Below are 1153433 nucleotides of genomic sequence, written 5' to 3' on the forward strand. Positions count from 1 at the left end.
AGACAGCATCCTCTTTTCAGACACCACCGTGAGAGAGTCCAGTTCCATCCCCACAACATCACTGGCCTTATGAATGAGTTTGTTGATTCTGTTGGAGTCTGCTACCTTCAGCCTGCTACCCCAGCACACAACAGCAAACATGATAGCACTGGTCACCACAGACTCGTAGAACATCCTCAACATCGTCCGGCAGATGTTAAAGGACCTCAGTCTCCTCAGGAAATAGAGACGGCTCTGACCCTTCTTGTAGACAGCCTCAGTGTTCTTTGACCAGTCCAGTTTATTGTCAATTCGTATCCCCTGGTATTTGTAATCCTCCACCGTGTCCACACTGACCCCTGGATGGAAACAGGGGTCACCGGTACCTTAGCTCTCCTCAGGTCTACCACCAGCTCCTTAGTCTTTTTGACATTAAGCTGCAGATAATTCTGCTCACACCATGTGACAAACTTTCCTACCGTAGCCCTGTACTCAGCCTCATCTCCCTTGCTGATGCCTCCAACTATGGCAGAGTCATCAGAAAACTTCTGAAGATGACAAGACTCTGTGCAGTAGCTGAAGTCCGAGGTGCAAATGGTGAAGAGAAAGGGAGACAAGACAGTCCCCTGTGGAGCCCCAGTGCTGCTGATCACTCTGTCGGACACACAGTGTTGCAAGCACACGTACTGTGGTCTGCCAGTCAGGTAATCAAGAATCCATGACACCAGGGAAGCATCCACCTGCATCGCTGTCAGCTTCTCCCCCAGCAGAGCAGGGCGGGTGGTGTTGAACGCACTGGAGAAGTCAAAAAACATGACCCTCACAGTGCTCGCTGGCTTGTCCAGGTGGGCATAGACACGGTTCTTAATATGAAGTTAATGCGAACTGCACCATTGAATGGCTGCAGGTCATGGCAGGGGGTGCAGAACTTTTTGAGAACAAACATTACCCAGCAAAATCCAGATTCTCAAATCCAGTCAGTACTTCAAAGCCAGCGTGTATCTTCCAAAGAGGATTTGCACCGAGGCCGGAGTAGGAAACATGGTTCAGTAACAGTGCCCTATTGATGTATGCATCGAAGTCATAGAGATACAGCACAGATAGAGTCATAGAACACTATAGCACAGAAACAGGCCCGTCAGCACATCTGGTGAATGCTGTATCATTAATCTGACTAGTCACAGCATCCTGCACCCGGACTATAGCTCTCCATACCCCTCCCATCCAAATTTCTCTTAAATGGTGAAATCAAACCCACATTCACCACTTGCACTGCCAGCACATTCCACACTCTCACCACCCTCTGAGTGAAGAAGTTCCTTCTCTTGCTTCCCTTAAACACTTTACCTTTCACCTGTAGCCCATAACCTCCAGTTCTAGTCTCACCCAACCTCAGTGGAAAAACCCTGCATGTATTTACCCTCTCTATACCACTCATAATTTTGTATACCTCTATCAAATCTCCCCTCAATCTTCTACATTCTTGCGAATAAAGTTCTAACCTATTCAACCTTTCCCTATAACTCAGGTCCTCAAGTCCCGGCAACCTTGCAAATTTTCTCTGCACTCTTTCAATCTTATAAGACCATAAGACCATAAGACAAAGGAGCAGAAGTCGACTATTCGGCCCATCGAGTCTGCTCCGCCATTTTATCATGAGCTGATCCATTCTCCCATTTAGTCCCACTCCCCCGCCTTCTCACCATAACCTTTGATGCCCTGGCTACTCAGATACCTATCAATCTCTGCCTTAAATACACCCAATGACTTGGCCTCCACTGCTGCCCGTGGCAACAAATTCCACAGATTCACCACCCTCTGGCTAAAAAAATTTCTTTGCATTTCTGTTCTGAATGGGTGCCCTTCAATCCTTAAGTCATGCCCTCTCGTACTAGACTCCCCCATCATGGGAAACAACTTTGCCACATCCACTCTATCCATGCCTTTCAACATTTGAAATGTTTCTATGAGGTCTCCCCTCATTCTTCTAAACTCCAAGGAGTACAGTCCAAGAGCGGACAAACGTTCCTCATATGTTAACCCTCTCATTCCCAGAATCATTCTGGTGAATCTTCTCTGTACCCTCTCCAACGTCAGCAGATCCTTCCCTAAATAAGGAGACCAAAACTGTCCACAGTACTCCAAGTGAGGTCTCACCAGCACCTTATAGAGCCTCAACATCACATTCCTGCTCCTAGACTCTATTCCTCTAGAAATGAATGCCAACATTGCATTCGCCTTCTTCACCACCGACTCATCTTATTTACATCTTTCCTGTAGGTAACAGCAATAGGTTGTTTCGCTCACTGAGTTCACATCAACGATCAAACACGCCATACTTACACTAGTCCTACCTGTCGTGTCCTTGAACAGTCACCAGAGAGACACTGAAGCTAGTGGATATAGAAGCCTTTATTCACAAAAAAGGAGCAGCAGACATCATATTTGAGACACTCTTGGAAGAAGAGGCTCCCTAAATTCAAAGTACATCACATTTTTATACCGTTAAGATCAATGATAACCCAATACACTTTCGATGGTTACAGTGACATTGTTTACCTCAATACTTTGGGTTGACAATGCTTCATTTAATTTGCATAAAACTTTCAAACATCTAAATCTTCACACCAACACTCCAAACACCCTGGATTGAATGTTAATCACCATTGTCTCTCTTGCTGCATTCATGTATATGCAGACATCTCAAGTGAACGGGTGTTTTCTGGTTTGCGACCAACCCCAATCTGCAGCTCCAGGAAGACCACCGTTCAGTGCTGCATTTTAAATTCAATCTACAATCCATGTTCAGGATTGAAGACTGGCTGCTGTAGAAATTAATATTTGCTTTATACCATATCTCCAGAATACGCCCTAATACCCAACTCATTTTATTTCTTCCACATTCCTATGAACAGTTCATAGAAGAACAGTGGCAAATTAACCTACCAATCTATATATCTTTGTATGTGAAAGGAAACTGGACCACCCAGAAATCTCACATGTAGTCCCAGGTTGATTGTGCAAACTCTAAATGGACAGCCCAGGAAGTCAAGATTTAACTGGAGAAGTCTGTGAAATCTAATAAATCATTCCTTGCTAGGTACAACTAGGAGAATTACTCCAAGAATATTCTGCCCTAGAAATCTGGAGGCATCTTTGTCACAGATTCAAATCTCTGTAGTCTCTTGTGCCTCCAAACCTCGATGTATGGTGGAGCTTTAAATACCTGAGAACTAACCTATCAATTGACCTGTCCCGGGCATAGCACAGAGATGCAATCACAGTGAAGATTTATAGTTTTATTCTGGCATCTTCCTCCTTCCTTCTCAGTGCTGAAGAAGGGTCACAGCCTGAAACATTGACTATCTATTCATTTCTATAGATGCCGCCTGATCTACTGTGTTCCTCTAGCATTTTGTGCGTTACAATGAAGACATGCCGGTGTCTTAACTTTCTCAAGAGATTAAGGACATTTGGCATGCAACCAGTCTAATAAATTTCTACAAATGTACCATTGAATGTATCCTGACTGGTTGTATGATGGCTTGGTACCACAATTCGAATGCACAAGAATGTTAGAAGCTGCAGAGGGTCGCGGTCTTAGCCCAATACATCATGGGCACATCCCTGCCCTCTTCACCACAATGAGTAGTATCTCCTTGAGGCACAGCCTCAAGAAGGCAAAATCTATCAGCAAAGTTCCCCACCATCCAGGCTATGCCATTTTCTCACTACTACCATTGAGTAGGAGGTGCAGAAGCCTGAAATCCCACACCATCAGGTTGAAGAAGTTTCTTTAGCCAGAGCATGGTGAATCTGTGTAATTCTTTGCCACAGACAGTTGTGCAGGACAAGTATTTGGGTATACTTAAGGCGAAGGTTGATAGGTTCTTGAATAATGATCAGGGCGGCAGCAGGATCATGTAGGGGTTAGTACAACACTTTACAATATTAGCGACCCCGGTTCAATTCCCACAGCTGCCTGTAAAGGAGGTTGTTTGTTCTCCCCATGACCTTGTGGGTTTCCTCTGAGTGCTCTGGTTTCCTCCCACAGTCCAATTGGTCATTGTACATTGTCCCGTGATTAGTCTAGGCTTAAATCAGGAGCTGCTGGGTGGCGTGGCGCAAAGGGCTAGAAGGGTCTACTCCATGCTGTATAACAATTAATACATTAATTAACTAATTAGGGCATCAAATGTTACAGGGAGAAGGCAGGAGAATGGGACTGAGAGGGAAAATAAATTCGACATGATGGAACAGACTCAAAGGGCCAAATGGCCTAACTCTGCTCCTAAATCTTGTGGTCTGTAGAAATATATCGGTACCCTGAATTCTTTATGAATTTGTAACTTCTGTAAAATGTAATTAATGTAACGAAATGGGGTCTATGAAATCCTAAGATGCTTTGCTGGGTGAGCAATTTCCAAGTGTGTTTGTGTTATATGGGAACAAACTATTTTCTTTGATGAAAGGTAATTTGTCTTATGGCCAGCGGGGATGTTTCGATAACAGGGGGAAACAGAACAGAACTTCTAAAGATCAAAAAATGTGAGAATGAGATAAGAATGAAGCTAACAGAGGTATGTAATGATATGGAATGAAGCAACCTAATCACTGTTCTTTGCAAAAAAAAGTATAAAAGTACTTTGGTTGAAACAGAAGATGGGAACTATATTTCCAAATGAAACTTGGATGGAAGTACATCTCCTCTTGCAGGTAAAATAATAAATGCATTCATAATGTGATCCATTCTGAATTTGTTGTAGTTTGTCTCTTTATATTAGAAGACCTCACTGAATGGTACATGACGGGTCAAAGAACAGTAACTTCCCTTCGACCATTCTGTACAGAAACACCATGACCGCTTTGATCATTTTACATTAGAGTGGATATTTTGTTCCTTTTTCTGTACCAAGTGCATTCTTTCTTGCATAATTTATATTTTTCTTAATAGTGAGTGTCTCTCATGCTCTCTGCATGTGATGCTGCAGCAAGAAAACTTTACATTGCACCTATGCATGCAATAAACTGTCTTTGGTTTACATGTCTAAAATGTGATATTCTCTCCCCAGTGTGTAATATGATCGCAATTATTTTTGGGCTGACAGGTAGCACTTCTGAAATTCAACTGGGATCCTTTGGTCATGATTCAAACATGTATACCCGCCAGTTACGCTTGGGATGATGTCATCCCCAATGCAGTTCCATTTCCGGATTATTGCAGGAGAATTTATACCATGTTGGCCCAGGAGGGACTGTTGTGTGTTTAATATTTCAGTAATATTTGAGTAATATATATTGGCTGATAAAGCATTTTTGCTGGTGGTCAGCGGTCGCTTCCCAAGAAAGGACTGAGTTCGAGCTGTCACTTTCCTCGACACTAACAGAGGATGTTTTTGAAATTCTGAGACGTGTTTATTGGTGTGGACTGTAGCTTATATGGTCTCCTTCATTTTTTTGTGTTTTCTTTCTTGTTGCCATTTTCTGGGTGAGTGATATGTCAGTTTTTAGGGAGGGGTTGGGGACTTGGGGTCTGATGTTCTTGTTGGTGTTTTTCCCTGTGGGCAATCTGTTAGTTTAGTTTCTTTTTCTTTTTTGTGTGGTCTGGGGGTGTGGGGTGGGGGGGGGGGGTTGATGTCTTCCAGTGCCTTCCACGGTTTTTCTGAATTTCACCGCTATCAGGAGATGAATCTCCGAGTTAGATTCTGCATACATAGTTTGGTAATAAAATGAACCTTTGAACCTTTTTCTAGCTTTTAAATAAATAATTATGGGTTATCGATCGGTAAAAATTAGTGAATTGCACACACCATCATGCTGCTACATGATACGTGCACACCTCACAAGTAAACTTAACGTTTGACCCCATTCCAGACCACCGTGTCTTCATTTGAAGTAGTTTAATGTTTCTAGGTTACAAAACATAACATTGGCAGCGAGAAATTTTAAGGAGGAACCCAAGATCCTCATAGAGGGATCAGAAGTGGAGAGAGTGAGCAGCTTCAAGTTCCTGGGTGTCAAGGTCTCTGAGGATCTAACCTGGTCCCAACATATCGATGCAGTTATAAATAAGGCAAGACAGCGGCTATACTTTGCTAGGAGTTTGAAGCAATTTGGCATGTCAACAAATACACTCAAAAACTTCTATAGTTGCACCGTGGAGAGCATTCTGACAGGTTGCATCACTGTCTGGTATGGAGGGGCTACTGCACAGGACCGAAAGAAGCTGCAGAAGGTTGTAAATCTAGTCAGCTCCATCTTGGGTACTAGCCTACAAAGTACCCAGGACATCTTTAGGGAGCGGTGTCTCAGAAAGGCAGCGTCCATTATTAAGGACCTCCAGCACCCAGGGCATGCCTTTTCTCACTGTTACCATCAGGTAGGAGATACAGAAGCCTGAAGCTACACACTCAGCGATTCAGGAACAGCTTCTTCCCCTCTGCCATCCGATTCCTAAATGGACTTTGAAGCTTTGGACACTACCTCACTTTTTTTAATATACAGTATTTCTGCTTTTGCACATTTTTAAATAATCTATTCAATATACATAATTGATTTACTTGTTTATTTATTATGTTTTATTTTATTTTTTTCTCTCTCTCTGCTAGATTAAGTATTGCATTGAACTGCTGCTGCCAAGTTAACAAATTTCACGTCACGTGCCCGTGATAATAAACCTGATTCTGATTCTGCGATGGTAACCAGCCTGTTAAAGAGCAGCAAGACACCCAAACTAAAAAAAACACAGCGAGATAAATGTGCATCCAGCACGAGTTGAAAAAGAACATGGATAGATGAACTCAGAGTGAGCATTGGGCACTTTTGGGAGCTGAAACAGCACTAGGGGTGTCCACAAAACCAGCATTGCAGAAGTGAACCTGGTGCCCTTTATTTCCTATTTTTGCAATATTATGAAGTTTTTTTTCACCCTTGCATGACCAAACGATGGTCCACCAGAACAACAAGCTGGAATGAACAGACAGTACAGCATGCCCAGCCTCCTCACCCTTGGCGGTGCTGTATTGGTTTCGTGTCAATGGTGATTAGCTGGCACTGAATGCAAGACAACCAAGGAACGCATTTGGTGAGTGAAAAGGAATAGAAATTGATTGCCTTCTGCTGGTCAATTGGGGGTACAGTGCAATGTCTTCATAAAGAGCAGAGTGCTGATGGTGAAATAAATCAGACAATTTTTTTAGACATTTAAAGTAATAAGCTCAGTGTTATTTCCCTTATGTATTGCACATGGCAGAGTGAATCCTTGATAGAGAAAAAAGCACACGTCAAAGTGGTCCACATGCCATTAACAAAAGATATAAATAAATGGGCTTGAGAGTAAACCCACAATAGATTAAATCAGGAAAAATGACAGAAAGGATTGCTTACCAAAGACAAAGGCCCTGAGGTAAAACAGATGACAATATGGATATTTAAGTTGCAACTCTAAGAAGATTGAGCCTGAGAAGCATCTTAACTTGATCCACATGAAATTAGACAGGAAAAAGGGATTTGCTGACTCTGGAGATAGTCTGGCTGGCATGATCTAGCAAGGACTTGTCAAACTAATTACTGATTATTCAGAAGAGCAAGTTTACTGAAAAGAATGAAGTCTGTACTATTTACATTAAACTGCATGAAGGTAAGATGCATTTTCATTTCCAATGGTCTTTGAGAATAAGGAACCTATTCAAGAAATTACATACCAACAACATTATTTATGTAACAGTTTAAATGAGAAAAAAAGAGATTCTAAGCCACTTGAACGAAATAATGAGATGGAAGTAAATTTAATTGTAGGTGAAAGGCAACTTCAGCAGGCATGGATTAGCAATATACCCAAAACTAACAGGGACAAGCAACAGCAAATTCAATTTAGTTTTATCGTCCAATCTTTTAAATACAAAGGCCAACAAAAACTAGAAAAAGAATAAATAGAATAAGATATTTTTAAAAATTGAAAAGCACTTGGTGTGATTAAATCCCCTGGTACTGTCCTAAACCAAATGTGTTAAATTATGCCCGGCACGGCCAGATTCAACTGAAAGTAATGAGATGAAACTCTACCTTCATCTTTATGTGTTAGTGAGGAAGACTGAAACTACGAAAGAAACATGTTCATGGAATCTTTAAGCAACCATTTCAACCATTAGGTAAATCAATGGAGCCTCAGTACACTATCATCACAAAGGCAACACCTCCCTTTGCACTGCTTACACATTAATAAACACAGGAAATTCTACGGATGCTGGAAATCCAAAGCAACAAGCACACAAAATGCTGGAGGAACTCAGCAGAACAGGCAGCTTCTAAGGGAATGAATAAACAATTGATGCTTCGGACCCGAAAAAGAGTCATAGCCTGAAGCATCGACTGTTTATTCTTTTCCATAGTTGCTGCCTGACCTGCTGAGTTCCTCCAGCATTTAGTGTGTGTTACACATAAATGGCTTTCTTGCATGATAAGCTATTAAACCCCCATCAAATTGTAGAGTTCAAAAATTGATTTTTAAAACCTGTGTATTGCACTTCCATTTTATCATTTTATTCAAGTGGGTTGCAAATTTCAGCAACAATCCAATCAAAAGTCTGGCATGAGCTACAAAAGCACATCAGAAACCTAAGTGCTAAGAATCCAAATGATCTGAACAAAGCCAGATTGAAGGTAGGTGTACAATAATTCACTGGCTAAAGTGGACTTCCCAGTGGAGCAAAAGTGCCTACAACAATCAAGAAGGAAAGTGCAAATCTTGGATCTGTTCCAAGATTTCCAAGATGGTTCCAAAAACTTCGATAGATGTTTAACAGAGAGTAAATAGACAAGCTACATCACAGTATGGTATGGAAACACCAATGCCCTCGGACAGAAAATCCTACAAAAAGTGATGAATATGGCCCAAATAATCACTGATAAAGCCCTCCCAACCACTGAGCACATATACTTGAGATGCTATCGCAAGAAAGCAGCATCCATCATCAGAAACCTCCCACCACCCAGGACCTGCTCTCTTCTTACTGCTACCATCAGGAAGAAGGTACAAGAGCCTCAGGACTCACACCCCCAGTTTCAGGAACAGTTATTACCCCTCAACCATCAGGCTCTTGAACCAAAGGGGATAACTTCTCCCAACTTCATTTGCTCCGTCATTTAAATGTTCCCACAACTAATGAGCTCACTTTCTGTCATAAGGAGATGGCTAGGAACAGATCCAAGTGCAAGACACAGACACTGAAGTACTAGGGACAGGACTAGGATACAGATTGAGGGCAAGAACATGGACACGAAAACCGGGAACCCGGAACAGGACTGGACAAGAGAGCTAGGAGCCTGGGCTTGGACTCCGAGCCAGAGACTGGACAAGGACCCAGTACCTGGGTCTTGCCTCTGGCTTGGACCCCAGAACTAGGCAAGGACAAGGCTGGAGTTTTCAGGCTTGAGGCTAGAGACTAGAGGCGAGGCTTGGCAGGAGGCAGGCGGCTGGAGTCTTCAGGCTTGAGGCTAGAGGCTAGAGGAGGCGAGGCTTGGCAGGAGGCTAGAGGCTAGAGACTTGAGGCGAGGATTGGCAGGAGGCTAGAGGCTAGAATTTTCAGGCTTGAGGCTCAAAGCTAGAGACGAGGCGAGGCTTGGCAGGAGGCAGGAGGCTGGAGTCTTCAGGCTTGAGGCTAGAGAATTGAGGTGAGGCTTGGCAGGAGGCAGGAGGCAGGAGTCTGGAGTCTTCAGGCTTTAGGCTAGAGGCTAGAGACTTGAGACGAGGCTTGGCAGGAGGCAGGAGGCTGGAGTCTTCAGGCTAGAGGCTAGAGACTTGAAGCAAGGCTTGGCAGGAGGCTAGAGTCTTCAGGCTAGAGGCTAGAGGCTTGGCAGGAGGTTGGAGGCTGGAGTCTTCAGGCTAGAGGCTAGAGGCTAGAGACTTGGCTGGAGGCTGGAGGCTTCGCTTGGGCAGGGCGTGGTACTCCTGGGCAAGGCACGGTACTCCTGGGCAGGGCGCGGATCACCAGCTGACGGAGGCATGGGACAGGAAGGGACAGAACCAACTGCAGGTAACGGCAAGACGGCCTGGCTTACCCGACGGAGGCAAGGGACCGGAAGGGACAGAACCAACCATAGGTTATGGCAAGGCGGCCTGGCTTACCCAACGGAGGAAAGGGTTAGGAAGGGACAGAACCAACCGTAGGATAATGCCAAAACCAGGCAAGGCTTCAGGCAAGGCTAGAGTTACCGGCAAGACAAGGCAAGGCTTCAGGCGAGGAAACAGAAGGCAGAGGAAGGGATACAAGGAGTAAGGACAAGAACAATCCAGCAGCCATGCCCTGGTCTCTGAAGGTATTTATGCAGCCAGCCCCAACGAGCATCAGCTGCCTCAATTAGAGCTCAACAAGAACAGAAACGGGGCAGACAGGAAAACTTGGAGCAAGGGTCGATGGATCGGACCGTGAACCGGAATACTGACTTCACGGACCAGACCATGACACCTTCAAGGACTCTTCATCTCATGTTCTTGATATTTATTGTTTCTTTATTTATTATTGTTTCTTTTTTCGTATTTGCTGTTTATTGTTTACTGCACTCTGGTTGAACGCCCTGGTTGGGCAGGCTTTCATTGATTCTGTTATAGTTATTATGTTATAGATTTGTTGAGTATGCCCACAAGAAAATGAAACTCAGGGTTGTATATAGTTGCTTTAAAAATAAGCTTTGAACTTTGTCTTTGCAGACAATGATGAGCCGCCTTCACTTGCCACTGATGTAGTCAGTAAAATGCACTAATTTGCTTATGACAGCTTAAACATGCTGGGCAAAGTCATTCAGATCGCACATAATGGCATTGTACTTTCCCTTGTGATCACTGCTTGTCTAAGAAACATCACCAACCAAGATGAGCATAGCTGATGAGTTTCTAAATAACAAATGACTTAGCGAGGAGACTGAGGCATAACGCATATGATTTGGATCAAACTACCCACAAAACCACAAAATGAAAACTTTGGTAGTTGATTAATCCACACCTTCTGTCAAAACACTTGAATATAGTGCAGGTGCGGAGAGAAAGTCACTGAAGCAGGTCAAGGGTTCACTGACTTTAATGAGAACTGTTGCAGAATTTAAAGGAAAAGGAAAACAATAAATGCTAGGCCAACAGGGTTGTTAACTAAACACTTGAACTGAAAGTTAATTGCCAACAGAGCAGCTGAAAACAATAACTAAATACTAAGTGAATACAGCTCCTTGACAGAGTCTATAGAAATGGTAGTCTCTTTTCCTGGACAAGGATGAGGGTAAGCAGGAAGCATAAATGTTGCTGTGCTTTTGGTCAAGTCTCGACAAGGCTAGAATGAAAAGAAGGGAGTTAAATGCCACCATAATGAAACATTAATGAGCTGGAACATGCATACTCACGACGCAATTGCCAGACCTGTTCTACAGCTCACCTACGTGGGTGTATAGACCCCACAAGAGAGTCAGTGGTTGTTGCTCCTTCAGCTTAGCTAGATGTCAAATCTAACTACAACTTAGTCCCAGAATTTCACAGTCATTGCTGAACTATCTCTAGCTCACATTTATCCACAAGTGCCAACTTGCATTCCAAACCTGCCTGAACTTCATTGATGAGGCCCTAGGTTGCATTCATAAATGATACTGTATGGTTGAGATGGTACTATGGGGAGGGGGTGAGGGATCCAATTGGGGAAAAGAGTTCCTGACACCAACTGGATTTTAAAGCAATGTCAAAATGAGTGTATGTAGAATGTATTACCTAATTCATTTCAGATATTTGAATGTAACATAAACAGAGTCAATATAAGTAAGCCTTTCTATAACACAGTGAAAAGGTTAACTCATAAATTGCTCTCAATACAATAGGATCTTATTGAAGCCATGGAGTGCTACCTTGTGAGTGTGTAGCATTCTCAATTCTTTGATGAACACACACAATTAATTGCTAAACAGATTTTCTGCATTATTAATTCTACTCACCTGTATGAGCAGAAGGAGGAAGTAAATATTTAGACTTACTGAGGGAATGTAGCAAAAATATCAAACAAATCATATTGTTGCTTAAAGGAATTGATGTAAGTGGCAGAGAGAGGTTTCTCTCCCTCCCCCTTCCCTCTTCTTTCCCCACTTTAGCTCCCCTCTTACCTCTTCTCTCCTCAGCTACTTATCACCTCCCCCTGGTGCCCCCTCTTTTTCATTTTCTCCCATGGCGTACACTCCTCTCCTACACTCCTCTCTCCTCTCCTATCAGATTCTTCTTCTTCAACTCTTCACCTTTTTCACCTGTCACCTCCCAGCTCTTCTCTTCATCACTCCCCCTCCCCCATCTTCACCGATCACATTCTAGCTTTACCCCTTCCCCTCCTCAACCTGGCTTCTTCGCTCTTCCTTTTTAGTGCTGATGAAGGGTCTTGGCCCAAAATATTGAGGTTTATTCCTTTTCATAGATGATGCCTGACTTGCTGAATTCTTCCAGCATTTTGTATGTGTTTCTCACTGTTTTATTTTTCCCCTTTCTGTGGAACTTGCTCCAGAATCACGCCATTCTCTAGGTTCATTTAGTTCTCTATAATCTGATGCTGATTCTCCAGTTTGACCCCTGATCCATCTCCTGACTCTTTTCCCCTCCAGTCACACTATTTCATCATCTTCTGACCCCACATGGTCATGTTATTTTGCTGTCAGAAGCACCAACAACATTTCCCAAAAGAAGATTTAAAAATTCAGTTTGTGTTACCATGAGTCCCAATAGTGCATTATTCAGCATGAGAAGATCTGCTAATAATGAATTAGAAGTGTTGCGTAGGCTGCAATAGAGGAATTAGTCACTGCCCAACAACACCAAAAGACCATAAGATATAGGAGCGGAATTAACGCCACTTGGCCCATTGAGACAGATCTATTTCCTTCTCAGCCTCAATCTCCTGCCTTCTCCCCATATCTCTTCATGCCCTGACCAATCAAGAATCTTTCAACCTCTGCATTAAATATGTTGTACATAGAGATTTGGCCTCCATAGCTGCATGTGGCAATGAATTCCACAGATTCACCACTCTCTGGCTAAAGAAATTCCTCCTCATCTCTGTACTAAATGAACATCCTTCTATTCTGAGACTGGTCTGCTGGACTTAGACCCTCTCGCCACAGGAACCATCCTCTCCACATCTACCCTATCTAGGCATTTTAATATTCGATAGGTTTCAATGGGATACTCCCCTCATTCGTTTGAATTCCAGTGAGTAGAGGCCCAGAACTATCAAACGTTCCTCATATGATATGCCTTTTAATCCCAGAATCATTTTCGTGAACCTCCTTTGAACACTCTCCAATATCAGCACATCTTTTCTTCTATAAGGGGCCCAAAACTGCTCACAATACTCCAAGTGAGGCTTCACCGGTGCCTTATAAAACTTCAGCATTACACCCTTCCTCTTGAAGCGAATGTTAACATTGCATTTGCCTTACTCACCACAGACTCAACCTGCACGTACTGTGTGGATCTACAGCCATAGCCAAAGATGGAAAGCTATACCAGTGGCTCCACTACCAGATCCAGAACAGTTTCCACATCCTTGGGCACGTCTATGTTGCTTACAACTTGGATCCAACAGCCAGCTTTGAATGCACAACAGAAGAACTGCACAAATCTAACAGGCAACCAAACAATCCTCCATCAAAAGGTATGAGTTTGCTGTCCACAATGTTTGGAAACTCAGGAGTAAACTTGACTGGCATTTGCGAAGAAGTATTAAATAGTCACTGTGTACTGGGGCAAGGGTGTGTGCAGAATGCACATGGGTAGTCAAAGAAATCTGGGGGCTGGCGGCATCTGGGAATCCCTGGGGAGGGAGCACGCTGAGCAGTGGAGGGGAGGTGTGAGGGGAGTTAAGTGGTGAAAGGTTATGGGTGTACAGCTGTGCAGTAAGTAGACAGGTTGTGGACTGGCATGTCCATTAGGTAGGGGTGTAGGTAAGGGAATTCTGAATGCAATTTGTCTAACGGAGATCATTGTTCACAGAATGCAATCATTTGTCAAGGACGAGGGATGATGGTATGGTGTGATTCACACACAGGGGTGGAGGTAGTTTTCAAGGATTTCAGTCATTAGTTACGCATGGGAGTCAGTGGTTGACGGGTGTTTGAGGTATTGGGTCAGGTTCTCAGATCTGAGTGTGGGGATTTGTGGTAGATGTGTGAGTTAAGTTTCAGTGTGTAAACCATTTGTTTTGGGGAGATACATTTCACCCCAGTGGTAATAGGGACAAACAGTTAATTTAAAAGGGATAAAAGAGGTTGATGCAAGTCAATGTTTCAGCATTGGCCTAGTGCCAGTTAAGAGATGCTACTTTTAGATCATACTGAGGCAGGTTTCTCTTTTCATTCTCTCAAGCAGTGCTTTAAGTCAAGGGTGTCGGTCTCCATTCCAGTTCTGTGAATGATTAGATCAAAGTGTAGTTTAAGGTGATTGAAGGAATGGGAGGGCTGGCAGTATAGGAGGTGGGTCACTGTTTCTGTAGTTTATGCCGGTCTTCTATATGCTCCTGACAAAGTGATCTAGGGATCACTCTGCCATCCTAGATTCCTCTACCGTATTTTGAATGATCCCGGACCAGAGATTACTGTAAGTTTGTGACACATTTCTAAGGAGGCCTCAAGAACATTGTCTGTCCTCCTGAAAATTGCTTCATGTGAACAAGCCTGAAATAACCCATTTCAGAGGTCTGGTGTCATGTGGCCTGTTCATAAGCTGATCCCTGATGCTGGGTATGTTGACCTGGGGGAGTACACCAATGATAGCTGTCAGTAAGTTTGGTGGCTGTTGTAGGCCTCCCCAGTAGTGCCTTTCCAGGTGCTCAAATGCACAAGACTATAGGAAGGCAGAGTTCACTACTCTCCTGAGAACACTCAGCTTTATGCTGGGTTTGAAGCTTTAATTTCCAAACATTCATTATCTTTAATTGCAAATGCTGTTGGCTTTGGTAAAGTTAAGATTTAAAGTCTCCCTTCACTTAGAGGTGGCATCTGAGATATAAAAATGCTTCACATTTTCCAAGTTTCTGTCCTGGATATTTTCTATTGAGATTCGTGTTGTGAGGTGGGAACAGATTGATAAAGGATATATGTTTTACAAATTTTTAATATACAGCTCTTTCTCTGATACCCTGTAGTCAACCAATGGTGTATCCTTGCTCAATGCCTTTCTAAGTCTCCCTTAGTTCATTAATGTACCTCAGTTGGAATGTCGCCCATCTATTAGATGAATGGTGAACTGTTCAAACTGTTACCTACATTCCAGAACCAAGGACTCCAATTTCAATCATCGAGCTTCGGTCAGCAGACAATGTGTATCCACATATTCATTTGAAGGCTGAGATCCAAATCGTTGTTGACTCATTCACTGAAGTGTATCAGCGAACGAGCCTTACACTATGAGGTCTGTGAAAGCTCATTTCTGCTTGAGCAGCCTGCAAATTTTGAGGGTTATGGATACATGATTGAAGATTAGTGAAGTAGCATCCTGACATGCTTTGCATATTGTTGAACACTGTTAGTTTTTACAATGATTCATGGAGCAATTTGCCTAAAATTTAGTATCAGCTTATTGAATGATCATACAGCTGCTTGTAACCTGTTTAAAAACACATTTACAGGATCCAAGCAGGTTCATTGTCAGCAACCCAACTCAAATCAAACAGCTATCAGAAGAGTATATGTTGGAGGAACTCAGTAGATCAGGCAGCATCTATGGATGTTCCTCCAGCATCTTGTGTGAGTTGCACTGGTTCTTCAGCATCTACAGACCATCTCGTGTTTAAGATGAGTATAGGCGCTCCCTTCCATGATTTCCTCTGGACTGCATTGAATCTTCAGTCAAGGTCTTCACTCAAAGTGGTTCTCTACCATCCGGAAAAAAAAATTTGTATCAGTACACATATGAATTACCTGTTTACTGCATTCAGACCCAAGACCGCTGAACATCTTAAAATTCACTTGCTTTCCACTCCATCTGCTTTAACACCCCCTTTCTCTGCATTCCAACCCACTTTGTAAAAGTTCTTAAAACTTTTTTGTAAGCAAAATCTCAGGAGTACCTGATTCAACCCCTCTGATCTTTCTTAATGCTAGTTTTTCTTTAAAATTGTCTATTTCTTACCAGGCCCAATTTTCAGGCTTTTTATTTATTCCTTCCCAGATGGTTTCTGGTGGATTTATTTACTTTATCCACGATGCTCATTTTCTCTGCAGCAAGGACTGAACTTCACCCTTTGGTTTTGCTGTGGAGGTACAAGAGACGGCATCACTCCTGAAGCAGAGTTTCAACCTGCAACATCAAAATTTTCTTTCCCAACAAATGTTGCTTGCCCCATCATCATCATCATCATGTGCTATGTCTGAATGACGTGGGCAATCATGGTCTCATGATCATGATTGTTCTTGGCAATTTTTTCTGTAAAAGTGGTTTGCCATTGCCTTCTTCTGGGCAGTGTCTTTACAAGATGGGGGTGGCACCAGCCATCATCAATACTTTTCAGAGATTGTCTGCCTGGCATCTGTAGTCACATAACCAGGACTGGAGATGTGCATCATCTGCTCATACAATCATCCATTGCCTGCTCCCTTACATGAGCCTGATTGGTTGGGGGGGGGGGGGGGGATGGCTAAGCAGATGCTACACCTTGCCCAAGGGCGACCACCAGGCTCGTAGAGGGTAGGAGTGCCTTACACCCCCTTTAGTAGTGGCATATCTCTACCCCGCTATCCAAAGTCCCTCCAGCAGATTGTTGCTTTAGATTTTATGTTATCTTGAAAATAATAGAATACTTCTTTCAGACTTTCTCAAAAATATCCTCATCATGTCTTTAGACATAAAGTGAAACCTGTCCACATGTTATTAATTGTTCCTTTGCTTTCCATGTTGAAACTGTTTTGTAACCTAAATTCACATTCTTACAACTGATTGTGTATTTTAATACACTACTTCCTAAGTGGAACATTATTATGATTGAATTAGGCATTCAACTCCTGAGATCCAATACCAACCTAATTTTCCCAATCTACATGTATGTCCAAATCTCCCATGACTATCATAACTTTGCCATTTTGACGTCTTTTCTATTTCCTGTAGTAATCTGTAGTCCACATCCCAGCTACTGTTTGAAGGCCTGTATATAACTGCCATCAGGGTTCTTTTACCCTTGCAGTTTCTTAACTCAACTCACAAGGATTCAACATCTTCTGATTCAATGTCACATCTTTCTAATGATTTGATGCCATTCTTTACCAGCAGAGCTACGCCAACCCCTCTGCCTACCTTCCTATCCCTCCGAAACAATGTGTAACCTTGGACAAACAGCTCCCAACTACAAGCATTCGTCAGCCACGATTCAATGATGGCCACAATATCATACCTGACAAACTGTAGCAGTGCAACAAGATCATCTACCTTATTTCTTATACTCCATGTATTGAGATATAACACTTTGACTCTGGTATTTTCTACCCTTTTTGATTCTTCATCCGATACTCGCGCTGCTGGCTGCAATTTTGACTTACCAGCTGCCTGCTCTTCCTGACAAACTGTCTGCATGCTATCTTTGCTTTTTTAACATTCATCCTATTCTGAGTCCCTTCACTCCTATTCCCACTCAACCTGCCAAATTAGTTTAAACTCTCCCCTACAGCTCTAACAAATCTCCCCACTAGAATATTGGTCCCCCTCGGGTTCAGGTGCAACCTGTCACTTTTGTACAGGTCATAACCCCCCACCGCCCCCCCAGAAGATCCCAATAATCCACAAACCTGAAGCCCTGCCCCCTGCCCCAGCTTCTCAGCCACACATTTATCTGCCAAGTCATCCTGTTTCTACCCTCACTGGCTCGTGGCACAGGTAGCAACCCTGGAGGACCTGCTTTTCAGCTTTATGCCTAGCTCTCTAAATTATCTATTCAGGACCGCTTTGCCTTTCCTTCTTATGTCATTGGTACCAATATGTACCAAGACATCTGGCAGATCTCCATCCCTCTCCAAAATGCTGTGGACACGACCTAAGACATCCCTGACCCTAGCAGCTGGGAAGCAACATACCATCTGAGTGTCCCGTTCACGTCCACATCATCTGCTGTCTGTTCCTCTGACTACTGAGTCCCCTATCACTACTGCTCCCCTCATCTCCCATTTCTCTGCTACACCACAGACCCATGCTCAGTGCCGGTAACCTGGTCTCTGTAGCATTCCCCTGGGAGGTCATCCCCCACAACAGTATCCAGAACAGTATATTAATTATTGAGAGGAATGGCCACTAACTGCCTATTCACCATCCCATTTCTTCTCCTGACAGGATATACACAAATAACCTCAAGTTCTTCTTCTCCTTCTTACTTCCTCTTCAGCTTTGTGAGCGCTGAAGTTTCTAATATGATCAACATAAGAAATGTAGACTGTTTGATATACAGAGTGGGTCTGTGGGACATTAAGACCATAAGATATAGGAGTTGTATTAGGCCATTTGTCCCATTGAGTCTGCTCTGTCATTTCATCATGACTAATCTAATTTTCCTCTCAGCCGCAGTCTTCTGCCTTTATGCATCCCTTCATGCCTTGACCAATTAAGAATCTATAAAGCTCTGGCTTAAATATACATACAGACTTGGCCTCCACAGCTGCCTGTGGCAAAGCATTCCAGAGATTCACCAACCTCTGGCTAAAGAAATTCTTCCTCATCTCCACCCTAGACACCCCTCTATTCTGAGGCTGTGTCCTCTGGTCTTAGACTCTCCCAGCAGAAGAAACATCCTCTCCACATCCACTCTATCAAGGTCTTTCACCATTCATGGGTTTCAATGAGGTCACCACTCATTCTTCTGAATTCTCGTGGATACAGGCCCAGAACCATCAAATGTCCTTCATATCACAAGCCATTTAATCCTGAAATCATTTTTGTGAACCTCCTTTGAACCCTCTCTAGTTTCAGTACATCTTTTCTACGATAAGGAGCCCAAAACTTCTCACAATACTCCAAGTGAAGCTTCACCAGTGCTTTATAATGTTTCAATATTACATCCTTGTTTTTATATTCTAGTCCTCTTGAAATGAATGCTAACAATGCATTTGCCTTCCTCACCACAGACTCAACCTGCAAATTAACCTTTAGGAAATCCTGCACAAGGACTCCCAAGTCCCTTTGCAATTCAGTTTTTTTTTAATGTAACACTCAGTGCTATCACCTCACGTTCGTCTAGGGGAAACCATTGTCTGCCCGCCAAACTGTGTCTCATGTTTGCATAGATGCTGTGTAATGCACCCCAGTACAAACCCCACAACGTAAAGCATCAGACAGTACACAATGTACGATTAAATGATTACACTTTATAAATCTTACTGTGACTATGGGGTTTGTAGGAAAACAAATACAAAAGAAAAAGGCACCACACTTATCAGAGTTAATCAGTTTGTGCACAGTTGTTGGAGCTCAAGAAACAGAGGTCTTCTCTCCAACATTCGATCTCCTCCGAATTCCTCGACCCTCGGACTGGGATCAGCCACGGTGGTCTACCAGATTGCTTCCCGCACGTCCTTCCTCTTCACTTCTCCTCGCCGAATTCCCACGCACTCACTCAGGTTCCCACACATACAGATAGAATAACATGACTTCCATTGGTTAGTTCCCCGTTATTTATAACTATAACCCAAACATTTCAGCTACAAAGAACATTACCGCATCAGTTAACATTACAAAGAAGCCATTTCATAATAACACTACCAAGAAGCCATTTTATTATTAGCAGTTAACAGTTAACATTACAGTCAATGTTACTGAGAAACCTACATTTGTATTTTCTCTCCATTTAGGAAATAATCAACCCTTTTATTTCTTCTACAAAAGTGCATGAACATACACTTCCTGACACTGTATTGCAAATGCCATTTCTTTGCCCATTCTCCTAATCTGAACACCACTAGTCACTGGCAGCCAGTCAGAAAGGGCTCCCTTTATTACAACTCTTTGCTTCCTTACCAATCAGCCACTGCTTTATCCCTGCTAGAATCTTTCCTGTAATACCATGGGCTCGTAACATCTTAGGCACCTTGTTCTGAAAATCCAAGTATACAACATCAACTGATTCTCCTTTGTCTATTCTGCTTGTTACTTCTTCAAAGAATTACAACAGACTTGTCAGGAAAGATTTTCCATTGAGGAAACTATGTTGACTCCAGCCTACTTTATTATGTGCCTCCAAGTACCCTGAGACCACATCCTCAATAATTGACTCCAATATCTTCCCAACCACTGAGGTCGGATTAACTGGCCTATGGTTTCCTTTCTTCTGCTTCTCTTCCTTTTGGAAGAGTGGAGTGACATTTGCAATATTCCAGTCTTCCAAAACCAATCCAGAATCTATGATTCTTGAAAGATCATTACTAATACCTCCATGATTCTCAATATTCCTGGATTTCAGTGCTTTAAAAGGGATAGAGAGGGCGGAAAAAGGGGAGGAGGGGTGGCATTACTGGTCAGGGATACTATTACAGCTACAGAAAGGGTGGGTAATGTAGCAGGATCCTCTTTTGAGTCAATATGGGTGGAAGTCAGGAACAGGAAGGGAGCAGTTACTCTACTGGGGGTATTCTATAGGCCCCGCGGTAGCAGCAGAGATACAGAGGAGTAGATTGGGAGGCAGATTTTGGAAAGATGCAAAAAGAACAGGGTTGTTATCATGGGTGACTTTAACTTCCCTAATATTGATTGGCACCTGATTAGTTCCAAGGGTTTAGATGGGGCGGAGTTTGTTAAGTGTGTCCAGGATGGATTCCTGTCACAGTATGTGGACAGGCCGACCAGGGGGAATGCCATACTAGATCTAGTACTAGGTAATGAACCGGGTCAGGTCACAGATCTCTCAGTGGGTGAGCATCTGGGGGACAGTGACCACCGCTCCCTGGCCTTTATAATTATCATGGAAAAGGATAGAATCAAAGAGGACAGGAAAATTTTTAATTGGGGAAAGGCAAATTATGAGGCTATAAGGCTAGAACTTGCGGGTGTGAATTGGGATGATGTTTTTCGCAGGGAAATGTACCATGGACATGTGGTCGATGTTTAGAGATCTCTTGCGGGATGTAAGGGATAAATTTGTCCCGGTGAGGAAGATAAAGAATGGCAGGGTGAAGGAACCATGGGTGACAAGTGAGGTGGAAAATCTAGTCAGGTGGAAGAAAGCAGCATAAATGATGTTTAGGAAGCAAGGATCAGATGGGTCTATTGAGGAATATAGGGAAGCAAGAAAGGAGCTTAAGAAGGGGCTGAGAAGAGCAAGAAGAGGGCATGAGAAGGCCTTGGCGAGTAGGGTAAAGGAAAACCCCAAGGCATTCTTCAATTATGTGAAGAAAAAAAGGATGACAGGAGTGAAGGTAGGACCGATTAAAGATAAAGGTGGGAAGATGTGCCTGGAGGCTGTGGAAGTGAGCGAGGTCCTCAATGAATACTTCTCTTTGGTATTCACCAATGAGAGGGAACTTGATGACGGTGAGGACAATATGAGTGAGGTTGATGTTCTGGAGCATGTTGATATTAAGGGAGAGGAGGTGTTGGAGTTGTTAAAATACATTAGGACAGATAAGTCCCCGGGGCCTGACGGAATATTCCCCAGGCTGCTCCTCGAGGCGAGAGAAGAGATTGCTGAGCCTCTGGCTAGGATCTTTATGTCCTCGTTGTCCACGGGAATGGTACCGGAGGATTGGAGGGAGGCGAATGTTCTTCCCTTGTTCAAAAAAGGTAGTAGGGATAGTCTGGGTAATTATAGACCCGTGAACCTTACGTCTGTGGTGGGAAAGCTGTTGGAAAAGATTCTTAGAGATAGGATCTATAGGCATTTAGAGAATCATGGTCAGATCAGGGACAGTCAGCATGGCTTTGTGAAGGGCAGATCGTGTCTAACAAGCCTGATAGAGTTCTTTGAGGAGGTGACTAGGCATATAGATGAGGGTAGTGCAGTGGATGTGATCGATATGGATTTTAGTAAGGCATTTGACAAGGTTCCACATGGTAGGCTTATTCAGAAAGTTAGAAGGCATGGGATCCAGGGAAGTTTGGCCAGGTGGATTCAGAATTGGCTTGCCTGCAGAAGGCAGAGGGTGGTGGTGGAGGGAGTACATTCAGATTGGAGGATTGTGACTAGTGGTGTCCCACAAGGATCTGTTCTGGGACCTCTACTTTTCGTGATTTTTATTAACAACCCGGATGTGGGGGTAGAAGGGTGGGTTGGCAAGTTTGCAGACAACACAAAGGTTGGTGGTGTTGTAGATAGTGTAGAGGATTGTCAAAGATTGCAGAGAGACATTGATAGGATGCAGAAGTGGGCTGAGAAGTGGCAGATAGAGTTCAACCCGGAGAAGTGTGAGGCGGTACACTTTGGAAGGACAAATTCCAAGGCAGAGTACAAAGTAAATGGCAGGATACTTGGTAATGTGGAGGAGCAGAGGGATCTCGGGGTACATGTCCACAGATCCCTGAAAGTTGCCTCACAGGTGGATAGGGTAGTTAAGAAAGCTTATGGGGTGTTAGCTTTCATAAGTTGAGGGATAGAGTTTAAGAGTCGCGATGTAATGATGCAGCTCTATAAAACTCTGGTTAGGCCACACTTGGAGTACTGTGTCCATTTCTGGTCACCTCACTATAGGAAGGATGTGGAAGCATTGGAAAGGGTACAGAGGAGATTTACCAGGATGCTGCCTGGTTTAGAAAGTATGCATTATGATCAGAGATTAAGGGAGCTAGGGCTTTACTCTTTGGAGAGAAGGAGGATGAGAGGAGACATGATAGAGGTGTACATAATAATAAGAGGAATAGATAGAGTGGATAGCCAGCGCCTCTTCCCCAGGGCACCACTGCTCAATACAAGAGGGCATGGCTTTAAGGTAAGGGATGGGAAGTTCAAGGGGGATATTAGAGGAAGGTTTTTTACTCAGAGAGTGGTTGGTGCGTGGAATGCACTGCCTGAGTCAGTGGTGGAGGCAGATACACTAGTGAAGTTTAAGAGACAACTAGACAGGTATATGGAGGAATCTAAGGTGGGGGCTTATATGGGAGGCAGGGTTTGAGGGTCGGCACAACATTGTGGGCCGAAGGGCCTGTACTGTGCTGTATTATTCTATGTTCTATGTTCTATGATCTCTTCAGCCACCTCTTTCAGAACTCTGGGGCATACACCATCTGGTTCAGGTGACTTATTTACCTTCAGACCTTACAGTTTCCCACGAATCTTCTCTCTAGTTATGGTAACTTCACATACTTGATGCCCCCCGACACCTGGAACATCTACCAAATGGCTAGTCTCTTCCACAGTGAAGAGTGATACAAATTACTTATTCAGTTTATCCACTATTTCATTGTCCCCCATTACTACCTCTCCAGCATTACTTGCCAGTGATCCGATATCCACTCTCAACTCTCTTTTACACTTCATGTATCTGAAGAAACTTTTGGTATCCTCATTTATATGATTGGCTTGCTTACTTTTGCATTCTATCTTTACCTTCTTACTGACATTTTTAATTGCTGTCTATTGGTTTTTAAAAGCTTCCCTATCCTCTAACTTCCGATTAATCTTTGTTCTATTATGTGCCCTCTCTTTGGATTTTACATTAACTTTGACTTCTCTCGTTAGTCATGGTTGTGCCATCTTACCTTTAGAACACTGCTTCCTGTTTGTGATGTATATATCTTGTGCCTTCTGATTTGCTTCCAGAAATTCCAGCTATTGCTGCTCTGCCATCATCCCTGTCAGCGTTCTTTTCCAATCAATTCCAGCCAATTCCTCTCTCGTGCCTCTGTAACTCTCTTTGCTCCACTGTAATACTGATACATCTGCCTTCAGCTTCTCCTTCTCAAATTTCAGGGCGAATTCAATCATATTATGATCATTTTCCCCTAAGGCTTCTTTTACCTTAAGCTCTCTGGTTCATTGCTGATCCTCTCGTGAGCTGCTCTAAAAGGCCTTCTCACAGGTACTCCAGAAATTCCCCCTCCCGTTATCCAGCACCAACCTGACTTTCCCAGTCCACCTGCATATTGAAGTCCTCCATGACTATTGTAATATTGCCCTTTTGACATGCATTTTCTATTTCCTGTTGTAATTTGTAGGCAATATCCTTACTAATGTTTGGAACTCTGTATACAACTCCCATCAGGATCTTTTTACCCTTGCAGTTGCTTAGCTCTATCCACAATGATTCAACACCTTTAAACCTATGTCACCTCTTTCTAATGATTCGGTTTCATTTTTTATCAACAGAGCAATGCTGCCTTCATCATCTTCCTGCCTATCCTTCCGATACAATGTGTATTCTTGGACATTGAGCTCCCAGCTATAATCTTTCAACCATGATTCAGTGATGCCAACGTCATCATATCTTCCAATCTGCAAACATGCTGCAAGTTCATCTACCTTATTCCATATACTGCATGCATTCACATACAACACCTTCAGTCCTGGATTCACCCTTTTTGATTTTGTCACACCATGCTCAACCTTTTGATTCCTAACTTTGTCTGAGGTTTTACCAACATCTGCCTCCACAACCTCTCCACTAACTGTTCTGGCACCCTGTTTCCCAACCCCTACAACTCTAGTTTAAACCACACCATGCACCATTAACAAACCTTCCTGATAGGATGTTAGTCCCCCTCCAGCTCAGGTGCAAACTGTCCCATCTGCACAGGTCCCACCTTCCCTGGAAGAGAGACCAATGATCCAATAATCCTATGCTCTCTCTCCTACACCAAGTCCTTAGCCACGTATTAAACTATATAATCTTTCTCGTTCTAGCCTCACGAGAACGTGGCGCATGTAGCAATCCTGATATCACAGCTCTGGAAGTCCTGCCCTTTATCTTGGCTCCTAACTCCCTAACCTCCCAATGCAGAACCTCATCACTCGTCTTACCTATGTCATTGCTACCTACATAGACCACGACTTCTGGCTTTCACCCTCCCATTTAAGAATGCTGAAGAGTCAGTCTGAGGTATCCCAGACCCTGGCACCCAAGGGGCAACATACCATCCAGGAATCTCATTCTTGCCCACAGAACCTCCTGTCCGTTCCCCTAACTAACGAATCCCCTATCACCACAGCGTGCCTCTTCTTCCCTTTTCCTGTCTGAGTCACAGAGGCAGACTTAGTGCCAGAGACCCGAACACTGTGACTTTCCTCTGTTAGGTCATTTCCCACTCCTCCCACCGAAATATCCAAAGTGATATACCTGTTGTTGAGGGGGATGGCCACTGGGGTACTCTGCACTGGCTCTTTAAACCCTTTTCCCTACCTGACTGTCACCCAGTTTCCTGGGTCCTGCACCTTGGATGCAACTTCCTATCTATCACCCCTTCAGCCTTCCGAATGATCCAGAGTTCATCCAGTTCCAGCTCCGACTCCTTGACACGGATTGTCATAAGCTGCAGCTGGATGCACTTCTCGCAGTTGTAGTTGTCAAGGATACTGGAGGTCTCCCTGACTTCCCACATCCCACAAGAGGAGCATTGCACTCTCCTGCATGTCATCTCTGCCTAGTTGAGCAGATTTAAAGAACAGAAGGAAAAAAACTTCATCTTTGCTTTCTCTGAGTGTAGCCTCTCTTCGCAGAAGCCTCGAAGAGCTAAAGCCTTGAGATCCCCACTCTACGTCCACTCAGACAATGGCCACTACGCTTGCTCCTTGTCTTCCTTTAATTTGCTCTTACTAATTAATCCCAAGTGCTGACTGGTGGCTGGTCAAAACTCCATTACACTGCTGTGAACTGCTCCTGCCTTTTACCCTCGGGCAGTGGACCTGATTGAAGTCCCTCCTCTCCAAACTTCCAAAGTCCGGATTGGCTGCTGGTCAGAGCTCTATTAACATTGTTAATGGTCTCCTTCTACCATTTTCATACGGCCTCTGCATATTGCCAAATCATGGACTCAGGACTCTCAACACCATCCCGAATGCTCCTCCATTATTTTATGCAATCATGGGCCTGAAGTTCCAAGGATTCAGTGGAAATAAGCATTTATACAAGGATGTTTTGATTACATTTTTCCTTGTCCACCTAGTAAGCCTGAAGCACCAGTCTGAGGAACAGCTACTTCCTCTCAACCATTCAGTTCTTGAACCAACCAGCACAACCCTACTCACTGGAGTACATTAACAGCATGACTGCTTTGGTTACTTTGAACCTAGATGGACCTCGTCTTTTTGAGTCTATTTCTGCTCTTTGTTGTAAAGATTGTGTATAATTTATGCTTGATTTATATCTTTCTTGTGAATACTGGCTTTATGATGCTATGAACCTGCAATGCCAATTGTACCTCTCCATACTGATATTTGTGCATCTGATTCAGAATCAGAATTAGGTTTGAGTTCACTGGCAGATGTCATGAAATTTGTTAACTTTGCAGCAGCAGTGCAATGCAATTCATAATAATAGAGAAAAACTGTGAATTACAGTAAGTATGCATATATTAAATAGTTAATTTAAATAAACAGTGCAAACAATTGAAATAATAAAGTAGTGAGGTAGTGTTGATGGGTTCAATGTCCATTCAGAAATTGGATGGAAGAGAGTAAGAAGCTGTTTTTGAATCATTGAGCGTGTGCCTTCAGGCTTCTGTACCTCCTTCCTGATGATAGCAATGAGAAGAGGGCATATTCTGGGTGATGGGGATCCTTAATGATGGACATCACCTTTTTGAGGCACTGCTCTTTGAAGATTAGATTATGAAGACACGCAGTCCTCTTTTATTGTCATTTAGTAATGCATGCATTAAGAAATGATACAATATTTCCTCCGGCGTGATATCACAAAACACAGGACAGACCAAGATCGAAAAAAACTAACAAAACCACATCATTATAACATATAGTTACAACAGTGCAACAATACCATAACTTGATGAAGAAGTCCATGAGCACAGTAAAAGTTCAAAGTATCTCAAATGTCCCACATCTCACGCAGACGGGAGAAGGAAGAAAAACTCTCCCCGCCATACCCGACCACGGTATCTGAGTCATCCGAAAACTTCGAGCTCTGATCAGCTCTCCGACTCCGAGTACTGAGCGCCATCTCTATCTGAATAATTCAGCCTCCATCTCGGTCACCAACAGCAGGCAAAGCTGGGGATTTTGAGGCCTACCCTCCGAAAGACTCCGGATCACGTAGTAACGACAGCAGCGAACGAGCGTTTCAGAAATTTTTCCAGATGTTCCTCTGTGCTTTCACATCCATCTCCGTCAAATCAGAATTGTTCACGGCCCCTATTTAACGGATACGATATCATTTTCCACCGGAGGGCTGAGCACGCGCAGCGCACTGCTTCTCTCTCCTCCCCCTACTGTCCTGGATAATACGGATGCTGGTGCCCATGATGGAGCTGACACAGTTTACAACTCTCTGCAGCTTACTTCGATCCTGTGCAGTAGCCACCCCCTTCCCCCCCACCAATACCAAATGGTGTTACAACCGGCTAGCGTGCTCTCCATAGTACATATGACATTGAAAATCAAAGTTGAATTTGAATTCAATCTGTTCCTGTGACAGGACGCACAAACGAATGTCTGTTTTGGATGGCTAGTGTCTGGATTGCAAATAATGCAGCCTGCCCAATATTGGCAAGCGTAAGTAGAGCCCCAGTACTTGGCAGGTTGGTCTGGAAGAAGAGACTGACACCTGGTTCTTATCCTTCTACTCAATTTGAAGTATTCAGCAGAGTTATCACTGGTAGAAAATTTCCAGTACCTTGCTATTTCTATTACAGGAAGTTCAAGTCTCAGAAGCACGTGTATGCAGGTATTGCTCCTGTCCAGTACATCATGAATTTCATGCCAGGTCCTGGGTTTTGTGGACACACTGTCTGTGGACTTCAGTTCAGAAGGCTATTTGCTGGCATTTATTGTTTAAATGATTTGTTTCTTTTTCTCCCTACACATTGGGTGTTTGACAGTCTTTCTTTAATGGGTTCTTTTGGGTTTCTATGTGGCTATCTATTAAGAGATGAATCTCAAAGTTATACAATGTATATATACTTTGATAATTAATGTACTTCGAACTTTGAGCTTTTGATATTCAAATGCCCTTTTCATCAACCGTTCATTAGGTACCTTTCAAAAGATGTCCAATCTGCTCCATAGCAACAAAATTTTTAATGCTGAAATTAAAGCAAGCTATTTAAGATGTATATATTTGTCAATAAGATAGTTATCTGTACAATTCAGTAGCTTTGAATCTTTCAATGCCCTAAACTCAGTCGCGAGTACCTGGACTTTCACTGGTGGACAATTTAATGCTTCCAATCACATCAATAGATTCTGAGCAAATCAGCATGGATCACAGACCTCACAATCAGAACGAACAGAGCATGTGACCTTTCCACTGTTCATTCACTCTCAGTCTGTGCCTTCCTGTCATGAGGTTATATATTTTGATTTATTATGTTAAAAGACTAATGAAACCTGCAGAAGATTGAAGGCACAGAGAAAATTTGTAGTTAAATTATTTACAACTGTTCCTTTGCCATTATGAACCATTTATATGGGTGCAGCTGCGGCTTTCTTTCTTGACGGAAAAGAACAGTGAACTTATTTTGTTTTCTTAGCAAAGCCTTGACAATTTGATTAACAGTGACTCTTTCAACCATTTTGGGATTCGTGATATTGTCTTGATATAATAGTCAAGGCTTTAAATAACTGATGGAATTTTTCGAATTTATGGGTTTTTTTATGAAGGTAATTTTTTTTCAAGCTGTTGAAGTCAAGAAATTGCACATCATTCTGAAATAGAAATATGTTTCTTTATTGTATCTTCAAGTACTGGAAATACTTAACAAAGTTGTGGGAGTACTCCATCACACAGGCAGCTGCAATACAGGAAGGCAATTCACTACCACCTATATAAGTGTAAATAAAGAGAGAAAATTTATGATGACCAATTCATGATACCTCCAAGAGGACCACAAACCAGAGAGGAGAAGATGGTGGCGCGACGCAGCGCACAGCGGTCACTCCAGTGATGAATAGCTGTTATCTGTCAAGTAGGGTGCCGTGCACAATTCTGATTTGATGGAGACAGACGTGAGAGCACGGAGGAACATCTGGTGAAACTTCTGAAATGCCTGTTTCGCTGCCACTGCTACTGTGTGATCTGAAATCTCTGGAAGGGAAGGCCCTGAGTCCCCGGCTTTGCTTGTCACTCGGCGTCCGGGGCAGAGTCGAAGCACTCGGCAGAGATGGTGCTCGGTGCTCAGTGTCAGAGGACTGGTCGGAGGCTCGAAGTTTTCAGACGGACTCAGAGTCAGCTGTGGTCGGGTGCTTCCAGGATGCTGCATCGGCAAGTTTGCGGTGCTGGAGGCTCATGGCAGGAAGAGTTTCTCCTTTCTACCTTCTACGTGAGATGTTGGGGCTATCGGGACTTTGAGACTTTTTTTTACTATGCTCATGGTCTGCTCTTTATCAAATTATGGTATTGCTTTGCACTGTTTTAACTATATGTTATAATTATGTGGTTTTTGTCAGTTTTAGTCTTGGTCTGTCCTGTATTTCTGTGATATCATACTGGAAGAACATTGTATCATTTCTTAATGCATGCATTTCTAAATGACAATAAACGAGGACTGAGTGTCCTCATAATCTATAAAACTTGTTGTGGGGTTTCAAACCTGTGTGTCTCAATGACCTGGAGAGCTATGTTGGCTGGAGTCAGGGCCTTGTGCTTTGGTGCTTGGTAGGGTCACCCATGCCAAATAGGTCAAAGGGTAAAGGCCAGAGTAAGATTGGTTCACCGGTCCTGCAGGTTCGGGGATTCAGCTCAACATTAGCAACCCTGACTGATCAAAAAACAGATCAAAAAACAATTATTACGGAAACAGCAATGAAGAAACCTTCTGTACATTTGGACCTTCGTTTCTGCCTTAAGTGCCAGCAGCATAACGGGCAGTAAGTAAATAAGTTACTGATGATGATCTGAGTTTGTTAGGTCACACTTGGAGTACAGTACTGTGCAAAAGTCTTAGGCACACACACACACATATATATATATATCTAGGATGCCTTACTGTCACTGTCTGCGGAAACTTGCTGAGTATCAATTAATTACCCTGTTTTTTAATTTACATCAGTGACTCTCAATTAGAGGTTCTTAGATTCACAGAATCAGGGTTGTAAAACAAAGAAACAGACACTTTGACCCATCAATTCCATGCCAACCTTTTCATACATATACACTAATTCCACTTACTTGCATTAGGGCTGTATTCTTTTAAGACTTGCCTATTTAAGAGTCTGCTTTGAATGCTATTTAAACATGGTAATTGTACTTTAATCCATCATCTCATGAATTCCAAATATCAACCACTCTCTGGGAAAAGGTCTTACTTGTCAGAATCAGGGTCAGGTTTAATATCATTGACATGTGTCATGAAATTTGTTATATTTGCAACACCAGTACAATGCAAAATGCAGTACATGAGAATAGAAAAAAGTGAATTACAGTAAATAGTTAAATTAGATAAGTAGTGCAAAAATAGAAATAAGCAAGTTGTGAGGTAGTGTTCATGAGTTCAATGTCTGTTCAGAAATCTGATGGCAGATGGGAAGAAGCTGTTCCTGAATCACTGTGCGTGTGCCTTCAGGCTTCTGTACCTCCTTCCTGATGGTAGCAATGAGAACAAGGCATGACATGGGTGATGGGGGTCCTTAATGATGGATGTCGCTTTTTTGAGGCATCACTCCTTGAAGACGTCCTGGATACTACTTCCTTAAACTTTCTACCTCTCACCTTAAAACTAAATCCTATGGTATTTGACATTTCCAGACTCTGATAATCCAGTCCATCAATGCTTCTCAAATTTTTATATATTTCTACCAAGTTGACTGTTAGCCTCCCATGTAAGTTTGCCCAATCTCCCCTTATGATAAATACTCTCTAATCCAGACAGCATCCTGATGAAACTTTTTGCACCCTCTCCAAAGTCTCCACATCTTTCCTACGTTATGGTGACAAAAAAACCACACAATGGTCTCCCATGATTGTCTGACCAGCTCCAAATGTTCTATATATGAAGCTATGATGAATTCAACTTTACTATTATAGGCTTCATGATGTGAAGAGTGGCTTTAAGCTATCGTGGGCCAAGCTGCAGTGTTAACATCCTTCATGGTAAAGCTCAGTTGTTTCAGAGACACCACTGGTCATGTAAAATCAAAACAGACAATCTTTAGGGCATACACTTGTATCCTCATATGGCCTCTGCTCATATGTAATATGAGCTTATGTTTAAGCATTTTGGAAGCTTTCTAAAATACAAATCATTAGAGGAAAATCCCCAAACTACATAAATCTGTTTCCTAACTCAGCTCCATTTAACATTGAAATTACTATTTTTTTTTTGAAAGAGGTTCCAAAATAACTGGTATTTCACTCCTCCAAAGTTCCATTTTTAACAGAACAAACGGGGGAGGACCCACTTACTTCGTATCATGAATTGTTTGATTTCTGGTTGCTATTATTGCTTCTTGTCTCGATACACAAAGCTATTAAATAAAAAGTTTCTGCATCTGTTCAAAGAGCAAGTACTGTAACACCTCCTATGAAATGTGCCATAATTGGAAGAACGATGAATCTCAAAGGGCCTATAATCTGAAGGAACATCCATTATAGCCAGAATTGTACTAAAACACTTCAGAGAATGATTCAAAAAAGGAAATTTCTAGAAATACTCAGATCATGTAGTATCCATGGAAAGAGAAACTGATTTAATGTTTTCGGTTCAAGGCCCTTCGTCATATCCTATCGTTGAGGATGGTGTCAGAGTCGTCCATCACTTTTCCCTGCCACCATATATGATCAAATTCACCCTGAAATTTGAGGAGGGGAAGCTAAAATCAGAAGTATCAGTATTACAGTGAAGTAAAGGGAGTTACAGAGGCATGAGAGAGGAGTTGGCCAGAATTGATGAGAAAAGAACACTGACAGGGATGATGGCAGAGCAAAAATGGCTGGAATTTCTGGAAACAATTTGTAGGCACAGGATATATACATCCCAAAGTGGAGAAGTATTCTAAAAGCTAGATGACACAACAAGAGAAGTCAAAGTCAACATAAAAGCCAGAGAGAGGGCACATCATAAAGCAAAGACTAGTGGGAAGTTAGAGGATTGTGAAGCTTTTAAAAACCAACAGACGGCAACTAAAAATGACATTAAGAAGGTAAAGAGAAGGAATACAAAAGTAAGCTCGCCAATAATATTAATGAGAATGCCAAAAGTTTCTTCAGATGCATAAGGTGTAAAAGAGAGGCAAGAGTGGATACCGGACTGCTGGAAAACAATGCTGGAGAAGTAGTAATGGGGGACAATGAAATGGCAGATGAACTGAATAAGTATGTTGCATCGGTCTTCACTAGGGAAGGCACTAGCAGTATGGTGGAAGTTCCAGGTGTCAGGGGTCATGGAGTGTGTGAAAGTACCATAACGAGAGAGAAGGTGCTTGGGAAACTGAATGGTCTGAAGGCAGATAAGTCACCTGGACCAGAAGGTGTACACCCCATAGTTGGGTCCAATTCTTTTCACTTTATATGTCAATGATTTGGATGATGGAATTGATGGCTTTGTTGCAAGGTTTGCAGAGGATATGAAGATAGGTGGAGGGGCAGGTCACTTTGACGAAGCAGAGAGGCTACAGGAGGACTTAGACAGATTAGGAGAATGGACAAAGAAATGATAGATGGAATACAGTGTCAGGAAATGTATGGTCATGCACTTTGGCAGAAGGAATGTAAGGGTTTGCTATTTTCTACATGGGGAGAAAATGCAAAAAAACTGAGACACAAAGGGACTTGGGAGTCCTTGTGCAGGATTTCCTAAAGGTTAATTTGCAGGTTGAGTCTGTGGTGAGGAAGGCAAATGCAATGTTACCCTTCATTTCAAGAAGTCTAGAATATAAAAGCAAGGATGTAATGATGAAACTTTATACAGTGCTGGTGAGGCCCCACTTGGAATATTGTGAGCAGGTTTGGGCCCCTTATCTTAGACAGGATGTGCTGAAACTGGACAGCATCCAACGGAGGTTCACAAAAGTGATTCCTGGATTGAATGACTTGCCATATGAAGAGTATTTGATAGCTCTGGTCCTAGAATTCATAAGAATGAGAGGTGTCCTCATTGAAACCTATGGAATGGTGAAAGGCCTTGATAGATAGAGTTGATGTAGAGAGGATGTTCCTGTGGTGGGAGAGTATATTACTAGAGGATACAGTCTCAGGATAGAAGGGCGTCCTTTTAGAAAGGAGATGAGGAGGAACTTCTTTAGTCAGAGAGTGGTGAATCTGTGGAATTCTTTGCTGCACACAGCTGTGGATGCCAAGTCTTTAAGCATATTTAAGGCAGAGGTTGATAGATTCTTTATTGGTCAGGGCATGAAGGGATACAGGGAGAAGGCAGGAGTTTGGGCTGGGAGGAAAATTGGATCAGCCATGATGAAATGGGAGAGTAGACTTGATGGGCCAAATGGCCTAATCCTACTCTTTTATCTTATGGTCTAATGGTCTTATACATCTCATTGCAAAGGATTCAGTTTCCAGAAGTGAGATTTCTACACCAGTTATATAGTTTATTCCCTACAATCACTTCCTGATTTGGACACCATCCACTCATCCTTCACCACATTCCCCACTTTATCCCATAGCTGACCACGACTCTACAGCACATTTTGTCCAGTAGTGAGGAGAGGTGAGCATTTAATTTAACTATTTCATATAAAAATGTAAATTACGCTAAGTATATGCATTATTATTTTGTATTATTATGTATAGCATTTTACCGCTGCTGCAAAGACAGCAAATTTCATGACATATACATCCCACATATGTCACAAAATTTGCCGTCTTTGTGGCAGCAGTAGAGTGCTATTTATAATAATAGAAAATAATAATACATGTATTTACAGTAATTCACATTTTCATATTAGTTAAATTTAAAAAATAGTGCAAAAATAAAACTTAAAAAAGTAGTGAGGTAGTGTTCATGGGTTCAATGTCCATTTAGAAATCGAATGTCAGAGGGGAAGAAGCTGTTCCTGAATCATTGAGTGTGTGCCTTTAAGCTTCTGTACCTCCTTCCTGAAGGTAACAATGGGAAGAAGACATGTCCTGCGCGGTGGAGGTTCTGAATGATGGGTGCCACCTTTTTGAGGCATTGCTCCTTGAAGACTTCCTGGATACTATGGAGGCTAGTGCCCACGATGGTGCTGACTATGTTTACAACTCTCTGCAGCTTCTTTCGATCCTGTGCAGTAGACCCTCCATACCAGATGGTGATGCAGCCAGTTAGAATGCTTTCCATAATACGCCTGTAGAAATTTGTGAGCATCTTTGGTGACATGCCAGATTTCCTGAAAGTCCAAATGAAATACAGCTGCTGTCATGCCTTGTTTGTAGCTGCACTCAGGATAGATCCTGAGAGATATCGACAACCTGGAACTTGAAATTGCTCACTCTTCCCACTTCTGTGAGGACTGGTGTGTGTTCCCTCTTCTTACTCTTTCTGAAGTCCACAACCAGTTCTCAACTGATGTTGAGTGCAATGTTATTGCTGGGACGCTAAACAAGCTCCTGTCTTGCTCCTGTACGCCCTCTCATCACCATCTGAAATTCTGCCAACGATAGTTGCATCATCAGCAAATTTATAGATGGCATTTGAGCTGTGCCCAGCCACACAGTCATGGGTGTAGAGATAGTAGAGCAGTGGGCTAAGCACACATCTCTGAGGTGCGCTAACTTTGATTATGACAGTGTTGATAGTTGAAAGTCCTGAGCCTTTTTATCTATTATTCTGTCATCGAAGAAGACACCCTTAATTATTTATTCACTGATTATCCATTTGACTCCTGGAGGACAACTTTTCATTTTGCTTGACAGGTTGATTACAATGTTTTGGTAATACCTATATTGTGGGTAAATTTTAACCTTGGATCTTGTCCTTATGATTCCCTGTTTTGCCCTCATTATGCACATATCTAAATGGTAGCAGTCACTAACTTCAAATGCCAATATTTTGAACAAACACAGATGTTGTGGCTGTTTAAAGAGAGTTTACAGCAATGAAACATATTGGTAAGTTAATGCATAACGAGCTCCTGATTGCAACCACGTTTGTTGAGAAGGTCTATAGGTTCCAGGATTCCTACCGAAAAAGCCATTCTGCAGCAACATTCTCAGAGTGGGTGCCATAGAAACGGTGCTATTTATAAGCTTATTGTAGAATGAATTGCAAAGCATCTGGAACATAAAGATCACTGCACATTTGCAAGCCCTCCCAATTTGCCATCACTTTCTTGATCATTGATTTTTGCAGTCAACCAAAACCCTGCTTACCATCTTCATTGTTTACAAAAGCAAACAGCAAATCCTTATCCTTAAAAGCTGTAAAAGCATTCTTCAGTTCAGGATCATCACGGCTTGATTTCTTGTATGCTGCCTTTATCCTACAATCCACAAAAATTTCCTCTATATACAATACTGTGCAAAAGTCCTCAGCAACTATATACAGAATAGCTAGGGTGCCCAAGACTTTTTTTACAGTACTGTATTTGTCAATGTGGAGCAGGGAGAGAGTCTGATAATCTGGCAGGAGCAGAGGATATTGGAAATGGCTAGGGTGGAGCACTGCAGCTGGGGTGTAGGACAGGTTCAAGAGAAGGAAAGGTGGGGAAGGGGTGGTGTGGGTGCAGACACACCCAGCTCTGAGACACCTATCAAGATCATTTGATTCCAATCAACTGTTTTATTGATCATTACAGAATCTCTCTCTGGTGCTTCCCACTCCCTTCCCTCTCCCTTCACCTTTTCCCAACCATGATTCCCCTCTCTCTGCCCCCTTCCCACTCTCAGTCTACAATAGAGACACATATCAGTATCAGGTTTATCATCACTGACATGTGTCATGAAATTTGCTTTTTTGGGGCAGCAGTACAGTGCAATCCATAAAATTATTACAGTATTGTGCAAAAGTCTTAGGCACCCAAGCTATATAAATATGTGCCTAGGATTTTTGCACAGTACTGTACTCTGCATCTCTAAATTTCTATTTCAATACTGTTCTCTGACTTCTGCCTCTGTCACATTAGCTTTCACTAATTCTTTACAATAAGGAGTTTCCTACTCTGAGCATCTGTGTGTGTGGACCTAACAGGATAAATGGGATTAATGTACTTAGACAAAAAGTCAGCATGAATGTGAGAGGCAGAAAGGTTCATTTCTCTCATGTACCACTCTAGGACCCTGTGACTTTTCACCTATCCTCTTCATCAAGAGGGGATTATCTCCCTGTTGTTGCCAAGGAGCTAATGATGCCCATATTTGGTTATAGATTATAATGAACTAGAACTTTCAGTCAAAATAATGGCGAATCGTGACAACAGTTTCCATTATTTATGAGGAAAAATTGAAGCAAGTTCTACCACTTGGAGGCTGCACAATTTTATACTAACATCCCAAAGCCGATAACTAAATCAGGTCATTCTAGCATTATGAGAAAGGACATCTCATAACTGAATGCATTCAATGTGGAGTCGGTGGGGATGTATCAAAGTTATGAATTAAACTCAACTCTGAGAGCTTAATCATGTCCATGTCAGTCTGAGTATCACTTTAACAATGTGTAGCTAACTTTAGAAACTGAATAGGCAAGAAATTCACAATTGCACATGAATATTCTTATTCAGAATCAGGTTTAATATCACCAGTATATGTCGTGAATTTTGTTGACTTTGCAGCAGCAGCATGATGCTATATATGATGATAAAGAGAAAAAACTGTGGATTACAGCAAGTATATATACATACATATATATAATACATATAATAGTTAAATTAAATAAGTAGTGCAAAAATAGAAGTAAAAAAGGTAATGAGCTAGTGTTCGTGGCTTCAATATCCATTCAGAAATCAGATGGCAAAGGGGAAGAAGATGTTTCTGAATCATTGAGTGTGTGCCTTCAGGCTTCTGTACCTCCTTCCTGATGGTAACAATGAGAAGAGAGCATGTTCTGGGTGATGGGGATCCTTAAAGACGGACAGCGTCTTTTTGAGGCACTGCTCCTTGACGACATCCTGGATACTACGGAGGCTAGTGTCCATGATGGAGCTGACTAGGTTTTCAGCTCCCTGCAGCTTAATTTGAATCTGTGCAGTAGCCCCCCTCCAAAACCAGAGAGTGATGCATCTATTACTAAAACATTTTAGCTGTGATTTTCTTAATTTCTCTTTCTGTCTCTTTTTCTCTCCCTCTCTCTCTCTTAATTCAACCCACCTGCGTATACATTCTGAATCTGCGTTTAATTTGTGTGTGTCTGCTCACTTCCCAGTCTGATAAAGGACGTGGGCATTTGAGCAGATCTCAGATGCCAAACTTCTTTCAATGTCAAATCACCAACTCAAACCTTCAGCAACATGCCACACAAAATATTTAACTACCTACTGTATGCATGCAACAGGTACAGGTGACCATACAACCCAAAAAAAGGTAATTGTAGCCCCTCAAGCCTATTCTGGCTCAGAAAGCAATCCCATTCCCCACTGATTTTCCTTGTAATTTATTCTCCTGATGATTCAAGCAACCCCACATCCCCACCTACATCCTAGGGACAATTTACAGTGGCCAACTAACCTAGCAACTGGCATGTCTTTGTGATGTGGGAGGAAGACAGGACATGACAAGAGAAGACAGGTTTGAACCTGTTCACTACCAGTTACACCATTGTTACAGCCATAGATTTCTAAGTGATGCAAGTAAGAAATATCATAAGTCTGCTGGTCACAGCCCACCATACGTATTCAACCCCAGCAAACCTCCCAGGCTCACATTCCACTGTTGCAGATGGAGAACTATCCACACTATTTATCCGCACCCCAATGTCAGCAATGGATCCTTAATGGGTGAGTTGGCCTTGAGTGGTCCCATCACCTAGTAACGCTGCCAGGCTTTGGCAGGGAAAAGTCAGAGGCTGAAACTTATCTGTCTGCTTTAACACATTTTAGTGTTCTGCGCATTTAGATATATCTAAGAGAATAACATTTATGTAAATAATTTAAAAATAGAAATGAAAAACATTAATTTCATTAACACATGTTATACCCCTACAGATCATTAAAAATTGGAAACCAAAGTGAAGTAATTTGGGGTAATTATTTTCTACAGGCCATAGATTCCAGTAAGGTTGGTATAATAATTCATCCATGTATTGTTGGGGCCTCTGCTACTGCACTCAGAATTCAGTGATAAACATGTGCTGTCTGTCACCCATCTCGACTCAGACTTACAATGGGATTGAGTCTAGTGCAGACTTTATTTTGAAAGGCTGGAATATTGCCACATCCTCCAGAACTACAAGAAACAGCCAAGAATATTCATTCCATAAATGTAAAACACAAGGGCAATGATTTTTATTGGATTGGATCTGATGAATCATAAAGCGAGAACCCTCTCACACATGCAGGTTTCTATAGCAGTGTTATCCCTCCATAGCTCATTAATTCAATTTACCCATACCTGAGAACTGCCCTTCACTCCGTCCACCATGAGCTTTAGCTACAGCAGCAGCCATCAACAATAAAATATCCAGTAATCAGTAAGCTTTCCAGTTCATTCTCAAGATGCAGCCCAGCCACACTTTTCTGCCTCTGATTGCTGGCATGAATGTAATGTGCAATTGACAGTTCTACACAATGGATTGAAAACAGAGAATGCCAGACATACTCAGCAGGTCAGGCAGCATCTCTAGGGACTTAACCCAAGTTAATGTTTCATGGTTGAAAAGCCTTCGTCAGGCTACTATATGGATTTTTAGTACAGTTTCAGAGATCTTAAACCTGTTTTGACCTCATGGCAAACCCAAATAAATACCACACAGAGTTACCAGAAATACCAATAGTATAACGTATAAGTTGGAGTGAATAATGGGGAATTAAGTTATGAAAATCCAAGAGGTGAGAAGTAAGTAAATGATACTTTCATGACCAATTACTTTTTTTTTAATTTACTAAGTATCAGTTTTACTGACCTGATGAGAGCTAAAATACCAAGCCAGGAGAGATGGAGGCAAAGGAAGCTTTCAGGGTCTTGATTCAAACTCAGTAATTTGTGCACCCAGACTCCAGATTATAGTGTTGCACAAAGATAGACTGCATCATGAATTGTGTGCTGTGGCAGGGTAGGGTGCATTGATTAAATAAACCAAACTGGATCCCCCATGAAATTGAAACTATCCAACAAAGACCGAAAGAAGCCATCAATCTTTTTTTTTCTAACTTGATAGGACAAATGCTGAGAATGCTGGATCCTCTCATGTAGAAATCTGGCTTTGGGAAGAATAATTTGAGAATAAGGGATTGCCCTTTCAGCAGAAAGATGAGGCAGAATTCCTTCTCATAGATGATTCTGTTTCTGTGGAATTCTCTATCCCAGAGAGTAGAAGAGGCAGACATAGAGAGAATTTTGACAAAAAAAATTTAAGGGCTATGAGAAATAGGGATGAAATTGAAGTATTCTCTTATAAATATCCAGAACTGAAAAATCAGATCGAAACTCCATGTGATATAGGAAATAGCAGCTTTTTCAGTCTACATCAGAATGGGATGTTTCATTCAACAGGTACTGAATAAAATTTCCACTGCTTCATATGTTGGGAAATGATGTAACTGTAAGCTCTCCTTATGATGTGCCATCAATAACTCCAAAAGACTGTAAGTAGAGTAAATACTGAAAGGGTTTTATTCGCAGTAAAATGTGATCTCCAGCATGTTAAGTGCCTGCCCCTGGACTGAGAGGAGGAGCCAAGGCCCAATCGCCTTTATTCAGGGGTCTGTGGGAGGAGCCACAGGGGCAGTCAACAGAGGGGCGTGTCCAGACAGGTAACCCAGTTACAACATATATGTATGGTTTACCACACCTTATGTGGCGGTGATCACTATCATTAACCCCAGTGTCTGCATTTCTTCCAGAACCAGCTATAGTTTTGTTTATTTCTCTAGCACCAACCTACCAGAACTACCATCATTCTGCTGCTGGCTTCCAGACAGCTCTCTCAATAAAATGTTCTACTTATGTATTTACTCAGATTGAGGAGGGAGATTGAAAATCTGGCTGAGTGGTGCCATAATAACAATGTCTTACTCAATGTCAACAAGACAAAGGAGCTGATTCTTGACTTCAGGAGGAGGAAACCAAAGGTCCATGAGCCAGTCCTCATCGGAGGATCAGAGGTGGAGAGGGTCAGCAACTTTAAGTTCCTTGATGTTGATATTTCAGAGGACCTGGCCTGGGTCCAGCACATAAGTGCAATAACGAAGAAAGCACGGCAGCATCTCTACTTCCTTAGGAGTTTGCAAAGATTTGGCATGCCATCTCAAATTTCTATAGATGTGTGGCGGAGACTGTATTGACTAGCTCATCACAGCCTGGTATGGAAACACCAATGGCCTTGAATGGAAAATTCTACAAAAAGTGGTGGATACAGCCCAGTCCATCACAGGTAAAGCCCTCCCCACCATTGAGCACATCTACATGAAATGCTGTCGCTGGAAATCAGCATCTATCATCAGAGACCCCAACGTCCAGCACACGCTCTCTTCTCGCTGCTGCCATCAGGAAGGCGGAACAGGAGCCTCAGGACTCACACCACCAGATCCAGAAACAATTGTTACCCCTCAACCATCAGACTCTTGAACCAAAGGAGATAACTTCACAAAACTTCACTTGCCTCATCACTGAACTATTCCCACAACCTATACACTCACTTTCATGGACTCTTCATCTCATGTTCTTGATATTTATTGCTTATTCTTTTTCCTATCTATATTTGTGTCTTTTGCACTCTGGTTTGATACCCCATTTGGTGAGCTCTTCCACTGATTCCATTATGGTTATTATTCTATTATGGATTTATGGAATATGCCCACAAGCAAATGAGTCGTGTATGGTGACATACAGTACACGTACTTTGACTTTGAGGAGACTTACTTTCAGAGGAGTAGAAGATGTTTGTGTGTGAATTATTTGAACATGGGTTGGCTTTGCTTACCAGCAACCACATAATCACTTATAATTATCATTGGACGTTGCCCCTGCACTTGAGGGTCACCATTACAAATAATCAAATTATCTTTCTTGCTTACATTTCAAACCTTCTCACTGGTTTGTACTCCAGAGCTATTTTTTTCATCCTGATTTGAGTTTTCATTAACCTGCTACAGGCGTAATTACCTGGATTTAGATGCTCCTCTTGGTCAGAGCATCCTTGTTTAATCTAAAACAATCAATGGTTGATCTGAGATGGCTCATTTCCTCCGAAGCTTTGAAGTTTTAGATGGCTTCCTTCCACTCTCATCGCCTTCCTCAGAGGACCTTCTGCATTCCTCCATTTCCTAAAGCACAGAAATGGTTTTGAAGGATGTTGGGAAATTCGACAGTGCACCTCCTCTCTGGTATCACCAGCTTGCCTCCTGACCTGTTCCAGAAAGGCATAATCACAGAAGGACAGGTCACGTCTCCAAAATGAACAAGAATAACTGATCTGGAAGTCATAGGTGGGATATCCCGTGGGTTCAACGGGTCACACATGTAATTTTCCAAACTCATGTCATAGAATAGAATGGGAGCCAGCAAGGTTTGATTTTTAGAAGCTGCAACTGTGAGAGGAAATGCTGCACAATCCCCAGGTAGCCGTCTAGGATCAGGATGTTCTGTGTTGATCAGAATGTGCAGGGTATGCCAAGGGAATACCCTGGTGAGGAACACATTTGCCAGGGTGGCCTTCCTTGGTCAGGGCATGAGTATGGAAGTTGGGATGTTACGTTGCAGTTGTAGGATATGGTGGTGGGGCTCCATTTGTTCAGTTTTGGTTACCCCGCTACAGGAAAATGTTACGAAAAGTGCAGAAGTGATTAATGAGGGTGTTGCTGGGATTGAATAAGGGAGAGAAGGTGAACAAGCTGAGAATTTTTTCATTAGGGTATCTCAGGAGTTTGAGTGTCTCAGAAGCTGATGACCTCCTGGGATTTTCAAGCGCAACAGTCTCTAGAGCTTACAGTGGGCATGCAGTTCCGCGGGCAAAAACGCCTCGTTAAGGAAAAAGGCCGGAGGAGAACGGCCAGACTCGTTCAAGCTGTCGCAAAAGCAGCAGCAACTCAAATAACCATGCTTTACAACAGTGGTGAGGAAGAGCATCTCTGACCGCACCACCCGTCCAGCCTTGAAGAAGCAGAAGATCACTTGTGGTTCCACTCCTGTGCTTAATAAAGTGGCCAGTGAACGTAGGGCGATCTTATTGAAAACATAGAAGATTTGGAGGGGAGAATCCAGCGCAGCAGGATTAAAACTGAAGTATTTAAGAACTTCTGGTGAGGTTAGTGAATTACTGGAATTCTGTACCCTGGAGAGTTATAGAGGCTAAATCAATGGGAAATATTTAGGATGAAAGAGATACAAAGATCCAAGGAATTGAGAGCTATGGAGGCCCGGCACAGAAGAGAAAATGGGGTCAGGAGCAGATCAGCCCTGATCATATCACATGGCAAAGCAGAGTTTCAGGCCATGGGGCCAACTCCTGTTTTTATTTTCACACGTTCTTGTGATGTGCCTGATTTCAGGACGAGCACTGGCAACATGAATAAAATGGGTCAATGTAACTGTCAGTCAGTCTCGCTTGGCAGTTCAGACCAGGAATGAAACCACTTTCTCCTGAGAGTAGTCACAATCACTTGTTAGTCACCTTTGGGAGAGTTACAGGAGGTTGTTTCTGCAACGTTCATCCTGAATACCTTGTTCTAATGCAGGTTTGATCATGCGCAGGTCAGACCCAGTCGAAGAGGAACAACAGGTTTGCCGCATTCCAGGGATATGCAGTGCCATCCTGTTAAAGCACATGAAAACGCTTATTGATCTCTGAGGCAAAAGTTGAAATCCAAAGTAAAAAATTTCTTTCCCGGAAATGGCAAAAGCATAATATAAATGAATGGAGTCTGTTTTACATCCATTGAAGGCAGGTGGGCAATGCAGGCCGAGCCGGCATCTAATTGCCCACCCCTAGCTGCCCTTGAGGAGCAGGTGGTGAGCTGCCTTTTGAACTACTGTTGTCTTTGACGTGCTAGTATGTGAAATATACTGTTCTTTTACACCTTCCCTTCCAACCATCAAGGGCAGGTATCCAGAAAGTATTTTCGAGTTAGGCAGCAATTTACTTCATTTTAAATTTTATTAGGAGATACAGCTCTGTAACAGGCCCTTCCGACCCTATGAGCCCATGCTGCTCGCTTACACACGTGTGACCAATTAACCTGCAGACCCGTACGTCTTTGAAATGTGGGAGGAAACCAGAGAACCCGGGGGAAACCCACACAGTCATGGGGAGAACGTACAGGCAGCGGCAGAATTGAACCCAGGTCACCGGCTCTGTAACAGCGAAACGCGAACTGCTGCACTACCATGTCACCTACTCCTCTCAATCTAGAGTACTGCATTCAGTAGCAAAAGAAAATCTGCAGATGCTGGAAATCCAAGAAACACATGCAAAATGCAGGAGGAACTCAGCAGGCCAGGCAGCATCAATGGAAAAGAGTACAGTCGACGTTTCAGGCCGAGACCCTTCATCAGGACTGGAGGAAAAAAAGATGAGGAGTCAGAGTTAAAAAAGATGAGGGGGAGAGGAGGATGTTACGTGTGTTACTGCATTCAGTGCTCATGACGTGGTCTTTTCTACGTGGAAGAAAATTGTGGCCTGTGGCCTGCAACCATTGGCCCTGGTCGCAGCTGACTCTGTGGTTATGGCCTGCTGCGATTGGGCCCCTGGACCAGCTTCACTTCCCTCAATGATGAACTGGCTCCGCATCTGTGGACTCACTCACGGCAATTCTGCACCGAATGCTCTGTGTGTTATTAATTTACTTTGTTATTTATTATTTGCTCAATTTGTTCTTTTTTCACACATTGGTGTTTGACTGTCTTAGTTGTGAGGGTTTTTTTTTAAATAGGTTCTATTGCATTTTTTTGTTTTGTGGCTGCCTGCAAGAAGACAAATCTCAATGGTTGTATACGGTATACATTGATAATAAATGTCCTTTGAACTTTGAAGAAAACAACATCAGATTGTGTGATCACTTTGTGGAATACCAGCACTCAGTACACAGGGGTGACCCTGTGCTTCCAGTTGCCTGCCACATTAATTCACCATTTCTTACTGATCTTTTTCTTTATACTTTCCTAATCTGATAATGTGGTGGCCCAAAATACACTTGAAGAGGAGGATTTAATCTTCTTCTGGATGTATTTCAACTTATAGACTCAATATCAAATTTAAAATTTCTGGGAATTCACTTTTCATAGTTCATTACGACATAGAAAAAGGTCATTCAACCCATCTATGTTAGCTCTCAGAGCAATCCTATTTCTCCATTTATTTCCCTGTAACCTATTCTCTGTCGCGTGTCTATTAATGGCCTCCCCGCCCCCCCCCCGTCCAATTCTCCCACCTACACTAGGAGGTTACAATTCACAATAGCCACATCAGAGGGAATACATGAAAACTCCACACAGACAGCACCGAAAGTCAGAATTGAACCTGGGTCTCTTGGACTGAGAGACGAGAATATGATTTGCTGTGCCATTGTGTCACATTCTTTGTTTGTCTCAATACCGACTAGTTCCACTGCAAGTTACGTACTTGCTTGTCTCGCCCCACTAACCTGTCTGACTTGCTGCCATTTCTAACAGCTCTAACCTGAATTCTTTTTCCCCTCCCTCTCTCCTTCCCTTTATTATTCTATCAGCTGGATGACTTCCTCAACATCTTATCACCATGTCGGACTTGGCTACATTTTGTATTTTCCATCCCTCCACAACCTTCTCTGCAACTTACAACTAAATTATTTACTCTCCACTCCAGTTCTGGTCATTGACCAGAATTGTTAATTCTGTTTTTTGTTTCTAAAGATGCTGGCCAAACTTGCTGGGTATTGTCACCCTTTTCTGTTTTATTGAGATTTGCAGAATCTGTATTTTTTTAATTTTCACATGCATGTTCTAGTGTTTAGTTGCTCATCAGAATCACAGCAGAAACCTTTGGAAGATGTGGGCCATGTTTTTGCTATGTTTTAAAATATGAATCCCTCCCACACAGATATTTATAACATAACTGAGTATTTGTCCAAGCAACACACTCAAAATGCTGCCTGGCCTGCTGAGTTCCTCCAGCATTTTGTGAATGTTGTTTGGATTTCCAACATCTGAAGATTTCTCTTGTTTGTGAGTGGGTATTTATCCAATTCCATTATGCAAACTGCACTCCCTTCTATTGAATCTATCCATATGTCCTGCTGCCTCGGGGAAGTACCCAGAAGAATGAAGCACCCCTCTTGCACCAGTTCTCTCTTCTTCCTTAGCAAAAGATACAAAAGCTTCAGAGAATATGCCACCAGGATAACGGACAGCTTCTATCGCACTGTTATCAGTATTGTAATGAGAGCAAAGTCACCAGAGAGAGACAGAAGCTAGCGGCTACAGAAGTGAACAAAATGAGGCACTCTCTGGAGGAGGAGACCTGTTCAACCCAGTATTACATGGCATTTTACATGCTGAAGATCAAAGGAGAATTCTATAGTTACAATGTATCTACAATGCTTCTTTTGAATTATATATAACTTTCACACCTCCTTCTTTGCACCCACATGCCAGACTCCCAAAATGAACGTTAATGAGCATTGCCTGGTTTTCAGTTAACTGGTGTCCGCAGCTTGAGGAAACTATTGGCCAGGGCTGCATTTTGAATTTAATCTACAATCCACTTTCAGGTCTAAAGATTGGTTGCTCAAGTTAATATTTTGCTGAATATGCTGACTCCAGAATAATGCCCTAACAATCAGACTCTTGTATGGATATCTCATACTGCAGAAAATAAATTATTGTTCTCCTTGTAGCATTTGCACTTTTTATTTGTCTACTTGCACCACACTTTCTCTGTAACTACAATTTTATATTTTGCATTCTGTTTTCTTTTTTACTACCTCAGTGTAATTATGTATGGCATGATGCCGCACGAAACAACAGCTTTTCACGGTATCTCGGTACATATGACAATAATAAACCAATAACAATTTTTTTTCTTCCTTTCAACATAAATGACCCATTGCCTTCAATGTCGCCGGAGTGTCACCCCCTCAGATCTGCTACAACACAGCAGAAGATTGATGTGACTAGGGCTCTGATTGAGGGCTGGGTGCAGGTTAGGTCAGAAAGGCAACAAGCCCAGACCTGAGACAAGATGCTAAGCCCTCATATCAGGGGGCTTGGCTGTGAGGGAAGGTCAGAAAGTCTTCATCCATGAAAGAAAATGTATGTGTTAGAAAATGTAATAGTATCAACTCGGTACAATAGGATTGCAGGAAGTTTGTATAAATTGGTAATTTGAACATTGTTTTCCAACATCAGGAAGGAATTCTTCATGCAGTAAATGTGCACAATAGGTCATGCAACAAGAATGTATTTCCAAATTATTTTGAAATCTGGTGGAACTTTGGTCTAAATCCAAAATAGTGTTGGATCATGGATGGTACTTGCAACTTTCTCTGAAGCCTGTTTATTTCCCACTACAGAGAGAAACACATGATGAAGGATGTGGTACCCTTAAGGTTTATACAGTACTGTGCAAAAGTCTTCAGCACTTACATATAACAAGAGTGCCTAAGACTTTTGTGCAGTACTGTAGTCATTTTATATATTGTACTATATTGCTGCTGAGGTTGCAAAACAAAAACAATTTTCATGACATACGAGAGTGATGATAAACCTGATTCTGATATGGGTCTCTGTTGTGGACTGAAAGCAGGAAGGGGGCAGGGAGAGGGGAATCATGGTTGGGAAAAGGGAAAAGGAGAGGGGAAGGAGATGGAAGCACCAGAGAGACATTCTCACTCCTTCTCTGTCACCTCCCCCACACTCCTCCCGCTGTGCTCCACCCTCACCATTCCCAACATCCTTTGCTCCCACTCCATTTTGACAAATACAGTACTGTGCAAAAGCCTCAGGTACCCCAGCTATGTGCAAGACTTTTGCACAGTACTGTGTATAGATGTTGCAACACTGCAATAATAGGAAAGAGTATCAAGGTTATCGTTACAGAATTGAATAAGTTTGGTGCATCAAAAATTTGAATTTCATTAAAAATCTCAATATATTGGCGATAAAGTTGCAATGTAAGAAGTTCTATTCATTTTGGACAGCATTAAAACCTGTGAATAATCGATACAAGTATAAACCACAAAGTACAAACAATACCTGGTTTATTCTGGGCACTGAGCCAAAAAGTCAGGAAACTATCTGACTGTAAAGTAGGATAATAAAGAATGTAACAGAACAGATAAGACAGCAAGATACAAACTGAGAAAAAGAACAGTGGCCAAAGACGAAGTATTGTGCAGCTCACTGGAGAGAATTATACAATTTACAAGATGATTTAATCAGTTAATGTGTTGCCTTTTCACTCAAAATAAACAGAACCTGTTGACAATACAGCCAACATGATGCATTTAGAATGCAGACAAAGGATTTCAATCACAGCTGCTTCTGCTTAGGGCTGGAGCAGAGACGTAGGTGAATCTTGGTCATGGAGAGGGAAACTTTGTATTGAACAGTACAGAAACAAACCATTCTGCCTCTTGTAGCAGTGCCAACTGCTAAAAGGATCAATCTAATTAATCCCTTTCTGCTTTCTTCATAATGTACTTTTCTCCCCTTACATATTTGCTTTTGAAAATTATAATTATATATTTTTCCACACATTTATATTATGAATTGCATTCCAAATCATATGAATTCACTATTTAAAAGAATCTTCATTCTGCTCCTTTAGTAATAACTATATATCTATACCATTGTCACTCTTCCTCATGGAATTATTTCACCCTACTGCAGATCAAGTTTCCTCAAAATTCAACACATCTCAATTAAACTTACCCTTACGTTCATTGTTGTGAAGAGAATAATTAGTAACATAACTGATTGCATTCATCCCTGGTATCATTCAATTAACAATCCTGTAAAGAGATGTAAGGAGGTTTTGTCTCTTATGTTACTGTGTAGGCTAATTAAAATGGCTTCTTTGTTATGTTATACTTGGGAATGCTTCTCTGTTATGTAAAACACTGAGAAAGTTTTTGCGCTAGCAGTTTGTTTTGGTTTAGAGTGTGATAAGTATATGTTACGAACCAATTGGGATAGTTGTTATGGTTTTGGTGTATTTGAAGATACTGTATGCGCGGGGTTTTGGGGCAGAAGGTGGGAGAGAGAGACAGAGGATGGACCAGGTGCTGTGAGTCCGCTAACGGGGTCAGACCCCAAGGAGGGCGTTCGGCGAGGAGACAGAGACGGACTCGTGTGGAGCATCTGGTCGACCACCATTGTTGGTCCCAGGCAGTCGGTCGAGGTGGTCCGAGGGGTCGCAGGGTGAAGAAGAAGGGTCCTGAGCTCCAACTGTTTGTGCACGAAGAGATTGAACTTTGATAAGTGTGGAGCCTTTTATTTTCCTTTTATATTTTATTCTCTATTAATTATATAGTTCCAGTAATATCTATAAACTGTAAATCATTTAATTGTATCTGGTGTATTGTGTGTTATTTGGGCGGGGTGGGGTACATCACACAGCATCCACACAAACTAATTACCCAGTTTGGCGGGGCTGAGAGCTGTTTCCCTAGATGACAGCGAGCCGAGCGACCCTGAGGCTGGCTGGGGGTGGGGGGGGGGTGCTACAGGGAAATCCCTGCAGTGTAGATCTGGTTTCCTGGTTCAATGCAGTAGTGCAATCAGTCAAGTCGAGTATGATGTTCTTCGAAGCCGTTGTGCCTTGCTGAGTCCTTAGGTGGTTGTAAAGACCAAACCAGCATCCGCATAACTGGAATGTTACTGTGGATTCCTTTAATGGAGAATGCCTGCACATGACTTTGTTTAGCATGGAGAGGCTGTATGCATGGGCAACCTTGACAATTTGCCATCAAGATCCAGTGGCGTGGAGAGCAAGACAACTGGGGTCCTTTCACTGCTGCAACCTTCCTTCGTCTTCACTGCCATTGTGATGCTTCATCATCTTCCACGAGCTCTACTGTTGAGGTCTTGTTTGGATCACTCTTTATCTTGAACCTCCCACTTCACTTTACTGCCATGGGTGACCCAACCAAGAGCTAAGTGCCAGAAGGATAATCTCCAGACAGCATTGCTTTCAGGATCTCAGGAACACATAAACCTGTCCATCACGACAAGGTGACAATCCTTGGAGAACGACTCGATGTATCTAGGAACTAACCAGAGAGCTAGTCATCCTAGTCTGGTATGGTGTAATTAATTAGCAATCTTGATGTGCATGACCCTTTAGGAAGAGGTTCTACAGTATGGTGGATTTTTTCATTAATAATCAGTTGGTTTTGTACCTATATAATGGAAGCCACAATGGTGAGAGGTAAGAATTGGGTAAAGTAGACAGTGGAACATTACTTACAGGCTCCACCATCATCGTTATCGTATGCTGTGTCGTATGATATGGGTGATCATGGTCTTTCCATGACCATGATTTTTACCGCTGTACCATTGAGAGCATACTCACCAACTGCATCTCAGTGTGGTATGGCAATTGTCCCGTATCGGACTGCAAAGTGCTCCAGTGTGTGGTGAAAACTGCCCAGTGGATTATCGGCACCCAATTGCCCGCCATTGAGAACATCTACCATAAACGCTGCCTGGGCAGGGTGAAAAGCATTATCAGGGATGCATCTCACCCTAACCACGGACTTTTTACTCTCCTCCCATCCGGTAGGCACTACAGGAGCCTCCGCTCCCGCACCAGCAGGCACAGGAAGAGCTTCTTCCTGAGGCTGTGACCTTGCTGAACTTCACATCACAGCGCTAAGCAGTATTTCATCCATATTGTACTGTCTCAGTACTTTTATATTTGTGTGTTGTAGCACTTTTTTATTTGCAGTTATTTTGTAAATAACACTATTCTTTGCATTTCTGCTCAGATGCTAGATGCATTTCATTGGCTTTGTATCTGTACTTGGCACAATGACAATAAAGTTGAATCTAATCTAATCTAATCTAATGATTGTTCTTGGTAAATATTTCTATAGAAGTGGTTTGCCATCGCCTTCTTCCGGACAGTGTCTTTACAAGACAGGTGATCCCAGCCATTTTCAATACCCTTCAGAGATTGTCTGCCTGGTGTCAGTGGTCACATAACCAGACTTGTGATATGTACCAGCTGCTCATATGACCATCCACCACCTGCTCCCATGTTTCACGTGACCCTGATCGGGGGCTAAGCAGGTGCTCTACCCTGCCTATGGGAGACCTGCAGGCTAGCAGAGGGAAGGCGTGCCTTACACCTAATTTTGTAGAGACGTATCTCCACCCCACCACCCTAGAGGATCAATAATGACAATAGCAGACATCTAAGGAGCAAATGAATCAACCAGAATTGTTTATTCCTGCCCAGGACAAAACTAAAACAAGAAGAGTTTCACTGAAATGTAGATGGCAATATTAGATTAGAGGTTGTGGTAACAGTTTAGAATTCAGCAAATGAGGGCTATGGGACTAAGGTGGGGAAAATAAAGTATTAGAGTAACTTTGGAGGAAATAAAAACTGATTGTAAAAGCTTAAACAGATGCCTGAAAAATAAAAGATGAAGGAAGGCAAATATAAGTCCTTCACAATTAGAACAAAAAGTTCGTGTACTCTCAGAGAGCTGTGAGAGCGTGGAATGAGCTGCCACTGCCAGTGGTGCATGCAAACTTGATTTCAATGTTGAAGTGAAGTTTGGATAGGGACATGGACAGTGGGGCTATAAGGGGCTATGGTCCCGATTCAGGTCGATGGGGGTAGGCAGTTTAAATGGTTTCAGCATGGACTAGATGGGCTAAAGGGCTGGTTTCTGTGCTGTACTTCTCTATGACTCTAAAATTAAATGATATGGGTTTAGGGATAGTGCACTAACATGGATAGTGAACTAGGCAATTAATTTATGTTGAGGAGTAAGGAGACAGCAGACCAATTGAACAGATGCATTGTTTCTAACTTCATGGAGGACACAAATAATCTCCAAGAAATGATTGGGGACTAAGGTCTAGTGGGATGGATAAAATGAAGACAATCAGTATTTGTTGGGAAATGGTGTGAAGGCAACTGATGGAATTGAAGGCCGAATAATCCCTAGGATCCAATAGTCTTCATGCCAGAGTACTTAAGCAAGAAACCCAAGAAATAGTATACGTATATTTGCTACTTTCCAATGTTCTTTAGACTTCAGATCAGTTCCCATGGATTGGATGATAGCAAATGTCACATTACTACTTAATAAAAAGAAGGGATGCAGCGAAGCGGGAATTGTAGGCCAGCTAGAACGAGGTTCAGGGCAATCACATTCATAACCTGATCTGCACAAGCCTTGATCCTACCTCAACCGTGGAGCCTCTTCTTGCACTCCATGAGCCCGTCTCTGATTGTGTCTTTGTTTTGTACAGTACATTCTTTTTTGCTTACCCTTCACTGTTTTATATAATTTATGTACGTTTGTACAATTTACATTCTGTCTGTCGTCTGTACCTGTGTGACTGTGACACTGTTGCAAGCAAGCTTTCCAATGCACCTGTACGTTACCATACTTGTTTGTGTGCATGCCTATAAAGTCAAATTGAGTAGTGAAGAAAATACTAGAGTCCATTATTAAAGAAGTAATATCAGAGCATCTGGAAAGTTGAAGGGACTGGTCTAAGTCAGCACGGATTTACACATTTACTGGAGAATTAAAGCAGTAGAACAGATAAGGAGAAATAAGTGTTTCTGATGCATTTGGACTCTCAGGAGGCTTTTTACAAGATTCCACATGAAAAATTCATGTTCAAAATTCAGTGACATGGATTGGCAGTAGTGATCTAATATGGATAGAGAACTAGGTAATGGATATGAAACAAGATTAGGAATAACACAACCTTTTTGAAGATTGTGGGCAGCAATGATTAGGATTTCATGAGGTTAGTGCTTGGAACCCACCTATTCAGAACATACACTCAGTGGCCACTTTATTAGGTACAGCTGTACATCTGCTCATTAATACAAATATCTAATCAGCCAATCATTTGGCAGCAACTTAATGCATTAAAACATGCAGACATGGTCAAGAGGGTCAGACCAAACATCAAAATGGGGAAGAACTGTGATCTGAGTAACTTTGACCATGGAATGATTGTTGGTGCCAGACAGGGTGGTTTGAGTATCTTAGAAAATTCTGATCTCCTGGGATTTTCCCACAGAACAGTCTCTCGAGTTTATAAAGAATGGTACGAAAAGCAAAAGAAAAATCCATTGAGCGGTATTTTTGTGGGAGAAAACACCTTATTAATGAGAGAGGTCAGAGGAGAATGGTTAGACTGGTTCAAGGTGACAGGAAGGCGACATAAATTCAAGTAACCACAGGCTACAACAGTGCTGTGCAGAAGAGCATCTCACATTGAGCCTTGAAGTGGATGAGCTGCAACATCAGAGGACCACGACCATACATTCTGTAGCCACTTTATTCGGGGTGGGGGGCAATTTAATACAAATGACAGTAAGTGGGATTGGAATGAGAACGTGTGGAGGGTGAAGAGGGACCCCAGTGTGATTCAAACAGGTTGCATGATGAACTATAATGAGGAGAAGTGTGAGGATATCCACTTTGCTGGCAAAACGGTGATAGGATAAGGAGCGAGGGATATGTCGTTAGACCTGGATGTCTGTGGACCAGTTAACACAAGTAAGCATACAGGTATATCAGGCTAGGCAGTTAAGAAGGCAACGGGTATTTTGGTCTTTGTAGTGAGAGAATTGGGTACAAAGGCAGGGATGCCTTGATGCAATTTTACCTGGGTTTTTATGAGATCACACCTTGAGGAATATGTTTAGTTTTGGTCTCTTCCTTCATGGAAGGATGTTTTTGTAAATGGAGGAAGCTCAGTGTGTGTTCATCAGACTGAATCCTGGGAAGGCAGAACTGAGAAGAAAAGAGTTAGATGACTGAGCTTATATTCACTGGAGTTCAGAGGAAAGACAGAGGACATCTTAAAACTTTAAAAATCCAGATGGGTTTGAACAAATTAATCGCAAGGAAAATGTTCCCAGTGATAGGGAAGTCTAAATTTAGGGGTGCCAGCCTCAAGGATATAAAGTACGTAGGTTAATTCAGGGCTTAAATGAGGAGAAATATCTAAAATCAACACACCCAGAATTGGAAGCAATGAAGAAATTGTAGGATAGCTGATGAAGTTTTAGAGAGAGAGAGCAAAAGAGATCAACAAGAGTAACTCCCAGGGTGAAGGATCTGGGTTACATGGATAGACTGTAGAAACTATGGTTTTCTCCTTGAAACAGAACTGAGAGGGAATCTGAAGGAGATATTTAATGAAGATTCCATAGAGTGTAGGTACAAGGAAATCATTCCATTAGCACAAGGTTCAAGAACCAGATTATAAAGAGGGAAAGGATAAGAGAAGACTTTTTTTTTCAACACAGCCAGTGAAGAAAATTTAGAATGCGCTGCCAGAGAAAATAATGGAAGCAGATATAATCACGCTTTTCACTAGAGTACTGGATAAGCCTTTGAAAGGTAAAAATAAGATTCTGTAGTACAGACAACTCTGAGGAATAGGAGTCTACTTGGATTGCTCCTGCACAGAGCCAGCACAGATTACAGATCATAAACACAAGAAGTTCTGCAGATGTTGGAAATTCAAAGCAAAACACAAAAAATGCTCGAGGAACTCAGCAGGTCAGGCAGCATGCACAGAAATGAACAAACAGTCAACATTTCGCACCGAGACCCTTCTTCAGGACAGATGTGACAACTGGCCTCCTTCTGCATGGTAACCTCTCTTTTCTCTTTCTTCTATACAGCTGGAACATTTTTAAAATTGAATACATAGTTCATAAACCATTACAGGCCTTGTCAGTAAATACATTTATTCCAATTATATCTCCATCATATTTTTACCAACAACAAATGTGATGATAATGTTTGACCAGGGTTTCAGTAGTTACAGGGAAGGAAGGATTTGATTTGCCAATCATGCATAAGGTTGGTAGATTGACACATCATATTCCACAAGGTAATGTAGCTCTATATAACCCTACACTTTTCAAGACAGCCAGAGACTTTTTCCCAGGAACAACTAATACGAGGGTGCATGATTTTATGGTGATTGGAGGAAAGTATAAAGGGGATGTCAGAGGTAATTTTTTTTACATAGGGAGTTGTGTGCATGCCGAAGGTGCTGCTAGAGGTGGTGGCAGAAGCAGATACATTAGGGACATAAGAAACTCTTAGATGAGCACATGGATGGTACAAAACTGGAGTGCTATGTGGGAGGGAAGGGTTAGAATGATCATAGAGTAGGTTAAAATGTCTACAGTATGCTGCAATGTTCCATGTTTTATTCAGATTCTGTTTAGATCCATCAAGGTTGCAAAGCTCAAACCTTGTCTTTGGGATTTAGCCACAAAGGTTATTAAGAATACTGTATACATTGGTTTTATTTTTAACCTATTTCAGCTGGTTTTCTTGGGTCTTGCAAAACCCAGTGGGCAAGTGGATATTAAAGGGCTGAACCTGCAAGTGTTCTACAGTACCATCAGTTAGACAGAACAGTGAGAGTGTTTTCCCCAGCTCTATCCTTAATCTTGTCCTGAACAATTCCCTACTTCCCTATTACTTTATTATTCCAACCATGATCTTCCTGCCCAGCTCAAACTTCTATTCCAGTTGCACTTTCTGTCAACCACCCACACCCTTCCTCCAAACTCTGATCTATTACAGCATTTCTTCAACTGCAGCTGCTGCATCAATCACCCACCATCCCATCTCTCCCCATCACCATCCCCCCAGTTACTGTTTCTCTGTTATAGATCACACTGTAGGATTTCCATTTGGCTGCAAACCCAGCAATCTGGATGATCTTTGAGAAACAAATTGTCTACAGAATGTATGGGAAACTCTGGATTTTGCCCCAATCTATTCCTGAAACACGTATTCTTCCTCTCAGTATCCCAACTGAGGACAATAAATACCATGGGCAGAGAGGACAAACTTTTACAGGGGGAAGATAAAGATCGAACACATCTTCCCTGCTATGTTCCCTCTAAGCTGTGCGCGTGTGCACGTGCACACACGTTTTTCAACCAGCGCACAAAGGAAATTAATGTGCGCACAAAAGGTTAATTACCTAAAATAATGTTGTGATTAATAATTATACTTATTGAAAATAATCTTTTAGCTAAACGTTTCTGTTAACTAGTTAGTTGGTTTTTCAAATACCGCAATGTATGTCACTAATTTACCTCACCTCACCTTTCCTGTTCCAGTTTGTATAGCTGCATCACGGCGGCAGCCATCTTTGGCGGACAGTGTTCATATCGTAAAGATAACAAAGATCTGTTTCAAATCCTGTAGAGAGCTTACTAAGTTTTTATTGAAAAATATCAGCCAAATGACCCTGTGGCTAAATACTGTCACAACAAAGTAGCTTTACAGGTTTTAAGTGAACTGGCTGCACTGGCTGCGCTGGGCAAGATCCTGCAAAACAGTGGCCTGATACCAATTGATTCACTTCATTTAGCGCGAGGCAAAATTAACAAGATAAGAAAGTAGTATCTGGGAGACAATGTTTTGTGGAGTGACAAAGTTAAACTTTTGCTAAGCCAACAACGTGAAGAAAACACCACAGTAGATACAAGTTCGCTGTTGATTTTTATAAATATTCTTTGTGTTCATTTAGAAGAAAGGTTTTCTGAAGATGAGGTACAAGAATGGTCAGCTTTTGATCAAGTCAAGTCAAGTTTGTTGTCATTTCGACCATAAGCTGCTGGTACAGTACACAGTAAAAACGAAACAACATTCCTCCAGGACCATGGTGATACATGAAACAACACAAAACTACACTAGACTATGTGAGACAGCACAAGGCTACACTAGACTACGTAAAACAACATAAAAACTGCACTAGACTACAGACCTGCACAGCACTACATAAAGTGCACAAAACAGTGCAGGGCAGTTCAATAATTAATAAACAAGACAATAGGCACAGTAGATTACAATATAATAATAAATGATGTCGCTGTCAGTCTGAACTCTGAGTATTGAGGAGTCAGATGGCTTGGGAGAAGAAACTGTTGTACAGTCTGGTCGTGATTTCTCCACAATTGCAGATTGTGACTTCACATTTGGCGATGAACAAGTTAATACCTCATGTCTAAAATATCATGATTTTCTAGCTGAAAATACTATAATAGTTAGACAGTTTAATGATTTCAAATTTTCTGTGCAAGAAAAAAGTAAATCCAAACTGATTTCAAACTTTGCTCAAACGGTGGCATTTCTAATTCAAAATGAACAGTTTTGTGACCTTGCACAGTTGATGGACATTGGGGGAACCTTTCTTGCATCTAGTGCGGACTGTGAGCAATGTTTTAGCCTAATGAATCAACTCAAAAACAAGTTGAGAAACCATTTAGGTGAATGTCATTTGGATATGTTAATGAGAATCAAAAACTATCAATTGGATGGAAGTTCTATTAGTCTAGATACAGTTTACAAAGAATGGGTAAATGCCAAAGACAGGAGAGAGAAAAGATAACTGAGTGGTCATTAAATATGTATGTTATCTTGTTGTTATTCTGTGCAGTTTTATGTCAAATATTTTTGCGCACACTGACTACTAAACATTAAAAGTTAAAACTAAGAATTGAGGAATGGAGGTAAAATTAAAACGTACTTCAGAGTCAAAAATGCATTTTTACTCATCTATTTTGTCATAGAAACTGCCTCCATTTCAATGACCAACCTGAGCGTCACACATGTTCGAGATGTTGAGACCATCTGCTGAGATTCACCTCACCTCTCAGAGTGACTGCACGCTTGATGAACTCCTGATTAACGAGCAGTGGGACACAGACATGCCAGCCTGCTCATTTCCTCCTTAGCTTCTAAGACATTTGCTAACAGGTCATGCACAAGTCTAGGTAATTAGCTTTATATCCTTCTTAAAAAGTCATCACTGGTCCGTGGTCAGGGTTTGGTGTTGGATCACCAGTAGGGAACATCTTTCTTGCAGGCATTTTGTAATTTAATTTTAAAACAAAACATACATCATCTCCTTCTTCCACAGCAAATCAATGTATTTCATTTAAAGGAAAACATCCAGGCAATTACAGTCATAGAGTCAGGCATCACACAAACAAAACCTTTGGGCCACAGAGGCTGCAATGACCGCTAAGCTCTCGATCAAGCTAAGTGAAAATTTTTTAAAACTGCAGCTGTTAGAAATCTAAAGTAAAATCAGAAAAATCTGGATATTCACTGTAAGTCATGTTCTATCAGTTTAGAAAAGGGCTGATGAAGGGCCTTTGACCTCAAGCATTACCTCCATTTGTCTCCCCACTGATGCAGTCTGACCTCAAAATCACCAGTTTAATATCACCAGCATATGTCATGAAATGTGTTGTCTTTGTGGTAGCAGCACAATGCAACACATAATAATAGAAAAAATCTGTGAATTACAGTATATATATATATATAAAAAATACTTAAATTAAATAATTAGTGCAAAAGTAAGAAGTAGTGAGGTAGTGTTCATGGGTTCAATGTCCACTCAGAAATCAGATGGCAGAGGGGAAGAAGCTGTTCCTGAATCATTGACTCTGTGCCTTCAGGCATCTGAACCTAAGTCCTGGTGGTAGCAATGAGAAGGGGCATATCCTGAGTGATGGGGGTCCTTAATCATGGATGCTGCCTTTTTGAGGCATCATTCCTTAAAAATATGCTGGATACTATGGAGGCTGGTTCCCATGCTGGAGGTGACCAAGGAGAGTAGTGGGCTAAGCACACATCCCTGAGGTGAATTGTCAGCAAGGTGGAGATGTTATTTCCGATTGCCACAAATTGTGATCTTCCTGCTGAGTATTCCCATTATTTTCAGTTCCCATTTACACTAATCACATTAAATTATTCATATTTTCATTTACCGTCTTTTTTTTCTGATTGGCCTAAATCTGTATCAGAAGAATGAGATATGATCGTACTCCGTGTTTGCGACCTCCATTCTCAAGCATTGAACCTTTGCAGCCATGTTGATGATCACATCCAAAAGGCTTGTTACCAGTGGGTTTTACCCTTGGACCTGCAAGCCCCTATTGGCTTTCTCTCAACACTTTTACATCCTTTCCACATACACACTCTCCACCTGCTTCTAACGCCTCATGAATAATGCCCTCTAACACTTTCAACAGCTCTTTCCATCAGACAAAAATCAATGGCAGCATGGTCACGATAGCAGCCACACTTTAATTTTTGATGTCCTCATTTCCTTTGCCTCCCCTATACAGGTTCCCTTGGAGAAAAGGCAACGTCAGAACACAAAAGCAAGGTAGTTCGAATACCTGCCAATCCCATTTTCCTTTTGTGCAGCCCAGTTCTGACAATATTCCTCTACCAATTTCAGGCAGCAACAAGTAAAAGTTACTCTGCTTCGGTAACAATAACTACCTTCAAACACCCACGTCCTGTTCACTCAGGTTGGTGTGACGCTGTTACAGCTCGGGGCATCCAAGTTCGGAGTTCATTTCCGGCGTCCTCTGTAAAGAGTCTCTGTACATCCTCCCTGTAAGTCAGCTGGTCATTGCAAATTGTCCCGTGATTAGTTTAGGGTTAAATCGGGGTTGCCAGGTTGTTGAGGCGATGTGGCTCAACTCTGCGCTGTATCGCTAAATTAAAATAAATTAATTTGCATTCTTCATTCTTCTGACCCTTGATTATGCCTCCGTTCTGGGCTCAATTTTGTGGCCACTATTTTTCTGACCATTCACGTGTTCAGCTAACACCAGTTAGAGTCATTTCTGGCTGACAAAGCCTCCTGAAACATCTCATCCTTATTATGTGGTGGATGTTCTAAGATGTGGCTTTCTTTGCAAAAGGTTGTCGTGTAAATGTTATTGGATGGCAGCTGGAATCCGGTAAGTAGACCTGTGCGGTGAGATGCTGGAGGAGAAGTCACAAGGGATCAGCACATCAGATTGTGTTGTTCAGTCCCTGTGGGTAATGAAGCACAGCAATTTCCGCTATTGGTTTGGGTTCTGTGTCCATCGCCATGGAACAATGATACACAAGGTCTTTGGAGAGATGATCACGCCCTGGCATCATGCCACAGGAAATACTAAGCAGAACATTGTTGCTTCCCAGGAGAACGTGATTAAAGATTGAGTATATTTACAGAGATTGAGTATATTACAGAGAAGATTTACTAGAATGTTACCTGGGTTTCATCACCTAGGTTACAGAGGAAGGTTGAACAAGTTGGGTCTTTATTCTTTGGAACGTAGAAGGTTGAGGGGGGACTTGATAGAGGTATTTAAAATTTTGAGGGGGATAGATAGAGTTGACGTGGATAGGCTTTTTCCATTGGGGGGGAGATTCAAACAAGAGGACATGAGTTGAGAGTTAAAGGGCAAAAGTTTAAGGGTAACATGAGGGGGAACTTCTTTACTCAGAGAGTGGTAGCTGTGTGGAACGAGCTTCCAGCAGAAGTGGTTGAGGTAGGTTTGATGTTGTTGTTTAAAGTTAAATTGGACAGCTATATGGACAGGAAAGGAATGGAGGGTTATGGGCTGAGTGCGGGTCGGTGGGACTAGGTGAGAGTAAGAGTTTGGCATGGACTAGAAGGGCCAAGATGGCCTGTTTCAGTGCTGTAATTGTTATATGCTTATATACAATTCTATACCAGTTTTACACAGATCCTTCAATAATTGAAATGATAAATACAAAAATTCTGTAGAAAGTGGCCGATTCAGTTTGCAAGTTTTATTCCCAAGATAGCAAGCAGCAAATCGTTTGTTTTAGATACAGGAATGGTAAAGTCTTAAAAGATAAAGTTGATTGGTGAAGAATAATACCCTGAAGTTGAGATTAGATTGCTTCTCCCCCCCCCCTCCCCCCCCCCATCATCTCCCTCCATCAGTTAAAGCAGGCATAATCTCAGTCACTTTACCCGGTATACCAATTGACAATCCAGTGTGCAATTTTTATAAGCAAAAGTCAATCTCAGCGATTTTCCCAAAATGATAAAAATGCCCATCGACTGATGGATGGTGGATTTTGTACAGTACTTAAGCGTACAAATCACAGAATAGCTTTAGTGAATCCAGTATTTGCTTTAGCAGTTCAGAAGAGTAAAGTAGATTTACTCTGCTTCCACAATCTATTGCAAACATGTTATATCCCATTAGTAACCACCTGAAGGTAGATTTTTTAAAAATGGGTTTTACTGGGTTTCTTTGTTCTGTGACTGCCTGTGAGGAAATGGATCCCAAGGTTGTATAATGTATATGCATTGAGTATATACTCAGCCTTGCAGGGGGTGGTTAGGGGAGCAGAGAAGATTATTAGGGTCTCCCTACCTTCTGTCCAAGACTTCTTTCAGAATCGATGCCTCCAGAAGGCACGGTACATCATTAAAGACCCTTCACACCCTCTCCATGAACTATTTGTTCTTCTGCCATCAGGCAAACGTTACAGGAGCATCAAAACTAAAACCACAAGGCTACGAAACAGCTTCCTCCCACAGGCAGTCAGACTGCTGAATAGCTGCTCTACCTGACTCTGCTTTGGACACTTTTAACTTGCACTGGACAATTATAACTTGATTTTAGCGGACATGTGGCTGTTGTGTTTTACTATTTATTGTTATGTTTATTATTTATTGTTATGTTTATTATTTAGTGTTACGTTTGTTATGTTATAATTGCACTGCTCCTTGGAAACGCTCTCTCATTCTGCCCTGCAGAGCTGATGTACGGTTAGAATGACAGTACAGTTTTTTGAATCTTGAATATATCTTGACAATAAATGCATCTTGAACTTCATACTTTGAACTTTGAACTCTTGACAGGCAGTTAGCTGGGCCTAACATGTTAGAAATAAACGTTTTTTTAGTATTGATTGGAATAAATGTGGGCTTCAGAAAATACTTCGACAAAATTAAAATAATCCACTGTTAAATTAAGATAGCAACATAATCAATATATCTTTTACCAAGATACCTCAGAAAAATGTGATGTAAGTTATTCTGTTGCTGTAGTCAAATCAATATTCTGACAAGGTGATGTAGCAAGGTGGTGAAATATATGGTGATAACAAAGGTACAAGAGGAAGGAACAAACTACATGGACATGAGTGCACTTGTAAGTGCAGAACAGTGCAAAAGTCTTGGACGTATATGTATATAGCTAGGGTGCAGTCAGAGGTGTGCAAAATGGAAGAGATGCATGGATGGTGGATGAAGGAAAGCCCCTTTCTTTGAAGAAGGAGGACATCTCACCCCATCCTCCTACCACCCCACCAGGGAAAGGGTTCCTCTTGTCCTTACCTACCACCCCACCAGTCTACATGTCCAGCACGTAATTCTCCGTAACCCCTGCCATCTCCAACGGGATCCCACCACCAAACAACTCTTTCCCTCCCCACCGTTTCTGCTTCCACAGGGATTGCTCCCTACGTGACCCCCTTGTCCATTCACCCTTCCCCACTGATCTCCCTCCAGACATTTATCCTTGCAAGTGGAACAAGCTGCCCCTACACCTCCTCCCTCGCTACCGTTCAGGGCCCCATACAGTCCTTCCAGGTGAGGCAACACTGCACCTGTGAGTCTGTAGGTGTCATCTACTATATCTGGTGCTCCTGGTGTGGCCTTCTTTTTACCTGTGAGACCCGACATAGATTGGAAGACCTCTTCACCGAGCACCTACGCTCTGTCCACCAGAAAAAGCGGGATCTTCCAGTAGCCAGCCATTTTAATTCCATGTTCCATTCCCATTCCAGCATGTCCGTGCATGGCCTCCTTTATCATTGCTGTGAGGCCACACTCAGGTTGGAGGAGCTACACCTTATATTCTGTCTGAGTAGCTTCAAACCTAATGGCATGAACATCGATTTCTCGAACTTCCGGTAATGCCACCCCACCCTTCACCATTCCCCATTCCCTTTTCCCTCTCTCACCTTATATCCCTACCTGCCCAGACCCTCCTTCTGGTGCTCCTCCCCCTTTCTGTCCTTTATAATCAGATTCCCCCTTCTCCAGCCCTGTATATCTATCACCAATCAACTTCCCAGCTCTTTACTTCACCCTTCCCCCTTCCCACTTTCATGTATCATTTTGTGTTTCTTCCTCCCCTCCCCTTTTAAGTCTCAACCCAAAATATCGACTATGCTCTTCCTAGATGCTGCCTGACCTGCTGAGTTCCTCCAACATTTTGTGTGTGTGGCTTGAATTTCCAGCATCTGCAGATTTTCTCTTGTTCAAGAGAGTAGAGATAACCCAGGAAATTATAGACAAGTGTGTCTTACTTCAGTGGTGGGCAAGTTGTTGGAGAAGATCATGAGAGGCAGGATTTATGAGCATTTGGACAGACATGATCTGATTAGAGATAGTGAGCATGGCTTTGTCAAGGGCAGATCATGCCTTATGAGCCTGATTGAATTATTTGAGGATGTAACAAAACATATTGATGAAGGTGGAGAAGTGGATATAGTGTATATGGATTTCAGTAAGGCAGTTGATAAGGTTACCCATGTGAGGCTCATTCATAAAGTAAGGAGGCATGGGATACAAGGAGACTTTGCTTTGTGAATCCAGAATTGGTTTGCCCACAGAAGGCAAAAGGCAGTTGTAGATGGTTCATATTCTGCATGGACACATGCTGACCAGTGGTGTTCCGTAGGGATCAGCTCTGGGACCCCCTTCTCTTTGCGATTTTTTTAAATGACTTGGATGAAGAAGTAGAAGGGTGGGTTAATAAGTTTTCTGATGACACAAAGGTTGGGGGTGTTGTGGATAGTCTGGAAGGTTGTCAGAGGTTACATCGGGATATCAATAGGATGCAGAACTGGGCTGAGAAATGGCAGATGGAGTTCAACCCAGATAAGTGTGAAGTGGTTCATTTTGGTAGGTCAAATTTGAAGACAGAATATATTATTAAAGGTCAGACTCTTGGCCATATGAAGGATCAGAAAGATCTTGGGGTCCGTGTCCACGGGACACTCAAAGCTGCTGCGCAGGTTGACAGTGTTGCTAAGAAGGCATATGGTGTGTTGGCCTTCATCAACCGTGGGAATACGTTCAAGAGCCGTGAGGTAACGTTACAGCTATATAAGACCTAGACCCCACTCAGAGTACTGTGTTCAGTTCTGCTCACCTCACTACAGGAAGGATTTGGATACAATGGAAAGAGTGCAGAGGAGATTTACAAGGACGTTGCCTCGATTGGAGAACGTGCCTTATGAGGAAAGGTTGAGTGAACTTGGCCTTTTCTCTTTGGAGCGTTGGAGGATGAGATGTGACCTGATAGATGTGTATAAGATACTGAGAGGTAATGACTGTGTAGATAGCCAGAGGCTTTTTTCCCAGGAATGAAATGGCTAACACGAGTGGGCATAGTTTTAAGGTGTTTGGATATAGGTATAGAGGGGATGTCAGGGGTAAGATTTTCACACAGAGAGTGGTGGGTGTGTGGAATGCACTGCTGGCAACAGTGGTGGAGGCAGACACAATAGGATCTTTTAAGAGACTCTTAGATAGATACATAGAGCTTAGAAAAATAGAGGGCTATGCTGTAGGATAATTCTGGGCAGTTTCTAGAATAGTTTACATGGTCGGCACAACAATGTTGGCTGAAGGGCCTGTAATGTGCTATAGATTTCTATGTCCTATTAGACCCATAACAGAATCAGGTTTATAATCAATCACATATGTCACGTTTTCTTTGTGCGACAGTAGCACAGTGCAATACATAAAATTACTACAGTACTGTGCAAAAGTCTTCAGCACCTTAGCTATACATTTGTGCCTAAGATATTTGCCAAGCACTGTACCGTCAGAGTTGAAAAAAATGGTAAAAGACAAAATTGAAATTTCTTACCAAAATGCACAAAGCATTTGCAAAGACATAAATACAGATAGATGAGTATACAGTAATCTGGTGGCGATGATAGACACGATGATGAGGGGACTGAAGCTGGAAGGGAAATATTTCCAGCTACTTAACAGTTTAGAAGGACAGCCAAAACAGAAAAGGTTAAAATAGGATGAGATTAGATGAGATTAGATTAGATTCAACTTTATTGTCATTGTGCCGAGTACAGATACAAAGCCAATAAAATGCAATTAGCATCTGACCAGAAGTGCAAAAGAATAGTATTATTTACAAAATAACTGCGACTAAAAAGTAAGTGCTACAGCATGCAAATATAAAAGTACTGAGACCGTCCAATATGGGTGCAATACTGCTTAGCGCTGTGATGTGAGGTTCAGCAGGGTCACAGCCTCAGGGAAAAAGCTCTTCCTGTGCCTGCTGGTGCGGGAGCGGAGGCTCCTGTAGCACCTACCGGATGGGAGGAGAGTAAAAAGTCCGTGGTTAGGGTGAGATGCATCCTTGATAATGCTTTTCACCCTGCCCAGGCAGCGTTTATAGTAGATGTTTTCAATTGTGGGCAATTGGGTGCCGATAATTCACTGGGCAGTTTTCAACACACGCTGGAGTGCTTTGCGGTCCGATATGGGACAATTACCAGTTGGTGAGTATGCACTCAGTGGTACAGCGGTAAATGTCAGTCAGTATCCTAGGACAGAGGTGAGCTTTCTTGGTGCTCCGCAGAAAATAAAGGCGCTTTTTGATCAGGATGGAGGAGTTCAGAGACCAGGTGAGATTCTTGGAAATGTGGACACCAAGGAATTTGAAGCTTGATACACGCTCCACTACAGTTCCGTTGATGTAGATGGGGACATGAGTGTGGCTTCTAGCATGCCTGAAGTCCACAATAATCTCCTTGGTCTTCTGGGTGTTAAGGGCCCGGTTGTTGTTGGCACACCACGTGGCCAAGTGCTGGACCTCATCCCTGCAGGCCGTCTCGTCATCCCCTCTGGTCAGGCCAACCACCGCGGTGTCATCTGAGAACTTGATTATGGAGTTAGAACCATGTACAGAAACGCAGTCATAGGTGAAAAGGGAGTATAGAAGAGGGCTGAGCACACAGCCTTGAGGCACGCCAGTGTTCAGGGTGAGAATGGAGGAGGAGAGGTTGTCTAACTTAACTGATTGGGGTCTGTTAGTCAGAAAGTCCAAGGTCCAATTGAAGAGGGATGAGCTGATACCAAGCTGGCGAAGTTTGGCGATCAGCTTAGAGGGGATCACAGTACTGAATGCTGAACTAAAGTCAATGAACAGCATTCTAACATAAGAGTTGGGGCTGTCCAGGTGGGTCAGGGCAGAATGAAGTGCCGTGGAGATGGCGTTGTCTGTTGACCTGTTTGTACCATAGGCAAATTGATGGTGATCCAGGGTAGTGGGCAGACAGGATTTCAGATGTGATAGAACCAGTCTCTCAAAGCACTTTGCAATGATGGGGGTGAGTGCAACTGGACGGAAGTCATTCAGGCCCACGGCAGTGGAATGCTTCGGCACTGGTACGATGGTGGCGATCTTGAAGCTTGTGCCAGGGACAGATTGAAAATGGCCGTGAGACCCTGGCCAACTGCACTGCACAGACTCTGAGCACACAGCCGGGTATTCCATCTGGACCAGCTGCCTTCTGTATATTCACCTTGCTCAGGGTGGCGCAAATATTAGAGGTGGAAAGTGAGAGAGACAGTTTACCAGGTGGGAGATCTGCTTTGAGGGTGACCTCCTTGTTCCCTTGGTCAAAGTGAGCGTAGAAGTAATTGAGCTCATCAGGGAGGGAAGCAGAGCTGGAAGGGGGCACAGTACTAGGTGGTTTGAAGTCTGTAATGACCTGTACGCCATGCCACATGCACCGGGGGTCCGAGGAGTTGAAATGCTCCTCGATTCTCTGTTTGTATGTGTGTTTAGCCTGAGAGATTCCCCTCCTTATGTTGGCCCTGGCTGAGCTGTAAGCCTCCCGGTCTCCAGACCTGAAGGCTGAATCTCTGGCTTTGAGCAGGAGGCGAACCTCTCTGTTCATCCAGGGTTTCTGATTGGGGAAAACTTTTATTTGTTTTTGTGATGTCACTCGACCTACACACTCCTCCTCCCCCTCCCACTTTCAAATCTCTTACTATCTCTTCTTTCAGTTAGTCCTGACGAAGGGTCTCAGCCTGAAACATCGACTGTACCTCTTCTTATAGATGCTGCCTGGCCTGCTGCGTTCACCAGCAATTTTTATGTGTGTTGCTTGATATTCTAGCATCTGCAGATTTCCTCGTGTTTGCCTATCTACACACTTGTTGATGTTCTCAAGGACAGAGTTGGTATACAAGTCAATGTTAATCTGAGAGTCTGTGGTGGTATGGGCACGAACGTGCTCCAGTCTGTGTGCAGGAATTGGTGCTGAAGAACAGAGTCAGCACCCTCCAGCCAGATCTTAATGGTCTTCACTGTGGGTTTCACACGTTTAATGACCAGGCTATACTTGGGAAAAGCAGAAACAATGAAAGATGGTCGGACTGTCCCAGGTGGGGGAGGGTAGTGGCTTTGTAAGCATCAGCCACATTTGTGTAGACATGATCTAAGGTTTTATTTCCTCTTGTGGTGCATGATACATTTTGGTAAAATCTTGGAAGCACAGTACGTAGGTTGCAATGATTAAAGTCCCCAGGGACAATAAAGGCTCCGTCTGGATGCAATGTCTGCAGCTTGCTAATAGCAGTTCTGAGGTCTTTCATGGCTACTTTAGCTTTAGCATCCGGTGGCACATAAACTGCAACAGCAATGATGCATGTAGATCAGTGTAGCTGTGAGGAATTATCTAGCAGTAAGATATTCAGAAGATCAAGAACCACAGCCAATTTAGATGGAGTTAACAAATAGCGGGGAAACAAAGTCACTGGGGAGAGTAATGCATAGATGCACTATAGGGTCGAGAAAACAATGGTGACTACAAGAATCACAGAATCTTTTAACTTTCAAATAGTTTGGAAAAATGAAACTTGCAGTGGTAACCTTAAGGATACATTAAAAGGGAATATTCTGGAAAGTTTGTAAGTGTACTTCAAAATTCAAAGTAAGTGCATTATCTAAGCACATATATGTCACCATATACAGCCCTGAGATTCATTTTCTTGTAGGTATATTCAATAAATCCATAAATGAATAATAACTATAATAGAAACAGTGAAAGGTTGCACCAACTTCAGCATTCAACCACTGTGCAAAAGACAACAAACTGTACAGATAAAAAAATCTTTAAAAATAATAATAAAGTGATAAATATCAGGAAAATGAGATGAAGAGTTCTTGAAAGTGAGTCTATAGGTTGTGGGAACATTTCAATGATGAGGCAAGTGAAATTATCCCCTTTGGTTCAAGAGCCTGATGGTTGAGGGGTAGTAACTGTTTCTGAATCTGGTGGTGAGAGTCCTGAGGCTCCTGTACCTTCTTCCTGATGGTAGTAGTGAGAAGAGAGCATGACCTGGGTGGTGGGGGTCCTTGATGATGGATGCTGCTTTCCTGTGGCCAAGCTTCATGTAGATGTGCTCAATGGTTGGGAGGGCTTTACCTATGATAGACTGGGCCATATCCACTACTTTTTGTAGGATTTCCCAGTCAAGAGCATTGGTGTTTCCGTACCAGTCTGTGATGTGGCCAATCAATATACTCCCCACTACACATCTTTAGAAGTTTGTCAAAGTTTTAGATGTCACACCAAACCTTTGCAAACTCCTCAGGAAGTATAGGCGCGGAATGAGCGCTTTTAGATATGGATCTACTGCATGTAATCAACAGAACATAGAGAAATTAATGATTGTGTCATTTTGAGGTTGACAAGTTGCAACTAATGAGAAACCACAGGGATTGAATCTTGGAGAACTATTTACAAACTACATTAATGAGGAACTGAATGTATCACCACTAGAATTGTTGATAATTCAAAGAAGGGGAAACAAATTGCAAGGAGAACACAAAGAATCTAAGAAGAGTTATAGATCGGTTACAATCTATAACTAAGGATAGAGTAAGCAACAAAGTTCCCTCTATTATTTTTTACAGTTGTACGGGACAACCATTGCTCAAAGCAGGAAATTTTACACCGTCTGAAAACAGCACAGTACAGTTTTTTTCTGTAATATACATATTATCAGTATTCAGACTGAAAATTGAAAAATTACATAGTTTTGATTTTATTTATTAATTGAAGGGTATAATGAGATACAGTACAACAAGGAAAAGCTTTTCATGTTTCGTAAACTTTTTCATGTTGCTTTTAATTCCAGCTGTGCAGCAACAAGGCCGTGTGTGGGAGCATTTTAGTTACTCTACCCATACAGCTTAGTAGAAACACTGTTAAGGATGTTAAGGAATTGCAAAATCATCCACTTTGGGAGTAAGGACAGAGAGTAACAGAAAATTGTGGTTCAGCGATGTCCGGATATGCTCATATGTACAGTAAAACACTGAAAATTATTAGGCATGAATGTTTAAAAAAAAGGAAGTCTTATCACAACTCATCTGTTGCATGCAGGTTTGTCTACACTGTGCACAGTATATGCCATCTCATTTGAGATGTACTTGCACTGGATTAATTTCAGAGGAGATTCACAGTGTTGATTCCAGACACAAAGTGAAATAATTGAACAACTTGGACACGATTCATTGGAATGCAGAAGAATTAGAGGAGATAGAATGAAAACATATAAGGTATTGAGGGATATTGACAAAGTAATTGCAAAGACAATGTTTACATATTAGTGAATCCAAAACAAAGCATCATCCATATAGGATATGAATAACAAGGAATTTATTTTCATTCAAAGGGAGCACACTAGATCGTCCTGGACCTGTCATATAAATATTATTGTGAAGAAAGCATGACAGTGCCTCAACTTCCTCAGGAGTCTGTGCAGGGTTGGCATCTCATCAAAAACCTTGGCAAACTTCTATAGATGTATGGTCGAAATTGTGCAGACTGGCTGCATTATGGCCTGGTATGGGAACACCAATGCCTTTGAGCAGAAAATCCTACAAAGAGTAATGGGTTTGTCTCAGTACTTCATGGGTAACACTCTCCCAAACATTGAGTACATCTACATGAAACGTTGCTGTAGAAAAACAGCATCCATTACCAAAGATCCTCACCACACAGGCCATGCTCTTTTCTTACTACTGCCATCAGGTAGAAGGGATAGGAGCCTCAGGACTTGCACCAACAGGTTCAAGAACAATTACTACCCCTTAACCATCAGGCTCTTGAATAAAAGCGGATAGCTACACTCATTTAAGGACTAATTTAAGGAGTCTGTTATATTGCTATTTCATGCTCGTTATTTATTGCTATTTGCTTATATCTGCATTAGAACAGTTAGCTTACTATTAAAAGTTACTGATGTTTCATAATTCATAATGGAACACGTGGCCTCCTGCTCCCATTTCTTGTCTTCTTGTGTATATTCCCTGTTCATAACTTCTTTTATTTGCTAGTCTCCAACTTCCTCAACATAACAGTTAAATTAAGATATATTGTCGGAAATATAAAGTTGTGCACAATTACTAAATGATCCAATGACATATAAGAAATATAACTTGTCCAGTCAGGACAAAAGGGCTCCCTTATAAATATTACAATTTAAACATGAAATTGAATTAACTCAGCTGAAAGAAAGATAATTCTGTCACAAGTGTTTGCAGTTTTCCACACACCAGTATGTTTTCTTTAAAATTTTCATAGCTATGAATTATACAGATCCACCTCATTTTGCAAAATAGATTATATGCATCAAAATATTTTCTGTTGCAATCAGTTTGCCTGCAGGCTAGAACTCAATTACATATTTGTCCTTTCTCACACCACAGCTACTTATGTATATGAAGGTATTAAATCTTATAGAGGCTGGAGAATTATTTGAAAAGACATATTGTGCTTCTTCATAGAACTATTGACCGCACCAGTTTCACATATGATAATGCAACAATTGTTGCATGGCTTGGCCATTTTCAATGCATGATGTCTATCTAAAAATGAAAAGCAGGTTATTAAAATGTGTGTTGCATTCAGCTGTAGTGGAATTTAAAGGCTTAAAAAAAGGCAGACAATTTCCTAATCAGCGATATTGCATTCTTTTTTGACAAATACAACTTGAAATGCAAATCATTTTTTTCACTTTTGATGTTGTTCATTCTTGGGCATATATTCAAATCAAACAAAATGAAGTAGAAGTATACCACCAGAATTAACAAGATCATGTATTTTCACAACTGTCCTGTTGCCCTAATAAAACTTGTATCATAAATTCATTACATGAAGTGTTAATAGAGCCACATACTTACTTACTGCCCATCTCACTACTGGTGTTTAAGGCAGCAATGAAGGTCCTCCATTTCTGGGGCTGTTCAGGGCTTCCTTCATCATTTGAGTAGCTCTCTCAATTTTCACTACTGTCAGTCATGCAAGTCCTGGGTGGAGACTGAGGAATACTGCCACGCACAGATGTGGAAGGATTCATCTTTGCTGGTTCCGTAACAATTTGGTTTTTCTAGTCAGGGTTGTTAGCCCTGAGCTGAACCCCCAAACCTGGAGACCAATGGACCACTCTTAGTCTGGCCTCTACCCTTTGACCTGATTGGCATGGGTGAGCCTACCAAGAGCCAAAACATAAAGCACTGCCTCCACCCAACATAGCTTTCCAGGTTATTGAAGCATGCAAGCCTCCAAACCAAGACAAGTTTGTGGTCCTCTTGGAAGATTAGAGACACACACTTAACTAGAAAATGTAAATAAATTGAACACTACAAGGGGCATGTTTTAAGTGTAAATCACATGGAATATCATGGAAATATTAGCTATGAACTAATAACATAAAATATTGGGGAAACTAAGACTCTACAACTATTCCACACTTACTGAAGAGTATAGAGTTGATTTATTCCTTATCCCACCCCCACCTGTCCATCACTCACACATTCACTCCACTGATTCCCTCAACGCCACCTTCCCTTTATTCCATGCTCTACTGTCCCTTCCTATTAGATTCAATTTTCTTCAGCCCTTCTATTGCTTTCATCTATTTCCTCCCAGCTTCTTGCATCATCCCCATTCTCTCCTTCCCTCATTTGCCTTCACCTGGATCCACCTATCATCCAGCAGCTCTTGCTCCATGTTCCACCCACCACTTTTTTTTAAATACTGGCTATCTCCTCATTTTTTTTCCACTGCCAATGAAGATTCCTGACCTGAAACATCGACAGTGTGTTGACTCCATAGACAATGTTCGCCCCATTGTGTTCTTCCAGCTTTTCCTGTGTCGCTTACGTAAATGTTTGCCAAACACTGAACTCCGTCTTAAGGAAAAATAAACTGCACCCAAAGTCAGTTATGAAAGGAATGAAATCAGTTGTGAAATAAACTTTCAACTCTGACCAGCTTTCCTATGTTGTCTTCTCTAGAACACAGGAGACCTGCAGGCGTTGTTGCAACAGCAGAAATATGAACTTCAGACATGGGATCTTACTAAATGGCAGAACAAGGTTGATGAGCCCCAAGCCTGTTCTTTCTTCACGTTCTTACCTTCCTGAAAGCTATTTCAGTCATTTATTTTAAAGGCACATAACAGTCACTCTATTCTTATCAAGAATTTACTTCAAGTGGGCATTGTCTGTTTATTCAGATCAGTTGTTCTATTCTCACTCTGGCCTCTTACCTCTTCTCACCAGTCTATCACCTCTTTCTGGTGCCTCTCCTCCTTCCCTTTTTCCTATGGTCCATTCTCCTCTCCCATCAGATTCCTTCCTCTCCAGCCCTTTACCTTTCTTACCCACATGGCTTCACCTATCAGCTTCTAGCTATCCTACTTCCCTTCCTCCCACCTTTTTATTCAGGTGTCTTCCTCCTTTCCAGTCCTGAAGAAGGGTCTCAGTCTGAAACACTGATTGTTTATTCATCTCCACAGATGCTGCCTGACCTGCTGAGTTTCTTCAGCATTTTGTGTGTGTGTGTGTGTGTGTGTGTGTGTGTGTTGCTCCGGATTTCCAGCATCTGCAGAATTTCTCTTGTTTATGATAATCCAAGGTCAGGATTTTAATTGAAATATATTTATAATATTACTGTTGTGATGACAAAATAAAAAAGTAAATTCCTCATTCCTGATACATACATTGAGAATATTTGGGAAGTTAGTTCAGTAGATCTGCACTAAACATTCCTGTGTAAACATAGTTCATTATATTCATCCACCATGCCCTCCTGTGTATTATAAAGTCATAAAGTAGCACAGAAACAGGCCGTTCGTTCCATCTCCTCCATACTGGCCATGGCGTCCATGAAGCTAGTGGCATTTACTCGCATTTGACATATCCTTTTAAACCCTTCCTATCCCAATGGCTAGTACTGTAAATGTTGTTATCGTATCTGTCTCAGCCATTTTCTCTGGCTGCTCACTCCCTATAGACATCACTCTCTGCATGAAGAAGCTGCCCTTCAGATCCTGTTGAAAATCTTTCAATTCTCTCCCTTAACCGGAAAAAAAACGGTTTCCCTTCTCTAGTTAAAAAGATGGTGTGTTCACCCTATCTCTACTCCTGATCAGTGGAGGGTGGAGGCATTCCGATAACCTTTACGTGCGGAAAATTATTCTGAAAGACTTTAATCGCAGTCATTATTTGCAGAATAGAGCCAGGTCAGCTGGTCTCACAGAAGTACAGTGGAACCAAGTCACCTCCCGCCACAGGGAGCAAGAAAGCCTGGTTTGGACACTTGATAAAATAGCGAATGATGGAAGTGGCCAGTAGGTCAAGCAACATTGGCGGCGAGAGAAACAGAGTTAATCGATGACATTTCTTGGGAATCACGAACTCTGAGCGTTTCCAGCATCCGCAGTATTTTTCTTTTGCTTTTCGGTTGCACCGTTAATGTTTCCGTACACCTGCAATACTGCAGAATAAACGAGTTCAGAATTTGCAGCAGAACTTGAAGAATTAAATAGTCTTTGCTTTATTAGAACTGCAATTAATGGCAGCCAAGGTAGTCTTGAATACTTCTGTTTACTGCATCTGCAAACCAGGGCAAACAGGGGTCTTCAGTGCAATAATAACCGAGGACCACGTTGAGAGAGGGCGGCGACATTGAATGGCGAATGCTTCGCCAGGTACTATACTTACCACTTCGGTCCATTAAAACGTCAAAAATGCTCAAATTGTACCCGGTGCCTGGTTTATCTACAATGGTCTAGCCATTTCCCGAGGTCGCATTCTGACCTGATGTAAACCGTGCTCTGTGTCTTCCTATACAGTACATCGGTATCTTTACCAAGCCCGAAACTTTTACATGAACTGCCGGCAGAGAGCTTAGAGACAATTCCCACTCCCACACGTCCACTTCTGGTCAGGAAACTAGCCCCGTCTTCCAGGATACACCAAAGGGGACTTTAAAGTAAAACCAACGAGCAGCGAACGCTTTTCTGTAAGCGACAAGAATTTTAGTGCCAATGTCTTCGGCGAAAGGCGTGAACAGAGGACAAGCACTTTTTTTCGGGCTTTCTTGTGTAAAATAATTCCCTCTCACTCCATAACTATTCAACAAAATGTGTCTCTTATGTTAAAACAGTTTAATCATGCCCTGTATTGACGGGAGAAGGTGGTTTATAGTATGTGTTTATGGTTAACACGTTGGTTATTCATGCCAGTCGCCAGAGAGGGAAATCCTTTATCTTGGAATGCTCTTGACTTCCAAAAGCATGAAGTAAGTGGCGCCGCAGCCTTTTGCTGTTTGAAGTAACTCTGTTTGGTTGCTGCTAAACTCGGGGCAGGTGCCGCTTTAAGAGCCGGGGACGGGCATCCGAATACAGTATCACCTGGCTCTGCGTCTCCGCAGCACCTAGACTCGCCACCGCCCCCACCCCCACCATCCTCCAGCGGCTCACCTGATCGATCGCGCACAGTGAGCGCCGCCGAAGGCAGGGGGAGCTGAAATTCAAACCGAGCAGCGCTGGGTATGCGGCGTGCTGGGATTCGCAGCCGGCTGCTTCGGACATCCAGAGTCCATTGACACCTGCCATCCTCAACAGCCTCGCTCCTTTCCATTCACTGGGACACACACCCGCTATCTGTTGTTTTTTATATATACTTAGTGAGAACAGTCGCCAGTTCGGCCATGCATTTGCCTCCTAAAGAACCACAGAAGAAGAGCTTGCGGGATTTAGCAATTGAGATCGGCATGAGAGTTTTCCTCTTTGGAGTTTTTGTGTAAGTGTAACTCTGTTAACCGGATTAGCTATTATTTCCAGACTCGGTGTGTCAACTCCGGGGAGTGTACCTGTGCTTTTTGTTCACCCTCCAGTCATAACATCATATTCTTTTTCTTCAGTTTGCATTTCTTGCTCCATCTCTTCCGCATTTTGTGACTGTCACTATTTCCACTGGCATTCTGCTCCCCCTCCCCCATCACCCTTCGTAATTTGTAATTCTCCCGGTTCCTTAACAAACACGGACCGTCCTTTGAACTCAATCTCACCCATCCTGACTTTCACCTTAAAACCTGTCTGCTTGCGGCTCTACGAATGGGAGTGAGGTAGGAGCCAGTTTCTGTAACTCTGAATCCTCGCTCCCGCCAGCTGTAAACTAGCAGCCCGACTGTTTAGCAACTGCATTGTGTAAAACGTGCAGGAGGGACGTCTGGTGTCTCTAATCTGCATGCCTTATAAATGCTGTCGATGGAAAGAGTCATCTTTCTTTAACGTAGAAAGTAAATAGTGTTTTTATTTGAATTGTGTCTCTTTCTGACAAGAGCGCGCATTATTTAAGTGGTAACTGTTTACACCCGTTTATTCTGACTTCCGTCGTTTACCCTGTAATTTGCGCGGGTCCCCGGCAGCTTTGCAGCGACCTTCACTTGTGCGTTTCTGAAGTAAATTGTCACCGTTTTGTCGTGGGCATTGAGTAAGTTGCATTGTGCAGGATTTCTAATGTCAATAATAATGCTTACCCTCGTGTGCTTACTGTGCTCCGGTGACAGCTCCGTAGGAGTGATGTAATTTATTGTCTATCAGCGGCAAGGTATGATGTGCAGCAGAACCCATCTGTTGATCAGCAGCCAAGTTTCAGTCAAAGTAAATACTTATTTAATAAAGATAATTAGTATCATTATTCAATCAAATTACCTCTATTGTAAAACATGTTACATTTCACATTTTTTTCCTATCCAATTTGTAGATTTAGACTAATTTCACACTCCTGAAAAGAGAATTGTTTGACTCAAATTATTTTTACTCCAGGTCTTTTGTTTTACAGCAGTTTATTCATCCAGTTTTTGTTATGTCTAATTCCCTCATCAGGTGTAAAGTGGAACACAGTTAGTTCTGCTGCAGTTTACACATGCTGGAGGTTGCTCTCAACATTCCACAGCACAGGAAAATAAAATTCATCCTGTCCCCATTACAGAAGAAATTCTGTAGAAGGAGAGAAAATGTAATCTAATGTCAGTGGAGCCTCCTGTTGGGGATTTCCTGTCACTGGTGATGGCTGTTCCAGATAATGAAACATTTAAAGTATATTAAGTATTCCATATTACAGTATTTCACATTACATTTAAATACCTCACCATACCATTGTCTCTTTATGACCCTCAGCACTTCACCCTTCCCCTTTCAAATAAAATCTGAATGCTTCAGAGTACAGCACATCTCAAGGGTTTGAGAGTTTCAAGTTACGACCCTACTCCTTCCCATTACATTTAAGTGCTTTACACATTGCACCATCAAGAGTGTGATTCTTGAATGTACCATGCCACCATTTCATTTAATGGGTTTTGGTGCATCACAACACTGTTTCATCAACTACATTTAATAACTTCAGAATCATAGTTCCACCTTTATTTTGCATCCAGGCTTGCTGGTCGACATACAAAAAGAGCTTACATGTGTTGCATTGCATTTACCATTTGGGTCCTGACTGTCCACTGCACGGTGCGCAACATTCTTATTTTGGCAATGCTTGTCAGACTGGCAGTGCTGAGCAGACCAGTAACGCTGAAAAAAATTGGCCGTGTCAGAGAATTGGAATGACTTTGTCCAACAGTAGTCAATAATCATGTCTGCTTGGGTGATTCTTTTGCAAATATGCACATATATTTCTGAAATCTGGACAACCCTTCCAAGTGTAAGACATAGAAATAATAATGACTTTGTTTGAAATATACGTTTTTAAAATTTCTGTAGATGAATATGACAGCAACTCTTGTCAGTTTGCTCTGTAGGATTCTACTTACCTAAAGATTCTGCTTCTGTCACATACTCCTCAACAAATTCTTACATTTTTGTACTTTATATGTGGAATTTATATGTCTTAATACCCATGTGGCCTCAATATTCAAGAGGTAGAATGTGCCTTTTTTACATGTTGACAAAGAGTCATTATATCATTTCATTGAGTTTATTGCATTGTTAAAATTATTACACTTCTGGCACAACAGGCTGTGAGTACTATAAATAAATGTTCAATGTCTCTGTGCAGCAGTTTTATCTGATTACATGAGGTGAACCATTACTCACATATAATTTTACCCCTGGCTGATAGAACTCAGATTTTCAATTCTGGATAATGCTTTTGCAAACTATAAATGCAACGAGAAACCTAATAACTTTGTGTGATGCCAGAATAAACAAAAAGAGTGTGTAATTTTTTGTGATGGTGAAATACTCTGCTATCGCCACCCTTGGGATTGAAGGCTGAGTATGATTTGGTTAACATTCTTGCTTCCATGTGAACAAACAGTGGAAACGCTAAACATGTCGATGCAGTTACAAAGAAGGCACAACAGCAGTTATATTTCATTAGGAGTTTTGGGAGATTTGGCATGTCACTGAAGACACCAGCAAATTTCTACGGATGCACTGTGAAGAGCATGGTAACTGGTTGGATCACCATCTGGTGTGAAGGGGGCGCTGCACAGGATCGAAGTAAGCTGCAGAAAGTTGTAAACTCAGTCAGCACCTGCGTTCCCAGCATCCAGGCCACCTTCAAGAAGCGATGCCATAAAGAGCCAGCGTCCATCATTAAGGACCCTCAAGACCCCGGGCATGCCCTCTTCTCATCACTACCATCAGGGAGGAGGTACAGAATCCTGAGGGCACACACTCAGCGATTCAGGAACAGCTTCTTCCCCTCTGCCATCTGATTTCTGAATAGACATTGAACCCATGAACACTGCCTCACTACTTTTTTTTCTCTTTTTGGACTACTTATTTAACTTTAAAAAATATATTGTAATTTACAGTATTTTATTATTATGTATTTCAATGTACTGCTGCTTCATGATAGCAAATTTCGTGATATTAAACCTGATTCTGCTTCTGATTCTGACTCTGAAGTTATTGGAGAGTCTCCTCTCTCGGGCAGGTATGAAAGATCCCATGACTCTGTAGAAGAGTAAGGCATCTTTTATGGCTGATACCTGTTCTTCAGTTTGTTTCTGTTAAAGATATTGTCTGCTCATTAACTCATTACCATCTTTCTGTTCTGTTTTGAAATTGGGTATCTATATAATAAATGACTTCACTTAAAAGATGCTTCACTGTCATTTATGTGCCTCCCAAGATTGAAAAAGATGTTTTATTAATGGAAGTTTTGCTTTGAAAGGAGGCTCTCCAGGTACGCAGGACTGGTCAGCAACTGTCAGCAGGCTGGATGGAGAGTGAGGTGTCTCCCAGTGGAGATTGGTTATAGGGGATTCATAGCCTGTTCCTTAGTTAGAGCCTTCAGCATTTTGGGCATCGAGGGAGAGAGGAAGAGGACAGCCATCCACAGTACCACCGATGCGGCAGAGAGCGCCTCAAGATGGCTGTGGCTCAAAAGAGGGGAGCCATGGAGTCATAAGTAGCTAGCCATCTGGACACAAGCTGGGGTCTGATCAGCCCCGGCTGGGTCACCTGGAGGAGGTTGTATGATGTTGAAAGACCCGAAATACCCGATGATTCCAGGAACACCACTGAAGATGTGTCCAGAAGCATCAGTAGATGTATGTACACAGGTGGAGAGGAGGTGGTTGAAGAAGCAACTAAGAAAAATGTAAAAATGTTTGCACTTCGTTTGATGTTAATTACTAATTTATACTTACTTTCATGATCTTTCCTCAAAAATTTTCTCAAAGGACATCAGTGTATTCAGAGAGGTAGAAAATTGAACTTAAGTAAAGCACTTTGCTTTCCTCAACTAATATTACCAGAAAAAAAGTGTTTAAGATTCTTATGCAATAACAAAATTACAACTGTTTCTTATTTCTGTTGTTCCTTGACCAACCTAAAGAAGTTAGTATAATGCAACATAATATAATGTGGGGTCCACACAAAAATGGCAACTCATTAGCATAAGATGGTAAAGAAGGCCTATGAAATGCTTAGCTTTGTGCCTGGAACTGATTACCAAGGGTAGTGGTGGTAGCGGGCACTTTGGTGGCATTTAAGGTACTTTTAGAAAGAATAGAAAAGAATAGAACTTTATTGTCATTGTCTTGAGTAATGAGATTGTGATATTTCAGTCCATGCAAAACAGATATTTACAATGAATGCGGTATGGCTTAATTAAATGAAAAATTCCTATATTTACATGCAACAAGTGACTTTGATAGTCCATAATATGCAAAGGCCATTGGCAAGCTGAGGTGTAGCATTATTCAGCTGCACAATAGCCGTTGGGAAGAATCTGTTTTTCAGCCTCACTGTCTTGGCAAAGGTGTACCAAGTGACAGGAGATTGACAGCAGTGTCTGGGATGGGATGGACATGCGAATATGAAGGGAATGGAGGGATATGGATGATTAAACAGAAGGACACTTAGTACAAATTAGTACCAAGATCAGCACAACATCATGGACTGAATGACCTCCCCAGAGTTCTATTGTTCTACGTAAAAGCAATATGCTTTGGATAATGGAAAACTGAAGTAAAAACAGGAAATGTTGGAAATGTGCAAGCAATTTCTGTGGAGAGAGAAATCAAGCTAAAGGGCTAATTTTGCCCCTTACTGCAGTGATTTCAATTGGAACAGCCAACATACATCCACTCGTCATCATCACTACGTGCTGTGTCGTATGACGTGGACGATCATGGTCTTCCATCTGTCTTTAATCTGAGAAGTTCTAATAAGCTCTTCAAAACTTTTGCCTGTCCATCCCTTGATGTATCTCATACGCTGTCAACAGCAATTTCTCCTTTCATCAGTTTTTCTCCCGTCACTACAAGACGTTCAAGCTTCTCTTTGCTTAGTGCATGTCCCAGAAATTCTAGCCATTATTTTCTGATTGATGATATCAGCTCTCTTCTTATTGCCCGCTTTTCACAACACTTCCTCATTTGTTATTGTCCCTCCATGATATTTTCATCATTCTTCTCAAAAGCCACATTTCTGCAGATTCAAGTCTTCCCTCATTTTGCTTTGATATTGTCCAACATTCACTTCTATATGTTAGTGTGGAAAGAACACAGCACTGGAACACTCTGAGTTTCATACCCATAGAAATTATGTTGTCTTTAGTATCTTGTTCAAATGCTTGGACATGCATTTAGCAATCCCAATCCTGCTATTGCAACCATTGAGAGTGCAGTAAATCCCAGAAATATCCATATGCATTGTGAAAAACACAGAAGACATGCACTTACAGATTCAGAAGATAGAATCTGTTTATTTATTCGTTCACTGAACCCCAGTGGCAGCGCTTAAACTTGCTGGGAATCTTAGCATAGCATTAGAGAAATCATCGTTCAGATCCTCAACAGATTGGATCTGACACAGATACATGGTCTCGTTGATTTTAATGGAATTATAGGGCAAAAGGGAAAGTTAGTGACATTACTTTGCCTTAACATTTAAATTATTTGCAGTTAATGTTAATTATTAATGAGTTTTTAAGTACTTTAATTCTAATAGTTTTAATTCTCTGAATGTTAGATTCATTTGAGTGGCATTAAAATCAATTACAGCTTTTGCAGCCAGCCAAGTCCAGCCTTAGCTTTGCCTTCTGCTAGGGGTGTTTCAAGGCAGGTCCACCTTATTCTTAGACTGAGATCCTGCCACTGGTGATAGCATGCTGCTGAACCTTGGGATGCTAAGGTAGATCTTGCATGACAGGGCAAGTGCTGGATATGATCGTGGGTGAGGCAACAAGACCAAAACAATCCAGGCTAAGATGAGAAGTTGTTGACCTAAACCTTTAATTTTCTCTCTTTCCTGACCTGTAGAGTACTTCTAGTGTTCTTAAAAATACTTATTTTTTGATTAAGCTGGCAATAGTAATCCGATAATATGTAAAATTTAACTGATCTGAAGTTAGATATATTTGCCACAATATATTCAATTTGGTCAGTATTTAACGGAACAATAAGTTATTTCTGTTAAACTAACAACATTAGAATAAGATCTTACAACTTAAGTGCTCCTTTCTTCACATGATCTGGTTGGCTTCTGCATAATCCATGTTTGATTTGTCCAAATCTTTTCTTAAAAATCCCGGCTTTTGTGTAGTGGGTTCAATGATTGAGACATCACAAAATGAGAAAATTGCACAAGGTGTTCAAAGTTCAAAGTACATTTATATCAATGTATGCTATATACAGTACAGCCTTGAGATTTGTCTTCTCACAGGCAGCTAGTAAATAAAGGCACACAATAGAACCTGTCTTAAGAGGAGCCCCACAAAACAAAGACCACCAAACTCCCAATGAATTAAAAAAAGAACAAATCACGCAAACAACAAAAAGTAAACAAATAACATATTAAACCGCGGAGTCCCTGAAAGCGAGTCCACAGCCACTGAGCCGCTGAGGCGAGTGAAGCCAGTCCAGGAGCCCAATGGTTGCAGACCTCATCCATTGATTCAGTTCAACGCCGAAGCATCTCGATCAAATCGCACAAGTAGTAAAAAAAAAGAGTAAACAGAAACACATGGAACGTGAACTGCAGAGTCCCCAGCCGTGAGGACTGAGGTGAGTGAAGCACCTCCAGTAGCCCATTGGCTGCTTCTGAACCTTGCAGGGTGGGATCCAAGATTCTTGCACCTACCGCCAGCAGCAGCTGAACGCCTGTTTGGTTTCCACTCTTGTCCTCAATGATTTTAACCTTTCTCGACGCTTTAATCAGTGTGGAGTAATGGAGCCAACCACGGGATCGTGTTCCATCATTAGGAGCTATGGCTGCCTTTGCACTCTCTGCTCTCACCCTCACTGAATCCCCCAGGAAACTGCAAATGCGCCAGATTGTTTAGTTGGCTCAAAAATACATCCTTAAAGTTGAAGTTACAGGCCAGATTGGACTCGTAAGCCGCTTGAGAGCCCATAAGTAGATCAACAGAACGAAGACCATCATCCTCGACCTCAAGGGATAGCCATGACAACGACAGGCTGCAATTGGTTGCAGTTCAGAAGAAGTATATTTAGAAGAAGAAGCGTATTCAGTAGTTCTGTGAGCTTTTGGTCACTGGCTCTATCTTCCCAGACACAAGGTTTAAAATAAAATGCAAAGTTTAGCCTAGTTTACCGGGAAACATACCTTAATGCATTCAAATAGACATTTAAAATATTTATATTGTACTTGGTAATATTATTGTGCGAAGTGACAGACTCAATAACCACATCACTGAAGTGATGATAGAATAACCACATTACTTAAACCTGACTGGTTATGTGGCACTTTGAAAGAGCTTTCTGCTGTGCTTCAATCACAATGTTCTCAATAATGGACTGTCACTTATTGGACCATCTGTGCAATAAAAGGTGTTTATCTTTTTCAGGATGCCACAGAGAAATGCATTGTTTTGGCACTAAATATGACCAAATATATTATCACATCAACAGGGAGAGGAAAGTTATTGGGAGAAGCTAGAATTCAGAAATGTGAGATTTCATATTTTTGCTGGAAATATGAGGAGTTGTTAATGTCACTGTCCAAAGCTGCAGTCTATTTTTTCCATCTTTATATATGATAGTACATACAAAGTATGACAGTATGTAAGTTAGCAGAGTTCACATTTAAAAGTTATTTATTATTTATTTATTTGTTTGTTTATTTATTGAAATGCAGCACAGAATTGGCCCTCCCGGCCCTATGAGCCGCACTGCCAGCAATTCCCGATTTAACCCAAGCCTAATCACGGGACAATTTACAATGACCAAATAACCTGCTAACCAGTATGTCTTTGGACTGTGGGAGGAAACCAGAGCACCCGGAGGAAACCCACGTGGTCATGGAAAGAACATACGAACTTCTTACAGGAAACAGCAGGAATTGGACCCAGGTTGCTAGTACTGTAAAGTGTCGTGCTAACCACTACACTATCGTAGCACCCCAATTCTAATAGTCATAGTCATACTTTATTGATCCCGAGGGAAATTGTTTTTCATTACAGTTGCTCCATAAATAATTGAATAGTAATAAAACCATAAATAATTAAATAGTAATATGTAAATTATGCCAGGAAATAAGTCCAGGACCAGCCTATCGGCTCAGGGTGTCTGACCCTCCAAGGGAGAAGTTGTAAAGTTTGATGGCCACAGGCAGGAATGACTTCCTATGACGCTCTGTGTTGCATCTCGGTGGAATGAGTGTCTGGCTGAATGTACTCCTGTGCCCACCCAGTACATTATGTAGTGGATGGGAGACATTGACCATGATGGCATGCAACTTGGACAGTATCCTCTTTTTAGATACCACCGTCAGAGAAATAAATGAAATATATAATCATAAAATGTAGAATTATGATTAAAATAAGGCACTGCAGTAAGTGTTTGATGTGGAATTTTAATTTCAGATTAACAGGCCAGTTGAAATAAGTGACTGAGGAATATTGTAAAGAATGTGAAGAAATGCTGTTGACGATGCAGAGAGAGTGCACCCCTGCTGACAGCGGGTGCCAAATAGACAACTATGTGAAGTGGTTTCATCCGCAATTGAGCTCAAGGTTATTCGTGATGTGGAAATAACAACCATAGTGCAGAGTTTTGCTATCCCATGCATGTAACATACTCTCTTATAATTCTGTGGTCATAGAATTCTCTACATTTTAAAGTGCCTATTTTAAAATTCGGCTGCCACATCAAGGTATTCTTTTTAATACTAGTCAAAGCTGGGTGGAGTGGTGAAGATAAGTCTCTACCAAAGGAAGTGTAAGGCGCTCCTTCCCTCTGCTAGCCTGCAGACCCCCCTGGGCAAGGTGTAACACCTACTTAGCCCCCCGACCAGGGCCACGTGAAGCCATAGGAGCAGGTAGTGAATGGTCAAATGAGCAGCTGGTGCATATCACAGCTCCTGGTTATGCAAGCATTGACGCCAGGCAGGGAATCTCTGAAATGTATTGATAATGGCTGGGGTCACCCGTCTTGTAAAGACACTGCCCGGAAGAAGGCAATGGAAAAACCACTTCTGCAGACAAATTTGCCAAGAACAATCATGGTCCTTGCCCGTGATCGCCCACGACTTACAACAGAGCACATAGTGGTGAACACTAGTCAAAGCACTCTCAAATGAAGTAAAATATCAACAATTTGGATAAAACTGAGTAAAAATTATTTGAAAAACTTGCAGCGTACTTTAAGGTTCAGAATAAATGCTTCTCTTTTAAATGTGCATTGATATCGCAGTATCGTAGCGGAGTATTTTAAGAAATTAGTGTATTTTCTTTCACTGGAAAATGAATTAGCAACTTAAAATATTAAATCTAAAACAATTACGGTGTAAATTGAGTGGATTGCTGTAGTGAAACACTACTGTCAAAAATTTCTTTAATATAGAGTTAAGAATTGCTGTAATGCCAAACACAACTGGCAAATAATAGAGGGCTTAGTTTCAAGGTGACAGGGGGGGAAGTTTAAAGAGGATTTGCAAGGAAAGCGTTTTTCATAGAGAGTGGTAGGTTCCTGAAACATGGTAGCTGCCAGTATGATAGCAATGTTTAGACCATATAGATGAACAGGCAAGAGAAGAGGGTATGGATCATGTGCAGGTAGATGGGATTAGTTGAGATTGGCATCATGTTTGGCACTGACACAATGGGTCAAAGGGCTTGTTTCTGTGTTGTACCGTTCCATGTTCTATGTTCCATGATCTTACAATGAGTGAGTTCCTTAAGATTGTCATATCCAGAGGAGTAGGTGGGGATATGCTCCCAATGGCATGCGTCTCAAGTAGCCTTTAACAACCAAATCCAGCTCCTAGCCTTTGCATGTGGCTTAGCTACTAAGCCCAGCAGAACTGTTTCTACTGACAGGAGAAAGGGCAGAGGTGGATTACTGGCCCCTTAAAACCAAGTCGCTTGGGGGAGATGGGGCTCATCTGTGGCTGGCAGCTTATCTAGGAGAAGGAAAACCCTGATCTCAAACCTCTGCTGCCTTGCGGCTATACCCCCGCTCTGAGGAAAAATCCAGAGCTGGAGTGTCTAAGGCAGTCCTACATTGAACTGAACACTGACTGGCAACTCCTGCAATGGTGGCACCAAACTGAAGGTTTCTGCCTTTTCCATTGGATTCATCAGCTGCATGAAGAGGGGGAGCCTGCTGCATGGGCAACAGCTTGATCTCCATATCGTTCTGCCCTGGCTTGTGTATCTGACTTGTAGACAGCTAGGACACAATATCCTAGGACTTGTAGACAGCTAGGACACAATGTGGTTGACCCCAAACAACAGAATGGCTCAATACAATGCATGGCATCACGTAGATTGTATACTGTAACCCTGGCATCGTTATGTATCTGTTGAGCTCACTGTTGATTCATCAAAGTGAAATCCTTGAGGCAGCAAATGTGTCATTGATATCAGGGCCCTGTGGATGTTGAAAACTAAGAGTAAAGAAAGTATCTGAGCTGATGATGAAGCCTCAGTCTGAAAGTGAATTGGAACCAAAATAGACTCGCAAAGATAAAAACAGGGAAAGAAAGTGTTTAGATTAGAAAAGAAAAAATTATGAATAGTGGACAGAAAACAAGGGATTAGGATAACCAGATTATTTTCTGGTTGTCAGGCTGTAACCAGTGCAATGCATCAGGGATTATTTTTGGGGCCTTCAGTTTCACAATCGATATTAATGACTTAGAAGTAGGAAATGAGTGTGGAGTTTCTAAGGATATGTCAGAAGTTATCCTGTCGTGACAAAAAGCATACAAGATGAACACAGACAGGTGAAGTGAATTGGCAAGCAGATGGCTGATAGAGTATAATGAAGGAGACGTCAAGTTATCTATCCCGAGAAGAAGAATAGCAGAGTAGGGTATTACTTAAATGCTAGTGTACAGAGAGATTTGCAGGCCCTCATATATGACAAAGAAATAAGAGCCAGCAGATGGAAACAATAATTAATTAAGAAAGCAATTGCAATATTGGCCCCTGTTATGAGAGGGATGGAGTACAAGGAGCAATGAAGTCTACATGGCTTTGGTGCAGCCACGTTTGGAGAAATGCATACAGTTTTCATGATTTAACGAAAAATATATTTGCTTGGAGACAACACACCCAATATTGACTAGATTGATTCCTTGGATTAGGAATGATTGAGTAAAATTCAACAAAAATCCTTAAAAATTATCGTCTATCTATTTCATTTTTGAATGAAATAGATAGACTACCCCCCCGCCCCTCCTCCAGTGATGGCTCGGCAGAAGACAAGCTCGATTGTGGTCAAATTCAGATTTCTGTGTCTTGGATGGACTTTGTTATTGCACGGCTGTATATTACTGATTCCTTTATCTGCTTGCGATCTTGTATGTGCTACGTTTTCTCTGTGCTGTGTGACTGTTGGTGTCGTGTTTTGCACCATGACCCCAGAGCAACACTGTCTCATTTGGCTGTGTTCATGAGCATTCATGTATGGTTGAATGACAATTAAACTTGAATTGATTGAAGCAATGCGTGCAGCTCTTTAGAGCAGAGAACTACAAAGACAGAGGATCTTCTGAAATAAGAAATTCTTACTCATATCTATCATAACTCCTTGTCCTAGGGCCAAGCCTGTCTCGAACCAAACTCCCCACTGAGAGAAACATCCTCACAGCACCTGCCTTGTCATGTCTCCTCACAAATGTGTATGTTTCAATGAGATTACCTCTTCTTCTCCTCTGGAATGGTGAAAAGTGGAGAGGATGTTTCCGATGCTGGATGAGCCTTGGACCAGAGGACACAGCTCCCAAATAGAAGGACATCCATTTAGGACGGAGATATGGAGGAATTTCTCTAACCAGTGGGCGGTGAATCTGTGCAATTCATTGCCACAGACAGCTATGGAGGGCAGGTCTGTGGGTACATTTGAGGTGGAGGCTGATAGGTTCTTGAGTAGTCAAGGTGTGAAAAGTTACAGGGAAAAGGCGGGAGAATGGGTTGAGAGGGAAATGAATCAGCCATGATAAAGTTACAGAGCAGACTCAATGGGCCAAATAGCATAATTCTGCACCTATTTCTTCTGGTCTCACGGAGATGTGATGTGTTTGAAAATTACAAGCTTCTGAGACGGCTTCATGGGGTAAATGCTGCAGGGAGTCTAGAACTGGAGAGAGAGCATGGCTTTAAGTTGTGGAGTTCAATACTTAAGACTGAGATAAGAAAAAATTTCCTCTCTCTGAGGTTTTCAAATCTTTGAAATTCTCTACCCCAGGTGACAATGGTTGCTGTTGTTAAACATAAAGGAAGCTGACTTGCATTTTGGAATCTGTCAGAATTTTTAGGGAATCAGGGGTTATGGATTTTGGACAAATAAATGGAATTAAGGCAAATGGGCAAACACCAATTACATAACAGACTGGATTGAAGGTGCCATATTTGTGCTCATTCTCCTATTTTTATCTTTTCCTGAAAAGGAAACAAACAGAAGACAAAGATTGTGTAATCTAATTGTGTTTTGTTAGTCTTGGGGACTAATGAGTGAATGGCAGGGAGACTGCAAAATGTGCAACCATTCTTGACACGTGAAAAATTGGACGAGCATTTCTGTCCATCACGATCAACAAAGGCTGAATGGAATTTATACAAAATAGGGATTGCTGGATGGAAAAGGTCCAACTCGTTAGCCTTTTACCGCCTTGGTAAATGCAAGAAACATCTCGTTAGCCTTTTGTCAGTGTAATGGTGTCAGTGGAAGTGCTGATTAAGCAGAGTAATCAAATTCTATCCATCGGCGACTGAGGTAGAAATTACACGAGAGAAAAGTGCACAGATCTGAAAATCATGTTTTCTCAATGCCTTCTTTCTCCCAAGCACATTCAATTTACCGTGTCACCACTCAAATTACTTAATCTGGATTACAAATTTATTTTCTCTTAAGAATTACTTTGCACTATTGAATGTCAAAAAAGCTTAGCATCCAAAAAATTATTGCCTTCTGTCACTAACAGGAATGTGGATGGCAAAAAAATTAATGGCAAGGCAGACAAAAGTTTGTTTTTAAACCTAGAGAAACGATTTGCTGCATTCTGAAGCAAAACTGAATTGCTTCAGCGTTACCCTTCTTCAGCCTCTTTGGTTGAAGGTCGAGTTAGGATCATAAATCTCAACATAACAGATTGGTCACGATGTAAGTCACCAACCCCAAATAAAAAAAGTAAGATTCATTTCTATTAATGGTTAGAATCCAACAGTTTTATGTCACATTGTTAATCTTAATCAGCAGACTATTGGCAAATTCTGTGATCTTTGGCAAGGCTAATATCTAACCACCCTGCAGCTTGTGAAGAATTGGAAATCAGGGCATCTATTTTCAGTGCAGATTGTTCGATATTTAGAAGCTAATTATGGGGAGTGCTATTTACTTCTCTATTATTCTTCCAGGACTTCCTGGTCAAGTACAGTACTGTGCAAAGGTGTTAGGCACACACATATATATAGGTAGTACTGTAGTAATTTTATGTATTGCACTGTACTGCAGCAAAAATACACATTTCATGATATAGGTGAGTGATTATAAATCTGATTCTGATATGGGTCTATATTGTGGTCTGAGAGTGGAAAGGGGACAGGGAGAGGAAAATCATGGTTAAGAAAAGGGGATGGGAGAGGGGAGGGAGCAGGAAGCACCTTCTGTAATGATCAAAAAAACAATTGTTTGGAATTAAATGACCTTGCCTGACGTCTTGGGGCTGGGCGTATCTGCAACTGCACTAGCCCCCACCCCTGGCACTCTTTCTCTGCCACCTGTCCCCCACCTCTCCTGCAGCACTCCACCCTCTCCATTTCCAACATTCTTCGCTCCTGCCAGATTAATAAACTCACTCTCCATTACTCTCACTATCACTGTGCAAAAGTTTTAGGCACCCTTGCTATATATATGTGCCAAGACATTAACAGAGTACTGTATTTCTGTGCTACATTTAAGATACTTGCTGGGGTAGGGAGAAGATGACCAACGAGGGACTGAGCACAGACAGTGCCTTGGCGTGTAAATTGGAATTTTCTTTTCTGCTTTTCGGCTTTCTCTTGCTGCAGCTGCTCCTTCCACAGATGAATGAACAAACTTCCAGTTATTTTGCCATTTGGATGGCCTGTCGACTGCTTCAGAGGTAAAAAAAAAAGGGGTCATTATTGCAGGGGAATTATGTGTGGGTCATGCTGTAAACAACCTTTTCTTTTCTCCAGAATTTAAGTTTTTTAAAATCAATTCTCCTTGTGATGATAGTTCTGATGTGAGAAGAATCTCGGAGTAATCAGGAATATTTCTAAGTAAAAAGAAACTTTATCCATTCAGGGTTTGCTTCATTAGGCAGCTGTAACTACTGGGATATACAATCTTCATAATAAGATTATGTACAGTTTTGATATTTCTTAAAGGAGATATTTTAACCTATCCTGCAAAGTATGTCATTAAGCAACACACACAAAACGCTGGAGGAACCCAGCTGGCCAGGCAGCATCAATGGAAAAGAGTACAGTCAATGTTTCGGGCAGATTCTGGCCTGAAGTGTTGACTGTACTCTTTTTCATAGATGCTGCCTGGCCTGATGAGTTCCTCCAGCATTTGGTGTGTGTTTCTTGGACTTCCAGCATCTGCAGATCTTCTCTTGTTTGAGTCTGTCATCATAGTAGTTTCAGTGTATTTATTGCTGAATTGAAAAAAAAAGAGTCTTGCACATACCCCTTAAACTTTATCCCTCTCATCTTCAATGCATGTCCTCTACTACTTGATGTTGCTATTTTGGGATAACGATTCTGACTGTCTACCCTATCTATGCCTCTCATAACTCTATAAATTCCTATTAGATCTTCATTCAAACTCTGATGCTCCACAAGAAGTAATCCATGTTTGTCAAAACTCCCTTTATAGCTCATACCCTCTAACCCAAGCAGCATCCTGGTATATCTCTTCTGATCCCTTTCTAAAGCTTTCATAATCTTCCTGTAATGGTGTTCTGTGTTCATGTAGATTTACTTATGGGTTGTTGTCAAGCATACAGGTAGTCACATCCATTTAAATTAGTTTTAATAATTTTAACTAACATTTCAGGCGTGAGTATGCATTGTTTATATGTGCTCTGGGCTTACTGAATCTTAGTCAATTTGAAGAGAGACTACCATGCTGTTACCCAATTTAACTTGGCATTGAATTGACGGGCAACCTTACAACCCAGGAAGTATGAAATCTACAGCAGCTCATACTGCTCTGTTGGAGGACTTGACTGATCTTGCACTGGGACAGCCAACGGGAAGGGTGGAAGATGCCATTGCTGGTTTAGACTATTGCCCGCAGTGGAAAATGTGATTTCCATGGGGATATTCAGGCATGTTCCAGCATTTGTTCATTATGCGCCGTGTTTGTATGATATGGCTGATCATGGTCTTTCCAGGACCCATGATTGTTCTTGGCAAATTTTTCTACAGAAGTGGTTTGCCGCTGCCTTCTTCTGGGCAGTGTCTTTACAAGACAGGTGACCCCAGCCATTATCAATATTCTTCAGAGATTGTCTGCCTGGCGTCAGTGGTTGCATAACCAGGACTTGTGATGTGCACCAGCGGCTCATACGACCATCCACCACCTGCTCCCATGGCTTCACATGACTCTGTTCAGGGGGGGCTAAGCAGGTGCGTCACCTTGCCCAAGGGTGACCTGCCGGCTAGTGGGGGGAAGGAGGGCCCTTCCACCTTTAGTAGAGACGTTTCTCTGCCCCACCACACAGTTCCAGCTTTAGAGTGCTGAGAGGACCAGAGGATCTGCCACGACCACTTGAAAGGTAAATTAGAATTAGGAAAAATATAGGTAATTAATGGTAGCTTGCATGACATATGTAAACACATATCTTAGATGAAGCACATGAAGAGATTCTGAAAATGTTGGAAATCCAGAGTAACACACACAAAATGCTAGAGGATCTCAACAGGTCAAAACCCACCTTTATGAAGGGTCTCGGCACAAAACATCGTCTCCTTATTCCTCTCTATAGATGCTGACTGACCTGCTGAATTCCTCCAGCACTTTGAGAAGGGTTAATGAGATAATCAGTTGATGTGTATCAGATTCTCAAAAGAGCAATTGAAATAAAAACTGCATAATAGATGTTAACAAAATTGAAGCCCTATAGCATTGGAGTGTAGTGGTAGCATTGTTAAGAAACCGGATATAAAAAAGCAAGGATAATGATGTATGACTGTTCTTCAACTGGTTAATGTACAGTGCCATCTCTTGAGGAGGGTGTTAAAACCACTGTTGCTTTTCATTTATATTAATGGCCTAGACCAGGGAATTACATGGCATAATGTCATATTTTGCAAATGATGGGTAAGACAGCGCTGAGCTTGGCAACAGGTCACAAAAACAGGGACAGGCTGGTGAAATGAGATCAAAATTAACAGAGGAAAATATGAAATGACATGTATTGGTAGGAAGAACGAAACCCTCCAACTGTAAAGGAACACAGGACCAGGGAGTCTTAATGAAGAAAGGTTACAGTTTCAAAAGAAAATAAAGGATAGCTGCAGCTCTCCCTGCTACCAAATCCAAGGGGGGGTGGGGGGTCCCTGAAATGTGCCACCTGGGGTCTGAACACTACCCAGAGTTGCTGCCTCATTTAGGGAATGGAGGAGTGGCATGGTAACGTAGTGGTTAGCGCATCGCTTTACAGAACCGGCGACGTGAGATCAATTCCCACTGCTCCCTGTAAGGAGTTTGTATGTTCTTGCCGTGACCGCGTGGGTTTCCTCCCACATATCAGAGATCTACCAGTTGGTTGGTTAATTGGTCGTTGTAAATTGTCCCGTGATTAGACTAGGGTTAAATCGGGGGTCGCTCTGCATTGCAGCTCAAAGGTCCAATTCCACCCTGTGTTTCAAAAATAAAATATGAGCATAAAGATCAGCCCTCAGCATCTGCACCAAGCGTGTGGAGTGGGTGAATCCCAGGGAGATCCGGCACTATGTGGCCTAATACAGGTAATTGCTTTCCAAAGGGAGCTGGACGAATACTTGAAAGGATGGAAATGGACAAACTCACATTGAAGCATAACTAACTAGCAAAGGTCTAGTGGACTAAATTGCTTCCTGTACTGTACCATTCTATGATCTGAAGGCCCAGAATAACAGGGATATAATGATCACATAATTTGTGTTGTTCCCTCGTTCATTATGTGCTGTGTTATATGACGTGGGCGAACATGGTTCTTTCATGAGCATGATTGTCCTTGGCAAATTTTTCTACAGAAGTGCTTTGCCATTGCCTTCTGGGCAGTGTCTTTGCGAGATGGATGACCCCAGCCATTATCAATACTCTTCAGAGACTGTCTGCCTGGTGTCAGTGGTTGCATAACCAGGACCTTGCCCAAGGGTGTCCTGCAGGCTAGTGGAGGGAAGGAGCACCTTCCACCTTCCTTGGTAGAGATGTATTTCTACCCTGACACGCAGAATTTATGTCGATTGTAGGATAAATATGGACCTTCACCGCTTCTTTAGGGATAGAATAATTGGATCTTCTCTGTCAGATGAAACCTTGCTATTGCAAATAGATTACCTACTAAGTTGCTAGGCTGGGCTTGAGAACATGGCCTGATTTAGCTTCGAGAATTGTACCATTGTACCAAGACTCTGACCTTTCTTTAGTTCAGGGGTTCCCAACCTGGGGTCCATGGCATAAAAAAGTTTGGGGATCCTTGCTTTAATTGCTTGGCATACAGCAGTTTCAATAACTAATTGAGTGACTTTCTTTTTAGTGGTGTCTGGAATCTTGACTGATGCTGTTTCAATGCGGAAAGTAGAGTCTAAAATGCCCATTAAATCTGATGTAATTCTGTGTTTTGCCTAAATAACTGTTTTCAATGTTTGTGTTCTGGACTGCTAGTGTCTATCACTCATGTCACGTTCACTCCGTTAAAGAGAACGTTGTCAATCAATTGAGATGAACAGAACACCCATATGAATATGGTTACCTGGAATGCTAATGATAAGTCAAATGCAGTATCTGAATTTCAAGGAATGCACTGGCAGCTGTCATCCTTGCAGTAAATAATTCTATGTGCCAACATATCAAATTATTTTATGCAATTCCCAATCAAAAGGAATTTCTGCTGTTTTGTAGTCAAACAGTCACTGTCATTTACATGTTGTACTGAACAAAGGAGTTGCTTCTGTTTTAAATGTCACCTATTTGAAGTTATGTAAAGGTCAAGATTGAAGTTGCTGTTTTTGTAACAGTTGAGACTGATGAAGCGACATTATTGAAGGAGAAGGGTGAACAATTGCTTTAACCAGAGCAGCAGGAGGAACTGGAGCTGACGGGTCCCAGTATTCTCCCTTCCCCTCCTGATTGCAGTCCCGTTCCCCAGCCCTGTGTTCTCTCTCCTCCTCCAAATCATAAGGATCACTCTGCCTCAACTTGTGAGCCTCTGCCTGAGAATCGGCCACACATGCAGCTTCTGCTAAATTCTGCCATTCCCCCCCACCCCATCCAGCCATTTTTATACCAAGTTGATTGTGCCTTCCCTTATTCTCCTGACCCACTGCATGCATGCCATAAAGCATCTTTATAAACCTCGCGTTAGACTGCATCTGGAGTACTGCATACAGTTCTGGTTCTGCAACACCTCCCACAATGTAGGAAAGATGTTCAGACTTTGGAGTTGGTGCAGAAGAAGTTTACCAGGATTAGAGGACATTATCTTGAAGGAGTAACTGGCCAAATTTGTTTTCTCTAGAGCAGCGGAGGTCCAGGCGAGATCTGATAGAGGTTTATGAAATGATGAGAGGCAAAAATAGATTAGACAGGCAGCATCTTTTTTCTCAGGGTCAATATATGTAAAATCAGAGGGCATGCTTTTGAGCTGGGAGGGTGTAATTTCAAAGGAGATGTGAGACGCAGGTTTTTTACATGGATGCTCGGAATGTGCTGGTAGAGGTAGATACATTAGAGATCTTTAAGAGATGCTTAGATAGGCACATGAGGATAATAGGAGAATGTGGACATTGTGTAGGCAGAAGGGATTAGATTAATTGGTCATTTGATTCCTAATTTATTTGGTTCAGCATAGTATTGTGGGCTGCAGGTGCAGTTACTGTTCTATGTTCTATGTGGATGTGAAGACGATGTTTCCTTTGGTTTGAGATTCTAAGACCAGAGGGCACAGCCTCAGAATAGAAGGAAGTCCATTTAGAATGGAGATGAGGAGGAATTTCTTTAGCCAGAGAGTGGTGAATCTGTGAAATTCGTTGTCACAGGCGGCTGTGCAGGCCAAGTCATTGGGTAACTTAAGGCAGAGGTTGATGGATTCTTGATTAGTTAGGGCATGAAGGGATACGGGGAGAAGGCAGGAGATTGGGACTGAGAGGGAAATGGATCAGCCATGATGAAATGGTGGAGCAGACTCGATGGGTCAAATGGCCTAATTTTGCTCCTATATCTTCTGGTCTTCTGGTCTTCTGGTCTTAACATCCTCCATACTCTGTGAGTACTTGAATTATACATTCAAAGCATGGACCTGTTTTAGCACGGGTCTTGGCCGTGATCTGTAGCTGCTTTATTGACATATCTCCTCTTCAGTTTGCTCAAGGACACAGTTGCCCAGCCTGTGCCATGAAGACCTGTGAAAATATTAGAAACCCCTCCTGAGCAACTCACACAAAATGGTGGAGGACCTCAGCAAGTCAGACAGCATCTATGATGGGGAATAAACAGTCAGAATTTTAGGCCGAGATCCTTCATCAGTCTTTGTCTGGTCTTTGTGTTTTCAATCTGTAATATTCAATACTTACTGAATGATTTGTGCTAGCCACATAATTCCAGTCACTCCAAATAGTAGAGTAGTGGTTATCATAACACTTTGCTGTTCCAGCAACCCTGGTTCAGTTCCTGTTGCTGCCTGTAAGAAGTTTATACGATCTCCTTGTGACAATGTGGGTTTCCTCCAACAGTCCAAAGACATTGCGATTGGGAGGTTAATTGGTCATTGCCCAATGTCCCGTGTTTAGGCTAGGGTTAAAGCAGGGTTTGCAGGATGGAGTGGCTTGAAGGGCCAAAAGGCCCTATTCCGCACTGTATCTCAATAAAATAAATAAATAGACAATAGACAATAGGTGCAGCAGTAGGCCATTCAGCCCTTCAAGCCAGCACCACCATTCACTGTGATCATGGCTGATCATCCACAATCAGTACCCTTTTCCTGCCTTCTCCCCATATCCCTTCACTCCAATATCTTTAAGAGCTCTATCTAACTCTTTTTTGAAAGAATCCGGAGAATTGGCCTCTACTGCCTTCTGAGGCAGAGCATTCCACAGAACCACAACCCTCTGTGTGAATAAGTTTTTCCTCAACTCCATTCTAAATTGTTTACCCCTTATTCTTAAACTGTGGCCTCTGGTTCTGGACTCACCCATCAGCAGGAACATGTTTCCTGCCTGCAGCGTGTCCAATCTCTTAATAATCTTATATGTTTCAATCAGATCCCCTCTGATCCTTCTAAATTCCAGTGTATACAACCCCAGTCGCTCCAATCTTTCAACATATGACAGTCCCGCCATCCCGGGAATTAACCTCGTGAACCTACACTGCACTCACTCAATAGCTAGAATGTCCTTCTTCAAATTTGGAGACCAAAACTGTACACAATATTCCAGGTGTGGTCTCACCAGGGTCCTGTACAACTGCAGAAGGACCTCTTTGCTCCTATACTCAATTCCCCTTGTTATGTAGGCCAGCATGCCATTAGCTTTCTTCACTGCCTGCTGTACCTGCATGCTTACTTTCAGTGACTAATGAACAAGGACACCTAGATCTCGTTGTACTTCCCCTTTTCCTAACTTGACTCCATTTAGAAATAAATAAAATAAACCCTATCAACACACATCAAAGTTGCTGGTGAACGCAGCAGGCCAGGCAGCATCTGTAGGAAGAGGTGCAGTCGACGTTTCAGGCCGACACCTTTCGTCAGGACTAACTGAAGGAAGAGTGAGTAAGGGATTTGAAAGTTGGAGGGGGGGGGGGAGATCCAAAATGATAGGAGAAGACAGGAGGGGGAGGGATAGAGCCAAGAGCTGGACAGGTGATAGGCAAAAGGGGATACGAGAGGATCATGGGACAGGAGGTCCGGGAAGAAAGACAAGGAGGGGGGGTTACCCAGAGGATGGGCAAGAGGTATATTCAGAGGGACAGAGGGAGAAAAAGGAGAGTGAGAGAAAGAATGTGTGCATAAAAATAAGTAACAGATGGGGTACGAGGGGGAGGTGGGGCCTTAGCGGAAGTTAGAGAAGTCGATGTTCATGCCATCAGGTTGGAGGCTACCCAGACGGAATATAAGGTGTTGTTCCTCCATCCTGAGTGTGGCTTCATCTTTACAGTAGAGGAGGCCGTGGATAGACATGTCAGAATGGGAATGGGATGTGGAATTAAAATGTGTGGCCACTGGGAGATCCTGCTTTCTCTGGCGGACAGAGCGTAGGTGTTCAGCAAAGCGGTCTCCCAGTCTGCGTCGGGTCTCGCCAATATATAAAAGGCCACATCGGGAGCACCGGATGCAGTATATCACCCCAGTCGACTCACAGGTGAAGTGTTGCCTCACCTGGAAGGACTGTTTGGGGCCCTGAGTGGTGGTAAGGGAGGAAGTGTAAGGGCATGTGTAGCACTTGTTCTGCTTACACAGATAAGTGCCAGGAGGGAGATCAGTGGGGAGGGATGGGGGGGACGAATGGACAAGGGAGTTGCGTAGGGAGTGATCCCTGCGGAATGCGGGGGGGGGGAGGGAAAGATGTGCTTAGTGGTGGGACCCCTTTGGAGGTGGCGGAAGTTACAGAGAATAATATGTTGGACCCGGAGGCTGGTGGGGTGGTAGGTGAGGACCAGGGGAACCCTATTCCTAGTGGGGTGGCGGGAGGATGGAGTGAGAGCAGATGTACGTGAAATGGGGGAGATGCGTTTAAGAGCAGAGTTGATAGTGGAGGAAGGGAAGCCCCTTTCTTTAAAAAAGGAAGACATCTCCCTCGTCCTAGAATGAAAAACCTCATCCTGAGAGCACCATTCAGGGCCCCAAACAGTCCTTCCAGGTGAGGCAACACTTCACCTGTGAGTCGACTGGGGTGATATACTGCGTCCAGTGCTCCCGATGTGGCCTTTTATATATTGGCGAGACCCGACGCAGACTGGGAGACCGCTTTGCTGAACAGCTACGCTCTGTCCGCCAGAGAAAGCAGGATCTCCCAGTGGCCACACATTTTAATTCCACATCCCATTCCCATTCTGACATGCCTATCCACGGCCTCCTCTACTGTAAAGATGAAGCCACACTCAGGTTGGAGGAACAACACCTTATATTCTGTCTGGGTAGCCTCCAACCTGATGGCATGAACATCGACTTCTCTAACTTCCGCTAAGGCCACACCTCCCCCTCGTACCCCATCCGTTATTTATTTTTATGCACACATTCTTTCTCTCACTCCCCTTTTTCTCCCTCTGTCCCTCTGAATATACCTCTTGCCCATCCTCTGGGTCCCCCCCCCCCCACCGTCTTTCATCCCGGACCTCCTGTCCCATGATCCTCTCGTATCCCCTTTTGCCTATCACCTGTCCAGCTCTTGGCTCTATCCCTCCCCCTCCTGTCTTCTCCTATCATTTTGGATCTCTCCCTCCCCCTCCAACTTTCAAATCCCTTACTCACTCTTCCTTCAGTTAGTCCTGACGAAGGGTCTCGGCCTGAAACGTCGACTGCACCTCTTCCTAGAGATGCTGCCTGGCCTGCTGCATTCACCAGCGACTTTGATGTGTGTTGCTTGAATTTCCAGCATCTGCAGAATTTCTGTTGTTTGAAAATAAACCCTATATTAGTTATTCTGGGTGATAAGTTTCAAAAGAGTTCAGGACTTACTGACAGAGATTACTGATTCTTTTCCATCCTTCAATTTATCCCTCTCCTGGGTACCACTCCTTTCTAAGTGTTCTGGGTCCTAGCAGGCGAATGCTCCTGCTCTTGCTGCCTTGCTTTGAACAGGTTCATGTAGAGCTTTGCTTTGGATTGTTCCCTGCTGCTGATGCCAGCCTCTGCTGCTGATGATGCCAGCCTGTGATGCTGATGCCAGCCTCTGCTGCTGCAGCCTTCACTTCTACCTCGACACCACAACCAAAAGCTTCCAGTCTTAACAAGCCACTTACCCGGATTCTTAAGACACTCCCCGTCTCCTCCATCCCCAGTTTTTGAATATAGTTGACAAAAGTCACGACTGTAAGCAAGGCAGTCTGTGAACCATTAGATTATTCAAATACATTTGCCGTTCAGCTTTAATCTGACTGCCTGATAGCTTTTCAAATTTGGTAATTGCTAAAGTAATACATTTTGCAGACTGCTTACATTTTCTGTTTTCATGATTTGAGTTTGATTAGCACTAACTATAATTTAATTCAACTTAGCTCATTTAAAAGAGAAGTTAATACATTAAAATAATTGACGTGCAATATATTCAGACAATGGAAACCTCATTTGAAACCAAAAATGTTGGAAGTACTCATCGGGCCAAACAGCATCTGCGGGGGGGTGAATCGCAGAAGCTATTCACCTGTCGTCAGAACCAGAAAATTTTAGGCATACAGTACTGTGAAAAAGTCTTTGGCACATATATATAGTAGGGTGCCTAAGGCTTTTGCACAGTACTGTAGTAATTTAATGTTTTGCACTGTACTGGTGCCGAAAAGCAAAACAAATTTCACAAACATATGTGGGTGATGATAAACCTGATTCTGATATTGTGGGCTAAGAGTGGGTGGGGAGGGGACAGGAAGAGGAGAATTATGGTTGGGAAAAGGGAATGACTTTAATTTAACCTTGTGAACCTACACTGCACTCCACTAGAGGGGAGAGGGGAGGCAGCAAGAAGCACCAGAGAGACATTCTGTAATGATCTATAAACCAGTTGTTTAAAATCAAATGACCTTGCCTGGTGTCTCAGTGCTGGGTGTGTCTACACTCATGCCACCCCTGCGTCCCTGGCACTCCTTCTCTGCCACCTGTCCCTCAACTGTCCCAACTGTCTTTGGAACGGTGCAAGTCATGATAACTCACTCAGTGAATGAAGTTGGGCAAGAAAGAGAAACAAAAAAAGAATCAGAAGATGGGTGAAGAGGAGGCAGAAACATTACCCATTCTGTGATATGGTCAAGAAGCAAGAGGGTGGAATGAAGCTGATTTGCAAACGAATCAAAAGTGACACAAGAAAAAACCTTTTTAACAGTGATGGATAAGTTCAGGAATGCACTGCTAGTGGCTTTAATGGAAGCAGATTGAAATATAGCTTTCAAAAAGGGAACCAGATAAATATCCAAAAAGGAAGAATTTGCAAAACCTTGGGGATAAAGCAGAAGAATCTGACTCGAAGGAATGCATTACACTGAGCCGGCAGGAAATTGACAGGCAAATGGCTTTCCTCTGTACTGCGGTAATATACACAAGAAATAAAGACATATATATCATGGATTCATCCTTTCACACCTGTTTTAAGCCACTGGGTTTCCCAGAGTTTTGTATTCTTCTCCTTCTTCTCCCCTCCTCCTCCTCCTCCTTCCCCCCCTTTTAATGGTGTCTGACAGTCCAACTTGCATTGCCGCCACCAACTGGACTGGAGCGTGGTAGAGAATTGTGAAAAACCCCTTACTACTTCTCTTTTCAAATGAAAGGTAAATTACCCCCGCCCCCAAAAGCCCCATAGATTGTAGGTAATGAAAAACTGTGAATTAAATTAAAGTCACTCCCATAATTTTACAAAGGGTCTTGTAATCGCATTGTCTGTGATTTAAAATAGAATAATAGTTATATTAAAAGCAGATAACCTTCATTTAGAAGACTTTAAATGACCAACCCACTTCCTTCAAGTTGTTCAGTTCTCTGTCCCTCATTGAGTTAAAACTGGAAGAGAGGGATTGCAACATTTGTTCCTGTTCCTGTTCCTGTTCAACATTTTTTTTTTGTAATTTAGCCAATGTTTTCTTTTTGTTCTGTTGACACACAGCATCCAGCAATTACAACATGATTACATCAAAGGTCAAAGCAAGGATGTTCAGTCAGTCTACAAATAGGCCATTTCCATCTTGACTGATGAATGTAGGGAACTCAGGATGGAGCAAGGTTGCTGATAACTCGTCACACATCTTCATCAAATCTCAAAGATGCACATAAAGCTCAACATAAAGTAATGCATTTCAATTTATATTTTGTAGCACCGAACACAGAGAGCTCAGTATTGTGCTTGATTGCACCAACTTTTCATGTCATCTACTTTAATGTAGGGAAATCACAGATCACATGGTGCTTTAATGATGCGTCCACTACAAATGTACTTCAGTGGTGAATGAATGTCTACAATCCAAATTACGTTCCCTCTGATACACCTCTGTCTCCCAAGAGCTGAGCAAGATTGTTGTCTTTATACTGGTCTTCCAATGAAATGGGATTCGGAATAAAGCAACACGGCAGACTTTAACACCGTAAATCAGCGAGTTGCTTTGTCGCTCACCCTCTTGCTGAGTGACGCCTCTCTGCCCTGTTATTAGGGAGGGAGAGAGTGCCTCTAGTATGTCAATTTGACTAGTTTTTATTGTTCTGCAGATCATGGTCTTCAGTGGGGGCTTTGCTATTGCTAGCTTGGTGGATGGTGGGTGCAGACACTTTTTGCTGAAGTGAGTGAGGGGGAGTATTGATACTTGCAGCTACTTGTGCGAGGGAGGGAGGAGTTGGGTGGCTTTGGGGTTCCAATGTTTTTTACTGTCACTCATTCTTTGGTGCACTCTTCCGTTTATGTGGATGTCTACGAAGAACAAGAATTTCAGGCGGTATATTGTGTACATCCTCTGATATTAGACGGAACTATTGAAATGATACTTCAACATCAGGAGAATATTGCAGGGTGATGCCCAGGAGGACATCAATATTCTTCTGGAAAGACTTTTTGAGAACATATACAGAATTTTTTAATGCAATTGATAATATATATTTCTAATCTCACCAGTAATAACTTGCCTTCCCATTGGAAACAGTATTTTCCCTGCAGATCCGAAGTTGGGCATTGACACCATATTTTCAAGGAATTGTACGCTATGTATTACTGAAAGCGTTCAATACCATGATCCACAATGGGCTGAGGCCCTTGTGCACTTAGTGCACTATATATATATATAGATATATATATATATATATATATATATATATATATATAGTTTTATTTATTTATCTATCTATCTATCATATCATATCATATCATATCACTCACTGAGCACTCTGCAGTGATGTTGGCCAATGAGCCACAGATGACAAATTCAAGCCAATATGAACTAAAGTTACTGTTATGATGTTGTAGCCGAACTAGTGCTTCAGAAACAGTGTGATTGTTGAACTCAGGAGTAGGTCTTAATCAAAGTGCTCCAGCCTAAGCTGTTGCCTGGGACTTGGGAAGTGAATTCATGCTGTCAGAGTCATGCATCTGTTTTCTATCTGCATTGTATTCAGTGTTGTGTGTTTATTACGTGTATTATGGTAACTAGTCATGTGAGTGGGGGTGTGGTGAACAGGAAGGGAATAAGTTAAGTATTTGTGCTTTGTTCTGGCCAGTTTGGAGCTGGGGACTGACGGATGTCATATCTTTTGTTGACCGCTTAGCTTGTGCTTAAGTACTCTTAGTTGTATTACTTCAGGACTGTTTGCTGTGCTAGTTGCTAATAAAGGATCAAAGGCATTTCTTCAACCATGGAGCATCATTACTGGAGTGATTGGAAGGCACGACAGACAGGGATAACAACCCGTGGGGGTCACCAGCTGCAGCAATTGGCTTATCAGAATTGCCCGCTACACATGCAATAGTAGAAAAAAGGAATTTCACTCAAAAAAAGGATTTATTGAGTGGTTTAGATTTCAAAGTTCAAAGTACATTTATTATCAAAGTATGTATATGTAACCTGTCACCAGGGCTCATGTACCAACTTGGCTCATTAGCTAACTTTGTTAACAGCCACGTGACTCAGCAATACAGAAACAATATATGTTTAGGGTTGGTATGACTTGGGGTTCAACCAAACAGGAAAATTGGGATGTTCTGATTAAGAAACATTGATTTTCACAAATGCTGTGTAAATACTGCTCATGCACAATTATTAGTTGTCAAGAAATGACAGATCGTACCGCCGGCATAAAATTACAAAGAAAGTATATTTACTGACTTTCAACTTTATCAAACAATTAACAGGACAAGGAAAGAAACTTAACAGGGTCCATTACAGTTAAGCCAGTCCAATATGCAGATAAACATTGGAGCTCATTTCTGAAGTGGCCGGGTGTATCACTGTACTCACGCACTGAGCCCACGTTCTGCGTGAAGGATACCGACCACAGTCTGGATTTCCCTCAAATGAACTGGCGAACTTAGGAGTATTGGCACATCCTCCTTGGAACCATTCCTCTGGACAAAGCCCTTCTTCTAATGGGGTCTCTCCTTCGGGCAGCATTCTGCGGTACCTCCCCTTGTGCGCCTTCAGCAGCTCCCACCAAAAGACCCCAAACCCGCCTACTGTTCTCCAGAAATCTGATTCCACCCAGCTTTCCCAAATCTTCCACTGGGCAGAAAGTTACATTTAGCTGACACGCCATTCCCGAGTTGGACAACATGACTCCTTATCTTTAGCCGAAGCCAAAACACTATTACTAATAGGACATTCTGCTTTTGTAGAAAACTGCTAAAATAAAAATACTTCACAGCGTAGCAGTAGAAATCTTAAACAGGGCATTACATCTACAGTACTAAATGCAACCTTCAGATTCATCTCCTTACCGGCAGGCACAGAACAAAGAAACCAAGTAGAATCCATTAAAAAAGAAGACCGTCAAACAACCAGCGTGCAGAAAAAAAAAACAAATTGTGCAAACAATAAAAGTACGCAGGTAACATTAGAACTGAAGTTCACAACGAATCCTCCCCATTCTGTAGTATTTTTGCCACAGAGAGTAAATTTGAACCTATATTTAACTTTCCAACAGAGCTGAACATGTAAGTACAGAGAATAATGATTATACATGCAGAATCAATACATATAAAATAATGATACTGTTCGTTTGGTTTCAATATAATGAATGGCATTTCTACAGTCAGTGAAAAGGAACTGATAACTTGCTCTCACACTCATAACCTGAGCCAGCTGGAGGAACGATCATCTTGTTAGATTTAAATTGTGGGATGAATCATGAAACATTGTGGCTGAATTGTGGACGTGACAGATGAAATTGCACAGAAGTAATATTTATTTGTTGTTATCTAGAGAAGTTACTAGACATGCATCTTAAAATATACAAAAAAATTCTTGTTTAAAACAAACTACTAATTGATGCCAAAGGAGCGTTTACCAAGTGAGTGGCTTTTTTTTGAAGTTCCCCCACTTCGCACCCTCTGAAGGGGGTTGATGAGCTTGGTTGACATGGTCTGCCTCAGAAATAGGTGAGGGCTCAGATCTTGGTTACACACAATTACGAGTGGCAAAAGGGGAAGCCAGAGGCCCAGGGAGTAAGAACTCCCATTGCAGAATTCACAACTTCATCAGTATCACAATTTAGGTAGGACTTTGTGCTTTGGTAAATATTCTCATTTGTTCCTTGAGCAGGAAGGAACTTGACTTTGAAGAATGCTATTCCTTCAAAGTAAACCACTCGATACTGCATCGGCAATTTTTTTTAATATTAAGGAAACTGAAAGAGGCAACCTGGGAAAATTCAGTAGAGTGGCACACTTTTAGGAGCTAGGAGACTGACTTGATGTCCAAATTGCAAATTGAGACTGGTAAAATATTGATGCCTTGAGTACTTTGAAAGATTTTATTGTGCTCTTCCTAGTGAAAGACCCCAGAACTCATAGTGCAAAGAGGGTAATGCCAACTGTTATGTACAGCACATCTGACACTTCCATCAATTCCATCAGATTGCATACATTTCTATAACCAATAGGTGTGTGTGACTGCACCTTTTGCATTTTGTTGAGCTACTTCTGAAAGTCCAAATGCATTAATTTCCTCCCCCCTCCACACTCCAACCAGCAGAGGTTTCCTCAAAAGACTCCAATAAATTTGTCAGATATGATTTTGCCTCATTAAAACATACTGACTGCCTGATTGGACTACTGATTTCCAAATGTGCAGCTATTACTTTTTTAGTAATGGAATTTCCCTTGCACAGTGTATTTTGATGAGGAGCTTTTTCACAAGAACAAAAGAAAGAGGAGCCATCGGCCACAGCCCTTCAAACGTAACCTGGCATTCAATATGATTATAAATTATCTGCTCCAGGCCTCAACTTATCTCTGGTTTCATATTGTCTTCTCCACATTTCCTTTCTCTTCTCTTTAAATGATCTAGCCTTCTCAACTTTGTTGGCTGGAGAATTCCATAGGTTGATAGTTTAGCCTGTGCTTTATCACAGGCACTCCCTCTAGTCTCTCCATTCACCCTCTCTGAAAATTAAACACACTTATTTCCTTGCTTATCCAATTTAGATGAAGGGTCCTTGATTTGAATCATGAACTCCAGTTCTTTCCCTATTTGTGTTATTTGATTTGCTGAGTGTTTCCAGCATTTTCAGCTTTTGGTTTGAATTTCCAGCTTTTTCAGTTTTTATTTGGATTTCTAGCATTTTCAGTTTTTTACTTCAAATTCTAATTTTTATCAGTTAGTTTCTGAGAATAAGAGAGGACACTGATCTCCTCTTGGGAGCATTAGTGTATTTATGAACTATTGTCTAATTCTTGTTGACTTTGTGTGTGCTTTTGGTAATCATGGATGGTCTTCTGGGGACATATTTAAACTCGCTGCCCCCATCTTCCCCACTTCACTTCCCCCTCCCCCCCGAAATAACTAGAGCAAAGGAGGATGAGAGGCGATTTTATAGAGGTGTACAAGATGATAAGAGTGGATAGCCAGAGACTTTTTCCAAAGACGGAAATGGCTAATACCAAGGGGCATAATTTTAAGGCAAATGGAGGAAAGTATAGAGAAAATGTCAGAGTTAAGTTTTATTTTAATCAGAAAATGGTGAATGCATGGAATGCACTGCCAGAGGTGGTGGCGGAATGCACTGCCAGAGGTGGTAGATTAAGGACACTTAAGAAACTTTTAGATAGGCAGATGGATGATAGAAAAATGGAGGGCTATGTAGGAGGGAAGGGTTAGATTGATCTTAGAGTAGGTTAAAAGACCAGCACAACATAGTGGGCTGAAGGGCCTCTTCTGTACTGTAGTGTTCTATATGTTCAATGTTCTATCATAGTAGAAAGGATCCAACATTCTGAATTTGATCTATTTATCTCTGCTACGTAAACTTTATATTAACAGATACATCTCGGACCATTAAATATACAGATAGAAACAAGAAATTAAACGGCTTCTATAAAGTTTTTAAATAGTATGGTTTTTGATTGATCCAGACAGCAACAAGTGGAATATTTAAGCACCAATGTAGTCAGTTTGAACAACTACACTCGGGATGCCGAACTAATAATATTTCATGAAAAATTTTCCCATTCTTTCTTCCACTTTATTGACCCATTAAAGGACCTGCAATATATAAAACATGTTGATGATCAGAATCTGAAACACATTATTGCCAGTATGTGAAATATACCAGGATTGATTGTGGTTTGGTGCCGAGCATAAAACACAGGACAATAGCATAGTAGACAAAACCATAACATATCATCACAGTCTGGTATGGGGGGGGAGGGGGGCCACTGTCAGGATTGGAAAAATCTACAGGAAGTTGTAAACTCAGTCAGCACCATCACGGTCACGAGCCTCCCCAGCATCCAGGACATGTTCAAGAGGTGATGCCTCAAAAAGGCGGCATCCATCATTAAGGACCCCCATCACCCAGGACTGAGATACAGAAGCCTTAAGGCACACACTCAGTGATTCAGGAACAGCTTCCTCCCCTCTGCCATCGGAATTCTGAATGAACAATGAACCCATGAACTCTACCTCACTAATTTGTTTCTCTCTTTTTGCTGTACTTATTTAATTTAACTTTATATATGATAATACAAACTGTAAATTATGGTATATATATACCATAATTTACAGTTTATATTATTATATATTGCAATGTACTGCTGCCACATAACAACAAATTTCACAACATATACCATTGATATTAAGCCTGATTGTGATTCTGAACACTATAGCAACCAGCAATTTACAGGACAATAGTGCAAACAGCCATGAGCAATCAGCAATTGGCAGAAAGGTCACATGCACAAACATTAATTATCAAACTTAAACAAATTTGAACATATGAGCAGACCTATGCTTTGAAAGCATAATTGCAATTTGAAAAAATCAGCAGGGATGTTATCATTCAGATTTGATTAATGACGTATTTATTCTACAGATATTGGAGGCAATTCACAACCATAAAGCTCAAGTATGCAAGAATGAGAAATGATGTGTTAAAATACCAAAAAAATGAATCATTTGGCATTGATTTAAAAGGCATATATTGACACTGTAAAAGTGCCGTCAGGCCAGTCAAAGTTTTACTCACAAACATTTGAAGATTAGTGTCTAATTTTGGAAAGTTACTTTATAAACTAATAAAACTAGCAATGCAACAGCCTGACATGGTCATATCGATGCGTCAAATGGCCCAATTCTGCTCCTATATCTTATGGCCTTATGGTCTAATATTCACAGAATCATTCCACTGAGGCAAGCAGCCTCTCATCTCCATCATAATCTCAGGGAATATTCAGTCCAGTGGTATGACAGGCCCACCAGAGGTGTCAGCACAGTGGGAACCAATAGGAGGGAGTAGCCATTTAGATCCTCAACAATGATGCCAGATTGATGAGGTCCGATGGCATCAACTCAACAAAAGGCAGGGAAATCTGTCCTCCCTCAGCTGGAGAATCAGTGTTCTTCCACATAGAACAACACTTGGAATAAGCACAGTAGGTAGCTAGAGTACTAGATATACTCCAGGTTAAGGGCTGTATTGTCTGGTACCAAGGGTGGTAACACCACCACTGACTGTGTTCACTGTCTTCTAAAGGACATAACTGCTTAACTGGGTCTGCAATAGCTAGTGAGTGATCGAAAATGAGGGATAAACTGATTTGATGTGATCCACACCATCTGCCTTTGGCCCCAGTGCATCTGTCCTGACATTACTGGTCAAACTGTGGAGATGGATCCCATGCTCATATCCATGATTACCTTCAGAGTGTTCTGCTCCGGTACAGTCATGTTTACCTGGATGGACTCAGAATACAATTGGCAGCTCCAAACTAGACTGATCCTCTGGACCACAGCACAGGTGTACACCAGAACAAACTGCAATCTGATGGCTCAGCCAAGCCCTCACTGTACTGTTACATTTATGCAGAGGAGCTGTGAGGAATCCAGGAAGGAATACTGGGACAAGAATCAGGTGCCAACTTGGCATTGCTGTGATATAGACCATAGAGTAATATAGGACCGAAAACACAATTTGGTCCACATCCCTCTAAATCCCTTGTATCCACATCATTATTGTGCTGCCTCAACTATTTTGAATTGAATTAATTTTATTACTTACATCCTTCATATAGATGAGGAGTAAAAATCTTTGCGTAATGTCGCCGTCTAAATGTGCAATGTGCAATTTATAGTAATATATAATAAATAGTATGTACAACAGGACAGTCAATATAACATAAAAATACAATTGTATCAGTGTGAGTTAATCAGTCTGATGGCCTGATGGAAGAAGCTGTCCCGGAGCCTGTTGGTCCTGGCTTTTATGCTGCGGTACCACTTCCCGGATGGTAGAAGCTGGAATAGTTTGTGGTTGGGGTGACTTGGGTTCCCACCTCTTTATGCTCATTCCATGTAGTTTGAGTTCAAAATTCAAAGTAAATTTATTAACAAAATACATATATGTCACTATATACAACCCTGAGATTCATTTTTTTACAGACATTTACAGTAAATACAAGAAACACAATAGAATCAACGAAAGACCACACCTAACAGGATAGACGACAACCAATCTGCGAATACAAAAGAAAGAGGAAAAGAGAAATAATAATAATAACAATAATAATAAATAAACAATAAATATTGAGAATATGATATGAAGAGTCCATGTAAATGAGTCCATTGGTTGTGCGAACATTTCAGGGATGAGGTGAGTAAAGTTGAATGAAGTTATCGCATCTGGGTCAAGAGCCTGATGTCTGAGGGGTAACAACTGTTCCTGATCCTGGTGGTGTGAGTCCTGAGGCTTCTGTACCTTTTCCTGATGGCAGCAGCAAAAAAAGAGCCTGGCCTGGATGGTGAGGGTCTTGATGTTTGATGCTGCTTTCCTCCGACAGCGCTCTGTGTAAATGTTAGGAGGACTTTTCCCATGATGGACTGGGTCATATCCACTACTTTTTGGTGGTTTTTCTGAACAAGGGCATTGGTGTTTCCTCACCAGGCCATAACAACTCATTCAATATAGTCTTCACCACACAGCTATTGATATTTGTCAAAATTTTAGATGACATGCTGCATCTTCACGAACTTCTAGGAATGTAGAGGTGCTGCCATGCTCCTTCATGATGGCACGTATGTGCTGGACCCTGGACAGATACTCTGAAAAGATAATACAGAGGAATTTTAAATTGCCGACACTCTCCACCTCTGATCCCCCAGTGAGGATCTCTGGTTTCCTCCTCCTGAAGTCAACAAGCATCTCTTTGATCTTGTTGGTATCGAGCGAGAGGTTGTTGCTGCGAAATCACTCAGCCAGATTTTCAACCTTCACCACATCTGCTGATTCATCACCACTGTTGATTCAGCCAATGTCAGAGCTGTCACTGGCAAGCTTAGATATGGTATTGGAGCAGTCCTTAGCCTCACAGTCATAATTATGAAGTAGAGCAGGGGGCTAAGCACACAGCCTTGTGGTGCCCATCTGCTGAGGGAGGTTGTGTAGGAGATGTTGTTGCCGATCTGAACTGACTGGGTCTACCAGTGAGGGAATTGAGGGTCCAATTGTACAAGGAGGTATTTAGCCCAAGGACTTGAAGCTTATTGATTAATTTTGAGGGGACAATAGTACTGAATGCTCAGTTGTAGTCAATGCAGAGCATCCTGATGTATGCATCTTTGCTGTCCAAATGTTCCAGGATTGAATGAAGAGCTAATTAAATGGCATCTGCTGTTGGATGGTAGGCAAATTTGAGTAGATCCTAGTCACTTCTCAGGCAGCAGTTGATATGTTTCATAACCAACCTCTCAAAACACTGCAATTCAGAGGATGTAATTGCTATTGAACAATAGTCATTGAGGCAAGCTACCGCGTTCTTCTTAGCCACCGTTATAGTTGAAGCCCACTTGAAGCAGGTGGATACCTCAGGCTGCATGTTTTGCATGAAGAAGTTGTCCCTTGGGTCACACTTAAATCTTCCACCACAAACCGATTCTTTGCAGTTGTTGATTATGCAATTCTGGGCAAAAGAACTATAAGTATTCACCCTATCTATGCCCCTCATGATTTTATATAATTTATACAGCCCTGAGTCTCCAGGATTTCAAGGAATAAAGTCCTAGTCTGTGCAACCCCTACATACAACTCGAGTCACTGAGTCTTGGCAACACTATCATAAATCTTCTTTGTACTCTTTCTAGCTCAATATTGTCTTCCCTACAAAAGGGTGACCCTAACAGCAATACTCCAAACACAGTCTCACCCGTATTTTGTACAAATGCAACATCATTCTCAACTCCTTTACTCAGTGCCTGACTGAAGGCCAACATGCCAAATTCCTTCTTCCCCAGTCTGTCTACCTGTAACACTACTTACAATGAGCTATTTATGTGTAATCCTGGGTCCCTCTGAACCACAACGCTCCCTAGGCCCAACCATTCACTGTATAAGTCTACCTTGATTTGACGTCCCAGGTCATATTAAGCAGCAAATGCTACGTGCAATAGACATGGCTAAAGGCTGATTTATACTTGTGCATCAAATGGACGCCGTAACCTACGCAAGTGGCCTATGCACGTTGTGAGCACTTATGCTTGTGCGTTGGTGTGTCTGCATTGCCCTGCAATTCGGGCACGTCGCCCATGCGCACACACCTGCCCGCGCAAGGCTTCATGGTCATGGTAGTCTTTCTCAAGATAAACAAGTTTAAAGCGAGCGTCTTTTTTCGTAAAAACGAAATGTATCCTCCATAATTTCGGAGGTCTGTAAAGCTTTATGGAAAGCATTGCAGCCAGAGTTCCTTCCCTGCCCTTCAGTCGCCCAATGGGAAGCTATTGCAGCGTAGGATGAAATGCGATGCTACCAGGCGGACCAATTACAGTTGTTGCGGTCTCTGTTGCTGCGACACGTAGTTACATTTTGGGAGAGGTGCATGTCAGGCTACGGGGTAGGGATCCGCGTAGGCTCTACGTAGGGTTCGCGGTGACGCCGTACCTACTGCATCGAGTTGACGTACAGGTATAAATCAGCCTTAAGGGATTTGACAACCAATAGACAAGATGAAAGCTGTCATATGTAGTAATGAATATTGGTGGATAATTAAACAACACTGGCAGTGGAGAGGTCTGTGAACATCCTTCATTCTCAACAGAGATGCAACACACACAAAATGCTGGAAGAACTTAGCAGGCCAGGTAGCAGCTATGGAAAAAGTACAGTCGACATTTCGGGCTGAAACCCTTCGGAAGGACTGAAGAGAAAAAGCTGAGGAGTAGAGTTAAAAGGGTGATTGGGGGGGGGGGGGAGAGAAACACCACTGTCATGATGAGGCCACACAGGTTGGGGGAACAACACCTTATATTCCATTTGGGTAGCCTCCAACCTGATGGCATGAACATTGATTTCTCAAACTTCCAGTAAGGCCCTCCACCCTCACTTCACCATTTCCCATTCCCTTTTCCCTCTCTCACCTTATCTCCTTGCCCACCCATCGCCTCCTTCTGGTGCTCCTCCCTCCTTTTACTTCCTTCCATGGCCTTCTGGCTCTCACCAATCAACCTCCCAGCTCTTTACTTCATCCCTCCCCCTCCAGGATTCACCTATCACCTTGTGTTTCTCTCTCCCCTCCCCCTACCTTTTAAATCTACTCCTCAGCTTTTTTTCTCCAGTCCTGTCAAAGGGTCTCGCCTGAAACATCAACTGTACTTTTTTCATAGATGCTGCCTGTCCTGCTGAGTTCTTCCAGCATTTTGTGTGTGTTGCGAGGAGTGGCGCTCCACACAGACTTCCAATCTGTGCCTTGTAAGGCATGAAAATGCCCGACGCAGTCCTCTCATGGTCTGAGTCGATGTTCCCTCCCCTGCACTGACTATTATGCTTAGGTAGAAGTAATAAGTAGATGTTCCATCCCAGCTTCTGCCTGAGATCAACTGCACAACACAATTCAATCATCAGTCAATTCAATTCACTCCATGTGATATTAAGAAACAGCTAAGAGCAATGGATACATCACAGGATATGAAATCAGACATCATCCTCAATTAGTAATGAAGAGCTGTATCTCAGAATTGGCCAAATTCAAGTCAAGTTATTACATTGCTTGCATCTACCTTACACTTTAACTTTCCAGTTGTGATCTGGCCACAAAAAACAAATCCAATCCAGTTAGTTGCCATCCTTACCACTAGTCCCTCTAAACTGCACAGGTGCACTGCTGCACAGTGACTGAAATGCTCCCACACACATAGCCTTTGTTACCATGCAACTGGAATTTTCTTTTACATAATGTTAATATAATTTTGAAATGATGCTAATATAGTTTCAAAATCTATGTTAACATAATTGTAAAATACCTTGTAATTACTTATAATCATTAACACATATTTTATAAATAATAAACATGCCACAACCTTTACTTTGAAAAATTTTAGAGCTTCAACGTATTTACATTGTCGTCATTTCACTGTTACAAATTGTAACAATAAATGCAGAATGGAAGCCAGTAGCTCATTGTTAATAATCCGCCAGCCCACTGAATGCTGACACCATCTACAAAGAAAATATTAAAGTGTCGTGCAGTTTTCAGGCTGTGTAAAAATGTCCTGCTTAGGGCAATGGTTGGTCTGTGAAACAGTTATAAAAAATACAGGGAACTTTGATCCGCACAGTCTATTCCCAATCGTCAGCAAACAGAAGGCTCACTTGCAATACTGTGAAATGACACTTATTCACTATCCTGCTTGCTGACATCCAATTTGGATTTTTCTGGGACCATATCTCCAACATTATTGCAGCCTTGTTCCAAACACAGATCAAAGAGCTGAATCACTTAGGATGTGCTCTTTCCTCACTGCCGTCGTTAGGGAGAAGGCACTGGAGCCTCAGGACTCCCACCATCAGGTTCAGCAACAGTTATCACCCCTCAGCCTTCAGACTCTTGAGCCAAAGGGGATAACTTCACTCAACTTCACTTGCTCCATCATTGATAGGATCCCACAACTTATGGACTCACTTTAAAGGACTGTTCATTTCATTCTCAGAATTTATTGCTTATTTATTTATTACCATTATTTCTTTCTTTTTGTATCTGCACAGTTGTCTTTTGCACATTGGTCGTATGCCCAAGTCAGTGCGGTCTTTCATTGATTCTGTTATGGCTATTATTCTATTATGGATTTATTAAGTATGCCTGCAAGAAAATGAATCTCAGGGTTGTATATGGTGACATACACGTACTTTGATGATAAATTTATTTTGAACAACGTGATGGAATGTTGTCTACCTTGCCTATTTGCATTAAATGTGCAATCCTTCCAACAGTGGGTACACTACACTACGTACTGTCTACAAAGTTTACTCTAGTCACTTGCCCAGGCAGCATCTCCTATATCCATGGTTTCCATCCCCACCATGAAAGACAATGACTTCAAGCACAACCTATAGGTTTCCCTTCAAGCCATGAAAAGCTGCTTTCTGTCTACCATCATCGTATTTCCAAAGTCTCTCGGTGTTATTGAGGGAGCCATTTCACTGGAAGTACTGCAGTGGCCGAGAACAATCACAGTCAAAGAAAGAGCATGAACACCCACGTCATATGACGTGGCGCATCACGAACAAACAAACTGCAGGGGTTCAGAACAATTATCGATCACCAGTTTCTTATCGGCATTTAGGAGTGCGAAGTAAATGCTGGTCTTCTCAATGTTGTCCAGATCCCCAAATAAATGTATAAATATAAAGAAAGCCAGGGGGTAGCTCATTATTCAAGTGAATACTAACTTTATTAAAGATAATGTCTTTTTCAGGAAGAAATGTTTGGCAAATATTTTAATTTCTAAATTAAGAACATATAAATCTACCTCTTATATTACATAGCCTAAGGGTGAATGATTGATTGCTTTACACACTGAGAAATAAATTAAGATTCACTCTGCTGAGAAAGTGCTAATTTATTTATGCAAAGGGTCTGATATTGCTATAGAAGCTACAGAACTCTGGGACGGCTAAATTGTTCAATACTGGGAGTAAATCAAAAAATTCCAAATGCTGGAATTCTGAATTAAAAATAGAAGATGTTGGAAGCATTCAGCAGCTCAGAGTGTATCTATGAAAGGAGAAATGGTTATTGTTCCAGGTCTGGAACCCTTCATCAGAACTGACACTTGAATTACAAGAAGACTGATCTATAAAATTAACCGTCTGTCTATTCTCTCAGGTGTTGTCTAACCTACTGGCTGCTTCCAGCAATTTTCCTACTTTATATTATACTTACACACTGGGGAGGAGCTGACTGGTGGCGTAGTGGCATCTGTACTTGAATTCGATGTGAGTGCTCCCAGGTTCAAATCCAGCCAACCCCTTGCACTCGTTCCATCCATGCTGTGTTGAGTGTCGAGCTAGCAACTCAGCCTCATTAAAAAAAAACAGACAACATGCTTAAGAAATGACAAGGTTGTCAACCAATGTGCACAAGGCGCGGAGAGGATCAATAGCACTGGGGAGGGTGGAAAAATGGCCTATGTTATGGTAGTCCATAACACAAAGCCATGACATTTGTGCATGCATTAAGAAATATAAGTTGAAATTAAGTATTTTTTTAGAGATTAAAAGTGTGGTAACAGACACTTCTGCCCCAAAGAGCCCACACTGCCCAATTACACACATGACCAATTAACTTACCAACCCTAACCATATGTCTTTGGGAATGTGGGAGGAAACTGGAGCCACCGGAGGAAACCCATGTAGTCATGGGAGAACGTATAAACTCTTTGCAGACAACGGCGGAATTAAACTTGGGTTGCTGGTGTTGTTATAGCATTATACTGACTGCTACGCTACTGTACCACCCCTTGTCTTTATTTATTTACATCTTCCGAATGAGTATCATAGTGGTTAGCACAACACTCTACAGTACCAATTCCTGCCGCTGTTGGAAGGAGTTTGTACATTCTCCCCGTGATTCCTCCGGGAGCTCTGGTTTCCTCCCACAGTCCAAAGACAGATCAGTTGGTAGGTTAGTTGGTCATTGTAAACTGTCCTGTGATTATGCTAGGATTAAAATTGGGGGATTCCTGGGCAGTGGGGCTCGAAGGGACAAAAGGGCCTATTTCACACTGTATGTCAATAATAAATAAATTTGATAAGAGTGAATTTTTATTCCATATCCTTGACTTTTAGGTAGTGATTTGTGAATTCTGGAAGGGCAAATTTCCATTATCTGAACTGTCATACATGGTGGGCGGGGGTGGGGGGGGAGTCACCTATATTAATAAGTTGTCAGTGTACTGAAATTTAATTCACTGCCTGTGATGGAGAGCACTTGGTAAATGCACTCTTCACATGCGCACACAGACATTGTCTTGTCACTCTGCTGTCGTTGCGCTGAGTGTATGCACTTTATTGTCTTCCCCGATATATTCTCATCATGGGTCCTAAACCGAGCTGATGGGCTCAGATTGGCTTTATGGTGTCTTTATCAGCATACATAACAGAACATTCCTTTTCTTTAGTAATGGAGATGTTGTTTGTATACTGTATTTAAGGTAGATACTTCCATTTATTTTGTAATATGATTGTAACTTCATTGTGGGGTGCCACAAATTCTAATTCATGTGTAGTCCTAAGTTAACTTTGTTAGTAATAACAGGTGGTATGTCCTAGTGCCTAAAAAAAGGAGCTCTCTGCCCTCAGTCAAGGAGAGAGATTGGAGCTGCCAGTTCACACTGGACTATAATAAATACAGAGCTATTGTTCTGTTTTCCAGCAGATTGCTTTTTGTAAATATTAGCACTTTTCTTTTCACTATTTTTGCTAATTTCTGGAAGTTTGATTTTTGATACACCTAATAAGCACCCTTACACTAAAGTGCTGAGCTGCTCCAGCCCTTTCTTCTTTGTTCATAACCCATATTTTTAATGCAGCCCAAATCTCTGAAGCAGAACATCGCATAAGAAGCTGCATTGGAATGGTTTTGCTTTTATCAGTTCAATATTATACACGATAATTTGCTGGAAGCGTAAGCTAATAATGGTATGGCAAAGGCAACAGGACAAGAAAGCTTAATGAAATACAAAACCAATAATCCATCACTTTAATCAATGAGATTAAAGAAAGCAGAGAACCAGTTAAGAAGAAAAAAACAAATTTATAGCAAGCAAGCATCCTGTTACCTTAAAAGGAATATACATGCCACAAAGGAACAGGAGATTTGCTGAATGTGGAGAGATTCAGAGAGGGTTTTGGAAAGTTGGGGTACAGGCCAAATCAATGTGGCAGGATCCAGGCCCCAGAGTGTATGGAAGTGACTGAACCCAATGACTAGACAACAATTTAAGCAATTTAGATTGAAAATGTCAGGGTGTTGGGTCCCGAAGCGAGGGACGGGTCAATTCAGTTTGCTGCAAAGTTTACCTGGCTCTGCACTGAACTAGGGGTCAGCGGACAGACTGTCTTTGTGGACTTCAGTTCAGAACATCATGCAAGCAATAAACTCAAGCAAATATTGTTTGCGTGATTTGTTTTTTTTTCTTTCTGCACATTGGGTGTAGATGGTCTTTTTTTTAATGGGTTCTTTTGGGTTTCTTTGTTTTGTGGCTGCCTGTCAGGAGATGAATCTCAAGGTTGTATAATGCATACATACTTTGATAATAAATGTACTTTGAACTTCGAAATTATATAGAATAGACCTGTATTCTCACATATATAGAATGAGAGGAGGTCTCATTAATATTTATAAAATACTCAAAGGTCAGAACAGCATGCTTGCCAGATGGATACCAAAACCAGGAGTCACAGTGTCGGACAGCTAAGTCGTTTACTTCAAGTGGAAACAATGAACCTTTAGAATTCTGTACCTCGTGGACTATGGAGACTCATTTACCAAGTTCACTCAATGGAGATATCAATACATTTCTGGATATTTGCCGAATCGAGAATATGGAAATGGTGCAGCAAAATGACATTGTGTTAGAAGATCAGTTGTGACTTTAATGGATGGCAGATTGATTTTTGCTCCTATTTTCTAACATCCAGAAGATAAAAAGAAGAATAAAAAGACTGCAATACAAGAAGTGAAATGAGATATGAAAAGACTTTAGAGAAATCTAAAATCTATTAAAAATGGAATAAACAATTAAAATTTAAAACAGATTAATTTTTAATGAATCAAATCAAAACATTGAAAGAGGTTTAAATAATTAAAACTTTAAACAGCACAAATGATTAAAATATGTAACATATCACAGTCTTCCCTTTCTTCTCCATAATCTTTTAATCTTCATTCATTAGTCTTGCACCAGGTCTAATCTGTATGTTCACAGTGACCTCTTTCTGTGTCTTAAATTTCTATAATTTCAATTCCTACTGTAAATGCGGGACTGGGAATGGCAATGTGGCTGTACTAATTTGTCCTGGAGCCAAGCAGTGAGGTTCTGAGCAATGTAATAGAGTGTCAAGGATAAGGAAAAGCAGACATTATTCACAAAACTCCTGTGGAAGCATTTCATCACAAAACACCTCTGTATGATCTTGAGATCCTAGTGCAGGGTGTCGATCTACAACAATAATTTCAATTCCACCCTCTCCCCCCAATTGATGCTTCTCGACCTGTTAATTTTCTCAAACAATTTGTTAGTTGCTCCAGATTGCAGCATCTGCAGTCTCTTGTGTCTCCTCAGTGTGATCCCACTCAGCTGCTCAAAATTCACCCTGACAAATGCCAGCAGTTCTGCACAGAACTGTCAGCAAAACATGAGCCTCTGCTCAAGATGTACAAACAGATGTGTGAAGGAGACTAAGGATGCCATCTGTACAAAGCATAAATTGACAGGGTATAAATCAATCAGCATTTTCAATGTTTTGCAACAAATAGAGAAGCACTCCTCCTTGTCCTGAACTTTCTGTCCAAATTTGTGCAATATGTTAAGATTATGTTGTTTTTCTTATGAAATTATTTTTCCCAACATGATTCCAAGAAGACCGTGAGACATAGAGCAGAATTAGGCCATTGGGCACATCGAGACTGTTCCATCATTCCATCATGGATAATTTATTATCCCCCCACAACCCCATTCTATAGTTTTTTCCCTGTAACCCTTTCTTTGTCCTCTCCCTGTAATCATTGACGTCTTTACTAATCAAGAACCTATCAATCTCCACCTGAAGCATGCAGTACCCAATTCCAGTAAGATGGCTCGGCCACAGCAGCCTGTCTGGGTCCAACCAAGGGTGTAAATGTTCATTCTTTATGTCTGTTTTACGATTGTAAGATACTGCTGGATATTAAACACATCAGGTACTGCAGATCTACCCCCTGGCAAGCTGCTCGGAAGGAGGAGCTGGACTTGTTACACACCGTATGCAGCCTGCCTCAGCAGCAAGGATAAGGGAGCCTGCTTCATTGCCATCCTCTAAATCACTCTGGGCATTCATTCCATCCACCACTGGAACACATTGGCACCCCAGAGCTTAACCTTCAATAGGAACAAGGACAGCAACCTCATGGTAATGCCACCACCTGGTGGGTCTTCTTCAAACCATGTGTCATCCTGACTTGGAAACTTATCATGCATCCTTCATCACTGAATGACCAGGAACTCCCAACCCAACAGTTTGCTAGGGGTGTCTTCAGGGGCAAAACTGCTGAAGTTCCGGAAGCTGACTCACCACCTTCTGGAGGGTAATTCAGAATGGACAATAATCATAATCAGAACCAGGTTTAATATCACTCGCATAGGCCAGTGATGTTGTGGGGATAGAACTGGACTCTCTGACGGTGGTGTCTGAAAAGAGGATGCTGTCTAAGTTGAATGCCATCTTGGACAATGTCTCCCATCCACTACATAATGTACTGGGTGGGCACAGGAGTACATTCAGCCAGAGACTCATTCCACCAAGATGCAACACAGAGCGTCATAGGAAGTCATTCCTGCCTGTGGCCATCAAACTTTACAACTCCTCCTTTGGAGGGTCAGACACCCTGAGCCAATAGGCTGGTCCTGGACTTATTTCCTGGCATAATTTACATATTACTATTTAACTATTTATGGTTTTATTACTATTTAATTAATTATGGTGCAACCGTAACAAAAACCAATTTCCCCCGGGATCAATAAAGTATGACTATGACTGTGATATGTCATGAAATTTGTTGTTTTCTAGCAGCAGTACATTGCAATAATAAAAATTGTGAATTGTAATAAGAAGTAGATTTATAAAATTAAATTAAACAAGTATTGTGAAAAGAGAGGAAAAAGTAGCAAGGAAGTGCTTATGGGTTCATTGTTCATTCAGAAATCCGATGGCAGAGGGGAAGAAGCTGTTCCTGAAATGTTGAATGTGTGTCTTCAGGCTCCCGTACCTCCTCCTTGATGGTAGTGATCAGAAGCGGGCATGTCCTGGATGATGAGGCTTCTTACTGATGGATGCCACCTTTTTGAGGCAAGCCCTTACCAGCAATACCTAGACAACAAAAAAATTATTTTAACAAAATCACTCTTATTTGTGCTTCTGCTAAATTAAAAATACTTAATTTGAATGAATAGATAATTCCACTTTTGTCATTAAACTGTGAAAAAAGCAAAACTGATTTGCTAATCCATTTCCTGTGCAGTTTAAAACATAAAAGCCCACAGAACCATCAGATGGGCCATGGTGTGTATAATGTCGGATGTGAAAAGTTCAAAGTAAATATTATTATCAGAGTACATACATGTCACCACATACAACCCTGAGATTCATTGCCCTGTGGGAACACTGTTAGTTAATCCTGTTAGTTGTTCCAACCAGGAATTTTTCATCATTCTTCTTCTGAAGGGAACAACAGTAAAATTAACATCACTTGCAGGGAGCAACAAGCAAAACCAGCAAGGAGAGAATTTATTTTTATTTAACGATACAGTGCAGAGTAGGCCTTTCCAGCTCTTCGTACCCCACCACCCAGATTACACCTAACCTAATCACTGGACCATTCACAATGACCAAATAACCTACCCGGTACGTCTTCGGACTATGCGAGGAAAGCGGAAAACCCGGGGAAAACCACACATTCCACGGGGAGGATGTACAGAAACTACTTGCAGAAGAGTGCTGGAATTGAATTTTGAACTCTGGAACTCTCCGGAGTGGTGCGCTAACCACTATGCTACTGTGGCAAATGTACACAGCTAATGACTGAAGGCGTAAAATAACTCAGAAAGCCAACTATAAAATACGGAAGAACTTGGTAAAATGAAACTGCACGCTGATCTAAACAGGTGCAAAATAGGAGGCTTTCACAAGGCAGAACCAGCAGATACGCTGCATAAAATAAAAGTTTTGCCAGTTTGTCGTGCACTACGCAGAGGGAACTTGGAATGGGTTAACATGACAACATAATAAACTATTCAAAGAAATGTAAACATTGTAACAATGTTCAAAATAGTGAGTTTCAGAATACAGCAAATTACATTATCATATTGTCAAAGTGAGGTTTACTTGTCTCTGTATTGAACTGAAGCTGTGGCCTGTAATTATCAGGATTCTGAATCAGGTACAGTGATGCCTGGCTATGGACTCACTTTCGTGAATTTCAGTTCTGAATGCAATTTGTTTACTTTTATTGTTTGCATGATTTGTTTTATTTTCCTGCACAGTTGGATATTTAACAGTCTCTTTTTGTTTTAATGGCTTCTACTGGGTTTCTTTGTTTTGTGGCTGCCTGCAAGGAGACGAATCTCACGGTTGTTTACAGAATGCATTACATGATAAAAAAAATGTACTTTGAACTTTGAAATAGTGTACAAAAGTTTAAAATAATTAACAATTACAGGTAATTTGTTTGGTGAGAATGTGTTTCGTAGGAGGCCCTCAACCATCAGGCTCTTGAACCAAAGGGAATAACTTACCCCCCCCCATCATTGAAATGTTCCCTTAACCTATGAACTTACTTTTAAGGACTCTTCATATCATGCTCTCAATATTTATTGTTTGTTTATTTATTATTATTTCTTTATTTTTGTATTTGCACAGTTTGTTGTCTTTTGTGCTCTAGTTGAATGCCCAGGTTGGTGCAGTCTTTCATTAATTCTGTTTTGGCTATTATTCGATAGACTTATTGAGTATGCCTGCAAGATTATGAATCTCATGGTTGTTATGGTGACATATATGTACTTTGTTAATAAATTTACTTTGAACTTTGACATTACATTTATTGCAAAATAGTTTTGGAAAGTCAGCAGTCATTTTTCTACTACCTGTTGATTTTTACTACCATTGACGTCAATGATGGGAGTTGTAAAATAAGTTGCTGAACTACCATAACTTGTTTTACTTAATCACACAAAGTCAAAATCTACTCAATGACATGCTGCTTTAGTTGCTGCCCCTGAATCATAGACACAAATTGTCAAAATTGGTTCTGTCATTGCTGGGAAGACCAGCACCCATCATTAATCTTCAGGAGCTGCGCAGAGAGGCATGAATCATGTCAGCTGTTGACTGTGTAAAGCAATCTCCAGAAATACATTTTTCACTGTAATGTTGATGAATGATCTACAGTTGGGACATGGCTGGACAATACTAACAAAGGGGAAAAGAAGTCAATACTAGAAATGGAAAAAAAAAATAAAATTCATTTGTCTAACCTATAATTTGAGGATTAAAAGTAGACAATGTTGACAGAAGGTCTGAAAGTAGGTTGAAGTGAACACACGTTATTGTCAACAACACAAATACAAGAAATTCTGCAGATGCTGGAAATCCAGAGCAGCACACACACAAAATCCTGGAGAAACTCAGCAGGTCAGGCAGCATCTATGGAGAGGAATAAACAGTCAACATTTCAGTCTGAGACCCTTCAACAGGACTGAAGCATTGACTGTTCATTCCGCTCCACAGATGCCTCCTGACCTCTGAGTTCTGCCAGCATTTTGTGTATGTTATTGTCATTATTTTCTTGCTCAGTATATCACAATATACATTGTTTCAGTGTGAGTGTATATGTATTCAATGTATATGTACATTTGTAAATGTGAAAGGGCAAGGCAGTTTAACCTTAACTCCACTGGTAATATCAGCCTGTGGCGTGAGAATTAACCTGAATACTAGTTAATATAATGGTCAAAACTGAATTTTATCAGTTTACATGTCACCCAGGAGGAACGAAGCTGAACTGAATATGCCTAGACTGTTTCGGTGATTTGTGGTTTGGTGTTTTAATTTCTGTGTTTTTAGCTCTTTTTTTTGTCATTTGCACGATTTTTGTTTGCATGTTGGGGGTCTGATATTTTTCTTTGAAAGGGTTCTATGGTTTTTCTTTCTCTGTTTCATGGTTGTCTGTGGGAAGAGGAATTTCAGGGTTCTAAACTGCGTACATACTTTGATAATAAATGTACTTTGAACCCCAGACAGAGGAATAGACTTCTCATCTAACCTTAGAGAAGAAAAGTAGTCGAGAGAAAAATTGATCAAACTAGTTTGTATTGAAGTAGCAACTCTCATACTCAGACAGTGTCCCAAAACATTTTCCAGCCACTGAGAACAGATTCAATTAAACATGAATTTCCCTTTGTGTCAGCCATGATCTGATTTCATATAAGTTCATTTTAGTGTTTATTCCATGTTAAAACAATGGAAACAAAGTAACTAAAGAAGTATTCACACTTTCACTAGATGAAATGGTTCATTTCCTTTGGGCACGCAGTTTTCTCTCTTCAAATTTGGTCTGAAGAAAAGGTGAATGCATCAGCATTAATTCAGTATAATGGATCTCTGATATAAAATAAGCCACGTTTGTCTTAATATATCATTTTGTTAAAATATTCAAAATCAAAAAGACATCAAATCTCTAATGACTGGTTGAAATTAAGTGCAAACAAACTGTCCATTTGTTATTTCACATAAGTACTCAGCTATAAATTACGTTGTAAAGGAAACAAGGTTGATGTTTACAGGATCTTTTTACAACCACAGGCATAAGTGACTGATGTCAAATTAAACTCAGGTTTTAACTACATGTGTTGGAAATAGTTGCCAATTTTCTTTTAAACACAGATGCCAGGGAAATAGGACGTGATTCATTGAAATGAAAACACCAGGGGACGATTGATTTGTGACTACAAGCAGATTCAAACTGTTTAAGAAAAAGCGAATTAAATGCATGGAAATCATTGTAATTGTATGAGCTGAGACGATTGTATTGGGAATATGGGCAAAATGTGCAGGGTGTGACGCTGAATATTTATTTACTGGAAATATTTCTAGAGGATAAAAATTAAGTGTAATCAAATTACAGAGTGGAGAAAATAACAGGCCAAATCAAAATAAAAAAAGCACACTCCATATTGCTGAAGGAACTTGTTCACTTTCCCAACTTTTTTTTATGTCATGGACTAATACCATTAAGCAAGGGGTCCCTGGACCCCAGATTACTAACCCCTGACCTAGATGAAACAGATGATAAATACTGTGTTCAGAATCAGAATCAGGTTTAATATCATAAGCATATATCATGAAATTTGTTAACGTTGCAGCAGCAGTACGATGTAATACCTGATAATAGAGAGAAAAAAAAAGACTGTTACCTCCTTCCTGATGGTAACATTTAGAAGTGAGCATGTCCTGGGTGGTGGGGATGCTTAATGATGGATGCCGCCTTTCTGAGGCATTGTTCTTTGAAGATGTCCTGGATACAACAGAGGTTACCACTTATTTTACTGGTCCAGTGATTCGGAGACTGAGTTCAAATCCCATGATAAGCTGAGAAAATGAGAAAAGAAAAATGAATCAGGAAATCTACTAGATTGTTAGATAGGCTAACTGGTTGACCATCATCCCTGGGAACACAAAATGCTGGAGGAACTCAGCAGGCCAGGCAGCATCTACGGAAAAGAGTATAGATGACGTTTTAGGCCAAGACCCTTCATCAGGACCTGATGATTATCAGGTCATAGGTGGTGCCTGGTCTGTTGAGTTCCTTCAGTATATTGTGTATGATTTTCAGCATCTGCAGATTTTCTCATCATCTTCCCTGGGAAGGTCACTTGCTGCCCTGGTTGGGCTGTTACAAATTGTCCAAAATAATTCATTAAAATCCATTACCTGTACAAGCACGGCATTAAGGTGACATCTTTATTTAGTGAAATTATGGCCAATACAGATACTAAGTTTTTTTTTCAGAATTAGATTGATGTTTTTGTATATTTATGTTAGTTTGTTCTTTTGCTCGGTTTCTCTAATTTTGTCTTCAATGTAGTTTGTATTGGATTTGACAATCAGGAAGAGCAAAATCACCAGCATATGTTATAGGAAGCATCTGAAAATCAAAGCCACTGTTTTCAGCATGGACTCATCTAATCTTGCGCTATTGATGCACAGTTGTAGGGAACTATGAATAGAAACCTAAATGCACAGCAGGACCATTAATATGCACCCTATTAAAATCACAAAACAGTGGTTTTGGTATCTGAACATAATGTCAGAAATAATAGCAGGTATGGGCACCTCAATGGCCTGTTCAGCCATTCAGTAAGATCGTGGCTGTTCTTTCACCTCAGTGACACTTCCCTGCATCTACCACATATCCATCAATTACCTTAGTTTTAAAAAATCTATTTCTCTCTGTCTTCAATATACTCAATGATTGAGTACCCACAGCTCTCTTTGATAAAGCATCTCCAAGCATCATTACCCTCTTGACATAGAAATGTCTTCTTATCTCTGTTCTGAGTATTGAGTCCCTTATTTCAAGACAATATCTCCTGATTCTAGATACCACCACCAGAAGAAGCATTTACCCAGCCACTACAGAGTGGTGTAAAAGCACTGTAAGACTTTTATACATTTTTTTTCACAAGATGACCTCTAATTCTTTAGACCTGGAAGAGTATCGGTCTAGACTTCATCATCTTTATTCATACGACAAACCTACCATCTCTGAAATCAATCTTCTGAACCTTTGTTGTACTGTCTTAATGCAAGTATAAACTTCCTTAAGTAGGGGAGCCAGACCTGTACACAATATTTCATACTGTGATTTCACTAGGCTCCCACTTAATTGGGGCAAGACTTCTATTATATTCAAATCCACCCATTTGTAATGGCGACCTCATTGAATATACACGTTAACATCAGAATCAGAATCAGGTTTAATATCACTGGTTTTACATGTCGTGAAATTTGTTAATTTAGTGGCAGCAGTATAATGCAATACATGAAAATATAGAAAAAAAGTAAATCATTTACAGTAAGTATATATATGTATATCAAATAGTCAAATTATAAATAGTGCAAAAACAGAAATAATTTTAAAAAGTGAGGTAGTGTTCATGGGTTCAATGTTCATTTAGGAATTGGATGGCAGAGGGAAAGAAGTTGTTCCTGAATCACTGAGTGTGTGTCTTTAGGATTCTGTACCTCCTTCCTTATGCTACCAATGAGAAGAGGGTGTATCGTGGGTCATGGGGTTCTTGATAATGGATACCGCCTTTCTGGGGCACTGCTCCTTGAAGATGTCTTGGATGCTATAGAGGTCAGTACCCAAGATGGAGCCGACTGATTTTACAATCTTCTGCAGCTTCTTTCGATCCTGTGTAGTCGCCTCCCCATAACAGACAGTGATGCGGTCTGTCAGAATGCACTCCACGATGCATCTGCAGAAGTTTTTGAGTGTTTTAGGTAATAAACCAAATCTTCTCAAACTCCTAATGAAATACAGCCACTATCTTGCCTTTTTTATAGCTGCATTGATATGTTGGGAGCACGTTAGATCCTCAGTGACCTTGACACCCAGGAACTTGAAATTGCTCACTCTCTCCAGGTCTGATCTCTCTATCAGGACTGGTGTGTGTTCCCTCTTCCTCCCCTTTCTGAAGTCCACAATCAGCTGTTTCATCTCACTGAGTGCAAGGTTGTCACTGTGGCACCACTCAACTAACTGGTATTTCTTGCTCCTCTATGCCCTCTTGATTCCATCTGAGATTCTGGTTGTATCATCAGCAAATTTATAGATGGTATTTGAGCTATACTTAGCCACATTGTCATGCGTGTAGAGAGAATAGAGCAGTGGGCTAAGCACACATCTCTGAGTTGCGTCTGTGCTTATCGTCAGCGAGGAGGAGATAGAAACATAGAAAACCTACAGCACAGTACAGGCCTTTCAGCCCACAAAGTTGTGCCGAACATGTCCTTACCTCAGAAATTACCTAGGGTTGCCCATAGCCCTCTATTTTTCTAAGCTCCATGTACCTGTCCAGGAGTCTCTTTAAAAACCCTATAGTATCCACCTCCACAGTCATCGCTGACAGCCCATTCCATGCACTCACCACTCTCTGCATAAAAAACTTACCCCTGACATCTCCTCTGTATCTTCTTCCAAGCACCTTAAAACTGTGTCCTCTCATGCTAGCCATTTCAGATCTGGGGAGAAAGACCTCTGACTATCCACATGATCAATGTCTCTCATCATCTTATACACCTCTATCAGGTCACCCCTTATCTTCTGTTGCTCCAGGGAGAAAAGTCCGAGTTCACTCAGCCTATTTTCATAAGGCATGCTCCCCAATCCAGGCAGCATCCTTGTAAATCTGCTCTGCACCTTTTCTATGGTTTCCACATCCTTCCTATAGTGAGGTGACCAGAACTAAGCACAGTACTCCAAGTGGAGTCTGAGCAGGGTCCTATATAGCTGCAACGTTACCCCTCGGCTCCTAAGCTCAATCCTACGATTGATGGCTAATGCACCGTATGCCTTCTTAACCACAGAGTCAAACTGATATTATTACCAATCCGCGCAAGCTGTCATCTTCCAGTTAGGAAGGCGAGGATCCAGTTGCAGAGGGAGGTGCAGAGGCTCAGGTTCTGTAGCTTATTGATCAGAGTTGTGGGAATGATGGCGTTAAACGCTGAGCTACAGTCAACAAACAGCATCCTGACATTCATGTCTGTATTGTCCAGGTGATCTATGGCCATATGAAGAGCCACCAAGGTCTATGTGTCTACCATAGACTTATTGTGCTGATAGGCAAATTGCAGTGGGTCCAGGTCCTTGCTGAGGCAGGAATTAATTCTAGCCATGACCAACCTCTCAAAGCATTTCCTCACTTTAGATGTGAGTACTTTTGGACAATAGTCATTAGGGTGGCTCACACTAATTTTTTTGGGCACAAGTATAATTGTTGCCCTTCTGAAGCAGGCGGGAACTCCATTCCGTGTCAGTGAGAGGCTGAAAATGTCCTTGAATACACCCGCCATTTGGTTGGCACAAGTTTTCAGAACCTTACCAAGTACTCCATTGGGGCCTGCCACCCTGCGAGGGTTCACCACCCCCCCCCCCAAAAGACATTCAGTGATTTGTCTACAAGGACACTGAAGTTCCTCTGAAGGCCAATACCTTTCAGTCTCTCACAATTTAGAAGATAATCTTCCCTATCAAAGGGCGCTGAGATTTAATACATTGTCCTCAAATCCCATACATCAATAATCCATAGAGCTCAGGGAGCACAATCCAGAATCAGAGCCACTGACATAAAGATAAACATTAAGGAAACACAGACCACATATAAGGTACTATAGTATAGCCAAATGCCCACTTTGATCAAAGGCTGTAGCTCAGATTCTCATCACAACAGCGCTCCTGAGAGGCTGAGGATGCTGCAGTTCCTGGCCTTGGCTGCCAACAGGAACAACTATGCTGCTTTGAACTGCTGCTGGAATGCATATTAATAATCCTGGTGCATCTAGCATCTGACATAACTTGATCCAGTCAGAATTTTGGAACCATTTCAATGTTCTCCCAACGGAAGAGCCGAGCAACTTTGGAAACATCCTAGTGCCTCCTGGTATCTTGTGCTTTGCTTCAGTAATACAACATCTGACATACATCTTCTGAGACATTATTTGTTTGGCCAAGGGATTCATGTATTAATTATCTGCTGAGATTTGAACAACCATTTTTTATCTTAGGCAATTGTCTTCTGAGAGTGACCTGCTTCCACTCCAGTTCTGTGGATGCTAATGAGGCCAATATGGGGCATATTGACTCAGCCGTAAGTGAAGCACAAGCTGCTTGATTGGCAGCTGAGTGGGTAGCTTGAGAAATGTTTCTCTGCTTAGACCATTTACGTTCTATGTGCCAATGGCATATGGAGTTTAGGACACCAATACCATTCCAACGAATGTCCTGACGAAGGGTCTCGGCCCAAAACGTCAACAGTACCTCTTCCTAGAGATGCTGCCTGACCTGCTGCATTCACCAGCAACTTTGATGTATGTAGCTTGAAATTCCAGCATCTGCAGATTTCCTCGTATTACCATTCCAAGTCTTCGTTTCCCACTTTGATTGGTTAAACATTGAATCATAGTGGATTTAATTTGGCTTTTTTGACCCTGATCAACAGAAAAAGACTCTGTATCAAAGTGAAAACACATCTCTACAAAGTGATCTAAATTAATTACAAGTATGAAGCACAAAATAATTGATTGCAAAAGTATTCACCTCCTTCAAGTCAGTATTTAGTAGATGCACCTTTGGCAGCAATTATAGCCTTGAGTCTGTGTGGATGGGTCTATCAGCTTTGCACATCTGGACACTGCAATTTTTCCCCATTCTTCTTTACAAAACCACTGAAGCTCTGGCAGATTGCATGGGGATCATGAATGAACATCCCTTTTCAAGTCCAGCCACAAATTCTCAATTGGATGGAGGTCTAGACTCTGACTTGGCCACTCCAGGACATTAATTTTGTTGATTTTAAGCCATTCCTGTGTAGCTTTGGCTTTATGTTTCGGGTCATTGCCCTGCTAGAAGAAATCTTCTCCTGAGTTACAGTTCTCTTGCAGACTGTATCAGGTTTTCCCCAGGATTACCCTGTATTTTGCTGCATTCATTTTACCCTCTACCTCCAAAAGCCTTCCAGGGCCTGCTGCACTGAAGCATCTCCTCAATATGATGCACCCATCACCATGCTTCACGGTAGGGAAGGTGCGTTTTTGATGATATGCAGTGTTTGGCTTATGCCAAGCATTGTGTTTAGTCTGATGGGCAAAAAGCTCAATTTTGGGTTCATTAGACCATAGAACTTCCTTACAGGTGACTTCAGAGTCCCCCACGTGCAGTGGTGTGGTGTTAACCGGAGCACACCAGAGCGCGTCCGGCACATCTGTAAGAATAAAGCCGTAATAAGCAAGCTAATTAATGAGGTGCCGGCCAGGGTGATTTGAGTATCTCAGAAACTGCTGATCTCCTGGGATTTTTACGCACAACAGACTCTGAAGTTTACAAAGAATAGTGCCAAAAACAGAAAAACATCCAGTGAGTGGCTATTCTATGAGCAAAAACATCTTGTTAAATCCACTTGCTGGATTTTTTTGTTTTTGGCACCATTCTTTGTAAACTCCAAGGTCTGTAGTGCATAAAAATCCCAGGAGATCATCAGTTTCTGAGATACTCAAATCACCCTGGGCGGCACCTAATTAATTAGCTTGCTTATTTCGGCTTTTATCTTAAAGATGCACCGGACGCGCTCCGGTGCGCTCGGGCTAGCACTGCACCACTGCCCACATGCCTTCTGGCAAACACTAGCTGAGATTTCATGTGAGATTTTTGCAACAAACACTTTCTCTCTGCCACTCTCCCATAAAGCTGTGACTGGTGAAGCACCTGGACAACAGTCTCTCCCATCTCAGCCACTGAAGCTTGTAACTCCTCTGGAGTTGTCACAGGTCTTTTGGTGGCCTCCCTCACCGGTCCCCTCTTGCACAGTCACTCAGTTTTTGAGGGCAACCTGCTCTAGGCAGATCTACAACTGTGCCATATTCTTTCCACTTCTTGATGATTGACTTAACTATACATCAGTGACTTGGAAATTTTCTTGTTTCCATTGCCTGACTTGTACTTTTCAATAACCTTTCACAGAGTTGCTTGGAGTGTTCTTTTTGTCTTCATGATGTAGTTTTTGCCAGACAACTGACTCACCAGCAGTTGGACCTTCCAGATACCTGTAGATTTTTACTACAATCAGTTGAAACACCTTGACTGCACACAGGTCTCCAAAAACAAATCTCCATTTAACTAATTATGTGACTTCTAAAACCAATTGGCCGCAACAATGATGATTTGATGTGTCATATTAAAGGAAGGTGAATACTTATACAATCTATTATTTTGTATTTTATATTTCTATAACAACCTGGAAAAGGTTTCACTGCTAATGTAATGGTTTCTCTGTAGCGCAGTGTTTGGGTTACGAGTAGAGATAACAGGGGCTTTGGAATGTGCAGCGTCCAATGAGAGGAGATATTTTTCTTTCTTGTGGGCCCAAGTGAAGGTTTCGCAGGCTTTTGTTCAGCAGAAGATGGAGAGAGAAGATACCAGAACAGAGAGGTCGTAGACTGCAGGATGGAGTGGACTTGGAATGAGGTTAGGTGTCAATGCCCAGGGGGAGGGGTGGGGGAGAATCAATGGAGAATGAACCAACGGGAAAACAGTGAGCTTCAACGTTGCGCATTAGACTGTTTCATGAGAATGGGCCCTTTTCTTTTTTTTTTCTTTACTAACCCTATAGTCAAATTAAGAATTATAAAGCTTAATCGTTTAATTGCATATAGTATACCGTCTGTTATCATGGTACTGATTTGTAAAAGGGGAACACATCACGCGGCATCCACCCAAAAAAGATTTCTTAAGTTTGGCCGGGCTGGAGGCTGCCTTCCCCTAAACTAAGTCGCTAGCCGAACCTGGGGTTACATTCGTAATTAACTTAGGGCGCTTTGTAGAGATCTGTTTTCACTTTGACACGGAAGAGCCTTTTTCTGTTGATCGGTGTCAAAAAAGTCAAATTAATCCATTGTGATTCAATGTTATAAAACAATAAAATGTGAAAACTTCCAACTATAGGCACTGTATATTGAATGTGTTGGACACAGGGTCGTTTATTGACAGCAAAGATGAGGATCTGGGGTGAAGATGGACTGAAGTCAATGGAACTAGATTTGGCCATAGAGTACAATGAAGGTGATGCTGTAGAGCTCAGCTAGGTAACTGATCAAAGATGTATGTTTTTCCCAATTTGTCTGAATGACTTGATGCTATTGTGGGTGGAGTGGCCAGGAGCTAACTACCAGTTCATTCATCAGAAATAGCCGTAAAGATTAGCTTTATTTGTCACGTGCATTGAAGCATCGAAACATATAGTGAAATGTGTTGTCTATGTCAATGGCCAACACAGTTCAAGCACGTGCTGGGGCCGCCTACAAGTGTCAACGTGCCTTTGGCATCAATATAGCATGCCCACAATTTACTAACCCTAACTTGCATGTGTTTGGAATTCCAGGAGAAAACTAGAGAATCCAGGGGAAACACATGTGGTCTCTGGTGGAACATACAGCACTGTACAAAGGCATAGATATATATTTACTGCATAGGTAGGATGCCTAAAAATTTTTGCACAGTACTGTAATTGCACTGTACTGCTGCTGTGAAAAAAAAACAAATTTCATAATACATGTGAGTGATTGTAAACCTGGTTCTGATATGGGTTTCTCTTGTGGATTGAGAGTGAGAAGGGGGCAGGGAGAGAGGATCATGGTTGGGAAAATCGGAAAGGCAAGGGGAGGGAGTGGAAAGCACCACAGAGGCATTCTGTAATGATCAATAAACCAATTGTATGGAATCAAATGTCCTTGTCTGGTGTCTCAGGGCTGGGTGTGTCTGCATCCACCCCACTCCACCTCTCCACCCCCCCCCCCAGCACATCTCTGCCACCTGTCCCACACCTCTCCCATCCTCGCCATTCTCAACATGCTCTGGCCTTGTGAAATTTACAAACCTGCTCTCCACTCTACGTTGACTGTGTAAATATCTTAGACACCCTAACTATATACACGCAGCTAAGGCTTTTGCACAGTACTGTACAAGCTCCTTATAGTCTGCGACAGCAGTAAATCTGGGTCACTGGTGCGATAAAGTGTTACGCTAACTTCTACGCTGCCATGCCGTATACTGTATATGGGAAGTGACAATTTTTCAAAGAAGGAGCTCTTGGAGATGAAACGGTAAATTACTTTGACAAAGGTCAAAGTTGTAAGCCTTTGCAAAAGTGAGTGATCAGTGAAGCATTGAGAGGGGAAGAGCCAGTGTCGGGAGGTAATACACTTTGCAATATAGGAAATGGAATCTGCGGAGCTGGAGGTCTGGCTACTGATGATTAGGAAGGACCCAAAGGCTGAGTGTAATTATAGAATGATGGATTTTGGAGAAATAGCCCTCTGTGGAAACACATATCTAGTTTTTGGTCAGGTTTTCAGTGCCAGCGGTCTGCAGACTGAACACAGATAAGGGATTTCTCATCTTCATTAGAAGTCCTGCTGCAGAATTGTTGGTGATCTTTAATTCAGCTGCAATGAAATGAGCCTCTGCCTCTCTTCTTCCCTGTCCTTTAGTTATTCATTGAAGTACGGTGCGAAATTGGCCCTTCCAGCCCTTCTAGCCGCACCAACCGCAACCCCGAGCCTAAGCACGGTACAATTTACAATCAGCACTGAACCTACTCACCAGTACACCTTTGGACTGTGAGAGGAAACCTACGGGGTCACTACAGGTGTGTGGTGGAGAGTATATTGACTGGCTGCATCAAGGCCTGGTATGGAACCACCAATGGTCTTGAATGGGGAATCTTCCAAGAAGTAGTGGATACGACCCAGTACATCATGGGTAAAACCCTCCCCACCAGTGAGCACACCGGCATAATATGCTGTTGTAGAAAAGCAGCATCCATCATCAGGGACCCTCACCACCCAGGACTTGCTCTCTTCTCTCTGCTGCCATCAGGAAGAAAGTGCTGGAATCAAATCACCAGGTTCACGAGCAGTTATTACCCCTTGACTATTGGTAGCAACTGATTTTCTATCTAGTTCTGCTTTCCAAAATCAACTGATAATCCCATGGACTTCCTTATTAATTCACCACTACCACAACACACATAACCACCTGGCATATCTATGCTTGTGACAAAATCTGAAAGCACTCTATGCATTAGCAAGACAAATATTAATCAGTGCATTAGCACCATATCTTGAGGCAATTTTTCCCCATCTACTGAGTGATATTTTCTGTAATGACTTCCTTTGATAGCTTTTGATAGTAGAGATAAATCTGAATGCTGCAATCCTGTTCATATCTGTCAGCCTTGGGTAATAATTTTGGAAGTAATATAACTTAAAATAAAAGCCTTGTTTGGCTTTCATCTTGTTTACTCTGTTGTCACAATCATCCTCTATAAGCGCCTAAGAAAATCTCTGTAGGAAATAGTGGGATCACAGCTAATGATCTGTTAGTGGAATCCAAGGACCTTTTCTGTTCTGAAACGTAACACCCAGTGATTACCTTTTTGGATTTAAAAAAACAGTTTAAATAGTGGAGGATGAGAGGTTGCTTCATGTTCCTTTTAGATCGGGGGTTCCTATCCTTTTTTATGCCAAGGACCCCTATCACAAACTGAGTGGTCTGTGGAGCCCAGGTTGGGAACCCCTTGTTTTAGACTGACTACTCATTTCAAACACAATAGGAAAGATTGGTATGTCATGAACTGGAGGATAGAAGAATGAGAGGGGATGTCTCAGAAACATACAAAATTCTAATAGTAATTCGTTGCTGGTTCTGGAAGGATGTACCTGTTGGCTGGAGAGGCCAAAAGCAGAGCTCACGGCCTCAGCATATAGGTTATGCCATTTGGAGCAGGAGGCATTTCTTCACCAAGAAATGGCGGATCTGTGGAATTTTCTATTCAAATACATTCAAGGAGGTCAATACTTTTCTTAGTGCTAGAGTGATTAAGGGATGTGGGGAGAAGGCTGGAATAGTTTCTGGATGTGGATGAACAACCATGATTGTGTTGAATGATGAAGCAAACTCAAAGGGCTGGATGGCCTGCTTCTGTGGAAATTTTCTAGATTTTTATCTATTTAGAGGAGAGTTGTTTAATTTAATTAATTAATTTACTTATTACTTACTTACTTCGAGATAAAGCAAGGAATCGGGCCTTCTAGCCCTCTGAGTAGTGTTGTCTGAGCAACCCCAGTCTAACCCTAGCCTAATTACAGGTCAATTTATAATAACCTACTTACTGGTACATCTCTGAGTTGTGGCGGGGAAGCTGGAATGTCCAGAGGAAACCTACACATTCCCCGTGGAGGATGTACAGACTCCGCACACAGGACACCAGGATTGAACTCTGAACTCCGGACTGCCCCAAGCTGTAATACAATGCTGAAAGAGATAGAGGCTGCATAAGAAAATAGGCTGGTAGGTTATTCTAAGCAACTTGGGGAACTTGCCACAGTTCTTCTGCAGACTTTGGCTGTCTCACTGAATATCCTAACTGGCTGCATCACTATCTGCTATGGGGATGGGGGTGTGGCTACTGCACAGCTGCTGGGAGTTGTAAACTTAGTCAGCTCCATCATGGGCAGTGGCCTCTGTACTATCCAGAACATCTTCAAAGAGCGGTGCCTCGAAAAGGCAGCATCCATCTTTAAGGACCCACCACCACCACCCCCCATCACCCAGGTCATGCCTTGTTCTCATTGCTACCATCAAGAAGCGGGTACAGAAGCCTGAAGATTTGGAACAGTTTCTTCCCCTCTGCCTTCCAATTTCTGAATGGACATTGAACCCATGAACACTACCTCACTACTTTTTCATTTTTATTTTTGCACTACCTAATTAATCTAACTATTTAATGTATATATACTTACAGTAATTCACCATCCTTTTCTATTATTATGTATTGCTTTCTACTGTTGCCCGCAAAGGTAACAAATTTCAGGGCATATGCCGATGATATTAAACCTGATTATGATTCTGAGGTAATCCTGATGATGTTTAGATCAGGGTCTTTGGAGGCTATACTATCTGAAACCATATCAAAAATCTAGGGAGCAGAGTGCTGCTATAGCTTCACTTGAATGAAACAATATCTGAAATCAACTGCAGTGTCATATCACCACTGGTGTCAACGTACTGGAAGAAAGAAACACAATGCAATGATCTATTCTGAGGTTTCATCCTTCTATGCCAGGAACTCCTTGGGTAAAGATGTCACTCCATAGGTAATGTATGAGTTGAACCCTTTGCACATATTGATGGTCAGGTACTGCTGACAATTTTACTGAACTTTCAGGTATATTGGACATGGGAGAGGTTAATCTCTGAGCATAGCTTTGATCCTTTTAACCATATCTGCTTGCAAAGTGGGGCTCAGATTTTGTTTATCATACGCAGTTGGATTTAGAGTGTTATTTTAACTCCACACAGCCGTACCATTTTGTCAGCAAAATGTCCTATTCACACTTCTGTTTTCCCAAGGACACCTTTATTCTATTCCATCCAGTTTCTTCTTGGTTTGATTCATCGGAGCATTCAGGTTTGTTCTGGAATAGAGCAGGTGGCGGCTACTCGAACAAAGTAACAGCGCTCGGAGATTAAGCACAGGAAGGGTTAATCCCGAGCCTTCTGAGGCAATCCAATAATAAGGTTTCACAGTCAAAGAAAGTATTCGATCCTTTATTGAAAAACTAGCAAAACAAACTATCTTGAATCAATAAAAACTAATAAAACTAAAACAGCGATACAATGAAATAAAGTAGTAGTATAATAAGCATGTTGGTTGTCCGTCCTTTCTGAAGATGATGTAACCTGTGCGGGAGAAGGTTTATAGTGAAAAAGCCATTGCACTGGAGCACTCTCTTGGCTTCAAAAGTCTTGGTCTAGTGGTACGAAAAATCGTCACGACCGGGAACTTCCTTGGCTGCAGTGGATAACCACAACACCTTCTGTGCCTTGTCTTTCCCTTGACCCTCCACGAAGCGTTGCAGCACCTCCTCCTTGGCTGTTGGATCTGGTAGTTGATCCCATCTGGGGCTTAGAGGGAAATGGACTGAACACAGGAAATTGGGACTAACTGGGTCAGCATGGACTCATTGGGCCAAAGGGTCTGCATACATGCTGTGTTGCTCTATGACTCTGGTCAACAGTACAGGCTGCATAATTGGCAACGATGGGGACACAACTTTCTCTCTGAATACCAGAAAAAAATTGTGCCAAGTCGTCTTCAGCTGCATTCGCAAATGATGCTCAAAGTTGATGAATTGCATCTGGCAATATTAGTTTTCAGAATTCAGACTTGCCACGGATAACTTCTTGGTTTCAGTCGTGTCAGCAATTGCTGTAAGGGGTCCTTTGAGCTTTCAGTTGTGCGGTTGAAAATCTACTTATACAATTGTGAAATGCAGAGGTGAGGCTGAAGCATTTCCTTGTGGCCTGAACTGAATGTGCTTGTCTTTCCCGTGTGTACTTGTTCAATCTTTCTAAAGGCAGAATGAATAAACACAGTGATTGAAGACTTCACACAAATCACCAGCTGCCTGATTTCATAGAGGAGCAAGCTCAGAAAGCAGCCATTATTTTCAGGCCCATTTAATTTGGCAGTACAACATCATCTTGTAATGATATCAAATAAAGGATGTTGCATAACAGTTTACAGCTTCTAGCTGCTCTTGTCCTGTGTCAGAATTTCTGTCTTTACTGTTCACAGCCAGATAAGAATAAAGGACTTCTCAACACAATAGGTGTTACATGCCTTTCAATTATCTAGACAGGGTGATTAATTCTGCATCATTTAGTCTAAGGAAAAAAGATTCTTAGACCTCTCCGCAAGAAAGCTAATCAAACTAATCCAGCTGAATTATGGATGATGTTCTTTTAATGCTCTGCTTTCATTTATCATCACAATCCCTCACTCACAACTTAGTCAGGGTGAATACAATTGGTTTTTGAATATGTCTATGACGTATAATCTATTTTCATGTGGCTGCATCGCCTTCTGAATTGAATTGAATTTATTTAAATTTTACATCTGTCCCACAACGTGAGGGAGTAAAGATCTTTGCGCTATGACTCCATCACGATGTACAGACATGTGGATTTATAAGACTAATGGCTTATAGAAAGAAGCTGTCCCGTAGCCTGTTGGTCCTGGCTTTAATGCTGTGGTACCATTTGCCAGACGGAAGAGGCTGAAACGGTTTATGGTTAGGGTGACTAGTATCCCCAATGATCTTCCAGGCCTTCTCTATGCACCTGGTATGGGTGCTGGGGAGGGCTACAGCACAGGATCGAAATAAGCCGCAAAGAGTCACTAACCTCCGTAATATCCAGAACATCTTCAAGGAGCAATGCCTCAAAAAGGTGGCATACATCACTAAGGACCCCCTCACCCTGGACATGCCCTCTTCTCATTGCCACCATGAGGAAGGAGGTACAGAAGCCTGAAGGTACACAATTAATGGTTCTGGAACAGCTTCTTCCCCTTTGCCATCCAATTTCTGGATGGACATTAAACTCATGAACACTATCTCACTACTATTATTTGGCACTGCTTGCTTAATTTAACTATTATATGTATCGTAATTCACATTTTCTCTATTATTATTGTACTGCATTGTATCGCTGCCACAAAGACATCACAGCATATTCCAGTGATATTAAACCTGATTCTGATATTTCTTTCATTTCATCGACTGAAATTTATTTGACCTCGTCATCATATCTGCCCCTAATTCTTCACCCTGGGGAAATATTATTCCTCCCTGAGGAAATATTATTGCTTCAGTGTGCACAGTCTGTACCATACACTGCAATTACTTATCAAGTGTTATTTATCAGCATTTCTCAAACCCAAAACCTCTTATCAACAAGGAAACAAAGGCAGGAAGGAAATGGAACATCAGTGAGCCTAGAATGTTAGAATATTGGTACTGGAACAGTGAGCAATTGCTGGAGGAACTCAGAAGACCGAGCAGCATCTGTGAGAGGAAAGGAATTGTTGACATTTTGGGTTGAAACACTGCAAGTCCTTTGTGCAGTGTTGGTAATTCCTTTGTGCAGTGTTGATAATTCCTTTGTGCAGTGTTCATAATTCCTTTGTGCAGTGTCGATAATTCCTTTGTGCAGTGTCGATAATTTCTTTCTTCCAACAGATGCTAGTTGACCTGATTAGTTCCTCCAGTGCATTATTTGTTTCTTCAGTTTCCAGCGTCTATAATCTCTTGTGTCTACACTGATATTTGTATTGTCTTATTATTGTCACCTGTAGCGAGAACAGCTTTTGTTTATGTGCCATTTAGACAGCTCATTCCATTCATAAACCTATCAAGGTAGTAAAAAGGAAAAGAGAATGCAGAATATAGTAAACACAAGGGGTTCTGCAGATGAGGGATATCTTGAGCAACACACATAAGATGCTGGAGGAACTCAGCACATCAGGCACCATCTACGGAACGGAATAAACAGTTGAGACCCTTCGTCAGGGCAGAATGTACATAGTATAACCATTATGGAGAAAGTACAGTGTAGGTAGACCAATATAGTGCAGCAGTCACAACGAGGTAAATTGGGAGTTCACCAAATGGTAAGAGCTTCAAATTTCAAAGTAAATTTATTATCAAAATACATATATGTCACCATATACAATCCTGTGATTCATTTTTTTATGAGCATACTCAATAAATCTTTAGAGTAATAATCATAATTGAATCAATGAAAGACCATCCAACTTGGGTATACAAATGCACAAGATAACAAACTATGCAAATAGAAGAAGAAAGAAATTATAATAATTAATAAATAAGCAATAAATATCGAGAACATGAGATGAAGAGTTCTTGAAAGTGAGTCCATTGGTTGTGGGGAACATTTCAATGATAGGGTGAGTGAAGTTGAGTGAAGTTATCCTCTTTGGTTCAAGAGCCTGATGATTCCTGAACCTGATGTCGTGAATCCTGCGGTTCCTCTATCTTTTTTCTGATGGCAGCAGTGAGAAGAGAGCACGTCTTGGGTGGTGGGGGTCCATGATGTTGGATGCTGCTTTCCTACAACAATGTTTCATGTAGATATGCTCAATGGTTATGAACGCTTTATCGTAATGGACTGGGCGACATCTATTACTTTTTGTAAGATTTTCCATTCAAGGGCATAGGTGTTTCCATACCAAAGTGTGATGCAACCAATCAAAATACTCTCACACACATCTAAAGAAGTTTGTCAAAACTTTAGATGTCATGCCAAATCTCCACAAACCCCGAAGGAAACAGAGGCGCTGCCATCCTTTCTTCATAATGCACTATGTGCTGGGCCCAGGACAGGTCCTCCAAAATAATACCACCGAGGAATTTAAGGTTGCTGACCCTCTCCACCTCCGATCCTCCAATAAGAACTGACTTGTAGGCCTTTGGTTTCCTTCTCCTGAAGTCAATGATCAGCTTCTTGGTCTTGCTGACAGTGAGTATGAGGTTGTTGTTGTGGCACCACTCAGCCAGATTTTCAATCTCCCTCCTACATGCTGATTCATCGCCACTTTTGATTCATACAATGACAGTAGTGTTGGCAGTAAACTTAAATATGGCATTGGAGCTTGGTCTTGCTGACATTGAGTAAGAGGTTGTTGTTGTGGCACCACTCCGCCAGATTTTCGGTCTTCCTCCTACATGCTCATTCGGCCATTGACAGTGGTGTTGTCCTGCTGCAATTACATTGCTTCCTCAGCTCTACCTACCCCTCCACCTATCTTTGTATCATCTGCAAACTTTGCCACAAAGCCATCAATTCCATTATCTAAATCACTGGCGAACAATGTGAAAAGTAGCGGTCCCAATACCAACACCTAAGGAACGCCACTAGTCACTGGCAGCCAACCAGAAAAGGCCCCTTTTATTCCCACTCACTGGCTCCTGCCTGTCAGCCATTCCTCTATCCATGCCAGTATCTTTCCTGTAACACCATAGGATTTTATCTTGTTAAGCAGCCTCATGTGAGGCACCTTATCAAATGCCTTCTGAAAATCCAAGTAAATGACATCCACTACCTCTCCTTTGTCCACCCTGCTTGTTACTTCCTCGAAAAACTCTAACAGATTTGTCAGGCAAGGTTTCCCTTCATAGAAACCATGCTGACTTTGACCTATTTTATCATAAGTCTCCAAGTACCTCGAAACCTCATCCTTAATAATAGACTCCACGACTTTCCCAGTCACTGAGGGTAGGCGATTTCAGCACTTGCTGTACCTAATGAAGTGGTCACTCCATGTATATCTGTGGTGTAGTGCTTCTGTAGGTCACCCACGTCAAGTTTCAATGCATTGTGCATTCAGTGATGCTCTTCTGCACACCACCGTTGTAACGTGTGGTTATTTACGTTATTGTCATCTTTCTGCCAGCTTGAACCAGTCCGGCCATTTTCCTCTGACCCCTTTCATTAAGAGGTCATTTTTGCCCACAGAAATGCCTCTCACTGGAATTTTTTTTTTTGTTTCTCACACCACTCTGTAAACTCTAGAGAATGCTGTGCATAAAAATCTGAGGAGATCAGCAATTTCAAACCATACTAACTGGCACCAACGATCATTCCACAGCCAACGTCATTTAGATCACAATTCTTCTCCGTTCTGATGTTTGGTCTGAGCAACAGCTGAACCTCTACCAAGTCTGCATGCCTTTATGGACTGAGTTGCTGTTGCATGGTTAGATACATGCATTAGTGAGCAGGTGTACCTAATAAAGTGGCCACTGAGAGTATGTTCTTGCTATCAGCATTTGCAGGAAAATGTTCAGTTTTCTTCCTGATACTTGGTGAAGTTTGAGAAAAGAAAGAGCAAAGTCTGATGAGGAATGTGCCTCAGTATAGAATTCAATCATAAGGTTTATCTATGAGATGATGGAAATATAGAACTGGGATGTTTAAAGCTTTAACAAAATTTAAAATTTAAAAAAAAATCTGTTTAGATCAGTTATCTGGCACTGATAAAGAATAGCATAATTAGAAAATATGAATAATAAGCTGTTAGACAAAGAGTTACTCCAGGAGGGGCAGCACCTCTGGTGAATGGGTTTGTCGTGTCCACTTTGGGGCAGCTAACCCACCTTTGGTTGGGCCCCACCTGTTATGTGTGTGTGTATATATATATATATATAGATCAAGCATTGTTATTTAAAATAATTTATTACAAGTTATATATATATAAATATGTGAATTGCCTACATCATCACCCTACCACATGATACACGTGTGCCTTGCCGAAAGTAAAACTCGGTTGGACTAACATTTTAGGCTCCTGTGTCTTCCTTTGATTTGGTTGAATGTTTTGAAGTTACAAAACATAACACCACTGGACAGTCAGCTCTCAGCTGTGGCTCCTAGCTGCTGTTTGCATGTGACAGCATCCACACCCTATACACATCTTCGACAGGTGGGCGAAACCAGGTGAGGGTAGCTGTCAGACTCATACGCCAGGACGTGCCTGTCCTGGCATGTGACTGGCAGATGAGATCTACAGTGAAATCCAATGGGCACAAAGGCATTTGTGCAATGCTCCATGGAGAGCAAAGGGCATGACGAGGCACAGAAGATGCCAACGTCGTTCAATGCAACCAAGGAATACCCCAATTTGTGACACTTGTTTGTACCACTTGATCCAGATTTTTGAGGTCGAGAGAGTGGAACTGCCCTAGTGTGACAGCTTTTTCACTTTAAAAACTCTCCTGCTCAGGTTTCCTATCATTGTTGACATGACAGACAACCCCAACTCTGTGTACCGAGAAGTATTAGTTATTTCCTGAGTGACAACTGGTGAAATGTTACATGTCTGTGGCACTCTACATGCTGCCAAGCAACCTGCAGCCAAACATATTCACAGACGCAGTCAGGGTTTGTGACTGTCACAGTTTTCCACTCCAGACTATTGAAAGATATCACTCCGAAAACTAAAACAAAATCCAGGACTATCCATACTACTCAATCTGAGACACAATCACAGTGACAGTTTCAGCTGCCAATGTCAAAGGAATTGCAGTTCTCCTCATTTTTTAGAAAGTTCTCCATTAAGACTCCAATTAACATTTACGCATTAATATGTAGTTTTTGTGCACTATGTAAGGAAATTCCATTGCAATACAATCACATCTACCATGTTCTGAAATTCATTTGTATGTGGAATTACCCAGATTCAGAACTGGCCACTTATAAGTCTGCTTTTGTGTGATTTAAAGAGCATCAGCCTTACCTAGTTGATCTGGTGCATGGTTCTATTTAATACTCTTCAAAATTTTTATTTTCTTTTTGTTCCTATCCTACTCACTTCAGTTACCATTTAAAGCCAGACACCTCTGGTCTCCTACCCCTATCACATCTCTATAGTCCTCTCAAATCAGCCATCTGCATCCTTGACCACCTTTGCTCCAGTAGTCATTCATTCATTATGTGCCATGTCACATGACATTGGCGATCATTGTCCTTCCATGACCATGATTGTCCTTGGCAATTTTTTTCTGCAGAAGTTGTTTCCCAATGCCGTCTTCTGGGCAGTGTATCTACAAGACAGGTGACCTGAGCCATTATCAATACTCTTTGGAGATTGTCTTCCTGGCATCAGTGGTTGCAATACCAGGACATGATAGGCACCAGCTGCTCATACAACCATCCACCATCTGTTCCCATGGCTTCATGTGACATTGATCGGTTGGGGGGGGGGGGGTAAACAGGTGCTACACCTTGCCCAAGGGTAACCCACAGGCTAGCGGAGGGAAAAAGCACCTCGCCCTTCCTTTGGCAGAGACATATCTCCACGTCGCCCCAATGCAATCTTACCAAATGTCCCCTGACCCCAATTACACAGATCCTACCCTCAAACCTCTAATACGTCCTTGAAGTAAGATCCAAGAGATCCCTTAACTCAGCCTCAGGACAATACTCAACTGAAGTACCTCTCCAGTCTGCAACCATTACTAAATATCCATTTCCTTTAACTAGCTCTGGAATGAATGAGAGGTTTTTATATGAGTGTCTTTGCTCAAGACTCCTGGCCTCATACACCATAGAGAGTGTAACACAGTAAATGAATTAGCCTTCAAAGCACTATTTAATGCACTGAACACTTTCTACGTCTGACTACCTGAAGATTCACCTTATAACAATGTATCCTCATCTATGATACCTAGTTATTATAAATTAAATGGTCACTACACCTTTTATTGACAAGACATGATTCTCTAAAATCCCATACGATCTCTTGCAGTGTTATTATTGCTATTGAACTAAAACACCTATGATAAATACAGCACGTATATTAACATTGCCAGCATACACACGTTCAGAGATTTATGTATTTGAATTCCGTTAAAAATACACAATTCCTTGTTATTCCATTTCCACAACTTTTTACGTTAGAAATATATATGTTAAGTCACATTTGACCCTGTCTGATCTTTTAGTTTAACTGTACAGATTTTCTTCCAGTCCTTGTCATTTAGGAAACCTTTCTTTTAAGATTGCAGCAAATTTCAAGTTCATATTCTTTAAATTATGCTGGCTGGTAGTTTAGTGACATCCGCACTGGACTTTGAGGCGAGTGGTCCCAAGTTCAAATCCAGCTGGCTCCTTGTATGTTTTCCACCCGTGCTGGGTTGAACATCGAGCTAGCAACTCGGCCTCATAAAAAAAAGCAAAAACGCTAAAGAAACAGCAAGGTTGCTGCCTGACGCACCACAAGGCGCAGAAAAGAACAACAATAATTCTTTATGCTGCCATTCAAAGTATGTACCTCTGACTGCCAAGAACAGAGGAGGAGACGACACTATGCAGGACACATCACTTCTCATTCTGTTTATCAGCAATTGACCATTGATCTTTCTCTCATGACAGTCAGCTATCTTTCTGTGCATGCTGGTGCACATTCTATATTATGTTCTTAAAGGATGAATCTCCCTTTATCTTCCTTTAAAAAAGCTTCACATGGGACTTACTGTATGTTTTCAGAAAAACCCCATGCAGACAGTTTGTTCAAGTTTAAAACAGGCATTGTCAATTGGCAGCTGATTAAGGAAACCACTTTGAATTTCAATGAAGCCAAAACAGGATGGCCGAAGGTGTGCAGAGGCCAGCAGTTGAGCCATGACTGAATGGCCAAGCAGACATGATGGTGTAATTCAGCGTCTCCATTTTTTGGTCTTCTGCCAGCATCTGCTTCAAAAATCATGGAGAACTTGATTGGAGAGGGGCTTGGTAAAGAGTGTGTATGTTTTCCCTGTGGAAGGCGTGGGTTTCCTCCAGATGCTCTGGTTTCCTCCCATAGTCCAAAGATATCCAAAGGTGATGGTAGGTTAATTGGTCATTGTAACCTGTCCTGTGATTAAGGCAAGGATTAATTTGGGGGATTGCTGGATGGCTCGGCCAGAAGGGCCTATTCTGCTCTGAATATCAATAAGAAAATAAACGATAATGAAAGAATTACAGGAAGTAGGCTTGAGAATGGGGTTCAGAAACTGAAATAAAATCAGCCATGATTGAATGGCAGAGCAGTCTCTATGGGCTGAATGCCCTAATTCTGCTCTGCTCCTATAACTAGGATCTTCTGATCAGATTTCCCTGGACTCTCACACAGTCACCTTGATCGCCACTGTCCACTCGACTGCTTCGTGATATTGGGCTCCATAAGTGTGAATTCCCACCAGAGTTTTTTTTCAGGAGTTACACTGAGCAATGTGTCCTCTGTACCTGGTGCAGGTTCAGTGAGTCCGTGCTTTTCAATACAGGAGGATGGCAGGCTACAGCTAATAATTGTTTTGAATGAAATTGATTTAAATTTGTTAATCTAAATGTTTTTAGTTTATTTTTTTAATTTAGTGATGGAGCACAGTCCCTTCCTGCCTAATAAATCTGTGCCATCAGTTATGCCCATGTGACCAATTAGCCTATTAACCTGTTCTTCTTTGGGATGGGGGAGGAAACTGGAGCACCCAGAGGAAATCCACACGACGATAAGGAGAACTTGCAACTTCCTTATAGACAGCAGCACTTATTTCAGAATGTTCTGTAGACGTGATGATGGTGGTGTAGTGGTGGTGGTGTATGAGTTGGGGGTATTGGTATTTCAAATATGTATTGATAGGTTTAGTTTTTTGAAGAACTGCTTTTGGAGGTCTGTAAATGAAACATTCGTGTCGTTTGACATCTTTGACAGCCTGTTCTCCCCGGGGGTTTGGTTTTTCCAGCCGGTGAAATGCCTTTGTGACATTTACAATCTGTCTTCACAGGGGCTTACTGATCAGGTTGGAGCCAGTTCCTTTGACGAGGGTCTCAACAGGAGATCTACTCAATGTGAGAACAGATTTAGTGGGTAGACAAGCGATTTCTTTTGTATATCTACTCTTCAAAGTTCAAAGTACATTTATTATCAAAGTATTTATGCAGTATACAACCCTGAAATTCATCTTCCTGCAGACAGCCATGAAAGCAAAGAAACACCATGGAACTCGTTCAAAGAAAACATCAAACACCCAACCAGCAAAAAAAAGGACAAACTGTGCAAATTGCAACAAAAACAAGCAAATAAGACATGGAACACACACAAAATGCTGGTGGAACGCAGCAGGCCAGGCAGCATCTATAGGAAGAGGAACAGTCGGCGTTTTGGGTCGAGACCCTTCAAGACCCTTGCAAAAGGGATACAAGGCTGGAGAAGGGGGAGTATCATGGGATGGAAGGCCTTGGAAGAAAGAAAGGGGGAGGGGAGCACCAGAGGAAGATGGAGAACAGGCAAGGAGTTATTGTGAGAGGGAAAGAGAGAAGAAAAAACAACAAATTAGGGATGGGGTAAGAAGGGGAGGAGGGGCATTAACGGAAGTTAGAGAAATCAATAACGCAAACACAAGGAAATCTGCAGATGCTAGAAATTCAAGCAACACACAAAAAATGCTAGTGAACGCAGCAGGCTAGACAGTATCCATAGGAAGAAGCACGGTCAACGTTTTGGGCTGAGACCCTTTGTTGGACTAACTGAAAGAAGAGATAGTAAGAGATTTGAAAGTGGGAGATCCGAAATGATAGGAGAAGACAGGAAGGGGAGGGATAGAGCTAAGAGCTGGAAAGTTGATTGGCAAAAGGGATACAAGGCTGGAGAAGGGAGAGGATCATGGGACGGGAGGTTGAGGGAGAAAGAAAGGGGGAGGGGAGCCCAGAGGAAGATGGAGAGCAGGCAAGGAGTTATTGTGAGATGGACAGAGAGAGAAAAAAGAGGGGGGGGGGGGGGGGGGGAGATAAATAAATAAATAAATAAATAAATAAATAAATAAATAAATAAATAAATAAATAAAGGATGGGGTAAGAACGGGAGCAGGGATGTTAACGGAAGTTAGAAAAATCAATGTTCCTGCCATCAGGTTGGAGGTTACCCAGACGGAATATAAGGTGTTGTTCCTCCAACCTGAGTGTGGCTTCATCTCGACAGTAGAGGAGGCCGTGGATTAACATATCAGAATGGGAATGGGACATGGAATTAAGATGTGTGGCCACTGGCAGACCCGAAACGTCGAAAGTACTTCTTCCTATAGATGCTGCCTGGCCTGCTGCATTCCACCAGCATTTTGAGTGTGTTGCTTGAATTTCCAGCATCTGCAGATTTTCTGGTATTAGCGTTTTTAAAGAAGACATGGAATATTAAACATCAAACTGCAGAGTCATTGAAACAGTCCAGAAATGTTCAGTTCAGTTCAGTTCATCTCAGCGCTGTATCATTCATCGACTGCAGGCTGCAGAGCGAGTCTGTCCTGATCAAAACTTGAAAAATAGCAATAAAAAAGGTGTAATCAGAAACCAGAAACCAGAAACATTTATAACATGAACTGCAGAGTCCTCCAGAAATGTGTCCAATCCACACCATCTCCCATCCATCAGAGATATTTATCCCCTGAGATTAGTACAATATAATTTTTACATCAATTTTATATTACACCTCAAAAAATAAATAGATTAAATCCAAACTTGTCTGATCAATGTTTTCGGTATAATCAAGAAATTGGTACTTTCTTACATTCTACTTGGTCTTGGTTCAAAATTCAACCTTTTTGGATAAATTTAAGAGTTTTATTGGAACAAAACTTCCACATAACCCAATATTATTTTTATTAGGTGACATTGAAGGGATAAAACCGAAACTTAAATTGAATAAATATCAGAAAGAATTTATAAAAATTACATTGGCAGTAGCCAAAAAGGCTGTTGCAGTTACTTGGAAATCAGATTCGTATTTAAGTATGGATCGTTGGAATAATGAAATCTTTAGCTGTATTCCACTTGAAAAAATTACTTATCATTTAAGGAATAAATATGATACATTTTTGAGTACTTGGCGCCCTTATTTACAAAAGATAGGATTGTATATATAGATGCTCCGATGATAAAGATGTTGGTCCTCTGGGGAAAGAATCAAATACATATATTAAATTTATTTCGAATCCCATGGAGCATGTGGAGACCTTCTAACATCCAGGCAGTCTTTCTTTCTTTCTTTCTTTTTGTTCTGTCTTTTTTTTTCTCTTTTTTAGGTCGGGGTATGTTACGGGGGGGAAGGGTTAAGGGGAGGGGGGAAGGTAGATATCATTCTATGTAATTAAATTTGAAAATTGAATTTAAAAAAAACTTTTAAAAAGAGATATTTATCAGGAGCGTTGAATACACATGGTCTTTAGCATTCTCAATGATCCCTCTCGTCCATCCAACAATCTCTTTGGCTCCCTACCATCAGGCAGGAGGTACTGTAGCATTAGGACAAGAATTGTTAGAATGGGAAATAGCCTCTTCCCCTTAGGATGCAAGACTTCTGAACTCCCTATCACTATCTAGGTCTCATCATGTATGAACTGCGAGTAGCATATCGTATTTGCACCTTATTGTTTGTTAATTTATTTGTTGCAATATAGTTCTTCATGTGTTATGTGTGTAATGTCCTGGTTCATATTTTTACTGATATGCTGTGTGTATTTCATTTTGGCAGTTCTGTGAGAACAACTTGTTTTCAGCTTGCTCTAATTTCAACTTATGTTTGGGTTATTGTTGAAGATAGGAGATGAGGAGAAATGTGTGGCATTCAGTTAGGATGGTCAAATTTAGAAACATAGAAACATAGAAAACCTACAGCACAATACAGGCCCTTCAGCCCACGAAGTTGTGCCGAACATGTCCTACCTTAGAAATTACTAGGCTTACCTATAGCCCTCTATTTTTCTAAGCTCCATGTACCTATCCAAAAGTCTCCTAAAAGACCCTTTCATATCCGCCTCCACCATTGTTGCCGGCAGCCCATTCCATGCACTCACCACACTCTGAGTAAAAAACTTACCCCTGGCATCTCCTCTGTACCTACTCCCTAGCACCTTAAACCTGTGTCCTCTTGTGGCAACCATTTCAGCCCTGGGAAAAAGCCTCCGACTATCCACACGATCAATGCCTCTCATCATCTTATACACCTCTATCAGGTCACCTCTTATCCTCCGTCACTCCAAGGAGAAGAGGCCGAGTTCACTCAACCTATTCTCATAAAGCATGCTCCCCGATCCAGGCAACATCCTTGTAAATCTCCTCTGCACCCTTTCTATGGCTTCAATGTCCTTCCTGTAGTGAGGTGACCAGAACTGAGCACAGTACTCCAAGTGGGGTCTGACCAGGGTCCTATATAGCTGCAACATTACCTCTCGGCTTCTAATTTCAATTCCACGATTGATGAAGGCCAATACACCATACGCCTTCTTAACCACAGAGTCAATCTCCGCAGCTGCTTTGAGAGTCCTATGGACTCGGACCCCAAGATCCCTCTGATCCTCCACACTGCCAAGAGTCTTACCATTAATACTATATTCTGCCATCATGTTTGACCTACCAAAATGAACCACTTCATACTTATCTGGGTTGAACTCCATCTGCCACTTCTCAGCCCAGTTTTTCATCCTATCAATGTCCCTCTGTAACCTCTGACAGCCCACCACACTATCCACAACACCTCCAACCTTTGTGTCATCAGCAAACTTACTAACCCATCCCTCCACTTCCTCATCTACGTCATTTATAAAAATCACAAAGAGTAAGGGTCCCAGAACAGATCCCTGAGGCACACCACTGGTGACTGACCTCCATGCAGAATATGACCCGTCTATAACCACTCTTTGCCTTTTGTGGACAAGCCAGTTCTGGATCCACAAAGCAATATCCCCTTGGATCCCATGCCTCCTTACTTTCTCAATAAGCCTTGCATGGGATACCTTATCAAATGCTTTGCTGAAATCCATATGCACTACATCTACTGCTCTTCCTTCATCAATGTGTTTAGTCACATCCTCAAAAAATTCAATCAGGTTCGTAAGGCATGACCCGCCCTTGCCAAAGCCATGCTGACTATTCCTAATCATATTATGCCTCTCCAAATATTCATAAATCCTGCCTCTCAGGATCTTCTCCATCAGCTTACCAACTACTGAGGTAAGACTCACTGGTCTATAATTTCCTGGGCTATCTCTACTCCCTTTCTTGGATAAAGGAACAACATCCGCAACCCTCTAATCTTCCGGAACCTCTCCCGTCCCCATTGATGATGCAAAGATCATCGCCAGAGGCTCAGCAGTCTCCTCCCTTGCCTCCCACAGTAGCCTGGGGTACATCTCATCCAGTCTCAGTGACTTATCCAACTTGATGCTTTCCAAAAGCTCCAGCACATCCTCTTTCTTAATATCTACATGCTGAAGCTTTTCAGTCTGCTGCAAGTCATCACTACAATCACCAAGTTCCTCTTCCATAGTGAATACTGAAGTAAAGTATTTATTAAGTACCTCTGCTATTTCCTCCGGTTCCATACATACTTTCCCACTGTCACACTTGATAGGTCCTATTCTTTCACGTCTTACCCTCTTGCTCTTCACATACTTGTAGAATGCCTTGGGGTTTTCCTTAATCCTGCCTGCCAAGGCCTTCTCATGGCCCCTTCTGGCTCTCCTAATTTCCTTCTTAAGCTCCTTCCTATTAGCCTTATAATCTTCTAGATCTCTAACATTACCTAGCTCTCTGAACCTTTTGTAAGCTTTTCTTTTTTTCTTGACTAGATTTATTACAGCCTTTGTACACCACAGCTCCTGAACCCTACCATAACTTCCCTGTCTCATTGGAACATACCTATGCAGAACTCCACCCAAATATCCCCTGAACATTTGCCACATTTCTTCCGTACTTTTCCCTGAGAATATCTGTTTCCAATTTAAGCTTCCAATTTCCTGCCTGATAGCCTCATAATTCCCCTTACTCCAATTAAACACTTTTCTTACTTGTCTGTTCCCAGCTCTCTCCAATGATATTGTAAAGGAGATAGAATTATGATCACTATCTCCAAAATGGTGACACTGGCAATTATTGCGCTTGCCCAGATTTCCTGGAGAATGGCGAACTGCCTTTTTGAATTGCAGTAGTTCTATCTGGTCAAAATACTTCACAATATTGTTGGTTAGAGAGTTCCTTTGATGTTGTCGGCGGATGGGGCCAGAGCAAGGTTTAATTGATGCAGACTGTAGATTCAGTTCTTTTATGATGTGTTCTATTTCTAGTTCTAGTTCTGGTTGCTCCTTTTTTGTTACTACTCTTAGGGTGATTTTTGAATCAGAGTGGCCCGCAGATAAGGGTAGTGAACACTAAGCTAAACTGTACTGAAATATGCCTTTTGTGGTTGATATTCTGTGTTTTTTTTGTTGCCATTTGCATGATTTTTCTTGCACGTGGGGGCGGGTGGTTTGTTACTTGTTGCTTTTCTTTGAACAGGTTGTTTCCGTGGCTCTTCTTTGTTTTGTTGCTGTCTGTGGTGAAGAAGAACTTCAGGGTTGTATGCTACATACATACTTTGATAATAAGTGTATTTTGAACTTTGAACTTTGAGGATTTAATGATGATGATGGAATAGTTTTATAATTTCACGTTAGGGTAGCACCTGAAACCTTTGTCCTATGTGGAAGAAAATCAAAATATTGAGTACAGGAGATGGGATGCTATGTTGAAGATGTTGGTGAAGCCTAATTTGGAGTATTGTGTGTAGTTTTTGTCACCTGCCTACAAGAAATATAGAAATAAGGTTGAAAGAGTACAGAGAAAATTTACGATGATCAGGCTTTTTCCACTGAGGTTGAGGTTGAGTGAGAGTTGAAGCAGGGGTCATTGGTTAAGGGTGAAAGGTGAAGTGAAGGGAAACTTCTCCACTCAGAGGTTGGTGAGAGTGTGGAAGAAGCTGCCAGTGGAAGTGGTGGATGCAAGTTTGATTTCAACAGTTAAGAGAAATTTGGATAGGTACATGGATGGGATGCGTATGCAGGCCTATAGTCTGGGTGCAAATTGATGGGACTAGGCAGCTTTATAGTTTTGCATGGATTATATAGGCTGAATGGCCTGTTTCTGTGCTGTAGTGTTCTATGACTATGACTCTAAACATAGGTTTGGTGGATGGTGTCCGACTGGCCTGCTTTTGTCTTTGGCACAGGCTGAACTAAAAGTGATGGAGCGTCTGTGTATTTCAGGAACTGAATGGGTCACCAATAAAATGGTTGGATACTAAGTATGGATGGCCAGCTGTTGCACAAAATTAACTGGATATTGTAAATTGACTTTTTTATATATAACAGATGGGTAACTGGCACAGCCAGTTAGATATTATCAAAGACTTCCACAGCATAAAATAATTCTTATTTTATTCTTTCACATTTCCATCAGAATGTCCCCACTCCCCTCCCCCCCCATATCCCAGCACCCTGATTCACCTGCCACCCACCGATATTGAAGTAACATAGAGTAGACAATTAACATACTAACCACCACATTTTTGGCATGTGAGAGGAAACTGGAGCACCCTGGGGAGATACCCATTTCATGACAGGGAGCATGTGCCAGCACCGCAAAGAGCGTACCGGACGTCAGGACCAAAGCCAGGTCTCAGGAGTTGTGAGGCAGCAGCACACACTAACTTCCACACCGCCATGTCACATTGTGAGATAAATATTGTACCACAGAAACATTGAAAAGTTCACCTTTCCAATGGACTCTTCATTTCATGTTCTTGATATTTAATGCTTATTTATTAATATTATTTCTTTTTTTCTTTTGTATTCGCACAATTTGTTGTCTTTTGCATATTGGTCGTTTGTCTGTCCTGTTAGATGCGGTTTTTCATCGATTCTATTATGTTTCTTGGATTTACTGTGCATGCCCACAAGAAAATGAATCTCAGGGTTGTATATGGTGAGATATGTGTACTTTGATAATAAATTTGAGGTGTCTGGATGTAGATACATCTCTACCAAAGGAGGTGTAAGGCGCTCCTTCCATCTGCTAGCCTGCAGACAAGGTGTAGTACCTGCTTAGTCCTGATCAGGGTCATGTGAAGCCATGGGAGCAGCTGACGCATATCACAAGTCCTGATTACATGACCACTGATGCCAGGCAGACAATCTCTGAAGAGTATTGATAATGTCTGAGGTCACCAGCCTTGTAAAGACACCACCCAGAAGAAAAACCACTTCTGCAGGAAAATTTGCCAAGAACAATCATGGTCAAAAGATCGTGATCCCCATGTCATACAACACACGAGTCCTGATGAAGGGTCTCAGCCCAGAACATCAACTGTTTTCTCATTTCCATAGATGCTGCCAGGCCTGCTGAGTTCTGCCAGCATTCTGTGTGTGTTGTTTGGATTCCTTGATTAACCTGTGCATCTCTAATCTCAAATAATAGATCCTGAGTTTCCCCAGCATGTGCTATTCTTCATTCATTTTTCAAATTATATGATGACTGCTCGAACAAATAATAGTCTTTTATTTTTTGAGCAACTACAGTTAATTACACATATTTTAGAAAGTGTCACAGCAAAAGTGGCCTTAAACCCAAACATTGGATGACATCCAATTTACTTGATGTGTTATTTTACTTGTAATCTGTAATCATTCATACATTGTCTGTGAACTTGCTAGTTAACACCCACTTAATATTATTTCAACTGGTACCATTGAGGTCCAATACATGCAAATACAGAAATAGTTTAAATATGTATTAATATTGTCAGTGAGTTACACTATCCCCACATGTTACATTGAGCACTTCCTCTTTGCATTACCATGGCAATGGTGTTCAGGCCTTCACGATATAATGAGTAATTTTGTAAGCAGATCATTACAAACATTTTCTGTCCTTTAATGTAGCTGTTTCCCACTAGAGAAACACAGCGCGATTTCAAAACAATTTGAAAATGTCTTAAATAATGAATACTAGCAAGCTGTAATGGAACCAGCAAACAAGCTGAATTGACCATACAATTATGAACGTGAAACGTTCTGCCCTCTACATTGATCATGATAACTAGTCTCTGCATCAAAATTTCCTACCAACAGTTCTAATAAATACGACAACAAATATATCAAAAGAAATAGGCAAAAAAGGGCATCAAGCTTAAATAAAGCACAAAATTTATCACCTTATCCTTCTTCAGTGTGGAAATTAAAGTTTAAAATGATCAAGCAATCATTAATAAAAATTAAGTGCAGAAATGCAGAAGCATATCAATTCTTAATATTATGTGTACATTGTGTACCTGCTGCTATGTGTCCATGCTGCTTTTCATTGCAACTGTGCATGTACTTGTGCATAGGACAATAGATGTGACTTTCCGCTTTGATGATATTATCAGAGAGCTAAAATGTAAAAGTTACGATGTCTTATTAAGATTCAAAAAAAGCTCAATAAAAAGTTATTTTAAAAAGTTAGAGCCTGTCCGCTACACTGCTGGTGTTTAGGGCAGCAATGCAGGGCCTCCATCTCTGTCCGTCCATACCATTGCATACAGGTACTCAAAGATACAAAGTACATTTATTATCAAAGAATGTATAAATTATACAACCTAGAGACTTGTCTGTTTACAGGCAGCTACAATGCAAGAAACCGGAAAGAACTCAATTAAAAAAAAGACCAACCCTCAATGCACAGAGAAAGAGAGGGAAAAAAACACAAATCATGCAAACAATAGAAGCAAGCAACAGCATTCCGAACCAAATTGAGTCCTTAGATCCGAATCCCTGGAGCAGTCCAAAGTAGATCCAAACCCTCAGTGTTAGTTCATTATATTACCGAGACAATATGATGAACTGATATAGAAGGATCCTTCATTCCTGTTTCTGTAACAATCTTGTTTTGCTGGTCAGGGTTGTTAGAACCCCCTGAACCTGGAGGGCCGGTGGACCACTCTTAGTCTGGCCTCTGCTCTTTGACCTGTTTGGCGTCGGTGACCCTGCCAAGAGCCAAAGCATAAAGCCTTGAATACAGTCAACATAGATCTCCAGGTCATTGAGTCTCACAAGCTTCCAAACCCTATTACAAGATTGTGGTCCTCTTGGAGGATTTTAAAAAGTAGCAAAGATCAATGTCACAACTTTCCGAATCAAAAACTTCGGCTGCAATAAACAGCCTCCTCCCCCCCAAGTTTGCTCCCATCACAACTACAATATTCTTGCACCTCTTGAACTTAGACACTTACAGCCAAATTTAGATGCCCTGTCATAATCAAAACATAACATTGCCATTTTATGCTGCCTTTTTGGGGCATGGACCTTGGTGCCTCTGTGGAGCACAATCCCCATGACCAATAATCAATATAGTGCAAATTGGTAAATAAACCAGTTTATTATTAGCACATATAAGCAAGGTACAGTGAAAAACATTGCTTTGTAAGCAGCTCATTGCATCACATCAGTACAGTATAGTTAAAAGAAACAACAGAACGCAAAATAAAGTGTCACAGTTGGAAAGAGAGTGCAGTGCAAGGCCACGGTAGGGTAGACTGTGAGGTCAAGAATCAAGCTTATCATACAAAGGGAGCATGCAATGGTCTTCTACCGTGGTAGGTGTCTATTAAAACAAGAAACTTCAATATTCCACCCTAGTATGGCAGTTTGGTTGCTACACTTATTAAATAATAATTTTTATTTTTGTCAAAAATGTAACACACTAGTTCAGGGGTTCACAACCGTTTTTATGCCATGGACCCCCACCATTAATTGAGGGGTCTGTGAACCCAGGTAGGGAACCCCTGCACTAGTTATTCAATGTGCTTTCATGTCATTTTGACAGAGAACAAGTTATGAAATTGGCTACTCATCTATATTTTTATGTTAGAAACTAAACATATAATTTATGACACATATTTGTATCATTAGACAAGTGAAAACCAAATGTAATTAATATGTATTTAACAAGAAGTTAATTTTTTTGTCTGGTTTCTAATAAATTGGTTTTGTTTCTGTCAATTTTGTTGATATTGGTTTTTGTTATCACTGTATATTTAAGAACAAACAGAGATTGACCAGATAAGTCAGGCCAATTTGCAATTGAGTATAATAAATAGGGTGATAGGTAGCGCAGTGATTAGCACAAAGCTTTACAGTACAAACAACCCAGGTTCAATTCCCATCGTTGCCTGTAAGGAATTTGTATGTCCTCCCCGTGACCACATGGATTTCCTCCGGGTACTCCGGTTTCCACCCACAGTCTGAAGACCTACTTGTTGGTAGGCTAATTGCTCATTGTAAATTGTCCCTTGATTAGGCTAGGTTAAAAATCAGGGGTTGCTCGAAGAGGCAATAGAGCCAGTTCTGCACTGCATCACAATAAATTAATCTGTCATAAAAATGTTTAAGAGGACTGAGTGATACAAAATCTACTAACATCCCTTCGACCTGGCATAAACCAGCTTTAGATAATTTTCAAGCAGAGTTCACCACATCATGAACTCATACAACACAGGCTGTTTGGTCCACCACCATTGCGTCATCCATCAAGAATCCATTTACACTAATCCCTTCTCACTGTTTACAGAGGCATAAATGGTTAATTGCCTGCCAATCTTCACCACCACAACTCATGGAATAAAATTGGAGCACCAGAGCAAAGCCCATGCAGTCACTGGGGAAAATGTGCAAACACCAGGTCTAAGATTGGAATCAAACCCTGAACTCTGTCACCTTGAGACAGCAGAATTAACCACGATATTGCTGTGCTGCTATCTGCATTTTCTAATTAAGCTGACTCCTTTCAACTCTGTTGCCTGAATTCATCCCTTTGGAAGTTGTAATTTTATTTTCCAAGGGACATCTTTGGCTTATATTTTGAGCTGTTCTCACTGTCAAATAGATTCCAGCAGCTCTGTACTTACTCTTGTGTCACTTAGGGGAAAGGCATTTTGTTTTCTATCCACTTGACAGGTACGCTATATATCAGTACTTTGGCGATTTAGAGTTTTCAGTACATAGGCATCCTTCATCATAGTTATTATCCTATTACGTACTCACTGGAGCCTGAAAACTCACACTGTGAAAATTCTTCACATTGTGTCTGTTTATTACCTTGACAGTGCTGTAATTGATACCAGTCATTACGTTTCTCTGCTGGTTGGCTGAAATTTGACTTTGTGTTAAATAATAGAAATCACTGATTTAGTATTAAAAGCAGAAAGAAAATAAGTTATGTTGTAAATCTGACATCACCAGAAATTGAAATAAGACTAAGAACTGTGAGATACTGGTTATCTGATCCATTGGCAGAATATCCCTAGAAGTGGTTTGATTCAGTTTGGTAACCCTTGTCCACTGCCACTATATTAAAAACCTCTCTGGATAAGTGACAGAAGGTGGAGAGACAGCTACCTCTATAACAGGGATGATATTAGAAAAGAGGAATGGTGGCTTTTCAAGGTTCTTGTCAGAGTCCATGATCTACAGCCACACTCAAACTGTAGTTCTTTAGAGCGGTGGGTTCCAGCTCTGAGAATTCGCCGAGCAGCCATTTTTCAATACTTGCAGAAGCAGTCTGAAGGCATGTGCCTTCGAGGTGTGGCCCTGTGGCCCTGTGAGCTCGATTCCTTGTCAGTGTCACCATCTGAATCATCATGGGAGTTTGGAAAATCGAGACAGCGGGAGTAACTCTGAAAGGCCTCTGCACTCCAGCTGTCATTCCTCTATCTCTCCCTCTCTCTCTCTCTCTCTCTCTCTCTCTCTCTCTCGCTCTCTTTCTCTTGATAGTGTAAAGGAGAGCTTGCTAACGATTCTTGAGTTGGGGAACTGAAAAAATAAAAAGCAACGGTGCAGTTGTAACATCAAAACAACGAGCAGTTGGTCTTTCCTCTCGTGGTGGCAGGTGTAATACCTCTCTCTCCCTTGTTAGCGAGGGAGAGGGAGAGATCCTGGAGAATGTCAAACTGCTGGGTGAACAGTGGTTTTTGATGGACCCTAGATCATGGTCTCTTTGGGGGCTTTGCTATTGCTTGCATGGTGGGCGATGAGGAGGATAGTGCCTTTTGCTGGAATAAGTTGGGGGAGGGCAGTGGTGCGGTGCTAGCTGGAGCGCACGGGAGCACATCTGGCACATCTTTAAGGAAAAAGCTGAAATAAACAAGCTAACTAATTAGGTGCTGCCCAGGGTGATTTGAGCATCTCAGAAACTGCTGATCTCCTGGGATTTTTACGCACAACAGTCTCTGGAGTTTACAAAGAATGGTGCCAAAAACAGAAAAAACATCCAGCGAGTGGATTTAACAAGATGTTTTTGCTCATAGAACAATCACTCGCTGGATGTTTTTCTGTTTTTGGCACTATTCTTTGTAAACTCCAGAGTCTGTTGTACGTAAAAATCCCAGGAGATCAGCAGTTTCTGAGATGCTCAAATCACCCTGGGTGGCACCTAATTAATTAGTTTGTTTATTTTGGCTTTTTTCTTAAAGACTTGCCAGACACACTCCGGTGCGATCCGGCTAGCACTGCACCCCTGGGGAGGGGGAGGGCTGATGCTTCCTTGCTGTGTGCGCACAGGAGAGGGATGGGGGCTTTGGGGCTCTAACATTTGTCCTTTCATTCATTCTTTGGGGTTTTTGTTCTGTTTCATGGATGTCTGTGGAGAAAGAGTAAGAATTTCAGGTTGTATACTGTATACATTCTCTGATATTGAATGGAACCATTGGACCATTGAATGTAAGTTGTGTGTAGGATAGACAGGCATTTATACTTTTTAAATAAGTTGTGCTAGATTGGTGAGTAGCTATATTTATCCTGGGTCTTACCTTATGAAAATAATGGAAAATAAGCTTCTGATTTTGCACTGATTTTGATATATTAAAACATGAATTTGTTTAAAAACCTTTCAGTTGAGCATTAAAGCATTGGCTCTAATGTTTGAACAGGTGTCACAAGGCACAGAAGTAATTATTCACATAACCAACCCACAGATAGGCCTTCACTACAACTGACCATCAAGGGCTTGTCTCAGGAGGCATGCGATATTCATGCAGCCTTCTTGTTATCTGAATCAGGTGTGAAACCATGGTTACTCAAGCTATTCACTGGTTGCATCTCATTCTGCAAGGTCAAATGTTGCTTAAAGACACTCAACATTCTTTGAAGGAGGTGAGCATTTTGACTGCAGGGAGGATTGTGAGGTCACTTTTCCACTGAGAACCAGGTGCAACCACTGGAAAAGAGAATTAAATATTTTTAACCCTCTCTCCCATTTTCACCCTCTGTCTCTCTCCTCCCTGCCTCCTGTCTGCGTCGACATGTCAGTCCATGGCCTCTTCTACTGCCGTGATGAGGCCACACTCAGGGTGGAGGAGCAACATCTTATGTTCCATCTGGATAACCTCTAACCTGATGACATGAACACTGATTTTTTGAATTTCTGATAATTGCCCCCCACCCACCATTCCCCATTTCCCTTTCCCTCTCTCACCTTATCTCCTTACCTGCCCATCATCTTCCTCTGGTGCTCCTCCCCCTTCCTTTTCTTCCATGGCCTTCTGTCCTCTCCTATCAGATTCCCTCTTCTCCAGCCCTTTATCTCTTTCACCAATCAACTTCCCAGCTCCTTCCTTCACTCCTCCCCGTCTCCCGGTTTCACCTATCACCTACCACCTTCTACTTCTTCCTCCCCCTGCCTCGCCTTCTTACTCTAACTCCTCATTTCTTTCTTCCAGTCCTGATGAAGGGTCTCAGCCCGAAACATCGACAGTTTACTCTTTCCCGTAGGTATTGCCTGGCCTGCTGGTTTCTTCAGCATTCTGAGTGTGTTGCTTCCATTCCTGGTATGCCACTCCACCCATTAGGGTCAAAAAGCCCTCCAGACAACAACTCCATCTTGACCCAAAATATGGACTCTCCATTTCTCTCCACAGATGTTGCCAGGTCTGTTGAGGTCCTCCAGTGTTTTTTTTTGTTTAGATTCTAGAAACTGTAGTGTCTTATGTCCCAATATCAATCTAGCTCCAAGAAGTCATCTACAACTTGAAAAGAGTTTTCAGTAACTTTACTAGTTTTGTCATGGAAAAATTTGGTGCTGTCAAACTTCCTTCTCACCTTTCCATCACTTCCTGCCTCATTGCCCACAAACTCACCACTTGCTGCTAAGTTAACACATTTCACATCACATGCCGGTGATAGTAAGAAAACCTGTTCCTGATTCTGACACCTTTTCCAAAGACCCCCATACTGATCATTAGTACAATCATTAATTCTCAATACACAAGACACTGCACATAAACTGAAAATCTCTTACTAGCTCTTCCTTCAGTTAGTCCTGACGAAGGGTCTCGGCCCGAAACATCGACTGTACCTCTTCCTAGAGATGCTGTCTGGCCTTCTGCGTTCACCAGCAACTTTGATGTGTGTTGCTTGAATTTCCATCATCTGCAGAATTCCTTGTGTTTACGCACATAAACTATCCCTACTTATCTTGTTGTTTACAAGCTGCATGGTGACCTGTCTTCACTCTTTTTTCTCTTTAATATTGAATGCTATTTCTCCCCTTTTCAAGCAGAGAAATTATTCTATCTTCTTATCGAAATTGTACCAATCTTCTTGAGAATTCTATACGGGAAAGTTCAGCACAAATGTTGGGAGTATTAATATTTAATTGGGTAGAGTAGGTGAAGGATTTTCATATATTGGAGTGTGCTGGGGTCACTGCAGTGTGTTTTATTGCCACGAGGGCCAGATTGCACAGTATCTCAATGTTTGATGCCCATAGTTCAGTGTATCCCACAGCTGATGGATATGTGCCAGGAAATGTCAGGCACATGGGACACAGAAAGCTTGCATTCAATATTGATTCAAGTTTCAACTTACGTCAAGGCTTCACACAGAGTATTCTGCTCAAACTCCATCAATAGAACAAAGGCACCCCTTCGGTTTGCCAGTTGTTATGAATTCTAGTGCACTTAACTTCATCACAATTGTCCTTCAGAAAATCCTTTACTAAGTTTTGTTCATTTCCATGGATGTTGTTTGATCTGCTGAGCTCCTCCAGCATTTTGTGTGTGTTGTTTTGTATCACTGTCCTGGTTCAGAAAGAATGATGTTAAACTCACAGAGTCCTGACTATTATGGGTGGAGGGGTGGAGATACGTTTCCAGCAAAGAAGGTGTAAGGTGCACATTCGCTCCACTAGCCTGCAGGTCACCCTTGGGCAAGGTGTAGCACCTGCTTAGACCCCCACCCATGATCAGGGTCGCATGAAGCCAATGGAAATAAGTGGTGGATGGCTGTATCACAATTGGCACATATCACAACTTCTGGTTATGTAACCACTGACGCCAGGCAGGCGATCTCTAAAGAGTATTGATAATGGCTGGGGTCACTTGTCTTGTAAAGACACTGCCCAGAAGAAGGCAATGGCAAACCACTTCCGCAGAAAAATTTGCCAAGAATAATCATGGTCATGGAAAGACCATGATTGCCCACGTCATACGACACAGCACATAACGAATGAACTGACTACTGGAACATTCACCTTGACTGAAAGTCTTTCACCTCATCTTGACTAATTTAAATAAAATAGATTCAGATAGATTCAATAGTTATAAATTTGTGTCATAGTGAAAGGGTAACCTTGTCTAAAGAAGCTTTGAAGAACATAAGGTAAATATGCATGTGACTTTGGGACAGATTGATAGCATAGCGGTTCGCACAAGGCTTTACAGTACCAGCGACCCAGGTTCAATTCCCACCACTGCCTGTAAGGAGTTTGTATGTTCTCCCTGTGACTGCATGGGTTTCCCCCAGGTTCTCTGATTTCCTCCCACAGATCAAGGACCCACCAGTTGACAGGTGAGTTGGTCATTGTAAATTGTCCTGTGATTAGGCTCAGATTAAATCAGGGGATTGCAGGGTGGTGCAGCTCAAAAGGCGGTAAGGGCCTGTTTTGCACTGTACCTCGATAAATTTGCAGTGGTTGTCTTTATTTTTTAAGATTATTTATACATGTCAAGGCAGGTAAGCTGGAAAATTGGCTTGCAGTGATTTGCAAAAGAGAAGAGTGGCTAAAGGAGATAGTTAAGCACATCACTTACTACATTCCACACCATGGAAGAGGGTTTAACTTTCCTGTTTCTTTAGTTCAATGACAGCATAATTTTAGCTTACTCTCTCATTTCTGTTTGAACATTATGGAACATACCATAAATAAGGAACAAATTTAGATTAGATTAGATTCAACTTTATTGTCATTGTGCCGAGGACAGATACAAAGCCAATGAAATGCATTTAGCATCTGACCAGAAATGCAAAGAATACTGTTATTTACAAAATAACTGCGAATAAAAAAGTGCTACAGCACACAAATATAAAAGTACTGAGAAAGTACAATACAGATGCAATACTGCTTAGCACTGTGATGTGAGGTTCAGCAGTGTCATAGCCTCAGGGAAAAAGCTCTTCCTGTGCCTGCTGGGGCGGAAGTGGAGGCTCCTGTAGCACCTACCGGATGGGAGGAGAGTAAAAAGTCCATGGTTAGGGTGAGATGCATCCTTGATAATGCTTTTCGCCCTGCCTAGGCAGCATTTGTGGTAGATGTTCTCAATGGTGGGCAACTGGGTGCTGATAATCTACTGGGCAGTTTTCACCACATGCTGGAGTGCTTTGCAGTCTGATACGGGACAATTGCCATACCACACTGAGATGCAGTTGGTGAGTATGCTCTCAATGGTACAGCGGTAAAAGTCCGTCAGTATCCTGGGACAGAGGTGAGCTTTCTTGATGCTCCACAGGAAATAAAGGCTCTGTTGCGCCTTTTTGATCAGTATGGAGGAGCTCAGGGACCAGGTGAGATCCTCAGAAATGTGGACACCAAGGAATTTGAAGCTTGATACACGCTCCACTACAATTCCGTTGATGAGGCATAATTTACATATTACTATTTATAATTATTTATAGGTTTATCACTATTTAATTATTTAAGGTGCAACTGTAACGAAAACCAATTTCCCTCGAGATCAATAAAGTATGACTAGGATTATGTAGATGGGGACGTGAGTGTGACTCCTGGCATGCCTGAAGTCCACAATGATCTCCTTGGTTTTCTGGGTGTTAAGGGCCAGGTTGTTGTCGGCACACCATGTGGCCAGGTGCTGGACCTCGTCCCTGTAGGCCGTCTCGTCATTCCCTCTGATCAGACCAACCACCGTGGTGTCGTCTGTGAACTTGATTATGGAGTTAGAACCATGTACATTATAGGACATCTAATGCTTATTATGTTCCAATATTATATCTAATCCTATTGGATTACCTTTGCAACTGAGTCTTGGTAGGTTTCAGCTCTTGGGTGTTATCCCTAATTTACATTACTGTGATAAATGCAAAGCAGTGCTCACACATTGATTAGCTAATAATCTATTCCATATATTTCAATTTGTTCATAGCTACTCACTTTCCTGTTTTCTTTTCTGTTGCTGTTCGTTCATCAATATTTCTTTAGAAAAAGTGATTATTTTAATTAATGCTTGTGGCTATGAAGAATGAATTAACTTCAATAAACAATATGCTGGCCGGTTGTGTAGTGGTATCCACACCAGACTTCAAGGCAAGTGGTCTCGGGTTCGAATCTGGCCGGCTCCTTGAAGGCTTTCCATCCATGCTGGGTTGAGTGTCGAGCTAGCAACTCAGCCTCATAAAACACAGACAAGAATGCTAAAGAAACGGCAAAGTTGTTGCCCGATGCGTCACAAGGCACGAAAAGGAACAACAACAACAACAAATAAACAGTAAGAGAGATATTGCAGGAAAGAGTCACTGGTCCAATTGTTAAATTGGACCTCCACACAGATTTTCCTTGAGATTTAGCTCCGGTTAACCAAAAACATGGAAATCCCAGTTTTCTGGGACCAGGATAAACAACTGTGTGTGTGTGTGTGTGTGTGTGTGTGTGTGTGTGTGTGTGTGTGTGTGTGTGTGTGTGTGTCCTTAAACAAGCTGAGGAATTACTAAGGAGTGGAACAGAGTCTTGACTGGGAGGCTAAAGTTAGAATATGAACATGTAATTTAGGAACAGGAGTGAGTTACTCAGCACCTCAGATTTGCTTGGCCATTCAGTAAGATCATGGCTGATCTGATTCGAACCTCAACTCCACATCTATGTACAGAATACTGTTTCAGTTAGTGTAACACTTTGCAGTGATTGCAATCAGAGTCCATTTCCCACCGCTGTCTGTAAGGAATTTGTACGCTCTCCCAGTGAGCGTGTGGGTCTCTTCCAGGTGCTCTGGTTTCCCCCCATATGACCCAGGGTTTGGAAATTGTGGGCACGCCAGAAGCATGGCAACACGTGCACATCCACGGATGGCGTTGGTTGTTGAAGCAAACAACACATTTCACTGCATGTTTTGATGTTTCGATGCACATATGACAAACAAATAAACTAATCTCATAAGGTTAATCTAAATCACCTTTGGTATTCTTCTCCCTCACTTTGATTATCAAGCATCTACCTAACTTTTCATTAAAACGTCCAAGGACCTAGCTTCGCCATTCTTTCAGGTAGAGATTTCCAAACATTCATGAACCTTGGAGGGATAAATACTCATAAATTTGTCATATGAAGGAGATTTTTTTGCTTTAAACAATGAATTTTGTTCTATGTTTTCTCCACAAGAGGAAGTACATCCATCTTGTTAAGACCCTTTAGTATCTCATTCATTTCTATCACATCCTCTCTGTCTCTTCTGAATTCCAGTACATACAAGCTTAAACTGTTCCTCCTTTCCTCACATAAACATCGATCGCTTGAACGTCCTGTAATTGCCCCCTCTCCTTCATCATTCCCATTTCCCTCTCTCACTTTATCTCCTTACCTGCACATTACCTCCCTCTGGTGCTCCTCCCCCTTCCCTTTCTTCCATGGACTTCTGTCCTCTCCTGTCAGATTCCCCCTTCTCCAGCCGTTTATCTCTTGCACCAATCAACTTCCCAGCTCTTTACTTCACTGCTCCCCTCTCCCAGTTTCACCTATCACCCATCACTTTGTACTTTTCCTCCCCTCCCCCCACCTTATGCTGATTTCTCGCTTTTTTTTCCAGTCCCGGTGAAGGGTCTTGGCCCGCGGCCTCGACTGGTTCCTCTTTTCCACACATGCTGCCTGGTCTGCTGAGTTCCTTCAGCATTTTGTGGGCGTTGCTTTGGATTTCCAGCATCTGTAGATTTTCTGGTGCTTGTCCCTCTAGTTGTAATTTCCCATGCCCTTGGGAACAGAGTGTGACTACCTACCCTATATATTCCTATCATTCCCCTTAACTCCCGAAACACTTACAGACCAACTCTCAGCTTTCTGCACTCCAGTGAGAACAACCCCAGTCTATCCAATCTCACCTTGTAACAAAAGCCCTCCTTCCCAAGCAGAATCCCAGAGAATCTCTTGTGCCTTTGTTCGAGTGCTGCTCTACACTCTCTCCACTGCAGCTTTATTTAATTTCCTGTAAAATGCACAGCATAACATTTTCTCACTTTATGCTCCGTATATGATGTCAGATCTGATATATAAACTGTAAAAGGCAGATTGAATTGATTTAGAGACAATGCAACATTAAAAATAGAATGAAGCCTTGCTGTTATAAATATCAATTTCAGAGAAGATATAAAGGCTGTTTAGCACTGATTAAGAAATCATACCTGGAATAAATTCCAACTCTTTCTTATGAACGTAGTGGTAACCTTTCATTTAAGTGTGCCAACATTTCATCTGTTTCAATATTGGCTAAAGAGTATTGTAGTAACGCTGGGCAGCTAACAAGCAATTTCCTTTTTAATTGAATTGCTACTGGAAAGTGATCCTTGATTTAGCTCATGATTATCATATGTGCCCAGAGCCTCACTACAACCGTTTCAGCAAAATATGGCCTGCTGTTTGCTTCTCTTTTGCTTACAATGTTTAAAGTGACAGAAGCTAATTATCGAAGGTAATTTGGTGCAAATACATTAGAATTTATTGTGAAAATAACAGTGAAGGTGACACCACTCTTTATGTGCGAATTAAAAACTATCTTCAGGTGAAATCAGAGATGCGGTTAAACTCGGAAATCTGGATTGCTAAATATCTGCCACACTTTTTGTGAATACGTGGCTCCTCCATAGAGAGAGTTAAGTGCACCAAGCTCCTGGGAGTTCACTTCATGGATGACCTCACCTGGTCCCTTAATATCACCTCCCTGAACGACAAGGCACAGCAGTGGCCCCACTTCCTAAGTAGATCGAGGCAAGCGAGGCTCCCCCATCCCCATCTTAACTGAATTTTATAGGAACACCATCAAGAGCATCCTGACAAGCTGTATCTTCATCTGGTAATGGAGAAGCCGAGCATCAGACCAGAAGGCCTGAAAAGGAACAGTGAGAATGGCTGAGAGGATCATAGGGGTCTCCCTACCGTCCATCGGAGACATTTATCAGGAGCGCTGCGTATGCAAGGCCCTTAGTATTATTAAGGATCCCACCCATCCATCCAGCATCCTCTTTGATTTTCTACCATCAGACAGGAGACTACGATGCATAAAAACAGGAACGGTCAAGATGGGAAACAGTTTCTTCCCTCAGGCCACTAGGCTTCTGAACTCCCTGCCGCATTGCATTCAAAATGTCACTGGGTAATCTGTTCTGTACTTTACAATATTTAATTTATGCACTTTACTTTGTTTCTTTATGCATAATTCATCTGTAGATTTTATCCTTACTTTCCTAAGTTATTGTGTGTTACGTGTGCATTATGTATACTACTGTGCTTATCAGCCAGGTCTGGAGAAACGTTGTCTTGTTTGATGGTGTACATGTGTATAGTTAAATGACAATAAAATTGACTTGACTTGGGGAACTTGAGTGATGTTTGTTCACCAGTATCATTGATATAAACACCAAACATCAGAGAAAATAGTTTTATGTTCTGGTTTATCATTTGCATGAGCAATTTAATCACAGTCAAATAACAATAAAACTGAAAATTAATCTGTATAAGAATGGAATCTCATTCCTTCAGAGTTTAAATCAAATACACAAAGATGTTACTTTTGATTTCCAGTTCTTTCTTCACTAATCATCCAATCTACTATCTCTTAATTTTGCTCTCTGATTTGACATTGAACTCATTCCTAATATTCCGTTTGATTCACCTGTGGTACTCCTCATTAACCATGTTAGGTTATGATAAGGTGTGCCTTGCGAACACAATCCCATATCCTGTCAAGGGCGAGAGAGATTCAGAAACTAATTAAAAATAATTTTCCAGCTGTGAATTATCATGGAACTTAAACTCGCACAGGAAAACGTAATGAACATCAGGGATGGTCTGTTTACCAACTACAGAAAATTCTGGCCCAATGAAAGAATTGACAATTCTTTATAATATGTATAATATGCCTTCTGTGTCTGTGGACAGTGAAACCAACAATTATCAGCATTATTGTTTGTAATGAAAGTTTCATAATTATTTAATGCAGAGGAACTTTAAATAAAGAGAACAGTAACAGAATTCCAGTAAATGCTGGAAACACTCAGTGAGTCAGTCAGCATCTGTAGATAAGAAAACAGAGTTAATGGTTCATTCATTCATTATGTGCCATGGCGTATGATGTGGGTAATCACGGTCTTTCCATAATTATGTTTGGTCTTGGCAAATTTTTCTACTGAAGTTGTGTGCCTTTGCTTTCTTCTACAAGATGGCTGACTCCAGACATTATCAATACTCTTCAGAGATGGTCTACCTGGTGACAGTGGTCAGCTAACCAGGACTTGAGATATGCATCAGCTGCTCATACGGCCATCCACCACCTGCTCCCATGGCTTCATGTGACCCTGATTGTGGGGCTAAGCAGGTGCTACACCTTGCCCAAGGGTGACCTGCAGGCTAGCGGAGAGAAGGCGTGCCTTACTCCTCCTTTGGTGGAGATGTATCGCGACCCTGCCACCCAAGAGTTAATGGTATTAACTCTTTGCTTTACCACAGGTGAGGCCTGATCTGCTGAGTGTTTCCAATATTTTCTGCTTTAATTTGATTTCCTGCATCTGCATTTTTTCTTTGGTCTTCAGTAACAAAATCAGTTTTGATATAAAAATTTTAAAAGAAAAGTAACAGTCTGAAATAAAAAAAATATAGAACTGGAGGAAAACTGTCAATTTCAAATACAGTACTGTGTAAAAGTCTTAGGCATATATATACGTAAGACTTTTGCACAGTACTGCAGTAATTTTAAGTATTGCACTGGACTGCTGCCACACAAAAGAAAACAAATTTCATTGTATATGTGAGTGATGATAAACCTGATTTTAATATGGGTCTCTATTGTGGACTGAGAGTAGGAAGGGACAGGGAGAGGGGGATCATGGTTGGGAAAAGGAGAAGGGAGAGGGGATGGAACAGGAAGCACCAGAGAGACATCCTGTAATGATCAATAGACCAATTGTTTGAAATCAAATGATCTTACCTAGTGTCTCAGGGCCGGGTGTGTCCGAACCCACACCACCTCCCCCGAGACTCCTTCTCTGCCACCTGTCCCACACCCCTCTCCTGCCGCTCCACTCTCACCATTTCCAACATCCTTTGCTCCTGCCAGATTTACAAACTCACTGTCTGTTCCACGTTGACAAATACAGTACTGTGCAAAAGTCTTCGGCACCCTAGCTATATGTGCCTAAGACTTTTGCACAGTCCTGTAGATGAAAAGCAAGGTAACCCATGTAACTTGGGAAGAAATATTCAGGAAAGCTATGATCATACAGAAGAAGAAAAGCTTTTGTATATATGAATTGTGGATGTTACTATGAAGACCCTCATTATTTCCTGTCCATAATTGTCCTTGAGCAGTTGGTGGTGAACTGCCTTCATCAACTGTTGTGATCATTCTGGTGAATTGGCCGAGAGGTGTGCACCATGACTTTTTATTTGAAGCTCTTTTCTGAATGCGGTCAGGTCATGTTGCATGCTGGAGAGGGCTGCTTCACTTTCCGAAGGCTTGCTAATGGAACTGAACATTGCCTATTTAACCATGCATGTCCACTCTCACTCAAATGGCACCTCAAAATTAGCTGCTCCCACCTCGCCTCTATAATTCAGTTCTCCCGTTCGTGTTTAGATCAAAGCTCTGACAAAGTCTGAAGAAGATTGGTTCCAGCCAAATTAAGTGTGAACACACAGTGCAGCGAAAGCTGGAGTTCCTTAAATAAATAAAGTGATGTAGTAAAGCGATTTTACAAATAAAAAAAGAATGAGCTGCTGGGATGGTGAAACGCTCTGTGGACTTGTTTGGATCCCTTCCCAGAGACACTTACTTATTTAGAGATACAGCACAGTAACAGGCTCTTCTGGCCCAATGAGCCCGTACTATCCAATTACACCCACATGACCAATTAACCCACTAACCTGTACACCTTTGGACTGTGGGAGGAAACCAGAGCACCCAGAGGAAACCCACCAGGTCACGGGGAGAACAGATAGTGGCAGATTTGAACCTGGGTCGCTGGCACTGTAATAGCATTTTGCTAACCACTACGCAACCAAGCCCTCCACCAGTGAGGTGGTGGCTCATATCCCATTTCTGGCACAATTTGCACAATTTGAGATGAGTATTCTCTTTCTGATCTGTATAATTATACAGTATATAATGCTCTCTAGTGGACCTGTGGGTTCTTATGTTTTATAACAGGAGGTCCTAAGGCATACAAGAAGGCAGTTGATGATAGAAATTTGAGTTAAAGACTTGATTTGTTGGACAATATCTTGTAACATGAGGAAACAAATTGAATTGAAGCAGCAGAGATGTGGTTTTTGAGGAGGATACAAAGAATATCATGGACGAAACGAATATCTAATGAGGATGTCATGAACAGAGCAAACACAAAAAGAGAAATAATGTATGGGATCATGAAAAGGCAACGTGACTTCATTGGACATGTGATTAGGAAAGAGGAGTAAGAATGCGCGGTAATTATACTTTATATTTTATTGTCGCCAAACAATTGATACTAGGATGTACAATCATCATAGCGATATTTGATTCTGTGCTTCCCACTCCCTGGATTACAAATCGATAGTAAATATTAAAAATTTAAATTATAAATCATAAATAGAAAATAGAAAAATGGAAAGTAAGGTAGTGCAAAAAAACCGAGATGCAGGTCCGGATATTTGGAAGGTACGACCCAGATCCGGGTACGGGAAAAAGTGAAGGGAAGAAAGCAAGAGGAAGACAAAGACAAATGATGATAGAGACAGCAGCCATAGAACTGGAAATGAATACCAATGAATTGATCCACTTGACCCGAAACAGGAGTGTGTGGGCCATGGCAGTCAAAGCTCAAACTGGGCATGGCACCTAATGATGATATAATGCTCTCTAGTGGACCTGTGGGTTCTTATGTTTTATAACAGGATGTTGTAAAGCGTACAAGGCTGTTGATGATAGAAATTCGAGTTAAAGATTTTTTATAGTTGCATTTGTATAGTGATTCAATACACTTTTATAGAGGAATGCAAAGGTAGCAATAAACAGGTATAAAAGAAATTGGAAAAATATTGGAGGATAGACAATTAGTACTGGAAGCTGTTGAATTTGGAGTGAAAAAGAACAAGACAATGTCAGCATACAAACTAAATGGCAGAGAGAGGATGACAAGGATGGAGCAATCAAATCCAAGTTTTCATATACCATTAGAGCCTGAGAGGTCTCAAATACCCTTTGATAACCAAGTCCAGCACCTGGCCTTCATGTGCAGCTTGGCTACAAAGCTCGATGGAACCACTTCCACTGACACAAGAAGGGGCAAAGGCAAATTACTGGCACCTTAAAACCAATTGCTTTGGGCATATGGGGCTCGTCAGCTGTTGATGCCAGCTCATCGAGGAGAAGGACAACTGATCTCAAACTCCGATGCTTTAGTCATAGTCATACTTTATTGATCCCAGGGGAAATTGGTTTTCATTACAGTTGCACCATAAATAATAAATAGTAATAGAACCATAAATAGTTAAATAGTAGTATGTAAATTATGCCAGTAAATTATGAAATAAGTCCAGGACCAGCCTATCGGCTCAGGGTGTCTGACCCTCCAAGGGAGGAGTTGTAAAGTTTGATGGCCACAGGCAGGAATGACTTCCTATGACGCTCAGTGTTGCATCTCGGTGGAATGAGTCTCTGGCTGAATGTACTCCTGTGCCCAACCAGTACATTATGTAGTGGATGGGAGACATTGTCCAAGATGGCATGCAACTTAGACAGCATCCTCTTTTCAGACACCACCGTCAGAGAGTCCAGTTCCATCCCCACAACATCATTGGCCTTATGAATGAGTTTGTTGATTCTGTTGGTGTCTGCTACCCTCAGCCTGCTGCCCCAGCACACAACAGCAAACATGATAGCACTGACCACCACAGACTCGTAGAACATCCTCAGCATCGTCCGGCAGATGTTAAAGGACCTCAGTCTCCTCAGGAAATAGAGACGGCTCTGACCCTTCTTGTAGACAGCCTCAGTGTTCTTTGACCAGTCCAGTTTATTGTCAATTCGTATCCCCAGGTATTTGTAATCCTCCACCATGTCCACACTGACCCCCTAGATGGAAACAGGGGTCACCGGTACCTTAGCTCTCCTCAGGTCTACCACCAGCTCCTTAGTCTTTTTCACATTAAGCTGCAGATAATTCTGCTCACACCATGTGACAAAGTTTCCTACCGTAGTCCTGTACTCAGCCTCATCTCCCTTGCTGATGCATCCAACTATGGCAGAGTCATCCGAAAACTTCTGAAGATGACAAGAGTCTATGCAGTAGTTGAAGTCCGAGGTGTAAATGGTGAAGAGAAAGGGAGACAAGACAGTCCCCTGTGGAGCCCCAGTGCTGCTGATCACTCTGTCGGACACACAGTGTTGCAAGCACACGTACTGTGGTCTGCTAGTCAGGTAATCAAGAATCCATGACACCAGGGAAGCATCCACCTGAATCGCTGTCAGCTTCTCCCCCAGCAGAGCAGGGCGGATAGAAACATAGAAACATAGAAAATAGGTGCAGGAGTAGGCCATTCGGCCCTTCGAGCCTGCACCACCATTTATTATGATCATGGCTGATCATCCAACTCAGAACCCTGCACCAACCTTCCCTCCATACCCCCTGATCCCCGTAGCCACAAGAGCCATATCTAAATCCCTCTTAAATATAGCCAATGAACTGGCCTCAACTGTTTCCTGTGGCAGAGAATTCCACAGATTCACCACTCTCTGTGTGAAGAAGTTTTTCCTAATCTCAGTCCTAAAAGGCTTCCCCTTTATCCTCAAACTGTGACCCCTCGTTCTGGACTTCCCCAACATTGGGAACGATCTTCCTGCATCTAGCCTGTCCAATCCCTTTAGGATTTTATACGTTTCAATCAGATCCCCCCTCAATCTTCTAAATTCCAACGAGTACAAGCCTAGTTCATCCAGTCTTTCTTCATATGAAAGTCCTGCCATCCCAGGAATCAATCTGGTGAACCTTCTTTGTACTCCCTCTATGGCAAGGATGTCTTTCCTCAGATTAGGGGACCAAAACTGCACACAATACTCCAGGTGTGGTCTCACCAAGGCCTTGTACAACTGCAGTAGTACCTCCCTGCTCCTGTACTCGAATCCTCTCGCTATAAATGCCAGCATACCATTCACCTTTTTCACCGCCTGCTGTACCTGCATGCCCATTTCAATGACTGGTGTATAATGACACCCAGGTCTCGTTGCACCTCCCCTTTTCCTAATCGGCCACCATTCAGATAATAATCTGTTTTCCTATTTTTGCCACCAAAGTGGATAACTTCACATTTATCCACATTAAGTTGCATCTGCCATGAATTTGCCCACTCACCCAACCTATCCAAGTCACCCTGCATCCTCTTAGCATCCTCCTCACAGTTAACACTGCCGCCCAGCTTCATGTCATCCGTAAACTTGGAGATGCTGCATTTAATTCCCCCATCCAAGTCATTAATATATATTGTAAACAACTGGGGTCCCAGTACTGAGCCTTGCGGTACCCCACTAGTCACTGCCTGCCATTCTGAAAAGGTCCCGTTTATTCCCACTCTTTGCTTCCTGTCTACTAACCAATTCTCTATCCACATCAATACCTTACCCCCAATACCATGTGCTTTAAGTTTGCACACTAATCTCCTGTGTGGGACCTTGTCAAAAGCCTTTTGAAAATCCAAATATACCACATCCACTGGTTCTCCCCTATCCACTCTACTAGTTACATCCTCAAAAAATTCTATGAGATTCGTCAGACATGATTTTCCTTTCACAAATCCATGTTGACTTTGTCGGATGATTTCACCGCTTTCCAAATGTGCTGTTATCACATCTTTGATAACTGACTCCAGCAGTTTCCCCACCACCGACGTTAGGCTAACCGGTCTATAATTCCCCGGTTTCTCTCTCCCTCCTTTTTTAAAAAGTGGGGTTACATTAGCCACCCTCCAATCCTCAGGAACTAGTCCAGGATCTAACGAGTTTTGAAAAATTATCACTAATGCATCCACTATTTCTTGGGTTACTTCCTTAAGCACTCTGGGATGCAGACCATCTGGCCCTGGGGTTTTATCTGCCTTTAATCCCTTCAATTTACCTAACACCACTTCCCTACTAACATGTATTTCGCTCAGTTCCTCCATCTCACTGGACCCTCTGTCCCCTACTATTTCTGGAAGATTATTTATGTCCTCCTTAGTGAAGACAGAACCAAAGTAATTATTCAATTGGTCTGCCATGTCCTTGCTCCCCATAATCAATTCACCTGTTTCTGTCTGTAGGGGACCTACATTTGTCTTTACCAGTCTTTTCCTTTTTACATATCTATAAAAGCTTTTACAGTCAGTTTTTATGTTCCCTGCCAGTTTTCTCTCATAATCTTTTTTCCCCTTCCTAATTAAGCCCTTTGTCCTCCTCTGCTGAACTCTGAATTTCTCCCAGTCCTCAGGTGAGCCACTTTCTCTGGCTAATTCGTATGCTCCTTCTTTGGAATTGATACTATCCCTAATTTCCCTTGTCAGCCACGGGTGCACTACCTTCCTTGATTTATTCTTTTGCCAAACTGGGATGAACAATTGTTGTAGTTCATCCATGCAATCTTTAAATGCTTGCCATTGCATATCCACCGTCAATCCTTTAAGTGTCATTTGCCAGTCTATCTTAGCTAATTCACGACTCATACCTTCAAAGTTACCCCTCTTTAAGTTCAGAACCTTTGTTTCTGAATTAACTATGTCACTCTCCATCTTAATGAAGAATTCCACCATATTATGGTCACTCTTACCCAAGGGGCCTCTCACGACAAGATTGCTAATTAACCCTTCCTCATTGCTCAAAACCCAGTCTAGAATAGCCTGCTCTCTAGTTGGTTCCTCGACATGTTGGTTCAAAAAACCATCCCGCATACATTCCAAGAAATCCTCTTCCTCTGCACCTTTACCAATTTGGTTCACCCAATCTACATGTAGATTGAAGTCACCCATTATAACTGCTGTTCCTTTATTGCACACATTTCTAATTTCCTGGTTAATACCATCTCTGACCTCACTACTACTGTTAGGTGGCCTGTACACAACTCCCACCAGCGTTTTCTGCCCCTTAGTGTTATGCAGCTCTACCCATATCGATTCCACATCTTCCCAGCTTATGTCCTTCCTTTCTATTGCGTTAATCTCATCTTTAACCAGCAATGCCACCCCACCTCCTTTTCTTTCATGTTTACCCCTCCTGAATATTGAATATCCCTGAACGTTGAGCTCCCATCCTTGGTCACCCTGAAACCATGTCTCTGTGATCCCAACTATATCATAATCATTAATAACAATCTGCACTTTCAATTCATCCACCTTGTCACGAATGCTCCTTGCATTGACACACAAAACCTTCAGGCGCTCTTTTACAACTCTCTTAGCCCTTATACAATTATGTTGAAAAGTGGCCCTTTTTGATGCTTGCCCTGGATTTGTCGGCCTGCCACTTTTACTTTTCTCCTTACTACTTTTTGCTTCTTCCCTAACTTTACACCCCTCTGTCTCTCTGCACTGGTTCCCATCCCCCTGTTGTGAACTAACCTCCTCTCGCCTAGCCTCTTTAATTTGATTCCCACTCCCCAACCATTCTAGTTTAAAGTCACCTCAGTAGCCCTCGCTAATCTCCCTGCCAGGATATTGGTCCCCCTAGGATTCAAGTGTAACCCGTCCTTTTTGTACAGGTCGCGCCTGCGCTAAAAGAGGTCCCAATGATCCAAAAACTTGAATCCCTGCCTCCTGCTCCAATCCCTCAGCCACGCATTTATCCTCCACCTCATCGCATTCCTACTCTCACTGTCGTGTGGCACAGGCAGTAATCCCGAGATTACTACCTTTGCGGTCCTTTTTCTCAACTCTCTTCCTAGCTCCCTATATTCTCCTTTCAGGACCTCTTCCCTTTTTCTACCTATGTCATTGGTACCTACATGTACCACGACCTCTGGCTCCTCACCCTCCCACTTCAGGATATCTTGAACGCGATCAGAAATATCCCAGACCCTGGCACCAGGGAGGCAAACTACCATCCGGGTCTCTGGACTGCGTCCACAGAATTGCCTATCTGACCCCCTTACTATCGAGTCCCCTATCACAACTGCCCTCCTCTTCCTTTCCCTACCCTTCTGAGCTACAGGGCCAGACTCTGTGCCAGAAGCACGGCCACTGTCGCTTCCCCCGGGTAAGCTGTCCCCCCCAACAGTACTCAAACAGGGGTACCTATTGTTAAGGGGCACAGCCACCGGGGTACTCTCTATTAGCTGACTCTTCCCCTTCCCCCTCCTAACCGTGACCCACTTGTCTGCGTCCCGTGGCCCCGGTGTGACCACCTGCCTGTAACTCCTCTCTATCAACTCCTCACTCTCCCTGACCAGACGATGGTGTTGAATGCACTGGAGAAGTCAAAAAACATGACCCTCACAGTGCTCGCTGGCTTGTCCAGGTGAACATAGACACGGTTCAGCAGGTAGACGATGGCATCCTCAACTCTTAGTTGGGGCTGGTAGGCGAACTGGAGGGGATCTAAGTGTGGCTTGACCATAGGCTGGAGCAGCTCTGCGGCTTTGGGGCTATACCCACTTATGGGGAACACTTTGGGAGTAAACTCCAAGGGAAACATCCAGAAATGGAGTCCCTAAGGCAGCCCTATGTTGAGTTCAATGCTGACTGGCATCTCTTGCAACACTGCTGGTGCCAAACTGTATCGGTCTCTGCCATTCCTTTGGACCTGCGAGGAGAGGGGGAGCCTGCTACATGGCCAACAGCTTACTCTCCATATCATACTGCCCTGGCTTGCGTATCACATAGACTGCTGGGCCACAACATCCATGGACGACCTCGTCCGACAGAGGGCCTCTCTCTAGGGCCCAGAAGTGAGGTAGTGTAGTTCATCCCTCTGACAGGATTTTGTGGCAGTGGTGAGTCTTCTGTCAGAACTGTCATGAATTTCAATGTTCTTTAAGTGCCTCTGAGAGACAAGGAAAATGTGTTAACATTCAAGCAAACTGTTTAAAAATACTGTATTAAAAGTACAAAGGCACTTGGAAATAACAAAAATCATGAAGACTAGAGCAAAATAATTTAATTTCTCCTGCTGTCTCTAAGGAGTCTGTACGTTCTCCCTGTGACTGTGTGGGTCTCCTCTGGGCATACCAGTTTCCTCCCACACTCCAAAGATGCACGGGTAAATTGGTCACATGAGTGTAATTGGGCAGTGTGGATGTGGGCTAAAAGGGCCTGTTACCGTGCTGTATCTCTAAATGAATGAAATAAATAAATAACTTTAAGAAGTGCTTACCGTCCCCTTTGCCTTACCATAGGGATAAAATCCCAGCAAGCTCAGACCGTCCATTGGCAGCACTGACATCTCAGGTCCAGCATAGGGTCTGAGGTTCATGATCTGATAAGTGCTTGCAAGGCATGTTGACAGATGCAACCCAGCAACCGACCACCACCACACTCCCATCTTAGTGTGCTGCCCTGCCAGATCCGTCACCAAGACTTGCACTCTCAGGTGTTCATACTAATCCAGGAAAAAGCATGATTTTTCCTTGACCTCAGTGGAGATGTGACCTTTTCCGTTTATGAGGAAGCTCTCTTTCTTATGTGCCACTTGGAGATATCAAGAAGTGCTTAAGACAGCACTGAAGTAATGGCTCGTTGGGTTATGAAGCAATATGGTTGTCTTTGTTCATAAGAACCTGCATTTCGGATACACATTGCCAGCTAAATCACTTGAGAAAGAACTCTGCAGACAGGAAGAAAATTGAACCAAACCCTTTCAGTGAGGAAATAACTTGAGAGGCAGAAAGAGAAGAAGAAAACACACACGCAGAAGGCAACCATATCAGCTGCCTCATGCAGTTTTAGAATTCAGTGTAGTTTATCCCAATCCTACTGAGAGCTGATGATAAACTTACAGTTATCTACACTGAACATTCTGCATTGTTCTCGTAATCCTGAAGAGATATCTGTACAGGCGTGATTTACATGGCTGCATATACAAGTACATACACGTAAAATGCAAGTTTCTATATGCTCCAGATATTTACAACCGAAGGAGTAGGAAGTGGGAATAAACAGTCCTATTTTCACACAGAGACATTGGTGATTATTAGTTGTGATTTTAGATATTACTATAACAGATTTATCAGTCTTTTTGTTTTTTTCTTTCTTCTCTGCTACCCTCTCCGATATCTCAACCTAACCCAATCTGAAAATCCTCTTACTTGGGTATATAAGAGGCAATATTCATGCCCTGTGTTAAAAATGCACAATATAATTGCAGTGTAATATCTTCAAGCCATAAATTGCTCACATAAGGATCAGAATAATCACGGTAATGTTATTGCCATTACAGCAGCTAAGCTTGACCGATACAAGGCACACTGACATTATTTGACCCATGCAGATTACTGATACCCAAATTATAATGTTCTTCAGGATCGCATAGTACTGTAATTGTATGGATCATTGGGTTTATGCAGCACCTTGAAAGATAATGGAAGACAAAAAGTCTAGGAATGATAAAACAATAACCTCCATTAATATATTGCATGGAATTCTATACTATATATTAATGCAAGTTATTGTTAAAACAGGGTGGCAGGGTGGAGATACCAAACGAGGAGTAAAGCACTCCTTCCCTCCGCTAGTCTGCAGGTCACCCTTGGGCAAGGTGTAGCACCTGTTTACCCTCTCAATCAGGGTCACGTGAAGCCATGGGAGCAGGTGGTGGATGGTCATATGAGCAGCTGGCGCATATCACAAGTCCTGATTATGTGGCCACTGACACCAGGCAGACAATCTCTGAAGAGTATTGATAATGGCTGTGGTCACCCATCTTGTGAAGACACTGTCCAGAAGAAGGCAATGGCAAACCACTTCTCTAGAAAAAATTGCCAAGAACAATCATGGTCATGGAAAGACCATGGTTGCCCACATCACACACAAAATGATGATGATGATCATCATCATCATCATATCAATGGGTAACTATATCTTCATGGTTTTATAATTTAATGATATCTTTTGCTTCATTCTGCACAAAGGAGAAAATTGACCTATATTTTTCTAATCTGAGATAACAATTATTCAAAATCTCTCAAGATGAATATAATATATGCCATGGAAGAAGAGAACTGTCAGATTAAAGACATCATGAATAAAATCATGGAAAGACCACGATCACTCATGTCAAACAACACAGAACGAATGATAGAATTTACAGTGCAAAAATGGCTAGAATGTAAACTTGTGATGTGGGATAAAGCCTGATTTATACTTGTGCGTACGGGCTACACCGTAGCCTACGCTGTAGGTCTGATTTATACTTCTGCATAGCCCTACGCCATAGCGAGCATGCGTTGTTGTGTCTGCGTTGCTCTGCAATTCACCGCCAAAACGCTAGTTGGCGGTGGGGTTTCTATGCCACTGTGTTGGGTTTCTTCGTGAGAGACATAGACGAGGAAATGCATGTCAAATATTTTCAGATGTCAGCAGGTAGATTTGACAATTTGGTTCATCGTCTCCAACCATTTATTTCGCATCAGTGTACAGACATGGCAGAGAAAAGCAACCAGAAATGCGTAGGGGGAAATGCGATGCTGCCAAGCGGACCAATCACAGTTTTTGCGGTCTGTGTCGCCGTGACGCGTGAGTTACTTTTTTGGGGAGGTGCACGTCACCCTACGGCGTAGAGTATGCAGTACCTATGGCGTACATTTGACGCAGAAGTATAAATTGGTCTTAAATCTGTACCCATCTACTTTGATACCAAGCTGCTTTCTTAGTAATTACCATGATAGAAGCTACAGCCAACTGACCATGCATGTCTCAATAGTGAAGGCAGTTTAATGAACTACTGTTACCATTCAGGGTGGACCACAATGCTTAAAACCACCTTGCACCTCTTAAGTGAAAGATCCATTTCAAGTTGGAGCAGATTGTAGAGCCTGGTGTAGATACTTTGTGACATAAAGAAAGAATGTAACAGTGGTCAAATGTAGAAGAGGATACTCAAGGTGCTCCACAAGTGCCTGGGGCTTTGAGGAAGAGATGTGCCCTATAAACACCAGACCTGGAAGATCTCAGATAGGCTGTGGGAGTATGTAACAGTTGTATTGTGGGTCATATCAAGCTCAGTAGCCTAAATATGGTGGACAATAAATTCAATGACGTCCAGCATTATGAATGCAAATATCTTTAAATTCCATATCGCTCACTATTTATGCCATGGAGGTATCACCAATGTCTAGAAACTCAACTACTCTCAACATATTAATAATGTGGCTACAGAAATAGGCCAGCTGTGGTTTACTTTGATGAATCCTCTCAATCCCTGACTGCTAAAGCATTTCTTCTATCTTCAAGCCATAAACTGGGAGCATGAGAGATTTGCCAGGGTGGTGTACAGCTCCAACAACACTCAAAAAACTCATCGCCACCCAGGACAAAGCAATTTGCTTGCTTGGCACCTTATCCATCATGCCGAGTACTAATTCCCACTCCAAACATTATTTGACATTTTTGCTCCATCTGCTGAGGCAACACTTCACCTGTGAATCTTTTAGGGTCGTCTATTGTGTCCAGTGCTCCCAAAGTGGCCTCATCTACATTGGTGAGACGGGTCATAAATTGGAGAACCGCTTTGTCGAGCACTTCTGCTCCATTCGCCAAAAATGGAAGTTCCCTGTGGCCAACCATTTTAATTACTACCCTCATTCCCATTCTGACATGTTAGTCCATGTCTTCCTCTTCTGCTACAATGAGACTACCCTCAGAGTGGAGGAGCAGCACCTCATATTCTCCAACCTGATGGCACGAACATCGATCTCTCCTTCTGGTCATTTTATTTCCTTCTTTTTGTTTTTCCTTTTCCTCTCCCCCTTCCCGCTCTGGCCTCTTACCTCTTCTACTCACCTGCATACCATCTTCCCCAACTGCCCCTCCTTCTTCTCTTTCTCCCATAGTCCACTCTCCTCTCCCATCAGATCCCTTCTTCTCCAGTCCCCTACCTTTCCCAACCATTTGGTTTCACCTATCATGTTCTAACTTGTGCTCCTTCCCCTCCATACACCTTTATAATCTGGCATCTTTCCCCTTCCTTTCCATCCTGAAGAAGAGTGTTAGCCCAAAACATTCACTGTTTATTCATTTTCATAGACCTGCTGAGGTCCTCCAGTATTTTGTGCATGTTGCTCCGGACAATCTGCACAATCTCTTGTGTCTATAATTCCTACTACCACTTGTGTAAGATGGCTGAGCAAATACCATCTACAAAAGGCACTGCTTTCCTCATCCGGGATATTCCAACAGTGTCAGGAAATGTAGAGGAAGCTTGGCCCAAAAGCACAACATTGGAGACAATTTAGCAGTAGGCAATAACTTTAATAATAGACTGCAAAATAACAAAATTGCAGGGCCACAAAACAAGGGACAATAGAAACTAAACACAACAGGCAACAAGGTAAACTTTAGGCAGACAGACTGAAAGCTGGGAGCAACTGGTTGAGGCCAATGAATCAACAAGGACTTTGGATGAGAACGGGGGTTAAATAGGCTGCAGGTGATGAGTCTGGAATGAGCGGCAGCTGAGCCCTATTTAGATGGGTGGAGACTGGTCCAGTAGTGCGAACAAGTATTACAGACAGGGGTCTTCCTGGTTGCAGTGCAAGGCCATGACTCGTCCTGCCCTTCTCTCTCCATGGACCGTTGCAGAGCCACCTTCCTGGCCATTGGATCTCACTGTAGATCTCATCTGTCTAGTTCGCTGGAGCTGACTTTGTATGCTAGGACAAGCATGTCCCTATCTCACCAGGGTACACTCACCTGGTTTAGCCTGCCTGTCAGGTGTGGCTGCTATCACGGGCAAACAACTACACGGAGCCACAGGTGGGAGCTGAATGTCCTGGTGGGGGTCAAAAGTGAATGAGCTGCCCCATGATGGCAACCACAAGCCCCTTCGCTCCCTGGACACACTATACTCTTTGACAAGTAACTGATAAAACATTAAGTTTAGTGATCCTCTCAATGGCTTTGGAGGTTGCTCCATTCATTACTCAGCACCTCCTGTGTTATAGTGGACTGTGGCTGGTGGCAGAACGACTCTGGAGTTTGTGTGAACATGGTCAAGAAATGGCAAAGGGATATTTCATCTGTTCATTGGCAACAATCATATGTGATTAAAATTGTTCAATGTTATTTACAAATAATATTGGGCATCACTGTAGTACAGTATAACAGCATAACACTGTTACATTGCCAACGAACCAAGTTCAATTCTGCTGCTTTCTGTAAGGAGTTTGTACATTCTCCCAATGACCGGGTGGACATTCCAAAGACAATCAGCTATTAAGATAATTAGTCACATGGGTGTTTTTGGGCAAAGTGGACTTTCTAGCTGGAAGGGTCTATTGCCATGATCTATCTCTAACTAAGTTAACAGATGGATAAATACAGTATTGTTCAAAAGTCCTAGGCACATACTGTATATAGCCAGGGTGCCTAAGACCATCGCACTACATGGAGTGGAGAGTGAGTTTGTAAATCTGGTCGGAATAAAGGATGTTGGGAATGGCAAGAGTGGAGCACCACAGGAGGGGTGTGGGACAGATGGCAGAGAAGAGGTGCAGACACATCCAGCCCTGGGACACCAGGCAAGGACATTTGAGTGCAAACATTGGTTTATTGATCAATACAGGATGTCTCTCTGGTGCTTTCCTTCCCCCCCCCCCTTCCCTCTTCCCACTCAGTCCACAATAGAGACCCATATCAGGATCAGGCTTATCTTCACTCTCATCTGTCATGAAATAGTTTTTTTGTGGCAACACTACAGTGCAATACATAAAATTGCTACAGTACTGTGCAAAAGTCTTAGGCACCTTAGGTGTGTGTGTGTGTGTGTTAGGTGTGTGTGTGTGTGTGTGTGTGTGTGTGTGTGTGCGCGTGCGCGCGTGTCTAAGACTTTTGCATAGTACCTTAGATAGATGGATAGATAAGTGGAAGCTGGAGTTCTATTTTTAACTGAGTAGGAAAGTATAATGAGAGACTTTTCACTTTAGTTTGGCTTACTTCTGCGAGTTTGCAAATTACTTTGCAATTTTTCCTGCAACATTAACTCCAGCCATAGACATGGGTCTTGTAATCAGCAGAAAATTGAACACCATTACTATTATTCTGCTCTGACTAAACAGTGGAATGATTTCTTTGCCCTTTCTCCTGTTTTTGATTAAGATTTATGAACTCTGTCTTATGTAAGTTCATTAACAATAAACTGGTAATGATATTTGACTAGGTGGGGGATGAGCAATCAGCAATATTACATCTGTAGTTCACAAGATATCTTGTCTAATGTTTGGTTCTATTCATTTCAAACATTTTTAAAGTTTGTTATCAATATCTTTCCTACCCACCTGGCTTCACCTATCACCTTCGAGCTAGGCAGCATGGTAGCGTAGTGGTTAGCACAACGCTTTACAGTACCAGTGACACAGGTTCAATTCCTGTAGCTGCCTAAAGGAATTCATTCGTTCTCCCTGTTCCTATGTGGGTTTCCTCCAGGTGCTCCAGTTTCCGCCCACAGTCCAGAGACTTACTGGTTAGTAGGTTATTGTAAATTGTCCCATGATTAGGCTGGGATTAAATCGGGGGATTGCTGGGTGGCGTGGCTCGAAGGGCCGGAAGGCTCTATTTCATCTGGTATCTAAATAAATAAATAAATAGAATCTTCCTTCCCCTCTGCCCAACTTCTTATTCTAATGTTTTCCCCCTTCCTTTCCAGTCCCGAAACATCAACTGTTTATTCATTTCCATAGCTGCTGCCTGACCTGCTGAGTTCCTTCAGCATTTTGTGTGTGTTGCTCTGGATTTTCAGCATCTGCAGAATCTCTTGTGTCTATTATTATCAATAAATATGTTTCTGGCAATCAATTCTCAGAATGTCATTAAGTCTCAAAGCCGAGAAACATAGAGCTTTGTGCATGTGGATTCATTCTTCTGGAATTTAGTTTAATTGAAAAATAGATATGTTAAACACAGAATCGCGTTCAGTCGCTTCCCTAATTTTATCAAATGTCTTAAGAGCATACAGTTTGCTGACTAACTAACTTGAGATATTCACAACATTGTGAGAATTAAAGTGCATGAAAGGCAGAGAAATATATGCTGATCAAAATAGGTTCTTTAAATTACACCCTAGAAATCAGTTTAGAGGGTAGCATACTCTCAAAACAGAAGTTTATTTTACAGGAGCATTTGTTTAAGGGAGGACTGTTTAGAAAGGTTTTGCAATTAGTTAACAATGAATGCTAGAGCCAGCTGTGTCACAGCAACAATACTTGAACGAGATCCTCATTCATTTTAACAGAAACATATAAGGCTGAAAGTACACAGCAGGTCGAGCAGCATCAAAGGGACAAAAATAGAGTCAATGTTTCAGGTCAAGGATGCTTCAAATGAGCTGCAAAAAAAGTGAGAAAAAATGTCTTGTAAGTTGTAGGAAAGGATGGAGTGGAGAGAACAGAGAGAATATTTGTGATATGGTGCAAATTAAAACAATTGATTTTAAAATAAAAACCACAGTTAAAAAAAGTAATAAAAGAAACAGTTTTAAAATGTCCAGCTTAAGTATATTACATTCTGTGATCACAATATAATCTCCACTACACCAGAGAAGTTGAACACAGATTGGGTGTTTGCTTTGTTAAACACCTCTATTAAATCCATTCTGGTAGTCCTAAGCTTCCAGTCATCTGTCACTTTAATTCTAGTCCCATTTCTGACTCTGACCTCTTTGTCATCAGCCTAAGCAATTGCTCCAGTGATGTCAAACATGAGCTTGAGGAACAGCACTTAAAGTTCAAAGTAAATTTATTATCGAGGTACACACAGTATATGTCACCATATACAACTGTGAGATTCACTTTCTTGCAGGCATTCACAGTAAATACAAGAACAACAATAGAATCAAAGAAAGACTGCCCCTAACAGAATGGGCAAATAATCAATGCACAAAAGAACTGTGCCAATACAAAGAAAAGATTATGATGATGATAATAATAACCAAACAAACAATGCAACCAAAAACAAATGGAATCACACCTTGACACACCTATATATGAACAATTTGAAATTACATGCACCTTCATCAGTAAAGCAATTTATTCAAGTAGCAGAGCTGTTTTCTAAAGATATAAACATGAACTTTGGACTAGGTAAGTGCAGAACATTAAACATGATGAAAGGTGCAATAGAGCTAGCAGAATATAAAACAGAGCAGCATCATACAATACAACTGATGGATGAACATGAAACATATAAATATCTGGGATATCAACAAGAAAACAGATCATAGTGCGATAGAAGGAAAACTTTAAACAGAATTTACTTCAAGGCTTAAGAAAATCTGCCAAACAGAGCTCAATGGTAAAAATATAACAAAGGCAATAAACACTTTGGCTATACCCAAACTAATGTATTCTTTTGGCATAATATCTTGGTCTGAAACTGGCCTGGAAAATTTACAAAGAAAAATAAGAACTGAAATGTCAAATTTTAGAAAACACTATGTACCCTCAAACACACTTAGATTAACTGACGTTACCTCAGACAGGAGGAAGAGGAATTACAGACATAAAATATACATACAACGATCAGATAAAACTTCTAGGACATATTTTCATCAACAAAAACAGGATTCAGCACTCCACATGAGCATATGCTATTCTGATAAGAAAGACACACCACTAAACTTAAGTGAAAGAACAACACAAAAAAAAAGATGAAATAATCACTGTAGAAGGAAAAGTTAACCAGTGGAAGAGCATGAACCTCCCACAATCTGAGCAGACTTGATGTCAGCAAGGAAACGTTGAGTTCTTGGCTCAGAGTTGGAGACCTCTTCCCAGAGACAGAAGAATTCCTTGTGGTAATACAGCACCGGGTGGTTAACACAAAAATGATCAAAAATATATAATAAAAGCAACAAATTCAAGATGATAAATGCAGAAAGTGCCATAGGAAACCAGAAACAATCCAACACATTACAGGATCCTGCAGCAGTTTAACTCAATCTGATTACTTACACAGGCACAATGAACTGGCAAATATCATTCACCAAGATCTTCCTTTAAAATACAAATTTATAAAAGACACTATACCTTAGCATAAATACAAGCCTGATCCAGCTTTAGAGTCAGAGTCCTGCAAATTATATTACAACCAATCCATTATTACAGATAGGACAATCTATAATAACTGTCCAAATATAACGTTACAGGATAAATAAGCAAGACCAACTTACTTAATAGATTTACAGGTAGCCATTCCAAACACACATAACTTACACTTACAGAAATCAATAAGTGAAAAACACCAGAAATATGCTGAGTTAAAAGAGGAAATTGAAAGACAATGGAACATGAAAAGGTATTGTCTCGATAGTAATATATACAACTGGTACATTCCCAAAGGCACTGCACAATAGCATTAAACATTAAGGTCTACGCAGCAATACTTAGTAAATCTCCAGAAAGCCACAATACTAAACAACACTTGGACAGTCCACAAGTTCTTAGTGATTAAGAAATGAGTGTGCTTGCCTATGCCCATACCTCAGATTTTACCAGCCTGAGCTGAGAAAAAAATAAAAATAATAAATAAATAAGCAATAAACATCAAGAACATGAGATGGCGTCCTTGAAAGTGAGATCATAGGTTGTCGGACAGTTCAGTGATGGGTCAAGTGAAGTTGAATGAAGTTGTTCTAGAACCTGATGACTGAGGGGTACCAACTGTTCCTGAACATGGTGGTTTATGTCCTGAGGCTCCCGAACCAACATTCTTGATGGCAGCAGCAAGAAGAGAGCATGGCCTTGATGGTGGGGACCTCGATGATGGTTACTGCTTTTCTGCGGAAGAGCTCCACGCTAAGTGTGCTCAATGCTGGGGAGGAGTTTACCTGTAATGGACTGGGCTGTATCCAGTACATTTTGTAGGATTTTATGTTCAAGGACATTGGTCTTTCCATACCAGGCCATGATGCAACCAGTCAATATACTCTCTATCACACATCTATGGAAGTTTGTCAAAGTTTTGGATGTCATGCTGAATCTTCACAAACTCCTAAGAAAATGGAAATGATAACAATGAAGAATTTAAAGTTCATCCTTCATCTGGGAGCACTGCAGCCATTCAAACTTAATACTTCTTACCGTCTGTCTCACAGGTGTGTCCATATCTTTTTATTTCAATTTATTGTATTTTTCTTTCTTGTCCCCAATTGTTGGTTTTAAAAGTGGTTGTTACCTTTATAATTTTGGCCTGACTCTTAACACAAGCATTCCTTTTGTTCTCTTCACTCCTTCCTATCTCTACAATTTTAAACTTGCTTCTTTTCTCACCTTTCGTGGTCTGATGAAGGCTCATTGACCTGGACAAATGCTACCTGAGCTGCTAAGTGCTTCCAGCTTTTCCATTTATATCTGGATTTCCAGCACCTGTGTATTATCATCCAATTCATTTTTGAATAGAATAGAACATTATTGTCATTGCTCAAGACAAAGGGATTGAAATGCTACTCCAGTCCATGCAAAGTAAATATTTACAATTCATGCAATATGGCTAATTTTTTAAAAATCCCATATTTACATGCAACAAGTGACTTTGATAGTCCATACCAATCAAAGGCCATTGACAAGCCGGGGTGTAGCATTATTCAGCTGCACAACAGCCCTAAGAAAGAAACTGTTTTTCAGTCTTACTGCCTTGGCCAAGATGTTTTTGTATCTCCTACCAGATGGCAGAAGATTGCAAAGTGTCTGGGATTAGGTGGGTCTGTAATGATGTTCTGAGTGTGCCATAGGCACTGAACTTTGTAGGTTGTCTCCAGGTCTGGTCGTTGTCTCCCAATAATATGCAGAGCCATCCCTTGTTAAGTTTTGCAATGTTTAGTGCAGATTCTAAAAGTGATCTGACAAATATATTTTCACAAGGGCCTGTAAAAGTCTTGGAGCAGAATTAGCATGGACAAATTAGTTACCCAGAAATATTTTTGTTTGGAAGATGATGGCAAAATGACTATAGTTTTCAATATAGTCAGGGCAATGAAGGGAATATAAGTGTCAGTGTGTGAGTGTGAGTGTGAATGAGCATGAGCAATATAGAATTCTATCAGCTCTGTTTCTCAAACTCACATACACACACACACACACACACACACACACACACACACACACACACACACACACACACACACACACACACACAATCTTTCTAAACCATTTCCGAAGCTGTGCTACAGTTGAATTCACTCTCAATATTACAACCACCATGTCACCAACGTTCAAAACCTCCAAGCAATACAACATTGGTTCATAATTTGCAGTGTTTATTGTGTAACTCAGTTTCCACAGTTTGAGATGGGGGTTCCCAATTGTTTTTATACAGTGGACCCTTAGTATTATCTGAGGAGTCTGTGGACCCAAGGTTGGGAACCTCTGGTGTAAGAAAATAAAGAGGCACATGAATGCTCCCCTCCCTCTTCACCTGACAATTTCAGCCATTAATTTTTCTGCTCCTATTTATGTCTCTCCTTGTTATTCACTTACCCTCCCTCTTTTTGCCAGCTCCATCAAACTTTAAACCTCTTTTGCCCTTCAGCAAATCATGGTTCTTCCTTTTCTGTCCTTTCAAAATCCCCCCCCCTTTTGCATTTTAAAATGTATTTATCTTTTGCCCCCATTATCACAAAATGGATCCCTAATTCATCACTAATCACTAATGAGGCCAGACTGCGCAGGTGCATGACAGTTGAGCGCGAACAGTTTAAAAAGAGGAAGAAAGTCGCAGATTTTTTCTCTTCGGATCAAGAAGACAGCAGTAAGAGGCTAAGGATTTCCAGCGAGAAGACATTTTATTTCTTGGAGTAGGAGAGAGGTCAGACTGCACAGGCGCGTGACGTCAGCCAGTTGAGCGCGAACAGTTTAAAAAGAAAACTACCATATCCAGCAGGCAGCGTCGGAGCGGGCCGCAGAGTGAGAGGGTGCAGAGTGAAAGGGCTTTGGCTCAACGGGCGTCGGCGGAGACAGGAAGAGGCTTCCTGCGACCGTTGAGTCTCATAGTAACGGAGTAAGTTACAGTTTTTTGGTATTTAGTACAAACAGTAGCATTACAGGTATGCATCTAGGATTAGTGTTGTGCTTGGAGTGCCAGATGTGGGGACCCTGGGAGACTCCCAGCCTCCCCAAGGATTACATCTGCACCAGGTGCACTGAGATGATGCTCCTGAAGGAGCGTGTTAAGGAGCTAGAGATGGAAATTGATGACCTTTGGCTAATTAGGGAAAGTAAGGAGGTGATAGATACCACCTATAGAGAGGTAGTGGATAGCACCCCTGTGACAGTCTCCCTCAGAAACTGATATATTGTTTTGGATACTGTTGAAGAGGCAGACCTGACAGAGGAGGACCACAGTGAACAAGACTCTGGCATTCTGCCCAGTGCCGAAATCAAGAGAGCAAGAAGAAATGCAGTAGTTATAGGGATTCCATCGTAAGGGAGACGGACAAGAGCTTTTGCGAGCCGGACAAGGATATCCGGTTGGTGTGTTGCCTCCCTGGTGCCCAGGTACGGGATGTCTCAGATCGAGTCCAGAGTATTCTGAGGAGAGAGGACGAGCAGCCGGAAGTCTTGGTACATGTTGGTACCAATGACATAGACAGAAAAAGAGAGGAGGTCCTGAAGAAAGATTACTGGGAGCTAGGAAGAAAACTGAAAAGCCGGACCTCCAGAGTAATAACATCAGGATTGCTGCCCGAGCTGCGCGCTAATGATGGTAAGAATAGCAGAATTAAGCAGATGAATGTGTGGCTAAGTAACTGGTGCAGGGGGCAGGGCTTCAAATTCTTGAATCATTGGGATCTATTTTGGGGAAGGTATGACTTATACAAAAAAGATGGATTACACCTGAACTCAAAAGGTACTAATATCCTGGCGGGTTTGTTTAATATAGCTGTTAGGGAGGGTTTAAACTAAGTTGGCAAGGAGAAGGAAACCAAGGTGTTAGGGTCAAGGAAGAGGAAAATAGAAATAAGTCAAAAATATTGTGCAGCAAAGATGGCAAGAAGGACAGGCCGGTGAATATACAGGATAATTTGCTGCAAAATAGAATTATAGCAAAATCGGCAACAGATACTGATCTAAATGTACTGTACTTAAATGCACACAGCATTAGAAACAAAGTGGATGACCTTGCAGCACAGCTGCAGGTTAAAAGATATGACATTGTGGCCATCACCGAGTCATGGCTAAATGATGGATGTGATTGGGAGCTGAATATCCAAGGATACACAGTGTATAGGAAAGATAGGAAGGTAGGTAAAGGGGGTGGCGTGGCCCTGATGGTAAGTAACGATAGCAAATCAATAGAAAGAAGGGACATAGGATCAGAAGACATAGAATCCTTATGGGTAGAATTAAGAAATGGCAGGGGTAAAAAGACATTAATAGCAGTTATATACAGGCCTCCAAACAGCAGCTGGGATGTGGACTACAAGTTGCAGCTGGAAATAGAAAAAGCATGTCAGAAGGAAAATGTCAAGATAATTATGGGGGTTTTTAATATGACAGTGGATTGGGAAAGTCAGGAAGGTAATGGATCTCAGGAGAGGGAGTTTGTAGAATGCCTACAGGATGGCTTTTTGGAGCAGCTTGTCCAGAAACCCACTAGGGGACCGGCTGTTTTGGATTGGGTGCTGTGTAACGAACCTGAGGCGATTAGGGAGCTGGCAGTAAAGGAACCCCTTGGAAGTAGTGATCATAATATGATTGAGTTCAGTTTCAAATTTGAAAAGGAGAAGCTGGTATCAGGTGTATTGATATTTCAGTGGAACAGGGGAAATTACAGTGGTATGACAGAGGAACTGGCCCTAGTCGATTGGAAAAGTAAACTAAATGGAGGGACGGCAGAACAGAATTGGATGAAATTCCTACAAGAAATAAGGAAAATGCAGGAAAAATATATTCCAAGAAAAAAGAAAATCACGAATGGAAAAATGGCACAAATGTGGACAATGAGAGAGGTTAAGGCAAAAATAAAAGCAAAAGAAACGGCGTACAAGGAAGCAAAATTTAGTGGGAAAAATGAGGACTGGAAGACTTTTAAAAACTTGCAGAAGGAAACTAAGAAAGTCATTAGGAAAGAAAAGATGAATTATGAAAGGAAGTTGGCGATTAACATAAAAAAGGATACTAAGAGTTTTTTTAAATATATGAAGAGTAAAAGAGTGACAAGGGTAGATACGGGACCGATTGAAAATGATGCTGGAGAAATTATAATGGATAACAAAGAGATGGCAGAAGAACTGAATGAGTATTTTGCATCAGTCTTGACAGTGGAAGACATGAGCAATATACCTGATAGCCAGAGGTATCAGGGAATAGAATTAGGTATAGTCAAGATTACTAGAAAGAAAGTGCTTGGGAAGCTAAGTGGACTAAGAATAGATAAGTCTCCGGGTCCGGATGAGGTGCACCGAAGGGTTCTGAAGGAGTTGGCTTTGGAGATTGTGGAAGCATTGGGAATGATCTTCCAGGAATCAATAGACTCTGGCATGGTTCCAGAGGACTGGAAGGTGGCAAATGTAGTTCTGCTATTTAAGAAAGGAAGGAGGCAGCAAAAAGAAAATTACAGACCTATTAGTCTGACATCGGTAGTTGGAAAGATATTGGAGTCAATCCTCAAGGACGAGGTTATGAAATACCTCGAGATGCATGACAAGATAGGCCAAAGCCAGCATGGTTTCATGAAGAGAAGATCCTGCCTCACCAACCTATTGGAATTTTTTGAGGTAGTCTCGAATAAGATTGACAAGGGAGAGGCTGTGGATGTTGTGTATTTGGATTTTCAAAAGGCCTTCGATAAGGTGCCGCATATGAGGCTGCTTAATAAGATAAGAGCCCATGGAATTATAGGAAAGATAGTGAAATGGGTGGAGCATTGGCTGATAGGCAGAAAGCAAAGGGTGGGAATAAAAGGATCCTATTCTGATTGGTTGCCAGTTACTAGTGGTGTTCTGCAGGGGTCGGTGTTGGGGCCGCTTCTTTTTACGATGTATATCAATGATTTGGATTATGGATTAAATGGTTTTGTGGCTAAGTTTGCGGATGACACCAAGATAGGTGGAGGAGCAGGAAATGTTGAAGAAACGGAAAGGTTGCAGAGAGACTTAGTCAGTTTAGGAGAGTGGGCAAAGAAATGGCAGATGAGATACAACGTTGACAAATGTACGGTTGTACATTTTGGAAGAAGAAATAATCGGGCAGATTATTATTTAGATGGGGAGAAAATTCAAAAATCGGAAGTGCAAAGGGACTTGGGGGTCCTCGTGCAGGATACCCTAAAGGTTAACCACCAAGTTGGATCGGCGGTAAGGAAAACGAATGCTATGTTGGCATTCATTTCAAGAGGAGTAGTGTATAAGAGTAAGGAGGTGTTGATGAGGCTCTATGGGGCATTAGTGAGACCTCATTTGGAATACTGTGTGCAGTTTTGGGCCCCCTATCTTAGAAAGGATGTACTGATGTTGGAGAGAGTTCAGAGAAGACTTACGAGGATGATTCCTGGAATGCAGGGGCTAACATATGAGGAGTGTTTGTCGGCTCTTGGATTGTATTCATTAGAGTATAGAAGGATGAGAGGGGATCTCATAGAAACATTTCGAATGTTGGAAGGGTTGGACAGAGTAGATGTGGAAAGGTTGTTTCCCTTGGTGGGTGAGTCCAGGACAAGAGGCCATAGTCTTAGAATTAGAGGGTACCCAGTTGAAACAGAGATGAGGAGAAATTTTTTTAGCCAGGGGGTCGTGGATTTGTGGAATTCGTTGCCACATATGGCTGTGGAGGCCCGATCAGTGAGGGTGTTTAAGGAGGAGATTGACAGGTATCTAATTAGTCAAGGTATCAAGGGATATGGGAAAAAAGCTGGAAATTGGAACTAGATGGGTGAATAGTTTAGCTCATGGGGGAGTTGCGGAGCAGACTCCATGGGCTGAATGGCCTACGTCTGCTCCTTTGTCTTGTGATCTTGTGCAATGCTGCTGCTGCTGCTGCTTGACCTGTTGGTTATAGCTCTTTTGCTACTTGTCCAGAAGATTCCCGCCCACCACAGCTGAATCCACCCCCTTTTTCGTAGGTCTTGATGTACATGTGACAAATAAAGCTAATCCACTTTTCACTTATAATCCACTGACAAATAAAGCTAATCCACTTTTCTCTTTTGAATATTTCTATATCTGTTCATTCACTTAAGTAGGGCACTTTACGAATGCAAGATATTCTGAAGCACTGCACAGCAAACCAAGAAAATTGGGAAATCCATTAACAATTACTGATATACAAAATGTGCTCACATCAGGCTCCCATAAAAGCATTATGATAGCGACCAGGTAATCTTTTTGAATTAATTAATTTAATTTGTTTAGCGATAAGGCATAGAATAGGCCCTTCTGGCTCTTCAAGCTGCACCACCCAGCAACCCCCGATTTAACCTTAGCCAAATCGAAGTATTGAGAATAAGAGCTGGAATGTTATGATGAGGTTGTATAAGGCACTGGTGAGGCCGAATCTGGAGTATTGTGTTCAGTTTTGGTCACCAAATTACAGGAAGGATATAAATAAGGTTGAAAGAGTGCAGAGAAGGTTTACAAGGATGTTGCCGGGACTTGAGAAACTCAGTTACAGAGAAAGGTTGAATAGGTTAGGACTTTATTCCCTGGAGCGTAGAAGAATGAGGGGAGATTTGATAGAGGTATATAAAATTATGATGGGTACAGATAGAGTGAATGCAAGCAGGCTTTTTCCACGGAGGCAAGGGGAGAAAAAAACCAGAGGACATGGGTTAAGGGTGAGGGGGGAAAAGTTTAAAGGGAACATTAGGGGGGGCTTCTTCACACAGAGAGTGGTGGGAGTATGGAATGAGTTGCCAGATGAGGTGGTAAATGCAGGTTCTTTATTAACATTTAGGAATAAATTGGACAGATACATGGATGGGAGGTGTATGGAGGGATATGGTCCGTGTGCAGGTCAGTGGGACTAGGCAGAAAATGGTTCAGCACAGCCAAGAAGGGCCAAAAGGCCTGTTTCTGTGCTGTAGTTTCTATGGTTCTATGGTTCTAAATCATGGAGCAATTTACAATGACCAGTTAACCTACCAGCAGTATGTCTTTGGGTCCCCCAGAGAAAACACATGCATTCCATGAGGACGACATACAATCTCCTAACAAGAGACGCCAGGATTGAATTTCAAACTCTGACGCCCCGAGCTGTAATATTGTCACGCTACCGTTACACTACTGTGGCAATCTTTTGAGGTGTTGGTCGAAGTTCAAAGTCGGAGTACATATATGTCACCATATACATCATTGAGATTCTTTTTTTGCGGTCATACTTAGCAAATCTATAGAATAGTAACTGTAAATTGTAAACATCAGGAACTGTAAACAAACTGTGCAAATGCAGATATAAATAAATAGCAATAAATAATAGTCATAGTCATAGTATACTTTATTGATCCCAATGGGAAATTGGTTTTCATTACAGTTGCACCATAAATAATAAATAGTCATAGAACCATAAATAGTTAAATAGTAGTATGTAAATTATGCCAGTAAATTATGAAATAAGTCCAGGACCAGCCTATCGGCACAGGGTGTCTGACCCTCCAAGGGAGGAGTTGTAAAGTTTGATGGCCACAGGCAGGAATGACTTCCTATGACACTCTGTGCTACATCTTGGAGGAATGAGTCTCTGGCTGAATGTACTCCTGTGCCCACCCAGTACATTATGTAGTGGATGGGAGACATTGACCAAGATGGCATGCAACTTAGACAGCATCCTCTTTTCAGACACCACCGTGAGAGAGTCCAGTTCCATCCCCACAACATCACTGGCCTTAGGAATAAGTTTGTTGATTCTGTTGGTGTCTGCTACCCTCAGCCTGCTGCCCCAGCACACAACAGCAAACATGATAGCACTGACCACCACAGACACATAGAACATCCTCAGCATCATCCGGCAGATGTTAAAGGACCTCAGTCTCCTCAGGAAGTAGAGACGGCTCTGACCCTTCTTGTAGACAGCCTCAGTGTTCTTTGACCAGTCCAGTTTATTGTTAATTCGTATCCCCAAGTACTTGTAATCCTCCACCATGTCCACACTGACCCCCTGGATGGAAACAGGTGTCACCGGTACCTTAGCTCTCCTTAGGTCTACCAACAGCTCCTTAGTCTTTTTCACATTAAGCTGCAGATAATTCTGCTCACACCATGTGACAAAGTTTCCTACAGTAGCATGAGATAACAATATAGCAGACTCCTTAAATGAGTTTATCTATTCTTTCAACACACACAAAATGCTGGTGAACGCAGCAGGTTATAGGAAGAGGTACAGTCAACATTTTGGGCCGAGACCCTTTGTCGGAATCTCAGCCCGAAATGTCGACTGTAGTCCTGACAAAGGGTCTCGGCCCGAAACGTCGACTGTAATGTTCCTATAGATGCTGCCTGACCTGCTGCGTTCCACCAGCATCTTGTGTGTGTTGCTTGAATTTCCAGCTTTTGCAGGTTTCCTCGTGTTTGTGTTATCTATTCCTTTTTGTTCAAGAGCCTAATGGTTGAGCGGTAGTAATTGTTCATGATCCTGGTGGTGCGAGTCCTGGGGCTCTTATACCTTCTACCTGATGGCAGCAGCGAGAAAAGAGCATGGCCTCAGTGGTGGATGCTGTTTTTCTATGGCAACGTTTCATGTAGATGTGCTCAATGGTTGGGAGTGTTTTATGCATGATGTACAGGGCCGAGTTCACTGTCCTTTGTAGCATTTTACACTCAAAGGCGTTGGTGTTCCCAGAAGAAGAAGGAAGAAAAGCCAGTCAGCACACTTTCTACCACACATCTATAGAAGTTTGCCGAGGTTCTCAATTACATTGCAAACCTCCGCAGACTCCAGAGGAAATAGAGGTGCTGTCACGCTTTCTTTGCAATAATATTTTTATGTTGGGTCCAGGACAGGACCTTTGAGATAGTGACACCCAGGAATTTAAATTTACTGACCCTCTCCACCTCTGATCCTCCGATGATTACCGGCTCATGGACCCCGGGTTTCCCTTTTCTGAATTCTACAATCAACTCCTTGGTCTTATTGATGTCGAGTGAGAGGTTAAGAGGAAGATGTTAGCTAAATGCCAAGGAAATCATGCTATTTGATCTGTTATATTTCACTTGGGATGGAAGATTCAGTCTTGCTTTAACCTCTCAGTTGGAAGATGACATCTGTGATAGTGTAGTGCTGTCTGAGTGCTGCACTATACTTGTTTGAGTGTCTGGAATGGCAGGCAAGCCACAATCTTCTGACTGAAAAAAATAAGTTTGTTAACAACCCAAGGTTAGCTGACACGAACCAGATATCAGCCTCAGGTCCAAACACGCATTATAACCTTGCCCCCAGAAGTTATTTTTACAGATAGAGCTAAGGATTGAATGGCTTGTCATATGAAGAGCGTTTGATGGCTTTGGTCCTGTGTTCTCTAGAATTCAGAAGAATGAGGGGTGACCTATTGAATGGCGAAAGGCCTTGATAGAGTGAATGTGGGGAGCATGTTTTCTATGGTAGGAGAGTCCAAGATCAGAGGACACAGCCTCAGAATAGGGGGATGTCCTTTTAGAATGGAGATGTGGTGGAATTTGTTTAGCCAGAGAGTGGTGAATCTGTGGAATTCTTTGCCACAGGCAGCTGTGGGGGCCAAGTCTTTACGCAGATTTAAGGCGGAGGTTAATAGATTCTTGATTGGTCAGTGCATGAGGGGACACAGGGAGAAAGCAGGAGATTGAGACTGAAAGGAATACTAGATCAGCCATGGTGGAATGATGGAGCAGACTCAAAGAGCCAAATGGCCTAATTCTGCTCCTATATCTTATGGTCTTGTGGTGTAAAGATTCCTACCTCAACCTGTCCTATTGAAAAGGAAGCAGCCAAATCATAAAACAGAAACAAAAGCCACTTGATCATTAATGGTCCACCTTGATCTATTGAGCTTTCCTTTGGGGCACCACACCGAGTGTCTTATTCAAACTGAGTCCTGACGAAGGGCCTTGGCCCAAAATATTGACTGTGTATTGATATCCATTGATGCTGCCTGACCTGCTGTGTCCCTCTGGATTTCCAGCATCTGCACAATGGCTTGTGTTTACATATTCAAACTTCTTGCTGGTTTTTAATATTATTGAGATGCTCTATGCTGAAGGGGATCTTGGAAAAATGAAATGCAGAACCCTGCTTAAAAACCAAACTTAACACAGGCAGTCCATCCTGACTTTAGATGCACTTTGTTCCTTCGTACTCACCTTAGGTGAAATAAGATCTTAAATCTTCATGTAATAGAATGGTACTTCAGCTTTCAATTCCTGCTGATAAAACCTTCCAGATATAACCTCTTCTTCATTTTTTTTCTCCACAGTTTCACGGAATTTCTGGATCCTTTCCAACGAGTTATTCAGCCTGAAGAGATTTGGCTGTACAAGAATCCCATTGTGCAGTCAGATCACATTCCTACTCGGATAATGTTTGTAAGTATAACACTTGATTTTTAACAACAGACTATTGGAGTACTACCAAATTACAGTGATTCACGCATGATTGTTCTACAAGGTGTCAAAATAGTTTGGCCCCTATTAATAGCATAATAAATTACTTTCTTTTTCTGCTGTGAAAATATTTTTTTATTGAAATCTGCAGTATTACCAATCAATATGCTTGACAGCAGAAGAGCCAAAACCATACGCAATAAAAAGTTTGACACAGGCCTCGGAGACTGCAGAAGTAATTTCCAACTTTGTACCCTGGCATCCAGCATATCATATTCCACAGGGTGCGAGATTCAATTCTGCAATCAATAACTTAACCAGTTGGATGATCGTTTCTGTGATATTTTCCCAATGATCATTAAATTTTCTTGACGAACAGGAGGACAAAATCAAGAAGTGACCCAGAATAAATGACAACGATATGTTACTATCAACCTTTCATTAACAGAGAGATCCTCAAATTTCTTTAGGTGTGACTGACTTCAGAACGATTTGTTAGCCTGCTGGCAGACCTGAAATATTTTGCAGCCAGCAAATCTTTGAAATGCAGTCACTGTTGTGATACGGTAAAACAAGGCAATTTGTACATAGCAAGCTCCCACAGACATCACTCTAAAAATCATGGGATAGATTATGTTATTTTTTGAGGTAATACCTTCACCAGAGGGTCCCAAACATTTTTTATGCCATGGACCCTAACTATTAACTGAAAGGTCTTTGGAGACCAGTTTGGGAACCCCTGAACTACACTATTATTGGTGAGAAATTCTGCTGTTCTTGAAAATTGTGAGACTACATTTTTAAAGTCCAGTCCAGACGACAATGAGACCTTGGTTTGGCATTGCACCCAAAATAGAAGTGCACCATTTTCTTAGTTTCCTGCTGATATAACAGCCTAGATGTTCGTGCTCAGGGGTATGAGGTGAATGCAAGGGTACTACCAACTGAGTAATGGCTGACATACAAAAATTGCCAATGATCCATTTGTCTGATAAAAGACTTTTTGAGCTGCGTGGTCCTGCATTTTTACAAATTTTTGCCCTTTAAACTAAACTGATTGTTTACCTATTATGCCTTTGTTATGGAAAAAAGCAGCAGTCAACCAGGCAAAATCTTTGATAATTCTGATGTTCTGATATTAAGAAGCAATGGATTTACTTCTCATAAATGCTACTTTAAAAAAGCTGTGTAATAACAAAAAACATTTCAAGCAATCAAAATATAACTTCTTACTCTTTTTTCAATACTTATAAATTATTATTTAAACGAATTTTGCCCAGAAATTTAATTATTATCTATAAGGTTTTGAAGCGATTAAAGTAAAATAGATCTTTCTCCTGCCATCCAGTCGATATTCCAGATTTAGAGTCATAGAGAAGTACAGGACAGAATTAGGTCCTTCAACCCGTATAACCATATAACCATATTAACAATTAAAGCACAGAAATAGGCCATCTCGGTCCTTCTAGTCCATGCCGAAGGCTTACTCTCACCTAGTCCCATCTACCTGCACTCAACCCATAACCCTCCATTCCTTTCCTGTCCATATACCTATCCAATTTAACTTTAAATGACAATGTTGAACCTGCCTCTACCACTTCTACTGGAAGCTCGTTCCACAGAGCTACCACTCTCTGAGTAAAGAAGTTCCCCCTCATGTTACCCCTAAACTTTTGCCCTTTAACTCTCAACTCATGTCCTCTTGTTTGAATCTCCCCCACTCTCAATGGAAAAAGCCTATCCATGTCAACACTATCTATCCCCCTCATAATTTTAAATACGTCTATCAAGTCCCCCCTCAACCTTCTGCACTCCAAAGAATAAAGACCTAACTTGTTCAACCTTTCTCTGTAACTTAGGTGCTTAAACCCAGGTATCATTCTAGTAAATCTCCTCTGTACTCTCTCTATTTTGTTGACATCTTTCCTATAATTCGGTGATCAGAACTGTACACAATACTCCAAATTTGGCCTCACCAATGCCTTGTACAATTTTAACATTACATCCCAACTCCTATACTCAATGCTCTGATTTATAAAGGCCAGCATACCAAAAGCTTTCTTCACCACCCTATCCACATGAGATTCCACCTTCAGGGAACTATGCACCATTATTCCTAGATCCCTCTGTTCTACTGCATTCCTCAATGCCCTACCATTTACCATGTATGTCCTATTTTGATTAGTCCTACTAAAATGTAGCACCTCACAGTGAGGTAGCACTGCTACACAGGACATGCCAAAATCATGGGTGACTTTAACTTCCCTAATATTGATTGGCACCTGATTAGTTCCAATGGTTTAGACGGGGCCCAGTTTGTTAAGTGTGTCCAGGACGAATTCCTGTCACAGTATGTTGACAAGCCGACTGGGGAATGCCATACTAGATCTAGTATTAGGTAACGAACCAGGTCAGGTCCTGATGAAGGGTCTCGGCCTGAAACGTCGACTGCACCTCTTCCTACAGATGCTGCTTGGCCTGCTGCGTTCACCAGCAACTTTGATGTGTGTTGCAGGTCAGGTCACAGATCTCTCAGTGGGTGAGCATCTGGGGGACAGTGACCACCGCTCCCTGGCCTTTAGCATTATCATGGAAAAGGATAGAATCAGAGAGGACAGGAAAATTATTAATTGGGGAAGGGCAAATTATGATCTATAAGGCTAGAAATTGCGGGTGTGAATTGGGACGATGTTTTTACAGGGAAATGTACTAAGGACATGTGATTGATGTTTAGGGATCTCTTGCAGGATATTAGGGATAAATTTGTCCCAGTGAGGAAGACAAAGAATGGTAGGGTGAAGGAACCATGGGTGACAAGTGAGGTGGAAAATCTAGTCAGGTTGAAGAAGGCAGCAAGGATCAGATGGGTCTATTGAGGAATATAGGGTAGCAAGAAAGGAGCTTAAGGAGGTGCTGAGGAGAGCAAGAAAGGAGGCATGAGAAGACCTTGGCGAGTAGGGTAAAGGAAAACCCCAAGGCATTCTTCAATTATGTGAAGAAAAAAAGGATGACTGGAGTGAAGGTAGGACCGATTGGCGATAAAGGTGAGAAGATGTGCCTGGAGGCTGTGGAAGTGAGCGAGGTCCTCAATGAATACTTCTCTTCGGTATTCACCAATGAGAGGGAACTTGATGACGGTGAGGACAATATGAGTGAGGTTGATGTTCTGGAGCATGTTGATATTAAGGGAGAGGAGGTGTTGGAGTTGTTAAAATACGCTAGGACGGATAAGTCCACGGGGCCTGATGGAATATTCCCCAGGCTGCTCCACGAGGCGAGGGAAGAGATTGCTGAGCCTCTGGCCAGGATCTTTATGTCCTCGTTGTCCACGGAAATGGTACTGGAGGATTGGAGGGAGGCGAATGTTGTCCCCTTGTTCAAAAAAGGTATTAGGGATAGTCCGGGAAATTATAGACCAGTGAGCCTTACGTCTGTGGTGGGAAAGCTGTTGAAAAAATTCTTAGAGATAGAATCTATGGGCATTTAGAGAATTATGGTCTGATCAGGGACAGTCAGCGTAGCTTTGTGAGGGGCAGATCGTGTCTAACAAACCTGATAGAGTTCTTTGAGGAGGTGACTAGGCATATAGATGAGGGTAGTGCAGTGGATGTGATCGATATGGATTTTAGTAAGGCATTTGACAAGGTTCCACACGGTAGGCTTATTCAGAAAGTCAGAAGGCATGGGATCCAGGGAAGTTTGGCCAGTTGGATTCAGAATTGGCTTGCCTGCAGAAAGCAGAGGGTCGTGGTGGAGAGAGTACATTCGGATTGGAGGGTTGTGACTACTGGTGACCCACAAGGATCTGTTCTGGGATTTCTACTTTTCGTGATTTTTATTAATGACCTGGATGTGGGGGTAGAAGGGTGGATTGGCAAGTCTGCAGATGACACAAAGGTTGGTGGTGTTGTGGATAGTGTAGAGGATTGTCGAAGATTGCAGAGAGACATTGATGGATTGCCAAAGTGGGCTGAGAAGTGGCAGATGGAGTTCAACCTGGAGAAGTGTGAGGTGGTACTCTTTGGAAGGACAAACTCCAAGGCAGTGTACAAAGTAAATGGCAGGATTCTTGGTAGTGTGGAGGAGCAGAGGGATCTGGGGGTACATATCCACAGATCCCTGAAGGTTGTCTCACAGGTAGATAGGGTAGTTAAGAAAGCTTATGGGGTGTTAGCTTTCATAAGTCGAGGGATAGAGTTGAAGAGTCGCGATGTAATGATGCAACTCTATAAAACTCTGGTTAGGCCACACTTGGCGTACTGTGCCCAGTTCTGGTTACCTCACTATAGGAAGGATGGGAAAGCATTGGAAAGGGTACAGAGATTTACCAGGATGCTGCCCAAAGTATGCATTATGATCAGAAATTAAGGGAGCTAGGGCTTTAGCCTTTGGAGAGAAGGAGGATGAGAGGAGACATGATAGAGGTGTACAAGATATTAAAAGGAATAGATAGAGTGGACAGCCAGCGCCTCTTCTCCAGGGCACCACTGCTCAATACAAGAGGACATGGCTTTAAGGTCAAGGGTGGGAAGTTCAAGGGGGATATTGGAGGAAGGCTTTTTACTCAGAGAGTGGTGCACTGCCTGAGTCAATGGTGGAGGCAGATACACCAGTGAAATTTAAGAGGCTACTAGACAGGTATATGGAGGAATTTAAGGTGGGGGGTTATATGGGATGCAGGGTTTAAGGGTCAGCACAACATTGTGGGCCAAAGGGCCTGTACTGTGCTGTACTACTCTCTGTTCTATGTTCTTAAAACCATTTAAACTGCCTACACCTATTGACCTGCACCATGACCACAGCCTTCCATATCCCCACTATCCATGTACCTATCCAGACCTCGTAAATGTTGAAATCAAGCTCACATGAACCACTTGTTCTGGCAGCTCATTCTACACTCTCACGACCCTCTGAGTGAAGAAGTTACCCCTCATGTTTCTACCAGCCTACCTTATGAAAACCCAGACCCCAATTTTAGACTAGTTTCCCAATCTTTAGTCTTCTAGAATAACACATTTTCTGTCATTTGATTTAACTGTTAACGCTTAATTTTCTTTTGTTACCCTGCTGCCTGTCTTCTGGTCATATTGAAGTTGTAGCTTTCGCTTTGACTCTGGTTTTACAGTTGTTTTGGACCTTGGGCTCACATTCAGAGGGATCTGTATTGAGATTAAATAAACTTGATTCATGTTGTCACTGTTAACAGTTTTCAAAATTAAGACAAAGTAATTACTTTTGTCTGAATGAATTGAGCAAGGGTGAAAGATACTGGGCCATTTGATTCTTTCAAGAATGTGGTTTATTAAGAATACAATTAAATTCTAACTTCCACTGCAAATTGTGTAATCATCACTCTCCCAGTTCTGTCAGATTGCATGGCTTCGTTCTTCTGCAAATTATCTGTAGCAGATGGAAAGAAAATCTTAATTTCCCACCCACTAAGTTCAAACAATCAAGAAGAAAATGGACAATGTGTGCAGGATTGAAACCGATTAATTACCTTTTGAGCTCCCCCTTGTACAACAGTCATGCAAGGTCAGATTGCTGTCCATGCTTGCAGTTTTAGGGCACCAGAACACTGATCTTGTAATTGTGTCACTGTGTATAAATGAGTATTAAATCCATCAGCAGAGGTTAAGGTAGATAATAGAATTCATGGCAACAAGACTTCTAAATACAGATCTCCTTCCTTCAGACATTTCTTCCGTCCAACAAAACTTACTCATTCTCCTTGAGTCACAGCTGCAAGTTCTGCCACAATGCATTGTTTACAAGCAAAATCATCTTGTTAATAGGAGACAGAGGAAACAGTTGAGGACAGCTTTCATGATTGGAAAGCTCTGACCAGTGGGATACAACAGGGTGGAGAGCTGAGATCTATTTTGTATGTTATAATATATATATATTTGTCTGTTTTATACCGTGCTGTATGACATGGGTGATCATGTCACACTTCTGGGCAGTGTCTTTACAAAATGAGTGACCCAGGCATGATCAAAACTCTTCAGAGATTGACTGCCTGGCGCCAGTGATCGCATAATCAAGACTTGTGATATGCACCAGCTGCTCATATGACTATCCACCACCTGCTCCCATGGCTTTATGTGACCCTGATCTGGTGGGGGGATGGGGGTGAGGCTAAGAACGTGCTACACCTTGCCCAAGGGTGGCCTGCAGGCTAGCAGATGGAGGGGTTGCCTTACACCTCCTTAGGTAGAGATATATCTCTAATATATATATATAAATTCAAAGGATTCAAAGGTTCATTTATTATCAAAGTGTACAACTTTGAAATTCTTCTTCTCTAGAGAGCCACAAGACCAAAAAAAAGACAACACTAACATCCCCCCCACACACACACATACATACACACACACACACACACACACACACACACACACACACACACACACACACACACGAGAAAGATAGAAAGATTCATAGTCCAAAGCACAGGAAACAACCTCCAGGCGCAGCCCACAGGCCCCACAGCCTCTCCTCTCCAGGAGCAGAGCGATCGCACCAGTGATCAAAAGACAGGCAGCAGGCACTTAGCTCTGCATTCGCCTCGGTGTTTCAATCTCTCTTGTTGCTTTAATTGGCAAACAATGGAAGCTTTAATCAGTAAAATGGAGTCAAACATCGGCTCACACTCCCTGCAGTCTCATCACCACAAGGTTCACGCTCGCTGCCTCCCAGAATCCTCAGCAAAGAGCAGGATCACACACACTATCTCCAAACTGCAAATCACAGGCCCCAACAGTTCCAGAAACACATTCAAGATGAAAAAAACAGATGTAAAAGACATAAAAGAAGTGAAATAAGTAGTTTTTGTGGTTTATCCAGAAGATGTCAACGTGGGAGCGTTGTACGCAGGTGCCATTTTGACTGGATGTGATATGTGATATGATTGAAATGTGAGTGTAGAAGTGGTAGTTAGTAAATTTGCAGATGCAGATGTTGTTGTTGATGATGAGGTACTTGTAGGTCACGGAATGATGTTGATCAGTTGGATAGTTTGATGTTTGAGAAGTGATGCACTTTAGAAGCCCTAACGGGGATAACACATACATGGTGAATGATAAAACCCAAGGGAGCATTGATGAACAATGGGAACTTGGTGTACAAGTCCAATGATCCTCGAATGTGGCAGCATACTGATAGATGGGGTAGTGAAGAAGGCATATGGGAAACTTGCCTTCATTAGCCAGGGCATAGAGTATAAGAGCAGCAAACACAAGGAAGTCTGCAGATGCTGGAATTTCAAGCAACACACATAAAAGTTGCTGGTGAACGCAGCAGGCCAGGCAGCATCTCTAGGAAGAAGTACAGTCGACGTTTTGGGCCGAGACCCTTCGTCAGGACTAACTGAAAGAAGACGAAGTTAGAGGAAAGAGGACCTTCAGTTAGATCTGACGAAGGGTCTTGGCCCAAAACGTCGACTGTACCTCTTCCTAGAGATGCTGCCTGGCCTGCTGCGTTCACCAGCAACTTTTATGTGTGTTGAGTATAAGAGCCAGCTGGTTTTGGTACAACTTTATATAATGTTGGTAAGCTCTGGTTGCCTCACTATAGGAATGGTGTGATTGCACCGAGGAAGATGCAGAGAAAATTTACCAGAATGTTGCCTGGGAAGGAATATTTCTCTTATAAGTTCAAGTGGTGTTCTCTCCCACACCACCTCTTCCCCTAGGTGGCTGTAACTATGGCATGAGGTCCTGGTCCATACAACAAACAAAGCCATTCTGCTCCCTATTGTTGGTGTTGCCAATGAAGCAATGAATCAATGACAATAATTTATATTATCAATGTACAACAATGCCTTGCGATACCAAGGAAGGAGAGACTGGATGGTCTATATTTGTTTTCCTTGGAGCAGAGGAGGTGAGAGGAGACCTGACAGAGGTATGCAAAATTATGAGAGACAGAGATAGGACAGGTAGGAGGAAACTTTTTCTCCAAGGCTGAATTGTCGAAGACAAGAAGGCACACTGTAGGTTTAAGATGAGACGTTTAGACTGTACAGCTCCCTCTGTAGGGATTGCTGAGTAGTGCAGCTTGATTAACCTATTAACCTGCCCACCAGTACGTCTTTGGACTGTGGGAGGAAACTGGAGCACCTGGGGAAAACCCAAGCATTCCATGAGGAATATGTACAGACTCCCTACAGATGACGTTGGAACTGAACTCTGAACTCCGACACCTGAGCTGTAATAGCGTCACACTAAAGTGCCCCACTACCGTGGTGCCCAGGTATAGGTTATGGTCCTCATTGCTGCTTTAAGGTAGTACACACTTTTTGTTTTAAAGGAGAAAATCCATATGCTTAGAAACTATATTCGATTACTGACAATGTTTGTCAATATCATGGCATATGGTTACAATTAGAATTAGATTTGGGTGCAAGCCAATATGTTGTACTTATTATCAAGAGAACCACTTGCTCTCAACAGCGCGTGCATCAGCACGTTTTGGACACGAGTCCCTGAGCGAAGCATTGTAGAAGTACAGGAGAGCTCGGAGTTGGTAAAATGGTACAACTAACCTTTCAGCCTGCCCGTGAACTCAGTGGTGAGTCCAGGGTCCCTTAATCAAACCCTAACCCAAGGAGGACAGAGGAGGCTTTAAGTGCTGCAGTCTGTCGCAACACACAAGGCACTGGAGGAATTCTGTAGATCAGGCATTATCATCATCATCATCATGTGCTCTGTCGTATGATGTCGGTGATCATGTTTGTTCTCGGCAATTTTTTCTACAGAAGTGGTTTCTTCTGGGCAGTGTCTTTACAAGACAGGTGACCCCAGCCATTATCAGTACTCTTCAGAGATTGTCTGCCTGATGTCAGTGGTTGCATACCCTGGACTTGTGATATGGAACAGCTGCTCAAACGACCATCACCGCCTGCTCCCATGGCTTCACATGACCCTGATCTGGAGCGGTGGGGGGAGGGGGGAGGCCAAGCAGGTGTTACACCTTGCTTAAGGTGACTTCCAGGCTGGCGGAGGGAAGGAACGGCTTACATCTCCTTTGATAGAGACGTATCTCCACTCCACTACCTGGCAGGCAACATGTCTGAAGGGAAATTGCACAGCTGTTGTTTCAGGTCATGACCCTTCACCTGGACTGCATTGACCTTTTAGTTTGACCCTGCCTGACCTGTTGAGTTCCTCCAGTGTGTTGTGTGTTGAACCATATATATTTTCAGCCTTATGCCAACCACAGTTGGGACATCTAGTGCAGACCCTTTCATTAAATGTTGCACCAACCTTCACTAAAGATAAAGATGATGGTAAATTATTATCTTTTTAATTAATATTAACATTTTCATTTGATTTCTATGACCAAAAATGTATTTTAAAACTTTCTTGTGGACAAGAGCTTTGATAGTAAAGTTGTCAGAAGGGCAACATGGAGGGCCAGGGGTGGTGCCTTAAGTTTCTGTCGCCCATGGTCCAATCGCTTCTCACCAACTGCCCCACCTAATGGAGTGACCACTGTGGTAAGGCCAGCAGGACACTGGGAGCTGCATGACTGTAACAGGTAAGTGAGACCCCAAACGTTAAGCAGGGTGAGGTGGTCTATGGTGGGGTGGTGGAGAGAACAAATGCAAGGCATGGGCCAACTTCAGTGACACTGATGCCAACATTAACTGAATTATTCCTGTAAAACTAACCCATTAGCAATGAACATGGTTAAGCTTTCAATATTTAATGTCATTGAAGTTAAATCAGAAAGAAGACTGTAGTGAGTACTGTTTACAATTAAATATTGACATTAGAAAACCTGCTTCCAAGTTGCCTGATTCCCTCCTGAAGTTTTGCACTAATGTTATCTCACCAGAAACACAAAAATATTTGAAAGTACACTCAATTCTGGTTCATCAGTAATTGTGTTGCAAACAATGAAAGAAAGTTCAAAAGTTCGAAGTTCAAAATTCAAAGTAAATTTATTATCAAAATACATATATATCACAATATACAACCCTGAGATTCAATTTCTTGTGGGCATACTCAATAAATATATAGAATAATAAACGTAACAGAATCAATGAAAGACTGCCCAATTTGGGCATTCAATCAGAGTGCAGGAGACAACAAACTGTGCAAATACGAAAAGACTTATTTTTTGGAAGGAAAGGATGGAAAGGGTGATAGGGTAAAAGAACCATGGTGCACAAAGGATTTTGAAACCCTAGCTAAGAAGAAAAGCTTACAAATGGCTCAAGAAACTAGGTACTGATAGAAATTACAAGGTTGCCAGGAAGGAGTTTAAGAATGAAATTAGGAGAGCTAGAAGGGGCCATGAGAAGATCCTGAGAGGCAGAATTTATGAGCATTTGGAGAGATATAATCTGATTAGGGATAGTCAGCATGGCTTTGTCAAGGGCAGGTTGTGGCTTATGAACCTTATTGAATTCTTTGAGGATGTAACAAAACACAGAGATGAAGGTAGGGAAGTAGATGTAGTGTGTAAGGCATTTGATAAGGTTCCCCCATGCAATGCTCATTCAGAAAGTAAGGAGGAATGGGATCCAAGGAGACCTTGCTTTATGGTTCCAATTGGCTTGTCCACAGAAGGCAAAGGGTGGATGTAGATGGTTAGTATTCTGCATGGAGATCTGTTCTGGAACCCCTCCTCTTTGTGATTTTTATAAAAACCTGGATGAAGAAATAGAAGAGTGGGTTAGTTTGCTGATGACACAAAGGTTGGGGGGTATTGTGGATAGACTGGGGAGTTGTCAGAGGTTACAGCAGGACATCAATAGGATGCCGAACTGGGCTGAGAAGTGGCAGATGCAGTTCAACCCAGATAAGTGTGAAGTGGTTCATTTCGGTAACTCAAATTTGAAGACAGAATATAATATTAATGGTAAGACTCTTGGCAGTGTGGAAGATCTGAGAAATCTTGGGGTACGTGTTGATAGGACACTCAAAGCTGCTGCGCAGGTTGACAGTGTTGTTAAGAAGGCATATGGTGTTGGTATTCATCAACCGTGGGATTTTCAAGAGCCGTGAGGTAATGTTACAGCCATATAAGACCTTGGTCAGACCCCCACTTGGAGTACTGTGTTCAGTTCTGGTCACCTCACTACAGGAAAGATGTGGATACTACAGAAAGAGTGCAGGAGAGATTTAAAAGGATGTTGCTTGGATTGGAGAGCATGTCTTATGAGAATAGGTTGAGTGAACGTGGCCTTTTCTCCTTGGTGTGATGGAAGATAAGAGGTGACCTGATAGAGGTGTATAAGATGATGAGAGGCATTGATCTTGTAGTCAGAGGCTTTTTCCTAGGGCTGAAATGGCTAACACAAGTGGGCATAGTTTTAAAGTGCTTGGAAGTAGGTACAGAGGGGATGTCAGGGGTAAGTTTTTCACACAGAGAGTGGTGGTTGTGGGAATGCACTGCTAGTGATGCTGGTGGTGGTGGATACAATAGGGTCTTTTAAGAGCCTCTTAGATAGGTACATGGAGCTTAGAAAAATAGAGGGCTATGCGGTGGAGAAATTCAAGGCAGTGTCTAGAGTAGGTTACATGGCTGGCACAACATTGTGGACCGAAGGGCCTGTAATGTGCTGTAGATTTTTATGTTCTATGTTTTATGTTCTAATAATAATAAATAAATAAGCAATAGATATCAAGAACATGAGATGAAGAGTTCTTGAAAGTAAGTCCATAGGTTGTTTCAATGATGGGACAAGTGAAGTTGAATGAAGTTATCTCCCTTGGTTCAAAAGCCTGATGCTTGAAGGGTAATAATTGTTCCTGAACCTGGTGTTGTGAGACCTGACACCTGCTGTACCTTCTTTCCGATGGTAGCAATGAGAAGAAAGCATGTCCTGGGTGTTGGGGGTCCTTGATGATGGATGCCGCTTTCCTGAGACAGTGTTTCATGTAGATGTGCTCAGTGGTTGGGAGGGCTTTACCTGTGATATACTGGGCTGTATCCACTTTTTTTTTGTAGGACTTTTTATTCAAGAGTATTGGTGTTTCCACAGCAGGCAGTGGTGCAGCTAATCAATATACTCTCCAGTGCAAATCTATAGAAGTTTGTCAAAGTGGCCAGGCAACATTTGGGAAAAGAGTACAGTCGACATTTTGGACCAAGACAGAGAGGAATTGCAGCCTGACCTTTACAGATAGTTGCCTAAGCATGTTGCATTTCTCGAGAATCAATATTAAAATCGAGAACTTAATCTCAGTTTCTGTCAGTATCGGCTGAATCTATTGTAAGGTCATCTAAGACCACTAACCTATATGTTAACTATTGCCTCTCTAGCTGCTTGGCATGCTGGATCTTTCCAGCTTTCTCTTTCTTTCCAGATTTTCAGAAACTGCATTTCCTTCTATATCCATGTTATATTTTTGTCGTTCCAAATCGCCGCAAACTCCTAAAGAAGTAGAGGCGCTGCCGTGCTTTCTTCTTAATCGTACTTAATGTGCTGGGCCCAGGGCAGGTCCTCTGAAGTAATAACGCTGAGGAATTTGAAGTAGCTGACCCTCTCCACTTCTGATATTCCGATGAGTACTAGCTCATGGACCTCTGGTTTTCTTCTCCTGCGAGTCTATAATCAGTTCCTTTGTCTTGCTGATATTATTGTTATGGCACCACTCAGCCAGATTTTCAATCTCCCTGCAACACACACCAAATGCCGGAGGAATTCAGCAGGTCAGGCAGCATCTAGGAAAAGAGTAAGAAATATAATCCGTGTTATATTTTTCTTTGTTTTCTATCTCTACTGTTCTCATTTATCACCTCTATTAACACTTCCTCCGTACTGAACAGCTGCAATTAACGAGCCTTCACCTCCCCCTCTCAACAACACATTTGCATCATTCTCTATCACTTGGTTGCCACGCTTTTTCTTCATTCCCTTCTTTCTGAAACTGAAAATGTACTCATTTTCTAACTTGGGCACGTTGGTCATTAATCGGAGATGTTAACATTATTTCTTTCTCCACAGAGGCTGTTTCTCGTGCTGAGTATCTACAAAATTTTGATGGTACATGGAAGGCCTTTTGCATGTCCCATCATTTTTATGTTTTCCTTTCGGATCTCCAATATCTGTAGTTTTGTTTTATGCTTTTGTATTAGTCATGAGTGGTTGGACATACCGATGACAACATTGTAACCGTTGACCACAAAGACTAAATCTTTTTAAAATTTTATTCCCTGAGTACAGCTGGGTGATTTGATATTTGTATGCAGTGATGCACAGAGCAGATCAATCCAAAGGGCTGTCAACATGTTCCAATTTGAAATTCTGGTTCCCTTGATTGTTAAGCCCAGTTGTGGAGATTTAAAAATAACCGAGCAGGCATGGATTCTGCATAACACGGAATGTAATTTCAAAACATTGTTGTCCCACTACTCTGTCACACAGGAGCACAAGATTCGACTGGTGTAGCCTTTAGTTTTCTTCTTCATCGGAACTGAATGCTACTTTCATTCCAACAGCTAGAATTGTCAATTTGTCTTCCACTGTGTAGGTATGAATCTATTTATTTTGTGCATTCAATACCCGAATAGTACAACCACTTGAAAATAATCTAATTACTCCTTGAAAATCTTAACCTGCAGATAATAGAGAGGATCAAAGAATTTCAAGCTATTAGGATGTCTATTATTTAATATTTCAAATAGGAACAGGCATCAGCCACTTAACCTCTCAAACCTGCCTCCATTCATTCGTTCATTACGAGCCGTGTCATATGACATCATCATTTTGTGCCATGATACTTGACATGGACGATCGAGGTCACATGACCATGATTGCTCTTGGCAATTTTTTCTACAGAAGTGATTTGCCATTTCCTTCTTCTGGGCTGTGTCTTTACAAGACGGGTGACCCCAGCCATTATCAATACTCTTCAGAGATTGTCTGCCTGATGTCAGTGGTTGAGTAACCAGGACTTTTGATATGCCACAGCTGCTCAAATGACCATCCACCATCGACTCCCATGGCTTCACATAACCCTGATCGGGGGGCTAGGCAAGTGCTACTCTTTGCCCAAGGGTGACCTGCAGACTAGCAGAGGGAAAGAGTGCCTTCCACTTCCTTTGGTAGAGACGTATTTCCAACCTGCCACCCAAAGCCAGCCCTACCATTGAAAATAACTATGGCTGATCTGTAATCTACCTTGACCTACCTGACTTTTCCGAAGACAAAATTAACAATTGACTTAATATCAGGTTATTTTTCTTTCATTTATAGGATGTGGACTTCGTTAATAAGGGTAGCAATTATTTCCTGACCCTAATTGCACCAGAAAATGTGATAGTAACTGGCCTTCTTGAACAGCGAAGTGCAGCCCTCCAGTGCAATCATGCAGTCTCGTGCTCTCTATCCCGGTGGCAGGCACGCATTCAGCATGACTCCATGTCCTTCACCACTTTAATACCCGCACATCCACACATTCCACAGGAACTCTACACAATTGTGCAAGAAGTCCACAATACCACGCCTACTCTGCCACGTTTAGTTGTCATTAACCATCATAGGTGAAGGTCACCTGCACCATGTAGATGGTGCTCCAGACTGGAGAGACGCCACCACTGGTCGATGACTGGAAGACAGAGTGCAGAGCACGATGGAAGCTGAGGCAGGCGTGCCGATGTGGGGCTCATCTGAGACCTGATAAAGATCAGTCCTGATGAATAGTCTCGGCCTGAAACATCGACTGTTTACTCTTTTTCACAGATGCTGCCTGGCCTGCTGAGTTCCTCCAGCATTTTGCATGTGTTGCTTATCTGAGATCGCTGGGTATGACGTCATTGAATCTGAGCACTATCTCATTCTATCAGTACAGATCTCTCTACCCACAAGACCTGCACCAACAGTCAACCACTCCCAACTAAAGGAGCAGATCACATCGATGCCACAGCCAGGAGCAGCAAGAACGTAGGACACATCATTAAGGTGCGCTTAGACAGACAGATACCAAGAGACAAGAACTTATTCATTCTAGTTAGTCTACACCAATGTGTTCATCATAATGCAACGCACCCTATCTATCAAACACGATCAGAATCAGAATCAGGTTCAATATCACCAGCGTATGTCATGAAATTTGTTAACTTTGGTGACAGCAGTACAATGCAATACATAATAATAGAGAAAAATCTGTGAATTTCAGGAAGTATATATATATAAATAGTTAAATTAAATAATTAGTGCAAAAAAAGTAGAAATAAAAAGGTAGTGAGCTTGTGTTATTGGATTCAATTTCCATTCATAGATTGGATGGCAGAGGGGAAGAAGCTGTTCCTGAATCATTGAATGTGCGCCTTCAGGCTTCTGTACCTCCTTCTTGATGGTAGCAATGAGAAGAGGACACTTCCTGGGTGATGGGGGTTCCTAGTGATGGATGACGCCTTTGTGAGGCACCTGAACCCACACATGGATGCAATCCAAGATAAATGCATTTAACACAGACTCCATCACTGCACACGTACTCAGATGCCACTCCAATGCAAACATCCTCATGGACCATTAGTTCAGGGTATTTGTATCAGAGCAGACTTTCAGAGCCTAAGACCCCCCATGTTGGGAGAATGCTCACCATAATGTGCAGTCAACATTAGTAATCCGGAGCCACACTCAATCTTGCATAGTCATTGGTTATTTTACGAATCATTGAAAAATTGCTTGTTGCAAACATATCCTGTCGTGGAAGCTGGTCCTGAGTAACTTCCAACTTGAGCTCGACACCCCCCCACCCCCCTGACCCAACAAATACTCTTATTACACCTTTAAATATTCACAGACGCCAATGTTTGCAAAGCAAAAAATCTGGACTGCAATGCAGTACAGACGTTCTCCTTACGGTCATGAAGCATTCTCCCCCTCACCATTGCTGCAGGACCACCTTCCTTCTAAGCTTTCGACAAAGTGGCAGCCCTGCATTGCAGAGGAATCACCCACAGAGTAGCAAGAGATTGTGGCTGAGGAGGCCCGCAGTGTTGCTGCATAGAGCTGCTCAGAGATTGGCATGGACAGGGAAGGGAGTGGACTGGACGGGCATTGTTTCATGAGGGGCTACATTTGGCATCAGGCTGCATCAGGCAGGAAGGGAAGGGAAGTGATTCCCTTACTCAGTAGTCCTGTTTTGAAAGGGTTAGTTAAATCTCACAAGAGGCTGGCATTTGGAGGAGGCTCTTGAGATGGCACTCTAAAATCTTGGAGGCTCCTGGGCACGTCAGACCAGCTCCGCAGAAGTGAATGACAACAAAGAGAAATCTATGCCCACTTTCTCCAGGGAGCTGGTGCAGCATCTTCTACCTTGGCAATGATCCACTCTTCTGTGCCAGTCAATGGCAGTGCCAAGGAAGCTCACAACTGAGGGGGCAGATCTCTGTCTCCAATGAGACATGGAAACGGTTCTGCTGACAAACCAGCAACAGAATGACTCTCAGTGACAACAGGCTGCCGCTCAGCCGCTCTGCGGGACACTAACTCACATTGCAGAGTTATGTTTGTCAGCTTGGCAGGGTCCTGGAGAGTACGATGACAGATGCACATGCGGGAGTCTGACTGGTACCACAGGACTGCATTTGGCAGTGTGGGAAAAGCTTGTTCTCTGGCTGTCAGAATCTCTCCTGTTGTCAATGGATCTCAGGCATTTTCTGCACTAGTGCCTCAAACCTTGTTTCCTAGACTGTAGACTCGCCAGTTGGTACCTCACAGTGAGGACACAAGCTCAAGTTTCTGCAACTCAAGAGTTGCACCAGCATTCCAACAGCAAAGATGCGGTCGTGAGGGGAGTGACAGAGTTTAGTGAAAGAGTTTTCAAAACTAGAAGGCAAAAAGAAATCAACAACATTGAGAGGGAGTAATGGAGAGTGCATTTTGTCTCTCAGTTTCTGTAAGTTTCCTTTGCCTCTAAGTACTTTCTTCCATTGGAAGTTCTTGTTGATTCATTTGTGTTCATACTGAGTGAAGCCATTAATTTTAACTATCTGTAGACTCTGCACATGTTTCACATCATCCATTCCCTCAAACCTCAAACCTCAAAGTTCAAAGTAAATTTATTATCAAAGTACTGTACATACATATCACCATATACAAGATTCATTTTCTCACAGTAAATACAAATAACACAATAGAATCAATGAAAGACTGCAGCCAAAAAATGGACAAGCAACCCATAGTCAAAAGACAACAAGCTGTGGAAAAACTAAAGAAAGAAAAAGCAAAATGTTAATAATAATAATAAATAAGCAATATATATTGAGAATACGAGATGAAGAAATGATGAGTTGTTGTGGCATCACTCAGCCAGATTTTCAATTTGATTCGTCGCCACCTTTCATTCAGCAGCCTAACAACTTAAAACTAAGGTGTTAGCCTTGACTTACTGCATACATTTGAAGTGAAATGATGACCGTTTACAGTACTGTGCAAAAGTCTTAGGTACATACATATATATATAGCTAGGGTGCTGAGTACTGAGGTACAGTACTGTTGTTATTTTACATATTGCACCGTACTGCTGCCGCAAAATAAAAACAGACTTCGTGACATATGTGAGTGATCCTACACCTGATTCTTATATGGGCCTCCACTGTGGACTGAGAGTGGGAAGGGGGCAGGGAGAGGGGAATCATGGTTGGGAAAAAGGGAAGGGAGAGTGGAGGGAGCGGGAAGCACCAGAGAGACATTATGTAATGATCAATAAGCCAATGTCTGGAATCAAATGGCCTTGCCTGGTGTCTCAGTACTGTATAACTGCTAGGTAGGTATTCTATTTAGGCACGAGAAGATTGATAAGAGTTCTTCTGATGTCACTGAGTAGCTCCATTCCTTTATGTAGCTCAGAAAACTAAATACATGTTAGCATACAACTGCAAGTGGACCAGTTGATGAGCATTTATGAGGTTTGTAAATGGGAACGGCTGTTTACCACAAGGATATTCAGTCTCTGAGGTTAATTCAAGATGCAGTGATTGTTAGGCTGGAAATGTGAAGGCAGACAGTGAAGAATAAGACTCATATTATTTCCAAGATTTCATGGTGTGATAATTAGGTCTTTGTTTCTGAGTAAGCCCTTGTGGCAATGTCTGGCTGAAATTGAGAAATGGTTGCAAGCTTTGGTTGCTGTTTATGCTGGAAGAATTCTGCTTCCATTTTAAACCAAGTTTAACTTTCTGGAAATCATTACTAATTGTACTGTGGTTGCATTGTACACATAATTAGTTATCACATTAACTGAAGGCTATTCCTGTGATACAATAGTGGCTTAAATGGCCTAAAGGGTTATGAGAATGCAAGTGCAGGAAGGGGCAGACATTATGAGATTTATGAGGAGATGTAGATCACGCAGATCCATAGCTCAAGGAGAAAGGTATTGTACTTGGAAGGAGGTATGGTGTGGAGGATGTGGACAGATTGGCTCCCTATCCTTATCTTCTCCTTACTTATAGTTATCCCAGTAGTTTTACCACCATTGTTGATCTTGTTTCTTGCCAGTAGCCCTTCACCAGTGTGATCTTGAGGGCTATGTTCCAACAATGGGATGTCCAGTAGAGCAGCAAAAAGAACGACAGCCTGATAGTTGAACACAGTGAAGCATCAGGAAAGCAATGCGGAGCGCGGTCACAGGAAAGCGACATCCATCATCAAGGACCCCAGCCAGGTCAGCCACTCTTCGTGCTGCTGCCATCAGGAAGAAAGTACAAGAGCTCAGGATCCACACCAGCAGGTTCAGGAACTGTTATCATCCCTCAGCCCCCTGGCTCCGAAACCAGAGGGGATAATTTCACTCAACTTCCCTCAACCCATCACTGAACTGTTCCCACAACCGATGTGCTCACTTTCAAGAACTCTTCTTCTCATGCTCTTGATATTTATTGCTTATTTATTTATTATTACTTTTTTTCCTTTCATACTTGCACAGTTTGTTTTATTTAGCACGTTAGTTGTTTGTCCGTTCTGTTGGATGCAGTCTTTCATTGATTCTGTTGCATTTCTTGGAACTACTGAGTATGCCCACAAATAAATGAATCTCAGGGTTGTATATGGTGACAAAAGCATACTTTGATAATAAATTTACTTTGAACTTTGAATTTTTGAACATGGTCAAGTTAGGGGAGTTGTCCTTTTGAGGTATGAAGCTCCAGTTGGCGGTGGTATTCTGTTAGTAAATATTTACCATGGCCATCTGCATCTCCCGATTTCCAGTCATTTTAATTCCCCTTCCCGTTCCCACACCAACATGTCTTTCCTTGGCTTCCTCCACTGCCAGGATGAGGATAAGTGCAAACTAAGGGAAGAGAACCTTATTTTCCACCTCGACAACCTACAACTCAACGACAGGAGCATTGAGTTCTCTGACGTCTGGTAAATTCCTCACCTCTGACTGTCCATTTCCTTTCTCCTCCTGATCTACCCATTTCCTCCTACACTCGCCCAGCCCTCTTCACCCTGTTCCTTTCCACTCCATCTGCACATCAACTACACCATCCCTCCACTGATAACCCTGCCCCCTTGACCACCCCACTGCCCTGATTTGGTTCCATGTTCCATCTTTCTCTCCATTCAGATTCCACCCCCTCATTGCCTCTACATATCACCATCCTGCTTCTGTTCCCCCTTCCACCAACAGCCTTTCAGCCCTTCCCACCTGGATCCACCTATAACTTGCCAGCTGTAGTTCTATCCTTTCCCTCCTCTTTTTGCACTGGCAATACCCCCTCTGTCTTTCAGTTCAGAGGAAGGGTCTCAGCCTAAAATATCAACCTTTCATTTCCCTCCATAGGAGCTGCTTGACCAGTTGACTCCATCCTGCACCTTGAGTATTGCTTGATAGCTTCAAATGGTAATGCCTCAAAAAGGCGGCATCCATCATTAAGGACCCCCATCACCCCTCTTCTCAATGCTACCATCATGTAGGAGGTACAGGAGCCTGAAGACACACACTCAATGTTTCAGGAACAGCTTCTTCCGCCTTTGTCATCAGATTTCTGAATGGACAATGAACCTATGAACACTTCCTCAGCATTATTTTTCCTCTCTGTTTGAATTGAATTGAATTGACTTTATTTCTTACATCCTTCACATACGTGAGGAGTAAAAATCTTTATGTTACGTCTCCATCTAAATGTGCAATGTGCAATCAGAGTAATTTATAATAATTTACAATAAATAGAACAGTCAATGTAATATAGAGTACACTCAGATCAGAGTGAGTGCATCAGTCTGATGGCCTGGTGGAAGAAGCTGTCCTGGAGCCTGCTGGTCCTGGCTTTTATGCTGCGGTACCACTTTCCGGATGGTAGCAGCTGGAATAGATTGTGGTTGGGATGGCTTGGGTCCCCACTGATCCTACAGGCCCTTTTTACACACCTGTCCTTGTAAACGTCCTGAATCGTGGAAAGTTTACAACTACAGATGTGCTGGGCTGTCCGCACCATTCTCTGCAGAGTCCTGCAATTAAGGGAGGTACAGTTTCCACACCAGGCAGGGATGCAGCCAGTGAAGATGCTCTCATTTGTGCCCCTGTAGAAACTTGGGGTCCCATACCAAACTTCCTCAACCATCTGAGGTGAAAGAGGTGCTGTTGTGCCTTTTTCACCACACAGCTGGTGTGTACAGACCATGTGAGGTCCTCAGTGATGTGGATTCTGAGGAACTTGAAAATGTTTACCCTCTCAACCACAGATCCATTGATGTCAATAGGGGTTAGCCCGTCTCCATTCCTCCTGTAATCCACAACCATCTCCTTTGTTTTTGTGATATTAAGGGAGATGTTGTTTACTTGACACCACTGTGCCAGAGAAATGACTTCTTCCCTGTAGGCCATCTCATTATTGTTTGAGATAAGGCCAATCAATGTAGTGTCGTCGGCAAATTTAATAAACAGATTGGAGCTGTGGGTGGCGATACAGTCATGTGTATACAGGGAGTAAAGGAGGGGACTTAGTACACAGCCCTGAGGGGCTCCTGTATTGAGAGTCAGGGGTTGGAGATGAGGGAGCCCACTCTTACAACCTGCTGGCGATCTGACAGGAAGTCCAGGATCCAGCTGCACCAGGCAGGGTCAAGGCCGAGGTGTCTGAGCTTCTTGTCGAGCCTGGATGGAACTATGGTGTTGAATGCTGAACTTAGTCCAAGAACAGCACTCTCACATAAGCATCCTTCTTCTACAGATGTGTAAGGACGGAATGTAGAGCAGTGGCTTTTGTGTCATCTGTCGATCAGTTGTGTCAGTAGGGGAATTGTAGGGGATCCATTTTGGGTGGTAGCAAGTTGCAGGTGTAATCCTTGACCAGCCTCTCAAAGCATTTGCTTATTATTGAGGTGAGTGCAACAGGACGCCAGTCGTTTAGGCATGTTACCTTGGTCTGTTCTGGCACAGGGACAATGGTGGATAATTTGAAGCAGGAGGGCGCTCTGCACCGGGAGAGAGAGAGAGAGAGAGAGAGAGAGAGAGATTAAAAATGTCAGTAAACACACCTGACAGTTATGCTGTGCACATCCTGAATACCCGTCCTGGGATGCTGTCCTGTCCCGCAGCCTTGCGACTGTCCAGTCGTTGGAAATATCTGTGTACCTCAGCCTCAGAGATGACCAGATTGCAGGTTGTAGCAGTGGCTTTCCTCGGAGGCTCAGAGTTAGCAACATCGAACTGAGCATAAAAGCGACTGAGCTCATCTGGGAGAGAGGCCGCGATGTTGGCAGCACCACGTTTGGCTTTGACGTCTGCGATGGTATGCAGCCCTCGCTACAAGTCACGTGTGCTATTCATCGTGAATCCTGACTCAGTCTTCTCCCTATATTGTTGTTTCGCAGCCTTGATAGCTTGGCGCAGATCATAGCTGCTTTTCTTGAGCTCTAGCTGATCGCCAGTGATGTAAGCTCAATGGCGTGCAGTAAGTGCTGCTCGCACGGAAGTATTGATCCAGGATTTCTTGCACGGAAGACCCTGACCGACTTCTGGGGGACAACATCGTCGATGCCCTTCCGGATGAAGCACGTGACTCCATCCGTGAACTCAGAGACTTCCTCATCATGAAAAACACTCCAGTCGACGTCACCGAAGCAATCCTGCAGCATGGAGGCCAATTGGTCGGACCAACAGTGGACGGTTTTAATTATGGCTGCCTCTTGTTTCAGCTTCTGCCTGTACGTTGGCAAAAGCAGGATCAAAGAGTGATCTGATTTTCCAAAAGCTGGGCGAAGGAGATCTTTGTAAGTGTTGTGGAAGGGAGTGTAGCAATGGTCAAGTGCGTTATCTCCACAAGTGTTCAACTGGATGTGGCGGAATGTGCACCGCTGTGATGTTAACAGCCGTGAACTCCCTAGGCAGCCAGTAGGGTCTGCACAGCAGCACCAGGTATGCCAGGTCTGGCACTACTTATTTAATTTAATTTTCTCCTTTGTTATACAGTACTGTGCAAAAGTCTTAGGAACATATAAATCACTAGAGTGCCTAACACTTTTGCACAGTACTGGCCTAATTTTATGTATTGCACTGTATTGCTGCCACAAAAATGAACAAAAGTCATGACATAAGTGAGTGATGATAAACCTGATTCTGATATGGGTCTCTATTGTGGACTGAGAGTGGAAAGGGGGCAGGAGGAGGGGAATCATGGTTGGGAAAAGGGGAAGGGAGAGGGGAAAGAGTGGGAAACAGCAGAGAGACCTTCTGAAATGATCAATAAACCAATTGTTTGGAATGAAATGATCTTGTCTGGTGTCTCAAGGCTGGGTGTGTCTGCACCCATGCCAACCCTGAACGCTGGCATTCCACCCTCGCCATCCCTAACATCCTTTGTTTCTGCCAGATTTCCAAATTCACTCTCCACTCCACATTGACAAATACAGTTCCATGCAGAAGTCTTAGGCAGCCCAGCTATATCTTTGTCCCTTGGACAGTTGCACAGAACTGTATTTATCTCTTAATGTAATTTATAGTTTTTGTTATTATGTATTGCTGCAAAATAACAAATTTCAGGACATGTGCCAATGATGTTAAATCTGATTCTGATTCTGACTATGGCTCATCTGGTGTGTTCAGAGTGATCAACCAATGGCTCCTAGAAGATGAGAGGTATCTGTAACTAACAATAAGTGCTTGCAAGCATGGCAATGACCATTATAAAGATCTGATTCTGATGCCATCAAGTGCATGTTGAGAGAATGTAATCACTCCCTATGAATGAATTTTACTAATTGAGAAACAGGGACAGTCTATGAGTGACTGCATTTGGAAGGATTGCTTATTTGAATGCATACATTCAAATATCTGTGGCTGGTCTGTCTGTCCTGTCCGCTGAAGGAAAAGAACAAATAAATCAAGACTAATTTCATGAGTAGAGAGCAGTGAAGATATCCTCAATGCAAGTGTGAGCAGCAAATTGTGATGGATGGTATTGACAGCGGGGGTGTCCGTGACTTCAACTGTGAGAGGAGAGCAGGCAGGTGTATGAGCTGGTGGCAAAGGCTTTGGAGATCACAGTTTATCAGTGAAGACAGCTGGCTGGACATTGTCCCAGAAGAGTGGACATGGTCTGACTGGACATTGTCCCAGAGGAGTGGACATGGTCTGGCTGGACATTGTTCCAGAGGAGTGGACATGGTCTGACTGGACATTGTCCCAGAGCAGTGGACATGGTCTGACTGGACATTGTCGAGAGGAATGGATATAGTCTGACTGGACATTGTCCTAGAGCAGTGGACATGGTCTGATTGGACATTGTCCCAGAGGGGTGGACATGGTCTGACTGGACATTGTTCCAGAGGAATGGACATAGTCTGACTGGACATTGTTTCAGAGGAGTGGACATCGTCTGACTGGACATTGTCCCAGAGGGGTGGACATGGTCTGACTGGACATTGTCCCAGAGGAGTGGACATAGTCTGACTGGACATTGGTCCAGAGGAGTGGACATGGTCTGACTGGACATTGTTCAAGAGGAGTGGACATCATCTGACTGGACATTGATCCAGAGAAGTGGACATAGTCTGACTGCACATTGGTCCAGAGGAGTGGACATGGTCTGACTGGACATTGTCCCAGAGGAGTGGACATGGTCTGACTGGACATTGTCCCAGAGGAGTGGACATGGACTGACTGGACATTGTCCCAGAGGGGTGGACATAGTCTGACTAGACATTGTCGCAGAGGAGTGGACATAGTCTGACTGGACATTGTTCCAGAGGAGGGTATAGCTGTCTAAAAACTGGATGGATGAGAGACCTGAACCCTCACATTCCACCTACAATGTGGTCTATAAGACAATAAGATACAGGAGCAGAATTAGGCTATACGGCCCTCCAAGTCTGCTCTGCCATTCAATCATTGCTGATTCATCATCCCTCTCAATGTCATTCTGCTGCCTTCTCGCCATAACTTTTGACACCGTTACTAACCTTTACCTGTCAACCTCCATTTTAAGTATACCCAATGACTTGGCCTCCACAGCCATCTAAGGTAATGAATTCTACAGATTCACTTCCCTTTGGCTAAATAATTTCCTCCTCTTCTAAAGGAACATCCTTCTCTTCTGAGGCTGTCACCTCTGGGAATAGACAACCCCACCGCAAGAAACATCTTCTCTACGTCCACTCTATCTATGCCTTTCAAAATTTGATAAGTTACAGTGAGATTTCCCCTCATTCTTCTAAACTCCAGCGAGTACTGGTCCAGAGAGCTGTCTTATGCAGTCCCATTCTTGAAGAGGCAGTTTTGGTTGTAATGAGGAGACTGATGTAGAAGGAAGTCTCAGCTTCAGTGTGCACAGCAGCTGTGCACAGATGGCTGCCCACTGACTGTTTAACTAACTAACATTGTGTTTGAGCCTTGTATTTGAGTAATCGCTGGTTCTTCCATACATAAATATCAACCGTCATTTTTTTTTTCTGACCAATCTTGTAGCCATTGAGGTTTTGGCATTAAAGCACCATTGACATCATTTTGGCCCAAAACTTTTTTAAAAAAGGAGGGAGAGAGAAACCAGGGAATTATAGACCGGTTAGCCTAACGTCGGTGGTGGGGAAACTGCTGGAGTCAGTTATCAAGGATGTGATAACAGCACATTTGGAAAGCGGTGAAATGATCGGACAAAGTCAGCATGGATTTGTGAAAGGAAAATCATGTCTGACAAATCTCATAGAATTTTTTGAGGATGTAACTAGTAGAGTGGATAGGGGAGAACCAGTGGATGTGGTATATTTGGATTTTCAAAAGGCTTTTGACAAGGTCCCACACAGGAGATTAGTGTGCAAACTTAAAGCACACGGTATTGGGGGTAAGGTATTGGTGTGGGTGGAGAGTTGGTTAGCAGACAGGAAGCAAAGAGTGGGAATAAACGGGACCTTTTCAGAATGGCAGGCGGTGACTAGTGGGGTACCGCAAGGCTCAGTGCTGGGACCCCAGTTGTTTACAATATATATTAGTGACTTAGACCAGGGAATTAAATGCAGCATCTCCAAGTTTGCGGATGACACGAAGCTGGGTGGCAGTGTTAGCTGTGAGGAGGATGCTAAGAGGATGCAGGGTGACTTGGATAGGTTGGGTGAGTGGGCAAATTCATGGCAGATGCAATTTAATGTGGATAAATGTGAAGTTATCCACTTTGGTGGCAAAAGTAGGAAAACAGATTATTATCTGAATGGTGGCTGATTAGGAAAAGGGGAGGTGCAACGAGACCTGGGTGTCATTATACACCAGTCATTGAAAGTGGGCATGCAGGTACAGCAGGCGGTGAAAAAGGCGAATGGTATGCTGGCATTTATAGCGAGAGGATTCGAGTACAGGAGCAGGGAGGTACTACTGCAGTTGTACAAGGCCTTGGTGAGACCACACCTGGAGTATTGTGTGCAGTTTTGGTCCCCTAATCTGAGGAAGGACATCCTTGCCATAGAGGGAGTACAAAGAAGGTTCACCAGATTGATTCCTGGGATGGCAGGACTTTCATATGAAGAAAGACTGGATGAACTGGGCTTGTACTCGTTGGAATTTAGAAGATTGAGGGGGGATCTGATTGAAACGTATAAGATCCTAAAGGGATTGGACAGGCTAGATGCAGGAAGATTGTTCCCGATGTTGGGGAAGTCCAGAACGAGGGGTCACAGTTTGAGGATAAAGGGGAAGCCTTTTAGGACCGAGATTAGGAAAAACTTCTTCACACAGAGAGTGGTGAATCTGTGGAATTCTCTGCCACAGGAAACAGTTGAGGCCAGTTCATTGGCTCTATTTAAGAGGGAGTTAGATATGGTCCTTGTGGCTACGGGGGTCAGGGGGTATGGAGGGAAGGCTGGGGCGGGGTTCTGAGTTGGATGACCAGCCATGATCATAATAAATGGCGGTGCAGGCTCGAAGGGCCGAATGGCCTACTCCTGCACCTATTTTCTATGTTTCTATGTTTCTACTCTTTTCCTAGATGCTGCCTAGCCTGCTGAGTTCCCCCAGCATTTTATGTGTGTTGCTCAGATTTCCAGCATCTGAAGATTTTCTCTTGTTTGTGATTGACATCATTTGGCAGTGTTTGATGACACAACTGGGAAAGTAGAAGGAACAAGAAACTAACCCCCCCCCACCCCAAAACAAGCATACATACCATTAAGACATTTAGAAATACGGGCAAGCGACACACCAGGTTTATGTAATTTTCCACCACACAATGTTGTTATTATTGGTGTTTTACTAATATATTTCCAGTTTGATGCCTTCCTTATCCTTTGCAGTCTTTGATGTTTGTAAAAAAGTTGTGAACACTCTGAGACAAAAGAAACCTCCACCGCCACTGGGAAGAAAAGCCGTTTGTTATCACACTCTGGTCCACTGCTCCCTTTATTCCTTCCTATTTCATAGCGCGATTCTTTACAAACAAACCCTTCAGCCCATCAAGTCACACTGGACATTAACTGCCCATTTTACACTATTAGCTGAGGTTGTGCCCCTCTATTGGTCGAGGTCAACCCTGAATATTGCATCCTGGCTATCTACATTCTTGGTGCAGTGCCTTCTGTCGCTGACTAGACCAATCTGAGTGTGGCAGTCTCTGTTGCAAAGGTTGCAACTATAACTGGTCACGGCTCCGCTGGAGATGCAGCGTTCCGTTCTATGGGCCCATTTGTCTTCTGCCACTTTCAGGAACCTCTCCTTGCCTGATTTAAGGAGTTGTTTAAGGGTGCTTCTCAGTCAGCTTCAAGTTCCTCCCAGGACTCAATGTTGATGCCCAGTGTCTTCATGTCCCACCCGCGGACATCCCTGTAGTGCAGTTGTGAGTGGCCAGTGGTTTACTTGCCTGAAGCCGACACCGTAGAGAATATCTTTTGGGATGCAATCATCCTGCATGGGGCAGACATGGCCTGGCAAGCACAGTCTACACTGCCTGAGTTGGGTGTACACCCTAGGGAGACCAACACGAGAGAGAACTTCTGTAGTGGGTACTCATTCTCTCCAGGAGATGCCCAAGGTGTGACGAAGGCACCTTAAATGGAAGGTGTAGAGCCTTCTCTCCTGCTTAGCATATGTTGTCCAGGTTTCACTGCTGTCCAGCAGTGTGCTGGTAACACAAGCATTGTACATTGTTTTGACTGAGAGTTTGGAGTTCTCCCAGACTCGTCCAATGAGGCAGGCAAGAGTTGTTGCAGCCGTCCCGATGTGCTTGTCGATCTCTGCGTCCAAGGAGAGGCTGTCACTGGTGATGAATCCCAGGTATGTGAACTGTTTGTAGTTATCAATGGTATTGATTGGTGGTGCCTCCACATTCTGTCCCAAAATGTTTGCATTGTTCAGGCTGATAGTTCGGTCAAATTCCTTGCGGGCCTGGGAGAAACATTGCATCAAGCTCTGGAGGTGCTGTGGAGCGTGGGTTGAGGCTGCTGCATTATCAGCAAACAGCACGTCTCTGATCATAACTTTGTGCACTTTGGCTTTGACTTTTAGATAGGTGAGGTTAAAAAGCCTGCCGTCTGATCTAGTGGGAGGTGGATCCCCTCTGTTGCAGTGCTAAATGTGTGCTTCAGGAGGAGGGCAAAGAAGATCCCGAAGAGCACTGGGGTGAGAGCACAGCCTTGCTTAACGCCGCTGCTTATGTCAAAGGGTTCCAAAGGACTACCGTTGTACTGCACAATCCCTTCATGTTATTGTGGAATATTATTGCTCTGTATTCTTGGCAGGCAGCCCACTTTAAAGAGGCTCTGATAGAGCCTACCTCAGCTGACCAAGTCAAATGCCTTGCTGAGATCAATAAACGCAACGTAGAGGGGCCCCTTTTGTTTCCTGCACTCCTCCTGGAGATCATCATGTCCACAGTTGACCTTCCAGCACAGAGGCCACTCGGTAACTCTGGGTAGACACGTTCAGCCAACTTCTGCAGGTGGGCAAAGGAGACTCAAGCAAAGACTTTGCCAATAAATCTCAAGAGGAAGATGCCCCTGAAGTAGTTACAACAGCTTCTCCCATCTTTGTTTTAGTAGAGGGCAATGATCTTGACGTCCCTCATGTCCTGCGGTACAGTTCCTTCCTGCCAGCACTGACAGAGGACTTCATGCAGTCGGCACAGTAGGGTAGTCATGAAGTGCTTGATCAGGTCTGGGAGAATCCTATCATTGCCTGGTGCCTTCCCTGAGGCCAAGCTGCCAATGGTCTTGCTAAGCTCCTCTAAGGTTGGTTCTGCATTCAGTTCTTCCATTGTCAGCAGGCACTCTGGGCTAAGGTGGTGACAGTGTTCACTCTGGCGTACAAGTCAGAGCAATGTTCTACCCATCTCTCCATCTGTTTGCCCTTGTCTATGATTACTTTCCCTTTGATGGATTTGAGGGGATCAATCTTGCTCTGAGAGAGGCCAGGGGCTTTCTTGATTTACACTATGCAGTACTGTGCAGAAGGCTTAGTTACATATACAGTGCCTATATAAAGTAGTCACCCCCCCCCCCCCCACTTTGGAAATTTTCATGTTTTATTGTTTTACAACATTGGCCTGAATTTAACTGTGGATTAAACAGTAAATTTAATTTGGCTTTTTTTTTGACACTGATAAACAGAAAAAGACTCTTGTGTGTCAAAGTGAAAGCAGATCTCTACAAAGTGATCGAAGTTCATTACAAATATAAAACACAAATAATGGATTGCATAAGTATTCACCCCCATTAATATGACACACCAAGTCATCACTGGTCCAGCTAATTGGTTTTAGAAGTCACATAATTAGCTAAATGGAGATCACCTGTGTGCAGTCAAAGTGTTTCAATTGATTGTAGCAAAAATACACATGTATCTGGAAGGTGAAAGTACTGGTGAGTCAGTATTCAGACAAAAACTGCACCATGAAGGCAAAAGAACACTCCAAGCAACTCCACAAAAAGGTTATTGAAAAGCACAAGTCAAGAGATAGATACAAGAAAATTTTCAAGTCACTGAATATCTCTTGGAGTACAGTTAAGTTAATTATCAAGAAATGGAAAGAGTATTCCGCAGCTGTAAATCTGCCTGGAACGAATCGTCCTCAAAAACTGAGTGATCGTGCAAGAAGAGGACTCGTGAGGGAGGCCACCAAGAGACCTATGGCAACTCTGGAGGAGTTACAAGCTTCAGTGGCTGAGATGGGAGAGACCGCACATAGGACAACTGTGGCCCGGGTGATTCACCAGTAGCAGCTTTATGAAAGAGTGGCAAAGAGAAAGCCACTGTTATTTAAAATAAAACTCACATGAAATCTCAGCTAGAGTTTGCCAGAAGGCATGTGGGAGACTCTGAAGTCAGCTGGAGAAAGGTTCTGATGAAACCAAATGAGCTTTTTGGCTATCAGACTAAACACTATGTTTGGCATAAGCCAAATACAGGAAATCCTGGAGGGAAAGCCTGATGCAGTCTGCAAGGGAACTGCCACTTGGGAGAAGATTTCTTTTCCAGTAAGACAATGAGCCCAAGAATAAAGTCAAAGCTACACAGGAATGGCTTAAAAACAACAAAGTTAATGTCCTGGAGTGGTCAGGTCAGAGTCCAGACCTCAATTCAATTGAGAATTTGTGTCTGGACTTAAAAATGGCTGTTCACTCAGGTTCCCCATGCAATCTGACAGAGCTTGAGCAGTTTTGTAAAGAAGAATGGGGAAAAATTCCAGTGTCCAGATGTACAAAGCTGACAGAGATCCATCCACATAGACTCAAGGCTGTAATTGCTGTCAAAGGTGCATCTACTAAATGCTGATTTGAAGGGGGTGAGTAATTATGCAATCAATTATTTTGTGTTTAACAATTGTAGTTAATTTAAATCACTTTGTAGAGATCTGTTTTCACTTTGACACAAAGAGTCTTTTTCAATTGATCAGTGTAAAAAAAAAACCAAATGAAATCCATTGTGATTCAATGTTGTACAACAATAAAAAATGAAAATTTCCAAGGGGGTGGGGGGGAATACTTTTTATAGGCACTGTATACAGGTAGTGTGCCTAAGACTTCAGCACAGCACTGTAGTAATTTTATGTATTGCACCGTGCTGCAAAAAGAAACAAATTTCATGGTAACACACACACAATCCTGGAGGAACTCAGCAGGTCAGATAGCATCTATGGAAATGAACAGTAAACATTTCAGGCTGAGACCTTTCTTCAGGTCCTCCAGTATTTTGTGTGTGTTGAGTTAGATTTCCAGCATCTGCAAAATTTATTGTGTTTAAAATTTCATCACATGTGAGTGACGATAAACCAGTCTGATATGGGACTCTATTGTGGACTGAGAGAAGGAAGGGGACAGGGAGAGAGGAAATCACAGTTGGGGAGAAGGGGAAGGAAGGACCAGAGAGACATTCTGTAATGATCAATTAACCAATTGTCTGGGATCAGATGTCCTTGCCTAGAGTCTTGGGGTTGGGTGTGTCTGCACCCACTTCAACCGCTTACCCCTGTCACCTATCCCACACCCCTCCCGTGGTGCTCCACCCTCACCATTCCCAACATCTTTTGCTCCCACCAACTTTACAAACTCACTCTCCTCTCCACATTGACAAATGCAATACTGTGTAAATGTCTTGGGTGCCTAAGATTTTACAGTACAGTGCAAAATCTACACTAATTCCATGTTATATTTCCCCCACATTACCATCAGTTTATTGTAGATTCTACCACTCATTGGCCCACTGGAACAACTTGCCACGGCCAGTTAACCTCACTACCCTCAAACCTTTGGGATATCAGAGGAAACCTGCGTAGTTACAGGGGGAATGCCCTAACTCTATACAAACAGCACCCAAGGTCAGGATTGAACCCCATTCTCTGGAGCTCTGAGGTATCAGCTCTATCAACAACCCTGCTTTTTTTGGTAAGCCCATTACCAGGTGTCCAATGAGAAATTGAAAAGGATATGTGTCCCCAATCACTTGGGTGAGGAAATACCAGCCTGGAGATTAAAAAGGAAAAACTAAGTCAATGTTTTAAATTTATCATATAACAGTGGGTTTGGGGTAATTGGGACACATCAGGACCAGTACATTTTGACCCAATTAAGTGGCTGTCCCAATTAGCTGGTTTCATGGAAGTAGTTAAAAAGCTATTAAAAAAAGGCAAATTACCATTTAACTAAATAAATTATGTATGTAAATAAAATACAAAAGAAATTGGAACACCGCCAATGTCACTACAGTACTATAAAACTATGTATTAGTTCCTAATGGTTATCATCCACTGTATACTGTCGTGTCCTTTTGATTTACTGTAAATGAAAAAATCAACACACACACCTAGTGCAGATAATGGACTGCCTTCATACAATGCTATCGATGATTGCATCCTCCAAATGATCATTGTTATTGTAACATTTAAGATGATTGTTGATACCTTGAAATTCATCATAGTGCCTAACTTGTTGAAGAAGTGAAATCATTTCATTTTCACGCCCGGCTGTTCCTGGGATCTCCAAGCCAGAATGCTTGAAACTGCGATGAGCAAAACAGTTCTGAGTTGTCTTACTGCTTATTTTCTGCCAACTGTCAGTGACAAAAATCACTACTTTTTGAACACAAACACAGACAAGTGCCATTATTTTAAAAACTGTTTGCTCTAAGCATGGTGGACTGTCTAACAGCCACACAAGGGCACGTGGCCGATGCTAGTTAGAAACTGTTTGGCAACAGTCTCCTGTCCCAATTAAGCGGCATAGTGTCCCAAATAAATGAAGGAAATCCCAACTATTGATTAAGTTTTTGTTCTTTAAAAATTGTCCCCAATTGGCAGCTGCCCTGACTAACCGATGGTCCAATTAACTGGAATGCACTGCATTTTAAACTTCATAAGATACATTTATAAAGTTTCATGTTACATTCCCAACTTTGAAAGGAAGGAGCCCCACCCACAGCATTCTTTCCAAATATTAACTTCATTAGTTCTGTCTGTCACACATACATCATCCTATCGAATCCTACAATGAAATGCATTGTTTGTGTCAAAGACCGATACTGTCCGAAGATGTGCTGGGGGCTGCTGACTAGAGCTGTCATGCTTCCAGCACCAACAAACATAACTGCCCACGACTTATTATCCCATACATCTTTAGAATGTGGGAGGAAACCGGAGGAAACCAGAGGAAACTGATACGGCCACAGAGAGAACATGCAAACTCGTCACAGACAGTGGTGGGAATTGAGCTCCAATCGCTGGCACTGCACTGTAAAGTGTTAAGCTAATTGCTCCACCATATTACCACCCAATGTTAATGGCTGTTCGCGGCTCTGAGGCTGTTATGGCATAGGACCTCAGCATTACATCATCAAAGGTCTCACTATAGCTCGATAAAGATCTGCCAGCAGGATCAGTCCTTTGTATCTGGCCAAGTTAAGTAGCGGCATTGGCTATGGGCAGTGAGCAGAATTCAACATAATTCACCCCATTACTTTCTTACATCTAAGCTCCTGACATTCGGCTGTTCCAAATGATATCGTATGTGTTAACTAGGATGCCGTGCACAATCCTGATTTGATGGAGACAGCCATGAGAAGCATGGAGGAACATCCGGAGAAACTTATGAAATGCCCGCTTTGCTGCCGCTGCTACTGTGTGATCAAGAATCTCCGGAGGGGAAGGCCCCAAATCCTCGGCTTTGCCTATTGCCTGTTGCCAGGGCCAGGGTCGAAGCGCTTGGCAGAAATGGTGCTCGCTGTCAGAGAGCTGGTCGGAGGCTGGAAGTTTTCGGACGGACTCGGAGTTGGATTGTGGTCGGGGTGCTTCCAGGATGCGGTGCTGGAAGCTTCCTTCAACTGTCTGCGTGAGATGATGGGACTTTCGAGAGACTTTGAGACTTTTTACCGTGCCCATGGTCTGTTCTTCTATCAAATTACGGTATTGCTTTGCACTGTTGTAACTATATGTTATAATTATGTGGTTTTTGTCAGTTTTTTTAGTCTTGGTTTGTCTTGCGTTTCTGTGATATCATTCTGGAGGAACAAATTGTATCATTTCTTAATGCATGCATTACTAAATGACAATAAAAGAGGACTGCGTGTCCTCATAATCTAATAATCTAAAAATCAATGTTATTTGACCCAGTTATTATCATCCGTGCAGGAACCATGATGCGTGGTTTGTGGGTGCCTTTAATTGCAAGGAAAGAGCGAATATTATTTTGTTGATCCATGAACTGCATAAAAGTTTGATCGCATTAAATCAGGAGTGTAGAACATTAAGTGTGCACTGTTGAATCAGACAAATTTATACACAACAACATCAATATTGAGACAACAGTCAGAACCTGATTTTGATGCCCCACTGCAACAGTAGTATGCATAACTGCTAAAAGATCAAGTATCAGATGCCTGGTCTTATGCCGGAATTCCAGAGATGACAAAGAGGAGAACCGCTCGTGAACTGACCAACATTGTAGCAACAAGGAAGTTGCCTAGCTTGGAACATCCCAAACTCTCCGAATGATAGCAGTCGAGATATTTTATACTTTTCCCTGTTGAAGTCAACAACCTCATTCCAAATACACTCCTTACTCTGCAGCATCTTTGTTGACAAGGCACTTTAGCTTCTGAAACCTATTCTTTATCAAATCATCAAAATACAAGGGGCAGGAGGCCAACTGTGATTTTTTTTTTATTGTGTGGGAGGGAATTGGAAAGTTTCTAGTTTAGATGAAATCCAATAAAACTTTTACATGTGTACCTTGTGTTTTAAATAAATATAATTTTCAGATTCTGATCTGAATAACCTAATATTCACTTTACAGCCAGAGAATTAGCTTGAGGTGAATTATTTCCAGGGAACCAATGGAAGGCATTGCCAGGGTTAATTTAGAAGGAGTAGAGAGTGATCTGAAGATGATTTTTGGCCAGGTCACCCATTTTCCAAATCTTTTTGATGCTGAGATACATCCCGGGATGTGCTAGGACACATCAGCAGTGATGTAAACTGTGGTCATCAGGTGTTTTGGGCCTTTCAACATTAGGCACCCTTGCCCAGGGAACCCAGCCAGTGTTGATCAGGCCCCAGCTTGTGTCCCAACAGCACTGGACCAGGGGTTACACCTCTTGATCCATAGCCATCTGGAGACTCGCTGGCACAAAATATTCTGCAGATGCTGGGGTCAAAGCAACACTCACAACAAGCTGGAGGAACTCAGCAGGTTGGGCAGCATCCATGGAAATGATCAGTCAATGTTTCGGGCCGAAACCCTTCATCAGGACCTTGAGACTCGCTCAGCAGCTTCTGTGACAGTCCTGCTGGCTCTTTGCAACCTCCATTATGCCAAGGAGAGAGCAGGTTTGGCAGAGTGGACAGCCAGCAAAACCTTAATAGGCTCACACTGAGCCCTCCACCCCTGTCTCTGCCACTGCTCAACCAGCTCCTGGTATTTAGCTTTCTTGTGCTCAAATGCCTTCTCAATCTGATCATCCCAAAGCACTGTCAGTTCTACCATCACTACCTGCTTCGAGGTTTCTGATGGAATGGCCATGTGAGGCCTCAGTGATGATGATATGATAATTTTAAGTTTGTAAGGTACTGATTCCAGAACTGTACCAAGATCTGCCTAATCAACATTGTTTTGGAGAGTCATATTGTTGATTCTATCTGTGCAGACAGACTGAAAATTCAGGGTGTTTCCCAAATCTGGCCCTGAGGCAGCTTTCTTCCACAGCGTTCAGACCTGTGATTAGTGAATTGACTTCAAGACCCCAACAATGTGTAAACTTCTGTTGCAAACATGTTGTAGACAAAGTAGAATCTACAGATTTACACATATGAATTTTTATGTGGGAGAGGCAGCAACAGAGATTTTACACAATTTAGAAAGGGGGAGATCACAGACAGAGATTTTAGGGTTCTAATTCTTTTCTTAGTTATTGGAGTTAGTTATTGCAATCAGTTTTGCTATTTACTTCTGTACCCTACCTCAGGATCTCTGGACAATCTAGACGTGCTCACCAAAAGGAGGAGCTGAATATATGGTCAGTGGCCACTTTCTTGGGAGTGTACCGAATAAAGTTGCCACAGAAGTGAAACTCAATGTGCTCTCCTGCTGCTGCAGCCCATCCACTTTAAGATATGACATGTTGTGCTCTTCTGCCACCACTGTTGTAATGTGTGGTTGTTTGAATTACTGTCGCCTTCTTGTCAGCTTGAACCAGTCTGGCCATTCTCCTCTGACCTCTCTCATTAAATAGGCATTTTCACCCAGAGAACTGCTGCTCATTGGATGTTTTTGCACCATTCTCTATCGTGGGGGTTCCCACTCTCAGTTATTGGTAGGGATCCATGGCATTAAAAAAAAAGGTTGGGAATCCTTGCTCTAGAGACTGTTGTGTGTGAAAATCCCAGGAGGTAAGCAGTTTCTGATATATTCAAACCACCCCATCTCTCATCAGCAATCATTTCACAGTCAAAGTCACTTTAAAAAGTCATTTCTGTGCCAATATGATGTTTGGTCTGAGCAACAACTGAACCATGTCTGCATGTTTTTATGTATTGAGTTTCTGCTACATGATTGGCTGATAAGATATATGTATTAATGTGCAGGTGTACCTAATAAAGTGGCCACTGAGTGCAAGTAATAATGAGTTTTACCCTTCTGGTTTCACGTTGAGTGATGATCAGCATACATTCAACCTTTCATCACAGAATCGCAGTGTGAAAACACACTTGTCTCTTGTAGCCACTAGCTAGATCCGACTTAATTTGTCTGCAGTAGCTTGATTGCTGCTCGCCTTTCAGGTGGAGGATTAGCTACTCCGTATGATCAGGAGAGCTTTTATCTGTCTGGTAATGATCTGCTGATGACACCTGCAGAGTACCGGTGAAAACGTAGAATTGTGCAATTAAGTGCAATCTCCCGGGAAACTCTCTGGAGCTTTTACACCAATGTTACAAATATTTATTCATGATAACCTTGTACTTGTGATCTTTGGGCAACAAAATATGGCATCAAAGAGCAGTTCTATATCATAAATCAGGACTGCAAATTTTAATATAGGCTGTAGAGCTTTTGAGTAGTGGTTTTTGATTTTGTTTTCCATTCCTATCAATTAACCAATGTGTCCAGCACCCACTGGTATATGATAAATAGGGAACGTCTGTGTAAAAATATGCAAACATAACTATTAACAGTTTATTAACTTGTATGTCTCCAAAACAAAGAAGCAGACAGGAAAATCATTGCAGACACTAGTCACCCTTCAAACTGCCCTTTTCCAAAACCTCCTTCTGGAAAGGGCTATAGAGCTAGTAAAACAAAACCTTCATGCCACCTTAAAAGTTTCTGCTCCCAGGCAGTTAATCTGATCAACAATTCTAGTTACCCCCACCCCACACCCTCTCTAACTATTACCCCTGTCACTGAACTGTAAGCACTGTAAACCACATTTTATAATGCTGTTTATATTGTAAATACATGCTGGTATTTAAGTATTTATGCACCATTTATCCTTACTTAAACCTCTAACTTGATTTTTATATAATTCTTTATCTTCGTTGAATGTTTTTGTTGCATGTCATGCCATAACCAACACACTGCAGCAAATTCCTAAAACATACAAATGTATTTGTCAACGTGGAGTGGAGAGGGAGTTTGTAAATCTGGCGGGAGCAAAGAGCGATAGGAATGGTGAGGGTGGAGCACCGTGGGAGGGGTGTTGGACAGGTGGCAGAGAAGGGTTGCTGGGGCGGGCAGGGGTGTGGCACGGGTTTGGACACACCCAGTCCTGAGACACCAGGCAAGGTCATTCGAGTCCAAACAATTGGTTTATTGATCATTACTGAATGTCTCTCTAGTACTTCCCGTTCCTTCCTCTCTCCCTTCCCCTTTTCCCAACCATGATTCCCCTCTCCCTGCCCCCTTCCCACTCTCAGTCCGCAATAGAGACCCACATGAGAATCAGGTTTATCATGAAATGCTTTTTTTTGCTGCAGCAGTACAGTGCAATGCATAAAATTACTCCATACCGTGCAAACGTCGTGGGCACTCTAGCTATATATATGTGCCTAAGAATTTTGCACTGTACTGTAAGTGATGAATAAAGTTGATCCTTGAATAGTCATTTCTACAAGACATTGCATAGCAGAATTGCACCACAGCTACATCGCCAAAATCTGCAATAACCTAATCTGTCACCTAGTATTATTCTCCTCAGATTAGATAGCAATCAGTTCATATCAAACTGGACTACCAAACTCTTTCAGTGCAACAATACAACAATGAGTTGAATCTCATGTTCCAGTTTGGGGCTAACAGTATTTTTTGGAAGTGGTTTATAATCAAGTGTCATGAAGAAGTAAGAGATGTGACACTATTTTACGTGTAGCCCAGTGCTTAATGCACTGGGACACCTGGATTTGGACTGAGGAGGGGTGAACAATGATTGGCAGATGGAGCCAGGTTGGGGGCGTGGAATTGAGATTTTTGGTAGAGTCAGAGAATACAAGTTGAGAATAGGAGAAATTCTATTTGATGCACAAACACGTAAAAGATTGATTTAGTAGTTGTGTAGGTAATTCATGACCTACAGCTGATTTATGGAGACAGATGCCTCATCTATTGCAACTGCAGAGGGTTTCTTTTATTTATGTATTTCAGAGTTTGTGTTAACTCTCCATTAAATGGCAACCATCTTTACAATATGGCGTGTAATGACCGATAGTTAACTTTTTGTCCCAACAACTTAACATTACTCTGGAAAGTAAACACTTCCACCAATTAAAAATGGATATTTCCACTTTTCTCCCCATATCCTGGAGCACTGGAATTGTACAGTATTACAGGCCATTCAGCCCACCACATCCATTCTATACTCATTAATTATTGACATCCACCACCCAGGCCATGCTCTCTTCTTGCTACCTCCATCAGAAAGAAGGTACAAGAGCCTCAGGACCCACACCACCAGGTTCAGGGACAGTTACCACTCCTCGGTCATTAGACTCTTGAACTAAAGGAGATAGCTTCACTCACCCAATCACTGAACTGTTCCCACAACCTATGGACTCCCTTTCAAGGACTCTTCATCTCATGTTTTCCATATTTGTATATTTATTGCTTATTTATTATTATTGTTATTTTCTCTTTATTTTTGCAATTGCACAGTTTGTTGTTTTATTTTTGTGCATTTGTTGTTTGTCCTGTTGAGTGTGGCCTTTCATTGATTCTGTTGTCTTTCTTGTACTTACTGTGAGTACCACTAGAAAATTAACTCCAGGATTGTATATGGGGGGTGGTATAAAAGCACTTTGATAATAAATTGACTTTGAACTTTGAACCTCAAATTTTGAACATACTCCTATTTGCCCACAATAGGGCCATATTTTTCTGACTTTAATTACTTGCAAATCAGTACTTAGAAACTACTGGAAATACACGGCAAGTGAGTTGTGTCTCTGGATTGATAATCAGGTTTAGCATTTCAGACTGATGACCTTTGTAGCATCTGCAGTTTTGTTTTTGTTTTTTGCACTCAGATTTGTCATTTCTACCTTGCACTGCTATTCTTGTGTGATGCTTTAACCTACATCTGTGAACCACTAAAATCTGGCTCTCAGGCAAAACGAGGTGAGAATGTAGATAGTGATGAGAATGCAGAAAGGTTTTGAGGAGATGGAGACAAGACTGTGGGTAACAATGTGGCAGATGGAACTTGTTCATCATTATGTGTCATGTCACATGATATGGGTGATCATGGTTTTTCCATGACCGTGATTGTTCTTGGCAAACTTTTTGACAGAAGGGGTTTGCTATTGCCTTTCTCTGGGCAGTGTCTTTACAAGGCAGGTGACCCCAGCCATCATCAATACTCTTCAGAGATTGTCTGCCTGGTGTCAGGATCACATAACAAAGACTTGTGATATGCACCAGCTGCTCATATGACCATCCACCACCTGATCCCATGACTTCACGTGACCCTGATCAGGGGCATAAGCAGGTGCTACACCTTGTCTAAGGGTGACCCGAGGCTAGCAGAGGGAAGGAATGCCTTAAACCTCCTTTGGTAGAGGTGTACTCCTTTTTGGGTGACAGGGTGGAGATACAATTTGAGAATATGTGAGGTTATCCACTCGGTAGGGAAAAGATTGGGAAATGCAGGTATTTAAAAGGACTTTAGTGTCCTTGCACACAAGTTACTAAAAGCAAACATGCAAATGCAGAGGCAGTTAGGAAGGCAAACAGTATTTTGTCTTTTACTGCAAGAGAATCTGAGAACAAGAACAAAGATGTCTCACTAATTATAAAGGGCTTAGGAGAGACCACGCCTGCACGAAGGTGTACAGATTTAATATTCTTATCATTTGCAAGATCTTGGCATCAGCGCTAAGGCCCACATTTATATCACATTTCTGAGAAGGTGGTGGTGGTGAAGTGCCCTCTTGAACTGCTATTGGCCTTCTGCACTCCCATTGTGTTCTTTACTAGTGAGTCTCAGGAGTTGGCCTCAGCAATGATGAACTGGCAGTATATTTCCAAGTCAAGATGCTGTGTGACAGCGAACTTACAGTCGGTGTTCCCATTGCCTGCTTGAAGAAGTGTTGAGCAATATTGTAGCAACAAGTCAGGTGTCACAGGAAATCCCACCTCTGGACTGCTCTTACTGCTATGGTTTGTATGTGGTTGTCCCAGTTGAGTCTATGTTGATTGACCTCCAAGATGTTGATAGTAAGGGATTCAGCAACAGTAATGCCATTGAATGTCAAGTGTAGGTGGTTAGACTGTCCCTTGTTGGAGATGGAATTTGCCTGGCACATTGGTAGCATGACTTTTATTGCCACTTATCAGCTTATGCCTACATGTTCCACAGATCTTGTTGTATGCAGGCATGGGATTTTCATCTGCTAAGGAAATTGAACACTGAGCAGCCATCAGCAAAGATTAGATTTCTGACCTTTTGATGAAGAGGAGGTCATTGAGGAATCAGTTGAAGAGAATTGGCCCATGAATATTGTGCTGCCCAGGAGCAGGATGTCCAACAACCACAGCCACTTTGCTTTGTGTGGGGTATGACATCAATTACTGAAGCATTCTCCCTTTGTTGTAAGTTTCATCAGTGCACCTTGACACCATACAATGTTGTCTTGAATGCCCAGCTCTGGAATTCACCTCTCTGATCCAAGATTTTGATGAGGTCTGGAGCCAGTTGGTCACAGTGAAACCAGAGGTGGGTATTGGTGAGCTAGAGCCATAGGATAGCATTATCAACAAGAGCTTTTTGTCACTCTGCTGATGATTGAGAGTAGACTGATTCAATTGCTTTTTGTGGAAAGAATATTTCTGGACAACTTTCCACATCATAGAATAACAGACAGTGCTGTAACTCTACCAGAACAGCTAAACTCTAAGCCTAATTAGTTCTCCGGCACAGGTCTTCAGAACCAGAGTTGGTTCTTGACACAAGAGACTGCAGATGCAAGAACCTGGAGCAAAGCACAAAATGCTGGAGGAGCTCAGCGGGTGTGGCAGCATCTAAAGATAAAAATTAGATTAGCTTTATTTGTCACCGGTATTTTGAATCAATGAAACATACACAGAAATGCTTCATTTTTGTCAATGACTAACACTGGGAAGCCTGTGAACGTGGCCATGCCTATATGACTTCAGAATCGGAGAGTTGGAGCACCTGGAGGAGACCCACTCAGCCACGGGGAAAGAATACAAATTCCTTACAGAGACTGGCAGGAGTTGAACCTCAATCCCTGGATCTGCAAAGTGTTACACTAACACTTTGTAACACCCTCTGTGCCAATCCAACTTGATTCACTTCACATGATACCAAGAATTGAATACAAGTGTTAGATAGAATAAAGGGAGAAGACCAGATAATAACCTAACTCTCAAAACGCTGTGGAACTCAGTGCACCAAGCAGCATGTATGAAGGTAAGGGACAGTCAACATTTCAATTCAATATTCTTGTCGCAATCTAGATGAAGGGCTTTGCCCAAAATGTCAACTGTCCACTTTCTTCCATTGATGCTTTCTCCAGTGTTTTGAGAGCGAGTTGTTACCTGCTCCCATACCATCTCCTGTACCCAGTGCTCACAGACATTTTTGGTATCACATGGAGTGAATCAAATTGACTTGAGTTTATCTTCAATGATGATGAAGGGTCTCAGGAGGAAGCTGAGGTGATTCATCCCTTTGACACTTCTGGTTGAACATGATTGTGACTGTTTCAGCTTCCCCTTTAGTACTGACATGCTGGGCCCCTTCATCATTAAGGATGAGAATGTTCTCACAGCCGCCGCCTCCCACTGAGAACCAGTACTCACAACTAGATGTGGAAGAACTCAGAGCTTTGATCTGATCAGTTCATGTTGATAACACCAGGCAACAAAGATTTTGCTTCCTGAATACTTTTGGATGTATCTTATGGGTTTTTGGGCTGCTGATCATGAAAATCACCATGAAATTTTCCTATCTTACACCATTTTTTTAGATCGCTTATATTTGTTATTTCAATTCATAATTCAGTTCAGAATAACTGATGCCAAGATTAAGGAAGACATTTTTGATAGTTCACAAATCAATCAGGTCATCAATGACAGGCAATTCAAAAAACTTCTAGTGGGACCAGAGAAAATTGCATGAAGGATTGGTTAATTGGCAGGAGGCGAAGAGGGAGAATAAAGGAAACCTTTTCTAGTTGGCTGCCAGTGACTAGTGGACCGTTTTTATTTTAGCTTTATATGTCAATGATTTGGGTGATGAAATTGATGTCTTTATGGACAAATTTGCAGATAATACAGAGATAGGTGGATGGGCAGGTAATTTTAAGGAAGCAGGATGCAGAAGGACTTAGACAGATTAGGAAAATGGGCAAAGAAGTGGCAGATAGAATAGTGTTGGGGAGTGCATGGTCATGCACTTTGGTAGAAGGAAAAAAAACATAACTTAGTTTCTAAATGGGCAGAAAATTCAAAACTCCGAAGTGCAAAGGGACTTGGGTGTTCATGTGCATGATTCCCTAAAGGTTAACTTACTGATTGGATAGAAGGCAAATACAATGTTAACATTCATTTCGAGAGGACTAGAATATAAAAGCAAAGATGTAATGTTCAGACTTTATAAAGTACAGGTGGGGCCTCACTATGGAGGATTGTGAGCAGTTTTGTGCCCCTTATCTAAGAAAGGATGTGCTGACATTGGAGAGGGTTCAGAGGAGGTTCACAAAAATGATTCTGGGAATGAAAGGGTTATCATATGAGGAGTGTTGGATGGCTCTCGACCTGTATTTACTAGAATATAGAAGAATGATTGGGGGACCTTTTGAATATTGAAAGGCCTAGATAGAGTGGATGTGGAGAAGATGTTTCCTATAGTGGGGGAGACTAGGACCAGAAAGCACAGCCTCAGAGTAGAGGGCCATCAATTTAGAATGGAGATGAGGAATTTCTTTAGCGAGAGGGTGGTGAATCGGTAGAAGTCATTGGGTGTATTTAAGACAGAAGTTGAATAGTCGGGGTGTGAAAGATAATGGGGAGAAGGCAGGAGAGTGGGGTTGAGAGGGAAAATGGATCAGACATGATGAAAAGGCAGAGCAGACTCGATGGCCTAATTCTGTTCCAATCTCTTATGGTCTTGTGGTTTAAGTCAGACTGCATCTATGGGGGAAAAATGGACAGTCAACACTTTGGATCAAGGCTCTTGATTTTGGTGAAACATAGGATGTCCATTCTACCATCTACCATCTCGTGTATGTGCAGTGAAGATTCTGGAATGGCAGATCTGTCATAGAAGGAGACATTGAATAAGCCATGCTTCTGTTCTAAGTAGTCTGGAATAGATCAACTTGTTTAAATACAAAAATTCTTTGAGGGCTTCATGGGGAACTTAAGGGGAGGATGCTTCCCTCTTAAAAAATTTAGACTCTGAGGCTGTTGTCTCAATGTAAGGGTAAGGTCATTTAAGACCAGAATAAAGATAAAATTGTTCACTCACTGAGTGGCAAGTTTTTGAAATTCTCCACCAAAAAAAGGGCTCTGGAAGGTCAGTCACTAATCATGGTAAAAATAGAAATCAATAGTTGTCTGCGTGTCAGTGATTGAGGGATAGTGTTTGAAAATGGTGCTTGAGGCTGAAGATCAGGAGAAATGACAGGGAAGTCAGAAGGGCCAGATGGCCTACTCCTGTTCTTACTACTTCAGCTCTGATTCCTGGCTGTGGATTTGTCACATCTTTATTTCATGACTCTATAGTTAATGCTCCTTGTAAACAAGGTGTTAGAGCACCACAGGGATCTGTGCAAGTTCAATTAGGTTGCACAACCTGGAAGAATAACTAATGGAAGCCTTTAAACGAATTCTGTAGCTCCTGCATCACAGCACGTGTGACAGTCTTTCATATCTTAGGCCTGGATCATCAGTAACAGCCATTTGATAGAAGGCAATAATCTTTTAGCACACTTCGAATATCTACAGACAAACAATTTTAATGTTACATTTCGATGTTTACACCAGAGGTGACAGAAAGTAATTTTCTAATACTTCCTCATTTTCATGAACCAGGTAACAAGTCAGCATATTTTCAATCATATGTACCTGATGAATACAACTTCACAGAGAAGCTTTTATCTTATATTTTTGCATTCCATTCATTTTTATCATGGGTTGTTACAAGCTTGGATGTGATTCAAATACACACATAACAAAATCGCGTCTTTCATTAGAGCTGCATGTCTTAAACATCACACTGCACCAAAATGGCCATTCAAGCCAGTGGTGATTCCAAATTAGTCCTGCTATTCGTTCAGATTAATTGACTCATTTACTTATCACATCATCATCATTATGTGCTGTGTCATCTCGGGTGGTGGGGTGGAAATTCGTCTCTACCAAAGGAGGTGTAAGGCACTCCTTCCCTCCATTAGCCTGCAGGTCCCCCTTGGGCAAGGTGGAGCACCTGCTTAGCCCCGCGATCAGGGTCACGTGAAATCACGGGAGCAGGTGGTGGATGGTCGTATGAGCAGCTGGTGCATATCATAAGTCCTGGTTATGCGGCCACTGACACCAGTCATTAGCTGAAAAGTATTGATCTTGGCTAGGGTCACCTGTCTTGTTAAGACACTGCCCAGAAGAAGGCAATGGCAAGCCACTTCCGTAGAAAAGTTTTGCCAAGAACAATCATGATCAAAGACCATGATCGCCTACGTCATTTATCACATATACATCAACATATTTCTTCTCAGTCCAGCAGTTACTTCCCTGATAAGAAACGTAATCTGCTTTCATTTTGTACATTGTGACTGCGGCCAATTGAGTTGATTGGGGCTGGCAGTTCAGCCACTTGTACTAAGGAGGGAGGAGAAGATGGCGGCGCGACGCAGCGCTTGTAGCCTCTCCAGTGAAATGATATCGTATTGTTAAATAGGGGCAGTGCACAATTCTGATTTGATGGAGACAGCCGTGAGAGCACGGAGGAACATCTGGAGTAACTTCCGAAATGCCCGGTTCGCTGCTACTGTACGATCAAGAATCTCCGGAGGGAGGGCCCCAAATCCTCGGCTTTGCCTGCTGCTGGCAGCTGGAGCTGGGGTCGAAGTGTTCGGCAGAGATGGTGCTCGGTGTCGGAGGGCTAGTCGGAGCTTGAAGTTTTTGGACGACGCAGAGTCGGACTGTGGTCGGGTATGGCAGGGAGAGTTTTCTTCCTTCTCCCGTCTGTGTGAGATGTGGGACTTCTGAGAGACTGAACCTTTTACCATGCTAATGGCCTGTTCTTCATCATGTTATGGTATTGCTTGCACTGTTGTAACTATGTGTTATAATTATGTGGTTTTTGTCAGTTATTCAGTCTTGGTCTGTCCTGTGTTTCTGTGATATCACACCGGAGGAATATTGTATCATTTCTTAATGCATGCATTACTAAATGACAATAAAGGAGGACTGCGTGTCCTCATAATCTTAAAAAAAACAAAAAAAAAATCTAAACACACAGATGCTGGATTTAGGCAGTCCTTTTGCAAACCTGGGATGAGCCAAGCACCAGTAGCACAAACATATTCATCATTCAGTTCCTCAGTTAGTTCAACAGCAGAGCCCCATCATGCTGAGGAATTCACTTCTGCCATCCAGATGGAGAGCAGAACAGAATCCCTATTCATCAACGAGCAGCCTCAGAACATGCTGTTTATCATTAGCAACACATGCAAAATGCTGAAGGAACTCAGCAGGTCAGGCAGCATCCATGGAAATGAATAAACAGTCGATGACTTGGGACAGGACGCTTCTTCAAAATTGCGAGATAGAAACTTCGCTGTGAATTTGTGTTCATCAGATACCGTCTGGCCCGTTGAGTTCCTCCAGCATTTTGTGTGTGTTGCTTTGGATTTCCAGCATCTGCAGAACCTCTCATATTTTTGCCATTTGTGATTGAAAGCTCATTAAATCCTTCTCCAGCATCTTTTCAGGTCCCACCTTCCAGATCATAACAATGTATTGCATCAAATAAGAAGCAACAAGTGACTCATTGCAACACCAGCTGCACCAACACACCACAAAACAGCATCTTAGCTGAGGCCTGAGCTTCATTACAAGGTGTTTGACTTGTAGCAAGATATAGAGAATAGAGATATAGGGAATAGCCATTGCATAATATAAAGGTGATTCCACTTGGATTTGGAGAAGAGTGGGTCTATGCTTTTGCCATTTCCTGGATGGCAAGAGAATACACATGAATTTCAGCCATGAACACGCAACACAAGGGGACAAATTCAAATCTTTCTAGCACCACCTCCCGTTGATTGCACCTGTGGTGTCACTTAAGCATTTCGAGATGTCGACTTGTTATCTCAACAGCTGCTTCGACAATGTTCCAGTGCCGTGCCATAGCCCGAGAGAATAGTATTGCAGTCAACTAAGTTAATTAAGAATGTGAATTGTGCTGCAACAAGGAGAAGCTGAGGCAAATGTTTCGGGGTATTCAAGCAGAATTATTTGAGCACTAGGGAGAATGGATAAGAAGGTTATACGTACTGTGTAAAAGTCTGAGCCACATCTATATAGCTGGGGTGTCTAAGACTTTTGTATAGTGTTGTAGTAATTTTACGTATTGCACTGTAAGCTGCTGCTACAAAAAAAAATCATGACATATGTGAGTGATGATAAACCTGATTCAGATATGGTTCACTATGGTGGACAGAGTGGGGGGGGGGGGGGGGAGGCAGGAAGAGGAGAATCCTGGTTAGGAGAAGGGGGAGAGGAAGGGAGCTGGAAGCATCAGAGACACATTCTGTAATGATCAGTAAACCAATTGTTTGCAATCAAATGACTTTGCCAGGTGTCTCTGGGCTAGGTGTGTCTGCACCTGTGCCAACCCCCACCCTGGCGCTCCTTCTCTGCTACCTGTCCGACACCCCTTCCAAGGCATTCCACCCTTGCCATTCCCAACATCCTTTGTTCCCGCCAGATTTACACACCTGCTCTCTACTTCACAATGACAAATGCAGGATTGTGCAAAAGGTCTTAAGCACCCCAGCTAGCTAGACTTTTGCACAGTTCTATACAGAAGGGGCAAATGATGAAGCAGGTTCGCCATAACCACTAACCTGGTGCAGACTACTAAAGCCAATTGTTTATCTCTGTAGGTACCTATTTTTCCCTAAAGGAACTTCACTATACCTATATCTTGAGGGAGTCTCGATGTGCTCATGTCCAAGGTCACCACAAAAAAAGTAAAAATTAACAACAAGTATTCACCTGAGTTGTTCAACTTTTCTGGTGCCTTTGCAACCAATGGTCAGGATACTCCAAACTCCAGGTTACACTTGTAGATACAGAGAAAATTTAATGTACTCCAAAAATAACTTGTTTAGCACTGAAATGAAGCTAGTAAAGCCACTGCCTTGCAGCATCAGACCTACGGTCAATCTGACATTGGGCATACTTTGTGTTGAATTTCTGAATCAGAAGCAGATTTAATATCACTGGCATATGTCATGAAATTTGTTAACTCTAGGGCAGCAGCACATGACAAATATAGAAAAAGTAAATTACAGTAAATGTGTATTAAATAGTTAAATTAAGTAGTGCAAAAACAGAAATAAAAAAGTAGTGAGTGAGTGTTCATGCATTCACTGTCCATTCAGAAATCGGATGGCAGTGGGGAAGAAGCTGTTCCTGAATCATTGAGTGTGTGCCTTCAGGCTCCTGTACCTCCTTCCTGATGGCAGCAATGAGAAGAGGGCATGTCCTGGGTGATGAGAGTCCTTAATGATGGACGCCACCGTTTTGAGGCACTGCTCCTTGAAAGTGTCTTGGACACTACGGTGGGTGGTACCCATGATGGAACCAACTAATTTTAAACTCTCTGCAGATTACTTTGATCCTGTGCAGTAGCCCCTCCCCGCCCCCATACTAGATGGTGATGCAGCCAGTCAGAATGCTGTCCACATCTGTAGAAATTCGCGAGTGCTTTGGGTGCCATACCCAATCTCCTCAATTATCACATGATTCCTGCGATTGAGTGGGTTTTCCCCCAGTGGCTCCATTTCCTCCCAACATCCCAAAGGTTGGTAGGTTAATTATCCACCTGAAATTGCCCCTGACAGACAGGGAATTAGTAGAATCTGGGAGGAACTGATAACAATGTGGGCGCAATTAAAAATGGTATTAATGTGGGATTAGTGTAAGTGGGTGTTTGATTGTCAGTTCAGACCCGATGGGCTAAAAAGTTTATCTTTGTGCTGTATCTCAGTATGACTCCATAAGTATGAATAAACTAGTTAATCTCACCTTTGTTCATCTGTGCATCAGCTTCCTTGAGAGCATTAATGATTAATAAATAAAAACACGCACATAGTTTCTCTTGATGCAGAGTACTGATTATTTGTAATTTTGGCCATGGTTCACTACACTACTACAGACTAGGAGGCATATTGGAAGCTTTAAATGCCTAGAATGCACACTGCAATCAATATTTCTAAAAGCCGTCTGGATGTAATCAATTTTTCCTTCTCCCTCCACAATTTCATGAAGCCAATTTAAAAATTAACAATTTGCTGAAGTCCCACTCAAAGAGATTAGGTAAAAACAGATAAAGAAAAGGTTGTTTCAATTATGAACATAGGTCATCAGTGAGTGGTTTTCCTTTTATCAAAAAAAAAACAACAAGGCTACTTGGATTCCGAATATCCAGGGGCTTGTCAGGCCAAATAGCTTAGGGCAGAATTGAGACCACACTGAACTGAATAATCTCAGTTGGTACAGTTAGCCAACAACATTACACTAGGTGAAATGATGGAATCAGCCAAACTTATTACTTCAAATCACGATCAAGTGATCTATGTTGAATGTGTGTATACAGTACTGTGCAAAAGTCTTAGGCACATATACTGTATATTGCTAGGGTGTCTAAGAGTTTTGCACGGTACTGCATTTGTCAACATGGAGTGAAGAGCGAGTTTATAAGTCTGGCAGGAGGAAAGGATGTTTGGAGTGGAGAGCGCGGAGCACCGCTGGAGCAGTGTGAGACAGTTGGCAGAGAAGGTGTGCCAGGGCGGGGAACAGTGCAGGTGCAGACACACCCAGCCCTGAGACACCAGGCAAGGTTATCTGATTCCGAAGAATTGGTTTATTGGCCATTACAGAATGTCTCTCTGGTGCTTCCTGCTCCCTCCCCTCTCCCTTCCTCTTTTCCCAACCATGATTCCCCTCTCCCTGCCCCCTTCCCACTCTCAGTCCACAATAGAGACCCGTATTAGAATTGAGTTTATCATCATTCACCTATATTATGAAATTAGGTTTTTGGGGGCAGCAGTACAGTGCAATACATAAAATTACTATAGTACTGTGTAAAATTTAGGCACCCTTGCTATAAGTACTGTATGTGCCTAAAACTTTTGCACAGTACTGTAGATGAACATTAGGTCTCAATAGGTACATTTAATGTCAGAGAAATGTATACAATTTACATCCTGAAATTCTTTTTCTTTGCAAACATCCATGAAAACAGAGGAGTGCCCCAAAGAATGAACGACAGTTAAACATTAGAACACCAAAGTCCCCTCAGCTCCCCCTCCCCCACACAAGCAGCATCAAGGCAACAACTTCCCTACCCCCCACCCCCACCAGCAAAAAAGCATCAGTGCCCTCCACCGAGCACTCAAGTGTGCAGCAAAGCATCAATAAAGACACAGACTTGCAGTACCCCAAGGACTACTCATTCACCCGGTAATTCGACATACCACAGGCTCTTTCTCTCCCTTATAAGGGAAAAAGAGGTGTTCCCGTTTCACAGTGAGAGGAGAGACATCAGCGAGTTGTTTGTTAGAAGGCTGTTGTGTTGCATTTTCCGAGCTCTGCACCCAGAGAGTCGCAGCTCTCTGGACACGCGGCCCATGGCAGCTAACCCACTGCTCCCAATGTTTTGTGTTCTCCCGCCATGCCTCAGTCAGGGCCACTGGCCTAGAATCAGCCCATCTCCAGAGCACAAAAATCCGGCATCCTGAAGGCACGCTAGTCTTCCAGGCCCCGTCTTTGGGATTTCAAAAAGCGGCCAGTCGTGAGGCCCTGAGAGCAGGTCCCATTCCCCCAAAGAACCAAAGTCAGAGTGTAACTCCAGGTCAGGGTCTAGATGTTGTGAAAGCAATGTTTGAGACCCATCTATAACAGGCACCATAGAGTCAAATATTATCAATCGATTGTACCTTGCTTCCAAAAGCTCCCTGTTCTGCTTGTATATTGTGGGTGCCGATTATTAAATCAGCATGATTGAATCAAAACCAGAATCAGGTTTATTATCTCTAACTTACAGGATGTCATGAAATTTGTTGTTTTATGTCAGCAGTACGGAGCAATATATTAAACATTACTATATGAAATATAAAAATGTAATGCAGAAGGAGAGCAAAATAGTAAGGTAGTGTTCATAGTCACAGTCATAGTCATACTTTATTGATCCCGGGGGAAATTGGTTTTCTTTACAGTTGCACCATAAATAATTAAATAGTAATAAAACCATAAATAGTTAAATAGTAATACGTAAATTATGCCAGGAAATGTCCAGGACCAGCCTATTGGCTCAGGGTGTCCGACCCTCCAAGGAAGGAGTTGTAAAGTTTGATGGCCACAGGCAGGAATGACTTCCTATGACGCTCTGTGTTGCATCTTGGTGGAATGAGTCTCTGGCTGAATGTACTCCTGTGCCCAACCAGTACATTATGTAGCAGATGGGAGACATTGTTCAAGATGGCACGCAACTTGGACAGCATCCTCTTTTCAGACCCCACCGTCAAAGAGTCCAATTCCATCCCCACTACATCACTGGCCTTACGAATGAGTCTGTTGATTCTGTTGGTGTCTGCTACCCTCAGCCTGCTGCCCCAGCACACAACAGCAAACATGATAGCACTGGCCACCACAGACTTATAGAACATACTCAGCATCGTCCGGCAAATGTTAAAGGACCTCAGTCTCCTCAGGAAATAGAGACGGCTCTGACCCTTCTTGTAGACAGCCTCAGTGTTCTTTGACCAGTCCAGTTTATTGTCAATTTGTATCCCCAGGTATTTGTAATCCTCCACCATGTCCACACTGACCCCCTGGATGGAAACAGGGGTCACCAGTACCTTAGCTCTCCTCAGGTCTACCAGCAGCTCCTTAGTCTTTTCACATTAAGCTGCAGATAATTCTGCTCACACCATGTGACAAAGTTTCCTACCATAGCCCTGTACTCGGCCTCATCTCCCTTGCTGATGCATCCAAATATGGCAGAGTCATCAGAAAACTTCTGAAGATGACAAGACTCTGTGCAGTAGTTGAAGTCCGAGGTGTAAATGGTGAAGAGAAAGGGAGACAAGACAGTCCCCTGTGGAGCCCCAGTGCTGCTGATTACTCTGTCTGACGCACACTGTTGCAAGCACACATACTGTGGTCTGCCAGTCAGGTAATCAAGAATCCATGACACCAGGAAAGCATCCACCTGCATTGCTGTCAGCTTCTCCCCCAGCGGAGCAGGGTGGATGGTGTTGAACGCACTGGAGAAGTCAAATAACATGACCCTCACAGTGCTCGCTGGCTTGTCCAGGTGGGCATAGACACGGTTCAGCGCGTAGACGATGACATCCTCAACTCCTAGTCGGGCTGGTAGGCGAACTGGAGGGGATCTAAGTGTGGCCTGACCATAGGACGGAGCAGCTCTAGAACAAGTCTCTCCAGGGTCTTCATGATGTGGGAGGTCAATGCTACCGGTCTGTAGTCATTGATTCATGGCTTCATGAATTGTTCAGAAATCTGATGGCAGAGGATGTTGTGTTCTTTATATTCATACGTACCGTGGGTTACTAATAAAGAACCATCTTTTGGAAGAAATAGAACTTTTATTTAACAACAACCACAACATTTTTACAATACCATGTTTCTCGATCTTTTTATCATTCCTGCGCATGCTCAGATCTCTCTCCAATCACGTTCTTACACATTATATCACCACATCTTCCTTTCCTTAAAAAGAAAAACAATTAGCAATATTGACCAGAGCAAATGCATAATTTAACATGTCTCTATCAGTCTCTCTGGGGGTCTATGAACATGAGTAGACCTTCTAAGTGGTTCACACAGTTCTTGTGTTTCGTTGTTACTTCCATGTTTTGTCTGATCTACATCAGTTAATTGAAACTCTGAAGTTGGCTCTTTCTTGAGGTCTTTGTGATTTCTTCTTAACACTGCTCCTTCTGTTTGGACCATGTATGATCTGGGTTGTACTTCAAGTACTGTAGATTTCTGTGTCCATGTGTTCATTTTGTCTTGTATCCTTACTTCATCTCCTTGGTGCAGTTCAGGTAATGGATGAGAACATCTGTCAAAGTATGTTTTCTGCTTTGCTTTGTGTTCATCTTTCTATCTTTTCACTTGTTCACCTCCCTCTGTTCTCAAAAGGCTCTCATCTATTGGCAGATTGGATCTCAAACGGCGTCCCATCAAGAGCTGAGCAGGTGAAAATCCACATTCAAGTGAAGTACTGCGATAGGCTGACAAAGCTTTATAAAAATCACCTCCACTATCTTTTGCTTTGTGCATCTGTTTCTTGATCATTCCTACTGACTTTTCAACTAATCCATTGGACTGAGGGAAAAATGGACTAGGTGTTATATGAACAAAGCCCCATTCATGAGCAAAATGTCACATGCATTCACCATTGAATTGTGGACCACTGTCTATGAAAACTTCATCAGGTACATTATTTCTGGAAAAAACTGATTTCATGCATGCAATTACAGACCACACACTTCAGGATACAATGAGTAGTAATCTGTTATTGGCTATATTTAAGAGGGAGTTAGATATGGCCCTTGTGGCTACGGGGATCAGGGGGTATGGAGGGAAGGCTGGGGCGGGGTTCTGAGTTGGATGATCAGCCATGATCATAATAAATGGTGGTGCAGGCTCAAAGGGCCGAATGGCCTACTCCTGCACCTATTTTCTATGTTTTCTATGTTATTAATAGATAATCAGTTTCTCGATCCTTCTATCATTCCTGTGCATGTTCAGAACTCTCTCCAAACACGTTCTTACATGTCATATCACCACAGAGAGGAAGAAGCTGTTCTTAAAAATGCACAAACTCAAGTGTGTACCAAATTGAACCCAAGCACCGTAGATATAATTGATGTAATTATAAATTTTATTCAAAATAATTGGATTATCTTTAATACATTGAATTCTCCTTTCTGAGCTACTCTGTTCTTCAGAAGTTTCTATCTTTTGATATAACATGCTGTTCCATTATCAGAACCAGCCCATGTTCTCAATTAGCTGGTCTATACATTCTCCTTTGCTGCAGAGGCCTGTAATTTAAATTTATTTTTAATATTACTGATATTTGCATAAAAAACATTTGAAGAGTCTATCTATTAGCTGAAATTGAAGTTCCTTTTTCTTTGTGTCCCTCTCCTTCACTCCAGAACGGCCAGGTGTTTCATTAGTGTTAACTACCCTTGAGAATCCAATGCAGTCTATTGTATTCTGAGTCCAAACTTAATTAGCTTCAAAGATTGTTAATAGCAGCTTCAAAATTGCCAACCAACTGCATAATAGTTGTCAGTTAAAGAGGCTGCACCATAGTTGATGGTTTTACATTTTTCTCCTTGGCTTTTTTTAATGAGTCCCTAAAAATGGACTTAGAGCTAAGGTGATAATGGAAAATGAGGATGTTCCATTATGGTTTTGAATATTTTATTTGACTTTACTCTATATAAATTAATAATCTATTTAGGTAATCATCCTGGAGAGAAATAAAACCACAGATTTGCTTTAACACTCTAAGGCAAGGGTTCCCAACCTGGGGTCTACGGACCTCTTGCTTAATGGTATTGGTCCATGGCATTAAAAAGGTTGGGGTCCCCTACTTCAGAGAGATATACAGGTCAAATGTAGACGAATGAGACTAGACCAGTTAGGGAACTTGGTCAGCATGAGTAAGTTGGGTCTTAGTAACACTAAGACCCTGGAAATGCCTTTTCCAGTGGTAGACTGCAAGGAGATCTCCTACCACATTCATATTTTGTCTTCTTTTATGAAGGTGCTTAAGTTTCTGGTGCTTCTGAGGTTCACTGGCACATCCTTCTGTTCTCAATTGAGGAAGATGTGTCTTCGATGTTGTGCCTGAAATTCCCTTCTGCCAGCACAAAATACTACACGTGGAGAAATACAAGATATCATATTCTCTGTTTTTGCAAGCAGATCACCCTTGGGCAGGTGTAGCACCTGCTTAGACCCCCCCCACCACCCACCCCCGAGCCCCGATCAGGGTCTCATGAAACCATGGGAGCAGGTGATTAGGCAGAATCAACACACGCACACACACACCCACCCCGCGGAGAAATTCAGCAGTTCCTCCATAGTATTCCTGACCTGCTTCAGTTCCTCCAGCGTTTTATACATATTACTCCAGATCTCTAGCATCCATAGTCTCTCCTTCATCTCCATTGTAATTGACAGAACAACAGACTTTCCTCTGTGTTTCAACTAAAACTTTATTTCCATTTAAAAATTTCTGAGCATCTCTTCAGCTCGTGCAGTTTAGTTTTACGATCTTTTGCTGCAATGCTTCCGGTTTTGCAAATTGATTCTTTTTCCTTCTGAAAAGCCCAAGCCTTCTGATTTCAAACTGAAGAGACTCTGCAGATGCTGGCAATCCAGAGAGCCACGCACAAAATGCTGATGGAACTCAGCAGGTCAGGCAGCATCTATGGAGATGAATAAAGAGTCGATGTCTCAACCTGAGACACTTTGACAGGACTGGAAAAGGAGGAGGAAGAAGGAGGTGTGGGGGGGGGGTGGAAAGCAGCACAAGCTGAGAGGTGATATGTAGGTGAGGACAAGGTAAAAGGGGAGACATAATGGGAAATGAGAAAGAAGAGAAGAGTGGTGAAAAATTACCAGAAGCTGGAGAAATCGATGTTCATGCTACCAAGTTGGATGCTACCCAAATGGAATATGAGGTGTTGCTCCTCAAACTTGAGAGTGGCCTCATCATGGCAGTAGAGGAGGCATGGACCAACATATTGGAATGGGAATGGGGAGTGGAATTAAAATGATTGGCCACCGGCACATCCTCCCTGTTGCAGATGGATCAAAGGTGCTTGATTTCATTTGATGCCTTTGCAATTACTCATTAAGGTACCTAAAGCGATGTGACCTGGTTGTTTGCTGATAGTTTAACATCACTTCAACCCTTTTTCTCCTCCATTCGCCCTTGTCTTATTACTTTCAAAAAAGTTATTAGGTGCAGCAATTTCAGTCCTGCACGCTGAAACTCAGTAAATGTCGAAATCCTAAACCTCGTGTCAAAACAGATATAATCGTGATTGTGAAACTTCATCTAGTAGTGGATCCATCTCCATTGTTCAAAGACGTGATTAAATCACTTGTTTCTTTACCAGAGCTTAACTTCAATAGAAACAGTTTTTGGCTTTGTCGCACAAGTCAAGGGTCTTATTTTACTATTATTGTTTATCCTATTATATTATTCTGCTTACTTTGATTTATTTGTAAATATCTTCTAAGATGTAAGAAAGCTTTATAGCATTTACTTTTTAATTGCAACAGCCTAAAATAATGCTTGTGATCTTAATGACAGATTGATTTTCAATAAATTCTCAAAAGTTGTTGAAACATATCCAGAGCCCGTATGACATTCACATTAAGCAAAATTACAGATGTGATTACATGTCCAGTATTTAAAAGGACAGTAATTTTGTCTATACTATTCAGCATGTTATAAACGAAACTAGATTATAGATCACTTATGAAGCTAATTTATCTCTTTTTGAAGGCTTTGCATTGGCCAATTTGATCACCGCTGATCTTGCAAAGCTGCCCTGTTATAGTTGAGATTTTATTTTTCTATTTCATATATGTTTGAAACAGCTTGGGTGAAACGAAAATTTCTTCCCTGAGTCAATTTTCAAAATGCGCTCCTAATCTACTTTCTAATAACCCGTTTGCTGATATTCAGCTTTGATTTGACCAGAATTATTCAGCTGCTGCTTGCAGCGCAGCCATTATGTAAACAGCATCCAAGAGAGGAGTTAGAGACTTGAGGTGGGAGTGCCGGCCCTTGATATCAAGTCAAGATTGAAAGAGCATAGAATCAAAGACCCCTGGTCAATTAACACGCACAAAGTGCTGGAGGCCAGACAGCATATATGGAAAAGAGTACAGTCGACAAAGTCTGCAGACTTTCTCCTGTTTGCCTCTGGCCAATTAGCTGGAATCACGTAGACACTTTATTAAGTACACCTGCTTGTTAATGCAAATATCTACTCAGCCAATCATGTGGCAGCAACTCAGTGAATGAAAGCATGCAGACATGGTCAGGAGCTTCCGTCGCTGTTCGCACCAAACATCAGGATGGGGAAGAAGTATGATCTGAGTGACTTTGACCGTTGAACGATTGTTGGTGTCAGATGGAGTGATGTGAGTATCTCAGATTTCCTGGGATTTTCATGCACAACTGTCTCTGGAGTTTACAGAGAATGGTGCAAAAAACAAAACAAAGATGTCCAGTGAGTGACATTTTGTGGGTGAAAATGCCTTGTTTATGAGAGAGGTCAGAGAAGAATGACCAGACTTGTTCAAACTGACAGATTGAAATGGTTTTGTTTAATTAAGATTACACAAGAGTAATTCCATATGAATCTCCTGAAATAATGAGGCAGTCCCTGTCCCTTTCTAGCTACAGTAACATTTCGGACAGATAGCCTTCACCTACACCTCCTATCTTGTACTCCTTCCTGTCCTCATCCTTCTTATTCTGGCTTCTTCCCCCTTCCTTTCCAGTTGTGATGAGGAGTCTCGACTAGAAAATATGAGTAGCCAAGGTATGATGTGGGCTTGACATGATACCAATTTTCTTATTGCAATTATGATTTCTGTATCAATGATTTTCACGTGTTCAAAGGACATTTATCATCAAAGAATGTATAATATATACAACCTTGAGTTTGTCTTCTTGCAGGGAGCCACAAAACAAAGAAACTCAATAGAATCTATTTTTTTAAAACCCACGCAACAAAGGCCCTTAAACACCCAATGTGTGAAAAAAGAACAAACATGCAAACAACAATATGTAAACAAATAACACACCGAACATTAACTGCAGAGTCCCTGAGAGTGAGTTCACAGCCACAGAGCCAGTTCAGCACTGAGTTGAGTGAAGATGGTCCAGGAGCCCAATGGCTGCAGGCCTCAGCCACGGAGCCAGTTCAGCACTGAGTTGAGTGAAGATGGTCCAGGAGCCCAATGGCTGCAGGCCTCAGCCACGGAGCCAGTTTAGCACTGAGTTGAGTGAAGATGGTCCAGGAACCCAACACTGCAGGCCTCAGCCACGGAGCCAGTTCGGCACTGAGGCAAGTGCTAATGGTTTCAGGGCACAGATGCAGACTCAGTTCAGCAGATATCAAATTCAATGAAGTAATTTAAGCATAGCACTGGGTTTTCACCTAGCTGACCAAGAAAAGTTTGAGAATGTGGTTACTGAATGTTCCAGTGTCCTGCCTTACCATTGCTCTCTAAAGTAATGTTGCATATTAACAGGTGGAACTGCCCAAGATTTTACTTAAAGTTGGGTATTCAATCTTTCCTATTAATGGAGCCATGATTTCAGCTCTACCTATATATATTTTCCACATCTGGTAAGATATACATAGAACTGCATAGTGGTTGAAGAATTAATGGTAATGCCTGAAAAAGGAGCATCCATCGCCACACACACAAAATGCTGGAGGAACTCAGCAGGCCAGGTAGCATCTATGGAAATGAATAAATAGTTGATGTTTTGGGCTGAGACCCTTCTTCAGGACTTGAAAGGAAGGGGGAAGATTCCAGAGTAAAAAGGTAGGGGGAGGAGAAGGAGATGGGTGAAGTCAGATGGGTGGGAAAGGTAAAAGGCTTGAGAAGTAGGAATCTGATAGGGCAGAAGAATGGACCACAAGAGAAAGGGAAGGAGGAGATGCACCAGGGAGAAGTGGTAGGCGGGTGAGGAGAGGTAATAGGCCAGAGTGGGGAATAGAGCAAGGGGGGAGGGAATTTTTTTACTGGAAGGAGAAATCGATACTCATGCCCTTAAGTACCCCTTGCACCCAGTACATGCTCTCTTCTCACTGCTATTATCAAGGTGGAGGTATAGGAGTCTGAAGACATGCATTCAATGTTTCAAGAACAACTTTCTCCCATCCACTATTAGATTTCTAAATGGACAACCAGCCCATGAGCACTGCCTCAGTATTGTTTTCTCTCTCAATACTACATGTATTTATATTTTTTATTGTTATGTATTGCATTGTACTGCTGGCGCAAAACAACAAGTTTCACAACATATGCCGGTGATATTAAACCTGATTCTGATCATGAGAGCAAGGATGTGTGTGTGTGTGGGGGGGGGGGGGTTTATTCCTTTTGTGGGGACACGTTGAACACAAACACATTGCATACAGACACCCGTTCCTAGTGCACTTGATAATCACAGAGAAGGTTTGTGTCTCTGCTGCTCCCACACGTTCCTCGTTCCTGTTGCCCACCAGGGAAGTATGTGTAAATAAGGTCAAGGAAATTAAGATTAAGACTGGGCAAGGCATTGAATAATAGTTTTTACAAATACTCCATCTTTATATTCACGGCCTGAGGACAGGCTGTCATGTAAAAGGATTATGTTGACATATTATTTGTGTAGGACTTTAGGGAGCTACATGCATTTGCTGCAATCCATGCCTGATATCTGTTAATAAACTCTGAGTGGCAGAAGCTGAGTCATGAACATACCTTTTCTTTCTGCAATACTGCATCTGAGATTGAATTTTCCCTTGTCTCGCTTCTCTGTCTGACCTCAGTTATAATATACATGTATTCATGCCGCCAGGTCGGAGGCTCAACGTGACGACTGCTCTGTCTTTCCTGGATGACATGAATGTTTCAACCAAGTCCTCAATGCATTAAATATTATTTTTTCAATCAACTAATAAATAAATTAAATTAATAATATCCGGCATTTTAAATTTCAACATGTCTTCACTCACATAATCCCAAACATTTATATTACAGGCTCAACTCATTATTTTTAACTTTGACTACATTAAACAGAGTTATTCAGCAATAGTGAAATTGATATTCTATCACAACACAGAACTTCTTCAGTCAATGCACAATTCAAAGTACATTTATTATTAATGTATGTATACATTATACACCCTTGAGATTTGTCTCTTTACAGGCAGCCACAAAACAAGAAAACCAAAATAACCTATTTTTTTAAAAAACGACAAACACCCAATGTGCAGAGAGAGAGAGGGAGAGAGAAAACTAATCGTGCAAGCAATCAAAGTAAGCAGATAGTGAGTCCTTGGGCATGAGTCCGGAGCAGGCCCACAGCCTCGTCCTCAGTGCTGCGGAGAACAGAGTGAACGTCAAGGAACCTTGAGCAGAACAAGCCGGACTCTCGTGACACCCAGCACCTGGAATTGTGATCCAGCTGACCTAGCATTTAGATTGTCCAAGCACTGGATCGCTCCTCGCTCCGGGACCCAGTCTCTGTTGCCCTGGACCTGGATCCCACCGCCACCTTCCGGCCCGTATATGACCCTGCCGAATAGACCCAGTGCTTAGACCGATCAAACCTTGCCCATCAGGAAGGAGATGGCTGCGTTGTTAGGGATCTGGGCAAACAAAGGAGATGGCCATAATCATCAAGGCTCGAGGAATATACCTTCACAGTCATTCAGTGTAGCAAAGCTTCAGTGTACTCCAGTCCACCTAATAGGGTGTATCTTCATAATGCATAACAGAGATATGTGCATATATTGCACACATTGAATCAACTGATCTTTCAACTTGAGGAAAAGACTAGATCAACAGATGAAAGTACTACTTTAAGAGAAGATACAGTGCTGTGCAACAATTTTAGAATAGGGTGCCTAAGATTTTTGCACAGTTCTGTATTTGTCAACATGGTGCGGAGAGCGAATTTGTAAATCTGGTGGGAGCAGAGGATGTTTGGGAATGGTGAGGGTGGAGCACCACAGGAGGGGTGTGGGACAGGGGCAGAGAAAGTGTGCCAGTGGGGGGTGGGGGGGGGGGCTGATGCAAACACACTCAGCCCTAAGACACCAGGCAAGGTCATTTGATTCCAAACAATTGGTGTATTGATCATTACAGAATGTCTCTGGTGCTCCCACTGCTCCCTCCCCTCTCCCTTCTGCCTTTCCCAACAGTGGTTTCCTCTCTCCCTGTTCCCTTCCCACTCTCCGTCCACAAGACACCCATATCAGAATCACATTTATCATCACTCATGTATGTTATAAGATCTGTTTTTTATTTTGACCTTTTGCACAGTAGTGTACAGATGCCCCCATTACACTGTGTGGTACACTTACACTGACAGATTTACAGGATAGTTCGCCTGGTCCTGCTGATGCTGGATATCCAAAGCACAAACAGAAAATGGCATTCATCAAATCTGATGGCATCAGTGAGGAATAAAAAAAGAGTCAACATTTCAACCCAATCACTGTTGATATGAAAATTTGAAGCTTGTTGGCCTTATGTTTTCATAGTAATTATCGGAGAAGTTTATCAGAAATTGGATTTGGACCCTTGCAGCTCTTCTCTCAACTGGTGACATGGTGACCTGCCACTGACAGGTTTAGGTGATATCTGATGTTTGATGGGGATAAGGGATTGGTATATCATGCATACTTTCTGACATTATTGGATATTGGGAATGTGATTTTCAAAAAGCTTAACCCCCATTTACTCCTCAATCCTAATCACTCAGCTTCACTCTCATCACTACTTTATCCAATGCTGAGAACCTTCAGCTATGCGTTTGCACCTATGACAAGCACGAGGAATTCTGCAGATGCTGGAAATCCAAAACAACACACACAAGATGCTGGAGGAACTCAGCAGGTCAGGCATTATTAATAAAAAGAGTAAACCGTCGATGTTTCTGGTTGAGACCCTTCATCAGGACTGGAAAGGAAGAGGAGATGTCAGTATAAGAAAGTGGGGGGAGGGGAGGAAGAAGTACAAGGTGGTAGGTGATAGGTGAAATCGGGAGAGGGTGAAGTACCTATGGCTTTACAGGTAGTGAGCTAAGATCATTTACTGTATTTAGACTGGGCAGCTGCTTTACAGACAAGAGAAAATTTGCAGATGCTAGAAATCAAAGTAATACACACAAAGTGCTGGAGGACCTCAGCAGGCCAGGCAGCGTCTATAGAAAAGAATAAACAGTCGTGTTTTGGTGTGTGAACTTTCACCAGGACTGTTTTACAGCAAGCACAGATGGGATGAGCTGAAGGTTTCATAATTTTTTAAATGATTTTTTGATTATTCTATTGCAATACTCCAGATATTCCCCCCTCGTTTAAGGATAACCAGAACACTGGATACCTTGTCCCATCTCAAGGTGCATCTCATTCATTCATTGCTCCTTTGCTTCAAGAGCCTCCGTTTTTAAAAAAAAAAGAGATCATCCCATGTCCCTCCATACTGCTGTACATTGACATTGGTACTCCCCTAACGTAAACCTCTTTAGCGCACCCCCCCCCGCCCTACCCACCACTTTAAATGTGCCACCACCGGCAGCTGTCTTCACTCTTCACTTTGAAACCCACTTTTCCTAACAATCCTTCTGTCACACAGCATAGAGTCTTAGAAAAACATGGCACAGAATCTGGTCCTTTACATCAACTGGTCCATGCCATCAAGATGTCCATCCAAGCTGATCCCATCATCCCATTTGCTTGAATTTGCCCCGGACTTTCTAAATTTTCCTATCCATGTACCTGTCCATATTAACAGACAGAAAGATGAGCACGTACACTAAAAACAGAATACTGAAGTGCTACATTTATTCTATCCTGACTTACGGAAGTGAATGCTGGACCATTTCTCCAGCAATGGAAAAGAGACTAGAAGCAGCTGAATTCTGGGTCTACAGGAGAATGTTAAAAATATCATGGACCACACACACACACATCAAATGAAGAAGTTCTCAGAAGATCCCAAGCAGTTCGATCACTCATACCAGCAATAAGAGAAAGACAACTCAGATTCCTAGGACACATCATGCAGAAAGATGAACTGGAAAAACTCATACTCTCTGGAAAGATTGAGGAGAGCAAACCTAGAGGAAGACCTCGGCTTATGTACATCAAAAGCATAGCCAGGTGGCTACACATCGAGGAAATGGAAATCATCCAAAACACGAAGGACAGATCTATATGGGAAAGCATGGTCACCAACGTCCGCATCGGATATGGTACCTAGACAGACAGACAGTACCTGTCCAACTGTCTCTTCAGAGTTGTATTGTACCTGCATCAACGACTTCCTCTGGCAACTCATTCCACCTACGTACCATTGTGTGTGTGAAAAAAAAGAAAGAAAGTTGTCCCTCAACTTCCAATTAAATTTTTCCCCTCTAGTAGAGTACTTGATACTGACTCATCCCATATTAGTTTAGCTGACTCATCAACATTCTTATGAAAAACATTAGGATCTTCTTCATGTTAAGGATGCTGTGCAGATGGAAGCTTGTGCTGTTTGTTTGGGGCTAGTGGGGCAGTGCAGTTAAAAGCATTAAAAAGTTTGTGTGGTGCAATGCATGCCAGCTTTAGTGAAGGACAGAAGTTTTCCCAGTGCTCAAGGATGAATGTTTAAACCACTGTCCACCAGACCTTCCCTCAGAACCTCCAACATCCCCATATGTCTGAAGATCTAAAGATTAGCTTTATTTGTCATGAGTGCATCAAAATACAGTGAAATGTGCTGCTTGCGTCAAATTAAATCAAATCAGCGAGGGTCGTGCTGGCCAGCTTGCTAGTGTTGCAACACTTCTGGCGCCAATATAGACCATAAGACCATAAGACAAAGCATCAGAAGTAGGCCATTCGGCCCATTGAGTCTGCTCCGCCATTTTATCATGAGCGGATCCATTTTATCCTATTTAGTCCCACTGCCCCGCCTTCTCACCATAACCTTTGATGCCCTGGCTACTCAGATACCTATCAATCTCTGCCTTAAATACACCCAATGACTTGGCCTCCACTGCTGCCCGTGGCAACAAATTCCATAGATTCACCACCCTCTGACTAAAAAAATTTTTTCACATTTCTGTTCTGAAAGGGCGCCCTTCAATCCTGAAGTCATGCCCTCTCGTACTAGACTCCCCCATCATGGGAAACAACTTTGCCACATCCACTCTGTCCATGCCTTTTAACATTCGAAATGTTTCTATGAGGTCTCCCCTCATTCTTCTAAACTCCAAGGAATACAGTCCAAGAGCGGACAAACGTTCCTCATATGTTAACCCTCTCATTCCCGGAATCATTCTAGTGAATCTTCTCTGTACCCTCTCCAACGTCAGCACATCCTTTCTTAAATAAGGAGACCAAAACTGTCCACAGTACTCCAAGTGAGGTCTCACCAGCGCCTTATAGAGCCTCAACATCACATCCCTGCTCCTATACTCTATTCCTCTAGAAATGAATGCCAACATTGCATTCGCCTTCTTCACTACTGACTCAACCTGTAGGTTAACTTTAAGGGAATCCTGTACGAGGACTCCCAAGTCCCGTTGCATCTCAGAACTTTGAATTCTTTCCCCATTTAAATAATAGTCTGCCCGTTTATTTTTTCTGCCAAAGTGCATAACCATACACTTTCCGACATTGTACTTCATTTGCCACTTCTCTGCCCATTCTTCCAATCTATCCAAGTCTCTGTGCAGACTCTCCGTTTCCTCAGCACTACGGGCCCCTCCACCTATCTTCGTATCGTCAGTAAACTTAGCCACAAAGCCATCTATTCCATAATCCAAATCGTTGATGTACAATGTAAAAAGAAGCGGCCCCAACACTGATCCCTGTGGAACACCACTGGTAACCGGCAGCCAACCAGAGTAGGATCCCTTTATTCCCACTCTCTGTTTCCTGCCAATCAGCCCACGCTCTATCCACGTATGTAACTTTCCTGTAATTCCATGGGCTCTTATCTTGTTAAGTAACCTCATGTGTGGCACCTTGTCAAAGGCCTTCTGGAAATCCAAATATACAACATCCACTGCATCTCCCTTGTCTAGCCTACTGGTAATTTCCTCAAAAAATTGTAATAGGTTTGTCAGGCAGGATTTTCCTTTAAGGAATCCATGCTGAGTTCTGCCTATCTTGTCATATGCCTCCAGGTACTCTGTAACCTCATTCTTGACAATCGACTCCAACAATTTCCCAACCACCGACGTCAAGCTAACAGGTCTATAATTTCCTTTTTGCTTCCTTGCCCCCTTCTTAAATAGCGGAGTGATATTTGCAATCTTCCAGTCTTCCGGAATCATGCCAGAATCTATCGACTTTTGAAAGATCATCGCTAATGCCTCTGCAATCTCCACAGCTACTTCCTTCAGAACACGAGGGTGAATTCCATCTGGTCCAGGAGATTTATCAACCTTTAGCCTATTCAGCTTCCTGAGTACTTTCTCTGTCGTAATTGTGACTGCACACACTTCTCTTCCCTGCCACCCTTGAGTGTCCGGTATCCTGCTGTCTTCCTCAGTGAAGACTGATGCAAAATACTTGTTCAGTTCCTCTGCCATCTCCTCATCTCCCATTACAATTTCTCCAGTATCATTTTCTATCGGTCCTATATCTACTCTCACCTGTCTTTTACTCTTTATGTACTTGAAAAAGCTTTTAGTGTCCTCTTTGATATTATTTGCTAGTTTCCTTTCATAGTTCATCTTTTCTCTCTTAATGACCTTCTTGGTTTCCTTTTGTAAGGTTTTAAAAACTTCCCAATCCTCTGTCGTCCCACTAATTTTTGCTTCCATGTATGCCCTCTCCTTTGCTTTAACTTTGGCTTTGACTTCTCTTGTCAACCACGGTTGCAACCTTTTTCCACTCGAAAATTTCTTCTTTTTTGTCTTGCACATTCCTCATTTCTCGCATAAACTCCAGCCACTGCTGCTCTGCTGTCTTTCCCGCCAGTGTCTCTTTCCAGTCAACTTTGGCCAGTTCCTCTCTCATGCCACTGTAATTTCCTTATAGCATGCCGACAACTCACTATCCCTCACCATCTATAAAATAAAGGCAACCGTTAGTCTTGCGAGACCCTGGATCTACGCCTGGAAAGTCTTCACTCTCCAGGGCGCAGGCCTGGGCAAGGTTGTATGGAAGACCAGCAGTTGCCCATGCTGCAAGTCTCCCCTCTCCACAACACCGATGTTGTCCAAGGGAAGGGCATTAGGACCCATACAGCTTGGCACCAGTGTCGCTGCAAAGCAATGTGTGATTAAGTGCCTTACTCAAGGACACAACATGTTACCTTGTCTGGGGCTCGAACTCACGACCTTCAGGTCGCTAGTGCAATGCCTTAACCACTTGGCCTCGTGCCCACACGTACCCTCACCATTAGTATCATCATTATGTGCTGTCTGGTATGATGAAGGTGATCATAATTGTTCTTGGTAAATTTTTCTGCAGAAGTTGTCTGCCATTGCCATCTTCTGGGCACTGTCTTTACAAGATGGTTGACCCCAGCCTTTATAAATACTCTTCAGAGATTGCCTTGACGTCAGTGGTCACATACCCAGGACTTGTGAGATGTACTAGCTGCTCATACGACCATCCACCACCCACTCCCATGGCTTCACGTGACCTTGATTGGGGGGCTAAGCAGATGCTACACCTTGCCCACGGGTGACCTGCCGGCTAGTGGGGGGAAGGAGCAACTTACAACACATTTGCTTGAGATGTATCTTTACCCCACCACCCAAAAAGCCTAACCATTCATCTTTGGAGTGTGGAAGGAAAGCACAGCACCCAGAAGAAGCCTACACACTTATGGCGTGAACGTACAAACTCTTTACAGACAGCTGCAGGAATTGAATCCCGATCACTACTTACTGCCGCATAAACAATTCTCAAACCGCTACTCTACTGTGCTGCTTCTTGCTAGGCAGACACCCAGTAATGATATAGGAAGGATAATGAGGCTTTGGAGAGAGCTTAGAAGAGGCTTACCAGGATCCTGTCTGGTTTAGAGGGCATGCGCTATCATGAGAGGCTGGATAAACTTGGGTTGTTTTCTCTATAGAGTGCCGGAGGCCGAAGGGAGATCAGAAAGAGGTTTACAGGATTATGAGAGGCATAGACAGAGTGGACAGAAAGCATCTGTTTCCCAGGGTTGAAATATTTAATACCAGAGGGTGTGCATTGAAGATGAGAGGGGGTAGGTTCAAAGGGGACATGAGGGGTAAGTTTTTTGCTCAGACAGTGATGGATGCCTGGTAGGGTGGTAGATGCAAATACATTAGAGGCTTTGAAGAGATGTTTGAATAGGTACATGAATGATTGGAAGATGCAGAGTTATGAACATGGTGTGAGTAGGAGGGGCATTACTGTTTGGGTGTTTTTGATTTGCTTTTTAGCTGGTTCAGCACAATATCCTGGGCCAATGGCCTGCTTCTGTGCTGTACTGTTCTATGTTTTATTAAAATCAGACTGTTCTTTAGAAATTAAACTGGAATAGCAATGTAAATGCTGGGAGTGGAAGTTACACCCCATTATAGCAGAGGTGGCAGAGCCATTTGAAGAGAAAGTCTCTGCTGGCATATTCTTACAAATCAATATACTGCTCAGAACAAATATTTGAAGTAGCATCATCAGTACAATTCACGGCCTCCTTAGAGTCCATGTTAAACTGACTGAAAACCTGCAGCATAATGATCAAAGGAAATTGGTAGCAATGTGTGGCCACGCTGCAGTGCTCTTGGCTGTCAAGCTGTTCCAGGCATTCAATCATCACACCACAGAAAGCAGCAAATGTGAGGGCAAAACCCACAGGACTCCAGATAGAGCGTTGTCAGATGTGATGATTTGATGTCTCCGATGTAGGATCAATATCAAAATAAATCATCTTAAAATTGATCTTATTCTACGGCTGGTATAAATAAATGTGCATTTTTTTTGTACACTTATCTGCCTTTGGTAATGGGATTACAACCTTTTTGTATCTCTTTGATTTCATGTTTTTATGTGTATTAATCTGTTATATAATATACATATTATGTATTGTGTTCCTGCCTGACAGAGTAACAAATCTGTCCTTTCTCTGTATTGAAACCCGGTGTCATGCAGAATCTCACCTATTTTCATCTGTAATGTATGACACTGTTATAAAGAACAAGTCTCCTGCCCCAGCCCTGATGACCATAGATTTCAGTTTTACCAGGGCCTTGGTGCTGTACTTGATCAAACAGTGTAAGTACGGTAAATTTGTACTTTTTTTTTGTACATTTGTCTGTGTTTGGTAAAGAGAATACAGCCTTGCTGTATCTCTCTGGCTTCATGTTCTATTGTTCATTTGTATATGTATTAATCTGTCATTTTATATAATATACATATTAACAAGGGGAGCTGAGTACAGGAGCAAAGAGATCCTTCTGCAGTTGTACAGGGCCCTGGTGAGACCACACCTGGAGTGTTGTGTACAGTTCTGCTCTCCAAATTTGAGGAAGGACATTCTTACTATTGAGGGAGTGCAGCAGAAGTTCACAAGGTTAATTCCTGGGATGGCGGGACTGTCATATGTTGAAAGATTGGAGCGACTGGGCTTGTATATACTGGAATTTAGAAGGATGAGAGGGTATCTGATTGAAACATAAAAGGTCATTAAGGGATTGGACACGCTAGATGCAGGAAACATGTTCCCGATGTTGGGGGAGTCCAGAACCAGAGGCCACAATTTAAGAATAAGGGGTAGGCCATTTAGAATGGAGTTGAGGGAAAACTTTTTCACCCAGAGAGTTGTGGGTCTGTGGAATGCTCTGCCTCAGAAGGCAGTGGAGGCCAATTCTCTGGATGCTTTCAAGAAAGAGTTAGATAGAGCTCTTAATGATAGCGGAGTCAAGGGATATGGGGAGAAGGCAGGAACAGGGTACTGATTGTGGATGATCAGCCATGATCACAGTGAATGGCGGTGCTGGCTTGAAGGGCCGAATGGCCTACTCCTGCACATATTGTATACATAACTTCACTCATCCCATCACTGAAATGTTCCCACAACCTATGGACTCACTTTCAAGGACTCTTCATCTCATGTTCTTGATGTTTATTGCTTATTTATTTAGTATTTTTATTATTATTATTTCTCTCTTTGTACTTGCACAGTTTTCTTACCTTTTGCACATTGATTGGCCGTCTGTCCTGTTGCATGCAGTCTTTCATTGATCCTATTATGTTTGTTATATTTATTGTGAATGCCCACAAGAAAATTAATCTCAGGGTTGTATATGGTGACAAATGTCCGAGGTGAATGACATATGTGAGTGATGATAAACCTGATTCTGATATGGATATTTATAGTGGACTGAGAGTGGGATGGGGACAAGGAGAGGGGAATCATGGTTAGGAAAAGGGAAAGGGAGAGAGGAGGGGGTGGGAAACACCAGAGAGGCATTCTGTAATGATCAATAAACAAATTGTTTGGAATTAAATGACCTTGCCTGGTGTTTCAGGGCAGGGGGGTGTCTGCACCCAGCCCACCTCCACCCCTCTGACACTCCTTCTCTGCCACCTGTGTCACTCCCCTCCCGTGGCACTCCAACATCACCATCCTTTGCTCTTGTCAGATTCACAAACTCGCTCTCCATCCCACATTGACAAATACAGTACAGTGCATAAAAGTCTTGGGCACCCTGGCTAAATATACATGTGCTGAAGACTTTTGCACAGTACTGTATATACTTCGATAATAAATTTACTTTGAGCTTTGATTTTTTTGTAGCAGGCAAAATACTCCTCAGCACTGGTAAGAATTAAGAATCCACAGAATAAAGAATGTTTTTCGGAGCAAGACAATAAAATCTTAATCCAACAGTTCCTCGTGAATCATATGTAATTAACTCTAAGTGTAAACCACAGCAACAGATGTTCCAACATCAACAATCTTTTTTTGAGGTGTATGTATATGATAACCATAAGAATCAATCAGCATTAACAGAAAGGTACTGAAGAAAAACTATACTATCTGTGGCACATGAAGGATTGAAAAATTCATGCGTCTATCCCATTAAATTCAAATTTAATGACATTAGCTGCTGCATTTCACTGCATCTAAATGCCACTGCTTCAAACCAGTTTAGTAACTTGAGTTTGCTGTATTCAGTATTAATCCTGAGTGTGGACTCTTGGTTGTACCTCTGCTTATTGTGTTTCATTGTCTTCATAGGCCATTTCATTCCTCACACCTCTGGCCGTGATCTTTGTGGTCAAAATAATTCAACGGACAGATAAAACAGAGATTAAAGAGGCCTGTTTAGGTAAGATATTCACTTAATGTATGTAGTTAAATTATGTTTTAATTTCTCTTCTGTTCTTGTAGTTTGAATCGATCCTATAACACCTGTATTTTTTGACACTCAGCTGTCTCTCTGGCCCTTGCTCTGAATGGAATCTTCACCAACACAATTAAGCTAATAGTGGGAAGGTGAGTTGCGATTATTTAGTACGTATGTCATTTTAATATCAGTTCTGTGAATTCTATCAAACTGTTTGGCACTGGCTCGGGGAAAATTAATGACCCAGCTTGCTGTGCAAAGCGAGAACAAAATTATCCTTGCGGTGAGGAAGAAATGGAAAAGCATTCACTTGTCCATGTTCAGGCTTTGGGTGTCTGGCAAAGGAATTAAAATGATGTGTACGAAGCAGTAATTCTTAGAAAACTGAGAACAGCCCATCATTATGCAAGAATAATTCATGTTCAGTCAGATTTTATTCAATTTTGTTTAATTTCTCCGTTGAATGGAGATTGAACTCTACTTCTCTCACCCAGTCACTGAACTGTACCGCACAACATATGGACTTACTTTCAAGAAGTCTTCATGTCTAATACCAGAGGGCATGCATTGAAGGTGAGAGGGGGTAGGTACAAGAGGGAAGTGAGGGGTAAGTTTTTTTACTCAGAGAGTGGTGGATGCCTGGGATGCGCTGCCTGCAATGGTGGTAGAGATAAATACACTAGAGGCTTTTGAGAGATAGGCACATGGATGTAAGGAAGATGGAGGGATATGGTCCTAGTGTGGGTAGGAGGGGTTAGTGTTTGTATGTTTTTGATTTTCTCTTTAGCTGGTTCAGCATAACATTGTGAGCTGATTAGCCTGTTCCTGTGCTGTACTCTTCTATGTTCTATATTCATCTCAAGTTCCCAGTATTTATTGCTTGCTTACTTATTATTATTATTATTATATTTTTCTCTGCTCAGGTTTATAAAACCTGAGGTACATGCATAGCCAAGCTGACTCATTTCTCAATTGCTAGGAACTTCCAGACTATTCCTGTGGTGTTTAGTATTGTGGCTTTCTGAGGATTTACATAAATGAGCCTAGTTGTTTAACACTATTGTGTTGTGACTTTGGGAGGATGCCAGTTGTAGATATTACTCTTGGGGAAAAGTATACCCTGTTTACGTTCCATTCCCTGTTTACTTTCAATTTCCTCATTTAATTCGGCATATTGATTTCTGTATGTTATGTGTGTTTGGAATGACTATATCTATTAAGTAAGTTGTTCTTGCTTGCTTATCCTGTAATATTAGATCTGGGCAGTTATTATGGATCATCCTATCTGTAATAATAATTATTATTAATATGATTAGTAATTGTTATAATTAATAGTAATAAATATTATATAAATTTATTTTCTTTTTGTGTTTGCACATATTGCTGTTCTTTTAGTTGTTTGCCCTATTGCGTGCGGTCTTTCGTTGATTTTATTCAGTTTCTTGTATTTATCGTGAATGCCCACAAGAAAATAAATCTCAGGGTTGTACATGGTGACATCAATGTACTTTTATAATAAACTTACTTTGAAGATACCCTGGTTTATAATTAACTGTTTCTAATGTATTAGTTCCTGATCAGAGGTATGATGTAGCTACATATTACCTAGAAACAAATACTGGCATTCTGCTTTGGGGAAACATACATTACCAACAACACACATCACAAATAGCATGTGGTTATAATTTCAGAAAAATATACATTAACAAAGAGAAAAATATATATAGCCCAAGTCTTTGAATGGCATGACAGTAGATTTATGGGATCTTGTCCTGGTCCAGCTTGTTCTTCTACCAAGTGAACACGAGAGCGCAGCACAGAGCGAACATTGGAGAGCCGCACAGAGCAAACACTAGGGGGCAGCACTGATGGGAGGACCCAGCCCCTACCCTTTGGCGATTCTCGCGCGCCCTGCAGAAGCTCTCCTACACTGCCTCAGTATCTCCTCTCCTGGGTGGCTGTAACAGGTGACCACGATGCCTTGGCTTAGTCCTCACCACAACCGAAACAACACAGCTCCCGTCCAGATCTCCAGAAGGAAGACTTTACAGTAATAACCAGCACACACAAAATGCTCGGGGCATCAATGGAGGGGAATAAACAGTTAACGTTTCAGGCTAAAACCCTTCATTCAAAGAAACAAAGACTGTTCCATGTCGCCGACAAACACTCAGTTGTAGCCGTGGCCCATGCATATGCCAATGGCTACCCCTTTGGTTTGGAGAAAGTGAGAAGAGCTGAGAGAGAAACTGGTGATAATGTGAACCAGTTTTGCTAGACTGAAGAGGGTGGTGGTGGAGGGGAACTGGTTAGGTCTGTTGTCCGCGAGAAAGTGAAGAACTTTAATGCCTTTCTGATGGGGGAAGGAAGTGTAGAACAACTGAGGGACGGCGGAGTTACTGCAACAACCAGTGACTCACATAATTTTTTCACCGCCATCATTTTCTCTTCTCTCATGAAGTACTAGTCAACATCAGGTCTACACCGATTAAGAAAAAGGTTAGTTACCAAAGAACATTTCATTATACAGGACTTCATATGGGAGGGGGGAGGAATACCATGTACGGTGAATGTTAGGTAAAGTAGTCAAAAGCTGGTCAATCCCCTCCCAGTGAAAATGCAGTAAATCGAAGGAAAATCACACTTATTTTCCTAAAATCAAACATACAAGTCATTCATCCATTGCTATGTTAGCTAGATGCAAGAGCACGAGAGATCACTGGTGCTTTCCCCCCATTCTAAGTGGCTTAGTTACATCACAGACTGCTTCTCATTAACCTGGTCTGTTAAATGTTGCCGGTTTTCATTAAACTATGCTTGAACAATAATCTCCAAATATATTTCCTATCTTTCCTTTTACTGAACAAAACTGTTGAATTCAATAAAACCCTTCACTGTATCAAAGATTCATTAAGTGCTACCTCAAGCACTTGATATGAGACAGATGGGGGCTGTTGGTGTGATTAAGTCCATTACTTTGCATTAAAGAAATTTCTGCGAAAGCCAGGTACGTCCTCCCCATGGACGTGTGGGTTTTCTCCAGATGCTCCGGTTTCCTCCCACAGTCCAAAGACGTACCGGTTGATAGGTTAATTGGTCGTGGTAAATTGTTCCGTTAGGCTGGGGTTTAATCATGGGCTGCTGGGGCGGCGCGCTGGGAAGACTGGAAGGACGTATTCTGCTCTGTATCTCTAAATAAATAAAGTGTTCAACAAGAAGTGAATACCATCAAGGTTGAGTAACCCTTTGATGACACCAAAATGCTTAATTATTACAGCTCATTGTTTACAGTTTAAAGAGGATGACACATAGTGTTATGAACTGCTGAATTACTGTGGGCCGCTAACATCTACTCCCGAGGTAATCAAGTGTAACCCTCTCACCAGGGCTTGAATGCAAACTTGGCTCGCTAGCTAACCCTGCCAACAGCCTCATGACTCAGCGGTGAGAGAGCCACCCTTCATAAACAATACAATTCTACAGTCGGTATGATTTGGGGTTCAACCAAACGTGAAAGTTGAGATATTCAGATTAAGGAACACTGCTTATACACAATTGTCAGTCACCACGAAATGACAGATCGTTTCTAGTATAAAATTACAAAGTATAATTACCAGTTTTCAACTTTATCAAACGGTTAACAAGAAAAGAAAGATAAAAGAGCCCATTACTGTTAAACCAGGCCAATGTGCACATAAATATTGGAGCTGATTTCTGTAGTTGTCAGGTGTATTACCATACTCACGCACTGAACCCACATCCTGTATGGAAGATACCAGCAGTCACACTTTGAACTTCCCTCGAAGACCATCTGAAACGAACTGGCTAACTCAGGAGAATTGACGCTTCCTCCTTTGAACCATTCATCTCCACAAAGCACTTCTTACAACAGGGTCTCTCCTTCAAGTGCCATTCGGTAGGCATCTTCCCTTGTGCTCTGCTCCACAGCTCCCTCCAAAAGACCCCAAACCAGTCTACTGTCCTTCAGAAGTCTGATCCCACCCAGCCCTCTTTAATCTTCCATTGGGCAGAAAGTTACAACATGGACCAAGACAAGCTTGATTGTCTGAGACAGCATTCCTAAGTCAGACAAAGTGGCTCCTCACCTTTAGCCGAAGCCAAAACACCCCTACTAGTTGGACACACTGCTTTTTCAGAAAACTGCTAAAATAAAAAAAATTTCAAAGCATAGCAATAGAAATCTTAACCAGGATATTACACAAGAACAAAATGCAAACGGGTAATTACCCACGCCCCCCCTTCACCATTCCCCATCTGTGTTTCCCTCTCACACCTTCTCTTCTTACCTACCCATCCCCTCCTTCTGGTGCTCCTCCCCCTTCCCTTTCTTCCATGGAATTCTATCCTCGCCTATCAGACTCACGCTTCTCCAGGCCATCTCTTTTCCACCAATCAACTTCCCAGATTTTTACTTCACCTTCTCCACCTCTCCCAGTTTCACCTCAGAGCTGCCACCTTGTGCATCTTCCTCACCTCCTCCCGCCTCACTCTGATCCCTCCCCCTTCCTTTCCCGTCCTGAAGAAGGGTCTCAGCCCAAAACATTGACTGTTTACTCTTTTCCATAGATGCTGCCTGACCTGATGAGTTTCTCTAGCATTTTGTGTGTGTTTCTTCTGTCAGAGTAAGTCTTTGAATACTTTAATCAGTAGTTTAGACATCAATGCACGTGAAGGTGGTGATAAAGTGATCTTCTTGTGTGACTAATGGCTGAAGGAATAGCTCCTTCTGCTCTGTATCGCATTTCTGAATGGACATTAAACCCATGAACACTAACTCAGGACTTCCTTTTCTCTTTTTGCTCTACTTGTTTAATTTAACTTCTTTAATATATGTATATTTCTTAACTATGGATGGCAGGGTGGAGATTTGTCTCTCCCAAAGAAGGTGCGAGGCATTCCTTCCCTCCGTTAGCCTGCAGGTCACCCTGGACAAGGTCTAGCGTCTGAAACCATGGGAGCAGGTGGTGGATGGTCATATGAGCAGCTGGTGCATATCACAATTCCTGGTTATGTGACCACTGACGCCAGGCAGACAATCTCTGAAGGGTATTGATAATGGCTGGAGTCACCTGTCTTGTAAAGACACTGCCCAGAAGAAGGCAATGTCAAACCTCCTCTGTAGAAAAATTTGCCAGGAACAATCATGGTAATAAGACCGTGATAATCCACATCGTAAAGACATGGCACGATGATGATACTTACTGTAGTGTTTCGTATTTTATGATTAGGTATTGCATTGTACTACTGCCGCATAACAACAGATTTCACAACATATGCCAGTGGTATTAAACCTGGGTCTGATTCTGATTCTGACCATGGAGCTGTAGGCTGTGGTTCCATGTTGGTACCCTTGCCCCTGATTCAGAAGATTGTGGGTCCAAGCCCCAGAGCAAGAATTTCAGAACATAATCCAGCTGAAACTTCAGAGCAGAAATAAGGTCTCACTGAATTATGAATGAGTTGTTAAACCAAGAAACTCTCTGCCCTCTGCAAAAGATGGCAAGAGCTCATTTTGAAGAACAGCAGGAAATTCTCCCAGTAACATGGCACTGTGACATAATCCTTCATTATATTACCAAAGGAAATGGGTAAGACAGGCTGTCAGGATCATTAAAAGTTGTCGAGTGCAAAATTACTGCTGATATAACAGCAAGCATCACACTTCAAAAACCGTACTTGCTAGAAATGTACAGGATATTGATGAACACACAGTTGAGAGAACGCTGGGAAGTTCTGCTGTAACACAATAATTACATTCCTAGGAAACCTTGTAGGTTTCTTAGCCCTCCTGTTGCAGAACATGTTCCTATTGCTTTCAATGTTCCTATTTGCACCCCCCCCCCACTTGTATTTCTCCCCTGGACCTCCTGTCCCATGATCCTCTCGTATCCCCTTTGCCAATCACCTGTCCAGCTCTTGGCTCCATCCCTCCCCCTCCTGTCTTCTCCTATCATTTTGGATCTCCTCCTCCCCCTCCAACTTTCAAATCTCTTACTAGCTCTTCCTTCAGTTAGTCCTGACGAAGGGTCTCGGCCTGAAACGTCGACTGCACCTCTTCCTAGAGATGCTGCCTGGCCTGCTGCGTTCACCAGCAACTTTGATGTGTGTTGCTTGTATATTCAACACTGTCATTTTTTTGACTGTAGTGGAATTGAGGGTTATGCAGGAATGAGGAGTTGAGATCAAGATCATGATTCTTTCTGAAGGTGTTTGATCTATTGCTAGTTGGCTTTCTTTTCTCCCCTATACCCCATTGACCATAAAATGATCCGGGAAGTGGTGAAAGTCACCACATGACTGCATGTCTCCCTTTCATTACCTACATTCATGTTGGATTCTTTTCAGCATCAATATCAAGGACCCCTCCACCACCCAGGACATGTTCTCTTCTTGTTTCTGCCATCAGGAAAAAGGTACAGGACCCTCAGGACCCACAGCACCAGGTTCAGGGACAGTTATCACCCCACAACATCAGACCCTTGAATCAGTGGGGATAGTTTCACTCAACTTCACTTGCCCCGTCGCTGAACTGTTCCCATGTCCTACAGATTCACTTTCAAGGACTCTTCATTTCATGGTCTCAATATTTAATTTTTTTTTGTCTTTTGTATTTGCTCAGCTGGTTGTCTTTTGTACATTGTTGGGGACAGTCTAACGCTGATTCTATTGTGTTTTCTGTATTTACTGTGAACGTCTCTCACACGCTGGTTGATGCTCAGGTTGGTGCGGTCTTTCATTGGTTCTATTATAGTTATTATGCTATGGATTTTTTGAGTGTGCCCGCAAGTAAATGCTCAGGGCTGTATGTGCTGACGTAGATGTAATCTGATAGTAAATTTACTTTGAAGTTTGAACTTTGACATCTCTCTAACTTTACATCAAGTCTCCAAATAAAGAGGGGCTGAGTTTAAAAGCTCGACCAAGAACTGATGGGATATGTTGTCAATTCTGGACAATGGACCCTAAAGGCAGAAGCTGCACTGATCAGATTGGGAAAAAGACTCTTGCTACCAGGCCATGTCTTAGAGTGGTATTTTGTAAATATATCTGCCAGTATTATGTCCCTTCATTATTGAGTAACAGATCTAGCCTTCCTCCTCTGTATTGAACCCCAGAGTCATACAGAATCTAACCTATCCTCATCAGTAATGAATAACACTGTTGTACAGAGGAAGTCCTCTGCCCCAGCCCTTGATGAATATAGACTTCAGTTTTTCCAGGGCTCTGATGCCGCACTGGGTCAAATGCTGCCTTGATGTCAAGAGCTGTCACCCTCATCTGTGTGCTGAGAATTTAATAAGTTGCACAAAAGAAATAGATTTTATTGCCTTGAGAAGTGGAAGAGCCGCAGGAGTAATGAGCAATATTTCATTCTCATTTCAGTGACATCACATGCAAGTCACACAGTAATCCATTTCAGTTTGGCTTTCATTACCACATTATCTGGCTGTAGCAGGTGAAGATGGTGCCAAATTCCTTTTCAAGTCCTTAAGCCTTAAGAATTATTTGGGTAAATAATATCACTGTTGGAGAAGTAAGGAAAAGGACATCCAGCCTTTAATAATTTCATTCACCAAATGAACACAGAACAAATATAAAAATATATGAATGAGATAGAAAATTGGAAGTGGAGTTAATTAGTAATTAACGATAGTTATCTATGATCAGATGTAAGATTGCAGTCAAAGGAAATTAATTTCCATACATTGCACTTCATTCAGGAGAGGATGACCCAGAATGTTGAAAGTGGTGACTATTCAGCTCTCCTTTAGCAGGTAGCCTTACTTTCAGTTAGTTGGCATACTTGTTGACTGGTTAGCTGGTTATCAGGAAGGAAAGCAGCTAAGGAGCCAGTGGGAGGAGTGTAGGAGATGCGTAGTGTTTGGCTGAGTCAGATCGCAGCATATATAAACAGGTCATCCCTTCAGGTCAATGGAACATCTGGCCCATGTGCAGTGCTGGAGGCCCTAGTTCAACATGGAAACAAAGTTCAAAGTAAATTTATTATCAAAGTACATAAACATCACCATATACTACCCTGAGATTCATTTTTTGCAGGCATTCACAGTTATTGGAAGGTATTCTAAGGGACCCGACATATGAGCATTTGGATAGACAGGGATTGATTAGGCATAGTCAGCATGGCTTCATGCATATATGAAGCTCCACATTGACAAATACAGTATTGTACAAACATCATAGACACCCTAGCTATGTATATGTATGGGCATAAGACTTTTGCACTGTGCTGTACATCAAAACACACAGTGAAATGCCTTGTTTGCATCAGCGACCAACACAGTCCAAAGATTGTGCTGGGGACACCCCACAAGTATCACCACATTTTTGCTGCCAACACTGCATGCCCGTTAGGACACTTAGGGAATTGGGCGATCAGGCAGGGAAGTGAACTTGAGACTCAGGATCATTTGTGGAATGGTGGAGCAAGCGCAGTCAGGCACATGTTACCAACTCCTGTTTCTAACATTCTTAATCGGCCAATGAACATCACGAACGTTAAGGTATTGAGTGGTAGTCTGCAGAAGGCTGGGTAGTTCCCAGATGCTAACTGATGATCTTGGGCATTTCCAGTAACCTCATGTTTTTTTGTTTGTGACATAATAAAACTTAAATTTAGCATCATGTAATGAAGTACTGTCAATGGTCTGTGGTTGTAATCAGGATTTATACATCTTTGTGTAAATCTAATAAATCCCTAATTGTTTCAGAATGCAGTAAACGTTTCAGTAACAATGCCCTGGCTTGGTGCTTACTTGGTGGCACAATGCCCAGAAGACGTTGCAATTGCTTTGAGTTTACAGCACCATCAGCTGCAGTATGAAGAATTCTTCTGATTGTTTTCCTATACAAGTATAACTTTTTTGTTTGAATTGATTATTCTGTCTGCATACAAAACCAAAAATAAAAATTAGTGTTTAAAAGCTGATACAAGATATATGAGACATTTATCACTAACATTCATAGCCAGGCAAAGCATTAGGTTTTTGAAGACCATAAAGCATAAAATAGAAGCAGAATTAGGCCACTTGGCCCATCGAGTCTGCTCCATCATGGCTGATCCTTTTTTTCCCCTCCTCAGTCCCAACCCCCAGCCTTCTCCACGTAATCTTTGATGCCATGGCCAATCAAGAACCTATCAATCTCTGCCTTAAAAGCACCCAACGATCTGGCCTCCACAGCTGCCTGTGGTAACAAACTCCACAAATTCACCACCCTCTGGCTAAGGAAATTTCTCCGCATCACTACTTTAAATGGGTGCCCCTCTATCTTGAGGCTATGCCCTCTTGTCCTGGACTCCCCCATCATGGGAAACATCCTTTCCATATCTACTCTGTCTAGGTCTTTCAACACTTGAAATGTTTCAATGAGATCCCCCTCATCCTTCTAAATCCCAATGATTACGGCACCAGAGCCATCAAACATTCCTGATATGATAACTCTTTCATTACCGGAATTATCCTTGTGAACCTCCTCTGAACGCTCTCCAATACCAGCACATCTTTTCTTAGATGAGGAGCCCAAAACTGTTCACAATACTCAAGGTGAGGCCTCTCCAGTGCCTTATAAAGCCTCAGCCTCACATCCCTGCTCTTGTATTGTAGACCTCTTGAAATGAGTGCTAACATGGCATTTGCCTTCCTCACCACCAACTCAACCTGCAAGTTAACCTTTATGGTGTACTACCCAAGGACTCTAAAATCCCTTTATATCTCAGATTTTTGGATTTTCTCCCCCATTTAGAAAATAGTCTGCACATTTATTTCTTCTACCAAAGTGCGTAATCATGCATTTTCCAACATTATATTTCATTTGCCACTTTCTTGCCCATTCTTCTAATCTGTCTAAATCCTTCTGCAACCTACCTGTTTGCTCAACACTACCTGCCCCTCCACCAATCTTCGTATTGTCTGCAGACTTGGCAACAAAGCCATGTATTCCATCATCTAAATCATTTATATACAGTATAAAAATAAGCAGTCCCAACACCGATCCCTGTGGAACACTACTCACTAGTCACTGGCAGCCAACCGGAAAGGGATCCTTTTATTTCCACTCACTGCCTCCTACCAATCAACCAATTCTCTAACCATGCCAGTAACATTCCTGTAATACTATGGGCTCTTAACTTGGTAAGCAGCCTCATGTGTGGCACCTTGAATTGAATATAAGGAGTATGAGTGCATTTATATAGCCCCCGCCAGGAGCACAGAAGTTTCCAAATGTTTTGCAACCAAAGAGCTACTTTTGAAATGGGTACTTTGTCATTCCTCTCTCTGCCTGATTCCACATAAGGGTAATGTGATAACTAGCAATTCATATGTCTCAATAATGTTAGTTTGGAGATAAATATTGCCAGGTCTACAGCTTTTTATGAAGTGATGCTTTGGATTTCTTGTATTTTGGAGATGCACTGGTTAGCACAACGTTTTACAGTTCAGGCATCCCAGGTTCAATTCCCGCTGCTGCCTGTAAGGAGTGTGAACGTTCTCCCCATGACCACGTGAGTTTTCTCCAGGTACACCGATTTCCTCCCACGGTTCAAAGGCATTCCAGTTGATAAGTTAATTGGTCCGTGATTAGGCTAGGTTCAAATTGGAGGATTACTGGGCAGTGTGTCTTGAAGGGCCAGAAGGGCCTTCTCTGTGCTGCATTTCGATAAATAAGTTCATTGAGGTCAGGGTGGGGACAGAGTGAGTGTCAGTTTAGTATCTGACACTGTGGTACTCCACCCTTTTCCTCTTAGACAGACCCTCCTGGTCAAGGATAACTAGGGTAGTGGAAGGTATCGATGGATAAGTTCTTTTAACGTGAGTGACCGTCACAAACAAGCCACCATTTGGTCCTACCGGTCCAAAGCTAAGAAGAATTATTAGACTCCATGCTCTGGTCCACTGACTTAGCGCACACACATTAGTGGATGCTGTAAGACTGATACTACTAATAATCTTACCCAAAGGGTAGGGCCTGAACCACCAACAGCTGTAAAAGTGCCCGACCTTAGGATTTATAAATGATGCAGGCCATGACTTCTTCCTGTGTGATGATCTCCCTTCACTTGAGTTGAGAGGTAACAACAAGCAAAGCTCGAGGTGCCCGATTGCTTCTCTTTTTAGGGATGTGTTGCTGTTGGGTTAAACTGATTCTCTGCACATCCACTCACTTAAGCTGCACACTGGACCACCACACTTGGGGAAAAGTAGAGGGTAGATCCTGCGCCATCTTGAGTTTGCGTCTCCTAGGATCAGGCAAAGAGGGTTTCTTTTAATGATGGATATAGGCCAGGACTGTCTTTATGGCCTTTGAGAGTGTGTGGGGAAAGCAACCAGCTTGAACTGCTATGTTGGTGCTGGAGTGTGTGGTAACCCTTGCAGGCTGCCCCCAGCACACCCTTGGATGTGTTTGTTGTTAATGCGAACAATGCATTTCAGTGTATGTTTCAATGTTTACGTGGCAATTAAACAAATCTTGAATCTTGAATGAGTTAAGATTATAGCTGACACTACAACCTAGAATATAAAAGCAAAGGTACAATGCTGAGGCTTTATAAGGCATTGGTCAGACCACAGTTGGAATATTGTGAGCAGTTTTGGGCCCCTTATCTAAGAAAAGATATATTGGCATTGGAGAAGGTCCAGAGGAGACTCACGAGATTTATTCCAGGAATGAAAGGGTTAACAATGAGGACTTTTGATGGCTCTGGACATGTACTCTTTGGAGTTTAGAAGATTGGGGTGGGGGGTGGATCTCATTGAAATCTACCAAACATTGAAAGGACTAGATAGAGTAGATATTTCCAAGAGTGGGGGAGTCTAGGACCAGACGGCACAGCCTCAGAATAGAGAGACATCCATTTAGAACAGAGATGAGAAAAATTTTATTTAGCCAGAGAATAGTGAATTTGTGGAATTCATTGCCACAGACAGCTGTACAGGCCAAGTCATTGGCTGTTTTTAAAGCAGAGGTTCTTAATTAATCAGGGGGTCAAAGGTTACAGGGAGAAGCTAGGAGAATGGGATCAAGAGGGATAATAAATCAGCCATGATGGAATGGCAGAGCAACCTCGATGTACTAAATGTCCTAATTCTGCTCCTACATCTAATGGTCCTACAAACACTAATGCTGCCTCTTTTTAAGTACAGGTCCACAATCCCTTATCCGAAATTCTGAAAATCAAAAAGCACCGAAAACCGAAGTTTTTTCATGGAGTGTGGAGCGTGTTGTAATAAGGCTTGTTTGGCGCGCCAACAGTTGACGTCACTCGATTCAAGTTAATTGCTGGCCTTGAACAACATGCATTTAACAGTGAGCAACAGATTATTGCATTTTACTCAGTTAAAGAGAGATTGCTTAGACATAAACCTATGTTAATGAGACCGATGACACTTGAAGAAGTCTTTAAAAACGCCGTCTGTCATGGTGTTGCTTCATAACTTGAGAATCCTGTTCCTGGCCCATCAGGTACCCGTAGAGTATTTAACTTTGTTTGCCAGACGTAATGCGACTTAACTTGAGGTACCTGTACGTATTTAGCTTAGTTTGAACCTGTATATGTCCTACCTAGAGTATTTACGTTCTACATTTATTCCAATAATACATTTACCACGTGTTTGATTCAGTTCGTTTGAAGCTGTATATTTTTATGTTTTATTGTATGTTTTTGTTGGAAATAAAATGTATTAGCATATTTATGGTCTATAATTATCCCACTATTCCATTTATCAGTATATTACTCTATAAATAAACTGTAGTAGTATTTGTAAAAAAGCGCGGATTGGAAAAACCTTGAAGTTCTTTCTCCAGCACTTGTTGTTTGAGTATGTACAGACCTTTTTTTTCTTCTCATTATCCCCTAAACAATACAGTATAACAACGATTTACATAGTATTTACATTGTATTAGATGATTTAAAGTATACGGGAGGATGTGCGTAGGTCCGGAGCTCCCCCGGGTCCTAAAGTCCACCGGCACTGAAGCAGGTTAATTATCAATATAATTATCAACTTTCTGAAATCGGAAAAATTCTGAATTCTGAAATGTAACTGGCCGCAAGGATTTCAGATAAGGGATTGTGGACCTGTAATGAGTTGAATGCTTTGTACTCATGCTTGACCCACCAAGGATCCAGTGATATACGTCTTCTGGTGACTGACTAGTTTCCCCCCAACCCAACCTACCCAACTTCACAACTGTACCTTTTTTTTAAGATTCACCACCAGGATCTGGGTATCACCTACAAAGCCATGGCTTACTGTCTGTCCTCAATTGGCCTTCAAAGGGCAAGTTGCCCTCTTGAACTGCTACAGTGCTTCTGGAGAAAGTCAGAAAACACAGAGAAGGCTTGACCCAAGAGCAGAGCAGCAGAGACGATTTAGCAGTGACCAATAACCATTAATAATAAACTGCAAAATAATAAGCCACAAGGGGCCACAAAATGAAAGAGCACAGATACTGAACACAACAAGACAACAAGGTGCCCGAAGGCCAGGAGCAACCAGCTGAGGCTGGCTGGTTCAATGAGAGAACAAGGGCTGTGGATGAGAGTTGGGACACCTCGCCCAAGGGTGACCTGCAGGCTTGCTGAGGAAAGGAGTGCCTTCCACCTCCTTTGGTAGATACATATCTCCACCCTGCCACCGATATTGGATGTATCTAACTTCTTGAGAGTTGTTGGCACTGTACTCAACCAGGTAAATAGAGAATATTCCATTATGATCCTTATAAGAGGTGAGTCACTTGCCACAGAATGCCCAGAATCTTTTAGCTGTGTGGCAAACGTATTTGACTTTATAATCAATGTATTGATGGAGGGTACTTAGGGATTGTAATACCTATGCATCAAGTGTAGGTGAATAGATTCTACTTTATTGTAGCCATTGTAGACCATCCATTAATACTGCTGTCAAAAGCTGGCTTGTATCATATCCACTGTTGCACTAAACCTGCCACTAACGTGACCCTACATCCTCTACATTGTGAACTGTGTCATGCCGTAGCCCTCCAACAGGAAGAGTTAAAGTGAGTGATGGGGTCAGTGAGTGGGTGGCTGTGCTGTCAGATACGGAGGACTGATTGTTATCCCAAAACTATAGCTTCTTGACTGGCAGCTCCAGAGGATAAAGATTGTTCTGTTTTTAACTTTTGTCTGCGTGTTACATCACTCAGAAATTTTGCATCTCTTAAGAGACAGCAATTGAGGAATGATTGCAGAATAGATAGAAGCAGTTAAGCGTAGACGTATGTGATCACAAACCAGCTCAGGCATTCTGACTGAAGCATCACCAGTCTCAGTTGCCTGGCCAGAGTTTGTTCTGGAGATTGATAGGGCATCCTCCTCATAATGAACTAATGTGCAGATCTCTGTGCTTCCTCCCCCACAGACGTGCTACTCCCTTCCATCACATGCTATCTTCTCCTGCAGGAGGATTGTGCTTTGCTAATTGGCATTGCAGTCTCCAGCTCCTACAGCCAGAAACTGTCAGCATCTATGAAATAATTGATAATAATACCAGGCAGCCAAGAGCATGTATCTTAGAAGTGAGAACTTAAGGTGCCGTTGAGCATTATAGGGCCTGAGGCAACTGAGGTGAATGCTGCCATGTCTTGGTGCTTTTGAAGGAAGAGGGAGTAGTGCATTTGCTTAAGATCTTGCAGGTAAAGTATGAGACTAGGTGACATGATAACACCTTCAGTGTTCAGTTGTTGCTGTTCATCTATAATAGAGTAGATACCTTTATTCAGAAACTCTCTGCTGTTTCTAAACTATTTACGCAGCATACTTTCCAGCATAGTGCACAGTCTCTGCGCAATCACAGAAGGCAAGAAAAGTTTCCATTACCAATGTGAATTGGCACCAACAAGGAAAGTTGTCACTTGAAAAATTTTTCACAGGGCCTTGAATTCCGGGCTTTGAACTCCGGACTAACATGGGTCTTTGAGCCCTGGACTTGCTGACCTGGGATGGGGTGTTACTGGCCCTTGAGCTTTCTACCTGCGTGGAACCCTGATCCCAGGACTTAGAGTGTGGAACAGTACAGTACAGGATCAGGACATTCAGCACACGGCGTTGTGCTGAACCAACTAAAAAGCAAATCAAAACACCCAAACACAAATCCCTCCTACCTGCACCATGTCCCTCCATATTCCTTACATCCATGTGTCTGTCCAAGCATCTCTCAAAAGCCTCTAATGTATTTGCCTCTACCACCATACCAAGCAGCATATTTCAGGCATCCACAAATCTTTAACCCTCACATCCCCCTTGAACCTACCCATCTCTCACCTCTCACCTCTATCAGATCTCCCCTCAGCCTCCACCACTCCAGAGAAAACAACCCAAGTTTATCCACCCTCTGGTGAGAGCACGTGCTCTCTAAACCCGGCAGTATCCTGGGAAATCACTTCTCCACCCTCTCCAAAGCCTGAACATCCTCCCTATCACGGGGAGGTCAGGACTATACACAATACTCCATGTGTGGCCTAACCAGAGTTCTATAAAATTGCAACATAACCTCCTGACATTTGAGCTCAGTGCCTCGCCTAATAAAAGCAAGCATTTCATAAGCCTTCTTAACCACCTTATCTGTCTCCTAACTCCCCACACTGCCCCAAAATTATCCCTGCTAACCTAAAAGACAACCTTGATGGGCATAACAGCTCAGCATCATCTTGACCATTTCTCCTTGACCATCAAAATTCTTAAGGTGGAAGGATGCACAGGGACTATAGGAGCCTAAGAAAGCAGTGATACTCACTGAAATCACCTCTGAATCACTCATATGGTCGCTAACCTGCAAAATGATGAAGATATCCTCACTATAGTGGTTCCAAAGCTGGAAAGTTACTTTGACCCCCTTGCAACAGGATCTGGAGCAGCTGGATAAATGGGCTGAAAAACAACATGGAATTTAGAAGAGAATACAATAGAACTTTATTGTCATTGCTCAAGACAATGAGACTGTGGTGCTACTCTAGTCTGTGCAAAGCAGATATTTACAATGAATGCGGTAAAATTGAATTTTTTTTAAATCCCATCTTTACATGCAACAAGTGACTTCAATAGTCCATAATACTCAAAGGCCATTGACAAGCCGGGGTATAGCATTATTCAGCTGCACAACAGCCTTCGGTAAGAAGCTGTTTTTCAGTCTTACTGTTTTGGCTAAGATGTTTCTGTATCTCCTAACAGATGGCAGGAGATTGAACAGACAATGTCTGGGATGGGATAGATTTTTAATTATGTTATGAGTGTGTCGTAGGCATTGAGAATTGTAGATTGTCTTCTGCTCCAGTAGTTGAGTCTCAGCTATGTGCTGAGCTATCCTCATCCCCCATTGGAGTATTTTGTGATCTGTCTTTCTGTCTTATTGCAGACAAGTGAGACATGTTGCTCATTGGGAAGACACAGCAGGGTAGCATTTACAGGGTAGGGTACTGAGGGGTGCAGTTGAACAAAAGGATCTGGGAATATAGATCCATAATTCCTTAAAGTTAGATAGAGTCATAAAGGGAGTTTTTGGCCTTCATAAATCAAAGTATTGAGCACAGGAAATGGACTGTTATGTTGAAGTTATACGTACAAGATGTTGGCAAGGCTCAATTTGGAGTATTGGGTGCAGTTCTGGTTACCTACCTACAGGAAAGATGTCAAAAAGGTTGAAAGAGTGCAGGTAAAATTTAAAGAATGTTGCTGAGACTTGAGGACCTGAGTTATATGCAAAGGCTGAAGAGGTTAGGACTTTATTTCCTAGAGCATCAGGAAGTGAGGTTAGATTCGATAGAAGTATGCAAAATTATGAAGAGTATAGCGAAGGTAAATGCAAGTAGGTTTTTCCACTGAAAGTTGGTGAGACTAGAACTGGAGGTCACAGGTTAAGGGTGGAATATTTAAGGGGAACCTAATGGAGAACATCTTCACTCAGAGGGTGGTGTGAATGTGGATCGAGCTGCCAACAGAAGAGGCGGATGCAGGCTTAATTTCAACGGTTAAGAGAAATTTGTATTAGTATATAGGTGGGAGGGCTGGGAAGAGCGATGGTCCGAGCATGGGGCAATGGGAGTAGGCAGAATAACAGTTCAGCATGGAACTCACAACAAAGTTGCTGGTGAACGCAGCAGGCCAGGCAGCATCTCTAGGAAGAGGTACAGTCAACATTTCAGGTCGAGACCTTTCGTCAGGGCTAACTCAAAAGGACCTGGTTCCATACTGTTGTACCCTATGACTCTATGATTATATGCAAATGCTTAAGATACCACCCACATCCAGAAGGTGAGAGGAACAGTGGGTGACCAGGCTGAAAGTCCTATCAAAGTACAGCATTTCAGAAGAATATTTTTCCAATTAAGAGACAGAGACTCGTGTATCTTGAAAGATGAAAGCATTTCATCTAAGTTATGAGACAGAGGTGCTTCACATTTCAAGATGCTTGCTGGACTGCAACTATATTGAAGATAATAGACAAAAATACTTGAGAATTCTATTCCTTTCCACCACATCAAAAGACAATACCCAAATTAGTGCAGTTACCTTTTACTTAAGTGCTCTATGCTATCCCACTCATTATCTGATCTTCCCTGTGGTCTCCTACACTGCTCAAGGACAGCTACCAGAAACTTAATGATCAGCTCCTCCTCTTTTCTGCCTGGACACTTTGCAGCCTCCCAGCCTCCATATAAAAATCAATAATTTCCCATAGCATGCTTTTTTGGTCTGTCTCAGATCTGGCCACTTCTGCCATTCATCTGTAATTTCATCTCAGCTTTTTCTCCTTTTTCCAGCACTATCTGATCTCTCAAGTATCTCCACTGATCTCCTTTAAGTTTAAGCTCTCAACAATAGCTCTGTCCTGTATTCCACAACTTTTACATGTCCCATTGTTTGCTCTTTCTCTCTTCAACCACTCACTGCCATGAACAACAGGATCATCTCACCAACCTGGCTTTATGCTTTTATCTACCCAACCTTTCTCCACACTTCCTGCAACTTCAAACCAACTTGATTTCTCACTTTCCCAGTTCCAATGAAAGTCTTCAGTCTGAAATGTTAACACTGTTTCTCTTGCTGCCTGACCTCTCAGTGTTTCCAGTATCATCTATTTTGTTCCAGATTGCCAGCTTCTGCAATCTTTTAATTTTGACTGATCAAATTCATGGAGGAGGGCAGGTCAATGATCACATCCTCTGCAGCTATGGTGACCTCCTCATTGCAGCCAATGTAGAGGTTGGACAACATTTTGAGGGGGAATGGTTCTGAAGAATTTCCATCAACACATTGTGAAACATCAATTATCCAAGTGTGCTCTTGTACAGTCAGAGGTTGCATACTCTTGTCTGACAGTATGTTTGAATATATACTTAAGTAAGCAAGTCATGACTATGTGATAAAATGATGTCATCATGTCATCATCTCTGAAGATCTATCCTGGGCCTAACATGATGCAATCATGAAGAAGACACATCACACCTATATTTCCGCACTCAATATTTCAGGGACAGCTTCTTCCGCTCTGCCATCAGATTTCAGCATGGACAATGAACACTCCCTCACTATTTTTGTTCTCTTTTTGTACTACTTAATTTATTTTTTATGATATATATACTGTATGTATGCCTCATTGTAATTTGTAGTATTTTTATGTGCTGCTGCAAAACAACACATTTCATGACTTATGTCAGTGATATTAATTCTGATTCTAAGCGCTGGCTGTTCAGCTGAGCAACAAACAGCCGGCTGAGGAACTCAGCAGGTCAAGCAGCAGCCATGGCGGCAGGGAGGAATTACTGAGGGTTCGGGTTGAAACTCTGCATCAGGATAAGCTGCTCAGCTGATACAATAACCACACCTTGGTCTCAAATCTCCTTGTGTCTTCTAGAAAATTATTTAAAATCGATCCCGTCAGCACTCCCAAACAAATTAATGAACATTTGTCAGAACTAAAGCAGGTTGCCATCGTCTGAAGAACATTGCTTGCACATGAGAGGAAAAAAAACAGCTATTTGTTTGTGTGTTACAGTGAACTTTTGTGTTCCACTGACAACACAATTTATGTTTACTGACCTTGTGCATCAATGTAATCCCTTTGATATAGCAGCTAGATCCTGGGTTCATTGAGGAGTGAGGCCCAGTCATAACCTTTTGTTGCATGAACTGCCACCACATTCACACAAGGACCTTGTTCCTTAGTTATAGAATGGCTTCAACTAAAGAGAACGTAAGAGGCACTGCAGCAGCAGTACAGTGCAATACTTAAAATTACTACAGTACTCTACAAAATTCCTAGGCACCCTGACTATACAAATATGTGCATAAACCTTTTTCACAATACTTAGTCAAGACATCATTTGAGTTTCATTGGTCATTGGGAGGGAACTAGCTTTGTGGGACTTTCTATAGTTGGTCAACAGAACATGCGAGGTGACCACATTCTGGGACAGAAACATCTCTGGCATTGCTGAAGCTGATTCTCGTCTTCTGCTGCTTGGGAGATTCAATGAAGCTCTGTAGATGTTTAATATGAAATAGATATTAGACAGTGGCCAAGAGAAAGTAAAACATTTCTCTTGGCGCAAAATATGTTACTAGTGACTTGAAAATTGTGAACATTATTTATATTTATCTTCATCAGCACAACATCAATATGAGGAATTAATGACCCAAGTCATCTCTGCTGTTTATGTACCCCTACTGAACAGTTAGTTTAAGGGCTATTTATGGGAGGCATTTTCAAATGTTTGCACTTTTTTTTGAATGCTCAACACATGGTGCAATTTTTCCAAAGCAACATTCCCAACCTAATTCATACAATTAAACACCACTCTAATTTTGCTCCCTAACACATAATTTAAAACCTATGGACACTTATGCATTCTTGGGTTATTACTGAATACAAGTAGGTTTACAGAGTCAATACCAATGATCATTAAAATCTGAGTAATCAATTTTCTCTTTGGTTTTCTGACTCTGTGAACAACTTCCCATCACATTAAGAGTCTGATGATGAAAGTCTATAATCTTCTATTAGTTTAGCATACCTGAGTGCAGATGAGTCACATGAATCCTTAATCCTGAAGGTACATCTGTAGTATATTAGAGTGCTAACTGCGCCAGTTCAATTATGCATCAAATGTAGGATCGTCAGGAAAATGACATTTTGTCTCATCTTGTGTTTTAATTTTAATATTTTTGAGAAACCAAGAACCTTTATAAATGTGTCAACATAGTTTATTTATGTGTTTATTGAGATACGGCTATCTTCAGGCCACACCACGCAGCAATCACCAGATCTAACTCTGATCATGGGGCAATTTACAATGACCAATTAACCTACCAACAGGGAGATCGGAGGAAATCGGAGCACCCAGAGGAAACCCATATGGGTTTCCAAGCTCCTTACAGGCAGTGCCGGGAATTGAACCCTGGGTCACCAGTACTGTGCTAACCACTACACTACTGCGCTACCCTATTAATGAGACAGACAGCCTCACACACATACATTATAGACTATAGATTAATTTCTACTGAATATGTTAAAAATCTTCTATTCACATTTCCATTTTGCTTTATAATAAAAGGCACTTATGTAAAGTTATCACCGTTTAATAGCACTCTGAGTACAGCCATTTTAGTGCTGTTGCTGAAGAGGCAACTTCATTTCCTTGTGACACATTTACTTAAGCAGTTACCATTATACGTGCACTTAACAAATTTAAAATGCAAATGTGAAATGGTGGACAGAACAGCAGACTTTCAACGAGGGATTAATTAACACTGCACACCATCGTCATCTTTTTCACTTGCTTCAGATGAAGCCATTGCTATTGCCTGCAGTTGGTCAGTTACCTCTGAAGCAGAAGGCTATTGTCCTACCACATATAATTGAGCACAAGAGTCCAGGCTGACACTCCTGCACACCTCGTAAACTATAACTTCTGTTGTAAGTGAAAGATGGTCAAGGTGCTTCAGGTGAGCAACGTGATGCCACAGTTCAAATTTAGCTTCTCTGGACTCTACTCCAGAGACTAAACTGGGTGGAACGTTCATTTTCTTTTCTTCGTGTGCCCATCTATAAATTTCATTTCTTAAGGCATTCATGACTCTAGCATCATAAATTTGAACAGATAGAATGTGAGGTACTGAGGCACAAGTTAAATCACAATATTGTACATCAGCATTTGTTGAAGAGAGGCATTATTATGCTTTGATCTCAGACGATATATTCTGCAAGACAGAAGGGAGAATCTTCAATTAATCTGCATTTCTTTCTTGATGATCTTTTTCATTAGTGTGGGGAATTCCAATCACATTCAGCAGAACATCACTTCAAAGTTTTTATTTTTAGGGTAAATTGTTAAGACTATTGCAAGGTAATTACCAACCCATCATGGCGTTTGCCTTAAGGGTAGTTTTGCTTTCCAATTCATGAAACTGCTTTCAAATCTCATGATACTTTTTTTTGATTTACAGACCTCGTCCTGATTTCTTTAACCGCTGTTTTCCTGACGGGGTGATGAACCCTGAAATGCACTGCACAGGTGACCCGGATGTAGTTTCAGAAGGCAGGAAGAGCTTCCCTAGCAGCCATTCCTCCTGTAAGTCTGAAATTATTTGCTCTATTTTAGCTTTACTTTCTTCCATTTTACAACTCACTGGCACAGGTCCTCTCTTTGCCTGTTCGCTTCGTCAGCTGGCTGACGGGGCTAGCTAGAATTTCTTTTCCCACAATTTATGTGTCTGTGTAACTTTGAATAACCAGTTATGTTTCCCTTGACAAAGATTTAAGTGCAAAAGGAAAATTTTGCATTAGATTAGTTATAGTATCTTTTGAAGCAACCTTTAATACTGAAGCAAAACTCCATAAAACCATAAGAAATTGGAAATGATTTATTATTGTCAGATGTACCAAGATACAGTGAAAATCTTGCTCTGCATACTGTTCATACAGATCAAATATATGGTACATTGAGGTAGGGTAAGGTAAAACAATAATAATGCAGAATAATGTATAAAAGCTACCAAAAAAATGTGGTGCAGGTAAACGACAAAGTGCAAGATCATAATGAGGTAGATATAGGAGCAGAATTGGGCCTTTTGGGCCTCTTCTCAAACCTCAGGCCTCCTTGTAAATCTGTAATGCACCTTTCTCCAGCTTGATAAGATCTTTCCCAAATTAAGGTGACCAGAACTGTACACAATACGACAAGTGCAGCCTCACCTACAACTTGTATAACTACAACATAATGCCCTTTCTCCTAAACTGGATGCCCTAACTGATAAGGCCAACATATAATGAGTACCTGGAATGAACTGCCAGGGAAGAGATTAAACAGGTCGAATTGCAACATTTAAGACTCAATTGGATCGGTTCATGGGGGTGGGGGGAAGATTTGGACAAATATGGACCAAATAAGGTCAGCTGGGACTAACAAAGGGAGTGCATGGGCCAGCTGGATGAAAAAGGTTGTTTCTGTATTATATTACTCTATGACTCCATGGCTAGCATTTTCCTCTCCTCTTCCTGCATGGGTTTAAAGGTTTAACGACAGAAAAAATGTCAGTAGACTTATTCTATGTGTCATCTGCAGAAAACAAACCATTGTAGGAAATCAGTGGATCAGGCAACATCTGTGGATGCAGAGGGATGGTCAATATTTCAGAGCAGTAAACCTGCATGAGGACCAAAGGTGTAGAGGTGAGATCGCCAGAGGAAAGAGGGAGGGGGATGCAGGGACTGGCAGGTGATTGATGGACCAGGTAAGGAAGATGATTCTGGGCAGATGAAGCCAGGGGTGAAGTTGGAAGACAGTGGTGATAAGAGAGAAAATAAAACATGTCAACTCTGCAGAAGGAAACCTAGACAATTTCTACTGTCTTGGTCTCACCTAGAGCTTTACGTTTGCCCAGTTTCAGAAACTGGACTACTTACTTCACCTTAGACTGTTTATTAAATTTTACTTCCACATTGCAAAGAATTACCTATTGCTGTGACCCCGTAGAAGCAACTTCCTCTTGTGTTACTTCGTCACAAAGTGGCCATTTTGAAATAGAGCAACATCAGTTCATTTGAAATATTTCCAATGTAGTTTAATTGATAATTAAAAAAAATTAAAGTGCAGGTGCTGAAAATCTGTCTTTATTTACTCGGTACTTATGGAAAAACAAACATCAATGAGCGATATAATACTTGTGTAGAAGCCATGCAGCTGTTTTCTAACTGTATTGTATTCTGTGTTGTGCATTTTTTATCTGTGTTATAATAACTAGTCACATGAGTGGGGATGTGGTAAAAACAAAGGGAATAAGTCACATATTTGTGCTTTATTCTGGGCAGTTTGAAGCTGGGGACTGATGGATGTCATACCTTTTGTTGACCACTTAATTTTGCAATTAACACTTAATTACACAACAGCAAGATGGTAAGTTTTGCTAGTTGCTAGTAAAGGATCGAATACAGTTCTTTGGCTTTTGGAACAACATTACTGGAGTGATTGGAGAGCACGTCATACAAGGGTAATGACCTGTGGGGTCGCCAGCAGCGGCATTGGTTTGTTAGAATTGCCACTACAATTTGTACAGTTTGTTATGTGTTTAACATCAAATGAAATTATTTTTTTAAAGTACAACATGAATAACTGATGTAACAGATGTAAGATGGAAAATGTAAGAGTATAAAACAAAAATTGCTGGTATAACAAGGTAAGGCTTTCAATGTCAGTCAACATTGTATGATATTGTACAAATCATTGTATTCACTGTACAATATTGTTCTGTATTTCAATCTACAATCAGCATTGGCTATGCTGTCTTATTTTGTTCATTGAACTGAGAACAGAAGCTGAGTAAGTTATCTGAAGTTACTCAGTTAAAACTCAATTAAAAACAGGCAATACTAGAAACAGTCACCAGGCCAGGAAGTATCCGTGGAAAGAGAAACAGAATTAACTTTTCTGGTTCAAGATCTTATGTCAGTTCCCAGCACTTCTTGTTTTCATTTAAGATTACCAATATCGGCAGGTTGTTTTTAACTTTTTGTTTGTCAATAGAGTTTACTTACCTTTGTTCATATTCTAAAATTGCACTCATAATCAGATGAGTGCATAAGAAAGCTTTTAAGAAATGAGCAAAAGTTAAATGAGACTGTGTAATTTCATCTCTAAGAAAAACCACGATGTAGTCTTTGTCAGGCTTTGCAATTTCTTGCTTGAATTAATGTTGAAATGCTAAATTAGCACTCAAGTTAACGTTTCAGTTGAGCAAGTTGAAGTTGTTCTGTCTACAGTTACATGATACAGCTTAATTTAAAAAATTGGTAGTATGTAAATAGATGGTTTTGTGAAATTATACATAAAAAGTGACAGTGTGGTAAGAAAATAGATTATTTCTGCCCTCTGCTGACTCAATTCCACATCAACGTTTAATAACATGTCATAATAAATTACAATGAACACACATCTTTGAGTACAGTATTCAATCATTTGAACAGCAGCGGGCTGTGACAAGGCTGATAGATGGAATACAACCACTTGATGTAATTACAGCTGACTTAGGCCTTATTATTTTTAGTCTAATATTTATAGAGCTCATATCTAGATTTATAATTCCTAAAAATATTTTGTGTTGAGAAAAACAGACCTACCTTTAACCAGGCCTGTCAGAGCTCCTACTCAACATATCTAAAGGAAGCAACCTCATATCTCCTGAGAGTTAAGGGTGCATTCCCAGGAGTTAAGTGAGGCAAATTATACCCTCAATAATGGCATGATATTCTCAGTATTATTTATTTACCACTTTTTTGTATTTGCACAGTTTGTCTACTTTTACACATTGACTGTCTTTGTGTGTAGTTTTCCATTGATTCTATTGTATTTCTTTGTTCTACTGTAAATGTATGGAAGACATTGAATCTCAAAGTAGGATATGGTATCATACATATACTTTCATAATAAATTTATTTTGACCTTTGAACTTACAGTACTGTGCAAAAATCTTCGGCGCACATATATAGCTAGAGTGCCTAAGACTTTTGCATGATACTGTAACTAATACATGTTTTTTTTTACAAAAAAAAGAACATCACCCAACAAAAAAGATTGCACTCAGTGGTCACCATATAAGCGGACTGAAAAGCTTGAGCATGTAGATATTAAAAAAGAGGATGTGCAGAAGCTTTTGGAAAGCATCAAGTTGGATAAGTCTCCGGGACCAGATGAGATATGCCCCAGACTACTGTGTGAGGTGAGGGAAGAGATTGCTGAGCCTCTGGGGATGACCTTTGCAGCACCTATGGGGATGGGAGAGATTCCAGAGGATTGGAAGGTTGTGGATGTTGTACCATTATTCAAAAAAAGGAGTAGAGATAGCCCAGGAAATTATAAACAGTGAGTCTTACCTCAGTGGTTGGTAGGTTGATGGAGAAGATCCTGAGAGGCAGGATTTATGAACATTTGGAGAGGCATAATATGATTAGGAATAGTCAGCATGGCTTTGTCAAAGGCAGGTTGTGCCTTATGAGCCTGATTGAATTTTTTGAGTATGTGACTAAATACATTGATGATGGTAGAGCAGTAGATGTAGTGTATATGGATTTCAGCAAGGCACTTGACAAGGTACCCATGCAAGACTTATTGAGAAAGTAAGGAGGCATGGGATTCAAAGGGACATTGCTTTGTGGATCCAGAACTGGCTTGCCCACAGAAGGCAAAGAGTGGTTGTAGACGGGTCATATTCTGCATGGAGGTTGGTGACCAGTGGTGTGCCTCAGGGATCTGTTCTGGGACCCCTACTCTTCATGATTTTTATAAATGACCTGGATGAAGAAGTGGAGGGATGGATTAGTAAATTTGCTGATGACACAAAGGTTGGAGGTGTTGTGGATAGTGTGGAGGGCTGTCAGAGGTTACAGCGGGACATTGATAGGATGCAAAACTGGGCTGAGAAGTGGCAGATGGAGTTTAACCCAGATAAGTGTGAGGTGGTTCGTTTTGGTAGGTCAAATATGATGGCAGAATATAGTATTAATGGTAAGACTCTTGGCAGTGTGGAGGATCAGAGGACTCTTGGCATCCGAGTCCATAGGACACTCAAGGCTGCTCTGTAGGTTGACTTTGTGGTTAAAAAAGCATATGGTGTATTGGCCTTCATCAATCGTGGGACTGAGTTTAGGAGCCGAGAGGTAATTTTTTTTTATATTATGAGAACACTCAGTCCTCTTTTATTGTCATTTAGAAATGCATATATGCATTAAGAAATGATACAATGTTCCTCCGGAGTGATACCACAGAAAAACAGGACAAACCAAAGATTAACACTGACAGAACCATATAATTATAACATATAGTTACAGCAGTGCAAAGCAATACCATAATTTGATAAAGAACTGACCATGGGCACAATAAAAGAAGTCTCAAGTCCCGATCGACTCCTGAGTCCCCGATAGCAGGCAGCAAAAGGGAGAAGCTCCCTGCCATAAACCTCCAGGCACCAACAACTGCCAATACATTGGAAGCACCCGACAACAGCCGACACTGAGTCCGTCCGTCCGAAAACTTCAAGCCTCCAACCAGCCCCTCCGATACAGCCTTTCGAGTGCCATCCTCTGACAAGCGCCTTCGACCTCTCACCGGCCGCCAAAACAAGCAAAGCCGAGGATTTGGGGCCTTCTGCTCCGGAAATTCTGGTTACCACCAGTTGCAGCAGCAGCGAAGCGGGTATTTCAGAAGTTTCTCCAGATGTTCCTCCATACTCTCAGGTCTGTCTCCATCAAATCAGAATTGTGCATGGTACCCTACTTGACAGATTACAGATATCATTCACCGAAGGGGCCGCTCGCGCTGCGTTGCATCGCCATCTTCTCCTCCTCCTGCTATATAGGACCCTGGTCAGACCCCACTTGGGGTACTGTCCTCAGTTCTGGTCGCCTCACTATGGGAAGGATGTGGAAACCATAGAAAGGGTGCAGAGGAGATTTACAAGGATGTTGCCTGGATTGGGGAGCATGCCTTACGTGAAAAGGTTGAGTGAACTCGGCCTTTTTTCCTTGGAGCGACAGAGGATGAGAGGTGACCTGATAGAGGTGTATAAGATGATGAGAGGCATTGATCGTGTGGATAGTCGGAGGCTTTTTCCCAGGGCTGAAATGGCTAGCACAAGAGGGCTCAGTTTTAAGGTGCTTGGAAGCAGATACAGAGGAGATGTCAGGGGTAAGTTTTTTACACAGAGAGTGGTGAGTGCATGGAATGGGCTGCCGGCGAAGGTGGTGGAGGTGGATTACGTTAGGGTCTTTTAAGAGGCTCCTGGACAGGTATATGGAGCTCAGTAAAATAAAGGGCTATGGGTAACCCTGAGTAATCTCTCAGGTAAGGACGTGTTTGGCACAGCTTTGTAGGCTGCAGGGCCTGTATTGTGCTGTAGGCTTTCTATGTTTCTATGTTATGCACACCTGCACACCACCTCATTGTTGCAAATACAGTACTGTACTGTACAAAAGACTTGGGCTGCTTGGCTATATATTTGTGTCTAAGCCTTTTGCAGGGTACTGTATATATACAGACATGCTAACTGATAGAGGACCCTGAATATGAACCTCTGTCCCCACTGCCTTTGCTGTGCCAGGTGCCGGGCTAGCAGATTGGCCTGAGAGTATTGTCTTCACTGTCTTGTATAACTTATGTGTTCTGTGTGTTGTTGTATGAACCCATCTGTTGGTATTGATTTACTTTCGCCAAAGGTACCAAGGTACTGTGAAAAGCTTGTCTTACATACTGTTCATACAGATCAAATCATGACAGTCATAGAGTCTATCCTCATGTACGGATGCGAGATGTGGACACTCACCAAGACTGTGCGAAAGTCTCCAGATGGTTGCTATACACGAATGCTCTGGATGGCTCTTGATGTGAGTTGGCAACAGCACATGACGAACGTCGAGCTCTATGACAACCTACTGATGCTCACCACTAAAATCGAGGCAAGAAGACTGCAACTAGTGGGGCACTGTCTACGCCACCCCGAGCTACCTGCCAGCCTAGTCATCATATGGGAGCCCAAGCACGGGAGGATGAACCCTGGGCACCCTCCATAACTATGGTCAACACGCTCCTAGAAGACAGCGGCGCAGCTAATGTAGATCATAAGGCCATCAGACAAAGGAGCAGAAGTCGGCCATTCGGCCCATCGAGTCTGCTCCGCCATTTTATCATGAGCTGATCCAATATCCCATTTAGTCCCACTCCCCCGCCTTCTCACCATAACCTTTGATGCCCTGGCTACTCAGATACCTATCAATCTCTGCCTTAAATACACCCAATGACTTGGCCTCCACTGCTGCCCGTGGCAACAAATTCCACAGATTCCCCACCCTCTGGCTAAAGAAGGTGAACTGAACACACTGATGAGGGAGAGGGAGAAGTGGAGAGTCTGTCATCGTGCCCGATGCTGGCCCCCTAGGCCTGAGTCGATGTTGCAGTAGTAGTAGTAAATCATGACAGTGCATTGAGATAGAATAGGGTTAAACAGCAATGCAGAATAAAGTGTAAAAAAAACTACAGAGAAAGTGCAGTATGGGTCAACAATAAAGAGCAAGATCATAACAAGATAGATTGTGAGGTCAGGAGTCCATCTTATTATAGAAGAGATCTATTCAAGAGTCTGATAACAGCAGGACAGAGCTTTCATTTCTACAATTTCAGAAACTGGGTTTTCACTGTCCTTGAGCTGCTGATACTGCTCTGATCTTACTAGTGCTCACTGTACTTGTGCGTGTGACAATAAACACAATTTGTCCCGGTAATGAGAGGGCCGGGGTGAATGGAGAAGTCACAATGCACTGAAACCTGTCTGCCATTGTGAGCACAGGACGTTCTGAGTATTGGCAGCACCCACTCCATGTGCTGGCAGATCGCCCCGCTCCTTTAGTCGCTCTGATCATTTCCTGCTGGATGTCGGAAACAGAATCAGAATCAGGTCTAGTGTCGCCAGCATATGCCGTGAAATTTGTTAACTTTATGGCAGCAGTACATGATAAATATGGAAAATGTAAATAAGTGAATTACGGGAAGTATATATAAATATGGAAAACGTAAATAAAGGAATTACAGTAAGTATATATATGTATATTAAATGGTTAAATTAAGAATAGTCATGCAAAAACAGAAATTATAAAAAAGTGAGGTAGTGTTCATGGGTTCAATGTCCTTTTAGGAATCGGATGGCAGAAAGAAAGAAGATCTTCCTGAATCATTGAGTGTGTGGCCTTCAGGCTTCTGTACCTCTTCCTGATGGTAAAATTGAAGAGAAGAGGGCATGTCTTAGGTGATGGGAGTCCTAAATAATAGACGCCACCTTTCTGAGGCATCGCTCCCTGAAAATGTTTTGAATACTATGGAGGCTAGTGCCCATGATGTAACTAACTAATCTTATGACTTTCTGTAGCCTCCTTCGATCCTGTACAGTAGCAGCACCCCCTTGCGCCCGCCCCATACCAGATGGTGATGCAGCCTGTCAGATGGTAGTTGCCCTCTCCCCCAGTCTTTTGGATTGGTTGCATAGACATAGAGTCGTCATAGAGCAACACAGCATAGATACACAGCATTCAACCCAACAACGCCATGCAAGCTATCGAGCCACTCATTGACCCCACTCTTCCACATTTGGACCAAAACCTTCTAAGCCCTTCTCTCCATAGACATGTGCAAAGGTTTACTACATGACGCCCTCCTCGGCCACTTCAATCGGCAATTCATTCCACTATCAGTACCGTGCAAAAGTCTTAGGCATGGCACATAATGATGATCATACTATCTGCACAATTTGCCTTCTTTTGCACATTGGTTGCTTGACAGTTTTTGTTTATGTATAATCTTTCAAAAATGTAATTGTATTTATTTATTTTCCTGTAAATACCTGCAAGAAAATAAAGCACAAGGTAGTAGATGGTGACATATACCTACTTTGATTATAAATTTACTCTGACTTTGACCTCAGCCAGCATGGCGCAAAATCTCACTGAACTTGATACCTAGAAGTATTTTCAGATCCCCAGAACCTCCATGCTGGTGACCTTGAATTTTCTTTTCAGTTGCCTAACTCTTTGGGGAGGCTGCACTTGGAGACTGTGTACAGTTTCGGTCACCGTGTTGTAGCAAAAATATGCATAAACCGGAAAGGTTACAGAAAAGATTTAAGGGGGTATCGCTGGAACTGGAGGGGCTGAGTTATAGGGAGGGGTTAGCCAGACTAGGTCTTTATTCCTTGGAACATACGAGAACGAGGGCAGATCTTGTAGAAATAAATAAAATCATGACGGATGTAGATAGGCTAGGTGAGGGAAGTCCAAAACTAGGGGACATAGATTTTGGGAGAAAGGGGAAATATTTTAAAGAGCCCTAAGCTTGCAGAGGATGGTGAGTACAGTACGGAGCAAAAGTGTTCGGCGTATATATAGCTAAGGAGCCTAAGATTTTTACACAGTATTGCATTTGTCAACGTGGAGTGGAGACCGTGTTTGTAAATCTGACAGAAGCAAAGGATGTTGTGAATGGCGAGGGTGGAGCACCATGGGCGGGGTGCAGGAGGGGTAGCAGAGAAGGAGTGCCGGGGCGGTGTTGGCACAGGTGCAGACACGCCCAGCCCTAAGACACCAGCCAAGGTAATTTGATTCCAAACAATTGGCTTATTGATCATTACAGAATGTCTCTCTGGTGCTTCCTGCTCCCTCCCCTCTCCCCTTTCCCTTTTCCCAACCATGATTCCCCTTTCCCTGCCCCCTTCCCACTCTCAGTCCACAATGGAAACCCATATCAGAATCAGGTTTATCATCACACACATATCATGAAATTTGTTTTTTGTAGCAGCAGTACAGTGCAATACATAAAACTACTACAGTACTGTGCAAAAGTCTTGGGCACCCTAACTAGATATATGTGCCTAAGACTTTTGCACGGTACTGTATACAACATTATGAGGGGTATAGATAGGGTAAATGCAGCAGGCTTTTTTTCCACTGAGATTGCGTGAAACTAGAACCAGAGGCCATAGCTTAAGGGGGAAATGTGTAAGGGGAACCCGATGGGGACCTTCTTCACTCAGAGGGTGGTGTGAGTGTGGATCGAACTCCCAGTGGAAGAGGTGGATACTGGTTTGATTTCAACAGTTAAGAGAAGTTTGGATAAGTACATGGATAGGAGGGGTATGTAGGGCTATGGTCCAGGTGTGGGTCAGTGACAGTAGGCAGATTAACAGTTCTGCACAGACTCGATGGGCTGAAGGGCTCTTTTCTGTGCTGTAGTCGTCTATGACTCTTTGTCCTAGTTGTTGGAAACTAGGTGCCCTAGTTGTTGGGAATTTTCTACTTTAAGCAATGATATCCAAACTCCCTCAGATTGTTTCTCATTATCTATCAGGGTTGCTTTGTGATTTACAGTTAAACAAACTGTTCAGTTAAAAACTGATTCTTCACACTGACAATGGGTGCCCTAGTTCCTACCTTGGCACTTGGATATAAACACGCACTAAGGCTGTCTGTCTATAAAATCAACATTCCTATCCTGCCTTTCTTTATGCGGGGGTCTGTAGATGTAAGTTGTCTGATGCTAAAGGTAAACGTCCAGATATGTTAATTACACCAGCACTCAGGTTGTAGTGTGGATCTGAATGATTTCAATTTGCATCCTCTGCTCAAACTGTTGGAAACACTTTAAAGCTCACTCTGCCTCAGATATAGACATCTTCAAACATCAGCATTGAGCATTCGGAGCCATATTTCATTTTCCAGGAGTTATTATTTGATCCATGCTTGGGATATTATTACTGCAGAATTTAATCCAAGACTACAGCATGGTATCATAGTGGTTAGCACAACGCTTTATGTACCAGCAACCCAGGTTCATCTCCCTCCTGTTGTATGGTGTTCAGATAGCTCTTCTATTGTACAGTAACAGACCTCAACAAATTCAGAGTAGGTCAAATTATATGTGTTTTTTTATTATTTGTAAGGGAAAGTCTACCTCCATACGTTAATCATTTGGAAAGTAGATTCAATCTTGTAGCTCAAAACAAACCACTCTTTTACATTTACAGAGACCAGTAATTAGGTTGTTCTATCCGATAATTGCATTCCTCTGTTATCTGGATCCATGCATCTGTTCCTTCATCAGTCCATTTGTCGTTTGAGACTTCTTCCCCTTCAAGGCTGGGTCCTGTTTTTCTCTGTTGTCAAAACACTACCTGCCATAAACATACATCCTGATATAAAACACACACAGACTTTTTGTAAGCCTCCCATCCAAACAAACCAACAAGCCAGCAAAGCACTTTGGGATCACCATTTTGTCACATTATATTTTACAGAACTTATAAGTTCATAGAGTCTACAGGGTTACAGATATATTTCCACATGCCACTGCTGAAAAGGAATTCATACATTCTCCCCGTGACTGCCTGGGTTTCCTCTGGGTGCTCCTGTTTCCTCCCACAGTCCAAAGACATTCTGGTTGGTAGGTTAATTGGTCATTGTAAAATTGTACTCCCCAGCATTCAGAACAACTTCAAGGAATGATCCCTTCAAAGGGTGGCATCCATCATTAAAAACCCCCATCACCCAGGACATGCCCTCTTCTCATTGGTACCATCGGGGAAGAGGTACAGGGGCCTTAAGGCACACGTTCAACGATTCAAGAACATCTTCTTTCCCTCTATCATCGAATTTCCGAATGGACACTGAACCCATGAACACTACCTCACTACTTCTTTGTTCTACTTACTTAATTTAACTATATATATATATATATATATATATATATATATATATATATACTGTAATTTATAGTTTTAATTTTTAGGTATTACAATGTACTGCTGCCGCATAACAAATTTCTCATCTGCCAATGTTAGTAAACCTGATTCTGATTCTGATTACACATTGGAATAAGTTTTGCTAACTATCCTCATTTTCAGTTTCCTACTCTTTCAATGTCCTCTGATAAGCTCAGTGGCTTATCTGCAGTCAGCTACATTCCTCTGCCATCCATCACTAGCTGGACCTCGTCACCATTCTTTTTGGCACATGTCTCATCCCTGCACTGCCAAAGGATGTTATTAAGTTCACATTCCTTCATCTGGAACAATATATTACTATTTTTCCAAGCATTTTGGAATAAAAAGAGAAAGTGTTACATTTGAGAAGAGAGAATAGAATGCCCATTTCAGGTTGATGACCTTTCATCAGGATTGATCTGATCTTGCAGTAGATTCAATTCTGCCAGTGAGGAAACCGAGGCTCCAGTATGACTGAAGAGAGTGCAAAACTGGAACCCTGGTAAGTTTAAAGCAGGAGTCCCCAACCTGGTCCACGGACCCCTTGCTTAATAGTATTGTTCTATGGCATTAAAAAAGGTTGGGAAACCCTGGCTTAATGGAACTGTAGGGACGGAGCCTCAATAAGTTTTGCAAGGAGTGTAGAAACCAAGGCTCTAAATGTGTTTAAAGGGAGAGCTGGAATGGGGTTCTACTGAGCTTAAAGGAAGGGTGCGAATGAAGCCCCAGTGAGCTTAAAAGGAGCATAGAAACTGGGCCCAATGTATGTAAGGGATGTGCCCCAAACAGCTCCTGGACCATCCAGATTTCCAAGCAATGGGATACCAGACTTTTGGAATTTTACTGTAATTCTTAGAAGTGGGCTAGGAAGAAGTAGAGACCATTCGGACTCTCAAACTGGTTATAGCATTCTATTAGATCATGGCACTATAGGACGTATGGAGCAGTCCTTCATCCTACATTACTGTCTGGAGCTGAATCATGGACCAACTACAGTCATCATCATTATGCGCTGTGTTGTATGATGTGGACGATCATGGTCTTTGACCATGACTGTTTTTGGCAAATTTTTCTACATCTTCTGGACAGTGTCTTCACAAAACTGGTGACCACAGCCATTATCAATCCTCTTCAGAGATTGCCCTACCTGTTGACAGTGGTCACATAACCAGGACTTGGGATATGCACCAGCTGCTCATACGACCATCCACCACCTGCTCCCATGGCTTCACATGACCCTGATCGGGGAACTAAGTGGATGCTAGAACTTTCCCAAGGGTGACCTGCAGGCTAGTGGAGGGAAGGAGTGGCTTACACATCCTTTGGTAGAGACATATCTCTACCCCACCACCCAACCACCTACACTTGATAGCCCTGGAACAATACCTCCAAAGAACCTAAAGCAATATTTTGAGGATCAGCTGGAGGGACAGACGCACTAACACCAGCTTAGTGGAGGAGGCCAACATGAACAGCATCTCCATCACTATGATAAAGTAACACCAACTCTGATGGATGGGTCATATCATCAGGATGCCTAAATCGCATCTCCCCAAACAGATCCACCTAGAAGCATAAAGGTGAATGAGAAGTGGTCAGCGATGGCTCCCAACAGAGACAGTCAGCAGCCATATCGGCGCATTTGGCCCCCGGATTGGCGAATTCGCCGTATGTCCCTGGATCAGCAGTTCAGTGTTGAGCCCCAGATCGGCGTATTTGGCATTAAGACCTGGTTCAACGATCACTCTTTACAGAAGGACTGAGTCCGTGCGGCTGCTGTCCTCATATGCAGATGAAAAGATGTTTTCCATACTCTGAGATTTATGTGATTATTGGTCTGTACTTTATATTGGTTTCCTTCAGTTTCTAGGTTTTATTTCTGGTAAGTGATTGGCAAGTGGGTGATCTGTTTTTTTTTTGTGTATGTGGGGGGTGTTGGAAGTTTGGCGCTACTGTCGCTGTACTTTTCTACGAGAAAAGAAATTAACAAATTTCATGCCACGTGCCAGTGTTAATAAACCTGAATCTGATTCTGATTCTAAGTGAGGTGGTTGGAAACTGTTATGTGTAGGGAGTCATTGATTGTTATTGTGGCTGGGTTTTTTTGCTTCGAGCAAGGGGGGGGGCAGATTTTGGGGTCAATGAGATTTGTTTCTTTTCTTTTTCATGCCAGATGGGGAGGGTCTCAGCCCGATACGTCGACTGAACTCTTTTCCATAGATGCTGCCTGTCCTGCTGATCTCCTGCAGCATTTTGTGTGTGCTGCTCGGATTTCCAGCATCTGCAGACTTTCTCTTGTTTGCTGGGGAGAGTTGACATCTTTTATTTCATCAACACTCATAGTCTTTCTGTATTTCATGACTATCTGGAGTAGACAAATATCAGAGTTGCATGCATACTTTGACAATAACATGAAAAATGAAAATGAAATGAAAAATTAAACGAAATGAGATCTGTTACTCCCAGTTGAAGGAATTTCAGCAAGTCCCTGGTGGGCAAAGGAAATGCTTCAAAGGTAACAATAAAATCAGCCTGAAGAAGTTTACTATTACATCTAAAAACTGGGATGTCATTGCACTCACTAGATACACCTGGAGGAAATCTATACAAGTGGGAGCTGTGCTACACGAAAGCGATCTCCACTAAGCTACAGGGAACAAGCAACACCTGCGAAAGGGGAGACTGAACAAGTGAAAGACACAACCATTAACCTCAGCCAACACTTCTGTCCACACTCCACCAGAATATGTGGATCCTGGTTCACAGCCACCCATGGGCCCACCAATAGACAACTCCTTAGGAGAACGCCTTATTCAACTCAAGTGCTACATATAATAGAGAACTATTGCAAGATGTATAACCAACTTTCGTGGTTAGTTTCATGCCTGAGGCTTGGAAAAAAAATATTGTTAATTTATAGTGTTGGACTCTTTTCAGTCTTTGGATTGAATGTAGACAGCCTGTTAAGGATGCTGGCACATTGCACTTCTAACATCAGCTTGCATTATTCAAATTCTATCTAAAAGAAATCTATCTTTGCTTATGTGAAGAAGAAAATGTATACTGTCTAATCCTATTAGTTCCTAGACATTTGCTTGAGAAATTGATTTAGTGATCAATCTAAATTTAATCTTTAAATAAAATATCAAATCCTATTGCAGTTTTAAAATTTTCATATTAGTGGACAATTTGAATTAGATGGCTTTATGTCACATTAAATTAAGTGGATTAAATCACTTAATAAGCATAATCTTTATATTTTCTTCCATAGCTTTAACATGAACAAAATACACTGATTTCAGATCTTAGCATCTTGTTTTCAATAGTTTCATTTATAATTTTTGAATAAGTTGAATGAGGCATTAGGCCTAAAGATTTGCTATTCATTTTTTCAGCAAGATGCATTAAGAATAATTACTTATTCTGGATTGAAACCCGATGGTGACCTTTTCCAGAGGGAACCGTCTCAAAGAGGGAATTTGACCAGGTATACAAACATACCGATTAGGAGCAGCACCTTATATTCCACCGGGGTAGCCTTCCACCTGATGGCATGAATATCGATTTCTCCTTGAAGTAAAAAAAATTCCCTCCCCCTTCCCTCTTCTTCTATTTCCCACTCTGACCATTTACTTCTTCTCACCTCCCTATCCCCTCCCCCTGGATCCTCTCCTTCTCTTTCTCCTATGGTCCACTCTCCTCTACCATCAGATTCCTTCTCTCCAGCCTGGCTTCACCTATCACCTTTGAACTATCCTCCTTTCCCTCCCCCACCCTCTCATTCTGGCTGTCTTCCCCTTCCCCTTCAGTCCCGAAGATGGGTCTCAGCCTGAAACATCAACTGTTTATTCACTTCCACAGATGCTGCCTGACCTGCTGAGTTCCTGCAGCGTTTTGTGTGTGATACAAATTAGGAGAAAGCATAAGAAGGTTAACACCCTGGAATGCATTAGATTATAGTTAATCTGATTGTAAATGCATTCTCTCCTAACCCCAGTAACCTTTCGCCCTGCTGATCAAGTGTCTAAAGCCTCTGTTTTAATGACATTCAAATACACTGCCTCCAGCACTCTTTGAGTTTCTAAGATTCAGGACCCACTGAGACAGTATTTTTATATACATGATCTCTTTCTCAAATGGGTAACTCATTAGTTTTAACCGTGACGTTTGATCACGATATGTCTTTGCACTGAGACATATTCTAACTCATGCACAGACTGAACCCATTCTCCTTGGGAAATTAGGTCGCCTTGTTATGAGTAACACCTGTCACTGGGGGTAAGAGGGTGGACTATCCTGGATCAGGGTCTAGTTTAGGGGTGGGAAACCATCCAGGGCGGTCTCCTTTGTTTAATTACTTGTGCCGCTCAGCCCTTCCCACCCCACACCAGAACTGAATGCCATCACCATCCACTCCCAGTCTCCTGAACTTGATCCCCTAACTGCCCTCAATTCCAATCTCGCAATCCAGGATCAAATCCGATGTAAGAATATATAAGTCCCAAAAAGTTATTTTTTTTCTCGCCACTTTTAACTTGTGTTAATTTCTATTAAAATTAAATAGAATATTCCATCTATGTGATTATTAATAAATAGACACTTACACAGCTGACATGCTTTAAAGTTTATTTTCAATATTATTGTTTGGTCCAGTTTCTGTTGTTATTTGATCTCCGCAAAATTTTTAGGGCTGTTAATAATGATGAAAGAAGAACAACTCATCAAGGGTTGGCAGGATATTTAAAGGTTAAAACTCCTTTAGTTACAAATCTGTTTAAGAACAATTACATGGTACCCCATCGCTTGAATTCTTATTAAATAACTAGACTTAAAGAAATAGTTAATATCTTAAAGATGAAAGAAGATAATGTAAACGTTGCAGCTGCACGTTCAGGTTCTGGATTATTTATCTGTTTAGAGAACTATTTTTATTTATTTAGCGATGCAGCACCGTAACGGGCTCTTTACTCCCATGTGACTAATTATCTTGCAACTTTGGAATGTGGATGGAAACCTATCACCTGGAGGAATCCCAGAAGGTCACGGGAAGAACTTACAAAGTCCTGACGTGCAGCAGAGGAATTGAACTTGAATTGCTGGCGCTATAAAAGCACTACGTTACCGTGCCACTTAAATTTTCTTGCAAATTTTATCAAATGGCACTTCAAGTAATAAATGTACCTTCAGTTCCTGATAAAGCACAGGGAAAAGTTAATGTCTAATCGCAGCTTCAGTTGAGCTTTTCGATTATGTGATCTGTGTAATTTTGCTTGAACTCGCACAATGTGCTTTAGAGTTCAGCATCTATTAACAAGAGAAAATCTGCAGATGCTGGAAATCCAAGCAACACACACAAAATGCTGGAAGAACTCAGCAGGTCAGGCAGCGTCTACGGACAAGAGTACAGTCAACGTTTCGGGCCGAAACCCTCCAGCAGGAAGGTTTTTGTTGATTTTCGTATTAAATCCCAGTGGTTGTACAAAATGTGGTACAGAAATTAGACGAAGAATTGAGATTGCAAGATCAACGTTCTGGAGCCTGAGTGACGTGCTGTGTGGCAAGAGGTTGGACTTTGGGCTGCGGTGTAGAATTTGGAAATGCTACGTCTGGAGCAGTCTGTTATATGGAGTCGAATCGTGGACCTTATGCAAGGAAGCACAACGGTGACTGGAGGCATTTGAAATGTGGTGTTTAAGGAGAATGCAGAAAATTAGATGGGTGATGAAGGTCAGTAATATGGAAGTGTTGAAGAGAGCAAGGGGAGAAAAGGAGTTGCTGAAGAATGTGCAGAAAAGGAAGCTGGAATATGCCGGGCACTTGTTAAGAGGTGGTGGACTGCAGAGATTGTTATTGGAAGGGATGATAGAAGGAAAGAGGGAAAGAGGAAAGCAATGAACCACTTGGTACAATAATGTTAGGCAATGGACTGGGTTGAGTTATGCTGAGGCCAGAAAAAGGGTGCAAGATCAAAGAAGATGGAGGTGCATAGCCAAACCCCGGATTCGGGACAGCACCCACTGACTGACTGTATAAAATATTGTGTTTGTGCTTAACTGAAATGATATTTAGAACTTATTTACATCAGCGCCTGACCGACTTTGAATAAAGGGGAAGAAAGCCTTGCCTTTATGTACCACATCTAATGGCCCATAGCATTTTACAACCAATCGGGTTCTTCTGAAGCACAGTATGGTAACTTGAGAAATTCTGCAGCCTATTTGCATAGAACAAACTTCACAAACGATGACATGTAAGAACCAGCTAATCTAAGATTTATAGTATTTCTGAACATCCGGCAAAGGTTATTGGTGATGAGGTGATAGGAAATTGCACATTTCTGTTTTGATGGTGGTTGGCAAACAGCTTTAAGGTGCATTGCTACCACCTTCTGAACTGGAGTGTGGGCCAGGATATCTAAATCCTATGTATATTTATATAAAATTCTATTTAAAAAAAAGACCTGTATCTTTAAGGAACTGCACTATATACTTAAAGCAATAATCCTGTGATCCTTCCTACAAAATATTGTTAAGGTTAAAATGTATTTTATTCCATGATAACTTTAAAATCAGACATCCTCTCTCTTGATTATATCTTGATCACCCCACCAGTACATGCTCAAGTATTTCTTGTTGATTATGATACTCACTCCTCCTATTATTGTGTTTCTTTGTTAAAAACAATGTACCTTTTATCCCTGTGTACCCAAAACTCAATCTCAATATTATCACCTCCTCCTCTTGTACTTTCCTGCATTTCTCAACCATCCCACTTCTTTCTGGGTATTGTAAAGATGTCTTCCTCTTCTCTCTTCATCCCGTTGTTCTCAACACATTTTTTGATTTCAATTTCAATGCTTTTCATTTCTCCTTTACTATAATTTATTTTCTGCATTCCTCAACCATGCCACTACTTTCTGGCTCATTTCTCTACTTTTTTTGTTGTTCCTGTTGGTACTCCCAGCTTGAGGACAAAGATCATTCCAAGATATATCTACGCTATTTTAGGAGTGTGCCGTGATTCAAATCTCTAAATTGTAATTCGATGTCTGCAGGAAAACAGTTGCTGAGGAACAACAAGCAGAAAGTGGAGGAAATGCACCACAGATGCCAGGCATTTGAAGACATGCAAATAAAAACCAATTCAGAATGGGAAGATGAAAGAGATGCATGTCCCATGAAGGCCTAAAACTTGTCATTGAAAGGCATCGGGTTAATGTTCAAAGTAAATTTATTATCAAAGTATTTATATGTTGCCATATACAACCTAAGATTCATTTTCTTGTGGGCATACTCAATAAACCTATAGCACAACAACCATAACAGAATCAATGAAAGACTGGCCAACTTAGGCATTCAACCAGGGTGTAGCAGTCAACAAACTGTGCAAATACAAAAAGAAACATTAATAATAAATAAATAAGCTATAAGAATCAGGATAAAGAGTCCTTGAAAGTGAGTCCATTGGTTGCGGGAACATTTCAATGATGAGGCAAATGAAGTTGAAATAAGTTATTTCCTTCAGTCTGACAGCCTGATTGTTGAGGAGAGGCAGCTGTTACTGAACCCGATGGTGTCAATCCTGAGGCTCCTGTACCACCTTCCTGATGACAACTGTGAGAAGAGAGCATGGCCTGCATGGGAGGGTTCCTGATGATGGATGGTGCTTTCTTGCGACAGCATTTCATACAGATGCCCTCAATGGCGGGGAGGGCTTTACCCATGATGGACTGGGCCATATCCACTACTTTTTGTAGGATTTTCCATTCAAGAGCATTGGTGTTTCCACACCAGGCTGTGATGCAGCTAGTTAATATACCATCCAACACACATCTACAGAAGTTTGTCGAAGTTTTAGATGTCACGCCATGTAGAATAACTTGCAGATAGATAATGCAAAAAGAAAATACATGGAAAACATGCAGAAATGGTTCAGTGGTTCCATTCAATATCAGGGAATATATGCAGTACACAACCTGAAACTCTTACTCTTCGCAGACACCCGCAAAACAGAAGAAAACCACGAAGAGTAAATGAGAGTAAAATATTAGAACCCCAAAGCCCCTCTCCCCTCTGCCACGCACAGGCTTCAGTAAAGCATCAACCACTTTCCCCACTTATTCCAGCAGAAAGCGTCAGCCCTCCAAGCACCCACTATGCAAGCAGTGGCAAAGTCCCCAAAGAGAACATGATCTGGAGTCGACCAAAAAACTACAGTCCATAACCCAGCACTTCGACATGACACAGGCTCTCTCTCTCTCTCCCTGACGAGGGAGAGAGAGGTATCACGCCTAAAGCGAGAGGCAGAACAACAGCTGGATGTTTTGATGTTACAGTGCGCAGCTTCGCTTTAATTCAAGTTCCACAACTTGAGAATTGGCAGCAAACTCTCCCTGACCACAGAGAGAATGAGAGAAAGAGAGAGATCACTCGAGTGCAGAGGTCCCTGACAGTCTCAAAGTTCTCCCATGACGGCTCTGTTGGCGACACTGGCAGGGAATCAGGTTGTCTGAAGGCGGTGTGGGAACTCACAATGAAGAACCGCAGTCTGAATGCCGCTGTAGATCATGGACACCAGTAGAACCTCAGCCACCTCGAAAAGGAAAGAAAAGATGTTAAAGAGAGGAATTTAAGCTCTTCCGTGGATTAACTTGAAGAAGTCACCCTTTGGCGCCATCTTAGCTCCTCCCGTGTGAATGTAGGACAAATCCGAACTGAATGAAATAAAGTAAATACAAGATCTAGTTAAAAATGTTTGCAAAGACAGAGCAGATCAGTCAGCATCCTAAAAATAATTGAAGTGAAGGCGCTTCCATTCATTTATCCAGCTCCATTTTCTTCAGGCAGTCAATTCCCCAGCCCCTTCTACAACACATTCTCCGGCAATAGCAGTTAATGCTGCACTCTTCAGTCTTTTTCCCTTTGGGTGCTATTTATGGCTTGCCTTCTGGGTCCCTAATTCCACTTGAGAAGGCAGAAATGAGCAACTTTCATGAGGCACTGTAGTCTTTGTTGCGAAGATAGTACCAGAGTGTTGATGGATAGAGTGGGTGTTTGGGTACAATAAAAGTTTTCTATACCTGAATAGGCTCTCAAGTGCTTCTTTTGATATAGTGCATTATGGATGGTGAACAGGAACTTTATGTTCATATCTTACTGACATTGAGCCTGCAGCATTAGACGGTACAGCAGTCAGAAACCAAGCATAAAATTAAAGCAAATTATTAGAAACACCTAGCTGATCAGGCAGTATTGTACAAAGTCAGTGTAGTTGAATATAAAATGTGGGTAAATAATGGAGTACTAAGACAGGTTATGCTTTATAATGAAAATGGCAGCGCAATATTTCATCAATGTTATGATACTGTAACAATGAATACAATAGAATGAAACTTGTATGTTTGAGTAGAACTATTCAGCAATCCCTTGAAATGGATGCAAAGTAGTTTTATTATTTATTGATTTATTGAAAGACACAGGAGCTTCCAGCCCAATGAGCCACACCCATCCAGTAACACATCTATTTAATCCTAGCCTAAACACAGGACAATTTACAATGACCAATTAACCAGCTAGCTGGTATGTCTTTGCTCTGTGGGAGGAAACCAGAGCACCCAAATGAAACCCATGCACCCACAGGGAGAAGGGAGAATGTACAAACTCCTCACTATCAGTGCTGGAACTGAACTCCACACTCTGATGTCCCGAGCCGCAATAGCATCTCGCTAACTGCCACACTGCCGCAGAGCCTCAAATTATTTATATTTCTCATTATATCTATCTGTCTGTCTATCATTTACCGCATTATTTCTCTCTCAATTTGTCTGAGCGTTTCTAGAACCATAGAACACTACAGCACAGAAAGCAGGTCATTCGGCCCTTCTAGTCTGTGCTGAAACTTTATTCCGCTCGTCCCATTGACCAGCACTCAGTCTAGTGATGCTGCCTCTATGCATAGAATCATAGAAATTTGCAAAAGCGGATGAGGCCATTCATCCAGGCATATACATGCTAGCCCTCCGAAAAAGATGCATTTTGTCCTGCAGCCCGATATCTTCATCTGAATTTGATAAGACCTTCACCCCCATCTCGTCCAATAACCACCTAAATTTACTTATTTTATCATCTTTGACCACATTTTCTAAAGAACTATTTCAGATCTCAATAGCGGCCAGAATAGGGAAAAAATAAATTATCCTCCTCACCTCTCCTCTGCACCTCCAGCCAATAATTCTAAACCTACGGTCTCATCTTATTAACCCATTCAGCAAGGGAAAATAGTCTTCATCTGTTTGCCGTCAACACCCTGAGGCCCTGTGTAAATTAGTGTACAGTTTAAAGCTGTGATAATAGAGGTTGATGAGATCATCTGTTCTGCCAATGAACGGCAAAGAAGGCACTGTTTGAAGAAGGTGAGGAGTGTTAAGAAGGTTGAAGTTGATTGGCACCAATGAAGTAATTCATAATAATAAATTTTAGCTGAAGCTCAATTTAAGTAAATTCAGGTTGAAATGTACCCAGCTGAAAAGTAATACATTCATTGCTTTTGGTTTTTGTGAGTCATTCATAGCAAAATCAAACACAAGGTTAATTGGGGGGTGGGGGCGTTGGTTCCTGGGATGGGAGAGGGCACAGGTGTGGGCCCTCGCCATGATTTCCTAAAATAATGTTTCAGGTGCCCTTGCAAAAGCCAGGGCATTTACTCGCCTCCCCTTCAACACGAAAGGCACTGGAGGAACTCAGAGAGTCTGTCAGAATCTTCCGAGGAAATGAACTCTACGAATTTTAGGTTGAGTCCCTTCATCTGTACTGAACTTGCCTTTGCTCAGTTATTTCCTCTCTGTTTTAATTGCTGTTGGACCAGCAACATAATGCTTCATCCCAGAGACATCCAGGTTCATTGATGAGATAGCAGTCTGTTGGGGTCATCTATTCCATCCGGTGCTCCCGGTGTGGCCTCATCTACATTGGTGAAACCCGACGCAGACTGAGGGACCGCTTCGTCGAGCACCTCCGCTCCGTCCGCCACAACAGACAGGATCTCCCGGTAGCCACCCACTTCAACTCTGCTTCCCATTCCCATTCAGATATGTCCATACATGCCTCCTCTACTGCCATGATGAGACTAAACTCAGGTTGGAGGAGCAGCACCTCATGTACCATCTAGGTAGTCTCCAGCCCCTTGGTATGAACATAGAATTCTCCAACTTCTGGTAATTCCCTCCCTCTCCCTTCCCCTATCCCTATTTCACTCTGCCCCCTCCCCTAGCTGCCTATCACCTCCCTCATGTTTCCGCCTGCTTCTACTACCCATTGTGTTTTCCCCCATTCCTTCTTCACCTTTCCTGCCCTTCCCCTCCCCCACCCCTTTATCTTTCCCCTTACTGGACCTGGACCTACCAGCCTTCTCCTTCCCACCCTCCCCCCCACCTTCTTAATAGGGCCCCTGCCCCCTCCCTCTTCAGTCCTGACAAAGGGTTCCGGCTTGAAACGTTGACTGATCGTTTCCACGGATTCTGAGTTCCTCCAGTGTGTTGTGAGTGTTGATGAGATAGCAGTGTGCTTGAGACCAGGCAACCAGTGTTGCAGTGTTGGGGTAGTGAGGAAGGAGTCTCACTGTGGGTACTGGTTTTGGAGGTGTATGGGTAAACCCGAGCACTGGGAAAGAACCTGGAATTCCACAGATCCGCTGGAAATTGCGGCACTGTGTTGCGGTCAGAAAGAATCCAGCAACTCCAGATGAAGTATTGCACTCCAAGGTCATTGAAAGTAAAAGTAACTGGCAGACTCCCTGATCCATAAATTCAGTGTCATCCAAATCACCTGAAGGTCCTTATCCCCATCTTACCAGTTGGATGTTGAGTAAACGTGGGGCTTCCTCTGCAAGACTGAAATGGAAATAATCAGAATAAGCAAAACCAACATTATTTTCCAGAATCGAAAAGAGATACATTGCATAACATTTGAGATATTAAACTGGTAATCTATAGTACTGGGCAATGACATAGAGGAGTAACTTCAGGAATTTAAATTCAGTGAATTGAATAAATCTTGGGAATTGGAAAGATGGTGTCAATAATAATAATTGTTGTAATAGCCTATATAGTGTGTATTTAATATTTGATTAATATTTGAGTAATCTTGTATATATACTGGGTGATTAAGCATTTTTGTTCATTTAAATAATTCATTACAGGTTATACATAAAAATACATGAATTCCATGCATCATCCCACTACCACATGATACATGCACGCTTTGCTTAAAGTAAACCCAAAGTTAGATTCACATTTCAGAGGCCTGTGTCCTCACAGAACATAGAACAGTACAGCACAGGAACAAGCTCTTCAACCCACAATGCTGTGCCGAACCAGCTAAACAGTAAATCAACCCCCCCCCCCAAAAAAAACTGATCCCTCCTACCTACACAATGTCCATATCCCTCTGTCTTCCTCACATTCAGGTGCCAATATAAACATCTCTTAAAAGCCTCCAATGTATTTGCCTCTACCACCATACCAGGCATCCACAACTCTGAATAAAAAAGTTATCCCTCACATCCTCTTTGAACCTACCCCCTCTCACCCTCAATGCATACTCTCTGGTATTAGACATTTCTACCCTGGGAAACAGATACTCTCTGTCTACTCTGTCTATCCCTCTCATAATCTTATAAACCTCTATCAGATCTTCCCTCAGCCTCCTCCACTCGAAAGAAAACAACTCAAGTTTAACCAGCCTCTCATGATAGCACATACCATATAAACCAGTAACATCCTGGTAAACCTCTTCGCCACCCTCTCCAAAGCCTCGAGATCATTCCTATAGTGGGGTAACCAGAGCTAGTTCCTTTGAATTAGTTTAATGTGTTGTAGTTACAAAACATAACAAACAGCCACTCATTTTTATGAAAATTAGGAATGGACAATAAATTTTTTGTACTCTCAGCTGCAATAGTTTATTCACGCAGAAGCTGGCTGGGTTGGAAAGAGGAAGCAATAAGATGCAATGAATTAGGGATTACAGAAAGAACAGGGGCCAGACATGTCGAAGGGTCACAGGATGGGGTCTGGTATTGGAACATGGTCAAGAAGAGGTTATTGGACAGTAACGGGTCATTTTGGGGACAGCAGATTGTGACCGGCAGAGTGGCGAGAGTGTGAGGTGTGTACTCCTGTTGTTCAGAAAGATGGATATTACTTATCAATGTTTGGTAATGATACAAATCTAAGGGGGATACTGATTGTTGAAGCTGGTGCAGAGAGGCAGTGAAGGGGCATAAGCCAGCACAGAGATTTAGGAAGAAGATGGAACACAATGGAAACAACTGTAAAATAATCCACTGTAGTAGTTAGAATGAAATATCACAATCCATTTTCTACAATAAAGGAGTCTATTAAATATTGACATTCAAGTTGATCTGTGAGTCATTATATGGTCCACAGAAGGTTATCATGCTGGTGTAGCAAGTAGTAAGAAGACATACTGTATATTAACTTTCATAACAAGTGGAAGGAAGTCTTACATTCAAATAATACTGAATCAATCAGGTTTGGGGCATATATCATGAAATTTGTTAACTTTGCAGCAGTAGTACAATGCAATACATGATAAATATAGAAAAAAGTAAATGAATTACGGTAAGTATGTAGATGTATAATAAAAAACTAAATTAAAAATAGTTGTGAAAAACAGAAATAATTTTTAAAGAAGTGAGATAGTGTTCATGGGTTCAATATCCATTTAGAAGCCGGACAGCTGAAGGGAAGAAGCTGTTTCCGGATCGCTGAGATGGTGCCTTCAGGTTTCTGTACCATCTCCCTGATGGTAGCAAAGAGAAGAGGACATGTCCTGGGTGATGGGCGTCCTTAATAATGGAAGCCTCCTTTCTGAGGAACCACTCTTTGAAGATGTCTTGGATACTATGGAGGCTAATACTCCTCCTTTCAGTCCTGTGCAGTACCCCTCTGGCCCATACCAGACAGTGATGCAGCCTGTCAGAATGCTCTCCACAGTACATCTGTAGAAGTTTTTGAGCGGTTTAGGTGACAAACCAAATCTCGTTAACTTCTAATGAAATAGAGCCGCTGTTCTACATTCTTTGTAGCTGCATTGATATGTTGGGTCCAGGTTAGATCCTCAGAGATCTTGACACCCAGGAACTTGTAATTGTTCACTCTCCCCATTTCTGATCCTTCTGTGAGGATTGGTCTTACCCATTCGGAAGTCCACAATCAGCTCTTTAACAGCTGAATACATACATGCATAGTTTGGTCTCCTTGGAGGGAGGAAGGAGAATGTACAACAAAAACTCACTACCTTGATTTAGAGAATCAATAGAGATCAGTCCTTTGAGGAGACACTTGGAGAGAAAGGCATGATACCTTTTAGGCTTTAGAAGAATAGGAGGAATTTTCACAAAACAGACAGGGAGTAACGATGTCACACTTTCTCTATGTTTAGTGAAATTTTCTCTGTTCTACCCCACCTGCCTAGAAAATATGGAAGCTCATTTCCTCGAGGGAAGAGCTGGCCTTTTGAAATGTGAAGAGGGGTAATAGCTTCATTTAGAAAGGTTGTGAGTGGCTGGATTTCTCAGAGTCAATGGAAGCTTGGTTGTTGAGTATCTATAATACTGGAATTGATAGACTTTTGGGTGTTAAGGAAATACAGGATATGCGACAGAAATGAGAAGGAGATGTGGATGCTTCGGCCATGATCCCACTGAATTGCGGAGCAGGAAATAAGCTGTTCCTGCTCGTGTGTTCATTGTGATAGATTAAAAGCTGGTGGCAATTATTCCAAGTTTTAATTTTACCTGCAGGTGTTTGCAATTGAAAACCTTTTGAGTAATATTAATGGCAAGATATCCATTGAAGGAACAATTTAATCAAAAATCAAACAACAGCTTTCATATACCAGATATGTTCTATTTGTAGTCTAGTCTTGCTGAATATATCATGTGCTAGGGTGCAGTATTCAATATTGCTAAAGGCTGAATGATTTATATTTCAACTTAATTTTATTGAATCATGCTGTGTAGTAATTGGATCTCAAATTAGTTTTAGCATGCAAAAACCTGAAAGAAATATAAATGAAGAGAAAATTATCCATGGATCAAGAATTTTAAACAATCAGATTAAAAAGTAATTTTGTTTACTGGAAAATTTTGCTTGTGTTGCACAGATTTAATCTGAGTTTATCCCGACTCAGCTGTGCTTAGTGATAATGAGATTATTGGAAGTGAGAGGCATTTATCCTAATTGGGTTAACAGCTTACTTTTAATAATTGAAGCAAATTTAGTACAAGGGAATTGAACAATTGCATAACACTAAGTCAGTCATTTCAATTCCACCTGGAATATACTTGCTTACTTACTCCCGTTACCCTGTTGGGGTTTAGGGCTACAGTGAAGGTGCTCCATCTCTGGCAGTGTTCAAGGCTTTCTTCGTTGTGTCAGTAGCTTTCTTTTGGTTTTCACTACTGTCAGTCACGCAAGTCCCGGGTGGAGACTCAGGAATACTGTCACACTCAGATGTAGAAGGATTGTTCTCTGCTGTTTCAATAACAATTTTTTTTACCAGTTAGGGTTGTTAGCCCTGAGCTGAACCCCGAACCTGGAGGACTGGTGGACCACTCTTAGTCTGTCCTCTACCCTTTGACCTGTTTGACATGAGTGACCCTACCAAAAGTCAAAGCATAAAGCCCTGACTCCAGCCAACGTAGCTCTCTGGGTCACTGAGGCATGCAAGTCTCCAAACCCTACAACAAGGGTTTAGGGTCCTCTTTGGGGATCTGGAGTATACTATATGGTTTTTTGACCTTTGAATGGTTTAGGCGATGACAAGGAGTGCATTGGTTGAATTAATACCAATTGGAAATGAAAGCCTGAACCCCCAAATTCAAAGCCAGTCAACAACAGTATTTAATGGAGATATGATGGCAACCATTCAGAAATAGCATTTTGTATTTTAATCCAGAGGACACGCAACCTAATCCAAACACAAAAAAGTTATATGGCATCTTCTACAGCATGGATTTCATTGCTTATGATGAGGTGATCTACATTATATACAAAATAGAAGATGAATTCTTAAATCAAGGATGTGTAAGGTTGGCATTGTGTAAGGTGTCAACATATCACTGTATCTTTGCATGTTACTGACAGAGTGGTACTTATTGTAATTTTTATATATTTATGTATTGCAGTGTACTGCTGTCACATCATAACAAATTTCACAGCATATACCAGTGATACCAAACCTGATTCTATTCTGATCCTGACCATTAAAAGAGAATTTGTCACTACATTTGGATATGGCCCAAGTGCCGAGCAAGAAACACTGAAGTTTACAGACTTTAATGTGAACAGAGTTAGAGGGAAAAGAAAACAATAAATGCTAGGCCAAACAGGGCCATTAACTCAAAATCTCAAAGGGAAAATGAAGCCAACAGTGCGCCTGAAAGGAATAACTAAATATAAAACGACTACCACTAATCTTCAGAGTCAGTTGACTCGACAGTCCAATTTCTGAGGCAAAACTGAATGCAAGCAGGCAGTGAGACGTTGCTGTGCTCAAGTCTCGACAAGCACGATGACAAAACGAGTGGAGATAAATATTATCGCAATGAAATAATAATTAGCTGACACGTGCATATTCATAAGCATAATTGCTGTATCTGCTGTGCTGCCGAATTCATAGTTGTGACAAGGCCCCCCTCCCTAGGCACAGCCCCTGAGGTGCCACAGACCTGTGTCCACTGGAAGTCTCATTTGAGTGACCTGTCCAAGATGTCCTTCGCTGGGATCGAAGTACATTCTTCTGGACCATACCCTTCCCAATCCACAAGGTACTGGATCCTACCATGTACCGGATGAGGTGCCAGGAGATATAACCTCTTTACAGATGCCCAGTTTGAGTTCCATCAAGGCCACCCTGCTCCTGACCTCATCACCTCCATGGTCCAAACATGACCAAAGTGCAAAATACCAGAGGTGAGGTGAGAGGGATAGCCCTTGACATCAAGGCATCATTTGACCAAATATGGCATCGAGGTGCCCTAGCTAAAATGGAGTCAATGGGAATTAAGGGGAAACCCTCCGCTGGTTGGAATCATACCTGACACAAAGGAAGATGGTTGTGGTGGTTGGAGGTCAATCATCTCATCCTCAGGACATCACTGCAGGAGTTCCTGAGGGAAGAGTCCTAGGACCAACCACTTTCAGCTGCTTCAACAATGACCTCCCTTCCATCATAAGGTCAGAAGTAGGGATGTTCGCAGATGGCTGCACAATGTTCTGCACCAGTCATGACTCCTCAGATAGTGAAGCAGTTCATACCCAAATGTAGCAGGACCTGCACAATATCCAGGCTTGGGCTGACAAGTGGCAAGTAACATTTGAGCCACACAAGTGCCAGGCAATAACCATCTCCAACAAGAGAGGTAACCATCATCCCTTGACATTCGGTAGCATCACCATCACTGAATCCCCTACTATCAATATCCTGGGGGTTACCATTAACAGGAAACTGAACTGGTCTAGCCATATAAACACCATGGCTATGAGAGCAGGTCAAAGGTTAGGAACTCACCACCTGACTCCCCCAAGCCTGTCCACCATCTCCAAGGCTCAGACCAGGAGTGTAATGGAATACTCGCCACTCAACTGGATGAGTGCAGCTCCACCAACGCTCAAGAAGCTTGACACCATCCAGTACAAGGCAGCCCACTTGATTGGTACCCCTTCCACAAGCATCCAATCCCTCCACCATCGATGAACAGTTGCAGCAGTGTGTACTGTAGCGGTGTGCTACGCACAGCGCTAGAATAACCACACGGAGTCGGTGAGTTGGAGTTGCGATGAAAGAGATTTATTCAAACTTTGCAGCCTGCTTTAAAGCCTTCCCGTTCCCGCCCTCCCTGGGCGGGATTGCTGTGGGGAATGCATATTCCCAGACCCTTTCCGCGCACAGGATTTTCCCCCTGCTGGTGAAGATGGCCTGGCGCCCTTTTTGGGGCCGGCCCTCTGCCTGCGCGCACTGTTGTGAGCCGGTTTGTGTGTGCTAGAAAGTGGGTCGCCACGTAACCCCCCCCCCCCCCCAAGAACCGGCGATACCTCCCCCAGTGTCCACTGTCTGGATCGGCCTCTGTTTGGGAGGTCTGCCCCTGCGCCGCGGTGCCTGAGCCTGGACCGGCTGCGCCAAGTCCACATGGGCCGGTTTGAGTCGGTCCACCGTGAAAACCTCCTCTCTCCCGCCAATGTCCAGCACGAACGTGGACCCGTTGTTCCTGATCACCTTAAACAGCCCCTCGTAGGGCCGCTGTAGCGGTGCCCGGTGTCCGCCCCGTCGTACAAAAAGAAACTTACAGTTCTGCAGGTCTTTGGGTACGCAGGTCCGGCTCTGTCCGTGCTGTGAAGTGGGGATGGGGGCCAGGTTACCGAGCCTCTCACGTAGTCTGTCCAGGACTGCTGCGGGTTCTTCCTCTTTTGGGGCTGGTATGAACTCTCCTGGGACTACCAGGGGTGCGCTGTACACCAACTCGGCCGACGAGGTGTGCAGATCCTCTTTGGGCGCAGTGCGGATTCCAAGCAGGACCCAAGGAAGCTCGTCCACCCAGTTAGACCCCTCCAGGCGGGCCATGAGAGCCAACTTCAGGTGACGGTGGAAATGCTCCACTAGTCCGTTCGACTGTGGGTGGTAGGCAGTTGTGTAGTGTAGCTGTGTTCCTAAAAGGTTGGCCATAGCCGACCACAGGCTGGAGGTGAACTGGGTGCCCCTGTCGGAGGTAATGTGGGCCGGTACCCCGAAGCGGGCTACCCAGGTTGTGATCAGTGCTCGGGCGCAGGATTCGGAAGTGGTGTCGGTGAGCGGGACTGCCTCTGGCCATCTGGTAAACTGGTCTACGATAGTTAGGAGGTACCACGCTCCTTGTGACACCGGCAGGGGCCCCACGATATCCACATGAATGTGGCCGAGCCTCCGGCGGGTGGGTTCGAACCGCTGCGGCGGAGCCTTGGTGTGCCGCTGCACCTTGGCTGTTTGGCACTGCATGCACATTTTGGCCCATTCACTGACCTGTTTACAAAGCCCATGCCACACGAACCTGTTGGAGACCAGCCGGACGGTTGTCCTGATGGAGGGGTGCGCTAAGTTGTGAATGGACTCGAAAACCCGCCGGCGCCAGGCTGCTGGGACGACGGGGCGGGGTTGGCTGGTAGCTACGTCACATAGTAGGGTCCTCTCACCTGGGCCTACGGGGAGGTCTTGGAGCTGCAAACCGGAGACTGCAGTCCTGTAACTGGGGATCTTAGCGTCTGCCTGCTGTGCCTCTGCCAGCGCTGCATAGTCCACCCCCTGGGACAGGGCCTGTATGGTTGGTCTGGAAAGTGCGTCCGCCATGACGTTATCCTTTCCTGAGACATGCTGGATGTCCGTCGTGTACTCGGAGACGTAGGACAGATGTCGCTGCTGTCGGGACGACCAGGGGTCGGAAACCTTCATGAACACAAAGGTAAGCGGTTTGTGGCATGTGAACGCGGTGAAGGGCCTACCTTCTAAGTAGTACCTGAAATGCCGGATTGCCAGGTATAGTGCCAATAGCTCCCGGTCGAAAGCACTGTATTTGAGTTCAGGTGGTCATAGGTGTTTGCTGAAGAACGCCAGGGGTTGCCAGCAACCCTCGATGAGTTGTTCCAGCACTCCACCGACTGCTGTGTTGGATGCGTCCACCGTGAGGGCAGTAGGAACATCCGTTCTGGGGTGCACTAGCATCGCGGCGTTTGCCAAGGCTTCTTTCGTTTTAACGAAAGCGGTTGCAGCCTCTTCGACCCAGGTAATGTCCTTGCCCTTACCCGACATTAGAGTGAAGAGGGGGCACATGGTTTGGGCTGCTGAGGGGAGGAAACGGTGGTAGAAATTCACCATACCCACGAATTCTTGCAGGCCTTTGATTGTGTTGGGTCGGGGGAAGTTGCAGACCGCTTCTACCTTGGCGGGCAGCGGGGTTGCCCCGTCTTTAGTAATCCTGTGGCCCAGGAAGTCGATGGTATCGAGTACGAACTGGCATTTGGCTGGGTTGATTGTAAGGCCGAATTTGCTCAGGCAGGAGTAGAGCTGGCGGAGGTGGGACAGATGCTCCTGCCGACTACTGCTGGCTATGAGGATGTCGTCCAAATAGGTGAATGCAAAGTCCAGGTCGCGTCCCACCGCGTCCATTAGCCGCTGGAAAGTCTGTGCGGCATTCTTTAGACCAAACAGCATTCAGAGGAATTCGAAAAGTCCGAACGGGGTGATAAGTGCTGTTTTGGGGATGTCGTCCGGATGTACCGGGATTTGATGGTATCCCCGGACGAGGTCTACCTTGGAAAAGATCCTTGCGCTGTGTAGGTTTGCTGTGAAGTCTTGAATGTGCAGCACAGGGTAGCGGTCTGGCGTTGTAGCTTCGTTCAGTCTGCGGTAGTCACCGCATGGTCTCCAGCCCCCCGTTGCCTTGGGCACCATGTGAAAGGGGGAGGCCCATGGGCTGTCGGACCGTCGTATGATCCTCAATTCCTCCATCTTCTTGAACTCCTCCTTCGCCAGTCGGAGCTTGTCCGGGGGAAGCCTTCGAGCATGGGCATGGAGGGGTGGTCCCTGGGTCGGGATGTGGTGCTGTACTCCGTGTCTGGGCATGGCTGCCTTGAACTGCGGTGTCAGTACTGATGGGAAATCCGCCAGGACCCTGGTGAATTCATTGTTGGACAGCCTGATGGAGTCCAGGTGTGGGGCTGGCAACTTAGCTTCACCCAGGGAGAACGTTTGAAAAGTCTTGGCGTGGACTAGTCGCTTTCCTTGCAGGTCGACCAGCAGGCTGTAGGCTTGCAGAAAATCCGCCCCCTTTTTTTTTTAACAAAATTCTTTATTACAAATGTCGGTGCTATACAATATTTACAAACCCAGTGACTAACACATTTACTACACTACAAACAGACAATACATGTTAAACCAATATATTGCCATCCTCATCAATGATGGCATTTACACCCCGCGGAGCCCAACGGTCCCGGAACATCTCTACGGTCGCCGTGGACTGTGCGTATTCCTTTTCAATATTCACCCGGGCACGAACATACCCCCTAAACATAGCCAGGCAGTCCGCCCGGGGAGAACCTCCTGCCACCCTTTTCCAGGAGCCACGGATGGCAATTTTCGCCAGTCCCAAGAGCAAGTTGACAAGGACATCCTCATCCCTCTGTGCCCCCCTCCTTACTGGATGACCATATATGAATAGGGTGGGACTGAAATGCAACCAGAAGGCGAGAAGCAGCCCACGCAAATACGCGAAAAGGGGCTGCAGCCTCACACACTCCACGTACATATGGTACACGGTCTCCTCCAGCCCGCAGAAGTGACACGCGGCTGGGAGATCCGTGTACAAACTAAAGAACTTATTGCAGGGCACCGCTTTATGCAGCACCCTCCAGCCGAGATCCCCAAGGTGCATGGGAAGGACTCCCTTGTAGAGGGACTTCCATTGGGGACCCCCCTCACCTCCAGGTGGAAAGACCGACCGCCATGGCGTGTCAGGACGGTGGACGAATGCTAGGAAGTGGAGGGTGTGGAGCAGCAGCCCATAAAGGTACCTCCTGCCTGCATCCCTGAATGGGATTGTGGGTGTCGATGAAAGACGGCTCAAGTTGTGTGGATTCGTCTCTCGGGTAAGGCTGCGGGGCCTGGGCCCGACGAGCAGCTCAGCCCGAGTCGTTCCACACACCTGAGCCGCACTGACATCTGTTGCGACAGGGCAAGGGTCGGCCAGGACCCCGCCCTCTGCCAGAGGAGGGGATTCCCGGCCTGAGAAAATCTGCCCCCAGGAGTGGTTGGGCCACGGCGGACAGTGTGAAGTCCCACGTGAACCGGCTGGAGCTGAACTGTAGCCGCACCGTGCGGGTGCCGTAGGTTCGTATTGTGCTGCCATTTGCGGCCCTCAGGGTGAGTCCCAGTTCTCTGTTGCGGGTGTCGTAACTCGTTGGAGGTAAAACGCTGATCTCCGCTCCGGTGTTGATCAAAAATTGGCGTCCCGACTGCTTGTCCCAGACGTACAGGAGGCTGTCCTGATGGCCAGCCACCATAACGATCGGCGGCAGCTGGGCCTTGGCGTTTCCCGGGTAGTTGCAGGGTGGTCTACAGCGGCGGGCCTCTGTGCCCCACCGCTGGTGGTAGAAGCACCATTGTTCGTTGGGCTCTGCTGCCGGGCCTGGTCTGGTCTGCCGTTGGGCACACGGCTTGGTGATCTGCGTGACGGATGCCCCTCTCTCCTTCTTAGCATTCCACAACACATCTGCTCGGGCTGCCACCTCCCGGGGGTTGCTGAAATCTGTGTCGGACAGCAGCAGGCGTATGTCCTCGGGCAGTTGCTCTAGGAACGCCTGCTCAAACATGAGGCAGGGTTTGTGTCCTTCAGCCAGGGCCAGCATCTCGTTCATTAATGCTGACGGCGGCCTGTCTCCCAAACCATCCAGGTGCATTAAGCGGCGTGCTCGTTCACGCCGTGAGAGTCCAAAAATCCTTATGAGCAGGGCTTTGAATGCTGTGTATTTGCTGTTCTCTGGGGGCGACTGTATAAACTCCTCAACTTGTGCAGCTGTCTCCTGGTCGAGGGAGCTCAGCATGTAGTAGTAGCGAGTGGACTCCGAGGTTATCTGCCGAATGTGGAATTGTGCTTCTGCCTGTTCCAACCACAGACGGGATCTCAGCGGCCAAAAGCTTGGCAGTTGTAACAAAACTGCGTGAACAGATGTGGCATTGGTCATCTCTGGCCCAAATATTGTTTGGGCCGTCGGGGTCACCAAATGTAGCAGTGTGCTACACACAGCGTTAGAATAACCACACGGAGTCGGTGAGTTGGAGTTGCGATAAAAAGATTTATTCAAACTTCGCGGCCTGCTTTAAAGCCTTCCTGTTCCCGCCCTCCCTGGGCGGGACTGCTGTGGGGAATGCATATTCCCAAGCCCTTTCCGCACGCGGCATTCTCCCCCTGCTGGTGAAGATGGCCTGGCACCCTTTTTGGGGCCGGCCCTCTGCCTGCGCGCGCTGTTGTGAGCCGGTTCGTGTGTGCTAGAAAGTGGGTCGCCACAGTACTATCTACAAGATGCACTGCAACAACACACCAAAGTTCCTGAGGCAGCACCTTCCAGACCCTCGACCACTGCCATCTAGAAGGACAAGAATTGAATTGACTTTATTACTTACATCCTTCATATACATGAGGAGTGAAAATCTTTACGTTACATCTCTGTCTAAATGTGCAATTATAGTAATTTATAACAAATATTATGTACAACAGGGTAGTCAATATAACATAGAAATGTAGTTGCACTAGGTGGAAGAAACTGTCCCGGAGTCTGTTGGTCCTGGCTTTTATGCTGTGGTACCATTTCCCAAATGGTAACAGCTGGAACAGTTTGTGATTGGGGTGACTCAGGTTTCCAATGATCCATTGGGCCCTTATTACACACCTGGCTTTGTAAATGTCCTGAATAGTGGGATGTTCACATCTACAGATGTGCTGGGCTGTCCGCACCACTCTCTGCAGAGTCCTGCAATTAAGGGAGGTACAGTTCCCATACCAGGCAGTGATGCAGCCAGTCAGGATGCTTTCAATTGTGCCCCTAAAGAAAGTTTTTAGAATTTGGCAGTTCATACCAAACTTCTTCAACTGTATGAGGTGAAAGAGGCTCTGTTGTGCCTTTTTCACCACACAGCCGGTATGTACAGACCATGTGAGATCCTCACTGATGTTTATGCCAAGGAACTTAAAGCTGTTCACCCTCTCAAACCCAGACCCATTAATGTCAATAGGGGTTAGCCTGTCTCTATTCCTCCTGTAATCCACAACCAGCTGCTTTGTTTTTGTGACATTGAGGGAGAGGTTGTTTTCTAGACACCACTGTGTCAGGGCGATGAACAGCAGATACCTGGGAACACTACGACTTGGAAATCCCCCTCCAAGTCACTCACCATCCTGACTCGGAACTGTCGCCGTTCCTTCGTTGTCGCTGAGACAAAATTATGGAATTCCCTCCCCAACAGCACTGTGGGTGTACCTCCACCTCAGGGACTGCAGCGGTTCAAGAAGGCAGCTCATCACCACCTTCTCAAGGGCAACCAGGGATGGGCAATAAATGCTGGCTTAGCTGGCAACACCCACATCCTGTGAATGAATAAATAAAGGTGCCGCGCTGTACCGACCAGGGACCATATACCCAGCGGGGAGGAGGAGGGCCAGGGGAAAGGTAGTGGCAGGCTTGAGCTGGGAAACATGGAAAACTGTGTGGACCTTCATTGAAGCTGCTAGACAATCTATACAGGACCTTGTCTTTTTTATTAACATTTTTATGAGTTTCTACAATACAACAAAAAAAACCACCAGCAAAAAAGAGATTACTGTAATACAGTGCAAAATAAACATGTCTAATATACAATTCATAACAATAAAGAACAAGCACCCAAAATAAAATCATATAAAGTTAGTATCCTCCCCACCCTCCCACCACGCAACTCCAAGCCAACCGTTTCAATGTAAAGAAAAGTTAAACAGAGCTTTGTCACCACAGAGCGGTATACAGGACCTTTTCCACTATAAACTGTCCCATGTAGCATGATACCAATTTGCGGCTATCGATTTTCAGGGGAGGATCCCTTGATGCCAACCAGACCTCCTCTCCAGGCTTGAATGGCCTTACCTGTCGGCGGAGCTGATCAGCCTGCTGGGCATATCGTTCTGGGCGCGCAGTGGAGAAGCCCTGGCTCGCCTCCGGGCGCGCTTGTAGCGCTGGATCAGCTGTTCAACAGCAGGAGCTCCTACATCAACCTCCTGATTAAGGGAGAGCGGGGGCTGCAACCTCTTTTGGCATTCAAAGGGAGACATACCCGTGGAGGACAACTAGAGGTTATTGTGGGCGATCTCTACCCAAACCAATTGGGAGCCCAGGACGTGGGATTGGATGGAAAGGTGGATCTGGCTGGTGCTCAGAGGTCAACCGTACAGTGCCTTGACATTGATCTTTTCTCTTAATTCCTGAGTCGGAACTCCCCATCTTTGAGTGAGAGAGATGTCCAAGAGATTCCCAGCTGCAGTCGATAAACGCCTTATATCATGGGTCTGAGACCTCCACGACAAGGAAGCTGCAAGCATTACGCTATTAGGGGAAGCTGACCGAAGAGAGAACTGACCTGTCAGGATTCCCCTCCCTGCTGACAGGTATCCTCTCGTACTGGACGCTTGGGACATGCCGCACGGAAGTGTCCTGGATCATCACAATTGAAGCAGGAGCCTGTTCTCCTGCGCCGCTCTCGTTTCTCCTGAGACAAGTGCATGCTCCCTACTTGCAAAGGCTCCTCCGTGGAGTGGGTGCTGGATGGTGAGGGAGGGAGAGAGGGCGAGGAAAGACGGTGATCAGACAGTGCATAGGAAGCTTCCTTCCCTGCGCCATTCAGTTACTCGGTCGTCAACTCAATAGCCAAATTATTCAGGTCATCCAGACTATCCTGCTCGCTGTGGACAGCAATCTCATGCCGGACCCTTGCGGTCAGTCCATGCTGGAAGGCAGCGATGAGAGATCTCTCATTCCATCCCATTTCTACTGCAAGCAGGCAGAATTTGACTGCATAGGCTCTCACCGTTCCTCTGCTTTGGTGCAGGTCCAGGAGTCAGTGGGCAGCCTCCTGACTACATACTGGAAGGTCAAAAACCCTCCTTAATTCCGCCACGAAATGTCGGAATGACTGGGCTGCAGGGTGTCCTTGCTCCCATAAGGCGTTGAACGGACTGAGTTGAAGTCCATCTAGGGGATTGACCATTTACACCAGTTTTTGCGCATCATCACCAAAATGACCAGGCTGGGCTTGGAATGTTAGCTCACATACCCGTTCCTCCACATGAGACCAATAGACATAGGGGCAGAATTAGGCCATCTAGCCCATCGAGTCTGCTCTGCCGTTCAGTCGTGGCGGATCCTTTTTTTTCTATTTTCTCAATTCCAGTTCCCGGCCTTCTCCTCGTAAACTTTGATGCCATGTCTGTCACAACCACGGATTCGGCCTCACGGCAGATACAGCAATTGCGCTCGTAAATATGCATGTGTCAGCTAATTATTATTTCATTGTGATAGTATTTAACTCCATTCATTCCATCGTAGTACTTATCGAGACTTGGACACAGCTACGCTTCGTTATCTGCATTCCGCTTCGCCTGAGAAATTGGAATGTCAAGTCAACTGACTCTGAAGACTAGCGGTATTCGTTTTATTCTTAGTTGTTCTTTTCAGCTGCAGTGTAGGCTTCGCTCACCATTTGAGAGTTTTAGCTAACAGTCCTGTTTGGCCTAGAGCTTATTGTGTTCTTTTCCCTTTAACACTGTTCGCATTAAAGTCTGTGAAATAACGACCTGTTTCAGTGTTTCTCACTCCACACTTGGGCCATGTCCTAAACTGGTGACAATGTCCAATCGAGAAGCTATCCATCTCTGCCTTAAGTACACCCAACAACCTGGTCTCCACAGCTGTATGTGGTAACAAATTCCACAAATTCACCACCCTTTGGCTAAAGAAATTTCTCTGCATCTGTTTTGAAAGGGCGCCCCTCTATCCTGAGGCTGTGCCCTCTTGTCCTAGACTCTCCCACCATGAGAAACATCCTTTCCATATGTACTCTGTCTAGGCCTTTCAACATTCAAAAGGTTTCAATGAGATCCCCGCTCATCTTTCTGAATTCCAACAGGTACAGACCCAGAGCCGTCAAATGTTCCTGGTGTGATAACCCTTTCATTCCTGGAATCATGCTTGTGAACCTCCTCTGGACCCTCTCCAATGCCAGGAACATCTGATGGCTCTGGGTCTGTACCTGCTGGAATTCAGAAGGATGAGCGGGGATCTCATTGAAACCTTCCGAATTTTCTTAGGTGAGGGGCCCAAAACTGTTCACAATACTCAAGGTGAGGCCTCACCAGTGCCTTATAAAGCCTCAGCACCACATCCTTACTCTTGTATTCGAGACCTCTTGAAATGAATGCTAACATGACACTTTCTTTCCTCACCACCAACTCTACCTGCAAGTTAACCTTTAGGGTGTTCTGCACGAGGATTCCCAAGTCCCTACGCATCTCAGATTTTTTGATTTTCTCCCCATTTAGAAAATAGTCCACACATTTATTTCTACTACCAAACTGGGCTTGTCGGCACGAGATTATCTGCCTCATTGCTTCTGTAACTTCACTCAGAACAGATTCCATTGTCTGTAGCTTGTCTCCCACCTGACCAATGAATCTCAGGGCCAAGGTCAGCTGCTCTCTCTCTGCTGGGTCCACCTTTGTGTGGTCGAGACTTGCTGTCACTATGTTCGGATATAGCCCAAGTGCAGAGCAAGAGACATTGAAGAGAGTCAATAGTTCACAGATAGTTTGCGAACAGAGTTTAGAGGGAAAAGAAATCAATAAACACAAGGCCAAACAGGGCCATCAGCTAAAACTTGCAAATGGAAAATGAAGCCAAAACTGCGGCTGAAAGGAATAACTAAATATAAAATGAATACCACTAGTCTTCAGGGTCAGTTGACTTGACAGTCCAATTTCTCAGCCCCACTCCTCGGTCTTTTCCCATAACCTTTGTTGTCAGGCCAATCAATACCTATCAAGCTCTACCTTAAATACAACCAGGGACCTGGCCTCCACAGCTGCCCGTGGTAACAAATTCCACAAACTCACCACCCCCTGGCTTAAGAAATTTCTCCGCGTCTCTGTATTAAATGGATGCCCCTGTATACTGAGGCTGTGCCTTCTTGTCCTAGACTCCCTCACCATGGAAAACATCCTTTCCACATCTACTCTGCGTAGGCCTTTCAACATTCAGAAAGTTTCAATGAAATCCCCCCTCGTCCTTCTAAATTCCAGCAAATACAGATCTTCAGCTGTCAAATGTTCCTAATATGATAATCTTTTCATTCCCAGAACCATCCCTGTGAACCTCCTCTGAACCCTCTCCAATGCCAACACATTTTCTCTCACTTGAGGAACACAAAACTATTCACAATACTCAAGGTGAGGCCTCACTAGTGACTTACAAAGCCTTACCAGCACCTTATAAAGCCTTACATCACATTTCTGCTCTTGTATTCTAGACCTCTTGAAATGAATGCTAACATGGCATTTGCCTTCCTCACCACTGACTCTACCTGCAAGTGATCTGCAAAAGGACACCCAAGCCCCTTTGCATCTCAGGTTTTGGGATTTTCTCCCCATTCAGAAAATAGTTTGCACATTTAGGTTTAAGGAAACCATGCTGACTTTGTCCTATCTTGTCCTGTATCACCAAGTACTCCATAACCTCATCCTTAACAATTGACTCCAACATCTTCCCAAACACAGAGGCCAGGCTAACTGGTTTATAATTTCCTTTCTGCTGCCTTCCTCCTTTCTTAAAGAGTGGAGTGACATTTGCAATTTTCCAGTCCTCTGGCACCGTGCCAAAGTTCAATGATTTTTGAAAGCTCATTTCTAATGCCGCTAGAATCTCTACCACTACCTCTTTCAGAACCCTAGGGTGCTGTTCATCTGGTCCGGGTGATTTCATTAGGTCTTTCAGCTTTTTGAACACCTTCTCCCTTGTAATAATAACTACACTCACTTCTCTTCTCTCACACCCTTCAACATCTGGCACACTGCTAGTGTCTTCCACAGTGAAGACTGATGCAAAATATTCATTTAGTTCATCTGCCATCTCCTTGGCCCCCGTTATTATTACACCAGCTTTATTTTCTAGCTTGCTTTCAAATTTCATCTTTTTCCTCCTGATGATTCTTTTAGTTGCTTTCTGTAGGGTTTTAAAAGGTTCCCAATCCTCTGTCTTCCCGCTAATTTGTGCATTGTTGTATGCCCTCTCTTTTGCTTTTACATTAGCTTTGACTTCCCTTGTCAGCCACAGTTGTACTATTTTGCCTTCCAATTTACTTTGGCCAACTCCTCCCTCATACCACTGTAATTTCCTTTACTCCACTGAAATACTGCTATGTCATGCTTTACTTTCTCCCTATCAACTGATAATCCAAGGGTTGTGGGAACATTTTAATGATGGGGCAAGTGAAGTTCAGTGAAGTTATCCCCTTTGGTCAAGAGCCTGATGGTTGAGGGGTATAACTGTTCCTGAAACTGGTGGTGAGAGTTCTGAGGCTGTTGTACCTTCTTACTGATGGCAGAAATGAGAAGAGAACATGTCCTGGGGGGTGGAAGTCCCTGATAATGGATGCTGCTTTCCTTTAGCTGTGATTTATGTAGATGTGCTGAACAGTGGGGAGGGTTTCACCCGTAATGGACTGGGCAAGATCCACTACTTCTTGTAGGATTTTCCATTCATCCCTTTCAAGCTCTTTAGAGTCACAAACTGTAAATACAAAAAGGTAGAAAAAAAACAGCAGCCAATTTGCAAACAGGAGTTTCCACAATCCGCAAAGTGACGTTGAATAGAAAATCTGCCTTTAACACTCTACTAGTGTGTTGCATGATCTCAGAAATGAGAGAGCAGATGAACCCTCACTTTAACATAAGATCCAAAACATGACACCATCGATAGTTCTGCATTCCTTTGATACTGCTGCTAAGTATTGGCTTTGAATTTTTGTTGAAGTCTCTGAACTAAGACCTGAACATAGAACCTATTGACTCTGAGTCAATAGTCCTGCCAAGTGGGTCTCCTGAGCAGTTTTACAACTGAATACCGGCCAGTCCACTGATTGAACTGAAGTCCCGTTGAAGGGTTGCGACCCAAAGCATCAACCGATTATCAATTTCCATGGATGCTGCCAAACCTGCTGAGTTCCACCAGCATTTTGTGTGTGTTGCTCTGGATTTCCAGTTTCTGCAGTCATTCTCGTGTCAGTGGTTGAACTAAAGTATGGACTTCCCAGTTGAAGGTCACACATTTTGTGCTGTAGCAATCTGCCCAAATGTTTAATCCCTGTACATTTATATGTTTATTTGTTTGGGCATCCGGTCCTTATCTCCAGCTAACTGTGATCCCCAGGTGATCAGCAAAACCACATATACACTGTAAATAGAACGGAAAGTACTTATAATCTGGATGTTTACTTAGAGACACTTTGACATATAATTCCTGCTGTGTAAATGCAATTATGATCAGAATTTATCAGCAGAACACACATTGTATTGTCTATGCAACTAAATTTACCACATACTGGACATTAATCAGGATCTTTACATTTATAGGCAGACAATTTCTCCCTGAGTTTAAGGCAGGCAATTTCTCCCTGAGTTTAAGGCAGAAATATTTCCACTGTTTGCTGTAACAAATGATTCTGGAAAGTTACGGTAATGAAACAAGCCAAAGATTTAAAAGGCAAGACGAGGCAGGATAGCTTAGATAGACAAACATTTATCAACATGTTGAGTTGTTATTTACAAATTAAAAATGAGCTGTTGTCAGAAATTATAGGAATTACTCATCAGAAGGTAATAATCCACTGTAAGAATGGAAACATTCATCAATAATCTGTTATCTGTTCTTCCATTAAGTGCTAATAGGCCAGCTTGGCTTTTAATTGGTTTTCCAGTTAAGCTTCATATCAGGATTAGAAAAAGATAAAGCAGCAGATAGGGTGGGCATGGGGGGGTGGGGGGGAAGAATATTCCCATTGTAAAACATGTCTGTATCTTTCAGTTATAGCTCTGCCACTTGCTAGGTCTAAATGAGCTGTAGAGGAATCTGTCTGAAGTCACACATAGTCCAGACAGGGTAAGGATGGCAGATTATCTTCCCTAAGGAACAAATGGATTGATTCGGAACAATCCCATAATCTCTTTCCATTCCGGAGTCCAGAAAGTCGTATCTCTTCCAGCACTGAAACAATATTCTGGTCACCTTATCATCATCATCATCATCATCATTATGAACCATGTATTATGACGTGAAAGATCATCGTCTCATGATCATGATTGATCCTGGTAATTTTTTCTTCAGAAGTGGTTTGCCATTGCCTTCTTCTGGGCAATGTCGTAACAAAACAGGTGATCCCACCCATTATCCGTACTTTTAAGAGATTGTCTACCTGTCGTCAGTGATTGTGTAAACCAGGACTTGTGATATGCACTAGCTGGTCATACAACCATCTACCACCCGTTTCCGTGGCTTCATGAGATCCTGATCACGGGGCTAAGCAGGTGCTACACCTTGCCCAAGGGTGACCTGCAGGCTAGGGGGAGGGAACAAGCACCTTACACCTCATTTTGTAGAGATGTATCTCCACCCCACCACCCAAAAATGGCTACTACCATTGATAATAGTTCATCAGAGATTGAGATTTTAATTTGTGTAGTTGGTAGAACAGTAATCTTTCATGTAGCTTTACTTTGTATTGGTTCATTACCACTTACTCTATTGATCGGTTGCAGATGGTCAAAGCTGCTGGTAGGGGTGATCTCTGCAACCAGAGGATGTCCCATGAAGTAGGCGGTATTCTTCTGCCTCTAGAGAGGTGGGCTACTTAATAACTGGATACTACATTGATGGCTCAGGAGCAGATGGTTAGGCTAGAGAGTGGTCTCCGGTGATCAAAGGATGGTGATGAATAGGAGGCATGTTCCTGGGTCCCATGGAGACCCTCCAGATTTACAGCCAGTTACTGCTGACAGGAGGGTGCCCAGGAAGATTCATTTTAACTAGAACACTAACTGAGTGCGATCACTGTATGCTCATGTCCAGATTGCCTGCTCTTGTAAGTGGAAGGAAAAGATGAAGCTTTCTTTCATTGAGTAGGACAATAGTGTGATCTCTTCCTTCTTCTTTGGCAGTCCTTTGGAGTCAAGGATGGTTTGTTTCTCCTCCATGAGTGAGTGTAGGTATTGATGTTACTTTATTTAATTAGAGTTTCAGCTTGGAACAGGCCCTATCTAACACCAGCCTAATCACAGGACAATTTACAAATCCAATTAGTCTATTTACTGGCATGTCTTTGGACTGTGAGAGGAAACTAGAACACCCAGAGAAAGCCCATGCGTTCACGGGGGAACGTACAAACTCCTTACAGACAGCGCCAGCATTGAACTCCTGACTTCAACAACCCAAGCTGTAATAATATCGTGTTAACTGATACACTACCATGGCATCCCATGGGTACTGAGGCCAGCGGCAGGCTCTTCCACAGATAGGGCATAATATGGTTGACCATTTGGGCAGGTATTTAATTTATAAGGTAGTCTGTTCCTCCCACCCCACACCCCCGACCCAACCATTCACACACGGCTTCAGTGATGCATAGACTTGAGGTTCTCAATACTATCTCAAATGTCCCTTCCATTTGAGGGGCAATGAGCCAGAGCTTGGAATCCAAGCCCAGTCAGTTCGGATTGGCAACAACATCTCCACAATCACCATCAGCACAGCTGCACCACAAGGCTGAGTGCTCAGCCCTCTGCTCTACTTGCTTTATACTCACGACTTTGAGCCTAGGCACAGCTCCGATGCCATATTTAAGTTTGCTGATGATGCTACTGTTGTTGGCCAAGTCAAAGGTGGTGATGAATCAGCATATAGGAGGGAGATTGAAAGTCTGCCTGAATGGTGTCACAACAACAACCTCACTCCCAATGTCTGCAAAAGCAAGGCGCTGATTATTGATTACAGGAGCGGGGGAACGAGAAGGCCATGGGCTGGTTCTCAACAGTGGATCACAGGTGGACAGGGGGAGCAACTTGAAATTCCTCAGTGATATCATTTCAGAGGATCTGTCCTGTGAACAGCAAGTGCCATTACAAAAAAGGCACGGCAGAGCCTTTATTTTCTTCCAAGTTATTTTGGTTCTGCTGGCTGCTTTGCCGAGAAGTGTAGACAGAATCTTAGGAGATGGGATCGTTTATTTGATGTGCTGAGCCATGTTCAGAATTATCTGTAGTTTTTCTTTAGTAGTCATGGGCAGAGCAGTAGTATTTGTATTTGGACAGGATGCTCTCTATGGTGTATTCATAAAAATGAGTGAGCATCAAAGAGGTTAAGCAAAGTTTCCTTAACCTCAATAAAGTGGAGGTACTGGTGAATTTCCTTTTCCATGGCCTCTATGTCTTTGGACCAGGACAGTCCATGGTAATGTTCACTCCAAAGAACTTGAAGTGCTCAATTTTCTCAACCTCAGCACCATTGACGTAATAGGAGCATGTGCACCAACCCCTTTCAGAAGTCCATTGATACATTGGTGTCATAACAACAACTTTTCCCTGAATGTTTTGCTGGCATTGAGGGAAAGGTAGTTGTCATGACACTGATGTTTCTAGACTGTCTATCTCCTTCCTGTACTTCAACTCATTAAAATTCAGTCCACTGCAGTGGGCTTCTCAACAAACACTTGGATGGACTCTGAGCAGAAGCTGATCATACAATTGTGAATGTATAGGAAGTAGAGTGGGGAGCTGAGGCATCAGTGTTGAGAATAATTGTGGTACAGGTGTTGCTGGCTATCCTTACTGACTGCAGTCTGTTGGTCAGGATCCAGTTGCAAAGGGAGGCAGTGACTCCCAGGTCTAGGAGTTTGGAGATGAGTTTGCTTGGAATTATGGATGTAACCAATAAGCAATAGTCTAACATAGGGTGTCTTTACTGTCCAGATGGAATTATGGAGATGTGGAGATGTAGAGATTTGGAATTATGGAGATTTCCAGTTTGGTCGCCGGCCGCTCGACCATGGTTTTCGGTTGGGCACCGAACGCTCAGAGAGATTCGGCTGGGGGTGAGCACCCAGCGCTCGGCCGGCGGCTGTGGTTGAGTGGTCGGCGACTTGGGCTACCTTCCCCACCGGACTTAGTCTGGTGAGGAGGGTGTGGGGACACCCAGCAGGACTAAAAAAAACAAGACCTGACAAAGGGCAGATGGACTCCTTGTGAGCCAACGATCATCTTCCGTGGAAGAGATTAAAGCTTCACCACGTATCTACAAATCGTACGCTATGCACCTAGTTAGAAGAGATATAATGAACTTGGGTGCTGCACCGTGTGCCTGGACCTGCCCAAGACCTCCGCCTAAGGAAGGGCCGAGCTCGAAGAAGCAGCCGCGGCTGGAGGCCAACACGGCCTCGGGCTCGAGTTTGGCGGGGTTGGCGACAGGCGGTGCCAAGGCGGCCAGCGAGAACAAACTGGAGGAGAGGCTGTACTCGGTGCTGTCGCAACATCGAAGAAGATGGAGGTGCATAGCTGCCAACCCTGGATTCAGGACGGCACCCACTGACTGACTGACTGACTGAATCAATAAGCAATAGTCTAACATAGGTACCTTTACTGTCCAGATGGAATTATGGAGATGTGGAATTTGGTGGCACCCGTTAGTCTCGCGTGACCATGGATCTGTGCCTGGAAAGTCTTGCTTCATTCTGTGTTAGAGCAGCGTCTGTTGTGGCTGTAGAGGCCCACACAGGAGTGACAGTCTTGGCTGCAGTGACTGCACTTGAAGGCACTGTCCTCCAGTGTTGTTTTGATGCTGTTTTTCCAACAAGTGCGCTTTTCTTCAACAGCAAGCCTCAGCTTCTCTTCTCCTCTTTTTAGACCTCTGCGTAGTTCCAGCCTCCAGTGAGAGCGATCGCTTGCGACATCCTCCCATCTCTCGACGTTCATTTTCAGTGACTTCATGTCTCTCTTGCAAACGTCTTTGAAACGAAGGTGAGGCCGCCCTTGTGCTCTCTTGCCGGAAGCCAGTGCCCCGTACAGCAGGTCTTTCAGGATCCTCCCGTCTGACATGCGGTGTACATGGCCCAGTCAGCGGAGACGGCGTTGTTGGAGCAGGGTGAAAAGGCTGGGTATCTGGGCACGGGCCAGGACCTCATTGTTGGTGACTTGGTCAGTCCACGTGATGTCCAGGATGCGTCTCAGGCTGCGAAGGTGGAGGACGTTGAGACGCTGCTCTTGTCTGTAGTAGAGGCTCCAGGTCTCGCTGCCGTAAAGCAGTGTGCTGAGGACACAGGCCCTGTAGACTGCACCCTTGGTGTGCGTCGTCAGCTTTCTGTTCTCCCAGACTCTCTTTTGTCAGCCTGACGAATGTTGAGGCTGCTTGTCTGATCCATCTTTTGGTCTAGGGAGAGGCTGTCCGTGACAGTGGAGCTAAGGTATGTAAACACATGAACTTCTCCAGCTCGTAGTTGTTGATGGTAATGGCAGGGGGGTGCGCAACGCCTTGGCCCAATCCGTTGGTTTTCTTCAAGCTGATGGTCAAGCTGAAGTCCTGGCAGTCTCCTGAGAAGCTGTTCATGAGGCGTTGCAGTTGCTCTTCAGGGTGTGTTGCCAGTGCCGCATTGTCTGCAAACAACATGTCCCTGATGAGTACTTCACGAACCTTGGTTTTTGCCCTCAGCCAGGACAGACTGAACAGCCTCCCGTCCGATCTGGTGTGGAGGTAGACACCATCAGTTGACGTTCCAAAGGCGTGCTTCAGCATGACCGTGAAGAAGATGCCAAACAGGGTGGGGGCAAGCACACAGCCCTGCTTCACACCGCTGTGGATGTTGAAGGCCTCCGAAGAAGAGCCGTCGAACTGAACGAAGCCCTTTATGTCTATGGAATTATGAAGGTGTAATCAATAAGCAATAGTCTAACATAGGTGTCTTTTCTGTCCAGATGCTCCAGAAATGAGTGCAAATTGTGAGTGCCAAGAAAAATTCTACCAAACGGTCAGAGGTCAAATTTGCCGATGGACTCTGGGACACCTGAAAACATCTTCAGTGTATCAGGTTGAGGTGATTCTCAACTGGACTGCACGACTTTAATTTTCAGACTTGTGCAAAGGAATTCTGTAGACAAAATCTATTTTTTTTAATTCTGGGCTGATTTAATTAACTAAGTTTAAACTTGTCAGCTACTGTGGTAGGATTTGATCTCAATATTCTTTATTATTAGTCCCAGTAACATAGCCAGAATATTGCCATTCCCCATAAGAAATAGCCACTATATTTGTTTAAATCAAACATTGCTATCAGAGCTATCAGCTGTTCTGTAGGCACTTAAGGCCAATGAGATTGGAATACTGATGTAGTTACAAGATCCAGTTGTGGAACAGGATACTCCGAGCTAGTGTTCATGTTGGTAAGTCATCATCTCTGTAAAGCAACAGCTGGAACCACTAGATAAGGCAAAAGGTATGAGGCCCATAAACATACCTGCTAATGTGCTGAAGACACGTGTTCTCTGCTGTCTGGTCAAGCTGTTACAGTGCAGCAACAAAACTGGCTTCCCCCCAGTAATGTGGAAAACTGCCTAGGTGTGTGTGTGTGTGTGTGTGTGTGTGTGTGTGTGTGGGGTGGGGGGAATGATTGTGGAAGAGACAAATATGAAATGCTATCAGGTGGCACTTACAACCTGCTGACTGATATGGCTTGGTTTCTACCCAAAACTCTGAACTGCAACTCTCAGCATAAACACAGATAAGATAGGTCAATCCCTAAATTGAGGTGAGAGTGACTTTCTTTGGCATCAAGACACTCAACCTGTCTGGAGGATTGTCAGAGGTTACAGCGGAACATCAATAGGATACAGAACTGGGCTGAGAAGTGGCAGATGGACTTCAACCTAGATAGTGTGAAGTGGTTCATTTTGGTAGGTCAAATTTAAAGACAGAATATAATATTAATGGTAAGACTCTTGACAGTGTGGAAGATCTGAGAGATCTTAGGGTACGTGTTGATAGGACACTCAAAGCTGCTGCGCAGGTTGACAGTGTTGTTAAGAAGGCGTATGGTGTGTTGGCCTTCATCAACCATGGAATTGAGTCCTGACGAAGGGTCTTAGCCCGAAACGTTGACTGTTCGTTTCCACGGATGCTGCCCAACCTGCTGAGTTCCTCCAGCATTCTGTGCGTGTTGCAAACTCCTGGAATTGTGTGCTTTGAATTCAAAAAATTCCAATGTAAAGGTTTCCATTATTTACCAACCAGGGTTATTTGAACAGGCTTCTGTTGTGGGTTACTGCTCAACTGCCTTCTGGCATCTCTACAAATTATTTCCGTCTCGCCGTGCTCTCGGTTATCATGCGGCTCAATTTCACAAGACCTCTGTCTGGTTACAATTGCTTGCAGCTTCATCTTGTTTTAGACCACAGAGGGAAAAAGTTAGATAAGAGGCAAGTCAGTAACCTTCTTGTGGAGATGAATATCAGCACTGCATAATCACAATTCCACTGCAGAAAGCAATTTCATTATCAGAGATTAATTTCTTCAAACAAATGGGGAAAGGAAAGTTCATTTATTTTTCTATTCAAGGCACTGCGATTAATAAGCTTTAAGGAAATAACAGCTGAATTATTTACCACTTACTTCATGTTGCAACGTCAGCAGCCGGGTCAGTTTTATTGAGCTGCCATCCTCCCCAGGATGTGATTTGTGTTCAATAGCACCTCAGTGTTTACCTGAGCGTCTGTGTAAAATTATACTGCCCGTGGAAGGTATTAAGGCTTTCTTCTATTAATGTATCAGCTCAGGATCATTTAAGATTAAAACATGCCTTCCCAATCAACAAACAAAATGCCGGAGGAACTCAGCAGGTCAGGCAGCACCTATGGAAATGAATAAACAGTCGACGTTTCAGGCCAAGACCCTCCCTCAGAACCGAAAAGTTTCAGATGGTTCTCCTCTGGGTGCTCTCACAGTCCAGAGACGTACCGGTTAGCGGGTTAATTGATCATTGCAAATTGTCCTGTGGTTAGGCTAGGGTTGAACAAGTGGGTTGCTGGGCAGCACGGCTCATTGGGCTGGAAGGGCCCGTTCTGCAGTGTGTCTCAAAAATAAATAAAGAAATATTTTAAAAATAATATCAGAGAATGTATACATGATACAACCTGAAATTCTTACTCTTCATAAACATCCACAAAACAAGAAACTCTAAAGAATGAATGATAGTAATATCAGAGCCCCCAAAGCCTCTCCTCCCCCTCCCGTGCACCAGCACCAGCAGAAGCATCAGTTAAGTACCAGGAGGGAGATCAGTGGTGAGAGACGAATGGACAAGGGAATCATTGAGGGAGCAATCATTGTGGAAAGAAGAGAGGCAGGGGGTAAAGATATGTTTAGAGGTAGGGTCCCTTTGGAGACGGCAGAGGACGATCTGTTGGATGTGGAGATTCATGGCGTGGTAGGTTAGGGCAAGAGGAGGTCTACGATGACTCTTTCCCTATGACTCCCATAATAATGTACTTTCATGTCATTAGGTAAGTAATTAGAGTTGTCAGCTCTGCTTGGATTCAACATATTAGATTAGATTATGAGAACACTCAGTCCTATTTTTATTGTCATTTAGAAATGCATATATGTATTAAGAAATGATACAATGTTTCTCTGGAATGATTTCACAGAAAACAGGACAAACCAAAGACTAACACTGACAGAACCACATAATTATAACATACAGTTACAGCAGTGCAAAGCAATACCATAATTTGATGAAGAACAGACCACGGGCACGATAAAAAATGTCTCAAAGTCCCCAAGTCGATCGACTCCCGTGTCCCCGATAGCAAGCGGCAAAAGGGAGAAACTCCCTGCCATAAACCTCCAGGCACCGTCAACTTACCGATGCCTTGGAAGCAGCTGACCACAGCCGACACTGAGTCCATCCGTCCGAAAACTTCAAGTTTCCGACCAGCCTCTCCGATACCGTCTGCCAAGCGCCTTCGACCTCGCCCCGGCCGCTGAAACACGCAAAGCCGAGGATTTCGGGGCCTTCAGCTCCAGAGATTCCGGTTACCACACAGTAGCAGCGGCAGCAAAGAAGGCATTTCAGAAGTTTTCCAGATGTTCCTCCGTACTCTCACATCTGTCTCCATCAAATCAGAATTGTGCACGGTCCCCTACATGACAGATAACAGATATCTTCTCCTGCCATCTTCTCCTCCCTCCCGGGAGGATTTACCATATCACCAGAAACACCGACAAACCTTAATAGATGCAGACTGGAGAACATCCTAACTTGTTGCATTATGGCCTGGTATGGATACATCAATGGCCAGGAATTGAAAAGTTTACAGAAAGTGGTGGATACAGCCCAGTCCATCATAGGCAGTGTCCTCCACACCATTGAGAACATTTACATGGAGTGCAGCCACAAGAAAGCAGCATCCATCATCAAGGTCCCGCAACATAAAGGACGTGCTGTCCTGTGGTGAGGACTTGGCTCTCATGCTGTAGGGTCACTTGTTGCAGCTGCCCAGGAGAGGAGATGCCAAGGTGGTGTGGGAGAGAGCAGAAGTGGGTGTCCATGCTGGGTTGGGGCTGGCCCCTCTCATTGGCTGCCCCCCCCCCCCCAGTGCTTGCTCGGTGCTGCCCTCCAGTGTTCACTCAGTGGAAGAATAAGCTGGACCAGGGCAACATCCCATGCACCATCATTTATAGGCCATGCCATTCATGGACTCGAGCTACATTATTTTTTGTGACATTATATTTTTCTGCTGACATAACCATGTGTGCTGGATGCTGTGTGCTCTGTGCTGTTGGTAATGTGTTTTGCACCTTGGCCCCTGTTTTGCTTGGCTATGTTCCTGCATGGTTGAATGATGATTAAGCTCGAACTTGATCACAGCCCATCTAAGAAGAATGAGATTCTAGAACAGGTTCTAGATTTATCACTATCAGAGTTGAAATTAACAGGGTATTTACTGACCACACCGCACCAGCCAATCAGTGAGAGTTGGAGAAGCACTCAGACTCATTTGTTCAGTGGGTAAAGTGCTTCATTTCAAAGAACAGATGCCTAGATACATTTACACATTTCTGATGCATTCAGAATCCTGTCTAAGCTTATCCCAATTACCTGCATTTGACCCATATCCCTCTAGACCAGAGGGATCCAACCTAGGGTCCATGAGCTCTCGGTTAAAGGGAAAGCTCCATGGCATAAATCCCAGCGTTTCCCAATCTGGGGTCCACAGACCCTAAGTTTAATGGTATTGATCCATGGTATGAAAAAGGTTGGGAATCCCGGCTCCAAGCCTTTCCTATCCATGTTCCTGTCCCTGTCCCAGTCCCTTTTAAAAGTCGTTAATGTCCATATCTCAACCATTTTCTCTGGCAGCTCATTCCATACACCATGGTGCTCCATCATGGGCACTAACCTCCCCAGAATCGAGGGCAAATTCAAAAGGTGACACCTCAAAAGGGTGGATCCATCATTAAGGACCCTCACCACCCAGGACATGCCCTCTTCTCATGACCACCAACAGGGAGGATGTTGACACACATTCAACATTTCAGGATCACCACCTTCCCCTCCGCCATTAGATTTCTGAGTGGTCCATGAACATTACCACACTACTTTTCCTCTCCTTTGCCCTACTTATTTTTTAATATATATATTTTACTTCTTACTGTAGTTTATAGAATATTTTATGACTTGTACAGTATTGATGCCACAAAGTAACACACTTCTTGACATATGTCAGTGATAATAAACCTGATTTTGTTTTTATTGCTGCCTTTTGCCTCAACGCCAAGTCAGGGGAAAACAAAGAAAGCACAACATCTTCGCTTTAAGGAATCACTAGCACCCCCTTTGCGGGCACTGAAGCTTACCACATTTGCTCATCGATGGCAGGCATTGCCTGAGTCACGACTGTCCCTCCTGAGCTGCGTGCTGGGTCAGCACGGTTGAAATGAGTTCTCTGTGCCAAGCACAAGAGCTTCCCTGGGGTTGAGGGATTAACAGAGAGCAGTCATGCAGCAGAGGGGGAGGAGTGAAATAGAGTCGGGGAGGGGGGGTGGGGGGAAGAAGCCATAACTGGCGCAGAGATGAGTGAACAGGCTACCAAGGTATGGAACAACCTGATGGACACCCGTGCCATGACTGGGCAATTGCCATAGCGATAATCAGAGCAACAAATTGCAGAATATATTCCCTAACCAAATGTGTCTGTCCATAAAAATGTTAACACATGGAAATTATGTTGGTTTTGGCTAATCGAGGAGGTGATTCTTGGAGATTAGGCCAATACTTAGGGTAGGAGATAGCTGATTTTATTTGTGGAACCTGAGCACATTTGTAGTTACAGAGAAAGGTTGAACAAGTTGGGTCTTTATTCTTTGGAGCGTAGAAGGTTGAGGGGGGATTTGATAGAGGTATTTGAAATTATGAGGGGGGGATAGATAGAGTTGACATGGATAGGCTTTTTCCATTGAGAGTGGGGGAGATTCAAACAAGAGGACATGAGTTGAGAGTTAAAGGGCAAAAGTTTAGGGGTAACATGAGGGGGATCTTCTTTACTCAGAGAGTGGTAGCTGTGTGGAACGAGCTTCCAGCAGAAGTGGTTGAGAGTTGTTGTTGTCATTTAAAGTTAAATTGGACAGCTATATGGACAGGAAAGGACTGGAGGGTTATGGGCTGAGTGCAGGTCAGTGGGACTAGGCGAGAGTAAGAGTATGGCACGGAATAGAAGGGCTGAGATGGCCTGTTTCCGTGTTGTAATTGTTACATGGTTATATGGTTAAATTAATAAAGAGATTCCATGGTAACCCTTTAGATCACATTAGGTTCCACAGTTGCTGTGACTGCAAAATATAAAGATCATAAGTCAAACTGTGCACAAATTCCTTTTTTCAAATACACAGAGATAAAAATATACAAATGTGTATTGTCTCTAATCCATTGTCTAGGCCAGAGTCAGCTTTAAAAAGTTGAAGATATCAAAAATGCAGTAGTAACAGAGTAACTTCTCTAGATAGTGGCAGTGTGGTGGCGTAGTGGTTAGCGTAATGCTATAAGAGCGCCTGCAACCTGGTTTCAATTCCACCACTCTCTGTAAGCAGTTTTTTATATTCCCCCCCCCATGAGCAATTGAATTTTCATCCGGGAACTTCAGTTTCTTCCAACATTGAAAAGACATACAGGTTAGTAGGTTAATTGGGTACTTACTTACTGCCTGTTACACTGCTGGCGTTTGGGCAGTAATGAATGTCCTTCATCTCTAGCAGTGTTCAGGGCTTCCTTCATTGTGTCAGTAGCTTCCTCTCAGTTTTTACTACTGCCAGTCACACAAATCCCAAGTGGAGACTTAAGAATACCATTGCACTCAGATATAGAAGCATTCTTCATTGCTGTTTCCGTAACTATTTTGTTTTACCAGTCAGGGTTGTTAGCCCGGAGCTGAACCCCCAAACCTGGAGGACCGGTGGACCACTCTTAGTCTGTCCTCTACCCTTTGACCTGTTTGACATGGGTGACCCTACCAAGAGCCAAAGCTTAAAGCCCTGACTCCAGCCAACATCGCTCTCCTGATCATTGAGGCACGCAAGCCTCCAAACCCTACGACAAGGTTGTGGTCCACTTGGAGGAGATTAGTTGGTTACATGGGTGTAAATGGGCGGTGTAGGCTTATTGGGTCAGAAGGGCTTGTTACTGTACTATATCTCTCAATTTAAAAAATAGATAAATGCAATGATTGGAGATTAGTTATATAAAAAATTATTACAGTAATGCGGTCACTAAACTTGATTGACAGTAGATTATCCAATCACCCTCACTCTGGCTGGTTGTAAACTTGTCATTATTTGTACTTTTATAGCAAACTGTGCTTCTTCCTTCCATTGTCTAGACATTTTTTGCCACAGATTGAAACCCTGCATGATATTAACTCATAGTACCTGTAACCTTCAAATAAATGCAGGAAATTTCCATTTATTCCATCAGTAGCTTAATAAATAAAACACCTTCATTGTCAAAATGCATCCTGTGAGACGATTACTTGAGCATATTTGTATAACAATGCCATAACCTCTATTTTAATTTAAAGTAGTTATAACATTGGTATAGAAATATAACTCAGAGAAACATTATATTGTCTACTAGTCTTTTATTCACCAATGTCATCACCAATGATTTCTGGAGCCACAGACCATGTATACAATACTTGTACAGTACTAAACAAAAGTCTTATACAGTATATAGCTACCATGGCTACGACTTTTGCACTGTAGTGTATTTGTTAATGTGGAGCAGAGAGCGAGTTTGTAAATCTGATGGGAGCAAAGGAGGCTGGCAATGGTGAGGGTGGTGCGCCATGGGAGGGGAGTGGGTAGGTGACAGAGAAGGAATGCCGGGGGCAGGGGACGACACGGGTGTAGTCACTTCCAACCCTGAGACACCAGGCAAGGTCATTTGATTCCAAACATTTGGTTTATTGATCATGACAGAATGTCTTTCTGGTGCTTCCCGCTCCTTCCCCTCGCCCTTCTCCTTTTCCCAACCGTGATTTCCCTCTCCCTGCCCCCAACCCACTCTCAGTCTGCATTAGAGACCCACTTCAGAATCAGGTTTATCATCACTCACATATTTCATGAAATTTCTTTTTTTTGCAGCAACACAGTGAAATACATAAATTTACTACAGTACAGTGCAAAAGTCTTAGGCGCTGTAGTTATATAAACATGCCTAAGACTTTTGCATGGCACTATATTCCATAATGAAATCAATAGTGAAATTATATTTCTGAGATGCAGTGTGTTGCATGAATTCCCTCTACACAGAAATAAGAAAAAATAAAGTGTCTGATTATGATTCAATCCGTGGTGTCATTATGATCTTTTACCTTTTGCACTGATAAAATTTATTCTTACACCAAAAATACATTTGCAATGAGGACTTCACAGACTGCATTGTCAAGATCTGTTTTATGATTTACGTAAGTGCAAAAGTGACTGAGAATTTGCACTGAGAAAGTTTTCCCTGCACCAAAAAAACAATCACAATGCAGACTTCCTTATCAATAAGCAATGTCCTGTGCATAGGTAAGCACATTTTTCTAATCAGGTCTCAATTTGCTTCTGGAATTTAATATTGTGTTTGTTTTTCTATTCTATGAAGCTTCTTGATCATAAAACATGTCTCCCATCACTTCCCTGTATGAGATCACTGGCCAGCTGAATAGTTCAGGTTTCCCTTTATCCCAGGCCAAAACTGTAAGGTATTGATTCTAATATGCAAGTAATTTTACAAAAGCTAAATCAAAGAATGTTTCCAAATCATTCTAATTATTCAGAATGTTGCTTCTAGAAGTACTATTCTTGAAATTCTTTTGGGTGGTGGGTTGGAGATACATCGCTACCAAAGGAGGTGCAAGGCACAACTTAGTCTATAGCTACCTGCAATTTAGAGACATTATAGTTTATCAACCTATAATTCAAAGATTATCAAACCAATAACTTGGTAGTGGGTAGTGGCTCCATATGTCACTACTACAAGGTGGGACGACCCTGCCTTACACGAGTCCTGGGCTCAGCTAACTCCGGCTGACAGTACCCGGTATGGGCCCCTATAAAGGGTTACGGATCCCACTGCCTTGTGGGTATCTTCGGGAGAAGAGAAGGTTAAGGAGTTAACCCTACACAAATCCGGAGTGGAGCCCCTAAGGTGTTTGGATGACCTATCACGTCACCTCCCGGCAGCTCCTGCAGCCAAGCTGATGCCAAATATACTGCTTCGCATTCCTTTGGACCACATCCGCGAGGCCGAGAGGGGGATCTTGATGACTGGGCAGCCCAGGGTCTCCATATTCATCGCCCATGTCTGCGCCCCCCGAGAAGCGCATCAATTGTCTACTTAGACAGATGGAGCCATTATGTTATTATTATAATTCAAAGACTAATTTACTTAATTATATTAGTCTCATTTCTGAAGGGGTTTAGCTGTCAATAATTACTATTTTGAGTCCAAACCAAGGTGGAGATACTTCCAGCTAACAAGACAGATTAAACACAGTTGCTTTATTTTAAATGGAACACAGTTATTTTGAGGAATAATTTGACGAAGCATTTTCAACCACAGGTACAATTCTTGAGAGAGCCATACCCATGAGTTGTGGACAAACATGTCGTTTGTTGGAAATAAACCCGTAATATGTAGGAGCAGAATTAGGCCATTTGGCCCAATGAGTCTGCTCCGCTATTTAATCATGGCTGATCCAATTCCCACTCAGCCCCAATGTCTTGCCTCCACATACATCCCCCCCCCCCACAGTAACCCAGCTCTGGAAAGAGATTTTTCTTGGGTTGAGACTTACGAATAGACTCCTTGTCTTAAGCTCTGTAACTTCTTCACAACTTTAATATTTATATCTTTTTTGTAAATCATCTGCATGTGATGTTTTCATGACTCCAATTATCAGGTCAGGTGGCGGGATTAATTTATTGTCTCAACTGAGTCAACAATAGGCTTCCTGTACCTGGACAGTATTATTTCTCAAGAGGATGGCTAAATAATACCGGTTAAAAATTGACAATAAACATCTTGAACCTTGAATAAGTTCTTCTGCTGTGCTAAAAAGCTGAGTTTAGCAAAAAGCCTCCTGACCTGAAGCAACACACAGCAGGCCAGGCAGCATCTATGGAAAAGAGTGCAGTCAACGTTTTGGGCTGAATCCCTTTGGCAGAACCTGGAGAGTGAATATCCATCACAATAAAAAATAAGAAGAGGTGCTTCAAGCTTGCTTTGTTATTCAGTAACATCATTGGCTGAATGTTTATTTTGTTAATAAGGAGAAGGTTCCAAACATCCAAAGCCTTCTTTGAAGAAATGAGAAATGCTTTCTCATCTCATTTCAAAATCTTGAGGATCCCAGTTCCAATATCTCTAGCCAAGGGAAATAGATTCCCAGGAGTGGGATGGAAGGTTGTCAAAGCCCTTGCAAATCTCAGTACCAGCATGCAGATTTGCCTGAGTACAGTGTAAAGAACACTGCAGGTCATCCACAAGTTGAGGCAAAGTTCTATTCTGTGACCTGCTTGCAACCTGGACAGTTTTCAAGTCAGAAATGGGGCCACAAATCGAGTTCCAAATTGGAAGAAGATGTTTGTAACCTCACAGCAGCCAATCCCAAATGCTCATTCCTATGTACAGTATAGACTGTACATATTTGTATATTGGAGAGGATCTCCTGCTACAGAGCAGCCCAAAGGTGGGTGGTGCAGAACAGGGAGGGGGACTACTTCTGATAAGATAGTGGCATACCAAGACTCAGTGGCTTCCACCGGGGACAACCAAAGGTGTTACTGTCTTTATGATAGCAAGACCCTGCTGGATATTAAGTACATGAAGTACTACAGGTCTACCCTATCAACAATTTGTTCATTGGAGGAGAAGCTGAAGGAACTGGACTTGGTGCCGATCATGCTGCTGCCTGCATCAGAGAGATGTCAGAATGGATGCGCGAAGGCAGTGTGCAGTCTAACACCAAGTGATTGCTTTACCCACTTTCCTTGTGATTGCAAGAGCCTGCTGGGCATTGTTAATGTGGAATGTTGCAAAGCCAATTCACTGATTTGTTGGTGGATGGTGGGGTATAGCTCTGTGGCCTCAGTCATGGCGAGGACTGGGAGGAGGCGTCAGAACTGGTGTACTCCACCGGAGTGCTGGAGGTGGTGTGGTGCGGCATACGTGTTGGAGTTGGTGCTGACTCCCAGTGCTTGATCAACTGAAGACAAAATGTATTGTGTTCGACTGCAAACTGCTGCAATATTCATGGACTCTGGAACTTGGACTACCTTTTTTGTGTGATTGTATTTTACTGCTGTCTCATATGTGCTATGTGTTCCTTGTGCTGTATGACTATTAGTACTCTGGTTTGCACCTTGGCCCCAGAGTAACACTGTTTCATTTGGCTGAATTCACGGGTATTCATGTATGGCTGAATTCATGGGTATTCATTTATGGCTGAATTCATGGGTATTCATGTATGGCTGAATTCATGGGTATTCATGTATGGCTGAATAACAATTCAACTTGAACTTGAACTTGAGTTGTAGCAAATGGTGAAACTGATCTGACTTACCCTGCAGAGCTGGAGTAAGCACAATAACAGTTAACACAGAAATCCATGTAATTGCTGTGCATGGGTCCTGGTTCCTCCAAGGATACTCTGTTTTGCAACCTTCTTTAGGGCTACCTCCAGATCACCAGTGGTGCTGTGAAACCTTCAGCAATTTATGAGCTGCAAAAAGTCTGAAAATGTTCCGCTTTAGTTTATGAGCTGTTTGAGTTTTTGGTGGAATACAGAGACACAATTACTACCTAGTAATCTGTCTGGCCCTAAAAATGTTGTACATGAAAGTTTTAATTCACTTTAATGAATATTTTAAAACATGAGCTTTTAATTAATAAAAGCTTAGTAATTTTATAAAATGTATATTTCAGCTTCTACCTTAATATTTTATGTGTTTTCTATATTTATTTCTGACACTGTAAAATGTTATTCAAAAGTTGTAGTTTTTCATCTTGAAATTTTTTTAGTGGGATTGCTTGTTCAGCCATCTTGCATCACTTTGCGGGACACTAGGGACCACAGTAATCAGAACAGGGGATTTTCACACCTTAGTCATCGTCAGCTCTGGGATAACTTTCTACAAAGACAGTAGCAAGTACCATTGCCTCCCTAGTGACCACATAAACCAGTCAATGAAAACAGGAGCCTCAGGACTCACACCACCAGGTTCAGGAACGGTTATTTCCCCTCAACCATCAGGCTCTTGAACCAAAAGGGGTAACTTCACTCAACTTCATTTGCCCCATCATTGAAATGTTCCCATAACTAATGGACTCACTTTCAAGGACTCCTCATTTCATGTTCTTCTTATTTATTTATTATTATTCCTTTATTTTTGTATTCACACAAATTGTTGTCTTTTGCACACAGTTTGAATGCTCAATTTGAACGCTCAATTTGGTGTGGTCTTTCATTGATCCTGGTGTAGTCATTATTCTATAGACGTATTGAGTATGCCTGCAAGGAAATGAATCTCAGGGTTGTATATGGTGACATCTAATAGGTTCAACAGGTACATTTAATGTCAGAGAAATGTATACAATATACATCCTGAAATGCTTTTTCTTCGTGAAATTCTTTTTCTTCGCAAACATCCACAAAGCAGAGGAGTTCACTAAAGAATGAATGACAGTTAAACGTTGGAACCCCAAAGCCCCCCCCAGCTCCGCTTCCCAAGCACAAGCATCAGCAAAGCAACAACCACCCCCTATCCCCACCAGCAAAAAGCATCAGCATCCGCCACTGAGCACTCAAGCGTGCAGCAAAGCATCAATAAAGACACAGACTTGCCGTACCCAAAAGGCTACTTGTTCACCCAGTAATTTGACATACCACAGGCTCTCTCTCTCTCTCCCTAATAAGGGAAAAAGAGGTGTCCCCGGTTCACAGTGAGAGAGGAGACATAACAAACAACTCGTTCATTTACGATGTTAAAAGTCTGTTGCATGCTTTTTCCGAGCTCTGTGCCCAGAGAGTCGGCCCCGAAAAATCACAGTTCTCTGGACACACAACCCCCGGCAGCTAACCCGCTGCTCCTGAAGTTCCGTGTTCTTCCACAACGCCTCAGTCAGGGGCACCGGCCTAGAATCAGCCCGTCTCCAGAGCCACGAAAAGCTAGCAGCCTGATGGCGCACTAGTCTTCCAGGCCACGTCCATGGGATATCAAAAAGCGGCCAGTCATGAGGCCCTGAGAGCAGGTCCCATTCCTACAAAGAACTGAAATCAGAGTGTAACTCCAGGTCAGGGTCTTCAAAAGAACCTTGGAAAGGGAAAAAGGGGATATCAAAGATAGAAGTAGAGCTGTTTCCGAAGATACAAGCATATGTGTACTTTGATAATAAATTTACTTTGAACTTTGATAGTAAAATACCCAGTGTACTTGATCAGTAAATCAATTAGCTGTTCCACTTTGAACTTCACTTAACTTTAATATAGAACAAAAAGCAGAACACAGAACAGAACAACATAGGAACAGGAACATTTGGCCCACAATGTTGTGCTGAACTAACTGAACAAGTAATTCAGCATTAACTAAGCTCATCCGTTCTCCCTCCATATGTCCATATCCCTCCATTCTCTCTACTTTCATGAGCCTATCGAAGAGCCTCTTAAATGCCCCCATCTTATTTGCATTCACCACCACCCCTGACAGCACATTCTAGGCACTCACCACTTTGTGTAAAAAAAACTCCCTGCACATGCTCTTCGAACTTTGCCCCTCTCACCTTAAATGATTGCCCTCTAGCATCAGCTATTTTGAACCTGGTAAAATCATACCAACTGTCCACACTATCCATGTCTCTCATAATCTTACAAACTTCTGCCAGGTCTCCCCTGAGCTTCCACCATTCCAGAGAAAACAACACAAGCTTGTCCAAACTCTGCTGATAATACATGCCCTATATTCCAGACAAAATCTTGGTAACTCTCTTCTGAACCACCTCCAAAGCCTCGACATCCTTCCTATAATAGAGCTGCTTTCTCCAATAAATCATTATCATCATCTGCCGTTATGTATGACGTGGGCAATCATGGTGTCATGACCATGATTATTCTTGGCAAACTTTTCTACAGAAGTGGTTTGCCGTTGCCATCTTCTGGGCAGTGTCTTTATAAGACGGGTGACCCCAGCCATTATCGATACTCTTCTGAGACTGTCTGCCTGGTGTCAGTGGTCACATAACCAGGACTTGTGATATGCACCAGCTGCTCATACGACCATCCACAACCTGCTCCCATGGCTTCACATGACCCCAATCGGGGGCTAAGCAGGTGCTACGCCTTGTCCAAGGGTGACCTGCAGACTAACAGAGGCATGGAGCACTTTCTACTTCCTTTGGTAGAGACATATCTCTACTCTGCCACCCTAACTAAATTTCATTAAGTTGAAATACACAATGGCTATTACATCTTCCATTCAAACTGGGATAGGCATTCATGATAATCCCTCATTCCTGCTAAAATTAATAGGGTACCGAACCAATAATCTAGAGAAAATAATTTCAAACTGTATTAAATAATTTTAGGAATTTCAGGGTTACCATCAGAAATTAATATGCATGTTGTTAGTACAATTGATTTCCTAATGCTTCAGAGAAGAGAACTTATTTGGTGTTGCCTACAAGTAAGCTACTCACCCAGTTCCTTAAGTGCCACAGAGTGTAACTGGGAGTGCATTTCTTATGGTCTTGTAAGCATTGCACATTATCAAGACAAAAACCTAAAAATCAATGCAGTTATTGCCTTCCTCCCACCCCTCCTCAAGATCAGTGAAACATTGTAACAAGTTATCACTTCCACCATCTTATGAAAGCAAAAACATTCTAGATTATTATACACTGAAGTCACATTCTTAAGTGAAATCACGTCAAGTTTGTTGTCATTTAATTATATACATGTATACTGTCAAACGAGACAATGTTTCTCCAAACCAGAGTGTAAAGCACAGTACTACGTGTAGCACACATATAACACGCAATAACTTAGGAAAGTAAGGATAATATCTACAGATGAATTACACATCAATAACAAAGTTAAGTGCATAAATTAAATATTGTAAGGTACAGAACAGATTAACCGGTGACACTTCGAATGCAATGTGTCAGTTAGTTCAGAAGCCTAATGGCTTCAGAGTCTCCTGCCTGATGATAGAAAGCCAAGTATACAAAAGAAATAAAGTCAAGGTTATCCTATGCTCACTGAAATTTAGATGAAACAGATAACCATTGAGACAAACAAGATTCACAGAAGGACTTGTGAACCAGATCCCAAGAAGTTTGCTTCCTCCAGTTCCAGTCCAAAAGAAGGGTCTTGGTCCAAAACATTGACTGTTTATTAATTTCCATAGATGCTGCATGACCTGCTGAGTTCCCCCAACGTTTTGTGTGTGTGTGTGTGTGTGTGTGTGTGTGTGTGTTGCTTTCTCCAGATAAAGTGGCTGGAATAGAGGAGGGAGTTTACCTCTATCCAGACAAGTGTAAATGACTGGAATTTTCTATTCCTGAACCCAAGTTTGAAATAAGTAGATTTTTGCTCATGAAGTTGATCAAGAGAAACATGATTTTTGAATGGTGAAGTGAGCTTGTAACGTCCTTTAATCTACTCCTATTTCTCTCAGGTTCCAGATGCGCCTCAAGTTCTGTCGAGTTTCATTTATTCATTTAGAGGTAGAGCACAGTAACAGGTCTTTCTGGCCACGCCGCCCAATTATACCCATGTGACCAATTAATCTACTGAACTGGAAAGTGGGAGGATATCCCAGCATGTGGTCACAGGGAGAAGGTACAAACTGCGGGAATTGAGCGTGGGTCACTGGTGCTGGAATAGTGCTACCACCTCCATGTTGCACTGGTCTATCATTCCAACCTCATTTGTGCCATTGGACTGTGGGGCTTCTGTGAGAAGACCTGTTCTTACTTACTACCTGTTACCCTGCTGGTGTTTAGAGCAACATTGAAGGTCCTCCATTGCTGGTGGTGTTCAAGGCTTCCTTCATCATTGTCAGTAGCTTTGTTTTAGTTTCCACTTCTGCCAGTCATGCAAGTCCCTGGGGGAGACTCAGAAAAACTCAATGTAGAAGGATTCTTCATTGCTGTTTTTGTAGCAGTTTTGTTGTACCAGTCAGGGTCGCTAGCCTGAGATGAAGCCGTGAACCAGGAGGACTAGCGGACCACTCTTAGTCTGTCTTCTACCCTTTGACCTGTTTGGCATGGGTGACCTGACCAAAGCATAAAGCCCTGACTCCAGCCAACATCGCTGTCTGGGTCATTGAGGCACGCAAGCCTCCAAACCGTGATAAAGTTGTGATCCTCTTGGAGGGAGAAGACTGATACAGCCACCATTAATTTCATCAACAAGTAACAGCATCCAAAAATGGAAGCCTAGATGTCTACAAAGGAGAATCGTGTTCATGCGGTTATTTTTAGTTTCGCTCTATTCCTGACTGACTAAGATAAAAAAAAACGGAGTGATTAAGAAAAAAAAGATGTCTCTCATGTTGGCAGTTGTTACTTGTATGGTGCCGCAGGGATCCACATTGGGCAACATCTATTCACAATTTATATTCACAATGGCTTGGATAAGAAGACAGGTTGCAGCTTCTCCGGGAGTAATAAAGAAAGCATAAGAAAGAAATTGTATGACACCTTTTTGCTAGTTTGAATTTCCTTCTAAATGTGTGAATTAATAACAATGTGTGAGATTGTTATTTACTGCCATGGGCCTTCAGTTCCCAAAAATGGTCCCTTCTGTCCTTAGCGTGCTGAATAATCGGTGCTTTCAAAGTTTCATCAGATGCGTTTGAATATAAATGTGCTTGTTAAAAAACCAGATGGAGAAAATTGGAAACTGAAATGTGAAAGCAATCACAATTTTCAGAATGATTGTGCTTCACTGTAATCATACTGTTTAAGAAAAATGAAAAAGTTGCCAAATGTAAATTATAAAGTATCTTTAGGAATATTGCTGAAGCTGCTACTGATACGAGAAAAACTGGTTTGAAATTCAGAATGTTATCACCATGGCCAAGTCTCACATCATTAAATTAGTATTCATAAGACCCAAATGTAATGAGGCAACCAGAGGTTGTACTGGAAATTCTATTCCAGAATGTAATAACCCTTTCAATTTTCACAATGAGAAGCTCACTGGACAATAAAGCAAATCCTATCTGAAAGCTTTCTCAAGTAAACAGAAATTTTTATCACATTTTGTACTGTACAAGAACGCAAACTAATGAAATCAGTCTTTGCTTGTGTGTGCCTGTTTAACAACAGATTTTTGGTGAGCAGAAGTACTTCATGAATGATAAGCAAATGATAGTAGAGCTACTAGGACTTGATGTTTCAATCCCTATGGTAAGTCGGCACTCTCGATGTTGGCAGTGGGTTTGGAGTGGTGACAAGGAGGGAGGGTAGGTACGTCATCGGGGTCATCAGGTGGGCACCCTCCTTCTTTGACGTTTCGTTGATAAGCCCACGACAGCTCAATGGTGCTACCTGGCATCCCAGATACACCCCCCTCAGTTCCATACCCTCCTGTCTTCATCTTGCAGCCCAGTTGTTGTCTTTCCTTTTAATCCAAATCCAATTGCTGCTTTCTTCTGCTGCATTTGACAAGGACTTGATTGCTTGTTGGAGGGAGTGATCCCTCACCCCCATCTTCTTCAATAGACTGGTCATAGATGTAGCAACGAATCCCCTGCATCCCACCTCTACAGGGAAAATCTTGGTCTCCCAGCCATTCTGGGCAGCTTCAGTTGCCAGTAGTTACTTAGAGCCAGGGTATACTGCACACTTATTACCTGCAGAACATCACTTCATGAGCATGACTTCACACTGCAGTGTCCTGCATCTGTCATGGGAAAGGGGGGGGGTCTCTGTCAGAGTGCTATTGAGCTCATTAGAAATAAAATATATATACATATATAATAAAAATTATACTGCAGCTCATACTTTTGTTGCAACTACAGTATTAGGATGATTTTCACCATCCACAATTCTCAAAGAAATCCCATTAAAGTAGATTACTTTCTACCCCTTCAGCTCAACTTCTCTGACTATGCACTGCCAGATTACTGCCGACTGCTTCAGGCTTCAGGATAGTGTTTTGGGGCAGATGATCGATATTCAATATGAAATAGCTTTCTGTTGTGACCTTTACTAATTGCCAGAGAGTTACACATGGCCAAGTGGTTAAGATGTTCGTCTAGTGATTTGAAGGTCGCTAGTTCGAGCCTTGGCTGAGGCAGTGTGTGTGTCCTTGAGCAAGGAACTTAACCACACATTGCTCTGTGACGACACCGGTGCCAAGCTGTATGGGTCCTAGTGCCCTTCCCTTGGACAACATCGGTGGCGTGGAGAGGGGAGACCTGCAGCATGGGCAACTACCGGTCTTCCATACAACCTTGCCCGGGCTTGCGCCCTGGAAACCTTCCAGGGTGCAAATCCATGGTCTCATGAGACTAACGGATGCCTATATAAAAATATCACAACTTTCTCCTGCCTATATAGAGAAGCTCATCACCTATTTTTCTGTCCCAGTTCTCTATAAAGATGTGGTAGCTGGGTTTGTGTGGGGGCTTAGCATTACTTCAAAGTAAATTTCAGAATCAGTTTAATTTCATTGACTTATTTCATGAAAATTTGTTAACTTTGCGGCAGCAATAGAATGCAATACATAAAAATAGACAAAGAGGCTGTGAGTTACAATGAAGTGTATAGTTTTTAAGTAGGTAAATAAGTAGTGCAAATAAAGGAAATAGAAGTAGTGAGGTAGAGATCATGGGTTCAAAGTCCATTCAGAAATTGGATGGCAGAGGGGAAAAAGCTGTTCCTAAATCGTTAAGGCACACACTTAATGATTTATTATCAAAGTACATTTTTGACACCGTATATGACACTGAGATTCATTTTTCTTGCAGGCATACTCAATAAATGCGTAATAGAATTATAACCATAACAGGATCAATAGAAGACCACACCAACATGGGTGATTAACCAGTGTGCAAAAGATAACAAACTGTGTAAATGCAAAAAGAAGAATAATAATAATAAATAAATAAGCAATAAATATTGAGAACATGAGATGAAGAGCCCTTGAAAGTGAGTCCATAGTCGTGGGAACAGTTCAGTGATAGGACAAGTGAAGTTGAGTGAAGTTATCCCCTTTGGTTCAAGAGTCTTGCTGGTGGAGGGATAATAACTGTACCTGAACCTGGTGGTGAGAGTCCTGAGGCTCCTGTACCTCCTTCCTGATGGCAGCAGTGAGAAGAAAGTATGGCCTGAGTGGTGGGGATCTCTGATGATGGATGCTGCTACCCTGCAACAACGCTTCTTGTAGGTTAGAATTAGAGTTAGAATTTATTTAAATCTTACATCCATCCTACAATGTGAGGGAGTGAAAATCTTTCTGTTATGACTCCGACACAATGTACAAACATGTGAATTTAAAAGTCTAATAGCCTGCAGACAGAAGTTGTCCTGTTGTTCCTGGCATTAATGCTGTGGTATGGTTTGCAGACGGAAGCAACTGAAACAGTTTATGGTTGGGGTGACTGGTGTCCCTGATGATCTTCCAGGACTTCTTTCTGCACCTGCTGCTATAAATGTCCTCAATGGAGGGAAGATCACATCCGCAGATGCACTGGGCTGTCCATACCACTCTCTGCGGTGCCCAGTAATCAAGGTTGGGTGCAGTTCCCATACCAGGCGGTGATACAGGCAGTCAGTATGTGCTCAGTGGTGCCCCTGTAGAAGGTCTTGAGCATTTGACAGTTCTTGCCAAACTTCTTCAGTCACCTGAAGTGGAAGAGACACTGTTGTGCTTTTTTTTTTGCCACAAAGCTGGTGTGTACAGTCCTGGTGAGATCATTGGTGATGTGTATACCAAGGAACTTGAAAGTATTCAATGTGCTCAGTGGTGTGGAGGGCTTTACCTGCTGATGACCATTTGCAATTTCAGTTGCTGCCCTTGTGTAATGCATCTTTGGTGCTAAACTGATCATCTTAGAGGGGCTACTGAAAAGTTAAAATTGAAGGAATGGATGAGGATGATCTTGAAGAAACAGCCATATTTTAATGAAAAGAGAACCTGCATTTATGTGGGATCTCAGCATATCACCAGGTCAAACTGAACTGCAGTCAGGCAAAAACCGCTAGATTTCAGGGAGAGTCACTGTGTGCAAGTGCAAACCACACACTGGATTTGCAGAAATTCATGTTCTTTTTCATAAATCCGGATTTACAAGAAGACACCATTGCCACCGTTCCTCTTCCCAGAAATGAACTGGATTTCCGGCTATAGGATTTTCAGAATGTGTGTTACGTTACTATCTTCACCATGTATTTTAGTGCCCAGCTCTCCATGAATTAACTCAATCTGAATGAGGAACTGGAGATCAAAATCCACTTAAAGAGTCACTTCACCATGAGGGACAAAGGACAGGAAGAGGGAAATAAAAAATGTAGTGTATCTTTTCCAGGAAAACAAGCAGTGAACCTCTGCATCGACTGCTTTAACCTTTTTATGTACAGTTGGAGGTTATTACAACAACGAGGTATGGAAAAATTGAAATTTCTTGTGCTTTTGACAGAACAGGTTAGCCCATTTTATATGGTATAGAGTACACTACAGATCGCCTCACTTCCGCTCCCCCACTTACTAATGTGAGCTCACTCTTTCAAAGCATTTAGTAAATAGCCATGAAAAATAATTAGCTCGGTAGTTAAATTGCTAAGAGAACATGAGTGCAGGATGAGGCTTTGATGGTTCTTCAATCCCGGATATTATGTCCTTCTACTGGATATATGAATAACCTTGTAAATTGTGGATTATTGTTATCAACCTTCCAGACAGGAGATTGGTGGGTGTGTATCCATTATAAACACCGATTAGTTTTCCTCACCATTGACCTATATCTAGTTTCTCTCCTGACGAAGGGTTCCAGCCGGAAACGTTGACTGATTGTTTCCACGGATGCTGCCCAACCTGCTGAGTTCTTCCAGCGTGTGTGAGTCTAGGTTCTCCCCGCTAAGTCTCACAAAACACAATACCAACAGAGTGGATCTTTATCGAGCACCTTTATTTTTTCTACTCCAGCCCTTTATTTCTTTCACCAGTTTACTTCCCAGCTCTTTACTTCATCCCTCTCCCTCTCCAGGTTTCACTAATACCTACCACCTTCCTCCCCTCCCCACACCTTCTTATTCTGACTTCTCATCTTTTATTTCCTGTCCCAATGAAGGCTCTCAGCCCGATGTGTCAATTGTTCATAGACGCTGCCTGGACTTTTTGTGTATTGCCTTTATTCACCTCCACTCCCACCAGGGACGGAAGGGGACTTCCAACACACCGTTTACAAAGCATTCCTTTTCTACATAAAAGTGAGACAGGGTTACTACTTCCAGCAAGTCTTTCCAAAACATTTGTGGTGCTTTGCCATCTGGAGTTCACTCGTCTCTGCTAGTTCCTTATTTACACAATGTTTGGTACATTGTGTACTTGCAGTCGTGTATTCCTTTAGTAAGTGCATTTCTTGTAGTCACGTACATATACTGCAACATATTGGCTTAGTGCTCTGGGAGTCATCTACAACTCCATTTTGTCACATCAAATGGTTGCAAAAAATACCCAGTTCAATACATATTTCTACACCTCAATAAAGGTTAAAATTGGACAGGAATTAATATTGCTAGCCAATCATAACCTGACTATTTTCTGCTGGGGTGTTTGCTCTAGGTGTTTTGAGGGTGATGTAGTAATATCCAACTGTCCCTGAAAAGAAGTGTTTTATAATGCATTGTCATTTAACTCCTGTGTTCAGTACAGTTGAGTGCTTACTAAAATTAGCTTTTTGTCAGTTTGGTTCTGAATTAAACAATCCTGAATTTTAACGATTGAATTTATTTTCCAGGAACAGAATGTTCAAAGCTACAACACAGTTATTAATGACTTAAAACAGATTCACCCTGTTACTTAGACAATCATCAGAAAAACATAACGCCTACCGGTGTCCAAGTTTTAAATGAATGAGTCACCTTTACCTATTTTCATTTAAAATTGGCAGCAAACCATTCAACAAATAGACTTCTCCAAAAATTGATCTGACCAATGCAATATGCAGAAATTAGTCTACTGACCCTGGCAAAGTAACATGCATTTCATGTGGTGTGGTATTATTTCAAATAGTGGCTCGAGGGAAACAAGTCCAATTCCACAGAATTGGAAAGCGTTAAAGGAAGAGCGTTATGTTTCATAACTCCAAAACAAAACTAATTGACAGAAAGCACAGAGCTGGGAGATGTGGGTCTTAGTTGAGGTTCTACATTTGTGAGGTGCACACTTATAACGTGGTAGCGTCATGACCTATACCATTTGGGTACTTTTACATATAACCCGTAATGAATTCTGTAAGCAATAAAGAATGCCTGCAGTCAATGAATGACACAGCGCTAAAATGAACTGAACTGAATATTCCCGGACTGTGTCAATGACTTTGTGGCTTGACATTTTATATTCTGCATTTTTCGCTCACTTTTTGCTGTTTGCGCATTTTGTTCTTACTTTTGCGCGTCGGGTGGTTGACATTTTTATTTGGTGTTTCTTGATGTTTCTTTGTTTCTTGGCTGTCTGTGGGAAAAAGAACCTCAGAGTTGTATACTGCATATATACTTTGACAATAAGTGTACTTTGAATCGTTGATATATTTACAATATTATTCAAATATTACTAAAATATTAAATACGCAACACTCTTCCCTGCTTACCTATAGACTCCAACACATTATAGAATGCATCTCAACAAATATTAGATTATGAAGACACACAGTCCTCTTTAATTGTCATTTAATAATGCATGCATTAAGAAATGATACAATATTTCGTCCGGTGTGATATCACAAAACACAGGACAGACCAAGACTGAAAAAACTAACAAAACCACATAATTATAACATATAGTTACAACAGTGCAACAATACCATAACTTGATGAAGAAGTCCATGAACACAGTAAAAAGTTCAAAGTCTCTCAAATGTCCCACATCTCACGCAGACGGGAGAAGGAAGAAAACCTCTCCCTGCCATGCCCGACCACAATCCGACTCTGAGCCATCTAAAAACTTCGAGCCTCTGATCAGCTCTCCGACACCGAGTACTGAGCGCCATCTCTGTCCAAACGATTCGACCTCAATTTTGGTCGCCAACAGCAGGCAAAGCCGGGGATTTTGAGGCCTTCCCTCCAGAAGATTCCCGACCGCGCAGTAACAACAGCAGCGAACTGGCGTTTCAGAAATTTCTCCAGATGTTCCTCTGTGCTTTCACGTCTGTCTCCATCAAATCAGAATTGCCACGGCTCCTATTTAACGGATACGATATCATTTTTCACCGGAGGGCTGCGCATATACATATGAATATAAATTTTTACTAGTAAACTTAAAAAAGTGTAATAAATTTTGTAGTAATTTGTATAGTGAATTTTATAGCACAGCATATTTTAAATTGTCCCATACAGGTCTAAAGATTTTATTGCTGCGGGAGATGGCTTACCCTTGTGGGATAACGTATTTCCTGATGGGTGGAGGGGGGTGTCGGATTTGTGTCTGTGAAACACTCTCAGGTTTTAGGGCCCCCTCTGTAGTAGTAGTAGGAGTTGACTGTGGGACTGCAGGAAGTAGCTCTGACAGCTCTGGACTGCTTTCTTCTCCAACAATTGACTCTGCTCTCGTCAGCTGCTCTTGGCATCTTCTGGACGTGTTGGCATCACAAACAGTGCATGACAAGCTGCTCAATCTGCTGATCTAACCCGGGCCAGCAGACAGAGCTCCAAGCCAGCGCTTTCATTTTTATCATGCCTAGATGATCAGTGTGCAGCTTCTCCAACACTTTAACTATCAGTTTAGATGGTTAAAAACTTCTAAATCCCTACATAAGTCAACCCCCGTCAAGGGCAAGTTCATCCCAGCACAGGTAAAACTGGGGGTACTGGGAGTTCTGCTGCACATTTCAGCCATTTTGGGTTACCATGTGGTGTTTCTTCTAGTTTCCCTTCTCTGCTGTAATAAGGAGACTTTCGATTTTCATTAGGGAGAATATGTCAAGAAGAGAGTCCTCTTTTGTAAATTTTTCTGGTATTTTCTTTTTCAAGGATAAATGAGACAATCTATCAGAATTTCTATGATTAGTTGTCCTCTTGCATTCGATCTTGTAATTGTGTCCTCCAAAAAACAGAGCCCATCTCTGCATTTGTGTTGCTGCTGTCAGTGGAGCACCCTGCTGTGGATTGAAAATGGACACCAGTGGTTGATGATCAGTAATGAGGATAAACTCTCTCCCATACAAGTACTAGTTGAAATGTTTTACACCTCAAACCAGAGTCAAGGCCTCTCAGTCAATCTGTGTGTAGTTTTTCTCTGCAATGATAAGGAAGCATGATGCAAAGTTTATGGGGCGTTCACTTCCATCACTCATAACATGTGACATGACAGCGCCTTTACCATAAGGTGGGGCCAAGTGGTTGGCAAAAGAATTAGATGGAGAGGAGAATCTTAAAAATATTACAGAAGGGTGTCAGTAGAGAGCAGACATCCCACCCTGCAAAAAGTCATTTCAGGGAGGTAGCACCATCAATTTGCGGGAGACTTCCGGGAGAGGTGGGATGTCTGCAATACAGTAGCTCCTTAGCAGCTGGCCAGCTAGTTTAAATAACATTAGCTACACTAATGAACGAATGACACCTGTTAAACTCACCTCAACATGTCTATTACAGTCTTAACCCACCATGGGCAATGGAAAAGTCACTGTTGCAAACAGTGCAGCGAGCAACACTGTCATTATTTTGACCCCTATTAGGCAGGGGTACACTTTAATGTAGTCTGGGGTGACATACGTTTTATACTTTTTTTGGAACACTCTGCCATGGCACGCGCGCTCTCTCTCTCTCTCTCTCTCATGGTCGCTCACACGCTCTCAAGCGCTCTCGCTTGCTTTCTCGCTCGCTCTCGTTCTCTTGCTCGCTTGCATTCTCTCGCACTCTCTTGCGCGCGCTCTCTCTCGTGGTTGCTCTCGCGCTCTTCTCTTGCTTTCTCTTGCTCGCTCTCAAAAAAACTGATTTCCGTGATATTGTACATAATTTGCAGGCATCAGGGAGCCACTCATAATATGCGGGAGAGGTGGGATGTCTGAGAGAGGCAGGGATTGATTTCCAAAGATTAAGCCCACAGCCACTTAAAGCTTGGCCAACATTGGTGGATCCGTTCAGTTCAGCAATCATCAAGAAAGTAGAAATAGTTTGAGGGTTACAGGCCAGGAAGAGATTAGAGGAGTAAGATCACTGAAGAATTTTAAAACAGAAGTGAGAGTTGTAAACAGAAGAGAGAGGAAGTCTGAGTCAGCCACAAGCACAAGATAAAGGATGAAGGGTGAACAGATCCAAGTCAAGGCAACAGCAGCAGAAGTTTGGGGATAAAACTAAACAGCAGCAGAAACTTGGGGATAAAACTGAACATAGATGCTGGAAATCGAAGCGAAAGTCAGAAAATCCCAGAAACACTCAGCAGGTCAGGCATCATCTGTGGAAAGGGATACGGTTAATATTTCAGATCAGAGATGTTTCATCTGAGTTTCTTGGGGAGACTGACCAGGAGCATGTTGGAAATCTGAAGTTTAACAAAAGCATGAAAACGATCTAGGCTTAGCAGCAAAAAAAATATAGTGAGGGAACGAAGGCATCAATAGTGGATAAACCCTCTTATAGTGTTCACACCATAGAGAAACATGAATTAACAAATAATGCAGTGTTTAAAAAAGAGCAGTGCAGTAATTATAGGAAACTAATCCTTATGTCGATAGGTTAATCAAGTTGGAAAAGGTAACTATGAAACGAAGTTGATAGAGTACATTTGGGATAGGTTACTACAGCAATATGTTGTGAAGTCAACACAGCCAGGTTTTCTTGAACCTGATAATGACTAATGTTGGCAGTTTAATAAATGAACTCCAGTTAATAGATCCCTGAGGAAGTAGTGATTGTTGCCTGATCGACTCCTGTTTTCAGTCTGAGAGGGAAAACCTTGGTTCAGAATCCACTGTTTAACTTAAACTAAGGAAACCATAATGAATGAGGATGGATCTGGCTAAAGCAGACTGAGCTATGGCTAACAGGAGAAATAGTGATATGTGCTTATGAAGATAATCCAAGGCATTCATTAGTAAGGAGTCAAGACTGTAAGAGAGGGATAAGCAACCAAGCCTAGCCCAAAGAATTAAGAAGGTAAAGGTTAAAGATAAAGATTTAAAGATTAGGTTTATTTGTCACAAGTACAGCAAAATATCAAAAGACACAGTGAAATGCGTCATCTTGCGTCAGTGACCAACACAGTCCGATTGTATTGGGGGCAGCCCACAAATAATACCACACTTCCGACAGTGTTATAGCATGCCCACAAATTACTAACCAGAAAAACAAGAGATTCTGCAGATGCTGGAAATCCAGAGCAACACACACAAAATGCTGCAGGAATTCAGCAGGTCAGGCAGCACCTATGGAGATGAATGAACAGTTGACGTTTCGGGCCAAATCCCTTCATCAGGACTTTAAAGGAAAGGGAAAGATGCCGGAATAAGAAGGTGAGGGAGGGAAAGGAGTACAAGCTAAAAGGTGATAGGTGAGGAGGTGGGTAGGGGAGGGGGAATGAAGTAAGAAGCTGAGACATGATAACCGGAAAACGAAAGGGCTGGAGAAGAAAGAATCTGATATGAGCAAAGAGGGGGCTATGGGAGAAAGGGAAGGGAGAGGGGCACCAGGGGAAAATGATGGGCGGGTGAGGAGAAGAGTTAAGATGGGGGCCTGAGTGGGGAAATGAAGAACAGGAGAGGGGGAAACTACTGGAAGTTGGAGAAGTCAATGTTCATGCCATCAGGTTGGAGGCTACCCAGACAGAATATAAGGTGTTACTCTTCCAACCTGAGAGTGGCCTCATCATGGCAGAAAAGACCATGGACATGGGCATTCAAACAGTACGAATAAGACAACAAACTGTGCAAATACAAAAAGAAAGTAATAATAGTAATAAATAAATAAGCAATAATGATCAAGAACATGATGTGAACATAAGAAATAGGAGCAGGAGCAGGAGTCGGCCATCTGGCTCGTTGAGTCTGCTCCGCCATTCAATAAGAACATGCCTGATCTGGTCATGGACTCATCTCCACCTTCCTGCCTTTTCCCCATAACCCTTAATTCCCCTCCTATGCAAAAATCATTCCAACCTTGTCTTAAATATACTTACTGAGATAGCCTCCACTGCTTCATTGGGCAGAGAATTCCACAGATTCACCACTTTCTGGGAAAAGCAGTTCCTCCTCATCTCCGTCCTAAATCTACTCCCCCAAATCTTGAAGCTATGTCCCGTAGTTCTAGTCTCAACTACCAATGGAAACAACTTACCTGCCTCTATCTATCTATCCCTTTCATAACTTTATATGTTTTTTATATGTTTCTATAAGATCTCCTCTCATCCTTCTGAATTCCAGCGAGTACAGTCCCAGGCAACTCAATCTCTCCTCATAGTCTAACCCCCCTCCCCCCCCCCGCAGCTCTGGAATCAACCCGGTGAACCTCCTCTGCACCACCTCCAAAGTCAGTATATCCTTCTTCAAGTAAGGAGACCAGAACTGCACACAGTACTCCAGATGCGGCCTCACCAGTACCTTGTACAGTTGCAGCGTAACCTCCCTGCTCCAATCCCTCTAGCAATGAAGGCCAACATTTCAACATTCTTGGTAACCTGCTGCACCTGCAAACCAAACTTTTTGTGATTCATACACAAGCACTCCCAAGACCCTCTGCACAGCAGCATTCTGCAATTTTTTACCATTTAAATAATAATTAAAAAATAAGAGTCTTTGAAAGTGAGTCCATAGGTTGTGGGAACATTTCAATATTGGCACAAGTGAAGTTGAGTAAAGTTATCCCCTTGGGTTCAAGAGCCTGATGGTGGTGGTGTGAGTCATGAGACTGTGAATCAGTGAATTGAATTGAACTGCGATCAGTGATCACTGGTGCTGTAGAGCGATTGTGCTAACCACAACGCTACCATGATGACCATGGTATAAAATGAAAGAGAAAAATTTGTAAAGAGGCAAAATTTCTGTGGTAACCTGAGGTAAATTCAGAAACCAGCATAAGAAGATGGAACAATAAAAGGTGGAAAATAAATTTTGAGGACTAATTAGGGAGGAATTGAAATATGAACAATGAATTTCTTGAGGCGTATAAAAGAGAAGAATGAAGTGCAAGTGAACATCGGCCCTCTGGAGAATGAATTTGGGAAATTCATTATGGGGAAATGGTAGAAGAACTAAATAGATATTTTGCATCAGTTTTTGCTATAGAAGACAGTATGAATAATGTCTGGTAGGAATTAAATACCAGCTCTAATTTGCTGCTTAGTCCCTTGGCCCTGATGGCTTGCAAGTTAGGGTCTGAAAAGCACTGCTATTGACAGGGTTGTTGCATTAATTATAATCTTCCAAAAATCCTTAGGCTTGGAAGAAATGATAGAGGATTGGAAAACTGCCCATGTGACACCCTTATTCAAAAGGAGAAATAGGCAAAAAGTGAACCACTGCAGGCTGATTAGCGTAGGATGTGTTGTTGGGAAACTATTAGAATCAGTTAAGGAGGTAAAAGGAGCATATTTGGAAAATTGCAACCTGAACAGGTCAAGTCGGTGTGTCATTGTGATGTAAACATCTTGTCTGATAAACGTATCAGAGTTTTTTTGAGGAAGTCTCAAGCAGAGTGGATGGAGGTGAACCAGATGCTTTATTGTGATCGGACTTCTAGAAGGGGGTCACCAAAGGGCCTTACAAAAGGTTACGTCACATGATGAGGGACCATGGAGCTGCAGCTGACATATTGACATGGTCAGAGTCCAACAGGCAGGAAGCAGTAAGTGGGGGAAAGGGGGTGATTTTTAGGTTGGCAACCTGTTACTAGTGCAACACCACAGAAAAAACGTTTCTCGAAAAACGTGGTGCCCTTTTAAGAGTGGAATCACAAAGAATTTCTCCTCTCGGAGGACAGTGTGTATTTGGAACTCCCTGTCATAGAGAACTGCAGGGACAGAGTCCTTGGACACACTTAAGGCTGAAGTATTCTAGTTGGGATGGAAATCGAGGAAAATGCAGGAAAGATGGACTTGAAGATTGTCAAGCAGTGCAGGTATTGAAGGTTAAGTGGCTCCAGGAGTTGAATGACCTCCTCCTGTTCCTTATGAATATGGGTTTCAGTAGCAGATGAGCTGAGGTAAGGAGGACTGAGACAATGTTAGGGAAGCAAAAATAAACTGTGCTGATCCGTGATCTGAAGCTGAGCACACTGAAGCTCCCAGTCACATTCAGTTAATTATGGGGAACAGAATGAAGTTAGTGAAGGGAGCCAAAAACAATGGTCTTCTGGTGATACCTCTGCTGTGACCCAAGGATCTGCGCTCAGTCCCTTCCTATTTCTGTTATATCCTGTTATATGTTGGCAAAATCATTGAGTCCACTTGGTCAAAGTTCAAAGTGAATTTATTATCAAAGTAGTTCGGTGTCGGTGTAAGTAAAGTTATCCATGTTGGTTCAGAAGCCTCGTGGTTGAAGGGTAATAACTGCTCCTGAACTTGGCGGTAAGGCTCCTGTACCTTCTTCGCAATGGCAGCAATGGGAAGGGAGCATGACATGGATGGTGGGAGTCCATGATGATAGACGCTGCTTTCTCGTGCCAGTGCTCTTTGTAGGTGTACTCAGTGGTGGAGAAGGTGTTTCCTGTAATGGACTGGGCTGTATCCATTACTTTCCAGTCTTCGGCTGTGGCGTTTCCATATGAGGCCATGATGCAACCAGTCAGGATATGCTCCACTGTGCATTTTTAGAAATTTGTCAGTTTTTAGATGACATGCCAAATCTGTGGAAACTTCTAAGAAAGTAGAGGCGTTGCCGTGCCTTTTTTGTAATAGCACTTACATACTTTAACCAATTTCCCTTGGGATCAATAATGTATGACTATGACTATACTGATCCTCCGAAATGATAATGCCATGCAATTTACTGTTTTTTCCACCTCCGATCCCCTAATGAGGATTGGCTCATGGTCCTCCAATTTCCTCCTCCTGTAGTCAATAATCTGCTCTTTGGTTTTGCTGATGTTGAGGGAGATGTTGCTGTGGCACCATTCAAGCAGATTTTCAATCTCATTCCTACATGTTCACCCCTAGACCTACCCCACCTCCACCTCACCCATCACACCTATGGAGTCAGAGAACTTATCCATCATCCACTACTGATAAACCAAAATTCCTATCAGCCAAATAATGGAAAATAAAATTCTGTGTCAAAAACTCTGCTGCCTGCATTTCTCTTTGTTATTTGAAGCTAACCTAGCCTGCTTGTGAACTTGGTGTCATATTATACCCACCCGAACCTCATCTACTGCCATGAATTCTGCAACATCTGCCACTTCATGGGTTGATGTGTGAGACAGCAGATGCTGAACTCCTTTGATTTTGTTCCCACTTCCTTCCTCTGTCCCCTTCCTGCCAATATTCCTTAAGTAGTCTTTCACTGCAGCCCTTCCTAACTCCTGACTTCCTCACTCCCCTCCCAATTGTGTAACCACCCCCTCCTACCAACTTCACCCCTTGAACCATAGAAATTCCAAGCTCTAATAGATCTAACCCCATGCCTCTGACCTACCACATCCGGACTCGCCATTCCTACCCCAACTGCCTTCTTTCCTCTAATCACTGCACAGCATAAACCCCACAATGGTGTAGGCAGCATGGAAAAGGCTTTTGTGTAAGGCCTTATCTAGTGGAAATTGTTTTGAACTACCTTGACATTTGAAACTCAATGCCAAAGAACCTCATACAGAAGTGTTACCTTATCTCCTTCCTGGAGTGCAAGAATTTCTGGCCGTTTATATTTAGATTGAATTAATTCATTAGTTCTGATGTTGAGATGAAATTGTTCAATTAAAGCCCTATTAAGTTAGTAATTGCTGCAATTTCTTGAGAAACTGAATTAAGAAATCATCATCAGCAATAAACCAAGTTTCTGCTGTACAGAGTTGCATATGACTGAGAATTTCTTGAGTAGCCATACCGTTGGCACACTGTTGCCACTAACATCATTGTTAGTGGCAACAGTGATTTTCACAACCATGGGGAAAGTATTTGTAAATGCAAAATTGCTTCTCCCATCAACGGGGCATTATTTTCCAAGATCATGTTGATTGTGTCTATATAACAATGAAAGACCCTGAACACTGAAATTTCTTCTTTCAAATAGATAATCCCTCAAGCTTTGAATTATTTATTTTCCTCTATAGTCTCTCTATCATTGCTGGGTTACTGCTGTCTAAGCATGAGTTCTGCCAGCAATAGTCATTATGACTGTGTGGAAAGATCGAAGTCTGTTTTGTATGCAAGTGTTGTCTAACCATTCTTCAATTTATTCCTAATTGCACTTGTTTACAATGCATGTATTTTGGTGCAGAATCATTACTGGGTTTAATTTCGTCTAAGCTGCCTTTTAGTTTTTGATTTAATTGGTAATTTTCTTCTTGTGCCCAAATGGTTCATAATCTTCGGTTAGGAGTTGAATAGAATGATAGTATTGAAGCCAGATCTCGCTGCTGAGCATCAAATGACATATAATACCCATCAGTAGCAAGTAGATTCTGTTTAAATTTTGTTGTTGCAAATACTCTCAGTAAACCAGGAAATATTACTTTTGAACACTGCAATGCTTTGAATTAATCCAGCCATTGGCAGTATCAGCCAATTCTTGTTTATTTATCATCTATTGAGATACAGCGCAGAATAGGCTCTTCCAGCCCTTCAAGACGCGCTGCCAAGTGACCTCCAATTTAACCCTAGCCTAATCAATAGTTTGCAATGACCAATCAACCTACTAACCAGTACGTCTTTGGACTGTAGGAGAAAACCAGAGCATGCGGAGGAAACCCACGCATTCCACGGGGAGAGCATACAAACACCTTACAGTGGACATCGGAATTGAACTCTGAGCTGTAATAGTGTCATGCTGACTGCATCACTACTGTGGCACTTAGAGTTTATGAAAACTTAACACTGGGTCTCCCATGGACATTCGGTGTGCTAAAAAAGTTTAGAGGCGTTTCCCATCCATCCACACTCCAGGCCAGTAGTGATGGAACTTCTCTCCAGCCGCGACCAGTGGCCGGTCACCTGAAGCCCAACAGCGATCCTTGGTGCTAGGGTATCACTGCATTTAGACGGGATTCTGACTTAGAGGCTTTCGATCATAATCTCGCAAATGGTAGCTTTGCACCATTGGCTCCTCAGCCAAGCATGTATCCCAAATGTTCGAACCTGTGGTTCCTCTCATACTGAGCAGGATTACTGTTGTAACAACAGATTATCAGCAGGGTTAAACTAACCTGTTGCACAATGGTCTAATAATTATGGTCTATTAGAAGAAGAATTAGGCCATTTGCTCATTGGGTCTGCTCCACCATTTTATCATGGTTGATCCATTTCCCCCTCAGCCCCAAGCTCCTGCCTTCTCACCGTATCCCTCATGCCCTGAATAATCAAGAATCTATCAACCTCTGCCTTAAATATACCCAATGACTTGGCCACCGCTGCTGCCTGTGGCAATGAGTTCCACAGATTCTCTCCTCTCTGGCTAAAGAAATTTCTCCTCATCCCCATTCTAAGTGAACATCCCTCTATTCTGAAGCTATGTCCTTTGGTCTTAGACTCACCCACCATAGGAAACATCCTCTCCACATCCTCTCTATCAAGGCCTTTCAATATTTGATAGGTTTTGATGAGATCCCTCCTCATTCTTCTGAATTCTGAATCCCGGAATTGTTTTCATGAGCCTCCTTTGAACCATCTCTAACCTCAGCACATCCGTTCTTAGGTAAGGGGCCCCAATGTTCCAAGTAAGGCCTCACTGGTGCTTTATAAATTCTCAATATTACGTACTTGCTTTTATATTCTAGCTGAAGAAAGTAAATTGGTTAGTTGATTGTCAGATGCAGAGTACAGTGAGATACAGGTACTGGTGTAATGAAAAAGCAGCTTGCCTCCACATCACGGGCACATAGATTCAGGCAAACACAGAATCTAAGTTATGCATAAGTTATACAAGACCACGAAAAAGATAGATAGATATACTTTATTGATCCCGAGGGAAATTGGGTTTCGTTACAGCCGCACCAACCAAGAATAGAGCATAAATATAGCAATACAAAAACCCCAAACAATCAAACAACAAAATGCAAACTATGCCAGATGGAAAATAAGTCCAGGACCAGTCTATTGGCTCAGGATGTCTGACCCTCCACGGGAGGAGCTGCATGTTCGATGGCCACAGGCAGGAATGACCTCCCGTGCCGCCCAGTTTTGTATCTCGGTGGAATGTGGCCGAAGTCCCACAGTAAAAAGTTCAATATCCGGTCTACAAACACGTTCCTCGATCGTAATGTGACCCGGATGACCCAAAAAAACTGTAAAATGAGTAAAAACACGATTTATTTTAAGGCCACACACACAAAATGCTGGAGGAACTCAGCAAGTCAGGCAGCATCTGTGGAAAAGAGTAAACAGTCAACATTTTGGGCCACACCCGAGGACTGTAAAGGGAAGGGAGAAGTCAGAATAACAAGGTTGGTGGGGGGCGTGGAAGAAGTACAAGGTGACCTGTGATAGGTGAAACTGGGAGAGGGGGAGAAGTGAAATAAAGAGCTGGGAAGTTGATTGGTGAAAGAGATAAGGGGCTGGAGAAGGAGGAAAATGATAGGAGGGGGTAGAAGACCATGGAAGCCAGGGAAGTAGTGGGGTGGGGGAGCACCAGAGGGAGATGGTGAGCAGGTAAGAAGAGGAGGTGTGAGAAGGAAAGAAGAATGGGGAATGGCCGTCCACAGCAGAGATCACAGAGGGGAAGCGGTGAGACAGGGTTTCACTGAACTCCCATCAAAGGGACGATTTAAACTTCTTCAGGGTAGGCGTTCCTGAAAGAGATTCCACTGTGGAGCAGCAAGTCACAAGCAGAAGCAAATCTGCAGATGCTGGAGATCCTAAGTTTATTGTAGTGCGAGAGACGGTCCATCAGTTTTCCACTGATGATGTAGAATTGGGGCTATGCAAGTCAGTTCAAGAACCTGATTGTTGTCGGAGAGCAGCTGTTCCTGAACTTGGTGGTGTGAGACTTCAGGCTTCTGTACCTCCTGCGAGAAGGGGCATGATCTGGACGGTAGTCTTCCTTGGTGATAGATGCTGCCTTCCTGAGACAATGCCTCGTGTAGATGTCTTATGTTTTATTTTCAATTATGGGTGAGGTATGGGGAAGGCAAAAACCTTACCTATACCTCCTCCCCAACTGAAAAATACTGTAATATTGAGCAAGTGTTTGTGGATGCATTATTATGAGGTCAGCTTGTGAACAGAGTGTGTGATGAATGGTTTATGCTGAAAATGTGAACCTATCTTTCCTCTTTCCAAGTGTGAATTAAACCTGTCTGTAGATCCAGCATCCTCTAATATTAAAAAGTTCAGAGATGACTATACTGTGTTACAGGTTCTGCAAATTTGTCTGTGAGAGTTGCTGATGTTATCCCACAGAACCGACTGCAACTTTGACATCTCTGCACAGCCACAAAATGTGAAAGTGCTCTGCTTTCCTGTGCTGGGCAGGAGATGTTTCTCAGAGAATGGAATTTAGTGTGGGAGCAGGGAATTGCAGTGTTACCCTAGACCCTTAGTTTATGGAATTTGGCTGCAGGTCCTCCAGTTTGACACTGACAAAGCTAAACTGTTCAGTCGAATGGTGAATGCCTAAATTCTATACATTGCATGAGTGACAACAAGCTCTCCTTTTTTTTTGGAACCCTTGTAAACATTTATGCGGCAGTGTTATAATGGATTAGTCCTGCTGTTAAGAGATAATCTGCTGCACATTTTTCCTTGAAATTCAGGATCTGGAACTGGCCATTCATCAAATGTTCTTCCTTGGATTTTTATATATGTTTTTAGATTCAACTTTATTGTCATTGTTACCGAGTACAGATACAAAGCCAATGAAATGCAGTTAGTATCTAACCAGAAATGCAAAGAATAGTGTTATTTACAAAATAACTGTGAATAAAAAGTAAGTGCTACAGCACACAGATATATCAGTACTGAGACAGTACAATATGGGTGCAATACTGCTTTGCGTTGTGATGTGAGGTTCAGCAGGGTCACAGCCTCAGGGAAGAAGCTCTTCCTGTGCCTGCTGGTGCGGGAGCGGAGGCTCCCGTAAACGCCTACCAGATGGGGGAGAGTAAAAAGTCCATGGTTAGGGTGAGATGCATCCTTGATAATGCTTTTCGCCCTGCCCAAGCAGCGTTTATGATAGATGTTCTCAATGGTGGGCAATTGAGTGCCGATAATCCGTTGGGCACTTTTCACCATACGCTGGAGCGCTTTGCGGTCCGATACGGGACAATTGTCATACCACACTGAGATGCAGTTCGTGAATATGCTCTCAATGGTACAGCAGTAAAAGTCCGTCAGTATCCTGGGACAGAGGTGAGCTTTCTTGATGCTCCACAGGAAATAAAGGCGCTGTTGCGCCTTTTTGATCAGGATGGAGGAGTTCAGGGACCAGGTGAGATCCTCGGAAATGTGGACACCAAGGAATTTGAAGATGATACATGCTCCACTACAGCTCCGTTGATGTAAATGGGGACGTGAGTGTGGTTCCTAGCACGCCTGAAGTCCACAATGATCTCCTTGGTCTTCTGGGTGTTAAGGGCCAGGTTGTTACACAGAGTTTACACAGAAATACTCCGTTATCAGAACACATCAGAATGTCTTTTTACTTGCAACAATAAAGGAAGGGGATAACAGGTTCCTTTATTTATGGTTTGAATTACCTTACCCTCAGCCAAAATGTTTAAGGAGCTTGCTTGGCCATTCAGTAAGATCTTGGGAGATCTACTCCAATGCCATTTTCCTGACCTATCTCCTATCCTTTAATTCCTGCAATATCCAGTAATCTATTAAACTCTGCTTTGAATGCAACCAAATACTGAGCCTGTACATCACTCTGAGCTCCAGAGATCTTCCACTCTTTGAGAGAATAAATTCCTCCTGACTCCAGTCCAAAGAGCCAACCTGTTATTTTCAGTGTATGATCCCTGGTTCTTCACTGTTTCAACCGAGGAAACATTTTCCCCTTTAGTAAAGATTATTCTATGTTGCAGTCTTTTCCACACAAGTTGTTGACTTCCCATTTTTCCATGTTGTATTCCATCTATAATGTTGCTACCCACTTAACCAAAGATTTAAAGATTCAAAGTACATTTATATTCCAAGTATCTCCACAGACAGCCATGAAACAAAGAAAACCAAATAAAATCATGGAACCCATTCAAAGAAAAGCATCAACCCCCACCCCTCCCATGTGCAAAAAAAACAAATTGCACAAACAGCAACAAAAAATACAATGAGTGAAAAACACAGAAAATATGACACAAAATCAAAAGAGTTTAGGCATATTCAGTTCATCTCAGTGTCCGTTATCTACAGGCCGCCTCGATTCAAAGTCACCCAAAATAGCAACAATTATAAGATACACGTGGACTAAGATGTTAACTGTCCTGTGCTATCACCAGTGGGATCATCAGTTGATCTGCCACCTGTCTTCAGGAGTTTCAGCCCGCTTATGATCAAGACTCCCTCAAGGTGGTGGGCCAGCAGTGCTAAAGCATCACCTCCCACTGGTGAGCTTAAAAACTTGGCATCTGCCTCTATCAGAGTTGTTGGTCACTTCCATCCAACAGATAGTCTGCTCTTCAGGTGTCTATGCAACTACTGAAGGGTTTGCAAGATATGTATACACTGTCTGACTATCTGCCCCTCTGGACATACTTGGTCCACACCCACGCTGATCCTTTCTCTGCTGCCTCAGCTGCAGCCCTGCTGGTTGACTTGATCTCCCTTCTAGTGAAGCCAAGGTCACGCAGCCACTTCTGGAAAGTGAACGCAATAAACCCATGGCAGCCTACTTCGAATGGATAGCATTAGACCTTCCACCCTCTGTCTCTGCACCAAAAAAAAGAGTGATCATAATGTGAACTACAGGGTCCATTCCACTAACCATGTTGATTGAACCTTGCTCAAGACCCAGGAATCTGTCACCATCTTCGGACAGCATTGAGAGCGAGAGATCACTTGAATGCAGGAACCTTCCTTTGGGAGCAGCGAGCCAAGGGGGAGAGAGAGATTTTTGCACGCAGACACCTTCCTCCAGTAGCCGTGAGTGAGAAGCTTGTAAATGGCACTGAACACCCACTTGCCCTCCATTCACGCCTCGATGATTTCAATCTTCCGCGACGCAAGATCGGCAAGAAATAGAGCTGATTATAGGCTGCTTGGCCTCGAGACCACACATTTCACTGAAAGCCTCACAGAATCTCTCTCAGGGACAACAAAGCTCCAGATCACACAATCAGCCCAAAACCACACCATCAAAATGTAGATCACAGGCTCCAATAGGAGCAGAACCACACTGTAAAGAAAAAGAAGATGTGAAAGAAGTAGCTGTGTGAACTGTCTGGAGGACGATGCCCTTACTCGCTAATGCCATCTTGCATATCCTCTCGCAACAAAAGATAAACTGTTGGAAGAAACCAATGGGTTAGGCAGCACCTATGGAGGCAAAGGTATGGTTGGCATTCTGGGTTGTAATCCTTCATCAATTAACCTTCCTGGTACGCCGTTGGACTGTGAAAGGAAACTGGAGCACTCAGGGAAAACCCACACGTTCCACAGGGAGGACATATCCTCCTTACAGGAGGGCGCCTGAATTGAATTCCAAATTCCAGAACTCCCCAAGCCGCAATAGTGTCGTGCTAACCGCTACACTACCATGGTGCCCGGTAAAAGATGTGGTTAAACTGGAAAGAATGCAGAGGGGATTTATGAGGATGTTGCCAGGAGTAGAAAGCCTGAGTTACAGGCAGGAGTTGGCCAGGCCAAGTCTATAGGCTTGGAGACCAGCATTTCACTACACTGACGACATGTTATGATCATGTGTTCAATCAGACAACATTACTAAAGAATTTTTGAAATGCAGTATATATGAATCAGAATCAGAATCAGGTTTATTATCACCAGCATGTGTCATGAAATTTGTTAACTTAGCAGCAGCAGTTCAATGCAATAAATAATCCAGAAGAAAAATAAATAAATGTAAATAAATAAGTAAATCAATTACAGTGTATGTATATTGAATAGATTAAAGTCATGCAAAAACAGAAATAATATACATTAATAAAGTGAGGTTGTGTTCATAGGTTCAAAGTCCTTTTAGGAATCGGATGGCAGAGGGGAAGAACTATTCCTGAATCGCTGAGTGTGTGCCTTCAGGCTTCTGTACCTCCTTCCTGATGGTAACAGTGAGAAAAGGGCGTGCCCTGGGTGCTGGAGGTCCTTAATAAGGGACATTGCCTTTCTGAGACACTGCTCCCTGAAGATGTCCTGGGTACTTTATAGGCTAGTACCCAAGATGGAGCCGACTAAATTTAAGACCCTCTGTTGCTTCTTTCAGACCTGTGCAGTACCTCCCCCTCCATACCAGGCAGTGATGCAGCCTGTCGGAATGCTCTCCACGGTATATCTATAGAAATTTTTAGGTGTTTTTGTTGACATACCAAATCTCTTCAAACTCCTAATGAAGTATAATTGCTGTCTTGCCTTCCTTATAGCCGCATCGATGTTTTAGGACCCAGTTAGATCCTCAGAGATCTTGACACCGAGGAACTTGAAACTGCTCACTATTTCCACTTCTGATCCCTCTATGAGGATCGGTATGTGTTCCTGCGTCTTACCCTTCCTGAAGTCCACAATCAGCTCTTTTGGTTTATTGATGTTGAGTACGAGGTTGTTGCTGTGACACCACTCTGCTAGTTGGTATATCACACTCCTGTATGCCCTCTTATCTCCATCTGAGATTCTACCAACAATGGTTATATCATCAGCAAATTTATAGATGGTATTTAATCTATGCCTAGCCACAGAGTCATGGGTGCATAGAGAGTAGAGCAGTGGGCTAAGCACACACCCCTGAGGTGCACCAGTGTTGATAGCGAGGAGGAGATATTATCACCAAACCGCACAGACTGCGGTCTTCTGGTTAGGAAGTCGAGGATCCAATTGCAGAGTGAGGTACAGAGGCCCAGGTTTTGTAATTTATCAATCAGGATTGTGGGAAAGTTGGTGTTAAATGCTGAGCTATAGTCAATGAACAGCATCCTGACATAGGTGTTTGTATTGCCCTGGTGGTCTAACGCTGTGTGAAGTGTCGTTGAGACTGCGTCTGCCATTGACCTATTGTGGAGATAGGCAAATTGAATAAGGCGGAAATGCAAAATGATCCAATAGGTTTTGTCAAGTTCACAATTACTTGAGTTAATCACTCATGTTCATCACTTTCTGTCTTGCACAATGAACTTTTTGTTTATTCTCTTGAAGACCCCCTTCATGATAACAGTGGCACTTGAAATTCACTTTGTAACTTTAAATTCACCAAGATCATGAGGTTAATATAATAAGGTTTTTTTTTGTTTGATCTCCTATCTAGAGACGAGTGAGATTTAAATAAAGGTATCCCTTGAGATTTGAGATCGTTGTTTCAGGAGTCATTATAGGAACTATGGTTTCTATGTTACAGGTAGATAGAGTCGTAAAGAGAGCTTTTGGTACATTGGCCTTTATAGATCAAAGTATTGAGTATAAGAGTTGGAATGTTATGGTGAGGTTATATAAGGCGTTGGTGAGGCCAAATTCGGAGTATTGTGTGCAGTATTGGTCACCAAATTACAGGAAGGATATTAATAAGGTTGAAGAGTGCAAAGAAGGTTTACAAGGATGTTGCCGGGACTTGGGAAACTGAGTTACAGAGGAAGGTTGAATAGGTTAGGACTTTATTCCCTGGAGCGTAGAAGAATGAGGGGAGATTTGATAGAGGTATATAAAATTATGATGGGTATAGATAGAGTGAATGCAAGCAGGCTTTTTCCACTGAGGCAAGGGGAGAAAAAAAAACAGAGGACATGGGTTAAGGATGAAGGGGGAAAAGTTTAAAGGGAACATTAGGGGAGGCTTCTTCACACAGGGAGTGGTGGGAGTGTGGAATGAGCTGCCAGATGAAGTGGTAAATGTGGGCTCACTTTTAAAATTTAAGGAAAACTTGGACAGGCACATGGATGAGAGGTGTATGGAGGGATATGGTCCAGGTGCAGGTCAGTGGGACTAGGCAGAAAAATGGTTCGGCACAGCCAAGAAGGGCTAAAAGGGCTGTTTCTGTGCTGTAATGTTTCTATGGTTTCTATGGAACATTTAAGAAAGAATTGTCCTATAAAGAACACCTCATCAGTATGGCTGGTGAAAGACAGTGCAGAGGGCTTCATATTCTTTTGTGATCAGAAGATTAAAACCTGTTTCAGTGCAGTGCCATATTAGTCTACACAGACAATTAAAGCCTCTATTAAAACAACACAGAAGTGTTTAATACAAGTGTATTAAAATTTCTTTTGGGATTATCATGCTGCATTGATTTTGGGATCAAATGTAAATCCCTGCACATAAGGAATTTTAATTAAATTGAAATCTGTTCGTGTAACTAAATTTAAAGTCACTTTTCACATGATAATGAGATGATTACCCACATAGTGAAAATTGTGGTTCACTTAAGCCCGTGTTGTCTCCAAAACCGCAAAATGGAGTTTCTAAGTTAAAGTGCTTGTAAATGCAGGCAAGTCACTGAGTACGCGTTTTAGATAATTGGGCTACTGTATTCTTGCCCAAAGACACGATTAATGCAAAATAAATTACTGAAATGTTATTCTATTCTCCATCATCTCACTGCTGACGGACCTTGTGTGACCTTAGTTACTTTTTAAGTGACACTGCAGCCATTAAGAAGTTCAGTTGGTGGGCTAAAGGCCTGAGCCATCAACCTACAACTGAAATCACAGCAGAAACTTTAGGGGTGTTTGCTGGTGAGGTTCTGGGGGATTGGGAGGTGGTAGAGGGTCTGAGTCAGAAATCCATTCTGTAAAATAACCAGGGCATGCGGGAAAAAGCCAAGCTGTGAATAGGGTCGAAGTATGGAAAACTACGTTAGAAGATGAAATTTAAAGACACTCTATATAAATGTAGGCACAGGGAGGAACTTTACCTCACCTATACAAATGCACAGTCTGTCCACACAAAGGCAGATAAATTATTGGCACAATGTGTTGTAAATGAGTAGAAGATAGAACACAGCCAAACATGTTATGCCAGCCTTTATTCCAAATTCAGTCAAACGCTTCCCTTTTGCGCAGACCTCCATTTTTCTTTCATCCATTCACCTAAGGGTCTCTCAAATGTCCTTAATGTATCTGCTTCTACTACCAGTCCTGGCAATGCATTGTGAGCACTACATAGGGAATGATCTGATAGTTATTACAGATGCTTGGTTGTAGGATAAACATGGATTTCTTTAAGGATATATCTGGTAGTGTAGATAAGGGGAAACAGTGGTGTATTTAGATTTGAGCTTTCAGAAAGCTTTTAATAAGGTCCCAAACAGGTGACTCATCAAAAGTTAAGAGTATGTGGAATTGGAAGAATTATGCATTAGGCGTGGGGTAGAGGATGTCTCTACCAAAGAAAGTGTAAGGCGCTCTTTCCCTCTGCTAACCTGCAGGTCACCCTTGGGAACAGTGAAGCACCTGTTTAGCCCCCTGATCAGGGTCATGTGAAGCCATGGGAGCAGGTGGTGGATGGTCGTGTGAGCAACAGGTGTATATCAGAAGCCCCGGTTATGCAACCAGCGATGCCAAGTAGACAATCTCTGAAGAGTATTGCTAATGGCTGGGGCCAGCCATGTTGTAAAGATACTGCCCAGAAGAAGGCGATGGCAAACCACATTTGTAGAAAAGTTTGCCGAGAACAATCACGGTCATGGAGGGACCAGGATCAACCACGTCAGATGAACAATATTACAGCCCCACCAGAGTGACTCTCCCCATCTTGTAGCTAAATTCTACTCGCATGGCCTCACTAAACGATTCTCCAAGGATATCTTCTCTCAGCAGTGCTGTTAACTTCTTCCTGATCAAAAAAGCATCAACCTCTTTTCACATACCAGTATAACTATCACACCTGAAGCATCTGGAACATTAAGCTGTCAGTCCTACCCTATTCTCAACCACGTTTCTGCTATTGGCTATAACATCCCAGTCCCCAGAACCAAACCATGCTCGAAGTTTGTCTGTCCTTCCTGACATGTCTCATGCATCAAAATAAATGCTGGATATTGATCTTATCAATATTTATAAACATATAACAATTACAGCATGGAAACAGGCCATCTCAGCCCTTCTAGTCCGTGCCAAACACTTACTCCCACCTAGTCCCACCGACCTGCACTCAGCCCATAACCCTCCATTCCTTTCCTGTCCATATAGCTGTCTAATTTAACTTTAAACGACAACATCGAATCTGCAGCAACCATTTCTGCTGGAAGCTCATTCCACACAGCTACCACTCTCTGAGTAAAGAAGATCCCCCTCATGTTACCCCTAAACTTTTGCCCTTTAACTCTCAACTCATGTCCTCTTGTTTGAATCTCCCCCACTCTCAATGGAAAAAGCCTATCCACGTCAACTCTAGCTATCCCCCCTCATAATTTTAAATACCTCTATCAAGTCCCCCCTCAACCTTCTACATTCCAAAGAATAAAGACCCAACTTGTTCAACCTTTCTCTGTAACTTAGGTGATGAAACCCAAGTATCATCCTAGTAAATCTTCTCTGTACTCTCCCTATTTTGTTGACATCTTTCCTATAATTTGGTGACCAAAACTGTACACAATACTCCAAAATTGGCCTTACCAATGCCTTGTACAATTTCAACATTACATCTCAACTCCTGTACTCAATGCTCTGATTTATAAAGGCCAGCATACCAAAAGCTTTCTTCACCACCCTATCCACATGAGATTCCACCTTCAGGGAACTGTGCACCATTATTCCTAGATCCCTCTGTTCTACTGCATTCTTCAATGCCCTACCATTTACCATGTATGTCCTATTTTGATTAGTCCTACCAAAATGTAGCACCCCACATTTATCAGCATTAAACTCCATCTACCATCTTTCAGCCCAGTCTTCTAACTGGCCTAAATCTCTCTGCAAGCTTTGAAAACCTACTTCATTATCCACAACTCAACCTATCTTAGTATCATCTGCAAACTTACTCATCCAATCTGCCACCCCATCCTCCAGATCATTAATGTATTTGACAAACAACATTGGACCCAGTACGGATACCTGAGGCACAACACTAGTCACCGGCCTCCAATCTGACAAACAGTTATCCACTACCACTCTCTGGTGTCTCCCATCCAGCCACTGCTGAATCCATTTTACTACTTCAATATTAGTACATAATGATTGAATCTTCCTAACCAACCTTCCATGTGGGACCTTGTCAAAGGCCTTACTGAAGTCCATATAGACAACATCCACCGCGTTACCCTCGTCAATTTTCCTAGTAACCTCTTCAAAAAATTCAATAAAATTTGTCAAACATGACCTTCCACGCACAAATCCATGTTGACTGTTCCTAACTAGACCCTGTCTATCCAGATAATTATATATACCATCTCTAAGAATACTTTCCATCAATTTACCCACCACTGACGTCAAACTCAATTTGTAGGTTTACTCTTAGAACCCTTTTTAAACAATGGACCAACATGAACAATATGCCAACCCTCCAGCACCATCCCTGTTTCTAATAACATTTGAAATATTTCTGTCAGAGCCTGATGATAATTCCATTGAATATAAGACCATAAGACATAGAGTATTAGACACAAGATATAGGAGCAGAATTAGGCCATTTAGCCCTTCGAGTCTGCTCTGCCATTCAATCATGACTGATTCTTTTTTTTCCTCTTCCTTAGCTCCACACCCTGGTCTAGTCCTCGTAACTTTTGATGCTGTGGCCAGTCAAAAACCTATCAAGTTCTGCTTTAAGTACATGCAATAACGGTCTCCACAGCTGCCTGTGGTAACAAATTCCACAAATTCACCACCCTCTGGTTAAAGAAATTTCTTTGCATCTCAGTTTTAAAAGGACACCCCTCTATCCTAAGGCTAAACACAAAATATTCTGCAGATGCTAGGGTCAAAGCAACACACACAAAATGCTGGAGGAACTCAGCAGGTCGGGCAGCATCTGTGGAAACGAACAGTCAATGTTTCGGGCCGAGACCCTTCGTCAGGACTGAAGAGGGAAGGGGCAGAGGCCCTATAAAGAAGGTGGGGGGAGGGTGGGAAGGAGAAGGCTGGTAGGTTCCAGGTGAAAAACCAGTAAGGGGAAAGATCAAGGGGTGGGGGAAGGGAGGCAGGGAGGTGATAGGCAGGAAAGGTGAAGAAGGAATAGGGGAAAACACAATGGGTAGTAGGAGGAGGCGGAACGATGAGGGAGGTGATAGGCAACTGGAGGAGGGGACAGAGTGAAACTGGGATGGGGGAAGGGAGGGGGGGGGGAAATTACTGGAAGTTGGAGAATTCAATGTTCATGTCAAAGGCATATCCTAAGGCTGTGCCCTCTTGTCCTAGACTCTCCCACCATGGGAAACATCCTTTCCACATCCAATCTGTCTTGGATCTTCCAACGATTTGAAAGGATTCAATGAGCACCCCTCCCCCCCCGCCCCACCATCCTTCTAAATTCCAGCGAGTACAGGCCTAGAGCCATCAAATGTTCCTCAAGTGATAAACTTTCATTCCTTGAATCATCCTTGTGAACCTCCTCTGAACCCTCTCCAATGCCAGTACATCTTTTAGATGAGGAGCCCAAAACTATTCACAATACTCAAGGTGAGGCTTCACCAGTGCTCTTGTATTCTAGACCTCTTGAAATGAACACTAACATTGCATTTGCCTTCCTCACCACCAACTCAACCTTCAAGTTAACCTTTAGGATGTTCTGCACAAGGACTCCCAAGTCCCTTTGTATCTCAGATGTTTGGATTTTCTCCCCATTTAGAAAATAGTCCACACATTTATTTCTTCTGCCAAAGTGCATGACCAGCAATTTTCTAACATTGTATTTCATTTGCCACTTTCTTGACAATTCCCCTAATCTGTCTAAGTCCTTCTGCAGCCTTCCTGTTTCCTCAACACTACCTGCCCCTCCACCAATCTTCATATCTTCAAACTTGGCAACAAAGCCATCTATTCCATCATCTAAATCATTGATATGCAGCATTAAAAGAAGTGGTCCCTACATTGTCCCCTGCAGAACACCACTCATCACAGGCAGCCAACTAGGAAAGGACCTTCTTATTCCCACTCGCTGCCTCCTACCAATCAGTCAATGCTCTAACTATGCCAGTAACTTTCCTGTAATGCCATGGGCTCTTAATTTAGTAAGCAGCCTCATGTTTGGCACCTTGTCAAAGGCCTTCTGAAAATCCAAATATACAACATACATTGCATCCCCTTTATCTATCCTACGTGTATCTCCCCAAAGAATTCCAACAGGTTCATCAGGCAAGATTTTCCCTTAAGGAAACTATGCTGACTTTGTCCAATCTTGTTCTGTGTCACCAAGTACTCCATAACCTCATTTTTAACGATTGACTCCAACATCTTCCCAACTACTGAGGCCAGACTAACTGGTCTATAATTTCCTTTCTGCTGCCTCCCTCCTTTCTTAAAGAGTGGAGTGCCATTTGAAATTCTCGAGTCCTCTGGAACCATGCCAGAGTCAAATGATTTTTGAAAGATCATTACTAATACCTCTACAATCTCTACTGCTACCTCTTTCAGAACCCTAGGGTGCAGTTTATCTGATCCGGTGAATTATATACCTTAAGGCCTTTCAGCTTTTTGAGCACCTTCTCCCTTGTAATAGTAACTGCACTCAGTTCTCCTCCCTCACATCCTTCAACACCTGGCGCATTGCTAGTGTCTTCCATAATCATTTAGTTGCAGAATACTCATTTAGTTCATCTGCCAGCTCCTTGACCCCATTATTATTTTTCTGACCTCATTTTCTAGTGATTCTATATCCGCTCTCATCTCTCTTTTATTTTTTATTTACTTGAAAAAGCTTTTTCTATCTACCTTGATATTGTTTGCTAGCTTGCTTTCATATTTCATCTTTTCCTTCCTAATGACTCTTTTAGTTGCTCTCTGTAAGGTTTTAAAAGCTTTCCAATCCTCTGACTCCGCACTAATTTTTGAATTGTTGTATGCCCTCTCTTCTGTCTTTACATTAGCTTTAAGTTCCCTTGTCAGCCACAGTTGTACTATTATGCCATTTGATTATTTCTTTGTTTTTGGAATATATCTATCCTGCTGCACCTTCCTCATTTTTCCTAGAAACGCACACCATTGCTGCTCTGTTGGCATCCATGCCAGCATTTCCTTCCAATTTACTTTGGCTAATTCCTCTTTCATACCACCGTAATTTCCTTTACTCCACTGAAATACTGCTATGTCAGACTTTACTTTCTCCCTACCAAATTTCAAGTTGAACTCAATCATATTGTGATCACTGCCTCCTCAGTGATCCTTTACCTTAAACACCCTAATCACCTCTGGTTCATTACATACAGTTGAAGTTGGAAGTTTAAATACACCTTAGCCAAATACATTTAAACTCAGTTTTTCACAATTCCTGACATTTAGTACAAGAAAACATACCCTGTCTTAGGTCAGTTAGGATCACTACTTTATTTTAAGAATGCGAAATGTCAGAATAATAGTAGAGAGAATGATTTATTTCAGCTTTTATTTCTTTCATCACTTTCCCAGTGGGTCAGAAGTTTACATACACTTTGTTAGTATTTGGTAGCATTGCCTTTAAATTGTTTAACTTGGGTCAAACGTTTTGGGCAGCCTTCCACAAGCTTCTTACAATAAGTTGCTGGAATTTTGTTCCATTCCTCCAGACAGAACTGGTGTAACTGAGTCAGATTTGTAGGCCTCCTTGCTCGCACATGCTTTTTCAGTTCTGCCCACAGATTTTGGAGGCCTGTATATATCTGCCATCAAAGTCCTTTTATCCTTGCAGTTTCTTAATTCAACCCACAAGGGTTCCAATTCTATGTCGCTTCTTTCTAATGATTGGATGCCATTCTTTACCAGAAAAGCCACACCAACTCGTCTCCCTTCCTGCCTATCCCTCCGATACAATGTGCAACCTTGGATATTCAGCTCCCAACTGCAACCATCCTTCAGAAAGAATTCAGTGATGGCCACAACATCATACCCGATAAGCTGTAAAAGTGCAACAAGATCACCTACCTTATTTCTTACACTCCATGCACTGAAATATAACGCTTTGAGTGCTGCATTTGCTACCCTTTTTGATTCTGCATCTCTAATGCACAGTTACTCATCTTGCTGGTTTCAATTTTGTCCTATCACCTGCCTGCCCTGCCTGACAGTCTGACTACATGCTATCTTTGTTCTTTAAAATCTGTCCTATCCTGTGTCTCTTCACTATCTCCCCGCCAAATTACTTTAAACCCTCTTCAAGAACGCTTACAAACCTCCCACAAGAAAATTGGTTCCCCTCAGGTTCAGGTGCCACCCGTCCCTTTTGAACAGGTCATACCTCCACCAGAAGAGATCCCAATGATCCAAGAACCTGAAGCCCTGCCCCCTGCACCAGCTTCTCAGCCACACATTTATCTGCCAAATCATCCTGTTTCTACCCTCACTGGTGCATGGCTCAGGCAACAATCCAGGAATTACTAACCCTGAGGTCCTGCCTCGCTCTCTAAATTCTCTCTTCAGGACCTAATTGCTTTTCCTTCCTTTATCACTGGTACTAATATGTACCAAGACATCTGGCTGCTCTCCCTCCCCCTCCAAAACACTGTGGACATGATCTGAGACGTCCCTGACTCTGGCATCTTATATCAAGTATAAGTGGTTGGATCTTACTTGTTAGTGATGGTTGTCCAGCTTGCCACAAATTTTACTCTCCACTTATCAGCCTTTGCCCATTAACAGCATAATGTAGATAAATGTCTGGCATGAGCTGATAGTCTGGTTCACTGGCTTATTGGCGGGACTGACAATGGGGTAACTACTTGGCGTTGGTTGTAGCACTGACTAGGCCTCATCCCGCATTATCGCCTGTTACAGGTGTCCAGGAGAGGAGACGCTGGAGGTGGCGTGGTGTGGCATCAGTGCTGCCATCCAGTGTTCACTTAGTGGAGTACAAGCTGGATTGCGTTTGAATGCAGACTGTTGCGGGCTTGTTCTTGCTGACAACATCAATGGATTCAGGGACTTGGGCTATGTTATATTTCTCTGTGTGACTGTGTGCTTCATACTGTCTTATAAGTGCTGCATGTGGCTTGTGCCGTGTGTGACTGTTGGTACTTTGTTTTGTCCCTGGCCCTAGAGGAACACTGCTTTGTTCAGCTGTATTCATGGGTATACTGAATGACAATTAAACTTGAACTTGATAATAAAATCTGTGCCAGGAAAATTCAGGCAATGACGAGTGAGGGTGAACCATCCGTCAATAACACTCTGCAGCATTACCGCTGCTGCTCCCTTAACTTCAAGGCCTGATTTCAACAAAACATAAACAACTTTCTTGATAAGGCCGCTTCACTTGTTGAGTAGTTGAAAAAGGAACTGTGCACTCCTCAGTCAATCCCCACTTCTGACCGAACTTTGAAAGGAAGGTCATCTAGGAAGCAGCTGGGGCACAGGACACCACACTGAGGAACCCCTGTGGTAATGTCCTGGGGCTGGGATGTTTGACCTCTGACATTCATAACTATCTTCATAATGCAAGGTACAATTCCAGGCACTGGAGTGGTTGTCCCCTGATGGCCAGTAACTTCAGATATACCAGGGCTCTTTGATGTCACACTCAGTCAAGATAATACCTCTTATCTCCCCACTGGGATCCCCTGTAGATGTGTAGTGGAGCATATATTGACTTGCTGCATCACAGCCTTGTATGGAAACACCAATGCCCTTGAACAGAAAATTCTACAAAAACTAGTGGATACAGCCAAGTCCATCAAGAGTAAAATCCTCCCCACCATTGAGTACATCTCCACAAAACACTGTCATAGGAAAGCACCACCCACAACATGTTCTTGTCTGGCTGCAGCAGAAGGTACCTCAGACTCACACTACCAGGTTCAGGAACAGTTATTATCCCTCATTCATTAGCTCTTGAAGCAAAGGGATAATTTCACTCAATTTCACCTGCCCCATCATTGAAATGTTCCCACAACCTATGGACTCACTTTCAAGGACTCTGCATCTCATGTTCTTGATATTTATAACTTATATATTTATTCCTGTATTATTATTTCATTCCTTTTGTATTTTTTAAAGATGTAATGTTGAAACTTTGTAAACCACTGATGAGGCCTCACTTGGAGTATTGTGAGCAAGTTTGGGCCCCTTATCTTAGAAAAAAATGTGCTGAAACTGTAGAGGATTCAAAGGAGGTGCACAAAAATGATTCCAGGATTGAATGTCATGTCATATGAAGAGCATTTGATGGCCCTGTGCCTGTATTCACTAGAATTCAGAAGAATGAGGGGTGACCTTATTGAAATCTATTGAATGGCTTTGATAGAGCGGATGTAGAGAGGATGTTTCCTGTGGTGGAAGAGCCTAAGACCAGAGGACACAGCCTCAAAGTAGAGGGGCATCCTTTTAGAATGAAGATGAGAAGGAATTTCTTTAGTCAGAGAGTGGTGAACTGTGGAATTCATTGCCACAGGCAGCTGTGGAGGCTATCTTTATGTACAGTATATCTAAGGCAGAGGTTGATAAATTCTTGATTGTTCAGGGCATGAAGGGATATTGGGAGAAGGCAGGAGATTGGGGCTGAGAGGAAAATTAGATCAGCCATAATGAAATAGCGGAGCAGACTCGATGGGTAAAATGGCCTAATTCTGCTTCTTTATGTAACATCTGTGTAACACTGGTCTTATCATGTTTGACTATCGTTGCACTCTTTTGAGAAAATCAAATTACACTAGGTGCTAATAGACCATCAGAAGGTTCTAGGTATCGGAAGGAGGCAGTGAATAGAAATCACACACTTCTGGAGATAGGGTTTAGTTTATAAGAAAAATACAATATGTACAAACTTTTTACATGAACAAGAACAATTCAAAATTCAAGCATTCTGTTTAGGTTCCAAATCTTAGATATCAACAAAAGCTAAATCCCTGTTTAGTTAGAATCAGTGATATTCATTAGAATAACCTTTGTTACTCCAATTTCTCTAAATAATTATATCTAGTGTTATTCCCTATTTGAAAGTTTACAGAGTAAACTTTCCTTTTTACTTATCCATAGTTAGAAAACCAAATATAATTCCTATTCTCAAGTATTATAGTTAACTTCAGTTTCAGTTCCAGGCAGTATATCTACAAGTTTAAATTCAAATTCAAAAATTATATATATACAGTTTAATAACCTTTCATGACAGTTCTCCAAAATCACAACTCTCAAACAAAGTAAATTTCATTCAGTAACTTATCAAAGTCTTTCAAAAATAATCAGTTCTTGCAGAAAATTAAATTCAGATTCTTCGAATAGTTGATCATCCACGGATAGTCAGTTCACAAACTTGTACAAATCTTGACGAAGTGCCTTGGTATGATTTTAGAGAAATAATTCCCAACTATACGGTAGGGATTTTGGACATTGGTCTCTGCCGATATTGTCTCGTTATGGCTGCTGCATGTTATAGCTGTAGCTTCAATAAATCTTTTACCGCTATTGTCTCTCCTCCAGGGGTTTTACCTTGAGTTTTTCAAGTTAGTAGAGTACAGATACAGTACTCACTACTAATTCCACTCTTAACAGTTCATGTCTTCAGCTTCTAATCGCTGTTGAGTTTCTCTCCTTGGCCGTCCTGTGTCCAGGCTGCCCTGCCCTCGCATAGCATTTTTTTCCAAATTCTTTTTTTAAAACGGTAAAACTTGTTTTCATCCCTCCGCAGACAGAACTTTCTAACATTATAACTTTAGGTTTAATTAACCTGGGTTACATATATCTTATGGTCTTATGGTGTTTACAATCAGGAGTCTCAGGGCTGTATATGGTGACATACATGTTCTTTGATAATAAATTTACTTTCAACTTTGAATTCAGCTCTTTCCTTCATATTAGAGTGCAGTTGAAAATGACTTCCATTGCTTTGCTGATGATTGACAAAACACTGACTGGAGAGTAATTAAATAAATTGGATTTGTCCTGGCTTTTGTGCACAGGGCATACCAGGGCAAATTATGTAGAGTACACATACAAATGCATATTGACTAATGCAATGCCTTTAGCAAAATACTTATTCATGTAAGGAAAGGACTCACCTTGTGAGCCACACAATTTCTTTTCTCCTTGCATATAGTCAACCTTAGAGTGATCTTTATACCTCCATTATTGGATGCCATTCTTCGGTTACCAACAAAAAATAGATTTTTAGAAATTAATTCATTTCTGAGTAATTGTAATAAATGTGATGTTCTGGTGTTTTCCGTATTCTTTGCTGATTTTCTAAATACCGTGAAACACTCAGGACTATATTTAAAAAAACAGAGGGAATGTTGCCAGGGTCTGCTCTTCTAATTGGATTTTTAAATCCTTTTCATCACCTCAAAGAAAGACAGGACTGTTATCTTTGGTTTACTACCTAAACGGACTGAATTTGTGTGGCCGCCCTCCTCGTATGCAGATAGAAAGGTGCCCTCGATATTCTGAGATTTATGTGATTATTGGATTGTACTTTATGTTGGTCTCCAGTTATTCGGTGTTTTCTTTCTTGTGGCTGATTGGTGGGTGAGCTGTTAATATTTTGTGTGTGAGAGGGCTGTTGGTGGTTTTGATGCTATTGTTGCTGTTTTTTCTGCGAGGGTGGGGTGGGGGGGTTTGAGGTTTGTGAGTTTTGTTTCTTTTTTTTCATGCTGGGGGGGAAAGTTGATGTTGTTCTTTCAAACCCCACATGGTCTTTCTGTAATTCATGGCTACCTGGAGAAGATGAATATCAGAGTTGTATTGTACACACATACCTTGACAATAAGATGAACCTTTGAACCTTTTAATATTCACAATAGAATATGCAGTCATTATCTTGCTGTTTTCAGCATCTTCCTGTGCATACATTGGCAGTCATATTTCCTACATTGCAACACTCACTGCAGTTTAGAAGCACTTCATTACAAAAGAGTTCACTGAGAGGACATGATATCATGAAGGAAACTGCAAGCCTTCCACTGACCTAATATCTTAAATGTTGTTCAACTGCTATCTCTACCTAGATAACCGTATAATTTAACAATAGCTGTTGCATATCTCTTGCCTTCAATCTGAAATTTATGGATGACATAAACTGTAAATGTTAAAGACTCTTCAGCACTTACATCATGCAAATGTTACCGTATATCAAGCCTGATTGGATAATGTTGTAATCTGTGAGGAAATATTTCGTCAGCAGCCAGGCACTAATTTGAGGAAAGTTTGCATCAGTGTAAGAAATACAAAGCACTAGGCTGAGGTGTCTTGATAAACCATGATTTTGCCATTGTATAACTGTACCTAATTCTTGGCAATATTTGCCTCCAGTAACACAAAGTGTCCCCTTTATCTCCTTCTGTCAGACCTGCTCCCACAGACACCTCCCAGCCTGCGCGTGCAGGCACCTTATTCTTCTGAGGTTTTATAGGGGTTGACAAACAGCTTTAAGGTGCATTGCCAACACCTTCTGATCTAGAGTGTGGGACAGGGTAAATAAATTCTATATATTTACAAGTTTAAAGTACATTTATTATCAAAGTATATAAACTTCATACAGACTTGAGATTCATCTTCTTACAGGCAGCCAGGAAACAAAGAAACCTAACAGAACACATTAAAAACAAATTAAGACCATCAAACACCCAGTATGCAGAGAGATAAAAAACATATTGTGCAAACAATAAAACTAAGTAAACAGAGTTCAGAATTGAAGTACAAATTTGTATTTGTATAAAATTCTATTTAAAAAGGCCTATATTCTTAAAGACCTCCCCCTTCCCTCTTCTTCTATTCCCCACTCAGGCCCTTTACCTCTTTCACTTGCGAATCACCTCCCCCTAGATCTCCTCCTCCTTCCCTTTCTCCTATGGCCCACTCTCCTCTCCTATCAGATTCCTTCTTCAGCCCTTTACCTTTGCCCATATATAATGCAATAATCATGTGATACTTTCTGCAAAATATGAGAACATAGAACATAGACACATGTAAAACCTACAGCACAATACAGGCCCTTCGACCCACAATGCTTTGCTGAACATGTACCTACTTTAGAAATTACCTTGGGTTACCCATAGCCCTCTATTTTTTAAGCTGTATGTACCTATCCAGGAGTCTTTCAAAAGACCCTATTGTATCCACCTCCACCACTGTTGCTGGCAGATCATTCCACGCACTCACCACTCTGCGTAAAAAGCTTACCCCTGACATCTCCTCTGTACCTAATTCCAAGCACCTTAAAACTGTGCCCTCTCATGTTAGCCATTTCAGCCCTGGGAAAAAGCCTCTGACTATCCACACGATCAACGCCTCTCATCATCTTAAGCACCTCTAGCAGGTCACCTCTTATCTTCCGTCACTCCAAGGAGAAAAGGCCAAGTTGGCTCAACCTATTCTCATAAGGCATGCTCCCTAGTTCAGGCAACATCCTTGTAAATCTTCTCTGCATCCTTTCTATGGTTTCCACATCCTTCCTATAGTGAGGTGACCAAAACTGAGCACAGTACTCCAAATGGGGTCCGGCCAGGGTCCTATATAGCTGTAACATTACCTCCCGGCTCCTAAACTCAAACCCATGATTGATGAAGCCCAATGCACCGTATGCCTTCTTAACCACACAATCAACCTGCACAGCAGCTTTGAGTGTCCTATGGACTCGGACCCCAAGATCCCTCTAATCCTCCACACTGCCAAGAGTCTTACCATTAATGCTATATTCTGCCATCATATTTGACCTACCAAAATAAACCACCTCACACATATCTGGGTTGAACTCCATCTGCCACTTCTCAGCCCAGTTTTGCATCCTATCAATGTCCTACTGTATCCTCTGATAGCCCTCCACACTATCCACAATACCCCAACCTTTGTCTCATCAGCAAATTTACTAACCCATCCCACCACTTCCTCATCCAGGACATCTATAAAAATGACGAAGAGTAGGGGTCACAGAACAGATCCCTGAGGCACACCACTGGTGACCGACCTCCATGCAGAATATGGCCTGTCTACAACCATTCTTTACCTTCTGTAGGTAAGCCAGTTCTGGATCCACAAAGCAATTTCCCCTTGGATCCCATGCTTCCTTACTTTCTCAATAAACCTCGCATGGGGTACCTTATCAAATGCCTTGCTGAAATCCATATGACTACACCTACTGCTCTACCTTCATCAAGATGTTTAGTCACATCCTCAAAAAATTCAATCAGGCTCGTAAGGGTTCTCCTTCCCACCCTCCCCCCCCCCCCCCACCTTCCTTATAGGGCCTCTGCGCCCTCCCTCTTCAGTCCTTACGAAGGGTTCCGGCCCGAAACGTTGACTGATCGTTTCCACGGATGCTGCCCGACCTGCTGAGTTCCTCCAGCGTGTTGTGAGTGTTGCTAAGGCACAACCTGCCTTTGACAAAGTCATGCTCACTATTCCTAATCATATTATGCCTCTCCAAATGTTCATAAATCCTGCCTCTCAAGATCTTCTCAATCAACTTACCATCCACTGAAGTAAGACTCACTGGTCTATAATTTCCTGGGCTATCTCTACTCCCTTTCTTAAATAAGAGAACAACATCTGCAACCCTCCAGTCCTCCAGAACCTCTCCCATCCCCATTGATGATGCAAAGATCATTGCCAGAGACTCAGCAATCTCCTTCCTCACCTCCCACAGTAGCTTGGGGTATATCTCATCCGGTCCAGGAGACTTATTCAATTTAATGCTTTCCAAAAGCTCCAGCACATCCTCTTTCTTAATGTCTGTATGCTAAAGCTTTTCAAGCTGCTGTAGGTCATCCCTACAATCGCCAAGATCCTTTTCCGTAGTGAATACTGAAGCAAAGTATTCATTAAGTACCTCTGCTATCTCCTTCGGTTCCATACGTACTTTTCCACTGTCACACTTGATTGGCCCTATTCTCTCATGTCTTATCCTCTTGCTCTTCACATACTTGTAGAATGCCTTGGAGTTTTCTTTAATCCTGCTCGCCAAAGCCTTCTCATGGCCCCTTCTGGCTCTCCTAATTTCATTCTTAAACTCCCTCCTGCTAGCCTTATAATCCTCTAGATCTCTATCATTACTAGTTTGTTGAACCTTTCGTAAACTTTTCTTCTTGACTAGATTTTCAACAGCCTTTGTACACTACGATTCCTGTACCCTACCATCCTTTCTCTGTCTCATTGGAACATACCTGTGCAGAACACCGCTCAAATATCCCCTGAACATTTATCACACTGGTGCCGTACATTTCCCTGAGAACTTCTGTTTCCAATTTATTTCCCCTTACTCCAATTAAACGCTTTCATAACTTGTCTGTTCCTATCCCTCTCCAATGCTATGGTAAAGGAGATATAATTGTGATCACTATCTCCAAAATGCTCTCCCACTGAGAGACCTGACACCTGACCAGGATCATTTCCCAACACCAGATCAAGTACAGCCATGAGGAAATCTGCAGTTGCTGGAAATTCAAGCAACACACACAAAATGCTGGTGGAATGCATCAGGCCAGGCAGCACCTATAGGAAGAAGGACTGTCGACGTTTTGGGCCGAGACCCTGCGTCAGGACTAACTGAAAGAAGAGGTAGTAAGAGATTTGAAAGTGGGAGGCGGAGGGGGAGATCTGAAATGATAGGAGAAGACAGGAGAGAGAGGGATGCAGCTAAGAGCTGGAAAGTTGATTGGCAAAAGGGATACAAGGCTGGAGAGGGGAGAGGATCATGGGACGGGAGGCCTAGGGAGAAAGAAAGGGGGAGGGGAGCCCCAGAGCAGGCAAGGAGTGAGAGGGACAGAGAGAGAAAAATGAGAGAGAGAGAAAAAAAAGATAGATCGGTAGATAAATAAATGAATGAATGAATGAATAAGGGATGGGGTAAGAAGGGGAGGAGGGGCATTAATGGAAGTTAGAGAAATCCATGTTCATGCCTTCAGGTTGGAGGCTACCCAGACGGAATAATTTCCCAGTCTGCGTCGGGTCTCACCAATATATAGAAGGCCGCAACGGGAGCACCGGATGCAGTATATCACACCAAGTACAGCCTCTCCTCTTGTAGGCTTATCTACACATTGTGTCAGGACACCTTCCTGAACACACCTAACAAACTCCACCCCATCTAAACCCCTTGCTCGAGGGAGATGCCAATCAATATTTGGGAAATTAAAATCTCCCACAACGACAACCCTGGTGTTACTATACCTTTCCAAAATCTGTCTCGCTATCTGCTCCTCAATGTCCTTGTTGCTATTGGGTGGTCTATAAAAACACCCAATAGAGTTATTGACCCCTTCAATTAATAATAAATTGTATTTTATTCTGTGGTAACTTCAAAATCAACCATCTCCTCTCTTGATTATACCTTGAACACCTCACCAGTACATGCTCAACCATTTCTTGTTGATTATAATACTCACACCTCTCATTATCACATTTCTTCGTTAAACACTATTTAACCCTGTGTGCCCAAAACTCAATCTCAATATTATCACCCCAACTATCCCATTTCTTTCTGGATATTACAAAGGAGCCTTCCTGTTCTCTCTTCATCCCACTGTTTTCAACACATTTATAAATTTCACTTTTAATGATGTTTTTTTCATTTCTCCTTCACGGTAATTTATTTGAATGCCCACGTCTGCTTGTCTCGTTGCCTCCTTTACATGCAGGCACCTCCCAGTCTCCACCCGCTCATTCCAGACTCATCACCTGCAGCCTATTCCTCCCCAATTCTCATTCACTCATCAAACCAGCCAGCCTCAACTAGTTGTTCCTAGCTTTCATGCTCCCAGCCTAAGTTTAATTCTGATTCCCATTCCCGTTCTGACATGCCAGTCCAGGGCCTCCTCTTGTGCCATAGATGAGAAAACCTTATATTCTTTCTGGGTAGCCTCAAACCTGATGGCATGAATATCGATTTCTCCTTCCTGTAAAATTTTTCCCTCCTCCTCCTCTCTTCTTCTATTCCCCACTCAGGCCCTTTACCTCTTTCACCTGTCTATCAATTCCCCTGGGTCGCCTCCTCCTTCTCTTTCTCCTGTGGTCCACTCTCCTCTCTCCTCTCCTATCAGATTCCTTCTTCAGTCCTTTACCTTTCCCACCCACCTATCACCTTCAAGCCAGCCTCCTTCCTCCCCCCCCCCCACCCCACCGTTTTACTCTGGAGTCTTCCCAAATAATTTTCAGTCCTGAAGAATGGACTCGGCCCGAAATGTCAACTGTTTATTCACTTCCATAGTGCTGCCTGACCTGCTGAGTTCCTCCAGCACTTTATGTGTGTTGTGTTGCTTTGCATTTCCAGCATCTGCAGAATCTCTCGTGTTTAGAGTTTACTTTATTGCCTGCTGTGTTTAGTTTCTGTTTTCTCTTGTTTTATGGCCCCCTCATGGTTACTGCTAGATCGTCTCCACTGCTCTGCTTTTGGGTCAAGTGTCCTCTACATTTCTTGACATCTTCTCCCCAATCTTTATCACTTCAGCACACTTGTGACTGAAAAGTTTTAGCATCTTTAATGTTCTTTGATTTAGAATCAAACCGAGTGAGACATAGAAATGTGGTGAATTTTGGATTTTGTCAGAATCCTGCTGCCCTTTATGATTTACATGAAGTCTTTGATGAGAATTCTCATCTCAAAAGATACATTAAAAGTTACTCAAGATTGTCTGAAGTAACTTTTCTTTTGCTTTCAACAGCTGAGGGCTGGAAAGAAAATGCTTTGTGACATATATCATCCAGTCTCCTGTAAGCAGAAGTCCGTAACATGAAAGGGCCCTGTTGTCCTTTAAAATTCAGCATCTCATTGTATTAAATTATAAAAGGAACTATTCAGCAGTGAAATAACTTCACACTCAGCAGGAGAATGGAACTGATTGAATTGCTCTACAAAGAGTCAGCAGGCGTTTGTTAGGCAGAATGGCCACTTTCTGAGCAGTAATGATTCTTTGATTTTATGAGGGACAAACCAAAGGCAAGGTTTTAAATGTTTAATGTAATGGTTTGCCACATAACTTTCTAGTAAAATTAGTAATTAAGGATGTCCCAGTTATCTAGGATGATTTGTATCTCAGTGCTGCTTCAACGTTTCTCTGCTGCGTAAGAGGCTGAGGGGAGACCCGCAGTTTATAAGGTTACTAAGTTCAAAAGGATGCAAGTGAAAAGTACTGGCAATAGAATATGTGTAATATATCAGGTCCTGAAGCCTATAATTTGATGCATTATCACAATGTAATGTAGGGAAGAAGTGTAATCATAAAGCTCGATTTATAGATTATGAGAGTCAAAAAGAGGTTAGCAATCAAAATCTTTTCCCCAGGTTTGAAATGTTAAATACAAGAGTCATCATAATTTTGTGCTGTGTCATATGACGCGGGCGATCGTGGTCTTCCATCTGCCATGACCATGATTGTTCTTGGTAAATTTTTCTACAGAAGTGGTTTGCCATCGCCTTCATCTGGGCAGTGCCTTTACAAGATGTTATCGATACTCTTCAGAGTTTGCCTGCCTGGCCTCAGTGGTCACGTAACCTGGACTTGTGATATGGACCGGCTGCTTGTACAACCATCCACCACCTGCTCCCATGGCTTCACGTGACCCTGACCTGGGGGCTATGCAGGCGCTACACCTTGCCCAAGGGTGACATGTAGGCTAACGGAGGGAAGGAGCACCTTACACCTCCTTTGGTAGAGACGTACCTCCACCCCCATTACCCCTAAATACAAGGGTACTTGTGTTTAAGGTGAGACGGGGAAATTTTAAAGATGTGTGGGCCAGGTTTTTTGCACCGAGAGTGCCTGGAATAGGATGACAGGAGGAATGGTGGAAGCAGGGATGATAGTGTCATTTAAGAAGCTGCTAGATAGACTCGGGGACCTGCAGGTAATAGAGGGATATGGATCATGTACAAACTGAAAAGATTTGATTTAATTCAGCATTGGGTTTGCCACAGATGTTGTGAGCCAAATGACCTGTATCTGTGACGTACTTTTCCCTGTTCCATGGCAGCATTCCTAAAGTGTGAGTAATTTTCACATTAGTAACAAAATTATTCACAACAATGAGCTAAAACTCCAGGACATGTTCCTTTCTTAAAGCTAGACAATAATTGGGCATGAAAAATTATTGCAAGTTTATGATGTAATCCCTATTGATATGTCATTTTCCCCAAGAATCTGCACACCATCTAGTTTGCCCTTTAATTATAGAATCATAAAGTCATAGAAAAGTACAGCACAGAAACAGGCCCTTTGGCCCTTCTAGTCTGTGCCGAACCATTTAAACTGCCGACTCTCATCGACCTGCACCTGGACCATAGCCTTCCATAACCATCCCATCCACGTACCTTTCCAAATTTCTCTTAAACATGGTCATCAAGCTTGCATGCTCCACTTGCATTTGCAGCTCTCACGACCCTCAGAGTGAAGTTTACCCTCATATTCCCCTTAAGCTTTCCACCTTTCACCCTTAACCCATGACCTCTAGTTGTAGTCCCAACAACCTCAGTGGAAAAAGCCTGCTTACATTTGTTCTATCTCTACCCCTCATAATTTTGTATGTCTCTATCAAATTTCCCCTTGATTTTCCACATTCCAAGGAATAAAGTCCTAGCCTATTCAATCTTTCCTTATAACTCAGGCCCTCCATTGCTGACAACATCCTTGTAAAATTTCTCTGTACTCTTTCAACCTTATTTACATCTCTCGTAGGTAGGTGACCAAAACTACACAATACTCCAAATTAGGCCTCACCAGCATCTTATACAACTTCAATTTAACGTCCCATCCCTTATACTCAATACATTGATTTATGAAGGCCAATGTGCCAGGAGCTTTCTTTATGACCCTATCTACCTGTGATGCCACTTTCAATGAATTATGGACCTGTATTCCCAGATCCCTTTGTTCTACCATACTCATCAGTGCCCTACCGTTCACTGTGTAAGATCTATCCTGAAGTGCAAAATCTCACACTTGTCTGCATTAAATTCTATCTGCCTTTTTTCAGCCCATATTTTCCATCTGGTCTTGATCCCACAGTAAGTTCTGATAGCCTTCCTTACTGTCTACTACACTCCCAATCTTGGTGTCATCTGCAAGTTTGCTGAACAAATTAACACATTATCATCCAGATCATTGATGACAAACAACAACGGACCCAACTCCAATCCCTGTAGCACTCCACTAGTCACAAGCCTTCAGTCAGAGAGGGAACCATCTACTACCACTCTCTGACTTCTCCCACAAAGCCAATGACTAATCCAATTTACTACCTCATCTTGAATGCTGAGCAACTGAACCTTTTTGACCAACCTCCCATGCAGAATATTGTCAAACGCCTTGCTAAATCCATGTAAACAACATCCCCTGCTTTGCCTTCATCAATGTTCCTGGTAACTTGGTTGTTTGTTTGTATGTAGATTTTTACTGATTCCATTGTATTTCTTTGTTCTACTGTGACTAACACAAGTAGATGAAGTTCAGGGTAGTATATGATAATACTTATTGATAATAAATTTACTTTAAACTTTACTTAATCATGAATTTTAGTCTCAACTTAATAAGTGTATTGTATTTGAAGGATTCATAATCAATTCACTTCTCACTTATAACTTTGAAATTAATTATGTTAGATGCAAAACAAAAAGCAAGTTCTGGCCTCAGTCTTAATTATCTAATTCCATCAACTGGAAGGAATTGGGAGCAAATTGTGTAATTAATTGACTGACTTTCCAGCACTTTAATGAAAATGGTTCCCAATAAAAGTCGATACTTTTTAAAATGTGAAGTGTCAGGCATATAACATACAGTTATCTTCTATGAGGATTTGATTCATTGACAGGGAATCTGCAAAAAATATACTAAAAGTGAAAGATGAATTATTTTGTCATATGCACAGGTGCACAACGGCATGTTGCAGAAATGCACATAGGCACAGGTGTAATGAAAAACTGACTTGCAACTGGCACATGGCATCATATATGCAACATTCACAAGGAAAGCATAAATTAACAGAAACTACACCATTTTTACAAAGAAGAACACAGCTAGAGCAAAATGAGCAACATTTTGGTGCGAGTGATCAAACTAGTCATAGCAGGGCCGACAAGAGTTGGTTTAAGAACTAAACGTTTGAAAGGAGGTAGCCATTCTTGAACCTGGTGGTGTTGGGCTTCAGGCTTCTGTACCTCTGGCCCAAAGGTAACTGTCAGAAGATTGCATGGTCCCAGTGGTGAGGATCTTTGATGGCAGAAGCTCACAAAATAGTACTGTGTAAGTTGCCAGCAATTAGCAAATTAATTACTCTTGTGTCAAGATGAGGCCACTCTCAGGGTGGAGGAGCCACACCTTCTATTCCATCTGGGTAGCCACCAACCTGATGGCATGAATATCGATTTCTCCTTTCCCTATTCCCCAGTCTGACCTTTTACCTCTTCTCACCTGCTTATTATTTCCCCCTGTTCCCCCCTTCTTCCCTTTCTCCTATTGTCTACTCTCCTCTCATATCAGATTTCTTCCTCTCCATCCCTTAACCTTTCCACCTTTGTATTCTAGTACATTCCCCCTTCCTTCTCAGTCCAGAAGGAGGCGCGAAACATAGACTATCTATTCACTTCCATTGATGCTGCCTAACCTGCTGAGTTCCTCCAGCACTTTTTGTGTGCTGCTTTTAGTTACTTTTCTGTTTCTTTCGCAATTAACATGCAATTTTATAACCTATTTTTGAGATCAAAAGTAAAATTCCATTGACCTATATTCATTGCTTGAACAAGGGTTAACATGTAAGTGAAGGGGATGACACTGTTACAAAAATATCTTAATGCTAATCTTCAATATTAATTGAAAATTTTAATTAGGGTTCCCCAGAAAATAATTTTAGCAACATGCACCAGTCAGAGAAAGAGAGAGAGAGAAACAGGAGATTGCAGGTGCTGGCAAATGCAGCAATCAGATGGTAAGAGGCACAGACAGAGAGGACAGCCAGAGCCCTTTTCACAGGATGCCAATGGCTAATACTTTTAAGATCTTAAGAATGGAGGAAAATACAGGGGGTCTCAGAGGTACAGTACTGTGCAAAAGTCTTAGGCAAATATATATAGCTAAGGTGCCTAAGACTTTTGCACAGTATTGCAGTAATTTTATGTATTGAACTGTACTGCTGCCACAAAAAAATAAATTTCATGACATATGTGAGTAATGACAAGCCTGATTCTGATAGGGGTCTCTGTTGTGCACTGAGAATGGATCAGGCCAGGGAGAGGGGAATCGTGGTTGGAAAAAGGGGAAAGGAGAGGGGAGGGAGCGGGAAGCACCAGAGAGACATTCTGTAATGATCAATAAACCAATTGTTTGGAATCAGATGAACTTGCTTGGTGTCTCAGGGCTGGGTGTGTCTGCACCTAAGCCATCCCATGCCCCTGGCACTCCTTGGATGAAAGAAAACTGGAGGGCTACAAGGGCTGGAAGGGTTAGAGTTCTCTCGAAGTAGGGGAAAAGGTCAGTACACATTTTGATCTATGTTGTGCTGTTCAATCTCCTATGTTCATCTGTGAGGCAGGGGAATGGGGAGGATAGGAATGTTGACAATTCAGGTTAAAACCCTGCATCAAAAGTTCAAAGTTCAAAATTTAAAATAAAATTGATTAGAGTACACATACAACACTGTGGGCATACTCAGCAAATCTATAGAATAGTAACTACAAACAAGATCAATGAAAGAACAAGAGCACAGAAGACAACAAACTGTACAAATGCAAATATAAATACATAGCAATCAATAATGAGAGCATGAAATAACAAGATAAAGAGTCCTTAAAGTGAGATCATTGGTTGTGGGAACAGAGGAAGAGAAGATGGCGGCGCGACGCAGCGCGCAGCGACTACTCCGGTGATGAATATCTGTTATCTGTCAAGTAGGGTGCCGTGCACAATTCTGATTTGATGGAGGCAGATGTGAGAGCACGGAAGTACATCTGGTGAAACTTCTGAAATGCCTGTTTCGCTGCCACTGCTACTGCGTGATCCGAAATCTCCAGAGGGAACGGCCCCGAATCCTCGGCTTTGCTTGTTGCTTGGTGGCCGGGGCGGGATCGAAGCGCTCGGCAGAGATGGTGCTCGGTGTCAGAGGGCTGGTCGGAGGCTCAAAATTTTCCGACGGACTCTGAGTCGGCTGCGGTCCGGTGCTTCCAGGATGCTGCATCGGCAAGTTTGCGGCGGTGGAAGCTCATGGTAGGGAGGGTTTCTCCCTTCTACCGTCTGCGTGAGATGTTAGGGCTATCGGGACTTTGAGACTTTTTTTTTACTGTGCCCATGGTCTGCTCTTATCAAATTATGGTATTGCTTTGCACTGTTGTAACTATATGTTATAATTATGTGGTTTTTGTCAGTTTTAGTCTTGGTCCGTCTTGTGTTTCTGTGGTATCATACTGGAAGAACATTATATCATTTTTTAATGCATGCATTTCTAAATGACAATAAACGAGGACTGAGTGTCCTCATAATCTAATTTAATCTAGTCTCAATAGATGAGTGTAGTTATCCTCTTTTGTTCAAGAGCTTGATGGTTGAGGGGTAGCAACTATTCCTGAACCTGGTGGTGTGAGTCCTGAGACTCTTGAATTTGAATTTATTTAAATCCTACATCCATCCCACAACATGAGGGAGTAAAAATCTTTGCGTTATAACTCTGTCACAATATACAGACATGTGAACTTATAAGTCTGATGGCTTGTAAAAAGAAGTTGTCCTGTAGCTCGTTGGTCCTGACTTTAATGTACCTTCTACCTGATGGCAGCAATGAAGTAAGAGTGTGACCTGGGTGGTGAGGATCTTTGATGATGGATGCTGCTTTTCTACAACAACATTTCATGTAGATGTGCTCAATAGTTGGGAGGACTTTATCCGTGATGTACTGGGCAAATCCACTACCTTTTGTAGGATTTTCCGTTCAAAGGTATTGCTGTTCCCGTACCAGGCCATAATGCAGCCAGTCAATACACTTTCCACCACACATTTATAGAAGTTTCTCAAAGTTTTTGACGTAATGAAGTAGAGGCGCTGTCCTGCTTTCTTTGCAATTACATTTATATGATGGGTCCAGGACAGGAGATAGTAACACCTCAGAATTTAAAGTTACTGACCCTCTCCACCTCTGATCCTCTAGTGAGGACTGGTTCTTGGGCCTCAGGTTTCCCTCTGCTGAAGTCTACAATCAGTTCCTTGCTGACATTGAGTGAAAGGTTGTTGTTCTTACATCACTCAGCCAAATCTTCAATCTCCCTCCTGTATGTCAGGACTCCTGAAAGAGAAACATTGGATGAACAAAGGTCCTTTCCTTCCAAAGATATCCTACGCAATCCCCAGAAGTTTATGTGTATCCTTGGAAATGTCCGTGTTGTTCATTATCCAAATGTTCTCACTGAGAAGGATATACAGCAGAGGAAAGAAAAAGTTCAAGAACTTGAATTATTCAAAGCTGTTGTCTCGGTGAGGAACAGTTCTTAGGAAGTACATAATATTGATCAATGATGTTAATAATAGTTCGTGAGTATTTAATTAAGGGCGATTCAGTTCTTTTCAGTTAATCTGCATGATCTATACTGTATGTAACATCAATGACTCTGATTATATGTTCATCTCATTCAAGATCCAGTGAGTATTCTCAATAAACACCTTTAGTGTTAACCATGTAGGCAAGTAAACTGAAAATACTTATAACAGGTGAACTGTGTGTACCAAATCCTTCATTTTAATTACTCTTATAGTGTGGGCCAATTATTTCTTTTATGCCACGTGGACAAAAGACCAGTCACTTCTTTAAGGTAAGTGGGGTAATTATGAAAATTGGGACCACAAAACTCTAAAATAATGACAAAAAAAACAAATTAAATGAATCATCAACTGTACTGATGAAAAAGTTGCAAGAAAAATTAAATAGGGGAAACCATTTTTAAAAATGTATTTATTGTGTTACAGTACAGAATAGGCCCTTCCAGCCCTTCGAGCCATGCTGGCCAGTAAACCCTCGATTTAACCCTAGCGTAATCTCCGGACAAATTACAGTGACCAATGACCGTTCCAACCAGTAGGTCTTTGGACTGTGGGAGGAAACCCACGCGGTCATGGGGAGAACATACAAACAGGCAGCAGTGGGAATTGAACCCGGGTCACCGGTACTGTAAAGCATTGTGCTAATCACTACACTACAGTGCCGCCCATTCTTGGCTTGGCTCTTATTTCTTTTCCTTGAAAGTGCAAAAGTGAAAGTTAGTGCTGTGATACACAAGTATTGATCTGCCACATTCCTTGTGATGACACCTACAGTAGGTGCTAGCCTCTGTAATGTTAATGCTAAGGTACGTAAAGCTACTGACCCTCTCCACCGCCAGTCATCAGAGCACTGGTTTATGGACCCCCAATTTCTCCCTCCTGTAGTCAAAATTCAGATCTTTGACTTTGCTGATGTTGAGTGAAAGTTTGTTGTTGTGGCACCACTCAGCCAGATTTTCAATCTCGCTCTATATAGGACAGATCAGTCAGCCGGCTGATACCTTACTCCAATGAAGCGTGTAGGCCACTCAATTATTGGCATGGCTCTTGTCCCATTTGGCGCACTGGTGTCATATCACAGTTCGTTGGCCTGGCAAATCTGGTGGGGTGGTGAGGATGGAGCCGAGTTTAACTGCAGTAGCCCAATAGAACAAAAGAGAAGGCAGTTTCTGGACGTTGCGATGGAGAGCCCTTGGTAAATGCACTCCTTACTCAGGCCATTCACTCTGTCACAACCTTTGCCTTGTCATTCTGCTGTCATTGTGCTGAGTGTACACACTTCAATGTCTTCCCCCCAGTATATTAACCTACTGTTTTCCCTCAGCATTGCTACATGCATTCAGAGGTGGATACCACAGTTTAATTTTATTTTTTATTTGTACTCAACTGTAAGTGTACGATTATGTCGAGCGTTCTGCCGAGTCCTAAACCGAGCTGATGCATTTGAGTTGGCTTTATGGTGCCTTTCCTGCCATACAGGGCAGAATATTTGATTTCTTTAGTAATGGGGATGTGTAAATGTGTATATGTTGTCTATTTGGTAATATGATTGTAACTACATTGTGGGTGCATCATATTGTAATTTATGCGTAGTCTTAATTTAACTTTGTTGGTAATTAAAGATGGTATGTCCTGGTGCCAAATAAAAAGGAGTTCATTACTCGCAGTAAGAGAGAAGGATAGGCTCTGCCAGGAGTTTACACTGGACAAGAATAAGTACAGGCGATTGTGGTTTCTTCTTGATATCATTTTGTAAATATTGGCATTTTTCTTTTCACTAATTTTCACAAATTTTTGTAAGTTTGGTTTTTGACGAACCCAATCAACACCCTTGCACTGAAGTACCAAGGGACTCTAGCTATTTTTTCTTTGGTCATAACCCACATATCTAACGGACTTTGACGGAAACTGAGGAACTACCATGCCAGGCTAGAATTAAAAATGATCTGACTGATAAATTTTGGCCCAATTCAGGTTCAACTGAATCATTAATCAAATCTTGGCAGGTATACACATCCTGATCGTAGCTAGGGGCTGGTTAAATAAATTGCATTTATCCACAATATATTTCCTCCTGAAGCTGCATGACAAATATAAAATAACTTATTTGATCCAGTGATTGAGAAAAAAATTTCATTTCCATGAGTATTTTGCATTGCACACAGTTCTTGCTAAGGAATGACAACATATCTGTAGAATTACTTTCACTAATAGTTATATTTACTCTATCATGCTTTTTGTTCAACAATTAGTACAGATTTTTGGAGGAGGCAGGACAACGGGTTTGACAGGAAAAATACATCAGCCATGATTAAATGGTGAAGCAGAATGTCCCAATTCTGATCCTACATCTTATGGTCTTATGGTTTTTCCAAATAATCACATAGCTTTGAAAGCTTGGGAGAAGTTAACAAAACAATTCAAGTGCCAAATCTACTCAATGAGAAATTAGTTTTATTTGAAATTAGAATGAGAACAAAAGGACAGATCTTTAAAGCGTTATCAGTGACTGTCACTCAAATAGCATGACCCCTGACCCTACTGGATGAATGACTAACGGAAGCTTCAATAAGAGTTGTTTATTTATTTGGAGATACAGCACGGAATAGGCCCTTCTAGTCCAGTGAGCTGCACCACCCAGCTGCCCACCAAAATAACCCAAGCCTAATCCCAGGACAGCAAATTAACCGACCAGCCAATATGTCTTTGGACTGTGGGAGGAATCCAGAGTACTTGAAGGCAGCCCAAATGGTCAAAAGTAGAACTTACAAGCATCTTACAGACAACGCATCTGACACTTCCCGGGTGTAATAACGTCTCGCTAACCACAACACTACCGTGGTGCCTCAATTGTATAATTATACAGCTCATCATTAACAGGGAGTGATAATCTAATTTGAAGAATACCTCTCACAATGCTCTGAACACATCATCAGCGATGTCAACTGGGGTGATCAGGTGTTTTGGGTCTTCAACATCAGACACCACCACCCAGGCGGCCCAGCCGTGGTTCACCAAGCCACGACCTGTGTTCAGGTAGCACATGCTGCACATCCCCATGGACTTGCTGTCTTCATGCAGAGCCATCTTGAGGCTTTCTCTGCTGCCTCAGTGATAGCTCCCTACCAGCGACACCCTATGCACTGAGGGCGCAGAGGAGCCCTGGCAGCCCACTTCAACAGGCATGCACTTGGCCTTCCATCCCTGCCTCCGACAGTCTCTGACCAGTTCATCATATCTGGCAAGCTGCCTCCCATGGGTCTCCAGCACAAGCTCCCCCCACAGGGCTGTCAGCTCCTGCGGGCTGAAGTACTTTGTTGCCTCTGAGACCAGGAGCAGATCTGGTCTCAAGGTGGTCTTGACAATGTGCTGTGAATACCATGGCCATATTTGTTCTTTTTTTTAATCAGAAAAGTAATGAGATGGTTTTGTTCCTTTCCCTCAATAACATGATCGAGAAAATGCATGTGTACCATTGTTGTTACTGTTGATTGTATGTGATGTTATTCTGTTAGGCGGAATAAAAATAGAAAATTTGTTGGTCAGTCACCCCATACGTAATTCTTTTGACCATTTTCAAGCTACGCAGTGGACTCATGACTTTGTGAAATGTTGAGTGTTCCTTTGCTGCAGTCTGTGAATATGTATTTTATGTAGTGACTTATTTAGAAAGTACCTTGTATCTGGAAACCATTCTGGCATAAACATGAAAGAGATTAAAATAAAATTTTACAGATAGCAACACTAAACGTGAATTAATTAAGTTACTCCTGTGGTAATGGGCGCCCTATTCTATGGTGAGTACCTCACCACAATTCACTTCAACATGTAGTGCTTGCCCAATGACAGGAAACCTGTGTGGGAGAGGTTTTAAAGTGGAAAAGCTGTTGCACTGGGGCAGTTTCACTCTCTAGGCCTCTGATGCCCAGGTCCAGTGGTACGAACAAGCATCACAAACTGGGGTCTTCCCTAGTTACAGTGGATGACCATGACTTCTTCTGTGCCTCGTCATGCCCTTCGCTCTCCACAGAACGTTTCACAACCACCCTCCTGGATCTCACTGTTGATCTCATCCGCCCAGTCCGCCAGAGGTGAACTCACACACCAGGACAGGCATGGCCCTATCTCCCCAGGGTATGAGGCCATTGGCACCTCACCTGGTTTAGCCTGCCTGACAAAGTGGTGTATGAGGTTGTGGCCACTGTCACATGCAGATGGCTACTTAGAGCCACAAGTGAGAGCTGAACGTCCAGTGTGGTCTAAAGGTGAGTGAACTGCCCCAGAGTGGACACGTCCCTTCACTAGAGGCATTATCCCTCCCTGTATACCCCATAGATTTCAACATGTACTGCCTTTAGAAAAACAACCAAGAAAAATTACCAGCAGTGCAACGTATGTATTTTCAAGTGAAAGCAAGACCATATCTGTCCACGTTAGTTTTCCAGAAATCATCAATGCTCTGGACAAGTACAGCCTGAACACAAGTTGAAAAAGTGCTACTGATTATCCCACTAAAACATAGCATTTTTTTTCTGGAGCACACACATGCAATTTAATACAAAGAGAAATCTAGTTGTTTATACAGAGCACAATATTCCTGCTCTATTATTTTTATTTAGAGATACACTGTGGAATAGGCCCTTCAATCCCTTCAAGCAGTTGCAGATAATCTCCCAATTTAACCCTAACCTAATTACAGAACAATTTACAATGACCAAATAATCTACCAGGTTTTTCTGTGGACTGTGGGATGAAACCGGATGATCCGAAGAAAACCCATGTCTTCCACGGGGAGGACATACAAACTCATTACAGAGGATGCTGGGACTGAACTCTGACCTCCAATGCCCCAAGCTGTAATGGCATCATGTGCCATGCATAGCTTGCATCTGATTTTTGCGTCACATGAACGCTGTGTGTGTTTTCAAGCGCAGACTAAGGAGCTGGTTGTGGACTACAGGAAGAATGGAGACAGGCTAGCCCCTATTGACATCAATGGATCTGGGGTTGAGAGAGTGAATAGCTTTAAGTTCCTCAGCATAAGCATCACCAAGGATCTCACATGGTCTGTCAGTACTGGCTGTGTGTTGAAAAAGGCACAACAGCACTCTTTCACCTCAGACAGTTGAAAAAGTTTGCTGTGGGCCCCTAGATCCTAAGAACTTTCTAAAGGGGCACAGTTCAGTGGGTGATAGTTGATGGAAAAGATCCTGAGAGGCAGGATTTATGAACATTTGGAGAGGCATAATATGATTAGGAATAGTCAAAATGATTTTGTCACAGGCAGGTCATGCCTTACAAGCCTGATTGAATATTTTGAGGATGTGACTAAACACATTGATGAAGGCAGAGCAGTAGATGTAGTGTATATGGATTTCAGCAAGGCATTTGATAAGGTACCCCATGCAAGGCTTATTGAGAAATTAAGGAGGCATGGGATCCAGGGGAACCTTGCTTTGTGGATCCAGAATTGGTTTGCCCACAGAAGGCAAAGAGTGGTTATAGATAGGTCATATTCTGCATGGAGGTTGGTGACCAATGGTGTGCCTCAGGGATCTGTTCTGGGACCCCTTCTCTTTGTGATTTTTATAAATGACCTGGATGAGGAAGTGGAAGGATGAGTTAATAAGTCTGCTGATGACACCAAGGTTGGTGGTGTTGTGGATAGTGTGGAGGGCTGTCAGAGGTTACAGCAGGACATTGATAGGATGAAAATCTGGGCTGAGAAGTGGCAGATGGAGTTCAACCCAGATAAGTGTGAATTGGTTCATTTTGGTAGGTCAAATATGATGGCAGAATATAGTATTAATGGTAAGACTCTTGACAGTATTGAGGATCAGAGGGATCTTGGGGTCCGAGTCCATAGGACGCTCAAAGCAAAGCAGTTGACTCTGTGGTTAAGAAGGCATACGGTGTATTGGCCTTCATCAATTGTGGAATTGAATTTAGGAGCCGAGAGGTAATGTTGCAGCTATATAGGACCCTGGTCAGGCCCCACTTGGAGTACTGTGCTCATTTCTGGTCGCCTCACTACAGGAAGGACGTGGAAGCCATAGCAAGGGTGCAGAGGAGATTTACAAGAATGTTGCCTGGATTGGGGATTGATAGCCTTATGAAAACAGGTTGAGTGAACTCGGTCTTTTCTCCTTGGAGCGATGGAGGTTGCGAGGTGACCCGATAGAGGTGTATAAGATGATGAGAGGCATTGATCATGTGGATAGTGAGAGGCTTTTTCTCAGGGCTAAAATGGCAAGACGGCACAGGTTTCAGGTGCTGGGGAGTAGGTACAGAGGAGATGTCAGGGATAAGTTTTTTATGCAGAGAGTGGTGAATGTGTAAAATGGACTACCTGCGACGGTGGTGGAGGCAGATACGATAGGATCTTTTAAGAGGCTCCTGTATAGGTACATGGAGCTTAGAAAAATAGAGGACGATTGGTAATCCTCGTAATTTCTAAGGTAGGGACATGTTTGGCACAGCATTGTGGGCCAAGGGGCCTGTATTCTGCTGTAGGTTTTCTATGTTTCTAAATGAGAGCATCCTGGCTGGGTGCATCATTGCCTGGTATAAGAATTGTACTTCCCTGAATTGCAGGGCTCTGCAGAGAGTGGTACAGACAGCCCAGTGCATCTGTAGGTGTGAACTTCTCACTATTCAGGACATTTACAAAGACAGGTGTGTAAAAAGGGCCCGAAGGATCATTGGGGACCTAAGTCACCCTAACCACAAACTGATCCAGTTGCTACCATCCGGGAAACAGTACTGCAGCATAAAAACCAGGACCAGCAGGCTCCGGGACAGCTTCTTCCACCAGACCATCAGACTGATGAACTCACGTTGACACAACTGTATTTCTATGTTATATTAACTGTCCTGTTGTATATACTATTTATTATAAATTACTATAAACTGCACATTGCACATTTAGATGGAGACGTAAGGTAAAGATTTTTACTCCTCATGTATATGAAGGATGTCAGTAATAAAGTCAATTCAATTCAATTCAGTACAGGAGAGGACTATTCTCTCCAGCTTCTTCAAGTACCATTCCCCTGTTGGTTTCATGCCCTTATTCATACTGCCAGAATGTTATTCTCCTTCTCAGGAGGCGTTACAATGCCATTTATGCTGCAGCCAGTCAATCGAGAACCTTCTCCAGCAGTGTGCATTTATACAAGGAGCACTGCCACAAGAAAGCAGCATCTTATCTACAAGGAACCCCACCATCCAGGCCATGCTCACTTCTCTCTTCAGCATTCAGGAAGGAGGTTCAGGAACCTTTGGACTGAAGATGCTGTGTTTAAACACACAAAGCATTTGGAATAAGGTGGATGAACTTGTGGCGCAGTTAGAGATCGGTCGGAATGACGTTGTGGGCATCACTGAGTCATGGCTGAAAGAAGGCCATATTTGGGATCTTAACATCAAAGGATATACTTTGTATCGAAAGGACAGGCAGGAAGGCTTAGGCGGTGGTGTGGTCCTGTTGGTAAGAGATGGAATTACATCTTTAGAAAGAGGTGACATAGGGTCAGAGAATGTAGAATCTTTGTAGGTGGAGTTAAGAAACTGCAAGAGTAAAAAACATCATTATGGGAATCATATACAAATAGTAGCCAAGATGTGGGATTGAGATTGCAAAGGGAGCTGGAAAAGCCATGTAATAACAATAATGTCACAATTGCAATGGGGGTCTTCAATATTCAAGGGGATTAGGAAAATCAGGTTGGTGTCAGATCGCAAGAGCGAATTTGTTGAATGCCTACGAGATGGCTTTTCAAAGCAATTTATGCTTGAGCCTGCTCGAGGAAATGCTATCCTAGATTGGATGTTGTGTAATAACCCAGATTTTCTTCATCAGCTTAACGTAAAAGAACCCTTAGGAGGCAGTGATCATAATATAATTAAATTCATACTGCAACTTGAGAGGGAAAAGCCCAAGTTACATGTATCAGTATCCAATGGATTAAAGCTAATTACAGAGGCACGAGAGAGGAGCTTGTCCAGGTGGATTGGAGGAGGATATTGGCAGGAATGATGGCAGAACAGAGGTGGCAGAAGTTTCTGGGAATAGTTCACAAGATGCAGGATAGATATGTCCCACAGAAGAAGTTGTTCTCAATTGATGGGTAGGCAACCATAGCTGTCAAAGTAAGTTAAGGACTGCATAAAAGCCAAGGAAAGGGCACATAAGGTAGCAAAAGTGAGTGAGATATTGGATGATTGGAAAGTTTTTAAAATCCAACAAAAGGCAACTAAAAAAGCTACAGGAAGGGAAAGGATGAAATATGAGGGCAAGTGAGCCGATAATATAAAGCAGGATACTAAAAGTTTTTTCAGTTATATGAAGGTTAAAAGGGAGGTGAGAGCTGATATTGGACCACTGGAAAATGATGCTGGTGAGGTAGTAATGGGGGACAAAGAAATGGCAGATGAACTTAATAAATTACTTTGCTTCTGTCTTTACTGTGGAAGCCACTAGCTGTATGCTAGAGGTCCATGAGTGTCAGGGAGCAGGAGTGAGTGCCATTGTTATTACAAAGGGAAAAAGTGCTAGGTAAACTGAAAGGTCACCTGGACAAGACGGACTACATCCCAGAGACCTGAAAGAGGTTGCAGAAGAGATAACGGATGCATTGGTCATGATCTTTAAAGAATCACTTGATTCTGGCTTGGTCCCAGAGGACTGGAAAATTGCAAATGTCAACCCACTCTTTAAGAAGGGAAGAAGACAAGTGAGAGAAAATTATAGGACAGTTAGCCTAACCTCATTGGTTGGGAAAGTGTTGGAGTCTTTTATTAAGGATGAGGTTTCGGGGTAATTGGAGACTAATTATAAAATAAGTGAAAGTCAGCATGGTTTCTGTAAAGGGAAATCTTGCCTGACAAGTCTGTTAGAATTCTTCAAGGAAGTAACTAGCAGAGTGGCAAAGGAGAGGCAGTAGATGTCATTTACTTAGGTTTTCACAAGACATTTGATAAGGTGTCTCACATGAGGCTGCTTAACAAGATAAAATCATACGGTGTTACAGGAAAGATATTGGCATGGATAGCGGAATGGCTGACAGGCAGGAGGCAGCAAGTGGGAATAAAGGGGGCCTTTGCTGGTTGGCTGCCAGTGACTAGTGGTGTTCTTCAGGGTCAGTATTAGGACTGCTACTTTTCACGTTGTTTGTCAATGATTTAGATAGTGGAATTGTTGACTCTGTGGCAAAGTTTGCGGATGATATGAAGATAAGTGGAGGGGTAGGTAGTACTGAGGAAGCCAATGCAATTGCAGAAGGACTTAGACAAACTTCAAGAATGGACAAAAAAGTGACAGATTGAATACAGTGTTGGGAAATGTATGATAATGCATTTTGGTAAAAGGAACAATAGTGCAGACGATTATCTAAATTGAGAGAAAATTCAAACATCAGAGGTGCAAAGGGAGTTAGGAGTCCTCATGCAAGGTTCCCAGAAGGTTAATTTACAGGTTGAGTCTCTGGTAAAGAAGGCAAATGCAATGTTGGCATTTATTTCAAGAGCAATAGAATATAAAAACAAGGAGATAATGCTGAGGCTTTAGAAGACACTAATCAGACCGCACGTGAAGTTTTGTTAACAGTTTTGGACCCCTTATCTCAGAAAGGATGTATTGTCATTGGAGAGAGTCCAGAGAATGTTCATGAGGATGATTCCGGGAATGAAGAGGTTAAGATATGAGGAGCGTCTGGCAGCTTTGGGCCTGTACTCACTGGACTTTAGAAGGATGCATGGGAATCTCATTGAATTCTACAGAATGTTGAAAGGACTAGATAAGGTGGATGTGGAGAGGATGTTTCCTCTGGTGGAGTATCCAGAACTGGAGGACACAGCCTCAAAATTGAGGGACGACCTTTTAGAACAGGAGGAATTTTTTTAAACCAAAGAGTCGTGAATCTGTGGAATGCTCTGCCACAGACTGCAGTGGAGGCCAAGTCCATGGGTATATTTAAAGCGGAAGTTGATAGATTCCTGATTGTTCAGGACATCAAGTGTTATGATGAGAGGGCAGGTGTACGAGGTTGAATGGGATCTGGGATCAGCCATGATGAAATGGGGGAGTAGACTCAATGGGCTGAATGGCCTAATTCTGCTCCTGTGTCTTTTGCTCCCACATTGCCAGCTTCAAGAACACTTAATACCCTTCAACCATCATGCTCCTGAAGCAGCATGGATAATTTCACTCAGCTCAACTCTGAACTGATTCCACAACCCAACGAACACAAACAAAATGCTGAAGGAACTCAGCAGGCCAGGCAGTGTCCATGCGAAAGAGTTAACAGTCAATGTGCTTTCAAGGACTTAACAACTCATGTTCTCAGTATTAATTAATTAATTAATTAATTATTTTTGTTATTGTTTGTGTGTGGTTTTTCATCGATTCTACTGTATTTCTATGTTCTACAGTGAATGCCTGCAAGAAAATAAATGTTCGTGTAATATAGGTACTTTGATAATAACATTACTTTGAACTTCAAACAATATAAGCTATATACTTGCAGCACGAACCAACAAGTTCAGTATTGACAGCCAATAGCCCGCTTGTCTGGAACTGTGGAATCTAGCTTGAAAACAGAGACAAGCATTGAAAAGTGAATTAGGATCATATGATTATTTTCCTTAAGTAGTCACTTCTAAAGGTCCTAGAGCAATAGATTGTAATCCTGAAACCTTACCAAGGCATGTTCTGGATGGCAAGGGTCTTTAAAGATGGATGTCACCCTCCTGAGGCACTGGCTCTTGAAGATCTCCTTGCTGGACAAGAGGATTGTGACTGAATACTTCGAGTAGGTGATGCTGCCTTTCTCTTGTTAATGTGAGGTTCACGAAGATTAGTGGCCAATATTGTGCATCTACTGATCTACCAGTTTCTTTAAGGCAGGGGCCCTACCATTGACCGAGGTGTCCGTGGATTCCAGGGTGGGAATTCCTGGTTTACGGGAACTTTTCATTAAGCACTGCCAGAAATGTACGTGCTGCTGTTTTCTGTCTTGAGAGAATCACTGTATGGGAGAGGGGGCTGAAGTAATTGGATCATAGAACACCGAGCTTTCTCATCTCCTGCTGAGCAGACATCTTTAGCTGATATCATTGTAATGGATTCCACAGTGGAGATCCAAAATATTTTAAAGGAATAGATAGCCTTCCTTGGTTTGCTTCATCTTCAGAAACGTCAAATTCAGTAACGCAAACACAGACAAATTCCATCTTGCCTCAATCAATTGGATTCCAAAGTGCTTAAGGGTGACTAGTTACCTACAGTCTTCAATATCTCCATCTCTTGCTGTGTTAAAGCTGATTGTTTATGCCATTTGCTCCATAAAGCACTGCCTTTGTGTCACAGAGTTCAGCCAATGTGAAGGAATTGTGCAAAGTCCTGCAACTTGTTGGCCCTCTGGTCTGGTAATAGGCTGTTCTAGAGTAATGCTCTAACTGTAAAGTTCTGTGGTTAGCAGTATGAGTGCTGAGTCTGCTGAGATTTAGCTCAGAGAATAATTATCTCAAACTTCTTGACAACACTGAGATAGATTAGGGGTCAAATGTCTTGTGTGAAAGTGTAAATCAAACCACTTCTCTGTAATGATCCTCCAGTGTGACACCTTATTGAAGCCTTCTGAAAGTTTATTTCTCTCCAAAGGAAACTGTGGCTTCTGTGCTCCCATTTATTCCCATTCATTTTCTTTCCAATTACCATTCTCAGTCCTATCAATATATTAGTCTCAGTCCTCTTGTGATCAACCTCCTGTCCGGGACTTTATTGAAAGATTATCTTCTCTAGCTCACTTCTCTCTGAGATTACTTCTCCATATATACCTATTATATTTTATTTAACACTGGAAATGTACTTTTGTATGTCATCTATCAAACAGATCTAAATTTCGGAAGCAGAGGTTAGAATTCTGGCAACATAACATGTGGGTTAACCTATAAAGTTGTCCAGAAATCACTTAACTATAGACTTATGCAATTAATAGTATGAACGCTGGTACATGATTAATGATATTCAAGCAGATAAATTATTTCTTTTTTTCTGGTAATAGACTCAACTTTTGGAATCGCACATTAGAAATATATGAACTCATGGTGAGTTTGGGTCAAAGTGTTTCAGACCAAGGAATGAAAATGACACCAGGGACCATCGTACCAAATGATGGACACGAAATGATGGGCAAGAGAGGCACGAAACTGAGAAAAGATTATCAGAGATCAGAAAATCAATGTGCTGTTTGCTTCATTAATAGGACAGCACAGTAGTGCAGTTGTTAGCACAATGCTTTGCAGTACAGGCGACCTGGGTTCAATTCCCACCACTGGAATTTGTAAGGAGTTTGTACGTTCTCACTGTAAGCACATAGGTTTCCTCCAGGTGCTCCCATTTCTTCACACAGTCCAAAGACTGTAGGAGGTTAATTGGTCATTGTAAATTGTCCCGTGATTAGGCTAGGGTTAACTTGGGGATTGCTGGGCAGTGTGGCTGAAAGGGGCAAAAGGGCCTTTCCATGTTGTATAGTTATAAAACAAAGCAAAAAGAGAAAGGTCATTTCCTGTTCCTCAGGTGTCCAAGTGACGTGTCCACAGATTATCTGCACAAACGATAATAATAAACGTTATTGATCATTCCGAGAATTCAAGAACTGAGCTGACAATTCTGTTTGGATCTGCTCTGGGTGGTTTTGCCATAAGGCATAATGCATTGGAAGTAATTCCATCTGACATATGTGATGAATCATCATCATCATCAGGTGCTGTGTCTTATGAAATCATCATTATATGCCTTGTTCTATGACATCATCAATATGAGCTATGTCGTATGATGTGCGCAACCATGATTGTTGGCAAATTTTTCTACAGAAGTGGCTTGCCGTTGTCTTCTTCTGAGCACCGTCTTTACAAGATGGGTGACCGCAGACATTATCAATACTCTTCAGAGATTGTCTACCTGGTGTCAGTGAGGACCTGTGATATACACCAGCTGATCATTCGACCGTCCACTACCTACTTCCATGACTTCATGTGACCCTGATCGGGGAGCTACACCTTTCCCAAAATGACCTACAGTTTAGCGGAGGGAAGAAGCTCCTTACACCTCCTTTGGTGGAGATATATCTCCACCCCGCCACCCCACCATGTGATGAAACCTGATTAATATTTGACCTCCAAGCAAGCTGCTGGAAACTGGTGACAAAGTTTCAAAGTAACTCTCACCTTTTGGCTGAAATAGATATTTTCTTAAATGAAAGGAGTCTGTCAGTGAGGAGATTCCAGAGACTCAAGGTGGTAGATCACATGCACCTTTCCCACACAGTGACCTCACACTCTGAACACATGGTCACATATACCCCATTGGCTGCTCCACTCCCTTCTCACTGCCGATGTCATTGCTGAGGCAGAGTGGCCCAGGAGGGGTGACTGGACACAGGCATTGGTCAACAGAGCTGCAGCCACAGACCCAGCACGATGGAAGTCCTGTTTACTGCTTCCAGTGCCAGTTACGACAGGGGATACGTAGAAACTATTGAAATAAGTGAACAAAACATAATAATTGCATTAAAAATAAATTTAACTGAAGTAACTTAATCAAACGCTGTAAAATTTTTAAAAATACAAACCATTTTAATTCACTTAATTAAGTCTTTTCCCTTCCTTTCCAGACCTGATGAAGGGTCTTGGCCCAAAATGTTGACTCTTTATTCCTTTCCGTATATGCTGCCTGACCTGCTGAGTTCCTCCATCATTTTGTGTGTGTTACTTTGGTCTTCTGGCAAATGTAGAATCTCTTGTGTTTAAACCATTTCAATGCAGGGTTACTGGTGAATGTGTGCTTAATGGTTAGTGCACACTCAGTCGGCCAAAGAGTTTGTCTCCGTGACAATATGGTAGTTGTATGTATGTATGTAAGTACATATGTACCTATGTATGTATGTATCTATTTATTGAGATACAGTGCAGAATAGGCCCTTCTGGCCCATGGAGCTACCCCTCCCAGCAATCCCCATATACTCCTAGTCTAATGACAAGACGATTAACAATGACTAATTAACCTAGAAACCTGTACGTCTTTGGACTGTGGGAGGAAACCAGAGTACCCGTAGGAAATCCACGCAGTCATGGGGAGAACGTACAAACTCCTTACAGGGAGTGCAGGAATTGAACCTGTGTCGCTGCTACTGTAAAGTATTGTGCTAACCACTATACTCCTGTGCCACCCGTGTCCACTGACTTGCTCAGTGGACTGTGAATTCACTTATGCTGCCTATGTTTACTGTAATACTGTGGAGCCTAGTATAAGAAACATATCCATTCCTCTAGCCCAGTACGTTATGGAATGATACTGGACCTAGCAACTGAAGAAGCAACTGTTCAGATGTGTCTACACCTGACTTCTGGCTCGTTTTCATTTCGCCAAGTCTGGAGTACGAAGTGTAGAGTTTGAGGTCCTGTCATTAGTGAGTCCTGGGGTCGATACTGAAGATCAAAGTCCAAAAATCAATTGGAAGTTTTGAAGTTGAGGCCTGATGGCCAAAGTTCTGGATTTGTGAGTCTGTGAGTCCTATGGAAAGTCAGAAGCCCAATGTCTGTGAGTCCACGAGTCTACTGGAGGACAAAGACTCAGAGCTGGACTGAACTGAGGTTGGGGGACTGTCTGCGTGTATGCGTGAGAGTGGGTCAGTGGGAGGGGGGAAAGGGGCTTGTTTTGCAGTGCACTATTGTTGTTCTTGTTGCTTTTGTTGTCTCAACAGGCAAGGCTGGTTTCTTTCCATAGCTGGTGTGAGAAGCTGAGGAACCAAACTGACTTGATATTATTATTTCTATTTGATTCATCTTTAATTTGAAAAATTCTTTTCCCCTTTTTTCCTATGTCTGAACCACATTACTTTCTTTATGTTTCGATTCACTTCAAGGGGTCTTTTATCTCATTTTATCCAGTGGCTTTATAATAAATAGTTACACTACATTCAATTATTTTCTGTCCTTGTAGGCTTCTCTTCACTCTTTGTCTACATGACAATGGACACGAGTAATTATATGTAAAGGACTTCAACATGCATCATACTTATCTTTTGGCATTTGGTTCTGATGAAATTTGTAAACCTTGTTGTTTCTGCTGATAAATCCATTGATGGCACAATTTCTAGTCAGTTATATTTTATTCAACAGGGTTTTATCTGCCCAGGCTTGTCTTTCTTTTGCGTCTTTTTGTTTTATATCTGCAACAGGCATTAAGTATGAATTATTCAACAGGTTTATAAGTGGAAACAAAAAAAATGATGTCTTTTTTTGTTATCTTGTAAACTATACAATATATCTATGGATAAATGGATGTAAATCATGATGAAAACTCTTTAAGTTTCAGTTTTTTAGATGCTTTTAACTAATAACAAAAAGCCAGGTATACAAGGCCTGCCAATTACCACATCAGTCAATGAAATTTGTGAGCTTTTATTTTGCCTAATTCCAAAAATATAAAGCTTTAGGATCCAATTGCAGAAGACTAAAGTCTCATTAATTATTTACGTGGGTACAGTTTTGCAGAAGCATGTTAGGCATTTCCTACAAAGTGGAAGATAATTTTATCCGAGATGTGCAGAAGGTTGCATCCAAGTATTCCATTTGCAAACTCCTCCAACCTTCAAGCAATATTCTGACAACCCCGAGAGGTCTTTAGTGGAGAATGAGAAAGTGCTGTCTTTAAACGTTGTAACACCTTGAAGGGAATCATTTTCTAACTCCCACGCAACACTTTGATGGCCCATGTCCTTGACTAGCAACCAGAGAATTTACCATACAGTTAAAACATCTGGTGGATTCATCTGCTGACTTCCTAAATAAGCACTCAGCAGACGAGTTGGCTCCTTTCTATCACGCTGTAGGAAGCTGATGAACCAAACCGGTTTATTGGGCACAGCAGTAATGACTCAAAAGATGATATAATTGTTTCAATTTAGTACATATTTAATTTTAAAACTTCTTTCTCCCTTGCATTTTCCCATATCTTCTTAGCGGCTTCATAATAATTAGCTTCCTTTCTCTCCTCGAAGGCTTCTTTCTACACCACGGGTTCTCAACCTTCTTTATGCCATGGAGCCTTACCATTAACCAAGGGGTCCGTGGACCCAAGGTTAGGAACCCCTGCTATTCTCTGTCTACATTATAATGGTGACACAGTAGTGCAGCGGCTATCACACTGCAACACCAGAGGTTAGGGTTCAAATCCCACCAGTGTCTGAAAGGAGTTTTTACATTCTCCCCATGACCAAGTGGGTTTCTTCCCACATTCCAAAAAGGTATGAGTTAGGGTTAGTGAGGTGTGAGCATACTGTGCTCAGGCCAGATGTGTGGAGACACTTGTGGGCTGCCCCCAGCACATCCTCCAACTGTGTTGGCTGTGGTGCAAAGCACTGTAGGTTCTGATGTTACGGTGTACATGTGAGAAATAAAGATAATCTTCCTTCTAAATAGACACGATAATATCACAAGGGTAAAACATAGTTCACATTGAAACCTTGTCTCCTTAGTGTGAAGCCCAGAACTGCCCCCAAGTAGTTAATATACCAGCTCTATATATGCCTTAATAATAACAACTACCTAAGTACCAGGCATGACTAATGAGCGAAAAAAAGCCAGACAAGCATGTGGGTAGAGATGATGAGGCTGTGGATTTAAATCTGTCGGTATGTGAACTTTTAACTTTAAATGTTTATAATCAAACTTACAGTGACAGTTTCATTTGCGACTTATAATGTCATTTGCTTAGACTGAAATCCAGGAGTAATTTGCACCCCACTGTTTACATTAAAAAAAATCCTGCTCTCTGGTTTCAATGGGAGAATCACAGGCCCAGTTTTTCATCCCTCAATTATTGCCAGAATTTGGATGCTGAAAGTGGTAGCTATGCAGAATTGGCCTTCAGTAAAATATGTGGGTTGTAGAGTTGAGATGTCCCTGGTGAGATGATGTGAGCCACCTTCTTGAAACACCACAGTCTGTGTCGTGAAGGCACTTCCAGTTGTTTAGTGGAGTGTTTCACATTCCAGTTAACCTAAACAGGGACCAATTCAAAAGCAGCTGTAGTTGGCAAACCATGTCTAATTTGGTCACTCTGTGAAGGTTATGTTGATCTTGGTTATGGATAGATGAAAACCAGACTACAACTGGGAAAGCTGCTGGTAGCAGGCAGCTCAGGGGGAGACCGGTGATGACTTTCCACTTGACCGATGGTAGGAGAACCCTCAGTACTTAACATGGTGGGATTTTTTTTAGATTAGATTATGAGGACATGCAGTCCTCTTTTATTGTCATTTAGTAATGCATGCATTAAGAAATGATACAATGCTCCTCCAGAATGATATCACAGAAACACAAGACAAACCAAGACTGAAGAACTGACAAAAACCACATAATTATAACATATAGTTACAACAGTGCAAAGTAATACTGTAACTTAATGAAGAACAGACCATGGGCACAGTATAAAAAAAGTCTCAAAGTCTCTCGAAAGTCCCATCATCTCACGGAGACGGTAGAAGGAAGAAAAACTCTCCCTGCCATGAGCTTCCAGCACTGCAAACTTGCCGATGCAGCACTCTGGAAGCACCCGACCACAGCCGACTCTTGAGTCCGTCTGAAAACTTCGAGCCTCCGACCAGCCCTCCGACACCAAGCACCGAGCACCATCTCTGCCGAGCGCTTCAACCCCGGCCCTGGCAACAGGCAATAGGCAAAGCCGAGGATTTGGGGCCTTCCCCTCCGGAGATTCTCGATTGCACAGTAGCAGCGGCAGCGAAGCGGGCATTTCAGAAGTTTCTCCAGATGTTCCTCCGTGCGTCTCACATCTGTCTCCATCAAATCAGGATTGTGCACGGTACCTACTTACAAATACGATATTATTTCAGAGCGGCTGCGCGTGCTGCGTCACGCCGCCATCTTCTCCTCCCCTCCTTTCTTAGAGATTACAACATCTTGGAGGTTCCTTTAACACATTCTCTGCTTCCTAGATGCAGGTGATGAAGTTGTTAGTTGGTAATTAATGCTCCGCCTTGACACATTTTAGAACTTTAGCAGGATTACCATCTGCTCCTGAGGCATTGTTTTCAATTAGCTAGTGGCCCTTTCAATTTGTTGTTGATCACAAGTGGCAAGAAAATGCCCCATTACTTCTATAGAATATCAGCTAGCTCTAAATCAGGGGTTGCAGCTTTCTCCGCAAGACTGAAATGGAAATAATCACAATAAGCAAAGCCAACATTATTTTCCAGAAGTGAAAAGTGATACAGTGCATGACAAACAAGAGAAAGTCTGCAGATGCTGGAAATCCAAGCAGCACACACAAAATGCTGGAGGTACCCAGCAAACCAGGCAGTCTCTATGGAAAAGAGTAAACAGTCGACGTTTCAGGCCAAGACCCTCATCAGGACTGGAGGGGAAAAAAAAGATGAGAAATCAGAGTTAGAAGGTGGGGTTGGGGGAGAAAGAAACACAAGGTGATAAGTGAAGGGAGGAAACATGAAGTAAAGAGCTGGGAAGTTGATTGTTGACAGAGATAAGGACAGAGAAGGGGGAATCTGATAGGAGGGGACAGAAGTCCATGAGTAAAAGAAAAGGGGGAGGAGCATCAGAGGGAGGTGATGGGCAGGTAAGGAGATAAGTTGAGAGGGGGAAATGGGAATGGGAAATGGTGAATGGTGAAGTGGGGGGCATTACTGGAAGTTCGAGAAATCTATGTTCATGCCATCAGGTTAGAGGCTATGCAGATGGAATATAAGGTGTTGCTCCTCCAACCTAAGTGTGGCCTCATCAAGACAGTAGAAGAGGCCGTGGACTGACATATCGGAATGGGAATAGGAAGTGGAATTAAAATGGGTGGCCATTGGGAGATCCCACTTCTGGTGGATGGAGCGTAGGTGCTCGGTGAAGCAGTCTCCCAATCTATATCGGGTCTCACCAATATACAGCAGGCCACACCGGGAGAACCAGATACAGTAGAAGAATAATCCTAGGGAACTGGAAAGATGGCATCAATAAAAATAATGGTTGTAATAGCCTAAGGGAAGGAAATCAGCTAACCTTACCCTGTCTGGCACGTATGTGATTCCAGAGTCTGGACCCCTCCACAGATCCTTTGGTGAATGGTAGGGGTCCATGGCTAAAAAGGATTGGGGACAGCTGCTCTATGTGAAGACTTAATCTTTATTAACACTCAAGTTACTTAAGTATATAGTATGTGTATCATTAACTTCTAGTAACTCCACAGTTGACCTACTGTTCTAACATATCACTTCTTATATTAATCACGGATCAACTTTATTCGCCATACACATTTACACGTATTAGGAAATTGCTCTGGTGTTGTCATGACCTGCAACAAAAAAAATGACAGCATTCAATAATTATTATAATTATAAATTACAATACTCATGGCATGGACTTAGATACTACACATAAGAGTTGATCTGGCCAGATTTACTGCAGTAGGTTTACAGTCTTCTCTGAGTTCTGAACCAAAGACCCTCCTTTTTGTGAGGAAATTTCTCAGGTTGTACTCCCAGTGCCTCAGCTGCCCTTCTTTAATTTCTTCAAACCTCCCGAAGGCTTTCTTTGTGCTTATGCCAGTTCAGGACTCTGAAGTCAATAGTTTCAAGATGTCACTCGTTCAAGAACTGGCTGAACAAAACACATCTTTTCCTATCAAACTTAGTTTTAAGGATGTTTGTACTTTTCTCATCATGTAGAACTCTTCACAGGATGGCTGTCCCCAAACACCTTTATCTTGTTTGTATTGTTGCTCATGGCCAAATAACATAGTTAAAAAGCTGTCTCACCTATATTCTGGACGGGGGTCAATCAGGCAGTACAGTAGCGTAGCGGTTAGTGCAAATATTTTACAGTGCCACTGAACACTGTTCAGGGTTCGATTCCCACTGAGGTCTGGAAGGAGCTTGCATGATCTCCTCTGGACCAAGAGGGTTTCCTCCAGGAGATGTCGCTTCCCCCCACAGTCCAAAGCCGTACGGTTAGAGGTACAGTAATGAGTTTTGTGGGCGTTGCTATGTGGGTGCGGGAAGCATGATGACACTGGCGGGTTGCCTAAATGTATGGTTGTTGATGCAAACAATACATTTTGCTGTATGTTACAATGTACATGTGACAAATAAAGCTAATCTTCCCTTCATTCTTGCATGACTTGCCTTCACTGTACTTCTTGTTCTGTGGCTCCCAGCATGTTCCTTTCTCTGTCTTTCTAGCTAGCAGCCTATCCTCACAAAACTTGTCAGCTTGACTATCTTGTCTCCATCTACTGTGGGATTACTGTGGGATGAAATCAAGGGTACTCACATCCAGAATAAATTCACAGTTAAGAAGACCTTTCAATTGTTCCCTCTGGAGGCCACTATCTCTCTATCTCTATCTTTGACAGGCTCACTAAACTCCTTGTCTTTTATTGTGTTAATAGGGAAATAAATTACCAGGAATGTTCTCAAAATTTTCTTGGAAAAATACAAAATTCTTACTGTCACCTGGAAATCCCTGGGCCATGACTGCTCAAAATGAAGGAGGAATATTCAGGGTGGTATTGAAAGCCTTCATTATGCATGTTGGAATCAGGCCTGTACAAACAGGCATCACCCAGTATCCACCTAGCTAACAGGAGACACCTGCCACTCATTTCCAACTCCTCACCTGCAGCCTATTTAAACCCAGCTCTCATCCACAATCCTTGTTTATGTATACAAATCAGCCAGCCTCAACAGGTGCACAGCATATGCCATCTCATTGGCTCTTCATTCAACCCTGAAACATCAAAGATGCATATGTCAAGATGCTACAGCTCAGTATTCAATACCATCATCCCCTCAAAATAATCACTAAGCTTCAAGACTTTGGGCTTGATAGAATCATGTGCAATTGGATACTCAATTTCCTCACTTGTTATCCTTAGTCATTTCAGATTGGAAATAACATTGCCTCCATGGTCTCCATCAGCACAGGTGCACAACAGGGCTGCGTGCTTAGCCTTCTGCTCGACTCACTTTACATTTATGACCAGGTAGCTGAGCACAGCTCCAATGCCATGTTCAAGTTTGCTGATGACACCACTGTCACAGGCTGAATCAAAGGTTGTGACAAATCAGCATACAGGAGGAAGATTGAAAATCTGGCTGAGTGGTGCCACAACAACTCAATATCAGCAAGACTACTGAGGTGATTATTGACTTCAGGAGGAGGAAACCAGAGGCCCATCAACTAGTACTTACTGAAGGAGGTGGAGAGGATTAGCTACTTTAAATTCCTTAGTATTATTATTTCAAAGAACTGGTCCTGGGCCTAGCATGTAAGTGCGATTACGAAGAAAGTACAGCAGTACCTCTACTCCCTTAGGAGTTTGCAATGATTTGGCATGACATCTAAAACTCTGACAAACTTCTATAGCTGTGCAGTGGAGAGTATATTGACTGGCTGCTTCACAGCCTGGTATGGAAACACCGATGCTCTTGAATGGAAAATCGTACTAAAAGTTGAGGATACGGCCCAGTCCATCATGGGTAAAGCCTTCCCACCATTGAGCACATCTACAGGTAATGTTGCCAGCATCCATCATCAGTGACCCCCACCACCCAGGACATGCTCTCTTCTCGCTGCTGCCATCAGGAAGAAGGTGCAGGAGCCTCAGCACTCACACCACCAGGTTCAGGATCAGTTATTACCCCTCAACCATCAAGCCCTTGAACCAAAGGGGATAAATTCACATAACTTCACTTCATCATTGAAATGTTTCCACAACCTTTCAAGGACTCTTCATCCCATGTTCTCAATAATTATTGCTTCATTTGTTCTTACTTTTTCATTCTCTTTGTATTTGCATCATTTGTTGCCTTTTGCACAATGGTTGACCACCTAAGTTGGTATGGTCTTTCATTGATACTATTATGGTTACAGTTCTAGTCTGGACTTACTGAGTATGCCCGCAAGAAAATGAATCTCAGGGTTGCATAGGGTAATATACGGTATATGCACCTTGATAATAAATTTACTATGAACTTTGACATTTCCTGGACGGTTGGGAGCACACAGAAGATCAGAGTTAATAGCAGAAGGAACACAAAATACCTGCCCCATCAAGCACCTCCAACCCCACCTACGGCAACTCCTTCACTACTTTGTTCTCTTTTGTACTACTTTATATTTGTTGTTGTAACTTATCATAATTTATTAAATATCCTACACTGTACTGCTACCATAAAACCATAAATTTCACAATATACAGTAGATTGAATTGAATTATTTCTTACATCCTTCACATACATGAGTAAAAATCTTTTTGTTACATCTCCATCTAAATGTGCCATGTGCAATCATAGTAATTTATAATAATTTATAATAAATAAAACAGTCAATGTAACATAGAAATACACTCAAATCAGCGTGAGTTCATTAGTCTGATGGCCTGGTGGAAGAAGCTGTCCAGGAGCCTGTTGGTCCTGGCTTTCATGCTGCGGTACCACTTCTCAGATGGTAGCAGCTAGAATAGATTGTGGTTAGGATGGCTTGGATCCCCAATGATCCTTTGGGCCCTTTTTACACACCTGTCTTTGTAAATGTCCTGAATTATGGGATGTTCACAACTACCAATGTGCTGGGCTGTCCGCACCACTCTCTACAGAGTCCTGCGATTGAGGGAAGTACAGTTCCCGTACCAGGCAGTGATGCAGCCAGTCAGGATGCTCTCAATTGTGCCCCTATAGAAAGTTCTTAGGATTTGGGGGCCCACACCAAACTTCCTCAACCATCTGATGTGAAAGAGATACTGTTGTGCCTTTTTCACCACACAGCTAGTGTGTACAGACCACGTGAGGTCCTCGGTAACGTGGATGCCAAGGAACTTAAAGCTGTTTACCCTCTCAACCCCAGATCCAATGATGTCAATAGGGGCTAGCCTGTCTCTTCCTCCTGTAATCCACAACCAGTTCCTTTGCTTTTGCAACATTGAGGGAGAGGTTGTTTTCTTGACACCACTGTGTCAGAGAGATGGCTTCTTCCCTGTAGGCCACCTCATTATTGTTTGAGATAAGGCCAATCAATGTAGTGTCGTCGACAAATTTAATTAGCAGATTGGAGCTGTGGGTGGCGACACAGTCATGGGTATATAGAGAGTAAAGGAGTGGACTTAGTACACAGCCCTGAGGGGCTCCTGTATTGAGACTCAGAGGGTGGAGGTGAGGGAGCCCACTCTTACCACCTGCCAGCAATCTGACAGGAAGTCCAGGATCCAGCTGCACAAGACAGGGTCAAGTCCAAGGTCTCTGAACTTCTTGTCGAGCCTGGATGGAACTATGGTGTTGAATACTGAACTGTAGTCGAAGAACAGCATTCTCACATAAGCATTCTTCTCCAGATGTGCAAGGACGGTATGTAGAGCAGTGGCTATTGCATCATCTGTCGATCGGTTGTATTAGTAGGCAAATTGTAGGGGGTCCAGTTTGGGTGGTAGCAAGCTGCGGAGGTAATTCTTGACCAGCCTCTCAAAGCATTTGCTAATTATTGAGGTGAGTGCGACAGGACACCAGTCGTTCAACATGTTACCTTGGTCTTTTTTGGTACAGAGGCAATGGTAGATAATTTGAAACAGAAAGGCACTCTACACTGGGAGAGGGAAAAATTAAAAGTGTCTGTAAACACACCAGCCAGTTGTGCTGTGCACGTCTTGAGTACTCGCCCTGCAGATGCTGTCCAGTCCTGATAATAAACCTGATTCTGATCCGTCCTGGTGAATCATGAGGCATTAATTTCATTCATCACCATTAGGAAATACTGAGATTAAAAAGATGCAGTTGATGGTCACAATTGTCAATGCAAACCACAGTACCAAAACTAGCAAGAGATTACCTGTGGCATTTTGAGTTATTGCGAAAGCAGAGATCAGAGAGAAACAAGAGATTAACCCACAAAAGAATCTCAAAGTCTTCGAAGGCATCAGGTCAAATCAGGTGAGTTTCTATTTGAAGTGGAATTACTGCTGTGTAGTTCAAATCCTACTGCCTGTGCCCTGATCCATTCACTCAGTGCCCCATGACCTGGCTGATGGATAAGCAAAGCTTTGATTTGAAATTCTCTTCCTTTTGTGCAAATCCCTTCGTAATCTTGTCCCTTTTCATTCCTTAGCCCTCTGAGATACACACACTTCTCCCATTCCATCCTCCTGAGAACACCAAATTGTAATTGTCAAAATCTTAAGCTTTGCAATTTCTTCTCCTGTCTCCCCATCCATCTTTTCTTAGTTAAAGTGCTCCTGTAAACCTCTGTCTCTGGAATTCTCTAACCTGCAGGATTATGGTGGCTAGATCACTGGAGGTATTTAAAGCGGGGGTAGATCAGAGAACAGAGGGCTACAGAAAAGTGGCAAAAAGAGGGCAGATCAGCCATGGTCATATTGAATGGCAAGTAGGTCCAAGTGTCCTCCACCTGTTCCTACCTTCTTATGTTCCTGTACCTAATCTTTGGCCACAGCCTTTTTTTCCTTGCATGCCTCAGCAACAGCTGTGTTTAATGAAGCACATTGGGAAGTTTAATAATGTTCACTGGGTTTAAGGTGCTCGCTACTGCCTGTGACGCCACTGCCGTTTAGGGCATCATGAAGGTCCTCCATGTCTGGTGGTGTTCAGGACTTCCTTCATCATGTCAGTAGCTCAGTTTTCACTACCGTCAGTCATGCAAGTTCTGGATGAAGCTTCAGGAAAGCTGTCACACACAGATGTATAAGGATTCTCCATTGCTGTCTCCGTAACAATTTTGTTTTACCGGTCAGGGTTGTTAGCCCTGAGCTGAACCCCTAAGCCTGCAGACCACTGTTAGTCTGGCTTCTACCCTTTGACCTGTTTGGCATGGGTGACCCTACCACAAGCCCTGACTCCAACCAACAGAGCTCTCCAGGTCATTGAGGCACACAAGCCTCCAAACCCAGCAGCAAGGTTGTGGTGCTCTTGGAGGGTTTAAGGTGCTACTTGAATACAATTCCTGATGTTTGTTGTTAGTTTCTTAAGAATTTCATTCAATCAGACATTCAAAATAAAACCTTCTTTGCATTTCTGCCTCTCTCTTATGCAGCAATTTAATTAAAAGTAAAACCTTTGAATAAATCAGTGAGGTAACTTGCTGTGAAAGGAAACTGAAATTGTGTCACCATGAGGAAGTCAGCTGTGAGCGGGCAATTAGGAGATCAGAACAGCTGTTGGTATCACAATGTTGTACATTGTAGGACATCTATACTCGAGCTATTATATGCTGTGTGTTTTTTCACCCTTTGTACTTGGATTTATTATGTAATGAAGATCAGAAACATTTGAGTTAACTCGGGTTGAGTTGCAAGATGTTTATAGCATGACTTGCCTTGAACAAATCAGAACAGCTTTACGCATTATTGGAACTGCAGCGGGTTGCCGTCATAGATTTCATCTTCTTCTGGTGTCTTCCCCACGTCCCTTTCAGTCCTGACGAAGGGTCTCACCCAAAATGTTGACTATTTACTCATTTTCATAGATGCTGCCTGACCTGCTGAGTTCCTCCAGCAGTTTGTGTGTGTTGTTTTGTTCTTATTTATGCAAAAACCGTAAACATTTGCTACCAGTATTGACAAAGAACACAGTAGAGGTTGAGCACCCTATCTGAAGTGCTTGGGGCCAGAAGTGTTTTGGATATTAGATTTGTTTTGGGTTTTGGAATGTATAATGAGATAGCTGGGTATTTTCATCATCATTTCTGACTTTGAATTTATGTGCTACCAGTAAGCTGTTTTTATCTTACAATTGTTTATTGCACGTATGTACTTAACAGTAAAAATTATTACATACCTTTAAAGTAATGAAAATATAATGTGTGCAGGGTAACAGAGGCAGAGCAGCATTGGGAGAATACCTGAATCAGCTGTTGAATAACAGCAAACAACAACAGGCTTTCAGTCTCCACCTAAGATGCCATGTTTTGATTAAAAGGGTGCAGTACACTGTATTTGTGTTTTACTTTTTTATGCTTTATATGAGTTATAAAAGCAATCAGCATTGTAGACTTGTTCTAGTGTTGTATTTTCATCAGCAACGCTTTAAAATTTAATGGCATAATGTAAGGTACAAAAACAATCAGCATCGTAGACTTGTTCTGGTGCTAGTTTTTGTGATCAACAGATACTTTAAAATTTTAAAGTTTTGCCTTTTCTTAAATTTCTGCAACCAGCTTGTGAATATTCACAATTATCTTCAATTTTCAGCTTGTTGTGATAGACCGTTGCTCGTTTCATGATTAGCATACTGTAAAATGGCTCTTATACCTTCTACCTAATGGCAGCAGCAAAAAAAGAGTACGGCTCTTCATGTTGATGTTCTCAATGGTTGGGGGAGGGGTGGGAATTAGTTGTGATGTACGAGACCAAATCCATTACCTTTTGTAGAATTTTCCATTCAAAGGCACTGGTGTTCCCATACCAGGCCATAGTGCAGCGAGTCAATACACTTCCCAGCACACATCTATGGAAGTTTGTCAAGGTTTCTGATGACATGCCGACTCTCCACAGACTCCTGAAAAGTAGAAGTAATACCTTGCTTTCTTTGCAATTACATTTATATGATGGGTCCAGGACAGGTCCTCTGAAATAGTGATTCCCAGGAATTTAAAGTTACTGAACCTCTCCACCTCATGTGGTAAACTGGATCAACAAATTTGCAGATGACATCAGGACTGGGGAGTAGTGGACAGTGAGGAGGACTATCAAAGCTTGCAAGGTGATCTGGACCAGCTGGGAAAATGGGCTGAACAATGGTAAATGGAATTTGATGCAGACAAATGTGACATGCTGCACGTTGGGAGGACAAACAGAGGTAAAACTTATCATTGAACGGTTGTGCCCTGAGGTGTGCGGTAGAACAAAGGACCCTGGGAATACAGGTCCATATTTCCTGGAAAGTGGCAGCACAGGTAGATGGGGTGGGAGAGAGAGTTTTTGGCACGTTGGCCTTCATAAATCAGGACACTGAGCGCAGGAGTTGAGGTGTTATGTTGAAGGTGTGTAACTTGTGGTAAGTCAAATTGAGAGTATTGTGTGCACTTTGGACCACCTGCCTTCAGGAAAGTTATCAATAAAATTAAAAGAGTGCTGGGAAAACTGACAACGATATTGCCAGGACTGAGCTAGAAGGAAAGCTTGAATAAGTTAGGACTTTATTCCCTGGAACAGTGGTCCCCAACCACCGGGCCGCAAAGCATGTGCTACCGGGCCGCGAGGAAACGATATGATTTGGCAATATGAAACGATATGAGTCAGCTGCACCTTTCCTCATTCCCTGTCACGCCCACTGTTGAACTTGAACACCCCTCTTCCACCCCCCCCCCAGAGGGGAAGATGCATACTGAATATGTAAATGTATTTAACATGTAATGGCTTGGAATATAATGTATATAGAGAGTAACTCTGGCAGAAATAGTCATTTATATAAAATGTGATATTATAAAGACTCACTTAAAATAGGACACCTGATCTGTGAAACAGCATTGTAACCAAGGTTACAGATTAAACATCTAGCATATAAGATAAAGTATTTTAATAATACAAGGCACAATTTGTTAGCACAGGCTTGGTGGAATATTATGGATATATAACGGTAATGTCATGGATAAGGTGAGGAATTACAATCCTGTAAATTGAGCACTTATCGTTGGCAAGATGCTGAAATCAACAATCAAGCAAGAAATAACTAATTATTTAGGAAAGTTGAATATAATCAGACCCAATCAATGTGGTTTTATGAAAAATAAATCCTGTCTGAAAAGAACTCTCCAATTCATTGTGAATATGACAGGGAGGGCTGATAAAGGGGAATCTGAAGAAGTAGTGCATTTAGATTTCCGAAAGGCACTTGACAAGGTGCCTCATAAAATGCTGGTGCATAAGTTAAGAGCCCAAGGTAATGGAGGAAATATGCTGCAATGAAAAGTGGCTGATGGAAGGAGGGCATCAAATTAGAAAAAATGGCTCCTTTTCAGGCTGGAGGGATGCAAATAGTAGAGTACCTCAGGGATTATTTCTTGGTCCTCACTTGTTTGCTATTAACATCAGGAGAGGGGCATATGGAAAGGCATGTTATGATGACAAGATCAAGTTCAAGTTGAATTGTCATTCAACCCTACATGAATATCCATGAATATCCAAACCAAACAGTGTTACTCCAGGGCCAAGGCAGAAAATGAGGTATCAACAGTCATACACAGCACAAGTCACATATAGCACATATAAGGTAGCAGTACAACACAGTCACACTAAAAAACAAAGTCCAGGTCCCTGAGTCCATGAACATTGCAGCAGTCTGCAGCCGAATGCAATACACTTGTCTTCTGCTGACCGATCTCTAGGGGGCAGCACCGACTCCAACTTGGATGCCATGCCACACCGCCTCTGATGAAGTGCACCAACTCTGACGCCTCTCTCCTGGTCAGCTGTAATCATGCGACACCGCGCTTGAGGTGTAGTTCTCAGTACAACCAAGGCCACGCAACTTCCCACTGCATCCACCAATAAATCAGTGAGTCGGACTGGCAGCATTCTACATTTACAAAGTTCAACAGGGTCCTGCGACTACAAGAAAAGCAACTAAGATGATCACTCACTGTTAGACTGCCTTCGTGCACCAACTCCTCTGACGCAGGCAGCAGCACGTTCTGAACCAAGTCCAGTTCCTTCAGTTTCAATGAGCAACTCATTGATAGGGCAGACCTGCAGTAATTTAAACAAAACAAAAACAATGGCAAAACAAACCCCTTTCCTCCCTCCCACCTACCTACCTACCCACTCACACACGCTAATAGGCTTCAACCCTAGGACAGGCCACAGCTGGGCCTTCAGCTTCCACTCCCTGACTTGGACTCGCAGACTTCAGGCCTTTGACTTTCAGCCAACCCAACCCAGGAACTTCGACCATCAAACCCCAACTTCTGGACTTGACTACGGCCTTCAACCTACCGGCTTTGACCTGCAATATTAATCCCAGGACTCGCCAACCACAGAACTCTGAACTCACATTGACCTCTGACCCCAGGACTTGATGACCCGGGTGGTTGTCCCTAGGCCAGACTCACAGACTTCCAGACACGCAAACTCATGGGTTTTGACCATTGGGCCTCCGACTTCCAGACATGCTGATTCATGGGTTTCGACCATTGGGTCTTGACTTCCAGACACGCTGACTCATGGGTTTCAACCGTTTCGACCTTCCAGACACGCTGACTCATGGGTTTCGACCATTTCGACCTTCCAGACACGCTGACTCATGGGTTTCGACCATTTCGACCTTCCAGACACACTGACTCATGGGTTTCGACCATTTCGACCTTCCAGACATACTAACTCAGGTGTTTCGACCACTGAGCTTCAATTTCTGGACTCACTGATTTTTGTCTTCAATCTTCAGGCTTCGACTTTCACTACTGACCCCAGGATTTGCCAATCACAAGACTCTGAATTCTGTGCCTTGAATTCTGAACTCACACATCTCCAGCTCAGGGACTCACTGATTAGGGGTTCACAAGCCCTCATGTCTGTTGTCCATGCAGAACTCCAATCCCAGACCTAGAGGGATTCTCCAACCTGGCAGGGTGGTGGGGGGGTTCACTAGACCCACCAACCTCACCCAATGTCTGTCCATCGGGATCACTGCCCTTTTACCGCCTAACATTCTGACCCTGACTCTTCATTTACTGCCCCTGATCTCTAACTCCCCTCATCCCTGTCCCTATACCCTAACATGTCCATTAACTCCCTGTGCTGCCCCCGAAATCATCCCTATGAACCTAAAAAAAAACAAACACAATCTGCATGGACATCCCATCTCTGTGCCATCTAAAGTTCAAAGTAAAATTTATCATCAGAGTACATACATGCCACCACATACAACCCTAAGATTCTTTTTCCTGCGGGCATACTTGGCAAATGTATAGAACAGTAACTGTAAACAGGATCAATGAATAATAAGCTGTGCAAATGCAAGTGTAAATAAATAGCAACAAATAACAAGAGCATAAAATTACAAGATAAGGAGTCCTTAATGTGAGACCATTGGTTGCGGGAACACCAGAAATAAAATGTGTGAAATTATCCTTTTTTGTTCAAGAGCCTGATGGTTGAGGGGTGGTAACTGTTCTTGAACCTGGTGGTACAAGTCCTGAGGTACTTGTACCTTCTACCAGATAGAAGCAAGGAGATTAGTGTGCAGATTTAAGGCACACGGTATTGGGGGTATGGTATTGATGTGGATAGAGAATTGGTTGGCAGACAGGAAGCAAAGAGTGGGAATAAACGGGACCTTTTCAGAATGGCAGGCAGTGACTAGTGGGGTAGCACAAGGCTCAGTGCTGGGACCCCAGTTGTTTACAATATATATTAATTACTTAGACGAGGGAATTAAATGCAGCATCTCCAAGTTTGCGGATGACACGAAGCTGGGCGGCAGTGTTAGCTGTAAGGAGGATGCTAAGAGGATGCAGGGTGACTTGGGTAGGTTAGGTGAGTGGGCAAATTCATGGCAGGTGAAATTTAATGTGGATAAATGTGAGGTTACCCACTTTGGTGGCAAGAACAGGAAAACAGATTATTATCTGAATGGTGGCCGATTAGGAAAAGGAGAGGTGCAATGAGACCTGGGTGTCATTGTACACCAGTCATTGAAAGTGGGCATGCGGGTACAGCAGGCGGTGAAAAAGGCAAATGGTATGCTGGCATTCATAGCAAGAGGATTCGAGTACAGGAGCAGGGAGGTACTACTACAGTTGTACAAGGCCTTGATGAGACCGCACCTGGAGTATTGTGTGCAGTTTTGGTCCCCTAATCTGAGGAAAGACATTCTTGCCATAGAGGGAGTACAAAGAAGGTTCACCAGATTGATTCCTGGGATGGCAGGACTTTCATAAAATGAAAGACTGGATTGATTGGGCTTATACTGTCTGGAATTTAGAAGATTGAGGGGGGATCTGATTGAAATGTATAAAATTCTAAAGGGATTGGACAGGCTAGATGCAGGAGATTGTTTCCGATGTTGGGGAAGTCCAGAGCGAGTGGTCACAGTTTGAGGATAAAGGGAAAGCATTTTAGGACCGAGATGAGGAAAAACTTCTTCACACAGAGAGTGGTAAATCTGTGGAATTCTCTGCCACAGGAAACAGTTGGGGCCTGTTCATCGGCTATATTTAAGAGGAAGTTAGATATGGCCCTTGTGGCTAAAGGGATCAGGGGTATGGAGAGAAGGCAGGTACAGAGTTCTGAGTTGGATGATCAGCCATGATCATACTGAATGGCGGTGCAGGCTCGAAGGGCCGAATGGCCTACTCCAGCACCTATTTTCTATGTTTCTATGAAGCAGCAAGAAAAGAGCATGGCCTGAGTTGTGAGAATCTTTGATGATGGATGCTGCTTTCCTACGGCAACGTTTCATGTAGATGTGCTCAATGGTTGGGAGGGCTTTATCCATGATGTATTGGGCCAAATCCACTATATTTTGAAGGATTTGCTGTTCAAAGGCATTGGTGTTCCCATACCAGGTTGTAATACAGTCAGTCTGTACATCTTCCATCAGAAGATCGAGCAATCAAGTAGCACAAAACAGGTGACCAGCCATGATTATATTGAATAGTGGGACAGACTTGAGGAGCCAGATTGCTGACCTCCCGTTCCCACTTTCCTACATCATTAACACTTTAAAAGGAAATAATTGTAAATACAAAGATGCTAAACAGCAACGTACAATATGAAGGTTAAAATATCCTGCTGTGTTATTTTATCTGGACCGTACGTATAGTATAGTGTTGTACAAAATTTGAGTTTAGTATATTAAGGCTGAATAACCTTGAAGTGTTTTTACTTTGCTTATGAATTACAAAGATGAAATGGAACTAAAGATCAATAATTTATATTGGTAAAGATAGATCCTGTGAATTTGCATGCCACATTGATACAGCACCTCATTAAACTTCTGGAATGGACACAGGAGTAAGCTGAGCAACGATATTAAACCCATGACTATCCTACTAACTACTTGCCTTTCCATTTCTCCATGTTCCTCAGATAAAGAGGAGCTTACAACTAGTAGATGGTGTTCCTGTACCTCATAATTTAACACTATTCATAAAACTCCCTTAAATCTACAGTCTGTGCGATTCTTCTCTTTTTACCAACTCCAGTCTCAAATGTCCCTCAAACAATGGCCAATGATCCTCAAAAAGTTGTAGCGCCGACTTGGCCTCATGCCGCGGTATTGCCTATTGTAGCTGCCCAGGAGAGGTGACGCCGGAGGCGATGTGGCACGGTATCCATGCTGGACTGAGGGCTGACCCCTCCTTCTGGCGCTGCCTGCCAGTGTTCATTAGATGCAAAACAAGCTGGATTGCTTTCATCTGCGGGCTTGCTCTTGTCGACAATATCTATGGATGTGGACCATATTTTTTTTGAGTGACTATATATTTTTGTGTGACAGTAAGCTGTCTTATGTGTCTTTGTGCTGTACACGACTGTTGGTACTGTGCTGTTTTGTTTGGCTGCATTTACGTATGGGTTAGGACCATATTATCTATATAATGAGAAATTGTAGAGATCTGAGTATCTTCATATGTGATTTGCAAAAGCCGAGTCTGCAGGTACCACAAGTAATTTGGAAAGCTGTGAGAAATGAAAGAATTGAATGCACTTGTAATCAAGGTTATGCTTCAGGTACTTACGGTCAGAACAGATCTGAAGTACATTAATGCTTATTTAAGGAAGGATGTAAGTGCATTTGAAACTGTGCAGAGAACACTAATACCTGGAATGTGTGGGTTTTTCTTCTCAGGAAAAGTTTGAATCGGCTCAGCTTGTTTGTGCTTGAGTTTAGAAGAGCGAGAGGGGCCTTGATTGAAACGTACAAGATCAGGGTGGATGTGAAGATGATGTTCCACTTCTAGCCAGCATGATAACGTCGCAGTTAGCGCAACGCTTTACGGTGCCGCAACCACCAATCAGGGTTCAATTCCTGCCACTGGCTAGAAAAGAGTTTGTACCTTCTCCCTGTGGCCACATGGGTTTCCTCTGGGTGTTCTGGTTCCTTCCCACATTACAAACATGTACGGGTTAAGGTTAGGGTTAGTAAATGGTAGGCAGGCTATGTTGGTGTCAGAAGCATGGCAACACTTGTGGTCTGCTCCCTGCAAATCCTCTGGCTGTGTCTGTCATTGACGCATATTTTACTGTATGTTTCAATGTACATATGACAAATAAAAAGTTAATCTTTAGCTAATCTAATCTAGGGCCCTGGGTCCAATCAAAGGTGTATTTGTTCGTCCTGTGCATCTTATTTATGATCACAAGTCACTGCTGGATACTAAGGATATCAAGTACTGCAGGACTATCTCATCAGGGAGTTGCTCAAAAGCAATGGAGCAGGACTTATACTGTACTGTTGTGCCGAGAAGGTGCGCAGTGCAAGTGATTGTCTTGGACGTTATTAATTGGGATCACAAGGCCCTGTTGGAGAGGATACCAACGGCAAGGGAGCTACGTTGCCACAGCTGTGGTGAGTACTTGGCCCGCACCACAGGGTTTCCAGTTGCAGCCCCACACAGAGAGGAGACACCGAGGCAGTATGGCAGAGCCTCTGTGGGGACTGCTGGAATCCATACTGAGTTGGGGGTAGACGCTTCCAGTCGGTGCTGCTCTCCAGTGTTCGCTCAGTGGAAGAACAAGCTGGACGAGGACAACTGACCATAAACTTACAGTTCTGCCACTGAAGGACTTGGGCTACATTTTTTTCCTTTGTGATTGCTTTTCTGAAATTGTTCCCATAAATTTTATATGCTGTGTGCTATTGGTAATGTGTTTTGCACCTTGGCCCCATAGGAGCACAGTTTTATTTGGCTATATTCATGTGTGGCTGAATGATAATTAAACTTGAACTCTGGTTAAAAACTTGAGGTGAAATTATTTTCTTCAGAGGATCATAGGCATCTGAAATTCTCTTCCTCAAAGGGCAGCAGAGCAGATTTATTGAATATCTTTAAGAGCAAAGGAGTAGAAGGTTAGTGCAGAATTACAGAAATGAGACCACTCAGCCCTTCAAACCTGTTCCGCAAGATGATCCAATTGTGACTTCTCATTGTCACACATCTTCCGCACTCCACAGCCCAAATTCCAGTGCTCCTGGCTGGATTACCCTCTGCAACAATGAGGCCAAATCTCTGTTACTACACCCATCCCTGTACAACAACTTTCTCCCCACTGAATCCTTTAGCCTGCGTTGTCTGCAGCCCATCCACCACTGCCCCACAGAAGTCTTCGGCCCATCCAGTTCCCAGATGCCCATCTGCCACCCCACTGAACTTCTGGCAGCACACGTTCTAACACAGAAATAGCCGGCAGCTGGTAACTTGCAACTGTGGTCTCCTTAAGGATCTGCATGCTATTTAAATCTCCTTAAGACAATGTATTAAACTGCAGAATTATTCAATATGGGTAATTGAATAATGACTCACAACATTGAGTCATCCAGGCAGAAATTGGTTGAAGTGTGGGTAAAGAATTTAACTAAACATTTAGGGCAAGCTGTTGGCACTTGATTTTTTTTCCCTCCCAGTGAAGCCCAGTCAAAGAAAGAAATTGTTTCCATGGCAACCATCCCAGTAGCAAAGGCCATTGGGTGAACATGGGAGAGAGTGTGACTCACCACCAAGTTTGTTTAAGTTTGTTAAAGTCAGCAGCACAGTCTTGAAGGGTTTGACTCATCGTCTTCTATCAGACAAAATTAAAATCTGAAAATATAACTCATTGATGACCATCATTTCTTAGCCTCAGCTGCTCATGGTGTCATCAAGTGATAATGGCCTAACCATCTTGAAAGGGGTCCCTAATACAATTGAAAGGCCACTTTCAACAGCCACAATGTTTATTGGCAAGCTAATCCAACCTACTTTCAAGCACCTGTGAATGCTTTCTTAAATTGGTTTTAATGGTGGCCTGTTTCACACTCATATCCCCAACAGATCCAATTTCCAACCTATATCCAATTAATATTTTGTCCAAGTGTAGTGAAAATCTCGCATCTGATCTGCAGGTCCAAAATTCAAATGAAATTTATTATCAAAGTACATACTGTATACGTAACCATATACCACTTTGAGATTCATCTTCTTGCAGGCATTTATAGGAGAAACAATAGAATTTACAAAAATATATATACATAAACAGTCAAAAACTGTCAAACAACTAATATGCAAAAGACAAACTGTGCAAATGAAAAATATTAGTTGCAAGGAGTCCTTGAAAGTGAGTCTGTGGACTGTAGAATCAGTTCAGTATGGTGGTGAATGAAGTTATCCATGCTGGCTTAGGAGCATTATGATTGTAGGGTAATAAAGTTCCTGAACTTGATGGTGTGGGACTCCAGGCTTTTGTACCTCCTGCCTGGTGGTAATAGCGAGAAGAGGGTCTCCGATAATGGATGCCACTTTTTAGTGGCAGTACTCCATGTAAGTGTATTCAGTGATGGGGGAAGAGCTTTGCCTGTGATGGTCTGGGCTGTAGCCTTTTCCATGGCTGGGTATCTTTATGCAGAAGCCTGAAGGAAAGATAAAACCTTTCAGTGTCTAGGGACATACGCAGCTGGAAATAACCATAGAAAATACTTGGCATTCGTAGAATATCAATTATCCAGAAGAAACCAACCAGCAAGAAAGTGTTTAGAACTTATGATCCATTTAATATTGGTGATAAAGTGATGAAGGGGATATCACTTTGATTAGAGGTCATTAGTGGGGTATTGAGCTACAAAGTGACTTTGCTGGCATCAAATCAGCACTCTCCTAGATTCATGGCATGAATTGCCTACTTTAAGTAAGCAATCAGTTTCCATAAAGAACCATTTTCACCCCGAGTGTTTTGTCCGTCAGGTACAGTGCCTGTAAAAAGTATTCATTCCCTCCTCCCTTGGAAGTTTTCATGTTTTATTGTTTTACAACATTGAATGGGTGGATTTACTTTGTTTTTTTACACACTGATCAACAGACACTTTCATGTCAAAGTGAAAGAAAATTTATACAAATTGGTCTAAATTTATTACAATTATTAAACACACATAATTCTCAATGAGATGAGGTGTGTACTCTGACTTGGCCACTCCAGGACATTAACTTTGTTGTTTTAAAGACATTCCTGTGTAGCTTGGGATCGTTGTCTTGCTGGAAAACAAATCTCCTAAGTTGCTATTCTCTTGCAGACTGCATCGGGTTTTCCTCCAGGATTTCCCTGTATTTTGCTGCATTCATTTTACCCTCTACCTTCACAAGCCTTCCAGGGCCTGCTGCAGTGAAACATCCCCACAGCATGATGTAGCCACCACCATGCTTCAGGGTGGGAATGGTGTGTTTTTGATGATGTGCGGTTTGGCTTACGCCAAAGGTATCACTTAGTCTGATGGCCAAAAAGCTCCATTTTAGTTTCATCAGATAATAAAATCTTCTTCCAGCTGACTTCAGAGTCTCCCACAGTCTTCTTCTGGCAAACTCTAGCTGAGATTTCATGTTTTCTTTCAATAGTGGCTTTCTCTTTGCCACTCTCCCGTTAAGCTGCGACTGTTGAAGCACCCAAGTAACAATTGTTGTACGCACAGTCTCTCCCATCTCAGCCACCGAAGCTTGTAACTCCCTGAGAGTTGTCATAGGTCTCTTGGTGGCCTCCCTCAGTAGTCCCCTTCTTGCATGGTCTCTCAGTTTCTGAGGAGGGCCTGCTCCAGGCAGATTTACAGCTGTACAATATTCTTTACATTTATTGATGATTGACTTAACGGTATTCCAAGAGGTATTCCGCAACTTGGAAATTTTTTTTATATCTATCTCCTGACTTGTGCTTTTCAATAACCTTCTCTTGGAGTTGCTTGGTGTGTTTTTTTGTCTTCATGGTGTAGCTTTTGCCAGGATATTGACCCACCAGCAGTTGGGCCTTCTTCTTCTTCTGAATTGTAGTGGCGGTTGGCAGTCCAACTTAAAGGTGCATTATCACCACCAACTGGACTGGAGTGTGGTGTAGAGAATTGGGAAATAAAACCCCTACTAGTTCTTTACCAATTGAAAACTAAATTACCCCAAAAGCCCTATAAATAATGTAAAACAATATTGTGAATTAAATTAAAGTCACTTCCATAACTTAGTAAAGTTTTTAAATGAAAACTCTCAACCTCCAAAGTTAGTACTGCAGCCTGTACTTGCTTTCATTCGACCTTGTATGCTTCACATTGTAACAGAATGTGTTCAGCTGTTTCATAATGATGCCAACGCTTACACATCCCACAGTGTTTTCCAACAGGATACAGGAATAATTAAGCATAGTATGCCCAATTCTAAGTTGAGTCAATACAATTCCTCACCTTTTTCGCTTACCCCCTTCTCCCATCAATCCAACAGATCTGTGTAGTCTGTAAAAGTGTCTTCCCTTATGCCCATTATCTCACAAATCTTGCCATAATTCCCTAATTCTTAGCCTGGCCAACTCCCTAGTTTCTTACCTGCTCAGTGGAAGGTCTATATCCACAGATGAACTTTTAACAGCTTTTTCGGCCAAACAATCAACCCACTCATTCTTCTCAACACCTCCATGCGCAGGGACTGATAAGAAGAAGACATGTAGATTGTGAAATAAAGTTTGAAGAGCTCCCAGCAGTAAATCACACCTGCTGCTAGAATGACCTGTTTTAAGACCAGTCAAAACTGGAAAAGAATCTGAACAATTAAAGCGATGCATAGTTTGAACTTCTCCCTCTTGGTAAAGGGGAAGTTTGATTCCTTCTGCTCAGAATTCCAGCAGTTGTCACACTTGGAGTTACAGACGATCATAGCCCCATCATCAGCATCCTCAAAGCGGGGTTGAAGTGCAGAGCAGTGTTTTCTGAGTTGTTTCTAAGGCCCAATGAGAATCTGTTGGCATCATCTGAAATCTTTCCTTTAATCCAGAGTGTCTCCGACCTATATTCCTGCATTGTGGATTTCAAGCTGCTTTTGATATGGGAAAGAAAGCATTATTATATAACTATTTCTTTTATTAATAGAAACTAGAACATAATAAACAAAACCTCAACTAATGCCCACATAAGCAGAGGGCTTTGGACCAGCAGTTGGACCTTCCAGATACAGGCGTATTTTTACTACAACCAATTGAAACACCTTGACTGCACACAGGTCTCTAAAAACAGATCTCCATTTAACTAATTATGTGACTTTTAAAACCAGTTGACTGCACCAGCAATGATTTGGTGTGTCATATTAAAGGGGGTGAATATTTATGCAATAAATTATTTTGTGTTTTATATTTGTAATTAACTTAGATCACTTTGTAGAGATCTGTTTTCACTTTGACATGTAAGAGTCGTTTACTGTCAATCAGTGTCAAAAAAAGCCAAATTAAATCCACTGAGATTCAATGTTGTAAAATAATAAAACATGAAAACTTCCAAGGCAGGTGAATACTTTTTTATAGGCACTGTAGGTGTGAGAGCTGCAGGTACCACTTTGTGTAAACACTCTCCAATCAAACAACAGCTGCTCACAATTCTGTTTCTTACCATTTGTAATTTCCTATGTTTTGTTCATTCATTGTCACAAACTGTTAATTTATTGTTCTCTTTATAAATGTGAAATAGTGTTAATTTTTCACTAATTCCATTCTAAATGCTGCGGAGGCAGAGAGAAGACCGGAATATCAATAACCACAACATTGCTGCATTATCACTTCTATTTAACAGGATACTTGCTTACAGGGTTGACTGCTCCAAAATGGAAAACCAGGAGTGCACTTCTCTTGATGAAATATTGCTTTCAGCACATCTGATTACAAGTCTGTGAGAGCACAATTTAACAGCTTCCACTCCACTGTGTTTTTACCGGACTGTTCTCTGCTTCCAGTTGACTTTATAGATCTGTCTACATTATGAACTATAGATTAATGGCCAGTGACAGCTGCCTGTATTTCACAGTTTTAGGAATGTTGAAACAAGTTTTGATATTGAAGACTGCACCCAAATAATACGAGTTCCAATTTTCATATTATTCAAAAAAATATTGCATGTGTGGACATGTTCTGTTTTTCATCAAGTCTTCTCGTTCACGTTCAATCTCTCTTTTGAGAGTCGGAAATGATAGGAAACCCTTAGTAATTTAAAAGAGACAGAAACTCAGTTTTTGAAGTATGTGGAATTTGACTAAATGATGTCTTTATGCTCAAGATTCACATCCTACTACACACTCTTGCCACATAGACTTAAGTAATTATTTAGATTGAGAAGATTTTCCCTGAAGTTCTCCAATATTTTTAATTAAATTTTTCTCCTTCAAATGTGTAACTGAGATTTCTCACACTCCACAATCAACCATTTAATGTTTGTTCTTGATTAAAGAGAACACTGCCAAACAGGCAGCTTGCCCATACATTCTAGCCCTGTCATCCACTGCAAAGTTTGACACTCTCCTAAATCACTGCTGAGTAAGCCAGCATGGTGAGTGACAATTAGCTTTATCTGTCACGGTTCGAGTCAGGCTCACTGGTTTATTGGCGAGGCTGATGGCCGGGGAGCTGCATGGCCTCAGTAACGACGAGGACTAGACCTCCTTCCACAGGCTTGCCTGATGCAGCTGTCAAGCAGAGGGCTGTGGTGTGGTGTCCATCCTAATCTGGGACTGGTCCTCCCCATCGGTACTACTCTCCAGTATCCGCTTGGTGGAGCTGGATTAAGCTGGATTTCATGCTTGCGTGCATTCGTCCGAAGACTGCTGAGAACTGCTTGTTCTTGCTGACAATGTCCATGCACCATCAATTTACAGGATATGCCAGTTGGGGACTTGGGCTGTATAAACAGGCGGGAGGATGGGAGAGCGGCGCGCCCTGCCTGCGCAGCCCTCTGGTGAAAATGATATCATTTCCGTTAAATAGGGGCTGTGGACAATTCTGGTTTGATGGAGACAGACGTGAAAGCACAGAGGAACATCTGGAGAAATTTCTGAAACGCCAGTTCGCTGCTGTTGTTACTGCGCGATCAGGAACCTTCTGGAGGGAAGGCCCCAAAATCCCCGGCTTTGCCTGCTGCTGACGACCGAGATTGAGGTCGAATCATTTGGATAGAGATGGCGCTCGGTACTCGGTGTCGGAGGGCTGATCGGAGCTCGAAGTTTTCGGACGACTCAGAGTCGGACTGTGGTCGGGCATGGCAGGGAGGGTTTTCTTCCTTCTCCCGTCTGCGTGAAAAGTGGGACATTTGAGAGACTTTGAACTTTTTACTGTGCTCATGGACTGTTCTTCATCAAGTTATGGTATTTGTTGCACTGTTGTAACTATATGTTATAATTATGTGGTTTTGTTAGTTTTTTCAGTCTTGGTCTGTCCTGTGTTTTGTGATATCACACTGGAGGAAATATTGTATCATTTCTTAATGCATGCATTACTAAATGACAATAAAAGAGGACTGTGTGTCTTCATAATCTAATCTAATATGTTTTTTGTGTGACTGTATGTTTACTACTATCTTATATGTGCCTCATGCTGTGTATGACTGTGTTTTGCACCTTGGTCCTGGAGTAACACTGTTTCGAGTGGCTGTATTCATGTATGGTTGAATGACAATTAAACTTGTACACACATGCATTGAAACGGTGAAATATACAGTGAAATGCGCCTTTTGTGTCAATGACGGACACAGTCCAAGGATATGCTAGGCAAGACAGCAAGTGTCACTATGATTCCAGCACTAACATAGTATCCCCGGAACTTTGTAGCCCTAACCCATGCACCCTTGGACTGTGGGAGGAAACTGGAACACCCGAAGGAGCCCGAGCAGTCACAGGGAGAACATGCAAACTCCACATAGACAGCAGTAGAAATTGAACCTGGTTCGCTGGTGCTGTAAAGTGCTACCCTAACCACGATGCTACTGTGCCTGTCTAAGTCCAAGAGGCAAGGCATGGTATCAGTTCATCATTTCTCACCTCCTTTTACTTTTCCGTTCAGTACAATAACACCACACGTGTGAGTCTATAGGACAGTGAGCTCATTGAAGATATAAACAAATATACAACTGTCTCTTTGGAAAATACAGACATAAGAAATTTGTCCATCTATGTTCTGATATTTACTAAATTTGGTAAAAATGCACACTGAGCCGAACTGAAATATGCCTTTTGATTTTGTACGTCATATTTGGTGTTTTTGCTCATTTTTTTGTTGCCAGTTGTGTGATTTTTTTGCACATGGGGGAGGAGTGGGGATTCGTGGTTTTCCCTTGAGCGGGTTGCTTCCACGGTTCTTTGTTTCGTGGCTGTCTATGGGGAAGATGAAGCTCAGAGTTGTATATTGCGTATGTACCTCGATGATAAACATACTTTGAGTCTTTGAAAATGTGGACGCCAGTCTAAAAATGGACAGCCCAGGGCAGATGTTCCCCTCTAGCTGTGCCTCAACGGCACCCCAAGTTAAATCCTAAGGATGCCTGGCACAATTGAGGTCTATTGGTGTGGTCTGCCCAGATAAGGCAGAGTGATTGTGCCCTGTGGGCAGTGCAGTAAAAACCACGTCACAAATCTTATCACGGTTTTAACCCGGCCAAATTATACATAAGACAGAGAGGCAGAATTCAATCATTTGGCCCATCAAGTCTTCTCCACCATCATGGCTGATATGATGAAGATGTTGGTTTAAAGATGGCAAGCATGTAAGCTTGAATCTAGGAACCATTAAAGCTACTCGCTTCAGGCAACCAAGAACCATATTAATACATAAACCGTCACAATGAATTCATTTATTCAGACCACAATGCCAGTTTAATTCTGAGATGCATAAATTGTGCACAGTCCTGAATTCAACAGCAGCCTTCAGGATCGAGGCTGAACAAGGTCAACGTAAGAACCTTCTTTCCACGTACAGTAGGTCTCTGCAGTTGGTTATAATGCGTATTTGAATTAATGGCTTAATTGATCCTCCCTGCTTTGGTCCCACGGCTCTCGTTATCCTAGCTGAGATATATTGCCTAGAAAGAAATTCAATTGCAAAATGCTGTTTCTTTGAGTGTTACACAATTAAAATTTGACAATCCGGAATGAAGTGCGATCAAGCCATTGCTGCAGAAATTTCACCCTTGCATGACTGTCATGAGCCACCCTTGCGTGACTGTCATGATATCAGCATCAGTCGTGCATAGGATGACGGTGGAGAAGATTCGATGGGCCAAATGGCCCAATTCTGCTCCTATGTCTTATGTCATTTCCTGTGCAGCAGTTCTTTTGGGGTATTGCAGAAGAACTTGAATGAAGTTGTCCTGGGGAATAGTCATCACTAGACAATCCTGGGTCGACCACATTTATGTAACCCAGTGCTAGACTGGGACCCTTGGAAGGTAAGTCCCTCAGTTACTTTGCTTTATAGCCTGACCTGTGTCCTCTTGTTCTCTCTCCCCTACCCCACGAATAGTCCCAAACTAACCCAATGAAGACCAATTAGAAAAAGTAATTTTCTTTTCCCTTGGCAATAACTATCAACATTGCAGAATTTATTTATTCATTCATTTGGCTTTCAGACTGTCCAAAATACAAATATAAATAGCTGATCAATCCTATCTGTCAATGTACATATCAGCAATGTAACAGTGATAGATTGGTGGTAACCTAATAGACGGTAATGATTTATTGTGCATATGTTGTTATGGATTTTAGTTTCCTTAGATAATGACTCATTCTCCATAAGCTTTTAAAATAATATTGTCTACAAGCTTTTAGTGGTGTCTACAGTTGGGCCCATAAACCTCCACACCCCTCCACATTTTACAGTGTTGTGGTCCAGGAGGAATAGGACTGTGCTTCCTGTCCAATGAGGAAACCTTTGGCCTCCAGCTTTACATTTTGAAATTTAATTTTCCCAATTAATGTGTTCAGTAGGCCTTTTATTTCATACCACCTCATCCGGGGACAATAGATACCAAGAACGTTGGAATTCCTTGGTGTTCAGAGATGCAGAACGGCAGAAGGCAGACAAGAGTGGCAGGAAGTCCTAGCAACCAACAGTGACAGTTTGCAGACAGCTCATAAAGCTGCTAGATACTCTAGTGGATATAATTCTTCTTCTGAACTGTGATCGCTGCAGTCTGTAGCCTGTAGTTTCTCTTTTAACAACGTACTTTTGAACCGACACGAACTGGCGCTTTTGCGATCTCCTAGGGGACTCACAAGAGTGCAGGTATGGCCAGGGCTGCCATCACTCGGGGTGGACACTGCCTCGAGGCCTGGTAACAGAAGACGAACCCTTGGTCGGCTCAATTACTCTGCACTGATGAAAGCATCGAGCAAGATTAAAATCATCGAGAGTGAGAGCAGAAAACAAACAGGTGTTCAGTGCCGTCTGCCTGCGTTTGACTGGTCTCCCTCTCTTCTCATGACTACTGTCAGGCGGCAGATGCAGGAGTCTTGGGCCCATACCGCCAGGTTCGGAAACAGTCATTATCCTGCAAATACCGGACTCCTGGACAAGTTTCACTCGCCTCAGCATTGAACGGGCTCTGCAGCTGTGGACTCGCTTTTGGGCACTCTGCAGCTCATGTTCCATGTGTTTTTGTTCAAGGTTTTTTCCTCTCTTGCAAATTGGATATGTGGCGGTCTTGTGTGTGTGTGTGTTTTTAGTGAATTCTATTGTGTTTCTTTGATTTATGGCTGCCTGTAAGAAGTTAAGTCAAAAGATTGTATATGGTATATATAGTTTGATAATGAATTTGAACTTTGACAATACTTTTCATGGATTAACCCTTTACATCTGTGGACAAGCATGACTGTCAAAAATACTGCAATATAAACACCCAACATCATTAGAGAGTCTTATGGCTTTATTGTTGATATCTAAAAACCTTGTGGCAAACTGGCATTAGCACAACTAATCTGAGAGGCCTCAGCTTAGAAATGAAGTTGGACTACACTTGATTCATCGGCATTGTATTGCCTCAATTCCATTCTTTCTTTGTGTCATAACATAGAATTGATGCAACACGGAAATCTCGTCTCCACCTGCTCTTATCGAGCAATCCTATTGGATCTATTCCTCTGTCCCTCGCCATGGCCCAGCAAATGCTTATTCAGGCCCCTTTGGAGGGCAGTGATTCACTCTGTTTCCATCACCCTTATGCAATATTTATGCAGTGTGTGCTTCTGATTACCAGTGAGTGCTCAATCCAAACCACATTCTGAGTTAAATAAAAGCATTTATTAATATTAATTAGGGCAGCACAGTTAGTGTAATGCTATTACAGCACCAACAACCTTGATTCATTTCCGCCGCTGATCTCCCCATCACCGTGTGGGTTGCTTCCGGGTGTTCTGATTTTTTTCCACATTCCAAAGATGTACAGATTAATAGATTAATTGGTCACCCAGGTAGCGCTGGCTCATTGTGCTAGAAGGGCCTGTTACTGTGCTGGATCCCTAAATAAATAAAAATTTGGAAAATACCCTCTGTATCAAGGGTTCCCAACTTTTTTATGCCACGCATGCTTACCATTAATTGACAGGTCCATGGACCCCAAATTGGGAAACCCTGCTTTATATATTTTGCAAAAAAGAACCTTTATATCTCTTGTAAATTGTGATTCCATTAGTCCACTAATGGAATGAGTTGCCCTGCACTTGCCCTGTTTAAACCAGTCATAACTTTGTATTTCTCTATCAATCTCTTCTCTCGCTTCTATTCCCCATGGGTCACAACCCGAGCTTCTTCATTCTAATACTCTCACTGAAGTTCTTTATACTTTCAAAGAGACGTAGTGTAAATAACCCAGTGCTGCTGCTTAATCTGCCCATTCATCTTCACTAACACCCTGTTCCCAGATTCTGTGAGGCATTTTACAAGTACATACGGGAAGCTTTGTTTCTTCACACTGACCGGCAGTGTTATTACTAATCTCTGTATCGTCACCTCGAGGTGGTACCCTAGATCAAGAATACTACGTGATTAACATTCATATTTGCACTGGGAAAGCAGATATTGATTTGAAGCAAACGCAATTTCTTAATTCACACTGATAGGCCCATAGTAATTTACTTTAGCTTTGTAATTAAAGTAATGCTGGTCCAAGAAGCTTCCCAGGGATCTATCACAGGCAGAAGTGGCACGAAACAGCTTGTGATCGACACGATCTAATGTCCATATTGTCCCATCTCCATATCTACCTGTTGTGGCCACGCAGGAGATCAGAACCAATGGACTCACTTTCAAGGACTCTTCGTCCCTTGTTTTCAATGCTTATTGCTTATTTATTTACTATTATTAAAGTTAAAAGTACACTTATGATCAAAGTACAGATATGTCACCATATACAGCCCCGAGATTCATACTCAATGAATCTGTAACAAAATAATAACCAAAATAGAATCGATGAAAGACCGTACCAATTTGGGTGTTCAACCACTGTGCAAAAGGCTGTGCAAACACAAAAAGAAAAATAATAGTAATAAATAAATAAGCAATAAATATCAAGAACATGAGATGAAACGTGCTTGAAAGTGAGTCCATAGGTTGTGGGAGCATCTCATTGATGGGGCAAGTGAAGAAGTTGTCCTCTTTGGTTCAAGAGTCTGATGGTGGAGGGGTAGTAACTGTTCCTGAACCTGGTGGTGTCAGTCCTGAGACTCCTGTACCTCCCTTCTGATGGCAACATCGAGAAGAGAGCATGTGCTGGGTGGTGGGGGTCCCTGATGATGGATTCAAGTACATTTATAATCAAAGAACGTATAAATTATACAACCTTGATATTTGCTTGCTCATAGCCACAAAGCAAGAAACCTGAAAGAACCCAATTAGAGAAAAAAAAGAATAAAAACTAAAATAAAAGACCAACTCTTGATGTGCAAGAGTAAGAAAAAAATACAAGTCATGCAAACAATGGCATTCTGAAACAAAATTGAGTCCTCAGATCTAAACCCTGTAGCAGACAGGAGTAGGCCCAAAGCCTCACTCATCGGTTCATCATATTAGCGGGCATGGAGCACAGCAGTGGGGGCAATAGTCATAGGTTCAGCACCATGGAGATGACCATCGTGGAGAACAAGCAAAATCGGCTCTTGGCCCAACCAACCCCTTGTCTTTTCAGTCTATCTGGACCAGTGTTTAAATTGACCCAACAATGGAACAGCGAAAGTCTCCGCGCCCTGGAGAGGGGAGTGAAGATCGCAGAGAGTGAGCAAAATCAACTCTTGCCTCCGATCTGGGCTGGCATTAAAATTGTCTATACAGCGTATCATAAACTCACACTCGAACTCGGCTACAGCGAACGCCTTCGGGTATTGACCACGCCACCCACTGACTCGTTCCGGGCCCCGATTCCATCGCCCAGCACAAAACTGTTCTCAAGTTCTTCAGATCAGCTCGGTGCCCAGAGCGATCCTGGATGTAAAGATGCTGCTTTCCTGCAACAATACTCCATGTGGATGTACTCAGTGGTAGGGAGGGCGTTACCCATGATGGGCCAGGCTGTATCCATTATATTTTGTAGGATTTTCTGTTCAAGGGCATTGGTGTTTCCATCGTTATTTTTTTTCTTTATGTTTTTTACACAATTTGTTGTCTTTTGCACATTGGTTCTTTGTCCATCTTGTTTGGTGCCGTCTTTCATCGATTCTCGCATGCCCATGAGAAAATGAATCTCAGGGTTGTATATGGTGACATATATGTACTTTGAACATTTGACCTTCAAAGCAGCTCAGCAGAGCGTAGCCAGTCACAAGTTGCAGCTAGGCCTTGGCTGGTGGATCCCGAGGACCAGCTCCTGGCCGCAGGTAAAGGCCTTCCACCAGCCTGCTGCAGCCAGAGCAGATTTGAGGTACTCAGTATTCAAAAGCATTTAAAGATAGCTCAAAGGGATTTCATTCAAAGAAGTAAAATCTTTAAGAAGTTTTGGAAAAATATTAGACTGTGTTAAGAATGTCTTAAAATGCCATGAACTAATTAAAACACAAACTAAAATAAACCATTTATTTTTATTTTATTTAGAGATACAGCACAGAATAGGCCCTTCGAGCCGCACTGCCCAGCAGTCCCCCGATTTAACCCTAGCTTAATAGCACATAGAAAACCTACAGTACAATACAGGCCCTTCGGCCCACAAAGCTGTGCCAAACATGTCCCTACCTTAGAACTACCTAGGCTTTACCCATAGCCCTCTATTTTTCTAAGCTTCATGTAGCCATCCAGGAGTCTCTTAAAAGACTCTATCGTATCCAATTCCACCACTGTTGCCGGCAGCCCATTCCATGCACTCACCACTCTCTGCATAAAAAACCTACCCCTGACATCTCCTCTGTACCTACTTCCAAGCACCTTAAAACTATGCCCTCTCATGCTAGCCATTTCAGCCCGGTGGAAAAGCCTCTGACTATCCACATGATCAATGCCTCTCATCATCTTATACACCTCTAACAGATCACTTCTCATCCTCTGTCGCTCCAAGGAGAAAAGGCCGAGTTCACTCAACCAATTCTCATAAGGCATGCTCCCCAATCCAGGCAACATCCTTGTAAGTCTCCTCTGCACCCTTTCTATGGTTTCCACATCCTCCCTGTAGTGAGGCGACCAGAACTGAGCACCTGAGCAACTGAGTCCAATATAGCTGCAACATTACCTCTCAGCTCTTAAACTCAATCCCACGATTGATGAAGGCCAATGCACCATATGCCTTCTTAACCACAGAGTCAACCTGCGCAGCAGCTTTGAGTGTCCTATGGACTCAGGCCCCATGATCCCTCTGACCCTCCACACTGCCAAAAGTCTTACCATTAATGCTATATTTTGCCATCATATTTGACCTACCAAAATGAAACACCTCACATTTATCTTGGTTGAACTCCACCTGCCACTTCTCAGCCCAGTGTTGCATCCTATCAATGTCCTACTGTAACCTCTGACAGCCCTCCACACTATCCACAACACCACCAACCTTTGTGTCATCAGCAAACTTACTAACCCATCCCTCCACTTCCTCATCCAGGTCATTTATAAAAATCACAAAGAGCAGGGGTCCCAGAACAGATCCCTGAGGCACACCACTGGTCACCAGCCTCCATGCAGAATATGACCCATCTACAACCACTCTTTACCTTCTGTGGGCAAGCCAGTTCTAGATCCACAAAGCAATGTCCCCTTGGATTCCATGCCTCCTTACTTTCTCAATAATGCCTTGCATGGGGTACCTTATCAAATGCCTTGCTGAAATCCATACACACACATCTACTGCTCTACCTTCATCAATGTGTTTTATCACATCCTCAAAAAATTCAATCAGGCTCATAAGGCACGACCTGCCTTTGACAAAGCCATGCTGACTATTCCTAATCATATTATGCCTCTCCAAATGTTCATAAATCCTGCCTCTCAGGATCTTCTCCATCAACTTACCAAATACTGAAGTAAGACTCACTGACCTATAATTTCCTGGGCTATCCCTACTCCCTTTCTTGAATAAGGGAACAACATCCACAACCCTCCAATCCTCTGGTACCTCTCCTGTCCCCATTGATGATGCAAAGTTCATTGCCAGAGGCTCAGCAATCTCCTCTCTCACTTCCCACAGTAGCCTAGGTTACATCCCGTCCAGTCCCGGTGACTTATCCAACTTGATGCTTTCCAAAAGCTCCAGCACAAACTCTGCCATAAAATCTACATACTCAAGCTTTTCAGTCTGCTGCAAGTCATTCCTACAATTGCCAAGATCCTTTTCTGTAGTGAATATTGAAGCAAAGTATTCATTAAGTACCTCTGCTATTTCCTCCGGTTCCATACACACTTTTCCACTGTCACACTTGATTGGTCCTATTCTCTCATATCTTATCCTCTTGCTCTTCACATACTTGTAGAATGCCTTGGTGTTTTCCTTAATCCTGTCTACCAAGGCCTTCTCATGGCCCCTTCTGGCTCCCCTAATTTCCTTTTTAAGCTCCTTCCTGCTAGCCTTATAATCTTCTAGATTCCTATCATTACCTAGTTTTTTGAACCTCTCGTAAGCTCTCCTTTTCTTCTTGACTAGATTTACAAACATACAACAGCCTTTGTACACCATGGTTCCTGTACTCTACCATCCTTTCCATGTCTGATTGGAACGTACCTACTCAGAACACCACGCAAATATCCCCTGAACATTTACCACATTTCTTCTGTATGTTTCCCTAAGAATATCTGTTTCCAATTTATGCTTCCAAGTTCCTGCCAGATAGCTTTGTATTCCCCCTTACTCCAATTAAACATTTCCCTAACTTGTCTGTTCTTATCTCTCTCCAATGTTATGGTAAAGGAGATAGAATTGTGATCACTATCTCCAAAATGTTCTCCCACTGAGAGACCTGACACCTGACCAGATTCATTTCCCAGTACCAGATAAGTATAGCCTCTCCTCTTGTTGGCTTATCTACATATTATGTCAAGAAACCTTCCTGAACACACCTAATAAATTCTACCCCATCTAAACCCCTCATTCTAGTAAGATGCCAATCAATATTTGGGAAATTAAAATCTCCCACCACAACAACCCTGTTATTATTACTCCTTTCCAGTATCTGTCTCCCTATCTGCTCCTCTATGTCCTTGCTACTATTGGGTGATCTATTAAAAAAAACACCCAGTAGAGTTATTGACCCCTTCCTGTTCCTAACTTCTACCCACAGAGACTCCGTGGATAACCCCTCCATGACTTCCTCCTTTTCTGCAGCCGTGACACTATCTCTGATTAGCAGTGCCATGCCCCCACCTCTTTTGCCTCCCTCCCTGTCCTTTCTGAAACATCTAAAGCCTGGCACTGGAAGTAGCCATTCCTGACCCTGCACCATCCAAGTCTCAGGACAATTTACAATGACTAATTAACCTACTAACCTCAAACAGGAGAAAACCTGCGGATGCTGGAGATCTGAGCAACCCACACAAAATGCTGGAGGAACTCAGCAGGTCAGGCAGCATCTATGGAAAAAATACAGTTGACATTCCAGGCCTTCGAAACCTACTAATTTTTAGGTCTATGGACTGTGGGAGGAAACTGAGCACCTGGAAAAATTCCATGCATCCCACAGGGAGGATATATAAACTCCTTAAGGAGGATGCTGGGATTGAACTCTGAACTCCAATGCCCCGAACTGTAATAGCGTCACACTAACTGCTATGCTCCAGTGGTGCCCTCTTCTCATTATCTGTTGTTGCTTTCTTAATCAGTGTGTCAATTTATTATTGCCACATGTGCCCAAGATACAGTGAAAAGGCTTTGTTTTGTGTGCTGTCCAGGGAGATCACTGCTATTTTTACGTAATTGTTAATTACTCCTTTCAAACACAAAGTGCCACGTTGTGTCACCAGCCACAGCTTTTGTTGAGGTGAGGGCCTGAATGTGAAGTTCATCCAAACCCCTCAGCTCAGGGCATGTATGCTTCATACCCCAATGATCAGGTAAAGGAAGACTTTATTTTATGTCTACACTAAATAAATCCTGAATAAGATTTTAAAACAAAAGTTCTGGAAAGTAGGATGCTGATTTTCCATTATTTCATTCTTCCATCTGCATCCTTTGATTTCCACTGCTGTTCTTAACTGTTCTAAATAAAAACTAAATTTGCTAATGATTAATGTTTTATGCAGTTTACATCACAACATCCCGACAAAAGGAATCTAAGAGCAAAAATATTGGACTGCAGGATATTTAAAATAAAAAAACTAAAAATGCTGGAGATGCTGAACAGGTCAAACAGCAGCTGTGGAGGGAGAAACAAAGCTTCCACCCTCTCCCTTTCTCTTTCAGCATTCTATAGGGGCAGTTAACTGCTTAACTCCCCAGATCTTCATTCTCCTTCCCCATGTAGCCACAGGAATGCAACGCCAGACCTTCCTACAGTCTGAGAACCCAAAGAGTCCTTCAGGTGAAGCAGTACTGTAGTCCATGGAACATAAAATGTAGGTTCAAGAGCAGGTGCTACCCCTTAACCACTGGCCTCTTAAATGAAAGGGTATAATTACATTCAACTTCACTTGCCCCATCATTGAAATGTTCCCACAACCAATTATCTCACTTTCAAGGACTCTTCATCTCATTATCTCATGTTCTTGTTATCTATTGCTATTTATTTATATTTGCATTTGCATAGTTTGTTGTCTTGTGCATTCTGGTTGATCTTTCATTGATCCTGCTAAAGTTACTATTCTATAGATTTTCTGAGTATGCCCACAAGAAAATGAAGCTCAGAGTTGTATGTGGTGACATGTATGTACTTTGATAATAAAATTTATTTTGAACTTTGAATGTCTGTGCTAACCATTACATATACTAATCCAATCTAATGGCACCTGTCTACAGATGATCTGTAACCTTCCTTTCCTTTCCTGTTTATGTAGCTGGTTAAATCCCCCTTTCTTATACTTCTGCTGTTCAGTGAATTGAATTTGGTGCTTATAAATTACTCTTCTCTACACTTGAAAACTCAAGTGGAGGTTGGATTAGATCATTCTGCAGAAGTGACCTTCATCTTCAGTTGATTCTGACTTTAATTCTCCATCTCACTCCCACTCTGACCCCTCTGCAATGCTCCAGTGGAGCCCAATGTTAGCTTGATAAACTGCACCCATCTAAGCCTGGTGCAGCCCTTGCAGTTCAGATGAGAACACTTTCAGATAATGTCAATCCCCTTTGTAGCAGAAATGACTGGTCCTGATACAGGGTAATCCACCTATAATATTGGCTCAGCTTTTCTCCCTCAATAGACCTGATCCGCTGAGTATTTCTAACATAATCATTTTATTTTAGTTTTTCCAGCGACCACTGTTTTCTGTGTAATACACGGTCCCAGCATTCTTTGTGCTGTTTCTCTCCTCTGTCCTCAGTCGACTGTCTCTATTATATACTCTTACAGACAGATCAGACAATGTTTTACATGCTTTAACCTCCAATCCCCACCCCAACCCTCTAAGGTGGCACCAACAGCCCTTGTATCATCTGGGTTCTCTTGGCCTTTAATTATCAGATATCCCCTCTGTTGTCTTCACTCCTATCCCTCTCCTGCAACTTAAAACACGTTTGGTTTTGTTCCTTTCCCATTTTCCAGTTCTGCTGAAATATCACCAACCGAAAATATTAATTTTGTCTGCTCTCTCTCCTCTCTCCTCGCTCTCTCTCTCCTCTCTCTCTCTCTCCTCCCTCCTCCCTCCTCTCTTCTCTCTCATTCCTCTCTCTCTTTATCCCTCTGGAAAATAGATGCTGCCTAAACTGCTTTGCATTTCCAGAATTTTCCATCCTTTTTACTGAAAAATGTAATACATTTCCATTTGGCCAATTCTAAGTTCCTGACTTTGAGGTAAACTATATTGCTATTCATAATGACACAAATATTGCAAGATTAAGGTCCTTTTCCTGTTTTATGAGATGCTTCAGTACTGGTCTTCTAGGTTATCCGCCGCTGGCTTTGGTCATTAGAGTGTTTGGAGAGCAGTTGCTGTATACAGTATTTCTACTTTGGTGAATTTCTAGGGCTGAATTTCCCCAAAAATTGAATACAAAATATTCCTACTTACAATTTGTGTAAAATTACATTGATGTAAATAAACAGTCAAGACCAACTCGTCCTGTTTTGATGAACCTGCATTGTAAAGTGCTGGGGTATGCCATCAAGAAACAGATTGAATTGGCTCATTCTCCACCTTGTTTCTTGAGCTGGAAGAAGAAGCCAAAATGAATTGAAGAGATCAAAGTGGTCCCTCCATCAGCTTGTGGTTTCTAATATATTGTGTAGACAGCCTGAGAGAGAGCAAACAAATTCTGAAGTTAAAGCCTTTGTACCTGATCCCATTTGGACTGGGAACGGTTTTCAAAAGCTGTGTTTCCACTGATGATTGTGAATACATATGGAGATTTGGATGGAGTGTTAATATAGTGCAAGGCCAAGTTCAAAGGCATGATTAGCTCAATATTGAATTCCCGATCTTTATTATTTCCATCAAATGATGATGAGCAATTTCAAGTTCGTGGGTGCCAACTTGCTGAGGATATATCCTGGGCCCAAAATATCGATGCAGCTACGAAGAAGGCACAGCAGCAGCTCTATTTCATTAGGAGTTTGAAGAGATTCGACATGTCACCAAAGACACTCGAAAATTTCTACAGATTTGTTGTGGAGAGCATTCTAACTGGCTGTCTCCCTGTCTGGTATTGGAGTGGGGGAATACAGCACAGAATCAAAATAAGCTGCAGAGAGTTGGATACTGAGTCAGCCCCATCATGGGCACTGGCCTCCGTAGTATCCAGGACACCTTCAAGGAGCCATGCCTCAAGAAGGCAGTGTCTATCATTAAGGACCCCCCAGCACCCAGGATGTGTCTTGCCCTCATTGTTACAATTAGGAAGGAGGTACAGAAGCTTGAAGGCACACACTCGCGTATTCAGGAACAGCTTCTTCCCCTCTGCCATCTGTTTTCTGAATAGACGTTGAACTCATGAACACTACCTCACTACTTTTTTTATTTTTATTTTTGCACTACTTATAACCATATAACAATTACAGCACGGAAACAGGCCATCTCGTCCCTTCTAGTCCATGCTGAATGCTTACCCTCACCTAGTCCCACCCACCTGCACTCGGCCCATAACCCTCCATTCCGTTCCTGTCGATATATCTATCCAATTTAACTTTAAATGACAACATCGAACCTGCCTCAACCACTTCTGCTGGAAGCTCGTTCCACACAGCTACCACTCTCTGAGTAAAGAAGTTCCCCCTCATGTTATCCCTAAACTTTTGCTCTTTAACCCTCAACCCATGTCCTCTTGTTTGAATCTCCCCTACTCTCAATGGAAAAAGTCTATCCACGTCAACTCTATCCCCCTCATAATTTTAAATACCTCTATCAAGTCCCCCCTCAACCTTCTACACTCCAAAGAATAAAGACCCAACTTGTTCAACCTTTCTCTGTAACTTAGGTGATGAAACCCAGGTAACATTCTAGTAAATCTTCTCTGTACTCTCTCTGTTGACATCTTTCCTATAATTCGGTGACCAGAACTGTACACAATACTCCAAATTCGGCCTTGTACAATTTCAACGTCACATCCCAACTCCTGTATTCAATGCTCTGATTAATAAAGGCCAGCATACCAAAAGCTTTCTTCACCACCCTATCCACATGAGATTCCACCTTCAGGGAACTATGCACCATTATTCCTAGATCCCTCTGTTCTACAGCATTCTTTAATGCTCTACCATTTACCATAAACGTCCTATTTTGATTAGTCCTACCAAAATGTAGCACCTCACATTTATCAGCATTAAAGTCCATCTGCCATCTTTCAGCCCACTCTTCTAACTGGCCTAAATCTCTCTGCAAGCTTTGAAAACCTCCTTCATTATCCACAACTCCACCTATCTTAGTATCATCTGCGTACTTACTCATCCAATTTACCACCCCATCATCCAGATCATTAATGTATATGACAAATAACACTGGACCCAGTACAGATCCCTGAGGCACACCACTAGTCACTGGCCTCCAGTCTGACAAACAGTTATCCACCATCACTCTCTGGCGTCTCCCATCCTGCCACTGCTGAATCCATTTTACTACTTCAATATTAATACATAACGATTGAACCTTCCTAACTAACCTTCCACATGGAACCTTGTCAAAGGCTTTACTGAAGTTCATATAGACAATATCCACCACTTTACCCTCGTCAACTTTCCTAATAACCTCTTCAAAAAATTCAATAAGATTTGTCAAACATGACTTTCCACGCACAAATCCATGTTGACTGTTCCTAATCAGACCCTGTCTATCCAGATAATTATATTACTATCTCTAAGAATACTTTCCATCAATTTACCCACCACTGACGTCAAACTCATAGGCTGATAATTGCTAGGTTTACTCTTAGAACCCTTTTTAAACAATGGAACAACATGAGCAATATGCCAATCCTCCGGCACCATCCCCATTTCTAATGACATTTGAAATATTTCTGTCAGAGCCCCTGTTATTTCCGCACTAACTTCCCTCAAGGTCCCAGGGAATACCCTGTCAGGACCTGGGGACTTATCCACTTTTATATTCCTTAAAAGCACCAGTACTTGCTCTTCTTTAATCATCTTATAAATAAATATTACTTATTTAATATTTATACTTACTGAAATTCACGGTTTGTTTTTTTTCTATTATTATGTATTGCATTGTACTGCTGCCACAAAGACAACAAATTTCACAATATACACTGGAGATATTAAACCTGATTCTAATTCTGAAAGCAGATAAAATATTTGACCAAAGTGGTGGAATTAGATTTCCAGAAAGAGTTGCATGAGTTGTCTGGGTAAGGCAACCTCTGGCAAGCTTAGCCTCATATTAACTGGTTGCTCCAGTGGCAAAGGTTATTTTTATGTTGGTTATACAGTGTGAAAATTTATTGCATGTCCTTAATCGCATTCAACAATGGTGATGAGCTGTCATCTTTCCCACGGCCATTTCTGCTGTGGAAGTATTCCCTGGGTGCTGTAGGATTTTGGGCTTTGGAAGCTTCAGGCCCAATGACAATGATGAAATAGTGAGAGAGAGTGTTCAGCTTACAGGGAATTTGTCAGTGCTGACAACCTCATGTCTCAGCTATCATCCTTCTTGGCGCTAGAGGTCGTATGCTTGGGATGCACTTAGCTATGCTGGAATGCTATGATTTGTTGTACTTCTTCTTCTTCTTGGGCCCTTAGCTCCCAGTGGAACGTAGGCCATGGATGACCCCCTGTCTCTATGGTCCGAAGGCGATGATTACGTTGGAGTTCATCAATGTTTCTGTAATCCACTGTATGGGGGATTGGCTTATCCAGCTTCACCAGAGCCCTGTTGGCTGGCCTTAGCCGTTTCCACCTCTCACAGCGGGGACATTAGGTAGGACATTGAGAGGCTGCTTTATTGTACACGATTCCTGAAGTGGTAAAGCAGGAATGAGTGCTTCATTATCTGAGATTTTGCAAACTGGATCGAGAATTGTTCAGCTTTCCTCACCTGGCTTTATCTGAGAGAATATATTCTACATGCCAGCGGACTAACCCGGGGCAATATTACATATCTGAAACAGCTGTGCCTCCAAAAATGTATTCAAATCTCAAAGTAGCTTGGGAAGATCTCCACAAAGCGGATATAATGAGGCAGGATGGTTTATTTCCATCTGGCATTGAGAACAGGCTTCAGCTAGGAAATCGTCAGCAAAATAGATTCTACAGATGCTGGTAATCCAAAGTAACACACACAAAATACTGGAGGAACTCAGCAGGTCAGGCAGTATCCATGGAAACAAACAGTCAACAATTCTGGCCCAGCCCCTTCATCCGGACTGGAAAAGAAAGGGAAAGATGACAGACTAAAAAGGCAGGGGAAGGACAAGGAGGACAGGCTAGAAGGTGATAGGTGAAGCCAGGTGGGTGGAGAAGAAGGAATCTGATAGGAGAAGAGAGTGGACCACTGGGGAAAGGGAAGGAGGATGGAAACCGGGGGGCTGATAGGCAGGTGAGGAGTTAAATTAAAAAAGTAGTACAAAAAGTAATGAGGTAGTGTTCATGGGTTCAATATCCATTCAGAAATTTGATGGCAGAGGGGAAGAAGCTGTTTCTGAATCATCGAGTGTGTGTCTTCAGGCTCCTGTACCTCCTTTCTGATGGTAGCAATGAGAAAAGGGCATGACCTGGGTGATGGAGGTCCTTGAAGATAGATGCTGCCTTTTTGAGGCATCGCTCCTTGAAGATGTCTTGGATGCTATGGAGGCTGGTGCCCGTGATGGAACTGACTGAGTTCCTCCAGCGTTTTGTATGTGTTGCCTTGGATTTCCAGCGTCTGCAGATTTTCTCGTGTTTCTGTCACAACTCTCTGCAGCTTTCGATCCTGTGCAATAGACCCCACCCCACCTCCACCATACCAGACAGTGATACAGCCATTTGAGAAGCTCTCCACAGAACATCTGTAGAAATTTGTGAGTGTCTTGATCTCCTCAAACTCCTAATAAAATATACCCACTGTCATAGCTTCTTTGTATCTGCATCGATATGTTAGAAAACTTGACTGCCGGTTTGCCTCACTCTGGCCACACTTTTCCCAGGTAGCGTGTGCAGTAGCATTGACACAGAGAATTTATTTTTACCGAAGCTTGCTCCCCCATCACAACCTTGTCCGAGACTTAATAATGCAGGAGATCCCACCACAAAGTGGTGTTTCCTTTTGAATTGCACTTTCCTGCTCCAAAGCAGAACTTGCAATGATTGAAGTAAGGTTTTCCTTGTTCTAGTTGCTTTTTCAGGTCTGGGATTCACCACCTTCTACTTAGCTGGGAAGTTGCACTGCTTCACAGATATCGGCCAAGGAAAGAGCTGGAGACTGTGTGCTGCCATCCTTCCTCTGTACTGCGCAGTGATGATCGCCTTATCACGGACCTGTGATTACAAGCATCATTGGCAAGGTGAGCTATGCTACCTTTTAATCTACTGCTGTTATGTTGCTTCATCTTCTCTGGTCTCAGGGACAACAGCATATTAGATTAGTGACTTTACTGCACTGCTCTGTTCCGTGTCTTGTAAACATTGTGTTTTTGAAATGCAGTGATTTAGTATAAAATGAATTGTATATCCTTTCAAGCCCCCATATACACATTCATCTTCTCCTTTCCCGAACCAAACTTGGTTTGGCAAATTAGTTGGTGAAAACACGCACAGTCAATATTATTTCTTCCTCATTATTCACATGAGAAATTGAACTTGCTTTAAAAGAGACCAGTTCTGACCCTTCCAGAGGAAAGTCCATTGATCACCCATGGCTGAGCAGCAAAGCACACAGTCTGACAATTCCATTACAAGAGGGGATCAGTTTGTTTAGTTCTGCTTTGTGCTAGTGAAGGATCGATGAGAATTTGCAGTGGTTTGCAGCAATGGCTAAAAAACAGGAATAACACAAAGTCTATGAATTCTCAAGAGGACTGGTTACTATAGAATTTATTAGCGGTTTGACCATCTGAACAAGAATAGCCACAAGTTCCCTGACTGGTCCATCCAGAAATCTTCCCGATTAAAAGTACATTTATTATCCAAGAAAATATAAAGTATACGACATAGAAACATAGAAAATCTACAGCACAATACAGGCCCTTCGGCCCATAATGCTGTGCCGAACATGTCCTTACCTTAGAAATTACCCAGGGTTACCCATAGCCCTCTATTTTTCTGAGCTCCATGTATCTGTCCAGGAGTCTCTTAAAAGACACTATCATATCCGATTCCACCACCATCACCGGCAGCCCATTCCACGCACTCACCACTCTCTGTATAAAAAACTTACCGCTGACATCTCCTCTGTATCTACTTCCAAGCACCTTAAAACTGAGCCGTCTCGTGCTAGCCACCTCAGCCCTGGAAAAAAGCCTCTGACTATCCACATGATCAATGTCTCTCATTATCTTATACACCTCTATCAGGTCACCTCTCATCCTCCGCCACTCCAAGGAGAAAAGGCTGCGTTCACTCAAACTATTCTCATAAGGCATGCTCCCCAATCCAGGCAACATACTTCTAAATCTCCTCTGCACTCTTTCTATAATTTCCACGTCCTTCCTGTAGTGAGGTGACCAGAACTGAGCACAGTACTCCAAGTGGGCTCTGACCAGGGTCCTATATAGCTGTAACATTACCTCTCGGCTCTTAAACTCAATCCCACGGCTGATGAAGGCCAGTTCACCGTATGCCTTCTTAACCACAGAGTCAACCTGCACAACAGCTTTGAGTGTCCTGTGGACTCGGACCCCAAGATCCCTCTGATCCTCCACACTGCCAAAAGTCTTACCATTAATACAATATTCTGCCATCATATTTGACCTACCAAAATGAACCACCTCACACTTACCTGGGTTAAGCTCAATCTGCCACTTCTCAGCCCAGTTTTGCATCCTACCGATGTCCTGCTGTAACCTCTGACAGCCCTCCACACTATCCACAACACCCCCCAATATTTGTGTCATCAGCAGCTTTACTAACCCATCCCTCCACTTCCTCATCCAGGTCATTTATAAAAATCACAAAGAGAAGGGGTCCCAGAACAGAACTCTGAGGCACACCACTGGTCACTGACCTCCATGCAGAACATGACCTATCTACAACCACTCTTTGTCTTCTGTGGGCAAGCCAGTTCTGGATCCACAAAGCAATGTCCCTTTGGATCCCATGCTTCCTTACTTTCTCAATAAGCCTTGCTTGGGGTACCTAATCAAATGCCTTGCTGAAATCCTTATACACTACATCTACTGCTGTACCTTCATCACCGTGTTTAGTCATATCCTCAAAAAATTCAATCAGGCTCGTAAGGCACGACCTGCCTTTGACAAAGCCATGACGACTATTCCTAATCATATTATGCCTCTCCAAATGTTCATAAATCCTGCCTCTCAGGATCTTCTTCATCAACTTACCAACGACTGAAGTAACACACTTTGATCTATAATGTTCTCGGCTATCTCTACTCCCTTCCTTGAGTAAGGAAACACCATCCGCAACTCTCCAATCCTCCGGAACCTCTCCCATCCCCATTGATGATGCAAAGATAATTGCCAGAGGCTCAGCAATCTCCTCCCTCGCCTCCCACAGTATCCTGGGGTACATCTCATCAGGTCTCGGAGACTTATCCAACTTGATGCTTTCCAAAAGCTCCAGCACATCCTCTTTCTTAATATCTACATGCTGAAGCTTTTCAATCTGCTGTAAGTCATCCCTACAATCACCAAGATCCTTTTCCATAGTAAATACTGAAGCAAATTATTCATTAAGTATCCCTGCCATCTCCTCTGGTTCCATTCACACTTTTCCACTGTCACACTTGATCAGTCCTTGAGATTCTTGAGATTCATCTGCTTACAGCCAGCCACAAAGCAAGAAACCCAAAAGAACCCAATTGAAAAAAAAGTCCAACCCCGAAGTGAAGGGGAAAAAAATACAAATCATGCAAACAATAAAAGCAAGCAGCAGCATTCCAAACCAAGTTGAGTGCATAGACCTGGAGGAGGTCCAGAGATTCACTCTCATTTCTCACCTTACTGAACACCAGTAAACGGTCACTCAACTTCAATAGTGCGATCTTAGATCAATTCCTTAGGTATTGTCCTGACATTGGCGAGGATGTGTTGTGGATAAAACTGGAATATCTGGAAGAATTATAGAGATGCATAGTGTTAGAATTAAGCCTCTAGTGTTGCAGCCTGATCTGTGTTGATAGAGGGTGGCAGGAGTAGTGATACATCTCTACCGAAGGAGATGTAAGACACTCCTTCCCCCACTAGCCTGCAGGTCACCCTTAGACAAGATGTAACACCTGCTTAGCCAACCCCCGCCCCCCCGATCAAAGTCACATGAAGCCATGGGAGCAGGTGGTGGATGGTCATTTGAGCAACTGGTGCATATCCCAGGTCCTGGTTACGTGACCACTGACGCCAGGCAGACGATCTCTGAAGAGTATTGATAATGGCTGGGGGTCATCCGTCTTGTAAAGACACTGCCCAGAAGAAGGCAATAGCAAACCACTATAGAAAAATTTGTTAAGAACAATCATGGTCATGGAAAGACTATGATCGCCTACATTATACGACATGACACATAACGAGTGAACAATGTGTTCATAGATTCCATGGAATTTCCAAGCTGAGTGATCATTTAAAACTAATAAGTTTAGGAAGTACTTGTCCTGGAGGATCATAGTTTCATTTGGGGGTATACACATGTACAGTTGAGTACAATGGAATATCAATAAACTTGAACTTGAGGTACAGTGAAACCCTCTGGTTGCAGATCATGTCATTCGAACAATGCATTGAGATATCAAGAAATCCTAGACTATTGCACTGGTTTGTCTGAGTAATGCATGGACTCTTCATCTCATCTTCTCGATACTTATTGCTTATTTAATTATTATTATTATTTCTTCATTTGGTATTTGCACAGTTTGTTGTCTTTTGCACTCTGGTTGAAAGTCCTAGCTGGATTGCATTTCATTGATTCTGTTAAAATGGTTAATATTCTATAGATTTATTGAGTTTGCCCACAGGAAAATGAACCTCAGGTTGGTATACGGGTTTGGAGGCTTGCGTGCCTCAATGACCCAGAGAACTATGTAGGCTGGAGTCAGGGCTTTATGCTTTGGATCTTGGTATGGTCTCAAAAGCTCAAAAGGACTAAGAGACTAAGAATTTCTACTGGTCCTCCAGGTTCGGGGGTTCAGCTCAGAGCTAACAACCCTGACTGGTCAAACAAAGCTACTACAGAAACTGCAATGAAGAATCCTTCGACATCTGAGTGGGAAGTATGCCGAATCTCCACCTAGAACTGGCATGACTGACAGTAGTGAAAACTGCACTACTGACACAATAGAGGGAGCTCTGAACACCACCAGAGATGGAGGACATTCATTGCTGCCCTAAACGCCAGTAGGTTGAGAGAGCAGAGGGTAGTTATTCACTCCATCATATTGAGATAGTATTTTTCAAAAGCAACACGAAACTAATCAGCTTGCGATATCCATCCTCAACAGCTTTTATGTAGAACTGCAATGGTCTTTAATTCAACAGTTCTCTGTAAATTCATAAATCTGTTGATATTGTCACATATAAACATACAGTGGCATGCAAAAGTTTGGGCAGCCCTGGTCAAAATTTCTGTTACTGTGAATAGCTAAGCAAGTAAAAAATCAACTGATTTCCAAAAGGCATAAAGTTAAAGATGACACATTTCTTTAATATTTTAAGCAAGAAAACTTTTTTTTATTTCCATCTTTTACAGTTTCAAAATAACAAAAAAGGGAAAGGGCCCAAAGCAAAAGTTTGGGCACCCTGCATGGTCAGTACTTAGTAACTCCCCCTTTGGCAAGTATCACAGCTCGTAAACACATTTTGTAGCCAGCTAAGAGTCTTTCAATTCTTGTTTGGGGGATTTTCATCCATTCTTCCTTGCAAAAGGCTTCTAGTTCTGTGAGATTCTTGGGTCATCTTGCATGCACTGCTCTTTTGAAGTCTATCCACAGATTCTCGATGATGTTTAGGTTGGGGGACTGTGAGGGCCATGGCAAAACTTCCGGCTTGTGCTTCTTGTGGATTTTGAGGTGTGTTTAGGTTCATTATCCTGTTGTAGAAGCCATCCTCTTTTCATCTTCGGCTTTTTTACAGACGGTGTGAAGTTTACTTCCAGAATTTGCTGGTATTTAATTGAATTAATTCTTCCCTCTACCAGTAAATGTCCACTGTGCCACTGGCTGCAACACAAGCCCAAAGCATGATCGATCCACCCCCATGCTTAACAGTTGGAGAGGGGTTCTTTTCATGAAACTCTGCACCCTTTTTCCTCCAAACATACCTTTGCTCATTGCGGCCAAAAAGTTCTATTCAAAAGGTTCAAAGGAACATCTAAACAAGCCTGATGCATTTTGGAAACAAGTCCTGTGGACTGATGAAGTTAAAATAGAACTTTTTGGCCGCAATGAATTCAATTAAATACCAGCAAATTCTGGAAGCAAACATCACACCGTATGTAAAAAAGCTGAAGATGAAAAGAGGATGGCTTCTTCAACAGGATAATGAACCAAAACACACCTCAAAATCCACAATGGACTACCTCAAGAGGCACAAGCTGAAGGTTTTGCCATGGCCTTCACAATCCCCTGACCTAAACATCATCGAGCATGCCAGACGACCCAAGGATCTCACAGAACTAGAAGCTTTTTGCAAGGAAGAATGAGTGAAAATCCCCTAAACAAGAATTGAAGGACTCTTAGCTGGCTGCAAAAAGCATTTACAAGCTGTGATACTTGCCAAAAGGGGTGTTACTAAGTACTGACCATGCAGGGTGCCCAAACTTTTGTTTCGGGCCCTTTTCATTTTTTGTTATTTTGAAACTGTAAAAGATGGATATAAAGAAGTTTAATTGCTTAAAATATTAAAGAAATGTGTCATTTTTAACTTTACATCTTTTGGAAATCAGTTCATCTTTTACTCGCTTAGCTATTCACAGTAACAGAAATTTTGACCAGGTGAGCCCAAACTTCTGCATGCCACTGTATATGTAGCTGCATCACCATCTAGTACGGAAATTGTAAGGCTTCCGACCACAAGTCTCTACAAAGGATTTTGAGGACTTCTGAGAGGATCATTGGGGTCCCTCTTTCATCTATCAGAGATATTTGTCAGGAACAGGGCCCTTGGCATTGTCAATGATCTCTCTCATCCCTCCAAAAACCTCTTTGACCTCCTACCATCAGGCAAGAGGTACTGTAGCATTAGGATAAGAACTGTTAGGTTGAGAAACAGCTTCATCCCCCAGGCCATAAGACTACTGAACATTCTGCCACCACCTAAGTTTCACCACCTATGAAGCACCAGTAGTGTTATATTGTTTACTTTTTAACTTGTGCCGCAAATTTACTAGTTAATATTACTTTGTGTTATGTATGTGAGTTATCTGTACTATGTTGTGCATCTTAGACCATTAAAGATAGGAACAGAATTAGGCCACTCAATCCATAAGATTTAGGAGCAGAGGTAGGTCATTTGGCCCATTGAGTCTGCTCTGCCATTCAATCATGGGCTGATCCACTTCATCCAATCATCCCCTCTCTCCTGCTTTCACCCCATACCCTTTGATGCCCTGGCTGATCAAGAACCTATCTATCTCTGCCTTAAATACACCCAATAACTTGGCCTCCACAGCTGCTTGTGGCAACAAATTCCACAGATTTACCACCCTCTGACTAAAGTAATTTCTCCACGTCTCAGTTCTAAAAGGGCGTCCTTCAATCCTGAAGTCGTGCCCTCTTGTCCTAGAATCCCCTACCATAGGAAATAACTTTGCCATATCTAATCTGTTCAGGCCTTTTAACATTTGAAATGTTTCTGAGATCCCCCCTCACTCTCCTGAACTCCAGGGAATACAGCCCAAGAGCTGCCAGACGTTCCTCATACGGTAACCCTCTCATTCCTGGAATCATTCTCGTGAATCTTCTCTGAACCCTCTGGAATGTCAGTATGTTCTTTCTAAAATAAGGAGCCCAAAACTGCACACAATACTCCAAGTGTGGTCTCACGAGAGCCTTATAGAGCCTCAACATCACATCCCGGCTCTTATATTCTATACCTCTAGAAATGAATGCCAACATTGCATTCGCCTTCTTCACAACCGACTCAACTTGCAGGTTAACCTTCAGGATATCTTGCACAAGGACTCCCAAGTCTCTTTGCATCTCTGCATTTTGAGTTCTCTCCCCATCTAAATAATAGTCTGCCTGTTTATTTCTTCCACCAAAGTGTATGACCTTACACAGTCCATCGAGAAAGTTCCACTATTTCATCATGGCTGATCCATTTTCCCTCCCAGCCTCATTTTCCTGCCTTCTCTCTAAAACCTCCCATTCCCTGACTAAGCAAGAACCTATCAACCTCCACCTTACATACACCCAATGATCTGGCCTTCACAGCAGCCTGTGGCAACGAATTCCACAGATTCACCACCCACTGGCTAAAGAAATTCCTCCTCATCTCTTCTAAATGGACATCCCTCTACTCTGAGGTAGTGTCCCCTAGTCATAGACTCCCCTACTACAGGAAACATCCTCTCCACGTTCACTCTATCTAAGTCCTTTCATCCAGAGGAACATATTTTTGTTTGGGGATATATGTGTGAATGGCAATAAACTAGAACTTGAGATACAGTGAAACCCTCTGGTTTGCATGCTGTCCATACGGATCATTTCATCAGAGCGGTGCAGTGAGAGAGCAAGGAATCTTAGAATATTGCACTGAGTTGTTGGTTTATTGAGTAATGCATGGATTCATGGTGAGAGTTTATTGTAGAGCCAGGGTAGGAGACACAGCTCTCATTCTCCCAGAGGATGATGTTTTCAAGTGAAAAAAAGAAGCTGATGTTTCACAGTCTATTAACAGCAAAGTGCTGTCTCAGGATCTTCAAAGTCACCAGATGAAAATGAAAATGCCAAACTCTCTACAGTATTGTGAACTCCCACTATGGTGCTTGGAAAACTTGAAATAAACTCTATTTGTTGTTTGCACGCCTTTGATAATTTATATGTCTTCAATTTACACTGACAGAAACAAAGTCACTTCAGAACTTTAACTCAGACAGAGTTTGCAGTTTCCTATATTGAGGACTATTTTCAGGACCTATAGTCCTGAAGTCTGCTGTAGTCCTGAGGTTTCCTATTGTCTGCTGGCTATGATGATATCAGCTTCATAAGACATACAGTAGGAACAGAATCTAGCTATACAGCCCATTGATGTGAACCCATTATCCAATCTGGATGTTGTATCCAGTACATAATTGCTATTACAAAGAAAGCACAGCAACACCTCTACTTCTTAGAAGTTTGCAAAGATTCAGCATGTCTGAGATGGAGAGTCTCTGATGATGATTTGCAATGTCATCTAAAACCTTGACAGATTTCTACAGATGTGTGTTGGAGAGTATATCGGCTGGTTGCATCATGGCCTGATATGGAATCACCAGTGCCCTTGAATGGAAAAGCCTACAGCATTAGGTGGGAGGAGAGAGGTGAAAAATATCATATCTGTTAAGTAGGGGCCATGGACAATTCTGATTTGATGGAGACAGACGTGAAAGCACAGAGGAACATCTGGAGAAATTTCTGAAACGCTCATTTGCTGCTGTCATTACTGTGCGGTCGGGAATCTTTCGGAGGGAAGGCCTCAAAATCCCCGGCCTTGCTGTGAACTTTTTACTGTGCTCATGGACTTCTTCATCAAGTTATAGTATTGTTGCACTGTCGTAACTATACATTATAATTATGTGGTTTTGTCAGTTTTTTCAGTCTTGGTCTGTCCTGTGTTTTGTGATATCACACCGGAGGAAATATTGTATCATTTCTTAATGCATGCATTACTAAATGACAATAAAAGAGGACTGCATGTCTTCATAATCATATATAAACAGTTGTGGATATGGTCCAGTTCATCGCAAGTAAAGGCCTCCATACCACTGAGCACATCTACCTAGAGCATTGTCACAGCAAAACAGTATCCATCATCAGGGACCCACCCCCACCACATGCTCTCTTCTTGCTGCTGCCATCCGGAAGAAGATACAGGAGCCTCAGGACTCACACCACCAGGTTCAGGGACAGTTATTACCCCTCAACCATCAGGCTCTTGAACCAGTGGGGATAACTTCACTCACTCCAGCACCAAACTTTTCCACAACCTAGAGACCTCATTTTCAAGGACTTTTCATCACATGTTCTCAGTGTTTTTTGCTTATTTATTATTATTATTATTGTTTTGCTAGGTCTTTTTTGCTTCTATGTATTTGTTGAGTATCTCAGGGTTTATATGGAGATGTATATGTACTCAGATAATAAATTTACTTTGAACTTTGTATTTGTATTTTGGTATGAAGTTTAACCGACGGCAGTGCGCGCGGCCACTTCGGTGGTGATGTCTGTTATCTGTCAAGTAGGGGACCGTGCACAATTCTGATTTGATGGAGACGGATGCAAGAGTATGGCAGAACATCTGGAAAACTTCTGAAATGCCCGCTTCGCTGCCGCTGCTACTGTGTGGTAACCGGAATCTCTGGAGCAGAAGGCCCCGAAATCCTCGGCTTTGTGTGTTTCAGCGGCCAGGGTGAGGTCGAAGGCGCTTGGCAGAGGATGGCGCTCGGGAGGCTGTATCGGAGAGGCTGGTCGGAAGCTCAAAGTTTTCGGACGGATGGACTTGGTGTCGGCTGTATTCGGCTGCTTCCAAGGCATTGGCCAGTTGACAGTGCCTGGAGGTTTATGGCAGGGAGTTTCTCTCTTTTGCCGCCTGCTATTGGGGACTCGGGAGTCGATCGACTCGGGGACCTTTGAGACTTTATTTACTATGCCCATGGTTTGTTCTTCATCAAATTATGGTATTGTTTTGCACTGCTGTAAACTATATGTTATAATTATGTGGTTCTGAGTGTTAGTCTTTGGTTTGTCCTGTTTTCTGTGATTTCGCTCCGGAAAAACATTGTATCATTTCTTAAATGCATGTATGCATTTCTAAATGACAATAAGAGAGGACTGAGTGTTCTCATAATCTAATCTAACCAATGCCTATGTGATGTCATTCCTATTTGTAAGAAGACTGGGGAACAAACAGGAACAAATATTTGAACAAATTATTCAGCTTTGAACATTCCAGCTCTCCTATTTCAGAGCAAAAACTAAGTGCCAAAAGAGAGCAAAAGAACTCATAAATATTAGCCATGGAGTAGGGCATCAAACACTTATAGAGTTCCTACTTGCATGGTTCAGTTCAGTCCTTGTTTCTTCTCGTTTAGATTAAAAATAGTTGTGGAGGGGGGAGGGTTGAGATAGGAGGTCATCACCATTCCTCACAGTCTAGTTCAGTACATTGAGAGGTTAGAGTTCTTGACAGCAAAATGCAGAGTGAACTGATGAGCAGTATACCAAAGAACAATTGGAGGAGGGGTGGGAGTCCTTTTTATAACTCATTTTGTAATTGGCCCTTAAAATTAGTTGATAAGGAGACAGCCAGGATGTTGGGAGAAAGCAGAAGAAACAGAAGTGTGGGCAACTCCATTATATTAGTGAGGGTCATTATAGTTCAGATGCCTGAACAAGCAGGTACCAGAGCAGCAGCCGGTGAGCTGGCAGTGCTCACTAATGCCATTGAATGGCACATCCAGGCAATAGTAGCACTTCATGGATTTCTATCCCCTATATTTCCAATCCAGATCTGTAATGTCAGCAACATCATGAAGGATTCCAGCCACCCTGCTTATGGACTGTCTGTGCCACTGCCATCAACATCTACACCCGGGCCACCAGACTCGAAAGCAGTTACTTCCCCCAAGCCATCAGGCTGATCAACACCTCCACCTATTAATCCACGCCACCACCCCACACTACCACTACATACACATCACCTAGTGTCACTTTATGTTCATACAATCAGTCTGTGTATATAACAGCTACTAGTACATTCTGTTTTATAGGATTGTTTTTATTTTCATATTTACTGTGTTTTTTATTGTGTTCTTTATGCTTATTGTGTTTTATGCTGCATTGAATCCAATGTAACAATCATAAATTTCATTCTCCTTTACTGAAGAATGACAATAAACAATCTTAAATCTTGAATTTTTTTTACACAGAAGTTTTTTCTCTAACAATAATGAAGCAAAGCTCTGAGGAATTGTTAAATGTGTATGAGCGAACATACAACATAATAATATTTGAATGGTGACATCTGCTTTGGAGATTCCATTGTTACTGAAGTTATTGATAGCATTTGCAGACTCTGAGCCAGCTTCCAATGACATTCAGCTTTCTCTTTCCAGCTGTCATGATTTCTCATGCATGCTGTTGTCACCTCCACATTCAATTACTTCAAAGTTTATGAGTTGTCCTTTGCTCTCCATTCTCAGTTGATCCTGAGCTGAATTGTTATATATCATACTGTCCAGGCAGGGAGACTCGACTATCAGCTCTGTCCTTTCTGACTTATGTTGGTTTTTTGCTTCACTGCACCCCACATTTTTCATCTCGTATTTAAACTCCTTCATGGACGTTCCCCCTCTTCTTCCTTCTTTCTCTTTTGCAGTGCACATCTTCCTCTCTCACTTGACACTGGCCTCTTCTCCATCCAACCTCCCCCAGTCCTGCCTTTCACTCAACGTCCGCAGCTGCTTGTGTTGTTATAGTTCCATTCTAAACCTTTCCATCCCACTCTTTCTTTCACTCCTTCGGGGGGAAAAACTCTCATCAAGAGTGTGGTCACTTCTGTTAGCTTCTCTAACCTGGTGGGACATTATAGGCATGATTAATGAATTTCACTTCATTAAGTTTCTTATCAGATAGAGGGTATTGACCTGAAATTACTTTCCTCCCACAGATGTTACACAACATATTAATTCCTCCAGCAGATCATTTGTTGCTCAAGATTCCAGCATCAGCAGTCTCAGCAACAAAGTTCTTATCTTCGTGCTTTAAATATAAACAAATGTTTAAACTCATAAATATCCATTTCCACTGTCTCCTCTTGATCTCTCTCCTTCCTTCGTAAGTGGTAGAAACAAAATCATTAAAAATTTTGTAGGAAGTGTTAGCTATTTTTGTTGTAGGGCTTTGGGTATCAAGGATAAGGGTAGAACATCCAGAAAATATTGTAGGACTGAATGGCCTGGTCCTGCTCCTATGTTTTATGATCCAGTCGAATGCAGAATAACAAAGACAATCCCTGTACAAGAACCTGATCTGTGCCTTTTCTATCAGGATGGCACAGTAGCATGGCTTGGCTGGTGGGGTGGAGATGTGTCTGTACCAAAGGAGGTGTAACATGCTCCTTCCCTCCACTAGCCTGCAGGTCACCCTTGGGCAAGGTGTAGCACCTGCTTAGCTCCTGATCAGGATCATGTGAAGCCATGGGAGCAGGAGGTGGATGATCATATGAGCAGCCGGTGCACATCACAAGTCCTGGTTATGTGACCACTGCCGCCAGGCAGACAATCTCTGTAGAGTATTGATAATGGCTGGGTTCACCCGTCTTGTAAAGGCACTGCTCAGAAGAAGGCAATGGCAAACCACTTCTGTCGAAAAAATTGCCAAGAACCATGATCTCAAGACTGTACACACCAGCTTTGTGGTGAAAAAAGCACAACAGCGTCTCTTCCTCCTCAGGCGACAGAAGAAGTTTGTCATGGGCCCCCAAATCCTCAAGACCTTCTACAGGGGCACCATTTCCCTCTATTGAGGATATATATAGTAGCAGGCGCAGAAAGGCCTGGAAGATCATTGGGGACACCAGTCACCCCAACCATAAACTGTTTCAGCTGCTTCCGTCTGGCAAATGCTACCGCAGCATTAAAGGCTACAGGGCAACTTCTTTCTACAAGCCATTTGACTTTTAAACTCACATGTCTGTACATTGTGACAGAGTCATAACACAAAGATTTTTACTCCCTCAGGTTGTGAGATGGATGTAGGATTTAAATAAATAAGTTCTAAAATAAATTCTAATCATGATTGCCTACATCGTATGACATGACACATAATGATGATGATTATGGTGGTAGCCCAGCAGTTCATGTCAGGCTATTTACAGTGCTAACTGTAAGATCAGGGTTCAATTCCTATCACTGTCTGTAAGGAGTCTGTATGTTCCCCCCATGACTGCATAGGTTTCATCAGGTCCTCCAGTTTCCAGTTTACTCTCGCATCCCAAAGATCTACAGGGAGGATTAGTGAGTTTGGGCATGCAACATCGAGGATTAGTGAGTCTGGGTTTGCAATGTTGAGGATTAGTGAGTTTGGGCAACGTTGGTGCCAGAAGCATTGGGACACTTGTGGGCTGCCCAGTACAATCTTTGCCAATTTGTGACAAATAAAGCTGATCTTCCCTTTTCTTTGATATGTACCTTTGTCCCAAAACCAAATAAATGCAACTTTGTGCAGGGTAGGTGCACCTGTTGAACAGCAGTACCTGGTCGCTCAACATCATTGCTAGTGTACACAGGTTGTTAAGGATTTGTTTATGGACTGTTAAGTTGCAGTTAAAAGCTTAGCTGTGCATACAGAATGCAAATACCTCACTCAATTTTGTCATGTGTACAATGCGTGATAAAGCAGGTTAGAGGAGGTAGAAGCAGAATGAGGCTTTAAAAGAGCCTTTTAAAATGCTGACAAGACATTTGCAAAAGAATTAATTATTGTATAATCAGTTTGGTTATAATGCTCTGCCATCCTTAATGAGGCATGTTTAACATATTTACAGAAGAAACACAAAGGAATAGAATGAAATATCAAGACAACAGATCTGCAGGAGCAATTTTCAGCCTATTGTATCGTTTTGACATCCCACCCTTGAATTTCATTCTTTTATTTCTACATAATTTGAACAATGTTATGTAGATCAAAAATAAAAGATTTGGAAAAATAATTTAGTGAGTGTAAGGATGCGCCATGCGCTAATCCAGGTTTAAGTAGTTTTAACTAACCTTTCATTTACTGATGCCAAGGCTAGAGGCAACATTAATATTTAATTGTAATTGAGCGCTTACATTCAGAAGATGGATAACCACGAGACGGGATAGAGTTTCTGTAATCCCATCTGCATGAAGCCTACATACTGGGGTCAAATATACTATCACACAAAGCTACTAAGTATACAACTACAATGACCAAATCTAACCAGGCTGTTCTGGAGCATCACCAACAGCAAGCTTTAAGTTGTTGGTTGTAAAATCTGTGTCACTGTTTGTAAACAATCTTTGCCGTTATCTTTGACGTCTGTCATGTGTTCATCACTCAAACCTCAAAATGAAAGCAAAATATCATAACCAGACAGATGTACTTTCAAACCAGTGAGTGCTCTGTTATTTTCAGTTCAGTTGCATAAGAAAAACTTGTTTGAAAAGATGGAAGCACAAGAACAAAAGCCTCAGCTGATGTTCTAGTCCGATACTCAGGAACACTGCATGGTCTAGAATGTTGTTTCTTCGAGGAATGGTTAAAGGAGGGGTTTGCCTGCCCTCTCAGGTGGAGGGTCGGAGTTGGAGTTGGCACCACACTTGCGGGCTGACACCAGCACATCCTTGGGTGTGTTGGTTGTTGATACAAACGAGGCATTTCACTGTATGTTTCGATGTACCCAGTGATAAGTAATCTTGAATCTTGGGAAATGGAAGTGGCTAGGCTGATTAAACTATGGGAACCAAACTCTGTGCTTAAACAGTTAAGTTTTGTTTGGAAGCAATTCAAGCACCATACTATTGGCCTTGGTTTTGCCAACTGGATGTCACCTTCTCACACTATTCCAGTAGTCCTGCAACTGTCCTGCACTTATTGTAGGTCAGAAGTCAAAAATGCTTGGACTCAAATGACAAAGGCCGTATGTGGTTCTAGAGCAGGAGTTCCCAACCAGGGACACCTTGGCTAATGGTAGGGATTCATAGCATAAAAAGGTTGGGAGCCCCTATTGTAGAGCTATATAGAATAGTGAAAAATCTGCTCACCCAACTTACTTGTTTATTTAGAGATACAACATAGTAACAGGCCCTCTGGCCCAACAAGTCCCCACCACCCAACTACACCCATGTGACCAGTTAGCTTACTAACCCATATGTCTTTGGACTGTGGGAGGAAACTGGAACACTGGGAGGAAACCCATGTGGTCACGGGGAGAACGTACAAACTCCTTAAAGGCAGCAGCGGGAATTGAACTCGGGTCACTGCTGCAGTAATAATGCCACACTAACTGTTGCAATTGTGCTGCCCCTTTGGCAGAAGGTTTCACAGCTCAGTTTGTCCAATCTGTGGAAGACATACCCAAAATTACTGTAGATCTCCCAATGTAAATTCCAGGCAGTTTCAGCAGGGTCTTGCTCCAATATTTTATTCCAGTAGTTCAGTAATGGAATATATTTATCCAGTATATTCAGTAGTGGAATATATTGATCCAGTCTCTGAATGAATTCTTTGACTAGTTTAGGACTTCTGCATTAAAATATGTATTGATCAAGTCCCAAACTTGCAAAGCTACCAATACTTCCTTGGAAGATTCAGTCTGACGATCAACACTGGCACACCGCAGGGGTGTGTGCTTAGCCCACTGCTCTACTCTCTCTATACCCATGACTGTGTGGCTAAGCATAGCTCAAATACCATCTATAAATTTGCTGATGATACAACCATTGTTGGTAGAATCTCAGATGGAGACGAGAGGGCGTACAGGAGTGAGATATGCCAACTAGTGGAATGGTGTTGCAGCAACAACTTGGCACTCAACATCAGTAAGACGAAAGAGCTGATTGTGGACTTCAGGAAGGGTAAGACAAAGGAACACATATCAATCCTCATACAGGGTTCAGAAGTGGAGAGAGTGAGCAGTTTCAAGTTCCTGGGTGTCAAGATGTCTGAAGACCTAACCTGGTCCCAACATATCGATGCGGCTATAAAGAAGGCAAGACAGCGACTATACTTCATTAGGAGTTTGAAGAGATTTGGTATGTCAACAAAAACACTCAAAAACTTCTATAGATGTACCGTGGAGAGCATTCTGACAGACTGCATCACTGTCTGGTATGGGGAGGCTACTGCACAGGACCGAAAGAAGCTGCAGAGGGTTGTAAATTTAGTCAGCTCCATCTTGGGTACTAGCCTACAAAGTACCCAGGACATCTTCAAGGAGCGATGTCTCAGAAAGGCAGCCTCCATTATTAAGGAACTCCAGCACCCAGAGCATGTCCTTTTCTCACTGTTACCAGCAGCTCAGAGGTACAGAAGCCTGAAGATGCACACTCAATGACTAAGGAACTGCCTCTTCCCCTCTGCGATCCAATTCCTAAATGGATATTGAGCCCGTGAAAACTACCTCACTTTTTAAAATATGTATTATTTGTTTTGGCACGATTTTTAACCTATTCAATATACATTTACTGTAATTGATTTACTTATTTTTTTCTTCTAGATTATGTATTGGATTGAACTGCTGCTGCTAAGTTAACAAATTTCATGACATATGCCAGTGATAATAAACATGATTCTGATTCTAATTCTGATTCTGTTAAAACTTTTTACAGGCTGTTATTAAATTGCCTTGGAGAGGAGATTATTACTTCAGATCGGTGAAAGACAGCAATTTCTATTGTCACAGAAATGTGCAAGGGTGTGTTTGACAGTAGATTCTACCGCAAATGCATTGCAATTATCACCAGCAATGAACAGCAAATCAAAACAGGGCATTTGAAGAAATTAGCCCCTGACCCTGAGTCAGAACCATGCAGAATCTATTCAGCATATACAATGCAACACCCCATTCCATATATTTGAGAAAGAAGCCAGTTGCTGCAATGTTGTCTTGCACAGTCCACCGAGCAGCTACATAATACCTTCATCATTTCCTGTGGTTTTGGTACATTCCAGCTATACTGTGATCGGTATAAGAAGCTGAAAGTACCCAGTCCACTTATTTAGGCAAAGAGAACGTGGGAACACTAGAACAAAAATTAAAGTAGGTTCTGGGAATATTAATCAAAGTAATTCTTTGTGTAAAATCAAATACTTCTATACAAATGAGACTTACTTAGATGAGAATTTTGGTTGGCATGACAAGTTGGGCCAGGCTGCATACTCTGTAACTTTAAGACTGTTAATTCATTATAAACACCCATCTCTCAACATTGCCCAGTTATTACCGATGACTGTACACATGGGCACGCAGGCAGCCTGCCTAGCAGGATGCACAATTAAATAAGCACTAAATACTACGATCCTTAATGCTTGTACTAGAATTCAAGACTTTTTAATCTTCCTTGGATTATATAGAGATAATTACACACCACTTTGCTGAAGTTTGGGATCACTAATGACAAATGTAGATTTTGTAAGTCTGCTGAATGAATTGGATGTTGCAACAATTATGATTTTAAAGATAACCTATGCTAAGCTGATAGAAAAATAAAATCCTCTGTACATTTTTAAATTACACATGCACAGAATGTTTCATAACTTCAAATAAAACTCTAAATTTACTATCTAAGTTTCATTAGAATCAAACTTAAATATTGGTAAACTTAAACTCTGCTTCTCTCCTTGAAAATACACTTTGATGGTATTTTTCAGTATTTTATGGTTGTATTTAAGATTTCTAACACCTGCGGTACACACAGTGGCCATTTTAATACATACCTCCTGTAACTAACAAGGCGGCCCGCTGGGTGTGTGTTCATGGTCTTCTGCTGCTGTAGCCCATTCACTTCAAGGCTTGGCGTGTTGTGCATTCAGAGATACTCTTCTGCCCACCACTGTTGTAACACGCCATTACTTGAGATACTGTCACCTTCCTGTATGTTTTGTAACTCCATAAAACTAATTGTAAGAAAAACACCAAGTTGGGAGATGTGCATCTTAGTTTTGTTTTACTTCTAGCGAGGTGTGCACGTATGGCACGGTGGCCTGGTGACACATGCGATTCATGTAATTTTACATATAACCCATAATGAATTGTGTAAACACCAAAGAATGCTTAATCAAACAATATATTTACTCAAATATATTGAACCAGTCTGGCCATTCACCTCTGACCTCTCACTAACAAGGCATTTTCAGCCTCAGACATGCTGTTCACTGGGTGTTTTTTCTTTGGTTTTTGCACCATTCTCCGTAAACTCTATACCAGAGAATACTATGTGTAAAAATCCCAGGAGGTCAGCAGTTCCTGAGATATTCAAACCACCCTGTATGGTACCAACAATCATTCCACAGTCAAAGTCGCTTCTTCCCTATTCTGATGGTTGATTTGAACAACAACTGAACCTCTTAACCAGGGGTTCCCAAATTGGGGTCCATGGCCTCCTCATTTAATGGTAGGGGAGTACATGACATAAAAAAAAAGGTTAGGAACCCCTGCTCGTAACCATGTCTGCACGCTTTTATGCATTGAGCTGCTGTTACATGATTGACTGAAGATATTTGCATTTTTATAAGACCATAAGACATCAGAATTAGGCCATTCAGCCCATCAAGTCTGCTCTGCTATTTCATCGTGGCTGGTCCCAGATCCCATTCAACCCCATACACCTGCCCTCTCACCATATCCTTTGATGCCCTGACTAATCAGGAATCTATCAATTTCCACTTTAAATATACCCATGGACTTGGCCTCCACCACAGTCTGTGGCAGAGCACTATTGTTCCTTTTACCAAAATGCATTATCATACATTTCCAAACACTGTGTTCCATCTGCCATTTTTTGCCCATTCTTCCAATTTGTCTAAGTTCAGCTGGAATTGCATCGCTTTCTCTACACTGCCTACCCCTCCACCTATCTTCCTATCATCTGCAAACTTTGTCACAAAGCCATCAATTCCACTGTCTAAATCATTGATAAACAATGTGAAAAAAGGCAGTCCCAATACTGATCCCTGAGGAACACCACTAGTCACTGGCAGCCAACCAGAAAAGGCCCCTTTTATTCCCATTCATTGCCTCCTGCCTGTCAGCCATTCCTCTATCCATGCCTGTATCTTTCCTGTAACATCATAGGATTTTATCATGTTAAGCAGCCTCACGTGAGGTACTTTATCAAATATCTTCTGAAAATATAAGTAAATATCATCTACTGCCTCTCTTTTGTCCACCCTGCATGTTATTTCCTTGAAGAATTCTAACAGATTAGTCAGGCAAGATTTCCCTTCACAGAAACCATACTTACTGACTTATTTAATCATTAGTCTCCAAGTACCTTGAAACTTCATCCTTAATAATAGCTCCAACATTTTCCCAAAATTATAGGCTAACTGGCCTATATATTAATGAGCAGGTGTTCAGGTGTACCCAATAAAGTGGCCATTAAGTGTATTTGGATTTTATATAGGACCACTCTAAGGCAAGATTAATTACTTTCAAACAAGGGACTCAAAAGTGTTCCTATTTATTGATGTATTTGGAGCATTAATCAAAACCTGGCAATCCCAAAGCTGTCAAGATACACTTCTGAAAGATTCCTTTCCCTCCTACCTCTCAAAATAGCTGCTTAGAAATGACTGTCCCACCTGCTGTAAACTGTGGTTTCCAGAAAATAAACTGTCATCTTGATAAGGTCATTCTTATTTAGTTAACTGTAGCAACATTTCGTCCGCATTCTTCCTACACCCTTGGGCATACTCGGAATGAGCCCAGATATGAGCTGCTTCAACTCAGAGTGGCACGACATTTAGTCGACCACATCTGCTGCCAACCAGTGGACACCCATCCTTAATAATCCCATGTTGCAACTCTTGACATGTTGCCTTCAATGCTGAGGCAATTCGAGTGCTCAATTAGACATTTCATTTAGAACAGTTCAGCATAGGAACAGTTGAACTGAAAGGAACAGCACTTATCTAAAATGCTGCAAAATGGAACTGCTGGAAATCAACGTTCATTAAAAATTAATGAATGATGCATAATTTTTAAAAAGTGAAATCGTCACTTTTAACCTCCTTTAATATATGCAAGAACTCTGCCCACACAACATTCCTTTGTCCTTTCTTTCCACAGACAAGGAAGAGATCAGAAAATAAATCACCACCTTACACTGCCACTTCTTTTTTTCTTTGCCCTAGCACTGCACTAAAGACTCAACCAGAGAATTATAGCTCAAGCTCGTAAGGAATCCAACCTGTTGCATGGAATTAATTTCCTGAAGGAAGAGAGCTCAATGAAATCTAACTAATGCTCTCCGCCAACATTCCCTCTTTTTGTAACAGCTGCATGGACCAACCATTGCTCGGAGCAGGAAATTTTACCACGGCCTGAAAACTGCACGGCACTCTAATGTTTTTTTTGTATGAATGTTTAGAATGAAAATTGTAAAATCACATACAGTTGACTTTATTGATTATCTGAAGGGTATAATGAAACACAGTACAACAAAGAAAATCTTTCACACTTTGTCAACTTTTTCTGTCTTTATTCCAGCTGTGCAGTAACAAAGGCTATGTGCACAGGAGCATTTCAGTTACTGCGTGGCCACACACCCGTGCAGCTTAGAGAGAAAAGGAGCTGAAGTTTCTAATGTTTAATATTTAATATGCTGGCCAAGTTGTAGCTTAGCATTGCTGGGAAAACCCTAAAACAAAATCTCAGAAAGATAGTTTGAATATATTTAAATAATTGTCGAGGATGTTCAAATTGATAAAAAAAAATTGTTAAATTAAAACATATTGAAAATTCAGTCACTGGTGCACATTAGATGGAAGTGTTTTATGGGACACTGAGTATATGTTCATAGTCTTCTGCTGCTGTAGCCCATCCACCTCAATGTTCGATATGTTGTGTCTTCAGAGATGCTCTTCTGCACACTACTGTTATAATGTGTGGTTATTTGAGTTACTGTCACCTTCTTATCGGCTTGAACCTGCCTGGCCATTCTCTTCAGACCTCTCTCATTAAGAAAGCATTTCCACCACAAAACTGCTGTTCACTGGATTTTTTTTGTTTTGTTTTTCACACCATTCTCTGTAAACTCTAGACTGTAGAGTGTGAAAATCCCAGATCAGCTGTTTCTGAGATATTCAAACCACCCCACCTGGCACCTACAATCACGGTTAACATCACTTAGGTTACATTTCTTCCCCATTCTAAACAACAACTGAACCTCTTGACCATGTCTGTATGCTTGCATGCATTGAGCTGCTGCCATGTGATTGGCTGATTAGATATTGAATTAACAAGCAGGTGCACAAGTGTACCTAATAAAGTGGCCACTGAGTGTCTATGATTCACTCAGTGGTGTTTCCAAATGCAAGTTTGCTGCATAATAGCATATCAGCTGCATTGGAAGAAAATAACTGCATCAACAGAATAGGAATTTAATTCTTATATAACCAGATTCTTTCTTTAAAAAATGTATTTTTTGAGAAAGCTTGATTCATTTCTGGTATAAATATTGATAGTGAATCATGAACATACTAGCCAGAAAGTCTCTCAACAATTTAAGTTTCTGAGATACTCCTCTTAGCCCCATAATCAATAATATGAGAGATTCTGCAGATGCTGGGAATAAAGAGCTGACATCTCAGGCCAAGGCTGAAGGGGTCAGCTCTTGATGAAAGGTTTCAACCCAAAATACAGGTCTTTATTCCTTTCCATAGATGTTGTTTGACCTGCTGAGTCCTTCCACCATTTAATGTGTTTTGCCTTACCATTAATGACCATATAGGGCAGGGTTCCCAATGCTTTTATGTCATAGACCCCTACCATTAATCGAGTGGTCCATGGACCCTAGATTGGGAACTCCTCTATAGGATAAGTATCTCTTTAACTCAGGGGTTCCCAACCTTTTTACATAATGGACCCTTACCATTAATCAAGGGGTCCATGTACCCAGGTTGGGAACCCATCATTCGAAGCAATATCTAAGTAGCTTTTATAGTTTTTAAATCAACTGGCAACAGCTTATTCATGCCAGATGTTTTTTTTTTCTGACAAGATGTCTACAGTTAAAGCACTAGCCACCATATTTGTCCACAGCCTCCTCAATGAGCATTTCCTTACATTTTAATTAGCAATGACCTTTATCTAAGTTAATGGTTCATAATGCACAAGAGGTACTGCAGATGCTAGAAATCTAATGCAATACACACTATGTGCTGGAGGAGCTCAGGCACCATAATTGGATGGGAATAAATAGTTGATCCTTCATCAGGACTTGAATGCAAACTTTAATTCCTTTACAAAGATGGAGCCTTCTGCTAAAGGCACACTCAACCAGTCTATTAAACCAAAATCAAAATCAACCTCGACAGATTCAGATGTAGAGGCACTTGTGAGGGTGCAGCGATTTATCAAAATGATTCCATGGTTGAGGCATTAATTATGAGAGAGCTGGGAAAAGTCAGATTGATTACCTGAAGCAAAGGAGGTTGAGGCAAAATTTGATGGAGCTGTCCAAGACTCATTCTTTTGGATGATGCACAAAGAAAAGCTACTTGCATTTGTTAATTGCACAAGTAACTGAGGCTTTGAGCAAGAATGAAGTGCTTGGAGAGATTGGTTGTGGCTAGAATTAACTCCTGCCTGAGCAAAGACTTGGACCACAGGCAATTCACTTACCGCCACAGCAGGTCTGTGGCAGACACAACCTCACTGGCTCTGGAACTCCCCCCATGGATCTAAATGAGTCAGAGGTCTCACTGCTGCAACTATCATGCCAGCAGATCTCAGGCATTGATGGATCCAGAGGCTCCTCCCACAAACACACTGATGCCCTTCTACCAGCTCTAGAAATGTCTTTGATAATTGGCAACATTTAAAAGCAGTTGAACTAGTTTACTACTAATAATAAAAATACTAATAAGACACTAGTGATTGCAGGTTCTGCAGCCTGATACAGGACTTCAACCTGAAACATCAACAATTCCCTCCCACAATGGACAGTGATTGACCAGCTGGGTTCCTCCAGAAGATTGTTCTTACTAACAAAAAAAATATTAATTTATTTAAAAACATATTTAGCTTGAACAAATAGAAAACATTAGTATTAAAATATAGAGATAGGGCATCATGGTTGCATAGCAGTTACTGCAATGCTATTTCAGCTCAAGGCAGAGTTCAGAGTTCAATTCTGGTGTCCTCTGTAGGCATATTTGTATGATCCTTCCTGTGTGCATGTGGGTTTCCTCTGGGTGCTCCGGTTTCCTCCTACAGTCCAAAGATGTACCGGTTAGTTGGTGAATTGATTATTGTTAAGTGTCCTGTGATTAGGCTAGAGTTAAAAAGGTGAATTGCCGGGTGGTGTGGCTCTTTGGAATAGCCTATTCTGCGCTGTATCTCTAAATAAATCAACAAATAAAATTAAGAACAAACTACAAACTAGAGAAAATCTGCAGATGCTGGAAATCAGAGTAATCGACACAAAATGCTGGAGGAAGTCAGGACACCAGGCAGCCATCCTGATGAAGGGTCTCGGCCCAAAACAATGACTGCTTACCTTTTTTCCACAGATGCTGCCTGGCCTGCTGAGTTCCTCCAGCATTTTGTGGGTGTTACTTATTGCTAGAAACAAACCAGTTACTTTACAATCCCCTTTAAATGAATGGATCCATAACACTCCCCAGCTAAGGGGCATTATTGGCTCCATTTATGAAATGTCAGGAATTGTCTGATTTAGATCCTTGTCTATGTACTATGACAAAAGTTTGTGATCCATTGAAATCCAGCTTTATTTTGTATTAATGCGATAAGTTATTAAGTGACAGTTACAACAAAGGTGTAGCCATGTTTTTAATTGTAATAGTTTTGTCAAAATATGTATACACTAACCCACTTCAGCATCAAATTAGCAGGCTTAAACTCTGTAACTGTTCAAAAATCTCAAGACTCCTGTGAGAAAATAATTGAACACTGTTCCCTCTAATCTGCATGGGAGTCCAACCGCGCAGTAACTGAAATGCTCCCGCACACATAGCCTTTGTTGCCACGCAGCTGGAATTTTCTTTTAAATCATGTTAATATAAATTTGAAATTATATTAATATAATTGTGAAATACTCTGTAACTGATTAATTGAACATATTCCATTAATGTTCTAAATGATAAACTTACCACTACCTTTACTTTGAAACTTTTTAGAGCTTCAATGTATTTACAATGTCAGTGTTTCAAGTTACACTGTTACAAATTGTAACAAACCAAATGTAAATCCAGAAACGGACTTCCAGAAACAGACTAGAAGTGGAACATTTGGATAATCTAATGAGGATTAAGACATATCTTTCACCTAGATGCAAAAATTGTTTATAGACAATGGATTTGTAATAAAGACAGAAGAGAAAACATTTATGAAACATGGTATTTAAATTTTCATTCTAAATATGTATAGTATACATTTTACAAAGAAAAAACTTTTAAAGTGCCGTACAGTTTTCAGGCCATGTAAAACTTTCCCACTCAGAGCAATGGTTATCTCTGCAGCCGTAAAAAAAGAGGGAACATTGGTCTTGAATTACCACATCATTGATCACTGCTGTTATTCCAGTTGCACTATGATATAAACTTCTGCAGGGAAATATGCCCTTTGAACTTACACTGAGGTAGATCTGCTGCCGGTTCAGCCACTCTTCATTTCCATAGGAAGGTACTTGGTGAGGGAAGGAAGCAAGTTACAGGCAACTGGCTTTTACCTAGATTTGAGAATGCTTCTACTTATTTGTCTTATTATCTTTGAGCATTTAATTACTTTTAAAGTACTTAATAGTATGCTTTATTTTAAAATCACTGCAAAATTTTTGAACATCACAAGAATTGTTTCTCTGTGAATGAACCATACCTGATGCACTGGCGTATTCCTGTGATTAGAAAAAAAACAGAACACATTGAACACAAATCAACAGGTCAGGCAGCATGTGTCAGGGAAACAGCTAATGTTTCAGATCCAAGACTCTTTATCAGAATTTGGAAAGAGAGAAAACAAGTTACTTGTCAGAAATAGTGAAAGTGTGGGAGGGAATGGGTAGCACAAAGACTGAGACCAAATGTTTTTATGTATTAGATGAAACAGATTATGCTTTTTGCCTATGTAATCACTCAATGCTGTAGGAGGATTGTGCTGGAATCCTGGGCTTTGGGGAAGGTTTAATCATTGCAGTTTGTGGTATACGTTACGATGTGTTTCTAGTTCCTGGTTTCTCCTTTTTTTGTGCTGCTGTCTTGGCCATTTTGACTGGGGCAGCCTGCCGCTAATGAATGACAGAGCTAGTTTGAAATGGACTGAGCTGAACTGAATATGCCTGGACTCTTTCGATTATGTGTTTTATATTCTGTTTTTTTTATCGCTCCTTTTCTCCCCCCACTTGTGCGATTAGTTTTTCTTGTGCGTTGGGGTGGGAGTTTTATGTTTTTCTCTGAACGGATTCGAGGGTTGTCCTTGCTTCATGGCTGTCTGTGGGAAGATGAATCTCGCAGTTGTGTACATACATTAATAATAAATGTACTTTGAATCTTAAGGTACTGTTATGGAGTGTGCCCAATGGGTCAGATGATAAGGATTTTTGATTTTCTTTTTTGGTTTTCTGTGGCTTTTTCATCCATTCTGAACTTGGCTTTAGAAAATGTTTCTCCTTCATATTGCAGATGCACTGGTCGGTGCCTTGATTGGCATTATCTTTGCCTACCTTGCCTACAGACAACATTATCCGTCACTGTGTCACACTGAATGCCACAAACCGCATGTCTATCTTGTGGTTCAGGTGTCAGCTGATCAGGAAGAAGCGTCCACCCCAGAGAAAGCTACCAGCTTGGCTTTAGAGGGAATAAACGAAGGTCCCGTATGACAAGCACACTTTGTTCATGGACAATTACCCCTTCATACATTCCATATAAATCAAAACGAAATCTACATAAAATTCATTCCATGACATTCTTGTGTACTTTTGTCCATATGTCCTATTGAAAGCAAAATGATTAACAAGTTATTTTGCTTTCAAAGTGATGGCATATATTGATGTCATCTGAGAAAAGAATTTCATTTTAAAACAGTCGCAGACATTGAACAGAATACATATGGCAATGTCCTTTAAATACACAAATAAAAAAATGAAAGTTAATTACAATGCAAGACTAAAGCAACAGTAACATCATTTGCACAATATTGAAAGACAATTATATGACAGTACAAAGAGATCATGGATAAATTTTTGATTAATATGTAATTAAAAACTTTGATGAGTGCTGTGAAATTAATATTGTGAAACAATTATACAGGTTGCAGTGAGGATGTAATTATCAATGCCAAGCAATGACATTCAAGGAGGATTTGAATAAATGTATTGAAATTTCATTTTTCTAGGCTCAACTTATGTGACATTATTCATTAAAATGGAAATTCTTAAAATATGCTTTTGTATTGGATGTTTTATTAAGCCATAGTATTAAATATTTGATTTAATATTTGATGTATTCATACCTTACGTAATTGCTTTGTACCAGTGAGCTATTCCTTAGACTGTTACCTTTTGAACTCAGCGAAGTTTACTATTAAACTATTTTGGTCTCGGATCTGGGATTGACCATTCACTATAATATATGATAATATATTTAATTTGAAAATGTATTCTTTGAAATGGTACAGTCCAAACTATTTCGCTTATTTGATTGGTCATCAGCTTTTCTACATCTGTCATATTCATTCCTTCGTGTCACTGTCAAATGTCAAAGTGAATTACATTTTAATCACTAGTCTAATCCTTTCCACTTCTGGAGAAAAAAATTGCCAAAAATGATCATGATCATAGAAAGACCATGATTACCCACATTACATGACAAGATGTATAACGAACGAACGAATCTTTTCCAGCACCTTTAATTTTTTTACCACCATCCCAGATCACTGCCATTTAGAAAATAATCTCCCAAGCATTGCTTCTTTTTTTGCAAACTGCAATTTTTATGTTCTCTTCTAATCATATTTACAGTGGTCACGTTTTTGCTTTGATGCTAAAAAATAGAGCCTCAGTGTTTACACTTGTTCCCTTTGTTTTCTGCCCCTCAGTTTTCTTGGCATTCCTGTAAATACAGATACAGATATCAACAGATACAGGAGAGGAAGGAGAAACAGAGGTTTGAGGATTTGTAAATCAGAACATAAATGAGGTCTAAATTTTGGAATGCAAACATCAAGGGCGATGTTAATGGAGTGAATTTCAGGTTGTTTCTAGATTGCATTCCCCCCGATGCACAGGTTCAAACTTAAAACAGAGAGAATGAAGATCTAGAGATAGAAATGAAGGTTTTTTTTCCTGTTTGGGTACAAACATCCTTCTTGAAAAGGTCCATATCAAAGTACTCTTCTGTGGATTCCAGGAGCTCAGTATGCTCTTCCCAAAGAGCAGTCTGGATGCTTACTGCCTATTGACCCAATTAGGACCAAGGTCTGGATTATGGCTGAAAGATTATAGCTGGGTGCTTAATGTTCAAGGATATACATTTTATCAAAGGATAGGCAGGAAGTAGAGGGGGTGGTGCTGCTCTGTTGGCAAAATGTGAAATAAAATCATTAGAAAGAGATGACATAGGAAGGTGTTGAATAATTGTGGATAGAGCTAAGGAACTGCAAAGGTAAATAAAAAAAATCACTGCTAGGAGTTGTATACAGATGCCCAAGCAGTAGCAAGGACGTGGCTCCCAAATTACAATGTGGGCTAAAAAATGCATGCCAAAAGGACAATGTTACAATGGTCATGGGGGACTTCAATATGCAGGTAGTTTGGGAAAATCAGATTGGTGCTGGATTCCAAGAGGGGGAAGTTCTAGAGTGTATCAGAGCAGCACATGGTTGAGCTCATGAGATCAGCTATTTTGGATTGGGTGTTGTTCAATGAACCAGAATTGATTAGAGAGCTTAAGGTAAAAGAACCCTGAGGAACTCGTGATCATAATATGATCGAATTCACCATAAATTTGAAGAGAATCTAAAGTCAGATGTATCTGTATTACAGTGGAATAAACAAATTACAGAAGCATGAGACAGGAATTGGTCCGAATTGATTGGAAAAGAACAATGGTAAGGGTGATGGCAGACCAGTAATAGCTGGAATTTCTGGAATCAATTCTGAAGACACAGGATATATACATCCCAAAAAGGAAGTAGTATTCTAAAGGGAAGATGACACAACCATGGCTAACAAGAAAAGTCAGAGTGAACATAAAAGCCAAACACAGGGCATACAATAGTGCAAAAATAAGTGGGAAGTTAGAAGATTGGGAAAGCTGTTAAAAACCAACAGAAGACAACTGAAAAAATGGTCATTAAGAAGGTAAAGATGGAATATGAAAGGACACCAAAAGTTTCTTCAGATACATAAAGTGAAAAGAGAGGCAAGAGTGAATATCGGACTGCTGGAAAATGAGGCTGGAGAAGTACTAATGGGGGACAACAAAATGGCAGACAAACTGAGTAAGTATTTTGCATGCCTTCCCTGCGAAAGGCATCAGCAGTATGATGGAAGTTCCAGGTGTCAGAAGGCATGAAGTGTGTGAAGTTACCATAACTAGAGAGAGGGTTCTTGGTAAAGTGCAAGGTCCAAAGGTAGATAATTCACCTGGACCAGATGGTGTACATCCCAGAGTTCTGAAAGAGGTGGCTGAAGAGACCATGGAGGCATTAGTAATGATTGCTCAAGAATCACTAGATTCTAGAAAAGTTCCTTTAGACTGAAAAATTGCAAATGTCACACTCTTCAAGAAGGACAAGAGGCAGAAGAAAGGAAACTATAGGCCAGTTAGCATGACCTTAGTGGTTGGGAAGATGTTGGATACAAACATATTTCTTGAAAAGGTCCATATCAAACTACTCTTCAGGGGATTCTGGGAGCTCAGTATGCTCTTCCCTGAATGTTTGCTGCTTATTGACCCAATTAGAAACAGGGTCATTTCTGACCTTACCACAGCTGTCTCGAAAATGTTTTGTTAACTCAGCACAATCCTGGGTTCAAACTTGACAGACTCCTGGGGTGCTTAACCCAGTACCACCATGTTGCCTTTTGAATGTAATACAGTCTGACTCATATAAATTACTATTTTCTCCCAATAAATCTCACACTTTTACACCATCAATTTCTGTAAAGCAAATTCATGAGAGATGGTGCAAAGATACTCTTCTTAAACTTAAACCAGCATTCAACATAGAGGTCAGAAGAATTATACTTTAAAATAAAAAATATTTGTAATAAATTACTCAGAAGATTAACTACATAGACTTGCCTAATAGGTTCAACAATAAACTATACTGATCATTTATACTATGGGTTCCAACCCAGGTTTCATGGATCCCTTGCTTAATGTTCATGGCATTAAAAAATAGATGTGAGAAAGTATTACTAAAAATGTATAAAACTCTTAAAAGGCAATGTTCAATAGAATTTGTATTTAGTTTCTTAAGACTTGCTAGAAAGCTGAATAATAAAGTGGCAGGATAAACTATTTGGGAAAGTGAGCTATGGACTGAGATTGGGTAAATTTATATAACTTTCTGCTGAAAATGAGCAGTTAATTGAAATGTGAAGGGAATTAATTAGGTAGATACAGGTCAAACTTCTCCAGAAAGGAAGTCCAAAACAAAGTATTTTCCATAATATTTGGATTGACCATACAAATCCAAGAAAAATAATGCATCTCATAAACAGTTGCAAATTAAAACCAAAATGCTTTGGATACTAAACTTCTGAAATAACAGCAAAAACAACCAAACAAAACAGGTAGCATCCATAGAAACAAAGTTACTGTACCACTCACAATCTTCCATCTTAACCCTAAACCTTAACATATCTGCTATTTAAATATGCACATTAATATATAAAGTAATAACCACAGATTTTGCAGATGCTGGAAATCAAGAGCAATATACACAAAATACTGGAGGAACTCAGCAGGCCAAGCAACATCTATAGAGAGGAATAAAGAGTTGACATTTCAGGCCAAAACCTTTCCTTGTAATTGATGCTGCCTGAATAGCTAGGTTCCTCCAGCATTTTCTGTGTGTTAACATAGAGCCTTATTAATTTATTCACATTAATACATTAAGTGGGCTAATCACATTGGTTTTAGAATAAATTAATTAGGATTCCAAGCCCCCCGGCTCTTAAATTTGACACACAGGCTGGAAAATTAGGCCTTAAATAAATGACAATGCAGCTGGAAGCTCTCAGGAAGTAAATTTAAAAGAAAAATCATACAAAATCAGTACACTGATTCACAGCAGATTTACCACATCAACAAATTTGACAGATTACATATATGCTCAGTTCTGATACAACTAGGTAAAGTGAGTTATCCAAATATTTGAATTCAGTATCAATTTCCAAAGGCTACATGTCCAAACAGAAACAGGTGCTGTTCATCAAGCTTGAGTGGGCTTTATCGGAACAGTGTACAAAGTCTCAGACAGATTTGTTTGAGAGCAATTGGATGGTGAATTAAAGTGCCAGGGTCTTCTCTGTGGAGTGAATGTAGATGCTCTGTATTGAGTTTCTCGAGACACCACCCACCTTGAAAGCACCAAACGTAATGCATTAAATTGGTAAACATACCAAAGAATCGATGCTTCACCTACAGAACTATGCAAAAGTCTTAAGCACATATGTATAGCTAGGGTACCCAAGACTTTCACATAGTACTGTATTTGGCAAGATGGAATAGAGTGCGAGTTTGTAAATCTGGCATGACCAAAGGATTTTGGAATGGCAAGAGTGTCACGCTGTGGGAGTGGTGTGGGACGTGTGACTGGAAGAGTGCTGGGGACAAGGGTAAATTGGTTTAGGTGCTTCCCACTCTCTATCCTCTCCCTTCCCCTTTTCCCAACCATGATTCCCTTATCCCTGGATGTTCTGTACTTGATTTTTAGAAGGACCTTGACAAGGCGTTGCACACAAGGTTGCTAAACAAGACCCTACTGTATTACTAGCATGGATAGATTAGCTGACTGATAGGAGACAAAGTGTGGGAAAGAAGGGGTCCTTGGGACTGTGGGACCACTTCTTTTCACATTATACATCAATGATTTGGATGACTAATTTGATTGCTTTGTGGCCAGCTTTGCAAATGATACAAAGATAGGTGACTCTGTCTTGACAGTATGACAAATAAAATAAATGTTCGACTTAGATTAGTACAATATAATTTTTTACACCAATTATATATTACACCACAAAAAGTAAATAGATTAAATTCAAATCTACCTGATAAATGCTTTCGGTGTAATCAAGAAATTGGTACTTTTTTACATTCTACTTGGTCTTGTTTTAAAATTCAACCCTTTTGGATAAATTTAAGAGTCTTATTGGAACAAATTACTGGAACTCAACTTCCACATAACCCTGTATTATTTCTATTAGGTGATATTGAAGGGATAAAACCGAAACTTAAATTGAATAAATATCAGAAAGAATTTATAAAAATTGCATTGGCAGTAGCTAAGAAGACTATAGCAGTTACTTGGAAATCTGATTCGTATTTAAGTATGGATTGTTGGAATAATGAAATGGCTAGTTCTATTCCACTCGAAAAAATTACTTATAATTTAAGAGATAAATATGTAACATTTTTGAATATTTGGCGCCCTTATTTACAAAAGATAGGATGGCATATTTAAGTGCTCCGATAAAGACCTTGGTCCCTTGGGGAAAGTAACGAATAATTATACCAAATTTATTTTGAATCCCATGGAGCATGTGGAAACCTTCCAACACCCAGGCGGTTCTTTTCTTTTTTCTCTCTTTCTTTTTAGGTAGGTAGGACTATATATATGGGGGGGGGGGAGCGTTAAGAGGAGGGGGAGGGTAGATTTTATCTTTTCATGTATTCTTTTTGAAAACTCAATAAAAATTATATTTAAAAAAAAAGATAGGTGAGGGGCAGGTAGTGTTGAGGAAGCAGGGAATCTGCAGAAGGGCTAGATTCGGAGAATCAGCAAAGTGGCAGATGGAATACAGTGTTGAGAAGTGTATGGTCGTGCACTTTGGAGAAGGAATTTCAAAGCTTTTAATTAAAAAAAGAAAATAGCACCAAAATCTGTTCAATCTCTTTCGATGTATTCCTCAATTTCAATGCCATAATGTGTTTCATTTACACTTATGGGAAATGAGAAGTATCTTTCTACACAGAGCATGTGGAATTGCCAACAGAACAAGTCATTTTCTTGAAAAGCTCACACATTTTAAAAATAGGACAGGCATTCTATAAAAGGAGAGAAGGATGATTTGGTGCATGCAATGGGAGAAGCATAAACACAAGCACTGCCTAGTTCAGTTGAATGTTCATTTGTGTGGGTAAATTCTCTATATAGCAAACCTTCACAAAGATCACCGCATGCAAATCCAGTGGCGTAAATCTTCATCAGCTTTACCCTTGCTCTTTATTTCCACAGTACTTTTATCTTACTTAAAAACACGTATTTCTGTGCATCATAGTCAATAAAGGGGAGATCAACTAGTTATTAAAAAGAATCTTGATTACAAAAATCCTTCTGACCTCAATTCTTATACTTCCTCTTCCAGCCTCGTCTTTGAATTGCTCTTTGTGATCATGTGTTCTACTGCAATATCCTATATACTGCTCTATTTTCTGTGGCTCGACCTCACATTCTTTCACTATCTTTAAAAGCCTTACAAAAACAAACCTTCAACATTCATGCAACCTTTCCGACTGTCCTAGAAAGGCTGCATATATATTTAAAATGATGAATATCTGCACTTTTTTCCCCTTAGGCTTATGATGTTCAAAGTTTTGTACCACCGTATGCTCAGTTTTTAAAAGTTGTACTACATTTTACACACAAACATTTTAAAAGATAAATTAACAAAATATCAATTTGCACAAGAATTGAACAGCAACTCACGACTAGTTACTGAACAAGAGAAGAGTAAGTATGTTGCCAATAAGTGATTTCCTAATTCATTCATCAAGAACTCATTTGAATTTTGTGACAATTTGATCAATATGTACCCAAGTTTACTTCTTCTGAAAGGCAGCTCCTGGTTTTCCAATCATTCTGCTCTCCAAGTCACTCTTGCAACTAAAAAGATGTTTCTAGTGAGGGAAAAGTACAACTGATTTCTCGTTCTGTTGAAGGCTCTGTGCATGAAGCGTTTAAACACACACAAATGCTGGAGGAACTTGGCAGGCCAGGCCAGGCAGCATCTGTGGAAAAAAGTACGTAGATTTGTTTCGGCCTGAAATGTTGACAGTACTTTTTTTACTATAGATGCTGCCAGGCCTGCTGAGTTCTTCCAGATTTTGTGTGTGTTGCGTGGATTTCCAGCATCTGCAGAATTTCTCGTTTGTGGTTTGCCCACAAAGCGTTAACCATTCCTCTTTTCAAAGAGGAACTATATTTTAGGCGAAGTCATCCTTGAATCACTTGCAATTCATGCAAACTTTCCTCAATACTCTGTCAAAAGTGGATAGTGAAGGCATTTAATTCCAAATGACATTTTATTCGCCTTTAAAATATTACAGGAGTCTAATACAGAAAAATGCTGAAAATTAATCTCATCAGTTGATTTACACCAAACTAAAGTGAAATCTCAGAAATCTGGCATGATCTCCAACCAGGTGTCTGCACACTACTTTGTCTGAAATGAGTCACCACCATAATTATTAAAACTTAACAGTATTTGCATCTATCCTCCTCATTCTTGAAGTCTTGAAAATATTTTCAGCTATCACCTCCTAGTTGATACTCCTCCTCTTTCCCCTCCCTACCTGGTTCTTCCTCCTATTGCTCTGCATAGATGCTGCTTGACCTGCTGAGTTCTTCCAGCATTTTGAGTGCTGAAAATAAATCTGAGGCTTGGCAATTAACCGAACAATGCAATGAATTGTGACACAATTTATATGTTTAAAATTATTTCAAGTATGATTGACATTTTTTGCAAATCATTGAGTAACCAATTTGAGTACAAGAGGATTCGAAGAACTAACATTTACTCTAGAAAAGCAATAAATGACACCAGAGGTTGCTAACAGAAGTTACTCCATGTTTTTATTGAAGCAATGTTAAATTCAGTTAAATAAATTTGGAATTTAAAAGGTTAGCATTAGTAATGGTGATCATGAAATAACCAGATGTCATAAAAAATCTCTGACATGACTCATAACACTAAGGGAGAGGAATCTGTAGTCTTTACCTGGTCTCCAGTTATGCACATTTGATTGATTTCAGCATATGCATGACTGAAATGGGAACCACACTGGACAGGTCAGAATCATAACAAGTTTACTGGATCCTTAGCAGAGCTGCCTGTGAGACCAATTAATACCAGGATAGCATGGTCATTAATCCAATCCTTCACCCTTCTGAAAAATCCCAAGGTGGCAACACAGAGGTGAAGAGACAACAAAACTGGTCTGGGAGCTGTCACCATTGACTCTGGAACCCAATGAGAGATAGAAGTGAAGAAACTATTTATTTTAATTTATTTAGAGATACAGCATGGAATAGGCCCTTGCAGCCCTTCGAGCCAAGCTGCCCAGCAATCCCCTGATCACGTGACAATTTACAATGACCAATTAATCAATCAATCTTTGGAGTGAGAGAGGAAACTGGAGGAAACCCACATGGTCACGGGGAGTATGTACAAACTCCCTACCGGCAGCAGTGGGAATTGAACCCGGGTCGCCTGTAGTGTAAAGTGTTGCGCTAATCACTACGCTACCGTGCCACCCCAATACAAAAGTGCTTGAGCTGAAACCAGGGTAGTCAAGGAATAATACATCAGGTTACCTGATGCTCCCTTTTTAAAATATCTCCCCACTTATTATTAATTGTCTCTTCACAGTCAACTGTTAAATTTGTGAAATTCTACCCTACCAAGCAGAAAATTCCGGTCTCATTCACATCCAAACACAAGAACATACAGCAAGAGATGAGGTGATCACACACCACACCCATCAAACTTGTTCAAGTTTCAATACAGAGCCAAGCTTTTCCTCAAAACTGAGTTTTTTGGGCTGCAAGGTTGATGATGTTTATGAAATCCCCCTTATCTGCAATATTCATGGTGTGAAAATTAATTTCTACTTTGTTAGTCATTTGGTGCAACATAGAATATTTCCAAGAAAAATCATTAGGTGATCAATTTACTTCCATCAAGATAAACATTTAAAAAATTGTTGCAATAACTGATCATAAGATTCTTGAATTTTTAAAGAATATTGATAATGTTGCCTTTTCTGTAACTAACTCTGAGAAGGATAAATGTGAGGAAGTTTTTAAGAAATTAAATGTATAAAAACTAGAATTTATATAATCTGTTGATCAGTTGAATTAATTACAGTGACTCAAGATTACATCCAAATATTGTATATTTTGGGGACAGTATGTATAGAAGGGATTTTTTTAATATAAACTTATGATTCTTCAGTGGAACATCAAATTGAAGACTACAAGCCCAAAGGCAAAGCAGATGCACTAGAATATTACATCATAATAGCTACATTAACGATATAAAGAACAGCTCATCTGCAGTGATATCAACATACTGGCTGAGAATACTGCAACACAGTACCATAATGAAAAAACTAGAGGGAAACGTGTGAGATAAAGTTTCCAACGTTTTCTTTTGAAAAAATGTCATGGCAAATAACTGATGGCAGTGCTACCAAAGTGGATTTTTTTTCTGTAAAAATATAGTTAAATGGCTGAACTTGGCACCAGTGCTAGTAGTTCTAAGCAAGAATAATGACAAGTTCTAAACATGCAAAAGAATTCAATAATATCACAGAGGGCCAAACATTAAACAGAAGGTTGAGCTATTATTATGACATCAGTCAAAAAAATATTCAATTGCTAGAATATGATGAAAGCTATTTATTTTTTTTCCCTAGGTTAGTGCAATTATAATCAGTTTAATAATCACTAACAAAATATTTAATCTAAAAATGACAGCAGATGGCACACATTTAGTAATCTGAGACCACAAAATCTCTGATAGGATTCATACCCAATTCATTTAAAACTGAAATCTTATTATCCAAATTGGTATCGTTTAAGAGAGTCTTTATGCTAAACTTTTGAGCTATTTAATACATATACAAGTGCCATTAGAATTTTTAAGGAATATTATAACAAAGATTACTCAGAAATGGAAAAGTAGCATAGTTTACAAGTAACACCCAGGGTGCAATATCAAAGAATGTAAAGCTTTCATGGTTTTTAGATTTTCTTATAAAAAAAATTAAGAAAAAAATTTACAACCATTTTTAACCATTATCTTTGAAATTATGAGTTGAATGAATGTACGAGTTGCAAGTGTATGTACATTCAGAAAACCCAAAATACTAAATGTTAAGCCTTGGGGCTTAACCCAAGAAAGGAGAGGAAAGGAAATGTGCAGTAAAGTACATTCATGTTATCAAAAATAATTGGATGGTATTTCCTTATTCATGCAGATCTACACTTTGATTCTCAGGATCAAATGTGAAGTGGACAAATATGAAGTCAAATCAATTTAGAAACTGCTGCAAAAACTCCGCAAATCAGGCAGCTTCTGACAAAAAGTCACTGGATGCCTTTTTGCCCCTGTACTGATACTTCCTGAAAAGCCATGATCAAATGGCTGAGCAGACTCAGTGGGCCAAATGCCTAGCACGGGAGTTCCCAACCTTTTTTATGCCATGGACCCCTAGTATTAACCAAGGGGTCTGTGGACCCATTTGGGAACCCCTAGTCTAACAGAAGACATCAACATCACTATGAGTGGTTGTCCAGAGCAAAGGTTTTCACCAGAGAAATGCAAAAATTACGATCAATCTGAATACAGTGCCACAAGGTTTTGTTACTCTAGCAGCATGTGACAATATAGGTTGAGCAGACAGCAAACTAGAGATAGTCATCTTGCAGGAAGAAGTGGGTGATTGAAAAGTTGCTTAATGGTTCTGGCATTTGTTTTATTTCCTGCTTGATTGTCCATATTCCGCATACTATAAAAAAAGCTTAATCATATAATAAAGCATAGCATTCACTCTTCTCAAATGCAAGAAATAATAAAATTCCATCAATGATCTTCATAGCATTGATCAGAATACACACTCTTTATTAATGACACTGGATGCTTTCTTACCACCAGTAAAAAACTAATTTTTTTAACGGTCTAATGAAGGGTTCCAATGCTTAATGGTATTGGTCCATGGCATTAAAAAAGGTTGGGAACCACTGTCTAACATAAATGAATTTGAAATAAAAAGACATCATCAGTTGCATTTTGATTGATTTATTATTTATTTGGATCTGATGGAAGCTGAAATCAGCTGATGGTCACTGCTGCCTGAGAAGTCCTATGGTGAGAATGAAGTCACACACATCGGGCTGACAGTGCTATGATTTTGCAGTGATATACTGCTCTCCAAATAAAGCCTCTTGGTCACTGTATTGGAGTGCAATAGAAAAGAGGGTCCAAATTAAGAGAGTGTTCAGTGGAAGTGCTGACTAAGGAACATACATTGCAGCTTGGTGAGAGAGAAATTTCATTATGCAAGATACCATTCTTGCAGAGAAGTAAACTATAGGCAAAGTATGGTGCAATCAATTTGGACATTTTGATTATTTCCATGAACTTAAGCTGGGAATCATTTAATAGAAACTAAAATATTCCACAAGCTAACACAAGAAATAGTTTTAAAAATGTACTACATTTGGCAGGAGCAAGTGACAGCCTTTTTTCAAGACATACCTTGTAAATCCTAATCATTCGCTTGTCAGAAGCAAGGCACTGCAGACTAACTGAGTGAAATTCTACAGTGGATGGAATGAGTCAACAGGGAATAGAGGAAAGACTAATATCAAGGAGAGAAGTATTCTGAAAACAATATTCATCCAATTCAATATTCTGAAAACAACATTCAAGTTATTTCAAGCAGCTAACAGCCCAGAATGGAAGCTTTCCCAAAACTAGTTGCACTCCCTCATTAACTTAATACAATATACATCTGCACTGGTGAGAATCAAGTAAAATTATATTTTCAAAGGAAAATTTCTGTTTCGAGCCATTTGTTTTGTATTGTAGTATAAATGCAGACTGCACAAATAAAAGATACGACTACCAATTTCAATCTGGGATCTAAAATCACATTGCGTTCAGCAGAACTGATGGTGCCTCTGACGACCTGCCAAAGAAAGTTAAAAATATTTAAACTCATTTTTAAAATGTTGCTCCAAATAATGTTACCTTGCACAGTAGAGCAAAAACTTTAAACTAAGAGTAAAATCATTCTTTTTAAAATTTTAACAATGCTACCCTGCAGTTCAATCATAATGATCATTATAGTATTTAGCAATTGATTATAATTCTTTGCAACAAATGTGAATCTTTAAAAACAAAGAAAACACAATTATACTTGGACAATGACATTTACATTAAAATCAGTATCAGCTCATAAATATTGTCCAAGAATGCTTGCTTCAATAGTTTTAATCATATCTAAATGAAGTTTTAAGTTAATTCTTTCAAATTGCATAGACATTTGCAGCAATATTTAACACAATCAAAGTTGCATTTCATAATCTTGTGCAACTACACAATGGAGGATGATTTCCAAGCTACTGTGATGCTTCCTAGGACATCTGGCAACGGTAATGCTAATACACCATGAAAGCACCAATTAAGTCCTTAAATTGATGAATGTTTTTTTTTAAAAACAGCCACACTGCAATTCCTCATCATTTAACAAACCTGTGCACATATTATTCACAAGCATGAATGTCACAGGCAGACACAAACACTGCTGTGTTTGACTGCAGCTGCTATTGTGCTTTTAGATGAAGTCTGAACAAATGGGAGCAAGGAGGAGTTTAAGGGTAATAACAATATTCAAGGAAGAAATTCTAAATAGCCAATAAAACATAAAACAGAGTTAATGGGTTCACTTAAACACACAAGCTTCAGAGCTGCAGCTCAATGGTTTGAGAGAATGAGGCCAGTGATCAAACAGCAGATTGAACTGGAGCTGCCCAAGTTAAAATCTCATTACTACATCATAGCCAAATTGCCGGCACCATTATGTTGTTCTGCAGCTTTAAATCAAAAACAAGAACATGTAGTGAGTCGAGCACTAGAAATTTGCAATGTTAAGTCAAACTGAAGACAAACACAAAGAAAATAAAGACAAGGAAATTTTTATGATTGGTTAATCGTGCAGGAAGCTTTAAATCTATATTGACCTAACAATGTGTCTTGTTAGATGTGACCTAACAATAGGTCAATTTTAAACCAAGGAAGTTTTGGTAAAACTGCTCACCAGCTCTCCAACCTCAACAAAATTGAGAACCATTACAACAGTTTGTGACCATTACACCTTAACATTGAGGCCATCCAATAAATTTGTAAAGAAAATGGAAAGAATTGTATTAACAACAGAAGACAGGAGTAGAAATGGGCTACCAGCCCATCGAGACTTCTCTGCCATTCGATTTTGGCCGAGTTATTTTCCATCTCATCTCCATTCTGCCTTCTCCTCATAACCTCTGACACCCTTACCAATCAAGAACTTATCAACCTCGGCTTTTAATATACCTCATGCCCTGGCCTCCTGTAGTCTGTGGCAGTGAATTCCATAGGTTCACCAGCTTCTTGCTGAAGAAATTCCTCATCTGTTCTAAAGGGACGTCCTATTCTGAAGCTGCTCTCCCATTATTGGAAACATCTCCATGCCACTCTATCCAGGCCTTTCAATGTCCAGTATGTTTCTCCACATTCTTCTTAACTACAGCAAGGATAGGCACAAAACCATCCAATGCTCCTCATACAATAACCCCTATTCCAAGGATTAGTCCTGTAAATGTCCTCTGGTCTTTTCCAATACCAGCACATAATTTCTTACACATGGGGCCCAAAACTGCTCACAATACTCCAAGAGTTGTCTGGCCAATGCCTTAGAATGCTTCAGCATTACATCTTTGCTTTTATATTCTAGTCCTCTGGAAATGAATGCTAACATTGCATTTGCCTTCCTTACCACCAACTCAGCCTGTAAGTTAAACTTTAGAGAATCCTGCACGAGAATTCCCAAGTTCCTTTGTATCTACGATTTCTGAATTCGCTCCCTGTTTAGAAAATAGTTTATGCCTTCTACCAAAATGCACGACCATACACTTCCCTACACTATATTCCATCTGCACTCTTGGCCCATTCTCCTAACCTGTCCAAGTTTTTCTGCAGACTCCCTGTTTTTGCCCCGCCACCTATCCTTGTATCATCTGTAAACTTCTAAGTTCAAAGTCCATTTATTACCAAAGTACATATATGTCATCATATAACCCTGAGATTCATTTTCTTGCCGCCATACACAATAAATATAAAATAGAATTATAGCCATAATAAAATCGATGAAAGACCACACCAACTTGGCGGTTCAACCAGTGCGCAAAACTTGGCCACAAATCCATCACTTCTGTCTTCTACATCATTAACATATAATGTGAAATACTGAAATTAGTTTAGTCAGATTGCTTTCGGAAGAAAGACTGCATCTGTGATGATCATTAGAAAATGGAGTCTTGACCTAACGTATAATGGAATAGTGCCAATGTAAGCATACAATGAGCACCTATAGGACATTGGAAGTCTCTGCAATGCTTCATCTTAAGAACCTCACAACTATTCACTTTAAATATCACAAATACTCTAGATTCCTTTATTCACTTAAACTGAGATTATGGGAAGGATCTAGGAAATGCTGGCAAATTTATCAGCCATCTCCAATAGTTGTCCTAAAGGAGGTGAGTCACTGTCCTGTCCTTCTGGTGATTGTATTCCTAGTGTTGTTGGGTAGGGAGTTATAGGATTTAGAACCAGGAATGCAGGGCTAGAGATATTTTTTCCAAGATAGGATGGACAGAGGGAACTCACAGGTGGTGACAATGGTGCTCCCTTCTCCTTTTTAATGGGAGAAATCATGCGTTTGGGGATTGCATTTCCACTATTCTTGGTAAATAGCCATCTTGTTGATGGTACATCGTGCACTTTGTTGATGGTACTTATGGCAGCTACATACATAGCACCATCATGGAGGACATACCTGCTCAAAGAGTGCCAGCCAAGCTAGTTGCGTTATCTGAATGATGTAAAACTACTTGAGTAGTCGTGGTAATCATTTAGGAAAGTAGAGAGTATTCTGTCACACTACTGATTTGTGGCTTGAAGTTATAGAGAGAGCTTATCTCTGACATGATCCAAGTCTTGCTGCATACAAGCATGGGGTTCTTCAATTGCTAAGGAGTTGCAAAGACAACTGAATAATCTGCAATCATCATCGAACATCTCCACTTCTATGCTTATGGAAGAATGTGAGCTAAATTAGCTGAAGGTGGTGGGACCTAGGACACAGTCCTGAGGAAAGTCAAAGTCAAAATAAAATTTATTATCAGAATACATACATTTCACCACATTCTTGTAATGAGATACTAGGGCTGGAGTGTCTGATCTCTGACCTTCCTCTGTGTGAAACAGGACTCCAATCACTGGAGCTATTACCCTTAAGATCATCATTGATCTTAGTTTTACCAATGCATCTTGGTATCATACACAATCAATGGTGCGTTGATATCAAGGGCAATCGCTATCTCACTCTCACCTTTCCTCTGGAATTCAACTTTTTGGTTTATACTTGGACCAAGGCTGGGAGATCTCAAGCCAAACAATCTTTGAAAAAATCCAAACAAGGCTTCCAGGAGTGGTTAATAATTACCGTTTCTTGGCAGAGTCAAAGATAGATTCCATGGCTTTTCCAATCATTGATATTAAACTGATTGAGTGCCCTGCTTTTTCCACGTTGTCTAGGACTGATGTTGTAAACCTACTGAAGCAGCTTAGTTAGGCAAACAGCTGTTTGTTGTTTGGTTCCAAAGACTTTCTTGTATACTCTCAGCTGTTTCATACTAGCATGCAGACTGAATCAAATTGGCTAGAGATCAGCTTCCTTGAAGGTGGGGATCTGAGACGGTTGGTCTTCAATACTTCTTGTTGAACAAGTTTGCATATGCTTGGGCCCTTTCTTTGGCACTGGCATATGTGGCCTCATAAACAGCCAATGGGAGGAAGAGACTCCAAGAACAATCCCATTTGCTGTTTAATTGTCTGCCACTACTCATGCCTGGACAGTTACAGGTGCAGAGTTTTGATTTGATTCACTAGCCATGAGATGACTTAGCTCTGTTCACAGCATGCATGAAACCCCGATTTACAATTTCACTGAGTGTACTCTGGCTGTCGCCTAAGCAAGGATTCTTCATTAAAATTCCATCAAAATATTCAAAGTCCTTCACTATCATAATCACAGTCGAGTTTGTATGACTAAGAGTGGAATCAGACCCTGGGCCTTCCTTACTTGCAGGTTTTATCACTCATCATTTCCACAATGGCCTCATATTACATCTACACAATGATGAGAATCCAACTTGCTGGATTAATGTAATCCTCTGCATGTTGCATCCTGATGATTAATTGCAAATAATTCAACAAGTATTCCAAAACTATTCATTTCAAACCCATGTCCGTACGCTTATTACTATTAACAACATTCCCGTCCGTTTTCACAAGTTTCACAAATAGCAAAAAACAAAAGTTAAATTTGTTTAAGTATAATATTAGGCATATTTTAAGAAATAATGTTTTTAAAGTGTCATTCACGACTCAATGTTCCAGATGTTTTATGGTCAATTCAATACAATTTCAAGTGTAACTACTGTGAATAAAGTATTGTAGCCTATTCGGGCACATGGGACTCGTTGGCCATGGTTGGCAACTTATCTATGAGAAGGAAAACTGATCTCAAACCTCTGCTGTCTTGCGGCTATACCTACTCATGGGGAAGGCTTTAGAAGTAAACCTGGAGCTGGAGTCCATAAGACAGTCGTACATTGAGTTCAACGCTGGCTGGCAACTCCCATGAAACCACTGGTGCCAATCTGTGTGGGTCTCTATCGTTCCTTTGGATTCATCAGCTACATGGCGAGGGAGAGTCTGCTGCATGGGCAACAGGTTGCTCTCCATATTGTACTGCTTTAGCTTGTGTATCACATAGACAGCTGGAGCACAATATCCATGGTCGACCCTGACCAATGGAGGACCTCATTGTAGTCGACCGCAACCTCATCGTAGTCGACCGCAACCTCATCATGTTATATCTACATTGAGGAAATTTGCCATTGACATCTTAAGGGCCTGTGCCTAAGTGTTTCATTATTACTAAATCCATACAAAACAATCAGTATTCCAAACATCAGACACAATTGATTAGGATTCTGAAACATTGACATTGACATATTTTCATTGACCAGTGTGTCATTTATTCTGACAGCAACAGTCAGTCAGGGGAGGTAGATCATTAATTAAAATGAACAAACTGGACTTTCTCTAGACCAGAGAAGGTCAATAAGCTGTGAGGGTATCAGCTTTGGCTCGGCAGCAGTAGGTTCACTTGGAATCACAGAATTATTATTTTGAGATCCATGAACAGAAACCTGAGCACATTTTAGGGTGACATTTTAATGTAGAACTGGTTATTAGAGAAGGTTTCTTTCACACAATATGTTAAACCAGAATCCAATTTGCCATTTTGAATTGAATTTGAAGAATGTGTTAACTTTTAAAACCAAGAAGCCGGGTATTTCTTGTGTTTTCCTGGTCAAATGTTTAACGTATACCATCAGAATGACATAGCACTAAACTGAACTGAACTCAACTAAACACTGCCAGGCCATTTGAAGGACTCTGGGGAATTCTGTTTAACATTCCATGTGTCGCTCGATTTTTGCTGTTGGCAGGATTTGTTGTTGTTTTGTATGTTGGGTGTTCAATGTTTATATTGAATGGGTTCATTGTGTTTCTCTTTTATGGCTGCCTACAGGAAGACTAGTCTCAGGGTTGTATGGTGTGGACTTACTTTGATGATAAATGTACTTTGGATCTTTGAATGTTTTCATTATTTGTTTCATTTGCTACTTGTGGAACTATTTGCGTCAGTCATACAGCACAGAAACAGATCCTCTGACCCATTATATCCCAACCATCAAGTACTACAGTATTTATATTAATCCCTTTGACAAGGCTTAAAATGCTTCAGAAATGTTGTACTTCCTCTACACACACTCAAGCAATGAGTTCTTTCCAACACTATCCTCTCCTCCTACTAATTTATTCCAGTTTGCCAACATACCTTGGACCCCTTGTGCCTTAAACTTCTGGAGCAGTCTAGTACATGGATGGAACCCCATCAAAAGCCTTAATTGCACATAAATCATTAATTTTTAGTTACCTCCTCTTAAAAACTCAGATTTGAGAGACATGATCATTCCTGCACAAAACCATGTTGACTCCTCCCAATCAATTCTTGTCTTTGCAAGTGAGCACAAATCCAGTCTCCCAGAATCCTCCCCAACACTGATGCAAGGCTCATCTGCCTGTAGTTTCCTTGGTTTTCCCTGCTGCCCATTTTGAAGAAGGGGGCAAGGTTAGCTATACTCCTGTCTTCTGACACCATGCCTGTGGGTAAGGAAGCTGCAAACATCTATGGCAGAGTCCCACCAACATCCTCTGTTGCTTCCCCTAGCAATACTGGAAGATCCATGCACGCTGTAGGAATTTATATTTTAATGCTTTCTTCCTCCTCCTTTAACTCTCCAGCGTCAATATCCTTCTCCCTGATTAATCATTTAGAACTTGATCAGAGCTCTATACATACAGTCTGTGCAAAATGCAAGGTTCCCAAGACTTTTGCACAGTACTGTATTTCTTAATGTGGAGGGGAGAACAACTTTGTAAATCTGGCAAAAGCAAAGGATGTTGGGAATGGCGAGGGTGGTGCGCCATGGGAGAAGCGTGGGACAGGAGGCAGAGAAGGAGGGGTGGGGGCAGGAGGAGGGGGTGCGGGTGCAGTCACACCTAGCCCTGAGGTAGCAAGGTTCCAAACAATTGTTTAATTGATCATTACAGTACGTTTCTCTGGTGCTTCCCACTCTCTCCCCTCTCCCTTCCCCTTTTTTCATCCATGATTCCCCTTCCCACTCTCAGTCCACAATGGAGACCCATATCAGAATCAGGTATATCGTCACTCACATATGTCATGAAATTTGTTTTTTTTTGCTGCAGCAGTACAGTGCAATACATAAAATTACTACAGTACTGTGCAAAAGTGTTAGGCACCCTAACTATATATATGTGCCCAAGACTTTTGCACAGTGTTGTAGATGCTGTCAGCATTTTGTGTGTGTTGCTTCACACATAGATAATCTTTTTGTCCTCTACAGTTCCAGCATGATCATTCTATTTTTATATTCTTTTGCTCATCTACATTTCTTCTTAAGCAACTTATTTATTTGTTCTGCTCCCTTCAAAGATCTGTAAAATGTAGTCCTTGAACTTCAACATTTCCTAATATTTTACCACTTCTTGAGTCATCATTATGTGCCATGTCATATGAAGTAGGCAATCGTAGTTTATCACTATGACTGTTCTTGGCAAATTCCATAGAAGTGGTTTGCCATTGCCTTCTTCGGGGCAGTATATTTACAAGTCAAGTGACCCCAGACATTATCAATACCCTTCAGAGATTGCCTGCCTGGAAATAGTGTTTGCATAACCAGGACTTGTGATATGCACCAGCTGCTCATACGACCATCCACCACCTGCTCCCGTGGATTCACGTTGTTAAGAGTGGATTTTTTTGGGTAGATGATTTGTTAACACTGAAATGACTTTGGCCACCAGACTTCTATTTTAACTGTTTGACAAAGGACTGTGGATTGAGTCCACCACAATGGGCTTCCTAAAAGGTGTCAATATCAGATGCTTCTGGCGCCTGATGCTGTAGTTTCGAAGACAGTATTATCTATACATTATAAATATTAATTGTCTTCTATGTTAGCATGTAAAATGCCAAATAAATGTATTGTGGATTGAACTAAAGGCTGTGGATACCAACCCAGACATGATGGTGTCAGAAGGATAGGATGAAATCCAAAGGTGTGATGTTTGCATGCAGCTTCAAAAGGAAGCATTGTCTAAGTATTGTCTATCACTTTTAAGTAGCGATTGCCTTTGTGTTTAGCATATAAATATCGAGCCTACATTGAGCTAACAGGCCTTTCTGCGGAAAGCGCCTCTGTCCGTTAAGGTGCCTGCTGTACCTTGTTGTGTTGAATAAAGAAGCTGCTTTGTATCTACCAGTGACTCTGTTTCTCCAGTGATTTCATCCACGCTACAACATTGTGATGCTGCTCGAGGGGGCTAAGCAGTTGCTACACCTTGCCCAAGGGTGACCTGCAGACAAGTGGAGGGAAGGAGTGCTTTCCACCTACTTTTGTAGAGATACATCTCCACCCCGCCACCCTTGCTGTACTCACTTCTATTTCTGCCCTGCCCACATGCTTCTCCAGACACAATTCATTTATTACTTTGCTGCTCACCAGCCCACTGCTGCCTTCCTATGTAGCTCACATCCTCACTTTCAACCACACGTAACGTGGTTTGGTCAGTCCACCTTCAGACGATCTGAACATTGATTTAGATTAGTAACAGACTTTCCATACGTTTTAAGTTAGAAAATACTGTACATTTTGCATGTTAAACAAATGTCAACAGCTCAATTTCAATTGACTTGTCAGGAATTGCTTAGCTGAAAGTTTGATTTAGATCAGCAAAAGAAAGTATTGAGAAGAATTACGAACTTACCAATATCAAGATAAATATAGTTTTGTCAATGGCCATCAATGTGGTGGTTGTTCAGGGCTGATGCCCATGGATTTATAAATCTCTTTAAGAAACAGCAAAGCTGTGTCTTCCGATTCCCTATGGAAATTAATGTCATAGTATTAGCAGAGATTAAGGACATTCGACAAAGGTAAGTATTTTTAATGGACAATGTGGTAAACAAAGTTGGACTTTAAAATAAGCTGATGCAGTATTTCCATGGTAATATGGTCATTTTGTGTAAATCAACATACATTATATTTATAACAAACCCAAGCAAAAATCTAGCACACTAGAAAAAGACAGTCATTAAGTACAACCCAAAACATGATTTATCCAATCTTGTGCTGAAAAATCACCGAACATTGGTAGCATAAAGTAAATTGGAAGATATATCCTCACTTAAGTTCCCTAATCAAATATGGTTCATTATACAACACCCAATCCAGAATTGTCTTTCTCCTAGAGGGCTCAACCACAAGCTGCTCTAAAAACCATCTCATAGGCATTTTATAAATTCCCTCTCTTGGGATCTAGCACCAACCGGATTCTCTCAATCTCCCATGACTATTGTAACATTGCCCTTTTTACCTGCTTTTTCTACCTCCTGTTGTAATTTATATCCCACACTATGGCTACTTTCCAGAGGCCTTTCTGTAACTCCCATCTGGGTCTTCTTACCCTTGCAGTTTCTTAATTCTACCTACAAGGATTCTACATCTTCCAATCCGATGTCAACCTTGTGCCTAAGGATTTGATTTCACCTCTTACTTACAGAGCCATCTCCCCCCCGCCTACCTACCTGTTTGTCATTGGATGTTAAAACTCCCCAGCTATGATCTTCTTTTAGCCATGACTCAGTTATGACCACAATGTCATACCTGCCAATTTCTAACTGCGCTACAAATTCACCTACCTTATTCTGTACACTGTGTGCATTCAAATATAACACCTTCAATCCTGTATTCATTACCTTTTTCAATTTTGCCCCCTTGTTACACTTCAACTCATTCAGTCATAACTGTCCTTTTTCTACAGGTCATACCTTCCCCAGAAGACATCAAGAAATCTGAAAAACTGCTTCCTGCACCAGTTCCTCAGCCATTCATTCATCTGTACTATCATCCTATTCCTGTCCTAACTAACATATGATTACTACCTTGAGGCTGCTGCTCTTCAGCCTCTTCTTTAACTCCCTATACTTTCTGCACAGGATCCTTCCCCCTTTCTACCTCTGTCATTGTTGACTCACTCTCTCGAGAATATTCTGCAGCTATCCGGAGACGTCCTTGACCTTAGCACCTAGGAGGCAACACACCTTACTGGCATCTCTTTCGCAGCTACAGAATCTACTGTCCGACACCTAACCATTGAGTCTACTATCACTATCACTCTACCTGGAATTACCCTACCTTGCTGAACCTCCGAGTCGGCTAGTGCCACTGGCCTAGCGGCTGTCGCCATACCCTGATAGGTAACTACAACATAGTAACACTATGATTATTTTGCATTAAAGAAAATTGTTTTTTCATTCTAATTGCACTGTTTCTTGTAAAAATTGTGTATAATTTGTTCTTTGTAAATGCTGTTTATCTGATGCTGTGTGCTTTGATGAGGAAGTTTAGTACATAGCTCTTGCCACTACACTACAGAAACGGTGCACAGGAGATTTACAATAGTGCCAAGGCTACAGAATTACAGTTATGAGAAAAGAATGGGGTTGTTTTCTCTGAGGGCCAGTATATTTGAGGTACATAAAATTGAGAGGTCAAGACAAAATAAATAGACATACAGTAGTTCCCTCAGCAGTGAGGCACACAACTAGGAGACACAAATGTCAAGTTAATTAAAAGAAAACCCGGTGGGGGTGGGGGGAGTGGAGATCACTAAGATTATATCATTCAATGGTTGGCAGAACTGAGCACAGCGAGGCTGGTGGAAGCAGAAACTCTCATCACATTTATAAAGTACCAAATAGCCACCTCATTGGTGTAAATTTCTATTGTTGTACAAATGCTCTGATTTGGTGGCCAGGAATGTATTTACATCACTTTCTGCTGACCTCACAAGCTGCCCAAAAAAAAAACTACAGACCTCAAGACCAAGACTTCTTTTCCTCTTCCTGTTAGCAGTTGCCTTCAGACATCTGATCTGGGCATCACTAGGAACCAAGTACATCTCACTTCCTTGTGCAATCAATGTGTTTTTTCTTCACAAATTGAAGTTCTACATTTCCAAGGCATCTTGTTCCCATCTCTAATTAATTGGGCCATCTGTTAATTGGGGCAGCTGTTTATTTGGGACAACTCTTAAAGAACAAATCGAGAAAATAGCTGAGATTTCCTTTGTTTATTTGAGGCATTATGCTGCTTAATTGGGGGAAAAGACAGTCAGTCACATGCACTTGTGGCTGTTGGACACTACACCATGCTTAGAGTGAACAACTGCGTCATTTGCATGTACTTGTGTTACGTTACCCACTTGGGCCAACAGATGCTGATTCAAAAAGCAGTGATTTTTGTTCATTTTATTTTTGACTTTAAAAAAATTGTTTGAGTCCCTTGCCATGAAAAGATTTGACACTAGCCAAAAATAATTACCCTACCAAATTAAAATTCATCTGACTATTGTTGCATGAAAAAGTTTGTGAACCCTTTGCAATTACCTGGTTTTCTGCATTAATTACTCATAAAATGTGGTCTAATCTAAATTGCCCTGTGATGAGGTTAGGGTGAATAAGGTTTGTCTGGGGTTGCTGAGGCAGTGTGGCTCTTAGGCTGGATGGGCCCACTCTGTGCTGTATTGCTAAATCAATAAATTTCCATAAAACTTCCGTTAATTGGATCAGCTGCTTAACTGGGCAAAACGTACTGGACCCAATGTGTCCCAATTAACCAGAATCCACTGTATACGAAAAATTACTAAGTAGACTTAAGTCTGTCTGGTTCACCATTATTGGTGGTATGCCACAGAACACAGAAGAATGCATAGTGCATCTTATCAGTAAGCAAATACCTGATTTTGCTTAAGTATCATTTTATTCCATGCAATATATTTACAGTGGTGCTAGAAAGTTTGTGAACCCTGTAGAATTTTCTCTATTTCTGCATAAATATGACCCAAAATATGATCAGATCTTCACACAAGTCCTAAAAGCTAGATAAAGAGAACCCAATTAAATAAAAAACACAAAAACATTTGTTTATTCATTTATTGAGAAAAATGATCCAATATTACATGTATTTATTGGAAAAAGTATGTGAACCACTGGAGTAATGCCTTCTACAAAAGCCATTTGGAATCAGGTGTTCCAATCAATGAGATGAGATTGGAGGTGTGGGTTGTAAAGGTGCCTTGCCCTATGCAAAGGACACACAAAGTCAGGTAACTGACAGAACTTGCTCTTCTCAAGAAAGATCTGTTTATGTGCACCATGCCTTGATCAAAACAACTTACAGAAGACCTTAGAAGATGAATTGTAGAGATGTGTGAAGCTGGAGAAGGCTACAAAAGCATTTCTGTAGACCTGAGTGTTCATCAGTCCACAGTAAGTGAAATTGTCTACAAATGGAGGAAACTTAGTACTGTTGCTACTCTCCCTAGGAGTGGGCAATCTGCAAAGATCACACCAAGAGCACAATGTGCAATGCTGAAGGAGGTGAAAAAGAACCCAAGGTGAAAAAGACCTGCAGAAATCTCTAGAACCTGCTAAAGTCTCTGTTCATGTGTCCACTATGAGAAAAATACTGAACAAGAATGGTGTTCATGGAAGGACACCATGGAGGAAACCACTGTTCTCAAAAAAAAAAAAAAATTGCTGCATGTCTCAAGTTTGCAAAAGACCACCTGGATGTTCTATAATGCTTCCGGGACTTTGTTCTGTGGACAGATGAGACAAACGTTGAACTTTCTGGCAGAAGTGCACGTTGCTATGTTTGGAGGAAAAAGGGCACTGCGCACCAACACCAGAACCTCATCCCAACTGTGAATCATGGTGGAAGAGGCATCATGGTTAGGGGCTGCTTTGCTGCCTCAGGACCTGGATAGCTTGCATTAGTTGAGGGAAAATTAATTCAAAATTGTATCAAGACATCCTATAGGAGAATATCGTGGTAGCAGTCTGTTATCTGAAACTTAATAGAAGTTGGATAATGCAACAAGACAATAATCAAAAAGACAAGAGTAAATCAACAACAGAATGGTTTAAAAAGAAGAAAATTCATGTTTTGGAATAGCTGAGTCCAAGTCCTGACCTTAATTTAGCTCAAGCAATCCTTCACTGAATCCAAGCTGCTCTATATACATTTGGCAAATTCACCTGATTTCACAACCAAGGCAAAAAAATTAAAACAAACCAGAGATTTCTTGGTTTGAGGATTCTTGGTTTTGGTTTTTAAGCTAGTGCACATTTATTATGGATGGATCAATGCTTTTTGCACCTTTTGATGCTGCTTTTGTGGGATGGCTGAGATTGCAATCTTGTATAAAGCCAAAAGTGCAAATATTGTTTGACCATAAGGCATTAATATTTCTAATGACAATTTTCTTCAACAGTCTTCAATTTGAATGGTGTCTGAGTTGGGCAAGCCATAAATATTAGTTAAAAGTCTTTGAACAGTCAATTGGTTCCTTTCTTCAAAACACATCCTTTCTTTCACTGGATGAAGGAAATTAACGGTGCTCAAGAAGAATGTGATAACCTTCCTTAATGACCATTGTCCAGTAGCACCTACCATAATGAAGTGTTTTGAGAGGTTGGTGCTGAAACACATCAACTCCTGCCTGAGAAGCGACTTGGACCTGCTGTAATTTGCCTACCGTCACAACAAGTAAATAGCAGATATCTTTTCATTGGCTCTTCACTGACAACAGTTCAACATTCAGTATTATCATCCTCTCAAAACTAATCAGTAAGCTCCAATACCCAGACTTCAATACCTCATTGTGCAACTGGATCTTCAATTTCCTCACTTGTAGACCAAGTCAGTACCGATTGGCAACATCTCGTACACAATCTCCATCAGTAAAGGTGCACCACAAGGCTGTGTTGTGGACTAAGTCTGTTCCGAATGGCAACAGCATCTCCTACCCAATCTCCATCAGTAAAGGTGCGGCACAAGACTGCGTGCTTAGCACCCTAATCTACCACCTTTATACTTATGACTGTGAGGCTAAGCACATATTTAAGTTTGTAGATGACACAGCTGTTGCTGGCCGAATCAACATATAGGTGGCAGATTGGAAATCTGGCTGAGTGGTACTACAATAACATCTCACTCCATATCAGCAAAACCAAAAAGCTGATTATTGACTTCAGGAGGAAACAGAAGGTCCATAAGCCATTCCTCATTGAGGGATCAAAGTTGGAGAGGGTTACAACTATTTATTCCTCAGTGTTATTATTTCAGAGGATCTGTTCTGGGTCTAGAACCCATGTGTTATTTCAAAGAAAGCACAGGAGCGCCTCTACTCTCTCAGAAGTTTTCAAAGATTCAGTATGTCATCTGAAACTTTGATAAACTTCTATAAATGCATGGCGGAGAGTATGTTGACTGGTTGCATCACAGCCTGGTATAGAAACACCAATGGCCTTGAAGGGAAAAGTGTACAAAAGGTTGTGGAAACAGCTCAATCCATTTCAGATAAAGCCCTCCCCACATCAACAAGGAGAGCAGGTCACAGGAAGCAATATTCATCATTGAGGAACCCCACCATCCAGGCCATGCTCACTTCTCACTGTTGCCATCAGGAAGGAGATACAAAAACCTCAGGACCCTCACCACCAGGTTCAGGAATAGTTATTATCCTTCAACCATCAGGCTCTTGAACCAGAGAAAATTAACTTCACTTGCCCCAAATACTGAATTGTTCGCACAAAATATGGACTCAGTTTCAAGGACTCTTCAGTTCATGTTCTTGATATTTATTGTTTATTTATTATAATTAATTTGTTTGTCTTTTTCTTTCTGTAATAACTGTTTGTTATCCTTTACACACTGGCTGTTTATCCGTCTTGCGTGCAGTTTTTCATCGATTTTATGGTGTTTCTTTGTATTTACTGAGAATGCCTACAAGAAAATGAATCTCTGGGTAGTACATGATATGTAATTTGACAATAAATTTACTTTGAAGTTTGAAGCTACCATCCTATGGAATACAGAGCCTGAATCAGTGAGTGTACTATTTATTCAAGCAAAAATAAAGCTTTAAGCCAAGGTTGCTGCATTTTTCTATACACAGTATTAATGAGATATTAATTCCCTTGTTTCTCTGGGGTTGTATTTAACGTACAAATAAAAAATTTAATATTGTCAGAGCAATAAAACTCCTGACTTTTCAAAAAAAGTTTTAAAAGATACATTTTTGATCAACAACTAAAAATCAGTAGTCACTAATTAGCTTCTTTATTACTCTATAACTGTCTCTTCAGGAAAAAGTCACCCATCCTCTCCATACTGTAAATTTCACATATTAAAGCAGTCATGGGAGTTCAAAAACACAATCCAGTAGATTCCAATTAATTAGACTATCTAGTTAATCAGAGTAGTTGCTTTTTTGGGACAACTCTTAAAGAACAAAAAATAATCAAGAAACTAGCAGGGATTCCCTTCGGTTATTTTAGAAACTATGCTGCTTATATTGCCAAACACTTATTAACTAGTCTCAGGCTACGTCCACATTAGACTGGATAATTTTGTAAATGCCGGTTTCGAGTAAAAACGACAGGCGTCCACACTAGGCGTTTTTCAAAATATCTCTGTCCACACTAAAACAGATATTTGGGTGAATCTACTCCTACTGTGCATGCGCAAACACATCTACAGAAAACAAGCGAAGAGAAAACAGTATAATATTTGCATTTCAACAGCGGCGTTGTGCTATTTCCATTGGTCAAAAACTAGAGTACCTACAATAACAGCGAAAGAAAGTTTTCAACAATGTCTTTGAGGAATACAAAGAAAACTTGGAAAAGCAGACCGGACTTCTTCGTTTAGACAGACAATGAAGTCAAGCTGTTTCTGCGAGTTACAACGACTACAAAGTCAGCAAAGCAGTGGAGATGTTAAATTCCGAACAAGCTATTAACGTAGACAATAAAGTAAACAACACACGCATGAAGCCGTCCTCTGCACAAGATCAACAATTATAAAATGTTAAACGGTCAACTCGACATAGACTACCAATCCCACATCAAACCTAAACCTATTAGGAGCAGAAGAGGACACTCAACTCAATTTGAAATACTAACTACCAAGTCAGATGTGTACAGCAATTCATTTTTCCCCTGCACAATTAAAGCATGGAATAATCTTAATCCTAACACAGTCACACAACCAAACCCAATTAAATTTAAGGCAGTTTTTCTTCTTCAAAAATCTCCTTCTTAAGCCCTCCCTCCGCCACCTCCTGTTTAAATCCCATGCGAAATATTTTGGAGGATCAAGAACCAAGAATAGCCACCCGGCAGTGCTTGCACAGTCCCAAGCAGAAGCAGAAAAAGCAGAAAAAGCATTGTTGTTGTAGTGTTGTCATGACAACATTTTAAAATCTCTCCGTTTACCCTGTCCACACTACAACACAAAACAATCGTTTTCAAATTTATACACTCTGGAGAGTGTTGTCGAAAATCTCCATTTTCAGAAGATGAAAACGTCATTTCAGTGTGGACGGAAGGTCAAAACGAAGAGAAAAAGCTTCTTTTTCAAAACTATCCGGCGTAATGTGGACGTAGCCTCAGACGCATGCACTTGTGTGGCCATTAGACACTACATCATGCTTAGGGCAGTTTTTAAATTGCACCTGTAGCATGTGTTTGTGTTCAAAACGCAGTGACTTCTGTCACTGATAGTTGGTAAGACAATTCATAACTGCTTTGCTCACTGTGCTTTTAAGAATTCAGGCTTGGAGACAGAGAAATGGGTTGCAGTGAAAATGAAACTATTTCACTACACTACTTCAACAAGCTAGGAACTACGTAGAGTCTGAAGCTATTGACAATCATCTTAAATGTTACAATGAAACTGAAGACTTGGAGGATGTAATCGTCAAAAATTGTGTCAAGGCAACCCATTATCTAGGTGTCTGCGTTGATTGTGTTCATTTGCAGTCAATCAAAAGGACACAGCAGCGCATACACTAGACAAATTCCTTCATCAATAACTATTAGGAACTAATATGGTTTCAAAGTACTGTTGTAGTATTGATAGTGTTCTAATTAGCTCGGTATTTCATTTAAATACACAATTTATTACTCAGTTAAACAGTACTTTGTCTTTTTAATAACTTTAACTATTTCCATAAAACTTCAGCTAAATAGGGTAGCTGCTTAATTGGGCCAAAATGTACTGATTCCGAATATGTCCCAATTAACTGAAATCCATTGTAATTCTCATTCTCAATCTTTTTGCTAAAATTATGTGGGTCCTTTGGAACACAAGTAGATTACCTAATTCTTAAAATAGAGTAAATCAGCAAATGTGATGTCCAGTATATGGATTGATTTTTGGGAAAAATAATAATTGGACATTATTTTAATCCAGATGAATTATCACAGTGTAATACATGATAGCTGAATATTTCATGTTAGGAAATCACATCTCCTTTGACAGCAACACACACAAAATGCTGGAGGAACTCACCAGCCTAGGTAGTAACTACGGAAAAGAGTAAACAGTTGGCATTTCAGGCTGAGATCCTTCAACAGTATCAATTTTCATTCAAGTGCTCCATAAACCCTCACTTGCTTTAACCATGAATTCCTTTCTAGCACAGTTTTTCCATTTAGAGATAAAACCTTCTACCCCAACAAGTCTCCATCACTCAATTATATCCATGTGACCAATTAACCAACTAACCTGTACATCTTCAGAATGTGGGAAGAAACTAGAGCACCCAAAGGAAACCCACACGCATATGAGTAGAACGTACTGTCACGTACCCCATGACGGGTTAAAGAACCAGCAGAAATGGAAAACATTTTGGAGTCCAGTATTGCTATTAACTGTTATTTATTAGTAACTAAGCAATACAGTATTACAAATGTAGATAAATCAAACAGGTTAGTAATGACTATATATAAGTGTGGAATATATATATGAGAGAGATGTCCAGTCCTTATATACTTCCATCCCCCATCAGGAAGGTCTCAAAGCTCTACGCTTCTTTTTGGATTCCAGACCTAATCAGTTCCCCTCTACCACCACTCTGCTCCGTCTAGCGGAATTAGTCCTTACTCTTAATAATTTCTCCTTTGGCTCCTCCCACTTCCTCCAAACTAAAGGTGTAGCTATGGGCACCCGTATGCCTGCCTTTTTGTTGGGTTTGTGGAACAATCTATGTTCCGTGCCTATCCTGGTATCTGTCCCCCACTTTTCCTTCGCTACATCGATGACTGCATTGGCGCTGCTTCCTGCACGCATGCAGAACTCGTTGACTTTATTTTGCCTCCAACTTTCACCCTGCCCTCAAGTTTACCTGGTCCATTTCCGACACCTCCCTCCCTTTTCTAGATCTTTCTGTCTCTGTCTCTGGAGACAGCTTATCCACTGATGTCTACTATAAGCCTACTGACCCTCACAGCTATCTGGACTATTCCTCTTCTCACCCTGTCTCTTGCAAAAACGCCATCCCCTTCTCGCAATTCCTCCGTCTCCGCCGCATCTGCTCTCAGGATGAGGCTTTTCATTCTAGGACGAGGGAGATGTCTTCATTTTTTAAAGGGGCTTCCCTTCTTCCACTATCAACTCTGCTCTTAAACGCATCTCCCCCATTTCACGTACATCTGCTCTCACTCCATCCTCCCGCCACCCCACTAGGAATAAGGTTCCCCTGGTCCTCACCTACCACCCCACCAGCCTCCGGGTCCAACATATTATTCTCCGTAACTTCCGCCACCTCCAACGGGGTCCCACCACTAAGCACATCTTTCCCTCCCACCCCTCTCTGCATTCCGCAGGGATCGCTCCCTACACAACTCCCTTGTCCATTCGTCCCCCCCATCCCTCCCCACTGATCTCCCTTCTGGCACTTATCCGTGTAAGCGGAACAAGTGCTACACATGCCCTTACACTTCCTCCCTTACCACCATTCAGGGCCCCAAACAGTCCTTCCAGGTGAGGCAACACTTCACCTGTGAGTCGACGGGGGTGATATACTGCGTCCGGTGCTCCCGATGTGGCCTTTTATATATTGGCGAGACCCGACACAGACTGGGAGACCGCTTTGCTGAACATCTACGCTCTGTCCGCCAGAGAAAGCAGGATCTCCCAGTGGCCACACATTTTAATTCCACATCCCATTCCCATTCTGACATGTCTATCCATGGCCTCCTCTACTGTAAAGATGAAGCCACACTCAGGTTGGAGGAACAACACCTTATAGTCCGTCTGGGTAGCCTCCAACCTGATGGCATGAACATCGACTTCTCTAACTTCCGCTAGGCCCCACCTCCCCCTCATACCCCATCTGTTACTTATTTTTATGCACACATTCTTTCTCTCACTCTCCTTTTTCTCCCTCTGTCCCTCTGAATATACCTCTTGCCCATCCTCTAGGTCCTCCCCCCTGCTTGTCTTTCTTCCCGGACCTCCTGTCCCATGATCCTCTCGTATCCCATTTTGCCAATCACCTGTCCAGCTCTTGGCTCCATCACTCCCCCTCCTGTCTTCTCCTATCATTTTGGATCTCCCCCTCCCCCTTTCAAATCCCTTACTCACTCTTCCTTCAGTTAGTCCTGACGAAGGGTCTCGGCCTGAAACGTCGACTGTACCTCTTCCTAGAGATGCTGCCTGGCCTGCTGCGTTCACCAGCAACTTTGATGTGTGTTGCTTGAATTTCCAGCATCTGCAGAATTCCTGTTGTTTATTTATATATATATATATATATCTCTAAAAATCAAGCTTCTTCAAGTCTAGGGGTAAATAGATACAATCTTACGATGATGAGCAAAGTTCAGTTCGTGGTGTTGAGGGGAGAGAGAGAGAGAGAGAGAGAGAGAGAGAGAGAGAGAGAGAGAGATTGATTGATTGATTGGAGTCTTCAGGTGAGCTGATGCCGTCGATCTTCGCACTGTCCTCCAAAGCCCTTTAAAAGTCACGGACTGTGACTTCAACAAAGGGGACCATTCTTCTGTGGTGGAGCTATCAACCCAGGCAAAGGTTGGACACATGGACAACTCCCCACCGGTCAATCACTTTTCTCACTGCAAGAGCCACTGATCAATCTGCCTGATCGATCCTCCAAAAAACCCACTTTTTCTGTGGGCACAACAAAGCTCATTCAATGTCCAAAAACATGTGTTGCAGGTTTATCATCTGACCTCCTATTTAATCTCACCGTACTGAGTACCAACTGTCTCTCAAATAACTCCTCCTTCCTTTGTCTGTGTAAGATATGTACAAGCAGGCAATGTCCTTGGAGAAAGTATAAACAACCTCCAGAGAAACCTCAACCTCGATTGTCCATCAAATAACGCCGCCCTTGGTCACCATAGCGATTTACGAGCTGCTCGGTGCTCTCTCTCTCCAACTCAGCAGAAATCCAAAAGTTATTTTTTTTTTCTTCACTCACTCTCTCAGTTCAGGACCCCGTCACAGTACAAACTCTTTATGTCCAGCAGTGAAATTGCACCCGGGTTACTGGTGCTTGACAGAATTCTCTTGTTCTGGGAATGGGAAGAGCTGGTGTGAAGAGTACAGTGGGGAAAATTGAACAGACCTGGTCAGGGGTCTAACACAGTGGTTCACGTTACACTATTACAGCGTTAGCAACCGGAGTTCAATTCCACTGGTGTCCGTAAAGCAGTGGAATTGAACCTTGGTTATCTGCTTTTATATTCAATGGACTATTCTTTACAGCTCTCTCTCTCCCTCCCCTTCCCTCCCCCCCCCCCCCATGATCATTCACCTTCTCTCCCCACACACTTAAGCACACCAACAGGCGATTTACTTGAACTCCTTTCAACTTCTTGCATTATAGATAATGCTTATGATATGGACTCTATTATAGAGGACCAAATGCAGATCAGGTGACCATTCAGCTGCAACTCAGATGCCAACACACAATCAGCTGTCACTTTTAAGTCTCCACTTCTGATGCCTCTGCCTCCCAGGTTGCATCAATGGAGCTGAATGCGAGGTAGAGAAACAGTACTATGAATACACTATTACATAGTTAAGCTTTCTGGATGCAAGAAGTTCATTAATTTCAGGCAAGTTAAACTTTTCAGCATTGTAATTTCTGATTTACAGGAAATATTCTACATTTCTCTGGTTATTTTAGATCAGGAATTCCTAAACTGTCCACAGACCCTTGGTTAATGGCAGAAGTGCATGACATAATAAAAAAAAAATCGGGAACCCCTGCTTTAGATAATTATTTAGAATTTACACCTCTTTCAGTCTACTTTGTTTCTTAATACAACCTCATTTCACTTTGGACTCAGTACTTCAGTCATTTAATCTCTGCTGTTTTTCACTTCATCATGGACCCCCTTTCTGCTTTCCATGCATTTTGAATCTCATTTATTTCTCTTCCCAATTCCAATGAAAAGTCAATGACCCAAGGCATTAACTGCTTTGTTCTCGATAAATGCGAGCCAAACTGCTGACTATTTTCAGCAAATTCTGTTTTTATTTCAGCCCTGGAAATGATATTAATGAAAGTAATACAAAATATTCATTTTATATTAGGCCAAGAAATAGAAACTGAAGAGCTGTTTGTACTGGGCTGCACTGAACTATGAAATTACCACAATATGTGTGTGCATCATGTAGTGCTGAAATAATATCCTGCTCATTTTCAGTTCAGAGGCAGTGAAAGTATCTACTGCATCACTCTGAAAGAACTTCAGGCAATCAATCCTAATTTCACAGAGGAAACAAGCATGAATAGTTTAACCACAGAAATGACAGTGCATTAGCTCTTTGCATACTTAATTCTTCGAAAATCTAGCTAATTGCGGGGAGGGGAAAATCGGCACTTAAATATGTGCACCTTTTGCAGTGTGGAAAATTGCACAGAATTATCTAATCAATCCAGCCTAACAAGGCTAAAATGCACCCAAACAGTCTCTGGGTCTTCACAAAGTAACAGTGGTTTTGAAAACTGTGCAGTTTTTTTGCTTTGAAGAAATTGGTTCAAGGTAAAGTGACCTAGCGATTGCTACGCTTCTTAACTAATATGTTTTTTTTTATTACTAAGGTAAAAATTAAGTTTGATGTTGAAACTTCATAGTCTAGATGTGTAACAGAAATAAAACAATTTTCTCAGAGAATCACAACTGCATCTAAGGTCTGTACAGTTAATAAAGATGTTTTAATGCAATTGAACAATCTATCACTGCATAAAAACGATGGAAATTATGCCAATTATGGCTGTACTTGTCCGAAATGTGGTGGCTGTCGCTAAGGGCTACAAGTGCATTTAAAAAAAATACTGGGTTTTTGACTCCCGATATAGACTATATTGCTGGCAAATGTATAGTCAGTAAATAGTAAATAAAATCAAAGATCTCAGAGCTAGTATCAAAGACCGCTTGCTGTATTAGGACTGCTTGCATGCTCTGCTTCATGGAATCCTGCTTAACCCCTTCCGTACCAGATGCAGCGATTCAGATTGACAGGTTCACAAGACACTATACACCATCAGGATAGGACTGTCGAGTCTCTCAAAAGCAGGGGTGGAGGTATATGCCTCATGATCAACTCCTCGGTTCAACCTCTCACTGGTATGTTCAGAAGTTCCCACCCGCTTCAAAAGGGCAACAATTATACCAGTGCCCAAGAAGAGTAGTGCGAGCTGCCTTCATGACTTAATGCCTGAATCTTCCAGTAGCACTCACATCTATGGTAATAAAATGCTTTGAGAGGTTGGTCATGGCTAGAATCAATTTCTGCCTCAGCAAGAACCTGGGCCCACTGGAATTTGCCTATCACCACAATAGGTCTATGGCAAACACAATCTCAATGGCTCTTCACACGGCCTTAGATTACCTGGGCAATACAAACACCTATGACAGGATGCTGTTGGTTGACCATAGCTCAGCATTAACACCATCAGTCCCACAAACCTGATTGTTAAGCTATAGAACGTGGGCCCTTGCATCTCCCTCTGCAATCGGATCCTCGACTTCATAACTGTGTGGATTGGTAATAATATCTTTCTCGCACACGATCAACACTGGCGCACCTCAGGGATGTGTGCTTAACCCACTGCTCTACTCTCTCTCTACCCATGACTGTGTGGCTAGGTATAGCTCAAATACCATCTATAAATTTGCTGATGATACAACCATTGTCGGCAGAGTCTCAAATGGACACAAGAAGGTGTACAAGAGCAGAATATACCAGCTAGTGGAGTGGTGTCGCAACAACAACCTTGCACTCAACGTCAGTAAGAACAAAGAGCTGACTGAGGACTTCAGGAAAGGTAAGACGAAAGAAAATGAACCAATGCTCAGAGAGATCAGAAGTGGAAAGTGGGCAATTTCAAGTTCCTGGGTGTCAAAAACCTGGTCCCAACATATTGATGCAGCTATAACGGAGGCAAGACAGTGGCTATATTTCATCAGGAGTTTGAGGAGATTTGCTTTATCACCTAAAACACTTGAAAACTTGTACTGAGGACAGCATTCTGACTGGCTGCATCACTACCTGGTATGGGGGTGGGTGGGTGGGGGGGGGGGGAACCACTGTACAAGACCGAAAAAAGCTACAGAAAGTGGTAAAATTAGTCAGCTCCATCTTAGGTAATAGCCTTTGTAGTATCCAGGACATGTTCAAGGAGCAGTGCCTCAGAAAGGCGGCGTCCATTAAGGACCTCCATCACCCAGGACATGCCCTATGCTCATTGTTACCATCAGGAAGGCACCCACTCAATTCAGGAAGAACTTCTTCCACATTGATATCCAATTTCTAAACAGACATTGAATCCATGAACACTACCTCACTTTTTAAACATTATTTCTGTTTTTGCACTATTTTTAATTTAATTATTTAATACACATTTCTATACTTACTGTACTTGATTTACTCCTTTTTCTACATTATCATGCATTGCATTATACTGTTGCCACCATAGCAAATTTCACGACATATGCCAGTGATATTAAGTCCAATTCTGACCATTACTTCTGAATTACATCTTAATCAGCTATGAAATAATATGAAAAACTATCTGAATGATTGCAATAATAATTTTTCAAATGCGCACTTTCAATATTTTTAGAATCTACCAGATTACTTATAAATATTCCACTGAAAATATTTCTTGATTATATTTTATTTATTGAGATAAAGTGCAAAAAAAGGCCTTTTTGGCCCTTCCAGCGTGCAGCTCAGCAATCCCTGGATTTAACCCTACTCTAATCACAGGACAATTTGCAATGACCAACTAACCTACCAACTGGTACGTCTTTGGATTGTGGGAGGAAACCGGAGCACACGGAGGAAACCCACACAGTCATGAAGAGAACATACAAATTTCTTACAGGCAGTTGTGGGAATTGAACCCGGGTTGCTGGTAATGTAAAGCATTGTGCTAACCACTGCCCTACCGTGCCCCCCGACATTTTCATCATGACATATCCACATCTTAAACTAATGAGGAACAAAACAACTAAGGTGACACTCTATATCAAAAGTAGTATATACAGTGGATTCCAATTACTTGGGACACATCGGATCTATTACATTTTGGCCCAAATGAGTGGCTGTCCCAATTAGCCTATGTTTCAAGGAAATAGGTAAAATGGTATATATAAAAAAAAGAGTAACAAATTAAGTATTTAAATAAAATACATAACACATTAGAATATCACCAATACTACTGCAATACTATAAAACTGTATTAGTTTCTAATAGCTATCAACAGAGGAATTCATTCACATCGCATACTTTTGACTGTAAATGAACAAAATTAAAACAGACACCTAGGGCAGATAATGGACCGCCCTCATACAATGCTTACAATTATTGCATCCTTCAAATCTTCATAGCTTCTAAATTGATAAAGTAGTGAAATCATTTCATTTCCATTCATAGTCATTTTTGGCGTTTCCAATACTGAATGCTTGAAACTGCTGTAAGCAAAAATAGCTCCGAATTGCCTTACTGTTTATTTGTCACTATCAGTGACAAAAACAATGCTGTATTTTGAACACAAACACACACAACTGATACTATTTAAAACTTCTCATAAACGTTGCTGGTGAACACAGCAGACGAGGCAGCATCTCTAGGAAGAGGTACAGTCGACGTTTCGGGCCGAGACCCTTCATCAGGACTAACTGAAAGAAGAGCTAGTAAGAGATTTGAAAGTGGGAGGGGGACGGGTTATCCCTTGCCCATCCTCTGGGCTTCCCCCCTTCCCCTTCTTTCTCCCTGGGCCTCCTGTCCCATGATCCTCTCATATCCCTTTTGCCAATTTCTCCCCTTCCCCCTCACACTTTCAAATCTCTTATTAGCTCTTCTTTCAGTTAGTCCTGACGAAGGGTCTTGGCCCAAAACGTCGACTGTACCTCTTCCAAGAGATGCCGCTTGGCCTGCTGCGTTCACCAGCAACTTTTATGTGTGTTGCTTGAAATTCCAGCATCTGCAGATTTCCTCGTGTTTACTATTTAAAACTTGTTTGCTCAAAGCACAGTGTTGTGTCTAATGGTCATGCAAGTGCACATGACTAACACTAGATAGAAACTATCTGGCAATAGTCTCCTGTCCCAATTACATGGCATAATGTCCCAAATAAACGAAGCGAATCCCAGCTATTTTCTCAATTAGTTTTTGTTCTTTAACAGTTGTTTCAAGTAAGCAGCTACTATGATTAATTGATAGCCCAATTAACCAGAATCCACTGCATTTCCCAAACAAGAGAAAAGCTGCAGATGCTGATAATCCGAGCCACACACACAAAATGCTGGAGGAACTCAGCAGGCCGGGCTGCATCTAGGAAAAGAGTATAGTTGATGTTTTGGGTGGAAATCCTGCTGAAGAGTTTTGGCCTGAAACATCGACTATACTCTTTTCCTAGATGTTGCCTGAACTGCTGAGTTCCTCCAGCATTTTGTGTGTGATCCACTGTATTTCCCAGCTTTCATTTGGACCAACTACAGCTCTCAGGGAGCCTTTAAATGAAAGGCTGGCTACTCAGACATACAAAGTCAAAATGGAAGCTTTGCTAACAAAACTTCCCAAATACCTTCCAGGGGAGAAGAAGAAAAATAGGCACAATCATACTGCAATACATCCTGTGTTGAACAATGAAACAACATTTACCCTGGTATTCAGCTCAATAAGTTATCCTTTCAATTGGAATGACTTACAAGACCCCTTTACGTCAGATGTAATTATTTTTTTCACTTCCAGCAAGGCTTCTAAAAATTCTAAATTTCTAAGTATTTGACTGAATAGATCAAGTTATTTGTATCATCAGTTTCCTACATCAAGCCCTGTAAAAACAAAGCTGATGTGCAGACATGACACCATGAGAAAGCTGTGCATGCCTGGAATTAATTCGGATTTCTTGGAATATCTACCAGCCGATATAATGTATGCTTCAACCACATTCATATTGTGGAGCCAATTGAAAGCATTCAAGCATTTTACCATGAAAAGTTCTCATCAGCCATTAAGATCTCACAATTAAGTTGGTCAGGGATTTCAGAAATTCTTCTTTAGACATTAAATGACTAACATTATTTCACTAATTTGAGTTTCAATGAGGTGACGAGGAGCTTCTTCACGCTCAGTTTTGTTATTTAAAATATCTCATGCTCAATTCAACCTGCAGCATATTTCTAGTTTGGATCTTATTACAGTCAATTTAAACCCATTTAATAGAGCTCTTCAAGGGTAGCATTTGCAATTATTCACATTAATTACATCAAGGACAGCAGAAAGGCCACCCACACCATCTGTAACCACTTAGTCAGCATACTGGTGAAAATGCTCTTCTTAAAACCCACACCAAAGTAATAGTTAACATAGGCCTTTATAAACTATAGTTCACTAATTATCTCTGAAGCTTCCAATTTAGATTGATGGTCAGTTGCTTACACCCATATCATAATAGGTGCAACCAATCCTAAAAGAATACTCCAAGTGTGTGTGTACTTCATATTCCAGTAGAAATAGCTACCAGGACTCTTCTCAAGAGCGAGGAACGAGCTGATGTTTGGCCATTGCTGGAGTGGACTTGGGCTGAATCGAAGCGGCAGGGCTCATGCCGAAGAGTGAAGAATGAGCCAACGCTTGGCCAATTTAAATGTCATGTCAGATTAAAAAGGCTGTAGTGTTGGGGCTGGAGGCAGGGAGTGGGCTGGTGCACATCTCGCTGAGTCCTGAAGGAGGGTCCTGGCCCAAAATATTGATTATCTTTTCATTTCCATAGATGCTATTTAATCTGCTGAGTTCCTCCAGCACGTGGTGTGGTTTACTTGCCTCTGCACTGAATTGAGGCTGTGACCTGTAACTAAAGGGCTCCTAGACCAGCTGCAGCAATGAATTATCTTCATGGTTGTGAAATCACTTTCATGAACTTTGGTTCTGAGTGTTATTTGTTTAGTTTGTATTGTTTGCACGATTTGTTTTTTGCACATTGCGTGTTTGATGATTTTTTTTTAAAAAAGGGTTTTATTGGATTTCTTTGTTTTGTAGCTGCCTGTAAGATGACAAATCTCAAGGTTATATATATAGTACATATACTTCAATAATAAATGTACTTTGAATTTTGAAAAAGGGCTTTTTTCCCCTGCCCTTAAGTATTGTTGGGGAATCAGGAAAAAATATTACATTGTGGATGATCTGGAAGAAGCATACAGATCCAAATAAATTATGACTCAGAGTTTGTAGTTTTGATCAGCATTTTAGTTTAAATTCTCGCAAGTCCTAAACTTACTGAACATCATATTCAGAAACATCTCTAAACTCTAATCGCTTTTGACACATGACACTGCTAGATGGGGGAAAAGAGAGCTGGTGGGACTTTAGGGTTTCCCGCATACCATTAGAAAATATCAAAAATAATAGACAAAGTCAACTTCATTTATGAAAGGGAAAGAATGTTTGACAAACCTACCGACTTTTATTTCCCCAGATATAACTGCTATAATAGATAAGGGAGAACTAATAGATGAGATGTACTTGGATTTTGAGAGGGTCTTTGATAAAGACTTACTTTAGAGATTAGTATGTGAAATGACAGTAATATACCAGCAACGCACAGGCACTAATTGGAAGTTGACTGACAGCAAACTGAGGACACATCTAAGTATAAATGCACTGTATGAGATTAGTGTCAATATGCTTTCATCAAAACACCAGATGGTAAATGACAGGGAAGGTATCCCATTGAGGTTTCAATAATTCAACAGTCTTCATCCTTTTGCAATCTTATACGTTGAACTTCTCAATTATCCAACCTTTGAACCACCGCCCACGCTTTTGATTGCAATCTGGGGAACCTTCTGTTCCTCTGCTCTCTCATTTTAATTTACATTAATATTTTCCTTGCAGCAGTGAACGATTGTGGTTGCTTGGGGAATCCAACCTGGTTTTCCTATCCCATATTCTTGTTCCTGTGCACAGAGCTGCCAAGGTGCTTCAATATTCTCACAAAAAATTAAATACATATTACATGGCATAACTACATTGATTGTATGGAGATTCAACTCATACATTCATGTTAATTGGCAAGGCTGTACTTGCACTGGGGAGCAATGCAGGTCAAAGGGCTGAGGAAACTTGTTAAATGCTTAGAAACAGAACCCTCTCAGTATCATCTATTACCCCAGTGTATAGAAACACAGAAAACCTAGAGCACAGTACAGGTCCTTCGGCCCACAAAGTTGTGCCGAACATGTCCCTACCTTAAAAATTACTAGGCTTACCCATAGCCCTCTATTTTTCTAAGCTCCATGTACCTATCCAAAAGTCTCTTAAAAGACCCTACCACATCTGCCTTCACCACCGTTGCCGGCAGCCCATTCCACGCACTCACCACTCTCTGCATAAAAAAACTTACTCCTCACATCTCCTCTGTACCTGCTCCCCAGCACCTTAAACCTGTTTCCTCTTGTGGCAACCATTTCAGCCCTGGGAAAAAGCCTCTGACTATCCACACAATCAATGCCTCTCATCATCTTATACACCTCTATCAGGTCAACTCTCATCCTCCGTCACTCCAAGGAGAAGAGGCCGAGTTCACTCTACTTGTTTTCATAAGGCATGCTCCCCAATCCAGGCAACACCTTTGTAAATCTCCTCTGCACCCTTTCTATGGCTTCCACATTCTTCCTTGTGAGATGACCAGAACTGAGCACAGTACTCCAAGTGGGGTCTGACAACAGTCCTATATAGCTGCAACATTACCTTTCAGCTCCAAAATTCAATTCCACGATTAATGAAGGCCAATACACCATATGCCTTCTTAACCACAGAATCAACCTGCGCAGCTGCTTTGAGCGTCCTATGGACTCTGACCCCGAGATCCCTCTGATCCTCCACACTGCCAAGAGTCTTACCATTAATATTATATTCTGCCATCATATTTGACCTACCAAAATGAACCACTTCACACTTATCTGCGTTGAACTCCATCTGCCACTTCTCAGCACAGTTTTGCATCCTATCGATGTCCCGCTGTAACCTCTGACACACTATCCACAACACCTCCAACCTTTGTGTCATCAGCAAACTTACTAACCCATCCCTCCACTTCCTCATCCAGGTCATTTATAAAAATCATGATCCCATAACAGGTCCCTGAGGCAACCACTGGTCACCGATGTATGTTGTACAGAGGCAAGATGAAGGGTTTACTGTCAAACTGCTGCATGATCTGGAAAAATTATATATGCATTTTGGGGCACCAGCATAAAAGCCCATCTCACAAAAACTGTTTTCGAAGGACTGATCTTGACATTAAAGGCAATAATCCTAACAAGCATTACCATTGATAGAAAGTGCCTTTATTCCTGGTATATCTAGACCCAAACAAGTTAAAATTTTGGTTGATACAAATGAAATAATTATTACTTGCAACCATCTCCTGGGTTAAAATTTACCCATAAGACACTAACAAATTTCTACTGGTGTACTGTGGAGAGCATTCTAAATGGCTGCATGGTGGGGGTACACTGCACTGGATCAGCTGCAGGAAGTTGTGAACTCAGTCAGCTCCATCGTAGGCACTAGCATCCCCATTATCCAAGATATCTTCAAGGAGTGATGTCTCAAAAAGGCAGCATCCATCATAAAGGACCCCCATCACCCAGGACCTATAGGAAGGAGGTACAGAAGCCTGAAGGCACACACTTGATGATTCAGGGATAGCTTCTTCCCTTCTGCAATTAGGTTTCTGAATGGACATTGAATCCACTACTATTTTCCCTCACTACTCACTAGTGAGTACTCCCTCACTACTATTTTTTTCCTCTTTTTGCACTATTTGTTTAACTTTTTAAAAAAATATACACTTCAAAGTACATTTATCAAAGTATGTATACATTATACAATCTTAAAACAAAGACAGCCATAAAACAAAGAAATCCAAAAGAACCCATTAAAAACTGTCAAACACTCAATGTGGGGGGGGGGGGGAGAGTGAGAGTGAGAGAGAGAGAGACAGAGACAGAGAGAAAACAAATCCTGCAAACATTAAAAGTAAGCAAATAGCATTCAGAACAAAAGTAAATCTACAGACATGAAGCCCTTAGCAGCTGGAGCAGGGCACAGCCACAAGCCTCAGTTCAGCTGAATGAATGTTGTGTGGTCCTCAGACACAGAGCTCAGAGTGCAGGTCACAGCCTAACCCACTTAACTCACTATTTTTTTAAATTATGTATTGCAATGTACTGCTGATGGACAACAACACATTTCACAACATATGCCAGTGATATTAAACCTTATTCTAATTCTGATTCTAAATATCCTTGGGGTGTTTTGAAACAAATATATATATATAAATAAAAGTCCCAGGAGACAGGCTCCTCTACTGAAAATAGACAAGGATATTCCAGCTTCTGAATTTTACTCTCATGCATACTTGATGACAAAGCCTTGCAACAGCAAAACACTTTAAATGTTCCAAAGTTAGATACATTTTCATTAATTTAATCTTGCTTTGGATCTCAATTATACAACTCACACTTAAACTCACAAGTCATCCCATTTTAGCAAGATGGTTCCAAGTTGTAAATGGAATCCTAGTTTTGTCTTGAAAGTTGAGACACATTTCATTGCAAATATAATCAGCATTCTACTGATTTAACTTCAGTCTATCATAACCATTCACCATATTCAAATTTCAGGTTAAAAGTGGAAAATACAGAACATAGAATAGTGCAGCACTGGATAGACCACTTGGCCCACAATGTTGTGCTGTTCTTGATGCCTCCTTCGGTATATCATTCACATATCCCCCATTTCCATCTAAAATCCTCAAGCTCCACCAGAATAGCTGCTTCTCTTCCCATTGCTACCGTCAGCAAGGAGGTACAGGAGTCTGAAGACATGCACTCTACAATTCAGGAACAGCTTCTTCCCTTCTGCCATCAGATTTCTGAATGGACATTGAACCCATGATCGCTACCACACTACGTTTTTGCACGACATATACCAGTGATATTCAACCTGATTCTGAACTTATGGTATAAAACTTGGCCCTTGCATCATCTTTAAACTCTTCTCCACCACCCCCCTCCCCTACCCCCGACAACTTAAAAGCATGTCCTCTGGTGTTTGACATTTCTTTCCTAGGAAACAGATTCTGACTGCCTATCCAATCTATCCCTCTGATAATTTAAAAAACCTCTACCAGCTCTACCCTCAATCTTTCTAAATGCACATAAATCTTCTTGGGAAGTTGGAGGCGGAGTTAAATGACACTTATCGGCGACTCCTTTGTTTGCATCTTTGGAAACAGCTCTACCTCCATCTTTAATAACTTTATTTTTCCCTTTCAGGGTTCTTTTGAAGATCCTGACCTGGAGTTACAGGCAGACTTCATTTCTTTGCGGGAATGGGACCCGTTCTCGGGGTTTCAGGACCGGCCGTTGTTCCGCACACCATGGGTTCAGCCTGAGAGTCGGCCTCATGTTTGGAAGCCTAAGATCTCAGGGCTGTGGAGGTGGGCGAATTGAGAGTCGGTGTCATGGCAGGAGACTCATGTGCCGTTGGCAAGGCCTGAAAATCTTTTGCTGTAGGCCCGAAGATCCGAGATCTTTGAGATCTTCAGGCACGGAGCTCATAAAAAGTGGCGAAACAGATTTTTTTAACATCATAAACCAGCGGGTTGTTGTTATGTCTCCTGCTCGCTGTGAAAATTAGGGAGATAGAGAACCTGTGGTTTGTTGAATGCTGGATAAAATGCAATAGTCTTTGGGGCAACTGTAAGGTCTGTGTCTTTGCTATCACCTAGCTCACACTTGCGCTCAGTAGCAGGTGCGCTTTCTTTGCGGGGGGGGGGTATTTTTGCCTTGCTGCCGCTTGCGCGAAGGAGGCAATGCTGGGGGGGGACTTTGGGGTTCTCATGTTTAACTGTCGTTCATTCTTTCGGGCACTTCTCTTTTCGTGGATGTTTTGTGAAGAAAAAAGCATTTCAGGATGTATATTGTATACACTTCTCTGACATTAAATTGGACCTTTGAACCACTGAAATCCCATCCCCTAAGCATACCCTCCCATAGTTTCCCTACCACTGGCGTGAGGCTCACTAGCCTACAATTACCTAGATAATCCCTGTTTTCCTTCTCAAACAAAAGCAAAACATTTGCTAGTCTGCCTGAACCTCACCTGTTGCTAGTGATGACATGAAAATCTTTGTCAAAGTCCCAGCAATCTTCTCATTTGCTTCTTTCAATATTCTACAACATATGTTATCAGACTTCAGAGATTTATCCATTTTAATGTTTTCCAGAAGATCCAGGACAACCTCTTCCTTAACTTCAATATATCTCAGCACATTAGCACGTCACACTCTTCTTTCACTATCCTCCAAATCCTTATTTAGTACCTCAGCACTTTTGTTGACTCCAAGTTCAGGTTCCTCCTTTATCCTTGTGTGGGCTTACCCTCTCCTTACTTATCCCCCCCTTTTTTTTAAAAAAAAAGTGACTTGGGATGACTTGGAGTTTCCCTGATCCTGCTAATCAAGAGCTTGAGCACTTTCCTGCTATCTTTATATTCCACAAGGGCCCAGTCTGTTTTAGCCTTCTACATCCTGTGGATGCTTTTACTTAGTTCCTGACAAAATTTATGACTTTTCAGGTCATCTAAGGTTCCTGAGTTCTAATCAGTCGGTTTCTAAACAATTCCCACATGTCAGACATGGACTTGTCCAACAGCAGCTGCTCCCAATCGATGTCCCTTAGCTCTTGACTTATCCTGTCATAGTTTTCCTTCCACCAATTTAGTACCTACCCACATGATTTGATTTTAATATTACTCAAAACTATCGCAAAACATTATGAGTTGTAGTCACTATTCCTCAAGTTCGTCTACTATCAGGTCTGTCACCTGGTCTGGCTCATTTCCCAAAACTAGGTACAGTATGTTTTGCCCCCCTATGAATTCTCCACATGCCACTTCCAGGCCCCTCTTGGATGCACTGCTGGAATGCCGCCTTCACTATGCTTCTCGCATTAAGGAAATGCCAATCAATACGGGGAAGTTACAGATCCCACTATAACCCTGCTGCTCCTGCACCTTTCTAAGAGCTGTCTACATATCTGTGTCTTCACCTCCAAGTGCCTACTTGGGGACCTATAATATAATCCTAACAGAGTAATTGCACCCTTATTTTTGAGATCCACCCAAATCGCCTCTGTGGATGAGCCTTCAATTTGTCATCTCTAGAATACTGTTGACACATTCTCTTTTATTGGTAGTGTACCCCCTCTCCCTCTTTTACCTCACACTCTATCACCTATAAAACAAAGCCCAAGAACATTGAGCTGCCAGTCCTGTCCCTCATTATATTACAGCCATTATGTTGATGGCAACATCATAATTCCATCACAAACAAGAGAAAATCTGCAGATGCTGGATATCCTAGCAACACACACAAAATGCTGAAGGAACTCAGCAGGCCAGGCAGCGTCTATGGAAAAGAGTACAGTCAAAGTCTCAGCCCAAAACATCAACTGTACTCTTTTCCAAAGGTGCTGCCTGGCCTGCTGAGTTCCTCCAGCATTTTGTGTGTGATCATAATTCTATGTACTAATCTAGGCTCCAAGTTCACCTTCCTCGGCCATAAGACTCCTAGCATTGAAATAAACACATTTCAGCCCAAAGGTCCCACCACACTTATTGGTCTGCCCCTTGCTGCCCTTCTTTTCAGCCTTATTTGTCATTCCAGCTTTCTTGCTCTCAATTCTACCACCTGTTGCCCTGCTGTTGTGGGTCCTATCTTCATTTCACTCTGGTTTAAACCCTCTGGAGTAGCACCAAAGGATATTGGTTCCTCGCGAGTTCAGAATCAACCTTCCTTGTTTGCACAGATCCCACATGCCGTGGAAGAGAGCCCAAAGATCCATAACTCTGAAATCCCCATCCTTCTGCATGAACTCCTCAGCCTTATGTTGAACCTACAGTACCGTGCAAGACACAGATATACATTTATCTCTAAGGTTCCTAAGACGTTTGCACTTGTATTTGTCAACGTGGAGCAGACAGCGAGTTTGTTGGGAATGGCAAGGGTAGAGTGGTGCAGGTGGGATGTGCGACAGGCAGCAGAGTGAAGGGGGTGGGAGGTGGCATGGTTGCAGACACACCCAGCCCAGAGACACCAGGTAAGGTTATTTGATTCCAAACAATTGGTTTATTGATCATTACAGAATGTCGAGGTAAGGAGGACGTTTTTTCAGCCAGAGAGTAGTAAATCTGTGGAATGCTCTGCCATAGATTGCAGTGGAGGCCAAGTCCGTGTGTATATTTAAGGCGGAAGTTGATAGTTTCCTGATCAGTCAGGGCAACAAAGGATATGGCGAGAAGGCAGGTGTATGGGTTGAGTGGGATCTGGGATCAGCCATTAAGGAATAGCGGAGCAGGCTCGATGGGGTACGTGGCCTAACTCTGTTCCTGTGTTTTATGGGCTCTCTTGTGCTTTCTGCTCCCTACTCTTTCACTTCCCCTTTCCAAACCATGATCCCGCTCTCCCAACTCTCTTCCTACTCTCAGTCCACGATAGAGACCCACATCAGAATCAGGTTTATCATCACTCACATTTGTCATAAAATATGGTTTTTTTTGCAGCAGCAGTACAGTGCAATACATAAGACTGCTACAGTACTGTGCAAAAGTCTTAGACACCATAGCTATAGTACTGTATTTCTCACCTCACTAGCATGTGGCACATGTAGTGAGGCAAGAACATGCTGCAGTATTTCCTGCATAAGTATTTGCAATTTCTGCAAATAGAATTTCATGTCTGCAGTGCCGTCCCTATATTAAGAGTTCCACATTATCATTGATTTTGCAAGATTAATAGATATTGATGGTGTAAACTAAGGTACCTGTTTGAAAGCAGGCAATAAATAAAAGCATGGTTAACCTACATCTTTTACATGACTGGTTTATATATCCTTAAATTTAATGAGTAGACTCACAATGGAATGCCTAAGAGAACAAGACTTTCAATGGAATAAAATTATAGTGGGATATTGTAAGTATTAACATTAGTATCTAGACAAATGGTTCTTCAGTAACTTGGGTCCCTTTGGGCTAATGTGTGTAGTAGTTATAACTTGGTAGATAAATTGCAATCAAATCTCCAGTCACAGAAGAGAATATTCTTGTATAAAATCAAGGCCTACATTTAAGGTTACACCTTTAATATGCTTAGGAAATCCCTCCCAGCAATCATGAAAAATGATCAATTAACTTTTGTAATTCATTCCTGAAGATGCAGCCTTCAAGAAATAGTCCAGTGATCATGTACATTTGGAGGCAATTATAAAGCTATATTTTACTCACTAGGTCTTACAAAAAAGGTAATAAACTACAATAGCAAATTTAAACATTTCATTATGAATTATATTTATGAAAAGGAAGTCAGTTTAATTAAATCTGGAGTTCTTTGAGGATATAACTAGTCGAATAGGGAAGCGGAAACCAGAGTTTGCGGTGTATTTGAGTTTTCATGATCTATTTGGTGTATTTGGGTTTTCATGATCTTCCCAGCAACAATGAAACACTGATAATGTATTTACAAATCAGAGTAGTGCACAACTTCTAAGGAACATGGCAGGTTATCATTGCTGCCTTTGCAGTGAATAAAATTTCAGAACTTTCTGAAAAACTCATAAATGCTACACCATGCCTCATGCAAGATTTAATTCAACATTAAATCATGATCACAACTTTAAAGCATTTAGGAAGCTATAAAACTTTTTTTTAAATTTTAGATTGCCATTCTTTCAAGTATTTGAAAATTTCTTCTTTCTAGAAGTGCTTCAATGTTCACTTTCAATATTTCAATTTCCATTTTGATTTTGTTTGCAAGAATCTCATTTACACTTTAAAATATTTGAAAAATGTAGGTAGGTGTGTTTTTACTTCCAGATTCATTGCAAGGAATCTTTAAAGTGCTCAGTATGCTCAACGATATTATGTTGCAGCTTGCCAGTGACACTGTGGAACAGACACTGTGCAGCAGAATGCCAGTGACTCTCTGGAACAGACACTGCTGCAGCCAATGGCAGATGAGCAGCCCTTTATTAAAAAAAAACTCATTCTTACCAGTAACATAAATGGCTCTGAAGAGCAAACAGATACTCGTTGAAGCTTTCAATTGGTTTTTCTTGTAGAACATAATCAATACGCTGTCCTCCATTCAGCATTCCAATCTTCACAGCTGAATCTTCATCCTTGGATGATTCTGGACTTTCCACCAGCTTTTGCTCTAAGTTACATAATGCAACACAAGAAAAAAACCTGTTATCCAGGACATAATTGCCTATATTGACTTGGTGCAAAAGAATTTATCTGGATTATCCAATTTATTTAAATATGTTTTTAATCCATCAGACCAGGAAAGCCAAGCCTAAAAACGACAATAACCAAGGTCCAAAAAAATAATCTAGATCTACACATCAGTGATCCATCATTGTCCAGAAATTTATGACAGAGCAAGTAGCCATTTGGCCTCTGCTATCCTGAAAAAAATGTATATAATTTCCAGATCCTTATGTTTGTTTCAGTGAGCTCCATCACATCAAATACTCACGTACCCAAGTATGACGGGGCTTTCTGATAGCAAGTTCTTGCACCCTAACAATAGCAGATATCTCTTACTTTTTTGAACTGCACTTTCATTCTTTTACCAATTACTTTAAATCAACAGAAAACAAATAAAACTGCAGACACTGGAAACCAAAACAAAGACAGAAATGCTGGAAGAACTTAGTCAGCCACACAGTATCTTTCCACTGTTAGCCTCTCTGGTGTGGATATAACTTCCTTTCTGCTCACTTTGTGTTGTCATCTCAATATTTTTTGACACACCCCAATAGTAACTCCCTTCACCCTCCCATCTCCCAAATAGCCCTAGTCTGCCCTCTTAACAAATGTTCTTGCACCTTGGCAAATCACCTCTGAATCTTCTCCACCAGTTTTTGTAACCTGATCAGGAATGTATGCAATGTTCTATTTGTAGCCCAATAAACATCTGATGGTTATGCTGAATGCAACCAAATATACTGCATGTCTTTTTTACATTTATCTGTTCCGTTATCTTCAGCAATTTATGGACATAGACTCCAATTCATCTCTGTTCATGTACCATTTATAATTTATTTAAATGCTTTGTTTGCCCTTTTCAAATGTAATGCCACATACCTCACCAGCTAAATCTTGCCAATCTTTCATGAACAACTGAATACAAAGTCAGACAACCTCAGAATATGAGTTTCCTGGTTATTTACATTACTACGAGCAGAGGCACAGGAAGATATGCCCTGCCATTACCTTTCCTTTTGGCTTTGTAAGAAGTAGAGCTCTGTGGCATTCTAGCAACTCTGAAAGTTCCAGGTCTACACCAGGACCACTTTGTAAATATTAACTCTTCAACTTTTATTCTGGTTGGTGAAATAAATGACAAGGTGGCTGATGTAGTGAGGTCATTTGTAGAGATGCAATGCATGAAAATGATGTAAAATGATGATGGGAAAAAGAGAGGTGAAAGCAGCTTTATATCTACCACTATCCATCATTTGACTGCTTCACACCCATGAAATCTGTAGATTACTGGGAAATGCAAAACTAAAGAACAATGTAAGGTTTTTGGTACGAGTTGTGCAATGTGCCATGGCAGCATTAACCAAGTATTGCCCCTAATAAAGCTTACGTGTAGAATTTATCATTTAAGATTCAAGAACATTAGTTGTCTAGAATATCTACACTTCTGCACTAGAAACCAAAGTAATCAAGCTTGGTGAATGATTATATTTTAATTCACTTTCTTCCTATGACTTTGACTGATGGTTTAGGAAATTAGCATTTTGACATTAATATTGAATCGATTTCAATACCTATAGTTGTAAGACAGGGGAAGATGGATAGTGAAGAATGATGGAGGGAGATGTGTTGATCTTAAGCCTACATGCTGTTGACAGCCCAGACAAGTGTTACTCAGAGCAGCATTGTAACATAGCTGTTAGCACAACGATTTACAATGCCAGCAATCACCGAATGGAGTTCAATACCCACCATCTGTAAGGAGTTTGTACATTCTCCCCAGGACCACGCAAGTTTCCTCTGGGTTCGTCGGTTTCTTCCCACATTATAAAGATGTACAGGTTAGGGTAAGTGAGTTGTGGGCATGCTATGTGGGCACCAGAAGTGTGGCGACACCTGCAGGCTGCCCTCAGCACAATCCTTGGATTATATTGGTCATTGATGCAAATGACGCATTTCACTATATGTTTCAATGCACATGTGACAAATAAAGCTAATCTTTACTTTCTTTAAAAGACCACTAACAGCACTATTGTGCTTGGCAAGTCTTTACCATTACTCCATATCTAGAAACATCTACAGCAGTGAGAAATATTGATATTCCAATTGTCAAATGTTCAAACCAGGATGGCAAATGACCAAGAGTTGGAATACTCTAATAACACATCACTGCTTTCATTTTTTCCATTGATAAGATGTTTCACAAAAGGTAGATAACCCTGATGAATTGCTGATCCACATATATTAGTCACAATGTGCTGGTGTTAGGTGGCATAAGAAACTATCTGACTGAAGAAACTATTGAGTCCTATATGCTACTTGGCTTCTAAAAGATTACTGCATTTGCACCCATTGAATCAAGTGGCCTCGAGCTTCAGTTAGTGCACGTTTTTCACATATCAAGAAACATAAACCATTTTGCAGCAAGTTTAAATCTAGTTTGAAAAACATTGTTGGTACGGCTGGGCCTGATTCAATTGACAATCTCACCATGGTAACTTTCCTCAGGATATTGTAGGGATCTGCAGTCATGGGGCTGGGGAGGATAGAGCCCAGCTTCTCCCCAGGTCAATATTGAGTGCAAATAATACTTGCCACTTCTCCTTTCTTCCTCTTTTCTTCTGCTTTAAACCCTTCGCCAGCACCACTGCATCATCACCCACCCTAGCACAGATACTGCGATTCTTTTCTTGATCCTTGCTCTTCTCTTACAGCCTAAAAGAGCTTTGATTTTTAGATACTTTCGATTTTGACTGGATTGCCATTAACCATTCTTTCACTGCCATTTTCCATTCCAATGAAGTTCAACACCACCTTCTGAAACAGTTGCAAAGAGCTGATTATTATTTTATTTATTTTATTGAGATACAGTGTGGAACAGGTCCTTCCGGCCCTTCGAGCCGCACTGCCAGCAATCTCCCAATTTAACCCTAACCTAATCACGGGACAATTTACAATGACCACTCAACCTGCCAACCCACAAGTCTTTGGACTGTGGCAGGAAACTAGCCCACCCAGAGGAAACCCATGCAGTCACGGGGAAGTCATACAAACTCCTTACAGACAGTGGCAGGAACTGAATCCGGGTTGCTGGTACTGTAAAACACTGTGGTAACCATTATGCTATCATGTCTCCCCAAGTAAACAACGTTCATCAAGATCACAGATGATTTCATCTGTTGAGGCAACATAGACGGCACTAGTCTCCTAAGCATGCTCACTTTAAACGTTCATTTCACTCCAGTTTCCTCTTATCCATCTGCCATCTCCAAGTTTATATTAACCACAAGAACCATCTCCTGCTCACTTTCACCTTTTGCAAACTGTTACACATGGTAGCTTGCACAGTTTATAGTTCTTCTAGTGAAGATCAGTGGTGTGGAAAAATTGAAGATGCAATGAATAATACTATTTATTTGGGGGAAAGCATTGGATATACAATATGTCATACATTAATAGCTGAGAGAACATAGTATAATTTACCTTCCTCCACATGTTTATCTTCCTCCTCTTTAATTTGATTTGCTACCTTCTCCAGCTCCACTTGCAGCTGAGTTGAAGTATGGGCACGTGCAAATTCATTCAGAGTCTGCCAGGCGTTTTTCAGAGAGCTAATGAAACCTTGTTTTAAATCCGAACCCATGCGGGACAAACTTTCTTTCAACTCTGGAAAAGAATGTAAATTAATCCATTACCTACACAGTAATCTTACATAAACAAAACCAGCTTCCACCAGAGTAACACACACAAAACGCTGGAGGAACTCAGCGGGTCAGGCAGCATCTATGGAAATGAATAAGCAGTCGACATTTCTGGCCCAGACCCTTCTTCAGGAAAGGAAGGAGGCAAGACATCGGAATAAACAGGTGGGGAGAGGGGAACAAGGACTAGCTAGGTGATAGGTGAAGCCAGGTGGGTGGCAAAGGTAAAGGTCTGGAGAGGAAGGAATCTGTTAGGAGTGGAGAGTGGACCATAGGAGAAATGGGAGGGGCACCAAGTGATAGGCAAGTGTATAGAAGGAATAAGAAGCCAGAGTGGTGAATTGAAGAGGAAGGGAGAGGGGAAAAAATTACCAGAAAGAAAAATTGATGTTCATGGTATCAGGTTTGAGGCTACCTGGACAGAATATGAGGTGTTGCTCCTTCACCTTGAGAGTGGCCTCTTCGTGGCAAAAGAGGAAGTCATGGACTAACATATCGGAATGGAAATGGGGACAAGAATTAAAATAATTGGCCAGGAGGAATTCCACTTTTGGTGGATGGAGTGGAGGTGCCCCACAAATCGATTAACTTATATCAGGTCTCACCAATGTACAGGAGGCCACATTGGGAGTACCAGATACAACATTCACCAGAATCTTCAATTAGATTCTGGCAGCCCATCTTTGAAAGGAACAATTACTTTTGTTGTGACATGATAAGCAACATCCTTAAAATGACTGATGTCATTTAGTTATTGCTCCTAGTTTCCTTGGTATCATAAAGGATAACTGATTCAAATCCTCTTAAGCAGTAAACCCAAAAACACCATTTCATATTTTTTCTTGCATAGCAGGCAGCTATGTGGCTCAAGGCTTCTGCACAGGATCTTGAGAAAACCTAGCAACCCCACTTACAGTCACGATATCTGTTCACTCTTAAATGCCCATTAAGTCTTCCACGTTTTCCTACCACATATCTACATTAGGGGTAATTTAGAAAACCTACAGCACAATACAGGCCCTTCAGCCCACAATTTAGTAGAACTAATAAAGCTAGCAGCTAACACGCTTGAGTCATAGAAAAATACAGTGCAGAAACAGGCCCTTCAGCCCATCCAATCAATGCCAAACACATTTAAAACTGCCTACTCCCATCGACTTGCACCAGGACCAGAGCCCTTCATATCCCTACCATCCATATATGCATACAAACTTCACTTTAGTGTTGAAATCAAGTTCAACTTGTGCTGGCACCTCAATCCACACTCTCACGGCCCTCTGAGTGAAGAAGTTTCCCCTCATGTTCCCCTTAAACTTCTCACCTTCCACCATTAACCCATGACCCATGACCTCTAGTTGTAGTCCCATCTAACCTCAGAAAATAAATGCAAGCAAGCTTTCCCCCCCAATCTGTACCCCTCAATTTTGTGTACCACTATCAAATCTCCCCTCAATCTTCTACATTCTAAAGAATAGCGGCCTAACCTATTCAATATTTCCTTATAACTCAGGTCCTCCAGACCCAACAACATCCTCGCGAATTTTCTCTGTGATCTTTCAATGTGGTGAAAGAATTACACTCTTTGGTGTAATGAAATGCAAGACAGAAATCCACACAGTCAAAGGGAGAATGCATCAACTCCACAAAGGCATCATGGAACATCAGGATCAAACACAGATTACTGGCAATGTCAGGTAGCAGCAGTACCTGCTGTGCGACCCATATTAAATTTGCTTTGTAGTTAGAATCTGCTGAGCATTTCCACCTCAACATTCTCATTTTAGAAACTGGATGCATTACCTGTACAAGGGTGCATCAAAAATACTTAGGTTGCTATCGATCATCCACTAACTGCACAGCCAGAAATTTATGACCATGCTTGAGAAAAAGTTATGACACTAAGATAGTTTTGAACTACCCTGGTAATTTTATAAATAACTGCATTAGAATGAAACCCGATACTGACATTGACAGCATTAACTCTTCAAAATTATTTACCTGAATGTATTGCGCTTTGGTAATTTGAAGTGTTTGACAATCTAGGTATATGGTAAAAGCTATTACAAGCGTTGAGAAATCACAGACCTACAACACAGCTGTTATTCCAAAGCATAACTCTATAACTTAGTGGAACTTATTCAAAGAGGAGGGTGAGCAACAAGCATACATTCAACTATTTTGTGATAACTGTGTTTTGGTTTTATTAATCCTACAACAGATTTCTGACCTTTCGCTAAGTAAAACACACCTCATCTCTCTATGATAGATTGGAGAATCCCCTAGGTACAGAACATAATTGCAACCAGGTTTTTTTTTAAAACTTCAGACTCATGGATTTAATAAAACCATTTTTATCATTTCCATTCATGTGAAGCAGACTGCATTCAAATTTTTTTAATGACAAAATATAAGGCTGGACTAGAGCAATGATATTCAATGGATTATATTGCATGCAACCTTTTGTTAAAACTTGAAAGAATGCAGAAAAGGTCTCCTTAATATTACAAATTTGGTTCAGAGAACAAAAGAAAAAGGACATGGCCACTGATATAAAAATCACCATTACTGTTAGATTAAAAATTGAGCAAAAAATGAAGTTATACCTCAAATTTATTTCAGGAAGGAATGATGGAAGCTAGCAACAGAAAAATTGGAAAGGGAAAGGTGAATGGAAGGGAGGGGTGCAAACTACTGAGTGGTCAAGGAACATCCTTTTCTGAGGATGTTCAGTAAAGCATCATGTATCCTGCTTTCATTTACTATAAATTAAATTCAGCACACTGCAGTAGGAAATATGAAATAAATTGGATTAAGTGTTTCCTCAAAAATATGGATTTTCTGAATTATTATATTTCTGACAAAGCATGAGAGTCAATTGAGATAATGGAAATCTTGAAAATAGAAGTTAAGGCCCGATGATGCAGCAGGGAAGGATGCTTGCTGGGATCATCCTATATAAAGAAAAAGTAACTAAAAATATTTGAGATGTCTAACTGAGGTAAACTTGACAAAAATGATTTGTTACAACTTTAGAAATGGTCTATCACCTGACCCAGTCTTCCAAAGGCAAGAGAGAGGAACTGCTCCTATGCAAGTGGCTTTTCCACTTTAAAAACTCTCCTGTACAGGTTTCCTGTCATTGTCAAAACACGACGAACAACCACCATTTCCGTCATGCACATGAAAACCCGACATTATTTTTAAGAAGAACCATATTTCAGTGGTTGGTGGTAGTCAGTCTCATTCTTTTAATGATAGTTATTTATTCCTCAATTTAGATTCCTGTATTTAGACAGGCACATAATATATAAGCAAAAAAAACAATAATTGTTCCAGCACCATTTCTATGTCAACATACAATGCACAACAAGGAGGAATAGAGAAGTGGTCAGAAGAGTCAAGCAGTCAGAATTTGAATTTCTAATTATTGAAAGGGCTTTGACATATTTTCATTACTTATTGCATCATCAAGCAGAACTCCCTGAAATATATTCGTGCATTTGAAAACACTCCCTGGATCTCAACAGATGCTTCAGATTTTCTAGGTCGTGTTAAAAAATGAAACTGAGTAGCGTATATGTAAAAAAATTCTCCATGCAGCAAATAACCCAATGCAGTTTGATGATGAAATCCCAAATTAGATTTTAGGAGTTAGCACCTTAATAAATGGAAAATTCATGCAAAAAGATATTAAAGTTTGATTAATAGTGTTATCAGCAAATGAAATACTGAAGTCTTGCAAAGCACAATTAGAATTCAAAGATATGTAATGAAACATATGCTTGCTGTCTTACAGTCTTTGATCATGAAGCTATTTTTGCAACATTTTTCAATTCTTCATTCACTAAATTATCATTATAATTACCATTCTAATTGAAATCAATGCAAGCTTAAGATAAAGATGCTTATGAGCATAATGAAGTAAACCATCTGGTTCACAAATGCTCATCAATGAAGGAAATTTTACCGCTTTTACACATCTAGCCGAAAATAACTTCAGGCCACATCATTATATTTGTTTCCTATGGTACAGCCCAGCAATCTATTCACATGGATATAATTAATTCATTGAAATAGAATTACAGGGTCTGTTGATAATTCCAAATCTGATACTTTGGTTGATAGGGGAAAATAGGCCAAAGTCATTTCCTGTCTGTCAACCTTGCAAGGTCCGTCATCATAGGACTGGTGGCCATGTATTGATAAAGCTGACTCAGAGACTAGTCATGATATAGTTTGATATACTTACAGAAGCCTACTTTACAGCAAATATTCTAGTCTTCTCCACACAATCCCAACAGACTCTCATCAAGTGCAAAGGGAGTCCTCGATATTGACTCGTTTGCATCACTCATGTTCACAGACCAAAACATCCAGAAAGGAATTTCAGACCAAATAACTCCCACCTTCCTTCAACTTGATGATCAGTGCTCCACTATGTTGAGCAATACACAGTGAAACAATGAACTGGATGGTTCTGGATCCACTGCCTAGTCCAGATTTGGTATCAACCATCTCAGCCTGTCTGCACTTCTCCCAGGAAGCTAACTGTCACCCCAGATAGGCATCTGACAAAGGGGAATATGTTCCAAGCAGACCTTGGGCTCTGTATCCCAAGACTCTGGCTTTGCAATACCTTATAAAAGCTCACAGACTGGACATATAAAAACTATTGAAATGTTGAAGAAGAAACATATAAATATTTAAAAAATCAATGATTAAATAAAATGATTTCTCCATATTTTAGAAAAAGATCACTCACATGTCTATAGTGCTTTAATGACACACCTTAGAGCAGTCCTGTCATAAGGTTAGAAAGTTAAGTGTAAAAATAGCCATTCTATAAGAGAGTGGGTGTGGTAGCAGTGGTAGTGAGGTTATGTCCACACTATGCCAGATAATTTTGAAAATGAAGCTTTTTCTCTTTGTTTTGACTCACTGTCCACACTAAAATGGCGTTTTCATCCCCCAAAAACGGAGATTTTCAGGAACAGTCTCCAGAGTGAATAAATCTGAAAATGCTTAATATCTGTTGCAGTGTATACGGGGTAACCGGAGCTTTTTAAAACCGCTGTCATGACGTTCCGGAACAGATGGCAGCAGCCTGGCATTTCATTGTTTTCTTATTATTATTACTACTTTATTGTCGCCAAACAATTGACACTAGAGCAATATTTGATACTGTGCTTCGCAGAACCTAACCATTTCAGAACAGACGGCAACGAGACTGAAGCCAGAAGAGTTAGAAATGTACTCACCAAATACTTTGACCCATAGCTTACTGAATAAATAAGTATACTCACTTTGCCGTTTTCTGTCCTTGCTTGTATGAAGGTGGTTTACCTATTTATGCAAATACTACTCTGACAATAGATGTGTAACAGCCTAATGTAACATTGTATGGAAATACAAGATAACACTGATGCAGACATGTTTTATACATTTGACAAGGTGCTTTACTAATGCAACAGAGTTAGTCAGTTTTTCAATGTTCATCGTCAGCCGGGTCATACTGTCTGTGAACTCCCTGTCGGTTGCCTCCATATGCTCCAGTATTTGTTTTTTTTTTTTGTTTTAAGTCCCCCTGTGCGAGAGCCAAGAGCAATTCCTTTGACGTTTTTCTACTCTGTAACTGGACAAACGCGCACTAAGTATACCGTTTCCTCTTCGCTTGTTTTCTGTGTCCTACGTGTGCCCAGTAGAGCAGATTCGCCCAAATAACCGTGTTAATGTGGACAGAGATATTTTGAAAAACGCTTAGTGTGTACGCCTGATGTTTTTTTACTCGAAACCGGCGTTTTCAAAATTATCCGGCATCGTGTGGACGTAGCCTTAATTTGCTAAATGATTTTGGTTGAGATTAAATATCAGGTGAGACATTATTGGTTAAAACAACAAAACTCAAGAGAGCAAGGAGGATTTTCCAATGGGTATAGTTTGTCATAAAACACTTTCTGCACCGTCTATGTGAATCTTATTCTAGTCCTGCCCAATTAGCACAACTTTATGTTAATTTTGAAGAAGATTCTTACCACTCACCAATTTCCAAACCATTCAAAAGGCAACTCAACTGAATATTATAAACTGACAACTGGTATGAAGAATTGACTTAACTTGATTTTTCTGGAGGTATTATGTCATATTAAACCTAATTCTGATTCTGTGAATCAAACAAAATTCTTCCCATTAGATCAACAACTGCAGACATAAACTTACACTTTTGACAAAAAAAATGCAAAGGGATGATGAGGATAATCATTGTAACACAGATGTTATGTTCTGGAATACACTGCCTGTGGGGATAGTGGATACAGACTCAATCAGGAATTAGACTGGCACATGAGAGGAATAATTTGCAGGCTGACTAGGAACTGGCAGAGAATTCAAGAGCTACTGTATATTCATGCTGTACTGTTTTGTCTGTATCATAGGTTTGTTTGATTAAATTAATTGTGATAAAATGGAATATCATTCCTTTGAGTTATTTCCTCTATGTATTTTTACTGGAGCATTCAGTCTTATTTGCCTCTTACACTCACTCCCCACACAATTTTTTTTTGCAACTTCCTTTTACACCCCAAGGTCCAGTACAGCTTCAGCATCATTACCAGTTCCTCAAAGTGAAACATTACAGAAGGATTAGCATTAGAATCTGCTCTTACACCCAACCCCATTTAGTCCATGACCTTTTTAAATCTTGCCATGTCAAAGGTCTTTATAACCATTTCTAAATGTCTGATGATCAAAAATATTTAATTTTCAGCTGTTTTTAAATAATTGAAAAATAAAAATAATAAAAATGAATATATTTGCAAACATAAAATTTAAATAAATTAATTAAAATTGAGAATACATTTTTCCAGTCCAGGTCAGCAACCCCATTCAAATGAATGGAGTCATGCAATATACACCAATGCAGAAAGCAAGGGAATCCACCGTATAGATTACATCCAAGCCCTGAGCTCAGGATGTTTGTGCTTCTGCTCAGAACTCGAGCTGAGTCAAGTAGTGGAGTAGTACCTGTGACGAGAATACACATAGATTAAGATGTTAGCTGTCCTGTGCTGGCACCAGTGGGATCAGCAGTTGGTCTGCTGCCTGTCTTCAGGAGAGAGAGAGAGAGAGATAAGGAAAACAATGGAGCAACATTTGGAGATGTTAATGAAGGGACGGGAGAGAGTAACGGAAGGAGAGCTGTCAAGATCGGCTCCCCCTTTGAACCCTGAACTGTTTGAAGTGATGGACAGGCAATACCCCAAGGGGATAAAAAGGGACAGGTTCGCTAAGGCAGGACACACACGACACCCCGAGGTAACGAGACCCTGGAAGCGGTGCGTCTCCCACAAGTCGGTGGGAAGTTTTTGGACGGCTGGTCGCGGGACAAGCCATAGAAGCACAGGGTGGAAAGGCACGATCGGCAGGAACCTGGTGTGTGTCCACCCTTGCCTGGGTGCCAGGTTCACCGCAGAGAAACGATCGTATCTGGAAACGGAGGGGTCACGGTCGGTGACCTCAGATGACATCACAAAGGACTCGCCCGAAAGCTGACTGCGAAGGTCTGTGTGGAAGCCGTTTGAATATTCATTTGTTTTGCTCTCTCTCTCCTTCCCCCCACACTGTCCATCTCCCACGGCAGCGATTACTGCGAACTGAACTGAACTAAATTGAACTGAACTTTGCGTCACTTTGAAACTGGTCATTTACCCCTAGACAACGATAGAGCTTGATTGATCCTGTTATCTTAATTCTGTGTACATGTGTGTTTATCATCGCTGAACTGTTGCATTTATTATCCTTTTGATTAGAGTACTGTGTTGCTTGTTTCTTTAATAAAACTTTCTTAGTTCTAGTAATCCAGACTCCAACTGAGTGATCCATTTCTGCTGGTTTGGCAACCCAGTTACGGGGTACGTAACATACCCAACCAACACCATGTTCCTGAATGTGCAATGTTCAAGCCCAGAAGTCTGGAAGGTGGTGCTGTAGATCACAGCTTTCTGGTTGTGCAGCTCACCAGCTTGTGAGGGCTGCAATCTAGCCCATTGGATTCAGCGAGTGCTATCAACATTGAAAGAAAAACCTAAAAATATTATCCAGCATCTGCAGTCTCCACTGGAAACATTATGGTGTTCTAAGTGTTTTGTCAGTATAATAATGAAGAGTTTGATGTCAGACCAGCAGATCTTTAGTCCTTCTATGTTCTCTCTCCCTCACTTCTTGAGTAGCAATAGAAATTTTACCTTTTATTTTGTTTAGTCAGTTCCAAAATATAAAGAACTATGGGAGATTATCTGTGATGCGCTCACTATCTAAGCAAGTGATTATTTTTAAGACTAACATTTTTGATACAGAAGACTTGAATATCTCCTGTGCTTTTTCTTTCATAATAATTGCTTAAAGTTCCTAAATCTTTCAGTCATTGATTCTCTCTCTCTTCTAGTATAGTTATTTGCAAGGACAGAATCATGCTATATTTTGTGTATATGGATTTCAGCAAGGCATTTGATAGGGTGCCCCATGCAGTGCTTGTTAGGAGGGTGGGGAGGCGTGGGATCCAGGGGGACGTTGCTTTGTGGATCCGGAGCTGGCTTGCCCACGGGGGGGAAGGGAGTGGTTGTGGATGGGTCGTGTTCTGCGTGGAGGTCAGTGGTCAGTGGTGTGTCTTGGGGATCTGTTCTGGGACCCTACACTTTGTGATTTTTGGAGATGGCCTGGATGAGGAATTGGAGGGATGGGTTGGTGAGTTTGCTGGTGAAACAAAGGTTGGGGTTGTTGTGGATGGTGTGGAGGGTTGTTGGGGGTTGCAGCGGGACATTGATGGGATATGGGGCTGGGCTGGGGGCTGGCAGATGGAGTTCAGCCTGGATGGGTGTGAAGTGGTTCATTTTGGTGGGACAGATGTGATGGCAGAATGTAGTGTTGGTGGTGGGACTCTTGGAGGTATGGAGGATCGGGGGGGGGGGGGGGGGGGGGAGGTTGGGGTCCGAGTCCATAAGACACTCAAAGCTGCTAAGCAGGTTGACTCTGTGGTTAAGAAGGCATGCGGTGAATTGGCCTTCATCAACGGTGGGATTGAGTTTAAGAGCTGAGAGGTAATGTTGCAGCTATATAGGACCCTGGTCATACCCCATTTGGAGTACTGTGCTCAATTCTGGTCGCCTCACTACAAGAAAGATGTGGAAACCATAGAAAGGGTGCAGAGGAGATTTACAAGGATGTTGCCTGGATTGGGGAGCATGCCTTATGAGAATAGGTTGAGTGAACTCAGCCTTTTCTCCTTGGAATGACGGAGAGAGAGGGGTGACCTGATAGAGGTGTACAAGATAATAAGAGGCATTGATCACGTGGATAGTCAGAGGCTTTTTCCCAGGGCTGAAATGGCTAGCATGAGAAGGCATAGTTTTAAGGTGCTTGGAAGTAAGTACAGAGGAGATGTCTGGGATAAGTTTTTTTTTATTAAACGCAGAGAGTGGCGAGTGCGTGGAGTGGGCTGCCAGTGCTGGTGGTGGAGGCGGAAACAATAGGGTCTATTAAAAGACTCCTGGATAGGTCCATGGAGCTTAGAAAAATAGAGGGCTATGGGTAAAGCCTGGGTAAGTTCTAAGGTAAGGACATGTTTGGCACAGCTTTGTGGGCTGAAGGGCCTGTATTGTGCTGTAGGTTTTCTATGTTTCTTTTATTCCACCGCAAAACATTCCTGGGCACTTCAGTAACTGGTTATCTGATGGAGAAATTAAAATGAGTTTGGTGTTGGCCTTCAGAGCTCAAGGAGAAACTGCAGAAAGTTTCCTTAGAAATCCACCATGTCTAAGAATATATCTACAGTTAAAGTAATTTATTTAATAAGCAAAACTGATCTCCTTATCTTTCGTGATCTTTCTACTTTTATCAAGTAGTTTGAGCAACATAGGGTGGCATGCTGGCACAGTGGTTATCACAAAGCTTTACAGTACCAGTGACCGGGTTCAATCCCTGCCACTGCCTGTAAGGAGTTTGTATGTTCTCCCCATGACCATATGGATTTCCTCTGGGTGCTCCAGTGTCCTTCCACAATCCCGAAGACATATCGGTTGGTAGATTAATTGGTCAATGTAAATGGTCCTGTGATTAGGCTAGAATTAAAATCCAGGGACGACTGGGCAGTTCAGCTCAAAGGGCCGGAAGGGCCTATTCCACGCTGCATTAAAAGAAAATTTAACTATTTAAATTAGCTAACTTTTAACACGTCAACCATGTCATTTCCTTATTAAAAGGAACATGCGAAAAAAGAATAAAAGTATTCAATTATAGTTTCTTCCTCAAAATGCACCTATGCAAGTAGGGAACAAAATTTTGTTGAAATACCAAATACCTGTCTCTGAGGATGAACATGAAAGCTAATTTTTCTCTTTAAAACTTAGAGGGAAAATCAATTTCCTGAGCCTGTAGCCAGTGAGTTGCTCATTCTTTTTTCCTCAAGTGATGGTTACAGAAGAGGCTATTTTCCACATGAATAGCCTTTAGCTTGGAAGTAATAAATACTTAATGCCCCAAAGGTAGTCCCTAAAAGTACTTCAATTTTTAAAAAATTTTCTTTGATAATTCTTCTTGCAACTAGACAGATCCTAGATGTGAATGGTGCAAGAGACAAGCTGCAATACGTATGGGATCGTGTTTACAAGATTGTTTATTATTCACAAGGTGAATTTGAACATTGCAATGAAGCAATTCCTCTGAGCATTAGTGATGGAAACAGTTCTCCTACGGTTATCAGCCACTACTAAATAACAAATGGTCATTTCAAAGTGGAAAAATTAAAGAAAAACTGCATAATATTAGGAATTTCTGCAGTTTGGAAGCAAAATAAAATTACATGATGGCAGTTGCACTATATTCTTTTCAATTATTTGCTGCTTTGGCTATCGTTGGGCAGATTCTTTTGAGATGCAGATTAGCAGATCAGCTGGGATGGTGGGAGGTGCATTATACTTTAAAAAAAATCAAGTGAGAAAAGAAAATGCAAATTTAAAGGGAAAGTCTGTCAAAATAATTTAAATCAGCAGGATCTCAGATACAAGACTGTGGTGAAAATCTCTTCACAGGCAGGAAGCTAGAGTCACACATGAACTGAAATCCAGGGATAATCAGACATGCAGGAGTATCAAATGGAAAAAAATATACAGAATTATTGGAAAAAGACTAAAAGGTGCTCATGGAAATACTGTGCAGATGGTGTAATAGTATAGGTCTTGGGAAATCACGTATACAACTCATTAAAATTGGCAAGGCAAACAATGAAACTGTTAAATATATGGTTAATTTATTTTATAGCTGTAGGTAAAGAGTGCTCTGCTGTAGGTAAAGAGGTAAAAAGTTATCTGCTGCCCAGTTTCAGCACTGGTGTAGTCCCTTCCCACTCACATTCAGGATACCACTGCTTTGACGCGGCTCTCAACTGTGCTAAACCTATATGGTCACCTCTTCTGCTCTTAGACAAAGCTGGGACAAAGTTCCCCTGGTTCTCACTTTCCATTCCACTCGCCTCTGTATCTAATCGTACTTCACAATTTTTACCAGCTTCCAATTTCTGCGAGGTTCCATTGCCAGAAACATCTTCCCTAACCTTATCGCATTTCAAAACATTCTCTTCTCAATTCCCTGGTTCACTCTTATCTCCAGCAACCAGTTATCTTTGTTCATACTTTTCCATGCAACCACAGGTGTTCTTTAACCTCATCAATGGCTAACACCCAGGGAGCTATTGTGTTGTTTCAGGTGAAGCCACAACTGACTTGGATTTCTTGGCATCTAGCATATAATATCCATGTTCAAAATGTGGAGGTGTCTACATTCCAAAAAGTAAAAAACAGACTTGGTGGTAACATTGCAGAGAACTTTCCTTCACTCTGCAGGTGGTACCCTGTGCATCTGGCTGTCTGTCACTTTAATCCTCTATCCTTCTCCTGCACTGTTCAAACAAGGAAAGCACCTCCACCTGGGCACTTGCAGTCTTCAGGGTTCAATAGTTAATTCCATGATTACTAGCAACTTATATTTTTAATTCAGCTTTTCCTCATTCCTCTATACTTCCCATCTTCTAGGCATATAATACAGATGTCATCTATTTCACAGTTCTTTCACGTCCATTTGTTCTCTTTCTCTATCTAGCTTCATTAATTAACCAAATGGTTTCACCACCGCTCAAGACCATGACAAATCTGGTTCCACCACATCAGCAACATTCCCTTTGCGCTATTAGTTTCTTCCTCACTCTCTGTGCAACTTAAATATTTTTGTCAATTCTGACAACCCCATTTCTCTTCTCACAGAAGCTGCATAATCTGCTGACTGCTTCCAGCATTTTCTCTTTTTGTTTCAGGGTTCTATCATCTGCTATTTTTCATTAATCTTCTAACATAAAACTCAATGCTTTGCCTTAGTCATAGAGCACCCACTAGCCCACAATGTCATAAAGATAGAGTTGAATCACACAGAAATGAGACTCTCAGCCCACTGCATCCATGGCGACCTTTCTGATCATCTACACTATTCCCAGTTGCCCAGACTGAGTAATATGCTTCTATGCCTTGCCTATTTAAGTGCTAACTAAATTCAAAGTTCAAAGTAAATTTATTATCAAGGTACATATACGTCACCATATACAACCCTGAGAATCATTTTCTTGCAGGTAGCTCAAAGGAAATACAAAAGGATAAATGAAAAACTACACATGAAGGTGAACAAATAATATACAAAAGACAAACTGTGCAAACACAGAAAAAATAGTAATAAGTAATACCGAGAAGATGAATTGTAGAGTTGTTGCAAAGGAGTCCATTGGTTGTGGAATCAGTTCAGTGTTGAGGTGTCAAACGTTGTGCCTGCATTCAATTCCACACTTCCCACGACAGCAAGTTTTATATATCAACCACTCTGTAAAATACTTTCCCTTCAAATCTCCTTTAAAGCTCATGTCCTCTTGTTTTTGATATCCCTGCCATGGGGGGAAAAACATTCTGACAGTCTAACCTATCCATGTTCTTACAATTTTACCTGCCTCTTAGGTCACCCATCAGTTTTCACACTCTAGAAAGAGCCCAGGCTATCCAATCTCTTTCTGTAACTAAAGTTCTCCAAAGCACACAATACCCTAGTAAATCTTCTTTGCACTCCAATGCAAACATAGTCTTCCTACAGCGTGACAACCAGAAATGCACAAACTGTTCCAAGTACAATGTAACCAATGTTTTGTAACATTGCAAACAATGACCATCAAGAACTAACTACAGTAATCCTTTTTATCACCAAAGCTGTACCTTTACAAGTGCTCATCAAAACACAAAGGTTGTGAGCATACCTGCCCTCATCATCTTTTCAGCAGTGTTTTTCATATTCCAATCACCATTTGGATAAAAAAAACCCTTACTCAGATACTATCTAAGCCTCTTAACCATAAACCAATGCCACCAGTTTTAATGCCTCTGCTCTGGCAAAAAGTTCCTTATTATCACCTATCTATGCTACTGTATCTAATTCTCCAAGATAGTACTCTGGTGATTTATCCAAAGGGCACCAGGAATGAAGTTTTTTTTTAAATATTGCATAAAATTACTATTGCAATAAATGCAATATTATTCTACTCTGAGCAGAGAAAGGTAAAGCAATATACAACAGAAGTGTTTAAAACTATGAGCTATAATAGGTGAAGTACAAGTCAGTGTTTCGAATTGTAACACTTACAAGAACGATGATAACAAATTCATTGACACGTTGAAAGAAATAACCTTAGATGAATCTAATGTAGCAAAACTGAGTTTTAAACTATTTCCTGCCACTCACTGCAACAAATGCTGTTAAATTTAATAGCTACTAGATTTTACCCCATTAATTCAGAAAAGGCTGGTTTTCAAGTTTTATTTGGAAAATCTCCAATAAGCAATTTAAATTTTCCTAAAATCTAATGTTTGTTAATCTCATTTGGATTCTTGATTCTTAAAATCTCGACCATTATTTCACAGATGTGGGTCTTTTGAGCTCACCATATCCTTGACAAACATCTACACTAATGGCACTTACCAGCACACTGAAGATTCTACATCTACCAACCCGTCTGGCAACACGATTCAGCATGGTCAGTCTCCTATAGTTAATATTTCCCTGTTCCTCTCTGCAATCTCATCCAACCAGACAATCATTCCAGATATAAGCACTGTAGGAGCCATGTATCTATTTTCTGTCTGTATTGTATTTTATTTTGTGGTGTGTTTAATGTGGTAATCTGCCACGTGGGTCAGAGTGTGATAGAAGCAAATGAGTATAGTTATGCATTCACACTTTTCTTAGTTTAGCTTAGTCTCTCAGCAGTTTTAGTTTGTTTTCAAGCAACCGCTATAAGCACTCTTCTAATTCTACCCGCTGGGTATCACTAATTTTAAGTGATCTACTATTGGGAGCTAAGCTTTGCTACACCAAGGCTTAAGACTCTGGAGTTCGAAACTTTACTTCTCAAATCTCAACCTCACCAGCACCTTTTTAAAGTGTTCCTTAAAACTGACTCCTCAAAGCTATCACGAGGAAATCTACAGATGGTGGAATTTCAAGCAACACACATGGAAGTTGCTGGTGAACACAGCAGGCCAGGCAGCATCTCTAGGAAGAGGTACAGTCAACGTTTCCGGCCGAGACCTTTCGTCAGGACTAACTGAAAGAAGAGCTAGTAAGAGATTTGAAAGTGGGAGGGGGCAGGGGAGATCCAAAATTTTAGGGCAAGACGGGGTGGTGGGGGGAGGGATGGAGCTAAGAGCTGGACAGTTGATTGGCAAAAGGGATATGAGGGGATCATGGGACAGGAGGCCTAGGGAGAAAGAAAGGGGGAGGGGGGGAAGCCCAGAGGATGGGCAAGGGGTATAGTGAGACGACACTTCACCTGTGAGTCGGCTGGGGTGATATACTGCGTCCGGTGCTCCCGATGTGGCCTTCTATATATTGGCGAGACCCGATACAGACTGGGAGATCGTTTTGCTGAACACCTACGCTCTGTCCGCCAGAGAAAGCAGGATCTCCCAGTGGCCACGCATTTTAATTCCACGTCCCATTCCCATTCTGATAAGTCTATCCACGGCCTCTACTGTAAAAATGAAGCCACACTCAGGTTGGAGGAACAACACCTTATATTCCGTCTGGGTAGCCTCCAACCTGATGGCATGAACATTGACTTCTCTAACTTCCACTAAGGCCCCACCTCCCCCTCGTACCCCATCCGTTATTGCCCATCCTTTGGGCTTCCCCCCTCCCCTTTTTTTCTCCCTAGGCCTCCTGTCCCATGATCCTCTTATATCTCTTTTGCCAATCAACTGTCCAGCTCTTAGCTCCAACCCTCCCCCTCCTATCTTCTCCTATCATTTCTGATCTCCCCCTCCCACTTTCAAATCTCTTACTAGCTCTTCCTTCAGTTAGTCCTGACGAAGGGCCTCGGCCCGAAACGTCGACTGTACCTCTTCCTAGAGATGCTGCCTGGCCTGCTGCATTCCACCAGCAACTTTTATGTGTGTTGCTTCTCAAAGCTACTCATTGTTTACCCTAATGTCCGCTAATGCAGTGTGAACTCTGCAGCTCTATAGAAAGCACCCTAACAGGTTGCATCTCAGCCTGGTATGACGACTGTTCTGGGCCAACAGAAACTGCAGAAAGTGGTCATTCTGCACCCTGCAAACATTGTGGGCTTGTTACTTCCTCCCATCCAGTGCATTTTCACAGTGAGGTTATTCAGGAAGGTTAATCAAGGGCATCAGGGGTATATGCCACCCCGGTCATTCCCTTTTCTCTCTCTACATCTGAACCAGCTTCGAGGACATTTCTTCCCCACAGCAATCAAACTTGTAAACTAACTGCTTCTTTCTCACCCCCTTCCTGATGATGCTGCCACATTCCCAGGCTCCGAACACCACCTCATAAACACAAAAGATTCGGCAGATGATGAAAATCCAGTGCAACACACACAAAATGCTGGAACTCAGCAGGTCAGGCAGCATCTATGGAAATGGATAAGCAGTCAACATTTTGGACGTCTTCAGCACTCTCAGATGTTATGTTATTGTCATATTAGCATTTCTTTTTGCACTACCACCTTTGCATTACAGTTTTGCACTCACAGTACATATGGTTGCTTTTATTATTAATAGTATATTTTTAGTTTGTAAGCTTCATGCAAGCAGCGAATTTCATGGCACCCTGATGTTTGACAATGCTTCTTGGAAGAAAATTGGGATATATTACAATTTTTACAAGTATTAGATAAATACAGTTGTAATCACTAATAGTTCAGCTGATTGCACAGCAGGTAGTGCTGCTGTCTCACAGCTCCTCTGGCCAAAGTTTAACCCTGACATCCAGTCTTGTTATGCACTCAGGAGTCAACATAGCTCAGCAAGCAGTGTGCTGGCACTCCAGTTTTGGATGGGAGTATTATGAAACCTCTGACGAGACCACCATGCAATCTGCAAGCACTGCCACAGAACAGGACAGGTTTGAGAGAATGGACTTTTACGGAGGTGTACTTCTTTTGCCAATTACTGTGAGAAGCCTGTGATTATTTATCATGGGCTCAATGCTCCTTCTCCATTTTGAATCAGTGGAATATTACACTTTTTCAAACAATTCGAGTACATGCTTGATTCCCCCCCCCACCCCCATCCACTGGGCAATCTCTTGCCATGCATCAGATAACAGAATCCTGTCAAAAAACTAAACAATGTGTTATGCTGCAAGGCAAAACATATTCTACAAATTGCATGTTTCCCAACAATCCATCTTTGTCAACTTCAGCATGTTTGTCTTCCTCTTTTCTCATTCAACAGTTATTCAGCTTAAAATCACATATGCAATTCAAAATCTGCAATACTGTATAATTACTGTATAATACTGTCTGAGTGTTCGTCTTTCCAATGATCTCCAAACACTTAAACGCTTAGTGCAATCCCTTGTGCAGAGATTAAAACATGACAAAATATTAAATTTCCCTTATTCTTTAAAAAAAAATCTCTCCACTCAAAGCGAAGATGGGAATGATCAGGCTGGTGAGAGAGTATGTATTCTGAGTTGGAGACGAGTTAGGAAAAGAGGATAGCTGTGATATGCACAATTCACAGAAAGGATGGGTTTAAGAGTCAAGTCTGGTGATTCAAGGAATATTGCAATTTGACGGTGATTCCGAGTAGGCCTTGGAAACTGTACATTGTGAAGGGAATATCTGGAGATCATGGGAACTAGCCTCCCAAACATCGAAGTGATCTTAAAAAGGCAAAAAGGAGGCATCCATTATTAATAACCCCCTTCAGGTGAAATATGCCCTCTTCTCATTGCTACTATCAAGGTGGTGGTACAGGAGCCTGAAGACACAAACTCAGTGATTCAGGGACAGCTTCTTCCCCACTGCCATTAGATTTCTGAATGGACAATAAACCCATGAACACTACATCACTATTTTTTGTTGCTCTCTTTTTGCACTAGATATATACATATATATATATACACACACACACACACACACACACACACACACACATACATATATATATATAGTTTATTATTAGTATGCATTGCAATGTACTGCTGCTGCTGCAAAACACCAAATTTCACTGCATATGCCAGTGATATTAAACCTAATACAGATATGCTTGGTATCAAAAAGATACTGATAATCTGTATTGGCTTGGGAAGATCCAGCAGTATCAAAATGGATGAATGAGCTATAATCTAGGACGCCTGGGAGAGACGGCTTTGTGGTATTGAATGGCAATAACACTCTGGGGGAAAGCCCTCAGTCTATTGTTGAAGCTTGGGAATGCCCTAGTTTGTGAGATCAGTAAGGGGGGCATGGACAGAATATGCTCCTGGGCTGAGATATGGAAGCAATGCAGTACTGCAGGTATAGAAATAATGGGATCAAAGTTCAAAGTACAGTACTGTGCAGAAGTCTTAGGCACATAAATATAGCTAGGGTGCCCAAAACTTTTGCACAGCACTATATTTGTCAACAAGGAACGGAGAGCAAGTATGTAAATCTGGCAGGAGCAAACTATGTTGGGAGCACTGCAGGAGGGTAGTGGGACAGGTGACAGAAGGAGTTCCAGAGGTGGAGTTAGAGATGGAGGTGTCATGTGCGCAGGCACACCAAGCCCTGGGACACCACGTGGCTTTTTGATCACTACAGAATGCCTATCTGATGCTTCCCGCTCCCTCCCCTCTCCATTCTCCCTTTCCCAACCATGATTCTCCTCTCCCTGCCCTGTTCCCAGTTCAGTCCACATAAAGACGAATACAAGAATCAGATTTATCATCATCACTCACATATGTCCTAAACTTTGTTTTTTGTGTGGCAGCAATCCCATGCAATGCACAAAATTACTACAGTGCTTTGCAAAAGCTTTAGGCACCTGAGCTATACATAGGTGCCTAAAATTTTTGCACGGTACCATACATTATCAAAGTATGTATACTATGTACAATTTTGAAAATCACCTTCTTACAGGTAGGCACAAAAGAAAGAAACAACCCCATTTTAAAAAAAAGATCATAAAATAGAAATATTCAAGAAATAAAAACAAAGAGCGCTGTTAACACTTTCAGATCGGGCAGGACCTGAGGAAAGAGACAATTAGTTAGCAGTTCAGATCATCAGAACAAGTGATCAAACGTGTGCATAAGCTTCTCTTACGTCAGGGGTCCCCTGACAATATTCTTGCGGATCGGCCAACTGGGGGGGGGGTGCGTTCAAGTAGGGTTAAACTCACCTCAGCATGTCTTTTATAGTTAGGATTGCCAACTTTCTCACTCCCAAATAAGGGACAAAAGTAGCAGTCAAAAACGGACACTTGTGTTTGCCCCGAGAAAGACTACCATGACCACGAACCCTTGCGCGGGCACCTGTGTGCGCATGCGCGTACACGCCGATTTTTTTTCTCCACAAATCAGATTTGGCTTAATCTTCCCAACTACACTGTACATACATTATTTCTACTTTATATAGATAGTAGATACTCAAAGAGGATGATCTTGGAATGACATTTCATGGGGTAACATTACAGGAAAATGCAGGTTTACTGATTTTTATGATTTGCCAGTGGATCTGCCACAAATGGTCACTGTCAGTTGCAAGGCAGAGAGTACTGGATGTGACAGTAAGAAAGAGAAAATAGAAAGTAGTTGAAGTATATTGTAGTGCTTTGGGAGGGAGGTTCAGTAGTTTAATCCCAGGAGAAAGATGATATTGACTTTAATGGAACTGCAGTGCAGAATACTTCAGAGCTGGGGGCTGTAGTTCCTGGGAAGCTAGATGGGGGAAAAAAATCACTAACATTATTGGTGCAGAATGCATACCAATAGAAGTAAACAATATTTTATTCCATATACGAGGGCCATTTCAGTTTCTATTATTATTCTACAAAATCCTGAACATATTCAGGAGAATGGAAGGCAATACCATTTAGCTTGAGATAAAAAAAAATCCATGTCAAAGCCATTCCTTTCGCGAAATTCAAGGCAATGTAATTTAACATGTGGAGATTTAATAAGATATTTTGAATGATTTCTTCTGTATTTTAGGAAGTTAAAGGGAATAAAAATGTTTCAAAATGACTTTGAGAACTTATTTTCTTTGTTACACAATTCCCAGATAAATAAGCCACGAATAGTAAATCTGCACGTCTAGCTGGTAGAATTAGACTTAGAGGACAGATTGGAATACTATTCAGCAAACTACAATGCAATACAGACAGGAGCTACGTGTCTGTCTCACAGTTTTGGTGTGCTAGAGAAGAGAAGTAATTTAGATCTCAGTAAAAGTTCTTTTTCTATTTCAAATACAAATCATTCCTTCCCATACAGACAACTGCCTAACCACATGACTCTACCAACCATCAAGTGCATTCACTTTTACAGCAGAAGCAATCTAAACCGAAAGAAAAACCTCAAAATATAGATATGTTAGAAGAATGCGAACACTGCAACTTTGCTTCAAATTTAATCACTGCATTTACTGTTTGCGCAAGAAACTGGCTGTCCCGAGACAATATCCTTTTATTCATGTTGGAAAAATCATATATTTGCACATCAAATTTCAAAGAAGGAATAATCCAATTCAAGATAGGCAAAAATCAAATATTACTCAGCAATTACTTTAAACGACTTTGGGGAATATTCAAAATAATTTAACCTGCATAGATGCAAATTCAATTTTTTTTTGGAAGAGTGACATATTCATACAATATATGTAAGGTTTGTATGACTTATAATTATAGCTTTGCACAGTAAATTTAGCTATATAGTTCTAAGTACTGAATTACACTTGCAGATTCTGGTACATCAAATATAAAAGAAATGACTTACCAAGGTGTAGCCTCTTTCTGCCTTTATGATGTGGTACAAGGACTGGTTTTATATCCAAGTCGGGGAGAATCATTGGCTCTATCCTATATGCCACGGGATCCAACTGAGAAAATAAACAGATGGTTGACTACCAAGAAAAAATACAAAATTTATACTGCAGAAGGTAATTCAATAAAATACAAGCAGGTTTACTATCATTTTACAGAGATACTCTGAAAATAAAACAAATAACATTGTGGACAAGTAAATCGAAACTCCTGTCAATGATTGCCATAAGAGCAAATGTAATATTGGAACACAGATGTGAAACTGTACAGAAACCTTCAAAACTCTCCGACAGCTTTTAGGCATAGTTACAATATTGTTTTAATTTTATAAAGAAAAAAAATTGAAGATTGATGACAGAACACTGGGCAGAGACAGAAACTGAATACTTAAAGCATTGAGCATCCAAATTGTAATTTCATAGAAATGCAATCATAAAATTAACTCAAAGCAGACAGATGAAAACGTAAAACAATGGAAATACTCAGCAGGTCCAGCAGCTGCTATGGAGAGCAAAAGTTAATGTTTGATGTTATTTGCTGCATGGGAAAGTACTACAAATACATGTAGGTGGAAGATCAAACCTTGGATAGAACAAGATTTATTTATAGGCATCCGTTAGTCTCATGAGACCATGGATTTGCGCCTTGGAAAGTTTCCAGGGCGTAGGTCTGGGCAAGGTTGTACGGAAGACCAGCAGTTGCCCATGCTGCAAGTCTCCCCTCTCCATGCCACTGATGTTGTCCAAGGGAAGGGCATTAGGACCCATACAGCTTGGCACCGGTGTCGTCGCAGAGCAATGTGTGGTTAAGTGCCTTACTCAAGGACACACACGCTGCCTCAGCCAAGGTTCAAACTAGTGACCTTCAAATCACTAGACAAACACCTTAACCACTTGGCCACGTGCCAACATAGAACAGTCTCTTCAAAATTCTGAAAGGAAAGTGGAGGAGACAATATGCCAGGTGATTAAAGCTGTCAAAAACTATGGAGGATGATTTGTTGAATGCAGACACTGGTAATGTAGAATGTGAGGACAAAGAAACCACTGTCTTTGCTCTGGTGAGGGCTGAAGGGGTACAAGCAAAGTGTATGAAACAGAGCACTTGCGGTTGAGAGCCTCATTACATAAGAGTGTGCTAGAAGGCACTGTAAGGAAAATGACTTCTCAGAAGCAATGACATGCAAAATCTTACCTTAACGGATAGGACAGGCTAGAGAAACTGGGTGAATGTAATGGAATCTTTATCGGAACTAGGATGGAAGGAGGTTCATAAAGACCTTCATAAATACAAGATGGTCATCAATGACCAACAGACGGCTTTGAAAGGAAGATCTACTTGTTGGAAAAAAATACACTCAAGAAGAAAGCAGAAGAGAGGGAAAAAATCAGCAAAAGGAATAGATAGATTGCTTGGCAAAAGTAGATGATGGAATAGTCTCTCGTAGAGCACTGAGATTGCAACGGACTTACGGAACAAATAGTCTTTCTGTGTTGTAAACATTTCAGTAACTTGCAACATATTTTGCTCAGATATCTTTCAAAGTGATCAATTTGGAATGAATTAACAATGCAAATTCAAATGCCCTTTTCAGAGCAACCCAGTAATCTTATAATTCACATTTTAATCAAAAATCATTGAAATTATTTTACCATTGGGTTGTGGTTCAAGGACTAAATTATAAACAGTGGGAAAGCAGGAGTGTATTTCTTATTTTTGTCTAAATTTGCTAGGAATTTGCAAGAAAACAACATTTAGGTATTAAATAAATAACACCTAAGTGTTTTTAATTTGAAGAATCAGTCCAAAGCACTTTGCAGAGATAATCAAAATGAGACAAACTAATGTTTCATTAAAATGGTAGGCTACAAGGCAGGGAAAGTGTAAAGAATGAGGGAGGGAACTGCAATCTGAGGGGAGTTGTGAACTGAGATCATCAAGCATTAAAAGTCATTGTGCAGTAACTGGGTGGTAGAAAGTTAAAAATATATTTTAATGAACATATCAATAACTAAATGGCATTTCAAGTTAAATAATAAAAAAATCCTCCTTTTAAAACCTGCCATTGCTGTCAGACAATTTAAAGAAACTTAATCCCAAACTTGTTAATTAAGGATTCCTGGTGATAATAATTCTATTGCACACCATTATTGATTTATTCTTCTCCTTCCACCTCTCTTGGGTAAAGATTAAAAATTAATCTGCAGATTCTGAGTACTGACTTAGTAAATTCAGGTTGAAAATGCAACAAGGCTCAAGGTTAGAGGAAGTTTTTTTGCCATCTAAGAGTACATACAACAGATTTTTAGGAAAATCAACTATGTATTAAGTTCTTTTAAAAAAAATCAATACTCCATGTGAACAACAAAGATAAGGATGCACATGGTTCAAGTTGCAAGACTTTAATTTTTCAGAGGATTGAGTATTAATTCTCCCTGATATCATCAATTTATACATCCTCCATATCTCAACAATAACAAAAAATGATTCACAAACAATTAAGAACACTTTATTTGTGCTACAGTCACCATCTGAAAGGTTAAAGAACTCATTCAGGTCTCCAGTGGTTTAGTCATATTGGTACAATACATACTTACACATCCTTATAATCTCACTCCCAGTTATTAATCTAGATTAATTTTCTCGTCCATATACTAGACAGTTCTTCAACCTGTGCACCTTCTTCTGCATCAATCTCATCTCCCACGATTTGATCCATTGCCCTGTCTCCCAATGCAATTCACCTGTCCATCTAGAAATTCTTAAATACTCCTATTGACCAAGCTTCAACTACTCTCTCAAGGTTGTGCATTCCATGTACTGAACATAGCCACTGGGTGAATAAGATTCCCCTCACATTCGCTATAGATCTTCCTTACCTTAAACCAACATCCTCTAGTTTTAGCTAACATTGGTATGGGGAAAGAGTTTCCTGCAATCTGTCACATTAATACCCCACAAAGTTTTATATACCTCAGGCATGTCTCCTTTCACCCCCTCTGCTCTAGGGGCACAATAGAAATAACTCCTCTAGACTCTCATACTGAACCTGCGCAACCCATCTCTGGCAAAATCCTGGTGAATCTCCTCTGCACCCACACCAGTGCCATCAATTCATTCCAATAACATGGTGTCAAGAACTGCATGTTCCAGCTTCAGCCTAGGTCTGAACAAGCTTTTATAAACTTGACACATAACTTCCCCACTTCTGTATTTCATGCCTCTACTAAAGACCATTGAAATGCCCTCTTCACTTTTTAACCTCACCCCGTGTGATGGAGAGCACTCAGTAAACTCATCCCTTACATGTACACATTTACGCACACACACCAATACTGCCATGTCACTTTGCTGTCGTTGTGCAGAGTGAACACACTTCAATGTCATCCCTGGTACGTTCTCATAATGGGTCCTAAACCAAGCTGATGTGCTCAGGTTTGCTTATGGTGTCTTTTCTGCCCTACATGGTGCAATATTCCATTTCTTTAGTACAGGTTTCCCCTGCCATCCGTAGGTACAGCGTTCCTATGAAACGGTTCGTAAGCCGGAATGTCGTAAAGCGAAGAAGCAATTACCATTTATTTATATGGGAAAATTTTGTGAGCGTTCGCAGACCCAGAAATAACCTACCAAATCATGCCAAATAACACATAAAAGCTAAAATAACAGTAACATATAGTAAAAGCAGGAATGATATGATAAATACACAGCCTATATTAAGTAGAAATACTTCTCTACAACGATTGCCTGCACAGATCTCCCTAGTGAAAATCTCACGCAAGCACTGTTGGCATAAACGCGCTCTCCAGTAACCTTTAAACTATGAAGCTGCCAAACCTACCAAATAACATGTAAAAATACACAGCCTATATAAAGTAGAAATAATGTATGTACAGTATAGTATCACTTACGGGAACTGGGAAGACATCGAGCACACTGATGATGGTGTGTTAGATTGAGTCGTTGCAGGTTGGGTGGTGCAGTGGCCCCCACCCTCCGGGCTGCTGACTGATACATTGCCGCGAAGCACGCATGAGTAGCCGGAAGGCACACAGCACATCTTTAAGAAAAAAGCAGAAATAAACATGCTAATTAATTAAGTGCTGCCCGGCACGTAAATGTCGGCACAGATCAGAGGTGATTGCATCGGCACTGATCTGGGTTCAACAATTACATGCTAGGCGGCACCTAATTAATTAGCATGTTTATTTTGGCTTTTTTCTTAAAGATGTGCTGTGTGCCTACCGCTGCATTCTCCGCGAATCGGTACAGTATCTGTCCGGGGCCCAGGGGTTGGGGTGGTGGGACACGGGGGTGTCATCTCATCATCGATCAGGACAGGCAGCTCATCTTCTCCTATGACTGCCTGCCTCAATGTCGAAGGTCGAGGTTCGTCGTCTGCTGTGGCTGATGTGGAAGGCTTGCTTGACTGCTGAGCCTCGAGCATTTTTATATCACACAGTTCTTTGTAAGGACTCAAACCATCTTGCAAATATTCCCTAAACCTATGTACCATTTCAAAATTAAAGTCATACTTTATCATTGCAGCGAAAATCTCACGTAGTTGCTTCACGTTCAGTTCCTGGACGACTTCACTTTTGCTACTGCATTCGGTTTCCATTGTTATCCTTTCCTCTTCCAATTGCATCAGCTCTTCATCTATCAGTTCTTGGTCATGGGATGCCAAAACCTCTTCAACATCATCTTCGTCAGCTTCCACAAGCCAAACTCACTTTGTCCTTGCTTCGTTCACCACGATCGAAACGCTTAATTATGTCTAGTTTTACGCTAAGTGTAACACCCTTATGAGCTCTTTCAGGCTTTTCCAACACCATAGAACTCATCTTGCTAATGGCTGCTCAATGCAACATGTTTAAGCAATGCCGTTCCGAATCCGGGGGAGAGCAGCTGCTCGGGGTGCGCGCTGCCTTTTATTACGCACTGCCTTTCTTCGTAACAGTGAAAACACCTTCAGAAAGCGAAAACAGGGTACTAATGTAGGTCGTTCGTAACAGTGAGGTTTCATAAAGCGAACGTTCGAAAAACAGGGGACGCCTGTAATGGGGAAGTGTAAATGTGTATGTTGTTTGTATACCGTATTTAATATAGATACTTCTGTTTATTTGGTAATATGATTGTAACTACATTGTGCAGTGCATCATATTCTAATTCATGTGTAGTCTTAAGTTAACTTAGTCGGTAATTAAAGATGATATGTGCTAGAGCTTAAAAGAAGCTGGTGAAAGAGAAGGAAGCACAACAGGAAAAGGGATGATGGAACATGGTATGAAATAGAATCAGAATCAGATTTATCATCACTGGCATGTGACATGAAATTTGTTAACTTAGCAGCAGCAGTTCAATGTAATACATAACATAGAAGAAAAAAATAATAAATAAAATAATAATAAATAAATAAATACACCAATTAGAGTATACATATATTGAACAGATTTTAAAACGTGCAAAATACATAAATAAAGTGAGGTAGTGTCTAGGGGTTCAATGCCCATTTAGGAATCGGATGGCAGAGGGGAAGAAGTTGTTCCTGAATCGCGGAGTGCATGCCTTCAGGCTTCTGTATCTCCTATCTGATGGTAACAGTGAGAAAAGGCATGCCCCGGGTGCTGGAGGTCCTTAATAATGGACGCTGCCTTTCTGAGTCACTGCTCCCTGAAGATGTCCTGGGTACTTTGTAGGCTAGTACCCAAGATGGAGCTGACTAAATTTACAAACCTCTGCAGCTTCTTTCGGTCCTGTGGAGTACCGCCCCCCCCCGCCCTCCATACCAGACAGTGATGCAACCTGTCAGAATGCTCTCCACAGTACATCTATAGAAGTTTTTGAGTGCAGTTGTTGACATGCCAAATCTCTTCAAACTCCTAATGAAGTATAGTCACTGTTTTGCCTTCTTTATAACTACATCAAAATGTTGGGACCAGGTTAGATCCTCAGAGATCTTGACACTCAGGAACTTGAAACTGCTCACTCTCTCCACTTCTGATCCCTCTGAGGATTGGTATGTGTTCCTTCGTCTTACCCTTGCTGCGACACCACTCCACTAGTTGGCATATCTCACTCCTGCACGCTCTCTCGTTACCACCTGAGATTCTACCAACAACGATTGCATCATCAGCAAATTTATAGATGGCATTTGAGCTATGCCTAGCCACACAGTTATGTGTATATAGAGAGTAGAGCAGCGGGCTAAGCACACACCCTTGAGGTGCGGCAGTGTTGATCGTCAGCGAGGAGGAGATGTTATCACCAATCTGCACAGATTGTGGTCTTCTAGTTAGGAAGTCGAGGATCCAATTGCAGAAGGAGGTACAGAGGCCCAGGTGCTGCAACTTCTCAATCAGGATTGTGGGAATGATGGTAAATAGGAGACGGTCAGCAGATTTTTGGATTAACCAGTACAGTATTAATAGACAAGATAAGAGAATGGTTAGAACACTGAAAAGGCAGAGACTTTGGGTGACAAAAGTCTGACACAAGTCTGCATAATACACGTGAATTTTTCTTTCAAGATGTGTTTTTGAATAGTTAAGCAATACTTGAAACTCATAAGTTGCAGTTCGTTGAAGGAAACTGTTCTCAATAATCCATACTTTATTACCAAAATTTTATATAAAAAGCTTTTTATAATTCTTTCATGCTGTCTAAGCACTTAAATTTGCCTTTTCTCAGCATTACAAGATTGACAGCAAGGAGACTACTCAGCATTATGCAGATTATGTGCCACTTAATACTTTTACAGTACAGTTTTATTGAGACCTTTTCAGCTGACAGCCAAGATACCCTTATTAAACTGAAAAGCAATCTAAATGTTAAAAGTATTCTCATATAGAACACAGAATACCTCAGCCTCAAGAAATATGGAAACTTTATAGTTTTTAACCCAATAACTCAGCAAGTAATTCAATTTTAACTGTATGTTCTCAATTTGGTTATTTGCTTATGCAAGAAAACTTACACATATTCAACTTCCACTTTCCTACTGGTCTTGACAGTTTTCAAATGCCCTATTTTACATTATGCCTGACACCCTGAAGCTCAAGTATTAAACAATAATCTTTGAGGAAAAAGTGATTATTTCAGGCTGATTTCTTGTGATATGTGACAAATTTGTTATAGTTACCAATATTTACCAAAAACTTATTTATAGGCACAACATAAATTAGCATTGTTCTAGTAAAGATGTGCACTATTAATACTGCTCCACTTTAGTGACACAATCCATTAACTGTCTTATAGTATGTCAAATTTGAATCATTTTTTAAAACATTAGACAAGATTGGACACAATAACACATTTAGTGTAACTACACAGATTTTTAAAATATATATTAAAGAGATAATTAAATTTGACTGACACTGCCTATTGGTTTTTAATTTTATGGAGGTATCCTTTTAGGCAGCAAATAACCAGGCACCATCATAGAAATACCATTAAGTGCACCTACAAAACAGTGTCTCCTCAATTTTGTGATTAGATTCATGAGAGATCTACTGGAATTTACAAGTGAGAGCGTGACTGTACATTGCGTAAGACAATGTACACCTATACATTTTTCAAGTACTCAACATGTCCTCATACTTTTGACTCAATGACGCATTTCTAAAGTACACTCATAGTAGGGAAATGAAGCCAATCAACAAGTCTGTCCAAATAGTCTAAATGCCTTCATTCTCCATATTGCCCTAGTTAAGTGTTCTCATTAGAGATGCAACAGAATAGATTCCAATTCCAAACTCTAGATATTTAAACTTATTTTGAAACTAGGATTAAAATACACAATTTCACATTTCATTAGATTCCTATTCTTGAAGTCAACATTCCCTCTAATTTTTTTTTTTAACAGCTTTGCAGACCAACCATTGTTCTGAGCAGGAATTATTATTATTATTATTTTTTTTAAATACACATGGATTGGTTCTTTATATTAAAATTATATAAAATTCCCGCTGCACAGCAACAAAGTCTATGTGTGCAGGAGCATTTCAATTACTGGGTGGCTGTGCAGCTTCCAGGGAACAGTGCTTGAAATGCAGAGCCTAGGAAGGAGGAGGAGGAGGAGGAGGAGTCCTTTCATTAGCTTTGTCTAGAAAGAAGGTGTTACGTACCCCGTACCCGGGTTGCCAAACCAGCAGAAATGGACCACTTAGTTGGAGTCTGGATTACTGGAACTAAGAAAGTTTTATTAAAGAAATACGCAACACAGTACTGTAATCAAAAGGATAATAAATGCAACAGTTCAGCAACGATAAAACACACATGTACACAGAACTAGGATAATAGGATCAATCAAGCTCTATCGCAGTCTAGGGGTAAATGACCAGTTTCAAGTGACGCAAAGTTCAGTTCAATTGAGTTCAGTTCAGTTCGCAGTAATCACTGTTGTGCAGTTGGGCAGGGAAAAGGAGAGATAGCGAAAGCGAATGAATATTCAAAATGGATTCCACACAGACCTTCGATATTCCTCGCAGTTAGCTTTCAGGCGAGTCCTTGGTAATGTCTTCTATGGTCACCGACTGTGACCCCTCCATTCCAGATACGATCGTTCTTCTGCAGTGAACCCAGCACCCAGGCAAGGGTGGACACACACACACCAGGTTCCCGCCGATCCGTACCTTTCTATCCTGTACGTCTATGGCTGGTCCCGCGACCAGACCTCCAACAACTCCCACCAACTAGTGGGAGTGGGCACACCGCTTTCAGGGTCTCGTTACCTCGTGGAGTCGTGTGTCTGTTGCCTTAGCAAACCTGTGCCTTTTTATCCCCCTGCTGGGGTATCGCCTGTCCATCACACTTCAAACAGTTCAGGGTTCAAAGCCCCGGTCTCTGACAATACTCGGAACTGTGTCTCCTTTCCGTTAATCCCTCTCGTCTCTCGTTAACATCTCTGAAGGTTCCCCCATTGTCCCCTTATCGGCATCCATCTTCTGATAATTGGCTTTTTTTGTCACAAAGGATATACATTTTTTTTTAGTACAACCATTAGGACCCAGCTGGTGGCGTAGTGGCATCAGTGCCGGACTTCGGGATATAAGTTCCCAAGTTCGAATCCAGCCAGCTCCCCTGCATGCTTTCCATCCGTGCTGGGTTACGAGCTGGTGATCTCTTTGGAAACTCACCTGGCAGAAGACAATGGCAAACCATTGCTGTAACTTACCTCGTACACGGTTCCCCACTACAGCAGAGAGGCATGGAGGGAAACCGGAGAAGCTCCAGATGCGACGTACCTTTCCTTTACAACCATTAGAATAGGCATAACTAATGAATTAAGGAATCATCTAGTTTCTTGTGACTCAGTATCTCGCAGCAGAATCTAAATTCAACACTTTCCTTTTCATGTAAAGTTCAAGAGGCTAAAAAGCAATGCACTGAATAGCAGCTGCACTTGGCAGTTCAATGCAGAATGAAGATCAAATCTTAAATTTGGAGTCACCTTTCAACCTACAGATCTATAATGGTGGGATCTGTTAGTCTCGCGAGACCATGGATCTGCGCCTGGAAAGTCTCGCTTCAGTCGGTGTTAGAGCAGTGTCTGTTGTGGCTGCACAGATCTACAATAAATCTGTCGTAATAAAATTCAACTCTTCATTTAGACTGCAATACCTTACACTGATCAAATCATTCACAAAGAAATGGCTAAATCTTTCTGCAGACTATGTTGCCATATATGATCCCAAAGAAAATTAAAATTGTTCGAACATATTAATGGTCCCAGTAATAATTTCTACTGGTTAGGTGGAAACATGAATTTATAGACTTTGCAATGGTCGTGGAGTATACTATAGAGGGGAAACAATTTGGACAATCTTGTTATTACTGTGGTTAATGATAAAGATCTGGAGCTGGAGTCCCTAAGGCATTGTGTTCGACATTGACTGGCAACTCCTATGATACCACTGGTGTCAAACTGTTTTGGTCTCTGCCGATCATTTGGATTCATCAGTTGCGTGGAGAGGGGTAGCCTACTGCATGGGCAACAGCTTCTCTCCATATCATATTGCGCTGGCTTACATATCACGTAGACAGATGGAACACAACATCTATGGTCAATCCTGACCAATGGAGGAGTTCAAAATGACAAAGAGGAATAGAGTTATAATAATTGTCGGGAAGTTTAAAGAAGAGTTGTAGAAAGCCTTTTACATACAGGGAGCAGAGATTGCCACTTACAAGACAACATGAAAGGAGAAACTATCACTGCATTTAATAATTACTGGGTGAACAACTGGGCTGTCATAAGCTGCAGCAAGCCAAATCAAATAGCTACACAGCGAGAATGCCTTCTGCGCTGAAAGCATCTATGACTCCACTCCCAGCAAAAATAGAATATAAATTTAGACTTTGTAATGGCTCTGGAGTGTATCATGGCAAAAATGAAACAAGTAGTTTGAATATAGTCTAACCAAAGTTTGCAACTGCTGAACTTCAAACCTACTCAGATTCAACTAGTAGCTTCTATTTACAGGATGCCAAAGAGGCCAACGTAACAATCAAGCATAGCAAGTATAACACTACCTGCAACTCAAAATATTATAATCAAGATTGCCATCCCAATTTGCTCTTCTATTTTTTAAGATCTAAGTCAGCAAAGCCCATCATAACAAGGGGATATTCAACTGTACCGTCATTTGTACTGAGAGAAATTGAGAAAAAAATTAATATTTATTATTATGACACCAATCCTATTTTGCATGTAATTTGTGAAAACTAGTTGCAAAGATTCTTACAATCTTTCTTGCTAATGTTTGATTGTGATACTTTGTCTGAAACAGAACAAAAGTCAAGAATATTCTTGGAAGTCACCTGTGCACATCTACGTACAAGAATGATTTTAAAATGTTGTTCACCTACATTGTGTTTTTCTTAAGTGTAAGGGGTTTCTTCTTTCATGTTACTTGCTAAGGCTAATAAGATGGCTCCTCTGTAATGTTAACTGCTGATGTAAGGGGTTCCCTGTAGCAGCATGTTTAGGTTATAATTAGTGATAACGGGATTTGTATTCATTTGCTAACTAATTGGGACAGATGTTATTCTTTCTTGTGTATCTGAAAGCTGTTTGCACAGAATTTGGTCAGATCGCGCCATGGGGATGAAGAGAGAAGGCGCACACAAATCGATGCTGTGAGCTGGCTAGCGGAGCAGACCCCAAGTGGGGGCTCGGGACCTGGCAGAGTTCAGAAGAAATCGAATGGTGGACTGAGGATATTGCGTGAGCTCCAACGAGTTATTTGTGTACAGAACTGATAACTGACTTGGCACCTTTATTGTATTTGTTTCTACTAACCCATCACCAAGAAATACTTATAAAGTGTAATCATTTAATCGTATATGGTGTATTGTCTGTTATTTGGCGGGGTGGGATACATCACACAGCATCCACACAAACTTGATTACCCAGTTTGGAGGGGCCAAAGGCTGCTCCCCCTAGACGAAAGCAAGTTGAGCGAGCCTGAGGCTTACCAGGAAACTACATAAGAAATTAGCACGTTTTTCTTTAAAAGCATAATTAGCAAATTGATTAGAATTATTTTCCGATACTTTCTGTATTATTTCTTGTCAGACTACTCCCAAGAGGAATTTATTTACATTTCAAAGCAGATTTTAAGGAATATAACGTAACTGTCTTAGATACACTGACCATGCATTTAAGAACAAACAAAACCACAACAGTAAATAGATTAAGAAAAAGGAGCTGAAATGGAGTCAGAAGAAAATTCAATTGAATTTTGCAATACATGAAAACCTAAATAGATACAAGAGCAGAGTTCACACATTATATTTCAGAATCAAATAGTTGAGAGTAAAAAAAGTGACACTTAAAACTCAGTTCACAGTGCGTTAGACTTACTGGATGATAAATATTGAAAAATCCCTTGCAGGTTGGTAGTCTGTAGTTTTCATCAATCTTCTCCAACCCACGCACAGTGAGGAACATACCAATAGGAGAACCCAAGGCAAAGAAATTGTCTGGCTCAAAATCTAAGCCACGATAAGCCACAGAAACCTGAGAATACACAGCAGTACACAAGTGAAAAAAAATGAACAGCAAAATTGTCAGTAATTCTAGCATTTTAAACACTGTATGTGGTATTAAATATTACAAATGTCTGTACATGGAAAAATGTTTAAATTATGTGGTAGTACAAAGATATTCAAAAGTAATAAATAATTTAAAAAGTTAATATGTAGATTAACAAAACCATAAATATGTAAAGCCTTGGGATTTGTTTATGAAGGGAGTAAAATTAAAAAGAGGTTTAATTAAATTAATACCGAACTTTGGTTCTATAAAATGAGGTAGTATTCACAGGTCTAGGAGCAAGAAAAAATTATGACTGGATCTTTCTGTTCAGGAAATAAATGCATGAAGCGTGATCAAATTGAAGCTTTTAAAGTTAGTGAGTTGGGGCTCATTGTTGGTGGGGATAGAGGCCAAAGTCTGAAACTAGGGGGCGATGAATAAAAATTCAGGAGAAACAACAAAACTTTCAGAATGCAGTTTATATTTTAACAGATGCCAGGTAAACTTAAAATGATGCCTTCTCAGAAACACCCACACAATCTTCTTCATTACTCAATGGCCAAAGGGGGGAAAAATCCAACTACCAAACTCAAGCTTTAAAGCCTTCTTTACCTGGCCAGCACCAGCTTCAAAACGATCATAACGAACTTTGACAGACGAAACAGTGGCTGCACCACAAGATAGCACTCTCTTCAACATGCTCTGCTTTTCTCCAGCTAATGAGTTTGTATCAGCAGCTTCCTCCTTAGCCTTTTGCAAAGCCTCTTGCTGAACTTTCTTCATGGCTTCCAATGCTGTTTTTTTCTCAATTGCAGCTTTATTCTTCGCCTGAAGCAATGAAAAGAAAATGCAACAAACCAACTAAATTCTATTTCTAGCAATCCTGGTGAAAACACTTGAAGTGAAAAATAAAAAAAAATTAATTCAGCAATCAACTCAGTAAGAGTTAAAACCATATTTAAAGAGTTTGCAGTAAACTCTTTTTACCTCATAAACAAAACTTTGTTGGTTAATTTTTGGTAGAGTTGGGGTGGGTAGGGGTAGAGTGAGGCAAGGCAAGGACCTTCAAATTATCTAATTTAAAAACAAAAATCAGGAAAATAATGACTTATAATCAGCCTAATCCTTGAAAAAGCATACAAATCTCACTTTCCCCTTCTCCAACTTTGAATTAGAAGCAAATTTTAAAAAACAGTAGCAGAAGCTGGAATAATATCCTTAAATATACTACTGTATTTACAGTTATTCATCAAGGTGATAAAGTACAAGAGCATCAGTAACAGAGAGATGCAAAAATTAGCTAATTAGGTCCTTTTTTTTTTAAAAACGCAAACAACAGGAATTCTGCAGATGCTGGAAGTTCAAGCAACACACATCAAAGTTGCTGGTGAACGCAGCAGGCCAGGCAGCATCTGTAGGAAGAGGTGCACTCGACGTTTCAGGCCGAGACCCTTCGTCAGGACTCGCCAATATATAAAAGGCCACATCGGGAGCACTGGACGCAGTATATCACCCCAGGCACTTATCCATGTAAGCGGAACAAGTGCTACACATGCCCTTACACTTCCTCCCTTACCACCATTCAGGGCCCCAAACAGTCCTTCCAGGTGAGGCAACACTTCACCTGTGAGTCGACTGGGGTGATATACTGCATCCGGTGCTCCCGATGTGGCCTTTTATATATTGGCGAGACCAGACGCAGACTGGGAGACCGCTTTGCTGAACATCTACGCTCTGTCCGATAGAAAAAGCAGGATCTCCCAGTGGCCACACAATTTAATTCCACATCCCATTCCCATTCTGACATGTCTATCCACGGCCCCCTCTACTGTAAAGGTGAAGCCACACTCAGGTTGGAGTAACAACACCTTATATTCCGTCTGGGTAGCCTCCAACCTGACGGCATGAACATTGACTTCTCTAACTTCCGCTAAGGCCCCACCTCCCCCTCGTACCCCATCTGTTACTTATTTTTATGCACACATTCTTTCTCTCACTCTCCTTTTTCTCCCTCTGAATATACCTCTTGCCCATCCTCTGGGTCCCCCCCCCCCACAGTCTTTCTTCCTGGACCTCCTGACCCATGATCCTCTCGTATCCCCTTTTGCCTATCACCTGTCCAGTTCTTGGCTCTATCCCTCCCCCTCCTGTCTTCTCCTATCATTTTGGATCTCCCCCTCCCCCTCCAACTTTCAAATCCCTTATTCACTCCTCCTTCAGTTAGTCCTGACGAAGGGTCTCGGCCTGAAACGTCGACTGCACCTCTTCCTACAGATGCTGCCTGGCCTGCTGCATTCACCAGCAACTTTAATTAGGTCCTTGCTTTTTTACCAACAGAACCAGACAGAGGATTTCTTTGTCATGTATTTCTGCTTCATTTGGCCACAAAAACTAAAATACATAGAACTGCTCATTGATTTTATCTGCTAATTATACAACAAAACAGATGGCATAGAGGCCAAGAATTTGTACTCTAACTGGTTTCAGAATACTGGGGACACTTCTAATGAACGTGCAAAAGAAATTAAATAGACTTCCAAACAAAATTTTCCTTTTAAATAATAAAGATAGCATTTTTGTACACAGATGGAACTTATTGCCTGCCAATGCTTCCAATAACATTTCACCTCCACAAAAAAAGCTGTATTTATTTTCAGTGGTTCCAAATTGTAGGCATCTCTTAAAGAATGCTACTTCCTTCTGGCCAGTGCTACTTATTTTAAAAAGAGAGATAAAGAACTTCGTACAAATACACTAAACACTGCACCATTTTTAAGCTATGTCAACATTTAAAAGAAATACAAGTAGAATTTACATGTCCTGCAACTTACAGTTCAGCTAGTTCCATCCAGCATAGTAGCCATTTAAGACACTTCCACTTCATGTTAAGAAGACAATGTTGAAGGCACTTTTGGAATTCTACACAAAGCAAGTTCCAATTGTCGAAGATTCTTAAATCACAATAAACCTATCACCCTTACAGCATAATGCTCCTGTAGTGGGATCCTATTCTGCTGAACTACATACTCAGAAAATGAGTGTTAAATTTTTCATACTTGTAAATCATTCCATCCATGACAATGATTTTGCTTCACAATGATATGACAATGATTTTGCATCACAATGATAATGTTCAGTGCAATTTCATAAGCCTTCTCAAACATGAGCAGTGTTTGTGATAAATTAGACAGCAAGAGCCTGTGGATTATTCAGTTACTTTCTATATTTCTATCTGCATCACTGTTTTAAAATGAGAATCAGAGCATCATTCACTCTTTCTTCCTGATGCACATCTTACTGCACCGTCCTACGTGAGCTTCAGTCATAAGACTATTTGAAGAAAGAAAGCAGTGCAAAAATGCAGTACCTACCTTCCTTTTAGATGCTATTTCTATTTAGTTTCCATTCAATTCAGTGCTTACAAGAGATAAAGTTTAATTTCATTACTGATTGTTAGGGCTGCCAGCAATTCAAGCATCTTTCAGTAATGATGATGATACCTGTGCATTAACCTTCTCTTTTACAAAATTGGCAATTTTCTTTCTTGGTCCAAGAGGGATCCCCATTTCCTTCAAGTCATCCACTGTACACATGAGCTAAAAACGAGCAAGAAAAGGAGTGAATTGAGCTGCTGAAGCATGACATGCAATATATTAATCTGTCCTTTTTCAAAGATTGATTCATCTATTGCAACACCACTGATAAGTATGGTTAATTAAGTTTCAGTCCTTTTTCTTAATGGAGCACAGTGTAACATGTGAAACCAGAGAGAATAACTAGTTGAAATACAAGTTTACAGGAAAAAGCATTATATCATTAAAATTTTATCTATGAAGATTAAGTTCAGACAAAAAAAATTGAACAGTATTAACTACGAACTCCAAAAAAAACACGAATATTATGCAAGGTTTTACTGGAAACTGCATTAAACTTTTATAAGTTTGGCAGGGGGGTGGGGGGGAGAGATAATCTTCAATCTATATGGAATGGAAAAACACTTACCAATGATTCCATGTCTATTTTTTCCTTTTCCAAAGTGGTGAGGTATTCAGAGAGACTGAGTGATTCCAACACTTCTGATAAGGACTGGAATTCCTCCTCTTGTTCATCCTTCAGTTCATTAAAATCTTCAGTATCTTGACAATTCTGGTCCTTCAAATAAATTTCGAACTTACTTGTGTTTAAAAAATTCTGATTCAACTACACTAAACTGAATACAATCACAAAATCATTGTTCTATTTTAATACATAGAATTATAACATCAAACAAGAAAGAAGAAATACTTGCTTTCTCGGTTAAGTTTGCTGGCACTTAATTTCAAATCGTCTTAAGGATAAAGAGAAATGCATTGTTCTTTTCTCATTTTCCACTAACATTATTGCTTTAATTGCCTTAATGCTTGAAAAACAAATACTCCCTCACGAAGATCTGCAAAGTTTCAAACATCACGGATCTTAGAAAAATAGAAGGCTATGGGTAACCCTAGGTAATTTCTAAAGTAAGTACATGTTCGGCACAGCATTGTGGGCCAAAGGGCCTGTATTTTGCTGCAGGTTTTCTACGTTTCCTGGTCTATCCGAAAAGGGAACATTTTGGCCTTGAAACTGCAGTTCCATTCAACCCTTGACCCACAAATTCTTGCTTTAAGATTTATCCAGGAAGTTAGTTTCATTAAGAGAGGAACCTCAGACAGGTTTTGTCAAAATGATTATGTTAATTAGGTGGCTGTACATTAAAATGTAAATATGAGGTATCAGAAGTCATACAACATGGAAACAGGCTCTTCCAGCCCATGACTGGCCTACTGCCCTCTGAATCTCTCCTCTCCGTGTACTGACCACTCAGCTCCTCAGTGTTGCTCTGCCATTTAATCAGAAAACAGATAATGTGATTGTAATCTGAACTCCACGTTCCTACCTATCCCAGTAACCTTCTCATCCCTGAGCTATCAAAAAACAAAATAATTCTGTGTTAAGATTACCACCACTTGAAGGAAGAAAATTCAAAGAAAACTTTTTATGTCCCTTAATTTTTATGCAGTGAGCCATATAGATTCCAGATTTCCTCAAGAGAAAATATCACTTCCACATCCATCCTGTCAAAACTGCTCAGGATCTAACATAGTTACACCAGACATCCCACCTCTCCCGGAAGTTCACTGACTTCCCATATCTGTCTAGTAAATCTTTTATGCTTCAAATGCACAACCCTTTTCCTTAAATAAAGAGACTACAAAAATACTTTAGATGTGATGTCACCAATGTCCAAACTTGAGGAAACTGCAGAACACCCACCTCAAATTTCTATCAGTAATTCATTTCATCTTACACTTGGCACACAAGCTGCGATCCTAGCTAACAATATCAGTAAACATCCATGTCACACAGGGCTGTTTCACTGCGTCAACAGCTATTTCAATCTGCACCTAATTTTGAATGAACTGCATAATGGACAATTTCACATTTTCCCACATTGTTCTCCAATTGCCAGCTCTTTACCCATTCACTTAATCTATTCATATCCCTTTGTAACCACCTTCTTTACAGCTTATTTTCCATTCTTCTCCATGCCATCAGCAAACTTAGTAATCACACCTTCAGTTAATTTATCCCTTCAGATAAAAATAGATACTTTATTGATCACAAAGGAAATTACAGTGTCACAATAGCAGGAAAGTGCACAGACATAAATATTAGAAGAGAAGTAGCAAGAATAAAAAAAAGTTACCTCAATAAATCTAACAGGAGGGAGTCATCACTTCCCTGGCTATAGGTTGACTCATTATAGTGCCTAATGGCCGAGGGTAATGCTCCAAATATTGAGATTAAATTTTGCTGACCATGATAATACTCATTTCTATCTTTTCTCCATTACCTAATAGCCATCAAATCCTTTTTTCCTTGCTATTACATTACTTCCTAGACAAGTTTTACTTTTTTTTTTAAAAGATAAAAAGGAGTGGCCTTTGTTATAATTCCTAAAATCTGTCATCTGATTCCCTTTCAGGATTTTATATTTCAAAGTGTACACTTCAGATCCTTCTGAACTCTGAAGAGCATAGATCAAGTTGCTCAAATTTCCTTCATCAAACAATCAAACTAGTGAACCTACAAGGCAGAAGAGTCAAAATAGTACATCACATTCAGAAAGAAGGCCAACAAGTCTCATATATAAACTGTAGTAAGATTTTATTTCTCCAATATTCAATACCATTGTAATAAAGGTTAGCATACCATCTGCCTGCTGTGTTTGAATATTAACTTTATGATTCATTTATGAAACATTCAGGACCCATCGAATATAAATACAACCTAGTCCCTCGCCATTTGAGAAATACTTCTGTATTTCTATTCTTCCAAGGAAATAGATAAAAATCACAAATTGTACATGAGATTTTAACAGCCACACTCATCTATCTTCTAAATTAATCCACAGCTCTTTGCCACCTACATCTGCCTCGGTTTATTTCCCACCTAGTGGTGTATAGTTGGTACATATGAATAGGCATATTACACTGTCTTCCCATCTAATCCACTGATGGAAATCACCCAAGCATTTAGCTCACTAGAAAGCTTTGCAGCTCCTTGCTTCTGAGCCATTAACCTACTCTCAATTCATACTAATATATTATTTTCTTCTGAGCCCTCATTTTGTGTCATAAACTCTTGTTGAAAATACAAATACAATAAATATACTTCTCTTCAATACCTTGCAGATTAAAACTACCGTACGAAAAAAAACTTGCACTTAGCACTTTTCCTATGACACGTGTCCAAGGTAATTGTCTTCATTTATTTTCTATCCCTGCTCTCCTTTATTTGAAGAGAATTCAACGATTGTTACTGCCAACCACTAATTATGAAAGATCAAAATCAACGCAGTCACTAAGGTTCCCTACAAACTAATCCCCTAGTAAAGATTCTTCATTCAACTCCAACCTTGTCCCTGGTCTCCTCTGCACTTGGGTCCACCTGATGTATGCCTCTCCTAGTCATCATCAGGTAAAAGATACTGAACTTTGCCATAACCTACCCTGGTTCAACTCAGCTTGGCAACCACCCCTTGTTACAGGGAGATGGAAATGAAACTAGTGCAGAACTTTTAGAACATTTGAGTTAGGGGGAGGATGAAGTAATTTGGGAAACAGCCATTTAAAATACACCTGGTCATGAAGGACATAGTGACTGTGATCTTAGGAATGAGAAAGTAGGATTTTGTAGAGATGGAAAATACACAGGAATACAGGAATCGTAGACAGAGAAGACATCATAGGAAGTGCTTAAGATTTAAATGACAGGAGCCACTTTCTAGTTTGGTAGTTTGAATGTAGGTGTTGATGAAAAATATAACCAGGTGGTGGAACAGTGGGGCAGATGGCAGATGAACCAGTTAAATTCGGAATGTAATTGCAATTACCAACAACATTGGATACAAGTTGTGATAGAGTTTTCATACAACATAACTGTACATATCACCCATTCTAACTGCTAACCAAGTACAATGACTTTGGTTGATATGAAATATCCTTATAAAAAACATGCTCGTTCATTATGGGAATACAAAAATTTGCAAGTGCAGGTATTTCAGCAACTCAAAAATATGCAATGTACCAGCAAAATATCTACACCTGCAAATTTGTGAAATGGAGTTTTCACAAATATAAATTTCAAAACTCGGTTACCAATCAAGTCGGTGAAAGCAACATTCCGAAAGTTAAACCTATACAAATATACCTTATTTGTTTAAAAGAAATAATACAATGTTCCTTTTGGTCAAGTCCAAAATTAATTCCTATTTGACATAAAATGATAAAAAAAAACTTTTGATAGGAAAGCCTGGAATTAAAATAGTTTGTTTGACTGGAGGTTTACTCATGAACAACTATTGCTCTCTGATTAAAATCTACTGCATTCAAAAAGGATGACGTAATCAGAATCAAAGCAAACATTTTTCAAGAAACTTCTATAATCTGAGTTCCTAAATGCCAAAGTCAAACATTACCTTTATATGAAGTTGGGACTATCCTGACCACTCAACAATTCCAAACCAAATAACAGAAGCCCATCTGCTTGGAGAAATAGGTGCCTCTTAATCTTTAATTTTTATGTTCCTCTTAGAAAACCTTAGTTTCAGTTCACATACAGAAGGACTTCCTTTGGTAAAACGGTCAGCACAATAGCACATTGCGAGGTTTAGAAATGAGATAGACCATTATCAATGGTTACTACAGCCAATGGTTCTTTAAGGTTGTTATAGTCAGGGGTGGTAACAGCAATAAGTTCCCACTGCCTATAAAATGCTCCAATTGCATGCACCTCAAATAGCCTCTGACAACCAAGCCCAGCTCCTAGCTTTTACGTGTGGCTTAGCCACTAAGCCTGACGGGACCATTCTACTGACAGGAGAAGGGATGAAGACAATTTACTGGTGCCTTAAAACCAGTTGCTTTGGGAAGACAGGGCTCGTCAGCCATGATTGGCAGATCATCTAAGCAAAGGAAACTCTGATCTCAAACCTCTGCTGCTTTGCAGCTATATCCATTCATAGGGATGGCTTTGGGAGTAAACCCCAAGGGAAAGATCTGGAGTTGGAGTCCCTAAGGCAGTCCTACATTGAGTTCTTCAACTCCTGTGACACTGCTGGTACCAAACTATATCGATCTCTGCCATTCATTTGGGTTTATCAGATGTGGGGAGAGGGGGAAGCTTCGTACATGGGCAACAACTTCTTCTCTATATTGTACTGCCCTGGCTGGCACACCTTGATAGATAGGACACAACATCCATGATGGATTCTTGACCGACAGAGGCCTACTACTACAACTAATAATGTAATCAAAGCTATAGTAAACCTCCAATAGTAATTCCACATTAAACAAAAACATCCAATATAGTTTAAATGACAAATTCCCAAGAATGACATATTATATACTAAATTGATCATTTGTCATTTTGACCATAAAGATTTACAAAGCTTATTCAACAATTAATTATTTGTATGTAACTGTACCTGGCACTCTTCTGGGCTTGCAGAATCTTTCACAGTCCCATTAGATGCTGACTGAGTGGAATCACCAGCCAATGAGCAGCCCGTCTGATTGGCCAACAAATCAAAAAGGATCAGAGAACCTGAGAACAAATTAGAAGTTACGTACTTCTTCAATATAATCTTACAGGCACTATTTTATTACAGAACAGTTAAAGGCATAAGTGAGAGTAACTTTATTAAATGAGGCTGATTTTAAACATGAGACAAAGCCAATACTTTAGGCTACATAAGACCACCATTAGGGGGACATAACCAGTTTCAAAGAAACCGACTATAATCCAATGTCAAGATTTAGAAAACATGCCCCAAGAGCAACATTTTTTACACCACTATAACTTTATAATTATGACTCAATTTAAAATGCATCTCACAATCCAACTTAAATAGTTTACAAACAAACCCATTTTGAGCATCAGCTGTTGTAGTCAGCTACCAAATTATTTCATTAATCTGTGAGTTATGAGCACACGAGATTCTGTAGATGCTGGAAATCCAGAGCAACACACACAAAATACTGGAGGAACTCAGGAGGACAGGTAACATCTATTGATTGGAAAAAACACTCAACACTTCAGGTGAAACAACAACTGGTTACTCTACTCCATAGCTGCTGTCTGACCTGATGAGTTCCTTATTTTCGAATTTTACACTTTGAATAACTAGTACTGTAGAATTCAGAACTGTATAGTATAAAACACATACTAAAAGTCATGTTCAGTTGTTAAACCCTCAACAGAAAGCACAAAAAAGAATTTGTAGTTAATTTATTGAACACTGTTAATGACCGCGAGCAGTCAAATAAGGTACAAGAGATCAAAGTACCTCAGTATCAAGACCAATTGTTAAAAGGAGCTCACGAAATTTACTCTATGAAAATTACAGTTAAAATATAACTACTTTGCATGGCCATAAAAATTTCATCTTTTTAAACACTTTCACCTTCCAGGCAATTCTGATCAATGATATTATGTCTGTTATGTCAGTAATAAGTGTTACTGGTATTTTTAGGCCACCAATAGGTAAAAACCAAGTAGCTAAGCTCACTTTTTCAAAATTCTAAAGGAGTGGAGGCTTAACTGACACTGTCGTTTGTTGTGCATTTACTCCTGGTGAGTGCAGCTGCAGCATCTCCAGTTCAACTGGATTTGTAGATTAATTGGCTAGTATGAACTGCTTCAAGGTATAACTGGAAAATTTGAGGTAAAAAAATATGATGCAAGGGAATAGGTGGGGAACTCCACCATCAATGGTTCCAAACTCAGATTTTGAGAGAAAATTCAAAAATCTGAGGTGCAAGGGGACTTGGGAGTCCTTGTGCAGGTTTCCACAAAGGTTAATTTGCAGATTGAGTCAGTGGTGAGGAAGGCAAATGCAATGCGAGTATTCATTTTAAAAGAACTAGAATAAAAAGCATAGAAGTAATATTGAGGCTTTATCATGCACTGGTGACGCCTCAGTTGGAATAGCATGGGCAGTTTTAGGCCCCTTATCTAAGAAAGAACACGCTGGCATACAAATTGCTTGAGGAACTCAGCAGGTGAATCAGTGTGTGTATATATGTCTGTCTCTTTCTCTCTCTCTCTCTATATATATATATATATTTATCTCGCTATATCCATCTATATCTATATATCTCTATCTATATATCTATATATATATTTTATATATGTATGTATATAAAAAAAGAATACAGTTGACATTTCGGGCCAAGACCCTTTATCAAGTCGAGAAAAAAAAAGATGGAGAGTTTGATGGCTCTGGACCTGTACTCACTAGACTCCGAAGAATGGGGGAGGTGACCTAATTGAAACCTATCAGATGGTGAAAGGCCTTGAAAGTGGATGTGGAGAGGATATTTCCTGCGGTGGGAGAGTCTGGGACCACAGGACATAACCTCAGTATAGAGGGGTGTCCTTTTAGAACAGATAAGAAGGAATTTCTTTAGCCAGAGACAGGCAAATCTGTGGAATTTGTTGTTGCCGGCAGCCATAGAAGCCAATTCTTTACGTGTATATAAGGCAGAGGTTGAAAGATTCTCAATTGTTCAGGGCGTGAAGGGATATGGTGAGAAGGCAGGGAATTGGGGTTGAGGAAAAATAGCGATGATGAAATGGCTGAATTCCACTCCTGTATCTTAGGGGCTTCTGACTAAACCGGGAGGCTAAAGGAGGAAGGTTGGGCATAGGGCCAGCAATGCCATCCTGCAAAAACCTTGAGTTTCAGGGACTCAACAGAAGCTCCAAAGACCACCTCCCTGGAAGAGGAAGGATACACCAAGATGGGCTACAATTGAGAAAGCTTAAAAGACTGGCTCAAGACAGAGGACTCTGGCAAGTTGCAGTTGGCAGCCTTTGTAGCAGTAAGGATGATGGATTTAAGAAGAATAGGTGGGATTAATGGGAATGCTCTAAGGCTGACTGATCTTCTTTACCATAAAGAGACCATATGTGAATTCAACTCATTTAATATATACAGTAAATACAGCAATATTTTAGTTTCAACTCTGCTTACTGAGAACAAAAGATGCAAATTAACCTATCAGAAACAGCCACAAGAAAATTTCTCATGGTAAATGCAAAACAAAGTACTCACATAATCTCACGGGCAAATCACTCAATAACCATTATTTATAACCCAAAATTCTATTGTCATTTTCCATTCAGTTTTTCCTGTTTCATTGCAATGTTAAACAGCCAACTCCTTCCATATCCATGTTCTAATCCTTTTTCATGCTGTAGACTAGGATTCTAATGACTTGTTTGCCATTTGCAGTAGTTGACCTCAGCATTTATTTCACAGTGCCTAACACTGACTGCGGAAATTCTCTGCTGTTCTGTGAAGGGGCAGGGACACACATTCTGGCCACATTTCAAACACTTCAATGAGAATGTCTTGATGCAGGGGTTCCCAACCTGGGATCCACAGACCCCTGAATTAATGGTAGAGGTCCACAGCATTAAAAAAGTTGGGGACCCCTGGTCTAAAGGAAGACTGCAAAAACTAAATACTCAAAACACAAAAATCACAAGCTGGGAAATGGTGTCACTGCTATGACAACCTTTAAATACCTGGCATTAGTAATGTTGCCAAAGAAATTCATAGAAGTGTCAAAGAAAATGGCTGCTTAAGGAGATAATAAGGGAGATGACCAAATGTTGAGTGAAAAGTGGGAAATTTTAAAGAACATTTAAAAACATGGAGACATAATACAGATGGCACAATGGAGGAGTGTTTCAGAGCAGTAAGGAAGTGACTTTAAGGCCTTGGCAGCGGACAGAAAGGCTGTCAATGATGTAGCAATATAATCCAGCAATTATCAAGCTGGTCAGAAGAGAGGAGCACACATCTCAGAGTGCTTAAAGGAGGGTACAAGTCCCAGGAGAAGGCAAAACAGATTACTTCAGGGAAGCACGAGATTTTTAATATTAAGGCAATCTTACTAGTGAGTCAATGAGTGCACTGTACTATGAACAGTTGCCTTCAGATTTATGCACGGATTTTGAAATCAGCAAGTTTACCTATAGTTAAATAATCAACACGGAACTTAAGGGAATAGGCAAGTTTAAAAACTTGCTTCACAGTTCTTGCAGATAAGCTAAGGAAGGGCAAACTCAGATGACATCAGTCAAGTGGAAATCATCTCAGCAATGATGCAATATCGCCTGTTCATCTCCAATTAGCGGTTCACCTAGGCTTTAAACAGGTTGGTTCAGTTTCCAACAGTGTATTTTGAGAACATTTTTGAAAAATAATTCAACCATTAAAAGTTCATGTTCTAGTTTAACTGTCATTCAACCATACAGGACATATTTCCACACTTCATTTAGTACTCCACTTCAAAACTTGATTACAATTTGCTCCTAGACTTTCCCACCAGCAGTATGCTTTGCTGGCCTTTGCAAGCAATTCTGGTAAGAAACTGCTGAACTCAGCCATCTGCCAGTCCTGGATGTGCAGCGCCATCTGTCAGTGATTATCTCTCACTGCACTCCATATGCAGAATCATTCAGATTCTACACAATGGTCAGGTATCCAAAGCCCGATTAATTTCAATTGAGATTCCATCTCTGCAGATTAAGAGGTAGGGGAGTAAGCAAGTGCTTGTTTTCCTTTAATATTTTTAATTATTTGTGATTTTTTTGATCAACTTTGTTTATTACACTACTTCAATTGCAGATTTTTAAGTGCATCAGAATGTCAAGAGGATGCTTGAAAATCTAAAATTTCTGACAGCTTTGAGGAGAAGCATCTAATAAATAGTTTTGAGATCAGCATTAGTTTGCGAGGATGTTCTGTGTTATGGCCTCTGCAAAATATTAGTCAGGGTCCAATCGCCACCCAGACATAGGCCTAACCAGACTATGGACAGCTAGAGATTAAAGTTCTACATTCATTCCAGGCAAGTGGGGATCCAGTGTACAGTCCAGGTGCCAGGAGTAGAGGTTTAAATCTAGCACAGTCTGGCCCAACCTGATTGGCTGCTGTGCCAGGCTGATAATTTCTCAGTTGCTTGGCACTTTGAAGTCTCCAGACAGTAGCAAGCCGCAGCGAAATTCTCAACATGAAAGCCTCAAGATATTTGTGAGCAGCTTTTTGCAAAATCTGTGGAAAACAACTTCACTTTGGCACAGAATGTCAACATCACGCCAGGGGAAAGCAATTTCTAACATGAGTAAACTATGATTCTTTCTTGTAATGGTAAGGGAATCCATTCGCCCCACTGGGTGAATGCCACTACTGAGAAGCAATCTCCTCTGGGTCCTGTTACCCCTCTCCTCCTCTCATTTCCCTGAAGCCCTTCACTTATTCTCCCATCATCATCATCAATTTTTTTTGTCTTTAACCACACCAAGGGGTAATTTAGAGTAGCAAATTAACCTGCCAGCACAACATTTGGGAGGAAACACAAACAGTTGGTGAAGGGGGAGTAGAGAACCACACATCATAGGGAGTACATGCAAATACCACCCTCAAGATGGAGGAGCAACACCTTACATTCCCTCTGGGTAGCCTCCAACCTGATGGCATGAATATTGATTTCTTCTTCTGGTAAAAACAATCCCACCCTCTTCCTCTATTCTCCATTCTGACCTTTTACCTCCTCTCACTTGGGTATCACTTCCCCCTGGGTCCCCTCCTCCTTCCCTTCTCCCCGCCACTCCTTGTTCTCCTATGGTCCACTCTCCTCACATATCAGATTGTTCCCTCTCGGAGCCCCTGACCTTTCCCATCCACTTGACTTCACCTATCATCTTCCAGCTAGCCTCCTTCCCCGCCCCCCCCCCACCCCACCTTTCTATTCTGGTGTCTTTTCCCTTCCTTCTCAGTCCTGAAGAAGGGCCTCGGCCTGAAATGTTGACTATTTATATTCATATCCATAGATGCTGCCTGACCTGCTGAGTTCTTCCGGCATTTTGTGTGTGTTACTTAGGACTCGGGCAAGACTGAATCCAGGTCACTCCATATCAACTTCAATTCTGACTTTGGAAAAAGTCGCACCCCCTCTTTAATGAAGGCACAGCGTTTTCCTGCTGTTTCAAAGCAGGAGGAATAGCCAAAGGCTCATGCACATATACGTGGTATCTATTATTCAGCCACTTGTAACCTTGGGAGGACCAGAATCCCGAGCAGATTAGCTCAATATAGGTAACACACCTACACACTAAACTAGAACTGAAAATAGCACAAGATATTAAAATATCGGCACTTATTACCCAAGCTGTGTCCTGCAAGGGAGACTCCTCCTTTGAAATTAGGATTCCGATTCAAGAAGAGAGCGTAAAGTCGATTGATCTCAGCAGCCATTTTATCCACAATAGTCTGACAGTACGTAGGGCTATTGTAGAAGAATATGTCCAATAATGTCTCGTTGGTAAAGTGACGCAAGCGGCCTATACTTGGTAATGTGATTTTCTTGATGCGCCTGGTGTAAAAAGAATAGAAACAGTCAAATGAGAAAGAGTAATTTCCCAAAATTAAGTTTCACATCAATTATACTACTCAATAAAGTAGCAAAAATTTTAGCATAAAGCAATCAAATCATTCAAAACTACACTACATAAAATTATCTGGATTTACTCCACACAAAATAAGCTAGTGAGAGACTGTTTGTAGTCTATAAATGCTTCGTCCCACTTTACCTCATCCCCTTGATGTGATCTCACTATTTGCAACAAGGCCTGATTCAGTTCCCACCACTGTCTGTAAGGAGTTTGTACATTCTCCCTGTGACTGCTTGGGTTTCCTCCAGGTGCTCGGGGTTCCTCTCGCAGTCCAAAGACATATTGGTTGGTAGGTGAATTGGTCATTGTAAATTGTAACTTGCCCTGCAATTAGGCTAGGGTTAAATCAGGGCTTGCTGGGCAGTGTGGCTCAGAGGGTCAGAAGGACATATCCCACGCCGTTTCTCAATAAATAAATTGCAAACGTAAAAAAAATCTGTTCATGTAGGAAATCCCAAGCAAAAAATAGAAAACATAAAAGATACTCAGGTCAACTATCTGTGTTGAGAAAGAGATGTAATCTTTGATAGCCTTTCATCACATCTTCTGATGAAAGCTTACTGACTCAAATTGTTAACTCTATCTTGTCACATACACTGGAAAATATGAGTAAGTAATGGTGAGGCTATCAGTACTTAATGTTAAGATGATAAAGTGCATAACAGCTTCCAGTATCTAAGCATGATTAAAAGTGAATTGCTAGCACTGCCAGAGCACTGACATTCAAATATATACGGGGACATAACTTCACAGTGATTTATTGACAGATGCACACTAAACCCACAAGAATTTATCCATATTTTCCAATTATGAGTAAGAATGAGACATTTTCCCATTCTGATACTTGTATCCTGACAAACCACTTCCATAACAGGGAAAACTGTTATTCTGATGAAGAATGTTTTGTTTCTTCATATTTTAATTACAGCATTTACCTACGAGAAAGAACTTCACTTAATTTCATCTTTTTTCACATTCTCCAAATATCTTGATATTTAGCTTGTTTTTTTTCAGCTTTTGTTTCCTGCATAGCTCAGTAAGGATCTTTAATCTTACTTGTTACACAGATCCTACATAATACAATTGGCATGACCCCAAAAGGGAAGGTTATGCTTGACACAACCTATTGAATTATTTGGACTAGTATCAGTAAAGTAGGATGATGTGTTCGGGCTCAGAAGCCCAGATCTTATGAGCGGGAGCAAACCGCAGAAGCCATTTATTGTACTCAAACTTTCACATGCAATTAAAAAAGAAATCAATCCTTTACAGAAAATATGTTGAATAATAAAGATGCAAGGGCACATAATATATGAGAATTTTATTACTATTCTTCAATAAAATTTTATCTTCAGGAAATGGAATTTGTTATTTACCAAACTTAAAATTAGCATAAATAAACATATTAAAATAATTTTCTTATTAATTATTGAAACAGAAATACTTTTCCTCCAATCACTATTTTATGTTCAAAGCTTGGTTTGATATGGTCTTTTATCCGAAAAGCCCAAAGCTATAAACAGGTAAATCTGAAATTCACGGTGTTTTCATTCAAAAAAGATTTTATGCTGATGTTAAACAAGGACAATATTATGCAAATTATTTCTCAACAATTGGTCCCATAGGTGTAATTGAGTGGCGCAGGCTCTGTGGGCCACAAATGCCTGTTATTGTGCTGTATTTCTAAATACATAAAACAGCCCTAATATTCAATCCATGTATAACATTTGCTTCCTTAATAGAAGTAGGAAAATATACCTGTCTACTCCAGTTGCATCTCCATGAAGAGCACTGTGCCAATGCACTGGAAGAAATTCAACTCGAGAGATCTTATTTTCATCAACAGCTTTTTTAAAATGTGTTCGCAGTAGTTTCAGAGAAACATTCCTGAAGTCATCAACTGAGAAACAAGGACTGAGTCATTAACATTAACTGCAAATGATTATCAGTATCTAATGTACACAATTAGATGCAAATAACTTTTTTAGAAATAAAAACATATTTAGTTGGGAAGAATACAACAATATCAATATGATTAATACTGGAAGAGGAAAATAGTATAATTTATAGTCAATAATGAATCACTATGCCAATTACACCTCAGAATTCCATTCTGGATAATGTAAACAATATATCTTTTCTACTGTGTAAAAGTAATTTCTCATGGAACTGAATTATTGGATTATTTACTCAATTCTTAAAATTCAAATTCTTGAGCAGGAGTTCCCAACCTTTTTTATGCCATTGTCCCTTACCATTAACTGAGAGGTCCATGGACCCCAGGTTGGGAATGCTTGCACTAGAAATAAAGCAAAAATCCTCAAATACACCAGGGGATATCATTGTCAAGTATATTGTAAGCAGAAGTACAATGTCAACATAAAATGTGAGTACTTTATTTTATATTCCAAAATAATATTCCAAATATATTTAGAAGTCACACAAATTTAAGCACTCAATGTAAAACCCAAAAATTACAAATTACAAATGATTTATATTCTGTGTACAGCATTCCTCCACATCCAGAACTCCCTAAGGCATTTCATGATCAACGGATTAGTTTGTAAACTGCAGTTACTGTGGTTGACTGTACAGCTGTGTGCACTGGGATCCAATATCATGTGGATAGACATATTGACCAGAACACTGGAACACCTCAGATTTTTTTTTATTTATTTAGATACAGCTTGGAATAGGTCCTTCTGGCCCTTCAAGTTGCACCACTCAGCAACTCCCGGAAACTGCAGTTTAACCCTAATCTAATTGCAGGACAATTTACAATGACCAATTAACCTACCCAGTACATCCTTGGATTTGTGGGAGAATATTTGTGGGAAAACCCATGGATTCCACCGGGGGCGGGGGGGGGGGGGTTGTACAGACGTGATGGGATTGAATTCTGAACTCCCACACTCCATGCTGTAATAAAAACACACTAACAGCCATGCTACTGTGTCGCCCAAACTGTGTTCTTTGAAAACAATTTGAGTGATCAGATAGAACTTCCATTTAATCTACCCAAAATCTTGAATCTTTGACAACAGAAAACCTTCACAATACTGCACTGAATCATCACCTTTGATTGTCTTGGTGGGAGCTTGAATCCATTTAACTCAACGCCAAAAGTACTAAATCTACCTGACAATACTGTACAGGACCGAAAGAAGCTGCAGAGGGTTGTAAATCTAGTCAACTCCATCTTGGGTACCAGCCTACAAAGTACCCAGGACATCTTCAGGGAGCAGTGTCTCAGAGAGGCAGCGTCCATTATTAAGGACACCCAGCACCCAGGGCATGCCCTTTTCTCACTGTTACCATCACGTAGGAGATACAGAAACCTGAAGGCACACACTCAGCTATTCAGGAACAGTTCTTCCCCTCTGCCATCTGATTCTTAAATAGACACTGAACCTTTGTACACTACCTCACTATTTCTATTTTTTGCACGTTTTTTAATCTATTCAATATACATATACTGCAATTGATCTATTTATTTATTTTTATTTTTTCTCTCTTCTATATTATGTATTGCATTGAACTGCAGCTGCTAAGTTAACAAATTTCATGTCATGTGCCGGTGATAACAAACCTGCTGCTGATTTGGGAACCAGCAAACAGGTTATCAGGTAATTTTGTATTTTTTTTTAAACATATAATCTTTTCCTATTCAAAATGTTCTAATTGCTCACAGTAGTAGATAACACACTTTCAGATCAGAACTTATGGTGTTATTACCTTTCTTACAGTGCCACCAAATGGTCAAACATAACACTGTTGTATAATAGGTATATAATGAAACTAATACAAAAGCCTGATTAAATAGATAATGTTTATGTCTAGCGACTTAATGCTTTTAAAATATAGGTAAAAAGAACTTAAAAACAAAACAAGACTGATACTAAAGCTGGCAAGCAGGTTAAAAAATGTTTCTATAAGAAAGATTAGTCAATATATGGATTGCACTGCTATTCATGGAAAATAAATGTTCAATCTCACTGCATTGTTGCAGAAAATTACTGTCGTAGGTTTGAGTTCTAGGTAGTATTCTTATGTAATGAATACAGCAAATGATTTTAATAGACAGCCAAAGAACCTTCTGTGCTATAAGCACCCATGACCTTACAGATTCATATTCAATAACAATTCATACCATCCAACTCAAAAGGTTTTATGAATTATAAATTACATGTATCTCAAGAAATATTTTGTATTAGATTTGATTTGAAGCAGAGCATGTCAAAAAGCTGACTGTCACTACTCATCACATGAAAGAACCAATTACTTGATAAGTAAGCAATTAATAAACAAGGTGAAAACCAACTAATAGTGCATAAAAATGAACCAATGACTTAGTAGTGTCTTCTTTGTACATTGATTGAGACATTTTGCATATTCCAGGCATTTTCTGCAAGCTTTACAGGTCTTTGGAAATAATAAGGGTAACTAAAGAACAGATGTCAAATTTGTTGTGTCTAAGAGTCCCTTGTTTAATAAAAAAAATCTAAGTATTAGCTCGCTTTAACTTTTGCCATGCATTTTGTCTGAGTTTGCATCAAAGTCAGGCACAAGAATAGACCATGCTGCCACTGAATAGGGCATATTACACCAACTCCACTTTCCTGTTATATTTTCATCTCCATAATACCCGTTAAGACATAACAGTAGAATTAGGCCACTTGGCCCAGAGTCTGCTCCACCACTGCATCATGACTGATCCACATCCTTCTCATCCCCATTCTCCTGCCTTCTCCCCATGACCTTTCACACACTAATCAAGAACCGATCAACCTCCACTTTAAATGCATGCAGTGACCTGGCCTCCACAGCTGCCTGTGGCAGCAAATTCCACAGATTCACCATCCTCCTCAGCATTTTCAGTTTTAATGGACGTCTTTCTATTTTGTGTCCTCTGGCCCTAGATTCCCCCACCAAAAGAAATATCCTCTTTACATCCACTCTATCTAGGCCTTTCAACATTTAATATGTTTCAATGAGATCCCCCTTAATTCTTCTAAATTCCAGTGAGTACAGGCCCAAAGCCTTCAAACGCTGCTCATGTGCTTACCCTTTCATTCTGGGAATCATTCTCATAAACCTTCTCTGAGCCCTCTTCAATGTCAGCAAATCCTTTCTTAAATAAGGGGCCCAATACTGCTCACAACACTCCAAGTGAGGCCTCAACAGTGCCTTATACAACCTCAGCATTACATCCTTACTTTTATATTCTAGTCCACTTGAAATGAATGCTAACATTGTATTCACCTTCCTCACCACCGATTCATTCAGTTCCCAACACTTTGAAGACCTTCCAGCCATTTTCTACAAAACAAAAAGTGTGATCAAACCACCTCCATTTCCCTAGATAAATGGAGCCAAACAATATTTCAACAGTCCATTTGATTGATTCTTTTTCCCTTAACACAAGTATTCACCCCATTCACCACCATTGCATCCTAGCTATAAAGTATATCAATTAAAAGAAATCTATTCAATTACCTGGACAGTGACAGCACCTCCCAAACCCAAGATCTTTTCCTCCAAGGACAGAATTACCATAATAACATCACCTCCAAATTCCCTTTCAAGTCACACAGATTTCTGACTTGTCAACACATGCCCACTGTTACAGGGTACAAATCTTGAAATCCTCCACCCAAATATTTTACCACATGCTCTGCAGCGGTTCAAGGGCAATTAGGAGTGGCCTTGCATAAAAGGCATAGCAAAGTGACTAGTGAGAAACAGAATGCAACATTTCAAATTGGTTTTTATGTCCTTCACTTCATTTACTTGATCTAGATACTGTGGCTTTTCACACCTAATACAAATATACTTTTGTATTCAAACTAAGCCATCATCATTTGGTAAACATTTCTTTTACTAGGATAAATCTGAGCAAGTCTCAGAATATTCCTGGTACCAGATTGTTAATGGATTGGAACGATCATTTGAACCTTGTTACTTATTTAAATCTAGGTTTGCTTCAAATAATTAAAAAGGTATAAAGGATAACATTTGCAAAAAGCGTTAAAAATAGACATACCGCATTCAATGATACTTCTGAAACGCAAGTCACAGACAGGTCCAATACCATGTGCAATGAACACCAGATGGTTAACTTGTGGCAATTCTCCTATGTAAATAAAAATAAATTGGTAAACAAAAGTGCCTGGAATGCTGGAAGTATAACTGTTGTTCCTGAGAAATAATTGCTAATGTTTAATTCATAGAGATTCATTTCTTCCTCAATGAAGCAACAAAAATTTAACACCCACCACTTAACTAGATCTAACCATGGAGATAGGAAAACAACTTGCACATACCTAGCACTTTATTACATTGATGAGAAATTTCTTAAAGCATTTAATATAAATGCTACAGCTCTTGAATGTATATATTTACATAGTTCCATTCTGCAACTCAAATTTCCACATTTTATTTAAAAATTGAGGCAATTTTGAGAAGAATCAGCAATATATGCGGGATATGAAACATGGTAAATAATGGTAATAATGACAAATTATTATTTTATGAATTAGGCATTTAATTTTAACCAATTTTAACCTATTTTAATCAATATTTTACAGAAGTACCATCAAGAGTCTCCTTACTCGCTGAATCACTGTTTGGTAGGGGATTGCAAGGCTTCTGACTGCAATCCCCTACGAGGACAGCTGAGAGGATCATCAGGGTTCATCTTCCACCCATTAGAGATATTTATCAGGGGTGATGCCTTGTCTGTGATCCCTCCCATCTGTCCAACAGTCTCTTTGACCTCCACCCATCACAGAAGGTACCGTAAGCATTAGGACAAGTAGTATTAGGATGGGAAACAACTTCTTCCTCCAGACCACTAGACTACTGAACTCCCTGTTACCACCCAGGTCTCATCGTCTATGAAGTGTCAGTAGCGTTAAGCTATTTATTCTTAAAACTTGTATTGTAAATGTACTTTATTATTTGTGGGAATATTACATTTTGTGTTGTGTGTGTGATTAATATGTACTGTGTTGTGTACCTTTGTCTGGAAGAATGTTGTCTCATTTGGCAATATACATGTGTACAGTTAAATGACAATGAATTTGTAATATGCAAATTACTGAAACGATTATTATCTTTAAAGTGCAAAATACACTTAGTCCATTAAGGTTTTCTTTAACAACAAGCTTGATATTACTGAGTCATTTTTACCAGATCATTCTGAGGCATATAAAGCACAGAGCTGTGATTGGATTCATACCTTCAGGAATCTCATCGTGGTCATCGTCTATCCCACGCTTGACCACTCGAGGCCGAGTCTGTCCATCTTGTGTAGTTCCCCATTCATCTGGCAGTGAGGAAGCATGGAACTGAACTATGACCTGAAAGCAATCGTGACTGCTGTATAATTATTTTTGAGTGTGGAAGTCATAATAATCAACATAAAGAAATGAAAACTCAAATAGAGATCTTGCTCCTTTCAAAGCTCTGGCTCAATTTTCCCCCATCTCCTAAAAGTGGTTTATGGGATTGTTGCTGATGGATTTGATCAAGTCCCATCATGTTACATGAGCTATTCTATGTTGACATATAGAAAAGTATCCATCCACTTTCATGTTCTACCAAAATGTTTTTTCTAGTTCCAGTTTATTCATTCACCACCTGATTCTCCATGGCAAATGCCTATGAAAGGGTAGCAAATAATTTTGAATAGGAACCACAAAACAATGAGACATAGAAAAGTCATGTAGTTTTACTTTCCTCTAACCAGAATGCATTATGGTTGGGTTGAGCTGTTTTCTGATCTTGCCAATTTATTTGCAAATGATTCGTCACCACATGAGGAGACACTGTCAGTACGCTGTTGATTGTGGTGTGTCCTCTGGATGCTCAGCCTTTATATACGTTTCAATCAGCTGACTGGAGGTCATTTCAGAAACTCAATTGTGATGTGGGGAGGCAATCTCATTGCTGATAGGCTATGTGGTGGCCTGGAATTTTGTCTGCATCAGCTCATAAATAGGATCGAGGCCTACGCGTTTGTTTAGAGTTGTCAGCAGAAAACCATGCTTCTTTCTAGGAATTCTCTTGCATGCCTTTCTTTTGAAAGTCATGACGCAAGTGCACATGGCATGCAATAGAATTCCAAGAATTCCTGTTGGTAAGAGATAAATTACATCTCTAGAAAGAGGTGACATAGGGTCAGAGACGGTCGAATCTTTGTGGGTGGAGTTAAGAAATTGCAAGGGTTAAAATAGCATTATGGGAATCATACATAGGCCTCCAAATAGTAGCCAAGATGTGGGGTTGAGATTGCAAAGGGAGCTGGAAAAGATTTGTAATAAGGGTAAGGGAGATCTCCTGCTGGTTGTTGATGGAGTAACAGCCTTTTGCAGTCTGAAGACAGCTCGGGTGATTTCCGAGCTGTAGGAGCGGGGGACGGGCCAGACCTGCGCCAAGTACAGCAGCCCTGAGAGCACCTCACACCTGATGACCAGGTCCTTGCCCGTTATCGACAGGGAGCGCCCTCCCCACAGTCCCAGTTTCTGTTTCACCTTGGCAGTCCGCTCCTGCCAGTTCTTGTTGCACGCCTCAGCCCCTCCGAACCAGATCCCCAACACCTTCACGTGGTCAGACCTGATGGTGAAGGGGACGCTGGATCGGTCGGGCCAGTTGCCAAACAGCATGGCTTCGCTCTTTGTGCGGTTGACCCTGGCCCCCGATGCTAGCTCGAACTGTTCGCAGGTGCCAATCAACCTGCGAACTGACCTCGGATCAGAGCAGAAGACGGTGACGTCGTCCATGTACAGGGAGGTTTTCACTTGGGTCCCTCCACTGCCTGGCAGCGTCACCCCTCTTATGCCCTCATCCCTCCTGATGGCTTCCACAAAGGGTTCTATGCAGCAGACAAACAAGACAGGGGAGAGGGGGCAGCCCTGCCTGACTCCAGACCTGATGGGGAAGCTGTCTGTTTCCCACCCGTTGACCTGGACTGCACTACGGATGTCTGTGTAGAGCAGTCTGATCCAATTCCGGATTCCCTCCCCAAATCCCATTTTGGAGAGCACGTCCGCCATGTACGTGTGCGATATCCTGTCGAAGGCTTTCTCCTGGTCCAAGCTGACCAGGCAGGCGTCCACCCCCCTGTCCTGCACGTAGGCGATGGTGTCCCTCAGCAGCGCGAGGCTGTCTGAGATCTTCCTGCCCGGTACAGCACAGGTTTGGTCCGGGTGGATCACCTGTCCCAGAGCCGACTTGACCCTGTTGGCGATAGCCTTGGACAGGATCTTGTAGTCCACATTCAGGAGAGAGATGGGTCTCCAATTCTTAATGTCCTCCCTTTCCCCCTTCTGCTTGTAGATGAGGGTGATGATGCCCTTCCTCATGGACTCAGACATACTGCCGGCCAGAAGCATGGCGTTGTACACTTCCAGCAGGTCTGGGCCCATCCAGTTCCACAGAGCCGAGTACAACTCAGCCGGTAAGCCGTCGCTTCCGGGAGTCTTACCCGACCCAAAGGAACGGATGGAGCCTGTCAGCTCGTCCAGGGTCAGTGGCTGATCCAGACTCTCCCGCTTGCCGTCGTCTAAGACCTGCGTGATAGACGACAGGAAGTTGCGGGAGGCTGTGGATTCTGTGGCCTTTTCCTCGTACAGACCGGCATAGAAGGGATCCAAGATGGAGCGGGTGAGACGGACGGCCATGCACAAGTCCCTGGACAACGGGGGCAAGAACGTCCCCAATGTCGCCCTCACCCTGATGGCCAGCTTCGTATGTGGCTGCATCAGGTTGTGTGTAGAGCCCAGGTATGTGGGCACCAAGTACCACTATGTGCCCAGGTTCTACTTGTCGCCCTGGCTACGAAGGATGGGTCTGGCCCCACTCCCGCGCAACGCCCCAGTCAGCTGGTCGTTGCCGGCATACCTATCCCACGTAGCAAAGTTCTTCCAGGAGAACGCCTTTGACCACAAGGCCATCAGGCAGTGGTCGGCACGAAGTGTCCTGCAGGCACTGCAGGAGAAGGACGTGATGGACACAGTGGGGTGGTTCCCTGAGCAGACTGTCCAGTTCATCTGGCAAAATGCCTCATCGCCAGATCTCACCAACAGGCACCAAGACCTCGCCTGGCTGGCGGTGAGAGGGGCCCTCCCAGTCAGAGCCCTCCTGTACGCCCGGAACGTCGTCTCCGCACCCCACTGCCCACGGGAGGACTGCAGTGAGGAGGAGTCTGTGACCCACCTCTTTGCACACTGCCAGTTCGCAAAGAGGGTGTGGAGGAGGATGGACGGGCTAGTGTCACGTTTCATCCCCAGCAGCTGCGTGACAGAGGACTCTCTGATCTACGGGCTGTTCCCGGGGACGCACACGGAGACCAACATCCGGTGCTGCTGGCAGATCATCAACTCGGTGAAAGACGCTCTTTGGTCAGCCCGAAACTTGATGATCTACCAGCACATGGAGATGTCCGTGGGAGAATGCTGCCGACTGGCACACTCTGGGCTGCAGGAGTACGTGCTGAGGGACGCACTGAAACTTGGTGCAGCCACCGCAAGGGCCCGGTGGGGAAGGACCACAGTATAGGTTTCTCCACCCGTGGGAGTGGGAGGGGTCGGTGGGCGAGGAGTATACCCCTCAACAATGAGATGCTAAGCTGAACTACTGGAGTGCCACGTGGGTGGCTATAAACACGGGTATTTTACTGAGTATAATGGAAACGTATGTAAAGGATGAAAAGTTATTGAATGGTTTATTGTATATATTTATTTTTGAATAAAGTATATTTTGAAATAAAAAAAAACAGCCTTTTGCAGTCGCTCCTACTTTTCTTAGTTTATTGTTTCCAACCTGTTTTAAAACCTTATTTTTAAAAGTGATATTGTTTCACCATGAGTACTATGAGTACAAGGGGTGCCAAAGGTACTAAAAAAGACCCTCCTGAATCTTTGGAAGCGATAATGGATTTGTTTCAAAAACACAGAAAAGAATCCTCTGACGAGTTTCAGCAGGAGTTCCAACAACTCAGCTATGAAATTAAACAAATAGATGCAAAATTGGATTCTATTCAAAAAAACCTTAACTGAACATGATAAACGAATAGAAGAGAATGAAGAAACTCTGACGATTTTGGATGCGAAAGTGGATGACCTACAAAAGCTTTGTGAAAAACAATCAAAGTCCAATGAAAAATTAAGACAGAAGATTATGGATTTAGAAAATAGAAGCAGAAGAAATAATCTACGAATTCTTGGTCTTAAAGAGTTAATGGAAGGTGTCAGCCTACTGAATTCTTTGCAAGCTTTTTGGCAAAATTATTTCCTAAAATCTTACCGTCTTTGATTGAGCTCATAGATTGCTTGTGCCTAGACCACCTCCAGGAGCAAGACCCAGATCAGTAATGATCTGTTTTCATGAATTTCAAACAAAGAATCATTTAATTTGTGAATCCCATCGAAGAGGAATGATTGATTTTAATGGTCAGAAGATCAGGATAGTCGAGGATTTTTCACCCAAGGTTGTGAATGAGTGTGCTAAGTTCAAAAAGGTTATGTCGGAACTTTTTAACAAAGGTTTCAAACCTTCTCTTCGTTATCCTGCTTGGCTCAGAATTATACTGAAGGGTGGCTCTAAGGAATGGTTCCATTCGAGTGAAGAAGCTCAGAAATTCTTAAAATCAGATTAACTATTCAGTACCTTTCTACATGAATAATTGCTTCTTTTACTTTTGGTAAACCTTTGTAGCCAACTCCCCTTTTGAAACTTTAAATGCTTTACTCAGAGAACAAGATTTTAACGACGTAATATCTTATGTGTTTGTATGATTTGAATTTTGATAGGTTTTTTATTATTTTATATTATACTTATTTTTCTTGAGGTTTTTTTCTGTCAATAAGGCTTAGTTTCGCTATTTTTCATTATCATTTTGAAACTATAATAATTAACCTATACGTGTTCTTGTTATGAGGGTTAAGTTTTTTTCCTGGTCTACTGTCTTGTCTAGGTTGGAATGCAGTTAACCTTGAAACTAATTAGGAACTAAACCAGTAGTTTTTTTTGGGAGGGTGACGTCATTAGATTCAGCTGTTGGCTTTCTTTTGGCTGGCTTTCTGACTTTGGGAGGAGGGTGGGGGGATGCGTTTTTTTTTCTGGAAGCTGTTTTGGAATTTTAGCCAAATCTGTTGCTTGGTTACCACATTTCAAGGTTTATTGTTTAGTTTTAATGTACATTCCAGTGGTTATTACTTTAACCTTTCTATTAAATAGTATTAAAAATGGATCAAACTATTAACTTACTTAGTCTTAACGTGAAAGGATTAAATCACCTGTGAAACGGATTAAGATTTTTGCATATATTAAAAAACTTAAGGTTCCAATTATTTTTCTACGAGAAACTCACGTATGCAATTGTGACAATTTATGCCCTTTCAGTAGATGGAGGGGGCCACATTTTCATTCCTCTTTTCAGGCTAAGTGCAGGGGAGTTTCAATCTTTATAGATAATACAGTTCCCTTTCTCCAACATAAAGTAGCGTCTGATACTAATAGGCGTTTTGTCATAGTGTCAGGAAAATTAGATAATAAATTAATGGCATTTGCTAATCTGTACACCCCGAATACAGATGACCCAGGATTCTTTGAGCGTTTTTTTTTTTCGTTTTTGCCAAATTTGAGCTTTTACTCATTGGTGATGGGAGGAGACTTTAATTACTGGTTAGATCCAGCTTTAGATCAGTCATCTTTTAAACCAGCAACACTTAATAAATCAGCTTTGTTTATTCAATCTTTTCTAATGACATGTGGTATTGTTGATGTACGGTTTTTTAATATATCCATTAGACAGGGAGTATTCGTATTTTTCTCATGTTCACCATACGTATTCCAGGATTATTTTTTTTATTGATAGCCAAATGATTCCATTAGTTCGATCTTGTGAATATAAGTGATTGCTGTCTCAGATCATGCCCCTGTGCTTTTATCTTTAAATCTCACTGGTCTTCCTCAAACAGATGTTGGCGCTTTAATCTAACTTTGCTATCTGATAAGGATTTTTTAAAGTTCCTGGAGACACAAATTATTCTCTTTTTTTTTTGAAGAGAATACACTGGAAGAGACTTCTAGTCTTATTATATGGGATGCTTTTAAGGCCTATATTAGAGGACAAATTATTTCATATACTGCAAGTGTCAAGAAAAAAGCTAATACAGAGAGAATTGAGTTAGCTAATCAGTTGAAACAATTAGACAAAAAATATGCCTTGGCTCCAGATCCTGTTTTATATAAAAGGCGTGTTGAAATTCAAACTAAATATGATCTTCTTTTAACTTATCCAATTGAAACTCAACTCCGAAAAGATAAAAGTTGATTTTATATTCATGGAGACAAAACAGGTAATTATTGGCTAAACAATTAAAAACCTTTATAGCTAAACAGCAAATTAAAGAAATTTGTAAAGCTAATGACGATAGGACAACTGACCATTCAGAAATAAATGATACCTTTAGAGAATTCTATTCTAAACTTTATAGTTCTGACCCTCCTAAAGATAATTCTATTATTTGGTAAGGAACTGCTGGTGAGGACAGAGCATGCAGGCCGCAACTGCTGACTTGATAAAGAAAGTATCCTGCAGGATGAACTGCCGGTCAACAGATAGTGGAAGTGAGTTAGAGATGGAGGTTGGTGGGAAAGAGGAATGGAGTGGAAAGAGTAAGAAAAGAAAACAGAGGTATGAGATGTCAAACTCTGAGGAGTCTGGTGACAAACAGAATAGGATAGCAAAACAATGGAAAGAAGATGAGATTAAAGCAATTGTAAAACTGAATGAAGACGGAGCATCTTTTGGTGAATGGAACCAGATTCATTTGACCAAGATAATCAACAAACTTATAGGCGAAGTCAAAACAGCAAAGATTTTACAAAATGGATCGCTATTAGTGATTTGTCGGGATAGTGCTCAGCAAGGCAAAGTGATAAGATTAAATAAAATAGACGGCAAAGAAGTACAATGCTCAATACCCAACAATAGAAAGTGGAAGAGAGGAGTTATTTCAGGGATACCAACAAAAGTTATTATGGATGAGATTAAATAGAACATAAAAGGAGCGAAAATTATTGAGGCCAAACGTTTGAAAGCTACAAGAAACGGAAAAAAGTGTGATAGTTCATCGGTTATGATTAACTTTGATGAAGAGAGATTGCCGACTAAAGTTTACTTAGGGTATATGTGTTTATGAGGTCAGAATATATATACCACCGCCTTTAAGATGCTTTAGATGTCAGAAACTTGGGCATATTGCGGCAGTCTGCAGAGGGAAACAAAGATGTGGGAGATGCACTGGAGAACATGAATACAGGAAATGTGTGGTGCGAGCTAGGCTGAAATGCTGTAATTGTGGCGAAGAACACATTGCAGCTTATCGATGGTGCATTAATAGCAAGAAAGAAGCTGAGATACAATATGTAAAAGTAACTCAAGGGATCAGTTATGCAGAGGCAGTGAAAGCATTGGCTGAAAAGGAGAAGGCTATCAAGCAAACAAATACAGGAAATAATAAACCGGTGAACTGTGAGGGCTGTAATATGATAAATAAGGATACGCTAATAATGAGTAAGAAGGATTTCGTACTGTTTGTGGTAGATGCAATTAACTGTTCAGCACAGACAGACAAAAGAACTGAAAAAATTAAAATTACAATCAAGTCTGCAGAAAAATATCTTGGTATTACGGGGCTTAGGTGGGAAGCAGTCAAAGAAACGCTGAATGGAGGATCAAACAGTTCACGGGCAAGAGAGGCAGGAAATTAATGGCAGTATATATATAGGAATGCAAGGAGTCTTATCGCAAATGGTCAAGAATTTATGAGATATGTGTCAGAACTTAAGGAAAAACCTCAGATTTTATGTATACAAGAAACATGGTTGAAACCCAGGGTAAATGTGCAGAACTCCATCAACAAATAGAAGTACTCAATAAGAACAACCGTGAGTTAGAAAGAAATTGGACGAAACAGTACTGCATTTAAAGGAGACAGTTTCTGAAAAAGATGCTGGTCAAAAATTCAGTGACATGGAAAACAGATTTTAAATTAGAGGAACTTATTCCAAAAGTGGAGGAACTTATTCCAAAGTTACAAAAGGAAAATGAAGTTTGTTGCAAAATGAATTATCTACATTCAAATTATAAAATGAAAACATGGAAACAAATGAGGAAGAACTTCAAGATTTCAGTAAACAACTACAGGCTTTGACTCAAGAAAAGGAGAACTTGGAAATCGCAGATGGACTTGGAAAACAGCAATTTTTAAATGTTAAGCATGCGATAATGAATATTCTCAAACAAGAAGCTTTTAGTTTTACAAATGATTCAGATGAAATTAATGTAATTGAGGCAATGCAATTACTTGGAAAGCACGTGACAAAACTTAGGAAGAAAAACAATCTGCGGCATTGCTATCTAGTGAGCACATACAGCATTTGCAAGCAGAATTATAATTAATTATACATCCTGCGGAGGGCAGTAATATGCCTAGATGCGTCTAAACTGCCGGAAACAGAAGAAGAAGATAGTACTATTATGAATAATTCTTACATCAATTAAACATTCCTACACTTTCCGTTGATAACCATAAACAGTTGGATCAACCTATTCCTTATGAGGAAATTGCCGAGGCTGTACATTCATTGCACTCGGGGAAGACTCTGGGTGCTGATGGATTTTCTGCAGAATTTTATAAGGCACTTTCCTTACTGTTTATACCTCATTTATGTTCAGTTTTTTTGGATTCCTTTAAGTTGGGTAGGTTGCCACAATCTTTCCGAAGCTTCTATTTCGCTTATCCTTAAAAAGAATAAGAACCCAATGGAATGCTCTTCATACAGACCAATTTCCTTACTTAATGTTGATACGAAAATTCTATCCAAAGTTTTGGCCCGTAGGATTGAAAATATTTTACCATCTATTATTTCTGATGATCAGACTGGATTTATTAGAAATCAATATTCCCACTTTAATATTTGTCATTTATTAAATGTTATTTATTCTCCTTCTAAGGAGATATCAGAATGTGTGATATCTTTAGACGCTGAGAAGGCTTTCGATCAGGTTGAACGGAATTATTTATTTAAAACCTTAGGAAAATTTAATTTTGGGCCCGATTTTATTCAATGGATTAAATTACTAATGTATCTCCCTCTGCTCGGGTTCTTACGAATTTTCAGAATTCCAAACCTTTTAAACTTCAATGTGGTTGTCCCTTTAGCCCTTTGCTCTTTGATCTGGCCTTAGAACCCTCACCCATTGCTTTTCGAGAATCTAATGATATTATTGGTATTTTAAGGCGAGGTACTATCCATAAAGTTTCGCTTTATGCTGATGACCTATTGCTTTTTATTTCTAATGTCAAGACTTCGTTACCTCCAATGCTTTCTTTACTATCTTGCTTTAGTCAGTTTTCAGGATATAAACTGAATTTACATAAGAGTGATCTTTTTCCTTTGAATAATTTGGTATCAATTAATACTAACCTTCCTTTTAAAATTGTAAGAAATCAATTTACCTGTTTGGGTGTAACAATGACTAAGAATTATAAACACCTACTTAAAGAAAATTTTCTTACCCTTCTGAATTATGTAAAAAGGGCACAATCAAACTGGTCACTCCTTTCGTTATTGTTGATTGGCCGAATTAACTTTATTAAAATGAATACTTTACCTAAATTTATATACCTTTTTCAGGCCTTACCCATTTTTATTCCTAAATCCTTTTCTGACTCTCTTGATTCTATTATATATTCTTATATATGGAAAAATAAATATTCTCGACTAAATAAGGTTCATCTTCAAAAAGCTGAAAAGAATGGAGGTTCAGCTTTACCGTGTTTTAGGTTTTATTATTGGGCAGTCAATATACAAAATCTTACATTTTGGTCATATTAACCGTGAGGATTGTCCGATATGGGTTTCTTTAGAAGCTAACTCTGTTAATAAATTTTCTATCATTTCTCTTCTTGGATCCTCACTTCCTTTATCCTTCAGTAAATTAACTGATAATTTGGTAGGTAAACATACTTTGAGGATCTGGGTGCAATTTAGAAAATATCTTGGTTTAATGGGATTTTCTCTTTCAAGTCCCATTTTTTCTAATTTTTTTTTTTTTAAATGCTCCAAGACCGATCCAGTTTTTAAAGAATGGATTAGATTGGGTATTAAATGCTTCCAGGATTTGTTTGTTCGAGGTAGTCTCCTTTCATTTGAGCAATTGTCAGGTAAATATAGCTTACCAAAAGCCCACTTTTTCCGATAGCTACAAATTAGAGAATTTCTGCGTTCTCAATTATATTCATTTCCTAATAGTCCCGATAAGGACTTATTAGACGTAATTTCTAATTTGAAATTATCATAATTTCAGTGATGTTGTGGGGATGGAACTGGACTCTCTGACAGTGGTGTCTGAAAAGAGGATGTTGTCCAAGTTGCATGCCATCTTGGACAATGTCTCCCATCCACTACATAATGTACTGGTTGGGCACAGGAGTACATTCAGCCAGAGATTCATTCCACTGAGATGCAACACAGAGCGTCATAGGAAGTCATTCTTGCCTGTGGCCATCAAACTTTACAACTCCTCCCTTAGAGGGTCAGACACCCTGAGCCAATAGGCTGGTCCTGGACTTATTTCCTGGCGTAATTTACATATTACTATTTAACTATTTATGGTGCAACTGTAACGAAAACCAATTTCCCCCGGGATCAATAAAGTCTGACTATGAAACCCTTTCATAATGGTTCAATATCCAATATTTATGGCATGTTTTTGGGAATGAGAAATGTTCCTTTAGACAAAATTAAAAATCTCTGGGAACAAGATTTATAGACTTCAATTTCTGAGGAAACTTGGAATGAAATTTTTAAATTGGTTAACGCTTCTTCGTTATGTGCCTGCCACTCTCTCCTACAACTTAAAGTGGTCCATAGGGTTCATATGACTAAGGATAAGCTATCTCGTTTTTATTCAGATATATCTCCCTTTTGTGATAGACGTAACAATGGAGAAGCTTCATTAATTCACATGTTTTGGACATGTCCAAGTTTTGAAAGATACTGGAAGTATTCCAAACTTTCTCTGTACTTTTGAAGGTAAATTTTAAGCTTGACCCTTTGACCGCCCTATTCGGTATTGTTGGAGGAAAAGATATTATTCTGGAGACATCTGATTTGCACATTTTGGCGTTTACTTCTCTTATAGCTAGGAGGGTGATCTTGTTTAAATGGAAGGATGTCGTTCCGCCTACTCACAGTCAATGGTTACAGGATATTACGTCATGCTTAAATTTAGAGAAGATCTGTTGTTCAATTTCTGAATCTAGTCAAGACTCTCAAACACTGTGGGGACCATTTCTGAACTATTTTCAAAACCTTTAACTTGCTGTTAAAGTACAGATGGTGGCTAATAACATATTTCACTTTACGGTAAGGATGTCTTTTTCCCTTTTTTTCTTTCTTTACCAAACAGCTTTGATCGTGGTAGTGGGTTTAGATTTTTTTCTGTATAATAAAATTATTACATTTCAATATTACGATTTAATTTAATTTACATGAATATAGGGTAATGTGATTGCAAGTGCGATTCTAATATAATGTATTTGGTATTACTTTATCTTTTTTTTGATTTATAATATCTTGTACTCTGTTTTCTTTTATGTAGAAACTAATAAAAATATTGAAAGAGTAATAAGGGTAAGAACACAATTGTAACAGGGGCCTTCATATGCAAGGGGATTGGGAAAATCAGGTTGGAATCAGATCGCAAGAAAGGGAACTTGTTGAATGCCTATGAGATGGCTTTTTAGAGCAGCTTGTGCTTGAGCCTACTTGGAGAAAGGCCATCTTAGATTGGGTGTTGTGTAATAACCCAGAGCTTATTAGGTACTTTAACATAAAGGGGAACCCTTAGGAGGCAGTGATCATAATATGATTGAACTCGTATTGTAATTTGAGGGAGAAGCATAACTCACACATATCAGTATCACAATGGAATAAAAGGAATTACAGAGGCATGAGAGAGGAGCTTGTCCAGGTGGATTGGAGGAGGATATTGGCGGGGATGACAGCAGAGCAGAGATGGCTGAAGTTTCTGGGAATAGTTCACAAGGCACAGGATAGATCTGTCCCACAGAGGAAGAAGTTCTCAAATGGCAGGGGTAGGCAACTATAGTGGTCAAAGGAAGTTAAGGGCTATATAAAAGCCAAGGAAAGGGCATATAAGGTAGCAAGAGTGAGTGAGAAGTCAGATGATTGGGAAGCTTTTAAAATCCAACAAAAGGCAATTAGAAGTGCTATAAGAAGGGAAAAGATGAAATATGAAGGCAGACTAGCTGATAATATGAAGCAGGATACCAATTTTTTTTTCAGTTATATAAAGAGTAAAAGGGAGGTGACAGTTGATTGTGGACCACTGGAAAATGATGCTGGTGACGTAGTAATGGGCAACAAAGAAATGGCAGGGGAACTTAATGGGTACTTTGGACCTTCTTCACTGTGAAAGACACTAGCAGTGTGCCAGTGCTCCGTGAGCGTCGGGGAGCATGAGAGAGTGTCATTGTTATTGCAAAGAAAAAAGTGCTAAGCAAACTGAAAGGGCTTCAGGTGGCTTAGTCACCTGGGCCAGACAGACTACATCCCAGAGTCCCGAGAGAGGTTGCTGAAGAGATAACAAATGTATTGGTCATGATCTTTCAAGAATCACTTGATTCTGGCATGGTCCTAGAAGAGTGGAAGATTTCAAATGTCACTCCACTCTTTAAGGAGGGAGGAGGCAAAAGAAAGGAAATTATAGGCCAATTAGCCTAACCTCAGTGGTTAAGAAAGTGTTGGGAGTCTATTATTAAGAACGAAGTTTTGAGGTACTTGGAGACTAATGATAAAGTAAGTCATAGTTAGCATGGTTTCTGTAAAGGGAAATCTTGCCTGACAAGTCTGTTAGAGTCCTTTAAGGAAAGGAAATAACAAGCAGGGTTTGCAAAGGAGAGGCAGTGGATGTCATTTAATTAGATTTTCAGAAGGCGTTTGATAAGGTACCACACATGAGGCTGCTTAACAAGATCAAATCCTATGGTGTTACGGGAAAGATACTGGCATGGATAGACGAATGGCTGACAGGCAGAAGGCACTGAGAGGGAATAAAATGGGGCCTTTTCTGGTTGGCTGCCAGTGACTAGTGGTGTTCCACAGGTGTCGGTATTGAGACCGCTACTTTTCACATTGTTTGTCAATGATTTGTATAATGGAATTGATGACTTTGCGGAAAAGTTTACGGATGATATGAAGATAGGTGGAGGGGTAGGTAGCTTTGAGGAAGCAAATGCGATTGCAGCAGGATTTAGAAAAATTGGAAGAATGGTCAAAAAAGTGGGAGATGAAATACAGTGTTGGGGAAATGTATGATAATGCATTTTATTAAAAGGTAGAATAGTGCGGACTATTATCTAAGTGGGGAGAAGGTCAAACATCAAAGGTGTGGAGGGACTTAGGAGTCCTCGTGCAAGACTCCCAGAAGGATAATTTACAGGTTGAGCCTGTGGTAAAGAAAGCAAATCCAATATTGGCATTTATTTCAGGAGGAATAGAATATAAAAGCAGTAAGATAATGCTGAGCCTTTATAAGACACTAGTCAGGCTGCACTTGGAGTACTGTCAACGGTTTTGGGCATCATATCTCAGAAAGAATGTGTTGTCATTGGAGACAGTCCAGAGAAGTTTCAAGAGGATAATTCCAGGAATGAAAGGGTTAAAATTTGAGGAGCCTTTGGCAGCTTTGTGCCTCTACTCACTGGACTTTAGAAGAATGCACGGGGATTTCATTGAAACCTACTGAATGTTGAAAGGACTAGACCCGGTGGATGTAAATAGCATGTTCCCTATGGTGGGAGTATCCAGAACTTGAGGGCACAGCCTCTAAATCGAGGTTGACCCTTTTGAACAGAAGTAAGGAGGAATTTTTTAGCCAAAGAGCAGTAAATCCAAGGAATGCTCTGCCACACACTGCAGTGAAGGCCAAGTCCATACATATATTTAAGGCGGAAGTTGATTGCTTCCTGTTCAGTCAGGGCATCAAGGGATATGGCGAGAAGACAGGTATATGGGGTTGAGTAGAATCTGGGATCAGCCATGATGGAATGGTGGAACAGACTCGTTTGGCTGAATGGCCCAATTCTGTCCCATGTTTTATGGTCTAAGCGTTTGAACATCAATTTTCTAAATCTGCAGAGCTGTAAATATACAGTACTATGCAAAAGTCTGAGGCACATATATATTGCTAGGGTGCCCAAGATTTTTGCACGGTGTTGCACTTTCATACCACTACAAAAAAAAAAAAAACTCATGACCTATGTGAGTGATGAAACATCAGATTCTGATACGGCTCTCTATTGTGGACTGAGAGTAGGAAGGGGCCAGGGAGAGGGGAATCATGGTTGAGAAAAGGGGAAGGGAGAGGGGAGGGAGCAGGAAGTACCAGAGAGACAATCTGCAATGATTAATAAATCAATTGTTTGGAATCAAATATCCTTGGCTGGTATCTCAAGGCTGGGTATATCTAGACACATGCCACCCACCCCACCCCCTGCCCCCCCCCCCCCGCCGGCACTCCTCTTCTGCCACCTGTCCCATTACCTTCAATCTTGTGTCTTCCAAAAGCATGTTTATATACATACACGCACACACATACGTTTTATATTTATAGTTTTTTTACAACTATGTGGACCAGCCATTCTTTTTAAAAACACAACCTGAAAACTGTCCAGCACTTTAATAAAACTTTATATAAAAGAAGATTTCAGTAGTGTGACAACAAAGGCTATGTGCAAGGGAGCATTTCAGCACCCAGACAGCTTAGAGGGAACAGTAAAACTCAGTTTTACAGGTTAAACAACATGCAACAATACTATTTCAGTATTCAGGGTTTATGGCCACAGGTGAATTTCTAAACTCATGATGCCTCATTGTTCATGCAGATTTTACCTTTGGATTATGCATAACAATGGTTTCTCCACTGGCAAATTCGAGTCTCTTGTGCCACTGGTTGGTAGTTACTGCTTTTTTATATTCTCCCTGCATAGAGAAAAATTAGAAGATTTTACAATGCTCAATTTGTTTTCTCCAGGATCTCAAAAATATTTTAGGTGTAAACTTAAAATGGCTCATTTTATCCCAGCTAAGCGTTTAATATCAATATTTACCGAACTTCAAATATAAAAAATAGTTTAAAGTGCTAATTATGAAATAAAAAGTAATTTCTTATTTTCAAATGATACGATACACCTTGTAGTTAAATATTATGTGAACGTCATAGGCTTTTTAAAAAAACCCTTGAAAACTCAATAGTAAGTGAAACAAAAATAAACTTGTTGAAGTCAACAAGTTGTGATTTGGTTTACAGTTGCTTAAATGTGTCATTAATACTAAAATCTCCTGTGGAAGACAGCCAAATCAATACTGATCCTCACCTGATATTCATGCATGTGCAGTTTCAATACAGGATGTTAGAAAGTGAGCTGTGGAAGCCCCATTCACACTGAAATCCAACTGTGTGTGAAATATAAACACAGCTTTCCCATTTTATATACTGCAAGCTCTTTTTCCAGTCCACTTCCTCTCCCACTACTAGACTCTAGTCTGGCAGAGTAGCGCACACACAGGCAGCCGAACTCAGCCAATAAGTTTGGGACTAGGAGATTGGGTACAAAATCTCCAACTTGCTGGGACATGCTATGAAATTCTTCCATCGTTTTTGATAGTTATGGAAGGAAAGATGCTTGAGACTTCATTTATCAATAGCTTCTTCAAACAATTAAAACAGTAAACAAATAATACAAAGAACATGAACTGCAGAGTCCCCAAAAGCGAGTCCATTGGCCCACAAACAGTTCAGCACTACAGTGAGGAAAGCCTCATGGAGCAGTGAACTGAACACCAGTTCATTCGCCCTTCGCCATCAAAGCCTTAATCTTTTAAATCTGAATCAGCACTTAAATCGACTCAACATGGGTGCACCTTTTGCTCTCGGCAAGATTTGAAAATATATATGACAATATTTATAGCTTAACAAAGAGCAAGTGCAGGAGCAGCATCATGAGTTAATGAAACTTGATGTGAGACAGAAGAGAAACAGTTGATAGATTTGGTACAATGCAGAATGCAATGCCATTAAAATGCAGTGAAATCAGATTCAGTAGCTCCCAAAAGAGAAATGGATTTGCACACAAAATTTGCATGCTAAAAGCAAAATATATTATAAAGAATGGAGCTACTTTATAGCTTTTCAGCGAAATAGTACATGCATGATAGACCAAAAGGCCTCATGCCACTGTTCTATCATTTTGCAACATATCTGAAGCTAAAAGAATTTGTATGTTTTTGGCAGAAATGAATTCCCATTTAAAAATGAAATATATCCATACCAATAGAAGCATGCATAACATACACTGCATAAAAATACAATATTGAAATCTACACTTTAATGACCTAATAGATTAAGTTAAATAAAGGCTCCAGACTTGAAACCAATTTCTTCCGAAACAATCTGTAGGCATAAACCTGTACAACAGCTTGCTTCTAATCTTACTCCAAGTGTTATACAGTTACTTTTTTTCTTTAAAACTTCAAAGAAGCTAAACTGGAGCTTATCACATTTGGAATGTAGCACATAGAAAGAATTTTGTTCTAGAACTATTTAATATTTTGCCTGACCTGCAAACACAACACACCAAATGCAAGGTGTTCCATTCCTCAGTACCTTTCAGCACCAGAGCTCGGCCAATATTTATTCCTTGCCAATTTGCCGACAGCACCTCTGCTTCCCTCAGAAGGCAAAGGGAATTCAGCATCACAGATTTCTATAGAAACAACCCAGAAAGCAACCTACCTGGATGCATCACAGCTTGGATTAGCGACTGCTCTATCCAAGATTACAAGAAATTGTTGAAGAGTTGTGGACACAGCTTAATCCATCATGAAAACTGCATTCCCCTCCCAAGGACAGCTTCTATCCCACGGGCTACAATTTTCTTTTAACAATCTACCTGCACTTTCTCTCTAATAGTCAACACTATACAGGTGCACATCCCTTTACCTGAAATTCTGAAATCCAAAAAGCTCCGAAAACCGAAGTTTCTTTCGCCAACAGCTGACGTCACTCAGGTGTGACGTGGCAGCACTAGCAGAGGCCGCCAGACACCAGTTGTGGCTCAGCGCTCGTACTGGTTACACGTGCATTTGCTGTTCGCTGATATTTTGTGTTCACTGTTGACTTTGTGTTTAATTTCACTGTGAAAATGTCAAAAAGAGCTGTAGATACTCCTATGGGTAACAATGAGAAAAAGAGAAGGAATCTTCCCTATCAATAACGCAGAAAGTGTTATTGCAGAAGCTTGATCGTGGTGTGTCTGTGCGGCGTCTTACTGAAGAAAATAGTGTCGGAACTACCACTGTATATTATTTAAATAAACAGAAAGACAAGTTACTGAAGTTTTATAGTGACAGTGGTGTTCTACATTTATTCCAATAAGTCATTTACCATGTGTTTGATTCGGTTCGTTTGAAGCTGTATATTTTTATGTTTTATTTAATGTTTTTGTTGGAAATAAAATTTCTTCGTCATTAATCCCTAAACAATACAGTATAACAATTATTTACATAGCATTTACATTGTATTAGGTATAAGTAATCTAGAGATGATTTAAAGTATACAGGAGGATGTGCCTCGGTTTGGTGCGCCGCTGGGTCTTAAAGTCCACCGCATTGAGGCAGGTTAAATAAGGAACTTGAGCATACGTGTTTTTTGGTGTGGCGTGGGGGGGGGGGGTCTGAAATCTGAAAAATTCTGAATTCCGAAATGCAACTGGCCCCAAGGATTTTGGATAAGAGATTGCGGACCTGTATTTACAAGCTGCATTGCCTCTCCCTTGTACTAACTCAATGTACACATTTCAAAATTACCTGTCTGGATGGTAAGTGAAGGCTTTTCTTCATTACCTAAATCAATTATCAATTATTTCTTAAATGGATAATCACAGTACTTGAGAGAGCTCACTGTGTCCTAAGTGTCTGCACAAAGAGTACTTGCTTTGCTGCTATACGCTTTGTGAACACGGCTATACAAAGCATCTTTTCATGCTTTTTATTCTTTTATGCAGAGTTATCAGGCAGCAACACATAGTATGGTACTAAGCAGAAATAAACCATCCAAAGTCTTTGCATGTTGCTTTATGGATCACAATATTCTATCATTGTTCCAGCTAAAAATGGTATAAAGCTTCAACAGGATTCACAATTTGTACAGCTGCAATATATGCCTGCCTGAGACTAGCTGATTTAAATTACAACTACCCTTGGAATTAACTCCATGACTAAAGATGAGTTGCAGCATTACACATGAATGTTCCACCTTAAGTCAACAGAATCAATGTAAACAGAAAGTCATGCTGATTTAATTTATCCTTCTAATTGCTACAGGTATTGTTTGAGTATTACTGGTTTGTTAAATTCTCGGCAGGTAGCACCATTTTCCATGCCGCTTTAAACACTTATTGCCCATTATGCCACTGGCTTTTAGGGCAGCAACAAAGTCCTCCACCTCTGTCTGTATAGAATGATTCTTCTTTGCTGTTTCTGTAACAATTGTTTTTTTCACCAGTCAGGGTTGCTAGCCCTGAGATGAATCCATAAAGCTGGAGGAGGACTGGTGGACTACTCATCTTGTCTCTACCCTTTGACCTGTTTGGCATGGGTGACCCTATCAAGAGTCAAAGCACGAGGCACTGACTCCAGCCAACAGCTATCCAGATCATTAAGGCAAGCAAGCCTCCAAACCCTATCATAAGGTTATCATCCTCTTGGAATAATAGGGGACTCAATAGCGAGAAGTACAGGCAGGAGATTCTGTGGACGTGAACAAGACACCCAGATGGTATGTGCCCCCCCACCCCCCCGGTGCCAGGGTCAGGGATGTCTCATATCGCACCCACAGCATTTTGGAGGGGCAGGGAGAGTAGCCAGAATCTTGGTACATATTGGTACCAATGACATAGGAGGAAAAGCAGTGGTCCAGAAGACAGAATTTAGAGAGCTAGGCAGTAAATTACCTCCAGGGTGGTAATTTCTGGATTGTTACCTGTGCCACACGCCAGTGAGGGTAGAAACAAGATGATTTGGCAGATAAATGTGTGGCTGAGAAGCTGGTACAGGGAGCAAAGCTTCAGGTTCTTGGATCATTGGGATTTCTTTTGGGGGAGGCATGAGCTGTACAAAACAGACGGGTGGCACCAGATCCCAAGGGGGACCAATATTCTCACAAGCAATTTGTTAGAGCTGTTGGGGAGGGTTTAAACTAATTTGTTGGGGGGTGGGAACCAGAGTGAAGGGACTCAGGATAGGACAAATAGTAAAAAAAAAAAAGCAAAGATAATGTGCAGTCACACTGTCAGGAAGAGCAGGCAGATGGTAGCACAAAATTGCAACCAGCAGGGCAAGTATCAGTGCATTAGGGATGCAGAATCAAAAAGGGTAGCAAATACAATACTCAAAGCGTTACATCTCAATGCACGGAGTATAAGAAATAAGGTGGATGATCTTGTTGCACTTTTACTGAAAGTCGGGTATGATGTTGTGGCCATCACTGAATTGTGGCTGAAGGATGGTAGTAGTTGGGAGCTGAATCTCCAAGGTTACATATTGCATTAGAGGGATAGGAAGGTAGGGAGAGAGGGTGGCGTATCTCTGCTGGTAAAGAATGGCATCAAATCATTAGAAAGATGTGACATTGAATCAGAAGATGTTGAATCCTTGTGGGTTGAGTTAAGAAACTGCAAAGGTAAAAGGACCTTGATGGCAGTTATATACAGGCCTCCAAACAGTGGCTGCGATGGGGACTACTGATTACAATGGGAAATAGAAAAGGCATGTCAAAAGGGCAATGTTATAATAGTCATGGGAGATTTTAACATGCAGGCAGATTGGGAAAATCAGGTTGGTAATGGATTTCAAGAGAGTGAATTTGTTGAAAACCTACGGGATGGCTTTTCAGAGCAGTTTGTCGTTGAGCCTACCAGGGATTCAGCTATACTGGATTGGGTGTTACGTAATGAACTGGAGGCGATTAGGGTGCTTAAGGTAAAGGAACCCTGCGGAGGCAGTAGTCACAATATGATTCAGTTCAACTTGAAATTTGAAAGGGAGAAAGTAAAGTCTGACATAGCAGTATTTCAGTGGAGTAAAGGAAATTACAATGATGAGGGTAAATTGGCCAAAGTAAATTAGAAGAAAATGCTGGCATGTATGACAGCACAGCAGCAATGATACGAGTCAGGAGGAGGAGAAGATGGCGGCGCGACGCAGCCTGCGCAGCCTCTCCAGTGATGAATATCTGTAATCTGTTAAGTAGGAGGCCATACACAATTCTGATTTGATGGAGGCAGACATGAGAGCACAGAGGAACATCTGGTGAAACTTCTGAAATGCCTGCTTCACTGCCGCTATTACTGTGTGATCCGAAATCTTTGGAGGGGAAGGCCCTGGATCCTCGGCTTTGCCTGTTGCTTGGCAGCCGGGGCGGGGTCAAAGCACTCGGCAGAGATGGTGCTTGATGCTCCGTGTCGAAGGCTCGAAGTTTTTGGACGGACTCAGAGTCGGACTGTGGTTGGGTGCTTCCAGGATGCTGCATCGGCAAGTTTGCAGCGCTGAAAGCTCATGGCAGGGAGTGTTTCTTCCTTCTACTGTCTGCATGAGATGTTAGGGCTATCAGGACTTTGAGACACTTTTTTTACCGTGCCCATGGTCTGCTCTCATCAAATTACGGTATTGCTTTGCACTGTTGTAACTATATGTTATAATTATGTGGTTTCTGTCAGTTTTAGTCTTAGTCTGTCTTGTGTTTCTGTGATATCATACCAGAGGAACATTGTATCATTTTTTAATGCATGCATTTCTAAATGACAATAAACGAGGACTGAGTGTCCTCATAATCTTAAAAAAAAATGAGCAAAGTGCAGGATAGATGAATACCAAAAACAAAGAAATACTCAAAAGGCAAAATAGTATAATCCTGGCTGACAAGGGAAGTCAAAGCTAATAAAAAAGCAAAAGGGAGGGCATACAACAAAGCAAAGATTAGCAAGAAGATAGAGGATCGGGAAGCATCTAAAAACCTACAGAGAGCAACTAAAAGGATCATTAGGAGGGAGAAGATGGCAAACAATATCTCAGTGGATAGTAAAAGATTTTTCAAGAATGTAAAAAAATAAAGGAGAGCTGAGAATGGGTATAGGATCACTAGAAAATAAGGCCGGAGAAGTAATAACGGGGAACAAGGAGATGGACTAAATGAGTATTTTACACTGATATTCACTGTGGAAGACCCCTGCAGTATGCCAGATGTTGAAGGGTGTGAGAGAAGAGAACTGAGTGCAGTTACTATTACAACAGAGAAGGTGTTCAAAAAGCTAAAAGACCAAAGTCACTTTGACCAAATGAACTGCACCCTCAGGTTCTGAAAGAGGTAGCGGAAGAGATTGTGGAGGCATTAGTAATAATCTTTCAAAAATTATTAGCCTCTGGCATAGAGCTAAAGGACTGGAAAATTGCAATTGTCACTCCACTCTTTAAGAAAGAAGGAAGGCAGCAGAATGGAAATTATAGACCAGTTAGCCTGACCTCATTGGTTGGGAAGATGTTGGAGTTAATTGTTAAGGATGAGGTTATGGAGTTAATGGTGACACAGAAAAAGATAGGACAAAGTCAGTATGACTTCCTTAAGAGAAGATCTTGCCTGATGAGCCTGTTGAAATTCTTTGAGGAGATTACTTGTAATCTCCTCAAAAGGTCTTTGACAAACATAGAAACATAGAAAATAGGTGCAGGAGTAGGCCATTCGACCCTTCGAGCCTGCACCGCCATTCATTATGATCATGGCTGATCATCCAACTCAGAACCCCGCCCCAGCCTTCCCTCCATACCCCCTGATCCCCGTAGCCACAAGGGCCATATCTAACTCCCTCTTAAATATAGCCAATGTACTGGCCTCAACTGCTTCCTGTGGCAGAGAATTCCACAGATTCACCACTCTCTGAGTGAAGAAGTTTTTCCTAATCTCGGTCCTAAAAGGCTTCCCCTTTATCCTCAAACTGTGACCCCTTGTTCTGGACTTCCCCAACATCGGGAACAATCTTCCTGCATCTAGCCTGTCCAATCCCTTTAGGATTTTATACGTTTCAATCAGATCCCCCCTCAATCTTCTAAATTCCAACGAGTACAAGCCCAGTTCATCCAGTCTTTCTTCATATGAAAGTCCTGCCATCCCAGGAATCAATCTGGTGAACCTTCTTTGTACTCCCTCTATGGCAAGGATGTCTTTCCTCAGATTAGGGGACCAAAACTGCACACAATACTCCAGGTGTGGTCTCACCTAGGCCTTGTACAACTGCAGTAGTACCTCCCTGCTCCTGTACTCGAATCCTCTCGCTATAAATGCCAGCATACCATTCGCCTTTTTCACCGCCTGCTGTACCTGCATACCCACTTTCAATGACTGGTGTATAATGACACCCAGGTCTCGTTGCACCTCCCCTTTTCCTAATCGGCCACCATTCAGATAATAATCTGTTTTCCTATTTTTTAACCTCACATTTATCCACATTAAATTGCATCTGCCATGAATTTGCCCACTCACCCAACCTATCCAAGTCACTCTGCATCCTCCTCACAGCTAACACTGCCACCCAGCTTCGTGTCATCCGCAAACTTGGAGATGCTGCATTTAATTCCCTCATCCAAGTCATTAATATATAAACAACTGGGGTCCCAGCACTGAGCCTTGCGGTACCCCACGAGTCACCGCCTGCCATTCTGAAAAGGTCCCGTTTATTCCCACTCTTTGCTTCCTGTCTGCTAACCAATTCTCCATCCACATCAATACCTTACCCCCAATACCATGTGCTTTAAGTTTGCACACTAATCTCCTGTGTGGGACCTTGTCAAAAGCCTTTTGAAAATCCAAATATACCACATCCACTGGTTCTCCCCTATCCATTCTACTAGTTACATCCTCAAAAAATTCTATGAGATTCGTCAGACATGATTTTCCCTTCACAAATCCATGTTGACTTTGTCCGATGATTTCACTGCTTTCCAAATGTGCTGTTATCACATCTTTGATAACTGACTCCAGCAGTTTCCCCACCACCGACGTTAGGCTAACCGGTCTATAATTCCCCGGTTTCTCTCTCCCTCCTTTTTTAAAAAGTGGGGTTACATTAGCCACCCTCCAATCCTCAGGAACTAGTCCAGAATCTAACGAGTTTTGAAAAATTATCACTAATGCATCCACTATTTCTTGGGCTACTTCCTTAAGCACTCTAGGATGCAGACCATCTGGCCCTGGGGATTTATCTGCCTTCAATCCCTTCAATTTACCTAACACCACTTCCCTACTAACAAGTATTTCCCTCAGTTCCTCCATCTCACTGGACCCTCTGTCCCCTACTATTTCTGGAAGATTATTTATGTCCTCCTTAGTGAAGACAGAACCAAAGTAATTATTCAATTGGTCTGCCATGTCCTTGCTCCCCATAATCAATTCATCTGTTTCTGTCTGTAGGGGACCTACATTTGTCTTTACCAGTCTTTTCCTTTTTACATATCTATAAAAGCTTTTACAGTCAGTTTTTATGTTCCCTGCCAGTTTTCTCTCATAATCTTTTTTCCCCTTCCTAATTAAGCCCTTTGTCCTCCTCTGCCGAACTCTGAATTTCTCCCAGTCCTCAGCTGAGCCACTTTCTCTGGCTAATTTGTATGCTGCTTCTTTGGAATAGATACTATCCCTAATTTCTCTTGTCAGCCACGGGTGCACTACCTTCCTTGATTTATTCTTTTGCCAAACTGGGATGAACAATTGTTGTAGTTCACCCATGCAACCTTTAAATGCTTGCCATTGCATATCCACCGTCAATCCTTTAAGTGTCATTTGCCAGTCTATCTTAGCTAATTCACGTCTCATACCTTCAAAGTTACTCCTCTTTAAGTTCAGAACCTTTGTTTCTGAATTAACTATGTCACTCTCCATCTTAATGAAGAATTCCACCATATTATGGTCACTCTTATCCAAAGGGCTTCTCACGACAAGATTGCTAATTAACCCTTCCTCATTGCTCAAAACCCAGTCCAGAATAGCCTGCTCTCTAGTTGGTTCCTCGACATGTTGGTTCAAAAAACCATCCCGCATACATTCCAAGAAATCCTCTTCCTCAGCACCTTTACCAATTTGGTTCACCCAATCTACATGTAGATTGAAGTCACCCATTATAACTGCTGTTCCTTTATTACACACATTTCTAATTTCCTGCTTAATACCATCTCCGACCTCACTACTACTGTTAGGTGGCCTGTACATAACTCCCACCAGCGTCTTCTGCCCCTTAGTGTTACGCAGCTCTACCCATATCGATTCCACATCTTCCCGGCTTATGTCCTTCCTTTCTATTGCGTTAGTCTCTTCTTTAACCAGCAATGCCACCCCACCTCCCCTCCCTTCATGTCTATCCCTCCTGAATATTGAATATCTCTGAATGCTGAGCTCCCATCCTTGGTCACCCTGGAGCCATGTCTCTGTGATCCCAACTATATCATAATCATTAATAACAATCTGCACTTTCAATTCATCCACCTTATTACGAATGCTCCTTGCATTGATACACAGAGCCTTCAGGCGCTCTTTTACAACTCTCTTAGCCCTTATACAATTATGTTGAAAAGTGGCCCTTAATGCTTGCCCTGGATTTGTCGGCCTGCCACTTTTACTCTTCTTCTTAGTACTTTTTGCTTCTACCCTCACTTTACACCCCCCTGTCTCTCTGCACTGGTTCCCATCCCCCTGTTGTGAACTAACCTCCTCACGCCTAGCCTCTTTCATTTGATTCCCACCCCCCAACCACTCTAGTTTAAAGTCACCTCAGTAGCCCTCGCTAATCTCCCTGCCAGGATATTGGTTCCCCTAGGATTCAAGTGTAACCCGTCCTTTTTGTACAGGTCACGCCTGCGCCAAAAGAGGTCCCAATGATCCAAAAACTTGAATCCCTGCCCCCTGCTCCAATCCCTCAGCCACACATTTATCCTCCACCTCATCGCACCACACATGACAAGGCACCACACATGAGGCTGCTTACCAAGTTGAGAGTCCATGGTATTACAGGAAAGTTACTAACATGGTTAGAGCATTGGCTGATTGGTAGGAGGCAGCAAGTGGAAATAAAAGGATCCTTTTCTGGTTGGCTGTCAGTGAGTAGTAGTATTCCAGAGGGGTCGGTGTTGGGGCCGCTTCTTTTTATGCTGCACATCAATGATTTAGATGATGGAATAGATGGCTTTGTTGCCAAGTTTGCAGATGGTATGAAGATTGGTGGACAAGCAGGTAGCACTGCGAAAACACCTAGACTGCAGAGGGTCTTAGATTAGGAGAATGGGCAAGAAAGTAGCAAATTAAATAAAATGTTGGAAAATGCATGGTCATGCACTTTGGTAGTATAAATAAATGCGTTGGCTATTTTTTAAAACGGGGAGAAAATCCAAAAACCTGACATGCAAATAGACTTGGGAGTCCTTGTGCAGAACACCCTAAAGGTTAATTTACAGGTTGAGTCAGTGGTCAGGAAGGCAAATGCAATGTTAGCATTCAGTTCAAGAGGTCTAGAATACAAGAGCAGGGACGTGATGCTGAGGCTTTATAAGGCACTGATGAGGCCTCACCTTGAGTATTGAGAACAGTTTTGGGCTCCTCATCTAAGAAAACATGTGCTGGCATTGGAAGGGGTTCAGAGGAGGTTCACAAGGATGATTCCAGGAATGAAAGGGTTATCATATGAGGAACATTTGATGGCTCTGGGTCTGTATTCGCTGGAATTTAGGATTGGGGGGAGGGGGAAAATCGCATTGAAACCTTTCGAATATTGAAAGGCCTAGACAGAGTAGATGTGGAAAGGATGTTTCTTTCCCATGGTGGGAGAGTCCACGACAAGAAGGCACAACCTCAGGATAGATAGGCATCTATTTAAAACCGAGATGCAGAGAAATTTCTTTAACCAGAGGGTGGTGCTATCGCCCGGTAACACTCGCATCTACAGTCATGAAATGCTGAGAGGCTGGTCATGACTAGACTGAAATCCTTCCTCAGCAAGGACTTGGACTCGTTGTAGTTTGCCTATAGCCACAATAGGTCAATGGCAGGTGCAATCTCAATGGCTCTCCATGCGGCTTTTCACCACCTGGACAACACAAACACTCATGTCAGAATGCTGTCATTGACTATAGCTCAACATTTAATACCATCATTCCCACAATCCTGATTGAGAAGTTGCAGAGCCTGGGCCTCTGTACCTCCCTCTGCAACTGGATCTTCGACTTCCTAACTGGAAGACCACAGTCTGTGCGGATTAGTGATAATATATCCTCCTCACTGATGATCAACACTGGTGCACCTCAGGGGTGTGTGCTTAACCCACTGCTCTATTCTCTATATATCCATGACTGTGTGGCTAGGCACAGCTCAAATACATTCTATAAATTTGCTGACGATACAACCATTGTTGGTAGAATCTCAGGTGGTGACGAGAGGTGTATGGGAGTGAGATATGCCAACTAGTGGAGTGGTGCCCCAGCAACAACCTGGCACTCAATGTCAGTACTCAGAAGTGGAGAGAGTGAGCAGTTTCACATTCCAGGGTGTCTCTGAGGATCTAATCTGGTTCCAATATATCGATGCAATCATAATGAAGGCAAGACAGCGACTATACTTCATTAGTTTAAAGAGATTTTGTACGTCAACAAATACACTCAAAAACTTCCATAGATATACCATGGAGAGCATTCAGACAGACAGCATCACTGTCTGGTATTGGGGGGGGGGGGGGGGGGAGGGGGGAGTACTCCACAGAACCGTAAGAAGCTGCAGAGCTGCAGAGGGTTGTAAATTTATTTGGCTCCATCTTGGGTACTGGCCTACAAAGTACCCAGGACATCTTCAAGGAATGTCTCAGAAAGGCAACGTCCATTATTTAGGATGTCCAGCACCCAGGGCATACCCTTTCGCACTGTTACCATCAGGTATGAGGTACAGAAACCTGAAGGCGCACACTTAGTAATTCAGTAACAGCTTCTTCCCCTCTGCCATCTGATTCCTAAATGGACATTGAACCCTTGGCCACTACCTCACTTTTTTAATATATATAGTATTTCTGTTTTTTGCATGTTTTTAATCTATTCAATATACGCATACTGCATAAAGTATACTAAATTAGATTTGTTTATTATTATTTTTTCCTTCTATATTATGTATTGTATGGAACTGTTGCTACTCAGTTAACAAATTTTACGTCACATGCCGCTGATAATAAACCCAATTCTGATGAATTTGTGGAATTTGTCATCACAGGCCAGGTCGATGGGTGTATCTAAGGCAGAGATTGGTAGGTTCTTGATTGGTCACAGCATCAAAGGCTACCGGGAGACGGCCAGGGAGTGGGGCTGAGGAGGGGAAAAAAAAAAATCATCAGGCACGATTGAACAACGCAGCAGACTCGATGGGCCAATAGCCTAATTCTGCTCCTATATCTTATGTACTTTTAAAGACTTATTTTACACTTAAGTTAACGGTACAACCAAGTATGATTCAACTGAATACTGTACCTCCAATTTTTCACTGAATTCCTCAGAGTAAGGTATAAACCTGCTGTCCAAGTCCCCCTTGTAAAACCATGTGCATCGTCTCACTTCAGTTGGCTCCTCTTCCCAGTACACAGCATAGCGCAAGCGATCGTATAGATAGACATCATAGCGACCACCATCCGTTGACACAACTACATTTTCAGGGTCTGGTTGTACTGCAAGTTTAAACCAAATTAGATTGTTTTAGATTTTGTGGCACAAATTAACAAAAACAATAAGGAATGAAGAATGTTTAACATCACATGCAATTTAGAGAAAGATACTAGCAAAGGCCGTTTGTCAAAGTTCATTATTGAGCATTTGTCCTGTACTTCAAATTTGTAATAGGGTTAGGAAATAAAATTAAAACCAAAACTGAAAATGAGAAAAGAACAAAGCACTAGTTAGGACCAGTCCTAGAAAGGGCAACTCTCCACTCATAGAATCTTTACAATTTTGTAAACAAAAATTATATTCTCCTGCTTCGAATTGCTCAAGGAAATAGTTAAATGATTTTGATAATTAATCATTATCAAAATGTGGACTTCACTGCCAAGGCTAAGATTTATTGTCCACTCCTATTTGCATATAAAAGGTTGGTTATAAATTGCCTTATCAAGTGGTAATTCACTGCCGCAGATGCCATTAGAGGTTGCCATTAGAAGTACTTAAAGCAGAGGTTCTTGATTAGTCAGAACGTCAAAAGTTACAGGGAGGAGAATTCTATCAGTGCTTTGGCATCCAATTAAAATAGCCCAATCTCACTGAACAGAAAGGAACTTAGTGGAGGTAGGTACTTGAATGCACTCAGTCACAAAAGGCCAAGTTGACTCCCATCAGCACTTAAAAAACAAATGGCTCAGCGGAACATAGCATACTTCAGAATAAATTTCCACCCAAGATGTTCACAGATATTTAAATACTTAGAACTACTTTTTCAAATATTCACTTAAGAAATAGAGAATTAGTGGAACAGAAAGGTCTGTCAATAGATCCATACTTGACAACAAAGAGATAGACAGCACATTGAAAGGCCCTTCGATCCATCTAGTCCATGTCGAACCTTTATACTGTCACGTCCCATTGACCCAAATATGGGCCATAACCTCTGTATTCCATATTTTACTTGAAATAATTATATTTAAAAAGCAAACTGGCATATAAAATAGATTTCAAAACAAAAAATTACTACTTATACTGGATACCTAAATGAAACTATTTTTAAATTACCCTCGTTAATGATTCTAAATTCAAATTGAGTTTAGAATGACAAGACAGAAAGAAAAACTTCAAACAAACTTCTACATACCAGAGTTATAAATTTCCTCGAGGTTCAATGTGTCCAGAAAGCTGAATGGCATCCAGATTGGTTTACCCTCTACCATCTTACAGTAGAACCAGTGTGGACGTACTGGCTCATAAATGTTATATGGAGGACTCAGCAAAGGCTGTAAAGCTGTAGATATAGGGTTAGGAGGAGGGACTGTTGATACAGTTTGCCCCAAAGGTGCCTAGAGAGAAAAAACATGGTAGTTCTGAAAGGACTGTGTAGACAAAAACATATATTTTTTTAAAATAGTGAAGACATGACCTCTTCATGGTACAGAATGAGTTTGAGATACCCAATTGACTTGCTGGGACTTATTCTGATTTACCAACTGCTCTGTCCTTTAACACTGGCAACAGGCTTGGGGAAAATTTATCCAGGATAATCGCAGATGAGGAAGCTGCATCCAGAGCCAATCTAGTATCAATTTATGCTCTTTTAGTGGTACTGGTTCATCTCATTCCTGTTTGATCAACAACACCCAAAATACATAGAGAATAAGAGCAGTGTCCATTATTAAGGACCTCCAGCCACAGGGCATGCCCCTTTCTCACTGTTACCATCAGGTAGGAGGTACGAGAGCCTGAAGGCACACACTCAGCGATTCAGGAACAGCTTTTTCCCTCTGCCATCTGATTCCTAAATGGACATTGAATCTTTGGACACCACTTCACATTTTTTTTTTAAATTCTGTTTTTGCACTTCTTTTGTATCTATTCAATATATGTAATTGATCTACTTGTTTATTTATTATTATTTTTTATTTTATTTTAATTTTTTCTCTGCTAGATTATGTATTGCATTGAACTGCTGCGGCCAAGTTAACAAATTTCATGTCACATGCCCGTGATAATAAACCTGATTCTGATTTGGTAGCAAAAGGTAATGAGAGATAATATGTAAGTTTTGAACTCTTTATGAGCAAAGAAAGCAGCAGCAATAGTCATCACTGTGACTAAGAACTGGCAGAAAAGGCCTGAGTAGGACAGAGACAAGAATGGTTCCATTATCCAATAATGGAGCAGGAATAGCTTAGACCACTTTCAAATGGAGAAAGCAAGTGTAAGTAAATGCAAAATTGTTTAAAGCAAGAACAAGTTTCACTAGGCAAAGGGAAATGTGTGGGATGAGGCAGTTTAGACCTGTTCAAATAAGAAGTGAAAAGCCCTCAAACTACCCTGGTGCAGGATGGATGGATAGGATCAGACATCCAGAGTGATTAAGGATGGTCTGCGGGCCACTATGCAACTGAACATTTGTTTTTCTCATTTTTCCCCATATCTAAAGGATCCTCAACCCCAAACCTCAATCATTCTTCTTTCCACTGATGCAGCCTGACCTGCTGAATATCTCTGGCTTTTCTTTTTTTCAGATTTCCAGCACCTGCAGGTTTTTATACCAATGGCAAACAGGGTTACTTGGATGAGGTCTCAAAGCAGAATAATTATTAGTCCCCCAAATCTATTATGGCAGCAATAATTAGAAAGGGCAGGAGAAGCTGACCCCCACTGAAGAAAGATGTTGAGACTATGTACATAAACCTAAAATGATGTCTATGGTAGAATTTAATTCACAACCAAGTTAAATTAGTTAGTTCCTTCCATCTGTAATGGAACTAATGTGTTCTTATGCATCTACAGTATATGGGGGGGGGGAGATGGAGGGGAAGCCTGATGAACTTTAAAATGTCACATACTCAGTATTCATCACATTTACATCTATGACTGAAGAATACAAAACCAAAGCATTGAATGCTTTAAATTCAAAAGAAAACCAGAAATATTCAGCAGTATCTACAGAGAGAGAAACTGGGATTAGCATTTCAGGTTAAAGCCAGGCCAGACTGAAATGGTCCGGGGGTGGTGGTGGGGAGGTGGTCAGCTTAGAGGCGAGAGATGGTCTGGTTTGGTTCTCAGCTCTGCAGGGTTTGCTCATTTCTGTGCTGGATTGAAGCTGTGACCTGCAACTAGTGGACTTCTGGATTAGCTGCAGTGATGCCTGGATTTTGAACTTCAGTTCCAAATGCTGTTTGCTTGCTTTTACTGTTTGCACAATTTGTTTTATTCCTTTCTCTGCACACTGGGTGTTTGACAATCTTCATTTACTTTAATAGGTTCTATTGGGGTTCTTTGTTTTGTGGCTGCCTGTAAGGAGATGGAACTCAAGATTGCATGAAGTATACACACTTTGATAATAAGATGTACTTTGAACTTCACAAACAAGAGAAAAATCTGCAGACGCTGTACACTGCTGAAGGGTCCTGACCCAAAACATCAACTACACACTTTTCCATTGATGCTGCCAGGCCTGCTGAGTTCCTCCAGTATTTTGTATGTGGTATTTTGAACTTCACCAGGACTGGGAATTGTCAAGAACTTTCACATGCAGTTAAAGGAAGAGTGCAGGCAAGGGGGCAGGAGTGAAGAGGGAAAACAATAGGAAAGGTCCATGATTAACTGGAAAGGAGGGATTAACTGAGGCTATGTCCACACTAGACTGGATAATTTTGAAAATGCCGGTTTCGAATAAAAACGACAGGCACTCACACTAGGCATTTTTCAAAATATCTCTGTCCACACCAAAACGGGTATTTGGGCAAATCTCCTCCTACTGGGCATGCACAGACACATCTACAGAAAACAAGCAAAGAGGAAACGGTATAATATTTACGTTTCCGCGGCGGTGTTGTGCTATTTCAATTGGTCAAAAACTAGAGTACCTACAACAACAGCGAAAGAAAGTTTTCAAAAATGTCTTCGAGGAATACAAAGAAAACCTCCACTGGAAAAAGCAGACCGGACTTCTTAGTTTAGACGGACAATGAAGTTGAACTGTTTCTGCGAGTTACAAATGACTGCAAAGTCAGCAAAGCAGTGGAGTACGTGGAGGGAGATGTTTAACTCCAAACAAGCTACTAACGTAGACAATAAGGTAAACAACACACGCATGAAGTCGTCCTCTACCCAAGATCAACGAGTGAGTGCAATCTTCTGCTGCCCGACCTGCACCGTATTTCTGACATTAATATTTTTAAAGATAGACTCAATCAAATCAATTTAGGGGATCTAGTCAAAAAGGCTCACTTTACAATTTAACTCTCACGCCGTTCACAGCGACTGCGCGTTATTACAGCCGTCCGGCAGTGCTTGCGCAGTACCAAGCAGAAGCAGAAAAAGCATTGCTGTTCTGGTGTTGTCATGACAATGTTTTTAAATCTCTCCGTTTACCCCGTCCACACTACTATGCGAAACAATCGCTTTCAAATTTAACCACTCTGGAGAGTGTTTTCAAAAATCTCCATTTTCGGGGGTTGAAAACGCCGTTTCAGTGTGGACGGAGGGTCAAGATGAAGAGAAAAGGCTTCGTTTTCAAAATTATCTGGCGTAGTGTGGACATATCCTTACTAAGGGGTTGATAGTTCAAAGCAAAATATGATAAGCTGGTACACGACCAGCAATTCTATTAACTAGAAGTTCACTAACCAAGGAGATATGTTCGAAGTTTTACTGGAATTGTTATAACAGCAAAGATTCACAGTAGTGAGATAGAGAACTAAAGTGGCAAGCCACAGGAAACTAAGGGTTAACCATAAAAACTGAATGGTGCTATTCCACAAAAGTTATCCAATCTGCACTTAAGTCTTCACAAGGCAGAAGAGGCCATACCATAACAACAGAAAGCACCACACTAAATTGAAAGTATGAGTAAGTCACCTTCAGCAGCAAATGTTTAATCATTTAAACCTCGACAGGTAAGTAAAATAACTACAATAATTATATTTTCCCCCTTTGGTGCAGAGGGTACTTCCATACTTCAGCCCTACAGGCATGCATTTAAATTGAATGCTCAGCCTATCCTAACAATATCCCAAAGTGCAAATTACAAAAATTAGTCCTCATAATTAAATCCCATTGAAGGTTTCTTAAACAGAATTAATAATATTAATCTGATTTTTAATACAGACATCGAGCTATTTAACACTGATAAAATACATTTGTCTAAAGCCCGAGTCGCAAAATAATTCTAGCACACTAAACTTTTATTTGGAGCCACACTGTGCGCTACCAAATATATTCTACATTTCATGTGCAGTTATTACATATGAATAACTCTTAAGCATTACAAAGGATTGCTTTTCGTAGTAATTATCTGCAAAGTAAATCCGTTAATTAAATTTGCTGATGACTTTACACTGATTGGCCTAATCTCAAATAATAATAGGGTAGCCTACAGAGAAGGAAGTCACCACCCTGATACAGTGGTGTCACGAGAACAACCTCTCTCTCAACGTCTCAAAAACAAAGGAGCTGGTTGTGGATTCCAGGAGGACTGGAGACAGGCTAACCCCTATTGATATCAATGGATATGAGATTGAGAGGGTGAACAGCTTTAAATTGCTCGGCATACACATCACCAAAGATCTCACGTGGTCTGTACATGCTGTGTGATGAAAAAAGGACAACAGCACCTCTTTTACCTCAGACAGTTGAAGTAATTTGGTATGGGCCCCCAAGTCCTAAGAACTTTCTACAGGGACACAATTGAGAGCATCCTGACCGGTATAGGAACTGTACTTTCCTCAATCGCTGGACTCTGCAGAGAGTGATGTGAACAGTCCAGTGCATCTGTAGATGTAAACTTCACACTATTCAGGACATTTTCATCGACAGGTGTGTAAAAGGGGCCTGAAGGATCATCAGGGACCCAAGTCACCCCAGCCACATCCGGGAAATGCTAACGCAGCATAAAAGCCAGGACCAATAGGCTCTGGGACAGCTTCTTCCCCCAAGTCCATCAGATTGATTAATCCACACTGATAAATTGTATTTCTGTGCTATACTGACTGTCCTGTTGTACATGCTATTTATTACAAATTACTGTAAATTGCACATCACACATTTAGACTGAGACGTAACGTAAAGACCTTTACTCCTCATTTAAGTAATAGTAAATTCAATTCCGTATTAAAACCATGATTAGAATTAATACTGTGCAATGAATGCACTAGCAACAAAATGCTGGAGGAACTCAGCAGGCCTGGCAGCATCTATGGAAAAAAGTACAGCCAACGTTTTGGATGGAGACCCTTTGGCAGGACAATGAATGCACTGGATTTACTTTATTTAATTACTGCTGTCTTTGTTTGAAAACTTACAAATGTCATATACAGGTATAACACCCTAGTTAAGATTTTTACAGCTATGCTATAGATATATCATTTTAGCAGATCTGTAAGAGCAGTCTGTTCTGCTGTTAGCATGTTTGGGTTTGAGCTAAAGATAAGGAACTATGTTGTTCAACTTAGGAATGTCGTGTCAGCCAATCGGGATGGTGGAATTGGCAGAAGGTTCTAGAGAATGCTGGGATGAGGTTTTAGTGACAGACGCTGGCATGGGTTGAAGTCTTTTTGGCAGGAGCTGGGAGAAGACAGGAGGGAAGATGATTGAGGATGCCGTTCCTGTTGCACAAGGTGCTTGGTGCAGATGAATGACTTCATAAAGGATTAATTGGAGTACTGTGCAGACGCAACAGAAGCTTTCTCGCATGGGTGCGGTGAATAGTATTAAAAAGTAGTAAGCTTTTTTCAACACGTGTCGTTGATCGGATTACTGCACAGATGCAACAGAAGCATTCCCACGCAGGTCTGATGAAGAGCTTTAAAAACCCAGTCTCTATAAAAGGGAGGTACCAACTAGTGGAGTGGTCATCGTGGGAGCGGTGGCTGTCGGAGTAGTCTGAGTCAGAGTAGTAAGCCTTTGGTTCAACAGAGCTTCAGTGAGAACAAGTGGAGACAAGGTAAGTAGGCAAGTTCATCCCTTTTTTTGTCAGATGTGAGATTTCCAGGAGACTACCAGCCTCATCTGTGCCAGATACATCAAAAATACACAGTTCCTTAGAGCATGTTAGGGAACCGGAGCTGCAGCTCGATGATCCTCGATTTGTTGGGGAAAGTGAAGAGCTCAGGAGCTACAGGGAGGGACTCACCCCAAGAATACAGGACAGAGATAAATGGATGAATGTCCGGAGAGGGAAGGGAGAATGCCAGAAAGTAGAGAGCACCCTTGTGGCCATCCTCCTCAACAATAAACACTGAAATTCTGAGTTGGAGAGGACGACCTACCTGGGGGAAGCAACAGTGGCCGTGACTCTGGCCCTGTGGCTCAGAGGGGCAGGAAACGGAGGAGGATGGCAGCAGTAATAGGGGATTCTATAGTTAGAGGAACAAATAGACGATTCTGTGGGTGTGAAAAGAAAACACTGATGGTAGTTTGCCTCCCAGGTGCCAGGGTCCCTGATGTTTCTGAATGTGTCCACAATATTCTGAAAAGGGAGGGTCAGCAGCCAGAAGTCGTGGTACATATTGGTACCAAAGTCAAAAGTAGAAAAAGGGAGGAGGCCCTGAAAAAAAAAAAAATACAGGGAGTTAGGAAGGAAGCTGAGACGCAGGACCTCAGGGGCAGCAATCTCAGGATTGCTGTCTGTGCCATGTGACAGGGAGGATAGGAATAGAATAAGGTAGCAGATAAATGTGTAGCTGAAGAATCGTAGCAGGGTGCAGGGATTCAGATTTCTGGATCACTGGAACTTTTGCTGGGGCAGGAATGACATATACAAAAGGGAGAGTTACACTTGAATCCGAGAGGGATCAATATCCTTGTAGGCAGGTTTGCAGAGCTTTTGGGAGGGGATTTAAACTAATGTGGCAGGGGGATGGGAACCAGTATGATAGAGCTGAGGATGAACCAGCGGGTTTACAAGTAGATGATGTAATACGTCATACGAATATAAGGGCAAGCCAGTGATTGGGTACAACTGCAGACAGAGCAAAAAGTTCTGTTGTACCACAGAGGCAAAATTCATAAGGGCAAAGAATGAAGGACTGAAGGTGCTGCATTTAAATGCACGTAGCATTCCGAATAAGGTGAACGAGCTGGTGGTGCAATTAGAGATTGATCGGTGTGACATTGTGGGCATCACTGAGTCGTGGCTAAAAGGAGGCCATTGTTAGGATTTCAACATCAAACGATATACTTTGTTTAGAAAGGACATGCAGGAAGGCCTAGGTGGTGGTGTAGCTCTATTAGCAAGAGATGGAATTACATCTTTGGAAAGAGGTGACATAGGGTCAGAGAGTGTTGAACCTTTGTGGGTGGAGTTGAGAAACTGCAAGGGTGGAAAAAAAAACACATTATGGGAATTATTTATAGGCCTCCATGTAGTAGCCAAGATGTGGGGTTGAGATTGCAAAGGGAGCTGGAAAAGGTATGTAATAACAATAATGTCACAATTTTAATGGGAGACTTCAATATGCAAGGGGATTGGGAAAATTGGGTTGGGGTTGGATTGCAAGAGAGATTTGTTGAATGCCTACGAGATGGTTTCTAGCGCAGCTTGAGCTTGAGCCAACTTGGGGAGAGGCCATCTTAGATTGGGTGTTGTGTAATATCCCAGACCTTATAGTCAGCTTAACGTAAAGGAACCCTTAAGAAGCTGTGATCAAAATATGATTGAATTCATACTGCAATTTGAGAGGGAGAAGCCCAAGTCACATGTATCAACATCACAATGGATTAAAAGGTATTGCAGAGGCATGACACAGCAGCTAGCCCAGACAGACTAGAGGGGGAAATTGGCAGAGATGGTGGCAGAACACAGGTGGTTGAAGCTTCTGGGACTAGTTCACAAGGCGCAAGATAGGTATGTCCCACAGAAGAAATAGTTCTCAAATAGCAGGGCTAGGCAACCGTGGCTGACAAGGGAAGTTAAGGACTGCATAAAAGTCCAGGAAAGGGCAAGCAAAAGTGAATGGTAAGTTGGATGATTGGGAAGCTTTTAAAATCCAACAAAAGGCAACTAAAAAAAGCTGTAAGAGAAAAGATGAAATATGAGGGCAAACGAGCTGATAATATAAAGCAGGATACCAGAAGTTTTTTCAGTTACATAAAGAATGAAAGGGAAGTAAGAGTTAACACTGGACCACTAGAAAATGATGCTGGGGAGGTAGAAATGGGGAATGTAGATATGGCAAATGAACTTAATAAGTACTTTGCTTCAGTCTTTACTATCAAAGACACTAGCTGTACGCTAGTGGTCCGTGAGTGTCAGGGAGCAGGAGTGAGTGCTATCGCCATTACAAAGGAAAAAGTGCTAAGCAAGCTCAAAGGTCTTAAGGTGGACAAGTCACCTGGACCAGATAGACCACTTTCCAGAAAGAGGTTGAAAGAGGTTGCTGAAGAGATGGCAGATGCATTGGTCATGATCTTTCAAGAATTTTATTTATTCATTTATGGAATGTGGACATCGCCAGCTAAGCCAGCATTTATTGCCCATCCCTAGTTGCCCTTGAGAATGTGGAGATAAGCTGCCTTCTTGGATCGCTGCAGTCCTGGAGGTGTAGGTACACCCACAGTGCCGTAAGGAATCACCTGATTCTAGCATAGTCCTGGAGGACTAGAAAATTGCAAATGTCACTCCACACTTTAAGAAGGGATGAAAGCAAAAGGAAGTTATAGGCCAGTTAGCCTAACCTCAGTGGTTGGGAAAGTGTTGGAGTCTATTATTAAGGATGAAGTTTCGGGGTACTTATAAAATAAGTCAAAGTCAGCATGGTTTCTGTAAAGGGAAATCTTGCCTGACAAATCTATTAGAGTTCTTCAAGGAAGTAATAAGCAGGGTGGACAAAGGAGAGGCAGTGGGTGTCATTTACTTGGATTTTCAGAAGGCATTTGATAAGGTGCAACACATGAGGCTGCTGAACAAGATAAAATCCTATGGCGTTACAGGAAAGATACTGGTGTGGATGAAGAAATGGCTGAGAAGCAGGAGGCAGCAAGTGGGAATAAAGGACGCTTTTTCTGGTTGGCTGCCAGTGACTAGTATGTTCCTTAGGGGGTCAGTATTGGGAGTGCTACTTTTCATTGTTTCTCAGTGGTTTAGATAGTGGAATTGATGGCTTTGTGGCAAAGTTTGCAGATGATAGGAAGATAGGGAGAGGGGTAGGTAATGCTGAGGAAACTGTATGATTGCAGCAGGACTTAGACAAATTGGAAGAATGGGCAAAAAAGTGGCTGATGGAATACAGCGTTGGGAAATGTATGATAATGCATTTCGGTAAAAGGAACAATAGTGTGGATTAATAGGTCAATGGCAGACGCAATCTCAATGGCTCTCCACACGACTTTAGACCACCTAGAAAACACAAACACCGACGTCAGGATGCTGTTCATCGACTATAGCTCAGCATTTAATACCATCATTCCCACAATCCTGACTGAGAAGTTGCAGATCCTGGGCCTCTGTACCTCCCTCTGCAATTGGATCCTTGATTTCCTAACCGGAAGACCTCAGTCTGTACGGATTGGTGATAACATATCCTCCTTGCTGACGATCAACACTGGCACACCTCTGGCACAGTGACTGGAAGTGCACGGAGAGCAGTAAGCCTAAAGGAGTTTGGGGGCTTGCTGTTCTGGTAAACAACAGGTGGTGCAATCCTGGTCATATTATGATCGAGGAACGTGTTTGTAGACCGGATATTGAACTTTTTGCTGTTGGACTCCGGCCATATTCCACCGAGATACAACACTGGGCGTAATGGGAGGTTGTTCCTGCCTGTGGCCATCGAACTTTGCAGCTCCTCCCGTGTAGGGTCAGATACCCTGAACCAATAGGCTGGTCCTGGACTTATTTCCATCTGGCATAGTTTGCATATTGTTGTTTGATTGTTTGTGGTTTTTGTATTGCTATATTTATGCTCTATTCTTGGTTGGTGCAGCTGCAACGAAACCCAATTTCCCTTGGGATCAATAAAGTATATCTATCTATCTCAGGGGTGTGTGCTTAGCCCACTGCTCTACTCTCTGTATACACATGACTGTGTGGCTAGGCATACCTCAAGTACCATTTACAAATTTGCTGATGGTACAACCATTGTTCATAGATTCTCAGGTGATGATGAGAAGGCCTACAGGAGTAAGATATGCCAACTAGTGGAATGGTGCCACAGCAACAACCAGGCACTCAACGTCAGTAAGACAAAACAGCTGATTGTGGGCTTCAGGAAGGGTAAGACAAAGCAGCATATACCAATCCTCGTAGCGGGCTCAGAAGTGGAAAGAGTGAGCAGCTTCAAGTTCCTCAGTGTCAAGATCTTCTGAGGATATAACCTGGTCCCAACATATCGATGTAGTCATAAAGAAGGCAAGACAGCGACTATATTTTATTAGGAGTTTGAAGAGATTTGGCATGTCAACAAATACACTCAAAAACTTCTATAGTTGTACTGTGGAGAGCCTTCTGACAAGCTGCATCACTGTCTGATATGGAGGGACTACTGCACAGGACCGAAAGAAGCTGAAGGTTGTAAACCTAGTCAGCTCCATCTTGGGCACCAGCCTACAAAGTACCCAGGACATCTTTAAGGAACAGTGTCTCAGAAAGGCAATGTCCATTATTAAGGACCTCCAGCACCCAGGGTATGCCCTTTTCTCACTGTTACCATCAGGTAGGAGATACAGAAGCCTGAAGGCACACACTCAGCGATTCAGGAACAACTTCTTCCCCTCTGCCATCTGATTTCTAAATAGACATTGAAGCTTTGGATACTACCTCACTTTTTAGAAAAAAAAGTACAGTATTTCTGCTTTTGCACATTTTTTAAAATCCATTCAATATACGTAATTGATTTACTTGTTTATTTATTGTTGTTTTATTTATTTTTTTTCTCTCTCTGCTAGATTATGTATTGCATTGAACTGTTGCTGCTAAGTTAACAAATCTCACGTCACATGCCAGTGATAATAAGCCTGATTCTGATTCTAAATGGAGAGAAAATTCAAACATCAGAGTTGCAAAGAGACTTGGGAGTCCCTGTGCAAGACTCCCAGAAGGTTAATTCACAGGTTGAGCCTGTGGTAAAGGCGGCCAATGCAATATTGGCATTTATTTCAAGGGGAATAGAATATAAAAGCAAGATATTGCTGAGGATTTATAAGACACTGGTCAGGCTGCACTTAAGGGTATTGTCAACAGTTTTGAGCCCCTTATCTCAAAAAGGATGCATTGTCATTTTTGAGAGTCCAAAGGAGGTTCATGAGGATGACTCTGGGAATGAAGGAGTTAACATATGAAGAACCTTTTGGCAGTTTTGGGCCTATACTCACTTGAATTTAGAAGAATGTGTGGGGATCTCATTGAAACCTACCAAACACTGAAAGGACTACATAAGATAGATGTGGAGAGGATTTCTCTGGTGGGAGTATCCGAAACTAGGGGGGGAACAGCCTCAAAATTGAGGGGCGACCTATTAGAACAGAAGTAAGGAGGATTTTTTTTAAGCCAAAGAGCGGTGAATCTGTAGAATGCTCTGCCACAGGAGGCCAAGTCTGCGAGTATTCTTAAAGCAGAAATTGATAAGATTCCCGATAGGTCAGGGCATCAAAAGATATGGTGAGAGGGCAGATGCATGGGCTTGAATGGGATCTGGGATTGAGCCATGATGAAATGGCAGAGCAAACGAAGGGCTGAACGGCCTAATTCTGCTCCTATGTCTTATGGACCTAAGGACCAATACTCACATGGGCGAGCCCGTTTGTTTGAGGTGGACTTCGAGCAACATTTGGAAGGTGGTGTGTGTTTTCACGCAGACCATGGGTCCAGCGCGAGTTAAAGAGAACTTCGAGATGAGCACCAACTTATGTGCACATTTGGAGTGGGTTAACTGCAATGGGTCCTTTCTCTTTTTTTCTCTTTTTCATTTTCCTACTAACTGTCTGACAAAGCTGAAATTTGCAAAAATATTCTTTATAATTGTACGCAATGTATGATCTTTTTTTCTTGGGGGCAGGAGTTACACAACGTTTGCTCAGATTGGGTGTGGGTGGTTGAAACATCCTGGCTCTGCTGGTCTGGTGGGAATCTAGATGTGCAGAGTTTGAGAAAGGTAGTTTTCTCACTGCTGAGTCTTGTGGCTGTTATTGAGGGGCTAACAAGCTGCAGCTCTAGAGATGCTCGGTAACAAAGGGTTTCAAAGGTTAAGTACACCTTATCCAAAATTCCAAAATGCGAAAACGTTTGAAATCTGAATTTTTTTGAGCATTGACACAACATCACAAATGGAAAATCCAACAAGCCGCTGGGAAAGTTCCCGAGTGACCTCATGTATGTAATGAAGAGAAGTTAATGAAAGATAGGAAAACACAGCAAAAAACAAAGACATTAATTGTGTATTGAAAGAATAAATCCATCATCAGAGTGGATGTATGCTGCTTAATGATATGCTGATTACGAAACAAGCAAATATCTTACAGGGCAAACTGGAAATTGAAGGTAAGCATGAATATTCATCAGGCTGGTTGCAGAAATCTAAGAAAACCACAGTATTAATTTTAAAGATTAATTTTTTTTTTTAAAAGGTAAAGCATCTGCTGATCATGAAGCAGCAGAGAAATTCATTAATGAGTTTGCAAAGACCATCACTGATGAAAATCTAATGATGACTGATTTTATACCTTACATAAAACCTAAAAAAAGGTCAAATACAAATACAGTGTACTATAACCTTTATAATCAGAACATGGCATCGTAGGTGGAACTGAAAGCCTGTTGTTGTTCAACAGCTGATTCTGGTATTCTCCCAATGCAGCTGTGCTGCCTGTTACCCTGCACACATTATATTTTCACTGTTTCAGCTGCTACCATCTGGCAAACAGTACCACAGCATTAAGGCCAGGACCAACAGGATCCAGGACAGCTTCTTTCACCAAGCCATCAGACTTATCAATACATATTGATCTGATTGTGTATCTGACTGTACATACATGTATTCAATTCTAGTGTTTGGGAAATATTCTCTCATATTTTCCCTCTTTATTGCTCGTACATCGCGACAGAGATGCAACATAAAGTTCCCTTGTACAATAACTACAAATATTAATGGTATGTAACAATTTTTATTGTTAAATTGATATATGTGATGGACAACTGTAAGACAATGACCGCTAACTGGTAGCACATAAATTCAGTGTCAGAAATGACGACACTGAATTTATGTGCTACCCAGCTATCTCCTTATATATTCCAACATCTGAAATCCAAGACATTTACTGCCCCAAGGATTTTGGATAAGGGGTACTCAACCTGTGCCACTGCATTCAAAACGAGCTCAAGGCTTGACAATGATTATAAACTGTATCGGCAATCATCATACAAATTATTCTTTTACTCTAAGCAGTCTCAATAAAGAGAACATACGAACATCAGAACTCATCTTACCTGTGGTGAAGAGATCGGTGGTGTCTGGTAAAGATGATTAGTTGGTGTGGCAGACTGGAAGGGAGGTAGGTGTTGCTGACCTGGGCTTTGGCTATACTGTAGCTGTTGGGGGGGAAGGTAAGGACTTGCACGACTACTCTGTGAGGTTTGGCGATAAGGGTTATAATTCTGCTGGGTCTGAGGAGGAGAGACAGTTGTGAAAGCTGTTGAGGCAGGAAGTCCAGGCTGATTATTCTGGTAGGTTGTATTAATGTACTGAGAGACTGGAGGTGCCACGAAGCCAGCTTGAGGATGTGTGCTCTGAAATGCAAAGGGATCTCGTGCAGAATGTGCTGAGGAAGCTACAGGTACTTCAGCTGGGGCTTTTGAACTTGAAACTGTCCTTGCAGGCGGTGCTGTTGTTGTACAAGGATGGTGTCCAATATTTGCAAAAGGATCATTGTTAGTTACAGCCTGGGAAAAATAGCTGAAGGCAGGTGGATGGCTCATGGAAGCTGACGTCTGACCCACGAAACTGTCCTCCTCACCAACATCTGTTGATTCATCTGTCGGAAAACACAAAACAGTAAACATTCTTAACTCTATAGGTAGCTAAAAAGAACAACTATCTTCTTTTGCAAATGGGTTATTTGTCATCTTTGTTCGCTTTAAATATTTATTTATTTAGCGATGCAGCGTGGAATAGGCCCTTCCAGCCCTTCAAGCTGCACCCCCAAGTAATCCCCAACAACCCTGATTTAACTCTAACCCAATCATGGGATCATTTACAGTGACCAATTAACCTACCCACTATATCTTTAGACTGTGGGAGGAAACCACGGACGACCTGGAGAAAACCCACGCATTTTACGAGAACGCAGAGACTCCTTACAGAGGATGCTGGAATTGAACTCTGAACCTCAATGCCCCGAGCTGTAATAGCGTCACGCTAACTGCTATGCTACCATGATGCCCTTTTCACATTGGTTATTTGTCAGTCTTTGTTTCTGTGTAGTTTTTCATTGATTTTATTGTTTCTTTGTATTTACTGTGAATACTTGTGAGAAAATGAATCTCAGTATAGTATATGGTGATATACATATATACACACACACATATATATATATATATATATATACACACACACACACATATACACACACACACATATACACATATATATACACACATATATATATATATACACACACATATATACACACACATATACATACACATATACACACACACACACACACACACATATATATATTTTGGTAATAAAGTTACTTCAAACTTTCTGTTGCTTCTGAACAAAAATCACTTTCCAATAAAACAAAACTCAGCCTGAAAATACAGCGTTAGTCACAACTAATGCAATTAATTTACAATAATAATGGATTTAATAAAACTAATGAAATGTCATAGCCTGTATTTTAAAATATTTATTTATTTATTTAGCGACACAGTGTGGAGTAGACCTGTCCAGCCCTCCAAGCCACGCCACCCCAGAAATCCCCAGTAAACCTGATTACCCCTAACCCAAACTCGGGACAATTCACAATGACCAATCCACCGTCCTGACGAAGGGTCTCGGCCTGAAACGTCGACTGCACCTCTTCCTAGAGATGCTGCCTGGCCTGCTGCATTCACCAGCAACTTTTGTGTGTCACCTACCTGATACAGCTTTGAACTGTGGGAGGAAACTGGAGCACCCAGGGAAAACCCACACATTCCATGGGGAAGATGTACAGAGACTCCTTATAGAATAGCATAGGAAATGAATGCAAGGATAGAAGCTGGAGATTTTACGGAGCAAAGAATAAAGAGGAAAGCTTTGAGATGCGAAAAGAGAATAATACCGGCAAAAAAAAAAACAACAGAGACACACAATGCTGGAGGAACTCAGCAGGCCAGGTAGCATCTATGAAAACAGTACAGTTGATGTTTTGGGCCAAGACTCTTCAGCAGGACTGGAGAAAAAAAGCTGAGGAGTAGATTTAAATTGGAGGGAGGGGAAAGAGAAACACAAGGTAATATGTGAAACCCGGAAGGGGAAGGATGAAGTAAAGAGCGAGGAAGTTGATTGGTGAAAGAGATACAGGGCTGGAGAAGGGGGAGTCTGATAGAAGAGGACAAAAGGCCCTCAACCGCATCTCTTCTGTTTCATCAATATCTGCTTTCGCTCCAGCTTCCCTCACCCTATCAGGGATAGGGTTCTTCATGTCCTCACCTACCACCCCACCAGCCTCTCGTCCAGCATATAATTCTCCGCAACTTCCACCATCTCCAAAAGGATCCAACCATCAAGCACATCTTTCCCTCCCTGCACCCCGCCCCCCACTTTCTGTAGGGATCACTCCCTATGTAACTCCCTTGTCCATTCGTCCATCCCCTCTGATCTCCCTTTTGGCATTTATCCTTGCAAGTGGAACAATTGCTACACCTGCCCCTCCATCTCCTCCTTCATCACCATTCAGGACCCCAAACAGTCCATCCAGGTAAGGTGACACTTCACCCGTGAGCCTGTTGGGGTCATTTACTCTGTCCGGTGCTCCTGGTGTGGCCTCCTGTATATCAGTGAGACCTGATGTAGATGGAAGACCGCTTTGCTGAGCGACTGTGCTCCGTCTGCCAGAAAAAGCCGGATCTCCCAGTGGCCACCCATTTTAATTCCACTTCCCATTCCAATATATCTATCCATGGTCTCCTCCACTGTGGTGTTGAGGCCACACTTAAGTTGGAGGAACAACACCTTGTATTCAGTCTGGGTAGCCTCCAACCTGATGGCATGAACATCGATTTCTCGAACTTCTGATAATGACCCCATCCCTCTTTCACCATTTCACCATTCCCCATCCCTTTTCCCTCTCTCACCTTATGTCCTTGCCGGCTCATCACCTCCCTCTGATGCTCCTCCCCCCTTTTCTTTCATGGCCTCCTGTCCTCCTCTATCAGACTCCTCCTTCTCCAGTCTTCTACGCCTTTCACAATCAACTTTCCAGCTCTTTATTTCATCCCTCCCCCCTTCACGTGTGCGTGCGTGCGTGTACACACACGCTTGGATTTCCAGCATCTGCAGATTCTCTCGTTTGTGAGCGAATACATAATGGAATTGACAACAGTACAAGGTTTTAATAAATTAATTCTCATGTCAACAGTGCTCGTTGCTCCCATTCTCACTAATGTATGACACACCTCCTGAAAGGGTGTGGCTGCCATTGGTTGGCAGTAGCCTTCATGATGGAAAAAGAAACTTAAACATACCAGTCAGATCCTAATAAGCAAAACTCTTTGGTACTTTGACAGTTTTTCTGCTGTTAAAACTCAATGTTCATGAATCTCACTGATGCTCACATGTTCAAAAATAAATCAACTTTAAATACAATCTTAGCATGATAAATGTTTTTAAATTATTAGTAATATGATCATTTTTTGGGGTTTTTGAATCACTTAAAGTAATTAAACACCTTTACATGATGTCAACTCAATTCAAAAAATGTACATAACCTGGAACATGCCATGTCATTCTTTCCCCCACAGCCATTCTATTCATTCAATGGGATTTACAGGAAGATACTGTTTCCTGCTTGGCATTGCTGCCTGCCGCACCTTCAACAGTGTCCTTTGGTCAGCTGCAGAGTCAGCATCCAGGGACCACCACTCATTGACCTTTCACTTCCTTAGCCCTGGTACATCTCCTGGTGGTGGAGCAGTGGCAGAGATGTCTCCCTGCCACCCCCCTGCAGCTAATTGGTCCCCCAATTTCTGTCCTTACTCCTCAGTCACAGCTAAAAGCTGCCCTTTCCTCCCTCTTCAGCCAACTCTCTGGCAGCCCTCCTGAGCCTCGCTCTGGTCACTGCCATAGCATGAAGTGACCCTATCACTGAAGCGCCGATGAAGCCCCGGCATTTGTCTTCCTCACTACCGACTCCACCTGCAAGTTAACCTTTAGGGTGTTCTGCACAAGGACTCCCAAGTCCATTTCCATCTCAGATTTTCAGATTTTCTCCCCGTTTAAAAAATATTCTGCACATTTACTATTTCTACCAAAGTGCATGACCAAGCATTTTCCAACATTGTATTTCATTTGTCACTCTTGCCCATTCTCCTAATCTAAGTCCTTCTGCAGCTTAGCTTTTTCTTCAACACTACCTGCCCCTCCACCAATCTTTGTATCATCTGCAAACTTGGCAACAAAGCCATCTATTCCATCATCTAAATCATTGATATACAGCATAAAAAGCAGTCCCTACACCATCCCCTGCAGAACATCACTAGTCACTGGCAGCCAATCAGAAAAGAACCCTTTTATTCCCACTCGCTGCCTCCTACCAATCAGCCAATGCTCTAACCACGCCAGTGACTCCCCAGTAATGCCATGGGCTCTTAACTTGATAAGCAGCCTTTCTCACTGCACTTCATTCTCCCTGATACTTGTAGCCCCCCGTGTGTAGTCACTTCTCCCATTCACGCCTGCACTTACGAAGGATCTTTATCTCATTCTCTATATTCGTTCCAGTTTTTGCCATGTAATCCTTCCTTTTGGGCCCATCTTTCATCCTGCCTCTCAGAGGATCTTTGGGTAGTCTTCTCTTTGACGTCTTTGTAGTCATTGATAGGTGTCTCTGTTGCAAGAGACCAGTGGTTGGGTGACTAACTTCCTACTCCTTAGTACAGACTTTCCTGCAGTCATCCAGTCTTTTCTGAATATCTTCCAGTCGTCTCTGGACACCAACTGATCTTTTACAGCAGTCACTGGATATCCAGAAGTTTCAATGAGATTCACAGGAAGATGCCATTTCCTGCTTGATATTACCGCTTGCCGCCTCCAATTCCCTTCGGTTAACTGCAGTCAACAGCCAGGGATCACCACTCAATGATGTTTCATTCCTTATCCCTGGTACTTCTCCCGGTGGTTGAGCAATGGCTGGGGCATCTCCTTGCCACCACCCCCTGGAGTTTTCAATGGAGTTAGTCGGTCCCCCAATTTCTTTCTCCTCAACTACAGCCAAAAGCTGCCCTTTTCTCCCTCTTCAGCCAACTCTCTGGTGAACTTCCTGCGCCTCGCTCCAGTCACTGCCATATCAAGGAGTAACTTTATCAAAGTGCTTTCAAAACCCTGGCATCCTACCTCCACAGGGTAGATGATGGTCCTCCATTCAGCTTCCATACACTCAACTGCCAGGTCGAAGTACTTCAGCTTCTTCCACTCATGGGCAGCCTCCACTCCTTCCTCCTGTGGGATGGTTAACTCAGTGAGGAGGACTGTGTTGGCAGCCGTGGACTACAGTACTATGTCTGGGTGGAGATGTGTTGGTGATTTCCATGGGGAACTGTAGCTGAGATTTGCCTTCATGCTCCATTCCTTGCCTGTGGAGAGGAGTCCTGAAGAAGCTCTTGGGTGGGTGCATTCAGCGATCTTACTAGCCTTAACAAATGGGATGACTTGTCGTTCCACTGGGGAAAGGCTGCTTCTCGCATCCTGTCTGCAGGTCTTCAAGATCTCTGCCAGCTTCTTTAGGACCTGCTTGTGCTGCCGTTTGTAGCACCCCGAGACAGCACGGAATTTCATCCAGCAAGGATGTGTTGGAGGTTGGCATTGGTGGTATCACACAGGGGGCAGCTATTTTCACTGCTGAACCACTGTTGAAGATTTCGGTGGCAGGGCAAGGTGTCGTAAGTTTTCCTGATGAAGAAGCTGAGTCTGAATACCGGTTTCCCCCGCCATCCGACGGTACAGCATTCCTATGAAACAGTTCGTCAGCCAGAACGTCGTAAAGCAAAGAAGCAATTACCATTTATTTATATGGGGAAATTTTGTGAGCATTCGCAGACCCAAAAATAACCTACCAAATCATGCCAAATAACACATAAAACCTAAAATAACAGTAACATATAGAAAAAGCAGGAATGATATGATAAATACATAGCCTATATAAAGCAGAAATACTTTTCCACAATCATTGCCGGCACTGTTCTCCATAGCGAAAATCTCACGCAAGCGCTACCTTTAAGCTATGAAGCTGCCAAATCATACCAAATAACACATAAAAATACACAGCCTATATGAAGTAGAAATAATGTATGTACAGTGTAGTATCACTTATGGGAATCAGGTAGACAGCTTGCCGAACACACTGATGATGGTGTGTTAGACTGAGCCGGAGTTTGGGTGGTGCAGTAGCCCCAACCCTCCGGGCAGCGAACCGATACCGATCCGCAAAGCATACAGGGGTACAGCGGTAGCCTGGAGGCACACAGCACACGTTTAAGAAAAAAGCCGAAATAAACATGCTAATTAATTAGGTACCGCTGACACGTAATTGTCAGCCCAGATCAGAGGCGATGCAATCGGCAATCACCTCTGATCTGGGCCAACATTTACGTGCCGGGCGGCACCTAATTAATTAGCATGTTTATTTCTGCTTTTTTCTTAAAGATGTGTTGTGTGCCTCCCGGCTACCGCGGCATTCTCCGTGAATCGGTATCTGTCCGCAGCCTGGGGGTTAGGGTGGTGGGACACTGGAGTGTCATCTCATCGTCTGTTTCCATTAGGACAGGCAGGTCATCTTCTTCTATGTCTGTCTGCCTCGATGTCAAAGGACAAGGTTCGTCATTTGCTGTGGCTGATGTGGAAGGCTTGCTTGACTGCTGAGACTCGCGCATTTTTCCACCATACAGTTCTTTGTAAGCACTCAAACCATCTTGCAAATATGCCCTAAACCGATGTACCTTTTCTAAATTAAAGTCGTACTTTATTATTGCAGCGAAAATCTCACGTAGTTGCTTCACGTTCAGTTCCTGGATGACTTCACTTTCGCTACTGAATTCGGTTTCGATTGTTATCCTTTCCTCTTCCAATTGCATCAGCTCTTCATCTATCAGTTCTTGATCATGGGATGCCAAAACCTCTTCAACATCATCTTCGTCAACTTCCACAAGCCAAACTCACTTTGTCCTTACTTCGTTCACCACGATCGAAACGCTTAATTATGTCTAGTTTTACGAGCTCTTTCAGGCTTTTTACCCTTACAAGCTCTTTCAGGCTTTTCCAACATCTTGCAAATGGCTGCTCACAGGCACGTGTTTAAGCAATGCCGGCAAGAATGCAGTTCCGAATCCGGGGGAGAGCGGCTGCTCGAGGGGGCGCGCTGATTTTCCCCACACACTGCCTTTCTTCGTAACAGTGAAAACACCTTCTGTTCGCGAAAACAGGGAGCTAATGTAGTTCTTTCGTAACAGTGAGGTTTCGTAAAGCAAATGTTCGAAAAGTGGGGGACACCTGTAAATAGTTATTGAACCTACACTGTCTAACCTGGCACTTTATAAGTGACAGTTTTCTCCGAAAAGCAGTCCTTCGATCCCTAGACTTCAGAAAGAACCAAAGATTGGAGCACAATCACACTCAGCACCTCTCAGGATGTTTGCATCTTTCCAGAGAACTGTTCTGCATTGTCAGTCATAAAAATATCATGCAACAATGTGAAACTAAATTCTTTATGACACAACCTCAGAAGAAACCCCTAGCATTGTTTGAAACATTCCCAAATGCACGGGCAACCATTGCCAAAGAGCCACCTCACTGAATACTTCTTATGCTAGAGATGCAAAAGCTTGTTTATTTTTAAAAGATGTTTATGAGAAACGGATTTATCATCACAATATATTTTTTGCTGTAATAAAATTTACTCAATTATTCACACATGGCTTTTTCCATACAGCTTGTGATCGTTTCATCAGATTTAAGGGTTGCCTCCATCAGCATTTTGTTCAGTTTACAATGGCATTCACACTCTCCTTATATCTAATCTATTGACCACTGTCACATGATTCCAGAAACAATGTTATTCTATGGCGGGGATCCCTACCATTAACTGAGGGGTCCATGGACCCCAGGTTGGGAATGCCTGTTATGGCATCCAGTAATGAAGCACTTAAATGACAAATGTGTAGATTCCTGCAGAAATACACAACCAAATTAGGGGTACAAGCTGATAACATTGAGGTAGCAGAATCAATACAGTTAGATATAAACAAAATGCAGATGTGGACAGATAAGTGGCAGATGAAATTTAATGTAAATAAATGTAAAGTATTGCATTTAGGATGTAGAAAAATTAGACATAAATATACAATGGGGAGGAGCTGTCCAGAAGTTCCTGTATGAGAAAGCTTTGAGTGTCCTGGTAGACTCATCACTACCAACTGACGGAGGTGTATAAGATGATGAGAGGCATTGATCGTGTGGATAGTCAGAGGCTTTTTCCCAGGGCTGGAATGGCTTGCACGAGAGGGCACAGTTTTCAACATTTTCATATGATGTAATCTGACCTTTCCGAATCTTTTTTCTAAACTTAAATTATACGAGGAGAGGAGCGGAGTTAACGACATTGTTGAACATGTTCGATATAAGCTGTTGGTCTAGCCCTGCTTTGTTTTTTTTCCTTGGGATTTTTTTTTCTTTTGGGGTTTTTTTTGTTTATATATATTTTTTCTTTTTATTTCTTTTTTAATGTTTAATCTCATTATGAGTTTGGAAGTCTTTTATATCTGTGTTACTTAAAATTCATTTTATATTTGTTGATGAACATTTTTCCAATCTCTGTACCAACTTTGTTATTGAGTTTGTAATTTTGAAAAATTAATAAAAAGATTTAAAAGAGAGGGCACAGTTTTAAGGTGCTTGGAAGTAAGTACAGAGGAGATGTCAGGGGTAAGTATTTTTATGCAGAGAGTGGTGAGTGCGTGGAATGGGCTGCCGGCGGCAGTAGTGGAGGTGGATACGATAGGGTCTTTTAAGAGACTCCTGGATAGGTACATGGAGCTCAGAAAAATATTATGGGTAACCCTAGGTAATTTCTAAGGTAAGGACGTGTTTAGCACAGCTTTGTGGGCCGAAGGGCCTGTATTGTGCTGTAGGTTTTCTATGTTTCTATCAACATCTAGACAATGGACAAAAGTGATCAGGAAGCCTAACAGAATGTTGGGCTATAAGATACGCTCAGTGGAGTTCAAGGGACATTCTCCTTAAGCTGTATAACACGCCTGTGAGGCCACACTTCGAACAATGGGTACGTTTGGTCTCAATATTGTGTGAGGGATGTGAAGGCATTGAAGAGAGTCCAGAGAAGGGCAACGAGACTTATTCTTGGTCTGTAAGGTATAAGCTATGAAGAATGATTGAAAGAATTAAATCTTTTTTGCCTCAATAGATGTAGAATGACAGGAGATGTGATAGAAGTGTTCAAAATCATTAAGGGTGCAAGTAAAGTAGATGCCAGCTGCTACTTCAAAATTAATCCATCATCAAGGACATGGGGCCAAAGGTGGAGACATGGTTTAGACGAGATTTCAGACCAACATTAAGAAGCACTTCATTACACAGCGAGTTGTGGACACATGGAACAAACTACCTGATTGTGTAGTTAAGAGTAGTACTTTAAGACACTTTCAAATCTAAACTCTACAGTCAGTTCAACACCCTATGTGAATAGGGATTTGGCAAGCTTCGTTGGGCCGAATGGCCTGTTCTTGTCAAAAACACTCTAACGTTCAAATAAAAGTACCCTGTACTCTGTAAGCAGAGGTCTGAGAAAAGAAACTTGACCTTGTCCTAACTGGATGGTAAATTACTACTTACATCAGGGGTTCACACCCTGGGGTCCACAGACCCTTTGGCTAATCAGAGGTTGATGATGTTAAAAAAGTTTGGAAACCTCTGGCCAACATTAATATTAATAGTCACCATCAATGTTCCCTCTAATAGTCACTGTGCGCAAAAAATCTTACGTTGTGCAATTATTTTTTCCTGTGACAAAAGTATGTGCGCACTGAATGTACACATGGCACAGTTTATGTAGGTTTACATAATATTTGGCATAAAACTGCACAGGATAATAACAAAATAACATACATATTTAAGTCACAGTTATTTTTTTCTCTCTCCTGTCTTTGGCATTTACCCATTCTTTGTAAACTCTATTTAGACTAATAGAACTTCCAACCAATCGAAAGCTTTTGATTCTCATTAACATATCCAAATGACATTCACCTGAATGGTTTCTCAGCTTGTTTTTGAGTTGATTCATTAGACTAAAACCTCGTTCACAGTTAGCACTAGACGCAAGAAAGGATCCCCCAATGTCCATCAACTGTGCAAGGTCGCAAAACCATTCCTTTTGAAGTACAAATACCACCATTTGAGCAAAGTTTGAAATCAGTTTGGATTTAATTTTTTCTTGCATGGCAAATCCGAAATCATTAAACTAACTATTACAGTATTTTAAGCTAGAAAATCATGAAATTTTAGACATGAGGCATTAACTTATTCATCACCAAATGTGAACTCACAATCTCCAATTGCGGAGAAATCAAAAGCTGACCATTCTTGTACCTCATCTTCAGGAAACCTTTGTTCTAAATGAAAACAAAGACTATTTATAAAAGTCAACAGCGAACTTGTATCTAATGTGATGTTTTCTTCATGTTGTTGGCTTAGCAAAACTTTAATTTTGTCACTCCACGAAACATTTTCTCCCAGATACTGCCTTCCTATATTGTTAATTTTGCCTCGCGCAAATTGAAGTGAATCAATTGGCGTCAGGCCACTCTTTTGCAGAATCTTGCACAGTGTAGGCAGTTCATCAAAGACATCATTTAAAACCTGTAAAGCTACTTAGTGTGTGATGTTTATCAATTTCTTGTGACAGTATTTAGCCACAAGGTCATTTGACTGATCTTTTTCAATGAAAACTAAGAAAGCTATCTACAGGATTTGAAACAGATCTTTGTGAACTTTACGATATGAACACTGTCCGCCGTGATGCAGCTGTACAAACCGGAACAGGAAAGGTGAGGTGACGTAAATTAGTGACGTGCATTGTGGTATTCGAAAAACCGACTAACTAGTTAACAGAAACATTTAGCTACAAGATTATTTTAAGTATAATTATTAATTACATTATTTTAGATAACTAACCTTTTGTGCACACATTAATTTCCTTTATGCACTGGTTGAAAAATGTGTGCGCGCACACACGCACACAGCTTAGAGGGAACATAGGTCACCATGCAACAATAGTTTAAACTCACATATCGGTCTATTATTATTCGTATGGGGTGGGGAATGACTTGCATCCAATTTGGTTCTGGGGGTTCGGGTGACTGGTGAGACTACTGCACACTTCCCCAGACGGATGGCCAGGAAGGTGGTTTGTTAAGTAGTTTGCTCATTATACCTTACACAGAGCCTCAAACCGAAAATGCTCTGTGGTATTAGACATAGAAACAGAAAGCTGTTGGTCAGGTGGCTCCGTTACTCCAGAAGTTGTGGCTTTAGAGTATGTTTCAAGACTGACCACTTAACCGTATGAAATATCTTGAAGTTGGTGCATTTATGTGTTCGATTTCACAAACACACAAGAAACAGAGCTTGCCACTTAATAACTAGCAGAGAACATCCTCAGCACTTAAAACTAACTCACAAGCATGGAACCTAATTCCATCAGATAATTAATTTTTATACTTCTGCTTATTTTTCCCTTGCTTTTTCAATCCAGACTTTCCTTCCCTCTCCATTCTGTTACCCATAAATTAATTGGCATCACCTTCACTGGTTTCATTTCTGCTTCACTTCAGTACAGATTCTTCAACCCTGTTGATTGAGGAAACTTGCGCTTTCTTGCTTCACTTAGTCAAAGTCATACTTTATTGATCCCAGGGGAAATTGGTTTTTGTTACAGTTGCACCATAAATAATTAAATAGTAATATGTAAATTATGCCAGGAAATAAATCCAGGACCAGCCTATCGGCTCAGGGTGTCTGACCCTCCAAGGGAGGAGTTGTAAAGTTTGATGGCCACAGGCAGGAATGACTTCCTACGACGCTCTGTGTTGCATCTTGGTGGAATGAGTCTCTGGCTGAATGTACTCCTGTGCCCACCCAGTACATTATGCAGTGGATGGGAGACATTGTCCAAGATGGCATGCAACTTGGACAGCATCCTCTTTTCAGACACCACCGTCAGAGAGTCCAGTTCCATCCCCACAACATCACTGGCCTTATGAATGAGTTTGTTGATTCTGTTGGTGTCTGCCACCCTCAGCCTGCTGCCCCAGCACACAACAGCAAACATGATAGCATTGGCCACCACAGACTCATAGAACATCCTCAGCATCGTCCGGCAGATGTTAAAGGACCTCAGTCTCCTCAGGAAATAGAGATGGCTCTGACCCTTCTTGTAGACAGCCTCAGTGTTCTTTGACCAGTCCAGTTTATTGTCAATTCGTATCCCCAGGTACTTGTAATCCTCCACCATGTCCACACTGACCCTCTGGATGGAAACAGGGGTCACCGGTGCCTTAGCTCTCCTCAGGTCTACCACCAGCTCCTTAGTCTTTTTCACATTAAGCTGCAGATAATTCTGCTCACACCATGTGACAAAGTTTCCTACCGTAGCCCTGTACTCAGCCTCATCTCCCTTGCTGATGCATCCAACTATGGCAGAGTCATCAGAAAACTTCTGAAGATGATAAGACTCTGTGCAGTAGTTGAAGTCCGAGGTGTAAATGGTGAAGAGAAAGGGAGACAAGACAGCCCCCTGTGGAGCCCCAGTGCTGCTGATCACTCTGTCGGACACACAGTGTTGCAAGCACACATACTGTGGTCTGCCAGTCAGGTAATCAAGAATCCATGACACCAGGAAAGCATCCACCTGCATTGCTGTCAGCTTCTCTCCCAGCAGAGCAGGGCGGATGGTGTTGAATGCACTGGAGAAGTCAAATAACATGACCCTCACAGTGCTCGCTGGCTTGTCCAGGTGGGCGTAGACACGGTTCAGCAGGTAGACACTGGCATCCTCAACTCCTAGTCAGGGCTGGTAGGCGAACTGGAGAGCATCTAAGTGTGGCCTGACCATAGGCCGGAGCATCTCCAGAACAAGTCTCTCCAGGGTCTTCATGATGTGGGAGGTCAATGCCACTGGTCTGTAGTCATTGAGGCCGCTGGGGTGCGGCATCTTCAGCACAGAGACGAGGCAGGATGTCTTCCACTGCACAGGATCCCATGGATAAGGTAATAGTGCATTTATTTACACATTACTCTAGCCTTCATTAGAAAAGAATGTAACCTCACACTGACGAGTAGAAAAAGATTCAACTTTGACCAGAATCGATCCCATTTGGCATGGCACATGAAACAGGTTTATTCTTCAACCACAAACCATTCAATATTTGAAATGATGCATTAAAATTGCTCAATCCCCCAGTAACAGCCTCTTACTTTAAATAATTCAGAAAATAAAATTTTGCTTTCCTAAATTCAATCAATTGATTTTCCTCCTGTCATAATAATATGCATATTCTCTTCACTGCATGCCGTACTAGCTTCCTTCACTTCCTTCTCATGGAATCTCACAGAAAATCTCTCGAATGACTTTAATATTAAGTATAGTCACCAAACTACCATCAGAACACAAGAAGCAGAGAAAACAGTTTGCGATATCAGGATGTTTGAAATGGGTCTACGCTGATGGAACAAGATCTTTTAACTGTACTAGAATCATTACACAGGATCTAGCCTATTCTTAAAATCGAACATTTAAATTGTTTCAGTACTGCCATCAGCATCGTTATCATTGCAAATCTCCAAACACAAGATTTACATATTAAAACCTGTAATTACTCTGCTGGTAAAAAAAAATCAGTTCAACCGTAGATAGTCTACAAAGCAGTTCTAACCATAGCTTGTAATATATTTTTAAAATTTAATTTTGTTTAAAGCAGGGGTTCCTAAACTTTATGTTATGGAATCTTATCATTAACCAAGGAGTCCATGGACCCCAAGTTGGGAACCCCTGATTCAGAGATAGAGCGCGGAGAATTCCTTCTGGCCCTTCAAGCTGCACCTCCTAGCAACACCCAACAACCCCAATCTAATCATTGAACAACACCCAAGAACCCCAATCTAATCATTGAACAATTTACAATGACCAATTAACCTACGCAGTCTGTCTTTAGACTGTGAGAGGAAACTGAAGGACCCAGAGAAAACCCCACGTTCCCAAGGGGGAGATGTACAGAGACTCCTTACAAAACGATGCTAGGATTCAACTCCAAAGTCCCGAGCTGTAATAGCATCATGCTTACCACTACATTTAAAGGCACAAACAAATTTCCATGTAATAAGTTGAAGTACATATTTCCTTTATTACATGAAAAGTTGTTTGTGCCTTGAAGTTCACCATGATTTTTAATCCAATATCTAAAATATCCATTGCCTTCAGCTACAAGTGCTAAGGACCCAACAGTTGAATGCTTATACAAACAAGATGCCGGAAATCCGAGCAACGCACACAAAATGCTGAAGGAACTCAGCAGGCCAGGCAGCATCTACGAAAAAGAGTACCATCAACATTTCGAGTCTGCCAAAGGGTTTCAGCCCAAAATGTCAACTGTACTCTTTTCCGTAGATGCTGCCTGGCCTGCTGAGTTCCTCCAGCATTTTGTGTGTGTGTTGTTCAGTGCACATTATGGCCAAAAACAAATTGGAAACTACAAAATGCTAGCACATCTGCTCCACATACTGGCATTTAACCCTCACTCCCGTCCTCTGTTCCAGTAAATCTGTGAATCCAGAACTACACTGTGAAAATATTAGGAAGGTCAAGACTTCCACCCACATGTGCAAGTTTTCTCCAAATTTGCTGCACTCCACTGAAGGATTCCTCATGGATTCCTAGGAGTGGAGTATAAACTTACCACAAGCAGCGTTCATCTGTACAATGTCCCTATGACCCAAGCGGGTTGTGGGAGCTGTAACAACTTGATGCGGAAAAAGCAAAATTCAGTTACTTCAACAGGAGACAGTGAGCGACAGGAACAAGTGTTAATTAAGCTATACATTTTATGAATTGAACTTTTTAAATATTTTGTTTGATCATTTGCACTTTAAAAAACATTGATTTTTTTTTGCATTTTTTTTCTATCAGAGGGAGGTTCTGGCCCAGCGTAATCACTAATGCCAGGTAGTTAAATGAACCATTACTAGCACTGAGCCTGTCTGAACACAAACAGGAGAAAGTCTGCAGATGCTGGAAATCCAAACAACGCACACAAAATGCTGAACCAACTCAGCAGGCCAGGCAGCATCTATGGAAAAGAGCAAATGATTTGGGCCAAGATCCTTCGTCAGGACTGGAAAAGAGATGAGGTCAGAGTACAAAGGTGGGGGGAGGAAGAAGTACAAGGTAACTGATTGATAGGTGAGACCGGGAGGGGGTGGGGGGGGGGGGGAGAGAGGTGAAGTAAAGAGTTGGGAAGTCAACTGGGGACAGAAGGCCATGGAAGAAAGGGTAAGGTGGAGGAGCACCAGAGGGATGTGATGGGCAGGTAAGAAGATAAGGTGAGAGGGGGAATGGGGAATGATGGGGGTGGGGGGCGGGTAGAGGAGTGAGCCTATTCCGTGCTGTATCTCTAAATAAAAATATATTTTAAAAAATACAAGGTATGATTAGAGCTGATTTGTAGACTATCTGTGGTTAAACTGTTTTTTAAACAGCAGAATACTTGCAGGTTTTAATATGTAAATTTTATATTTGGAGCTTTGCAATGTCAATGATGATGATGGCAGTACTGAAATGATTTAAACAACAATTTTAAAAAGATTGTGATGGATTTAAAAATAGACTAGATTTTACATAAACTGTAAACCTCTTGTATGTCCCCCACCTTCACCATTCTCGTTGCTCACCTCATCTTCTTACCTGCCCATCACCTTCCTCTGGCACTCCTCCCCCTTCCCTTTCTTCCATGGCCTTCTGTCCTCTCCTGTCAATGCCCTTCATCTCTTCCACCAATTTCCCAGCTCTTTACTTCACCTCCTGCCCCTCTTCTGGCCTCACCTATCACCTACCATCCTGTACTTCTTCCTCCCCATCCCCAGCTTCTTACTCTGACTTCTTATCTTTTCTCTCCAGTCTGATGAAGGGTCTCGGTCTGAAACATCAACTGTTTACACTTCTTCATAGATGTTGCCTGGACTACTGTTTACCTCCAGCATTTTGTGCAGAGTCTGTCTGAATGTTGAGATTAAAGGTACGATATCATTGTTCAAGAAACATTACGTGCTTTCCTGATGTTTTGGCTCATAGTTCTCATCTAGGATCAACTCATCTCATTAGTACTAATATGAAACAAGTTTTGTGTCTGCCGATACAACAATCTCTAAATACAACAACAAAAATACATGATGCAAAATTCTCAGTCTCCACACTGTAAGCATTTTACGAATGTATCACAGAAACAAATACAAGAGCAAAAAATGCAAATGAGAACTGTTTCCGATTCACAAAAAGTAAATCTAGAAATAAAATGCAAACCTTCAATTGAATGAAAATATAGAGTCAGTGAGGACTACGACACAGAAATAGACTCTTCGGCCCAACAAGTTTGTTCACTGATCCAATACTAATCCCTTATAATTATATATAACCTGTGGACTCACTTTCAAGGACTCTAAACTCATGTTCTTAACATTATTTACTTATTCATTTTTTTTGTTTGCAGTTTGTCTTCTTTTGCACATTGGCTGTCTGTCAGCCTTTGTGTGTAGTTTCTAATTGATTCTACTGTATTTATTTGTTCTATTGTGAATGCCCACAAAAAAAACTCAATGTATATGGTGACATATACATACTTTATTCTCATCAGTTCTCCCTGGAACTCAATGTATATGGTGACATATATGTATTTTGAAAACAACAGGAATTCTGCAGATGCTGGAAATTCAAGCAACACACATAAAAGTTGCTGGTGAACGCAGCAGGCCAGGCAGCATCTCTAGGAAGAGGTGCAGTCGATGTTTCAGGCTGAGACCCTTCGTCAGGACTAACTGAAGGAAGAGTGAGCAAGGCATTTGAAAGTTGGAGGGGGAGGGGGAGATCCAAAATGATAGGAGAAGACAGGAGGGGGAGGGATGGAGCCAAGAGCTGGACAGGTGATAGGCAAAAGGGATACGAGAGGATCATGGGACAGGAGGTCTGGGAAGAAAGACAAGGATGGGGGGGGACCCAGAGGATGGGCAAGGGGTATATTCAGAGGGACAGAGGGAGAAAAAGGAGAGTGAGAGAAAGAATGTGTGTATAAAAATAAGTAACAGATGGGATACGAGGGGGAGGTGGGGCATTAGCGGAAGTTAGAGAAGTCGATGTTCATGCCATCAGGTTGGAGGCTACCCAGACGGAATATAAGGTGTTGTTCCTCCATCCTGAGTGTGGCTTCATCTTTACAGTAGAGGAGGCCGTGGATAGACATGTCAGAATGGGAATGGGATGTGGAATTAAAATGTGTGGCCACTGGGAGATCCTGCTTTCTCTGGCGGACACAGCGTAGGTGTTCAGCAAAGCCATCTCCCAGTCTGCGTTGGGTCTCGCCAATATATAAAAGGCCACATCGGGAGCACCGGATGCAGTATATCACCCCAGCCGACTCACAGGTGAAGTGTTGCCTCACCTGGAAGGACTGTTTGGGGCCCTGAATGGTGGTAAGGGAGGAAGTGTAAGGGCATGTGTAGCACTTGTTCCACTTACATGGCTAAGTGCCAGGAGGGAGATCAGTGGGGAGGGATGGGGGGGGGACGAATGGACAAGGGAGTTGCATAGGGAGCGATCCCTGCGGAAAGCAGAGGGGCGGGGAGGGAAAGATGTGCTTAGTGGTGGGACCCCGTTGGAGGTGGCGGAAGTTACTGAGAATAATATGTTGGACCCGGAGGCTGGTGGGGTGGTAGGTGAGGACCAAGGGAACCCTATTCCTAGTGGGGTGGCGGGAGGATGGAGTGAGAGCAGATGTACGTGAAATGGGGGAGATGCGTTTAAGAGCAGAGTTGATAGTGGAGGAAGGGAAGCCCCTTTCTTTAAAAAAGGAAGACATCTCCCTCATCCTAGAATGAAAAGCCTCATCCTGAGAGCAGATGCGGCGGAGATGGAAGAATTGCGAGAAGGGGATGGCGTTTTTGCAAGAGACAAGGTGAGAAGAGGAATAGTCCAGATAGCTGTGAGAGTCAGTAGGCTTATAGTAGACATCAGTGGATAAGCTGTCTCCAGAGACAGAGACAGAAAGATCTAGAAAGGGGAGGGAGGTGTCGGAAATGGACCAGGTAAACTTGAGGGCAGGGTGAAAGTTGGAGGCAAAGTTAATAAAGTCAACGAGTTCTGCATGCATGCAGGAAGCAGCGCCAATGCAGTTGTTGATGTAGCAAAGGAAAAGTGGGGGACAGATACCAGAATAGGCACGGAACATAGATTGTTCCACAAACCCAACAAAAAGGCAGGCATAGCTAGGACCCATACGGGTGCCCATAGCTACACCTTTAGTTCTGAGGAAGTGGGAGGAGCCAAAGGAGAAATTATTAAGAGCAAGGACTAATTCCGCTAGACGGAGCAGAGTGGTGGTAGAGGGGAACTGATTAGGTCTGGAATCCAAAAAGAAGCGTAGAGCTTTGAGACTTTCCTGATGGGGGATGGAAGTATATAGGGACTGGACATCCATGGTGAAAATAAAGCGGTGAGAGCCAGGGAACTTAAAATCATCGAAATGTTTAAGAGCGTGAGAAGTGTCACGAACATAGGTCGGAAGAGATTGAACAAGGGGTGATAAAACAGTGTCGAGGTATGCAGAAATGAGTTCGGTGGGGCAGGAGCAAGCTGAGACAATAGGTCGGCCAGGACAGTCAGGTTTGTGGATCTTGGGTAGGAGGTAGAAATGGGAAGTGCGAGGTGTGGGAACTATAAAGTTGGTAGCAGTGGATGGGAGATTTTGAACTTTATTCTCATCAGTTCTCCGTGGATTCTATTGCTCATCTACAATGGCCAAGCATCCTATCATGGTGCATATCTCTGAGACATCAGACAAAGCTGCAGCATCTAGAGGAATTCACCTAGTCACACACTTAACTTCACAAGATATCACCCGGGGTTGGGCAGCACAGTAGTGCCGTGGGTAGCACAGTACATGCAACCCAGGTTCAATTCCCTCCGGTAAGGAGCTTCTAAGCTCTTCCCCACAACCACATGCGTTTTCTCTGAGCACTCCACTTTCCACCCCCAGTCCAAAGACAGAGCAATTGGTAGGTTAGTCATAGTAAACTGTGCCGTGATTAAACTAAGATTAAATCGGGGCATTACTGAGTGGAGAGACTCGAAGGGTCAGAAGGACCTATCTCAATAAAAACAAAGAATAGAACAAGAGTTCCTTGTGTCTTTAGGCTGAGGGTCTACCAGCTATCCAGCAGAGTCTGAGATGGAAACCTTTAACTCTAAAACCCCGAAAACAGTATAAAATGTGTTGACAGTAAAAACACATTTGCTCACAAATTGGATCCTACTGAAGTAGGAGAAAGATTAACAGCGTTAACGGGTGGCACAGTAACGTAGCGGTTAGCGTGACACGGGTTCAATCCCCAGCACCATCTATAACGGGTTTATATGGTCTCCCATGACAGCATGGTTCTCCTGCAGGTGCTCCGGTTTCCTCCCGCATTCCAAAGGTGCGCAGGTTAGTAGTAGGTTAATTGGTCACATGGGTTTGCTCAGGTTTCATACAGGTTGAGAGATAGAGCCCTACAGCACAGAAACAGGTCCTTCAGCACAATGACTCCACAACAACCATCTGCACTTTTCTACACCAATCATATTTTTTCCTCCCACTGTCGCCATCAATTGCCCCAAGATTTTACAACTCACTTGCACATCAGGGGCTTAATATAAAGAGACCACATAACTCAATCCTTGTGACTTTGAGATGCAAGAAAAAACAAGGACATCTACAGGAACAGACCCACGTAATGGCAGGGAGAACAGGCATACAGCACCACATGCTGGGACTGAATCCAGATCACTGGATCTGGCTGCACCACTCTCCATTTCTTGCAGAGAAACGTTTGTGGTTAGATGAAAACATTCTGTAAATGGACTTGATGTGTACATCTATCGCTGAATCGTGCAGCACAGATACAGGCCCTTTCAGCCTATCTTGTTCAGACTGACTGTGAGGCCTTTCTATGCTAATCCTATTCAGCAATTCTATCTCACCCACTTGTACTGCCAGCAATCGCTGCCCAACTTGGTGTCGAACCTGCAGATCCTATACTAGCTGCAAATGCCACTTCAGAACCCAAAGAGCTGGAGTGGACATATGGTATCCTTGAGTTTAAAGATTAGATTTGCCCGATTCCATCTGAAACTAAATGTAAATACCTCTACAAATGCTTTTAGAATACGTGATGTTAAATCTTTTCATTTCAAAGTTAACTTCATTAAACAATTAAGAGTCTTAGAGTCATAGAGAAGTACAGCACAGAAACAGGCCCTTTGGCCCATCTAGTGTGTGCCAAACCATTTAAACTCCCTACTCCCATCGACCAGGACCATAGCCCTCCATACACCTACCATCCACGTATCTATCGAAACTACTCTTCAATGTTGAAACTGAGTTCGCATGGACTACTTGCACCAGCAGCCCATTCCACACTCACATGATGCGCTGAGTGAAAATTACCCTCCTGTTCTCCTTAAACTTTTCACCTTTCACCCTTAACCCATGACCTCTAGTTGTAGCCCCACCCAACCTCAATGGAAAAAGCCTGCTTGCATTTACCCTATCTATACCCCTCATAATTTTGTATACCTCCATCAAATCTCACTTCTGTCGTCAACATTCCAAGGACAAGTTCTTTCCATACTTACTAGTTTAACTAGTAGAGATAAATTACATAAATATAGGATAAAAGGTATATTCGCTTGTGCAATACAACGCATTCTGATGACGATATTTCAGGGATCATGTTATTTCACCGACTCTTAAAGTATCAGTCTAACTCCTGTTCTTAAGGCCCTGGACTGATCTGAAAATTCATGCTTTTGAACCAGTGTTAATAACGTTGCTACCTGTGACACAAGTAATGGTACTGCAAATTCAGCATTGGACAACCTGAACAACTGCATCACTCTCCACAGGACATTAAGAATAGAACACGTTTATGCGCTGGAAAATGGCAAATACCATGTTAAAACAAGTTACATAGCAGATTACACACTAAAGCATCTGAGTTGGCCTGTGCTATACAAACTCTTTGACCACGGCTGTTGAATTTCTGGTATCAGTTTCAGCTTGTATCCTTGAACCTCTGACGGAACTTGCACGTCAGAACTCCAGCGTCGCAGACCACTTAATACTCAGTGGCAGAGGCCGCTGTTTCTATCCCATCCCATTTCATTTTAATCAATATCGCAACACTTTGCCTGGGGTGTGTTTAAGCACATCAGTGAGCCAAGATCCAGCCTGCAGGGGTACCGCCGGAGTTAGTTACTGAGGCCCCTCATCACAACACACATCACTTGCCCAACTCTGCCAGCTCCCCACCAACCACCACGGCCACGCTCAGTCACCCACCGGCTGAAAGAAGACTCGAGTCCGGCACCTGGGCCTGACTGACAGGGATGAAGGGCAAGTGGAAGTTAAACTCGGTGTCGGAGGAGAAGAGCAAGTTGGCATTCGGCTTCTTCTCAGCCATCTTCTCCCCCACTAACTCGCTCCGATTTAACACGTCGCCACCGGCTCCGCGGAGCAGAGGTCAAAGGGCAGGCCGTGCGCGCGACGGGGGGGCGGGAGCGGAGAGGACGGAGCTCGGCGTCTGACGTCATGCCGCAGAGGGTGAGAAGACGGCGTAAAGTGACGCGGATTTCCCGCCATTGATACCGCTGGCGGCTCCGGGCTGGAACTTGTAGTTGTCGGGGGGAAATAAAGTTCCCTCGGCCGCCTCCTGCAACCCGGAGTCACGGTGCTTCGCGCCCCGATCTGTGGCAAAATGCCTTGCCTGGATGACTGGGTGAATGACCCCCTGAACACGGTGCAGGGCATTTTTGGTGAGTGTTTGTTTGTTTGTGGCCTACTCCTTTTGAAATTATTATCTCAAGAAAACAAACTCGCCCGCGATCGCCTGTCGGCCCCGGAGACGGGTGGATGCATCCTGCCGGGCCTCCGGCGTGCCGGTGCGCCTCTCTCCACCTCGCTTGCTCAGCCTTTAGGAGAATTGTTTAAACTTGTATAAATTCTTCATCTTTAAGTCTGAAGCAGAAAGCAAATTGCTGGGCGAACTCAACGGGTCAGATAGCATCTGCGGAGCGAAATCGACAGTCGTTTCGGATCGCCTTTAAATATGAGTTGTTCTATGTACACTCCAACTGATAATCTAAAGTAGATGTGTATGTATGTATATATTTGAAATACTAGTGTTTTAATGTGTTTTGTTTATACCAAGTAAATATGAGTTATTCTATGAAAACGCAAACATAATTTAAAGTAGGCATGATATTATATAGGTAAAATATATTGGAAGTACCGGTATTGTAACGTGCTTTGTCATTTATACCAAGTTTTGTTGGGGGGGGGGGTGATTCCATAGGGAAAATCCGTACTAATAAAAAAAATTGGCGAAAAGGATTATGGAGGCACGAAAATACATTATTTCTGATTTTCAGAAGTATTTTGTTCAGTGTCTGATATAGGCAAGGTTGCACGTGGTGGGTTGTTGGTATTGCGGGTGCGCAAGGCGATTCATTTGGGTCGCAAACGACTTTGCGAGTGCAAAAAATACAACGTCGCATTATTCAACAGAAGGGACACCAGAATTAGAGGGAAAGAAACACGATTCGTCTTTTAGTGGGTGATCAGAATATAACTTTTTTTTTAAAACGAGCCCCTTTTCTGTCTGCACTCATTCACCCGATCTGGGTATTTTCATGGTTTCCCATGGGATCTGTTGGGGGGTGGGAGGGAGCGAGGAGGAGATTTCACTGATGCAGCATCTCGGGGCCGGGTAGTTGACAATTCTTCCCCACCCCTACAGATTCTGCTCCATGCACTGAGTTCCTTCAGATTATTCTTGGGATGCTGTTTTTATTTCGTCTTCTGATATCTAAATTCAAAATAAATTCAGTACACGTGTCACTATGTACAACCCTAAGATTCCTTTGTATTCCGCGGGAGTTAATAGTAAATACAAGAAACACAATAGACCCAATGAAAGACCACACCCAACTGGATGGACGAACAAGTAATGTGCAAAAAAAAACAACAAACTGCAAATACAAAAGAAAGAAACGGTGATGATAAATAAATATCAAAAACATGGGATTAACAGTCCTTGAAAGTGAGTCCATGGGTTGTGGGAACTATTTAGTGATGGGATGAGTTAAATTATCCTCTGGTTCAAGAGCTTGATGGTTGAGTGGTTATAACTGTTCCTAAACCTAATGTTGGGGATGCCATGAATCCTGTACCACCTTCCTGATGGCAGCAACAAGAAGAGAGCTTGGCCTGGATGGTGGGGGTCCTTGATGATGTATTTGCTGTTTAAAAATTCTTGCAATGCTTGTAACTAATAAAATCTACCTTCGACAGCACTGTTTAAGTCACTGGAAGGTTTATCTCAAATTTCATTGTCATTCAGCCACATGTGAATGCAGCCAAATGAAACAGTGTTACTCCAGGGCCAAGGTGCAAAACACAATACCAATAGTTATACACTACACAAGACACATATAGCACATGTAAGATAGCAGTAAAATACAGTCGCACAAGTCCCTGGGTCCATGAATGTTGCAGCAGTCTGCAGTTGAACATAATACAGCGTGTCTTCTGCTGAGCAAACACTGGAGGGCAGCACCAATACTGCCAACATGGACGGTGTGCTGCGCTGACTAACATCTCTCCTGGATGGCTGCATACAGGACACTGCAGCTTGAGGGTCACTCCTCACTGTGACTGAGGTCACGCAGCCCCCACCTCCTACCATTTGCCAATAAACCAGTGAACGAGAATTGTCTGTCGCAACACTCACAGTGCAGGTTCCATTTTATGGCTCATTATATCTTGCCATTGTCAATTGGCAGTTGTGGTTTCAGTAAAATAGTGTTTAGTGCAGTGTAGTTTGGATTTTGGTCAGGCATAATCAGATTTAGATTTGGATTTTTTAAAATCATTTGTACATTGAAATATAGTGAATTGCATTGTTTGCCTTAACAGCCTTAGCTTAAAGACGTGCTGGAGGTAAATGTCACCGCACGTTTCAGCACTGACATAGTATACCCACAATGCTTGGCAGAACGACACGGAAAATAGCTCAATCAGTGTTCCTTCTGATACAGGTTTCCCCCGCCATCCGAAGGTAGAGCGTTCCTATGAAATGGTTCATAAGCAGGAATGTCGTAAAGTGAAGAAGCAATTACCAATTATTTATATAGGAAAAATTTGTGAGTGTTCGCAGACCCAAAAAATAACCTACCAAATCATGCCAAATAACACATAAACCCAAAATAACAGTAACATATAGTAAAAGCAGGAATGATATGATAAATACACAGCCTATATAAAGTAGAAATACTTTTCTACAGTCATTGCCGCACTGTGCACCATAGTGAAAATTTCACGCAAGGGCTCTCGGCAGAAACATTCTCTCCAGTAACCTTTAAGCTAAGAAGCTGCCAAATCATACCAAATAACACAGAAAGATACACAACCTATATAAAGTAGAAATAATGTATGTACAGTGTAGTATCACTCACTGGAATCGGGAAGACAGCGCCGAGCACACTGATGATGGTGTGTTTGGCTGAGTCATCGGAGGTTGGGTTAGTGTAGTGGTCCCCAACCTCCAGGCCTGGTCCGCAAAGCATGCAGTGGTGCAGCGGTACTCGGAACGCACCCAGCACATCTTTAAGAAAAAAGCCAAAATAAACAAGCTAGCTAATTACGTGCCACCTGGCACGTAAATGTCGGCCCAGATTAGAGGCGATGCAATCAGCAATCTTGGTCATGGTATGCCAAAAACTCTTCAACATCATCTTCGTCAACTTCCACAAGCCAAACTCACTTTGTTCTTACTTCATTCACCACGATCGAAACGCTTAATTATGTCTAGTTTTACGCTAATTGTAACACCCTTACGAGCTCTTTTAGGCTTTTCTGATACCTTAGAACTCATCTTGCTAACGGATGCTCAAAATAAATCAACATAAAGCACAGATACTTACAGGCACGAGTTTAAGCAATGCCAGCTAGAATGCAGTTCCGGAGGAGGAGCTTGGCTGTTCGGGCGCACGCTGCCTTTCTTCGCGCGCTGCCCTTTTTTGTAACAGTGAAGTTTCGTAAAGCGAACATTCGAAAAGTGGGGGACACCTGTAATGTAGGTTACTAGATTACATTTGAGTCATTGTAGGATTTGCCCATTGCCAGATTTGTTTGTTTTCTGTGCACAATAGGCACAAAACTGGCCAAAAGTTTGGAGTTGACATGCCTATATTGGTGACTACTTCTGGAAATTTAACAGAAGCAGTTTAAGGGCTTGGTTATCCTAAGTCGTCATGTCAGCCTCTGCTTCCATCAGAGTTTGCAAGGATTCAACAGACATTTAAAACTGACAAACTTCTATAGTTGTCTGCTAGAGAGTATATTGACTGGTTGTATCATTGCCTGGGATGGAACCACCAATGCCTTTGAACAGAACAGAAAATCCTACAAAAAATAGTGGATGCGGCCCAGTCCATTACCGGTAAAGCCCACCCCAGCATTGAGCAAATTTACACAAAGCATTGTCGCAGGAAAGCAGCATCCATTCTTGTGAACCCCCACCACCCAGGACATGCTCTCTTCCCGTTGCTGCCATCAGGAAGAAGGTCAATGCTCACCCTCACCAGGTTCAGGAATAGTTATTGCCCTTCAACCATCAGGCTCTTCAACCAAAGGGATAACTTCACTTGTCCCGTCGTTGAAATGTTTCCACAACAATGGACTCACTTTCAAAGACTCTTCATCTCATGTTCTCAATATTTATTGTTTGTTTATTATTGTTTCTTGTTTTATATTTGCAGAATTTGTGTCTTTTGCATGCTGGTTGAGCGCCCAAATTGGTGTGGTCTTTCATTTATTCTATTATGGTTATCATTCCTTTATGGATTTATCGAGTATGGCTACAAGAAAATGAATCTCGGAGTTGTATATAGTAACAGAATTACTTAAATTTTGAACTTTTTGTCCCTGTGCTATGAATGTCTGATCTTCTATGAGTCACAGGGCTCTCTGATTGAGAAACAACTCCTTCCATTGTGGTTTGGGAAGGTGTTATCATCCTTTTTAGCTTTAAAACTAGGGAACAGTGGTAATCATTTGAAGAGAAGATGGTAATTGTATTTCTCAGTGCAATCTTAGTAAAATATTGAACCATGAAAGATTGGCTCAAAGCGTTTATTGAAAGTCAGTTTGGAGCTACCTTTTGACATTTAATTATCCGGTGGATTTTGGTTAATTGGACCATCAGTTGATCAGGGCAGCTGCTTATTTTGGGTCAATTCTTAAAGAACAAAAACAAATCAAGAAAATCACCAGTTAATTGGGACAGGAGACTGTTGCCGAATAGCTTCTAACTAGTGTCAGTCTCGTGAGTGTCATGTGGCTACACTGTGCCTAGAGAGAACCAATTTAAAATGGCTTCAGTAGTGTGTCGCTGATAGTTGGCGAGTAATAAGCAATAAGACAATTCAGTGCTGTTTTGCTCATCATGGTTTCAAGCATTTAGGCTTGGAGATGCTAGAAACAGCCTGGGACAGAAATGAAACTATTTCATTACTTCATCAAATTAGAAACTATAAAGAATTTGAAGGTATTGACAATCATCTTGAATGTTACAATGAAAATGAAGATCAGAATCAGGTTTATATGTGACATGAAATTTGTTAACTTAGCAGCAGTTCGATGTAATACATAATATAGAAGGAAAAATAATTGTTTGAAGGCAGTCCGTATATTGAATAGATTAAAAATTATGCAAAAAACAAAAATACTATATGTTAAAAAAAGTGAGGTAGTGTCCAAGGGTTCAATGCCAATTTAGGATTCGGGTGGCAGAGGGGAAGGAGCTGTTCCTGAATAGCTGATTGTGTGCCTTCAGGCTTCTCTACCTCCTACCTGATGATATCAATAAGAAAAGGGCATGCCCTGGGTGCTCGAGGTCCTTGATAATGGACACACCCTTTCTGAGACACCACTCCTTGAAGATGTCCTGGGTACTTTGCAGGATAATACCCAAGATGGAGCTGACTAAGTTTACAACCTTCTGCAGCTTTTTATGATCCTGTGCAGTAGCTGCCCCCCCCCCACCCATACCAGATAGTGATGCAGCCCGTCAAAATGCTCTCCACGGTACAGCTATAGAAGTTTTTGAGTGTATTTGTTGATATACCAAATCTCTTCAAACTCCTAATAAAGTATAGCCGCTGTCTTGCTTTTATATAGCTGCATCGATATGTTGGGACCAGGTTAGATCCTCCGAGATCTTGACACCCAGGAACTTGAAACTGCTCACTCTCTCCACTTCTGATCCCTCTGAGGATTGGTATGTGTTCCTTCGTCTTACCTTTCTGAAGTCCACAATCAGCTCTTTTGTCTTACTGGTGTTGAGTGTCAGGTTGTTGCTGTGACACTCTACTGGTTGGCATATCTCACTCGTGTACACCCTCTCGTCACCACCTGAGATTCTACCAACAATGATTGTATCGTCTGCAAATTTATAGATGGTATTTGAGCTATACCTTGCCGCACAGTCATGTGTATATAGATTTGGAGGGTGCATCCATTGAAAGCATTGTTTGAAGGCAGTCCATTATCTGCACTAGTTGTCTATGCTGATTTTGTTCGTTTATAGTTAATCAAAAGTAGATGAATTCCTCCATCGATAACTGTTACGAATTAATACACAGTTTTATAGTACTGCTATAGTATTGGTAATGTTCTTATTTGCTCTGTATTTTACTTAAATAAACAAGTTGTTACTCAAGTTTGTCTTTTTTTAAGACCTTTTCAACTATTTACATGAAACTTTAGCTCATTGGGGTAACCGCTTAATTGGGCCAAAATGTACTGGTCCCCCTGTGTCCAAGGTAGCAGTTAACGCAGCACTATTACAGCTTGGGACGTTCTGGACTTTGGAGTTTGATTCCGACACCATCTGTATGTCCAACCCAGGTGCTCCAGTTTCCTCTCACAGGCCAAAGATGTACCAGCTAGTTGTTGTAAATTGTCCGGTGATTAGTGTTAATCGGGTTTGTTGGGGGTTGCTGGATGGTGCAGCTCAAGTAACGGCCTACTCTGTGCTGTATCGCTAAATAAATAAGTAACTAGAATTCACTGTATATGCATGCTATAGCTATTGATGCAATTTTGTTTTACAGTGGTGCTAGAGAGTTTGTGAACCCGGTGAAATTTTCTCTAAATACATGAACAAGTAATTTTTTTTGGTGTTATTTATGTAGTTGGGATCTCTTTATCTAGTTTTAGTACTTGTGTGAAGATCTGATCACATTTTAGGTCATATTTATGCAGAAATAGAGAAAACTATACGGGGTTCACAGATGTTATGCCTTGAGTTCAAGAATGCCATACCAGCACTCTGGGCTCTCTGGGCTCTGAAGTGGCTTTTGCAGCCAGTGTAGGATCTGCAGACCCAACAGGTTAGACAGCGATTACTGGCAGGACAGTCCAGTGATAGTTTGATAAGTGGTGTACTCCTTCAAGTATTGACGTTATAGTCCTTATGAAGGGTCTGGCCCAAAACATCACTGTTTATTCTTCTCTATAGATGCTGATGGACCTGCTGTTTCTCCAACTCTTGTGTATGTTACATTACAGTTTTGAGTTTTGCTGCTGAGTTCTTAGTGCAACCTTAATAAGTGGGTTAAATTTCTTCCAAGTACGTTTTGAGAGCATCGTTGAGTTTTCTGTCTATAACAGGCTCCCAGTCTTTTTTGTGCCATTGACCAATACCATTAAGCAAGGAGTCCTTGGTCCCCTGGTCGAGAAGATAATCACTTGCAATTTGAACAGAAAGGTCTCAGACATAGTGGCAAATCTATTTTGGGGTATGGAGTGGACGTGAATAAATTGGTCTGTCTGTCAGGACTGAATATATGTTAGGATATCGATACTGAACACACTGGCCTGGGAAAGAAGGCTCACGTTGGTTTGTTGGTCCTGCAAACTGGTTTGGAAGATTTTGCACAGATAAACTTGGTTGCATTTCCCCAGCTGTAGTTTGTCTATGTGGAAAGTAAAAAGTTAATTTCTGCAATGTGGACTAGGGTCTATGCACCAGGTGTGAGGTCTTGTTATTCGAACACATTATTTTGCTGAAGAAGAGTCTTGGCTGGAAATGCCAACTGCTAGTGCACTGTAGACGTGTCATACTTCATATCAATGTCTGCCTTCACTGAGAGGTGTTTCCTGAAATATGAGAGACGGCTTGTCCTGCGTCTTTATTGTTAGAGGGCATAGTTTTTTAGTGTTCGTTTATAACTCGACAGAGTTGTAATAGTGTCATCTTGTAGTAGTGTACAAGATGACACTATTACAGCTTGGGCTATTACAAGTCAGCATGACATTAATTCAGCTTGGGACATCAGAGTTCAGTTCCCGTGCCATCTGTAAGGATTTTGTGCGTTGTCTCCATGACTGCGTCTGTTTCCCTCGAGTGCTCTGGTTTCGTCCCACAGTCCAAAGACTTGCTGGTTAGTAAGTTAGTTGGCCATTGTAAATAGCCCTGTGATCAGGCCTATTGAATAGGTGGGTTGCTGGGCACTGTGGCTCGTTGGGTTGGAAGGGTCTGTACTGTGCTGTACTTCTAAATACATAACTATTAAATAAATTACGATGCACAGATTGAGTGGACAGGCAGAGACTTCTTATCCCATGACAAAAATGACTAATACCAGGGAGCATAATTTTAAGATGGTTGGTGGAAAGTATTGGGGGGAGGGGTGCCAGAGGCAAGTTCTTTACACAGAGTGGTGGGTGCATGGAACACCCTGTCAGGGAAGGGGTAGAGGCAGATACATTAGGTGCACTTAAGAAGCTTTTAGATAGGCACATGGATGGTAGAGAAACAGAGGGCTGTGTGAGAGATTAGATTGATCTTGGAATAAGTTAACAGGTCGGCACAACTTCATAGGCTGAGGGGTCTGCACTGTGCTGTAGTCTGTCTTCTATGAAAGATCTGGCAACAACTTGAATTGTAGCTTCATGCATCAAATATTGTCTTTGAGTGCTGAAGTTGTGGCTGAATTTAGTTTTGAATTGGATTCTCTGTAGATTGAACCTTGTCCTGGTGGTCCTGTAGCTTTTGTTTTAACCTGGTTATTGCCTTCGATCCCAACGTTATCCTCCACCCATCAGTGTAAATCCTGGCCTAGGCTCATCACACCTCCTGTCTCAGTGACCCCCGTCTGTGCTTTCATATATTGTGTTGTTGAGGTGTTTCTCTTCCATCTCTGCAATAGCTGTCTTCTGCTCCCCTTCATACAGGGGCAGAGCCATAAGGACATTCTTTGGTTTGCTCAGCTGGTATCTCACTTTCTGTTCCACTCATCCCTCAAATATTAATGTGGGATGAGGAAACATTGCTGAAGTGTGTCTTAATTTGAACTTTACAGCTGAAAACCTCACTGCTGGTGAATGGAGAGAACAGGTGGTGGAAAGTACCAGCTTGTACTAAACCCACTAACTGGTGCTCGGTTGGTATCTTGCTGAATTAAATGCTTGTGCAGGTGCTGTTAAATATGCTGCCTTCCGCCCTCACCACCCTCTCAGATTTCAGTCTGTGGCTACAATATTCCCTGAATGTCAGATGGACCAAGTTTAGGAAGACTGAAGATGCTTTTCGGCTCCTGCTGTTAATTCTATACTGCTCATCCAATCCCAGCCACGATTATTTATGGACTGTTTGTGTTAGGGAGAGGGTTGAATTCTTCCTTAGACTCCTCTAAGCCTACACTTATCTCTCCCATGAGAAAATGTTCCTTCCTATCTACCTTTATGATTTTGTAGTTACACCTTTCACTGCCTAGACCTTGTGCTCTTCAACGTAGAGCACAGCACCGGAATGGGCGTTTGTCCAACCCTGATGCCAAATGAAACTAATTCCATCTGTTTGCATATAACCCATGTCCCTCCATTCGCTGTATGTTATTGTACCTTTCTAAATACCTCCTAAACATCACTCTTGTAACTGCTTTAACTATTGCACACCGCTCACTGAGACAGAGGGACACCATTCCAGACACTTACCAATCCCCTTATTCAATGAAATAATCATCTTTCCTCCAAAATCTCTTTTAACTTTCACCCCATCTCATCTTAAAGCTTTGCTCTCTGGTAATTGGCATCTGTACCCTCTGGCCATTTAGTCCAGAGATTCCCAACCTATCTACACATTTTATGTACTTCTCCCTTCTGCGTTCTGTGCTCCAAAGAAAACAATCCAAGTTTTACTGCCCTCTCCTTATAATTAACATACTCTTAACCCAGGCAACATTGTGGTAAACTATTCTAACAATTCTTCAGTTTTTCCACCCATTGGCTGTTTGTAGGCTCTGTTGTGTGGGGTATTTTTTTGGTGTTTCATTATTCTGTGGCTGCCTGTGAGAAGATAAATCTCAAGGTTGTACATGGTATACGTACTTTGAACCACCCTGTCCATTGCCACCACATCCTTCAGACCAGAACTGCACAGGATACTCTGAATGTGACCTAACTGAAATGTTTATGCAGCAGCAGTATGGCTTCCTTATTTGAATGCTCAGTGCCCCTGCCAATGAAGGCAAGTGCCTTTGCCACCCTGCGCCAATTTCATAGAGCTGTCAGACTTGGACTTTAACACCATAAGACATAGAAGCAGAAATTTGGCCTATCAAGTCTGCTATACCTTTCAATCATGGCTGATCCTTCCTTCCCCTCCTATAAAACCTTAGATTCCCCATGCATTAATGTACTAAATGGTCCTACTATTTTCTATCTAATTTCCTGTTCTCTTGCATTGACTTCCCAAAGTGCAACACCCCACACTTGCCTGCTTTAAACTCCTAATCCTCTGTCCATATTTCCTACTCTCTCCAGAAGTCCATAATAATTAAAGTCTTCGTTAGCTTGTATTGGGCCACTATCCTTTGTCCATGTTTGTTTGTGTGGTCTGTCTATCTGATAGGTGCATCCTGGGACTGGTTAGACTGTGATATAAATGCACCTGTTTGCTCAGTTGGCATCTTGTTATGTCGTTCACTCAGAACCTTTGCAAATGTTACTGTGGGATAAGGAACCATTTCTGAAGTTGTGTCTTGATTTGAACTTTACAGCTCAAAGTGGCGCTGGTGGGGAATGGGAAAAGAAAGTGGTGGAGTACTTCAGAGAGAAGTTGAAGGAGACGACAGCAGCCAGCTGGGTGAGAGATTATTTCTTTGTTTATTCCACCATTCCTTCTGAAATAAACATAAGAATTATTGGAATAGTGTAATTTAAGACCTCCTCAACATATTCAATTGTATAATAATCGTAGTCACTCTTGCCTCAGACCGCTCAAGTGCATTTGTGAGGCTGAATGTACAATGTTGTGCAATAAATCAGGTAACTGGTGACAGTGCAATTGGATCAACTAATGCTTCGGAGGAAACGCTCTGAGAATGCTCAGTATATTTCGTGTAATAGCAGGCTTGGATCACATTAGTTTCCCATACTACTAACATAATTTGTACTTTCTTCTGACAGGTATGTGCCACTAGTAATATACCACAAGGCTAAATTGCAGAAAATGCTCTTTTAATATAGGACCCACAGAAAGACTGATTGAATCAAAGGAACTACCAAACCAGTCCCATTTTTTAACTCTGCTGTTGTCTCACTTGATTTTTTTTGCTTCATTTGGCTGACATAATTTTTGGCTGCGTATGTAATTAGAATGATTTTCCTTTTAAGGCCAAAATATTTCCTTAACTCGCATTTAAAGGTTATTGCGATGCACTTGTTTGGAATCTGACATTTTATTTTGTTCTCATTAGTAGTATTAGAGGGCGACTTGGTAGCATAGCAGTTACTGCTATGCTATTACATCTCAAGGTGACAGAGTTCAGAGCTCAAGTCCAGTGCTGACTATAAGGAGTTTGTACGTTTCTTGACCATGAGGGTTTCCTTCAGATGCTCTGATTTCCTCCCACAGACCAAAGACATACCTGTTAGTGGGTTAATTGGTCATTGTTAAGTGTCCTATGACTGGACTTGGGTTAAATATACATGGGATCTGGACAGTGCAACTTCTCGGGCTGGAAGGACCTTTTTTCAAACATTATCTCTAAATCCGGCATTCCCAACCTGGTGTTACAGACTCCTTGCTTAATTGCTTAAAGCAAGTTGGGAACTCCTGATCTAAGTAAATAAAAAAGACATTTGCACTTGTCATTTCCTTTGGCAACGTGCTTTAGAGCCAGATTTTATAATAGGGTATTTGGGAATTTGAGATTTGAAATTTGTTTCGTTGTGTACCCCTGCGTAGGAGATCTGACACCTTGAGTGGGCAAAAGAGTTCCTGTTTATAACAATGGAAATTGAGTACATATCTAAGACCATATTTGGAGTACTGCATATGGTGTTAGATTTATTTAAGGTAATACATTGGAACAGGAATCTGATAAGAAATGAGTGGACAATGGAAGAAAGGGAAGGAGAGGCACCGGGGGGGGGGGGGGGGGTGATAAGCAGGTGAGGAGAAGGGAAGGGGTAAGAGGGCAGGGACAACAGGGAATGGAAAACAGAAGGTGGGGAGAAATTACTGGAAGCTAGACCTTTGTGCCATCAGGTTGGAGGCTACCCAGATGGAACATGAGCTGTTTCTCCTCCAACCTGAGAGTGGTCTTATCGAGGCAGTAGTGGAGACCATGGACGGATATGTTGGAATGGGAATAGGGATTGGAATTGTAGTGGTTGGCCACTGGGAAATCCTGCCCATTGTGGCAGATGGAGTGAAGGTGCTTAATTAATGAAGTAAAATTTAAATTTGTATATCAATATAAACAATGGCTAATTCAATGCCAAATCATGTACATAAAACAAAAGATGAAGAGAAGGGAGAGGCATATTAAGAACAAGAAAGAAAAAGGACTTTTTTTTAGAATTACAGTTTTTAATTTCTAACAATTGTTTCATTAAACCTCATCGGTTCAATTTTTAAGTAGCTCTGTGACATCTAGCTGCTGATGTTTGGAATTTGGTGCGCTCCATTGAATAGATCTCTTATCACCCTGCCTCTGGACCCCTCGATTTCAACCAGTTCAATCTGATGTGCATACATTTCCAAAATCTGAGAGGTGAAAAATCTGTGTGTGTCAGCACCGTGCTGACGGGATGACCCTGTTCCAGAATAATACAATTGCAGGCTTATCAGCTGGCAGAGCAGGATGGAGTTTGGCAGGAGGTCTGTCCTTTTGCCTTTAGAAGCAAAATTAACCAATTGGTAAGGGGCATTGCTAGCTGGCACCCTTTTTCAGAGGACAGGAGTGGCTAATATAAGAGATCTTTCAGCAGTTACAAACAAAAAAAGTTACAACGTAAATTTATTGTCAAAGTACATATATCTCACTATGTACAACACTGAGAAACCAAAAACCATAATAGAGTCATTGAAAGACTGCACCTGGCAGGACGGACAAGCACCCAATGTGCAAAAGGCAACAAACTGCAAATACAAAAGGGGAAAAAAGCAATAAATATGGAGAACAAGAGATGAAGGAACCTTGAAAGTGGGTCCATAGGTTGTAGGAGCATTTCGGTGATGGGGCAGGTAAAGTTCAGTGAAGTTCTCACCCATTGTCCGATCCTGATTAACAACGGCCTCCAGCACTGATTTGACTACAATGCAGTTTTGTCCTCCTGCTCACAGGTCCCTTCCTTGAATGATGTTCCACTGCATTACTTAAAGCCAAATAGCTTGGTGAAGTTCCGCTGTATGATCCAGGATATGTTTGATCCAGAGTTTTACATGGGAATTTATGAAACGGTGGAGTCAAATGCCAAATCCAAGGTATGTATTTCTGGAGCAGAAATAAGATATTAACACTATTCTGAATCAAAATGGTAAATGACAGGCATGGGGTTTCTTTGTGTTTCTTGATTGCAGTAATGGGAGTTCAATTTGTTTGCTCTGGTTTAGAAAATAAAATCTCTAAAACCATCTGCAGTTTACAGCAGTAAGTTGAGCTACATGTAAGCTGTAGCTGAGTTAGTGAGTTGTGGGCGTGCTGTGCTGTTGTGGCACATGAGACCTGTAATTCAAATGACTAGCACTGTCATCTATAATAATGACAACAGTTTTGGTATATTAAGGAAACTCAGAACTTTTTAGTTTTAGTGATATTTTTTATAATTTTAAACTTAAGTCTTTCCAGGTTCCTGTCTACCCTTCTAATTTCTTTCTATGCTCATCAGACAAGGGAATCCAGGGTTGTGAGGTTGGTGCAGCATAGTTCAAAGTAAATTAATTATCGAAGTACATGTATGTCATCATATACTGCACAACCCTGAGATTCATTTCTTTGCTGGCATACACAGTCAATCCAAGAAGCATGGTAGAATCAATGAAAGACTGCAGCCAACAGGATGTGTAAACAACCAGTGTGCAAAAGACAACACTGCAACTGTGAAATAAATATGAATAAATAAACAAACAAACAGTAACTATCTAGAACATCAGATGAAGAGTTCTTGAAACTGAGTCGATAGCTTGTGGGAACTGTTCAGTGATGGAGTGAGTGAAGTTATCCCCACTGACTCAAAAGCCTGATGGTTGAGCTTCCTGAACCTGTCCTGGGGCACCTGTACAACTTTCCTGATGGCAGCAGTGAGAAGAGAGCGTGACCTAGGTGGGGTGAGGGTCACGGCTGATGGATTCTGCTTTCCTGTGACAGCACTTTGTGTAGATGTGCTCAGTGGTGGGGATGGAGTGGGTGGTTTCTGTTCAAGGGCATTGGTATTTCCATACCAGGCTGTAATGCAGCCAGTCAATATACTCTCCGCTACACAGCTATAGAAGTTTGTCAAAGTTTTAGATGTCATGCTGAATCTTCAGAAGCTGCTAAGGATGTAGCGGCACTGCTGTGCTTTCTTTGTAATTGCATTTAACGTGCTGAGCCCGGGACAGTTCCTCTGGAATGATAACACCGAGGAATTCAAAGTTGCTGATTCTCTCCATTTCTGATTCCCCGATGATGACCTTTGGTTTCCTTCTCCTGAAGTCAATATTCAGCTCCTTGGTCTTACTGACATTGAGTGAGAGGTTGTTGGTGTGGCTCCACTTAGCCTGATTTTCAGTCTCCTTCCTATCTGCTGATTCGTCACCACCTTTGATTTGGCCTACGACAGCAAACTTCAATATTGCTTTGGAGCCACACATTCGTGTGTAAAGTGAGTAGAGCGAGGGGCTAAGCTTACAGCCTGTGCTGGTGGAGATCGTGGAGAAGATGATTCAGTCTGGCTGGGATCCACAAGGTTCCCTGGGTGCTCTGGTTACCGCTTGCGTTCCTAAATGTACAGATTAGGGTTCGTGAGTCGTGGCCGTGCCACGTTGACACCAGAAGTGTGGCGACACTTGCAGGCGGCCCACAGCACAATCCTCAGACTGTGTTGGTCATTGACACAAACGATGCGCTTCACTGTGTGTTTTGATGCACATGGGACAAAGCTAATCTTTAGCTCCACGCAGACAACAGTGAAGTTCAGGATTAAATCTGGGTTGCTTGAGCTGTGAGGTGGCAGGTGTATCTGCTGTCCCCTGTGCTGCTCTGAAGCTGTCAAATATTAAACGTCGGTGTATTGCCCAGAGCTAAGGTACACTTAGTGACGATAAATTAATATAGTTACATATTCAGGTTGGGATTGTATGAATTGGTGATAAGCTACAATGTGATGAAAAATATACATCTCACCTGATGAGTGTCTGCCACTGACGCGGTGAGCTGCACCCCATCTTTCCAGATTCATTGTGACAGGACAGCTCTCTGCCACCCTCTGGACTTGGCCTTCCTTGGCCTGTTTGTTCTCTTTGCATGATGAGGAGTGATGGTTAAGGCTCATTTAAGGAGCCATTGGATACCACTGTGACAGGACTTCAGAATTTGTCTTCTAAAGGCTGAGATGAAGTGGGTTGAAAGGTCATTTATAATGAGAGCTTTGTATGCTAGTCTAAGGTGCAATACAATGGATCTGCATAATTGTGCCATTGGTTAATCAATTCAATTGCTTATTTGGGACAGTGCTTAAAGAACAAAAAAACTATTTGAGAAAATAGTTGGAATTGCTGAACAGTTTCTAACGAGTGTCAATTGCGTGGCTATTAGACATGAAACTGTGTTTAGAACAGTTTTTAAATAGCATCAGTTGATGCATTTGTACTCACTGATAATTAGCGAGAAATAAACAGATAATTCAGAACTGTTTTGCTCAAGCATTCAGGCTTGCGGATGCTAGAAATGGCCATAAGTAAACTATTTCCATGAAACTTAAGCTATATACAACCCTGAAATTCAATTTTCTGTGGGCATTCACAGTAAATCCAAAAAACTCAATAGAATCAATGAAAGACCTCACCCAACAGGATGGACAAGTAACCAGTGTGCAAAAGACTGTGCAGATAATAAATCAGCAATAAATATCAAGAACATGAGATAAAGAGTCTTTGAAGGTGAGTTCATAGGTTGTGGGAACAGTTGAGTGAGTTTGTTTATCCAGTGCAACTCTATATTGTCAGATGCTTTGCTATTAGAGCTAGGTTTTAAGTTTTAAACAGAGATTTTATCATTGTGAATATATTTGTTATGTTCTTGGTAGGTTCTACGGTTTGGAAAATACAAAGATGTTGCTGAATGTGGGGTAAGTAACGAACTTTAGCCTAATTTGTAGATTGCCCTTTTATTGTCCATCAGGTACTGAATCTCGCCAGCCTGAAAACAGGATTGCGTGGGTTTCCTCCCACACTCCAAAGATTTATAGATTAGTAGGTAAATTAGTCATGTGTGTAATTGGACGGTGTAGGCTCATTAGGCCGGAAGAGCCTGTTACTCAAGTATCTCTCTTTTTTAATTGTCTGTAAGTTCGATGATACTTTTTAAGTGCACCTTTATTGTGTGTGTGTAACAGTAGATGGAGCTAGCACTATAGCTAAAGCCAGCTGAATACTGAAGACAAAGGCACCTTCACTTAGAGCTAAAATCCTTTCAGTGGTCGACAGTGTAGAATCGTCACCAACTGTCATTAGTTGCTCTCTATTCTTCATTTTACAAATAGAATTCAACCACCTCATTTCAACTTTTCTTTGGAAATTGTCATGTGCACATTATTTTGTTGTCCCATTGAAGAGTCATGGCCCAAAATGTCAACTCTTTATTCCTCTCCATGGCTGCTGCCTAACCTGCTGAGTTTCTCTGGCATTCTGAGAGTGTGTGTGTTGCTCTGATACTTTGCAAGGTCAGCACCATCGGTGTCAGGCCTGCTTCTAAAAGTAGTTGCACCCGACTTCCACTTTTAGTGTCTCTAAGGATTTTGGTTCTCTGAAGGTACTTTGCTGGGGTGATTCGTGAAGGGGCAAAGTCAATTCCCAAAGTCACTACTCCTCAGTTGTTAGTGTAGCACGTGTTTTAAGTATGTTGTTCACTTAAACGCTTCACTTTTTAGTTTGATCCTTTTCTCACTGAGTGGCTGCATATTCTTTTACCAACAGAATATTGATTCCAAGTTTGCTGCCAATCTCGGCACAATTGCAAGTGCCCTGGAAAAGATTAGTTATTAAATTGATATCTCCACACAATCAGACAGAGGCTTTTTGCTCCTACTTCAGGACAGCTTGGAGGATCAATAGGATGTCCCACCCATTAGAGATATTTATCAGGAGCACTGCATACACAGGGCTCTTGGCATTCCCAGTGAACCCTCCCATCTCTCCATCAATATCTTTGAGCTCCTGACCTGCACCCTTGGGCGGGAGGCATCGTAGCACTAGGACAAAAACTATTAGGATGGGACATAGTTTCTAGCCCCAGCTGTAGGACTACTGAACTCCCTGCCACCACCCAGGTCAGATCATGTAGTGCTCCAGTAGTGTTATACTATGTGGTTTAGTTACTAAGCCCAGCAGAACTCTTTCTACTGACAAGTGAAGGGACAGAGGCCTGTTACTGGCACCTTAAAACCAGTTGCTCCGGCAGATGGGGCCCATCAACCGTGGTTGGCAGCTCATCTAGGAGAAGATCATCTCTTATCTCAAACCTCCACTGCCTTGTGGCTGTACCCACTGGTGGACAAGGCTTCGGGTGTAAATCCCAAGGAAAACTCTGGGAGCTCGAATTCCTAAGGCAGTCCCATTGAGTTCAACGCTGACTGACAATTCCAGTGATGCTGCTGGTGGCAAACTGCATCGGTCTCTGTCATTCCATTGGATTCATCAGCTGCATGGAGAGGGGGAACCTGTTGCATGGGCTGTCCATATCACACTGCCCTGGTTTGTGTATCATTTAGACAGCTAGGACGCAACATCTATGATCGACCCGAGCAGCGGAGGGCCTGGTATATGTGTACTCTGTTGTGCACCTTGGTCCGGAGGAACGTTGTCTCATTTGGTGGTATACATGTGTATGGTTGATTAACAATAAACTTGAAATTAAATTTGTTACAATTTTTCCCTTGGACTGATAGCTCATTTTTGTTAGAATGTATAACAAAACTTATTTTCTTCCCAGCACCAGCAAGAGATTGTTTTGGACTCTCCCAAATGTGTCACCCTGGAGAGGCAAACGTTTTACTGTATTCCTGTGCCTGGAGAGTCGGAGTGGGTGAAAGAAATATCCTTTTTGTGTAACTGCTTTCTTCAGCTTAAATCTGCGAGGCTTTTTGTCTATGAGTAAATGAAAGTGATCTGCTGTTTCCCTTGACCCGCTGCCGTACGTCTATGCTAGTGCCAGCCAAGCACGGGGAAATCCTTCCACGTCCTACACTCCAAGTCGTCACAAGAGGAGTTACGAGGAGGATGAAGACATGGAGATGCATCCACCCAAACCTAAGGAGCAGTGTGCAGGTACAGGCTTGTGTATTATCATCCCATGCTCAGCTGCAGAGTAAATAATGAGCTGGTTGCAGCAAGTTAACGCCCTCTATTACAGCATATGATTAATACATAATGAACTGAGAGGAAACAGTTCACTCATCTTACCTGTTTCTCTAACGTCCTGCAAAAGATTGAGAAGCATTATTTTCAAACCACCAATGCAAGCAGGTTAATAGGGTTTACGCCTTTGTTCTTATTAGGAAAATTGATGCATTTTAACCAGTCTATTAAATTGCACTTGATTTAGATTAGATTTCTTTCTCAGTGTGTTTCAGCAGCAGAAATAATCCAGCTCCTCTCCCTTGTTGGTTCATAGTCAAAGAATATGCTTGCTTGATAAAGCATTTAATTGAATGTTGGTTAATTGATTTCTTACAAATCAGTCATCATCGTTATGTGCTGTGTGTATGGAATGGCCGATCATGGTCTATAACCATGATCTTAGCAAATTTTTCTACAGTGGTGGTTTGCCATTGCCTCCTTCTGGGCAGTGTCTTTACAAGACAGGTGACCCCAGCCATTATCAATACTTGGAAGTTTGGTTGATTGCTGAGCTTGGCAAAATGTTTGGGGCTGAAACATCTGCAATCAACCAAATTTCCAAATAGCCAACCAGGGCTACCAATATTTTGAATTAATCGATACTCTTAAGAGATTGCCTGGATTAGTGGTCGCACAACCAGGACTTGTGATATGCACCAGCTGCTCCCACGACTTCATGCCTCCCTGACTGGGGCTGGGGGATAAGTAGGTGTTACACCTTGCCCAAGGATGACCTACAGGCTAGCAGAAGGAAGGAGTGCCTTGCACCTTTTTTGGTAAAGGCAAATCTCTAACCTGCCACCCTTACAAATCAGTAAACTGTCCTAATTGCCATATGCCAATTTCTATTTTTGTTCACTGATGATTATTGATCATTTTGAAACAAAATGTAAAGTGTAAATAGTAACCCTTTACCCTATATCAGCTGGCTGTAGTGCATCGCAAGGGTGTGGGGATGCAAAGCGTCTTGAGAAGGAAGCACCAGCAGGACACCAAAATTTGTCAAACTGCACAACGTCGATTGATCTCAACTTCCCATTACCAGGAGAGAAAGGCCCGGCATGCCTTGTGAAGGTAAGGAAAAGGAATTTTCTTGAGTCACATAAGGCAAAAGTTATACATTGTCTTACCCACCTTACTCCGAAGTCCTCTTTACAGTTGAAACAGCAAATCTCTAACTCTAGAGTTCTATAAGACTTGAATCAGAACCAGAGTATGTTCTGAAATTTGTCATTATGCAGCAGCAGTACATTTCAAAAGTCAAATTTTTATTTTTAAAAAAGTTAAATTAAGTAAATAGTGCAAAAACAGAGGGGGGGAGTAGTGAGGTGGTGTTCAGGGACTCAATGTCTATTCAGAAATCAGGAAGGGGCTGTTTCTGAAACATTGAAATTCCATGCCATTCTATTAAAATTCCTTTGCACTCTTACCAAGACCTTGTTTTCTTAAAATTACTCAATACTCCAGTTCAAAATATTTCAAGTCTTAACTGTCCTAAAAGTGACTTTGTGTAGTAATTTTAATTCTTGTCTGCAATTTTGGCAGGCTGCATGTAACTCGGTGCATTTCAATTAAAATCTGAAGATATTGAACACTGCTACCATGCATTATAACATTATGAATGTTTGTCCGTGAATGTTTTGTTTGGCAGATCTATGAAGACTGGGATAGCTTCAAAGTCAATGATATGCTAGAAGTTTATGGAGTTTTATCAGTGGATCCGGCTCTGGGTGTAATTAATGAAGAGAGGTGAGGTGTTATTAAGTCATTCAGATTATTACTTGTTTGTGTGTCTTATGAATTTTCTCACACATTTTAGCTTTTTATTTCATCAGTCTTGCAACTGACTTTAAGAAAAGTTTTTATAATATCCATTCCTTTTGTGCATGTTTGACTATCTTATCTCGAATTTATCAGACTCAGTGCAGCACAAGTGCAGCTTGTTTGTTAATGATCTGTCATTCATAAATACAGTAAATTTGTCTTCTGAATACAATACTTGCAGTTGGTGGTGACTGTATTGTGTCCTGCCTATGTATTGAGTCATGATTGTACTCTTGATCCCAGAGTTTGAACACACACTGGTATCCATGTTTCTAAAAAGATTTTTTTGAAGGACAATATTTAAGGATGTTGCCGGGACTTGAGAAACTCAGTTACAGAGAAAGGTTGAATAGGTTAGGACTTTATTCCCTCGAGCGTAGAAGAATGAGGGGAGATTTGATAGAGGTATATGAAATTATGATGGGTATAGATAGAGTGAATGCAAGCAGGCTTTTCCCACTGAGGCTAGGGAGAGAAAAACCAGAGGACATGGGTTAAGGGTGAAGGGGGGGAAAGTTTAAAGGGAACATTGGGGGGGGGCTTCTTCATATAGAGTGGTGGGAGTGTGGAATGAGCTACCAGATGAAGTGGTAAATGTGGGCTCACTCTTAACATTTAAGAAAAACTTGGACAGGTACATGGATGAGAGGTGTATGGAGGGATATAGTCCAGGTGCAGGTCAGTGGGACTAGGCAGAAAAATGGTTCGGCATAGCCAAGAAGGGCCAAAAGGCCTGTTTCTGTGCTGTAATGTTCTATGGTTCTGAAAGCAAGGATGTCATGTTGAGCTTAAAAAGGCACTGGTGAGTCCTCACTTGGAGTATTGTGAGCAGGTTTGGGCCCCTTATTTAAGAAAGAATGTGCTGATATTTGAGAGGGTTCAGAGAAAGTTCATGCAAATGATTCCCAGAATGAAAGGCTTACCTTATGAGGAGTATTTAATGGTTTTGAGCTTTTATTCACTGGAACTTAGAAGAATGAGGGGGGGATCTCTTTGAAACCTATTGAATGTCAGAAGACCTAAATAGAGTGGATGTGGAGAAAATATTTCCTATGTTGGGGGAGTCTAGGACCAGAGGGCACAGCCTCAGAGTAGAGGGACATCTTTTTAGAATGGAGGTGAAAATTTCTTTAGCCAGAAAGTGGTGAATATGTGGAATTCATTGCCGCAGGTGGCTGTGAAGGCCAGGTCAATGGGTATTTTTAAGGTGGACGTTGATAGGTTCTTGATTAGTTGGGGTATGAAAGTTTACTCTGAGAACACAGGAGAATGGGTTTGAGAGGGAAATGGATCAGCCATGATGAAATGTGAGAGCATACATGATGGGCTGAATGGCCTGCTTCTACGTCTTACGGTTTTATTTGCTTGGGCAGCTCACTGCTATGCTGGGAACCTTGCATCAAAGCCTGACCTCCTTGTGTTCATTAACAATGAATGGCCTGTGTCTGGAATGCAGAGGAGCTGCCCACGAGATCAAGTTATGGTTGGGCTTTGACAAGCATTGCGGCCAAATAGTGCTGAGATGTCGAGTTTGTAAATGGGCTAGGAAGGTGCAGTATAGCCGAACAAAGGGAGAGAAAATAGCAGTAGCATCTTTCACCACACCCAGCAGAATGCAAAGATGGAGCCTATGAGATCCATTTGGTGTGAAAACCATGTGGAGTGGACGCAGTCATGTTGCATACCCTGGCCCACGTAACACCAGCCCTCACAAGTTGTGTCTCTGCATCAAACCACGTGGAGGAGCAGAGAAATCGTGGGATCCCTCAAAGTTGCTGCACAAGTTAATAGGCTAGTTAAGGAGGTTTATGGTCTTTTGGCCTTCATTAGTCAAGGAATTGAATTCAAGAACCTGGAGCTCTATGAAACTGTGATTAGACTACATTTGAAGTTTCGTGTTCAGTTCTGGTCACCACATTGTAGCAAGGATGAGGAAGCTTTAGAGTAGGTGCAGAGATTTACCAGGATCACTGTTCTCTGTAAGCTGCATGAGTGCGCAGTGGCACAGCAACTGAAATTCTCTTGTACACAGAGCCTTTGGTGTAGAGCAGTTTTTAAACTGTGTAAAAATAGATAACTAAATCAATATATTCTTGTTCTTGGTCTGGGTGGCTGTGGGGAAAAAGAAAATAGGGGAAACGATGACCAGGATGCTGCCTGGGTTAGAGAACGTATGGGAAAAGCGGGGACTTTTCTCTCTGGAGTGAAGGAAGATGTGAGGTCACTTGATAGGGGTGTATATAAAATTATAAGAGGCATAGATAGAGTGGACAGCCAGCACCATTTTCTGGGGAAGTGGGGCATTGGCTAATACAAGCAGATGTACTTTTAAGGTGACTGGAGGGAAGTATAGGGGGATGTCACAGGTAGGTTTTTAGAGTTCTCAGTACATGGAACATAATGCTGAAGGTGGTAATAGAGGTGGATGCATACGGGAGATTGAAGAGACTTTTAGACGCATGGAATTGGAAAAAGTTGGAAGGGGTAGGGTTAGAGTGATCATGGTGTAGGGTTTATGTAAGTTAGCGCATCATTGTGAGCTCAAGGGCCTGTACTGTACTGTAATGTGATTCCTTGCTGAGGGAGAGTCAGTTTCCCAACATAGCAATGCTATCAGTATATATGATGCCGATAGGCACTTAACCGAGGAAACTTGTCACTGTATGCTTACTGAGATGCCAGCATACAGAGTCACAGAGTAATACAACAGGGAAAGAGGCCCTTCAGCCCATCAGATCCATGCCAGCCACAGCATCCTCCCTACTCATCTCAGTTGCCTGCATTCAGCCCATAGACCATAAGACAGAGGTCGGCCATTCGGCCCATCGAGTCTGCTCCGCCATTTTATCATGAGCTGATCCATTCTCCCCTTTAGTCCCTCACCATAATCTTTGACGCCTCACCATTGGTCCCTCACCATAACCGCCTTCTCACCATAACCTTTGATGCCCTGGCTACTCAGATACCTATCAATTTCTGTCTTAAATACACCCAATGACTTGGCCTCCACTGCCGCCCATGGCAACAAATTCCATAGATTCACCACCCTCTCACTAAAACAATTTCTTCGCATCTCTGTTCTGAATGGGCGTCCTTCATTCTTTAAGTCATGCCCTCTCGTACTAGACTCCCCCATCAAGGGAAACAACTTTGCTACATCCACTCTCTCCATGCCTTTCAACATTCGAAATGTTTCTATGAGGTCTCCCCTCATTCTTCTAAACTCCAAGGAATACAGTCCAAGAGTGGACAAACGTTCCTCATATGTTAACCTTCTCATTCCCGGAATCATTCTAGTGAATCTTCTCTGTACCCTCTCCAATGTCAACACATCCTTTCTTAAATAAGGAGACCAAAACTGCCCACAGTACTCCAAGTGAGGTCTTACCAGCACCTTATAGAGCCTCAACATCACATCCCTGCTCCTATACTCTATTCCTCTAGAAATGAATGCCAGCATTGCATTCGGCTTCTTCACCACCGACTCAACCTGGAGGTTAACCTTAAGGGTATCCTGTACAAGGACTCCCAAGTCCCATTGCATCTCAGAACTTTGAATTCTCTCCCCATTTAAATAATAGTCTGCCCATTTATTTCTTCTGCCAAAGTGCATAACCATACACTTTCCAACATTGTATTTCATTTGCCACTTCTTTGCCCATTCTTCCAAGACTCTGTTTCCTCAGCGCTACCGGCCCCTCCACCTATCTTCGTATCATCAGCAAACTTAGCCACAAAGCCATCTATTCCATAATCCAAATCGTTGATGTATAATGTAAAAAGAAGCGGCCCCAACACAGACCCCTGTGGAACACCACTGGTAACCGGCAGCCAACCAGAATAGGATCCCTTTATTCCCACTCTCTGTTTCCTGCCAATCTGCCAACGCTCTATCCACGTATGTAACTTTCCGGTAATTCCATGGGCTCTTATCTTGTTAAGTAGCTTCATGTGTGGCACCTTGTCAAAGGCCTTCTGAAAATCCAAATATACAACATCCACTGCATCTCCCTTGTCTAGCCTACTGGTAATTTCCTCAAAAAATTGTAATAGGTTGGTCAGGCAGGATTTTCCTTTAAGGAATCCATGCTGAGTTCTGCCTATCTTGTCATATGCCTCCAGGTACTCTGTAACCTCATCCTTGACAATTGACTCCAACAGCTTACCAACCACCGATGTCAAGCTAACCCTCCATGTACCTGTCCAAATGCCTCTTAAATTTTGCAGTTATTCCAGCTTTGACCACTTCCTCTGGCTGCTCATTCCAACTACTCATCACCTTCTGTGTAAAGAAGGTCTTAGGTCTCTTTTAAATCTCTCCCTTCTTAAATTCATAAACTCATAGAGCATTACAGCACAAAAAACATTTGGTCCATCTTAGTCCTTGCTGAACTGATAATCTGCCTTGTCCCATTGATATGTACCTGGACCACAGCCCTCCACATCCCTCTCATCCATGTGCCTATCCAAACTTCTCTTAAATGTCACGATTGAACCTACTTCCATCACTTGCACTGGCAGCTCGTTCCACCATCCTCTGAGTGAAGAAGTTCCCCCTCATGTTCCTGTTAAATATTTCACTTTTCTTCTCACCCAACCTCAGTGGAAAAAGTCTGCTTACATTTACCCTATCTATACCCCTAATGATTTTGATCTATACTCAAAATTAAAAAACAAGTGCTATTTTTATTCTATTCTATTCTACTTGAGTGGAATAATCATTCGAGGCCTGTTTCATACAAAATTCAAATTTAGCTTTCATTTTCAATGGAAATTTAGCTCACACAGGAGTGTAATCTGTACTTAACCATTCAGTGCTATGAAGTCAAAGTATTTTGTTTTTCCTCTTTTACTGGGTGTTGCAGTATTGGGGGGGGATCAAAAATCTGGTGTTTGCGGCTTTGTTTTGTGAAGACGATAGTTACTAACAGTGATTTTTCTCTTTCCATTCTGTTTAGTGTAAAGGATGGATTGTCACTCTTGGATCCTGCTGAGTGTATGGACACCATGGAAGAACAACGGGTGCATAGTCCTCCACCTTCCTTAGTTCCAAGGCTTCATGCCATCGTAACTCGCAAACTCCAGCATGTTAATCCTTTCCTTCCTGTTACCCTGCATGATAAAGAAAATGAGCACTGTGAGTTCAACTCCTTGGCGAGGCTGTATTATTCATCCTCACTGTGTACCTCCTAACATCTGGTGGATCGTTCACTTTGTAATAAACGTCTTTATTCTCCAACTTGAGACTGAAGCTCAAATCAACTGTAGGCTGGAGATACAATCCACATGATCATTTATAAAATGGGTCTTGGGTTAGAAGAGATTTGTCTGTGTCAAACCAGTTCCTTGTGGAAAAGATACAGAGAGAAATGCTACCTTCAAATAAATAATTAAGTGCTCTTTCTGAGCGGAAGTGTCTGAACAGTTGCTTTCTAAAAGGAGTAAAGCTTTTAATTGGTTTATTATTGTCACACCAACCGAGTACGGTTTTGTATGCCATCCATAGAGATCATTTCATCACATCAGTATGTTGAGGTTGTACAAGCTGAATTAGCTGTAGAGATCTCCATCAGGTTGCACAAAATCCAGACTTTGTTACTTTGTACCTGTTAGGGCAGTAGAGCACTGCACTGATTTTGAACACAAAATGCATGGGAAGTAATGTGCAGAAAGGCTTCAGAAGCCAGGGTGGATATGAAAGGCTGAGCCAGCAACATTTACTGGGCACTTTCTGCGTTATGAGTATGTTGATTTAATTATTCAGAGAAACAGCTTGGACTCGGCCTTTCCAGCCCAAGCAACCCCTGACAGCCCTGATTTAACTCTAACCTAATCAAGGGATAATTTACAATGATCAATTAACCTACCCACTGTGTCGTTGGACCATGGAAGGACACCGGAGCACCTGGGGGAAACCCATGCGTTTCACGAGGAGGACGCCAGAATAGAATTCTGAACTCCAGTGCCCCTGAGTGTAATTGTATCACGCTAACCGCTATCTACCATGATGCCCAATAATGCAGCTTGTGTAAATTATGATGATTACTGACCTTGTTCAGTCGATCTTTTTGCTCTACTGGTACAAGTTCAAACCCCCAGTACTATGGGTCTAACTGCAAAGGGAATTCATTCACTAGTCTATTGCAGTGTTGACGGGGTTAGCTGGAGAGAACTCCTGGGGAGCAAGTTTGGAACTGCCTTGTTGTGTAATTGTTGCTCAAATTTCAAATACTGAATTAATGCACCTTTTTTGAAATTGGGGGGAATAAAATTTTTAGTGTAGGTTTGGGGTAAAGGGGCGTGTGATTGGTGTGAAATCAATGTGCCAGATGACTTGTTCTATACTGTGTGACTCTATACTTTGTAATTTATTCCAGTCATCTCCAATATCATCCCTGAATTATCAACAGTCAGAGCTGAATTGCTTGGGTTTCTTACACATGCATTACTGGGAGATGGCTTGGCAGCAGAATATCTCCTGTTACATTTTATATCAACTGTGTAAGTATTTAATCCAGTGTTTTACATTGTGTTGTTTGAAATGCTGTTTTAATGCCTGCTTGTGTAGAACAGCTAAAAACAGCCCAAATACTGATGCATCTTACAAGTTGGGTTTTAGATTCTGATCATGTTGTAACTTTGCGAATAAAGGAAAAATATAGGTGCTTTCTTTAGATTGTTAATGCACCTTCCAGTGTTTATAAAGTTGTTAAAGAAATTAAACGTGGCAACTGCTGTGGTTCCCATTCACAAGTTTAAACTTTATGTAAAGCACATCAGTTCAGGTATGCAGATGTAATCTTTAAAGTATACCAAGTCATTTCCTGTTGTTATGAAGTAGTGTCCATTTCTTCCAGCCTTGTTTTTTGTTCCAGGATGATATTTCTCTTACAAGTCTTTTTGTATGAATCAAGTTATTTAACTCAATAGGAGTCTGGCGATTGGTTTAAAAATAAAATAGAATCAAGCAGAACCTGAAAGGCTTGGTTCATAAACCTCCCACATGTGAGATTCTGTAATTCATGCACAAGAGGATTGAACATTGATGCAGGAAATTGTAATACAAATTAAAGTACAGATACATTTGGGAACAATTAATTATGTGTGGAGAATGCAAGCATTTTTATATTGAAATCTGCAGCTATTGTTCAAAATGAGCACAGTTCTTACTAATCCATTTTATACATATTCCAGATATTCCCGGCGTGACATTCTTCCATTGGGTAAATTCACAGTAAACTTGAGTGGCTGCCCGAGGGGTAATGGTTACACAAAATACCTACACAAGACCATTCAGCAACTAGTTCCATCAGTAAGTGTTTAAAAATGTGTCGAGTTGGCAGTTTGATAATTCCTTAGCAATGATTGCTGTGTATGTTTAATACAAATAACGTACGTCCAGTAACCACGGGTGGATGACTGACAATGGGAAACTCATATCCTGGCTATTAACTTTGTTTGCATTTTTTGCCGGACTTTGCACTCATGAGATTAGATCTCAGGGGCGGTTATGTTGGACGGGATCTTTTTGTAGCATTCCGCGTTGGGAGCGGGATCAGAACTTGCATGTTAGAAACCTGCTGATTTATTTATTGATTGATTGGAACAATCATTTCAAGGGAGATCCAGAAGCTTTGCTTTGTGTCTTGGCACTGGGTGTATCTGCACTCATGCCATCCTCCCTCCCCCTCCCTGGCACTCCTTTTCTGCCACCTGTCACACGCCACTCCACCCTTGAGATTCCCTGCATCCCGCCAGGAGTCTTGTATCCATCATGCCTTCATCATCTTGGGTCGTCCTGAGTACGTGCAACTCCAGCTGTAACTACAGCTCCTTCACGTGGTCATTCGGCAACTGCAATAGAGGCACGCTGCACGGGTCTAGTTCTCAGGGGTAGGGGAAGTCTTGCACATCGTGCAGGAGGAGCATGTTGCTACCATAACTGCCATCTGAATGTTCTAACACCAGCAAGAATATTCAAGGAACTCTGCTTGCCAAAGCCTCCTCACACTCTTCACAGTGGCCACTCTATTGGAGCCTGCTTACCTTATACTTGCTGATGTGAACACAAATTGGTAATAAATGCTTACATGAAAAGCTCTATTAGGCCAATCAGAGGGGCTTTTTTAAAACTATTAAGCTTTCCACTCCCTTCTTCTCAGGAACTCAATGAGCGCGGTAACTCGCAGCTTAAATATGATTCAGATCATTGCAAATTGAAACTACAGTGTAAAAGAAAGATTTGGTTTGGCTCATACCCTGAATGAATTAATAAATGTTCATATCAATTTCTTAAACGAGCTTTATGTATTGCCATCATCTACAGTACTGTGCAAAAGTGTAAACCGCATGTACGTAGCTAGGGTACCTGACTTTTGCACAATACTGTAGTAATTGTATTGCGCTGAACTGTTGCAAGAAAAACAAATTTCATGACATGTAAGTGATAATGGGCCTGATTCTGATGTGGGTCTCTATCGGAGGGAGCGGGCAGGGTGAGAGGTATCACGGTTGGGGAAAGGGGGAGGGAGTGAGAAGCACCAGAGAGACATTCTGAAATGATCAATAAACCAATTGTTTGGAATCAAATGAACTTACCTGGTGTTTCGGCTGGATGCGTCTACACCTACGCCATCCCCAGCCGCTGGCACTCCTTCTCTGCCACCTGTCCCACACCCCTCCTGTGGCACTCCACCCTCGCCATTTTTAATGTCCTTTACTCCTGCCAGATTTACAACCCTGCCTGTGCTCCACAGTGACAAATACATACTGTGTAAAAGTACACAGTATGTACAGGTCCAGATATAGAAGCCTTTATTAATTTGTGTTCTAAGCCAAAGCTGTCAGTGAAAAAATTGTAATAATTTTCCAAGTTGCTGTGTCATTTTTTTTTATTGCTGTCAGTGAATTTTAGTCTGCTAACCTCAGACTTGTAAGTACATTCCAGGTTGATCTTTACCTTTCTGTTTTAATAGTCATATTGTCTACCCATGACGCTCCATAATATGAACACCCTGCGATTCATCCCACACAAAGACTACACTGCCAACCGCCTCGTTACTGGAGTACTACAGCTAGCCAGTAACACTTCTCTCATGTTAGATGAGACCTTACTGGAACAAGGGCAGCTGGATGCTACAGGTCAGAACTGGACTTCACGGAAAATCTATCTGCTTCCCTGCTTTTGAATGACGTTGTTTCATCTTCAGTAGTTGGCTTGTTAAAATACTTGTGTACATTATATTTTTTTTAAAAAAGTAAAATGGTGTTTCTCCTGCTTAGAGAATTGGTTATGTTCTCAGACATAATTAGTCAACATAACAATAATGTTTTTCTGCCCTAAAGACTCATACCATTAGTCTTATTTATTTTGTCAGTCGCTCAGTTAGAGAAACAGCACAATAACAGGTCCTTCCAGCCCAACGAGTCTGCGCCGTCCATTAACACCCATGTAACCAATCAGTATACTATCCCGTACATACTCGGAGTGTGGGAAGAACCCAGAGGAAACCCACGTGATCACAGGGAGAACCTGCTCCTTTTTGGTTTTATATTTATTTATTTCTACATTAGTTTTAATTGTTTATTGTCCAGTTTTGTTTATTTATTGAGATACAGCACGAACAGATCCTTCCAGCCCTTCGAGCTGCACCTCCCAGCAACCCCCGACAAACCTTGATTTAGCCTGAGCTTAATCACAGGACAGCTTACAATGACCAATTAACCTTCTTACTGGTGAGTCTTTGGACTGTGAGAGGAAACCAGAGGATCTTGAGAAAGAAACATTCACAAGAGTAATGTTTTGAGAGCTAGCTCAGCCTGATAGCTTCTTTGTCAGATAAATTAAATCTGTGTGATTGCCTAATAATCAGAACCAGTTTTCTAATAATCCCCACAAGGCAAGGCCACATAGTGAGCATATGTTAGTGGTGACCAGCTTGGCTGAAATTTCAGACTGGTATTGGTTAGAGACTGGCTGCAGTCTACAAATATCTGGTGGAATGAAAATGTTCTGAAGTTTCATCTGTTATTTTGCTATTTCCTTACCAATAATGGGTTTCCTCCTACAGTCCAAAGACATAGCATTTAGTGGGTTAATTGGTCATTGTAAGTTGTCTCGTGATTAGGCTAGGGTTAAACCGGGGGCTACTGGATGGTACAACATTAAGGGTCAGAAGGGCTGCTCTTTACTGATGTATATATATTTTTTTTAAAAAAGTAATTTCATTACCACTATTCGATCCAACTTCTGACTTATACTTTCTAAAAATGGACTTGTATCGATCTTAGTCACTGTTAATGGCCTATCTTTCACAGGAGTTCGAAATGTGACAGCTCTGGGTAATTTAATTACTTGGCAGAAGGTAGACTATGATTTCAACTACCACCAGATGGAATTCCCTTGCAATATTAATGTACTCATCACTTCAGAAGGAAGATCTCTCTTACCGGTGCGTATACTGCTTGGATTTATCCATTCACATTGCCACTTGTGTAGAGTGATCCAAGTCTTTTGGCTTTGCCCTAAATAATGTATGCTAAATGGCAATAAGGTACCAGCCAGTCAATGTCCAAATGCCAGTATAATGTGCTAAATTTTAAGGAAAATTCTTGCAAAAATTGAATTGATATGAATCGTTTTTTCCTGCAGAAAATTAGATGAATCAGCATCGTGTGTATTATCAGTCGTATGTCGTGAAATTTTACGGCAGCAGCGGGTGGTGGGTTGGAGATGCGCCTCTACCAAAGGAGGTGCAAGGGGCTCCTTCCCTCTGCTAGCCTGCTGTAGTTCACCCTTGGGCAACATGAACCACCTGCTTAGCTCCCCGTTTAGGATCATGTGAAGCCACAGGAGCAGGTGGTGGATGGTCGTATGAGCAGCTGGTGCACATCACAAGTCCTGGTTATGCAACCAGTGACTTAGGTAGGCAGTCTCTGAAGAGTGTTGACTATGGCTTGGGTCACCCCCATCTTGTAAAGACATTGCCCAGAAGAACATAATGACCACTTCTGTAGAAAAATTTGCCAAGAACATTCATGATCATGATCGCCCAAGTCATATGACACAGCACAATGAATAAATGGTAGCAGTACAGTACAATATACAAAATTACTCATTACTAAATCTTAAAAAGCGTAAGAGAAGAATAATGATGTAGTGTTCATGGACCGTGTGGATCTTCAGGCTCCTTTACCTGCTCCCCGATGGCAGTAAGGCAAAGAGAGCATGTTCCAGATCGTGACAGTCTTTAATAAGTTGAATGCTGACTTCTTCAGTCACCACCTCTTGAAGTTATCCTTGATGGCAGGAAAGGTGACCATGATGGAACTACAACTCCATACTGGCCAATGATGCAACCAGCAGCCAGAATGTTCTCCATTGTACATTCATAGTAATTTGCAATTGGAAGAAATATTCTTTACATTGTGCCATTTACAAATATTGGTACCCACACTAGCTGAGACAAAAAGTTCTAAAGTTTTTTCATTGAAGGGAAAAAAAAATTGTCACCTACAAATTTGACTACGTCTACCAAGCTGTCCTATATTTTTTAAGGTGTTGGAATTGACATGGTCTACGTAGACTTTAATAAAGCCTTTGCCAGGGCCTTTTGTAGAAAGCTTTCCAAAAAGTAAAAGCCTGTAAGATCAAAGAAAGTGGACAAATTGAATTCAAGATTGGTTTGGTAGTAGGAAACAGTGAAGGATTGCTATTGTGATTGGATACCTGAGATCAGTTTATAACAGGGAGGTTAGCCACACTTATAATGGTATTGTTAGTAAATTTGCAGATTGGATGAAAAATTCGTGGTGATGTTGGTGTTGAGTATAGTCTTGTGTAAAAGTGATATTGATCAGCTGGTAAATTAGATGGATCAATGTCACTCTAAGCCAAATGTTGGTCAAAGGGATTAGTGTGGATGAGTTCTTGCAGTTTGGCCATTCACCTCCCAAAAATGAGACGCAAGTGAAGACACGTTCTGCCAACTGCTGTCTGAAAATAGTTGTGATTAATGGGTTTGGTGTGCATGGTCGTGATATTGTAATTGTGTAGATCATAACAGTGTGACTATGCTCTGGCCACTTTATTGGGTACACCTGCTTAATGTAAATATCTAATCAACCAATCGTGGCAGCAAGTCAATGCATAAAAGTATGCTGACATGGTCAAGGGTTCAGTTGTTAAAACCAAACATCAGGATGGGGAGGAAATGTGATCTAAGTGGGTGGCTGTGGAATGATTGTTGATGCCAAACTGGGTGGTTTGAGTATCTCAGAAACTGTTACTTTCCTTGGATTTTCAAGCACATCAGTCTCTGGTGATTACAGAGAATGGTGCAAAAAAAAAACACAGAAACGCCTTGTTAGTGAGAGATGGCCAGACTGGTGCAATCTGACAGGAAGGCAACAGTAACTCAAATAACCATGTGATGTGCAGAAGAGCATCTCTGAATGCACAGCACGTCGACCCTTGAAGTGGATGGGCTACAGCAGCAGAAGACCATGAATATGCACTCAGTGGCTGTGTCATTAGGTGCTGCAGGTAACTATTAAAGAGACCACTGGGTGTAGACCACACAGAGTAACATGTATCATGTTCAATCATGAATGTGTAGCATACCGTGTTATGTTCCCATACCAGGTACACCTACATTGCTAGATCACATTGTTATCAAGTTACCGTGAGGCAGACTTTGGTTGAAATCTCTGCTCTGCAACTCTTGTGGCTCTGTGGGAAACTTTTTTTAAAGTGGCCTATTTCTCTTTTTATAGTTTGACTGCCAAGTCCACTTACAAGCTCAGGTGGCTCCTGCAAACATGGAAGAATACATGACCAATTTACTGACAGCCTTGCTGCCCTCCATGTTGAAGAAATTTCGCATCTACTTGAGTTTACTTCGGCTAATGGACTACAGTATATCTGATGAAGTGACCAAGGTATAAAATGTTTTTATGTATCTGAACAATTTTTACTTTTGCTCTGAAATGTGGTTCAATTTTTAAATTATCTAAATTCTAGGCAGTAGAGGAAGACTTTGTGGAGATGAGAAAGAGTGATCCACAAAGCATAACTGCAGAAGATCTCCATCAGTTACTCGTTGTGGCAAGGTAGGCTGTGTGTGGATTGGAAATGCTTTGATTGGTCAGTGAAAACATTATACATGGTTTTATAACAGACATCAGAAAGTTTATCTTATTTTTCCTTTAATATTTTAATTTGCCAGTATTGCTTCACTCAACTTCACTTGCCCCGTCATTGAAATGTTCCCACAACCAATGATCTCACTTACACAGACTCTCATTTCATGTTCTTTGATTTATTTATTTGTACAGTTTTTTTTAATCTTCTGCACCCTGGTTGAATGCCCAAGTTGGGTGGTCTTTCATGGATTCCGTTATGGTTATTATTCTATAGAATTATTGAAAATGCCAACAAGAAAATGAATCTCAGGATTGTATATGGTGACATATATGTACTTTTATGTTGAACTTGCTAATTATTTTAAATGTTATCTGATGAATTGTAATACTGTAATTAAACAAGTGGATCTGGCAACATGATATGCCTTGTAGAGATCATGAGTTAAATGAGTTTTTTTTTTGAGGGCCTAACTAGAGAACTTTTTTTTAAAATCCTCTCTCCCCCTTTTTAAAAACTTTCTCCAGTCCCATATTTTCAGCCAAAATTTTGATCACCACCCTAAGAGATCAAACTCTTCCTCTGAGGTTCAGTCCTTAAACTATGAGTATGTGCACATGGGTGGATCACATGAGGAATGAAAGTAATACTGGGTGCAGGCTACCAGAAATTTAGAAAATCCATTGACCCTACCATTGGGCTGTAGATTCGCCAGGTATTGTATATGAAGTATTGTTCTTTTGGCCTTGTCTGTTTCCACGCTAGTGTAGCGGTTAGCGTGATACTATTATAGCTCAGAGTGTCAAAAGTTCTGAGTTCAATCCTGTCCTCTAAGGAGTCTGTACATCCTGCCCCTGGAACATACGGATTTTCTCTTATGTTTTCCAAATTTCTGCCCTAGTCCAAAGATGTACCAGTTAGTAGGTTGATTAGTAATTGTAAATTGTAGCGTAATTAGGCTAGGGTTAACTGAAGGGTTGCTGGGTGGCACGGCTCAAAGGGCCCATTCTGTGCTGTAGTTGTAAGTAAAATACATTATAGTATTAAAATTGGTGTAATGTCTGTGCTCCACATCTGATGGTGATTGACTAGTTTGCTTACAGTAATTTTCAGGATGCAAATATTCTTAAAATTCCATTGTGACCTTGGGTTTCTGCCTAACCTTTCGTAGCAGCTGTATATGTATATGTACGTGTGTGTGTGTGTATATGTGAAGTGCTAAACACCAATTTACAGCAATATTGGTGCTTTCATTTGATGTCTCATTCCTCTTGCTTAGCCAAGGAAACTAATGGAATTAGCAACCAAGTTAGTTAATCCTGCAAAGATATCCGAGCTCAAAATAAGAATTTGAAGCCTAGTTTGGAGGGAGAGCATGTAGTGGAAATTAAAGTAAACTAAATTTGCACTGTGTGTCATAATTTTACAAGACAAAGATATGTTTTTGTGTTTATCTGAGTTTGAGAGTAAGCTGTTATTTTAAAAAAATAACCTTTTTATAATTTGCCAATAAACAGGTTGGTGTCACTGAGTGCTGGCCAGACAACATTATCACGTGAGAGATGGCAGCGAGCAAAGCAGCTGGAGGTTCTTCGCAAAAGTAGAATACAACAGCAAGCCCATTTAAATGGCAATGAGCCTTAATGCCAGGTGTTTTACTGTCAATAAAACTCAACAGAACTTGTGTGCCAGTGGGCTTCATGTAAATTTCCAGAGCTAACATTCCTCCTCAGACCACCTGCCAAATTCGTCAAATTGAGGGAAAAGTTTTTTCTTCTTTGTAGACCATTTGTATCAAAGTTTCTTAAAAAAAAAACTTTCTTAACTCTGAATTCTGACGGCTTTAATTCATAATGTACATGTTGCTTGTACTGAAACCTCTGCATTTTAGTTACGTGCATTCATTTGTGAAAATGTCTTCTACATTCCTCTTACTGCAATTTCTCAAATACAGGCTATTTTTGTAATTTTGTAAACTGCATAACATTGTACTTGTTCAAAATGGCTTTTTTTTAAAAAAAGAATGTGAAACAAGTTTCAATTGTTACTTTTTTTTAATAGTCAAATTGTGGGTGTGGTAGACTTCTATTAAGATTTGCACATCTGGATTTAACCTGTAGCTGATGCTGGAGCCACAAGTGGATCAGTTTGTTTACATGAGAGACCTTTGAGTGGATAACTGCTTGATGGGTTAATTTCTGGCATTATTTACCATTTTTATTACTACACCAGACTTCACTGGATATTTAAAATTAATACAAGCTGCCTTCAGATTCTTAGAAACGTTTTTTACATCTATTGTGAAAATTGTTTTTTAAAGATTCACTGAAATTATATACCTGTCATTTCACTGATTTGCTTGTGAGATGTCATATGTGGTAATGTGCTGAAATGATCTGTCCTTTGAGTTATTTTTACTCATTTATGTAGAAAATGTGTCTGGTAACAAATGCAGGGCGTAAATTAATGGCTTGTTGGTGTATAAAAGAATACAATAATTGATATGATTACGTTAAAGCAAAGCTGTAGAGCGGCTTGTGTTATCTCAGTGCCTACATTTCATGTTGTCTTATAACACTCCTGAGTTTTTGCCTTTAAGTAGATTGCGCGTCTGCATTATCATGCAGGTGGAATATTATTATTCTCCTTGGACATTAGTAAGAAATACATTGACTGTAATTTACTAGTTAGATGGACTCACCAGCACCTGAGCAGACATTTTAATAGGAATCCTAGGATTCTTTAGTGCTTTATTGGAATGATCAATTGGTTAAATAATGTTTAATATTCCAATAATAAACTTAAAAGATAAAATTCTCTGCAGCATGCCAGATGTCAGCAATTTGGGTGAATTCAGTAAAAGCAAGACTGTTATCTTTGTTTTCCTCATCAAGCATTTGAGTCCTTACTTAAATTCGTATTCTACTTTGATCTAATGATGTAAAGTTGCAGATTTGGAGTAATCATCAGCTGCTTGGACCAAGCTACATAAGGGACAGAAGGGGAGACATGGTCAAGCATTTAACCTTGCGACCACTGGCAAAAAGGAGCTGTTCAATATTCTTGCTTCATGTAAAACTTGCCCCCAAAAAAAGTTTAGTCTGCCTGTCACATTAAAGTCTTGCCCAACTCGTGACCACTTGCAGTGTTTGCAAGATGTAGCAGAATTCTTGAGAATGTCATACTTAAATAAATCTTAGTGAATTGTTGCTTTCTCCTAGTGAAAGGGAGCTGGGGACAAGATAATCTTTGATGGGATATAACGCAGTGGAATGTGGTGCTCGTCCCAACAACATGCCTAAGTCTAGACCTGAGAATATTGTTTCCAAAGAAGGCCCCTTTTTATATAACTGGCTGTTGCACAGCAGATGAACCTAAGAATTCTATCTAGCAATTTTTTGGGAAGCAAAAAATATTCTACATTCAAGTGTTCCAGAAAAAATTAGTAAGTAAATCATTACTCTGTTCTAAGGTCATTATATGTGTGCAAGATAGTGTTGGCAGCTTGTTTGAATTATCAGAAGATATGTGTGTACCAGGAGGGTATGCTTAACTTTGAATAAGTTCAGAGAAAATTTGTAGTTTGTAATGGTTTGAATAGATGGTTTTATACTGAGGCCATTGAATATACCAAACCTGTTTCTCTCGAATTGTTTTATCACAGTAGTAGACTTCTTCAAATAGATTTTGATTGGATTTAAATCAAAGATTAAAATCAAATTAAATTATTGCAATCATTTTCTGAGGGGAAAATTACCGACTAAAGTCACAAGTCCTTAATATAGGTAATTGTGTTCTTGGATTATAAATGAGAGATAGTGAGAGAAAATTATGTACATATGCTATTCAAAGTTGTTACCCTCCTCCTCTAACTTGTATAAAAAAAAACCCTGAAATTAGAGTGTGGGATGAATATGTTTTTCAAAAAGTAAATGAGAATTGCATGTTTTTCAAGATTTTTATACAATGATCTTATCAAATTTGCATTATTGTAAATTTGTTAAATTAATTACATACATACATTTTTGAAAATGTTTCTGGTAATGTCAGCATTTTGTGCCTATCCCTATCCTGTCTCTAAGGTGTTGGTGAGCTGCTGCCTTGAAATATCACTTCTCCGGTGCTTTGAGAGAACAGATTCCAGATTGAACCCATGTGATAGTAAAGGATCGTGTATGATTTGCAGCAGCTCACATGTCCGTCTGCAGTGTCCTTCCTGCCGGGGAATATGTTTGGAGCACTCCCGGAAGAGAAGCTTCTTTAGGTTTAGAAGTGATATAGTGGCACTTTGTGGGGTAATCATGGTAAATGGAGGTGTCACTGCAACAGACTTCACTGGCTGATGTTGACTACCGTTCTGGTCTGGATATGGTATGATCTCAGATCTTTGATCTGATCTGATGTTTATGAAACAACATGGGAACCTTGATATGTGGTATGTGACTACCCAATTTAGCACAATTAACAGCTGACTACAAAAAGTGAGCTATTGGGACCCCTGTTATATGCCAACCCTACATGAAAGTACAGGAGCAGGGAGGTACTACTGCAGTTGTACAAGGCCTTGGTGAGACCACACCTGGAGTATTGTGTGCAAAGTTGGTCCCCTAATCTGAGGAAAGACACTCTTGCCAAACAGGGAGTACAAAGAAGGTTCACCAGATTGATTCCTGGGATGGCAGGACTTTCATATGATGAAAGACTGGATCGACTAGGCTTATACTCATTGGAATTTAGAAGATTGAGGGGGGATCTGATTGAAACGTATAAAATTCTAAAGGGATTGGACAGGCTAGATACAGGAAGATTGTTCCCGATGTTGGGGAAGTCCAGAATGAGGGGTCACAGTTTGAGGATAAAGGGGAAGCCTTTTAGGACCGAGATGAGGGAAAACTTCTTCACACAGAGAGTGGTGAATCTGTGGAATTCTCTGCCACAGGAAACAGTTGAGGCCAGTTCATTGGCTATATTTAAGAGGGAGTTAGATATGGCCCTTGTGGCTAAAGGGATCAGAGGGTATGGAGAGAAGGCAGGTACAGGGTTCTGAGTTGGATGATCAGCCATGATGGTACTGAATGGCAGTGCAGGCTGAAAGGGCTGAATGGCCTACTCCTGCACCTATTTTCTATGTTTCTATGAAACCCATTTTTTTTCCTGAGCATCCCCGTTGCCTTGCCTCCACTCCCATCACTCACCGAAATTAGAGCCAATTAACAATATTTAACCAATTAAATGGCGTTGGCTTGTTGGTGCAGGGGAACATTATGTAGTCACAGGCAGAGTGTAAATTCCACACACAAGACAAGTGCTTAATCTGGGTCAGAGGCAGTAGCACTACCCCTGTTTAGTTATAATGCACCCAACAGAATGGAGGGTCTTCGTGCTGTGAAGATTTGTCTCTGCAATAAATCATTCTACCCAGACTGTCATAGATGGTATAGCTGTGACAGGTGCATGGATGGGGGTCAAGCAGATTTGTATTTTGTGTTGGTTCATACACGATGTGTTGTGGACACATACTAATAGCTGTACTTTAGTGCTTGGGCATTATCAAGTTGTAATTGAAGTCCTGTAACAGATTACGTTCTGTACTCTTGCTACTGTGTGCTTCTGAATATTCAATATGGAGTGTTGAATGATTGGTAATCAAGAAATCTAACCCATGTTTGTCTACCATGAGACACTGCAGGAGCTGGAATCAGTTAAGGACTGCCAGAAATAAATCATTACCTGCTATGCATATGCCACTTCTAGTGCCCATCTCCTAACAGTGTTACAGGACATTACCATGGTTAATAACAGTAGAGACTGCCATATTAATCCAACAGTCCCACTCACAGAATAACACTGGACAACAAAGAATACTTTGGGGGTGTACCATGGATTTTTGGCTCCTGATCTTGAAAATCAGCATGAAACTTCCCTATTACCTGCCCTTTTTTTTAGGTATTGCCTATATTTGTAATTCCAATTCATAATTCAAGTCAATTAAGGAAGGCATTTTTGTTTGTCCACAAATCAAACACAGCCAATTGGAAGATTGTCTAGTGAGATTGGAGAAAATCACATAAAGGCATTCAGGGATGTCATTGGCTCTGGAGATGTGCTGATTTCAGGCTAGTGCCCCTGAGGCGTTGCAGGTGAATACAGAACATCAGCAGCAGCAGGTTAGCTGCCGTAGTCTGTGTGTCCAGAGATCTAAACCTTTCCGGGGCTTTTAATATGGTAAATCGGCAAGTTTGTTATGTCTCCCCTCTCACTGTGAGATGGAGACATCTCTTTTTTCCCTTATTAGTGTGACAGAGCGAGCGACCTTGTGTTATGTCGAATTAGTGGGTGAATGAGTTGTCATTGGGGTACTTCAACTGTCTTTATTGATGCTTGAGTGTTCAGTGCAGGGCATTGATGCTTTTTTGCTGGTGGGGATGAGGGGGTCGTTGCTGCTTGTGCGTGGAAGGGGGAGCTGGGGGGCCTTGGGGTTCTAACATTTAACTGTCATTCATTCTTTGGGGCATGCTGTTCTTGGATGTTTGCGAAGTAAAAGAATTTCAGGATGTATATTGTATACATTTCTGACATTAAATGTACTTATTGAAATTTTCTTGGCACTACAGAGCACCAAACTATGTGCCAACATGCTTCAAGTGCACAAAATCATGAAGTGCAACGTCATTAAAGATTCATTTTCTGCATTCCCATTTAGACTTCCCTGCAAATCTTGGTGCTGTCAGTGACAAGTGTGGTGAAAAGTTTCACCAGGACATGGTAGTCATGAAGAAATGGTATCAGGGCAACTGGAATCCATCTATGCTGATTGATCATCGTTGGACAGTTCAGCAAGAAGCCTCAGACACTGAGTACAAATGAAAATCATCAACAAAACATTATTAGCTTAGTTGAATTATTGCAAAGCGTCAGTACAGACTACAATTAAACATTATTCAATAAAAGTTCATTTGTTTCTCCAAATTCCTACATAATACAAGTAGTCTGAAATTATATTTGTGTTCAACTTCATACATAGCAAGAGGATTCGAGTACAGGAGCAGGAAGGTACTACTGCAGTTGTACAAGGCCCTGGTGAGACCACACCTGGAGTATTGTGTGCAGTTTTGGTCCCCTAATCTGAGGAAAGACATTCTTGCTATAGAGGGAGTACAAAGAAGGTTCACCAGATTGATTCCTGGGATGGCAGGACTTTCCTATGATGAAAGACTGGATCGACTAGGCTTATACTGGTTGGAATTTAGAAGATTGAGGGGAGGTTTTATTGAAAGTGTATAAAATCCTAAAGGGATTGGACAGGCTAGATGCATAAACATTGTTCCCGATGTTGGGGAAGTCTAGAACGAGGGGTCACAGTTTGAGGATAAAGGACTTTTTAAGACCGAGATGAAGAAAAACTTCTTCACACAGAGAGTGGTGAATCTATGGGATTCTCTGCCACAGGAAACAGTTGAGGCCAGTTCATTGGCTATATTTAAGAGGGTGTTAGATATGGCCCTTGTGGCTAAAGGGATCGGGGGTATGGAGGGAAGGCTGGTGCAGGGTTCTGAGTTGGATGATTAGCCATGATCATACTGAATGGTGGTAAAGGCTCAAAGGGCCGAATGGCCTAGCCCTGCACCTATTTTCTATGTTTCTAAAGAAAAGTACTTGAGGAAGCAACACTTCCGAAAAAATTTGTCTAGTGTAACAATCAGTTGCTTGATTTTCAAAGGAAATACAAATCACCTGATGATCTGCTCAAGATATCGACTTCTATTTACGACCAGTGCCCAGTGCAGTGATGATTAGGGAAAGAAAATATTCAAACACGGCATTCTTGTAGTATAACTGCTGACTACAAGCAGTGATAGCTTGTGGATATGACATGATTACTATTGGGAATGAAGTTTGGGTTTGGACCTCCATTGCAAAATCACTCCAGAAAATAAGTAAATCAGAATGCTTCACAAACTCATGTATATTGTAGTTACTTCCCTTGTGGGAAAATGCAGTAGCAGACACTTAAATAATTCATTACTGTTTCACTGGCATGTTCTGTAAAATGTAATTTGGATGGAACGTGTATCATTAAGGTTGGAACTGTCACTGGTCAGGTTTTCTTGTTCTGCAGCAGTTTCCCTGGCTACCATTATATTCCACATTGTACATTGCACCTGTGTAAAATGTTTGAAGAGGAGGTTTGGTTGATAAAAAAATATATATTGAATATATCCCATTTCAATTGATTTCAATGCATTGATCAATCTCACACTGGTGTTTTCTGATACATTCTCAACATGTATAGACTGATTTCATAGTGAAATTCCCTATGGAAAAAGAAACAAAACCTAACTGGAAATTTTTGGAGAAGGACCTATGTCCGCTTAAACTTTAGCATGGCAAAATAGGGCCTCATTTGCATAAGTAAAATTGTATTGGATAACTAGCAAGGTAGCCTACTACTGCCTCACATGGTGGAGCTGGAAAGAAAAGCACTTGTATTTTTAAACTGTTTAATTAGCAAACTGTCTCAGTTCATTACAGCAAATGATATGTGACTTCACACACATGCAGTTATTGTATAATGGGAGCATGAATGTGGAAGGGAATTAAGGGATCTGGATCACATGCGAGCAAAAGGAATTCATTAATTTGGCATCATGCTCAGTTGGTGCATTGTAGGTCAAAGGGCCTCTTTCTGTGTTGTACTGTTATATCCAATAGAGATTAAATTAGGATGAATTGGAGATCATGGTGAATTGCTTGTGGGTCCTGATGACAATACTAAGACAAGTGATGCAGGCATTGGAGGGGTCATTCATTAAAAAAGAATGTTCTGGATAGCACAACTACTGGATGTTGAAACGCTGCACCCCTGACCTGTCTTTAAGACTTTGGGCTGTCAGTGGGCAGATACTTAACAGTTGTAGCTTACCCAATGGAAGTTCCAGTTTCCCGTGACAAAACTTCATGGTGTGGAGGGGAGGGGGATGTTGGCCCGAGCATGAGTGGTTTTCAGTACTCACCAGCCTAAGTTTTGATATTTTGATACCATTACATAATTGGATTACTTGTAGCAGATGGACAGGAACACTTCTACTTACGGAGAAAGAGCAATTGTTAATGAAGCAGCAGATGACAATTGGACCAAAAGGATCATTTTACCCTCTTCTGGGGGCTTCCTTTCCCTTTTGACTCCAGACATTGGACCTTTTCCTCCCATTCTCCAATGACTACTTCCACTTGAACTCAGTGCTACAACCAAATTCAGTGCTGGTGTTGGAATTCATATCATTTCAAACGGGCCGGTGAGTAAGGTTCCTTAGGTTGTCATAGCTGGAGGGGGTTTGGATGGGTGGTAATGGGGATAAGTTGCCACTCCTACTGACCTGTGTCTCAGATGGCCTCTGTCAACCAAGCCCAGCTCCTGGCCTTCATCTGCGGCTTAGCTAGTAAGCCCAACGGAATAATTTATACTGACGGGAGAAGGGGCAAAAGCAGGATACTGGGGCGTGTAAAACCAGTCACTTTGGGTGGATGGGGCTCATCAGCCATGCTTGGCAGCTCATCTAGAAGAAAAACTCTGATCTCAAGCCTCCGCTGCCTTGCAGCTATACCCACTGATGGGAAAAGCTTTGGGAGCAAATCCGGAGTTCGAGTCCCTAAGGCAGTCCTGTGATGAGTTCAACACTGACTGGCAACTCCTGCAAAGCCACTGGTGCCAAACTGTCTCAGCTCTATCGTTCCTTTGGGTTCATCAGCTGTTTGGAGAGGGGAAGCCTGCTACATGGGCATCAGCTTGCTCTCCATATTGTACTGCCCTCACTTCTGTATCACATAGACAGCTAGGATGTAACACCCATGCTCGACCCAACCAGGTGAGGGCCTCCAGTGAGTAAACATTTTAATAACTGACTCATATGGAAAGAAAGGAAATAAGGTCAATAATCTTCACTGTGAACACAGGATATATGTACGATGCTGCTCTTGGTACTGCTGTTACTTCGCCACATGAAGGGTATTTGCAAGAAAACTGCCTCAGCCTGCTCTGTTGTTGCCACGATTGGAGAACGTAGCAGTTGCTTTACAAAAATCAATTAATATTTTGGCTGATAGGGGAAGCGATTGCTGTGAATCAACTAAAATGTTTTTGCTGTAATATCTACACTCAAAAAAAAAGAAAACAGGGTGTTTGCTTCAACCTTTTTTAATTAAAATAATGTTCATCCCTCCTGTCAAAATACACTGGAGCAATCTATTTTGTAGCATGTGCATTATTTTAAACACCAAAGGAACCACACTGTGACAAAACATGAATAAATAAGCACATTAAAACATTTAAATTACAATACCAAGTGTTTTATTACAGTAATGGACAGTTTTCACCTAGAAATTCTCTGCAACATGAAGGCTGATATCAGGACACAATTAAGACAATTAGGAACCTGCTTAGGTATTATGTTTACAGTCTAGCTACAGTACATTTAGGAGAAACCACAGGCACCATCTATAGGATTGTACTAATGCTACATCAGATTCAAGTCAAATTTCTTTCAAACCCCTTCACCACTTGCATCTTAACTTTCGAGGATCTTGCCTCCTTGGTTATGGAGACAGGAAAATACTCTTATACAGTAGTTCAAATTTCTAGAATACTTTTAATTGCGGATAACCGTGAGATATTCAAGTCCCTCCAAATAGACTTGCACTGCACAGGGGCGTTGTTTCATAAAATGAAAATAGATTTAAGATTTTCTTTTCTTTTTTAAAAAAAAGAGCTTTTCAATCAGTTTGAACACATTGGAGGCAATTTCCCCAGTTGGCAGTGAAGACAAGTCGGGGCGAAATGCAATTCATTACCCCACAGACTGTGACACTTCACTGCTCCACAAACAGACTGCGCACTCCAAAAGGGTGTGGAATGGTATGTGCTTGAGTACAGTACATGGAGTGTACACCACCAGACTAATTGGACAAAACCATCTGGAACAAGGCAGGTTTGAGCCAGATGTCATTAACTGGAATTATATTGCAACCAACCTAATACCATCATCAATATTGCACAATGGCCTGCTCAGTAGTTCGTGCTCCAGTAGCTTCATGAAAAGATCCAGATGATCCAAAAACCTCAAAGTCCACACTATTTGCTGAAGACGCCATACAAAACTGCAGGTATACTTTAAGGCAGGGGTCCCCAACCTAACGTCCACGGACCCCTCGGTTAACGGTAGGGGATCCATGGCATAAAAGAGGTTGGGAACCCCTGTTTTAAGGGCTTCTGGTTGTGGATCATAACTTAGCAGTATTCCCCTCAGTCAATGTTACAAAGATCAGAGACCACCCATGGCTAAATCTGGATTATCCTTGTCTGGCACTGAGAAAACATATCTTTCAGCTGGGGGTGTTGACCCTCAGTTACATTTTCAGGGGTTCGCTGGACTTTGGCCACGGCGAAGTTTACCCCCTGGATCAGTCCTGCCTGGGTCATATTTGCCACTTGGACCATCGAGCTTCGGATCTTAGCAAACGGCGAAACAGCCCTGCTGCCTGCATCCTGTGGTTGGGAAGGAGTTGTTTGTAACCCGGCCTCCTCTTCAGATTGATTAGGCAGAGAGGCTGGATTATCATCTATCAATACAGCAGGATACGGCGGTTCTACTGAGAGGAGATTAGAGCTAGCCGAGGAGACCGGCAACTTAGAGGGCCTTGGTAAATGCACGTTCATCACATCTGGTTCAGTGTTAGATGTTGCTTCTAAACCACTAATGCTTGATTCTTGTTGCTCCTGCTGGCAAATTCGATCTGCCATAGGAGCTTCCAGAGTTTTCTGCTGAGCATCTTCTGCAAACTGGTGACAATAGGCATCAATGGGAGTGGTGAAGTCAACAAGAATGCCCTCATCACCAACTGGTGCCTTGTCAGGAGGTGGGACATTAATCACAACTTCACCTTTGTGTTCAGGATTGGTCAGAGTTAAGAGGATTTCTGACGTATTATGTGGTACACTAAAATCTGTGCTGCCAATTGAATGCGACCGACTGCCTAAACGTGAACGAGGTCCCGTAGCGACAATTCCACAGCTGGGAAGCACATAGTCACACTGCCCTACGTCTTCAGAGTCTGACAGCTGGCCACCTTCATCCGATTTGGAATTGGACATGAAGCCGTCAGATTCATAGGAGTCTGTATCGGAAGAAATCTCAGCGTCAGAATCGGTTTCATCTTTAGAGGTTGGTACAGGGGAATCAGAGCTTCCCAAGCTGCTGTCTGATTTCCACAGATTCACCCGTAGATTTGGTTTTAAGAAATTAACCTTCATGTCTGGTTTTGAGAAGCTACTAAGTTTGCGCAAGTTTCCAATGGTCACGTTGGATTTGGTTTGTTTGACTTTCTGATTAAGGGAGGAAAACTTGTTGATGAGAAAGTTTTTGCCTTGCGTTAGGCTTGTACTGCTCGAAGCCTGACTCTTGGATTGGATTCCAAGGATGTCTTCATGAGGTTTACTGCGCTTCCTGCAAAAGAACATGAAAGATTTTACTTCGGCGTTGCTTCAAAAGATTAAATGCTTCATTATTCACATCCCAGAGTAAACTAGCATAAATAGACAATAGGTGCAGGAGTAGGCCATTCAGCCCTTCGAGCCAGCACCACCATTCACTGTGATCATGGCTGATCATCCACAATCAGTACCCTTTTCCTGCCTTCTCTCCATATCCCTTCACTCCGCCACCTTTAAGAGCTCTATCTAACTCTTTTTTGAAAGAATCCAGAGAATTGGCCTCCACTGCCTTCTGAGGCAGAGCATCCACAGAACCACAACCCTCTGTGTGAAAAAGTTTTTCCTCAACTCTGTTCTAAATTTTCTACCCCTTATTCTTAAACTGTGCCCTCTGGTTCTGGACTCCCCCAACATCGGGAACATGTTTCCTGCCTCCAGCGTGTCCAATCCCTCAATAATCTTATATGTTTCAATCAGATCCCCTCTCATCCTTGAGGCCAAATGCTAGTCTACCGCTTTTTAACAGTAAATCATAAACACCAGAAACTCTGCAGATGCTGGAAATCCAGAGCAACACACACAAAATGCTGGAGGAACTCAGCAGGTCAGGCACATCGTCGGAAATGAAGTCGACGTTTTGGGCCGAGAGCCTTCAACAGGATTGGAAATGAAGGGGGAAGACATCAGAATGAAAAAGGTGGGGTGGAAAAGGTGTCAGGTGAAGCCATGTGGGTAAGAAAGGTAGAGGATGGAGAAAAAGTAATCTGCCAGGAGAGGAGGGTGGACCATAGGAGGAGGGAACCCAGGGGAAGGTGATAGACAGGTGAGAAGAGGCAAGAGGCAGGCGAGAAGAGGCTAGTATGGGGAACAGAAAAGGAGAGGGGGGAGGGAATTTTTTTTAAACTGTAAGGAGAAATTGATATTCACACCACCAGGTTAGAAGGTACCAGATGGAATATAAGGTATTGCTCCTCCACCCTGAGGGTGTCTTCACTGTGGCACAAGAGGAGACCATGTGCCGATATGTCGGAACAGGAATTGGAATTAAAATGCTTGGCCACCAGGAAGTTCCACTTTTGGTGGGTGATGCAAAGGTGCTCGACAAAGCAGTCCCGAAATTTGCTGCATTACTGTCCAACATTTTGCAGCTGTGAGCTGGATGAGATTACTGCAAAAACTTGAAAGTGCTTAATTGAGCTGTTTTCAATTGAGGCATGAATGCAACTGACCGTGATCAACCTGGAATCCAGCCACTTTCTTGAGGTGCTTCACCAGTATGGTGTCAATTTTAACCAAAATCGTCCAAAAACATTTCGCCAAGGAAACATCTCACTCTGACAACAGGGAGCAACTGGAACTAAATATTAGTACTACGACTATACTTCCTACTTTGTAATGCAGGAGGTTTCAAATGAATTGAAAAGCAGCCCGGTTGGAAACTTAAAGCATTTCCGAACCAGGTCCACTTCTACTGAGAAACATGGTCATCTTCCTCTCCCCAACTTCATTCACACCCAGTGAACTTCCTCTGTAGCAGCTCTTTAACAGCAATTTCATGGCTCAGGCACTTAGGACCAAATCCAAAGTGATGCCTGATTCAATTGTGAAATATTTTCAAACTCTATATACCCAATTTAAAAGAAGTCCTTGTGGAAAATATAACTATTCCTTTTGAACAATGATTATGAGGGCAATGAGGGTCATAGGTTAAATAACAGTTGTTCAATCTCAGCATTATATTTACTTCTGAGACACGTTTCTGATAACATTTGCACGATGAACAAGACTGCCAAATTCCACCGCCATCACAGTGCCAAACGCTGCTCTTGGAGCTCACAGCCACATTATTCCAGTGAAATCCTGACAAAGATAAACCTTAAGTTATAAAAAGCTCTGCAGCCCACTCCTCATGAGGTTCACCAATCCTTTACACCTGCTAACTCCTAACTAAGCAAACTATCTTTGTACTCTGATTCCTCCCTGCCTTGTCTTTCACTCTCTCTGTTAGCCGTAAACCAACCATTTCTTCCAGCCAATATAACTCCATCACCTCTGCCTTCAGAAGCATCCCTAATACCATTCACCCCATCACTGGTGGTTTGTGCTTCATTTGCCAAGCTTCTAAATTCCAGATTTCTCTCTCCAACATATTGTACCTCTTTAGATCCTCTCTAAAACATAGCTCTTTGTCCATATTTTCAGTTTCATTTAATCCTCTTATGTAAATAACTGTCAAATGTTGCTTGTTCACGGTCCTGTGAAGTACCTAATTAAAAGGAGGTGTGAATGTTGCAGAGCTAAGGTATCATGGCAGCTATAGCCATTTACATGGGGAAAAAATTTCAGCGGCTTCGATTGACCTCCAGTGCTGTCTGGGTTTGCACTTCTGAATCAAGTTTGTTATCACCAACACATGTCGTGAAATTTGTGGTTTTGCACCAACAGTACAGTGCAAGATATAAAATATACCATAAACTACAAAAAATAAACAGTGAGAAAGAGGAATAAACGAGACAGCATTCATAGGGGAAGAAGCTACTCTTAAAATGATGACTGTGGGTCCTCAGGCTCCTATACCTCCCAGCCTCACCCAATGGTAGTAACAAGGTGATGGCATGTTGCAGATGGTGAGGGTCCTCTGCTGTCTTCTTGAGGCTCTGCATGTTGAAGCTGTCCTCAATATTGTGGAGGATTGGACCCATGATGGAGCTAGCTCCACAGACTTCTTGCTTAACGGTATTGGTCCATGGCATAAAAAGATTGGGAACCCCTACATTTGAGCCGCCTGTATCAGGCGGTGACATAACCAGTCAGAATGCTCTCCACTGTACGTCAGGAGGAATTTGCTAGCAACTTTGATGACATACTATACCAAATCTCTTCAAACTCCTAATTAAGTAGAGCTGCTAAGGTGCGATCTTCATGACTGGATCAATATGTTAGACCCAGGATAGATCCTCTGAGATGCTGGCACCCAGGAACCTGACCTCCCTTGAGTGCTTCCCCTACAGGTCGATGGGTTCACTGGATGGTCTCTGCTGTAGGTTGGTGGAAGGACAGTCTGATGGGTAAGAGAGTGAACTGATTGCAGGGGAACTAGTGAGGAGATGGGACTAGTAGGATTGCTCCGTAAGTCAACATACACGCATACAGCAAGATGACATTCCTTTACATCAGACAAGAATTTGAGAACACAATGATTACACTCATGAGAATCTTCAAAATAAAATATACTTAGAAAAATTTCACAAGAAAGGTTGTGGAACTGAAACTTGACGACAGACTGTTAGACCACGGTTTGAGAAGGCACTGAACTGAGAGGCATTTTACACAGTTTACGGTGGCTTTCCTAGATTAACTGCTCCATGTAATTAATTACCCAATGTGATAACTAGTGTCACTAAATTATGATTACATTTATAAAATGTGTTGACATTGGAGAGGTTTCAAAGGAGGTTCATGAAAATGATTCTGGGATTGAAAAGTTTATCATATGAGGAGTGATTGATGGCTCTGAGCCTTTACTCGCAGGAATTTAGAAGAATGTGTGTGGGGGGGGGGGAGGAAAACCTCACTGAAACCTATCAAATGTTGAAAGGCCTAGATAGAGTGGATGTGGAGTGGATGCTTCTTAGAGTGGGGGAGTCTTGGATCAGAGGGCACAACCTCAGAATAGAGAGATTTTCATTTAGAATGGAGGTGAGGAGGAATTTCTTCAGTAAATCTGTGGAATTCATCGTCTCAGACGGCTGTGGAGGCCAGGTCATTGGGTGCATTTAAAGCAGAGGTTGATAAATTCTTGATTAGTCAGGACATTAGAGGTTACAGGGAGAAGACAGGAAAATGGGGCAGAGAGGGAAATGGACCAGTCATAATCAAATGGTGGAGCAGACTCAATAAGACGAATGGCCTAATTCTGCTCCTGCGTCTTATGAACCTCCTGTGCTCCAGTCTCCCCGAAATCAATTACCACTGCGAAACATTAATTGAACATGTACAATGACTCAGTTGTTGTCATTCTTTCACAACAGTAGGAACCATGGATTAGGTAATAGGATCAGCAGATGGCACTCATGTCTATTTTACCAGCTCTAAACTCACCACTGCAGGAACTGCATGGTTTGTTAGAATGAGAATCTTCAGTCGCCGATGTTGCATGAACTTATTCTCTCATTGTTGCATGAGCTGAAAATGTTATCTTCTGATCATTCTACTGTGCATCGTGTACCAAGTACCAATCCTATCATTGCAAGGGGCCACCATTCCCTCAGAACAGGAATTCCCAACCTGGGGTCTGTGAACCCCTTGCTCAATGGTATTGGTCCATGCCATAAAAAAGGTTGGGAACCCCTGATTTAGAAAGATGAAGGGCATCTTAGTATATACGGTTGTTACATTACAGATGTAAACATGGCAATTCCTCTCTTACAAGATTAAAATTTCAGCAGTAGATTTTACCCAGCTTTGTCCATTGCAGAAACTAGCCTCTTTTCCCACCCCATCCCCAGAAAGTGTCTACACCTCACTGTTTCTGAGAACCTGTCAGCATAATCAAAGACCATTTCTACCTTGGATGCTCTCTCTTCTCTCCCCTTCCATCAGACAAAAGGTACAAAGGCTTGGAAAAAATGTACCACCAGGTTCAAGGTCAACTTCAATCCTTCTGCTACAGGTATCTCTTGTATGTTAAAAATGAACCCTTCACCTCAATTTGCCTCATACCCCTTGCAGCGTATTGTCTACCAGGGCAGCCTCTATAACTACAACACAATACTTCCCCTTCTCTTACTGCTTTTCCCTCAATGTACTTGCTGTTTGAAGTGATCTGTATGGACAACTTGCAAAACTTGTATCTTAGTACATGTGACATTAAAAGACAACCAATTCCAATCCCTATTGCACATTGCAAAGTGCCATGAAATGTGGTCATTAAAATAGTGTTCCAAGCAAAAAGTACCTGAAAAATAAAAAAAATAATTTAACACTTTGTGTTTGGTATTAAAAGCAGCCATGATCCCCAGGGAAACACTCCACCACGTCCTCTTTGGATTGCATCAGCACTTTGACGATGCATCCATTATTACTCCAGATCCAAGTCGCACCAAAGTCTTTCAAGCACTTGAACTTACCTCAAAGCAAAGATGGTTTGAAAACTAAGCCTGTTCCCTATTGTTATAAATATGAAGTGTACTTGAAGTCTAGTTCTGCATTTCACCAAGGCTCTTTATGCTGAATTTTACATTCCAAGATCAGACAGTACAACGTTGAGGAAATTTCACTATCAATTGTCATCACCAATTGTGGCCCTACCAACTATCTTGAAACTTTTGCAAACTTTAATTTCCCATCTGTGTGATTAATAGACAGTGATGCTGCCATTAAGCATTAGTATTTTCATCTTGCCACTAAGGCGTCAAAACACAACAATATCAATACAGACTTCGTGAGGTATGTTTGGAATTTCTAAATGGACTAAGAATTGATGCTATGGCCAGATAAGTTACCCTGGATTATAAGCCATAGAAAACAGGAATACAGAAATGGCTGATTTCAGATCTAACTGCTCTTTACCCATATTGTTTAACCCTCTAGTTTAGAAACATGTCAACCTCCGATTTAATTTTAAGAAATCTAAATTTTGTTCAACCTTGCTGAGTAGGTCTATGTCCTGACTGAATTCTGAAGGATCTGGATGGTATCATTGCGGTTAGAGTGACGCGATTACAGCTCGGGGCACTGAAATTCAATTGCGGCGTCCTCTGTAAGCAAGTTTTCGCATTCCTTCCCGTGAGCGTGTGTGTTTCTTCTGGGTGCTCTGGTTTTCTCCCACAGTCCAAAGACATACCGGTTAATTAGTCATTGGTCTAATGGTCAATTGGTCATTGTAAATTGTCCCATGATTAAGCTAGGGTTAAATCAGTGAGTGGGCAGTGTGGCTCGAAGGGCAGGGTAGGGCCTGTACCACACTGTATCACTACATAAAATTCCATTAGTCCCTGCTTGCCCAACTTACAGGAATGATGTCCTATACACCTATTATTCATATTAATATCTTCAAAATTTCAGTCAACTCACTTTGTAAACTTAATAACTTCCAACCCTCTATTTTATGTCATATTCCCTGACAAGTCCTTGGAGTCCATGAACATTCCACACTGGGTGGTGAGCAATTCATTGGTGCATCATATCAGCATTATTATAGTCTCAGGGGACTCTTAATTCTCAATCGTTTCACTTACTGTCAGAGAAATGTATACAAAATACATCCTGAAATTTTGTTCCATCCACAGAAACAGAAGCGTGTCCCCAAAGCATGACTGACAGTAAAAACGTTAGAACCTCGAAACCCCCCCTACTCCCTCCTCCCGCACAATCAACAGCAAAGCAACGGCCTCATTTCTACTGCCTTTCCTGCAGCCAGGGGCCAGCACAGCTTTCACCAAACAGCAGAGCTTCCTGAAGGCACAACGTTCTGTTTATTTCCGAGAGTGTTGAAGCCCTTTTATCCTCCCAAAAGCAAACTTGCAAACTAAATGGTGAGCAAGACCATGGACAATGTTGTACACAAAAAAATTTCAGAGCTTGATAAAACAACATAAGCGTTAAAAACTAAGCAATGAAGGGCATGCAGACATAGTGATAATAGAATGTCAGGTTAAAATCATCATCATGTGCCGTGTTGTATGACATGGGCGATCATGGTCTTTCACCATGATTGTTCTCGGCTAATTTTTCTACAGAAGGGCTTTGCCACTGCCTTCTTCCAGGCAGAGTATTTACAAGATGGGTGACACCAGCCATTATCAATACTCTTCAGACATTGTCTGTCTGGCACATAACCAGGGTTTGTGAACTGAACCAGCTACTGAGACGAACATGCACACGTACACCTACCTGGTTTCATGGCTCCACGTGACCCCAATCAGGGATAAGCCACTGCTATACCTATCCCAAGTGATCTGCAGGCTATTGGAGGGAAGAAGTGCCTTACACCTCCTTTGGTAAAGCCCCATCTCCACCCCACCACCCATCAGGTTAAAGTGGACACTTTGAATTCACGGGTCGTGGTACGTTCCAGAGATCCAATAAAACCACTTGTGTATCATTCATGTAAACAATTTGTATAGGAAAATGTCAGTCAACCAAAGGGATTGACAGAAAGTTGAAAACAGGTTAACAAGTTCTATGTTTTGGAAAGATGAGTGAAAAATCATTGTGGCAATATATTTGAATTGCTAAAAAAAAAATCAATACATTTTAAGATGGACAAAGTCAAATCCAAACTGAAAGTATGGCCAAAAAGCTAAGTGAGAATCCAAAGGTTATACACTTAGTACAGTCATGGGTATCACCCACTAGAGAATAGGTATTATGCCTCATGAAAGAAAATACCAGAAATTCACCAAAATGGTACAAGTATGATGTAGATGTAGACAAGTATGATCATTTAGATAGAGATATGAAAGTTTCACTGTTACAGGAAGCTTTGGCTTCTGTAAATAGTGAAAAAGTGCATCCAATGAGCAGTAGAACAGTTACAGAAAGTATACGCTCATTACCATGAGGACCCACAATGCACTGGCATGGGAAACTTAGTAATTTTACCATAATAGCTATTAAAAAAATACTCAAAACATTAGTGAATGATAACTCAAATTAATATTCACTATTTGGAGTTGAAAAGTCTTAAGAGGAAAATAATGGAATGTATAGCTTCAATATTCAGGTTCACTTTCCAAAACAAGCACTTGGAGGTTCAGGGCAGGGAGAGTTTCTCCTTTCTACCGTCTGCGTGAGATGATGGGGCTATCGGAACTTGAGACTTTCTTGTACCGTGCCCAAAAATTATGGTATTGCTTTGCCCTGTTGTAACTATATGTTATAATTATGTGTTTTTGTCAGTTTTAGTCTTGGTTTGTCCTGCATTTCTGTGATATCATTCTGGAGGAACATTGTATCATTTTTTAATGCATGCATTTCTAAATGACAATAAATGAGGACTGAGTGTCCTCATAATCTAATCTAAAATCCTTTTTCTCAGAAAATATCAATGATATTTATTTATTGAGATACAGCGGGGAACAGGCCTTCTGGCCCTTAGAGCTGCAACAGCCAGCAGTCCGATTTTACCCCAGCCTAATGATGGGACAATTTACTGTGGGAGGAAACCAATGCGTCACAGAGAAAACGTACAAAATCCTTATAGGTAGCAGCAGGGATTGAACCTGGGTCGCTGGTACTGTAAACCGCTGTGCTAACCACTACACCACCATGCCACCCCAATCGGTGGGTTTATGAAAGTCTATCATTAGCATTGATGAGGCCAAGAACAGAGAAGCATTTCAAGTGAGCTCATTGTCCATTTACATTTCTGCCCAATCATTCAGGCAACTTGAACAAGTAGCAAACACCTCACCTCTCCAATTTCTTCTCCAGAATTGGCACATCTATTCCCAGGCCCTGTTTGGTAAGCTGAAGCATCTCTGCAATGCACTGAAGGGTGTCTGCAAACCAATTAAAAAGGGACAATTAACATTATCATGTTATTTCTGAAGGCTTTGATCTCTTGCTCACAAATTCCAAAGCCCACTGGAGCCTTTCCATATCATTTATACATCCACTCTAAGCAGTGAGAAATTCCAAGTTGGCACAACACGTGGGAAGTCAGAGTTAGATGCTGCTCATCTAAAACAACAAACTCAAAATGCTGGAGGAACTCAGCAGGTCAGGGAGCATCTGCGGAAATGAATACATAGTCAACGTTTCGGGCCAAGTCCCTTCTTCAGGACTGAGAGAAAAAAAGGAAAGACCCACAATAAAAAGGTGAGGAGGGGGAAAAGAAGCTAGCTGAAAGGTGAGAGGTGAAGCCAGGTGTGTAGGAAAGGTCAAGAGCTGGAGAAGAAGGAATCTGATAGGAAAGGTGAGAGGACCATAGGAGAAAGGGAAGGAGGAGGGAACCCAGGGGGAAGTTATATGCAGCTGAGAAGAGGTAAAAGGCTGAGTGGGGAATAGGGGAAGGGAGTGGGAACTTTTATTACAGCTCTGCTCATCTCTACTCTTTGGCATTTCACTGGATGAGCTAGTTGAGATTTCAAGGGGAAATAGTAAAAATCATAGAACATTTAATTATTTCAGGGGAGAAACTGGAGTTAATTTCTTTCCTCAGTGGTTAACACTTCATCGTTATGCGCTCACCACTCTCTCCTACAATATAAACTGGTCCATAGGGCCCACATGACCAAGGATGACTTGTCTCACTTTTATTTGTGCGATCAAGCATCTCTGGAGGGGAAGGACCCAAATCCTTGGCTTTGCCTATTGCCTGTTGCCGGGGCCGGGGTCGAAGCACTCGGCAGAGATGGTGCTCAGTGCTTGGTGTCGGAGGCTCGAAGTTTTCAGACAGACTCAGAGTTGGACTGCGGTCGGGTGCTTCCAATGCATCAGCAAGTTTGCAGTGCTGGAAGCTCATGGCAGGGAGAGTTTCTCCTTTCAACCGTCAGCGTGAGATGATGGAACTTTCCAGAGACTTTGAGACTTTTTTTTTTACCGTGCCCATGGTCTGTTCTTCATCAAATTACGGTATTGCTTTGCACTGTTGTAACTATATGTCATAATTATGTGTTTTTTGTCAGTTTTTTTTAGTCTTGGTTTGTCTTGTGTTTCTGTGATATCATTCTGGAGGAACAAATTGTATCATTTCTTAATGTATGCATTACTAAGTGACAATAAAAGAGGACTGCGTGTCCTCATAATCTAATCTAATCTAATAATCTAATTTGGATATATCTCCTTATTGTGATAAATGTAATAATGGAGAAGCTTCACTCATTCATATGTTTTGGACATGTCCGAGTCTTAAAAAATATTGGAAAGAAGTATTTCAAACCTTCTTGGTACTTGTTAAAGTAAATTTTAAGCCTAATCCTTTGACTGTTTTATTTGGTATTGTTGGAGGAAAGGATATTATTTTGGAGAAATCTGATTTGCACATTTTGGCTTTTATGTCTCTTATGGCTAGGAGGGCTCTTGCTTAAATGGAAAGATGTGGTCCCACCCACTCACGTTCAATGGCTGCGTGATGTGATGTCATGTTTAAATTTAGAGAAGAATCGGTGTTCAATTTCTGAATCTAATCAAGACTTTCAAACATTGTGGGGACTTTTTTGAACTATTTTCAAAACCTTTGATTTGCCGTTAAAGCACAGATGATGGCTAATAATACACTTTTTTTCTTTTTTCTTCTTTACTAATCAGCTTCGGTCTTGGTAGTGGGTTAGATTTTTTTCCCCAAATAATAAATTTACTATATTTCAATATTATGAATTAATCAATTTGTATGAATATAGAGTAAGGAGTTTGTATGTGCGATTCAGTATAATGCATTTGATATATTTCTTTTCTCTTGAACTCTGTATTCTCCTATGTAGAAAATTAATAAAAATATTGAAAAGAGAATTTCTTTCCTCAGCGTTTACAGACTAATCATAGGCACCAATCTACCCGCATGGCATTTTCTCAGTAACACCATATTCTGCATTGTTTTCCCATTTATTACCTTAATCTACTTATGCATGGAATGATATGCCTGGATGGTTCACAACCAAAAACTTTTCACTCCTCTCCGGAATTAATAAACCCATTCCAATCAATCATGCATAATTGCTGTTTCTCACGTTTCTTCCATAATGTTTTGGCAATCTACTTTATGTAGCCAAGAATGATCCTGGCTTCATCCAAATGTTCAAAGGTTCAATTATTATCAAGGTATGTATGCAGTACACAACCCCAAGATTCGTCTTCTCCAGTGAGCCACAAAACAAAGAAAGAAAGAAAACCAGGAAGGCTGTTCAAAGATAAACATCAACCCCACCCCCCCATCCTCACACAAAAAAGATCGCACAAACAGCAACACCATCATCAACCTCCCCCTCACGTTAATAAAAGATTGCACAAACAGCAACAAGAACATAACACCCCTCCACCACACCATGCATAAAAACAGATAATACATGGACACACAGACAGGAGAAAAAAATTCTGATGCTTTTTGTTAAAAACCTCCACCCATGGACCGCAAGCACAGCTTTTCCCTTCCTTCCCCTGTTGCCGCCCCCTCAGCACAGCCCCATTCACATGTGAACACTGGAAAGGAAACTATCTATGTGATCCGGTTAGCCTGCATAGGTGAAAGATCTAAATGGACCCCCGCACCCCTGATGTCATTCTGGAAGGCAAGTTGGAGGGCAGATGGGTCCTTGATTTTAACGACTGACTCCCAAGAGCATGTCCAAATGTTGACACCTCCAGGGAGAGGGGCACCGACACAGTGCTGGCAGTCTAGACCTGCTCCCTTTGCACAAGAGATTGTGAAGCCATGAAGTTTAGATCTAAAGAGCAAGAATGCAACCAGTCGAGAGTTATGCCCATCACCGGAATGAATGCGGCTATCAGCAGCAGCAAAAAATGTTCTTAACCCAAATTCCAGTTTTAAAATACACGTGAAACTTAATAGCAAGCAATTGTTAATTTATGCTCACTAAGAAACCAATATTCTCAGTGATTATCAGTTGAGGCCCTGATAGACATCTAATCATATAGATCTCAGGCATGCATATAAAAAACTTCTGAATACAGAACATTGGTATGTAATGACAACAGAATTGTCCTGAATACAGAACATTGGTGTGTACCGACAGTAGAATTGTCCTTAGTTACACTTTGAGCAGTACTAATTTTAAATTCAAAATGCCAAAAGTACATATTGTAACACTTAACAACCTTGTAGATGAAAGTGTGTACTTAGGTACAGTGAACAAAACAATTAATTTATATGGATTCACATAACTCCGCACCTCCAAGAGGACCACAACCTTGTCGTGGTTTGGAGGCTTGCATATCTCAATGACCTGGAGAGCTATGTTGGCTGGAGTCAGGGCTTTATGCTTTGGCTCTTGGTGGGGTCACCCATGCCAGACAGGTCGAAGGGTAGAGACCAGACTAAGAGTGGTACACAAGTCCCTCCAAGTTTGGGGGTTCAGCTCAGGGCTAATAACCCTGACTGGTAAAACTAAACTGTTACAGAAACAGGAGTGAAGAATCCTTCTACATATGAGTGGACAAGGACAAACAGAGATGAAGGGATCTTCATTGCTGCTCTAAACGCCAGCGGTGTAACAGGCAGTAAAAAAAAAATGTCCTCACATGTAGCTGCCACTTTGACAATGAAACAACTAATCCAATTGTGCAGCCATTATTTTACGAAATGCAAGAGGTTTCTTTACCTTTTCCATCCTCCTCAGGGTTTCGAGTCACAGCTCTCAATGTATGAAAGTATCCACTATTTCCGTTGTGTTTGTAATGAAGTCTCATACAGTTAAACTTGGGTTTCCCAAATAAAGTTGGCTCTGGTCCTTTGTAAAGAAGAAGCTATTACTTACATCACTACAGGTTACAATTATTTACAAAACTCAATTCTTGTGCAGAATGCACTCACAGTCTTCTTAGTTTAACCCCACCACCCTGGCCCCAGATTAAAATGTGAAGTTCTGCAGTGACAGTGTACCAGATCTATCAATGGAGGGAAGAAGGGATTTGTCAACAATGGATGAGGGACGCCACAGTTAAGGAAGTTGACAGTGTCCCGAATAACATCTCATGTTGCCCGCACGAAGCAAGGGTAGTTTCCCTCATCTCCACGCTACACCCCATCAGCCTCCACATTCAGATAGTCTTTCACAACGAGACCTACTACCAAATTCATCTCCCCATCTTTTCACCATTCCCAAAAGGCTGTTCCTTTGGGGACTCCTTAGTCTGTTTCTCTATCTCCAACACTCTCCTTGCACTACTTTCCCATAAAAGCACACAAAATGCTGGAGAAACTCAGCAGGTCAGGCAGAACCTATGAAAATGAGTGAACAGTCGACATTTCGGGCTGAGACCCTTCATCAGGACACTTTCCCAAAGAGCATACCTTTGTCTAAGTTACAAGCAGGTACTGATCAACTGGGAAAGTGGGCAAAGAAATGGCAGATGGAATTTAACTTGGACAAATGCAGTGAAAAACTCTTCGAGAACTTAACATAGGGCAAGACGTGCAAAGTAAATGGCAGGACCCTGAACTGGTGGGGGGGGGGGTGTTTATTCAGACCCAAGGGTACAAGTTCAGAGGAACACAGGTAGACAAGATGATGAGATAGGTATATACCATCTCTACCCCACCAAGGAACTAGCTGAAATGAAGGGCTGTCAATTTACAGTTGTAGAGAATGTTGGTTAGACTGCACTTGACTTGTAGTGTTCATTTCTGGTTGTCCCACCACAGGGAAGATATAATTAAGCAAGAGACTGCGTAGAAAAGATTTGCAAGGATGTCACAGGACGGAGGGCTGGAGTTAATAAGGAGAGTTTGCATAGGCTCGGACTGCTTCCCAACCCTTTTTTTACGCCAGGAAAAATATCATTAAGCAAGGGGTCCAAGGACTCCAGGGTGGGACCCCTGCCCTAGAGTGAAGGAGGCCAGCGGGAGGCGTGACACAGGTGCATAAAACTAGGCATTACAGCAGATAGCTAGAGTCTGTTTGCTATGGGAGGGGGGAACTGTCTAAAACTAAAAAGCATTGTTTTAAGGTGAGAGTGAGGAGATTCAAAGGGGATCTGAGGGGTCTTTTTTCTTTACAAGAACAAAATGTAGTTGGTCTCTAGAATGAGCTGTCCAAGGAGGTGAAGGAGATAGGAACAGGAATATTTAAGAGGCATTTGACAGCTTCTTTCCCTCTGCCATCAGATTTCTGAATGGACATTGAACCCATGAACACGATCTCACATTTTTTCTCTTTTTGCACTAGAATGAGTGCCAAATGAGTAGGGCTTAAGGAATTCATGCAGGCAAGTGGCATTAGTGTGGATAGGCATGATGGTCAACATGGCATACAGTGGGCAGAAGGGGTGGTTTCTATGCTGTGAAGTTCTTCGCCTAAAAGCATTAACAGGCAGAAAGATCAGATCCTTTAGCATTTTGACTCTATATGATGATGAAGACCTATTTACACGAATCTTATACTAACCCCACACTCCGTTTTTCGATCAATGTTAGAGTGTTAAGCTGCTTGAAGTTGGAAGGGAGTACAGGTACTGAAAACTGTCAAACACTGCTCTTCCATTACAAAAGACACCAATGAGAATCAGCCACCGGAAACAAAACAAACATACCGATTTCAATCTTCTCCAAATCTTCCAAGCTGAGTCGCTGATACTGATTCACTTTGTCGCCTTCATCATCATAGCTGCCGAGAAAGATCAAGTGCCCAATCAGAAGCCAAGTGAAGTACAAGCGAACCACTTAACAAAAATCACTTGTTGGCAAGTTAGAAAACAAAACGCCTGTGGATATTATCAGTTTAAGTCTTCTTAAGCGGTGAACAAACTCAAACAAATGAGACATCAACTTACTATGCAACATAGTAGGCACAATTGGAAAGGAGAAGCAGTACATCAACATCTCTGTGGGTAGCATCAATGAGACTGCAAAAGGAATAATTTTTTAATCAATATAAGTAGTTTCAAATGTAAACAATTAGTGCCTTGCAGCACAGAATTTATTCAGCTTCAGCTCTGGGAGAAAACATTCTACATACGTTCAAATTAGATACTTGTATCCATCGGGTAAATAAAATAAAACTAAAATTATATCAACTCTACTTATTCTAAGAGTGATGAGCACCATTGGCCAAATAGCCAAAGGAACCCAACTCTCTCCTGAACTGCTTCAGGTGGGGTTCCAGTGTTACTAAAGGGACTCTTGTCGGACAGGCAGGCAGATTTAATATCACTGGGATACGTCATGAAATTTGTTGTTGTGCAACAATAGTACATTTTAATACATAATAATAAAAAACAGTAAGGTGAGAGTGAGGAGTGTGTATACACACACACACACATTTTAAGTTAAATTAAATAAATAATGCAAAAAGAGAACAAATGTGAGATAGTGTTCATGGGTTCAATGCCCATTCAGAAATCTGATGGCTGATGGCAGAGGGGAAGAAGCTGTCTCTGAATCATTGATTGTCTCTCTTCAGGCTCCTGCACCTCCTTCCTGATGGTTGCAATGAGAAGGAGGCACATCCTGGGTGATGGGGAATGATGGATGCCTCCTCTTTGAAGCATTGCTCCTTGCTAATTTTAATGAGCAGCCAGGGTCACGCATAGTCACTGTGAGAGTCAGTTTGAAGTGAAGGGGTAACACTGGTCTCAGATCTCCCAGAGTTCTGCTTTGTCCTTGCTCCAGTGTTAGCCATTGAGATCAGTTACACTCCCAGTATATTCAAGACCAGTGCCAAAACTGCCAATCAAACTTTGGCTCAAGCTCTTCATTAAACTAACCATTACATTACAAAGGAATACATTTTTAATATAGGCTGTTTAGCATTTAATTTTTTTTTAGTCAACATGCTCTTCCTTTATTAATTTCAACAGAAGTGAAATCCATTTTGGCAGGGAGCCCAGTAATCTGATAACTGGAGAGGGCCAGGCTGCCTTTGCCAGGGGACTTGAAATCAAAGCACAGCCTTGGTTGACAGCAGAGCTCAGCCGGCTTCTGTAGGTCATCAGCCCAGACGGATTCATCAATGCATCCTGGCTAAATTAGTGCAAAGCTTCCACAGATGTGCCACAGCACAAAGCATGCCAACCTTGGCAGGATACGAGGCACAAACAGAAGCTCAGACTGGAAATACACAAAATATCTGAGCAATTGCAACATTTATTACTGTTGCTATCATCCACAGACCCCTCGGTTAACCGTAAGGCTCTGTGGCGTAAAAAGGGTTGGAAGTCCCTGTTCGAAAGCAAGGGCAACTTATTTAACCACAGCTGAAAGCAAAGACAAATCAGCCTGGATAATGTAAACATTAATGACTCATTTCCCTATTTGACACAGACTTCTAGATCCAGCTCCTTAAAAACATGAAGACTTCATAATTTTCCAGAGAAGTTCAAAATTAGTATCATCCACTTAAGTACTATGTGAAATTCTGGTTTCCGTACTATAGGATGGATATGGTGGCGCTGGAAAGGTGCACCTGGAGGTTACCTGGATCGAAGGACTTCCGTTAAGGGGAGAGATTGCAAAGACTGGGCTTGCTGAGGTGGCTGAGGAGTAAATTGATAGAGTATATAAAATTATGAGAGGCATAGACAGAGTAGATGGTCAGAATCCATCGGGGACATTTATCAGGAGTATTATTAAGGATTCTCCTTAGATATCCTTAGCATTATTAAGGATCCCACCCATCCATCCAGTATCTTCTTTGACTTTCTACCATCAGGCAGGAGACTCCAAAGCAGAAAAACAAGAACTGTCAGGATGAGAAACAGCTTCTTCCCCCAGGCCATTAGGCTTCTGAACTCCCTGCCACATCGCATTTTAAGTGTACACATAAAAGTTGCTGGTGAACGCAGCAGGCCGGGCAGCATCTCTAGGAAGAGATACAGTCAACGTTTTGGGCCAAGACACTTCGTCCTGATGAAGGGTCTCAGCCCGAAACGTCGACTGTACCTCTTCCTAGAGATGCTGCCTGGCCTGTTGCGTTCACCAGCAACTTTTATATGTGTTGCTTGAAATTCCAGCATCTGCAGATTTCCTCCTGTTTGCATTTTAAGCGTCATTGGTTAACCTGTTCTGTACCTTACAATATTTAATTTATACACTTTAGTTTGTTATTTATGTGTGATTCATCTGTACATTTTTTCCTTACTTTCATAACTTATTGTGTGTTATGTGTATTACTGTGCTTTACCCCCTGGCTCAGAGAAATGTGTCTCATTTGACAGTTTTCATGCATATAGTTAAATGATAATAAACTTGACTCAACTGATGGGGATGTGAGCAAAATAATTTATTGTTAAATGGACAGTGATAACGAGTATGTGCTGCCAGTGGGGCTGTTGGAACCAGATACGATCACTATATTTAAGTAGTTAGAAAGCCATGCAAGTACACAAAGCATTGAGAGATACCAGCCTAATGCAGGAAATAGTGGGAAAAATGGGATTGAGAGGGATAATAAATCAGCCATGATGGAATGGCAAAGCAGATTTGGTGGGTTGAATGACCTTACTCTACTCTTATTGTCTTAAGAAAAATAGGTTTAGAGTAAATGGGTAAAAAGTTCAGCATAGATATGGTGGACTAGCTACAAGGCCTGTTTCGGTCATGACAACTATGACCCTATAAATATGATAGTTGAAATACACAAAGTAAAGACAATTTTATCCACCAATAACAAAAAAATCTTGGTGAAATACTAGCTATTAAATTATGTAAAGATTTGCATAATCAGTGGCGTGGCCAAATGGTTAGGTCATTGGACTAGCAATCTGAAGGTCGTAGGTTCGAGCCTCGGCCGAGGCAGCATGTGTGTCCTTGAGCAAAGCACTTAACCACACAATGCTCCAATCTATCCAGCTGAGAATGGGTACTGGCAAAAATACTGGGGGTTAACCTCGCGATAGACTGGCGTCCTATCCGGGGCGGGGGGTGGGGGGGTGGAGTCTTGTATTCTCAGTCACTTCACGCCACGGAAACCGGCATGAGCACCAGCCTGATGGGCCACAAGGCTCGTGACAGACTTTAATCTTAATTGCAAAATCAGCTCAAACATTGGAACCTGCATAACAAAATATTGTTGTAGTGGGGATGAAAGCACCTTTAAATCCATACATAACAAAATATTGTTGTAGTGGGGATGAAAGCACATTTGTTGAAAGGTTCTTCTTGTGGAATCTTAGTTAAACACTGTTTTTTTTTAAAAATGATAAGATTCTTCTTGAATTCAAAATTCAGCTTTTCATTTCCAAATCATCTTACCTTCAATTTTCACCATTTAATTTTTTTAACAGCACATTCTTTCAGAAAGTGATAACTCAGCCTCACTACTATTCTCAGCACACTGAGAACAACTGACACTTAAAGGTCACTTCTAACTTTCATTAGAAATTCAGCCTTCAAGTAACTCCGCCATCAATTTTTCTCTGGCGTGTAGATTGCCATGTTGCTATTTTCATCATCTAATCAAAAATGGTAGGCTGCAGTTCATCAATATTTAATTTCTCAAAACGATTCAAAAACTGCCAGCATATTTTCCAACTACACACCTTGGATCACAATCTATCAGAGCCCAGCCCCCGTGGAATTTCTCGTCGTCAGGTAACAGCATTTTCATGTAGTTCTGCAAGAGGAAGCTGATCTGTTCCTGCTGGCTCCTCTGAGTCCGTTTGTGCAAGGCTTCATGCTCCTTCTCTTTGCTGAAGATGGAGTACAGATCTTCAGTCACTGGGATGCCCTGCATTGGATCTAATTAAACAGCAGCAGGTATGTTTTAACACTGAAAAGATCCATGTGAAACATCATTATGAGAAAATACACTCCAGGATGAGGACGGGAAAAAAGTTTCACCTCGCAACAAGATAGATGTCAAATATTCAAAGTTGCTGGTGAACGCAGCAGGCCAGGCAGCATCTCTAGGAAGAGGTGCAGTCGACGTTTCAGGCCGAGACCCTTCGTCAGGACTAACTGAAGGAAGAGTGAGTAAGGGATTTGAAAGTTGGAGGGGGAGGGGGAGATCCAAAATGATAGGAGAAGACAGGAGGGGGAGGGATGGAGCCAAGAGCTGGACAGGTGATAGGCAAAAGGGATACGAGAGGATCATGGGACAGGAGGTCCAGGAAGAAAGACAAGGGGGGTGGGGGGAACCCAGAGGATGGGCAAGGGGTATATTCAGAGGGACAGAGGGAGAAAAAGGAGAGTGAGGGAAAGAATGTGTGCATAAAAATAAGTAACAGATGGGGTACGAGGGGGAGGTGGGGCCTAGCGGAAGTTAGAGAAGTCGATGTTCATGCCATCAGGTTGGAGGCTACCCAGATGGAATATAAGGTGTTGTTCCTCCAACCTGAGTGTGGCTTCATCTTTACAGTAGAGGATGGCATGAACATCGACTTCTCTAACTTCCGCTAGGCCCCACCTCCCCCTCGTACCCCATCTGTTAGTTATTTTAATGCACACATTCTTTCTCTCACTCTCTTTTTTCTCCCTCTGTCCCTCTGAATATACCCCTTGCCCATCCTCTGGGTCCCCCCCCCCTTGTCTTTCTTCCCGGACCTCCTGTCCCATGATCCTCTCGTATCCCTTTTGCCAATCACCTGTCCAGCTCTTGGCTCCATCCCTCCCCCTCCTGTCTTCTCCTATCATTTTGGATCTCCCCCTTCCCCTCCAACTTTCAATTCTCTTGCTCACTCTAACTTCAGTTAGTCCTGACGAAGGATCTCGGCCTGAAACGTCGACTGCACCGCTTCCTACAGATGCTGCCTGGCCTGCTGCGTTCACCAGCAACTTTGATGTGTGTCGCTTGAATTTCCAGCATCTGCAGAATTCCTGTTGTTTGTGTCAAATATTCAATTCTATTTTCAAATACCAGTTAAATAACAAGAAAAGGATAAGATAATCCTTTAGAGAGGGTGAGACTCTGAAAGGATAAACACAAGAAAGTCAGCAGATGCTGGAAATCCAAAGGAATGCACACAAAATGCTAGAACTCAGAGGGTCAGGCTGTATCTATGGAAATGAATAAACAGTTGACATTTCAGGCCAAGATGAGGCTACCCTCAGGGTGGAGGAACAACAACGTATATTATGTCTGGGTAGGTACCCTCCAGCCTGATGGCATGAATATCGATTGCTACTTCCAGTGAACAAATTCCTCCCCCACCCCACACGTCCTCCATTCCCCACTCTGACCTTTCACTTCTCATCTGACTATTACTTTGCCCTGGGTCCCCTCCCCCTCCTTTTATAGTCCACTCTCCTCTCCTATCACATTCTGCTTCTCCAGCCCTTGACCTTTCCACCCACCTGGCTTCACCTATCACCTTTCAGGTAGCCACTTTCCCCTCCCCCCCACCTTTTTATTCTGGCATTATCCCCATTCATTCTCAGTCCTGAGGAAGGACATTTTGTGTGTGAAACCCTGAAAGGAGCCCATTTTCAAATTTTGGTATTATTTGAATCTGGGCGTGTTCCTAAAATGTTGCCCTTTAAATCTGAAAGCAGGAACTTATGAAAAGTGGCTCAGGTTCTGCCCCCCTCTCAGTAGAAATATCATTGCACCAGGCTACTCGAAAGCAATCATTAAAGTCCAACTGTCTCAAAATTTAAACAACATAATATTTCCCACAAAAATAAGAATGTCGAAAGAAACAAGGTATTTGACAGACTATCTGATGCAAAAGCCGAAATCGCTCCGGATCTGCTCACCCATCGTCCTCCAACCTAATTCTGCCTTCTGCCTCCAGCTGATCTATGCTCCCCAGAGCAAGTCACAACATATCAAATATTATTACATATAAATAATTTAATACTAGACATTACGTCTATAACCACTGCTGCAGCAGTGGGCATCAAATGCACAATAAGAAAAGATATTGTTTGCAAAATTAAGTAGGTACTGGAGCCTGATAATGGATGCAGGAAATCTGGGAAAAATAGACTAACTGCTAGAAGCACACAGCCATCCAAGGAGAGGTCAAGGACCCTTTCTGAACTGCAAAATGAGACAGCAAGCGTTATTTGGATCACAGATGGGGAGGGGTGGAGAGGACAGGGGGAATGTCTGATGTAGGGCACAGATCAAAGTCTTCAAGGTTACAATTAATTTAAAAACCAGCAGTTGGATCAGGGGGATGTAAACAAATTGCAAAGGTGCTGCCGGGTAAAAACAAAATGATAGTTTCCTGAAAGTTTGAATTCAGTATTAAATTGCAATGAGTTAATTGGGTGTCAGTTTCCTTGTGTTTTTATTGCACATTATGGTTTATAGTTTAGTTACGTAACGTTAGGATGGTGTCTCTTACCTATAACAGCCTGCCTGTAGGCATCACGAAAGCGATTGAGGTAATACCGATTGGCAGAGTTATAACCATCCTTCATCATTCCTGCAAGCTTCCGTTCTCCAGTTCTCGTAAAGTCACCCTGCCATTAAAAAAAGGGCCATAAGAACACACCCCTGTTACGTTATAAAATTAACAAGTTTTGAGTTTAAAACTTCAAGACCAAAATGTACAAATCTGAAGTTAGTCAGTCCAGAAGCGAAGCTTCAAAAAGGCAGCACCGTCATTAAGGACCCCCATCACCCAAAGGCATGCCCTCTTCTCACTGTTACCATCGAGGAGGTGGTACAGGAGTCTGAAGGCACACACTCAGTGAACCAGGAACAGCTTTTTCCCCTCTTCTGAACAGACATTGAACCCGTGAACACTACCTCACTACGTTTTAAATTTCTATTTTGCACAATTTATTTAATTTCACTATTACACACATATACACACTTACTGTAATTCACTTTTTTCCCTATTATGTATTGCATTGGACTGCCGCTGCAAAGTCAACAAATCTCACAGCGTATGCCACTGATATTAAACCTGACTTTTCTGGGCACTATAACCTTTCACAATTTGGACTAGGTTTATTTCTTTTATAAATTAACCAATATTTATTTTTAATTCATACTAGCCACTACACAGAAAGTTCAAGAGCTAGGGTAAGACAGGATAATAATAATCTGTAAGACAGTGATGATTACTGAGATCAGCTTATCCCAGCAACCAGATGCATCTCTACATCCCTCACATTTCCCCTTGAACAGAAGCGCACCCAGCAATGACCTCTGCCACTCTCAGGCCCAGGCCCCGCTGCTTCAATCCTGCCTGAAGAAATGCGCTAGAAAGCACTGTCAGGAACGTCTGGCTGTGCATTTTGTATAAGCCACAGCAAAACAAAAATAGAGGGATTACAATATTTAAGATGATCATGCAAGCTGTATTGCCCTGAATCAGGGGTTCCCAACCCGGGCCCACTGACCCCTTGGTTAACTATAAGGATCCACGGCATAAAAAAGGTTAGGAATCCCTGCTGGACATTGACCTCAAGTACTTCAGGTTCTTGACTCGCCCAAGCAAGTGACAAGTACTCCAAAGTACTCTTGGCTTGTGTCTTGTCGATGTTAGAAAAGCTTAGAGTGTCAGGTGGTCAGTTACTCAGTGCAGGAGCCTCAGCCCCTGACCTGGTCTTTTGTCACAGCAGTTCTGTGACTAGTCAAGATGAGATTCTGGTCAATGGTCACTCCCCCAGTGGTTACGGGGGGCACAAGGGTGATGTCACTGAATGTCAAGTGTAGACTCAGTTACTCATTCACGGTCATTATCTGGCATTGGTGGGGCACAAGTATTTGCCACATCGATCCATGCCTACTTATTCCTAGAAGTTTGCTGTGGGAAGTGTGGACGCTAATTTTCTGAAAAACTGAGAGCAGTGAACATCAGCATCAGAATTAGGTTAATTACCACCAGCATGTGTCGTGAAATTTGTTAACTTGGCAGCAGTTCAATGCAATACATGATAATATAGAAAGAAAAAAAAGTGTAAATCAATTATAGAAAGTATATATATTTATATTGAATAGATTAAAAAAGTGCAAAAACAGAAATAATTTGCATTAAAAAAAGTGAGGTAGTGTTCATGGGCTCCGCCATTCAATAAGATCATGCCTGATATCTGGCCATGGACTCATCTTCACCTACCTGCCTTTCCCCCGTAACCCTTAATTCCCCTACTATGCAAAAATCTATCCAATCTTGTCTTAAACATATTTACTGAGGTAGCCTCCACTGTTTCATTGGGCAGAGAATCCTACAGATTCACCACTCTCTGGGAAAAGCAGTTCTTCCTCATCTCCATCCTAAATCTACAGCCTTGAGTCTTGAGGCTACGTCCCCGAGTTCTAGTGTCACCGACCAGTGGAAATAACTTTCCTGCCTCTATCTATCCCATCAGGCTCTTGAACATTGAGATGTTCCCACAACCAATGATCTCACTTTAAGGATTCTATCTTGTTATCTCATGTTCTTGTTATTTATTGCTATTTATTTATATTTGCATTTGCACAATTTGTTGCGTTCTGCAGTCTGGTCGATCTTTCATTGATCCTGTTATAGTTTCTATTCTATAGATTTCCTGAGTATCCCTCGCAAGAAAAAGAACCTCAGGGTTGTATATGGTGACACGCATTTACTTCGATAATGAAGTTTACTTTGAACAAAACAAAGAAACCCAATAGAACCAACAAAAAAAGAAAACTGTCCCTGTCCAACACCCAACGTGCAGAAAAATAATACAAATCCTACAAACAACTGAAAATCAAGAAAGTGAATCCATAGCCTGGCCTAACCCGTCTCTGGTCCCGACAGCCTGACCTTTCCAATCTGGCCCACTGCATATCAGTTTGATGATTGGCAGTAGGCTGATTCAGCATTAATTACTGAGAATAGTTTTCCCCTTTTCTAGGGAAGACAGCCTTACAAGTGTAAAGGTGATGCAACGACCAAAAAAAGAATCTGCCATTGGTATGCGTAATTTACCACAGCTCATTATCAACTATTTAAACAAGTAATGGTTCAGTAAATTCAATTGGGCCACAGTGGCATGTAACTTCACGGACAGTGTAGTAATAACTATATTGCAATATTGTAGAACTGAACAAGCTGAACGAACTGTAAAGAAGGATTCACAAAAAATGGTCAAACCCTCAAATTCTCCACACAATTACAGAATAAAAACAAAAAGTTGCTCGCATGTTGCCACTTAGAGCAAACCTGTTCCAAGCAGTTCAACAGAATAAATTTTACCTTTAGAGCAGCTGTCCCAGCGTACTGTCTGCTAATAGCATCTCCATTGTTGGCCCACATGATCTGATAAATCCGATAGCACTTTTGAGGCAGTGGTTGCTCAGGTGGCATCACTCCCAGTTTCTTCAGCTGAAACAAAATATCGGAAACAACTTTAAAGTTGGTGAAATATTCGTGTTTTTGTAATACGTGCCACCACACCTAAAACGGTACTCACAGTACATCTAGATTCTGCAAGAGACAGAGTGCAGTGCAAAATAGTATCAGTGCATATGATAGATCACAGATTACTGAATGGCAATTCCCCCGTCACTCATCAGCACAAAATATATTTTCATCTGTTTCTTTGAAAATAAGCAGAAAGAGGAGAAATAAAAACCACTGGAAAGATTTCTTCATCCATGAAGGAGAATGGGGGAGTTGAAGAATCCAAAAGAGGGACAATGGAATTCTAGAACAAATTATAATTGAAAAGGTGTCATGTTGGTTTCTTATAAAGTCCTTAAAGAAGGATAGGCTTGCAGGGCTAGATTAAAGATGTTTCAGGCTTTTGTGGAACAACCGCCGCTGACTGCACTGCCAGATCCAGCTCAAACCGCATCAGGTTCGCTGACGATGCTACAGTGGTTGGCTGCATCAGCAACAGTGATGAGTTGACATACAGACAGGAGGTAGAGAGGCTTTTCAAATGATGTGAGAACAACAACCTGAGTCCCAACGCGGACAAGACAAAAGACATGAATGTGGACTTTGGGAAGCACAGGTTGACCACGCTCCATTGCACATCAATGGTTCTGCCATGGAGAGAGTGAAGAGTACAAGATTCCTTAGTGTGCACATAATGGATGATCTAACATGGTTCTACAACACCTCCTCACTAATCAAAAAGGCACAGCAGCTTCTACACTTTCTGGGGAGTCTGAGGCATGCAAGACTCCCTTTCCCCATTCTAACATCTTTCTACAGGAGAACCATCAAGAATGTCCTGTCTGGTGGCATCATCGTGTGGTACGGAAGCTGCAAGACATCGGACTGTAAGACCCTAGACAAGACAGTAAAAACTGTTGGGAGGATCACCAGGGTCTCCCTCCTCCTACTTGTGCTAATTACCGAGGGCATTGCAGGTGAAGGACCAACGCATCGTTGAGGATCCCTACCACCCATCCCACAATCTACCTGACCCACTACCATCTGGAAGGAAGTACAGAAGCATCAGGACTAGACTGGGAAACAGGGTCTGAGACTAATGAACACCCACCGAGGTCTCATCACTAGTACAATGAGCTGTTTACTTGTTCTCCACTTTACTCCAAGCATTTTGAACAATATTTTATTAACATCTTTATAGTATAATATGTTGGTTTATGTGCTGTGTGTGAAATATGTTCTGTGAGTGCACAGTGGTCCAGAGAAACGCTGCCTCATCTGATTGTAAATACGTACAGTTAGATGACAATAATCCTGAAGTCAAGGGGTGAGATTGCTGGGGCTCTGACAGAAACATTTCAAACTTCTGACTACAGGTGGAATGACAGCAGAATGGTGAATGTGATACACTTATTGAAGGCAGCAGGGAAAATAGTGGGAAAATCTAGGACCAGAGGGCACAGCTTCAGAAGAGAAGGACATCCCTTTAGAACAGAGATGAGGAGGAATTTCTTTAGCCAGAGGGTGGTGAATCTGTAGAATTAATCACCACAGACAGCTACAGAGGCCAAATCATTGGGTATAACTGAAAGGGAGGTTGCTTGGTTCTTGATTAGTAGGTGGGGAGAAGGCAGAGAATGGGGTTCAGAGGGAAAATAAATTGGCCAAGATCGATGCAGACTCAATGGGTTGAATGGGCTCACTCTGCGCCTATGCCTTATGGTCATTTAGTCTAAAGCAGGCATTTAAATCCAATATCAGTGTTGGAGAAGTTATTGGGAAATATTTCTGCCAGACAGGTTTAGTCTGCTCTTGGAGTGACAGGCAATGGTCAGTGGCAGTTAACACACCTTTAAGAGGAAGTCGCTTCACTAACTTTTTTTGATGACATTGATAAGAATCATCCGAACGTGGCTTGGTAAGAGGAGGGTGATGGTTGAAACACAAGAGATTCCACAGATGCTGGAAAACTTGAGCAACACACACAAGATACTGGAGTAACTCAGCTGATCAGGCAGCATCTATGGAGGAGAATGAAATGTAAATGTTTCAGGTGGAGATCCTTCATCAGTCCTGATGAAGGGTCTTGACTTGAAATTTCAACTGTTTATTCCTCTCCATAGATGCTGCCAGACCTGCTGAATTCCTCCAGCATTTAGTGTGCTGTTCTGGATTTCCAGTATCTGCAGAATCTCTTGTGCTTATGAAGAATGCTTCACCCACGTAGAGTTATTGATAAGCACAGAGAATAGGCTTAATTGAAAGATTAGGTGATTTTGGGAGGATATGAGGAAGTTTTAAAAAGATTAAACCTATGAAAGATGATCTCATTGCTCAAGAAGATGATAGTGACAGATACTCTCAGAATATTTAAATGTTTAGACAAGCATTCAAAGTTCCAAATGCTTGTAAAAGGATTAATATAACCGGCATGGACAATGTGGGTCAAATGATGGGACATTGAATAATGGCATTTGTCTAGTAAGGCACATGAACAGAAATCACTCCACTTCTTCAAACAGTCATTAAATTGTTAAACAGGCAGGTATTTTGATTTAATAACTTACGTGAAAAGCAGTGTCTCTGACACCAAAGCTCCAAATACAACATTAAATTATTTGTTCAAATTAGCTGCTCAAACTCAGATTTGCTTGAATCCATTATCTCTCTTCATCAGCTACTCAGGGACCATCAACTAAGATGGGCACACCACCAGAAATGGAAGGTGCAATATGAAGTCCCAAGCAAAGACCTTTCTATTCCCCATTCCAGCCACCCTTACCCCACTTCTCCCTCAGATCTCCAACCAATTTCACCATTTTCAGGAAGTTCACAGCTAATTGCAATATGATTCAAGAAATAAAGTTAAAAGTGTCTCCTACAATCATCTCAAGCCAAGACCAGAAGGGAAAATATTCTCACTCCATCAGCCCACAATGAATGCAAACTCTCTTCCTCAGGCTGGAAGGGTCGGGAGAAGAGAGCTTGCATTCATTTATGCAACCAGAATCTTTCATAAGTGTGTTGGATTAATTCAAAGGGGGGTGACGGATGGAGAAACAGCAGAAACTGTGGAAAAGCCATGCAATTATCCACTCGTTACAATCAAATGTACAAGCTAAATTATATTGTGCTGGCAACACAGATTTGTACCGATGTTGGGCTTAGTCCTGAACCTAATAATAATTTATAGTATCACTGATCACTTCCTGCCCATTTCCCTGATAATATTCCATTTGTAATCTAGACTAAGGATACCCTACCTCTGCAACCTCAATGTTCCTCCTCGGGTTTTGTCTTTCATTTCATTCTTCCCAGTTGACTCCCCTGTCTTTAAGACCGGTATTTCTTGGATATTTGCCTACATTGTTCAAAAGGCATCAACTTTAATGATCATATCCTACTGTGAATGCACTGTGCTAATCTGTGCTGATCAACTGATAGACAGAGTGCACCAATTTGATAGTATAGTTAGTTACATGGGTAAATGTAACCAATCTGATAGCACAGTTAGTTACATGGGTAAATGAGGTGTTTTGTCCAGAATTGAGTCTCCATCTTGTACTGACTTGCTCCACCATTTCATAGAAAGTAATCACCAAGGATGAGAACAAACCATCCTCCAAGATAAATGACATTGCACCCAGAAAAATGATCAATATACCTGTCACCACTATAAAGTTAATTGTACAAACATACTGTCCATTCAAGGACATATCACACAACTGAGATTTTGTTATAAAGTTTGAAATTGCAAATCTATATCTTGAATCTCATTAACTGAACCTTACCTCACTTCATCTGACTCAGTTCAATGCGTCTCTATTGACCAGCTTAAAATGTATCTGGGACTGAATGCAATATTTAAGGTATACCAAGCAATAACATGGAAAAGAGATTCGATACTTTAATAACAAAGAAATGTGGCATAGAACGAGCAGAAGATCCATCGGCCAGAAAGACAGAGTGTGTTTTAATTCGACTTTAAGGATCTGGATAGTTGAACATCCCTTTAAGAAACTGGCAGCAGAAAAATCATCCCATTGGTGAAGGTGGTCCTCCAATACAGTCGTGGAGTAAGTTGGCTAGAACATCAGGAAAAAGGGCAAGGTCACCAAGCTCCTCCAGCCTGCCCTCACCTAAGGTTGTCAATTGTCCTGTATTAGCCGGGACATCCCGTATATCGGGCTAAATTGGTTTGTCCCATATGGGACCGCCCTTGTCCCCTGCTAAGGTAGAGTGTTCCTATGAAACATTTTGTGCCAAAATGGCGTAAAGCAAAGACGCAATTACCATTAATTTATATGGGAAAAATTTTTGAGTGTTCCCAGACCCAAAAAATAACCTACCAAATCATACCAAATAACACATAAAACCTAAAATAACACTAACATATCGTAAAAGCAGAATGATATGATAAATACACAGCCTACATAAAGTAGAAATAATGTATGTACAGTGTAGTTTCACTGAACAGAATCGCCAAAACTGATTTGAAGAAAAAAAATCGGCATGTACGCACATGCGCACGACATGTATGCACATGTTACGCATGCACACACAGGTGCCCGCGCATGGCTTCATGGTCATGGTAGTCTTTCTCAGGGTAAACACAAGTGTCCCGTATTCGACTGCTACTTTTGTCCCTTATTTGGGAGTGAGAAATTTGGCAACTCTAGCCTCACCCAGACCTAGCTATCTTCCACATCTCCTCTTCTGCACCAACTTCCAAAAGCCCTCATTTCAAAGTACATTTAACATCAAAATATGTATACTACATACAACCTTGAAATTTGTCTCCTTACAGACAGCCACAAAACAAAGAAACCCAACAGAAGCCATTAAAAAAGACAGTCAAACACCCAATGTGCAAACAATAAAAATAAGCAAATAACATTCAGAACTGAAGCTGGTGAAAGTGCGTCCACAGTCACAAAACCAGCAGCTGATTCAGGAGCCTGTTAGTTGCAGGCCACGGCCTCAGTCCAGCTGCAGCTTCAACACGCTTGCAGGCTCTGATCTCTCACATAATTATCCATTTCCTTTTCAAATAACCCCAAGATCTGATCTCCACAACTTTCTAATGACTGCACTCTGGGAGAAGTTACTAAACGACCACCCCTTCCTTACCTTGTCCTCTCAGATTCTCCCACAAAAATATATTTCTAAAATATATAAATTAAATATATAAATATAAAATATATCTAAACAATCCACTCTAGCCTGAAAAACGTTTCTGGCTCTGTATACCATATAAGAGATGTGAAGGCAGTGGAGAAAGTTCAAAGAAGGGCTACTGGACCCATTCCAGGCCTGCAGGGTATGAGCCATGAAGAAAGATTGAAAGAATTAAATCTTTTTAGCCTAAGTAGACATAAAATGAGAGGAGACATGACAGAAGTGTTCAAAATCATTAAAGGTATAAGTAAAGTGGATGCTAGCTGCTACTTCAAATTTAATCCATCATCAAGGATATGGGGCCATAGGTGGAGACATGGTTAAGGGGAGACCATCATCATGAAGCATTTCTTTACACAGCAAGTTGTGGACACATGGAACAAACTACCTAGTTGTGCAGTTGAGAGTAATAACCTGGAGACTTTCAAATCTAAACTCGATAGTTATTTCAACACACTATGTGAATAGGAAATCGGCAAGCTTTGATGGGCCAAGTGGCCTGCTCTTGTCAAAATCTTCCTAATGTTCTAATGCAACAACCAGTCTCCAATTCATGCCTACACACTTCCTGTAATGCCATTTGCTCCTACGTTCATCACCTGCCTTGTGTGGCACCCTTTAAGGCATGCCCATAAGACATTCCAGGAATTAGCCCAGTGATTCTCTATTGGACAGTCTTCAATGCTAGTATGTATTTATTTTAAAATTTAGGGGATAAAACTGTGAGCAGTGCTCACAAACATCCCATACAACTGTAACATACAGTAGCTGTCCATTTCTAAATTCTAGCCTTCCTAGAATAAACACCAATATGCAACTTGCTTTTCTAACCACAATTTCCTGTCTAACATTTTGCAATTCATGCACAATACCCTCTAGATCCATCCTCGGTACTTAATTCAACTGCAGTCTTCCTGCATTGTCTGTAGATTCCCCTTACAAAAGAACAACTCACTTCCCCACGTTAAATTCTATTTGCTAAGTCATCACCACTTACTCAATCTATCAATATCCAGATGCAAAGGTCTAATGTTCTCCTCCTATTCAGCAAACTTGGATGCCTTACGTGTGGCCTCCCCTTCAAGGTCACTAACATAAAAGAGTCAAAAGTTGATCCTTCCAATGATCCACTAGTTACATCCTTCCTAAGTTACATCCAGCCTAAAAAAGACTTTGACTCCATATTCCATGCAACAACTAGTCTCCAATCCACGCCATAACACTTTCTCTCATGCTATTAGTTCCTACATTCATCACTAGGCTGGTGTGGCACCTTTTCAAATACCTTGTGAAAATTCAAAAACATGACATCTATACGTTCCCTTCTGTCAACTTTACTAGTTAAATCCTCGAAGGACTCTGGGCAAATTTATCAAACAGCATTTACTTTCTCTTCTCGCAGCTGCCTCCAGGAAGGTAGTACAGAAGCCTCAGGTTCAGGGACAGCTATTACACCTCAACCATCAGGTTCTTGATCCAGATAGGATAACTTCACTCAATTTTACAAGACCAATCATTGAAATGTTCCCACAACCAATGGACTCACTTTCAAGGACTCTTCATCTCATGTTCTTTGATATTTATTATTTATTTATTATCATTATTTCTTTCTTTAGTATTTGCAGTTTGTTGTCTTCTGCACTCTAGTTAAATGTTCTAGTTGGGTGGTCTTTCATTGATTCTGTTATGGTTATTATTCTGTATATTTTTTGAGTATGCCCACAAGAAAATGAGTATCAGGGTCTTATACGGTGACATATATGTACTTTGATAATAATAAATATACTTTGAACTTTAAAACCATGTTGTTTAGATGTTAAGCTAACAGGCCTATAGTCACTTTTTTTTGTCTTCATCCATTCCTGAACAATGGGATTGCATTTGCAGTTTTATAATTTGCCGCTATTTTCCAAGCCTTTAATCCAGTTTTATCCCATCATGAACAAGCCACTCAAGGTACCCAAACTAAAGCAACAGAGCTCCATACTTCGCAACTCAAGTCACATCATTCAATGATATGCTCGTTGCAGCTGACTATTTTCACTATGACTAAATTACACAGATTGTCTTCACAATCTCATCACATCAAATACATGCATGGGATCAACTCAGCTTCACGGCCTTTTCACCATGTTCATCTGCGACTGCACTAACTAACACATGACAGGGACTGCTGTGTGCTTGCTCATGCAGAAACGTGGCTCCAGGGCAACACTCCATGCACCGTCAATTTTCAGGCCACGACACTCGGGCTATATTATGTTTTCGTTTGTGACTGCACGTTTTTCCACAATATTAATTATATGTGCTTTGTGCCCTGTGTGGCCGTTGTACTGTGGTTCGCACCTTGGGCCCAGAGGAACTATGTTTCATTTGGCTGTATTCACGGGTATGTCTGAATGACAATTAAATTTGAACCTGAACTTGAGGACAAAGGGTTAGAGATACAATTTTTTTTGGTAAAAATTGTCCCAGAATTGGAGTCGTGTTAGTGGTAGCAACAAAACTGGTAAGGAGCATTTAATATTATGTTTACTGCTAGCACTGTGGTTTACACCTTGGCCCCGGAAGAATACTGTTTCACTTTTGCTGTCTTCATTGTATTCACGTGTATGGTTGAAGGACAATTAAATTTGAACTTGAACAATATGTGAGTCCACAGCCTCCTCTACGGCCACGATGAGGCCGCACTCATGCTGGAGGAGCAACACCCTATATTCCATCTTGGTAGCCTCCAACCTGATGGCATGAACATCGATTCCTTGAATTTCTAGAAATTGTCTCCCCCCTTCACAATTTACCCATTCCCATTTCCCTCTCTCACCTGATCTCCTTACCTGCCCATCAGCTCCCTCTGCTGCTCCTCCCCCTTCCCTTTCTTCCATGGTCTTCTACCCTCTCCTGTCAGATTCCTCTTCTCCATCCCTTTCTCTCTTTCACCAATCAACCTCACAGCTCTTTGCTTCACCCCTCCTCCTCCCGCTTTCATCTTTTACCTTGTCCTTCTTCCTCCCCTCCCCCACCTTCTAGCTCTGACTTCTCAGCTTTCTTTTCCAGTCCTGATGAACAGTCTCTGCCTGAAACGTTGACTGTTTACTCTTTTCCATATGCTGACTGGCCTGCTGAGTTCCTCCAGCATTTTGTGTGCGTTGTTTGGATTTCCAGCATCTGCAGATTTCCCTGTGCAAAAATATTATGTTGACTGACTTACAAGTTGGTCTTCCATCATACCGACAGATGATCAGCACACAACTGAAGAAAGTCAGACCTAGCCAACAACTAGCTGGTGGCTCAAATCAGTAGTGCGTAAGACCGTAAGGCATAGGAGCAGAATTAGGCTGTCTGGGCCATCGAGTCTGCTTCACCATTCAATCATAGCTGGTCCTTTTTTTCTATCTCCTCCTCAACCCCAGTTCCCGGCCTTCTCCCCATAACTTCGCATGCCATGTCCAATCAGGAATCTTTCAATCTCTGCCTTAGATACACCCAGTGACCTGGCCTCCACAGCTGCATGTGGCAACAAATTCCACAAATTCACCACCCTTTGGCTAAAGAAATTTCTCCGCATCTCTGTTTTGAAAGGGCGTCCCTCTATCCTGAGGCTGTGTCCTCTTGTCCTAGACTCTCCCACCATGAGAAACATCCTTTCCATATGTACTCTGTCCAGGCCTTTCAACATTCAAAAAGTTTCAGTGAGAACCCCCCTCATCCTCTGAATTCCAGCAAGTATAGGCCCAGAGCCATCAAACATTCCCCGTATGATAACCCTTTCATTCTTGGAATCATCCTTGTGAACCTCCTCTGGACCCTCTCCAATGCCAGTACATCTTTTCTAAGATGAGGGGCCCAAAACTGTTCACAATAACACCTGTTTTCAGCAGCTGGTGTGACAGGGTTGCATTGTAGATGATATGGCCATCTGATCGACATTCCTGGGTGTCAATAAGTAATAACAAACAATAGAAGTTACACAAGATTATTGTAAACAATACAGTATATGTTTTTCTCTGCAGATATTTTAATAGAATGCTTGATCAAGTCAGCTACTATGCACAAGACATCTCTGCAGTAATGCCAATTAGCATGCCTTCATGGTTGATTTTTCAAGTGTTGACTTGCAAATCAAGGGATATGTAAAATGAACAGCGTGAGGTTGAAGACAGAATTAAAATGATTGTCAGAGTCAAGTCATAGAGTTACATTCATCTAAGTAAACTTTACATTTTGTGTGTGGGTACAGAGAATGGTGAAGGTTCAGGTTCAGGAACAGTTATTACCACCTCAACCATTAGGTTCTTAAACCAGAGGGGATAACTTCACCTGCCACCGAACTGTTCCTACAACTTATGGACTCACTTTCAATGACTCTTCATTCTCACTATTTATTGCTTATTTACTTATTATTATTATTAATTTCATTTTTTGTTGTTGTATTTGCATTTTGTTGTCTTTTGCACATTGGTTGTTTTTCCATCTGTCTGCCTGTCCTGTGAGTGCCGATTCTCATCGATTCTATACTGGTTCTTGGATTTACTGAGTCAGACTACAAGGAAACAAATCTCAGGGTTGTGTATGTTGACATAACTACTTGGATAAAAAATTTACTTTGAACATTTTTTTTCAACTTTTCAGATAGTAATTGTGAATTAAAGACAGCACGCGAGGTAAGTCATGTTTTCTTGGCAATATCATACCTGCTGTTCCATGACCACTCGAGCAATTGCAGCTTGAACCACATTCGTCCGATCCAAACAGTCCATACAGTTCACCCTGAAGATTCCTTCCTGTTTGCAGATCTCTCCAGCCTGGTCAACCCTGCAATACAAAAGAACAATAGGTCGCCTTTGCTGTGATCAATGGTCAGTTTAGGTTAATTACACATTCCACAATAAAGAGCCCTTGCTCTAAGACCATAAGTATCAGAGAATTAGTTCTCTACTAATCATCTGCTGATTTTGTTCTAGTTTTCTTTTCATCAGTGGGAATTGCCAACATTTCCTGTTTCCAGGCTCAGAAACTGCAACTTTCAAAAGAGCCTCTTTATTCGACAGTAAAATTCTGTGTGGGAATCTTGCTTCACCGAGCTAAAAGGCAAAGGCCACCTCCAGGGATGCTGTTGTCCCTCAAACAGATTATGTGGCAAATAATGACACACATCCTGTGGTGTATAAAAGGCTGCCTATTTCTCACAACACTGTCCTAAATTGACTGAATATTCATGAAAACTGAGCACTTCAATTACATCACTGCTCAAAAGGAAATTATGGACAAATCTAAAAATATACTAGCCCCCAACTTAATCGCCATTCAATAGACACAAGATGCAGATGTTGGAATCAGGAGCATCACAAAACCTGGCTTAAAGAAAGTATACTGGCCATCACCCCTCTATCTTTTAGTCCAGATAAAAGGTCTCAACCTAAAACATTGCTGCCCATTTCCTCCTTAGATGTTGCCTGATCTACTGAATTCCTACAGCAGATCATTTATCAGTCGTTGCTCAGTATAGACAAGTTTATCCCTATCATGTTTAAGTGGGCTATCCTGAAACATCATGGACATCAGAACCTCCGTCGTGCAGAATATCTGCTTACTCTTCATCGCTGGAGCACCTTCGCTTTCTCCACCACAAAAAGTGGAGGCCACTGGCCACCCATTTCAATTCTACTTCCCACTTCCATTCCAACATGTCAGCCCACGGCCTCCTCTACAGCCACGATGAGGCCACACTCAGGTTGTAGGAGCAACACCTTATATTCCATCTGGGTGGCCTCCAACCTGATAGTATGAACATCAATTTCTCGAACTTCCAGTAACTGTCCCTCCTCCCCCTCCTCTCATTCTTGTTTCCCTCTCATACCTTGTCTTCTTACCTGCCCATCACCTCCCTCAGGTGCTCCTCGTCCTCCCCTTTCTTCCATGGTCTTTTGTCCTCTCCTATCAGATTTCCCCTTCTCCAGCCCTTTATCTCTTTCAGCAATCAACTTCTCAGCTCTTTACTTCACCCCGTCTCCCGGTTTCAACTATCACCCGCCACCTTGTATATCTTCCTCCCCTCCCCCACTTTCTTACCCTGACTTCTTCCCCTTTCCTTTCCAGTCCTGATGAAGGGTCTCAGCCTAAAATTTCAACTGTTTATTCCCATCCATGGATGCTGCCAGAGCTGCTGAGCTCCTCCAGCACATTGTGTGTATTGCTCTACATTTCCAGCATCTGCAGTCCCTCTTATGCCTATGCTTATTGTGATGACCGATCTGATCTACCTGCATTTTATTTTATTTTTCATTTTTATTTAGAGATACAGCATCGAACAGACCTTTCCAAGCCTTAAATGTCTAGCAACCCACCCACTTAACGCTATCCTAATCACGGGACAATTTACAATGACCAGCTAACCTACTAATCAGTACATCTTTGGACTGTGGGAGGAAACCAGAGCACCCGGCGAAAACCTACACATTCATGGGGAGAACGTACATACTCCTGACAGATGGAGCCATGCTAATAAAGTTATCAATATCTCAGTTGCAAGTACAAGGTGCTGAACAAAGTATTTCACATCAATATTCTGTACACCGTTGGCTTTATTTTACCTTTTAAAAAAGCCACAAATGCAACAGAAGCTTGCTGAGGAAATTATTTGGAGTTTAACCAGCATTAACATTGGATAAAAGTCAAGATTGAACACTCGTAACGTGATTGAAAGCAGCAAGTCTGTAGTTCTATAAACTTTTTATTACAACGAGCACCTTGTTTCTCATACATTCTTCCTGGAATGGAAGTAAATTAAGGCACTAACCAGCCCCATTTCATGTCGGTGATGATGTCAGAGATGGCATCTGTAAGCGTCTGCACATTTTCAAACTTCATTCCTCGACTGGGGGAAGAAAAAGCAGCCAGATCAATACATTTCAATTTCTGATTCAGAACAAATCAATTACTCTAAAATTTAAACGTCACGGTAAAGATGCCTGAGGGGTTCTGTCAGCACTTATTATTAATGCAAATAACAGTGTCACACAATAAGTCCTTGCTATACAGTCCTGTGCAAAAGTCTAGATGTAGCTAGGGTGCCTACGATTTTTCACAGTACTGTAGTAATTTTATGTATTCCATTGTACAGCTGCCACAAAAAAAAAGATTTCATGACATATGTGAGTGATGATAAACGTGATTCTGAGAGCGGGAAAGGGGCACGGCTGGGAAAAGGGGAAAGGAGGAGGCAGGGGAGTGGGAAGCACCAGAGAGACATTCTGTAATGATCAATGCACCAGTTGTTTGGAATCAAATACCTTGTCTGGTGTTTCAGAGCTGGGTGTGTCTGCACCTGTGCCAAGCCCTGCCCAGCCCAAAGGAAATTGGGTAAAATAAGCCTTGGACAGACTGAAAAAGAATGGAGGAAGAAAACCGGAGAAAACAGCAAGCAGAGGTACTTAATGAATACTTTAATTCAGTATTCACTACAGGAAAGGATCTTGGCGAATGCAGGGATGACTCACAGCAGACTGAAAAGCTTGAGCATGTAGATATTAAGAAAGAGGATGTGCTGGAGCTTTTGGAAAGCATCAAGTTGGATATGTCACCGGGACCGGATGAGACGTACCCCAGGCTACTGTGAGAGGTGAGGAGGAGACTGCTGAGCCTCTGGCAATGATCTTTACATCATCAATGAGGACTGGAGAGGTTCTGGAGGATTGGAGGGTTGCGGATGTTGTTTGCTTATTCAAGAAAGGGAGCAAAGATAGCCCAAGAAATTATAGACCAGTGAGTCCTGCTTCAGTGGTTGGTAAGTTGATGGAGAAGATCCTGAGAGGCAGGATTTATGAACATTTGGAGAGGCATAATATGATTAGGAATAGTTAGCATGGCTTTGTGAAAGGCAGGTCATGCCTTATGAGCCTGATTGAATTTTTTGAGGATGTGACTAAACACATTGATGAAGGTAGAGCAGTAGATGTAGTGTATATGGGTTTCAGCAAGGCATTTGACAAGGTATCACATGCAAGGCTTATTGAGAAAGTAAGGAGGCATGGGATCCAAGGGGAAATTGCTTTGTGGATCCAGAACTAGCCTGCACACAGAAGGCAAAGAGCGGTTGTAGACGGGTCATATTCTGCATGGAGGTCGGTCATGAGTGGTGTGCCTCAGAGATCTGTTCTGGAACCCTTACTCTTCATGATTTTTATATCCCTCCACTTCTTCCTTCATGAAGGAAGAAGTGGAGGGATGAGTTAGTAAATTTGCTGACACAAAGGTTGGAGGTGTTGTGGATAGTGTGGAGGGCTGTCAGAGGTCACAACGGGGCATTGATAGGATGCAAAACTGGGCTGAGAAGTGGCAGATGGAGTTCAACCCAGATAAGTATGAGGTGGTTCATTTTGGTAGGTCAAATATGATGTCAGAATATAGTATTAATGGTAAGACTCTTGGCTGTGTGGAGGATCAGAGGGATCTTGGGGTCCAAGTCCACAGGACACTCAAGGCTGCTGCACAGGTTGACTCTGTGGTTCAGAAAGTATATGGTGCATTGGCCTTCATCAATCATGGGATTGAGTTTAGGAGCTGAGAGGTAATGTTGCAACTATACAGGACCCTGGTCAGACCCCACTTGGAGTACTGTGCTCAGTTCTGGTTGCCTCACTATAGGATCTGGAAACCATAGAAAGGATTCAGAGGAAATTTAGAAGGATGTTGCTTGGATTGGGGAGCATGCCTTATGAGAATAGGTTGAGTGAAGGTTGAGTGAACTCGGCCTTTTTTCCTTGGAGCAACAGAGGATGAGAGGTGACCTGACAGAGGTGTATAAGATGACAAGAGGTATTGATCATGTGGATAGTCAAAGACTTTTTCCTCAGGGCTGAAATGGCTAACACAAGAGGGCACAGTTTTAATCTGCCTGGAAGTAGGTACAAAGGAGATATCAGGGGTAAGTTTTTTTTACGCCATGAGTGTTGAGTGTGTGGAATGGGCTGCCGGTAACAGTGGTAGAGGCGGATACAATAGGGTCTTTTAAGAGACTCCTGGACAGGTACATGGAGCTCAGAAAAATAGAGGGCTATGGGTAACCCTAGGTAATTTCTCAGGTAAGGACATGTTCAGCACAGCTTTGTGGGCCAAAGGGCCTGTATTGTGCTGTGGGTTTTTCTATGTTTCTAAATGCAGCAGCTTATTCTAAAGACAGTGAGTGTTTTGAATATTCTCCATTCCACATTGCTGCATTAGTCTCTGGGATTCCCCACAGCACAAGAAATACATCAAATTAACCAGCTATAAACAAGTCAACCAGATTGTAAACTGAAGGGCGATTCTGCCTTTCCAGTCAACAATACACTTCCTGGAACGATTGCAAATATATTAAAAAAGCAAATCTGTACAGAATCTCGCACAACATATGGTCCATGTCACTGGGAATTCAAATCTCGATTTGGAAACATTTTAACAAAATGTGAAATAAACTTAACCAGATTTAGATGAACACCAACCACAACACTCAACTTCACTTGTCCCATCACTGAACTGTTCTCACAACCTATGGACTCACTTTCAAGGACTCTTTATCTCATGTTCTTAATATTTATTGCTTGCTTGTTTATTTATTTATGTGTTGTATTTATATATTTATTTATTTCGTATTTGCACAGTTAGCTGTCTTTTACACATTGCTTGCTTGTTCTGCCTGTTGGGTGTGGTCTTTCATTGACTCTACTATGGTTCTTGGATTTACTGAGTATGCCCACATGTACCAAATAAAGTGGTGACTGAGTGTATGTTCATGGTCTTGGCTGCATAAGCTCATCCACTTCAATGTTGATGTGCTATGCATTCAGAGACGCTCTTCTGCTCATCACTGTTATAATGAGGTGTTATCAGAGTTACCTTTGCCTTCCTGTCCACCTGAACTTGTCCAGTCTGGCCAATTTCCTCTGACCTCTCATTAACAAGGTGTTTTTGCCCACAGAACTGCCGCTCACTGGATGTCTTTTTGTTTTTTGCACCATTCTCTGTAAACTCTCGAGACTGTCATGGGTGAAGTTCCCAGACCAGCAGCAAAGGAGATGCACCAACCACCCCATCTGGCACCAACAATCATTCTACGGTCATAGTCACTTAGATCATATTTCTTCCCCATTCTGATGTTTGGTCTGAACAACAACTGAACCTCTTGACTATGTTTGCATGCTTTTATACATTGAGGTGCTGCAACAGATTAGCGGTTTAGATATTTGCATCAACGAGGTACTTAGGCATACCTAAAAATGTAGTCTACATAAGGGACGTTCCCTTCCCTTATGTACATGAATGATAATGTGGTAAATCGGATCAGTGAATTTGCAGATGACACTAACACTGAGGCATAGTGGACAGTCAGGAATGCTGTCAAAGCTTGCAATGGGATCTGGACAAGCTTGAAAAGCAGCAGAAGGAATTTAAAACAGGCAAGTGTGAGTGTTGCACTTTGGGAGGACATCCCAGGGTAGGACATATACAGGGAAGAGCGGGACTCGGAGGAGTGCTGTAGAATAAAGGGATCTGGAAATACAGATCCAGAATTCCTCGAAAGTGACCATAGGTAGTTAAGGTCATAAAAAGAGCTTTTGTCACAATGGCCTTCATTAATCAATGTACTGAGTACAAGAGTTCAGATGATTTGTTGAAGTTGTATATTGGGTGAGGCCTAATTTGGATTAATGTGTGCAGTTCTGGCCATCTGCTTACATGAAAGATATCAATAAGATTGAAAGAGTACTGAGAAAATTTACAAAGATGTCGCCAGGACTGCATTATAGGGAAAGATTGCTCACAGGAAAATGAATCTCCGGATTGTACTTCATACGCTGTCATATACCTACTTTGAAAATAAATTTACTTTGAAGTTTAAAGATTGAATTGGTTAGGGATTTGTTCCTAGCAGTGGAGAATGAGGGGAGATTTGATAAAGGTATACAGAATAGTGAGGGGTATAGATAGGGTAAATGCAAGCAGGCCTTTTCCACTCAGGTTGGGTGAGACTAGAATTAGAGGTCATGGGTTAAGGGTGAAAGGTAAAATATTTAAGAGAAACCTGAGGAGGAACTTCTTCAGTCAAAAGGTATTGAAAATGTGGAAAGAGCTGCCAGTGGAAGTGGTGAATGCAGGTTCAATTGCAACATCTAAGAGAATTTTGGATAAGTACATGGATGTAAGGGGTATGGATGGCTATGTTCTAGATGAGGGATTTCCAACCGTTTTTATGCCATGGACCAATACCATTAAGTAAGGGGTCCCTGGACCTCAGGTTGGTTACCCCTGGTCTAGGTGCAGGTTGATGGTATGAGGCAGAACAACCGTTTGGCATGGGCTAGATGGGCTGAAAGGCCGGCAGCGCTCTATGGCTCTAGCAGAAGACTAGCTGCTGACCTGACTCAAACTCTGCTTCCGAGGAGAACTCAAATCATTTGGGCATTCATTTTATACTTTACTCCAGGAGACTTGTGGAAAACCTCATTAACCTTTTGAGATTGTTATGCGATCCAAATACATCGAAACCTTACCAATCGCTTGACTCTAACCTAACTATGACTCTAATCAGCTGTTTAACTAGGTGCATGGCTCAATAACTGGAAGATGTTCTTGATTTTAAATTCTATACAATGAAAAGCACAGAGTCAGGGGAGAGTGTCAGCAAATTCAAAAGATGTGAAGTGACCAGGAGGACATGTTTCTTTTTGAAATTAACTTTGGGCTGCTTTGAAGAACTAATTCTGTATTCTGCCTCTTGTATCATCTAACAGGAGGTAACATGCCTTTTGTTTAAAATATACAATTTGATAGCCTGAATTTTGAGAACCGAATTGTGTGAAAACTTGAGGCAGTTGATAGCACAAGCTTGAACAAAGTGAGGGATTTAAAAGTCCAATGTCCAAATCAGAATCAGATTTAGTATCACAGGCATGTGTTGTGAAATTTGTTAACTTTGTGGCAGCAGTGCAATACAATACATAATAATAGAAAAAAAAAGACAAAAGTGAGTAACAGTATAATATACACACACACACACACACCTATATACATATATATATACACACACACACACACACACACACATATATACATATATATATATACACACATATACACACACACACCTACATACATACATGCACACACACACACATAAATATAAAATATATAATAAAATAAAATATGTATATATATATATAAAACAGTTGAATTATATAAGTACTACGAAAAAAAGTAGTGAGGTAGTGTTCATGGGTTCAATGTCCATTCAGAAATAGGATGGCAGAGGGGAAGAAGCTGTTCCTGAATCGCTGAGTGTGTGCCTTCAGGCTCCTGTACCTCCTACCTGATGGTAGCAATGAGGAGAGGACTAGTTCAGGGTGATGGGGGTCCTGATTGATGGATGCCACCTTCCTAAGGCATCGCTCCATGAGGATAACCTGGATACCACAGAGGCTAGTGCCCATGGTGGAACTGACTAATTTTGCAACTCTTACTTTGATCCTGTGCAGTACCCACCACACCTCCCCATACCAGGCAGTGATGCAGCTAGTTAGAATGCTCTCCACAGTACATCTGAACTGTATTCTGTTCTGTGCAGAGCTCCACTGATGTTTGAAGAAAAAAAATCACAGACTTCATCATGATAATTACGGAGCTTATTGCTTAAATCATACATAGAAATTTCTCACAGATCACCATCCTGTTTCACTGCAACCACACCTTCTGACAGCCCCATAGACGGATGACAACTGAAAAATATTTACACCATATCCTAGTGACTGTAATTAAAAGACTACAGCATTTCCATTAGGTATTCTAAAAGTGAAGGCCAACATTTAGAACATTTCCCTGCCCAGAACAATCTCAGTGTTCGGATGTTCATGTATTAGATGGAAATTTTCTGCAATGTTTTGGGAATTACACTGGCATTTGACAAATTGTTTTTCCGCTGGGTACATTGGAGCTTTTCCCAACTCTACTACACTCAATCTTAATTATACATTACTATGCAGCAGCTTATGGTGTATCAGACCACCCAGAAAAGTGAAAGGAAAGCCCAGAAACCAGTGCTGTTGACTCTCGACCATAGGCATGAACATATGGGATTCTGCCTTCTGGCTGCCTGTTTAATATAGACCGCTATAATCTGCTAGTTGGTTTCAAACCTTCTCTACATTCCCTTGACTCAAATTACCACAAGAATTCCCAACTCAACGAAAACACTCGAGGAATAATGCAGCAATTCTACATTCTACATTTTCATCTGTTAATTACTCTATTGTTTGATAATTAATGAAATTCCACATTCTGCAATGTTCTACTAAAATCTGTGGCCTCTAAATGAAGCAACTATGAAATTGGAATCAAATTTTATTTTAAAATTTGCTAAACAGAAAATGGCAATTCTAGTAAGAAAAGCTGACATCTAATCAATCGCAGAGTCGGGGAGAACAGAACTGGTCAGGTGTCAGTGCTGTATAAAGGTGGAGAAAAATGATCCACATTTTAGAATCCCTTTTACAAAGATTAAAATTCAAATCACAGTGCCTGTTGCATCAAGGTGGAATCAAATATTACTCATAGTGGCTACACAAAATTCTAATTTAAGCCAACACCACAAGAACACTCAGGTTTGATAACAGCCAGATTTTCAGTCACAACTTATAATCTATTATTGATTCTTACCAGTGTTCATGAAAATCAAAGGTCACATAGGTGAGGTTTGGATTGTTGTAAAGCAGAACGTGGCGGAGAAAAGCATCTCCGATTATTTTCTCTCTTCCGGTCTGATCTACCAGGCTGACAATAACCTGCCAAGATTGAGGTGAAAAAAAAAATCAATGGAATACGATGCTGGATTTTCAAATTAATTCAAGGTCAACTTTAAAGGAGACCAGAATTTCAATTCGTGCAAGATAACTCATTAATTGAAAGATCAACAATGCTAACAGGTTTGGTGGTGGGCCATAAACTCTGCAATCCCTTCCCAATCCACCTACCTTCCTTCCTGACCCAGGGCTCCACCTTACATCTGTCTAATGCTTTATGGCATTTATAACTGTTGTTTGTAACCCCCCCCCTAATATCCTTATATGCAGCCCCACGTCTACTTTACCAGGTGTCTGGGGATGTGTTTTGTTGAAGTTGTGATTTAACCACAAGCTGTTGGCATTTATTGTCTTCAACAGAACTCAAAAATCACCAAAATGCACAGGAGTCCACTGAGCTCCAGAATGGCCTAAGAAACTCTGCACCTCACTCCGTATTTCCTCACTGCTGCTGAGAGAAATCGATCCTCTGTCTTCATGCTTTACAGACCTTGCAATATCCAACACACAATGCCCATTAGCCTCTTGTTTCAAAGAAAATGAAGTCACCTTCGGCAATCTTTTCTCAGTTGCATTTCCGATCCCCTCTCAGGCTTTTGCATCTTTCTCACCATGCGAGGTGTGGCAATGCACTCATGCAAGAACTCCGGGGGTTTCCATGCCCTGGTCAAGTCTCCTAACTGCTTTCACAGCTAACTTCAAAGGCCCATGCACATCATACAAGTATGAGTTGAGAGTTAGCAGGCAAAAGTTTAGGGGTAACACGAGGGGGAACTTCTTTACTCAGAGAGTGGTAGCTGTGTGGAACGAGCTTCCAGCAGAAGTGGTTGAGGCAGGTTCAATGTTGTCATTTAAGGTTAAATTGGATAGGTATATGGACAGGAAAGGAATGGAGGGTCATGGGCTGAGTGCAGGTCGGTGGGACTAGGTGAGAGTAAGCGTTCGGCATGGACTATAAGGGCTGAGATGGGCCTGTTTCCGTGCTGTAATTGTTACATGGTTATATACTCCACTGTTCTCCGCAGAACACTTTGCATGGTCTCTAATTGCCCTACTTTTCACAGCTCTGGAATTAATTCCATTTATTATTTTTCTGCTCACCTGATTAGACTATTAATAGCTCCTTGCAAGCAACAGCCTCCTAGGCATCAACCACACAGACAAGCTGTGCATTCTGCAAACTTCTAGTTTGTGGCTCCTATATATCTGAACCATTGATAAACCATCACAGAAAACAGTCTGTGGAACTGCAGTTCAAACACCTTTCCTGTCATTAGACTGGTGAATCCTTCTGCCACAGAGGCGGCATTGGATCTAATGAGCCGACCTAAATTTCATTTGCATCTGATCGGACTAGTCTGCGATTGGGACCATGCTACCACTCTGACACCCCTATCTTCATCAACCTTGCCCACTACTTTAAAAAAGCTCCAAGTTAAACAGGTTCCACCTTCCCAAACAATAGAACTCATAAAAATAATAATAAATAACAATAAAATAATAATAATAACAAATAATCCAAACGTCTCTCAGCTATAAGCTATCATATGGTAGCTGCCGTCATCATCATGTGCCGTGTCGTATGACATAGGCAGTTGTGGTCCCATAACCATGACTGTTCTCGGCAAATTTTCTACAGAAGTGGTTTGCCATCAGCCTCTTCTGGGCAGTGTCTTTACAAGATGGGTGACCCCATTCATTATCAATACGCTTCAGAGATTGCCTGGCGTCAGTGGTCACGTAACCAGGACTTGTGATGTGCACCGGCTGCTCATATGACCATCCACCACCTGTTCTCATGGCTTCTGAGTGGGGCTAAGTAGGTGCTACACCTTGCCCAAGGGAGGCCTGCAGGGTAGCGGAGGGAAGGAGCGCCTTAAACCTCCTTTAGTACAGACACATCTCTATCCCACCACTCTATTAATAATAAAATAATAAGAAGAAATAATCCAAACATCTCTCAGTTATTGGCAATCATACGGTTACTATATCAAAGTCATAAAAATAAATGTTCATATCTGCTCTGGATAACAAACTGTCTTGTGGATGTACCAACGTCCTGTTACTTATGCAGCTTAGGTAGCATTAGATAGTAATGCTCCAGGATATGCTTCATAAACAATTTCAAATTAAATAAGGTTATAAACACATGTGCTACTAGTCCTAAATGTATAGGAATCACAACAGGCGAAGGAGGCAATGCTGAGGCTTTATAAGGCATTGGGACAGACCTCACTTGGAGTATTGTGAGCAGTTTTGGGCCTCTAAGAAAAGATGTGCTGCCATTCAAGACAGACCTGAGGAGGTTCACAAGAATTATTCTGGGAATGGAAGAGATGAGAAGCATTTGATGGCTCTGGTCCTGAACTCGCTGCAGTTGAGAAAAATGAGGGGGATCTCGTTGAAACCTATCGAATATTGAAATGCTTAGATAGAGTGGATGTTTCTGATTGTGAGGGGGGCCCAGGACCAGAGTGCATAGCCTCAGAAAAGAGGAACATCCATTTAGACCAGAGACAAGGAGGAACTTCGTCACCCAGATGCTGGTGAATCTGTAGAATTCATTGCCACAGATGGCTGTGGAGGCCAAATCATTGGGTATATTTAAAAGAAAGGTTGACAGGTTCTTGATTAGTTAGGTCATGAAGGGCTACAGGGAGAAGGTAGGATAATGGGGTCGACAGGGATAAAAGTCAGCTACGATTGAATGCTCAAGGAGACTCATGACCATAAGATATAGGAGCAAAATTAGGCTATTTAGCCAATCAAGTCTGCTCCGCCATTTCATCACAGCTGATCCAATTTTCCTCTCAGCCCCAATCTCCTGCCTTCTCCCTGTATCCCTTCATACCCTGACCAATCAAGAAACCTATCAACCTTTGCCTTAAATATACATAAGGATTTGGCCTCCACAGTGCCTATGGCAAATAATTTCACAGATTCACCACTCCCTGTCTAAAGAAATTCCTCCTCATCTCCATTCTAAAAGGACGCCCCTCTATTCTGAGGCTGTGTCCTCTGGTCTTAAGACTCTCCCACCATAGGAAACATCCTCTCCACATCCAGTCTATCAAGGCCTTTCACCATTCATAGGTTTCAATGAGGTCACCCTTCATTCTTCTGAATTCTAGTGAATACAGGCCAATAACCATCAGGTGCTCTTCATATGACAGGCCATTCAATTCCAAAATCATTTTCGTGAATCTCCTTTGAACCCTCTCCAAATCCAGCACATTCTTTCTAAGATAAGAACTCAACCCTGCTCAAAATACACCAAGTGAAGCTACACCAGTGCTTTACAAAGCTTCAGCATTACATCCTTGCTTTTATATTCGAGAACACTTGAAATGAGTGCTAACATTGCATTTGCCTTCTTCGCCACAGACTCAAACTGCAAAATAACCCCTAGGGAATCCTGCACAAGCACACCAAAGTCCCTTTGTGTTTCAGTTTTTTGTATTTTCTCTCCATTTAGAAAAAAGTCAACCCTTTCCTTTCTCCTACCAAAGTGCATGACTGTAGACTTCCCGATACTGTATTCCATCTGCCATTTTTTTGCCCATTTTCCTAATCTGTCAAAGTCCTTCTGTTGCCTCCTTAATTCCTCAGAACTACCCACTCCTCCACCTATCTTCATATCATTTGCAAATTTTACAACGAAGTTATCAATTCCATCATCCGAATCATTGGCATATAACATAAAAAGAATCAGTCCCAATACAGACCCCCATGGAACACCTCTAGTCACCAGCAGCCAGCAAAGATTCCCTTTATTCCCACTTTCTGCCTCTTGCCAATCAGCCACTGCTTTATCCATGCTGAATCTTTCCTGTTATACCATGGGCTCGTAGCTTGTTAAGAGGCCTCATGTATGGGACTTTGTCAAAAGCCTTCTGAAAATCCAATTACATAACATCGACCGATTCTCCTTTGTCTATCCTGCTTGTTACTTCTTCAAAGAATTCCAACAGATTTGTCAGGCAAGATTTTCCCTCGAAGAAACCATGCTGACTATGGCCTATTTTATCATGTACCTCCAAGTACCCTGAGATCTCATCCTTAGTAATCAACTCCAACATCTTCCCAACCACTGAGGTCAGACTAACTGGCCTATAAATTCCTTCCCTCTGCCTCTCTCCTTTCCTGAAGACTGGATTAATATTTGTAATATTCCAGTGTTCCGGAACTGTTCCAGAATCTAGTGATTCTTGAAATGTCATTACTGATGCTTCCATGATCTTTTCCGCCATCTCTTTCGGAACTCTGGGGTGTACACCATCTGGTCCAGGTACCGTATCTACCTTCAGACCTTTCAGTCGCCCAAGAACCTTCTCTCTAGTTATGGTAACACTTCATGCCCCCGACACCTGGAACTTCCACCATACTGCTAGTGTCTTCCACAGTAAAGACTGATGCAAAATACTTATTCAGTTCATCTGCTATTTCATTGTTCCCCATTACTACCTCTCCAGCATTGTTTTCCAGTGGTCTAAGATCCACTCTCACCTCTCTTTTACACTTTATGTATCTGAAGAAATTTTTGGTATCCTCTTTAATATTATTGTCTAGCAGTATTGAATCTGTACTTTCTTAGTGATTTTTAGTTGCCTTCTGTTGGTTTTTCAAAGCTTCCCAATCTTCTAACTTCCCACTAATTGTTTCTCTATTATATGCCCTAGTTTTGGCTTTGTTGGCTTTAACTTCTCTTGTTTAGATGGCTTCTTCCTCTTTAGGATGTATATATCCTGTGCCTTCCGAATTGCTTCCAGAAATTTCAGCCGTTGCTGCTCTGCTGTCATCACTGCCAGTGTTCTTTTTCAATCAATTCTGGCCAAGTCCTCTCTCTAGCTCTGTAATTCCCTTTACTCCACTGTAATATTGATACATCTGACTTTAACTTCTGCTTCTTAAATTTCAGGGTGAATTTCATCATAGTATGATCACTTTCTCCTGCAGGTTCCTTTACCTTAAGCTCTCTAATGAATTCTGGTTCATTGCATAACACTAAATCCAGAATAGCTGATCCTCTAGTGGGCTCAACCACGAGCTGCTCTAAAAATCCATCTTGTATGGATTCTAGAAATTCCTCTCCTATAATTCAGCACCAACCTGATTTTCCAATTCTACCTACATATTGAAGTCCCCCCATGGCATTGCCCTTTTGGCATGCATTTTCCATCTCCTATTGTAGTTTGTAGACCACATCCTCACTAATGTTTGGGGATCTGAATACAACTTCCATCAGGGTGTTTCTACTCTTGTAGTTCCTTAACTGTATCCACAATGACTCAACAGCTTCCAACCTGATGATATTTCTAATGATTTGATTTCATTTTTTATCAACAGAGCAATGCCACCCCCTATGCCTTCCTGCCTGTCCTTTCAATACAATGTGTATCCTTGGAACTCAAGCTCCCAGCTATAACCTTTCAGCCATGATTCAGTGATGCCTACAACATCATACCTGCCAATCTGCAACTGTGCTGCAAGTTCATCTACCTTATTTCATATGCTGCACGCATTCAGATTCAACACCTTCAGTCCTGTATTCACCCTTTCAATTTTGTCTGCCTTTTACGTTGCAACTCATCCTACTGACAGCAATTTTGACTCTCCTCTCCACACATTGTCTGTTTGTAAATCAGCTACCTCATCTTCAGCACTATTACCCGCATTTCCTACGATACTTCTTGCACTGGAATATAGGCAGCTCAGGACACTAGTCACACCATGCTCCACCTTTTGATTCTTAACTTTGTCTGAGGTCTTACCAACATCTGCCTCCACAACCTCTCCACTAACTGTCCCAGCACTGTGGTTCACAACCCCTGCAGCTTAGTCTAAACCCCCCATGTAGCATTAACAAACCTTCCCACCAGGATATTAGCCCCCTCCAGTTCAGGTGCAAACTGTCCCTGGAAGAGAGCCCAATGATCCAAAAATCATATGCCCTCCCGCCTACACCAACTCCTTGGACACATATTAAGACTGTATAACCTTCCTATTTTTAGCCTCACTAGCACGTGGTACGGGTAGTAATACTGAGATCACAACCTTGGAGGTCCTGCCCTTTAACTTAGCATCCAACTACCAATGCAGAACCTCGTCACTTGTTCTACCCATGTCACAATGCTACATGGACCATGACTCTGGCTGTTCAATCTCTACAGGATGCTGAGAACTCCATCCGAGATATTCCGTACCCTGGCACCTGGGAGACAATGTACCATTCAGGAAACTCATTCTTGCCCACAGAACCTCCTGTCTGTTCCCCTAACTAATGAATCCCCTATCACCACAGCGTGCCTCTTCATCCCCCTTCCTGTCTGAGTCACAGACTCAGTGCCACAGATCTGACCACTGTGACTCATTCGCCCAACAGTATCCAAAGTGATATACCTGTTGTTGAGGGGGATGACCAGAGGGGTACTCTACACTGGCTGCTTAACCCCCTTCCTGACTGTCACCCAGTTTCCTGTGTGCTGCACCTTGGGTGTAACTACCTCCCTATACGTCCCTCTATCACCTATTCAGCCTCCCAAATGATCCGGAGTTCATCCAGTTCCTGTTCCAACTCCTTAACGCTGTTTGTTAGAAGCTGCAGCTGGATGCACTTCTCGCAGCTGTAGTCGGCAGGAACACTGCAGGTCCCCGTGCCTTCCCACATCCTGCAAGTGGTTTCACTATCCTGCCTGGCCTCCCTACTGTCCCAAGGTCAGCAGGCATAAAGGAGAAGGGAAAAATCTTGATTAAAGCCTCGAAGAGCTAAAGCCTCAAGATCACCACTGTGACTATGTCCACTCAGATGATGGCTGCTGCACTTGCCCCTCCCTTCCTTTAATTTGCTCTTACTAATCAATGGGCCGAATGGCTAATTCTGGTTCAATGGCTTATGGCTAAAGAGAATGCAAAATCCAGCACCAATAAAGTGATTCACAAATTGTCAATTCACACACTTTAACAACAACAGGAAATATCTAGAGCAGGGGTCCCTAACCTTTTTTGCACCGTGGACCGGTTTAATATTGACAATATTCTTGCAGACTGGCCGACCTGGTGGGGGGGGGGGGTGTTCAAGTAGGGTTAAACTCAACTCGACATGTCTTTTACAGTCAGGGTTGCCAACTTTCTCACTCCCAAATAAGGGACAAAAGTAGTAGTCAAATCCTGGGACACTTTACCCCAGGAAAGACTACCATGACCATGAAGCCTTGCGTGGGCACTTGTGTGCGCATGTGTGACCTGCGCATGTGCGTACATGCCGATTTTTTCTCCCATAAATCGGTTTTGTCTTCATCTTCCCAACTACACCGTACATACATTATTTCTACTTTATATAGGCTGTGTATTTATCATATCATTCCTGCTTTTACTATATGTTGGTGTTATTTATTTTCGGTTTCTATGTGTTATTTGATATGGTTTGTTAGGTTATTTTTTGGGTCTGGGAACGCTCAAAAATTTTTCCCATATAAATTAATGGTAATTGCTTCTTCGCTTCACGCCATTTCGGCACGAAAGGTTTCATAGGAACGCTCTACCTTAGTGGGGCAAATACAGGACAAACCAATTTAGCCCAATATACGGGATGTCCCAGCAAATACGGAACAGTTGGCAACCCTATGTTCAAGTTCAACAGTGCGTGACAGGGAATGAGGGAAGGTGCAGCTGACTCATATCGTTTCCTCACAGCCCGGTAGCACATGCTTTGCGGCCCGGTGGTTGGGGACCGCTGGTATAGAGCACCATGCTGAATAACTCCCTTCTCTTCCCATGCACGGTTCGCTTTCACATTTTAATTACAGATAACAAAACTCCTAGTCATCCAAGTTGTACTAAGATGCAAGACCTCACTGGAGATTTATTGCAGAATTATCTGAAAGAGGGGGCATGAAAATTTGCCTTCACTTGATACTAAATGAAAAGATCGACCCAACCACACGGATAATGGAGGTACATGTTGCAGTAACTTCTCAGCACAATGCTGAAGATCAGCACTTTCACGTCCACTGGATCCATGGAGCGAAAGTGAACATCTCACCTGCTTCCTGTAGATTTTCAGCTGCTCCTCAAAGTGTGCTGCAAACTTGCTGATAGTCTCCTCCTCAGCTGCATAAAGCAGAACATTGGAATGAGCAATTTTTTCAACACAATGTCTGCCTTTACTTATGACTTTTAATTTTGTCTTGGTATTTTTATGACTATATTGATTTATCTTTACAGACTATGTAAAGCACTTTGGGCCTGCATCTTAATATATGAAAGCAGCAATATAATGATATTATCATCAATCACTGAAACAGTATGCAGATCACTCACAGAGAACTAGAAATATTAATAACTGAACCACCTCCAAGGAAGAACTTTTGATAAGTGTACAAAGTGAGTTTATTATCAAAGTGCATACATATCATCATATAATATCTGAGATTCGTTTTCTTTTGGGCATACTCAATAAATCCATAATAGAATAATAACCAATGAAAGACCACATCAACTTGGTGTTCCAACCAGCCTGCAAAAGACACCAAAATGTGCAAATACACAATGAATGAAATAATAATAATAATAAAGAAAGAAGCAATTAATATCAAGAACATGAGATGAAGTGTGGTCCATAAGACTGTGAGACATAGGAGCAGAATGAGGCCATTCAGTCCATCATCCATTTCATCACGGCTGATCCTGGATCCCATACACCTGCCTTCCCACCATATCCCTTGATGTCCCAACCAATCAGGAATCTATCAACTTCTGCTGTAAATATACCCACCGACTTGGCCTCCACTGCAGTCTGTGGCAGAGCATTCCATAGATTCACCACTCTGGCTAAAAAAAATTCCTCCTTACTACTATTCTAAAAGGTCACCCCTCAATTTTGAAGCTGTTCCCTCTAGTTTTGGATACCCCACCAGAGGAAACATCCTCTCCACATTCACATAATTTAGTCCTTTCAACATTCGGTAGGTTAAAATGAGATCCCCCTGCTTTCTTCTAAGTTCCAGTGAGTACACACCCAAAAATGCCAAAGGCTCCTCATATGTTAACACTTCATTCCCAGAATCATCCTCGTGAACCTCCTCTTGGACTCTGTCCAATGACAACACATCCTTCCTGAGATAAGAGGCCCAAAACTGTTGACAATACTCCAAGTGAAGCCTAACTAATGTCTTATAAATGTCTTATATAATGTCAGCATTGTCTCCTTGTTTTTATATTCTATTCCCCTTGAAATAAATGCCAACACTGCACTGCCTTCTTTACTATAGACTCAACCTGTGAATTAACCTTCTGGGAGTTTTGCACGAGGCCTCCCAAGTCCTTTGTTTGAATTTTCTCTCCATTTAGTTAACAGTCGCACTATTGTTCCTTTTACCAAAATGCACTATCATAAATTTCCCAACACTATTCCATCTCCCACTTTTTGCCCATTCTTCCAATTTGTCTAAGACCTGCTGCAATCGCATTGCTTCCTCAGCACTACCTACCCCTCCGTCCATCTTTATATCATCCACAAACTTTGCCACAAAGCCAACAATTCCATTATCTGGATCACTAACAAACAATGTGAAAAGCAGCGGTCCCAATACTGACCCCTGAGGAACACCACTAGTCACAGGCCCCTTTTATTCCCACTCACTGCCTCCTGCCTGTCAGCCATTCTTCTATCCATGCTAGTATCTTTCCTGTAACACCACAGGATTTTATTTGTTAAGCAGTCTCACGTGTGACATCTTATCAAATGCCTTCTGAAAATCTAAGTAAATGATATCCACTGCCTCTCCTTTGTGCACCCTGCTTGTTAGTTCCTCAAGGAACTCTATCGGGCTTGTCAGGGAAAATTTCCCTTTACAGAAACTATGCTGACTGACTTATTTTATCATGTCTCCAAGTACCCCGAAAACTCATCCTTACTAATAGACTCCAACACTTTCCCAACCACTGAGGTTAGGCTAATTGGTCTATAATTTCCTTTCTTTTGCCTTCCTCCTTTCTTAAAGAGTAGAGTGAAATTTGCAATCTTCCAGTCCTCCGGGACCATGCCAGAATCAAGTGATTCTTGAAAGATCATGACCAATGCAAATGTTATCTCCTCAACAACCTCTTTCAGGACTCTAGGTTGTAGTCCATTTGGTCCAAGTGAACTACCCAGCTTAAGACTTCTCAGTTTGCCTTGCACATTTTCCTTTGTAATAGCAATGGCACTCACTCCTGCTCCCTGAAAATCATGGACCTCTGGCATACAGCTAGTGTCTTCCACAGTAAAAACTGAAGCAAAGTATTTATTAAGCTCATTACCATTTCTTTGTCCCCCATTACTACCGCACCAGCATCATTTTCCAGTAGTCTAATATCAATGCTCACCTCCCTTTTACTCTTTATATAACTGAGAAAAAAATTTTAGTATCCTGTTTTATATTATCAGCTAGTTTGCCCTCATACTTCATCTTTTCCCTTCTCATAGGATTTTAGTTGCCTTTTGTTGTATTTTAAAAGTTTCCCAATCATCCAACTTCCCTCTCACTTTTGCTACTTTATATGCTCTTTCCTAGGCTTTTATGCAGTCCTGAACTTCTCCCTCTCAAGTTGCAGTATGAATTCAATCATATTGTGATCACTGCCTCCTAAGGGTTCCTTTATGTTAAGCTCAGGGTTATTACACAACACCCGATAGCCTTTCCCCAAGTAGGCTCATTCACAAGCTGCGCTAAGAAACCATCTCGTAGGCATCCAACAAATTCCCTCTCTTGCGGTCCAACACCAACCTGATTTTCCCAATCCCCTTGCATATTGAAGTCCTTCATTAAAAATGTGACATTACCCTTACTACATGCCTTTTCCAGCCCCTTTGCAATCTCAACCACACATCTTGACCACTATGTGGAGGCTTAACTACGATTCCTGTAATGTTTTTCTTTACCCTTGCAGCTTCTTAACTCCACCCACAAAGATTTGACATTCTCTGACCCCATGTTATCTCTTTCTAAAGATGTAATTCCATCTCTTACCAACAGAGCCACACCACCATCTATGCCTTCCTGCCTGCCCTTTGATGTTAAGCTCCCAACTATGACCTTCCAGCCACAACTCAGTGATGCCAATGTCATACCAACCAATTTCTTAATGTGCCACCAGCTCATCCACCTTATTCCAAATGCTATGTGCATTTAAATACAGCACCTTCAGTCCTGCATTCTTTGCCCTTTTGAATTTTGCCTCTGTGGTACAATTTAACTCCTTGCTCTGTCTTCAGTTGTACCCATTCATTGGCTTGCCCTTCCTTACATTCATATTACATCATCTACTTGTAAACCTGCTGGCTCATCCTCAGCTTCATCATACTGGTTCCCACCCCCCGTCATGTTAGTTTAAACCACTCCCAACAGCTCTAGCAAACCTGCCTGCAAGAATAGTGGTCCCCCTCAGATTCAAGTGCAACCTGTTCCTTTTGTACAGGTCTGTTTTCAAGATCTCCTCCCTTTTTTTAAACTTATGTCATTGGTATCAATATGTACCACAACTTCTGGTTGCTCAAACTCCCTTTGCGGGGTATTGTGGACCTTTGTGGATATTGTCAACCTTTGCAGCCACATTGCCGATTGATTCCGTTCAGGGATTTTAAGTACATTTATTCTCAAAGTATGTATGCAGACAACCATGAAACAAAAAAAAACATGGAACTTGTTCAGTGAAAAGCATCAAACCCCACCTACCTCCCAACACTACCAAGCAAAAGAAAAATCATGCAAACAGCAACAAAAAAAAAGAACGAAAACACAGAATATAAAACACAAAATCCAAAGAGTCCAGGCATATTCAGTTCAGCTCGGTCTTCGCTATCCCACAACCTGTGCAGATTGGTAATACCTCATCCTCACTGACAATCGACACTGGCACACTTAAGGATTTGTGCTTAGCTCACTGCTCTACGCACTCTACACCCATGACTATGTGGCTAGGCATAGCTCAAATGCCATCTACAAATTTGGTGATGATACAAAAATTGTTGACAGGATCTTAGATGGAGACAGGAGGGTGCACAGGAGTGAGATGTAGCAGCTAGACCAAAGAGAGCACTTCATTAGACCAAAGACAACTTGGTGCTCTACCAAACAGGCAGAAATGAGGATCCTGAACCACACTTGGGACACAATAGAGAAGATGGGCAAGGACACACAGAGATGGAGGATCTTCATTGTTGCCCTAAAGGTCAGCGGCACAAGAGGCAGTAACTAGCCATTGCAAATACTTGTGTTTATGTGCTAACAACTGCTCATTCTGCATGCACCACTAAAGGAGCAAGAAAACACCAAGGATCAGAATCTCATCCCTTTCATCTGAGAGATGATACAAAAACTGAACCATGAGGGAAGTTTATCTCTCATCTAGAGAATTGTTTTTTTAAATATCAGTGTTAAGTTCATGGTGAGTACTGACTGCACAATTGGATAATAAATAATCCCAGATGTATTAAGTTGAACATCTAATTATGTAGATGCATTGCCAATAACTACAACAACACATTAAGTGAAGCAAAAATAAATTGCAAATACAAGACCGACAAAATTCCCAGTAGAAACGTCTTCTTCAAGGCTCCTGTGCACCCAGCCTGCAGGTAAATGAGATTTTAAAATTTACACATGAAGAGTTTTGTCAGCACACAGTCAGGAGCAGCTCAGTGGGGCTTTTCACCAACTGGCAGCTCCATCTGTCAAGATCTTCTCTACATCCAGTTAACAAAGCGCTGTCGAGGAAAAGCAGCATCCATGGACTCACTTTCAAGGACTCTTCATCTTACGTTCTTGATACTTATTGCTTATTTATTGCAGAAAATCCGACAAAAAGTAGTGGATACGACCAGTTCATCATGGGTAAAGCCCTCCCCACCGTTGAGCACATCTACATGGAGCGTTGTTGCAGGAAAGCAGCATCCATCATCAGGGAACACCACCACCCAGGACTTGCTCTCTTCTCACTGCTGCCATCAGTAAGGTGGTACAGGAGCTTCAGGACTCACACCACCAGGTTCAGGAAGAATTATTACCCCTCAACCAACAGGCTCCTGAACCAAAGATGATAACTTCACTCGCCCCATCACTGAACTGTTCCCACAACCTATGGACTCATTTTCAAAGACTCTCCATCTTACACTCTCGGTATTTATTGCTTAGTATTTACTAGTATTTGTTCGCCTGTCCTGTTGGGTGCAGCCTTGCATTGATTCTATTGTGTTTCTTGTATTTACTGTGAATGCCCACAAGACATTGAATCTTGGGATGTAAATAGTGACACATATGTACTTTGAACGGCTTCAACAAAATATAGTAAGCAATGAGAGCAGGAGGCAAGTCATGGAAAGGATCCAAAAACTAGATGCCATTGTTTTAAGGTGAAAAAGGAAAGATTTCAAAATAACTTTGAGGGGAAGCTTCTTCTTGTGCAAGGTGGTGAGTACATAGCAAGAATTGTCCCAGAAGACAGCTGAGGCAGGTCTGATAACAATATTTCAAAGACTTTTGGATAAATAACAGAGGCTTCAAGGGATATAAGCCAAATGCAGGCAAATGGGATTAACTTACGTGGGCACATAGGTGACCACGGATGATTTGGGCCATAGGGCTTGTTTCAATGGAGATTTACACAATGACTCTACCACACTCAGTCAGTGGCAGACCCAAATCAATAAAAAGGAGACAAGTCCCTGTTAATGCTACGCACACAAAATGCTGGAGGAGCTCAGCAGGTCAGACAGCATCTATGGAAATGAACAAACAATTGACATTCTGGGCCGAAACCCTTCATCAGGACTGGAAAGGAAGAGGGAAGCTGACAGAATATAAAGGTGGGGGGCGGGGGGAGGAGGCTAGCTAGAAGGTGATAGGTGAAGCCAAGTGGGTAGGAAAGATATAGGGCTGGCGAAGAAGGAAGCTGATAGGAGAGGGGAGTGGACCATGGGAGAAAGGGAAGGAGGAGGGGCACTAGAGGAAGATGATAGGAAGGTGAGAAGAGGTAAGAGGCTGGAGTGGGGAATAGAAGAACAGGGGAGGGGGAGGGAGGAGGAATCAATATTCATGCCGTCAGGTTGGAGGCTAGCCAGATGGAATATCAGGCGTTGCTCCTCCACCCTGAGGGTGGCCAGATATTACAATACAATCTGCATGATTTTTTAAAATCTCCCTTTCAAGTAGCCACAAACATATTTTTTGTAGAACTATCCACAATAATTTCTAATTTACCCTTTAAGAAGCAATAGCCATAATTTTATTAATACTTTATTCTTTGATTTGTTTTACAACAGAACTACAATATACTTTAATTAATGCTGTAAGACTTAATGTGAAACCGATGCAATGGTGCAACATTTTAAACTTCAAAGGTAGATTTTGTCTATTGAATTACCAATATTTGACTACCTCCACCCATCCACCAAAAGGGGAGCTTCCCAGTGGCCAAATATTTTAATTCCAATACCTATTCCAACATGTTGGTCTTGAGCCTCCTCTTGTGCCAGAATAAGGCCACTCTCAGGGTGGAGGAGCAACACCTTATATTCTGTCTGGCTACCCTCCAACCTGATGGCATGAATATCAGTTTCTCCTTCCAGTAAAAAAATTATTTTCCCTGCCCCTCCTCTCTTCCTCTATTCCCCACTCTGGCCTCTTACCTCTTCCCACCTGCCTACAATCACCCACGGAGTCCCCTCCTCCTATGGTCCACTCTCTTCTCCTATTAGACTCCTTCCTCTCCAGCCCTTCACCTTTCCCACCCGCTGGACTTCACCAATCACATTCCAGCTAGCCTCCCTCCCCTTATCCCACTACTTTATTCTCTCGTCTTCCCTCTTCTTTTTCAGTCCTGAAGGAAAGTCTTGGCCCAAAACATTGATTGTTTATTCATTTCCATGGACCTGCTTTGGATTTCCAGCATCTGTCTCATGCTTAATATTTGACTCTGGAATGTTGGAATTCTGACAAGGTTGATATGAGGGACAGGAAGCACAAATCAATCATTTGGTACTGATAATGTCAAACTAGCTCAGTGAAATTGCCAAGTTTAAAGAATACACCCTAACTTTCAGACAGCCAAAATAAATATGAAAACCTGGTTTGGCGGTAGTCGAGACAAAAACAAAACAAGTACTGTGGAAAATATCCACAAACCACACACGGGTGTAAGAGTGCTTTCGGTCCATGTGTACGGAGTCAGACAGGGAGGGCGCTGTTCTGTCTGTGTACGTCTTTGCCCGAAGAAGTTTTCCCTGTGTTGTGCTTACTCAATACCAAAAAGCAGGAAAGAGGTAGTCATGATGAATTGAGAAAGGCCATTCAGCCCATCAACTTCTGGGCACCCTGCCTGTATTAATCCCATCTTTCAGCAGTTGGTCAGTAGTAACCTTCAATGCCTTGGTGATTGAGGTCTTCATCAACACACGACTTAAATGCCATTAACAACTCTATTTCTCTTTGGTAGTGCACTCCAGGTACCAACCATTGAGTAAAGAAACCCTCAGAACCCCTCTAAACCTAAACTATGTTCTTTAGTTATATTTCCCTCTGATAGGGGGGAAGAATTAATGCAGATTACCCAATCTGTATCCCTCAATTTTAAATACCTCAATCATAACATACAGGGACAGAATTAGGCCATTCAACCAGTCGAGTCTGCTCCACCATTCGATCATGGCTGATTTATTATCCCTCTCAACCCCATTCTCCTGCCTTCTCCCCATAACTTTTGACATCCTTACTAGTCAAGAACCTATTGAACTCTGCTTTAAATATACCCAATGACTTGGTTGCCACACAGGAATGGAGGGAGTGGGCGCTACATCTGTAGTTTGTACTATCTTTCCTTACTAGTGGGCTCCCTCCAAGTCACATAGCATCCAGATAATGCTGCTCCTTCAGCTTCCACCGTCACAGTGGGACTGATCCAGGGGTCCGAATCTGGGGTCCACAGACCCTCGGATAATGGTCGGGGTCCTTGGCATAAATAAAGGTTGGGAACGCCCGGACTGTTCCTTTACTAGAGAGATTTCCATCACCTTCAAGGGCAATAAATGCAGAGACTGACTCAGCTCCCTGGCTCCACCACATTGACGTTTCATAATTGGCAACACAGAAATGCAGTGTCAGGGGTTGTTCATTTACGGCAAAGCATTATATTGATAAAAAGGCATTATTAATAACATGATGTATGCTCTAGAGTTTTCTGTAGAAAAACCTGCCAAGAACAATCACAGACCTGGAAAGATCATGACTGAATTAAATTGACTTTATTACTTACATCCTTCATATACATGAGTAAAAGCCTTTACATTACCTCTCCGTCTAAATGTGCAATGTGCGATTTATAGTAATTTATAATAAACAGTATGTACAACAATATAACAGAGATCTCCCAGTGGCCACACATTTTAATTTCACGTCCCATTCCCATTCTGATATGTCTATCTACGGCCTCCTCTACTGTAAAGATGAAGCCACACTCAGGTTGGAGGAACAACACCTTATATTGCGTCTGGGTAGCCTCCAACCTGATGGCATGAACATTGACTTCTCTAACTTCTGCTAATGCCCCACCTCCCCCTCGTACCCCATCCATTATTTATTTATATACACACATTCTTTTTCTCTCTCTCCTTTTTCTCCCTCTATCCCTCTGACTATACCCTTTGCCCATCCTCTGGGCTTTTCCACCCCCCCTCCCCTTTTCTTTCTCCCTAGGCCTCCTGTCCCATGATTTTCTCATATCCCCTTTGCCAATCACCTGTCCAGCTCTTGGTTCCATCCCTCCCCCTCCCCCTTTCAAATCTTTCACTGGCTCTTCTTTCTGTTAGTCCTGACGAAGGGTCTCGGCCCAAAACGTCGACTGTACCTCTTCCTAGAGAAGCTGCCTGGCCTCCTGCATTCACCAGCAACTTTTATGTGTGTTGCTTAACAGAGATACAGATGTGTCAGCATGAATTAATCAGTCTGATGACCTGGTGGAAGAAGCTGTCCCGGAGCCTGTTGGTCCTGGCTTTTATGCTGCGGTACCGTTTCCCGGATGGCAGCAGCTGGAACAGTTTGTGGTTGGGGTGACTCGGGTCCCCAATGATCCTTCAGGCTTTTTTTTGTATGTGTCTTTGTAAGTGTCCTGAATAGTGGGAAGTTCACATCTACAGATATGCTGGGCTGTCCGCACCACTCTCTGCAGGGTTCTGCGATTGAGGGAGGTACAGTTCCCATACCAGACAGTGATGCAGCCAGTCAGGATGCTCTCAATTGTGCCCCTATAGAAAGTTGAACACCATACAACAGGGCACATAACGAATGAGCGAATGATGTATGCTTCCAACTAGGGAGATTGCAATAAGTACTGGGGGAATCTAGGGCTGCACGGATGAACTGAACTAATATTCCAAATAGTTCAGTAAGTGCTGAAATTTTGATCAGATTGTAAGTATATTGCTACCGTATATGCGCTATATGTGCCATATGCTGTGCATGACTGTTAAGACTGTAAGACAAAGGAGCAGAATTACCCCAGATGGTCCATTGAGTCTGCTCTACCATTTCATCATGGCTGATTAAGTTGCCTCTCAGCCCCAATCTCCTGCCTTCTCCCCATAACCCTTCACGCCTTGACTAATCGAGAGTATTGGAACTGTGCTTTTCATCTGGCCCCAGAGGAAAGTTCTTTCATTTGGCTGAAGTCGTGGCTAATCAAGTACAGTTGAACAATAATTAAACTCGAACTCTGAAGTGGAGAAAGCCACAGTTCTCACTTACGTTTGTCCAGTCTTGGACGAGGATTATATCGATACCCAATCTGACTCCAAAACACAGGCACTGATCCGCGGGCCTGGACAAACGACAGGGTGTGACTGTGTACGTGGATGAGCTGCTCTGTCTCCACGTAATTCGCCACATTTCCATTCTCATCCACACCTCGACGCTTATAGCGCATTCCTGCAGCATTTGAACAAGGGCACAAGTTAAACCAAGTCCAGCTCGACCAAGTAAATTTGATGATTAATTGACATTTATAATGGTGACAATGGAGCCACATAAATTTCTGTATTGATTCAATAGAAAGGCCACATCAAACCTCATCATTACCACATCTTGGAACTAAAATCAAGGATCACCCTCCAGGACAGGAGACCAATCCAAAATACTTGTCAAGAGCAACTGAGAGGTAGACAGATAAGATACCTTATTAAAGTGCACAGATGTACAAAGTAAGAGAAAAAAAGACCTTAAAAATAAGCTGTACACAATTTACAAGTCAATCGTGGCTGAGACCTAGAATGACCTCATATAGCAGTCTTTAGAGCAGTGCAGTTGTCTTAGTCTATTACCGAAAGTGCTCCTCTGTTCAGCCAAGGTGGCAAGCAGGGTGAGAATTTTCAGGATTTTCTGGAGGGTCTTTTGTTCTACCACAGCCTCCAGCGTGGCCAGTTTAACTCCTATAACAGAGCCAGTCTTTCTAATCAGTTTATTGAGCCTGTTAGCATCAGCCATATTGATACCATTGACAATGCATAAAAGATTGTACTAGTGACAAAAGACAGGTAGAACATGAGAAGGAGAGGCTTGTGCATTCCAAAGGACCCTCAGTCTCCTCAGGAAGTAGAGGTGACCCTGGCCCTTCTTGTACACAGTCTCTGTGTTAGTGCTCCAATCAAATCTGTCGTCGAGGTTCACCCCCAAGGCACCTGTAGGTCCTCACCACATCCACATCCTCACCATCAATAGTAACAGGGAACAGTGCAGGCTTGGTCTTCCTACGGTCCATCAGCATCTCCTTTACAGTATATATAAAACCAGGGTGCCGAAGACTCTTGCACAGTACTGTATTTGTCAACGTGGAGCAGAAAGCTGGTTTGTAAGTTTGGTAGGAGCAAAGCACAATGGGAATGGCAAGGGTGGAAGGCCACGAGAAGGTGTTGGACAGGTGGCAGAGGAGTGCCAGGGTGGAGGGTGCATGGGTGCAAGACACACCCAGTCCTGAGACACCAGGCAAGGTCATTTGATGCCAGACAATTGGTTTATTGATCATTACAGAATGTCTCTCAGGTGCTTCTTGCTCCCTCCCCTCTCCCTTCCCCTTTTCCCAACCACAATTCCCCTCTCCCTGGCCCTTTCCCACTCTCAGTCCAGAATAGAGACCCATATCAGAGTCAGGTTTATCATCACCCACATATGTCATGAAACTTGTTTTGCAGCAGTAGTGCAGTGCAGTACATAAAATTACTACAGTACTGTGCAAAAGTCTGAGGGTGGGGTATCGCACAGTAAGATTTCACTGCTAATGTAATGGCCTCCCTGTAATGTCTTATGCCAATACAAAGGTTTCTATGTAGCAGCAATGTTTGGGTTATGACTAGAGATAACAGGGGCTTTGGCATGTGTGCCATCCAATGAGAGGCGTGTTGTTTCTTTCTTGTGGGTCTGAGAGAAGGGATTTGCGGACTTTTGTCGAAGAGAGAAGAAGAGAGATGAAGGGGCCCTTTTTTTTGTTTCTTTACTAACCATATAGTCAAATTAAGATTTATAAAGCTCAATCATTTAATTGCATATTGTGTACCGCTTGTTATTTCGTAGTACTGACTTGTAACCAGGGAACACATCACGCAGCATCCACCCAAACAAGATTTTTCAAGTTTGGCCGGGCCAGAAGCTGTCTTCTCCTAGCCAAACTGAACCGGAGGGTCACTATATATATAGGTCACCATTGTGTAAGGTGTAGCACCAGCTTAGGAGCCCGACCCCCCCACCCACCCACCCAACCCCTGGATCAGGGTCACGTGAAGCCATGGGAGCAGGTGGTGGACGGTCACCCAAACTGCCTAGAAGAAGGTAATGGCAAACCACTTCTGCAGAAAAATATGCCAAGAACAATCATGGTCATGGAAAAACCATAATCGCCTACATCATACCACACATACAAACATAATGACCAAACGCTCCCATTTCCTCCCGCATCTCAGATATGCAGTTTGATAGGTGAATTCACTACATTAATTGCCTGTAGTTCATAGATGACTGGCAGATTAAGTGGGGGCGGGGGGAGTAGCGATGGGAACGAGAGCATAGGTTGCAGGGAGCATTAGTGAGAAATAAGATTGTTCTGTGAGCTGGTACTGATTTGATGGGCAGAAATTGCCATTCCAAAGCCAACTGAATTTAAAAACCTCTCCTGAGAGCACTGGCATACCCCTCTGAACTGGAATATGTCCAACATCAGTGCCAAGTGAAAGCCAAGTTTGTTGTCATAAGCACAGTGACAAGTTGCACAGATGCAATGAAAAACCTACTTGCAGCAGGTTTGTGTGGCTTGCAGAAGCTGGACAGGTCCCATCTTCCACAGGATCAGGACCGGTGATCCAGAGATCTAAAGCCCCCACCCTCTTTCTCTCCCCTCCACTATTCGATAACTACACGTACGGGGTTTTTCTTTTGTTACATTTAAAATGGCAATTTTGTTATGTTAATCTGTGGAATGCGGCTTTGTTGTGTTTAACGCTGCAGAGAGTTTGCGCTAACAGTTTGTTTTACTTTAAATGAGATAACCAGGTTCTATTAGCCAATGGGTGGTTATGTATCATTTTGTTTTCAGATGCCATGCTGTATGATATGACTGTGGACTGGGTTTTGGTGGGGAGTCGGCAGGAGAGACGAGGAGGACGGCGGACGTGCGGAGAGGCTCCAGTCAATCACTCCGGGTGGTCCCGAGCCGTGGGTCGACGGAATTCGGGTGGTTGTCTGACATCGAACTTGAGCTCCAATGGTAGCGCGCGAAGAACTTGGACTTTGATAAGTGCTGGCGCCTTTTTTTCCCCATTACTTTCCTCTCTGTATCAAGTGTATATTAATGTCATAGAATTAGTAATATCTATAAAGTATATTTGTTAAAATTTACTGGGTGTGCTGGCTGATGATTGATGTTTGTGATTGATTCGGGCGACGACTGACCCTAAGGGGAGTGTTGAAGCAGGTGCTGGGCGGGATTTCCCCTAGACATACACGAGCCAATATAACGGAACGTTACAAGTGGGGGCTCGTCCGGGATCTGGATTTTTTTTTCGGGAAAGTTGTACTTGTTGTTGCGGTAAGTGGTGTGAAGATGGAGCGAGATAAGATTGTAAGGTGGTGTGAATTGGAGGAGGTACCGGTGAATCATGCGTGTGGTAAGCGGGGTCGACTATCGCATTTCGGCAGAGGTACTGGTGCGAGGGTTGAGTTTGATTAAAGGTATCGGGCAGGTAGAACTTGTAGCTAGAAGGGGTGGGAAAGAACTGGAGGCTAGCTGGATGTTGGTGTGGACGAGTGCCGACGTCATGACTTTAGAATTACCAGCGACAGTCCACGTCCAGGGGGAGGCGGGGCCGTGGGGTCTCCATACCCTCCCCGAGGATGCAAGTGAGGAGGAGCTAGATGAGGCCCCCGGCCGGGTGCCCGTAGCAAGAGGTAGAGGTGTGGAGTGGGAAGGTTTGGCCAGGCCCCACCCCCATGGGCTTGAGGAGACTGCCGAGTTAACGGCTGCCATTACCTCCCTGGCAAGAAGGGTTGAGGGGCCCCGCCCGAAGCTGAGAATTTTCTCGGGAGTCAAGTCCACCCTGGAAGGGGAGGATGACTATGATACCTGGGTTGAAGATACATCCCAATTGTTAGAGGTGTGGCCAGTTTCGGATGAGGAAAAGGGACAGCGATTGGTGGAAAGCTAAGGGGCAGGGCGGCCCGGGTGGTCCGCGATCTGAGAGCGGCACGCCCCTTGGCTTCCCTATCAGAGTGTTTGGACGCTTTGGAGGAAGTGTTTGGACTGTCAGGGGATCCCTGGCGGCATTTAGCAGAGTTTCAACGGATGGGGCAGAGAAGAGGGGAAAAGCTCTCAGACTATGCTTTCAGGCTGGAAGGAAAGCTTACGGGGTTGCTGTGACGAGGGATAGTGAGGGAGGACGATGTGGCGGAGTTAAGGATGAGCCAGATATGTAGCGGTTCCCGGGAGGATGACAGGGTGTTGCAGAGCCGCCTGTATTACAGCCGGCATTGGGGGAGGAGAGGGTGGAGGCAGAACCCAAGCCAGAGGGCTCACAGGGGCAGAGGGATCCCGGTGAAGAGGAAGGTCCGTCAGATAGGCTCGAGGGGTCAACTGGGGTGTCTGAACAGGGAGAGACAGCAGAGGAAGTACAGAGGCCTCAGAGGAGTAGGCATCCCCGGGAAAGACTCACTTATATAGCGCCAGGAGAGCAGGGTGTGATCTCTACTGCCCTGCAAAGTTATGTCACTGCTTTATGCACCTGGGTTGGGTTTTGTGTTTTACAAGGAGCACTGGTGAACTCTGTTAACATCATGAGGGCATGACTTTTTGAGGTGGGGGGAGAGTGTACGGGGTCTTTCTTTTGTTACATTTAAAATGGCGATTTTGTTATGTTAATCTGTGGAATGTGGCTTTGTTGTGTTTAACGCTGCAGAGAGTTTGCGCTAACAGTTTGTTTTACTTTAAATGAGATAACCAGGTTCTATTAGCCAATGGGTGGTTATGTATCGTTTTGTTTTCGGATGTCATGCTGTATGATATGACTGTGGACTGGGTTTTGGCGGGGAGTCAGCAGGAGAGACAAGGAGGACGGCGGATGTGCAGAGAGGCTCCGGTCGATCACTCCGGGTGGTCCCGAGCCGTGGGTCGACGGAATTCGGGTGGTCGTCTGACATCGAATTGAGTTCCAACGGTAGCGCGCGAAGAACTTGGATTTTGATAAGTGTTGGCGCCTTTTTTTTCCCATTACTTTCCTCTCTGTATCATAGAATTAGTAATATCTATAAAGTGTATGTGTTAAAATTTACTGGGTGTGCTGGCTGATGATTGATGTTTGTGATTGATTCGGGCGACGACTGACACTGAGGGGAGTGTTGAAGCAGGTGCTGGGCGGGATTTCCCCTAGACATACATGAGCCAATATAACGGAACGTTACATACACTACTTTCTTGCCTATCCTCAGATTCGTAAACTCACTCGCATGTGGCACTGAAAGTAACCCACGGAAAATCTTGACGGTCCTACTTTTTAAACTAAAACTTTGTTTGATGATTAGGATGGCTCAGCTCATCACTGGGACTCAACTACCAAACCTGGAGACAATCTACAAATCTGTATGCCTACAGCACGCTTGTATCATCATTAAAGACCCATCCCAAGATGTCCTAAGTCCTAAGCACATATATACTCATGCAGAGTACTGTAGAAATTTTATATATTGCATTGCACTGCTGCCGCAAAGATAAAGCAAATTTCATGACATACATGAGTGATGATAATCCTGATTCTGATGTGGGTCTCTATTGTGGACTGAGAGTGGGAAGGGGGCAGGGAAGGGGAGAGAGAACAGGAAGCATCAGAGAGACATTCTGTAATGATTAATAAACCAACTGTTTGGAATCAAATGACCTTATCTGGTGTTTCAGGGCTGGGTGTGTCTGCACCTGAGCCAGCCCCACCCTGGCACTCCTTCTCTGCCACCTGTCCCATACCTCTCACGCGGCACACATAGTCGCTACTCCCACCAGATTTATAAACTCTCTCTCCATTCCACATTGACAAGTACAGTACTGTAAGTACAGTACAGTAAGTCTTAGGCACCCTAGCTATACATATGTGCCTAACTCTTTTACACAGTACTGTATATACAATCTAATGCTACATGCAGCATCTTACCCATTCATGGCGATACAGGGGCTTGCAATTTGATAATCCCAAAGAACTTAATGTGGTTTCAAAGGACTGGTTTCATTAAATAGTTCAATTAACTACTGTCACAAACTCAAGCAGTAACATAGAAATGGTCAGAAATTTTCTTCTTGATTTTTAAAATCAGAAATGCAAATTGCTTCAATTTCTAAACACTCAGAATTTCTGGTCATTTAAACCATTTATCTGATAGCATGCTAATTAGCTTTTCGCATCTGGAACTTCTCTGCAGATTGCTGGTGGAAGGGGAGGGCTGCTGCAGAGAAGGAGCTCCTTTACAAGGATTCACTGTGATACATGAAAGTTTTCTGCTCCTTAATTTAAACTCGAAATAAAAGAAGAAATCAAAAGATAAGCAGCTGTCAGAAGTCTACCAAAAAGGCTGGAAACACTCAGAAGTCACACAGAATCCATCGGAAAAAAACCAGAATTATAGGTTCTTTATTAGTCAGGACCTCAAAGATTACAAGGAGAAGGAAGGAGAATGGGGTTGAAAAGGATAATATCTGTCATGATGGAAAGGTGGAGCAGATTCAATGGGCTGAATGGCCTCTAATTCTGCTCCTATGTCTTTCAGTCTTAATGTTTCAGACTGAACACCAGTTAAAAGTTTCTCTTTCCATAGATTGAGATTGAGTACTCCAGCATTTCCATATTTCTTAAAGGATGTCTTCAGAAATTGACAGACTGCAGTTGATTGGCTATGAAGGATGTGGTATCATCATTTAGGACTGGAGATGGTATCAGTGCTTAGTGCAAAAAGATACATGTCCAAAACAAAAGAAGCCAGTCAATATCAACATACAGTGCTGTGCAAAAGCCTTAAGCATATATATAGCAAGGGTGCCTTAGACTTTTGTCAACGTGGAGTAGAGAGAGTGTTTGATTTCAGCTCGACGACCCTTTGTCAGAACTGGTGAATCTCAGAACACACCTGCCAAACAAATGGAGTGGAGAAATGATGTTTGTCTCAAGCACGTAGCTTGACGTGGTTCAATACCTGCTCTGTGCCGACTTCTCCTCGAAATGATTGCCACTAAAAATCTTGGATGGATATCATCCACACACTGCTCCTGAGACGGAGTTTCGGGACTGCTCTTCTCATCATCAGAAGATTCATTATAATTGACAACCAGTTCTTCAATCTGCACAAACCCTTGGATTATTGGAACAATCCAGAAATCTGCTTTGGGATCCTGTAAGAGAACAATATTCACATTTACTTATTGATTGATTGATTGAGATACAGTGTGGAACAGGCCCTACCAGCGCTTCGAAGTGCACCATCCAGCAACCCCCCACTTAACCCTAACCTAACCATGGGACAATTTACAATGATCAATTAATCTACCATCCGATACGTTTTTGGACTGTGGGAGGAAACTGGAGCACCCAGAGAAAACCCACATACTCCATAGGGAGGACATACAGATTCCTTACAGATGACATCGGAATTAATCACCGACCTCCAACTCCGCGAGCTGTAATTGTGTCGCGCTAACCGCTACCCCGCCATGGCTCGATATTCACATTTAATCTGATGCCAGAGTTATTGCCACCAACCTGTGAGAAGTTGAACTTGTTTCCCTGTGGGCAGTTACATTGCAATGGTTGCAGAATCCTCTCAGCTGCTATTTTCAGGTCCACAGTAATTAAAGCGAACAAAATGTTTCTCAGCAAGGCAATTCAACTTCAGGAAGAGGCTCCTACAGAGTCACGACTACAATAATTGAGGGGCTTCCTCAGCCAACCCGCACCCTTCCTCTCCAGTGGAACTTTGTTCCACAGTCCTCCCACCGGCCCCCTGCAGTGCTGCCCCAAGCTTTAGTTCATCCCTCAGCACCTACTCCTGCAGCCTGGAACGTGCCAGTCGGCAGCATTCCTCCATGGCAGGGGTTCCACAGACTGGTGTCCACAGACCCCTCAGTTAACGTAGGGGTCCATGCATAAGAGGGTTGGGAACCCCTGCTCTACGGACATTTTGATGTGCTGGCAGACCAACAAACTTCAGGCAGACCACAGGGCGATGTTCACAATGACTTGATGATCTGCCAGCAGCGTTCGATATTTGTCTCCTTTCATAATACAAAGGCTGGAGGACACTATCAACCATGAAGCTGGACACGGATGAAAACATGAAGCAGGCTAAAAGGATGAGGCTTCGGATGTCCAGGAGTTGCTCATAGACATTCAATAAATTCACATCCACAAGAATTCCAAGCTTCCTGACAGATACTTAGCAAGGGCCGGGTTAAGGGGAAGACAGATGAATTTCACACATAGCTGCACGGTGTCAAGGAATCCAGGTTCTTGTCAAACCAATGGCCAACAGAACTGACATTAAGGTCGACAGAAAGGCCAGCACTGTGATACACCGTGAAAATAAATAAAACTACTTGAGGGACTCAGCGGATCACGCAGCATCTGTAAAGGTAGAGAGTTCATCGACATTTCTGGTCAAGATCTTGCATCAGTATACAATCTCGATCATTGCTCAGACATGTAGGTCTTTTCCGGAGTTTGCTCAGTATCACACACACACACAATCATACAGTGCCTATATAAAGTATTCACGCCCCCCCCCCCACCCTATTGGAAGTTTTCATGTTTTATGTCTGTAGAGATCTGGGAGTCCGAGGCCAGGGCCAGTGACAAGCTATAAAAGAACTCTCAGAGGGAGCCGAGTGAAGAGTCACTGGTTTTGGATGAAGAGGAGTGACAGCAGCTGGGCCCTAAAATGACCCATGGGTGGCCAGATGTGAAGGGACACCAGGTCGCACTGTTTAGCCTTCTGGAGATGTAGCAGGCTTAAAGTGACAAAACATCTAAGGGGGGAGGGTCTACACCTGATGACCCCAGGGAAGCATCTGACGCCCACCAAGCTCCACCTCAGGATCTCCAAGCTGTGACACAAGTTAGGATCTGCTTATCAAAGGGATTGAAACATCTAGTCCCACGAGCTCAAACTGATAATGCGAGGCTGTGGCAATGCTACCAGTGGCACCAGACTGGATTATGGATTGAGGTTAATGGTTTTTGGGCTTGTTGTTATTGAATTTACTCCCACAGTTTAATGGTACTATGATTTTATTTTTTTTTTAATTTAATTTTTATTTGGATAAGGAATTCACAAATATCATGTACTTTTTCACACATACAACCTTTTCCATTTTTTTATATGTTTCCATTTTATATTTCCATTTTTTATTTATACATTCTTAAGTACACATTGAGATGATATAAAAGGAAATTACACACTTAAATAGATAATTATGTACTGTGGTAATTCTATTAGGCTAAGTAATGGTATTAGTTGTTAAGAAAAATGGTAATAATAGTTTCCATATAACTCTTCTGGACCATTTCCACTGGTCCAAAATGTTGTATATAAGCCTATGTAACAACCATTGTAGGTGTTTATATCCTAATTTGTTCATGCTTGTTCCTGCCCGCAGACATAATTATCCAATCCCTATGTACGTATTTACTTAATTTTTCCATTTTTTATCCCTTTCCCAAATCTTTCCCTTTACTTGTGTTAATTCTCTATTTTCCAAAAGTAAACAAAAAAAAAGACATTTAGACTAGGGGTACTTACGTTAGCAACATTACTGTGTTGATGAGAAGAGCAGTATAAATCATTAGGAAAGTCATCTAAAGTCTGCTCGCACTGGGGTTATATATACAATCCATTTATTCCAGATTTGATAAAATTTTTCTTTTTGAATTCTCAGGGAATAAGTCAACTTTTCCATTTTAAATATTTCCAAGATAATTTCGTGCCCATCTTCTAATGTAGGTGGTATTGGATTTAGCCACTTTCTAGTGATTGATTTCTTACTTGCCGCTAAGAGGGCCTGCAGCAACTTTATATCTTCCTTCTGTTCAAGAAACAATACATGCCCCAAATACAGCATCTCAAAGTTCAGAGGTATCTGGGACCTAAGTACCTTAACTAATGTTCTATGGATACCTTCCCAATATAGACTTAATTTAGGGCAATCCCAGAAAATATGAAAATGATTTGCCTCCTTGGAGCTGCACCTTCTCCAACACGTCACGTTTGTATCTTTATATTTTTCCTGATATGGGGTCTTGAAGTATCTTATAATGTTTTTCCAACAATGTTCTCTCCAAGTCAAAGAATTAGTTGAGGACCATTGAAAGCTGCAGATTTTCCCCCAAGCCTCCTCTGAAAGTACCAACCCCGCTTCTTTCTCCCACTTCTCTTTAATATACAGTGTATTTACATTTTTAGCATGGGAGAGTGCATTATATAATTGAGAAACTGATTTACTAGGTATTGAACTGCAAGCCGAATTCAGAATCTTGAAAAATTCTAATTCTACTGTTGATAGGTCTGTATATCTACAACTCTGGTTAACATAGTTTCGTACTTGAAGGTACCTAAAAAAGTCATTATGTTCTAGGCCATGTTTGTCCTGCACGATTTGGAAACTTTGTAATACTCTTTTATCTATAAATGAGAGGTAGGTTGTAAGACCTTTCTTTATCCATAACTCAAATCTTTTATCTCCTCTGTTGGGAAGGAATTCGGTATCATATGCACACCATCTAAAGAGTTTTAACATGTTATTAATTCCACATGAATTAACCACCTTCTGCCATACTTTTAATGTAAGATTTATCCAACTGTTTTTAAATTCTTCCAACTGGGTCATCAATCCTTTGTCAGCTATTGAGGCCTGTAGAGGAAAACTGTCAACTAATCCAAATTGTATTTCCTTCCATCTAGCCTTATATTCCCTATTACACCAATATAACAGAGGGGTTATCTGTGAGGCATAAAAATAATTTCTCAGGCGAGGAAGAACCATACCTCCTCCTTCCTTCCCTAACAGTAAGGTGTTATATCGAATTCTAGGTTTCTTTCCTTGCCAAATGAAGCAGGAAATCCATTTGTCCCATTCCCTGAATTGATTATCATCCACCTCCACCGGTAAAGTACGGAAAAGATACAATAACCGAGGAAGAATATTCATTTTTATAGTACTTATCCTTGAATTTAAACTTAAAAAGGGGATAAGATTCCATATATGCATATCTGCTTTTATCTCTGAGATTAATGGCCCATAATTTACCTGTGACAGTGTTGAAAGATCCTTCGGCAGGGTTATTCCTAAATATTTTATTGATTTAGCTTCCCACTTAAAATCGTATGTATCCTGCAATTTTTTGGATGGTGTATAATTTAGGGACATAACCTGCATTTTCTTTACATTTATTTTATAACCTGATATTTTCCCAAAGTCATCCAACAGTGAAAACAATCCTATAAATGATTTTTCTGGTTCACTCAGATAGACCAAAACATCATCTGCGAATAACGCCACTTTCTGTTCAATCCCTGCCACCTTGATACCTTTTACGATTTCACTCTGTCTTATTAGTTGGGCAAGCGGTTCAATTTATAGCGCAAAAAGGAGAGGAGAAATTGGGCATCCCTGTCTAGTGCCTCTCTCTAAGATGAAGGAGTCAGAGAGGTCCCCATTTATCTTAATTCGGGCTGTAGGGCTGTCATATAGAGTCTGAATTACTTTAATAAACTTTTCTTGAAAGCCGAATCTTCCTAACACTCTGTATAGGAATGCCCAACTAACCGAATCAAAAGCTTTCTCAGCGTCCAATCCTACTACCATTGTCTCTGTCTCGTTCTTATTAACCTGTTCTAATATGTGCAGAGTTCTCCTTATGTTGTCCTGTGTTTGTCTTTGTTGAATAAATCCAGTCTGGTCTAAGTGGATTAGGCCAGGTAAAAGCTTTTCCAATCTGCGCGCTAATATAGATGTAAATAGTTTGTAATCTAAATTAAGAACACTAATTGGCCAATAATTGCCACATTCTAGTTTATCTTTACCCTCTTTAGGAATAACTGAAATAATTGCTTCTCTCCAGGAAGGTGGAGTTTCTCCTCTCTGCAAGATCCAATTAAAGGTGTTAAGTAGTAATGGGGCTAACTGTGTCTTCAGGGACTTGTACCACTCTGAGGTAAACCCATCAGAACCCGGGGACTTTCCAGCCTTTAACCTAGAGATGGCCACGTTCAGTTCTTTGACAGTTACTGGTTCTAATAAACTTTCATTTTGTAAATCTGTAAGTTTAGGTAGATCTAAAAAATTCAATACACTGTCTATATAGGGCTCATTGGGGGCCTGGGGTTGGGAGTACAGCTCTCGATAATATGTTTCAAAACTCTCTTGAATTTTCCCTATTGCACTCTCCACAAGCTTTGTCTTTGGATTCTTTATTTTATGAATTGTATTGTCTGCTTGTTGTTTTCGTAATTTATATGCTAATAATCTAGCTGATTTACCTCCTACTTCATAATTCTTTTGTCTCAGGTAAAGAAAATTTCTTTGAGTTTCCAACGTATAAATATCGTCAATTTCACTTTGCAACTTCCTAATTTCCTGTTTTCGATTTGAATTACTTTTGTTGCTATCTACAACTTGAAGTTGTTTTAATTTTCCTTGAAGGTCTGCTAATTTTTGTGCATTGATTTTTTTCATGTGAGTGGTAATGGAAATAATTTTCCCTCTCAGTACAGCTTTCAATGTATCCCATAAGATCACTGGTGATGTTTCTCCCGTGTCATTAAGGTCTAGATAGTCTTTGATTTCTCCCCTTAATCTCTCCATTACTTTCGGGTTATTGAGTATATGTGAGTTTAGCCTCCATAGTGTTTTCCTCATTTTCCTTTCCAGGAGTAGAGACATAGAGACTGGGCTATGATCCGACAGATCAATTGTTGCAATATTACAGTTTTTTATCCTGAGTCTATCTGTATTAAAGATAAAGAAATAGTCTATCCTTGAATAGGCTGAATGAGGGAAAGAGTAATGTGTATAATCTTTACTAGTAGGGTGTAATTCCCTCCAGACATCTATAATTCCCAATTCCTCCATCAATGAATTCACTTTCCGAGTCAGAGGTTTATTCTTGAAGAATCTAATACAGGATTTAATCTAATATTAAAATCCCCTCCACAAATTACTACCCCTTGAGAACTGACCATTAGGTCAAAAATGTGTCTATAAAATGACCATTCACAACCTGGAGGAGCATAAACATTCAGCAATGTTATTTCTGTACCTTCTATTCTTCCTGTGATTTTTATAAACCGTCCTTCTTTGTCTTTAGTCTCTGAAATATGTTCATAATTAAGAGTACTTGATATTAAAGTAGCTACCCCTCTTTTGTGACTCAAGTTATATGATGAATAAAATACATGCTTAAAGCCCATTCTTTTTAATTTTCCATGTTCAGATTGGCTCATATGTGTTTCCTGAAGGAAAGCTATTTGTGCCCTCTCTTTTTTCAACTTAGACATAATCTTATTTCTTTTAATTGGATTCAAAACCCCATTAACATTATAGGAAATTATTTTTACCAATTCAGTTTGCATTTTTCTCTAGTAGAAAAAAAAACACTCTCCTTTTCTAACCAAACAGTAAGCAATCCCTTCTCAACAGTAAACCAAGACATATAACCACACCCTAGACATTTTTGAACGTGTAACATTTGAAAACTTTTCCCGACTTCCCACAGTGAGGCCTGAGCACCGACCCGCCTCAGTTCAGAGGGATAACCTCTATCTTCACCCTGTGTTAGAGGGCCCTCAGCAGTTTGAATAATCATAGAGAATTTTCTCCTATTTATGTCTCGACCAAATTGCTATCATTCAAGTTATTCCGCCTAGTTTATTTTCAGGTACCAGTTTTCATTTTACCTTCAAGTCCGATTTACTCTTTTCAGTCATTTCTCTTGATTAATCTGTATTCTCTGTACATTCGCGTCTGAATATTTGCAGCTTTTCCTTGTAGTTTGACACTCTGGTTCGAGTGAAGCGTCCTCGCCACACTGGCTGCCACGACTTCTGCGAATCCTCTCCAGTAGCGACTCTGGTTGGGTGATAATTTTAATAGGTAGTCCCCGGTCCGCCAGGTCCGATGTTGCCTCCTCCACCGTAGCGTAAGTTTTTGTCCCTTTGTCGTAAAAGAATCTCAGCCGAGCTGGATACAGGGTCTGGAATCTGATGTTGTTTTCCTTCAGGACTCTCCGTGTTTCCGTATATTCCTTCCGTCTGGCAAGAATCCCTGGTGCGTAGTCGTGGTCTAAACTGATTTTACAGTTGCTCCACATGAAACCTTTCTTTTGCCATGCCCGTTTAAGCACCTCTTCCTTCGTTCTGTAACTGAGAAATCTGACCAGAATCGATCTGGGCTGGGCGCCTGCCGGAGGCTGTGGTGCCAACGCGCGGTGAGCCCTTTCTATCTGTAGGTCTTTTGCGGCCGGTATATCAAGGTTCTCTCTAAGCAGCTTCTCTATGAAGGGAATCATCAATCCGGGTTTACCTTCGGTTCCTTCGGGAACTCCGTAAATCCTCAAATTTTCCCTTCTTGAGCGGCCTTCTTGATCTATTAGTTTCCACTGGAGCTGGTCTTGTAGCTTCAGCATTTCTGCTATCACTTCCTCAGCGCTTTGTAGCTTCTCTTCAATTCCAACAATCCTCACTTTGGCTTCATCTATCTGCGAGTTAGTTTTTACTATTTCTCCTTTAATATCTTCCAGCTGTTTGCTGTTATCTTGTCGGAACTCGCGAATCTCTCCGAGAATCAAAGACAGAGTCACCGATTCCCCCTCATTATCTCCGTCCTGGCTTGCCGTGGGGGAGCTAGGCCCGTCGCCTTGCTGCGTCTCTTTATGTTTATCAGCCTTCGGAGTGGACTTTTTAATCTTGTTCTTAGACATCATCCTTGCCCCTTTTATTAATATAGTTATGCAATATTAAGTATTTGTCTAAATTCGATTTTGGGGCAGTTTACCTTCTTTTTTGTCGAGAGACCTTTTTCTTACGCCGCTATTCCCTTGATGACCCGGAAGTCCCCCTGTACTATGATTTTAATTTGCAATATTGCTGTAAGAAATCTGATACAATTAACCTTTTAATTCTGGTTTTGTTTTCATTAACCACCCCAATCTGCTGTCAAGATAATTGAATTGCAGTCACGCTTGTAACATGAAACACAGCAGCAACTTAGTGCAGAGGTAGTTAAGTGGCTTTGCAGCAATAACCTCGCACTCCATGTCAGTAAGACCAAAGAACTGATTGTGGTCTTCAGAAGAGTGTAGGATAAGGGAACACACACCAGTCCTCATCAAGGGATCAGAAGTGGAAAGGGTGAGCTGTTTCAAGTTCTTGGGTGTCAACATCACTGAGGATCTATCCTGAGCCCAACATATCATTGCAGTTACAAAGAAGACACAGCAGCAGCTATATCTCATTAGGAGTTTGAGGAGATTTGGTATGTCACCAAAGGGACTCACAAATTTCTACAGATGTATCTCAGAGAGCATTCTAATTGGCTGCATCACCATCTGGTATTGGGGTGGGTGGGGGCCCTGCACAGGATTAAAATAAGCCGCAGAAAGTTGTCAACTCAATCAGCTCCACCATGAGCACCAGCCTCCCCAGCATCTGGGACACTCTTTAAGAAGGGAAGAAGGCAAAAGAAAGGAAATTACAGGCCAGTTAGCCTAACCTCAGTGGTTGGGAAAGTGCTGGAATCCATTGTGAAGGATCAGGTTCCCAGGTACTTGGAGACTAATGACAAAGTAAGTCAAAGTTAGTATGGTTTCTGTAAAGGGAAATCTTGCCCAACAAATCTGTTAGAGTTCTTCAAGGAAGTAACAAGCACGGTGGACAAAGGAGAGGCAGTGGATGTAACTTACTTGGATTTTCAGAAACCATTTGATAAGGTGCCACACATGAGGCTGCTTAACAAGAAGTTACAGGAAAGCTACTGGGATGGATAGAGGAATGGCTGACAGGCAGGAGGCAGCAAGTGGGAATAAAAGGGGCCTTTTCTGTTTGGCTGCTGGTGACTAGTGGTGTTCCTCAAAGGTCAGTACTGGGGCCATTGTTTTTTACGTTATTTGCCAATGATTTGGTTAATAGAATTGATGGCTTTGTGGCAAAGTTTGTACATGATATGAAGATAGGTGGAGGGGCAGGTAGTGCTGAGGAAGCAATGCGATTGCAGCAGAACTTGGACAAATTAGAAGAATGGGCAAGAAAGTGGCAGATGGAATATAGTTTTGGGAAATGCATTATAATGCATTTTGGTAAAAGGAACAATAGTGCGGACTGCTATCTAAGTGGGGAGAAGCTTCAAACATCAGAGGTGCAGAAGTACTTAGGAGTCTTCGTGCAAGACTCCCAGAAGGTTAATTTACAGCTTGAGTCCATGGTAAAGTCCGTGGCTTTATTGGTAAGAAATGATATTAAATCATTAGAAAGAGGTGATATAGGATCGGAAGGTGCAGAATCTTTATGGGTTGAGCTAAGGAATAGCAGGGGTAAAAGGACCCTGGTGGCAGTTATTTATAGGCCTCCAAACAGCTGCAGGGATGTGGACTACAAATTACAACTGGAAATAGAAAAGGCTTGTCAGAAGGGCAGTGTTATGATAATTGTGGGGGGATTTTAACATGCGAGTAGATTGGAAAAATCAGGTCAGCACTGGATCTCAAGAGAGAGAATTTGTAGAATGTCTGCGAGATGACTTTTTAGAACAACTTGTTGTTGAGCCCACTAGGGGATTGGCTGTACTGGATTGGGTATTGTGTAATGAACCGGAAGTGATTGGAGAGATTGAGGTGAAAGTACCCTTAGGAGGCATGATTGAGTTCACTGTGAAATTAGAAAAAGAGAAGCCAAAATCTGATGTGTCGGTGTTTCAGTGGAGTAAAGGAAACTACAGTGGCATGAGAGAGGAACTGGCCAAAGGTGACTGGAAAGAGACACTGGTGGGAAAGACGGCAGAGGAGCAATGGCTGGAGTTTATGCGAGAAATGAGGAATGTGCAAGACAGGTATATTCCAAAAAAGAAGAAATTTTTGAGTGGAAAAAGGATGCAATCGTGGTTGACAAGAGAAGTCAAAGCCAAAGTTAAAGCTAAGGAGAGGGCATACAAGGAAGCAAAAATTAGTGGGAAGACAGAGGATTGGGAAGTCTTTAAAACCTTACAAAAGGAAACCAAGAAGGTCATTAAGAGAGAAAAGATTAACTATGAAAGGAAACTAGCAAATAATATCAAAGAGGATACTAAAAGCTTTTTCAAGTATATAAAGAGTAAAAGACAGGTGAGAGTAAATATAGGACCGATAGAAAATGATACTGGAGAAATTGTAATGGGAGATGAGGAGATGGCAGAGGAACTGAACAAGTATTTTGCATCAGTCTTCACTGAGGAAGACAGCAGGATACCGGACACTCAAGGGTGGCAGGGAAGAGAAGTGTGCGCAGTCACAACTACGATAGAGAAAGTACTCAGGAAGCTGAATAGGCTAAAGGTCGATAAATCTCCTGGACCAGATGGAATGCACCCTCGTGTTCTGAAGGAAGTAGCTGTGGAGATTGCAGAGGCATTAGCGATGATCTTTCAAAAGTCGATAGATTCTGGCATGGTTCCGGAAGACTGGAAGATTGCAAATGTTACTCCGCTATTTAAGAAGCGGGCAAGGAAGTAAAAAGAAAATTATAGAATTGTTAGCTTGACGTCGGTGGTTGGGAAGTTGTTGGAGTCGATTGTCAAGGATGAGGTTACAGAGTACCTGGAGGCATATGACAAGATAGGCAGAACTCAGCATGGATTCCTTAAAGGAAAATCCTGCCTGACAAACCTATTACAATTTCTTGAGGAAATTACCGGTAGGCTAGACAAGGGAGGCGCAGTGGATGTTGTATATTTGGATTTTCAGAAGGCCTTTGACAAGGTGCCACACATGAGGCTGCTTAACAAGATAAGAGCCCATGGAATTACAGGAAAGTTACATACGTGGATAGAGCGTTGGCTGATTGGCAGGAAACAGAGAGTGGGAATAAAGGGATCCTATTCTGGTTGGCTGCCAGTTACCAGTGGTGTTCCACAGGGATCAGTGTTGGGGCCGCTTCTTTTTACATTGTACATCAACGATTTGGATTATGGAATAGATGGCTTTGTGGCTAAGTTTGCTGACGATACGAAGATAGGTGGAGGGGCTGGTAGTGCTGAGGAAACGGAGAGTCTGCAGAGAGACTTGGATAGATTGGAAGAATGGGCAGAGAAGTGGCAAATGAAGTACAATGTTGGAAAGTGTATGGTTATGCACTTTGGCAGAAAAAATAAACCAGCAGACTATTATTTAAATGGGGAAAGAATTCAAAGTTCTGAGATGCAACGGGACTTGGGAGTCCTCGTACAGGATTCCCTTAAAGTTAACCTCCAGGTTGAGTCGGTAGTGAAGAAGGCGAATGCATTGGCATTCATTTCTAGAGGAATAGAGTACAGGAGCAGGGATGTGATGTTGAGGCTCTATAAGGCGCTGGTGAGACCTCACTTGGAGTACTGTGGGCAGTTTTGGTCTCCTTATTTAAAAAAGGATGTGCTGACGTTGGAGAGGGTACAGAGAAGATTCACTAGAATGATTCCGGGAATGAGAGGGTTAACATATGAGGAACGTTTGTCCGCTCTTGGACTGTATTCCTTCGAGTTTAGAAGAACGAGGGGCGACCTCATAGAAACATTTTGAATGTTAAAAGGCATGGACAGAGTGGATGTGGCAAAGTTGTTTCCCATGATGGGGGAGTCTAGTACGAGAGGGCATGACTTCAGGATTGAAGGGCGCCCTCTCAGAACAGAAATGCGAAAAAAATTTTTTAGTCAGAGGGTGGTGAATCTATGGAATTTGTTGCCACAGGCAGCAGTGGAGGCCAAGTCATTGGGTGTATTTAAGGCAGAGATTGATAGGTATCTGAGTAGTCAGGACATCAAAGGTTATGGTGAGAAGGCGAGGTAGTGGGACTAAATAGGATAAAATGGATCAGCTCATGATAAAATGGCGGAGCAGACTCGATGGGCCGAATGGCCTACTTCTGCTCCTTTGTCTTATGGTCTTATGGTCTAAAGAAGGCAAATGCAACATTAGTATTTATTTCAAGGGGAATAGAATATAAAAGCAAGGAGATAATCCTGAGCCTTCACAGGACACTAGTCAGGCCGCACCTAGAGTATTGTCAACAGTTTTGGGCCCCATATTTCAAGAAAGGATTTGTTGTCATTGTTGGTTGATGAGGATGATTCCGGGAATGAAGGGGTTAACACATGAGGAACATTTGGCAGCTTTGGGCCTGTACTCACTGGAATTTAGAAATATTCGTGGGTGATCTCATTGAAACCTACTGAACATTAAAAGGACTAGATCGGGCGGATGTGGAGAGGATGTTTCCTGTGGTGGGTGTATCCAGAACTAGAGGCCACAGCCTCAAAATTGAGGGATGACCCTTTAGTACAGAGGTAAGGAAAATTTTCTTTATCCAGAGAGCAGCAAATCTGTGGATTACTTGGCAACAGACTGTGGTGGAGGCCAAGTCAGTGCACATATTTAAGGCAGAAGTTGATTGTTTTCTGATTGGTCAGGGCATCAAAAGATATGGCAAGAAAGCAAATGTATGGGGTTGAGTGAGATCCAGGATCAGCCGTGATGGAATGGCAGAGCAGACTCGATGGGCTGAATGGCCTAATTCTGCTCCTATGTCTTATGGTCTAATGGACACCTTTAAGGAGCAATGCCTCAAAAAGGCTGCATCCATCACTGAGGGCCCCGACCACCCAGGACATGCCTTGTTCTCATTGCTTCCATCAGAAGGGAGGTACAGGAGTCCGAAGGAACAGTTTCTTCCCCTCTGCCAACAGATTTCTGAATGGACATTGAATCCATGAACACCACCTCACTATTTTTTTGCAGTACTTATTAATTTATCATATGCACATACATACATATACAGTGCCTATCAAAAGTATTAACCCTCCCCCCAATGGAAGTTTTCATGTTTTATGTCTGTAGAGATCTGTTTTCACTTTGACACAAAAGTCTTTTTCTGTTGATCAGTGTCAAAAAGGCCAAATTAAATCCGCTTTGATTCAATGTTGGAAAGCTATAAAACATGAAAACTTCTGCACGGTATTTAAATCTGATGAGAGGAAAGGACGTTGGGAATGGGTGGAGCACTGCAGGAGAGGTGCGGCAGAGGAGGAGTGCCGGGGCAGGAAGTCGGGAAGTTTGGAGGGGGGGGTGGTGGTAGTGACCCAAGTACAGACACACCCAGCCCTGAGACACCAGGCAAGTTCATTTGATTCCAAACAACTGGTTTATTGACCATTACAGAATGTCTCTCTGATACTTCCCACTCCCTCGTCTCTCCCTTCCCCTTTCCCCAATCATGATTCCTCTTTCCCTGCCCCCTTCCCACTCTCAGTCCACAATAGAGACCCGTATCAGAATCAGATTTATCATCACTCACATTCCAGTGATAGTAAACCTGATTTTGATATGTTGTGAAATTTGTTTTTTTCCCTGCGACAGCAGTACAATGCAATACATAAAATTACTACAGTACTGTGCAAACATTTCAGGCACCCTCGCTATGCATATGCACCTAAGACTTGTGCACAGTGCTGTACATTAATGAGCTCTGGATTTGACTGGTCTTATCACAACCTAACCAGAGCATCAGCAAAAAGTTTCTTCATAACGTGGCACTGCAGTGTTGATAAGGAAGAGAAGTATGATAGAGTGTTATCAAGGTGGATCGGTTTAGTCTTTTGCAAAATGGATGCAAATGTACAAATTTATTATCAGGGCTGGGAGGATAATAAAGTGACCTTTGTTCCATCTATCTGGATCATTACTGCATGTTAATTTTGAGTGCTGGCAGCTTTCTTTAACCCCAAAAGACTTTAGCTCCATCAATTTCGTCAGATTGTGGAGCAGTTTATTCAAATTTGGCTGCTACCAAAATTCATCTCCACTTTACATCTGCCACATAATGTACAAGATATGGTCTTAAGAAATGGGTCCACAAGATGTCCAATCCAAGAACAGACTTGTGTGAACCAAGGCTGTTTCACCCAAAACAGTCCGGGCACCAGAGTTCATCAGAAGCACACAGAAAGGCAGTATAAAAATTGGACTGCTTCACCTCTAACCTCCAGGAGGATCACAACCTTGTTATGGTTTGGAGGTTTGCGCACCGCAATGACGTGGTGATATGTTGTTCACAGTCAGGGCTTTATGCTTTGGCTCTTGGTAGGATCACCCAAGCCAAAAAGGTCAAAGAGTAGAGGGCAGATTAGGAGTGGTCCACTGGCCCTCCAGGTTTGGGGGGGGGGGGGGGGAGTCCATCTCAGTACTAACAACAGGGCTAGGACTGGTCAAAACGAAATTGTTACAGAAACAGCAACGAAGGATCCTCCTACATCTGAGTGCAATGGTATTCCTGAGTCTCCATCTGCAGCTTGCATGACTGACAGTAGGGAACACTGAGAGGAAGCTACTGGCATGATGAAGGAACACTGCCAGAGATGGAGGACATTCATTGCTGCCCTAAATGCCAGCAGAGTAACAAGCAGTAATTCACCTCTAAAAGCACTCAGTCCCATCAAGTTCCTCCTGTCCCGGCTTGTGGCAGACTCTTCATGTCCCACAATAGCTTTTTCAGCCACCCCGTAAAACAGAACTCTAAGCAGATCATTCTTCAACATAAGGAACTGCCGATAATGAGACAGTGAAGTAAACAGTGTTTTGTTTCAACATTAATGTTGTTACTTACATTTAACTGGATCAGATCATCCATCATGTATTTATTCCAGAAAAATCTATCGTCAACCTGTGAGAAAAGAAAGACATTCACAAGTAGCAACATACCATTATCACTATTGATTCTCTGCATCTGCCTTTCGATTACAACCCTTTCCATTGCTGTGTCCTACATGGATTGACTTGTTGCGATTGTATGATAATGTAATGGGTGACAGATGGCACATATTGTTCACAATAAATATAATTCACAAACACCAGAGTTTTTTTTAAAATTGAACTCTGAACTCCCAATGCCCTGAGCAGTATTAACATTGTGTTACTGTAGTTACTGTGGTTCACTTTAAGCGACGGTGTCTGATGCAATGATATCAATGTAAGGTGACTGCTTTTGGTTTGCTCGTAATGGAAGTTAAGCACATAAAACAGCTTTGGCATGTTTTATTGACAAAATCCTACACTTTCATTTGACCCAGTGAGAGCTTCCTTAACAAGTAACTACTGTACAACACGAGGAATTCTGCAGATGCTGGAAATTCAAGCAACACACATCAAAGTTGCTGGTGAACGCAGCAGGCCAGGCAGCATCTGTAGGAAGAGGTACAGTCGACGTTTCGGGCCGAGACCCTTCGTCAGGACTAACTGAAGGAAGAGCTTACTAGACCCTTCTACTGTACAAGACCCTTCTGTGTACTCCAGTGACTAATGCAATGTATCAAGATCTGGGACATAAAAGATACCTTCAAGGTTAAGCAACACCCCAGGCTGAAATGGAATAGAGAACAAGAGCTGAGGTGCAGACAGACGTGGATTGAAGTTAATCCCAAATGTGGAAAGAGAAATGGAAATAGGTAGGAAAAGAAGGAATAAACACAAGATACTCTGCAGGTGCTGGAAATCCAAAGCATCAAATATTACTAATTTTAACTATTTTTAATATTTAATATTTATAATCCAGGGAGTGTGCAGCGCAGAATCAAATATCGCTGTGATGATTGTACGTTCTAGTACCAATTGTTTGGTGACAATAAAGTATAAAGTATCACACACAAAGTGCTGGAGGAACTCAGCAGGTCAGGCAGCATCTATGGAAATATATAAAGCGCTGACGTTTCTTCGGGACCAGAAAGGAAGGAGGAAGATGCCAGACTGAAAAGGAGGGGTGAAGGGGAAGGACTACGAGAAGGTGATAGGTGAAGCCAAGTTGGTGGGAAAGGTGAAGGGCCGAGAGAAGAGGAGAGTGAATCATGGGAGAAAAAGAAGGCGGCAGGGCACCAGGTGATAGGCAGGTGAGAAGAGGTGAGAGGTGAGAGGTCAGAGTGGGGAAATGAAGAGGAGGGAACTTTTACTGGAAGGAGAAAGCGATGTTCATGCCATCAGGTCTGGAGGCTACCTAGACGGAATATGAAGCGCTGCACCTCCACCCTAAGAGTGGCCTCATCGTGGCGAAAGAGGAGACCACATGGACCGACATGTTGGAACAGCAATGGGGATAGGAATTAAAATGGTTGTTCACTGGGAAATTGTAACTTTTGACTTATAGAGTGAAGGTGCCTGACAAGCAGCCCCCTAATTTGTGAGGGTCTCACCAATGTAGAGGAGCGCCAGATACAACAGACTCGCACATGAAATGTTGCCTCGCCTGCAAGTACTGTTTGGGGCCCAGAATGGAGATGAGGGAGGAGGTGTAGCATTTCTGTTGCTTATAGGGATATCTTCTGGGAGGGAGATTAGTGGGGAGGGACAAATAGGCAAGAGATCCCTGTGGAAAGTGGAAAGTGGAGAGTGGACGTCTGATGTCCTGGAAAAGAAAGCCTCATTCCAGGAATAGATACAGCAAAGACAAAGGAACTGAGAAAAGAGAATAGCATTTTTACAAGAGACAGGGTGGGAATTGGTAAGTTTATAAAAAATGTAGGGAGACAGTTTGTCTCCAGAGATGAAGACAGAGGGATTGAGAAAGAGGAGAGAGGTGTCAGAAAGTGAATTAAATTTCAGTCCATGGGTCAGACAGCTGAAGGAAAGTCAAGTGAAGGCAAATAGAGTGAATCACGGAGCCAGATAGAAACATGCTGAACGTGGGTGGGGTAAGTAAAGCAGACAGCTTAAAGTTAAGACCAACCAACAGTTTGGCTTACACTGTTTAGTACTTGCTTACTCCAAGAATTATTTTTAATCCCCATTTTAGCTTACAGCAGGCTAAACAGCCATACATCATCATCATTACGTGCTGTGTTGTATTCTGTGGGTGATCACTGTCTCATGACCATTATTGTTCTTGGTTAATTTTTTCTACAGAAGTGGTTTGACATTGCCTTCTTCTGGGCAGTGTCTTTACAAGGCGGGTGACTCCAGCCATTATTAATACTCTTCAGAGATTGTTTCCCTGATGTCAGTGCTCGTATAACCAGGACTTGTGATATGCACCAGCCGCTCGTACGACCATCCACCACCTGCTCCCATGGCTTCACGTGACCCTGATTGGGGGAGGGGCTAAGCTACACCTTGCCCAAGGGGCACCTGCAGGCTAGTGGCCTTACACCTCCTTTGGGTAGAGACACATCTCCACACTGCCATCCTATGTTTTGCTATAAAGCCGTCAACTGTGCTCACGAGTGAAGAGACAACTGCCAGATTTCTGTTTCATGGACCACCTACTGAGAGAGTTAGAAAATGCCAGGCACCATGAGTATGGTGAACAGTCCTGGGGCTTGGGTTGAAGCCTTCTGCATTAGAAGGCCCCTCCACTCTTCATAATAGCTGCCTTGTATGAAATGATGAGGGAATGTGACAGGTGAGGAGGCGGAAAACACACTATAATTTCAGACGGTCTTCAGTCTGATCTGGTCTGCCTGACACCTGGAGCAGCTATATCTGAGGGAAACCCTTACCCTTTGCCACAACGATGCTTCTTTCTTCTCTGATGCACTCTGCCTCTGTATCGAATTTGTAAGGTCATAGCTCTGGCTGTAATAAAATGAATCAGAATCCACGAACATCTTGATGAGCTCTTCCAGCAACCTTCGTTCCAAACGTTCCTTTTCTTTGTTTTCCTTGGCCTGCAAACAGAAACCAGATGATTAAATAGACAGGGCAGGGGAATCAAAGCACATGTCACGCTCTCCAGGTACAACTTTTACACATCTTTTCCATCCACACCCAGCACACCAAGCATTAAACCAAGTCTCCTCAGAGCAGCCAACATAGAGGGAATCCATCCAAGGTCAACACAGACATCCACAGTGACCACAGATACATTTCCCCAATACTCGATAGCGATGTCTGCCTCACAGAGAAGACTTTATAAAATATATGTTTTATGCAAGGCATAACATTTTTAGGACTCAAAACAGAATACCCAGTAGATTCCAGTTAATTGGAGCAACTGCTTATTTGGGACAACTCAAATAACAAAAACTAATAGAGGTGATATCTGGGATTTCCTGAGTCTATCTGGAACACACTGTCGCTTAATTGGGACTGGATACTGCTGCCGAACGGTTTCTAACTTGAGTCAGTCACTTGCACCTGTGTGGCCATTAGAAACTACACTGTACTTAGAGCAAACGGTTTTGAAAATAGTGCCAGTTGCATGTGTTTGTGTTCAGAAAGCAGAGGTGTATGCCACTGACATTGATAGTTGGTGAGAAATAAGCAGTAAGACAATTCAGAACCGTTTTGCTCACTGCAGTTTGAAGCATTCAGGCTTGGAAATGCCAAAACGGCTGGAAGTGAAAATGAAACAAATTTGCTACTTCAACAAAAAAGGAGGGAGGGAGGGGGAGCAGGAGGGGGAGGGCAAGGGAGAGAACAGTTCTTCAGGAACCCCTTCAAAAACGCTCGATAGAAGTTGGGAGGATACGAGAGCCGGAAGCTGGAGGAGCTGGAGCAGCACACTAGGGGCCAGCAGAGTGATCCAGCAAGGAAAACTTACCTTGGATCACCACGGTATGTTCCACGTCCTGCTCCTCCAACCGTCCAGTTTAACACCTCCCTCTCCAAAGCTCAGTGGTCAGAGACGTCATCAAAAAGGCAAGGTTAGCTTTAGCGCCAGGTCCGAAGAGAGTTCCGTACGATCTTTATAAAAACTGCCCTTGTGTGCTAAAGATCCTGTGGAACGGAATGAGAGCTGTCTGGAAAAACTAGTGCATCTCATCAGAGTGGCAAAGAGCTGTGGCAGTGTTCGTCCCCAAAGAACAGAACTCCAGCTCAGGAGCATCGCACTGCTGAACGTCGAGGAGAAAATCTTCTTCCCTGTTGTGGCTAAGAGGATGACCAGCTCGCTCATGGAGACCAACTGCCAGAATGCAGGAGTTCCAGGCTTCCCGGGACGTGTGGAGCATGCATCATTGATATGGGACCAGATCCAATGAGCCAAGCGTGAGGAAGGTGACCTACACGTCCAGTGGCTGGATCTTGCGAATGCTAAATGATCTGTGCCTCACCAGCTCATCAACTTTGGGATGGAGTTCTTTTACGTTCCCGATGGCATTGGAGGCCTGGCTTCTGACTACTTCAGTGACCTCCAGATGGGCTTCTCTTTTCAAGACTTTACAACGGGGTGGCAGCAGCTCGAAACAGGCATCACAATGGGGTGTACCATCTCTCCCGTCCTGTTTGTGGCACCCTTTAAGATCATCCTTATTGGGGCAAGGCTGGTGGTCAGAGGGATAAAGCTACAGTCAGGACAGAGGCCTCCTCCACTGAGAAGCTACATGGATGACACCACAAGCACCCTTCAGATAACCGCACACACAAGAAGGCTGCTGAAGAGGCTGGATCAGCTAGCGACATGGGAAAGGATGAAGATAAAGCCCTCCAAATTGCGAAGCCTATCCCTCTGAAAATGGGTCAGAAGTGACAACATCACCTTTGCTGAAGGGGGTGAGCAAATCCCATCATTGGCCAGGCAGCCCATCCAAAGCCTTGTGAGGCAGTATATCACAGAGCTCTCTGTGAGGCAGCTGGGAAAGTAGCACAGAAACAGCTCACAGGGGGCCTGGCCAGAATCGATCAGTGCCAACTACCCGGAAAGTATAACGTGTTGTGCTATCAGTTCATACTGTACCAAAGAATGATGTGGCACCTGAAAATGTGAAAAATTCCCTCATCAACAGCCAGTAGAGTGGACAGGATAGCCAAATTGTACGTCGGGAAATGGCTGGGGCTGTCTCGGTGTTTCTCAGACACTGGTCTCTTTGAGAAGAACATGTTACAGCTGCCACTGAGATACATCAGCCTGGGGTACAAGAAGGAGAAAATCCGACCGGTCGTTGAGCTGAGGGAGTCCATGATTCGCTGGTGAGGAGTGCCAATGCCTCAGTCCATACTAGCCATAAATGGAGAGCCCAAGCTGAAGGAGACTAGGCTATCAGTAGGCTGCAGCACCAAGAGGTTGTTGGCAGAGTCCAGGCGAGACATGCTGGACATGCAGGACTTGGCTGGGCGGCGGTGGGAGGGGGAGGCAACACGTTCCTGGTCCAAAGCCACGAAGAAAGAGAGGATAGCAATGGTAGTGGAGGAGGAGGAGTGGGTGAAGGCAGTGGCACACGGCTGCCAGGGAAGATAAACAACGTGGGAGAGCACCATCAACAGATCATTCAGCTGGTCAGACCTGTGGAAGGTCCCACAAGCCAAACTCAGCTTCCTCATCCGGGCAACCTATGACACCTTGCCCTGCCTCCGAAATCTTCACCAGTAGTTCAGCAGTGAGGATCGTTGCCCCATGTGACACCACCAAAGCCAACCTCCAACACATCCTGGCAGGATGCAAGATCGCGCAGTCCCAAGGGCGCTACAGATGATGGCACAACCAGGTCCTAAAGAAGCTGGTGGAGATCCCAGAGACCTGCAGACAGGATGCGAGAAGCAGCCCTTCCCCAGTGGGATGACAACTCATCCCATTTGTTAAGGCTGGTAAGAGCGATGATACACCCACCCAAGAGCTCCTTTATGACTCCCCTCTACAGGCAAGAGTGGAACATGAGGGTAGATCTCAGCAGACAGCTGCAATTTCCCTGAAGAAATCACCACCTCATCTCTCCACCCCGACATAGTACTGTGGTCCATGACCACCAAGACAGTCCTCCTCACTGAGTTAACCGTCCCACGGGAGGAAGGAGTGGAGGCTGCCCATGAGCGGAAGAGGCTGAGCTACTCAGACCTGGCAGCTGACTGGAGGACCGTCGCCTACCCTGTGGAGGTAGGTCTGCTCATCGACGACAAGGTTACTCCGTGATGTGGCAGTGACTGGAGCAAGGCTCGGAAGGGCCACCAGAGAGATGGCTGAAGAGGGAGAAAAGGGCAGCTTTTGACTGTGGCTGAGGCGGAAGGACAGAAATTGGGGGACCAATTAACTCCATTCAGAGCTGCCGGGGGGGGGGGGGGGGGGAAGACAGGGAGACGTCTCTGCCACTGCTCCACCACCAGGAGATGTACCAGGGCTAAGGAATTGAAACGTCAATGAGTGGTGGCCCCTGGATACTGACTCTGCAGCTGACCGAATGCCAAGCAGGAAACAGCATCTTCCCGTAAATCTCACAGAAACTACGAAGAACTTGAAGGTACCGACAATCATCTTGAACGTTACAATGAAAATGAAGATTTGGAATTGCAGTCATCGTAAATGTTATCTGTAGGCAGTCCATTATCTGCACTAGGTAGCTGCATAGATTTTGATCATTTACTGTCAATCAAAAGAACATGGCAGAGTACACTGAACGAATCTCTCCATCAACAACTATTCAGAACTAATACCGTTTTATAGTACCGTTGTGACATTGGTAGTGTTCTAATTTCTTCTGTATGTCATTTAAATACAGAAATTGTTACTCGGTTAATGGTAGTTGATCTTTCTTATACCTTGTTAAATATTTCAATGAAACTTCAGCTAATTGGGGCAGCCACATAATTGGGCTAAAATGAACTAGTCCCAGTGTGTCCCAATTAACTGGAATCCACTGTACTTACTAATTGAATTGACTTTTTTTACTTACATCCTTCATATATATGAGTAAAAATCTTTGTTACTCTCTGTCTAAATGTGCAATTTATAGTAATTTATAATAAATAGTATGTACGGCAGGACAGTCAATATAACATGGAAATACAATTGTATCAGAATGAGTTAATCAGTCTGATGGCCTGGTGGAAGAAGCTGTCCCGGAGCCTGTTGGTCCTGGCTTTTATGCTGCGGTACCGTTTCCCAGATGGTAGCAGCTGGAACAGTTTGTGGTTCCGCCACATCCAGCAAATATTTACTGTCAACAGTTTTGAGCTCACCTGCAGTTGTGTCTGAGTAGCCAATGCTCAACTCATATTCCACACTGTTTGCCAGCATACATATCTAATGGGTTGCTTTCCAACAAAATAACGTAGTTGACTACTAAGGAAAGACTCCAATTAAAAGTAGAAAATAGAGAGGAGGGAATTTCTCTTATAGAACACAGAAACTCTAAGTAAAAAGTGCAAGGTGTTACAGCCTGCAATGTCACCAAGCCATCAAATATGAAAAAATACCATGCACTTGAAACCGATACAGGAATGCACTTGATAGTGTCACTGATAACCCCTTCAAAGCCCTACACTCCACCCCTCCCCCCAATACAGTTCTGTGAAAAAGTCTTAGCTAGATACCTATCAGAATCAATCCGGTTTATTATCACTGGCACGTGTCGTGAAATTTGTTAACTTAGCAGCAGCAGTTCAATGCAATACATAATATAGAAGAAAAAAATAAAAATAAACAAAATAAGTAAATCAATTACAGTATATGTATATTGAATAGATTAAAAATCATGCAAAAACAGAAATAATATGTTAAAAAAGCAAGGTAGTGTTCACTGGATCAGTGTCTGGATGCTACCTTTCTGAGACACCACTCCTTGAAATGTCTTGGGTACTTTGTAGACTAGTACCCAAGATGGAGCCAACTATATTTACAACCCTCTGCAGCTCCTATAAGCTTAATACTTTTGCATAGTACTGTATGGGGTGGGCGGGGGAATGGTGGGTTTGTGGAACGCACTGCCAGCGAAGGTGGTAGACGCAGATACAATAGGACCTTTTAAGAGACTCTTAGATAGGTACATGGAGCTTAGGAAAAACAGAGGGCTGTGCGGTAGGGAAATTCTAGAGCAGGTCACATGGTCGGCACAACATTGTGGGCTGTAGTGTGCTGTAGATTTTCTATCTTCTATGTATGTACAGTCAGATGACAATAAACTTGAACTGATAGACACAAGAAAGTCTGCAAATGCTGGAAATCCAATCAACACACACACAAAATGCTGGAGGAACACAGGAGGTCAGGCAGCATCTACGCAAGAGTAAACAGTCGACGTTTCGAGCCGAGTCCCTTCTCTAGGACTAGAAAGGAAGGGAGAAGACGATAGAATAAAAAGGTGACTGGAGGGAAAGGAGGATAGCTGGAAGGTGATAGGTGAAGATAGGTGGATTAGAAAGGTAAAAGGCAAGAGAAGAAAGAATCTGATAGGAGAGAAGAGTAGACCATAGGAGAAAGGATAGGAGGAGGGGACCCAAAAGTGGAGGTGATAGGCAGATGAGATGAGGTAAGAGGCCAGAGTGGAGAATAGAAGAAGAGGGAAGAGAGAGGGATTTTTTTTTAAAACCGGAAGGAGATATTGATATTCATGCCATCAGGTTGGAGGCTGGAGGAAGGAATACAAGGTGTTGTTCCTCCACCCTGAGGGTGGTCTCATCTTGGCAGAAAAGGAAGCCATGGACCAACATGTCTTGTCTCCCTTTCTCTTCACCATTTACACCTCGGACTTCAACTACCGCACAGAGTCTTATCATCTTCAGAAGTTTCCGGATGACTCTGCCATAGTTAGATGCATCAGCAAGGGAGATGAGGCTGAGTACAGGGCTACGGTAGGAAACTTTGTCACATGGTGTGAGCAGAATTATTTGTAGCTTAATGTGAAAAAGACTAAGGAGCTGGTGGTAGACCTGAGGAGAGCTAAGGTACCGGTAACCCCTGTTTCCATCCAGGGGGTCAGTGTGGACATGGTGGAGGATTACAAATACCTGGGGTTACGAATTGACAATAAACTGGACTGGTCAAAGAACGCTGAGGCTGTCTACAAGAAGGGTCAGAGCCGTCTGTATTTCCTGAGGAGACTGAGGTCTTTTAACATCTGCCGGACGATGCTGAGGATGTTCTATGAGTCTGTGGTGGCCAGTGCTATCATGTTTGCTGTTGTGTGCTGGGGCACCAAGCTGAGGGTAGCAGACACCAACAGAATCAACAAACTCATTCATAAGGCCAGTGATGTTGTGGGGATGGAACTGGACTCTCTGACGGTGGTGTCTGAAAAGAGGATGCTGTCTAAGTTGCATGCCATCTTGGTCAATGTCTCCCATCCACTACATAATGTACTGGGTGGGCACAGGAGTACATTCAGCCAGAGCCTCATTCCACCGAGATGCAACACTGAGCGTCATAGGAAGTCATTCCTGCCTGTGGCCATCAAACTTCACAACTCCTCCCTTGGAGGGTCAGACACCCTGAACCAATAGGTTGGCCCTGGACTTATTTCATAATTTACTGGCATAATTTACATATTACTATTTAACTATTTATTGTTCTATTACTATTTATTATTTATGGCGCAACTGTAACGAAAACCAATTTCCCCCGGGATCAATAAAGTATGACTATGATTATGACATGGAGAATGTCAACGAATTTAATAGGCAGGCGGAAGAGGAACGACTGGAAATACCAACAGAGGATGGGAGGTGACAAGTGGAAGCAACAAAGAGCCTATTCCAGCTTGCATTGCATGCATTGCAGTGGCTCTTGTTGGGCTCCATGCGCTGCCTCTACATAAAGAGCAGATGCTTTATCAGCTTTCCTTCTGACCTGGAAAGTGAATAACCAAGCACACATTTTGTTTGTCGGGGAAGAGCAGTGAGTTATACACTCAGTATATTCAAATTGCAAAATACTATGGTTGATATGTAAATTTTAAACTGTAGATTCTACGATGCAGTTTAATTTCCGCTGTGAATAGGTTGTCATACCGTGGATATCTTATCATGATGGAAAGCAGACCAGCAGTTAGTTTGAAAGCAGTGGAACAGGGAATAGGTGTAAATGTGCAGACACATTTGAAGGTACCTGATGGGAAAGTAGTTTAAAAACCTTATATAAGATATTTCAGCTTCATGGGCTGGAATAAAAAGTGAGGTGAGTATAATGAACGATTTGCCACAGTTGGAATCACCAATATGTGCCATGCCATATGTGATCATGGTCTTTCCATGATCATGTTTGTTCTTGGCAACTTTTTCTACAGAAATGATTGGCCAGTGCAATCTTCTGGGCAGTGTCTTTACAAGACGGATGACACCAGCCATTGTCAATACTCTTCAGAGATTGTGTGCCTTATGATGTGCACCAGCTGCTCATACAACCACCCACCACCTTCTCCCATGGTTCAGGAGACCCTGATTGAGGGCCTAAGCAGGTGCTCCACCTTGCCCAAGGGGACCTGCAGGTTAGTGGAGGGAAGCAGTGCTTTATACCTCCTTTGGTAGAGACCAATCTCCACCCCGCCACCCACAGTTGGAATACTGGCTCCAATTCTGCCCTTCAGGAAGGACATTAAAGTGAAGACAGGATTTACTTGATTAGTTCCAGGGTTAATGGACTTGCCTTGTGAGGAAGGGCTACAGAGGTAGAGATGGGAGAGATAGGAGAGATAGGAGAGATAGGAGAGAGATAGGAGAGAGAGAGAGAGAGAGAGAGAGAGAGAGAGAGAGAGAGAGAGAGAGAGAGAGAGAGATAGGAGAGAGAGAGAGAGAGAGAGAAGGGAGGGAGGGAGAGAGGAAGAGAGAGAAGGGAGGGAAGGGAGGGAGGGAGAGAGGAAGAGAGAGATGGGAGGGAGGGAGAGAGAGAGATGGGGGAGAGAGATGGGAGGGAGGGAGGCAGATGGGAGGGAGGGAGGCAGATGGGAGGGAGGGAGAGAGATGGGAGGGAGGGAGAGAGATGGGAGGGAGGGAGAGAGATGGGAGGGAGGGAGACAGATGGGAGGGAGGGAGGCAGATGGGAGGGAGGGAGGCAGATGGGAGGGAGGGAGAGAGATGGGAGGGAGGGAGAGAGATGGGAGGGAGGGAGGCAGATGGGAGGGAGGGAGGCAGATGGGAGGGAGGGAGAGAGAATGTAATAGAGATGATCAAAGTTGAGATAGCAGATACACTGGCACTAGAAGGGAGAGAAGTGGGGAACTGATGAAGATGAATGCAAAAGAACAAAGTGAGAAAGTTCCTATTCACATGGTGAAATACGAGCACCTACTGTACACTTGTGAATTTCACTGAATGTTTGTAAGAGGCACTGACTGGTGCATACTTCAATGCTGAAAATGCTCAATGTCAGTGCTTAAACTGCACCAACATACCTCCGCATGCCAATTACCCAGCACATGAAACAAATTCATAGATAACATCCCAGTTTAAAAAAAGCTCCATACCTTCAAGTTTTTGTGAAAGTATATCAGCATCATACCTTGATAGCAACTGATTATCATAGGGAGTGGAAACCTTTGCATGTGAGAAGGGGATACACATTTGGACTGAATTTCAGACACAGAATCTGGTTTATTATCACCGGCAAGTCCTGAAATTTGTCACCTTAGCAGCAGCAGCACAATGCAATACACAATAACACTGGGAAACAAATAAGTAAATCAATTGCAGTAAGTGCATTCAATAGTGAAATTAAAAATAGTGCTAAAACAGAAATAATATTGAGGTAGTGTCATGGGTTCAATGTCCATTTATGAATCGGATGACAGAGGGAAAGAAGCTGTTCCTGAATTGCTGAGTGTGTGCCTTCAGGCTTCTATACCTCCTTCCTGATGGTAACAGGGAGAAAAGGGCATGCCCTGGGTGCTGGGGGCCCTTAATAATGGGCACTGCCTTTCTGAGGCACCGCTCCTTGAAGATGTCTTGGATACTAGGGGCTAACACCCAAGATGAAGCTAACTAATTTTACAACTTTCTGCAGCTTCTTTCAATCCTGTGCAGTAGCACCCCAGACCAGGCAGTGATGCAGCCTGTCAGAATACTCTCCACAGTACATCTGTAGAAGTTTTCGAGTGTCTCAGATGACAAACCAAATCTCCTGAAACTCCTAATGAAATATAGCCACTGTCTACCCTTCTTTATAGCTGCATCGATATGTTGGGGCCAGGTTAGATCTTCAGAGATCTTGACATCCAGGAGTTTGAAATTGCTCACTCTCTCCACTGCTGATCCCTCTATGAGGATTGGGTTGTGTTCCTTCATCCTATCCTTTCTGAAGTCCACAATCAACTCTGGTCTTACTGACATTGAGTGCAAGGTTGTTGCTGTGACACCACTCAACTAGCTGATATATCTCACTCCAGTACGCCCTCTCGTTTCCATCTGAGACTCTGCCAACAATGGTTGTAACGTCAGCAAATTTACAGATGATATTTGAGCTATACCTAGCCACACGGTCATGGGTATAGACAGAGTAGAGCAGTGGGCCAAGCACATATCCTTGACGAGCGCCAGTGTTGATTTAAGGGTCTGGATCTGGCTGTCAAAGTACAAGGCCTCTTACTTTAACGAAGCAAATGTCCACCAATGGATGTGGCAAAGTTGTTTCCCCTGATGGAGGAGTCTAGTACGAGAGGGCATGACTTAAGGATTGAAGGGCGCTCATTCAGAACAGAAATGCGAAGAAATTTTTTTAGTCAGAGGGTGGTGAATCTATGGAATTTGTTGCCACAGGCAGCAGTGGAGGCCAAGTCATTGGGTGTATTTAAGGCAGAGATTGATAGGTATCTGAGTAGCCAGGGCATCAAAGGTTATGGTGAGAAGGCGGAGGAGTGGGACTAAATGGGAGAATGGATCAGCTCATGATAAAATGGCGGAGCAGACTCGATGGGCCGAATGGCCGATTTCTGCTCCTTTGCCTTATGATCTTATGGCCTTATGGAATCAAACACAGCCATTACTTCAAAATGCCACATCAACAATTCCAAAGTGAAATTGACTTTTGCCCCATGAGACTGAGGTTTGGCTATTTTTTTTTTCCATTTTGTGGTAATTAGCATGACTCTGCCATGGATGGTCCCAACCCTGGCCGTAGAAGAGGAGGGCTGGGCACGGGACTTGCTACAGAAAGACCAACAGAAGCTCCATAGATCTCGTTCCTGGGAGAGGAAGGATACACGAAGAAGAAGGACAACACCTGGAGACAACATGAAAGACTGGTCCAGCACAGAGGACTCTGTAGAGCGACTGGCAGCCGCCTCTACCCCAGAAGGGGTATGGGACTTAAGTAATTAGCAGCTTCACAGACAGAACCTTTCTGCTGGCTGGGCTATTTTTTATAACATTCAGCAGATGAGCTAGTCCAAGGCCAGTGCTGCTTTGCCAACACCACAAATAGGATGCATCTGTGGTCCATTTCAAACCGCATGTCTGGAACTGAGAGTCCAGGCCCGGGCCCGATGTCTGTGAGTCTGAGAGTCCAGGGCCAAAGACTCTGGAGGCAGCCTGTCCTGGGGTTGGAGGCGTGTGTAAGTGAGAGTGTGAGAGAGAGAGTGTGTGTGAGTGTGTGTGTGTGTGTGAGTGTGTGTGTGTGTGTGTGTGTGAGAGAGAGCGTGGAGTGTGGAGTGTGAGTGTTAGCATGAGAGTGAGTGTGTGAGTGTGAGAATGTGACAGTGTGTGTGTGGGAGTGTGAGTGAGTGTGTGAGAGAGGGGGAGAGGGAGGGAGAGGGGGAGAGGGAGGGAGAGGGGGAGAGGGAGGGAGAGGGGGAGAGGGAGGGAGGGGGGAGGGAGGGGGGGAGGGAGAGGGGGAGGGAGAGGGGGAGAGAGAGGGGGAGAGAGAGGGGGAGAGAGAGGGGGAGAGAGAGGGGGAGAGAGAGGGGGAGAGAGAGGGGGAGAGAGAGGGGGAGAGAGAGGGGGAGAGAGAGGGGGAGAGAGAGGGGGAGAGAGGGAGAGGGGGAGAGGGGGAGAGGGGGAGAGGGGGAGAGGGGGAGAGGGGGAGAGGGGGAGAGGGGGAGAGGGGGAGAGGGGGAGAGGGGGAGAGGGGGAGAGGGAAGGAGAGAGTAAGTGAGAGAGAGAGAGAGTGAGAGAGAGAGTGAGAGAGAGAGGGTGAGAGAGAGAGAGTGAGAGAGAGAGAGAGAGAGAGTGAGAGAGGGAGAGAGAGGGAGAGAGAGGGAGAGAGAGGGAGAGAGAGGGAGAGAGTGGGAGAGAGTGGGAGAGAGTGGGAGAGAGTGGGAGAGAGTGGGAGAGAGAGGGAGAGAGAGGGAGAGAGAGGGAGAGAGAGGGAGAGAGAGTAAGATAGAGAGAGAGTGAGAGAGAGGGTGTGAGAGAGAGACAGACAGAGAGAGAGACACACACACTCACTCTAGCCAACATCCCCCAGCACATGCTTAGATTGTGTTGTTTGGAAATGCAACGACACATTTCACTGTATGTTTTGATGTACACGTAATAAATAAATCAGAATAAACAATTAGCAGAGGTACATTAATTAACACTTACTGTAGTGTGAATACTGTAATGTGTTATTTCTCACCCTTTTCTATCATGCTTATAAAGAAATCTCTCTAATGTTACCTAATGTCTTCAATGTTATCCAAGCCGTTCCACTTCTTCAAGATATCAAAGCTCAAAGAATTGTTAAACATTCTAACAAAATAACTAGTCTTGCCTGGCTGGAGAGGGATGCCATCAGGACCCAGTTAACAAAAGCCATCAGTTAGCTTTTTACGTGCTTTTCTCTGAAGCAGCAGGCACAGTTATATTCAGCAGGATGCTGGATAGACAGCGACGGCAAGAGACACTGAGCCAAGTTGCCAAGGTCACCCACGACGGAGTTCAATTGTTTCGGCTGCCTCATTAAATAGACAGCAGTATGTGCACTGCTCCCCTTCCTGAAGTTCCATCACCCTCCGGCAGTCTGCTGCAAAGCAGCCATTACATCTCTGCTCAGAGTATAAACAAAGCTCAGCAACTCAAATGACAAGCACGACACCAAAACAGTTCAATAAACTGACCAGGATTCACCTCAATTACACTCCCTTGTTTCAGCACTGGCATTCAATCCTGCAACACACCTGCATCCCAATTAGGCAAACACGAGGAATTCTGCAGATGCTGGAAATTCAAGCAACACACATAAAAGTTGCTGGTGAACGCAGCAGGTCAGGCAGCATCTCTAGGAAGAGGTACAGTTGATGTTTCGGGCTGGGACCCTTCATCAGGACTAACTGAAAGAAGAGCTAGTAAGAGATTTGAAAGTGGGAGGGGGAGGGGGAGATCCAAAATGATAGGAGAAGACAGCAGGGGGAGGGATAGAGCCAAGAGCTGGATAGGTGATAGGCAAAGGGGATATGAGAGGATCATGGGACAGGAGGCCCAGGGAGAAAGACAAGAGGGGGGGAACAGAGGATGGGCAGGTGGTATAGTGAGAGGGGCAGAGTGACAAAAAGGAGAGACAGAAAAAAAATATATATATATTATAATAAATAAATAAATAACGGATAGGGTATGAAGGGGAGGTGGGGCCTTAGCGGAAGTTAGAGAAGTCAATGTTCATGCCATCAGGTTGGAGGCTACCCAGACGGAATATAAGGTATTGTTCCTCCAACCTGAGTGTGGCTTCATCTTTACAGTAGAGGAGGCCGTGGATAGATATTTCGGAATGGGAATGGGACGTGGAATTAAAATGTGTGGCCACTGGGAGATCCTGTTTTCTCTGGCGGACAATCAACCTTCCAGCTCTTAGCTCCATCCCTCCCCCTCCTGTCTTCTCCTATCATTTTGGATCTCCCCCGCCCCCTCCCACTTTCAAGTCTCTTACTATCTCTTCTTTCAGTTAGTCCTGATGAAGGGTCTCGGCCCGAAACATCGACTGTACCTCTTCCTAGAGATGCTGCCTGGCCTACTGTGTACACCAGCAATTTTTATGTGTGTTGCTTGAATATTCCAGCATCTGCAGATTTCCTTGTGCTTGCTGGTTAGTAGGTCAATTGGTCACTGTAAATTGTCCCGTGATGAGGCTAGGTTTAAATCAGTGGGATGCTGGGTGGCACAGAAGGGTCTATTCCACACTGTATCTCAATAAACAAATAAACAGACCATTTCGGCCTTGACCTGAAACATTATTTATTTCACTTCCCACAGATGTTGCCAGACCAGTTGAGTGTATTTTGTATTTTCTGCCTATATATCAATTTCTGCAGCTTCGACAACATGTTTTTGAATGAAACAGACTAATAACATAGTAGACCAGGAATAGGTGATGGTCACAGCTACCAATGAATAACAAGATCATAAGACCATAAGATATTGGAGTAGAATTAGACCATTTGGCCCATTAAGTCTGCTCCAACATTTCACCATGGCTGATCCAATTTTCCTCTCAGCCACAATCTCCTCCCTTCTCTCTGTATCCCTTCATGCCCTGACCAATCAAAAATCTATCAACCTCTGCCTTAAATATACAGAAAAACTTGGTCTCCACAGCTGCCTGTGGCAAAGAATCCTCAGATTCACCATGTTCAGGCTAAAGAAATTCCTCCTCAACTCTGTTCTAAAAGGACACCCCTCTATTCTGAGGCTGTGTCCTCTGGTCTTAGACTCTCCCACCACAGGAAAACATCCTTTCCACATCTGCTCTATCAAGGCTTTTCAGCATTCAATAGATTTCAATGAGGTCACCCCTCATTCTTCTGAATTCTTGTGAATACAGGCCTAGAGCTATCAAATGCTCTTCATATGACAAGCAAGCCATTCAATCCTGGAATCATTCTTGTGAACCTCCTTTGAACCACCTCCAGTTTCTAAGCTAAGGGGCCCAAAACCGCTCACTATACTTGAAGTGAGGCTTCACCAATGCTTTATAGTTTCAACATTACATCCCTGCTTTTATATTCAGAACCTCCTGAAATGAATGCTAATATTGTATTTGTCTTCCTCACCACAGACTCAATCTGTAAATTAACCTTTAGGGAAACTTGCGCAAGGACTCCCAAGTCCCTTTGCACCTCAGATTTTTGTATTTTCTCTCCATTTAGAAAATATTCAACCCTTTCATTTCTTCTACCAAAGTGCATGACCAAACGCTTCCCGTCACTGTACACTATTGTCAATTTTCTGCCCATTCTCCTAAATAAGCAATATATATCGAGGACATGAGATGAAGAGTCCTTGAAAGTGACTCCATAGGTCGTAGGAACATTTCAGTGATGGGACAGCCAGCCACAAAAGGCTCCCTTTATTCCCACTCTTTACCTCCTGCCAATCAGCCTGCTTTATACACGCTAGAATCTTTCCTGTAATAATGATGTTCAACAAAAGTAAGTTTAATGATATTGCAGAGGCCAAATTAGAACTCTAGTCCTTGGAATTAATGGCTCAATGGTTCCATTTAACATCAGGGAATTTCTACAGTATACAACCTGAAATTCTTACTCTTCGCAGACATCCACGAAAACAGAAGAAAACCCCCCCAAAAAGTAATAGCAGAAGAACAGAATTACTACAATGAATAGTTAGTAATTATTGTACTGGTTAATAATAAACTAACCCTTACCCAATACAGATTGTTGACAGAAATATCTAAGTTAGCACAGATGCAAAGAGCCATGCAGCTTACACTTTAAGGAAGATTCAATGAAGCATCCACTCACTTTTTTCTTGATTGGAACAGCCACATTACACTTGATTTGACTAAATGTCTTGAGCAAAAACTTGGTGTCATCTGGGGACTGGGTAATCTTCTCAGTTTTGTTTATACCGAAGTGATGCTTCTTGCAGAGCTGCAAAATGGAACAGAGAAGAAAAATTAATCTTTCCGCTGCAGGGGCTTTTCTTTTTAAAGGCAGCTGTGAATCCATCACTTCACAATTTTCTGATGACTCTACAACTTCAGTCTTTCATGCAGCAGCGACTTGCACAGCTCTGAAAATGATGGCAATCCTTCAAGACATGCTCATTTCTCCAGGCTGGCCCCAAATACCTGAGGTTGACAGATTAACAACTGAATACAGCAAAGCCCTTAGCCCTATAAGATGACACTAGACTGGTGGATTTTCTGGAACCTTATTTCATTAATGTTACTGTTAAACAAATTTTACAGCAAACCCAACCGGTTTCAGGAGGTCACACACACCAAAAGCACCAGTGTGTCAAGGAAGAGCTGGCATCCCAGTTCCCTGGCACAGAGGGAAGGGCAGACACCATCACCCAGTCAGGAAGGCTCGATTCAATTCAAATTTAATTGTCATTCAACCATACGGGAATACTTATGAGTACAGCCAAATGAGACAGCATTACTATGGGGTCAAGGTGCTGAAACATATCACCAACAGTCACACACATGAATATATTCAGGGAATAAGAGAGTCCCGAAGCTCCCCCCCAACCCACCCTGCCTCTTAACGCTCAGTCCTCGCACATACAAGTCAGCAAACCCATTTAGCATATCAGTAAAATACGACGATGCAGAATATGCATGTATATAGACCAGATTCCCCCCCCCCCCCCACCAGCCCAGCAATATCAGCTGATAAAGCTGATAACCCACCCTGATGCCCGTTAGGCAACATCGCGGCTTTGGGGCCTGGTCCGCGGATATACAAGAAGATGCGTGGAGTACAAAATACTTCAAAATTGTTCCAGTTTGGCTTGAGTAGGCAGAAATATTAAGTTCATGTTCCCATTCCCCAACCTATACTTCTTGCCAATAAAAAAATCAAAATCTATTTAAAAGGTAGATTTAAACAGCTTTGGAAAGGGAAACACGAGGAAATCAAATTCCAGCACTTCAGTTTATTTAATGTACTTCCTTTAGGGTACAGTAACAGCTACATAGGGGACAGCTTGGATCCAATGATTTGGAAGAGGTGGTGGCCATCAAATATATTGTTACCACAGTTATATAATAACTTACAGAAGAGTAAAAGAATGCAATCAAGTTAACAACTTGTGCAGCAACATGACCACTAACAGCAGAAGCTCTGCAATACACCAGATAAATCTCAGGCAGTAAATATTGAGATCATTGACAATAAGACATGGGAGTAGAGCTACCTATCGAGTCTGCTCTGCCATTCCATCATGGCTAGTTTATTTCCCCATTCTCTTTCCTTCTCCCTGTAACCTCTGACACCCTTATAAATCAAGAATCTATCAGCCTTTGCTTTAAATGTACCCAGTGACTTGGGCTCCACAGCATTCAGTGGCAATTCCACACATTCACCACCTTCTCGTTGAAGAAATTCTTCATCTCTGTTCTAAATGGTCATCCTTAAGAGGCTGTGCCCTCCGGACCTTCGGCCACTAAACATCCTCTCCACCTTGGCCTATCAATATTCGATAGGTTTCAATGAGATCCCTCTCAATCTTCTAAATTCTAGTGAGTACAGGCCTAGAGTCATTAAACACTGCTCCAATGTTAATCCTATCATTCCCAGATCATTCTCATAACCCTCCATTGAAGCCCCTCCAATGCCAACACATTCTTCCTTAGATAAGGGGCCCAAAACTACTCACAATACTCTAAATGTGGTCTGATCAACACCTTATAAAGCCTCAGCATTACACCCTTGCTTTTATATTCTAGGCCTCTCAAAATGAATCCTAACATTGCATTTGCTTTCCTTACTGCCGACTCAACCTGCAAATTAACTCTTAGGGAATCCTGCATGAGGAGTCCCAAGTCCTCCTCCGATTTCTGAATTCACTCCCAGTTTAGAAAATAGTCTACACCTTTATTCCTTCTACCAAAGTGGATGACCAAACACTTCCAGACACTGTACTTCATCTACCACTTTGCCCATTCTCCTAATCTATCCAAGCCCTTCTGCAGACTCTCTGCTTCCTCAGCACTACCTGCCCCTCCCATCTGTAACCAACGCAAGCACAAGAAAGTCTCTCCAGGCACGATAGGATACTTGTTCCTCGAGTCTGCGGTTCTAAATTGACAAAACGTGTGAAAATCTGCCAAATACCAACTCATATTTGAAAGAATTTATGAGAAATGAAGTGGAGTGGGTGTGGGGTTGACAAAGATGAATCACTCCTGAATTAGGTTACTTGTGGATTGGGAACGCAGTTCAGCAAATGGCATTGAGATTTTAAACGTTAGCAGACTGCTCAGGTTCTGTACATCCAAGGTTGCAGAGAGGCTGATATAGTTTCAATAAATAATAGTGAAGTCCATGAGAACAGTGTCAGAAATGCAAGTCAAGTACTTTGGGGTTAACAAAGTTATTTTTGTTGATTATTCCCAAGTAAATGGCAAGTTATTCTAAGTCGGAGGGGAGGAGAAGATGGCGGCGTGACGCAGCGCGCGTGGCCGCTCCGGAATGATATCTGTATTTGTTAAGTAGGTACCATGCACAATCCTGAGTTGATGGAGACAGCTGTGAGAAGCAAGGAGGAACATCTGGAGGAGGTTCTGAAATGACCGCTTCGCTGCCCCTGCTACTGTGCGATCGAGAATCTCCGGAGGGGAAGGCCCCAAATCCTCAGCTTTGCCTGTTGCTTGGCGGCCGGGGCCAGGGTCGAAGCGCTCGGTAGAGATGGTGCTCGGTGTTGGAGGACTGGTCGGAGGCTCGAAGTTTTCGGACGGACTCAAGAGTCGGCTGTGGTCGGGTGCTTCCAGGGTACTGCATCAGCAAGTTTGCGGCATTGGAGGTTCATGGCAGGAAGAGTTTTCTTCCTTCTATCATCTGCGTGAGATGATGGGACTTTCGAGAGACTTTGAGACTTTTTTTTTTACTGTGCCCACGGTCTATTCTTTATCAAATTACGGTATTGCTTTGCACTGTTGTAACTATATGTTATAATTATGTGTTTTTTGTCAGTTTTTCAGTTTTGGTCTGTCTTGTGTTTCTGTGATATCATACTGGAGGAACATTGTATCATTTCTTAATGCATGCATTACTAATTGCAATAAAAGAGGACTGTGTGTCCTCATAATCTAATCTAATCTAAATCTAATCTAACAAGAGCACATTTTCAACTCCAACCAATCAAAATAGCCCCAATTTATTTCCATTTATTAGCAAACTTTACATTGCTCTACTAGACACTAGATTACTTACTGTTACAAAACACTTCAAAAAAAATCTTGTTCTGGACAAGATACCCACTTCATGTGTATTCTGACTTGCCCTGGCATTGGAACGGTCTGTAATGCCAGTTCAGCATTAGTTGGAATGGAAACAGTCTGAAGCCTCAGTTCAGAGTCCATTAAAAGGGTCAGTAACATGCAAATAAGACTTGTTACTCCAGGTTTTCATGAGGCAAAAGCACAAGGTTGGTTTTTATGAATCATGTAATGTTTCTGTTCAACTTAAACCATATCAGACTCAGAATAGAGAGGAGTCCTTTTAGAACGGGAGATGAGGAATTTCTTTACCCAGAGAGTGGTGAATCTGTGGAATTCATTGCCGTGGGTGACTGTGGAGGCCAAGTCTTTATGTATACTTAAGGCACAGGTTGATAGATTCTTGGTTGCTCAGGGTATGAAGGGATACAGGGAGAAGGCAGGAGATTGGGGCTGAGTAGAAACTGGATCAGCCATGATAAAATGGCAGAGCAGGGTCGATGGGCCAAATGGCCTGATTCTGCTCCTATATCATATAGTGTAACTGTTTAATTCAAGGACTCTTCAAAGACACCCTCTTTGGAAATAGTTAGTCCCATCGCTAAATCAGTGACAAAGTAAATAATGATCTGAACCTATACTAAATCATTACAATTTAGAACAAACCCATTAAATCCAAAAAGGGTGAACTAATTCAGAAAACATTAATCACTGGTATGTTATAACTGAACATAGTAACTAATAACATCCATCATCTAGGATGACTCAAGCTATGCTCTCTTCTCACTGCTGCCATCAGAAAGGAGGTACAGGAGCTTCAAGACCCACATTTCCAGGTTCATGAACAGTTATTACCCCTCAACTATCAGTCATTGAACCAGAAGAGACAACTTCAATTGCCCCATCACTGAACTGTTCCCACCACCTATGAAGTCACCTTCAAGGACTCTTCATCTCGTGTCCTCGATATTTATTGCTTTTTCTTTCTCCCTTTGTATTTGCACAGTTTGCTGTTTTTTGCACATACGTCGTTTGTCTGTCTTGTTGTATGCGATTTTTCATTTATTCTATGGTGTTCTTCTAAACTACTGTGAATGCCCGCAAGAAAGTGAATATCAGGGGTGCATGTAGTGACATTATGTACTTTGATAATAAATTTACTATGAACTACATAACAGTTAAGGCAAAGTATGGGCAAATTCCAAATAATGTACGAACAAGTTGATCAACACTCCAATATGCAAAAGATAATTCAGATCTCTCACAGAAGGCTGACAAAACCTAAGAGTATGTCTTGCTTTAAATAGACATCATTTTGAAAAAGATATCTGTAAATTCTAAGTATTGGAAAGGAAGGAATCCGTCAGGAAGGGCTCTCTGAGGTCTGATGAGGACTGCAATATTGATCTGAAAATAGGTTGACAATTGCCAAGGATTAGAAAAGACTTTACAAGTACCAGGGCAGAGAAAAACATGACAGATGAAATTTAACAAGTGTCACCTGTGATGAATGAGCCAATATAATTTCCACAGAAAAAGAACCAAAAATAAAAGGGCAATGTAAATAAGTAAGCAGCCCTGTGTGCAACCTAACCACTAGAGTGCATATCAGTGAAATTGGGACCTTAATAAATTGAATACAAAACAAACATAGGAATCCTCAAGGGAAAGGTGTGGCCCCACTGCAGTATGCAATTCAGTGCTAAGTGATCCATGAAAGTTCAAAGTACTGTAAATGTATTAACAAATTACATATATGTCACCATATACAATCCTGAGATTCATTGGGCATACTCACTAAATCCATAGAATAATAACCATAACAGAATCAATGAAAGACTGCACCAATGTGAGCATTCAAACAGTCTGCAAAAGACAACAAACTGCAAATTCACAAAGAAAGAAATGATAATAATAAATAAATAAGCCATAACTATCGAGAACAAGAGATGAAGAGTCCTTGAACGTGAAAGGCTATTCCACAAATACTGTGTTGGAAGTATCCTGACTGGTTGCATGGTCTGGTATAGCAATACTATTGTGCAGGAACATGAGGCTGAAGGCAACAATAGACAAAGCCCAGTTTGTCATGGGCACAGCCCAGCCCATCACTAACATAGTCAAGAAAACATCATTTGAATCCCCACGCCTCACAGCTACCATTGGGCAAGATTTACAGAAGCATGAAATCTCACACCATCAGGTTTAAGAACTGCTACTTGTCAACAATCACAAACTCACCTGCATAGCTCTAATCAGAGTTCAGCAACAGAACCCTAAGGACTATCTCTTTCACTAGCAAGGTTTTGTCTCTGCTTTTTTTTATTTGCAGTCTCTTCACTGTCTGGCATAATATATGACCAGTTATGTTGTGATGTCTAAACCAAAATGCCTGTAAGGATGGTGTAAGTTTTTCCATAGTAGCTATACCTCACTGCACTCATGCAAATGACAGTAACTTGACGCTACGCATGAAGAATACTCACAGAAGAAAAAGAAGTTCACAAAAATGATTCCAGGATTGAAAGGCTTGTCACATGAAGAGTGTTTGATGGCTCTGGACCTGTACTCACTGGAATTCCAGAGAACAAGAGGTGACCTCACTGAAACCTAACGGATGTTGAAAGGCCTCGATAGAGTGGAGAGGATGTCTTCTATGGTGGGGAGTCTAAGATCAGGAAGCACAGCCTCAGAATAGAGAGACGTCCTTTTAGAAGAGAAATGAGGAGGAATTTCTTCAGCCAGAGAGTGGTGAATCTGTGGAATTCGTTGCCACAAGCAACTGTGGAGGCTCAAGTCCTTACAAATACTTAAAGCAGAGGTTAACAGATTCTTGATTAGTCGGGGCATGAAGGGATACGGGGAGAAGGCAGGAGATTGGGGCTGAGAGGGAAAATGAATCAGTTATGACAAAATGGTGTAGACTCATTGGGCCAAATGGCCTAATTCTGCTCTTATACCATGTGGTCTTATAACAGGTGTAGGGAACCTTGGTTTTCAAGATAACCCAAACACCAGACAAAGATTTTAAGTATTGTTTTTAAGTTTTAAACCTATCCATTATAGGATCCCTCTTCTCCAGGTGAGTGAGGACGTTGTGTAGTGTTGTGGCTATGGAGTTATCAGTAGACCAGCTCCATCATTAGGCAAGTTGTGGGGGGTCCAGTATGGGTGGTAGCATGCTGCAGACACAGTTTTTAACCAGCCTCTCAAAGCACTTGCTTATAACTGAGGTGAGTGTGACAGGGTGCCAGTTGTTTGGCCATGCTACCTTGGTTTTCTTAGGTACAGGGACAATGATGGACAATTTGAAACAGGAGGGCACTACACACTGGGAGAGGGAAAGATTATAAATGTCCGTAAACACACCAGCCAGCAGTTCCGTACACTTTGAGGACGTGCCCTGGGATACTGCTGCCCTGCGGCTGTTGACATGTTGGAATGTTCTACCTACCTCAGCCTCAGAAATGACCAAGGTGCAGGTCTCGTCAGCAGCTCTCCTCGAGGCTTCAGTCCTATCAACCTCGAATCGAGCATAAAAATCCTTCAGCTCGTCCAGGAGCAAGGCAGCAATGTTGGCTGTACTGCTGCCTTTCCTCTTGAAGCCCACGATGGTGTGCAGTCCTTGCTGTACGCTGCATGTGTCATTGTCACAGAGTTGTGACTGGATTTTGTCCTTTTCACTGTTTTGCCACCTTGATGGCTCTACGTAAATCATTGTGGCATCTCGAGCTCATGTGATCTCCAAAGGCAAAGGCTTTATCCCTTGTACTGAGAGTAACACACACTGAACTATTTACCCAAGGCTTCTGGTTTGGGTAGACCTTTAGAAGGAAATATTAACAATACTGTAGCACTACATTGCTTTGTGATTCAAAATGGTGGCTTTTGTGATTCTGCATTCGCTCAAAAGTACAGAGAAGGCAATGATGAACTGGATACAGTTCAACAACAAGAACAGCTTCATGAAAGCTGAAAAAAAATGTTTAGTTGAGGATTGCATCCAGAACTTGACATGGTCTAAACCTTGGATTCCATGAGTACTGGAAAGTAATCTTGAACTACGGGGAGATAACAGGGTGTTGGTGAAACAGGCTGAAAAGTGACAAGTGGTGTTTAATCCAGATGTGAGGTGATGCATTATGGAGTGCTAATAAAGCTAGGACATGCACCATGAACAGTGATATCTTACAGAGTCTGAGTAACAGAGGGACCTCTGACTACAAAGCCATGGCTCATTGAAGAGCACAACATTGATGGATAATGTGGTTAGGATGACTATTGGGATATTGACCTTCATTATTCTGCCATCAAGTGCAGAAATAGGGAGATTATGCTCCAACTTTACAAAACCTTGGTCAGTACTGCATGCAGTGTTCACCAAGCTACAGGAAGGATGTAATTGTGATGGAGAGAGTACCCACAAGACTCTCCAGATGGAGAAGCTCTGTTATGAGGAGTGATTGGAGAAGGTAGCTCCATTCTCTCTGGAGCAGAGATTAAGAGGGGACAGGATTAAGGTATATAACATCATAAAGGGAGTAAAACCTTTTCCTCAGATCAGAGGTAAATAAAACTTGAGGACATAGGTTTAAGGGGAAAATAGATTCATAGGGGAAATGAGGTTTTGGGGGGGGGGCTTTCTTCACCTAAAGAATGCACTACCAAATACACTCCAGGAGGGTCTAGATGAACACTTGAATTGCCTCAGCATAGAGAGGTATGGAGCAAGAGCTGTGTAATAGGATTAATATAAAGAGTGTCCACTGGTTGACATAGAAGAGTTGGACGTGTTTCTGTGCAGTATAATGTGGGGGTGTGGAAGACAGCAGAAATCCCAAAAAACATATTCCAGAGGTCTTGTAGATGGATGTTGAGTAGAAAACTTCAGTGGCCTGAATACCATTTAATGTAATAATGCTGATGCAAATGAAAGGCTGTTGTAAAGCTCCTGCCTCAACTCCAGCAATCTGCTAAATCCTGACCTCACTGGCCGGCTCTGTGGACCACTTGGGTTTTCTCCAAATGTTTCAAGTTGCTCTCCACTTCAAAGTGTGTGGGTCAGTAGACTAACTGGCTGTTGTGTACTTGGCTGCACCTTCCTGTTTGCAGATGACATCAAATTTAGGAATCGCTTTAGAACAGCAGATGAAACTGCAAATTTGTTAGTAGGATGGGAGTACAATTTCCACCAGCTATATATTAATCCACACGTCAGGTGACAGGACACATTTTGGTGATAGAACAGCAGTAATTATATTCCACTTTTAAACTGAAATTCTGCTGAGACTTCTTGAATATAGGTTCATAGAGCATCTCAGAAAGCATCAAAAGCCCATAAATCAGCTTCTGACATTAATGGGATTCTAAGTTGAAGCACAAAAGGTTTAGAAAAGTTTTAAGATAATAACAAGCTCATAAAAACCATTAATTAATTTGCTGTGTGCAGAATTGGGAACCATATCAATGAAAGGAAATCTTGGCATATATGTAGGTAGAAAGACAATTCAGCCAAGTCTTCTTCGTATGGGGGAAAGTGCAAATACACAGACTGCAGGCAGGACACAAAACTGCCATTCATACTTATGTCCTAATAACTGAAAATTTGTCAAAACCAGTGGGGATAGTGGCCAGCATCGGAGGATGGGCTGGAAAAAGGGGCATGTAGAGGTGCAGAGAGGAGCACTGGCAATTTTCTGAAACCTGGGGTAGGTTAGTCACACACCCGAGGTGCTATATTAGAGCTCTGACATTACAAAATGCGTAATATCATTGCAGATGTCACTGTCATGCAATGCCACGAAGTGGCGTTTTAAGATTATGAAGAGCTGAGACAAGCTATCAGTGATGCTAGATATTAGCCTAATTTCATGATAAAACCATATTTCCTTCCTGCTGAATTAGTTTGATTTGTACTGTAGCAAGAACTAGCTTGGTTGTTCATGCCAAGGATGCTTCAGGGTTTAACGCATCAGTGCACAATTTGGCTGGGTGTGCAGTTTGCTTTCTACTGAAGCACCGGAAGCACCGTCACTGCTTTGGAAAACAACATCACTTTAACAGATGGGTAATGGAACAGTGAAGCCAAGGTGATTAGTTACCCTTGTTTACATGCTAAACAGGTTAGGATCTAATGTCCGGTAGAAGCTCTCCATTCTACAGATAAACATTCCCATATTACAATGAATCCACAAAGAGCTGAGCTTTCCACTATATCTGTAAATGCTGAAATGTTCAACAACATTTATCTCTCCCCCCAGAGGCTAAGTATTACAGTTCACGGGCAGGCAAGGAATAAGGAGATAAGCTTCACCGGGCATCTATGCTCCATCCACCAAAAAAAAATCAGGATCTCCCAGTGCCACCCATTTTAATTCCACATCCCATTCCGATATGTCTATCTGTGGCCTCCTCTACCGTCACAATGAGACCACACTCGGGTTGGAGGAACAACACCTTATATTCCTTCTGGGAAGTCTCCAACCTGATGACATGAATATCGATTTCTCGAACTTCTGCTGATGGACCACCCCCGATCCCCTTTTCTTTTCCTCTCTCACCTTCTCTCCTTGCCTGTCCATCTGGTGCTCCTCCCCCACTTCTCTTTCTTCCATGGCCTTCTATGCTCTCCAATGAGATTCCCCCTTCTCCAGCCAACCAACTTCCCAGCTCTTTACTTCCCCACTCCCCCAGCAGTTTCACCTATCACCTCACCTTTTAAATCTACTCATCTCTTTTTCCCCAACCTTTCCAAAGGGTCTCTGCTCGAAACGTCCATAGATGCTGCCTGGCCTGCTGAGTTCCTCCAGCACTTTGTGTGTGTTGCTCGGATTTCCTGCATCTACAGATTTTCTCGTTTGTGGTTGTATACAGCGTACATAATTTGATAATAAATGCACTCTGAAATTTGAACTTAAAATTTAATCACATCCTTGGGTTGACGAGCCACCATAAAATGCCTCAGAGTGCCTGGATGGGCAGAAGAAAGTGGGAGAGCTAATGAGCATGAGACACGAGACACAGGGACTGATGGGATTGCTCCAAGGGCTAGCATTGACTTGAAGGGCTGACTGGCCTCCAATGCCATGAGAAAATGAGAATGAACTGCAAACACAATTGCTCTTCCCCATTTTGAACCTCCTTTATTTACACCCTTAAGTTAATTATCTGAAATCAATAAATAGCTATTTCTGACAATATTTAAAGTACAGAATGTTCTCTAAATAGAAAAGTCCTGAAGAACAGTCCTAAGAAGGGTCTCGGCCCGAAATGTCAACTGTTTATTCATTTTCATAGATGCTGCCTGAGCTGCTGAGTTCCTCGAGGATTTTGTATGATATTTTTAAAAATAGAAGCATTTACTGTATACGCCATAATTCTTCAAAATGGAAATACAATGTACTTAATCTATTAATACTTCAGAACCCAATTCTCAAAAATCTGCTTGCACCTAGAAGTGCTTGTTGTTTAGTAATAAGTCTCTAATCACTTAACAACATTAAACAAAAATGATACCATTGTTCACTGGGTAGCAGGAAGAGGTTAGATGTGGAAAGAATTTGTTCTTCAAGCAATGTCACACTTGGCTGTGCACCACACAAACAATTTTCTCTTGAGAAATTATTCTATTAGTTAACCTTACAATCTGACCCAGTATTACCTTAGTACCAAAAAAGCAGATAGGTATCAAAATACAGACTCCACTGAACATTGAAAATTAAATATTCTGAAAATTAATACCAATATGAAATAATTACTATTTGAGGTGATTTAAGACATAGGATGAAGAATTAGGCCATTCAGCCCATCGAGTTTGCTCCACCATTACATTATGGCTGAATTATTATCACTCTCAACCCCATTCTTCTGCTTTCTCCCCGTAACCTTTGGACAGGCTCTTACTAATCAAGAACCTATTGACCTCCACGTTAAATATACTCACTGACTTGGGCTCCACAGGCGTCTTGGCAATGAATTCCACAGATTCACCACCCTCAGGCTGAAGAAATTCTTCATCTGTCCTAAAAGGGGATCCTTCTGTTCAGAGGCTGTGCCCTCTGGTCCTAAACTCCCCCTCTACAGGAAACATATTCTCCATGTCCACACTATCTAGGCCTTATATTCGATAGGTTTCTCTGAGATTCCCCTCATTTTTCCAAACTCCAATGAGTACAGGTTCGGAGCCAGCAAACGCTCCTCACCTATTAACACTTTCATTCCTGGAATCACTCGAACCTCCTCTGGACCCTCTCCAACACCAGCACATCCTTCCTTTGATATGGAGCCCAAAACTGCTTACCATACTCCAAATGTAGTCTAACCAATGCCTTATAAAACCTTAGCATTGCATCATTTATTTTTATACCCTACTCCTCTCAGAATGAATGCTAATGTTGCATTTGCCTTCCTTACTGCTGACTCAAAATGCAAGTTAACCTTTAGGGTATCTAAACCTTTACACCTCCAGTTTCTGAATTTACCTCCCATTTAGAAAATAACATTTTTAAAATTATAATTAAACAGCATATTTGGAAAACAGGAATATGAAACCAGGTGAAGCCTGAGCACTGAGCTAACAGCAAGCAGGAAAATGCTACGCCTTGCTGGATTATATCCGTCATATTATATACACACCTCCAAGAGGACCACAACATTGTCGTAGGGTTTGGAGGCTTGCGTGCCTCAATGACCCAGAGAGCTATGTTGGCTGGAGTCAGGGCTTTATGCTTTGGATCTTGGCAGGGTCACCCATGCCAAACAGGTCAAAGGGTAGAGACCAGACTAAGAGTGGTCCTCCAGGTTCAGGGGTTCAGCTCAGGGCTAACAACCCTGACAGGTCAAAAAACAATTGTTATGGAAACAGCATTGAAGAATCCTTTCTTACAGACGGAGGTGAAGGATCTTCATTGCTGCCCTAAACGCCAGCAGGGTAACAGGCAGTAAGTATTATTTTCACAGTGACCCCTGATCCACAGTGATTAAGTGGAATATCATATCAATGTGTTGCAGTCAAAGCTAGGTTGAATCTTGACAGCAGTATACTAAAATCACTATTCAAACTACAGCTGATAATAATCACGTGCACAATTATTCCCAGTGGTACTGACTCCAGGCGTGATTGAAGTGGAAAAGTACCAAGTTCACTCCATGCTTCCCATTAATACAGATGTCACGAGTTGTAACCCCTGTTAAACAAGCATCCTCTTCACGGTTCCACCCCTCTGAACTTCAGTGCAACAGCAGGCAAACCACTTCCAGAGGATGTGCAAACCAACAGCAATATATATTCCACAACACTTGAAGTAAGTGGTTTGAAAAGGCAGAGGGTCCAGAGTTATAAAATTGCCAGACCAATTAAATTCAGAGGATTTTGAGTACCAAAATATCCACCACCTCTTTTTGAGCCCAAATTTTGAGTAATTGCTTTCATCTGGAGAAAATCGATTATAACACAAAAAGCAAACACTGCCATGTAACAGTGCTAACTCACTGCAAATTTTTAAGCACAAAACTTCAACCTCTGACCTGTCTGATTGGCTGTAATCTATACAGTTTCTTCAATTGATCCATTATTTATTATACATATATTAAACATATTGCAATAAAACAAGGAACAAACACACATCTATCATTGGCCCACTTCTCTTCCTTTCTCCCCCACCTCCCGTGTGTCAGCCTCTACTGACGATGGCTGTGACAGGATGACAGACTGGGTGTGATCCTCTCCTTGTAAGATTGCTTAGCTCTGTAAATAATTTGATAATTCCACTGTCCGGTACACAATTGCTCTTCATATTAGGAATTCTTGGTGCTGTTCCACACTCCTTATTAAACCAGGAGTCCCAAGCTGAAGGTGATTGCGGAGGAAGGGATATGAAAGCCCTTGACGGGATATGAAAGACTGGGACAGAATACTATCCTGGTGCAGAACGATTACAGAGCCTCATCTCACAGATGCCCATTATTTGTCTAACTGGTTATCGTTAACATCTCTGAAGATCTATCCTGGGTCGAACATATTGTTGCAGTTACAAAGAAGGCACGACAGCAGCTCTATTTCATTAGGAGTTTGAGGAGATTTGGCACGTCGCCAAAGATGCTCACAGATTTCTACAGAGAGCATGCTAATTGGCTGCATCTCTGTCTGGTATGGAGGGGGCCACTGCACAGGATCGAAAAAAAGCTGCAGAAAGTTGTAAACTCAGCCAGCTCCATCATGGGCACTAGCCTCCATAGTATCCAGGACATCTTCAAGACGCGATGCCTCAAAAAGGCGGCATCCATCACTAAGAACTCCCCACCACCCTGGACATGCCCCCTTCGTGCTGCTATCATCTGGGAGGAGGTACAGGAGCCTGAAGGCACACAGTCAGTGATTCAGGAACCACTTCTTCCCCTCTGCCATCTGATTTCTGAATGGACATTGACTCACGGACACTAACTCACTACAATTCTTTTCCTCTTTTTGCACGATTTATTAAATTTAACTAAATATTTATACACTTACACAGACACATTGAAATTTCATTTCTTTGTGTTGTAATGTACTGCTGTTGCATAACAACAAATTGCACGACCTATGCCAGTGGTCCAACGTGCATTCCTGCCAAAAAGTTCAACTGTTGTCCCATCTGTCCACAGAACATTGAAGTACTGTGGAACATCCAGGTGGTCTTTTGCAAACTTGATACGTGCAGCAATGTTTGTTTTGGAGAACAGTGGATCCTTCCATGAACCCCATTCTTGTTCAGTGTTTTTCTTATAGTGGACGCATGAACACAGACTCTAGCAAGTTCTAGAGATTTCTGCAGGTCTTTTGCTTTTACCCTTGGTTCTTTTTCACCTCCTTCAGCATTGCACGTTGTGCTCTTGGTTTGATCTTTGAAGGACGGCCACTCCTAACTACTGAATTTCCTCCATTTGGAGACAATTTCTCTTACTGATGAACACTCAAGTCTTCAGAAATGCTTTTGAAATTCTTCTTCTAAGGTCCTCTGAAAGTTGCTTTGATCGAGGCATGGTGCTCATAAATAGATCTTTCTTGAGAAGAGAACTTGACTTTGTGTGTCTTTTTATTAAATATAGGGCTGGGCACCTCAACAACCCACACATCCAATCTCATCTCATTGATTGGAACACCTGACTCCAAATAGCTTCTGTAGACAGCTTTACCCCAGAGGTTCACATACTTTTACCAACAAATACATGTAATATTGGATCATTTTCCTCAATTAATAAATGACCAAGTATAAAAGTTTTTGTGTTACTATTTAATTGTATTCTCTTTATCTAGATTTGGGATTTGTGTGAAGATCTGATCACATTTTAGGTCATATTTGTGCAGAAATAGAGAAAATTCCACAGGGTTCACAAACTTTCTAGCACCTTTGTAGATCTCTCCAGCGCTACTTCAATTTAGACAGCAGCACCAATTAGACAAGGACCATCCCTTGGCAACATAATTAGAAATCCCCAAGTAGGATTTGTATCCTCAAGGAAATGAGCAGGTGCATCATCTTCCACATATCCACAAGGGTATTATGGAACCACACCATTGCAAGGAGGCAGCTAAAGTTAGTCAAAATCTTTGACATTTAACTTTATAGATCAGCTTTCTCTTCAAACCACACTAATCTACACTGTACCTCCTCAACAATGCACAGATACACCTGTTAAGGCCAAAGATTGGACCCAAAGAATCAGGCCATTCTTACATCCTTTAAAGTACATTTTTTTGAACCACGACTGTCATACAGTATATTACTGAATCAATCATTTCCCAAGATAGACTTTCATGAAAGTGGGGTTGGTGGTTTTGGCTGATATCTGCCAGTCTGCTTTTGACAGTTTTATTAATCCCAGCTGTTAAAATTCAAAGTACACTTATTATCAAGGTATGCATACTTTATACAACCTTGAGATTCGTCTTTTAACAGGCAGCCACGAAACAAAGAAACCCAAAAGAACCCATTAAAAAAAAGACTGTCAAACACCCAATGTGCAGAGAGGAAAAAACAAATTGTGCGAACAATAAAAGTAAGCAAATAATGTTCAGAACTGAAACAGCCCATCCATAGACATGAAGCCACAACCTCAGTTCAGCATAGGCCCAAGTAAATATCACGGAGCGGCGAGCTGAACAGTCCCTCATAATCTTGACGTGAATGTCTGAACATCAACTGCTAAGTTCTTCAATAAAGGATCCTATCACAGGTATATAAACTTGGTCTACCTTATTTAATCAATGCAAGTTATTGAGCTGCTCTAGATTATGGAGACATGAGAGATGGCAGATGCTGGAGTCTGCAGCAGTGAACACTCTGCTGGGGGATCTCAGAGCATCATTGGGAGGGAAGTAATTGTCGACATTTCTGGCCGACACTCTTTCGGGACGGAGTGGGGAGGCAAGATGGCCAGCATAGAGAAGCTTAATCCTTTTCTCTCTTCAAACAAACCAGACGAATGCATATTTTGAACAAGTGTTTCATAAGCATTTTGTGTTTTAAGATAGCTCCTCATACAGCCAACAGCTAATCCTAAGCAACAAATTGCTGAAGGAATTGCACATGTCAAGCAGTATTTGTAGAAAGCAAGTGGCCCAACAGGACCAGGATTCATTCTTCCTGTCCCTACAGAGGGATCTGCTTGTCCAGCCTGGAAATCAGCTTCGTCCTTCCCTTTCCTTCCAAGAACCGGTCTGACTCATTGCTTTACACGCACGTGCTTTAAGGCAGGGGTTCCCAACCTTTAAGCCATAGACCATATCATTAAGCCAGGGGTCTGTGAACCCCAGGTTGGGAACTCCTGGTCCAAGGGAAAATTGTAAAATAGAGGACCAGGGGATTTACAGAACGACCGGGCTAACTGCGCATAACATAGTCAGAGCAAGGATGATTTGCCAAGCACCAACTTGGGTGGCACCCATAACTGGTGAATGGAAATCTGGAGCTTTAATGCAGCGAGGCGGAATTTCATGAGTAGCTGCACTGGCAGACATCTACGCCAATCAGCCCAGCCATAGTTAGTCTACACACGATGGCTCTATTCTGCAGCCACACACAAGTACAGGAAGCTCCAAATTACAAAAAAAAACATATTGGTAGTAATGAACAAGTGTTGGCACCAACAGATCAAGCTTAATTAGTGCAGTGACAGAGCCCCTGCAGTAATATGCTGCCATCATATTGTTGTAAAGGTATTTTTAGAACCAATTACCACAAATGCAATTCACTGCACGAAACAGACTGCAGGCTGACTAAGTGCCTAGGACAGAAGTCAACTTAATCTAATGCTGCTTCTTGAACACACTCACTCGAAATGCAAGTGCAGAGCAAACACTTCTTGTTGAACTTCAAAAATTTAAAAAAAAGATTCAAAAGAACAACCCAGGAATCTCCAGTACTGTGCAAAAGTCTGAGGCACATACATATAGCCAGGGTGACCAAGGCTTTTGCACAGTACTATATTTGTCAACGTGGAGCAGAGAGGAAGTTTGTAAGTCTGCGAGAGCAGAGGATTTTGAGAATGGTGAGGGTGGAGCGCCACAGAAGGAGTGTGGGACAGGTGGCACCAGGCAAGGTCATATGATTCCAAACAACTGGCTTATTGATCAGTAAAGCATGTCCCTCTGGTGCTTCCCTCTCCCTGCTCCCTTCCTACTCTCAGTGCCCAATACAGATCCATATCAGAATCAGGTGTTTCATCATATGTCATGAAGTTTTTTTGCAGCAGCAGCATTACAGTAAAATACACAAAATTACTACAGTGCTGTGCAAAAGTTTCAGGCACCCTAGCAGGATTCAGATAGTTTGTTTATTAACCAAAAAGACTGTGGGAGGAAAGGGGTCGACCTGGAGGAAACTCATGCGGTTATGGGGGTTTCCAGTACGCTAAAGCATTATGCTAAACACTACACTGATGTGCTGCTCGCACAGACACTACCCTTAAGACGAATCTTGAAGATAAACGAGATAGGAATGGGGAGAAATTAGGAAAATGAACTCCCAAGCTTTGAGCATTGGCAGCTGAAATCACAGAGACCATTGGTGAAGCAATAACAATTAGTAAGCGCTCAGAATCTGAGTAATATTCGGGAAGTCTGGAGCAGGTTACAGAGGTGGTGACAAGTTTGCAGAGGGATTGGAAAACATGGAGGTAACATCTAACTTCAGGCTCTGCTGCAAAATGATGGGTGTCAGGCTCGAGATACATCTCTACAAAGGAAGAGTAAGGTGGATATGTCTGACATGTCTATCCATGGCCTCCTCTACTGTAAAGATGAAGCCACACTCAGGTTGGAGGAACAACACCTTATATTCCGTCTGGGTAGCCTCCAACCTGATGGCATGAACATTGACTTCTCTAACTTCTGCTAATGCCCCACCTCCCCCTCGTACCCCATCCGTTATTTATTTATATACACACATTCTTTTTCTCTCTCTCTCCTTTTTCTCCCTCTGTCCCTCTGACTATACCCCTTGCCCATCCTCTGGGTTCCCCCCCTTTTCCTTCTCCCTGGGCCTCCTGTCCCATGATCCTCTCATATCCCTTTTGCCTATCACCTGTCCAGCTCTTGGCTCCATCCCTCCCCCTCCTGTCTTCTCCGACCATTTTGGATCTCCCCCTCCCCCTCCCACTATCAAATCTCTTACTAGCTCTTCTTTCAGTTAGTCCTGACGAAGGGTCTCGGCCCAAAACGTCGACTGTACCTCTTCCCAGAGATGCTGCCTGGTCTGCTGCGTTCACCAGCAATTTTTATGTGTGTTGCTTGAAATTCCAGCATCTGTAGATTTCCTCGTGTTGAAGTGTAAGGTGCTCCTTCCCTCCGCTAGTCTGCAGGTCATCCTTGGGCAAGGTGTAACACCTGCTTACCCTCCGCCGATCAGGGTCACGTGAAGCCATGGGAGCAGGTTGTGGATGGTGATATGAGCAGCTGGTGTATGTCACATCCTGGTTTTGCGACCACTGGCGGCAGGCAGTCTCTGAAGAGTATTGATAATGACTGTGGTCGCCTGTCTTGTAAAGACAATGCCCAGAAGGCAGCAATGGCAAACTACTTCTGTAGAAAAACTTGCGAAGAACAATCATATGACACGGCACATGATGATGATGTCATACAACATGGCACATCATGATGATGGTGCAGTATGAAGCAACTTAAGGCAGTGAGCACGAGGGAAATAAAGGCAGCTACAGGCTACTTAATACGAGAACTCGGAGAAACTCAACTTTATACTGTGTGAAAGATGGACAGGACAGAAATTGAAGTTAGTAAACCTAGAGAGAATGGAGTTAAGTGAAATAAATGCTAAGGAGGAGGCAATGGTTAAGGTGACTAAACATCTGCGTGGTCAAAACAAAATGAGGTCAATTAAGGCAAAGATCAACCCTAGCTCAGACAGCTAGGGATAGCAAGATGAAGTGTGTGAATGAAGTGAGTAGGGTAAAGGCCCTAGCCATTGTCTTGGGCCTCTGTCCAATACATAGACTGAATGAAGGCCCATTCAGCCGACACTGTATGTCAAAGCAGCAGCGCGACAAATCGAATCAGTACAGGAAATGGGTGAAGAGTGAGCTGATTTGGTGAAATCACAGTGCATGGAATTTGATTTCCATTCATACATCGAGAAGCTGCAAGCTGACATGCAATTGCAGAAATAATCACACCTTCACATTTTCCACTCTTCACTTAAAATGCAACTTTAAAAGAGGAAAAAAAATTATTAGCTTTACTTGCCACACGTTCATCGAAACATCACTTGCAGCATTGTTTGAGAGGTGCTGGGGACGGCCTACAAGTGCCACTACAATTCTGGCGCCAGCACGTCACGCCCAAATCTGACCAACCCTGACCACACGTCTTTGGGATGTGCGATGAAACCCGAGCACCTAAGGAAACACATGCTGTCATAAGGAGAACATACAAGCTCCTTACAGACAGTGCCGGTAATCGAATGCCAGTGATCACAGGTACTAAAAGTGAATGTGCTAACCGCTACTTTACCAATTACAGGCAACACAGGCTGAACAACATCTTAAATAAAAGCGATTTCCTTGATGCTTTGTAGAACCACTTTCTGCTATCCAAGCAGCTAGTGCTCGGCGTTAAAGATCGCTTGCTCCTACTCCACTTCTGCCAGTGAGTAGAGAACCGCAGACTCCTACACTAAATGCTGAAGGAACTCAGTAGGTCAGGCAGCATCTATGACAATGGATAAACAGTCAATGTTTCAGGTGGAAACCATTCTTCAGGAGTGGAAAGGAAGGGGGATGATGAAGGAATAAAAAGGTGGGGTGTGGGGGGTGGAGAGGAGGATAGCTGGAAGATGATAGGTGAAGCCAGGTGGGTAGGAAAGATAAATGGCTGGAGAGGAAGGAACCTGCTAGGAGAGGAGAGTGAATCATGGGGAAAGGGAGGAAGGGACACCAGGGGGAGGCGGTAGGCAGGGGAGGAGGAGAGGCAAGAGGCCAGAGTGGGAAATAGAAAAGGAAAGAAGGAAAGGAAGAAAACGAAAAAAAAAAAATCGGAAGGAGAAATCAACATTCACAACATCAGGTTGGAGGTTAAACAGATGGAATATGAGGTGTTCCTCCTCCACCCGGAGAGTGGCCTCATCATGGCAGAAGAGGCGGCCGCGGACCATCATTTCGTAATGGGAATTGAGATAGGAATTAACATGGTTGGCCACTGGGAAAATCTGCTTCTGGCTCCTACGCAAACTGCTGTCTCTACACAGAGTACAACCACCTGCTGAGATTCAGCTTTCTAACATTAGTTCAATGTACTGAGCTTCTTTTAAAAAAAAAGTCTTGAATTTTGTGATAACAGAAAATGTTGCACAACAATAATTTTGTCTCTAATTGGCCTTCATATTGATCAAAGCAAATACCAATACAATTTACTCTTTAAGTTATGGTTTAGAAACAACCTGGGCTGACAGACAAAAGAAAGCTGAACTCGTACATTCTTGCCAGTGCAACTTCAATCAATCTAAGTGCTGGAAATTTGATTCTCAACACGCTGACTGTATGCATCAAACAACTTCACAAAGCTTGTTCCTTTCTCTCTTTGATCAAAGCATTATCCAAGTTCAAGAACCAGAGTTCAGGCAACTCAGAGCAGAAATTAGAGTACTCAAACAAGGTTATAAAATAAATAGAGCATTATATATGTATTAAAAACACTAAACTTCTCAGCAATATTATTTTAATTCTTAGCAACTATGATCCTGACTGATAGGTTAGAAAGAATTTCAGGTTAATCACATGCAGGAGCTAAAAACTCACAGCTGCCAAAGGATTGTGCTGTTCAAAATGAAGGTATTTTGTTCACAGCACCTCAAATCTTCTGTATCACTGCTTCCCAAAATACCATGGTATCTCTAATGAGGGAGAATGGTGCAAAGAAAATTAAATATTCATATCTAATGACGGGAACAAATGCGGCTCATTTCACCAGCATTGCAAATTGCACTGAATCAAGGAAACTTTGCCATCTTAAATTATATAAATGGCACCAAAAAGCGTTAAAATAGATGACCAGCCACAAGAACTCATTCATTTGTGTAAGATCCAAGATTCAAAGTACATTATCAAAGGATGTATGCCGTATACAACCCTGAGATTCATTTTCACAGAGACTGGTCAAATGCAGGCAGATGGCACTGAACACCAGCTCACCTTCTGCTCTCGTCTACATTGATTTCAGTCTTCCTTGATGCTTTAATCAATGAGAAAGGGAGTTAATCATGGGTCTCCAGCCACACACGCTGCTTGAAACCTCACCAAACTCCCTCAGAAACCACAAAGCACCAGATTGTTTAATCGGCTCAAAAAAAACCCCATCAAAATGTAAATCACAGGTTCCAACAGTAGCACAATCATGTTTGAAAGAAGTAAAAGAAGTAGTTTCGCGAACTGTCTGAAGGACGTCGCTTTTCGTTGCGTTGCTCACTGGCGCCATCTTCTTCAAACCACACAAATTTTATGTGGTCCAGTTTGAGAAACTATGCAAGAAAATACTATTATGCTCATAACTCCATTTGCATGACCCTTTATAACACGGTAACCACAAAGTTCACCTAGAGGATATAAGCGATCTTGATACAACTTGTCTTTATTTGGTTTTTCCAGTCTATACATAGGACTTCAAAACAGAAAGATCATATACCACCCTTGTTACCTCACCAGGAGCATTATCACTTTGTTCCCCCATTCTTCATCCTATCATCGATTATCCAGATTATACCCCAGTCAACCAGGTAGTTAGACCACCTGTTTTGAACTTCCAAAGTCTCCTGGGTCATAATCTAACAGGCCTATTCCATTGCTAGCCTAAACAGGATCTCAAGGAAATAAAAGGCAATTACCTAACTGTCATAACAGCACCTGCTCCAGACCACGATGGGCATCAGAGTAATCAATACTTAAAAACCCCAGAACCTGAACATCAGAAAATCAATTGCAAAAAGACCTCATTCACAGACAGAAATGAAAATTACTTGTTTTTCCAGTAACCTGGAATTTCTTGTTAAGGGTTGGGAATGAACTGGGGGATTTCTACAAGTGCATCTAATAAATTCTGCCCTTGAGGGAGCCAAATTAAGAATGAGACAGTCATCAACTTCCTCTCAAATGTGACTGCCAAGGTCTGGAAAAAGATGCAGTCATCTTTGTAATGTTCATCAGTAACAGCTGCGGCCTCTGTGCCCTACCCCGGGACACGTCACCTGCTGTGGGAAGATGATTAACTCTGCAACTGAGTCTGCTTGAAACACACCAAAAGATCTTATAAGTGCAGTTGCTTATTTATTTTTCAATTCCCTACTATCCAATGCTGCAAGGCCAGATTTGAGCAACTCTGAACTTGTAAAAGCAGTTTTGGATACACCTCAACACAAACTTTGTAAACTTGTATCTTGCAGGCTTTGGGAACAGTTTTCTCAAACTTGTGCAGTCTGATGTGAACGACATATTCCAAGACAGGCCAAGATGTATTTAAGATGCAGTAACTATTTGCCCATTGCTACTTTCCAAGGAACAGAATTGAACTCAATAATAAAAATCACAACTTTAGACCCTGCAGGTGAAAAGAAACATAGGAATGTTTTTACCTCCAATTCCAGATCCTGAGGTTCTGCTTCAGAAAGAGGGATGACTGCTATTTTGGTTATTTTGTAAACTTCATGTTCTTCTGGAAGCTTTCCAACCAGTGCTTTCTGGCGAATTAGAAGGAGCCGCCATGCAAAATCTGAAAAGAAAACCAAGATAGGTGAGATATCAAAGGATTGGCTTCCTCTGCCTCAGTGACAATTGCTCCAATGTTACGGCAATTCAACCCATTAAATGAATCAGCACACAACAGACTTTTGAACAAAACGTTTACACAAGAGATGGGTGGGTGGAAAATAGTGCAATCTCTCATTTTATCAAGTCAAATATGACTTGCTGCATCATTGGGAAGATGAACTGGATGCAGGACTGAGTTGTGAAATTGAAGATTCCACCAGATTCTAGTGCCCAAAAGAGCAACGGTAACTAGCCTAAACAATTACCACCCAGTGGCACTGACTTCAACAATTAGGAAGTGCTTTGAGTGGCTGATAATGAATTGTATAAAAATCCCACCTTCCAGTGACATTGGACTCTTTCCAATTTGCCTACTGCTCAAACCAGTCCATTGATGATGCCATGACCGTCGTGTCCCACCTAGAAAACGGTGACCCATACACCAGGATGTTATTCATCAACATCAGTTTAGTGTTTAACATCATCCCCCAGAGGCCGGTGAATAAACTATCCTCTTTCGGACTCAACAATCCTCTCTGTAACTGGATTTGAATTGAATCATCTTTATTACTCACACCCTCCATATACATGAGGAGTAAAAATCTTCACGTCACATGTCCATCTAAATGTGCAATGTGACCTCAGTCAGTCCAAGTTGGCAGCAACATCTCAAGCTCCATCACGCTGAGCACTGATGCCCCCCAGGGCTGTGTGCTCAGCACACTGCTGACTCACGACTGCACTGCCAGATCCAGCTCAAACTGCATCAAGCTCGCTGATAATGCTACAGTGACTGGCCTCATCAGCAACTATGAAGAGCTGGCTTAGGAGTTAGAGGGGCTTGTCAAATGGTGTGAGACAAGAGCCTGACTCTCAACGCAGACAAGACAACAGAGATGATTGTGGACTTCAGGAAGAAACAGGTTGACCACTCTCCATTGCACTTCAACAGTTCTACCCTGGAGAGAGTAAAGAGCACAAAGTTCCTTGCTGTGCACAGAACCGACAATCGAACCTTTTCAATAGTCAAGGCACAGCAGCGTTCACACTTTGAAGAGATTAAGGTGAGCAAAGCTCCTCACCACCATTCGAACAACTTTCTGTCAGAGTACCATCGTGAGTGTCCTATCTGGCCGTACCATTAAGCAGTATGGAAGCTACAAAGCATCGGCCTGCAAGACCCTACAGATGGTCGTAAAACCACCAAGAGGATCATCAGGGTCGCCCTCCCCCTATCTGTGACACTTACTGGGAGCGTTGTAGGCAAAGGACCCAAAGCATTGTTGAGGATCCCTACCACCCATCCCACAACCTCTTTGACCCACTACTGCCAGGGAGGAGGTTCAGGAGCGTCAGGACTAGGACTGCCAGACTGGGTAACAGCTTCTTCCCTCAGGCCATGAGACTGATGAATACCCTGCCTCCCCCGAGATCTCAACACTAGGACAGTGAGTGGTTTACTGCTTACCTGTGCCACACACTACATGCACTTTGAATTGTATTTTATTAATTTACTTATGGTAATATTTTGGTTTATGTGCTATGTGTGATTTATGTTCTGTGGGTCAACATGGTCCAAGGGAACATGGTTTCATTTGGTTGTATTTATGTACAGGTGAGATGACAATAAACTTGAACTTCAACTAAATCATTCAACTAAAATAAGCAGAGGTAGCATGTTCACAAAGTAACTTCCAGACTGACCCTGTACACTGACCTGAAGCCGTGGTTTAATTGTTCTTCAACCATACATGAATACCCATGAATAGAGCCAAATGAAACAGCATTCCTCCTCGATTGGAGGTTCAGGTGCAGAGCTGACATCTATGGTGATCAGGAACAGGAAGGAGTTGGCAATTCAATCTCTGGTGCGTGATTCACCATGTTATTAGATCACAGTATACGACAATTTATCGCTATCTGTCAACCTCAGGTCTATAAACACAACAAATACTACCTGCCTCCACACAAACAGCAGACCCCATCATCACTCAACACCCCCACCATCAACAAAAATATAAAATATCCACAGGAACACACACAATGCTGGAGGAACTCAACAGGTTCGGCAGCATCTACGGAAATTAATGTCCAGTTGATGTTTTTATTCCGTCGTCTTCCCCTTCTTTTTCAGTCCTGAAGGAGGGTCTTGGTCCAACATCGAGCTTCTCCAGCATTTTGTATCTGTTGCTTTGCATTTCCAGCACCTGCAGATTTCTGTGTTTAGAAAATATCCAATGCTGTTTCTTTAGTTTGACTGTCAAGATGATGCACTGACAGACTGTTTGAAGCAAAGCGTAACCTGCAAATTGTCACATCAAGGCTTAATTGAATGATCCAGTGAAATGTATTCACAATTTTGTCAATGGCACTTGGTATGATAGCTATATTCAAATCATCTGACCAGTAAACTGCAGCCTTGCTCTATACACAAAGAAGATAGTTTAAACTGTAAAGGTACCAGTGTAGAAGATCACAGCTTGTTGTAAAGGAGGGCCAAAGGATAGTATGGATAGACTTGTAGTAAGGGTGCCTGAAAATAGAATGCTTCTTTGTCAGCTTTGGATAAATGAAATATGCTAGGATGAAACACAAAACTGTTTGCCATAAGCTTACAACAATCCAGTTTTACAAAAAAATATTGAACTCTTGAAACTTATCATTATGTGCCATGCCGTATGACATGGGTGATCTTGGTCTCGTGACCATGATTGTTCTTGGCGAACTTGTTTTCTACAGAAGTGGTTTACCATTGCTGCCTTCTGGGCAGTGTCTTTACAAAATGGGTGACCCCAGCCATTATCAATACTCTTCAGAGATTGTCTGCCTGGTGTCAGTGGTCACATAACCAGGACTTGTGATGTGCACCAGCTGCTCGTACGACCATCCACCAGCTGCTCCCATGGCTTCACGTGACGCTGACTGGGGGGCTCAGCAGGTGCTACACCTCACCCAAGGGTGACCTGCAGGTTGTGGAAGGAAGGAGAGCCTTACACCTCCTTTGGTAGAGACATATCTCCACCCCTCCAGCCATTGCTGTGAGACTATGATCTGAATTTTCAAGTGCAACAATAGCAAAACATTCACAGTTTCTGGTTACTCCAAGAAAATAACAGCAACATTGAGAGTTGAGTATTGTCAAACAGTGAGATACAGAAATCATTTTAATTGCTGACTATTGTACTGGATCTGTGGTTTCACACCCTTCTACGACATGTAGATAACTTATGAAATGACAAGAATTCCGGGTATTTTTAAGTCATTCTCACCCACATGGTACCCTGAAAAATCTAACCTCAAATTTGTTGAATACTAGTTAGACCATCAGGATCGAAATAAGCTGCAGAATGTCGTGAGCTCAGTCAGCTCCATCGTGGGCACAATTTCCCTAGCATCCCTGACACCTTCTAGGCACGACGCCTCAAAATGGTGGCATCTGTCATTAAAAACCCCCATCACCCAGGACGTGCCCTCTTCTCATTGCTACCATCAGGGAGGAGGTACAAGAGCCTTAACGTGCACACTCAATGATTCAGGAACAGCTTCTTCCCCTCTCAGGGTCTCAGCCCGAAACGTCGACTGTACCTCTTCCTAGAGATGCTGCCTGGTCTGCTGCGTTCACCAGCAACTTTGTTGTGTGTTGATTAAAATACTCCTATTTGCTGATTGTTCAGCATAAATCTTAATCAGATGCTTTATTTCCAATTTTTATTTTTCACTTCAATATATTTATAAAAGTAAACTTTCTGCATCCCAGTTTGCCACCTTTGAGAATTCTTTATCGCAACTGGACGTTGCTGTCAGAGTGAGCACAGCACAGTTGAATACCAGGGAACCTTTTGCACTGATAAAGAGTCCGAGAACATTACAACACAGAAACAGACCCTTTGGCCCATCTAGTCTGTGCTGAACAGTTATTCTGTGTAGTCCCATTGATCTGCACTTGGACCAGACCTCCATACCCCTCCCCCCATGCAATTATCCAAACTTCTCTAAAATCAAACCCTATCCACAACTTCCGCTGCAGCTCATTACACACTCGCATCACTCCTTGAGTGAAGAAGTTCCCCGAAAATATTTCACCTTTCACCCATAACCTATGACCTTTAGTTCTCATCTCACCCAACTTCAGTGGGAAAAATCTGCTTTCATTTACCTTATCCGTACCCCTCACAATTTTGTATAGCTCCATCAAATCTCCCCTCAATACTCCTGCGCTCCAGGGATTAAGGTCCTAACCTATTCAATCCCTGCCTATAATTCAGGTGCTCCGGTCCCAGCAACATCCTCGTAAAGATGAATTCCACTAATTCATCTGCACAGCTCAACATTAATAGCAACCACCAGTGACTTCACAAAGAGCCCTCAATCCAGGACAATGATGACTCAGTAAAAGTCAAACTGTTGCCCCATTCAAACCACATGAACTGAAGTTACATGGTTTTCTTTCAACGTTTTAGGCTTTTGGCTTGTTTCACAACATTAATGAACTCAGAGTGAACCTTCCTTAACTTTAAACTCGCAAACAACAGGAATTCTGCAGATGCTGGAAATTCAAGCAACACACATAAAAGTTGCTAGCAACTTTTATGTGTGCTGCTTAACTTTAAACTATTTGTTTCAGTGAATGAAGTCAGAAAATGGAATAATTACACATGTATTTAGAGCGGGGCCAACACTGAGGGCATGAGGCATAATCCAGCTGGGATCCACTGCCCAACTCTTTTTAAAGGCAAAAGATCAGTTGGCAAGTGGGAGGGTCCTATTGAGAGTCCAAGGAGAGCATGTTCCTGTTAGGGTGAAGGGTAGACATACCAAGTTCAATGAACACTGGATGATGCGAAATTGAGACAAAAGAGATTCTGGAAATCTCAAAGCACCACACACCCAGAATACTGGAGGAACTGAGCAAGTCAGACAGCATTGATGGAGAGGAATAAATAGTCAACGTTTCGGGATGAGACCCTCCATCAGCCCAAAATGTCAACAGTTCATTCCTCTCCATAAAATGCTGCTTGACTGTCTGTGCGACACGCAGAAGAGGAAGTATACACCGCTTTTAGGCAGCTGAGTACAAATGAATCTCTTAACAAATAATAAGAGCTTAAGAGCAGACTGAAGAGAGAAATAAGGAGGGCAATCGCCAGTCTGAGATGGATTTGGCAAGCAGTGGTAAAGGTGAGCCGGCTGACAGAGGGACAAGGTCACACTGACCCTCGTAGAGACGCCCGTTCATCATTCATCACCAGTGAAGCTCCAGAAGACTGGAGAGTGGCTAATGTTATTCCAAACTTCAAGAAAGGTAGCAAAGACAGGATGGGGAGCCCTTCTCCAGTTGTACAGAAGTTACTGGAAGGAATTCTTGAGGGACAAGATATATATATATAAAACTAATTTTCTACTTGTTTTTATATGACTCTATGCCATACATGTACACGAGTCATAGAAAACTACAGCACTGAAACAGGCCCTTCAGCCCATTTAGTCCATGCCAAACCATTTAAACTGCCCAGTCCTCCACCCGGACCATAGTCCTCTACACTCTTCCCATCCCTGCACCTCTGCAACAATCAGAAAGTTTGCTGATGACACTAAGTTAGGGGTCCCATTGATGGTGAAGCAGGTTACAATGAAGTAGAAAGATATCTTGGTCAGTTAAGAAGCAAATATTGGCATATATTTCAAGGGGAATAGAACATAAAAGCAAGGAGATAATGCTGAGACTTTATAAGATACTAGTAAGGCTGTACAGAGTATTGTCAACAGTTTTGGGCCCTATACCTCAGAAACAATGCAATGTCATTGGAGGAGGCTCACGAGGGTTATATGGGAATGAAGGGGGATCTTACTGAAGCCCACTGAATGTTGAAAGAACGAGATAAATTGAATGTGGAGACGATGTTTCATGGGGGTATCCAGAACTAGAGGGCACAGCCTCAAAACTAAGGGGTGTCCTTTAGAATAGAGGTATTTTTTTAGCCAGAGAGCAGTGAATCTGTGGAATGCTCTGTCACAGACTGTAGTGGAGGCCAAGCCTGTGGGTTTATGTAAGGCAGGAAGTGATGGATTCTTGATCTATCAGGGCATCAAAGGACATGGCAAGAAGGCAGGTGTATGGGGTTGAGTGGGAACCAGGATCAGCCATGATAGAATGGCGGAGCAGACTCGATGGGCTGAATGGTCTAATTCTGCTCCTATGTCTTATGGTTAAGGAGACGGGCTGTGGACTAGCAAATGGCTTTCAATTTAGATAACTGTGAGGTATTGCATTTGGAACATTCAAACCAGGTTAGGGCCTATACAGCGAATGCGGGTCACTGACAATTATTGTGGAACAGACAGACCTGGGAGTACTGGAACAGAGTTCCCTGAAAGCGGCTGCACAAGTGGACTGGTTGAAGAAGATGTTTAGCACGTTGGCCTCGATCAATCACAACATCGAGTACAGGCAAAGGGACATGATGCTGCAGTTATACAAGTCACTGGTGAGGCTGCACAGTGTACAGTTCTGGTCACCTGGTTACAGTAAAGGCATTAAGCTGGAGAGAGCGCAGAAAAGATTTCCAAAGTTGCTGCCTGAACAAGAGTGGATAGAGGGAATGAGTTATAAGGGGAGGTCAACCAAACTAGACCTTTACCCTTTGGAGCACAGGAGAATGAGAGGTGACCTCAGAAGGTTAAACCATGAAGGGTATGGATAAGGTGGACAGTCACAGTCTATTCCCAAGGTTGGGGAACCCAAAATGACAAGGCACAGGTATAAGAGTGGAGAGATTTAAAAGAGAAACGAGCAGTAACTTCTTTATCGAGGGTAGTGAGCTGCCAGAGGAAGCGGTCAAGGTGGATGCAAATACAACTTCATAGAGGCTTTTGGATAGGCATATGGGGAGTGGGGAGGGGGTAAGGCCTTAGTGGTTATGGGTTGAACACAGACAACCTGGAACATCAGGGAGGATGCCGTCATTGGCAGGGGCAAGTTGGGCTGTTTCTCTGTTAAACAACTTGATCATTTATAATTAAATCTAATTATTTGGTTATTTCTATGCAAATACCAACTATACTGTCAAAAGGATTAGCAATTATCTAATGCTGTTTTCTTTGTTAATTCACAAATCCAGCTACTGCAGAGCACGAAATATAAGAATTACTAATTTCAACTAATCAGAGATTGCCGAACAATTGCATAATGTCATACAAACATCTGCTGGTTCCTGCTATTCTCTTTAATTATATGCTGCAGTTATTCATGGACCACGACTTGTTAAATACTTTGCAAAGATAAAAGAGCATTATTTGTAACATGTTCCACTGGCCAGAGCTTCAAACTAATTTGTCCATCTTATCCGCGAAACATAACTTGCTAAATCCTGATCAAATCAATTTACTAGAGATGGGAAAAGGTTGAAAAAGTAAAAGTAGTTTCTGGTAACAGTCATAAAATGCTGATAAGGCTCATAAATGGTATTGCTACCACTGAGGCAAATTCAAAGCCATTGCACACTTTGAAATTGATTCCCTACTTTCAATAAAACAAGAAACGGCAGTAGACCCTTCTCCATTGTGCCTGATCCACCCCTCATCTAATCTGCCACATCAATCAATGCCTTCTCCTCAACTATTACTTTATAACTTAATTCTTCTCATATTATAATATCCATCAGAATCAGACATTTTCATCTAGGAATTCGAAGCTGTTCATTCTTTCCACAGATGACCCCTCAATAAGGACTGCTGAGTGTTCTCCCAACTTCCCCTTACAATTTATTAGGGTTTGTTTTCAATAAACCCTGAGACTGAAACTCTTCCCTAGAGAACAGAATTCTAAAATTACGTACGGTGCCTATAAAAAGTATTCCCCCCGCCTTAAAGTTTTCATGTTTTACTGTTTTTCAACATTGAATCCCAGTGGATTTAATTTGGCTTTGTTTTTGACACTGATAAACAGAAAAAGGCTCTTTCATGTCCAAGTGAAAACAGATGCCCACAAAGTGATCTAAATTAATTACAAATATAAAACACAAAATAATTGATTGCACAAGTAGTCACCTTCTTCAAGTCAGTATTTAGTAGATACACCTTTGGCAGCAATTACAGCCTTGAGTCTGTGTGGATAGGTCTCTATCTGCTTTGTCTATCTGGACACTGCAATTTTTCCCCATTCTTCTCTACAAAACTGCTCAACCTCTGTCAGATTGCACGAGGATTGTGAGTGAACAGCCCTTTTCAAGTCCAGCCACAAATTCTCAATTGGATTGAGATCTGAACTCTGACTTGGCCACTCCAGGACATTAACTTTATTGTTTTGAAGCCATTCCTGTGTAGCTTTGGCTTTATGCTTGGGGTTATTGTCCTGCTGGAAAACAAATCTTCTCCCAAATCGCGGTTCTCTTGTAGACTGCATCAGGTTTTCCTCCAGGATTTCCCTGTATTTTGCTGCATTCATTTTACCCTCTACCTTCACGAGCCTTCCAGGGCCTGCTGCAGTGAAGCATCCCCACAGCACGATGCAGCCACCACCATGCTTCATGGGGGTGATATGATTTGATAATGTATAGTGTTTGACTTATGCCAAACATAGTATTTAGTTTGATGCCCAAAAAGCTCAATTATACCTTCATCAGACCATAGAACCTCCTACCAACTGACTTCAGAGTCTCCCACATGCCTTCTGGCAAACTCTAGCCAAGATTTCATGTGAGCTTTTTTCAACAGTAGCTTTCTCTTTGCCACTCTCCTATAAAGCTGCGACTGGTGAAGCACTTGGGCAACGGCTGGTGTATGTGCAGCTTCTCCCATCTCAGCCACTGATGCTTGCAGCTCCTCCAGAGTTGTCACGGGTCTCTTGGTGGTCTCCCTCACTAGTCCCTTTCTTACACGGTCACTCAGTTTTTGAGGATGTCCTGCTCTAGGGAGATTTACAGCTGTGCCATATTCTTTCCATTTCTTGATGATTGACTTAACTGTACTCCAAGGGATATTCAGTGACTTGGAAATGTTCTTGTATCCATCTCCTGACTTGTGCTTTTCAATAACCTTTTCATGGAGTTGCTTGGAGTGTTCTTTTGTCTTCGTGGTGTAGTTTTTGCCAGGATACTGAGTCACCAGCAGTTGGACCTTCCAGATACAGGTGTATTTTTACTACAATCAATTGAAACACCTTGACTGCACTCGGTGATCTCCATTTCATTAATTATCTGACTTCTAAAACCAATTGGCTGCACCAGGGATGATTTAGTCAAAAGGCAAGAGAGCAAATTCAATTGTACTCAAATCAAATCTGTACTCAAAGGGAAACACATAAAACTGGCTTGTTCTTCCAAAGTGCTGGGTTATTGGGTAATAGGCTTATCCATTTCTTGGGGCTAGAAAAATATTATATTGCCACAGTCAACAGCTTTCAGAATAGCAGGTTAGTTTTATTTAAAGGTTAACTTGCACAGTGTAAGTACTAGATGCTTTAAGATTAGATTTCCTCCAGCAGGGAATTTGCTCCTCTTGACAGAGTACAGCCTCAAAAAGAAATAATTGCACTGCCAAGAACTGCAAGAGTGAACTCACATCCCTTGACCTCGCACCGGGAAAGCAAGCCCAAACCGAACGGAGATTTGTTGACCCCTTCACATCACTTTACTCGGAATGAAAACGACTGCCGCAGTAAACTGCCAGAGGCAATGAAAACATGACAGAAAACTCAGCAATAATTTGCTTTCCTGTGGGGCAGCACATACATAATCAGAATGCATTCAGCATTGCAAGCACAGCAATTACTGTGTTTCTGGGTTACCAAAATGTCACAATCCACTCCATTGACAAACCCTCAGGCAACACCACCTGTGAATCACTGCAGGCGCGGGCAGAGTCTCTGCAACGTGTTCATTAACCAGCAGAATATCAGCACAGCACAGCCCATCTGCATCAGTGATGACCCTGGCAATGCCCTCGTTTCCTCTGATGAACAAACAAGTTTAAATTGGTCTTCTCCATTAAGTAACAAAAAGGCCAACAGCAAATGGGCAGCACGTCCAGCATTCGGTCTGGTTTTGTCGAGGGAGAACTGCCCTATAATGTGGAATAAATAAATACAAGCATGCTAGCACATGTTTTCAATTTCTGTGCGGGTTCTCGGTCTGATGAACAAACAAGTTTAAATTGGTCTTCTCCATTAAGTAACAAAAAGTCCAACAGCAAACGGGCAGCACGTCCAGCGTTCGGTCTGGTTTTGTCGAGAGAGAACTGCCCTATAATGTGGAATAAATAAATACAAGCATGCTAGCACAAGTTTTCAATTTCTGTGCGGGTTCTCTGTCCTTTGCAATGTCAGACGAGACTTATGGATGACCTTCAGCCTAATGCACTGCAGCTCAAATTACTTTACCATTGAAATCAGACTCAGATTCAGGTTTAGTATCACTGACATGAGGCCACCCTCAGAGTGGAGGAGCAACACCTCACATTCCACCTGGGTAGCCTCCACCCTGATGGCATGAATATCGATTTCTCCTCCCCACCCCACTCCCACTTCCTCTATTTCCCACTCTGATTTTTACTTTATCTCACCTGCCCATTACTTCCCTCTGGGTCCCCTCTTCCTTCCTTTTCTCCTATTGTCCACTCTCCTCTCATCAGATTCTTTCTTCTCCAGCCCTTGACCTTTCCCACCCACCTGGCTTCACCGGTTACCTTCTAGCCCTCCTCTTTCACCTCCCTCCTCCTTTTTATTGTGGTGTCTTCCCCCTTTCCTCTCAGTCCTGAAGAAGAGCCTCGGCCTAAAATGTCAACTGTTTACTCTTTTCCACAGATGCTGCCCGACCTGCTGAGCTCCTCCAGCGTCTTGTGTGTGCTGCTTTGATGGATTTCCAGCGTCTGCAGATTTGCTCAAGCTAGTGTTGTGAAACACACTCACACATACAAATACATGCACATATACATATGCGTATACATAGACAGTGGATTCCGGTTTATTGGGGCATATCGGGACCAGTATATTTTGGCCTAATTAAGCAGCTGCCCCATTTAGCGGAAGGGAATAATGTAAAAGGTATGAAAAAGACAAACTACCATTTAACTGAGCAACAAATTATGCATTTAAATGAAACACAGAACAAACTAGAACTCTATCAATACTACTACAGTAACATAAAACTGTATTAGTTTCTAATTGTTATCGACAGAAGAATTATGCTGTCATGTTCTTTTGATTGACTGTAAATTAACAAAATCAGCGCTGACACCCAGTGTAGATAATGGACTGCTTTCATACAATATTCGACAAATGCATCCTCAAGTCTTCATTTTCAATGTAAGATTCAAGACGATTGTTGATGCCTTCAAATTCTACATAGCTCCTCACTATGGGAGTGAAATCATTTCATTTTCACTCCTGGCCATTTCTGGCATCTCCAAGCCTGAATGCTTGAAACTGCAGTAAGGAAAACAGTTCTGTGTTATTTCTTGCCAACTACCAGTTGCCAACTATCGCTGCTTTTTAAACACAAGTACATGCGGCTGTCACTATTTAAAACTGTTCGCCCTAAGCATGTTGTGGTGTCTAACGGCCACACAAGTGCATGCAGTAAATGTTCGGTAGAACCTGTTTGGCAAGTCTACTGTCCCTATTAAGCAGCACAGTGTCCCAAATGAACAACGGAAATCCCAGCTATTTTCTCAATTAGTTTTTGTTCTTTGAGTTGTCCTAAATAAGTTTAATTAAATTAGTAGTGCAAAAAGAGAGCAAAAGTGTTATATTACTTAGTTGCAAATATCCAGTATATGACATTTTCCTCATCGAAACCATGGCTTTACTCAAGGTGATCAGACCTCAATGGGCCAGCCTATCCCCATATCAACAGTCTAATTCCACCCCCCGCCATTAGGTGAATTCAAGGAATTATGCTGGGAAGAGGCTTCCCCATCGTAATTAATCAATTCATGCCCTGTCCTGGGTGGAGCAGAAGGGGTTTAAAGCCCAACCTTGGTTCTACATTAATAGTGACAGAAAATCTTGAGATGATCTGATCCAGAGTTTGTGTCATCAAGATGTTAAGTATGAGCCATTCAAACAAGTATTTGGTGCAGCTGTTTCAGGGCAGCAAGGGTCTCTAAATGTCAGTGGCCAATACAGCATTCTTGAACTTTAATTATTTTCACTCTTCACACACTGAAATCTAAATTAATTTCTGTATTTGAAGAAAATGGGTGAAATAGTGAATAAATACAAAAAGGCAAATTATCTCAGACAGCTCCATCCTCCCCAGGATCGAAGACACCTCCAAAAGGTAAAACTGGGCACTAACTTCCGCAGCATTGAAGACACCTTCAAAAGGTGAAACCAGCACGATCTCCACTGAAGGCAGCTCAGGCTGGGCACTAGCCTCTTCAGAATCCACAACAGCTTCAACAGTCGAAGTCTCAAGAAGGCTGCATCCATCAGTAAGGACCCCCATCACCCAGGACATGCCCTCTTCCCATTGTTACCATCAGGAAGGAGGTACAGGAGCCTAAAGACACACACTCAATGTTTCGGGAACAGCTTCTTCCCCTCTGTCATCAGATTTCTAAATGGACAATGAACCCATGGACTCTACCTCACTTTTTTTTTGCTCTCTTTCTGTGCTACATAATATTTTAATATGTTTTTACTGTAAGTTATCATTTTTTATTAATATGTATTGCACTGTACTGTTGCTACAAAACAACAAATGCCAGACACAGTGTCCAGGGTGCAAGAAAGATACTACAGTACAAATCTACAAATTAACAGTTGTAAGGTGTGTGAATGTTATACAAGGTCAACTATATCCTGGGGCAGACAGGGCTAAAATATCAATCACTCTTGGAACAGTGTTCCTTCCGGATGCCATTGTCTAAAGAAAGATATTGGATTTGTAAGAATATACCAGAATTGAACATTCCCTTAGCCCAGACAGGACTTGAAAGTTACTTAATCTGAGCATATAAAGTTATAGAACATCCTTAGAATACTGCAAGGTTACAGTGACCTGTCTTCCACTTTTCAAAAAGCAAAACCAGAGGCCATCAATACAGACAAACTCTCAATTACAGGAGCAACAAACTTCTCAAGAGGCAATGATGACGTGCATGCTAGAAGGGCTCTCGGCATGTGCAGGAGTATTAATGGGCACTGAGGGAGAATCTTGGGCAGTTACAACAGTGTGCAAAAGTCTGAGACACATATATACAGCTAGGATGCCTAGGACAGACAGTACTGAGGGTCAACATGAAGCGGAGAGCGACTTTGTAAATCTGGCAGGAGCAAAGAATGTTGGGAATGATGAGGCTAGAGCGCTGCAGGAAAGATGTGGGACAGAGGGCAGAGAAGCGCCAGAGTCCGGGGGGGGGGAGGGGTGTGGTGGTGGGTGGTGCAGTTACAGACACCCCCAGCCCTGAGACACCAGGCAAGGTAATTTGATCCCAAACAACTGATCTATTGACCATTACAGAACGTCTCCCTGGTGTTTCTCGCTCCCTCCCCTCTCCCCAACCATGATTCCTCTTTCCCTGCCCCCTTCCCATGCTCAGTCCACAATAGAGACCGATATCAGAATCAGGTTTATCATCACTCACGTATGTCATGAAATTTGCCTTTTTTTGTGGCAGCAGTACAGTGCAATACAAAAAATGACTACAATTAATACATAAAATAATAATGACAGCCAAAAAATCACAACAGTACTGTGCAAAAGTCTAAGGCACCCTGGCTAAATATATGTGCCCAAGATTTTTGCACAGTGCTGGAAACTAATGGGCGAGTATGAGAGAGACAAGCTGCAGAATGGTTGGGATAAATGGCTGGCTCCTGTTCCAAACAACTCCAGGTAAAGCAGTTTGTTTTCATTAGCACTCATTAATTTTCATTAATATTAATTTTAATACTTTTAATATTTAATATTTGTAATCCAGGGAGCGGGAAGAGCAGAATTAAATATCGCTGTGATGATTGTACATTCTAGTATCAATTGTTTGGCGACAATAAAGTATAAAGTATAAATATCCAGACCTGCCTCTCGGTTTTTTCGCACTACCTTACTTCCCCTTTTCTATTTTCTATTTATAATTTATAATTTAAATGTTTAATATTTACTATCAATTTGTAGTCCAGGGAGCACAAAGAGCAGAATCAAATATCGCTGTGATGATTGTACGCTCTAGTATCAGTTGTTTGGCGACAATAAAGTATAAAGTACTCACTGCAATATTCTACCTTTTACTAGTTCTTCAAATAGAAAATGTACTGTATATTGTTGGACAAGGTATTCCTGGTAAGAGCATCCTCTTATGCAAAGCACATGACTGTAATGAAATCTCACACCAGTCTACACAGGGATTGTCAATGCACATTGTGAACTAATCCAATGGGTATGCATAGCACAAAAATGGCCATTTTTTACACCTCCCATTATTCCTAAATATAGCTGCTATATTTCATTAGGAGTTTGAGGTTTGAGGAGTGTTGGTAGGTCACCAAAGATACAGTATGGGGGGGGGGGGGGGTGGTTACTGCACAGGATCAAAAGAGCTGCAGAAAGTTATGAACTTAGTCGGTTCCACCGTGGGCACTAGCCTCCCCAGCATCCAGGACATCCTCAAGGTACAGTGGTTCAGAAAGGCGGTGTTCATCATGGAAGAACCCCACCAGGAGATGCCCTCTTCTCCTTGCTACCATCAGGATGGAGAAATTAGAAACCTGAAGACACACACTCAATAATCCAGGAACAGTTTCTTCCTCTCCGCCATCTGACTTCTGAATGGACACTGAACCCATGAACACCACCTCACTACTTCTTTTCTTTTGTACTACTTACTTAATTTAACTTTTTAAAATATATATTTATACTTCTTACTGTAATTTAGTTTTTATTGCAATGTACTGCTGCCACATAACAAATTTTACATCACATGCCAGTAATATTAAACCTGACTCTTGATTCCAACCCTTTCCAAACAACTAATAATAGCTACTGTCTGTGGAGAAAATCAGATCAAGATTTGTCACAAGATTCCATTAAATTTATTGGTCAATTTTTTAGTAAACTGAATGTTACTGCACAGTTAGTTGGAATTCACAACATATCCCACATTAATTGAGTAACAAATACATTTTGGGCAAGCTTAAAAATTGCCAAACTTCTATAATCAAAGACTATGAGTCATGTGCTAATTGTAGAATGTGTGCCAACCATTTCATAACTCTGTCCTATTAATGAAATTCTGACTCATTTCACTCTCTAGCTTTAGCAAGAAATCAACAGTTCATAAATAACAAAATTAAACTAACGCCAGTGACAAGACTTTTTTTTAAAAGACTATTTCAAAAATATCAGCACATAATATCACTTGGACCATTCACAGCCTACTCAGAGCAACCATTACAAGATAAAATCTTAACTGAATCGATTATGTCCTCAGAAAATGTGACAATCCAATGCAAATGTCTGTGGTCTTCTCCACAAAATGTGCTTCAACCCAATGGGATAGAGCTAATTATCAAGCTGCAAGGAATATATTTCATTCTTCATTTTCATTTCAAGAATTCTCCACTGCAGAGAGAAATTTATTAAGTGTTAAGGGGAGATTCTGTTGCTTTTACTCATGGGATGGGGATGTTACTAACACTGAGGCCCACTGTTGGTCAGGGTCAGGGCAGTACAACATGGAGAGCAAGCTGTTGCCCATGCAGCAGGCTCCCCTCTCCACACAGCAGATGAATCCAAAAGAGCAGCCGAGTCTGATACAGTTTGGCACCAGCAATGTCACAGGAGATGCCAGTCAGCACTGAGCTCAACGTAGGACTGCCTTAGCTCCAGATTTTTCCCTTGGGGTTTACTCCCAAAGTTTTCCCCTTGGGTTGGCAAGGCAGCAGAGGTTTGAGATCAGAGTTTTCCTTCTAAATGAACTGCCAACCATGGCAGATGAGCCCCATCTGTCTGAGGCGACTGGTTTTAAGGTGCCAGTAGCCCACCTTTGCCCCCCCCTCCTGTCAGTAAAAATGGTTCCACTAGACTTAGTAGCTAAGCCACATATAAACGTCAGGAGCTGGACTTGGACGTCAGATGCATGTCACTGAGAGGATTTAATAGGTAGTGGAGTTTACCCCACTACCACCAACCCTGGCTATAACAACTTTAAGGAGTCTATTACTAACAACACCGACAATTACTGATCATCCCAAATTCTCCCTGAAATGAGCAGTATACTAGATTTCTGAAAGCATCTATGTGTCAAGCAATCACATTGTTGAGGTTGTAGTTACACAAGGCTAGATCTGATATGCTGGAGGCTTTTCTTTGTCTGAGAGACATTGCTGAACCAAATAGATTTTATAACAATTCGGCAACTACATATTCACTCTTATTAACACAGGTTGACCCTAGGTTAAAAATGTCCAATTTATGGGCTTTCCTACATATGAATGAACTCTCAAAATATCAAAAGGCCAATATCTGTATATACATGCATTCCTACAAACAGTAAAAACAATTTCTTCCCTTCCCATTTTTAATTGTTCTTTTTTTTTAAATCGGTATGTGTTTGATACCATTGTGGAGGTATGGTTACCTTTATTAAGTGATTTTAATGCACTTCATAACTACTCAGCTTAAGGATGCCTATGAAAGTGGTCCTCATTCTTCCCCTCCACCAGCAGATTCCTGAATGGACATCGAACCCATGTCTTAGAACAGCCATTGCTGCTGTAATATTCCGTTTTTCTTTACACACTTATTTAAAATTTACCAGTACATTGGGAGAACCAGTTTATAACAAGTTTACAACAGGTTACAACAGGTTCTTACACCGTGGGTGCCTCGGTAGCTTAGCAGTTAATGCAACGCTATTCTAGTCAGATTTTGGAGTTCGATCCCAATATTCTCTGTACGTCCTCCCCTTGGAATGCGTGGGTTTTCTCCGGGTCCTCTGGTTTCCTCCCACAGACCAAAGACGTATCGGATGGGTTAAATGGTCACTGTAAGTTGTCTGATGATTAGGCTAGGGTTAAATTGGGGCTGTCGGGGGTTGCTGGGCGGTACAGCTCAACAAGCTACAGAGGCCTATCCTCCTGTATCAATACATAAATCAAGTCATTGCTAGATTCAGTATTTCATTTCTCCTTACACATTTTTAAGAAATTTACAAATGCATTGGGAGAACAGGTTCTCATGCCGTGGACACCACGACAGCATAATGGTTAGCACAACACTGTTGCAGCTTGGGGTGTCAGATTTCAGAGTTCAATCCCAGCGCCCTCTGTAAGTGGTAACGGAAGGACCTATTCCGTGCTCTCTCTCTAACTAAAATACATCAATGAGAGGGCCAGTAATCAGGGAGACAGATTTAGGGTAACTGCCTAATGAACGGAGGGGAGACAGGATAAAAATAAAGTGACACACAACAAACAGCTGGAAGGTAAAAGCCAGAACCTGATAAATGTCATGCAGCACTGAGGACAATGCCAAGGCCAGGCTTATGCACCGAATAGTTCTTACAGCTGTAATGATAGGACAAGTGATATGCCTTTTTTAACCTGATTCCTTCAATGTAAACTACAAGAGCCCAATTATGGCTCCAGTTAACTTGACATATGAGGCAAGGCTAATTAAACTAAATTATTTAACTGTTTCCCATGTTAAAAATTTAGCTTCATTTCTCTTTTAAAACTAAAGTATTCTTTTCTATGACAGGAACGTGAGTGTTCTCAGGGAAAAGTACAGAAGAAATGTGGCAAATGTTCAGGGGATATGTGTGTGGAGTTCTGCATAGGTACGTTCCAGTGAGACAGGGAAGTTACGGTAGGGTACAGGAACCATGGTATTCAAAGGCTGTAGTAAATCTAGTCAAGAAGAAAAGAAAAGCTTACCAAAGGTTCAGAGAGCTAGGTAAAGTTAGCGATCTAGAAGATTATAAGGCTAACAGGAAGGAGCTTGAGAAGGAAATTAGGAGAGCCAGAAGGGCCATGAGAAAGCCTTGGCAGGCAGGATTACGGAAAACCCCAAGGCATTCTACAAGTATGTGAAAAGCAAGGGGATAAGACGTGAGAGAATAGGACCTATCAAGTGTGACAGTGGGAAAGTGTGTATGGAACTGGCGGAAATAGCAGAGGTACTTAATGAATACTTTAATTCAGTATTCACTATGGAAAAGGATCTTGGTGATTGTAGTGATGACTTGCAGCGGACTGAAAAGCTTGAGCATGTAGATATTAAGAGAGGATGTGCTGGAGCTTTTGGAAAGTACCAAGTTGCATAAGTCGCCAGGACCAGAGGTGTGCCCCAGGCTACTGTGGGAGGCGAGGGAGGAGATTGCTGAGCCACTGGCAATGATCTTTGCATCATAATGGGGACGGGAGAGGTTCCGGAGGATTGGAGGGTTGAGGATGTTGTTCCCTATTCAAGAAAGGGGGTAGAGATAGCCCAGGAAATTATAGACCAGTGAGTCTTACTTCAGTGGTAGGTAAGTTGCTGGAAAAGATCCTGAGAGGTAAGATTTATGAACATTTGGAGAGGTATAATATGATTAGAAATAGTCAACGTGACTTTGTCAAGGGCAGGTTGTGCCTTATGAACCTGATAGAATTTTTTGAGGATGTGACTAAACATATTGATGAAGGAAGAGCAGCAGATGTAGTGTATATGGATTTCAGCAAGGCATTTGATAAAGTACACCATGCAAGGTCTTTTGAGAAGGTAAGGAGACATGGGATCCAAGGGGACATTGCTTTGTGCACCCAGAACTGGCTTGCCCATAGAAGGCAAAGAGTGGTTCTAGACGGGTCATATTCTGCATGGAGGTCGGTGACCAGTGGTGTGCCTCAGGGACCTGTTCTGGGACCCTTACTCTTCGTTATTTTCATAAATGACCTGGATGAGGAAGTGAAGGGATGGGTTAGTAAATATGCTGATGACACAAAGGTTGGGGATGTTGTGGATAGTGTGGAGGGCTGTCAGAGGTTACAGCAGGACATTGATAGGATGCAAAACTAGGCTGAAAAGTGGCAGATGAAGTTCATCCCAGATAAGTGTGAAGTGGTTCATTTTTGGTAGGTCAAATATGATGGCAGAATATAGTATTAATGGTCAGACTCTTGGCACTTTGGAGGATCAGAGGGATCTTGGGATCCGAGTCCAGAGGACGCTCAAAGCAGCTGCGCAGGTTGAATCTGTGGTTAAGAAAGCATACAGTGCATTGGCCTTCATCAACCGTACAATTGAGCCGAGAGGTAATGTTGCAGCTATATAGGACCCTGGTCAGACCCCACTTGAAGTACTGTGCTCAATTCTGGTCGCCTCACTACAGGAAGGATATGGAAGTCATAGAAAGGGTGCAGAGGAGACTTACAAGGACGTTGCCTGGATTGGGGAGCATGCCTTATGAAAACAGGTTGAGTGAACTTGGTCTTTTCTCCTTGGAGCGATGGAAGATGAGAGGTGACCTGACAGAGGTGTATAAGATGATGAGAGGCGTTAATCATGTGGATAGTCAGAGGCTTTTCCCAGGGCTGAAATGGCTGCCACAAGAGGGCACAGGTTTAAGGTGCTGGGAAGCAGGTACAGAGGAGATGTCAGGGGTGGTGAGTGCATGGAATGGGCTGCCACCAATGGTGGTGGAGGCGAATACGATAGCCTCTTTTAAGAGACTTTTAAGAGATGGGTACATGGAGCTTAGAAAAATAGAGGGCTATAGGTTACCCTAGTGATTTCTAAGGTAGGGACATGTTCAGCACAACTTTGTGAGCTGAAGGGCCTGTATTATGCTGTAGGTTTTCTGTGTTTCTACGGAAAATCCTGGCAATTCTGGACAATGTTTCTCACCCTCTGCATGCCACCATGGCTGAACAGAGGAGCACTTTTAGTAATAGACTAAGGCAACTACGCTGCTCCAAGGGTGCTATATGAGGTCATTCTTACCCTTGTCCATTAGGCTCTATTAATGAGACAACCTATAGCTGGGGGGTGATGACCCCCTCCTGTTACACTGTTTGAGTTGACTTATTTTTTATTCTTTCTTACTTCTCTTCTAATATTTGTATATCTGTGCACTTGTAATGCTACTGTGACACTGTAATTTCCCATTGGACCAATAAAGTATCTGTCACTAATTAATTCTATTCTAATCAATAATTTCAATTGTGACTGAACGAAGCCTCTGGAGAAACAGTGAAGCTGGTGATACCGAAGTCTTATTCCGCAAAACACTTGGAAGGGGCTCCCTAACCTCAAAGTACATCATATTTTTATACCGTTAGGATCAATGGTAATTCAATACAGTTTCAATGGTTACAATGACATTGTTTAATTTAATACTTTGGGTTGACAATGTTTCATTAAAGTTGCACATAATTTTCAGACACCTAAATCTTCACAACCACACTCTAGACACCAGAGTTTGGATGTTAATCACCATTGTCTCTCGAGCTGCATTCACGCATGTCTAACACACACAAAATGCTGGAGGATCGCTGACAAGGGCAGCAAACTGCACTCTGCTTCAAGATAGGAGAGATTATTTTAACACAAGCACATGGGTCCCTGCAGACTGCTGCAGGACACATACATATAAATTGGACAAAATTCAAAGCACATCTGATAACCACTTCTGGATTCAAGAGATAGGAAAGGCCTAAGGAATAATATGTTCCAGGCATTTGCAAGCCTATTTAGATATTTTCAGAAAAGACCACCAATCTCTTCTTCCCTGCTCTTCTGGTAGGTGGTACCAAGAAATCCTCAATTAGACTTGGACATGCTGGAGACACAACACATTGTGCTCTCCCTACAGGACAGGAACAGCATAAATGTATTGCCTTCAATGTATTTTGGAAATTGTTTTCATTTAAAATGCTCTTCTTTCTCTTACACTACCATTTGCCAACTCAATACAAGGCTCTTAGAATTTGTCCTGTGCAGTCCACTTCTTGGCACGTCTTATTTTCTCCTTTCTGCAAAGCTTCCTGCCATCCAACGGTCATGGAATATTTGAAACCAAAATGCAATAAACATCCAGCTATCATTCACTGACAGCAGATATGACTGCATTGTCCTTACTGAAATAGTTTGGACACATTTGTCAGACCAGTACAGGCAGTTAAGAATTCAATCCTGCAACATTTATCCGGTCCATAGACGGTCAGCAAAACAACTCAACTGCAGCTGGTTGCTAATCAATTTTGGACAAACAAGTTCATTGAACCCATTTCAAAGAAACTGTTTAAACATAGTTCAAAATTACCTTTGCAAATATTGTCATAATGTACTTAAACAAAGACAGATCACAAAACACTCTAACAGGCGATTCGGACAGCTCAGCACATCAGTGGACCCGGAGACAAATCTACGACGGTCAATGCTCGCAACATCATTGAAGACCCACCTCATCCCAGACAGCATCTGCTCAATTTCCTGCCATCTGGTAGGAGATGCAGGAACTTCTTAGCTAAGACCGAAAGGCTGAAATGGCTTGTCAATGGCCTTCGAGTGATATGGACAATTGAAGTCACTTGTCACATGTAAATATGGGACTTTTTTTTAAATAAGCCATATTGCATGCATTGTCAATATCTGTTTTGCACGAATTGAAGTAGCAGCCTATTCTCGTTGTCTTGAGCAATAACAATAAAGTTCTATTCTATTCTAAGCAACAGACACAAACTGCTGGAAGAACGCAGAATCTACGGATATAAATAAGCAGTTGGCATTTCGGGCTGAGAACCTGTTCTAATCCAAAGCATTCAGCATACTTAAACACTGCTCTGCTGAACTCCTGTAGTCCTCAACTAGTTTGAGTTCCTTGGTGAACAGAATGTGCATAAACGGTACAAATTAAAACTGTACCTTACTCTAGATGTATAAGTGTACAGTGTTGGCGCGTGGCCAAGTGGTTAAGGTGTTCATCTAGTGATCTGAAGGTCGCTAGTTCCAGCCTTGGCTGAGGCAGCGTGTTGTGTCCTTGAGCAAGGCACTTAACCACACATTGCTCTGCGACGACACCAGTGCCAAGCTGTATGGGTCCTAATGCCCTTCCCTTGGACAACATCGGTGGCGTGGAGAGGGGAGACTTGCAGCACGGGCAACTGCCAGCCTTCCATACAACCTTGCCCAGGCCTGCGCCCTGAAAACCTTCCCAAGCACAAATCCATGATCTCATGAGAATAACGGAAGCCTATATATAAATGTACAAAAGGAAATAGCGTGCATAACTACGAGAAGTAACTCTGAAGGTTTTCACTTTGATCTGCTAAGGACTGTAGGTGTCAGTTGTTACCCTCTTGCAACAGTTAACTTCCATTTGCAAACTAGAGATATAACAGCAGACTATTAAACAAATTACCCCAGTTCATGAATGTGTACACTACAGGCTCACCGACTTTCAATAAGAGAATAGTTATTTAACTGTGAACTTCAAGGACAATTCTCTAAAAGGAACTGAGCTCACTAGCTTGCGTTTATTCAGTGAAGGTGAGTTTAAGGAAATCCCAGTTTCAACATAGCCACTGAACAGTTTCTGAATTGCTTCCTGCCCAAGTTTGCAATTTTCCTCAGCTCAGATGTCACAACAGTTTCACGTCACAGACCGCAACCACTTATAAACAGTGAATTTTGCAGAACTGCTGAAGGAGACATATGCCCCGATCACTCATTCGCTTATTAGTGTTAAGTATAAATTCAGAACTAATTTTTTAAAATTTAGAGATACAACACAGAACAGGCCCTCCAGCCCTTCGAGCTATGCTGGCCAACACCTCCAATTTTCTACAATTGTGTGCTGTTCGCATTGATATTGAGAAATTGCACAGCAGCAAATTTAGGTCAACAAATAGTTTTGTAAACTCAGACCATAAAAATGCTGTGCTTGCCAAAGAAAATTAGGACTAAGTAAAGCTGTCTTCAAAGGGAAGTAATAACACAAGCAAGCTTTTGGTTTTGAGCATTGTGCCACCTTGTAACATCACCAAAGGACTGATGTACTTCCCAGCTTTCAAACCCTGCCCTTTTCCCATCAACTTAGCCAAACGTAGAGCAGTGGTTAGCACAACGATTTACAGTACAGGCGACCCAGGTTCAATTCCCACCCCTGCTGGTAAGGGGTTTGTACACTGATCCGGTGACCACCTGGGTTTCTTCCGGGTGCTCCGGCTTCCTCCCACAGTCCAAAGACATGCTGCTTGATAGGTTAATTGGTTATTGAAAATTGTCCCATGATTAGGCTAGGGTTAAATCGGGGGAAATGCTGGGCAGCCCATTCCGTGCTGTAACTCAATAAATGAAAACTAAAACAAGCTTTCAGCAGCCTTGTGAGCAAAATGAATGGTGGTGTTAATGATGAGCCATCGTCAGCCAAGATTCCACCAAGCTGAAATCCTGGTCAGTGCAGCAACGGATTGATTCAGTCAGATAGAACCATAATTGGCAGATTTGCAGGCCAAGAGGACAAGCAGATATCTAAATGGAGAACTTCAGTCTCCACCTCTCAATTCTGCTGCAAATACATACACTTTCAGAGCCTGACAAAAAGGATGCCTTTTCATGCTAAATCATAAACACTGGAAATTCTGCAGATGCTGGAAATCACACAAGCTGCTAGAGGAACTCAGCAAGGTAGGCAACATCGATGGAGGTGAATAAACAGTCCACTTTTCCAGCAGAGACCATCCACCTAGGACATTATTTGTTGGTTTCATTACTGCCGACTATATAGCAAAAGCAGTCGCCAACAGTAATCTCTCCTTTCTGGAGCTGGTATGGAATAATTATTATAATTGGTTAAACATCACACTTCATGACAATACTATGAGATTCAGTACACTCTCTCTGATGCTATCATACTTAGATAAAAACTAAAGATCAAAGTTCAAAGTAAATGTTATCGTCAAAGTACACAAACAACCCTGAGATTCATTTTCCTGTGGGCATACTCAACAAATCTATGGAATAGTAACTGCAACAGGATCAATGAAAGATCAACCAGAGTGCAGAAGACAGCAAACTGGGCAAACACAAATCTAAATGGATAGCAATAAACAACAAGAACATGAGCTAATGAGATTAAAAAAATCGTAAAGTGAGAACGTCAGTTGTGGGAGCATCTCAATGGATGGGAAAGTGAGTGTGGTTAACCAGCTTGCTCAAGAGCCTGATGATTGAGGGATATTAACTGTTCTTGAACCTGGTGGTGCGAGTTCTGAGGCTCTTGTACCTTCTACCTGATGGCAGCAGCGAGAAGAGAGCATGTCCTGGGCGGTGGGGATCTCTGATGATGGTGCTGCTTTCACGCACATGTGCTCAATGGCTGAGAGGGCTTTCCCATGAAACTATTAACCAACAATCAATAGATTTGTCATATATCCCAGTGAATCAAAATGACACATACACATGTATAATTAACATCCTTATTTTTCTGCATATAAGAATGACCATTGTTGGAGACCACTGCTTTGTTAAAAAGTACAAATCTTATTAAAAAAATTATTTTAAAATACTCATGTATTTTTCACACTCACTGGCAGAAAGCTGTATGGCAGCTAAACTAAGTTTTTCACCTTTCTCATTTTTTCATTGGCAAAATATTAGCACATTACCCACACGATGTAATTGTTTCAATTATGTTGCCTATTAATTCATTCATTCCTTCCTATCTAAGGAATTTCTTTTATCTCATCTATAAAAGTGTAGATTTTTCAGAAGTGTCATCTTTTATCTTACACTCCTTAACCTTAATTCCCCTCTTATCATTGTTTCTCAGCTCTTTATTTAGTTTGCTTTGTATTTGTACAGTAAAATAACCTGAAATCTTTGAACTAAGACTGCTCATCGTTCCCAACTCCTGGAAGAACCCAAAGGATCAGAAGATAAATGGAGCTCCAACATTAGCAAGCAAATTGAGAGATAACTAGTTGCACCAACCGTACGTGAAATGAAGCCAAAGGAATCCAAGCTGCGTCTTGAATTTTAACACACAATTCGTTCACAGCTCTTCAAGCATCAGTGTTTTATTGAAAGGTGCTCCAGAAGTGATGGTTAAAGATTTACTTTTGTTACATGTATATCAAAACACACAGTGTCACCTGCATCAATAACTAGCGGTCTGAGGATGTGCTGGGGGCAGCCTGCAAGGGCCACCATGCTTCCAGCGCCATCGTAGTGAGTCTACAATTTATTAGGTCCAACCCGCAAGTCTTTGGAATGTGGGAGGAACCCATAACATCTGGGGGAAATCAACACAGTCACCGGGCTGTTTGGGGCCCTGAATGGCAGTGAAGGAGGTGCAGAGGCAGGTGTGGTACCTGTTCCACTTGCAGGGATAAATACCAGGAGGCAGATCAGTGGAGAGGTAAGAGTGGACAAGGGAGTCACGTAGGAAGCAAACCCCGCAGAAAGCAGAAAATGGGGGGAGAGAAAGGAACGCTTGGTGGTGGGATCCTGTTGGAGATGTCAGAAGTTACAAAGATTTATGTGCTGGACACAGAGACCAGTGGGGTGAAGCAGGAAACGTCGACTGTACTTTTTTCCATAGATGCTGCCTGGCCTGCTGAGTTCCTCCAGCACTTTGTGTGTGTTGCTCGGATCTCCAGCATCTGCAGATTTTCTCTTGTTTGTGATTTATTCCACCCACATTGTCAGCCCCTTTCTGGCTTCAACATTAAACGCAAAATTCCCAGGAATCGAAAGGAGACAAATACTAAATGAGATATGCACAAGTCACTTTCCAAGTCCCAATCAGAGCCATCAACTCTGCAGTTCGTGGTTTGAGACATTTTAATACAAACGCATTAACTGCCTGGTTCAGAGGAGGACTGGGATTTGGGCCAGCAAATTGAACAATTTCATACTTAAAGAGCAAGACATACTAATAGAAATTTAGATGCTGCGGAGCTTAAAATACTAAAATATCACCAAAGTTCGATTATAGTTCAATTATCTAAAAAAGCTAAAAGCAAGACAGGTGGATAGTTAAGCAGCAACTTATTCCACAAAATAGGCAGAATCCGTTTTCTTTGAGCGAACTGTAGCCCATGTGCAAATATGCCAGTCAAACTCATTGAGCATATAGTTATTCAGAGATGATGCTACGAATCATTTAATAATACAATCTGTTTTAAGGTGGATGGACCAAATTATGTCCCTTTTTTTTCCTTTTGGTAAAGCAGTAAACAATGTTTTTGCTAATATTAACCAGATGGCAATAGGTGTTCCAAAAGGACCATGTGAGCATTATGTAACAATACAGACTTAGTTTAAATGGTAAACCACTTAATCTAAATTGGGTTCATTCATCTGTTGTGCGCCGTATCATAGTGACGCGAGCAATCATGGTCTTTTCAGGACCATGATTATCCATGGCAAATTTTTCTGCAGAATTAATTTGCTGTTGTCTTCTTCTGGGCAGGGCTTTTACACAATGGGTGACTCCAGCCACTGTCCATATTCTTCAGTGGTCAGTGGTCGCATAACCAGGATTGTGATAGGCACCAGCAGCTCATAAGACCATCCACTATCTGCTCCCACGTCTTTACGTGACCCCCCTGATCGGGGGGGGGGGGCTAAGCAGAAGCTCAATACAAACACCTACGACAGGATACCGTTCGTTGACTATAGCTCAGTGTTTAACACCATCATTCCTACAGTTCTGATCGATAAGCTATAGAACCTTGGTCTCCGTACATATCTCTACAATTGGATCCTCAACTTTCTAACCAGAAGACCACAATCTGTGCGGATTGGTATCAATAACTCCTTCTCACTGACAAGCAACACCAGTGCACATCAGGGATGTGTGGCTAGGCATAGCTCAAATGCCAACTATAAATTTATTGATGATACAACTGTTGTTGGCAGAATCTCAGATGGAGACGAGAGGGTGTACAGGAGTGAGATATACCAGCTGGTTGAGAGGTGTTACAGCAACATCCTTGAACTCAACGTCAGTAAGACCAAAGAGCTGATTGTGGACTTCAGATGTACTGTGGACAGAATTCTGACAGGCTGCATCACTGTCTGGTGTGGAGGGACTACTGCACAGGATTGAAAGAAGCTACATAAAGTTGTAAAACTAGTCAACTCCATCTTGGGTACTAGCCTCCACAGTACCCAAGATATCTTCAAAGAGCGGTGTCTCAGAAAGGCAGTGTCCATCGTTAAGGACCCCATCACCCAGGACATGCCCTCTTCTCAGGCCCGAAGGCACAAAATCAGTGATTCAGGATCACCTTCTTCCTCTCTGCCATCCGATTCCTAAATGGACATCGAACTCATAAATACTACCTCACTTTTTCATTAATATTTCTGTTTTTGCACTATATTTAATTTAACTATTTACTATGCATGTATACTTACTATCATTGATTTACTTATTTATTTTTTCCCTATATTATCATGTATTGCATTGTACTGCAGCCGCTAAGTTTACAAATTTGATGATATATGCTGGTGATATTAAACCTGTTTCTAATTCTGCTACACCTTGCCCAAGGGCGACCTGCAGGCTCGCGGAAGGAAGGAGTGCCTTACACTTTCTTTGGTGGAGACATATCTCCACCCCGTCACCTAATTACTTGGACAATCCAAAAGAAAACACTACTGACATTGGAAATTTGAAATCACAAATACTGTCAGGCAGCATCTGTGGAGACTTACCATTTAAATGTAACGAGCTGAAATGTGAATCGCTTCTCTCCATAGATGCTGCTTGATCTGCTGAGAATTTCTAGCACAATCTATATCTGTAGCATATACTGATCATTCCTGCACTTTCCTGGTGCATGAAAAGTTACAATCCGGGACAAAAAAGAACTCTGAAGCAATGATTCCTGGCAAATTAGAAAAGTTAGTAAAAGTTCCATGTAACTTTGAAAACCTGCTTTCAAATACTCACCAGGTAGTGTGATAGCCTTCATACATTGGGGTATTCTCTTTTTTTTTTCCCCGGTTTGATCACTTCGCTGAAGGAATCGACAGCCAAAATATCTTGTTATACAAATTTATTTTCAAAAGATATGATCCTTTCTGCATTTATGGATGTGGATATGGATTATGGACCTTTTTTCAGTCTTGTAGTTTTATATTCTGTATTTTCACCTGTTCTTTCTCTTTTTTTTTGTGCAGGGAGAGGGGTATTTGGGGGCCAATGTTCTTGTTACATTTCATCCAGGGGAAGGGGTTTTGGGGATTGATGACCACATTGCAGTTCTTTTTTTGTGTGGGGGTGGGGATCAGTTTGCTGTTTCTCTCTGAACTGACTTCCATGTTTTTTTCTTTGTTTCATGACTATCTGGAGAAGGAGGATCTCAGAGTTATATACTGCAAACAGATTTTGATATTAAATGAATGTTTGAACCCAAAATCTATTGGAAAATGATAAGGTGCACATGACTTTTCACAAGGTTTCAAAAAGAAACCATGGGTGAACTCCTTTTCAATCAAGTTTGTCATTATGTCTATTTGCCCCACTCAGCAATTAACTATAGTAAAGGCAACCGTTAGTCTTGCGAGACCATGGATCTGCGCCTGGAAAGTCTTCACTCTCCAGGGCGCAGGCCTGGGCGAGGTTGTATGGAAGACCAGCAGTTGCCCATGCTGCAAGTCTCCCCTCTCCACGACACCGATGTTGTCCAAGGGAAGGGCATTAGGACCCATACAGCTTGGCACCAGTGTCGTCGCAGAGCAATGTGTGATTAAGTGCCTCGCTCAAGGACACAACACGTTTCCTCGGCTGGGGCTCAAACTCACGACCTTCAGGTCGCTAGTCCAATGCCTTAACCACTTGGCCACGTGCCCACACACGCAATTAACTATAGAGGGTTGTTAAATTCACTAAGCATACAGATATTTGGAGAGGACGCTATCAATCCTATTATAATACAGTCTGTTTTTAATTCTTCCAGCAAAATGTTTTTGATGCCTTTCCTAAGTTTCTATTCACAAAAAAAAAAATTCTTTGAGGAAGCAATGCTCATCACGGTAGCGTAGCAGTTAGTGCAATGCTAGTAAAGCTCAGGCCAGAGTTCAGAGTTCAATTCCCACGCTGTCTGTAAGGAGCCTGTACATCCTCTGCATGAGCACATGGCTTTTCTCCAGATGCTCCAGTTTCCTCCCACATTCCAAAGATGTGCCGGTTAGCTCCCAAGATTGGACTCATAAGCCACTTGAGAGCCCATAAGTACACCAACAGAACAAAGACCATCATCCTCGACCTCAAGGGATAGTCACGACGACCGGTCAGCAGGTTAATGGGTCACTGTAAATTGCCCTGTGATTAGGTTAGGATTAAACAGGCGGGTTGCTACATAAATAGGTGTGGCTTGTTGGGCCAGAGGGGCCTGTTCTGCAGCGTCTCTTTAAGTAAAAAAACATAAAATCACCTGCAGCTTGCAAATTGCAATGACTTACTCAATAAAAGAGCAATATACTTCTCAAGTGTATAATAACTAGACTGTCTCCAACACCTACAAAAGTCGATAGATTTAAGCCTGAAATTGGAAATAGAAACACTTCTACTTAGTTTTCATTTTAGAAACTAGAATGATGGATGGCAAGCCCTGGCTCAGGATTACAGGGCTTTCTGGTGAAATTTTCCTGTAGTGTTGTTCATTTATACACCAAGATAAATCTCAAATTCAACTGCCTGATAGAGCTTTTGTTTCTGTTGAAGTTCTAAATTGAGTTTTCCATCACCTTTATGCACCGACACTCATGTGTACCAAGTACAACATAGGTTGTGTCCCTTTATTGCATGCACTGTAACCTGTGCCTCATCATCATTCAGAATTGATCAGTTATACATAGTTTGTCCTCTGATATGTACGTGGGTTTTGACCGAAGAAAGAAATGGCTGGAGTCATTTGTGCGGGGGGTGCTTATTCAGTGAGCCAAAAATCAAACTTACGAAAAATGAAGAGAACTGTCAATATTTACAAAAAGACCAGGAAATACAATAAAGAACTGTCAATATTTACAAAAAAAACAGGAAATACAATAAAGAACAGTCAATATCTACAAAAAGACCAGGAAATACAATAAAGAGCTCCATACTATTTTCACGAACTCCTGGCAGCTTGATCTCTCTCCTACCGAAAGCGAACCGTCCTGCTTTTTTGTAAGGCACCAGGATACACCATCTTTAATTACCCACAAAGTTAACTTAAGACTACACACGAATCAAAATATGATGCACCCCACAATGTAGCTATAATCATATTAAAAAAAAAACAAAAGTTTCTACCTTAAATACAGTACATCAACATTACATAGGCCATTACTAAATACATTAACATACACATCCCATTACTAAAGAAATGGAATACTCCACTGTGTATGGCGGGAAAGGGAGCAGAAAGCCATCCTATTATACAAATATACTGGGGGAGGGCACTGAAGTGAGTGCAATCAGTGCAACAACAGCAGAATGACAAGGGATGTGTCTGTGTCTCTGTGCATGTGTCTGCGCCTGCATGTAAATGCCCATCTGTTCAGAGTGTGCTTACCGAACGTTCTCCATCACATCCTCTTTGAAAACAGATATGAAGACCACTCTCTCACGGTGGTGTCTGAAAAGAGGATGCTGTCTAATTTGCATGCCACCTTGGTCAATGTCTCCCATCCACTACATAATGTACTGGGTGGGCACAGGAGTACATTCAGCCAGACACTCATTCCACCGAGATGCAGCACAGAGCGTCATAGGAAGTCATTCCTGCCTGTGGCCATCAAACTTTACAACTCCTCCCTTGGAGGGTCAGACACCCTGAGCCACTAGGCTGGTCCTGGACTTACTTCATAATTTACTGGCATAATTTACATATTACTATTTAACTCTTTATGGTTCTATACTATTTATTATTTACAGTGCAACTGTAACGAAAACCAATTTCCCCCGGGATCAATAAAGTATGACTATGACTATAATTGGCATCAAGGTTTTGCCCTCAAATTGGACAGGATATTTCTCCCTCTTCTCCCTTTCCTGGCAAAAACACAAACATGCAAAACTTTTTGGCATTCCCAATCACCCTGGAGGGAAAAGTATTCTCTTTTACCGTACAATTCACATGTCAGACAGACACACCATCACGGTGCCATAAGCTTCAACTTCCATATTGTGGATAAGCCAAGTATCAGAAACATTGTCAAAAATACCATGAACTGCCAAAACTGTTACATGGGTTCCAAGATTTGATAAATTTCCTGGCTCACTATCAGTGTCAACTCCAATCTAGTAATTAATAGCGTAACCACTGAGTGTTGGCAATTCTGGACCAAACTTGGATCACTGACGGATGCTCGATAGCTGTGGCAGGGTTTGAATGTCATCGTCTCCTACAAAGCGAAAACAAGCAGCATAGGTGGCAACAAGGCTTCACTTCCAAAAGAGCTCAAAGTCTTTTATGCTCGCTTTGACCGCCAAAACATGGAGGCAGCTTCATGAACTCCCATGGCCCCTGATGACCCTGTGACTTCAGTCTCTGAGACTGACATGAGAGCATCCCTCAGGAGGCTGAACCCACAGAAAGCACCCGGCCCAGACGGGGTACCTGGCCAAGTACTAAGGATCTGTGCTGATCAACTGGCTGGAGTATTCACCGAGATCTTTAACCTCTCGCCTCAGCAGTCTGAAGTACCCACCTGCCTCAAGAAGGCTTCAATTATACTGGTGCCCAAGAGCATGGTAACCTGCCTCAATGATTATCGTCCAGTTGCACTTACACCCACAGTGATGAAGTGTTTTTAGAGGTTGCTGATGAAACATATCAACCCCTGTCCAGAAGTGACTTACATCCACTCCAATTTGCCTACTGTCACAACAGGTCCACAGCAGATGCCATTTCATTGGCTCTTCACTCAATCCTGGAACATCTGGACAGCAAAAGATGCATACACCAGGATGCCTTTCATTGGCTACTATCATTGCCATTTCAATACTATTATCCCCCTTAAAACTAATCATTGAGCTTCAACCCTGGTCATCAATACCTCAGTGTGCAACTGGATCCTCAATTTCCTCACTTGCAGACCCCAGTCAGTTCAGATTGGTGACAGCATCTCCTTCACAATCTCCATCAGCACAGGTGCACCACATGGCTGTATGCTTAGCCCCCTGCTCTACTCTACTCACTTCATACTTATGACTGTGAGGCTAAGCACTGCTCCAATACCAAATTTAAGTTTGCCGATGACACCACTGTCATTGGCCAAATCATATAGGTGGTGATGAATAGGAAACCGGAGGTCTGTGAGTCAGTCCTCATCAGGGTATCAGAGCTAGAGAGGGCCAGTAACTTTAAATTCATCAGCATCATCATTTCAGAGGATCTATTTCTACTTCCCTTGAGGTTTGCTAAGATTCAGCATGTCATCTAAAACTTTGACAAACTTCTATAGATGTGTGCTGGAGGGTATATTGACTTGTTGCATCAAGGTATAGAATAGAAACATCAATGCCCTTGTAGGAAAAAGCCTACAAAGGGTGCTGGATGGGGCCCAGTCCCACCACCAAAGACACCCACCACACAGGCCATGCTCTGCTCTCACTACTATCATCAGGAAGGTGGTACAGGAGCCTTAGGACCCACACCATCAGGGTCAGGAACAGTTATTACTCTTCAACCATCAGGCTCCTGAACCAGAGGGGATAATTTCACTCACCCCATCATTAAACTGTTCCCACAAACTATGGACTCACTTTCAAGGTCTCCTCATCTCATGTTCTCGACATTTATTTATTTTTTGTATCTGCTGTTTGTTGTTTTTAGTGCACATTGGCTTTTTGTCCATCCTTTTGGGCGCAGCCTTTCATTGATTCTATTGTGTTTCTTGCATTTACTGTGATTGCCTGCAAGAAAATTAATCTCTGGGTTCCATATGGTGACATAAATGTACTTTGCTAATAAATTTACTTTGAACTTTAAAATACATTCCGACTGATAATGTTCAAACAACAAAGAATTTCTTTCGCTTTAACAACTTCACTTTTCCCGCTCACGTTCAGTACACTAGGCTGCCGTTTTATTACCCCACATCCTCCCCAAGAACCCTTGTGCTCATGCCCATTACAAGGAAAGTGAACATCCCTACCTAATGCTTACATAACCCAAATGAACAGAACTCAACAAAGACAAGCGGGAAACCAGACTGAAGCTATCACGGTACAAAAATAACAATTAATTCAGTATTAGTGAAGTGATAAATACCATAGAACTCCGATTCATATCATAAGCACATCTTTAGGTTGTGTTGGTTAACAAAAACATATCTGTTTCACTGTGTGTTTCAATAAATAACTGAATCTGAATATGAAAATCAATCAGAGTCTGGTGTAGTATACACAGGGTACCCAATGCATTAAGCAGCAAAGGCACAGATAATGAGAATTTCAACTAGATCCTGCTGTTTCCATCCTTTTCCTTGGGTGAAGCTAATTACTAACCAAAAGCAAGAGTTGTAATTACAAAACAATGCGACTCACAACAAAAATACCAATAAATTATAAAGGCATTCATTAGCAATTACAACACAAGAATAGGGAGACAGAAAATCAGGCCTATACTGAAATTGCAATGTCACTGTAATGAGAGCTTGCACACTGAAGAGCAGCCAGAGGAGGAGGAATGTAAATACGTAATAAACGTCGTTGCACTGAGGTGGCTGCTCTGGAATGTGAAGCACTGCATACAGCAGCAAGTAGCTCTGTATGTAAGGGTGTCGCTACGTATGTATGGGGTGTCCAGGGAGGGGTAGCACCTCTGGTGAAGGGGCTTGTCGTGTCTGTCCCAGGGCAGCTCACTCACCTTTGGTCCCCACCAGACACTCAGCTCCCACCCGTGGCTCCAAGTAGCTGCTAGCATGCAACAGCGGCCGCACATCAACAGGCGGGTTAAACCAGGTGAGGGTAGCCTGCAGCCTCGAACTCTAGGAGATAGAGGCATGCGAAGTCAGGGCCTCAAACTCTGGGAGATAGGGGCAAGCGAAGTCAGGGCCTCGTACTCTGGGAGATAGGGGCAAGCGAAGTCAGGGCCTCGTACTCTGGGAGATAGGGGCAAGCGAAGTCAGGGCCTCGTACTCTGGGAGATAGGGGCAAGCGAAGTCAGGGCCTCGTACTCTGGGAGATAGGGGCAAGCGAAGTCAGGGCCTCGTACTCTGGGAGATAGGGGCAAGCGAAGTCAGGGCCTCGTACTCTGGGAGATAGGGGCAAGCGAAGTCAGGGCCTCGTACTCTGGGAGATAGGGGCAAGCGAAGTCAGGGCCTCGTACTCTGGGAGATAGGGGCAAGCGAAGTCAGGGCCTCGTACTCTGGGAGATAGGGGCAAGCGAAGTCAGGGCCTCGTACTCTGGGAGATAGGGGCAAGCGAAGTCAGGGCCTCGTACTCTGGGAGATAGGGGCAAGCGAAGTCAGGGCCTCGTACTCTGGGAGATAGGGGCAAGCGAAGTCAGGGCCTCGTACTCTGGGAGATAGGGGCAAGCGAAGTCAGGGCCTCGTACTCTGGGAGATAGGGGCAAGCGAAGTCAGGGCCTCGTACTCTGGGAGATAGGGGCAAGCGAAGTCAGGGCCTCGTACTCTGGGAGATAGGGGCAAGCGAAGTCAGGGCCTCGTACTCTGGGAGATAGGGGCAAGCGAAGTCAGGGCCTCGTACTCTGGGAGATAGGGGCAAGCGAAGTCAGGGCCTCGTACTCTGGGAGATAGGGGCAAGCGAAGTCAGGGCCTCGTACTCTGGGAGATAGGGGCAAGCAAAGTCAGGGCCTCGTACTCTGGGAGATAGGGGCAAGCGAAGTCAGGGCCTCGTACTCTGGGAGATAGGGGCAAGCGAAGTCAGGGCCTCGTACTCTGGGAGATAGGGGCAAGCGAAGTCAGGGCCTCGTACTCTGGGAGATAGGGGCAAGCGAAGTCAGGGCCTCGTACTCTGGGAGATAGGGGCAAGCGAAGTCAGGGCCTCGTACTCTGGGAGATAGAGGCATGCGAAGTCAGGGCCTCGTACTCTGGGAGATAGGGGCATGCGAAGTCAGCTCCAACAGACTGGGTGGATGAGATCCACAGTGAGATCCAACTGCCAGGAGGGTGGCCAGTTCTGCAACACTGCGTGGAAAACAAAGTGTACGACAAGGCACAGAAGACATCATAACCATCCACTGCAATGAAGGAAGACCCCAGTTTGTGACATTCGTTCGTGCCCCTGGACCTAGACTTCCGGGGTTGAGAGAGTGGAACTGCCCTAGTGTTAACAGCCTTCCCACTTTAAAAATTCTCCCGCACAGTTTTCCGATCATTGTCAGATACGATAGACAACCACCAATATCTTTGTACTGACAGACTGTGCAAAATAAGCAGATAACTTGCCTTTTACTGCTGCCACAAGAGAACTTCCAGCTCACAAGTACAACTCTTCCCTCATCAATCTGCCTGTCACCCCGCCCCCCCCTCACCGAGATCCACCCATCACCTGCCAGCTCCAGCTCCACCCCTTCCCTTCACCTTCTTACACTGGCTCAAACTTCGCTGCCTAAATTATAGATGATTTAACTTCCAGTTAATTTGCAGCACCAGATGTCCAAACTTGCAAATCATGACAGATTTAATTCAAGCATACAGCAGGCACTAATCAAGCACAGCTCCATCACAATAATTCAGCATAAACTTGATTGCTAACCAATTTACAGCTGGGATTAGCCAGATGAATTTAAGTCAACAGTTTTTGATAACCACCAGTTTATTTATTTAGAGGCACAGAGGAATAAGCCCTTCTAGCTCAAAGAACTGCACTGCCCAGCTAGTTAAACACTTGCCTAATCACAGGGCAGTTTACAATGACCAATTAACCTATACTAACTGGTATGTCTTTGGACTGTTAAAACACTGAGACAGCAGTGTGTCTAAAGAAGGCCCCTGCACGCAAGCAATCTTGTTGGCGAGTAAGAGTCTTCTGGCCCTGAAGTTAGGGGAACTCGAATAAGCGGCACTGTACATTGTTACACTGAAAGAGCGAGCTGTTGGTTTCCCGTTGTCAGTTGCAGGAGTGACCTCTCTCCCCGTGCCTTGCTAGCGAGAGGAAGAGCCTGTCTGAGGTGTCGAAGCATTGGGGTGGACAGTAGTTTTCCATGGACTCTAAATCATGGTCTCTGGGGGCTTTGTTATTGCTTGCATGGTGGATTGCAAGGATTGATGCTTTTGCTGCAGAAGGGGGGGAGTGCTGTTGCTTTTCCTGCTGATCATCATGGGAGGGGGACTTTAGGGTTCTAACATTTTCTGTCACTCATTCTTAGGAGTTTTTTTTACTGTTTTGTGGATGTCTGCGAAGAGTAAGAATTTCAAGTTGTATGCCGTACACACTCTTTGATATTAAATGGAACCATTGTGGGATGAAGCTGGAACACTGACAGGAAAATCACACAGTCATGGAGAGAAACTCCTTACAGAAGACGCTAGAACTGAACCCCAAACTCTGACACTCCAAGCTGTAATAGCACTGCAACAACTGCTGCGTTACCGTGGTGCCCCAGTTAACAGGATCACAAAGCCAGTATATTGACTAAATTCAAGTTGACATACCCACCTGTACCTACTCCGATTTCACAGCCTTCATTCACAAAACACCCCTTTGTTGCCATCCCCCACAAAGTTCACAGTAAATTTATTATCAAATATATACTTGTCACCATATAGAACCCTGAGATCCATTTTTTGTGGGCATACTCAATAAACACAATAACCATAATAGTTTAAAACTATAACCATCAAACTTTGACAAACATCTATATTCTGTTGTGGAGAGTATATTCACTGGCTGCATCACACCCATGGAGTTCAACAAAATCCTACAAAAAGTAGTGAATATGGCCCAGTCTATCACTGAGAACCACTGTATGGCTCTCCCCACCATTGAGCACATCTACATGAAGCATTGGCACAGGAATTAACATCCATCATCAGGGACTCCCACAATCCAGGTGATGCTTTCTTCTTGCTGTTGTCTTCAGAAGGCGGCACAGGAGCCTTGGGACTCACACCACCAGGTTTAGGAACAGCTATTACTTCTCTTGAACCACAGGAGATAACTTCACTCAACGTCACTTGCCCCATTATTGAAATGTACATTGGTATGGTCTTTCATTGATCCTATTATGGTTATTATTCTACCATTGATTTGTTGAGTATGGCTGCATGGAAATGAATCTCATGATGGTACATGTACTTAGAAAATAAATTTACTTTGAACTTTTTGAACTTTGAAAAACAACGGAAGACCGCACCAACTGAGCATACAACTGATACGCAAAAGACAACTGCAAATTCAAAAGTAAATTCAAAACTAAGTGGAGAGGAGAAGATGGCAGCACGACGCAGTGCGCGCGGCCACTCCGGTGGTGAATATCTGTTATCTGTCAAGTAGGGTGCCGTGCACAATTCTGATTTGATGGAGCCAGACGTGAGAGCACGGAGGAACATCTGGTGAAACTTCTGAAATGCCTGTGTCGCTGCCGCTGCTACTGTGTGATCCAAAATCTCCGGAGGGGAAAGCCCCGAATCCTCGGCTTTGCTTGCTGCTCGGCGGCCAGGGCGGAGTCGAAGCGCTCGGCAGAGATGGTGCTCGGTGCTTGGTGTCGGAGGGCTGGTTGGAGGCTTGAAGTTTTCGGATGGACTCAGAGTCGGCTGTGGTCGGGTGCTTCCAAGATGCTGCATCGGCAAGTTTGCGGAGCTGGAGGCTCATGGCAGGGAGAGTTTCTCCTTTCTACCGTCTGCGTGAGATGTTGGGGCTATCGGGACTTTGAGACTTTTTTTTTACCGTGCCCATGGTCTGCTCTTATCAAATTATGGTATTGTTTTGCACTGTTGTAACTATATGTTATAATTATGTGGTTTTTGTCAGTTTTAGTCTTGGTCTGTCCTGTGTTTCTGTGATATCATACTGGAGGAACACCGTATCATTTTTAATGCATGCATTTCTAAATGACAATAAACAAGGACTGAGTGTCCTCACAATCTAATCTAAATAAATAGTATAATATAATATATAAATAAGCAATAAATATCAAGAACATGAGATAAAAAATTCTTGAAAGCGAGTCCATAGGTTGTGGGAACATTTCAATGATGGGGCACATGAAGTTGAGTTAAGTTGGATCTCCTTTGGTTCAAGACCCTGATGGTTGAGCCTTGTCTGGCCACAAGTCACCACCTCAGCAATTTTGTCCTTTATCGTTAATGGAGAATACATCCCGCCCCGATGACTTGAAGTAATGCAAGCCTTTCTCAATCCTCTTCTAGCAATTTTAGTCTAGCAGTAGATAAAATCCATCTTCCTCTGCCAAGAGCAGAGCAGTTAGTTGTCTTTAAGATTCAAGATTGGTTAATGTCTTTTCCAGTACACGTGTAAAGGAAAATGAAATAATTGTTATCCCAGATCCAATGCAGCACACAGAAAAACAAAATTAAAAATAAAAATAATAAAACACAACAAATATAAATTCTAAAGATAGCCTATACACTGTATATAGATACTTTGTTATGTCATTAAGTAACGCTAAGCTACTTAATGGAGAGCCTGTACATCAGGTGACTGACTGGAAATGATAAAGTGGTGGTGGTTGGGGGTGTGGAGGGGTAGGTTAGTGGGTGGAGGTGTTGATCAGTCTTACTACTTGGGAAAGTGACAGTGTTTTGAGTCTGGTGGTCCTGGTATGGATGCTACATAGCTTCCTGCCTCACGGGAGTGGGACAAACAGTCTGTGAGCAAGTCATGGGTGCAATCTTTCATGTTACCAACATGGAAGAGGGCGGTATAAAGTACTCATTCAGTATATTACTGTTTCCATAAGTAAATGGAAATGGCGGAGTAGACTCGAAGGGCCAAATAGTCTAATTCTATATCCTTGGTCCTCAATCAGCCCCATCTTCTATTACTATTCATTCAGAGTCTACAAGCAATGGAGATCTTCCTTGTTGAATATATAGCACTGCCAGTCCCCTTGGACACTACCATTATTTTGATCATTGCAATCTTAAAAGATGTACAACTTTCATTTGTCCTATAAATACATTTCTTACATGCTAATCACATTTTAACATGCATTTAATTTTACTTGGAAGTTATTTGCCAAACTACCTAGTGAAATTTATATTGACACTGACAATGAAGTCAAAGCAAATTAAGTACCAATAGGACGAGAAAATCTGCAGATGCTGGAAATCCAGCCAAAACAGACAAAATGTTGCAGGAACTCAGCAGGCCAGGCAGCATCAGGATTCGTGAAGAGTCTCACCCAAAATGATGACTGTTTACTCTTTCCCATGGATGCTGCCTGGCCTGCTGAGTTTCTGAGTTTTGTGTGCTGTTTAAGTGTCAATAGGTGCAGCTGGTGACTGCAATCAGGCCAACTTCAATCTGAAATTGTTAAAACTGACTTATGAATTATCACAGAATAATCTTCATGCAGAATTACAGTTCACGATTAGGAAGATTGGAGATGATATGAAAATTGGTAATGTGGTGGATGGTAAAGAACAGTTTGAAGTTTCAAAAGGACCTAAATCAAATGGGAAAGTGGGCAAAGGAACGGCAGATGCAATTTAACTCAGACCAGTGTGGAGTGGTGCATTTAGGGAAGTTAAGGCAGGACTTGACAGGGATCTTGGGAGTGTTGTAGAACAGAAAGACCTTGGGGTGAAAGCTCATAGTTCTCTGAAAGCAGCAACACAGGTAGAAAAGATGAAGGTGCCATATTGGCATACACTCCTTCATCAAAAAGAGCTCTAGATACAAGAAATATTATGTCATATTATCATCATCATCACTATGTGCCATGTCCTATGATGAGGGCAATTATGGTCTTTCCATGATAATTAGGAAGGTTTCCTGACACAATACGTAGATCAGCTTAGAAGAGGAGAGGCTGTACTTGATCTGGTATTGGGAAATGAACCTGGACAGGAGTCAGGTCTCTCAGCGGGTTGTGTTTTTTTTACTTTGGAGATAGTGATCACAATTCTGTCTCCTTTACCATAGCATCGGACAGGGATAGGAACAGAGAACTTAGGAAAGTGTTTAATTGGAGTAAGGGGAAATATGAAACTACCAGGCAGTAACTTGGAAGCATAAATTGGGAACAGATGTTCTCAGGGAAATGTATGGCAGAAATGTGGCAAATGTTCAAGGGATATTTGGATAGCATTCTGCACAGGTACGTTGCAATGAGACAGGGAAAGGATGGTAGGGTCCAGGAACCATGGTGTACAAAGGCTGTTGAAAATCCAGTCAAGAAGAAAAGAAGAGCTTATGAAAGGTTCAAAAAACTAGGTAATGATAGAGATCTAGAAGGTTATAAGGCTAGTAGGAAAGAGCTTAAGAATGAAATTAGGAAAGCCAGAAGGGGCCATGAGAAGGCCTTGGCGAGCAGGATTAAGGAAAACCCCAAGGCATTCTACCAGTATGTGAAGAGCAAGAGGACAAGACGTGAGAGAATAGGACCAATCAAGTGTGACAGTGGAAAAGTGTGTATGGAACCGGAGCAGATAGCAGAGATACTTAATGAATACTTTGCTTCAGTATTCACTACGGAAAAGGATCTAGGCGACTGTAGGGATGACACAGCAGATTGAAAAGCTTGAGCTTAAGAAAGAGGATGTGCTGGAGCTTTTGGAAAGCATCAAGTTGGATAAGTCTCCGGGACCAGATGAGGTGCACCCCAGGCTACTGTGGGAGGCGAGGGAGGAGATTGCTGAGCCTCTGGCGATGATCTTTGCATCATCAGTGGGGACGGGAGAGGTTCTGGAGAATTGGAGGGTTGCAGATGTTGTTCCCTTATTCAAGAAAGGGAGCAGAGATAGTCCGGGAAATTAAAGACCATGGAGTCTTAATTCCGTGGTTATTAAGTTGATGGAGACGATCCTGAGAGGCAGGATTTATGAACATTTGGAGAGGCACAAGATGATTAGGAATAGTCAGCATGGTTTTGTCAAAGGCAGGTCGTGCCTTACGAGCCTGATCGAATTTTTTTTGAGGATATGACTAAACACATTGATGAAGGTAGAGCCGTAGCTGCAGTGTATATGGATTTCAGCAAGGCATAAGGTACCCCATGCAAGGCTTATTGAGAAAGTAAGGAGGCATGGGATCCATGGGGACCTTGCTTTGTAGATCCAGAACTAACCTGCCCACGGAAGGCAAAGAGTGGCTGTAGACGGGTCATATTCTGCATGGAGGTACAGAGGAGATGTCAGGGGTAAGTTGTTTTGTTTTTTTTTATATAACACAGAGAGCGGTGAGTGCGTGGAATGGGCTGCCAGCGACGGTGGTGGAGGCGGATATGATAGGGTCTTTTAAGAGACTCCTAGATAGGGACATGGAGCTTAGAAAAATAGAGGGCTTTGGGTAACCTTAGGTAACTTCTAAGTAAGTACATGTTTGGCACAGCATTGTGGGCCAAAGGGCCTGTATTGTGCTGTAGGCTTTCTATGTTTCTATGATTGTCCTTGGCAAGTTTTTCCACAGAAGTGGTTTGCCACTGCCTTCTTCTGGGCAGTGTCTGCACAAGACAGGTGACCCCAGCCATTGTTAATTCTCTTCAGAGATTGTCTGCCTGGTGTCAGTGGGCTCGTAAACCGGACTTGCGATATGCACCAACTGCTCATACGACATCCCACCACCAGCTCCCATGGCTTCACGTGACTCAGATCGGAGGCAGCTGAGGTGGTGCTACAACCTTGCCCAAGGGTGACCAGCAGGCTAGCAGAGGGAAAGAGCACCTTACACCTCCTTTGGTAGAGGAGGATTTCCAGCACACCACCCAATCATGATTCAATCACGTTACAGCTGTACAAACTGTTGGTGAGACCGCACTTAGAACATAGTGTGCAGTTGTGATTGACGTACTACAGGAATGACGTGATTAAACTCGAGAGGGTGCAGCCAACATTCATAAGACGAGACGAGAATGTCACATTCTCGTTATAACTAGATAGACTAGATCGACCGGGACTGTTGTCCTTGAGCGAAGGAGACTAAGGGGTGTCTCAGAGGTAGTTAAAATCATGAGAGTCATGAGATCATGTATTGCCACAGAGAGTGTGGTGGAATGAATTGCAAGGCAAAGTGGCAGGGCAGGTATAAGTACATTTAAGACGCTTGTAAAAGTTTGTGTATCAGAAAGGTTGAGAGAAATACGTATATGTCAAATGCAGACAGATTGGACTAGCTTCTCAAGAAGGTACCTTGGTCAGTTCGGCAGAAGGGCATGTTCCATGATGTACAAATTAATGACTGTAAATACTTGCTTCTGTCTCTCAGAATGGCCTGCACGTTGTGTACTCATGGTTGCTATCAGAGGTCTCAGGACTCACACCACCAGGTTCAGGAACAGTTATTACCCCTCAACCATCAGGCTCTTGAACCAGAGGGGATAACTTCATTCAATTTCAATTGCCCACATCATCCCACAACCCATGGACTTACTTTCAAGGACTCTTCACCGCATGTTCTCAAAATTTATTGTTTAATTATTTATTATTATTCCTTTCATTTTGTATTTGAACCGTTTGTCTTTTGCACACTGGTTGAACGTCTGAGTTGGCATGGTCTTTCATTGATTCTGTTATGGTTATAATTCTATTATAGATTTATTGAGTATGCCCACATGAAAATGAATCTCAGGGTAGTATAAGGTGACATATCTGTCATTTGATAGTAAATTTATTATGGGCAGCGTGGTAGCATTGTGGTTAGCACAACACTTTACAATACAGGCAACCTGTATTCCCACCATTGCTCACAAGGAATTTGTACGTTCTCCCCGTGACTGCACATGTTTCCCCTGGTGTTCCAGTTTCCTCCCACAGTTCAAAGACCTACTGGTTGGTAGGTTAATAGTTCTGTGATTGGGCTATGATTAAATCATGGGGTTTGCTGGGAGTCGCAGCTCAAAAGACTAGAAGGGCCTATCCCGCGCTGTAGCTCAATAAATATATAAATAAAATTAAATTTTTAAAAATACATAAAACTTGGTCAACACAGCATTTGCAGAAACTAGTAATTTACATATAAATAAACAGTCCAATCAAAGAGCAACAAAGGGGAATAAATTTGATTTGATCTTCCCTTGTTCCTTTTCACAAAATCTTCATCACTGAGTTACGTCTGCTTGAAACTGTTTATTTTGATGCACATACTGCTGCAGTCCTCATTGTAATCCACTCCATTATTCAGTAAACAATAAAGAAAAACCTTCACACGACTTTCGGCCAAATCATCAAATTACACTTCGGTCAAAAAACTGGCCATTATATGGATGATATTTCTTTGGAAACCCAAGACACTTACATATTAATATGAAGTAGACTATGGAATTTGGTTACATCTTCAATAATACTCTAAGTAAACAGTTTCAAAGCTTCACCTAAATATCATTTGAGAAAATTAAATGTACAGATAACACTTCAGCCGATCAGTCTGAAGAAACTAGCCATGCACTCACTGCTGTACAATGCGCGTGTTACATTACTTCAGCAGGTCAGCACTACTATTATTTTGGGGGAGAAAAAAGTCACTGATTAGTTATGATATGAAGGAACTTCCAATTATCACCTCTCACATATGGACTGCATTCTCTGGATGCATTCCTTTTGTCACCTTGTGACTATCTCAGACATCCCACTCTGCAAAAACTCATTTCAGGGAGGTAGCACCATCAATTTGCGGGAGACTCCCGGAACTTCCGGGAGAGGTGGGATGTCTGCTATCTGTCAATTCAGGTGATCGGAAGACATTCTGTGTTAAGGTGTAAAATCAGTTGAATTGCACATCTATTTGAGAGGTCAAGTTAAGAGGCCGATAGGGTCGTGGTTAGCACAACGCTTTACAGCACAAGCAACTCGAGTTCAGTTCCTGCTGCTGTCTGTAAGGAGTTTGTACGTTCTCCCAGTGACCACGTGGGTTTCCTCCGGGTACTCCGGTTTCCTCCCACAGTCCAAAGACGTACCGGTTGATAGGTTACCTGGTCATTGTAAATTGTCCCGTGATAAGGCTAGGATTAAATCGGGGCATTGCTGAGCAGCTCGAAGGGCCAGAAAGGCCCATTCTGCGCTGTATCTCAATAAATATCCATTTAAAATTCTGGCTGCAAGCTCCAGACTGCCTGTTTTCCATAAATATCAGAAGCTCCACACGTCACTGCTCTGGTACGCATGATGCTCATTGAAGGTTTTGAATTCAATAAGGTAGCGTGAGAAAAGTTGTAAGCAGAGGAGATTCTGCAGATGCTGGAAATCCAGAGAAACACAAAATGCTGGAGGAACCCAACAGGTCAGGTAGCATCTATGGTCGAGACCCTTCATCAAGACTGGAAAGGAAGGGGGAAGATGCTTGCCATCTTTACCCTTCCTTTCCAGTCCTGCGGAAGAGTCTTGGTTCAAAATGTTGACAATCTATTCCTTTCCATTGATGCTGTCCAACCTGGTGAGTTCCTCCAGCAATTTGTTTGTATTAGGAAAAGTTATGCTAGTCCAGGGATCAACATTCTTGTAATATCTGATCTGAGTGAGTGAGTTGCTTATGGTTTAAATTCTAGAGTTCGCATGAAACAGAACCTACAGATATCGGAACTGAGCTGTAGTTCTAGGCCCATTGTTCCTTCCCGTGCCTTGTGGTGTAGCCTTGCCGTCTCTTTAGCATTTTATGCTTTTTTTTTAAAACAAGGTCGAGTTGCTAGCTCAACGCTCAACCCAGCACGGATGGAAAACATGCAAGGAGCTGGCTGGGTTTGAACCCTGAACCACTCGCCTCGAAGTCCAGTGCAGATGCCACTATGCCACCAGCCCTAGTCCAAGTCTAGGGGTTAGGAGTTATACTGTCATGGCCACGGCCTAGTAGGAACTGCACAGTAGCGTACCAGTCAGTGTAACGTTATTACAGCACAGCAACCAGAGCTTAATTCTGCGGCTCTCTATTAAGAGTTTTTTCTCTTTGTGACCACATGATTTCCTCCAGGTGCTCCAGATTTCCCTCCACCTTCCAAAAGCATGCAGGTTAGTAAATTAATTGGTCACATGGGCATAGTTGGGTAGCGTAGGATCACTGGGCCAGAAGAGCCGGTTACCATGCTGTTTCTATAGGGGTGTATGGGGTATGCAGGGAGGAGTAGCACCTCTGGCAAGGGGGCTTGTCGTATCCATACTTGGGCGGCTCATTCACCTTTGAGCTCCACCAGATACTTAGCTCTCAGCTCATGCGATAGCAGCCATATCCTGCTCCAGCAGGACGGCCAACTCAGATGAGGGTAGCTGGCAGCTTCTATCCCGGTGAGACAGGAACTTGCCTGTCCTAGCATGTGAAGTCATCTCCGGTAGACTGGGCGGACGAGATCTACAGTGAGATCCAAAGGCCAGGAAAGTGGTACTGCAACGCTCCGTGGACAGCAAAGGGCACAGAAAAAGTCACAGTCGTCCCATTGCAACAAAGGAAGACCCCAGTTCGTGATGATTACTACCGGACTTCCAAGGCCGAGAGAGTGGAACTGCCCCAATGCAATGACTTCTCCACTTTAGAATCTCTCCTGATATTGTTGGATATGACAGAAAACCAACATCTATGAAATAAATCAGTTTTCTTCTGTCTCAGGAATTAAACTATGCCTTCCACTCAGATGGAGTGACAAATCCCATTTTCCAGCCAGCAAAGGGATAACATAACTCACTGCCCCAGGGGTACTGTAGCCTGAGAAATCCATTATTTCTGCTCTGGTGCAATTTGTAATTTCATCTTCTCTCAAGATGTCTGCTTTCTAAGTGGTGACCAAGCTGCTGGAGTAGACATTTCTCACAACCAAAATAAAATCAAGCACAATTTTAACACATTTTGTTTTTGAAGAGCTCCAAGGCAGCATAGCGGTTAGCACGATGCCATTACAGCTTGGGGAATTTGGAGCTCAGTTCTGGCGCTGTTCTGTAAGGAATCTCTGTACATCCTCCCGGCAGAATGAGTGGATTTCCCCCAGGTGATCCCATTTCCTCCCACAATCCAAAGACGTGCTGGGTAGGTTAATTAGTCGTTGTAAATTGTCCCGTGATAAGGTTAGGGTTAATTGGGGTTGTCGGGGTTGCTGGGGCAGCGCAGCTTGAAGGACCAGAAGGTGTATCACTAAATAAAGATAAGATCATCTGAAATATGAAATGTATTCTCAGGAGTTACATGCTATAGAAATCATTAGGGTTATACGACAGTCGCTCTGACTTCACTACAAAATTCAACGGGGACTATGTTATATGCATTTTTACAAAACCAAGCTCTCACAAAGTCTTAGTGGATCTATCCTATCATTAGACAGCAACTGTATACTATGCAGCCTATGGCCAGGTTACCAGCATTTCTCTATTTAACAGCATACATGATAATAGCTGATACCGGAAGATGGTATCCGTTTTACCAAGTAACTATGACAAAATGTTATCACTTCATATCTTTACAACTGTAAAAGTACGAACAATGTATGGCAAGAGAAAATTTTCATTGAGAATGCAAAGAAACCAGACACCCGATATACTAATCCCCTGCTGCGATGCAGGTAATACCACTTTCCAGCTACAGTACATTGGGCCTTGTCCAGTTTGCCTACCGCTTAAACCAGTCCACAGATGATGCCATAGCCTCGGTCCTCCACTGTCTCCTATCCCAACTCAGAAATGATGCCTCATACACCAGGCTGTTGTGCATCGAATTCAGCTCGGCGTTTAACACAATCTTCCCTCAGAGGATGGTGGGTAAACTGTCCTCACTGGGACTCAAAACCCTTCTCTGTAACTGGATCTTGGACTTCTTGATGGGAAGACCCCGGTCAGTCTGAGTGGGCAGTGACGCCTGAAGCTCCAGCTCAGGGCACTGAACAGGGGTGACCCCAGGGTTGTGTACTTCATCCGCTAGTGACTCACGACTGCACTGCCAGATCCAGCTCAAACTGCATCATTGAGTTCGCTGAATACTACAGCGGTTGGCCTTATCAGCAAGAATGATAAGTCGGCATACAGAGAGAAGGTACAGAGGCTTGTCAAACAGTATGAGAACAAACATCCTGAGCCTCAATGTAGACAAGATTCACCAGGATCTCCCTCTCTCCTTTATTTGTGACATTTACCAGGAGCATTGTATACAAAGGGCCAAAGCATTGTTGAAGATCCATACACCCATCCTATGCAGCACTGCCAGGGAAGTGGTACAGGAGCTTCAAGACCAGGATTGCCAGCTTCTTCCCTCAGGCCATGACACAAATGAGTACCCTACCACCACAAAGGTCTCATTACCAGGAGAGCAAGCTGTTTACCTGTATGGTGCACTACATACATTCTGAATTATATTTTAATAAGTTATTTGTGGTAATAATTTGTTTTAATAACCCACACAGGTGGGTTGCTGGTGCCTTAAAATCAGACACTTCAGGCAGATGTGGCTTGTCAGCTCACGATTGGCAGCTCATCTAGGAGAAGGAAAACTCTGATCTCAAACCTCTGCTGCCTTGCAGCTATACCCACTCATGGGGAAGGTTTCGGGAGTAAACCCCGAGGGGAAAAATCCAGAGCTGGAGTCCTATGTTGAGTTCAACACTGATTGGCAACTCCTGCGACACCGCTGGTGCCAAACTGCATCGGTCTCAGCTGTTCCTTTGGGTCATCAGATGTGCGGAGAGGGGGAGCTTGTTACCTGGGCAACAGCTTGGATGCACATCCATAGTCAACTCTGTTTTGCCCAACTTCTAACATCTTCATCAATTCAAATATTTCTGCAATTGCCCTTCCTGAACTTTAATAAATACCTTGGCCAAAAAGGAAAGTAGATGCTTTTTCTGCTTGCTTAATTTTTTTTTGCAGTGAACATCTTCTGAAATTCACAGCTCAACTTTAACAGCAAGTTACAATTTTCAATTTAAAATCCAAATGACAAATGCCATATTTGTGGGTGACAGAAAGGTCTGTCAGCCAATATTTATTTATTTGAGAGAGCAAGAAAATGCCAGAAACACTCAATAGATAACGTAGTATAGCACAGGCCTTTCAGCATGCAGAAAATACCAAATTAATCTGCCTGCACGTGATCTATAATCACCCCATACCCTGTCAATCTAATGCCTCAAAATGCTGCTGCCCTATCCGCCTCCACCAACTTCCCCAGCACCTTGTTCCATGCACAAGTCACTTCGCACTTTAGTGTAAGGGTATTCATCGGGTACGTCAAAAAAACAAACTTACAAAAATTAGTGAATATAGTGAAAGAAAAATGCCACCATTTACAAGATGATATCTACCAGAAAACACAACAATAGCGCCATACTCATTCTTATCCAGTGTGAGCTCCTGCAGCCCTGATCCCTCCCTCACTTTCTGAAGACGAAGAACTCCTTTATTTTGGCACCAGGACATACCATCTTTACTGTGTAGTCTTAAGCCAACGAAGTTAGCTTAAGACTACACAGGAATTAGAATATGATGCACCCCACACTATAGTTACAAAACCAACAGAAGTATCTAACTTAAATATAGTACACAAAGAACATATACACACTTACACATCCCCATTACTAAAGAAATGGAATGTTCTAGTGTGTATGGAGGGAAAGGCACAAGAAAGCCAACCCGAGCACATCAGCTCAGTTGAGAATTAAACTAAACTTTGGTGTCTGACTCTGAATGTATGTAGCATTGCGGAGGGACAACAGTGGGTGTACTGAGGAAGACACTGAGGTGCGTGCACTCACCACAACACCAGAATGACAAGGCAACGTTTGTGTGTGAGTGAATGCACGTGCAAGGAGTGTGTTTATCATCATCTCAGTTATAGACTTTCAACAAAAAAAATACACAAACCTGTTAAAAAATCTGACTTAAAAATTCCATGCAACAGATTTGTTGAGCAGATTTCACATTGTATTCTTTCAAAAGCATTCTAATCCCATACTCTACAAAGCACTGTTTAATGTTTCAATGCTGAGAATCTGGAAATAAAAATATTACTTCCAAGTTTAGTTTCTAACTTTATTATTGTTTATTCCTCTCCATAGATGCTGCCTGACCTGCTGAGTTCCTCTAGCATTTTGTGTGTGCTGCTCTAGACTCACAGCAACTGCAGAATCTCGTGTTCAGTCTGCAACTGTCCGATCACCTTGCCAATGAGCAACTTAGCCCCAGTGAGTAACATCTTACCTGTATGAAGCTGAATCTTCCCGATGACTCCTTCCACCAGACCGAGGCAAATAGGGTTCCAGGCCAGCAGCAAATCAGTGGCTGGTAACAAGAAAATATTTATTAGTCCATACGCAAAACAGCTGAACAGTGCAATAAACGGAAGTATTAATGAGAACGATCAGAACTGTCAGAGTGGCTGGAGTAATGCTCTAAATTATACTGCTCTTGGTGTATTCACAGCAAAGTGATGTATTAGACCACAATAAATGTCTTGGCTTCAAACATACAGCAATCATTTTTCACCAAAACCTGCAGGCAACATTGTCAATGATCATTTTTTTAAACTAACAGGGATAGATTTAACTTCAAAAACAAGATTAAGTAGTCAGAGTAATTACAGGGTTAAAGAGGAATTGCACAAACAATGAATTAGGCATTCACTATATGTATTAAATATTCAAAATATATATGAAAATATGGACATGATGCATATTCCATGACTTGACAGAATATAACCCATCTATTCCATTATAAATCTGTAACAAATTTTGCTTTACTTATACAACGAGTCTCAAATATAACTAACAATCCCTGTCTAATTAGGAATCATTTTTTAAAACATACAATGAGATGTACAACCACGACCTCGGCCATGTGCATTGCTGGAACTCCTTGTAGTACTAAAGGCAAAAACTCCACCACGGACAGCCCCAAGCTCAGCTGCGAAAGGGGGTAGGTTGGACACGTGGCTAGCTACCCCATCCCCTATAACCCCAGCGCTACAGAAACGCCAACGGGTGCTCCAAAGGCGTCATCCCTGGCAGAGGAAGGATCTTCGATGAGCTACACATGAAGACTGGCCCAAGACAGAGGACTTTGATGAGCTGCTGACGGCAGCCTAGGCCCAAGCAGAGTGACAGGCTCGAGAACAAGACGTCATGTATATCTAAGGCAGAGGTTGATAGATTCGTGATTCGTCACGGCATGAACGGATATGGGGAGAAAGTAGGAGGATGGGGTTGAGTGGGAAAATGGATCAGCCATGATGAAATGAAGGAGCAGACTTGATGGGCCAACTGGCCTAATCCTGTTCCTATATCTTACAGTCTTATGGTCTAAAAACTACCCCAACCCAACTGAAGACGTATTTATAACAGATTTGGGAAACGAATATCTGCAACCACCATACAAAGCACGAGGCTAAAAGGAAATCAAATAAATGAGGAGACTGAATTATTTTATACAGACAAGTCTCTTAGTCAAGCCTGCCTCAGGGCTTCAGCAGTGGAAAAAACTGTAAATTATCCTGTCATGATCAGCAAGAACTGGCTGCGTGCCCTTCCATCAGTCCAAGGGCACAATGATAAACCAGCCAACAGGAACAATTTGTTACCCATGAAACAGTAGCACACCCCACCTCAGCTCTTTGAAAATGGGTTGTTGAGAAACAGGCTATACAATACATCGGTCTTAAGGCATTGGAATTCTAACACGCCAGGGGACGAATAAAAGAATGGGTCCCATTGTTAACAATAATGAATGTTTGCACCGTCCACAATACCAATTTTTCTGCTGGGATGACAACTAGTCACAGAAGTGCACAAAACAAGAGATGAAGAGTCATTCAACCAAATTCCACCTTTGACATACAGGCCTACTTGGCACCGTCCATCATGTACACACATACCCATATTCCCAAAACATGTGATTAAGACTATAAGATATAGCACCAGAATTAGGTCATTTGGCCCATCAAGTCCGTTCTACCATTTCATCATGACCGATCCATTTTCCCTCTCAGCCCCAGTCTCCCACCTTCTCCTCAAATCCCTTCATGCCCTGCTTAATTAAGAATCTATCAACCTCTGCCTTAAATACACCCAATGACTTGGCCTCCACAGCTGCCCCTGACAACAAATTCTGGCTAAAGAAATTCCTCCTCATCTCCACTCTAAAAGGACAGTTCTCTTTTTTGAGGCTGTCCTCTCTCCCACCATAGGAAACATCCTCTCCTCATCCACCATATCAATAGATTTCAATGAAATTATCCTCATTCTTCTGAATTCCAGTGAGTAGATGCCCAGAGCCATCAAACGCTCTTCAGATGACAAGCCTTTCAACTCAGAATCATTTTCATCAACCTTCTTTGAACCTGCTCCAATGTCAGCACATCCTTTCTTAGGTAAGAGGCCCAAAACTGCTCACAATACTCCAAGAGAGTTCTCATCAGTGTTTTATAAAGCCTCAACATTACGTCCTTGTTTTTATATTCTCGTCCTCTCATAATGAATGCTAACGTTACATTTGCCTTCCTCACCACAGACTCAACCTCCAAATTAACCTTTAGGGAATCCTACACAAGCACTCTGAAGTCCCCTTGCACCTCAGATTTTTGAATTTTCTCCACTTAGAAAATAGTCTGTGCTTTTATTTCTGTGCATGACCATACATTTCCCAATACTGTATTCCATCTGTCACTTCTTTGTCCATTCTCCTAATCTGTCTTTCTATAGTCTCTCTACTTCCTCAAATCTACCTACCCCTTCACCCATCTTCATATCATCCAGAAACTTGGCCACAAAGCTGTCAATTCCATCATCCAAATCATTGATGTGTAATGTATTAAGATCTCATCTTTGTTAATTATGTTGCTGTTCCTTTCCGCACCTTGTGGTGCATCGAGTGGCAACCTTGCCATTTCTTTACCATTTTTGTGGGGTTTTTTTTTACGAGGTCAAGTTGTTAGCTCAGCACTCAACCCAGCACCGATGGAAAGCATGCAGGAGCCAGCCGGATCCGAACCTAGGACCACTCACCTCAAAGTCCAGTGCAGGATACCACTATGCCACTACACATCCTTGCAAGGCAGAACCTTTTATGTCCCTACTGCTGCTTGTTTAGACCAATTCTTCATCTCCCTTCAACCCTTTCATCAGCTACTCCTACTCCCCCCTCAGTTTTTGACCGTGCTTCCAGAAAGCCCATTCTATTTAATCATCATCATCATCATGTGCCATGACTTGGCAATCGTGGTCTTTCCATCACCATTATTGTTCTTGGCAAATTTTTCTACAAAAGTGGTTTTACCATTGTATTCTTCTGGGCAGTGTCTTTACAAGATGGACGACCCCAGCCATTATCAATACCCTTCAGAGATTGTCTGCCTGGCATCAGTGGTCACATAACCAGGACTTGTGAGATACACCAGCTGCTCATACGACCATCCACCACCTGCTCCCATGGCTTCAAGTGGCTGAGCAGGTGCTACACCTTGCCCAAGGGTGACCTGCAGGCTAGCAGAGGGAAGGAGTGCCTCACACCTCATTTGGTAGAGACGTATCTCCAACCTGCCAACCAGCCGTTCAGTTTAGGCCTCTCAATTTCATACCCACCAGCACAAAGATCATCATCCCATCTCACCCCCCCCAATCTTTCCTTACAACTAAAAGTCCTGACAACATTCCCATACAGCAATAAACAATCCCCAGATCAAACAGCACCTGCAGGAGGAAAGGAACGGTTGACCTTTCAGGTTGAAACTTTGCATCAGGATAGAGTCTCGTGGTTTCAAAATGCACCTAGATCTCTTCACACAACATTCAATGCAATCCTAAATCATATAGCCACAACCATCAGGTAGGAGATGGAGAGGCCTGAAGGCACACACTCAGCGATTCAGAACAGCTTCTTCCCCTCTGCCATCTGATTCCTGAATGGACTTTGAAGCTTTGGACACTACCTCACTTTTTTAATATACAGTATTTCTGTTTTTGCCCATTTTTAAATAATCTATTCAATATACGTAATTGATTTACTTGTTTATTTATTATTATTTTTCTTTCCCTCTGCTAGATTATGTACTGCATTAAACTGCTGCTGCTAAGTAACAAATTTCACATCACATGCCAGTGATAATAAATCCGCTTCTGATTGCACTCAAGCATTGATGAAATTAGCACTGCTCACAGTCCTGGCATTGGTTCCGTGCTCTGCTTTGCAGCTAAAGGAAAGCATGCCATGTCTATTTAATCACCTGATTGACCACTCTTGCCAAGAATCTATGGACACGCATTCCAAGGTCTCTCTGCTCCACTACACCACTATGGTCCACTTATTTGCATATTCCCTTGTCACACTTTTCCAAATACATTCCCTCACATTCCGCTATTAACTCACTTGACTAACCACTCTTGCCAAGCATCCATAGACATGCATTCAATTCAATGGTTCAGTTTATCAAGAGTATGCATACAGAATACAACCTGAAATTCTTACTCTTCACAGACATCCACAAAACAGGGCAACCCCCCCCCGCCCCAAAATATATGACAGAAACATCAAAACCGCAAAGCCCCCCCCCACAAGCAGCAGCAAAAGCATTAACCCTCTCCTCCCCTACTTGCTCCAGCAAAAGCACTGAGCCCTTCTCCCCGCTAACCATGCAAGCAATTGCAAAGTCCCCAAACAGCCCTTGATTTAGAGTCCACCAGGAAACTACAGTCCATAACCCAGCACTTCAGTATCTCAATCAGGCTCTGTCTTGCTCGCAAGGGAGAGAGAGGTCGCTTCTGCAACAAACCAAGAGTGGGACGCCGCCAGCTCGCGGTTTCGATGTTACAATCTGCTGCATCGCTTCTCCCAGTCTGGGGTGGGAGGTGGGGGAAGGGGGGGGGGAAGAGTCCTTTCTGCAAGGTTTCTCAGCTCCTCTACACCACTATGCTCCACTTGCTTACACATTCCCAAATACATTCCCTCACACTCCAGTCCACCTGATTCAATCCAATGTTAACTTTATTTGGAGATACAGCACAGTAACAGGCCATTTCGGCCACTGCTGACGAAATACACCCCACGTGACCAATTAACCTACTAACCTGTCCCCCTTTAGGTGGAAGGAACCCAGCGCAGCTGGGGGGAACTGAGAAGGTCACAGAGAGAATGTACAAATTCCTTACAGACAGCAGCGTAATTGAACCCAGAGCGTTGGTTACGCTAACTGCTACACTACCATGCTGCCCATTTGCCAACCAATGCCTAAACAATTTACATATCTCTTATTGTTTATTTTTTGGCGTGTGCCTGCGTGCATGCGAGTCTGTGTTTGTGCGTCTACATGTGCGTGCGTCCGTGATGATATCTTTTTCATGGCTTTTACAAGGCGCAGAGCGAGAGAGAGACTGCGTGGCACGCCACTCCTCACACAGACATTCTTCGCAGTATTTTTCCCTTTTGTTTTACGAGGTCAAGTTGTGATCTCAACACCCAACCCGGCACGGATGGAAAGCATACTCGGGAGCGGACCCGACTGGTTTCGAACCCGGGAACCTCCGCTCCCGGGTCCAGCGCCAATGTCATTGTACCACCAGCCGCCTCACATATATTTAATTTTAATGGTCAAAGAGGATAGAATGTGATAGAAACTTCAAATGGTTCCAGTTATTATCAGAGAATTTATACATTATACAACCTGAAATTCTTGTTCTTCGCAGACATCCATGAAAAACAGAAGAGTACCCCAAAGAATAAGTGCCATTAAGAATATTAGAACCTCAAAGCTCCCTCTCCCGCCTCCCATGCACAAGCAGCAGCAAAGCATCAACCTTCCCCCTCCCTCACTTAATTCAGCAAAAAGCAGCAGCTCCCACCACCCACCAAGCAAACAAGTAGCAAAAGCCCAGAAGTGGCAATTAACTAGCAAGCTCTTTGCAGGTGGCACAAGGTGATTACCCAATCTGTTTTTGGCTCCCTCATTGTCGAGAACACAATATAAGCATTGAATTCAGGATATTTGCAATGCAAATCAGCACTGGGAAGGTGTGTTCAGAGCCCCATGATTGAAGAGGATGTGGAACGACGGGTGTGGCATCTCTTGCAATTGCAGGAAAGGTAGACCAAGCTTCCTGAAGGGGACCACCCTTCATTAATGCTGGAAGGAGAGGAGACGGGGAGATGTAACATATTCAAAGTGAGGGAAATTACAAAGGATATTTGTTGTATGAGTACGTTGATGGGTTAATAAAAAGAGAAGGTGGTATACCCTTATTCTGGGTGGGATAAGAGGTGGTGAGAGAAATAGTTATGGAACTAGAACAACATTGTTGTGAACCTCCAACTGTGGCAAAGGAACAGGCCGCCGTTGTGTGAAGAAGGCAGACGTATCTGAGGCACTGGTGCTGAAGACAGAAAAGGTGGTTAAATTTCTGTTCAAGAGCAGCAAGCAGCACCACAGGTCACCAGAGAAAGATGAGGTGATTACAAATGAAATGGGATGTGGTTGACATTCCTTGCTGGTTGCTAAATTTTAGAACCAATAACACTGAAGTTCAGGTAGGGAAATTACAACTACAGATTAACAAAATAACGTTGCGGCTGAGTCAACATAACAGAATCAGACAAGAAGATACTGAAGGTTAAAGAGCAGAAAATTAAGTGTCAACCCAGTAATATATTTATCCAGTGGTGCCCAAATGAAGCCCTTCTGGTGATAGGTGGGGAACAAAGTAATATCTGGTCTTCATTAATACGGATGTAAAATTCACAATCCACATGAATGCAAAAGAACATCTATAGAGTAGAGTACAGGAGATCCACAGTAACTACCAGTTCATTGCATAAATAGCAAACCCCTTTCTCTGTGCTTCTCTGCATCTCTGCGGAAATCAGAATCAGGTTTAATATCACAGGCAACACGCAAAATGTTGGAGGAACTCAGCAAGCCTGGCAGCATCTATGGAAAAGAGTAAACAGTCGTCATTTACTGAAACATCGGCTGACGGATCTCGGCTTGAAGTGTCGACTGTTTGCTCTTTTCCACAGATGCTGCCTGACCTGCTGAGTTCCTCCAGCATTTTGTGTGCGCTGCTTTGGATTTCCAGCATCTGCAGATTTTTTTTTGTTTTTTGCACAATGCAGTACATAGTAATAGAGAAAAATCTGTGAATTAAGTAGGTAGTACAGCTACTTACTTATTATGGTGCAACTACTTTGTGTAAAACCCTCCCCTTTTCCTAACCATGATTCCCCTCACCCTACCTCCTTCCAACTTTCAGGCCACAATGGAGACCCATATCAGAATCAGGTTTATCGTCACTCACATATGTCATGAAATTTTTTTCTTTTGCTACAACAGCAGTACAGTGCAATACATAAAATTACTGCAGAACTGCATAAATGTCTTAGGCACCCTAGCTATACATATGTGCCTAAGACTTTTCAACAGGACTGCACATTGAAAAATTAACAGGGTGAGCACAGCTTTTTATTTTGTCAATGTGGAAAGAAAACTTAAAAAACTAGAGGGCTCAGGTTTAAGGTGACAGAAGAAAAACTTCAAAGGGACTTGAGGGGCAACTTCACACACGGTGGTGCGGATATAGAACTAACCTCTTGCCAAGCAATTCTTGCACTGCGCACAGCCCACTCCCTCCCCTATTAACAAGTAATTTCAACCAGTAAATTACAGTCATTACTACATACTGTTTGGAAATTTCCTTGTGTCACTGCAAGGTCTTTTGTCTACTGCTTAAAAAACTATCGTCCTCTGGCTTTTACCCCTCTGACAACAAGAATAGTTTCTTCAGAATCACTTTGCCAAAACCTGACTCTGAACCCCTCAGTCGAATTGCCTCCCAACCACCTCTGCTCCAAGTACATTCCCAACTTCTCCAACCTGTCATTAACACCCTCTACCTTGAGGGATCGTAAATCATACAATCTTACAGATAATTTAGACTTTATTAAAGATTTTCCAATTGCAATTGGAGCCAGCAAGAAACCCATGCCCACTAGGACTGTATAACATACCTTTTAAGGTGTTAGGACTATACTAGGGATTCCGAGGAACTGCATCAAGCATATACTCACACCAAAGCCGGCTGGTGGTAGGGACTGTCAAGAACATAGCGGCTGTTAGAAACCAAGCACGTGGATCACACACCTTTAGATCCAACCCAATAATAATGTTCAAAGTCAAAGAAATGTATTTGATCCTTTATTAAACAGCTTGCAAAACAAACAATGAAGCAATAAAGCTAATTAAACTAAAGCTAGTGATATTAAATCTAATTAAGTGTGCTTAAGTGGAATTAAACAGTCAACAGAAAACATACCAGGCTATCCCTAGCTCCAACTCACCCCAACCTAAAGCATGAATACGTAACTAAACTCTTGGCTTTTTCAACACCCCCACCCACATGACTAACTACCAAAATAAACGTGCAGCACAGAATACAATGCAAATAGAAAACATGGCCCCTACGAAGAGGATGCAGAGGGGCTTCAGGGAGATTCCGACAAGTTCAGTGAATAGGCAAAAGCATGGCAGATGGAATGGAATGTGGAAAACTGCAAGGACATCAACTCTGGTAGAAAAAAGGAAAGCAAGTTTGCTTAAAAATAGATTTGAAAGGTGTTGGTGTTTTGAGGGAACCTGGCTATCCTTCTGCACGCACTGCTGAATGTGTAGGTACAGTAAGAGCTTTAGAAGACAAATTGTACATTATATAAGATGAGCAACACACATCAAAGTTGCTGGTGAACGCAGCAGACCAAGCAGCATCTGTAGGAAGAGGTGCAGTCGACGTTTCAGGCCGAGACCCTTCGTCAGGACTAACTGAAGGAAGAGTGTGTAAGGGATTTGAAAGTTGGAGTGGGAGGGGGAGATCCAAAATGATAGGAGAAGACAGGAGGGGGAGGGATGGAGCCAAGAGCTGGACAGGTGATAGGCAAAAGGGATACAAGAGGATCATGGGACAGGAGGTCTGGGAAGAAAGACAAGGGGGTGGGGACCCAGAGGATGGACAAGAGGTATATTCAGAGGGACAGAGGGAGAAAAAGGAGAGTGAGAGAAAGAATGTGTGCATAAAAATAAGTAACAGATGGGGTATGAGGGGGAGGTGGGGCATCAGCGGAAGTTAGAGAAGTCGATGTTCATGCCATCAGGTTGGAGGCTACCCAGAAGGAATATAAGGTGTTGTTCCTCCAACCTGAGTGTGGCTTCATCTTTACAGTAGAGGAGGCCGTGGAGAGACATGTCAGAATGGGAATGGGATGTGGAATTAAAATGTGTGGCCACTGGGAGATCCTGCTTTCTCTGGCGGACAGAGCGTAGGTGTTCAGCAAAGCGGTCTCCCAGTCTGCGTCGGGTCTCGCCAATATATAAAAGGCCACATCGGGAGCACCGGACACAGTATATCACCCCAGTCGACTTTAAGGTGAAATGTCGCCTCACCTGGAAGGACTGTTTGGGGCCCTGAATGGTGGTAAGGGAGGAAGTGTAAGGGCATGTGTAGCACTTGTTCCGCTTACACAGATAAGTGCCAGGAGGGAGATCAGTGGGGAGGGATGGGGGGGACGAATGGACAAGGGAGTTGTGTAGGAAACGATCCCTGCGGAATGCAGAGAGAGGCAGGGAGGGAAAGATGTGCATAGTGGTGGGATAGTGGTGACCCTTACACTTCCTCCCTTACCACCATTCAGGGCCCCAAACAGTCCTTCCAGGTGAGGCGACACTTCACCTGTGAGTCGACTGGGGTGATATACTGCGTCCGGTGCTCCCGATGTGGCCTTTTATATATTGGCGAGACCCGACGCAGACTGGGAGACCGCTTTGCTGAACATCTACGCTCTGTCCGCCAGAGAAAGCAGGATCTCCCAGTGGCCACACATTTTAATTCCACATCCCATTCCCATTCTGACATCTCTATCCACGGTCTCCTCTACTGTAAAGATGAAGCCACACTCAGGTTGGAGGAACAACACCTTATATTCCGTCTGGGTAGCCTCCAACCTGATGGCATGAACATCGACTTCTCTAACTTCCGCTAAGGCCCCACCTCCCCCTCATACCCCATCTGTTACTTATTTTTATGCACACATTCTTTCTCTCACTCTCCTTTTTCTCCCTCTGTCCCTCTGAATATACCTCTTGCCCATCCCCTGGGTCCCCCCCCCCCTTGTCTTTCTTCCCAGACCTCCTGTCCCATGATCCTCTCGTATCCCCTTTTGCCTATCACCTGTCCAGCTCTTGGTTCCATCCCTCCCCCTCCTGTCTTCTCCTATCATTTTGGATCTCCCCCTCCCCCTCCAACTTTCATATCCCTTACACACTCTTCCTTCAGTTAGTCCTGACGAAGGGTCTTGGCCTGAAACGTCGACTGCACCTCTTCCTACAGATGCTGCTTGGCCTGCTGTGTTCACCAGCAACTTTGATGTGTGTTGCTTGAATTTCCAGCATCTGCAGAATTCCTGTTGTTTGCAATTATATAAGATGATGTGCTGCTACAAACAACCTGCACCAATTATATTGCACCATGTTCACTCTGCGCCTGAAATATTGTATAGAGGACTGAACTCCCCACTCTGCTATCAAAGACTGCTGCAAAGGTTCACCAGATTGAGACAGATTGTGTTACAAAGAGATTAAGCAGATTGGGTCCATGTTCTTCATTTTTTGCAATTTAATACCAGCTTGTTTTCTCTTTCCAACAAAGGGTCTCTTTCCACAGATGCTGCCTGACCTTCTGACTGTTTCCACCATTTTCTGTATTTCAGATTCCAAGCATATCCAGTCTTAAAAAAAATTTTTTTCAATTGGAATTATGCTTGCTTAGAGCTAGCAGAGTGAGAGCTCTTTGAAGTATATAAAATACATATGGAACTTGACAGGGTAGAACAGGAAAGATACTTTCACTGGCTGTGTAAAGCAGGGGGTCCCAACCATGGAAGAAGATGGCGCCAGTGAACAACTTGAGCAAGGGCGACATTCTCAAGACGGTTTACAAAGCTACCCCTTTCATTTCTTCTACTTCCTTTTACTTCAAATGTTGCTTTGCTACCGTTGGATCCAATTATCTAGTCTGGTGGTGTGTTTTTAGGCCGATCGAGTAATCTCCAAGAGGGTTATGATCAAACCCTGTGGCATGGGAGTCAGGAGGCCTGGAGATGGGGCTTATTGAGTGGTGCTGTATTTAGGAAAGGCTGAATGGTCTACTCCCATTTCTGTTCTTCACTTTCTTACATTAGGTTCCGTTCACATCAAGAAACAAATTATTTTAGTATGATCTGCCCTTCACAATTCCTTTTACCATGACTTGGATTGCATCTTATTTCAATGGTAAAGTAAACAGAGGAACTTGCTTTGTACTTGGCTTCTCTCCCCTAATCTCCTTCTGCTCACCTTAGTCAACCCCAATTCTCAATCTTCTCATTCATCACTGTAGTAGACTTTTGACAGTGTTTCTGAAAATCTTTTGTGATCTTTTCTCTAGTCAATCTAATTTGGCAAAATTGTCATGATATTACATTGTCACACATTCCCTTTACCTTCTTTCTCTTATTCACTTCATTGAGTGAGCTCTGTGTTTCGACATTCTACCTTTCTTCCTGCTTGGAACGTACTCAAACCAAAGAATTCTGATTCCAACAGATTTCTTTAACGTACCTTTGCTCTACGCCCTTTCCAATCAACCCAATGACGCTATCATCATTATGCTTCCCTGTTGTGTGAAATCCACACCAGCATTAGGGACACCACACCACTGACAACTGATTAAAGGCATACTTATATTCAGAGTCTTAAACCCAAAGACCAAATATCCCATCCTATAGATGCTGCCTGACCTGCTGCATTCCACCAGCATTTTGTGTGTTGTTGACCAAATACAAGAACTCACTAGCCATTGAGATTAAATCTGCTTCTTGGTAAACAAAGGGAAGCCATTTTTCTGACCAAGTTCTAGACTTGAATGTTGGTTCTAGAGCCTGTGTGATCCCAGGCTCTCACTTCTTCAGGGTTTTGGTGAGGAATTAAATGTCTAATCCAAGATCTCTAACCTATTGTTTCTGAACTCCTCTAACCACACAGTACCATATTCATAGTCCAGTCCAGTGCAACCCATTGTTTTGGTTAATTTTGTCCCGAAGCTGATCTACTGGCTAATCATAAACACAAGAGAGTGAGAGAGAGTCCTGAAGAACTGGCTCAACGCAAAGCATTGCTAGTTTATTCATTCCCATAGATACTACCCGACCTGTTGAATTCCTCCAGCATTTTCTGTGCATTTCTACTGGCTGATATTATCTTCATTTTCCAAGTCAGGTTGTATACCATCCTAGTTATAAGTACTGAGCTAATCAACCAGACAAGATTGAAATTATTTTCTCCTAACAATTCACACAGAGATCTCAATGGTAATACAGGTCTGGTGGTCTTATGACTCATCACTTAGCTTTAGTTCTCTTATTACCACGGTAAACTCCAGCTCTTCCGTCTGCTGCTGAAAGCCACTGAGAATGATGAATAATGGTGCATTGTTTCTCATCTCACTACAGACAGCTGATGACTGTCAAATTAAGTTTAAATTCTCAGAAAGCAGGAAATCTTTCCACTTTATGGTTACCATTTAGTAAAGCTGAGAAAATGTTACTTTGGTGATTATTAGCCATTCCAGTAATATTTCAGGGATTATTAACTGACATCAATTTCAGTTCAAAACAATTTCTGATTCAAAATCCAGGAGATTCAACCTTTCATTACTAATCTCCGTTATTCTTTAGATGTTCTTGGAGAACCTTCAAGAGGACCACAACCTTGTCACTGGGTTTGGAGGCTTGCGTGCCTCAATGACCCAGAGAGCTATGTTGGCTGGAGTCAGGACCTTGTTCTTTGATTGTTAGTAGAGTTCCCTGTGCCAAACAGGTCAAAGAGTAGAGGCCAAACTAAGAGTCATCCACCAGTTCTCCAGGTTCAAGGGTTCAGCTCAAAGCTAACAATCCTGACTGGTCAAAAAACAATTGTTAGAGAAACAGCAATGAAGAATCCTTCTATATTTGTGTGAGACAGTATAGAAAGGAGGACCCGGAACCACACCTGGGACACAACAGAGAAGATGGCCAAGGGCAGACAGAGATGGAGGATACTGCCCTAAATGCTAGCAGCATAATGGGCAACAGCAAGTTCCTGGAGAACTTCAGAACATTAACTACCCACAGGTAATCACATCCAAATGTCAGTCAAAACCAAACACTTCTTTTTCTCTCTTCTGTAACGGCTGCTTGAAGCCTTTGATAACGGACATATGCTATCTGACATTCATTCTACAGAACACAATCCAGCAAAGTCTTCTTTCCTCGTTACTGATAAATGCAATGAGGAAGTATTACCAAACACAAGAAATTCCACACATGCTGGAAATTCAAAGACACACACACACACACACACACACACACACACACAATGCTGGAGGAAAGCAGCAGGTCAGGCAGCATCTATGGAAAAGAGTCGACTTTTCAAGGCTGAGACGCTTCTTCAGGTCTCAATATTCTGATGAAGATATTTTACAATGTGCCCCCCCTCCAAACAGTCCCCAAATCACATTTTACACCCATTGGCACTTGAGGTCTACTTAATTATTTTTAATTTATTTATATTAGTATGGTTCAAGTCCTGTTATCTAGACCTTTCATCAGACCAGGTTTTCTACTCTACAGTTAATGAAACATTTCAAATGGAACTACCATTCTAACACAGACCTTTCCCTCAGGGCAACGGTGAAAGGAATGGAAAATGAGCTGTGACTTATATCAAAAATTAGACTCAACCCTAATAGTCTGTTTATGCTCAAAGTCTTATTTAATAGTAATAAAGCTGCCAGGGTGAAGAGGTCACAGTGAGGGCTGGGGGGGGGGGGGTCTAAATATTTGGAAAAAAACATCAGTAATGGGAAGAGATTGGAACAGAAAGCAACATGAGATCTCCAGCCAACCTCATTTAATCCCAACTGTGGGAAAAATAAACACTAATATATAAACAAAGAATGTGCCAAAAATAGGTTTCATAATTTCTCAATTACGGAAACGAATATTTCCCCGACAGCTTCCAGCAATACAATGGAATCCACCTTCCCGAGCAAGATGGAAAATGAGTTTTGTTTCGAGGGGTTTAGAACAAAGCAGTACATTTAATGGCCTAATATGGACAAATTATTGGAACAATACTTCATGCTACTGTTGTAGGTACTTAAGCAGGCCAAATATTACACGCTAGAACAGCAGATTGCAAAACTGACAGTGCACAGCTAATTTCTTGGAAGGCCAAAAAATGTACTACGCTGCTTGAAGAACAGTGAACAAGAGCTTCGAGGTTTCTGCAAAGATGGAGGTACTGTACATTCAAAAATCAGATTTTTCACTTAAGTCAAAAGTTCAGTGCAACACAGTTTCTTGATAAAAACGACATCTGCCAGCTGGCTGAGCTGGATAAGAAACAGACGTGTGACTGCTGGTATGATTAAATAGAATTCTCATCAACCGTATCTTATCCAATAAGATGCATCAAGGCTTGAAATGGAAACTGCTCCGCCCATGACGGAGGAAACTGCAGAGAGCTGTGCAAACAGCTCAGCACATCACAGAAACCAGCCTTTCCTCCACAGACTCCAATTATATTTATTGATGCCTTGGTAAAGCAGGCAGCATGATCAAAGACCACAGCCTGGACATTCTCTCTCCTCCCCTCTCCCTTCAGGCAGAAGGTACAAAAGCCTGAAAGCACATACCACCAGGCTCAAGGACAGCTTCTATTTAACTGTACTGAGGCTATTAAATGGTCCTTCTAGTACATCAAGGTATTCTACACCGTTCTCCTCTCTACTACCTCAATGAACTGTAGGGATGACATATGAGTTTCTCACTGTACGTCAGTACACATGACAAAATAAACCAACTCAATGACCACAGCATGTATGTCCGTGCTCTCTTACTGCTGTCCACTTCAAGGTTGGACGTACCTTATACTTTATTGTCACCAAACAATTGGTACTAGACCGTACGATCATCACAGCGATATTTGATTCTGTGCTTCACACACCTGGATTACAAATATTAAATATTAAAGATATTTAAAATAGTTAAAATTAGTAAATATTAAAAATTTAAATTATAAATCATAAATAGAAAATATAAAAATGGAAAGTAAACTAGTGTAAAAAAAAACGAGAGGCAGGTCCGGATATTTGGAGGGTACGGCCCAGATCCGGGTCAGGATCCGTTCAGGAGTCTTATCACAGTTGGAAAGAAGCTGTTCCCAAATCTGGCCGTATGAGTCTTCAAGCTCCTGAGCCTTCTCCCAGAGGGAAGAGGGACAAAAAGTCTGTTGGCTGGGTGGGTTGTGTCCTTGATTATCCTGGCAGCCCTGCTCCAACAGCGTGCGGTGTAAAGTGAGTCCACGGACGGAAGATTGGTTTGTGTGATGTGCTGGGCTGTGTTCACGATCTTCTGCAGCTTCTTTCGGTCTTGGACACGACAACTTCCATTCCAGGTTGTGATGCACCCTAGAAGAATGCTTTCTACGGTGCATCTATAAAAATTAGTGAGGGTTTTAGGGGACAGGCTGTACAGTGTGCATTCAGAGATGCTGTTCTACACACCATGGTTGTTACGCATAGTTATTTGAGTTACTATCAGCTTGAACCTGTCAGACCGTTCTCCTCTGACCTCTCTCGTTAACAAGGCATTTTCATCCACAGAACTAATGCTCACTGGCTGTTTTTTTGTTTGCACCATTCTCTGTAAACTCTAGAGAGTGTTGGGTGTGAAAATCCCAAGAGATCAGAAGTTTCTGAGATCCTCAAACCAAACTGTCTGGCCCCAACAATCAGTCCACAGTCAAAGTCACTATTCCCCATTCTGATATTTGGTCTGGACAACAGCTGAGCCTCTTGACCATGTCTGCATGCTTTGATAGGGGGCATGGTAACACAATGGTTAGCATGATAATTATTGATTCTGTTCATATGTTGACATTTTATTGAAGATTGATTATTGACGTTTGTGCATGTGACCTTTCTGACGATTGTGGATTGCTCTCGGCTGTGTGCACTATTGAATTATAAACTGCTGGTTGTTATTGTGTTGTCTGTTATGGTATTGTCCTGTGTTTTATGCGTGGCACTGAACCACAATGAATTCTGGTATATTTCACATACTGGCAATGAAGTGATTCTGCTACACAGGAGCGTGGATACATTGGTGCAGAGTAAAGGCAGGCTGGAATGCTTGCGCAGAGTAATGGCCTGATTTGTGTGGAAGGTGTGGGAGTTCTATATGCAATATGAATAGAATGATATTTCTATTTCATTTATTGAAGTACAGTGTAGGGTAGGCCCTTCCAGCTGTGCCAACCAGCAATCCCCGATTTAATCCTAGCCCAATCATGGGACAGTTTACAATGACCAATTAACCTACCAACTGGCGTGTCTTTGGACCATGGGAGGAAACCGGAGCGCCTGGAGGAACTCTATGCAGGCATGGGGAGAACGTACAAACTCCTTACGTTGTTATTGAACTCCGAACTCTAATACCCAAGCTGCAAAGCATCACGCTAACTGCTACGCAACCACGGTGGCGTAGTGATTTTGACTACTTACTGCCCACAGATGTAGCTCTCATTGTTTGCTCCATTGTGATTTTTTTCTAAACAAAATACATCCAACATTTTTAGAAATAATTTTTCTCCGGACATTCAAATTTTGTTTCAAAGTTAGAGGCATCTAGCCAAGCCTATTTCAGTATCTGAGTGCCTCTTCTAGCATTGGCTCTCAGGACACAGAACACCAGGTTAAAATGGAGACAGAGAATTTAAGTCACAGACCACTTATATACTACAAAAACTCTCATGCTGTCTGTCTGTCTGTTTGTGACCTCCAATTAGTGCAAATGGTGCATTACAGCGGCACTTTTTTTGGCTCAATCCAATTAAAATGCGCTAACTTACAGAATGCAAGCAAAGTTCAGGGTTATATATTCATATAAAATTGTTCATTTGCCAAAAATCAACAGGCTCACTTTCACCCGAGACTCGATCCGCCATAATGGAAATCGGGACGCAACCACCCAATGCATGCGCACAGCCAGCCTCAGCAGCGACACCTACGGGAGCAAAAGGGCAGGGCAGCTCTATTTCGAGGGGGGTTACATTCTGCTAATCACCATCAGCGTGTGCAGGATTGGGACAGATCTAACTGCCACCCATCAATAAGAGATAATTAAATCTTATTGTAATGATGTACTTCAAGACACCCATAAAACCCTTTGCTGCAGTCAAAGGACAGCGGTGACTATATCACATCCATTTAGGAGAGCGCCAGCCACATCAAGAATAATCAGCATCCTTTGGTGTTACTGCTTCGTATCTTCTATCCAGCATCAAGGTAAAAAAAAATGGTCAGCCTAATTATGCCATGTGGAAAGGGAACGGGGATGTTATGGTCAAGAGATAACGCCAAACAACATCGGGAAGTGGCAAGGAGAGGGAGAGAACAAGAATCGGATGAGGCCAGGGACGCACGACTCCAGGATCAAAGAGTCAGGACAAAAAAAGATGAGAGCAGAAGGGACAAAGGAGCTGAGAAATTCACATCTCCAGGATCAAAGACAAAGAACAAACAACAGAAGGGACGAAGAGACAGGGGATGAAAGGACTGCACATCTCCAGAATGACAACGAGAGGCACAAGGGTGGCAGATAAACCAGAAATGATGCCATCAGAAGTGTCCTTCGTTAAATGAGGCGCTATATTTGCCTTGCTACGTGTCGTTCTTCTTTAATAAACTGAGGTTTTCTACTTCAGTTTCCAAAGCAAAGCGATACCAATAGCATTCAGAAAAATTTAATGTTCATTCTGGTCACATCAGACTGCACTACTCTTTTCTCAAAGGGTACCCCAACCGGTCACTCCGTTGTCTAGTTTTGTGCTAAAATTAAATGGCATTATTCATGCAAAACACCTGAATCTCAAAACAAGAAAGCTATGGCTTGTAGGCTAACCCACACAATGCCAGATACAGACACTGAAAGGGGAAGGAGGAGGAAATAGAAGGAACAGAAAATACGAATGGTACTTTTTCCTTGGAACAAACAAGCACCAACATCACATCAATGACTACACCTCTGCAATCAAAACATTTACATTGTCATCCAGGGGCCGCTTACCAAAAGCTGGAAACTCCCCTGCAGGATAAAAGAAAATTCATGCCTGTTGGAGATTACTGGCTCTAATAGATTCAGCAGAAGCCTGGGGGAAGCAACTTGTCTGCAAATTCTGTCACCACACAGAAAATACAAATGCTTTCCTCACCACTGTAAAATATTTACTACAGATAACCCACTTTTGTTTCTGACAAAGTGGGGTGTATAGTCAAACTTCACTACATTGGGACCTATTAGTGGTGAAGCAGCATGTTTTCTGCTCTATTGGACGAGACTCTTATTAATGACAATTTTTTTTCTTGTATGTTACACGGTGGCAGAATAAATTTCAGCTACACCCAGCCACACTCCGGACCCCTGGATCATACTCTACTTCCACAGTCTAAACCCCTGCTCACATTCTACATTAAAGAGTGAACCAGGTGCCAGCCCATCAGGATTTCTGAACAAACAAACGTTCGATCATTGGAGCTGTGCACCAAATACCACAGAACCTCTGCTCCAAATCCTTTATGGAACTCATTACTGGCAAATGTACAAATTCATTAAGGCAAGAAGTGGAAGAGAGAGTCGAATGAAGCAGGCAGAAGGATTAAAGGGTTCCTCTGGAGCAGGATTAGATTAATAATGGTGGACAGCTAGTTTCTCCAATGGGGTGAAGCAGAAATTACTCTGCTTTAATTGGATATAAATGTCAGTTCTGATTTTTATTTAAAGCTTATAGAACTTCCAGACAAAGATTGCATATGTTTATTAAGAGCTATGAAGATGCAGCCAGTTCAATCAGAAATCAGGAAGCTGAAGCTACATTAACTGAAAAACACACTTTACAATATGATTATTGGATTTATTTTGCATTTTAATACAATGAAGGAATGATGAATCCCAAATTGCTTTATATAACAAACAGTCCCTCATAATGGAGAAACCCGACATACCTCATAGAAAAAACAAATGAATCCCAAAATAGTGTCAAATTTTGCAGATAGATCTGGAGTGCCATTATCCAGCACCTAATTTATTGTGGGTGCAGCCATCGCTCTCCCAACTTTGTAAAACAGAGGCCCAAACTAAAAACCCTCTCTTGCACTATTTATTTGGGAACTTACAGTAATTACGCCGTGCACTGCAAAACAACAAGCAGAAACAACACATATCATTCATAATGAACTTGACTCTGATCAGGCAGCATCTGTGAAACAGAGGTCAGTTAATGGTTCAGTCCAAGCCCCTTCAGAACTGGAAAAGAAAGACTATTTTCTTTGCTTCAGGGGTGATGGATAGAACAAAGGGAATATGTCTGATTGGTTGAAGCTGATGACTTAAAGGGCCAGACAGAAGCCCATCACCCCACATTGTGTTGCCAATAGCATGGCTCTTACCTGCCACAACTTGCCCTGCCCAATAGGTCAGGATATCAATAATGGAAAGGAAAATAAACGAATGAAAGATAAAAAGCAGAAAAAGCCAATTCTGAAAATTACCTCAAATTGGGGAATTTGATGATACTCTGGAGCCCCAAGCCCACACAATACCAGCCTTTATTTACCTATTGAGATACAGTGCGGAATAGGACCACATGGCCCATTTGAGCCACATTGCCCCCCCCCCCACGATTACTGCAATCCAGGGCAATTTGCAATAATCACAGGGTAATTCACAATAATCAATTAACCTACTAACCAGTCTGTCTTTGGACGGTGGGATGAATCAGGAGCACCCGGAGGAAACCCATATGATCACGGGGAGAACGTACAAATTCCTTACAGGCAGTGGCAAGAACTGAACCCCGGTCGTGTGTACTGTAAAGCATTGTGCTAACCACTACGCTACCGTGCAGGTAGCCTCTCTATATAAAACCATTAGCAATTTACTGTTACAGAAATGTCAGCAAAGGGCAATGGCTCACAGCAGCCCAAACAACCGTCTTCATTAGAATGAGCTGCGCACCCAAGGGTTTGGACTGGAAAACTAAGGGTGAGGTAATGAACCTGCAGACTGACGGGTCATGGACGCAAGATATTGGCTCCGAATAATCATGCTTTCCTTGAAATGAGGCGTTCTTTTAGGAGCCAGACAAGATGTTTTCATCTAACACGAAGCTGGCCCCACTAGGCCAAGCAGCATTTATGGGAGTCAAACAGAAAGGGAGGAGACCAAAGCTAAAAGAACTAACAACTGATGAATTACAGGTAAGAAAAAAATTCTTCACATTATTCTAACACATCAGTTTGCAGAAGATTTTTTTTAAACTGTACTTACAAACTCTATATTCTCAAGTGGTGGCTAATACTAAGGAGCTATGTCCAGATTGGCACACACAGATGACTAAATATGTAGCTAGCATCATCAGGTATGACTTTTAAACCAAAGCTCATTGCTATCAGTAGGAAGGTGGTAGAGCCTAGACTGTTTTAGTATAAATTAGACAACTCCAACATGTCAAGAAGCATTGTACCAGAAAGTTGGGATGGGGTTGGGGATGGGGATGGGGTTGGGGTGGATGGGTTGGAAGAGATGGGGGCGGGTAAAGGAAAACAATACAGCTTGGAAAATTGCAGGACTCCTTATCTCCAAGTTTTAAACAAACTCAAAACACCATCTAACAGGAGTAGAAAGCTTTACATATTTAGTGCCTCTCAAGATATCCCAAACCAGATTGCAGCTGGTGAAACACAGATGTAGTCATTACAAACAGGATTTATGGGTTGGCAGCTTGACTGGTAAACGATGACGGGATGAAATTATACTGGAACAGCAATCTGATGCATGCCACAGTAATTTAGCCACATTTTCCAGACCATCTCCCACAACTAGCAATCTGATAATAACCAAGGTTCAAATTAAATATTATCAGAGTACAAATATGCCATCATATACAATGCAGAGAATCATTTTTCTGTGGGTATAACTCAGCAAATCCATAGAAAAGTAATTATAACAGGATCAATGAAAGATCAACTGGAGCATAGAGAACAACAAACTGTGCAAATGCAAATATAAATAAATAGCAATAAATAACGAGAGCATGAAATAACAAGGTAAAGGGTCCTTAAGGTGAGTCCATTGGTTGTGGGAACGTCTCAATGGATGGGCAAGTGAGTGTAATTATCCCCTTTTGTTCAAGGGCCCAACTGTTACTGAACCCAGTGGTGAGTCCTGAGGCTCTTGTATCTTCAATCTGATGGCAGCAGTGAGAAGGGAGCATGTCCTGGGTAGTTGGTGTCCCTGACGATGGATGCTGCTTTCCTGCAAAAGGGTTCCATGTAGATATGCTCCGTGGTGGGGAGGGTTTTACCCCTGATGGACTGGGCCATGTCCAATACTTTTTGTAGGATCTTCCGTTCAAGGGTATTGGCGTTTCCATTCCAGGCTGTCTGTGATGCATGCAGTGAGTCAAGTCACTCTATTAAATAATTTGGTAGTCATCCAGAATATTAACACACAAACTACTAACCAGCACAAATCACTTGCCCCCTCCTCAGCTTTTATCCCTAAAAGCCGGCTATCAATTGATCAGCATGTCCCTCAGTGACGCACCAGTGTCAAAAAAGATTCACTCACTGCATTAAATCACCACCTCTCACTGGTCCACCTGGACTTTAAATGTGTGCCCTTCAGTTGCAAATCTTCCAACAATGTCAGTGACCCTGACCACTCGCTCCCACCACACACACACACACACACACACACACACACACACACAGTAAATGACAGCCATTTCTCCATTGCCCCACGAATACCAATCGCACATAGTTCAGTGTCTCCACTCAGCCCTGGTATTGTTTCAGTAAACCTCAAACTAACTCAAAACCCTTGTTCAAATTGTCAGATTAAAACCAGAATGAGATCAGACACTGCAATTTAGGCCAAACAGTCCACATTTTTAATCCATGGCATCCTGTATGTATGTTGGCATGTTTTTCTGCTAACCACAGAGACATATGGGTCAGTGGATCTTCTGGTCTTCACTCTGGCACCCTATTTGAAACTGGAGTATTTGGCTTTAAATCCAAAATATATCTATTTATTTACTTATTTAGAGATACAGCACAGAATAGGCCCTTCCAGCTCTTTGAGTCATGTTGCCCAGCAACCACTGATTAACCCTAACCTAATCACGAAACAATTTACAAAGACCAATTAACTTACTAACTGGTACATCTTTCGACTGTGGGAGGCGACCAGAACACCTGGAGGAAATCCATGCATTCCATGGGGACTCTTTACAGAGGATGCTGGGATTGAACTCCGAACTGTAAAAGTGTTGTGCTAACCGCTAAGCTACCGTGGCCCCCAACTCCAGATCGCTAGAATGCTGATCAGCATCACCATCTGCAAAAGGCAAAAACTGCATAATTCTCTTAACAAAAGGAGGAATTCTCCCTTTAAGGGAATTCCAAACTTGGATCCCAAGCAATTGGCCTACACAACCAATTACATTTAAAAAAAAATTATAGTCAGAAAGCCTCAACGTACAAAGTAAACGACAGCTCAGAACCACGTTAAGTTCTCTTTCAGCACACAAATGTAACTCATGATTCTTCACCCCCACAGGATTCACTGATTAGAATCCGAATTCATACATGAACCTTTCTTTCAACTCTGAATAACCAACAGCATCAGCTGGAATGACAAGATCAAAAACAACAATATTTTACCAGGTGAAATTTGCCTGGACTTGTGTGTTTTTTTTCCAATTATTTACCATTATAAGACCCGAAGTTAATCTTCCCATTACACTAGAGTCTTCTTTAAAATATAATCTTATGACTTTAAAAGTTCAGCATTGAAGAGATTTTCGGCTTTGGTTGTAATCAGATTAGGAAACTACTCACTAAAACTTTCATTTTAAGGCATTCCCGGATTATTTTTGATTTAGTGCAGGACAACACTAAGCATCTAAACTGTAAATCCTACTGTAGCTGCAGTATATTGATGCTGGTTAATCTTTAGTTTGGTACTAAATACACAAACTTCAACTGTTTTAGTTCTTCATAAATTTTCCAAGAGCTTTTGAACATTGGTAAACTCAAACTTGTGTGCTTCGGGTTAATGTAGTCTTCATTATTCCAACAATATTGCAACTTCGACTTTCACCATAATATAAGACAATAAGACCAAGGAGTAGAATTAGGCCATTCAGCCCATCTAGTCTTCTCCATCATTTGATCATGGCTGATTTATTAGCATCATGGATTGCCAACTATACAATAGAAGTGACCCACAGCTAGAGACAATAAATTTCTATCATCAAAGTACATGTATGTCACCAAATACAACCTTGCAATTCATTTTCTTGTGGACGTACTCAATAAATCTATAGAATAATTCCCATAACAGAATCAATGAAAGACCACCCAACTAGGAGGTTCAACCAGAGTGCAGAAGACAACAAACTGTGCAAGTGCAAAAAGAATGAAGAGGAAGGATTTACACTTGATTTTGTTATCCCAAGTATAATCTGAAAGGTGTGAACAGCAAATTTGCATTTTTATTCCTGAGCATTTTGGCCAACCCGCCACCAAAATGGATCACAAATTTAGAGACAGTCGGAGCAGGAAGCTTTCACCCAAGGAAAAAGAGAAAATTTGCCTCAAATAACTAACTTTATATGGAAAACCCTGCAAGCTAATAACAGAAACTTCTGGAGGAACTTAGCAGGTCAGGGACATCTATGGAGAGGAACAAAGAGTCGACGTTTCAGGCTGAGACCCTTCATCAGGTCGAGATAAGCTAATAACTAGATTTTACCTTTGGACCAACTCATCAACATGTTTCCCCAGAGAATATGTAGCTTTTTTAAGGTATCTTGGCAAATTCCATCCTTTTTGCAACTCTCTTCCCCTTAAACCAACTTAATTTATTGTTACTGTTGTTGTCGAGGTGCCGTGTAGCAACTGGATGATTGCTCTGCACCTGACCGTTTTGACAAGAGCTACTTAGAAGGAGTTTCTTCTTGGAGCAATCCAAACCAGGACTCACTGTTAGCAGACTTTTAACAGTATTAGTGTACCATGGAGATCATTCTCACTGGCTGTATCTTTCTCTGGTATTGAGCGGTGGGGGAGGGGGGGCATGACCTCTACTTTCAGTTTCAAAATGGCTGTTGTGATGCGTCTAGTGTGGTAGTGTAGTGGGTAGTGCTCGTCAATCTCTGCTTCAGCTTCCACTGCTGGCTAGCAGTCTTGTGAAAAGGAGAGCTGAATCTGTAAGTCTCTCCCTGCCAGCACGGAGCCTCTCCAGCAGCAAGCCTCGTGTAGTGCCTCCTCGCTGGTGACACACAGAAACTGAACTCCTTTCGGACTCAGGCTGAACTACAGAGGACGGGGAGGAGGTCTGGCCCCTGCACACGTAGCACACAGGCCCACCGGTGTGTGGACACGCCCTGGTGCTCGTGAACCAGATCCCCAGCAATGGGTAAACAGCACCACTGCCTTGAGAGACGAAGGAGTAAACCCAGACAGCAAATCCGGAGTGGAGCCCCTAAGTTGGTTGGATGTCATGAGACATCCTTCCGGCAGGCTCCTGCCGCCAAGCTGGTGCCAAAAGTACTACTTCATAAGCTTTCCTTTGGACTACACTGGTGAGGCTGAGAGAGGGATCGACGACTGGGCATCTCAGGATCTCCATACCTTCTGCCCAGGCTTGTGATGATCATCTGCATCACCCATTGTTCTTCGAGACAGATGGATGCTAATCAGGCAATATATGAAATGAAACATATATTAAGCTCATGGCATGAACATTGATTTCTCATAACTTCCGGTAATTCCTCCCCCACTTCACCATTCCCTATTCCCATTTCCCAATCTCACTTTATCTCCTTAATAAGGAGGAAGTGCTCCTCCCACTTCCCTTTCTTCCATACCTTCTGTCCTTTCCCATCGGATATCCCCTTTTCCAATCCTTTATCTCTTTCACTGATCAACTTCCCAGCTCTTTACATCACCCCTCCCCCCACCCCTGGTTTCACCTATCACCTACTACCTTGTACTTCTTCCTCCTCTCCTCTCCCCCACCTTCGCACTCTAATTTCTCATCTCTTTTTTCCAGACCTGATGAAGGGTCTCGGCCCAAAACATCGACTATTTACTCTTTCCCATAGATGTTGTCTGGCCTGCTGAGTTCCTCCAGCATTTTGCGTGCATTACTCTGATTTCCAGCATCTGCACTTATCAAGGATTTTGTAGAAGGCTCATTAAACCAAAATATTAATCATGGATACTGCAAAGCATTTCCAATTTTTAAATCTCATTTTTTTTCTGGCATCTGCATTACTTACAGAAAATGAAAATGAAAAAAATTTTAAACAGGGTGTCAAATTTTTGAAATATTTCCACAGCATTTTAAGGGCAAATGGGTTAAGTGGTAAAGTCTTCAAAGAGCATTAAAATTCACTCACATGCCATGGAAGATATGAAGTTCCTTTTTAAATTAGCATATTGATAAGATCTACATAAACTCACTGAATTCTGCTACTTCTTAGATCATGCAACAAAGCACAGAATTGTAAGAGGACAGAGAATCACCGAAATTAACTTCCCTAGTTTCTGATTCTGCATTGGTACATAGTCCAGAAGCTGCCATCTGATAACCTCCATCATACATTATCTTCTTTCAGTGCAAATTCCAGTCATACTTTTCACTGTTCCCTGTAAGCTAAGCTGTGCAGGTACATGGCATGCTGTATCAAAATGCTCCCATGTAGCCTTTGTTGCCATGCAGTGGGAATTTTATTTAATATAATGCTTTATTAAAGTGCCGCGCTGTTTTCAGGCCGTGTAAAATTTTCCTGCTCGGTGCAATGGCTGGTCCACACAGATGTGGGGCAAAAAAAGAGGGAACATGCATAAAAAAAATCAGAGGGAACATATTTAACACGGTAAATGAAATACTGGTCCAATATTGCCAAAGCAGCTTGTAAAACAACATTTAAACAAAAATATTATTGGCACAAACAATAAATCTTCTTAAGTGGTACCGCAACATCAAGAATGATTTGTCTTAACTCTAGTTCAGAGAGCTTAATGTGGCTGACAAAGTCAATGTGGGACTTGCAGCTCTGCCGAGGTTGTGTTTTAAAGGATAGAGATGTTGGTTCAGGTAGTGTGGTCATCCCATGATTTGCACTAGATGGGCCAGGAATTCCTCTAAGTCAATATGGATGAGGCTTGAATATTTTTCCTCTGTCCACCTTTTTATCCTGTAGTGTGACACAATTCAGAACAGAGAATAATTCTCTTGGGTGTCTGATGTTTTTCATGCAACAGATGTATCCTACCCACGTACCGTTAACCTGTGAGAATGGGAAATAGCTTCTTCCCCCAGGCCGTAAAACTATGGAACTCCCTGCCACCACCCAGGTCTCATCATAATGAAGTGTCAGTAGTGCTATACTGTGTACTTTTTAAACTTGCATTGTATGTGCATCAAATTGTGTGTTAATTTATCTGCGGTAACACTACATTGTGTTGTGCACCTTGGTCCAGAGGAACATTGTCTCGTTTAGCAGTATACATGTGTACAGTTGAATGACCGTAAACTTGAACTTCAAAAGGCAACTGAGCATAATTAGAGATGTTGGCCTCGGTAGATACACAGAAATGCGCTTGCCTATATAGCATGGATATTCTCTCCAGTGCTTTGAAATGCCTTCTGTCTGTGATCCACCTGTCAAGTGTACAGAAAGGAAGATATTTTTGCTCTGCACTAGACATGGTTTGAGTCGAAATTCAATCATGTTTGCTCATCTGATCAGAGAACATGTAGCCACACTGAAGCAATGGTGAACTTCATCATCGATGTCGGCCTTCACTTACATGGCACAGATGGCACTGCACAGCTTTAAAATTTTCTCTTTTGGATTTTTATTGCAGGCAGGTCAGAAGAAAGGCTTTGTTTTGCCAATTTAAAAAATGCAAGACCCAAGTTCATGTATGCTTCAGTGACAATTATACACAGGCAGGAGCACAAGAGTTGTGATTCGATCACCATTTTACCTTAGCTGCTCTCACACACAAGGGTATTAACTCTTTGCAAGACAATGTCAGTTTCAACAATGTGGAGAAGTGATAACCAACTTTACGTCATGAATGCAGAAGTCATCCAGACAAGGGAGGAAATTTATAAGTACTGAACGCTTGAAGTTTTGAATCAATTTGAAACTGATTATAAAGCCTCCTCTTACAGAGATTACATTACATCCAAATCTAGACACATTTCAGATCAATTATCGCCTTCATTTAGTCTCGCCACATTTGTCAAGTTTTCCTATCAAGGATCTGTGAACTTGTATGAGCCAGGGATTCCTCCAAGTCAATGTGGATGATTCATGAAATATTTTTCCTCTGTCTACCTTTTAATCCCTTGGTGCAACACAATTCAGAACAGAGAATAATGCTCTTGGGTGTCTGATGATGTTCATGCAACAGATGTATCCTACCCACATACTGTTACCTGTGAGGATGGGAAATAGCTTCTCCCCTCAGGCCGTAAAACTACAGAACTCCCTGTCATCACCCAGGTCTCATCACGTACGAAGCACCAGTTTACTTTTTAAAACTTGTACTGCAACGTTCCCTCTAGGGTGTGTATGCACATAAATCTTTTGCTACTAGTGTGCGTATACTGTAATTGATCTACTTATTTATTTTTTCTTCTATATTATGTATTGCATTGAACTGCTGCTGCTAAGCTAACAAATTTCACGACACATGCCGGTGATAATAAACCTGATTCTGATTTAAAACTGTGCACAAAATATTGTCACCCTCTCCCTCGTTGGCATGCTAAGTATATTTCACAATCGAACGCAATCCCATTTGTTTTTCCAATTTCTGAAGCGTACAATGTTGGCTATGTGGAGTTTGCGATGATTTGTCTGCAGATTTTACAACTGGCTTATTTATACTGTTTTTATTGAAGAAATTATTGATTCACTATGATGAATTCCAAAGAAGCGAAGGGCATAAAGCACAAAAGAACCGCTGGTTCACTTAAAGTGGAATGGCTTATTATCTGAAGAATAGTTTCAGGTTTACTGCCACGTAAAAATTCAATACGCACATTGTGTTCTTACTGGGCAAAAAACTGCACAGCACAAGATTTTTGCACACGCTGGTCATTACAAGTTAGAGGGAACACTGTTGTATACACTCTTTATTTGTGGTCATGTTGTTTAATGTGTAGAGATTATAATGCACTGTTTTTTGCACCTTAGTCTGGAGGAATGTTGTCTCGTTCGGTGGTATACATGCGTATAGTCCAATGACAATGAACTTGAACTTTAAAGACAACTGAGTGTAATTAGGTGCTCAGGGCTGGAGATGTTGACATGGAAGAATACACAGGTATTATTTGTTTGCTTATCCTGAGGAATTTCAGGATACAGCATTGGTGGCCATCCTAAACATGGAATTTTGGTCATTATCTTTTGATGAGGGTAATGTTCACTCCGACCTTTACTTGTTGCCTGTTAGCAACTGCCACCCTTGACCCAGGGGGCATAACTTCACTCGCCCCCTCACTGAACTGTTCCCACAACCTACGCACTCACCTTAAAGGTCTCTTCATCTCATGTTCCCAATATTTGTTTCTTTTGTCTTTTTCAAATTGACTGTCCATCCTCTTGGGTGCACCCCTTCCTTGATTCTATCGTGTTACTTGTATTTATTGTGAATGCCCATAAGAAACTGTACATGGTGAATGTTTATGGTGACATATATGTACTTTGATAATAAATTTACTTTGAACTTATTAACCAGGACTAGCAGAAGGCAAATCCTCCATCTTTGGGGACAAGATAAAAACAGACAGGATCTCATTCATGTTTTGCATTGAGGTCTACACACCTTAAAGCAAGACTACACAAGTGAGTCTGCAAATGCTGGAAATCCAAGCAACACCTAAAATGCTGGAGGAACTCAACAGGCCAGACAGGATCTATGGAAGAGAATATAACAGTTGACATTTCAGGACGAGACCCTTCATCAGGACTGGAAAAAGAGATGACAAGTCAATATACAAGTCTTCCACATAAATCAAACCATTACTCTCCACAAACATTCTAACCTACCTTTACCAAAGTACTCACACTCTTATGTAGCAGATTCACTTTATTGTCAGTATGTGAAAGATAGCAGAATTGATTGTGGTTCAGTGCCAATCATAAAACACGGGACAATACCATAATAAACAACAACGACTAACAGTTTACAAGCCGATAGTGCAAACAGCCATGAGCAATCAACAACTAGCAGGAAGGTCACATGCGCAAACATTAATAATCCAACTTCAATAAATGTGAACATATGTACAGACTCAGTAATTATCAACAGAACAGGTAGAGCAGGAAAGATGGATGTTGGGCAGGGACAGGTACAGTATTACACCTGAGTGAGTTTTGCCTCAAAGTTCAAAGTAGATTTATTATCAAAGCACACACATCACCATGATTCACAATAGAATCAATAAAAGGTCACACCCAAAAGGATGACAGCTAAAACAACCAGTGTGCAAAATACAACAAACTTGGCACATACAAAAAGAAATAATAACAATAAATAAGCAATCAATATCGAACATGAGATGAAGAGTCCTTGAAATTGAGTAGGTAGGTTGTGAGAACTGTTCAGTGAATTGTCAGTATTTTTACCTTCCTCACACAACACACCCACCCCATCACCACCAAATCTGGGCTGAGATTCCCCTGTTTAATATGTGTCATGTGATCAATAGTGTGGGGGCACACGGCCAAGTGGTTAAGGCATTCGACTAGTGATCTGAAGGTCGTGAGTTCGAGCCCCAGCCGAGGCAACGTGTTGTGTCCTTGAGCAAGGCATTTAACCACACATTGCTCTGCAACGACACCGGTGCCAAGCTGTATGGGTCCTAAGTGCCCTTCCCTTGGACAACATCGGTGTCATGGAGAGGGGAGACTTGCAGCATGGGCAACTGCTGGTCTTCCATACAACCAGATCCATGGTCTCGCAAGACTAACGGATGTGATCAATAGCACATTGGGCTGTCTGTAGATTATACACAATTCTGTATAATCTTTCCCATAACCTTTTAATACTTGAATTTCAGCTTTCCCCAAACAGATGCTGGTTAAGGGGGCAAGTGAGAGAAATATTAGGCAGTTAGCCATGGACAATTTCCCTCACTTCATTGATTGCCATTAAGATTAAACTACGAAAGATTTTGTGCATCATAAATCACAGCTAATAGTTAAAGAGATTCGAAAATCACAGCCATGTTTGGTGGGTTTCTTTCAGCAGATACCTAGCACATTAGAGATGGAATCCCGAGGTCACCCTTCACCGCTGAAATTGATGCTTCCATAAATAACAGCTCAATAGGCCAGTTTAAATTAAATGTCAAAACTCAGTGTAATAACACTCAGCTCGCAAAAGGCACAGTCCAGTTTATAAAGCTATTAACTGTTTATTAGACCTTCCTCATCCAAGCTCATCATTCAACTGAATTTCAATGATTTATTTGAGAACGAGTCCTGAAGAAGGGTCTCGGCCCAAAACCTCAACTGTTTACTCATTTCCATAGCTGCTGCCTGACCTGCTGAGTTCCTACAACATTTTGTATGTGTTGCTAAGAATGATTTTGTTTAAAAACGTTCAAAGTACATTCACTATCGAATTATGTATACATTATACAATGCTGAGATTCATCTTGCAAGGCAGCCACAAAGCAAAGAAACCCCAAAAGATAACCTAAAAAATTACCTTCAAACACCCAATGTGTAGAGAGGGTGAAAAAAAATCATGCAAACAATAAAATTTAGCAAATTGTATTCAGAACTGAAATGTTATTAAAGATGTGAAGCCAGGCATCACCTCAGCTGAAGCAGGCCATAGCCTCAGTTCAGCACAGAGGTGAGGAAACCAAGCAGAACAGCAGACCCTCATCTCCGGTCCCAACACTCTGACCTTTTCAATCCGGTCCAGTGCTTAAATTGCCCAAACATGAGGTTGTTCCTCACTCCCGGACAGCTCTGGGGCCTGGGATCCGCGCCACAATTCAGCCCATACCCGACCTTTACAATTCAGCCTGGCATTTAAATCAATCAGGCATCGAGATTTTCCTAGCTCGCACCTTCAATTGCCTCCACCATGCCTGCGTCTTCTCCCACCTCGCCTCCCCATTGTTAGCAGTGATCTTTATTAAAGTGTTATTAATAAGGTGTTCTGTAGTTTTCTTAGTGTTGAAGTTTACATTACCAGCACCATTTTAAACTGTTTACCCCATAAACCATTTATATATATTTCAATCAAATTTTTCCTTTTCATTGTTCCATTACCCTGGGATACATAAGCAGATCATTGAAGCAGATGATTTGTCAACAGACCTCAAAGTCTGACTGTGTTTTCAATAAATGTTTAATCTTGTTGCTCATCTATTTTAGTCAAACGATTTCTACCTTCTAACCACATTTACTGTACAGTTTCCCAACCAATACAACAGCTATAAACGCACCAACACTGAATGATTTTTATTAGAAGATCCTTCTAACTCAAATTACATCATTGCTTACAGTTGAAAACAATTTGAGTTGTTGTATCTAACAACTGCTGGACATGAGCCCCACTTTTAAGTAAACTATTGTCTAGTAGTAGCCATTAATGTAGTAGCCATTTTGCAAGGTGAAGACCAAAAGTTATTGTTTACCTGAGCGAGAAAGAACTTGCTGCAAAGTGGCCTCATTCATTACAGGCTTCTTTTAATAATGAAGTATATTTTATAAGTGGGGAAATACAGATTTCCTAATACAGATTTTCAGTACAATATTATAGGGGTAATGAAAGCCAAATGATTCAACATGCTTAGTTTGCCTTAAACAAACTAGCAATTGATTTGCACAATCTCCAGGATCATTATTTCAGTCTACGAGTGAGTAGGATTCATTATGGATACTCCTTCTTTTGAACATTGTTGTAGTCCCTGTCATCTACAGAGTTAACTTGGCATCTAGGTCTAATTTCTCCCAACTCTGTTCCAACAATGCAAGACACAGCAGTACTCCAAATGCAGAACTCTTTAGATACAAGTTGTGTCTGGGAACAGTTTGAAAATTTACTGTACATGACTGCATCACCTGGGTCAAAGCTAATGCTGGTGGCTATTCAGGATCTCTTGGCCCATCAACACAACCTCAATGGTAGGTAATGCACAACAGCAACTACACTACCGATGTGCTTATGGTGGGCTAATCTGCCCCAAAAATTGCTGGCCAACTTTTGTCGATGTGTGATAGAGAGCATAATGACATAAAGAAAGACAGTGTAGTACTCTAGATGTAGCAAGACAGATCACGAAGCATTCCAACAGGTGATTAGGATGGCTCAGCACATCACTGGGACTCAACCACCGGACCTGGAGACAATCTACATCTCTCAATGCCTACGGCTCGCTTGCAACGTCATTAAAGACCTAACCCATCCCAGACACTGAATGTTCAATCTCCTGCCATCCTGTAGAAGATACAGAAACATCTCAGCCAAGACAGTACAGCTGAAAAACAGCTTCTTCCCGAGGGCTGTTGTGCAGCTGAATAATGCTACACCCCAACTTGCCAATGACCTTCAGTATTATGGATTACCAAGATCACTTGTTGCATGTAAATATGGGATTTTTCTTTTTAAATTAAGCCGTACTGCATGCATTGTAACTAACTGTCTTGCACGGACTGAAGTAGCATCAGAATCTCATTGTCTTGACCAATGACAATAAAGTTCGATTCTCTTCTATTTTATTCTACATGCTTACTTCTTCCAGATATGCAAGGCTGAAGAGTGCATTAAGAATAATGACTACAGCGAAAGTAATTTGTTAACCGTGGTGTTTGGGTTAATGAAGAGCTAGTTATTGACTTCAGGAAGCAGGGTGAAGAACACATCCACCTGTGCCAAAGATGCTGAGACAGAGATGGTTAACAGCTTCATGTTCAGAGGTGTCATTATTACCAAGTTGCCCTAGTCCAGCCACCAGCCAAGAAAGCACACCGACATTTCTGCAGGACTTGCCATGTCTCAAGGCCTCCAGTCTCAGCAACATCTCTGCAAATCTTTTCCGCACCCTTTCCAGCTTAATGACAACTTTCTCATTAGCAACCAGATCTGCACAAAACATGAAGTGCCTTCTCACCGATGTCTTGTATAATAGCAACGTGACATCCCAACTTTCCGCAGCTCTCTGGTGAAATGATACCACTTCTGTTAAATAGGGGCCGTGGACAATTCTGATTTGATGAAGACAGATCTGCAGAAATTTCTGAAATGCCTGGTTCGCCGCTGTTGTTACTGTGCGATCAAGAATCTCCGGAGGGTAGGCCCCAAAATCCCCGGCTTTGCCTGCTGCTGGCGACCGAGGCTGAGGTTGAAGAATTCAGATAGAGATGGTGCTCAGTACTCAGTGTCAGAGGGCTGATCAGAGCTCGAAGTTTTTCGGACGACTCAGAGTCGGACTGTGGTTGGGCATGGCAAGGAGAGTTTTCTTCCTTCTCCTGTCTGCGTGAGATGTGGGACTTTCGAGAAACTTTGAACTTTTTTTTACTGTGCCATTGACTGTTCTTCATCAAGTTATGGTATTGTTGCACTGTTGTAACTATATGTTATAATTATGTGGTTTTGTTAGTTTTTCAGTCTTGGTCTGTCCTGTGTTTTTGTGATATCACACCGGAGGAATATTATGACAATAAAAGAGGGCTGCGTGTCCTCATAATCTAATCTAATCTAACTCTTGTACTCATTGCCTCAGCCGATGAAGGCACGTGAGGCAAACGCCTTCACTTACAGGGGATTATATGCTGGTATCCCGTGGGCCATTACAGCTGACAACGTGCACAGAAACCCCGATGGAGTTTTGAACAATTTAGAAAGTGGTTACAATACATATTTAGACTTTGTTCACAGTTTTCCCATCAGCATCGAGCTGTCCTTTTTCCCCTGCCCCCAGTGAAACAGGTTCAGTTTCCTCAGCTTCCTTAAGAACTTGGTTCAGAACAGAGAAGCCCCTCTGTTGGTCGGTGAGGACCGTGAATATTACATTCTAGCTGTGACGATACGCAAGCCAGGGCAGTACGGTATGGAGAGCAAGCTGTTGCCCATACAGCAGGCTCCCCCTCTCCACTCAGCTGATGAATCAAAAAGGAGAGGCAGAGACTCACACAGTTTGGCACCAGCGATGTCACAGGAGTTGCCAGTCATCATTGAACTCAATGCAAGACTGCCTTAGGGACTCCAGCTCTGGATTTTTCCCCTCGGGGTTTACTCCTGAAGCCTTTCCCATGAGTGGGTACAGCCGCAAGGCAGCAGAGGTTTGAGATCAGAGTTTTCACTTCTCCTAGCTGAGCTGCCAACCATGGCCGACGATCTCCATCTGCCCAAAGACAATGGTTTTAAGTCACCAGCAACCAGCCTTTGCCCCTTCTGTCAGTAGAGACTGTTCTGTCAGGCTTGGTAGCTAAGCCGCACGTGGCTGGATAGGAGATGGACTTCTTTGTTAGAGGCCGACTAAGATGCACGCCGTTGGGAGCATTTTATAGGTAGTGGGAGCTTAGACCCACTAATCCCCCACACCCCCCTCCACAACCTTAAGCTCTTTTCAGAACTTAGCTAGTTTGGATTCAATTTCAATACAAATTTTTTATATTGCCGTTCTTGAGATTTCTCTTTAAATAGAAAGATATCTGCAAGCCAAGGAAGTTTGGGACATAGAGGAGAAAAGAAAATGTTCTCATAAGGAGTACAAGCAAATGTGAAACTATATTGAAGATGAAACAATGGCTATTATTGTTCTATGGAAATATATCTTCTGTTCAAATACTTTTCAACAATTTCAGATACATCTTACTGTCAAGGGAATTATTTTCCCCCCCAAAAAATACAAGCCTGAGGGACTCCCTTCTCTTCTGCCAAATGTTTCCAGTTTTGGGTTGCTTCAATATTTAGTTTGCTATACTTGTTAATGGAGAAGGGTTGTTCATTATGTGCCGTCTCATACGAGGGGGTGATCGTGGTCTTTCCGCGACTATTCTTTGCAAATTTTTCTACACAAGTGTCTTCTTCTGGGCAGTATCTTTACAAGAAAGTTGACCCCAGCCATTATCAATATTCTTCAGAGATTGTCTGCCTGGCATCAGTGGTCACATAACCAGGACTTGTGACACGTACCATTCATACGACCATTCACCACCTGCTCCCATGTGACCCTGATCGGGGGCTAAGCAGGTGCTACACTTTGCCCGAGGGTGACTTACAGACAAGAGGAGGGAAGGAGTGCCTTACCCCTCCTTCAGTAGAGAAACATCTCCACCCTGCCACCCATAATTGAGAAGGAGAGGGAAAGAAAATCTAGGTTCATTTCAAACCGAGATACCATGGTGGAGGACAGTATGGTAATACACTGAACAACTTCCCTCCAAAAATTTTACACTTATGTTTCACAAGTCAGAAATATTTGAGGCAAACTTGTGACAACTGCAGAGAGTTTAATTTTAAATTTAAACATTAAATTAAAAACTATAAATTCCTCAGTGTTATCATTTCAGAGGAAACTGTCCTAGAGCAAAATAAAAGTGCAACTTCAAAGAAAGCATGGCAGCATCTCTACTTCATTCTGAGTTTGTGATTTAATAAACTGAGGTTTTCTACTTCAGTTTACGAAGCAAAGCGATCCCAATAGCATTCAGGAAAATTTAATGTTCATTCTGGTCACATCAGACTGCACTACCCTTCTCTCAAAGGGTGCCCCAACGGGTCACCCCATTGTCTAGTTACATTTAAAACTTTGACAAACTTCTGCAGATGTGCAGTGGAGAGTATGCTGACTGGTTTCATCACAACCTGGTATGGAAACACCAATGCCCCTGAATGGAAAATCCTACAATACATAGTGGACAAAGCCCAGCCCATCATCAATAAAGCCCTCCCCACCACTGAGTACATCTACATGGAGCAGTATTGCAGGAAAGCAGCTCCATCATCAGGGACCCCCACCACTGAGGCATGCTCCCTTCTCGCTGCTGTCACTAGGAAGCAGGGTCAGGTCATTTGTCCGAGAGCTACTGGTACCATGAAACCCAGTACTACCTGTCGCATGGTCGGGTGGTTGGCGACCAAACCGGCTCCCCCACCAGGCTTGCCTGGGTGAGGAGGGTGGCTCGACACCCTGCAGGATGAAAAACAAGCCCTGTCAAAGTGCGGATGAACTCTCTCGTAGGGTCAACGGCCATGTAGCAAACACGTGCTGTGAGACGCGGAAAGGGCATCCCTTGCATTGAAGCTTGGTCTGGCCATCCACTGCAACAGAACTTCCCCCAGCCGTCTCGGACCCCACCATGCTGCTGGATCCGGGAGGGGATGTCGAGGGGGTGGGTCTGGACCTGTGCAACCCCCTACTCACCTAAAATCCACTCATGCACATGCTGTTCCTTTCTGGGGACTGGGGTTCCCCACTAACTGACTGAAAGGAACCATAATCATCCCCCACGGGAGGGAGGGAGGGGGAAAAATAGATAGATAGCTAGATAAAAAAATAGATAGATAGATAGATGTCACTAGGAAGGCGGTACAGGAGCCTCAGGACCCACACCCCCGGTTCAGGAACAGTTATTACCCTTCAATCACCAAACTTTTGAACTAGAAGGGATAGCTTCACTCAACCTCACTTGCCCCATCACTAAACTGGTCCTACAACCTCAAAACTCACTTTCAAGGACTCTTTGACTCATGTTCTTGATAATTATTGCTTATATTTTTTCTTTATTTTTGTATTTGTAGTTCATTGTCTTTTGCACACAGTTGTCCACCCTATTGGTGTAGTTTTTCATTGATTCTATTATGGTTACTGGATTTGACCATGCCTGCAGGAAAATGAATCTCAGAGTTGAAAAAGGTGATAGCCACACTCACAACATGCTCGAGGAACTCAGCAGGTCAGGTAACATCCGTGGAAAAGATCGGTCGACGTTTCAGGTGGGAACCCTTCGTCAGGACTGAAGAGGGAAGGGGCAGAGGCCCTATAAAGAAGGTGGGGGGAGGCTGGGAAGGAGAAGGCTGGTGGGTTCCAGGTGAAAAACCAGTAAGGGGAAAGATAAAGGGGTGGGGGAGGGGAAAGGCAGGAAAGGTGAAGAAGGAACAGGGGAAAGCACAATGGGTAGTAGAAGGAGGCGGAATCATGAGGGAGGTGATAGGCAGCTGGGGGAGCGGGCAGAGTGAAACTGGGATAGGGGAAGGGAATTACCAGAAGTTGGAGAATCCTATGTCCATACCAAGGGGCTGGAGACTACCTAGACGGTATTTGAGGTGTTGCTCCTGCAACCTGAGTTTAGCCTCATCATGGCAGTAGAGGAGGCCATGTATGGACATATCTGAATGGGAATGGGAAGCAGAGTTGAAGTGGGTGGCTACCGGAAGATCCTGTCTATAGTGGTGGACGGAGCAGAGGTGCTCGGAGGCGAAAAAGGTGATATATATGTACTTTGATAATATATTTACTTTGAACTTAGTTTTCTCCACTCAGCCATCTCTGAAGTCACCAGATAATGCTTTTTTTAAAATCAGCAGCTGGACACAGGAGCTATATTAATATACCCAGCAGCATTGCTACAGATGACAGCACTCTTGTTTCTGAGCGGGTGTGAGACTCAGTACAGAATACAGCATGCTACATTCCTGACTGGCATCTGGTGCAGTACCAAGGCTCTGACCTCAAAACATGCTGCTTGCTAGAGATTCCATGGTAATGATTAGCAGAAGAATTCTCGCCAGTGACTCAGTCACTTAAAAAAATGAACCATTCAACTAACATCAGCACATGGACATTAGCTGCAGCAGATTGTCCTTGATCCCACGAAACACCCAAACTCTCACCCAATTTGCCCCTCTGCACTTGCTTCCCCCTCCCCACCCAGACAGATCCAGTTGCACCACATATAGAATCGTTCTGGAGGCCAAACTACATCAATGCCTCTTCATTTCAGGCAGCCAAAGACACTTCTGGCTTCCATATTTCCAGATGCATACATGGAAGTCACAGACAGCTGACCCCGGTAGATGCTGTTGCTGGCCTCTCCCTGTATGAAGGAACCATTTTCCAACCCGGTCATTATGACACACAGGTGATAATGGGAGCTTGCTGAGTGCAGCCTTCACCACCACTGTAACGTGGTTCTTTAATAACTACAGATTATTTGGAGCATCTTAAGAGGGGCAAAAAATAAATAACCCCTTTTTAAACAATTAAAGAATTTTGTTAACAGCCAGATCATGCAGAGGGATAAGGGGATCATCTATCACCCACTCTAAAATTTACTTCAGAAAATATAATGTGATGGATTTTTAAAACTAACTTGAAATGCATGTATGCATTTCTAAATGACAATAAAAGAGGACTGAGTGTTCTCATAATCAAAAAAAAAAATACCATATTGTAATCTATACAGACGCTAACATTACCATGAATTGCTAACATTAAATAGCAAAGACAGGGTAAAAAGGTTACAGAGGATGGCAAAAGAGAACAAGAACTAGAGCTTATCAAGTTCCACCAGCCGCTGCTGTGTGGTATAGAATGCCCTTCAAAAGCAGGAGGCATGCATTTGATATGACATTATTGTTTCTTCATTGCTAATGTTACAGAGGTGTTGTCATCTGCGTGGCAGATCTGTACTTAAGGAAGCAAAATAAATTTGTTTGGACCAATGATGTCAAGCCTTAGTAGCCTTGCCAGCCATGGCTCAATTGGTAGCATTCTAGTCTATTGAAATGTGTGGGTCCAAGTCATAATTCAGCCGTACAGACACTGCGCTAGAGCTCCAAAACCAAGCCGTATGCTTGGAGGTCAGCTATTTCAGCTGTACTGTTAATCCAAAGGTTCCAAATAGAAACATAGAAAGCTTAGTCATAGTCATACTTTATTGATCCTGGGGAAAAATTGGTTTTCATTACAGTTGCACCATAAATAATTAAATAGCAATAAAAGCATAAATAATTAAATAGTAATATGTAAATTATGCCAGTAAATTATGAAATAAGTCCAGGACCAGCCTATTGGCTCAGGGTGTCTGACCCTCCAAGGGAGGAGTTGTAAAGTTTGATAGCCACAGGCAGGAATGACTTCCTATGACGCTCTGTGCTGCATCTCGGTGGAATGAGTCTCTGGCTAAATGTACTCCTGTGCCCAACCAGTACAGTATGTAGTGGATGGGAGACATTGACCAAGATGGCATGCAACTTGGACAGCATCCTCTTTTCAGACACCACCGTCAGAGAGTCCAGTTCCATCCCCACAACATCACTGCCTTACGAATGAGTTAGTTGATTCTGTTGGTGTCTGCTACCCTCAGCCTGCTGCCCCAGCACACAACAGCAAACATGATCGCACTGGCCACCACAGACCCGTAGAACATACTCAGCATCGTCTGGCAGATGTTAAGGGACCTCAGTCTCCTCAGGAAATACAGACAGCTCTGACCCTTCTTGTAGACAGCCTCAGTGTTCTTTGACCAGTCCAGTTTATTGTCAATTCGTATCCCCAGGTATTTGTAATCCTCCACCATGTCCACACTGACCCCCCGGATGGAAACAGGGGTCACCAGTACCTTAGCTCTCCTCAGGTCTACCACCAGCCCCTTAGTCTTTTTCACATTAAGCTGCAGATAATTCTGCTCACACCATGTGACAAAGTTTCCTACCGTAGACCTGTACTCAGCCTCATCTCCCCTGCTGATGCATCCAACTATGGCAGAGTCATCAGAAAACTTCTGAAGATGACAAGACTCTGACCTTGACCTACTGCACAATACAGGCCCTTCGGCCAACAAAGCTGTGCCGAACATGTACTTACTTTAGAAATTACCTCGGGTTACCCATAGCCCTCTATTTTTTTAAGCTCCACGTACCTATCCAGGAGTCTCTCAAAAGACCCTATTGTATCCACCTCCACCACCGTCGCCGGCAGCCCATTCCGCACACTCACCACTCTCTGCGTAAAAAATTTACCCCTGACATCTCCTCTATACCTACTTCCAAGCACCTTAAAACTGTGCCCTCTTGTGTTAGCCATTTCAGCCCTGGGAAAAAGCCTCTGACTATCCACACGATCAATGCCTCTCATCATCTTATACTCCCCTATCAGGTCACCTCTCATCCTCCGCCGCTCCAAGGAGAAAAGGCCAAGTACACTCAATCAATTCTCATAAGGCATGCTCCCCAATCCAGGCAACATCCTTGTAAATCTCATCTGTTCCCTTTCTATAGTTTCCACATCCTTCCTGTAGTGAGGTGACCAGAGCTGAGCACAGTACTCCAAGTGGGGTCTGACCAGGGTCCTACATAGCTGTAACATTACCTCTCAGCTCTTAAACTCAATCCTACGGTGGATGAAGGCCAATGCACCGTATGCCTTCTTAACCACAGAGTCAACCTGCATAGCAGCTTTGAGTGTTCTATGGACTCTGACTGCAAGATCCCTCTGATCCTCCACACTGCCAAGAGTCTTACCATTAATACTATATTCTGCCATCATATTTGACCTACCAAAATGAACCACCTCACACTTACCTGGGTTGAACTCCATCTGCCACTTGTCAGCCCAGTTTTGCAACTTATTGATGTCCCGCTGTAACCTCTGACAGCCCTCCACACTATCCACCACACCCCCCCCAACATTTGTGTCATCAGCAAATTTACTAACCAATCCCTCCACTTCCTCATCCAGGTCATTTATAAAAATCACGAAGAGTAGGGGTCCCAGAACAGATCCCTGAGGCACACCACTGGTCACCAGCCTCCATGCAGAATATGACCCGTCTACAGCCACTCTTTGCCCTCTGTATGCAGCCAGCTCTGGATCCACAAAGCAAGGTCTCCTTGGATCCCATGCCTCCTTACTTTCTCAATAAGCCTTGCATGGGGTAACTTATCAAGTGCCTTGCTGAAATCCATATACACTACATCTACTACTCTACCTTCAATCTGTTTAGTTACATCCTCAAAAAATTCTATCAGGCTCGTAAAGCACGACCTGCCTTTGACAAAGCTATGCTGACTATTCCTAATCATATAATGCCTCTTCAAAGGTTCATAAATCCTGCCTCTCAGAATCTTCTCCATCAACTTACCAACCACTGAAGTAAGACTCACTGGTCTATAATTTCCTGGGCTACAACTACTCCCTATCTTGAATAAGGGAACAACATCTACAACCCTCCAAACCTCTGAAACCAATCTCGTCCTCATTGATGATGCAAAGATCATCGGCAGAGGCTCAGCAATCTCCTCCCTCACTTCCCACAGTAGCCTGGGGTATATCCCGTCCCAGTGAGTTATCCAACTTGATGCTTTCCAAAAATCCAGCACATCCTCTTTCTTAATGTCTGCATGCTCAAGCTTTTCAGTCCGCTGCAAGTCATCACTACAATCGCCAAGATCCTTTCCCATAGTGAATACTGAAGTAAAGCATTCATTAAGTACCTCTGCAATTTCCTCCGGTTCCATACATACTTTCCCACTGTCACATTTGATAGGTCCTATTCCTTCACGTCTTATCCTCTTGCTCTTCACATACTTGTAGAATGCCTTGGGGTTTTCCTTAATCCTGTCTGCCAAGGCCTTCTCATGGCCCTTCTGGCTCTCCTAATTTCATTCTTAAGCTCCTTCCTGCGAGCCTTATAATCTTCTAGATCTCTAACATTACCTAGTTTTTTGAACCTTTCATAAGCACTTCTCTCCTTCTTGATTAGATTTACAACAGCCTTTGTACAAGACGATTCCTGTACCTTACCACCCTTTCCCTGTCTCATTGTAACGTACATATGCAAAACACCACGCAAATATCCCCTGAATATTTGCCACATTTCTGCCGTACATTTCCCTGAGAACATCTGTTTCTAATTTATGCTTCCAAGTTCCTGCCTGATAGCTCATATTTTCCCTTACTCCAATTAAACACTTTCCTAACTTGTCTGTTCCTATCCCTCTCCAATGCTATGGTAAAGGAGATAGAATTGTGATCACTATCTCCAAAATGCTCTCCCACTGAGAGACCTGACACCTGACCAGGTTCATTTCCCAATACCAGATGAAGTACAGACTCTCCTCTTATAGGCTTATCTACATATAGTGTCAGGAAACCTTCCTGAACACACCTAACAAACTCCACCCCATCTAAACCCCTTGCTCTAGGGAGCTGTCAATCAATATTGGGGAAATTAAAATTCCCCATCAGGACAACCCTGTTATTACTGCACCATTCCAGAATCCGTCTCCCTATCTGTTCCTCGATGTCCCTGTTACTATTGGGTGGTCTGTAAAAAACATCCAGTAGAGTTACTGACCCCATCCTGTTCCTAACTTCCACCCACAGAGACTCAGCAGACAATCCCTCCATGACCTCCTCCTTTTCTGCAGCAGTGCCACACCCATACCTCTTTTGTCTCCCTCCCTGTCCTTTCTGAAACATCTAAAGCCTGGCACGCTAAGTAGCCATTCCTGCCCCTGAGCCATCCAAGTCTCTATAATGGCCACAACATCATAGCTCCAAGTACTGATCCACACTCTAAGCTCATCCACTTTGTTCATGATGCCTCTTGCGTTAAAATAGACACATCTCAAACCACTGGTCTGAGCGCATCCTTTCTCTATCACCTGCCTATCCTCCCTCTCACACAGTATCCAAGCTTTCTCTATTTGTGAGCCATCCACCCCTTCCTCCGTCTCTTCAGTTCGGTTCCCCCCCCGCAGCAATTCTAGTTTAAACTCTCCCCAGTAGCCTTAGCAAACCTCCCCGCCAGGATATTGGTTCCGCCTGGGATTCAAGTGCAACCCGTCCTTTTTGTACAGGTCACGCCTGTCCCAAAAGAGGTCCCAATGATCCAGAAATCTGAATCCCTGGCCCCTGCTCCAATCCCTCAGCCAAGCATTTATCCTCCACCTCACTCTATTCCTATACTCACTATCGCGTGGCACAAGCAGTAATCCCAAGATTACTACCTTTGAGGCCCTGCTTCTCAGCGTCTTTCCTAACTCCCTGTAGTCTGTTTTCAGGACCTCCTCCCTTTTCCTACCCATGTTGTTGGTACCAATATGTACCACAACCTCTGGCTGTTCACCTTCCCACTTCAGGATGTCGTGACGCGATCAGAAACATCCCAGACCCTGGCACTTGGGAGGCAAACTACCATCCGTGTTTCTTTCCTGTGTTGACAGAATCACCCGTCTGATAAGAGTCCCCTATTACTGCTGCCTTCCTTTCCCTACCCTTCTGAGCCACAGGGCCAGACTCTGTGCCAGAGGCACGACCACTGTTGCTTCCCCCAGGAAGGCTGTCCCCCCACCCCACCCCAACAGTACTCAAACAGGAGTACTTATTGTTGAGGGGGACAGCCACAGGGGTATACCGGTGTCTGACTCTTGCCCTTCCCTCTCCTGACTGTTACCCACTTACCTGTCTCCCAAGCCCTGGACTGACTACTTGCCTATAGCTCCTCTCTATCACCTCCTCACTCTCCCTGACAAGACGAAGGTCACCGAGCTGCATCTCCAGTTCCCTAACCCGTCCCCAAGGAGCTGAAGCTCGACACACCTGGCGCAGATGTGGCTGTCCGGGAGGCTGGCAGTCTCCAGGACATCCCACATCCAATACCCAGTACAGAACACAGACTTGCAGACATACTTCCTGTTTCTATTCTTGGCAGGTAACCTACCTCGCCTTGACCAGTTATCACCGAAGCCCTGTTGAGCCAAAGCCCTCCTACTCTGACTCCCTCTACTCTGTCACCCGCTCTATAAAGCTGTTTTCTTTTTAAATTCTTCCCACCGGTCTAACTCGCTGACATCCACGCGCCTGCACAGTCGTGCCTCAATCTGGCAAGAAAGATCCCAAATGCTTTGCTGCGTGTCTCAGAAAGGCAGTGTCCATTATTAAGGACCTCCAGCACCCACAGCATGCACTTTTCTCACCATTACCATCAGGTAGGAGGTACAGAAGCCTGAAGGCACACACTCAGCGATTCAGGAATGGCTTCTTCCCCTCTGCCATCTGATTCCTAAATGGACATTGAACTGTGAACACTACCTCACTTTTTTAATATATATTATTTCTGTTTTTTGCACCATTTTCAATCTATTCAATATACCCATACCGTAATTGATTCATTTATTATCTTATTTTGTTTTTTTTCTTCCATATTATGTATTGCATTGAACTGCTGCTGCTAAGTTAACAAACTTCATGACATATGTCGGTGATAATAAACCTGATTCTGAAGAAAAACATACGCAGGGGTTCCCAGCCTGGGCTCCACAGTACCCACAGTTAATGGTAGGGATCAATGCCATATAAAAAAAGGTTGGGAACCCCTGCACTAAACCATTTTTTTTAAAAAATAAACTTTATTCACAATACAATATTATTTGCAAGAATAAACTGTTTCATGACTTTCCACTTTTTACATACATTGTCAGTGCTTTCCATACTGTTCTAACACTGCTGCTACTCCAGGCTTTTATATTAATCACTACAATAATTGCGGGGCTTCTCCCCTCCACCCAGCTGCTCCCTCTCCAGCAGAGGAACGCTGTGGTCCTTCCCCACCAAGTCCTTGCCGTGGCTGCACCAAGCTTCTGTGCATCCCTCAGCCTTTAGTCGGGAATTTGCCATTCCTCCAGGGACAGCTCGATGCGCCGGTACACCAACGAGTTAAACCATTGCAAAGAACAGAGATCATCCTCAGTTAGTGGCTTGTCCCTCATTCAAAAATTACAGAAAACAGATGTCTTTAGTACCACACTTCTGCTTGGGTGAGTCTGCTGGCTGAAAATTGTCTGCAATCAGCAGCAGAAGCTGAGTAAATAATTCAAATGCAAATATTAGTACAATATTTTATAAAGCACAATGAGATCTCTTAATTGAGTCAGGAACTGTGTCAATACTCGAGATACAGCAAATGAATGTGATTGGACCAGAGCCCCGATTCTAGTATCACTATAGCATTACAGGAAGTGTTCTATACCCTGGCTCAGGGACAAGATGCAGCAGGGAATTCACTGCCTGCAAGGAAAGGTGGTGGACATGGCAGCTGTTCAAACACAGCCGTATTAAGTCAAAACTAAGGAATGTTCACAGAGGCTTGAAGTGGTTATCTGCCTTAGCAGCTTGAGGTTATTATGAGACAAACACAGATACAAATTCATTTCTTTCAAACGTTGCTCCAGTTCACCAAGAAATCTTTTTAAAGGGCACAAGGCAGGAAACAATGCTGGCACACATCAGCAGACAATCCTACAGCAGATGCAGTCCCAATGTCTCTATACTTCATTGGGAGTTTGAAGAGATTTGGTATGTCAACAAAAACACTTAAAAACTTCTATAGATGTAGCATGGAGAGCATTCTGACAGGCTGCACCACCGGCTGGTATGTGGGGGGGAGGGGGGGTGCTACTGCACAGGACTGAAAGAAGCTGCAGAGGGTTGTAAATTCAGTCAATCCCATCTATCTTGGGTACTAGTGTACAAAGTGCCCAGGACATCTTCAAGGAGCGGTGTCTCAGAAAGGCAGTGTCCATTATTAAGTACCTCCGGCACCCAAGGCGTGCCCTTTTCTCACTGTTGCCATCAGGCAGGAGGTACAAAAGCCTGAAGGCACACATTCAGCGATTCAGGAACAGCTTCTTCCCCTCTGCCATCTGATTCCTAAATGGACATTGAACCCATGAACACTACCTCATTTTTTTAAATATATAATATTCCTGCTTTGCACGATTTTTATTTCATTCAATATACATATACTGTAATTGACTGATTGATTTATTTATTCTTCTTCTATATTATGTATTGCATTGAACTGCTGCTGCTAAGTTAGCAAACTCCATGACACATGCCAGTGATAATAACCCTGATTCATTTCCTTTCCTACCTAAAACAAAAACTTCTCCAAATTTTAACCTGATGTGAGATCAATGACAGGGAAGTTGAACAAGGCCGCTGTACACAGTCTCTACTTTCCTGCCCATGCTTTGTACAACTTTACGCCTTGTAGGTAGACTGCCATTTCAAATGTATAATCCGAAGTCCAACTATTCTCACACTTGCAATTAAATGTGCATAGAAATGCAATCTTGCTGGCTAACTCTATCGCCTATTTAATTTAACCTACAGAAAGCACATTTTAAAATAAATGCAATAAGCAATGTGTTCAGTCAACAGTTAATGTTAATCAAGGTACAGCAGAACAAAGCATCAATGTCCCAAGAAATAGCTGAGTGAAATTTTAAACAACACACACAAAATGTCGTTAGAACTCAGCAAGTCAGGCCGAAGGAGGGAAATGTTCAGTTGACGTTTCGGCCTCAGGCGCCTCATGAGGACTGGAAACAAAGAGGACATCATCATCATATGCTGTGTCGCGTGACATAGGCAATCATGGATTTTGACCATGATTGTGCTTGGCTAATTTTTCTGCAGAAGTGGTTTGCCATTGCCTTCTTCTGGGCAGTGTCTTTAGAAGATGGGAGACAGGAAGGAGCACAGAATAAGCCGACAGATGATGGGTGATTCCAGGTGAGGGGGAAGGGAAGAGAAGAATGGGAATGATGTGTGAAGCTAGAAGGTGATAGATGGAACAGGTAAAGAAACGAAGAATCTGAGAGGAGAGGATGGTGGGCCATGGAATAAGGGGAAGGAGGTGAGGTACCAGATGGAGGAAGATGCAGGTCACATGGGTGGGAAAGGAGAAAGAGAGGTGGGAAAGGAGAAAGAGGTGGTAAAGGGACAACAGCAAGAACAAAGAGGTGGGATGGGGTCGCGGGGGGGTGTGGAGGGAATAGGGGATGGGTTACTGGAAGTCAGAGAAATCGATGTTGATGCCGTCAGCCTTTAAGACTACCAAGATGGAATACGAGGTGTTGCTCCTCCAACCATTGAGTGGCCAGAACCTGGCAGTAGAGGAGGCCATGGATGGATATGTCAGTGTGGAATGGGAAATGGATTTAAAGTACCTGGCCACCAAAAGGCACGAGGCAGCATGGTAGCGCAGTGGTTAGCACAACACTTTACAGTGCAAGCAACCCAAGCTCAGTTCCCACCGCTGCTTGTAAGGAGTGCTGAGGTAGGAAGACAGTGGCGCGACGCAGCTCACAGCGGCCATTCCAGTGGTGGCGTCTGTTATTTATCAAGTAGGGTGCCGTGCACAATCCTGATTTGATGGAGGTAGACGTGAGAGCATGGAGGAACATCTGGTGAAACTTCTGAAATGCCTGTTTCGCTGCCACTGCTACTGTGTGGTCCGGAATCTCTGGAGGAGAAGGCCCCGAGTCCCCGGCTTTGTTTGTTGCTCAGCAGCCGGGGCAGGGTCGAAGCGCTCGGCAGAGGATGGTGCTCGGAGAGGCTGTGTTGGAGGGGCTGGTCGGAGGCTCGGAGTTTTCGGACCGACTCAGAGTCCGCTGCGGTCGGGTGCTTCCAATGGTGCTGCATCAGCAAGTTGGCGGTGCTTGGAGGTTCATGGCAGGGAGAGTTCCGCCCTTTTGCCACCTGCGTGGGATGATGAGTCTTATCGGGACTTTGAGACTTTTTTTTTTTTACTGTGCCCATGGTCTGCTCTTTATCAAATTATGGTATTGCTTTCCACTGTTGTAACTATATGTTATAATTATGTGGTTTTGTCAGTTTTAGTCTTGGTCTGTCCTGTGTTTTCTTGTGATATCATTCTGGAGGAACATTGTATCATTTTTTAATCCATGCATTTCTAAACGACAATAAATAAAACTGAACTGAGTTTGTACATTTTCCCCATGACTGTAGGTTTCCTTTGGGTGCTCCAGTCTCCGCCCACAGTCCAAAGCATTACCAGTTGGTAGGTTGATTAGTCGTTGTAAGTTTTCCTGTGATTAGGCTAGGATTAAAATCTGGGAATTGCTGGATGGAGCAGCTCGAAGGACTAGAAGGGCCTATTCTGCACGGAATCTCAATAAATAAATTTAAAAATATCCCGGCTGTTGTGGAAGACAGAGCAAAGATGTTCAATGAAGTGATCCCCACTGATGTAGAGGAGACCACGCGAGAGAACTGGATAACCCGACTGATTCACATGTGACGTACTGCCTCCCCCGGAAGAGCCGTCTGGGGCCCTAAATGGTGGTGAGGGAAGAGGTGTAACACCTGTCCTTGTATCTGCACTAAGTTAGTGGTTGCTGCAAAATGCGGAGAAGGGAGGAGAATATGTGCCTGGTAATAGACAATAGGTGCAGGAGTAGGCCATTCGGCCCTTCGAGCCAGCACCGCCATTCACTGTGATCATGGCTGATCATCCACAATCAATATCCAGTTCCTGCCTTATCCCCATAACCTTTGATTCCACTGTCTTTAAGAGCTCTATCCAACTCTTTCTTGAAAGCATCCGAAGACTTGGCCTCCACAGCCTTCTGGGGCAGAGCATTCCATACATCCACCACTCCGCAGTTTTTCCTCAACTCCGTGATAAATGGCCTACCCTTTATTCTTAAACTGTGGCCTTTGGTTCTGGACTCACCCATCAGCGGGAACATGCTTCCTGCCTCCAGCGTGTCCAATCCCTTAATAATCTTATATGTTTCAATAAGATCCCCTCTCAGCCTTCTAAATTCCAGAGTATACAAGCCCAGTCGCTCCAATCTTTCAACTCATTGACAGTGAGTGGGACCTCATTGCACACAGCTTCTGCTATCTTCAATAATGCACTGTGCTCCCCTCCCCTAGTTTCCCCTAATCCCTGTGGCCCCTTTACCTTCATTCTTCTGGTTATATACCTCCTTCCCTTCATTCCATGGTCTCCTGTCCTCTCCTATCAGATTCCCCTTCACCCTTTGCTTCATCCACCCATCACCTCCCAAATTCTCACATCATCCCCTTTTCCCACTTCCTGCCTTACCCCTTCATTTGGATTCACCAATCTCCTGTCAGCTCACACTCCTCCATCTAACCCCACCCCCAACCAATCTTATTTTGGCCTCCTTCCAGTTCTGACAAAGGGTGTCAGCCAAAATGCTGACTGTTCATTTCCCTCCCTGGATGCTGCCTGAGCTGCTGAGTTCCTCCAGTGCTTTGACATGTTGCTTCAGATATTCCTGCATCTCTCTCATGTCCATGTAATCCCCACCACCCAGGACATGCCCTGTTCTCACTGCTACCATCAGGAAGGAGGTACAGGAGCCTGAAGGCACACACTCAACAATTCACAAACAGTGCTCTTCTGGACCGAGATCTCAGATGTCATTCCCGGGATTTGTTGGAGCTTCTCTCCCAGTCCAGGCGTCACAGTTCCAAGTGCTCCTATCACCACCGGGATTACTCTGGCTTTAACCTTCCACATCCTTTCTATCTACTCTTTCAAGCCCTGGAATTTCTCCAGCTTCTCATATTCTTTCTTCCTGATGTTACTGTCATTTGAGATTGCCTCATCTATTAAAATTGCTTCCTTCTGTTCTTTGTCCAGTAATACTCTGTCTGGTTGGTTGGCCACTACCTGCTTTATCAGTCTGTATTTGGAAGCCCCACAGGATCTTAGCTCTGTCGTTCTCCACTGCCTTCTCGGGTGTTTCCCATTTGGACTTGGGAGTGTCCAATCCATACTCAGCACAGATGTTCCTGTGCACAATTCCTGCGACTTGGTTGTGCTGCTCAGTGTTTGCTGTCTCTGCCTCCATCTTGCACCCTGCTTCGATGTGCTGGATGGTTTTAGTCTTGTCAAGTTCATTGTCATTTTGACCATAAGCTGCTGGTACAGTACAGAGTAAAAATGAAACAACGTTCCTCCAGGACCATGGTGCTACATGAAACAACACAAAACTACACTAGACTATGTGAGACAGCACAAGGCTACACTAGACTATGTAAAACAACATAAAAACTGCACTAGACTACAGACCTGCACAGGACTACATAAAGTGCACAAAACAGTGCAGGGCAGTTCAATAATTAATAAACAAGACAATAGGCACAGTATAGGACAAGTTACAATATGATAATAAATGATGTAGATATCAGTCTAGACTCTGAGTACTGAGGAGACTCTTCTCCGTGGATTGTCACCTTGTCGTGGTGGAGAAGCTTGTGTGGTCCTGTGATCCCAAGAGCAATGCCGTCTGGTAAGGTCGAGGGGAGGTCCCTGACAAAGAACAATCCAACCAAGACCTCAACGGTGGAACAGGCGGATGAAGTTACTTCGAACTCAATGGCTGTGAAGGCGGATGAAGGCTACAAAAAAATCCATCAGCTCCAACCGTCATGGTTTCCATGCCACTGGAATCAGTTGGTTGATTTGTGAAGTATTGTGTGCTTCTTGGAGTGCAACATTAAGTACACGTTAAACAAATACACGCACAGGCGTCTTCACTCTGTGGGCCACTTCTTCAGAACGAAGACCATCATCCTCGACCTCGAGGGATAGCCACGACGACGACAACTGAGGAGTCTGATGACTTGGGGGAAGAAACTGTTGCACAGTCTGGTTTAGCGGATTCCTTGCACTGTCTGAATCCTGGATCTCGTCTGGTGTGATAGACCCCTGCTTCTACTGCTCTTGTGCTCAGTGCCTGTTCTCGTGCAGCCACGAGCAGTGCCTCCGTGCTGTCCCTCAGCCCCACCATTGGTGTGGGTATATATACATACACTTCAGTTTTTATCATTATGTAATGTACTGCCGCTGCTTAACAACAAATTTCATGACATATGCCAGTGACGTTAAATCCAATTCTGATCCAGAACACCTTCAAGGACCAATGCCTCAAAAACGCAGCATCCATTATTAAGGATGACCATCACCCAGGACGTGCCCTCTTCTCATTGCTACCATCGGGAAGGAGATACCAAAGACTGAGGGCACACACTCAGTGATTCAGGAATAGCTCTTTCCCCTCTTCCTAAACTGACACTGAATCCGTGAACACTGCCTCACTAAATTTTTATTTTTCAACTACTTAGAAACATAGAAAATCTACAGCACAATACAAGCCCTTCGGCCCACAAAGCTGTGCCAAACATGTCCTTACCTTAGAACTATCTAGTCTTGCCCTTGTACCATGTACCTTACTCCATGTACCTATCCAGGAGTCTCTTAAAAGACTATCATTTCCGCCTCCACTACTGCTGCCGGCAGCCCATTCCATGCACTCACCACTCACTGCGTAAAAAACTTACCCCTGACATCTCCTCTATACCTATTTAACATATCTATTACATTAAATATACATATTCACTGTAATTCACATTTTTTTTCTATTATTGTATATTGTATCGTACTGCTGCTGCAAAGAAGACTAAAATCACGAGACATACCGGTGATATTAAACCTGATTCTGAACGAAACCTGAAGTCATATACGTTATTGGTTTTATTTGTCACACGTACATTGAAACATCCATAGAGTCAGCTGTGCCATTTACATCAACAAGCAGCAGTCTGAGGATATGTTGGGGGCATGCCATGCTTCTGGTGCCAACATACCATGCCCACCACTTACTGACCTTAACCCACATGCCTTTGGAAAGTGGGAGGAATCGGAGCACCCAGAGGAAACCTACACAGAGACAGGGAAAATGTACAAACAGCAGAAAGTGAACACTGGTCAGGGGTAGCTGGTGCTGCCAAGCATTATGTTAAGGCTATGCTACCTTGCTACGCCAACTTGTACTTAGTGATTAAGCCATTCCAAATAACTCGACTGGAGATTCTGACTTCAGGATGAAGATTGGTGTTCCTAAACAATCCTTGCTAATGGAATTGGATTTCAACCTATCCCACCATGCATTGCCAGGAACCAGCCTACTGGGCCTTTCCTGCATTCCACTTTATGACTGACATTCAAAACTCCAACCAAGCGCCTAAGCTGGGGAGGTGTCATTCAATTGACCCCAGCAATGCACAGGATGGCCTACTTCAGTAGGAAACCAAAATTAAACCACAGACTCTCAATCTGAAAACAAATTCAGCAAGTCAGGTGGCACTTGTGAATAGTTACAGTTTTTGACAGTGGAAACTAAACAGTCTTCAAGCTAACACATTTCCTGTATTTCATTCTATAGTTGCCGTCTGACTTGCTGAACATTTCCAGCATTTTCTAAATTTCTTTCCACAAATGCTGCCTGACTTGCTGAACATTTTTAGCATTTTATTTCTTTGAACTTACTTTGCTTGCTCTCTGGATTCTGGCTTACGCAGCCGAATCCCAAGGCTTCAGCTGACCCCATTTTCAAAAGCTTCAACTAAATCCACCTTTTGCTACAGCTGCTCCCTCTCTTCCCAAGCCACCTCTGGCTGTGGCACTTAACAACAAATTGATAAGTAGCAAAGCAGTCAGCGCGACACTATTTCACCTCGGGTTGGAGTTCGAAGTTCAATTCCAGCGCCGTCTGTAAGAAGGTTGTACATCCTGCCCATGAGCACATGGGTTTCCTCCGGGTGCTCCAGTTTCCTGCCACATTCCAAAGACGTACCGGTTAGTAGGTTAAACAGTTATTGTAAACTGTCCTGTGATTAGGCTCGGGTTAAATCGAGTTGCTGGGCAACGTGGCTCAAAGGACCGGAAGGGTCTGTTCCGTGCAGTCTCTTTAAATAATAAAAATAAACCAACAATTGTTGCAGTCAGGCTCTTCAAAAAGTCACCATATGATTCACTCACTGCGTATAATTGAACTGGACCTTCCTCCAAGCAACGTGCACACCATTTCTGGAAAAACAACATCCACCGGTACTCCAGGTGTTTGTGGGCAAAAGGTGAAAGTACGAGGAGGAGGACTTCACTCCCAGAAAGAAAGATTCCACTAACCCAAGTTTATCAATTCTATGCCATCTGCACACACAAAATACTGAAGGAACTCAGGTGAGGCAGCATCTACGTAAATAAGCAATTGACGTTTCCAGCCGAGCCCCTTCATCAGGACTAGGAAGGAAGAGGGAAGAGAATAAGTTTCAAGCAAATGACACTCAAGATGACCCCAACTCTCAAACCCACAACTGACATTATTAATTTCTCCCTGTCCCAATGTAGAGCGCCCTCAAAACATCCACCGTTGTCCCTGTACCTAAAAAGACCAAGGTAACATGTCTGAACGACTGGCGTCATGTCACACTCACCTCAATAATAAGCAAACGCTTTGAGAGGCTGATCAAGGACCTGCAGCTTGCTATCACCAAAACAATTCACCTACCGACACAACCGATCGACAGGCAACGCAATAGCCACAGCTGTACACACCCTCCTTACACATCTGGAGAAGAGGGATGCTTATGTGAGAATGCTGTTCTTGGACTACAGTTCAGCATTCAACTATAAATTTCCTCCAGGCTCAACAAGAAGCTCAGAGACCTCGGCCTTCACCCTGCCTTGCGCAGCTGGATCCTGGACTTCCTGTCAGATCGCCGGCAGATGGTAAGAGTGTGCTCCCTCACCTCTGCCCCTCTGACCCTCAACTCAGGTGCCCCTCAGGGCTGTGTCCTTAGCCCCCTCCTTTACTCTCTGTATACCCATGACTGTGTCGCTTCAATCTGCTAATTAAATTTGCTGACGATACTAAATTGATTGGCCTTATCTCAAATAATAATGAGGCAGCCTACAGAGAGGAAGTCATCACCCTGACACGGTGGTGTCAAGGAAACAACCTCTCCCTCAATGTCACTAAAACAAAGGAGCTGGTTGAAGACTACAGGAAGAATGGAGACAGGTTAGCCCTTTTTGACATCAATGGATCTGGGGTTGAGAGGGTAAGCAGCTTTAAATTCCTCAGCATCCACATCACTGAGGACCGCACGTGATCTGTAAAAACCGGCTGTGTGGTGAAGAAAGCACAACAGCACCTCTTTCACCTCAGACAGTTGAAGAAGTTTAGTGTGGGCCTCCAAATCCCAAGAACTTTCTATAGGACCACAATTGACAGCATCGTGACTGGCTGCATCACTGCCTGGTATGGGAACTGTACTTCCTTCAATCGCAGGACTCTGCAGAGAGTGGTGCGGACAGCCCAGCGCATCTGTAAATATGAACTTTCCCACTATTCAGGACACTTACAAAGACAGGTGCCCAAAGGATCATTGGAGACCCAAGTCACCCCAACCACAAACTGTTCCAGCTGCTACCATCCGGGAAACAGTATCGCAGCATAAAAGCCAGGACCAACAGGCTCCAGGACAGTTTCATCCACCAGGTCATCAGACTGATTATTTCATGTAATACTATTGTATTTCTATATTATATTAACTGTCCTGTTGTACATACTATTTATTATAAATTACTATAAATTGCACATTTGCATATTTAGACAGCGACGTAAAGATTTTTACTCCTTATGTGTATGAAAGATGTAAGTCATAAAGTCAATTCAATTCAAGAACGTAAGAAAACAGCAGATAAAAGTTCGGGGAGTTAACCTTGTAATTGGATACAATCTTAATGAAGCAAAGTTTAAAGTCAATTTATTATCAAAGTATGCATATGCTACGCTACCATAAGATTCATTTCCTTACAGGCATTGACAGGAAAAAATATCAACATAATCTTTTAAAAAGTACACAAAAAGACAAAGACCAACAGCCAATGTGGAAAACACGACAAACTGCAAATACTGTACAGTAAAAGTGATACTGAGAAAATGAGTTGTAAAGTGAGAATCCGCTCAGAATCATGATGAATGATGTAATCCATGCCAGCACAGGCGTCTGATGGTCGTAGGGCAATAACTGTTCTGGAACGTAAGGCTTCTGTATCCACCGGTTTCTGGAGCCTTTTCCATTCCTGAGCATTGGCGTTTCCATGGCAGATCATTATGCAGCCAGGATATTCTCCACTGGAAATCTATCGAAATTTATCATGCCGAATCCACACAAACTTCTACAGAAGTAAAAGTTGCTGTTGTGCCTTCTTTGTGATGACACCGCTGGATCGAGCAACAGTACCAGAGAGGAGACAATGAGTTGTTAAAGAAAACTGTTATTTCACAACTAGAGGCTGTTCAAGAACTAAATATGCAATATACACTGACTTTAGAATAGATATGTATAGCAGGCCCTGGGTTATGCAAGCGTTCTGTTCCTGAGAATTGCCCTTCAAAACATCAAAACCATCCATTCCTTATATTGCACTTCCTTATAATTCTTTGATTTTATTGAATAATTATCCCAACACTAACCATTCTTAAACTAATGGATGCCTACAGTATCACATCATTAATGATTACCGTGAAACATTTTATTCCTAGCTTGAAGAGTACTTAAAAAAGGGAAAACTTGCCTGCAATCAGATCTCCACAAGTCAGGTCTTTAGTAACTTCTGACAGCCCCAGCACTGAGTACGTCTACGTGGATCACAGACACAGAGAAGGCAGCATCTATCATCAGGACCTTCACCACCCAAGTCACGCTCCCTTTTCGCTGCTGCCATCAGGAAGGTGGTACAGGAGCTTCAGGACTCTCACCACCAGGTTCAGGAACAGTTATCAGACTCCTTGACCAGAGCGGATAGTCATAGTCATACTTTATTGATCCCGGGGGAAATTGGTTTTCGTTACAGTTGCACCATAAATAATAAATAGTAATAAAACCATAAATAGTTAAATAGTAATATGTAAATTATGCCAGAAAATTATGAAAGAAGTCCAGGACCAGCCTACTGGTTCAGGGTGTCTGACCCTCCAAGGGAGGAGTTGTAAAGTTTGATGGCCACAGGCAGGAATGACTTCCTATGACGCTCTGTGCTGCATCTCGGTGGAATGAGTCTCCGGCTGAATGTACTCCTGTGCCCACCCAGTGCATTATGTAGTGGATGGGAGACATTGTCCAAGATGGCATGCAACTTAGACAGCATCCTCTTTTCAGACACCACCATGAGAGAGTCCAGTTCCATCCCCACAACATCACTGGCCTTATGAATGAGTTTGTTGATTCTGTTGGTGTCTGCTACCCTCAGCCTGCTGCCCCAGCACACAACAGCAAACATGATAGCACTGGTCACCATAGACTCGTAGAACATCCTCAGCATCATCCGGCAGATGCTAAAGGACCTCAGTCTCCTCAGGAAATAGAGACAGCTCTGACCCTTCTTGTAGACAGCCTCAGTGTTCTTCGCTTGTCCCACCATTGTAATATTCCCACAACCTATGGACTCATTTTCAAGGACTCTTCATCTCATGTTCTATATATTTATTGCCTACTTATTCATTTTTCTATTTTCTTGTTTGTCTGCTTGTTAGGTTCATTCTTTCATTGATTCCATTATGGTTCTTGTATTTACTGAGTATGCCCGCAAGAAAACGAATATGAGGGTTGCACACAGTGACGTATATGTACTTTGGCACATGGATTAATATTCAGATACACTAGAACTCTGAACACAAAGTGATTTATCCAGAAACCAGCAACGGCAGATTTAACCTTTAAGAAAGTGGACCGCACTAGTATAATAAATGCCAGCGCCCACTAATTCTACCGTTCTGATCTAACTACCCACATTTATATGTGCAGCTCCATTACTTGCATTACAATAGATCAAAATGAGCAAGGGACTCCACTATGAGCCGAACTCTCCGCCTAATAAGTGGACAGAAAGCTAACAAGCTTCATGAAGAAAGCAGGCTTTGTGTGCCGCCGCACAGAGACAGCTGTGCATCCTCCCAGCTGATTCAATTCACATAGAATGCACTGTCATTTCCTGTTTTCAATTATAAAAGCAAAGGGTTGGAGGGAGGGAGTGGGTGAGAAAGATACAGCCTGCTAGACATCTTGTAATTTTGTTTTAAGTTAGCTTTCATCTGTGCATTTTAGCATCAGATGAGTGTCTTCTTTTCTGGAAAAAAAAAGGGCGGAATTGACAGCGAAGCAACCGCAGTCAAGGGTAAAAATCTATTTCTAATTTTTGAATCTGTAAAATTACCCCACCTTCCCCACCTTAACAAAGCAGTCAATGCTCCTTAATTGACAACAATTTTGAATTTCTATTTCTGACCTTGTCATTTTGCACAAAAATGGAGGATTGTATTGGAGTTTTATAATTACCGTATTTCAGTATTCAGGTTGGAAAGATCCAAAAAAAAAGAAAGTGAAAGTTAGAAACATCCCTTGAACCAAAGACTAGTTCCCATTCAAAAATACTTAAGCATTTACTTCCGCTTTCAACACAAGGATGTTCAAATAATTACTGTTGTCCTTCAAGTAAAAACCCAACTCCAGTTTTCATTGGCTTTCTGCTTGGAAGTACCGTTCCAAACAAGTCTGCAGCAGTCTCAACTTGCTGGCTGAGTCATAGCTGCCTTTCAAAGGGTTCGCGCTCACCACTACAGTGTTAACAACCTCCTCTGCTCCTGAGACAGCTGTGCATCAGCACTGCAAGCTCCATACACTCTGGGTTTCACTTAGACAGAGAGGTGCTATTGTGGGCACAAACCGGCACCACGTAACAGCTAACACGAGGAAATCCGCAGATGCTGGAAATTCAAGCAACACATAAAAAATGCTGGTGAATGCAGCAGGCCAGGCAGCACCTATAGGAAGAGGTACAGTCAACATTTCGGGCCACATAACAGGCTATTCACTCTAACAATTTTTTTCAATGGTATCGGGGAAAGTATGATAATGGAGTGAAACCTGCTGCCTCACAGAAAACAGCTGGAATAAATAGGTTCTTTCAGAATGGACGGAGGTAACTCGTGCATTTCCACATGGGTCTATCCTTGGCTCTCAACTGCTCACCACTGACATTAATGACCCAGAAGAGCAGTACGTGAGGCTTTGAAGTTTGTCAATAGCCAGTAGGACATGTTGTGGTAAAGATCCCAATCCAGGGTCTCAAACGTAACTTAAACCTTATTCGATTTCTGATGTTTTTAAATCCTTCTTTCAAAGTCAGGAAAGAGGCGCAAAACTTTTTGCTTCACAGTCGTTTTTATTAAGAATTAATAGAAAAAGTTCAAAAAAGTTGAAAGTAAATATCATCGAAGTACAAATATGTCATCATATACAACCCTGAGTTTCATTTGCTTGCAAGCGTACCCAATAAATCCAGAACAGAATCAACGGAAGACCACACTGACTTGGGCATTCAACCAGAGTGAAAATGACAACAAACTGTGCAAATACAGAAAGAAATAATAATAATAATACTAACAGAATTGAAGACAGACAGTGATAGAGGTCTACTAAGTGAAGTGAGAGAGAAGCAAAAAGATGGCACCACTACGTGATCAGCTTTTAAACGACATAGATAAGAAAACTTCCATTCAAATTCACAAGAGTGTCAGCCAATCAGAGAGCACCTATTCAAATAACGCAGCACCAGAGAAGCTTCTAGAACTTTCCAGAATCATACAAATGCAACCACACACTGAACAAATGCATATACAAACTGTAGCCACTAAGAAACATACTAAACAGCAGACGATTATTAAACTGCAAAGAGAATGACAATTAAACAGTCAGATCCAACAACCTTTTGCTGCCAAGTCTGTTGCTGTACTCACCAGCATCAAGCCTTTTGAGGGAGTTAAAAGAGTAAATGAGAATTAAGCGTTGAAACATTTAAATATAACTGGCCTATAAACTGATTAAACTGTTCCTCACCGACAGTGGTGATTGATTTGTTAATCAAAATTAGTTATTCTCAGGCAATTTAGAAAGAACTATTTCAACTCAAGCAAAGCACAGAAGGTGTTATGCTCCCCAGCCTCCTTTCTTTAAACACTAGCAACATATTCTGCCTCCCATATTCTGATAGTTAACAGCTTTTTTTTAAAAAAAAGGTAATTTCTCACAATAGTTGATGACTTGCTTCACCTCCAGTTTTTGTAGATGTTGAGTGGCCAGCAAGTTTAATGTAGGAATTGCAAACTCCTCCACAGGAAGTGCTCATTCTGACACTACAGGACCTCTATTGTACTACTATTGAATTGACTTTAATTCTTACATCCTCACACACATATTGTGTGCATCTGTGTAAGGTGGGTGGGGAGTGGGTAGAAGTGGGGAATTAATGGGCAATGAATAGCTTGATAAATACAGTACTGTGTAAAAGTCTAAGGTTCATAGATATAGCCGAGGTGCCTGAGACCTTTGCACGGTCCTGCATTTGCAATGAGCTTCACTCCTTGATGAGCTCAATGCCTTTTGTGCTTACAGTTACAGAGTATTCTGGAGTAATGTGAATATAGCAGATAATCGTTCAAACAAGAACCAGTCTTCAGTTCTTAATGTAAATTACAAGCAGTAAATTGAAATTACAGTACTATAGCTTGACACGCCAGTGATATAAAATGTCTAAGACTTTTGCGCAGTACTGTATATTACAATGAGATTCACTCCCTGACCTTCAGGAATGTCAGGAACATCGCCCCCCCCCCCCGCCCCCACCCCCCCGCCGCCATCTGATTTCTGAAAGACAACAAATTTCACAACATATGCCGGTGATATTAAACCTGATTCTGACGAGCTTGATGCCTTTTACGATTGCAGTAGGTAGCGGAAGACAGCATTGTCTCGACAGGTCAAAAGTTCTACGATGCAGGATGCATCTAATTTTCAACCAAGCAACAAAATCAATTGTAGTTCCAGTTAAAACAATATATTCATTACAAAGACAGGGCCCTTGGTGTCCTACAGATAACAGATACCGGGAGGAATAAATTAAATGTTAAATCTAATCTCAAGGTTCAAATGAATTTGTAAAGTGTGAGAAAGCACAATCAACCAAAGCCCTGGATTAGGTTGCAGAATTGTCATTCACTGTTTGGTATCCATTATTCTACATACATTAAATGAGAGGCAGTGCATGGTGCTGAATTACACTGAAATGAAAACCCTGTTCAATTATTAACATCGACTGCACTACCAGCATCTAGCTCTGGGACGCTGCATTTCAAAAGGAACAGTGGAAATTGGCAATATGGGCTTTTGCAGTCATTCCAAAATGAAGCATTGTATTAGCAAACCCATTGTTTCACTGCTACTGTTGTTTAAATTGGAACGTTTGTGTTTTGCCCTTCCTTCCTCACACCGCCTGGCTGAGTTGCACAGTTAGACGTTTGAGCGCAGAATCTCTCCTGCAGAATACCGCAGGTTGGAGTTGAAGTGATGGAAGTGCTGGGTGAGTCCAGAATAAGATCAGCGGCGGTCAGAAAATTTAACTGGGAAAGAAACCTCAAGTTATTGACTTGCAAAAATATTTCCTAGACTGTCTATATAATGATAAAGCTTGAAAATGGCACCATCCATTTTGTCCGTTATAGATTTAATCGGTTATTTTAACTTTTCATTCCTGTTTAATTGCTGAATTTTCTCAGAACTTTAGGTGAAAAATAAGACTTGGAGTTGGGAGGTGAATAACATGGACTTGGAATATTACTGCAAATACCAAGTTTAACAAAGGAGATAAAGCAGAACTCTCCACTTCTCCAGCAGTTGACATGAAAAGGCATTGCTGAAAAGAGTAGTGGCACACAAGTGCCAAGCTGGCAAAAATATTTTACCAAAAGGAGGAGAACAGAGAACACTGAAGATCCAGTTTTGTATTCAGGATTTAAGCAAAACCAAGTGTAAACTATTAACAATACGGATCGGGTGAACTCAGTGTGGTTTCCCAGGCAGATTGGAAAGAGGGGCATAACCGCAGAGTGAAAAGCAGCGGTTAGCTCGATGCTAGGCGTCAGAGCTCAATCCTGGCACCATCAGTATGCAGCCTGTACGCTCTCCCTGCAACCGTGAGGTTTCCCCCGGGAGCTCCGGTTTCCTCCCACAGTCCAAAGGCGGTTAGCAAGATAATTGGTCATTGTGTGGGCAACGTGGCCAAGTGGTTAAGGCATTGGACTAGCGACCTGAAGGTCATGAGTTCAAGCCCCAGCCGAGACAGCGTGTTGTGTCCTTGAGCAAGGCACTTAACCACACATTGCTCTGCGACGACACCAGTGCCAAGCTGTACCGGCCCTTGCCCTTCCCTTGGACAACATCGGTGGCGTGGAGAGGGGAGACTTGCAGCATGGGCAACTGCCGGTCTTCCATACAACCTTGCCCAGGCCTGCGCCCTGGAGAGCGAAGACCTTCCAGGCGCAGATCCATGGTCTTGCAAGAACTTACCTGGTCATTGTAAATTGTCCTGCGGTTAGGCTAGGGTTAAACAGGTGGGTTGCTGGGCGGTGAGGCTCTCTGGGTTGAAAGGGCCTGTTGCGCACTGTATCAATAAAAAAATCATAGATCTGCACGCTCTCTATCAGGGAAATAACTGCAGCACATGAATCACTTCTTCAAAATGCAAACATGCCATCAAGTAGTTGATTCCCCGTGCCAATTTCAGTTCAGTTGTTCTAGTAGAAATAGAAAGATTGGTATTCAAAGCAATAGTTCCTTCAAACAGCTAATAGCTGCCAAAAAGTAACAGGAACTCTCGACTATTGAAACCACCAACAGTCTTCCACCCTCCTGGAAATACTTGTCGTAAAAACAAGCTGTGCCAGTGGCTAATTGCTCAGCTATGGTGTGTGTGTGTGTGTGTGTGTGTGTGTGTGTGTGTGTGTGTGTGTGTGTGTGTGTGTGTGTGTGTGTGTGTGAGAGAGAGAGAGAGAGTGAGAGAGAGATAGAAAGAAAGAAAGAAAGAAATCTGTAACATGGACTTTGCAGGACTGGTCTGTGTCCTACCAACACACACAAGGTGCTGGAGGGACTCAGTAGCCAGGCGGCAGTGTTGACGTTTCAGGCCGAGACCCTTCGGCAGGTCTGTTGCCAGCAGCGTGGCCCATTGGGCTCCACACTGTATCTCCAGATAAAATAACTGGGAGTCAGTGCACAATGGATATTCCAGCGAGGAGATCTGGTCCAAGAGGAAACGCAAGCAGAATCAATGAATAGTATACTTAGCACAAAAGAAAATTGACAAAGCTTCAGCCAAACTGACAGGATTGGTACTTTCGTCGTTAATCCAATCTCAATTACAACAATTTAGAATCCTGTGCCAAGGTCTGTCTCTTGCAGCAAAGTACTTAAATCCCAAGCATGAATTGTAAACTTGTCAATTCTAAGTAACAAAGCTAACTAATCGAAATCATTAGCAGAACACTCATTATTCCCTAAATTGATGAATAAATTATCCAAAGTCCCAAAAAGTAATTAGCAAATCTGTTTCGTTCCAGGAGATAAAAGATGGTGAAACTATAGGGCAACACACATGCACCTCCCCAGCAGCCAGGCCATCTTCAAGGAGCAATGCCTTAGAAAAAAAAAAGCAGGAACCCATCATTCAGGACCCCCATCACCCAGGTCATGCCCTCTTCTCATTGCTACCATCAGGAAGGAGGTACAGGAGCCTGAAGGCACACACTCAATGATTCAAGAACAGCTTCTTCCTCTCTGCCATGCAATTCCTGAATGCACATTGAAGCCATGAGTACTACCTCACTACTTTCTTTTATTATTTCTATTTTTGCACTAATTATTTTTTGTGTATTGGAATGTACTGCTTTTACATAACAAATTTCACGACATATGCCTTTGATATTAACCCGACTCTGACGTTGGAGGAACTCAGCGGGTGAGGCAGCATCTGTGGAGGCTGCTGAGCTCTTCCGGCATTTTGTGCATTCCTGCCAGGAAGCCGTTGCTTTCCCCACACTCTCAGAATGTCTGGGTTAAGAAACAGCCCCTATGGGCATTCAAGTCTCTGCATTCCATTAAACACAGAATTACGCTCATTTTTCATTCTTTTTTTTTTTCATCATTTCCCTTCAAAATTCTAGGGCATGTTTACAGTGGCCAATCTGCCAAGCCACACATCATTGAGATGCTGGGAAAACCTACCTAGATTTTAGATTTAGATTTGATTTAAAGATTCAAGATTCAAAAAACTTTATTGTCATTCTAACCGTACATCAGCTCTGCAGGGCAGAATGAGACAGCGTTTCTCAGAAGCAGAGCAATCATAACATAACAAATGCAACACTAAATAATAAACATAACAATAAATAGTAAAACATAACAGCCACATGTCAGTTAAAATCAAGTTATAATTGTCCAGTGCAAGTTAAAAGTGTCCAAAGCAGAGTCAGATGGAGCAGCTATTTAGCAGTCTGACTGCCTGTGGGAGGAAGCTGTTTAGTAGCCTTGTGGTTTTAGTTTTGATGCTCCTGCAACGCTTGCCTGATGGCAGAAGAACAAACAGTTCATGGAGAGGGTGTGAGGGGTCTTTAATGATGTACCGTGTCTTCTGGAGGCATTGACTCTGAAAGAGGTCTTGGACAGAAGGTAGGGAGACCCCAATAACCTTCTCTGCTCCCCTAAACACCGTCTGCAAGGCTTTTCTGTCGACAGCACTGTAGCTGGAGTACCAGGTCGTGTTGCAAAAGGTCAGCACACTCTCAATCACGCCTCTGTAGAACGTAGTTAAGATATTAGTGGGGAGTGATGCTTGTTTAAGCTTCCTCAGAAAGTGCAATCTCTGCTGGGCCCGTTTCACAATTCCAGTGGTGTTCCTGGACCAGGTGAGATTGTCCAAGATCTGCACCCCAAGGAACTTGATGTTTTCCACTCTCTCCACTGTGGAGCTGCTGATGCTGAGGGGCGTGTGCTCAGGCTGAGACCGTCTGAAATCGACGATCATCTCCTTGGTTTTGGTGACATTAAGCATCAAGTTGTTATCACTGCACGGGCTCTCTAGGTGTTTGACCTCCTCCCTGTACATTGTTTCATCATTCATTACGTGCCGTGTTGTATGATGTAGGTGATCATGGTCTGATGACTATGATCATTTTTGGCAAATATTTTTCTACAGAAGTGGTTTGCCTTTGCCAGCGGGCTGTTGTAATGTCTCCCACTTGCTGTGAAAATGAGGGACACCTCCCTCTCCCTCGCCAGGGAGAGAGGGAACCTGTGGGTTGTCGAATTTTGGATGAAATGCGAAGCCTTGGGCCGGCTGGTGGTGCAACGACATTGGCGCCGGACCTGGGAGCGGAGATTCCCGGGTTCGAAACCAGTCGGGTCCACTCCCGAGTATGCTTTCCATCCGTGCCAGGTTGACTGTAGAGGTCGCAACTCGACCTCGTAAAATAAAGGGAAAGATACTGCAAAAAATGTCTGTGTGAGGAGTGGCGCGCCACACAGTCTCCCTCTCGCTCCGGCTTTGTAAAAGCCATGAAAAAGATATCATCACGGACGCGCACACACACACAGACTCGCACGCACGCAGGCACACGCAAAAAAAAAAGTGCGAAGCCTTTGGGTAACTCTGGTCTGTGTCTTTGCTGTTGCTTAGCACACGCTTGGGCTCGGTGACGGTACCAGTGTGCCTTTTTTTTTGCTGGTGGGGGGGGGGGGAGGGGGAATTGTTGCTCGCTGTCACTTTCGTACCGGGGGGGGGGGGAGCTGGGGGGGGGGGTACTTTGGGGTTCTCATGTTTAACTCTCGTTTTGGGGCACTTCTTTGGGTTTGCGAAGAAAAAAGCATTTCAGGATGTATACTGTATACATTCTCTGGCATTAAATTTGACCCTTGAACCTTCTTCTGGGCTGTGTCTTTACAAGACGGGTGACCCCAGCCATTATCAATACTCTTCAGAGATGACTGCCTGACATCAGTGGTTGCACAACCAGGATTTGTGATGTACAGCAGCTACACATATGACCATCCACCTCCTGCTCCCATAGCTTCACTTGACCTTGATGAGGTGGGCTAAACAGGTGCTACACTTTGCCCAAGGGCGACCTGCAGGCTAGTGGAGGGAAGGAGCACCTTATACCTCCTTTGGTGGAGACGCATCTCCAACCCCACAGGCCTACAGATACAGCACAATACCAGGTCCTTCTGGCCCAACAAGCCCACATTGTCCAATTACACCCATGCGACCAACTCATCTCTGGAATGTGGGAAGAAACTGGGGCACCGGGAGGAAACGACATGGTCATGGAGAGAACGCAAGAGTTCCCCTCAGGCAGCAGTGGAATAAACCCAGGCTGCTGGCTTAGAACAGCCTCAGGCTAACTACTGCACTGCTGAGCTTCTGACACTCTCCGTCTTCTGATGGATGGGATCGGGTGCTGCATTTTCCAACTTGCAAGGGCTTTCCAGACTGTTCGAAACATCCTGACTGGCTGCACCATGATCTGGGACAGCAGTTCGAATGTGCAGGACCACAAGAAGCCGCAGAGAGTACTGGGCTGCTGGATCCATTATGGGCACACCACTAATATCTGCGGGAGAAAGCAAGGGGAAACCTGTGGTCACAGGGAGAACACGCAAATTCCATTCAGACAGCAGCCAAATCAGAACTGAACGCAGATGTAAAGGCACCAAGCCCTCAATCTGCCAGCACCATCGCCCACACCATGCTTCCAACTGTAACAGCCAGCCACAGCAATTTTGCTACATAGGTTCTTGCACATGATCAAGGGGGGCCACAGTAGCGTAGTGGTTAGCACAATGCTCTGCAGTACCATCGACCCAGGTTCGATTCCCGGCCCTGCCTGTAAGGAGCTTGCACGTTCTTCCCGCGACGGCGTTCTCGTGTTCCCAATGGGAACGGATTGATTGGCGTTGACCTCTGAAGCAGGGAAGCAGGACAGTCGGAAGGACCGGCTAATCAGTTTGATGTGTATCTGCAAACAGTCCAGTTTGGTCCAGGAAGCCAAAGTCAAGCACAATAAAAATCAGGGCCACATTTCTTGGCAGCTTGTCCAACTATTCTCCTCTTTCACCATCAGGTCGCGTTACCTAAATGCGGTGGGGAAATGATTAGAGCAGCCAGGTCATGAAGTGCATGGTGAGACAGACAGACAGACAGACAGACAAAACGCAGCAGGAACTCAGCAGGTCGGGCAGCATCTACCAAAATGAATCAGCAGTCGCCACTGTGGACCGAGACCCTTCATCAGGAACTACAGATGATAGAAATGTCAACAGCACTTTTGATTTATCGATTGATTGAAATACAGCACAAAAAGCCCTTCAGGATACTCTAACTGGCAATCCCCACCGATTTAACCCTAGTCGAATCACGGGACAACTTACAATGACCAATTAACCTACCAATCGGTAGGTCTTTGGACTGTGGGAGGAATCCTGAGCAAACGGAGGAATCCCATACGGTCACAGGGAGAATGTACCATCTTATGGGTAGTGGTGGGAACTGAACCCGGGTCGCTGGTACTGTAAAGCGTTGTGCTAACCACTACGCTACCATGCCACCATTGATCACGTGCACGAGGCCCTCTGAGTGATACTTCAGCACAGGAATGGCCCACACCCCACAACTGCCTGGCAATTTTGCCTGGGATGTTCCTTTTAGCTTAGCCAGTTCCTCCTGGAATGTTGGTCGCCCATCGCATCCAACAATGACAGGAGACGCGTGTGGGTAAACTTTTAAAGGGGCAAAGCTGTTGAACTGGAGCAGTTCCACTCTCTTGACCTTGGAAGTCTGGGTCCAGTGGGACGTGTGGTTATCACAACTGGGGTCTTCCTTGGTTGCACATAGACAGTGGCCTGCAGAACCCTGTAGGAAAAAGACCTAGTGGATTTGGTGGGGCAGCTCCACGACCGAGCACCCAAACATCATTTAGCAAAATGCCTCAAAAGGTGTCGTCCAAGCAGCAAGAACTTATTTTTTCGGTAGTTTCAAAGGCCCATCCTGTCAGATCTTTCCCACATGGCAAGGCAAAACAATGCTTGACAGCTGACCTAGAATTGAGACCCCTGCAATATCCTTGACAAATGCCTTTTTCCCAGGCAAGTCTAGGAAGAAATGCAGAGTACTTGTCAAGATTTACCCATACTGGCTGTACATGAGGACTCAGTGCCTTGGGGATTGTCCCATCTGATTGTGAAATACCATCTGCTGCTGGAAATCATTAATGCAGTGACTGCCCCTGGTAAGCACAGAGCTCACTGGGGACTCAGGAACAAGTGTTTATTGTTTGCCCAGGTTCACAATGTTTAAATTTTATTTCAAAACTGTCTAGTGAACCTGATTATGTTATTCGGCCCCAATACTGAAGTATCAGTCTCCCAATAAACAAAATGCAGTGAATTACAGTTAATTGGGACACTACGGGACCAGTATATTTTGGCCCAATTAAGTGGCTATCCCAATTAACTGGTTTCATGGAAATAGCTAAAATGGTATTTAAAGAAAAACACAAACTGAGTAATAAATTATGTATTTAAGTGAAACACAGAACATATTACAACACTACCAACACCTCTACAGGACCATAAGACTGTACTAGATCCTAATGGTTACTGACAGATCCTGTACTGTGCTGCCATGATTGACTGTAAATGAACACAATTAGTGCAGACACCTAGTGCAGATAATAAACTGTCCTCATACAATGTTGTCGACGATTGTATTCTCCAAATCTTCATTTTCATTGTAACATTCAAGGTAATTGAAGATGCTTTCAAATTCTTTGCAGTTCCAAACTCGAAGTAGTGAAATCGTTTCATTTTCATTCCCAGCGTTTCTGGCATTTTCAAGCCTGAATGCTTGAAATCGCAGTGAGCAGAACAGTTCTGAATTGTCTTACTGCTTTATTTCTCGCCTACTATTCGTGACAAAAATCACTGCGTTTTTAAACACAAACACACACAACTGACACTATTTAAAAACTGTTTGCTCTAAGCACAATGTAGTGTCTATCTGTCACACAAGGACTGATACGCGTTAGCAACTGTTCAGTAACAGCCTCCTGTCCCAATTAAGTCATAGTCATACTTTATTGATCCCGGGCGAAATTGGTTTTCGTTACAGTTGCAACATAAATAATAAATAGTAATAGAACCATAAATAGTTAAATAGTAATATATAAATTATGCCAGTAAATTACGAAATAAGTCCAGGACCAGCCTATCGGCTCAGGGTGTCTGACCCTCCAAGGAAGGAGTTGTAAAGTTTGATGGCCACAGGCAGGAATGACTTCCTACGACGCTCTGTGCTGCATCTCGGAGGAATGAGTCTCTGGCTGAATGTACTCCTGTGCCCAACCAGTACATTATGTAGTGGATGGGAGACATTGACCAAGATGGCATGCAACTTAGACAGCATCCTCTTTTCAGACACCACCCTGAGAGTGTCCAGTTCCATCCCCACAACATCACTGGCCTTACGAATGAGTTTGTTGATTCTGTTGGTGTCTGCTACCCTCAGCCTGCTAGCACTGGCCACCACAGACCCGTAGAACATCCTCAGCGTCGTCCGGCAGATGTTAAAGGACCTCAGTCTCCTCAGGAAATAGAGACGGCTCTGACTCTTCTTGTAGACAGCCTCGGTGTTCTTAGACCAGTCCAGTTTATTGTCAATTCATATCCTCAGGTATTTGTAATCCTCCACCATGTCCACACTGACCCCCTGGATGGAAACAGGGGTCACTGGTACCTTAGCTCTCCTCAGGTCTACCACCAGCTCCTTAGTCTTTTTCACATTAAGCTGCAGATAATTCTGCTCACACCATGTGACAAAGTTTCCTACTGTAGACCTGTACTCAATCTCATCTCCCTTGCTGATGCATCCAACTATGGCAGAATCATCAGAAAACTTCTGAATATGACAAGACTCCGCAGTAGTTGAAGTCCAAGGTGTAAATGGTGAAGAGAAAGGGAGACAAGACAGTCCCCTGTGGAGCCCCAGTGCTGCTGATCACTCTGTCGGTCACACAGTGTTGCAAGCACACGTACTGTGGTCTGCCAGTCAGGTAATCAAGAATCCATGACACCAGGGAAGCATCCACCTGCATCGCTGTCAGCTTCTCCCCCAGCAGAGCAGGGCGGATGGTGTTGAACGCACTGGAGAAGTCAAAAAACATGACCCTCACAGTGCTCGCTGGCTTGTCCAGGTGGGCGTAGACACGGTTCAGCAGGTAGATGATGCCTGCTGAACCGTGTCAGCACAGTACCCCAAATAAACGAAGGGGATCCCACTGTTTTCGTGATTAGCTTTTGTTCTTTAAGAGTCGTCCCAAATGAACAGCAACCCTGATTAATCAATGGCCCAATTAGCCTGAATCCACTGTAGTCATCAAAACCCAAAAACAAAGCTACAAATAAAAAAGTGCTGGAAATATTCAGGGCATCCAGGGAAAAATATTTTCTTAAATTCAGAACACTGACTTTCCAACCACTCCACCCTCGTCAGACCCAATGCACCTCAAATAATTGTGAACAACAAGGATTTCCAGCATTTGCAGACTTTCTCATGTTTGTCGAATAATTGTTAACTGTTTCCCTTCACATTGCTGCCTTACCAGCTGAGTACTCCCAGCATTCTGTTTTTATTTTCAAATGAAATGGTTGATTACATCTATTCACAGTTTTACTGAATAAAAATCAGCCAACCCACATGACAACAAATAGAGTAGAATAGATGAGGCCCCTTCTTTTCTGGCAATGTCACGGCAAATTTCTGGGTTAATCCATGCAACTATAACAAACAAAGCTCGTATGGAAAGTTAGCATTTCTCGTTGCTCCTTTCCCACAGATGCTTACTACATGACTCATCAGGATTCGGAATACCAGGCAGATTAAAACCAACTCAAATTTGCAGGCCCGACTAATAGAAACAATCCATTGTCTAATTGGAGACCAGATTCTTCCAAAATGAGAAGCAATCATAACTTCCCTTCTTTATATTAATAAACCCATCATCTTCCTCATGTCAAGATGACTAGCCATTTGATTGTAACTCCTTTGTGACACCTCATCAAAATCAAGGATTGCACGCAATAAGGCGGGTGCAGCACTGGAAAGGTAGAGGAAGATGTCCAGACCCAGCCAGAACTGCCCTGGGGATTCAGTCTGAACCAGCGATTCCCAAACTTTTTTAGGTTACCACCTGTTTAGCTTCCAGACCAGAGCCCCAGTGCCACCATCCTCTCCTCCTTTTCCAGCCATTACATAAAAACAATAAAGAATTTTGATTTATGATGCAGACTGAAAGTACATTGGAACTGAAAATTGAAAGCAGTGACAAACAATTGCAAAAAGTACTCAAATCTATTTAAAGCTACAAATAATATTATTTCATAACTAGAGTAAAAACAATTTTCATTAACAGTTTTAGAGCATACATTAGTAGTCCAACTACTCACTGCCTCATTGCTTTTTTTGCCTTTCGACGAGATGGACGGGCTTGGTGCAGTGATATCAGCTTCTCAACATCAGGCTGACTGTCACTCAGGAGGAGTCGCAGATCCCCACGTTCTGTTAGGTGCAGTCTGTTTCATTGCTTTGAAAGAAGCTGGGTCGTGAAACAGTGCTCCACTAAATAATTGTTGGAAAAACAATAAAGAACATCTTGACCTTTTTCCACAGTGCAGGGATTTTCGAACCACAGCTTCAGCTCAACGTCATTTTGTAGTAAGATCAACTCTTTCTCCACCCTTCCTGTTAATTCCTCATGAGTGTTCCAAGAATGGATATATTATCCAATCTGGAAATTGGATCGAGAGAAGATCCTGAAATCTCTTTGACACGTCTTTATGCAGCTCACTCAGATGGACATAGTATACTTGAAGATCATCTTCTGATATTCTTTCTGCCTCTTCCAACACAGAGAGGCTCGGAAGTTTTCGGATGACTCAGTGACGGATTGTGGTCGGGCGTGGCAGGGAGAGCTTTTCTTCCTTCTCCTGTCTGCGTCAGATGTGGGACATTTGAGAGACTTTGAACTTTTTACTGTGCTCACGGACTTCATCAAGTTATGGTATCGTTGCACTGTTGTAACTACATGTTATAATTATGTGGTTCTGCCAGTTTTTTCAATCTTGGTCTGTCCTGTGTTTTGTGATATCACACCGGAGGAAATATTGTATCATTTCTTAATGCATGCATTACTAAATGACAATAAAAGAGGACTGCCTGTCTTCATAATCTAAAAAAAATTGGAAAGCCAAAGTTGCACTAAAATAGGGTTAACTTCGATAGAAACGTGAAGGCGACCAATTTGACTTTGATAAGATTCACATCATTTCTTTGCAACGGAAGACTGATTTAATCAAACTTTGCAAATAATTCTGACAAATAAGTAACGTCAGGCTTAATATTCTTAAGTTAATTACTGAATGAAGAATTGGATCTTCAGAGAATTTTATCACAGCATCCAAAAGCACATAAAAATGTCTCAGGCAGAACCTTTTGAGAGCCATTTGACTTGTGCGCAACCATTCACATTCAAACTGTTCATCATTCTCAATACCAATTTCTCGAAATAGTCAAGAACTTGGATCGACAGAAGGTCCTGAAATGAAGCATGGAACTTGATTTTATTTACCACCGTGATAACAATATTTAATGATTTGTGCAACTTTTTTGCAACAGGATGTTGTCTGTGAATTACATAGTGAATAGTAAATACGCTAGGTACAGCTTTTGTCAAGGAAGTAATAACCTCACGGCAGTGCCCTGTAATTGATGGTGCCCCATCTTTTGCACAAGTATTTGGTAAGCAGAGTGTCCTTCTCTTTAAAAAAATTGTTCAGTCCAAAAATATCAATTCCCCCTTCCAGTCCCCTTGCAAATAACAACCCTTGGACCATGCTTTCACCTTTTATGAAGCAAACATAACCAAGAACAAAGTTGACCCAACCAACTGCAAGTGCAAATTCTGTTGTCCCAAGTATGTTGCCCAATGTGTCTTCCACAATCCCAGATAGTTCATCTATTCATCTTTGAACAGAGCTGCCAGTGAGCAGAATCGCTTTAATTATTTGGTCTGATGACTATGCAAAACCATACTCCCTTACTGTCCGCAGAATCAGTTCTCCAATTGTGTGCGGCTTTCCAGATTTAGGAATGAGCAAAGAAATGTTGTATGAAACACGCAAAATGTCACTGTTCCGTTGTGAAGTGCTGAAAAACATGTTTTGAAGTGCTTTCCATTTCTGACAGTTTTCGTGAAATGATTGAAAATAAGCAAAGTTCTTGCTTGCTTTGTCAGAGTGCATTCACTTCAAATGCTGAAGGAGCCTGGAGGTTTCATTGCCTCATTTGAAAAACTTTTTCACACAACAGACACATTGGCTGCTGTTGGTTGCTTGGTTCTGGTGTAAATCCACATCTCAGATGCCCCACACTACACTATACTAACTACACTTCTTTCTCGTTTGGTCCACTTCTTCCATTTTCATTATGGTGAATAAGTCCAACCTTAAACGCTGTGATCAATAAAGGGTAAAGTTATGACATTATCATAGCTCAGGCAAAACCCGACTCACTACATGGAGGTACATAAAGTGAGGCAGCAATACCTCGATTGGGCCATGGGCTAGAGAAACGATGTCATGACCACTCGAGAGGGCAGATTCCGAACTTTACCCCATTGAATGCCAACAGGGCAATAATACATGGGCTGGGGCTGGAAATAACACAATCTCTTCACGCAAACACGAGGAAATCTACCCTTCGTCAGGACTAACTGAAAGAAGAGATAGTAAGAGATTTGAAAGTGAGAGGGGGAGAGCGAGATCCGAAATGATAGGAGAAGACAGGAGGGGAGGGATGGATCAAGAGCTGGAAAGTTGATTGGCAAAATGGATATGAGAGGATTATGGGACAGGAGGCCTAGGGAGAAAGAAAGGGGACGGGGGGGAAAGCCCAGAGGATGGGCAAGGAGTATAGTGAGAGGGACAGAGGGAGAAAAAAAAAGAGAGAAAAAAAACTTAATAATAATTAAAATTAAATAAGTAACGGATGGGGTACAAAGGGGAGGTGGGGCATTACCAGAAGTTAGAGAAGTCAATGTTCATGCCATCAGGTTGGGGGCTACCCAGACGGAATATAAGGTGTTGTTCCTCCAACCTGAGTGTGGCTTCATCTCTTACTAGCTCTTCCTTCAGTCAGTCCTGACGAAGGGTCTTGGCCCGAAACGTCGACTGTACCTCTTCCTATAGATGCTGCCTGGCCTGCTGTGTTCATCAGCAATTTTTGTGTGTGTTGCACACAATTTCTTCAGTCCAGATTTTTCATAAGATGCCGAATACAGAAGTGCCACATTGCTTTTCAACAATTATAATGCACTTTGCTTAAGGTCTAAGAGAATGGTAGGTTAGAAAGAGAGAAGGTGATTACATGATCATTATAATCAATTATGAGGCACCAAAGGTCAAGTGCTTATAGTAAGTAATTCATTTTTTAAATTAAGCCTATAATCTCTTAACTGCCTCCCTTGCCACCAAGCACCCTGCCCCCCACTACCACCTCCTTAGAAACTTCCACAGACCCCCCGGGGGGGGGGGGGAGAGAGAAAACAATGCCGCCCACTATGGGATCAATTGGCCTAAATCCACCTATGATTACATGACTTTTCATTGGAACAGTTGGAGCTGGTCGGGTTGCGCAGAAAATGGCTTTTGTGGGTCAAATTATATTCCAAATGGTCAATTTTAGGTGCAGTTCATTCATTCATCATGTTTAACTCAGACTTCCGGTTGAATTCTACAGAACTAGAGCCAGAGAAGATTGGGGCAGATGCTGAAATTGAGGAAGGCTGCTGAGTTCCTCCAGCACTTTGTACGTGTAGGATTGCGGCAATCCCCTGATCTCTGAGACCTTGAGCTAAAAGCAGCTCTAACCAGAGGAAACCCAGCCTCCTTCCCTACCCTCAGTCTCAGCTGAGATTTGAGCTTCCGTAGGTTCTATACATTAAATGGTTACTGAAGTGACACAGTGACACAGATGACATGGCCAATATCACTCCAGATAGTGCCAGTCACTCAGGTACCAGCAGAGACCACAACAATGTATCAACGGTCAGGCAACATCGGACACACACAGTTCTTACAGGTGCATTCACGCATGTAATGTAGTAAACCAACAGCTTACGGCTAACTTCCTAATTCAGAAACCAAGTAGGCTTAGGGACAAGAAAAAACAGGAACAGCAAACTTGACTGCACAAAGTCCTTTGCGAACAAGTCGTCCTACTATTCAGATTTTGATCTGGGAAGGCTCTATCATTTAATACATGAATTAGGGTGCATTATGAATGGGAAGTTACTGAGTGTTTAGCCTCACTGGTAGAATGGTCAAAAATGACAGCTACATACATATTACAGTGTAATGGCAGCATAGCTGTTAGGGCGTTGCCATTACAGTTTGGGGGCGGGGGGGTGAGGAGTGGAGTTCAGAGTTCAATCCCAGCGTCCTCTGTAAGGAGTCTGTACGCTCTCCCCATGGAATGTGTGGGTTTTTCCCGGTGCTCCAATTTCCTCCCACAGTCCAAAGATGACCAATTAACCTAGTAACTGGTATATTGTAAATTGTCCCATGATTAGGCTAGGGTTCAATCAGGGGATGCCTGGGATTGCTGGGGCAACTCGGCTTGAAAGGGCTGGAAGGGTCTACTCTACACTGTATCTCTAAATAAAGTAAATAAATCAGTGCACACTTCAAATCGGATGTACAAGTGAATGTATAGACTGCCAAGAACCTTTGAAAACCACTCAGAAAACAATCCAGCAATATACAGGCTTAACCAACAGTGGACTTAACCATTAACCCACCATTTCAATCTCACCAGGTCCACAATTCCACTCTCAGCAATTCCCACAACTAATGGAATGGGTATATGATTATTCCATAGCTTGCTTTGCACACACTTCAGGAACAATATTTTGAAGTTTGTTCCGCAATCTTGCCAAGTCTTACTGCTTACGATTTTATAGGTAACTTCCAGTGCTCCACCTTTCATTTTACTCTTCCCGATTGCTAATTAACTGAATAACAGGATAAAATAAATTGCACTTCAGTTTCCTGTTGGCAAAGTAGCCTTGAAAAGTAACACATTTTGAATATGACCACTTAATTATGACCTTTTCTCTCCCACCCCCCACCAAAGTTCACAGCATTAAAGTGTGATTGAGGTCTGCTTTTACTACCATGCTGCAAGTGTCATATTCTACTGAATGTACTCAAGGTCTCCATGATCTCAGCACAGTGCTTGCGCAGAGACAAATTATGCAAATGTCCCTCCATTATGACAATCCAGACCAAGGCCGTAATGTCCTTCATTTACGCTCATCTATTATCAGAAACCAATTTAACATCACCGGCATATGTCATGAAATTTGTTGTTTTGTGTCAGCAGTACAGTGCAACATAATAATAAAAGCTACAAATTACAATAAGGACAATTTTTTAAAATAATTAAGTAGTTTAAAATGAGCAGGAAAAATTAGTGAGATAGCGTTCATGGGGGTAGCAGGGTAGAAATACATCTCCACCAAAGGAGGTGCAAGACGCTCCTTCCCTCCACTAGCCTGAGGGTCACCCTTGAGCAAGGTGTAGCACCTGCTTAGCCCTCCGATCAGGGTCACGTGAAGCCATGGGACCAGGTGATGGATGGTCGTATGAGCAGCTGGTGCACATCACAAGTACTGGTTAGGCAACCATTGACGCCAGGCAGACGATCTCTGAACAGTATTGATAATGGCTCGGGTCACGTGTCTTATAAAGACACTGTCCAGAAGAAGGCGATGGCAAACCACTTCCGTAAAAAAATCTACCAAGAACAATCACGGTCATGGAAAGACCATGTTCACATGATGATGATGACGACAACAATGACGACTGATGGGTTCACTGTCCATTCAGAAATCTGAGGGCAGAGGGGAAGAAGCTGCTCCTAATATGTTGAGTGCATGTCTTCAGGCTCCTGTACCACCTCCTTGATGGTAGCAAAGACACGTCCTGGGTGGTGAGGGTCCTTACTGATGGATACTGCCTTTGAGGCATTGCTCCTGAAGGTATCCCTTTGAGGTGAACATTAAATAGAATTCCTATCAAACAAGAGCAGCAAACTTTCAGTTAGTCCTGACGAAGGGTCTTGGCCTGAAACGTCGACTGCACCTCTTCCTACAGATGCTGCCTGGCCTGCTGCGTTCACCAGCAACTTTGATGTGTGTTGCAGCAAACTTTCATCTATTTTTCTGTCATTTGTAAAAAAAAGTCTTAACACGCTGATCACAAAGATCTATGTGATGCTTTAAAGCTAATGTGACAAAGCCAACAATGGGAGTTAGAGGAAAAAAAACTTGTAGACATTTATAAACAAGAGTGAGGAGAGGTAGCAGAGAATCAGAGAGGCTCTGTCAGAGGACAATTAGCATCTGTCTGACACTTCCTTCAGAATATCTAATAAACTCATGGCCAACTCAAATAGAAGTCAACTTTTTTTTATTTCAAAATATACTTTATTCAAAAATAAAATTATATACAGTAAACCATTCAATAACTTTCCATCCTTTACATACGTTTTCCTTATAGTCAGTACATATCCATATACTTATGGCCACCCACGTGGCACTCCAGTTGTTCACCTTACCACATCATTGTTGAGGGGTATACTCCCCGCCACCCGACCCTTCCCACTCCGGCGGGTGAAGAAACCTATACTGTGGTCCTTCCCCACCGGGCCCTTGCGGTGGCTGCACCGAGTTTCAGTGCGTCCCTCAGCACGTACTCCTGCAGCCGAGAATGTGCCAGTCGGCAGCATTCTCCCACGGACATCTCCATGTGCTGGTAGATTATCAAGTTTCAGGCTGACCAAAGAGCGTCTTTCACCGAGTTGATGATCTGCCAGCAGCACCGGATGCTGGTCTCCGTGTGCGTCCCCGGGAACAGCCCGTAGATCAGAGAGTCCTCAGTTACACAGCTGCTGGGGATGAAACGTGACACTAGCCCGTCAAAAGAAGTCAACTTTAACACAGGCAGTTAAAGTATGCACAAGACTCGTGAACTGAATCATCCCTGGGGATTTATTGTGCTGGAGCTACAAGGATTCACATTCAACTTGTGTCGAACAGAAAGTCAATGATCTGCAACGCAAACCCCATTTCCTGATCCACAGACGCTGCCCAAACAGAATGACTCTTTAATTACGAGTCATTGTAAATCCACTGAGGTTCAAAAAGGTATTTGTTACATTTTGTAACTTCAAAACATTAAACTAATTCAAAAGAAAACAGGAGAGCTGAGAGACGTGAATTTGTTATTTTAAGCGAGGCGCTAACAACATCATGTCGTAACGCCATGGCATATAACCCATAATGAATCTCTTAAACAAAGAATGCTTAATCAACATCTTTACAAGATTATTGAAATATTAAATACATAACAGTATTTATATTCTACAGATCAATTTGCCAACAGTTGGTCAACTCCTGGAGTTCCACTTTATACTCACCCAATTCAGATAGTGCAAATTTGTCTTCTAAAAATGTTATAGATTTGCCTTTCTAGTCATTTGATTTCTGCATGCAAGGCTGCACCTGTTCTTTTCACTATCACTTTCAAAGGAACACAACCCATCCAAGCAACAACTATAAGGTGTTTCCTGTCCTTCTATCGCACACAAATTGTTCAATTTCAACTTTATTGCCACAGGCATTCATACATCAAGTGTACGGGTCACGAAAAGCAGCTTTCTGCAGCAGCAGGTTTTCTTTCACACCGTGGAACATCCCTTTCAACAATTCCGTCTGCTACTCTCACTGACAGCAACAAAGCCTGCTGAGCTCAGAGTGGTCTTAAACAACTTGGTATGATGCCACCTCAAAACCAGTTTGCTCCTACTTGGCATCGGAAGTAATTTCTAAATGTAGCTTTCCAAGTGGGCACAAAATTCAATTTTGATGTCTGATCAAAGGTAACCAAACAACCAACCTCAATACCTGTGCATCTAAAACCTCATTTCCCCTTGTTTGCACAGAGTGGCTCCAGTATCTGGCTCACCTGTTTTTTTTAAACTATTTATTTATCTGTTTATCTATTTATTTAGAACTGGGTTCTTGATTAGCCAGGGCATCAAAGGGTATGGGGTGAAGTCAGGGGAGAGGGGGTGACGGGAAGAATTGGATCAACCCATGCTTGAATGGCAGAGCAGACTTAATGGGTCGAATGGCCTACTTCTGCTCCCATATCTTATGGTCTTATTTGTTGAGATACACCGCAGAATAGGCCCTCTGGCCCTTCGAGCCGCACTACCCAGCAACCCTTGACTTTAGCCCTAGACAAATCACGGGACAATTTACAATGACCAATTAACCTACCACCAGTACGGCTTTGGACTGTGGGAGGAAACCGGAATAACCCGGAGAAAACCCACACGTTCCACGGGGAGCACGTACAGTCTCCTTACAAACTCTTCAAAATTGAACTCTGAACTCTGATGCCCAGAGCTGTAATAGTGTCATGCTAAATGCAATGCTACCGTGGCAACTTACAGTACCCGTTTCTGTTACCCCACGTGCTTTTAAAAACAAACCAAGCTCACAGGAAAATACCGTCCAGTATCTTTAAAATGTGAAGGGCTGGGGCAAAGACAGAAGTTATATCCATTAGTCCGAAGTGATAGATTCCCAGAGGGTTTTTACAGTATCAAGATGCCCATCTGTTGTTTTATATCTTGGCACCTATCCAAGTCTATCCCAGATTGGGGATCACAATCACAGGCCCAAAAATGTTCTACCACCGCAAGTCAGCACTGAGCAAGAAGCGAAGTTCAGATACACCTCTGCGCTGGTCCACCATCATCGATTTGCCAACCAAAATGGACCGAATGCTCAAAAGGTTGTGTGATGGAGATGCATCATTAGCATAATTGTAACTCGGGGGGGAGGGGGGAGGCCTCAACAGTCTCTGGTCATGAAGCAGAGGCAAAACAAAACTGACCCCACCCAAGTTACATTCTTTGATTCAAAGTACATTTATTATCAAAATGCTCATGCAGTATACAAGCAACACACATCAAAGTTGCTGGTGAACGCAGCAGGCCAGGCAGCATCTGTAGGAAGAGGTGCAGTCGACGTCTCAGGCCGAGACCCTTCGTCAGGACTAACTGAAGGAAGAGTGAGTAAGGGATTTGAAAGTTGGAGGGGGAGGGGGAGATCCAAAATGATAGGAGAAGACAGGAGGGGGAGGGATGGAGCCAAGAGCTGGACAGGTGATAGGCAAAAGGGATACGAGAGGATCATGGGACAGGAGGTCCGGGAAGAAAGACAAGGGGGGGGGTCCCAGAGGATGGGCAAGAGGTATATTCAGAGGGACAGAGGGAGAAAAAGGAGAGTGAGAGAAAGAATGTGTGCATAAAAATAAGTAACAGATGGGGTACGAGGGGGAGTTGGGGCCTTAGCGGAAGTTAGAGAAGTCGATGTTCATGCCATCAGGTTGGAGGCTACCCAGACGGAATATAAGGTGTTGTTCCTCCAACCTGAGTGTGGCTTCATCTTTACAGTAGAGGAGGCCGTGGATAGACATGTCAGAATGGGAATGGGATGTGGAATTAAAATGTGTGGCCACTGGGAGATCCTGCTTTCTGTGGCGGACAGAGCGTAGATGTTCAGCAAAGCGGTCTCCCAGTCTGTGTCGGGTCTCGCCAATATATAAAAGGCCACATCGGGAGCACCGGACGCAGTATATCATCCCAGCCGACTCACAGGTGAAGTGTTGCCTCACCTGGAAGGACTGTTTGGGGCCCTGAATGGTGGTAAGGGAGGAAGTGTAAGGGCATGTGTAGCACTTGTTCTGCTTACACGGATAAGTGCCAGGAGGGAGATCAGTGGGGAGGGATGGGGGGGGACGAATGGACAAGGGAGTTGTGTAGGGAGCGATCCCTGCGGAATGCAGGGGGGGGGGGAGGGAAAGATGTGCTTAGTGGTGGGATCCTGTCCAGCTCTTGGCTCCATCCCTCCCCCTCCTGTCTTCTCCTATCATTTTGGATCTCCCCCTCCCCCTCCAACTTTCAAATCCCTTACTCACTCTTCCTTCAGTTAGTCCTGACGAAGGGTCTCGGCCTGAGACGTCGACTGCACCTCTTCCTACAGATGCTGCCTGGCCTGCTGCGTTCACCAGCAACTTTGATGTGTGTTGCTTGTATACTGCATGAGCATTTTGATAATAAATGTACTTTGAATCAAAGAATGTAACTTGGGTGGGGTCAGTTTTGTTTTGCCTCTGCTTCATGACCAGAGACTGTTGAGGCCTCCCCCCTCCCCCCCGAGTTACAATTATGCTAATGATGCATCTCCATCACACAACCTTTTGAGCATTCGGTCCATTTTGGTTGGCAAATCGATGATGGTGGACCAGCGCAGAGGTGTATCTGAACTTCGCTTCTTGCTCAGTGCTGACTTGCGGTGGTAGAACATTTTTGGGCCTGTGATTGTGATCCCCAATCTGGGATAGACTTGGATAGGTGCCAAGATATAAAACAACAGATGGGCATCTTGATACTGTAAAAACCCTCTGGGAATCTATCACTTCGGACTAATGGATATAACTTCTGTCTTTGCCCCAGCCCTTCACATTTTAAAGATACTGGACGGTATTTTCCTGTGAGCTTGGTTTGTTTTTAAAAGCACGTGGGGTAACAGAAACGGGTACTGTAAGTTGCCACGGTAGCATTGCATTTAGCATGACACTATTACAGCTCTGGGCATCAGAGTTCAGAGTTCAATTTTGAAATGAGTTTGTAAAAGATGCTGCCTGGCCTGCTGCGTTCACCAGCAACTTTTGTGTGTGTTGCTTGAATTTCCAGCATCTGCAGAATTCCTGTTGTATGCAGTATACAACCCTGAGATTCATCTTCCACAGCCAGCTACAGAACAAAGAAAACCCTGGAAAACATCAACCCCACCCCCCCTCCACCACCAACTCAAAAAAAAACACACAAACAGCAAATAAAAGGAGGGAAAAAAAACAAGGGAAGAACACCGAATATAAACACAAAGTCGAAAGAGTCCAGGCTTATTCAGTTCAGCTCAGTGTTCACCATCCGCAGGCCGCCCCAATCAAAATTGCCTAAAATAGCAACAAAGGAGCAACCAGAAACCAGAAACACAAAACATGAACTACAGACTCCAATCCTCAAAATGCATTGTTTAAACCTAGCTGGCTGTCAAAAGATTCTGTTCCCATATCTTCCTGATGCCTCACTCTCAATTCAGCTTCCCTGTGGTTGCCCAGCACAATGAGCCCACCCTCAGGGTGGAGGAGCAACACCTTATTTTTCTGTCTGGATAGTCTCCAACCTGACGGCATGAATATCAATTCGTCTTTCTGGTAAACAAATTCGCCACCCCTCCCCCACCTTCCCCTATTCCCCACTCTGACCTTTTACCTCTTCTCACCTTCCCCCTGCGTCTCCGCTTTCTGCGAGAGTTCACTCACCTCTCTCTTATCAGATTCCTTCTTCTCCAGCCCTTGACATTTCCCACCCACCTGGCTTCAGTTATCACCTTCCAGCTAGCCTCGTTCCCCTCTCCCCATCCTGGCATCTGCCCCCCTTCCCTCTCAGTCCTGAAGATGGGTCTTGGCCCGAAACGTCAAATGCGTATTCATTTCCATAGACGTTGTCTGGCCTGCTGAGTTCCTCTAGCAGTTCTGTGTGTGTTGCAAGTAGATTTTCCTGTCTATTCTTGAATCCATCCAACAGCAGTCAGGAGAATCTGAAACAGCAGCCAGATCAAGATTTTCTCTCTAAGTGGAAATCTCAAGTTTGCATAAAGAAATGCTGGCAGTGGAACTATCAGATCAGGTATGTTTTTATATTAGGCCAAGCGAGCATTTACTTTGTGCGGTGGGGCGGGGAGCATAAAGTTTCATCCGGTGACAAGCGAGTCAAGATCACAAACGATGTCTAACCATGCCATGTTTTGGGGTTGCAGTATTTGCATTTTTAATTTGGAGCGCACTTGTCTGTTTAACCACAGTGGGTCTGGCACTCCAAATTGCTGAAATGTGAACTTCTTGTTGCTGTTGTTTCGTATGGCACTCACCCTACTAACTGAAGCATGGTCCGGGAGGGGCAGACACAAGTCTGTCTGCTCGGGAGCCGGGGTTGGGTTGATCTTCGTCTGGCATCTCGTCCACAGCCGTTCCAACATGGGTGGGTCTAAGTTGGCACCACCTGACGGAGTCCTTGAAGCAGGCAAACCTCCACATGACGTCAACGAGTTGATCCAGGTCGTGGAGGAAATGTGAACTGATAATGCCCAAAGAGAAATCAGGCATTTGGGATCCATGCCATCAGGACATCCAATTCGGAACCGTCTCAAGTAATCGGTTTAAACACAGGTGTATAGTCTACAGCAGACGACTTGATGACAAATTAGGCATAGAAAGAAAAATATCAATAAATAATTCCATGGAGGCATGCGTGCATGATGTTCTTTTGTCGGAATCAGGTTTGTCACTGACATGTAATTGGTTGTTGATTGACAGTGCAGTGCCAGATACAAAACTACAAGTTAACAGTACAAGAGTGTTAACGAGGTAGTGTCTATGGACTGTTCAGAAATCTGACAGTAGACGGGAAGAAACTGTTCCTAAGATATTGAGTGTGGGTTTTCAGGCTCCTCTCTGATGGTAGTAATGAGAGGAGGCCGTGACCCAGATGCCGAGGGTCCATAGTGTCAATGCTCCCTACTTGAGGCACTGCCTCGTGAAGACATCTTCAGTAGTGGGGAGAGCTGGCTGAATCTACAACCGTGCAGCCTCTTGCAATCCTGTGCATTTTGGAGCCTCATATCAGGCAGTGAGGCAACCAGAAAGCACAGCTGCAGTCATACAAACTACAGAAATGCTTGTTGACATAGAGGACCTCCTCAAATTCCTAATGAAGTAGAGCCGTGGGCCTGCCTCCTTCATGAACCCATGAAAGCTCCATCAACACGTTGTTGCCTAGGAAGACCTAGCAATTAATGACTCAAAGCTTCAAAATACATTTATTATCAAAGTATGTATGCAGTGTACAACCCTGAGATTTATCTTCACACAGACAGCCACGAAACAAAGAAACACCATGGAACCCATTCAAAGAAAAACATCAAACACCCAATGCGCACAAATATCATGCAAATGGCAAAGATTGAGCGAATAACACACAGAACATTAAACAACAAACCACAGTCCTTGAAGCAGTCTAGGAATGTTCAGTGTGGTTCGGTTCAATTTAGTGCTGTCGTTCATTGACTGCAAGCCGCAGAGCTAGTCCACCCCGATCAAAAAACCACACAAAGCAAGCAGTACCAATAATTTAAAAAACCCCAAGAGTTGAGACTCCATGACTGAGCAGATTTTCAGAGTGGTAATTTGGCAGTAAACAACACTGATCAAATTGTAAACATATTTGAGATGAAAAGGACAAGATTCTAATTTCTGTAGCAGGATCAGTTTGTGGCGGGTGAACAAGCTCAAACTTGTCACCACTTGATCTGCCACGTCTACCTTACCAGAGAAACAGCAGAACAACTCAGAGGCAAACTTCAGAGTACATCTTCAAAACATGTCTGCCAGACCCAAAATCTTACAATATTGGTGGCCAAGTAACAACACCAACCATTAGTTTTACCAAAATTCCTACATACAATTACAACCAAGGAGTGCTCCAACTTGTCTGAAGTTCTTATGAGTCTCAACTTGTCTTAACCAAGCTAAATAACCTGGAAAAGCAATTTTCTGAGGTTCTAATCTCCAAGGGAAGATGGTGGGGTGGAGATACGTCTCTACCAGAGGTGTAAGGCACTCCTTTCCTCCACTAGCAGGCAGGTCACCGTTAGACAAGATATAACACCTGCTTAGCCCCCCCACCCCAATGAGCAGCTAGTGCATATCACAAGCCTAAGTCATACAAATGTCATTGCAAAGAAAACATGACTGTGCCTCCACTTCCTTAGGAGCCTGCAGAGATTCAGCAGGTCATCAGAAATTTTGACAAACTTCCATAGATGAGTAGTGGAAAGTGTATTGACTGGCTGCGGTACAGCCTGGTATGGGAACACCAATACCCTTGAGTGGAAAATCCTGCAAAATGTAGTAGATTTGGCCCAGTACATCACTGGTAAGCCCTCCCAACTACATCTACATGAAACACTGTTGTAATCCATCAAAGATCCTGTTATAGTTACTATTCTATAGATTTGCTGAGCATACCCGAAGGAAAATGAATCTCAGGGTTGTATATGGTATTTTACTTTGAACATGCAACCACTGATGTCAGGCAAACCATCTCTGAACAGTATTGATAATGGCTGGGAGTCACCTGTCTTTTAAAGACACTGGCCAAAAGAAGGCAATGGCAAACCACTCTTGTAGAAAAATTTGCCACGAACAGTCAAGGTCATGGGAAGACCATGATCACCCACGTCACACAACACAGCACATAATGAGTGAGCGAATCTCCAGAGGACCACGAACTAGAAGTAATCAAGGTAACGTTGTATAAGAGCTGGGGTAGATAAAGCATCAAGTTCAGGTTTAACTGTCATTCAACCATACGTGAATACTCATGAATACAGCCAAATGAAACAGCGTTACCATGAAGCCAAGGCGCAAAACACAGCACCAACAGAAATAGTACAAGGCACATATAACACATAAAATAGCAGTAAACATTGTCACACAAAAAAAATTAATATTGCCCGTCCCTGAGTCCATGAATGTTGTTGACAAGAGCAACTCCACTTTCTCCCACCGAGTGAACACTAGAAGGCAGTGCCAGTGTAGATGCCGCACCACACTGCCCCAGCATCATCAGTCCTGGGCAGCTGCAACAGGTGACATCCCAGCACGAGGCCACACGACAACCGAGGCCACACAGCTGCCCTACCAATAAATCAGTAAACCAGATTTGCAGCATTCCACATTACCAATGTCCAACAGGGCCTTGCAATCAAAGAAAAGCGACTAAGACAATCATTCACTGTTAGACTGAGCATCGCCTTCACACACCAACTCCAACGCAGCAGGTAGCAATATAGTCTGCACTGTGTCGTTTGTACGTTTTCCCCCTGGCCGTGTGGGGTTTCCCCCAAGTGCTCCGGTTTCCTCCTACAGTCCAAAGATGCAGCAGTTAGTAGCTTAATTGGTCATTGTAAATTGTCCAAGGCTAGTGTTAAATAGGTGAGTTGCAGGGCAGTGAGGCTCGCTGGGCCAGAAAGGCCTACTCCACTCTGCATTGCCAAAAATAAATAAATATCCTTAAAAGCTGAATCAACTCATGTAAAATTACAAGTTTAAGAAGATGCCTTCACTTCAATGGTGCCACAGATCACAAACCTGCTTGGGTCACATTTTCCAAAGTTAAAGTGTATTATCAAAGTACACATATGTCACCATGGGTTCATTTTCTTGTGGCCATTCACAGTAATACAAATAAACACAATAAGATCAATGAAAACCCGCACACAAAGACAGACAAACGACTTGCAAAAAATAAACTGTACAAATACAAAAAGAGGGAAAAAAAATTATAAATTATAAATAAATAAGCAATAAATAGAGAACACGAGTGAAAGCACCATTGAAAGTGAGTCCATAGTTGTGGGAACAGTTCAGTGATGGGATGAGTGAAGCCTCTGGTTCAAAAGCCTGATGGCTGAGGGAAAATAACTGTTCCTAAACCTGGTGGTGTAGGATACGAGGCTCGTGCACAGTACCTCCTATCTGATGGCAGCAGCGAGAAGGTAGCATGGATGATGGCGGTTCTTCAGGATGGATGCTGATTTCTGCGACAGTACTCCTTACAGGTGTGCTCAATGGTGGGGAGGGCTTTACCCGTGATGGACTGGGCTGTATTCACTACTTTTAAAAGGCTTTTTCATTTAAGGGCATTGGTGCTTCCACACCAGGCCATGATGCAGCTGGCCAATATACTTCTCCATCACACATCTATAGAAGTTTGTCAAAGTCTTAGGTGACATGCCAAATCTTCACAAACTCCAAAGAAAGTAGAGGCATTGCCATGCCTTCTTTGTACTGGCAGTTGCGTGCTGGACCCAGGCGAGGTCCCCCAAAATAATAACAGAGGAATTTAAAGTTGCTGACCCTCTCCACCTGTGTTTCTCTGACGAGGACTGGCTCATGGACCTCCGGTTTCCTCCTCCTGAAGTCAATCACCAGCTCCTTGGTCATACTGACACTGAGCAAGAAGCTGTTGTTATGGCGCCCACTCAGCCAGACTTTCAATCTCCTGCCTATATGCTGATTCATCACCACCTTTGATTTGGCTAGCAACAGCCATGTCGTCAGCAAATTTAAATAGGCATTGGAGCAGTACTCCAACTCAGCCTTACAGTTATAAATATTTTAAAAATTGTATTTTTTTTTTGCATTTACAATATATTAGTTTTTTCCTACATCCCTTCCAGGACAAGTATTGAAATCTTTTACTTCATCTTGAAATTATTTGCTATGAAAAGCAAAGCACGAAACTAAATTTTCACACATATCAGAAGGGACTTGCCCCTTTGGCAGTGACAATATATATCCAACCATTTTGCTGATTGTAACAGGATGTATGTTTATACACATCATCCCACATCAGATCAGGTTCTCCAAGTACAGGCTTCAAAGCACAAAAGGCAACCCTATTGGTACAAAAGCACTTGACAGAGTACAAGGCCCGAAATGGAACTGTACTTGACAATGAGGTTGGAAACTATGGCTTTGTGATAACGATTCAGAAGGTACTTTGAGAAAAGATCGCCAAGTAGTAGCGCCACAAGCCAGCACAGCCCACCTCAGAAAGGAGGGTTATTAGAAATAGCTTCAGTAGCCTTTCTATCCCCTCAGTCCCACTTTGCTCTTTGTATTCAAGATTCGAGATTCTTTACCATCATTTCCAGTGCACAAGTGTGAAGGAGAATTAGAGTCAGAACCAAGTTTAATATCACTGACAAAGGTCGTGAAATTTGCCATTTTGTGGCAGCAGCACGTTGCAATATATGATAATAAAAATTAAAGTATATATAAAAATGAAAAATAAATAAGTAATGAAAAATGAGAGGGGGGAAATATTGAGATAGTGTTCATGGGCTAATTGTCCATTCAGAAATTTGATGGTGGAGGGGAAGAAACCGTTCCTAAAACATTGTGTACCTTCAGGCTTCTGTACCTCCTCCTCGATGGTAGCAATGAGACAAGGACATGTCCTGGTGTTACATACCTCAAGGAGATCTTGTGACTTGTGAGAATGATGTAATGGTCTTTTGAAGGTCACCTGATGTAATTTTCCTGCCGATGTGAGGTCATGTGATGACATGCTCACCACGGGTATAAAGAAAAGACCCCTGGTGACGCAGTTAGTTTTCCAGCTAGAAAGTTAGTCAGTGTCTCTGTTCCGTTGCGGATTTGCTTTATGACGCAGTTTCATTTTTAAAACAGAGTTTTACGTTCTATTGTAAGGTTGTTTGTTGTTGTTCGTCCATCGTACGTTGATGAGGACCTCGACACCATTATTGATGGTGTCGAGACTAGCGCGTGGCTTGGATTTAAGTGAGAGAGAGTTGCGCAGCGTCAACCTCACTCTCTCTTCCCAATTCCCATCTGGATCCAGTGGCAAGACAGAGTCGAGACGGCTGGAGATGGGACAAGGCGCAGTGGATGACCAGGACGTCTTCTGTGTCTTGTCCTGCTCTACACGTTCCACGACGCTTGCAGAGACCGCCTTCTTGACCGTTGGACCTTCCATTGATCTCGTCCGCTCAATCCGCCAGAGTCTGTCTTCACATGCTGGGATAGACAACTCCCTATCTCACCGAGGGTTTGAGACCCGTCAGCTACCCTCACCTGGTTTAGCCGGCTTGTCGAAGCCGTTGCCCGGGGTGTGGCCGCTGTCGCATGCAAACAGCTACGGGGAGCCACAGGTGAGAGCTGAGTGCCACTATTGTAAGGTACAATAGTGCTGGACTGCCAATCTCTGCCAAATTTGTCGATGTACCTTTTCAGTAGTATTGGAGAGTGGAGACTTTATTGAAGTACAGGATATGAAGGATTAAGAGAAGTCGGGAATGTTCGGCAGTTTAATAAAGGATTGACCTTATTGAGTCTTCGTCAAAGAAGTAGCGACCTGCATCGAAGATAACTCCTGCAAAAAGACAAGGTAGTTCATGCAAGGTTTGCTCTCTATAAAGAAAGGTCAGTTATTTTTAAGCCGTTTATTTCCTTCATCGTGAATCCTTTGGACAGAACCAGCAGGAAAGTCGCGTCTATGAAGAAATCCTTCTCCAGAGAAGTCTCTCCCAATTGAATGTATAAATCTGTTGGACTTTCCAATTCACCATTTTAAGAACTGTGCTTGATTTCACCGCTTTAAGAACTATTTTCGCATTGATCGCTTTAAGAACCAGTACCGAGTGGCGATTTGTTGAATGGCCGCATAGCGGTCAACTTCTGGTTAAGGTTTTCCTTTGTTTTTTTTTTGTGTATCCGTGTTTAATAAATGTTTGGTTATTTTTATATAACCTGACTCAATTGATATTCATTGTTGCCGGTTACGTAACACCTGGGTGCTGGCTGATATGGTTTCTAAATGATGGATGCCACTTTGAGGCATCGCCATTTGAAGGTGTCCTGGGTGCTGAGGAGGCTTCGGCCCACGATGGCTAGCTGAGTTTAGAACTTTCTGCGGCCTACTTTGATCCTGCGCAGTGCCCCCCCCCCACCAATGCTAGACAGTGATGCAGACTGTTAGAATGTCTCCACAGTACCACCTGCTGAAATTTGCAAAGAGTCTTTGGTGATATACCAATTCTCCTCAAAACCATAATGAAATATTGCCACTGTTGTGCATGCTTTGCAACTACATTGATATGTTGAGCCCAGGATAGATCGTCAGAAATGAAATAATTGTTACTTCAATCATATACCTCACCTAGCTTGATCCCCATTTCCTTTGGAGTCTGAAAATCCGTTCACCTAAGCTTGAAATATGCAAAGTGAGCAAGCAACCACAACTTTCAAGTGCTTAATTCCAACCCTCCGCATAAAGTTCCTCTTCCTCATCCTAAACAGCAATTCCTTACCCTGCAGTTACGTGCTCTATGTCTAAGTTCTCCATTCCAAGTCAACAACCTCTCATAATCTGGCAAATCTCAGTGAGATCTCCTCACATTCTGCTGAAGTCCAACCTTAATATCGCATCGTGGGACAAGTCTCCCAAAATAGATTCTAGGGAACAAGATCTTATCGTACAGTGAGAGAAAGGACTAAAAATAGGAAAGAAAATCCATTAGTCAGAAAAAAAACCTACAATAGCGATTTAACAGGAAGGTTCAGCAATAAAAACAACTTCTAGGATGGTGCAAATGCAGTCTCTCAATGACAGAAAATGATGCAAATGATCAACAATTCAAAGAGCATCTGTAGAGAAAATTAGATGTTCTGATAAAAGATTGATGATCTGATGCATTTTATTTTTATTTCATTTTTTCTGCATCCTCAGTGGGAGAACATGAAACCAATATTTATGTCACACTCCCCTGAATTTAATTTTTTTTGTATACAATAGAGGGGGCTTTTTAATCCACATTTGTTTAGTGCTCTAATGGAATATCAACATATTGCTATCATCAACGAATCTGGAGTCCGTGGACTGCTTGCCAGAGATACAGGTCCTGAGGTTGATGCAGAAGTTCAGATCGGAAGATTGGAAGTTGAGGCCCATTAACCAGATCCTGGCTCTGCCAATGCCAATCTCTGCGAGTCTGCAAGGCCCAACGTATGGGAGTCCACGTCCAAATCCGGATCCACTGGAAGCTGAAGATTACTCATGTACTGTCCCGGGGCTGAGGACTGCATACGTGGGTGGGTGGGAGTGGTGGTACGAAGCTCGTTTTACGGTCGTTGTTTTTGTGAGTGCTGTGTTCTGTGTTGACCTGCCTAGCACCAGAAGCAAATGATGTTGGTGCCGGAATGCGTGGTTCGGAGGTTCAGCTCAGGGCCAACAACCTTGAGTGGTAAAACAAAACTATCACGTAAACAGCAATGAAGAGTTCTTCTGCATCTGAGTGTGACAGTATTCCTGAGTCTCCACCCAGGACTTGCATGACTGACAGTTGTGAACACTGAGAGGAAACTACTGACGTGACGAATGGAACCCTGAACACTGCCAGAGATGGAGGACCTACATTGCTGCCCAAAATGGCAGCAGTGTAACGGGTAGTACGTACTGGTGGCAAAAAAAGCTACCAGGGTGGTAACAGTGTGTACAGGCAGTAGGTAAGTGGACTCAAGTCAAACACGGCCAAGGAAAGCTGCCCCCAGGTTACCATCACCAATCCTACCTCAGCAGTGCTTCCCTGTGTCCAAACAGCTCTGAAAGTAGCACGTACACAGAACATTGTCATTATCAGATATCAGAATCCATCCCTCATGGTGGCTTCATAACACCAACTGGTTCTGCAACAAGCACTGGGTGAACTAACAAGGGACCAAACACGAGGAATTCTGCAGATGCTGGAAATTCAAGCAACATGCATCAAAGTTGCTAGTGAACATAGAAGGCCAGGCAGCATCTCTAGGAAGAGGTACAGTCGACGTTTCGGGCCGAGATCCTTCATCAGGACCAACACTCTTATCATCCTCAACATCTCACCTAGGTAGATGCACATAATGGCAGAAGTGACCTACAGTAAGCTCTGCTCTTACACTGAACACACCTTCCTTTGTGAAAAGTAAAAATAAAAAGTAATTGACCTACTCAGGGGATCAGGATACATTTTACTTTCCACAGATGCAGGCTGACCAACTGAGTAACTCCAGCATTCTCCCTTCAATTTTCAACATGAGCAGTTTTGAGTTTTGTTTAACATCTTCCATTGTGTTGTGTGGCCTGTCTCATTAGATCGGGACAGTTCTAAAACGGAAGCATCGGCTCAAAGCTGAGCATCCTGTCGACCACTGGGAGCAGCAGCGTACGTCACCTGAATCAGCAAACTCAAAGCTTGGCGAATCCTTCACTTCACCTTCTAGCCACATTCCTACGCTTTGGATCTGACCATAGGAGGTGTGATATTGTTTGAAGAAGGCATGGGTAATGTTGTGGCGCCATGGTAGTGCAGTGGTTAGCATGACGCGTCAGAGTTCAGAGTTGAATCCCAGCATCCTCTGTAAGGAGTTTGTTTGTCCTCCCCATGGAATGCGTCGGTTTCTTCAGCATGCTCCAGGGTCCTCCCATAGTCCAAAGACGTACCAGTTGGTAGATTAATTGGACATTGTAAATTGACCCGTGATTAGGCTAGGGTTGAATTGGTGGGTTGCTGGCGGTGTGGCTCAAAGGGCTGGAAGGGGCTGTTTCGAGATCAGATAGATATATAAACGCGAACGCCGTCTAAAGCAACAAGATTTCATTCAGTTGTAAAGTTAGGTGGAGCATTGACAGGTGGGATTTGCAAGTGCAAGTTGATGTATTTTTGAGAAATCACATGTGTAGGATACAATTTAAATAAATTGTTTCTGATCTTCACATTGGAGTTTAAAAGTTAATACCATTGAAAGACAATATTGAGTTTTAATTTAAATTAACATTTCAACTTGCCTCCCTCCCTCCCTCAAGGGCATTTCCTCTCCACTGAAGGATTTTCAGCTTGAGATGGTAACCAGTACTGCACAGAAGTCTGAGACTCTATGAATCTCTATAAATACAAGACTTTCACATGGTACTGTATGTCTTAACATGAAACACTATATTTTCTCCCCTTTTTCTTATCAAAGTGCAGCAGCAAATTTTTAAAAATCAAGTGCAGCTGAGGACACAATGTTAGCAGATGAAAACATGAATATTCAACTGAAGTCATTTCCAACAGCAAAGCCAAGAACCTACTGCAGCTCTCTGGTTAAAACAAACTATCGTGTTTAACATCCAGCATTCCAAAATATCTGCTGTTGACCCAAAAGGATGTAAAAAAAAGCAGACTAATGACAACTACAAAATCACACATCTACCACTAGAATAGCTTTTTTAATTTATGAAGCAACACAAAACAATAGGGACTCAAGTGATTTTCTACTCTATGTGATCATGAGTGGAATACAGGGCTACAAATTTTTGAAATCACCAGTAAATTTAGGATATCCAGTTTGCATCGAAGTGTCCTTCAGTTACATGCAATTTAATGAAATGTCGCATTTCAAGACTGCTGAGAATTTTATTTTTAAAGTTCTCTTCAATCTAAGAGCATCAAGAAGGCACACTAAAAACTGTCAAAGGTATGCTGGAAGAATTTAATTCATTTAAGGACATATATGGCACTTCCTTGAACAAACTCCCAGAACAGGGATGAAAACCTAGTGTCACCAGTAACACAAGTACAAACTCAATATCATAGAGCCTTTCAGAAAATATCCACAGTGACCAAAACACCATCCATCAGCTGGTATCCACCTGTTCGAAATGTGCAAGCTGGCAAACAAGCAAACTGCCTGTGTCACACACTGGCATCTCATGGAGTCCTGGACATATTGAGAATTACCTCGGTGAGGAGGGGGGCGCGGAGGATAGGGAGGCGGGGAGGGGGACGCAGAGGACGGGAGGGTGACAAGTGGATGTGGAAGACAAGAGGGATAAAAGGTGCTGTGGAAGACGGGAAGGTGAGAAGTGACTGTGGAAGACGGGAAGGTGAGAAGTGACTGTGGAAGACGGGAAGGAGAGAAGGGGCCGTGGAAGACGGGAAGGAGAGAAGGGGCCGTGGAAGACGGGAAGGAGAGAAGTGACTGGGGAAGACGGGAAGGTGAGAAGTGACTGGGGAAGACGGGAAGGCGAGAAGGGGCCGTGGAAGACGGGAAGGCGAGAAGGGGCCGTGGAAGACGGGAAGGCGAGAAGGGGCCGTGGAAGACGGGAAGGCGAGAAGGGGCCATGGAAGACGGGAAGGAGAGAAGCGGCTGTGGAAGACGGGAAGGAGAGAAGCGGCTGTGGAAGACGGGAAGGAGAGAAGGGACCGTGGAAGACGGGAAGGAGAGAAGGGACTGTGGAAGACGGGAAGGAGAGAAGGGACTGTGGAAGACGGGAAGGAGAGAAGAGGCTGTGGAAGACGGGAAGGAGAGAAGAGGCTGTGGAAGACGGGAAGGCGAGAAGGGACTGTGGAAGACGGGAAGGCGAGAAGGGACTGTGGAAGACGGGAAGGAGAGAAGAGGCTGTGGAAGACGGGAAGGAGAGAAGGGACTGTGGAAGACGGGAAGGAGAGAAGGGACTGTGGAAGACGGGAAGGAGAGAAGGGACTGTGGAAGACGGGAAGGAGAGAAGGGACTGTGGAAGACGGGAAGGAGAGAAGGGACTGTGGAAGATGGGAAGGAGAGAAGGGACTGTGGAAGGAATAAGCGTGCAATCTCACCGGGTCGAACTTGCAGCGAGCCGTCCTTTCGGCTGCACCAGAGCGCCTCCTCGCCGCTCTGCACGATGTAATGGTCCTTGGCTTGGAAGAGCTCCATGTCTGGTCAGCGGCTGCACATGTTAGACGGGGATCGGGGGAGCGCTGACCGATGCCAGAGCAGCAGCCCCCGGTTCTGCCGGCGCTGCCCCACTCCTTTCCCGATCGCTAATTTCCTGCAGCTCCTCGGCCCACGTGACCCATGGCGTCACCGCCCTGCCCCGCCCCTTAAAGGAGCCAGCCAACCCACCGCCCAAAAAATAATCCTGCGGACCAAATTAAAGGTAAAAGGACAGTGTTCGCACGATGCCGCTGTGACTGAAGTACACTTGGATAACATTTCAGTTTTTCTTCTCACTGCTGGCATCAGAACAAAGGTACAGGACTCACATCAGGAACAGTTACTACCCCTCATCCATCCAGCTCTTGAACCACAGGGAATAACTTCACTCAACTTGACACCCCATCATTGAAATGTTCCCACAACCAATGTACTCACTTTCTGGGACGCTTCATCTCATGTTCTCAATACTTATTGCTTACTTATTATTAGTATTATTATTATTTACTTTTTTCTTTCGTTTTGTATTTTCACAATTCGTTTTTTTTTGCAGATTGATTGTTAGTCCGTGCTTTCAGGTGCGTTCTTTAACGATTCTATTGTGTTTCTTCTATTTACTGTGAATGCCCTCAAGAAAATAATCAGAATCAGGTTTAAATCACAAACGAGAAAATCTGCAGATGCCGGAAATCCGGGCAACACACACAAAATGCTGGAGGAACTCAGCAGGCCAGGCAGCATCTACGGAAAAAAAGTACAGTCAACATTTCGGGCAGAGACCTTTCGTCAGGACTGATGGGAAAAAAAGGTGAAGAGAATCAGGTTTAATATAATCAGCTTATGCCGTGAAATTTGTTGTCTTTGTGGCAGCTGTACAATGCAATACATAATAATAAAAATGTGAACTACAGTAAATATATATATTAAATAGTTAAATCAGATGTGCAGAAATAGAAATACAAAAGTAGTGAGATAGTGTTAGTGGGCTCAATACTGTATCCATTCAGAAATCTAATGGTAGACAGGAAGAAACTGTTCCTGAATCATTGAGTGAGTGCCTTCAGGGATCATGGAGTGAGTACCTCCTTCCTGGCTGTGGCGATTAGAACAAGCCACGGCCTGGGTGATAGGGGTCCTCAATGACTGGACACCGCTTTTGAGGGATCGCTCCTTGAAGATGCCCTGGATACTGCTGAGGTTAGTACCCACGATGGAGCTGTCTAGGTTTGCAACTCTCTCAGGGTGATATGTAGTGGCATGTACTTTTATAAATCAATTTACTTTGAAATTTGAACTTTAATTTCTGTTTTTTAAAAATATTTGCTGTTAATATAATTGCTTTGAAGACGGCCCCTCAAAAAGGGGGTCTGTATATAAAAGCTAAAGGAAATGCAATGAAACATTTTAAATATTTAAGTCTTTCATTTTATCAATATTTATTTCTAAAAGCAGCACCCCAAAATACACCAGCAAGTTGACCAATCTCTCACAAAGAATGAGGAAGTGCAGATTTGGGGCACTGGAGGGAAGCAGAGGGAAGAGTGATTTGTCTGACAGTGCAGGAGATGCTGACCTGGTGGTTGTTGGTTGAGTCATGGTCCCAAGGTTGGCATGACAAAATATCTAAGAGCTGTAATTTAGCTTCTGCAAGGAAGAGATGAGTCCGTCAGATTACAGCGGCACTGCTTTTGTGTGCAGGTTTGATGACTAAAATCTTTCTCATAAAGGATTTTCTTTTATGAAATCCTGATCTTTATTTCCCCCTGTCAGATCTCAGCTCCCCTCTAATTCTGGCCTCTTGCTCAATCACTCTGTCATTGACAATAATATGCTCAACTGCAGAGGAGCCAAACTTTGGTATCTGACCTGGTCTCTCTGCCCCTCCTTCCTTTTTTAATATGCCACATGAGTCTCCCTCTCTGTCAAAACATATATCTCCTCTTAAATCTTGGTGATTTGTTTCAGATACTTAACTGTGCTGAAGTTTCTATAGGAGCTTAACAGAATAGCAAAAGATAGCTGAGTACATTAGAAGCAGGGACATGATAAAAGTTAGAGAAACAGTTAGGTAGTCTTAAGAACAGCAAGGTCAATGTTCTCTTTCTCATGAATACTTTTTCCTTGATCTGTGTTAGATTTAAAGAATGTGCAAAAGAACAAAAAGTGTTTTTAATTCTGTAACACAGCGCACTAAACTTGAAGTAGCTATCATATGTTTTATTGTTTTAATCAACATTACAGCTGTCTTGTAGTTATATTTAATACAATAAAACATACTTTTAATTCAGTAATGCAAACACGAGGAATTCTGCAGATGCTAGAAATTCAAGCAACACACATCAAAGTTGCCAGTGAACGCAGCAGGCCAGGCACCATCTCTAGGAAGAGGTACAGTCGATGTTTCGGGCCGAGACCCTACGTCAGGACTAACTGAAGGAAGAGCTAGTAAGAGATTTGAAAGTCGGAGGGGGAGGGGGAGATCCAAAATGATAGGAGAAGGCAGGAGCAGCTCTTGGCTCCATCCCTCCCCCTCCTGTCTTCTCCTATCATTTTGGATCTCCCCCTCCCCCTCCCACTTTCAAATCTCTTACTAGCTCTTTCTTCAGTTACTCCTGACGAAGGGTCTCGGCCCAAGACATCGACTGTACCTCTTCCTAGAGATGCTGCCTGGCCTGCTGCGTTCACCGGCAACTTTGATGTGTGTTGTTTTAATTCAGTACAACTTTTTGGAAAATCACTTGAGACACTGTCCATTCAATCTTTTGGTTAAGGAAACTTTAATTTTTTTTTAAAAAACAGTGATTTTCATTTGTAGAGGACTTTTCATTGAAGCAAAGTCCTCTTCTTCTCACCTACCCATTGTCTCCCCCTGGTGTCCTTCCACCTTCCCTTTCTCCTGTGGTCCAATGGTCCATTCACCACTTCCAGATTCCTTCCTCTCTGGTTCATTGCCTTTTTCACCTATCACCTCCCAGCTTCTAACTTCATCCCCCAAGCCCCACCCACCTGGCTTCACCTATAACCTTCTAGATTGCCCACCTACCCCTCTCCCCAACTTCTTATCCTGCCATCTTCCCCCCTCCTTTCCTGTCCCGTAAAGGGTCTTGGACCAAAATGTTGACTGTTCATTCATTTCCATAGACGCTGCCTGATCTGCTGAGTTCCTCCAGCACTTAGCGTGTGTTGTTCTGGATATTCAGCATCAGCAGAAACCCTTGTGTCAATGTCAAGGTAACCTATTTTAATGAGATAAATATTGATCAGAACAGCAGGATAACTCAAAGTTCAAGTAAATTTATCATCTAAGTACATATATGTCACCATATTCAACACTAAGATTAATTTTCTTGTGGGTATTCACAAGAAATACAAGAAACATAATAGAATCAATAGAAGACAGCACCCAACAGGATGGACAAACAATGTGCAAAAGACAACAAACTCTACAAATACAAAAAAAAATAATAAAAATAAATAAACAGTAAGTATCGAGAATATGAGATGAAGAGTCCTTGAAACTGGGCCCTTAGGTTGCAGGAACAGTTCAGTGATGGGATGAGTGAAGTAGATTGAAGTTATTCCCTCTGGTTAAAGAGCCCGATGGTTGAGGGGTAATGACTGTCCTGGAGCTGGTGGTGTGGGTCCTGATGCTCCTAATCCCTTGCATTCCTCATGTATGGGAAAGCAGGTGAGCCTTGGTTTAACATCCTGTCTGACAAATGGCAGGATCAATTCTATGTCAGTCCCTCAGTACTGGACCAAACTATCATCCTAGGTGATTGTGCTCCATTCTTTGATCAAAATCCTTTCTGGAGAATGAAAGTTCTCTTCTGGCTACCTACTAGAATGTTAGAGTAACAGCAGGGACACATAAAGATAAGATGGAACCTTTTATAGACAGAATTAGTAGATCAATAGATCAAATTAATCCAGCCAATGTCATTGCTGTAGTGCTGAAGATTTGGACTTAAAACGGGTCGTTCCTCTCTCTGCAGTGTTTCAGTACAGCAACAACACTGCCATCTACCTAGCAATGGGAAAATTTGCCAAAGTACAGTCAGCACATATATGTAGCTAGGGTGCCAAAGACTTTTGCACAGTACTCTAGTGATTTTATGTATTGCACTGTACTGCTGCTGCAAAATAAAACAAATTTCACGACATATCTGAGTGATGATAAACCTGATTCAAATATGGGTCTCTATTGTGGACTGAGGGAGGGGAATCATGGTTGGGAAAAGGGAAAGGGAGAGGGGAGGGAGTGAGAAGCATCAGAGAGATATTCTGCAAAGATCAATAAACTAATTGTTTGAAATCAACTGACCTTGCCTGGTGTCTCAGGCTGGGAGTGTCTGTGCCCACACCACCCCCACCCTAGGCACTCCTTCTCTGCCTCATTAACTACACCACTCCCATGGCCTTCCAAAGTTCAGTAAATTTTATTATCAAACTACATATATATCTCCATATGCGTCCCTAAGATTAATTTCTTGTGGTAATACTCAATAAATCTATAGAATGATAACCAGAAGAGTATCAATGAAAGACCACCCAACAGGGAAGGTTCGACCAGACTGCAGAAGACAACAAACTGTGCAAATGCAAAGAAGAGTTAATAATTGTTGTAATGCAAGCATTATTAAAAGTAAGTTAATACTTATTAGGATAATGGGGGGTTTACTTCCATTTTTTTTTACTTCTGGTGTGTTTTGTATACTGTGTTCCTGCCATGCCATACGGGTTGTGAAAACCTCTGTATATACATATCGGTTTTGACGTTCAAGATAGTTGTTTCTTTGGGCATGAAGTTGACGAGTGTGCCTTTTTCAAAGTAGAAGTTACCACATATTTTTGGCGACGAGGTGAACTGGTTTTGTGGATGTGTCGGTGCGTTTCAAATGGGAGCAGCAGCGCCGATAAGGGGCCTCACGTTCAGATGGCTACGTTTGGGACTATCGTTGATTTTGTGCAGTTAATGGAGGACTGGGCGGAGTATGAGGGAAGGTTGGGACACTTTTTCTGTTCTAATAGAATTACTGAGGAGGCTAAGAAGCGCTGTATTCTCCTGAGTGTGTGTGGGGCAAAGACTTACAAGCTAATAAGGAACTTAGCCACACCGTGGAAACCGGGGGACATTCCATATGATGAACTGGTCAAGCTCGTGGGGAACCACTACAATCCAAAACTTTCTGTGATAGTCCAACGGTGTAAGTTTCACAGCGGTTTCAGGAAGCCAGGTCAGCCTGTGGCCGATTTTGTGGCTGAGCTTCAGCAGCTGTCGGAGCATTGTGGTTTGGAGCAGTGTTGGAAGACATGCTCCGTGATCGGTTGGTATGTGGCATTAATAATGACGACATACAATGCCGCCTGTTAGGGGAAACCCCACCGTTGACTTTCAAGAAAGCACTAGAGATTTCCCGAGGCATGGAGATGGCTGCTAGTAATGTCATCAAGTCAGGAGGGAGACTGGTAAACAGGCAAAGTGGGTGGAATGTTTCCGGTGTGGAGGGACGCACTATGTAAATGATTGCAACTTCAAAGACACTGTCTGCCATGCGTGTAGCAAAAAGGGACATTTAACTAAAAAGTGCAGAAGTTCAAAGGGTAAGATTAAGCCTGGGCAGGGGAAAGCTCAACAGGCTCAGGCAGCCACACACCATCTAGAAGAAGCAGATGAAGAGGCAGCATGGGCCTACAGCATGTTTGGAGTGGAAACAGATGAGGAACCACCTGAACCATATTATGCCACAGTCACTGTCAGGGGAAAGGACATTAAGTTTGAGATTGATCAGGGGCTACTGCATCGGTCATTAGTGAGGAGACCTACAGGAGGACATGGGGGTCCAACCTGCCTCCCATTAGACCGTCAAAGCTCAAACTCAGGACCTATACGGGGCAGCCCATACCTCATTTAGGGGTGTTATATGTGGACATTTCAGCTGGAGGTCAGAAGGCTGAAGCCAGGCTAGTAATCGCTAAGGGAAGGGTCCCAGTCTTTTGAGCTGCGATTGGCTTCGCAAAATCCAGCTAAACTGGCATGAAATTAAGTATGCACACACAACGGAGGACATTCTGCAGCGGTACAGTGACATTTTCAGGGACGAGCTAGGAACAATAAAGGGCGTGACAGTGAAACTCCATGTCGACCCTGAGGCTACACCGTTTTTTTAAGCCCAGGTCGGTGCTCTATGCCATGAAAGGCAAAGTTGAGGAGGAGCTGGAACATTTACAGAGGCTGGGCATCATTGAGCCCGTCCAGTTTTCAAGGTGGGCTGCTCCCGTTGTTCCAGTTTTGAAGGCAGACGATACGGTGAGGATATGTGGGGATTATAAGCTTACGGTGAATCAGGTCTCTAAGCTGGAGGAGTACCCATTGCCACGGATGGATGACCTGTTTGCAACCCTGTCAGGGGGTAAGCTGTTCACAAAACTGGACACGAGCCAAGTCTACCAACAGCTGCTGCTTGACAAGGATTCAAAGGAGTACATCACAATTAATACGCGCAAGGGATTATTCAAGTACAATCGCCTGGTGTTTGGAGTGGCGTCCAGCTCCGCCATTTTCCAAAGGACAATGGACACTTTGCTGCAGGGGATTCCGCACGTAGCAGTGTATCTTGATGATATTTTGATCACGGGGGCTACGGAGGTGGGGCATCTGGCTAATTTAGAACGGGTGCTGAAGAGGCTCTCAGACGCAGGGCTGCGGTTGAAACGCAGAAAATGTGTGTTCCTGGCATCGAGTGTGACTTACCTGGGACACCAGATCACAGCTGAGGGGCTCTGCCCTGTGGAGGACAAAGTGAGAGCTATTAAGGAGGCCCCAAGCCCTAAGTCCGTCACGGAACTCAGATCATTTTTGGGCATGGTGAATTATTATGGCAAGTTTCTTCCTGACTTCTCAAGGGTTTTGACCCCACTGTATAAGCTGCTTCACAATGACACTAAGTGGCAGTGGGGTGAAGAGCAGGAGGAAGCTTTCAAGGAAGTGAAAGAACATCTCCACTCAGCGAAGCTGCTTGTTCACTATGACTCAGACAAGGAGGTCACCCTGGCATGTGATGCCTCGCCCTATGGAGTTGGGGCAGTTCTCTCACATGTAACGGAGGACCGTTCAGAGAAGCCTATTGGTTTTGCTTCACATACCCTGACAGCTGCTGAGAAGGGATATTCACAGCTAGACAAAGAAGGTCTGGCCATTGTTTTTGCGGTCAAACGCTTTCATCAGTACCTTTATGGACGCGTATTTACAATTTATACGGACCATAAACCACTGATGAGCCTGTTCAGTGAGACTAGGTGCATCCCACCGCTAGCCTCAGCCAGGATACAGCGTTGGGCTCTCACATTGTCAGCCTACCGGTACACTATAGTGTACAGGGCGGGTGGGAATAATGCAAATGCTGATGCACTGAGCTGACTACCTTTACCTGAGACACCTGTTACTACATATGTGCCTCCAGAGACTGTGTTTTCAATGGAGAGGCTGTCAGGGACACCTGTAAAGGCGACCCAAATCAAGCAGTGGACAGAGAAGGACCCAGTCCTGTCCCAAGTCAAGCAAGTCAAAGATTTTTCTTTTACAAGGTTGGCCCAGAGTCGTGGAAGGAGAGGAACTGAGGCCTTATGCCAAACACAAGACAAAACTCAGTCTGCAGGATGGCTGCATTTTCTGGGGGGGGGGGGCACGAGGGTCATCATGCCTCCCCCTGGCCGTTCACAGATTGTGGAGGAAATTCATGAGGCTCACCCAGGAGTGTCTCGAATGAAAAGCCTTGCAAGATCCTACGTTTGGTGGCCAAGAATGGATCTGGAGAACAAGGTAAAATCATGCACGCAATGTCAAACTAATCAGAATATGCCACCAGCAGCTCCTTTGCACCCATGGGAGTGGCCAGACCACCCCTGGTCTAGGCTACATTTGGACTTTGCTGGCCCTTTTATGGGGCAGATGTTTCTTGTAATGGTAAGATGCGCATTCTAAATGGATCGAAGCTCAGATCATGAGCAACATCACAGCCCCCTCAACCATAGACAAACTCAGGCAAGTGTTTGCAGTCCACGGGTTGCCTGACACTCTGGTCACTGATAATGACCCAACGTTCACCAGTGAACTGTTCAGTGAGTTCATGCAGCAGAATGGCATTCATCACATTCAGACGGCCCCTTTCCACCCAGCCTCAAATGGTTTGGCTGAGCGGGCTGGCAGACAGTGAAGGAAGGCCTGAAGCGGATGCCAGGGGACTCTCTTAGCATTCGGCTTTCACGTTTCCTGTTTAAATACCGCCTCATGCCACAGACTACGACTGCCCGCACTCCCGCAGAGGTGCTGATGGGGCGTAGACCCAAGCCAAGATTGGACCTGCTGCGCCCGGACATGAAAGCAAAAGTGGAGAGAAAGCAGGAAAAGCAGAAGGAGGGACATGATCAACATGTGCGAGAGAGGCAGTTAAAACCGGATGACAATGTCTATGTGAGAAACAACCAGCAATGGCTGCCTGGGGTTATTCTTAAGCAGAGTGGTCCCGTCTCCTACGTTGTTAAGCTGACTGATGGGCGTGTTTTCCGCAGACATCAGGACCATGTGCGTCTGCGTCATGATACCGGCTCAGAGGCAGACAGTTCCATGGAGTTTCCATTTGTGAGTCAGACTACGGTGGAAGCATGTCCACCAGTGATGTTGCCAGAGGGCGAGACGCTGGCAGAGGGGTCGGGGTCCCCTGAGGAGGATGGACATTCTCACGCAGACACACGGACCCCTCTCATGCCCCCAAAACCAGATCCACCCAAAACACCCTCACCAGCGGTGCCTGCTGGGTCACTGGGGGTAGTGCGCAGATCGCAGCGCACTCGTAAACCTCCTGACAGACTGAATCTTCGACAGGACAGTTTTTTTTGTTGTTGTTAGATTGAATGTTGAATCTGTCATGTTTTCCAGATGTTTTGTACTGGTAAACTGTTGCTGAGATACTAGTATAAGTTTTCAGGGGTACACAAGTTAATAACACCACTGTTTTTTATTTCCTAGTTTTTTACATTTGGGGGATGTTGGATTTTAAAGGGGGAGAAGTGTTGTAATGTGAGCATTATTAAAAGTAAGTTAATACTAATTAGGATAACAAGGGTTTTACTTCCGTTCTTTTTACTTCCAGTGTGCTCTGTATATAGTGTGCCTCCATGCCATACGGGTTGTGAAAGCTTCTGTATATAGATATCGGTTTTGATGTTCGAGATAAAGTTGTTTCTTTGGGCATGAAGTTGTTGAGTGTGCCTTTTTCAAAGTAGAAGTTACCACAAATAATATGTAAATAAACAATAAATATTGAGAACATAAGATGAGGAGTCCTTGAAAGTGAAGTACATTGGTTGTGGGAACATTTCAATGAAGGGGCAAATAAAGTTGAGTGAAGTTATCCCCTTTGATTCAAGAACCTGATGGTTGAGGTAGCTGCTCCTGGACCTGGGTGGTGTGAGTCCTGAGGCTCCTCTACCTTAGCATTCCCAACATCCTTTGTTCACACTCCATGATGACAAAGTACTGTGCAAATGTCTTACGCACCCTAGCTATATATGCATTTGGAGGGGAATGGAAGATGCTGACCATTGTGCTATCAGGTATCATTAACTATCAGACTGCTGGGGTGTGTTCAGATGGTCAGAAAATTGGCCAGAACTCAAGGGAACACTTCCATGTTCTCATTAAATATTACTTAATTATTTATTACTATTATTTGTTCTTTCCTTTTTTGTGTTTGCATAATTTGTTGTCTTTTGCACATTGGTTGTTTGTCTGTCTTTGTATATAGTTTTTATTGATTCCATTGTGTTTCTTGTTATTTACTGTAAATGCCCATATATCTACTTTAATATTCAATTCACTTTGAATTTTGAGAACAACCACATACTGTAAATACTGTGCTTATAGAAGCAAGTCAGAAGCTGGGTATCTCAAGGTAAGTGACTCATCTAATAGCATCTCAGTCTTCTACCGTCTGCAAAATATTAGTCAGGAGCATGATGACTTGTTTTCTCTGTTTTCATGAGTAAGTCCAACATCTGTCTTTTCATTCCTTCCCTTCTTACCATCTAGAGACCCAAATGTTCTTTTCCAGGTGAAGCAGAACTTGCACATCTGTTCCAGTGTGTACAATATTCGGTGTTCACAATTGGGTGGTCTCTTCTACACTGGAAAACCCTGATGCAGGTTAAGTGGTTGTTTTGTTATGTTCAGTCAAAGTTCAAAGTAAATGTTTTATCAAAGTACGTTTATGTCACCCTATACAACCCTGAGGTTCATTTTCTTGTGGGCATACTCAGTAAATCCCATAATACAATAACAACCAGAACAGAGTCAATGAAAGACCATACCAAGACTACAGTCCGCAGAAGTCACCCTGGGTGCCCTGTTACCATAAGACAAAGGAGCAGAAGCCGGCCATTCGGCCCATCGAGTCTGCTCCGCCATTTTATCATGAGCTGATCCATTCTCCCATTTAATCCCACTCCCCCGCCTTCTCACCATAACCTTTGATGTCCTGGCTACTCAGATACTTATCAATCTCTGCCTTAAATACACCCAATGACTTGGCCTCCACTGCTGCCCGTGGCAACAAATTCCATAGATTCACCAACCTCTGGCTAAAAAATATCTTCGCATCTCTGTTCTGAATGGGCGCCCTTCAATCCTTAAGTCATGCCCTCTCGTACTAGACTCCCCCATCATGGGAAACAACTTTGCCACATCCACCCCGTCCATGCCTTTCAACATTCGAAATGTTTCTATGAGGGCCCCCCTCATTCTTCTAAACTCCAAGGAATACAGTCCAAGAGCGGACAAACGTTGCTCATATGTTAACCCTCTCATTCCCGGAATCATTCTAGTGAATCTTCTCTGTACTCTCTCCGACGTCAGCACATCCTTTCTTAAATAAGGAGACCAAAACTGCCCACAGTACTCCAAGTGAGGTCTCACCAGCACCTAATAGAGCCTCAACATCATATCCCTGCTCCTATACTCTACTCCTCTAGAAATGAATGCCAACATTGCATTCGCCTTCTTCACCACCGGCTCAACCTGGAGGTTAACCTTAAGGGTATCCTGTACGAGGACTCCCAATTCCCGTTGCATCTCAGAACTTTGAATTCTTTCCCCATTTAAATAATAGTCTGCCCGTTTATTTCTTCTGCCAAAGTGCAGAACCATACATTTTACCTGTCATTATAATTCACTATAATCCAGGATATTCCCTCTTCTCATCACTACCATCAGAGAGAAGGTGCACAGACCTGAAGATGCACACTCAACGCTTTAGGCACAGCTTCTTGCCCTCCGCTATCATATTTCTCAATGGTCCCTGTACGCTACCTCGCTATCTGAACTCTTTTTGCACTACTTTTCTATTTTTTTAATATATTCTTAGGGTAACTTCTGGTAACTTTTATGTCATTCCTGAACCCATTGAACTGAAGTGGAAACAAGTCATCCTCAGTCACAAGACAAAGTCTCCACTCCAGGATCATACCTAAGCCGTCTGCGTCCGTTCCCCTCCACAGATGCTGCCTGACCCACTGAGTTCCTCCAGTATTTTGTTTGTTGATCTGCAGTTTCTTGTGTTTCCGTTTTGCTGCTTCACTCCAAAGTCTCTTCAAGGTGTTCCCACTTTGAAAAAGTTTTTCTCCTCACTTCAATGGAAGTTCTGAGAGACTCTCTCTCACTGCTCCCCCTGTGTGGCAGTCTAGAAGAAGGGTCTCAACTCAAAATGGAGAGAAAATTCAAAAATCTGAGTGCAAAGGTCCTTGTGCAGGATTCCCTAAAGGTTTATTTGCAGGTTGAGTCTGTGGTGAGGAAGGCAAATGCAATGTTTGCATTCATTTGAATGAACTAGAATATAAAAGCAAAGATCTAATGTTCAGGCTTTATAAGGCACTGGTGAGGCCTCACTTGACGTCTTGTGAGCAGTGTTATCTGAGAAAGGATGTGCTGCCATTAAGAAGGATCCAGAGGAGGTTTATGAGAATGACCTCAAAAATTAAAGAGTTAATAAATGAGGAGCGTTTGATGGCTCTGGGCCTGTACTACTGGAACAACGAGGGGGAATCTCATTGAAACCTATCGAATATTGAAGGGCCAAGAAAAAACAAATTTATTATAAATTATGCACAATTTCTACAGGAAAGAACAGAATTCGAACAAAAATAAAACAAAATCCTTTTTTTGTGCAAAGTGTTCAAAGTAGTCATGGTATTGCTATGACTCTTATAATACTGTGCAAAAGTCTAAGGCACGTGCAGTATATAGCTAGGATGCCTGAGACTTTTACACAGTACCGCATTTGTTGGCGTGGAGTGGAAAGTGAGTTTGTAATCCTGGTGGGAGCAAAGGATGTTTGGGATTGGCGAGGGTGGAGCGCTGCTGGAGGGGTGCGGGACAGGTGGCCGAGAAGGAGTGCCCGGGGGGGGTGGTGTGTGGTGACACAGATGCAGAGGCACCAGACAAAGTCATTTGATTCCAAACAATTGGTTTATTGATCATTACAGAATGTCTGTCTGGTGCTTCCTGCTCCCCGCCTCTCCCTTCCCCTTTTCCTGCCCCCTTCCCACTCTCAGTCCACAATAGAGACCCATATCAGAATCAAGTTTATCATCGCTCACATATCTAAAGAATTTTTTGTGGCAGCAGTACAGTGCAATGCATAAAATTGCCACGGTAATGCAGTAATGTGCAAAGGTCTTAGGCACCTTAGCTATATATATATGTGTGTGTTTGTGCACACGCATGCGCGCGCACGCACACCTAAATCTTTTGCACATTATCTGTATTCTGCAAACTGTAGTAATCAATAGTATCATTCCCACTGTATTGATTACTAGATTACTAAGCTTCTATTGGTCACCAACCTTCTAACAATTGCCTGGGTCTCTGTAACTGGATCCTTGACTGCCTCTTTGGGAGACCAGCATCAGAACAGACAACTGATAACATCCCCTCAATGGTAATCAACACAGGGGTTAGCTCAAGGATGTCTGTTTAGCCCATCACCCTAGTTTCTCTACACTCATGGCTAAGTACAGCTCAAACACCATTTATAAATTCACTGTTAGCAAAATCCCCCAGATGTCAACAAGGAGGTTTACAGGAATGAGATAGATAGACTGTTTGAGTGATGTTACCACGAGAATCCCACACTCAATGTCAGCAAGACCAAGGAACTGATTGTGAACATCAGAAAGGCAGACGTACTTGCACTAACCGTCAGTGGTGGAAAAATGAGCAGCTTTAAGTTCCTGGGTGTGAACACCTCAAAGGATCTGTCCTGGGTCCAACACGTTGATGCAATCATGAAAAAAGCATGCCAGCCGCTCTACTTCATTAGGGGCCTGAGAAAATTTGCTAAATCACCGAAGGCTCTGCAAATTTCTATGGATGTCTGGTGGAGAGGAATCTGACTTGTTGCATCATAGTCCGGTATGGAGGCTGCAGGGGGTTGGAGACACGGCCAACTCCATCATGGGTACAACACTCCCCTCCATTCAGGACATTTCCAGAGGCAGTGCATCAAGAACGTGACAACCATCTGGGACATGCCATCTTCTCTTTGCAACCATCAGGGAGGTGGTCTAGGAATCTGCAGACCCAGACTCAGCGATTGAGGAACAGCTTCTTCCCCTCTGCCAAGAGATTTCTGAATGGTCCATCAACTACCTCATTATTCCTTTCTATCTATTTATCTTGTGATTCTTTTCCCCCGCAATTTGTGCCTTTGCATTGTACTGTTGTCACAACACAGCTCATTTCCCATCTTGAAAGACAGTGATAACAAACCTGACTCTGATTCTGTGAATAGTTGGTCAAGGACAGACTTGATACAGCGTCCATTATTAAGGACCTCCAGCACCCAGGGCATGCCTTCTTCTCACTGTTACCATCAGGTAGGAGATGGAGAGGCCTGAAGGCACACACTCAGCGATTCAGGAACAGCTTCTTCCCCTCTGCCATCAGATTTCTAAATGGACATTGAACCCTTGGACACTACCTCACTTTTTTTAAATATAATTTCTGTTTTTTGCATGATTTTGAATCTATTCAATATACATATACCATATAAATTATACTGAATAAGATTTACTTATCAGAATCAGAATCAGGTTTATTATCACCGGCATGTGATGTGAAATTTGTTAACTTAGCAGCAGCAGTTCAATTATGTATTGCATTGAACTGCTGCTGCTAAGTTAACAAATTTCACATCACATGCCGGTGATAATAAACCTGATTCTGATTCTGATATTGTCTTTCATGTCTCCCTCAGGGTGTTCCACTTTACAACCAATGAAGTAGTTGTGAAGTGTAGTCATTGTTGAAGTGTGGAAATATGACAGGCAATTTATAAGCAGCAGGTTTCCACAAAAGCAACGGACTTAGAATGTGCTTTCCAGTAACACCAGCTGACTGATTGTTGAGGCTATTTAGGGTCATTCCCTTGCTCTAGCTCAAGTTAGTGACATGCAACCTTTTGCATCCTCCAGAGAGAGCAGTCATGGCTGAAGTTTAATGTGTCATCAGAAAGGTCCGTCGTACTTCCCAAATATTGCGCTGTACTCAACCCAGATTATGGAGCAATGGGTCATTGAAGTTTTATTCAAATCCAGCTGGGTGAAATATATCATCTGGCTTTTGGCTGCCAGCGGCACAAACAAAAAGTGCTTACAGGCTACGTAAAAATAGTTTGTTGATGACCAACAGGACATAAAACAACAACTATCAACCGTCCACGCACCAGTTGGCAACATTTCTTACACTAGCTGAGGAAGGACTGCTGTGTACATATAAAAGAATCTGGTCCTCATGCAATGGGAGAGGCTCAACCCCAAAAGTGAATTTCCAAGGCACAGTTAACGTCGCCTCACTTTGCACAGGGTTTAGCACTTCATCTGTTGTTATGAGACGCTCCCAACCATGCCAGCTTCCGAGATTTAAACACTCGAATTCTCCGGAGTACAGGTGGCTGGTGCACCTCTTAGGGGCTTAGGACATTCCCATTAATTGATGTTTTGGGGACCAAGAATTGAGTACTTAAGGAACACCAGAACTGAGGTTCGGTGCTCAAACGTGAGCCTTGCTAATGATTTCATCTAGCGTTTATTTTGTGCTCAGTTCTCAGTTCAGTTTGGTACTGTGTCTTGATCCTTGCTACGGATTCTCCAGCAACTGGGTCCAAGCCATCCTTGTCAAGGAGGACTTTTGCCATAGTGCAATGGAGCTGACATGGACCCAGCAGGATATCAGAGTCTTATCATCCGCCGTGACCAGCCACAGCGACGATATTTCCAGACAGAGCCTGGAGATTCACGACCTCCAGGTAGCCATTGGTCAACTTTTGCAAAGAGGAGGCCAGAGATGTTTGGGAGAACCAGTTGGTCCCACTCCAGAGCCAATATATCTTCCAACCCCGGAGAGATGCGATGGTAACCCAGGCTCTTTCCGCGGGTTCCTCATCCAATGCTCATTAGTATTTGAACCTCAGCCACCCCGGTTCCCTTTGGAGCACAGAAAAGTGTCCTTCATTATCTCTCCTGACTGGAAGAGCCCTAGCCTGGGCCACCATGCATTGGGAACGTTGGTCAGCTCTGCATGGATTTAGAGGAGTTCATGGCCACATGAGGAAGGTGCTCCATCACTCTGCTGGGGCCAGTCGAGCCTCAGACCGCCTATTGAAGATTTGATGGAGGGGACGGTCAGCGACTGACCAAACAATCAAATTTTGGATCTTGGCCCAAGAGGTTGGCTGTCTCAGCAGAACCCATCCGTGGGCTGGAGAGAGGGGAGAATCATTGCTCAGTCCAGTCATTGTAAGAGGCTTTGTTTACAGCATGGTGTTCCGACACCCAGACTCTCTAGTGACCAGCAACGTACAAAGGGCCAGGCTTCATTGCAAGGGAACCCGAGACCTTCTGGAGAACTAGTCCTCATGAGCTGACAAGCCGGTTCTGGCCAATGGGACAATGCGAGTCCTGACACAGTCTAGTCAGGATCCCACAGAGGGAGGGAATTCCTAGTTCAGGAGAAGACCAAGGAGTTGCCCGAGCAGTCTGGGAGACTTGCTGAAGAGAACCAACCGCCAGGTCCCAAGGAAGGGAAAGACTCCTTTACACCGATCCTTGAAGCCTACTCCCGGAGATGCAAGAACCCTCTGTAACACTTTGCTGCCGTTGCCTGAGGATACAGACGGGGAGTCGGACTCCGATTTGGCCATTGTTTCTATAGATGAACTTTGTGAGCTGAGAGAGAGGACTCTGAAACCTGTTGAATCACCCTGTCACCAAGGAAGTCTCAGGAGCCGTCCTCAAATGAAGGCCCAAACCGGTCGAAATTCCCTCTGTTTACAAGGACTTAGAGGAGGTCTTCAGCAAGGGAAAGGCCTCGACTCTTCCACCACATCGACTGTGCCGTAGATCCGCTGCCCGGTACTTGTCCTCCACGGTGTTGTTTGTACGCACTCTCAGGCCCGGAGGGAAGTACCATGGAGGAGTGTATAAAGGAAACTCTTGCCACGGGCTTCATTCAGCCCTCTACCTCATCCGTTGGCGCAGCTTTCTTCTTTTTACAAAAGAAAGATGGAAACCTATGGTTGTGCATTGATTACACGGCATAACAACCAAGAATCGCTACCCCCTTCCTCTTATTAATATGGCTTTCGAGATGCTCCAAGGGGTGAGGGTATTCGCAAAATTAGGCCTCTGGAGTGCCAACAATCTGCTCCGTGTTAGGGAAGGCGATGAGTGGAAGACAACATTCAATACACTGACAGGGCGCTATGAGTACCTGGTTATGCCCTTGCCCCAGCTGTTTTCCTGGCCTTTATAAACAACGTGCTCGGGGCTATTCTCGATAAGAATGCCTTCATCTACTTGGATGATATCTTAATCTTCTCAAAGTCCATGGAGGAGCACATCGCTCACATCAGGGACATTTTAAAGAGTCTACTAGACCATGGACTGTACGTCAAGCTGGAGAAGTCCAAGTTTCATGTGACGACTGTTTTATTTTTGAGTTTCATCATCCCTAACGCTTATCTCAAGATGGACCCTACCAAGACCCAGGCAGTCAGAGACCGGCCACCACCATCCAGTATCAAACAGGTCCAACAATTCTTTGGCTTTGCTAACTTCTACTGAAAGTTCATTAGGAGCTTCAGCTCGGAGGCAGCTCTACTGACAGCCCTAACTAAAAAATCTGCAAGTCCTTTAGTACGGACCAGTGCAGTGCAATCTCATTTTGCAGAACTTAATCAGTGGTTTACTACAGTTCACATCTTGGTTTCTCCTAACCCGGACCTTCCCTTCATAGTGGAGGTGGATGCCTCAGACACTGGAATTGATGCCGTCTTGTCTCAATGATCACTTTTAGACACTAACCTACACTCCTGTGCATTCTTCTCCAGGTGGCTATCCCTGGCAGAGAGGCACTATAATACTGGGAATCGGGAGCTTCTTGTGGTTAAGTTAGTTTTGAAGGAATGGCATCACTGGCCAGAGAACCTTTTTATCATTTGAAAGAACCTGGCCTACATTCAGGAGGCCAAGAGGCTGAATTCCAGGCAGGTCAGGTGGTCTTTGTTTTTAACTGGTTTAATTTCATCCTGACCTAATGACAGGGGTCTAAGAACCAGAAGCCGGATGCCATGTCCCGCCAGTTAGACAAACCGTAATGAGAGGAGCAGCCTACCACCATTTTGCCCCGAGGGAGGGTGGTAGCACCAATTTGTCGGGGAATCAACTCTTGTTCACAAAGCCCAAGGGGAGATTCCTGAGAGCGGTCCTCCAGGTCAGCTGTTCATCCCAAGTTCCACCTAGTGCCAGGTGTTGCAATGGGGACAGTCTTCAAGAATGACTGCACATCCAGGGACTGCCAGGAACCTTGAGTTTATCTAGAGGAGGTATCAGTGGTCTGGGATGACGAGAGATATTCCTGGTGGACTGGGAGGGACTTGGACCAGAGGAAAGGTGCTGCATGCCGCAAGGAGACATCCTGGATCTGTCTCTCATCCATGATTACCATCACCACCTCTCTGACCAACCGGCGTCGACAGGAGTCGGCTATAGGGGTTGGGCTCCTATTACGAGACTCTCCAAGCCATGGCAGCTTCCGAAATTTAAATGCTCCAGTTCTCCAGAGTATGGATAGCTGGCGTAGCCTCCTTAAGGGCATGGGTCATTCCCGTTCATCGATAATTATGTTTTGGGCACCAGGAATCAAGTATTTAAGGAACACCTCCACATAGGTTCCCTGCTCAATCGTAAGCCTTGCTAATGATTTTATCTAGCATTTGCTTTGTGCTGAGTTCTCGCTCATTGCTTCAGATACTCTGCATCTGGGTCCACGCCATCCTCGTCAAGGGCTCTCGTCACATCTGTGCTCTAACCGATACCAAGAGGAGCCTGAGAAGGAACACATTCCATTCTTCAACAGAAATGAAAAACTCTGGCAAAATTCTGGCAATCATGTAAAACCCAATATGGATCTTCAAACATGCAGAACCATCACTGAAACTACTGAAGACAGTTTGTTAAATATGACCATACTGTCTTTTCCTCCCTCATCAAGGTGAGAAATATTCCTTTGTCAATGGATAGTCATAAAATGTGGGACTTACAATTTCATTTGTTAATTCCACTGTCAGAATTCTAGCATCAGATTATATTAAGTTTGCTTAAACAGAAAACAAACAGAGTCACTGCTAAGAATAAATATAAATAACAAATAAATTAACTTACACATGAATGGAATCCAATCTGTTTTATTTTGTCATTTTGATTGGAAATGAATGCTCTTAATGGCAAATTCAATTCTAACTACACAGATCAAGGATTTTTTTTATTAAAAATGTAATACTGTGTTACTCGGAATATCTTAAACAACTGGTTACTTGTTTGTGCTGGATTGGCAGATATTTGATAGCATCCATGGAAACGAATAAACAGTCGACATTTCAGGTCTGAAGAAGGGTCTTGGCCTGAAACGTCGACTGTTTATTCATTTCCTTAGATGCTGCCTGACCTGCTGAGTTCCCCCAGCATTTTGTGTGTGTTGCTCTGGATTTTTAGCATCTGCAGAATCTCTGATGTTTGAGCAGGGGAATCAGGATCCTGGTGAGTTTAATAGGAGAGAGGGAGGTGGAACCCAAGTAAGTTTCAAATGAACATGGGAAGCAGGAGACTGTGAATTTAAAGGGAATATGATGAACACCTGATGAGTCAGATGTAAATATCAGGATCTCTGAATAATCAGACAGCAGATGATCAACTTTACTGCAGTCTGAATACTATTTAATAATTAATAGAATAACATGCAAGATAACAGTTCAATCAAATGTTTCTCAAATTTGCCATTCAGCTGGAAATGTAAATCCACAGATGCTGAAAATCCAAAGCATAACAAAAGCATATTGGAGAAACTGGGCAACTTTTCACAGAAATACACTTGACTCTTGAATGGAACAGCCACGACGAAATGACAGAGAAAACTCAATGGCCTAATTCTGCTCCAATATCTTATGGCCTTATGATATTATTACACTGCTTCACTAATGTCCTTCAGGGGAGAAATTCTCCCATCCTTACCTGGTCTGCCTTATATGTGACTCCAGACCCACAGCAATGTGATTGACTCCTAAATGCCCTCTGAAATGGCCGAGCAAGCCTTTCAGTTGTGTCCAACCCCTAAAAAGAAAATAATAAGGAATGAACCTGAACCGACAACCTGGCCTCGAACTCGGCACTGGAAACAACAAGGGCAAAACCAGCCCTGTTGACCCTGCAAAGTCCTCCTTACCAACATCTGGGGATTTGTGCCAAAGTTGGGAGAGCTGTCTCACAGACTAGTCGAGCAACACCCTGACAGAGTTGTACTGACAGAATCATATCTTACAGTTAACATTCTGGATTCCACCATCACTATTCCTGAACATACTGTCTCACCGGCAGGACAGACATAGCAGGGGTGGTGGCACACTGGTATACAGTAGAGAGGGAGTTGCCCTGGCAACTCTCAACATTGACTCTGGACCCTGTAAAGTCTCATGTCACCAGGTTAAACACGGGTAAGGAAACCTCCTGCTGATTACCACGTACCGTCCTCCCTCAGCTGAGGAATCAGTACTTCTCCATGTTGAGCAGCACTTGGAGTTCTAGCATCAGATTATATTAGGGTGACAAGGGCACAGAATGTACTCTGGGTGGGGAATTTCAATATCCATCACCCAGAGTGGCTCGGTAGTACCAGCACAGACCAAGATGGTCGGATCCTACTGGACACAGCTACTAGACTGGGACTACAGCAGGTGGAGAGGGAACCAACAAGAGGGAGAAACACACTTGACCTCATTCTCAGCAACCTGCCTGCCGCGGAAGCATCTGAACATGACAGCATCAGTAGAAGTGACCACCCACAGTATTTGTGGAGACTAAATCCCGTCTCCACATTGAAGAAATCTTCCGCCATGTTGTGTGGCACTACCACCGTCCTAAATGGGATAGATTTCGAACAGACCTAGCAGCCCAAGACTGGGCATCTGTGAGGCGCTGCGGGCCATCAGCAGCAGCAGAATTGTACTTGGCTACAATCTGTAACCTCATGGCCCGGCATATCCCCCACTCTAACATTACCAGCAGGCCAGGGGATTAACCCTGGTTCAACGAAGAGTGAAGGAGGGCATGCCAAGAACAGCACCAGGCATACCTCAATATGAGGCGTCACCCTGGTGAAGCCACAATACAGGATGACTTGTACGCCAAACACCGTAAGCAGCAAGAAATAGACAGAGCTAAGTGGTCCCACAACCAACGGATCAGATCTATGCTCCGTAGTCCTGCTACATTGCCCGTGAATGGTGGTGGACAATCAAACAACTCACTGGAGGAGGAGACTCCACAAATATTCCCCATCCTCAATGACAGAGGAGCTCAGCATACCTGTGCAAAAAGTAAGGCTGAGACATTTGCAACAATCTTCAGTCAGAAGTGCCAAGTAGATGATCCAGCTCGGCCTCCTCCAGAAGTCCCCCGCATCCCAGATGTCAGTGTGCAGCCAATCCAATTCACTCTATGTGATATCAAGAAATGGCTGAAAGCACTAGATGCTGCAAAGGCTATGGGGCCAGACAAAATCCTGGCAATAGTCTTGAAGACTTGTGCTCCAGAACCTACTGCTCCACTAGCCAAGCTGCTCCAGTATAGCTACAACATCAGCATTTACCCGGCAATGTGGAAAATTGCCCAGGTATATCCCTGTACACAAGAGACAGGACAAGTCTAACCCGGCCATTTACTGCCCTATCAGCCTACTCTCAATCATCAGCAAAGTAATGGAAGGGCCATCAACAGTGCTATGATGCAGCACCTACTCGACAACAATCTGCTTACAGATGCCCAGTTTGGGTTCCAACAAGGCCACTCAGCTCCTGACCTCTTCACCTCCATGGTCCAAACATGGACCAAAGAGCTAAATACCAGAGGTGAGGTGAGAGTGATAGCCCTCAACATCAAGGCAGCATTTGACCGAGTATGGCATCAAGGTGTCCTAGCTAAAATGGAGTTAATGGGAATTAGAGGGAAAACCCTCTGCTGGTTGGAATTATACCTGACACAAAGGAAGATGGTTGTGGTGGTTGGAGGTCAATCATCTCATCCTCAGGACATCACTGCAGGAGTTCCTCAGGGAAGAGTCCTAGGACCAACCATTTTCAGCTGCTTCAACAATGACCTCCCTTCCATCATAAGGTCAGAAGTGGGGATGTTCGCAGATGGCTGCACAATATTCCGCACCATTCGTGACTCCTCAGATAGTGAAGCAGTTCATACCCAAATGCAGCAGGACATGGACAATATCCAGGCTTGGGCTGGCAAGTGGCAAGTAACATTCGAGCCACGCAAGTGCCAGGCAATGACCATCTCCAACAAGAGAGGCTCTAACCATTGTACCTTGACATTCAATGGCATCACCATCACTGATTCCCCTACTATCAATATCCTTATCATTGACAAGAAACTGAACTGGTCCAGCCATATAAACACTGTGTCTACCAGAGCAGGTCAAAGGCTAGAAATCCTGTGGTGTGTAACTCACCTCCTGACTCCCCAAAGTCTGTCAACCATCTACAAGGCTCAGGTCAGGAGTGTAATGGAATGCTCGCCACTCGACTGGATGAGTGCAGCTTCATCAACACTCAAGAAGCTTGACACCATCCAGTACAAGGCAGCCCACTTGATTGGTACCCCTTCCACTAGCATCCAATCCCTCCACCATCGGCGAACAGCTGCAGCAGTGTGCACTAGCTACAAGATGGACTGCAACAACACACCAAATTTCCTAAGGCAGCACCTTCCAGACCCACGACCACTGCCATCTAGAAGGACGAGAACAGCAGATTCCTGGAAACACCACCACTTGGAAGTCCCCCTCCAAGTCGCTCACCATCCTGACTTGGAAACATATCACTGTTCCTTCATTGTCACTGGGCCAAGATCATAGAATTCACTCCCTGATAACACTGTGGGTGTGCCTACACCTCAGGGATTGCAGCTTGTCACCATCTTCTCAAAGACAACTAGGGATGGGCAATAAATGGTGGCGATGCCCACATCCCACAAATGAATAAGTTCAAGGTCCATTAAAGAGGCGTCCTGAAATGTAGAGGAGGCTCGACCAAACGCAGAGCAGTGAAGACAACTTAGCATTGAATGATCACTTTAATAATAAACTGCAAAATAACAAGTCGCAAGAGGCCACAAGACAGGAGAGATTTGAAACTTAACATGAAAAGGCAACTAGGTAACTGAAGGCTAGGAGCAACTGGTTGAGGCCGGCTGGTTTGGTGGGTGATCAAGGGCTGTGGATGAGAGCTGGGTTTAAATAGGCTGCAGGTGACGAGTGGCGGGTGACTCCTGTTAGATGGGTGGAGACTGGGAGGAGCCTGCCCGTGGAGGCCTGACAAGTAGGTGGCTAAGAAATGTTGGACTTGCCTGCATTACCTACATTCCACGAAGAAATATGAGAAAAACTAGTAAAGTGAGAAGGTTGCGATAATGTTCCACATCGTTAACCAGTCATCAGAATTATAGGAAAATAAGTATTAAGTGAAAGCAGGGTCAGGAATTGGTGACAAGTAGAATAAAATAATAAACCTGTGACTAGATGGAGTAGAACTAATGCTTGAATTATTAGATATGCTCTTGTGAATGAAGGAGATAATAAAAAGATCATTTATAGAAGAACAAGCAAAATACTCGGATTGGGTAGTAATCTACAGAGAGTTAAGTTTCATAGAAAACAGAGCTGGAATAAATAGGTTCTTTCACAGTGGACGGAGCTAACTCAATTGCTCACCATTGACATTAATGACCCAGAAGAGCAGTAGGTGAGGCTTTGAAGTTGGTCAATGGGCAGAAGGACATGTTGTGGTAAGGATCCCAATCCAGAGTCTAAAACATAACTTAAACCTTGTTTGATTCTGATGTTTCTAATCCAAAATTCTTTTGGCAGTCAGGAAAGAGGCATAAAACTTGTTGCTTCACAAACATTTTATTAAGTGTTAATGGAAAAAGTTCAAAGTAAATCTATTATCAAAGTACATATGCTGAGATTCATTTTCTTGTGGGCATACTCAATAAATCCATAATAGAATCAATTGAAGACCACACCAACTTGGGCTTTCAACTAGTGTGAAAAGGCAACAAACTGTACAAATATAAAAGTAAAGAAATAACAATAATACATAAAAAGCAATACATTTTGAGAAATACATGTTGAGAGTGAGCCAGTCATCTGTTTTCTGAGATTAATGTAGGATTACTGTCATGTTTGACTGTCACACACCAACATCTGTTGCCCAACTCCACTCTACCTTTCCTGGTTCCACCTGCCAATCATCCTTCTCCCTTCCTCTGGCCACTTATCACTTACAGGCCTCCGCCTCAACTCTCTCCCCTCCTTTTTAAGCTGGCTATCTACCCTCTCTTCTACTCTCAGTTCTGGTGCAGGGTCTCGCTTCGAAATGTCGACAGTTCCTTCTGCCCCCCCGCCCCCACAGATACTGCCTGACTCACTGAGATCTTTCAGCACATTGATATTTGCTCCAGATTCCAGTATTTGCATCTCTTACACCTTCAGGTTTCTGAGTTTTGTGACTGGTGTTTGACACACCCTGCTGGTCAGACAGATTCATAAAACAAATGAATAAATAATTGCTCTGCTCCCTGTGTTAATGTGCAACTATGTAAAATAATCTTCCATTAGACATGGCTGATGAAGATGAACTTTCTTTTGTGTACCTTAGAAGTTAAGTTTGCTACCAATGATAATTAAACCTGATTCTGATTCAGATAAGTATAACACGATTGATAAATTAGGGAAAGTCATTTGTATTACTTGGGCCTCATTGGTTATAATGTAATATCTACAAGGAGCTAGAGAGCGACTTAAAAATTACTTTGGAAATGAAGAAGCTGAATGAAAGCCATTGCTCACCAGGAACCGAGGAGGGAAATCTAGTTAGATGAGGACAGGGTTGAGCTTGCAAATGAGTGACTCTCATCTGTCTTCATGGTCAAGACAATGGATGAGGGAGGAGTTATTGGAAATTGAAGATGAAGATGATGGTATTAACAAGGAGATATTTTAAAGATGGTTGTAAGTCAAAGTGGGAAATTGCCCAGTCTAGATGGGATGAATCCGAAGTTGCTGAACAAAGTAGAGGCAGATGTTACAAAAGCTCTGGCCAGATCCTAAGAGTCCACATTGGATATGGGAGTGGTGCTATGATTTCAGTATTATTCCCTCAGCCAGGAAAGGATTTCATTTGTCAAATGAAGACAGTTGAAGAATGAGAAAGTTTGAGGGAATTATTCCAGGACTAAACAAGATAGCATTGTGAAAAATAAGTGTTAAAGATCAGTGGATTTTGCAGACGTATTTAGTGTCGATTTTGTTTGACAAATTTGTTTGAAATAATGGGTGAAAGTAATTTGCTTAAGAACGTAAGGAAAAGTGAACATTAAAATAATGCCTAACAGATGACTCAGCACCATTAATTCCTGTGGGACTCAAAAGGCAATGTTCACATGGATAAAATTGGCTAAGCAATAGAAAGAGAATTATGCCTGTCGTCTGAAGAGAAGTGTGCAGTAATCTCCAGCAGGGGTCACTATTGGGGCCACTCTTATTTCCTGGTGTGTACATACTGTACTGCATACCTGGAAATCTTTCAATGTGGGAAACTCACACAAAACCTGGAACTATAATAAACAGAAGAATCATAACAGATTAAGAGGCCTAAGAACAAATAAGTGGAAGAACATTCACATGACAGGTGAAGTTTAATATAGAGAAGTATGAAAAGATTGGAAGTATGAAGACAATATGAACAAAGGCTGCAAAGATGGAATAAAGTAGAAAGTATTTGAAATACTCAGTAGGTCAGGCAGCATATGTGGAGAGAAAAACATTTCAGGACAATGACCCTTCTGTTTCAACCAAAACAAACTTCCACTGTATACAGTTGCAGTGACGTTGATAATTCCTCTGCCAATCTGGCTTGACTCAAGTTGATTTTATATACTTACTTCATATAAAAACAATCCTTCAATTGGTTGCTGTTTCCACTGTTTTCCAAGTTGCTCAATAGCTCAATCAATTAACTGAATGACTCTAACCTTGGCTTTGAAGATTAGCAAAGCCTAAAGTTTTTTTAAATATATTTTATGTCCCTACCTAGCTCCACTCAGTGATTTATGCAACACTGGAAAGTGAGGCAAGTTACCAGTCCCATCCTCAATGGAACCTCATCCAGGACTGCATCCAAGTCCCTTGCACTTGCCTCTTTGCATGGATCCTCACACACGGCCATATTCACTGCATTTTGAGGGAGTTGTCTGATGAGCTGCTGACTGACCACGCTAGGGACCTCTGGGTGCTCCGCTTTCCTTCCACATCACAGACGCAATGGTTAATTGAGCCTTGTGTGGGGGCGAGTAGTAGAATCTGGGGGAAGTTAATGAGGATGGGGGGAGAAGAAAAAAACGAGATCAAAGCAGGATTTTGAGATTAATACCACTTTCAATGGGATCCTAGTTCATAGCTCCTTGAAATGGCAACATAAGTCGATAAGGTGGTTAAGAAGGCTTATGGAATGCTTGCTTTTATTAGTTAAGGCTTTGAGTTCAAAAGTTAGGAGGTTATGTTGTAATTTTGTAAATCTGATTAGGCCACATCTGGAGTAATGCATGTAGTTCTGGTCACCCTGCTATAGGAAGGATGTTGAGGCTTTGGAGAGGGTGCAGAAGAGGTTTACCAGGATGCTGTCTGGTTTAGAGGGCATGTGCTATCACGAGAGGCTGGATAAACTTGAATTGTGTTCTCTGGAGCACCAGAGGCTGAGGGGAGATCTGATAGAGGTTTACAAAATTATGAGAGGCATAGAGAGAGTGGACAGAGAGTATCTGTTCCCCAGGGTTGGAATGTCTGATACCAGAGGGTATGCATTGAAAGTGAGAGGGGGTAGGTTCAAGGAGGATGTGAGGAGTAAGTTTTTTACTCAGAGAGTGGTGGATGCCTGGAATGTGATGCCTGGTATAGTGGTAGAGGCAAATACATTAGAGAGACATTTTGGATAGACACCTGGGAACTGAATAAACAGTTGACGAGATCCTTCATCAGGACCGAAAAGGGGGAAGACACCAGTATAAAAGGGTGAGAGGAGTGGAAGGATGATAACTAGAAGGTGAAAGGTGAAGCCAGGTGGGTGGGAAAGGTAAAGGGCTGGAGAGGAAGGAATCTGATAGGAGATGAATGGACAATAGGAGAAAGGGAAGGAGGAGGTGCTAAGCAGGTGAGAAGACTTAAGAGGCTGGGGTGGGGATTGGAAGAAGAGGGGAGGGGGAGGGAATTTTTTAACCAGAAGGAGAAATTGATATTCATGCCATTAGGTCGGAAGCTACCTGGACAGAATATAAAGTGTTGCCCCCTCACCCAGGGTGTAATATTTCGAATAACTTACTGTGTTTCACTTTATCAAATGCTTTTGTGTAGTCGATAAAACAAACAAATAAATCTTTCTGCACTTGAATAGCTCGTTCTAATAGTATCCTTAACATCAATATTGCGTTTCTTGTGCCTTTGTCTTTCACAAAACCACATTGTCCTTTACCTATTTCAGCTTGTATCTTATTTTTAGCTCTTGTCATCAAAATTCTTAGACGTATCTTACTGATATGACTCATTAAACTTATGGTCCTATGTAATTCACATTCTATTGCTCCAGGTTTCTTAGGAAGAGTGATAAATACTGATTTTTTCATCTCTTCTGGTAATTATTCCAGTCTCATAAATGTCATTGATTAAGTCAGTTTTTTCAATTCCATAATCTTCAAGGGCGATAATTTGTTCTATTACTAATTCATCAGGACCCGCTGCTTTTCCTTTCTTCATCTTATTTATTACATTACAAACGTCAGATTTAAAAATACTTGGACCTTCAATGTTCTTCTTAATTTCTGGTTTTTCGCTCGATCGTCTTCAAACAATTCTTGAATATACTCAGTCCATCTGTTCATAATCTCATCTTTTTCCATGATAATGGTACCGTCCTTTGCTTTCAAACATCCACCTGAAGAACAGAGGAGCTTTTTACCAGTGATATTCTTGATTTGTTGATGTAACCTTTTTGGATCAGTAATAGGGATTCTTTCTAATTGCTCACATTCCTGGTTTAACCGTTCTTCTTTGGCTTTTTGACATAAGCTTTTAACATTTTATCTAAGAACTTATATTCTATAGGATTTGCTTTCTTCTGTCTCCTTTCTTCCATTAGATTTTTGATTTCATCTGTCATCCATTTATGTGTTTTTTTCTTTTTTAGGAATCACTGACTTGGCTGATTCTACCAAGGCATCCTTTAGAGAGTTAAACTTCATTTCTACATGATTGCTATCATCTTCAACAGATTCTATTTCTAGACTTTGAAATCTATTCCTTACTTCAATTGTAAATTTTTGTCTTAAGTTTTCTTCTTTAATTAATTGCCAGTAGTCAAGGGATTTTCAGGTTTTTGCTTCTTTAGTTTTTTAAGATTTACTTTTACATGACATATTACTGGGTTATGGTCACTATTACAGTCTGCACCTGGATATGTTTTGCATTGAGTCACTGAGTTTCTAAATCTTTGGTTTATAGTAATAAAGTCAATTTGATTTCGGGTGTTGTCACCCGGACTTTTCCAGGTCCTTAAGCGTCTCAATTGGTTTTTAAAGTAGGTATTCAAAATGACCTGATTATTCATCTTGCACCATTCTACCCATTTCTTGCCTCTTTCATTTCTTTCCCCTAGTCCAAATTTTCCTATGGTATTTCCATCAGCATCTTGTCCTACTTTAGCATTTAGATCTCCCATGACAATAACAATATCTTGAGATTTGCATCCATTCTTTGCTTGTTCAAGCTCTTCATAGAATTTATCTATATCCTCATATGTTCCATCTGCTGTTGGTACATATACCTGTATAATTGCTAAATAAAATGGTTGTCCTCTGAATCTAACAAGGAGCACTCTTTCTGATATTGCCCAATGTCCTAAAACACTTTTTGCCATGTTTTCATCCATAAGAATTCCTACTCCATTAGTATAGGATGTTCCACAAGAATAAATTAGTGTTTTATTTCTATTCTGACATGTTCCAGCACCTATCTAACGAACTTCGCTAATTCCCATGATGTTAATCTTCAGTCTTTCTATTTCATTTATCACATTGTCCAATCTTCCTGCTTGATATAGAGTTCTTACATTCCAAGTGGCAATAATTTTCTTTTCTGTTACTTGAATTTTATGAGCAGTAGCTTGATGATAGTTAGGGATCCCCTGCTGCCCAGAATCAACCCTACCGAGCAAAGCATCTGCAGAATTGTCTTGAAGATCCTCTTGACACTGTTGTTGTGTGATACATTTTGTGAGTTTGATCATGGTTTTCTTAGCAAATGGATTCTAGGAAACCTAGTATCTAACAGCGGTGGTTTGCTATTGCCTTCTGTTGGGCGAACTAAAGAAATCGCCATTTCTCCTCCCAAATGTTCATCCGCCTGTACTATAACTGTTGACATTTGAGGTCCTAGCTCATCCACCTTCTCCATCATAAGTTCAGTTACTGAACCTGCCAGATCCGCCGTTGGCCTTCGCTCGTATCCTGAGCAGGAATCCTTGCAGGTGCTAGTGTTCTGGGTCAGAGCGGCCCTGGAAGCAATGAATGACTAAGGGGTAACTCCACTTTCCCCAGAGCTCTGAAAGTCCCCAATCAGAGCCTCATCACCGGTTGCAGTTTAGAGTCTTACCCAGACTTACAGCTTTTATATTCCATGTTTTTTATCGCCCATTCTTTTTCCGTTTTGTCATGCGAGGGGAGTGTGTTTGGAGGTTGATGTTCTTTTGTGTTCTGTTAGTTTTGATTGTGCGGGGGAGGGGTTGATTTTGGGGGTCGGTTGTTCTGTTTTGTGTGAAGGGAGGGGGTCTTGAGAGTTGATGATCGGAATGCCCTTCTTTTTTTGTTGGGGGGGTGGGTTTTATGATTCTCTCTGAACGACCCTTAGGTTCTTTCTTTGTTTCATGGACATCTGGAGAAGATGAATTTCAGAGTTGCATATGGATACATACTTTGTTGATAAATGAACCTTTGAACTCCCAGCACCATCAGAGCATGCCTATAACTCACTTACCATAACCCTAACTGTACATCTTTGGAATGTGGGAGGAAACCAGAGCACCTGGAGGAAACCCACAGGGTTGTAGGAAGAATGTACAGACTCCTTACAAACGGTGGTGGGTATCAAACCCCGAATGGTAATCACAGGCGCTGTAAAGTGATTGCTACACTATGGTACCAAATGCTAGATGTTGCAAGATTTCAATTACTCTACCTATGAAAAAATCCCAAGTTTAAGTAGTAGTCTTGAATATTCAATACACCTATACAGTGCACGTCTATGGTGACAAATGGACTCACAAGACTATGTATGTTGTTATTATCAAATACACTAAAAAACAGGGAAATGCTGTTTGTGTACCACTGAGACAGATCATTCCATGCATTGAGGCAGTAAAAAGGACAACAGCTTGCAGAATATATTGCTACAGTGCAGAGAAAGTGGTGTGTAGGCAGACAAACCATTTCATTCCCAACAACAGGCACGCAGAATATCTCTAATACACAGGAATTCAGTAAACTGTTGAAGAAATGCACAGATGTATTTTCTATGAACCCAGAATTCTGGCAGAATGACAATCATTAACAGAGGAATTATCTACAAGTCCAGATTACAGTCATGCACTCTTTTTATTGAGTCGTACAGTAATTTAGGCAAATTACAATTATGACTTTGGAAATGTACTTTACTCATAGTAACAAAATAGAATGTTTGTCTATAACAAAATGGAACCTGCATTACACCAGAGTGCTTTCCTAATAGTGTTCGTGCAACGTTATGCCAATGGACCTTGAGTATATGACAAACTGCAAAAAGACAAGCAGATTTGGTTACTGGGAGAATGCCAAGTACACCAGTTAAACAGACTAACAGAATGCACCCTGTCCCTGAACTGGCGTGGGTAGATAACATTAGTGTATAAAGGAGTGACTATGCTGCCTGTGTTTTCAAAGCTATCATCGGCTCTTGTGCGGTGCTAGTCTTCCCTTGCAGCAAGTAAAATAAATGCACTTATGATTGACCCATTCTGAGCTAATCATTTGTTATAAGATGTAGCGGAAAGGTGCTCGACATGGCTGTACACCCTGGTACACCATCCTCCTAAATGGATAATGATAGCATTGAAGTCAAGAGGACTACATTGAACAAGTCAAAAGGGTAGATGCTGAGAAGGCAATTCTCTCATGGGAGCATTGAAAACATGGAGTGTGCACAATGTGAGGACTTGGACTTTGACTTAAGACTAAGGTGAGAAGGAATTCCTTCTCTCAGGTGATTGTGAATCTTTGGAATTCTGTACCTCAGAGTGATTAAGGCTAAGACAAATTTGTGAAACATAAGGGATTCAAAGTTGAGGAGTTTGAGGTCAACAATCAGATCTGCCAAGTTCTTGTTGACCAGACCTGAGGAGCCATATGACCTTATCCTGCTCCTAATTCTTTAATAAACACCCAATGACTATTCCTCTATTGTGGACCACATTTCACCACCAGGGAGCCATATGGAACTTCAAGCCCCAAGAAATTAATGAGGATAATAAAGACCTAGTAGATATTTTTGAAAATTGTCACTTTAACTCTTCATTTTGAGTTTATATTTTGCTTGTTATAATTGATTATTTTTGTAGTAAACTTTGCTGGAGAGACTTAAGAAAGGGAAATTTTATCTCATGTTACTTCACTGCAAACTTGCTTCAACCAACCCTGAGGGAAAACAGTTCTGTGTTATATGCTTCCAAAGAAGGTTGATATATGTTGGCAAATATGTTATCATTATATCAATGATATAATGATAATTTATATTTGCATAACATCCTTTAATAACCACACAACCCAGAACATGCTCTTGTCTCACAGCTGCCAACAGGAAGAAGGTACTAGAGCCTCAGGATTCACACCACCAGGTTCAAGAACAGATATTACCCCTTAAACATCAGGCTCCTAAACTAGTGGGGATAGTTCCACTCAACTTTACCTGCCGCATCATTGAAATGTTCCCACAACCTACGAACTCACTTTCATTGACTTCATCTCGTGTTCTTGATATTCATTGCTTATTTATTTATTATTATTGTTTCTTCTTTTGTATTTGCAGAGTTTGTTGTCTTTTGCTCTCTGGTTGAAAGTCCTGGCTGGGTGGTCTTTCATTGATTCTTTTATAGCTATTATTTTTTTGATTTGTTGAGTATGCCCACAAGAAAATAAATCTCAGGGTTGAATGTGGTGATATCCATGTACTTTGATAACAAATTTACTTTGAACTTTATGTAGCTAAAATGTCTTGAAATACTTCACAAGGTTTTCCACAGTAAGTTTCCATGGGCTCTGAGCCATTTATTTATTTAGAGATACAGCACAGAATTAGGCCCAATGAGCCACACCACTGATTTAACCCTAGCCTAACCAGAGGACAATTTACAAAGACCAATTAACCTACTAACCGGTACACCTATACGCTGTAGGAGGAAACCAGAGCATCTGGAGGAAACACAGGTAGTTCAAGGGGAGAGCATGCAAGCTCCTTATAGACAGCGATGGAATTGTTCTCCAAACTCCAGAATGCCCTGAGCTGTAACAGTGTCGCGCTAGCTGTTATGCAACCGTGGCTGAGCCATACAATGCAGCTCTTCTTGGCGTAAGCAAACCAGAAAGATCACTGTACCGAGGCCACACACAGATGGCTAACTTTATCACGTTGTTTCAGCATCCCTGCTTCACAATGGCAAAGCAAGCGAGATCAGCCGAAAGCCTCCGTTAAAGATGGGCTACCTGTCACCACTCAGCTCCATAAATGGCCATCAATGTCAGCTCTCTGTCTTCACCTCCTTCTAAGTGAGAACTTGGATCGTTTGTGGTACCAACCATTGCAACTCTTGTCTGCTTGAATGAGATGAGGTGCATTGGATATCATAGCTGGGTGTTCCATCTTCTTTTCCTCTTTTCAGAGGAGAGGTTGATACCCTGACACAGTGGTGCCAAGATAGCAATGTCCAAAAAACAAAAGAGCTGATTGTGGATTACAAGAGGAGCAGAGACAGGCTCGGCCCGATCGACATCAATGGGACTGCAGCTGAGATGGTTAGTGGTTTCAGGTTCCTCAGTATAGACATCACCAATGATCTCACCTGGACTGTACACACTGGCTTTGTGGCAAAAAAAGCACAACAGCACCTCTTCCACCTCAGGCGACTGAAGAAGTTCTGCATGAGCCTCCAAATCCTCAAGACCTTCAACAGGGGCACCATTGAGAGCATCCTGACTGGCTGTATCAATGCCTGGTACAGAAATTGCGCAAACCTTGGTCACTGGGCATTGCAGAGAGTGGTACGGACGGCCCAGCGCATCTGTGGATGTGAACTTCCCTCCACTGAAGACATTTATAGCAGCAGGTGCAGAAAGAAGTCCTGGAAGATCATTGGGGACACCAGTCACCCCAACCATAAACTGTTTCAGCTGCTTCCGTCTGGCAAACGATACCACAGCATTAAAGCCAGGACCAACAGGCTATGGGACAGCTTCTTTCTACAAGCCATTAGGCTTCTAAATTCACATGCCTGTACATTGCGACGGAGTCATAATGCAAAGATTTTTAATCTCACACATTGTGGGACGGATGCAAGATTTTAATAAATTCAATTCAATTCAATTCAAAAAAATAGCATCGTCTGTATGACTTCCCACTGCACTGCTCTGCGCTGTTTACTGTTCTGCAATGATTATCTGCTTCCTGATATCTCTTTGTCATTATCATTCATTTCCCTTCATCCATGCACTGCAAGTCCTCTTCTTCTTCTCGGGCCCTTCAGTCCCTTAGCAGACATCCCACCTCTCCCAGAGGTTCCGGGAGTCTCCCGCATATTGATAGTGGCTCCCTGATGCCCAGAAATTATATACAATATCCCGGAAATCGATGTTTTTGAGAGGGAAAGGGAGAACGAGCATCCTGATTGGTCTCTGTTCGTGCTAAGTAGACCTATCAGTTTTCTCTGTGGGCGGGCTTTACAGTCGACCTCAAAAATAATGACAGTGTTGCTCGCTGCACTGTTTACAACAGTGACTTTTCTATTGCCCATGGTGGGTTAAAATGTAAAAGACATGTTGAGGTGAGTTTAACAGGTGTCATTCGTTCATTAGTGTAGCTAACGTTATTTAAACTAGCTGGCTAGCTGCTAAGGAGCTACTCTGTTGATCTCCTACGTGATGAGACCAAACTCCCTGTAGACTTGCTTAAAGTTGTAATAGAAGAAGCATGATAATTTTATATAAGTACATATTTTAATGTCACATTTTCTGCATATACCCAACTTGGTTTACAGATTAGACAAAATCACTAAAGAAAGTATTACATGCACCCTCGAGGAAATCTGCAGATGCTGGTATTTCAAGCAATACACATAAAAGTTGCTGGTAAACGCAGCAGGTCAAGCAGCATCTCTAGGAAGAGGTACAGTCGACGTTTCAGGCAGAGACCCTTCGTCAGGACTAACTGAAAGAAAAGCTAGTAAGAGATTTGAAAGTGGGAGAGGGAGGGGGAGAATCCGAAATGACAGGAGAAGACAGGAGAGGGAGGGATGGAGCCAAGAGCTGAACAGGTGATTGGCAAAGGGGATACGAGAGGATCATGGGACAGGAGGCCTAAGGAGAAAGAAAGGGGGGGGAACCCAGAGGATGGGCAAGGGGTATAGTCAGAGGGACAGAGGGAGAAAAAGGAGAGAGAGAGAAAGAATGTGTGTATATAAATAAATAACGGATGGGGTACGAGGGGGAGGTGGGGCATTAGGTGAAGTTTGAGAAGTCAATGTTCATGCCATCAGGTTGGAGGCTACCCAGACGGAATATAAGGTGTTGTTCCTCCAACCTGAGTGTGGCTTCATCTTTACAGTAGAGGAAGCCGTAGATAGACATATCAGAATGGGAATGGGACGTGGAATTAAAATGTGTGGCCACTGGGAGATCCTGCTTTCTCTGGCGGACAGAGCGTAGGTGTTCAGCGAAACAATCTCCCAGTCTGCATCGGGTCTCGCTTCAGTGAAACAATCTCCCCACCTCCCCCTTATACCCCATCCGTTATTTATTTATATACACACGTTCTTTTTCTCCCTCTGTCCTTCTCACTATACCCCTTGCCCATCCTCTGGGCTTCCCCCACCTCCCCCTTTTCTTTCTCCCTAGGCCTCCTGTCCCATAATCCTCTCATATCCCTTTTGCCAATCAACTGTCCAGCTCTTGGCTCCATCCCTCCCCCTCCTGTCTTCTCCCATTATTTCGGATCTCCCCCTTCCCCTCCCACTTTCAAATCTCTTACTAGCTCTTCTTTCAGTTAGTCCTGTCGAAGGGTCTTGGCCCGAAACGTCGACTGTACCTCTTCCTAGAGATGCTGCCTGGCCTGCTGCGTTCACCAGCAACTTTGATGTGTGTTGCTTTACATGCACCCTGGGAGTTGGACCGGGTGGGGGTGGGGGGGATGCTACCTCCCTGAAATGAGTTTTTGCAGGGTAGGATGTCTACCTTAGGCCATTGATGACGTCCTGTCTCCATTGTCCAAAGTTGATGGTCTGGTTGGAGTTCATCAATGTGTCTGTGATCCATTGCATCCACCGTACAGGGGATTGGCCTATACAGCTTCACCAGAGCTATGTTGGCCGGCCTTATCTATTTCTACCTCTCACAATGGGGACGTAGGATTGGACTTGAGCGCAGCACTGCAAGTCACTTAGAATTATCTTCTGGTGCTCAGTCTCCGCAAATCTGTTGTGTGTGCAGCTGTGCTGACACATACAAACGCTGGTGAGAACAGCACATTGCACTATTCTGCCTTGAATCACCCACAGTGTTGGCAGTCCATTTCTCCAAGCCTGCAATAATGTAAAAATGGCAACAGAGTTCACATGACAAAGTATGGTATATAGTATTTCTGTGACTGTACTGTCATCCATCTGGAACTGTGTGAGAAAGGGGATGTGGGAATTGTTCAAAGTTCAAAGCAAGTTTGTTATGAAAGTACATACTGTATGTGCGAGGCCTCCATCAGTAAGGGTCGACCAAGGATTTTGTGTCCTGGCCGCCAAAGTACGCACGCCTGGGCAGTACGATATGGAGAACAAGCTGTTGCCTATCTGCAAGCACCCCCTCTCCACGCATCTGATGAACCCAAAGGAACGGCAGAGACCGAAACTGTTTGGTACCAGCAGTATTGCAGGAGTTGCCAGTCACCATTGAACTCAATGTAGGACTGCCTTACAGACTCCAGCTCTGATTCTTTTCCTCAAGATTTACTCCTAAAGCCTTCGTCGTGAGTGGGTTTAGCCGCAAGGCAGCAGAGGTTTGGGATCTGAGTTTTCCTTCTCCTAGATGAGCTGCCAACCATGGCAAGGTACATATCTGTCATCATGTATCACCCTGAGATTCATTTTCTTGCAGGCATTCACAACAGATACAAAGAAACAGAATAGAATCAAGGAAAAAGTGCACATGACAAAGATTGACAACGTGCAAAAGACAACAATCTATGCAAATGTTTAAAATAAATAAATAAATATCGAGAGCACGAATTGTAGAGTCCTTAAGATTGAATCCATAGGTTGTGGAATCAGTGTTGGGGTGAGTGAAATATGCCCTCTGGTTCAAGAGCCTTATGTTAGAAGGGAATGATTATGAATTGAGCCAAACATTAGCTGATTAAGGGCCTTAAATTCAGCAAGTCAAGTCGAGTCAAGATTGTTCTCATGTGCAAAGAAAGGGGGAGCTATGGATGTCGTGAAAACCTTGCTTGCAACATCACAGGCAAGTAGCTACAGACACCACAGAGAATATAAATTACACATAAGTTATACAGAGCTCCTATCCTGCAACTTTTATCTCATTTCTGTCATCTGGTCTTGCAATCAGATATAAAGCAGTGAAATTCTAGATGCTTCAAAAGCTAAGAAATTATTTTTCAAGTCGTGCCTGAGCTGTTTAAAATGGAACAGGCTTAGCTGGAGGCCTGCTTTGTGGCCACAACTGAACAGAATATTCCTTATTGCTCCACAATGATATGACGCAGGTTCGAGAAACAGTGTCAGGGCTGTAGACTCAGTCAGCCTTCGGGAGGTTGAAGAGAACCCTTTCAAGTCATATGTGCATCAACCAAATAATTTATAAAAAAGTTAAGTAGCTTTATATTGCAAGTCTAAGATAGTAACATTTTTTTGCTGATCTGCTTGTTGTTGCAAAGGACATTGAAAGCTGCTTTTGTGCCATTATGACGGCATGCTGTGTGAATTTTAGCTGTTACCCTCAAGGGAGCAACTTTCCAATCTAGTGTCACCACCGCTGCCCGTTTTTCTTTCCTTCTATTAAGCTCAACTAAATTAGCAATATATTATTGCTTACCCAAACATCAAGCAATCTTTCTATAAATAGTAACAGCAGACATTTAACAGTTGCTGCAGAAATCCCATTAGTACGATCTTGTGTGTGAACAAGGACTGTTTACCTCACAACCACCACCATTCAAACTGTGCCGTGACAGGTAAGCCACTCTTAAATATGAATGACCATGTTTTGTTTTACAGTGGAACGCTTATGATTAAGGTGTCATAGAATCATAGAAAAGTACAGCACAGAAAAAGGCCCTTCAGCCCATCTAGTCCACACTGAAACCATTTAAACTGCCTACCCCCATTGACCTGAACTGGGACCATAGCCTTCCATGCCCCTACCGTCCACGTACCTATTCAAACTTCACGTAAGCGTTGCCACCACTTGTGCTGGCAGCTTGTTCCATACTCTCACAACCCTCTGAATTTTCCCTCATGTCAACACCACCTTTTCCCAGTTGTAGTCTGAAAAATCAACTCATAGAGGAACGGCAAGACGTATGCAAAGAAGAAAAGCATTAAATTATCCTCACACATCAGATTGCTAAAAAGGACTTGATAAAATATATTTGCAACAAAGTCATTAGATTAACACATTGTTTGATGAAGTCATCAGAATCCAAAGATTGTGTTACCATGTCACATTTGGCTCCTTTCTTTCTTTTACCAGGTGAGCTGACTGACCTTTTGTTTGCTCAGGTTTTAATTTACGTAACTGCGCAAAAGTCATAGGCGCGTATCGAGAACTAGGTGGCCTAAGACTTTTGCACAGTACTGTAGTAATTTTATATATTGCACTGTAGTGCTGCCACATACAAAAAAATCAAATCTCATGTCATGTGAGTGATGATAAACCTGATTCTGATATGGGTCTCTATTGTGGACTGAGAGTGGGAAGGGGGCAGGAAGAGGGGAATCATGGTTGGGAAAAGGGGAAGGGAGAGGGGGAGAGAATGTGAAGCACCAGAGAGACATTCTGTAGTGATCAATAAACCAATTGTTCGGAATCAAATGACCTTGCCTGTTGTCTCAGGGCTGGGTGTGTCTGTACCCGTGCCAACCCCTGACCTGGCATTCCTTCTCTGCCATCTGTCCTACACCCCTCCCCTGGTGCTCCACCCTCACCATTCCCAACATCTTTCACTCCCAATAGGTTTACAAACTCGCTCTCTGCTTCCTCTTGACAAATACAGTACTGTGCCTCAGCTATATGTATATGCCAAAGACTTTTGTGCTGCACTGTACACATCCTTTTGGACCTGTGGCAACAGAACGAAAGGTGACATGGGGAAAAAACCTTTTACACAGCGATATCCGGAGTGCTTTGCCAGGGTAGCGTGGAGACACGATCAATTATAACTTGCAGGAGAGAGTTAGATATGCACCAGAATGGAAAGAATTGGCTGGATTGGGGGGAGATGGCAAGTGAGTAGGTTTAGCTGGAGTGCTCTTCCATAACTAGTATTGAATTGACTGGCCGAATGACCTCCTTGCAAGATGTAACTATTCTATGATTCTGTGAAACATCCTGTAGATATTGCATGTGCATATAAAAGCATTTTGCAACATTTTAACTACATACTTGTTCATTATTTATTATTTTGTAATTATTATGACTATTTATTGTTAAATGCTCCAAAAATCTGGCAAATTCTCAGCAGGCTCACAGTTCAGCTTCTGTATCCTACATGAAGTGTTACATAAATCATAAATCTTTCTTCTGCTGGAACCTACTAAGGAAATATATTTAGTTGCGTTAATTAATCAAATAATAATGAAATTCAACTAAATGGACGACTGGACCAATTTGTCTATGGGTGGATCAGGTTTAATTTCATTCAATGCAAGCTGTTCTTAAGGTAATACTGCACTTGTGGTCTTAGGTCCTGCATAATAATTACTGGTCTAATTCTGAGTACAGTTGACCGCTGTTTCACAGGGGGGTTCCATTCCTAGAGTCTGTAATGTGACTTTCCATAATGCAAAGCACATGCATAATATAAGAAACGAGCTGAAAAAATATATTAATTTATTTACTTTCTTTTCTACATAAATTCTGTGAGAGAAAGTTTTATTCTGTATCTCAAATTTCTGGTTAGCATCTCGTATATTCTGTAAGGTGAATTTCCATCACACAAATGGCCAAAGCTTGCCTGTTATCCAGCCTTCTCTCCCTGAGAAAAAGGAATAAAATCGATAAAGTTGGGAAGAGAACATAATTAAGGACAGTGGTCCATCTTTTACAGAAACAACACACACAAAATGCAGGAGGAACTCAGTAGGTCAGGAACAATATGGAAATGAACAAACAGTTGATGTTTTGGGCCAGAAGAGAAAGGAGCAGAATTAGGCCTCTCAGTCCATGGAGTCTGCTCTGCCATTCCATCAGGGCTGATCCCGGATCCCACTCCACCCGATGTACCTGGCTTCTCACCATATCCTTTGATGCCCTGGCCGATCAGGAAACTATTAACTTCCACCTTAAATATGCCCACGGACTTGGCTTCCACTGCAGTCTGTGCAAAGATTCACAGCTCTCTAGCTAAAAAAAAATCATCCTTATGTCTCTTCTAAAAGGTCACCCCTCAATTCTGAGGCTGTGCGCTCTAGTTCTGGATAGCCCACCATCGGAAACATCCTCTCCACATTCACCCTATCTAATCCATTCAACATTCGGTAAGTTTCAATGAGATAACCCAGCATTCTTCTAAATTTCAGCAAGTACAGGACCAAAGCTGCCAAACACTCCTCATATGTTAACCCTTTCATTCCCAGAATCATCCTCGCGCAGATCCTCTGGATACTTTCCAATGACATCCTTTCTGCGATAGAGGGTCCAAAACTGTTGACAATACTCCAAGCGTGGCCTAACTAATGTCTTATAAAGCCTTGGCATTAACTCCTTGCTCTTATATTCTATTCTCCTTAAAATAAATGCCAACATTGCATTTGCCTTCTTTACCACAGACTCAACCTGTAAACTAACCTTCTGGGAGCCTTGCATGAGACTCCTAAGTACCTCTGCACCTCTGATGTTTGAACCTTCTCCCCATTTAGATAATAGTCCGCACTATTGTACCTTTTAATAAAATGCATTATCATACATTTCCCAACACTGTATTTCATCTGCCACTTTTTGATCATTCTTCCAACATGTTGCATTCGCATTGCTTCCTCAGCACTACCTACCCCTCCACCTATCTTCGTATCATCTGTGAACTTTACCACAAAGCCATCAATTCCATTATCCAAATCATTGACAAACAATGTGAAAAGCAGTGGCCTCAATACTGACCCCTGAGGAACTAGTCACCGGCAGCCAACCAGAAAAGGTCCCTTGATTCCCACTTGCTGCCTCCTGCCTGTCAGCCATTCCTCCATCCATGCCAGAATCTTTCCTATAACGCCATAGGATTTTATCTTGTTAAGCAGCCTCATGTGTGTCACCTTATCAAATGCCTTCTGAAAATCTATGTAAGTGACATCCACTGCCTCTCCTTTGTCCACCCTGCTTGTTACTTCTTTAAAGAACCCTAACAGATTTGTCAAGCAGATTTCGCTCTACAGAAACCATGCTGACTTTGACTTATTTTATCATTAGGCTCCAAATACCCCGCAACCCACATCCTTAATAATAGACTCCAACACTTTTCCAACCACTGAGGTTAGGCTAACTGGCCTATAATTTCTTTTCTTTTGCCTTCCTCCCTTCTTAAAGAGTGGAGAGACATTTGCAATCTTCTAGTCCTCCAGGACCATGCCAGAATCAAGCGATTCTTGAAAGATTATGACCAATGCATCCATTATCTCTTCAGCAACCTCTCTCAGGACTCCACCTGGTCCAGGTAACTTATCCACCTTAAGACCTTTAAGTTGGCTTAGCACTTTTTTCTTTGTAAAAACAATGGCACTCGCTCCCGCTCCCTGACATTCATGGACCTCTGGCACATAGCTAGTGTCTTGAACAGTGAAGACTGATGCAAAGTACCCATTAAGTTCACCTATCATTTCTTTGTTTCAAATGATGCTGGTGAGGTAGTATTTCATGACTACCTCACCAGCATCATTTTCCAGTAGTATAATATCAACTCTCACCTTTTTTCTCTATATAACTGAAAAACTTAGTGTATCCTGCTTTTTATTATTAGCTAGTTTGCCTATATATTTAATCTTTTCCCTTCTCATAGCTTTTTTAGTTGCATTTTGTTGGATTTTAAAAGCTTCCCAATCATCCAAATTCCCACTCACTTTTGCTACTTTATATGCCCTTTCCTTGGATTTTATGCAGTCCCCAAATTCCCTTGGCAGTCATGGTTGCCTACCCCTGCCATTTGAGAACTCCTTCTTCTGTGGGACATATCTATGCTGAACTATTCCCAGAAACTTTAATCATCTCTGCTCTGTCATCATCCCCACCAGTATCCTCCTCCAATCCACCTGGACAAGCTCCTCTCTCATGCCTCTGTAATTCTCTTTATTCCACTGCGATACTGATACAAGTGACTTGTGCTTCTCCCTCTCAAATTGCAGTATGGATTCAATTATATTATGATCATCCGAGACCCTTCTTCAGGACTGGAAAGGAAAGGGGAAGATGCCAGAATAAAACTGTGTGCGGAAGGAGGCTAGCTGGAAGGTGATAGGTGAAGCCAGGTGGGTGGGAAAGGTCATGGACCGGAGAGGGTAGGAATCTGGCAAGAGAGGAGAGTTTTACAGAAGCAATTCTGAATTTCATTCAGGAGTATGGTGAGCAATCAGGGGCTACATTACTGCACCAGTTTCCTTGATTTGATTTGAAAATATGAGTTTAACTCCAGCCAGAGCAGCTGGGGAATTTCAATTCAAGTAATTAATTAAAGATCTGGGATCAAAAAGTTGGTGGCAGTAATGATGTTTGTCTCTGGACTACTCTCTGAAATGTGTGAGCAACTCATTCGGTTCCAGGGGCCATTAAGTGCAATTACACCCACAGCCCATCAAAGAATAAGAAACATAAGATACATAAGAAACATACAAACAAAAGTTCACTGAAGTAAAAACTGTATTGCATTTGTGAATAATGAATAGACCTATTCTCAAAGAGTGCCAGCAATTAGCTGCTGCTTTTTGTGATATGTTTCTAAAACATCCTGCTCAGGCCACAAACATTGGAATTGTATATTTCATATTTGTATGGCTACCTACAGTATTTAGACACACACACACACACACACACACACACACACACACTAAGGTGCCTAAGACCTTTTCACAGTGTTTTATTTGTCAATGTGGAGCGGAGAGCGAGTTTATAAATCCGGCAGGAGCAAAGGATGTTGGGAATGGTGAGGGCAGAGTGCTGCGGGAGGGGTGTGGGATGGGTGGCATAGATAAAGTGCCAGGGGTGGGGTGTCATGGATGCAGACACACCCAGCCCTGAGACACCAAACAATTGGTTTATTGATCATTACAGAATGTCTCTCTGGTGCTTCTCACTCCCTCCCCTCTCCCTTCCCCTTTTCCCAACCATGATTCCCCTCTCCTTGCCCCCTTCCCACTCTCAGTCCACAATAGAGACCCAGATCAGAATCAGGTTTGTCATCACTCACATATTTATAGGCATCCATTAGTCTCATGAGACCATGGATTTGCACCTTGGAAGGTTTCCAGGGTGCAGGCCTGGGCAAGGTTGTATGGAAGACCGGCAGTTGCCTATGCTGCAAGTCTCCCCTCTCCACGCCACCGATATTGTCCAAGGGAAGGTCATGCGCCAACACATATCTCTCACATATGTCATGAAATTTGATTATTTTGGTGGCAGCAGTACAGTTCAATACATAAAATTACTACAATACTGTGGAGTGTGTTGGCACGTGGCCAAGTGGTTAAGGCGTTCGTCTAGTGATTTGAAGGTCGCTAGTTCGAGCCTTGGCTGAGGCAGCATGTTGTGTCCTTGAGCAAGGCACTTAATCGCACATTGCTCTGCGACAACACTGATGCCAAACTGTATGGGTCCTAATGCCCTTCCCTTGGACAACATCGGTGGCGTGGAGAGGGGAGACTTGCAGCATGGGCAACTGCTGGTCTTCCATACAACCTTACTTAGGCCTGCACCCTGGAAACCTTCCAAGGCACAAATCCATGGTCTCATGAGACTAACGGATACCTATAAAAAATATATAAACTGTGGAGCAATCTATAAGTTTTTTTTCTTCAGGGAGAATTTGGGATTTGATGTTCTTGCAGTTCTCCCAATTTGTTTTTTTTTGTGCATGGGGGTGAGGTTTGATGCTCTTATTGCACACAATTTGGGGTGATTTGTAAGTGCTTTTTTGTGTGGGAGAGTTTGACATTTTCTTTGAACTTCCATGGTTTTCTTTATTTCATGACTATCTGGAGAAGCCGAATCTCAGAGTTGTATACTACATACATACTTTGATATAAATGAACCTTTGAATCTTTGAAAAGTGTTAGGCATCCTAGCTATATAGATGTGCCTAAGACTTTGCATTGTTCTTGAAATAAAGAGGCTGAAAAAAATAATTGCACCACAGGCCAGTGTCAATGAGCATTGTTCTGCATTTATATAGCACTCTTCACAGACAAATGGCATCTCAAAGCTTTTTACGGTGAATGAGTCATTTGAATTCTAGTTGTTGTAAAGTTGGAGAACAGCAGGCAAGTGTCACTCAGCAAGGTTCATTAGTAACAATCTGTTGATGACCAGATATTAAACACAAGAAATTTTGCACATGCTAGCAATGTTAAACGACACACAAAACACTGGAGGAACTCAGTGAGCCAGGCAACATCTATGATTAACTGGCTTTCATGGACTGTACAACTCATGCTCTCAGTATTATTTATTTACTTTAAAAAATTTATTAGTTGCACAATTTGTTGTCTTTTCAACATTGGATGATTATCAGTCTTTGCTATGTCGTGTTTTTCATTGATTCTATTCTATTTCTTTATTTTCCTGTAAATCCTGCAAGAAAATGAAACTCAGAGGACGCTCTCGTTGAACTTTGAGCTTTGATGATGCTGCTTGGACACGCTGAGTTCCTCCTCAGTATTGTGTTTATACTGATGAAGACATCAGGGAGAACCCTGCTCTGAAGTAATTCCATGGGATCCTTTGTGTCTTTCCCAGTGAACAGAAGGGACGTCCGTTTATTGCTTTGTCTCATCTGAATGTCAAAGCCATTCCCTCAGTGCTGCGCTGATGTGTTTCTCTAATTTTGTGCATGAGACTCTGAAGTGGAATTTGAATCCACAACCTTATAAATCAGAGGCAAGGGAGCCACCACTGAGCCAAGATTATTTTGGGTAAGAGTTCAAGGGATGGTCCAGGATCACTTGTAATATTACCAATCTCGTAAGAAACAAATGGAGTTGGATCCCCTGCCCATCTTGCACCTCCTTCACCTCTGACTTTCACCTCTCTACTCCCTCTCTGTGGACAGACTATGGAGCTGGAATTCTCCGAAGGAAACACTGGAAGCACTCAGAAGTTCACTGGGTGATCACTTTGTGGAAGACCCACAACCTCATAATCTTTTTCATATCAAGAGTGGAGAGTAGATGGTATGAGCTGCCAGAGGAGATAGTAGAGGTGGGTATAATGGCAATATACGGTAAGAGGTTTAGATTGAGTTGATAGCCAGAGACTTTTTCCCAGGGTGGAAATGACTAATATGAGGGGGCATTATTTAAGGTAATTGGAGGGAAGTAAAGTAGGGATGTCACTGGTAAGCTTTTTACACAGAGAGTGGAGGGGGCGTGAAACAGGCTGCCAGATGTGGTGGTAGAATTAGATACAGTATACTGGGCAGGGTTCCAACTTGGGATCCATGGACCCCACAGTTAATGGTAAGGCTCCATGGCATAAAAAATGTTGGGAACCCCTGCATTAGGGACATTTAAAAAACTCTTAGAGAGGCACATGGTTGATAGCCTTTTAGGAGGGAAGGAATAGATTGATCTTAGCGCAGGTTAAAAGGTTGGCACAACATTGTGGGCTGACGAGCCTGTAGAATGCTGTACTGTTTCAAATTTTAGGTTCAAATTTTAAACGTAATTTGGGTAAGTATATGGATAGGAAAGATTAATAAAGATATGGGCCAAACACGGGAAATAAAACTAGGTTAGTTAAGCAACTTGCTTGGTAAGGATGAGCTGACAAAGGCATTGTTTCTATACTGCATATCTCTGTGACTCTATGGCCTGCACTCAGTTCTAAAGAGCGACCCTTAGCTTCTGTTAGCTGTCACTTTAATTCCTCATTCCACTCCCACTCTGACCTTTCTTTGTCTCTTACGTGGTCTCAAGAAGACCCAAAGCAAGCTTAAGAAAAACCTCCTCATTTTCTATCTGGCTATGTTGCAAGCAGCAGGAATCTCTGACCTCAGATAAAACATTCATTCATTCTCTTTGGATCAGAACTGGTCGCTCCAGTCCATCGTCATCATTTTGGCTCATTTGAATGTCAGTGAAATTTTTCCGTTCTCTTCTTTCATTTTGTTTAGTCTAGCCTGCTGAGCTTTACCGTTACCAACATTTACATGGACAAAGGAACTTAATCTGACTGTAACTGCTCCTGAATTCCTAAATGATAGTTTTACTCCATCAATAATGTTGCCTGGGTGTCACCTATCCCTCTTCCCTAACTTCTCTGATGCCATAAACCAACTTGCTTTATTCTCTCTTTTCCAGTAGTGATGAGGGGTCCTGAACCAAAAGCATTATCTGTTTCCATTCCCATAGATGCTGCCTGGCCTGCTAAGAGTTCCTAGCATCTCCTGTTTTTATTTCAGATTTCCAGTACCTGCAGCCTTTTTTTGTTGATTTTCTATCCTTGGGGAGACTGACACAATTGTTATTAACCAATTCTGCAGACAATGTTTTGATGGCTTTGACTCAAGTCCTCCTCATTCATTATTTCAGATTGGAGCAGCCTGTCCTCACCTCAATTTCTCACTCAATTCAGAAATAAGTGGAACATAAAAAACCTACAGCACAATACAGGCCCTTCAGCCCACAAAGCTGTGCCGAAAACATGTCCTTACCTTGGAACTACCTAGGCTTATCCATAACCCTCTATTTTTCTAAGCTCCATGCACCTATCCAGGAGTCTTTTAAAAGACCCTATTGTTTCCACCTCCACCACAATTGCCAGCATCCCATTCCACACACTCACCACTCTCTGCATAAAAACTTTAGCCCTGACGTCTCCTCTGTACCTTCTTCCAAGCACCTTAAAACTGCGCCCTCTTGTGCTAGTCATTTAAGCCCTGGGAAAAAACCCTGACTATCCACACGATCAATGCCTCTCATTATCTTATACACCTCTATCAGGTCACCTCTCATCCTCCCTTGCTCCAAGGAGAAAAGGCCAAGTTCATTCAACCTATTCTCATAAGGCATGCCCCCCAATCCAGGCAACATCCTTGTAAATCTCCTCTGCACCCTTTCTATGGTTTCCACGTCCTTCCTGTAGTGAGACGACCAGAATTGAGCACAGTACTCCAAATGGGGTGTGACCAGAGTCCTACTTTGCTGCAACATTACCTCTGGTCTCTTAAACTGGATCCCATGGTTGATGAAGGCCAATGCACTGTTTGCCTTGTTAACCACAGAGTCAACCTGTGTAGCAGCTTTGAGTGTCCTATGGACTCGGACCCCAAGATCCCTCTGATCCTCCACACTGCCAAGAGTCTTACCGTTAATACTATATTCTGCCATCATATTTGACCTACCAAAATGAACCACCTCACACTTATCTGGGTTGAACTGCATCTGCCACTTCTCAGCCCAGTTGTAACCTCTGACAGCCATTTGTCTGAGAAACATCACCTCATATTTTGGCTGGGCAGTCTCCAACTTGTTGGCAGAAACAGTGAATTCTCAAACTTCTGGCAATCATTTCTGCTCTGCCCCTTTTTTCTCTCTCTCCACCTGATCCACCGGTCCCATCACCCTATCTCTTTCCACCCCTCCCACTATCTCCATCTGCCCATCACTCACACACTTGTCCCAATGGTTCTCCCTCTCCTTGTTGATGCTCCTTCCTCTTCTATCAGTCTCCATCATCTCCAGCCCTTTGGCATTTCCACCTCTCACTTCCCAACTTCTGATATCATTCCCACTCTCCCCTCCATCATCTGCCTACCACCCTCCTCACCTGGATCCACCTCATCTGCCAAATGTTTTATTTTATTTGTTGAAATACAGATTGGAACAGGCCCTTCCAGTCCTTTGAACCACGCCGCCCAGTAACCCCCTATTTAATTCTAGCCTCATCACGGGACAACTTACAGTGACCATTTAACCTACCAACCAGTACGCCTTTGGACTGTGGGAGGAAACTGGAGCACCCGGAGGAAACCCACGTGGTCACGGGGAGAACGTACAAACTCCTTACAGGCAGCAGCGGGAATTGAACCCTGGGCGGTGGGATAGTAAAGCATTGTGCTGACCACTAAGCTCCTGTGCCACCCAATATTGCTCAAATCCTCCCCTCCACCTCCTTAAACTGGCTAACTCTCCTCTTTCTTACAGTCAGATTAAGGATCTTAACCAGAAAATTAAACTGTCATTTCCCTCCATAGAAGCTGCCTGACTGCTGAGTTCTCCCAGCATTCTGTGTGTTGCGCCCGACACTGTTACTGAGGTAAGAATACCCACAGTGCAGCCACTCAGCTGCATAACTGGTTGATATTAAAAATGAACAACAAGCTATTAAGACTCCCTGCTTAAGGTGAATGAGACCCTCATACTTTCTTTGACCTTGTTTCATTCCCCAGCTCTATAAGACCATAAGACACAGGAGCAGAATTAGGCTATTCAGCCCATTTCATCATTGCTGATCCATTTCCTTTTTAACCTCATTCTCCTGCCTTCTCCTTGTAACCTTTCATGCCCTGACTAATCAAGAACCTCCACCTTAAATGCACCCAATGACCTGGCCTCCACAGCCGCCTATAGCAACAAATTCCACAGATTCCTCACCCTCTGGGTAAAGAAATTCCTCCTCATCTCTGTTCAAAATGGACATCGCTCTATTTCGAGGCTGTCCCCTCTAGTCTTAGACTCTGCCACCGAAGGAAACATCCTCCCCACATCCACGCTGTCTAGGCCCTTCAACATTCGAAGAGCTGTTCATGACATGCTAACTGCCCTTTATCATTGCTGCTCTTTGCCAAGGATGAAAGGAGACACTGAGTCAATCCCTTCAGACAGAGAAGCATTTTTCCGGTCACTGACTAATTTCTAGCTAGCAGTATACAAGATCCACTTAAAATGATTATATTCAAAAAGGATTGGAATCCCCAGATTAATTATGGGACAGTGATAATTTTATGAACTAAAACTTTCTCAGTTATTTTATTTTCTATATCTCATTTTATTTATTGAAAATCAGAAAAATTTCTCTTCGTCCTAAAAGCCAAGAAATGTTTATTATAATCTCTCGCATTTTATGTCATGACTTTTTATGTATTTAAGGCATAAGGCATCAGGGACGCCCACCACCCAGGTCATGCTCTTTTCTCACTGCTGCCATCAGGAAGAAGGTACAGGAGCCTCAGGACTCGCACCACCAGGTTCAGGAACAGTTATTACCCCTCAACCATTTGGCTCTTGAACCAAAGGGGATAACTTTACTCAAATTCACTCACCCAAGCACTGAAATGTTCCCACAACCAATGGACTCATTTTCAAGGACTCTTTATCTCAATTTCTTTATATTTATTGCTTATTTATTTATTATTAATATTTCTTTCTTTTTGAATTTGCACAATTTGTTGTCTTTTGTGCACTGGTTGAACACTCAGTCAGCGTGGCCTTTCATTAATTCTATTGTAGTTATTATTCTATTAAGCATTTACTGGGTGTGCCCACAAATAAATCTCAGGGTTCTATATGGTGACATATATATACTTTGGTAAGAAATTTACTTTGAACTTTGATTTTTGCTAGTTAGTCTACTTACACTGCAAAAACACAAGCCATGTAAATGTTTCAAATTTAAAACATACTGTATCAAATTTAATTTTATCATTAATTACATTAATTTACATAGCAATTAAACAACTATTTCCAGTTTGTGTGAGCCTGATTTGGAGGAGGAGAGACATTTGCTACAGAGAGTCCATGAATGTTCCAGTACTTTCCATTAGACCTGTGTGTCCAAAAATAACTCACACCACGCATTCCACTCACCATGGCTTTATTACATTTGTACATCATACCAGTTACTTTATGTAAGAGAGCAGAATTACATACAGAATCCACAACAGGAGGCTATACTATTCTTTGGTGTTTAGTACAGAGAAAGTGCATTTCTATCAACCTGGATAAACATGGTACACACCCATACATCTCTCAAAGAAACTTATTCCTTTATACTAGAGAATAAGGTTATTTCACTGTTCCAAATAACATAGCACTTATTTCACACCTAATGTATAGTTGCTGTAAACATTGTTAGTGGGAAATAGTGAGGTGAATCCCTCAGGTAAGCCTATTCACTTCATTCAAAACAGGGTACAGCTGTACTCACGACTTTCTGTTGTCATGGCTCTGATCATCTTCTCAGACAGGCCCATTCTCCATTTATTTCATAACTTAATGAAAATAACCAAATGAACAGGTCTTCACTGCATGAGACTTCTGTGACAATGGTGATATTTTTGTATTTTGTCTATGCATAGAAAACTGAAATCAGCTGGACTGATGCTTGGGTAACTTGAAACTCATTCCAAAGGAACAGGTCACTCGTTTATAAATGTGGTATGAATTATTCTTTATTTTTGAAAGAGACAGCTTCTGCACAGAAATGAAAATACTTGCTGATCTCTGCGTTCAGTCAGCAAAGTGCATAGTCATGTGCGAATAAAACTAATTGACAAGCAGAGTATAAATAAGATTTTCTAGTGCAAGGTTATTTTTAACATTATGGCAGGAGGAGCTGTGCGATCTACAGACAGATAATGCTGCAACAATTTAATTATTTAGATATTGTTAAAAGAAATTGGCCTGGATGTAGCAATATGTAATTTTTTTAAAATAGCATCAAAGACGCTGGAAATTCAGACAAACACCAGAATGTTAAATCAACTGACAAATCGTAAAAATCGCCATGGCAAGTGCTTGGAATTGTCATTGTACAAACCACAGTCTTATCTCCAGCAATTCAAGTGGACATGATGTGCTATTTTCCTGATCCTATCAGGGAAATTCTTCCAGTGTCCTTGCCAACGCAATAGAATATACCCATTTGTCCACTAGTTGTTTGTGGAAATATTCTCTGTCTTTCTCACTTAAATTATAATCAGAATTGCTCTTCAACAGTATTTAAGTTTGAATGAGAAATGTTTTAGCACACACTCATAACGTGAAATGTAGTGCTCATATGCAAGGATTACATCCAATGAATTATCAAGGTACCATCCACGATTTAGCTTGCAGGTAGCAATATTTTTGTCATACATTAAGCACCACCTTTATTTTTCTTAAAGGCAGATCATGTTCATCGAGTGGGAATATCTGAGGTTTTTACCCATCGTTGCTTTAGATCAGGGGTTCACAACCTTTTTGATGCCATGAACCCCTAGCTTTAACCGAGGAGTCCGTAGACCCCAGGCTGGGAACTCCTGCTTTGATGTTAGTTCTGCGTTCTTTCAGGATTTCAAATACCTGCAATCGTTATTTGATGTTGTCTTTATTGTTTGTTCTGAGGAAGGTCAATCTTCCTATTCTTCAATTTGTTAGATATTGCTTAATGTTTATCATGGTCAAAAGAAACCAATCCGAAGTTAGATGAAGCAGCATAATGAATGAGGTGAAAGTGTCTTGTGCTCTCTTTCCTCGTGGCACTTATCCAAGACAAACATGCGTTCATGCCATATTCATTAACACATCTTCCAAGTATCTCAAAGCACTTCAGATTGTAATATATTATTCCAAAGTTAAATGACTCATTTCATGTAAACACAAGTACGTTTAAATGGAATTGTCTGTAAGTCTATTTGGCTTGAGGTACAGCTTTTGCTGGTGCAGGAAGAAAACCAGTACCTGTTGCATCAAACCAGACTGAAAAGAGTCAATTGTGACCCGAAGTAGATTTTCTTTCCCAATGTGGTATTTTCACTCTTGTAGATATGGAAGATTGGAGTGTGGTACAAATGGTCAAGTGCTTGGCACAGGTCCAGCCTTTGGGTATGAAGAGTGAGCAGGAAGATTAGAGTGCTATGTTTTCCAAAAGGGCTGCTTTCTTTAAGAAAAAAAATAGTTCTTGTCTCCGTTTTGAGCTTTTTGGCAAGACCTTTCTGTCTGCAGTGGGAGAGGAGCCATGTGTCAAACGCATTAAAGTTGTGTCACCTGCTAACAGCATGATCGCGCATTCTGATACGACTTTTAAAAATTGTATCATGTGTTTGAAAATGTATATATATAAGCAGCTTTTGCCAAAATGTTTAACTTCATCATAAAACACATTAAACTTTACATGATTGTACACCTCCAAAGTATGTGAAAAGGAGGTGCATTTTACTAAGTGCGGCCAGATTGAAATGGTTCTTAGGACTAGCGAGAGCTCTCATTCTGAGCGAGAATGCAGCGAAGCTTCCCGCTGGCTGCTTCGTTGGCTGATTTTAACGGCTGGAACTCATGCTACTTGCCAACAGTATGACAAAAGCGACCTGGAATTTGGCGGGAAGGAGCCTCCCAACTGTTAAGATCATGCTAGTCGGAGGCAGCTACCCAAAGTCCAGGAGCATGGGTAGGGGAGGGAAGGTTTGGTGGGCAGCAGAAAAGATCCAAACTTTTCTTTTGAAGCCATCCCTTCCTTCAGATTTTCATCTCCTTTGCACTTCTGAATTTTCTTGAAACATTTTCACTTTGTTGATCGGGTTTGGCTCACAAGAAAATGGCTTTGGCTTCCACTCCAGCAAACAGCTAGCTTGGCCATGCCCAAATTAAATTGCAGATCCGATTCCAAATACATAATCAGTGCCTCTTATGTATATTTGAAAAGGGCCCCCATGCTTTTTATGTGGGTGTCTTTGTGATTCCAATTTGAAATTACAGTTGGCTAGATTGGATACTCGAGCTATGTTGGCTGGAATCAGGGATTTATGCTTTGGCTCTTGGTAGGATCGCCTATGCCAAACAGGTTAGAGGGTAGAGGCCAGTCTAAGAGTGGTCCACTGGTCCTGCAGGTTAGGGGGTTCAGCTCAGGGCTAACAATCCTGACTGGTAAAACAAAATTGTTCCAGAAACAGCAATGAAGAATCCTTCTACATCTGAGTGTGATGGTATTACTGAGTCTCCATGACTGACAGTAGTGAAAACCAAGAGGAAGCTACTGACATGATGAGGGAAGCCCTGAACACCATTAGAGATGGACCTTCATTGCTGCCCTAAACGCTAGCGACGTAATAGGCTGTAAGTAAGTAAGGTAAAAATCTAGTACTATATTTTTTGCACATTGAAATCCACAATATTTGGAAAGCAAATTATTCTCTGCAAGCAAAAATATATAAGCTGTTATTGATTTTTGGTTGTTTATAAAACAGAAATATGGCACAATGCAAATGCAATCTATATTTATTGCTTCCTTTATACAATATAGAAACTTCAATCTATATGGCTCTATTCAAACTCTCTTCAATCTCTTAAATAATCTTTCATAAAGTGCCCAACAGTGACTAAACTGACACAGGCAAAATGTAACGTGTATAACTCAGGTTGTTTTCTGGCAATTCATAAGGATTTCTAAGTCAACATCATGTGGCGTACTTATGTAACTTTGGCTAGGTTAATCTTAAAGGAGAGAGTACACAGGAAACATTGCAAATCCGATGCGTGCTTAACATGTGATTAACAACCCACCGATGATATTTTATTTTGATTGCAAGTAACTGATGCCTTGCAAGGATTAACTGATAAAGTTCCATTTTCGTAATTTTCTCTCCCCATATTGATGACAGAGAAATAATACTGGGGCAGAATATTATGGAAAGGTTTCCTGGTGGCATGCATTGTTAAAACATCACAACACTTTTGATCTTGAAGGACTAATGTTCATTTTTATCCGAAATATCTTTAAAGTTGCAGGCATCACTAGGTTTCATTGGGCTGATTTTGCTTGGATCAGTTTCCATTTCTGATTCTTTGGCAGGAGTTGTTGTGTGCCTCTTGTCTTGTTCTGCAGAATACATCTGAGTTGATCCTTCCGTATTCCCTGGCTGAGGCTCAGGAAAGCTTTTGTTTTCTGGGCCCATACTGGCTTTCTCTTCCAGCCTTTCTAGAAGGTTTTGAACCTTTTTCACGCCATCCCTTCTGGCCTGTCGTACATCATCCCGACCCTCAGGGTCTACGGAATCAAGGGCCAGCAGCTCTTTGGTCAGCAGTTCTTCAATCAACAAGTAGTGTTTATCTGTTCCTGTTCCTTCAAATAAACTCACGTCTTCCTCAAGCCTCTGAACTTTCTGAAGGATTTTCTCTACCTTCATTAGGCCTGGGTGCTTCTGAGTTGCTTCAGTGGCAATGGGCTGTTTATCAGGCAGACTGTCTGCAAGCTGGGTGCTGCCTGGTGCAGGGGATGGAGTACTCCTCTCAGCTTTCTCCGGTTTAGGCTGAGGTTTATGTGGTTGCTGCCTGATGACTTGAATTGGGATATACGCTGGAGGATGCTCTGATCCAGAGGAACCTGCCTTGCTCTCTTGTTGCATTCTGGGTGGCTCTTGATGCTGTACCCGTTGCTGGGCAACCTGTGATGGGGGAAATGGGAAGGAGAGGAGGGCAATGTAATATGTACAGGTAATTAGCTCAACAATGTAAACTATTTTACATACTTATTCTTCATTCAATTGTTTTTACTTCAAATAGGGCTGGACTCTCTTTTTGGGGCACTGATTAAATGAATGTATATATCAGGGGTTCCCAGCCTGGGATCCATAGACCCCTCAGTTAATTGTAGAGGTCCATGGCATAACAGAGGTTGGGTCCCCTGCTATACATTATTACTGTCTTGTGTGCCTTAAGTTTTGAATTTCTATACTTGCTATTTATAAGAACGCACTCTGTTTAAGAGCATTGGGTAAAATATCTCAGTGATTCTTAATGCTTTTTTTGGAGTATTTCCAAATTATCATCCAGGCAAGAAGTGGCTGTTGATTATGCATACTCTGTCCATCTCTGGAATCATTTAAATTTGCTTCAGTTAACTAGCCTGCTAAATTTTACAAATCCATTACATCCTACCCAAAACACTCTTGACTGTCTCTCTCGTTTCTAATTTAGAACCGAATACCGTCGCTGGCACAAGCAGTGCAGGCAATCTTAAGAATGGCAAGACTCACTCTTGGAGCCCGTCCACTTTAAGAAACTGTACAAAGTTCGCCTTGATGTGACACAAATTTATATTTGTACCTTACTATTGTCCTCTTCATGGTGTAAACGTGCGGTTTTACCTGCCTCTCTATATATCACAACAGAACAAGGTGCAGCCAGTACCGTGTATCCGTGCTCAAAGTGTTCATTCCCAAATGGCTTCATGGAATGTTCTAGTGAGTCTGCAGTTACACTTTCCTAATCAAATTGATTCAGAAATGCTTTCCAGTTTACTCTGGAGACTATGCTTGTACGTAGCATGTTCATCATTTTCCGATTGGATTATCTCCCATTTAAAAGGTAAATTATGCTCTTAAACACTTTGATATTCGTCTGAAACATGCTGATGTACCTGTGGTCTCTCCATAGGTGATTGTGATCGACCCTGTGTTGACATCCGGGCTGGAGAACTCTCACGACTTGATGGTTCCTTTCGGGTCATTCTTAACGGTGACTGTGCCCCAGCTCTGGTTGTCCCCCAGTCATCAGGGGAAATCTTGTAGGCAGCTGGGTGTGGCTGCTGGACTGTGAACTGTGCTGGCTGGGAAGGGTACTGTACAGCTTGGCCAGGATGATACACGTGCTGGGCGGGGTATTGCGCCTGCTGCACGGGGTGAGGCACTTGTTGGGTTGGGTGCTCTGCTTGGTGCGGAGGGTGGGGTGCTTGTTGCGCTGGGTACTGAGCCTGTTGCACTGGGAGCTGGCTATGTTGGCCTGGGTACTGCGCCTGATGAGAAGGGGGATGCACTTGCTGAGTTGGCTTTGCTCCAACGCCTTCATGGATCACAGGTATAGAAATATAACCTGAAGACCGCGGGGAATTTCCTAATTTTGATCGATTTTGCTGTGGTGATGAAAATGTCTGGGGGCTAGTTTGGAACAGTGAACTCTGAAATAAATGAAAGTAGACAATATTATTAAAGGTACCAGAGTATAAGAGATTACAGATGCAGGAATGTGGAGCAACATACAAAACACTAGATCCAAATCTGTGGAGGGAAATGGGAAGTTGGTGTTTTGGGTCAAGAACTTCCAGGGGTTCCCAACCTGGAGTCCATGGGTCACTTGCTTAATGATATAGGTCCATGGCATGAAAAAAGGTTGGAAACACCTGACTGAAAGGTAGGGAGGGGGTAACGTGTATAAAAGGGGAGGGCAGGAGCAAAACAACAAAAAATGATTCTGGGAAATAAAGGCTTATCATATGAGGAGTGTTTGATGGCTCTGGGCCTGTACTCACGGGAACTTTGAAGAATGGGGGGGGAAGGGAAATCTCATTGAAATCTATCGATTGTTGAAAGCCTTTGATAGAGTGGATGTGGAGAAGATGTTTCCTATGGTGGGGGAGTCTCAGAATAGAAGGATGACCATTTAGAACGGAGATGAGGAGGAATTTCTTCAGCTGAAGGGTGGTGAATGTGTGAAATTCATTGCCACAGGCGGTGGTAGAGGCCAGGTCAATGAGTGTAGTTACGGTGGAGGTTGATAGATTCTTGTAAGTCAGGGCGTGAAAGGTTACAGGGAGAAAGCAGGAGATTGGGGCTGAGGGGGGAAAATGGATCAGCCATGATGAAATGGTGGAGCAGACTCGATGGGCCAAATGGCCTAATTCTGCTCTATTGTCTTATGGTCTTAAAAACTGGTATCTGATAGGGGATTCAGGTGAACAGCTTGATGTGGATAGGGGAGGGGGGAGTTGATAGGTGGAGAGGACAAAAGGCTGAAGACCATCTTCAATCCCTTTGTCGGCTCCACCTATCAATGCCCAGCTACTGACGTCATTGCCACTCCCCCGTATCTGCCAATCCCCCCTCCATCTAATCCTCCTAACACCTTCCCTTTACCTTTTCATACTGACTACATCCCTCTCTCTTTCAGTCCAGATGAAGCATGCCAGCCCAAAACATCTACTATCGATCTCCCTCCACAATGCCACTTGAGCTGCTGAGATCTCTCAGGATTTTTGTGCTTTGCTCCAAGGGTTTTTAGTTCATTAAATACTACAGTCATAATGTGAATGGAACTGATAAGAGAAATTGTCAAAATCATACTAATATCACTACAAAGACTTCTGATGCTTATAATTCAAAATATAATTTCCAAAGTTCAAAAGGCAAATGTAAAACTTTTAATGGAACATGATGTGCTGCTGAGAAATAGAAGATAGACAAGAATATCCCATCATGAGTTAGTTATTTTTAGAGCCTCAAACATGTTAGTCTAAAAATAAATCTACAATTAGATTTCTGGAAGGAACAGGTGACGTCTTTATAATTTGCCTTGTAATGGTGTCAGAGCGAACTCTTAGTTCGGAGTTTAAAGTAAAATATTATTAGCAAGTATTTGTATCAGTTTGTGAACAGTGGTTTTGAGAAACTGACAACTTAATTTAACTTTAATTTCTGATAGAACGTTACTTGGCCCTGTCTAGTATGTAGACACAACCAAATCCCATGGGTGCCGCAGTAGCCTAACGATTAGCGCGACACTATTACAGCTCACGGCATCGGAGTTCGGAGTTCAATTATGACGTAATCTGTATGTCCTCTTTGTGAAATGCACAGGTTTTCTCTGGGTCCTCCAGTTTCCTCTCACAGACCAATGATGTACCGGTTAGTAGGTTAATTGGTCATTGTAAATTGTCCTGTGATTAGGCCAGAGTTAAATCGGGGGTTGCTAGGCAATGCAACTTGAAGGGCCAGAAGGGCCTGTTCTCTGCTATTTCTCTAAGTAAATAAACTCTTGAGACAAAATAGACAAATTACCTCCAACCCTTGAGGCTGAGTAGAGGCAGCTGCTGTTGTTTGTCCGCTCTGTTTATCTGCTTGTGTAGCTTCCAATGGAGACCCAGCAGGTGACTCAGCTCTTGCAGAGAGCCTGGATGGAGACTGTGCCCGTAATAGGGAGGGTGCTCTGCCTTCACTTTTAAGTCTCTGCAGGTCGGGCTGCTGGGGCGAGTAGTGTACTTTGTGTAAATAATGTTCAGGAACTCCTTCGTGGATCACTGGGATGGGAATGTAGCCTGGACGAAGCTGAGGCCTAGAAGACCCGGATTCCTTGCCATGCCACAGTTTCGAGTGATCTTGTGAGGGTTGTGGATATCCCGATGGATGAGGGCCATTGTGAACACCTTGTCTTTCCTAGAAGAAGAATGTACACAACACAAGGTTAATAATTAATATTTAATCTTTGGACTGAATTTACAGAAATGCAATAATATTTTGAAAGTGGATGTAAGCAACTGCCCAACCAACTATGAAAAAATACGAATAACCTAAGTACTGAGACTCTAATAACATCTATACAAAAATATATGAGAATCACTTCGCAAAACCTACTAATATCAATTATGCTTCCTTTACTGATGAAACCTTACCAGCAGGCTTGCTGGCCTATTTTAAAAACAATTTACCATTATGAAGTGCATAGGTAAATGCAGCAGTTGGGAACTCTTAAATGAAAAGAGAAAATTGTGTCTGTTATCAATAGCAAATGAGCTGAAATGTTAGCAACACACACACAAAAAATGCTGGTGAACGTTTTTTGTTCACAGTCCTGACGAAGGGTCTCAGCCCGAAACATCGACTGTACCTCTTCCTATAGATGCTGCCTGGCCTGCTGCGTTCACCAGCATTTTTTGTGGGTGTTGCTTGAATTTCCAGCATCTGCAGATTTCCTCGTGTTTGAGCTGAAATGTTAGCTGTGTTTCTCTGTCCGTAGATGATATTTCACCTGCTGAATCCTCCTACCCCTTTCTGTTGCAAATTAAAATAGTGGTAGCTTCATCAGAAATAACTTGTTGACAGAACTACATCCAAAGCTTATGAGTAAAAGATGGTTCAATAGTTCGCTGGTGTCATTTAATATCAGAGAATGTATACAATATACAACCTGAAATTCTTATGCTCCCAAGACATCCACGAAACAGATGATAAATCCCCAGAGAATTAATGACAGAAAAAAACGTCAGAACCCCAAAGCCTCCCCCCACACACAAGCAGCAGCAAAAGCATTAACCCTTCCCCTTCCCCGACTTATTCCAGCAAAAAGTATCAACTCCCACCACTCAAGCAAACAGCAAAGCCCCCAAAGGGAGACCGTGATCTGCAGTTCAACACCTGACAATTCAACACGCCACAGGCTCTCTCTCTTAGCACTTACTGCTTCATGATTTTTATTGAAAAAGTTAATTACTTCCTATGAACTGAAACTTACAATATTTTAAAGTGTATAGTCTAGGTTAATAAGCTTGATAGATGATGACCTCTGTCCATTATTCTTTAAAACAAATTTATATATGTCTTGATAAATAGTTATAACTCTTGGTATTTTAATCTGCTTTGTTTAGACAATGTCCACTGAGAAGTTTACTTGTCCTTTCATTGTAAATTAGCAAAATGAGTGTTGTTAGACAGCCCACAGCTAAGATTTTGCATTAGGCTATGAAGGCATGCTACTGGAAACTGGCAAAGCAAGTCAACATTTCTGAAGCATCACATCATGCACCTCTAAAGATTCTCATTGCTGCTCCGATGTTGAGTGTTAATGACAAGAACACGGACGTCCTAAATGAAATTCTTTCTTTAAGATTCAGTCATTCTTCAGAAGTGATGTCAATGTTTAGTTCAGTTTTAAGAATGCTCTCAAAGTGCGGCTCAGTGTACAAATAGTTCTAATATGGGTGGGAAGTGCAGCTGCAGTACTCCTTGGGTAGATCAATCTGTAGTGCTCCACCTTGTTTTGGATGTGTTACAGATATACCAAAAAATCAAAATCAAATCAAGTACAAGTTCAATTATCATTCAACCATACATGAATACAGCCAAATGAAACAGTGGATTGGGGGGTGGGGGAGAAGAATCTTATCTATGCACTCAAAAAAGTAAACGAAGGTGATGATATTTCTTCATATGGGAGAATCTATGATGAGAGAGACAATCTAATAATTAGATATAGGAGATTTAGGAAAGAGTCAGGTTGTGTATTGGGTATTTACACACAGGGGATGAAACATCTGCAGTTATTATCCACAAAATCTTCACTCCTACTGTGCAAATGTCTTAGGCCCCACAGATATTTTATACGTTTTCAGATGGTATGGCCTCCGCAGAGCCCTGATATCAACATCATCAGGGCTGTCTGGGATTACCTGGAGAGAAAGAAGCAAGTGAGACAGCCAAAGTCTGCAGGAGAACTGTGGCAAGTTATCCAAGATGCTGGGAATAACATACCGGCTGATTTTCTTATTAAGAATGCACAGCAGTGTACCTAAGAGAATTGATTCAGTTTCAAAGGCAAAGGGTGGTCGGGTCACACCAGATATTAATTTGGTTTAGTTTTATTATGTTTACTGCTCTTTATAGTATTTTTTGATAATTAGAAACTTTTCAATTCATTATTTTTGAAAGTGCCTTCGCTTTACTGATTTTTTTTTACATGTGCCAAAGACTTTTGCACAGTACTGTATGTCAAATGAAATTTGCTTTGGATAGGGAGTCAAACAGTATTGACAAATCATGCAATTAGACATGATGTGCAGTTCAGGCAAAACCAAATGGCAAAAATTTCCCTATGTGTTGGAGTGGTCTACTCTTATTCCTGTTGCTTTTATCCAATCTCATTCTTACAATCTCTACAAGTTCAAAAATCTCTTCTACACTCTCTGGTCCTCAAATTAAAAGCTAGTGATACCCCTCTCCCAGGTCTCACCGCTACATTACAAAGAGTGGTGGAGATCTAAAGGTTCAATGATCAAGGATCAAATTTATTTGCCACATACATTTATTAGGAATTTGCTGTGGTGTATTGGCATTATATGCAACAAAAAACAACATTCAACAATTATAAAGAATAAAGAATTATATAAAAATAAAGTTTCCTTCTGAAACATTTATATATTTTACCTGCAATATACACAGTACCAAAGTTTTTTTTTCTCCAAGAGGACCACAACTTTGTCGTGGTTTGGAGGCTTGCGTGCCTCAATGACCCTGAGAGCGATGTTGGCTGGAGTCAGGGTGTTATGCTTTGGCTCTTGGTAGGGTCATACATGCCAAACAGGTCAAAGGGCCGAGGCCAGACTGAGAGTGGTCCACCGGTCCTCCAGGTTTTGGGGGTTCAGCTCAGCGCTAACAACCCTGACTGGTAAAACAAAACTGTTATGGAAACAGCAATGCAGAATCCTACATCTAAGTGTGGTGGTATTACTGAGTCTCCACTTGGGACTTGCATGACTAAGAGTACTGAAAACAGAGAAAGCTACTAACATGATGAAGAAAGCCCTGAACACCACCAGAGATGGAGGACCTTCATTGCTGCTCTAAATGCCAATGGTGTAATGAGCAGTAAGTGCCAAAGACCTATGGCCCACTCTCTCCAACTTCTGCATTTATAGTTCACAATCTCCTTCGATCTACTGAATGAAACTCAAAACATTTTTTTATGTTAAAGGAGCCATATGATTGCATATTGTTGTTAACAACTTTAATTGCACACATTCCTGTGCGTTATATAAGTCAAAAATGGAACAGTAACTCTAGGCAAATTAGATTGCAGGACCCTCCTCTTAGCCCACCCCGCTATTCACTGCAATTGTCCACCATCCAAAAATACTCAGGTCCAATTTCGGAAGCATTGCCTGGAATTAATTAGAATATACAGCACAAACCCAGGTCACTTAAACTCAACCAATCTATGAAGGCATAAGTGTTCCATTTGAACCTTCCCAGTCCCCACCCCCAATCCTACATCTTTCTTCATTCAATTACACTAACAAGGTCTTGCATTACCTCCTCCCTCTATACTGATCTAATTTATCCTTAAGGGCACCCATACCATGTACCTGAACCTCTCCATGCAGCATCAAATATCAAGCTCCATTTCTTGGGTCAATATATTTCTTCCGAATTCCCTTTTGAACTTGTTTGGTATTGTTACCCCCAGTTTTATTGTTTCTCGTACATGTGGGACGACCTTATCAAGAATTGGCAGACTCAGGCTCAGAATCAGAATCAGGTTTATTATACCCGACATATGTAATGAAATTTGTTATCTTCTGCCAGCAGTTTTGTGTGAGACATGAAAAATTACTGTAAGTTATAATAAAAATAGAAAAAATACATATTGCAAAACAGGAAAAGTGAGGTTGTGTTTATGGGTTCAAAGACTGGATGTGATTATGACATAGCTATTATAATTTCATGGGTAACAGGGTAGAGATACTTCTCTACCAAAGGAAGTGTAAGGCAGTCCTTCCCTTCACTAGCCAGCCAGTCACCCTTGGGCATGGTGCAGCACCTGCTTAGCCCCATATCCCCGATCAGGGTCACGCGAAACCATGGGAGCAGGTGGTGGATGGTCATATGAGCAACTGGTGCATATCACAAGTCCTGACGCCAGGCGGGCAACCCCTGAAGAGTATTGATAATGGCTGGGGTCACCCATCTTGTAAAGACACTGTCCAGAAGAAGGCAATGACAAACTACTTCTGTAGAAACATTTGTCAAGAACATTCATGGTCATGGATAAGACCATCGCCCTTGTCAATACGTCATGGCACATAATGATGATGATGATGATTATAATTTCAGAGGCCTCTATTAAGTTACTAGGTTTGCATTTTAATGGGTTCATTAAAATTTCCTTTGAGTTTCTCTTTAATGTAAAAAGCAGTGACTCAGACTTTTTGGAACATGGTGAGATTTTCTCCTCCAATATTTTGTAAGGAGTCAAGTTGCTGTCCTAGCACAGGCATTCACATAGTTGTCTAACAGATTTTCATACACTTGAATCTCCAAATCCATGAAATTACTGGAAGCAAAAAAGAATTTGTTGTGTTTTCACCCAATTAGTTGTCATAGTATGAACTTCCATCACTACCACAATTGAATCCGTCAATTAGAATGTTTGAAAGTGATTAGATTTGGACAAAAATATTTAAGGGAGGGGTTTTAAAGAAAATATGATTCAAGCAGATTGCTTCTAAGTAGAAAATAACAAACTCAGTGGATTTGGAAGTTAAGGGAAATTTAACCAATATAAAATTTCCAGTGTGGTTTTTAGATAAGTTTAATACCTGAAAGTCTATCAATATTTAATAATTGTTTTCTCATGAAGTATAATTTTCCAAAAACCCAAGTTAAATGTTTTAGTGCATGACTCCTATGCAGGTCAAAGTTGAAATCTCAGGCACACACAACCGTTGTTCCTTCGAATCTGCACAGGTGCATGGCCACACAGTAACTGAATTGCTCTCACGCACATAGCCGTCATTGCCCAGCAGCTAATATTTTCTTTTATATAATATACTGCGCAGTTTTCTGGCAATTTAAAAATTTCCTAATCAGAAGAATGCTTGGTCCATGCAGCTGTAAAAAATAATTAGAGGGAACATTTCACCCAACACTAAAACTTGCTAGTATTCAATTCACTCAGAGCCAATAGTCTATTGCATTGAAACAATCTCTTCCACATTGAAAGTAGTTGGCTTGCTAAGTGTTTGAATATTGCCTCCTAGCTGCTGAACTCAATAAAATATTTAGGGCCCAGAGTTTCCCACCCTTCTGGTTGTCGCAGGGTATAGAATCATTGAGTGATACAGCAAAAATTAGTCCATTCGACATATCAAGTCTGTCAATATTTCCAGAGAGGAGTTAGTCATCCCCTTTCCCCTACTCTTTCCAGACATTGTCAAATTTCAGGAGTCAACCTATAATCTGCTTTCTGAAATCCCAACAGAATTTTGTAATCTGCCTTGTGTTTGAGTGTAAACCACTCTTCAAAAGAAAAAATGGAAAAAAGTACAATTGCCTCTCAAAGAATTATTCAGAATTAATTATTTTTAGAATGTTATGAAAGTTCATGCAGAATAAAATGAGAAACCATTTTTCTACAAACTATTTGTGTCATTTCCCATGTATTTTTATTTTAAACAGTAATATGAAAATTGAGAAAATTTTACATAAATGTCATTAAAAAATTCTTAGGTAACAAGCAACAGTATCTACCACCAGGCTGTTTAGGCACTACAGCAGTACGTCCTAAAATTATATTTAATCTGCAGACTCTTTATTTTCCCCAATTTGGTTTTATCTCCCACTGAATCTCTCTGGACGCGTTTCTTTCATTCAGCACGTGGGTTTAAAAGCTGGGACACCAGCCTCGTATGTTTGAAACACTTGAGATTTATGAGCGCGTCTCTGGAAAAAAACAATCAGTTTCTGGTCGCTTACTTCACACGGTAGAAACTTCACTACATGCCTCTGAGCTGTGCTGGATGTCACCACCAGAACAGCACTACTTTTAACATCTGACAGCTGTGAAGCTCCACAAGATCCTCAATGTCTCTAAACTTTCTCCTGACAACTGGCTCGGTCAGTTAAACAAGGTGTCAGCTGCCAGACTCCATTGAGTCTACCGGATTCCTGGCGAATTCGACCTAATCTCCAAGGTCTCCGCTTAATCTCATTTTAAGGGTTTTTTTATTTTGACATTGGAATTCTATTTTGTGATTATACATATTAACGGGGTCAACTTCCCTCAAAACACATGCTGCCTGTTTAGCAACGTAACAGTAATAGCTTTAAATAACCCTCACTGAAGGGTGAAAGTAAAAGGTTAACCAGTTGACGCTTCATCAGATTGGACTGCAGTGCGTCATCTGAAGCACAGTCTTAATCTCTGAAACTATAACGATGCCATCTTGTTTCTGAGTAACTTTAAAAGACTTGTTAATGCTAATTAATTTTCATTCCCGCACAGTGGAGGGTCGGGAAAGATTATACCTGGCCATCGTTATTCCCAGATGGAAACTGGGTTATTGGTACAATGATTGAGAATGTGCAAAAACAATCAGCCTCAAACCCCCTCCCTTGTGCGGTGCTGTGCCGAAGGCTGCACAGAGGTAGGTTACTGTTAATAACAAGTCACTGCAGTATCTCCGCACCGAGTGTACAACCGCGCAGTACACAACACGCGCTTAAATAGAACATCACATCACCCAATAAAAACTCGAGAAAAACACTCTTAAAATGCACCTAAGAAACACAACTGCGGCAGATTAAAAGGTGGAAACTCTTTTTTTGTCTGCCGCTTGGACTGTGTGAAACGAGATGCGGACTGTGAAGCTCCAGGACATAGCACTGACCTTCTGTGACTCTAGTCTCGGGTCGCTCCACGTTGTCGTCCTGGTGTTGTGGTCGACGAAGAAAGGCCAGCCGGTCTGGGGGTCAATCTTAACCTCCCAGCCCGGTGGAAGAGCGTCGGCGTCGGTCTTCGTATTGGGAGAAACCTTCATCGCAAAGCTTGGGACGGTGAACTGAGCCATTCTGCGCTCTTGCTTCCCTCTGTGTAATATATAGACTGACGAGGGAGGCTACGGCTGGGCTGGAAGGGCTCTGGAATACGATCTGAGAACAGTGAGCAATAAGAGTCTCCAAGAGCTGGAATATTCTGGCTGTTTCTCCGCTCTTCTGAAAATGTCTGGGTTAGATGATTAACCAACGCACATAAACTATTACAGTGCGTCCGCCAGTAACCCTGGAATAGGTGCTGGGAAAGTGGATCGTATTTACTGTACTGGCTTTCGGTACAAATAGGGAGGAGCTATACCGTCAGAATCTATTGACAGGGAGCAGCCTTTCTTCCCCTCACCCCCCCCCCCCACCCAGACCCGAGTAATTATTCTTCATCCCTTTAAATTTACGAAGTAAATATTTATTTGTAATATTGAAGAAGCCATCTGTAAATGTCGCCATATGGCCAAATATGGTAAAAGTCTCACCAAGGGATTTAACGATAAGCAATGATAAAAGGGCTTGATGGGATGTCATTTTATTTGAATGGTACTATTCCATATAAGGTGGATTTCCAAAAGCATGTCTTGGACCCATTTTCATAAATACCAATCACAGTGCAACCAAACTTCAAGTGATTTCTGTTTAAGATGTCTGTGGAGGGGCAATTAAAGATAAATATACAAGGCTGATTTGAAGTTTGCAATGAGAACTGTCATTTATAACAATCAATATTCACTAGTACAGTGGAGGCGATCTAACTGGAGTACACAATTAACTGTTGAAATCCAAAGCTACTTCGAGTGTTACTCTTCTCAGGAAAGTGCTGTAGCAAACTTTGCCAGGGCAATTAACATGGAAGTAGTTATTTAAGATAGTCTTCAATTCTTCCCCTAAATAAAAGAACAATTAAAACCTTGCAGATTGTGTAACTGAGCTTTTAATTTTCATCTGAAGTGTAATAAGTGCTGATCAATATTTCCAATCCATAAAGAAAATTCATTAAAATATTTAATGAATTTGTAAGTTAGTTCAAAGAAGTTCAAAGTAAATATATGCCACTATAAACTACCCTAAGCTTCATTTTTTTGCAGGGATTCACAGTAGATATAAAAAATACAATAGAATCAATGAAAGACTACACACAAATACAGACAAACAAATCAATGTGCAAAAGATGACAAATCAAAGTTCAAACTAAATATATATCACCATATACAACATTGAGATTCGTTTTCTTGCAGGCATACCCAGTAAATCCAATAACCAGAATAGAATAAGATAATGAGAGGCATTGATCGTGTGGATAGTCAGAGGCTTTTTCCCAGGGCTGAAATGGCTAGCATGAGAGGGCATATTTTTAAGGTGTTTGGAAGTACAGAGGAGATGTCAGGGGTAGGTTTTTTTACGCAGAGTGGTGAGTGCATGGAATGGGCTGCTGGTGGCAGTGGTAGAGGCGAGAACGATAGGTTCTTTTAAGGGACTCCTGGATGGATACATGGAGCTTAGAAAAATAGGGGGCTGTGAGTAAGCCTAGGCAGTTCTAAGGCAACGACATGTTCGGCACAGCTTTGTGGGCCGAAGGGCCTGTATTGTGCTGTAGAATCAATGAAACACAATGCCTGACAGGGCAGACAAACAGCCAATGTGCAAAAGACAACATACTGTGCAAATCCAAAAAGAAAAACAAAATAAATAAGTACATTAATTAATAGAAAGATACAGTAGATTATTTCATTGAGAACATGGAAGTGAGTCCATAGGTTGTGGAATAGGTTTTGGTAAACAAAACAGAAATCCTATTTTTATTGGACTTAATGCAGGATGGTTACAAAATTATTTTTGATACAGTAAAAATAAAAGAATTTTTATGGAGATAGCTTTCAATGACAAGTATTTATCCAAGCTGGCAGCTCAGTTAGCCCTGTGACATCACTGTTGCTGGACAGATAAAAAAAGTTCATTTAGAAAGTGACAGGCTATTTGTTGCTGGGAAAAGAAAAAAACTATATTTCAGTCGACTGTTTTTGTTAAGGTCACCAAAGCTATTGACACTGCACCACATTGGGTGTGTTAATACACTGTAAAAATAATAATAACTGCAGGAGAATATACTTTATTCTGTGTGTGCTTACATCATAAATATAAATTTAGTAAGTAACATCCATAGCTTTATCAATCACGTTTGTCAACTCCTCAAAGAATTCAATCACATTAGTAAGTCACAACTTGCCCCACGCAAAGTCATGCTGACTGTCCATAATTAGGCTATGGTTTTCCAATTGCTCATTAACTCTAGAAACATAGAAACATAGAAAACCTACAACACAATACAGGCCCTTCGGCCCACATGTGTCGAACAAGTACTTACTTTAGAAATTACCCAGGGTTACCCATAGCCCTCTATTTTTCTAAACTCTATGTACCTATCCAGGAGCCCCTTAAAAGATCCTATTGTATCCACCTCCGACACCATCACTGGCAGCCTATTCCACACACTTACCACTCTTTGTGTAAAAAACTTACCCCAACAACTCTTCTGTACCTACTTCCAAGCACCTTAAAACTGTGCCCTCTCATGCTAGCCATTTCAGCCTTGGGAAAAAAGCCTCTGGCTATCCACGCAATCAATGCCTCTCATTATCTTGTACACCTCTGTCAGGTCACCTCTCATCCTCCATCACTCCAAGGAGAAAAGGCAAAGTTCACTCAACCTATTCTTGTAAGAAATTCCCCCTAATCCAGGAAACATCTTTGTAAATCTCCTCTGTACCCTTTCAATGGTTTCTTCATCCTTCCTGTAGCGAGGTGACCAGAACTGAGCACAGTACTCCAAGTGGGGTTTGACCAGAGTCCTATATAGCTGTAACGTTACCTCTCAGCTCCTAAACTCAATCCCACGGTTGATGGAGGCCAATGCACTGTATGCCTTCTTAACCACAGAGTCAACCTGCGCAGCAGCTTTGAGTGTCCTATGGACTCAGACCCCAAGATCTCTCTGATCCTCCACGCTGCCAAGAGTCTTACTGTTAATACTATATTCTACCATCATATTTGACCTACTAAAATGAACCATTTCACACTTATCTGGGTTGAACTCCATCTGCCAGTTCTCAGACAGTTTTACATCCTATCGATGTCCCGCTGTAACCTCTGACAGCCCTCCACACTATTCACAACACCCCCAACCTTTGTGTCATCTGCCAATTTACTGACCCATCCCTTCACTTCCTCATCCAGGTCATTTATAAAAATCACGAAGAGAAGGGGTCCCAGAACAGATCCCTGAGGCACATCACTGGTCACCAAACTCCATGCAGAATATGACCCATCTACAACAATTCTTTGCCTTCTGTGGGCAAGCCAATTCTGGATCCACAAAGCAATGTCCCCTTGGATCCCATGCCTCCTTACTTTCTCAATAAGCCTTGCATGGGGTACCTAATCAAATGCCTTGCTGAAATCCATATACACTACATCTACTTCTCTACCTTCATCAATGTGTTTAGTCACATCCTCAAAAAAATTCAGTCAGGCTCTTAAGGCATGACCTGCCTTTGACAAAGCCATGCTGACTATTCCTAATCATATTATGCCTCTCCAAATGTTCATAAATCTTGTCTCTCAGGATCGTCTCCATCAATTTACCATCCACTGAAGTAAGACACACTGGTCCTGGGCTATAACTATTCCCTTCCTTGAATAAGGGACCAACATCTACAACCCTCCAATCCTCTGGAACCTCTCCCATCCCCATTGATGATGCAAAGATCTTTGCCAGAGGTTCAGAAATCTCCACCCTCACCTCTCACGGTAGCCTGTGGTATATCATCCGGTCCTGGTGACTTTACCAACTTGATGCTTTCCAAAAACTCCAGCACATCCTCTTTCTTAATGTCTATATGCTCAAGCTTTTCAGTCCACTGTAAGTCATTCCAACAATTACCAAGGTCCTTTTTCCATAGTGAATACTGAAGCAAAGTATTCATTAAGTACCTTCGCTATCTCCTCCGGTTCCATACACACTTTTCCACTGTCAAACTTGATTGGTCCTATTCTCTCACGTCTTATCCTCTTGCTCTTCACATACTTGTAGAATGCCTTGGGGTTTTCCGTAATCCTGCTCACCAAGGCCTTCTTATGGACCCTTCTGGCTCTCCTAATTTCATTCTTTAGATCCTTTCTGCTAGCCTTATAATTTTCTAGATAGTGGTTCCTGTACCCTGCCATCCTTTCTCTGTCTCATTGGAATGTACCTATGCAGAGCACCATGCAAATATCCCCTGAACATTTGCCATATTTCTGCCGTATATTTCCCTCAGAACATCTGTTCCCAATTTATGCTTCCAAGTTCTTGCCTGATAGCCTCATATTTCCCCTTACTCCAATTAAACGCCTTCCTAACTTGTCTGTTCCTATCCCTCTCCAATGCTATGGTAAAGGAGATAGAATTGTGATCACTCTATGCCTAAGAATCCTCAACAGAAACCTCCTTAACAGTGATGTGAAACTCACTGGTCTACAGTTTCCAGGTTTATAGTTAATTCCCTTCTTGAATACTTGAGCTACTTGCCTTTTCCAGGACTTTGTCTGTGTCTAGGCAGGACACCAAGATATTGATCAAGCCCCCGCAAGCTCGTCCTTTGCCTTTATCAATAATCTAGGGTATATCCCATTAAGCTCTGAGGACTTTAAAACCTTAATATTCTTTAAGAGACCCAACATTGCCTCCTCCTTTATGCAAAATACCTCAGTATATTATCATGCTGAGTGGTAATACATCTCTACCGCAGGAGGTGTAAGTCACTCCTTCCCTCTGCTAGTTGGTCATATGAGCAGCTGGTGCATATCGCAAGTCCTGGTTATGCAACCACTGACATCAGGCAGACAATCCCTGAGGAGTATTGATAATGACTGGGATCACCCGTCTTGTAAAGACCATGATCACCCACATCACAAAACACGGCACATAATGATGATGATGATGATGATGATATTAGCAAGCACCACAATGATCGTCCTTCTCCATGGTAAATACTAATTGTTAAGTATTAATGTGGGATTTCATCCACAACCCCCGCTTCCATGAATATGTTCCCTTCTTCATCCTTGGTGGTTATAAACCTGCTCCCTAGTTATGCTCTTGCTCTTTATATACAGTATATATAGAATGCCTTGGACTTTCCTGAATACTACTTGCCTAGATACTACTGGCTCTTCTAATCCCCTGCTTGAATTCTTTTCTGGCTTCTTTATTATCCTCGAGAGCTCTGCTTGATTTCAGCATCCTAAACATTACTTACACTTCCTTTTCCTTCTTGACTAAATTCCCTTACCTTGCCATTCTTGACCTTCCTTTGTACTAGGATATACCTGTCCCGTACTCAGTACTGATGGACTTTAAATACCCTGCATATGTCACACATGGACTTAACCAAAAACAGTTGCTGCCAACTAACTGTCCCTAGTTCCTGCCAAATATTCTCATAATTTGCCCTGTTCCAATTTAATACTCACATGCAATGTCCATACTGTACATATCCTTATTTATAGCTATCTTAGATCTCAGTTCCGTAACTGTTCTCCTTTTTAAGGTAAGTCCCTAGAGCAGATTCATCACCCTACACCAGGTACATTATGGCCACCCCTCTTGCTGGATGATCTGCTGTCATCATCATCATCATCACCACCATCATCATCACTCATCATCATCATGATGTGCCGAGTCGTGATCTACTGTACATATTGATTCAAAAAACCCTCCAGGATGCAACTAACAAATTCTGCCCTATTTAAACCTCTTGGGTGTAGGAGGTCCCAGTCTGTATAAAGGAATTTGAAGTCACCCACAACATCAACCCTGTTGTAATACACTTTTCTCCAATCTGCCTACATATCTATTCGTTAATGTCCCACTGGCTATAGAGTGGTCTGTAATATTGTCTCATCAGAGTGATTGTGTCTTTCTTGTTTTTGAGTTCTAACCATACCAACTCAGTGGATGGGCCCTCCATTATATCTCCTCTGAGCACAACAATGATATTGTCCTTGATTAATGGCGCAATTCCCCACACCACCCACACAATGCTCTCTCAATTTATCCTCTTATCTTATCTTTTCTAAAACATTGAAACCCTGTAACGTTAAGCATCCATTCCTTTCTTCTCTCAACCAAATCTCTGTTTAGCCCATTACATCATAGTTCCATATATTGATCCATGCTCCAACTTCATCACCCTTACATATAATACTCCAGTGTTAAAATAGACACATTTTTACCTCTTGGTCCTATTGTATCTTTTACCTTCCTTCTGCTTTCCTCTCAATCTCCCCACTTTCCAGCCTGGTGCTCTGGTTCCCATCTCTCTTAGCTTAAACACTTGTCAGCAACACTAGTAAACGTTCTAGCCTGGATGTTAGTTCCCCTCCAGTTAAGGCGCAACCTGTCCCTCTTGTACGGGTCACTCCCCCTCCAGAAGAGGTTCCGATGATCTAAGAAACTACAACCATGCCTCTGCATGAGTTCCTCAGCTACATATTTATCTGGTTCTATCTTGCAGGTCCTGCCCTCACTGGCATGTGGAACAGGAAGTAATCCAGAGATTTCAGTCTTTTCCTAACTCCCCATACTCATTGGCAGGATTTCTTCCTGCTTTCTCCTCATGTTACTGGTGTAGTAGCAAAAGTAGCATATGCTACCGGCCCCGCATTTTTGAGGGCCCCGCCTGCACTAAGTGCTTGCAAGCTGCAGTCTGATGAAATCGTATTCTCATGACTGTTAGAGTGAGTTTTGGGTAGACGATTCATTTACACTTAAATAATAAATGACTTCAGCCATCAGTCTTCCTTCCTTGTACTGTGGATTGCGTTCCTAACAATGCATTTCCTAAAAGCTGTGAACCCAGTTTCATTTGTAACAATGCATCTCTGGCACCTCTGAGACAAGAATGCTAAGTCTACAGGTAGTTGCGAAGAAACCATATCTATGCTTTTTGAATATGAATTGTCCTCAATGTTAGCACGTAACATACCAAATAATGTATTACAGATCTTAACTTGCATTCCTAAAGGCCATGAATGCCGGTTTAGGCATACTGGCGCCGGTAGAATGAATTTAATCAAAAAATGTGAAAACTTCAAAGAATTGTCTATACTTGTACCTATGAACTGTCCTTTGTGTTTAGCAAATAAATATTGAGCCTCAATCACAAGACAGGTTAGGCCTGTTCAGCCTGCTGTAACTTTGTTTGGTCGAATAAGAAAACTGCCTTGTACCTACCGGTAACACAACGCTCTGTGATTTCATCCACGCCACAACAACGACGATCTGGCAACGCTGTTGTTTTCATGTCGGGGGAGCTACATGCTGCATGGTACAGTATGTGTGTGCAGGCGTCTGCTGGCTCCTTGCTGTGTCGTGGTATAAATGCTTATGCAAACCAAGGAAGGGGACATAAATCATACCGAACTAAAACGACATGTGAGGAATTTATCAATCTGATTGGATCCAGCATACTGGACCACATTATCATTGAAGTGAAGAAATACAAGTATTATTCTGTTTCATTGGATTCTACTCCAATGTGGACTTCTAATTCTACTTCTAATGTAGACCAGTTGACTTTGACTATGCGCTGTGTTTTGCCGTCTGGACCAGTTGAAAGATTTGTGAAGTTTTTGGACATGGAAGGTCATAGTGCTGAACAGCTCGCTCAAAGTTTACTTGACTTTTTAAAGGAAAATGATATTGATATAAAAGACTGCAGTGGTCAAAGTTATGACAATGCCAGCAACATGAGTGGCAAGTATAGTGGCTTACAAGCACGAATTAAAGAGCTGAATGAGTTTGTGGATTACATTCCACGTTTTGCACATTCACTAAATTTGGTTGGAAAATGTGCTGCTGAATGTTGTCAAGAAGTATTAATTTTCTTTCAATTTGTAGAAAGCCTGTACACACTTTTTTCTGCTTCTGCTTATCGGTGGGATCTCCTTTCTGCTGCATGATCTGATGGTGGTGCTCATTTGCCCATTGTGAAAAGAATGTCAGATACCAGGTGGTCAGCTCATGCAGGTAACAAAAGCACTTTTACACAACTTTTCTGCAATAAAACAAGTCTTGGATGACATTTCAAATAACAATGATCAGAAGGCAGAGTGTCAACAGCAGGCTCGTGGACTGCTTTCAACCGTGATGAAGTTGGAAACAGGAATAATGGTCATATTGTGGGATCAAGTATTACAGCGTCTTCAAATGACCAGTGCTTCTTTGCAATCTTCTGGCCAAGACTTGAACACAGCTTGTGCACTCTATGAATCCTTGCATGAATATGTTCAAGCTATGCGGTCTACTTTTTCAGACATTGAGCAAAAAGCCAAGGATCTGACTAAGTGTAAAGATTATCAACAGCAAATTCAAAGAAAACACAAGCAAAATCACATGCATGATGATTTCAGTGGTTCCAGCACTCTTGATTCACTTGTTGAATCTCAAATGCCTTCTCAGAAGTTTAAAAGCCGAACATTTCTTGCCATTATCGACAGCTTGCTTTCTGCCCTGTCAAAAAGGCAGAAAGCTTATCTAAAGGTGAATGGTGTTTTTAGATTCCTTCATCAGTTACAGTCATTTACACCTGAAGAGATCATAAAGAGGTCATCAAATCTTATTAAATCATATCCGGAGGATCTGGAAGAAAGTCTTAATGAAGAATTTGTGCAGTTTACTGAACTGTTGAAAACTGATCTTGCTTCTCATATTGGCGCCAAACAAGACCTTGTAGAGTTACAGTTGTACCGTTTGATAACTGACAATTCTTTGGAGTCATGTTTTCCAAATGTAGAAAATGCCTCACACATCTATTTGTCACTCATGGTTACCAAATGCAGTGGAGAACGCTCATTTTCAAAACTGAAAAGGATTAAAAATGAACTAAGGAGCACCATGGGTCTAAACAGATTGAACAATCTCACTCTAATGAGCATTGAACATGAACTTCTGCGAGAAATAGACATTCCCAGTGTCATCAACAAATTCGCTCATGCTAAATCTAGAAAATCTAACTTTTAAATTGTAGTTTTGTTACCTTTGACATTTGAAATTGATACCTACATGTAAGTAATGCTATTACTGAAGTGTCAGACATTTGTCATATTATCTGGCTGCATAGCAAATGAAAAAAAATTAATTACTTTACTCTGCAAGTAAGTAATTTATGTTTTAATACTTATGTGTATTTTTATAAATTTAAGGCCCCTTTATAACATATGCTGTGGCATGTGGCAAAGTGGTTAGGATGTTGGACTAGCGATCTGAAGGTCGAGGATTCGAGCCTCAGCCGAGGCAACATTTGTGTCCTTGAGCAAGGCACTTAACCACACAATGCTACCGGCAAAAATGCTGGGGGTTAACCTCGCAATAGACTGGCGTCCTATCCGGTGGGGGGTGGGGGTAGTCTCGTACTTTCAGTCACTTCACGCCACGGAAACCGGCATAAGCACCAGCCTGATGGGCCACAAGGCTCGTGACAGACTTTAATTTTTTTTATAACATATGCTACAGGCCCTGCACTAGCTTAATCCGGCCCTGATTGGTGCCTGTGTCCACCTTAACCTCCGGTTGCTCACTTTCCCCTTGAGAATATTTTGCTGCTCTGTGCCATCCTCGACCCTCACACCTGGGAGGCAACGCACCATCCTGGTGTCTCTTTCATAGCCACAGAATCTCCTGTCCGTCCCCTGAACTATTGAATCTCCTATCACTGTTGCTTTGCCTGATTTTACCCTTCCATGCTGAGCTTCAGAGTGTCACTCACTCCCTCAGCGGTGTCCAGAGGGGTATACTTGTTGAGACGAATGGCCACAGGGGTTCCTCTTCCCTCTACTTCTCCTGGAGGTCACCTGACTATCTGCAGCCTGTATCTTAGGTGGGAGCACCTCAGTAAAGCTCTTGTCAATGGGCACCCCAGGAAATCCAAGGTGTGCCCAACTCCAGTTCAGTTACTTCACACGATTAGTCAGGAGCTTCATCTGGGCACACTTGCGATTGGTGAAGTCATCAGGACACTGGCAGTGTTCCTGATCTACCACATCCTGTGGGAAGAGTCCGAACTGCCATCCAGCTGCTCCAGCAGGAACAATAGCTCTATAGATCACCTTGCCTGCTCAGCTTCCTCTCGCCAAAGCCTCCTGTTCTCAATGATTCTTAATTCCAAAAAATATTGTGACTCTCTTGTGTTTATGACTTGCTGCTTCACTGCGAAGGTAATCTTCTCTTTGACCCTCTCTCACTGCTCCCCCTCTGTGATCTCTGTTGCTCTCTGACTCTTTGACCACGTGCCCACCACGACTCACTGCCACAGCCACGTACCAGCTCCCACTGATGCTCTACCTCTCTCTCTTTCTCCCATGGTCCACTCTCCTCTCCTATCAGATTCCTCTTTCTTCGACACTTCACTTCCACCTGTCACTTCCCAGCTTCTCACTTCATCTGCCCTCCCCCACCCATCCACCTTCCCCCTCACCTATCACCTTCTAGCCTGTACTCCTTCCCCTCCCCTCACCTTCTCGTTTGGGCTTCTTCATCTTTCCTTTCGAGTCCTGATGATGCAGGATCTCAGCCTGAAACATCGACTCTTTATTTCCCTCCGCAGATGCTGCCTGACCTGCTGAGTTCCTCCACCATTTTGGATTTCCAGCATCTACCAGAATCATTTGTATGAATGTTTATTGCAGAGTATATCGACTGATAATTGAGGAGCTCAATTGAAGTGTGACTGAGTAATTTAACTGTTCTTTGCAGACTACATCAAAGCTGCCTTTGGTGCCTGTTGTTGTGTACTCATGTTGAGTATTCTTACACATGCCGAATCTTTCATGGTCCCAACTAAACAGCAGCAGGCATCTAAGTTTTGGTGCTCCATTTCCCCGGGGTGTGGTTAACTGCTGCTGTCCTTTAAGACTCAGACTTCCAATTATTGCCTGCCACTTTCCTTCATAGATTAGATTATGAGGACACTCAGTCCTCGTTTCTTGTCATTTAGAAATGCATGCATTAAAAAATGATACCACGTTCCTCCAGAATATCACAAGAAAAACACAGGACAAACCAAGACTAAAACTGACAAAACCACATAATGAGAACATATAGTTACAACAGTGCAAAGCAATACCATAATTTGATAAAGAGCAGACCATGGGCACGGTAAAAAAAAAAGTCTCAAAGTCCCGATAGCCTCATCATCCCACGCAGGCGGCAGAAAGGAGAAACTCTCCCTGCCATGAACCTCCAAGAGCCGCAAACTTGCCGATGCAGCACCATTGGAAGCACCCGACTGCAGCGGACTCTGAGTCCATCCGAAAACTTCGAGCCTCTGACCAGCCCCTCTGACACAGCCTTTCCGAGCACCATCCTCTGCCGAGCGCTTCGACCCTACCTCGGCCACCAAGCAACAACAAGCAAAGTCGAGGACTCGGGGCCTTCCCCTCTGGAGATTCTGGACCACACAGTAGCAGCGGCGACGAAGCTGGCATTTCAGAAGTTTCACCAGATGTTTCTCCGTGCTCTCACATCCATCTCCATCAAATCAGGATTGTGCATTGCACCCTACTTGACAAATAACAGGCACCACCACCGGAGTGGTCACTGCGAGCTGCGTTGCGCCACCACCTTCTCCTCCTTCTCCTTCTCAGAAAGTCTGTCCTTAAAGGCCTTGTGCTGAGCACTCAGTGCTCGATCATAGGAGTTCCATTTCTAGTACTACTGTTCAGGATTTTGCCTTTGGATTTTGTTTGCCATCTTGTTTACTTCCAGTCTGACTCTGAGTCTGAGTTAATTCTAGACCTTACTCTGCTCTTGGCTTCACCACCATCTAAAACTCTCTCGTTACAGAGTCCTCTGACTCACTGTTAACCCATGTGGAGTGTCAGGCACTGTATTGGTAACACATACAAAAGTACTGGAGGAACTCAGCAGGTGGGGGTAGATTTTTTAAAATAAAATATTTCATTTCATAATTCAATCTTCTTTTCTACATGATTGATTTGGAATATGGGATACTGTGATCATATTACTGTGATTCAAATGTAATGTAATTCATATTACTTACTTGTATCCTTATGAATTTTGTATTTGTATTCATACAATTTATATAATATTAATAAAAATATTGAAATATTGAAAGAGGAGCTCAGCAGGTCAGGCAGCATCCATGAAAATGAATAAACAGTCAACATTTTGGACCGAGACCCTTCTTCAGGACTGGAATGGAAGGGGGAAGATGCCAGAATAAAAAAGGTGGGGGGAGGGGAAGGAAGATAGCTAGAAGGGGCTAGGTGAAGCCAGGTGGGTGGGAAAGGTGAAGGGCTGGAGAAGAAGGAATCTGATAGGAGAGGAGAGTGGACCATAAGAGAAAGGGAAGGAGGAGGGGCAATCCAGGTGGTGAGAAGAAGTAAGAGACCAGAGTGGGGAATAGAAGAAGAGGGGAGGGGGAGGGAACTTTTTACTGGAAGGAGAAATCAATATTCATGCCATCAAGCTGGAGGCTACCCAGGTGGAATATAAAGTGTTGCTCCTCCACCCTGAGGGTATTGGTCTAATACAGTGCGAGGCGGTTTGTAATGGTGCCTTCTCCAGCGACATGGCCTCCTCTGATTTAACTCCGTCTACAGTTTGAGGAACCTGTTGAGATGAGTAACAAGTAATATTCATACCCCATGCTCTGATAAATCATCAGCCACATCTCATGCAATACACAGTTCATTTGCTGGATTGCTAATATCCAGGGATTTCTGCTAATTTTTATTCCCACCCACTTCTTGTGCACCTTTCTGTCAAGTCATAAGTTGTCTTATTTCACAGAAAGAAAGGGAAAGCATCAATAAGGGGCACACAGAAAATGCTGGAGGAACTCAGCAGGTCAAACAGCATCAATGGAAGGACATAAGCTGTCAACATTTTGGGCCAGGACCTTGTTTGTTTCTCTCCATTGCTGCTGCCTAACCTGCAGAGTTCCTCCAGCACGTGGTGTGTCTGTTGCTCCAGATTTCCAGCTTCTGCAGAACCTCTTGTGCCTGGGAGAAAATTAATGAATGGCTATTGGAGAAGAAAATGGAGATGTGCATAACTCTCCACGTGGCATGGGGAAAAACAAGATGTAATCAAGATGAAATGGAGAGGAGTGTGAAGCCTAGTAGGTGGAATTTAAAGTGAGTGCTTGCATGTGAGAAGAAAATGTGAGAGTGGGTGGTGTGAAGATAGCAAATGAAGAGGTGAATGCGTTGGAATTTAAAAGAGATCTGTGGCACTAGTCATTATTGGATTTAAAGGAAGTGATAAAATGAATGAGTGTTTTGGGAGATGAGAAAACTGCTGACAAAGTTCAAAGTTCAAAGCAAATTTTATTATCCAACACCATATATGTCTCTACATACAACCCTGAGATTCATTTTCCTGTGGGTATACTCAGCTAGCCTATAGTATAGTAACTATAACAGGATCAATGAAAGATCAACCAGAATGCAGAAGACAACGAACTGTGCAAATGCAAATATAGATAAATAGCAATAAATATGGCATTTATTAAAAGGTGTTTTCTTTTGGATCTCTTCAAATGGAAATCTGAAGTAAAGCAGGAAGAGCTCAAAATACTCAGTGGGGAGAGAATAGGAGTTAACATTCCCCATTCACAGGCAGTTTCCCCTGTAACTCTCTTTCAAGGACTCTTCATCTCATGTTCTTGATATTTATAGATTATTTATCTATTATTATTTCTTTCTTTTTGTACTTGCACAGTTTGTGGTCTTCTGCACTCTGGTTGAATGCCCCAGTTGGGCAGTCTTTCATTGATTCATTTATGGTCAGAGGGGAAGAAGCTCTTCCTGAATCGCTGAGTGTGTGCCTTCAGGCTTCTGTACCTCCTACCTGATGGTAACATTGAGGAAAGTGCATGCCCTGGGTGCTGGAGGTCCTCAATAATGGACACTGCCTTTCTGCGACACCACTCCCGAGAGATGTCCTGGGTCCTGAGTATGCCCACAAGAAAACGAATCTCATTGTTGTATATGGTAACATTTATGTACTTCAATAATAAATTTACTTTGAACTTTGAACTATACATGTCCCTGCGCCTCCTCCATCAGCACCATCCAGGGGCCTAAACAACCCTTCAAAGGGAGGCAGAGACTGACATGCATATCCTCCAACCTTGTCTGTTGCATACAGTGCCCATGGTGTGGCTTCCTCTATATCTGGCTACTTCAAGCACAGACTGGTCAAGAGAGCACCTGTGTACAATGATTCTTTTGTCGAAATCTTCTGGATAGATCATAAAACCAAATATTTCACTTCTTTTATGTCTCTTACATTTATTTATTGCCTTGAATGTGATTCTGGAACTGTTGGAGCCTGTGATTTGCAGTTTGGAGACCGTTTCGGTGTTGCAGCGCTCTGCAGTCTCCGCGAGGATTCCAGGAGGCAGGGGCAGCATGCGCGAACCTTGTGGCGAGAGGGCTGTGAGCTGATGTTCAACATTTCACTGATTAAAGCCTCCATTGCTCGCCAATTAAACTAACAAGGGAGAGTGAAACACCAGCTGCCTGCCTTTTTATTGTTGGGGATCACTCTGCTGTTGGAGTGGGGAGACTACATTTTTGTCACTCTGCTAGAGGGAAAGGAGAATGCCTTTTTATCACGGATGAGATTGCTCTGCTATGGCGAGGGAGAATGTTGCCCAGAGATTGTTCACCTTGAGTCAGTGGTTGCAAAACCAGGACCTGTGATATGCACCAACTGCTCATATGACCTTCCACCAACTGCTCCCATGGCTTCACGTGACCCTGCATTGGTGGGGGGAGGGGTGGAAGCTAATGCTATGCCTTTCCCAAGGGTGACCTGCAGGCTAGCAGAGGGAAGGACCACCTTACACCTCCTTTGGTAGAGACATATCTCTGCCCGCCACCCGATATATAGAGTGAAAGGTCATAAACTTTTCCCAGTGTAGGGGAGTCTACAACTAGAGGGTGTAGGGTTAAAGTAAGAGGGGAAATATTTAAAAGGGATCTCAAAGGCAAGTTTCTCTCACAGAGGGCAGTGGATATATGAAATGAGCTGCAAGAGATGTTAGAGATCAATACAAACACAACATTGAAAAGACATTTGGACAGGGAGATAGATAAGAAAAGTTCAAGAGGCTATGCGTCAATTGCAGGTAAGTGTAAATCACACTCAACAAAAAGTGATCATTGACTACAGGAGGAAGAAAGATTAGGCCCACGCATCAGAACAGAGTGGAGAGGGCAAGTAGCTTTAAATTCCTTGATGTTAACCTATCTTAGGATCATTCCTGGGACCAGCACATAAGTTTAATCACATAGAACCTCTTCTATCTTGGAAGCCCGTGTAGATTTGGGAAGTCAGCAAAGACTTAGAAAACTTCTGTAGATGCTCAGCTGAAAATATCCCAACTGGTTGTATTATGGCTTGGTATGGAAGCACCATTGGCCAGGAATGGAAAAGACTACAGAAAGTGATGGATACAGCCCAGTCTATCAGGGGTAAAGACCTCCCCACCAGTGAGCACATTTACATGGAGTGCTGCCACAAGAAAGCCGTATCCATCGTCAAAAACCCCCACCATCCAGACCATGCTCTCTTCTTGATACCACCTCCGAGCAGGAAATGGCAGATACACAACCAGATTCAGAAACAGTTATCAGGCTTCTGAACTAGTGCGGAAAACTTCAATCACCACTACTCTGAACTGATTCTCCAATGTACAGACTCACTTTCAGGGACTCTTGATCACTCATGTTCAGAATATTATTTTTATTGGCATAGTTTGACATTGGTTGTTATTCACTCTTTCTCTGTTTATGTATAGTTTTTTGTAAAACTATATTCTATTTCCTTTTTCCTGTAATTGGCTGCAAGAAAATAAATCTGAAGGTAGTATATGGTAAAATATACATACTATGAGAAATTTATTGAAATTGAATTAGCATAGACAAGCATGTTGTTCGGCATGGATGAGATGGGCGGAAGGGCACGTTTCTATGCTGTACTGCTCCATAACGATTACTTATCTACTACCCCTTACACTACTGGCGTTTAGGGCAACAATGAAAGTCCTCCATCTCTATCCATCCTTGACCAATAATACCATTGCACACAGAAAAAGAAAGATTCTTCATTGCTGTTTCCGTAACAGTTTAGTTTTACCAGTCAGGGATGTTAGCCCTGAGATAAATCCCCAAACCTGGAGGACTGGTGGACCACTCTCAGTCTGGCCACGACCCTTTGACTTGTTTGGCATGGGTGACCCTACCAAGAGCCAAAACATAAAGCCCTGGCTCCAACCAACATAACTCTCCGGGTCTCTTTTAGGCCTTTAACCATTTTATATTTATTTCTCAGTACCAGTGGGTTTTTATTATTCGTGGATACACCAAGACCTGGAAAAAATTATGATGAAAAAAATTATTGTACATCAAACTGTATCCTGTTTGTGCTGATATTTTGAATTAAAATATAACCTTCTTGACACAAGGTAACTATACATATTATTAACAATGAAAAGTAATATCATCACAGATTCATTAGTATAACAATTAACAAAAAATTGTACAGAGCAACACACACAAAATGCAGGAGGAACTCAGCAGGTCAGGCAGCATCTATGGAAATGAATAAAAAATCAATGTTTCAGGTCGAGACCCTGTTCCTGAAGAAGGATTTCCAGCATCTGCAGACTTTCTCATGTTGAAAAATTTGTGCAAGTGTTACTAATTTTATTTACATCCTCAAATTTTTTTTTCATGCTATGATAAATTAGTATTTTCTTTTGCTGCATTGAATGTGGATTTGTTTATGTGGACTCCTTTGCATTTTGATGGGTTTTTTTTTGCCTGGCTGATGCAATTTACCCAAATGTTGCATGCCACAGGAGCAGAGTGTAAACAGGAATTCTTTAAAGCTTCACTCGCACTTGGAATGAATCTCTGTACCTCGCACAATACACCTGTTAAGGTCCCAGCTGCCCTCTCAGTGTCCCTTTGTAGTCTCCATAAAGTGAAATAGTGATTCTCAGATTGACAAAGTAGGTCCATCGCCCATCAAACCTCACCACCTCCAATTGCACAGCCGTCTATTCACTTCACACTGATTACGACAGTCTTCAAACTGGCAGACGAGGGCGATGCTCTTATAGTCTGGTGCACTGACTGTTTCCTTGAGGAGGCTTGATAACAGTCTGAGGCCTTCTCATATTGACCACAGGCCATAACCTCACTGACTAACATCAGACCAATGTCTGCAATGTCACAGAGCTCATTATATCATGAGATTTCCCCCTCCACGGTCTCTAACCCAATAATGCCTCAACCCCATGTTTCCCAGTTCTACCCTTGACCCAAAACCCACAAGCTAACTGTCCTAGTAGGCCCATTGTTTCTAGCTGCACTTGCCCCAACTCTGCCCATCTCCCTGCACCTTATCAAGAACATTCAGTTACTGCTCTTCACCCGTCTTCATCCTCCTCCCCCTCCAGTTTCCATTTACCCACTATACACACAGTTCCCCCTCCATCCCAGCCCCCTGCCTGGTTCTAGTTCCAATTATCATTTTCTTCTCCCCTAACCTTCCCATTCTCACCTGCTTTATGTATCAGACTCCAGCACCAGTAACCTATCTCCTTCCAGCAACCGTTTCCAATCTTCATACCTCCCTCCTCTCCTCCCATCTTTGTTGTTGTCTGCCTCCGTCTCCCACTCACCCGTCACTGCCTCCTAATTCAACTCCAGCTCCCTTCCCTACCTAGCACAACCTGCCCAACCCAACACTGAACTGCTCCCTTGACCTATGGACTCACTTTCAAGGACTCTTTATCTCATGTTCTTGAGACATATTGATTATTTACTATTATGGTTATTTAAAAAAATTTTTCCCTTCATGAATGCCTGCAAGAAAATGAATCTCAGTTGTATATGGTGACGTTTATTTACTTTGATAATAAATTTACTTTGAACCTTTGCTTGTTGTCTTACAACCTTCTGAGACAACCAATCACCTCAGAATCTCTTGAACTTGACAACAAATCGCCAAAACGACTGGACTGCGGAGGAACCTTATTCCCTTGGAGTGTCGGACAGGTTGAGTGGGGGTCTGTCTAAGAGAGTCACATGTAAACCAGTTTTCACGTATCATCACCCAACAGACCAGGCAGGGCTTGGGAGGTCAGCTTGCACTGGGTAATAAATTCCTGCAGCCATCAGGGTATCTGCCTGCGGGAGGAATGCTTGTTTCCGATCCAAACATGGTCGAGAGAATCGGGGCCAACTCCTGGAATCATGTCGAGGTTGCTGAGGCTGTTGAAGAGGAGGATCTGGGAGTAGAACTGACATAGCTAAAGGCTGCTGATTTGTGGGAGTAATGGCTGTCACCTGATTCTGGCTGTTGGTAGTAAGCTGCTAGATACAACCATATAACAATTACAGCATGGAAACATGCCATCTCGGCCCTTCTAGTCCGTGCCGGACTCTTACTCTCACCTAGTCCCACCGACCTGCACTCAGCCCATAACCCTCCATTCCTTTCCTGTCCATATAGCTGTCCAACTTAACTTTAAATGACAACATTGAACCTGCCTCAACCACTTCTGCTGGAAGCTCGTCCCACACAGCTACCACTCTCTGAGTAAAGAAGTTCCCCCTCCTGTTACCCCTAAACTTTTGTCCTTTAACTCTCAACTCATGTCCTCTTGTCTGAATTTTCCCCACTCTCAACTGAAAGAGCCTATCCATGTCAAATCTATCAATCCCCCTCATAATTTTAAACACCTCTATCAAGTCCCCCCTCAACCTTCTACGCTCCAAAGAATAAAGACCTAACTTGTTCAACCTTTCTCTGTAACTTAGGAAATGAAACCCAGGCAACATTTTAGTAAACCTCCTCTGTACTCTCTCAATTTTATTGACATCTTTCCTATAATTCGGTGACCAGAACTGTACACAATACTCCAAATTTGCCCTTACCAATGCCCTATACAATTTTAACATTACATCCCAACTCCTATACTCAGTGCTCTGATTAATAAAGGCCAGCATACCAAAAGCTTTCTTCACCACCCTATCCACATGAGATTCCACCTTCAGGGAACTATGCACCATTATTGCTAGATCCCTCTGTTCTACAGCATTCTTCAATGCCCTACCATTTACCATGTATGTCCTATTTTGATTAGTCCTACCAAAATGTAGCGCCTCATAATTTTTCAGCATTAAACTCCGTCTGCCATCTTTCAGCCCTCTCTTCTAACTGTCCTAATCACTGCCACCTGATTCCGGCTGTCTGCGGTGAGTTGCCAAGCCATTGCTGCAAGAGCTGACACCTGTTCTTCCAATTGGGACTGGACTAGTCATTCTTAGAGTATCTGTCGCACTGCTACGGACACTTCTCCCAACACAGCTTCAACTGACTGTAACTCCTCTCCTATCTGGCCAATGAATGTCAGGGCCAAGCTCAGCTGTTCTTTCTCTGCTGGGTCCTTTTTCTGTGGATGAGATTTGCTGACAAGAACGTGAATTATGGCTCAAGTGCCGAGAGAGAGAGAGAGAGAGAGAGAAAGATGCTAAAGCCGATCAACAGTTCACTGGTTTTAATATGAACTGTGCCGAAAAAAAGGGAAAAGAAAACGCTTGGCCAACAGGGTCGTTAACTAGAACTTGCTAACTAAAGCTACCACTGATACAGCGGCTTGGCAGTAATAGCTTAATACTAAATAAATACTGCTCCTTAACAGTGTCAGCCTAAATGGTAGTCTCCTTGCCTGGAACAAGGATCACGGTTAAGTAGGGAACATTGATATTTCTCTGCTTTTGGTCAAGTCTCAACAAGACTGAAACAAGTGGAAGGGAGTTAAATACTACCACAATCTGTGGGTATATTTAAGGCAGAAGTTGATTGTTTTTTGATCGGTCAGGGCGTCAAAGGATATGGCGAGAAGGCAGGTGCATGCGGTTGAGTGGGATTTGGGATCAGCCATGATGGAATGGCGGAGCAGACTCGAATGGCCTAACTCTGCTCCTGTATCTTATGATTTTATGGTCTAATGAAACGCTGATTGGCCGGAACATACATTCTGATGAGCGTGATTGCCGAACCTGTTCTGCAGCCACCGCGGAGGGCAGACACCATGGAGGGCAGCCACCGCAGAGGGCAGACCACCTGCACGGAGGGCAGACACCGCGGAGGGCAGACACCACGGGGAGCAGACCACCTGCACGGAGGGCAAACACCGCGGAGGGCAGACACCATGGGGAGCAGACCACCTGCATGGAGGGCAGACACAGCGGAGGGCAGAGTCTGTGGTTGTGACACTAGGACTCCCAAGTCCCCTTTGTATTTCTGATTTCTGAATTTGCTTCCCTTTTAGAAAATAGTCCATGTTTTTATTCCTTCTACCTAACTAATCTGGAATTGTAATGTAAACTCAGTTAATGTAAAATCATAAGTGAAGTAATGAGAATGTGAGAAGAGGAGAGAAAGAAAAACACAAGATTAATGTAAGATTTGTGTAAAATGAGTTGTGATGGTTGCACAGACTCGATGGGCTGAGAGGAATATTTCCATGTTGTACCTCTGTATAAAGCTATGATTCAGAATTACATCGGAGATTGTTATGTATTTAGTATTTCAATAATATTTGAGTAATCTTGTGTGTGTATATATATAGTTTAAGCATTCTTGTTTGATTAAGTATTTAATTACAGGTTATATGTAAAATTGTATTACTTGCATATGTCCTCATGCTACCACATGATACGTGCACACCTTGCTAAAAGACAAAGTTCCACCCATACTTTCTGACTCCCGTCTTCATTTGAATTAATTTAATGATTCGAAGTTACAAAACATAACAGAGACATTATTGTTATGTGTTTTGTTTTTTTAAATATGGTCATTTCTGAGTAAATAAATTAACATCTGTTAAATGGACTTCCTTACTCTCTTTGTCTTTTTGATAATTATTGAGTCTGTTCATATGTTTACATATATTTAAGTTTGATTATTGACGTTTGCAAATGTGACCATTCTGCTAACTGTTGATTGCTCTTGGTTCTCTGCACAATTTACAATGACCAATTAACCTACCAATCGGTATACCTTTGGACTGTGGGAGGAAACTGGAACACCCGGAGGAAACCCACACAGTCAAGGGGAGAATGTACAAACTCCTTACAGGCAGTGGTGGGAATTGAACCCCGGTTGCCTGTACTGTAAAGCGTTACGCTAACCACTACGCTGTCATGCTGCCCTCAATGAACACACATACTGTTTCTGATGAAGTGAAACTATACATTAAATCTTGACTGCTTTTACTCTGTCAGGTATTTTATAAAGTCCCAATATAGGATACAAACATTTGGAAAACAGTGTAATAAACTGTGAAAAGTCATACCAATTGTGCACTGAGAGGACTTCATATTTTCACGTTATGGAATTTGGAAGTTGTCTATGTAGTCTCAGATCGTTGTACTCACCAATCCTTTTAAGCTGCACGGGTGCATGGCCGCACAGTGTCTAAAATGCTCCCACACACATAGCCTTCGTTATTGTGCTGCTGAAATTTTCTTTTATATGGTATTAATATAAAGTGCCACGCTGTTTTCAAGCTGCGTAAGAATTGCCCGCTCAGAACAATGGTTGGTCTGTGCAGCTGTTAAAAAAAATAGAGGGAACTACAGCTGAAATACTCCTATCTTCTTCTAGCATTTTGTGTGTGTTGTTCAAGATTTCCAGTGTCTGAAAAATCTCTTGTGTTGAGACATCATCCAGATTTCTGAATATGGGTGGCAGTGAGGAAGTGGAATTAGAAAATAAAGGATGGCACTATGGGACATAATTGGAGAAAGGGCGTTTCTAGACAGATAAATCTGCTGCATGAGTAACCAGCAGGGCCGGATTTAGTGGGGCCGGGGCCTCTGGGCTGGAGGCCCTGATGGGCCCCTGCCGACACCGTAAAATGCTGCTGTACCAAGCAAAAAAAGGCAAGAACAAGAGCAAAGGTCGTACTGGTCTAAATATCAAAGCTGTGGACCAAGACATTGGTTTAGGCTATAAACTTACAGGCCTTAAGAGGGAGGACAGAAAGTAATGCAGATTCTTAGTTTCTAAAGCACTCAGCATCTAAAGCACTCAAAAATTGACCTAGGCTTGATTGGCTTAGTGAAGTTATGATGTACCCAATCTTAAATCTTTACTTAGCTATTGCTGCACATACCATAGGCCTTATTTCTCAAACAATACCAAAGCATTTTTATCTGGGTATTTTTCTCAACCGTGTGTTCTGAGAAAGTTGTGAGTGGTGGTAAAACTCTTCTGAGGTGTATATATTTCAATGCTAGGAGTATTGCGGGGAAGGCGGATGAGTTGAGGGCGTGGATTGACATGTGGAATTATGATGTTGTAGCAATTAGTGAAACTTGGCTACAGGAAGGGCAGGACTGGCAGCTTAATATTCCAGGGTTCCGATGTTTCAGATGTGATCGAGGCAGAGGAATGAAAGGTGGGGGAGTAGCATTGCTTGTTAGGGAAAATATTACAGCAGTGCTCAGGCAGGACAGATTAGAGGGCTTGTCTACTGAGTCCTTACGGGTGGAGCTGAGAAACAGGAAAGGTATGGCCACATTAGTGGGATTGTATTACAGACCACCCAATAGTCAACGAGACTTGGAAAAGCAAATCTGCAGAGAGATAGCAGGCAACTGCAGGAAACATAAAGTTGTGGTGGTAGGGGATTTTAATTTTCCATACATTGATTGGGAATCCCACACTGTTAGGGGTCTAGATGGTTTAGAGTTTGTAAAATGTGTTCAGGAAAGTTTTCTAAATCAATATATAGAGGGACCAACTAGAGGGGATGCAATATTGGATCTCCTGTTAGGAAACGAATTAGGGCAAGTGTCAGAAGTCTGTGTAGGGGAGCACTTTGGTTCCAGTGATCATAACACTATTAGTTTCAATTTGATCATGGACAAGGATAGATCTGGTTCTAGGGTTGAGGTTCTGAACTGGAAGAAGGCCAAATTTGAAGAAATGAGAAAGGATCTAAAAACCTAATTTTGTGACAGTAGTGAAAGTGACTTTTTTTGCCGTTCTTGAGCAGTTTGATCGGAGTGATCGATGAGGTTTTGGGCGCTTCAGTGAAGAATAGTTTGCTCTGAGACCTGCAGTGGGCCAACTCTACCAATGTAGAGTTGCTGAACTCTACTAAACTGAATACTGCTGGACTCCTGGCTTGCTGTTTGAGATATATCTTCTGTGTGTTGTATTTGCACTATGCTGTTTGTGCAATTTGTTCTTTTATCGCGAATTGGGTGTGTGACGTTTTCTTGAACGGGTTTCATGGTGTTTCTTTGTTTAGTGGCAGCCTGTGGGAAGATGAATCTCAAAGTTGTATTCTGTATATGTACTTTGATAATAATAAATGTATTTTGAAACTTGAATCTTTGAAATAACTTTGAATAGTGCCAAAGAGACGATTGACCTTCACAATGGAAGCTTCATACTGCTTGTGAAACTGAGTGGCATAATAAAAACGTACTCGTTGACACTGTATGTCCTATATTACAATTAGCTGGGAGTGAAAAATGAGTCAAGACATCCTTTCACTTTTTAAAAAGGTGGTTAGGATTGAAGGTCTGCAAGTAAACAGCCACTGAGAAGAGAAGGCTCTAACAACAATCCAGTTCTCAATGATAAGACGCTAAACGTGTGTTGGTTGTCCATCGTTTCCGATGATGACGTAAAACCTGTGCAGGAGGAGTTTTATAGTGGAAAAACTATTGAGCTGGAGCAGTTTCACTCTCCCAGCATCAAAAATCTTGGTCCAGTGGTATGAAAAACCGTCATGATTAGAGACTTCTTCAACTGCAGTGACCTGTCGTGCCTTCGCTCTCCACAGTGCGTTGCAGCACCACCTCCTTGGCCTTTGGATCTTGTCGTTGATCTCATCCACCCAGTCTGCCGGAACTGTCTTTGCATGCTGGAGTAGGCATATCATTATCTAACCAGGGTTGGAGATTCCTAGCTGCCCACACCTGGTGTAGTCGGCCAGTCAAAGCGGTGTACGGGAGTGTGGCCGCTGTCACATGCAAACAGTTACTTGGAGCCTCAGGTGAGAGCTGGGCAGCAGGTGGGGATCCAAGGTGAACGAGCTGCCCCTGGGCAGAGCACGACAAGCACGCCACCAGAGGTGCTTCCCCTCCCTGGACACCCCATACACCCCTAAATGTGAATGCTAAAGAAAATACAGAGACATCAACATTCACATTCATCCAGAAATGCTGAGGATAATTCTAATCATTTGCAGATTCTTAACAAGTGAAGCCAATACACAGCAAGGCTTGCACAATATTCATTCATGGGCAGATAGTGTAAGTGTAATAAGGAAGATCTCTTACTTTTTACAATGACCATCTCCAACAAGAGGGAATTTAAACAGCTACGCTTGACAGTCAGTAGCATTATCATAGATGAGTATACCCAACACCGGCCCCCATCAACATTTTTGCATTTGCTACTGATCAAAGCTAAACTACACTCGTCATATAAGTACCGTGGCCAGGGGAGAAACCGGGCATCCTGAGTGAAATGACTCACCTCCTAGGAACACACACAAAATGCTGGAGAAACTCAGCAGGCCAGGCAGCATCTAGGGAAAAGAGCAAAAAGCTGATATTTCAGGCTGAGTCCCTTTATCAGAACTGGAGGGTCTGTTGCTTGGATTTCCAGCATCTGCAGATTTTCTCTCATCATGGCTCACCTCCTGACACCCACGAGGAATAAGTCAGGAGGGTACTGGAGTATTCTGCACTTGTCTAAATGAGCGCAGCTCCAAGAACTCTCAAAGTTCATCATCATGCAGAATTGGCATCCCATCAATCTCTCCTCCCTCCGATCTTGGCTGCTCACTGACAACACCGCACAAACCCATGACCTTCAAGAAGCTCAAGGCATGGATGAAGGGAGGCTATTCCAAGTCGCACCTTATTCTGATTGGCTCCACATCCTGGAACTCCCCTACGATCCTACAATGTCGTGAGAGTACATTCACTTGAAGAGTGCAGCAGCACAAGATTGTGCTCACAACCACTGGTTCAAGAATTAGAGATGTCCCCACCGCTGTCGGTAAAGAGTTCGTAAGTTCTCCCCGTGACCGCGTGGGTTTTCTTCAAGTGCTCAGGTTTCACCCCACAGTCAGAAGACATACTGATTAGTAATATTAATCAGAATGAGGTTTAATACCACTAGCATATGTCGTGAAATTTGTTGTCTTTGCGGGGCAGTGCATTGCAATACATATTATTAAAGATAAAAGTGAATTACATTAAGTATATTTATATATTAAATAGTTAAATTAAATAAGTAGTGCAAAAGTAGCAAAAAAAACAGTGAGGTAGTGTTCATGGGTTCAAAGTGCATTCAGAAGTCGGACAGCAGAACAAAGAAGCTGTTCCTGAATCGTTGAGTGTGTGCCTTCAAACTCCTGTACCTGCTTCCTGATGTTAGCAATGAGAAGAAGGAATGTCCTGGGTGATGTGTGGGGGGGGGGGGGTCCCTAGTGATGGGTGCCGCCTTTCGGAGGCATTGCTCCTCGAGGATTGGTCGTTGTCATTTGTTCTGTGACTAGGGTAGAGTTAAATCGGTGGGTTACTGGGCAGTGTGGCTTGTTGGGCCGGAAGGGCCTGTTCCGTGCCGTATCTCTAAATACAGAAAGAACGCCAGCAATGTTGTGATCTCAAAAATTGAATAAGTAAAAACAAAACTTGGAATACCCTATTGTAACCTCAGTCTTAGGTAGCAAATTAAACTGGATGAAATAAGCAAGGAAAAGAATGAGATAATAAATTACCAGTGAAAGAATGTTTCTGCAGGGATGAATGTAAAAAATTCAAGAGCTGGAATTGTCTTGCTCCTTTTAACATTAAAGCCGAACAATGGGAAGGTACTGACAATGTTTACAGTATGTAACCCTCTCACCAGGCTCATATTCAAACTTGGCTCGTTAGCTAACTCTGCTAACAGCCACGTGATTTAGCAGTGAGAAGGCCACCTTTCATAAATGATACATATCTAGGGACGGTATGACTTAGGGTTCAACGAAACAGGACAATTGCAATGCTCCAATGAAGGAACATTGATAGTTGTGAATGCTGTATAAATATTGCTCCATGCAAAATTATTGTTTGCCAGAAAATTAACAGATTTTACACAGGCATAAAATTGTAAAGAAATAAGTTTACCAAATTTACAGCTACAGGAAAAGAAAGTAAAAGGGCCATTACAGTTAAACCAGTCCAACATGCACATAAACATTGGAGCTCATCTCTGGAGTAGTCAAGAGTGTCGCTTTAATCACGTGCCGAACCCATATTCTGTGTGAAGGACACCAGCCACAGTCCAATCTTCCATGAAGGGCATCTTGAACAAACTGGCTCCCTCAGGAGAATTGGCACTTCCTCCTTGGAGACATCATAAGGAAGTTCCTGCCATCACAGTGAAACCTGATTTGATTTATTTTAAACATTTGATTTATTTTAAACAAGTTTTTTGCCAAATTTCTGAACTACGGAGTCCATATTACAAATATGATTGATGATGGGAGTCATCATTTGCTAATTAGTTTTAACAGAGAGTCCCATATTGTCCACATAAGTGAACACTTTCCATTTGGTAGCTGCTTGATGAAAGCCAACCTTGATTTGACTTTAAGAACATTGAGGGCTGGGCCATTGAAGTTGTTTCTGGCAGGTAGTTTTCAGCTCTCCATTTGCAATCCCAACCTATAGAGTGTCATCTCATAAACACCAGAAATTCTGCAGATGCTGGAAATCCAAAGCAACACACACAAAATGCTGGAGCAGCTCAGCAGCTCAGGCAGCATCTATGGAAGTAAATATACAGATGATGAGTTGGGATGAGACCCTTCACCAGGACTGGAAAGAAAGGAGGAAGATGACAGAATAAAAAGGTGTGGGGAGGGGAAGGAGGACAGCTGGAAGGTGATAGGAAAAGCAATGTGGGTAAGAAAGGTAAGGGGCTGGAGAAGAAGGAATCTGTAGAACAAGATACGAGCCACACAACAGTTCCTGCTGAAGAATCAGAAATGGAAACTGATCCAAGCAAGATCTCACGGTCACCTTGGTAATGCCTCCTATACGTCTTACTGCCTTACTGTACGTCGAGTGGCTCTTCTGCATTCCAACTTTTGCCTGAGTGGTGGCTATGCCATCTCAGTGTAACCTGGTTTGATTTATTTTAAACAATGATCAGTTTTTGCCAGGTTTCTGAACTTGTGAATCCATATCACAAAAATGATTGATGATGAGAGTCATCATTCCTAATTAGTTTTAACAGAGTCACCCGTTGTCCACATAAGCTAACACTTTCCCGTAGTATTTGTTGGACTGCAGATCATGGTCTCTCTTTGGAGACTTTGCTGTTTGCTTGCTTGGTGGGTGGTGGGAGTGATACTTCTTGCTAGAATAAGTGGGGGAGAGGAGGGTTGATGCCTTTGCTGCTGCTTGTGCGTGGGGGGGGCTTTGGGGTTCTGACTTTTTTTTCTGTCAGTAATTCTCTGTGTTTTTTTTTAGATTATGAGGACATTCAGTCCTCATTTATTGTCATTTAGAAATGCATGCATTAAAAAATGATACAATGTTCCTCCAGAAAGATATCACAGAAACACAGGACAAACCAAGACTAAAACTGACAAAACCACATAATTATAACATATAGTTACAACAGTGCAAAGCAATACCGTAATTTGATAAAGAGCACGGTATAAAATAGTCTCAAGTCCTGATAGCCCCGTCATCTCTCCCTGCCATAAACCCCCAAGCGCCGCAAACTTGCCGATGCATTGGAAGCACCCAACTCTGAGTCCATCCGAAAACTTCGAGCCTCTGACCAGCCCTCCGACACCAAGCACCATCTCTGCCGAGCGCTTCGACCCCACCCCGGGCAACAAGCAAAGCAGAGGACTCGGGGCCTTCCCCTCTGGAGATTTCGGATCACACAGTAGCAGCAGCAGCGAAACAGGCATTTCAGAAGTTTCACTAGATGTTCCTCTGTGCTCTCACGTCTGTCTCCATCCAAACAGGATTGTGCATGGCACCCTACTTGACAGATAACAGCTATAATTCACCGGAGTGGCCACTGCAAGCTGCGTCGCGTCGCCATCTTCTCCTCCTTCTCCTTTCTCTTCTGTTTCGTGGATGTCTGTGGAGCATAAGAATTTCAGGTTATATATTGTATGCATTTTCTGATACTAAATGGAACCAGTGAACCATTTTTACCCATAAGCTTTGGATATAGTTCTGTCAACAAGTTATTTCTGATGAAGCTACCACTATTTTAATTTGGAACAGAAAGGGGTGGGAGGATTCAGCAGGTGAAGTATCATCTATGGATGGAGAGACAGAGTTAACATTTCAGCTCACTTGCTATTGATCACAGACATAATTCTCTGTCTTTATTTAAGAGTTCCTAACTGCTGCATTTACTTGTGCACTTCATAATGTTAAATTGTTTTTAAAGTAGGCCAGCAAGTCTGCTGGTAAGGTTTCAGCAGTAAAGGAAGCATAATTAACATTAATGGTTTTGCAATGTGATTCTCATATATTTTGGTTTAGATTTTATTAGAGATTCAGTATTTATGATGAATGTGACATTATGCTGATTTTCCAATATTTGCTCTGTTTCCCATTCTGTTTTCTGCCAATATTTGTTCCTCTATTTTCAAACATTATGATTTTTTTCTTTTCACTGTAATAATTTGTCGTTTAAACCCTCTCGCCTTCACCACCTGGTCGCAGAACCCTTTGTTTCTCTAACACTGAGAACACAATGGCAATTGTCATTGGAATCGAGTAGAGCCCGCAGAAGGGGGCACAGGGTCACCTCCCAGGCATATGAACACTTTTAAAAGTCGGACCTGATGAATTCCAAAACTGTTGAAAAGTTTGAGGTAAAATATGAACTCTGTCCCTTCTTTTTACAGACTGCGTGATCCTCTGAGTGTTTTCCTCTTTCGCTCCATTTCAATGGTGCTCTTCAAAAAATAATTCGTCGTGGCAACATTTCTCGGGATTTCTTTGAAAAAAAAGGGGGGGTTGATTTCCTTATTTCGTTTCAGTTTCCTGGTTTTATTTGAGGGGGATGGGGGATGTCCCAATCTCAGGCATCGCGCCTGGGAGTTGTAGTTCATTGGGATAAAATGAAGGCAGGAAACTGCAGATCACAATAGGCTTGGAGAAGTGAGATTTTGAGGAAGGCTTGGCTGGAGTTGGGCGGTGAGAGACGTGACTGAAGAAGAGAATCCCACAGGCATGAGTGTGGGAGTGGGCTGGAGTCAGGACACTCGAGTTCCCGGCTGCTGAGCCAACAGGTCGCGAAGCTCGACCGCGGCGGCGGCGGCGGCGCATGCGCAAGCCCAGCGCCTGGGCTGACTCACCGCTCACTCGCCGCCATTTTGAGCTCACTCGGCGCGTAGCGGGACGGCGATCGCCGGTTTGTGAGACATGGACGACGACTCGTACCCGCGGACTCTGTAAGTTCCCCCCCTCCCAATATTAAAAAAACGGCGGCTGTCCTCCCGTCGCTGAGAGGTCTGGACATTTGGAAGGGTATCTTGAACGTAATTTAGAGGAGGGTGCGTGCGGCTTGAAGATGGCGAGGAGCCGGGTTTCCCTCTCGTTTTCGTCCGCTCCTCCCTCCCTTCTCCCCTGAGGAAGCCGGGCGATGGGCGATCTGGGGCCTTCGGGTGCGGGGATATCGGCCACCTGTTTGGAGTGATTAGTTGACGCCGGAGAGACCGCGATCAGAGTCGGCGGCTGGCCCAGACCGCGATCGGGAGGTGCCGGATATCAGCCTCCTGGAGAGGCCGAGGGGAGCGTGTGGGGGGTGAGGGAAAACTTTCCTGCCCTCTCCTTGAGTGCAACAGTGCAGCAAATGGGGAGACTTTCCCTCAGTCTTAACTTGCGGCGTGTCATTGTTTTCAGTAAAATTGAAAATTTAACCGTTCACTGGTATTCATTTTGCCTCGTTTTTTTTCCAGACTTTAAATGTAGAAATGTACCCATCTCTTAATGGCCTAAGAGTTCATCCCTTCTCTACCTGTAAAACTTGCTTTATTTTCTTTCATATTCGCTTAGTAAAAGTACTTGAGTTCGATCATTTACAATTTCCTTGTTGGGATGGAAATCTGGCCACGCTGCTATTGCGGGCATGTATCTGATTTCCCTGGAAATATGAGTATATGCACTTACATAATGCTTTTGTTAGCTAAGTTTGTTTTGCTCACTTTCCAGACTGCTATCTTTGGTTCTATTATATTAGTTGTGAAACTACATTTGAAATATGAAAATTCAGTTTAGTGTAAATAGATTTTTTATTTTTCTGTGATTTTCAGCATTTTATTAGATGAGGGTCCATTATCCTGTTGCCCAGCTCAGATTATTTTGGGGTCTTCCTGTTCCCCCCCCACTCCCAAAATAAAGTTCAAATTCAGAGGTACAGTATGTGATGATGATGCACACAACAGTGGAAAAGAAGATTAAAATATAACAAATTTCAGTCGGGAACATTGTAAAATGCCAAAATGATTCTTGTGGATTAAATAAATTCTGAAGCTACAGGAAGGTATACCAACATGAAAGTTGCAGGTAGTTGTAACATTAAGATGTCATTGTTTTCCAGCTACGTGGGTAACCTCTCTAGAGATGTGACAGAAGCCCTCATACTTCAACTTTTCAGTCAGATCGGTCCATGCAAAAGTTGCAAAATGATTACAGAGGTAAGATGACAGCATTGTTACATGGCCGGTCCCAAGAACTATATAATCCTTTCTGTTTTACAGCACGGGTTTGTTTTCATCCCCGAAATTCTTTCACCAATGAAGAAGCCCAGACAGAGCGCATTACTATCGCACATGTGATCAATATTCTACCTTGTGGAAAACAAAATGTTAAATTGGCTATGATTTTATTTTAGGTTTAATATCTGACTTCAAGATCAATAATCTTGGAGAGGTCTTCATGTGCTAACTGGCAATGCTAGTAACATTGCTGGGCGACGTGACTCGTTGGGTTGGAAGAGTCTGTTCCACACTATATCTCCAAATAAAAGATAAATATGCATTTGTTCTGAATTCTTCATTTGTGAACTAGAACTGCATGATTGTGTTAGTAACGTTACAGATGTTATCAGTGGATGATAAAGTGATGGTGGCAGGTGAGAGTTGATACAGGTTGAGTACCCTTATCTGAAATGCTTGGGGCCAGAAGTATTTTGGTTTTTTTTTCAGAATTTTGTATATATAATGAGATAGTTTGGGATCACCATAATTTCTGAATCTGAACTTATGTACTACCAGTAAGCAGTCTTTGCCTTACACTTGTTCATCATACATATGTACTTAACAGTAAAAAATATTATATACCTCTAATATAATGAAAATATCTGTGCAAAGGCAGCACAGCAACAAGAGAATACCTGAATCAGTTGTTGAACAACAACAAGGCTTTCAGTCTTCACCTACAATTTTGTGTTTTGATTAAAAGGTTACAGTACACTATTTGTATTTTACCTTTTTTTTAGGTTTTTATAAGGTATAAAAGCAATCGGCATCATTGACTTGTTTTGGCGTGAGATTTTAGTGCTCAGCAGACACTTTAGAAATGTAAAGACATGCTTTATCTTAAATTTCTGCAACCAGCCTATTGAATATTCACAATTGACTTCAGTTTTCAGTTTGCCATGATAGATCTTTGCTTGTTTCATGATCCGCTTTATGTGGTGTTTTTCTATTTTTTCATTAACTTCTGTTCATTACATATGTGAAGTCACTTCTCAGAACTGTCTTAGAGACCTGTGCATCGCCCCAGAACCTTCCCAGCATCTTGTGGAATTTTCCATTTGTGACAATCATGCCTGTGATTATATTAAAAAATTCATTGGGATTTCTGAAGTTTTTGGATTTTGGAATTTAGGATAAGAAGTGCTCAACCTGTACTATATTTACTTGAATGTGACATACAAATTACTTGTCCGCAGTTACCACTTCCTGCAGTAATAAAAAAAATACACAAAAAGACAGTGCTGAGTATTTCCAGCATTTTTTCCTATTTATTTTAAATCAGCATCTGAAAAGAGAAATAGTTAATATTTCAGGTCAGTAATCTTTCATCAGAAATTGTGATGAAAAGTCATCCTGAATTCTCTCCACAGCTTGTTTCATTTAGTTTTTCATTTTCAGCTTGTTTCATTTAGTTTTTGCTGGAAGAGTGTATATTGGAGGAAGATCCCTTGAACTGTCCCCATATTTCCCCCTGTATTCCTCACATTTAAGAAATTTCTGTACTCTCATGTTAATGTTTGATGGAGCAGGTCAAATTGAGTCAGTTTTAATATTCTATGTCAGGCTTTTTTTGATACTTCTGATGCTCTAATTAAAAACATTGCAGTTTGTGCTACATATAATATACCTTCAGTTACTCAGTAAAATATTTTATTTGTAAATAATTTGAGTGCATTAGCTCATTATAACTGGTGCCATTTCCATAAAGACAATATAAAGAACTGACTGCACTTTACCAAATACAAAATAGTTATTGTTGGTGCACAAATGCTTCATTATTAACAGAAAAATGACACAGAATTCTTGCTGTTGAGATGTAGACCAATGTGGACAACATAATCTAAAATTGTTTCTGAAGTGCTTGTAACAATCTGACATGAACCCCCACCCCCATCCCCAACATTGATGCTGGTAATTAGTTGAAGATGGAGCTGATAGTGAGAAAGTGGAGATTTTGTATTTAATCAGTACTACATTGGTGCATTTAACTTTAAAATATTATGCAGCCACCCAGTATATTTGAAGTATTTTTTCCAATTTGGTCCTTCAGCATAGTATGAGCAAAAACGTCTGTAGCGAAGATGACACAAAGGTAGACAGGAATTTTTTAGAATGGCATTATTATGAAATGAAGTGATTATGTTAGGCCTTATAAATTTGCAATCCGACACCATCTGTTTTGCTTCTGCACTCTCATCCATCCCTCCCAAAAAAGGTTTCCTGGCTTTTAGGTTAGGATGAGTACATGCAGACATTGAGCTACATCTTTGTAGTGGATTAATTTTAAACACATTCCATTTTTTTTTGTAATCAAGCAGAAGTGCATTTTTGCAGAGAGAATATTTTCATGTGCTAAAGAACAAATACACTTGTATGAATTTTTTCTTGGTCTTCCTCATAGCCAGTGAAGAGGTACTTGAGGCATAATCAGTATTGTACTGTAGGGAAACACTGCAAATACTTTGTGGAGAACCAAATCCCAATGAAATAACTAATCAAAGCAGTTATTTTAGATGTTTGTTGAGCAATAAATACCCAAGTACTGGGGAGCTTTTCTGTAATTCCACCTGCGCATTGAACCTTTGAGAGACTTGAGGATTTAGTTTATCACCCTAGCCTGAATAATGCTATTATTGTCATTGCAGAACTCAGTACAGGTCCATAATCCCTTATCTGAAATCCTTGGGGCCAGTTGCATTTCGGAATTCAGAATTTTTTGGATTTCAGACCCCCCCCCACCACCAATACCAAAAAACACGTATGCTCAAGTCCCTTATTTAACCTGTCTCATGCAGTGGACTTTAAGACCCAGCGGCGCACCAAACCTATGCACATCCTTCCATATACTTTAAATCATCTCTAGATTACTTATAATACCTAATACAATGTAAATAATTGTTATACTGTACTGTTTAGGGAATAATGACAAGAAGCAATTTTATTTCCAACAAAAACATTCAATAAAACATAAAAATATACAGCTTCAAATGAATGGAATCAAGCACATGGTAAATGACTTATTGGAATAAATGTAGAACGTCACTGTCACTATAAAACTTCAGTAACTTGTCTTTCTGTTTACTTAAATCATATACAGTGGTAGTTCCGACACTATTTTCTTCAGTAAGACGCCGCACATACACACCATGATCAAGCTTCTGCAATAACTCCACTTCTTACGTTATTGATAATGATAGATGCTTCCTTTTCTTTTCTCATTGTTACCCATAGGGGTATCTGCAACTTTTTTTGCATTTTCACAGTGAAATTAAACACAAAGTCGACAGTGAACACAAAATAGCAGCGGACAGCAAATGCACGTGTAACCAGTACGAGCGCTGAGCCACAACTGGTGTCTGGCGGCCTCTGCTAATGCTGCCATGTCATACCTGAGTTACGTCAGCTGTTGGCGAAAAAGAAACTTCGGTTTTCGGAGCTTTTTGGATTTCAGAATTTTGGATAAAGGAATGTGCACCTGTACCACATGGGAATATGAGCCTGGGTTAACTGAATTGAATTTACGAACTACAGTCAGGATGAGTTTATCTTAAGTGTTGGTTACCGCATTTAGAACTACTGTGTTTAGCTTATGCTGCGTCAACAAAGGTGTGTGCTATAATGTACTTTAGCAGAATCGGTTATAATTTGTGATGGAGTGAGGCAAGGGCTTCCGTTGGTCAGAGTTGACCATGGATATTGCATCCTAGCTGTCTAGATATGCAAGCCTGGGCAGTATTACACCAATTATATTTAGAAAAGATAATGAATTCAGGGAAATTATCACCAGCTATAATGAGTGGCACTGAGTTTTACTTTGTAATTTGCTTTTTTGAAAGCCTTAAGAAATATAAAAGAAAGTATTAGGTATTAGGAACATTTCCAACAAAGCATTGGCCTCAAGCAGAAGTTTTTATATTTTTAGGTCATCTTCATAGTGAAGCACTTCCTCTGGTCTCATGAAAAAAATCAGAAATTTCATTGTGTTCAAGTTACTTCGTCAAGGATTTTTTTTTAAAGCAGAGGCAGTTATGTAATTCAAGGACAAAATGTGAAGATGTGATGCAGTGCAATTATCTGGATTGCTCTTTTAAATAAACTGGGACAAACAAACCTGTTTCCTTTCACCGCTCTTTAATTTCTTCTCTCTTGGTGTGGGATGGCTGGTGGGCCATACCAAAGATTGAGAACTACATTGCCTAGAGCAGGGGTGACGAACCTTTTAGAGAGTGTATGCTGAAATTGGTGATGTAAGAAAATACTCTCTTATGCCGTGGTAATTTTGAGCAGAGATTATCTTTGATTAATTAGTAATAAATATAGATTTTTCAAGGAAAAATGTTATACCTGTTGCTTATTTACATGTATTTATTGTTTTACGATTAAGAAAAGTATAACAGATTGAATCCCCGTGGATGCTTAGGTTTTCTCCAGGTCCTCTGGTTTCCTACCACAGTCCAAAGATGTGCCAGATAGGATAATTGGTTATTGCAAGTTGTCCCATGATTAGGTTAGGTTAATTGGGTTTATTGAGGTTTGATGGGGCAGCGTGGCTCAAATGGCCAGAAGGCCCTATTCCACGCACATCACTAAATGAATGAAACATTTTTAAAAACCCATTTGAAATTATTAATATTAATCTTTAAAACATTGAAAAAATGCTTTCTAAATAGTATTGTTGTAACTATTTACTATTCCAGTGCAGATGCATACACCATATCTGCGAGGATTTCAAAATGTGCCAGCCAATGTCATGTTCTCACAACTGTTAGCTGGCCCCAAGTGCAAGATGTTTCCCTTGAAAACATGTCACTGATCTCAAGTTGTAAAAAAAATTCACTGCTTTATTTGGCAGATAACTTAATCTTTGTGTATCTTTTTATTATGAGTAAGGTTTAAAGAATTTGAGAGGTAGTATTGCAAGAGGTAGATGTGTGCCAACAAAATTTTTGCACCTGCTATGGGTTCACCATCACTGGCCTAGGGTGATAAAGGAGAGTTGCAGCCTTATTGTCATGCTGATTCAGATCCTAAGCATCCTCTGTCAGCATTTAATTAAAAGCATCATTAAAAGCAATTGATGATTAATAATACAAGGTTTATGAAGACACATGTTAACTAAAGTAAATTACTGCAAAATCTCTGGGTGAAATCTGTAAAGTGAGTGATTTGCCATCATTTCTCATTTACCCCGGAACATTTTTCACAGATTAAAGAATTTGCAAGGCTACTATAGCTTGCTATCTTTGCTTCCTGTACTGCAGATACTTCAGCAATGTCACATTGTATGCCAGCTGTATCACAGTATCTCCAGGAACATTTATTTGTAAGGGGCTTATAAATTGCGGAATACGCACATTGAGCATTGGGATTAACTGGTATCTGTTAAACTCTTTTTATTCCCACCTTTCTCAAGTGTAAATGCGGCAAGTATTTGAGGCTATTCCATAATTTACTGGTGGTGTAGATCTTTGTAGCGTGTACATTTTCTTCATTATTTTCCAACCATGGGGTCAGATTTATTATCCTGAAAGATTTTTTTAAAACATGCATCTGTCTATACTTGGGTTTAGAATTGAAATAAAATTGCTGCCAAATACTGATCCTTGTGGGGTCTCTTAAATGCTCATCTGGTCGTAATAAGATATGTGGACTAATTCACTTTGCTTCTCGCTGGTCTTGTAACTTTTGATGCAGCTTGTCATCTCATTTACTTTCCCATGTTTTTAATTGCATTAAGGTGAGCTAGATTTTTTCTTCCAAAAATATTGTTACATCAAGGACATTCAGTGACATCTGTTAGATCTTATCTAAATAGGTAATGATATGCAACATGTAAATTAGCATCCCCTAGTTTTCAATAATTACACCAATTTTAAAACTTTATTTGACCTTCGGAGCTGATATCAACACTGAATTTGCTGCCAGTTTAATTTAGAAAACCTAAAAGGCAGTGTCCCTAACTTGGCGGCCATGCTAATTTTTGTAAGCAACAATATTAGACCATTTATTCCTATGCTGAACTTAATTTTATAATGGGTAATGTAGCTAATCACACTTATTTCATTTAATCTTCCTGCAGATTACATAATTTTTTAAACTTAGTTTTCAAAAATAGCATGTAACTGAGGTTTAATCTTCTATTTTTTCTACTCTGGAAAGATTGCTTCATATTAATAAAACCACAGTTCAGAATTGATCCTTAGTGCCCACTTTAGCAGTCATAGTTACTGTCATGCATTCCCTGTCTTAAGCAAGAACTCTGTTGCCTAGAAAAATTTATTCACTTAGCACATTTCATCTTTTTGTTGACTCTCTCTACTCAACTGAAATCCGATTACAGTTAAATGGCTTTGAAGAAGACTTTCAATTCATGTTGTAGTAGTTATACGTATCTTTTTCTCCCCAGATCAAAACAAAGCCCCTCATTGATGAAACGTTGTCACCTTCATTCCTTATTGCAGGCAAAAGCAATCAGTATTCCAGTAATTGGAAAAGTTAAACCCTCGCAATGTTTATATTTTTTGTGGCACAAAGCATTAACTTTGGATGTTACCCATCAGGATAGCATTTTTTTCATGATTCTTAGGGCCGAATAAAATTTCATATACGCAAACCCGGGGAAGCCCTGTATTACCTTTTTTTTTAATGTTAAGTTTAGTAATTTCCTTTTAAATTGTTTTTGTTTATGGACAGATTGGCTAAAAAAAAAGTTAAAGGCTTTAATATAGATCTGTAAGTATTTCATTTGCTTTCTTTTGTACTAAGTTTTCATGAATTTTTCTTCTCAGCAAACCGCAAGCAGAAGGGTGAACTCTTCTGTTGGATTTTCTGTTTTGCAGCATTCAAGCAATGATCCATATTGCTTTGTGGAATTCTTTGAGCATAGAGATGCAGCAGCTGCATTGGCTGCAATGAATGGGCGTAAAATAATGGGTAAGGTAAGCTATCGTATATAAAGGGTGAGTGAAGAAACCTGTATATGTGAATAATGCAGTACCACATGGAACAGGTTCCTATTTGTGGTTAGAAGAAATTGTCTATTAGAAAATTCAACAAGGAACATCTAAAGTTGTATTTAGTATGTCCGTCTGAGAAATGTTTCTCTATTGATATTTAATATCTACTTACAGCAAAGTTTTAAAAATTAAATAATCTGGTAGATTTAAGATATTCCTTACCAAAATAACGCAGGAAATGCTCAGCAAGGCAGCCAACATCTGCAAAGAGAAACAGTTTTTATGAAGGCCCTTGATCAGTATTATGAGAGAGGGAGCTAGTTAGTTTCCAGTTGCAAAGAAGGTGAGAAAAAGGTGGATAGGACAAAGGGAATGTTAAGTTTTTTTTCAATTTGTTGCTAGAGTTTAATGGGAACCAAAATAGCATTAAAACATGTAAGGAGTGGAAAAGTACATGCATGCCTGAGGTAAATAAAAGAATATGAAGATGCCTTAAATGATCTATCTTAATTCTTGTGTTAGTTTGCTTCTGCACAGTACATTCCATTAATATAGATATTGAGAACATCTCAATGTGCTATTAATCTGGCTTTTGTAGTCAGCTTTTAAAGCAACAGCATTCATCAGGTACTTTAGGCTGTCCATCAGAATCTTGTGATCTCTGACATGCAATACCCTGATCCTAGTGTCTCTTATTGAAGCTCAGCAACAGTGAACAGCAATAAGTGGCAAAGCAGCTTGTTGTGCTGAAGGATGGGGATGCAGCAAGTAAGGAGGAAAATGCATAACTAAAACATTTTGCGGAGGTAAAATAAATATTTTACTGTGCATTTAAAATTGTAAGGTAAAACCTATTGTATATTTAAAGCATGGCATTGTATTTGCAGTATTGAGAGAATTACAGTTGAGGCATGTACAATTAAGTGTTTAGGGCTGGTGAATTTGCTGTTTAATATTTTATATTTTTACGATAGCATTATAAAACATCTAGGACAAAATCAAGTTTGTCAAATGCACAAGTACAGTGAAAAACATCACTGAATGATGTTTATCTGATGTTATATGCTTATGATTACAGCATCACAGGCACATAGCATTAAAGAAGCAAAAAAAGGTCCATTGTTGTTCAAAGTTGTCTTGTTACTATACTGAGGTAATGATAGCCTGTGCGAGTTGGTTTAAAAACCAAATGGTTGAAGGGACATAGCTGTTCTTGAACCTGGTGGTGCAGGATTTCAGGCTTCAGTTTCTCTTGCAGCTGCAAGAAAATGACATGGCCTGGGTGGTGGGGACTTTTTATAGATGTTGCCTTCTTGAGGCAACATCTAACAGTAATATTTTGTAGTGTATTTTATAGCAAAACTAATTGGTGAGTATCAGAAACTTCCATCAATTTGCAATTTTTTTTTCTCATAATATTAGAGAAGATTGGGAACATAGCGTATCTTATGTATAGTTGCTGAATTCCGATTAACCTCCTGGCTATATGAGCATAGAAATCTTCAGTGCAGTGATGACAAAAGCATATGAAAGCTATAGGAACCCTTGAGTAAACTCCGTGTAATATTAGTTTTTGGACTTTTCTATCTTTTATCATGCAGACAAAGCCACATTGTTCAGGTTTTCATATATTTCCACATTTTTGTTTAAATTACTGATATTAATGAATTACAATTTTTACGTTATTTTAGGAAGTCAAAGTAAATTGGGCAACAACACCAAGTAGCCAAAAGAAAGACACAACTAGTAAGTGCTATGTTCTTACATTTTTTCTAGAAGCTAATGTAAATAGTTAATAATCTTTCAGCAAATAGCGTGTCATTCATGGGCTGTAGAGTTCTACATTCGCAAAGAGATGTTCAAGCTTTGCTTAATTAGTTAGATTGGATAATTGAAATGTTTTGGTCCGCTCTGATGTATCATTTAAATTTTACATTGCCACTGTTGAATTGTATAATGTTAAGGTCATGTGACACTTGTTCGTGCAAGAAGTGTTAGAATGTGGGTTGCGTAAATGATCACCCTAAAGTATGAGCCATGTGTCATACGCTTTTTTTTTCCTTTTTTGATTTTTAATTTGATGTTGTTTTAGAAGAATATTGACTTGGTTAGCCAGGTCAAATCTTTGTTCGGCTTGCCATTTCTCTGTTGGGGCTGGGCAGGTGAAGACAGTAAAGATGAAAATATTTAGTTGCGATTCCCTTTGAAGCTGCATAACATTTTGATGAAAGTCTGTATAACAAAATGATCCAAGAATTGGTGTTTGTTCCTTGGAGTTCAGTTTCTTGAAAGTATGATGTTTAGTTACAAATGCTTGTGAATATATTTAATTCAGTTTCTGTTCATCAGCAAAAAATATATTTTCATTTCAAGAAGGACAAATTCCCATGAAATGTTACTGGCTGCACAAATATTTCCAAGGTGCTTCATTGGAATAGTTGGCCTAATTCTTTGTTCATTGATACTTTTATTAAGGTGTCTTGAGTTCCAATAAGTCAAGCTAACTGCTAAAGGACAGCAACTAAATAACTAGGAGAGAGATTCTGATTTGTATTTTGTATAGATGTAAGTTTATACATTATTAGATTGTTGGCCTGAGTTGAATTAAAGATGTGCATTCATTGCTTGAAATTGTCTTCTCAGATCATTTTCATGTGTTTGTGGGTGACTTAAGTCCAGAAATAAGCACAGAGGATCTAAAATCTGCTTTTGCCCCCTTTGGTCGAATATCGTAAGTATTTTTTCAGTTCCTTCAAAATTCAGATTGTATTTTGAGCATTTCATTCATCAAAAATTTTACAAGTAATCGAATCAACACTGAAATTGAATGCTTGGACTTTGTGCTGTCACTTGACAGTTGAAGAGGATGTATTCCTTGTGCTTCAGGAAAATAGTGATGTATTTTACTCAAAAGTAATAAGTATAATTTACAAGTGCAGGATCTGTCTTGTAAGATCTGCCATGTACTAGACAATAACTACACTATTGCAATAAGTTAAAAAGATACTGATTTTTAAGAGGGCTGCTTACTGGGTGTTAGTTTGAGTTGGTTAGAGAAATTAACTGCAGAATTTGGCCATTAAAATTTTATTAGGTAATTATATAGTGATGAAAGATCTCGCTCTCTTGCTCCCCGTGCTTCCCTCTCAGTGATAAGACTGAAGGCACAGGTGGCATTGATGAGGTGAAGAAAATCTGGTGCATTGGTTACAGAGATATCATGCATTTGGAACATATGAGAACTTTGTTGAAGCAGGGCAAGGGGGAGATCAGTGAGAAGGGGGCGTTGAGTGTGCATGACAATAGAATGAGTTTGAACCACTTTGGATCAGATTCATGAAGGAATGAAAGCTTCAGGCCTTCAGAAGAGTTTGGAATTGTTCACTTTGAAAATTGCGATAACATGAATGAGGAGTTAAAGCAGAAAATTGGCTGAGTGAGGGCAGGAAGTTTTAACTAGATAGAAGGTGCTGATTTTTCTTTCCCTTAGTTTTTCTCTTTCGCCACTGCTGCTTTCTCTGCTCCCTGCCCCCACTCCATATGACTGTAGTGCTCAGTGGAGAAGGTATTGCTGAATGTTGCATTTTATTGTAAATTTTGAAGAATGGTTTCAAGAGTTCACTTCAATTTTTTCTTGAATAAGAGTCCTATATTGAGCTGTTAGATTTGCTCTGGAGTTTTCTTTGATCCCTTGGCTGGTGTCAAATGCCATCAGCAGCAGTATATTCTGGTACCTTTGCGCACTATTACTGTAGATAAACTTCCCAGTTCCACTTCAGAAAGACTTCCTTTGAGACATTATGGATTTGATTATTTTTATTTTACGAGTTATTTTGGAAAACAATAGTATTTTTGTATACAGTGGATTCCAGTTTATTGGGACCAGTACATTTTGGCCCAGTTAAATGGCTGCCCCACTTAGCTAAGGTTTCATGGATACAGTTTAAAATGTATAAAAAAGATAAACTGAGTAAGGAAGTATGTATTTAAAAGAAATACATGCATATTTGAACACTAAGATGGGCCAAAGGGCCTGTTTCTGTGCTGTAGTTTTCTCTGACTACTAATACTACTACAGTACTATGAAACTGTGTTAGTTCTTAATAGTTATCAGCAGAGGAATGCATCCACTGTATGCTGCCGTGTTCTTTTAATTGACTGCAAATGGACAAAATCGGTGTAAGCACCTAGTGCAGATAATTGATTTCATACAATACTTTTGGCAAATGTATTCGTGATTGTCGATACCTTAAAATTTTTTGTAGTTTGTGAAGTAGCGAGATGGTTCCCTTTTCACTCTCGGCCATTTCTGTCATCTCTTAGCCTGAATGTTTGAAACTGCAGTGATCGAACCAGTTTTGAATTGTCTTGTTGCTTATTTCAGAATTACTTTATGGCCAGTATGTGAAATGTACTAGAATTGATTGTGGTTTAGTGCTAAGCATAAAGCACAGGACAATACCATAACACAATAGCAATCAACAGTCACATGCACAACTATCAGTGACAAAAATCACTGCTTTTTGAACACAAGCATGCGCAGCTGACGCTATTTAAAACCTGTTTGAATTAAGCACAGTGTAGTGTCTAACCATCACAAATGCATGAGCCTGACACTAGTTAGAAGCTGTTTAGCAACAGTCTCCTGCCACAATTAAGTAGCAGTGTCCCAAATAAACAAAGGGATTCCTGGTTATTTTCTTCATTAGTTTTTGTTCTTTACAAGCTGTCGTAAATAAACAGCTACCCCGATTAACTGATGGTCCAAATAATTGGAATCCACTGTATGTGATGGGTAATTTTTGCCCATAGCTGTAGTTTCAGTTAAGTATGTGCCAGCTGTGCTAATAAAAATTACATTGCAACTACATAATGAAATCATGAGGCAAGACTGGGCCTCTACTTATGTAATAAAAAAATACTATATACAACATGTAATGCATTCTGAAGTCCATGTCATTGTCCAACTCATGGCAGATCTGTGAATGAGGTTGCATGTATGTAATGGCCAAGAATGTGAAATAGTGTTTGCAGAATAAAGTGGAGATGTGCAGGTACTGCAGTTTAATTGAAATACTGTGTTGGAAAAGTAAATTAGTCTCTAAAAGGTGTGTCCTATGGTGCATGGTGGTTTGTTTTGCTTTTGTTTGAATTTTGTTGAATCTACTGATAAGTATCCATTGCTGTCGGTAAATGACTTGCACAATATTTGATGATCTTGTGTAGGATTTTTTAAAGGACTATCTGTAGTTCTTGCATAATAAAGATTAAATATGCTGTTAAATTAAAATTTAATAAGGAATAATTAAGTATTCAAGTTCATCGGTTGATGAAGTGTTGGTTTGAGTTACAGAGGGATGTAAATACAAGATAATTGTACAATAACAGCAATTGGTGTTGAAACATCAGCAATGTGAGCAGTTAGCACAATGATAGCTATACTTCACACCTCTGTCAAAAATGATTCTAGTTTAGTACTATGTGTAGCAAAACTGAAAGGGCTCATTATTCAAGGCAAAATCAGCTGATGTAATTTTAGGTCTATCTTAATGTTTCTGTTTACTACGTGGACAGCTTGAATTTTATTCATATTTGCCATGACATTCCATTTGTTCTGTCTATTGTTGGACAGTTTTGTGGAATATTTGCAATCTTAATATAATGTAACTTCACTGGAAATTAATTCAAATTGGTTAAACACTTTTTCTCCTGGATGGGTTATTTATTGACTGTTCTTACTGTGAAGGTACAGGTGGTTGTGGGCTATCTTGGTTATGTCTATGTTGATTTTATTTGTGGAAAGAAGGTCTGAGTTTGTAGAACTCTGGTTTTAACTGATGAATGAAGATTTGATTGGGAACAATGTCTCGGTGGACATCATTGTTTGTAAGCTAGTTTGAATTTTCCGGGGGTGGTCAAGATTGTGGTGAGACCTCTGGTTGAAAGTTAGCACCGATAGTTTCCGTACCTACAGTAAAATCGGGTAGTGCAGCCAAAATGTTACCTAAAAGACATAAATGAGACTTTGATGCTATGGTTAAATATATTTTGATTCAATATCTTAAGTTTGAATTTCAACACCAAAATAGCTTCTAATGTTTTATGTTTGTGGGTAATCTGTCAGTTGCTAACATTTTAAAATGAATACTTTAACTTTAAACTTACTGGGATAGTAAAAGTGGCTCAGAATTTCCTCATCTCTTGACAAGTGCAGAGTTTCATTTGTTTTTTTGGTACCACCTTGTATTGCAATGCAAGTTGGTGGAAGTGCTAGATGATAATGTGGACTTGGTGTAAACAGGAGAGTAGGGATCAAAAAAATAAACCTCAAAATTATGTAGAAGGAAGAGTGTAAAGATAATTAGATTTGATAAGATTAGTGAGATGAGAAGGATGAAGGAATTAGCTAACTTGTAAGATTGAGCCAGTGGGTTTGATTGTTACCTTTCTGTTGAAAGTTGAGTAGCATTAGTTGCTCCCTTACAAAGTCCTTGCTCTTTAAATGACAGCCTAACTTCTGGGGAGTAAATCCAGCAACTTGCTTTATATGCATGGGGAGATTGACGGCGAGATCTCATCTTTGAGGCTAATTGAGCACTGTTGGTTATCCAGCAATTTGTGCTGATTCGCTATTAATTTATTTCTGTCATAACAAATAGCCTATTGAAAATAAAAATTTTTTTACTCAGTTGTGTTGTGAACTCGCCATTTTCCCATCATGCTAATAACTAAATCAGTGGGCATTTATTTGAACTTGGGCAATATGTTAATGTGCAGTACTAGTTTTCTACCAATAGATGTTGCTGGAAGACTTTAGAACTATTTCAAAGCGCATGCCAGGGCCATTGCATCATATGCTTGCTTTTTTATTAAAAATATGAGGTTCAGTACATGTTACATTGTATTCAAAGCCATCAATTAACACTTAAAATACTCAAGCTTGTTTGCACTTAAAGCCTGCATTCTTTTGAGTACCCTTTGTATTATTACCAGCTATCTGCATTGTAATGGCTTTGGTCCAGCATGTATTGCTTTTGTACTTCTCATCTACTTCATTTATCTAAATACTAGTAAATAAGTTAGTTTAAATTTCAACAGATGAACACTTGTAAGACTGCTTGTACACCGGCTACAGAAAATAATGGACAAATGTGCAGCTTTTTTGTAGTTAAAGTCATAATTAAAAGTAATAGCATTCTGGTTATTTTACAGAATTGCTGTTAAGAATGGACAGGATCCCCATGGCTAACTGCAAGGAACTGTGCACACTGGAAGTTCATTAACTCAGTTGTAGTTTTTTTTCTCATTTCTATTTATTCTCTTTTTTATAAATTTATTAGACTTGATTGTTAACATTTTAATGTGCTCTATATAGTGCGAATTTCGTATTCCCAATCCTATTGACGTGCTTACGAATCCTATGTAAATGTTGTTCGTACTGGTGTGCTTAGTATTGTTTTAGTTTCATATTCATTTTCAAAATTTCTGAAAGTCTCAATTTTTCAAAATTACAGCTCCCCACAGTCCAAAAAGAGGGTAGAGAATTGACCATACCACGAAAAATAAAGAATTCAGTTAACAGGCGATGTATGCCTTTTAATTCCTATTTTTTTTCTCTTTTCTGAATTTTTATATTTCAATATCTGTGTGGCTAGGTAGAACACATTTTAAAGGCTCTATATAGAAATGCATGGTTAAGGAAAATTGGAATTGGAAATTTGTATTTGTATTGCAGACTTTCTCAGTTTAGTGGTAGTGAGGGGCTAGTGTTTAAAAACTATTGAGCTCATGGTTTCCAGTTCAATATAATCAGTGAAACTAAGCTGATACCAGAGTTTGCATGTTTGCTATTTATTACTACACTGAAGGTTAAACTATAACAAAAGGATATAACAATTAGTAATGGTGGGATTATAAAAATCCCTTTTTTGTTTCAAAAATGACTTGTGCTGACAATACAGTGTGTGTGGTTCCTTTTTTAATTTGTTCAAAGTTGTTTTGTCTTTTTCACTCATTCATTTGTATCTGTTCACACAGGGATGCTCGTGTTGTAAAAGACCTGGCAACAGGAAAATCCAAAGGATACGGATTTGTGTCATTCTACAGTAAACTGGTATGTTGGCAAAAAAAAACAGTAATGGCCAAAATTTAAAAACCGCTACTTAGCAATCTTTTTAGCCTGCAGTCACTGATGTCAAAAATTCAGTGGTTGGTTTTCTTAAGTCTTGATTAGAATGCAAATGAGGGACAGAAGAAATGGAAACACGAGGAAATCTGCAGATGCTGGAATTTCAAACAACACACATAGAAGTTGCTGGTGAATGCAGCAGGCCCGGCAGCATCTCTAGGAAGAGGTACAGTCGACGTTTCGGGCTGAGACCCTTCGTCAGGACTAACTGAAAGAAGAGCTAGTAAGAGATTTGAAAGTGTCCCCCTCCCACTTTCAAATCTCTTACTAGCTCTTCTTTCAGTTAGTCCTGACGAAGGGTCTCGGCCCGAAACGTCGACTGTACCTCTTCCTATAGATGCTGCCTGGCCTGCTGCGTTCACCAGCAACTTTTACGTGTGTTGACAGAAGAAATGTAATGTGTTTCATGCAGGAATTGTGCAATTTTAGATGTGCAGTGTGGAACAAGTTTGTCTAGTCTCCCTTGGTAAACTCTTCTAAGGCTTGATCATCTTATTTTCTTTGTATTCTGAATGTATTTTCCTTTTTGCTTTGCATTAATGGGATTCACCAATTCAATGATATTTTAGGTCTTACTAACTGGAAAATCTATATGCCTCAATGGCATTCTACCTCACAAAAAAGTAGATTTAATGTACTAAGGAATTTTATACAAAATTTCACATTACAAAAACTTTCAAATAAGTTTTTTCTTCCTGCTCTCAGTGGTAGTTTAAAGTTAATGTCCCTTCAAGATTCTCAATTAAACCATGTGCTCTCAAACCCTTCATAATTATTTAAAACGAAGGTACTTTACTCCTCTTGCACAGATTAATGCTCGCTTTGTTTGCTTCATTGCAGCAGTTGCTTTGGACAACCAATTTTGAATGAAGTTTAGATCTTTTTTACAAATTTGCTGACTTGGAATTTCCTCCATTACCTCTGTATTCCCTCTGGCTTTTTAATATCTTTAACTGAGATGCTAGTTTTGGATCGTGTCTGTCTCCTTATGTTGCACCTGTAATTGCACTGTCCAGGCAAGTATGCAGTACTCCATCAATCAGCTGTTCTGTCGCTTGTAAATGCTGGAAGTCAGATAGATTCTGTGATGAGTAATTTACTAATTTGCTGAAACTCAAAGTTCAAAATAAATATGTTATCAAACTACATATATGTCACCATATACATCCCTGAGAATCATTACACGATAGAATTGATGAAAGTTCGCCCCAACCAACGTGCAAACGACTACAAACTGCAAATATAGAAAGGGAATAAGCAGATAGATAAACAAACAAGCAAGCAAGCAATAACATATCAAGAACATGAGATAAAAAGTCTGTGAAAGTGAGTCCATAGGTTGTGGGAACAGTTCAGTGATGGGATGAATGAAGTTGTTTGCTCTTGTTCAAGAGTTTGATAGTTGGGTGTTAACTGTTCTTGAAACTGGTAGCGTGGGTCTTGAGGCTCCTGTATCTTTTTCTTGGTGCCAACAGTGAGAAGAGAGTATGACCTGAGTGGTGGTGGAGTCTTTCATGATGCTGCTTTCCTGCGACAGTGCTTCATGTAGATGTGCTTTATGGTGGGGAAGGCTTTACCCCTGATGGACTAGCCCATATTTACTACCTTTTGTAGCATTTTCCATTCAAGGGTGTTGGTGCTTCCATACCAGGCAGTGATGCAGCAGTCAATATACTCTCCTTCACACATCTATAGAAATTTGTCAGAGTTTTAGATGACATGCTGATTGTTGCAAATGTCTAAGAAAGTAGAGGTGCTGCCATGCTTTCTTTACATTGGCATTTGCATGCTGGACACCACCTCTGAAATTGTAACACCAGGGAACTTAAAGTTGCTGACCCTATCCACCTCTGATTCCCTGATGAGGACTGGCTCATGGATCTCTCAGTATCCTGAAGTCAATAATAATCTCCTTGGTATTGCTGGTATAGAGTGAGAAGTTGTTGAGGCACCACTCAGTCAGATTTTCAATCTCCCTCCAATATACTGATTGGACACCACCTTTGATTTGGCTAATGTGTTGTTAGCCTCAAGGTCAAAAGTATAAAGCGAGTAGAGTGAAGGGCTGAGCACACAGCCTTCTGGTGCACCTGTTTTGATAGAGATTGTGGAAATGTTGCTAATCTGAATTGACTAGGGTCTGCAAATATGAAATCGAGGATCCAGTTGCATAAGAGCGTATTGAGGCCAAGGGCTTGAAGCTTATTGATTAGTTTTGAGTGGATGGTAGTATTGAATGCCAAGCTGCAGTAAGTGAAGAGCATGTATGCATCTTCACTGTCCAGATAGATAGATATACTTTATTAATGTTCCAGGGTTGTACAGACTGTCCATATCCAGGTTGCTTCTCAGACAGGAGTTGATATGTTTAATCACCAGCCTCAAAGTGCTTCATCACAGTGCTACTGGATGGTAATCATTGAGCCAGGTTAGCACATTCACAAATAAGAGAAAATCTGCAAATGCTGGAAATCCAAGAAACTCACAAAATGCAGGAGGAACTCAGCAGGCCAGACAGCATCTATGGAAAAGAGTACAGCTGACATTTTGGACCAAGATCCCTCAGCTGGACTAGAGAAAAAGAGATGTGGAGTTAGAAGGTGGGGGAACTACTAGCACTACTACGTCGACTCAGACCTAGGGGGCTGGCGTCAGGCACAATGATGGACTCTCTAATTCTCCCTCTCCCTCAACAGTGTGTTCAGTTCATCTACATTAGTTGCCCCACTGTCTTCTAGGAGCGTGTTGACCGTAGTCTTGGGAGGGCATTCAGGGTTCATCCTCCCTTGCTTGGGCTCCCATATGATGACTAGGCTGGCAGGTAGCTCGGGGTGGTGTAGACGGTGCCCTGCTGGTTGCAGTCGTCTTGCCTCGATTTTAGTGGTGAGCATCAGTAGGTTGTCATAGAGCTCGACGTTCGTCGTGTGCTGTTGCCAACTCGCGTCAAGAGCCATCCGGAGCATTTGTGTATAGCAGCCATCTAGAGACTTTCGCATAGTCTTGGTGAGTGTCCACATCTCTCATCCAAATGTGAGAATGGACTCTATGACTGCTATGAAGATCCTCTTTTTAAGCCCTCTGGCCAGGTTCGATTTCCAGATTTCCTTCATGTCGTTCATTGCCCTCCACACCAGCACCTTCCGTATCTTTATGTCCTTCTCCAAACTCATCATTCTTGACTAGAGGTGGGGGAAGGGAGGGGAAAACACAAGGTGATAGGTGAAACTGGGAGGGGGTGGGGTGAAGTACAGAGCTGGGAAGCTGATTGGTGAAAGAGATACAGGGCTGGAGAAGGGAGATTCTAACAGGAGAAGACAGAAGTCCATGGAAGAAAGAAAACGGGGGCACCAGAGGGGGGGTGATGGGTAGGCAAGGAGATAAGGTGAGAGAGCGTAAATGAGGCGGGAAATGGTGAAGGGGGGCATTACTGGAAGTTCGTTAGTCGATGTTAATGCCATCAGGTTGGAGGCTACTCAGAATAAGGTGTTGCTCTTCCAACCTGAGTGTGGTCTCATCATGACAGTGGAATGGCAAGTGAAATTAAAATGGGTGGCCACTAGGAGATCCGGCTTTTACTGGTGGGCAGAGCATAGGTGTTCGACGAAGTGATCTCTGTGGCCTCTTGTATATTGGTGAGACCTGATGTAGATTGGGCCTCATTTCGTGAACCCCCTTTGAACCCTGTCCAGTTTCAGCACATCCTTCCTAAGATAGGGGGGCCCAAACCTGCTCTCAATACTTCATATGAGGGCACACTAGTGCTTTATAAAGTTTCAAAGTTGCATCCTTGCTTTCATATTCTAGTTCTCAGTTACCAGGAAAGTGGATGAAGACAAGGTTAGTAAGGCATTTGACAAGGTCCCACATGTGAGTCTCTTCAAGAAATTTTAGTCGCTGGGCATTCAGGATAAAGTAGTCAATCGGATTAGACATTGGTGTTGTGGGAGAAGCCAGAGAGTGGTGGTATTTGGTTCTCTCCCTCTGTCTGGAGGTGTGCCGCAGGGATCGGTGCTGGGAACTTTATTGTTTGTCATCTATGTCAATGATAATGTGGTTAACTGGATCAGTAAATTTGAGGGTGACACCATTTGGGGGTGTAGTGAACAGTGAGGAACACTATTATGGCTTGCAGAGGAACCTGCAGCAGCTGGAAAAATGGGCTTAAAAATGGTAAATGGAATTTAATGCAGACAAGTGCGAGGTTTTGCACTTTGGTGGGACCAACCGGGGTAGGTTTTACACAGTGAATGAATGGTAGGGCACTGAGGAATGTGGTAGAACAAAGTTATATAAGATGTTGGTGAGGCTTAATTTAGAGTATTGTGTGCAGTTCTGGTCACCTACCTACAGGAAAGATGTAAATGAAGTTGAAAGTGTGTACAGAAAATTCACAAGAATTTTTGAGTCTGGAGGACCTGAGTTTTAAGGAAAGATTGAATAGGTTAGGACTGTAGTCTATTGAATGTAGAAGATTGAGAGGAGATTTGATAAAGGTATACAAAATTATGAAGGATATATATATATGGTTAATGCAAGTAGGCTATTTCCACTGAGGTTGGGTAGGACTATAACCAGAGGTCGTAGCTTGAGGGTGAAAGGTGAGAAATTTAAGGGGAACATGAGGGGAAACCTCTTCACTCAGAAGGTTGTGAGTGTGTGGAATGTGCTGCCAGTAGGTGGCTCACGTGAGCTTGATTTCAACGTTGAAGAGAAGTTTGGGTAGGTACATGGATAGTAGGGATTTGGAGGGCTATGGTCCTGTTGCAGGGTGATGGGAGTTGGCAGTTTAAATGGTTTTGGTATGGACTAGATGGGTCTAAAGACCTGTTTCTGTGCTGTACTTCTCTCAACATTTTTGAGCCGTAATGCTCTAACCCTTTCCCAACTGTGTACCTTCCCAGCTATCATTTAAATGTTGATAATAAAGGTTGATATGTTCAACAAATAACTTAACTAATTCACTTCCTTTCTTCTTGATACAGATGCTAACTAAAGTTCAATGATGTTAGAAAAAAGAGGGGTGGGATGTACTAATAAAGCGCCTATTATTCCAAGAGGCTCTGCAGTGTACCCATTTAATTTTTTAAGTGCAGTCACTAGGGATATAGGAAATTTGACAAGTAGCTTTTGCACAGTAAAATCTCACAAGCATTGACAAGATAATAACATACTCAAAGACAGGAAATTTGTTTGTAAGGTAGAGTCAGGAGGAGTGAAGGAGCAACAAAGCCTACATAAGACTTTCTCAATAGGGCTTCAGTCACAATACCCTCTTTTAAAATCCAGGCAACTGAAAGGTTTTAAAAGCACTCTTTTATCTTCAAAAAAAAAAATCAAAAGAATCAGAAGTATCTGGTTGTTGAAAAAGAAGAAACTGCAGATGCTAGAAATCAACAGTAAAAACAAAATGCTAGAAATATTCATCAGGTTGGTCAGTGTCTAGAGAGGATCAGAGTTAATGTGATCAAATCAGAATTAGGATGATCTCTAGGATGCTTGTTGGACTACTTGATTATGCCAGAATGAGTGTAGTTTGAAAACCGGAAGGTCAACTGGAAAGAAATGTTTGAGAGAGCCATGGTTTTCAAGGGATATTGGAAACTTGGTTTGGAAAAAGACAGAGATCTACAATAAATATAGGCAGCTTGGAGTAAATGAGGTGCTCGAGGAATATAAAGAATGTTAAAAGAATCTTAAGAAAAATTAGAAAAGCTAAAAATAAGATAATGAGGTTGCTTTGGCGAGTAAGGTGAAAATAAATCCAATGGGTTTCTACAGTTATATTAATAACAAAAGGATAGTGAGGGATAAAATTGGTCCCTTAGAGAATCAGAGTGGACGGCTATGTGCGGAACCAAAAGAGATGGGGGAGAATTTGAACAATTTCTTTTCTTCGGTATTCACTAAGGAGAAGGATATTGAATTGTGTAAGGTAAGGGAAATAAGTAGGGTAGTTATGGAAACTATGATGATTAAAGAAGAGGAAGTACTGGCGCTTTTAAGGAATATAAAAGTGGATAAGTCTCCGGGTCCTGACAGGATATTCCCTAGGACCTTGAGGGAAGTTAGTGTGGAAATAGCAGGGGCTCTGACAGAAATATTTCAAATGTCATTAGAAATGGGGATGGTGCCGGAGGATTGGCATATTGCTCATGTTGTTCCATTGTTAAAAAAGGGTTCTAAGAGTAAACCTGGCAATTATCGGCCTGTGAGTTTGACGTGAGTGGTGGGTAAATTGATGGAAAGTATTCCTAGATATGGTGTATATAATTATCTGGATAGGCAGGGTCTGATTAGGAACCGTCAACATGGATTTGTGCGTGGAAGGTCATGTTTGACAAATCTTATTGAATTTTTTGATGAGGTTGCTAAGAAAGTTGACGAGGGTAAAGCAGTGGATGTTGTCTATATGGACTTCAGTAAGGCCTTTGACAAGGTTCCACACGGAGGGTTATTTAGGAAGGTTCAAACATTAGGTATTAATATTGAAATAGTGAAATGGATTCAGCAGTGGCAGGATGGGAGACGCCAGAGAGTAGTGGTGGATAACTGTTTGTCAGATTGGAGGCTGGTGACTAGTGGTGTGCCTCAGGGATCTGTACTGGGTCCAATGTCGTTTGTCATATATATTAATGATCTGGATGATGGGTAGTAAATTGGATTAGTAAGTATGCAGATAATACTAAGATAGGTGGAGTTGTGGATAACGAAGTAAGTTTTCAAAGCTTGCAGAGAGATTTAGGCCAGTTAGAAGAGTGGGCTGAAAGATGGCAGATGGAGTTTAATGCTGATAAATGTGAGGTGCTACATTTTGGTAGGACTATTGAAAATAGGACATACATGGTAAATGGTAGGGCTTTGAAGAATGCAGTAGAACAGAGCGATCCAGGAATAATGGTGCATAGTTCCCTGAAGGTGGAATCTCGTGGATCGGGTAGTGAAGAAAGCTTTTGGTATGCTGGCCTTTATAAATCAGAGCATTGAGTATAGGAGTTGGGATGTAATGTTGAAATTTGTACAAGGCATTGGTAAGGCCAAATTTGGAGTATTGTGTACAGTTCCGTTCACCGAATTATAGGAAAGATGTCAACAAAATTGAGAGAGTAAAGAGAAGATTTACTAGAATGTTACCTGGGTTTCATCTAAGTGACAGAGAAAGGTTAAACAAGTTAGGTCTTTATTCTTTGGAGCGCAGAAGATTGAGGGGGGACTTGATAGAGGTATTTAAAAATTATGAGGGGGATAGATGGAGTTGACGTGGATAGGCTTTTTCCATTGAGAGTGGGGGAGATTCAAACAAGAGGACATGAGTTGAGAGTTAAAGGGCAAAAGTTTAGGGGTAACATGAGGGGGAACTTCTTTACTCAGAGAGTGGTAGCTCTGTGGAATGAGCTTCCAGCAAAAGTGGTTGAGGCAGGTTCTATGTTGTCGTTTAAAGTTAAATTGGATTGCTATATGGACAGGAAAGGAATGGAGGGTTATGGGCTGAGTGCAGGTCGGTGGGAATAGGTGAGAGTAAAAGTTCAGCATGGACTAGAAGGGCTGAGATGGCCTGTTTCCGTGCTGTAATTGTTATATGGTTATACATTGGACATAACTGCCTGCTTGATGGCATCCCATTCACAACAGTTCATTCACTCCACCACCCGAGCACAATTGTAGCACTTTTGCAATCTTTGTGATACACTGCAGCAACTTGCCAAGACCCCTTGGACATTATCTTCCAAACCAATAATCTACCAGATGGAAGGATAGCAATTGCACAGACATGGTAATACCATCACCTGGAAATTGCCCTCCAAGCTGCATACTTTCCTGATTAGGAAATCTTGCTGTTCCTTCGCTGTCACTGCGTCTCCTCACAGCACGAGAATTTACCTATACCTCAAGAATTGCAGTAGTTCAAGAAAGCACCACGTTCTTCTCAATGGCAGCCATGGATGGTAATGGATGAAGCTGCCTGGCCTGCTGAGTTCTCCAGCATTTTGTTGGTGTTGCTTTGATTTCCAATATCTGCAGATTTTCTCATCTTTATGGTAATGAAATGCTGGGTTAGTCTCTGTTAAAGGTGGTTAAATTCTCTGAGATGCTGTTTGCCTACCACTGGGGTAACACAAATATAATTGCCAGTTGTTAATTTGTTTATCTAGTTTTTACTGTATGGAAGCATCGGCTGTTTAGTTCAATGCGAGGTTGCAAATAAAAATGAACATAGTGTATTTATCAATAACAGTATCAACAATGAGCATAGACACATTGACACAAGGCTGACTTCTAGGTTGTTAAGAACTTCCAGAAACCAAGTTGGTTCAGCCAGAAGTTCTTTAGGACTCAACTTCTGGTCTCCTACATTGTTCAGGTTGAGGATCTTACTTAACTGCCTCCTATTCACCCTTATCTGTTGTGATTTATGATGAAATGTGGCAAAACTATGAAGCTCAGTAGGTTGGGGGAACGTTTAGCTTTTGTTATGTTTCTGTTTTGTCGCATCACTAGGTTTGGTAATACATCTTTTAAGGTTATCTAATTCTACTTCAGGAATGCTCTTCTATACCCGTTACAGAACCTGGTTGTTTTTCTGGTTTAATTATAGTATGATGAGGATATTCTACGCCTAGTGTTTATAGATTCTGGCTTGCTTTACTGCTGTTGATGGTTTATAGTACAGTTTTGAAGTGCCAGTTTAGTTTTCAGTGCAGTTGTTGTGTCAAACTGAATATGTTCAGATGATCCTTTTGAAGGTGTACACTTTCCACAGGGGAGATTGTTAAGGATGTCTGGAGTAGTTCTAACAAAATAAAAATTGAAAATCTACAAAAAACTAACTCTGAAATTAGCTGAAAAGATTGCTGCAAGTACTTTGCAAGTCAGTATTTGTAGAAAGAATAATTGAAGTTGACCATTCTTCATCAAAACTGGGGAAACAGAAACCAAGTTGGTTTTAAAATTGTGGAGACCCTGAGGGATGGGTGAAATGTATAGGACAAGGAAATACTGAAGTCAAGTTTGATGTGGAGATAAGCTGTTGATGAAGTCATGTGGTTGATCGGTTAATGAGATTATTTATAGAGAGAGAGAGAGAGAGAGCATACAAAGAGATGTACAAAAGTTATAAAATGTGAATCATAACTGTTGGAAAGCCCAGCAGATTAGACGCTATTAGTGAAGAGAAGAAAGAGTTAATATCACAGATAGATGCCCAGGAGTGGAATTGGCCAGATCTGATAGAACACAAGCAGGTTAGTTGAAATTATTGAATTTGGGACTGCAGTTTTCCAGCTGGACGATGAGTTGGTGTTCCTGAATCTCCCCTTGGGCCTTGTTATAACACTATTGGAGGCCATAGATAGATCAGAGTTGAGTAGGATGGAGAATTAGTAACAGGCAACTGGAAGCTCAGGGTCACACTTGCAGATTTGAACATGTGCTCCTAAGTCACTAAGCCAGTGGTTTCTCCATTGCAATACCCTGAATTACGAGTGAGTTGCTGCTTCACCTCGTAGGACTGTTTGGCGAGCTGATGGTGGAAGGGAAAAGGTGAGAGAAGAGGTTTTTCATCTCCATTTCCATGAGAAAAGAGCCATAAGAATTGGTGAGTATGGAAGAATAGACTCAGGACTTGCAAAGGGAGTGGTTGCTTCAAAATGTTGAAAGGGGAGGCAATGATGTATCTGGTAGTGGACTCTTGTTGAAGCTGGCAGAAATTATATGTGAAAATGTCACCACAGAGCAGATGCAGTAGAGATGAGCTGAAATTAGAATGGAGAGTTTTACATTGGACAGTGTGGGAACAATATAGTCAGCATAGGAGTCCCTGATTAGTATTTGGGCGTTCTGCACAACATTATGGGCTGAAGGGCTTGTTCCTGTGCTGTACTGTTGTATGTGTAACCCTTAGGTTTGGTCAGCACGCGTTTGTCTAGGGGAAGACAGCCTCTGGCCCAGCCAAACTGAGAAATCTCGTTTGTGTGGATGCTGCGCGATGTGTTGCCCGGTTACAAATCCATACCGCAAAATATCAAACAATACACCATATGCAATTAAACGATTGAACTTTATAAATCTTAATCTGACTAAAGGGTTAGTAAAGAAAATAAAAAAGGCCCATTTTAATGAAACAGTCTAATATGCACATTGGAGCTCACGGTTCTGTCCATTTGTTCCCCATCAACCTCCTCTGAGTGTCGCTGACCCCCGGACCCTCGCTCCAAATCCACTCCGTCTGGTGGTCTACCAACTCTGCCCATTCGCGTCTTCTCTCTTTATCTCTTGCTGACAAAAGACCGCGAAATTCCTTCTCTCAGGTTCACAAGAAAGAACAACATGCCTCTCATTGGATGGCTCACATTCCAAAACCCCTGTTATCACTAGTCATAATCTAAACATTGCTACTACAGAGAAACCATTACATTAGCAGTGAAACCTTAGCGTGTTACACTCTTCTCCCCACCAAATTTAGTCACGTCCTCATGACATTGAGATAATTCGCCAACCCTTCCTGTGAAACACAAAGTCCACCCCAGGTGTAAAAGGCAATGACATAGCTCCCCAAAACAGTAGGGGTCACACTCTTCCCCCGGTGCTATGTAGGCCAGCCTATCTGGTGGTCTCCTTATTCTCTCAGACCTCCACTCCCTCTCACCTAACTCTTCAGGTTCAGACACTACTGGGGATACTTCTGGCCTGCCTGGCAAGGCCTCCCCTGGCCTATCACTCAGTCCCTTCTGTCCTGTGGTCAAGCCCACTTCATCCCTTGCAGGGTCCTGTTGTTACCCAGGCTGTCCACAAATAGTGCTGGAAGTCTGTTCCTCAATCAATGGGGAGTTAGCAAGATGCAGCATATACCACACACCCAGGTCTTCATCCTCCGAATCAGTATCCCTCTCAGGTGGAAGCCAGCTGAACCTCATCTGCTGTTGGCCCTGCAGTCGCACCACTTTTCCGTAGAGTAGGCTCCAGATCGGGCTCTGGATCTACCGCATATGTTCTAATGGAAGATTGTTGTTGTGAAATGGAAACTGTGAGCTTCATGTGAACAAAGAATTTCATTGCACCCTGGTGTATATGATAATAAACTGAATCAGAAATCCGGAAAGGAGTCAGAGATGAATAATGTTTATCCCTCACATTGACTTGCTCATTTGGATCACTGCAAAGACAACTTAGCATCTCATATCTTCAGAACAATGGATTGATCTGTGATGCTACCAAACCATTCTTGATGGACATTGAATTTCTCACCTTGAGTACATTTGCTCTTATCATTGTTTCGTCATATAAACAAGGAGCACTGACTATCGCCTGAGATGGATATCAAGGTGTAATAGGAAAGTTAGACCTAATGTCAGGAGATTTTTTGGGGGTAAAGAGTAATTATTGAGGACCTTCAGGGTTGGAATGTCCTGTTTAAATACTACTATGTTGATGCCTATCTCCAATGTGAGTAAGACTGTAATCAAGCTATTGCTTGACTGGTGTGTGTAACTCTCCCAGTTTGGACATCAGTCCTCAAATGTTTGGAGAAGACTTTGCATGATAGAGAGGATTGTCAGTGACTACTATATCAGAATTCAGTTCCTGGGGCAAAATGCTGTATGGTCAACTGAGATTCCTTCCCTTCTCCCTCCCCACCCCACTTTAAGATGGGAAAGATGACCCAGCAAGCACCCAATTCGAGCCATTTCCAATGGTATTTTTCTTTCCAGGGTTAACCATATTGCTCTGGGCCTGGAATCACATGTGTCTAACTCTGTAAGGATGCCATGTTTTGTCGTTTGAGTTAATAACCCTAAGTAATGCCTTGTACCTTATTGTCTACTTATAGCAGTTACACTTGATTCTGCAGACTGTCATTGATTTACCTAATACTACCTCAATGCACATGTGTAATAACTAGATCTTTATGAATAGTGCGCAACACAAGCTTTACACTCTACCTCGGTACATGTGACAGTAATATTCCATTTCCAATATTCTTGGCACAGGACCTTCGTGGGTGGGCTGGGGTGGGAAAGTGTGCAGTTTTCCCATCCTTTTCAATGGGCTAGATTAGACATCTTGATTCTTAAAAATGTCATTTTTTAACTAACACTTGTGAATGCAACCAGTTTTATGGAGGCCCGTCTAGTAAGTTGTGATAAGATCAAACTAAGTTTTAAATTACAGCAATCGTTGTACCAGGTGAAATTTAAGGTTTAACATTGAGTGTTGCATCATTGGAAAATCATTGGTATTCTGTTAGTTTAGTAATTGTTTTCAGATTACTCAAACTGGTGATTAATTTTAATCGTGCAGTACTATGATTGTGAAAGATGCCTTTTGCCTAATCAGTTGTAAATTGTGGTAATAGTAAAGTTGTCAATTCTAAATATAAACCTGTTTAAATTTCAGTGTGAATTTCTTATAGTTGACTTGTACAAAAGTTGAATTATCACTTTAGCCTTACTTGCAGATTGAATGTTATTTTGAAATAATTGTATGCCTTCTTGAATTTAATGTTGTTAAGGCAGAAAGAAATTGGGAAGTGATGATTGTGGTAACCTGGAGGCTAGAGAGCTAATGTCTTGGTAAATCTGAAGTCATCACATTTGATTCTGTAAGCATCAACTCTGGAATATAAATACGAATGCCACAATGTTATGTTGTTATGCCAATACTTTTGGGATGGTCTAGCAGTGGTAATCTGGAGTAAGAATACCTAATTATGTACATCTGCCATTTTACGAGACTTGTGTGAATTTATGGGCTCTTGGCACTGACACTTTTTTTCTTGGCATAATTTGGGGGAGGGGGCTGGTGACCATGAAAATTCATGCTATTAAATTATTTATCAGTAGCTACGTTTTTTTTTGTATTTTTTTTATATAGGATGCTGAAAATGCAATTGTGCACATGGGTGGACAGTGGCTTGGAGGCCGGCAAATTCGAACCAACTGGGCAACGCGCAAACCACCAGCTCCAAAGAGTGCACCAGAGAGTAGGTTTCTCAATCCATTTATGTTAATAGTTTTAAGAGGAGAATTTTTATTCTCAATCCAGTTGCTACTAGGAGCTCACTCTGGTGGTATTGAAATTTTTTTATTTTCTAAGATGCAAGTTAGGTGATTATAGCCCTGTTGAAGGTAGAGGAAACAAAATGATCTAAATGTTTGAGATGAGCAACATAGAATTAAGAAAGCAAATATATGGTCAGAAAATGGGCACATTCTTTCAAGGATGTCAAACTGTGTGGTTTGCTCTGAACACCTTGGCACAGTGCCATAGTTAGTGATGTCAAATTGAGTTTGAAATTTAATATGAGTTAAAATGCTGGTGTACTCTCAGCTTTTAATTCTGATAGTATTTTGATACCATTTCATCAATTATTTGATTATCACTGACGTGAAATTTGATGTTTTGTGGCAGCAGTACAATGTAATACTTCTAAAAATTGCTATGGGTTACAATAAGAAATATTTTAAAAATAAGTCGTGCAAAATGAGAGCAAAAAGGTAGTAGTGTTTATTGTCCTTTCAGAAATCTAATGGCAGAGGGGAAGAAGTTGTTCCTAAGACGTTGAGTGTGTGTCTTCAGGCTCCTGTACTTCTTCTCTGACAGTAGCCATGAGAAGAGGGCATGTCCTGGATGGGAGGAGTCCTTAAAGAAGGACTTTTTCTTGAAGCACTGCCTTTTGAAGATATCCTTAATGGTGGGGAGGGCTGTGTCCATGATGGAGCTGACTGAATTTGCAATCCTCTGCAGCTTTTTCTGATCCAGTACATTGGCTTCATGCTTAAGGATTTCCAGTTTAAAATAAAGGTGCAGCACTGACCTATGGGATGCTGTTTGTTATCATGAAACAAGCTGTCACACTTAGAAGAAACTAGACGGTTTTTTTAAAAACAGCAGTGATTGTACATTAAGATAGTTTCTAATTAGGTGGATGAAAACAACAACCCAAGTAAAGTAACTTGCAAACAAAATTCAGCAATTTGGGGAAAAGCAGAAGAAAGCTGCAAGGCTGGAGTTTTATCACTGACATGGACATTATTTTACCCTGAGTTAAGTGATTGCCATTACCTACACAGGGAATACTGGTGATAGGAAATTACCATACAGCTCACAAAGCAGGCAACACTATTGTGGATTACTACGTTATCTGAATTACCCCTTTCATTGTGTGTTGGGATTGCTTAGGGTTACTGTTTAAAAGTCAAATAGTGTAACACCCTCATACCTTTGTCACATTTTTAAAAACATTTTTTATTTGGGGAGGGCAAGGGGGAATCTGGAAGTTGCTGACAAGGCTAACTTTTGTGATTCATCTCTAACAACCCCTTATTAGGTGCTTGTGTACAACTATTTTGGTCCATTTGGCAACTGTTCCGGCAAAGGAAGTCTTATTATTGCTGATGTGTAGGGAGTTACAAGATTTAAACACAGCAACAACAAAAATATGCTGGCAATATTTTTCCAAAGCAGTGACTTGGAGGAATGTAGTAATGGAGTTCCCAAAGTGCCGGTGTCCTTGCTAATCAACTTCATGGATTTGGAATTTGTTTATTATTGTGACGTGTAGACAGTGAAAAGTTTGTCATGCATACTGTTCCTACAAATTAAATCATTACACAGTGCTTTGAGGTAGAGCAAGGTAAAACAATGCAGAACAAAGCTACAGAGAAATTGCAGTGCACATAAAAATAAAGATGAAAGATCATAATGAGGTATACTGTGAGGTCAAGAGTTCATCATTTTGTACTAGGGAACCATTTAATAGTCTTATAACAGTGAGATGGAGGCTGTGCTTGTTTTTGGGGCTTCTCTGTGCTCTGCTTGATAGAAGAGGAGAGAAGAGAGTTTGTCCAGAGTGAGTGGGGTCTTTGATTATATTGACGGCTTTGCTGAGACAGTGAGAAGTATAGACAGTCCATGGAGGGGGAGGCTGGTTTCCATGATGTTAAGGAGGTTTACTCAGAGAAGCCTTTCTAACCAGACTACATCTTGTAGATAGATTTTGTGTGGGTGGTGAATGGAATGAGTGTTTTGATTGCTGATAGATGCCATTCAAGTGAACTACTATATCTTTGTGTCAAGCTGCTGGTGGTTTTGGAGTTGCGTTCATGCAGGCAAGTTGAAAATATTTCCTTGCATTCCTAATTTGTGCCTTGTAGGTGCTGGGAACACTTTGGGGTATCAGGAGATGAGTCACTTGCTCCAGGATGTCCTCCTACCTCTGGCCTGATCTTCTATCTGCAGTGTTATCTGGCTAGATCAGATAAGCTTCTGATCAGTGGTGCACCCTGGAAGGCAGAGCAATTTGTAAATGAGCCGTATTCATTATGACTTATATTTGTTCCTTACTCTTTGAGTATGTGCAAAAATAACCTGATTTTCCCCTTCCCCCAATTTTTTAGATAGTTCTAAGCAGCTAAGATTCGAGGAAGTAGTTGCTCAATCCAGTCCTTCAAATTGTACGGTGTACTGTGGAGGTATATCATCAGGACTTACAGGTAGGATAATGTTCATTTGGTATGTGTCAACAGGAGCAATGTATATAAAATATTCTGGTATTTACATCTCTTTGCATTTTACAATCCTTTCACGTTTAGAACAACTTATGCGTCAGACTTTCTCGCCATTTGGACAAATTATGGAAATCAGAGTTTTTCCTGAGAAAGGGTACTCCTTTGTCAGGTAAGCTTTGATCATACCACAATTATTTGTGTTATTTGAAAAATGGAAGATGTTAATTGAAATATAAAATAAATATTTATTTAAGCAGACGTCTGTGAATCTTGCATTTTTGCATTGCCACTTGATTTTAACGTTTTCTATTCATAGTTGCAATTCTCAACATTACCCCCAGTTTTATCTATTTGGTTGCACTTTGTGGAAAAACTGTTAGTTTAAATCTTTACTCTTGTCTTTTCTTTCAAAAGTTCCTGTCTCAGGTTAGGTAGTTAGTAATGCCCGTGATTGTTAGATGAAGGTATATCAGTTGAAATTCTTGACATGTCTCTTTTTACCCACTGATGAAGAATGGCTTTTTGAACAATGTTTGAGTTTCTGAATCATCAAGTAAATATGATCTTCCAGAAAAGGAAAAAAATTGAAAGAAAATAAGCTTGTGATCAAGTAATGCATTAGGGACATTTAAGTGTTTTGTCTTGGAGCAAAATATCCCTTTCTGCCAGCAAAAACAAACCAATGTGATTTTCCAGATTTTAGTAACGTACTACAAAATTCAGGCATATTTTATAGATAACATTCTCATCTTTATTGTAGGTTTGCCACACATGATAGCGCTGCTCATGCTATAGTGTCGGTCAATGGAACTACTATTGAAGGTCATGTTGTTAAATGCTATTGGGGCAAAGAAACGACTGATACTACCAACAAGTATCAACAGGTAACTTGATGTGCTCTTTTAAAGCAAGGAAACGGAACTTTTACTGGTGAATGTTAAAATCTAATTTCCATTAATATTATTGCTTTTATTCAGATGGAATTTGCTCAGCCCTGGGGTCAGTGGGGCCAATGGTACGGCAATGCCCAACAATATGGTCAGTACGTAGCCAATGGTTGGCAGGTGCCCCCTTATGGAATGTATGGACAAACATGGAATCAGCAAGGATTTGGAGTAGAGTAAGTAATGTATTGAATAAAGATTAAACTTGTTAATGTCAAAGAAAATTCTAGCATTTGTGGAGAGGGGAGCATGCAAAACTGTGTTCTTGTGATTTCCTTGTAGTGAATGAGTTTGGTACATGTACCGCTGTACATTGCCCTGATCACCTTGAGCAATCTTGTAATTTGGATGTTGGTTGAGAAACTTGTGTCGTGTAACTCAGACATTTTCATTTAAAGTGTAGAAATAACAAACTTATTTCCTCTTCCTTTACAGTCAGTCTCCATCCACAACAGCATGGGTAGGTGGATTTGGTGCTCAGCCACCCCAAGGACAGGGTACAGCTGTTATACCTAATCAGGCTGGCTTTGGAATGGCAGGCTACCAGACACAATGAGCGGGGACTCATTTTGTTTACCTCATAGAGGAGCCAAGATTTTTCTAATGACATCAATATTCACTGACACCATGAAGAAAATATAGACTATTTATTTTAGAGCTGAATATTTTGAAAATTATATCGCAGCTGAGCTCATGGTGGAGGATGTGAAGTATTTCCCAGTTTCTTTTTCTCTGGAATGGGGAGGGGCTGGGGAGGTGTGAATATATAATCTGTTAATTGGTTTTGAAGAGCGAAGTAATTGAGAATGATGAATTTTATTTTGAAAATGAAGTGCTATTGTGTCTGAATTTAAAAATAAATACAGTGTTAGTGGGAAAATGTCTACCAGACTTCTGACAATCTTTTTTAATTTGAACATTCCTCTATATTAATTACATACTGTTAAATAAAGGGATTTTTAATGCCTTGTCTCCCAAAACCAGGCTTAATATTAAGTAAAGTGAGTTTCTCAATGCCACAGACCAACTATGCTGTTTTATCGGAAGTTCTAAATCGCCCTTCGATTAATGTTTGACTTTCAGCTTTTGAGTTGGTTCTTTAGTTTCAGCATCTAATACCTGAAAAAGCCACTAGAGGAGGCAGCATTTTTTAATAGTGGGTTGCACTACACTCTAAAAAAATCAGGAAACTATAAAAGAAGCACTAGCTATATTTGGATTACTGGCATCCCTTGCACTGTTGTGGTTTTATTAAAAGTGTACTCTACATATGTGCATACATCTACAGAAAGGGGATTTGGGTGAAGGTTACATATGTAAATATATAAAGAACATTTAATACTGATATGATTTTCAAAGCATGTCCTCTTGTATAGGTATCACAATTAACGACATTGTGTCAATTAGTTATTAAAAAGATAAAAGCTATTCATTTGTACAGATCCGATATAGCCAGTTGCCCAGGATATGCAGTATATGGCTGTGTTTCATAAAAGTATGTTAATATATCTTCCCTACTACCGTAACATGGTATGTAAAATTATACAAAGTAAACTTCAAACTGAAGCCTTAAATTTTAATTCTTTGAGCAACTTTAGGTTTAGTAACATTAGTTTCAGTGCTTTTTTTAAAGTTTTAATTCTGTTGCTGTGCTTTGAAACCATTAAGATCTTTGAACAATATAAAATTAATGCAAGGTTGAATATTTTCAGGATGTCTGCACAGGAGTGTTTTAAGTCTAAAATTAAAATTGTAAAATGTAAAATCATGTCAAAACCACCTGTTTAATTTTACCAGTAAAACGTGCCATTTATTAATTGCCAGTGCAGACCAAAAATCTGTACCATTTATTAAACTTCATTTTAAAGATATTTTGAGTGGTTGCATGTTGGTGCAGTTTGCACTTTGTAAAAAAAAAAGCAAGCTTGTTCATTTGAGTGTTAGGTGTGGTATGGGTGGATTATGAATACATGCAGAAAATGACATTGTCGTGTCTAGAATACTTTGTTCTGTATTTAAAAAAAATAAAATGATTTTAAACGGATTTTACATGTCCATTTGTTAGATTGTCTTGCATATATAGGGTTACCCACTTTTAATGATTGCATGCTCTAACAGGTATTAATCATTGAGGTTACCCAGAAAGATGATCTGAAACTTTATGGGTTTAATTTCTATTTCATTTGATAATTTATTTTTAAATAGCAGTTAAATTACCAGATGAAACAAATTAAACCCATAAAGTTTGTCACTTTTATTTTAAACATAGGGACCATGTGGGCACAAAATTATCCCCTCATTGAATGATACTGCATCAAGAATGAGAAATATTTATTCCTGGTAAAATAGCTGGTGTGTTTGGGTTGAGGTATCCCTCTTTACACTGCACCCAATTCATGCTGTTGCTGCTCCTGAAGTTCTTATTGTAAATTATTTTAACTAGTTTCTTTTGCATTTTGAAATCTTTAAATTCCTTAAGACAAATGAATGGAAATAGTAAATTTAGTATCTACAGAATTTGAGAAATGAGTTGTTTTTGTTGAGCATCCTTTTATATTTGTATATTTAGAATCGTGCAACACAGGAATAGACTCTTCAGTCCCAATCATAAAGTATTGTTTTGCACCTATTCTATTTTAATTACCTCCACATTTCTCTTCCTAATTCTACCACTCATCTACACAGATGCTTTTTATAAGGGGCAAATCATCTACCAACTTGCATATCTTTGGGATTTTGGAAGAAACCATTGTACTTGAGAAATGGAGATCATGCAAACTTCACACAGGCAGCAGCTCTACTAGTTGCATGACAGTGCAAGGTTGAGACTTATCACATTTAAAAAGCTGGGCTCTATTTTATCTAAAAACTAACACTCATTCTTTAATACAGGTGTCTCCATAACACAAAGTTTTACAGAGGTATAAATTGGAAAGACGTTCTCAGGGAAACATACCGAAGAAATGTGGCAAATGTTCAGGGGATATCTGTCTGGGGTTCTGAGTAGGAATGTTCCAATGAGACATGGAAAGGATGGTAGGTTACAAGACCCGTGGTGCACAAAGGCTGTTGTAAATCTAGTTAAGAAGAAAAGAGCTTACGAAAGGTTCAGAAAACTAGATAATGATATGACTCCAGAAGATTATAAGGCTAGCAGGAAGGAGCTTAAGAATGAAATTAGGAGAGCCAGAAGGGTCCATGGGAAGGCCTTGGCAGACAGGATTAAGGAAAACCCCAAGGCATTCTACAAGTATGTGAAGATTAAGAGGATAAGACGTGAGAGAACAGGACCGATCAAGTGTGACAATGGAAAAGTGTGTGTGGAACTGGAGGAAATAGCGGAGGTACTTAATGAATACTTTGCTTCAGTATTCACTACGGAAAAGGATCTTGGGGATTGTAGGGATGACTTGCAGTGGGCTGAAAAACTTGAGAATATAGATATTAAGACTGAGGAAGTGCTGGAGCTTTTGGGTAGCATCAAGTTGGATAAGTCACTGGGACCAGATGGGATGTACCCCAGGCTACTGTGGGAAGCGAGGGAGGAGATTGCTGAGCCTCTGGCAATGATCTTTGCATCATCAATGAGCACGGGAAAGGTTCTGGAGGATTGGAGGGTTGTGGATGTTGTTCCCTTATTCAAGAAAGGGATAGCCCAGGAAGTTATTGACCAGTGAGTCTTACTTCAGTGGTTGGTAAGTTGATGGAGAAGATCCTGAAGGCAGGATTTATGAACATTTGGAGAGGCATAATATGATTAGGAATAGTTAGCATAGCTTTGTCAAAGACAGGTTGTGCCTTATGAGCCTGACTGAGTTTTTTTTTGAGGATGTGACTAAACACATTGATGAAGGTAGAGCCGTAGATGTAGTGTATATGGATGTTAGCAAGACATTTGATAAGGTACCCCATGCAAGATTTATTGAGAAAGTAAGGAAGCATGGGATGTCCAAGGGAACATTGCTTTGTGGATCCAGAACTGGCTTACCCACAGAAGGCAGAGTGGTTGTAGACGGGTCATATTCTGCATGGAGGCTGGTGACCAGTGGTGTGCATCGGGGATCTGTTCTGGGACCCCTAATCTTTGTGATTTTTATAAATGACCTGGATGAGGAAGTGGAGGGATGGGTTAGTAAATTTGCTGATGACACTAAGGTTGGGGGTGTTGTGGATAGTGTGGAGGGCTGTCAGAGGTTACAACGAGACATTGATAGGATGCAAAACTAGGCTGAAAAGTGGCAGATGGACCTCAACCCAGGTAAGTGTGAGGTGGTTAATTTTGCTAGGTCAAATATGATGGCAGAATCACTATGAGACATAAGAGCAGAATTAGGCCATTCAGCCCATCAAACCTGCTCTATCATTCAATCATGTATGATTTATTTTCCCTCTCAACCCCATTCTCCTGCCTTTTCCCCATAACCTTTGGTGCCCTAATGGTAAGATTCTTGGCAGTGTGGGGGATCAGAGGGATCTTGGGGTCAAGTCCATAGGGCACTCAAAGCTGCTATGCAGGTTGACTATGGTTAAGAAGGCATACAGTGCATTGGCCTTCATCAACCGTGGGATTGAGGTTAAGAGCCGGAAAGTAATGTTGCAGCTATATAGGACCCTGGTCAGACCCCACTTGGAGTACTGTACTCAATTCTAGTCGCCTCACTATATGAAGGACGTGGAAACCATAGAAACGGTGCAGAGGAGATTTACAAGGATGTTGTCTGGATTGGGGAGCATGCCTTATGAGAATCATCGTTGTTGTTAGGTTGCATCTGGAATTTCCAGTTGGTCGATTTCCCTTCACGCTGCTCTGACATACTGAGAAATCGTGTTCTTGGCAGTCTACAGCAGTGGTTTGCCATTGTCTTCTGCCAGGTGAGGGTAAAGAGATCACCACCTCTTGCAGTGGATGACCAGGACGTCCAAGTGTCTTGTCGTGCTCTTAGCGCTCCACAAACGCCTGCTGGCCTGCCTTCTTGACCGTTGGACCATTAATTGGTCTCCTCTGCTCAATCCGCCAGGGCCAGACTTCACACGCCAGGACAGACAAATCCCCTACCTCACCGAGAGTCGAAGACTCGTCGGCTACCCTCACCTGGTTTGGCCCATCTGCCTAGATGGTTTATGGGGGGTGTGGCCGCTGCGCAGCTACTTGGAGCCACAGGTGAGAGCTGAGCGCCCGGTGGGGACCAAGGGTGGATGAGCTGCCCTGAAAAAGGGCACGGCAGGCCCCCCCCTACCAGAGGTGCTACCCCTCCCTAGACAGAGCATCGGAGGATGAGAGGTGACTTGATAGAGGTGTATAAGATAATAAGAAGCATTGATCTTGTGGATAGTCAGTGGCTTTTCCTCAGGGCTGAAATGGCTAGCATGAGAGGGCATAGTTTTAAGGTGCTTGGAAGTAGGTACAGAGATGTCAGGGGTAAGTTTTTTACGCAGAGAGTGGTGAGTGTGTATATTGGGCTGCCGGTGGTGGTGGCGGAAGCGATAGGGTCTTTTAAGAGACTCCTGGATGGCTACATGGAGCTTAGAAAAATAGAGAGCTATGGGTAAAGCCTAGGTAGTTCTAAGGTAGGGACATGTTTGGCACAGCTTTGTGGGCTGAAGGGCTTGTATTGTGCTGTAGGTTTTCTATTTTCATATGTTAAAGCATTGTAGTTAAACCAGACCGTTAGACGTAGGAGCTGAATTAGGCTATTTGGCCCACTGAGTTTTGAGCAAATTTTTGCTGTTTCTTTCGATTAAAAGAGTTTAATCTCTTCTGTTTTATTTAATGTATTAAAATAGAGCAACATTTAAATATTCTAAGGAACTTGTAACATAGTTTTCATGTTTTACCTAAATACCCAGTGTATAAATGTACAATATAAAAGATTTTATTTATTCAGTAATACAACATGGAGTAGCCCTTCTGGCCTTTTGAGCCATGTGATCCCAGTAACCCCACGAGCCCGATGAATCCTAACCTAATCACGGGACAATTTACAATGACCAATTAACCTTTGGACTGTGGGAGGAAACTGGAGTACCTGCGGGGAAACCCACACATTCCACAGGGAGGATGTACAGAGACTCCTTTCAGAACGGCACTGGGTTTGAATTCCAAACTCCGGAATGAACTGGGCTGTAATAGTGCCATGTTAACGGCTATGCTACTGTGCTCAGATAATACAAGGAAAGCAGTTTTTACTCTGCTTCTGTTTCTGTGGAGAGTGTTCCCTTTCTACTCTGTATTCACTGTCCACTTGTTTTTATAACAAGTCAGGTTCTAAAAGCAAGTAGACTATTCATTAAGCCTCCTTAATCTTTCAATTAAATCATATCTAATGCATGTCTCAAATTTTTTATTCTACATCACTATTTTAGCCACATTAAAATAGTCATCAAAATATTGCAATTTTTCAGTTATTTGATCTGCTTTTTTATTATATAAGTGTAAGGTTTTTAAATTCATTTATGGGATGTGGGCATCGCCAGCTAATCCATCTCTAGTAATACTCTTAATACTTGCATTATGTTTACTTGCTATTGTTTTTGTTTACATCTGGATTTTTCCATCAGGAAATATTTTCTGTTCATCCAACCTATCATTTTTTAATGCCTCACATTATTTTTAACCTCGAATATTTTGGGGAATACTAATAAACCAACTTCATAGCATATGCTGGAGAAATTAAACCCGATTGATCAACCATAATTTAGCATTTACAAGACCATGTAATGTTCAGGTAAATTAGGGCTATACTCTGAGCATTTATACCTTATGGTGTGCTTTATCAGAGTGAGCGTTGGTGATCCATTTAGGGTCCATCAATGAAACACAACTTCCAAATGTGTTTCAGTTATATCAATTGAAATTCAAAATAAACCAAATAGAAATAATTTAAAAAATCTTCATGCTCTCTAGCCTTGATGGTGGCTATTGTGGCAACTTTCCTATTGAAGCTGGATGTGGATTTAACATCCTTCAAGATGCACCAAATGGAAGTTTAAAAAAACCCGGCATTTTTGTTACTTCCATTTGGTGCATCTTAAAGGCCTAAATGGCTAATGAATAACTACTTTGTTGTGATCGGCAGTTGGTGCTTTCTGCTGCCCACAAAAACCTAACCAACTGATGTGAATCTTTTCCAATATGCTCAGTTGTCAGTAGAACACCTTTGATGTTACCAATAGGATGGTATCAAGCAAGATGAGTAGGTTTAATTTGATTTCCGGCATGATTTTAGTCTGTAATGAGCGACAAAGCGTAAGTGGTGTATATTTATGTGATGTGCAAGACAAGTATTCAGTGTACCTAGTGATGGTACTCAAGGACTGATTGTCATATATTATTTCATTGATGATAGGTGCTTGGATATTTAGAAGGCCTTTGACAAGGTGCCACACATGAGGCTGCTTAACAAGCTACGGGCTCATTGTATTACAGGACAAATTCTAGCATGGATAAAGCAGTGGCTGATAGGCAAAGAATAGGAATAAAGGGAGACATTTCTGGCTGGCTGCTGGTGACTAGTGGTCTGTGTTGGGACCCATTCTTATTATGTTATGTCAATGACTTGAATGATGGAATTGACGGTTTTGTTGAAAAGTTTGCAGACGATATGAAGATAGATGAAGGGGTAGGTAGTTTGAGGAAACAGAGAGGCTCTAGAAGGACTTGGACAGATTAGAAGAATTGGCAGATGGAATAGTGTCAGGAGGTGTATGGCCATACACTTTGGTAGAAGAATTGAAAGGGTTGATTATTTTTTAAATGGAGAGAAAATACAAAATACAAGTGCAAAGCGACTTGGGAGTCCTTGTGCAGGATTCCCCAAAGGTTCATTTTTAGGTTTAGTCTGTGGTGAGAAAGGCAAATGCAATGTTAGTATTCATTTCAAGAGGACCAGTATGTAAAAGCAGGGATGTAATGTTGAAACTATAAAGCACTGGTGAGGCCTCACTTGGAGTATTGTGAGCAGCTGTGGGCCGCTTTTTATTTTAGAAAGGATGAGCTGAGACTGGAGAGGGTTCAAAGGAGATTCATAAAAGTGATTCCAGGATTGAACGGCTTGTCATATGAAGAGCTTTTGATGGCTCTGGGCCTGTACTCACTGGAATTCAAAAGAATGAGGGGTGACCTCATTGAAATCTATCAAATGATGACATCTCTTGATAGAATGGATGTGGAGAGGATGTTTTCTATGGTGGGATAGTCTTAGACCAGTGGTGAGAGCCTCAGAATAGAAGGGTGTTCTTTTAGAATGGAGATGAGGAGGAATTTCTTTCGCCAGAGAGTGGTGAATCTGGAATTTGTTGCCAAAGGCAACCTGTCGAGGCCAAGTTTATGTATATTTAAGGTAAAGGTTGATAGATTCTTGATTGGTCAGGGCATGAAGGGATATGGGGAGAAGGCAGGAGATTGGGACTGACAAAAATTGGATCAGCCATGATAAAATGGTGAAGCAGACTTGATGGGCCAAATGGCCTAATTCTGCTCCTATATCTTATGATCTTAACCACATTGCAGGTGGTGGTAAATCAACTGTAAAGTGGATTTGGAGGAGAAAGTGCAGAAATGAAAAAAATATGAGCAGCAGCAATGTAATTTCATCAGAAACATTCCCAATTGTTAAAAGTATTTAAGTACTTGGGTAGAAGATTTGGGAAGGAGATTATGGAGTAATTTGGGGGGGGGGGGGGGGAGAGAAAGGTTTGAAGTTCCTCCACACCAGAAATAAAGTCATCCCAAATTTGGTGCTCAAATTGTATGTACATTGTTTGAGAAAGCATAGCAATTCACTGAAAAATGGAGAGAATGAGGTTATATGAAAAACAAAGACCCTCTTATCTGTTCCCAGTGTACAACATTACCCTCTTCTGATGGTCAACAGCAAGACATTGGAAAATATGGATGATCTTCCATCTCAATTCATTGCAACTGGAAAATCCTGTAAATGCACCTGTAGAATAAGCAAACAGATGTTTGTGTTCTCTCCCAGGCCATTGTTCTGGACTTGATTTCACCAGTCTATTGGGTAGACAATGTACTTGTGTGCCCAACACCAGATCAAGCACATCAATCTCTGCTTCTACAGTAAGAGTTTACCGGATGACAGACGAGGATCCAAGATGTTCAAAATAGCTCCTTGTTTGAAAATATAACATCCTCACTGACTCAGGAATTCCTAAACTATGGCTGTTCAACATGGAAAAGGACTGTTTTGGATGGCATTGGCCAGCTTGAGCCTATTAGAAGCACACAGAAGCTTGAAGTAAACTGTGGAACGAGCAGAACATCTCCCATACTACACTCCTGCTCCATCAAGCAGCTCCTGTCCCACTAGTGATGGGGTCTTTGGGCCTGATGTTGGTCTCATCAGGTGATTCAGAATTCACAGAACTGAAGAAGTGAAATAAAACAGAAAATGTCGTACGTAGTCACCAGGTTAGGCCACATCAGTCGAAGAGAAACTGCTAATGTTTCAGTTTCAGCAAGGGTTCTTTGAAACAGTAGCTCTGTTTCTCTAACCACAGCTGTCTTGTCCTGCTGAATAATTCTAGGGCTTTCTGATTTCAGATTTCCACCAGCTGCTTTTTTAAAAGAAAATTATTTACTTGGAGCAGAAGTGAATCATTCAATTCTATGAAGAGATATATAGGAAGTAGGTACAATGTGGTAAGTGGGAGGAATAGTTGCGTGCAACCAATAAAACTGAAGCCCATGGGCTGGTACTTTTCTGCCCATCTCAAAGGGCAGCAATCTGCAAGCAACTTGGCTTCCTGCTTTTCTATCTGCACTGTCATTTGGTTCCTGGAGCTGGCTCGTTACTGGACCACTGCTGCCTACAACGCTATTGTCTTACAGAAGATGCTGTGAATGACTTAAAATAATCAAAGTAAAAGGGAGCCATTAATCATCATCATCATCACATGCCATGTCCTATGATGAGGGCGATCATGATCTTTCCATAATCCTGATTGTTCTTGGCAAATTTTTCTACAGAAGTGGTTTGCCATTGTCTTCTGAGCAAACTCTTTATAAAACAGATAACCTCAGCCATTATCAATATTATTTGGAGAATGTCTACCTGGGCATCAGTGGTCACATAACCAGTACAGACCTTCAATGACCTGACCTTGAACTCCAAGCTGAAAACTCCAATCTAGGGGTTCCATGGCTCTCTTGCCTCCAGTCCGCACCTACCTCTGATCGCAGGACTCTCAGACCTGGGCAGAGGGAGGTGCAGGGCCACTGGCCCTTGTCCTCGCTGATCTTTGCCCACGCTGTTTGCCAGCCCAGCATCTGTCACAGATGTCCTTCATTGCATTTCTACATTTCTACATTCTAGCTATTGAGGGAGTGCAGCGTAGGTTCACAAGGTTAATTCCCGGGATGGCTGGACTGTCATACGTTGAAAGACTGGGGTTGTATACACTGGAATTTAGAAGGATGAGAGGGGATCTTATTGAAGCATATAAGATTATTAAGGGATTGGACACACTAGAGGCAGGAAACATGTTCCCGATGTTGGGGGAGTCCAGAACCAGCGGCCACAGTTTAAGAATAAGGGGTAGACAATTTAGAACGGAATTGAGGAAACACTTTTTCACACAGAGGGTTGTGGTTCTGTGGAATGCTCTGCCTCAGAAGGCAGTGGAGGCCAATTCTCTGGATTCTTTCAAAACAAGAGTTAGATAGAGCCCTTAAAGATAGCGGAGTGAAGGGATATGGGGAGAAGGCAGGAAAAGGGAGTACCCTTTTGTGGATGATCAGCCATGATCACAGTGAATGGTGGTGCTGACTTGAAGGGCTGAATGGCCTACTCCTGCGTCTATTGTCTATTATCACTGGCCCTTGAATATGGAGAACAGAGCAAAGGCAGAGACTCTTGCTGGACCTCTAACACCCTGTCCCTAAGCCCTAGCATGACCCCAGCTCCCCTCTCTGTCCCCAAAATCAACCCCGCAAACCTATAAAACAACCAACTCGCAAATCTATGACCCCAATAGAGACACAGCACTAAGGAGATCAGCAATGTTGTTTTTTCTGTGTTTCTACAAGTGGTCTACAAAAGTGGTTGAGATTGCCATCCATGCCGCAATATCAGATTGGGCATTAATCAAAGAGAAGACAGATTGAGGACAAGAGTGAAGCACTGGAGGTGTAGATGGAGGTATTATACACATCAAGGATCTTTGTTGAATGAATCATGCAAATTGGATTCTTAGTGAATAGGTGACAGTTTCCTTTACATTCAAGAATTCACCATGAACCAACTGCAAGGGTAAACAAAAATCATAAAAACCGACAAAAAGATAGAACCATCTGCATCTGTGAAGATGAAAATCTGGAGCAGTAGGAGCAGAATGAAGATCCATTTCCATGCTAAGGATGAAATATCTACAAACTTATTTACTATTTTTTTATGTTTCAAGGTGGGTGGAAAGGATCATTATTTGCATTTCTCCCTTAACTTCCATGGGAATGTGATAGCAGGACAATAACTTGCACCTGTCCAGTCTTCATTATTGCCCTACAAGGATAAATCCAACACAAAACGTGTAACTTATTGGGGGTGAACTTATCCTGGAAAGTGTTTACTGCCTGGATAGTCACTGACTCTATGACATTTAATTAAAGCACTGCCCAAATTCTCAGATGAAATGTTTTATAAAACTGGCTGATTTTCAGTGATGACTGTTAAAGTAATGGACATGTAATTTGAAAATGTCAGTAGGCATTTTAGTTTCTGGATACAAAAGCAGTTTTTATTATATCAACAGTTAGTTACTAACCTCAACCATCAGGCTCTTGAACCAACTTGCCCCATTATTGAAATGTTCCCAACCAATGATTTGATTTTCAAGGACTCTTCAACTCATGTTCTCGATACTTATCGCTTATTTATTTATTATTATTGTTTCTTCTTTTTGAACTTGCACAGTTTGTTTTCTTCTGCATTCTGGTTGAACACCCGAGCTGGGTGGTCTTTCATTGATTCTGTTATAGTTATTATTTTATAGATTTATTGAATATGCCCACAAGGAAATGAATCTTAGTGTTGTATATGGTGACATATATGTACTTTGATCATAGAATTTACTTGGAACTTTAAAATAAATGCTTAAATCTAAATTTAAACTAGAATGGTTGGGGGGTGGGAATCAAATTAAAGAGGCTAGGCGTGAGGAGGTTAGTTCACTACAGGGGGATGGGAACCAGTGCAGAGAGGCAGAGGGGTGTAAAGTGAGGGTAGAAACAAAAAGTACTATGGAGAAAAGTAAAAGTGGCAGGCCGACAAATCCAGGGCAAGCATTAAAAAGGGCCACTTTTCAGCATAATTGTATAAGGGCTAAGAGAGTTGTAAAAGAGCGCCTGAAGGCTTTGTGTGTCAATGCAAGGAGCATTCGTAATAAGGTGGGTGAATTGAAAGTGCAGATTGTTATTAATGATTATGATATAGTTGGGATCACAGAGACATGGCTCCAGGGTGACCAGGGATGGGAGCTCAACGTTCAGGGATATTCAATATTCAGGAGGGATAGACATGAAGGAAGGGGAGGTGGGGTGGCGTTGCTGGTTAAAGAAGAGATTAACACAATAGAAAGGAAGGACATAAGCCGGGAAGATGTGGAATCGATATGGGTAGCTGCGTAACACTAAGGGGCAGAAGACGCTGGTGGGAGTTGTGTACAGGCCACCTAACAGTAGTAGTGAGGTCGGAGATGGTATTAAACAGGAAATTAGAAATGTGTGCAATAAAGGAACAGCAGTTATAATGGGTGACTTCAATCTACATGTAGATTGGGTGAACCAAATTGGTAAAGGTGCTGAGGAAGAGGATTTCTTGGAATGTATGCGGGATGGTTTTTTGAACCAACATGTTGAGGAACCGACTAGAGAGCAGGCTATTCTGGACTGGGTTTTGAGCAATGAGGAAGGGTTAATTAGCAATCTTGTCGTGAGAGGCCCCTTGGGTAAGAGTGACCATAATATGGTGGAATTCTTCATTAAGATGGAGAGTGACATAGTTAATTCAGAAACAAAGGTTCTGAACTTAAAGAGGGGTAATTATGAGACGTGAATTAGCTAAGATAGACTGGCAAATGACACTTAAAGGATTGACGGTGGATATGCAATGGCAAGCATTTAAAGGTTGCATGGATGAACTGCAACAAATGTTCATCCCAGTTTGGCAAAAGAATAAATCAAGGAAGGTAGTGCACCCGTAGCTGACAAGAGAAATTAGGGATAGTATCAATTCCAAAGAAGAAGCATACAAATTAGCCAGAGAAAGTGGCTCACCTGAGGACTGGGAGAAATTCAGAGTTCAGCAGAGGAGGACAAAGGGCTTAATTAGGAAGGGGAAAAAAGATTATAAGAGAAAACTGGCAGGCAACATAAAAACGGACTGTAAAAGCTTTTATAGATATGTAAAAAGGAAAAGACTGGTAAAGACAAATGTAGGTCCCCTGCAGACAGAAACAGGTGAATTGATTATGGGGAGCAAGGACATGGCAGACCAATTGAATAATTACTTTGGTTCTGTCTTCACTAAGGAGGACATAAATAATCTTCCAGAAATAGTAGGAGACAGAGAGTCCAGTGAGATGGAGGAACTGAGCGAAATACATGTTAGTAGGGAAGTGGTGTTAGGTAAATTGAAGGGATTGAAGGCAGATAAATCCCCAGGGCCAGATGGTCTGCATCCCAGGGTGCTTAAGGAAGTAGCCCAAGAAATAGTGGATGCATTAGTGATAATTTTTCAAAACTCGTTAGATTCTGGACTAGTTCCTGAGGATTGGAGGGTGGCTAATGTAACTCCACTTTTTAAAAAAGGAGGGAGAGAGAAACCGGGGAATTATAGACCGGTTAGCCTAACGTCGGTGGTGGGGAAACTGCTGGAGTCAGTTATCAAGGATGTGATAACAGCACATTTGGAAAGCGGTGAAATGATCGGACAAAGTCAGCATGGATTTGTGAAAGGAAAATCATGTCTGACGAATCTCATAGAATTTTTTGAGGATGTAACTAGTAGAGTGGATAGGGGAGAACCAGTGGATGTGGTATATTTGGATTTTCAGAAGGCTTTTGACAAGGGCCCACACAGGAGATTAGTGTGCGAACTTAAAGCACACGGTATTGGGGGTAAGGTATTGGTGTGGGTGGAGAGTTGGTTAGCAGACAGGAAGCAAAGAGTGGGAATAAACGGGACCTTTTCAGAATGGCAGGCGGTGACTGGTGGGGTACCGCAAGGCTCAGTGCTGGGACCCCAGTTGTTTACAATATATATTAATGACTTGGATGAGGGAATTAAATGCAGCATCTCCAAGTTTGCGGATGACACGAAGCTGGGTGGCAGTGTTAGCTGTGAGGAGGATGCTAAGAGGATGCAGGGTGACTTGGATAGGTTGGGTGAGTGGGCAAATTCATGGCAGATGCAATTTAATGTGGATAAATGTGAAGTTATCCACTTTGGTGGCAAAAATAGGAAAACAGATTATTATCTGAATGGTGGCCGATTAGGAAAAGGGGAGGTGCATCGAGACCTGGGTGTCATTATACACCAGTCATTGAAAGTGGGCATGCAGGTACAGCAGGCGGTGAAAAAGGCGAATGGTATGCTGGCATTTATAGCGAGAGGATTCGAGTACAGGAGCAGGGAGGTACTACTGCAGTTGTACAAGGCCTTGGTGAGACTACACCTGGAGTATTGTGTGCAGTTTTGGTCCCCTAATGTGAGGAAAGACATCCTTGCCATAGAGGGAGTACAGAGAAGGTTCACCAGATTGATTCCTGGGATGGCAGGACTCTCATATGAAGAAAGACTGGATGAACTGGGCTTGTACTCGTTGGAATTTAGAAGATTGAGGGGGGATCTGATTGAAACGTATAAGATCCTAAAGGGATTGGACAGGCTAGATGCAGGAAGATTGTTCCCGATGTTGGGGAAGTCCAGAACGAGGGGTCACAGTTTGAGGATAGAGGGGAAGCTTTTTAGGACCGAGATTAGGAAAAACTTCTTCACGCAGAGGGTGGTGAATCTGTGGAATTCTCTGCCACAGGAAACAGTTGAGGCCAGTTCATTGGCTATATTTAAGAGGGAGTTAGATATGGCCCTTGTGGCTACGGGGGTCAGGGGGTATGGAGGGAAGGCTGGGGCGGTGTTCTGAGTTGGATGATCAGCCATGATCATAATAAATGGTGGTGCAGGCTCGAAGGGCCGAATGGCCTACTCCTGCACCTATTTTCTATGTTTCTATGTTTCTAAATCCTGCCATTAAATCACAGCTTAGACTAGAGGATATTATCTTAGTGACTATAATTTCCATTAAGTCTATGAAGGTTCTCAGTCATCCAGGTCATTGTATATCAAGTAAATCAAGGCAGCTGGACTTTCTGTGTTGTCTAGATGTTTTGTCACTCATCCAAGAGGCTTCTGTTCTGACCCATGGTGAGTACAGAGAGGAAATTAAGAAGCTGGTGGCATGGCGCGAAGACAATAACCTATCCCTTAATGTCAGCAAGACGAAGGAATTGGATGTTGACTTCAGGAGTAGCGGACCGCACGACCCCATTTACATCGGTGGTGCGCAAGTGGAACAGGTCAAAAGCTTTAAGTTCCTCGGGGTCAATATCTCAAATGACCTGACTTGGTCCAACCAAGCAGAGTTTACTGCCAAGAAGGCCCACCAGCGCGTTTGCTTCCTGAGGAAGCTAAAGAAATTTGGCCTGTCCCCTACAACCCTCACTAATTTTTATGGTTGCACCGTAGAAAACATTCTTCTGGGGTGCATCACAACCTGGTATGGAAGTTGTCCTGTCCAAGACCGGAAGAAGCTGCAGAAGATTGTGAACACAGCCCAGCACATCACACAAACCAATCTTCCGTCCTTGGACTCACTTTACACCGCATGCTGTCGGAGCAGTGCTGCCAGGATAATCAAGGACACGACCCACCCAGCCAACACACTTTTCATCCCTCTTCCCTCCGGGAGAAGGCTCAGGAGCTTGAAGACTCGTATGGCCAGATTTCGGAACAGCTTCTTTCCAACTGTGATAAGACTGCTGAACGGATCCTGACCCAGATCTGGGCCGTACCCTCCAAATATCCAGACCTGCCTCTCGGTTTTTTTGCACTACCTTACTTTCCCTTTTCTATTTTTCTATTTATGATTTATAATTTAAATTTTTAATATTTACTATTGATTTGTACTCCAGGGAGCATGAAAAGCAGAATCAAATATCGCTGTGATGATTGTGCGCTCTAGTATCAATTGTTTGGCGACAATAAAGCATAAAGTATAGTTTTCTGGCTTAAACTCTTACAATGCCGTCCTAACATCCCTACCCCAGCAGCCTCTCGGATGAGTGGCGAAACGTCTTCTAGACAACACAGCAAGTCCAGTTGCCTTGATTTGCTGCTGCTTGATATTTTCCATTGCACACCGCTGAGTCTACTGCAATATTGAATGGAATATATCAACGCCTCTTGGATTTACTGTAATTGGTCCCTCGTAAATAAATCAGAAGCCACTTTTTCCTACTTCGTTTCTCTATGTGAATTTTCCTTCCTTGGTGTATGTCTTCTTCATTTCCTCTTAACTGCAAAGTCGTTTTGGACTTAATCTAATAATTCATAAGTAGGAAATTGTCTAAAAAGAGCGATACTCTTGTGACACATTTAAGGAAGTTCCTGTAGAAAATCCATCTGAATATTTATTCAGCGGTGTTTGGACATCGCAAAATTTTCATCATATAACTGCTTCCTGCTACTCAGCTAAACAGATAGCTTTTTATTCCAGCTTCATCAAAAAGTTTTCAAGTAATGTTATTTTTTATCATTTCGTCACAGCAGAGCACTTAATTGAAAATACTTAGATATAGCATGACACGAAGTGATAAAATAAGGGGAACACAAGTCATTGATGAAGTCCTGTAGGGTTACGTATGAATACATTTTCCTCAGGAACACATTTTTGAGTGTGCCTGGCAACAGTTAATAGATACGGGATAATTTTAGTGATCAGTGCAACTTGAAATTCCACTGTACGAAGCCTAAAATACTGCAACCACTGTGAGAAAGAGGAACCACGTCTGATGTTAAGTTTTCTAAACAGATCGTGGTTGTTGATTTCTTTTTCTGTACTAAATGTGGTTTTGCATCTTAACTAAATGTTACATTAACTACAATACAAAAATACTGTATGTTTAGGAAAAACAATGCTACTGCATACTGGTTCAATATGTTACTCAAAGTATCACAGTTCAACGTAAATTTTATCATCAAAGTACATATATATCACCATATACAACCCTGTGATTCAATTTCCTGAGGGCATACTTAATAAATCTATAGAATAATATAGTAACTATAACAGGATCAATGAAAGATCAACCACAGTGAAGAAGATAACAAACTGTGCAAATGCAAATATAAATAACAACAATAAATAATGAGAACATGAGATAAAGAGTCCTTAAAATGAGTTCATTTATTGTGGGAACATCTCAATGGATGGGCAAGTGAGCGTAGTTATCTCCTTTTGTTCAAGAGCCTGGTGGTTGAAGGGCAGTAACGCAAAATCAGAATCAAATTCAGTATCACCAGCATATGTCGTGATATTCGTTAACTTTACGGCAGCAGTACAATGCAAGACATGATAAATAAGTATAGAGAAAAAATACTGAGATACATTAAGTGTGTATATATATATATATATACACACACACTGAGTGTGTGCCTTCAGGCTTCTGTACCTCCTTCCCGACAATAACTGTGAAGAGGGCATGTTCTGGGTTTAATGATGGACATTGCCTTCCTGAGGCACTGCTCCTTGATGACATCTTGGATACGATGGAGGCTGGTACCCGTGATAGAGCTGACTAATTTTTGCAAGTTTCTGCAACTTATTTTGATCTTGAGCAGAAGCCCCCACCCCCCACACCCCCCACACCATACCAGTTCTTGAACCTGGTGGTGGACGTCCTGAGGCTTCTATTTGATGGCAGCAGTGACGGAAGAGCATGGCCTAGGTGGTGGCAATCTTTGATGATGGATGCTCCTTATGGGAATGGATGATGCTGAAATAATTTAAAGCTTAATTGTTGTAGAATTAAAATATACCCCTCTTTTTTTAAGCAACACACATCAAAGTTGCTGGTGAATGCAGCAGGCCAGGCAGCATCTCTAGGAAGAGGTACAGTCGATGTTTTGGGCCGAGACCCTTCGTCAGGACTAACTGAAAGAAGAGTTAGTAAGAGATTTGAAAGTGGGAGGGGGAGGGGGAGATCCAAAATGATAGGAGAAGAGAGGAGGGGGAGGGATGGAGCCAAGAGCTGGATAGGTGATTGGCAAAGGGGATATGAGAGGATCATGGGACAGGAGACCCGGGGAGAAAGACAAGGGGGGGGCGAACCCAGAGGATGGGCAAGGGGTATAGTCAGAGGGACAGAGGGAGAAAAAGGAGAGTGAGAGAAAGAATGTGTGTATAAAAATAAATAACAGATGGGGTACGAGGGGGAGGTGGGGAATTAGCGGAAGTTAGAGAAGTCGATGTTCATGCCATCAGGTTGGAGGCTACCCAGACGGAATATAAGGTGTTGTTCCTCCAACCTGAGTGTGACTTCATCTTTACAGTAGAGGAGGCCGTGGATAGACATGTCAGAATGGGAATGGGATGTGAAATTAAAATGTGTGGCCGCTGGGAGATCCTGCTTTCTCTGGCAGACAGAGCGTAGGTGTTCAGCAAAGCGGTCTCCCAGTCTGCGTCGGGTCTCGCCAATATATAGAAGGCCACATCGGGAGCACCGGACGCAGTATATCACCCCAACCGACTCACAGGTGAAGTGTGGCCTCACCTGGAAGGACTGTTTGGGGCCCTGAATGGTGGTAAGGGAGGAAGTGTAAGGGCATGTGTAGCACTTGTTCCGCTTACAAGGTGCCAGGAGGGAGATCAGTGGGGAGGGATGGGGGGGATGAATGGACAAGGGAGTCGTGTAGGGAGCGATCCCTGCGGAAAGCGGAGGGGGGGGGAGGGAAAGATGTGCTTAGTGGTGGGATCCCGTTGGAGGTGGCGGAAGTTACGGAGAATGATATGTTGGACCCGGAGGCTGGTGGGGTGGTAGGTGAGGACCAGGGGAACCCTATTCCTAGTGGGATGGTGGGAGGATGGAGTGAGAGCAAATGTACGTGAAATGGGGGAGATGTGTTTGAGAGCAGAGTTGATAGTGGAGGAAGGGAAGCCCCTTTCTTTAAAAAAGGAGGACATCTCCCTCGTCCTAGAATGAAAAGCCTCATCCTGACAGCAGATGCGGCGGAGACGGAGGAATTGGGAGAAGGGGATGGCATTTTTGCAAGAGACAGGGTGAGAAGAGGAATAGTCCAGATTGCTGTGAGAGTCAGTAGGCTTATAGTAGACATCAGTGGATAAGCTGTCTCCAGAGACAGAGACAGAAAGATCTAGAAAGGGGAGGAAGGTGTTGGAAATGGACCAGGTAAACTTGAGGGCAGGGTGAAAGTTGGAGGCAAAGTTAATAAAGTCAACGAGCTCAGCATGTGTGCAGGAAGCAGCGCCAATGCAGTTGTCGATGTAGCGAGGGAAAAGTGGGGGACAGATACCAGAATAGGCACAGAACATAGATTGTTCCACAAAGCCAACAAAAAGGCAGGCGTAGCTGGGACCCATGTGGGTGCCCATGGCTACACCTTTAGTTTGGAGGAAGTGGGAGGAGCCAAAGGAGAAATTATTAAGAGTAAGGACTAATTCCGCTGGACGGAGCAGAGTGGTGGTAGAGGGGAACTGATTAGGTCTGGAATCCAAAAAGAAGCGGAGAGCTTTGAGACCTTCCTGATGGGGGATGGAAGTATATAGGGACTGGACATCCATGGTGAAAATAAAGCGGTAGGGGCCAGGGAACTTAAAATTATTGAAAAGTTTAAGAGCGTGAGGAGTGTCACGAACATAGGTAGGAAGGGATTGAACAAGGGCACGAATTGTTGTTTGCCCCTCTTTTTTTTATTTTTTTAGTCAGAGGGTGGTGAATCTATGGAATTTGTTGCCACAGGCAGCAGTGGAGGCCAAGTCATTGAGTGTATTTAAGGCAGAGATTGATGAGTATCTGAGTAGCTAGGGCATCAAAGGTTATGGTGAGAAGGGGTGGGAGTGGGACTAAATGGGAGAATGGATCAGCTCATGATAGAATGGCGGAGCAGACTCGATAGGCTGAATGGCCGACTTCTGCTCCTTTGTCTTATGGTCTCTTCCCTTCCAGGTATCCAGACACACTTTAAAATAACTGCATATATCAAAGCCAGCCACTAAATGACACTGTTAGGGTCTAGAATCACAGGTAAATGAAATATCAGAAAATCTGCAAAGTGTGGTCTTGCCTGAAGAGGAAATATATTCATAGGGATAACAAGGCAAACTTATCACGGAATAAGTACACACGTATGGCTCTGGTTAAATATCTCATCCATAAGAAAGAAGTTCAAAGATACAGCACTGTTCTATCATCATAGAACAGACATACAATTCTGTACATTACATGACATTTCCATTTTATATGTTTCCAGAAGTTATGTGGATAATTTCCACTGAATTTTTCAAATACCGTATTCTTTTATAAGAATGTAGTAGATTGTGATCATCTTGAAATCAATGGAATAATAAGTGCTTTTAAAATATAAGTATATAAAGTATTTAGATCTTGTGTAATGGTAATTCTAATATATTTAATAAGATTCAATCATTTAGGAAGCAAAATTAGCAGGTTTAGGAACAGTTACTTCCCCTCAACAATCAGGCTATTGAACGAAGGGGATAACTTCACTCAACTTTACTTGCCTCATCATTGAAATGTTCCCACAACTATGGACTCAATTTCCAGGACTCTTCATTTCATTTTCTTGATATTTATTGCTTGTTTGTTTATTATTAGAGTTCCTTCTTTTTGTATTTGCACAGTTTGTTGGCTTCTGCAGTCTGATTGGAAGCCCTAGTTGAGCAGTTGTTCATTGATTTTGTTATAGTTACTAATATAGAACATAGAAGAGCAACACTCACAACACGCTGGAGGAACTCAGCAGGTCGGGCAGCATCCGTGGAAAAGATCGGTTGACGTTTTGGGCCGGAACCCTTCGTCAGGACTGTAGAGGGAAGGGGCAGAGGCCTTATAAAGAAGGCGGGGGGAGGCTGGTAGGTTCCAGGTGAAGAACCAGTAAGGGGAAAGATAAAGGGGTGGGGAAAGGGAGGCAAGGAGGTGATAGGCAGGAAAGGTGAAGAAAGAATAGGGGAAAACCCAATGGGTAGCAGAAGGAGGCAGAACCATGAGGGAGGTGATAGGCAGCTGGGAGAGGGGGTAGAGTGACATGGAGATAGAGGAAGGGAGGGGGAGGGAATTACTGGAAGTTGGAGAATTCTATGTTCATACCAAGGGGCTGGAGACTACCTAGACAGTATATGAGGTGTTGCTCCTCCAACCTGAGTTTAGCCTCATCATGGCAGTAGAGGAGGCCATGTATCGACGTATCTGAATGGCAGTGGGAAGCAGAGTTGAGGTGGGTGGCTACTGGGAGATCCTGTCTGTTTTGGTGGACGGGGTGGAGGTGCTCGACGAAGCGGTCCCCCAATCTGCGTTGGGTTTCACTGATGTAGAGGAGGCCGCACCGGGAGCACCGGATGCAATAGATGACCCCAACAGACTCACAAGTGAAGTGCTGCCTCGCCTGGAAGGACCGTTTAGGGCCCTGAATGGTGGCAAGAGAGGAGGTGTAGGGACAGGTGTAGCACTTGCGCTTACAGGGATAAGTGGCAGGTGGGAGATCCGTGGGGAGGGACGTGTGGACCAGGGAGTCACAGAGGGACCGATCCCTGCAGAAGGCGGAGAGGGGTGGAGAGGGAAAGATGTGTTTAGTGGTGGGGTCCTGTTGAAGGTGGCGGAAGTTGCGGAGGATAATGTGTTGGATCCGGAGGCTAGTGGGGTGGTAGGTGAGGACAAGGGGAGCTCTGTCCCTGTTGTGGCGGCGGGACGATGGGGTGAGAGCCGAAGTGCGGGAAATGGAGGCGATGCGGGTGAGGGCATCATTGATGACGGTAGAAGGGAAACCACGATCCTTAAAGAAAGAGGACATTTGAGATGTCCTGGAATGGAAAACCTCATCCTCGGAGCAGATGCGGCGGAGACAGAGGAACTGGGAATAGGGAATGGCATTTTTGCATGTGGCGGGGTGGGAAGAGGTATAGTTGAGGTAGTTATGAGAGTCAGTGGGCTTGTAGAAGAAGTCAGTGGACAGTCTGTCTCCAGAGATGGAGACCGAGAGATCGAGAAAGGGGAGAGAAGTGTCCGAGATAGACCAAGTGAATTTGAGGGCTGGGTGGAAGTTAGAAGTAAAGTCGCTGAAATTGACGAGCTCAGCATGGGTGCAGGAAGCAGCACCAATGTAGTCGTCAATGTACCGAAGGAAAAGTTGGGGAGCAGTACCAGAATAGGTTTGGAGCACAGACTGTTCCACATAACCAATGAAGAGGCAGGCATAGCTAGGGCTCATGCGAGTTCCCATAGCTACACCCTTGGTCTGAAGAAAGTGGGAAGAGCCAAAAGAGAAGTTATTGAGTGTGAGAACCAGTTCCGCTAACCGGAGGAGGGTAGTGGTGGTGGGGAACTGGTGAGGTCTATTATTCAGAAAGTAGCGGAGTGCTTTGAGGCCTTCTTCATGGGGAATGGAGGTGTATAGGGATTGGACATCCATAGTGAAAATGAAGCGGTTGTGACCGGGGAACTGGAAGTTATTGAAGAGGTGGAGGGCATGGGATGTATCCCGGATGTAGGTGGGGAGAGACTGAACTATGGGTGACAAAATGGAGTCCAGGTAGGCAAATACAAGTTCGGTGGGACAGGAGCAGGCAGAAACTATAGATCTGCCGGGACAGTCAGGCTTGTGGATCTTGGGGAGGAGGTAAAACCAAGCGGTACGGGGTGTGGGAATTATGAGTTTAGTGGCTGAGGATGGAAGGTCTCCAGAGTTGATAAGGGCGGTGATGGTACGGGAGACAATGGTTTGATGTTTTTTGGTGGGGTCCTGTTCCAGTGGTAAGTAAGAGGAGGTGTCAGAGAGCTGCCGTTTGGCCTCAGTGAGGTAGAGGTCCGTCCGCCAGACTACTACAGCACCACCTTTGTCAGCGGGTTTGATGGTGAGGTTGGGATTAGTGCGGAGAGAGTGGAGGGCAGTGCGTTCAGAGGGAGTGAGGTTGGAACAGGAGAGAGGAGTGGTGGAGTTGAGACGGTTGATGTCTTGGCGACAGTTGGAGATAAAAGGATCGAGTGCAGGTAGAAGTCCTGGGCGGGGTGTCCAGGAGGAGGATAGGAACATATAAGAGTACAGCACAGAAACAGGTCATACGGCCCACAATGTTGTGCTGAATGAGCTAGAGAGCAAATCAGAAACACTATAGATTTGTTGAGTCTGCCCACGAGAAAATGAATCTCAGGATTGTAAATGGAGACATATGTGTACTTTGATAATAAAGTTTCATGTGGACTTTGTACTTTATTTCTGTCTTTTGTTGAAGTTCAAACTTTCCTTTTGAAACACAGACAGGAAAAGTAATGTAGCTATGTACTTAACAATAATATTAGTTGAACAGAGTTAATTTTAGGCAGCAACAATTTACTGCAACTTCATCATCCAACTGAACATTCAAGGTTGATGCTACATAGCGGAGTTTACTTAGTGAGAGAAGATATCTTAAAACATTGGTGACCTGCATTAACATAATTGGAGTTTTATAACTACCCATGTTCATACCACTATACTGAAGTAATTTCAAAAATTCAAAGTATGTTTATTATCAAGTATGTATGCAGTGTACAGCCCTGAGATTTGTCTTCCCACAGACAACCATGAAACAAAGTAAACCAGGGAACCAGTTCAAAGAAAAAACATTAAACCACCTAGGTGCAAAAAAAAGAACAAATCGCACAAATGGCCAAAATAAGTGAAAAACTCAAAATATGAAGCATAAGATCACAATGTAATCGAAACAGTTGAGGAATGTCCAGTTTCAGCTCAGTTCAGTTCACTTTTTAATGGCATGTTTCCCGCTCAGATGAATTATTCAACAGGTCTTATGCTGAAATGGAAACAGTTTTCAAAAATTTGGACTCTGAATAAAGAAACTATTTCCATAACTTACTCTCCCATCCAAGATAGAATGCTAAAGGCAAAAAAAAAGCTATATCACTACAGGATGAGTGCTCTTCTTGCAGTTTACATTGAACTTCATCGGAACAGCATGGAAGGAAAAGACAAAGAGGTGAAGGTGTGAATGGTATGGAGAACTGAAGTGATCGGTGACAAGAAGCTCAGGTGGTATTTCACCAACAGTCACCCAGTCTGCTTTCTCCACTGCGGAGGGAGTCACATTGTTAGCATCCAATGCAACACACTAAGCTAGAAGAAGTGCAATTGAGTTGCTGCTTACCTCTTTTTTAAAATGTTTACCAATTGAAAGTTCGATTTCTTGTTGGAAATCAACACATTCTTTTGTCCTTTGGTCTAAGACTGTCCCACCACAGGAAACATCTTCTCCACATCCACTCCATCAGGCCTTTCACTATTTGATAGGTTTCAATTAAGTCACTTGTCATTCTTCTGAATTCTAGTGAGTAAAGGCCCAGAGCCGTCAAATGCTGCTCATATAACAAGCCATTCAACCCTGGAAGCATTTTCATGAACCTTGTTTGAACCTTCTACAGTTTCAACACATCCTTTCTAAGACAAGGGACCCAAACTTGCTCACAATACTCTAAGTGAAGCCTCACCAGTGCTTTATAAAGTTTCAAAAATTACATCCTCGCTTTGAAGACCATAGAAATAGGAGCAGAATTAGGCCATTTGGCCCATCTAGTCTGCTCTGCCATCCAATCATAGCTGATCCCTTTTCCCCCTCCTCAGCCCCACTCCTTGGCCTCCTTCCCGTAACCTTTGATGCCAAGTCCAATTAAGAACCTGTCAATCTCTGACTTAAATACACCCTAAGACCTGGCCTCCACAACAGCCTGCGGTAACCAATTCCACAAATTCACTACCCTTTGGCTAAAGAAATTCCTCCACATCTCTGTTTTGAAAGGGCACCCCTCTATCCTGAGGCTGTGCCCTCTTGTCCTAGACTCCCCCACCATAGGTAAAAAATTTCCACATCTACTCTGTCTAGGCCTTTCAACATTTTGAAAAGTTTCAATGAGATCCCCCCTCATCCTTTTTAATTCCATTGAGTACAGACCTAGAGCCATCAAATGTTCCTTGTATGATAACACTTTCATTTCTGGATCATCCTTGTGAACTCCCTCTGAAACCTCTCCAATGCCAGCACATCCTTTCTTAGATGAGGAGCCCAAAACTGTTCACATCACCCAAGGTGAGACCTCACCAGTGCCTTATAAAGCTTCAATATTACATCTCTGCTCTGGTATTCCAGACCTCTTGAAATGAATGCCAACAATGTATTTGCCTTTCTCACCATTGACTCTACCTGCAAGTTACCCTTAGGGTGTTCTGCACAAGGACTTCCAAGTCCCTTTGCATCTCAGAATGTTGGATTTTCTCCCCATTTAGAAAATAGTCTATATATTTTTTTCAACTACCAAAGAGCATGACCATGCATTTTCCATCATTGTATTTCATTTACCACTCTCTGGTCCATTCTCCTAATCTGTCTAAGTCCTTCTGCAGCCCACCTGTTTCCTCAACACTACCTGCCCCTTCACGAATCCTCGAACCTTTTGCGAACTTGGCAACAAAGCCATCTATTACGTCATTTAAATCATTGATATACAGCATAAAAACAAGCGGTCCCAACACTGACCCCTGCAGAACACCACTAGTCACTGGCAGCCAACCAGAAAAGGATCCTTTTATTCCCACTCGCTGCCTCCTACCAATCATCCATGTTAGTAACTTTCCTGTAATACCATGGGCTTTTAACCTGGTAAGCAGCCTCATGTGTGGTGCCTTGTCAGAGGCCTTCTGAAAGTCCAAATATACAACATCCACTACATCTCCTTTATCTATCCTACATGTAATCTCCACAAACAATTCCAACTGGTTTCGTCAGGCAAGATTTTCCCTTCAGAAAACCATGCTTTGTCCTGTGTCATCAAGTACTCCATCACCTCATCTTTAACAATCGACTCCATCATTTTCCCAACCACTGAGGTCAGGCTAACTGGTCTATAATTTTCTTTCTGCTGCCTTCCTCCTTTCTTAAAGAATGGAGAGACTTTGGCAATTTTCCAGTCCTCTGGCACCATGCCAGAGTCCAATGATTTTTTGAAAGATCATTACTAATGCCTCCATAATATCTACCGCTACCTCTTTCAGAACGCTAGGTGCAGTTCATCTGGTCCGAGTGACTTATTTACCCTCAGGTCTATCAGCTTTTTGAGCACCTTCTCTTTTGTAATAGTAACTGCACTCACTTCTCTTCCCTCACACCTTTCAACATCTGGCACATTGCTAGTGTCTTCCACAGTAAAGACTGATGCAAAATACTCTTTCAGTTCACTTGTCATCTCCTTGTCCCCTGTTATTAGTTCTCTGGCCTCAATTTCTAGCAGTCCTATATCCACTTTCAACTCTCTTTTATTTTTTACATACTTGAAAAAGCTTTTACTGTCCTCTTTGATATGGTTTGATAGCTTGCTTTGATATTTTGTCTTTTCCTTCCTAATGATTCTTTCAGTTGCTCTCTGTAGGTTTTTAAAAGCTTCCCAATCCTCTGGTTTGCCACTAATTTTTGTTTTGTGGTATGCCCTCACTTCTGTTTTTACATTAGCTTTGACTTCCCTTGTCAGCCACAATTGTTCTATTTTGCCACTTGAGTTTTTCTTTGTTTTTGGAATAACTCTATCCGGCACCTTCCTCAATTTTCCCAGAAACTCATGCAAAAACAGTATAATTATCATTGAGGGGAATGGTCACAGGGGTGATCCGCACTAACTGCCTTGTCACATTTCCATTTCTCTTGTCTCGCCTCCTGCAACTCAGGGGTGATTACTCCCTGCAACTCTGATCGATTATCTCTTCCATCTCCCATAAAAGCTGAATGATGCTCCAGATCTCTAACACGGTCTTCAAGGAGCTGCAAGCAGCACACACGAAATGCTGGAGGAACTCAACAGGCCAGGCAGCATCTATGGAGAAGAGTAAACGGATGACGTTTTGGGCCGAGACCCTTCAGCAGGACTGGGAGAAAAAGATGGGGTGTCAGAGTTAGAAAGTGGGGGGCAGCTGGATGCACTTCATGCAGATGTAGTTACCTGGGAGAAGAACACACAACGGCTATATATGGCACGAGGTACAGTAAGAGAGAAAAAAAAGGAACCTTAGCAGAAGCTTACCCAGAGGCAATGCCTCTTCTGAGCGGAAGCCTTCTTTGAGCCAAAAACCTGACACTCCTACTGTCACCACTGGCCTACTGCTAAAAATGGCCGGCCTGCATCTATACTTTTAAACAAGCATTGCCAACCTGTGAGAAATTTCCTTGCTGTGCTCTGCTCCTAATGCTGACTGGGCCACCAGAATATTCTCATCCTCTTGAAATTAATGCTAACATCGCATTTTCCTTTCTCACCACACACTCGACATGCAAATTAACCTTAAGTGCACAAGGACTCCCAAGTCCCTTTGTGTATCTCCGTTTTTCGTATTTTCTCTCCACTTAGAAAATAATCAAACCTTTCATTTCTTCTACCAAAATGCATGACCATACATTTCCCAGCACTCTATCCCATCTGCCATTTCTTTGTCCATTCTCCTACTCTAAGTCCTTCTGGAGCCTTTCTGCTTCCTCAGAACTTCCTGCCACACTACCTATCTTCGTAATTTCTGCAAACTTTGAAACAACGCCATCATTTCCATCATCCAAATCAGTGACATATAACGTTAAAAGAATTGGTCTCCACACAGACCCCTGTGGAAAACCACTAGTCACCGGCAGCCAGTCAGAAAAGGCTCCCTTTATTTCTACTCTTCGCCTCCTGCCAATCAGCCACTGCTTTATCCATGCTAGAATCTATCTTGTTATACCATGGGCTCATAGCTTGTTAAGCAGCCTCATGTGTGACACCTTGTCAAAGGCCTTCTGAAAATCCAAGTACACAACATCAACCCATTCTCCTTTGTCTATCCTGCTTGTTATTTATTCAAAGAATTCCATCAGGTTTTCTCCTGAGGAAACCATGCTGACTACGGCCTATTTTATCATGTGCCTCCGAGTACCCCGAAACCTCATCCTTAATAATTGACTCCAATATCTTACCCGCGACTGAGATCAGACTACCTGGCCTAAAGTTTCCTTGCCCCTGCTTCTCCCCCTTCTTGTAGAATGGAGTGACTTTTGCAATTTTCCTGTCTTCCGGAACCATTCCATAATCTGGTGATTCTTGAAAGATCATTGCTAAAACCTCTACAGTTTCTTTAGCTACCCCTTTCAGAACCCTGGGGTGTACACTATCTGGTCCAGGTGACCTATCTACCTTCAGAACTTTCAGTTTCCCAAGAACCTTCTCTCTAGTGACCTCTGACACCTGGAACTTCCACCATACTGCTAGTGTCTTCCACAGTGATGACTGATGCAAAATACCTATTCAGTTCATCTGCTATTTCATTGTCCCCTATTACTACATCTCCAGCAATATTTTCCAGCAGTCCAAAAGCCACTCTCACTTCTCTTGTACACTTATTGTATCTGAAGAAATTTTGGTATCCTCTTTAATATTATTGGCTATTTTATTTTCATATTCCATCTTTACCATCTTAATGATTTTTTTTTTGTTGCCTTCTGTTGGATTTTAAAAACTTCCCAATCCTCTAACTTCCCATTAACCTTTGCTCTATTATATGCCTTCTCTTTGGCTTTTATGTTAGCCATATTTGTATAATCTTTCCTTTAGAATACTTCTTCCTCTTTGAGATGTATATATCCTGCACCTTCAGAATTGCTTCCAGAAACTCCAGCCATTGCTGTTCTGCCGCCATCCACACCTGTGTTCTTTTCCAATCAATTCTGGCTAACTCTCCTCTCACGCCTCTGTAATTCAGTTTACTCCACTGTAATACTGACTTTAGTTTCTCCTTCTCAAATTTCAGGGTGATTTTGATAATATTATGATCACTTGCCCCTACGGGTTCTTTTACCTTAATGTCCCTAATTAATTCTGGCTCATTACTCAACACCTAGTCCGGAACAGCTGATCCTCGAGTGGTCTCAAATACAAGCTACTGTAAAAAGCCATTTTGTAGGCATTCTCGAAACTCCCCCTCCTGTAATCCAGCACCAGCTTGATTTCCCAATCTACCTGCATATTGAAGACCCCCATTACTATTGTAACATTGCTGTTTTGGCATGTATTTTCTATCTCCCGTTGTAATTTGTAGGCCACATCCTTTCTACTGTTTAGAGGTCTGTATACAACACCCATCAAGGTGTTTTTTTTATCCTTGCAGTTCCTTAGCTCTATCCACAATAATTCAAAACCTCATGACCCTATGTCACCTCTTTTGAATGATTTGATTTCATTTTTTATCAACAGAGCAACGCCGCCCCCTCTGTCTTTCTGCCTGTCCTTTTGATACAATGTGTATCCTTGGACATTAAGCTCCCAGTTATAATCTTTCAGCCATGATTCTGTGATGCCTACATGATCATGCCTGCCAATCTGCAACTGTACTGCAAGTTCATCTATCTTATTCATACATTGTGTGCATTCAGAAACAACACCTTCAGTCCTCTATTTACCCTTTTCGATTTTGTTGCACCATGCCCAACGTTTTGATTACAGACTTTGTATGAGGTCTTACCAGCATCTGCCTCCACGAACTCTCCACTAACTGTTCTGGCACTCTGGCTTCTATCCCCCTGCAACTCATGTTTAAACCCCACCGTGCAGCATTAACAACCCTTCCTGGCAGGATATTAGCCCCTCTCTAGTTCAAGTGCAAACAATTCCTTCTGTACAGGTCCCACCTTCCCTGGAAGAGAGCCCAGTGATCCAAAAATCTTATGCCCTCCTTCCTACGCCAACTCCTTAGCCATGTATTAAACTGTTTAATCTTCCTAGTTGTGGCCTCACTAGCACTGGGCATGGGTAGCAATCCTGAGATCACAACCCTGGAGATCCTGCCCTTTAATTTAGCACCTATGTCCCTGAAATTCCTATGCAGAACCTTATCACTCATCCTACCCATTTCATTGGTACTTACATGGACCATGACTTCTGGCTGTTACCCTCCCAATTATAAATGCTGAGGACTCGATCCTACTTGTCCAGGACCCTGGCACCTGGGGGGGGGGGGGAGGCAACATACCATCTGTGAATCTCATTCTCGCCCACAGAACCTCCTGCCCGTTCCCCTAACTATCGAATCCCCTATCACACAGTGCGCCTCCTCTTTCTCCTACCCTACCCCTCTGAGACACAGAGGCAGACAGTGCCCAAGACCCAACCACTGTGACTTTACTCTGTTAGGTTATACGCTCAACAGCATCCAAAGTGATATACCTGTTGTTGAAGAGGGTGGCTACAGGGGTAATATGCATTGGCTCCTTAACCTCTTTCCCCTTCCTGACCTGAATATGCACTGTGGATTGAATTCAAAATGCTGTTCAGAACAGTAAATTGCAGACCAGGAAACACCCATGTAACTGATATATGTCTGCATATAACGTCATAGAGAAGTACGGCATTTACCCTATCTATACCCTTCGTAATTTTGTATGCCTCTATCAAATCTCCTCTTAATCTTCTGTATCCTATAGAATACAGTTCTAACCTATTCAATCTTCCCTTATAACTCAGGTCCTCCAGACTCAGCAACATCCATGTAAGTTTTTTCTGCACTCTTTCAAACTTGTTTACATCTTTCCTGTGATCAAAACTCCAAATTAGGCCTCACCAAGGTGTTATACAACTTCAACATAACGTCCAATCTTCTGTACTCGATACATTGATTTATGAAGGCCAATGTGCCAAAAGCTTTCTTACGACCCTATCTACCTGTGTCGCCACTTTCAATGAATTATGTACCTATGTTCCCAGATCCCTTTGTTCTACCACACTTCTCAGTACCCTACCGTTCACTGTGTAAGACCTATCCTGGTTGATCTGACTGAAGTGCAAAACCTTGCACTTGTCTGCATTAAATTCCATCTGCCATTTTTCAGCCCATTTTTCCAGCTGATGCAGATCCCTCTGCAAGCCTTGATAGCCTTTCTCACTGTCCAGCAAACCCCCAATCTTAATGTCATCCACAAATGTAACCATATTATCATCCAGACCATTGACACAGATGACAAACAATAAAGGACCCAGCACCGATCCCACAACTGATGTCAGACTCACTAGCCTATAATTTCCTGGTTTTTGCTTTGACCCTTTTTTAAACAGCGGAACAATATTGGCTATCCTCCAGTCCTCTGGTACTTCTCCTGTTGCTAAGGCTGTTTTAAATATCTCTGCTAGAGCCCTGGCAATTTCTGCACTTGCCTCCTGTAGGGTCTGAGAGAACACCTTGTCAGGCCCTGGGGATTTATCCATCCTGATTTGCCTGAGTGTGACAAACATCTCCTCTGTGATCTGTATAGGTTTGATGAAGTTGATGCTGCTTTGCCTCACTTCTGTAGACTCTGTGAGTAAATTTAGATGCAAAACAAAATTTAAGATCTCTGCCATCTGCTCTGGCTCCACACATGGATTACCATTCTGGTCTTCCAGAGGACCAATTTTGTCCCTAGCAATCCTTTGCTCTTAATATAACTACAGAATCCCTTAGGATTCTCCTTCATCTTGTCTGCTAGAGTAACTTCATGCTTTCTTTTAGCCTTCCTGATTTCTTGCTCAACCAAGGTTCCCTACACTCATTATCTTTGCCTTTTATTCCGACAGGCACATACAAGCTTTGTACTCCCAAAATTTCACTTTTGAAGGCCTCCTACTTTCCAAGTACACCTTTGCCAGGAAATAGCCTGTCCCAATCTACACTTGCCAGATCATTTCTGGTACCATCAAAATAGGCCTTTCTCCAATTTAGAATCTCAACCCGTGGATCTTTTCTTTGAAACTAAAGTCATTGTGGTCACTCAATGCAAAGTGTTCACCAAACAAACTTCTGTCATCTTCCCTGTCTCATTCCCTAATAGCAGATCCAGTATTGCATGCTCTCTCATTGGGACTTTTATGTATTGATGAAGGAAACTAGGGCCTCTGCCCCTTCCCTCTACAGTCCTGATGAAGGGTTCCGGCCCGAAACGTCGACTCATCGTTTCCACTGATGCTGCCCGACCTGCTGAGTTCCTCCAGCGTGTTGTGAGTGTTGTGGATGAAGGAAACTTCCCTGAGCACATATGACAAACTCTATCCCATCCTGCCATTTTACAGTATGGGATTCCCAGTCAATATGTGGAAAGTTAAAATCACCTACTATAACAACCTTATATTTCTTGCACCAATCTGCGACCTCTTTACAAATCTGTTCTTCTAAATCCCTCAGGCTGTTGGGTGGTCTGTAATATAGCCCCATTAATGAGGTCATACCTTTCTTATTTCTCAGTTCCACCCACAACGCCTCACTAGCCGAGTTCTCCGGTCTGTCCTGATGGAGCACTGCCGTGATATTTTTCCCTGATGCTACCCCTCCTCCTTTAATCCCTCCCACTCTGTCATGTCTAAAACGCTGGAACCCCATAATATTGAGCAGTCAGTCCTGTCCCTCCTGCAACCATGTCTTACTAATACCTACAATGCCATAATTCCAGGTGTTGATCTATGCCCTGAGCTCATTCGCCTTTCCTACGATACTTCTTGCATTGAAATATCGGCAGCTCAGGTCACTAGCTGCACCATGCTCAACCTTTAGATCCTGACTTTGTCTGAGGTCTTACCAACATCTACCTCCTTAACCTCGCCACTAACTGTTCTGGCACTCTGGTTCCCCTGCAACTCCAGATTGAACCCCACTGTGAGGCATTAACAAACTTTCCTGCTAGGATATTAGTCCCCCTCCAGTTTAGGTGCAAACAGTCACTCCTGTACAGGTCCTATTTTCCCTGGAAGAGAGCCCAATGATCCAAAAATCTTATGCCCTCCTTGCTACACCAACTCCTTAGCCACGTATTATACTGTATTATCTTCTAGTTCTAGCATGCGGCACGGGTAGCAATCCTGAGATCACAACCCTGGAGGTCCTGCCTTTTATCTTAGCACCTAACTCTCTGAACTCCCTATGCAGAACCTCGTCACTTGCCTTACCCGTGTCATTGGTACCTACATGGACCACGACTTCTGGCTGTTCACTCTCCCACTAAAGAATGTGACTGCAAAGGTTGTCAGCTTGTGTGTGTGTCCCAAATAAAAGGCCACTTTATATCCACCAGATGCATCTCTCCAGTGACCTTGTTCATGTTCCAACACAATGATAGTAGCATTAAAAAGATGAATTTTGGCTGATGGTAAAAATTAGAAGGCAAAAGAAGAAGTAAAGATTACATATTGCATGATATTTAAATGGTGGTTAGGAGTTCGGAGTATCTGTATTTTATTAGTGCTTTTTCAGTTCAGCAGATCTACTACAAATGTAACACTTGTGGACCATCCAACAGAGCAATTGACAATTAAGTAAAATGGCTAAACAGGAGATTAGAAAAATGAAGGTAAATATTGAAGCAACACACACAAAAAATGCTGTTGAGGCAGCAGGCCAGGCAGCATCTCTAGGAAGAGGCACAGTTGACATTTTGGGCCGAGACCCTTCGTCAGGACTAACTAAAAGAAGAGATAGTAAGAGATTTGAAAGTGGGAGGGAGAGGGGGAGATCCGAAATGATAGGAGAAGACAGGAGGGGGAGGGATGAAGCTAAGAGCAGGAAAGTTGATTGGCAAAAGGGATACAAGGCTGGAGAAGGGAGAGGATGGAGATATTGAAATTGAGTTGCAGAGAATATTCCTGTGGAGACCTAGGAAGGGAGTGGAGAAGTAGCAAGACGAGTGATAGGAAGAACATTATAAACATTGAGGCTTTCATGAATGAAGAAACAGCTTCCAATAATCAAGTATGGTACTTAGCAGAGAGTCATAGCTGAAAGGAAAATTGTCAAGTTTGGCAAAGGACACAAAATGCTGGAGGAACTCTGCAGATCAGGCAGCATCTATGGAAATGAATAAACAGTTGACATTTCGGACTGAGATCCTTCTTCAGGACTGAGAAGAAAGGGGGAAAGGTGGGGGGATGGGAAAGAGGCTAGCTGGCAGGGGATAGGTAAAGCCAAGTGGGTGGGAAAGGTCAAGGGCTGGAGAAGAAGGAATCTAATAGAAGAGGAGAGGGACTATAGGAGAAAGGAAAGGAGGTGGGGTGGGGAATAGAGGAAGAGAGGGGATGGGAGGAGGAGATTTTTTTAATGAAAGGTGAAATCGGTATTCATTTAGAGGCTACCCAAATGGGACTTCAGGTGCTGCTCCTCCACCCTGAGGGTGGCCTCGTCTTGGCACAAGAGGAGGCCATGGACCAACATGTCGGAACGGGAATGGGAATCAGAATTAAAATGTTTGGCCATCCGGAAGTTCCACTCGTGGCGGATTTGAGATTGTTAGCTACATGATTTTCCGAAGAGGTAAGAAAAGACCAGGAAACTGAAGAAAGTGGGAGCAGAGAAAGTGTGAGATTTTGGGCAGAAGAGGACTTAAGATGTATAGCTCTAGAATATTTGGAGAAGGCAACTGTGGACAAAAGATATACTTTGACTGAATTTTATTAGGATGTTTTTATGCCTAGAAACAAGGCTATGAGAGACTACAATCTAATAGGCTCAAAGGTTCAAAATAGTTTTATAGGATCTATTGGTTACTGCCATGTTTAGTAACTTCAGAAGATTAAGCTAATTTAAATGAAGACACGGGAGGTCAAAATGGGGGTCTAACTTTGAGTTTACATTAAGCAAGGTGCACAGTTATCACCTGGTAGCACTATGACACATACAATTCATGTATTTATACATATAACACATAATGAATTATTTAAATGAACAGGAATGCTTAGCTCAATCAGTATACTGTATATATAAGATCACTCAAATATTATTGAAATATTAAATACACAACAGCTATGATTACAAACAAGATAAAATCTGCAGATGCTGGAAATCAAAGTAACACACACAAAATGCTGTAGGAACTCAGCAGGCCAGGCAGCATCTATAGAAAAGAGTACAGTCAACATTTTGGGCTGAAACCCTTTGGCAGGCTTGAAATGTTAACGGTACTCTTTTCTATAGATGCTGCCTGGCCTGCTAAGTTCCTTCAGCATTTTGTGTGCGTTGCTTGGATTTCCGGCATCTTGTTTGTATAAGCATTCAACTGCAGGATCCTTCTCACTTGTAGCTGAAGGCAGAGGATATTTTAGATATTGGGTTAAAAATCATGGTGAACTTCAAGGCACAAACAACTTTTCATGTAATAAAGGAAGTTGAAGTCTGTTATGTACTTCAACTTCCCTTATTACATGGAAATTTGTTTGTGCCTTTAAGTGTAGTGGTTAGCATGATGCTATTACAGCTCAGGACTTTGGAGTTGATTCCTAGCATTGTTTTGTAAAGAGTCTCATCTATGGAAAAGAATAAACAGTTGACATTTTGGGCTGAGACGCTTCATCAGGACTCTCGGCCTGCTGAGTTCCTCCAGCATTTTCTGTGTAGCTACCATTGCAGGGCAGTCATAGCCTTGGGTTGTTGTCTCGACCAAAAAGGGGAGGCACTAAGGGCACAGTTCCCTCTGAATATAGCACTAACTGTTCATCTGGAGTTTGGACACTAACAGAACAGTGATAGAAAATAAAATAAACCCCCAAACTGGAAGGAAAGCAGAAGGGGAAAGCACTGTCAGGTTAAAAGGAACAATGCAAATTGTATTATTGATTAAGAATATTTCAGTTATCCATTTCTCAAGTTGGACAGGGTCAATAAAAGAGAAAAGGGGACAGAATTCCTAAAGTTCTTCATGGAGACAAATAAAGTGGATATCAAGAGATTCATTGCTGCTTGTTATTTACATAAGAAATAGGAGCAGGAGTCGGCCATCTGGCCTGTCGAGCCTGCTCTGCCATTCAATAAGATCATGGCTGACCTGACCATGGACTCATCTCCACCTACCTGCCTTTTCACCATAACACTTAATTCCCCTATTATGCAAAAATCTAACCAACCTTGTCTTAAATATCGTCGTGGCTATCCCTCGAGGTCGAGGATGATGGTCTTCGTTCTGAAGAAGTGGCCCACAGAGTGAAGATGCCTGTGCGTGTATTTGTTTAACGTGTACTTGACGTTGCACTCCAAGAAGCACACGATACTTCACAAATCAACCAACTGATTCCAATGGCATGGAAACCACGATGAGTGGAGCTGATGGATTTGTTGCAGCCTTCATCCACCTTCACAGCCATTGAATTCGAAGTAACTTCGTCCGCCTGTTCCACCGTTGAGGTCTTGGTTGGATTGTTCTTTGTCAGGGACCTCACCCCTGACCTCACCGCCATGGGTGACCCTACCAGGAGCATAGCTCCAGACGGCATTGCTGTTGGGATCATAGGACCACACAAGCTTCTCCACCACGACAAGTTGACAATCCACGGAGAAGTCTTAAATATATTTACTGGCTGCTTTGTAAAGAAAAAGCATTTCAGGATGTATATTGTATACATTTCTCTGACATCAAATTGAACCTTTGAAACTTTGAGGTAGCCTCCATTGCTTCACTGGGCAGAGAATTCCACAGATTCGCCACTCTTTGAGAAAAGCAGTTCCTCCTCATCTCTGACCTAAATTTACTCCCCCAAATCTTGAGGCTACATCCCCTAGTTCTAATCTCACCTACCAGTGGAAACAACTTTCCTGCCTCTATCTTATCAATCCTTTCCATAATTTTATATGCTAGTAATGTGATAGATTAGATAGTTTAGCACCGTAGAAAGCATTCTTCTAGGGTGTATCACAACCTGGTATGGAAGTTGTCCTATCCGAGACCGAAAGAAGCAGCAGAAGATCGTGAACACGGCGCAGCACATCACACAAACCAATCTTCCGTCCTTGGACTCACTTTACACTGCACGCTGTCAGAGCAGTGCTGCCAGGATAATCAAGGACATGACCCACCCAGCCAACACACTTTTCGTCCCTCTTCCCTCCGGGAGAAGGCTCAGGAGCTTGAAGACTCGTATGGCCAGATTTGGGAACAGCTTCTTTCCAACTGTGATAAGACTGCTGGACGGATCCTGACCCGGATCTGGGTCGTACCCTCCAAATATTCGGACCTGTCTCTCGGTTTTTTTGCACTACCTTACTTTCCATTTTTCAATTTTCTGTTTATGATTTACAATTTAAAATTTTAATATTCACTAATTTTTAATGTTTTTAATATTTAATATTTGTAATCCAGGGAGCGGGAAGCGCACAAACAAATATTGCTGTGATGATTGTATGCTCTAGTATCAATTGTTTGGTGACAATAAAGTATAAAATATTACAGTATTAAATATAGGTGATTATCAGGGGAGGAGAGTCAGGAAAGGAGGTTATGTCAAAGAATCGAAAAATACTTATTTATTTATTGAGATACAGCATGAAATAGGCTCTTTGAGCTACACCGGCTAGCAACCCTTAATTCACCCCTAGCCTAATCACAGGACAATTTACAAAGACCTATTAACCTACTAACTGGTACATCTTTTGGACTGTGGGAGGAACCTGGACCACCCAGAGGAAACCCACACACCTCACAGGGAGAACGTGCAAATTCCATACACACAGCAGTGGGAGACAGTTTGATGCTGTTTCATAGAATAAAAACCAATCATCTGTTCTAAAAGTTTATCTGTGTGCTGGATGGTACATATTTAAAAAGCTTAGAAGGTGTAACAACAATGATTGAAAATAATAGTAGAAAGCACGTGGGAAATATTTGAAGAATTAACCAGAATAACTATACAAACTTGAGTTTGTTCATCTTAGAGCAAAAGTTAAGAGGAGATTTGATTGAGGTATCTAAGGTGACACAAGAGTTATTTGTGTAAACAAGAGGAGGCTGTTTCCTGTAACAAGGCGACGACTCCATTAAAAGTATCTGGCAAAAGATGTGAGGCAATGAGAGTTAAATAATTATTGAGTGAGTGCTATTGGTTGATATCATAGGTTTCAAACATGAATTAAATTTACAAACAAACGGTGCCAAGAAGAAGGGTGTGAAACTAATGAAATAGTTCCATCAAATTAAATCACAATTTCCATTTGATGTTCCTGTGCTATGGAAGACATCCTGCCTCGTCTCTGTGCCGAAGACGCCGCGCCCCAGCGGCCTCAATGACTACAGACCAGTGGCACTGACATCCCACATCATGAAGACCCTGGAGAGACTTGTTCTGGAGCTGCTCCGGCCTATGGTCAGGCCACACTTAGACCCCCTCCAGTTCGCCTACCAGCCCCGACTAGAAGTTGAGGATGCCATCGTCTACCTGCTGAACCGTGTCTACGCCCACCTGGACAAGCCAGCGAGCACTGTGAGGGTCATGTTTTTTGACTTCTCCAGTGCGTTCAACACCATCCACCCTGCTCTGCTGGGGGAGAAGCTGACAGCGATGCAGGTGGATGCTTTCCTGGTATCATGGATTATTGATTACCTGACTGGCAGACCACAGTACGTGTGCTTGCAACACTGTGTGTCAGACAGAGTGATCAGTAGCACTGGGGCTCCAAAGGGGACTGTCTTGTCTCCCTTTCTCTTCACCACTTACACCTCGGACTTCAACTACTGCACAGGGTCTTGCCATCTTCAGAAGTTTTCTGATGACTCTGCCATAGTTGGATGCATCAGCAAGGGAGATGAGGCTGAGTAGAGGGCTACAGTAGGAAACTTTGTCACATGGTGTGAGCAGAATTATCTGCAGCTTAATGTGAAAAAGACTAAGGAGCTGGTGGTGAACCTGAGGAGGGCTAAGGCACCTGTGACCTCGGTTTCCATCCAGGGGGTCAGTGTAGACATGGTGGAGGATTACAAATACCTGGGTATACGAATTGACAATAAACTGGACTGGTCAAAGAACACTGATGCTGTCTACAAGAAGGGTCAGAGCCGTCTTTTTTTCCTAAGGAGACTGAGGAATGTGCTGGGGCAGCAGGCTGAGGGTAGCAGACACCAACAGAATCAACAAACTCATTTGTAAGGCCAGTGATGTTGTGGGGATGGAACTGGACTCTCTGATGGTGCTGTCTGAAAAGAGGATGCTGTCCAAGTTGCATGCCATCCTGGACAATGTCTCCCATCCACTACATAATGTACTGGTTGGGCACAGGAGTACATTTAGCCAGAGACTCATTCCACCGAGATGCAACACTGAGCGTCATAGGAAGTCATTCCTGCCTGTGGCCATCAAACCTTACAACTCCTCCCTTGGAGGGTCAGACACCCTGAGCCAATAGGCTTATTTCCTGGCATAATTTACATATTATTATTTAATTATTTATGGTTTTATATTGCTATATTTATACTCTGTTTTTGGTTGGTGCAACTGTAATGAAACCAAATTTCCCCTGGGATCAATAAAGTATGACTATGACTATGTAGGGAATGGGCTCTTTCTGCTAAATCACTAAATCATTTAATGAATAATGAGATTATTTTTGGTGACAGAGAAGGTGATGTAGTGATATGTGTCTTTCACTTTTTGATTTAACCATTTCTTGTTCCATGGTTAGTTGGCTGCTGCTACTGAATGAGTGCAGTATATTCAGCAGATGATATACTGCAGCTCTGGCGCACCAGAATTAATGTTTAGGGCAGTGGATGCAACATCAAGGAAAATGACCTAGTTAATGTCAAAATTCTTGAATATTGTTGTAGTTCATTTCTTCAGGCAAGCATTGTCCATAGGTGTGTCATTCCTCACAGAAAACTCATCATCTGGTGCTGATAAAGTAAACTAAAAAGCAAGAGAAAATTATCGTTTAAAATGAAACAAAATAGGGACAGTGCACATCATTTGATAATTACGTTTTTCATTAATGTAAGTTACTTTACCCCACTTCCTTGTAGCTTATATTTTTATCGAAAAGTCAATTTTTTTTGTGGAGATGAAAATTTGGCGAATAGGTTTTTGAACTCAGTATTTTTTTAAATTATGGGGACACTCAGTCCTCATTTATTGTCATTTAGAAATGCATGCATTAAGAAATGATACAATGTTCCTCCAGAGTGATATCACAAAAAAGACAGGACAAACCAAAGACTAACACTGACAGAACCATATAATTATAACATATAGTTACAGCAGTGCAAAGCAATACCATAATTTGATAAAGAGCAGACCATGGGCACTGTAAAAAAAAGTCTCAAAGTTCCGATCAACTCCCGATAGTCCTGATAGCAGGTGGCAAAAGGGAGAAACTCTCCCTGCCATAAACCTCCAGGCACGTTTCATTGTGATCTTGGTGGTTTGCATGATAACGATGAGTCTAAAGGCATGTTTCTCTGATGTATGACTTTATTCAAACTCAAGTTCAAGGCTTTTATCATACGTATATGTGTACTTAGCCCCCTGCTCTATTTGCTTTACATCTATGACTGTGTGTCTAAGTACAGCTCCAACACTATATACATGTTTGCTGATCTCACCACTGTTGTGGGCTGTATCAAAGGGGGTGATGAATCAGCATACAGGAGGGAGATTGATAACTTGGCTGAGTGGTGTGATAATGAAAACCTGTCATTCAGTATCAATAAGACCAAGGAACCAAGAGAGGGAAACCAGAGCTCCATGAGCCAGTAATCATCAGAGGATCAGAGGTGGAGAGGGTCAGTAACTTTAAATTCTTGTGTCCACTATCTCCAAGGATCTGTCTTGGACCCATCATATAAATACTACTGCAAAGACAGCACAATGGCGCCTCTACTTCCTCAGGTGTGTGTGTGTGGAGATTCAGCAGGTCATCAAAAACCTTAGCAAACTTCTTTAAATGCGTGGTGGAAAGTGTGCTGACTGGCTGCATTATGTCCTGGTATGGGAACAGCAATGCCTTTCAGTAGAAAATCCTACAAAAGGTAGTGGATTCAACCCAGTACGTCACAGGTAAAACCCTCCTGACCATTGAGCACATCTACATGAAACATTGCCATAGAAAAGTGGCATCATCCATCATCAAAGATTCTCATGCCATGTTCAGGTAGAAGGTACAGGTGCCTCAGGACTCACACCACCAGGTTCAAGAAAAGGTACTACCCCTCAACCATCAGGCTCTTCAACAAAGGAGAATAACTACACACATTTAAGGACTCTGTTAAATTGTTATTTCATGCTCATTATTTATTGCTATTTATTTATATCATTTGCACAATTTATTTACAGTTTACAGTTACTGTTCTGTAGACTTGCTAAGTATGCCCGCAGGAAAAAGCATCTCGGGGTTGTATGTGGTGACATGTATGTACTCTGATAATAAATTTTACTTTGAACTTTGTGGACATACAATCAACCTATCTATGTAAGATAGCTTGTTTACATAGGTCAATTGTATGTCCATAAAGTGACACTAGGTACAAGAGTGTCTGTAAATAAGGTGATTGACAGGAAATGATAAATTAGTGATGTTTGGGGGTGTGGGGGTGTGGAGGTGTGGGTTAGTGAGTGGAAAAATTGCCAATGTTACTCCACTCTTTAAGAAAGAAGGAAGGTAGCAGAAAGGAAATTATAGACTAGTTAGCCTGCCCCCAGTGTTTGGGATGATGTTGGAGTCAATCTTTAAGGATGAGTTTATGGAGTTCTTGGTGACACAGGACAAGAAAGGACAAAGTCAGCATGGTTTCCTTCATGGAAAATCTTGCCTGATGAACCAGTTGGAATTCTTTGAGGAGGCTACAAGTAGGATAGGTAAAGGGGATGCAGTGGATCTTGTACATTTTGACTTTCAAAAGGCCTTTGACAAGGCACCACACATGAGGCTGGTTACCAAGTCCATGGCACTACATGAAAGTTACTAACATGGTTAGAGCATTGACTGATTGGTAGGAGGCAGTGAGTGGGAATAAAAGGATCCTTTTCTTGTTGGCTGCCAGTGACTAGTGGTGTTTCACAGGGGTCAGTGTTGGCAGCGCTTCTTCTTATGCTGTATATAAATGATATTGATGATGGAATAGATGGCTTTGTTGCCAAGTTTGCAGATGATAGAAAGATTGGTGCAGGGGCAGGTAGTGCTGAGGACACAGGTAGGCTGCTGAAGGACTTAGACCGATTACAAGAATGGGCAAGGGAATGGCAAATGAAATACAATGTTGGAAAATGCATTTTCATGCTCTTTGGTAGAAGAAATAAATGTGCAGACTATATTCTAAATGGAGAGAAGATCCAAAAATCTGAGATGCAAAGGGACTTGGGAGTGCAGGACACCCTAAAAGTTAACTTGTAGGTAGAGTCGGTGGTGAGGAAGGCAAATGCTGTGTTAGTATTCATTTCAAGAGGTCTAGAATACAAGAGCAGAGATATGATGTTGAGACTATAAAGCACTGGTGAGGCCTCACCTAGAGTATTGTGAATAGTTTTGGACTCCTCATCTAAGAAAAAATGTGCTGGCATTGGAGAGTGTTCAGGGGATGTTCACAAGGATGATTCTGGGAATTAAAGGGTTATCACATGAAGAACTTTTGATGGCTTTGGGTCCGTACTTGCTGGATTTTAGAAGGATGCGGGGGGGGGGGAATCTTATTGAAACTGCTGTATCATTGAGAGCATACTCACCAACTGCATCTCAGTGTGGTATGGCAATTGTCCCATATCGGACCGCAAAGCACTCCAGCGGGTGGTGAAAACTGCTCAGCGGATTATCAGCACCCAATTGCCCACCATTGAGAACATCTACCATAAACGCTGCCTGGGCAGGGCGAAAAGCATTATCAAGGATGCACCTCACCCTAACCATGGACTTTTTACTCTCCTCCCATCCGGTAGGTGCTACAGGAGCCTCCGCTCCCGCACCAGCAAGCACAGGAAGAGCTTCTTCCCTGAGGCTGTGACCCTGCTGAACCTCACATCACAGCGCTAAACGGTATTGCACCCATATTGTACTGTCTCAGTACTTTTATATTTGTGTGCTGTAGCACTTACTTTTTATTCGCAGTTATTTTGTAAATAATACTATTCTTTGCACTTATAGACCGGTTAGCCTAACGTCGGTGGTGGGGAAACTGCTGGAGTCAGTTATCGAAGATGTGATAACAGCACATTTGGAAAGCGGTGAAATCATCAGACAAAGTCAGCATGGATTTGTGAAAGGAAAATCATGTCTGACGAATCTCAGAATTTTTTGAGGATGTAACTAGTAGAGTGGATAGGGGAGAACCAGTGGATGTGGTATATTTGGATTTTCAAAAGGCTTTTGACAAGGTCCCACACAGGAGATTAGTGTGCAAACTTAAAGCACATGGTATTGGGGGTAAGGTATTGATGTGGATAGAGAATTGGTTAGCAGACAGGAAGCAAAGAGTGGGAATAAACGGGACCTTTTCAGAATGGCAGGCAGTGACTAGTGGGGTACCGCAAGGCTCAGTGCTGGGACCCCAGTTGTTTACAATATATATTAATGACTTGGATGAGGGAATTAATTGCAGCATCTCCAAGTTTGCGGATGACACGAAGCTGGGCGGCAGTGTTAGCTGTGAGGAGGATGCTAAGAGGATGCAGGGTGACTTGGATAGGTTGGGTGAGTGGGCAAATTCATGGCAGATGCAATTTAATGTGGATAAATGTGAAGTTATCCACTTTGGTGGCAAAAATAGGAAAACAGATTATTATCTGAATGGTGGCCGATTAGGAAAAGGGGAGGTGCAACGAGACCTGGGTGTCATTATACATCAGTCATTGAAAGTGGGCATGCAGGTACAGCAGGCGGTGAAAAAGGCGAATGGTATGCTGGCATTTATAGCGAGAGGATTCGAGTACAGGAGCAGGGAGGTACTACTGCAGTTGTACAAGGCCTTGGTGAGACCACACCTGGAGTATTGTGTGCAGTTTTGGTCCCCTAATGTGAGGAAAGACATCCTTGCCATAGAGGGAGTACAAAGAAGGTTCACCAGATTGATTCCTGGGATGGCAGGACTTTCATATGATGAAAGACTGGATGAACTGGGCTTGTACTCGTTCGAATTTAGAAGATTGAGGGGGGATCTGATTGAAACGTATAAAATCCTAAAGGGATTGGACAGGCTAGATGCAGGAAGATTGTTCCCGATGTTGGGGAAGTCCAGGACGAGGGGTCACAGTTTGAGGATAAAGGGGAAGCCTTTTAGGACCGAGATTAGGAAAAACTTCTTCACACAGAGAGTGGTGAATCTGTGGAATTCTCTGCCACAGGAAACAGTTGAGGCCAGTTCATTGGCTATATTTAAGAGGGAGTTAGATATGGCCCTTGTGGCTACGGGGATCAGGGGGTATGGAGGGAAGGCTGGTGCAGGGTTCTGAGTTGGATGATCAGCCATGATCATAATAAGTGGCGGTGCAGGCTCGAAGGGCCAAATGGCCTACTCCAGCACCTATTTTCTATGTTTCTATGTTTCTGGTCAGATGCTAATTACATTTCAATGGCTTTGTATCTGTAGTCGGCACAATGACAATAAAGTTGAATCTCATCTAATCTAATCTAATGTTGAAAAGCCTAGACAGAGTAGATGTGGAAAGGATGTTTCCCGTGGTGGTGGGGAGCCGAGGACAAGAGGGCACAGCCTCAGGATAGAGGGGCGTCCATTTAAAACAGAGAGACGGAGACACTTCTTTAACCAGAGGGTGGTGAATTTGTGGAATTTATTACCACAGGCAACTGTGGAGGCCAGGTCATTGGGTATATTTAGAGCAGAGTGTTCGGATCTTGATTGGACACGGCATCAAGGCTGGGGAGTGCCTTCTCACCTTAACCTTTGATGCTGTGTCCAATCAAGTGGGGCTGAGGAGGGCATAAGAGGATCAGCCATGATCGAATGGCAGAGCAGTCCTAATTCTGCTCCTATGGCTTATAACAAACATTAACTTAAATCAACATAAATCCTGCACAACTTATATGACAAAATTAACAAATATAAACATAGTGACTGACTTAAAACATAATTTGTTACTGCAGTTGTTGGCTGCAGATTACAGCTTTAAGTGATAAGAATGGGAAGAATTTATTGTTCCCTTGGGAGCTGCCTGCAGATTTTGACACACTCAACACTATCACATGATGATTCTATTTTTAAAATCTGTTTAAGTCACTGTTTAAGTCTGAAGAAGCTGTTTTTGTGGATTAAAAAAAAGTTAATATTCTAAATGCCTATGACCATTTAATTAATAAGGAATTTCACCAATATCTGTAGTAATTTCATCACTGTGCATATACTTCTCAAAAATTGTTGTCACAAACTCAACACTGATGAACTCTCTGTCATATTGTAATGTACATTTTTCCCTCATTTATTACAGAGTTCCCATGTTTCCAGGTTAAATTCCACTTTCTTTGGAGTTTGTGCATTAACAGAAAACTTAATCTTTCTTATCTTTAAGTCTTCTAGTTTCGCTTGCTTGGAACACTCGATACAAGGGAGATTACATAAAGCACAAGGAAGTGATCCAGAACAGCAAAGCAAATGCAACAATGTTAGAGGAAAGGGGTGAGTGAGTCACGACGAAACAAACTCTATTAAGAACTCAAACACGAGAAAATCTGCAGATGCTGGAAATTCAAGCAACACACACAAAATGCTGGTGGAATGTAGCAGGCCAGGCAGCATTTATAGGAAGAAGTACAGTCGATGTTTTGGGCTGAGATCCTTCATCAGGACTGATGGAAAAAAGAGATAGTAAGAGATTTGAAAGTGGGAGGGGGAGGGGAAGACCCGAAATGATAGGAGAAGACAGGAGAGGGAGGGATGAATCCAAGAGCTGGGAAGTAGATTGGCAAAAGTGATACAAGGCTGGAGAAGGGGGAGTATCATGGGACGGAAGGCCTTGGAAGAAAGAAAGGGGGAGGGGAGCACCAGAGGAAGATGGAGAACAGGCAAGGAGTTATTGTGAGAGGGAAAGAGAGAGAGAGAAAAAAAATAATAAATGAGGGATGCGGTAAGAAGGGGAGGAGAAGCATTAACGTAAGTTAGAGAAGTCAATGTTCATGCCATCAGGTTGGAGGCTACCCAGACGGAATATAAGGTGTTGTTCCTCCAACCTGAGTGTGGCTTCATCTTGACCGTAGAGGAGGCCGTGGATTGACATATCAGAATGGGACTGGGACGTGAAATTAAAATGTGTGGCCACGGGGAGATCCTGCTTCCTCTGGTGGACAGAGCGTAGGTGTTCGGCGAAATGGTCTCCCAATCTGCATGGGGTGAGGAGTCAGTCCTTCCAGGTGAGGCAACACTTCACCTGTGAGTCTGCTGGTTTGATATACTGTGTCCGGTGCTCCCAGTGTGGCCTTCTATATATTGGTGAGACCCGACGCAGGCTGGGAGACCGTTTTGCTGAACACCTATGCTCTGTCTGCTAGAGGAAGCAGGATCTCCCAGTGGCCATACAATGTTAGTAAATTAACCAATAAAAAATCAATCAGTAATCCAAAGATAAATCAGTTAAAATGTGGAAAAAGTCTTTTGTTTAATTTTGTCATCTGTATGATGGAGCCTTCAGAAAGGGTAAGATTGGAGAACACACTCCAGTCCTCATCGAGGGATCAGAAGTGGAAAGGGTGAGCAATTTCAAGTTCCTGGGTGTCAACATGTCTGAGGATCTATCCTGGGCCCAATATATTGATGCATTTACAAAGAAGGCATGATTTATAATTTTGAACGTTAAATTAAGTAGAATGGTGCTACGAAGTTGCAATCTTTGAATGTATGCTTCAACTGGTCAGTTTTTATTTAACATTTACTTTTCCTTTTCTTGAGCCCATTTGTGATATTACAGTCATGGAATCATAATAGGTCTTTGATCAGTTTGTTTTTAGTAAAGATTGTGGATGTTTAAGTACCCTGCAACTGTATAATGGTTGTATGTTGTATTCAATTGTTTTGATCTGGTACTATGATAATGATATATGTACTTCAAGATTCGATGTATAATGCATTCAGAGATGCTCTTCTGTACACAACCGTTGTAACACGTGGTTATTTGAGTTACTGTCACCTTCCTGTCAGTTTGAACCAGTGTGGCCATTCTCCTTTGACCTTTCTCGTTAACAAGGCATTTTTGCCCACAGAACTGATGCTCACCGGATGTTTCTTTTAATTTTTGCACCATTCTCTGTAACCTCTAGAGATGGTTGTGTGTGAAAATCCCAGGAGCTCGGTAGTTGCTGAGATACTCAAAACCACACCATCTGGAACCAATGTCTTGTCATCTTCAGAAGTTTTCGGATGACTCTGCCATAGTTGGATGTATCAGCAAGGGAGATGAGGCTGAGTACAGGACTACGGTAGGAAACTTTGTCACATGGTGTGAGCAGAATTATCTGAAGCTTAATGTGAAAAAGACTAAGGAGCTGGTGGTAGACCTGAGGCGAGCTAAGGGACCGGTGACCCCTGTTTCCATCCAGGGGGTCAGTGTGGAATGGTGGAGGATTACAAATACCTGGGGATACGAATTGACAATAAACTGGACTGGTCAAAGAACACTGAGGCTGTCTACAAGAAGGGTCAGAGCCGTCTCTATTTCCTGAGGAGACTGAGATCCTTTAATGTCTGCCGGATGGTGCTGAGGATGTTCTACGAGTCTGTGGTGGCCAGTGCTATCATGTTTGCTGTTGTGTGCTGGGGCAGCAGGCTGAGGGTAGCAGGCACCAACAGAATCAACAAACTCATTTGTAAGACCAGTGATGTTGTGGGGATGGAACTGGACTCTCTCACGGTGGTGTCTGAAAAGAGGATGCTGTCCAAGTTGCATGCCATCTTTGTCAATGTCTCCCATCCACTACATAATGTACTGGTTGGGCACAGGAGTACATTCAGCCAGAGACTCATTCCACCGAGATGCAGCAATGAGCGTCAGACACCCTGAGCCAATAGGCTGGTCCTGGACTTATTTCCTGGCATAATTTACATATTACTATTTAACTATTTATGGTTTTATCACTATTTATTATTTATGGTGCAACTGTAACGAAAACCAATTTCCCCCGGGATCAGTCAAGTATGACTCTGACTATGACAATAATTGTTCCATGATCAAAGGCACTTAGATCACATTTCCTCCTCATTCTGATATTTGATCTGAACAACCACTGAATCTCCTGACCATGTCTGCATGCTTTTATGCATTGAGTTGCTGTCACACGATTGGCTGATTGGATATTTGCATTAATGAGCAGGTGTACAGGTGTGGGCACGTGGCCAAGTGGTTAAGGCATTGGACTAGTGACCTGAAGGTCGTGAGTTCGAGCCCCAGCCAAGGGAACGTGTTGTGTCCTCGAGCAAGGCACTTAATCACACATTGCTCTGCAACAACACTGGTGCCAAGCTGTATGGGTCCTAATGCCCTTCCCTTGGACAACATTGGTGTCGTGGAGAGGGGAGACTTGCAGCATGGGCAACTGCTGGTCTTCCATACAACCTTGCCCAGGCCTGGGCCCTGGAGAGTGAAGACTTTCCAGGCGCAGATCCATGGTCTCGCAAGACTAACGGATGCCTTTACTTCACAGGTGTACCTAATAAAGTGACCATGTTTACATGCTTTTATACAATGAGTTGCTGCGTCATGATTAGCTGTTTAGATATTTGTATTAAAGAGCATAGAGTGTATTTGTGAATATTGGCTATATATATAATGAATTTGTACTATTATTAATAACAATCAGTAAATAAGGCAATGGCTGATTCTTCACACTACATCCATGGAACTCCAAAATGATGGTTGGAATTACCCTATTTATCATAACCCTACCATCTATCTGTGTGGCTTAGTAATATCATTATAAGAATTCTACTTAAACACTTAGTACAAGCTTTTATGAATTTGGACAAGTTCAATTGTGATATAAATCACATCCGCTCTGCATTACTGCTTCATTATAAAAATATGCAAAGAAACTCTTGTGGAGGATACAAAGCATAATATTTGCCCTAGTTCATGATTTTGAGCATTTTTGAGGCTTTAAAGAGAACTGATTCATTTGGTTCTCACTCAAGGATGTTTTGTGAGAAAAATAGATAAACGGGAAATACAATTATACAATTAGTATTGAGGGAAAATGAAATCAATCTGTTATGGGCAACGTGCTGATATGTTGTTACAGATGTTAAAAATAGGTCTTTATAGAGCCATGAGAAAAAAAACTTTTGAAAAGACTTAACAGCTGCTCAATGCTCTAACTTGTGTCATTGTTCTATGAGCAGAGCAAGTCTGAACTAGTCAGCAAAACTACAAAATACCTTGAAAAGTTTCAAAGCACCAGATCATCAGTATTTTCCACAACGGCACATTAACAATGTTTTTTTAAAAACGTGTTGAATTAAACATTACAAGACATATTTAGGGGGTGAGTAATTTATTTTAGGTATACAATTTGATTATAGAACACCAGAAGCTCTGGATAATTGTTTAAAATGTACAAACCAATCAACGCAGCTCAATTAAGCCACAACACTGAAGGAAATTTTGCAGAAACTATCAAGTGCTCTGAGTTCCAAGGCAAGTTTTTGCTTGAAATGGGAAGTGAACTCCAGCAGTGAAATCATGTGGGTGCAGTTCTCTAATTCCATGTTAACTTCACAAATGTGCTTTAATTTAGAAATATTCATCAGAATAATCCCGGGTAAAAGCTATTTCCATTGATAAAATAACCAAAATCCCTCACAGCCAAACAAAATCCTAAAATTCAATAAACCGAATAAATTACTTGATGAAGTAAGTCAGAGAAACTAGATTTGATTATACAAAAGCATTGGTAAATAGGGTAATCCGTTATTAACCAGGAATTAAAAACAATTGTAACAGGTTCATTGAAATGTGATTTCCTTTTTTTCTGGTGATTTCAGAGTTATAGCCAGCTTAATTGCAAGTCAGTTACAAAGCTGGTATAAAGAAGGTTCTGATACAAATCAGAAGGGGTGAGGCACTCTGCTATGTTATGTGGGGATAAAAATTCTGAATTTATGATTTTTTAATTTGTTTCTCAAAGAGCAAAGGAAAATATTTCATTTGACCTTTATGTTTCCAATGTTATCAGAATATCAAAATTTAGTTTGAAAATGGAATAATGAGATTTCTGCTCTCTAAAGAAGATACTTTTAATATTCCTACCCATAGCAATAGAAAGCCAAGTGGTCCATTGACTCAGACCTTTATATGCTGACATTAGAGTTGATATATCTTTACTTTTGACATTGAGAAGCAGCTCATTCTTACTGAACTGTTGGTGAACTTACATTTTTGAAGTGCCAAAACTCTTTGTAAAGACCGGTCCTGCATTACAAACATGAACTGTAAGTAGCAGAACAATAAAGAAGTTGTGAGTGCTTGTGTCTTGGAAGGGAAAGTCTGAAACTGAAATGGAGAACTAGCTTGGATGAAAGAACATGAGACAAAATGTGGTCAAAATATTGAATAACAGTTTGATCAAAAAGTGCAAGGATATAAGTTGGTTTCCATTCAGTTGTTAGCTCAATATCAGACAAAATATATAATAATGTATTTACTTTATTTCCATGTTATTTTGAGCCAATCTTTTGAATATTTAATTGATAGAATTTTTGGCAAAAAAGGGTCATTTTAATGACTGGATTCTGTTTATGCGTCTCAGTTTATTCAGTTAGCGTACCAATGAAAATGCTGCCAGCATTTTTTCTTTACGGTGCTTGGCTTTACAGATATAAACACAATAAGTATCTTCCTAATAAATCAACGTCCATCATCTCCTGCATTAGTCACAACTCACTATGAGTCAGAAGCTTACAAAGTCCTCAAAAATAATCATGATTAAACATAAACTTGATCAACAGTTTTCAAGAAAATGGGAAGAAATTAAATTGAAGACAGAAGTGTCAATAATGTGGTTAAAATATATGTACACAAATCACTTTCCTATTAAGATTTCTTGCAGCACATTTAACCATATAAGCATGGAAATTTAATTTCAAATATATTTGTGTAGGTGTATGTCTTTGAAGAAATACGATGAAATTATGTAATGTTTATAATCATAGTTATTGGTGGTGACATGCTTGTCAATGTGTGCCAGTAAACTACACAGACTACACAAACTACACAAGGTCAGTGTAAGAAGCAGGTACCTTTCTTGCAGACGTGGGGAGAAATCAAATATTAAGCTAATACTTGAAGCTACAGTGCATCCACAATATCTTCAAGCCTTTGAGGAAGCGCACACCTTGTTTTGTGCAGCTTGCCTGCAATTTTCTGTAAAGCAGACTAGGGTTTCTTTGTGGCTGTCAGTTTAGCACCAGTGCAGGACCTGTGCTTATTTGAGCTTCAGTAGATCAACCGTGCCCTAGAAAATCAGAAAAGGCTGTTATTCATCAATATAGATCTAGCATCTGCTTTACTAACTCTGAGCATTTTGCATATCAATATTCATTCATAGCATCAGTGAAAATTTATATCATAAGTCTATGATTTGAGTCAAATTTTCACTTACGTTGGTAGTGGTATTGGCTTATTACTGTCACGTTCTGAGGCCTCTGTAAGTTACCCTAGCGACTAGCTGGAAGGTAGATCTTGTGGTGGTTGTGGGTGGGGAGAGGAAGTCGATGAGGATGTGGAAAGAGTAACAAGAATAATGTAGAATTCCTGTAAATGGGTGCTTAATGTTCAGCATGGACTCGGTCCACAAAGGACCTGTTCTTACTCACTGCCCGTTACCCTGCTGGTGTTTAGGGCAGCAATGAAGGTCTCCATCTCTGGCAGTGTTCAGGACTTCCCTCATCATGTCAGCTGCTTCCTCTCTGTTTTCACTACTGTCAGTCATGCAAGTTCCGGTGGAGACTCAGGAATACTGCTGCGCTCAGATGCAGAAGGATCTCTCATTGCTGTTTCCATAACAGTTTTGCTTTTACGGGCGAGATTCTTCTGCCCTGAGCTGAGCTCCCCTCCCAGACCTGGAGTATCAATGGACCACTCTTAGTCTGGCTTCTACCCTTTCACCTGTTTGGCATGGCTGACCTGACCAAAAGCCAAATCGCAAGGCCCTGGCTCCAGCCAACATGGCTCTATGGGTCACTGAGGGACGCAAGCCTCCAAACCACGACAAGCTTGTGGTCCTCCTGGAGGAAAGGACCTGTTCTCGTGCTATAATTCTAACTCTCTGACTCAGAGTGCCTGCCCTAAGCAGGTAGGTCAGGTAACCCCTGAGGTGAATGCACCTTATAAACAGTTTTCTGACCACTGTCTGGGAGATTGTTCAATGGAGACGTGCAACCAGAGCCAAATACAGAACACCATGGGTGTCTCATTATCCTTCTAACATAGCACCTCTTTTCACATCTGTGACTGATTCTGTAACCAACTTTACCACTTCCTTCCTTTCCTAACATTCTTGCACCTCCTAAGGCAATGCTTCATTGATATTATATCTATCTATATACATATATAGTTACCTACATTGATAGATCTGGAGAAACACACGTGGACCAACGTGGGTAAAGATATGACAAATGTTTTTCCCAGAAGAAATTGGTAAACCGGATGGGTTTTACCTTTAGCAAGACAGTTTTTGAATTTAAAAAATTGCAGATGCCAAAGTGAGATTCAAACTCATGTTTTTGAATCAGTGGGCTAGACCCAGAAGCTAACCAGCAACTTAAGTATTATGTAATCTTCATATACTCTGCCTATGAAAGTCATTAATTTTCTGCTTGCCATTTCTTGTTCCTTCAGTTTTTCATCCCCCTCTAAAGCCAGTTTAAACTTTTCCCCCACAGCATTACCAAACTTGCTTGTGAGGATATTGGCCCCAGCAGAATCTGTTGCTAACAGGTTTCAACTTCTCAAGAGCTAGTCCAGTCTTGTGGGGATATGTGGTAAGTTTGGTGTCAGTGTGTATATTGCAAGAAACATTCAAGAGCGATTCAAGCGCTGTAACTCAAACTGCACCATTATACATTTCCCTAAGGGAATGTACTCTATGTTCTCTCCCTTAAACCAGATCGTATCTCCATCGACTGCAGTGAGATTTCCACCAAGATCATCTATCATTTTTATAGGTATTTTGTTAAATGTATAATATTTTAGATAAGTAACCTGCAATCATTCATGGATACAATCTTGCATGATATAATTTTACAAAAGCCCAACTCTAACAAGTTAGCTCTCTGCCAATATTTTCAGTAATTTTTCTTTTTCAGCCTGTGCTCTCTTAAAAACGTTGTAGGTGATGCTCTAGATAGATTTTGAAACTCATAACGGAATATGTATAAAAAATGTAAATAATACAAATTAAATACTTACTTTAATGATTTTTTGCTTCTATTATCAGTCTTAAGAAACAACTCCAGATTTTCAACTCCTTACAACTGAGCAGCCAGCTAGCTCTGAGCTGAACTAAGGCTGAGGCTATACCCTGCTTCAGCTGCTCCCGGCTTCATGTCTATGGACTCACTTTTGTTCTGAATGCTATTTGCTTAATTTTATTGTTTGCACAGTTATTTTCTCTGCTTATTGTGTGTTTGACAGTCTTCCTTTTTTAATGGATCCTTTTGTTTCTTTGCTTTGTGGCTGCCTGTAAGGAGATGTACCTCAAGGTTGTATAATGTATACATACTTTGACAATAAATGTACTTTGAACTCTTAACTGTTGTGATGAAATTGAGTTTGATGATCATGAAGTTCTAAACTTAAATGAAGGCCTTAAGCCCTACCTGATATAGATAGGTACAGGTACCCTCACTAAAGGAAGGTTATATAGTAGCCACCCAAACTCCAAAGACTTGCTCACTTCTCTGTTTATGGTACGTTTAGCTGCCAGTACCCACTATTTGACCGTTGGGATCCCTCTCATCACCAAGGAGAAAATACTTCTGGCTAATGAAGTCGCTTAAACACAGTTCATTTATTTTTAGTGCTATATGTTTAAATTTTTAAAAGATTATTAAAACACATTAAAAACTCACAGAGGATTTCTATCTCATAAAAGACTTCCAAATTATAAACCATTTCTAAAACACAAGGAATTTCCAAAACACAAGAACAATTTCTATAAACCTAAAAGACATACTGATGATGCACACAAATGAATCGCCCATCACTAAAATCAAAGGCATGGTTTCTAGTTCATCCCATGTTTTTGTCATGCTTCTTGATGTTCCTGGACTATTCCTAATAAACTTAAACTGCTGTCTACATTTGTACTATTTCAATGCCACTTGGATGACTTCACACAAGATATTCTTTTAGATACCTTTTAACACAAGTGGTCAAAAACTTCTGTAGACTAAGTTCCCAGGTACCCACAATTAATGAAGTAAGGTTGACACCAAGAGTACCCAAATCTTACAACTATTAACAGATCAGTTATTTAATATGCCAGACATCCCACCTCTCCCGGAAGTTCCAGGAGTCTACCGCATATTAATAGAGGCTCCCTGATGCCCGCAAATTATATACAATATCACGGAAATCAATGTTTTTGAGAGAGAGCGCGCGAGAGAGCGAGTGCAAGAGCAAGAAAGCAAGCGTGAGAGCGAGTATGAGTGAGAGAGAGAGCGAGAGCAAGAAAGCAAGCGAGTGAGAGAGAGCGAGAGCAAGAGTGAGAAAGCAAGCACGAGAGAGAGAGCAAGAGCGAGAGAGTTCCAAAAAAGGTCAGAGTGGCAGAGTGTTCCAAAAAAAAAAGAAAATATAAAACGTACGTCACCCCAGACTACACTAAAGTGTACCCCTGACTAGTAGGGGTCAAAAATAATGACAGTGTTGCTCACTGCACTGTTTGCAACAGTGACATTTCTATTGCCCATGGTGGGTTAAGACTGTAAAGGACATGCTGAGATGAGTTTAACAGGTGTCATTCGTTCATTAGCATAGCTAACATTATTTAAACTAGCTGGCTAGCTGTTAAGGAGCTGCTCTATTGCAGACATCCCACCTCTCCCGGAAGTTCCGGGAGTCTCCAGCAAATTGATGGTGCTGCCTCCCTGAAATGAGTTTTTGCAGGGCGCGATGTCTGATATGCTAAGTGATATATGCATCTAGTCAGCAAGCTTCCTTGAACTAAATAACTTAGCCAGCGTTGTCTAGTTTGAAACAACCCATTGTCTCATTGCAATTAGATCTGGTGCTGTGAAGCCAGCAAGTCTGTTGTATAGGCAGTGCTTGTTTGCAAAGCCATCTTTTAAACTTCAAACTGATTATTGGAGCCCATTTAACATAGAAGCTAGAATAGTACAGCACAGTACAGGCCCTTCGGCCCACAATGTTGTGCAGACTCTCAAACCCTGCCTCCCATATAAGCCCCCACCTTAAATTCCTCCATATACCTGTCTAGTAGTCTCTTAAACTTCACTAGTGTATCTGCCTCCACTACTGACTCAGGCAGTGCATTCCATGCACCAACCACTCTCTGAGTGAAAAACCTTCCTCTAATATCCCTCTTGAACTTCCCACCCCTTACCTTAAAGCCATGTCCTCTTGTATTGAGCGGTGGTGTCCTGGGGAAGAGGCGCTGGCCATCCACTCTATCTATTCCTCTTATTATCTTGTACACCTCTATCATGTCTCCTCTCATCCTCCTTCTCTCCAAAGAGTAAAGCCCTAGCTCCCTTAATCTCTGATCATAATGCATACACTCTAAACCAGGCAGCATCCTGGTAAATCTCCTCTGTACCCTTTCCAATGCTTCCACATCCTTCCTATAGTGAGGCAACCAGAACTGGACACAGTACTCCAAGTGTGGCCTAACCAGAGTTTTATAGAGCTGCATCATTACATCGCGACTCTTAAACTCTATCCCTCGACTTATGAAAGATAACACCCCATAAGCTTTCTTAACTACCCTATCCATCTGTGAAGCAACTTTCAGGGATCTGTGGACATGTACCCCGAGATCCCTCTGCTCCTCCACACTACCAAGTATCCTGCCATTTACTTTGTACTCTGCCTTGGAGTTTGTCCTTCCGAAGTGTACCACCTCACACTTCTCCGGGTTGAACTCCATCTGCCACTTCTCAGCCCACTTCTGCATCCTATCAACGTCTCTCTGCAATTTTCGACAATCCCCTACACTATCTACAACACCACCAACCTTTGTGTCGTCTGCAAACTTGCCAACCCACCCTTCTACCCCCACATCCAGGTCGTTAAGTAAAAATCACGAAAAGTAGAGGTCCCAGAACAGATCCTTGTGGGACACCACTAGTCACAATCCCCCAATCTGAATGTACTCCCTTCACCACGACCCTCTGCCTTCTGCAGGCAAGCCAATTCTGAATAACCACCTGGCCAAACTTCCCTGGATCCCATGCCTTCTGACTTTCTGAATAAGCCTACCGTGTGGAACCTTGTCAAATGCCTTACTAAAATCCATATAGATCACATCCACTACATTACCCTCATCTATATGCCTGGTCACCTCCTCAAAGAACCCTATCAGGCTTGTTAGATACGATCTGCCCTTCACAAAGCCATGCTGACTCTCTCTGTTCAGACCATGATTCTCTAAATGCCCATAGATCCTATCTCTAAGGATCTTTTCCAACAGCTTTCCCACCACAGACGTAAGGCTCACTGGTCTATAATTACCCGGACTATCCCTACTACCTTTTTTGAACAAGGGGACAATATTCGCCTCCCTCCAATCCTCTGGTACCATTCCCGTGGACAACAAGGACATAAAGATCCTAGTAAGAGGTTCAGCAATCTCTTCCCTTGCCTCGTGGAGCAGCCTGGGGAATATTCCGTCAGGCCCCAGGGACTTATCCATCCAAATGTATTTTAACAACTCCAACACCTCCTCTCCCTTAATATCAACATGCTCCAGAACATCTACCTCACTCATATTGTCCTCACCATCATCAAGTTCCCTCTCATTGGTGAATACCAAAGAGAAGTATTCATTGAGGACCTCGCTCACTTCCATAGCCTCCAGGCACATCTTCCCACCTTTATCTCTAATCGGTCCTACCTTCACTCCTGTCATCCTTTTTTTCTTCCCATAATTGAAGAATGCCTTGGGGTGTTCCTTTACCCTACTCGCCAAGGCCTTCTCATGCCCCCTTCTTGCTCTTCTCAGCCCCTTCTTAAGCTCCTTTCTTGCTTCCCTATATCCTCAATAGACCCATCTGATCCTTGCTTCCTAAACCTCATGTATGCTGCCTTCTTCCACCTGACTAGATTTTCCACCTCACTTGTCACCCATGGTTCCTCCACCCTACCATTCTTTATCTTCCTCATCAGGACAAATTTATCCCTAACATCCCGCAAGAGATCTCTAAACATCAACCACATGTCCATAGTACGTTTCCCTGCAAAAACATCATCCCAATTCACACCCGCAAGTTCTAGCCTTATAGCCTCATAATTTGCACTTCCCCAATTAAAAATTTTCCTGTCCTCTCTGATTCTATCCTTTTCCATGATAATGCTAAAGGCCAGGGAGCAATGGTCACTGTCCCCCAGATGCTCACCCACTGAGAGATCTGTGACCTGACCCGGTTCATTACCTAGTACTAGATCTAGTATGGCATTCCCCCTAGTCGGCCTGTCCACATACTGTGACAGGAATCCGTCCTGGACACACTTAACAAACTCTGCCCCATCTAAACCCTTGGAACTAATCAGGTGCCAATTAATATTAGGGAAGTTAACGTCACCCATGATAACAACCCTGTTCTTTTTGCACCTTTCCAAAATCTGCTTCCTAATCTGCTCCTCAGTATCTCTGCTGCTACCAGGGGGCCTATAGAATACTCCCAATAGAGTAACTGCTCCCTTCCTGTTCCTGACTTCGACCATACTGACTCAAAAGAGGATCCTGCTACATTACCCACCCTTTCTGTAGCTGTAATAATATCCCTGACCAGTAATGTCACCATTCCTCCCCTTTGTCCGCCCTCTCTATCCCTTTTAAAGCACTGAAATCCAGGAATATTGAGAATCCATTCCTGCCCTGGTGCCAGCCAAGTCTCTGTAATGGCCACTATGTCATTATTCCATGTATGTATCCAAGCTCTCAGTTCATCACCTTTGTTCCTGATGCTTCTTGCATTGAGGTACACACACTTCATCCTTCTACCTTACTACCTTTACACCCTTTATTCTGCTTCTCTTTCCTCAAAGCCTCTCTATATGTTAGATCTGGCTTTACTCCATGCACTTCTTTCACTGCTCTATCACTCTGGGTCCCATCCCCCTTGCAAATTAGTTTAAACCCTCCTGAACCATGCTAACAAACCTACCTGCAAGGATATTGCTCCCCCTCGAGTTCAGGTGCAACCCATCCAATCTGTACAGGTCCCACCTTCCCCAGAAGAGATCCCAATGGTGCAAAAATCTAACTCCCTGCTCCCTGCACCAACTCCTCAGCCACGCATTCACTGCCATTTCCTCTAATTCTTACCATCACCATCACATAGCACTGGCAGCAATTCTGAGAACGCCACCCTTGAGGTCCTGTTCTTCAGCCTTCTGCCTAGTTCCCGAAACTCACACTTCAGGACCTCATCCCTCTTCCTGCCTATGTCGTTGGTCCCAACATGTATCACGACTTCTGGTTGCTTTCCCACTCGTACCAGGATGTCGTGCACCCGGTCAGAGACATCCCGGACCCTGGCACCCGGGAGGCAACAAACCATGTGGGTGTCCTTCTCATGTCCACAAAATCTCCTGTCTGCTCCCCTGACTATAGAGTCTCCAATGACGACAGCTCTCCTCTTCTCCATCCCACACTTCTGCACCATCGGGTCAGACTCAGTGCCAGAGGCCCTGCCATCGTGCCTCACACCTGGTCAGTCGTCCCCGCCAACAGTATCCAGGATGGTAAACTTATTATTCAGGGGAATGGCTACAGGGGTGCTCTGCACTACCTGTCTGCTCACCTTCGCTTTCCCCCCTCTGACTGTCACCCAACGACCTGCTTCCGACAGCCTAGGTGTGACTACTTCTCTTTAGCTCTCATCTATGACTGCCTCATTCTCCCTTATGAGTGGAAGGTCATCCAGCTGCTGCTCCAGATTCCTTACACGGTCTTCCAGATCGCCCAGCCGTATACATTTCTGGCAGATGTGACTCTGCAGGAGAGGGACGTTCCCCCAAGACTGCCACATCTCACATGAGAGGCACATCACCATCTCAGGAGGCACTGTAGAGACTAATTGCGAGCAAGCTCGTCCTCCACCTCTTCTCGTCGAAGCTTCTTGAGTCAAAGCCTCAAAGCTCCACTCCTTCACTGACCCACTCACTCACTGGCCGCTTTCCACAGGAATTTACATGAATAGCTGAAGACTGGCTGCTATCAGGAAGAAGGTGCAGGGGCCTGAGGACTCACACCACAAGGTTTAGGTACAGTTACTATCCCAAAGCGAATAACTTCACTCAACTTCACTTGTCCCATCTTTGACATGCTCCCACAACCAATGGGCTCACTTTCAAGGACTCTTTATCTCATGGTCTTAATATTCATTGCTTATGTATTTCTTCTTCTTATTACTTCTTTTGTATTTGCACAGTTTGTTGTCTCCTGGACTTTGGATGAACTCCCTAAATGGATGGTCCTTCATTGATACTCATGGTTATTATTCTATAGATTTATTGAGTATGCCCACAAGATAATGAATCTCAGGGTTTTATACAGTGACATATATGTACTTTGATAATAAATTTACTTTGAACTTTTGTTCACATTTATGACAAGGAGATAAACAAAGATTGTTAACTAGAAGTTTAACTTATTCAAAACTTATTCAGGGTTTTATACAGTGACATATATGTACTTTGATCTTTGTAAGTGTCAGCTGTTAGTTTTGAAAACTGAGTTCTGCAAAAAAAAAAAGCCTCCCTTGGCCCATGACAGTGAAAATCCATCACGTTTGATCTCTTTATTGTTAACCGCTGATGGGACATCAACCGTCTCGACTTCACCACACCTTGTTCCCATTCCAACCTCACTCCTTCTGAATGCTCTGCTCTCCACTCCCTCTGCACTAATCCTAACCTTACTATTAAACCTGCCGATAAGGGGGGTGGCGTTGTAGTCTGGCGTACTGACCTCTACCTTGCCGAGGCACAGCGACAACTCGCGGATACCTTCTCTTATTTACCCCTCGATCGCGACCCCACTAAGGAGCACCAGGCCATTGTCTCCCACACCATCACCGACTTTATCCGCTCAGGGGATCTCCCATCCACTGCTACCAACCTTATAGTTCCCACACCTTGCACTTCTCGTTTCTACCTCTTACCAAAGATCCACAAACCTGCCTGTCCTGGCAGACCTATTGTCTCAGCTTGCTCCTGCCCCACCGAACTCGTTTCTGCATACCTCAACATGGTTTTATCCCCCCTTGTTCAATCCCTTCCTACCTATGTTCGTGACACTTCTCACGCTCTTAAACTTTTCGATGACTTTATGTTCCCTGGCCCCCACCGCTTTATTTTCACCATGGATGTCCAGTCCCTATATACTTCCATCCCCCATCAGGAAGGTCTCAAAGCTCTCCGCTTCTTTTTGCATTCCAGACCTAATCAGTTCCCCTCTACCACCACTCTGCTCCGTCTAGCGGAATTAGTCCTTACTCTTAATAATTTCTCCTTTGGCTCCTCCCACTTCCTCAAAACTAAAGGTGTAGCTATGGGTATCCATATGGGTCCTAGCTATGCCTGCCTTTTTATTGGCTTTGAGGAACAATCTATGTTCCGAACCTATTCTGGTATCTGTCCCCCACTTTTCCTTTGCTACATCGACGACTACATTGGCGCTGCTTCCTGCATGCATGCTGAGCTCATTGACTTTATTAACTTTGCCCCCAACTTTCACCCTGCCCTCAAGTTTACCTGGTCCATTTCCGACACCTCCCTCCCCTTTCTAGATCTTTCTGTCTCTATCTCTGGAGACAGCTTATCCACTGATAAGCCTACTATAAGCCTACTGACTCTCACAGTTATCTGGACTATTCCTCTTCTCACCCTGTCTCTTGCAAAAATGCCATCCCCTTCTCGCAATTCCACTGTCTCTGCTGCATCTGCTCTCAGGATGAGGCTTTTTATTCCAGGACGAGGGAGATGTCCTCCTTTTTTAAATAAAGGGGCTTCCCTTCCTCCACCATCAACTCTGCTCTCAAACGCATCTCCCCCATTTCACGCACATCTGCTCTCACTCCATCCTCCCGCAACCCCACTAGGAATAGGGTTCCCTGGTCCTCACCTACCACCCCACCAGTCTCCAGGTCCAACATGTTATTCTCCGTAACTTCCGCCACCTCTAATGGGATCCCACCACTAAGCACATCTTTCCCTCCCCCACTCTCTCTGCTTTCTGCAGGGATCGCTCCCTACGCGACTCCCTTGTCCATTCATCCCCCCCATCCCTCCCCACTGATCTCCCTCCTGGCACTTATCCTTGTAAGCGGAACAAGTGCTACACATGCCCTTACACTTCCTCCCTTACCACCATTCAGGGCTCCAGACAGTCCTTCCAGGTGACGCGACACTTCACCTGTGAGTCGGCTGGGATGATATACTGCGTCCGGTGCTCCCGATGTGGCCTTCTGTATATTGGCAAGACCCGATGCAGGCTGGGAGACCGTTTTGCTGAACACCTACGCTCTGTCTGCCAGAGAAAGCAGGATCTCCCAGTGGCCACACATTTTGATTTCACATCCTATTCCCATTCTGACATGTCTATCCACGGCCTCCTCCACTATAAAGATGAAGCCACACTCAGGTTGGAGGAACAACACCTTATATTCCGTCTGGGTAGCCTCCAACCTGATGGCATGAACATCGACTTCTCTAACTTCCGCTAATGCTCCACCTCCCCCCCCCCCCGTACCTCATCTGCTATTTATTTTTATACACACATTCTTTCTCTCGCTCTCCTTTTTCTCCCTCTGTCCCTCTGACTATACCCCTTGCCCATCCTCTGGGCTTTTCTCCCCCCTCCGCCTTTTCCTTCTCCCTGGGCCTCCTGTCCCATGATCCTCTCATATCCCCTTTGCCAATCACCTGTCCAGCTCTTGGCTCCATCCCTCCCCCTCCTGTCTTCTCCTATCATTTTGGATCTCCCCCTCCCCTCCCACTTTCAAATCTCTTACTAACTCTTCCTTCAGTTAGTCCTGACAAAGGAGCTTGGCCTGAAACGTCGACTGTACCTCTTCCTAGAGATGCTGCCTGGCCTGCTGTGTTCACCAGCAACTTTGATGTGTGTTACACTTTTTTTAATCACTTTTAGTCATAACAACAATTAACGCCTTTGGTATTGAATGACCAGCCGTCAGTTATTTGTTTCTTTTTACCATGTGCAGACTATGCGAAAAGGTAATTCTTTAAAAATATAATGTTAAACTGGGGGTCTACTACTTAAATGATTCCACTTTTTAACAATGATCAGGATTGAGATAGGCCAATGTGCTGGCTAATTTAAATTACCCCAAAGGTGCCTCAAAAATTACTATCAGGCATCTATTTGTTCATATTGCTTGAACATTGCTTAGAAATGACTTTTCAGAAGTAATTAAATGGCTGTAAAGCATTCTTAATGGGGATATGAAAACCACCATATAAAAGCAAGTTATTTTTGTTTTCTGAACACACGTTGGGAAGGGTGATATCACCAGAAAAGAGGGATCAGAAACAAGGCTCCTACCGCAATAGTCACTAATATTTTAGCACACAAGTACAAGCAAATGACTGACAAGTTCAGAATGGAATGACCACAGGATTGAACTACAGACATTATAATCTTTGAACTACAAACTTTATAATCTAAGTGTTTTAACTGAAGCAGGTTATAGTAATAGGGCCAAGTGGCTAGTATTGGGATAATACAAAGCACTCGTATAGTGTGCAATAGGTGCAATCAGGCATAGGGATAAAATTAAAAGGTATAAACTTTTATTACTTTTATTTAGAACACTTGGGGTCCTACATTGTAAAGGAAATAGGGGCATGGGAGAAAGTATAAAAACTATTTACAAAGATAGTACCAGAATTCTTGCTTGTCAGGAATGTGTGAACACATCTTGGACTCTTATCCTTTGAAAACAGAAGGCTGAGGTGACTTAATAGAGAGTTTACAACTTTGAAGGAGTTTCATTGATTAGGTTCAGAGTACTTTGGCAGAAATACACCAAACTGTTCTTCAAACTTGCTGCACCATTCAATTAGAACGTGGTTGTCTTCATTTCCACTGTCCTTCCTAGTTCCCATTACCCTTAATTTCCCTAAAGTATAAAGATCTACTTAATTCTAGAACGTACTCTACAACTCAACATTCGAGCTCTTTATCATAAAGAAATCTGAAAATTCACAACTCTCTGAAAAAACGTTTTTCCGTCGATGGTCCCTTATCTTGAAAACATTATCACCAGAAGAAGCAATCGCTTGGTAATTATGCTGTCAAACCATCTCAGGATCATATATCAAAGAAATCATTTCTTATTCCTCTAAGCTCCAGAAATTATAGGTCATACATTTTATTACTCCAAGGCAGATATAATCATCATCATTATGTGTCATGCCGTGTAAAGTAGGCGATCGTGGAGTTATGATTGTTCTTGGAAAATTTATCTACATAAGTGATTTGACATCAGTTTCT

At 42.1% G+C, this 1153433-nt stretch overlaps 6 protein-coding genes across 9 annotated transcripts; 3 read left to right on the forward strand and 3 right to left on the reverse strand.

Annotated features, from left to right (window-relative positions):
• Positions 1–74202: 74202 nt before the first annotated feature.
• Positions 74203–480577, forward strand: plpp4 (phospholipid phosphatase 4). Its single transcript, XM_072239792.1, has 7 exons — positions 74203–74287; positions 195152–195260; positions 264412–264502; positions 264606–264669; positions 286023–286147; positions 454938–455108; positions 480299–480577. The coding sequence occupies exons 1-7, from the start codon at positions 74259–74261 to the stop codon at positions 480496–480498; spliced, it is 789 nt and encodes a 262-aa protein (XP_072095893.1). The 5' UTR covers positions 74203–74258; the 3' UTR covers positions 480499–480577.
• An 8109-nt stretch (positions 480578–488686) lies between these two features.
• Positions 488687–651488, reverse strand: sec23ip (SEC23 interacting protein). Its single transcript, XM_072239520.1, has 19 exons — positions 651297–651488; positions 629871–630415; positions 616581–616782; positions 615254–615447; positions 602546–602635; positions 587793–587913; positions 586596–586685; positions 582311–582452; positions 580265–580473; positions 574512–574630; positions 569504–569653; positions 569002–569097; positions 566114–566329; positions 565328–565483; positions 553415–553517; positions 532833–533015; positions 529134–529296; positions 501385–501501; positions 488687–492823 (listed from the first exon to the last, which is right to left on the reverse strand). Exons 1-18 carry the CDS (start codon positions 651415–651417, stop codon positions 501420–501422), a joined length of 2982 nt encoding a protein of 993 aa, XP_072095621.1. The 5' UTR covers positions 651418–651488; the 3' UTR covers positions 488687–492823; positions 501385–501419.
• Positions 651489–651562: 74 nt separating this feature from the next.
• Positions 651563–693052, forward strand: mcmbp (minichromosome maintenance complex binding protein). 2 transcript variants are annotated; one of them, XR_011882732.1, is made up of 17 exons: positions 651563–651769; positions 662081–662166; positions 664654–664794; positions 667596–667637; positions 669500–669601; positions 669705–669834; positions 670832–670980; positions 671558–671655; positions 676689–676867; positions 678108–678231; positions 678925–679042; positions 680706–680871; positions 682048–682181; positions 684505–684669; positions 684752–684840; positions 686389–688316; positions 691575–693052. XR_011882732.1 is itself a non-coding variant. In XM_072239521.1 (16 exons), exons 1-16 carry the CDS (start codon positions 651712–651714, stop codon positions 686513–686515), a joined length of 1908 nt encoding a protein of 635 aa, XP_072095622.1. In that variant the 5' UTR covers positions 651563–651711; the 3' UTR covers positions 686516–688905. The 2 variants fall into 2 exon arrangements, 1 of the variants encoding a protein (XP_072095622.1); XM_072239521.1 differs by lacking the exon at positions 691575–693052 and having other exon boundaries at positions 686389–688905.
• Positions 693053–695059: 2007 nt separating this feature from the next.
• inpp5f (inositol polyphosphate-5-phosphatase F) lies at positions 695060–962532 on the reverse strand. Of its 2 annotated transcripts, XM_072239522.1 has the most exons (20): positions 962291–962532; positions 869229–869309; positions 819888–820024; positions 797351–797479; positions 782540–782707; positions 779662–779718; positions 764989–765184; positions 758026–758205; positions 748293–748360; positions 740109–740233; positions 733219–733296; positions 731114–731234; positions 721095–721223; positions 718266–718383; positions 715515–715713; positions 711810–711881; positions 711570–711643; positions 709640–709768; positions 705775–705862; positions 695060–697371 (listed from the first exon to the last, which is right to left on the reverse strand). In XM_072239522.1, the coding sequence occupies exons 1-20, from the start codon at positions 962385–962387 to the stop codon at positions 696207–696209; spliced, it is 3411 nt and encodes a 1136-aa protein (XP_072095623.1). In that variant the 5' UTR covers positions 962388–962532; the 3' UTR covers positions 695060–696206. The 2 variants fall into 2 exon arrangements, with proteins under 2 accessions (XP_072095623.1, XP_072095624.1); XM_072239523.1 differs by lacking the exon at positions 869229–869309.
• A 49049-nt stretch (positions 962533–1011581) lies between these two features.
• bag3 (BCL2 associated athanogene 3) lies at positions 1011582–1027435 on the reverse strand. Its single transcript, XM_072239524.1, has 4 exons — positions 1027011–1027435; positions 1019632–1020006; positions 1017219–1017755; positions 1011582–1016244 (listed from the first exon to the last, which is right to left on the reverse strand). Exons 1-4 carry the CDS (start codon positions 1027188–1027190, stop codon positions 1015549–1015551), a joined length of 1788 nt encoding a protein of 595 aa, XP_072095625.1. The 5' UTR covers positions 1027191–1027435; the 3' UTR covers positions 1011582–1015548.
• Positions 1027436–1056651: 29216 nt separating this feature from the next.
• Positions 1056652–1090544, forward strand: tial1 (TIA1 cytotoxic granule-associated RNA binding protein-like 1). Of its 2 annotated transcripts, XM_072239525.1 has the most exons (12): positions 1056652–1056761; positions 1057910–1058006; positions 1064858–1065007; positions 1066717–1066771; positions 1067669–1067756; positions 1073063–1073138; positions 1086081–1086189; positions 1088606–1088701; positions 1088801–1088885; positions 1089477–1089600; positions 1089694–1089836; positions 1090096–1090544. In XM_072239525.1, exons 1-12 carry the CDS (start codon positions 1056733–1056735, stop codon positions 1090214–1090216), a joined length of 1173 nt encoding a protein of 390 aa, XP_072095626.1. In that variant the 5' UTR covers positions 1056652–1056732; the 3' UTR covers positions 1090217–1090544. The 2 variants fall into 2 exon arrangements, with proteins under 2 accessions (XP_072095626.1, XP_072095627.1); XM_072239526.1 differs by lacking the exons at positions 1056652–1056761; positions 1057910–1058006; positions 1064858–1065007; positions 1066717–1066771; positions 1067669–1067756 and adding an exon at positions 1072279–1072612.
• Positions 1090545–1153433: the final 62889 nt, after the last annotated feature.

The sequence above is a fragment of the Mobula birostris genome, chromosome 21 (genome assembly GCF_030028105.1).
Source record: "Mobula birostris isolate sMobBir1 chromosome 21, sMobBir1.hap1, whole genome shotgun sequence".
NCBI classification, from domain to species: domain Eukaryota; kingdom Metazoa; phylum Chordata; class Chondrichthyes; order Myliobatiformes; family Myliobatidae; genus Mobula; species Mobula birostris.

Bases quoted from the DNA above. Each gene is read 5' to 3' on its own strand.
- plpp4 (XM_072239792.1), top strand. From the start codon at position 74,259: ATGAGAGTTTTCCTCTTTGGAGTTTTTGT. The intron at 264,670-286,022 runs GTGAGTTGCGAT...TTTGATTTACAG, and splicing joins ATTAAGCTAATAGTGGGAAG to ACCTCGTCCTGATTTCTTTA. The intron at 286,148-454,937 runs GTAAGTCTGAAA...TCCTTGTTCTAG, and splicing joins CCCTAGCAGCCATTCCTCCT to TTGCTTTTTCAGGTCTGGGA.
- sec23ip (XM_072239520.1), bottom strand. From the start codon at position 651,417: ATGGCTGAGAAGAAGCCGAATGCCAACTTGCTCTTCTCCTCCGACACC. The intron at 569,654-574,511 runs GTACAGTTACAT...ATTTATTTGAAG, and splicing joins CAAGCCCAGAAGAGTGCCAG to GACCAGAATTGTCAAGATAC. The intron at 565,484-566,113 runs GTAAAGAAGGCT...GTGTATTCTCAG, and splicing joins TTGAAGCTGGTGCTGGCCAG to GTTTCTGTGGCTTATCGTGG.
- mcmbp (XM_072239521.1), top strand. From the start codon at position 651,712: ATGCCTTGCCTGGATGACTGGGTGAATGACCCCCTGAACACGGTGCAG. The intron at 682,182-684,504 runs GTGCGTATACTG...CTCTTTTTATAG, and splicing joins AAGGAAGATCTCTCTTACCG to TTTGACTGCCAAGTCCACTT. The intron at 684,670-684,751 runs GTATAAAATGTT...TCTAAATTCTAG, and splicing joins TATCTGATGAAGTGACCAAG to GCAGTAGAGGAAGACTTTGT.
- inpp5f (XM_072239522.1), bottom strand. From the start codon at position 962,387: ATGGAGCTCTTCCAAGCCAAGGACCATTACATCGTGCAGAGCGGCGAG. The intron at 820,025-869,228 runs GTAAGATGTTAC...TTTTCTTTTCAG, and splicing joins GAAGATTCAGCTTCATACAG to ATTTTGCATGGCGGCTCCTT. The intron at 705,863-709,639 runs GTAAAGAAACCT...ATTGGTTTGCAG, and splicing joins CCCTGAGGAGGATGGAAAAG to ACACCCTTCAGTGCATTGCA.
- bag3 (XM_072239524.1), bottom strand. From the start codon at position 1,027,190: ATGGCTCAGTTCACCGTCCCAAGCTTTGCGATGAAGGTTTCTCCCAAT. The intron at 1,017,756-1,019,631 runs GTAATTTGTCTA...CATTTATTTCAG, and splicing joins CTCAGCCTCAAGGGTTGGAG to AGTTCACTGTTCCAAACTAG. The intron at 1,016,245-1,017,218 runs GTACATCAGCAT...CCCCCATCACAG, and splicing joins CACCTATGGAGAGACCACAG to GTTGCCCAGCAACGGGTACA.
- tial1 (XM_072239525.1), top strand. From the start codon at position 1,056,733: ATGGACGACGACTCGTACCCGCGGACTCT. The intron at 1,073,139-1,086,080 runs GTATGTTGGCAA...TTTTTTATATAG, and splicing joins TGTCATTCTACAGTAAACTG to GATGCTGAAAATGCAATTGT. The intron at 1,089,601-1,089,693 runs GTAACTTGATGT...GCTTTTATTCAG, and splicing joins CTACCAACAAGTATCAACAG to ATGGAATTTGCTCAGCCCTG.